Source organism: Macaca mulatta, chromosome 3 (genome assembly GCF_049350105.2).
Source record: "Macaca mulatta isolate MMU2019108-1 chromosome 3, T2T-MMU8v2.0, whole genome shotgun sequence".
NCBI lineage: Eukaryota > Metazoa > Chordata > Mammalia > Primates > Cercopithecidae > Macaca > Macaca mulatta.
This window is the reverse complement of record NC_133408.1, coordinates 87,397,836-88,551,268: the sequence shown is the minus strand read 5'-3', so window position 1 is coordinate 88,551,268 and position 1,153,433 is coordinate 87,397,836. Positions and strand designations below refer to the sequence as shown.

The following is a 1,153,433-nucleotide window of genomic DNA, read 5'->3' as shown; positions in this document are numbered from 1 at the left end:
CTCTCTGGTCTCCCCCAGGAAATTATGTCATGTCAAGGGCTTAAAATTGTCCTGTGCTGTTGGCAGGTTGGGCGCTCAGCATTGGTGGTAGCCCTAATGAGGGAAAGTCCATGTTGTTGAGCCCATGCACAGCTTTCATTCCTGTCTGTACATAGGTCCACAAACTCCATGAGTGACTGGAGAAAGAAACTCATTGACATTCATAGGCCAAGGCATCTTGTCCCTCTGATTAAGAGCCTCTTTGTTAGCAGATACCCTCTGGTGGGCATTTACATGGAACATGAACATTTTCACACTTTGTGCTCATTCCAAGAGCTTTACCCACATGCATCCACCCCAGATCTCCTTCCCACTGGTTTTCCAAAATTAATCCTTCCAAGTTCCTGACCAAATGGATCACTGTCCATGTGTTACTACGGTTCTGTCCCTCAGGCTACCTCTTCTTCCACATGTAGTGGACAACTAGATGCAACATCCAGCACTCTGCCCACAGGGATTTCCCTTCACCACTGTCTCTCTAAGCCACCTTTCAGTGGAGAGATGGTGTAGCAGCTACACATCTCCAGTTGGGGATGTCCTAAAGGCAGATCCATCAACAAAACTGGCCTATGTGTTTCTTCTTCCTCTATTAACTGGCTATATGGAACTCCTCAAAAGGGACTGGTGTGAATTCAGAAAGAGGCAACAAAGCAGTAGGAGCAGTAGCATGGGAGTCTGTGCCGCCTGCTCATGCAGGGTGCTGTGTCTTCCAGACCCGTACCAAGCAGATCATATCATTTCCATTTTATAAGAAACCTGCTGTTGGCCGAGCACAAGTGGGTCATACCTGTAATCTCAGCACTTTGGGAGGCTGAGGCAGGCAATGACTTGAGGCCAGGAGTTCGAGACCAGCCTGGCCAACAGGGTGGAACCCCATCTCTACTAAAAATGCAAAAATTAGCCAGGCATGGTGGTGCACACCTGTAATCCCAGCTACTCAGGAGGCTGAGACATGAGAATCGCTTGAACCCAGGAGGTGGGGGTTGCAGTGAGCCAAGATTGCACCACTGCACTCCAGCCTAAGCAACAGAGTGAATGAGACTCTGTCTCAAAAAAGAAAAGAAAAAAAAAGAAAAAAGAAAAAGAAACTTGCTGTGTGCAATTTTTAGGTTTTAGTGGAGCATATAATACCCAGTTCAGGATGGCCAGTTTAGCCATCCTGGTCACAGGTGTCTGTCAGAGCTCAGTAGTAATCTAGGAGGGTATTTTTTGGTTTTGGTTTTCAAATAGAGAATAGCTAAAATTCTTTCAGGAGCTGAGTCCCTCCAATGAGGGACAAAGCTAGCCCATGGTGACTTCTTAGAGAGGACATTAGAGGAATAAATATCTCAATCTCACTTTCCCCTCTCTCTCTGGTCTCCTTCCGGGTTGCCATGGGCTGAACTCAAACAGGACCCAGAGAGAAAAAGGTTCGCCAATGATGGTAGACCACCTGTCACAGAATAGGGTGGAGAGTGGATCTGGAGGGGAAAATAGATGATATCCTGCACAGCAGATGAATGTAATCAAGGAAGAACAGAGAACTAAGAAAACGTTGAAAGATCATATAAATTAAGCTGGATAAGGGGGGTGGTGAGGATGTAGTAAGAGAGTGATGAGAAAGACACAGCATCCTACAACTCTAGGTTCAAAGGAAGGTATCTAAGTGGGGATACTAGAGTAAATTAGAAAGACAGAAGGTGCCCATCAAGAATGGAATTGATGAAAATAGAAGTTATTTGTTATGGTAAGGTTTTGAGCAGCCCTAGCCAATACAACTTTCTGTGATGATGGAAATATTCTTATTTGTGCTATCAACTACAGTAGTTACTAGCCGCATGGAGCTACTGAGCATTTGAAATGTGGCCAGCGTAAGTGAGAAATGAAATTTTTAATTTTATGTAATTTTAGTTAATTTAAATTTAAAGTCCAGGCACGGTGGCTCACACCTGTAATCCCAGCACTTTGGGAGACTGAGGCAGGGGGATTGGTTGAGGTCAGGAGTTTGAGACCAGCATGGGCAACATGGTAAAACCCTGTCTCTACCAAAAAAAAATATATAAAAATTAGCCAGCTGTGGTGGCACGCAACTGTAGTCCCAATTACTCAGGAGGCTGAGGTGGGAGGATTGCTTGAACCCAGGAGGTGGAGGTTGCAGTGAGTCAAGACCATGCCAGTGCACTCCAGACTGGGCAACACAGCAAGACTCTGTCTCAAAACAAACAAACAAACAATAAATAAATACATTTAAATAGCCACACATGGCTAGTGGCTACTGAATTGGAGAGCACAGGACTAGAATATGAGCATGTCAGCTGCTTTATTGGGAGGTGGAATCCTAGGGAAGCAAAGAGTAATGGAAAAAAGGAAGAAAGAGAAACAAACCCAACACTGCCATGGGCATCAGAGAGGTCAGGACAGAGCTAGGCACTCACCCCAGGGGAGTGTAAGTCAGCTGTGAGTCAGCTGTGGTGTTAGGAGACCAGACGAGCTCCACTGAGCAAGCAGCCAAGGTCCAAGGGTAGGGCTGAGTGGGGCCAAGTGAGTCTGGATGGGGTACAAACTCAGTCAGGTATCTTGTGAGTGATGTTGAGCAAGTCACTTAAGCACTTCAACCTTTAGTTCCCTCTTCTGTAAAATGGGTAACATTAGTACCTACCTCATATGCTGGCTCAGATTATTCATTTATATTATTCAGTATTATTACAAGAACTTTGTAAAAATAAGTGAGGCAGCTATCACTCTTGCCATTTCACAGCTGTGGAAACTGAAGCAAAGAGATTAAATGAATATGACTTATAAATGGCAGAGCCAGAGTTTCTTCTGACTCTTAGCCTCTTACTCCTTCCAGCATACCACACTTCCCCTTGAGCTTTCATCAGTGGACTGAACTTCAAAACTTAAGGGAGACACAGAAAGACAAAAGGGGGTTAAAAATTGTACTTAGGGGCTGGGTGCGGTGGCTCATGCCTATCCCAGCACTTTGGGAGGCCGAGGTGGGTGGATCACCTGAGGTCGGGAATTTGAGACCAGCCTGGCCAACAAGGTGGAACCCCATTGCTACTAAAAGTGCAAAATTAGCCAGGCTTGATGGTACATGCCTGTAATACCAGCTACTTGTGAGGCTGAGGCAGGAGAATCGCTTGAACCTGGGAGGCGGAGGTTGCGGTGAACTGAGATCGCGCCATTGCACTCCAGCCTGGACAACAAGAATGAAACTCCGAATCAAAAAAAAAAAAAATTATACTTGGGGCTGGAGACAGTGGCTTATGCCTGTAATCCCAGCACCCTGGGAAGCTGAGGTGGGTGGATCCCTTGAGGTCAGGAGTTTGAGACCAGCCTGGGCAACATGGGGAAATCTTGTCTCTGTAAAAATACAAAAAATTACCCGGGCATGGTGGCATGTGCCAGTAGTCCCAGCTACTTGGGAGGTTGAAGTGGGAAAATGGCTTGAGCCTGGGGGCGGAGGCTGCAGTGAGCTGAGACTGCACCACTACCCTCCAGCCTGGGTGACAGAGAGACCTTGTCTCAAAAATATATACATATACACTTGGCTGCAGATAGTATTAAGGATAAAATGTGTGTCCATCAATGTGCAATTCTAAAATTTCTTAATTTATTTTATAAAGTAAAATGTACTTTGATGATGGCACCTACCTGTCGTCTCAGCCACTTGGGAGGTTGAAGCAGGATGATCACTTGAGCTCAAGAGTTCAAGGTTATGGTGTGCTATGATTGCACCAGCCTGGGCGACAGAACAAGACTCCATTACTAAAAATAAAAAGAATAGATTAGAGATAAAGCCTCACTCTATTGCCCAGGCCGGGGTGTGATGATGCAATCATACTTCACTGCAGCCTCAAATTCCTGGGCTCAAGCGATCCTCCCACCTCAGCCTTCTGAGTAGCTACAACAACAGTCATGCGCCACCATGCCTGGCTACTTTTTAAAAAAATTCTGCAGAGACAAGGTCTCCTTATGTTGCCCAGGCTGGTCTCAAACTCCTGGGCTCAAGCGATACTTCCACCTCAGCCTCCCAAAGTGCTGGGATTATTAAAAAAGTGACCAGCTTGTGTTTCTAAATTTAAAAAAAAAAAGTACTTTGAAAGCAGTTTACAAGTATATTTTTTGAAGTACCTGAAAACATCTTTGATTTGAATTCATTTATCTCTGTTGAATTGCAGTGACCTGTTAAAACATAAAACAGAAAACTTATTCTTCCAAAAAATGTTTAGGGACCCCAATTTCATTCGTTAGGAAAGCGCAACAGGAGAGCTGCTATCATTGAGATCACACTTGCTCTGACTTGTCAAGAGTTACTTTTTGTGTCTTCGTCCCGCCAAGTAATAGGCTCAGCTATCATAACCTCTAATCCCTTGGATCCAGCTGCCCCTCAGACTGTCAGAGCCTGAGCCATGTAGCTCCCCTGCATAGCAAGCCTCTTTCCGATCTGAGTATTCCAAGGAAATAACAATGGAACAGAGGGATTAAAAGCAAAGACCCTCCACACTACTCCGAGTAGAAGTCAGTAATTACAATGAGCTGTGAACTGTTAAATGTTTGCACTTTATGCAAATACAGAGAGAAATCAAAAGTCTTTTAAAAATAGGGTTATTACTTGCCACCCTTCAACTCTCTGAGTAAGGTGATATGGGAGTGACGTTAATGTGCTAGAGGTAGGCAGGGCTCTTAAAGAAGCCTCTGTTCCCAAAAGCACAGTGTAGAGTTGAGCCAGCTCATGACTGAAGACTTTTCCTGTGAACTTTATGAACTTCATCAGGCTGTGGAAACAAATTGGCACCTGTTAATGGAGTTGTTACCCTGAGAAACCGATGCTGGAAGGGATGAAAAGGTCACTCAAATGTTAGATTGAGTCAGGTGTCCTGGACGTCCGGAGCCTCCTCATCATGCAAGAAGACAAATGGGAGTGCTGTCTATTTTTTCTTTTTTTTAATTGGACCCACTGAATAGGAGGGAGTGCTGCCTTTACAGTATGACTCCCCTCACCTTAACTCAGACTGTGGGGCAGAGCCAAAGGGTACAATGATCATCAATATTGTTTTCTTTCAAGGGAAGCTAACTGGTGGGCTACTACTGATATAAAGAGTTATGTGAATTGTCTCTAAGGACATTTTTCTTTTAATTGTTTCTTTGTCAGCCAAAGACATGTTTTTGTTTTAGAGAAGAAGAATCTAAAATATAATATACCCTGGGATGATGGTATGCTATAGAAACATATTTCAAATAAACTTTGCAGGCTGGGCACAAGGGCTCATGCCTGTAATCCCAGCACTTTGGGAGGCTGAGGCAGGAGGATCACTTGAGCCCAGGATTCAAGACAAACCTGGGCAACATAGGGAGAAGCAGTCTCTACAAAAACCAAAAAAGTAGTAGGGTGTGGTGGTATTTATCTGTGATCCCAGGTACTGGGGAGGTTGAGGTGGAAAGATTGCTTGAGCCTGAGAGGTCAAGTCTGCAGTGAATTGTGACTGCCCCACTGCACTCCAGCCTGGGCAACAGAGCGAGTCCCTGTCTCTAAATACATAAACCTTCCCCACAAAGAGATAAAAAGTGTACTGTCAGAAAGGAAACAAGTCTGCTTTATGTTCTTATGCTTTTGTGCCCAGAGTAGTCCCCTCCATACACACAATAGGACTCAACAAATCTTTTTTTTTTTTTTTTTTTTTGAGATGGAGTGTGTCTCTGTCACCCAGGCTGGAGTGCAGTGGCGCCATCTCTGCTCACTGCAAGCCCTGCCTCCCGGGTTCACGTCATTCTCCTGCTACAGCCTCCCGAGTAGCTGGGACTACAGGTGTCCGCCACCACGCCCGGCTAATTTTTTGTATTTTTAGTAGAGACGGGGTTTCACCATGTTAGCCAGGATGGTCTCGATCTCCTGACCTCGTCGTGATCTGCCCCCCTCGGCCTCCCAAAGTGCTGGGATTACAGGCGTGAGCCACCGCCCCCAGTGGACTCAATAAATCTTTGTCATCAATGTTGATAATGAGAAGTCTTGATATGGCCCAGTGTGGTGGTTCACACCTATAATCCCAGCACTTTGGGAGGCTGGCACTTTGTTGGCCAGGCTGATCTCAAACTCCTGGTTTCAAGCTATCCTCTCGCCTTGGCCTCCCAAAGTGCTGGGATTACAGGCGTGAGCCACTGCACCTTCTTTTGTTTCTAAATAATGACTTTAGTTCTCAGCTCATTTATAAAATAGGCAAATCCCAAGCCTGATGAATAATCAAGTTCTTCCTACCCTTAGATCCCTTTACAATTCAATTGCCCTCTTCCCCACTTTCACAGGGGGTGTCCTAGACCTTAACACCATAATTACACAAAACAAAACCAAAAAGAAGAAAGTTTTACCAAGGAAAGAGGGTTGTTTTCTTAAAGAACACTGTACTCACAATCAACTCTCCTAACTTGCCTTTTGAATAGCTTGAACATAAGTTTCCTGAAAACCTGAATTATATTCCCAATGCCCAGCATGTTGGGTAAAGTAGTGGGCATTCACAGACTATTTCTTCATGCTCACGATTTTTAAAAAGACTTGATTTCCAAGTTCATCTCTGTACATACCAGCAGAAACTTATTGCAAGAGCTTTTTTTGTAAAAATTTTTAATTGAGAATGAGAGGATTTATGAAAGTTTAACAGTATGCTCCATTTTACAAGAAAATTATAAAAGAGATTATAAAAATCTATCAATTGAGACAGATAAAACTGGAAATGCTGTGAAATTTTTTTTCCTGATAAATTTTTGTATTTCTCTGAAAAAAATCTAGATTTATAAAGGTCGTTGATTTAAATGAAATCCTTCACAAATGAAAGAAAATTCAAATGGACCAGAAAAAGGAGACTGACCTAAATCTGAGAAAAATGCTTTGGGTCCCAAGTCACTCACCTTCTTCTAAAATATTTTTCAAAATATGGACTATTTCCTGCTCCTTTCTCTTTTCCTTAAAAAAAAATTATAGTATCACCAGTAAAGCTTAACTGCCATTTTGCATGTTTTTAAAATCCGATAATCCTATGAATGGATACTACACTGCGAATTCAGCTGAAAACATTCACAGGCAATAACTCATTTACTTTTCAAAACAGTCCTGTGAGGTAGGTATCATTATTATCATTCCTATTTCACAGATGTGGAAATAAAATTTAAGGAAATTATTTACTTTTCTCAACATCATACAACTAGCAAGAAATAGAAACTTAAGTAGTGTTTGTAAATGCTTGAGAATGGAGATGAGATGAAATGGGAATAATAGTCTAAAGAACATATATTTGTTTTGAGACCCCATCTTTACAAAAAATACCAAAACTAGCCAGGCATGGTGGTGGCATGCTTGTAGTCCCAGCTACTCAGGAAGCTGAGGTGGAAGGATCCCTTGAGCCCAGGAGACGGAGGTTGCAGTGAGCTGTGATCACACCACTGTACTCCAGCCTGGATGACAGTGAGACCCTGTCTCAAAAAAAGAAAAAGAAAAGAAATAAGGCCGGGCATGGTGGCTCACACCAGTAATCCCAGCACTTTGGGAGGCCGAGGAGGTTGGATCACCAGAGGTCAGGAGTTCAAGACTAGACTGACCAACATGGTGAAACCCCATCTCTACTAAAAATACAAAAATTAGCCGGGCATGGTGTCACTTGTAATCCCAGCTACTCGGGAGCCTGCGGCAGGAGAATCGTTTGAGCCCAGAAGGCAGAGGTTGCAGTGAGCTGAGATTGCGCCATTGCACTCCAAGCTGGGCGACAGAGCAAGACTTCATCTCAAAAAAAAAGAAAGAAAGAAACAGAGAAGAAATTTTCTCAGTAAGAAAATCCAACTTTTATGGTCATAAAGTTATAAATCCTCTAGTGAGATTAGCGTCAGATGATAATAGATGAAGAAGCCAAACTGTGATGAGTTAACCAAGAAGGTGCTGTGGAAATACCCGAGATGATATACAACTCAGCCTTGAAAGGGTGAACAGGGTCCCTTCCTGGAGAGAGCAGATCTAAGTTGAGCTTTCACGGATAAGCAGAAGTTAGCCAAGGGAAAGAGGACTGGAAAAGGAAGGAACAACACACCCAGGAGCTCAGGTTCAAGGACAAGCAAACACCACATTTGTGTTGATTAGGGAGTTGAGAGAAGAGGCCAGAAAGTGATCTGAGATCAGATCCAGAAAAACTTAATGCAGCTGGGCATAGGATTCCATCCCTGGAATCCCAGCCCAGCACTCTGGGAGGCCAAGGCGAGAGGATCACTAGAGCTTAGGAGTCCAAGACCAAGGCTGGGTGCAGTGGCCTTTAATCCCAGCACTTTGGGAGGCTGAGGTGGGAAAATCACTTAAGGTCAGGAGTTTGAGACCGGCATGGTTAAGATGGTGAAACCCTGTCTCCTAAAAATACAAAATATAAAATAAAATAAAATTAGCTGGACGTGGTGGCAGGCGCCTGCAATTGCAGCTACTTGGGAGGCTGAGGCAGGAGAATCACTTGAACCTGGGAGGCAGAGGTTGCAGTGAGCCGAGATCACACCACTGCACTCAAGTCTAGGCAACAAGAGTGAAAAGTTCGTCTCAAAAAAAAAAAAAAAAAAAAGAGCAGCAGTTGTTCCAAATCAGCCTGAGCAACATAGTGAGATTACATCTCTAGGAAAAACAACAACAACAACAACAACGCTGTATTGAAGACAATGGGGATCCAGTAAAGGATTTACGTTAGGGGAAGGCCTTAAGCAGATTTGCCTTTGAGCAAGGTCCCTTAGGACTAGTGTGGAGAACAGATTGAGGAATATAATCTGGCTATTCATCCAGTTTTCATAAGTGTCATAGAGGGAAGAAAGTGACATCTAATAAACTATTTATAAAGTTTAATCTAATTTTAATTTCATAATATTGCTCTCAGAAACATCTTTAGTAGAGATCTTTAGTAACTATATTACTTAACTATATCAATTCAACTTGCAAATGTCATGTAACTATATACTGCTAATGTGGTGGTGGGTTTTTGTAAAAACAAGAATTTCTAGATAATCTGGGTGTTGTTCCAGAGATGATTTTCCCCTCGTGCAATGTCAATGGACTGATTCCTTTGGATTTATCATTTGAAATCATTAGTCATGCCATATGTCATGAACAGTTGTATAATTAAAGAATCTATACTTCCTTTATGAAAAGCACAAATAGCTCCATGAAATATGGGTGGCACTTTCGAGTTTTCTAACAGATGATTTCAAAATGAAATGACCAGAATGGATTCTTAATTTTTCAGTTCCTCCATATTGTAAAACTTAACAGATTACCTTACTCAATTATTTCATCTCCACAATTTAAAGCATACTTGAGATTAAAGACTCCCTGGCTGGGTGCAGTGGCTCACGCCTGTAATCACAGCACTTTAGGAGGCCAAGGCGGGTGGATCACTTGAGGTCGGGAGTTCAAGACCTGCCTGATCAACATGGAGAAACCCCGTCTCTACTAAAAGTACAAAATTAGCCAGGTGTGGTGGCACATGCCTATAATCCCAGCTACTGGGGAGGTTGAGGCAGGAGAATCACTTGAACCCAGGAGGCAGAGGTTGCAGTGAACCGAGATCACGCCACTGCACTCCAGCCTGGGCAACAAGAGTGAAACTCCGTCTCAAAAAAAAAAAAAAAAAAAAAAAAAAGATTAAAGACTCTCATGACCTGCATAAAGATAAATTCTGGGGGACATAAAAATGTGGAAACCCGCATTTTGTCTGTTCTTCCAAATCTGCTAAGACCTATTTTCCTTCAGGGAGAGATAATGTCTTTTGCACTCTTCCAAACTTTTTCCAGCCATTGGCCTCTTCTATTATTGCTGGCAACAAATACAGTTATCCTCACTTTCAGAGTAAGTTCCTGGCATGCCTAATAATACCTACCTGCCTTTCAAAATCAAGGAATAAAAAAGAACTTACAATGGAAAGCAACAGTCATCTGCCCCACCCCTTATGCCATTTTCCAGAGGCAACTACTTTGAATCATTTTATTGCTATTTCTTAATTAATCAGGTTTAGACATTTTCTTTTTACTTCCTGCTATGACAGTTGAAAATTCAGCACACTTATACCACATCTCAGTTTGCTTACCTCCCTTCTCAATTCTGTTAGTCATAGCCTATTCAGTATTTATTAGTAGCTTCTCTACTGCAGAGGTTGCAAACAGATGGTCTGCAGGCTAGACCTGACTGTATGTGTATTTGGTTTGGATTGTAGTAATTTTTTTTAAAGCCAACATTGAAAAACTATTAGATGTATTATTATTTTTTAATCCAAATGTTGACCCAGTGTGGTGGCTCACACTATAATCCCAGCACTTTGGGAGGCTGAGGCAGGAGGATCGCTTGAGCCCAAGAATTCAAGACTGGCCTAGGCAATATAGTGGGAACCCATCTCTACCAAAAAAAAAAAAAAAAAGGAAAAATTAGCTGGAGGTGGTGGTGTGCACCTGTGGTCCCAGCTACTTGGGAGGCTGAAGCGGCAGGATTACTTGAGCCCAGGAGGTCCAGGCTGCAGTGAGATGTGATTGCACCACTGCACTCTAGCCCGGGCAATAGAGCAAGACCTCGTCTCAAAAAAAAAAAAAAAAAAAAAAGAAAGAAAAAGAAAAAGAAAATGCCTAACTTTTCACAAAAAGTCAGTTGTAGCACACATGAGTTTCTTAGCATTGCTATAACAAAGTACCACAGGCTAGATAACTTAAAATAGCAGAAATATATTTTCTCACAGTTTTGGAGGACAGAAGTCCAGAATCAAAATGTTGGCAGAGCTCTGCTCCCTTTGAAAGATGTTTTCTTGCTTCTTCTTAGCTTTTGCAAGCAATCCGTGGCATTCGCTGGCTTGTAGTTGTTATTACTCAAATTTCTGTCTTGTCTTCACGTGGCTTTCCCGTGTGCGTGTGTGTGTGTGTGTGTGTATGTCCCCAGATCTCCCCTTGTCAGGACACTAGCCATTGAAGTTAGGGTACACCCTAATCCAGTATGATTTAAACTAATTACATGTGCAAAGACCTTCTTTCCAAATGAGATAACCTTATGAGGTCCAAGGTGGACATGAAATTTGGGGAGATAACCAGTACATGAAAAATATAGCCCTTATCTCCAAAATTAATCCCATTAAAATTAATGATCAAGTGGCTGTACTCTCCAGATGTGACCAGTGGCAGCTTGTATGCCAAAGTTCTCAACACACCCAAGAGGTAAACATGCACACCCATGCTTGAGCCCTGTTTCTTATTTATATTACTTGCTTTGCTCCTATAAGCATTTCAGTTTGTTTACCATGCTAACTGGTTACCGTCATAACATTAAATAATATATCAAAACTCCTATTTCTTTGTTTCTTTTTTTTTGTTTTGTTTCTTTTTGTTTTTTGAGATGGAGTTTCATTCTTGTCACCTAGGCCGGAGTGCAATGGTATGATCTTGGCTCACTGCAACCTCTGCCTCCTGGGTTCAAGCAATTTTCCTGCCTCAGCCTCCTGAGTAGCTGGGATTACAAGCGTGTGCCACCACACCTGGCTAATTTTTGTATTTTAAGTAGAGACAGGGTTTCACCACATTGGCCAGGCTGGTTTTAAACTCCAGACCTCAGGTGATCCACCCACCTCGGCCTACCAAAGTGCTGGGATTACAGGCATGAGCCACGACGAGCCACAACGCCTGGCCTCCTATTTCATGTTCTATAGACTTTTGTCAATATTTCACGACTCTCTTTCTGTTTTTGTAAGACCAGGACATTAGATTTTCCCATTTTTTCCTCTATCTCTTCTCACAAATTTTCCATTTCCTTTCCATCTCACAAATTTTGTTAGCAACACCTGTAATTATGGTTGTGAGTTGAATTGTGTCCCCTCAGAATTCATATGTTGATGTTCTAACATCCAGTACCTCAAAATATGGCCTTATTTGGAAATAAGGTCCTTGTAGATGTAGTTAAGATGAGGTGAGCACCTAATGCAATATGAGTGATGTTCTTAAAATGGGGGAGATTCGGAGACAATCGTACACAAGGAAAGATAGACATGTAGAGATGAAGGCAAAGACTGAAGTAGCAAGAGCCAAGGAATGCCAAATATTGCATTGAACTTGAGAGAGAGGCATAAACAGATTCTCCCTCACAGTCTTCAGATGGAACTAACCCTGATGGCATCTTCATCTCAGTCTTCTAGCCTCCAGAACCATGAGACAAAAAATTTCTGTTGTTTAAGGCCCTTTTATGTCACTTTGTTTTAGCAGCCCTAGCAAACTGATACATCTACATGTGTTCAATATTATAACACCTATATTGTGTTGTGGAAAAAATATATATAGATATATATTTTTTTCTTTTTTGAGAAGGAGTCTCGTTCTGTCGCTCAGGTTGAAGTGCAGTGGCGCGATCTCAGCTCACTGCAACCTCTGCCTCCCAAGTTCAAGCAATTATTCTGCCTCAGCCTCCTGAGTAGCTGGGACTACAGGTGTGTGCCACCACGCCCGGCTAATTTTTGTACTTTTAGTAGAGACGGGGTTTCACCATATTGGTCAGGCTGGTCTCAAACTCCTGACCTCAGGTGATCCACCCACCTCAGCCTCCCAAAGTGCTAGGATTACAGGTGTAAGCCACTGCACCCGGCCTGTGTTGTGAAAATTTAAGTAACTCTTGTGTTCTCCCATCCTCAAATGTCTGCTGATCCTGGGTTATCTATTCATATTTAACAATGAGTCAGAAGAATTCTGCGTCCACTTATGGAATGGTGTCAGTATGGAGCTTACTGTGCTGCCATAGAACACAGAAAACAAAGTGTGTGAAATCAGTGTTTTAAGCCCTCTTTCTTTCTTTCTTTTTCTTTCTTTCTTTTTCTTTCTTTCTTTCTTTCTTTCTTTCTTTCTTTCTTTCTTTCTTTCTTTCTTTCTTTCTTCCTTTCTTCCTTTCTTCCTTTCTTCCCTTTCTTCCCTTTCTTTCCTTTCTTTCTTTCTCTTTCTTTCTCTTTCTTTCTTTATTTTATTTTATTTTTTTTTTTGAGACAGACTCTTGCTCTGTCACCCAGACTGGAGAGCAGTGGTGAGATCTCAGCTCACTGCAACCTCTGCCTCCCAGGTTCAAGAGATTCTCGTGTCTCAGTCTCCCCAGCAGCTGGGATTACAGGCACACATCACCACACCCGGCTAATTTGTGTGTGTGTGTGTGTGTGTGTGTGTGTGTGTGTGTGTGTGTGTATTTTTAGTATTTTTAGAAGAGATGGAGTTTCACCATGTTGGCCAGGCTGGTCTCAAACTCCTGGCCTCAAGTGATCCACCTGACTCAGCCTACCAAAGTGTTAGGATTACAGGCGTGACCTGCCATGCCTAGGTTTCTTTCTTTCTTTCTTTTTTTAGACAGGTCTCACTCTATCACCCAGGCTGGAGTGCAGTAGGGTGATCATAGCTCACTGCAACCCTGAACTCCTAGGCTCAGGGGATCCTCTGCCTCAGCTTTCTGAGTAGTTGGGACTACAGGCACAGACAACCACATCCAGCTAATTTATTTTTATTTATTTATTGTATTTTATTTTGGTAGAGACAGGATCTCACTTTGTTGCCCAGGCTGGTGTCGAGTTCCTGAACTTAAGCGATCCTCCTGCCTCAGCCTCCCAAAGTGCTGGGATTACAGGCGTGAGCCACCACCGCCAGCCCTAAACCATTTATTTTTAGCCATTGAAAGAAAGGAAATCAATAAGGTGTGTCTTTTGATTGTTGCAGCTTCCTTCCTAAAGGCAATTCCTGGCTATGGCACAGAGAGGGGAAGCACAAACGTCACTGAGAGATCTCACTGAGTTAATGAAGTAGAGATAAAAACTTGGTATATTTTACCTGCGCTAGACATTAAAAAAAAAAAAAAAAAACTTGGGGAAGCTGAAGTGGCTGGAATTTTTGGGGCAGAGTTCCAAAGAGGGAGATAGCAGAGAAAGAGATCCAAAAGTTTGCATAACCTTCATTATTTGGCAGAATCTAATGTGTACTATGTGAGGTGAAATTACACAAGGCTGAGCGAAGAACAAAGTCTGTGAGTTGTAAGCTAAACAAGTCCTAGAGGTCACACAGGGCTAAGAGACGTTTGATCTCCTCCTTACCAGAGTGAAGAGAACTTCAGAAAACCCTGGGCTTTCAGGCTGGGCACGGTGGCACGCCTGTAATCCTAGCCTTTTGGGAGGCCCAGGCAGGCGGATCACCTGAGGTCAGGAGTTCTAAGACCAGCCTGGCCAACACGGCGAAACCCCATCTCTACTAAAAATACAAAAATTAGCTGGGCATGGTGGCGCATGCCTGTAATCCCAGCTACTCGGGAGGCTGAGGCAGAAGAATCGCTTAAACCCAGGAGGTGGAGGTTGCAGTGAGCTGAGATTGTGCCACTGCACTCCAGCCTGGGTGACAGAGTAAGACTCCGTCTCAAAAAAAAAACCAAAAACAAAAACCTGGGCATTCAGCACAGAACCAACAAGTGTTATGTCTTAGTAGTACAGCTAAATATGTCTTAGAATTAAAACTACTTTAGATTTTCCTTAATAAGTTTAAAAGTAGTTCTTGAAATGATCAAGCAACTAAATGATCCAAGTAACTAAATTACCTGCCAACATTTTCAACATTCATTAAAATAAGTCAACAAAACCCAAATACTCAACAATATAATATTCACAATGTTCAACACCTAGTGAAAAATTGCTAACAAGATGAAAATATGACCCCTAATGAGGGGAAAAATTAGCCAATAGAAAAATACTCACAAATGATAAACATAATAGAATTAACAAAGACTTTAAAATAGCTATTATAAATATGTTTAACGTTTTAAAGGAAAACATAAAAATAATAAAGAGACTGGGTGTGGTGGCTCACATCTGTAAACCCAGTGCTTTGGAAGACTGAGGCAGGAAGATTGCTTGAGGCCAGGAATCCAAGAATAGCCTGAGTCAGACCCCGTTCTACAAAAAAATTTAAAAATCAGCCAGGCATGGTGGCACATGTCTGCAGTCTTAGCTACTCACTAGGCTAAGGCAGGAGGATCACTCGAGCCTAAGAGTTTGAACTGCAGTAAGCTATGATCATGCCACTTCACTCTAGCCTGGGTGCCAGAGTGAGGCCCTATCTCTAATAATAATAATAATAATAATAATAAATGATGAAATATATTTTTAAATAATCAGATGGAACCTCTAGAGGCAAATAATACAATATATGAAATGAAAACATCACTGGTCTGCTTTTGTGGGGACATAAATTAATTTTTAAAAAAAGAAAGAGAAAATTTCACTGGATGAACTTAATAACATTTTAGATACTGCAAATGAAGAGATCAGTGAACTTGAAGACACAGCAATAGAAATTGTCCACATTGAAAGAAATAGGATGGACATGGTGGCTTACTCCTGCAATCCCAGAACTTTGGGAGGCTGGGGCAGGTGAATCACCTCAGGTCAAGAGCTCGAGACCAGCCTGGCCATCATGGCAAAATCCCGTTTCTACTAAAAATACAAAAATTAGCTGGGTCTGGTGGCAGGCACCTGTAGTCCCAGCTACCTGGGAGGCTGAGGCAGGAAAATCTCTTGAACCTGGGAGGTGGAGGTTGCAATGAACCCAGATTACACCACTGCACTCCAGCCTGGGCGACAGTGAGACTCGTTTCAAAAAAGAAAAAAAAAAAAAGCCTGCTATATTACCTGTATGTTTATCATTTCTGAAGTTTATTATTTCTTTGTATAAATGTAAGGTTTTCTGCGATCATTTCCTTCAGCCTGAAAAATATTCTTTATATTTCTTGTAGTGCAGGTCTTCTGGAGACAGATTTGCTCAGCTTTTGTTTGTATGAAAAAGTTTTATTTTGTCTTTAGTTTGGAAAGGTATTTTTATCAGGTATAATAAAAATGAAAAGGGTTAAATATGAGAAATGGGATTTTTTTAGGGCACTGAAATTATTCTGTTTGATGCTATAATGGTGATACATGAATGTTCATGGCTTATGTGAACTGACAGCCCCAACCCAGAAAAATCTCAGCTGTCCAATCACAGGTGAATAGATAGGCAAATTGTGGTACTGTATATCCACTGTATACTGTGAGGTACTACTCAGCAATAAAGAGCAATGAACTGATATGATCTATGACACAAGGAATCTGAAAAACATTATGCTGAGCAAAAGAAACTGGAACCACATAGTCTGTGATTCAGTTTATAAGAAACTCTAGAATATGAAAACAGATCTACAGTTAGTTGCCTGGGTAGGGTGGTTGGTGGTGGTGGGCATTGATGGCAGAGAGGCTGGAGCCAACTTTTTATTTTTATTTTTGTAAACGAAATATTCTTTGCTTTGATTGTGTGGTAATTATACGCTATATATATTTGCCAATATATTATATTATGCAGAAGCTATGCATCTATAAAGTTGACATTTTTAAAAAAGAAGACAACATCAAGACTGACTGATTTGTGCACAAAAGATGAGATTCTCTGGCTTTTATGCTGGAAGCTTCCCACATGTCAGAATGGAGAGCTTTTCTCTGTTATTCCAACTCTTCCCTGGTATCCCTAGTTCTCTCTAGGCAGTTCTTTTGAGAGGAATTCTCCTGCTGGTATAGATTAAGTATTTGCGTCCTTCTGAAATTTATATGTTGAAACTTAACCCCCAGTATGGTTGTGTCTGGCTTTCGGGAGGTGATTAGGTCATGAGAGTTGACCCCTCATGAATGGGATTAATGTTCTTATAAAAGAGACCCCAGAGACCTCCTTTGCCTCTTTTGCCATGTGAAAACACAATGAGAAGACAATGTCTATGAATGAGTGCAGGCCCTCACCAAACACTGCATCTGCTGGTGTCTTGATCTTGGACTTCCCAGGTTCCAGAACTGTAAGAAATACATTTCTGTGGTGTATAAGCCACCCAGTCTATGGCATTTTGTCATAGCAGCCTGAATGATTGAGACACCTGCCCTTTTCAACCTTCACCACCATCCACCCTGGCTGCAAACTATTCTGTGCTTCAGGGTGCAGATCAGAATCAGTCTGTTCCCTGTCCACCTTTAAACCATTCTGTTTCGGCCTCACTTCTCCCTCTTTCTTTCTGTAATACTTTCAGTATCCAAGTCCAGAACCTCTCCAAATCCCTGCAAATCCAAAGTTGTTCATTTGTTCTCAGAGTTTTTATTTATTGATGTGCATTCACTGATTTAATCCTAACTAAAAAGCAGTGTATTAGTTATCAGTTATCTACTGCAGTGTAACAAATGCTTCAGACTTTAGGAGCTTAAAAGAACAACAAAAAGGGGACGAGGACCATTGGAGGCCATCTGAGAGGCTGGCAAACACAGTCAGTAAATACTTACTTGTGTGTCTATATTCATCTACTTCATTTTTATTCCACAGCAAGTCTTTCATCTGCCACTTGTGAAGAAAATATCAATCACAGATACTATATATTATAAACATACACAAGAAGTTTATAGTATTTTAAAATTACATTTGTAAGCTGGGCACAGTGGCTCACACCTATAATCCCAGTACTTTGGGAGGCCAAGGCAGGCAGATCACCTGAGGTCAGGAGTTCGAGACCAGCATGGCCAACATGGCAAAACCCCATCTCTGCCCAAAATACAAAAATTAGCTAGGTGTGGTGGCGCATGCCTGTAATCCCAGCTACTCAGGAGGCTGAGGCAGGAGAATTGCTTGAACTTGGGAGGCAGATGTTGCATTGAGCCAAGATCGCACCATTGCACTCCAGCCTGGGTGACAGAGCGAGAGTCTGTCTCAAAAAAATAAAATAAAATAAAATAAATAAAATAAAATTACATTTGTATATACTCTTTATTTTAAATTAACAGACTTTTAATAGCAGTTTTAATTTTAAAGAAAAATAAGTGGGAAGTGTTGCATTCCCATGTACCCTCCCTACCCCACTCCCAGTTTCTCCTATAGCTATCTTGCATGAGTGTGCTACATTCGGTATAATTAATAAGCCAAAACTGATACACAGTTCCTAACTAAAGATCATAGTTTACATTAGGGTTCATTCTTTGTGTCTTACCTTATATGGGTGTTGGCAGTGGTATGGTAACAGGTGTTCGTCTTCACAGTATCATATAGAACAGTTTTGCTTCCTTAAACATATCTCTTTCTCTATCCATCCATCCTTCTTTCCTTCCTCCCTGAACCTCTGCAATCTCTGATCTTTTTACTGCCTCCATGGTTTTGCCTATTCCAGAATGTCATATCGACTTTTCAAATTGGCTTCTTTTACTTAGCAATATGCACATGAGGTTCCTCCATCTTTTTTTTTTTTTTTTTCCTATATTTTTAGTAGAGACAGGGTTTCACCATGTTAGCCAGGCTGATCTTGAACTCCTGACCTCAAGTGATCCTCCTGTCTATCTTCCCAAAGTGCTGAGATTACAGGCGTGAGCCACAGCACCCAGCCCTCCATATCTTTTTGTGGCTTGATAACTAAATTCTTTGTATCACTGAATAATATTTCATTACATGGATGTGCCTCAGTTTGTTTATCACTTTTTTGAAGGACATCTTGGTTGCTTCCAAATGTCAGCACTTATGAATAAAGCTGCTATAAACATTTACGTTCACGTTTTTATGTGGATAAACACTTCTTTTTCATTCCTGGTTCTTCAGGTTTACACTGGGTCTTTTTTTTTTTTTTTTTTTCTTATATGGTTCATTTCTTCCATACCTGGGAAAAACACTTAATCTTGTTTTTGCAAGCCTGAATTCGTAGATTCTCATCAAATATTGATTACAAGAAAGTTTCCTCACAATTCATACAAACATTTAAACATTTGTTGAGTGATTCTCAAAGTCCCTTGAGTTTCTAGGCTCTTGGCCATTTCCACACAAAGATGAAATGGTGTGCTATAATTGAGATTGGAGCGCTAAATAACTTTTCCATAATGCAACTCAAAATATCTTAGCTTCTTTTCAGTTAATAAAGTCTATTTTGTAATTTCTCTATCTTTAACTGAACACTTCATTAAGTTAAATGTAGACACTTATAACTATATCTGAATTACTGAGTATTCCTTTTGATGACAGAATGAAAATTATGCTTCTTTAAGAGTATCTCCAAAAACATTACACTGTGTTTTTTACTACTTTTTGAGCCATTCTAGAAGCCCTGCATATACACATGGCACCAAAACAAGCTGCTTCTGTGTGGGGACACATATTTTGCTTTAGTTCTAGACAGCTGTAACTAACAGCTGTACTTTCTTAGCTGTACTATATCCAACCCTTCCTTCCTATGTGAGAGAATTCCCCACTGTCTTGGTAATGCCCTTCTTCCCACTCTGGAGGCATTAGAGGACATATCCTGAGGCTCCCCTCTCCAGCAGCCTATGCATGGGCATGTGATCTAGGCTTAGCCAATGATCATTTTTCCAGAACATTGATTCTTGACCAGATAACACAAAGACAAAGGGGAGATGATATTTAATTCACAGCAGTAGGGAGATTATCTCCAAGGGCACTAAGGATGAATCCTAAAAGTGCCCTACAATGATGGTGGCTGTGTTCTTCCCAGGCTATTGCTAAAATCTTGTAGCTTCTTGGCTTCTGGAACCACCTAGGTCTCTACCCATTTTTCAAGCCTAGTATTATAGATTCCTGTCAGTTTGTTAGCCCTTGATAACACCCTTCCAATAAATTTGTTTTTCCCTTAAGATTGTTAGAGTAGCCATTTACTTTCCATAAAAGTATTTCATGGAAATACTTTAATAATGAAAATCAGTCAATTCATTCATTAATTTTCCTAATATTCATTAAACACCTACTGTATATTGTAGCAGAGCTTAAGAATATGATGGTGATTAAATAGAATATGATGGTGACTAAGAATATGATGCTGAGTAATAGGCACTGTTTCTACTGTCTTGGAACCCACAGTCTTTTGGAAGATACAGACAAGGAAGGAGATGATTGAAACACAGGCATGATGGAGAAGGATGCTATTCACCAGAAACACAAAGGAGCATTTACTCCAGCCTCAATGATGGTAGTGATGGGGCGGGGGGTGTCAGATAAAGCTTCAAGTGATATCTAAATTAAGATCTGAAAATATATAAAAATGACACCTAGTTGTGAGGTAGGAGGTGGGAGTGAGAATTCCAAATAGAGGGAAAATGCCATGTGATGGCCCAGAGTTGAGAAGAGCAGTACCTTTCAAAAATGAGAAAAAAGCTCTGTTTTTCTGAAGTGCAGAGTAAATTTAAGCAGGTAGAGACTTGAATCTGGAGCAATAAGTGGGACTCAGATTATGCCAAGTATTGTGAGTCACATAAGGGTGTTAGCATTTTTTCCTATAAGCAGTTAGAAGCAATTGAAGGCTTTCAAGCAGAAGCCTCAGTAGGTAGCTATCTGGTACCTGCGGGCCTGGGGAAATTGTGTAAGAAAAGATTGTGAAATTCAGGAGTGGGAGCAAAAATCTCTGATCTGTCATGACTTCAAAGTCATTGATTTATTTTTATTTTACTTCTTTTTTTTAGATGGAGTCTCACTCTATTGCCCGGGCTGGAGTGCAGTGGCACCATCTCAGCTCACTGCAACCTCCGCCTCCTGAGTTCAAGTGATTCTGCTGCCTCAGCCTCCTGAGTAGCTGGGATCACAGGTGCGCGCCACTACGCCTGGCTAATTTTTTTTTTTTTTTGTATTTTTAATAGAGATGGGGTTTCACCATGTTGGCCAGGCTGGTCTCGAACTCTTGACCTCAAGTGATCCACCTGCCTCAGCCTCCCAAAGTGCTGGGATTACAGGCGTGAGCCACCGTGCCTGTCCTATTGATTTTTCTAAAATTTTTATCTTGTTTTTTACAGAGATGGGATCTCTCTCTGTTGTCCAGGTTGGTCTCAAACTCCTGGGTTCAATCAATCCTCCCGCTGCAGCCTCCCAAAGTGCTGGGATTACAGGTATGAGCCACCACACCCAGCCAAAGTAATTGATTTTTGCTTTTTTTTTTTTTTTGGAACAATGATAATGTGCTTTCCTTTATGTGTGAAAATGATAATACTGGGCTGAAAATTAGCAGACAGGTCAGGCGCAGTGGTTCACGCCTGTAATCCCAGCACTTTGGGAGGTTGAGGCTGGCAGATCACCTGAGGTCAGGAGTTCGAGACTAACCTGGTCAACACGGGGAAACCATGTCTCTACTGAAAATACAAAAATTAGCTGGACTTGAAGGCACATGCCTGTAATCCCAGCTACTTGGGAGGCTGAGGCAGGAGAATCGCTTAAATCTGGGAAGCAGAGGTTGCAGTGAGCCGAGATTGCACCACTACACTCCAGCCTGGGCAACAGAACAAGACTCTGTCTCCAAATAAATAAATAAATAAATAAATAGCAAGCCGAGTACAGTGGCTCACATCTGTTATCCCATCACTTTGGGAGGCTGAGGCGGGCAGATCACTTGAGGTCAGGAGTTTGAGACCAGCCTGGCCAACATGGTGAAACCCTGTCTCTACTAAAAATACAAAAATTAGCCAGGCGTGGTGGTGCATGCCTGTAATCCCAGCTACTCAGGAGGCTGAGGCAGGAGAATAGCTTGAACCCTGGAGGCAGAGGTTGCAGTGAGCCAAGATCATGCCACCTGGGCATGTGCCAGCCTGGGCAACAAGAGAGAGACTCTGTCTCAAAAAAAAAAAAATAGTAGACAGGTTTATTGAGAATTTTTTTCTATAATGGTAATGGATTTACTATGATTTACCAATGTTTCACAGAGGATTACCTATGAGAGTGGCCTTCAGATTTTTTGCTTGTATTTCCTAAAATAATCTTGGAAGCCTGTATCTTTGTACATTTTTAAGTTGACATTTAAGATTTTTTATTATAAATTTAAATAGTTACTAACGATACAATTTTCTGTCATTGTATAAGTAAAACTAAATCACTTGCGTTTATGTATGGAAAATATTCAAACTATAGCAATTTGATATCCACTATCATTCTTTCAGAAATAATGCATCATCTTTAGTAAGCAGAATTTTACATTGTTCCTCTTTTTCTTTGACTTGTTATTTCCATTCTACTTCCCTCACATAATTTTATCATAATACAATATGGTAATTACTTTTTGGCTTCCGACTCTTTTTCTGACTACTCTATCATACATCCTGCTATAAAAATGTGTATTAAATTGACACTTATGAGTGAAAAAAATTTTTTTTCTTTTCCCCATTTTCTATGGCTGGAGAAAAAAAATTTTATTCTCGATTAAGCCTTAATTTTAATTATCACTAATATTGATTAAAACAGCAAATACATTTTGTATTTTGATAAATAATTTTTAAACATTAGTCAACGTGCCATGCACCATAAGCTCATATGTCCATGGAAGATTAGTACTTACTGCTACAATGAGACAGATTGCCTTGATTAAAAATTGCTTCCTCATACCAGTGTTTTGAACTGTGGCTTCCTTTGTTTGTCTTTGTTCTTACACCTTTGGGCAATGCACCATTATGATTACAGAATGCGTGAAAGTGGCGTCAGCTGCAGGTGGCTCATGCCTGTAATCCCAGCACTTTGGGAGGCTGAGGTGGGTGGATTCTTGAGCCCAGGAGTTCGAGTACAGGAGGAGTTTGAAATCAGCCTGGGCAACAAAACCCCTGTCTCTACTAAAAAGGCAAAAATTAGCTGAGTAGCATGGCACACACCTGTAGTTTCAGCTTCTTGGGGCTGAGGCAGGAGATCACCTGAGCCTTGGAAGATTGAGGCTACAGTGATTCATGATCACGCCACTGCACTGCAGCCTGGGTGACAGAGCAAGACCCCTGTTTCAAAAGAACAAAAAGAAAGAAAGAAAATATGTCTTCTTTTGGTAAAATGAGGGAAAGAGACCCAGCAAGACACCTTGAGGCCAGGCATGGTGGCTTATACCTATAATCCCAGCACTTTGGGAAGCTGAGGCGGGTGGATCACTTGAGGTCAGGAGTTCGAGAACAGCCTGACCAACATGGTGAAAGCCTGTCTCTACTAAAAATACAAAAATTAGCCAGGTGTGGTGGCAGGCGCCTGTAATCCCAGCTGCTTGGAAGGCTGAGGCACAAGAATTGCTTGAACCTGGGAGGCGGAGGTTGCAATGAGCTGAGATTGTGCCATTGCACTCCAGCTGGGTGACAGTGAGACTCTGTCTCACCAAAAAAAAAAAAAAAAAAAAGACACCTTGACCACGGGCAGATCGATTTTATTTTATGTATTTATTTAAAATTTTAATTTTATTTTAGATATGTGGTATTCCTCTGTGACCCTGTTGGAGTGCAGTGGCGCAGTCATGGCTTACTGCAGCCTTGAACTGCTAAGCTCAAGTAATCCTCCCACCTCAGCCTCCTGGGTAGCTGGGACTACAGGCACGTGCCACCGTGCCATGTTACTTGTTTTATTTTTTGTAGAGATAGGGTCTTGCTGGTCTCAAACTCCTGGTCTCAAGCAATTCTCTCACCTCTGCCTCTCAAAGTGTTGGGATTATAGCTGTGAGTCACTGTGCCTGGCCTAGATCAATTTTAGAAGTATACAAGTTGAGGATCTAAAAACTCACTTCCTTAAAAGTTTCCCAACCTATTTATTCCTTAGAACATCTTTGAGTACCACTAGTAAATCTGAAAATCATGGATCTAGCTGGAAGGCAAAATAAACCAGGTTTCTTTTACAAGTAGCAGTAGGATCTTGGACAAGACATAGATTTGTGTAAATCTCAGTTTACATCATAAAAAGTGAGGGTCAGGGGATTGAGTTAATTTTTAAGATTTTTTTTTTAAAATTTTATTTTGAGACGGGATCTCACTCTGTCACTCAGGCTGGCATGCAGTGGTGCAATCTCAGTCCACTGCAACCTCTGCCTCCTGGGCCTCAGGTGATCTCCCACTTCAGCCTCCTGAGTAGCTGGGAATACAGGTGTGAGCCAACATGCCCAGGTAATTTTTGTATTTTTTTTTTTTTTGGTAGAGATAGGGGTTTGCCATGTTGCCCAGGCTGGTCTCGAACTCCTGGGCTCAAGTGATTCACCCACTTTGGTCTCCCAAAGTGCTGGGATTGACCTCCCAAAGTGCTGATATTACAGGTGTGAGCCACTGTGCCTGACCTAAGATTTTAATTTTTAAATCCCTTGAATTCCACCAGTAATTTTTAGCTATGCCCAGGACAATAAGAAGAAGGCCAGGAACAAAGAGAGGGAAAAGGAAAGATGAAAAGCATCTGTGTGGTTACTGAGGACACCACAAAGGAAAAGAGCTATAGATCAATACTTTGACACTGTATTAGTCCATTTTCATGCTGCTGATAAAGGCATGCCCGAGACTGGGAAGAAAAAGAGGTTTAATTGGACTTACAGTTCCACATGACTTGGGGCAAAAGACACTTCTTACATGGCGGTGGCAAGAGAAAATGAAGAAGAGGCATTTCTTATTATCCCTAATAAACTCATTAGATTTTGTGAAACTTATTCACTATCAAGAGAATAGCATGGGAAAGACTGGCCCCCATGATTCAATTATCACCCCCTGGGTACCTCCCACAACATGTGGGAATTCTGGGAGATAGAATTCAAGTTGAGATTTGAATGGGGACACAGCAAAACTGTATCAGACACTTAAAAAAAATAGTTTTATTTGTGTTTAGAATGTTTTGAGGTTAAAATTTGCTTCACATTATTGTTTATGTGGCTATAGGCTACTCAATCTCTTTGATCTTTACTTTTCTTATCTGTTAAATGATAATAATATCATCTATTTTGTGCTTCAGGTGATGATTATGAGAGAGAAACTAAGGCTTCTTTCACTTAGCTAATGGCTTCAAGGTTCATCCATGTTGTAGCATGTATTAGAAATGCATTCCTTTTTACTGCTGAATAATATTCCATTGTATGGCTATGCCACATTTTGCTTTATCTGTTCATCAGTTGATGAACATTTGGGTTGTTTCCATTTTTTACCTATCATGACATGTTGTGAGAGCATACGTTTTCATATCTTTTGGCTAATATGCCTAGCAGTGAAATTGCTGGGTCATACGGTAATTATATGTTTAGCATTTAGAGGAACTGCCAAATTGTTTTCCAAAGGGGCAACACCCAGCTTGGCGTGGTGGCTCACACCTGTAATCCCAGCACTTTGGGAGGCCGAGGTGGATGGATCACTTGAGGTCAAGAGTTTGAGACCAGCCTGGCCAACATGGTGAAACGCCATCCCTACCAAAAATACAAAAATTAGCTGGGTGTGGTGGAACGCCTGTGATCCTCGCTACTCAGGAGGCTGAGGCGGGAGAATCGCTTGAACCTGGGAAGCAGAGGTTGCAGTGAGTCCAGATTGCCCCACTGCACTCCACTCTGGGTGATAGAGACTGACTCTGTCTCAAAATAAATAAATAAACAAAGCAAAAAGCACAAAAGACATTTTGAGAGAAGATTTTCTCATAATATTTAATCAACAAAAGTTGAATATTAAGCAATAATAAATAAACATTTACATTTTTAAAAAGTGGCTGCCCCATTTTTACACTTCCACCAGCAATGTATGAAAGCTCCAATTTCTCCACATCCTCAACAAAACTTGTCTATTGATTATAGTCATACTGGTGTTTTTAATTTTGTTTTATTTATCTATATTTGAGACAGGGTTTCGCTCTGTCACCCAAGCTGGAGTACAGTGGCACGATCTCGGCTCACTGCAACCTCCGCCTCCCAGGTTCAAGCGATTCTCATGCCTCAGTCTCTCAAGTAGCTGGGACTACAGGTGTGCACCACCACACCCAGCTAATTTTTTTATTTTTCTAGAGCCGAGGTTTCACCATGTTGCCCAGGCTGGTTCTGGTGTTTGAAATGGTATCTCCTGTGGTTTTGATTCGAATTTCCCTAGTGGATAATGACACTGGACATCTTTTCATGTGCTTTTTGGTCACTTGTATAGCTTCTTTGGAAAAATGTCTGTTTAGGTCCTTCAAAATTTTTTTTTTTTTTTGACAGAGTCTCGCTCTGTCACCCAGGCTGGAGTACAGTGGTGCGATCTCTGCTCACTGCAACCTCTGCCTTCCGAGTTCCAGTGATTCTCGTTCCTCAGCCTCCCAAGTAGCTGGGATTACAGGTGTGCGCCACCACATCTGGCTAATTTTTGTATTAGTAGTAGAGACGGGGTTTCACCAGGCTGGTCTTGAACTTCTGACCTCAGGTGATCACCCGTCTCAGCCTCCCAAAGTGCTGGGATTAAAGGCATGAGCCATTGTGCCCAGCTGAACTTTTTTTTCTTTTTCTGATAACACTTAAGATCTATCCTCTTGGCAAATGTGAAATATAGGATCGGTTTTTCTTTGTTGTTGTTGTTGTTTTTGAGAACGTGTCTCACTCTGTCGCCCAGGCTGGAGTACAGAGGTGGGATCTTGGCTCACTGCAACCTCTGCCTCCTCGATTCAAGTGATTCTCCTGCCTCACTCTTCAGAGTAGCTGGGATTACAGGTGTGTGCCACCACACCTGGCTAAATTTTGTATTTTTAGTAGAGATGGGTTTTGGCCATGTTATCCAGTTTGGTCTCCAATTCCTGGGCTCAATCTGCCTGTCTTGAATTGTAATTTGGATGAAATCCAGTTTATCTATTTTTCCTTTTGTCACATGTGCTTTTGGCTCATTTTGATTTTTTTTTTTTTTTAATATGGTATGAGGTTGGCATCCAGCTTTTTTCTTTTGCATGTGGATACCCAGTTGTCCTGGTATTACTTGTTGAAAAGTCTATTCTTCCCCATTGAATTGTCCTGGCACCTTGTTGAAAATCAACAGTCCATAAATGTAAGAGTGAATCAATTCTTAAATGCTGATTTTTATACTTTTTTTGTAATGTTCTGTACACAAAATAAGATTAACATTGCCAGTTAAAAAGTTCTGGTAGAAATGGGTCGGGAGCAGTGGCTCACACCTATAATCCCAGCACTTTAGAGGCTAAGGCGGGTGGATCATCTGAGGTCAGGAGTTCGAGACCAGCCTGGTCAACATGGTGAAACCCTGTCTCTACTAAAAATACCAAAACTAGCTGGGCGTGGTGGCAGGAGCCTGTAATCCCAGCTACTTGGGGGGCTGAGGCAGGAGAATCGCTTGAAGCTGGGAGGCAGAGGTTGCAGTGAGCTGAGATCACACCATCGCACTCCAGCCTGGGAGACAAGAGCGAGACTTTGTCTCCAAAAAAAAAAAAAAACAGTTCTGGTAGAAATGATTTCCTGTAACCTATGTCATCATCAGTATTATATTTTAAGATGTTAATGACTCAAGAGAAATTTTAACAAAACATAGATGAATTGTTCACGCTTGTTTCTCTCAAATTTGTTGATGTAATCAGTAACTTGAAATACTTTTGTTGTCTAGTTGAACTTCCAAATATTCACGAATATTTATCTCCTAAGAGTACCTAAACATTTTTGTAAAATTAAAGAATAAAAAACATTTGGCCGGGTGCGGTGGCTCACACCTACAATCCTAGCACTTTGGGAGGCTGAGGCAGCCAGATCACTTGAGGTCAGGAATTCAAGACCAGCCTGACCAACAGGGTGAAATCCCGTCTCTACTAAAAATACAAAAACGAGCCAGGCGTGATGGCGCACATCTGTAATCCCAGCTACTTGGGAGGCTCAGGCAGGAGAATTGCTTGAACCCGGCAGGTGGAGGTTGCAGTGAGCCAAGATCACGCCACTGCACTGCAGCCTGGGCAACAGAGCAACAATAACAACAACAACAATTTATTCCAGGCCAGGCACGGTGGCTCATGCCTGTAATCCCAGCACTTTGGGAGGCGGAGGAGGGCAGATCAGTTGAGGCCAGGAGTTCAGGAGCAGCCTGGCTAATATGGTGAAGCCCCGTCTCTACTGAAAATACAAAAATTAGCTAGGCATGGTGGCACACACTTTGAGACCCAGGCATGGTGGCGTGCGCTTTTAGTCCCAAGCGATTCTCCTGCCCCAGCCCGGCCCTGATCTTCCATTTTCTAAGAATCATTTCCAGAAGCTTCGTCCAACAACTTCTACTTCCCTTCATCGGCAGGAGCCAATGATCACGTCTCATCTGTAAGGAATACTGGAAGATGTAGTTTTTAGCTAGGCACATTTACCCCCATCAAACCCAGGATACTGTTACTTATGTAATCAAGGGAAAATCCATGTAGGAAGACAGCTAAAAGTTTACTCCACCATTACCGTTTTATAAATACGTATCCTTCAGCTTTACTGAACCAGCAAGAATTCCCACTCCCCAACACATAGAAGCAATATTGCACTTCTGAAAAAAGTGCCAACACTGTGGGCCTCTGAACTGCATAAAAGATGAGTCCGGGGCCGGGCGCAGTGACTCACGTCTGTCATCCCAACACTTTGGGAGGCCGAGGCCGGTGGATCACCTGAGGTCAGGCGATTGAGACCAGCCTGCCCAACATGACGAAACCCCGTTTCTACTAAAAATACAAAAAATTAGCCCGGCATCGTGGCGGGCCACTGTAATCCCAGCTACTCCGGAGGCTGAGGCAGGAGAATCGCTTGAACCTTAGGGTGGAGGTTGCAGTGAGCCACGATTGCACCACTGCACTCCAGCCTAGGCGACAAGAGTGAAACTCTGTCTCAAAAAAAACAAAAACAAAAACAAAACACCAACCCCTCCCCCCCACACACAAGCAGTAATAAACAAAAATATACTCTCAAATGGCAATTTCAAATCTCTTGAATATTCAGGCAAGCAGACAGGCTTATAGACACAGACGACTTCTAATTCAAAGGTCGTTCCCATTTTTTGGAGTTTGAATCCTTTTAGTTATTAGTGTTTCCAACCACGTGGGCGGGTATCTTTGGAGAGCTCAAAATGTTCATTCAACCTCCCCCACCAAAGGTAGAATCTTTGAGGAAACATGTGGGTGGTAGAACCACAGTAAAAATATTTTAGTACATGTTTTTTGTTTGCAGCCTGAATTGGGAACTATCCATTTACTTTTCCTTTTTCTTCTTCTCCATTTAATACACTTACCCATGGGAATTATCCATTTACTATGGATCAACTTTTGTTTGAAAGTATATGATAGAAGATGACATTCTCAAGTGGAACTGTTTGTACATGTGGGGAGCTGCAAGCTAAACCTCTTATTTGCTCTCTTTGTTCTGTTATTCCAGTCTATTTAACGTAGGATGATGGAACAAGTTGATCCTACATGTTTCTGAAAAAGCCACTTGCTAAACAGTCTTTGGTAGGAGGCTGGCTACAGGACCTTCACTCAACAATACTGTCAACGAGAAATTTGTTTTAAAAACTCTGCCCCTATTTTTCTATTCAGTTTCTCAATGCCCGTCCCATGGTGTGACCCACCCAGGCCTGCCCTCCTGGGACATGCTCTAAGATTACCTATTCCTTTGCCTCCTCCTTTACCCTTCAGCAAACCAACATCCTTTGTACTCGGTCAGTGAAGTCTGATCTTAGCTTGAATCAGTCCAGTCTGTGATACTGTGATGTCAAACTGATTAAAATAATTTACACTAAGGTATGAATGATGGATAGATACCAAGTGTTTAAGAACTAAACCAACTGATGATCTGAACAAATAAATTTTCAAAGGGGTGACTACAGGTAGTCATTAAACAGACGGCTTTTTATTAGAGGCAGGGCCTCACCCTGCCGATTGCCCAGTATGGGGTGCTGTGGCACGGTCATAGCTCACTCCAGCCTCGAACTCTTGAGTTCCAGAGATCCTCCTGCCTCAGCCTCTGGAGTAGCTGGGACGACAGGCGTGTGCCACCGCGCCGCCTTAGCTTGAGTTTCCAACCATTCCAAAAGTCAATAAGCCATTTAGATTTTAATCTAACCATCCCAAGTGCTCAGTCTGTAACTGAAGGGCAATTCTAAGGCAAGAAATGGGATGTGAGGTCACTATATGGCTATGTTTGGCAACCCCAGAGGTGTAGATATTAAGGTGAAAGGGGGTGAAGTACTAAGAGGGCACTCCGCATTCGCACAAGATGTTTTGGTTTCAAGGCTCCTGAGAAGTTATGGAATTTTCAGTAGTTCCTTTTAACATTTCACTTATTCCCTGCATTGATTTAAAGCTTAAAAAATTTTTATTTTAAAGTAAATAGTGTTACCGAAGCTTGAGCTGTGATTCCCAAGTCTGTTTTTTAGGATAAGAAGGTGCCTCACGGAGGTTGCGGTGAGCCGAGATTGCATCATTGCACTCCAGCCTGGGCAACGAGAGCGAAACTCAAGTCTCCAAAAAAAAGAAAAAAAAAAAAAAAGAGAGATGGGGCCTCGAACTTTGGTGTCCGTTAGACAAGTTAAACCAAGGCCATCTCCGCCCTGTTTCGCGGGGTGTCTTCTCTCCTTTCGCAGTTGTTCCACTCCCAGGGCCTGAGTGAAGGTAGACTACGGGGTGACTGCCTAGCCCAGAAGGCCTGACCAACAGCATTATTTCCCTCGCAGTCTCCACACACACTTGTTCTCACTGTGACCTTTCGCTCACCAGGCAGGCAGTGCGGCATCTGCAGAGGGCCGGAACCGGCTCTGCGCGCTGGACGCAAGCAACAGGCACGACGGCCGCGCCACCACGGGGAGAGTCTCAAGCAACAGCAGTGGGCGGCGCACAAATCCTCTCCTTTCTTTAACCCTTCTTCACATCGAGTCCCACCCTCGCCGGAAGCCGAGCGGTTTCTACACATGTCACTTCCGGTGCGGCCCGCCGGCCCCTGGCGGGAGCGAGCACGCCAGTGCGCGGCAACTTTGTTCCCGCCTCTCTTGTCCCGGCCACCTCTCATCTTCGGCTTTCTCTGAGCGTGACGTCCGGGCGCGCTCCCGGTCGTACGTCAGGGCTGAGGGGAAAAAGCCGAAAAGACCGTGGCGAGGAGGAGGGGTTGCGGAGGTTAGGGCCCAACCAGCAAGTCCCGTGGCTCTCCCTCCTCCTGACGAGGAGCGGAGAGGGAAGGGGAGGAGCGAGCCGGGGCCGGCCGCGCACATCAGGAGCCTCCTCGTGGAGGGGGGGAGCGGAGGAAAGGGGTAGCTCCGCCACCTCTGCTCGCGGCTGTGGCGGCGAAAGAAGAAGAAAGTCAGGGCCCATAGTCACCGCCACAGACTCAGAAACGCCCCCGCCCCCATCTCCCCGGAAATAGCCCCCCGCCCAGCCCCGCACACCCGCTGCCCCAACCGAGAGCCGCAGCCCGGTCGCCCCCGCCTCGCCCCGCCCCGCTGCCCAACCCCGCGGGCCGCAGAGTGCGCGAGGCTCTAGGCTGGGAGTTGTTGTCAGGCCCAGGCCACTTCCGAGGCGCCTGCGGTGTGTCGCCGCCACCACAGGAGGACGACGTCGACGCCGAAGAGGAGGCGGGGGAGGCGTGTTGTTGTCTCGCCCACTCCCCTCCCCTGAACTCGCACCCAACGTCAGGGCGCGATGGAGTGAAGCGACGACGAAGGTGGTACTTCCGCGTTGCGCTGCCCGAGCCGAGAGCGCGGCCGAGGCCGCTCCCCCACCCCCGGGGGCACTTGGAGGACTCGGGACTCCCCCGCAGGTCAGCGCCCGGCGCATCTGGTGTTTTCGCTGCCGAGGTATAGGACGACGAGCGCGATCGGGAGCTCCGCCGCCCGGATTCTTGCTTCTCTGAGGCCCGGAGGCCGCTGCGTACCCCACTGTGACCTGGAACCCTGGGACCCGAGTCCCGACCCGGATTATCGTGGCGCGTCTCCCGGCCGGTCCTGGTGCTCGGTGTCCCTCCGCCGCCGCTCCCGTTTCCGGCGGGGGAGATGGCCAGGATCTGACCCGGGAGGAGGCCGCACCCGCGCCGCGCTCTGCGGCTGGCTCTAGGCGATGCCGAGCAGCTCGGACACGGCGCTGGGGGGAGGCGGGGGCCTGAGTTGGGCGGAGAAGAAGTTGGAGGAACGCCGCAAGCGGAGGCGATTCCTGTCCCCTCAGCAGCCGCCGCTGCTGTTGCCGCTCCTGCAGCCGCAGCTCCTGCAACCGCCGCCGCCCCCGCCGCCTCTGCTCTTCCTGGCTGCTCCCGGCACGGCCGCCGCCGCAGCCGCCGCCGCCGCGGCCTCCTCCTCTTGCTTCAGCCCGGGCCCCCCTCTGGAGGTCAAGCGGCTGGCGAGAGGCAAGAGGCGCGCAGGAGGGCGGCAGAAGCGGCGCCGCGGGCCCCGCGCCGGGCAGGAGGCGGAGAAGCGTCGGGTCTTCTCGCTGCCCCAGCCGCAGCAGGACGGCGGTGGCGGTGCTAGTAGCGGCGGGGGTGTGACCCCGCTGGTGGAATACGAGGATGTGAGCTCCCAGTCCGAGCAGGGGCTGCTGCTGGGGGGGGCCAGCGCGGCAACGGCGGCGACGGCTGCCGGGGGAACGGGGGGCAGCGGCGGGAGTCCGGCCTCCTCCTCCGGCACCCAGCGGCGCGGGGAGGGGTCGGAGCGCAGGCCCCGCCGGGACCGCCGCAGCAGCAGTGGCCGCAGCAAGGAGCGCCACCGCGAGCACCGGCGGCGAGATGGACAGCGCGGTGGCAGCGAGGCCTCCAAGTCCCGCAGCCGCCACAGCCACAGCGGCGAGGAGCGGGCCGAGGCCGCCAAGAGCGGCAGCAGCAGCAGCAGCGGCGGCCGCCGGAAAAGCGCCTCGGCCACGTCCAGCAGCAGTAGCAGCCGCAAGGACCGGGACTCGAAGGCCCACCGCAGCCGGACTAAAACGTCCAAGGAGCCGCCTTCGGCCTATAAGGAACCGCCCAAGGCCTACCGAGAGGACAAGACCGAGCCCAAGGCCTATAGGCGGCGGCGGTCCCTCAGCCCGCTGGGAGGCCGGGACGACAGCCCGGTGTCCCATAGGGCCTCTCAGAGCCTGAGGAGCCGCAAGTCCCCCAGCCCGGCAGGAGGTGGCAGCAGCCCCTATTCTCGGCGGCTGCCGCGCTCCCCGAGCCCCTACAGCCGCCGCCGCTCCCCCAGCTACAGCCGCCACAGCTCCTACGAGCGGGGCGGCGACGTGTCCCCTAGTCCCTACAGCAGCAGCAGCTGGCGCCGTTCTCGCAGTCCCTACAGCCCTGTGCTCAGGTGAGTCCCGTCGTTCTGCCCGTGTGTACTTTGGCTGCTCTAGCCAGATCCCCAGGAGGAAGGGAAAGTGGTGCCTGGGTCCTCAAAACCATTAAGGTCCACCACCGAGACGAGACAACACTGCCTGAGCCTCCCAGGAAGGGTAGGCGTTTTCGCGCGCGTGACACTTTTTTAGGGGGTCGAAGGGACAAAGCAACTGGGTGAACGGAACTTTTCTCCTAACTGTGGCAGGGAAGATTTCTAAGGAAGAATTCAAAGTTTCAGACTTGTTGCATTAATGTGTTAACAGGTTTCTCTCAATTGCTCTTTGCGTTTCTGGTACAATTTGGGTAAACCCAGAGGTGGTTTAAGTCGTTTAAATTTCGAAAGTTCTGTGAAGAGGTTTCATTGTTGGGGATTTAAGAATGTACTGCAGCTTAGGATCTAGTATTGTACAGGGGAATAAGAATCAGGTGCTGATGTCAGAGTTCGATGTGGATTGCACATGTTTCTTATGATGATTACAGAGATGGGAGAAGCAGCCTTTCTGTAAAGTTTATTATTCTTTTAGTATGTGAAAAAAGCTTAGGTGGAAGCTGATAGTTCTGAATACTGAAGAGATAAGGAAGGTATCTATTTAGTGATATTCTTGTGTGGGGTAGTTTTTACCTGATCTTTCAAAGTCATAATTATAGAAAGCAGAAAAAATGACAAGATTGTGGTTTCTTTGTTGGTTTGTGATGACACCCAGTTGCTAATAACATTATAAATCTGGGTAGTGTAACCTAGTGTAACCAAGTGAATGGCTGAGTACATTTTTATACTATTATAAGCCTGCAACTGCTTAGTTTAAAAGCTAAGTCGACTGTTTTTTTTCTTAGATATGCCGGAAGGATAAAAACACAATGTAACTATACCTTTAGATATCAGATTCTTTGTCCAGAAATCTTCAAAAGGTGTAATTTAATTTAGTGAAATTGGAGTAAAACTTTTAGGTAGCTTTCTTGCCTTTTTTGTTATAAAATATTCTTTTTAAAAAATATGCCTTAAAATATACTTATCCACTAAGCAAAGTGCATTAAAAACAACTTTCGAGTGTTTTATGGGTTCTTATATTCCTTGAGATATTTGGACATTCCAGGCCTTATAGTTTAGAGTATTGCAAAATGACATTTGTATCAGTTTTTCCTATTGGGTTTCAGTAACGGCAAGTGGATATACGGTACCCCTAAGTATGGATTATATGGAATCTCAACATAATACGAATATGCATCTGCAAAATTAGCAGACCATTTTGAAGCATCGGCATAGTAAATGTGAAGGTGTGATGTTTGTAGAGATCTGAGCGTGAGTTTGTCTTTAAGCTAAAAGAGTTGTATAAATTGCTTCACTCTTTTAAAGAGTGTTGAAGCACACTTAAAATGGTAGTTGATGCCTTAGTGAAGAATTGAAAAACTCATTCATCAAAATTAGCCATTATATCTTGTAAGAGTTTGTATTTTGCTTTTAACTAGAATACTTTGCCAGAAGGTTTGCAGTTTTTGCAGTTGAATTTGTTTTGCAAACTGGTTGGTTGAAATTTCAGGACCTGAACAATTTAAAGTGCTTGATGCAATTTTAAGAATGGATTTTATACTTAGGCTTTTTAGTTGCTGGTTACTTCAGCGAGGTCCTTTATTGTATAATAGTGGCATGTATTTTATATATATATGAAATATATAATTGTGGTATGTATGACTAGGACTATTCATATTTAGCAAGTATTTTTTGACCCTGTATTGTATGCCATATACTGTTTTAGGTATTGGGATGTAGCACGGAAGAAAAAGTTACTGCCCTCATGGAGCTTGCATTCTGGAGGACCATTCAACACAGAATCTTTTCATGGTGTTTATATTGACCAGCGGTATTTCTAAAGGGTTGAATTTGGAAGGAACTTTAGGGTATCTTGGCTAACATTCCTGATAGATGGCCATTTGGTGTGTGCCTTAAATACATCTGGAGGTGGGAAGCACATTGCTTTGAGGCAGCCTGTTCCACTAGATTTGGGACTTGATTTTTTAGCAAGATCCTTGAAGACTCAGTTTCCTAAACTGTAACAGGGAAACACTTGTTTTTCTGGATTATTTCAAGGATTAAATGAAAATTTATCTTTTTAAAACATGCAGTCTCACAGAAATATTTAAGGTGGTTGAGTTATTCAATATCTCAAATTGTTAGAATTCATTTTGTAACCAAAATCCACCTTCATGCCACTTCTATCCATTGCTCCAAGTTTAACCTTTTGGAATGGTACAGAGCACACGTGTATGCTAACCCTTTAAAATGTAAAGACAGTTGTGATGATTTCTGAGTCTTCTAGGCTTAAAAAACTCGTATGGTTTTCAGATTTTTCACATTATATCTAGTTTGTCAAATGTCTAGCTGAAAACATGGGGCCCAGAATTAATAGCTAAAATAGTTGATTGGAAAATCTTAAGATTTTAAAGTATAGTAAATGTGTCGTTACTTTTTGGGGACAGTTAATTGAACTCACTTGTACAGATGAATGCAGAAAGTTTTATTTATTTTCAGAATGTATTACTTGTGGTAAGTGGCCCATGTTCTTTAATGAATGGACTGCTGTGAGTTCCATGAAGGCAACTGGCCTGTCTTGTCCACCATTGTGTTTCCAGTGCTCAGCACTGTATCTGGCACAAGTACTCTCTTAATAAATGTTGAATAGGTAAATGAAGGGATGCTGGAGTTTCCTGAACATAAAAAATACTAATGTGGGCCTGTATTACAAACTTCAGTCAAATATTTAATATAGACCATGTGTAATGCTGTAAGAAACAGTGTAATCTTTTCCCAGCCTACGCAGAACTTACATATTAATGAATTGTCAGTGTCGATATTTTTAAGGAAATGCATACACATTCAAAATAGTATTGAAATCATGGTATGAAGATGAAAAACAATTTTAAATAAGCTGAAAATAGAGATAGAGTTTCACCATGTTGCCCAGGCTGGTGTCAAACTCCTGGGCTCAAATGATCCACCTGCAGCAGCCTCCCAAAGTCCTGGGATTACAAGTGTGAGCCTCCGTACCCAGGCTGAAGCTTTTTTTGATGTCAGATAAATAAATCCTTTTCATTTTAGTGACTTCTGCTTCACAACTTGTTCTTTGTCTTCATTTGAATCTTCAGTCCTCAGCTCATGCGTTTCTTTTCGTCAGTTCCCTCTTACCTTTACTTTTTCCCCTGTATGATCTGTTTGTCATATTTTCTTTACTACTTGACTGTTGGGGTGTGGAAGGTCACATAATCTTGCTGATTGGCCCTATAATAAATGTGAGGGTGTATTGAAAAGAAGGGAGGGTACTTTTTGTAGTGTTTTACTGTATGCCAGGCGTTGATAAATATTTAACATACATTGACCACCAAAATCCATGTGATAGTTGGAAACATTTCCATTGATGGATTGGGAAACGGGAGCTCTAAAAAGTTAAGTGATTTGTTCCAAGGTCAGCTTGGATTGAAACCCTGGACTGATTTGAAAGTACATGCTCTTAATATTAAAGAGCATGGATTTTGGTTACAATATGAAGGTGGATTTTGATTACAATATGAAGAATTCTTTTTTTTTTTTGAGACGGAGTCTTGCTCTGTCGCCCAGGCTGGAGTGCAGTGGCCGGATCTCGGCTCACTGCAAGCTTCACCTCCCGGGTTTACGCCATTCTCCTGCCTCAGCCTCCCGAGTAGCTGGGACTACAGGCACCCGCCACCTCGCCCGGCTAGTTTTTTGTATTTTTTAGTAGAGACGGGGTTTCACCGTGTTAGCCAGGATGGTCTCGGTCTCCCGACCTCGTGATCCGCCCGTCTTGGCCTCCCAAAGTGCTGGGATTACAGGCTTGAGCCACCGCGCCTGGCCTAATACGAAAAATTCTAACAGCAGTCTATTCATTAAAGTACATGGGCCACTTACCACTTAAAGCATATGCATCATTGAACTTCAGTTGGCATTCAGGGGCGCTGGCCACCTCACATAATGACCTGTTCTGGTGAAAAATCAGCTTCTGTTTGGGTACTTATGTGTCAATTTCTGTTCCTTGGCCATTTTTTCAGCATTTTGAGGATTTTAAAAGACGAATCTTCTAAAGAGTCTTTCAGCTTATTTGTGTTTATTCATAGTTTTTATGAACAATTGGGTTTAAATCTTGTGGATTTTTTTCTACTTTGTCTTTACAAAGATTGGCTAAAAACATTTCTTGAAGACATTAATTACTTTTAGTTTATTGGTGTTGGTTTTCCCGAATTATTTTGAGCTGAAGTTACTGATGTCAGATTAAAATCTGTGCAAGAAATTACTACGTATGTTCTGTTCTTTCTCTAAACCTATGGAAGTTCCATTCCACCAAGAAGTCCAGAAGCATTCATTATGGAATGATAACAAGAACCTAAGAATCTGAAAAAGATGGGTGGACTCCAAATATAAATAAGTAAAATTATTACTATATGTGGTCCCTCTGTTATGGATTTTTTAGTGTTTTGTCCTGAAAACTATGGTTCAGAAGTATATGAAATGAAGATATTCTATAATGAAAAAAGAAACTCAAAAAATATGCCACTGATTTAATATATACTTAATAGAAATAAGTCATGAAAATCCCTAGGTGAATGGAATTCTTAAAATGCTTTTAAAAAGTGTCAAAAAATAGGATATTAGAACAAATGCAGAAACTCTCAGAAGGGAATGGAAGTTTAGGTCAACTGTCTTAAATTTCCAGAGCTGTAATCATTATTTTCATTTCAAAGTGATGGCCTTGTGTTTTGCTCCTTCTCTGACCAAACTTTACCTGATATTTACATCTACTCAGTCCTTATCATATTTCTTTTCCACTCTCACTAATATTTATTTCTTTGCATTTCTATCACCCTTTCAGGTTAATTAGCTAGACTTCCTGTTACTGTTACCAGTCTTCTCATTTCATCCATTCTTCTCAGTTCATTCTTTATGAGGAGAGTTAATGTCTTTGTTTAGCTCATGTCACTCCCATTATATTAGAATTATTATTCAAATAAACCTAAACTTTTTTGTTTGAAGGGGTAGCGTCTAGCTCAGTTGCCCAGCCTGGAGTGCGATGATGCCATCATGGTTTACAGCAGCTTCGAACTCCTGGGCTCAGAGGATCCTCCTGCTTCAGCCTCCCGAGTAGCTGGGATTACAGGTTCACGCCACCATGCCTGGCTACTTTTTGTATTTTTTTGTAGCGATGAGTTTTACCATGTTGCTCTGATTTGTCTTGAACTCCTGTCCTCAGACAATCCTCCCACCTGGGCCTCCCAAAGTGTTGGGATTACAGGCATGAGCAACTGTGCATGGCCAACTCTAAACGTCCTAATGCATCATCAGTTAATGCCTTTTATGATCTGACTCCATTCTATCAGAATTCTATTTTCAGAGACATTTTTAATTTCTATTTTTATACTTGCTGTTCTCTTAGCTTAAATGATGAGACACTCTAAACTGTCTTTTGCTCTTCATCTCCAGCTTTGCATTTAAAACTCAGATAAAAAATCCCCGTTGTGTGTGTGTGTGTGTTTTCTTGGTAGAGGTGGTGTCTCACTATGTTGCTCAGGCTGGTCTCCTGGGGTCAAACAATCCTCTTGTCCTTGCCTCCCAAAGTGTTGGGATTACAGGCATGAGCCAGTGTGTCCAGCCTTAAATCCCACTATCTTGAGACCTTTTTCCATTCATCTAGATAAAAGTTAATTTTTTTTCCTGTGCCCCACAGCACTTTATCTTTGTTATAGAACTTTAAAAAATTGTGTTTAATATCTGCTTGGTTGACTGGCTACTTTTGTGTTTTCCCTGCTAGATTGTAAGCTCCTAGAGGAAAATTACAGAGCTTATTTATTGGTGGTTTAATTTAAATACATTTTTTCCCTCTATAGATTAGTATAAACCAGTCTGCACAGATGCCAGTTACATCTCTAAACTTGCTTGGTATTTTGGTTTACACATACTCTCATACTCTAGGATAGGGCAGGTAATTGTTTCGATTTATAAGGAGGGAATTTAAGAACTTCCTTCTAGCTTCTACTTTATTAGAATGAGTAGAGGATGCTGGGACTCACTTTAGTGTGAATGGAATAAATTCAGACCTAATGTTTATATTTGCTCTCTGTTGTGCTGATCAAGATAAATTCTTGGTGAGTTTGAATTAATCTTTAAACGGACAATTTTCTCAGCAGACATTATGTCAAACTTTCATTTCCCGACTCTGAAAAATTGTAGCTATTTTTGAAAAACCAGTTGAAAGTGAATGTTGCTTAATATTCACATATAAGGTAATTTTAATTTTTTCCTTTATTTTGGACTTTGTGAATATCATTTTGTTGTTGTTATTTTGGTTTTGGTTGGCTTTGTTTTCTATAAATTTATAAGCTTTAAAGTGGGTGTTGGAAGCAGAAGTACCAAGCCAGAATCAGAAGCATTACTTGTTTGCAGTGATTTTGTTCCTTTAATTCCTGCATATTTAAATTGTGGAAGAACCTAGTGTTTTTCATGTATTTCGAAAATAAAATTGATGTACGTTAGAGGATAAATATAGGTAAAACTGGAATGTAAATAAAACGGAAATGAGAAGGTTAGTGAGAGGAACCGAAAATGGTAAATGATCTACATGCCTCCCCGCTTTTCTGTTTGCATTTTCAGTTGCATAGGGGCACTTTCACTGGGATATTTAGTAGGCATTCCAAACTCAATTTATCTAACATAAAATTATTTCACCTTTTTTAGAGTCTTTTTTTTTCTGATACTGCTCTTTATTATTTTTCATCTGTTTGCAAACATAATAGAGGCTAATGGTAGAAATTTTCAGTTAGTACAGAAAAGTATAAGAGATAAAAAGGCCTCTTAAGCCAGCTACCTGATGAGATGATCATTCATGACATTTTGATAAACATTCTTCTAGACTTTTTTACATAAGTGGGAACATGTATCAATACTGTCTTGGAGCCTGTACTCCGTAGTACAGTATATCATCTTTATTAGTAGCTCGTAGTATTCTGTTGTATGGATATAGCATACATTGTTTGGCTGAATCCACTTTGATAAATTCTTAGTCTTTTTTTTTTTTTTAATTTTTGCTGTGTGTGTGTATCTAAAGCAAATATATTTTTTGTGCATTTGTTTCATTATCTTCTTTAGATTGAATTTCCCAGGGGTAAAATTGTTGAGGCAAAGATGGTATATACATGTGAAACATCGATACACTTTCAAAATGCCTTTCAGAAGGCTTTTACAAATTTACATTTCCCAGCAGTGTGGGAGTACGCATTTCCTGAGTCTCACCAACACTTGGAGTTGTCACATACTCGATTATTGTTTTTTTTTTGTTGTTGTTGTTTTGTATTTTTAGTAGAGATGGGGTTTTGCCATGTTCGCCAGGCTGGTCTTGAACTCCTGATCTCAAGTGATCGGTTCACTTTGGCCTCCCAAAGTGCTGGAATTACAGTTGTGAGCCACTATTGGTGCCTGGAATCATTATTGTTTTATTTGCACTTTGATATTTAATACGGTTTAGTATATTTTCATCTGTTTACTGGATATTTTAATTTCTTTCTTTCTTTTTTTTTTTTTTTTTGAGACCGAGTTTTTTTGCTCTTGTTGCCCAGGCAGGAGTGCAATGGCTCCATCTCGGCTCACTGTAACCTCTGCCTCCCGGGTTCAAGCGGTTCTCCTTCCTTAGCCTCCAGAGTACCTGGGATTACAGGCATGCGCTACCACGCCCAGCTAATTTTGTATTTTTAGTAGAGACGAGGTTTCTCCATGTTGATCAGGCTGGTCTCAAACTCCCAACCTCAGGTGATCCACCTGTCTTGGCCTCCCAAAGTGCTGGGATTACAGGCATGAGCCACCGCGCCTGGCCTCTTTCTTTTTTTTTTTTTAATTGAGACCAGGTCTCACTCTCACCCAGGCTGGAGTACAGTGGCACCATCTCTCCTCACTGCAACCTCCACCTCCCGGCTCAAGTGATATCTCACCTCAGCCTCCCGAGTAGCTGGGATCACAGATGCATGCCACCATGCCCAGCTAATTTTTTTATTTTTGGTAGAGACGGGGTTTCACCATGTTGCCAAGGCTGGTCTCAAACTCCTAAGCTCAGGTAATCTGCCTGCCTTGGCCTTTCAAAGTGCAGAGATTACAGGTGTGAGCCACTGTGCCTGGCCAGATGTTCTAATTTCTTGATTCATTTTTTTTTTTTAAATTGTAAGAGCTACTTGTGTGTTATAGCTACTAATTTTTTTTTTTTTTGGTGGCATTAGCAAGTATTTTTCATGAGCTTGTCTTTTATCTTTTAACCTTATTTATGTAATGTTTTGTTTTAAGACTAGGTTTTTGATTGGTCTCTGTGTGTGTGTGCACATGTGTGTTTTAAGTGGCAGTAGTTTCTCCCAGGTATCTAGTGTCAAACTTTAGTAGTACTTACATCTTCTCCCTCCATAATTGTAATGAACTTCTTGTTCTGTAAAGTTTTTTCTTTTTTTTTTTTCAGTGGTCTTTTGGTCTATACGTTAGTCTTGGAATGCTTTGTTGTTAGTTCTGCTTGCTTTTGGATTTCTCTTTAAGCTCCTCCTGTTCTCTGCATTCAGATTTAAAATACCACTTTCATTTGATTTTTTCTTTCTGTAAGATACTTACAGAATGAAATACTTTTTAAATTATTTCTTTATTTATTTATTTTTGATATGGCGTCTCACTTGTTGCCCAGGCTGTAGTGCAGTGGTGTGATCTTGGCTCACTGCAACCTATGCCTCCTAGGTTCAAGCTGTTCTCCTGCCTCAGCCTCCTGAGTAGCTGGGATTACAGGTGCCCGCCACCATGCCTGGCTAATTTTTGTACTTTTAGTAGAGATGGGGTTTTGCCATGTTGGCCAGGCTGGTCTCGAACTCCTGACCTCAGGTGATCTGTCCACCTTGGCCTCTTAAAGTGTGGGGATTACAGGTGTGAGCCACTGCACCTGGCCAATTTATTTTTTATTGACAAATAATTATATAAATTTATGTGTGTGATATTTTGGTGTTTACCTGTGGAGGGCTTAATCAAGATAATTAAGAAATCCATCACATCACATACATGCTATTTTGGTGGTGAAAACATTTTAAAAATAATTTTCTTTTTTAACACAGCTCCAAGCAGCCATTGAAGAAAACATTTAAAATCTACTCTCTGGTCAGGCACAGTGGCTCACGTCTGTAATCCGAGCACTTTGGAAGGCCAAGGTGGGTGGATTACTTGAGGTCAGGAGTTCAAGACCAGCCTGGCTAACATGGCAAAACCCCGTCTCTACTAAAAACACAAAACATAGCCAGGCACGGTGGCGTGTGCCTGTAGACCCCAACTACTCGGGAGGCTGAGGCAGCAGAATAGCTTGACCCTGGGAGGCAGAGGTTGCAGCAAGCCAAGATCTTGCCATGACACTCCAGCCTGGGCACAAAGCAAGACTCTGTTTCAAAACAAACAAAAAAACTACTCTTTTGTCAATATCAGAATATGCAGTGCGTTATTGTAGTCACCATTCTGCGCAATAGATCACTAAAATTTATTCCTTCTGTCTATCTGAAACTTTGTGTCTTTTGATCAGCATCTCCCTTTCCCTATACACTCCTCTCCCCTAGACCCTGGTAACCACCATTCTACTCCCTGGTTCTATGAGTTTGAATTTTCTAGATTCCATATATAAGTGAGATCATGCAGTATTTATTTTCCTGTCACAAATGACATAATTTACTTCTTTTTTAAAGCTGAGCTGAGTGCGGTGGCGCAGGCCTGTTATCCTAGTACCTTGGGAGCCCAAGGCAGGCAGATCGCTTGAGCTCAGGAGTTTGAGACTGGTCTGGGCAACGTGATGAAATCCCTTCTTTATAAATACAGAAAAATTAGCCCAGCATGGTGGCATGTACCTGTAGTCCCAGATATTTGTGAGGCAGAACTGGGAGAATCGCATGAGCCCTGGAGGTAAAGGCTACAGTGAGCTGAGATTGAGCCGTGCCACTGCACTCCAGCCTGGGCAACAGAGTGAGACCCTTTCTCAGAAACAAAACAAAACAAAAAACAAACCTGAACCACATTAAAAAAATTAATCCGTTCATCTAATGATGGACACCTAGATTGCTTCCATATCTGAACTATTGTGAATAATGTTGCAATGAACATGGGAGTGGAGACATCTCCTACGCATACTGATTGCAGTTTCTTTCGGTATATACCCAGAAGTGGGATCATGTGGTAATCCTGTTTTTACTTTTTTGAGGAACCTCCATACCATTATCCATGATGGCTGTAGTAATTTACATTCATACCAGCAGTGCACAAGGGTCCCCTTTTCTCTATACCCTCGCCAACACTTGTTATCTTTCATTTTTTTGATGCTAGCCATTCTAGCAGGTGGGAGGTGGTATCTCATAGTGGTTTTAGTTTGCATTTCCTTGGTGATTATTGATGATGATGAGCATTTTTTCATGTATCTGTTACCATTTGTATGTCCTTTTTTTTTTTTAAATACTGAGATGGAGTCTTGCTATGTTGCCCAGGCTGGTCTCAAACACCTGTGCTCAAGGAGTCCTCCCACCTCACTCACTTCAGTCTCCCAAGTAGCTGGGATTCAAGCATTAATCACCAAACCCAACTGTGTTCCCTCTTTTGAGGAATGTCTATTTAGGTCCTTTGCCCGTTTTTGAAATTGGGTTATTTATTTTCTTTCTGTTGATTTGAATTCATAAAATATTTTGAATGTTAATCCCTTATCAGATGTGTGGTTTGTAGGTATTTTCTCCTTATCCACAGGTTGTCACTTTACTTCGTTAATTGTTTCCTTTGTTTTGCAGAAGCTTTTAAATTTGATCCATCCCTTTGTTTATTTTTGCTTTTGTTCCCTGTACTTTTGGGTTTATAACCATGAAACCTTTGCCCAAACTAATGTCATGGAGCTTTTCTTCTACTTTCTACTGTATAAGGTGTGAGATGAGAGTCCATTTTCATTATTCTCCATGTGGATATCCAGTTTTCCCACCCCTGTTTATTTTTATTTTTAAGACACAGGGTCTTGCTGTGTTGGCCAAGGCTGGTCTCAGAACTCTTAGGTTCAAGCAATCCTCCCGCCTAGCCTCCCCAGTAGCTAGGACTACAGACATGCACCACTGTGCCTCACTCCCGTCACCATTTATTGAAGAGGCTGTCCTTTTCTTACTGTATGTTCTTGGCTACTTTGTCAAAAATCAGTTGACTGTAAATGGGTTTATTTCTGGGTTCTCTATTCTGTTCCTTCAGTTAATGTCTCTGTTTTTATACCAGTACCATACTCTTTTGATTAACATAGCTTTGTAATACACTTTGAAGTCAGATAGTGTGATACCTCCAGCCTTGTTCTTTTTGCTCGGGATTGCTTTGGCCATTTGGGATCTTTTGAGGGTTTGAGTATTCCACTGAATCAAATTCTTGAATGGGGCATTTAAGACTGCCAACACAGACTGAACCAAACTACTCTTACTTCTTATTGTATATCCTGATCACAATACAAACTGGACTATTTACTATTTTCTTGTATCTCACTTTGTATCCTTCCTTCAATTGGCCAATCTGCCTTGCTCGTTCTTTCAACCTTAGTTCAGGTGTTTTTTTTGTTTGTTTGTTTGTTTTGAGACGAAGCCTCGCTTTGTGGCTGGAGTGCAGTGGTGTGATCTCGGCTCACTGCAACCTCCATCTCCCAGGTTCAAGCAATTCTCCTGTCTCAGCCTCCGGAGTAGTTGGGATTACAGGCACACGCAACCACGCCTGGCTAGTTGTTTTTGTATTTTTAGTAGAGATGGGATTTCACCACGTTGGCCACCTGGTCTCGAACTCCTGACCTCAGGTGATCCACCTGCCTTGGCCTCCCAAAGTGCTGGGATTACAGGTGTGAGCCACCGCGCCTAGTCTCAGGTGTTGTTTTTATCTATGAAGCCTTCATTAATCTTGTTCAGAAGTGATTTTTAAAAATAACCTTTAGAACTGAGATCACTTTGTGAGTAATTATTACATCCAGTTCACCCAGTTGATAGGCATTTGAGTTGTTTCCAGTTTTTGGCTGTTATGAGCAAAGCTACTGAACATTCGAGTACAGATCTTTTGTTTTTGTTTCTCTTAAGTAAATTAGGAGAGGGTTTGCTGTGTTGTATGGGAAGCGAATGCTTGACTTCCTACAATCCCATAGTCTTTTTCAAAATGTCTTTGCCAGTTGCATTCCAGTCAGTACAGTATGGGCATTCCAGATGCCTCACCTCCTCAGTAAGACTTCTTTTTTTTTTGTCAGTCTTTGATTTTAGCCATTCTAGTGGATGGGTATTGGTATCTCATTGTGGTTTTATTTGCAATTCCCTAATGATAAGTAATGTTGAGTATACTTCCATATGTTTATTTGCCCTTCGTATCTTCTGCTAAGTGTCTCAAAATGTTCATTCTTCATGAATTGGGTTGTCTTACTAAGTTGTAAGAATTCTGTATATATGCTAGATACAAATCCATGTTTTGCAAACGTTTTTTCCTCAGTCTGTGACTCACTTTCCCTAACAGTAATTTCCAAGAGCAAAAGTTTTAAATTTTAATGAAAAACCAGTTTAGCATTTTTCTGATTTATGCTTTTTTTTTTTTTTTTTTTTTGAGACAGCGTGTCTCGCTCTGTCGCCCAGGCATGTTCTCAGCTCACTGCAACCTCCGCCTCCTGGGTTCAAGCGATTCTCGTGTCTCAGCCTCCTGAGTAGCTGGGATTATAGGCGTGTGCTATCACGCCCAGCTAAATTTTGTATTTTTAATAGAGACAGGGTTTCACCATGTTGGCCAGGCTGGTCTCAAACTCCTGACCTCAGCCTGCTTCTGTCTCCCAAAGTGCTGGGATTACAGGCGTGAGCCACCCACCGCGTTCAGCCAGATTTATGCTTTTTATGTCCAAAAAAATTTTTGCCTAACCCACAGTAACAGAGATTTTCTCCTTAGGCTTATAATGTGCATGTTTATCAGTCTACTTTTATGTGTAATGTTAACTTCATGATAACATACTTACATTTTCATCTTGTACTGTTGTCACCTCTTTTTTTTTTGAGACGGAGTCTTCTTCGCCTAGGCTGGAGTACAATGGCATGATCTTGGCTCACTACAACCTCTGCCTCCCAGGTTCAAGCAATTCTCCTGCCTCAGCCTCCCCAGTAGCTGGGATTACAGGCATGTACCACCACGCCCAATGAATTTTTGTATTTTTAGTAGAGATGGAATTTCACCCTGTTGGCCAGGCTGGTCTCGAACTCCTGACCTCAGGTGATCCACCCACTTCAGCCTCCCAAAGTGCTGGGATTACAGGCCTGAGCCACCGCACCCGGCTGTTGTCATCTGTTTTATGTCTGTGTTTGCATGGCGTATGTGTGTTATACATAGACATAAAATTTAAAATGAGAAGAGTCACTTCTTGGGGAAATATTTACTCAAATATTTACCTTTTCAAGTGCTTTTCCTTTTTACAGATCCAACTTTCCATGTAGTATCATTTTCCTCTGGCTGGAGGAATGACTTTGAACATTTTTTATAATGTAGGTCTGCTTTTTGTATGTCTGATAAACTCTCCATTTTGAGAGATAGTTTTACTGGGTATGGAATCCTAAACTGAAATTTTTTTCCTTAATATTTTGACTTGTTGCATTTCTGGCTGATAAATTTCTGTAATATTTTGGTTTTGTTTCAGCCATTGGATTTCAAGTCCTATGATTTTTAAAATATTTGTGGTTCTTAAGCACCTAGTACAGCATATGATAGTAGGTACCTAGCAAGTGAGATTAAATTGCCTGTCTTGTTTTAAAACTGTATTTTCTAGGGCTGTGTGTAGTGACTCATGCCTGTAATCCCAGCAGTTTGGGAGGCCAGGGCAGGCAGATCACCTGAGGCCAGGAGTTCGAGACTAGCCTGGCCAACATGGCAAAACCCCATCTCTACTAAAGATACAAAACTGGCTGGGTGTGGTGGTATGCCCTTGTAATTGCAGCTACTTGGAAGGCTGAAGTAGGAGAATCGCTTGAACCCGGGAGGCGGAGGTTGCAGTGAGCCAAGATCTCGCCACTACACTCCAGCCTGGGCAACAGAGTAAGACTCTATCTCTAAAAAACAAAACAAAACAAAAACCTTGTATTTTGTAGCAAACTATTTCTTCAGCCTAAATTGCTTTGGATTAAAAAAAGAGGTTCAGGCTGGGCACGGTGGCTCACACCTGTAATCCTAGCACTTTGGGAGACCGAGGCAGGTGAATCACGAGGTCAGGAGTTCGAGACCAGCCTGGCCAATATGGTGAAACTCTGTCTTTACTAAAAATACAAAAATTAGCCAGACGTGGTGGCAGGCGCCTGTAGTCCCAGCTACTTGGGAGGCTGAGGCAGAAGAATCACTTGAACCTGGGAGGTGGAGCTTGCAGTGAGCCGAGATTGTACCATTGCATTCTAGCCTGGGCGACAGAGCAAGACTCCATCTCAAAACAACAACAACAACAACAACAACAACAACAACAACAACAAAAAACCACAAAGGTCCAGCCTCACAGGGTTAAAAAAAATTCTGTTGATATTAACAAAGTCTAATAATATACTGTGAACAAATTCTTGATGGCTGGAGAGAGACTATCAAAGTATGTGCCTTTGTGCATATTAAGTACTGAGCTCCCTTCTACTCTTCTCACCTGCTTTTCTTTTTCCGTCTTCAAAAATACATCTCAAGGCATGGTTCAGGAAAACATGAAGACAAACACAGAATTTGTGCTCAGTGGACTAGAACATGTTTGCTTGAGCACATTTGCAAAAAGTCAGCCATGTGTCTTTTTGTTGTTGTTGTTGTTACTTTTAATATGGCGTGAGGACCATAAAGGAAGTATACTTTTAGAATAAACACAAAACTTTTCATTTTTATGTTATCTTTTCTGGTTTTAAAAATAACGTGTTTATTGAAATATATTTCACATACCGTACAGTTACTGTTTTAAGCTACAATTTATTAGTCTTTAGTCTCTTCATAGCATTGTGTAACCGTCACCACTAATTTGAGAATATTTCAGTCACTCCAGAGAGAAACTCCATGACTATTAGCAGTCACTCCCCATTCCCACATCCTACAGTCTTGGCAACCAACGGTTGGTGATTTCTTTCTGTCTTTATAGATTTACCTATCCTGGACATTTCATTTCACTGGAATCGTATAAAGTATCATGTTTTGTGGCTGGATTCTTTCACTAAAGCATAATGTTTTCAAGGTTTATTTGTGGTGTTGTATGAATCAATATTCCTTTAAATGGTCAAATATCCCATTGTACAGTTATGCCACACTTTATCATTAGTCATGGACATTTGGGTTAACTTTTTGGCCATTTTTTTTAATGCTGCTATGAACATTTGTGTACACATTTTTGCATGAGCATTTGTTTTTCTCTTGAGCGTATACCTAGGAGTAGAATTGCTGGGTCATATGATAATTTTATGTTTAAGATTTTAAAGAGCTGATAAACTGTTTTTTAAAATAGTTGCATCATTTTTATATTCATATCACCAACATATGAGGGTTCCAGTTTCTTCACATCCTCAACAAAAGTTTCTTTTTGATTGTAGCCATCTTGGTATTTGCAGTGGGATCACATTTTGGTTTGGATTTGCATTTCTCTAATGACAAGTAAAGTTGAGCATCTTCTCATGTGTTTTTGACCATTTGAGAAATGGCCAAAATCTTTTTTTGAGAAATGTCTACATGAATCTCTTGCCCACCCCCACCCACCCACCCCTGTTTTTTGAGACAGGGTCTCATTCTGTTGCGCAGGCTGGAGTGCAATGGCACAATCTTGGCTTACTGCAGCCTCCATCGCTGGGGCTCAAACGATTTCCCTGTCTTAGCCTCCTGAGCAGCTGGGACCACAGGTGCACAGGGACCACCACACCCGGCTAATTTTTTTGTATTTTTGTATAGATGAGGTTTTGCCATGCTGCCCAGTCTGGTCTCAAACTCAAGCTCAAGCAGTCGTCCCACCTTGGCCTCCCAAAGTGCTGGGATTATGGGCGTGAGACACCATGCCCGGCCTTCTTTGCCCATTTTTAAATTGGGCTGTTGTCTTGTTATAGGGTCTTAAGGGTTTTGTATACTGTCTATTCTGGATGTAAGTCCTTTATCAGATACATTATTTACAAGTAATTTCTCTCTCATTCTATCACTTTGTTGATGGTGTCTATTAAAGCACAGAAGTATTTCATTTTGATGAAGTCTAATTTATTATATATTGCTTGTGTTTTTGGTATCAAATCTAAGAAGGCTTTGCCTAATCTATGTTCACAAAGATTTTCTGCATTTTCCTCTAAAAATTTTATAGTTTTAGCTCCTACTTTGATCGATTTTCAGTTAGTTTCTTGTATGGTGAAAGGAAGAGGTCTAGCTTCATTCTTTTGTGTGTGGATATACAGTTGTCCCAGCACCATTTGTTGGAAAGAGTATTCTTTTTCCATTGAATTGTCTTAGCACACTTGTTGAAAATCAACTGATCATGAATATTAGGATTTATTTATGTACTCTGAATTATATTCCATTGATTTATGTATCCGTCTGTATGCCAGTGCCACACAGTCTTGCTTACTCTAATTTTGCAGTAACTTTTGAAATCAGGAAGTATGAATCTTCCAACTTAGGTCTTTTTAAAGATTGTTTTGACTGTTTGGGTTCTTGGCATTTTCAAATGAATTTTAGAATCAGCTTGCCAGTTAGTTCAAAAAAGAAGCTAGGATTTTGATGTGGAGTACATTGATTTAAACAATTTTTTGTTTCATCACTACAAAATTGCAACACATTGACTTTTTAGATTAATTTGGGGAGTATTGTTAATTCTTTTTTTTTTTTTCTTTTTGAGATAGGGTTTCACTATGTTGCTCAGGGTGGTGTTGAACTCTTGGGCTCAAGCACTCCTCCTGCCTTGGCCTCCCTAGGTGTTGGGATTACAGGCATGAACCAGCACGCCTGGCCACGGAATATTACCTTTTAACAGGTTAAGTCATCTAATATGTGAACATGGGATGACTTTCCTTTTATTTAGATTTTCCTTAATATTTTTTAGTGTGTTTTGTAGTTTTCAGGGTATAAGCCTTGCACTTTTTAAATTAAATTTTTAGGTATTTCAGCCTTTTAAAGGCTATTGCAATGGGATTGTTCTCTTTTTTCTTTCTTTTTTGAGATGAAGTCTTGCTCTGTCGCCCAGGCTGGAGTGCAGTGGCGCGGTCTTGGCTCTCTGCAACTCTGCCTCTCATGTAGCTAGGATTACAGGTGAGGACCACCACGCCTGGCTAATTTTTGTATTTTTAGTAGAAACAGGATTTTGCCATGTTGGCCAGGCTGGTCTCGAACTCTTGACCTCAGGTGATCCGCCCACCTTGGCCTCCCGAAGTACTGGGATTACAGGTGTGAGCCACAGTGCCCGGCCTGGATTTGTTTTATTTCTTATCCTTGACCAATTACAATGGCTAGAATCTCAAATACAATGTTGAGCAGAAGGGATGAGAAGGGACTTTCTTGTCTTGTTCCTCATTTAGTCTTTCTTCGCAAAGTGCTTAGTTGCAGATTTGTCATAAATGCCTAGTCTTATTTTTTAATAAAAAATAATGACTTTGATTCCAACTCATTCCAAAGAAAAAAGACTTTGTTTGCCTCAAAGTCTAAGTTTTGGTGTAAAAAAAATTCTGGGTTGGGCATGGTGGCTCACACCTGTTATCCCAGCACTTTGGGAGGCCGAGGCAGGAGGGTCACTTGAACCCAGGAGTTTGAGACTAGCCTGGGCAACATGGCACAGACTTGTCTCTACAGAAAATACAAAAATTAGCCAGGCCTGGTGGTGTGCACCTGTAGTCCTATCTACTTGAGGGGCTGAGGCAGGAGAATCGCTTGAGCCCGGGAGGTTGAGGCTGCAGTCAGTGAACCAAGATTATACCACTGCACTCCAGCTTGGACCACAGAGTGAGACCCTGTCTCAAAGCAAAACAAAACAAACAAACAAAAAAAAAACCTCAAATACCTTGTTTGACCCCTATACGGGAGCATATATTAATATAAATATTCATTACTATTCTAGGGTCCATGAAAAAAGGAAATCTCCTATTTTGTAGTATGTGTGTAATGATTGCCACATTGGTTTCTCATATACCATGTGTACAGAAACATTTGAACAGTGTTTTATAATGAGTAATGTATGCATTAATGTTGAAATTATGAGAAAGAGCCAGCCATGTGATGATCTAAGCATCCCAGGAAAAGAAAATAACGTATGCTTAGGCGTCAAGTCAGGAAGAAGCTTGACCTTCTGCAAAAGCAGAAAGGAGACCAGCGTGGCTGGAGTCTAGTAAATAAAGAAGGGTATAATAAAGATGGAAGGTGGTTTAGACCTTGTGAGTCACAACACAGAGTTTTATTTTTATTTTAAATGCAGTTGGAAGCCATTGCAGAGTTTTAAGCAAGGAGATGGCATAACCCAATTTATGTTTTTAAAAGACAAAGACATAAAATACAAGCCAACCTGTAACAAGTACTGGGTGATTTCAGCAAATGGGGAAGTGATAGAGATGAGACCTCAGCTTGACCCATGAAAGATCGATAAGAGTTAAACAGGCTGGGCATCGTGGCTCACACCTGTAATCCCAGCACTTTGGGAGGCCAAGATGGTCGGATCACCTGAGGTCAGGAGTTTGAGACTAGCCTAACCTGGTGAAACCCTGTCTCTACTAAAAATACAGAAATTAGCTGGGTGTAGTGGCGGGTGCCTGTAATCCCAGCTACTTGGGAGGCTGAGGCAGGAGAATCGCTTGAACCTGGGAGGCGGAGGTTGCAGTGAGCCAAGATCATGCCATTGCACTCCAGCCTGGGCAACAGAGTGAGACTCCGTCACACACACACACACACACACACACACACGAATTAAACAAATGGAGGAGAAAGAGGTAGTGTGTAGCAATAAATAGTGCCTGGCTTTGAAATGGAAGACTGGGGTTTGAGTATTGATTCTGCCTCTTCTTAGTTCCCCCATCTGCTTTCTCTATACCTTGGTTGCACATGAGGAGAAAATCAAATGAAAAATGCTTATAAATGTGAACCTGTGAGGGTTAGTGTGGTATATCGTCATGTCCCCACTTTTCCATGGGGCATATATTCCAGTATTTGCAGTGGTTGCCTGAAACCACCAAAGTAGTACTCCACTCTAAACATACTATGTTTTTTTCTATACATATGTACCTGTGATAAAGTTTAATTTATAAATTAGGCACAGTAAGAGATTAACAACAATAATAAAATAGAACAGTTATAACAATACGCTGAAATAAAAGTTATGGGAATGTGGGGTCTTTCTCAACATATCTTCTTATACCGTACCTTGCATATGGGAAACCATGGAAAGTAAAATTGCGGATGAGGGGACTGTTGTACGGTATTTGTTTTATTCAGTGAAAGACTCTTACCTGTGTGGTATTATGCTAGGGGCTGTGGAGTGATACAACAATGAATTAGACTTCTCAAGGAGGGTACAGTTTAATAGACAATGTGAAGTTGATATCTAAAATATGAAGTTAAGAGTGAGAGATCGTAAGAAGGGTGCAGATACAATGCTATGGGAGTTCAAAGAATGGAGAGCCTGCTTCTTGCTTGGATTTGACTTCTTTCTTCATAAGGCTTTATGAGGAAGGAAGCACTTTTATGCTAGTGCTTGAGAGATGGATAAGCCTTGAATATAAGATGGAGGGCAAGATGATATTCTCCCTAGGCTGGTATGTGGGAGTGTAAAGGCATGGAAGTACTGGGCAAATTTAGTACTTGATAAGCAAAGGTAGGTTGGGACCAGACAAATTATGCAGTACCTTGATACTAGGCTACTGTGCATTCTTTTCAATAGGAATACTATCAGTAGTGTCTTTAATTGTGTAAATATTTATTGAGCATCTACCACTGCCAGGTTTATGATAGAAGTCAAGGCTTGAAGATAGAATATCTCAGTTTAGTTGGGGAAGATAGATTATCTGATTATTTTTATTCCGAGATATAAACAAAGTTGTGATGGGATCATAGGACAAGTACCAGCTCTAACTGACTGGCATAATAAGAGAGGGCTTTATAAAGGTGGTAAACATTGTGCTGAGATACGAAGTATCCTTTTGTTTCCTAGATAAAGGAGGTGAAGAGAGGAATATTAGAGAAACATTCTAGGCCTGACACTTCCTGTATTTTGTGATGGCTGGACAAGGACTTTATATGCAAGTCAAGCAAGGCTGAAGGTTTTGGGGTAACTGAAAGATTATTCAAGTGCAGAGTTAATTGGAGAGGGTGGAGACTAGAGGTGGGAACCTGGTAAGGAGACTTGCACTGGGCCAAGTGTGTGATTATGTAGTACCTAATGTGGAATAGTAGCTATGGGGATAATGAGCATGGAAAGCTGAAGACACGCTTGAGATGTAGAATTGGTGGAGCTTGGAAACCAAATAGATCTGAGAAGAGATAAAAGGGATCATGTGGGTATCTTGTTAAAGATACCCATTAAATTGTGGGCTGGAGTCTGAGACACAGCATCTCTGACAAGCTTGCAATTGGTGCTGATGCTGCCTGTCTATGGACTACACTCTAAGAAGTAAGGCTCTAGAGAGTATGAGATTGATTCATTATAGGGGAGTTAGCCTTAGATAGAAAGAGGAACACCTCCTCTCTTAATTGAGGTGGAATGTACGGTGGATGAAGGCACAGGAAATACAGATTAAATTTGCAGGCAAGAGACATGCCTGGTAGTCTTTGTGGGTTTTTTTGTGAAACAATAAATAAAGCTATGTTATGAGAAGACTGGGATTGTGTGAGCTTGATGAAAGTTGTGAAGGTTTGGAATAGCTACTAAGAGGAGGAAAATGAGTAAATTTGGGACGTGTAATCACTGAACAGTGAGGATTAGTTTGGTTATGGTGTCTGTAGATATAATTGGAGCAGAGAGAGACTAGTAATAAAGATTTTTTTTTTCTTTCTTTCTTTTTCTTTTTTTTTTAAATGGAGTGTTTGCTCTTGTTGCCCAGGCTGGAGTGCAATGGCATGATCTTGGTTCACCGCAACCTCTGCCTCCTGGGTTCAAGCGATTCTCCTGCCTCAGCTTCCCAAGTAGCTGGGATTACAGGCATGTGCCACCACACCCAGCTAATTTTGTATTTTTAGCAGAGACAGGGTTTCTCCATGTTAGTCAGGTTGGTCTTGAACTTCTGACCTCCAGGTAATCCGCCCATCTTGGCCTCCCAAAGTGCTGGGATTGCAGGTGTGAGCCACTGCACCTGGCCAGGAGAAATTGCTTATTTTTTTAAGATGATATGGTAGCCTAGGGAAGTGGTAATGAGGCCTAAAGTTGAACAGTGTCCTTGAGAATGGAAGAGGAGGATGTGGTAGGCCAAATAACACCCAATACCACACCCCCTCCAAGTGCCATGCCCTAATCTTTGCAATCTGTGACTGTTACACCTTACATTTTAAGAGAAACTTTGTAGATATGATTAAATTAAGTATCTTGATATGGAGGGGTTATTCTGGGTTATCTGGATGGGTCCTGTGTAATCACAAGGATTCTTATAAAAGAGAGGCTGTAGGGTCTAGTCAGATGACAGGAATAGGAGAGAGGAAATGCCATGGTGAAAGTAGAGGGCCGAGGAATGTAGACAGCCTGTGGAAGCTGAAAAAGGCAAGGGAACATTTTCCCAAGAGACTCCAGAAGGAACAAAGCTGTGGTGACATGTTGATTTTTAGTTCACTGAGACTGATTTTGGACTTCTGACTTGCAGAACTGCAAGATAATAAATTTGTGTTGTTCTAAACTGCTAACTTTGTGGAGTTTTGTGTTACAACAATGATCAGAAACAGAGGGTATGGATATAAGGGAATAGTATAGAGTTAGAGTCAGTAAAATGAGACAATTAAGGGGTTGTGGTATGGGAACCAGGAAACTAGATTTCTAGCCTGGGTAAATGAGTGGAGAGTAGTGAAATTAAAAATAGAGAATGGTAAGGAGTAGATGTTAGAGGAACGTGTATTTGCTTTGCATGTCATAATTTTAGGAACTGGTGAGAATAGTATTTTGAGTCTAGTAATATAGATTAGATAGAGTAGAAGAAAATTTGAAACAAGGAGATGAATTTAAGAGGCTACCACAGTGCTGTTACATATACTTAGTAGGGCTGTTATAATGACGTTACATGACAAAATACATAGGAACATCACTTTAGTGCTTTTCAGTTTGGGAGTCATATTCATACCTTTTTTGGGGGGGCGTTAATAAATATTTGAAATAGACACAGCTGCTATTAGCATGAGAAATAAGCAGAGTGGAAACATTAGCCTCAAAGATGTTGTGGATCGCAGCTACCGTATTGGACATCCTACGTATAGAACATTTCTGTCATCCAGAAAGTTCCATTAAGTGACGCTGCTCTGTGTTATTTTCAACAGTGGAGGACTGGATATTATCAATATTTTAGTAAAATTTGTAGGACGTGGTATTTGCTAATGAGAAACAATTTTCAGAAGACCTAGACTCCTGGAGAGACTGTGAGGTAATAGTCAAGTGAACACTAAACAATCCTCTCTCTCCAAGGAACACTAAATAGTCTAACAACGAGCACTAGCCAGTTGGGTTTCAGGATACTGGGTTTTTATTCTGGTACTGCTTTGTGTTGTGTGTATTGGGAAAGCCTGTTAGAAACATAGAAAGTTCTCTTCTTAAAGAGGTCCTGTAGCCTCTTAAAAACATCAAAAGCAAGAAACAGGTAATATGTATTCATTAATTTCTATAACAATATAGGAATATTAGGAAAACATTTTTAGAAAAATCTTGGCTGGGTGCAGTGGCTCATGCCTGTAACCCTAGGCCAAAGTGGACAGATCACTTGAGTCCAGGAGATCAGCCTGGACAATATGGTGAAACCCCTATCCCTACAAAACATACAGAAATTAGTCGGGTGTGGTGGTGCGCGCCTGTAGTCCCAGCTACTTGGGGGGCGGAGGTGGGAGGATCACTTGACCCTGAGAGGTCGAGGCTGCAGTGAGCCTTGTTTGCGCCACTACACTCCAGCCTGTGCGAAAAAATGAGAGACCCTGTCTAAAAAAGAAAAAAAAAATTATCTATTAAACAAGAAGGTTGGACCTGCTACCTACTTCCATTTCAATTCTTTTAGTAAAACATTATCATGCCGTAATTCATTATATAGTTTTAATTAAAGATGCACTTCTCTCTTATTCTCATAACTTTTTATGGTTGAAATGTTAATCATTAGTAAAAATGACCTAAACTTAAATTTGTTTAGTTTTAGGTTCCCAAACCATGTTTGTTATAAACAGTAAATATATTATTGGAATTTATTAGCAAATCACAATATCTGAGAGAATGGAAATTTACTAAGGCATGAAATAAATAGTTTAAGGAAGGAACTTTTGTAGATAAATAAGAGTTGGAGAGGAGCAGAAGTTGTATGTAGAAGAATTTAGTTGGTATAGTGATCAAATACTATAAAAAGTTGCCTCCAAAATATCTTTTTTTTTTTTTTTTTTTTTGAGACGGAGTCTCGCACTGTCACCCAGGCTGGAGTGAAGTGGCCCAATCTCGGCACACTGCAAGCTCCGCCTCCCGGGTTCACGCCATTGTCCTGCCTCAGCCTCCGGAGTAGCTGGGACCACAGGCGCCTGCCACTACCACTACGCCTGGTTTATATATATATATTCTTTTCTTTTCTTTTCTTTTCTTTTCTTTTCTTTTCTTTTCTTTTCTTTTCTTTTCTTTTCTTTTCTTTTCTTTTCTTTTCTTTTCTTTTCTTTTCTTTTTTTAGTAGAGACGGGGTTTCACTGCTTTAGCCAGGATGGTCTCGATCTCCTGACCTCGTGATCCGCCTGCCTCGGCCTCCCAAAGTGCTGGGATTACAGGCGTGAGCCACCGTGCCCAGCCCCAAAATATCTTTTTATAGGACAAAAGTTTTCTGAGTCTTTATTGATACCTCTGTTATTCAGATTCTGTCTAAAAGAGATTAATAGTTTAGAAGAATGAATTGTGTTGGGATTTTACCTATTATCTTTGTATCTCTTTTCTTAGATAAGATTCACTGATTATAAATCTCAATTAAATATACTTTATGTGTCTGAATGAAACTGATGACCAGAATCTTGCCAGTGTAGGAAAAGTTGACTTAAGAAAAGAAGGTTTGCTTTCCAAACCTTCTATGCTGTTACCTTTAATGAGATGACAGTCTCTTTGCTTTCTTTTGCTGTTTAGCTTTCTGCTACTCATCAGTATGTGATCAGGGAGTAGAAACATGATGTATATCAGACTTGTTTGGAACTCCAACAAAATCTGAAGGGAGAGGAAATTGAAAATGTGGCTGAGTATTTCATGTTATGACACTTTGGTTCCTATATTAAAGTTAACCACATTATTTCACAACCAACTTACAATCACTTCATATTTAGCCAAACATTTCCTCATTTCTGTGTATAATTATAAGTTTATTGATACTAAAGTATGGTTTTTTTATGAAATGCTTTCTCAATACTGAACCCTAGTTGACCCTCAGCACTTACTTGTTTTTGAAAGAAGGAGGTAGAAGTTGAATTTGTTTTTGAGTTTATCCTAAACCTAATCATCATTTTGTTTTTATCCTAGAATTAGAATGTTTCTAAACACTTCCCTCCACACTGTATTAATGTCAACTAAGAACAGAAATTTTCAGTGGCTAGGCATGGTGGCTCACGCCTATAATCCCAGCACTTTGGGATGCCAAGGCAGAAGGATCCCTTGAGCCCAGGAGTTCGAGACAGCTTGGGCAGCAAAGTGAGACCCTGTCTCTACAAAGTTAGCTGGGCATGGTGGTGCATACCTGTTGTTACTCAGGAAGCTGAGGTGGAGGATTGCTTGAGCCCAAGAAGTCGAGGCTGCAGTGAGCCATGGGTAGTGTGTGTGCACTCCAGCCTGGGTGACAGTGAGACCTTTTTCAAAAACAAAAACAAAAAATCTCTGCTTATTTTTTTTTGAATTACAAAATTTTGCAAAATAAAAATTAAAATTTTGTGGGTACATAGTAGATGTATATATTTATGGGTTACATGAGATATTTTGATACAGGCATGCACGCATATTAGCCACAGGGTAAATGGGGCATCCTTTTATCCTTTGTGTTAGAAGCATTTATCCTTTGTGTTACAAACAATCCAACTATTCTCTTACAGTTTTTTTGTAAATGTACACTTAAATTATTTTTTACTATTGGCTAGGTGTAGTGGTTCATGCCTGTAATTCCAGCACTTTGGAAGGCCGAGGCAGGCAGATCACCTGAGGTAAGGAGTTCAAGACCAGCCTGGCCAACATGATGAAACCTCATCTCTACTGAAAATACAAATACTAGCCAAGCGTGGTGGGGGCATGCGTGTAATATCAGCTATCAGAAGGCTGAGGCAGGGGAATCGCTTGAACGCGGGAGGCAAAGGCTGCAGTGAGCCGAGGTCAGCCTGGCAGCTGAATTGAACAAGAATAAAAAAGCACGAGCGGCAGAGGCAGCAAGAGCCGCAGAAGCACTGCACTCCAGCCAGGGCTGGAGCGAGACTCTGACTAAAAAAAAAAAAATTGAGTATAGTCAGCCTGTTGTGCTAACAAGTAGTGGGGCAGCCTGTTGTGCTAACAAGTAGTGGGTCACCTTCATTCTTTGTATTTTTTGTGCCCATTAACCCTCTCCCGACCCTCCACTATGTCACTCCCCTTCCAGCCACTGGTAACCGTCCTTCTACTCTCTGTCTCCATGAGTTGAATTGTTTTAATTTTTAGCTCCCACAAATCAGTGAGAACGTGCAAAGTTTGCCTTTCTGTGCCTCACTTATTTCATGTAACATGATGACCTCTAGTTCCATCCATGCTGTTGCAAGTGATGGGATCTCATTTTCTTTTTATGGCTGAATAGTGCTACATTGTTTATATGTACCACAGTTTGTTTATCCATTCATCTGTTGATGGACACTTAGGTTACTTCCAAATCTTGGCTATTATGAATAGTGCTGCAATAAACATGGGAGCACAGGTATCTCTTTAGTATTATTGATTTCCTTTCTTTGGGGTATGTACCTAGGAGTGGGATTGCTGGATTGTAAGATAGCTAGTTCTATTTTTAGCTTTTTGAGGAACCTCCAAACTGTTCTTCATAGTGTTTTTACTAATTTACATTCCCATCAGCAGTATACAAGGGTTCCCTTTTCTCCACATTCTTGCCAGCTAGCTCCTTGGCAGTGTGTTAATGTGTTAACCTGCCTACTTTAGAGTTAAAAAAAAATGCTGAGTTTAAGACCTGAGTTCTAGGCAAAAATAGAATCCAACTCAGATGTTATAAGAGACTTTAATGCAGGGACTGCAGAGGTGCCCTGGGTTAAGGGAACCCATAAGGCATGTTTTTACTAGAAACAGGGAAGCCCAAAGGGGCAGGAAAAATATTGTGCTATTGGAGCCTCGTGAGAGCTGTGAAGAGGGTGCTTCACAGCAACCATGGTGGTGGAGGGATGCAGCTTCTGCCAGAAAATGTGGCCATGAGGAGGGAGGGAGGTAGGAAGAAATAATGCAGCCTTTCTCCGCCTTCTTATCTTCTGTCAGTGGCAGGACAGCCCTGGAACCCAGAAGGCATATCTGTTGGGGTCAGCATCATTGGTCACAGAGTAGAGCAGAAAAGTATTGGGAGATAGAGTAGTTGTAGTAAGATAATAAGCAACACAACTACTAATGAGTTCAGGTGTTGACTTCAGGTAATGTAATATTTTACCCAATTTCTTATATGTTATCTATGCATACTTTACTGGGTTGATGTGGGCATTAAATGAGATAACGTGAATGTATTATCATAGTGTCTTTGTCTTGTTGAGTATATTTTAAAAGTCTTAGTAATGCACGGATTTGAAAAGCTCAGCTTCCTTTCACTTGGTACTGTGTTAAATTTGTTTTGTGGGAACTTTGGTTGCCACTATATTTTTAAATATATGTTTTCCAGTAATTTTTGAGAAGCGAATGGCCTCATTATCAAGTTGTTTCCAAGATTTAGTTTCTCATTGTTTTATAGAGCAAGGAGCCTGAAAACCTAAGTCCTAGTTCAGGCTATACTACTATTTGTGGCATAGTTCTTTGTGGGAGTTATTTTTACTTTGCCTCTCTGTTCTTTTCCCTTCTGAGAAATTGGAGTAATAATACTTAACTAGTAAATGTTTAATATTATGGTAAAATAATCGTTGTCAAGTACTTTGAAGACTTAAATGATACGTATATTAACTTTTACTCTCGTTCATTTTGAAAGTATCAGAGCCTCAGATTAAGAGTGATTAGATGGTTTTTAGTTTGTAGCATTTTCTGTGTGAAATTATGTAGCTCATAAGATATTATCTTGTATATGTGTGTTTATGTGAGTAAAGTGATTATGCTTATGTCTATTTTAGTTAATGTGTGTGAATGTAATTTTTTTTTTTTTTTTTTTTTGAGACAGAGTCTTGCTCTGTTGCCCTCCGCCTCCCAGGTTCAAGAAATTCTCCTACCTTAGACTACAGGCGCATGCCACCATGCCCGGCTACTTTTTGCAGAGTTTTTTTTTTGAGGCAGAGTCTTGCTCTGTCGCCCAGGCTGGAGTGCAGTGGCCGGATCTCAGCTTACTGCAAGCTCTGCCTCCCGGGTTTACGCCATTCTCCTGCCTCAGCCTCCTGAGTAGCTGGGACTACAGGCGCCCGCCACCTTGCCCGGCTAGTTTTTTGTATTTTTTAGTAGAGATGGGGTTTCACCATGTTAGCCAGGATGGTCTCGATCTCCTGACCTCGTGATCCACCCATCTTGGCCTCCCAAAGTGCTGGGATTACAGGCTTGAGCCACTGCGCCTGGCCTACTTTTTGCAGTACTAGTAGAGACGGGGTTTGATTCACTATGTTGGCCAGACTTGTCTCGAACTCCTGACCTCGTGATCTGCCCACCTTGGCCTCCCAAAGTGCTGGGATTACAGGCGTGAGCCATCACGCCTGGCTGTACATTTTCTTAAAACTATCTTTCTGAAACGAACTCTAAGAGACTCTATTTATTGCCCAGTAGTAAGTCTTGTCTTTTTCACTCTTGCCATAGACAGAGCACTGTTTATTTCTGAACTTATGGTTGAGTAAGGTACTTTTGAGATGTGGCAACTGTCTCCTGGTAAAAGATTTGTCAGATTTTACCCTGCTGCTACTACTACCATTGATGTAGCCTTATTGCCTACTTCTTTTTTCTGAGACAGCAGTGATGCCTTGTCACATTTTTCCTCCTCATTTTTACATTTGTAGACCAAAGCAAGATCGGGGCAATCCATTTTGAAGAGAACTATGAGCACCAAATAATATTCTACTTTAAAGAACTTTTTATTTTTCAAAACTCCTTCGAAAATGTAACTTTGAAATTAAGTAAATTTCTATTTTATTTCATAAACTCGAGTTAGCACTGTCTTTGTAAATTCCAAACTGAACCTTTCTGAATTACTGACTAAATCTTAATTATTTCTCACCAGACGGTCTGGCAAATCCCGAAGCAGAAGCCCATATTCATCTAGGCATTCAAGATCTCGTAGCAGGCACAGATTGTCTAGATCCAGAAGTCGTCATTCTAGTATTTCTCCTAGCACACTAACTCTGAAGAGTAGCCTGGCAGCTGAATTGAACAAGAATAAAAAAGCACGAGCGGCGGAGGCAGCAAGAGCCGCAGAAGCAGCGAAAGCTGCAGAAGCAACTAAGGCTGCTGAGGCTGCTGCCAAAGCTGCAAAAGCTTCAAACACTTCTACACCTACCAAGGGGAACACAGAAACTAGTGCCAGTGCATCACAAACAAACCATGTGAAGGATGTGAAGAAAATTAAAATTGAACATGCACCTTCTCCCTCAAGTGGTGGAACTTTAAAAAATGACAAAGCAAAAACAAAGCCACCTCTTCAGGTAACGAAGGTGGAAAATAATTTGATTGTAGATAAAGCCGCCAAGAAAGCAGTCATAGTTGGAAAGGAGAGTAAATCTGCTGCTACAAAGGAGGAACCAGTATCTCTTAAAGAGAAAACCAAACCACTTACACCAAGCATAGGAGCCAAGGAGAAGGAGCAACATGTAGCTTTAGTGACCTCTACATTACCACCGTTACCTTTGCCTCCCATGCTGCCTGAAGATAAAGAAGCTGATAGGTAAGTGAAAAAAGTATTTGTCAATAACTGCTCAAAGAAAAAATGTAAGTCTGAACTGAGAAATGATTTGACCTCCCCTAACCCCCTCAAAACAACTTTAGTGAAAAAGACTACAAGTAAGAGAATGAATTTTCTTTATTGTATGCATCTTAAAATTAAGCACATTGCATACAAGATGGCAAAATTAAAGTTTATACTAAGACATTCAGGGAAAAATTGCCATTGCCTTGGGATACAATGAATATTTCAATATGATTTTGGGTATTAGAAATACCAGTATTCTCTTTGGTTTAGTTTTCCTTGATGATGGCAATCAGAAACAGGACATTTTATGAATGAGTTGGCCATGGTTAATATACATCTGATAAGCATTTGTCTCATTTATTTCTAAGTTTCTTCAGTGGCCTCGTAGATTTATCACTGTCAGTGATTTTATTATCATTTTTTAGTTTAGTCTTTTCTTTTTTTTCTTTTTTTTTTTTTTTTTTGAGACGGAGTCTAGCTCTGTTGCCCAGGCTGGAGTGCAGTGGCCGGATCTCAGCTCACTGCAAGCCCCGCCTCCCGGGTTCACGCCATTCTCCTGCCTCAGCCTCCCGAGTAGCTGGGAGTACAGGTGCCCGCCACCTCGCCCGGCTAATTTTTTTTTGTATTTTAGTAGAGACGGGGTTTCACCGTGTTAGCCAGGATGGTCTCGATCTCCTGAACTCGTGATCCGCCCGTCTCGGCCTCCCAAAGTGCTGGGATTACAGGCTTGAGCCACCGCGCCCGGCCTAGTTTAGTCTTTTCTTAACTCTTTTAATTAAAAAAAATTTTTTTAAGCCTGTCTTGCAGTTGGGATTAATCACATTATATTATAGGAAACTCATAATGTGGCCAGGCGTGGTGGCTCAAGCCTGTAATCCCAGCACTTTGGGAGGCCGAGGCGAGTGGATCACCTGAGGTCAGGAGTTCAAGACCAGCCTGGCCAACATGGTGAAATCCCGTGTCTACTAAAAATACAAAATACTTAGCCGGCTGCAGTGGCGGGTGCCTGTAATCCCAGCTACTAGGGAGGCTGAGGCAGGAGAGTCACTTGAAGCTGGGAGGTGGAGGTTGCAGTGAGCCGAAGTCACACCACTGCACTCCAGCCAGCCAGGATGACACAGTAAGACTGTGTCTCAAAAAAAAGAAACAAAAAACAAAAAAAGAAAGAAAGAAAATTGATAATGTGATTATGCTTTCCTTTAACACGTTTAAAAAATTTCTATTATGAACGTTGAGGGTATGACTTATTTTTTTATTGAGAAACATATTCTTAAGAGGAAGTTAAAATACAACTAAGAATGTTTATTTTTTGTGTCCTAGTGTAGAAGAATTAGACTTGTGTGGTTTATCTGCCTGTTATCTGCCTGTTATACCAGCTAGCTGTTTTTATTTTTATGAAGAAATTAGAGCTTCCACCCCCACCCACTCCCCATTAAAAAGCAACTATATGAGTAGTTTTCCTAGCTGACTTTTTAAAATAGATTTTGTGGATAAAAATGCCATGTGGACAAGTGCTTACTTTGGCATTATGGAAATTTTATAATTTAACACAAACAAAAGTGAAATAATAATTCTTGAGTTTCATGCCCTTTGAGGTGCGTTTTGAAAAATAATCAAAATGTTGTTGGGAGACCCCATCCAATTTAATTGGGTGTTATTTAATTATACTACTATAATTGTTGTATTTGCAGGTTTGACTGTTAATTCATTGAATTGAGTTACTTCATTAGAGAGTAACCTGTTACTGAGAATCCATGTTTTATTGAGACTGGTGGTTCTCTACTTTATATTCTTCATATATGCTTTAGGAGTAAATTTTTACTAGGATATTTTCAGGAACTCTGTATGTACACATATGAGTGCTTAATAAGGATACTGTTTATGCATCTGTCTTTAATTAGTTGATGGCACATTTAATTATTGTTCATTACTTTTTTTTTTTTGATCCACCTTTTCTGTCTCCTCTGCTTTTTCCCCTTTTTGTTGTCTCTTCTTTCTTTGAATGTGTTTGTATGTTTAATGGATACAGAAGTTTCTTAAGATTCATGAGCACTACCAGTACATGTCTGTGTGGCCAAAGATTAATTCATCACCAATGGAACTTTCCTTATTTTGATATCTGTAATTTAACTACCGAAATGTATGTACTAACTGCATATGAGGAAGAGACTTGATATTGTTTTACTTTTTATAAAAGTTTTTAGGTGATTAAATAAAAATGTATTGTAAAAAGAAATGGTTAGAAGTGATTACTTTTGGAAATAAATGGACGCTGAAGGGAATGGATGGCACAGGAGACTTATTTTATATTTATTATTTATAATACTGTTAGAAGTACAATAACATTTGTTAGTAGGCTGTAGTAGAAAGCTTAGTTTTTAGTGCCAGTTGTACTTCTTACTACGCTCATTACTTAATCTTTCTGTGCCTCAGTCCAGTTAGTTCTATTCATGGGTGAAAATATTTACAGTTTAACCTCACAGATTAGTTGTAAACATTAAACGAGTTGATGGACTGAATTTTGCAAGCTGTAAAGTGTTATGCATCTCAGTTATTATAATTAGTCCTAGTATAAATCAGCACTGCTGGAAATATTACAGATATTTAAAACTGCTTTAGATTATTGAAAAAAGGTAAAAATTACAAAGTATGATTTACATTGTATAATATATGAACCATTATATATGTAACATGTAGATCTGTTGTGTAACGAATAGACCTAGTGCTTCCTTTGAAAATAATTGGTTTTTGTAAAAGAGGAACTATTGGTTGGTTTTCCATCCTCTTTTATAATGAAGGGGGAGCACCCCCAGGACATATTTTTCATGTATCCGAAAGTAAGCTCATGGTAATTTTATGTTTACAAGTTTCTTTTTAGTAACCATTGTATACTTTTTGGTTTTTGCTGAACAGCTATTAGTTGAAAGTGGTTTATAAACTATTTCTCTTGAGGTAAAGAAACAATCTTTTCTGTTACAACATACTTTAGGAAAGCCAAATATGGGAGGTATCTTTATTTACTTGTTACTCAGTGTAAATTTAAAGATTATTTTAAAGAAGAGTGAGTAATGGTCTGCATAATCTCATTGCTGTATCTTAAGGAAAGCTTTCGATCTTTGCTTTCTTTGAGCATGCCTGTATCTGTATTCCTGGTTGACTCTCACTGTTGTATCCACAAATACATTAGCAAAAGTGTGTGTGTGTGTTTTGAGTGGCCTCTTGATTTTGCAAACCTCTACTCCACTTGTTTTTGCTGTTTTATTATGTCTAAGTAAATTCTCCCCTTCCCTCATACTTCTTTTATTTTGAAAGTATTCAAGCACTTAGAAAAACTGAAAGAATAATACAGTTAGCATCTGTGTTTACTGGATGGAAGTTACATTTTGTTTTAGATGCTCCGTCTCAGCGGGTGTGGTGGCTCACAGTTGTAATCCCAAACTGTAATGAGCACTTTGGAAAGCCAAGATGGGCAGATGGCTGAACCCAGGAGTTTGCGACAATCCTCGGCAACATGGCGAAACCCTATCTCTACAAAAAATACAAAAATTAGCTGGCTGTGGTGGTGCATGCCTGTAGTCCTAGCTACTTGGGAGGCTGAGGTGGGAGGATCACCTGAGCCCGAGAGGTTGAGGATGCAGTGAGCTGTGATTGCGCCACTGCACTCCTGCCTGGGTGACAAAGTGAGACCCTGTCTCAAAAAAAGGAAAAAATTACACACACACACACACACACACGCTCCATCTCTAGTTGTTTAAGAGAACTAATGAGGGTATGTGTGTGTGTGTGTGTATAGTTCTCCCCGAGATGAAGTCTTGCCCTGTTGCCCAGGCTGGAATGCAGTGGTGCCATTTAGGCTCACTGCAACCTCTGCCTCCTGGGTTCAAGCAATTCTCCTGCCTCAGCTTTCGGGGTGGCTGGGATTACAGGCGCACACCATCATGCCTGGCTAAATTTTGTATTTTTAGTTGAGATGGGGTTTCACCATGTTGGCCAGGCTGGTCTCAAACCCCTGACCTTGTGATCTGCCTGCCTTGGCCTCCCAAAGTGTTGGGATTACAGGCGTAAGCCAGCGCTCCCGGCTGTGTATATATTTCTTTTTACTATACCGTAAATATTTAAGTCATCTCCCAAGAATAAGGTCAGTCTCCTGCTTGATCACAGTATCATTATTGTGATAACAAGGAAATCAACAGTAGTTAATCTAATATAAATAAACAATAATATCATGCACTATATATAATCAGTAATCAGTACTCTCCCCCACCCACCCCCTGTCTCCAGCCCCATGACTTTTTGAAGAGTCTGGGCCAGTAATCTTACAGAATGTCTCACCTTTGGATTTATCTGATTATTTCTTCTTGGTATCATTTAACTTGTTCTTCTCTAATCCCTTTATTTCCCATAATCTGGAAATTACTTGTGCTTTGTTTAGATAAAGAATACACAGTTTTTTAGCCAGAATATTTAAGAGGTGATTTTATGTATTTTATGCTGTTGTTACAGGAGGACCAAAATACCAGATTGTCTTACTCTGCTAGTAGTGATGTGATCACTTGGTTAAGTGGATGACCAACTGTAAGGTCTCTTCATGTATGAGGGTACATTTTCCTCTTTGCAATTAGAAGTGAGCTGTAGGGTAATAGTTTTGGCAGTGATTGAATATCCTTTTTCCCAACAACCTATCACCTAATGGTTTAGCAGCCATGAATGATATTTGTCTAATTCAGTTACTATAGTAGGGGCTGCAAATGGTGATTTTTTTTTTCCGTTGCTGCTGCACAAATTGAAAATGGTTATTTTCTAATTCTGCCGTTCCTTTTAACATTAGCTGGCCTTGTTTTGTATGTACATGTTTCCCCGTATCCCATTTAATCATTCTACTCTCGTGGATTTTTATTTATTTTCTGTGTTACTAATAGTAATAGCCACTATTCCTTTTGACCCTCACATTGTCTGAAATTTGGCCAGTGGAAGCTGCTATAAGCTGACTCTTTTATTTTTTTGACATGACCTCATTTGTTTTTTCGTGTTTCCTTGCCAAAGGTATATGTTAGGCTCACTTTGAATTTTGCTTCATTCCCAAAATTGCAGTCTGTTTTCCTACAAAATCATGAGATAGATGGTAATCTGTGTGTTTTCAGAGAATGTGATTGTTTTATTATTATTTTTAAAATTAGGATCATACCATGGATAATGTTCCTTGACTTGCTTTTTCATTTAATGTGTTGGAGATCTTTCCATGTTGGTATAGATGGGCCCGATATTCTTATTACAGGAATGGATGTATCGTGTTCTTCTGTTGATTAATGGATACTTAGGTTTATAATTATTTGCTATTAAACTCTCCTTATATATTAATATTTTATGTATATTTAGGTAATTTTTATAGGACAGTTAACATGTCAAAGTACACACATTAAAAATTTGATAGAAACTGCCAAATTATGTCTTAATAAGGCTGTATACCAATTTATGCACCCAGATGTATGAAATTGCCGTAACAGTTTTGGATAGTGTCAATTTTGACACTCTTTAAAATACGTAATTATTTAATTTTGCATTTTTCTGATAATGAGGTATGGTATTTTCTAGAACGTTTATTGGTTATTTATTATTTTTCTGGTGAATTGCTTGCTTGTATTCTGTGCTGGCTTTTCCTTAAAGTTGTTTCCCTTTTTCAAATTGGTTTTTAGTTGTTATGTTAGAGATGCTGACCTTTGCCTCTCAGAATCTATTGCTTATCTTTGACATTTGTTTTGCTTTTGGTTGTATGAATGTTTTCCATTTTTATCTAGTCAAATCTATTCTCTTTTCTTTAAGACTTCTAGGTTTATAAAATTTAAAAAGGTTAAGTCAGATCTCATAGAAGTTTGCTTTCGGTTATAGTGTAAAGAAGTGTTCTGATTCTTTACTCCCCCAACCCAGTGTTGTTACCAGTACTGTTTATTGTATAATTCATCTCACTAATTTCCATATATAAAAATTCTTACATATATCTGTTTCTCTACTTTCTTTTCTTTAACATATTTTATTTGTCAGTATCTTACCATTGTAATGTCTTTAGATACATGGTATATTGGCTCCCAAACTCAAATTTCTATTTTAGGGGCAAACAGTAATATAAAAATGAAGGGAATGAAGTAAATTTGTGATGAGTAAACAGCTCTGCTGTTGAGCTGCAACATCAATGTTGCTCTACAAGAATTTAAGCTTGTCTTAGAACTTTTGCTTTTTTAAAAGAGGAAGCCTAGAACCTGAATATTACGTAAATCTTTGGATTTAAAATTACTCACAATTCATAGTTCTTTATAAAACATTAGATAGACTGAATAATATATATCCTTTGACTTCAACCAGCCTTTGGCTTGTAGTTCTAGATCTTTGAATAGCTTGACAGGGCAAATCCTACTTAATTTCTCTTTTTCAGAAATTTCTTGGCAGTTCTTTTGCCTTTATTCTTAAATAAATTTTATAATCAGTCAGGTTGTCAAGTTGTATTTAAAAAAAAAACTTTCTTGGATTTTTTTGAAACTCTATTAAATGTAATAGAGTCATAATTTGGAGACAGCTTTATAATATTAGTTTTCCATATTAAAACATGGTTTCTTTTCATTCGTTCAGATCTAATTTTATGTTCTTCAGTCAGATGTTTTATTTTTTTTCTGTTGCATGTGTGTATTTCTTTTTAAGGCATTTTATTTTTGTTGCTGTGGTGTCTGGAAGTGTTTTTAAAAGCACATTTTCTATTTGATTATTGCAAATACTCAAAAATGTTTTAAATTATGTAATCTTGGAAAGTAATATTTGATAGTTAATATAATAACATTTAATATAGATAGTTTTTTAAGTTTTAAATTATAACTGAAATTAAAACTTTATTTTTTTGCTTTCAGAAATGTTGATTGAATCTTCAGATAACTCTTGACTAAAGCCTCATTACAAGTTAGAGACTATGGTTTTCAAATAAGTTATTCTAAATAGGCCTATTTTCAGTTGGCGTTCGGGTGATACCTTTTCTAGAAAGAAGCCTTTACTGTATTTCAGACTTGATTTAGCTACCCTTTAGCTACTACATTACTCTAGGAATCTGTTTGTATAACACTTTATCCTACTTCCTGTCTTCCAGACTGTAAGCTCTTTTTTGAAAGAAACTGTAGCTTAATGTGTTTGTTGTTAAATTTCCAGTGCCTTACAAAATACCTAGCACATGGAAGCTCATAATCAATATTTGCTGAATGGAGGGAGAGGAAAATTGAGAAGTGGGCTGTGTGATACATTATTTTAAAATTAAAACTACAGGCCTGACATGATGGCTCACGCCTATAATCCCAGCTCTCTGGGAGGCCAAGGCAGTTCTTTTGGATCACCTGAGGTCGGGAGTACAAGACCAGCCTGGCCAACATGGTGAAACCCTATCTCTACTAGAAATACAAAAAAATTAGCCGGGCATGGTGATGCGTGCCTGTAGTCCCAGCTACTTAGAAGGCTGAGGCAGGAGAATTGCTTGAACTCGGGAGGCGGAGGTTGCAGTGAGCTGAGATTGTGCCACTGCATTCCAGCCTGGGCAACAGAGCAAGACTCCGTCTTAAAGAAACAAAACAAAACTACAAACCAGTTTCTTTTAAAGCATGTTTTTTCTCTGTTAAAGAACCTTTCAGTGAGTAACACAGGACATACATTTACTATGATTATTAGGTCGTTTTTATCAGATGGTATTATTAAGTTTTTATCAAGTGGTATTAAAGGATTCATTTGTTTTACAGTATTATTATTCAACATGAATAGGAGAATAATTACAATTAAATTATTTACATTGATAATAATATCTTCAGTAATTTCTGATCACAGCAGTGTAGTTGGAATAAATTTTTTCACTATGGGACTCAACTGCTATGACAGTATGTGAAGTCCAAATTTTATTATCATTATGAGATTCTCTTTCAACATGTCACATTATATTAGATGACGTACTTTGTCATATCAGGGAAATTTAAAATAAATTGCCAAGTTAAGATATACTTTAAAACTCAGAGCTCTTTATGCATTCATAAAAAGTACAAAGCTAATGGAGTTTAAATTTCAACTGTAATTCTAGTAGGCTGGAATCTTAAAAAAATTAGAAGAATCATTGTCCAATTTAGAAAAATTAATTAACCCTGAAAAGGGTCAAAGCTGAATTAGCTGTGGATATTTAAATGGGCAAGATAAATACTATCATGTGCTTTCATTTATTTATTACAGTAAAACATCTTTTGTGTCTCTACCAGAATCAAAGTAAGTGCTTTGCAGCTGGGTGTTGTGAGGCCAAGGCGGGCAGATCACTTGAGGTCGGGAGTTCAAGACCAGCCTGGCCAACATGGTGAAACCCCGTCTCTACTAAAAATACAAAAATTAGCCGGGTGTGGTGGCAGGCACCTGTAATCCCAGCTATTTGGGAGGCTGAGACAAGAAAATCGCTTGAACCCAGGAGGTGGAGGTTGCAGTGAGCCAAGATCCTGCCACTGCACTCCAGCCTGGGCGACAGTGAGACTCCATCTCAAAAAAAAAAAAAAAAAAATGCTTTGCAAAACTGAGTTCTTATGCAAAGCATGTTTAGTTGATTTTCAATTTTAATGTACAGTTTTATAGTTAATTCTGTATTGTTTTAAAAAATAAACTTTATTTTTATAACAGTCTTATATTTATAGAAAAATTATGAAGATACTACAGGGACCCTGAATACCCTGTACCCAGTTTCCTTACTGTTAATATCTTACATCATTGTGGTACATTAGTTAACAATGAATCAATATTGATACAAAGTTCCTACCTTATACAGATTTCCTTAGTTTTTACCTAATTCTGTATCATTTTTACCCCAAATTTTGCATTTTACAGTTGAGTATAGTGTATTACTTTAGCTAGAAAGAAACTCAGACAATAGTCTTATAATGTGAAATATTGTTGAATATTCATGACTATTGCTGCTTAAATGTAAGACATAAGCACATTTTTATTACTTAACAAAATTTTTATTTGTCTGACTTCTTTCACTTTTAGCTTACGAGGAAATATTTCAGTAAAAGCAGTTAAAAAAGAAGTAGAAAAGAAACTCCGATGTCTTCTTGCTGATTTACCGCTGCCCCCTGAGCTACCAGGAGGAGATGATCTCTCAAAAAGTCCAGAGGAAAAGAAAACAGCAACACAATTACATAGTAAAAGGAGGCCTAAGTATGTGCTTGCTTTCTACCTGCTCTTAAATTGACCGGCAGTGATTCTGGGTCATCAGAAGTTCATAAAACACTAAATTAAGGTTTAAAATAAAAAATGTACTTATTCTTTCAACTTAAATATATGAATTCTATTACAGTTTTGAAAAAATTCATAATTGCTTGCATTCCTATTCACAGTGACTAATAAAACCAAATTTAATTTTCCTTCATAATTTGTAATGTATTAATTTCCTGGGGTATTGTATTTGTTTAAGATATTTTCTGTTATTAAGAGATTGAACACAGAAACACTTAAATTGGGCAGAGTAGAAGTCAGCATTTAGTGAGCCCAAATAAAATTAGTAATGGGCAAGCTGCTATTACCTTTGCTTTTAGCTCCATTTTCTCCTATAAACAAATACATTCTTTGTTTTGCAAGAGGTGGAGTAGAAGGTGGTTTGAAATTTGTATCCTAAATTAGCTTCAAGTAAGTGCCCAGAGAGACCTTTTTCCCTTAAAACCTGTTAATCAGTTAAAGGCGGGCAACACTGGTGCTTTTTTTTTTTTTTTTTTTTTTTTTTTAAACTTCCTAACCAAGGGACAGTGAGGACTTTAAGTTAGATCTGATTTTAGAATTGCAGTTGAGGTAGTATGTAGTGTGTGTGTTTGAGGTCGTTTTCTAAACTGGCCGGGCACAGTGGCTCATGCCTGTAATCCCAGCACTTTGGGAGGCCGAGATGGGAGAATCACTTGAGTCCAGGAGTTTGATACCAGCTTGAGCAACATAGGGAAACCCCATCTCTACAAAAAAAAAAAAAGAAAGAAAAAAGCCCGGTGTGGTGGTGCATGCCTGTGGTCCCAGCTGCTCAGGAGGCTAACGCAGGAGTATCACCAGAGCCAAAGAGGTCAGGGCTGTAATGAGCTATGATCGTGTGCTACTGTACTCCAGCCTGGGCGACAAAGCAAGACCCTGTTTCCAAAAAAAAAAAAAAAAAAAAAAAAGCCAAAAAATACTCTCTTCTTGAGCACTGTAATTTTATTCTTTTACTTGAATTTCTGTGATTTACTATAATATTAAAATACTACAAAATTATGTATCTTTTTGAAGAATGTAAGATTTTTGTCCTACCTATCCATCTGTATCTGCTTAAATGTGGATTCATGAGAGTTGGTTGTATTAATACCTTTTGTACTCTCTTAGACTGCAAAATCTTTTTTTTTGATGTTTTTCAGATGATTTCATCCAGCCATAAGTCTAAATTTGTCAATAAGTTTTATAGTTAGATTTTTGTTAACATTCTTTATCAAACTCTTGTTTTTTAAAAGTAGATTATGTATATTGTTAATGGATGAAAAATAAAACTCCCTGGAGATTGATTAGAGAATTTTGACTCTTACTAGTGTTGGTTTCATCTACTCATTGAAAAATTACATTTTATTTTTGAAAACCCTTCATACAAGCTCTACTACTTTTTTTCTCAGTTTAAATACTTGTCTACAGAAGAAGAGTCAGTATATAGAAATGATACCTCAATTTTTATGATAACTTACAATACCAAATCAGTGTTACTTGTTTTGGATAGATGATGATAAATACTGCAAGAGTAGGGAAGAATAAAGAATATACAATTGGGTGGCAAGTACATATTGAGTTATTAGACAGTTTATTCAATTTGCTTGATTGTATATAAAAACTTTAGAACTATATTTGATAGAATATGTGGGCCTCGCTATGGTGAAATCAAAGAAAAAGATATTGACTGGGGAAAACGCTGCGTGGATAAATTTGATATCATCGGAATTATTGGAGAAGGTACTTACGGACAAGTTTACAAAGCCAGGGATAAAGACACTGGTAAGAATGCCAAGTTCTGGGGATCTTTTGGGCCTACGGAATGTACTTAGTTTGTGTTTCTTTTCTAATGTTTAGCTTTGGAAATTTTCCAAAAAAATTCAAATTTATTGTGCTTTTGTTTCATCTTGTTTTTAATTTTATTCTGTATATGCATTTTGTAAGTTATGAGTACATGTAAGTGAGTTTGTATATGTATATATTTTAAAAAGTGTTCCTTTAGTATTTGTGATATACTGTATGGTAGGATTTAGTTTTTCTTTCCTCTTTTATGGTGAGTAATTCTTACACTGTTATTAATCAGAGGGAAAGGTATCTTGACCTGAATTAATCTTACTAGTAAATTTTTTTTTGTCATAAGCCTTACACAACACTTTCATTTAGCCTTCAATTTTTCTCCTGCAGTAACTATCCTTGGAGGTCAATTTTAGCAGCTTAATCTTTCATAACATAATCAGGAACTCAGAGAAAGTTTTAAAAGGCTTCACAGGAGAAGCAAAAAGTAGCTGTGTCAGAAGCTATGTATTTTACTTAATAATGCATAGAGCTAGTATTTTATCTTTCTTTACTCATAATTGCTTATTGAAATAAACCAATAGATTGGGCATGGTTGCTCATGCCTATAATCCCAGCACTTTGGGAGGCAGAGGCAGGGAGATGACCTAAGGCCAGGAGTTTGAGACCAGCCTGGCCAACATGAAGAAACCCTGTCTCTACCAAAGACACAAAAATTACCTGGGCATAGTCTCACATGCCTGTAAACCCAGCTACTCGGGAGGCTGAGGCTGGAACCCAGGGGGTGGAGGTTGTAGTGAACTGAGATTGTGCCACTGCTGAATGACAGAGCGAGACTCCACCTCAGAAAATAATAAAATAAAATAAAAACACACAAATTAGCCGGGTGTGGTGGCGGGCACCTATAATCCCAGCTACTTGGGAGGCTGAGGCAGGAGAATTGCTTGAACCCCGGAGGTGGAGGTTGCAGTGAGCCAAGATTGCGCCACTGCACTCCAGTCTGGGCAACAGAACGAGACTCTGTCTCAAGGAAAAAAACCAGTAGATTAAAACAGCACAGCTATTTGAGGCCATATAGTATATGGGAGGTGACTTTATTGTTAGAAACTACTGAGGGCAATTACTTCATAGAGTAATAATTAGTATTTATAATGATGTGTTATCAAAAACATTAAATTACAACTTTTAAAACTGTTAAGTAAAACCAGGACTCATACACAATATAGAAGGCATTCCATTAAAATTAATAGAATAAGTTGTAATGATTAAAAGAATACACCTCCTTCTTTTAGAAAATTTGTAAGAACATTTTTTTCTCCAAAGAAGTGGAATGAACAAACCTTTATTATAGTGAATTTTTTCTTATAATAGACTTTGTGTATGTGTGTGTATTTCATTTTCTATTTGGATCATTTCTGATACAAAGCTGACTCATACTTAAATTACGTGACAATTTAGTGTAGTGGGGAAGAACGTATATTTTTGAGGCAAGTAACTGGATTTTGAATTCCAGTTTTACTACTAGGTAACTGGCCAGGTTTGGGCAAGTAATATGTCTGAGCATATTTTTTTCACTGATAAGAGTTTTTCTCTATTCAGAGAAATTTTATGCATACATAGCATATGGGCTATATTTGTCTTTCCCTTGTTCACTTTAAAAAAAAAAAATGACAGTGTGCTATACCCAGTCTTCAGCATCTTTTTTTTTTGAGGCGGAGTCTTGCACTATCGCCCAGGCTGAAGTGCAGTGGTGTGATCTCGGCTGACTGCAGCCTCCACCTCCCAGGTTCAAGTGATTCTCCTGCCTCAGCAACCCAAGTTGCTGAGGTTACAGGTGCCCAGCTAATTTTTTGTGTTTTTAGTAGAGTTGGGGTTTCACTATGTTGGCCAGGTTGGTCTCAAACTCCTGACCTCGTGATCTGTCCTCCTCAGCCTCCCAAAGTGCTGGGATTACAGGAATGAGCTACCGCATCCGGCCTAGCATCTTTCTGTTTTCTTTTTATTTTTTTCCAAGTGAATGTAAAAGCATCTTACTTTATTCACTGAATATATAAATGGGGAGCATAATATATTTGGACTTAGCTCATTTTTAACAGTTGTATAGTATTCCCTGGTTTATATAAATATTACATAATTTGTTCAATGACGGACTTAATTTTTTTGAACTATAAGTATTATTTGGTATATTGGAAACAAACGTATTTTGTGGGTTGTATTTTTGAGAAGTAAGAACAGAATTAAATTAAAATACATTTAAAGTTAAGAAAAATGTCATCTGCTTTTGTCAGCTGGTAACCTGATTTTATTAAATTCCTTAATAGGAGAAATGGTAGCCTTAAAAAAAGTACGTCTGGATAATGAAAAGGAAGGCTTTCCAATTACAGCAATTCGAGAAATTAAAATTCTCCGGCAGCTTACCCATCAGAGTATTATCAATATGAAGGAAATAGTGACTGATAAAGAAGATGCTTTGGATTTCAAGAAGGACAAAGGTATGTGCGCATATTTAAATAACTAATTCTTTGTATTCATGATTAATATTGCTAACTTGCAAATTTTTTAATAGATTTGACTATTTGAGTAATTAGATACTATTGCTCTAATGTGAAACTATATTTTTAAGTTTGGTAGAGTTGAAGAATTGATTGATTTACTTTAGTGGGTTTTGAGTAAACTTCATAAAGGGTATTTGCCAATGTTACACATAAAGTATTCACTAGTAATACGTGTTTTTTTTTGACATCAGTGTCTAGTTTTTAGAGTTCATTTTTTAGTAGTTGAAAAACCAGTTCGTAGTAGTAGTATTTTTACTCTACATTTTTATGTTACAAATGCCTTAACATACAAGGAAACTTTATGGTAGGCATATGTATTATTTCTGAAAGTGTGGAGGCAAAAATCATACTTGAAATTGCCTTTAATAATCTATAGTGGGGTATGTATATATGTATAGTTATTATTTAGTAGAGAAGCTGACAAAAAAAATTAGCCTGCTTATTAAAGTAGTTATTATAGGGCATATGATGGGTGAAAGCAGTGCTCTACTGCTGGTATGTTTTACATCTTAGATTTTAGATTTAAATCTTTATACAATCTTATATTAAATCTTATATTTAAGATGTAAATATAGGATCTTTATATGAATCTTATATTTAAATCTTCATGAGATTGTAGAACCAAAGTTTACTGACTATATTCTGAGGTTTGCAAACAGCAAAACTTTTTTTCAGACTAAATCTAACATAAAACAGACACAGTGTTGCACATCTATAAGCCAAACGCTTTGTGAGTCCAGGGTGTGAGGCGCACTTGAGCCCAGGAGTTCAAGACCAGCCTGGGCAACATAACGAGAGCCCATCTCTACAAAAAAAAATCAGAAAATTAGCCCTGCATGGTGGTGCATGCCTGTGGTTCCATTTACTCAGGAGGCTGAGGCAGGAGGATCTCGAGTGCAGGAGATGGAGGCTTCAGTGAACTGTGATTGCACCCTGCACTCCAATCTGGGTGACAGATTAAGACCTTGTCTCTCAAAACGAAAAGAAAAAGATTAAAGTAGGAATGTTCTGATTGAACATGGTACTTAGCCTTCTGTCTTCCCCAGCTACACACACACAGTCTCTCTCTCTCTCTCTCTCTCTCTCTCTCTCTCTCTCTCACTCTCACTCTCACTCTCACTCTCACTCTCACTCTCACTCTCACTCTCACTCTTCTGGGGGACACAATTCAAAATGATTGATAAACTACATGGTAGTTATTTTGCATAAAGGAACTTTTTGAAAGTACAATATGGAGTTCAGAATCATCTTTTTAATTGATGTCACTTCTGTTACTTTTTGTCCCTAGTAAAGCTTGCATTTCTCAGCCTGACTTTTACCCTGGTTTGTCTTTTCAACTTTATTTTTCATTACTACTTATTGTGTGGTAGAAGGGGTACTGGTGTGACTTGAATTAGAATATCTGGGTCTTGAGACTGAGTGTATTAGTGGTATGGGCTTATTAGTAAGGCTTTTAGCCCTTTTGAGTCTGTTATCCCTTCATCCATAAAAGGGAAACATTATCTATCATGGTAAGAATTAAGACTTTTCAACGTGAAAGTATTGTGCAAATGCTGTTTGTTTTGCATTAACCTCATGCTCTAGCTAAATTAGTATATTTGCTTTTCCTCCAGCATACCTGGGCCGTCCTGCTTTTTTGATCTGTGAGATCACCTCCCTGCTTGCTTCTCCAATCCCATCTATGCCATTTTGATTGCCCGCCAGGCTTCACAGACACACACATACCCACACACTCATTCACACATGCACACATGCACAATTTGAAAGGCTAATTTTTCACGCCTGAGGTCTCAGCCTGAATGTTGCTTTATTCATTAGTGAGGCCTTACCTTATCAGTCTTCCCACTTTTCACTACGTATAGACACAGACAATTTAATATTTCCTAATAAGTGGGAATAATTATAATGGTTTGTTACTTGTTTCTGTGCAGATAGATGGGAACCATACCTGTTTTCTTCACTGTTGTGCCTCCTACCTAGCTCAGTGGCTGGACCATGGAATGTGCTGAATGACTAATTGCTGAATGAATATATGAGATCTATTTTTTTAAATAATCCTATTTATACTTTAATACTTAAACAGTACTATCTGTGAATGTAGTAATAGTCTTCCAGGTATTACAATTATGGTCATAATTTATTTTCTTTATCAGGTTATAAATTCCCTGAGCCTTTTTTTGCTTTGTTTTTAGTTATATTTCTCCTCAGTGCCTAGCGCTGCACTTCAGAAATCATAGATTTTCATGTTATTTGCACTCTTCATCATCTTTCTTCCTACCATAATCCTGTTTGTAATTCTATGAGTTATGATAAATAGGAATGTGTTTTACTATGTGAGAAGTTACGTGTAGGTACCTGGAATTAGTTAAATGCATTAGTGTATGTGAGAAGTTATAAAATTTAAAACATAATTCTTTCTTAAATGAATCTAATAATTTTGATGGGAACTATGATGAAGCAACATATTTTCTGAAAAGGGAACTAGATTTGAAGTCTAATCCTGACCACGGTAGCTGTATGACATTATGCTAATTGTGATTGCCATACTGTGTGGTATTAAACTAATTTTAATTGTCTAGTTAGAGCATAAAGACAGTTCAGTAACACTGGTTAAATGTTACGGGCTAGTCTAAAATGAGTGTATTGGAATGTATAAACATTAAAAAGTAAAAGTTTAGACTTAACAATGTAAATATGAAAATTAGAAACAATACAAAAATCAAGTAAAAATATTAACTTTTAAAAATATAAACATTGCATTGTTATAACTAACTAAGCTATTAGTTGTGTAAGAGAAACATCATAAATGCCCCGTGCAGTGGCTCATGCCTGTAATCCCAGCACTTGGGGAAAGCCGAGGTGGGTGGATCACTCGACTGACGTCAGGAGTTGTTCGAGACCAGCCTGGCCAACATGGTGAAACCCATCTCAACCAAAAATACAAAAATTAGCCAGGCATGGTGGTGCGTGCCTATAGTCCCAGCTACTCAGGAGGTTGAAGCAGGAGAATTGTTTGAACCCAGGAGGTGGAGGTTGCAGTGAGCCGAGATTGCACCATTGCACTCCAGCTTAAGCAACAGAGCGAGACTCCTGTGTCTAAAAAAAAAAAAAGGAAAACATCATAAATATATTTTCTTAAAACTTGGCTTTACTTAAAAATGAGAAAAAGTTAATCATGAAGGTTATTAATTTCAATTAATTATTGAAAGTAAAAAAAATTTTTTTTGTTTTTTTTTTGTGACCCAAGTCTTGCTCTGTTGCCCAGGCTAGAGTGCAGTGGCATGGTCTCAGCTCATTGCAATCTCTGCCTCTCAGATTCAAGCTATTTTCGTGCCTCAGCCTTCCAAGTAGCCAGGATTACAGGTGTACGTCACTACAGTGAACTAATTTTTAATTTTTATGTTTTTAGTAGAGACGGGGTTTCGCTATGTTGGCCAGGCTGGTCTGGAACTCCTGACCTTAAGTGATCTGCCTGCCTCGGCCTCCCAAAGTGCTTGCATTACAGGCTTGAGCCCCCGTACCCTGCCAAAAGTGAAATTTTATTTCATCTTAAAGAAGGAATTATTCTTAAGAAACAGAAGGTTAAGTGGTATCACCGAGTCATGGGTATATTTTTGTGCAGAAACAGATGCTGAAGAGGCTTTTTCTTGTTTTTTTTTTTTGTTGTTGTTGTTGTTGTTGTTTGTTTTGTTTTGTTTTTTCTTTGAGACAGGGTCTCATTCTGTCACCCAAGCTAGAGTGCAGTGGCATGCAATCAGGACTCACTGCAGACTTGACCCCAGGCGATCCTCCTGCCTCAGCCTCCCAAGCAGCTGGGACCACAGGCGCATGACAGCATGCCTGGCTAATTTTTAAAAAAGTGATTTGTAGAGATGAGGCTTGTCGTGTTCCCCAGGCCGGCCTCAAACTTCTGGGCTCAATTGATCCTCCTGCCTCGGCCTCCCATAGTGCTGGGACTATAGGTGTGAGTTGTTACACCTGGCCTGAAGAAACTTTTTCTAAACTAATTGGGGGAATGGACAGGGGATAAACTGATTCTGAAATTTCCTCCTAACTCTTTCATCTTCATGTAGTTTCATCTCTTTTAATCACTTTGAAGGGAACTTTGAACCTTTTTGTCTGATTTTTTAAATCTTTTATTGTTAACAAGGTGGGGTTTTGGGATCAGAGAGCTTTTCCTGTTCTTCTAGATACTCAGTTTCTTCATGTATGGAAGGAGAGTGGGATGCAGTTACTTACATTAGTTTCAGTATTTATGTTCATATTTCACTGTTCAAAAAGTCTTTGAACTGTTCAGTGTTTATATTATAACAGATTGTGAATGGAGATGCATTTGCTGAAAATAGAATTAATTTGCGATATAAGCTTTTCTTTGTTACTTTCTTCCTTTCACTGAGGATTATAAAGTTATAGAAGAATACTTTCTGAATGAGTAAAATAATATTTAATTAAATATTAAACATTTTAGTGCTGTTTACAATTCTCTGGGTAGGCTGGGCATGGTGGCTCACACCTGTAATCCCAGCACTTTGGGAGGCTGAGGCGGGTGGATCACCTGAGGTCAGGAGTTCCAGACCAGCCTGGCCAAGAGGCCAGCTGGGTGTGGGGACACGTGCGTGTAATCCCAGCTACTACGGAGGCTGAGGCAGGAGAATCACTTGAACCCGGGAGGCAGAGGTTGCAGTGAGCCGAGATCGTGCCACTGCATTCCAGCCTGGGCGACAGAGTGAGACTGTGTCTCAAAAAAAAAAAAAAAAAAAAAAAAAAAAAAATTCTCTTGGTAGAGAAGACTTTTATGCTGTATAAAGTAAAAACTCGAGTCATTGATCTTTATTTCAAGATGTAAATTTTCAGTGTTCAGATTTAAAAAATTCGTCAACTGAAATGTACCTGTTTCTACTGATAAAACCTACACATTAACATTCTTCTTTTTCTTCTTCTGCCCCACCCCCAAAAAGGTACCAACTCTGCTTTGTAACAGTACTACACAGAGGGGTAGAATCCTAAAACTATGAATCTGTGACCTTATACCTTAACTGTAAATTTCACATAAAACCTTCCTACTTAACAAAACAGTGTTTTGGTACTTAACATGGTATTCTGGACACCCAAACATCAGTATTATAATTACTATCCCCTAATTAATTTAGCTGTAATACTTGGAATATTAGTGTTTTTATAATGAGGAATTCGAATTAGAGCACTCTACTGTGGAATTTTCCTAAAAATCAGAAGACAGTATTCTATAGTAAATGCTTGTGGCAACATGTCACTGTGTGGTCCAGGGAAGAAGTCCTCACATGTCACTTCCTCTGTAGTCTCTGATTCACAAACACTGTTAGGTGCTTCTGTATACTTGAATTGCATGTCATACATAATTCTGTAATAGTACTTTCATATAACTTGTATTTTTGCTTTGTTTTGTTTTTGTTTTGAGATGGAATCTCGCTCTGTCACCCAGGCTGGAGTGCAGTGGTACAATCTTGGCTTACTGCAACCTCTGCCTCCCGGGTTCAAGTGATTCTCCTGTCTCAGCCCCCCGAGTAGCTGGGATTACAGACGTCTGCCACCACGCCCAGCTAATTTTTTTCTGTTTTTAGTAGAGACGGGGTTTCACTGTGTTGGCCAGGCTGGTTTTGAACTCTTGACCTCACGTGATCCACCCACCTCGGCCTCCCAAAGTGCTAGGATTACAGGCGTGAACCACCGTGCCCAGCCATAACTTGTATTTTCATATAACTTGTCATGTTTTCATATCTTATTCTTACTGTATTTCTGAGAGCAGGGACTGAATTTTATTCTTTGTATTCATTGTGTGCAGCCCACAGTTGATTATCATTAAATTTTGAGTAAGTGAATGAATGAAATGGAGAGTTCGGAAGGTTCTATGGAATAGGTGGAATGTTAAAGGTGGGTGCAGTTTGGATAGGTATAGTGGAGGGCATTCTAATTATTAGTTGTCATGACTTGTTTTTACAAGACAATGAAAGACTGGCATATCCCCTAAAGAATACCTAGCTTCCAAATTATTTACCTTGTGTTTTTCTAGGCCTGAATTTATATTCCCGCAGTTTAGAACTGCTGATATCTCCTGAGGTTTGAGAAGAAAGCAACATTGATTTGTTCATTCTTTCTTACCACAAATGTTTATTGTGCTAGGTTCTAGATAGAGCTGGGCTGGCCAGTGCAGTAGCCACTAGCCACATGTAGCTATTTAAGTTAATTAGTATTAAATAAAATAAAAAGTTTAGTTTCTTAACTGCACTGTTCATGTTCCAAGTGCTCTGTAGCTACATGTAGCTACCGACTACATTTTGGACAGTGAAGTTACAGAACATTTTCATTATCTTAGCATTGAATAATGCCCATCTGAATACTGGGGATGTTAAACAAACCAAATCTGGTCCCTAACTCAACCTAGTTTCTGGAACCAGAAGAATCTGCAAACACTGCTAGAACTGAATCAAACTTATATATGAATGACAAACCTGTTTCTGCCTAGAGATTTTTCTTTATTGTTAGTTAATGTGTAATTGTTGGAATTTCAGTTGAAGGTGTTAAGTTTCAAAAGAAGTGAACAAACTTAAGCAATAACTCACTGTGGAACATACCCAATAAGTCAGGGAGCTTTGCTAAGGAGTCTGTTCTTAGCAACTGTAAACTGTGTTATCTTTTTTTTCCCCTCCTAAAAAGAGAAATGAACTTGCAGGGTTTTTTTAATTGAAAATAACATGTTTCTGTAACAGTGGGGCTTCCAGCAGCACATTTAAGGCAGGGTTGAAAGTCACTCATAAGTTACTTTTTTTTCTTTCATAGTGGGGGTTACCTATATTGTGTTATCCATTATGTTATGTAAAAGATAAAACTTACAAAATAGTCTCCATTCTACATTTTACTTTTATCTGGAATTTTATGTGAAATTTACAATTAAGATATAGGGTCAGGGATTCATAGTTTTAGGATTCTACCCCTCTGGTGTAGTACTGTTACTTTGTAGAGTTAGTACCTTTTTTGGGGTGGGGCAGAAGAGGAGAAAGAAGAATGTCAATGTGTAGGTTTTGTTTGCTTGATTATAAAATAAATATTTGTCATCTATTTGAAAAACAAAGTATAAAGGAGAAAAGAAGTTGACCCAGATACTGTCACTATCATCATTTGTCTATATTTTCCTCTAGTGTCTCTTTTCTCACATCTATGTGATTATTACCAAATGAAGGTTCTGCTTCTTTTAATGTCTTATTTAATAAAATGCTTTTGTAATGGCATAATGTCACTTGGGTGAAATGTAGCCTGAATTATATTTTATTCCTCCATTTTGTGTATTTAAGTTCCTTTGGACATTTCATTATAGTTCCTTCTATTGAAGCTTTATGCTTGGATATTCTAGGAGGTACCTGCCACTGTTCATATGCCTTTAGCTAAAGCAGAGGCTTCATGTGCTAGGAAAAGTCCTAATCAATTCTTAATTACTGGTTTGGTTAGGAATGAAGTATTGAGGATAAAAGTCTTACATAATGAGCAGCTGTTGCATCAATCCTAGCAGTCAGTGGGTCATAGATACTAGAACCAGATTTCCTTCCATTCTTAATATCCTTATTGGTAAACTTTTTTTTTTTTTAACATTTGATTATTTCCTTAAATAGATCAATACGAATTGAATTGATAGACCGAAGTTTTTAAATTCTGAAACTTCTTGACATATATTACCAAGTTGTTTTCCAGAAAAAAGGTGCCAATTTATACTCCTAAATCCAGGGTACACTTCACAACCTAGAAGTAGAAGGGAACTGCCTCAACCTGATAAAGGACATCTTATGAAAAACAGGGATATCTGCTTCTACCACTTGTATTCAGCATTGTACTGGAGGTTCTTGCCAGGACAGTTAGTCAAGAAACTGGAATAAAAGGTGTCCAAGTGGGAAAAGAAGAAGTAAAACTCTCTTTAGTTTGTGTGTGTGTATATTTGTGCATGAAAATATAGAAAATCCTCTGGACTCCACCAAAACAGTATACCCCAACCTTTTTGACACCAGGGAGTGGTTTCATAGAAGACCATTTTTCCACGGGCTGTGGGGGAAGTGGGGATGGTTTTGGGGTGATTCAAGCACGTTACATTTATTGTGTACTTTTTTATTATCATAATATATAATAATTAACAACTCACCATAATGTAGAATCAGTGGGAGTCCTGAGCTTGTTTTCCTGCAACTAGATGGTCCCATCTCAGGGCGATGGGAGACAGTGACAGATCATCAGGCATCAGATTCTTGTAAGTAGTGTGCAACCTAGATCCCTCACATGCACAGTTCACACTAGGGTTTGTGCTCCTCTGAGAATCTAATGCTGCTGCTGATCTGACAGGAGGCGGAGCTCAGGCAGTAATGTGAGCAGTGGGGACTGACTGTAAATACAGATGGAGGACCAGGTGTGGTGGCTCACACCTGTAATCCCAGCACCTTGGGAGGCCGAGGTGGGCAGATCACTTGAGGTCAGGAGTTCCAGACCAGCCTGAATAACATGGGGAAACCACATCTCTACTAAAAATACAAAAATTAGCTGGGCATGGTGGCTTGCACCTGTAATCCCAGCTACTCGGGATGCTAAGGCAGGAGAATCCCTTGAAACCAGGAGGCAGAGGTTGCAGTGGGCTGAGATCATGCCACTGTACTCCAGCCTGGGTTACAGAGTGAGACTCCATCTCAAAACAAAGCAAAAAACAGTTGGAGCTTCACTCACCCGCTGCTCATCTGCTGTGCGGCCCAGTTGCTAACAGGCCACAGGCCAGTACTAGGGTTGGGACCCCTGCACTAAAAAACTATTAGAACTAATAGGTAAGTTCAGCAAAGTGCCAGCACAAAAGATCAATATGCAGAAATCATTTGTTCTGTATACAAGTAATGAACAAAGTAGAATTAAGTCAACAATTTAAAAAGAGAATAAAATGTCTAGAAATAAATTGATGAAAGAAATGTAAGACATGTATCTTGAATACTAGAAAACATAATTGAAAGAAATTGAAGACTGAATGGAAAGACATTCCATATTCATCGATTAGAAAATTCAGTATTAAGACGGCAATACTCAAAGTGCTCTACATATTCAACACAATTCCTATCACATCTCAGCTGACTTCTTTTCAGAATCTGACAAGCTGATTCTAAAATTCATATGCAAATTCAAAGGAGCTAGAATAACAAAAGGAATCTTGCTGGACGCGGTGGCTCACACCTGTAATCCCAGCACTTTGGGAGGCTGAGGCAGGTGGATCACGAGGTCAGGAGGTCGAGACCAGCCTGGCTAACACATGGTGAAACTCCGTCTCTACTAAAAATACAAAAAATTAGCCGGGTGTGGTGGCAGGTGCCTGTGGTCCCAGCTACTTGGGAGGCTGAGGCAGGAGAATGGCATGAACCTGGGAGGCAGAGCTTGCTATGAGCCGAGATCGCGCCACTGCCCTCTGGCCTGAGGGACAGAGGGAGACTCTATCTCAAAAAAAAAAAAAAAAAAAAAAAATCTTAAAACAGAAGAACAAAGTTGGAACCCTCACACTTCTCAATTTTAAATCTTCCTACAGGCCAGGCATGGTTGTTCATGCCCATAATCCCAACCCCTTGGAGGCCAAGGCGGGAAGATCACTTGAGTCCAGGAGCTTGAGACCATCCTGGGCAACATAGTGAGACCCCATCTCTATTTTTGTAAATTTATATAAATTTTAAAAAATCTTCCTACAAAGCTAGAGTGCTCAAGATTGTGTGGCACTGGCATTATGATAAATGTATAGATAAATAATAGAATTGAGAGTCTAGAAATTAATTCCACACATTTTACAAGCTCAATTGATTTTTGACAAGGTGGCAGGATGATTCAGAGGATGATAGCTTTTCGGCAACTGGTGCTGGGATAACTGGATAGCTACACACAAAAGAATGCAGTTGGACCCCTTCATACCTCATACAATAATTAACTTAAAATGAATCAGTGACTTAAATGTAAGAGCTAAAACCATAAACCTATTAGAAGAAAATATAGGAGTAAGTCTTTATGATCTTGGATTGGGCAGATAGATGCTTATTAGATATGACACCAAAAGCAGGAGCAACAAAAGAAAAATAATAGATACATTGAACTTCATCAAAATTAACTTTTGTCCTTTAGTGGACATTATTATTAACATGAGAAGACAACACTTAGAATGGGAGAAAATATTTGTATACTGTATATCTTATAAGGGACTTGTATCTTAAATGTATAAACTCTTAGAACTAAATAATGAAAAAAGACAACCTGATTAAAAAGTAGGCAAGGGATCTGAACATATATTTCTCCAAAGAAGATATGCAAATGGCCAATAAGCACATGAAAAGATGTTCAACAAATTAGGGAAATGCAAATCAAAGCCACAGTGAGATACCACTTTATATCCATTAAGATGGCTATTATAAAAAACAAAACACCACCACCAACAACAACAAAAAAAACCCTAGGAAATAAGTGTTGGTGAGAATGTGGAGAAATTGGAACCCTTACTCACTGCTCCTGAGAGAGTACGATGGTGCAGTTGCTTTGGAAAACAGTATGGCCTTTCCCCCAAAAAATCAAAAATAGAATTCTAGAAATTTGACTACTGAATCTCCAAAAGAATTGTCATTAAGTGTGGTGGCTCATAGCTATAATCCCAGCACTTTGGGAGGAGGCCAAGGTGGGAGGATAACCTGAGGCCAAGAGTTCAAGACCAGCCTGGGCAACATAGTAAGACCACATCTCTTCAGAAAATTAAAAATTAACCAGGTGAGGTGGCACATGCCCATTTTCCCAGCTACTCAGGAGGCTGAGGTGGGAGGATTGCTTGAGCCCAGGAGTTTGAAGCTGCAATGAACTATGATTACTCCATTGCACTTCAGCCTGGGTGACAGAGAGAGACTTTGTCAAATAAAATATTTAAAAAAAAATAATAAAAAATCGAAGACTGAGCGCGGTGACTCACACCTGTAATCCCAGCACATTGGGAGGCCGAGGTGGGCGGATCACCGGAGGCCAGGAGTTGGAGACCAGCCTGGCCAACATGGTGAAACCCCGTCTCTACTAAAAATACAAAAATTAGCTGGATGCAGTGGCGGGTGCCTGTAATCCCAGCTACTCGGGAGACTGAGACAGGAGAATTGCTTGAACCCGGGAGGCAGAGGTTGCAGTGAGCTGAGATTGCACCACTGCACTCCTGCCTGGGCGACAGAGTGAGACTCTGTGTCCAAAAAAAAAAAAAAAAGAAAACAGCATTTCAAAGAGATTCGTAAGCTCATGTTCATAGCAGCATTATTCACAGTAGCTGCAAGGTGGAAGCAATCCATGTGTCCTTGGATGGAAGAATTGATAAGCAAAATGTGATATGTACCTGCAATTAAGTACTGTTAAGCCTTGAAAATGGAGGAAATTTTTACACATGCTACAACATGGATGTATCTTGAGGACATGCCAAGTGAAATAAGCCAGTCACAAAGATAATATATGTATGATTCTACTTATGTGAGGTACCTACAGTAGTCAAATTCATAGAGACAGAAAGTAGAATGATGGTTACTAGGGGCTTAAGGGAGAGGGGAATGGGGAGTTACTGTTTAATGAGTTTCAGTTTTGCAAGATGAAGAGAGTTCTGGAGAGGGATGGAAATCATGGTTGCACAACAGTGTGAATATGCTAATGCCACTGAACTGTACACTTTAAAATAGTTAAGATTATGTTGTGTGTATTTTGCCACAATTTTAAAAAATTAAGCAAGATGAAGTGATACATGCTACTATTTGGATAAACCAAGAAAACGTGCTAAGTGGAAGAAAGCTAGTCACAACAGACTATGTATTATATGATTCCATTTATATGAAATATCTAGAATAGGCACCAAATATTACCAGAATATAGATTGGTGATTGCCAGAGACATGGGGAGGGGATTGGAAATGGAGAATGACTGCTAATGCCTGTGAGGTTTCTTTCTAGGATCATGAAAGTGTTCTAAAATTCATTGTAGTGATGATGGTTGCAGAACTCCAAGTACACTCAAACCAGTTGAACACTGTAAGTGGTTGAATGTATGATATGTGAATTATATCTCAATAAAGCTGTTATTTAAGGAAGAAAACCATAACTAGCTCCTATGAATTCTGTGTTTAATTAAAATACAGTGCAAATTGAGAGGGATAAATACTGGGGTGAGAGGGGTGTCTCTCTGTTATAAAAGATGAGACTGTAAAGGTGCTAGACCTTGAATACTATGCCAAGGAACCAAAATATCCAAAAACTTCTACTTTTTTCAAAAAATGATAATACAGTGCTTATTGTACATTTCAAACAGCATTTGTAGTGATTTTATTTTATCTTTGGGCATTTAATAGGCAAAAAATGCTGTCTTGTCTTTTTTTTTTTTTTTTGAGACAGAGTTTTGCTCTGTTGCCCAGGCTGGAGTGCAGTGGTGTGGTCTCGGCTCACTGCAACCTCTGCCTCCCGGGTTCAAGTGATTTTTCTGCCTCAGCCTCCCAAGTAGCTGGGACTACAGGCGTGTGCCACCACGCCCAGCTAATTTTTGTATTTTTAGTGGAGACAGGGTTTCACCACATTGGTCAGGCTGGTCTTGAACTCCTGACGTCATGATCTGCCCGCCTCAGCCTCCCAAAATGCTAGGATTACAGTTGTGGGCCACCGCGCCCGGACTGTCTTGTCTTTTTATTTTTAAATTTCTATGGAGCTTGAATAGTTTCTTATATGTAGAGGCCATGTATATTTGTCTCTCTTTTCTTTCTTTCTTTTTTTTTTGAGACAGGGCCTTACCCTGTCACCCAAGCTGGAGTGCAGTGGCGCAATCATCTCAGCTCACTGCAGTCTTGACCTCCTGTGCTCAAGTGATCCACCCACCTCAGCCTCTCGAGGAGCTGGGATGACAGGCACATTCCAGCACTCCTGGCTCATTTTTGTGATTTTTTGTAGAGATGTGATTTCACCATGTTGCCCAGGCTAGTCTCGAACTCCTGGGGTCAAGTGATCACACCCGCCTTGGCCTCCCAAAATGTTGGGATTACAGGTGTGTGCCACTGTATCTGGCCCATTTATATTTCTTTAACCATCTATTTTCATGTTTAGGTCCTTTACTCTTTTTTAACTAGGGTATTAGTGTTTTTCTTAATTGATTTTAATTATATGATTTACATAGTAAAAATGTTCATGTTTTGACTAACATTAAAAGTTATTCAAGCGTCTGGTTTTCTTGCTCTCTATGTTTTTCTGATGTTAGTGATCAATAAATTTTTTTGAGGGGTGAGTTGAATTGAGAAGAAAAATATGTATAAAATAGATTGTCATCTGTTTCAGAATAATCAAATAATTGCTAGAAGATAGAGGAATGTGTTTTAGTTAAGATACACCAAATAATGTCCTAAAGGAAAAAAGCTCAAATCTTAATTTGGAATGACTTTCTTCTCTGGGTTTCAAGGAAATATAGAGTTAGTACCACGTGTTGAAATTTAAAGAACGTAGAGAGATCAGAATGTGTTAGATGCCCATCAGGAGATGATACATGGCAAAGGGACTGTTAGGAGTTTAATGGAAAGGGAAACGGGGCAAGTAGGGAAGGGAGTAGGATAGGAATGGAAAGTAGGGTGGGGAGTGCATTTCCCATGTCACTATTTCCTGAACAGTACATTAGAGCACTAGAAATACGTGCTCTTGGAACAGGCGGTGTAAGGTAATAGTGATGGTAATATGTATAATGGGTTAAGAGCATGAATTAGTATCCTATACTCTGTTTTCCTCATCTGGAAAATGGGATAATAGTGCCTAACTCATAGGTTTGTTGTGATTATTTACTGGTATAGTCCATGGGAAGTACTTCACATAGAATATGGCACATAGTAAGCACACAGCAGTAAAGTTTAGCTTGGTAGTAGATTGATTTTGAGGGCAGAATTAGATCATTAATATAATATTAGGCAGGTGGGATGGAATTTTGGAAGAAATAAAAATTTTAGTTTTAGTCCTCTAGTGAAATTTTATTATGTGGAGATCAAGCCTCAAGAATGGAGTTGATCCAGAAGTTAAAAAAAAAAAAAAAAAACATTTTCTGAAAGCTTAGAAGCCGTCTCTAATTGTGAAGAGTTTCAGTCACATCTGATTAGCTCTGAGTAATTGGTTAACCCACCAGAAAGAAAAAACAAGTCATTGGTTGCGATCAAACCCAAACTGGCAGCGAAAGGAAGACTGACAAGTGAAACTCAGGAGCAGATAATAAGGGAAATACAAAGAGCAGATGCCTTGGTACAGGTTAGAAATGGAGAGTAGAAGAGGAAGTTAAGGAGCAGATGCTCTTGACATTGAGATAACTATAGCCAACAAGAACAGATAGAATTCTGCAGTTAAATTCTGCACTGGGAGAAATGCCAGCAGTGATGGGTGGAAGTGGCAGAGTGCCATTTAGAGCGCATTAAGCTAAAAGTTACCTGTTATGTTGCTGTGCAGTTTTTGGTACCTCTTGGAGGAAGGTAATGATTAACTGCTGTTTTTTCATCGTGAAAAGTAGAGGACAGTGAGGCTGGGGGATTGTTTTACTTTTGCCACATAGTAGTTGTGTGAATGTGGGCAAATTATTTAGTGTCTCTGAGCTTGAGTGTTACAAGAAGATCATTATACTTTTTGGGTTGTTGTGAGACATAAGTGAGACAGTATGTGAAGTATTGTCACCATTCTTTCTTCATGATTACTGTTAGAGTCAACCTATATGTACTAGGATGTCACTCTTACTATGCCATGTGATAGGAGAGACTTTATATAGTAGTTGATCCATCATGCAATTACCGTATAAAACTTGCCGGTTTCTTACTTGTTTCAGTTTGTGTTTAGAATTTTGTTGAAAGTCAGATGCTAAAGTTTGGGAGTATTGTACCAGGTGTTCTATATTTATAGAAATATATCATCTGATGTTGAAGAGAAATATGAACTGTGGCATAACTTTTAAACAAGGAGGCATAATTCTTCTTTATACCTCATTAAAGATTTACTGTAAAAGTACATAAGGCAGGGCAAAAAGAAAAAAATAATTTCCAGTAAATGTAAGAAAAAAGAAAAAATATCCAGCCTCGCCATAATAAAATAAATGTAATTTAAATGATACAAACTTTTTATCTGTCAAAAGTGGTAGTGTTTTAAAAAATTTTTCTCACTAGATTTTTTTAGAATTATAAAATTATCATTTTTGATTTGGTTAAAACAGTGGAAATATAGAAATAAAAAGCATAAATGGATAGAAGGGGAATATGTAGGAGATAAGAATACCATGGCCAATGATGAAGAGATGTGAGTCACGTTTTTTCAGTTTCTTTCCACACAATTTTTTTGTGCAAAACAAGCATGCGCATTATTCTATTCATGAATTTTTTCAAAATTGAGGCATTAATATGCAATATTCTGCAAAATAGTTATCTTTATATGCCATGATATAGCCACCTAAAAAGCAGAGATAGTATTCTGTAATTCTGTAATTTAGATATATTTTGTATTTTATTAAGCTTGCCCATATAGATGAATATTTCGGTTATTGGTTTTTAGTTTCTTCAACAGTGCTTTACCAAACATCATTAAGTGTAAATCTATGTGTATTTGTTTGGGACTTTTGTAGGATACATTCCTAAAATTGGAATTGCTAGTTAAATGATGTAATTCTTTTGTGTGTTAATAGGTATAGCCAAATTAACTTATAAGGAAGTTTATTCAATTTTTTTACATTCTAATAAAAATTTTGTGGGAATATGTAGTTTACTGAAACACAGTGTATTATTGATTTTATGGTTTTGCCCATCTGATAAGAGAAAGTAATACTTTTTCCTTATTGTTTGTGAAATTATACTTTTTTCCCATAATTTTTGCCATTTCTTTTGTGAATTTGCCTGTTCCTTTGATATTTTCTTACTGATTTAGAGAGATATTAAAATACAAATATCAATGTTTTATGTGTTTCATGTGTCAAATAATTTTCCCATTTCTATTGCTTGCCCTTTGTTTTTCTGTGTTGTTATTTTAAATCTTTATGTGATCACATCTGTCTGTCTGGGGGCTTTTTTTAAAAAATTTTGGAAGGGTGGTTTCTCTCATGCTTAGGAAGGCTGAATCCTTGGCAGAGTAATAGGAATTTTTTTGTGTTTTAAAAAAACTTCTATTATAGTTTGAAGAAATACTCAGTGATCTTAATCTTTTATTTTTATCTTACACTGTTCTGCAATCTTAGCCCGTATGAAATTCCCACGTTATTTTTTTTTTTTTTAATTCCCACATGTTCTGAATTTCCTGTTTCATTGATGGTTTTGTATGTCCTGCCACCATATCATATTGCTTTAATTATCACCACCCTATAGTATATTTTAATTTCTGGTGGATAATTATTTCCTTCTCTTTCCCCCTTAAAAAAAAAGATTTTATTTTTATGCATTTTAGATGGATATAAGGTCTGAAAACATACTGATGGAAATTTGACTGGCATTACATTGATGTTAGTATGGGAGAAAGAAGGCTTTTTAAAAAATTGGTCAAGGTGTGGGATCATTGACAAGCATATTAATGTAATGCTGGAGAGTAAAAGTTGTTAGAGAGTAATTAAGGATGTAATATAGAACCTGGCATGTGCTAAATACTAGATAAACATTTCATGTTACTATTATAATCATTATTTCTTAAAATATAATGTATTCCTTAACTCTGCAATTGTATTTTTGGAAACATAAGGAAGTAGTCATACCCAAGAGAAAACAAGTCATTATATCAAAAAGACACCTGCATGCGTATGTTTATTGCAGCACAGTTCACAATTGCAAAGATATGGAACCAATCTAAGTGCCTATCAGCCAATGAGTGGATAAAGAAAATGTGGTTTGTATACACCATGGAATACTACTCAGCCATAAAAAAGAACGAGAGTGTCTTTTGCTGTAGCTTGGATGGAACTGATGGCCATTATTCTAAGTGAAGTAACTCAGGAATGGAAAACCAAATACTGTTATGTTCTCACTTATAAGTGGAAGCTAAGCTATGGGTATGCAAATGCATACAAAGTGGTATAATGGATGCTGGAGACTCAGGGGGAGAGTGGGAGGCAGGGTACAGTGTACACTACTTGGGTAACAGGGGCACTAAAATTTCAGACTTCACCACGATACAATTCATCCATGTAACCAAAAACCACTTGTATCCCTAAAGCTGAAAAAAATTTTTTAAGTAATTAAAATTGAAAAAATTTTTTTTAAGTAATCAGGACTAGATAGAGCTACAAGATTGTTCTTCATTGTATTGTTTATAATAACAAAACGTTAGCATCAACATAAATGTCTCAACAATAGAGAATTGTTGAACAGAACTATGGTATATTATTACTAGAGAATGCTATGTGGATTATATACATTGTGTAAAAGTTAAATTATAGGGGAGGTTATTCACAGTGTTTACAAAGGACTAGGTAAAGTTCAATCCAAAATTTTGTTAAAATTTATTCCAGGAACACAAGAAAACTTTTGAGGGTGATGGATATATTCACTGTCTTAATTATAGCCACAATCTTAATGGGTACATACCTATGTGAAAGCTATTTAAGTCATTCCCTCTAAATACGTGCAGCTTACTATTGTCACTTAATACATCGAAGCTGTAAAAGAAAATTTTCTGTTAAAATGTAACAAACTTAAGCTAAATTATTCAGTTTATTTAAGAAAGAACCGGCTGAGCGCAGTGGCTCAGGCTTGTAATCCCAGCACTTTGGGAGGCTGAGGTGGACGGATCACGAGGTCAGGAGATCGAGACCTTCCTGGCTAACACGGTGAAACCCCGACTCTACTAAAAATACAAAAAAAATAGCCAGGCCTGGTGGTGGGCGCCTGTAGTCCCAGCTACTCGGGAGGCTGAGGCAGGAGAATGGCCTGAACCCGGGGGGGCAGAGCTTGCAGTGAGCCAAGATCTCGCCACTGCACTCCAGCCTGGGCGACAGAGCGAGACTCAGTCTCAAAGAAAAAAGAAAGAAAGAAACAACAGGATGTATATTTACGTATGTAGAGAGAGATTTGTTTTAAGGAATTAGGTCACAGAATTGTAGGGGCTGGCAAGTCTGAAATTTGTAGGGCTGGCCAGCAATCTTGAGTCTGAAGGTAATCTGGAATCAGAATTTTTTCCTTTTTGGTGGACCTCATTCTTTTCTTTCAAGGCTTCAACTGCTTGGATGAAGCCCACCCACATTGTGAGGGTTTATCTTTTCTCCCCAAAGTCTTCTGATTTAAAAGTTGATCCCATGTAAGAAATACCTTCATAGCAACATGTAGGCTGGTTTTTACCAAGCAACTGGGCACTATAGCCTAGCCAAGTTAGCACATGAAATTAACCTTCAAACTGTAACAGGATGATTTTGGCAGAATAACAAAATATCCAACTGAGAGAGTTTTAACCCACATGGGAATCTATTAGCTTACATGAGAAGAGACCCAGAGATAAGGGCAAGGTTTAGCATTGGTTGATTTAGTGGCACAAAGATGTTATCAGAAACTCAGTGTATGCCATAATGCGTGCTTCATTCTCATGCTTGAGAATTTGGGTAACGGGAACTGAATGATTTTTGCACTTTCATGAAGTTTTTTGTTATTTGTCTCTGGCTTTAAATGTGTTTTCTGAAAGTGAATTGGAATTTTACACGTATGTTCTAGATTTAATATAAATGATAAACTTTCAACTTTATTTATTTATTTTATTTTTTTTGAGACCGGGTCTTGCTCTGTCACCTAGGCTGGAGTGCGATGTCACAATCTTGGCTCACTACAACCTTCACCTCCTGGGCTCAAGGGATTCTCCTGCTTCATCAGCCTCCCAAGTAGCTGGGACTACAGGTGCATGTCACCATGCCCAGTTACTTTTTGTATTTTCAGTAGAAATGGGGTTTCTGTGTGTTGCCCAAACTGGTCTCCAACTTCTAGACTCGAGCAATCCTCCCGCCTCCGCCCCCCAAAGTGCTGGGATTACAGGTATGAGCCACCGCACCTGGCCCAGATTATTTTATCACCTCTTGTTATTTCTGTAGCAGCCACTTTACCAACCAGGATTCCTTTATTGCTACTTTCATACTCCTTTACTCTTCAGTTTTGAACCTCTTCCTTTCCCTCCTGCTGTTCCCCCGATGTATTTCGTTGCCTAAGAAAGGCTAAACTGGCATGCTACTCCTAAAATGTTAACAGTGATTGCATTTGTCTTAGAATGTTATTGAGGTTACACATACTTCTTGCTACACTTTCGACTCTTATAGCAGACACTACATTAAATGATGGCAGTTCAATGGAATATTCATAATTAAGCTAAATAAAAGTTGCTTAAACATAACAAATAAGCTTTTAAGATGGTAACATTATAGTTATAGGTGAAATACTTTGTAGGTAAAATTTTTAAAAAGCAAGGTAACTTTTAAGGTTAAGATTGCTTTAAATATATTAAAATGTAGGGCTGGGCGCAGAGGCTCATGACTGTAATCCCAGCACTTTGGGAGGCCAAGGCGGGTGGATCACGAGGTCAAGAGATCAAGACCATCCTGGCCAATGTGATGAAACACCATCTCTACTAAAAATACAAAAATTAGCCAGATGTGGTGGCAGGCACCTGTAGTTCCAGCTACTTGGGAGGCTGAGGCAGGAGAATCACTTGAACCTGGGAGGCGGAGGTTGCAGTGAGCCAAGATTGCACCACTGCACTCCAGCCTGGTGACGGAGTGAGATTCTGTCTCAAAACAAAAACAAAAACAACATGTATATAAAGTTTTAAGTCTGAAATTCCCAAAGATCAGTTCATATGCTTTCTTAGAAAGAATAATTTTGGCTGGGCGCGGTGGCTCATGCCTGTAATCCCAGCACTTTGGGAGGCTGAGGTGGGTGGATCACTTGAGGTCAGAAGTTCAAGACCCGCCTGACCAACATGGTGAAACCCCATCTCTACTAAAAATGCAAAAATTAGCTGGTGTTGTGACACTTGCCTGTAGTTCCAGCTACTTGGGAGGCTGAGGCAGGAGAATCGCTTAAATCCAGGAGATGGAGGTTATGGTGAGCTGAGATTGTGCCACTGCATTCAAGTCTAGGAGACAGACTGTCTCAAAAAAAAAAAAAAAAAAAAAAAGGATATAGTAATTTTGTCTGTTTCGATAATTTGCTTACACATAAACCTCCAAAACGTTTTTGAAAATATCACTAAAAAAGTAGAACCAACATACTTTTCTTTGAAAACTAGTTAGAAACTTATCTAAAAAAGTAGTGTTTTATTTAATTAAAATATATATGTATAATGCTTACTATGGGCCAGAGACTGCTTTAAGCTATTTACAAATATTCAGTTAATCATCGTAACAAATCTATGAACGATAGAGAAGGAAATGAGGTACAGAGGTATAGGAAAAGTTAGAATTTTTGTCACGCACTAAATATGTGAAAAATAGCAACTAAAAATTTTCTTTTCAAGCAGATAGTTATTTCTGTTGGTTTGATTTCAACAGGATGTATAGAATCTCATTATTTATCAAGGTATATTTATGGGAAAATGTGTTTAGAACTCAGATTTTCAGGCACGATGCACACCTATTCTCACTCCCAGTTGTGATGTCATTAAGTGGATTTTTGCTCTTTATACTCCTACCACCTTTCATGTTGAGGGCACATATTTACTTAGGCAGCTCACTATCACTAGTGGCCTTAGGGCCTGAAATTTGGAATGGAAAAGAGCCAGGAGGTCTTAAGTTTTCAGTTTGAAGGTTGGAGGACCGGAGTTTTCTTTGGGCCTCTTTTTGGTGTAAACACCTCTGGGTTTGAGATATATATTTGGTTTCATGTCGGCACAGTGACCAGATCTTTCTCTTTTGCCATTTCAGGAATTGATCTAGTTTTTCTTTTCATTGCTGCTGCCCCCATCAGCCACAAACTTCTTGTAATGTGCGTGTATCAATTTTTAGGTTTCCTACCACTGACATTAATGAGAAATGGAAGAGTATAGGTCCCTTCTCTTCCAGTACTCATACTACACCTTCTACCTTCAGGCATATTTTTTTTCATATCTCTTCTACAGGTTATGGCTTTGGGTTAAATAGAAATGTTGAAATAAGATCCCTGAATACTTTTAAAAGAAATACTGTAACAAATACTTGTTGAGCACCAATTATATACCATTGTTCTAGGCATTTGGAATAGACAAGGTCTCTACCCTATGTTGTGTCATAATGGCTGAGGATTGGGGCTGGAGTGGGGTTAGGGGAATAGAGGAAGTATCTTTTTTTTCTCTCTGTCCCAAATTGAACCAGGGTCAAAGGAGAGTAGAGGAATGTCCTGATCCACCCCCATTGATACTGTATGACTTGGGACTCTAATGTTAGGTTAATTTGCTTACTCCTGTTAGAACTAGAATTGTTTTCTAACAATTACAGATTAAAGGTAGACCCATAGGAAGAAATGGGTTTTTTTTCTTTTTTCTTTTTTCTTTTTTCTTTTTTTTTTTACAGAGTTAGGCAGAAATGGTTTTGAATTTCATATGAATGTCCTGAAAACTTTGCAGATAGTCTGATTCTTTTACTTGTTTTCTCAAGTAAAGATCAGTGCAATTGTTGCAGCCCTTAGTTTTACAGTCAGAGCTGTTAAATCTTGTTTCTGAAATTCTCTTCCTTAGTTTTTTCTGTTGTTGAATTTGAGAAAGCAGAGTTCTAGTACAATTTATACCCAACCTTTTTTTTTTTTTTTTTTTTTTTGGAGACAGGATCTTACTCTGCTGCCCAGGCTTGAGTGCAGTGACGCTATCTTGGCTCACTGCAACCTCTGCCTCCCAGGTTCAAGAGAGTCTCATGTCTCACCCTCCTGAGTAACTGGGACTACAGGTGTGCACCACCATGCCCAGCTAATGTTTGTATTTTTGGTAGAGGAGGTGAACTCCTGGCCTCAAGTGATTTGCCCACCTCGTCCTCCCAAAGTGTTGCGTTTATAGGCGTGAGACACCGTGCCCTGTAAACTTCTGATTATACATTTTCATAAGTATTTGTGGTTGAAATAGATGATTTTCTGAGACTTTGGTCAGAAAGTTTATACCTCTGACATTTTGTCTTTTGGTGTCACACCTGCCCTAGCCTTGGATTGATCTCTTAATACTAAAACTGCTGGAGAAAAATCATTACAGCCATCTAGGTTATTTTCTTCTCAGATTTATGGTCAACAAAGATAGGACTTCAGGGCTACCAAAGTATCCTTTTATTTGTCCTTAGTGAGCTCTGTCTTCCATTATGCAAAGCAAAGATTCTTGTCCAGCTTCTATTTCTTTTCTCTTAAATAGAAGATATTGCTTTATTATCTGCAGGGAAAGTCACACCAGCCAAGAACTCACTCTCAGCTTTTAACTTTCAATGTATTTACCTCACTCTGTACCCGTTTTACTCATTTATCTCAGAGGAGGTAATAATTCTCTTTCCTACTTGAAGCAGATTCCCTCAAGTTCCTAGGTACTTTGACGTGTGTGTTACCTCTTCTGCATTTTTAACTGCTTCCCTCTCCACTCACTCCTTACCTTCAGCACTAACCCTACCCACATATTTCCTGTATTAAAACAAAAAAACCTTTCTCCAATTTGAGTCTGCTTTATGGATTATTACTCTGTCTTACTATTTCTTTTTGCTGCCAGACTTTGTGAAAGAGTAATCAGTAAGTGGATGCCAATTGTACTGCCTCGCTTTGTCATTCACCTATTGGTCTGAATTTTCTTGCTACTTTATAAAGATAAGGACAGTGGTAATTTATTGCTAAAAGTAATAATTTCTCAGGTTTTCTTAGTTGACTTGGCCAGCATTTATTATGTTGACTTGCTCTTAAAACTTCTGTCTTTTCTGAAACAGTTCTATTCAGGTTTGCTTTCTCTCTCTCTGGCTGTTGCTTCATAGTCTTTCTCAGTGGTGTCTACTTGGTGGTGGTCTTTTTCTTCCAAGATATTTGTAGCTCTGTGTTTTTTTTTTTTTTTTAGACAGAGTTTCGCTCTGTTGTCTAGGCTGGAGTGCAGTGGCATGATCTCTGCTCACTGCAGCTTCCGCCTCCCAGGTTCAAGCGATTCCCCTGCCTCTACCTCCTGAGTAGCTGGGATTACAGGTGTGCGCCAGCATGCCTGGCTAATTTTTGTATTTTTAGTAAAGATTGGGTTTCACCATGTTAGCCAGGCTGGTCTCTAACTCCTGACTTCAAGTGATTCACCTGCGTTGGCCTCCCAAAGTGCTGGGATTACAAACGTGAGCCACCGCACCCAGCTATAGCTCTATGGTTTTTTAATCATCATGTCTCTGTGCCATTACCTTATGAAAACATTCCCAGATCTGAGCTTCAGATAGCTACAGCTATTCACTAGGTATCTCCATGTTCATATTTCACAAAGGTATCTCATCATGCCCCTGACCGCTGTCAGCCTGCTTGCTCTTAGTCCTGCTTTAAATCTCAGCTTAAATATCTCTTCCTAATAGCTGAATCAAGTTTTATCTTTTGGGCTACCACTGCATGTTTAAGCCTATCAAAGCATTGTAATACTACAGTTACTTTATTTACGTGTTTGTCTGCAATGGTATTAATAAATTTCCAGCCTCCTGATGTGAACAACTCTTATTTGTCTTTATACTTGTAAACAATAAACTTCTGTTGTTTTGTTGAATAGTCTCACAAAGAAAAAATTCCAAAATAATTGATAGAGTATAGTTTTTATAAAGTTATATTTTAAAAATTACTTAAATTAGTATTTGTAAATGTAAACTTGTAGTTTTTTGATCCACTTTCACCATTGCTGTTCCTTGTATCTACTTCCAACTTTTGCCAACTTACTAGTCTTAACAGGTAGGATATATATTAATTCAGAGAATTTCTAGAATGGATAATTGAAAGTTGATTGGACATTCACAGCCTTTTTCTTGAGATGAGATTTTCTTCCATTAGGAATAATCTAATTGAAGAATTTTAAAACACATTTTTATAAATAGTGCTACCTTGCTTTCCATAATGTTTTGGTCATGTGTGAACTTTTATTTTGGAATTAGTAATAAGTGAAAACTTTAGTTTGATCTAAACCAATGTGCCATTGAATTTATTGTTTATTTTATTGGTGTTCTTTCCCCTTTCTTGCCTTATATGAACACTTAGAGAAGAAAATTAAGAAAATCAAATGCTTTATTCTCTCTTAGTTTTAATGCCAGTTCTGCTAACAGGTATTTTTCTATGTGAAGCAATTTTTTTGGTTGCCAAAATAAGCCAAGGTTTAGATTCTTACTGTCTGAAGTAGTGGATAAGGACACTCAGGGTCAATTCTTGGTTCTATCTGGCTGTCTTTCATTGCACCCCCCACCCCTTTTGCTCTGATTCTTTCTAACCCATGGTTAGCAGTCTCAAAAGCACTAGTGGCATCTCTTTTAAGTACTAAACATAAGTACTAAACATGTGGGGAGAGTATTTCAGTAGAAGTGGTTATGGCCACTATACCTTTTCTAGAGAACAAAAGTACCTCACCATTGAAATTAAGAGAAAGAAATCCTGTGTAAGAATACCATTTAGGCCAGATGTGGTAGCACACGCCTGTAATCCCAGCACTTTTGGGAGGCCAAGGCAGGAGGATCACTTGAGCTCAGGAGTTTGAGACCTATCTGGACAACATAGCTAGACTCCATCTCTAAAGCAGTAAAATACATTAGCTGAGCATGGTGGCACATGCCTGTAGTCCCAGCTACTTGGGGAGCTAAGGTGCGAGGATCCCTTGCTTGAGCCCAGGAAGTCAAGGCTTTAGTAAGCTGCAATTGCACCACTGCACTCCAGCCTGTGCAACAGAATGAGACCCTGCCTCAGAAATAAATAAATAACAATCTACCATTTAAAAATAATTTGAATATGTTTTTCTTACTCTTCCCTTAAATAACCTAATAAATAACCATAAAATTTCTTCACTTTGTCTACAAGGACTCTTTACTTACAGCAGTTTTTGTTCCGGTTTTTCCTTGAAATAGCCAAAACATGCTGTTGGAAAGACAGATGGTAGATTAAGCAGATTTCATAGACCTCTGCTGTGATTGTAATTCATTTCCTTTCCAGCCTTCATTTTAAAATGAAAATACTAGGAGAAAATTGGGAGTGCAGTGGCACGATCTCGGCTCACTGCAACCTCTGCTTCCTGGGTTCAAGCAATTCTTCTGCCCCAGACTCCCAAGTAGCTAGGACTACAGGCGCATGCTACCACACCCAGCTAATTTTTGTATTGTTAGTAGAGACGGGTTTCACCACATTGGCCAGGATGGTCTTAATCTCTTGACCTCGTGATCTGCCCGCCTTGGCCTCCCAAAGTGCTGGGATTACAGGTGCGAGCCACCATGCCAAGCCTGAGTTGACTTTTTACCAGGGTTTTTACAGACCTGTTGGTGGGGCAGATACTTAACAATCTACTCAATGAAAAGGATCAGAAATGCAGATAACACAATTATTTATTCCCCTGGTGGTGGTCTCACTGAGTCTTATTTGCTTTGCCTGTGAGTTTAGAACTTATTGTTTCCAACTTTTATTGAATATAAATCTCTTGTATTTTAGGGACTTTTAAAGTATAAATTCCTTAATATTTTTCTTTTCAAAATAAAGTTCCTCTGTAAGAAGTACAAATGAGTTTACTATGATGATAGTAATGCAAATATCTATATATAAAATATATGTAATAATGCAAATATACATAAAGAAAAAAATTAATTTCCCATTTTCTCTTGCCCCTTTTTGCCAAATCCAGTGTTAACAGCTTAGTATGTATCATTTGTACTACATTAAAAAAAAAGGGAAACAGAAATGGAAAAATATATTAGATATATGGTTGACCCATGAACAAGATGGGTTTGAGCTGCATGGGTTCACTTATATGCAGATTTTAAAAATAAATATATTGGAAAATATTTTTTTGGAGATTTGCAACAATTTGAGAAAACTCAGATGAACCATGTAGCCTAGAATTTTAGAAAATTAAGAAAAAGGCTGGGCGTGGTGGCTCACACCTGTAATCCCAGCACTTTGGGAGGCCGAGGCAAGCGGATTGCTTGAGGCCAGGAGTTCAAGGCCAGCCTGGCCAACATGGCGAAACCCCATCTTTACCAAAAAATACAAAAATCAGCCTGGTGTGGTGGTGGACACCTGTAGTCCCAGCTGCTTGGGAGGCTGAGGCAGGAGAATCACTTGAATTGGGAGGCAGAAGTTGCAGTGAGCCGAGATCATGCCACTGCACACCAGCCTAGGTGACAGCAAGACTCTCCAAAGAAAAAATAAAAATTTAGGCTGGGTGCAGTGGCTAGCCCCCATAATCTCAGCACTTTGGGAGGCTGAGGTGGGTGGATCACAAGGTCAAGAGATCGAGATCATCCTGGCCAACATGTTGAAACCCTGCCTCTACTAAAAATACAAAAATTAGCTGGGCGTGGTGGCATGCACCTGTAGTCTCAGTTACTCAAGAGGCTGAGGCAGGAGAATTGCTTGAACCCGGGAGGCGGAGGTTGCAGTGAGCTGAGATTGCACCACTGCACTCCGGCCTGGCGACAGAGCGAGACTGTCTCAAAAAAAAAAAAAAAAATTAAGAAAATGGTGTCTCGTGAATACATAAAATTACATAAAATATATGTAGATGCTAGTCTGTGTCTTAACTGTCATTGGGAAGGCTTCTCGTCAACAGTAGGCTATTGACTGGGCACGGTGGCTCAAGCCTGTAATCCCAGCACTTTGGGAGGCCGAGACGGGCGGATCACGAGGTCAGGAGATCAAGACCATCCTGGCTAACATGGTGAAACCCCGTCTCTACTAAAAAAAATACAAAAAAATAGCTGGGCGAGGTGGCGGGCGCCTGTAGTCCCAGCTACTCGGGAGGCTGAGGCAGGAGAATGGCATAAACCTGGGAGGTGGAGCTTGCAGTGAGCTGAGATCCGGCCACTGCACTCCAGCCTGGGCGACAGAGCGAGACTCCGTCTCAAAAAAAAAAAGAAAACCAAAAAACACAGTAGGCTATTAATAATTAAGTTTTGAGGGAGTCAAAAGGTGAACATGGGGTTTCAACAGTGTGGGGGACCAATGACCCTAACCTCTAATTTGATCAAGTCTCCCTTTCTCTCTGTCTATCTCTCCCCCCATACATATATATACACGCACACATATATACACACACATATATATGTATAGGGGGAGAGAGAGAGAGAGAGAGAGAAAAGATTTTTTTTTTTTTTTGAGACAGAGTCTCGCTCTGTTGCCCAGGCTGGAGTGCAGTGCCATAATCTTGGCTCACCACAGCCTCTGCCTTCCAGCTTCAAGCAATTCTCCTGCCTCGGCCTCCTGAGTAGCTGGGACTACAGGCTTGCACCACCATGCCCTGCTAATTTTTTGTAGTTTTAGTGGAGATGGAGTTTAACTATGCTGGCCAGGCTGGTCTCGAACTCCTGACGTTGTGATAAACGCCCGCCTTGGCCTCCCAAAGTACTGGGATTACAGGCATGAGTCACCATGTCTGGCCTAAATTAGAGTCTTACTGTCTGAAGTAGTGGATGAGGACACTCAGGGTCACTTCTTGGTTCTATCTGGCTGTCTTTCATTGCACCCCCTACCCCTTTTGCTGTGATTCTTTCTAATCCATGTTTAGCAGTCTCAAAAGCGTTAGTAGCATCTCTTTTAAGTGCTAACTATGTGGGGAGAGTATTTCAGTGGCAGTAGTTGTAGCCTCTATACATTATATCTTTTCTAGAGAACAGAAGTACCTCACCATTGAAATTGAAAGAGAAAAAAGTATGTATATATGGGGGCATGGAGAGAGAAAGAGAAACAGTCATTCAGGCAGTCTGGCATGCAAAGACACAGAGAATCTGAGAGTGACACAAAAATCAGCAGAATACTTTTTCTGCTTTAAAAGTCCTGTGTTCATCCTTCCCCACCCCTGCAACTCTGGCAACCACTGGTGTTTTTTTTTTTTTTTTTTGAGACAGTCTTGCTCTGACACCCAGGCTGGAGTGCAGTGGTGCCATCTCAGCTCACTGCAACCTCACCCTCCTGAGCAGCTGGGATTACAGGTGTGCACCACCATGCCTGGCTAATTTGTATTTTTAGTACAGATGGGGTTTTGCAGTGTTGGCCAGGCTGGTATGCAACTCCTGATCTCAAGTGATCCGCCTGCCTTGGCCTCCCAAAGTGCTAGGATTACAGGTGTGAGTTACTGCACTCTTCCACTGATTTTTTTTTTTTTAACTTTATCCATAGTTTTGCCTTTTCCAGAAAGTCATCTAGTTGGAATCATACAATATGTAGAATATTCAGATTGGCTTCTTTCACTTAACAGTATGCGCTTTAAAGTTCCTCCTTGTCTTTCTGTGGCTTGATAACTCAGTTTTTTTTTTCACTCAAAATATTCCATTGTATGGGTGTACCACAGTTTGTTGAACCATTCACCCACTGAAGGATATTTTGGGTACTTCTAAGTCTTGACAGTTATGAATAAATATTTGTATGCAGGTTTTTGTGTTAAGTTTCAGCTCCTTTGGGTAAACACCAGGGATTGATGGATTATATATGGTAAGAGAATGTTTACCTTTTAAGAAACTGCCAAACTGTCTTCCATACTGTCTGCATAAGCAATAAATGAAAGTTTGTGGTTTCACATTTTTGCCAGCATTTGGTGTTGTCAGTGTTTTGGATTTTTGCAATTCTAATAGATATGTAGTGGTATCTCATTGTTGTTTTAATTTGCCATTCTCTGATGAAGTATGATGTTAAGGCTGGGTGCGGTGGCTCATGCCTGTAATCCCAACACTTTGGGAGGCCAAGGTGGGTGGATCACTTGAGGTCAGGAATTCAAGACCAGCCAGGCCAACATGGTGAAACCCAGTCACTACTAAAAGTACAAAAATTAACTGGACGTGGTGGCATGTGCCTGCAGTCCCTGCTACTTGGGAGACTGAGGCAGGAGATTTGCATCAACCTAGGAGGCAGAGGCTGCAGTGAGCCAAGATCATGCGACTGCACTCCATCCTGGGCAACAGAGTGAGACTCTATCTCAAAAAACAAAAAAAAGGAAAAAAAGAAAAATATGATATTAAGCATTTTTTCATTTGCTTATTTGCCATTGGTATATCTTCTTTGGTGAGATATCTGTTCAAATGTTTTGCCTTCTTTTTTTTTTTTTTTTTTTTTTGAGACGGAGTCTCGCTCTGCTGCCCAGGCTGGAGTGCAGTGGCCAGATCTCAGCTCACTGCAAGCTCTGCCTCCCGGGTTTATGCCATTCTCCTGCCTCAGCCTCCCGAGTAGCATGTGCCACCTCGCCCGGCTAGTTTTTTGTATTTTTTAGTAGAGACGGGGTTTCACCGTGTTAGCCAGGATGGTCTCAATCTCCTGACCTCGTGATCCGCCCACCTCAGCCTCCCAAAGTGCTGGGATTACAGGCTGTAGCCACCGCGCCCGGCCCTTGCCTTCTTTTTAATTGGGCTCTTTATTTTCTTTTTTCTTTTTTTTCTTTTGGAGACGATCTCACTCTGTCATCCACGCTGGAGTGTGGTGGCACAGTCATGGCTCACTGCAGCCTCAAACTCCTAGTCTCAAGTGATCCTCGTGCCTCAGCCTCCTGAGTAGCTAGGACTACAGGCACACACCACCAAGCTCGGCTAATTTATTATTATTATTATTATTATTATTTGGAGAAATGGGGTCTTGTTATGTTGCACAGGCTAGTCTCCAACTTCTGCCTTCAAGTTATCCTCCTGCCTCGGCCTCCCAAAGTGCTAGGATTATAGACGTGAGCCACCATGCCCAGTAGATACCAATCTCGCAGTCTGACTTGTCTTTTCATTTTCTTAGCAGTGTCTTTTGAAGAGCAAAAGTTTTTCTTCGGTTGTTTTGTTTTGTCACCCAGGCCTGGAGTGCAGTGGTATGACTTTGGTTCACTACAATCTCTTCCTCCCAGGCTCAAGTGGTCTTCCCACCTCAGCCTCCAGAGTAGCTGGGACTAAAGGCACATGCCACTGCACCTGGCTAATTTTTGTATGGTTTAAAAAATATTTTTTGGAGAGACAGGGTTTTGCCATGTTACCCAGGCTGGTCTCGATCTCCTGGGTTCAAGCGATCTGTACACCTTGTTCTCCCAAAGTGCTGGGATTATAGACATGAGCCACTGCACCTTGCCAAAGAGCAGAAGTTTTAGATTTTAACACTATCCAACGTATTAGTTTCTTCTTTTCACATATTGTGATTTTGGTGTCTTATATAAAAAGTCATTGCCAAACCCAAGATCACCTGGATTGTTTCCTGTGTTCTAGAAATTTAGTTTTGCAGTTTACACTTAAGTATGTGATCTGTTTTGAGTTAATTTTTGTGAAAGGTATAAGTTTTGTCTCTAAATTCATTTTGTTCACGTGTCAGTGTCCCCTTGTTTCAGCAGCATTTGCTGAAAGGACTATCCTTTCTCCATTGAAGTGCTTTGACTCCTTTGTCAAAGATCAGTTGACTATTTTTTTTTAAAGGATGCATTTCTGAGCTTTTGTATTTTGTTTTGTTAGTCTATTTATCTGTTTGTTTTTTTTCCCCCCCACTGATACCGTACTGTATTAATTACTGTAGGTTTATGGTCAGTCTTAAAGTTGGGTAGTGTCAGCCCTCTACCTTTGCTCTCATTCAATGTTTTCTTGCTACTCTGAGTCTTTTATTATCTATATAAATGTTAGAATCAATTTGTTGATAATCCACACAATAACTTACTGGGATTTTGATTGGGATTGCTTTAAAAGGATATATCAAGTTGGGAAAGAACTGACATCTTGACAATGTAGAGTCTATGTGCATGGAATTTGTCTTCATTCCTTTGATTTCTTTCATTAGAGTTGTGTTATTTTTCTCATATAGAGTACTTGGGATTATACATGTGAGCCACCATGTCCAACTAATTTTTGTATTTTTAGTAGAGGTCTCACCATGTTGGCCAGGCTGGTCTCGAACTCCTGACCTCAGGTGATGCGCCCACCTCAGCTTCCCGAAGTATTGGAGTTACAGGCATGAGCCACCATGCCTGGCCTGAACATTGTCCTTTGATTCTTAAGAGTTTCCATTTCTCTGCCTTTGCATTTTGTTCACCTTTTTTCTATTAGAGCTTTAGGAATATTAATTAGAGCTTCTAAAAAAATTAGTAGTCTGATAATGCCAATATTTCTGCTGTATCTAAGTCTGACTCTGATGCTTACTTTGTTTCTTCAAACTGTGTTTTAGCATACTTTTAAATTTTTCATTGAAAGAAGTAGTACGTGGTTTATAGAAGGAACTGAGGTAAATATGCCTTTAGTGTAAGGTTTTGTGTTTATCTGGCTAGAGGTTAGGCTATGTTCTCTCTTTGCTGTACCTATAAGTATCAGAGGCCAAAATTTCCTCTAGTGTTCTTTTTGTCTCCCCTGTTGTCTTTGGTTTCTCTGGAATTTCTTAAATAAGGTCTGAGGTGTGCAATTTGTTTAGTTGTATTCTCCACTTAGTATACAGGAGCTGTATTTATATAGTGGTAAGGTGTGGAGGGAGGGAAGTGTTCTATAGCCTAAAGATTTGTTCTCAGTCTTTTAGTGAACCTGTGCCCCTAGACTGTAGTCTCCACAAGTACTTCTGATGTTTTGGTTTTTCCCTGAGACAGGAGTGCTAGAGGATGCTGGTATATTGGGTATTTCATTACCCTGAGTCTAAGGCTAGAATGCTCTGGAGTTGAATATTTCCCTTCTAGATTGGCAAGGCTTCGGTGGAACCCTGGTAGGTTAGGCTCTGATAAATAATTTCTCTTGAAGTCAGGCCTTGTTAAGGACAGAATGCTCTGGGCATATTTCATCATAACTACATATTTTTTTCTGATCTTCACTATGATAATCTGGAGGACTTCTGGTTATTAAAAACTGACAAAATGTGGAGGCCTCTCAGACAGGGTCCTGCTGTAGTTTTTAATTAAAACTTGTTCACACTGAGCCTCCAGCTTGGTTTAGGCTTTCCTACCTTGGTAATGGTTCCCAAGGAGATTTCTGCAGTTGTAAGTTGTGGTTCTCTGTATCCTGTACCTGCCTGCCTCTCTCTAATTTTGGGGGCAGTGGTTTGCCCTGTGACTCCAATTTCTGTGATAGCTCTAAGAAGAGTTGTTGCTTTTCACCTTTTCTTTTCTTTTCTTTTGAGTGTGGAATGGCAGTTTTTAACTCCTTAAATTCCAGACCAGAAACAGGTAGTCCCCAGGGCTAATTTTTTTTTCCCATAATTTACTTTTTAAATTAAAGATTATAACATATCTCTAGCTGCATAATATACTACAGTATGGATATACTAGATTTATTCAACCTTTTGTTTATTGGTGGACATTCAAGTTTTCTCAGCTTTTTTCCATTATAAATAGTACTGCTAAAAATATTCTTGTACATATATATTTGCATACTACTGCTGTTATTTCTTTACATTTACTCTTAAAAGTGAGATAGCTAAGTCAAAGGATATTTGTATTTTTAATAATACATATTGTCTGATTACTTTGCCCAAACGTAGCAGTGTGTGAGTATCCTTTCTTTGGCTATTACTGAATGTTGTCAATCTGATAGAAGAGAATGATATCTCATCATTGCTTTGATTAGTACTTTCTTGAAAGCTGGTGAGGTATGGAGCATCTTACATATATTTATTAACATTGTAATTTTCTCTCTGGATTCTTTATTTGTGGACATTGGCATTTACTTTCAGTTGGGTTATTTGCTGTTCCCCTTATTAATCTGAATATTAGGCACAATTGATAATGTTTCTTAAAATTGTACTTCTTTTAGAAAAAGTTAGAAAATTGCAGCATAAGAGAAAGTAAAAATCACTTATCTGTTCACACAGATAAACTCCTCTTAGAGTTTTGATACTAATATTTTTCTAAGGATATGTATATATATATCAAATTTCCTACCATAATGAAATTTTATGTGGCATGTTATAGTTCCACCACTACATTACATATGATTTTATTAATTTTAAATACAATATAGGAAAAATATGAAGCAATATAAAAATGTTTTTAAAAACACAGATCATGACTTATTCAGTTGATTACATGACCCACAGTTTGAAAACCATTGCCTTAAACCAGGGTTTCCCAGCCCCCAGGCCATGGACAGGTACTGGTCTGTGGCTTATTAGGAACTGGGCCACACACAGCAGGAGGTGAGTGGCAGGTGATCGAGTGAAGCTTCATCTGTATTTACAGTGGCTCCCCATAGCTCCCATAACTGCCTGACCTCTTCCTGCTGTCAGATCAGTGACAGCATTTGATTCTCATAGGAGCCCAAACCCTATTGTGAACTGTGTGTGTGAGGGATCTAGGTTGTGTACTTCTTATGAGAATCTAATGCCTGATGATCTGTCACTGTCTCCCATCACCCCCACATGGGACCATCTAGTTGTAGGAAAACAAGCTCAGGGCTCCCACTGATTCTACATTATGGTGAGTTGTATAATTATTTCATTATGTGTTACAATGTAATAACAATAGAAATAAAGTGTACAAGAAATGTTATGCACTTGAATCATCCCAGAACCATCCCTCCACCCACCCAACCCCCATCCCTAGTCCATGGAAAAATTGTCTTCCATGAAACTGGTCCCTGATGACAAAAAGGTTGGGAATCACTGCTTTAAACTATGTAAATATATAAACTTGGCTTACACCTGTAAGCCCAGCACTTTGGGAAGCTAAGGCAGGAGGATGGCTTGAGCTCAGGAGTTTGAGACCAGCCTGGGTGATATAGTAAGACCTCGTCTGTATAAAAAATTACAGAAATTAGCCAAGCATGGTGGCATACACCTTTAGTGCCAGCCACTAGAGTGGCTGAGGCAGGAGGAGGAGCGCTTGAGCCTAGGAAGTAGTGGCAAGATTGTACCACTGCACTCCAGCCTGGGCAACAGAGTGAGACCCTGTCTCTAAATAAATAAATAAATAATATATACAGATACACACACATACATATATATATAAAAAACCTTGATAAGTAAAAACCAATTTTAAAATATAGGAACATAAAATTTATCTCTTAATTTAATAATTTCAAACCTTCTAAAATTTTATTTACGTTTTTAAAAGACTCATTATTACTAAAATATTCAAACATCTAAAAGTAAATGAGGTCAGGAGTTTGAGACCAGCCTGGCCAACATGGTGAAACCCTGTCTCTACCAAAAGTACAAAAATCAGCCACGTGTGGTGGCAGGCACCTGTAATCCCAGCTACTCTGGAGGCTGAGGCAGGAGAATCGCCTGAACCTGGGAGGCGGAGGTTGCAGTGAGCTGAGATTGTACACTGCACTCCAGTCTGGGTGACAGCGTGAGACTCCGTCTCAAAAAAAAAAATTAAATTAAAATAGGGCCGGGCGCGGTGGCTCAAGCCTGTAATCCCAGCACTTTGGGAGGCCGAGGCAGGCGGATCACGAGGTCAGGAGATCGAGACCATCCTGGCTAACACGGTGAAACCCCGTCTTTACTAAAAAATACAAAAAACTAGCCGGGTGAGGTGGCGGGCGCCTGTAGTCCCAGCTACTTGGGAGGCTGAGGCAGGAGAATGGCGTAAACCCGGGAGGCAGAGCTTGCAGTGAGCTGAGATCTGGCCACTGCACTCCAGCCTGGGCGGCAGAGCGAGACTCCGTCTCAAAAAAAAAAAAAAAAAAATTAAATTAAAATAAAATACAAAAATAAAAGTAGAGGAAATAGTATAATGAACCCCAGTGTCCCCATCCTCCACTTTTATAGCGAACACATTTTGCTAAATTTATTTATCCCTGTCTACTTAAAAAAATAAAATAAAATAAAAAACTCCTAGATTATTTTTAAGTGAATCTCAGGCTCATTGTATTATAAAAGTTAGTCTTTGATTATAGAGAGACAATAGATAATGAAATTGTAGTTATATTTAAAAAGAAAAGAGACCTTATAGTTAACAAAATTAGCCATAATTTTATGTCATCTAATGATGTACATTCACGTTTACCCAGTTGTCTCAAAAATGTTTTTTATAGCTGCTTTGTTTGAACCTGCATGCAAACAAGATGTGCATGTTATTCATGATTAATTAGTATTTTAAGTCTCATAATTTATAGTAGCTCTTCTTGCCTTTTAAACATTTTATTCCTTTTTTTTATTGGAGAGTACACTGCATTTTCAATTTGGCCAAATGCTTCCTTTAGGTGTTAGTTAGCTTGTTCTTCCATCCCTCTTATTTCCTTTAAATAGTAATTAAATTTAGAAGTTTCTTTAGATACAAATTCAATTCTTTGGCAGTTGTACTTAAAAGGTTATGGTGGAAGCTGCTATATCTTGAAGTTTCTGTGGGCAGAAATTTGGGAGCATCTTGGCTTGGCAGTTTTGGTTTGGGGTCTCTCATAAGATTGCAATGAGATGTTAGCTAGGGTTGTAGTCATTAGAAGGCTTGACTGGGGTTGGAGAATCCACTTCCAAGGTGGCTCCCTCACATGGCTAGCAAGTTGTTCTCTTGGTGGGAGATCTCACTTATTCTTTACATGGGTCTTCCACAAAGTTGCTTAAATATCCTGACAGCCTTGGCGGCTGGCTTCTCCCAGGTTGAATGATCTAAAAAAGTAAGGTAGATGCTGCATTGTCTTCATGACCTAGTCTTGGAAGTCACATTATTCACTCTCCAATATTCTGTTGGTCACACGGACCATCCTTGAATCACTGTGGCATGGCATGGATACCAGATAGTGAGGATCATTCAGGACCCTTTTGGAGGCTGGCTACTGTCAATGATTTCAATTTCAATTTCAGAGTACATGATTTATACATCTTTGACCTTATCTTTCTTGTAAACTAAAAGCCTTGGTTCCTAAAGTATTAACATAGCTTGTTTTGTTCTACCATATACATGTAATAATTTCAAAGTAACAATGCTAATTTTAATTGCCAACAAGACTACTGAATGCAGTTTAAGATTTCTAAGTGATTCCTTTTGTCCTTAAAAAATATACCCCCCAGCTGTATATAGTCAGTATACTGTTTTGTAGACAGTTTATGTAACCAATTTGATAAACATAAATCCACCTAAATGTGGATATGTTTCTAGTTTTTTAGGGATTGCTTTTTTTCCCCCCTTTTGATTTAATGATGTATTTTAATTATATAAAACGTGTACTTGGTTTCAAACTCTAAACTATAAAACAGGTACATTCAGAATAGTGTCACTTCCATTCCTTTTTTCTTGTTCTCTCTCTTACCCATGGGTAACTATTTTAAATGTTTGTTTCATCCTCCAACATTTCTTTTGTACATATTCACCTTCCCCTTTTTTTTAATAAAAAAAAGGTAGCAATGTTTTAAGTGCTCTACTCTACCTTTTTGTTTTCATTTAACCATACACGCTGAAGTTTACTCCATGTAAGTAGACAAAAATCATTCTCTCATTTTATTGCTTAGAGGCACTGCACTGTGTGGATATACTATAGTTTATTCAGCTACTTTCCTAGTGATAGATGTTTTCATTGTGTAAATAATGCTGCATTGGATAGCCCTTTGCATACTTCATTTTGTATTTTGGCCAGTGAATTTTTGGTACAAGTTCCTAGAATTGGGATTGTTAAGTCGAAGGGAAATGCTGAATGTGATTTAGCTAGATATTGCCAAATTTCTCTCCAGAGGTCTTGTATTTGTGTGTTTCCACTACCAATGTATGAAAGTGTTTCTTACAGCTTTGTCAATAGTCTCTGGAGTTCTACTTTTGGATTTTTGTCAATTTAGTATTTTGGTCAAGTTTTAGTTTGGGAAATTAATTAATTAATTAATTAATTTTGAGGCAGTTTCATTCTTGTGCCCAGGCTGGAGTGCAATGGCATGATCTCGGCTTACCGCAGCCTCTGCCTCCCGGGTTGAAGCAGCTCTCCTGCCTCAGCCTCCCGAGTAGCTGGGATTACAGTCATGCACCACCCCATCTGGCTAATTTTGTATTTTTAGCAGAAACAGGATTTCTTCATGTTGGTTAGTCTGGTCTCGATCTCCTGACCTCAGGTGATCCACCCGGCTTAGCCTCCCAAAGTGCTGGGATTGTAGGCGTGAGCCACTGCGCCTGGCCATAAATTTTTATTACGAGCAAAGTTAAGCTAGTTTGCATTCACTTAGGGGCACTTTGCTCTTTTTTCAGATGAGCTAATTGTCTCTTTTTCTCACTGTTTTGTAAGGTCGTTGATCTTTTTTCCCCCTAATTTAGAGAGTTTTTATTTTATATATATATATATATATATGAAGAGTGAGAGAGACAGAGAGACACAGAGTCTTGCTTTGTTGCCCAGGCTGGAGTGCGGGAGCACAGTGGCACAATTGCGACTCACTGCAACCTCTGCCTCCCGGGTTCAAGCAATTTGCCTGCCTCAGCCTCCCAAGTAGCTAGGATTACAGGCGCCCACAACCATGCCTGGCTAATTTTTTTTTTTTTTTTTTTTTTGCGACAGAGTCTCTTGTCACCCAGGCAGGAGTGCAGTGGCAGGATCTCAGCTCACTACAAACTCCACTTTCTGTGTTCAAGTGATTCTCATGCCTCAGCCTCCTGAATAGCTGGGATTATAGGCATAAGCCACCATGCCTGGCTAATTTTTGTATTTTTAGTAGAGACAGAGTTTAACCATGTTGGCCAGGCTGGTCTCGAACTCCTGACCTCAAGTGATCCACTTGCCTCAGCCTCCCAAAGTACTGGGATTACAGGCATGAGCCACCGTGCCTGGACTGTAGTTGATACTAATAATCACTCTGCAGTATAAATTGCAGCTAATTTTTTTCCAGGTTGCTATATTCTGTTAATTTTGCTTATAGTATTTTTAGCCATGCAGAGGATTTTTATTTTTACATAGTCATATTTATTACTTCTTGGTATGAATTATTTCTTGATTCCTAGTTGGAACTTTTTTTTCTATTCTTAGATTATTAAGGAATTCTGTGTTTTTTTAAAAGTACTTTTATGGTTCTTTAAAAAAAATTTAGATAACTGATTCGTTTGCTTTTTTTTTTTTTTTTTTTTTTTTGTGAGACTGAGTTTCACTCATGTGTCCAGACTGGAGTGCAATGGCATGATCTCAGCTCACTGCAACCTCTATCTCCCAGGTTAAAGTGATTTTCCTGCCTATGCCTCCCCAGTAGCTGGGGTTACAGGCACCCACCAGCATATCTGGCTAATTTTTGTAATTTTGTAGATTAATTTGCTTTTATGCTGGTGTATAGTGTGAGAGACAGACAAGTTTTATCTTTTTCTGGCTATTCAGTTATCCCAATACCACCAATTAAAAAGTCCATCTTTTCCCCACTGAATTGATATACCGTCTTTATCATATAGTAAAGGTCCATGTGTATGTGAATGTATTTCTGAATTTTCTGTTTTATTTCGTGTTTATTTACCAGCATCACACTTTTTAATGATGGAAATGTATACTGGTTTAATATCTGGTAGAGTGTGTACACATACCCCCTTTCTCTTTCAGGTGTTACTTTGCTATTCTTAGTTACTTTTCTATGTGGATATACATTACAGAAAAGCAACCAATAAGTATCTTGAAAAATTTGGCTGTGTCTAATTTATAAGCTAACATAGGGATAATTAACATCTTTATCATGTTTAGCCTTGCTGTCCATTTGCTCATGTGTACTTTTCTGTCTTGTAAGAGTGTTTATAGTTTAAAGGATTTCTCACATTTCTTATGTGAGCTGGGACTACAGATACACACCACTACACCAGGCTAATTTTTGTAGTTTTTGTAGAGAGATAGGATTTCGACATGTTGCCTGGGCTGGTCTCATGTTTCTGACCTCAGATGATCCACCTGCCTCAGCCTCCCAAAGTGCTGGGATTATAGGCATGAGCCACAGTGCCCGGCCATCTTTTGCTTTTTGAATATTGATTTTTCTTTTTTTGAGACAGAGTCTCACTCTGTTGCCCAGGCTGGAGTGCCGTGGTGCGATCTCGGCTCACTGCAAGCTCTGCCTCCCTGGTTCACACCATTCTCCTGCCTCAGCCTCCCAAGTAGCTGGGACTACAGGCGCCCACCACCATGCCTGGCTAATTTTTTGTATTTTTAGTAGAGACTGGGTTTCACTGTGTCAACCAGAATGGTCTCGATCTCCTGACCTCGTGATCCGCCCACCTCACCCTCCCAGAGCCCTGGGATTACAGGCGTGAGCCACTGGGAATTTTTTTTTTAATCTCATACATAATACCTAGCCTTTCCTATTAAATATTACATTGGTTGTTGGTTTCAGAGAGGTACCATAATAAACTTTTAAGAAAGACTCCTGTTGCAAGTTTACCAAGAGTTCTTTGCTCTGTTTTAAAAATTAGGAACTTATCTGAACCAAGTTCAGATGCCTTTTTTTTGTCTTGGTGTTAGTTTTTCTGCTTTTCACAAATGTAATGAATTCTATTTCTCATTCAGTTTGTGTGTGAGTTTCATTTAGGATTTCTGAATCTCTCATAAGTATGTTTGTATAGTTTGTGTGTGTGTGCTATGTGCTGTTTTAGGTTTTTGTAGAAGGACTAAGCTGTTTTTTATAAAATAAAGTTGTAAATTCAAATTATATTGTTTCTCCTCAAATTCTTGCCTTTAGGTACTCTGGAGCTGTATAAACAGAATTAAATTACATGTTTATTGAAGCATTTAGAAGTCACCTAACATCTTTCTTGGCCTGCACTCTTTTTTGTTGTTGTTGTTTTAAAGCAGTTCTTTTACCAGCTTTTAATTTTTTGATAAACTATATTGATTTTATTCAGCTTCTAAGAGACAATTTGATGTCTAAAACATTAATTGCACCTAGAAACTATACAATATGGAGAACAGCAGGGTGATTTTTTTTTTTTTTTTAATCGTAACTGTTTTTTGGAGGGGAGAAGAAAATAGGTTAGATGTTTTCGTTGGGATTTATTTATTGATATTATTAAGTCCAGAGAGAAAGGTGAATGTTATTAAAGTAACAAAGTAACACTTCTTTTCAAGGATTAATTCTTCCTCCACCAGCCTTTTATTGTTAAAAATTGTGAATTTATAGAAAAGTTGTAGGAATAAGTTTTTAATGTATTAATTATTCTCATTCTTAGGTGCATTTTATCTGGTGTTTGAATATATGGACCATGATCTGATGGGACTACTGGAATCAGGCTTGGTTCATTTTAATGAAAATCACATAAAGTCATTTATGAGACAGCTCATGGAGGGTCTGGATTATTGTCATAAGAAGAACTTTTTGCATAGAGATATTAAATGTTCCAATATCCTTCTAAATAATAGGTATGGTTATGAACTTTATATATATTTAAAATGAGTTTTACCATGGACATGTACATGGAGAGAATAGCCTGGAAACTGTAGCAGCGGGGAATGTCGGGGATAGTGAGGGTTGAAAGTTACCTATTGGGTACAGTGTCCAACATTTGGGGTATGGGCACCCTAGAAGCCTAACCCCTACTATTACATTTCTAATACCCGTGTCACAAACAAGCACATGTACCCCCGAATCTAAAATTTTTAAAATAAAGAAAAGATGCAGTGTTACATGACGTTGCACCTTGATTATGTTAAAAAAATATTTAAAATTTAGTTTACTTTATACAAACTATTTAAAAATAATCAGGCCAGCCACAGTAGCTCACGCCTGTAATCCCAGCACCTTGAGAAGTAGAGACAGGCGGATCACTTGAGGCCAGAAGTTCAAGACCAGCCTGGCCAATGTTGATGAAACCCTGTCTCTGCCAAGAAAATACAAAAGTTAGCCTGGCGTGGTGGAGCACACCTGTGATCCCAGCTACTCAGGAGGCTGAGGCATGAGAATTGCTTGAATCCAGGAGGTGGAGGTTGCAGTGAGCTGAGATCATGCCACTGTACTTCAGCCTAGGTGACACAGCGAGACTCTGGCTCAAAAATAAAAATAAAAATAATCACCAATATTATAGCTTGGGATACCTCAAAAGTTGTGTTAAATATCTGTTAGTGGCCGGGCGGGATGTCTCACGCCTGTAATCGCAACACTTTGGGAGGATGAGGCAGGCCAATCACTTGAGGCCGGGAGTTCGAGACCAGCTGTGCCAACATTGTGAAAAGCTGTCTCTACTAAAAATACAAAAATAAACCCGGTGTGGTGGCACACGCCTGTAATCCCAGCTGCTAGGAAGCCTGAGAAACGAGAATCGCTTGAATCCCAGAAGTGGAGTTACAGTGAGCTGAGATAGTACCACTGCACTCCAGCCTGGGTGACAAAGCAAGACTCGGTCTCAAAAAAAAAAATCCAATAATAGTCTGTAATGCATATAAAATAATACTTAGTTTACTTTTCTGTTTGCTATTTTTCCAAGTAATGTGAATGGATCATCTAATAGCAATATAATTTCAGCTTTAGGCTAAGAATAGATTTTAGAAAATTTTAAAAAAACAGTCACAGTTGTAAAGTGAACTTTTTGGAAGTGTGTACACACACATACACATTCACATATTTAAAACTTATGTACATATTTAAAACTTATGTAAATAAGCTTATATTCGTAACAGCTTATATTTGAACCCTGGTAATTCTCTTGTAATTGGTACTGTTTGTTAATTTAAATAAGGCATGCCTGGTTCTGATTTTAATTAATAGACAGTGTTCTATGCACCTAGCCCCTCTAAAACTGGAGAATTAAACAAATTAAAAGTGATGTCACTTAGTTCTTGTGCACTGTTACCTTGAACAAGAAATTTGTCTTACTGCTAAGTAATAAAAATGATCTCGTTTTATTTTGTTTCCATTGAAGTGTGCTTTTCTAAATAGGAACTGAATAGTAATAAAATACTATTCTAATATTATAATACAGTAATTATAATAATCATATTGCTGTAAGTTTGACTATCCAAGGATTTGTTTATTTTTTTGTTTTGTGAATTTATCCACTAGTTGCTTTTACCTGTATTACCTTGATGATATTGAAGTGTGAGCAGAGTTAACGTTTACATAGGTATTTTTTCTTATCAGTTCTAGGCATAGAATATAAATGTGTATTGTCAATTTAGAGTAAATTAATACTTTTTGTTCATCTTGTCTTTTTTCTACCAGAGGGCAGATAAAACTTGCAGATTTTGGACTTGCTCGATTGTATAGCTCAGAAGAAAGGTAAGCATACCTTCAAATGAATATTGTAGATATTAGAGTTTAGTATTTGAAGCTATACTAAGAATACCTTGTTGATAGTTTTATTTTTTAAAAGAGAAATTTACTTTTCATGGTTAGTACATAAAAAACTGAAATTTTATACCATATTGGGTTGATTATTGTAATTACAATATTTCACACATTATCTCAATTTAAAAATTGATCTTTAACACAGGTAAAAATGATTTTTAAAAAATGTACATCTTTAATTGTGACTGAAGTGAACTTATACTTAAATTTCTAATGTGTATTCAGATATTAAATATTCTTAATGAAAACCTTTTAAATTGCGTTTTTAAACTTATAAACTTTGTTTTCATTATTATTTTACACAGGTTTTATTGTTATATTTACAGTTCTTTGTTTTTTTAACTCCCTAGAACCCTTTATTTAAACCAACTGTTGTGAGGATGTTCAGTGTATAAGACACAAAAAGGTAGAAATTTTCTGGCTAAAGTTTGAGTATATACCCAACTTGGCTTTCTTTGTGCCTGATGGTAGTGAAATGACTTGTCTTATTAGAACTAATATGGGATTTCAAAATAAAATATTTTTGTGCAATAGTAGGTTTTATGTAAATAAAATATAGAATTAATTTTGCTTAATAAATCTTTAGTCCATTTACTCCATTCCTTTCTTGTCTTTATTTTTATATATATATCTCTCTGAAATAATATATTTAAAGAATTTTAAAATTATTTTATGACAATTCTGTCATTTCTTTAGTATCACCATAATTTAACATAGTGAAACATCAGTTGATTGTAGTCTTAGGAATAGATGTTTACTTTCATTTAATCTTTGCTTTTTTCTGGTTAAAGGAATAAACAAAAACTCTCGTTTGAATTTTTCAGAGTAAAAAGTCTATGTTTTTAAATCTTGCAGTGCCTGTAACATAATTCTGGAAAGTATTTTCATTATATAGTGCTCTAGAGTAGAGGTTTATAAGTGATATGTTTTGGATCCACTCAAGTTCCATGAAACCCCTCAGAAAGTGTGCTGTGGGCCGGGCGCAGTGGCTCATGCTTTTACAAATCCCAACACTTTGGGAGGCAGAGGCGGGTGGATCACTTGAGGGTCAGCACTTGGAGACCAATGTGGCCAACATGGCGAAACCTCATCTCTACTAAAAATAGCTGAGCTTGGTGGTGCACGCCTGTAATCCCAGCTACTTGGAAGGCTGAGGCACAAGAATCACTTAAACCTGGGAGGTGGAGGTTGCAGTGAGCCGAGATTGCACCACTGTACTCCAGCAAGACTGTCTCCAAAAAAAGAAAGGAAGGAAGGAGGGAGGGAGGGACGAAGGAAGGAAAGAGAGACAGAGAGAGAGAGAGAGAGAGAAAGAAAGGAAAGAAAGTGTTCTGTGGATGGGGTTTTGTGATTGGACCTCCAGTCCTCTGTACTGACTTTCACCAGAGTTACTTGGTTTTTAGTTGTTTTGACTGCTACACTTAAAATTAACATTTTATTTTAGGAAAGGGTTGTATGAGTGTTTTTTTTTTTTAAGTTTAAAATGTTTTAAAGCTCAAAAGCTATACCCCTCATTTTGCATTTGAGAGAATTGAGACCCAGAAAGGGCTGAGTTACTTTCTTTTTAATTTTGAAATATGTATACATTGTGAAATGGCTACATTGAGCTAATTAATATGTATTACCCCACATATTTTGTGTGTGCCAACTCTTAAAAATCTACTCTCAACAGTTTTCAAGAATACATTGTTATTAAGTGTAGTTACCAAGTTGTACAATAAATCTCTTGAATTTACTTTTGTCTAACTGAACTTTTATATCCTTAGGCTAGCATCTTCCCCCCATACTCCCTATGCCCAGCATCTGGTAACTCCCAGCTCTCCTCTCTACCTCTATGAGCTGAGGGTTTTTGGATTTCACATATAAGTGAAATGATGAGTTATTTGTCTTTATGTGCCTGCCTTATTCCACTTAACACATTGCGCTTGTTCATCCATGTTGTGATAAATGACAGCATTTCCTTGTTTTTTTAAGACTTGAATAGTATTTCATTGTGCATATATGCCACATTTTCCTTGTTTTGTTTTGTTTTTTTGAGACGGAATCTCTGTCGCCCAGGCTGGAGTGCTGTGGCGCAGTCTCGGCTCCAGGATTCAAGTGATTCTCCTGTCTCAGCCTCCCGATCGCTGGGATTACAGGCCGCATTTTCTTTATCCGTTCATCTCTTAGTGGACACTTAACGTTGATTCCCTATCCTGGCTATTGTGAAGGGTTGAGTGACTTTAAAGATCAAAAAATGTTGGCAGAGCCAAGGGTGTATAGCTAAGTTTTCAATTCCCAATTTTTTATTCTTTCTATCATATGTAATAGTGCCTCTTGGTAGAAGTTGAAAGAAAAAATTGATCTGAATGTGTACTTAATCCAAAGCTTCACTTGAAGTATATATTTTTTTCTTCTGCTGTTTAAGAAGCATATGTATTTATTTTATTTGAGACAGAGTCTTGCTCTGTCGCCCAGGCTGGAGTGCAGTGGCGTGATCTCAGCTCACTGCAACCTCCGCCTCCCGGGTTCAAGCGATTCTCTGGCTTCAGCCTTCCGAGTAGCTGGGACTACAGACGCGCACCACCATGCCCAGCTAATTTTTATATTTTTTAGTAGAGACAGGATTTCTCCATGTTGGCCAGGCTGGTCTCGAACTAGTGACCACAAGTGATCTGCCTGCCTTGGCCTCCCAAAGTGCTGGGATTACAGGCATGAGCCACCATGCCCAGCTGAGAAGCATATATATAACTAAATTAATGTGGCTATTATTTTGGGCAAGTTCTGGTTAATTAAGAATTCTAACTGCTAAGCTGGTTGAGATTTCACTGTAGTTAGATTTTGCTTAATACAAGTTTGTGTCTGTCGTTAATTATGTAAATCCTTTTCTATGAAATGGAAAACAGCTAATTACCATTTTAATCTAATAGATTCTTGATATGCAGATATTTGTGCACATTTGGAATAGATATGTTTCAGAAAAGCTGATTATAAAGCCAAATTTTATATTATCAGGCTCAATTTTCCTATTCATTTTCATTTTAAAATATAATTTGGGTTCCAATGGAGTGCCAGGGGTGTGGCGTGTTCACTGGGCCATGGTCCCTGTTGCCCTGCGAGATTGATGTAGAAATTTTGAGTTTAGAGAACCAGAGTTTTAAAGTCCAATAACTTTGCATCTTTGGGTAATATATACTGAATTTTTCTGCTCAGTTAAATGTGTAAGAGGAAAATTCAGTCTGTCATTTTGTTTTAAGAGCAAATATCCTATCATTATGGGGTTTATATACTCCTTTAAAGCTTCTCTTTTTTTTTTAAAGAGAATAATTGTGATTTATTTAGAATCTCCTGGAGTAGGCTTAATATAATGGAATACCTTTAAAATACATATATTGCTCTAGTGAACCTTAATAACATACTGATTTTAAAAGAAATCTACCTTTAACAGATTGTGTTGTCTCAAATTTTCTAGATATTTTTTGAGATAAATATATAACAAATGATTTTTCATTCATATTTCTGCTTCATTATAGAGAGCCAGGTAGGGCCTTACTATAATACTCAAGCAAATATAAAGTCACTTTGAAGTGTTTTTATATTCTAAGTAGTTAATATAGATTGAATAACTGAAGTGCTCAAGAATTTTGTGTAAGGTTTTTTGTTTGTAAATAGAGCAGATTTCAGCTTACCACTGTAATAGCATCAACCACAGCTCTCATTAGATTTTGGATGTTCCTTTTTTGAATTTGAGGAAAACTGGGTGGAGTTACAGCTAGCACTTGAGGGGGTCTGTGGCCAATGTGGATCTGCTCTGTCATGTGCCTATTATTGAAGAAAGAAAGAGAACCACTGGATTAAAAGTAGAGGGGAAAATTATTTCTTTCGATTTGAATCATTTTCTCATTTTGAACATTGGTATTTATACTTTGTCCCATTCTGCATTGGGAACTTTAAAACTTGAGAATAGAGGTTTTTACCCCATTTCTTCGTTTAACTGTTCATCTTGTAGTATCTTTTCTTAAGTCTGGTTTTTCTGAGAGCTACAGTGTTTACCTCTTCTTAGTTTTTATTTTACCAAGTCATTGCTCAAGTGGTTTTCAAAAGGATGGAGTATTTTTCTCTCTTCATGTGACTGTCCTGTGTGAAAAAAACGTTTTCCATATTAATTGAAATTAGCTTCATTTTCTAGAGAAGAAACTATAATGTAACACTTTATTTATTTATTTATTTATTTATGAGACAGAGTATCACTGTGTCACTCAAACTGCAGTGCAGTGGCGTGATCTCGGCTCACTGCAACCTCCGCTTCCCCGATTTAAGCGATTCTCCTGCCTCAGCCTCCTGAGTAGCTGGGATTACAGGCACCTGCCACCATGCCCGGCTAATTTTTGTATTTTTAGTAGAGACGGGGTTTCACCATGTTGGGCAGACTGGCCTCGAACTCCTGACCTCAAGTGATCTACCCACCTCTGCCTCCCAAAGTGCTAGGATTACAGGTGTGAGCCACTGTGCCCGGCCCTGAAAAATGTATCTTTAATAATGTTTCTGTGATCAAAATAAAATAGATTTTTAAACAATAACCAGAAAGCATACTACGTTTCTGTATGATGATCCAATAAGGAGAGAGAAGGGAAAAATGAAAAGGGCCTTAAAGTATTATGCTAGCTCACTAATACCACCCTCCCAAAACGCACACACCTTTTTGAAGGCAGTATCGCCATCTAGTGGCTTTTCAGAACATTGTTATTGAAAGCAAAACTAAATTTTCCCAAAGTTGAAGGTATTAATGAGAGAGGAAGGCAGTATTACCGTATTTTATTCTTTTGTGTTTTATGTTCCTTAAAACATTGACTGCATTCATGGCAAGTGCTTGGTTGATTCTGATCTGGGAGAAGGTGATCCTCATCTGGAGGATCCTCCTGATATGGATGAGTGCAGGGAGTTGGGGATTCTGGGTAATAAAACAATCTTCTGAGAATCACTAGACAAAGATTGGAACCATGGTAATAAAAAAAAATTACTAATAACAGGTGAATGACAGTAAATAATAAGATTAAACAAGCTTCAGGAAAGGAGATCTCATTTGGATCACTGACTTTTAACTGTAAGATCAAGATTAAATTGTTCTCTCTTCAGCTCTGATGGAGTAGTCTTCATTTTTGAGCATATAAAGTGGAAAGAATTCCCCCTTCCTTCTGTTGGGGGAGTGTCATCCAAGACATTACTGCCAAATACTTACAAAACTGAATTCCAATCCTTGGTCTTTCTTCTGGTCTCCAGACCTTTTGTTTATTGGAAATCTCTACCCAGGTGATCTGGGTACCCTAAATTAAACCTTTATCTATTTCATTCCCCAGAAAAATGTCCACTCCTTTTCCTTTATTTCCTGTTTTAGTTAAAGGTACCCAGTCACCTTCTCATATAGGCCATTGTAAATAGAATTGTATTGGTTTTTCTGTCGTCTGGTCTTTCTCCCTTATGTTCTTGTCTTCTGCCATTCCAGCCCCCCAGATAATAGCAATGTTGAACTATTTGTAGTTCCATAAACTTGCTGTGCTCTTGAGCGCCTTTGTGAATCTACATAAGCTTTCTTTTTGTATGTAATTATACTTCCCACCTGAGTTTGACAAAATTGTTTTTTTTTCTTTCAGTGTGCAATTCAGGCCCTACCTCCTTTGAAATCTGTCCTGAATCCCACAGGCATCATTGGGCACATCTTTTTTTATGTGTTTACAGTATATTATTCATCCTATGTATTATTTATAGTACATGATTATAATTTATATTACCACCTTTTTTTTTTTTTTTAAAGGCTGGAGTGCAGTGGCGAGATCTTGGCTCACTGCAACCTCTGCCTCCCAGGTCAAGCAATCCTCTCACGTCAGCCTCTTGAGAGGACTACAGTTGTGCACCCCAAGCCCGGCTAATTTTTGTATTTTTAGTAGAGATGGAGTTTTACCATGTTGGCCGGGCTGGTCTCGAACTCCTGACCTCAAGTGATCCACTTGCCTCAACCTTCCAGAGTGCTGGGATTACAGACGTGAGCCACCACACCCAGCCTACCACCATACTTAGTTGCTCTAATAAGTGCAGTTATTAATTGCTCTATAAGTGTGTATTTTTGTTTCGTGTAACCATCTGCTAGTGCTTACTTAGCACAGTGCCTAGCTCAGAGTTTCAATAAATAGTTACTGCTTATAAAGAAAGGAAAAGGAAAGAACAAACTTAACATTTGTGTACATTATTATACATAGTTTCCTTCACAAGAATTATTTTAAAAGAAAGTTGAGATGGATAATGTAGGTATCATTATTCTTATGCACATTTTAAAGATACAGAAACAAGTTTAGAAAACTTAAGTGCATTTTCAAGCACAACCAATACACAACCAATAAGTAGTAGAGCTCAGGATCTTTTGTCAGATTATTTTCATTATATGGGAGTGCTTCCCTGGTAAGACTCTGAATTCAGCCTTTATTTCCTAGAAGTGTCTTCCAGGTAGAGAACTCTAGGGGCCTCTCAAGTCTGCTTTAGAGGTACCATTAGGCTGATGCCAATTTTTAGAGTTCTTTTGTAGTAAAGGGTCTGCTGAATTTTGCTTTTTGTCTTTGCATCCTCCAAATATAATATTTTTGACAAATGAGGTATGCTGTAGTTTTAATCTTCCAGCAGATTAGCAAGTTATGTGATATTTCTACTTCTGAATCTCCCTTAGTCATACTGGATTTAATTATATTTTAAGCAGTTTGAAAGCTCTTGAAATATCTAGTGAGAAATCTATAAACAAAAAATATTTTGATAGAAACAGATATTTAAAATTACTTGTAATTTTTCACATGAAAGTTTTATTAAAGTCTGATGATTTTAATGTTTTTTTTTTTTTTGAGACAGAGTTTCGCTCTTGTGCCCCAGTCTGGAGTGCAGTGGCACAATCTCGGCTCAACACAACTTCTGCCTTCTGAGTTCAAGCGATTCTCCTGCCTCAGTCTCCTAAGTAGCTGGGATTACAGGTGCCTGCCACCACACCCAGCAAATTTTTGTATTTTTAGTAGAGACGGGGTTTCACCATGTTGTCCAGGCTGGTCTTGAACTCCTGAACTCAGGTGATCCGCCCGCCTTGGCCTCCCAAAGTGCTGGGATTACAGGGGTCAGCCATAGCACTTGGCCTGACTTTAAATTTTAATATTTGGTTAATCATTTAAGGTTCAAGGAAAAACAAAAGAAGGTGTTACTTTCCTGGCAGACAGACAAATAGTGTCTGCCTTCTTTTCAAAAACAGTAATGAGATTTACAAATGAAAGTATTTAGCAGAAGGCCTGGCCTTGGTGGCTCTTGCCTCTAATCCTAGCACTTTGGAAGGCCAAGATGTGAGGATCGCTTGAGCCTAAAAGTTTGAGTCCAGCCTGGGCAACATAGTGAGATCTCTATTTAAAAAAAAAAAAGTAAAAATTGAAATGCACAATAGTTAACGTTGAGACCATTATTTTTGGGTCTTTACAAAGTTTAGTTTCTTGTCATCCAATAACAACTTATTGAAGTTACTAAATTTTGTTTTTCCAATTTAATGGCAGAAGGACTGTGTGTGTGTGTGTGTGTGTGTGTGTGTGTGTGTGTTTCTGGGTTATTGAGTTTATTGCTTGGAATTGATCTAATTATGTAAATAAACTGGAGTGGTTCATTTCATTTTTAGATTTTTCTTTTTTGTGTGATAACACCTAAGAACTTGACTATATGTTTTTCAGTCCTGTTTCTTTTTCATTGTGAGTTAATTTGCTTTTTGTGCAAATACTGGGTATAGACACATCACGAGAATGTAATTTGTTTTTTAATCCATGAAAGTAAAAAACATCGTATATGTAGTGTCACATCAGTTTGCTGCTTCTCTGTGTGATCTAAACAAGATCATCTCTATGATGTTGAAAATTGGTAGCCAAATCTAATAGAGCAAGTTTGAAATACTCATTTTTGAAGATTCTGGATGGTTTTTTTTTTCTCCTTTTTTTCTTTCTTTTTTTTTTTTTGAGACAGTCTTGCTCTGTCGACCAGGCTAGGATGCAGTGGTGTCATTTAGGTTCACTGCTACCTCTGCCTCCTGGGTTCAGGTAATTCTCATGCCTCAGCCTTCTGAGCAGCTGGGATTACAGACATGCACCGTGATACCTGGCTAATTTGTTTTCTATTTTTAGTAGAGACGGGGTTTCACCATGTTGGCCAGGCTGGTTCCGAACTCCTGGGCTCAAGCAATCCTTATGCCTCCACCTCCCAAAGTGCTGGGATTACAGGCATGGGCCACCATGCCCAGATGGATTTTCTTTTATTTGTCTCTCTTTGGATAATGTATTTTCATATTACAACGTGGTTTAATTTTTCTGGGCTTTAAATTTCCTGGAGCCAAAACATAGTTTCAGTCTCTTTTACTTTTGTCTTTACATTTGTAAACGGTTAACGAGATTTAGTATTAACATCCTAATCATTACATAGATTTTTGTTTGATTGTCTGCTGTATTACTGAATTGGGCAATACCTGAAATTGCCCTTATTCTCTTCTAACTCCACTTACCTTGGAACTTGCTTTTATGATTAAATACTTCTGTCTGCTCACTTTCTCAATATTTGCTTCTTTTTCATTAGAGAGGTAGAAAGTGAGGCATGGTACCTGTTTTGCAAAATTTTTGAATAAATCATTGGATGTTTTTCCTTGTCCTTAGTAATGGTCATTTTCATTGTCTTTTGTCATTGTTACCTTTTAAAAGCTTTTTTAAAAATAGTTTATTAAAAATATTTAAAATACAATTAAAGCACCACTAACTTCTTTAAAGTTTTCTTGCCAGCTCTGTTCTCTCCCTGGCTTTATCCCCTTTCTCTGGAAAATGAACATTTGCTCACCTCCCTCAGGGAACTGAAGGTTTAGTGTGATTGGAACAAAAACCAAATTATAATGGATTTTATAAGGCCTTGTGTAGATATTCTCTAGATGGAAGCAATGTGTACTATAGGCATAACATACTCATGTTTTATTTCATACTATCACTTTGATTGCACTTTGGAAAGTGGTTTGGCCTTACAAGTCTGGCAGCAAGAACAATCACTTAAAAAAGCTGTTGCAGTAAATCTAAATAGGATGATTATAGCTAGAGCCAAGGAATGGGCACAAGTATTGGAAAGACAGATTAATTATATCGTAAGGATATAGAATTGTTAGAACTTGATGGTTGCATGTGTTGTGAGATACATCCCTGCCTCTACCCCTTACTGTAAGGTTTCTGCTTAAGCACCTGGATGAATGATTTGTTGGTTAGGATAGTCTAAACTTTTGTAACAAAGAGAACCACAAAAGTTAGTGGCTTAAAGAATGGGAAGTTTATATATGTATTTCTCACTTAATAATCTTGAGTGGTGGCTGGGCGTGGGGGCTCACGCCTGTAATCCCAGCACTTTGGGAGGCCAAGGCAGACGGATCACCTGAGGTCAGGAGTTCAAGACCAGCCTGGGCAGCATGGTGAAACCGCATCTCTACTAAAACTATAAAAATTAGCTAGGTGTGGTGGCTGACACTTGTAATCCCAGCTACTTGGGAGGCTGAGGCAGGAGAATTGCTTGAACCTAGGAGGTGAAGGTTGCAGTGAGCTAAGATCACGCCACTGCACTCCAGCCTAGGTGACAAGAGCAAAACTGTCTCAAAAGAAAAAAAAGAAAAAATATTGAGTGGTTGTCGGTTACCTTAGCGCACAATTAAGAATATTTAACCATATCACCAAGTCAAATGGTGACTGCTTCAATATAGCTATTCAGAGAAGCAGATTGGAAGATCTGCCATCTTCTACACATACCTTCCAAGGCTGGTGCCAGAAGTGAGAAAAGAGGAAGGAGGAGAGTAATGAGCCAGGCCTAGAAATGACACTTACCACACATGCTTATGTTCCACTGGAGAGCACTTGGTCATGTGGCCACACCTAACTGCAGTGAGGATGGGAGATGTAGCGGAGCTGGACAACTGCCATAGAAGGGAGGAATAACAGATTTTTAGAGGATAGCTATGAGTATCTGCCACAAATGGTGAGGCTGTTTGCTGAGACAGTAAAGAAGAACAGAGATGTAGTTTGTAGCAAAAGGTAATAATGTAGGTACTTAGAGGACTTCTAAATTTGCTTGTGATAATAAGAATGGGCAAGTAAGACAGTTGATCTTAGTAAGATGACAGCATCAGTTGGGAAAAAAGTGGTTTTGTTTCTCTATAGCACTGTGATGATAGAGGAATTTAAAAAGTTATTTTTCTTGGAAGATATCAAAAGGAGGAAAACAGGAGTTCAAGATTGTGTTTATTGCTATGTAGTTATGGTATATGAAAGTATTAATAAGTTAGGCAATGCATATGTAGGGTGAGGAATTTAAAATAGCTAAGTGCTACAAAGCAAATAAAATAATGACTGTAATGTCAAAGTGTAGGGGTGGTAGTGGCTGATTGGATAATTTTCATTAGGGTAGTTAAGATAGACCTCTTTTAGGAAGTAAATTGGAGCTAAGACCAGAGTGATGAGAAAGGGAAAACTTAATGAAGACCTGGGCCACGAACATTCCAAGTACAAAGGAGAAGGAACTCAGTACTGCCTGGGAACAGACTTGGGAAGTTTAAGGTCAAAAGTTGCCCAGTGTAATAGGAGGTAAGATCTTCGGTGTACAGTCCTATCAACTGAAGTAAAGTTTAAATTTTATTTGATTGCACTGGGAAATCACTGGGCAGTTTTAAGCAAGTAGGTGATACCTGGTTTTATGCTTAATAAAAAAACTGAAAAGAAGTTAAGGGTAGCTGGGCATGGTGGTACACGCCTGTAATCCAAGCTACTCCACAGGCAGGAGAATTGCTTGAATCCAGGAGGCAGAGGTTGCAGTGAGCCAAGATTGCGCCACTGCATTCCATTCGGGGCAACAGAGCGAGACTCTGTCTCAAAATAAAATAAAATAAAAACAAAAACAAAAATGGGTGGCGGGGGGTGTGATGAGAGATGGAGGCCAGGAAACCAGTTAAGATATTGTTGTGGTCATACCAGTGAAAAGAATAATGACTTGGACTAGTTATTTGGATTGGGGATCTATTTTGGATGAAGAATTGGCGGAAGTTGTTTGGAAATCTGAGGAAAAGATGAATCAAGAATGACACCTGGATTTTTGACGTCAAAAGCTAGGTAGGTGTTAGAAAGTGGATCCCATATTTCTTTTGTAGGTTTGGTAAATTTTTCTGCAGTGGATTGTGAATGTCATAAAGATGACATGCCATTTTGTGTATATAATGAATTTAGTTTACTGAAGACTCTCTTTGTCTCAAAACAGTATAAATTATAGTATAAAAGAAGTACATGGGAGGGTTGCCTTCAAGCAGGAGGAAAGAAGTACAGACTTTATCATATGTTGTTGGAAAAATGAAGCATTTTAGAGCTAGTTTAGGTATTTTATATGATTTTTTTTTTTCACTTAGAATGGTCTTTAACAAAGGCAGCAACCCTGCTTTATAAATTTTAACTGGGATTATCCAGAACCCCCAAATACTTCAAGGATCTAGGATTTTGTGCTGTTTTTCTATATATATCTAGACCAATAAGAGGTTGAAACACGTGCCAGCAGAGGGGCACACTCCTTATTGCACTGCTTGGTTTGTTGTGGATACAGTGCAGCTTATCAGGCCTGAAGGCAGGGAAGGCCATAACCGTATGTCATCTTACCTGCCCTAAATCTCTGGAATTCCTGGGATTGTTTTTTGTTTTGTTTTGTTTTTTGAGACAGAATCTCGTTCTGTCACCTGGGCTGGAGTGCTGTGATGCGATCTCGGCTCACTGCAACCTCTGCCTCCAAGGTTTAAGCAGTTCTCTGCCTCAGCCTCCCAATTAGCTGGGATTACAGATGCGTGCCACCATGCCTGGCTAATTTTTGTATTTTCAGTAGAGACAGAGTTTTACCATCTTGGCCAGGCAGGTCTTGAATTCCTGACCTCGTGATCCACCCACCTTGGCCTCCCAAAGTGCTGGGATTACAGGCATGAGCCACTGCGCCCAGCCTTCTTGGGATTGTTTAGAGGCAAAGTATTGGAATCTATCAGTGAACAGATAGTCTTTGATCTGTACTCCGTTGACACTTCCTTGAGTGTAAAAATAATTTTTAGAGTGTGGTACTTTTTGTTTTATAAAAAGTATGTATCAGTCTGAATGCTTGTTTGCTTCATAAATCAAAGAATTTCCATACTTTCGAAATCACATTAAGTGTTTTCAAATTCAACTTCCTAGGTTAAATTTTACAGTTGAATGTTTTCTCTCAATCTTTGCCTGGTTCTTATTTCTTGTCTAACAGAAACTAAGCATTTAGAAAGGCCATTAAGTAGTATACATTAAATATTTTTCTGTACAGTTAGAAATATATTTCATGTGATTTTGTGTTTAATCATATTTGAAAATTTACTATTTTCATGTCTGAATAAAAAATTATAACAATAAATTATATTCTAGTTTTAACTGCTACGGTGACTGCTAAATATTGCATTAGATGATGCTACATATTGCCTAGAATTTGATATACAATATCTACAATAATCTTTTATTTAGATATTCCTTTTTAGACACCTGAATTTGTTTAATTTCTCTACAATTCAACATACTTTTAATTTTTAAGATGTTTTTAAAAATACAAGACACTAAAAATATTTTTTAAAATAAAATAAAAATTAACTATTTGCAGATAGATTTATATAAATTTAAACATTTCCTTGAGCCTAGTTATCCAGTTGCACTTTTATAACACCATTGTATAGGTTTGATATACTCATAGATCCTTAACATGTTTGAGAAATTAGTTGTCATAATTTTTACAAATTTTATTATTCCACCCAGTTAATCATGTGCCATCTAAAGTTAGAGGGCCATATACATTAAGGTGCCTGACCTGTGGCCAGCATTGTTCTGGGCTTTGTGTGTGGGGTTCATAATAAAGAATGTTACAAGGCTTTTTAACTTTCTAGGAAAATAAAAATAGGGAGTTCAAGACAGGTAAGTATGATGTAAATTTAAGAATGTGAAGATAAATATATTTTTAATAGAGATTAGACTTTATGAATTTGCATCTTTTACTGTGTTGTAAAGGAAGTATAGCACTTCAATGAGAAAAATAGGGAAAGGATTTTATTCAAAGGGGGTAAAGCAGCTGGGCTCAGTGGGTCACACCTGTAATCCCAGCACTTTGGGAGGCTGAGGTGGGTAGATCACCTGAGGTCAGGAGACCAGCCTGGCCAACATGGTGAAACCCCATCTCTACTAAAAGGACAAAAATTAGCCAGACCTGGTGGTGGGTGCCTGTAATCCCAGCTACTCAGGAGGCTGAGACAGGAGAATCGCTTGAACTCCAGCCTGGGTGATAAGAGTGAGACTCTGTCTAAAAAAAAAAAAAAAAGGAGGTAAAGCATAAAGAGGTGAGCATAGTTTTAAAGAATTATTAAGTTCAGCTTAACTAGAGTAGCTACAATTTAAAAGACTTGCTCATTATGTGAAGATAAGTGATTCCAATAAACAAGCAAAAATCACTGAGAAAAGTACATTAATAATGTAAGAAAAACCTAATCTTAATTTACTATTAAAAATATTCATCTTATACTATCCTCTTTTTGCAATTTTTACCAAAGTCAAATGTTTTTGCTGGCTTTGGAGCACTGTTAAGTAGAGTCTTATCTGTGTTAATCCTAGAATGCCCAGATTGATAGTTTTATAATACTAGTGCTTAAATTATTTGGAGAAATTTGGCTGGATGGGGGCAGCCTGGAACTGCAAATCTATAGGTGGCAAGAGGGAATTGCTTTCTAAATTGAATGCTCCATTTCCTTAACAAGACTGGTCCAGGACCAAGCCAAGCTTAAATAAATGGGCTTGGAATACAGCCTTTCTGGGGAATTTGCTGTGGCTTTTGAGTCCTTGTGATTTGGAAAACATCTGGATATAAAGAGATGTTTATAATTGATCTGAATACATATGTGATCTTCCTGAAGTAAGTAACTACAGATCAGCCAAAGAACCTCCTCTGACTACTTAGGATTCTCTTGAAGCGTGTCAGTCAGCTAGAATGTGACCATTCTCTGAGTGTTTACATTTCTGAGCATTACATTCTCTGAACACTTTACGTTGCCAGATAATTTGTGCTGTGATAGTCAAACCTGACCCTATTATAACTTGACTAAATAATCTTTTCTGTGGCAAATAAAGAGGTAGCAGTATATTTATGTCCTGTTTTCAGAAGGTAATAAAAGAATTATTTGATAAATTACCGTATGTATTGCTACTTTGCAGAGTAGACCTCAAGCACTATAGTCTGCATTTCTGTGCTTTTTTCTATTCACATACACCAGTGAGTATGTAAATCAGTGAAAAATTGCCAAAAATATGATCATTTGAAAACTCTTGTTAGGTGGTCTCTATTTGAATTATATGTTGTCATCCATTAGTAATTTACAAGATTTGATCAGAACCAGTCAACGCTCTTTAAATCAGTTAATCCCATTAAAGGTTTTTATGGAAAGGAAAAACAGTGCTCAACAATTGAGTTGATACTAAAGCTTTGCTTTGACCAAATTGCAGTTAATACCAGTTAACTACTTTTTTTGGAGAGGGAGTCTCACCCTGTCCTCCAGGCTAGAGTGCAGTGGCATTCTCGGCTCACTGCAAGCTCCGCCTCCTGGGTTCACGTCATTCTTCTGCCTCAGCCTCCCAAATAGCTGGGACTACAGGCACCCGTCACCACACCCCCTAATTTTTTTTTAGTAGAGTCGGGGTTTCACCGTGTTAGCCAGGATGGTCTCCATCTCCTGACCTGGTGATCCGCCCGCCTCGACCTCCCAAAGTGCTGGGATTACAGGCATAAGCCACCGCACCTAGCTTACCAGTCAACTACTTTTTATTTTTATCTTCATATATTAAGGGAATTTTTAGTTAAACAGGTTGCCCTCACATATATTTTATGATTATATATTAGATGCCTTTGGATGTCTGTATTTTTTAGTAGGCAGATGAAAGTGTTTTTAGTAGCCGGGCACGGTGGCTCACGCCTGTAATCCCAGCACTTTGGGAGGCCGAGGCGGACGGATCACGAGGTCAGGAGATCAAGACCATCCTGGCTAACACGGTGAAACCCCGTCTCTACTAAAAATACAAAAAATCAGCCGGGCGTGGTGGCGGGCGCTTGTAGTCCCAGCTACTCGGGAGGCTGAGGCAGGAGAATGGTGTGAACCCAGGAGGCAGAGCTTGCAGTGAGCCGAGATTGTGCCACTGCTCTCCAGCCTGGGCGACAGAGCAAGACTTCGTCTCAAAAAAAAAAAAAAAGTGTTTTTAGTTAGGATTATAGGATTGCTTTAATAAACAAAATAATATTTCCTCAGAAAATCTCTCTTATTCCAACAAATACTAACTCTAAAGACTGTTCTCTGTGTTTTTTAGTCGGCCGTATACTAACAAGGTAATTACTTTATGGTACCGTCCACCTGAACTGCTGCTGGGAGAAGAACGATACACACCAGCCATTGATGTATGGAGCTGTGGGTAAGATAACCTTATTTACTGGTTTATTTTACTTGAAACTTTTGGTAGTGAATTAAAATAGATCATTTGGTAATGACGGGTATTTTTTCCATTAGCTGTATCCTTGGCGAACTCTTCACTAAAAAACCTATATTTCAAGCAAATCAGGAACTTGCACAACTAGAATTAATAAGGTAAGCTGCTGATTATAATATTGGTGGGAGTTGGGAGAGTGTCAAACTCCTCAGGAAATTTAAACTCTGTCAAGCTTGTCTTTTCTCTTGTTAGTTCTCTGGAGGGCTTATGACTGCTAAATGGAGGACAAACTGAAATGTAGGCACTTTGATACTTGTTCCAGTGAAATTAAGGATATCAAAGCCCCTTGGTGGGTGTGTGTGTATGGATACATGTGTGAGTGCATGTGTGCGTTTTTTTTAAATCAAAGGACTTGAGGCCCAAAAGATAAGACTGTAAAGGAAGAGTAAATGTAGGAGAGAATGAATGGTAGATAATGTATTTTTTATTTATGACAGAAATGAAAAATTAATGTTTTGGGGTATTGTTAAAAAATACTCTATTGTAAATACACATATGTTTTTATGTGTATTTACATGTGTCTATATATGTGTGTATATACACTAAAATATATGCATAAACCCTCTAGCATAGGCCTTCATTATTTGGAGCCTATCATAGGACCTAGTTCATAAGCAATTACTCATACATTTTTGTCACTTTTCTTTTTATCTTTTATTTTATTTTATTGTTTTATGTTTTTGAGATGGAGTCTCTGTCACCTAGGCTGGAGTGCAGTGGCACAATCTCCACTCACTGCAACCTCTGCCTTCTGAGTTCAAGCAATTTTCCTGCCTCAGCCTCCCGAGTAGCTCAGATTACGGGTGCCCACCACCACACCCAGCTAATTTTTGTATTTTTAGTAGAGACGGGGTTTCACCATGTTGGCCAGGCTGGTCTTGAACTTCCGACCTCAGGTAATCCCCTCACCTTGTTCTCCCAAAGTGCTGGTATTACAGGCGTGAGCCACCTCATCCAGCCCATCTTATATTTTAACATAATTTTAATTTTAAAAATGGGCTTTGTTCGGGCACAGTGTCTCACGCCTGTAATCCCAGCACTTTGGGAGGCCTAGGTGGGTGTGGATCACCTGAGGTTGGGAGTTCAAGACCAGCCTGACCAACATGGAGAAACCCCGTCTCTACTGAAAATACAAAATTAGCAGGGCGTGGTGGCCCATGCCTGTAATCCCAACTACTTGGGAGGCTGAGGCAGGAGAATCATTTAAACCCAGGAGGCGAAGGTTGCAGTGAGCCGAGATTGTGCCACAGCACTCTAGCCTGGGTAAGAAGAGCAAAATTGTCTTCAGTTTCATATGTAATAATGTAAACGTGCAACTTATAAAATTTCCATGACAGTTTCAAAATACATATGAAGTTTTTTAGAAAAGATATTGGTAGGGGGCACAGATTTACAGAATTTTACTTTCCCGACTGAACAAAATGAACATAAAGCAACAAATAGTAACCAGAGAAGGACCTCAGCATGCCCTGGACCTCAGCATCAGATCATAAACAGACAAATTGAATCAAACTAAAAATCTTACTATTGCCCTTTTTGATGGTTAGGCAAGGTTTTTACTGTAGGGTACAGCAGGGAAAGATTAGTTCCCTGGTTAGAGCCTGCTTCTTCTCTGGGGATAACTTGGCTATAATCAGAAGTACCCAAAACCAGAAACTAGTAGTGCTTCAACTCCAGAGCAGCGAGTTGCCTCACCTTTAAATGGAAGCATAGAACTAATTATGTCCAGACTTCACTGAGGGTATCCATGCACAGAACTTTTAATAAAATTACAAAAAAGGAGAAGGGAAAGGAAGGAGTTCACCTGAAACATAGAAAACTTTTATGTTACTTTTTTTTTTTTTTGGAGACAGGATCTCACTTTGTTGCCTAGGCTGGAGTGCATTGGGGCAGTCATGGCTCACTGCAGCCTTGACCTCCTGCCTCAGCCTTCTAAGTAGCTGGGACCACAGGCATGCACCACCATGCTGGGTGATTTTTTTTTTTTTTTTTTTTTTTTTAAGAGACTGGATTTCTCTATGTTGCCCAGGCTAGTCTCCAACGCTTGGGCTCAAGCGATCATCCTGTCTCAGCCTCCCAAAATGTGTCTTACCTTTTTAATTGTGCGACAGACAAGTAAAAAGGGTTAAGAACAACTGATACTCTTGGAAAAAAGAAATATACCTTTCAATGCTAATCGAGCATTTACAAAAGTTAGTTATATATTAGTAGAGGAAGAAACTCCAAAACGTTGAAATATTATAGGCTAAATTCTCTAAAATAGAATAAAACTAGAAATTAATATAAAAATGAAAACAACAAAGTCTCTTAACTATCTGAAAAATTTACATATGCTAAAAAACCCTGGATTACAGAAAAATCAAACTTTAAGACAGGGGTGTCCAGTCTTTTGGTTTCCCTGGACCACACTGGAAGAAGAATAGTTGTCTTGGACCACTCATAAAATACAGTAACACTGATGATAGCTGATTGATAGACTAAAAACAAAAAAAAAAATGCAAAAAAAAAAAAAATCTCATAATAGTTTAAGAAAGCATGAATTTATGTTGGGCTGCATTGAAAGCCATCCTGGGTTGCATGCAGCCCGTGGGCTACGGGTTGGACAAGCTTGCTTTAGAACATCTAGGTTCACAAAGAGTGATAAGTATAAAAATCCATGGGCTCACCCTGTGCTTAGGAGAAAATCACAACCTTAAATATACTACTAAATAAGAAAAGGAAAGCAAATTAATTAAGCATTCTACAGAAACATTAGACAAAAGCAGCAAAATAAACCAAGGAAATAAAAATGAATTATAATACATAAAATGTAGAATTTATGAAGAAATCTGTGATCTGGTCTTGGGTTTATTCACACATATATACAATATAAATTAATCTAGTTTGACTTCATATGAAAAGAGAGTATAAAGAAATTGAATGACTGAGTGTGGTGGCTCATGCCTGTAATCCCCGCATTTTGGGAGGCCGAGGCAGGATCACTCGAGCCAGGATCACTCGAGCCAGGGTCACTCGAGCCAGGATCACTTGAGCCCAGGAGTTTTAGACCAGCTTGAGCAACACAGTTAGAACTTGTCTTTACAAATTAAAACAAATAAATAACAACAACAACAAATTAGCTAGTCATTGGGGTGTGAGCATGTGGTCTGTACTACTCCTAAGCTGAGGTGAGAGGATTACTTGAGCCCGGGAAGTCGAGACTGCTGTGAGCTGATGGCACCACTGCATTCCAGCCTGGTTGACAGAATGAGACCCTATCTCCAAAACAAAAAACCAGCCCTAGTATTTTCTTTGATAAATTATTGCACATCTTTTAGAAACCAATACTTGTAATGTTCTTTAAACTATTCTGGAACATAAGAATAGTGCAGTAGAAGCTTTCTTACTCAGTCTCCTCTTGAAGAGTCTTATTAGATTAATTGATGCTCTTCATTCCCTCTGTAAAGAAAAACTGACTTGATAAAATGGCAAGCTGAATGCTTATAGCTAGTAGGCTATCATTTTCTAGTAAGACTATGTATTTATCCCACCAGTTGAAGAGTATGCTGAACAGGAGGTGGTTGTTAGTTTTCAATTTTTATGCTAACTTTTTATTATTATAATTACATAGTTTAATTAAGCATAGATACAGTGCTTTACAAAAACTTTAAGACATTGCTGTCTAATTAGGGGTGGACAAGTAATTGTGTAAGTTAGAAAAATCATAAAAATCTAAGATGTGGCATTAGATTGCTTTGAAAGTGTTTTTAATTTCTAGATTTATTTAAAGAAATCAAAACTAAAAATCTGTGATGATGTGTTATGCGTGTGGTTTGTTCAAGAGAGCTAATACAGAATTCCATTCGGGGAATCCTCTGTTCAAAGAGAAAGCCTTGGCCTTTGTCAGAAGATGGGAAAACAAATGTACATTTATAAACTTTCAGTTAAAATAAAATGTTTAAATTATGTATCTGTGTATCTTTTTTTTTTAACGATTCCTTCTAACCTTTTTATAAACGAGTCATTCTAAACCCCCCCCCCTTTTTTAAAAAACTTAACCAGCCAACTCTCTTGGTCCTGATTATATTGGAAACTAGGGCTTGTATTAAAGATAGTTAACATCTATTTAGTTTATATACAATATCAGCATTATTCTAAGAGTTTCACTTGAATTTTCTCAGTTAAGCTTTATAACAACTCTATGTCTCCTCTTTATAGTTGAGAAAACTGAACCTTAGAGAGGTGAAGAATTTGTCCAGGGTCATATAACTAGCAAGTGGCAAAACTGAGATTTAAACACTGCTAGGTGTTACCTTAGGATCTAAACTTTTAACCATTACTCCAAACTACAGGCTGGGTGCGGTGGCTCACGCCTGTAATCACAGAACTTTGGGAGGCTGGGACAGGTGGATCACTTGAGCCCAGGAGTTCAAGACGAGACTGGGCAATATGGCAAAACCCTGTCTATACTAAAAACAAAAATTAGCCGGGTGTCGTAGCACACACCTGTAATCCCAGCTTCTTGGGAGGCTGAGGCACGAGAATTGCTTGAACCTGGGAGGCAGAGGTTGCAGTGAGCCAAGATAGCACCACTCCACTCCAGCCTGGGTGACAGAGTGAGAATTGGTCTCAAAAAATAAATAAATAAACTAAATAGGAAATAAAACTACCTGGAATCTTTTCTTTTATAAAATCAATATGACTCACATATCAGTACTTGACAAAGACAGCATGAAAGTTTTTATAAGATATTAGGCTGGGCACAGTGGCTCACGCCTGTAATCCCAGCACTTTGGGAGGCCGAGGTGGGAGGGTCTCTTGAGGCCAGGAGCCCAAAATCAAGCCTGGCCAACATGGTGAACCCCCCTGCCCCGTATCTACTAAAAATATAAAAATTAGGCTGGGCGTGGTGGCTTATGCCTGTAATCCCAACACTTTGGGAGGCTGAGGTGGGTGGATCAGTTGAGGTCAGGAGTTCGAGACCAGCCTGGCCAGCATGGCAAAACCCTATCTCTACTAAAATTACAAAAACTAACTGGGCGTGGTGGTACGCGCCTGTAGTCCCAGCTCCTCAGGAGGCTGAAGCATGATAATTGCTTGAACCCAGAAGGCAGAGGTTGCAGTGAGCTGAGATTGCTCCACTGAGCTCCAGCCTGGGTGAAGGAGAGACTCTGTCTCAAAAAAAAAAAAAAAAAAGGAAAAATTTTATGAGATATTAATCCAAGAATTCTAAGGGAGGTATTAACAAATAGTATCCAGCTTTTTATCAAAAAGTTAACTTGCAGAAAATGATGGGAGGTAAGATGATATAGAGGGTCAAGAAAGAAGGTATCTCCCATAAAGTGACACTTGAGCAGAGATCCGAATGAAGAAATGGCAAAGTAATAAAGACTCTGAGGCATGAGTGTATTTGGTTTTTTTTTAGGAATATGTTTTCAGTGAACCATATGCGGGGGAAGGCTTGGTTTATCCATTTTATAGCATACTGTACAGTTACTAAAAAGGAAATAGTTGGTCAGGCACGGTAGCTCACGCCTGTAATCCCAACACTGTGGGAGGCCAAGGCAGGTGGATCACTTGAGGTCAAGTTCAGGACCAGCCTTGCCAACATGGTGAATCCCTGTCTCTACTAAAAATACAAAAAATTAGCTGGGCTCAGTGGTGTACGCCTGTAATCCCAGCTACTTGGGAGACTGAGGCAGGAGCCAGAGGTTGCAGTGAGCCGAGATTGTGCCACTGCACTCCAGCCTGGGTGACAGAGTGAGACTATGTCTCAAAAAAGAAAAAAAAAAAAAAGGAAATAGTTGATTTGGAGATAAAGAAATGGAAAAGCAGCATGAATAGTTACAGAAGGCTATATTGAGATTGATGTCATTTAGGTAACACGAAAGACTCAAATTGTTCATCTGAACATGGACTTTCAAGAAGAGTAGGGAGGAGAAATTTTTGTTTTCTAGTTTATATATTTCAGCATATATATATTTCAGTTTTTGTTTTGTTAAGACATTTATAGTTTTATAAATAGATTCTCTGGGCACAGTGGCTCACATCTGTAATCTCAGCACTTTGGAAGGCCAAGGCAGGTGGATCACTAGAGCCCGGGAGTTTGAGACCAGCCTGGGCAACGTGACCAAACCCTGTCTCTACAAAAAATACAAAAATCAGCTGGGTGTGGTAGCACACACCTATAGCCCAAGCTATTGGGAGGCTGCGGTACAAGGATCACTTGAACCCAGGGAGGTCGAGGCTATAGTGAACTGTGATTTCACCACTGCCCTTTAATCTGGGCAACAGAGCAAGAGCTTGTCTCAAAAAACAGAAACAAAACAAAAAATAAAAACATGCTTCAATTTTGATTTCGTAGCATTAATTTCTTTTTAAACACGAGGAAATGAAGTTTCTGATAAACAAATCTGAGTATAATGAGGCAACGGAGTATACTGAAAAGTGTGTGGCCTTTAGAATCTTACAGACTTGGGTTCTAATGCCAGCTCAGCTACTTCCTTCTCTTACGGTTTAGGGTAAATCCCATATGCTTGAAGTTTATTTCTTCAAAAGTAAAAGAGGACTAATAACATGCTTAGGGTTGTAAGAATTAAATGTAAATAAGTTTTCAGTACATATTTCTTCCCTCACCTTATTTGCAGTAATGCTAGGTTGTTTCTCTAATCTGTAGGCTCAGGAATGGTGAGACCTAGTGTCAGTATTGTACAAATACATGTAAAACTGATCAAGAGTGATAACACTAATCAGGATTCGCTTTAAATGGCTTTACACCATGGTGATTGAGTTACTTTATTTATAATTTGCTTTGTTCCAGAAAGTATTTCAGGTAGATTACAAATATTTTATAATAGAAGTAGCATAGATTAAAAAGTGATGGAGGGAGGCCGGGCACAGTGGCTCATACCTGTAATCCCAGCACTTTGGGCGGCCGAGGCGGACAGGTCACGAGGTCAGGAGACCGAGACTATCCTGGCTAACACGGTAAAACCCCATCTTTACCAAAATTAAAAAAAAAAAAAAAAGACCGGGCATGGTGGTGGGTACCTGTAGTCCCAGCTACTCAGGAGGCTGAGGCAGGAGAATGGTGTGAACCCAGGAGGCGGAGCTTGCAGTGAGCCAAGATGGCACCAGTGCACTCCAGCCTGGGCGACAGAGCGAGACTCTGTCTCAAAAATAAGTAAATAAAAAAACAATTAGCTGAGTGTGGTGGCACACACCTGTAATCCCAGGTACTTGGGAGGCTGAGGTGGGAGAACTGCTTGAACTTGGGAGGTGGAGGTTGCAGTGAGTGGAGATTGTGCCACTGCACCCCAGCCTGGGCGACAGAATAAGACTCCATCTCTGCCGAGCCTAGTCTCAGTTTGCAAGTCAAAAAAAAAAAAAAAGTGATGGAGGGCAAGATGACTCACACCAGTAATCCCAGCACTTTGGGAGGCTGTGGCCGGTGGTTTACTTGAAGTCAGGAGTTTGAGACCAGCCTGGCTAACATGGTGAAACCCCATCTCTACAAAAATGCAAAATTAGCGGGGCGTGGTAGCTAGCACCTGTAATCCCAGCTTCTAGGGAGGCTGAGGCAGGAGAATCGCTTGAACCTGGAAGGCAGAGGTTGCATTGAGCCAAGATCGTGCCACTGCACTCCAGCCTGGGCAACAGAGTGAGACTCTGTCTCAAAAAAACAAAACAAAAAGTGATGGAGGAAGAGAATGGAAAACAAACATTGGGACAAAATGGGATGAATGAAGGCAGAAATCTCTGTGTAACCATACATATACACATATATGTGTGTGTGTGTGTGTGTGTGTGTGTATATATTTAATTTTTTTAAACATGAGGATCACATTAAGCCTTATAGCAGTGAGCTAAAGAGCCTTTATATCATACAATGTACATTGCCTATGAGATAAGAACGATTATAATCAGTGAAGAAATTGAAAGTAGATTAGAATTAAATGAATCTTTTCTCTGACTCTCTGCCACCTCATGCAGTACACACAAAGCCTCAGGCCTAGGTGGTTCACACAGGTGAAATTTTTTAAACTTTAAAGGAATAGATTTTGGTTGTACCAGATGATAGGTAAAGAAGGAAACTTCCCATATTGAAAAAAATGAAGCATGTATGCCTTCATAAACCAATACCATAAAATATTCTGTAGAGTTGTGCTTCTCAAACTTCTTGGTCTCAGAACTTCTTTACGCTCAAATTATTAAAGATCCCAAGAGTTTTTGTATCTACTGAGATTTACCATATTAGAAATTAAAGATATTTATGAATTCATTTTAACACAATATTTTAACATGCTTTAAAGTCTATAAAGTCTATAGTTTCTAAAATAAAAGTTGTTGGAATGAGTGGCAGATCTATCTGGTTTAATAGACATGACACTTGAATCCTCATATCTGTGATGTGCTGTTTTCAATAGCCTTTTTGGATAACGGTGCATGTTCTTAGAAACCACAAAAATTAGATGATTGGTAGTTTTTTACAGGTTGTAATGTGTAATCTGAAATCATATGAAGGAATATTTTATACTGTACTATATTGAAATCCATTGTTCTGTCTTGCACTTTGAATGGATCTTTTATCTGTGATGATTTTGTGACATTATGCATTGGTCATTTGAAAAATGCTGCTTCACTGAATTGAACAGATCTTCCACATGTAACATTTTATATTATATAATTTGTACCACCACTGATCTCATCAGAAAAGCTTTTCAGTACTGTGAAGCTGTTAAGCTGACGGTGGAGGATATAAGTTTTCTAATCTAATTTCTCTAGAAAGTTCAAATTGTATAATTGACAATAAATACTGTTGTTTTCCTTCAAGTGACAAGCTGACTTTGTTCCTATTTGAGAAAATGTCTGGAAAATACCCAAGTATGAATGACTGCAGTGTGTTAGTTGTCTTTGTCGGTAAAAATAGAGGTCCATGAAAAAAGCAGCTACCTCAGTTTGTAGGTCAAATCATTGCACAGGCACGTCTTCTCAAGATAACTATCATATTTTATTGTACAGTAGAAGCGCTTATGAGTATTTCTCATTTCATTGCAGAGAATATTAAAAAGATACATACTCAAGTGTCAGAATTAAATGCCATTAACAATTTGTACTGCTTCAACAAGTACATTCTTTTTTTGAGACAGAGTCTCGTTCTATCACCCAGGCTGGAGTGCAGTGGTATAATCTCAGCTCACTGCAACTTCCGCCTCCGGGGTTCAAGCAATTCTTGTGCCTCAGCCTCCTGAGTAGCTGGAACTACAGGTGCACCACCACACCTGGCTAATTTTTGTATTTTTAGTAGAGACAGGGTTTTGCCATGTTGGCTAGGTTGGTGTCGAACTTACGACTTCAGGTAATCTGCCGACCTTGGCCTCCCAAGTGCTGGAATTACAGGCATGAGCCACTGCGCCTTGCCTAACAAGTACGTTCTTATTTGAAACTGGCTTTTCTCCCCACCCTGAAATTTGCATGATAATGAAGAGTACATCCTGTTAATATAGTTTGTTGCCACTGAGTTGAATCATTTTAAGGTGCTGGTGGTTTTACCACTGTTTTTGAACCATTAGTGCATATCAACACATGGAAAAAGTCAAATAATGGCTTAGTAATAACTTCGACCTGCCAGACCTTGAAGTGTCTAGGGGACACTCAGTGGTCCTTGGACCCCACTTGTGAAAACTGTTGCTGTGTGTCAGTCTTACGTACGAATACTGATGTACAACATCTAACTTAATAAATAGAAAATACAGCATTACACTGAAATAATGGTACTTTTATTAGGCTCGGATGGTTTTCTTCCTTTGAATATAATGATGAATATGTATTAGGAAATCTGGTGATATAATTCACATTAGTAGCCCTGGAGGAAATGCAGATGATGGTGGTTATAGAAGTTCTAAAAAATCAAAACTGATAAAACTAAAGCACTCTTAGAATGTAAAAGCCACAAAAATTAAAATCCATAGTAGAGAAGAATAAATGAATACTTCCTTAACAGGAAATATGTGTGAATTTGTATGTATATATGTGAGTATATTTCTGTTATGTGTTTTTCAAACCCAAAGGCATAATTCCTCCCAGGGCTGACCAATGAATGTGCTCCCATTAAAATCAGAAAATGAAGTTACCCATTGTTGTGTACTGGCATTATCATTTTAACATTGTTTAGGAATTGCCACATAATATAACATACCACAGTGATAAAGATACATTTGAAAAAATATAGATGATTCCAACATGGGTTATATGATTTATATACCTGGAATACCTCAAAGAAACACCTGCTAAAACTGGTAGGAACCCTGCAATCTCAGATGGCTTCCTATTATTAAGTTTTTGTTTGCAGCCAGGAATGATGACTCACACCTGTAATCCTAGCACTTTGGGAGGCTGAGATGGGAGGATTGCTGGAGTCCAGGAGGTCAAGGTTGCACTGAGCCTGGTTTGCACCCCTGCACTCCAGCCTGGGTGACAGAGTGAGACTTTGTCTCAGAAAAAATAAAGAAAAAAAAGAATGTAAAATTTCAAACCTTTCCTGTCATAAAGCTTTTCTTTCTTTTCTTTTTCTTTTCCTCTCCTTTCTCCTTTCTCCTTTTCCATCCTTCCTTCCTCCTTCCCTCCCTCCCTCCCTCCCTCCCTTCTTTCCTTCCTTTCAACAGAGCCTTGCTCTGTTGCCAGGCTGGAGTGCAATGGCGCAGTCTCGGCTCACTGCAACCTCCGCCTCCCAGGTTCAAGCGGTTCTCCTGCCTCAGCCTCCTGAGTAACTGGGACTACAGGTGCACGCCACCACACCCAGCTAATTTTTGTATTTTTGGTAGAGACAGGGTTTCACCATGTTGGCCAGGATGGCCTTGATATCTTGACCTTGTAATCTGCCCACCTCAGCCTCCCAAAGTGCTGGGATTACAGGCATGAGCCACTGTGCCCAACCTTTCTTTCTTTTTTTCTTTTTTAAACGAAGTTTTGCTCTCTGTCACCCAGGCTAAAGAAGTGCAGTGGCCTGATCTCAGCTCACTGCAACCTCCACCTTCCAGGTTCAAGTGATTCTCCTGCCTCAGCCTCCCAAGTAGCTGGGATTACAGTTGTGCGCCACCATGCCCAGCTAAGTTTTGTGTTTTTAGTAGAGATGGGGTTTCCCATCTTGCCAAGCCTAGTCTCAAACTCCTGGGCTCAAGCAATCCACCCGCCTCGGCCTTCCAAAGTGCTGTGATTAAAGGCGTGAGCCACCATGCCTGGCCAAGCTTTTCCAATTAATTGCTTAGAAAATATAATGGGCTTGGGCTGGGTGCGGTGGGTGGCTCACGCCTGTAATCCCAGCACTTTGGGAGGCCAAGGTGGGTGGATGACTAGGTCAGGAGATCGAGACCATCCTGACTAACATGGTGAAACCCCGTGTCTACTAAAAATACAAGAAAATTAGCCGGGTGTGGTGGCGGGCACCTGTAGTCCCAGGTACTTGGGAGGCTGAGGCAGGAGAATGGTGTGAACCCAGGAGGCGGAACTCACCGTGAGCCGAGATGGTGCCACTGCACTCCAGCCTGGGCGACAGAGCGAGACTCCCATCTCAAAAAAAAAAAAAAAAGGAAAGAAAGAAAATACAATGGGCCAAAAACATGTTTAAGGCTGGGCTCAGTGGCTTATGCCTGTAATCCCAATACTTTGATAGACTGAGGCAGGAGGATCACTTGAGGCTAGGAGTTTGAGACCAGCCTGGGTCTCACATTAGATGGATATAGTGGCATATGCCTGTAGTCTCAGCTATTTGGTAAGCTGAGGCAGGAGGATCATTCGAGACCAGGAGGTTGAGGCTGCAGGGAGCTATGATTGTGCCACTGAACTCCAGCCTGGGGTAGCAGCGGAACCCTGTGTCTATTTTTTTAAAAAAACTGTTTAAAAAACAAAAAGCCCATAAAGGAAACACAGAAGATCTCACTGGAAATAAATAAATAAATAAATAAATAAATAAATAAATAAATGGAAAGAAATAGAAGCATTGAATTTTTCTAAAATAGAAATATTAAGCATTGTAAAGGCAGTAGTTGGTTCTAAATCTATAAATTCAGAGTGGTGGTTGAATCCTAGCAGGATTCTCTTCTGGAGTGCTACAGTATTGATTATAGTTCATGTGTAATAAAATTTTGAGGATAATAAGTGAAGAAGTGGATAGGAGATTTGTTCTATCAGACTTTCAAGAAATATTAATAGCACAATACGGTATTGACACCAGAGTAGATTGATCAAATCATGATAGATTCCCAAAGTAGACCTCAGATAATTGGAGATTTAGTATATACCTTAGTGTATGATGCATCTCAGTAGTAAATGGTCTTGGAGTAGCTGACTGGCCACCAGGCACAGATTTTGTAAATGAAGTTATCAGTTGCTGTCATGTCTACCTCTCTAGTTTCTAGGAACTTTCCTTGCATCGGTATGTATATTCCATCGTGTTTGCTGCTTTTGATTAGATAACTTTGGTACTGAGATATCTTTCAACATCACGTATGCTAAAATAATTGAAATTATTTAAGGGTAATGAAACTTATTTATTATAAGACTATTAATGGGCCAGATGCTAGCTCATTTAATTTTGTAGCTTCAAAATAAAATTAATCTTAAGTTTCCAAAAGAGGAGCAGATTCCTAAGCAATATAATTTGACCAGTGTCAGACAGGATTTAAATCTAAAGCTTGCTTCTGAAGTCTGTCTTCATTATACTTAGGCAAAGTACCTTCTTAGAACTGTATTGTGGACTGGGCGCAGTGGCCCATGCCTGTAATCCCAACACTTTAGGAGGCTGAGGTGGGAGGATCACTTGAAGTCAGGAGTTCAAGACCAGCCGGGGCAACATAGCAAAAACCTGTCTACAGACAGACAAACCCACCACAGTATTATGTAGACCCCGGTTATGCTTCCAGCTAAGCCTCCCTGAGTCCTGTATTCTACCTACACTGATTTACATAGTGTTCCTCCCAAATGTCTATACTTTGCTATTTCCATGCCTTTGCCTGTGTTCTTCTTCTGGTAAGATAATTTATCTTATTCCGTTTCCCACCTGTCTATGGTTTTTTTTTTTTTTTTTTTGAGACAGAGTCTTGCTCTGTCGCCCAGGCTGGAGTGCAGTGGCGCGATCTCGGCTCTCTGCAAGCTCTGCCTCCCAGGTTCACACCATTCTCCTGCTTCAGCCTCCCAAGTAGCTGGGACTACAGGCGCCCACCACCACGCCTGGCTAATTTTTTGTATTTTTAGTAGAGACGGGGTTTCACCATGTTAGCCAGGATGGTCTCGATCTCCTGACCTCGTGATCCACCCGACTTGGCCTCCTAAAGTGCTGGGATTACAGGTGTGAACCACTGCGCCCGGCTCTATGGTTTATTTATCCTTGGAATTATAACCAAAATTCTTCACTCTTTCCCTAACTTGAGTAAGTTTTCTTATATTTCTGCATGTTGAAAGTATCTTTGCCTTCCTGTATTCCAGTATGCTTTATACCTCTATTATAGTGCACATCAGTCTGCCTGGGGTCGATTGTGTTTACATGGTTACTCAGAAAAGTATACAAAAATAAGAAATGGAAAAGAGACCTGTAAACAACTAAAATAGAAAGCAGGATGAAACAAATGTCAAACCAGTAGCATGCAAGGAGTAATTCTGAGTAGCACTAGGGAATACAGAAGACTTTTGTTAATTAGATTACTTTTGATCTGAATCTTGAGAAGTGGAAAGAATTCAGCTATATAGAATTTAGGGAGAAGGAACATTAGCATAGACATGAAGGAGGGCCTGTGGGGAGAGATGCATTGGGAAATGAGACTAGGAAGGCAGATTGGGACCAGATCTAGAGAGCCCATGCTACAGGAGTTGGGCTTTCTTTCCAAGGGAGTAGGGTTGAGGAGGTTGTAAAAATTGGACTTTCAGACAAAAGAGAGTAGAACTGTACAAAGAATAAGTTCTTAGTATCTTTAAAGCTTGGGTTTATAAAGATGTTAAATATATTGAGACAAAAAAGTACATTTCAGTGACATATGGCTTTAGACATGTGAAAGGTCTCCTATAAATATGTGTTTCTGAGTTATTCTAAAGCTCAGCTAAAAGAATGTCTGGCAACTTGAGCCATTACTTCTTTATATACATTTATACATGCATTTGTATTTACGTATGTTTGGAATATTTTTACTTTCAATCAGTGATACATTAACATTTTCTTTTTACATATGCAGATTAGCTGACAATTTTATATATAATAAACATTTATCCTTGAAATTTGGCATACAAAAAATAAGTAGATTTAATCAAATTTTCATCTACATATTACTAAATCAGTTAGTTTTTAAATGTTTAGTAGCTGGAGTTGCCTATTTGTTTATAGCATTTTTTATACAAATTACCATAACAAGGATTTACTAGTTAATACTAAAATAATGAGGGTTTTCAAGATACAGGTAAATGAGAGTAAAGCAGTTAAAATTTCTTTATGACTTAAGATCAGCAGCACTACTTAAATTGAAGAACTTTAATGTTTCAGGAGTATTATGTTTAGTGTCCTTCCATTGATGGCAGTTAGCAGTAGTCTACACTACAGTTACCTTCTTGAGGTCATATAGGAATCTGTTTCCGCTATTATTGTAGACTGCCTTATATTCATGGGAAGGAGGAGTGACAGGTACCGAAAAACCATAGAGGGACATATATTAAACTCTAGTTCCTTAATTTATTGGCATACATTTTTTATGTTGGTTTTAAGGTATAAGTCACATATTTTGAGTATCATGTTTTAAGATTTCATTTTGCAAATATGAAAGTCCTCTAAGAATTGGAATGCTTGGATTGTTAAAAGTATCTACTGAAAATAAATTAATTTCTTAAATAATTAAATTGGGATGACTAAAATATTTAACGAGGGCCGGGTGTGGTGGCTTATGCCTATAATCCCAGCACTATGGGAGGCCTAGGCAGGTGGATCACTTGAGGCCAGGAGTTCGAGACCAGCCTGGCCAACATGGGGAAATCCCGTCTCTACTAAAAATACAAAAACTAGCTGGGCCGTGCTGGCGCATGCCTATAATCCCAGCTACTCAGGAGGCTGAGGCAGGAGAATCACTTGAACCCAGGAGGTAGAGATTACAGTGAGCTGAGATTGTGCCACTGCACTCCAGCCTGGGTGACAGAGTGAGACTCTGTCTCAAAAAAATAAATAAATAAATAAAATAAAATAACAAAATTTTTTATAGACCAAGGCTTCAATTTTTGTGTATTTAAAAATGAGTTGATGTTTTGTATAACAGTTGTATGTATTCTTTATGTAGTTTATAGTGATATACTTTCTTTTGTGTATTGCTTAGCCGAATATGTGGGAGTCCATGTCCTGCAGTGTGGCCTGATGTAATCAAACTACCATATTTCAACACCATGAAACCAAAGAAGCAATATCGTCGAAAGTTAAGAGAAGAATTTGTTTTGTAAGAAGGGGATGTATAAACATCCTTATTGCATGAATGTTTTACTTTTAATTCTAGTGAATTATAAATGTTAGTCTATTCTCTAGTGATCTGAGGTAAACCTATAATTCTTCTAGGGCATTTAATTTTGAGTTCTGTTTGCCACATGCAGATTACCATTTTACCATTATTATGCAGTCAGTGATTTGAGGTTGTGTGTTTGATATGGTACTTACACAAAATAACTTGACTAAGATCATTTAAATGTTACTGGAACAGCTTTCAAGTTACTTGAGCTCAAGTTTTCATTTTGCTTTAGAAAAAACTATACTGTTCAGTTCTTAATTTGTGTAATAACAGCAAATTGCCCATGGAGTAACAATATATACTATTGTTTAGAAAGTGATTGCAAAAATTATGTAAAAATAATGAAATATTTATTCTAAGGAAAATTCTGGATTTATTAAAGTATTATGCACATATTAAAAAATGTTAGTATTTAAAATTATTTTTACATTATCTTAGTTTTAGTTTTACAATTTAATAAAAAATAATTTAAGCTCCTAAAGAAACATAAGCTTGTATCTAAAGAACACATCTGACTTTTGTAATCCTCTCATGCTAGTATTCCTGCAGCTGCGCTAGACTTATTTGATTACATGCTCGCCTTGGATCCTAGTAAGCGCTGCACTGCTGAACAGGCTCTTCAGTGCGAGTTCCTCCGAGATGTGGAACCCTCAAAAATGCCTCCACCAGAGTAAGTGACTTTTTTTATATCAGCTTCCACATACACAGTTTTAATAACATTTATGTATAATGATAAGATAGTTCATGCCTGGTTATGAGAAAAGAAATATAATAAATCAAAGAAAAGATAAAACAGCAGTAATACACATAATTTGCACATCTAGGATATAGATGCTTAATGTTTAGAACTAGCAAAAACAGCTGCCTTCTAGCTAATTTTAGGCTTGATTGACCTCAAGATTTAATAACATATTTCAACTTTAAGAAAATATTACTGCTGCCGGGTGCAGTGGCTTACGCCTGTAATCCCAGCACTTTGGGAGGCCAAGGCGGGCGGATCACGAGCTCAGGAGTTTGAGACCAGCCTGGCCAACATGGCAAAACCCTGTCTCTGCTAAAAATACAAAAATTAGCCGGGCGTGGTGGCAGTTGCCTGTAATCCCAGCTTACTTGGGAAGATGAGGCAGGAGAATCGCTTGAACCCGGGAGGCGGAGGTTGCAGTGAGCCGAGATCGTGCCATTGCACTCCAGCCTGGGTGACAAGAGCAAGACTCCATCTCAAAAAAAAAAAAAAGAAAATATTACTGCTGTTGCTATTCTAATACTACATCTACTAAATACTTAACACTGCTGCTGGTGCTGCTATAGCTATAATTTTGAGTGCCATGCTAAGCATTTTTCATTTTTTACATTAATCTTTATAACCTTATAAAGTAGGTGTTAGTATTATTATCATCACTACTTTATAGAGGAGGAAACAGGCTCAGAGAGGTTAAGAAACTTGCCCAAGAATACAAATCTAGTAAAGGGTACAGCCAGCTCTCAAATTCACGTAAGTCCAGTAAGTAAGAGAGGTTCTAAAAATACTTTATAGCATACTGTACAATATAAAATTCTTATCATTGAATGAAAGAATATTAGTATCAGAAGCCTGTATGGAAGGAATTACTGTCTGATGGGGGAAATATACAGAGTTTGGGAGTCAAAATAGCTGGCTTCTTTTGAACCTTTACCTTCACATGGCTCCTGTTATTTCTCTAGGATTGATTTGGGGATGGTGGGGGAAGGAAAAACAGTTCATTTGCATTCCTTGACAGGATCTAGAAACCTTGTAGGTATTTTCTTAGTAATTTTTTTTTTCGTCTTGAGACAGTCTTACTCTGTCACCCAGGCTGGGGTGCAGTGGCACGATCTCAGCTCACTGCAATCTCTGCCTCTCAGGTTCAAGTGATTCTCCTGCCTCAGCCTCCCAAGTAGCTGGGATTACAGGCATGCACCACCACATCTGGCTAATTTTTGTATTTTTAGTGGAAACGGCGTTTCACCGTGTTGGCCAGGCTGTTTTCGAACTCCTGACCTCAGGTGATCCTCCCACTTTGGCCTCCTGAAGTGCTAGGATTACAGATGTGAGCCACCACGCCCAGCCTTTCTTAATAATTTTTAAAATGATACGGAGCATCATTAAAAGCAAGTCTGTTATCTATAATAATAAAATGGTTCCATGTAATAAATACAGCATATTTTAAATGAACAGACCTGGGCTCTGGAGTTCAAATCCTGGTTCTTCTACTTATCAGTTAGATAGTGCTTGTTATATTTCTATGAGGCTGTCATATTCAGCTTCATTAAGCTTTTATTGAGCTGTATATGATTGGCCTTTATGGGATGATTTGAGAGCCAAAAAGGATCTATTATTTGACATCATGAGGGACCTGAATTTTTCACTGTTGAATTAATTGTTTCATGTTTGCTTTTTCCTTAGTGTGTATCAGTAATCTTAAAACTTGGGCTCAGTATCCCTTCAAATAACATTTTTTAAACTTCTGATTCGGAAAAATTTCAACTCTACAGAAAAATAGGAAGAATAGTACAATGAGTATTCATGTATATCCTTTATCTAGATTCAACAGTTATTAATAGTTCGACACATTTGCTTTATCACTCTCTGCTTTTTTCCTGAACTAGTTGGATATCATGTTGTGGAGGTGACACTTATAAATATGTAATCATATCTGTAAGAACTAGGACTTTATTCTACATGCATACCATATAAAGCATATGAAATTTAACATGAGAATATTTAATGGTCAATCCATATTCAGATTTCCCCAGTTGACACAATAATTTCCTTTATAAGCTTTCTTTTTTTCCGGATAAATAATTTTTCAAAGTTCGGCATTCTATTTATTTGTTATGTCCTTTTCATCTGTAATCACTCCATAGGGAAGAGATCTTATGACATTTAACATTTTTTAAGATTCCAAGTTAGCTGTTTGGTAAAATATTTCACAATTTGGATTTGATTGCTTTCTTTTTATCAGAATTAGATTAAGAGTTTGGGGGGCAAGAATATCATGTTGATGGTGATCCTGCTCTGTCATAATTATGTTCAACAGAACGTAATATTACTTAGTAACATAGTAAATGCTGACATTTTTAAGTAGAGCAGTTACATCACTCTTGTAAATGTATCAAGTGGAAAGCAACTATCATAGCATTTTGATATCTACCACCCATAGTCATTTAGAAAATGTTGAGCAGTTGTACATCATCCCATTTTCATCTTGAACTTATGTTACTCCCATAGGCTTTTATTCTAACATAAAATATTTATGCTGGAAAGTATTTTATTGATTACTGTATTATATATTTTAAAAAACAAATATATGTATATAAATGGAAATTAAATTTCACATTTCTTGTGACTAAAAGCTCTCTCTCTTCTTGATTAAATTGTTACTGCAAATATCAGTAGTGAATATTTCCTTATTTATTTATTTATTGACGGAGTTTTGCTCTTGTTGGCTCAGCCTCTCAAGTACCTGGGATTAGAGGCATGTGTTACCACGCCCAGCTAATTTTGTATTTTTAGTAGAGACAGGGTTTCTCCATGTTGGTCAGGCTGGTCTTGAACTCCCAACCTCAGGTGATCCGCCTGCCTTGGCCTTGCAAAGTGCTGGGATTACAGGTGTGAGCCACCGTGCCTGGCCCGAATATTTCCTTTTTAAATAAAGAAGAAATTAGTAAATTTTGTTGGAAGTACAACCTAATGAAAGAGATAGGGCTGAGTTTTTTTTCCCAAGTAGTTTGCGTATCTGTTGATTAATATTGCTTATTTTAGAATGAGACATATTTCCATATGAATTCCAATTTTATTTTTTATTTTTATAAGCACGCTTGTAAATTAGCATTTGAGAATGTAAGGAGTTTTGTCATAGTTATATCACTGAGTTCTTGGAACTCCTTCAACATTATGTGTGAAAAGTCTTTCATCAAAAATGATTTTAGACTGGGCACGGTGGCTCACGCCTGTAATCCCAGCACTTTGGGAGGCCGAGGCGGGTGGATCACAAGGTCAGGAGTGCAAGACCAGCCTGGCCAACATAGTGAAACCCTGTCTCTACTAAAAATACAAAAAAATAGCTGGGCGTGGTGACAGGTGCCTGTAATCCCAGCTACTCAGGAGGCTGAGGCAGAGAATTGCTTGAACCTGGGAGGCAGAGGTTGCAGTGAGCTGAGATGGCGCCACTGCACTCCAATCTGAGCGACAGAATGAGACTCCATCTCCAAAAAAAAAGAGAAAGATTTAAAGGACGAGCACAATGGCTCATGCCTATAATCTCAGCACTTCAGGAGGCCTAGGCGGGAGGATCACTTGATGCCAGGAGTTTGAGATCAACCTGGCCAACATGGCGAAGCCCTGGCTCTACTAAAAATACAAAAATTAGCTGGGCATGGTGGCATGTGCCTGTAATCCCAGCTACTCAGAAGGCTGAGGCAGGAGAGTTACTTGAGCCTGGGAGGCGGAGGTTGCAGTGAGTCACGATCTTGCCACTGCACTCCAACCTGGGTGACAGAGGAAGACTCTGTCTCAAAAAACAAAAAAAAAAAAGAAAAGGAAAGAAAATGATTTTAGGCCGGGTGCAGTGGCTCACGCCTGTAATCCCAACACTTTGAGAGGCCAAGGTTGGTGGATCCCTTGAGCCCATGAGTTTGAGACCAGCCTGGACAACATGGTGAAATCCCATCTCTACTAAAAATACAAAAAAATCAGCCAGGCATGGTGGCACACGCCTGTAATCCCAGCTACTCCAGAGGCTGAGGCATGAGAATTGCTTGAGTTTGGGAAGCGAGGCTGCAGTGAGCGGAGATCGTGCCACTGTGCTCTAGCTTGGGCAAAAGAATGAGACTCTGTCTCAAAAAAAAAAAAAGATTCTAATGACCTTCCTGTTGTTAAGATTCTTTCAAACTCAGTTTTTCGGATAGTAAAGAGTTGGAGGCTGGGCATGGTGACTAATGCCTGTAATCCCAGCACTTTGGGAGGCCAAGGCAGGAGGATTGCTTGAAGCCAGGAGTTTGAGACCTACCTGGGCAACATAAGGAGACCCTGTTTTTACAAAAAAAAAAAAAAAAAAGATGAAGGATTAGAGATCACATGATCTAAAGAAGGATTTCTTATCTAGTAATTATTTGCCTTTTCAGTTGTCTTACCAATACTTATGAAATGACATTTTCTAGTACTTGTTACTTTTTCTTTTCATAGCACATTTAATCCAGTATACCTAGAAAAGTTTAGGAAATCAGCATGTATTATCAGTGCTACTTTGCCAATCCATTTTTTAAATTGTTTCTTAATTATGTTTTTTAAGTATTTTGCCAGAACCTTGGAACTATAGGTTTATCCGACTCAATTTATGGGAAATGCCGACTTTATAACCTAATCATAAACTGTGTCCTTATTGTAGAGCAAATTACCCAAATCAGACTTGCCGACTTTATAACCTAATCATAAACTGTGTCCTTATTGTAGAGCAAATTACCCAAATCAGACTTAATTTTATCAGAACACACCTGACTGCATTTTTTCATTAAAAACAAACATGTTAAAACACATTCGAGGAACATTCTGTAAGCTATCTGTAACACATTATGGAATGAATCCTGCTAGATATATTACTAAAGCAGTCAGGTAAAGATTATCAGATTGACCCAATATTTAAATAAAAACATTTTATAAACAATATAATGTCTCTCACTATTTTGCAATATGATGTAATGAGTAGTTAAAATTATAAATTATTTATGAGGTAAGGACTATGAAGAAATACATGGTATTCCTTTAGAAAGTTGGAAGATGTATCAAACTCTTTCGATCAATTTTTTAGGAATAATCAAATGAGAGAGTGGGGTATTTACAAATCGGAAATAGGCTGGACACGGTGGAGGTGGCTCATGCTTGTAATTCCAGCACTTTGGGAGGCCGAGGCAGACAGATCACCTGAGGTCAGGAGTTCAAGACCAGCCTGGCCAACATGGTGAAACCCCGTCTCTAGTAAAAATACAAAAATTAGGCCAGGCACAGTGGCTCACACGTGTAATCCCAGCACTATGGGAGGCCGAGGCGGGCAGATCACAAGGTCGAGAGATCGAGACCATCCTGGCCAACATGGTGAAACCCCATCTCTACTAAAAATACAAAAAAATTAGCTGGGTGTGGTGGCGTGGGCCTGTAGTCCCAGCTGCTCAGGAGGCTGAGGCAGGAGAATTGCTTGAACCCAGGAGGTGGAGGTTGTAGTGAGCTGAGATTGCATCACTGCACTCTAGCCTGGTGACAGACTGAGACTCTGTCTCAAAAAACACATACACACACAAAACACAAAAATTAGCCAGGTGTGGTGGTACATGCCTGTGTTCACAGTTACCTAGACTGAGGCATGAGAATTGTGGGCTGAGGCGGAGGTTGCAGTGAGCCAAGATCGAGTCACTGCACTCCAGCTTGGGCAACAGAATGAGATCATGTGTCAAAAACAAAAGGCCAGGTGTGGTGGCTCACGCCTGTAATCCCAGCACTTTGGGAGGCCAAGGCAGGATGATCACCTGAGGTTAGGAGTTTGAAACTAGCCTGGCCAACATGGTGAAACCCCATCTCTACTAAAAATACAAAATTAGCTGGGTATGGTGGCACATGCCTGTAATCCCAGCTACTTGAGAGGCTGACGTACAAGAATTGCTTGAACCTGGGAGGCGGAGGTTGCAATGAGCTGAGATCATGCCGTTGCACTCCACCCTGGGTGACAAGAGTGAAACTCTGTCTCAAAAACAAACAAAAAGTCAGAAATAAGTCCATTAATTGTATTAGATGCCCTGTCAAACATAAAGTATATATAGCTAGAAAGTGAATTAGACTAGCAGCCAGCCTGTAAGCTTTCTTTAACAGCAAGTAAAAAGCATTAAGCCATTTATAAGACAAAATATCAATTGCCATTAGGATATTTCATGATATGACTTGATGGAAATAGTTGTAAACTACTAATTGAATGATCAGTGATATCAAACATGAATTAATACATTGCCTACCTTGTAAGAGGCACTGCTGAAGAGCTTGCACATGTTAACATACAGTACCTCTACCCTATGAGGTAGATAGTATTGTTAATCCTATTTTTAAAGACAAGGAGAATAGGCACAGAGGTCCAGTCCAGTTATTTGCCTAAGACACATCAAGTAAGTGACTGAGCTGGCATTTGAACCTTCAAGAAAGCAAATAAAAGTTTGGTTATCTGGAAAACATTCCTGATCGATCTGAAAGCACTGGCATCAGTAACCTGTACTATTTTAGCTATTTGTTGGGTAAAGTTTATTTTTCCTAGAGATGAGTGTTGAGATCATCCATAAAGAATCTCTTACTTTTAAGGGGGCCAGATACCGTAGCTCACGCCTGTAATCCCAGCACTTTGGGAGGCCAAGGCTGGCAGATCACCTGAGGTCAGGAGTTCGTGACCAGCCTAGACAACATGGAGAAACCCCATCTTTACTAAAAATGCAAAAATTAGCCAGGCATGGTGGCGTGTGCCTGTAATTCCAGCTACTAGGGAGCCTGAGGCAGCAGAATTGCTTGAACCTCGGAGGCGTAGGTTGCAGTGAGTCGGGATAGCACCACTGCACTCCAGCCTGAGTGACAGAGCAAGAGAGCAAGACTCCATCTAAAAAAAAAGGAAAGAAAAGAATCTCTTACTTTTAAATTGTGGGAGGGAACAAAAGCCCTTTTTGATGGATTACTTTGCTTTGCTCTCATGGGGCTGTCCTTCAAGAGCAATGCATTCCCTGAGCTTCAGGATGGAAAGGTGGAATCACTCCAGTTACCCCACTCTGCAGTACTACAGTATATCTGAATTTAAGATATTCCAACAGAGACTGAGGCCCACATCATATCATACACACACTTAGAAAGGAAATTCTTTGGCGGGTTTATGATGCCTGAAAGCTTCCCAATATCGATATTTCAAATTGTCCCTTTGTTTGTTACTCCAGGAGGTTTTTACACGCTGAGGCAATGCATCATAGTAAGATGGCTGAGAGGTATGCCTTTGTTTTGTTTTTGGACCTCAGGTGCATAGACTTGGTTTAATCATAATCCTTGTGTCACTCATCATTGGTCCATGCATGGCTCTCTTTTATTTATTTTAGTTACTTTAGTTATTTTAAATAATGTTAATAAGCAGCCATGAACCTACCAGACAAAAGCTAGAACCCTGTAAATAACATACTTTACTCATATTATCCCTACCCCCACCAACCTATCCCCTTGCCTTCCTCCACCTGAGGTAACCATCATCCCTGTTTTCTTTTGTATATACTTTTTGTTGCCATCTATATGTACTCATAAAAGGTTATATTTTAAAATTTTAGTTGTTAATTTTATAAAAGCACATCAGGCTGTTTGTAATATTTTGGGAATGACTTTTTAAACTAATATTATATTGCTAAGATTCAGCCATATTATTGCATCTGCCTTTATTTTATAACATGAGTAATTGTGAAAGAGTAGATGTGAAAGAAGAACTTGCTTAAACAGGCAGGCCATCCTCAAAGCTCAATCTTAGGAAAGCAGACATGGATATGGAAATTCCTTTAAAAAAAATTCCAGGTGTACCTCCTTGGAGAGTCTTCATGTACCTCCTAGAGGTAAACAGATCCAGGTTGAGGACTATAGGTATATATCACTAGGTGGGGTTGCTTAAGGGAATTTGTAGATATTCTGGGCAAGTTTATTCACCTTTCTAAGCGTCAAGTTTCTCATCTTTAAAATAGATACAACAGTAACATTCCATTAAATACTTTATTAGGTTAAGAAGAAAGCATTTATAAATCAAATATTTGTATCTTTAATCAAAAGTTATTCTCTTGTGTTATCAGTTGTATGAAGTTATTTTAAGATAGAATTGACTAGGAATTGTGGGCAGTTTTGGTAGTTGTTATTCACAACTCTGTTGATAAATGATGAGCCACTCTATGCCTGGATTACCTGTTTTGAAAACTTGTCTGTAGCATCAGTTTAATTCTAGAGCATTTGGCTAGACAAGCAAGTTAGTAAAAATTAAGATTTTACTGTAAAGTTCTTCACAAATGTTATGTTCTAGCCTTCCTTTTTTTTTTTTTTTTCTTTTTCTTTCTTTTTTTTTGAGATGGGGTCTGGCTCTGTCACCCAGGCCAGAGTGCAGTGGCATGATCTTGGCTCTCTGCAGCCTCTGCCTCCCACACTGAAGCCATCCTCCCACCTCAGCATCCCAGGTAGCTGGGACTACAGACATGTGCCACCATGCCTGGCTAATTTTTTTGTAGAGACAGGGTTTCACCATGTTGCCCAGGCTGGTGAACTCCTGAGCTCAAGTGATCCACCCACCTTGGCCTCCCAAAGTGCCGGGATTACAGGCATGAGCCACTGTGCCTGGCCCTTTACTATTTTTTTATCCCATATCTAGTTTCTGCAAATGGCATATTTTTCTGTTTTGTGTGACAAGGCCTGGCTCTGTCGCCTAGGCTGGAGTGCAGTTACATGATCTCAGCTCACTGCAACCTCCACCACCCGGGCTCAAGCTATCCTCCCACCTCAGCCTCCCAAGTAGCTGGGACTGCAGGTGCACAACACCATGCCCAACTAATTTTTGTATTTTTGGCAAAGACAAGGTTTTGCCATGTTGCCCAGGCTGGTCTTGAACTCCTGGGCTCAAGCAATCCTCCTGTTTTGGCCTCCCTAAGCGCTGGGATTATAGGCGTGAGCCTCTGTGCCTGGCTGGAAGTGGAATATTTTTTCTGCCTTCTTTTTCATGTCTTATTCAGTGTATGATGTACTATCATAAGAACTGACTTTGAAAGGTTGCACCAACAGTGATAGTAGGCTTTTTTTTTTTTTTTTTTGAGACAGAGTTTCAGTCTTGTTGCTCAGGCTGGAGCGCAGTGGCACAATCTCGGCTCACTGCAACCTCCATCTTCTGGGTTCAAGCAATTCACCTGCCTCATACTCCTGAGTAGCTGGGATTTACAGGTGCCTGCCACCATGCCTGGCTAATTTTTGTATTTTTAGTAGAGACAGGGTTTTGCCATGTTGGCCAGGCTGGTCTCAAACTCCTGACCTCAGATGATCCACCTGTGTTGGCCTCCCAAAGTGCTGGGATTACAGGCATGCCTGGCATAGTAGCCTATTTTTATGAATATATATTCTTCATTCATAATTTTGATAAATGATTATTTATTGATTATTCAAAAGCCAAAGAAAAATAGTTTACCTGTAAAAACAAAGCAAGCCCTGAAGTAAGTGGGACAATAAGGATGATTTTTATTGGAGGAGTTTTACAGAGCCATTCTATGAAATCTTCAAGAACTATTTGGGGTGGGGGCATAACTTTGGTGCTACATAGTAACTAGCATTTTTTGTTAAGAAATGCCATTTACAATTTAATTCCTTTTTTTTTTTTCAGTCTTCCTTTATGGCAAGATTGTCATGAGTTATGGAGTAAAAAGCGAAGAAGACAGAAGCAGATGGGCATGACCGATGATGTTTCCACAATTAAAGCCCCTAGGAAGGACTTGTCTCTGGGCTTGGATGACAGCAGAACCAACACACCCCAGGGTGTGCTGCCATCTTCACAGCTGAAATCTCAGGGCAACTCAAATGTGGCACCTGGTCAGTAATGCTTCCATGGGTTGGTTTTCTTCACATTGTTTTGCAGTTAATGCTGATCATACTGCTCTAGTGTTAAAGCATCTTGTGGCTAATGATGAAAATTAACATTTATTCGCTGAACTAGACATTTCTTTGTGCCAGTATAGAAGTTTCCTTGCTATTGGCACCACAATTTTAAGTAATCTTAAGGTAACTTACAAAGAAGCATCAAATTACCTGACTGGCAAGTCCTCGGATTTCTGTATTTCCTTTTTGCTCTTAAAGGTGCAGGAGTCAGTAAGTCTTTTACTGACACTGCTCTCAGTGAGGCTCCGCATTCAGTGTCTACAGATGCTTAAGGAGTAGGAAGAAAGGTATAAGAAGAGAGCTAAAAATCATAATGAGAGCTCTTTCATACCATAGTGACCCCATGTCACTCCTAATGTTATCATTTCTCTGGTTATATTAAAGAATCTTAAAGATTGGGGCCAGGCATGTTGGCTCATGCCTATAATCCTAGCACTTTGGGAGGCCGAGGCGGATGGATCACCTGAGATCAGGAGTTTGAGACCAGCCTGGCCAACATGGCAAAACCCCGTCTCTACTAAAAGTTCAAAAATTAGCCGGGCATGGTAGCACACACCTGTAATCCCAGCTACTCGGATGCTGAGGAAGAAGAATCGCTTGAACCTGGGAGGTAGAGGTTGCAGTGAGCCGAGATTGCGCCACTGTACTCCAGCCTGCACGACAGGAGCGAGACTCCATCTCAATATATTTATATATTTATGTATGTGAATCTGATATTTTGCCCAAAATAAAATATGAGAAGGGAAGGCCAGGCATGGTGGCTCACATCTGTAATCCCAACTCTTTGGGAGGCCATGATGGGCAGACCACTTGAGTCCATGAGTTCGAGACCAGCCCAGACAACTTCCTGAAATTCTGTCTCTACTGAAAATACAAAAAAAAAAAAAAAAAAATTAGCTGGGCATGGTGGCACATGCCTGTAATCCCAGCTACTCAGGAGGCTCAGGCATGAGAATTGCTTGAACCCAGGAGGCAGATGTTGCAGTGAGCCAAGATTGCGCCACTGCACTCCAGCCTGGGTGACAGCGAGACAGTCTCAAAAAAAAAAAAAAAAAAAAAAGGGTATCTTATATCTAGTTATTTTAGGGAAACTTAAATTTCTTCCTCTGTCATAGAGTAAGTTTTTTGATGCAAAGTCTGCCTCTTTAATGTTGTCAAGAGTGTTAAAATCATTTAACAACTTTTTTAAAAGGACCTCCACTCCCTCATTTTGCCTAAAGCATCCAGAAGCACTCATCTTTAGTTTCAGTTGTATGAAAACAGAGACTGATATCAAATAGAGAGGGGTGTGTGTGTGTGTGTGTGTGTGTGTGTGTGTGTAGGTGGTGGCTTATTAAACATGAAAAAATAGACTAGCACTTCTTAAGAGATGAGTATATGTTGATTGATCAGTTAGTTGATTAAAACAGATGTGTGGATCAGACTGAACTTTTGGTGGTTGAAGATAAATATAGATTAACTGAGAAAGCTTTAGAAAGATAACCATTAATGCTTGCCGATGTAGTCTACAAGCTTCTACTTGACCTTGGTTCGACTGCATACTTAAAGTACTCATTCTATGAATACCAAAAGCAATTATTTGTTGTTCAAAAGTATTATTTCTTGAAATAGTGAATTCCCCTTTACATTAAAATATTTGTCCTGCTAACAAAAGGATGTGAAATGGCAATAACAGAAATTTTGGATGGTGATCAGTTTTCCCAGGCAACAGTTGTCATATTTAGCAAGACTCTCAGGTCTTTACTTGTGGTCCTCTTCATGGAACTGATGTCTTAAACTCTACTAAACCTAGTACAACAGAGGGTTGTTAGTTTACTCATTTTAGCTGGTAAAAAATGAATTGCCCCTTCTGGGCTCGTTTTGTTGTTAATTTGCTCTAACTTACTTTACAACCCTGTTTTAATGTTGGAGAGTTTTATTTTTTATTTTCCTTTTTTAGCTTTAATTTTTTTTTTTTTTTTTAGACAGAGTCTCTGTTGCCCAGGCTGGAGTACAGTGACACAATCTCAGCTCCCTGCAATCTCCGCCTCCCAGGTTCAAGTGATTCTCCTTCCTCAGCCTCCAGAGTAGCTGGGATTACAGGCATGTGCCATCACACTCGGCTAATTTTTGTATTTTTAGTAGAGATGAGGTTTTGCCACGTTGGCCAGGCTGGTCTGGAATCCTGACTTCAAGTTATCTATAAATAGCTGGGTGCGGTGGCTCATGCCTGTAATCCCAGCACTTTGGGAGGCTGGGGCGGACTGGTAGCTTATGTTCAGGATTTCGAGACCAGCCTAGGTAATGTGGCAAAACCCCGTCTCTACAAAAAATACAAAAATTAGCCGGGCCTATATTCCCAGTTACTTGGGGGACTGAAGCAGGAAGATTGCTTGAGCCTAGGAGGTCGAGGCTGCAGTGAGCTGAGATTGCACCACTGGCACTCTGGCCTGGATGATAAAGTGAGACCCTGTCTAAAAAAATCAAAAGAGGAAAGAAAAAAATCAGTATTCTGATTAAGAAGTGAGAATTCCAGTCTGGGCATGGTGGCTTATGCCTGCAATCCCAGCACTTTGGGAGGCCGAGGTGGGTGGATCACCTGAGGTCAGGAGTTCAAGACCAGTCTGGCTAACATGGTGAAACCCTGTCTATATTAAAAATAAAACAATTAGCCAGGCATGGTGGCACACGCCTGTAATCCCAGCTACTAGCAGGGGCTGAGGCAGGAGAATTGCTTGAACCTGGGAAGCAGAGGTTACATATCACGCCACTGCACTCCAGCCTGGGCAACAGAGCAAGACTCCGTCTCAAAAAAAAAACCAGTGAGAATTCTGTTTTTTTGAAAAAAAGATGAATCCTCTGAGTCATTTTCTTCTCCGTCATCAGTAAGTGTGCTGAAATAAGAAACGCCCCTTCAGCAAAAGAGGCACCTCAATTAAAGACCACATCCCTGAATTCACATGGAGAGACTACCTGTGCTAATAGGGAAATGAAAATAAGGAAAAATGACTTTTGATATGTAGCATACAAGCATGCTCACGGGTCATAAGAATAACTTGCAGAAGTATCTCAAAATATATAAAGAGAATATAAAAGCATTAAACATCAGTTTTTCATCATCTTAGAGTTGCTCTTCTATCAATCTGTCAGCTGTGATTATGGGAATTTCTTACCATTGCAGTCTTATAGTTACCATATATGGTATTATATGCATTTGAGTCTTGTCATTATGTATGATTAAGATAAGCTTGCTTGAGGGAAGACCTGTGTAAATTATCCCAAGTCTAAACTGAAAGTTGGAAAAACAACTGAATCGCTATTACTGGTGATGAGTTAATACTATCATATGCATATATTAATAATAAACATGTTTCTGTAGGCATTCCTAACTTATCCAAAGTTGCTTACAAAAAAAAAAAGGTAATTTGAATAGAAACACAGGCATTTTATCAGAATCTGCAAAACGTCATAGTTTCAATATAGTGCAAAGATAACCTTAGATTTTGCATAATAAACTTTATTTTAGAGAAAGTATGGTGTAGTTAGGAGCTCAGATTCTGGAATCAGAATATCTGGATTCAGATCTCACCTCTGCCACTTACAGAATATTTGACCTTGGGCAAGTTGCTCGGTCTCTTTCGGTGTCAGTTTCTTCTCAGTAAAAGGAGGTTAATAATAGTCTGCCTTATAAGGTTTTTGTAAGGAATAAAGGATATTAAATGTTTTGAAGGTATGTGACACCCCCTTAGCTGTTATCATTATCATTATTCATTTCCCATTCACAATGTGCTGTTTCCTGGTTAAATCCATAACATGAGTTTTTAGTAGTGGTCTTGATTTTCCTTTTGAAGTATTTACCCCTAAAGATAAGTTATTCAACATTGACTGCAGTTCTTTTTATGTACAGGTACATTTTAAATGTACATGATATTTAACTAGACTTGAGGTTCTCTTTTTACAATATTTCTTAAATACTCTCCCTCAAATATACATTTTCATATGGTAATACAGAGCCATTTTGGTGTGGGGGTGGGAGGAGCTGTGAATTATGGCAGTTCTAATTAATATAATTTTGTCTTTAGTAAAAACAGGCCCTGGACAGCACTTAAACCACAGTGAATTGGCAATTCTTCTAAACCTACTACAATCTAAAACAAGTGTTAATATGGCTGATTTTGTCCAAGTGTTGAACATTAAGGTAAACTCTGAGACTCAACAGCAGCTAAATAAAATAAACCTTCCTGCTGGAATTTTGGCAACAGGTGAAAAACAGACAGATCCATCAACACCACAACAGGAGTCTTCGAAACCGTTGGGAGGAATTCAGCCTTCTCAGACCATCCAGCCTAAAGTGGAGACTGATGCTGCCCAGGCGGCTGTGCAGAGTGCATTTGCAGTTCTGTTGACTCAGTTAATAAAGGCTCAGCAGTCAAAGCAGAAAGATGTGCTACTAGAAGAGAGGGAAAATGGATCGGGACATGAAGCATCATTACAACTCAGGCCACCTCCAGAACCTAGCACTCCGGTGTCGGGTAAGTGTGCAAATACCAGACCACTAACACGGCTGCATTAAATTGTCTACTCAGTGTTGCTGACTATTTATAATGTGTATAGTTCAGTGACATTGCTAAAAGCTGTCCTGAAAAATCTCAGGTTACTGGCAATAGGTTCGTTTTTTAGTCTGTTTACTTCCAGGAATGGATTCTTTAACAAATTATCTATGTGAGATAGAACTCATTATGAATGGTAAAGAAATTTCTAAGGTAAACCTATGGTTAAGAAATAATATTTAACTCCAAATACAAAAGGATACTTGACTAAGGCATAATTTATGTATACAGTAGCTTTTGTTCCTTAAGCAATGAAGTATAAGTGAATTATGCACCCAGCCAATTATAGCTGGGTGCAGTGGCTCACACCTGTAATCCCAGCACTTTGAGAAGCTGAAGTGGGAAGATTGCCTGAACCCAGGAATTCAGTACCTATCTGGGCAACATAGTGAGACCCTGTCTCTAAAAACACTTCTTTAATTAACTGGACATGGTGGCACATGCCTGTGGTTCCAGCTACTTGGAAGGCTGAGGTGAGTGGATCACTTGAGCCCGGGAGGTCAAGGCTGCAGTGAGCTGTGATCACTCCACTGCACTCCAGTCTGGGTGACAGTGAGACCATGTCACACAAAAAAATTTTTTAAAAAGAGAAGTCACATACAGTAAAATTTACCAGTTACCATAGTACTGGTAAACTTTTTGCTTTTTTCATTTAACATTTTGCCAGAGATGGAACTTCTAATCATCTTTAGGACTACCTACAGGAAACACTGAGTATTTTGAATATTTAGTTTTCCATGGTAACTTTTGACCTTGTTTTTGCTCTGTTTCACTTAGGACAAGATGACCTCATCCAGCATCAAGATATGAGGATCTTGGAGCTAACACCGGAACCAGACCGGCCTCGAATTCTGCCTCCTGACCAACGACCTCCTGAGCCTCCTGAACCACCACCAGTCACTGAGGAAGATCTAGATTATCGGACAGAAAACCAGCATGTACCCACCACCAGTTCTTCATTAACTGACCCTCATGCCGGAGTGAAGGCAGCCCTGTTACAGCTGCTTGCTCAGCATCAGCCCCAGGATGACCCCAAAAGAGAAGGTGGGATTGATTATCAAGCAGGAGACACTTACGTGTCCACTTCAGACTACAAGGACAACTTTGGATCGTCTTCTTTCTCTTCTGCTCCTTATGTTAGCAATGATGGTCTAGGAAGCAGTTCTGCTCCACCACTAGAACGACGTAGTTTCATTGGAAATTCAGATATTCAGTCTTTGGATAACTACAGTACTGCTTCATCTCATTCTAGTGGTCCACCTCAGCCTTCTGCCTTTTCTGAGTCGTTTCCCAGTTCAGTAGCTGGTTTTGGAGACATTTACCTCAATACTGGTCCCATGTTGTTTAGTGGAGACAAGGACCATAGATTTGAATATAGCCATGGTCCTATTGCAGTCCTGGCAAACAGCAGTGACCCTTCCACAGGGCCAGAGAGTACTCATCCTTTGCCAGCAAAGATGCACAACTATAACTATGGTGGTAACTTACAGGAAAACCCGAGTGGCCCCAGCCTCATGCATGGACAGACCTGGACTTCTCCTGCCCAAGGACCTGGATATTCACAAGGATACAGGGGACATATTAGCACATCAACTGGCAGAGGCAGAGGCAGAGGGTTACCATACTGAGTATCTGTTTTTCCTCAGGCACATCATTTTTATCTGGAAAGACTTTTCTAGCTGCAATTTAAGGCAGCAATCCAAGAGACTTGAATAATAATAATTCAACAACAGCTTTATTTTTATGTGGAGAAGGGTCTTGCATACAATAGTTTAAAAAGACAAAAAAAAAAAAAACCTTTGCTTAAATTCATGCTGTTCTAAAAACTAGATCTATCAATTGTACATCTTCACAAATTCTAGTTAACAATTTTATTTTGTATTCTTGCAGTTTTAAGTGGATGCTAATTTTAGGGACATAAGCCTTTTATGGCCCTCTTGCAGATCTTCTGAACTATGCACATTTGTGCTTTTTTTGTAAGTTTGGACCAACTTTTATGTAACAAACAGCCCCTCCCCACCTCCAGTTTTACAACAATCAGAAAGGGCACTGATTTATTTGGTATTTTTCTTTTTACAAAGCTACCTTTAGTCAAAGGTCACTGTCAGTCTTTGCACCTGCTTTCAGTGTTATTGTGAAAGGTGTACTTTGTGCTCATTTCAGAAAATAAAACACAACCTTTCTCTTGATGCAACAGTTTTATAAGAAAAAAATGGTCAACGTTATTTTTGTTTTGTTTTGCAGATTATCATAGCCTAGCAAAATGCATTTAAATGAAATAGTGGGTTTTATATAAAAATTATGGGTGGGGTGGGGAGGGAAAGTAAGTGCCTTAACAGGTAAGCTTAAGGTCTGAAAAACTATCGTTAACTTTTACCCCCATTTATCTTTTAAAGGGAATCAATGCATTAAAAAGGCAGGAAGCTCTCAAGTTTTCAGGGGCTGCCTGTTCAGTTCCGGTTAGGTCCATTCCCTCTGCCTGTCACACCTTCTCCTTTTCTGCCTGTCTTTGGGCTGTGTTACCTTTCACTACTACCTTCTCTTGATAGGGGAGTGAGAGCAAAGAAAGGGAGCAGAACTGCAATCCGTACCTTTTGTTTGATAAGTTCTAAAAAGTTTTGTCATTTAAATGGTTGAAAGTAATAGCTCCAGGAGAATTTTAGAGTACCATTTTCTTTCAGGCTGCCATATTATCCCTGTTTCCATTTGCCATGGATAATTGGAGGGTCATAGTATAGAAGCAAGAGTTAATAACAGAACTTGCATAAGTGTGTTAAAGTTCGTGGGGGAGGGGTGGCAAATACCATATTTTAAGTTATGCAATTGCCATTTTAAGAAAGTCAATTCTATTCACTTGTTAACTAGAAACATTGCCTAGATTGAGTTTATTGAAGCAAAAAGAAAAGGCAATGAGAGAGAACTTTTATCTTCCTTCCTGTCACCTTCTATATAGTTGATTATGACTTCTGCCAGACTTAGAGGAACAACTTTAGTTCATTTCAACATTTTTTTTTGTTTTTATGAAGAGCATCAAAGAATGGAGTAGTCCTTATTTAAACTGTAATGGTGTCAAGTCTCACTGTGTGCACACTCTCACACATATACACACAATTATTATTCTAGAAAGGAACCAAAGGTAAATAACCAGTGTTTCCATTATCACTAAATGGAAAAATTGACTGGAAGTTAGAGTTGTGCCAATTAATCATTTTGTTCATTAACTGTTCTGGTAACTTATTTTTTTTAATTGGAATCTTAAATTGGAACAACTGTTACAGAATGTATATTGCTCCAGTTCTAAAGCCAGTTAACCCTGTGCCCTCTAACTTACGAACCTTCATTTCAAAACAGTATGTGGGAAGCCCTGTAGTTTGATAACAGTAAAATTATTTTAAAGAGGATAATTTACCATTTTACTACTATAAAACAGTTGATATCAGTTGACCATTTTATTTTTTGATGGACTCTTTATTGTTGGGAGAAAGAAATGAATGGAAGAAAAAATATTTTGCTTTTATTTGAATATTGATTACTAACAACTTATAAACTACATTGCAGGAAATGAAGAAATATTTTGAAATTAGCAAAATAGCAACAGTATTCAAGTATCTGAAATTTTAATATGGTGAGTCTTAGAGCTTTAGACTTTCCTATAAGTGACAGTATCTAAGTTATTCTTAATAGTCACACTTGATAATTCTGCTGACCATAAGCAGCTAACCTACAATTGAAGATATTTATGTGACATGAATAGCCTGTGTTTTAAAAATTAAATATTTTATATAAAATTGAACTGTGTTTGGATAGTTTTTCTAATCAAACATTTCAGTTATATATTTATGTTGGGAGAGTGGCTGGGAGGACAGGGAAATTGTTGCTTTGAAATTGAAAATTTGAACTAGAACTTCTAATACTATCCTAAGACAGCATTGCTTGTGAGACATACCAGTCTTTTATATATCACTTAGAAGAAAAAATGTTTGCCAATTAAGCCACAAAACAATGCTAAGATGTCATCAATTATAAGCTGCATCCCAGATTCAGACATGTTATTATATAGAATATTTGTCTTATAATTGATGAAATATGATAGTAAAAAATTTTAATGCTTCCCTTCATAGCATTTAATATTTTAATTCAGTGAATTCGGATTAATAGAAAAAAGTTGGGAAATCACTAATTCTGTAGGTTATAGTTAGAATAACAGCAGTCATCGCTGAAAATTTGAGTGAAATCTAAGGAACACAAAATATTGCTTAAATTTTTTGGAAAAAAGCAGGTAAGTCAGATTTCAAGTTAAGAAGACAAAAATATAAAAGATTTGACCTACCAAAAGAAGAAAGTATTTATCTTCTCCCATGTGAAATTCCCTTTTGTGTTTACTGACACAGCAGATTTTTCTGCATGCAACTCAGTATGTTTCCCACGTCTTCATTATTTGTTAGAGAGTTGCAAGTCACTTGTGAAACCTTCAAATGCTAATTTTAAGGAGTTGTCATTTGTGGAATGTGAAATAAGGTAATAATTCTAGCTGTGATTGAGAGCTTTATTAAGTCAGCAAATACATAGTCAGTGCCTACAACATGCCAGGTACTAATCTAGTCCTTGGGGTAACATCAATAATCATCAACAGTGTTAAATCATACTTCCAATGTGCTGACAGTGAACAAGATTTTTTATTTATTTATTTTTTTGAGACGGAGTCTTGCTCTGTTGCCCAGGCTGGAGTGCAGTGGCATGATCTCGGCTCACTGCAAGCTCCACCTCCCGGGTTCACGCCATTCTCCTGCCTCAGCCTCCCGAGTAGCTGGGACTACAGGCGCCCGCCACCTCGCCCGGCTAATTTTTTGTATTTTTAGTAGAGACGGGGTTTCTTCATGTTAGCGAGGATAGTCTTGATTTCCTGACCTCGTGATCCGCCCGCTTTGGCCTCCCAAAGTGCTGGGATTATAGGCGTTAGCCATCGTGCCCGGCCAGTGAGCAAGATTTTTTAAATGTCTGGAGAAGCTAGTGGTATTGCTACCCTCAGCTGTATCTAAATTGTACTTAAGTGAATGTAGGGCATGAAAATTTGAGTATCTTTTTGAAATTTTAAATTGAAATTTGGATAGAGATGGTTATGGAGAGAAATCAAACAACTGGAAATTCAGTGATAAAATTTTAAGTTGAATCTGGTCGGTTTGCAATGGCCTATTTGTAAGAAATATCAAGGCTTCTTGAGAAAAATGAAAAGTGAATACGTAAATGTTTACAATGTAATCTGGTACTTCTGAGTTAAGGTTTTGCTGTTTGCTTTGAGCTTAATCCAATTTGGGATGATTTTTCATCCTAGGGCTTTTTGTTTTCCTTTTTTATTTTTATTTTTTCTTTTTTTAGGGGGAGGGGACTTGCTTTCTTTTCCAAAAAGCTGAATCCTTCCTGTAGGAGACAGCGAAAAAAAAAAAAAAAAAAAGCTGAAATACATGTTTTGACCATAGATCAGCTGGGATATAATATCCTTTCGATTTTTTTTTTTTTGGCCCAGTCTGCCTTTTGATATTTTAAAAGTCTGAATGAGATGTCCCAATAATCTAAAATTATCCAGTCAGTCTTCTTACTTTACAGCTAAGAAAAATAAGGCTTAGAGAAAGGGATTGCCAGAAACTTTGGCGACTGGATTGCCTGTGCTTGTTCCTCTAAGCCATACCCAAATTCTGCAGTAAATACTTAACTTTTTAATAGGGAAATTGCTTCAAAATAACTTGACCAGTGATACAGTAAAATAATTAAATTTAGACTGTTGGACTAATGGCTTAACACAAGTGGCTTTAAAAAGTCTGCTTAAAAAACAATTTTTATTTAGAAAAAAACAGAAAAAGACATTTTCAAAATCTAGGAGCCTGAAGGGGCTGTTTGTTTCATATATGGATAATCTTTGAAAAGGCAAATCTTGTATATATTTTTCATTTGTTCAAAGAAGATTGGTTATCAGTAGTCTTGCAAACATAATTCGCTTTTAAGTTCTTTCAAGGTTTTATGCAATAAAACCTATTGATTTGGAACTTTTTCTTAAAAAATCAACAAAAATACTTTCAGGGTTTTGTAATTTCAAGTGGTGTTTTAAGGGGAGCAATAGTTTGCCATTTACCAAAAGCTTCTCCAGATAATTTCTTAAATGTTTCTACTTAAAAATAAAAGCTATTAATAAGCTGTCATGGGATCCAGTTGAAGACAGCGAAAATGGAAAATTTTTATCGTAATGGGAAGAACTTATTCTTTTAATTTTATGGACTGACAGAGTCTGTGGGTCTTAACTCATTTCAGCCTATCAAATGTCCAATTAAAAATGAATTTTCTAATTGTATTCAAATGAGGCTCTATGGTGAATACAGAATCACTCTTTTAAGTTTTTTCCCAGTTAATTTGTTGTAAAAGTATTGTACCCTTTTGCAAGAACGATTGAAAGTTAAGTCTTGAAACTGTTAACATCTAATGTATTAATATAAACCATTTGTTTTTTACCATTTTTTTTCAGGCTGTATTCAATAGTCTGTAAATAAATTGCCATAACACTCCCAGGCCATTTTTCAGCCTTGTATGCTTTTTGCTTCTATCCAGAACAGACTTTTTGAAGTTTTTATCTGATAAAGATGACCACTTGTAATCCACTGTGCCGTGTTTTTTCGACAAAGGTTAAGATGTGGAATCCTTTTTTCTTTTTATAATTAGTACATATGCGGAAATAGGAACACAGAGAAGAACAACCCCAGATAACCACCTAATATTTTGCCTTTGATGGATGTATTTAAATGCATATCTTGTTTGATTTTTCTTAAAACAATGGGATCATACTGCCCATAGCTTTGTAATTTGATTTTTTTCATTTAATAATATGTTGTGAACATCTCTTGGTATCAATCAATTAAATTCTACCCTCTTGTTTTTTTTATTTTTTAGAGACAAGGCCTCACTCTGTCCCCCCAGTCTGGAATGCAATGTCAAGATCATGGCTCACTGCAGCCTCAAACTCCTAGGCTTGAGTGATCCTCCTGCCTCAGCCTTCCAGGTAGCTGGGACTACAAATGAGCACCACCATGCCTGGCTAATTTTTAAAATTTTTGGTAGAGATGGAGTCTCCCTGTGTTGCCCAGGCTGATCTTGAACTCCTGACCTCAAGCAGTCCTCCTACCTTGGCTTCCCAAAATGCTGGGATTAAAGACCTGAGCCAGTGTGCCCAGCCCACCCTCTTTTTAATGGTTGTAAATTATTGCTTTATAGAGGAACCATACTTTCACAATTTCTCATTGCTGGACACAGTATTTTGGATTTTCTGTTACAAATAATGTGATGAAAATCCACAAAAATACATACATACACACAAACATAAATTAATTTCCTTGGAGTTGCTGGTATAAAGAATGCACTTTAAAAATGTTTGCTAGATCCAAATCTCTCTAGGGAAAAGTTTACCAATTTCACATTCCTGTTCCTTAACCTTTTCATTTAGCCATGTTGGGTACTTAAAAGTTAGAGATCTTTGTTAGACAGGTGGTAACTCCTCTTGTTTTAATTCATATTTCTTGGATTACTAGTGAAGTCCAACACTTCACATGTTAGCCAGGTCTTTTATTAACTATTCAGATGTTTGAAAAAAACCTTTAACAGCAGATCCTAATAATATTATGTATATACATATACATACTTTTGTATGCATAATATATACTATATATGTATGCATAATATACGTGTATATGTATATATTGTATATATTGTAAATGTGTATTATGTATGTCTGTTGTATATGCTATATATTATATATACAATATATACAATATACATACATATATGCATATATACAATATATTGTATGTATATATTAAAATTGTCCCATAACAAATATATTTGTAGTTAATATAAAAATATTTTATGTAGTTAAGGCTGTTAATCTTTTCCTTATTTCTCTTTAAAGAAATTTTCCTACTCCAAGGTTATTTAAATATTTACACATATTTTAGTATACATTTAATTCTAAACCATTCTATAATTTATTTTATAGATGTTTGTTTTCAGATATGGATCCAACTTTTTTACACTTTTTTTTTAAATCTTTCTCTTCTGTTTACAAGGCCTACACTTGTATCATTATAAACTAGGCATCTGACAGTGTGTGTTTCAAAAATCACTTTATTTTCAATTCCTCGAACAATGTGTACCACATAAAATTTGTCAGGCAGAATTTTAATTGTCCCCTTTTCAGAGTTTTCTATTCCTGTCTATTTTTCCATGTGACTTTCAGAATCATTCAGATTATTTTCTCAAGTATTCTGTTAGGATTTTAATTAGAAACATATTAAATGTTTTTTACTTAGGGGATCTTTCCATTGAGAACTTAGTAGAATTGTTGTTTTACATGTTCCCCATTAAGAGTTTTGTTTTGTTTTTTTTTGGGACAGAGTTTCACTCTGTCGCCCAGGCTGGAATGTGGTGGCGTAATCTCAGCTCATTGCAGCCTCTGCCTCCCAGGTTCAAGTTTCTCCTTCCTCAGCCTCCCAAGTAGCTGGGATTACAGGCCCCTGCCACCACACTTGGCTAATTTTTGTATTTTTAGTAGAGACGGTATTTCATCATGTTGGCCAGGCTGGTAAGGGTTCCAAACTTTTCTTTATGTTCTTTTTTTAAGTTTCCAAAAATATTTTTGTGGCTTTTAGATACGAACTCCTCGTAAGTATTATAATATTTTTAACTAGTCACCACTTATACTGTAAAGCTGATTATTGTTGCTGTTAAACTAGCCACATAATTTTTATCATCATTTTTAATAGTTTTCAGTGAGTAAGTATAATAATGGGCATTCTTGTTTCTGATTTTACTGATATCTGATTTTTAGTGTTTCACTCGTGTAATTTATAGGTTAAAAATAGAATATTATGTTTAAGAAGAATCTTTTTTCATGAAGCCTGCTTATTAGGATCAGCTGTTAAAGTTTTTTTTTTCAAATGACATTATATGCATTTGCTCTTTTGATGACAGACACCAATTTTATTAATAGAATGTAATAACCATTAATTTACAATGCTGTTATGTTCTAATTCCTAACCATGTATTTGGGACTTTGTATCTATGTTTTGTATCTATATTAATTTTATTAACAGGTTATGACAGGTTGGCAGAATAAACTGGAAAACTAATGTTTTATTTAGAATATAGATCCTCTTGGGTGCCGTGGCTCACATCTGTAATCCCAACATTTGGGAGACTGCGGCGGGTGGATTGCTTGAGCTCAGGAGTTCAAGACCAGCCTGGGCAACATGGTGAAACCCTGTTACCACCAAAAATACAAAGAACTTAGCCAGGCATGGTGGCGCATGCCTATAATCCCGGCTACTCGGGAGACTCAAGCAGGAGAATTACTTGAACCTGGGAGGCAGAGGTTGCAGTGAGCTGAGATTGAGCCAGTGTCCAGTCTGGGTGACAAAGTGAGACCCTGTCTCAAAAAAAACAAACAACAAAAAAAAGTATGTGTGTGTGTGTGTGTGTGTGTGTGTATATATATATATATATCTCCTGAGAATTACCTGTTTTTTGAAGTTGGAGCTATTTTATTTATAAGCAGATATACTTGGCTCTTGAAAGTAATTCTTTCATGTTTCTATTTCCTTATGTGTTGGTCTGTTGACAGGTCTGTTTACCAGGTAAATCTTGGTAATTTCCCTTTTTCTGGAAATTCATCATTTACCTTTTATTTAAAATGTCTTAAGCCTATAATTGCACATAATCTAAATATTTTAAATACATTTTATAATTACATACACTTTTTGTGTCTTTTCTCTCTTTCTTGATTAAACTAGCTAAGGTTTGCCCAGGCTACCTCCATTCTCTCTCTCACCACCTGGGAATAAGAAACTATCATTTATTTTCTAATTTATTTAGGTATTTTTACTTTGATTCCTTCTTCTACTTCCCTTATTTATTCCTATTTATTGAGTTGAATAATTGGTCCATTTATTTTTTTTTCAGTTCTCAAAGGAACCATTTTAATGTTATGAATCTCCTCTGGTTATTTATTTGGTTCCATCCTGTAGGTTAAAAACGTTTTCATTCACACATGGTGGTTCACGCCTGTAATCCCAGCCCTTTGGGAGGCCAAAACATGAGGATTGCTTGATCCTAGGAGTCTGAGACAAGCCTGGTCAACATGGGGAAACCCCATCTCGACTAAAAATACAAAAATCAGCCAGGCATAGTGGTGTGCACCTGTAATCCCAGCTATTTGAACCTGGGAGGTGGAGGTTGCAGTGAGCTGAGATTATGCCACTGCATTCCAACCTGGGCGACACAGCGAGGCTCTGTTTCCAAAAATAAAGTGTTTTCATTACTGTTTTCTAAGTATTTAGTGGCTAAAATGTGACTACTTGATCTGAGTTGTTTAGGATAGTATATTTCTATTTCCATGTGGTTGGGTATATTTTATTTTTTAGTTTTTGTTAACAGTTTGTAGTTCTAATACACAGAGTTAGTGTATGTAGTCTGCTTCTGGAAATTTATTCAGGATTTCTTTTTAACCTGCTAAGCAGACATTTTGTAACTATTTCCCCGGTGCTAGGAAGGATGTGTTCTTCAGTGCAATTTGTTATCTATCCATTTAATCAATATTAATAATTAAACACTGGTGGATTCTCTATATGCTTATTTCTCTCAAGTAGTGAGAAATGGAAAATAAAGCCGATACTGCTGTTACGTATTTTTTTCCTTTTTATTCAGTGTTTTGTATATTTGAATCCCTTTTGCTTTTTGTATTCAGTGCTATACTCAGCACATAAAGGCTCACAACTACTTAATTTTTGTCCCATTTATTTACATTTTTTAACATTTTGAATTCTACATTCAGTTTTAGCATTACCACAATTAGATGGTCTTCTTTTAATTTTCTGCTCTGCTTGTCTGCTTTTTTTTTTCTTCTTAGTGTTAATTGTTTTGTTTTTAATCTTTTCTGAAAAGAATTTTTTTGGTTTTATTTTGAGACAGGGACTCACTCATCACCTGGGTGGAGTGCAGTGGCGTGATCTTGGGTGATCCTCTCACCTCAGCCTCCCAAGTAGCTGGAACTACAGGTGCATGCCACCTTGCCCGTCTAATTTTTTTTTTTTTTTTATGTATGTATTTTTAGTCGAGATGGGGTTTTACCATGTTGCCCAGGCTGGTCTCAAATTCCTGGGCTCAAGCAATCCACCCACCTTGGCCTCCAAAAATGTTAGGATTACAGGCATGAGCCAATGCCCCCGAGCCAAGAATTTTAAAATTTGAATTTGGGGGCCTTCTCTTAATTTGTAAGGTGTACATACTATTTTCTATTCAGCTTTAAATATGTCAGAGACATACTTAAAACAATTTCTTGAATGAGTAACTTCAGGAATAAAAGTTGCCATCGACTGCCTCCTATATAAAATGAAATTTGCACATTTTCACTTTATTCTAAGCCTCTACTTCTTCCTCTTTTGTTTTGTAGTAAGAGTCATGATTTTAGACTCATTTAAAAAATGATGTTTTAGGCCAGACATAGTGGCTCACCCTATAATCCTAGCACTTTGGGAGGCCGAGGCTGGTGGATCACTTGAGGTCAGGAGTTCGAGACCAGCCTCGCCAACGGGTTGAAACCCCGTCTCTACAAAACGTACAAAAATTTAGCTGGGCATGGTGGTGGTGTCTGTAGTCCCAGTTAGTGTGGAGACTGAGGCAGAAGAATCGCTTGAATCTAGGAGGCGGAGGTTGCAGTGAGCTGAGATCACGCCACTGCACTCCAGCCTGGGTGACAGAACGAGACTCTGTCTCAAAAAAAAAAAAAAAAAAAAAAAAAGTGATGTTTTAGTTCTCTTATTTAACTATTGTAATTATTTCTTTCTTTCTTTCTTTTTTCTTTTGAGACGGAGTCTCGCTCTGTCGCCCAGGCTGGAGTGCAGTGGCGCGATTTCGGCTCACTGCAAGCTCCGCCTCCCGGGTTCCCGCCATTCTCCTGGCGCAGCCTCCTGAGTAGCTGGGACTACAGGCGCCCACAACCGCGCCCGGCTAATTTTTTGTATTTTTAGTAGAGACGGGGTTTCACCGTGGTCTCCATCTCCTGACCTTGTGATCCGCCCGCCTCGGCCTCCCAAAGTGCTGGGATTACAGGCGTGAGCCACCGCGCCCGGCCTATTGTAATTATTTCTAAAATGTAATCCAGCAAACATACTTGGGGTAGAATGTTAGACACATTTATTTTAAGATGAGGAATAGACAAGGATGTCCATTATTAGTTACTGTTCAGGTAGTCTGCAGTTTTGAGGGATGGAGGAAGGTAGAGAAGGGTTTGAAAAGGCATAATTTTATCTGTCTGTCTGTCTGTCTGTCTGTCTGTCTGTCTATCTATCTATCTATCTATCTATCTATGAATGACAGGGTCTTGCTCTGTCACCCAGGCTGGAGTGCAGTGGTGCGATCATAGCTCACTGCAGCCTTGAAATCCTGGGCTCAAGTCATCCTACCGCCTCAGTCTCCCAAACAGCCGGGACTTACAGGCACATGTCACTATGCCCGGCTAATTTTTAATTTTATTTTTAGAGACAGAGTCTCACTATATTGCCCAGGCGGGTCTCAAACTCCTGGCTTCGAGTGATCCTCCTACTTTGGGAGGCCAAAATGGGAGGATTACAGGTGTGAGCAACTGTACCTGGCCAGAAAAAGTTATTAATGTTAGACTTAAGTGATTGTCTATGTAAAGCACACAAGATAAACTATTATTAGCATTGATAGATTTGCATGAATCACTAGTAACATTTACAGTAGTCTCACCTTATCTGTGGGTACGTGATCCAAGACTCACCACTCAGTGCCTGAAACTGCAAATAGTACCAAACCCTGCATAATACTATGTTTTTTAAATCTGATAACCGAGACAGCTACATGTGACTAATGGGCAGGTAGTATCTACAGCAGGCAGAGCCAGGATGGTGTGAGATTTTATCATGCTACTCAGAACTGCTCACAAGTTAAAACTCATGAATTGTTTCTGGAATTTTCCATTTAATATTTTCAGACTGCAGTTGACTTCTGATAACTGAGGTAAGCAAAACTATGGATAAAGGGGAACTACTGTGTGTAGAAGACGCCATGAATAGCTAAGGTAATTTTGAAGAACAAGATTTTGGATTTGTTCTACCAGATATAAAGATTCCTGGGACAAATGATTATCTACAAGAAGAAATAGGAAGAGGCAAATTTTGAAAAAAAAAAAACACATTTTCATAGATCTGAATGGGAAAACTTTAAAATACTGAGAAAGAACAAATACACTTTGACTAGCAACTCCACTTCTGGACATATATATATTTAGCTTATTTCTGTCTGTATAATTTTATATATAATTATAAAGTGAAAAAAGGTAAATATGTTAAATATTCATTTGTAGGAGAACAGTTATATGGATAAAAGTATAGAATGACTCCATTGTATTAAATAAGTATGTCTACATAGTGCATAGAAGGACTATTTGAAAACTGAAACCAATTGTGGGTTATAATATTGCAGATTGTTTTAAAAAGAGACTTGGGAGCCAAGACCAAATCCTGGTTTTACTATTTATTAATCTGTATAGCCATAGACAAGCTATTAAAACTCCCTTATTTCTTAGTTTTTTCATTCATGAAGTAGGTACAGTACCTAAAGGTTTGTGTTGAGGATTAAGTAACTGAATTGTGCCTTGTACATACTTCAGGGCTCCCCGAATGTTTGCTGTTGTGACTGACAGAGGAACTGGGTGGGAGTGGGGAAGGGGGAATTTTGCTGCTGCTTTGATGCTTATTTTTTATCTTAATTAAGAAAAACGTACTTGTAATAAAATAATTTTTTTTTTAAGTAGGAATTTATGGGTTCCAGTGAACAAAGCAACAATATTCACTCTTGAGGCTTTCCTTCAGGTTTTGAACTATTTTCTATCTAGTTCCACCTTAAATATCTGACAGAAAAAGATGAATGAAGAACTGTCTAAAGTGTATGTAATCCATGGCTCATGCCTGTAATCCCAGCACTTTGGGAGGCTGAGGTGGGTGGATCACTTAAGGCCAGGAGTTCAACACCAGCCTGTCCAACATGGCAAAACCCTATCTCTACTAAAAATACAAAAATTAGCTGGGCATGGTGGTGCACATCTATAGTCCTAGCTACTCAGGAGACTGAGGCACGAGAATCACTTGAACCCAGGAGGCAGAGGTTGCAGTGAGCTGAGGTCAGCCGAGATCACACCACTGCACTCCAGCCTGGGTGACAGAGTGAGACTCCATTTCAACAACAAAAAACAGTATATGTAGTCCGTTTGTTCCTTGTCATGTAAACACTGGAACTTACTCTCTTCAATTTCACATGATTTATTTCTCTGCTGTCTATTGGAAGAGATAAGAATAAGCAAATTCTATGATTGCTAGGAGGAAATGATATAAGATATCCTAGCATAGGAACCATTCACTTTGAAAATTTAGATCTCCAGTAAGCATTCAAATCAGCTCTCAGGCCACACTTGAACTCAAAATTTTCAGTCTTGAGTAAGCATCAAAATCTTAAGTTTATTTTCCATGTAATTTTAAAATTGTAATATGTTTACATTAAAGTTAAATTAAGTACATTTAATGGATTTTTATATTAACACCTAATAATGACCCAGGTCAAGATGGAGAAAATCTGTGTTACTCCAGGTCATGTTCTTCTCAATCAGTACCCCTAGAAGAAATCACTATTCTAACACTCAATTAATTTTGCCTGTTCTTAAGCTTAATTTGTTCCAGTAAATCTGATAAGTTAGATGATACAGGAAAATACAGCTTAAAACTGACAGAAGAAATCCCAAAATCTTGTATCTATTAATGAGAATGAATCTGTAATTGAAAATCTTTCCACACAAAAAAAATAATATAATTGCAGCCTCAGAATGCTTTGCTGATGAATTCTTCTGAAAAAAATAATTTTTTATGCACCCTGAGATTAGAGATAGAAGGAACATGTTCCAACTGGTTTTCTGAGTTTAGCGCAACTCTTAACACCAAAACCTGACATGGGACTTTACAAAAATGTTACAAGTCAATATTTCTCTTGAACATCCTTAAAAAAAAGTTGGAAAATCCAGAGGTTTTTTGTTGTTGTTGTTGTTTTGAGACGGAGTCTCACTCTTGTCACCCAGGTTGTAGTGCAGTGGCGCGATCTAGGCTCACTGCAACCTCCACCTCCCGGGGTTCAAGAGATTCTCCTGCCTCAGCCTCCCGAGTAGTTGGGATTACAGGTGTGCACCACCATGCCCAGCTAATTTTTGTACTTTTAGTAGAGATGGGGTTTCCCCATGTTGGCCAGGCTGGTCTCAAGTTCCTGACCTCAAGTGATCCACCTGCCTCAGCCTCCCAAAGTGCTGGGATTACAGGTGTGAGCCACCGTGCCTGGCCAAGAGATTTTGTTTGTTTGTTTGAGACACAGTCTCGCTCTGATGTGCAGTGGTGCCATCTCGGTTCACTGCAACCTCCACCTCCCTGGTTCAAGTGATTCTTCTGCCTCAGCCTCCCTAGTAGCTGGGATTACAGGCACATGCCACAATGCCCAGCTAATGTTTTTTGTATTTTTAGTAGAGACGAGGTTTCACCATGTTGGCCAGGCTAGTTTCTAACTCCTGACCTCAGGTGATCCACCTGCCTTGGCCTCCCAAAGTGCTAGGATTACAGGCCTGAGCCACCACGCCCAGCGAATTTTTTTTTTTTTTTTTTTAAAGGATGATATATCAGGACCACATAGGATTTATTCAGGAATGCAAGGTTGGGTAAACATTCCGAAATCAATGTAATTTACCACTTTCACTGAATAAGGGAGAAAAATCATGTGATAATCTCAAATTCAGAAACTATAAAAGTAAACACTCACTTATGATAAAAACTCTCAGCAGACTAGAAATACAAGGAACATAGATGATCTGATAGAAGATGTCTATAAAAATCCTATAGTTAACATACCTGAAGAGGAAATACTGAGCACTCTCTCCCTTAGGTCCACAACAAGATAAGGATATTTACTATCACTGTTTCTTGTCAATATTTTACTAAAGGTTTGAGCCATAGGTAAGGAGAAAAAAATATATAAAGATTGTAGGCTGAGCACAGTGGCTTACACCTGTAATCTCAGCACTTTGGGAGGCCGAGGTGTGACGATTGCTTGAGCCCAGGAATTTGATCGAGGCCGCAGTGAACTATCATTGCATCACTGCAGCCTGGGTGACCCGGCGAGACCCTGTCTCTCAAAAAAGAATTGGAAAGGAAGAAATAAAGCTGTGTTTATGTGTAGATTACATGATTGTATTCATAGAAAATCCAAAAGAATCTACAAACAATAAACTTATTTAGAAAGAAACTAAATAAAAGATCAACATACAAAAATTAATTGTATTTATATGGATTAGCACAAAGAATTGGAAAATGAAACTCAGTAAACACTGCCTACATTACTGTCAAAAACAAATACTAAGAAATACACCTTAGAAAGATGTACTTCACTAAAAACTACAAAATATTGCTGAGAAGGTAAAGAAGACCTAAAATATATATATATGTGTGTGTGTGTGTGTGTATATGTGTGTGTGTATATATATATAGCAATGTGTATTCTATATATTTTATATATATGTGTGTACAGTGTTTATATATAGTGGCTTTAGTTTATAGTATAGAGTATATATAGAGACTGTACATATATACACACACATATATACAGACTATATATACATATATATATAGAGAGAGAGACACACACACACACAGAGAGTGCTTACATATATAAATACACACTGTCCCCTGGTACCTGTGGGAGATTGGTTCCAGGACCCTCTAGGATTCCAAAATCCACAGATGTCCAAGGCCCTTATATAAAATGATGTAGTATTTCCATATAACCTATGCTCATCCTCCTGTATTCTTTAAATCATGTCTAGATACTTACAGTACCTGATACAAACTGATATGTAAATCTTTGTTATACCATATTGTTTAGAGAATGACAAGGAAAAAAAGGCTGTACATATTCAGTACGGATGAAACCATCCATTTTTTTTTCCTGAATGTTTTTGAGCTGCAGTTGGTTGAATCCATGGACGTGATGGCTGACAGTGTGTATACAGTCATGCGCCACATGATGACATTTCCACATTTCAGTCAATGATGGACCACATATATGACACTGTCTCATAAGATTATAATGGAGCTGTGGGATAAAGTAAGTACTTGATGGCTCTGAGGAATCTGTGTGACTTGGGCATTGTAGATCCATACCCACCATCATGTGACATTAAAGGATCATATACAGCACAATTGAACATACCATAGTGTTGGGTCCAACATATAAAGAAGTTGTCAGCAGAGGAAAGTACTATTCGACTTAGTCACAAGCCACCTCAACATCTTTATTTTCTAAGCTTTGTTGGAGTACGTTATATGAGAATTAATTTGCAACATGTTGTCTATTTTAACAGTAATACTTCTTTTTTTTTCTTTTTGAGATGGAGTCTCCCTCTGTCGCCCAGGGTGGAGTACGGTGGCGTGATCTCGGCTCACTGCAACCTCCATCTCCCAGGTTCAAGCAATTCTTACACTTCAGCCTCCTGAGTAGCTTGCAAGTGCAGGCCACCACACCCAGCTAATTTTTGTATTTTTAGTAGAGACAGGGTTTCACCATCTTGGTCAGGCTAGTCTCAAACTCTTGGCCTCAAGTGATCCAGCCACGTTGGCCTCCCAAAGTGTTGGGATAACAGATGTGAGCCACCATGCTTGGCCCGTAATACTTTTATCCATGTTTAAAAAAGAAGGAATTTGGCCAGGCGCGGTGGCTTGCACCTGTAATCCCAGCACTTTGGGAGGCCGAGGTGGGAGGATCACGAGATCAGGAGTTCCAGACCAGCCTGGCCAACATGGTGAAACCCTGTCTCTACTAAAAATACAAAAATTAGCTGGGCATGATGGCAGGCGCCTGTAATCCCAGCTACTCGGGAGGCTGAGGCAGGAGAATCACTTGAGCCAGGGGGGCAGAGGTTGCAGTGAGCCGAGATCGAGTCACTGCACTCCAGCCTGGGCAACATAGCAAGAATACATCTCAAAAGAAAAAAAAAAAAGAAGGAATTCGATCAAAGACAAGCCATCTAATGTAATTAACCAAGGGGAAAGCTTTCAGGACTTTCAAATGTTAACTGTTTTTCCCCTTCCTGTCTGGGAAAATGCTATAAAGCTCCACTGAGTTAGGAATGACTTACACATTTTGTTTTGAACACCAAAGGGATGCTTTTCTGATATTTATAGTGCCATAATTTTACTTGAATGCTTTGAATGATTACATCTAATTCTGCACCTATACCTGCTGGTATTGCTTTTTAATCTTCCTGGAATCCATTTTCTAAAAAAGAAAGACATTTTGAGATCTGAGAGCTACATCTCAGGGTCTGTCGTTATAATTCTGGACAGAAAGTAGCTAAACTTAATGTAGGGAAATGCAGAGACATTTATCGGAATTGTAGACCTCTACACTGAGACTTTCTTCTGTCATAGTGGCTAAAACAGGATCTACACATGCATAAAGTGGGACAATCATCTTTTCTTCATAAATAAATACACAGCTTTAGGAATATGTCACCATTTTTTATAGGACATATTAGTCCTTGTTTTCTTTTCCCTGGCATCAGAAAGATGTACTAATTGAAACATAACTTAGGAACATTGTGCCATCTTGAAACCTGGATTTAGTAAAAATCTGAATTGTGTAGATCATTTGTTCAATGGCATTACTGATCAGGAAATGTATTCAGCTTGCTTAGAAAACCAAAAGGGTATTAGAGCCACAAAAGCAAAGAAAAACAAGAAAACGTCCCATATTTGGATCATGTTCTAATTAGAAAAACTAAATTATAATTGTAGGCTTTTTCATTCATGAGCCAAATGCTGTAATACTTTGCCCTTTGACTGGTTTGGATTCTTAACATTACTAGTGGTGTTTCCCGAAGTAAGACGACAGTTACTCTCCTTATAGCAACTGAGTGTACTAAGTTGAATGTAAGGATGCATAATATTAACTTGTTTGAACTGAGCCCCACTGATGATTCTTTAATAAATTGCTTGAATTTTTTTTTTTTTTTTTTTTTTTTTGAGATGGAGTTTCACTTTTTTCATTCCCCCCAGGCTGGGGTGCAATGGTGTGATCTCAGCTCACTGCCACCTCTGCCTCCCAGGTTCAAGCGATTCTCCTCCTCAGCCTCCCGAGTAGCTGGGATTACAGGCATGTGCCACCAGGCCCGGCTAATTTTTTTATTAGTAGAGACGAGGTTTCAACATTTTGTCCAGGCTGGTCTCGAACTCCTGACCTCAGGTGATCTACTTGCCTCAGCCTCCCAAAGTGCTGGGATTACAGGTGTGAGCCACCACACCTGGCCTTGAATTCTTTTTTTTTTTTTTTTTTTGAGACGGAGTCTCGTGCTGTCACCCAGGCTGGAGTGCAGTGGCGCCATCTCGGCTCACTGTAAGCTCCGCCTCCCGGGTTCACGCCATTCTCCTGCCTCAGCCTCCTGAGTAGCTGGGACTACAGGCACCCGCCACCGTGCCTGGCTAATTTTTTGTATTTTTAGTAGAGACGGGGTTTCACCGTGGTCTCGATCTCCTGACCTTGTGATCCGCCCGCCTCAGCCTCCCAAAGTGCTGGGATTACAGGCGTGAGCCACCGCGCCCGGCCTTGAATTCTTATATGTAAACAATTTGATGGGAATGTTCCATCATAAATTGTAAATTGTTTATATGCCAAGGTAGCCTTAATTTGTAAACATTTCAGTACAATGAGATTCTATTGCCTCTGGGATGCTGTTTGATTTATATTTTGTTGAACGTTTTTCTCACAGGAAGAGAAACCTATGACTTCTGTATCTAGATCATTTGTTACATTAAAAAGCTGCTCTTTCAGCATTAGAGCTATAAATGAATGTTATCTTGTGAGGAAAACAATCTAGTCTTTAGCTGTATGAACTGAGGCAGGTAGATCACCTGAGGTCAGGAGTTCGAGACCAGCCTAGACAAAATGGTGAAACCTTGTCTCTACTAATAATAAAAAAAATTAGCCGGGTGTGGTGGCACATGCCTGTAATCCCAGCTACTTGGGAGGCTGAGGAGGAGAATCGCTTGAACCTGGGAGACGGAGGTTGCAGTGAGTTGAGATTGCACCATTGCACTGCAGCCTAATTGCTAGTTGCCTAGTGACATTGTTGCCTTCATAACATCATAAGGCAAAGCATTACTTTTTCTATGTTTAGATGCACAAATACTTAACATTGTATTACAACTGCCTACAATATTCAGCATAGTAACATGTATAGGTTTATAGCCTAGCAGCAATAGGCTTTACCATTTAGCCTAGGTATATAGTAGGCTCTACCATCTTAGTTTGTGTAAGTACATTTTATGATGTTCACACAACAACAAAATTGCCTAACAATGCATTTGTCAGACTGTATCCCCATCATTACGAAACACATATAGTCTATATAACCAGAAAGCTACATAAGTAGGTAGGTAGATAAAGTTCATGGATTGGAAGGCTTGATATTATTATTATTATTGTTACTTTTGAGACAGGGTTTCATTACCATCTCCCAGGCTGCAGTGCAATGGTGCAATCTCGGCTCACTGCAACTACCCCTTCCTGGGCTCAAGCAATCCTCGTGCCTCAGCCTCCCAAGTAGCTGGGATGACAGGTGCATGCCACCACGCCTGGCTAATTTTTATATTTTTTGTAGAGACAGGGTTTTGCCATGTTGCCCAGGCTGGTCTCAAACTCCTGGACTCAAGCTTTCTGCCCGCCTCAGCCTCCCAAAGTGCTGGGATTACAGGTGTGAGCCACTGCGCCTGGCCAAGGCTTGATATTATTAAGTCAATGCTACTCATATTGGTCTAATTTATAGATTCAATGCAATTCCAATCAGAATCCTAGCAGGTCTGTGTGTGTGTGTAAATTGACATGTTGAGACTAAAATGTATGTGAAAATGCAGAGGAATTAGTGTAGCCAAGCCAACCTTGAAGAACAAAGTTGAAGAACTTACTTTACCAGATTTCAATGCTTAATATAAAGCAACTACTATTAAGATAGTGTGATATTAGCATAAAGACAGACATAGACCAGGGCCAGGTGCCGTGGCTCATGCCTATAATCCCTGCACTTTGGGAGGTCGAGGCCGATGGATTACTTGAGGTTAGGAGTTTGAGACTAGCCTGGCCAACATGGCAAAACCCTGTCTCTACTGAAAATACAAAAATTAGCTGGGTGTGGGGGCATGAGCCTGTAGTCCCAGCTCCTCGGGAGGCTGAGGCAGGAGAATTGCTTGAACCTAGGAGGCAGAGGTTGCAGTGAGCCTAGATATCATCACTGTAATCCATCCAGCCTGGGTGACTGAGTGAGACTCCATATAAAGAAAACAAAGAGGGTCGGGCACGGTGGCTCACGCTTGTAATCCCAGCACTTTGGCAGGCTGAGATGGGTGGATCACCTGAGGTCAGGAGTTCAAGACCAGCCTGGCCAACATGGCGAAACCCCGTCTCTATTAAAAATACAAAAATTAGCCAGGTGTTGTGGGCACCTGTAATCCCAGCTACTCGGGAGGCTGAGGTAGGAGAATTGATTGAACCCAGGAGGCAGAGGTTGCAGTGAGCCAAGGTAGCACCACTGTACTCCAGCCTGGTCGACAGAGCGAGACTCTGTCTCAAAAAAGGAAAAAGAAAAAGAAAATAGACATAGACCAATGGAACAGAATACAAATCCAGAAATAGACCTCACAATCATTTTCAGCTTCATGTGATTCCATGGAGATGAAATAATCTTTTCAATTCATTTTGGTGGAGCAACTGGGTTCCATGTGGGGAAAGAAAGGAAGCTTGGCTCATATATCACATCATATTCAAACATTAATTTGAGATAGATTCTAGACATACATACAAAAGGTAAATGTCAAAGCATGTAGAAAAAAATAGGAGATTGTTATGATCTGGAACAAAACACAAAACCACTAATAATACTTCATTAAACTTAGGAACAAGTCCATGTATTCTTATAGTTATTCTAAGTGGTATCTTTAAATCAAGCTAGTCTTCATAATACTGCCACCATTATCTTGAAGTTTGTAGAATTACCTAAACTAACATTTTATTATTACGCTCTCAGCTTTTTATCAAAGGGCACTATAGGAAACATTCACATGAAATTATTACTGGGCTGAGCATGGTGTCTCATGCCTGTAATCCCAGCAGTTGGGGAGGCTGAGGTGGGAGAATCACTTAAACCCAGGAGTTTAAGACCAGCCCAGGCAGCACAGTCAGACCCCGTCTCATAAAAGATTAAAAAATTAGCTGATGTCGTGGTGCATGATTGTAATCCCAGCTACTCAGGAGGGAAGATTGCTTGAGCCCAGGAGGTCGAGGCTGTAGTGAGCTGTGATTGCACCACCATACTCCAGCCTTGGTGACAGTGAGACCCTGTCTCTAGAAAAATTAAAAAATAATTATCATTGCATTTGCTGTAGATGATTAACACTTTAGTGTTTACTGTGCACTAGGCACTATTCTAAGCTCTTATAAATATTACATCATTTGGTCCTCATGACTCCTATGAAGTAGATAGTATTCCTACCTACATTTTACAGATGAGGACACTGGTGAAAAGACATTAAATTACCCAAGGTTAGTAGCCAGGGACTGCCACATAGCAGGGATGGAATTTGAGCATACTCAGTCAGCTAGGGCTGCCATAACGAATGTCCACAGGCTACGTGGCTGAAACAACAGAAACTGACTTCTCACAGTTACGGAGGTAGAAGTCCCAGATAAAGGTCTGGCATGACTTGATTTCTGGTGCGTGCTCTCTTCCTGGTTTGCAGACAGCTGCCTTTTCATTTTGTCCTCACATGGCCTTTTCCTCAGAGTCCATGAGGAGAGAGAAGAGTGAGCTCTCTGGTGTCTCTTCCTATAAGGGCACTGATCCCAATGGATCAGGGCTTCACCTTCATGGCCTCATTTAACCTTAGTTTTTTTTTTTAACCCCAAATACAGTCACACTGGGCTTCAACATGAATTTTGAGAGAATACATATAGTAAATCCATAACCATTCCATCACCCAAAAATTAACATCCTTCTTGCATGCTGATACAAATGACCAGATCTCATGAGAACTCACTACCATGAGAACAGTACCAAGGGAAATGGTGCTAGAGCATTCATGAGAAATCCACCACCATGATCCAGTCACCTCCCACCAGACCCCACCTCCAACACTGGGGATTACATTTCAATGTGAGACTTTGGGGCTGGGGACACATATCCACACTGTAACAAATGGAGAAATGAGAGTAGAGAAAATAACCAAAAACATTGGTGGGAACTACCACATGGTGAAAAACTCCAGGAAAATTCCAAGCTCAGGGCCAATAAATTCAGGAAGTTCTTTTTCATGCCGGTATAACAGATGCAGCAAAAGACAACTTACAGAGACTCCAATTAAAATGGTGGTGGTAGGGAGAATTCTATAGTGGAGAAAAAAGTTTGGTTGGTACCTGATTTTTAATAACGATTGTGAAAGCTATGAAGATAAATCTGTTGAATTTGTAGTTAAAATTTTTGTTATAATTGTAACTGTGTTAATTGTTAAAAGGACACAAATTGAATCACTCCTCTGCCTTTCTTCTATAACATTTCTGACCAGACTGGATGTGGTAACTCAGGCCTATAACCCCAGCACTTTGGGAGGCTGAAGTGAAAGGATCTCTTGAGGCCAAGGGTTGCAGGCTGCAGTGAGCTGTGGCTGCATCATTACACTCCAGCCTGGGCAAGAAAGCAAGACACTGTCTCGAAAAAGAAAACAAAAATCTAAGGCCTGGCATGGTGGCTCAGGCCTGTAATCCCAACACTTCTTCTTTTTCTTCGTTTTTTTTTTTTTTTGAGACAGAGTCTTGCTCTGTCGTCCAGGCTGGAGGGCAGTCACGCGATCTCGGCTCACTACAAGCTCCGCCTCCCAGGTTCACGCCATTCTGCCTCAGCCTCTCAAGTAGCTGGGACTACAGGCGCCCGCCACCACGCCTGGCTAAAGTTTTGTATTTCGGTAGAGATGGAGTTTCACCACCAACACTTTTTCTTTTCTTTTTTTTTTGGGCACCTGGGCTGGAGTGCAGTGGCACAAACATGGCTCACTGTGGCCTCAACTTCCTGCACTCAGGTGATCCTTCTGCTTCAGCCTCCCTTGTAGATGGGACCCTAGGTGTGTGGCGCCATGCCTGGCTAATTTTTTTTTTACAGGGTCTCACTTTGTTGCCCAGGCTGATCAAACTCCTGAGCTCATATGATCCTACCCCCTTGGCCTCCCAAAGCACTGGGATGACAGGCCTGAGCCCCCACGCCTGGGCAGTCCCAGCACTTTGGGAAGCCAAGGTGGGAGAATCACTTGAGCCAAGGAGTTTGAGACCAGCCCTGGCAAAACAGCAAGACCCCATCTCTACAAAAATAACATTTAAAAATTAGCCAGTCATGGTGAAGCATGCCTGTAGTCCCAGATACTCATGAGGCTGAGGTGGGAGGATTGCTTGAGCCCAGGAAGTTGAGGCTGCAGAGAACCATAGTCGTGCTATTGCACTTCAGCCTGGGCAACAGAGTGAGACTCTGCCCCCTGCCTCAAATTTTTTTCTGATGAAGTAGTGTGATGGACAATAAGAGATTTTCCATTCCATGCTTCATTTTTGTAACTTATTCATCGATCTGACCTTCTATTTAATGGTATAAGGCCTTGAAGCAATTTGAAACAACAGCCTTGTGTAGGAAGCAATGATTCATAATTCTATAGTTCTGAGAGAAGCCTGATAACGTTTATCTCTTTTTATCCATCTTATCTCCTATTCTGTCTCCCACTTTATTGGGGGGAATAATCCCGCTTTTTAAAACACCAAATCAGGCTGGCTGTGGTGGCTCTCACCTGTAATCCCAGCACTTTGGGAGGCCAAGGTGGGCAGATCACCAGAGGTCAGGAGTTTGAGACCAGCCTGGCCAACATGGTGAAACACTGTTTCTACTAAAAATATAAAAAATTAGCCAGACCTGGCAGTGCGCGCCTGTAGTCCGAGCTACTTGGGAGGTTGAAGCAGGAGAATCACTTGAATCTAGAAGGCAGAGATTGCAGTCAGCCAAGATTGCCCCACTGCATTCCAGCCTGGGCAATAGAGTGAGACTATATCTCAAAAAAGAGCAAATTAACCTAAATATCAAGTTGAGAGATGCTAGGGATGATCCTCCTTAAAATTAACCACTAAAAATTTTTAAAAAGTATAAAGGCAAATTGAGAAATGAATAGATCCAGATATCGCATTATCCATCCTATAGCAGTTCCAAAAGGAGAAAACACAGATAATTTGGAGGAAGAAATACACAAAGAAATACTAAAAGAAAAATTTCCAGAGTTAAAGGAGACATGAGTCTTCTAATTTAAGAGGCCTATGGAATACCAAGCAAGATACGTGACAAAGGTTTCAAACTTGGAATAGATCAAAGTAAAATTTCAGAATTTTAGATTTTATTGGAACTTTAGATTTATTTATATTGAGAAAATAACAAAACAAGATTGTCTACAAAAGAACTCCTCACCAATTAACATTACATGCAAAAAAGATTCTGCAATGTCTAAGAGAAACTAATTTTGGCTGGGCACAGTGGCTCAAACCTGTAATCCCAGCACTTTGGGAGGCAGAGGTGGGTGGATCACTTGAAGTCAGGAGTTCAAGTTCAGCCTGGCCAACATGATGAAACCCTGTCTCTACTAAAAATACAAAAATTAGCCAGGTGTGGTGTGGGCACCTGTAATCCCTGCTACTCGGGAGGCTGAGGCAGGAGAATCACTTGAACCTGAGAGATGGTGGCTGCAGTGAGCTGAAATGGCACCACTGCACTCCAGCCTGAGTGACAGAGTGAGACTCTGTCTCTAGTAATAATAATTTTGACTTTAGATTACCATACTAAGTGTGTTAAGGTATGGTTTCATTTGGAGAAATTATATAGATAGCTTTTCTCTAAGTGTTCCCTTGGCCTTCTTGCTTTGACTGAAGCCTGGCTCTTCCCTGAGGACACTGATCGCCCTGTAGCTTTCTCCAGTGATGACTGTTTTCTCTCCCTTGTACCACTGGGTTTGGAGTCTAGCTGGAGGTTCTTATTTCACAGATAGATAAATAAATAGAAGAGAGAAGTCAGTTGGCATGTGAGAGGTTTTCTCGCTCTAGGTAGATTCTTTGAGCGATCACTATGTCGACAGACACAGATGTTTCCTTTTCTTTGTATGATGAAGATCAGGGATCCAAACTTACTCAAAAGCTAAAGAGGCACCATTCACCCCCATTGGAATGGCAGGTTTTATAGCAATTGTTGCATACGGATTACACAAATTGAAGAGGAGGGGAAATACTAAAATGTTCCATCATCTGATCCACATGCGTGTGGGAGCCCAAGGCTTTGTTGTAGGAGCAATGGCTGGGTTGGTATGGGCTATCGGGAATTCTAGGCAAAAACTAAGCCTTAGAAGAAGAGATGCTGTCTTGATCTTGTTGGAGGAGCTTGCTTTAGTTAGACATCTCATTATTGAAGTTACATATTAATGTTGAAAATAAACTATTTGAGTGGGTTAAGATGGTAACAGCATTTTGAATATTGGCTTCCTTTCTTGCAGGCTTGATTTGCCTGGTGATTGAATTACTAGTGACTAAGTTTACTAGTAGGTCATTAAAGGAAGTAGAGTTAACATAAAAGATACATGTCACCTAAATACACTTCAGAGTGTTGAAATGTCCACCTTGTTAAACTGTTAAGATGAAATTAGTTCTAAAGAAGATAGTAAGCCAACCCTGAAGTACTGCCAGTTTGCTGCAGAATCTCACGTTTTGAATATTATGTAAGAGTGCTATTTGCCCAGTTAATTTAACTTTTTCCTGACTGTCTTGTGGACTGGCTGGCTCTTTTAGAACTCTGTGCAAAAAGTGCATGGAATATAACTTGTAAAGCCCCCCACAACTGACAGTATCTGTGTGTGTGTGTTTAAACCCAACCTCAAAAGCTTACAATAGAGCTGTATAGTAGTTGTATTAAAGAATCACAGTTGTAAACACGAGAATAACTGATGGATTCTAGTTTAATTCTTTTGTAATTGCATAATTATATTTTTGCTGCTGTTACATTAGAATAATTTTTAAATGTTATCTTGAAATAGAAATATGTATTTTGGTTGGGCACTGTGGCTCATACCTGAAATCCTAGCACTTTGGGAGGCCAAGGCGGGCGGATTACCTGAGCTCAGGAGTTTGAGACTGCCCTGGGCAACATGGTGAAACCCTGTCTCTACCAAAAATACAAAAAATTAGTCCCAGCTACTCAGGAGGCTGAGGCATGAGAATTGCTTGAACCCGAAAAGTGGAGGTTGCAGTGAGCCTACATCGTGCCACTGCATTCCAGCCTGGGTGACAGAATGAGACTCTGTCTCAAAAAAAAAAAAAAAAAAAAAAAAAAAGGAAAGGAAGAGATGTGTATTTTAAGAGCTCATGCAAAAATAAATGAACACTATTAAAATGTGTATGTTGCTTATTTTCTCCATAAAAACTGTAAACACTAAACAAATTACCTATAATGGAATTAATGACTTATAAGCAAACTGGTTTGGCCAGAAAGTATACAGAATTTTTTTTGTTTGTTTTTTAGTTTCACTCTGTCTCCCAGGTTGGAGTGCAGTGGCACAATCTCGGCTCAATGCAACCTCCAACTCCCAGGTTCAAGTGATTCTCCTACCTCAGCCTCCACAGTAGCTGGGATCAGAGATGCCCGGCACCATGCCCAGCTATTTTTTGTATTTTTTAGTAGAGATGGGGTTTCACCATTTTGGCCAGGCTGGTCTCAAATTCCTGACCTCAGGTGATCTGCCTGCCTTGGCCTCCCAAAGTGCTGGGATTATAGGCGTGAGTCACCGTGCCCTGCACACAAACTTTTATATACTATGGAATGCTATTATACTTGTGAAATTCTCTTGTCTAACCTGAATTTACATTCCATGGTGATAACATGGTATATGTACTATTATGAAAGTGACCATGTCCATAAATAGAAAGAAATCCCATAACTCCTGCTACATCACTTCTACCTTTTGCAACCATTTCCATTACACTAACTTCTGTCCTGCTGCTATGGAAAAGCTATCTGGACTCCTAAAAAATCCCTGCTTGCCAAACAAAGAACACACCAGCTCACCGCTCTCTCCTGCCTCATTTTTTCCCTCATATAAGGTTCATGAGGGCCATAGTTTTGTTTGTTTTGATTTTCTCTGCTTCTAGCATCAAGTACTGTGCCTGGCACACTATACAAGCTTAGTCTTTAATGAAAAAATACAAATTAAATCTGTATATGGGCTGAGTGTGGTGGTTCATGCCTGTAATTCCAGCACTTTGGGAGGCCAAGGCGGGCTTATCACTTGAGTTTGAGACCAGCCTGGCCAACGTGGTGAAATCCCAATGTGGTGAAATCCCATCTCAAAAACAGAAAAAAAACAGTCCGGGCACAGTGGCTCATGTTTGTAATCCCAGCACTTTGGGAGGCCAAGGTGAGAGGATCACCTGAGGTCAGGAGTTCAAGACCAGCCTGGCCAACATGGCGAAACACTGTCTCTACTAAAAATACAAAAAAAAAAAAAAAAAAATAGCCAGCATGGCGGTGGGTGCCTGTAATCCCAGCTACTCGGGAGGCTGAGGCATGAAAATCACTTGAACCTGGGAGGTGGAGGTTGCAATGAGCTGAGTTCGCACCACTGCATTCCAGTCTGGGTGATACAGCAAGACTCTGTCCCCTCCCCAAAAAAGAAAAATAGTTCACTTTGCTGCCAAGATCGCGAGTTTTTGCTATTTCTTTCAATTAGGGGATGTTATACGTGTATGATGTCAACCAGTGACCACTGTATGTTTTCATTTCTCTCCTTTCCTAAGGGAAGTTTCTTTCTTTGTCTTTTCTTTTTTTCCAATTGTGGTTACCATGGTTTTGTTTTTTGTTTTTTCAGTTTGAGATGGAGTCTCGTTCTGTTGCCCAGGCTGGAGTGCAGTGGCGCGATCTCAGCTCACTGAAACCTCTGCCTCCTGAGTTCAAGCAATTCTCCTGCCTTGGCCTTCCGAGTAGCTGGGACTACAGGAGCACACCACCACACCTGGCTAATTTTTGTATCTTTAGTAAAGACGGGGTTTCACCATGTTGGCCAAGCTGGTCTTGAACTCCTGACCTCGTGATCCTCCCGCCTCAGCCTCCCAAAGTTCTGGGATTACAGGCGTGAGCCACTGTGCCCGGCCACTATGTTTTATTTTTACCATTGCATGTTGACTGAGCTGGAGTCAGTTAAGTGTAATTTGGCAATCATTTGCCATGAGAAGTTGTATTATATCTAGACCTGAAAAGAAATACAAATCATCCATGCATTTTTGACCCTCAATGGGAATGAATAATGAGACTTTCAGCTATCTCCCTGAGGAGGTGTGTTTTATCATGTAGGTTAGACAGTTACATTAGCTCGGGTGTGACTATTTTTAAGAAAGTATACAGATGCTAAATACAGTGTGGAATCCTGGATTGGATCTTGGAACAGAAAAGGATAATTATTGGAAAAAGCAATGAAAGCCAGATGAAGTCTGTAATTTGTTTAGTATTCTTAGTTTTAACACATGTTCTATGATTATGTAAGATGTTAGCACCAGGGAAACTTGTGTGAAGGCTATATGAGAACTCTGTACTATCTTTGCAACTTTTCTATAAATTTAACAGTCAACATATAATATAAAAACAAAACAAAACTACAAGGCTGGGCCTGGTGGCTCATGCCTGTAATCCCAGCACACTGGGAGGCCAAGGCAGGAGGATGGCTTGAAACCAGGAGTTCGAGACCAGTCTGAGCAACATAGTGAGACAGTGTCTCTACAAAAAATAATACAGCAAAAAAATTAGTCAGGCATGGTGGTGCACGCCTATAGACCCAGCTACTCAGGAGGCTGAGATGGAAGGATCACTTGAGCCCAGGAGGTCAAGGCTGCAGTGAGCCATGATGGTGCCACTGCACTCCAGGCTGGGTGAGAGCAAGACCCTGTTTTCAAAATAAGAAGAAAAAAAGAAAACCATACAAACGAAAACCAAATAGTGTATGTATAGCAAAAGGTTTGTGTATGGAAACTGGGCTGTCAGGACACACAGAATGTCTTTTCTGGCCAGGTGTGGTGGCTCATGCCTGTAATCACAGCACTGTGGGAGGCCGAGGCGGGCGGATCATGAGGTCAAGAGATTGAGACCGTCCTGGCCAACATGGTGAAACCCAATCTCTACTAAAAATGCAAAAATTAGCTGGGCAAGGCGGCGTGCACCTGTAGTCCCAGCTACAAGGGGGGCTGAGGCAGGAGAATTGCTTTAACCCAGGAGGCAGAGGTTGCAGTGAGCCGAGATCGTGCCATTGCACTCCAGCCTGGCGACAGAGCAAGACTCTGTCTCAACAAAAAAAAAAAAAAAAAAAAAAAAGAAAGAATGTCTTGTCTTACTCAAAATTGACTTTTTTTTTCTCAACAACATTCTATTTTCTACTGGGAAACTGTGCATTCCCTTATTCTCAGTCTTTGTGATTTAGAGGGACACTAATTCCACCTCTGCTTCTATGGATAGCAACTGACCTAGACTTGACCTGCTGAGCAACATCACATCTTCCTGGTCACAGTTACAGATTCAGGGATGGACACGTGATTTAATCAGAGCAAATAAGGTGCAATTACAAGACTCTTGTGAAATTGTTAAGAAGCCTGCCAGGTTGAGGCTGCAGTGAGCTATGATTGCGCTACTGTACCCCAGCCTGAGCCACACAGTAAGACCCTGCTTGAAAAAAAAAAAGCCAGAATCTCTCCCTTCCACTGGGGGGTTGATAAGAAGAGTTGTATTAATCTTATTGCCATCACAAGGTGAGAGGCTGCTGCAAAACGGGACCAAGACAGGAAAGAGTAGAACAAAAGAGCACAGCCAAGGACTGACAGCATTACTTACACTCCTTTACCCAGCCAGGCCCTGGACTTTTAAAATAAAGTATGTTTGTTCTATGAGGCCATTTAAGTCTGAATCTTACAACTTGACGGAATCCAGACTAAGACATAAATCGCTAACTATAGTGAGGGAATGCAAAACCGTGAATTAGTATGAAACCATCAAAAAAAAGTATTTGTTAGTGCATATAAAAATCTTTGGAGGCAGGGTGCAGTGGCTCACACCTGTAATCCTAGTACTTTGGGAGGCTGAGGCAGGCGAATTACTTCATGTCGGGAGTTTGAGACCAGCCTGGGCAACATGGGGAAACCCCCGTCTCTACTAAAAATACAAAAATTAGCTGGGTATGGTCGTGCACACTTGTAATCCCAACTATAAGGCGGGAGGATCGTTTGATCTGAGAGGCAGAGATTGCAGTGAGCCAAGATCCCACCACTGCACTCCAGCCTGGGCGACAGAGCAAGACTCCATCTCAAAAAAACAAACAACAACAACAACAACAACAACAACAAACTTTGGAAAGACTAATCAGTTAACTGGATTGGGATTACAAGAGATTTTCACATTCTGCTCTACACATTTCTGAATTATTTGAATTTTTTAATAGGAGCATATATTACTCCTGTTACCAGAAATAGCAAACATCAAGCTGAACTGCAGTTAAGGAAGTGTCTGTGATAAAGTGTCTGATTCTTAAACAAAAAAAATTGAAGCCCAAGTTCTTTTAATTAGCCTTGTTCAATTAGTTACTTAACTTTATGAACTCAAGTCATACACTGAGACCCTAAAGTTGTTTTTGTTTAGAATAAATGCCATATAGCTGAAAGTCACAAACACTTTGCTCATGGCAGTATACAGAAATTATCAGGGAAGATTAAAAGGCATGAAAACAGCCGGGTGTGGTGGCTCACGCCTGTAATCCCAACACTTTGGCAGACCAATGCGGGCGGATCACGTGAGGTCAGGAGTTCGAGACCAGAAGACCAACATAGCGAAACCCCATCTCTACTAAAACTACAAAAATAAGGCAGGTGTAGTGGCGGGTGCCTGTAATCCCAGCTACTCGGGAGGCTAAGATAATCGCTTGAACCTTGGAGGCGGAGGCTGCAGTGAGCCTAGATCGCGCCACTGCACTCCAGCCTGGGTGACAAGAGTGAGACTCTTTCTCAAAAATAAAAAATAAAAAAAAAGACATGAAAACATGACTCTTGATAGACAATTCCAGCAATATACAAACTGTTTTTACTTTGTTTCCCGAGAATCTTGAATTTGTTGTCCACCTCATTTTCTGGTTATGAATTTTAAATTACAACATAGAACCAATGTCTGAGATGTAATCTGTTATTGGTTTAAATTCAGGATTCTTAATATAATATTATGACTCCACAGGAGTCTGCTCACATATTCCATGGGCTCATGTAGTGATCTTAATTATGTTTCAGAAAAAAAGCATCATGGTCACCCATTCCCAATAAACACAGTTGAATTACGAAACTAGTTTTAATATGTAGAATGCCAGTCAACAATTAGAATTCCTTTATATCTATACATTATGAGAATATTTAGGTAAGTTACTTAATAAATCCTGATCCCAACTTAAAAAGCAACTTTTGCTGAGGTAGATGGATCAATTGAGCTCAGGAGTTTGACACCAGCCTGGACAACATAGGGAAACCGTCTCTATGAAAAAAAAAAAAAAAAAAAAAGCAAAAACCTAAAAACCACCACCAACTAAAACCTAGTCAGGCATGATGGTGCACGACTGTGGTCCCAGCTACTCTGGAAAGTGAGGTACGAGGATTTCTTGGACTGGGGAGGTCAAGGCTATAGTGAACTATGTGATTGTGCCACTGCACTCCAGCCTGGGTGACAGAGCAAGATCATCTCAAAAATATATATAGAATAACAACTTTGCCACTCTAGAAAGATCCCGGTTCAACAAGTTTATTAAAAAATAAAATGGCTGGGCACGGTGGCTCATGCCTGTAATCTCAGCACTTTGGGAGGCCAAGGCGGGTGGATCAGGAGATTGAGACCACCCTGGCCAACATGGTGAAACCTTGTCTCTACTAAAAATACAAAAAAAAAAAAAAAAAAAAATTAGCTGAGCGTGGTGGCTCGTGCCTGTAATCCCAGGTACTCGGGGGGCTGAGGCAGGGGAGTCGCTTGAACCAGGGAGTCGGAGGTTGCAGTGAGCTGAGATCGTGTCACTGCACTCCAGCCTGGTGACAGAGTGAGACTCCATCTCAAAAAGGGAAAAAACCAAACAAAAAGCATTGGGCTGAGCACAGTGGCTTACACCTGTAATCCCAGCACTCTGGGGGCTGAGATGGGAGACTTGCTTGAGGCCAGGAGTTTGAGACCAATAACAAGATCCTGTCTCTATAAACACAATTTTTAAAAAATCAGCCAGGTATGGTGACATGCACCTGTAGTTCCAGCTACTGTGGAGTCTGAGGAAGGAGGACTGCTTGAGCCCAGGAGTTTGAGGCTGCAGTGAGCTATGATGACACACACCACTCAACCGCTGCCTGGGTGACAGAATGAGATTGTCTCTAAAAAAAATAAAATAGGCTGGGTGCCATGGCTCACGCCTGTAATCCCAGCACTTTGGGAGGTCGAGGCTGGTTGGGCGGAACACCTGAGGTTGGGAGTTTGACACCAGCCTGACCAACATGGAGAAACCCCATCTCTACTAAAAATACAAAAAAATGAGCTGTGTGTGGTGGCGCATGCCTGTAATCCCAGCTACTCGAGAGGCTGAGGCAGGAGAACCGCTTGAACCCCAGGAAGCAGAGTTGCAGTGAGCGGATATCATGCCATTGCACTCCAGACTGCACAATAGGAGTGAAACTCCGTCTCAAGGAAAAAAAAAAAAAAAAAGATAAAAACCAATGTGTGCACAATTCTGTTAATCATTTACAACAAATGTCATAAACTGGTGATCTGGGGTTGGGATTCAGCTGATATGTGGTTTTGACGTACATTGTTTAAACAGTAACAAAAAATTAGTTTAAAATTGGGAGATTTTGAGTAAAAAAGCCCAAATTTTGGGGTGTTTTGAAAAACTGAAAAATCTGGTGACATTACACTTCCACATTGGGTTTTAATTTTATTTTTGTGAGACAGAGTCTCACTCTGTCACCCAGGCGAGAGTACAGGGGCTTGATCATGGCTCACTGCAGCTTCGACCTACCAGGCTCAAACAATCTTCCTGCCTCAGCCTTCCGAGTAGCTGGGACCAACGCGTGCACCACTACACCTGGCTAATTTTTGTATTTTTTGTAGAGATGAAGTCTCACTTTGTTACCCAGGTTGGTCTTGGGCTCCTGGGCTCAAGCGATCTGCCTGCCTCGACTTCCCAAAGTGCTGGAATTAACAGGTGTGAGCCACCATGCTTTGTCTACAAGCTCTGACTTGTTAAGTGGAAGCTAAATAATGGGTGCATGTGGACATAAAGTGTGGAATAATAGACACTGGAGAGTAGGAAGGGTGGGAGGGTGCTGAGGAATAAGAAATTACTTAGTGGATATGATGTATGTTATTCAGGTGCTAAAAGCCTAGACTTCACCACTACGTAATATCCATGTAATAAAATTGCTCTTGTGGCCCTTAAATTTATACAAAAACAAAATTAAAAAAGTCATAGGCAAACCCAAGTTCACAAAGGTTTTTTCCTGCTGTCTTCTTTTATAGCTCTGTGTTTTACATTTAGGTCTATGATCCATTTGATGGTTTCTGTGAAAGGTGTACGATCTGTGTCTTGATTCACTTTTTGCATATGGATGTCCAGTAGTTCCAGCACTATTTGTTGAAAAGACAATCCTTTCTCCGTTGAATTGCCTTTGCTCCTTGATCAAAAATCAATTGATCTTTGACTAAGATCAATTTGTAATTGTGGGAGTCACACAATTGTATTTGTGTGGGTCTATTTCTGGTCTCTTTATTCTGTTCCATTGATCTAGTTGTCTTTTCTTTTGCCAATACCACATTGTCCTGGTTACTGTAGCTTTATAATAAATATTGAAGTCTGGTAGTGTCAGTCCCTCAACTCTGTACTCAATCAATACTGTGTTGCCTATTCTAAGTCCTTTACCTTTACAATTAAACTTTAGATCAATTTGTCTATACCCACAAAATAACTTGCTGGGATTTTGACTGGGAGTGAGCTGAGTCTACAAACCCAGTTGAGAAGAACTGACATCTTGACAATATTGAATCTTCCTACCCATGTTCATGGAATACATTAAATTTCTTAGATTTTCTTTCTTTCACCAGTTCTGTAGTTTTCCTTATATAAGTCTTACACATATTTTCTTAGATTTATACTTAAGCATTTCTTATTTTTTGGTGCTGAGGTAAATGGTATTAGGTTAATTTCAAATTCCAGTTGTTTATGATTGGTATGTAGGAAAGCAATTTACTTTTGTGTATTAGTCTTGTATCCTGCAACCTTGCTGTGATCACTAATTAGTTCCAGAAGTTTTTTCCGTTTCCGATTATCTGTGATTTTCTGCATAGACAATCCTGTTATTATTGGGGAATAGTTTTATTTCTTCCTTCCCAATTTCTATACTCTTTATTTCCTTGTCTTATTGCATTAGCGAGCATCTCAGTACAATATTGATAGGAGTGGTGAGAGGACATCTGACCTTTTTCCTGATCTTAGTGGGAAGAATCTAATTTCTTACCAGTAAGAATGATGTTAGTTGTAGAATTTTGTAAATTAAAAAAAAAATCAAGTTGAAAAAGTTCCCTCCTGTTCCTAGCTTGCTGAGAGTTTTTGTCATGAATGGGTACTGAATTTTGTCAAGTGCTTTCTTGTGGCTGGGCACCGTGGCTCACACTTGTAACATCATCGCTTTGGGAAGTTGAGGTGGGCGGATCACTTGAGTCCAGGAGTTTGAGACAAGCCTGGGTGACATGGCCAAGTCCTATCTCTATAAAAAATACTAAAATTACTCAGGCGTGGTGATGTGCAACTATAGTCTCAGTTGATCTGGAGGCTGAGGTGGGAGGATTGCCATGAGCCAAAACCATGTCACTGCACTCCAGCCTGGGCAACAGAGTGAGACTCTGTCTCAAATTTTTTTTTAAAAAAAGCTTTTTCGTCATCTATTCATACGATAATGAGATTTCTCTTTTTTAGTCTATTGATGTGATGGATTACTTTGATTTCTGGATGTTGACTAAGCCTTAAATATCTACAGTAAATACCACTTGGTCATGGTATATATTTTTATCTGACAGGGCCTTGCTCTGTCCCCAGGGTGGAGTGCAGTTGCGTGAAAACTGCTTACTGCAGCCTTGACCTCCTGGGCTCAAGCTATCCTGCCTCAGCCTCGCATGTGGTCCTATCCAGCTGGGACCACAGGCGTGGACCACCATGCCTTGTTAATTTTTTGATTTTTTTTGGTAGAGACAAGGTCTCACTTTGTTGCCCAGGCTGGTCTCCATCTCCTGGGCTCAAGTGATTCTCCTACCTTAGCTTCCGAAAGTGCTGGGATTATAGCTGTGAGCCACCGTACCTGGCCAATACAATTCTTTCTATTTATTGTTAGATTCTATTTGGTAACACTTTATTGAGAACTTTTGCATCTATGGTCATGAGATATTGGTACGTATTTTTCCTTTCTTGTAATGTTTTCGTCTGACTTTGGTATTTGGGTGATGCTGGCATCACAGTATGAATTAGGAGGTCACAATAAATTTTTTATTGTAAAATATTTCAAAGAAGAGAAAATAAATACATGTGTATTCCATGGCAAGGTTTAATACATTTTAACATTTTCCCAATTTGGTTGACTTGAAATACATACCTACTCACACATCCAAGTCCATCTGAAGCTTGTATCTCCCCAAACCCACCCCAAAATAATTACTACCCCAAAATAATTACTGTATCTAAAGTATTTGTTACTTCATTTGTATTTATAGTATAACCTTATATTTACCATCTATAGAGAGTACAGCATATTGTTTTGCAGACTTTTAAATTTTATGTAAAGAATGTAAGTTTTGCTTTGGCTTTTGTTTGTACACGATTTTAGATTTATTCATGTTGTATCAAATGGCTCTAATTTAATCAACTATCTTGTTATACTGTGCAAATATGCAACTTATTTATCCTTTCTCCTATTGATGGTCATTTAGATTGTTGCCAATCTTTTAATTGTAAAACTTTTTTTCTTTTTTGAGACAGGATCTCCCTGTGTTGCCCAGGTTGGAGTGCAGTGGTGAGATCTTGGCTCACTGCAACCTTCACTTCCTGGGCTCAAGCAGTTCTCCTGCCTCAGCCTCCCAAGTAGCTGGGATACAGGCATGTGCCACCATGCCTGTCTAATTTTTGTATTTTTAGTAGAGACGGGGTTTTACCACATTGGGCAGGCTGGTCTCAAACTCCTGACCTCATGATCTGCCCGCCTCAGCCTCCCAAAATGCTGGGATTACAGGTGTGAGCCACTGCGCCCAGCCTCAATTATCGTTTTTAATGAATTTGAACAAATATAAATAGCTCAGAAGAGTTAACCCTAATTAAATAAAGCTGATTTTCAAATGTATTGTCCTACACTACTTTTTGGAGACATTTACTTCTCTATACCTATCTATATCTAAGTATATATTCTGCTTTTAAGAGTACTGTAGGCCAGGAACGGTGGCTCATGCCTGTAAACTCAGCACTTTGGGAGGTCAAGGTGGGCAGATCACAAGGTCAGGAGTTCGAGACCAGCCTTGCCAATATGGTGAAACCCCGTCTCTACCAAATACAAAAAATTATCCGGGCGCAGTGGTGCGCGCCTGTTGTCCCAGTTACCTGGGAGGCTGAGGCAGGAGAATCGTTTGAACCCGGGAAGTGGAGGTTGCAGTGAGGTGAGATCGTACCACTGCACTGCAGCCTGGGTGACAGGGCAAGACTCTGTCTCAAAAAAACAAACAAATAAAAAACAGTATTGTATATGAGCTGGGTATAGTGTCACACACATGTAATCCCAGCTACTTGGGAGGCTGAGGCAGGAGTTGGGAGACCAGCCTGGGCAACATAGCAGGACCGGTCTCAAAAAAACAGTATTGTACGGTATTTTATCAAATTAAGACATATATTTAACATCTCTGAAATTAAGATGTATCTTATAATCAATGACATGTCACTGCTTAACTGTCAGTATTTTTACTAAGTGGCATATAAAATAATAGTGAATTTTAAGGCATCTTAAATTAGATGATAAATTATGGAAATTATGAGCAAAATAAAAGAGATAATTCAGGCTGAGTGTACTGGCTAACCCGTGTAAGCCCAGCACTTTGGGAGGCTGAGGCAGGCGGATCACCTGAGGTCAGGCGTTCAAAACCAGCCTGGCCAACATGGCGGAACTCCATCTCTACTAAAAATATAAAAATTAGCTAGGCGTGGTGGCTTGCACCTGTAATCCCATCTACTCGGGAGGCTAAGGCAGGAGAACTGCTTGAACCCAGGAGGTGGAGGTTGCAGTGAGCTGAGATCACACCACTGCACTCCAGCCTGGGCAACATAGCAAGACTCTGTCTCAAAAAAAAAAAAAAAAAAAAAAAAAAAGGTCATTACGAAGTTCAGGGTTTATATAAGGTGTGCTGATGACTACTATGTTTTTTTTTTTTTTTCAGACTAGTCAAGCGCAGCAGTGAGAAGTGGGGGGAATAGAACAAGGAGTTTGATCTGTGACTGTGAACAATCAATTGAGATAACCCACTACCTTCCGACCAGCCTATTATGTGTTTTATTTACAGTAAAAACTACAACATATTTCTGTTAACTTAAACCTAAGTATATGGTAGGAATGAATGAAACAGAGAAATGGTTGAGTGACAATAGCAGGAGACTTTGGCCTACGTAAAACAACTAATATGGATTTATAGAACCTAAGAAGAAATGTACTGGCAAGGGTTAATGTTTCTCTTAAGATTCTGAAAATGTTTCAGAAAATATACATTCATGAACTTACTTCTAAAATATGTTTTTAACTTGAAGATGTAATGTTAGTATGTCAGAAGTAAACATGAAACTTTTAACTTCCTCCTCCTTGAAATCATGCAAACTACGCTACTGAGACAGGAATTGAGATATCTTCATCAGGCTGTTTATCATTATCAAGAATGGTGGAGGGCCGGGTGCAGTGGCTCACGCCTGTAATCCCAGCACTTTGGGAGGCCGAGGCTGGGCAGATCATGAGGTCAGGAGGTCAAGACCATCCTGGCTAACACAGTGAAACCCTGTATCTACTAAAAATACAAAAAATTAGCCGGGTGTGGTGGCACACACCTGTAGTCCCAGCTACTTGGGAGGCTGAGGCAGGAGAATCGCTTGAACTTGGGAGTCAGAGGTTGCAGTGAGCTGAGATCGTGCCACTGTACGCCAGCCTGGGCGGCAGAACAAGACTCCATCTCAAAAAACAAACAAACAAACAAACAAAGAATGGTGGAAATACAGAGCTTGCTTCTCAGGTGATTCACCAAAACTAACCATGTTTTTACACTAATCTTGAATATTTTAATTCTTAGATAGATGAGGCAAAGCGCCTTACCATTTGCCTTTTGTCTAAAAATAAGGTCTTTTCCTTCATGTTAAACTCATGCTCTTTGCTTTCCTTTCATACAATGCACCCACAGAAGAAATGATTTTTTTAATAGTCCAGAAACAAAAAGGCAAGGTAACTGAACACTTTCATCATTATTTCCCAACTTGATAATACATCTGAATTCTGAACATCTCCACCTAGGCCAATATGACTTATTTTTTTTTTTTTTTGAGATGGAGTCTCACTGTCACCCAGGCTGGAGTGCAGTGGCACTATCTCGGCTCACTGCAACCTCCACCTCATGAGTTCAAGTGATTTTCCTGCCTCAGCCTCCCTAGTAGCTGGGATTACAGGTGCGCGCCACCATGCCCAGCTTATTTTTGTATTTTTAGTACAGACGAGGCTTTACCATATTGGCCAAGCTGGTCTCGAACTCCTAACCTCAAGTGATCTGCCCACCTGGGCTCCCAAAGTGCTGGGATTGCAGGTGTGAGCCATGGTGCCTGGTCTGTAACTCATTTTTAACACCACACTTCACCCACAATGAAAATACATTAACTTCCAACATATTCTCTTAATTATGGCAGTCAGAAATCGGCTAAGGGGCTGGGCGTGGTGGCTCACACCTCTAATTCCAACACTTTGGGAGGCCGAAGCTGGAGGACCCCTTAAGCCTAAGAGTTAGAGACCTGCCTGGGTAATACAGGGAGGCCCCTATAGGGAGACCCCCTAACTCCTCCTAAGTCTGTTAATGTTCAAAGGGAAGGGACATAACTCCACATCTTGATAAGGGTAGTGCCAACGTTCTAGCAGGGTATGAGACTTTAAATATTGTTGGGGTAGTTTTTGGAGAACACAACTTGCCACAGGCTTCTTTTGTAAAATGGGAGAACAGTGATTACCAAAAGGCAGAAGGGAAAAAGAACGGGCATGATCTCTTGATCATGGATATGTTTTTATGTAGGTCAATTTTAATAAAGAATTTACATGGGCACTGGGATCTGAACTTACATTCCCTTACAGCTATTTATGCCTGCATATCCCTTAGAAAGTTTAATATTCCCAAGAGTATGTGGACCCTTGTTTGAAGACTCTACTATAGACTACACTCCCATCCTTTAAGCATCTGAATGTTTAAAGATGTATACTTACTTGTAAGTTTTTCTAAAAAGTTATTCAGCATTTTTATGGAGGTAAAATGTGTATCCTAGAACAATAAAAAACAATCCCTTTCATTTTAAAGAATGATCAATTCCTTTTACTCAGCTACATAAAAATAGCGTAACAGTAACAAACCAAATGACCAATGCCACAAGAATTTTGATAACTGAATACACTACTTATAGTATATGCACCTTTCGTGAGGACAAAATTTTTTCTCTTAGAAAACTCAGGCCAGGTCTCTGGAAGTAGATGTTGGTAAGCCTTAGCAAGAAATTTTACCTTTGTTTTATGTTACACTTACAGTGAAAGAAAATGTACCTAGACCATTAGAAGAGTTACAGTTTGAAGGTCTTCCAAATATGATATAAATACGCTGGCACAAAATTCTTCCTAACTTCTGTTTTCGTCTTTACTAATAACCCAGTGATCTAAGAGATGCTTCAGTACATTATTTCCAAATGTCATTTCCTAAAGACAACATTTCTTACCTATAAAGTTCAATAAAGTATTTTAATTTCCATTATACATCATGACCTCGACATATCTGGAAAGACATAATATTGGGAATAAGGACTTTTTCTTTAAAATACTGGGGAAAAATTACTAAGTTATCCCTTTATATATAGAGTGTAGGTAGAACAATATAGTAGTTACAATCAGAATTTCTATATCCATTCATTACTAAAGTACCTACTATCTTGCAGACACTATTCTAAAAACTGAGGAAATGGGGGTAAATGAGAAAGAAAGTAACAGCTACCATTTATTGAGTGCTTACTATGTGCCAGGCTCTGGCTTAAGAGTTTCATACATAAATTCACTTAATCTTCCAACACAACACCTCTATGACACAGGCACTATTAATTTCCTCATCTTACATATGAGAAAAACGAGGCATAGAGAAGTGAACTCATCCAGCTAGTAACTTGTAGAAACAGAATTTCCAAAATCTTGGATTTCATGGAGCTTTTATTAATCTAAAAGCCTTCCATTCTTATTTTCTTGTCTCTGTGAAATATCTAATGAACAAATAGAAGTGGGTATGGGTCAAATAGGTGTGACTATTTTGTTTTTACATGTTTCTTTCTGGAATGTTGAAACAAAAGTTTTAATAGCTCTATCTTCCTATTTTGTAACTTCAAAATGTCTAGAGTCTGTATTACACGTTAGAACACTTGATTTTGGCCGGGCACGGTGGCTCACGCCTGTAAACCTAGCACTTTGGGAGGCTGAGATGGGTGGATCACTTGAGGTCAGGAGTTCGAGACCAGCCTGGTCAACATGGTGAAACTAAAAACACTAAAAATACATGTTCTCGGCCGGGCGCGGGAGCTCATGCCTCAAATCCCAGCACTTTGGGAAGCCAAGGTGGGGGATCACTTGAGACCAGGAGTTTGATCGAGACCAGTCTGGCCAACATGGTGTAACTCCACCTCTACTAAAAACACAAAAATTAGCCGGGCACGCGCCTGTACTCCCATCTACTCAGGAAGTTGGGGCGGGAGAATTGCTTGAACCTGGGAGGCGGAGGCTGCAGTGAGACAATATCGCGCCACTGCACTCCAGCCTGGGTGACAGAGTGAGACCCTGTCTCAAAACAAAACAAACAAAATAAAACAAAACATGGTCTCTACTAAATATACAAAACTTAGCCAGGCATGGTGATGTGCGCCTGTAGTTCCAGCTACTCAAGAGCCAGAGGTTGCAGTGAGCCAAGATTGCACCACTGCACTCCAGCCTGGGCGACAGAGACACTGTCTCAAAAAACAAAAACTACTTGATTTTAAAAAAATAGTTGGGGTAACAATTCTTCCATATTTTTCTCTCCAGAACTATAGTTATATATACATAGTATCCCTTAATTTGGAATACCACTTCTCTACTCCAGGTAGGCCCAGTGGTGCTCAAGGTCACAGAACCCTGTGTCATTATGGTGATGTGTCCATGATTCAAGCTAATCACATCTCACTGTGGCCTTGGCCACAGTTAATTGGTTCAATAATACAGAAACATGATCTAAGTATGGCAAATTTGTCTTCTCTTGGATTGATGGAGATGAGAGATGTTCTTTTTGCAATGGAAGTGAATTGAGACTGCTGGTAGCTATCTTCTTTGGCCTCAAGAGAAAATAACTCCATAAAGCTAAGAGGTATAGAGAAGTTCAGATAGAACACTTTGATTTAGCTATGCATGGTCTATTCTTGCCTTTTCCAGTTAAATGAGTATAAAGTTATGCTTAAGTGGGTTTCTGGGGCTTCAAGTTTTAATGCATTTTAACAGAAGCATTAGATAAAGTGAGTATGAACAGAACTCTGTTATTCTCATCCTCGTTATTTATGAACAAATACAGAGCTGTCTACAGCTCAAAGGATGGTTTATCTATTTCATTTTCAAAAATAATTTGCAAAATGTTTACCTACAAACGCTAAGTGATTACAAAGCATTACTGTAATAAGTCTACTTCTTTATCATACCACAAAACCACAATAGCTAGAAGACAAAATGTTTTATTTTAAAACATTGAAAAAACATTAAAAGACAAATGTCCATTATATAACCAGGAATGTTAAATATATGGAAACTGTAAATCTCTAAAATGTGGTAGGTACTTGCAGAGCTAAATGTTGCAAATTATCCTACTTTTTTTCTGTAATATCAACAATACCTGATACGATGAAAAATAACAAAAAGACCTTACTAATCATCCAATCAAAGTCATCATCTTTGGGTAAATTTATATCAACACAAGTTAAAGTTTTGTCCAAGATGTTCCTGACACATGAAGCTTCCAGTTGAATTTCAGAAATGTTAACAAAAGTATCTTCCTTTTTTGCCTGTGAATGTTTGAGTATTGCTGTATTGTTGGCTTATATCCACTACAGATACTGGTTCTAGGCCAGCCCAAGGATCTTCAAGCATTGAAGGCTTGAAATAATTTTCCAACTCATTAGACATTCTTTTTTCTCTAACACGCCCTGATCCAAATGGTGTAGATGTCCTTGGAGAACCCTTTAGAAAAAAAATCAGTTAAAAAAACACTTAGTAAAGATAATTGGTACTTCTTCCTTTAGCTCAAGGTTAGTGGGAATCACATTGCTGCTTAAAAGTTGTGACTTGAACCTAAACATGTTCGATTACAAAGTCCATGTTTCCTTTAATCAAGTGTTCCTCTTTTTTTTTTTAAAAAAAAAGTACTTAAAGCAACTTGTTATTCTCACTTATTTATAATTCCATGACCACTGTCACCTCAAATACTTTTGTGTCTAATGTAGTAGCTCTGCAGTAATACAAACAGTGATGAAATAATTATATTCAATTTTCCCTCGAAATTTTCATTTTTTTCAGGATAAAACAATACTATAGTTTTAAAGTTTCTACAACCTTTCTAGCTCATGAACATTTTCTTTACTCCTTAGCTCCAGACTCAAAGGGGTAGGGAGGGGGTTGGTGTAGAATACACCAAGTTGGAAAACCACGTAGTTGCAAGTTGTAAACCACAGAAATCCTAGACATGCTAGAGATACTTCTCTGTCTTTTGTATTTACTCTCACTACAGGAATGGAAAACTTCCCCTACCACCGATTTTCTCTCCAGGGAAGCTGGAGCAGAAGCCAGTGTAGCTGGAAACAAAGATTAAAAAAAAAGAAAAAGAACGATTTCCTGAAACAAACTGGCAAGGCCCTTGGCAAACAAGAGGAAATGGAGAATTAGGGAAATCTGTGTATGGGTGGCAGTGTACTGGTTAAAAGCACGAGGGCTCGAAAACAGAACGTACGGCTCTGCCACTCTTTAGGGTAATCTTCCGAAAGTTACTCAACTTCTCTAAGCCTCAGTTCGCTCATCTGCAAAATAGGGGTAACAATAGTACCTCAGAGAGGATTAGACAAAATAATCCACGTAAAGGGAATATTAGTACCATGCCTGCCATACAGTAAGAGCTCGGCAAACGCTGGCTATTATTACCTGGGGGTGGGTCTGCTGCTGCCCTGGGGAGTAGCCGAATTGCTGCTGGGACCCCGCGGGGGACCTGGAGTAGGAGCCAGGGTAGCCGCCAGGGGACGGAGACCCGAACCGGCCCCCCGGGAAGCTGCCGCCGTGTCGCGGAGAATGACTGCTCCCGTAAGGCCTAGACCGGGGCCCGTACGGCGGCGTGTGGTGCGGACTCCCGTAACCGTCTCGAGGGGAGGGCGGCCGTGGTCCGCCCCCGCCCGGGGTACCCCGGAAGCTGCTTCCGCTACCCCAACCTCCTCCACCCGAACCAGGGTAAGGAGGAGTCGGGGGCCGAAAATTTTGTCGCTGCATATCAGGAGCCAAAGCCGAAAACCTCGCAGCGGCGTTCTCCCACCGGAACTGTATCGACCGGCCCTCCACAGAGAACTGCTAGTCCTTTACCAAAACAGTCCTCCGACCGCAGCCACCTTACGGCACATCCGTTCCCGCGTCACAAAGGTTCCGCCAGGGGCGGCGGGATGACCTAAATTACTGACTCGGCGAGAGACTCAGTGGATTTAAGTGAAAGGAGGAAGAAAAGGACACAGGAAAGGATGGACACCCGAACCCAGCAAGAACCTTTCCAGTCTGGGTGACCTTGGTCTGACAGACGAGACGCTATCCCGGCGGGCGACTGGTACTGGGAGTGCTCCACCCCACCCGGCGGGGGCGGGGTCTGCGGCGTCCGTGGGCGCCCCCCAGTGGCAGCGGGTGGCGCCGCACGGAGTTCGCTGCTTGGACCGGGACCGATGCCATCTGAGACGCACGCGATGCTGGCGACGCTGGCGAGGGTGGCAGCTCTGCGCAGAACCTGCCTCTTCTCCGGCCGGGGCGGCGGGAGGGGGCTGTGGACTGGCCGCCCGCAGTCAGGTACCCTCCGAGATTCGGTCTGGGCGGCTAAAGGGACCCCTGCCCCAGTTTGCCCCCTGGGGCGCCCTGAGGAGAGCGATCGGGGTCTGAAGTCTCTGCTGACCCCGCAGCCCATCCGGTGGCTTTGCTCGCCTCCCTGCAACCCAGCTCTGTGGGCCTGCGGCCGGCCTGCCCGGCTCTGGCCGCCCAGGGTCGCCTCTGCCCCGCGCGTTGCTGTGACCGAGGGCTCGGTGTGCGGCGGGGTCCGGCTCCTGCGCGTCACGCGGCTCGCGTTTGAGGCCTCTTTACTCCTATCCTTTCGTCCGCCAAGTTTAAGTAACTTCGAAAATGCACACCCAGCCACATTTCAGAAAAGACTTTAGCCCGCTGTTTTGCATAACTTGACACTTCATGTACAATAAAAGACGCCTTTGTACAGTTACCTGTCGCAGAATTTTATTTAGAGGATGAAATTTAGCTTTACTACAGTGTTATAGAACTTTCTTTACTCCTTCTGAATTTGGGAATGGTAATCCACTATGAAGCTTTTTTTTTTTTTCCTTTTCTTTTTTGAGACGGAGTCTCGCTCTGTCGCCCAGGCTGGAGGTTGCAGCTGCCACCTTTTTTGAGACGGAGTCTCTTAAAAAAAAAAAAAAAAAAAAGGAGTCTCGCTCCGTCGCCCAGGCTGGAGTGCAGTGGCGCCATCTTGACTGACCACAGCCTCTCCTCCCGAGTTCAAGCGATTCTCCTGCCTCAGCTTCCCAGAGTAGCTGAGATTACAGGCATGCGCCGCATGCCCGGCTAATTTTTTTGTATTTTTAGTATAGACGGGTTTCACCTTTTTGGCCAGTCTGGTCTCGAATTCCTGGGCTCAAGTGATCCGCCCACCTCGGCCTCCCGAAGTGCTGGGCCTCCCGAAGTGCTGGGATTTCATGCGTGAGCCACCGCGCCCGGCCTAGGATACACAATCTTAAAGAGCTTTAGGACTCATTTAAATCATAGCCTAATGGGTAGCCTGGACCTGTGATTTCCATTCACCCTCTTGTAGCTGCTACTCCTCGCTGTCTCTGACATGTTCTGTGACATCCCGAGCTGACGAGTGTGGTATCTTCTCAGTTTCTATCCTCCTTGATGAATGGAGACACACACACAGAGTTTGTTTGTTTGTTCTGTGGAAATTCAATTCACTGCATTTCGTTTCTTCTGTAGATACAAGTCGCAGAGTTAATCAAGGTAGCATATTGCTATTAAGGCTTAGTGATAAAATTAAGGCCTGAGGACGCCAGCCTATCCACTTTATTATATACAGTAGTTCTGTCCTGGCCAAAAATTCACCTTTCTGGACATTATCTTTAGTTTTTAACTTAATGCTTGGAAATTGCTCATTTGAATATTTATTGAATAAAATCACCTAGGCGGGACGATTGCTTGAGCCCAGGAGTTGAAGACCAGTCTGGGCAACATGGTGAAGTCCTGTTTCTACCAAAAATACAAAAAACTTAGCCGGGCTTGGTGGCGTGCGTCTGTAGTCCCAGCTGCTTGGGAGGCTGAGGTGGGAGGATGGCTTGAGTCCCAGGAGGCTGAGGCTGCAGTGATCCGCTACTGTGCCACTGCACTCCAGCCTGGGTAACGAAGTGAGACCCTATCATACCCCCCCACCCCACTGAGAAAAAAAAAGGTTCACATACATCACATAGGTAATTTTCACCTTTTAGATCGTCAGTCTACTCAGGGGAGGGGACAGAAAAGTGAGGGTGGTGGGGACCAAAATTAACTTTATTATATATATATATATATATATATATATATATTTTTTTTTTTTTTTTTTTTTTTTTGAGACAGAGTCTTGCTTTGTCGCCCAGGCTGGAGTGCAGTGGCGTGATCTTGGCTCACTGCAAGCTCCACCTCCCGGGCTCACGCCATTCTCCTGCCTCAGCCTCCGGAGTAGCTGGGACTATAGGCGCCCGCCACCACGCCTGGTTAATTTTTTGTAATTTTTAGTAGAGACGGGGTTTCACCGTGTTAACCAGGATGGTCTCGATCTCCTGACCTCGTGATCCACCCACCTCAGCCTCCCAAAGTGCTGGGATTACAGGGGTGAGCCACCGCGCCCGGCACTTTATTATTACTATTATGGAGATGGAGGGTCTCACTCTGTCACCGAGGCTGGAGTGCGGTGGTGAGATCACAGATCACTGCATCTTCGACCTCCTGGGCTCAAGTGATTTTCCCACGTCAGTCTCCCAAGTAGCTAGGACTACAGGCTCATGCTACCATGCCTGGCTAATTTTTATTTATTTATTTATTTTTTGTAGAGACAGGGTCTTGCTATGTTTCCCAGAACTCCCGACCTCAAGCATTCCCCTCTCCTGCCTTGGCCTCCCAAAACTCTGCGATTAAATGGTGTGGTAAGCCACCATGCCCAACCAACAAATTAATTTAATAGTAAACAGTTTAACTGATGGCCGCATAATGAGTATATAGATCTTTATTCCACCAATGCATTTATCTGTATAACTTCAATCTAACTAAATTTCACTAAAATTTATTAAAATTCAAAAGCCATGCTCTTTTTAAGCTTTCAGTAGTACATTTTGTAGCAAGATGATTAAACTGACAATAAAAAAGTTTGAGTTGTGTCTTTCTGTCTTATAGCAGTGTACTCTCTCTATATATATATTTTGTATTTATTTAAGTATTGAGACATGTCTTGCTCTTTCATACAGGCTAGAGTGCAGTGGCACAATCCCAGTTCACTGCAACCTCCGCCTCCCTGGGCTCAAGCGATCCTTCCACCTCAGCCTCCCAAGCAGCTGAAACCAGAGGTGTGTGCCACCATGCCTGGCTAATTTTTGTATTTTTTGTAGATATGAGGTTTTGCCATGTTGCCCACGCTAGTCTTGAACTCCTGGGCTCACACAATCCAGCCACCTGGGCCTCTCAAAGTGCTGGGATTACAGGCATGAGCCCCCTGTGCCCCAGCCAGTTATGATTGTTTTTTGGCATCTATTCATGGGGGTACAAGTGCAGTTTTGCTACACTGATACATTGTATTGGGGTGAAGTCAGGGCCTTCAGGGCATCCATCACTGGCACAACACACATTGTACCCAGCAAGCAACCTCCTGTAGTCCATCCCCTTCCCTCTACATTCCCAACCCTCCAAGTCTCCATTGCCCATCACTCCACACTCTGCTTCCATATGTACACATTATTTAGCACCAACTTATAAGGGAGAACAGGCAATATTTGTTTTTCTGTGCTGAGTGGTTTCACTTAAGATAATGGCCTCCAGTTCCATCCATGTTGCTGCAAAAAGCAGTTTCATTCTTTTTTATGACTGAATAGTATTCCATTTTGTATATATGCCACATTTTGTTTATTTAGTGCTTCATTGATGGGCACTTAGGTTGATTTCATATCTTTGCCTTTATGAATAGTGCTGTGATAAACATGAGTGCAGGTGTCTTTTTGATATAATGATTTATTTCCCTTTGGGTAGATGCAAGGTAGTGGGATTGCTGGATCTTATGGCAGTTCTATTTTTAGTTCTGTGAGAAATCTCCATACTGTTTTCCATAGAAGTTGCACTGATTTACATTCCCACCAACAGTGTATAAGAGTTCCCTTTTCTCAGCTTCCTCACCAACATCCTGTGAGTTTTTTGTCTTTTTAATAGCCATTCTGATGCGTGTAAGATGATATCTCATTGTGGTTTTAATTTGTATTTCTCTGATGATTGGTGATGTTGAACATTTTTAAAAAATTTTACTCATGGCAGTACACAGAAATTTTCAGGGAAGATTAAAAGCATGAAAACATGACTCTTAATAGACAATTCTAGGAATATACAAACTCTTTTTACTTTGTTTCCCTAGAGTCTTGAATTTTGTGTTCAACTAATGTTCTGGTTATGAATTTAAAATGATTACAGCATACTGCCAATGTTTGAGTAGAAATCTGTTATTGGATTAAGTTTGGGAATCAGGCTGGGCATGGTGGCTCATGTCTGTAATCCTACCACTTTAGGAGGCTGAGGTGGGTGGATCACCTGAGGTCAGGAGTGAGCCGAGATCACGCCATTGCACTCCAGCCTTGGCAGCAACAGCAAAACTCTGGCTCAAAAAATAAAATAAAATAAATAAAATAAAAAAGATTAAATAAATTCAGGATTCATAATACTGTTCATTAATTAATTTTTGAGACAGTCTTGTTCTGTCACCCAGGCTGGAGTTTGGTGACAAGATCTCAGCCCACTGCAACCTCCACCTCCCGGGTTCAAGGATTGTTCTGCATCAGCCTTCAGAGTAGTTGGGACTACAGGCGTGCGCCACCACACCTGGCTAATTTTTGTATTTTTAGTAGACACGGGTTTCACCACGTTGGCCAGGCTTGTCTTGAACTCCTGACCTCAGCTGATCCGCTCACCTCAGCCTCGGAAAGTGCTGGGATTACAGGCGTGAGCCACCGTGCCCGGCTGATGGTGAACGTTTTTGATATGCTTGTTTGTCTTTTGAAAAATGCCTACTCGTGTCCTTAGCCCGTTTGTTAATGGGATTATTTGTTTTTTGTGGTTGAGTTGTTTGAGTTGCTTGCAAATTCTGGATAGTAGTCCCCTGTTGGATGTGTAGTTTGCAGATATTTTCTTCCATTTCTCAGGTTATCTGTTCACTCTGTTGATTATTTCTTTTGCTATGCAGAAACTTTTTAGTTTAATTAAATTCCACTTGCCTTCTTTTGTTTTTGTTGCCTGTGCTTTTGAGGTCTCAGTCATGAATCTCTTCTAGATCAATGTCTAGAAGAGTTTCCCCTAGGTTTTCTTCAGTATTTTTATAGTTTCATCCTTACATTCAAGTCTTTAATCCATCTTGAGTTGATTTTTTTCTTTCTTTTTTTTTCCTGAGATGGAGTTTTGCTCTTGTTGCCCAGGCTGGAGTGCAATGGTGCGATCTCGGCTCACCGCAGCCTCTGCCTCCCGGGTTCAAGCAATTCTCCTACCTCATCCTCCCAGGTAGCTGGGATTACAGGTATGCGCCACCATACCCGGGGAATTTTTTGTTTGTTTAGTAGAGACGGAGTTTCTCCATGTTGGTCAGGCTGGTCTCAAACTCTCGACCTCAGGTGATCCGCCCGCCTAGGCCTCCCAAAGTGCTGGGATTATAGGTGTGAGCCACCGTGCCTGGCCAAATTGACTTTTTTATATGGTGAGATACAGGGATCCAGTTTCATTTTTCTGCATATGGCAATCCAATTTTCCCAGCACCTTTTACTGAAAAAGGGTATCCTTTCCCCAGTATATGTTGTCGACTTTGTCAAAAATCAGTTGGCTGTAAGTATGTGAGTTTATTTCTGGGTTCTCTATGCTGTTCTATGGATCTATGTGTCTATTTATTTTTTTATTGAGGTGGAGCCTTGCTCTTTTGCCCAGGCTGGAGTGCAGTGGCACGATCTTGGCTCACTGCAACTTCCACCCTCACAGTTTCAAGTGATTCTCCTGCCTCAGCCTCCTGAGTAGCTGGGATTACAGGCACACGCCACCACACTCGGCTAATTTTTGTATTTTTAGTAGAGATGGGGTTTCACCATGTTGCTCAAGCTGGTCTTGAACTCCTGACCTCATGATCTGCCTGCCTTGGCCTCTCAAAGTGCTGGGATTGCAGGCATGAACCACTGCACGTGGCCCTATGTGTCTGTTTTTATAGACACTATGAGTATAATGCTATTTGGGCTACTATAGCCGTAGTATATTTTGAGGTCAGAAAATGTGATATCACCAGCTTTGTTCTTTTTGCTTGGGATATTTTTGGTATTCGTGCTCATTTTTAGTATGAACTTTATAATTGTTTTTCTAATTCTGTGAAAAAATAATGTTGATAGAAATTGCATTGAACCTTCAGATTGCTTTGGGCATTATGGTCATTTTAACCATATTAATTCTTTCAACCTACATGCATGTGGTGTTTTTCCATTTATTTGTTTCATCTATAGTTTCTTTCATCAGTGTTTTGTAGTTTTCCTTGTAGATTTCTTTCACCTTCTTGGTTATATATATTCCTAGGTGTTTTATTTTTTTGTAGCTATCGTAAATGGGACTGCCTTCTTGGTTTCGTCTTCGGGTAGAACCTTATTGGTGAACAGAAATCCTAGGGATTTCTTTTCCTTTTTTTTTTTTCTTTTTGAGACAGTCTTCCTCTACTACCATGGTGCAATATAGGCTCATTGCAAAGGCCTCCCAAAGTGCTGGGATTACAGGCATGAGCCACTGTGCCCATATGATTTATAAATTTTTGACAGATTATGCATGAAAGTGTGCTTCTCAGGCCAGGTGCGGTGGCTCATGCCTGCAATCCCAGCACTTTGGGAGGCCAAGGCAGGTGGATCACGAGGTTAGGAGTTTGAGACCAGCCTGGCCAACATAGTGAAACCCCATCTGTACTAAAAATACAAAAAAATAGCCGGGCATGGTGGTGGGCGCCTGTAATACCAGCTACTTGGGAGGCTGAGGCAGGAGAATCGCTTGAACCCGGGAGTGGGAGGCTGCAGTGAGCTGAGATCATGCCATTGCACTCCAGCCCAGGCGACAGACAGTGCAAGACTCCGTCTCCAAAAAAAAGAAAGTGTGCTTCTCATCACACTTACAGGTAATATATGAAGATTGAGGCAGAGGGAATTCTTTTTTTTTTTATTATTATACTTTAAGTTCTAGGGTACATGTGCACAACGTGCAGGTTTGTTACATATGTATACATGCGCCATGTTGGTGTGCTGCACCCATTAACTTGTCATTTACATTAGGTGTATCTCCTAATGCTATCCCTCCCCCCTTCCCCACCCCACGACAGGCCTCGGTGTGTGATGTTCCCCTTCCTGTGTCCAGGTGTTCTCACTGTTCAGCGGAATTTTTTTTTTTTTTTTTGAGACAGGGTTTGACTCCAGTAGCCCATGTTATAAGTAAAGTTTTGGTGCAACAAAAGAAATAGCACTCGAATATAAAATTTTCTTTTTAATTCTCAGCAAGGCAATGTACTTCTATAGAAGAGTGTACCCTTACAGATGGAGCAATGGTGAGCGCACACTTGGACAAGGGAGGGGAAGGGGTTCTTATCCTTGATGCATGTGGCCCCTGCTGCTGTGTCGTTCCCCTATATATATACGGCGGGGTAGGTTTAGACCGCACAGGCTAAACTAATTCTGATTGGCTAATTTAAAGAGAGTGACGGGCCGGGCGCGGTGGCTCAAGCCTGTAATCCCAGCACTTTGGGAGGCCGAGACGGGTGGATCACAAGGTCAGGAGATCGAGACCATACTGGCTAACATGGTGAAACCCCATCTCTACTAAAAAATACAAAAAACTAGCCGGGCGAGGTGACGGGCGCCTGTAGTCCCAGCTACTCGGGAGGCTGAGGCAGGAGAATGGCGTGAACCCGGGAGGTGGAGCTTGCAGTGAGCTGAGATCCGGCCACTGCACTCCAGCCTGGGCGACAGAGCAAGACTCCGTCTCAAAAAAAAAAAAAAAAAAAAAAAAAAGAGAGTGACGGGGTGAGTGGTTTGGCAGGAGAAATGGTTATGGCACAGCAGGAAATTGGAATGAGTCAGGGTGGAGAATGAGCAGGTAATCGGAATGAGTTAGAGTGGAATAGGTAACTGGGATGAGTCATGGTGGAGCATAATCGGAATGAGTCAGGGTGAAGCAGGTAATCAGAATGAGTAAGGGTGGAGCAGGTGGTTGGAATGAGTCAGTGTGGAGCAGGTCATTGAAAAAGGTTGCTTTATGAGGAAGTTAAGTTTAAAAGTAGAAAGCAAAGAATTGAACATACTGACATACCGATTCTTTGAAGAGGAATTTAGAACTCATATCTAACATTCCCTCCTCTTGCATTTCCTTACAGCTCTTTCTCTTCAAACTTCTTTAATATGTCTTGGCTTACTTGTTTTGCTTGATTTTTCCAAAAGAAAAAGCTTCTCTGGATAAGGCAGAGGAATAGTTAAGGGAGGTTTTAGTAAGTGCTGTTTTTATGAACCTCTGCACCAACCCATGGATGCATGGTGTGACACAGCACCCGACAAGAATAAGTACACCCATTAGGGCTCGAGGGAAGTAAGAATTGAGGCTATTCTTCTTTTCCGTTTACTGAACCACTTTTCTAGCCATCGTGTAAAGGGCTCATTTACCCCTGAGTTGTTGGCTAACTCATTGGACACAGCAGTCAGACTTTGCAATGCTTTTGTTATATTTCCATCAGGGACAGTGTTGTTTTGGATGAAGGTACAACACTGAGTTTTAATCATGACGCAAACTCCTCCTCTTTCTGCTAATATCATGTCTAAGGCTATCCTATTTTCCCAAGCCATCTGGCTAGTAGCCCCAATTGCTCAGCTGTTCCTTTAACAGTATCTCTAGTGTAGTTAATAAATTGCTGTTGGTTGTAATAGATGCAGTTTATCTAATCTACATTTTTATTAATTGTCACCCACCAAAATATTGACTCAAATCCTGCAGCTATTTGATTTCAGGGTTTAAATTGATCTGGTATTCCCTGTGGGACTCCAGTTGCATTTAAATAGACATGAGAGTCGAAAGACCCATAAGAGGCTTCTCTTGCTTTATGATGTGTGGTTTTTCCTTCCTCTGGTAGATGAAAGGCCAGAGTAAAAGGGATAGTCAATTGGACTAGAGCATAAGTACTGCTCTAATTATTTGGCAGAGTGTCCAGTACAGGTCCTCCACAATCCCACCATACATCCGCTCAGGGATGAATAAGGGCAGACTGATGGGTCAGCTCTTGGAAGTGCAAGACTTCACTGAATCCTGTTAAGTCTCCAAGGAATGCCTAATATTTCCCCTTGTCGTTGGAGACACAAGGTAAAATTGGTTTTGGAAGATGGAGGCTGGATGGCCCTCGGGGGCTGACCTGCAGCATGACGGACTTTGGGATATAGCAGAGAGAGAGCGTGGCACAACTTGTTACTCCAGGCTGTAGAATCCTGGAAAAGAGCTACCAGGGAGCCCATGCCCGGTTGACTGGACGACCACCCTAATGGAAAGGGGACGGTCTGGGGCTCTGGCTTGCCATGCGCACAAGCATAACAATTGCTTTTGTTTAACGTGCAGATGGAATACTTGATCCATTCTAACCAGGCGTTTGCATCTTGGTATCCTTTCTTAATTGCCAAAGTTTGTTTTAAATCTTTACTTTCTACGATAGCTATCTTGGTCTTATCGTTAGATGGAGGAGGGGCAATTGTTCAGTTGTGAGAGGTTTTGGAAGAAGGCTTAGAGGAAGGTATAGGCGGTGGGGGATCAAAGAAACGTATTTCAAAGAATCCCATAGGGTCTGTCCTGAAACCTCAGCCCCCATACCTTAAAACTGGCTTAAAGAAGGGAACCAGCTTAGAAAAGGGGAAGAACTTTGAGGGTTTGAGATAATAACCTGTATTGGATTGCAGTGGTTTAGCTGATCCCCAGTTGGGGGTTGGCTGTCCCTATAGTAAAATGAATGTATGGTTTTAGGAAATTACAAAAACCTGTTGGAGCAGTCCATCCTTGCTCTTTAGTGGTCCATAGAATGTTGGAGAAACTACAGTGCAAAAGCTCTATGTCGCGGGGCAAGACTCCTGGTTGACACTGGGGTCTTTATCGAAATATCCCCGGATTGAATGGTCCCAATTCACTAATGTCTAGTCTCAGGAGAGTCAGGAGGGACAGAGGTACTTTTCTGAAGTAGAGAGCTGTCTTTGACTTGGCAAGTCCCCACAGGGTATAACAAGGCGTGCATCAAATGCAGTAGTTTGAAGAGAAATTGACTTGGTTATATTAATAACTAGGTAGTCAGCAATAGAGTGAGGAAAGATGAAAGAGTAATAGAATAGATGAAAGAGAGTTAAATTTTTCTTTGCTTTAGTTTGGTAGAGTTTTCCCCCGGGACTATGACCCATGACTCTGGAGGGGGCGGTGCTTTTGGTGTGATGACTCCATCCCCTTTCCATTGTACAAATAGCAGTCTCAGTGGTTAGCAGTAGAAGGTAGGGTCCTTCCCAGACTGGCTGGAGTTTTCCTTTGATGAGAAGGTGATCCTTAGGCTGGTGCTAGTTTAACGGAAATTCTAGGCATGGTACCTGTGCTAGAAGACTTTTAGTTTTGAGGGAAAGGAAATTGGAAGGTAAACCAAGTATATAATTTCTAAGAAATTGATCTTTTGTTTTTTAATGTGGGGACATCAGCAGTGGACTTTATAGTCCTTGGTGTCTTCTTACTGAGAAATTTCCTTTAGCACCTATTTTTATTAGTTTTTAGACCAAAGAAAGCCAGACACTGTTTTTTATTTGACAATGCTTCCTGTATGATTTTTATACCAGATAAGCTAAATTTCACCTTTAAATTAGTGTGCTATTAATGATAAACTTAATTTTAATAAAACCTTGTAGTCACATTTATCCAATTTTTAATGTCTGACCATAAAGTAAGATTTTTATACTCTTTTTAACCTTGTATAATTTTTGTTAAAGAGCAGATTCGTGCTTTAAGAAAAACCTGTTGTGCTTTAATTTTAATGTCCAGTTCACAGAAAAACTGGATGATACCCCTTTAACTTTAGCCAATATGTTTACACACAGAATTTCCTTTAAAATTAATGTTTCGAAACTTGCTTAAACCTTTTAAACAAAAAAAAATTTTTAACCTTTTAATGTAGGTAAAAATCCACATTGTTATGCCTCATTATAATCCTTTTATCAAAAGTATATTTACTTTCCTTACACACCTTGCACATAAACTGTTTCTTCAATAGTTTTACATTCAGGAGGCCTAATTACTTTTAAATTATACAACATTTCTTGCATAAATTTCCTTTTATAACTTTTTTTCACAACTTTCATAGACAATTCTTAGATATGCCTCAGTTGCAAACTTTTAGCAAACTTTACTTTTGTTGAAAACCTTGTAAGTTTGGGCTTTCAATTATTCTTCCTTTAAACAACCAGTTAATTTATTTTAGGACAAGCATTTACCATATAGCATTCCTTTTTACATAAATTCTTCCCCCTACTTTTTTCTTTTTTTTTCTCAAAGATGATAACCATTCTTTTCCAAAGCAACTTCCTTCATGTCTGTGGACTAGACTGCCTAAGGCCAGAAGATTAGAAGTTAGGATAATACATGTGACACTGTTAACTTTCAGCAAACTTTAGTTTTGTTGAAAACCTTGTAAGTTTGGGATTTCAATTATTCTTTGCTATTAATAAGACCCAGTTCAGTCCATATTAACTTACAATTGGTATAGATGGTTCCTTCCTGATTCTATAAGTACTTTAAGGCTTGGCTGAGTGCAAACAGCTCGCATGTTTGAGCAGACCAATTATTAGACAATTTTCCTAACTCTGCTTCTACTAGAGTTTCCTTATCACTTACTGAATACCCATTGTGTCTTTTTCCCTCAATCACTGTGGGGAGGAACCATCTATCCTCCTGTCCTGAAGGGAGTTCCTCCTAGGTCTGGTCGGACCTTTGTATTCTAATTAAGTTTTAGATTCCCTGTTAGGAAACCTGCTGGGTTAAGGGAATTTTCGGTGGTTGATGTTAAATCATCTTTTTCTAACAGAACAGCCTCATACTTTAAGGTTCTTGAGTCAGTAAGCTACCTTTTTTGCTTTTTTTTTTTTTTGGACTTAGTATATTTCTGACCTGATGAGGTGTGCTCACAATGAGGTTTCCTCTGAAAGTTATTTTTCTATTTTCTTCTGCTAGCAAAGCAGTTGCCGCTACAGATTGAATGCATTTGGGCCATCCGCATGTTACTGGGTTAAGGATTTTTGATTAGGAAGGCTAATCAGTGGCCTCAGGTTGTCAGTGGCCTTAGTGCTTTCAGGCTACGCCCTTATTTACACTGACAACTGCTGAGACCAGCTGGGTCTTGGAGACCCTAACCCAGTGGCACTAGAGGAAGTAAAGACACACACATAGAAATATAGAGTGTGGAGTGGGAAATCAAGGGTGTCACAGCCTTCAGCGCTGAGAGCCTTGAACAGAGATTTATCCACATATTTATTGACAGCAAGTCACTTATAAGATTTCCAAAAAGTATTCCTTATGGGAAACAAAGGGTGGCCAGGTGTCCCTTGCACTCATTGCGGTAAACCAACAACCTTCCAGCGTGGGCGTCAAGGCCATCACGAGCATGTCAGTGTTGCAGAGATTTTATTTATGGCTAGTTTTGCGGCCAGTTCATGGCCAGATTTTGGGGCCTGTTCCCAACAGACAACAAGGTGGTATTGGAGTGTTACAGGGTCACAGAGAAGACCTTCAATTATAGGTTTTAAATTTACCTTGGCTTTTAAAGGAATAAGGTACACTATTTTTACTACTTCTATCTCTCTCTTTCTTTCTTCCTCTCTTTGACTTTCTCTTTCTCTCTCTGTCTCTTCCTTTCTCTCTCTGTGACTATTTTTCTGTCTCTTCCTCTCTCTCTCTGCTTCTCTCTCTCTTTCCTCTTTCTCGGTCTCTCTCTCTCTCCCTGTTTCCTCTGCCAGCCATGCTGATGTTCTCCCCCTCCTTCCCCTTCCACTAGGGGAGGGACCAGCAGGAGTGGAGCCACTCTTTCTTCCCCAGAGAAGAAAGGAGAGGAGGGTTCTGAATATTTTTGTTACTACTGGAGGTTTGCACCTCTTTTTGAGGTTCAACCCCCCCATCGTGGGGATTTCTCACTTCCTTCTGAGGTTGAGCCACCACCTCAATGAGGATTTCTCACCTCTTTTTAACCTCCAAGACATCTCTACTAAGGAATACTAAACCACATCCCACGGCTTTCTTTCCCTAGTCCCAACTAAGGAATGCTTTACTGTCCCTGTGATTTCTCTCTCCTTGGTATGTCCTAACCAAGGAATGCTTTACCACCCTGCAGCTTTTTCCTTAGTTCCAACCACCAAGGAAATACTTTACCAGCTCCTGCGGCTTCTTCTTCCTTGGTCTTTACACAGAGACATCGCCACAGTATGTGAGGATCCTCTCAGCTAGGTTACTGGCCAGTTTCTGTCAGCCTTGCTGAGAAATTCGTCGCACAGGGTGGGTCCTGATTTCTCACCCTTGAGGCCACCACAAGGGGGCAGGGTGGACCTCCTCATGAGGGAGAACCAGAGACCGCCCCTGGAGGGGAATGTAATCAAGGGAGAGCCCCCAAATTGTTATAAATAAAGTTTCGGTGCCGCAAAAGAAATAGCACTCAAATATAAAATTTTCTTTTTAATTCTCAGCAAGGCAATGTACTTCTATAGAATGGTGTGCCCTTTCAGATGGAGCAATGGTGAGCACACACTTGGACAAGGGAGGGGAAGGGGTTCTTATTCCTGATGCACATGGCCCCTGCTGCTGTGTCATTCCCCTATTGGCTAGGGTTAGACCACACAGGCTAAACTAACTCTGATTGGCTAATTTAAAGAGAGTGACAGCGTGAGTGGTTTGGTGGGAAAAATGATTATGAGAGAGCAGGAAATTGGAGTCAGGGTAGAGTAGGTAATCAGGTAATCGGAATGAGTCAGGGTGGAGAAGATAATCGAAAAATGTTGCTTTATGAAGAAGTTAAGTTTAAAAGTAGAAGGCAAAGAATTGAACATACTTGTAAAGGTAAACTGAGGCTGGAGCCGAACCAGGAACGAAGACACAAGGCAAATGGCAGTGAGAATAGCTTTTATTGGGGCTTGCGGGTGAGGTTCCTCGGTCCAAAGGTGTGGGCTGAGGAAGTCGCGCTGAGGGAGGAGGGTAGGGGCTTCTTATAGCCTGAGAGGTAGGGAAGCTGGTTGTGCAAACAGGGCCTGGGGGGTCTTGAAACTACTAGGGTAGGAGTTGAGTAAGGGTCATGAGGACGGGGTCTTTGGAAACTCAACCGAAACTGCTGTTTAGGAACTTGTGGAATGCAGGTGAGCTGCAGGTCATGGGGGAGTGTGACTGCCTATCCAGAACTCTGACGCATATAAGTCTGCGGGTGTGTACAAGGGTGAAGGGAGTCTTTAACAAAAGGCCTGCTACTCCGGGTAAGCTGCCATGTTGGGTCTAGATTCCTGCCTAACATTCCGACCTCTTTCCAATAAGAAAATGGGGCGACATGTTCATCTGGCTGCTTCCTGCTGGTATGGGTCATCGTGGGGTTCTTTGGAGGTCGGAACTCAGGTATAGGGGTGGAGCAGCATCTGATTGAAAGTGACCTGGGAGACTTCTTTCATGCGGTCCTGTATGAAGCAGAGGACACAGGGAGCTATGAGTAGCAAGAAGCCAGTGATTAGTAAGGGCCTTAGAAAGGGTAGGACTTAACCGGCCACAGACGACTGCCACCACCTAAGTGAGGGCCTTGATCTGAGGTTTTTCTGGTGGAGTCTTTCCTGAATCTTTTCTAGAGTGAGGAGATTGGTTTCTACTAGTCCTGACTTATTGATGTAGTGTTCGGCCAGGAAGGGGAAAGGAGGCGGTTAGGTTAGAGGAGTTAAAAGGTCTGGGTAAAGGTACCGCAACCAGTGGGGGCTTATTCAAGGCTACACACAAGAAACAACAAGAGATGTTGTGTACCTCGGCCGTGTGTACCACTTGAGCCCCTTCCCTGACTAAGGTTAGCCAGGAGAAAGGTTGCTGCTGTCCTGGGGCTTGCTGCCTGGGTTAGAGCTGAGATGGCTTCCTCCTGTTGTCTGATGTCAGAGGCCAGGCTGAGAGGCTGCTTATGACCTTGATGTAGGCCTTAAAGATCCTGAATCGGGCCACGGGATAAGGCTCACTGTGCCCACCAGTCCTAGGAAGGACAAGATCTCTTCCGCATCCTGAGGAGGCTGGAGAGTTTCAATGAGGCTTATTCTATCTGCTGTGAGGCTTTTTGTAGTGAGTGTGAGGAGTATGCCTAGGTAGGTGACAGAAGGGGTGCAAAGTTGAGCCTTACCCGGGGTAACCTGGTAACCTTGGTCACCTAGAAAATTTAGAAGTGTAGCAGTGTCTGTAAGGGAGCACTCCCAGGAAGGACGACATAGTAATAGATCATCTACATATTGTAGAAGGGTGCTATGGGTTAGGGGGCAGAGGAGGATGTCCTGTGCCAGTGCCTGTCCGAAAAAATGGGGGCTATCTCAAAACCCTTGAGGCAAGACAGTCCAGGTCAACTGGGAAGAAACATGAGTGTCTGGGTCTTCCCATGTGAAGGCAAACAGAAAGTGGCAGTCTGGGTGTAGAGGGATGGTAAAGAAGGCATCCTTCAGGTCAAGGACAGTGAAATGGGTGGTGTCAGGGGGAACGCGCAAGAGGAGCGTATATGGATTAGGAACAACTGGAAAGGTAGGGACTACTGCCTCATTGATGAGGCGTAGGTCCTGCAAAAGACGATAGGCCCCAGAGCTTTTCCGTACAGGCAGGATAGGAGTTTTGCATGGTGAGTTGGCTGGAACTAGCATGTGCTGTTGGAGCAGGCGTGTAATGATAGGTTTTAATCCCTGTCGATGTTCAAGGGAGATAGGGAACTGGGATCTAGAATGGAACTTGGAAGGGTCTTTTAGCTGGATGCGGACCGGAGTGTGGTGCTGGGCAATGATCGGGGTGGAGGTGTCCCACACCTTAGGGTTAATGGGGACTGGAAACGGGAGTGGGAGGTCAGCCTGGCGGGGTTTGTCAGGTGAGAGAAGGGGGAAGAGGAATGCGAGGTGTGGGGAGGGGTTGGGTCGGAAGTGAACTGAGGCCCCTAGCTTGGAGAGGAGATCTCGTCCTAATAAGGGGACTGGGCACGAAAGAATGATAAGAAATGAGTGCGAGAAGAGGGAGACATCCAGGCGGCAAGACAGAGGAGGAGTCTGGCGGTAGGTGGAGGGAGTGCCGTCAATTCCCATGACTGTGACAGCGGAGGGGTGGCTGGGGCCACTGAAAGAAGGCAAAACAGAGTAGGTAGCCTCCGTGTCCATAAGGAAGGATATGGACTTACCCGCTACCTGGAGCATAACCCTGGGCTCGTGAGAGTGAGAGGGGTCCCTGAGTCTGGGCCTCTTCAATCTTCGTCAGTGTCGAGGAGCTGGAAGGCGCCTCCAATACCTGGAGGAGGGTCGTCACTTGGAGGCGCAGCGACCGTCCTTAGGTCGGGGCAGTCTGACTTCCAGTGGCCCATCCGCCGACAGTTCGGACAGGGGTGGGTTGGCTCCTTTGGGTTGGGGCACTGCTTGGCCCAGTGGCCGTCGTTGCCGCACTTGAAGCAGGCACCAGGTGGTGCTTGGGTAGTACCTCTTTTCTGGGAGCTCCTGGAGCCGGCCGGTCTCAGGGCTGCTACCAAGGCCTGGGTTTGGAGTTGTACCTTCTGTTTTAGCCTGGCCTGTTGTTGGGCCTCAGCTGCTTCCTCCCTGGAGTTGTAGACCTTGAAGGCCAGTTTGACTAGTCCTGGATGGGAGTTTGAGGGCCGTCCTCTGCCTTTTTAAACTTTTTTTGGATATTGGGGGCCGACTGAGAAATAAAGTATGAAGCTAAGATGGCTCCTCCTGCAGAGGAGGCAGGGTCAAGGCGGGTATACTGAATAAGTGCCTCTGTCAGTCGGTTAAGAAAACAGCCGGATTTTCATCTGCGCCTTGGACTACCTCCTTTAGTTTGTTAAAGTTGACTGATTTGTTAGAGGCTGCCTGCATGGCGGCAAGAAGGCACTGAACCATCATGTCTCAGCGACGGCGGCATGCCTGCACTACCTGGTAGTCCCAGTCGGGCTCAGCCGAGGGCACTGCCTCGGTGCCGACTGGCATGGCAGGGTCAGTTAAATGAACCTGGTTAGCATGCTGCCTGGCTGCTGCTAGGATGTGTTCCTGCTCCTCAGGAGACAGGGTTGAGGTCATAACGACATGAAGGTCGTGCCAAGTGAGATCATATGCCTGGCATAGATACCTAAACTCTTTGATATAACGAGTAGGATTGGCCGAAAAGGAGCCTGCACGCTCCTCAACCTTAGACAAGTCTGCCAATGAAAACGGCACATGGACCCGGACTACTCCTTTGGCGCCTGCTACCTCTTGTAAGGGACACAGGAGGTCGGTCCTGGACCGAGTATGGGCTGAGACAGGCGAGGAAGGGGAGGAGGTGGAGGTAGGGGAGACAGAATCTGTCGGGTTTGGTAAGGGCACAGGAGGGGGGGAAGGGTGGGGAGGCATTGACGAGGACGGGGATAACCGTGGGTCAGGGTAAGGAGGAGGTTGGGCAGGAGACCAGAGGGGTGGCCGGGATAGGGTGTCAGGAGGCTCAGAAAAAGAGGAGGAATCATCTCTCTCCTTGCTCAAGGGAAGAGACTTTGCGAGCAGAACTTGAGCTAATGAGCATTGGGCACAGAGATCTGGGTGAGAACGCAAGTCCCAAAAGGCCTGAACATAGGGTATCTCAGACCATTTGCCTAGTCTCTTGCAGAAGTTGGTCAGATCTGTGAGAATGTTAAAGTCTAGAGTGCCTTCTGCAGGCCAGAGACTGATTATCCAAATTATATTGCGGCCATGCTATTGTGCAGAAGAAATGAGCCGCTTTCGTTTTATGTCTTGGCTGAGACTTAAAGTCTGGAGATTCACCAAGAGGCACCCCAGAGGAGATTTTTGGTTTGGTTTGGACTGGGTAGTTCCCATGGTCTCAAGGCGGGCAGTCCGGAGGCAATGGGAGCGTCCTCCCACTGCCACGCGGAGTGCGGGGTATGGTGGCTTCCGGGGAGGTTGGACGTCTCCTAGTCCCCGGTGCCGAGGTCACAGCTGACCAGAGAGAGCCCCTGACGCGGCCCCGCATTTTGAACAGGGACTCCCGGAGGGAGCCTTCAGGACGGGGGGAAACTTACCCAGCAGTGATCGAATTGAGTCAAATTTGGTGAGAGGGCTCCAGGCTTGAGGAGGGGATCCCGGCTCAGGGAGAGGAGAGCCTGCCCAACCCGGCAGGTGTCTGGGGAGGGGATCTCCTCCCAGGTTTTGGCACCAAATGTAAAGGTAAACTGAGGCTGCAGCCGAACTGGGAACAAAGACACAAGGCAAATGGCAGTGAGAATAGCTTTTATTAGGGCTTGCGGGCAAGGTTCCTCGGTCTAAAGGTGTGGGCTGAGGAAGTTGCGCTGAGGGAGGAGGGTAGGGGCTTCTTATAGCCCGAGAGGTAGGGAAGCTGGTTGTGCAAACAGGGCCTAGGGGGTCTTGAAACTACTAGGGCAGGAGTTGAGTAAGGGTCATGAGGACGGGGTCTTTGGAAACTGTCAACCGAAACTGCTGTTTAGGAACTTGTGGAATGCAGGTGAGCTGCAGGTCATGGGGGAGTGTGCCCAGCCAGAACTCTGACACATGTAAGTCTGCGGGTGTGTACGAGGGTGAAGGGAGTCTTTAACAAAAGGCCTGCTACTCCGGGTAAGCCGCCATGTTGGGTCTAGATTCCTGCCTAACAATACTGACATAGTAATTCTTTGAAAAGAAATTTAGAACTCCTATCTAACACAGGCAACTATGTTTCCCAAGAAATGTGAATTGACTATCAGCTGTGGAAAGGTAAGACCTGGCTGGGCACGGTGGCTCATGTTTGTAATCCCAGCACCTGGGGAGGCTGAGGTGGGTGGATGGCCAGAGGTCGGGAGTTCAAGACCAGCCTGACCAACCCCATCTCTAGAGAAGCCCCATCTCTACTAAAAATACAAAATTAGCCGGGTGTGCTGGCACATGCCTGTAATCGCAGCTACTCAGGAGGCTGAGGCAGGAAAATCACTTGAACCCGGGAGGCGGAGATTGCTGTGAGCTGAGATGGCGCCATTGCACTACAGCCTAGGCAACAAGAGCAAAACTTCGCCTAAAAAAAAAAAGAATGAAGACCCATCCCCATGATGAGGTTTAAGAGCTCCTACACCACACCATCTTGAGGTTACAGAAAGAATAGGGGATTGGATTCTGATGAAAGAGGTTATGGGAACGGTGAGAGAAGAGGAACTCTGTTGGGGGAAATAAAGGATTGCTAGGGAGAATGAATGGATGAGGAGAGCGATTAACTCGTTCTCTTTAGAATTAACTAGTTCTCTTTAGAATTTGAATGAGTCTGAGAGACAGGCTTTATCTTCTGAAAGGGGCTGTACAGGTCTGATTACATTCTTGGTCTTCCAGGGAGGGGAAGAAAAACCAGTTGTTCTTTGGTGGGTGACCCTGGAGTTTAGGCAGATAAAAATCTTAAACTTCTTTAGAAGCAATGGTAGGGGTGGGGAACCTTGGAGAGTCCTTGAGGTTTCTCCTTCAGTTCAGCATGTCAATATGCCGAATTTTGGGGTCTCAGTTTTTGAATCCCAACACAGTCCGTTCTTTGAAAAGTGCAACAGATTAATAAGCATGTAGCTTATTTTAGATTTAAAGATTTGGAGATATAACCTTAAATACTGGATTTTTATAAATGTAGCTAGGGTCTTCCTGAAACTGCCTTTGCAAAATTGTGACTGAGACAGTGAAAGAGATCTAACCTTACTGACTCCATCTTGCTTCTTGCCTCCAAGCTGTCCTTGTTCATTCCTGGGCGTAGGCTGAACTAACTTTAGGAGAAACTTAGTTTATAGCTTATAGTTTAAACAAAGACTGTAACAGCCCTTTCCCAAAGCAGACCTCCTTCTTGTCTGGGGACTAGATTGCCTTTGTAGGACTAGCATTAGCCACAAGATTAGAAATTATGGCTTAGGGCCGGGCGCAGTGGCTCATGCGCATAATCCCAGCACTTTGGGAGGCGAGTGGATCACTTGAGACCAGGATTTCAAGACCAGCCTGGCCAACATAATGAAACCCTGTCTCTACTAAAAATATAAAAATTGGCCAGACGTGGTAGCTCACGCCTGTAATCTTAGCATTTTGGGAGGCCGAGGCAGGTGGATCACCTGAGGTCAGGAGTTTGTGACCAACCCGGCCATCATGGTGAAACCCTATCTCTACTAAAAATACAAAAAATTAGCCAGGCATGGTGGCAGGCACCTGTAATCCTAGGTGCTCAGGAGGCTGAGGCAGGAGAATTGCTTGAACTCAGGAGTTGGAGGTTGCAGTGAGCTGAGATCGCGCCAGTGCACTCCAGCCTGGGCAACAAGAGAGAAACTCCATCTCAAAACAAACAAACAAACAAATACAAAAATTAGCAGGGTGTGCTGGTTCATGCCTGTACTCCCAGCTACTCGGGAGGTTGAGGTGGGAGAACGGCTTGAACCCAAGAGGTGGAGGTTGCAGTGAGCCAAGATCGTGCTGCTGCACTCCAACCTGGGCGACAGATTGAGACCCTGCCTCATAAAAATAATTATGGTTTAGGAGTCATGCGGCTGGAGGCTGCAAGATTCTGACACTCCCAGAACTGCTCCTAAGATCAGTGCTTAAGATATTTTGCAGACCCTACACTTGATGGATCAGGTGGCCTCACCCAGATTAATAAACTGGTTCATCTGATCTTATGGCCCCCATCCAGGAACTGACTGATCAAGAAGACAGCTCTGACTCCCTAGGACTTCATTCTGACCAATCAGCACTCCTGGCTCACTGGCTCCCCCGATCCTCATCAAGTTATCCTTGAAACCTCTGCTTGCTGGGCCAGGCAAGGTGGCTCCTGCCTGTAATCCCAGCACTTTGGGAGACTGAGGCAGGTGGATCACTTGAGGCCGGGAGTTTAAGACCAGCCTGGCCACCATAGTGAAACCACATCTCTACTAAAAATACAAAAACATTAGCTGGGCGAGGTGGTGGGCGCCTGTTATCCCAGCTACTCGGGAGGCCAAGGCAGGAGAATCGCTTGAACCCAGGTTGTGAACGTTGCATTGAGTCGCGATCAGCCATTGCACTCCAGCCTAGGGAACAAAAGCGAAACTACTCACACACACACACACACACAAAAACAAACAACAACAACGACAAAACTCTGCTCTCTGAATGCTGGGGAGACTGATTTGAGTAATAATAAAACTCTGGTCTTCGCTAAGCCAGCTCTGCGTGAATTACTCTTTCTGGATTGCAATTCCCCTGTCTTGATGATTGGCTCTATCTAGGCAGTGGGCAAGGTGAACCCCTTGGGCAGTTACATTCCTAGGCCTTAGCCAGGGAATTACCATTTATATGATGATGAGTTCAGGGAAAAAGAGATGAAGAGACAGGGAGAAAGTTTTATCTTGGGCCGGGCACAGTGGTTTACGCCTGTAATTCCAGCACTTTGGGAGGCTGAGGTAGGCAGATTGCAAGGTCAGGAGATCGAGACCATCCTGGCCAACATGGTGAAACCCTGTCTCTACCAAATTACACACACACAAAAATAGCTGGGCGTTGTGGCGCACACCTGTAGTCCCAGCTACTCGGGAGGCTGAGGCAGAAGAATCACTTGAACCCGGGAGGCAGAGGTTGCAGTGAGCTGTTATCGCACCCCTGCACTCCAGCCAGGCGATAGAGTGAGACTCCGTCTCAAAAACCAAAGCAAAACAAAACAAAACAAAAAAAAGTTTTATCTTGGATTACCTAGAGGTAGAAAAGTTAAGAACTGGAGGTGGCTTCCAGTCATGTGACCTGAGCACATGAGGCCAGTGGAATGCTGGCGCTGAAAGCATCTATGTGGCAGCTGGACATGTCCTTTTCACTGGCTTCAGCTGCCTTTTTTAGATGAAGATTGTATTCACAGTGACTGTGAGCTCCTTAGGTGCAGAAACTGAATTAGTGTTAAACACTGTTGTGTATGCCTGGCATGGCATGAGGACAGTATAGATATTTCCAAGATCTCTCTTCAAGGCCATCCTTGGATCCCAGAGCCTGAGACAGTGTTAGGGATCTTGGAAGCACTGCCAACATGTCTGACATTCAAGAAGCCACTAACAGCTCCTAATTGTAAACCTGCATGAGAACCAGAGTTCTGCACAAGTGACAGAAAGTGACCTCAGAGGTGAGTCTCAGCTTCCTCAAGTCACTATGTAACTGCCCAGTTATTCATTGTGCTCAGTGACCCAGATACCGTTTAATTCATGCATAGCCAGCTGTATAAGGGACTGGGGATTTATTACTCCAATCAGTCTCCCTGAAAATTTGGACACTGAAGTTTCTAAGGATAACTTGGCAGGTTGGGGGCCAGAGGATAGGCAGTGCTGATTGGATGGGTCAGAGATGAAGTCACAGGGGTCAAAGTGGGTTTTTCTAGCTGTCTTTTGTTTCTGGGTGGGATCACAGAACAGATTGAGCCAGATTATTGGCCTGGGTGGCACCAGCTGGTGCATCAGAACACAGGGTCTAGGAAATATCTTCAGCACCAATGTTAGGTTTTACAATAGTGATGTTATCCCTAGGAGCAACTGGGAAGGTTCGGAATCTTGCAGCCTGTGGGTGCGTGACTCCTAAACCATAATTTCTAATCTTGTGGTTAATTTGTTAGTTTTACAATGGCAGTCTTGTCCCCAGGCAAGTAAGGGATTTGATTTGGGAAAGGACTTTTACTGGCTTTGTTTCAAAGTTCCACTTTAAACTACGTTCTACCCAAAGATAGTTCATCCTATGCCCAGGAATAAACAAGGGCAGCCTGGAGGTTAGAACCAAGATGGAGTCAGTTAGGGCATATCCCTTTCACTGTTGTAACTTTCTCACTGTTTTAGTTTTTGTAAAGGTGATTTCAACTATTGGAGCCAGCTTTGACCAAGCAGCTGTGGATGGAAGTGAGAGACAAATTGGGGTCACCATACAATCAGCAGAGACCAATGCAAGATATATTTTGTCATTTCAGTGAAAATTTGGCTCAGGTTTATTGTCCGAGATCAGTTGATAACTTGTGGTTGTTCAGGAGTTTCTAGTTTAGAAAAACAAAGAAATTCTAAAGGATTTTGAAGACTTGGCTGGAAAACTCCCATGGTCAAACACTTTAATTATAAGGAAAATTAATGCTGATTTTTTTTTTTTTTGAGATGGAGTCTTGCTCTGTTGGCCAGGTTGGAGTGCAGTGGTGTGATCTTGGCTCGCTTTGCAACCTCCACCTCCCTGGTTCAAGTGATTCGCCTGCCTCAGCCTCCTGAGTAGCTGGGACTACAAGCACCCACCACCACACCCGGCTAATTTTTGTATTTGTATTTTTAGTAGAGATGGGGTTTCACCATATTGTCCAGGCTGGTCTGGAACTCCTGACTTTGTGATCTGCCCGTTTCAGTCTCCCAAACTGCTGGGATTACAGGTGTGAGCCATTGCGCCCAGCCAATTAATGTTGATTTTAAGGGAAAAAAGAAAAAAAAAAAAAGCTCAAAAAGATAATTCAGAATTCAAGTAAAAGTAAGGTTGATGATGGATAAGAAGTCCAAACAGATGAAAGAGATGTTAAAAAAAGAGTTCATTCACTACAATGTTTTAGATTCACACATCTTAGATTATTGTGAAAATCCAGCCATCAAAGGAGATAGCAACATTAGTAGGTGATGATTTGGCATCTTGCAAAGATGAGACTGATGAAAGCAAAAAAGAAGAAACAGCATCAAGTGTCAAGTTTAGAGTCATGTGCAACAGAGTAGGAGAGAAACCTTGCTTTCCCTCAAATGAGGCTGGAAGAGATTCTGGGGGTGATGTTTAAGGCTATTTTAAGTGGAAGGCCGACATGACCAACTTTGATGTTGCGATTCTTTTGACTATCCATGATATCATTGTGGGCATGGCATCGACTAAAGCGAGTCTCCATTGAAGACATATCACACATTTTGGACCTATGACTCTTTTGTACCTATCAGTATTTTGGACCTATGGGCACATTTTGGACCTATCAACTCTTGCCCCTGGGATATCCAGCCTCTGTGGTCTGCTACCTTATGTTATAATAGTCGATCCAATGTGTGGAACAGGGGCAATACCAATAGAAGGGACTACTGAATGTTTTCACATTATATTCTGGTGATAATAATCCCCTGGTTGTGTTTTTTTTTTTTTTTTTTTTTTTTTTTTGAGACGGAGTCTGGCTCTGTCGTCCAGGCTGGAGTGCAGTGGCCAGATCTCAGCTCACTGCAAGCTCCGCCTCCCGGGTTTACGCCATTCTCCTGCCTCAGCCTCCCGAGTAGCTGTGACTACAGGCGCCCGCCACCTCGCCTGGCTAGTTTTTTGTATTTTTTAGTAGAGACGGGGTTTCACCATGTTAGCCAGGATGGTCTCGATCTCCTGACCTCGTGATCCGCCCATCTCAGCCTCCCAAAGTGCTGGGATTACAGGCTTGAGCCACTGCGCCCGGCCTTCCCCTGGTTGTGAATAGAGCAGCAAGCAATGTCACATCTTTATTGATCAAGAGCCAAATTAAAGAAGGCTAACCATCCAGAAGCTTGCCCATAGATGCTGTTCAATGGGATATCTGCAATCTGCCATTGAGAACTGGCTCTGTGGATATTGTTGTAGCAGATTTGCCATTTGGAAAAAGGATGGTATCCAAGAAGAGAAACTGGAACCTTCATCCAGCTTGCCTACGGGAGATGAGTTGTGTCTGTGTACACCTACAACAGGCCAAGCTGTACGATGTACTCAGGATGCGAAATGCTTTACCAAAGCATTATCTGGCATGTGACGTGTATGGTGAAAAGTGGATACAGTTCGGGTGAACACTGGGGGTCCTTGTGCTGCAGTTTATATTTTGAAGTGTACACCTCAAGCTTTTGTTCATCCTTCAGAACAAGATGGAGAAACAGGAACTCTGGTAATGCAAAGATTGAAGATGACTAATAATACTCGTATTTCCCAACACTGGAAATGTCAGCATGAAGAACTTGCTTTAAGAGCAAAACAGTATTAACAAAAGTGCAGTCTGCACTCTTTAAACCTGTTCAAAGCTCTTCACCCTAGTTGGCAAAAGATGTGAATGTAATGTAATGAGATTGAAAGAGTCTTATGAGAAAGCAGAGCTTTTTCTTGGCACTGTTTTGTATTTTGGGCAATTAGTATTTTGCTTACAATGCTTTTAAAGATGCCTAGTGAAACGCCTAGTAAAACGCTGTGAGATTTGGGTGTAGAACATTTTATTTTCAGGCTTAAAACTTTTTTTTAAAAAAAGTATAGTTTTTTGTAGAGATAGGGGTCTCACCATGTTGCCCAGGCTGGTCTTAAACTCCTGGACTCAAGCAATCCTCCCAAAGTTTTGGGATTACAGGTGTGAACCATGGCACCTGACCTATTTTCAGGCTTTACAAGCTGTTTTCTGTTGTGCCAAGTGCAAAGCTACTCTGGCCTAAAGGAAAGGTAGAGAACATAATTACATCTTAGGCCACATTTCATTGCCTATGTATCTGTGCTATTCAGTTGTTCAAATTCTTTAACTCTAGAAGTGAAGTATTGCATTTTGTGAACAATGTTTGCCCCATAAGATGAAATCTCACAAGTCCTATAGAAAAGTTTACCATCTGCCTTAAAAATTAAAATGCATATCTGTTATTCAGGTTAATATGCATCTGTTATTCAGAACTAAAATAGAGGATTAGGATTTATCAAAGGGATTGCAAAAATACTGTTGTTAGTAGTAGCATAGAGCATTACTATTTGTAAATAGCACAGGCAGGGCGCGGTGGCTCATGCCTGTAATCCCATCAGTTTGGGAGGCCGAGGCGGGTGGATCACCTGAGGTCAGGAATTGGAGACCAGCCTGGTCAACATGGTGAAACCCTGTCTCTACTAAAAATAAAAAAATTAGCTGGGTGTAGTGGTGCACGCCTGTAATTCCGGCTACTTGGGAGGCTGAGACAGGGGAATTGCTTGAACCCAGGAGGTGGAGGTTGCAGTGAGCCAAGATTGCACCACTGCACTCCAGCCTGGGCAACAGGGCGAGACCCCGTCTCAAAAAAAAAAAAAATAAAAAAAATAACAAAAAATAACAGACACGTTGGTATTTGAGGCCAACAAAGCAAATTAAAAGAAATTTTTTCTTCCAGTTTAAAAAAAAAAAAAAAAGGACAAATGAAGAACTGGGATGATGCATGTGAGCTTATAGTGGCTGTCCTGTGAGCTAAGGGGAAAGGACCCTGCTCGTTTTTGTGAGCAACGTAGGTATGGTTCCCACAAAAAGACCCTTGCAGCACTGTTGAGGGAAGCCCAACATTAGAAGACAAGATCCTGGATAAGGCAGTGCTTTTATGAAATATGCTTCCAGTGGCTAGGGGCTATCTTCAAGTGACATTGTATGCAGAAGACATCACCAGACAAAAAAAAAACATCAAGGAACATTTGAGCACCCAAGCCTCTTGGGGAGCCCCATAAATACTTGGTTATTATTGTTAATAACTGGTTATTAATAATGTGGTGGTGTGTGTTTGGAAGTTCTGCTTTAATGCAAGTAAGGGTAACAAGTCAAGGAAATTTAAGTCTAAATGTAAATGGGACCTTGTCTAGTTCTATAAGGCTGAGGAGTTTTACTTAGGATACCTAAGATTTTTTTCTTTCTTCTTTCTTTTTTTTTTTTGTTTTGGCGATAGAGTCTCTCTCTGTGGCCCAGGCTGGAGTGCAGCATGTAATCCTGGCTCACAGCAACCTCTATCTCCTGGGTTCAAGCGATTCTCCTGCCTCAGCCTCTGAGCATCTGGGATTACAGGCGTGCGCCATCATGCCTGGCTAATTTTTGTGTTTTTTGTAGGGATGGGGTTTCACCATTTGGCCAGGCTGGTCTCGAACTCCTAACCTGAAGTGATCCACCTGCCTCAGCCTCCGAAAGTGTTGGGATTACAGGCGTGAACCACCGTGCCTGGCCTAGGATACCTAAGAGTTTTAGTGCCGACTGGGCGCGGTGGCTCATGCCTGTAATCCCAGCACTTTGGGAGGCCGCGGTGGGCAGATCACGAGGTCAGATCGAGACCATCCTGGCTAACACAGTGAAACCCCCTCTCTACTAAAAATACAAAAAATTATCCTGGTGTGGTGGCGGGCGCCTGTAGTCCCAGCTACTGGGGGGGCTGAGGCAGGAGAATGGCATGAACCCTGAAGGCAGAGCTTGCAGTGAGCCGAGATCGTGCCACTGCACTCCAGCCTGGGCAACAGTGAGACTCCGCCTCAAAATAAAAGAAGAATATTTTTAGTGCCTTGTCTTAAAAAAAAAAAAAAAAAACTACACTTGGGAGCCCAATATGTAAGAGCAAATGGGCTATATTCAAAGGAGGAATTGGAGTCCCAGAGACCTGCTCACTCTGTACTCCTATTTTAACTACCCCCCTACCCCCTCACCACCTCTGAGGTGGTGGCTTCTGGTGGCACCTCTGAGGAATTCCCAAGGCTCTGCAGAAAGGGTTTGAAAGCCACTATTTTTTCTTTGGTTACTTTTACTATGTATTATTAAGAAGTAAATATTGGACAGGCGTGGTTGTTCACTTGAGGACAGGAGTTCGATACCAGCTTGGACAACGTGGTGAAACTTCCATTTCTACTAAAAATACAAAAATTAGCCGTGCGTGTTGGCACACATCTGTAATCCCAGCTACTTGGAGGCTGAGGTACAAGAATCACTTCAACTCGGGAGGCAGAGGTTGCAGTGAGCCAAGATGGCACCACTGCACTTCAGCCTGGGTGACAGAGCAAGACTGTCTCAAAAAAAAAGGGTAAATATTTTCATGTTTCTGCATGGTCAGGGCTTTCTGAGCGTAGAAAAGTAGAACCTGGGTTAAAAGACAAGCCTTGGGAGTTAAAAGATGACTTAAGGGATATAAAACCCAGAGCGCTGGAGGCATTCCCAAGATTATAAACCCAGTAACATTTATCTTACCTTCTCCTGGAGACATTTATTTATGTTCCAAAGGGTAAGAGCCCGGGGAATCTTCCCCTTTTCTTCCCAAGGAGAATTTGCTTACTGTAGGTAGATTAGCTTTCTTTCACTTTCTTAGGCGAAGGCGGCAGCTGGGCAGTTATGCTGTACAAACTTACAGATTCAAAATTTTGGGATTCTTCTCCTGTAGTTCAACCCTTACCTATAAATGGGTTTTCATTGCATTGTCTATGGGGTATTAGGTATGGGAAAATTATGTATTTCTTGACTTAAGTAATAATAACTCTGATCTCTGCTCCAGAAACTTTGTGTTTACTTTCAGGTTACAAGAATGAATAAATATAGAGATTAAAAACTTAAATATTTTTATGTAAAACACTTCTTAGGAGAATATACTTAATAATGTATCTGTACAGAAATGATTGTATGTATACTTCAGGTTTAAGCTTTACCTTAGTATCCCTGAAACTTTTCAGATTATCTCAGTTTTCCTTATAGAGGTGCTTATTATTAGCTGTTTCATGTTAAAGACTACTAATAGTGGAAAAGTAAATGCTTCTATAGGATGTGATTAGCTCACTCATTGATAGGGTTAGACCTGCACTGAGCACAGTAGATTACTTAACTGTCACTTAAATAATGATCTCATTGATAAAGGGAGAATTAGAAGTGGCTTGTTTTCAAGGGTTTCTGAGAGCCGGATTCTACTGCTTCATTAAAATGTGATATTTTGGGGCCAGGCATAGTTGCTCACGCCTGTAATCCCAGCACTTTGGGAGGCCGAGGCAGGCAGATCATGAGGTCAAGAGTTCAAGACCAGCCTGGCCAACATGGTGGAACCCCGTCTCTACTAAAAATGCAAAAATTAGCCAGGTGTGGTTGTGCATGTCTGTAATCCCTGCTACTCGGGAGGTTGAGGCAGGAAAATCGCTTGAACCTGGGAGGTGGAGGTTGCAGTGAGCCGAGAGGGCACCACTGCACTCCAGCCTGGGTGACAGAGCAAGACTCCATATCAAAAAAAAAAAAAAAAAAAAGTGGTATTTTCATTTCCAATTATGCAAGGTAGTCAAGCACAAGAGAAATGTTTTATACATATTTACTTCTTTGTAGACTAATATTCCTTACCCAAGTGTAACACAGGTATTAATGCATTAACTTATGCTTATAAACATTTTCATTGAAAATAATAACATTACTGACAGATTATTTCTATATGAAGAAAAACAGAGTATGAATATTGTTTTCCAGATACAAAGACTAAAAGTTTATTTAAAAATGAGTAAATATGGCTGAGTGTGGTGGCTCACGCCTGCAACCCCAGCACTTTGGGAGGCCAAGGCAGGCAGATCATCTGAGGTCAGAAGTTCGAGACCAGCCTGACCAATATGGTGAAAACCATCTCTACTAAAAATACAAAAATTAGCTGGGCGTGTTTGGCGTGCGCCTGTAGGCCATACTACTAGGGAGGCTAAGACGGGAGAATTGCTCGACTGGAGGCTCAGAGGTTGCAGTGAGCTGAGATGGTGCCACTGCACTCCAGCCTGGGTGACAGAGTAAGATTCTGTTTCAAATAAATAAATAAATAAATAAATAAGTAAAATAAATAAATAAAATGCGTAAATAAATTTTTTATGTCCCTAGCATTTACATATTTGTATTTTTTTCAATTGTTAAAATGATGGATACATTTTGCAGAAAATGTGAAATATTTAGGAAAATAGAAAGCAAGGAAAAATACAGATCTCTTTTTAAATTTGTATTTCTTGAGACAGGGTCTGGCTCTATTGCCTATGATGAAGTGTAGTGGCATGATCACAGCTCATTGTAGCTTTGACCTCACTGGCCCAAGTGATCCTCCTACCTCAGCCTGCTTTTGTATTTTTTTTTTTTTTTTTGCGATGGAGTCTCGCTCTGTCGCCCAGGCTGGAGTGCAGTGGCACGATCTGGGCTCACTGCAAGCTCCGCCTCCCGGGTTCAGGCCATTCTCCTGCCTCAGCCTCCCGAGTAGCTGGGACTACAGGCGCCCGCTACCACACCCGGCTAATTTTTTGTATTTTTAGTAGAGACGGGGTTTCACCATGTTAGCCAGGATGGTCTCGATCTCCTGACCTCATGAGCCGCCCGCCTCGGCCTCCCAAAGTGCTGGGATTACAGGCGTGAGCCACCGAGCCCGGCCTGTATTTTTTTAATAGAGACAGGATTTACTCATATTGCTCAGACTGGTTTCCAGTTCCTGGGCTCAAGTGATTTGCCTGACTTGGCCTCCCAAAGTGCTGAGATTATAGGTGTGAGCCACCACGTCTGGTCAGATAATTTCTTTGTGGCCGGTTTTTACACAGATATGGCAGAGAGACAATTGGAGTAGTATTTTTAAGTTTTGTGGCTGGCATTGGGGAAAAGAGGTCTGGTTTTTGTGACCCTTGTTGGGGAAGAAGTTGTTTTTTGTTGTTGTTGTTTTTTGTTGTTTTTTCGTTGTTGTTTGTTTGTTTGTTTCTGAGACTGAGTCTCGCTCTGTTGCCAGGCTGGAGTGCAGTGGCGTGATCTCGGCTCACTGCACTCTGCCTCCTGGGTTCGAGCGATTGCCCTGCCTCAGCCTCCCGAGTACAGGTGCACACCACCACGCATAGCTAATTTGTTTGTATTTTAGTAGAGAGGAGGATTCACCATGTTGGCCAGGGTGGTCTCATTTCCTGACCTTGTTATCTGCCCACCTTGGCCTCCCAAAGTGCTGGAATTACAGGTGTGAGCCACCGCTCCTGGCTGAATTCTAGTTTTTATAGCTATCCTCAGAGGAGAATGGGACTGAGAGATAGGAAGGCAGGAGGTCAGAGAAAAGCTTTGGCTTCTGAGGCTGCTGTGATGCCTGCATTTTAGGGTATGGTTTCTGTGCTTCAACAATGGTAAACACCTACCTTTCTTCTGGGAGGGAGTCTGGAATTGTGGTACATGGTATGCAGACAGTGCCTATGTAAATAGTGTTCATTGAAAACCGAGGTTCTGAGTCTCTAATAGATTTCCCTGGGCACAAACTTTGCATGTTTCTATATCTATTTTTTGTTGTTGCCGGAGAAAGAAGCATACCTGATGTGGCCTTCCATGAGAGCAAAAGAACATAAGCAGCCTTTGCATGGCATGAATTTTTTTCATCTCTACCTGTGTCTTTTCCTCTCGTTGGTCCTGTCATATGTCATTTTGCTGTAGTAAACCTTAGCTCTGTATACAACCAGATGATTAGGTCCTGTGGATCCTCCTAGCAAATCACTGAAAATATGGGTGGTCTTGGGAATCCCTGAAACAATACCAAAGGCAGAAACCATAAAATAATTTTCTTTTTTTTAAAGATGGAGACCCGCTCTGTCGCCCAGGATGGAGTGCAGTGGCGCAATCTCGGCTCACTGCAACCTCTTGCTCCCAGGTTCAAGCGATTCTTCTGCTTCAGCCTCCCAGATAGCTGGGATTACAGGCGTGTGCCCCCACACCTGGCTAGTTTTTGTATTTTTAGTAGAGATGGGGTTTCACCCTGTTGGCCAGGCTGGTCTCGAACTCCTGACCTCAGGTAATCCACCCTCCTTGGCTTCCCAGAGTGCTGGGATTACAGGTGTGAGCCACCATGCCCAGCTAATTTTTGTATTTTAGTAGAGACGGGGTTTCACTATGTTGGCCAGGATGGTCTTGAACTCCTGGCCTCAGGTGATCTGTCCACCTCGGGCCCCACAAAGTCCTGGGATTACAGGTGTGAGCCACCATGCCTGACCCTTGAATTTTTTTTTTCTTCTTTTTTTTTTTGAGACGGAGACTGCTCTGTCATGCAGACTGGAGTGCAGTGGCGCAATCTTGGCTTGCTCACTGCAACCTTCTCCTCCTGGGTTCAAGTGATTCTCCTGCCTCAGCCTCCCGAGTAGCAGGGACTACAGGCACCTGCCACCACGCCTGGCTAATTTTTTTGTATTTTTAGTAGAGAAAAGGTTTCATCATATTGGCCAAACTGGTCTCGAACTACTGACCTTGTGATCCGCCTGCCTCGGCCTCCCAAAGTGCTGGGATTACAGACGTGAGCCACCGTGCCTGGTCTGAATTGTTTATGTAAAGAGAAAATATGGAAATTAATTGCAAAAGTTGAGGATTTGGCCAGGCACGGTGGCTCACTCCTGTAATCCCAGCACTTTGTGAGGCCAAGGCGGGCGGATCACGAGGTCAGGAAATCAAGACCACGGTGAAACCCCGTTTCTACTAAAAATACAAAAAATTAGCCGGGCGAGGTGGCGGGTGCCTGTAGTCCCAGCTAGTTGGGAGGTTGAGGCAGAAGAATGGCATGGACCCGGGAGGCAGAGCTTGCAGTGAGCCGAGATCGCGCCACTGCACTCCAACCTGGGGGACAGAGCGAGGCTCCATCTCAAAAAAAAAAAAAAAAAAAAAAAAAAAAAAGTTGAGAATTTTTTTTTTCTGTTTTTATTGTGTCTCTTTTATTTACTTTATTAATGTAACAGAGGCTGCAGAAAATTAATATTAATTAGTTGTATTGGAAGGTGAATTCCTATTTTATTTTTTATTATGCATAAACATTTGATGCTGAAAATTCATGTCCCCTCTGCCTCCAGAGATTTCAGAAAAAGAAATCTAATTAAAAATTATCATCTCGATGTGATTCTTTTGTGAGTGATTGTGTTAAAGAGGAATAAAGTGGATGATGATGAGACAATAATTAATCTGTAATTATGTCAATACATACTCATGAATTTCCATGATGAACAGAACTGAAGCCTCCTTGAGTCCGTGAAGATCTTTTACTCTCCTTTTCCACGAACCTCGTTTCTTATTTCCCATGAACCTAGAAATTGAAAACAATTATTGCCTGGTGACTCCCAAATTATAATTTCCCTGGAATGTCTTCCAGTGGATACTAATTTTCCAGGTACCATCAACTCCTAAAATTTCCTGTCAATCTAGGTTGTTAGGAACAGAGCTTCTTCCATGACTTTGGACACATGCTGGAAAGGAAACATCATGCTGTTACAGATAAAGCTTCAGCAGATTAAGAGAGAATGCTTTGAAGCGAGGCCCATTTTCTGCCTCTTCGTGCATAAGGTCTGGTGGTTAAGTTCTCTGTGAATCATCAAATTAAAAAATTATTTTGGTGTATATCAAAGGTTTCTGTTTCATATTGCTGTTTGAGCAGTTTGTTTTGTGACTTGGCCTTTAAAAAAGTTTTTTAATCTCAGTAGTTGGCTAGTATGGGTGGGAAGAGATGCCATGATTCCTGTCACACAGATGAGCCACTTGTGTGGGCATCTGTCAATTATCCCTGCTCTGGTGTTGCTCAAGTTTATTTGTGTCGTCTAAACCCCAGGGCCAAGTACCAGGGGAGTCCTACCAAGCAGCTTTGGCAAGCATAGAATTGATGGCAGCTTCATTATAATTATACTTCTTTGCATGGTTGACCAGCTGTATCATCATAATAGCTTTCCATACTAGAGGCCAAAAAGACAGAGAGATATACAAGCTGCTCAATATATTTCAACAAATTACATTACAATTTATGCCTTTTCCAACTGTTTTATGCCTTGTAATCATCCCCTACTCCCACCCAGCCCATCAGTTCTTTCACAAATAGGCAAAATTTGACTGTAGATATCCTTTTTAAGTATAGTGCATTAAGAAATGATTTTTTTCTTGTTCCTTAGAATAATCATACTAAGATTATTGTTTTCAAACAAGAAGTTATTTGCTGTAATAGATCATGTGACTGTATAATACATATATAGTAATGATGATAGTAATAACAATTGCAGGCCAGGTGTGGTGGTTCATGCCTATAACCCCAGAGCTTTGGGAGGCTGAGGCTGGCGGATCACTTAAGATCAGGAATTCAAGACCAGCCTGGCCAACATGGGGAAACCCCGTCTCTACAAAAAATATTTTAAAATTTGCTGGATGTAGTAGCACGCACTTGTAATCCCAGCTACTCGGGAGGCTGAGGCAGGGGAATCACTTGAACCCAGGAGGTGGAGGTTGCAAGGAGCCGAGATTGTGCCTCTGCACTCCAGCCTGGGTGACAGAGCTAGACTCCGTCTTTAAAAAAATAAAAATAACAATTGCAACTTTTAGTAGCATTTACTTTATGCCAGGGAGTGTACTAAACACTTTATATACAACATTTCATTTAAAACTTGCAAACTCAATGAGACAGGTGCTTCAGATGAGGAAAGGGAAGCTTTGATAAGTGGAGTTACCTCATGCAATGTCACTGAGCTTGTATATAGTAGAGCAGGGAGTTGAATCCAGGCAGTCTGCTCTTAATGATTTAAAACTCACTCATTGATTTTGACTTAAATATGCTCTAGAAGTCCTTTCTGAGTGTCTTATCAGATAATAAAAGTAAAATTCCATTGCCTGATATTAAATGAATTCAGTTTAAAAGTTTTTGCTTCATTAAATGGCCAACTATTACATGAAACGATATTCAACATCATTAGTCATCAGTGAGATGCAAATTAAAACCACAACAAGAAACCTTTATATGCCCATTCGAACAGCTAACATTAAAAAATGAACAATTCCATGGCTGGGCGTGGTGGCTCACATCTGTAATCCCAGCATTTTGGGAGGCTGAGGCAGGTGGATCACCTGAGGTCAGGAGTTTGAGACCAGCCTGGCCAACATGATGAAACCCTGTCTCTACTAAAACTACAAAAATTAGTCAGGCATGGTGGTGGGTGCCTGTAATTCCAGCTACTTGGGAGGCTGAGGCAGGAGAATTGCTTGAACCCAGGAGGTGGAGGTTGCAGTGAGCCAAGTTTACGCCACTGCACTCCAGCCTGGGTGACAGAGTGAGACTCTACCTCAAAAAAAAAAAAAAAAAAGAACAATTCCTATATTTCAAAGATGTGGAACATATGTAACTCTTACACAATGTGGTACAAGCATTTTAGAAATCTGTTTAGGCTGTTACTTAAAAAGCTGTACATGCACTTACCATATAACTCAGCCATTCCACTAAGTATTTACACAAGAGAAATGAAGACATGTTCTCACAAAGATTTGTACACAAATGTTCATAGCATCTTGATTCACTGTAGCCTAAAAACCAATTCAGTGTCCATCAACAGCTGAATGTATAAACAAATGTAGTATATCCGTACAGTAGAGTATACTCATAAAAATGCAACAACGTGATGAAACTCAGAATCATTATGCTTAAGGAGAGAAGCCAGACACAAAAGTACATACGTTTTTCATTTATATAAAATTCTAGATCATGAAAATTAAATTATAGTGACAGAAAGCAGACCAGTGGATGTCTGAAGCTGGAAATTGAGGAAGAGGTAGTTTGCAAAGGGCAAGTGGAAAGTTTTAGGTGCTGGAAAGTTCTCTTTCTTGATTGTGGAGGTGATTTTGTTACAGGCGGGTCTTTATTCTTAGAGCTCCCAAGATGGTGGCGGCCGTTCCCAAGATGGCAGCAAGCCTTTTGTTCTCTGACCTGGGGTTCATGGCCTCACGGATTCCAAGGAATGGAACCTTGGGCCATGCGGTGAGTGTTACAGCTCTATTAAAAGGCGTGGGTCACAGAAGAGAACCATGGAACCCAGTGACTAGTGTTCAGCTCGATTAGGACAAACCCGGGCACTTAGCAATGCAGGAATAATGGTGAACCTTTAGCCTGATCAAGAGTGGCAGTGGGCACCTCACTGGATCAGAAACACAGTGGACACCCTGCGGGATCTGGAGGGGTGAAAGTCAGTGGTGGGTCTGTGAAGGCAGCAAACAGCGGTGATGGACAGTGAGTGAAAGCTCAGCTCGAGCTGTAAAAAACACAGACCAGAAAAAGAATGTGCAATTGCAAGACTTAATAGAGTGAAAACAGAGCTTCCATACAATGGGAGGGGACCCAAAGGTGGTTGCCCACTCCCGGCTCAAATGCCTAGGGTTTATATCCCAATCATTGTCCCTTCCCCTGTGCTCTCAGGTGATATATGATTTGACTACTTCTTTACCTCCTGCTTTTAGCCTAATTTGTATTTTAGTGAGCCCTCTTTACTACCTGATTGGTTGGATGTGAGCTGAGTTAGAAGCCCCATGTTTAAAGGTGGGTGCGGTCACCTTCCAAGCTAGGCTTAGGAATTCTTAGTTGGCCTAGGAAATCAAGCTAGTCCTGTCTCTCAGTCCCACCTCTCAACAGGAAAACCCAGGTGCTATTGGGGAAGTTGGCTGACGACTGCTCTAACTGCTTCCTGCTGAATTGGGGCATAGTAGGGGTCATGCAGTTGAGATTTCTTCGGGAGGGGTGCCTTGGATGTCATTAACATCAGAGCATGGGCTAGCAGGTGGTCCAGGGGTCCGTGGTAGATCTTAGTCATGGACTGCATCTGGGGCTCCATTTGAAGAACGATTTGTAGTTTAATAGCTTCAATTCTGGAAGACAACTTAACGAGGAGGTTAAAGATACAGGGATTGAAATGTATGGCCTGAAGTGCAGGGGATTCTTTCTTTGGCACACTTCACAGGCCCTGACTATCTGATTGATAGTTTTTAAAAGGCCTGGTCCAGTAAATGATTTGGCCATCTGATGCGTGCTATCAACGCCTAAGTGAAAGGTTTGGTGAAGGGTTTTAAGTAATTTCCATTGGTTAGCTGCAGGCAAAAGTATTTTTCCTTCTTCCATGGCTAGCCATCCTGAGGGGAGGAAACTATGTTCTTGTGAGGTTCCCCATTCCATTTCTTCTGCTGAGTACTGGGACTTGGTTTCCCAGAGGGGATTACCTCATACTAGGGGACCTTCTATAAGCATTTTTAATGGAGGGTCTCGCCTTGCAGCTCTTTTGGCTTCAATATCTGCTTGGCGGTTCCCTTCTATTTCCCTTTCCTTTCCTTTCTGATGACCCCAGCAGTGTAAGACTGATACCTCTTTATGTTTCTGTACAGCCAATAATAATCTCCTAATGGCTTCCTGATGTTTGATAGGTGTTCCCTCAGAAGTTAGGAATTCCCTTTCTCTCCATACTGCTGCGTGGGCGTGGAGGACTAGGTAAGCATACTTAGAGTCTGTATATATATTTACCCTTTTTCCTTCTCCTAATTATAGTGTACAATGGCCCCTGCTTTTGCTAGGATGTCTGTCCCTGACAAAGGAGTGGGGCTTTCAGGCATAATTAGAAAGGCACGTGAAAAGAGTAAAGTTCCCCAGTCACAACTTACTGGCTGGGAGAAGTATCTAGTGACTGCCTGCCTTAGGACCCCTAGGATAGTGACAGATCTGGAGGACAGTTGTCTGGCACAGGAGACTAAGACTGAGAAGGCCGCACCAGTGTCCAGGAGACAGTTAACTTCCTGGCCCTCAATGGTCAAGCATACCTGGGGCTCTGTGAGGGTGATGGCATAAGCTGGCACTTGCCCCGGGCACCCTCAGTCCTGCTGCTGGATCATCTGGTTAGTGGTTTCTGGGGCAGTGGGCCTTCCAGTGATTCTCTTGACATAAGGGGCATGGATGAGGAGGAAGCTTATTTCTATTCAGACAATCTTTTTTAAAGTGTCCTTGTAGACCACACTGGAAGCAAGCCCTATTAGGCATTAGATTTGCCTAGCCTTTCCCTTTTCCAGAGCCTCCAAAGTCCGCTTGCCTGAGGGCCACAACTAAAGTGGTGGCCTTTTTTTTTAAAATCCCATTTGCCCTGTTCTGCCTGCTCCTCCCGTTCTCTATTATAAAAAACCGAGGCTGCCAAGTTCAATAGGGTTTCTAAGTTTTGCTCTGGGCCTAAGGTAGACTTTTGAAATTTTTTTCTAATGTCTGCAACTGACTGAGTAATAAACTTACCCTTTAAGATTAGTTGTCCTTCAATAGAGTCAGGTGACAGAGAGCTATGCTTCCTCAATGCCTCTCTTAGTTTCTCCAGAAAGGCAGTCTCTCTTCCTTTCCCTGTGTTGTGATGGACATCATTGAATAATTTATAGACTTCTTCCTAGTTTTCCTTAGTCCTTCTAGCATGCAAGTTAGCAAATGTCGTGGCAACAATCTCCATGTTCTGATTCTGTGTCCCAGTGAGGGTCTACACTGGGAACTGCCTGCTAACCTGTGGGGAATTGTTCTCTTTCCTCTGTTGTCATCCTATCATTGACCTGACTGAGATACCAGAGATCGCTAAACTCTCGGGCTGCAGTTATGGCAGCACTTCTCTCATTTGGGATTAGTGTCTGATCTAGCAATAACATTATATCTCTCCATGTCAGATCAAAGGATTGTCCTAACCCTTGTAAAACATCAATATAGCCATCAGGGTTATCTGAGAATTTACCTAGGTCTATTTTAATTTGCTTCAAGTCTGACAGGGAAAAAAGGTACATACACTGACTGGGCCGAATTCTCCAGAATACATCTTAGGGGCGTTTTTGCCTTAGGGGAACTTTTCCCATCCGAAAAAAGAACACAGTGATGCCAGCACCTCTAGTCATTTTCTGATGAGCATTAGTCCTAAGGTGTCCTCTGTGGTCCTAATGCTTATTCCTTTCCAGGGTGTGTAACCACCCATGAACCTCTGCTTATCGGATTAGTTAGGCTCACTGATGTAGCAAACCTGCACCTGTTTTCCCGCCTTTCTTGACCACAAAAAAAGGGGTCTGGGTTGCTGGATTCTAGTGATCCTTTACCAGTGTGCTCAACATTGCCTTTGTGCTCAGAGGTGAGTTCGTTTCCAGGGTGCGTAACCACCCATGGACCTCTGCTTATCGGATTAGTTATGCTCACTGATGTAGCAGTCTTGCACCTCTTTTCCTGCCTCTCTTGACCACAAAGAAAGGGGTTCGGGCTGCTGGATTCTAGTGATCCTTTACCAGCGTGCCCGACACTGCCTTTGCGCTCAGGGGTGAGTTCTAGAGCTGGGCTGGGTTCCTGAGTATTTCATAACTGTCTTAATTTAATACTTAATTTAATACTTAATTTAGGAGAGCTAAATAATTAAACATGAGGCCAAAGTACATAAGAAAGCGGCAGTCTTTTATTGCAAATATGCACACACTCTCGGGCGAGGTTTTCCAGTCCTCAGGTATGGGGCCAGGGAAGTCACACCAGCGCTCTCGGGTGAGGTTCTCCGGTCCACAAATAGGAGGGGCCGAAGAAGTCACGCCGGCACCTGCCAGCAGCGGACTTTTATGCATTGGTACTGGAAGGGGGAGGGCAGTGGGCGGGATAAGGGCGTGATAGGGGCGTCTCCATAGGTGTGGCCGGGTAAGTTTCGATCTCTTCGGATTGATGTCACCTGGCGCATGCTCGGTTGATCTGCATCTTCCTGGGCGCGGGCTGCATTTTCCCGTGCATGGGAAAGTTGGTGAGGAAGAACCCGGAAGCAACATGGATTGTGCCTTCTTGTTCACCTTCCTCCATCTTGTCCTTTCTCCCTCACCCAAACAATAACATCCCAGCCGCCCCATCAAGATGCATTCCCATAAACAACAGTTCTTATGCAACTTCGTTTCAGAGAGGGTGTAGGTAACCTTTTGAGTCAGGATTGAGATAGAGTTTTTGCCCACTAGGGCCTTTGTCCTTCTTTCCTTTGTAGGAATATGCTTTAATTATCAACCTTAAACTTTTTGTTGCCCCAGATTAAGTCCTTTTGGGTACAAGATATGAGAGATGAATCCTGTTTATCCTCTGTGCCTTTTTCCTACGAGGAGGGCAAGGAGAAAAAGATGGGTTTGCTTTTTTGCGAGTACTTTAAGGCTTGGCTGAGTGCAAACAGCTCTGCATGTTTGAGCAGACCAATTATTCGGCAGTTTTCCTAACTCTGCTTTTACAAGTGTTTCCCTATCAATTACTGAATATCCATTGTGTTTTTTCCCTCAGTCACCTTGGAGGAACCATCTATCGTCTTGTCCTAAAGGGAGTTCCTCCTAGGTCTGGTTAGACCTTTGTATGGTAATTAAGATTTAAATCCCCTGTTAGGAAATCTGCTGGGTTAAGGGAATTTTCAGTGGTTAGTGTTAAATCACCTTTTTCTAACAGAATAGCCCTATACTTTTAGATTTTTTTAGTTAGTAAGCTGCATTTTGCTTTTCTTGACTTAGGATAATTCTGAACTGGTGAGGTGTGCTCACAATGAGGTTTCCTCTAAACGTTTTACTTTTCTACTTTCTTCTGCTAGCAAAGCAGTTGCCCCTACCGATTGAATGCATTTGGGCCATCCGTGGGTTACTGGGTTAAGGATTTTTGATAGGAAGGCTATGGGTTGTCAGTGGTCTCAGTGTTTTCAGGCTACGCCCTTGTTTACACTGACAACAAGGTAGTATTGGAGTATTATAAGGTCAGGAGAAGACCTTCAATTATCAGTTACAGGTTTTAAATTTACCCTGGCTTTTAAAGGAACAGGGTACACTATTTTTTCTTTAACTACTTGTATATCTTTCTCTTTATCTCTTTTCCTCTCTCTTTCCCCTCTCTCTCTCTTCCCTTTTCTCTTTCTCTTTCCCCTCTGTCTCTCGCGGTAGATGGATTTTGGGAACACAGTAGAAGGACGTTTGCTTGTTGCCCCCATTTGTCACTATAGGAATATGTGCCTCCCTTTAATTTACTCAATTCGCTTTCATCCTCATCTATTATGTTGTTGTAGACCCAGTTCCAGTTGTTAAAGTACTGGGTCATCAGTTATAAGGCCCTGACCAAGGAGCCGAGGCTTGGAGATTGTATTGCAGTGGGGGAAGCTGGGTAGAAATTGGGGGAGGAGAGCACCTCACACAATGGGAGAGGAATCCTAGCCATTTACAAACTTGGGATCCTGGCAAGGGTGGTGGGAAACAGGTCTCACATAACTGCCCAAGTCAAGAGCTGTATATTGGGAGGGGCATCAGGGACAAGACTCCCTGGGTTCATAGCCTAGATGCCTAAGGACACAGTGTAGAGCTTCCTTAGATCCCTTTGGAGATGCAACCTGCTCTAATACTTGGGAGAGGAAGTGAAAGTCTGAAGCATTAGTACATAGGAGGCAGGGGTGGGAGGAACTAGATTCAGAGGTAAGGAGAATTTTGAGGCTACACTTTAAAAAAGTCGTGGTTGGGACCCAGGAGGTATAGGTCAGAAGGAGAGGTAGGGGCACACGCATGGGCAACTGTTGAGTAGAGACTTCTGGCTGCACCATGATTTTGACCGGCCAATGCCAGGAGTTTGGGATGACAGCTTTCTGTCTCTAGTTGGCCCTCGGCTTCCCCAGGAAAACTGTGAAAGTGGAAGCTGGTTCCAGGCAGACCACTGCTCCCAACCCGGAAGGGTTGGGGGTTTTAGAAAGCCTTTTCCCTTCTTAAGTCCGGCGGTCATGGTAATTTTTTTTAACTGGCCGACAGGTGCCTGGTATTTCCTCCTATTCTAAGGAAGGATAGGACAGAATAGCAAGTGAAAGTGGTCCAATATTACTCTCTGCTTTGGAGAATCCCCAGACGAGGCCACCAAATGTTACTGGTGGGTCTTCGTTTTTAGAGCTCCCATGATGGTGGTGGGCCACTTACAAGATGGGGTGGGCCACTCCCAAGATGGCGGCAAGCCTTTTGTTCTCTGACCTGGGGTTCTTGGCCTCACGGATTCCAAGGAATGGAACCTTGGGCCATGCAGTGAGTGTTATAGCTCTATTAGAAGTCGTGGGTCACGGAAGAGAACCATGGAACCCAGGATTAATGTTCAGCTCGATTAGGACAAACCCAGGCACTTAGCCATGCAGGAACAATGGCGAGCCTTTAGCGTGATCGAGAGCAGCAATGGGCATGTCGCAGGATCAGGAACACCGCGGACACACTGCCGGATCCAGAGGGGTGGAAGTCAGCGGCAGGTCTGCGATGGTGGCAAACAGCAGTGGCGTACAGTGAGCAAAAGCTCAGCTTGAGGCATAACAAACATGGACCAGAAGAGTGTGCAGTTGCAAGATTTAATAGAGTGAAAACAGAGCTCCCATACGATGGGAGGGGACCCAAAGGGGGTTGCCCATTCCCAGCTGAAATGCCTAGGGTTTATATCCCATTGTCCCTTCCCCTGTGCTCTCAGGTGATATATGATTTGACTATTTCTTTGCCTCCTGCTTTTAGCCTAATTTGTATTTTAGTGAGCCCTCTTTACTGCCTGATTTGTTGGATGTGAGCTGAGTTAGAAGCCCCATGTTTAAAGGTGGGTGTGGTCACCTTCCCAGCTAGGTTTAGGAATTCTTAGTCGGCCTGGGAAATCCAGCTAGTCCTGTCTCTCAATTTCACAGGTGTATACATCTGTCAAAATTTATTTAATTGTACAGTTTAATGTATTTATAGAAATAATATATAGCGTATCATAAATCATATATAATGTATTATATATAGTTATTTGCATAAGCTAATTTATTTATATAATGTATATACTGTGTGTGTGTGCATTTTTCTTAGAAACAGGGTCTTGCTCTGTTGCTTAAGCTAGAATGCAGTGGCGTGATCATGGCTCACTGTATTGTTTTTGTTTTTGTTTTGTTTTTTGAGATGGAGTCTCACTTTGTCCCCCAGGCTGGAGTGCAGTGGCGCGATCTTGGCTCACTGCAACCTCTGCCTCCTGAGTTGGAGCAATTCTCCTGCCTCAGCCTCCCGAGTAGCTGGGATTACAGGTGTGCGCCACCATGCCTGGCTAATTTTTGTATTTTTAATAGAAACGGGGTTTTGCCATGTTGGCCAGGCTGGGCTTGAACTCCCGACCTCAGGTGATCCACTCACCTCAGCCTCTCAGAGTGCTGGGACTACAGGGGTGAGCCACCACGCCTGGCCCATCATGGCTGTCTGTAACCTTGAACTCCTGGGCTCAAGTTATTTCCCCATCTCAGCTTCTCAAGTAGGTAGGGCCACAGGCATGCTACCACACCTGGCTAAGAATATTATAATTTATTATATATATAATTATTATATGTAAGTCATTCTTCAATAAAGTTAATTAGGTGCTGGATGCAGTGGTTCATGCCTATAGCCTCAGCTACTTAGCAGGCTCAGGTGAGAGGATTGCTTGAGCCCAGAAGGTCGAGTTTACAGTGAACTATGTATGTTTCTGCCACTGCACTCTAGCCTGGGCAACAAAACCCAGACCTTGTCTCTAAAAAAATCAATAAATGAATAAAGTTGATTATAAAACATCTAAAGTACAGCAGAAAATCAAAACAAATTTTCTGCCATGAATATTTTTATACCTATGTCTCAGCATATTTGTAGAAGATTTCTGTGAATTAAATTCTGCCAACAGGAAAACCTAATTAAAGCCTATTAAGATTTTAAAATACAGAAAGTGTCAATTGCTCTCCTAAAAGATTGTTTCTGATTGACATTACACAATGTATGAAAGTGTCTATTTCACCCCACCTTTGCGAGTATTGAATAGTTATCTTTTAAATGTTTTCCAATCTGATGAGAAAAAAATTTTTTTGTGATAATATTCATCTTTTTGATTGTAAGTGGAATGGCTATGAATATCTTTTGCTATGATACTGGAGATTTTTATTTATTTGTGAGTTGATTGTTCTTTTCCCACTTTTCCATCAGACTGTGTTTCTTTCTTACTGATATGTGAGAGTTCTTTATACCTAGAAACCTCTCTTCTTTATTTTTTAGCCTTTCAGCCTGTCATTTATCTTCTAATTGTAGTCATGCTATCTTTCACTCTACTGTGTTTAATTTTTTTTTTTTTTTTCTGAGACAGAGTCTCACTCTGTCTCCGAGGCTGGAGTGTAGTGGTACAATCTCGGCTCACTGCACCCTCTGCCTCCCGGGTTCAAGCAATTCTCCTGCCTCAGCCTCCCTAGTAGCTGGGATTACAGGTATGCACCAACATGCCCGGCAACTTTTTGTATTTTCAGTAGAGACAGGGTTTTGCCATGCTGGCCAGGCTGGTCTCTAACTCCTGACCTTAAGTGATCCGCCTGCCTCCTCCTCCCAAAGTGCTGGGATTACAGGTGTGAATCACTGCACTTGACCTGTATTTCTTTTTAAAGACAACTTATTGATTCCATTAACACCCTGTTGATTCATTAACATTGAACTCTTGATCTACAGCACTATAACTCATGCCTGAATGAAGTTTACCTAACAACGTATTTTCTCTATAAGGCATATCATGGCCTTCTTATGCTATGCTTCTGGGCCATAAACTGCGAGATCACCAACATAAAGCACAGAAATGTTAAAAACGCAACATTAAATATACTGGAAGAGGACACTTGTTTATAGTATGAGAGGTGAAACAAGTATCACGTTGTTCAACCTCAGCTGGGAACATGCACAATGACCTACTCAAATTTTTCTGCATTCTGTGCATGTCTGGGAATGACCGTGAAAGCTCCACATGTACTGATTCTGGGGTTACAAATAAATTTTAGTGAGTAGGCTGGGCGTGGTGGCTGGCTCATGCCTGTATTGCCAGCACTGTGGGAGGCTGAGGCAGATGGATCACCTGAGGTGAGGCGTTTGAGATCAGCCTGGCCAACATGGTAAAACCTCGTCTCTACTAAAAATACAAAAAATACCGGGACATGGTGGCACATGCCTGTAATCCCAGCTACTTGGGAGGCTGAGGCAGGAGAATCACTTGAACCTGGGAGGTGGAGGTTGCAGTGAGCTGAGATCATACTATTGCACTCCAGCCTGGGTGACAGAGCAAGACTCCATCTCAAAAAAAAAAAAAAAAAAAAAAAAAATTAGTGAGTAGTCAAATTCCCAAATACAGAATCTGAGTATTAACTGTAATCCCTCTGTGATGATGCTGCTATGTGTACAATGAGTCAGTAAAAGCTTCAGAGTAGAAATATTTATCAGGCTGGGCGTGGTGGCTCAAGCCTGTAATCCCAGCACTTTGGGAGGCCAAGGCGGGTGGATCACGAGGTCAGGAGGTCGAGCCCATCCTGGCTAACATGGTGAAACCCCATCTCTACTAAAAATACAAAAAACTAGCCTGGCGTGGTGGCGGGCGCCTGTAGTCCCAGCTACTCGGGAGGCTGAGGCGGGAGAATGGCGTGAACCCGGGAGGCAGAGCTTGCAGTGAGCTGAGATTGCGCCACTGCACTCCAGCCTGGGCAACACAGCGAGCTCCGTCTCAAAAAAAAAAAAAAAAAAAAAAGAAAGAAATGTTTATCAAAGCATTGCAGGGGGCTGTATAGCAGAAGATACACAGAATGATGCGTCACCCTGTTGTTCACGAATGTAATATAATTTATAATTTATTTTTTAATTTTTAAAATCAAAGTTTTAGGTATACTTGGTTTTAAAACTTCAGAAGTTCTACGGTGTTAATTGTGTAAAAGAGTAACCCCTTATGCCTTTCTGCCCCTTCCCTTTGCCCAGAGACAACAAATTTCAATTCTTTTTGCCTTTTTTTCTCCTGCCAAATTGCTAAATAACTTGATTATAATGTTATTGATTCTTTTGTTTTGTTTTTAGGCACTATCGATAGTGATAAAGACTAGCTTTCAGGCCAGGCACGGTGCCTCACACCTGTAATCCCAGCACTTTGGGAGGTCAAGGCAGGTGGATCACCTGAGGTCAGAAGTTCGAGACCAGCCTGACCAACATGGTGAAACCCTGTCTCTACTAAAAATACAAAAATTACCTGGGCCTGGTGGCAGGTGCCTGTAATCCCAGCTACTTGGGAGGCTGAGGCAGGAGAATCACTTGAACCTGGGAAGCGGAGATTGCAGTGAGCCAAGATCGCAAACCTGGGAGACAGAATGAGACTCTGTCTCCAAAAAAAAAAAACAGAGGCTAGCTTTCTTTCACTACCATTTGAACAAATATTCATGCACTTTCCATCCTTTCAAATTATAAATTTTGTTAGATCACTATTCAGTATTTAGATTGTTATTATACTGTTTCATCAAACTAAAATCTGGCCTAAGAAAGCCTCCATACTCACATACTTGAGTTTTTACCTACAACCCACAACCTAATTTAGTAGGTAAGCAAACTGAAAACCTAACTTAGGGGTATGCTTCAATAACAGTTGCTGACTCTCAGCCAGTCCCAGGAGCTGGACCTCAAAGACTTATAGCCACCAGCTGTTCAGATTGTGTTCTAAGGCACTAGCTGTTTCTATACCTTGCTTCTGCTCCCTGCACATCACTTTCCTTTTTGTATGCATAAATTCTCTCCCACTATGCCCACTATACAGCAGCGCTGGAGACCCTCTAAATCTGCTGTGACTTGGGGGAGGGTGGGAAGGGGTTGTCCGATTTCACAAATCATTTTTTCCTTGCTAAATTAAACTGCTAAATTATGTTTGTTTAAAAAATTGTTTTAAACAGTACAATTATTATTCATACTCTGATTATACTGCTGCTCATGTATACCTTTTTATTTCTCTTTGTTAATATTTGTCCGGTTTCTTTATTTGCCTTCTCAATATCTAGCCTCCATTTATCCCATACTGCGATGCAAGTGCAAACCTCTCAGCTATTGTGTTGGTATCTTCCTTGTTGTCATCCTGAGCTTTCACTTCACCCCTCAGCTTTATTTTTATTCTTTTTGTATTTTATTTTATTTTTAATTTAATTTAATTTAATTTAATTTAATTTTTGAGATGGAGTCTCCCTGTGTTGCCCAGGCTGGAGTGCAGTGCTGTAATCTCGGCTCACTGCAACCTCTGCCTCCTGGGTTCAAGAGATTATCCTGTCTCAACCTCCTGAGTAGCTGGGACTACTGGCGCTCGTCGCCACACCTAGCTAAATTTTTGTATTTTTGTAGAGGTGGGGTTTCACCAAGTTGACCAGGCTGGTCTCGAATTCCTGACCTTAAGTGATCCGCCCGCCTTGGCCTCCCAAAGTGCTGGGATTACAGGCATGAGCCACCTTGCCTACCGTTATCTGATTTTTAATAGTTTGTTTGAATCAGGCTCTAAGTAAGGCGCATATGCTGTGGTTGGTTGACAATTAAGTCTCATTTAATTGGGGTATCCTTCTACATCTTGCATTTTTCTTGCCTTTTTATTTGTTAAAGAAATAAATATTTCCATTTCCTGCAGTGTTTTGGGCATTCTGGATTTTTCTGCCTGCTTCTGTATTGTGTCCTTGACATGGTCCTCTGTCTCCTATAGCTCCTGTCACTTGTAAGTTGGATCTAGAGTCTTCCTTATATTCAGGTGGGGAGGAATGATTTTCTTATAAAGTAATTTTCTAAATTTCTAGATTACTTTTGAAAGTAATTTTTCCAAGAAAGGATGCATGACAAGTAGTTTTTGAAAACCTGCGTGACTAAAAATATTTTTTTTCTATCCTCACACTTGACTTGTGTTTTAATTGGGTTTAGAATTTTAGGGAGAAAGAATTTCTCCCCTCAGAATTTTAAGGGTTTTTTTTTTTTTTTTGCTCCAGTTTTTTGTTTTGTCTTGCAGCATTGTTGAGAAATTCAATGTCCTCCTGATAACCAATCCTTTATATCTGACCTGCTTTTTTCTCCCTAGAAATGTTTAAGATCTTTTGTCAGAGAAGTCAGTACTCCAGATTTTCACAGTGATGTCTTGGTGTGCTTGCTGTGTGTCTTTTTAAAATCCATTATGCTGGGCCAGTAGAGGGACCTTCCAATCTGGAAATTTATGCCTTTCAGTTCTAGGCAATTTTTTCTGAATTATTTCTTTGGTAATACTCTCTTTTCTGTTTTTGCTGTTCACTCTTTAAGAAGCTCATATTATTGGGTTTCCTGGACTGATGTTTTATTTTTGTTACCTTTTCTCCATTTTCCACTTTTATTTTTTTGTTCTGCTCTGTAGGTGATTTTCTTATCTCGATCTTTCTGCCTTTCTATAATATTTTTCCTTCTATCATATTTTTAAGTGTCAAGGGCCAGAACAAGCAGGATTTTGTGAGCTGTGGAAAGAAGTTGGATTTCATTCTAAGTTTAGTAGGAAACCATAGAGGATTTTGAGCAGGGAAGGATGTTTTACGTATACAAGGATCATTCTCACTACTATAACAGGTTATCTCTGCTGTAAGCCATTGTATTAATCTATTGCCATATAACAAACCACTCCAAAACTTAGTGCCTTAAAACAAGGCTTTATTTTTCTCTCAGAGTTCTGTGGGTTGATTGGGCAATTCTTTATTTCTTTCTTTTTTAAAGACAGAATTTGCTTTTGTTGCCCAGGCTTGAGTGGTGCCATCTCAGATTACTGCAACCTCTACCTCCTGGGTTCAAGCGATTCTCCAGCCTCAGACTCCAGAGTAGCTGGGATTATAGGCGTGCGCCACCATACCCGGCTAATTTTGCATTTTTAGTAGAGACGGGGTTGGCCAGGCTGGTCTGGAACTCCTGACCTCAGGTGATCTGCCTGCCTCAGCCTCCCAAAGTGCTGGGATTACAAGCGTGAGCCACCGTGCCCAGCCAGTTGGGCAGTTCTTTTGCTGGATTCACCTGGGTTTATTCATGTGTCTGCAAATAGCTAGTGGCTTGGCTCGGCCTGGGTGTTCCAAGATGGCTTCATCCAGATGTCTGGGCCTCAGCAGGGACTGCTGCAATGACAGTCTCAGCTGAACTTCTCTCCATGTGTTCTTTCATCTTGTGCTTCTTCGCATGAAGATTGAAGTGGTCCGAAAAATCAAGCCCCAATGTATAAGCACTTATCCTGCCTCTGCTGGCATCAACTTTCCTAATATCCTATTGGTGAAAACAAGGCAGATGTCCAAGCCCAGTGCCAACGTGGGAGGAGAATGTATAAGGTTGGAGGTGTGATTTTTGGGGAAATAGCTGTAACAATTTACCACATTAAACATGGTTTTAGCTACTTTCCTTTTTCTGATGCTTTGCCTATCAGTTTACCTTCTGATTATAATTTGGTTTTCCATATAAGTATGCTGTCAAGAAAATAATGCACCAATCCATGCACTTCAAATATTTGCTATTGCTGTGATTGTGATAGTAATTTTTTTTCTTTTTCTTTTTCTTTTTTTTTTGAAGTGGTGTCTTGCTCTGTTGCTCAGGCTGGAGTGCAGTGGCTCCATCTTGGCCCACTACAGCCTCTGCCTCCTGGGTTCAAAGGATCCTCCTGCCTCAGCGAGTAGCTAGAATTACATGCACACGCCACGGTGCCTGGCTATTTTTTGTATTTTTAGTACAGATGGGATTTCACCATGTTGGCCAGGCTGGTCTCGAATTCCTGATCTCAGGTGATCTGCCTGCCTCGGCCTCCAAAAGTGCTGGGATACAAGCATGAGTCCCCGTGCCTGGCTCAGCTTCCCATATTCTTTACTAGAGTCTTGTGGTCTGTGGACTCCCTTGCTAAGAATCACTGTAGTCCTTGTGATCTATCTCAAGTTTATAATGGTGTATGTGAAAATGTAAGAAAATTAATAATCAATTATCTTGAAATGTTTTCTCTGTTTTGCCAGATATGAACAATATAAAGCCATTGGAAGGGGTAAAAATTCTGGATCTAACAAGGTTTGTATTGGTTTATCTACATTTGGGTTTTTTTTTTGGGATTTGGTTTTTCCCTTTCCTCAAAAACATTTAATTTTTTGAATTAAAAGAAGATTCGTATATGCTTATGTTGAGATTTTAGAGAAGAAAATAAGAAAAGAAAAATTCCTGTAATATCATCATTCTATGAGACAATTAGTGTAGTATTTATGCCTTTTCCCAATGTGTATTTATATATAATCTTAAAAAACTAAAATTGGAACCATATTGAAATTACAGTTTTACCCACATTTTAAACACAATGTTATATTTTAGATATTTTCCTATGTTATTCAAAATTCAACAAAAAGTAAGAGAGTAATTAATATATCAGTGTCACATAATTACTTAATCATCCTCTAATCTTTCACAATTATAAATTAGGCTTCCTTGTACACAAATATTTCCCTCAGTTTTGATTTCTTCCTCAGGATAAAATTCTAGATAAAGAATTATAGGGGCCGGGCGCAGTGGCTGACGCCTGTAATCCCAGCACTTTGGGAGGCCGTGGCGGGCGGATCACCAGATCAAGAGATCGAGACCATCCTGGCTAACACAGTGAAACCCCGTCTCTACTAAAAATACAAAAAAATTAGCCGGGCATGGTGGCAGGCACCTGTAGTCCCAGCTACTCAGGAGGCTGAGGCAGGAGAATGGCGTGAACCCGAGAGGTGGAGCTTGCAGTGAGCTGAGATGGTGCCACTGTACTCCAGTCTGGGTGACAGAGCGAGACTCTGTCTCAAAAAAATAGAAAAAGAAAAAGAAAGGGGGTATATATTTTTAAAGCTCTTATTACATATGGCCAAATTACAGTTTTAACTGTTTTGATTCTTACTAGCATTATATGAGCTTGTCTGTGTTGATGGGTCTTTAAGAAAATAATTAATATAAAAATTTTCCAGATGGTAATTAATTTATTTATCATTTTTAACATTGTAGAATCCTGGCGGGACCTTTTGCTACTATGAATTTAGGAGACCTTGGAGCAGAAGTTATAAAAGTGGAGAGACCAGGTAAAGCTATTAATCTCTTTAAAATATAGAAACAAGCTAATAAATATATTTAAATAATTCTCTAAATACCCATGTTTAGTGTACCTGTAAGTGGGATAAGGAGAGAATTAAAATGAAATGATTGTCTTTTTCTTCTCCATTTCTTGTTTTCCTGTGAACTAACACTAATGGTATCTTTTTACTCCTTATGTGTGCTCAGTGCTCAGGCTCAAGCCAGTTTCTTCTTTGCACCTGAAGGCTTTTGTTAGAAGCTGAGGCTGGCCACAGTGGTTGACGCCTGTAATCCCAGCACTTTGGGAAGCCGAGGAGGGCAGATCACTTGAGGTCAGGACTTCAAGACCAGCCTGGCCAACATGGTGAAACTTCGTTTCTACTAAAAATACAAAAAAAAAAGTAGCCAGGCATGGACCTGTAATCCCAGCTACTTGGGAGGCTGAGGCAGGAGAATCACTTGAACCCGGGAGATGGAGGTTGCTGTGAGCCTAGGTCATGCCACTGCACTCCAGCCTGGGCAACAGAGCAAGACTCTGCTTCAAAAAAAACAAAGAAGCTGAGATGCAGTGTATAACAATGATGATAAGGACACCTACAGTGCCGGGCAAAGTTCTCAATGCTTTGCCTGTGCTTATTTAATCTTTACAACAACCCTATGGGCTGATGTTATTATTCATAGTTTATAAAGGAGAAAATGGAGACACAGAGATGTTAAGCAACTTACTTAGGGGCACACAGGTAATAAGGAATATCCAGACCTTCAGCCATGATTCTGGCCTTCCTTAGCCCCAGACTAGCTTTAGCGTTGAGACTGAGATTACAGTGGGCCTGGCCACCCTCCCTCACTGTGGAATAAAGGGAAGGCCAGGAGAAAGGAAGATAAAAGTGAAGAAATAGGGTAAAGAAGAAGGAGAGAAGGAAAAGGAATCAAAGTCCCTCAAAAAACAACCCAAGGCTGGGCATGGTGACTCATGCCTGCAATCCCAGTACTTTGGGAGGCTGAGGCAGGTGGATCACCTGAGGTTGGCAGTTCGAGACCAGCCTGGCCAACATGGTGAAATCCCGTCTCCACTAAAAATACAAAAATGAGCCATGCATGGTGGCAGACACCTGTGGTTCCAGCTACGTGGGAGGCTGAGGCGAAAGAATCTCTTGAACTTGGGAGGTGGAGGTTTCAGTGAGCCAAGATCGTGCCACTGCATTCCAGCCTGGGTGACAGAGTGAGACCCTGTCTCAAAAACAAACAGACAAACAAACAAACAGAAAACCTCAAATACTCCAACCTAAGTCATTCTTTTCTATTTCCTTTTTCTTTTTATTTTTTAGAGACGGCATTTCCCTCTGTCATCCAGGCTGGAGTGCAGTGGTGTGATCATAGCTCACTATAGCCTCCAACTGCTGGGCTTGAGCAATTCCCCTGCCTCAGCCTTCTGAATGGGTGGGACTACAGGCATGTGCCACCATGCCCAGCTATAATAATACAATTTTTTTTGTGTGTGTATGTAGAGACAGAGTCTTGTTATATTGCTTGTTCTGGTCTTGAACTCCTGTCTCAGCCTTTCAGAATGTTGGGATTACAGGTGTGACCTACTACTCCTGGCCATTTTTTTCTATTCCCAATAAAAGAAACATTTCCCCATTTTATAATTTTAAAGGTTTTGAAGGAGGAAACACCTAAGCTTAGATCAGTTTTTTGCTTTTATGTTTTCATCTGACATCTTTCCTGTTCTTTCTTCCTCCTTTGTTCACCAAATAAATACATTCTGTGTACACATTTCTCACTTTTATTTGGTATCATCTTAGCAGTTTGGTGTTTAGTTCAAGCTGTTATTGATAAAGTTTCTTAGAAAAGCATCATTATTGGCCAGGCGTAGTGGTTCACACCTGTAATCACATTTTGGGAGACTGAGGTGGGCGGGTCACCTGAGGTCAGGCATTCAAGACCAACCTGGCCAACGTGGTGAAACCCCCTTCTCTACTAAAAGAACAAAAATTAGTGGTGCATGATGGCGGATGCCTGTAATCTCTACTTGGGAGACTGAGGCACGAGAATTGCTTGAACCTGGGAGATGGAGGTTGTAGTGAGCTGAGACCATGCCATTGCACCCCAGCCTAGGCAACAAAAGCCACACTCCATCTCAAAAAGGAACGTGTCATTGTTTTGTGCCCTTTCTCTCCAATAAGCACTTAAAGGGCACAGTCCATGTTTTTTAATGTCTGCTATATCATCATATAAACAGCTTGTTTTATTTTATTTTTGAGACAGATCTCACTCTGTCATCCAGGCTTGACTGCCATCGTGTAATCATGGCTTACTGTTGCCTTGACCTCCTGGGCTCAAGCAATCCTCCTACCTTAGCTGGAACCATAGTTGTGCGCGACCGTGCCTGGCTACTTTTTTTTTTTTGAGATGCAATCTCGCTCTATGAGCCACCGCACCCGGCCTTATTTAAAATATATAAATAATATATATATAGTTTTTGGTAAAAACAGGGTCTTCCTATATTGCCAAGACTGGTTTTGAACTCTGGGCTCAAACGATCCTTCGACCTCAGCCTCCCAAAGTGCGGACATTACAGGTGTGCGTGAGCCACCACACCTGGCCTATGCAGCTTGTTTTAGAAGTTTTCAAAAATTAGCATTATTATTTATGTTTCAAGATCTGATCCTATGGGTCTTAAACAGAATCCCCAAATCAGTGAGACTGGTCTAGTGGTGAATAATGTGTATGTATCTCTAAGACTCACAGGAGAATGATTTATAATTACGTCAACTTAGTAATTGACCATAAGTGATAACCATATAAAGTAGAATATCTTTTTGTTTGTTTCCTTCTTTTTAAAAATTTTTTAAATTTTATTTTGTCTTTACAGACAGTAGAATACTTGATCTGGAAGATTCAATTTCTTGTTAAGTAGATATTCTTAAGAGGCCAAGGCAGTTAGCAGAAGATTCTCTGATAAGCATGAGGAATATCATGTATTAGTATATTTTATTACTCTTTATTATCCCTGCCAGTCTCAGGCGGTAGAAGTGCTCGGCAAGTCCTGCTCCCAGAGATGATGCTTCGTTTATTCATTCAATGATGTTCATCGCTTTTAGTCAGTGTTGGATACATGCGGAAGAATGTTTATTTTCTAGCTCAACATTTGTTTTTTTTCTTTAAAGCTTCTAATTTCCATATTGTTATCTGATTTCAACACCACAGCACTTACAACCATTGGTTTTCTTGCATTTTCCATTCCTATAACACATAGAACATTCAATGTGTTAATAATTTCTCTTGCTATTTCAGTTGGCCACCAGGGTAACATTTGTATTTCTATTAATTTTATAAATTGTTGTTCCCTATATAGTGAGGCCTATTTCTCCTTTGTACTTTTTAGTTTCCACCATGGAAACTAAACCACAACAGATCTTTCTTTGTCTAGGCCTTTATTATGTCTCATCGCCATACACTTGGTATCGGGCTTTGTTCCTAGCAGGTGTTTATTGTCCTTTTTTTTTTTTTTTTTTTTTTTGTGACAGAGTTTTCACTCTTGTTGCCCAGGCTAGAGTGCAATGGCATGATTTCAGCTCACTGCAACCTCTACCTCCCAGGTTCAAATAATTCTCCTGCCTCAGCCTCCTGAGTAGCGGGGATTACAGGCATGTGCCATCACGCCCAGCTAATTTTTTTATTTTTAGTAGAGACAGGGTTTCACCATGTTGACCAGGCTGGTGTCAAACTCCTGACCTCAGGTGATCCACACACCTCGGCCTCCCAAAGTGCTGGGGTTACAGGGGTGAGCCACTGCATCTGGCCTATTGTCCTTTTTTTGACCGGTTACTATGACTACTTCTCTTCACCCTCCCAATTAATACATTTTAATATTCATATTATATATTTAATTGTTTTGGGTTTTTGAGATAGTTATTCAACACAGATATGAGAAAAAGTGATTTTCATTAAAAGCAGCTTTGTGGTATTTTCACATTTCAGTAGAAAACTAGTTTCATTTTATATCCACTCTACAGTTCCTCAATTAAATAAAATTTGGTTGTAGTTTTCTGTTCCCTTCCCTTCCCTTCCCTTCTTTCCCTTCCTTTCCCTTCCCTTCCCTTCCCTTCCCTTCCCTTCCCTTCCCTTCCCTTCCCTTCCCTCCCCTCCCCTCCCCTCCCCTCCCCTCCCTCCCTCCCTCCCTCCCCTCTCTCCCCTCCCTTCCCTTCCCTTTCTTTCTCTCTCTCTCTTTCTTTCTTTCGCCCTGCCCTGCCCTCCTTCTCTATTTCTTTTCTTTTCTCTTTTCTTTTTTTCCCTCCCTTCCCTTCTCCTCCCCTTTCCTCCTCTTCTCTTCTCTTCTTTTTCTTTTCTTTTCACAGGATCTTGCTCTGTCCCCCAGGCTGGAATGCAGTGGCACATTCCTGGCTCAGTGCAGCATTGACCTCCTGAGCTCAAGCGATTGCCCCATCTCAGTGTCCTAAGTAGCTGGGAATACAGGCATGTGCTACCACACCTGGCTAATTTTTTCACTGTTTGTAGAGACATGGTTTCACCATGTTGCCTAGGCTGTTCTCAAACTCCTGGCCTCAAGTGATCCACCCGCCTTGGCCTCCCAAAGTGTTGGGATTACCAGCATGAGCCACCACGTCTGGCCTGGTTGTAGTTTTCTGATTTAGTATTAGATTAGATTATTTTTATTTGTGTAACCAAAGAGCATATTACATTTATGTATACTCCTCTTTTTGTAGAGTTAGCCAGTCAGTGGATGTATCTGTGTGCCTGCAGGGCCAGGCAGGGAACCTAAGTGAGGAAAGTGAGCAGGGAAGTGAGCAAGGATGCAGCTGAAATTTCAGCATCGTCTCCACTAGGGCACACGAGGCCAGGGCTGTTGGTCTTTTGTTCACTGCTGTGTCTGCTCTGCACAGAGCAATGTCTGTGACATAGTTGGTGCTCAATAAATATTTGTTGAATGAATGAATGTGTCAAAAGGTCATCTAAGAAAGGCAGTGTGAAGTTTTAAAGATTTCCAGATTTTGAAATCATGGCAGCTAGTTAAAAACTTTAAGAATTGTGTGGGTCAAATAAAACTTGTCTCCCAAGCTGCAGGTTTTTCCAGATATGTCCTTTAACCCATTCATTTCCTGTCATGTGCCATGGACACAGAGCTTTCTGAAACCCCAGTTAAATGAGGAAAGCCTTGTAGGCCTCCAGTTTAGACTCCTGACATTATCTCCACCTGAGAAATGAGTGCAAATGTCTAAAATAAACTACTGGCCTGGTGCAGTGGGATCACTTTGGGAGGCCTAGGCGGCTGGGTCACTTGAGGTTAGGAGTTCAAGACTAGCCTGGCCAATATTGTGAAACTCTGTCTCTACTAAAAATAAAAAATTAGCCAGGCATGGTGGTGCACACCTGTGTAATCCCAGTTACTATGGAGGGTGATGCAGGAGATGTCATTGGTTTAGCTCCAGTTAGAACTAATGCTTCTTGGCTGGGTGTGGTGACTCACACCTGTAATCCCAGCACTTTGGGAGGCTGAGGCGGGCGGATCATCTGAAGTCAGGAGTTCGAGATGGGCTTGCCAATGTGGTGAAACCCCGTCTCTAGTAAAAATACAAAAATTAGCAGGGCATGCTGGCGGGTGCCTGTAGTCCTAGCTGGTTTTAGCAATTGATAGTACAATTAAATTATAGTTCTAGAAATTGATAGTACTATTTTTATTTTTTTTTCACAGTCACTTAGAAACTACTTTAAATGACTGGGTATAGTGGCTCACGCCTGTAATCCCAGCACTTTGGGAAGCCGAAGTGGGTGGATCACCTGAGGCCAGGAGTTTGAGACCAGCCTGGCCAACATGGTGAAACCCTGTCTCTACTAAAAACACAAAAATTAGCCAGGTATGGTGGTGCACATCTGTAATCCCAGCTACTTGGGTAGCTGAGGCAGGAGAATTACCTGAACCCAGGAGGTGGAAGTTGCAGTGAGCAGAGATTGTTCCTCTGTACTCCAGTCTGGGCAACAGAGTGAGACTCCATGACTCCATCTCCAAAAAAAAAAAAACAAAAAAAACGAAACCCAAAGATTAATAGCTCATGTTATTATTTTCAGGAGTTGGAGATGATACACGGACTTGGGGGCCACCTTTTGTTGGGACAGAAAGTACATATTATCTCAGTGTTAACCGAAATAAAAAAGTAAGAATATCATCCCTTTTTGGCTTTTTGTGTGTAATTCTCTTGTAATAGCAAAAATGTTGATATCATTGTGGCTTTTTTTTTTTTGTTCCTTAAAGAAATTAAGATGTAATTAATATTTCAAATAAATTAAACTTCTGTTCATTTACCATTCACTAAGTAGAAACAATGGAGCTTTTTACTACTCTTTCTTACCTACTAAGTAACTTAGAACATTTCATAAGAATTTATAATGGAAATAATTTTATGAAATAGAAAAATCATTTGATTCCTTACATTTGTTATTATTAGGGAGTAATTGCCTAACACTTGGTATTATACTTTAAAAACATCTCCTATCATCCTTGTTAGCATATTAATATATCCTCATGGTAAATAGAATCAGTAAAGATGATTTAAATATTTCTTCATGCATAAAATAAATTTAAGAGGATGATCTATGATATGAATGGCTTTCTTGTTCAGCAATAAGAAGAACTTTCATAACTGGGCACAGTGGCTCACGCCTGTAATCCCAGCACTTTGGGAGGCCGAGGTGGGCGGATCATGAGGTCAGGAGATTGAGACCATCCTGGCCAATAAGGCAAAACCCCATCTCTACTAAAAATACAAAAATTAGCTGGGCATGGTGGCGTGTGCCTGTAGTCCCAGCTACTTGGGAGGCTGAGGCATGTGAATCGCTTGAACCCGGGACACAGAGGTTGCAGTGAGCCGAGATCGCACCACTGCACTCCAGACTGGGTGACAGAGCAAGACTGGTCTCAAAAAGTGAAAAAAGAAAAAAAGAAAAACTTTTATGATAGTATTTTAATATACATGCTTTTTTTTTTTTTTTTTACTTTTTATTTTGGATTCAGGGGATACATCATTGCATGTTTGTTATGTGGGTATATTGCATAATGGTAGGGATTGGGGCTTGTATTTTGGTCATCGAAATAATATATATATATTTTTTTAATTTTTAGAGTATTGCTGTTAATATCAAGGATCCAAAAGGGGTGAAAATCATCAAAGAGGTACAGTATGCTGTATAGAAGGCATCCTACCACCTAGGTTATAATTAGGGATTGAAATATCAGAGCAAAAGTGTTTTAAAACTCAATTTTATGGGTGATCTGTACATTTGCAACAAATACCTTTTAAGTATTTACCTTAATTTGTATACTTCTTTGTAAGTGTAATGTGCTTTAAATTTTTTGTATATTGTGTATCATTATGGTGCTAGCTACTATTGACTGACCACCAACTCTGTAGCAAATCCTGGGCTTGGGCACTTTGCTCACGTTATCTTCTCTAATCCTCAGATTTTACCTTGTAAATGAAGTATTGAAATCTCATTTACATAAAAGGGAATTGAATTTCCTGGTGCCTAAGTGATGCTCCAAGATTACCTAGCTAGTATGGGGAAAGCTGACATTTGGATCTGAGTCACATCACTGGAGAGTCCAAGCTTTCTCTAACCCTTACTCAGATGATCAGTATATCCAGACCTGATCTCAGCATCTTTCTTAGAGGAGCTGGAAGGCACAGTGGTTAAGTTAAGGATGGATACCTTTGCATGGGATTTGAATCCTGCCTTCTGTGCTTACTGGCTATATGACTTCAGACAGGTCATATAACTTCTTTGTGCCTCAGTTTCTTCATTAGTAAACTGGGTAATAATAGTACCTACTTTCTTTCTTTTTTTTGAAACAGAGTGTTGCTTTTTTGCCTAGGCTGGAGGGCAGTGGCATGATCTCGGCTCACTGCAACTTCCACCTCTTGCGTTCAAGCAATTCTCTTGCCACAGCCTCCAGAGTAGCTGGGATTACAGGTGTGCACCAGCACACCTGGCTAAATTTTGTAATTTTAGTAATGATAGGGTTTCACCATATTGGCCAGGCTGGTCTTGAACTCCTGACCTCAAGTGATCTGCCTACTTTGGCCTCCCAAAGAGCTGGGATTTACATGTGTGAACCACTGTGCCCAGCCCAATAGTACCTACTCTCTAGGGTTGTTGTTAGAATTGAGTTAGTCTGTGTAAAATGTGTAGATGAGTGCTTGCCACATAGTCAGCACTCATGAGTTATTAGCTGTTATTATTTCCTATGTTCCTGATGTTGGATTCATCATGTGGGATAAACCTTGTTTGCCATCTTTGCTAAGGTTTATAGGTGAATCTAATGGATGTACAGTATTCTTCTGTATTTGGGGGACTGATTCTACTAGAACCTCAACATATACCAAAATCTGTGAATACTTAAGTCCTGCAGTACAGGACTTGTGGAACCTGCTTATATAAAAAATTGGCTCTCAGTGTACATGGGTTTTGCATCCAGTGCATACTGTATTTTCCATCCACGTTTGGTTGAAAAGAATCCACCTAGGGGTGGACTTGCACAGTTCAAACCCCTGTTGTTCAAGGGCCAACTGTACTTAGGGCTATTTGGTTAGAGAACCAAGTCTTAAACTTATTTATTTATTTAGAGACAGAGTCTTGCTGTGTCACCCAGGCTGGAGTGCAGTGGCGCGATCTCGGCTCACTGCAACCTCCGCCTCCTGGTTTCAAGCAATTCTCTTGTCTCAGCCTGTGGAGTAGCTGGGTCCACAGGCACGTGCCTCCATGCCCTGCTAATTTTTATATTTTTAGTAGAGATGGGGTTTCACCATATTGGTCAGGCTAGTCTCAAACTCCTGACCTCAGGAGATCCACCTGCCTCGGCCTCTCAAAGTGCTGGGATTACAGGCATGAACCACTGCGCCTGGCCTCAAACTTTATTTTTTACCCAAACATGAACTTAGCTTCAATTGCTCTTCTGCTGCTTTATGTTCTCTATCTCGATCATTGAAAGATAATCTTTAATTATTAAGATCAGAATCAGGGACCATCCTTTTTGGTTCTGCTGGATCAATGCAGCCAATTTAGAATTTTCATTAACTAGATGTATTTTGAACCCAAAGCTTGAAAATCATCCTGATCTTACCACCCTGCCTTCCCATATCTTTCCTGTAGCATAACTTAGGTTTGTTTGTTTTTGTTTTTCTTTTGAAACTTGTTTTGATTTTTCGAAATTGTTCTCCTGGCCTCAAGCAATCCGCATACCTCAGCCACCCAAAATGCTGGGATTACAGGTGTGAACCACCATGGCCAGTCAATTGCTTTTAAGTAGTTACACAATTCATAAGTTATGTATCTTACTTTCTAAAGGAAAAATTATTTTTTCTCTAGTCTTTCTTATTTCTGGTATAGATTTCTCTTCTGGCCTTAAGAGTAGCAAAAAAGGCCAGGCATGGTGGCTCACACCTGTAATCCCAGCACTTTGGGAGGCCAAGGCGGGGCAGATCGTGAGGTCAGGAGTTCGAGACCAGCCTGGCCAACATGGTGAAACCCTGTCTGTACTATAAATGCAAAAATTAGCCAGGCGTGGTGATGTGTGCCTGTAGTTCCAGCTGCTTGGGAGGCTGAGTCAGGAGAATCACTTGAACCCGGGAGGTGGAGGTTGCAGTGAGCCAAGATCGCACCACTGCACTCCAGCCTGGGTGACAGAGTGAGACTCCATCTCAAAAAAAAAAAAAAAAAAAAAAAAAAAAAAAAGGGATTGCTAATATAATGGGTCTAGTTTATAGAAACAGTTCCAAAGTATTATACAAGTCAATCAGCTGGATACATGAGAGCTTCAAAAAGTATGACTCCTTTGTCAACTAGGCTAACCAAAAACAGGTTGTGTAAAAACTGAAACTCTGCTTAGAAAACCTATATGGAACTTAGTATTATTGTGGCGATATGATTTGATAACTTTTGATCATGTGTTATCCAATATTTCAGACAATTTTCTATGTTAATTAGTTGACAGTCACAATATCATTATTACGGGTGTGTGTTATGGTCAGCATAGCAATGCATGAGTTTTATTTTCCTATGACATTTTGTTATGAAAAATTAAAACATTCAGAAAAGTTGAAAGAATAGTGAACTCTCATTTATCCTATGCCTAGATGAAACAATATTAGAATTTTGCTATATAGCATGCAGTTTATTTTCTTTTTCTTCCTTTTTTGTTTTTTGAGGTGGAGTTTCGCTCTTGTCTCCCAGGCTGGAGTGCAATGGTGTGATCTCGGCTCATTCCACCCTCTGCCTTCCGTGTTCAAGCAATTCTCCTGTCTCAGCTTTCCAAGTAGCTGGGACTACAGGTGCCCACCACCACGCCTGGCTAATTTTTGTATTTTTTAGTAGAGACAGGGTTTCACCATGTTGGCCAGGCTGGTCCTGAACTCCTGACCTCATGTAATCTACCTGCCTCGGCCTCCCAAAGTGCTGGGATTGCAGGTGTGAGCTACTGCACCTGGCTAGCCTGCAGTCTATTTTCTTTAGTGCTTGTAGGAGTGCATGTTTTGTTTTTTTTTTTGAGACAGCCCCACTCTGTTGCCCAGGCTGGAGTTCAGTAGCAAGAACTTGCTCACTGCAGCCTCCACCTTCTGGGCTCAAGCAGTCCTCCTGCTTCATCCTTTTGTGTAGCTGGGACTACAGGCATGTGACACCATGCCTGGCTAATGTTTAAATTTTCTGTAGAGATGAGGCCTTGCTATGTTGCCCAGGCTTGTCTCAAACTCCTGACCTCAAGTGATCCACCCCCTCAGCCTCAAAAAGTGTTGGGATTACAGGCGTGAGCTATTGGGCCCAGCCAATTACTGTGATTTTTTTTTTTTTTTTGAGATGGAATCTTGCTTTGTTGCCCCAGCCTGGAGTGCAGTGGCACTATCTTGGCTCACTGCAACCTCCACCTCCTGGGTTCAAGTGATTCTCCTGCCTCAGCCTCCCGAGTAGCTGAGACTACAGGCGTGTACCACCATGCCCAGTTAATTTTTGTAGTTTTAGTAGAGACAGGGTTTCGCCATATTGGCCAGGCTGGTCTCGAACGCCTAACCTCAAGTGATCTGCCTACCTTGGCCCCCCAAAGTGCTGGGATTTACAGGTGTGAGTCACTGTGCCGAGCCAATAAAAAAATATATATATAAAATATTTTATATATATATATATATATATTTTTTTTTTTTTTGAAACAGGGTCTCACTCTGTCACCCAGGCTGGAGTGCAGTGGTGCGATCTCAGCTCACTGTGACCTCTGTCTCCTGGGTTCAAGTGATTTCTTGTGCCTCAGCCTCCCGAGTAGCTGGGATTGCAGGCATGTGCCACCACACCTGGCTCATTTTTTTGTAATTTTAGTAGGCAGGGTTTCACCATGTTGACCAGGCTGGTCTTGAACTTCTGACCTCAAATGGTCTGCCTTACTTGGCCTCCCAAAGTGCTGGGACTACAGGTGTGAGCCACTGCACCTGGCCCTTTACAAACATTTTTAAAAGTAGTCACAATTGAAATTTTGGGAAAAAAATTAAAATTAAGGTTTACAGTGCTGCATTGTCCTCTAATTCCTGTAACAGTGGTCTGGGCATCACAATCTGGAATTTGTTCCTGACAGTTCCTGGTTTACTGGGCTATAGTTTAGTGGCCTGAAGAAAAAAAACTTCGGTGGTTCATTAAATACATTTAAAACTCTTTGGGAAGAATGCATCTGAAAGGTGTGAAAACATTTCAGAATCCTGTTTACATGCGTTAAGTGCATGTTATAATGAGGAATATTACGTAACAATAGGGATGCTGAGTAGTAAAGACTTTGTATTTAGGTCTGTTTTTGGAGACAAGGTCTAATAGTCCCCCAGGCTGGAGTGCAGTGGCACCATTGCAGCTCACTGCAACCTCAACTTGCTGGCTCAAGAGATCCTCCCACCTGAGCCTCCTGAGTAGCTGAGACCATAGGTGTGCACCACCTTGTCTGGCTAATTTTTGTAGAGATGGGATTTTGCCATGTTGCCCAGGCTGGTCTTGAACTCCTGATCTTGAACTCCTGGGCTCAAGCAATCCACCTGCCTTGGCCTCCCAAAGTGCTGAGATTAGAGAAGTGAGCAACCAGACATGACCTATTTAGTTTTCTTGTAAATGTTTTAAAAGGTGTTTTTCATAGATTTAATGTACTTACATTCTAATTTTTCTACCTAATCTTTTGAGAATCTATTTGGACAGACCATGTAGTCTAGATATTTATTACATTTAAAGGATGCAGAATCCATTCAATACCATGTACTTACAAAAACTTTAAAAGCCATTATTTTACTGACAGTAATGCTTTAAGTAGTTGACCAGAACTTCTATGTTTATCTAATTTGCTTCATCGGTCCTGTGATTTTTCTGAGCTATTAGAAAGGGAGAATCAATTGTGTAGAATTTAAAATTCTATCATGTGAGGATTTGTTGAGGGGAAGTCTGACTCATGTTCACCTCTTCCATCAGCTCGCAGCTGTTTGTGATGTGTTTGTGGAAAACTATGTCCCTGGCAAACTGTCTGCAATGGGCCTGGGATATGAAGATATAGACAAGATTGCTCCTCACATCATCTATTGTTCCATCACAGGTATTTCAACCCCACATCCTTGTCAGTTAAAAGGTTTTCCAGTTTCTGTGTTTTCTTATTGCTGTAAGAAACTTCTTGCTGGCTTTTTTTTTTTTGGAAGTTATTCTGCTTTCTTTTTTCCCAGGCCATTTAGGTTGCTGAACATTAATTTTTTCTTTTTTGTTTTTTCTTTTTTTTGAGACAAAGTCTCGCTCTGTTGCCAGGCTGGAGTGTAGTGGCGCGATCTCGGCTCACTGCAACCTCCGACTCCCTGGTTCAAGCGATTCTCCTGCCTTAGCCTCCTGAGTAGCTGGAATTACCAGGCACGTGCCACCATGCCTAGCTAATTTTTGTATTTTTAGTAGAGATGGGGTTTCACCATGTTGGCCAGGATGATCTCGATCGCCTGACCTCGTGATCCACTCTCCTCAGCCTCCCAAAGTGCTGGGATTACAGGTGTGAGCCACCGCATCCGGCCTTGGATGCTGAACATTATTAAGGAACATTAATCTAAATGAAAATTTTCATAAATTTATTGGCTATTCATATTTTTTCTTTGAATTATCTGCCTATAGTTTTGCTAATTTTTATGTTGATGTTTTACAAATGTTTACAAAGTACTGTTATTAACTCTTACAATTTTTTTTTTTTCTTTTTTGAGACAGAGTCTCACTCCGTCGCCCAGGCTGGAGTTCAGTGACGTGATCTCGGCTCACTGCAACCTCTGCCTCCTAAGTTCAAAGGTTTCTCCTGCCTCAGCCTCCTGAGTAGCTGGGATTACAGGTGCATACCACCACGCCTGGCTGATTTTTGTATTTTTAGTAGAGATGGTTTCACCATATTGGTGAGGCTGGTCTCTAAATCCTAACCTCAAGTGATCCACTAACCTTGGCCTTCCAAAGTGCTAGCATTATAGGCATGAGCCATCACTCCCGGCCCAGAGTTGAAATGTTAATTGACTTTAAGGTAATAACATAGGAGCCCAAGGTATCCCTTCAATATATTCAGAAGCACTAAGCCAAGAGAAGGAAAAGGGTGGCATAAAGTCTTCCGATTATTCAGCCCTTGCCAGTGAACTGCTTATATATGCATGTATTTGTATGTTTAGGCTAAAGGGAAAAAGTCACAGTGTTACTTAGTTTTCTATATAAGTACTTAACTCTTAATTAGGGATGCAATAAAGTGACTCATAACATAAAATGTTATATTAATAGTTTGCATCAGAAAAATTCCTAGTATTATAAGTTTTTACTCAGTCATCCACCAAATATTTACTGCAAACCTATGATCTTCCAGGCAGTAGACTCCGATTCTGGAATATAGGAGTGATAAAAATCCATCTGCGCTCTCTAGAGCATTTGTATTCTAGGTTAGGGTGATAGATAGTAAATAAATAAGCACTTTTATTTTTGTTTTTGATAATTGAGTCTGGTAGTTGGCAAGGGGGTGGGGTGAGGATAAGTTATTTCATACTGGTAGGTGAGAGAATGCTCTACCCATATGGTGACATTTGAGTAGAGACCTGCATCAGGTAAAGGAGTAATTTTTTTTGTGTTTTTCATAGAGATGGGGTTTTGCCATGTTGGCCTGGCTGTTCTTGAACTCCTGGCCTTATGTGATTGGCCTACCTCAGCTTCCGAAAGTATTGAGATTATAGGCGTGAGCTACCATGCCTGGCCAGAAGTGTTTATTTTCATAGACAATTTATACTTAAAAACATAGATCGTTTAAGCAGAAAGGCATATAGCATATGTAGGTTGGAATTACTTGCATTTCTTTTTTTTTTTTGTTTTGATACTGAGTCTCACTTTGTCCCCCAGACTGGAGTGCAGTGGCACCATCTTGGCTCACTGCAATCTCTGCCTCCCCAGTTCAAGCGATTCTCCTGCCACAGCCTCCTGAGTAGCTGTGATTACAGGTGTGCACCACCACGCCTGGCTAATTTTTGTATTTTTAGTAGAAATGCGGTTTCACCATGTTGGTCAGGCTGGTCTCGAACTCCTGACCTCATGATCCACCTGCCTTGGCCTCCCAAAGTGCTGGGATTATAGGCATGAGCCACCGTGCCTGGCCTTTATTTTATTTTTTTGAGGCAGAGTCTTGCTCTGTCACCCAGGCTGGAGTGCACTGGGGCAATCTCAGCTCAGTGCAACCTCTGCCTCCCAGGTTCAAGCAATTCTTATGCCTCAGCCTCCAGAGTAGCTGGGGTTACAGGTGTGCACCACCTTGCCCGGCTAATTTTTGTATTTTGGGTAGAGAGGGGATTTCACCATATTGGCCAGCTGGTCTCTAACTCTTGACCTCAAGTGATTCACCTGGCTCGGCCTCCCAAAGTGCTGGGATTACTGGCATGAGCCACCGCACTTGACCTCTATCTCGTTTTTTACTTCCTCTTTACTTGCCAGTTTCCCTCACGCCATTGAAGGTTGTTATTCTATTCCCAGTTCCACATGTAATGCAGAGCACATGATAAGGGTTCTACAGCCAACAGCAATTTTTTTTTTTTGAGACAGAGTCTCACCCTTTTACTCAGGCTGGAGTGCAGTGGGGTGATCTCCACTCACTGCAACCTCTGCCTCCCGCGTTCAAGCGATTCTCCAGCCTCAGCCTCTTGAGTAGCTGGATTACAGGTGCCCGCCACCACGCCTGGCTAATTTTTTGTATTTTTAGTAGAGACGGGGTTTCACTATGTTGGCCAGGCTGGTCTTGAACTCCTGACCTCATGATCCATCCGCCTTGGCCTCCCAAAGTGCTGGGATTACAGACGTGAGCCACCACACCTGGCTAATTTTTTTTGTTTTTTTTTGAGATGGAGTGTCACTCTGTTGCCCAGCTGGAGTGCAGTGGTGCAGTCTTGGCTCACTGCAACCTCCACCCCCTAGGTTCAAGCGATTCTTCTGCCTCAGCCTCCTGAGTAGCTGGGATTCTAGGCACCCACCACTATGCCCAGCTAATTTTTGCATTTTTAGTAGAGACAGGGTTTCTCCATGTTGGCCAGGCTGGTCAACAGCAGTTTTTGAACTAGTGAATGAGTAATCAGAACTTGACTAAAGAGTTTAATAGTTGCAATTTTTCCTGCATTCTACTTTTCAGAGATAGGGATAAGTACTAAATAGTGTGCTTATATTTTCCAAAGAAACTTTCAAAGAATAGCCGGGGGTTAGTACATACTTAGCTTTATCTGTGATTTCTTCTATAGCTTATCCATGGCACTACATAATGATCATTGCTTTAAGATACCAAAAGAGCCTATACCATGAAGCAAATATTCTATTATTGTCATAGATCACTATGCCTTAGGTCTTTTCCTAAGCTAGGAAAAGGAACTGGTGCACTTAGAGATTTTAAAAAGGAACTAAGCAAAAGCTTTACTCCTTATTATTCAGTAAGTTTATCTTAAAATAGATATCTGAAAATATTTTTTTACTGTAGAAAGCTTCAAAATATTTTGTTTTTTTTCTTTGAGATGAGGTCTTATTCTGTCACCCAGGCTGGAGTGCAGTGTCATGATCATAGCTCACTGCAGCTTCTAACTTGTGGACTCAAGCAGTTATTCTGCTTCTGCCTTCCAAGTAGCTGGGACTACAGGTGTGCACCCCCACGCCTGGCTAAATTTTTAATTAGAAAAGTTTTTTTTTGTAGAGATGGGGTTTTGCAATGTTGCTCAGTCTGGTCTAGAACTCCTGGGCTCAAGTGATCCTCCTGCCTCAGCCTCCCAAAGTGCTGGCATTATAGGTGTGAGCCACCATGCCCGACCTATTATCTGTTGTTTTAAAAAATATTCATAAAAAATAAAATACTGTAATTTCTATGGATTCAGGTTAGTGGAGTTATTATAATAATTTGCTTTTCACAGTGTAATTATCAATATGGTGATATTGTAATTGCCCAATGGATTCACCTTGCCTGCTGCCTCAACAGAGCTGATTTATCAAGACAGGGCACTTGCAATAGAGGAAGAGTTAATTCACGCAGAGCGAGCTGTGTGGGAGACTGGAATTTTATTATTACTCAGGTCAGTCTCCCGAGCATTCAGGGATCAGAGTTTTTAAGGATAATTTGGTGGGTAGGGGAAGGCCGGTGAGTCGAGAGTGCTGATTGGTTGGGTCAGAGATGAGATCATAGGGAGTTGACGCTGTCCTCTTGTAAGGAGTCAGATCTGGGTGGGGGCCATAGATCACATGAGCCAGTTTATCAATCTGGGTGGTGCCAGCTGATTCATCAAGTGCAGGGTCTGCAAAATATCTCAAGCACTGATCTTAGGAGCAGTTTAAGGAGGGTCAGAATCTTGTAGCCTCCAGCCGCATAACTCTTAAACCATAATTTCTAATTGTGTAGCTAATTTGTTAGTCCTATAAAGGCAGCCTAGTCCCCAGGCAAGAAGGAGGTTTGTTTTGGGAAAGGGCTATTACCGTCTTTGTTTTATTTTATTTTATTTTATTTTTGAGACGGAGTTTTGCTCTTGTTGCCAAGGCTAGAGTGCAACGGCGCAATCTCGGCTCATTGCAATCTCTGCCTCCCGGGTTCACGTGATTCTCTTGCCTCAGCTTCCTGAGTAGTTGGGATTACAGGCATGCACCCCCATGCCTGGCTAATTTTTTTGTATTTTTAGTAGCGACGGGGTTTCTCCATGTTGGTCAGGCTGGTCTGGAACTCCTGAACTCAGGTGGTCCACCCGCCTCCGCCTCCCAAATTGTTGGGATTACAAGTGTGAGCCACCGTGCCCAGCCTTTGTTTTAAACTATAAACCATAAACTAAATTCCTCCCAAAGTTAGTTCAGTTTATGCCCAGGAATGTACAAGGGCAGCTTGGAGGTGTGTTAAGAAGCAAGATAGAGCTGGTTGGGTCAGATCTCTTTCACCATCTCAGTTACAGTTTTTTAATGGCGGTTTCAGTATCTTCATATAAAGTAAGCTGCAGGCTGGGCGCAGTGGCTCACGCCTGTAATCCCAACACTTTGGGAGGCCGAGGTGGGTGGATTACCTATGGTCAGGAGTTCGAGATCAGCCTGACCAATATGGTGAAACCCTGTCTCTACTAAAAATACAAAAATTAGCCTGGTTTGGTGGCATGTGCCTGTAGTGCCAGCTACTCAGGAGGCTGAGACGGGAGAATTGCTTCAGCCTGGGAGGCAGAGGTTGCAGTGAGCCAAGATGGCATCACTGCACTCCAGCCTGGGCGACAGAGTGAGACTCCGTCTCAAAAAAAAAAAAAAAAAAAAAAAAATTAAAGAAGTAAAGTAAGCTGCAATGTTAGGCTGGTTGTCATTTTAGATGGGAAAAAGAGCTGTAGTGATTGATTGATTGATTGATTGATTGATTTGGAGGCAGGGTCTCCCTGTGTTCCTCAGGTTGGAATGCTTTGGTACAATCTCCGCTCACTGCAATCTCCACCTCCTAGGTTCAGGTGAGTCTCCTGCCTCAGCCACCCGAGTAGATGGGATTACAGGCATGCACCACCATGCCTGGCTAATTTTTGTATTTTTAGTAGAGACGGGGTTTCACCATGTTGGCCAGTCCGGTCTGGAACTCCTGACCTCAAGTGATCCATCCACCTCGGCCTCCTAAAGTGTTGGGATTACACGTGTGAGCCACTGTGCCCAGCCCTGATGATTAACGTCTGTACTGAATGACAGATTCTATACATGGTAGATGATTCTTGGCCACTAGATCTCACTTTTTAAAATGTGCTGTTTAATAGATCCATAGTCATATTTTTATTTTTCTATCTAAACAATAATATTTATATGTGTGACAGAGTGAGGGAGATATTTTTTTCCATTAGAATCCTGTAATCTAATGGAAATGTTGAGGTTTAAAATGTTAATATAGGTAAATTATTTTCTGAATGATCATATTACCATAAAAGTGCTGCATAACCAACAAATGCAAAATGCTATATGACAATAAGCATTTATTTTTGTTTCCCATATCTGTGGTTGGCTGGGATTCAGTTGATACAGACTGGTTAGGTTTGGCTCCAAGTGTGGGTTGGGGGACTGGTATGCTCTGCATGTCTGTTATCCTCCTTGGACCAGTGGCCACCAAATGCATCTCCCCTTATAGGGAAAGGTGGAGTGCAAGAGAACAAGCCCATTTTCATCAGTGTGTTTAAAGCTTCTGCTCCCAGTGCATCTGCTAACAAATGGAATATTTGTCAAAGCAAGTCACATGGCCAAGTCCAATACCAATGGGTGGTGAAATACATTCTGTTTCAGAGGGAGGAACTACAAAGTCGCATGGCATAGGGCGTGGGTTTCGAGCAGGATGATAGTTGAGAATAATAATGCATTTTATCACATCATCGAGTCAAATAAAATTCTAGTCTACTTGGGAAGCCCACACTTCCTAATGATTCACATTCATAACCAACTGGTTAGGGTCAAAAGTTCTTCTGGGCCTTGACTTAATGATTGGATAGTGTCTAAGTTTTCTTACAGTTCTCAAATTCTGTATTAACGTTTAGTATGGCGAATGGCATTGGAGATAGATTATATAATTCAGTAGTTCTCAGATAAGGAAGAATGGTTCTATCATGTGCTTTTTAGTGATATAATGGAGGAATGAGAGGGGGATAGGCAGATATGTATAGTCCGAAAACATACCTCTCATTATTCTATAATCTCCTCATTCTCACCTCCTGACAATTATTGGAATAACATCTATATACTCAGTTCTTCTTTATTTCCTGATAATGAAACAGATCCAGAACTAAGGTCACACAGCTATTTAATAGCAGATGGGTTTAAAACAGGTTTCTTGACTTAGTAGTAAGTGCCTTTATGCTTTTCAAGACATATCAATAAGTAATGACATAGATTTTGTAATTAGGCGACACTGAACAGCGCTACTTGAGAATAATATATTTTTGCCATTTTCCTTTTCTTTGTTTTTTGAGATGGAGTCTCGCTCTGTCGCCCAGGCTGGAGTGCAGTGGCGCGATCTTAGCTCACTGCAAGCTCTGCCTCTCGGGTTCACGCCATTCTCTTGCCTCAGCCTCCCGAGTAGCTGGACTACAGGCGCCTGCCACCACGCCTGGCTAATGTTTTGCATTTTTACTAGAGACGGGGTTTCACCGTGTTAGCCAGGATGGTCTTGATCTCCTGACCTTGTGATCCACCCGCCTGGGCCTCCCAAAGTGCTGGTATTACAGGCGTGAGCCACTGCGCCTGGCCTATTTTTACCATTTTCTTTCACTTGTTGCTAATTTTATTGGCAATGATGGAAGTCATGAACAAATTTATTATTCAGGGAGTCTAAATTTCAACAGATTCTTCCAGAAGCCAAAGCCATTCGTGAGTCGTGAGTTTGTGTGCATAAACAGCAAGGTTCATCTCTTTTTTTAAAATTTGATTTTCTTGGCCGGGTGTGGTGACTCACGCCTGTAATCCCAGCACTTTGGGAGGCCAAGGCGGGCAGATCACAGAGGTAAGGAGTTAGAAACCAGCCTGACCAACATGATGAAACCCTGTCTCTACTAAAAATACAAAAATTAGCTGGGTATGGTGGTGGGTGACTATAATCCCAGCTACTTGGGAGGCTGAGGCAGGAGAATTGCATGAACCTGGAGGCGGAGGTTACAGTGAGCCGAAATCATGCCATTGCATTCCAGCCTGGGTGACAGAGAGACTTCATCTCAAAAAAAAAAAAAAAGGTTTGATTTTCTTGGTAATCAGTGTGTCTGTGTGTGTGTGTGTGTGTGTGTGTGTGTGTGTGTGTGTTTTATAAGACTGATTACATCAGTCTAAAGTTGCACATGTTATGATTGAGATCCTAGACTTTCCTGATGTTTCCCCGTGGTATTGCTGTCTTGTTAGTGCTGTCCAAGCCCAAATAGTTTGTTCTCACTCAGATGTTGGCCTTACTGCTGATGACAGTAATCTTAGAATGGCTGGGAGATTGACTTTAATGCACTCTGACAGTTGTGTGGTTGAAATTGCCTCAGTCTGTGAAATCTGGTCTGCAGGACAAAAATGCTAGAGTGATCACAAGGGAGGAAGGACCTGATTATTTTTATTAGCACGGTCCTCTTATCATTTCAGAGGGAGCTGAGTATGCACATTAGGGGGCAGTGTTTAAACAGCTATTATTCACTAGGAGTTATTTTTGTAAAAAGGGCGGTGTTTCCTGTGTACCTCTGGGTAGGAAGACTCTCTGAAGGACATATTTATATTTGTGAAGTGACCACTCTATACTTCTCTATACTTTTAGAAGTACAATGGTATTTCCCCTAACAATTTAAGTTGTACCTTCTTTCCTTTGTATCTTCTGAACATGTTATTAATTATGAAAATTTAGCAGTAGGAATCCTCTCCACTACATTTTAAAATGTTATTTCTTCTCTTCTTGTTAACTTCATTACTCTTTCTTTCTGGAAGGATAAACATTTCATTATATTATTGACTAGACTGGGTTTGTAGTGGGAACACTGTATATGTCATTTAATGAAGTTTCCTTTTTTTTTTTTTTTTTTTAAAGGAAGAGGGTTTGAAAAGTGCCTTTTTGATTTTTGTGAATTCCTCAGGGACATTTCCTTAATCTCCATTTATATAGCATTACATAGAGGTAAAATCATACAAAATATGTGTGTTTAAAATATGAAGACATACAAGGTAATGAATAGTACAAAATTCAAGAGAATGATTAACTCTGGGGAATGGGGAGGGAGGATGTGGGACAGGGAAGAGAGACACAGAATTTCACTTATATTCGCAAAATAAGCTGACTGGCTGGTACATGAGTATTTGTCGTTCTGTATTTTATGATTAAGTAAGAATAAAAGATTCAGAAATGCCCACATAGCTCCCCTCCTTTTTTTCTTTCCTTTCTTCCCTTCCCTACCCCAAAACAGCTATTTCTTGAGCTTCTATATACTCCTGGCTGTGTTGAGTGTTCGGGGCAAACAATGTAGACATTGTCCTTGCATTTTTAAGGAGCTGACAGCCTAGGTCAGAGACATTCTATAAACAAGTTAAAACATATAATAAATACGACATGTATTAGCAAACTATACTATTATGAAAGAATGAAATAGTACTGTGGTGGAGATTAATAGAGGAGGGGTGGCATGCTGTAAATGGGCTTGTCAGGGAAGGCTTTTTTGGGGATGTAACATTTAAGAGACCCAAAGGATGACAAGGAGCCAGCCATGTAATGAGCAAGGGGAGAAGTGATTCAGGCAGAGAGAATACCATGTGCAAAGTCTCCGTGGCAGGAAAGATCTAGATGCCTTTAAGGGTCTAAGAGAAAGCCAATGTGTTTGGAACACTATAAACTGGAGCAGTATGCTTGAGAAGATACTGCAGAGGTGTGCAGGGGCTGTGGCATGCTAGGAGGGATCTGAGCAGTGGAGGGGTAGGATCATAATCTTTAAAAGAGGTAGGATTTTTCAGTAGAATGCAGATTAAAAAAAAAGAGGTAGAATTCAATTCCTGGTTGACTGACTTCATTATAGGCACTGGAGATGGACATGGGGCTCATGTTTCACAGAGTAGCTATAAAGATAATTTTTTAAGGATTATTAAAGGCCCTCATAGTGTTTCAGAGGCAATAGCAGAGAATGGTGAGCCCAAATGGATGAGGCAAATTATTTAGCAACTGCATTCTACATTCATATCACAGCAACGAGAATACAAAACAAAACACTGCTGCAGTTGGATTCTTACGGCATGAGTTAGTCTGTGTGTGTGTGTTCTTATTTTCGGCATATTCACCACATAACCATAGCTTTAAAAAAAGATAGAATAATTAGAATAGGATCTGCAAATCCATACTGCAAATTCATAGCTGTTTTGAAGGTGAGAAAAGACATTAAGACTAGAGAGAGGGAAAAGAAGGAAGGAAGGAAGAGGGAATGAAGGAAAAAGGAATGAGGGAATGAAGAAAGGAAGAAGAGAAGGAAGAATAAAATAAGAGAGGCAGAGTGGAGTAAAATGGGATAACAATCAGCAAGATTTTTAAAAAATTTCTAAAGACAGTAGTCTAGATTAGTTCATCTGGTGATATTCACATGGCATGAAGCATCATTTGTAGTCTGAATAAATAATCAATATGGAGATGATAGTTCTTGACATTAAAGGAACTCTCATAGTCAAAACAATTGAAAACTACTGGTCTAAATTATGAGTGTCTCTGTTGCACTCTCTTACATCAGGAAATATTTTTTCAACAGAATTTCAGGATTTCGTGGCCATATGTCCAACTTTATAGCCAGTGATCTTTAGTGAAAGTGTGGTTTGACATATTTACCATTTCATATTAAGCTCATTATTTAAAGAAATAATGACACCATCTCTGCAGGGGAAGAGAAACTTAGCATATAAATGTAGGGTTTCTTTCTTTTTTTTTTTTTTTTGGAGACAGAGTCTCCCTCTGTCGCCCAGGCTGGAGTGCAGTGGCCAGATCTCAGTTCACTGCAAGCTCCGCCTCCTGGATTTACGCCATTCTCCTGCCTCAGCCTCCTGAGTAGCTGGGACTATAGGCGCCCGCCACCACGCCCGGCTAGTTTTTTGTATTTTTTTAGTAGAGACGGGGTTTCACTGTGTTAGCCAGGATGGTCTCGATCTCCTGACCTCGTGATCCACCCGTCTCGGTCTCCCAAAATGCTGGGATTATAGGCTTGAGCCACTGCGCCCAACCAATGTAGGGTTTCAAAACACAGCCCTTGGAGCTAAGAACTCAGGTTATATTTTGTCTGTAGACATGGACTGATTCCAAAAAATGACTTTATGCCTTCATTTTATTCCCCAACGGCATAACCTTTTATCTTTAAATACTTCTTTTTACCCATACACGTATAGCAGATATGTTACACGATTGGACTTACTGGAGTACAAGCAGACACTTTCTTCTCTCCCAGCCCACCTCTGCAAACCTGCGCTATCCACTTATTCTCTTTGCTCATAGATGAAATCCCAAGCAAGTCCTATAGATTTTTTCTCCCCAGTTATTTCTTTCTTTTTTTTTTCTTTTTTCTTTTTTTTTTTTTTTGAGACGGTCTGGCTGTGTTGCCCAGTCTGTAGTGCAGTGGTGCAATCTTGGCTCACTGCAACCTCTGCCTCCTGGGCTCAAATCATCCTCGTCCTCAGCCTCCTGAGAAGCTGGGACTACAGGCACATGCCACCACGCCCGGATAGTTTTTGTATTTTTGGTAGACATGGGGTTTCGGCATATTGCCCAGGCTGGTTTTGAACTCCTGGGCTCAAGTGATCTTCCTGCATGGGAATCCCAAAGTGTTGGGATTATAGACGTGAATCACCATGCCTGGCAGTTATTTCGTTTAAAGTATTAAAATGTTCAGTCCAATCTAATATCAAAACCTTAGGCTCTTGTCCAGTTTATGACGTCTCCTTTTCCCCCACTTCAGGCTACTTTCTTGGGAATGTGAAGAGTATGTGTGTGTGTTTGTATTACAGGTGCACATATGTTGCATGTGTGTGTGTTTGTATTATGTATGCACGTGCATGCATGTGTGTGCATGTCTATGTGTTTTGGAAGAGCCTAGTCAGTTTCTTCATTATCCATCTTTTCCTATTGCTAGCTGCTATTTGTGGTTTCTTCAGAATCAGGCCCTCCCAGGGAAGGGAAGCGAGTTAAAGGGTGCAAAAAGGCTATTACTTGACTGCTGTAGTTGTAACCTGTAGTGGAGCCTTCTGTGTGCCTGAAGCTCTGTAGGTGGCTCTCTTTTATGGGGAGCTTTGTAGTCTCCTCAGAGACCTCAGACTGTAGTTCTCCCGCTTCAGTCCCTGTTTTTTTGTTGTTATCTATACACAGAGTCTATCTGTTATGATCACCTTGTCCTATAGGCAGCCCTCATGGGTAGAATTCCTTTTCACATAAACTCCTTCTGCTTTCCTCATGGTGAACTTGGCCCATGGGGAAAAACCCTCCTTCCTTCTTGTCACCATTGGCAGGTGTACAGTTTATTCCCAACTCTTAGCTCTGTTGCCTTTAACTGATGTAACCATAATTCCTTGCCTTTGGTATTCTTTTAGACACATGCCACAGGTGCTTAGGTAATTCAAAATTCCCAGAATTCCCAAATTCCCTTGGCATGTGCCAAGGTCTCTGATGCTGTTTTGGAAGTCTCTCTTGTGTGGCTTAAGTTAAGGTGAAAACAGCTTGCTCCTCTCTTATGACAGAATTAGATGCCTAGCATATAATAACAACTCTTTCCAAGGAAATTCGACTGAAGGTTTTATTTAATTTTCCACCTTTTCTCACATATCCTCAAATGGATGATAAGCTAATGGCAGCAAAACTAGTTTCATAATCTTTTAGTGTTATCTGTGCTAGTATTCTGGCACTTAGGACATTTCTTGGGGGTTTGAAGCCTCAGATGAAATAGAGAAGGAGTATCTTTGGCACATTCTTTAAAGCACATTTTGCTGAAGAAATATGTTTTTCAGGTAGTAAGGAATAACGTTAAGTCGAGTGAACATGAGATAGCTGTCTTCAAAAGTTTTTAAGTATGGAAATAGAATATTTATTTAAGCCGGGTGCAGTGACTCATGCCTGTAATTCCAGCACTTTGGGAGGCTGAAGCGGGCAGATTGCTTGAGGTCAGGAGTTCGAGACCAGCCTGGCTAACAGGGTGAAACCCCGTCTCTACTAAAAATACAAAAATTAGCCGCTTGTGGTGGTGCACGCCTGTATTCCCAGCTATTCGGGAGGCCGAGGCATGAGAATCGCTTGAACCTGGGAGGCGGAAGTTGCAGTGAGGTGAGATCACACCATTGCACTCCAGCCTGGGCATCAGAGTGAGACTCCATCTCAAAAAAAAAAAATAAATAAATAAAAGAAGAAGAAAGAAAAAAAAATATCTATTTAATAAGATAAAAATATTTAGGCTAATGTTGTAGATATTTTCAACTATTTAAACTCAAGTGAAAAGGTTAACTTTTTCTGTATATATAATTTTAAAATATATTTTCTTGCTATGAAAAATCAATTTAAAGTTGATACTGAGTTGTTACTGGGTATAAGAAACATTATGACAGTTTTCCTCGGGAATTTTTTTTTTTTTTTTTTGAGACAAAGTCTCATTTTGTTACCCAGGCTGGAGTGCAGTGGCGTGATCATAGCTCACTACAGCTTTGACTTCCCAGGCTCACGTGATCCTCCCACTTCAGTCTCCCGTGTAGCTGGGATCACAGTCATGCACCACCACACCTGGCTAATTTTTTGATTTTTTTGGCAGAGATGTGGTCTCACTATGTTGCCCAGGCTAGTCTCAAACTCCTGGCCTCAAGTGATCCTCCTGCCTTGGTCCCCTGAAGTACTGAGATTACAGGCGTGAGTCAGCCACTGTGCCCAGCCTACTTGGGAATTATTTATGAAACTGTGGGATTAAGAAAATCTTGGAGCCGGGTACGTTCACTCATGTGTGTAATCCTGGCACTTTGGGAGGCCAAGATGAGAGCATTGCATGAGGGTCAGGAGTTTGAGGCCAGCTGGGGTGACATAGTGAGACTTTGTCTCTACAAAAAATAAACAAAAAAAAAAAATTAGCCAGGCATGATGCTGCAAGTCTGTAGTTCCAGCTACTCAGGAGGTAGAGGTGGGAGGATCACTTAAGCCCAGGAGTTGGAGGCTGCAGTGAGCTCTGCACCACTGCACTCCAACTTGGGTGACAGAGTGAGAACTGATCTCTTAAAAATAAAAAGAGAAGGGCCCAGTGCAATGGCTCATGCCTGTATTCCCAGCACTTTGGGAGACTGAAGCAGGTGGATCACCTGAGGTCAGGTGTTCGAGACCAGCCTGGTCAACATAGTGAAACCTTGTCTCTACTAAAAATACACAAATTAGCCAGGCGTGGTGGCACATGCCTGTACTCCCAACTACTTGGGGAGGCTGAGGCAGGAGAATCGCTTGAACCCAGGAGGTGGAGGTTGCAGTGAGCCAAGATTGCGCCACTGCGCTCCAACCTGGGCGACAGAGCAAGACTCCATCTCAAAAAAACAACAAAACAAAAATAAAAAGAAAAAAGGAAAAAGAAAAATGTATTGGATTGGAACATGGATAAAGTGATTTCCCATTCTATTAAAAGTGACAAAATTGGCCGGGCACGGTGACTCACTCCTGTAAATCCAAGCACTTTGGAAGGCCGAGGCAGGCAGATCATCTGAGGTCAGGAGTTTGAGACCAGCCTGGCCAACATGGTGAAACCCCATCTCTACTAAAAATACAAAACTAGCTGGGCGTAGTGGTGCATGCCTGTAATGCCAGCTACTCGGGAGGCTGAGGCAGGAGAATCACTTGAAACCCGGAGGCGGAGATTGCAGCGAGCCGAGATCGCGCCATTGTACTCCAGCCTGGGCGACAGAGCAAAACTCCATTTCAAAAAAAAAAAAAAAAAAGTGACAAAATTGTTCATCTTAGAAGAGCTCTGCTGGGTGTAATTATGGATATGCAAGTACCTTCTCATGACACAACTTTGTACATAAATGTATGTGGTCTTCTTCAATTCCCAGATATTTCTATTTTTCTGATACTATTGATTTAAAAAAAAGAAAGCCAAAACTTTAACAGGAGACTGAGCTGTTTTTCTACATACTTTAAAATTCCAGAAGCAAAGAGATCGCCTGGGCCTAGAAATATGGTATCAATTTAGTATAGATCATTACCCACCAGAATCAATTGGTTTCATCTTTGGTCTCTAACTTCTGATATATGGTTAAAATAGTGTCCAATTTAAAGAATCTCTTGGAGACTAGGGACCAGCAAAAGGAAAAAGATGACAATACTAGTTAATGTCACAGCAGTAGTTATTTCAAAACTTTCACAAATTGAATGTTTTATGGATCGTGCCAGATAAACATGCCAGGACTTAGCCACCATCCAAAAACCCTGTCATCAAAACTGAATTGTTTCCCCTTATGGTAATAGGCCTGGGAAATAAATCCATAAATTTAAAGAAGCAATGTTAGATAAGAAAAAATTTTATACTTAAAAGGATAAAAACATACATGTTAGATAGTGTTTAGATAGCATTTATCTCACTAATTATTTTTTTCATTCTTTGGATGTTTCTTCAAGCCAGCATTAGTGCAATACCACAACTTTCAGCCTTTTATTTGAACCTCAGTGTATTTAATGACAACGGTTAAATATATGTGGAATAGGTAATAGTCATGAACCTGGAAAGATCAGGGATTTTGATGGAATGCCATATTGTGGAATCAGTGAAATCCAATTTGTAAAGAATATATTATGCACAAAGGTTTTTCAAGCGAAAAATATCAAAGTTTAAGAAATTTGGCAAATGTACAGTTAAGTTTATGTGAGGGATTAGTTCCAGGACCATCTGTGGATGTTCAGGTCTCTGTTATGATTGGCATAGTGTTTGCATATAACTTATGCACATCCTCCTGTATCCTGTAAATCATTTTTAGATTACTTGTAATATATAAAGTAAATGCTGTGTAAATAGTTGTTATACCTATTGTTTAGGAAATAATGACAAGAAAAGAAAATGTACATCTTCAGCACAGATGCAAGTTTTTTCCTAATATTTTCCATTTGTGGATTGGTTGAATCCATGGATGTGAAACCCATGGATACACAGGGCAGATTGTATTTGATTATAAGAAAGACTAGTCTGGTCAAGTGGGTGGCTCATGGCTGTAATCCCAGCACTTTTGGAGGCTGAGGCAGGAGGACTGCTTGAGCCTAGGGGATAGAGACCAGCCTGGGCAACATAGTGAGACTCTGACTCTACAAAAAATAAAAAAATTAGCCAAGTGTGGTGGTGTGCACCTGTGGTCCCATCTCCTTGGAAGGCTGAAATAGGAGGATTGCTTGAACCTGGAAGGTTGAGACTGCAGTGAGCTATGTTGCACCACCGCACTCCAGCTTGGGTGACAGAGCAAAGATCAGTCTCAAAAAAGAAAAAAGAAAGACTAATCTAACAAGCCACCAATTAGGAAATGGGCAAAAGACTTGAATATATACTGCTTCAAATAAGATATACAGATGGCCAATAAGCATATGAAAAATACTCAACATCATTAGCCATTAGGGAGATGCACACCAAAACCACAATGAGATACCTACCATCTCACCCCCATTAAGATAGATACTATCGAAAAACTGGGAAACAACAAGTGTGGCTGAGGATGTGGAGAAATTGGTACCACTGTGCACTGTTGGTGGGAATGTAAAATGGTTCAGCCACTCTGGAAAACAGTATGGACATTCCTCAACAAAATTAAACACAGAAACTGGGTGTAGTGGCTCACACCTGTAATCCCAGAACTTTGGGAGGCTGAGGCGGGTGGATCACTAGAGGCCAGAAGTTCAAGACCAGCGTGGACAACATGGTGAAACCCTGTCTCTACCAAAAATACAAAAATTAGCCGAGCGTGTTAGCAGGCACCTGCAATCCCAGCTACCCCAGAGGCTGAGGCAGGAGAATCGCTTGAAACCCGGAGGCGGAGACTGCAGTGAGCTGAGATTGTGCCAGAGTGAGACTCTGTCTCAAAAAAAAAAAAAAAAATTTAAACAGAATTAGCATATGATTCAGCAATTTTATTTCTAGGTATATAGCGAAAGAATTGAAAGCAGGACCTTGAAGAAGTATTTGTACACTCATTTTCATAGCAGCATTATTCACAGTAGCTAAAACATCAAAGCAACCCAAGTATCCATTGACAGGTGAATAAATAAGGAGTAATGATGGAATATTATTTAGCCTTAAAAAGATGGGGAATTCTTACACATGCTACAAGGATGAACCTTGAAGACATTTTGTCAAGTGAAATAAACTAGTCAGAAAAGGTCAAATACTGTTTGATTCTACTTATATGAGGTTCCTAGAGCAGTCAAATTCATAGAGACAGGAAGTAAAATGGTAGTTGCTAGAGGTTGGGAGGAAGGAAAGACTGGGGAGTTAGTGTTTAATGGGTATAGGGTTTCTGCTTTCCAAGATGAAGAAGTTCTGGAGATGCATGGTGGTGATAGTTATACAACTATGTGGATATATTTAATGCCACTGCACTGTACACTTAAAAATGGTTAAAACAGTAAATTTTTTGTTATGTATATTTTGCCACAATTTTAAAAAGTAGAAAAAAAAAGAGGAAAGAACAGTCTAAACTGTAAGGTATTCTATGGAAGAAATTCAGATTACTATGTCACAACTAGTAGAAAATGTTTTAATATGTCTTGGATCATGGTCTACAAATACAAGTAAATATTTGACAATTAGGTATTGAATATGTAAAATATTCTCTTGTTCAAGAATAAATTGATTCTTTTTTTTTTTTTTCTTGCTCTGTCGCCCAGGCTGGAATTCAGTGGCACGATCTTGGCTCACTGCAACCTCTGCCTCCCAAGTTCAGGTTCAAGCAATTCTCCTGCCTCAGCCTCCCGAGTACCTGGGACTACAGGCACACACCACCATTCCCAGCCAATTTTTTTGTATTTTAGTAGAGACGGGGTTTCACCGTGTTGTCCAGGCTGGCCTCGAACTCCTGAGCTCAGGCAATTCACCTGCCTCCGATTCCCAAAGTGCTAGGATTACAGGTGTGAGCCACCGTGTCTGGCCTACTTTTCTTTCTTTACCATACGTCGGTTTTTGCCTCCTACACACCCTCAGTTGTGTTTCAAACCCACATATTGATACGATGATTCCATTAAGCTGTTTGTACATATATATATATATATATATATATTTTTTTTTTTGTTATATATAAAGTTTCGGTGCTGGAAAAGAAATAGCACTCGAATATAAAATTTTCTTTTTAATTCTCAGCACGGCAAGTTACTTCTATATAGAAGGGTGCACCCTTACAGATGGAACAATGGTGAGCGCACACCTGGACAAGGAAGGGGAAGGGTTTCTTATCCCTGACGCATGTGGCCCCTGCTGCTGTGTCGTTCCCCTATTGACTAGGGTTAGACCGCACAGGCTAAACTAATTCTGACTGGCTAATTTAAAGATAATGGTGGGGTGAGTGCTTTGGTGCGAGTCAGGGCAGAGCAGGTAGCAGATAATTGTAATGAGTTAGGGTGGAGCAGGTGATCAGAATGAGTCAGGGTGGTGTAGGTAATCCAAAAAGGTTGCTTTACGAGGAAGTTTAAAAGTAGAAGGTAAAGAATTGAACATACTGACATATTAATTCCTTGAAAAGAAATTTAGAACTCATATCTAACAGTCTGTCACCCAGGCTGGAGGGCAGTGGCATGATTTCGGCACACTGCAACCTCTATCTCCCGGATTCAAGAGATTCTTGTGCCTGTCTTCCGAGTAGCTGGCATTACAGGCACCTACCACCAGCCCAGCTAATTTTTGTATTTTTAGTAGAGATGGGGTTTTGCCATATTGCCCAGGCTGATCTCAAACTCCTTTACTGATTGATTGATTGATTGATTGAGAGTGAGTCTTGCTCTGTCGCCCAGGCTGGAGTGCAATGGCATGATCTTGACTCACTGCGACCTCCACCTCCTGGGTTCAAATGATTCTCCTGCGTTGGCCTCCTGAGTAGCTGGGATTACAGGTGCCCACCATCATGTCTGGTTAATTTTTGTATTTTTTAGTAGAGATGGCGTTTCCCCACGTTGGCTAGGCTAATCTCGAACTCTTGGCCTCAAGTGATCTCCCTGCCTCAGCCTCCAAAGTAGCGGGATTACAGGCATGAGCCACCTTGCCGGCCTTAGACTTGAATTATTTATAACATACACGAGGCATGGAGCTTATTGGATATAGGCTTTTGATCCATCATTATTACCACCTTGAGACCTGTAGTATCTAAGACAAAAGCTAATGTGGAAGGCATAGAACACTGGATGTGCGGCCCAGACACGTCTCAGGTGAAGATGGTGGAGAGAAAGAGGGACAACGCCCAGGTGGAATCTGGGCTTGTGAGTGACATGAGTGGAGCTTAATATGTTTTATTCTCATGCCCCACCTCTCACACCACCACATTCCCAGCATTTCTTTGGATTCTTTGCGGTTCCCAAATTTACTTATCTAGAGCAGGGACCTGGAAGAATTATTTCCATTCTTGGGAATGTGGGCACAAGACTCACATTCTTGGCCTTTACATCATAGTGCATTTTCTATCCTAAGTATCCTCAGGGCCTAGATTTTTGAAGCTCAAAAGGGAACAAATAATGTACCTTTTTTCTCTACATCCTGTGGTGTTATCCCTACCTTTAAGCCATGAATACCAAATACTCTAGATCTGGGGCCTGCAGAGTTTTTCAGTAAAGTGCTAGAGAGTAATTCTGTTTTTTTTTTTTTTTTTTAAGACAGGGTCTCACTCTATTGCCCGGGCTGGAGTGCAGTGTCATGATCACAGCTCACTGCAGCCATGACCCTCTGGGCTCCAGTGATCCTTCCACCACGATCTCCCAAGTTTGTCAATTCTAAAGAACCTGGGCAACTAGTGAGACCCCGTCTCCAGGAAAAAAAAAAAAAAGAAAAAAAAAAAAGAAATTAGCTGGGAATAGTGGCACATGCCTTTAGTCTTAGTTATTTGGGAAGCTGAGGCAAGAGGATTGCTTGTGCAAGGAGTTTGAGGCTGCAGTGAGCTATGATCAAGCCACTGCACTCCAGCCTAGGTGACAGAGCAAGACCCTGTCTCAAAAACCAAAAATAAGATATATGCCCCAAATAGTATGGCCACATTATATATAAAACAAAAAATGATAAAACTATAAGGAGGAATATGTAAATTGATGATTATAGTTCAATATACATATATTTTTTGTTTGTTTGAGACAGAGTCTTACTCTGTTGGCCAGGCTGGAGTACAGTGGTGTGATCTCGGCTCACTGCAATCTCTGCCTTCCGGGTTAAAGCGATTCTTCTGCCTCAGCTTCCCAAGTAGCTGGGACTACAGGCGTGCAACACCACGTCCAGCTAATTTTTGTATTTTTACTGGAGACAGGGTTTCACCATGTTGGCTAGGATGGTCTAATCTCTTGACCTCGTGATTCACCCACCTTGGCCTTCCAAAGTGCTGGGATTACAGGCGTGAGCCACCATGCCCAGCCTACAGTTGAAGATTTTAATGCGTCTTTCTCAGTGATTGATAAGAGAACAAAAATAGTAACTGTGAGGTGATGGTACATTAATTAACTTGATGATGGTAATTATTTCACAATGTATATAAGAACATATCATATATCATAAATGTATACAATTTTTGTCAATTATACTTCAACAAAGCCAGAAAAAATTTAAAACTAAATAAAAATTTTGAAGGTTTTCTTTCTATAGGTCAAGATTATTAATTATACTATACAAGTCTTTCATATCTTTAATTTTTTTGTGTGTTGTCTTACCAATTATCAATTATCTTATCAATTACTGAGAAAGATGCATTAAAATATTTACTATTCAAATTTGACCAACTTTTCCACTTAATATCCTTTTCTGTCCCAGGATCCAATCCAGCATGTGGTACTGCATTTAATGATTATACCTCCTTCGATTTCTCCAATATGTAACAGTTTCTTAGTCTTTCCTTGTTTTTTTGATCTTGACAGTTGTCAGAGACTTGTCAGATATTTTGTAGATGTCCTTCAAGTTGGGTTTGTCTGATGGTTTCTTGGGAACTGAGCTGATGGCTTTTGGGAAGACTATTACAGAGGTGAAGTGCCCTTCTCTTTGCATCATGTCAGGGACTATCTGATGTCACCATGACATCACTGATGACGTTAACTTCGATCTCTTCGTTAGGATGGTATCTGCCAGGTTTCTCCAGTATAAATTTACTACCCTTCCTTTTCCATATGATAGTCTTGGAACTCAAGTTCAGCCTCCTCTCTGCTGAAGGAGAATGAAGCTTCACCTCCTGAGAAAGGGGAGTATCTCTATTATTTGTAACTATTCTGAAAGCAACACTTGTTCTTTCCCAGTTGTTTGTTTATTCAGTGATTTGTTTATGTCAGTATTGACTTATGTATATTGGTTTTATTCTTCAAGTTGTAGTCCAATACTATTGTTTTTTTGTTTTGTTACTAAAATTTCTCAGCTTTGGCCAAGGGTTGCTGTTTCAGGTTGGCTTTTGTGTCTTTCTGACATGCCACTATCCTTTCAAGATTTTTTTTTCTTCTCTCTCCTCCTTCTCTCCTTCCTCCTCCTTGCATCAGCCCTACAACTCAGTGCTTGTTTTGACAAATTATCTCATGAAATCCTCAAGATAGCCTTGCAAGGTAGATAGATATTATTATCTCCACTTTTAGATTTTGAAACTGAAGTCACATAGTGCTTGGCATAGTCAGACCATGAACTTAGCGGTTTGAACCACACTATTATCAACTGCTAAGCTATGTACTCTCTCCTTTTTCTGACAAGTTCATATTCAAAGAGAGAGGTTAGTTGAGGAGGTTCTTACTGATAGAGTTTAAAATTTTCGTATAACCGTTGCCCTGCCTTCTAGACTCTTCTGTCACTAAGAATTCAAAATGAACAAAACAAAAAAATTCCTGTCCTTAAGAAGTCCATGTTGTAGTTGGATAATGGTAACAATGACTGAATACTTATTAAATGTTAGTCACTGTTCATCACTTTACATGTATTACTTGACATAATATTTATAATATATTACATAATATTTACAGTAGCCCCATGGGGTAGCTTCAATTATCATTTTAAAGTGAGAGAACTGAGGCACAAAGAGGTTATGTCACTTGTCTAGGATTACTCTGCCACTAAACTAAGATAGGGTTGTGATTTGCACCTCTGTGTGTGTCAGAACTTAGGGACTGGGAGCAGAGAGTTGTAGTTGTGGTGATGTTCTTTATGAGCAGTATTGTGGGTCTAAACTGAAATTCAGTCAAAGTAGAAAGTATGGGCTGGGCACGGTGGCTCATGCCTGTAATCCCAGCACTTTGGGAGACCGAGGGCGGGGGGAGGCGGATCATGAGGTCAGGAGTTCGAGACCAGCCTGGACAATATGGTGAAACCCTGTCTCTACTAAAAATATGAAAATTATCTGGGTGTGGTGGCACATGCCTGTAGTCCCAGCTACTCAGGAGGCGGAGGCAGGAGAATCATTTGAACCCGGGAGGCAGAGGTTGCAGTGAGCCAAGATTATACCACTACACTCCAGCCTGGGCAACACAGCGAGATTCTGTCAAGAAAGAAAGAAAGAAGAAAGAAAGAATGAAAGAGAGAGAGAGAGAGGGAGGGAGGAAGGAAGGAAGGAAGGAGAAAGAGTATGTGTATATGAATAGAGGAGAGAATATGTATGTCTACGTGAGATCAGTCACATAGGCATTCCCTCCATGGGGAATGAGAGAAATAACTAAGAAAGATCCCCAGAGTTTCTAGCATGGTAGATACATTAGGCTCTATCAAAATTAAAGGTGTCTCTGTTTTTCTGGGCCACATTATACTTTGAATAGTTTTTTTTTTTTTTTTTGAGGCAAAGTCTCATTCTGTTGCCCAGGATGGAGTGCAGTGGAGCGATTACGACTCACTGCAACCTTGAGCTCCTGGGTTCAAATGCTCCTTCCACCTCGGCCTCCCAAGTAGCTGGGACTACAGGCATGTGCCACCATGCCCAGAGAATATTTGTGTGTGTGTGTGTGTGTGTGTGTGTATATATATATATATATATATATTTTTTTTTTTTTTGTAGAGACAGGATTTTGCCATGTTGCCTAGGCTCAAGCGGCCCGCCCGCCTTGGCCTCCCAAAGTACTGGGATTAATAGGTGTGAACCACCCACTCTCCTCTTAAACATTTTCATTATGGTAGTGCAGAACTTTGAGGATACTAGCAAACAATGGCTAGTCAGTGAGTTTCATGTATCATTTACTTCTTATCAAATACAATTAATGTTCAGAGAGAGATTAATATTAAGAGATTAGGCCGGGCGAGGTGGCTCACGCCTGTAATCCCAGAACTTTGGGAGGCCGAGGTGGGCGGATCATGAGGTCAGGAGATCAAGACCATCCTGGCTAACACGGTGAAACCCTGTCTCTACCAAAAATAAAAAAAATTAGCTGGGCGAGGTGGCGGGCACCTGTAGTCCCAGCCACTCGGGAGGCTGAGGCAGGAGAATGGCATGAACTTGGGAGGCGGAGCTTGCAGTGAGCCGAGATCATGCCACTGCACTCCACCCTGGGCTACGGAGCGAGACTCCTTCTCAAAAAAAAAAAAGAAAAATTAAGAGATTAGGCTATTAAGCTCATTAGTATTAAGAGATTAAGGTTTGGAACTTCTATAGCATGAATGGTTTGGAATTTTGGAATTGATGTTTCTCTGTTGGTAAGTAGAGGTAGATGACTATATCCTGCAGCCCAGATGTTTTAGTAAATATCTGAGCTATTATTACCTTGTATAGAACAGAAATTATTGATATGAAATGCAATTTACTTACAGCTCTCATCCAAAGAGAAAGGCTGTTTTTTTATATTTTATTATTATTATTATTATTACTTATTTTGGGAAATAAAAGGCGCTTTAAAAAAAGAATTTTCTTCATTTTGTCTTTTGGCAGTTTCACAAATAGCTTACAAGAAAGCAAGATGGGACTGGGTGTGGTGGCTCACACCTGTAATCCCAGCACTTTGGGAGGCTGAGGTGGGCCAATCACCTGAGGTCAGGAGTTCAAGACCAGCCTAGCCAACATGGTGAAAACCCATCTCTACAAAAATACAAAAATTAGCTGGCATAATGGTGGGTGCCTAGTAATCCTAGCTACTTGGGAGGCCGAGGTGGGAGAATCCCTTGAACCCAGGAGGAGGAGATTGTAGTGAGCCAAGATCGTGCCACTACATTCCGGCCTGGGCCAAGAGCAAGACTCCATCTCAAAAAACAAAAACAAAAACAAAAACAAAAAACCAGAAAGCATAATAGGACATGGTTGCCTAAGTTTGCTTAAGAAGGGTGTTGGCCGGACGCGGTAGCTCACACATGTAATCTCAGCACTTTTGGAAGCCAAGGTGGGTGGATCACCTGAGGTCAGGAGTTCCAGATCAGCCTGGCCAACATGGTGAAACCCTACGTCTATTAAAAATACAAAAATTAACCAGGTGTGGTGGTGCACGCCTGTAATGCCAGCTACTCATTTTGGGGGCTGAGGCAGGAGAATCGCTTGAACCTGGGAGGGAGAGGTTGCAGTGAGCTGAGATTGCGCCATTGTACTCCAGCCTAGGTGACAGTAAGAAACTCCATCTAAAAAAAAAAAAAAAAAAAAAGAAAAGTGTTGTAATTTATTAATAACCTCTCCATGTAAGAAAGAATAAAAATCATTACAGGCAGTCAGGACGTTCAGAGCATGTCTAAGGATTTTCTCTGTGGTATTCTTTTTACTCTATTCATTTGGATGCTGGCATTTGCCCCCTCTCAGTCTTAGATTGAATGGCAAATTGTTTACGGAGTCTGTATCTGAATTTAGCAAGAGTTTACTGCACTGAGGTTTATAGTCTCTTGTCTTAACTGCCTGATAACTGTGATTAAACTAGGGCCACAGATACCATTTGATGTTTACCCTTCTCCCTTGCCCACCAACCTGTCTTGAATTGATTCCAGAATTATTATTTTTCTTTTTTTTAAGACAGGGTCTCACTCTGTCACCTGGGCTGGAGTGTCATGGCACCATCTCAGGCTGGCTGAGACCTCTGCCTCTGGGACTCAAGTGATCTTCCCACCTCAGCTTCCCAAATGGCTCGGACTACAGGCTCATGCCACTACACCAGGCTAATTTTTGTAATTTTTTTATAGAGAAGGGGTTTTCCCTTGTTGCCCAGGCTGGTCTTGATCTCCTAACCTCAAGCAATCTGCCGGCCCTGGTCTCCCAAAGTGCTGGGATTACAGGCATAAGCCACCGCACCTGGCCAACTTCCAAAATTATTGTTGTCTCCACACCTGCTTACAGTGCTTTTCCTCAGGTATCAAAGCATCCCAGCATGTTGTGCCCTTCTCCCCATCCTCCTATACTTTCTCCTCTGTTGTGTACTGGTAACTTGGAATCTCTGAATGGTTGTAGAAACAGAAAAGTGGATGGGACTGATGGAAGACCCAAATTTGGGTTTCAGAAAGCTATCTGTTGTTTCACATGCAGTTTAGAATTAATGACTATACCAGGATACCCTTGGAACATCTTGCATTTGTGGGCTGAAACATTTGGCTACTTGCCACGGGGTTATCCTGAAAAAAGATGGGCTTGAAAAACTGTCACTGGTGTCACTTGAATTGGTCATCCATGGTTGGGGAGTTCCATTCCAAGAAGATAATTTACACAACTTAAAAGGGGCCGGGGGTGGTGGCTCACTCCTGTAATCCTAGCACTTTGGGAGGCCGAGGAGGTGGATCCCCTGAGGTCAGGAGTTTGACATCAGCCTGATCAACATGGTGAAACCCTGTCTCTACTAAAAATACAAAAATGATCTGGGCATGGTAGCATGCACCAGTAATCCCAGTTTTTGGGAGGCTAAGGCAGGAGAATCATTTGAACCTGGGAGGCGGAGGCTGCAGTGAGCTGACATTGTGTCACAGTGCTGCAGCCTGGGCGACAGAGCTAGACTCTGTCTTAAAAAAATAAAAAGTAAGTAGAATAAAGGGAGTGAAAAAGCAAGAGGTGCTCTTTAAAATTATTATTCGCTCTTTGGAGAAATACACACATGTACTACTTTGTAGTAGTAACATTTTTATTAAACAATAGAAGCCTGGCTCCCACTTCTCCAAATGAAGGGGTGGGGGCGAAAGCGTTGTAATTGGATGTCATGATCAGTCATCTCAGTTATAAAAGTTAGGTGACATTGTCTCTTTGGGACGTTGTGCCCAGGCCATGTGAATGGAGATTGTTGAAGGATAGGTCTCTCTCCACCAGGTATGTCAATCATGGTGGTAGGGGTGGTGACTTCTGTTTGGATGTTTAAAATGTACATTAAACAGACACAATAAAATACAAACTTAAAAAAACTAAAAAACTTATTACCAAAGGGCAGAAAAAACTTGTGCAGATAATACCTTAAATTAAAATTAAGAAATTAAAAGACAACTTGTTAATTAAAAATCTTTTTGATCCAACTTTCTTCCTTAGAATTCTAAATCTTTTGTTCACTCCCTTATAACAAGTGTCAATTAATTAATTAGAACCTGGTAAAAATAAGGAAGTTTACCCTAATTGCTGGCTGGTTTTTTTTTTAGTATAGGAGCATGTGAAGAAATAAAACTTTTTTCCCAACTCATTTGAAGGCAGTGTGTACTGTTTTGATTCAGAATAGGAGACACATGATTTATCATTTAAGAATGTGCTTCTTAATCCTTTGCACCAATGATGCTTTTTGTGGAAATTCTCTACTAAACATGGTAGGTGATGTTATCTTCCCTTTAAAGTGTTTTTTCCCAACTTTGGACAGTTTTGATGTTTATCATATCTCTCTATAAGTATTTTGATGAGATGTTGAGAGGCGTACTGGTATGGCTGTCTGCTGCCATGCTGACCCAGAAATAGGAACTACTTCTGATGCATTCCCTGATATTCCATCTGGCTGTAATGATATTCCCAGAGTGTTCTAGATATTTATATGCATCTGGTACAAAGTTATTATTAATTAAAAACATAAACCTGGCTTTGCAACTTGACTATATCAAGTGGAAAGTTGTTATTGTTCATGACTTTTTGATAAGTCTGTTACCAAGTATTTTTAAGCCATTAGGCCATCAAGCCAAGTGATAGTCCCTGAGTGACAATGGAGGAAGCACCACTTAATCTAAGTTGCATGTGGACATGACAAAATCTGAGAGCCTTTAATGATTTCATCCACCCCATTTAACTTAGGGCTACAAGGGAAAGTACTCTTTATGCAATAGTTTCTCATTTAATGTGTGAAATTTTCTCTTCTTGGCACAATTCCACAAATACATAGATATATTCATTTTCGAGAAAATAATGCCAGCCTCACCTTAAGTTTCTTATTTTAGCATTGCAAATTCTAAATTATTTTTGGAGTAGCCACAGAAAAATTTTGAACCTGAGCTGACTCACCCAACACAGAATGTTTTGACATTATCTTCCTTGTTTGGATTGTTGAAAGAGAATGTAAATTTATCTTACATTAGCTTAGCTCAAACAATGAGGAAGTTAAGTTAATTGATATGAAGTCACCTTTTCTGTATTGAAGATGCATTCACAGGACAATTTTTGTTTTAGCTTTTTAGAGTCAGTGTCTTTATCACTGGAGATACAAAATATATGAATATGGTTAGATCCCCTCTTGATATTTGTCATGCACTTACCAAAAATAACCCAAAAAACAAAAGGCAGTTTTCATTTATATTCATTTTGAAAATACACTTTTAAATTATTATTATCAGAAATCTAATTATAGCCTGTAATCCCAGCACTTTGGGAGGCCGGGGCAGGCAGATCACCTGAGGTTAGGAGTTTAAGACCAGCCTGGCTAACACACTGAAACCCCATCTCTACTAAAAATACAAAAATTAGCCGGGCATGGTGGTGCATGCCTGTAATCCTAGCTACTTGGGAGGGTGAGGTACAAGACTTGCTTGAACCTGGGAGGAGGAGGCTGCAGTGGGCCGAGGTCATGCCACTGCACTCCAGCTTGGGTGACACAGCAAGACCCTGTCTCAAAAAAAAAAAAAGCTAATTATAGAATAAATCATGTTTTCATTATCTATTTTTTAATTTAGAAAGCTATTGCTCTTTTTTTTTTTTTTTTTTTTTTTTTTTGGCAGTGTTTCGCTCTGTTGCCCAGGCTGGAGTGCAGTGGCGCAAACTTGGCTCACTGCAACCTCCGCCTCCCGGGTTCAAGTGATACTTGTGCCTCAACCTCCCGAGTAGCTGGGATTACAGGTGTGCACCACCATGCCTGGCTAATTTTTGTATGTTGGCCAGGCTGGTCTTGAACTCCTGACCTCAGGTAGTCTGCCCGCCTTGGCCTCCCAAAATGCTGGGATTACAGGCCTGAGACACTGCATTTGACCCCATAATCATTTTTAATTAATAAATGTTAATTGAATGTTCATAGTTTCAGAAGGAACAGTTCTATAAAATTTATAATCTGATGGCAAAAGAAAGGGGCTTCACTGGGACCTCTGGAAGATTTTTGTTTCCTGAGCTTGGTGGATGAGTGGATTTATACATGATTCATGCCTGAGATATTTAGAGACTAAGAGGATGTCTGGAGGGCTGCGGTTTGGGATGCCACTGCACTTCTGCAAATATTTCCTGTGGAATGGGGTAAGAGAGAACATTGTGTGCTGGTTTTAGAGCCTGTGCAAGTGGGCAGAAGGAAGCTGGTGGTGTGCTGATGGTGCCTGGGGCTGAGGAGGGACTTAGAAGTGACCAGGTGGAAAACAGATAGATTCATCAATGTAAAAAATTCTGGCAGTGAGAGATCCCCAGTGATGGAGTGGAAGAGATCTTGGAAGAACCTATTACAATGCCCCATGTTACAATAAGTAGGCTTTAAATTCCTGTCAATCCCAGGGAGCGGCAATGCTGGGTCACCAGAGTGGTACAATTAAATAAGACCTTCACTACTGCCTGTACCTCTTCTCCATGTTCTCCAGTCCTTCAACCTTATGTCCAGCCGTGGAGGCATTAGAGGCTAGGTTTTGCAAAATGAGGTGCTACATGGATTTGCGTCTGTCACTGTTGAACACTGATGGTTTTTCTTAAGTGCTTCTGATTTTTTTGGAAGTACTGTCTGCACATGGTAGCTACTCAGATATTTGTCAAATCAAAATTAGTAGAATAGACTGGGTGCAGTAGCTCACGCCTGTAATCCCAGCACTTTGGGAAGCTGAGATGGGCAGATAACCTGAGGTCAGGAGTTCGAGACCAGCCTGGCTAACATGACGAAACTCTATCTTTACTAAAAATACAAAAATTAGCTGGCTGTGGTGTGCGTGCCTGTAGTCCCTGCTACTTGAGAGGCTGAGGCAGGAGAATTGCTTGAACTCAGGAGGTGGAGGCTCCTCCATGCCCAGCTACTTTTTATATTTTTAGTAGAGATGGGGTTTCACCATGTTAGGCCAGGATGATCTCAACCTCTTGACCTCGTGATCCACCTGCCTTGGCCTCCCTAAGTGCTGGGATTACAGACGTGAGCCACCATGCCCGGCCAGCACTTTCTTAATTAAGTCCTTCCTTCCTTCCTTCCTTCCTTCCTTCCTTCCTTCCTTCCTTCCTTCCTTCCTTCCTTCCTTCCTTCCCTCCCTCCCTCCCTCCCTCCCTCCCTCCCTCCCTCCCTCCCTCCCTCCTTCCTTCCTTCCTTCCTTCCTTCCTTCCTTCCTTCCTTCCTTCCTCCTCTTTCTTTCTTTTTGAGGTAGTCTTTCTCTGTTGTGCAGGCTAGAGTGCAGTGGCATGATCTCGGCTCACTGCAACCACCACCTCCCAGGTTCAAGCGATTCTCCTGGCTTAGCCTCCCAAGTAGCAGGGGCTACAGGTATCCACCACTACACCTGGCTAATTTTTGTATTTTTAATAGAGACGGGGTTTCACCATATTGGTCAAATGGGTCTCGAATTCGTGACCTCAGGTGATCCACCCGCCTTGGCCTCCCAAAGTGCTGGGATTACAGGTGTAAGCCACCGCACCCAGCCTATTTTTATTTCTTGCCCCAGTTGTGGAATCAACCGTTTATCCAAGAAGCCCTGGTTCCATTGAGTGACAAAGGGTATTTAAAAACCAAGATCTGAGAACTAGATGTGCTTATAACTGCAAACTTTTTAAACTACCCATTAGTTATTCTATAAATGATCATTTTCACCAGGGCCATCACATGTTATACATGCCATTACATGCTCTTTCTCCTGATTTCACATTCTTTTCTGCCTGGGATTTGCAGTCACTGTGTATGTTTGCCTATTTAGGAAGCATTGCTTGCCCTGAAGTCTGCACTTTTGAAAAGACTTTAATTGCTCTCACTTTGGGCAGTTCAAAGGTTACTGGATTTTATTTACTATCTTACTTACTTTAGTTACTTTTATTCTGTTCTTTCATTTATCTCTATTAAATAAAGATGTAGACTGTACTTAATTGTGTTTTCCTCTTGGCGATGGAACAAGGCTGAAGGTGATTCTTGTTAATTTATTACTCATTTGGGTTATCCATTTATCTGGATTTGATTTGAGATGTTGTTTAGTCTTGGTTTGTAAAGAGATCTGTACTGAACATTTCTGTGTTCTTTGCCTAAAATGTCCTTTCACAGGCTGACGTAGTGCTGCTATTTGGAGTGTGGGAATCCAGCTATAGGGAATTGGTTTTATGTGAGAGTCTGGCTGAGTCTTTATTTTCTTTTCTACTAAAAGATTATGTTTTATATTCCTGTCATTTGAAATTTGATTTTGCTCCTGACAATGAAAAATACCTAACAATGGTAATTCTCTTCATTCTTTAATGATTCCATGATCCATCTGCCAGAATGTGAGCTGCATTCATTTTGTAAAAAATGTTTGATCTTTGGGACATAGATCTAATTGCTGATGTAGTTTCTTTAGATTCCATGAAAATATATTTAAATTCTTAATTTGAAGACAAATTTTGCAATTTATTTTCATTTAGTCTGTGTGGTTTATAATAGTTTTTTTCCCCTCCTTATCTGAATAAGTGTTCTAGGATTTAGGATGATCTGTGCGTGTGTGTGTGTGCACATGCATGTGTATAAGTGTGTGTATGTGATTGTGAATTTAGTTAAGGTCACTTTTAGCAAGATACATTGACATGGTCATCAGAGCCTTTGAAATTGTAGACTCCATTTGAATAATAGTTTTGAAGACTTTTTTTTTTCCTTTAAAAACAGTGTATATTTTAGGCAAGATAGTATCTTGATACTTAGCTCCTGTCAATCTTCTGAAAACATTTATTTTGATAGTTTACGTGAAAAACATCACAGGCATGCATGGGATACTGTAAAAGGTGAAAATATGCACCAGTTAGGTGAAAAGTGTTTATTAAATTCCTGCTATACTACTGTTTCCTGTGTCCCAGTGTTCCTGCTATTCAGATCAGACCGGACCACTTTTCATCTGTATGGATGTTGATATTTCAAGTAGGGAGGAATTGTGACTCTGCCTTTTGTGTTGGCCTGAATTTGGGGAATGCTCCTCCTGTGGGTTGCAATCATTCTCAATTGTTCTAGGAAGGCTGTCTATAGGTGCATCCACACTACATTCCTGTGGGAGAAGCCCCGCTGTGTCTACAGTGGGGTACTATGGGGGAACAAGACCTTTTGGTATCACAGAGGCTGCCTGCCTGTTGGGGTAGAAGGTGCTATCTAGTTGAGGAAAATGAAACATATGCGTGTGAAACAATTGCCAGACAAAACATACCTTTATATATTAGCATTCTCAAGTTGGATATAGTAAAACAAAGTGGGAATTCGGTAATAAAGACAAGTATCAGTGTAAACTTTTTTCTTTTTTTGTTCAGTATGCTTTTGCTGCATCACAGGATACTGCTTAACTTACCAATTTATTTACCTTTGGTGACTAGGGACATATGCTGCTTGTTATTACATTTCAGAAGTTTTAGGTGCTGTGTAATTATCCAGTTTTGCTGCCTTTCTGTGGTAGAGATTGAGGGGTCCAATTTCAAAGGTGATTGAGGTAGTAAACCATATTAATCAGATTTTTGGTCTTTGAATAATGTATGAATTTTTTTTTTTTTTTTTTTTTTTTGAGATGGGGAGTCCCATTCTGTCGCCCAGGCTGTAGTAAGTGGCTTGATCTTGGCTCACTGCAACCTCTGCCTGCCGGGTATAAGCAATTCTTCTGCCTCACCCTCCAAGTAGCTGGGATTACAGGCACGTGCCACCATGCCCAGCTAGTTTTTGTATTTTTAGTAGACATAGGGTTTCACTGTGTTGGCCAGGCTGGTCTTGAACTCCTGACCTCAATTAATCTGCCTGCCTCAGCCTCCCAAAGTGCTGGGATTACAGGTGTGAGCCACTGTGCCTGGCTAAGGTCGATGAATTGTTGATACTCATGGAAATATTTTGTAAAATATTACTCATAGTAATGAATGTTTACAGTTCAATAATTATAGAATCAGAGAGAGTAGCTTTGTATCTTTGGGTAAGGCACTCAGTCTTTCAGAACCTCATATTTTCTCAATAATAATTAAACTAGGGCAATAAAATTTACTTTGTATAGTTCTTGTGAGACTTAAATGAGATGACATATGAAGCACCAACACAGTCTATAGAATACAGAAGTGCTCTGTACATGTTGACTATTATTATTATAACCCTAAATTACTGCTATTAGTTGACTTTATGGAGTCTTTGGGTTATATGTTAATTTAGATTGGCTAGCAGGTATATTGGGAGGTCTCTTGCTGTATTGAAATTTACACAAATCTTATTGGTATCCTGCTGAGGTTGGTTTTGGAATCTTGCATGTAGAAAAGTGACTATCTGTAGGTTGGAGATGCTGTATCTGTACCCTGAGGGCAAAAGAGAAAAGGAAATAAAGCAAAATGAGGTACAACTGTGTGAATCTACATTATCATACACATGACAGAAGGATAAACTACTAAATTGACAGTATGGTTGTGGCAAAACTTCTTTCAAAGTGATGGGAAGGTTTTTCACCAGGTCAATAGAAAAAATGAAGTGAAATCCTGTAAGACTGTAAAACTTTGGACCATTTGCTGACCACGTCTCATTTAGTTCTCACAAGGGAACTGTCTGCAAAACAAAAACACACAAAGACCAAAAACACTAGAGAACTGACTCTAGGTTTTGGTTCTGAATTAACTCCATAAAAGTAAAAAGTGGCTAAGGAGAATCTTCTGAATAGAAAACTAACTCTTTTTTTTTCAGGTGTAGGGTATCCAGTGTGGAAAACTGAAATGAGCATTAGTTCTAGTTTTGTTATTGCTTGGCTTCATGACTTTGGCCAAGTCACTTAACCTACCTGGTCTTCAAGTTTTTTTCATCTGTAAAATAAGAATTTTTGCCCCATACCCATTTAGCTCTAAAATTCCTTGGTCTACTTTTAGACATACAAAATGAAATTTGCATATCACTTAAAAATTTATTGGCCAGGAGCAGTGGCTTATGCTTGCAGTGAGCTGAGGTCCTGCCATTGCACTCCAGCCTGGGCAACAAAAGCAAAACTCTTGTCTCAAACAAACAAAAAATCTATTAAATAAAAAAGTTAATTATTAATAATTAAATAAAAAATAAATAATTTTTAAAACATCTTATTGTGGAAAAATTTAAAGTTACCTAAAGTAGAATAGTATAATAGGTCTTTTTTTTTTTTTTGGTGACAGAGTCTCACTTGATCTCCCAGGCTGGAGTGCAATGGTGCTATATCGGCTCACTGCAACCTCCGCCTTCTGGGTTCAAGTGATTCTCCTGTCTCAGCCTCCCAAGTAGCTGGGACTACAGGCACCCACCACCACGCCTAGCTAATTTTTTTGTATTTTTAGTAGGGGTGGGATTTCACGATGTTGGCCAGGCTGGTCTGGAACTCCTGACCTCAAGTGATCCACCCCCCCCCCCGCACCCCCCGCCAGCCTCCCAAAGTGCTGGGATTACAGATGTGAGTCACTAAGCTTGGCCAGTATAATAGATCTTAAGAGCTTAAGATCCCAGCCCAGTAATGATAATTCATGGCCAGTCTTACTTTGGTGATGGGATCACAACTCACTGCAGCCTCCTTGACCTCCTGGGTTCAAGGGATCCCCTTACCTCAGCCTCCCCAGTAGCTAGGACTACATGTATGTGCTACCATATCTGGCTAATTTTAAAATTTTTGGTAGAGATGGGGTCCTGGGCTCGAGAGATCCTCTTGCCTTGGCTTCCCAATGCCAACATTATTTTATAAAAAAAATTTTAAATTGATATATAATAGTTGAATAATCCTTGATTATTTTAAAGCAAACCTCAGACTTCATCATTTCATTTTTAAATATTTCAGGATGTATCTAGTAGGAAAGGACTCTTCTTTTAACACATAAACATCCAGGCCAGGTGCTGTGGCTGACGTCTGTAATCCCAGCACTTTTGGAGGCCAATGCCATTATCACACATAAGTAAAAATAATCATAATTCCTTTATTTATTTTTTGAGATGGAGTTTCACTCTTGTTGCCCAGGCTGGAGTGCAATGGCACGATCTCGGCTCACTGCAATCTCTGCCTCCCGGGTTCAAGCAATTGTCCTGCCTCAGCCTCCCAAATAGCTGGGATTACAGGCATGTGCTACCATGCCTGGCTGATTTTGTATCTTTAGTAGAGATGGGGTTTCGCCATGTTGGTCAGGCTGTTTTGGAAGTCCTGACCTCAAGTGATCCATCCGGCCTCCACCTCCCAAGGTGCTGGGATTACAGTTGTGAGCCACTGTACCTGGCCTTTTCTTTTCTTTTCTTTTTTTTTTTTTTTTTTTTTTTTTGAGACGGAGTCTCGCTGTGTCTCCCAGGCTGGAGTGCAGTGGCGTGATCTCGGCTCACTGCAAGCTCCGCCTCCCGGGTTCACGCCATTCTCCCGCCTCAGCCTCCCAAGTAGCTGAGACTACAGGCGCCCGCCACCACGCCCGGCTAGTTTTTTGTATTTTTAGTAGAGACGGGGTTTCACCATGTTAGCCAGGATAGTCTCAATCTCCTGACCTCGTGATCCACCCGCCTCGGCCTCCCAAAGTGCTGGGATTACAGGCTTGAGCCACCGCGCCCGGCCTCTTTTCTTTTCTTTTCTTTTCTTTTCTTTTCTTTTCTTTCTTTTTCCTTCCTTCCTTCCTTCCTTCCTTCCTTCCTTCCTTCCTTCCTTCCTTCCTTCCTTCCTTCCTTCCTTCCTTCCTTCCTTCCTTCCTTCCTTCCTTCCTTTCTTTTTCTTTCTTTCTTGTCATTATTCCTTAATGTCATTAAATATACAGTTGTCTTTCAGATTTTTCCCAATTCTCTCTCTCTCTTTTTTAGTTGGTAATTTGAATTGGGATCCAAATAAGGTAATTATGGCAGTTGAGTTATGTATTTCTTAAGACTTTACATTTATAGTTCCTTCTCAGTCTTTTTTCTTGAAATTTATTTGTTTAAAAAACCAGTTAATTTGTCCTGTTGTATTTTTTGATTTTGCTACATTCCTATGATGTTAATTTTTTTTTGTTCTTTATAAATTGCTTATAACTTGCTCAGATTTGTGGGGTTTTTTTTTTTTTTTTGGCCAAAAATACTTCACAGAAGGTGGTGTGCAGTTCTACTAAGAGGCATATAAATGGCTGGACATTACTTACTCTGTGATGTTGGCAGGCATTGATGATGATTTCCTAGATCTGTGAATTTATTAGGAATTACAAAATGTGCTATTCTAGTTCTATCATTCCTTCCTCATATATTAGTTGGGAAACTTCAGTAAGGGGACTCTTTCTCTCATCAGCTTTTTGATTACCCTGAGGTATAGGCAGGAGGGATACACATTCCCTTTATTTACCAATTGTCATAATAATGAATTTTCCCCTAGGCTTTACCAGTAGTGGCTATTTTTTTTTTTTTTTTTGTAATATCATTATGAACCCACGGTATTGAGCATATTTGATGTGCTTCAAGTTTTTGCAATTATTATCCTTCTTGATGCTCACATTCTCAGGCCAGTAAAGGCCTTTCCGGGTTGGCTTCTGCATCTTTATGACATGACCAATAATTTTTGATAGCTTCCTTGATTTCTGTTACAACAAGATATTCCAGGAACATTTTGTACATTTCCTGCCCCATCCTGGAATCAGCCATTTCTTCAAGGACTGTTAGTTCCTCTTAGTAGGAAGTTGTATTTACATACCACTGTCTGATAGTAGGAATCTCAGTGATACTGGGTTAGTCTTTGATTCTAGGCCTTTTTAGTGGATGGATAAGAAAATAAATATTAAAAAAAAAATATGCGCTGGGTGTGTTGGCTCACGCCTGTAATCCCAGCAGTTTGAGAGGCCAAGGCGGGTGGACCACCTGAGGTCAGGAATCCAAGACCAGTCTGGCCAACATGGTGAAACCCTGTCTGTACTAAAAATACAAAAATTAACCAGGCATGGTGGCATGCAGCTGTAGTCCCAGCTACTCGGGAGGCTGAGGCAGGAGGATGGCTTCAAGCTGGGAAGTGGAGGTTGCAGTGAGCCAAGATTGCCTCACTGCACTGCAGCCTGGGCAGTAGAGTGAGACTCCATCTCAAAAAAAAAAAAAAAAAAAAAAAAAAGTCCGGGTGCGGTGGCTCACGCCTGTAATCCCAGCACTTTGGGAGGCCGAGGTGGGTGGATCATGAGGTCAGGAGATATCAAGACCATCCTGGCCAACATAGTGAAACCTCGTCTCTACTAAAAATACAAAAATTAACTGGGCTTGGTGGTGCGTGCCTGTAGTCCCAGCTACTTGGGAGGCTGAGGCAGGAAAATCACTTGAACCTGGGAGGTGGAGGCTGCAGTGAGCTGAGATGATGCCACTGCACTCCAGCCTAGTGACGTGACAGAGCAAGATTCTGTCTCAAAAAAAAAAAAAAAAAAAGCATCAGGAGTTTATACCTCATCATTTTAATTCAGAAACATCCTACACTAGAAAATGAGTAGAGAAACAGAATCCAGATATATATATATACATTTTGAGGAATTACATTGCTTACTATGAAACATTTTATTGCATTTTGTTTTCCTTTCAGGTAAACAGTCTGTTGTTGGAGTTTCTGTAGTTGCTAGAATATTAATCTTAACCTTCTAGCTAATAATAATGGTATTACTTTTAAATATATACCTGTTTTTGAACTCATTACCAGGATAGGTCTTAGTCCTCTTTGAAACCTGCTTCTCTCTTGTCCCTAGTAACCTATCATTGACCAGGTCTATATCTTAAAGAGTGCTAGGTTTGAGCTGTCCTTGAACTGACAAATAATGGAGATGAGGATCACAAGTGAAATGTCATGTATAGAGGCTCAGAGGAGTTAAAGAGTTTGCATATCTGAAGAATGGCTATTCTAAGTATGCATGTCAAGGGGTGGCCAGAGATAAGATATAGGGAGTGAGTGGGGGCTAGGTCACAAACAATGCAGTATGTCTTGCTAAGGAACCGTTATTTTTATCCTACAGGTGATTTCCTAAGAATTTCAATAAGGAAATGTCTTGATTAGAATTACAAATTCGAGGCCGGGCACGGTGGCTCAAGCCTGTAATCCCAGCACTTTGGGAGGCCGAGACGGGCGGATCACGAGGTCAGGAGATCGAGACCATCCTGGTTAACATGGTGAAACCCCGTCTCTACTAAAAAATACAAAAAACTAGCCAGGCGAGGTGGCGGACGCCTGTAATCCCAGCTACTCGGGAGGCTGAGGCAGGAGAATGGCTTGAACCCGGGAGGCGGAGCTTGCAGTGAGCTGAGATCCGGCCACTGCACTCCAGCCTGGGTGACAGCGCGAGACTCCGTCTCAAAAAAAAAAAAAAAAAAAAAAAAAAATTACAAATTCGAAAGGCTTTTGTAGTCACATAAAGAATAAACTGAGACGGGGAAGCAGTAAGCAGGCTATCGCAGGACATGAGAGGCTGGGTGGATTTGGGAATTATTTGGCAGGTCAAAAAATTAGGAATTAGTGATCCATTGGATATAGGCAGTAAGTAAAAGAATAGAGTCCAGGATGGCCCTTAGGTTTCCTTCAGTTTGAATTAGTGAATGTAGAAGGAGCAGTCTGGGTTGGTGGCATATGAGTGTGACTTAAGTGGGATAACTTCTGCTTAGGGGTTGTCAGCTTGCATTACCTTGGACTTTCTGGTGGAGACGTCCATACATGCATAAATATATATAAACATCTTTTTATTTAAGGACCCAGATTTGGGTTCAAATCCAAGCTCTGTTACTTCCTATTTGCGTGACCTTGAGTAGATTAGTTAACCTTTCCATGTCTCAGTTGTAAAAAGGGGATAATTCATAGAGTTGTTTTGTGAATTAAACAATCTAATTGACAGAAGTCTAACAGAGTGTCTAATATACAATAACTTGATAAATGTTGTCATTGTTATTGTAGATATGGGGATTGCCAGTATCTTGTTTAGAGCCACAGAAGGGATGAGATTTATTAGAGAGATGAGAATGAGAAGAGAGGGGACCAAATATGGACTGCTGGGGAATCTCAACAGTTGAACTTCAGAACTCAGTTGCCGGGAGTCCTCTACCCTCAGTAGGTTATTTCAGACATCACTGGAGGAAGTAGAGGTTTATCTCTGTCCTATAGCCAGTTGTAACAAGTGTTGTTTTTATTCCCAGACTTATATATTCACAGTCACTCATTTATTCAACATGCTTTTGTATCCACTGGTGATAAGTACTTTAGAGAGAATGAAAATATCATAAAATGCTAGAGCATTCCTAGGAGTCTATGTTAGATTGTGTGGCAGAGAAAGCTTCTCTGAGGAGGATGTAGTAGCAAGCCATGTGAAGACTGGAGAGAAGTACATCCTAGGTAGTGCAAAGGCCCCACCATGGGAATAAACTGTGGAGAACACAAAAAAGAACATCAGGACCCAAGATAAGGCATTGGGAAAACAGATAAGCTGAGGCCAAAGAATAGGTAACCAAGCCACATGGGGCCCTCTAAGCCAGGATAAAGAGTGGAAGTTTATTTTAAGTGACTTGGAAAGCCCTTAAAAAGCTTTAGGCAGGAAAGTAGTGCACTGATTTACCTTTTCAAAAGGTCACTGTATGGTTGAGCATGGTGGCTCATGCCTGTAATCCTCGTACTTTGGGAAGCTGAGATGGGAAGATTGCTTGAGCCCAGGAGTTCAAGACTAGCCTGGGCAACAAAGCAACACCACATCTCTACAAACAATTTTAAAAATTAGCCGGATGTGGTGGTGCATGCCTGTGCTCACAGTTACTTGGGAGGCTGAGGTGGGTGGATTGCTTCAGCCCAGGAGATTGAGGCTTCAGTGAGCTAAGATCACACCACTGCACTCCAGCCTGGGTAATAGATCAAGACCCTGTCACAATCAATCAATTAGTCAATCACTGTGATCACAAGAGTCCAGAATGAGGTAGGGAGAGCAGAAACAGGTGACTAATGAAATAGTATAGATGAGAGATACTTTATTTTGTTCTCTCTTTTCCTTTTATTAGAAAGTGAAAGCCTCATCCTGAGTCTCTTGGTTGCTTGGAAGTCTCAAAGCTGTCCTTGAACAGATCCCTGGTGGGAGAATTGTTTTGATAATTGAAGTGCTCCGGGCCTGGAGCAGTGATGACCTACTGAAGGTCCTTAGCCTGACTCTTAACCCAGGGCAACAGGGGTTAATGAATGGGGTTCTAAGAGTATGAGCATGTGTTCAATTACTTTCTTCTGAGGTGAGTTCATAGCTTCTTACCAGTTTGTCAAAGGTACCTGTGACTTCCAAAAGGGTAACGGTTGACAGACAGTGTGTTGAGCACTGATGGGAGGTGTCACAGGAATTACAGAAAACAAGAGCACCAATGGTAGCTCCTGCTTTCTAAGGCAGAAGTTAAGGAGAGAGGGAAAATATAAAGTTAGACATAATTAAGAGGAAAAATGGGGTAGGCAGGCCAGATCATATGGCACTCAGGGAAAACATTAAGAGATAGTAAATCTTTTCCCCTTAGCATCCTCCCTGTACATTTTTACCTAGTGTAGAAATTCACATTTTGCTTTCAGTGTCCATAAATGCCACAAGATGGCGAGGTTGCTCCTTAAAATGAATGTGAATTACTAAGTGGAAGAGAGGGAGGGAGAAAGAGAAAGAAAATGTGTGTTGGGTGTTCCTCTCTGATTTTCCATAACTTCCCTGATTTTTCTTAGCTCTTTACTTGAATATAAAATAGAATTGACATGCCTACATTTTTGCTCTTTAATTTATATTTTAATTATAGTTGTTTTTGGAATTGTAAAGCTAAAAATAAAATTTAAAAGAACTATCTGGATCCCAGGCTTAACATTTTTTTCTACCTCTTCATTAAATTATTAATGAATAATTTCATTCTGCACAACACCAACAGAGTAATCTTAGTAAAATACCATTCTGATGTTCATTCTCTGCTTTAAAATTTTGTTTATTTATTCTCATAAATATTTGTTGATATACTGGTAGTCAGTATTTAAATAGTTATAAGTATAAGGTGAAAAAGTGGAATAATTTTTGACTCCTATTATGGAATATATATGTTTATTGTTATTATTATTATTATTGAGACGGAGTCTCGCCCTGTTGCCTAGGCTGGAGTGCAATGGCACAGTCTCAGCTCACTGCAACCTCTGCCTCCCAGTTTCAAGTGATTCTCCTGCCTCAGTGTCCCAAGTAGCTGGGATTACAGGCATGAGCCACCACGCCTGGCTAATTTTTTGTATCTTTAGTAGAGACAGGGTTATACCATGTTGGCCAGGCTTATCTCGAACTCCTGACCTAGTGATCTACCCGCCTCGGCCTCCCAAACTGCTGGGATTACAGGCGTGAGCCACTGCACCCAGCCATGTTTATTATTATTGTCAGCTTCTTTGCTATTATGAACAAGTGCAAGGTTCCAAGTACAAAATATCTTAATTTTCATGGTTTATTAAATAACATAATGTCAATGCTTAGATGTCTCTTGTCATCATTTGACATACCTCAGGGTAGTTTTCTTTTTGTTATTCCCAACATTTTGTAGAAAAGGTAAGCTAATATATTAATATATTGATTAATGCATCTTTAGTAACTGTGTATATTTAGCTCTCAATGTAAAATTCATTTTGTTTGTGTTATCTAATTGAATTAAATCCTCATAAGAAATCTGTGAGATAAATGTGAATATTGCCGTTTTACAGATGAAGACATTGAGGCTTAGGAAGATTGAATGAATTGTCAAAGATTTAATAGTTGGCAGAGCTATAATTTGAATCCAGATTTTTTTTTAATCCAAAAACTCCCCTTTTCCCCTATACCTTACTGCTTCCAATGAGAGCAACTATTCCTTTTCTCTTTAATAGAAATACTTACAAGTTGTAATTTAAAGTAATTGGGGTATTTGTGTCTCTCCCTTGTTCTAAGCTGAACAAAAAGAGAATTTTTCCTGCAGGCCTTTATTTAGAAGAGTCCGTTTAGAGTTGCACTGATGGTGAGGGACCTGGGTTTGTCCCATTTGAAGGATTTGGGCTCCTGGCCAGAAGCACCTGATTTTCCGAACCTAGAGTTAACTGAAACTTAATTCCTTTTGTTGACTTCCTGCTGAGATAACAGGTGGTTCACGTGCACAGGCCTTCCTGCTGATGGTGGTAGCTTCTCTCTGTTTCTGGAGACTTGTTTTATGCTGAGGACTACCTGTGGTTTGAAAACCATTGCTTTGAAAACCATTGCTTTGAAGGCTGGAATCCCGGGCCAGGGTGCCGTTTACAGCAGCACATGGCCTACCCTGGAACTCGTTCTGTAAAACTTGGCGTTAATTTATTTCTGCACAGAGAATGTTGACTTATAGTTTATTTCTCTTTATTTGCTTCATATCCCATTTTTGTTTTTCTAAAGCCTGAGAAAGTAATAGTTAGGAATTTATAAGTTTTGTTATTGATATTGGGAGACAAAACTGTAATTTACCTGAATCAAGATGTTTGGGTTTTTTTCAGTATGGTTTTGTGTGGCAAGGCGTCGTAGTTCATGCCTGTAATCCCAGCGCTTTGGGAGACTGAGGCAGGTGGATTGCTTGAGCTCAGGAGTTCAAAACCAGCCTGGGCAACATAGTGAAATCCCATCCCTACCCAAAATGCAAAAATCAGCTGGGCGTAGTGGTGTGTGCCTGTAGTTCCAGCTACTCGGGAGGCCGAGGTGGGAGAATTGCTGGAACACAGTCAGTCGAGGTTGCAGTGTGCCCCGACGGTGCCACTACACTATGGTCTGGGTGACAGAGTAAGACCCAGTGTCCAAAAAAAAAAGAAAAGGAGAATGGTTTTGTTTTTTTCTTCATGTCATAGTTCTGATTGAAAAATAGGCATAGTGGAAATAAGATTGACCATGAATAATTATTGAAGTTGACTGATGAGTTTATTATATATTCTATCTATTTTTATTTGATAATTTCCAGGATAAAGCATAAGCAGAGACATGTTTTAACACTGTTTTTAAATCATCAATAATTATAAGTATAATCTTGAATTATTTTAATTCCTTAATATTAAGTGATAATTTTGTCTGTGGAGTTTGTTTTACATACGCTTATTTGTGAGAAAGATCATTTCTGGTGGTGAATACATCTGGGTAGATTAATTGGTGATTATCACTTTTGTAGTTTTCTTTATTTACTTTTTATAGACTATTTGTTTTTGAAAAAAATTATTAATGTTATTATTATTATTTTTATTCTTTGAGACAGACTCTCACTCTGTTGCCCAGGCTGGAGTGCAGTGGCACAAACTTGGCTAACTGCCACCTCCACCTCCTGGGTTCAAGCGATTCTCCTGTCTTAGCCTCCCAAGTAGCTGGGACTACGGGCGTGCACCACCACACTTGGGTAATTTTTGTAATTTTAGTAGAGATGGGGTTTCACCTTGTTGGCCAGGCTGTTCTCAAACTCCTGACCTCAAGTGATCTGCCTGCCGTGATCTCTCAAAGTGCTGGGACTATAGGCGTGAGCCACCACATCCGGCCAAAAAATTATTTTTATATAAAATATTTTTGCACTCATTCATTCCTTCAATAAATGTTATTGAACACTATTCTAGAGGCTGGGGATACGCAGTGAATGAAACAGAAAAACATTCTGGAGTATACACTTTAGTAGGGAGGAGACAAAATAAATCTAACAAATAATGGTATTGTGTTTATTGTGATAAGCGCTGTGGCAACATATATAACAAGGGTGCTCTTTTACACAAGGTTGAGGGAGAGTCTTTCAGGTGGCTGGAGAAACAAGGCTTGCAGGCAACCCTGTCATGGCCTTCCTAAAGCAGCATATGCAGGGAATATCAGCAAGTAACTGATGTGTATGGAAAGCTCTTTATTGGGCCACTCTGCTTGATAGGTAGGATTTGGAGACAGATTTATGTAGCTTCTGATACAGCCTGTATTTATTTTTATTTTTATTATTATTTTTTGAGACAGAGTTTTGCTCTGTTGCCCAGGGTATAGTGTGGTGGTACAATCTCGGCTAACTGCAACCTCTGCCTCCTGGGTTTAAGCAATTCTCTTGCCTCAGCCTCCCCAGTAGCTGGGATTACAGGCACTCACCACCACATACAGCTAATTTCTGTGTTTTTAGTACAGACTGGGTTTCATTGTGTTGGCCAGGCTGGTCTCGAACTCTTGACCTTAGGTGATCCTTCTGCCTCAGCCTCCCTGAGTCCTGGGATTACAGGCGTGAGCCACCGTGCCTGGCCTGATAAAACCGTCATGATGTAGCAATGAGCACTAGGACTGAGGGGAGTAGGAGAAAATCTTTCCTGTGTTCTGTTAATTCTTGCTGGTGGCAAAAAAAAAAAAAAAAAAAAAGAAAAAAATGTGACACCTTTTCTACCTTCTCTTTGTAATCTTAAAAATTGATGTAAAAGTTGATGTAATTGTTTTATTTTATTTATGTCCAAATTTTAAAATTATTTAGGTTTTCTTTGCTTGCTTGAGAAAATACATAAATAGAACTCAGGGAGATACTGTTTTGCTTAACTTTGTATATTACTGTGTACAAAACAAGGGTAGCAAATACCTGTTGGAGTCAGGGAAGTAACTGAAACCTGGCTGAGGTGTATGGGAGTAGAGTGGTGGACCCTGTGACAAATCAGAGGTTTATGCCCTATGTAGAGGGGAGAGGCAGTACTGAACTCTAATTGATTATTGCATGTGAGAATGTGAGTCTGGTTTTGAATTATTTCCTTTTTTTTTCTTTCTTTCTTTTTTTTTTTTTTTAAAGGGAGTCTCCCTCTGTTGCCCAGGCTGGAGTGCAGTGGTGCAGTCTCAGCTCAATGCAACCTCCACCTCCTGGTTCAGGCGATTCTTGTGCCTCAGCCTCCCCAGTAGCTGGGATTACAGGCGCATACCACCACACCCGGCTAATTTTTGTATTTTTAGTAGAGACGAGGTTTCACCATGTTGACCAGGCTGGTCTGGAACTCCTGACCTCAAGTGATCCGCCCACCTCAGCCTCCCAAAGTGCTAGGATTACAGGCTTGAGCCACCGCATCCAGCCTCTGATTTTTTTTAAGAATAGCCAGGCACGGTGGCTCACGCCTGTAATCCTAGCATTTTGGGAGGCTGAGGCAGGTGTATCACTTCACGTCAGGAGTTTGAGACTAGCCTTGCCAACATGGTGAAACCTTGTCTTTACTAAAAATACAAAAATTAGCTGGATGTGGTGGCGCACACCTGTTATCCTAGCTACTTGGGAGGCTGAAGAAAGAGAATCACTTGAACCCGGGAGGTGGAGGTTGCAGTGAGCCGAGATCGAACCACTACACTCCACCCTGCTTGAAGGGAGTGAGACCCTGTCTCAAAACAAAACAAAACAAAACAAAAAAACAAAAAACAAAAAATAGAATAGCCAGGGCGAGCACTATAATGAATTCTTACTGCCTTCTTCAAGGAATAGTATAGATCTAATAGTCTCGAAATGCTGCAGGATTTCTGGATACAAATGTTTTTAACACACTATATTGTACAGTGGTTTTAGCACACCCTGTGTGGTGCTGAATATGTTTATTTTTGTTGTTTTAGGGTATGGTCAGACAGGTCCAATTTCTCAGCGAGCTGGTTATGATGCTGTTGCCTCAGCTGTTTCTGGTCTGATGCACATCACAGGGCCTGAGGTAGGTATCATTCCTTAGAATATTCATAATTTCATCCCTTACATATTCCAAAAGGATTTTACTCTGCACTAACCCATAGGATTAAACGAGTCATTAGGTTGGGGAAAAGGTAGTTGCTGTTTTTGCCATTGAAAGTAATAATTTTAGAAAGAAACCAGGGAAAGCGAATGCTTATGAAAGTAAAATGGGAAGCGTTCATTGCAAATGTATTCAGGCTAAACATCAATTTGGCCACATGGAAAAGAGCAGTGTTTTTAGCAAGAAGCCATAGATCAGATGGTGAACACACTTTCCACATTTATTATGTTATTCAAGCTTAATATAGGCACCTTTATGTGATTTAGGAATATTTCTTCTTTGAAATAAAACAGTTGACTAGACTAGACCACAGATGTCCATTTCACTAGAGTGCCTTCATCTGCCATGTATACATAGCAGAGGGTCTCTTTTTCCTTCTGGAACATTATAGGTAGTTATGTATTTGAAAATTTGTTGCTTAAAGCCTCCCTCAGGTTTAAATGTATCTGATTTGTCATGTGCATGAGATTCTGACAGTGAAATAATTATTTATAATAATTCCTCTCCATTGATATTTGGTTGGGAAGTTCAAGCATTTAGATGGCCAAAATGTGGTTGGTTAGATTAAAAAAAGACTCTTGGGGAAAACAATATGAATGACATTAAACAAAGTGAAAAAAAAGTGCTAAAACACACCCCATTTCAAAACAAATTAGATTGATGGCCTTAAAAAACTTGTTTCAGTGGGTGTTCATTCCCCAAATCACTTCTTCTAGTTAATTCTTCAGGAAATTTTGCTTGCTGTAGTGTTGGAATAAACTGAGGCAGAGTGACCTCAAGTCTTTTGCAGTCTTCTTTTTATTTAGTTTTACTTATTAATTAATCATTTCTCTTTGCCTCTATTTCCTCATGATGAGATTTACTTTTTATTAATTTCAAAGCAACTGTTGGGGTTTTAATTTCTTGAAATATAAAGTTATTGTCACAACTTTCATTTTAGTTTCATTTTCACAAGTCTTAGGAAAAAAATGTGTGGCCTTTGCTTTTTTTTTTTTTTCTCTCTTTAAAGACAGTCTTGCTCTGTCGCCCAGGCTAGAGTGTGCAATGGCACGATCTCAGCTCACTGCAGCCTCCACCTCCTAAGTTCAAAGGATTCTCCTGCCTCAGCCTCCCAAGTAGCTGGGATTACAGGTGCCAGCTACCGTGACCAATTAATTTTTGTATTTTTAGTAGAGACGGGGTTTCACCATCTTGACCAGGCTGGTCTCGAACTCCTTACCTTGTGATCCAGTCCCAGTGCTGGGATTATAGGCATGAACCTCCACACCCAGCCTGTTTTGTTTTCTTTGAGACAGGGTCTCACTCCAGGCTGGAGTGCAGCCTCCATGGCACACTGCAGCCTCCTGGGCTCAATAGATTCTCCAACCTCAGCCTCCCACATAGCTTGGACTACAGGTGTGTGGCACCAAACCTGACTAATTTTTAAATTTTTTGCAGAGATGGTGTCCCATTATGTTGCCCAGGCTGGTCTTGAACTCCTGGACTCAAGCCATCTTGGCCTCCCAAAGTGATGGGATTACAGGTGTGAGCCACTGTACCCTGCTGGCCTTTCCTTAAAATATTCAAGAGCACCAGTTTTCTTTCCATCCATTGAGAGAATAGAGCATGGACATTTCTCTCATTGCTGAATTTCATAGACTCTCATATGGCCAAGACATTCTTTATTGTGAATGCCTTTATTTAAGGGTGTTGAACTCAATTAGGAATATGTGAAAAGATCTGGGATTTAAACATTTGTATATTCAAATGGTAAAATGAATTAAATGAAAAACTTGAGATGGGGTATTACTGTAGTTCCTTTAGTACATTGCACTGTAGTCTAACAGGGATAACTACACAGTATATGCTTAACCTTAATTTCTCAGTCAGTAACAGCTTTTATCTCTTGTGTTACCCTACTCAGATGATTTTTGTTCTAGGTGAGCAAATAACATTTATTAAGTGCTTGGTATGTGCCAAACATTGCTTTATATACTTTCCATGTATTACATTAAGTAAACTTAACTCTCATACTGTATTTCTTTCACATGGACACATCTTTCATTCCTTAATTAAATTACACATTAACCTAGTAAGTAGTTACTGCATCTGTTTCCTACCGTACTGTGGGAATGGTGGTAGGCGCTGGAGATTAAGCAGGCTACAGGACAATCACAGTCCTTATCTTCCTATAGCTGTTAAGTGGGGAAAACAAACAGCAGAAAATATTTATTACATGCAAATAAAAAGAACTCCGAAGAAGAGTACAGGGTACTGTGAACATATATAAATAACAGTGTGCCTTGGGCCATTATTATGCTTCTAAAGATCTCTATAAAGTGTAGTTTGACAGCTAAAGATAAAAGCTGATTGAAATCAGAATCAGGCCAGCCGGGCACAGTGGCTCATGCCTGTAATCCCAGCGCTTTGGGAGGCTGAGGCGGGCGGATCACCCCAGGTTGGTAGTTCGAGACCAGCCTGACCAACATGCAGAAACCCCTTCTGTACTAAAAATACAAAATTAGCCGGATGTGTTGTTGCATTCCTGTAATCCCAGCTACTCAGGAGACTGAGGCAGGAGAATCGCTTGAACCCGGGAGGTGGAGGTTGCAGTAAGCTGAGATCGCGCCATTGCACTCCAGCCTGGGTGACAAGAGTGAAACTCCGTCTCCACAAAAAAAAAAAAAAAAAAAAAAAAAAAAAGAAAAGAATCAGAAGAATCAGGCCATGCTGGGAGTCCCCCTTAAGAGAGTTATTTTCTCTTATGTTATCAGCAATATATTAACAATTCCCTAAGCCTCTCAGCAGAGATTGTACAGGAAAGCACTTCTGAAAGCCTTGGCTAATATTTTTAACCAGCGGATGCACACACACTATTGGCAATTATATCCATTGTGTATGAACTTTTCTCTAACTGCATAGCCATGTATCTGTGCTGTAGCGTAACTCCATGTTGTCAGATGAGTGATTGGAACCCAGGCTTCTCTGACATCAGGAAGCTTCTCCACATCACCCTACACGGTGGAGCCCAAGTTTATCAGGGCTTTCGGTCAGGGAAGGCATCTCTGAGGGCCACATATTTAGGGTAGGATCCTGTTAAACATTAGCTGATTAGCATTAGAGAGTAGTGCATGGTATTGCATGTCTTGATGCTGGAGAGTCTGGTAGTTTTGAAGAGCCCAAAGAAGGGCAGTGTCACTGGATTATTGTGAACTAATAAAGAAGTCGGGCCAAATGTGGTTGGGGAGGTAAGGAACAGTGGCTGAACTTATTGCATGTGGATTTATTACATTACTTAATAGTTTAATGAGAAAATACACTATTATATACAAATATATTTTTAGTGATAGTCTCATATATTTCTATCTGGAAATCGAGTGATATTCCAAAGATATAGACTATAGTATTATAATGAAAAAACTAAAAATGTATGTTTTTTTCCTCTAATGTTATAATAATGTCATTTTTATCCAAAAGGGGGCATATCTAAATGTATAGTATATGGACTGGGCATGGTGGCTCATGCCTGTAATCCCGGCACTTTGGGAGGCTGAGGCGGGTGGATCACTTGAGGTCAGGAATTCAAGACCAGCTTGGCCAACATGGTGAAACCCTGTCTGTACTAAAAATACAAAAATTAGCTGGGCATCATGGCACATGCATGTAATCCCAGCCACCCGGGAGGCTGAGGCAAGAGAATTGGTTGAACCCGGGAGGCGGAGGTTACAGTGGCCCAAGATTGCACCACTGCACTCCAGCCTGGGTGTCAAAGAGAGACTCTGTCTCAAAAAAAAAAAAAGTATACTGTAGGGAAAATTTTATGAAAGAAGTCTTTATGGCTGGGCACAGTGGCTTACGCCTGTAATCCCAGCACTTTGGGAGGCCGAGGCAGGCAGATCACGAGGTCAAGAGATTGAGACCATCCTGGCCAACATGCTGAAACCCCGTCTCTACTAAAAATACAAAAATTAGCTGGGCGTGGTGGCATGCATCATCTGTAGTCCCAGCTACTCGGGAGGCTGAGGCAGGAAAATCACTTGAACCTAGGATGTGGAGGTTGCGGTGACCTGAGATCACGCCACTGCACTCCAGCCTGGTGACAGAGTAAGACTCTGTATCAAAAAAAAAAAAAAAAAAGCAGTCTTTATCATGTGATTTTGGGTAAACTAGTTACTGTTGACCTTTACTAAATCTAAAATCCAGCCTTCTACATATGCTGTGGTGTTGTCAGATTAGATTATATTTGATTATGGACAAAGAGAGAATCTATTTTGAATTCTTACACTATGCCAGACAGATGATAGACGTTTTACATATGTCTTTTGATTCTCACATTGATACTTCCAGGTATGTATTGATAAACTCTTTTTTTTCTTTTCTTTTCTTTCTTTTCTTTTTTTTTTGAGATTGAGTCTCACTTTTGTCGCCCAGGCTGGAGTGCGGTGGCATGATCTCGGCTCACTGCAGCCTCCGCCTCCCAGGTTCAAGTTATTCTCCTGCCTTAGCCTCCCCAGTAGCTGGGATTATAGGCAGGTGCCACCACGCCTAGCTAATTCTTTTTTTGTATTTTTAGTAGAGTCGGGGTTTTGCCATGTTGAGTGGTCTCTAACTTCTGACCTCAAGCGATTCGCCACTTCGGCCTACCAAAGTGCTGGGATTACAGGCGTGAGCCACTGTGCCCGGCCTCATATTGGTAAATTTTATAACTGAAGCTTAGAGGCTTACATAACTTGATATGTAAAGGGCTAAAGCCAAACTTTGAACCCAGGTTTGCTTTATTTCTGTAGCCTGTATTTTTTCCACTCCCCATGATACCTGCAGAATGATCCTGATGTCTGTTGTATTTGCATCTTGCTTCTGCATGCTGCTTGATATATGTTACGATGTGGTAAATAGACCATTTGAAAGAGTGGGAAAGCACTCAAATAAAGAGTTTGGGGTTCTGGCTCTAATTCACTGCTGTCTGTTCACTAACTGCCTAAAATGGGCCTCAGTAAGATGTAAGCCTCATAGGAAAGACCGTGGTCCTTGATTTGGTCACTACTTTATGCATAGAACAGACCCCTAGTAAACAATTATGTTGAGTAAACAAGTAAATGAATATCTGGTACTGTGCTATGTGATTATCTATCTATCTATCTATCTATCTATCTATCTATCTATCTACCTTCCTACCTGCGTATCTATCTATATTTTTTTTAGACAAGATCTTACTCTGTTGCCCAGGCTAGAGTGCAGTAGTGTAATCATGGCTTACAGCAGCCTCAACATCCCTGGACTCAGGTGATCCTCCCCACTCAGCCTCCTGAGTAGCTGGGACCAAAGGCACATGCAACCATGCATATCTCTATCTATCTATCTATCTGTCTATCTATCTATCTATCTATCTATCTATCTATCTATCTATCTATCAATCAATCATCTATTTATCTCTCTATCATCTTTTTTAAATGCATAAAGAATTGAGAGATTGGGAATGAAATCAATAAGTGTGAGAGATTCTGGAAAGTAAATGACTCAGACATATGTGATATGTGTTCTGACTAATAATTCATCCATAAATCTTGGCACACTTAAACATCAAGAAGAATTATACTGAGCACTCAAATGAACAAAGACATATTGACCATACGTGTAGTGTTGTATTAGGTACCATAATAGGTTACTCTATAAGGAATGATTTCCTTCCCTAGATTAGATGTATATGTATGGAAAAATTAGAAAATAAAAATAACAGAAAACTGAATAAAATTAAGTGGTATGTTTTGTTGCAGATAATACATCAGATTGGAAGATAAAGTATCCTTAATTTTTTCTTGAGATTAACAACATTGGAACACTCATGATTTGGATGATCCTAGAGGCTTGGGACTTGGGAATGTGTGTTTGTCTGTGTGTGTTTGTGTGTGTATATGTCTATATATGTGATGCTGACAATGAAGGCAGTTCTTTGCAAGCAGCTGAGAGTGGCAGATATATGAGGGCAAGGTGATATGATGGCAGTTATTAGATGTTTCTTTGAGAACTTCCATGGTAGGGATAGCCTCTTATTCAACTCTGTGTCCTAGTTTCCAGTACAATAAATGCTCTTCACAATTTTAAAAAACTTAATAACATCTTCAGAATCTATTTATGGCTTACACTGAATCTGTTGGAGAGAAATTTTTATTGCAACTTGATGATGTAATGTATAGGCCGAGTGCAGTGGCTCATGCCTGTAATTCCAGCAGAATCTTTGGGAGGCTGAGGCAGATGGATCACTTTAGGTTAGGATTTCGAGACCATCCTAGCCAACATGGTGAAGCCCTGTCTCTACCAAAAATACAAAAATTAGCCAGGTGCGGTGGCAGGTTCCTGTAATCCCAGCTATTTGGGAGGCTGAGGCAAGAGAATCACTTGAACCTGGGAGGCGGAGGTTGCTGTGAGCCCAGATCGCGCCACTACACTCCAGCCTGGGCGACTGAGTGAGACTCTGTCTCAAAACAAAACAAAACAAAACAAAATTAAAATATGTAAAGTATAAATGTGGTTCAGGGTAGGACTTCAAGGAAGCAGTAGGACTTGAGTGGCATGGTGTCTGGAAAGGTAGATAGAATGTGGATGGATTAAGACATTACTAGACATTCCCAGGGGAGATCACACAGTGGGAAACAAATACAAAGAAGCAGGAAGGAATCAGGCAGACTTAGGGAAAACAATCAGCCAGTCACAGAGGCGCTGAGAGTTAAGGTTTCAGAACATAAGGGGAAGGTTGTTTTAGGCCTTACTTTGGCAAGTCTTCAAGGTTAAGTAAGGAAGTTGGGAGGTTGTTTGCTCAAAGTGAAGTTCAGAAAATGTTTCAGAAGGGGAGTGATATGATGAAAGCTGTGCTTCGTAAGATTAGTTTGGCCCAAGTGTGCAGGATGGATTAAATCAAGTTTACAAGCATTGCTCCTTAGATATTTATCTCCTCCTTTAAATACTAAGAAAAAACAAAATTACACAAAGAGAAATTGCTCTTACATTGCTGTCAAAAGGCATCGTATTATGCTTACTTTATATTTTATTTATTTTTTGAAGAGGTAATACATTCACATAATACTAAATCCACAAGATATATAAGTAGGTGGGCCGTATAATTCATCATATAAACCAGGACACTTTTGAGAGAGAGAGAGCAGGAACGTCCTCTGTATGATTACATTGGGACATAAACTGGGTCTTTTTCCTTGAGTGTCTAACAGTCCACAATACAAATCTCCTTTCCTCTATGCCCATCCCACCTTATTCTCTTCCTCTGAAGAAATCCACATTACCAGTTCTTTTTTGTACCTTTCCAGAGATACTCTATTCAAAACCAAGCAAAATAGTCTTCCTCTTTAAACTTTTTTGTTGTTGTTATTGAGACAGAGTCTCACTCTTGTTGCCTAGGCTGGAGTGCAATCGTATGATCTTGTCTCACTACAACCGTCACCTCCCAGATTCAAGCAATTCTCCTGCCTCAGCCTCCCAAGTAGCTGGCATTACAGGCACCTGCCACCACGCCCGGCTAATTTTTTTTTGGTATTTTTAGTAGAGATGGGGTTTCACCATGTTGGCCAGGCTGGTTTCAAACTCCTGACCTCAAGTGATCTGCCTGCCTTGGCCTCCCAAAGTGCTAGGATTATAGGTGTGAGCCACCGCGCCTGGCCATGAACTTTTTTTTTTAATTTTAAATTTTTGTAGGTACATAGTAACACACACACACACACACACACACACACACACACACACACATATATATATACATATTTTTTTTTTCGAAACGGAGTCTCGCTCTGTCGCCTAGGCTGAAGTGCAGTGGCGCGATCTCGGCTCACTGCAAGCCCCGCCTCTCGGGTTCACACCATTCTCCTGTCTCAGTCTCCCGCATAGCTGGAACTACAGGCGTCCGCCCTCAGGCCCGGCTAATTTTTTGTATTTTTGGTAGAGATGGGGTTTCATTGTATTAGCCAGGATGGTCTCGATCTCCTGACCTCATGATCCGCCCGCCTGGGCCTCCCAGCGTCTGGCATAGTAGATATATATTTATGGGGTATGTAAGATCTTTTGATAGAGGCATACAGTATATAATATTCATATCAGGATAAATGGGGTATCCATCACCTTAAGCATTTATCATTTCTTTGCATTACAAACATTACAAGTCTTGCTCTGTCGCCCAGGCTGAAGTGCAGTGGTGCGATCACGGCTCACTGCAGTCAGGGCTCAATCGATCCTCCCATGTCAGCCTCCTGAATAGCTGGAACTACAAGCACATGCCATCATGCTCAACTAATTTTTGTAGTTTTTGTAGAGGTGGGGTCTCTCCATGATGCCCAGACTTGGTTCGATGATTTTTTTTTTTAAAAAGATATACACCTGGATAGATGCTACTCAGTTTAAGATATAGTATATTTCCATCACTCTGGAAAGTTTCTTTTTTTATTCCCAAACAATACTACCTCCTCCAGAGATAACCACTATTTTTGACTGCTAATACTCTATGCTAGCTTAACTTCTCTAAGTAGGTTCTTTTTTTTTTCTCTTTGAGATGGAGTCTTGCTTTGTCATCCAGGCTGGAGTGTAGTAGCGCAACCTTGGCTCACTGCAACCTCCAGCTCCAGGGTTCAAGTGATTCTTGTGCCTCAACCTCCTGAGTAGCTGGGATTACAGGTGCTTGCCATGACACCTGGCTGATTTTTGTATTTTTGGTAGAGATCAGGTTTCACCATGTTGACTGGGGTGATCTTGAACTCCTGGGCTCAAGTGATCTGCCTGCCTTGGCCTCCCAAAGTGCTGGGATTACAGAAGTGAGCCACCTCACCTGGCCTAGTATGTTCTGATTTATGCCTGATTTCTTTTGCTTAATTGAAGACTTTTTTTTTTTTTTTTTTTTTTTTTTTTTGAGATGGAGTCTTGCTCTGTTGCCCAGACTGGAGTGCAGTGGTGCGATCTCAGCTCACTGCAACCTCTGCCTCCAATGTTCAAGTGATTCTCATGCCTGAGATTCCCAAGTAGCGGGGATGATTACAGGCACTCATCACCATGCCTGTCTATTTTTTTTGTATTTTTGGTAGAGACGGGGTTTTGCCATGTTGGCCAGGCTTGTCTTGAACTCCTGGTCTCTAGCAGTCCGTCCACCTCAGCCTCCCAAATTGCTGGGATTACAGGTGTGAGCCACTGTGCTTGTACTAATTGAAGGCTTGTAATGTTCATTCAATTTTGTGTGTATCAGTGGTGTGTTTTTACTGTGTGTATTGTATTACATTTTATGAATATACCACAGAGTATTCACATTGCTATTGATCAACACTTGAGTTGTTTTTAGTTTTTGCCTTTTGTGAATAAAACTGAACTTTCTTTTGAATGCCTTTTGTTTGACATGCATATTGATTTCTTTTGGTATATACCTACAAGTGAAAAACTAATGGGTCACAGGGTAGATGTATATTTAGCTTTAGTAAGCTGCTGGTTTTTTAGAATGGTACCAGTTTATACTCTAGTAGCAATGTTTGAGAGTTTTAATTATCTGCACCAACTCTTGATAATGCAAACTTTTTTTTTTTTTTGAGAGAGTCTTGCTCTGTTGCCCAGGCTGGAGTGCAGTGGCATGATCTGAGCTCACTGCAACCTCTGCCTCTTGGGTTCAAGCAATTCTCCTGCCTAAGCTTCCTGAGTAGCTGGGATCACAGGCACCCAACCACCGTGATGACCAGCTAATTTTTTTGTATTTTATTAGGGATCATGTTTCACCATGTTGGCCAGGCTGGTCTTGAACTCCGAACCTCAAGTGATCCACCTGCCTGGACCTCCCAAAGTCCTGGGGTTACAGGTAGGAGTCACTGTGCCTGGCCAGTCTTTTAAATTTTAGCCATTTTGGTGAGTATGTAGTAGAATCTCATTGTGATTTGAATTTGCAATTCCCTGATGAGTTAAGATGTGTTTTTTAATGCTTAGTGGTCGTTTAGGTATCTATGTGAACTATAGGTTCCGGCCTTTCCATTGTTTTTATTGGAGTGTTAGTCTTCTCCTCAGTGATTTAAAGGATTTCTTTGTATATTCTAGATACAAATATTTGTGAGATGTATACATTGCTGATATTTTCTCCCAGTTCGTGACTTGCCATTTTATTATCATAATGCTATCTTTTGATAAGTGTTTTTAAGTTTTATTTAAGTCAAATTAGTCAATTTATTTTCTTTATGGTTAGTGTCTTTTATGTCCTCTTTATGAAATCTTTGCGTACCCTTAGTTTTGAAGATTTTCTTCTAGAAGATTTATAGTTTTGATTCTTGTGGTTTTTTTTTTTACTTTTTTTGAGACTGAGTGTCACTCTTCTTGCCCAGGCTGGAATGCAGTAGCATGATCTCGGCTCACCGTAACCTCTGCCTCCTGGGTTCAAGTGATTCTCCTGCCTCAGCCTCCCAAGTAGCTGGGATTACAGGCATGCGCCACCATGCCTGGCTAATTTTGTATTTTTAGCAGAGACAGGGTGTCTCCATGTTGGTCAGGCTGGTCTCCCGACCTCAGGTGATCTGCCCATCTAAGCCTCCCAAAATGATGGGATTACAGGCATGAGACACCACGCCCGGCCTATAGTTTTGATTCTTACTTTTAGGGTTACCTAAACTGAATGTTCTGCATTGTATTTTATTTTAAATCATATTTCATAGAGATTATCTTATTGTCAATGCACTTGCTTTTATTGTGTCTATACCTGTGGATGTACCATAGTTTATTTAACCTCCTCTTGCTGGGCAGTTAGTTTCTTTCCATTATTTTACTAATACTGTAACACTACAGGGAACATCCTTGCACGTATAATTTTCTACATGTGCAGTTATTATTATTATATTTTTTTGACATGGAGTCTCGCTCTGTTGCCCAGGCTAGAGTGCAGTGGTGAGATCTTGGCTTCAGGCATGAGCCATCGCATCTGGCCCCACATGTACAATTATATCTTTAGGAAAAATCCCTAGAAGGAGGCTGTGGTGTCAACAGTTTAGTTCATTTGTATTTTTGATAGGTATTTGTATTTTGTAAGATTGAACCAATTTATACTCCTATCAGCAAAGTTTGAGAATAAAAATGTGTTTTAAGTTAGAAATATCTATGCAAATAAACAAGTAGAGATGTGGCCCCTTCCAACACACACACACACACACACACATACTCTCTCTCTCTCTCTCTCTCTCTCTCACTCTCTCTGTCTCTCTCTGAAAAATTCAACTGTATTTGCTATGGGTTAAAATATATGTTCCCTGGACTGGACATGGTGGCTTATGCCTGTAATCCTAGCACTTTGGGTGGCCAAGGTGGGAGGATTGCTTGAGCCTAGGAGTTTGAGACCAGTCTGGACAACATAGGAAGACCCTGTCTCTAGTAAAAATTTTAAAAATTTGCCAGGTGTTGTGGCGTGAACCTGCAGTCCCAGCTACTCAGGCAGCTGAGGTGGGAGGATTACTTGAGCCCAGGAGATAGAGGCTGCAGTGAGCCGTGATCTTGCCACTGCACTCCAGCCTGGACAACTGAGTGAGACCTTGTCTAAAAAAAAAACCACCAAAAAACTATATATATACACAATATATTATATACAAATATTACATATAATATAATAAAGTATATAATATATAAAAAATTATATAATATATTCTGCAAGAAAGGTGTCATGTATTTCTACATCTTCAGTGCCTAGGAAAGAACTTCACGCTTAATAAATATTATAGGAATAATGGGTTCTTACGCATATAAAATATATTTCTTATTTTATGACTTAGGATATTTCCTTGATTTTAATCTTAACCATTATAAGTATTAGTTCACTAACAAAAGAGGTTAGTCTAGGTTAAGTAATGAAGTTTTTCTTAATTCATGCACCTTTCTAACATGGCACTTCTTAAACATATCTGACCATTGATTACAGTCAGAATTAGGGTCAGAGTTAATGGTGGAATAACTTAACTGCTCAGTTTTATTTATACTTTATTTTAATTGACTTTCTGTGTGTGTGTGACAGAATCTCACTTTGTCACCCAGTCTGGAGTGCAGTGGTGCAATCTTGGCTCACAGCAACCTCTGCCTCCTGGGTTCATGAGATTCTCCTGCCTCAACCTCTTGAGTAGCTGGGACTACAGGCGTGCACTACCATGCCCAGATAATTTTTGTATTTTTAGTTGAGATGGGATTTCACTATGTTCGCTAGGTTGATCTCGAACTCCTGACCTCAGGTGATCAGCCTGCCTTGGCCTCCCGAAGTGCTGGGATTATAGGTGTGAGCCACTGCACCCGGCTTAATTGACTTTTAAAAGTAATTATTCTTGGGCCAGACACGGTGACTCATGCCTGTAATCCTGGCACTTTGGAAGGTTGATGCACGAGGATTGCTTGAGTTCAGGAGTTCAAGACCAGCCTGGGCAACGTGGCAAAACCCCATGACTACAAAAATTACAAAAAAATTAGCAGGACGTGGAGGTGCCTGCCTGTAGTCCCAACTACTCTGGAGGCTAAGGTGGGAGGATTTCTTGAGCCCAGGAGATAGAGGTTGCAGTGAACCAAGATAGTGCTACTGCCCTCCAGCCTGGGGAACAGAGCAAGATCTTGTCTTTTTTTCTTTTTTTAAGTAATTATTCTTATATATAATACGTATTTATTATAAAACTGAGACAATGTCAAAAATAATGGAGAAGAAAGTCACAAATTATCCTCATCAGTCAGAAGTTCCCAGTGTTAATAGTTGGTAAGCATCAATCTCAACATATGTTTATGCTTATACGTTGGCATATTCATAGCATATGATGAACATAAATTATAAGGATGAGATCATAACATTCTTGCTAATTTAAAGTAAATAAGTATACAATTTAATTGAATTTAACAGAGGAACAATTAATTGAAGTGAAATAGAGGGTATTGCTCCAATTTGGCAAGTTTCTTCTTTACAAAAGTAATCATTACTAAAAGATCCTGTGGAGGTTGAGAGATTATGAAAACCCTTAAGACGATGGGCTCATTTCATGCTTCTTCTTCTTTTTTTCTTTTTGTTTTTTTTGAGGCGGGGTCTCATTCTGTTGCCCAGGCTGGAGTGCAGTGGTGCGATCTTGGCTCATTGCAACCTCTGTCCCCCAGGTTCAAGTGATACTCCTGTCTCAGCCTCCCGAGGCCCCTGCCACTGTGCCTAGCTAATTTTGGTTTTAGTGGAGACGGGGGTTTCACCATCTTGACCAGGCTGGTCTCGAACTCCTGACCTTGTGATCCATCTGCCCTGGCCTCCCAAAGTGCTGGGATTACAGGTGTGAGCCACCGTGTCTGGCCTCATTTCATTCTTCTTTAACTATTGCCTGCATGTTCCATCATGTATTGATTTCATGCTCTGAGAAATGATTAGCATTCGAACATTCGTTCCTTCCATCTTCCCTCTCTTCACTTCCCAATTACTGCTGATTAACTACTTGTACTTAGTCAAAGTTTACTTCACCTTTATACTTAAATACTTTTACTTAGTAAGTGCTGTCAAGTACTTTTACTTACTTTGCATACCCTAACTCTAGTCAAGTTCCCTAACATTTAGATTCTATACTGCAACAATAAATCCACTAATTGGCAGTTGACTGAGGTAAGGCATAGAAGTGGGATGAGGTTGAAGAGAATGTACCATAGAAGGCCAAGCCTTGCGGGGCTGAGTGCTGTCCTTACAGGGTTCAGGGGTCAGCCCTCTTCCCAAGACCCCAGCCAATTCCCTATGCTAGGCATCCTCCACCCTGGCAAGGGTGTGTCCCACTCCCACATGAAGGTACGTGGCAAATCCTAGCAACACCTTTGGTCTTGGTTCTGGGCCTGAGACTTTCTCCTTTGAGGGTATTTTTGTTGACTTTTCCCAGTGTTAATTTATTATTTCATTGTATTTTCCCCCTCTTAGAGATTTTTAGTAGGATAATTTAGATTCAGTCTACTGGCCTTTCTTCCCTTCAGTATTGGCTTGGTAAGGAAGGAGCAATGAGGTGCTCTCCACACAGGCAGCACTTCAGTCTTTTGCTTGGCTTTATCCTTTCAAGTCCATAACATGAGTTTTTTCTCCTTTCTTTGATTGTTAATAGGACCAATTTGTATGACCTAGGAAACATAAAAAAAACAAAGAAAGAAATAAGTAGAGATGTTTTTGAGAAAAAATGTGTTGGTAGAATTCTGCCTTAATGTGTTTGTTCACCACCAGAAAACTGAAGAGATTTTCAGTATTACTTCTATATGAATGAAATGATGTACTTAACATATTATTTGTTAAAATTATACTTCTATAGATCATATAAAGATTTCAAGATAAAAAAATCTTAAGATAAACTATGAGTTGATAAACTATAGTTTTTTTTTTTTTTTTGAGACAGGATCTCATTCTGTTGCCCAGGTTGGAGTACAGTGGCACAGTCACTGCAGCGTCGACCTCCTGGGTTGAAGTGATCCTCCCACCTCAGCCTCCCAGGTAGCTGGGGTATAGGCACGCCCCATCATGCCTGGCTAATTTTTTGTTAGCTAGGAGTTTTTTGTTACCTAGGCTGCTCTCTAACTCCTGGGCTCAAGCGATCTGCCTGCCTCAGCCTTCCAAAGTGCTGGGATTACAGGCATGAGCCACTGTGCCTGGCCCAAAAAACTCTGGTTTTTATTGTGATAAATGTTTTGGTGTACCTTTCAAACAATGTAAGATATTTTGTGAAACAGAACAAATTTTACTAAGAATTTTCACATACAACTATTTCAGAAATGATAGTCATCCTGAAAGTACTACATTTCAAGAATTAATATTAATAACTTACAATTCTTTTTATTTTCTATCAACTCTCAGGAATATGGTATATAATAGGGATTTGGTTTATAAAAACTTGTTTTATTTTTTGAAACAGGGTCTTGCTGTGTCACCCAGGCTGGAGTGCAATAGTGCAGTCATGGCTCACTGTGGCCTCGAACTCCGGGGCTCAAAGGATCCTCCCACCTCAGCCTCCTAACTAGCTGGGACTATACACACTTGCCACCAGGCCTGGCTAATTTTTTTCAGTTTTTATAGAGATGGAGATCTACTATGTTGCCCAGAGTGGTCTTGAACCCCTGGGCTCAAATGTTCCTCCACCTCAGCCTCCCAAAGTGCTGGGATTACAGGTGCGAGCCACCATGAAAGGCTAAAATTTATTAAAGCTAATGAATAATATAACTGTGGAAATATAACTTTGGAAATAGTGAGGTCATTTTGATTTTTATCAGCGATTGTGTGATACAGTGCAAAGAACATGGGGTTTGGAGTTACATAGCATTTGAATGCAGGCTCTGCCATTTATTATCTGTGCAAATTTAGACAAGCTATTTAGACAAATTACTGTGAACCTCCCTTTTTTCATCTGTGAAATGGGGATAACATACCTATTTCTCATGGTTGTTGTGAAGATGATACCTATTAACATCTCTGAATAACAGTATGTGGTCAATAAATGGAATACTTGATTTAGTGTACTACTAATTGAGGTTCAGTCCTGAAAGGGTGACATCCCTTTTAGGTTGTCCGCCCATCCTCACAATGTTTCCAGTTATTCTCCAGCTCCTTATCTTCCTTTAGTTTTCTTCATAGCCGTCATCTTCATGTGTGAAATTATATTTCATTCTTATTAGTTACTTTCTTTATCTACCTTTAAGATGTAAGCTTTATGAAGGCAGGGACTGGCTGTACCGTGCCCCCCAAATCTAGAACAATGCCTGGAACATAATTGGCACTCACATATTGTTTGATCGAATGTGTAAATATATTTACTTTTTTTTTTTTTTTTTTTTTTTGAGGTGGAGTCTTGCTCCATCACCCAGGCTGGAGTGCATTGGCTCCATCTGGGCTCACTGCAACCTCCGCGTCCTGGTGGCTGTACAGAGCCACCACACACGGCTGATTTTTCTATTTTTGGTAGAGAGGGGGTTTCGCCGTTTTGGACAGGCTGGTCTGGAACTCCTGACCTCAGGTGATCTGCCCACCTCGGCCTCCAAAAGTGCTGGGATTACAGGCATGAGCCACCACACCCGGCCTACATGTTTTAAAATAACTAGATTCTTAGTTAGTTCAGGGAACCTGCAAATAAAGATAGAGAAAATAAACAAGCATGTTTTTCTACCTTTATGTAACTTATTTGTTGGTTGACTGAATTGACTGCTCAATTTAGTTTAGTTTAGTTCGTTCAGCTAGAATTGGATTTGTAGACTCAATCCCAGTGACTGACATTAACACTGTGGATATTTGTTATTGAAGCTCATATGATATTTCAGTTGTTATTTCATAAAAGTTATATCACTAGGTAGTTCTACTTTGTTTTTCTTATATTTGGCCCCTAAATGGAAGGAAAGCCAAGACAAGAGTTATCTGTGAAATTTACATTGGAAAGCAAAATCTTGAAATTCCTCTAAAACCTCTTTTCTAAAACAGATTGCTAGTGAAAGATTTCACACACACACACACATACACCCATACAATTAATCCTGTTTTTTCAAGAAATAATTTTTATATCTTTTGGGGAAAAGGGACTCCCTTATTTGAGGTAAGTTTCTTTTTTTCATAGAAAGTATTTCATTTTAGAAGGATTATGTCTTATTCTGAAATATCTAATGCTTGTTAAAAGTTTATTTATTTATTTATTTACTTATTTATTTTTTTGTGGCAGAGTCTCATTCTGTCATCTAGGCTGGAGTTCAGTAGTGCGATCTCGGCTCACAGCAACCTCTGCCACCTGAGTTCAAGTGATTCTTGTGCCTCATCCTCCTGAGTAGCTGGGATTACAGGTGCTCACCACCACGCCCAGCTAAGTTTTATATTTTTTAGTAGAGACGGGGTTTCACCATGTTGGCCAGGCTGGTCTCGAACTCCTGACCTCAGGTGATCCGCCTGCCTCAGCCTCCCAAAGTGCTGGAATTACAGGTATAAACCACCGCGCCTGGCCAAAAATTTATTTATTTTGTAAAAGGTCATGCAATCTTCTGTAAATGTCAGGTTTTACTTCTGTTGTATTTCTCTTTCTATAATCCAAATGCCTTTTAAGTAAAATGTACTTGTTCTTTTTTTATAGAAAAAAGTTATTTTTCAATAATTTAGCACATTTATGGTAATGATCCTTTAGTTTTTAAATGACCCAAACAAAATATTTGCTTTAAAGTTTGAAAAAGAATAGTAATGAAAGGATATGTCTTCACTTTGAACTTGTCTACAAATTGCAAGAGAAGAGAATACTGTTAGAAGGATTAGGTAAGAGATGGTTTATTTTTGCCTGGCTCAACAAAAGCTTTGAAAATAACACGCTGAGCCTGGGCACAGTGGCTCATGCATGTCATCCTAGCACCTAGGGAGGCCGGGGCCAGCAGATCACCTGAGTTCAGGAGTTCAGGACCTGCCTGGCCAACATGGATAAACCCCGTCTCTACAAAAATACAAAAATTAGCCGGGCATGATGGTGGGTGCCTGTAATCCCAGTTATTCGGGAGGCTGAGGCGGGAGAATCACTTGAATCCGGGAGGTGGAGGTTGTAGTGAGCTGAGATCACGTCACTGTACTCCAGCCTGCGTGACAGGGCAAGACTATGTCTCAAAAAAAAAAAAAAGGAAATTTAAGTATACATAAACAATATAGAAATCTATAGTATAGATTGGGATAATGGTTTTAAGTTATTCTCAATTGGAAGATGCTCGTTCCTGGCTACTCCACTTTCTGCAAACACTGAACCAGGGATGGTGTCCCAGGCTTCTTGCTGTCTACCTTGACATCTAGTCATGGTTCCACAACCTATGCCAACATCCACTCTACTTCTAAAATCTAGGCACATACTCTCTTTCCCACCGTCATAGATAACAAACATCCTGGCCTTTTCTCTCCTCTGCCATGTTATCTGAGAACCTTGACTCTTACAGTTTTCTTCTTAAGTTCATGTCCTTTCATTAACTTTGAGCAGTTTTAGCATTTTCATTGAAGACCTATTTAACATCTTTATTGAACAGTCATAGGAATCAGAAAACCTGGGTTTGAATTTTCATTCCATCATTTGGTGTAACATTAGACAAATTCTCTAACTTCAGTTTTTCCATCTGTAAAATAGGGAAAATATGTTTTTGATTTTTTTTTTTTTTTTGAGATGGAGTCTCACTCTGTCGCCCAGGGTGCAATGGCACGATCTTGGCTCATTGCAACCTCCACCTCCTGGGTTCAAGCAATTATCCTGCCTCAGCCTCCTGAGTAGCTGGGGTTACAGGAGCGTGCAACCACGCCCGGCTAATTTTTGTGTTTTTAGTACAGATGGAGTTTCACCTTGTTGGTCAGGCTGGTCTCGAACTCCTGACCTTGTGATCCACTCACCTCTGCCTCCCAAAGTGCTGGTATTACAGGCGTTGAGCAACCACGCCTGGTCGGGAAAATATGTTTTTTAACTGGTAATTGTAAAGTTGTAAAGTGATGGCTGTTAGTGGCTGTGTAAATTAATGTGGCCATTATGGAAAGCAGTATGGAGGTTCTTCAAAAAATTAAAAGTAGAACAACTATATGATCCAGCAGCCCCACCACTGGGCATGTACACAAGCGAAATGAAATCAGTAATGTGGAAGAAATATATGCACTCCTATGTTCATTACAACGTCAACTTAAGTGTCCACAAATGAATGAATAAATGGATAAAGAAACATGGTATATGTATGCAATGGAATACTATTCAACCTTAGAAAAAACAAGGAATTCTTGTCACATGTTACAACATAAGTGAACCTGAAGGACATTATTCTAAGTGAAATAAGCCAGGCACAGAAGATAAACACCACATGACCTCACTTATATATGGCATCTGAAAATGTCTAACTTATAGATGTAAAGAGTAGAATGGTGGTTACCAGAGTCCTGGGGAGGAGGGCAGGTTAAGGAAATGTTGGTCAAAGGATATAAAAATTTAACTAGGAGGAATAAGTTCAAGAGATCTATTGTACAATATAGTTACTATATTTAATGTACAGTTGACCCTTGAATAACATAAATTTGAACCGTGCGGGCCCACTTGCATGTGGAGTTTTTTCAGTCAAATGCAGATTGAGGGATACATATATACTGAGGGTCAATTTTGTATTTATTTGTGTTCTGCAGGGCCAACTGTGGATATGCAGATTTCTGCATATACCACGGGATGGCTGTATTATAATCCTGAAAATCTCTAAGAAAGCAGATTTTTAAGTGTTATCATAATAAAATAAAAGTATATGAAGTAATGCATTTGTTAATTAGCTTGATGGAGCCATTTTACAATGTGCATATGTTTCAAACTATGTTGTACACAGTACATATATATAATAAAAGAACAAATACATGGTTGTAAAGTGATGGTGCAGCATCACATGAGGTATATGTGAAACCATGCTGTAATTTGTAGTCTTTTTTTTTTTTTTACTTTTTCACCCCAAATTTTTAAAGGATATTTATTTTTTTATTTTTTATTTATTTATTTATTATTATTTTTTATTATACTTTAAGTTCTAGGGTACATGTGCATAACGTGCAGGTTTGTTACATATGTATACTTGTGCCATGTTGGTGTGCTGCACCCATCAACTCGTCAGCACCCAACAACTCGTCATTTACATCAGGTATAACTCCCAATGCAATCCCTCCCCCCTCCCCCCGCCCCGTGATAGGCCCCGGTGTGTGATATTCCCCTTCCCGAGTCCAAGTGATCTCATTGTTCAGTTCCCACCTATAAGTGAGAACATGCGGTGTTTGGTTTTCTGTTCTTGCGATAGTTTGCTGAGAATGATGGTTTCCAGCTGCATCCATGTCCCTACAAAGGACACAAACTCATCCTTTTTTTTATGGCTGCATAGTATTCCATGGTGTATATGTGCCACATTTTCTTAATCCAGTCTGTCACTGATGGACATTTGGGTTGATTCCAAGTCTTTGCTATTGTGAATAGTGCCACAATAAACATACGTGTGCATGTGTCTTTATAGCAGCATGATTTATAATCCTTTGGGTATATACCTAGTAATGGGATGGCTAGGTCATATGGTACTTCTAGTTCTAGATCCTTGAGGAATCGCCATACTGTTTTCCATAATGGTTGAACTAGTTTACAATCCCACCAACAGTGTAAAAGTGTTCCTATTTCTCCACATCCTCTCCAGCACCTGTTGTTTCCTGACTTTTTAATGATTGCCATTCTAACTGGTGTGAGATGGTATCTCATTGTGGTTTTGATTTGCATTTCTCTGATGGCGAGTGATGATGAGCATTTTTTCATGTGTCTGTTGGCTGTATGAATGTCCTCTTTTGAGAAATGTCTGTTCATATCCTTTGCCCACTTTTTGATGGGGTTGTTTGTTTTCTTCTTGTAAATTTGTTTGAGTTCTTTGTAGGTTCTGGATATTAGCCCTTTGTCTGATGAGTAGGTTGCAAAAATTTTCTCCCATTCTGTGGGTTGCCTGTTCACTCTGATGGTAGTTTCTTTTGCTGTGCGGAAGTTCTTTAGTTTAATGAGATCCCATTTGTCAATTTTGGCTTTTGTTGCCGTTGCTTTTGGTGTTTTAGACATGAAGTCCTTGCCCATGCCTATGTCCTGAATGGTATTACCTAGGTTTTCTTCTAGGGTTTTTATGGTATTAGGTCTAACGTTTAAGTCTCTAATCCATCTTGAATTAATTTTCGTATAAGGAGTAAGGAAAGGATCCAGTTTCAGCTTTCTACTTATGGCTAGCCAATTTTCCCAGCACCATGTATTAAATAGGGAATCCTTTCCCCATTTCTTGTTTTTGTCAGGTTTGTCAAAGATCAGATGGCTGTAGATGTGTGGTATTATTTCTGAGGGCTCTGTTCTGTTCCATTGGTCTACATCTCTGTTTTGGTACCAGTACCATGCTGTTGGTTACTGTAGCCCTGTAGTATAGTTTGAAGTCAGGTAGCGTGATGCCTCCAGCTTTGTTCTTTTGACTTAGGATTGTCTTGGAGATGCGGGCTCTTTTTTGGTTCCATATGAACTTTAAGGCAGTTTTTTCCAATTCTGTGAAGAAACTCATTGGTAGCTTGATAGGGATGGCATTGAATCTATAAATTACCTTGGGCAATATGGCCATTTTCACGATATTGATTCTTCCTATCCATGAGCATGGTATGTTCTTCCATTTGTTTATGTCCTCTTTTATTTTACTGAACAGTGGTTTGTAGTTCTCCTTGAAGAGGTCCTTTACATCCCTTGTAAGTTGGATTCCTAGGTATTTTATTCTCTTTGAAGCAATTGTGAATGGAAGTTCTTTCATGATTTGGCTCTCTGTTTGTCTGTTACTGGTGTATAAGAATGCTTGTGATTTTTGCACATTGATTTTGTATCCTGAGACTTTGCTGAGGTTGCTTATCAGCTTAAGGAGATTTTGGGCTGAGACAATGGGGTTTTCTAAATATACAATCATGTCATCTGCAAACAGGGACAATTTGACTTCTTCTTTTCCTAACTGAATACCCTTGATTTCTTTCTCTTGCCTGATTGCCCTAGCCAGAACTTCCAACACTATGTTGAATAGGAGTGGTGAGAGAGGGCATCCCTGTCTTGTGCCAGTTTTCAAAGGGAATTTTTCCAGTTTTTGCCCATTCAGTATGATATTGGCTGTGGGTTTGTCATAAATAGCTCTTATGATTTTGAGATACATTCCATCAATACCAAATTTATTGAGAGTTTTTAGCATGAAGGGCTGTTGAATTTTGTCAAAGGCCTTTTCTGCATCTATTGAGATAATCATGTGGTTTTTGTCTTTGGTTCTGTTTATATGCTGGATTACGTTTATTGATTTGCGTAGGTTGAACCAGCCTTGCATCCCAGGGATGAAGCCCACTTGATCATGGTGGATAAGCTTTTTGATGTGCTGCTGGATCCGGTTTGCCAGTATTTTATTGAGGATTTTTGCATCGATGTTCATCAGGGATATTGGTCTAAAATTCTCTTATTTTGTTGTGTCTCTGCCAGGCTTTGGTATCAGGATGATGTTGGCCTCATAAAATGAGTTAGGGAGGATTCCCTCTTTTTCTATTGATTGGAATAGTTTCAGAAGGAATGGTACCAGCTCCTCCTTGTACCTCTGGTAGAATTCAACTGTGAATGCATCTGGTCCTGGACTTCTTTTGGTTGGTAGGCTATCAATTATTGCGTCAATTTCAGAGCCTGCTATTGGTCTATTCAGGGATTCAGCTTCTTCCTGGTTTAGTCTTGGGAGAGTGTAAGTGTCCAGGAAATTATCCATTTCTTCTAGATTTTCTAGTTTATTTGCGTAGAGGTGTTTATAGTATTCTCTGATGGTAGTTTGTATTTCTGTGGGGTCGGTGGTGATATCCCCTTTGTCATTTTTTATTGCGTCTATTTGATTCTTCTCTCTTTTCTTCTTTATTAGTCTTGCTAGTGGTCTATCAATTTTGTTGATCTTTTCAAAAAACCAGCTCCTGGATTCACTGATTTTTTTTGGAGGGTTTTTTGTCTCTATCTCCTTCAGCTCTGCTCTGATCTTAGTTATTTCTTGCCTTCTGCTAGCTTTTGAATGTGTTTGCTCTTGCTTCTCTAGTTCTTTTAATTGTGATGTTAGAGTGTCAATTTTAGATCTTTCCTGCTTTCTCTTGTGGGCATTTAGTGCTATAAATTTCCCTCTACACACTGCTTTAAATGTGTGCCAGAGATTCTGGTATGTTGTATCTTTGTTCTCATTGGTTTCAAAGAACATCTTTATTTCTGCCTTCATTTCGTTGTGTACCCAGTAGTCATTCAGGAGCAGGTTATTCAGTTTCCATGTAGTTGAGTGGTTTTGATTGAGTTTCTTAGTACTGAGTTCTTGTTTGATTGCACTGTGGTCTGAGAGACAGTTTGTTATAATTTCTGTTCTTGTACATTTGCTGAGGAGTGGTTTACTTCCAATTATGTGGTCTATTTTGGAATAAGTGTGATGTGGTGCTGAGAAGAATGTATATTCTGTTGATTTGGTGTGGAGAGTTCTGTAGATGTCTGTTAGGTCTGCTTGCTGCAGAGATGAGTTCAATTCCTGGATATCCTTGTTAACTTTCTGTCTCGTTGATCTGTCTAATGTTGACCGTGGGGTGTTGAAGTCTCCCATTATTATTGTATGGGAGTCTAAGTCTCTTTGTAAGTCTCTAAGGACTTGCTTTATGAATCTGGGTGCTCCTGTATTGGGTGCATATATATTTAAGACAGTTAGCTCTTCCTGTTGAATTGATCCCTTTACCGTTATGTAATGGCCTTCTTTGTCTCTTTTGATCTTTGATGGTTTAAAGTCTGTTTTATCAGAGACTAGTCTTGCAACCCCTGCTTTTTTTTGTTCTCCATTTGCTTGATAGATCTTCCTTCATCCCTTTATTTTGAGCCTATATATGTCTCTGCATGTGAGATGGGTCTCCTGAATACAGCAGACTGATGGGTCTTGACTCTTTATCCAGTTTGCCAGTCTGTGTCTTTTAATTGGAGCATTTAGTCCATTTACATTTAAGGTTAATATTGTTATGTATGAACTTGATCCTGACATTATGATATTAACTGGTTATTTTGCTCGTTAGTTGATGCAGTTTCTTCCTTGCCTCGATGGTCTTTACATTTTGGCATGTTTTTGCAATGGCTGGTCCTGGTTGTTCCTTTCCATGTTTAGTGCTTCCTTCAGGGTCTCTTATAAGGCAGGCCTGGTGGTGACAAAATCTCTTAGCATTTGCTTATCTGTAAAGGATTTTATTTCTCCTTCACTTATGATGAAACTTAGTTTGGCTGGATATGAAATTCTGGGTTAAAAATTATTTTCTTTAAGAATGTTGAGTATTGGCCCCCACTCTCTTCTGGCTTGTAGAGTTTCTGCCGAGAGGTCTGCTGTTAGTCTGATGGGCTTCCCTTTGTGGGTAACCCGACCTTTCTCTCTGGCTGCCCTTAAGATTTTTTCCTTTATTTCAACTTTGGTGAATCTGGCAATTATGCGTCTTGGAGTTGCTCTTCTCGAGGAGTATCTTTGTGGCGTTCTCTGTATTTCCTGAATTTGAATGTTGGCCTGCCCTACTAGGTTGGGGAAGTTCTCCTGGATGATATCCTGAAGAGTGTTTTCCAACTTGGTTCCATTTTCCCCCTCACTTTCAGGCACCCCAATCAGACGTAGATTTGGTCTTTTTACATAATCCCATACTTCTTGCAGGCTTTGTTCATTTCTTTTTCTTCTTTTTTCTTTTGGTTTCTCTTCTCGCTTCATTTCATTCATTTGATCCTCAATCGCAGATACTCTTTCTTCCAGTTGATCGAGTCGGTTACTGAAGCTTGTGCATTTGTCACGTATTTCTCGTGTCATGGTTTTCATCTCTGTCCGTTCGTTCATGGCCTTCTCTGCATTAATTATTCTGGTTATCAATTCTTCTACTCTTTTTTCATGATTTTTAGTTTCTTTGCGCTAGGTATGTAATTCCTCCTTTAGCTCTGAGAAGTTTGATGGACTGAAGCCTTCTTCTCTCATCTCATCAAAGTCATTCTCCGTCCAGCTTTGATCCGTTGCTGGCGATAAGCTGCGTTCCTTTGGAGGTAGAGATGCGCTCTTATTTTTTGAATTTCCAGCTTTTCTGCCCTGCTTTTTCCCCATCTTTGTGGTTTTATCTGCCTCTGGTCTTTGATGATGGGGTTTTGGTGTGGGTGTCCTTTCTGTTTGTTAGTTTTCCTTCTAACAGTCAGGACCCTCAGCTGTAGGTCTGTTGGAGATTGCTTGAGGTCCACTCCAGATCCTGTTTGCCTGGGTTTCAGCAGCAGAGGCTGCAGAAGATATAATACTGCTGAACAGCAAGTGTACCTGTCTGATTCTTGCTTTGGAAGCTTCCTCTCAGGGATGTACTCCACTGCGTGAGGTGTGGGGTGTTGGTCTGCCCCTAGTGGAGGATGTCTCCCAGTTAGGCTACTCAGGGGTCAGGAACCCACTTGAGCAGGCAGTCTGTCTGTTCTCAGATCTCAACCTCCGTGTTGGGAGCTCCACCGCTCTCTTCAAAGCTGTCAGACAGAGTCGCTTGCGTCTGCAGAGGTTTCTGCTGCTTTTTGTTGTTGTTGTTGTTGAGCTGTGCCGTGTCCCCAGAGGTAGAGTCTACAGAGACTGGCAGGCCTCCTTGAGCTGCTGTGAGCTCCACCCAGTTCGATCTTCCCAGGGCTTTGTTTACCTACTTAAGCCTCAGCAATGGTGGGTGCCCCTCCCCCAGCCTGGCTGCTGCCTTGCGGTTAGATGGCAGACTGCTGTGCTAACAATGAGGAAGGCTCCGTGGGCGTGGGACCCTCCCGGCCAGGTGTGGGATATAATCTCCTGGTGTGCCCGTTTGCTTAAAGCGCAGTATTGGGGTGGGTGTTACCCGATTTTCCAGGTGTTTCGTGTCTCAGTTCCCCTGGCTAGGAAAAGGGATTCCCTTCCCCCTTGCGCTTCCCAGGTGAGGGGATGCCTCGCCCTGCTTCAGCTCTGGCTGATCGGCTGCAACAGCTGACCAGCACCGATTGTCTGGCACTCCCCAGTGAGATGAACCCAGTACCTCAGTTGATAATGCAGAAATCACCTGTCTTCTGTGTCGCCCGCGCTAGGAGCTGGAGACTGGAGCTGTTCCTATTCAGCCATCTTGCTCCGCCTCTCTGTAGTCTTATTTAGATGCCAGTTGTATGGTTATCTTTACTTACCAACATTCATTTGCTCAACCCACTCATATATCCACATTTTGTATTTTGCGTTATTTGTGAAGATTCTATTTTTGGTTTTATTCTCTAATTGCATCTTTTATATCACAAATTTCTTGACCTTATTAGGTCTTTTGACATTTTAAACACTTTCACTCATTTATTTAGTCATTGAACTCCTAGCTTCACTTTCCCTGCTACTGTTCATAATTAAGAAGCAATAGGATAGTGGGTCTGGTCACTATGTCAGTTCTGAGCTTGAAGTATCCTAGGCTCTAGCAATGGTTTTCATTTGGAGATAGTAAAACTCTAGGGAAATTTAAAATGATATGTGGGATATTTCATTTGTTATTGACACTAGTGCTTGGGTATGAATTAAACATCCTTAATGTATGGAACAGGCCCATGAATCTAAATTTTTCTTGCAAAATGCCAATAGTGCTTCTACTGAGAGCACTACTAGGTGTGCAGGATTTCTCTCCATCCTTTATGACATGGTTCTTAACTCTGTTAGATTTGTTTTACCCTTTTTTTCCTCTGTGCTTCTGTATGTTTGTACTTATGCTGCTAATATATATCTGTTTGTCTTCCTCTTTAGAATATTAGTGGCTGAATTGAGAGAAAGTCTTTGGGACATTCCTTTTGTACATCTAGAATATAACACAGACCCACCATGGAGTTGGTGCTTATTGATTATTTGCCATATATGAATTTGGAATCTTTAATTGTTCTAGGAAACATTCTGCTTCAGTTTGATTATAAGAAGCTGCTACATGGTAGCCATAGCTATGGCACTTGATTCCGTCTAGAGTTCTTTAAGCTACATGCTTAAAAGGAGAGCCTTTCTTTTTAGGTAAAACCTTGTACTCAGATAATGTGAACCGAGAATTTCTGGGTTGTGAATATTTGGAAAAAATATGGTACAGATGTTGGGAAAAAATATTCAGCTTTGAGGTAGGGATTAAAAAACTTTTTTGTTTTGTTTCATTTTGTTTTGTTTTGAGATGGTGTCTCACTCTGTTGCCCAGGCTGGAGTGCAATGGAGTGATCTCGGCTTACTGCAACCTCTGTCTTCTGGGTTCAATAAATTCTCGTGCCTCAGCCTCCCAAGTAGCTGGGACTACAGGTGCGTGCCACCACGCGTGGCTAATTTTTGTATTTTCAGTTCGCCAGGCTGGTCTTGAATTCCTGACCTCAGGTGATCCACCCGCCTTGGCCTCCCAAAGTGCTGGGATTACAGGTGTGAGCCACCATGTCTGACCTGTTTTTACTTTCTGAATTTTATTAAAGAAAGGAACCCCACCCCAACATTTTTTTTTTGTCCTTCTATCTCTGTTACTTTTCAGAGTGTTGTGTTCATTTGAGTCATAATGCTTTGAAAAAGTTGTTATAATTGGAGAAGAAAAAAGTCCAAAAGTATTTCAGGGATATAAAGTAGATTTTCTCCAGTGAAAGTCTATAGGGACTGGAGTTGTTTGCCTTGGATAAGGCAAATAGATGATTTGATGTCTGTTTTAATCTATTTTTATGGGGAAGATGTGGAGCAGTTATTGTTGTTATTCATAGAACGTTGAATAAGAGAATATTAGCTCATATCAGAGAAGAGGTTTTAGTTACCTAATGAAGAACTGTGACCACTAGGGTAATGAATCTTGCAATAGATAAATAAATAGGTTCAGGTCACGCATTTTCTATTAGCATGATGGAGTAGCAAGATCTTGGGCCTTCAGACAGTCCTGGCTTGGAATCTTAGTCCCAGTTAACATCTCTCAGCCTCGTTATTTTTTTCACTTGTGAAAATGAGAATACTAACAAGTATTCTGAAACATGTACTAAGATTCAATGAGATAATGTGTAGACAAACACGGAGGAAACAATGTTAGCTCCTTTCACCCTTGTAGTGCTTGCCTGGCATGTAAGAGACACTCAGTAACCATTCTCGGTTTTCTGGAGATATTTAAAGAGAGAGATGAGCATCTCTCCTAGATGACTTAGAAATTTACCTACCTAAAGTCAGGGAGTTAGACCAAATATCTCTTTAAAAGTTTTTTACAGACTGAGTTCAGAGGATGCCTATTCAATGCAGGATTTTTTATACGCAGATCTTAGTGGATATAAATGTTGTTTTGTTTCAGAAGTTGGAGCCATTGACTTTTACATTTGTTCTTTCTACCCTCTGATCCATCAGTGCAGAAAGCTGTAGCACAGGAACTATAACTAAGAAACTTTTTCTTGAAGAGCAGCATGGAAAGATGTAAAATAATTTTTGAAATTATTTCTTAGTCTATTCCTTAAAATATCATAATTTTCCAACCTTACATTTCATTTTCTCCCAGTCTTACTCTATTTAAACTCATGAGGACAGCCAGACTAGATGATATTTTGGGCATCTCACTGTGGGAGCTTGGTAAAAATGATTGAGATGGTTTTCAGTCACTAGACAAGAATATAGTGTGATTGGAGTATTAAGGCATTTTCGGAAATTTGTGGGTTTGTGTATTTTTCAATGTAGGCTGCCAGTGAATTGACTCTTTCAATTATTTTTTGAAAAAAGTTTTGGTTTACATTATTCAGATGGTAAAAGCATCTATGGCCATACCTCCCTGAACGTGCCCATCCTGCCTGATCTCTGAGTGATAAAAGTATGTTTCTCTGTAGGTGCATTAGATTGTTTGCAGTTCACTTGAGTTGCAAAGAACAAGCCATACCACATTAGGGCCAATCATTTCTTGACTGCAGTTGTAGAAATGACAAATTAACTCACACATTTACAATTTTTGCTCTTTAGTGATTGTCTGAAAAGGAAAGATGAGGAATATTGATGTATAATAAAACAATATATGGAGAAAAGATGGTAGCAAAAAGAACAGAAGCTTTTGGATCAGAATTCCTGAGTTCTGCTTGTATCATTTACTCTCTGTGACTTTGGCAAGTTAATTTATTGTCTAAATATTTCTTTGTTTTGAGACAGAGTCTTGCTCTGTCATCCAGCCTGAAGTGCAGTGGTGCCATCTCAGCTCACTGCAAACTCCGCCTCCTGGTTTCAGGCAATTCTGCTGCCTCAGCCTCCCCAGTAGCTGAAATCACAGGTGCGTGCCACCATATCTGTCTAATTTTTGTATTTTTAGAAGAGATGGGGTTTCACCATGTTGGCTAGGCTTGTCCTGAACTCCTGACTTTAAGTGATGTGCCCACCTTGGCCTCCCAAAATGTTGGGATTCCAGGCATGAGCCACGGTGCCCAGCCTAAATATTTTTTTCATGAATTGTAAAATGGTGATAATACTGGTAGTTATAAAATTATCTTTTAGTGTTAAATGTGACATCATGTGTTAAAGCACTTTGAAAAACATGATGTTGGAAGCATATACGTTACAGATGTGAAAGAGATCCGAATACAGCTTCTTACTAGTTTACTAAATACAAAATATTTAATCCAAACCGATCATGAAGGCTTGAGGAAGGCATTTGAATCCAGCAATGTGGTATAGACAGCAGTTTTTGGATCAGTTGATCTGGGGTCTCATCTTGACTTTGCTACTTAACATCTCACAGTATTTACTTAAATTGACTCTTCCTTAGCTCCTCATCTGTAACAAGGATTGCTTGCTTGTAAGCCTTGTGTAGAGTAAATTAGATGCTGCTTTTAAAACTTGACTATATGATGTTATGATCTATAAGTTCAGTACCTCCAAGTTATACTTTTCATGTTTGGAATGGCAGAAAATTTTAGTATAGTATCACAAAGACATTAATAATATTAGATAATCAGGCACTTACAAGGGATCCAGAGAATGACACAAATCACTTTGTTACATTTTCCCTTGAGTTGCCTGGCTAATATGGTGAGTCCACCTGCGATGAAGATCAGAGAGAATTTTTGCTTTCTTCTTTCCCTTTCCTCTCAGTCTTTCTTTTTTCTTCCTTTCTTCTGGGGTCTCAATTTGTCATTTTTTTTTCTTTCTGGCTTGTGGTTTGTTGAGATTTAGCTGGAGGTGTATGGGTGAGGAGTGAGCTGGGAGCTTCGAGTCTTTCAGGGTGTAATGAAGAAAAATGATCTGCCTATTCTAGTCTGCAATGTAAAGACCTTTCTCTTGTTGGGATTATTCACCACTTATAGCCTAAATTTAGTGCCTTGTAGTGTTAAGACTCTTTTCTCTGTCTTATTAGGGCTCTGTTAGTCAGTAATTAGTAGATGCTGATCTCTAAACAACTCGTGTAGTTTCCTGTTTGTTTACCTTTACTGATAAGAGGATTGAACTACAGGATCCTTTCAAGTTCTAAAATAGTGTGATTTAGACTGGAGGACTCCATAGTGTTACTGAGGTACATAAGTAACAGACTTTGTTATGCCTATTTATAGATGAGGCAGTGAAAGGAGTGGAGTTCAGTGTTTTGAGTTAGTAAATGGAATTTCCTTCAAGTAGGGGAATGTTAGTTTGTGGAAATTTGTATGTGAATGTCTGTAAGCGTATTTTTAGTATCAATTAGTGGTTCAAGTAGAGTGTGTGTTTAGAACAGAAGGTTCAGATGCTGTGTAGTTGCAGAGTCTGTGCCCATGAAGTGTGAATGCAGTGACTGTGAGGACTCGTGTTCTATGTGCACGGAAACCTTCATTTGATCTGAATATTCCGTTCTTTGTTCTCTATGCTTGCAATTCCACTAAAGACCGTTTTCCACTCGTTAGGGCTACAAGTCTTGAGAATGGTGGTTTTAACAATGAAAATACTACCTTCATATTAAGAAACTTAATTTCCTGTTGATTGTTTCCCCAAATTTATTTTATTTTTTACTCTTCCCAACTGATCAATAATCAAAGTCTCTGAATTCAAGTTTCTAAGTATCTCTTGAATCCATGACCTCCACTTGTCCTTGATTGAGATTCTCATCTCATCTCTCTGCCCTGCACTATTGCGAAGTCATTCTGACGGGTGTCCCGTCATCACACCAAGTATCTTATAAAAAGTCTCATTTGTGCAGCCTTTTACCTTCATAAAGTGCTTTTATACACCTTTTCTTACTTAATTCTCATACCAAATGCTGAAGTAGGTTTTGTCATTACTCATATTTGACAACTGAGAAAAAAACTAAGAAAGGCCAAGAACTTCTCCAAAGGTTATGTGGTTAGTAAATGGTAGAAAAATTTATATTTTGGAAAGTAGTTTATTAAAAAGTTTGTGTGCCCCAGGACATAAACAAAATTTCTGTAGATTACATTAGTATAATGAATGACTCAGTATGAAATAAAGATATGACATAGGGACACAGATACATTTAAGAATGATTTTTTATTTTAGAAATGAAGCCAACTACTTAAAAAAATTTTAACACTTTTGTTGTTTTATGAAGTAATTAGGTTCAGTAATGTAACAAGAGAAAAATGCTTGGCGACTTTTCAAATTCATGCTTCTTTATTGAACATATGCCCAAATTGATTTACAGCTTCGATGTACTTTTTAACAAAACAAGATTTTAGAAACTTAGAAAAACACATGATTTTTTTTCATGCTGTCCCTCCCTCCCCCTCCTTCTTTTCTTCCTTCTCTCATTTCTTTCCTTTTTCTTTCCCTATTTCATTTGACAAGCTCTGAATGTAGTGAGAAGAGCATAGAGAAATGAGTAAAAATGTTAAAAAATTCTTAAATTGTGTGTGAAAGTAATTTTTAAAAATACTTAATTTTGTGATTTAAGAGATCGGGATGTAAAGGAAACAACAACAAAAAAACCTTTGGCTGGGAGCAGTGACTCAGGCCTGTAATGCCACCACTTTGGGAAGTTGAGACGGGCCAAGCATGGTGGCTCACATCTGTTATCCCAATACTTTGGGAGGGCAAGGTGGCTGGATCACTTGAAGCCATGAGTTCGAGACCAGGCCAACAGGATGAAACTCTGTCTCTACTAAAAATATAAAAATTAGCAGGGCATGGTGGCATGTACCTGTAATCCCAGATACTTGCGAGACTGAGGCCAGAGAGTCCCTTGAACCTAGGAGGTGGAGGCTGCAATGAGCTGAGATCATGCCCCTGCACTGCAGCTTGAGCAACAGAGCAAGACTCTGACCCCCCGCCAAAAAAAACAAAAAACAACACAAAACACAAAAAACAAAAACCTTCACAGGTAGTGGTGTGGTTTTCCCCCTTAAATCTCTAGATTGCATAATCAAAATAAATAAATAAATAAATAAATAAATAAATAAATAAAAACCACTAAACCATTTCTGCCATTTCAAAATTATCATTTTTTAAAGAAAGAATTTCAGGTTTTACTTTTTGACTTTTTAATTTTGAAATAGTTTCTTTTTTTCTTTCTTTCTTTTTTTAAGGTGGAGTTTTGCTCTTGTTTCTCAGGCTGGAGTGCAATGGCACGACCTTGGCTCACTGCAACCTCCACCTCCCGGATTCAAGTGATTCTCCTGCTTCAGCCTCCTGAGTAGCTGGGATTACAGGCGCTCGCTACCATGCCCAGCTAATTTTGTACTTTTATTAGAGACGGAGTTTCTCTATGTTGGTCAAGCTGGTCTCGAGCTCCCAACCTCAGGTGATCCGCCCACCTCAGCCTCCCAAAGTGCTGGGATTACAGGCGTGAGCACTGCACCTGGCCTGAAATAGTTTTATACCTATCAAAAAAATTGCACAAATAATAGAGTGCCTATATTCTTCACCCCATTTCCTTTAATGTTAATGTTTTCAAAACTGTAGAGCTATGATCAAAACTAAGAAATTATCACTGATACAATTCTTTTATCTAAACTGTGCCTTATTCGCATTTGACTGGTTTTTCCACTATTGGTCAACTTCTACTTTTAGTGAGTTTTTGAATATATGAATGAATGGGGGATGACAAAGTATAAGAAAATAACCCATTGGGGGCTGGGCATGATGACTCACGCCTGTAATCCCAGCACTTTGGGAGGCCAAGGCGGTCAGATCACGAGGTCAGGAGTTTGAGACCAGCCTGGCTGATATGGTGAAAGCCCATCTCTACTAAAAATACAAAAATTAGCCAAGCATGGTGGCATGCATCTGTAGTCCCAGCTACTCAGGAGGCTGATACAGACGAATTGCTTGAACCCAGGAGGTGGAGGTTGCAGGGAGCCGAGATCGTGTTACTGCACTCCAGTCTGGGAGACAGCAAGACTCCATCTAAAAAAAAAAAAGAAGAAGAAGAAAAGAAAATAACATTGGGAATAGTGAAAACAGAGAAATACATGAACACATATGGAAAGTGAATAATCAGAAGACTTTTAATATTTTTATTTAATACTTTGTCCTCCCACTATAATTGCATGTCTGAAGTGTTAACTAGATACTCTTCCCTTTCTTGTCTTTATTGATAACAGGCATATCTGTTACTTTTACAGGAAAATTATCATAAATCTCTCTGACAAAAGGGTTACATTAATTCATTAAAAAAGCTAAATACATGTAAAGCTGTTTCTAAGAGACCATGAACAAAATAAAAATTGTACTATCAATTTCTAAAGCTATAATTTAACAAAATAAAATATTACTTGATGTTTAAAAGTCTATATATGAGTTTAAGTCCACTTCTAATAAATTATGGTGAGATTCTCAGGCATATTGCTTAACAAAGTTTGTTAATTACCCATTTTTTTCAATATATTTTTAATAAAGATGTTGAGTAACGAATCCCTTTACCCATGATAGAGAAAATACCACCCCATTCATCCCAGAGTTAAGGAGAAGGGAGACGTTGTTTTGTACTGTCGTAGTAGCAGGGCTCTGTGGAGTTCCAGATGTGGAATGGGGTTGTACCTTGTAGATTACACAGCTTCTTCTCTGATTTTGTCTTATTGCACCTGGGAATACTTAGGCACTTCACAGCCACAGTGTTGTTCTCTGTGGGGATTTCTACTCACTAAATGGTAATTTATTTTTACTTCCTTATTTCTCTGGCATTTTGACAACTTTTCAATGACAGGAATATATTTATAAGATATTTTCACAGTATAAGCATAGCCACCTCAGAATTGTACTAAGGAGTGAATGGTACCCCTTCTTTAGTTATTGTTACCCTTGAATGAAATAAAACTTCATTGAAATAAATAAGTGAAATAAAACAATAGCCTTGAATGAAAGAAAACTTATAGAATTTTTACTAAATACATGATTTTAAGCAGGACTTTAAAGAGTTTTTTTTAAACTTTATTTTTTCTGCTTCATTTAATTATCAGAATTATGGAGTTTAAAAATATAACAGCTTTATGGAGATATAATTCATATACTATACAACTCACCCATTTAAAGCATACAATTCAGTGGCTTTTTGTATACTTCAACAGGTTTTGCAACCTTACTACGGTCAATTTTAGAACATTTTCATCACCCCATAAAGAAACCTTTTATGTATTTGTGGTCATTCCCTATTCCTGCCTCCTCCCAGCCCCTGGCTAATCTACTTTCTATCTCTATGGATTTGTCTGTTCTAGATAGTTCGCATAAATGGAATTATATAATATGCAGCCTTTCTCTCATTTAGCATAATATTTGTTAAAGTGCTTTTGTGTATTAGTATAATAGTTTATTTCTTTTTTGTTGCCTAAAATATCTCACCGTATGGCTAGTCCACACTTTATTTATCTGTTATAATTTGATGGACATTTGGGTTATTTCTATTCTTAGGCTATTGTGAATAATGCTGCTGTAAAAATTTGTGTCTTAGCTTTTTGTGAGGACACATGCTTTAATTTAAAAAAAAATTTTTTTTTCTTCCCCAAGTTGGAGTCTTGCTCTGTCCCCTAGGTTGGAGTGCAGTGGTGCAGTCTTGGCCCACTGCAACCTCCGTCTCCCAGGTTCGAGCTTCAGCCTCCTGAGTAGTTAGGATTACAGGTATGCGCCACCACACCCGGCTAATTTTTGTAATTTTAGGGGGGATGGAGTTTCACCATGTTGGTCAGACTGGTCTCCAACTCCTGACCTCGTGATCCACCTGCCTCAGCCTCCCAAAGTGCTGGGATTACAGGCATGAGCCAATGCTTCCAGCCCATGCTTTCATTTTCTTGGGTACATACCTACTAGTGAAATTGCTGGGTCATATGCTAACTCTATATTTAACTTTTTGAGGAACTGCCAGACTGTTTATCACAGTGACTACCACATTTCACGGTCCCACCAACAGTACATGATGGCTCTAGTTCTTCACATCCTTGTTGACACTTGTTATTATCTCTCTTTTTTTATGGTAGTCATATAGTCATCCTTGAGAGTGTGAAGTAGTGTTTCATTGTGGTTTTAATTTACATTTCTCTGACAACTAATGATGTTGAATATCTTTTCATGTGCCCATTCATCATTTTGTATCTATGTTCTTTGGAGAAATGTGTCCTTAAAACCTCTGCCCATTTAACTTCAATTTTTAATTTTTTTTTTTTTTTTTTTTTTTTTTAACAGAGTCTTGCTCTGTTACCTAGGCTGGAGTGCAGTAGTGAAATCTCAGCTCACTGCAACATCCACCTCCCGGGTTCAAGCAATCCTTTTGCCTCAGTGTCCCTAGTAGCTGGGACCACAGGTGTGCACCACTATGTCTGGCTAATTTTTGTATTTATTGTAGAGACGCAGACTTGCTTTTTTTTTTGCCTAGGCTGGTTTCAAACTCCTGAGCTCTAGGAATCTTCCAGCTTTGGCCTCCCAAAGTGCTGGGATTGCAGGTGTGCACCATTGCACCTAACCTACCCATTTAAAAAAAATGGATTATTTGTCTTTTTATTGTTGAGTTGTAAACTCATTGTGTTTTCATTTGCATTTCTCTGGTGTCTAATGATGTTAAGCATCTTTACATGTGTTTAGTGACCATTTGTATATTTTCTTTGGAGAAATGTCTATTGAGATCTTTTGCCCATATTTAAAGTAGGTCACTTTTCTTGTTATTTTTGCATTGTAAGTGTTCTTTAAAAATTCCAGGCTGGGTGTGATCGCTCATGCCTTTAATCCCAGCACTTTAGGAGGCCCAGGCCAGTGGATCACTTGAGTCCAGGAGTTAAAGACCAGCTTGGGCAATGTGGCGAGACCTTGTCTCTACAAAAATTAACTGGTTGTGGTGGTGTGTGCCTGTGGTCCCGTTACATGGGAGGCTGAGATAGGAGAATTGCATGAGTGCAGGAGGTGGAAGTTGCAGTGAGCCGAGATTACACCATTGGATTTCGGCCTGGGTGAGGGAGCAAGACTCTCAAAAAAAAAAAAAAAAAAAAAGGAAATTTTGTACAAATTTCTTATCAAGTACATAATTTGTTAAAGTTTCTCTTATTCTGTGGGTTGTCTTTTCACTTTCTTGATAGTGTCCTTTGAAACACATGGTTTTAATTTCAATTATGTCCCATTTATCTATTTTTTCTTTTGTTGCTACTGTTTTTGATGTCATATCAAAGAAATTATTGCCAAATCCAAGATCGTAAAGATTTACGTGTATATTTTCTTCTGTTACATAGTTGTAGCTCTTATTGTTACAATTTTTGATCCATTTAGAGTCAATTTTTGTATGTACTACAAGGAGGGGATCCAACTTTATTATTTTCACCATTTTTTGTAAAGACTCTTACAACTGAATTGTGTTGGCATACTTGTCAAAAAGTAATTGGATGTAAATGTGAGAATTTTTATTGTTTATATGTCTGCCTTCCAACAGTACCATGCTGCCTTTACTACAGTAGCTTTGTAATAAGTTTTGAAATTAGAAGTTATGAGTCTTCTAACTTTGTCTTTTTCTATATTGGCTATTCTTTGTTTATGGTATTTCCATATGATTTTTAGGATCAGATTTTATTTCTGCAAAAAAGGCATCTAGGATTTTGGTAGGTAGAATTTCCTTGAACATGCAGAGGAGTTTGGGAAGCATTGCCATATTAACAATATTAAATCTTCTGCTCCATGACTTTTGGTTTATTTTTGTCTTAATTTCTTTCAACAATATTTTATTATTTTAAAAGTATAAATTTGTACTTCTTTTGTTAAATTTATTTCTAAGTGTTTTATTCTTTTTGATTCTATTATAAATTGAATTGTTTTATTTCATTTTTTGTTTGTTTATTGCTACTGTATAGAATACAGCTGATGTTTGTTTATTGGCTTTTATCTTGCAATCTTGCTTAACTCGATTACTAGTTCTAAGAGTGTTTTAGTGGATTCCTTAGGACTTTTGATACGTAAGACTGGGTCATCTGCAAATTGAGATAGTTTTACTTCTTTCTTTGCAATCTAAATTCATTTTATTTCTTTTTGTACCCTAACTGCACTGGCCAAAACCTCCAGTGTAATGTTGAATTGAAGCAGTTAGAGTGGACATCCTTGTCTTATTCCATTAAAAAAGTGATTAGTTAAAAAATTTTTTTCTTTTGTAAAATATATAGGTGGGGGTCTCACTATGTTGTGCAGTCTGGGCTTTAACTCCTGAGCTTAAGTGATCTTCCCTTCAGTCTCCCAAAGTGTGGGATTACAGGAATGAGCCATCGTGCCTGGCCTCTTATCTTGTTCTTGATTTTAGGGGAAAGCATTCCGTTCTTTACCTTCAAGTGTGATCTGGGTTATGATTTTTTAATAGATGCCCTTTATCAGGTTGAGAAGCTTCATTTTTTTTTTTTTAGCTTTTTAAAAAATCGATACATAGTAGGTGTACATGTTTTCAGGGTTCATGTGATCATTCCATACATTAATATAATCAGATCAGGGCTGTTGATATACCCATCATCACCTTAAATATTTACCATTTCTCTATTCTAGGAACATTCAAATTATTCCCTGTGAACTATTTTGAAATGTACAGCCTTTTGATGTTAGCTATAGTCACCCTACTGATCTACTGAATAACAATTCTTATTTCTTCCATCTAAGTGTATGTTTGTTCCACTAATCAACCTCTCTTCATCTCTCCTCCCCCTACCCTTCCCAGTCTCTAGTAACCACTAGTCTGCTGTCTATCTTCATGAGATCTACTTTGTTAGTTTCCACATCCGAGTCAGAATATGTGATATTTGTCTTTCTGTGCTTGGCTTCTTTCACTTAACATAATGTCCTCCAGTTACATCCATATTGTTGCAAATGACAGGAATTTATTCTTTGCCCAGCTAATTTTTTATGGCTGAATAATATTTCTTTCTTTCTTTCTATCTATCTATCTATCTATCTATCTATCTATCTATCTATCTATCTATCTCATTGCAGTTGTTTTTGAAACAGGGTCTCAGTCTTTTGCCCAGACTGGAGTGCAGTGGCATGATCATAGCTCATTCCAGCCTGGAACTCCTGCACTCAAGTGATCTTTGCACCTCAGACTCCCAAGTAGCTGGTACGAGAAGTGTGTGTCACCATGCCCAACTAATTTTTGTGTTTTTTGGTAGAGACAGCATCTTACTCTGTCACCCAGGCTGATCTTGAACTCGTAGCCTCAAGTGATCCTCCTGCTTGGCCTCCAAAGTATTGGGATTTATAGGCATGAGCCACTGTACATGAACACATTTTCTTTATCCATTCATCCACTGATGGACATTTGGGTTGATTCCATATTTCCGCTGTTGTCAGTAGTGCTGCAATAAACATGGGAATGCACTTACCTGTTCGTTATTGATTTTCTTCTTTCTTGGATATCTACCCAGTTGTGGAATTGCTGGGTCATATGGTAGTATTATTATTATTATTTTTTGAGATGGAGTCTCGCTCTGTTACCTATGCTGGAGTGCAGTGGTGCGATCTCAGCTCACTGCAGCCTCCGCCTCCTGGGTTCAAGAAATTCTCCTGCCTCAGCCTCGTGAGTAGCTGGGATTACATGTATGTGCCACCACACCTGGCTAATTTTTGTATTTTCAGTAGAAATGGGGTTTCACCGTATTGGACAGGCTGTTCTCGAACTCCTGACCTCAGGCGATCCACCCGCCATGGCCTCCCAAAGTGATGAGATTACAGGTGTGAGCCACCGTGCCCAGCCTTTAGTGTAGCTTTTATTGAAAAAAAAAAAAATCCATATATGAGTGGATCCAGGCAGTTCAGAACTTTGTTGTTCAAGGGTCTACGTAACTTTGAACTTGTCTCTCGCTTTTAAGACATTAAATAATTTTAAATTCTAATGACAAATTTAATTTTAAATATATTGATTTAAGGCATTACATTACAACTTTTGACAATAATGGTAATAGTAAACTGCCAGACATTTCCAAGTTTCATGGCAATATCGTCCTTGAAATTGTATTGAAAAGCAGGGAAAAAATAAGTTTAGCTACTCTACAGTCTCAGTTACTTGCTTTAAACATAATTTTGGAAAACAATACTTTTCAAAACAATTAACATGGTTTATGATGGGATACAGAAAAAGGACAAATTAACTTCTGAAAATGACTCAACGGAAGCTAGAATTAATTAATAAGGAGGTAATTGAATGACTGCATCAACCAGATGAAATGTGAAATGTGAGTTTTTTTAGGTATTCTGTGCCATTTAAGGCTTATCAGAATTAAAGGTAGTGACAAGTAGAAACTGTCTGATATATCAATGATTAATAATAATGTTGATGATAATTTTGGTAGGTGATTTTTATTTTATGTCAAGTACTGTTCTAACATGTTTACATATGGGCCAAGAATTGGATTATCAAATCAGACTGACGTGAAGTGGAGATGTTAATCAATGTTAAGCTTTCCTTATAATTTCAAGAATACAAGCAATCAAAAGGTTCAGGAAAAGCAGAGACAGGTCCAGGACATTGAGAGAGGCCCCCAGATCCTTTCTTACTGCAATAGACAAAACTCTGCGGCCCAGAGCAGTAGATGAAGTCCTTAATGAAATATATGAGTTATTAGCAGGCAGTGTTACAGGCTGTGAAACATCTCCATTTTGTACCCAGATAGTTGCAAAGCTCATGTCCTGTGCCCCGTGCTCCATGTCCCATAAATCTGTAGATTCTCAGTTTATCATAGTAATCCTAATCCAGGGGCAGTCTGCTGAAAGCTTTTTATGGGTAAGTAGTCTTTTTTAAAATTATTATGCAAACACCGTTAGTATTTTTGCCAGCTATTGGCATGCTTATAAGGAGGTTTGATCAGATTTTTTACTTTCTTTCTTTTTTTTTTTTTGTGAGAGAGCCTCTCACCCAATAGGAGAAAAACACTGCTTTAACTCTTTCTCCCCAATAAATTAACCCATTTAAATTCAATTAATTTTTTTTAGTATAAACAAGATAAAATATATCAAGAAAGAATTTAAAACATTTGAAACATCAGATCGGTTTCTAAAAAATCTTTTATTTTTAGTTTGGGTTAGTTAGGTTAGTAGGCATGGCGGAGAGAAATACACTGAGAATTATATAGCAAATATAAATATTTTCCTATTACCAACAGATACTCACAATAGCAATTTATTTTATTAACTTTTTTGTGTGTGTCTGCACATTTCATAGACAATTCTTTTTTCTATTTCACATTAGAAGATTTGAGAAATCATATAGTTCTTTTAATGTTTAATTATTTCTTCTTTCTCAACCCAACCTTCAAATCAGGATGGAGATCCAGTTCGCCCAGGAGTAGCCATGACTGATCTTGCCACTGGCCTGTATGCATATGGAGCTATTATGGCTGGATTGATACGAAAATACAAAACCGGAAAAGGACTGTTCATTGATTGTAACCTACTGTCATCCCAGGTAACAATCCAAATAATATTTCAGATAATGTTATAAAAACTGTGTCTGGGTTATACCTTTTCAGATCAAATTCTGTGGTCACATGTACAAAAACAATACAAAAACTAACACAACAACAACAAAAACTGTTTTGTTTTGATATACTTTCTCTCTCTCTCTCTCTCTCTGTGTCTTTCTTTCTTTCTTTTTGACGGAATTTCACTCTTGTTGCCCAGGCTAGAGTGCAATGGCGCGATCTCGGCTCACTGCAACCTCCACCTCCTGGGTTCAAGCAATTCTCCTGCCTCAGCCTCCTGAGTACCTGGGGTTAAGGCATGTGCCACCACGCTCAGCTAATTTCATATTTTTAGTGGAGATGGGGTTTCTCCATGTTGGTCAGGCTGGTCTCGAATTCCTGACCTCATGTGATTCGCCCACCTTGGCCTCCCAAAGTGCTGGGATTACAGGCATGAGCCACTGCGCCCGGCTCATGTACTTGTTTTCATATTAAAATACACGGACCATGAAGATTTTGTTGTAATGTAGACATCATTGTTGAACTCAAATTTTCCAGGCTGTTTTTACTAGAATGTGTCTGTTGCTTCTTGTAAGACAAGAGATATAGTTGCTTCATATGTACCCTATAACTTCTTTTGACTTGTTTCTTCACCTTTTATGTGCCATGAACCCCTTTGGTAGTCTGGTGAAGTCTGGACTTTTCCTTGCAATTGTGTTTTTGAACACATAAAATGAGGTACTTAGGATTACAAAAGAAGCCAGTTATGTTGAAATATATTCAATGGAAAAATCAATTTTCTATTATTAAAAATATAATTTTTTCTAACACATTAAGCCACAATATCTAATAGTGGGTATAACACTATTACAATTTTGAAGTCGTGTTGAAGATAAATGGTATTTCATGGTATCTGTAGTAATTGTAATATGATACAATTGTAATATGATAATATTTATTCGTGATCAAGTCATAGGTACTCTTGTGGTTTGTCACCTACATTTATAATAGAAGAAAATGCTAAATTTTAGTTAGAGGTTGATGAAAATAAAGATATACTTTTTTTTTCACTCGAGTTGATGAACTCCCAGAAATCTGTTTATAGACCCCAGATAAAGAATTCCTGGTTTCCATACTTATCAGTTATGTTGTGCTAAATACTAAACTAGGGGAATAAAAGGGTTAACTCACTGTCAAAATGACATTTTGCCTTCTTTTCACTGGATCAGACCCAGATGCTGTACCATATGTGGAAGTTGATTCTGAATAGATAATTTTTCCGTGATAGAAAAAGAAAATATCTGATTTGTGCATGGAGACATTTTACTGTGGGAAAAACTACTTTCTAGACATAGAGACCCCAGTTGGGAATTTCAGATTTAAAAGGCATACATGGGAAAATAGTAAACTTGGAACACTGCTTTGGATATTTTTTCCTCTTAGGCAAAATTAAGGAGGTATATAGAAATAAAAAACATCAATATAGTTGAAAATGAAATACTACGTATGGGTTTTTACATAACAGTAGCTTCAAGTCACAGTCAGAATTTTAATGTTTCTATAAAAAGGTGAAAGAACTCTGTTCAAATGAATGGTTTCACTCCTTAATAAAGAACTACAGATGTTAGTTATGGGAGGGTGCAGAAAGTCTTTTCTTCCCCTAATTCTAAGCTGTAAGGAACCTGAGGTAGGGTAAGCAATGAATAAAAGTTGCACATCCAATAAGTTTGGAAGCCATGAAGGTTTCATGGGTGTGTAACCTGTGCAGTCATGGGTAGCCCTGGGCTTAGTTCAATGTTCTGCTGTCACTGTCTTGAATTTGTTAATAACTTCCACAGGAGGCCCTACAGTTTTTTTTTACATCAGGACTCACAGATCATGTAGCAGGTCATGGAGTTGGGACTCTACTTAAGTCTCCTAATTTTTACCTAGACTACTTTACTCTAATGTGTAAAGAGTATTGTATTGTTTAGATGAGTATCGTAGAGTTTAATTCGCTTCTAGCATGTAACTAGTGGTTCACCATGTGAAGGTGTGTATTTCCCTGGGAGTAAGGGTGGGGAAGGTGGAATCACCGCAGGGCCCCTTCAAAGTGAGGGCACAGTGAGGGCAAACTCATGCATATACATACAGGTATATAGTCAGTCATTTTTGGGGTGTGTGTATGTGTGTGCGTGTCTGTGTCTATTTTTATTGTCCATGTTTCTCCCTGAGACGGTAAATTCTATGATGGCTGGGACAATGTTTTTGCTTACAATGGTATCCTCAATGCCCAGCCCAGCCTTTGTCAAAAATTGGTTTTTCCAATTCTTTGAGATCAATGTGAGAACTACTGTTACCAATGGGAATGTCTCGTAACCCTTAGGTTTGCCAGAGAAGATGAGAAAAGATGGTAAACCATTAGAATTACGATAAGTACTCAATAAACAGCTAATGATGAGATTATTTGCTTTTGGCAAACACAGTAGCAGTGATTTGGCCTATTGTACTACAGTTAACTCAGATTGCTAAAATTAGTGTATTTCAGTCACATTAACTATCTTTTTTTCTTTTTCTGTAAGCTAAGCTGGAGTGCAGTGACGTGATCTCAGCTCACTGCAACCTACGACTCCCAGGTTCAAGCGCTTCTTGTGCCTTAGCCTCCTGAGTAACGGGGACTACAGGCGTGTGTCAAAACTCCTGGCTAATTTTTTTTTTTTTTTTTTTTTTTTGTATTTTTTGGTAGAGACGGGGTTTCACCATGTTGGCCAGGCTGGTCTTGAACTCCTGACCTCATCACCTGCCTTGGCTTTCCAAAATGCTGGGATTATAGGTGTGAGCCACTGCACCCGGCCAGGGCCACTGTGCTGAGCAAGAGTTCTGTTTCTTTATGCATAAATTCTAATAGGTGATGGTCTTTTAAGGCAAAGAATATGTCTCTTCATAGACTTGCTACAGCTGCGCCATTCAGAATAGCTTCTGGACTGTGAGTAGTGGTTAGAGACCTTCAAAAGGCAGTTGTAACAGATAATTTATTCTACAGCTTACCTGAAGTGCAAGGCAATGCGTGGTAAGAACTTTTTCACTCTCTGGATTCACTGCATCCTGAGCTCTGTTTTTCTCTGTTTGCCTCTGCTTTATTCCTTGTCTCTGTCCTCCCTTTCTTCTCATGTGCCCTTCTCTAGCTTGGGCATCTCTTTTCTCTTCTTTGTCTCTCTCGTCTATCTTTACTTTCCTGTTTTCCTTTCTCCTCTATGCTGTCGACCTTCTTCCCTCTCCCTCCTTTTTATCCCTCCTTCCTTATGTGGAACTAAGGTTGTAGCCGTTTTGGTTTCAGATCTTGCATTTTTTTTTTTTTTAAGGAGATACGGTCTCGTGCTTTTGTCTAGGTTGGTATGCAGTGGTGCGATGATAGCTCACTGCAACCTCGAACTCCTGGACTCAAACAATCCTCCTTCCTCAGCCTCCGTAGTAGTTGGGACTACAGGTGTATGGCATTATGCCTGGCTAATTTATATATATATATATATTTTTAGAGATCAGGGGGTCTGACTGTGTTGTCCAGGCTAGTCTCGAACTCTTAGCCTTAAGGGATCTTCCTGCCTTGGCCTCCCAACATGCTGGTATTACAGGTGTGAGTCACTGCATCCAGCCAGATCTTACATTCTTACACCATATTATTCCGAAAAGTTTCAGAATCTTACAGTAGTTCCTATGAGAGAAAAAGGAAGTTCCCTTTTCCTAGAAGTTCCAGAAAGCAAGAACATAATTTCACTGGTTTAAGTGACCATTCCTAAACTGATAAATGGGGCCTGAAAGATAGAACACACTGAGCGGCTTAAGCGATTCCTGGTACTAGAGATGGGGTTAACTCCACCCAAACCGTATGGCTGAGACTGGGGGACAGGTGATTCCTCCAAAGAATGGTATGGTTATTTTTTGGCCAGAAGAGAGGGAAATGGATGCTGGGGAAGCAATCCACAAATATTTACTCTCCTAAAGTAGAGGGTTGTTTTTAGGATCTAATGCAATAAAGGATGTGAAAAATACTTTGTAAATCAGAAAATATGATGATGACAAGCATTAATTTTATTCGGTTATTGAAAAAATAATTCACTGTTAGTAATGTGTTGAGATTAAAAAGTTGACTAACAACATAATTATTTTATCATAATTATTATAACTTTTCATAATAGATAAACCTTGACTGACTTCAATTTGTCTTTCAATTTAAGATAACACTTATAAATTCTAGATCCAAAAACCAACCACAACATGGTTAAAATCTACTTTATGTAAATAAGGAGTGCTATTTCTAGGTACTTTTTAAAAAGCATAACAGGAAACTTCACCTTTTTTTAAATTAAAAAAAAAAATTCTTTTTTTGGATATAAATGTTCACCTGCATTAAGCAGATAACATTTGAACTTAATTTCAGCTGCCTGGAAAATGAATACAATTTCATGCAGTAGTAAAAAACATACTTTTCTACTCATTTTGATTATATTATATGGAATGACGAATGATTATAACATTGAACATTAGTTGCTAAAAATTAAATTGTTATAATCCTCTTAAAAGTGATCTAGTGTAAAAAAGACAATTTACACCCGATTGGAATAGTAGCTGATTATTAACTCAGAAACGATTGCCTCAGCCACAACAAAACCATTTCAAGTAGTTCATTATAGAGACATGACAATTGCCAGGATGTGGTTTGTAGTGGGCACTACATTTTTTATAGTTTTAAGGCTATAACTTTTAACCCTTTTCAAAAATTCTTTTGATTTTTTTTTTAGTCTGAATATGATTTAAATTTGTCCAGTCAAGACAACTAACATCAGCATCTAAACAGTGTTCTTTAGATGACATTGGTAAATAACAAGGAAGTGGGTTTGGATGTGGTTCTACTTATTCTGTTGCTCTATTCTTCTGTTGTGGCTTACAGAAATATCTTTTGGAAGTTTTAATATCCTTCCTGTACTTAATTGCAACCAGGCTCCCTTAATTACTACTACAATGAGTTAGTTTTTTTAGCACCATAATTATTTTCACATACAGAATGTTTTGTCACTTTTGATGTCACTATCCTTTACTCACATATGTACATTGATCATATTATATGAACATATTCAAGTAGATACAATTTTAATTCTTATCATTTTGACTGATAAACTTTTGAATCTCAAACAAGTATAGTAATCTAAAATTCATTGTTTTGTGTCCTTAGATATACCTGTGTTTCTAGCTTTTTAAAACAACTCTATATCTTTTTTTAAATAATTTTATTGAGGTATATATTACATATCATAAATATTATAACTTAATGATTTTAGTAAGTTTAGTGAGTTACGTAACCATCACTATTAATCAAGTTTTGATAAGTACCCGTATTGTTACTTCTGGTGCAGGTCTTGCCTATGAGGCTAGAATGGACAAGTTTTGACTGGGGAGAGATCTGGGACTAGGCTGACTTAGAAGAAGGGGCCCATTATGACTTCTTTGGGCCCTGGGAACTTTTGCCTTTGTGGGTCCTTTCCTTCATAAAAATATTAAAAATTATATTCTATAACTGCATTGGTATAACGATGAAGATAATTCATTATTCTACATTTATTATTATTACACTTTTTTTTTCTGATTTTAAATGAAATGAAAATTGCAACATTTTGTGTATCCTTAAAGTATTTTGGGTCTTAAGCATTGTGCCTACTGTGCCTAATTGATAGATCAGCTCTAGAAGAATTTCCTTGAGAAAAGCCCGTGAATGTACAAATCTGTGAGGAAAGCAGTTGTGTATTCAGGAAGGAAGTAGAGCTAAAAGCTGAGATTGTGTTGAAGCATGAGTATAGGAGGAAAAAGTAGAGAGGCAGCACAGTCTATGACTAAGGAAATTAAGAGAACTCTTCAAAGGGAGTTTTGTTTTTTCTTCCTTTGAGGGAGAAGGAAAAATAGAAGGTTATAGCAGAAAGTTGGGTATGATACTAACTGTGGGCTTGTAATATGTAGTTTTTATTTTGTTGAGGTACATTCCTTCTATACCTAATTTATTGTAAGTTTTTATCATGAGAAGATGTTGAATATTGCTAAATGCTTTTTCTGTATTCCCTGAGACAATCATATAATTTTTATCCTTCATTCTGTTAATGAATCCAAAGCAGTCTCAAGTAAAAAACACAAAGCTGGAGGTGTCATACTTCTTGATTTCAAAATATAATACAAAGCTATTGTAATCAAAACGGCATGCTGTTGGCATAAAGACAGACGTGTAGACCAAAGGAACAGCACAGAAAGCTCAGAAATAAATACACACAGTTACAGTCAATTGATTTTTTGTTTGTTTGTTTTTGTTGTTTTTTGCAGACAGGGTCTCAATCTGTCACCTAGGCTGTCCAGTTTAGCAGCACAATCTCACTGCAACCTCTGCCTCCCAGGTTCAAATGACTCTGCTGCCTCAGCCTCCCAAGTAGCTGGGATTATAGGCACGAACCGCCATGCCCAGCTACTTTTCGTATTTTTAGTAGAGACAGGGTTTCACCATGCTGGCTAGGCTGTTCTTGAACTCCTGACCTCAAGACTGCTGGGATTACAGGCACGAGCCACCCCACCCAGCCTGAATATCCAGTTTTACCAATACAATTTATTGGCGAGGCTGTACTTTCCCTATTGTATATTGTGGCACCTTTGTCAAAGATCAATTGACTGGCCAGGCGCACTGGCTCATGCATGTAATCCCAGCACTTTGGGAGGCTAAGGTGGGGGAATCATTTGAGGTCAGAAGTTTGAGAGCAGCCTGGCCAACCTAGTGAAACTCCATCTCTACTAAAAATAAAAAAATTAGCTGGGCGTGGTGGCATGTGCCTATAGTCCCAGCTACTTGGGAGACTGAGGCAGAAGAATCTCTTGAACCCAGGATGTGGAGGTTGCAGTGAGCCGAGGTTGTGCCAGTGCACTCCAGCCTGGGTGACAGAGCTAGACTCTCTCAAAAATACCAAAACAAACAAACAAAAAACCAAACAAACAAAAAAACAAACTGGATATTCAGATGCAGAAGAATGAGGTTGGACCGTTATCTTACACTATATGCAAAAATCAACTTAAAATGGATTAAAAGGGCCAGTGCAGTGGCCTGTAATCCCAGTATGCAGGAGTATCACTTGAGGCCAGGAGTTTGGGACCAGCCTGGCCAATAATAATGAGACCCTGTCTGTACAAAAAAAATATAAAAATTACCCGGGCATGGTTGTGAGCACCTGCAATCCCACCTACTTGGGAGGCTGAGGTAGGAGAATTGCTTGAGCCCAGGAATTAGAGGTTACATAGAATTATGAGCGTGCCACTGAACTCCAGCCTGGGTGACAGAGCGAGACCCTGTCTCTAAATGTAAATACATAGATAATATGGATTAGAGACTGAAACATAAGACCTAAACTGTTAGACTACGAGAATAAAACATAGGGAAATAGCTTCTTGACATTTTTTTTTGGTGAAGGTATTTGGATATGAGCCCAAAAAGCACAGGCAATGAAAGCAAAACTAGACAAATGAGATTGCATCAAACTAAACAGTTTCTGCACAGCAAAGAAAACAATCAACAGAGTGAAGAGACAACTTAAAGAATGGGAGAAAATTTTTGCAAAGCATATATCTGATAAGGGGTTATTATCCAAAATATATAAGGAACCCAAACAGTTCAATAACAAGGAAAACAAATAACCCCATTAAAAATTGGGCAAACGACCTGAATAGACATTTCTTTCTTTCTTTTTTTTTTTGAGATGGAGTCTTGCTCTGTCACCCAGGCCGGTGTGCAGGGGTGCCATCTCAGCTCACTGCAACCTCCGCCTCCCGGGTTCAAGAAATTCTTCTGCCTCAGCCTCCAAAGTAGCTGGGATTAGAGCTGCGGGCCACCATGCCCAGTTAATTTTTGTATTTTTGGTAGAGATGGGGTTTCACCATGTTGACCAGGCTGGTTTTAAACTCCTGAGCTCAGGTGATCCACCCGCCTTGGCCTCCCAAAATGCTGGGATTGTAGGTGTGAGCCACCGCCCCTGGCCAGACATTTCTTGAAACAGGACATACAAGTGGCCAACAAGTATTTGAAAAAATGTCCAACACCATGAAACATCAGGGAAAATGCAAATTAAAACCACAACCTCAAACTTGTTAGAATTGCTATTATCAGCAAGACAGATAATAAGTGTTGGCGAGAGTGTGGAGAAAAAGGAACACTTACACACTATTAGTGGGAATGTAAATGAGTATAGCCATTATGGAAAGCAGTATGGGGGTTCCTTAAAAGAATTAAAAGTAGAACTACCATATGATCTAACAATCCCACTTCTGAGAATATATCAAAGGTGAGAAAATCAGTGTGTTGAATAAATATATGCATTCCCATGTTCACTGCAGCATTGGAATCAATCTAAACGTAAATCATCAGATGAATGGATAAAGAAATGTGTTATATATACACAATGTAATATGGTTTAGTCTTAAAAATGAAGAAAATCCTATCATTTGCAACAAGGCATATGAACCTGCAGCACTAAGTGATATAAGTCAGGCACAGAAAGAAAAATATCACATGGTCTTGTATATATGTGGAATCTGAAAAAGTTGAAGTCATAGAGGCAGAGACTAGAATGGTGGTTGCCAGGGGCTGGGGGTTGGAGGTGGGGGCAGGGGGAGATGATGGTCAAAGAGGGCAAAGTTTCAGTTAGATGAGATAAATAAGTTCTGGAGATCTATTTTACAGCAAGGTGACTAGAGTTAATAATAATGTATGCTTTAAATTTCCTAAGAGATTAGATCTTAAATGTTCTTATCATAAAAACACAAATATATGAGGTGATGAAGGACAGACATGGTGGCTTATGCCTGTAATCCTAATGCTTTGGGAGGCTGAGGAGGATGGATCACTTGAGGTCAGGAGTTCGAGACCAGCCTGGCCAACATGGTGAAACCCCATCTCTACTAAAAATACAAAAATTAGCCAGTTGTGGTGGCGGGCACCTGTAATCCCACCTACTCTGGAGGCTGAGGCAGGAGAATTGCTTGAACCCAGGAGACAGCAGTTGCATTAGCCGAGATTGCACCACTGTACTCCAGCCTAGATAATAGAGCAAGACTCCATCTCCAAAAAAAAAAAAAAAAAAAAAAAGAGGAGATGTGTATGTTAACTAGCTTGATTTAATCATCTCGCAGTGTATTCATAGATCAAAACATTATATGTACTATCAATATTTATAATTTTATTTTCAATTAAATCAAAAATCATCAATTTAAAATATTGAAAAAAAAGGATCTGTTATGAAGATGAGTAATTAGGAAGTTAAACCAAAAAAGGAAAAATCAGATTATTTACAAAGAAAGCTCTAAAGAATTTTTGATACTCTATCATTTTATGTTGCTGTAATGCTATTGGTTAGGTTAAATGCAAATTGACTTCAATACAAAATATGGTTTGTTGTCTTCTTGAGGAAAACTGAGTGAAATGTAAGTGAATTGGGAACATGCTCTGGTTTTGTATACTGAAGTCATTAGTTATATTCATGGGCATTGCATATTTTTATATGATATGAACTAAAAAGGAAAGTCAGGTCTTCAACTTGTAATAATTGATAATTACTAGTGGGAGGGTACCCTAAAGGAAAAAATAATACAATGGGGAGACATATTTTATGGTGATGTAGCTTAATTTTCTTATTAGATACTTAAAAACACTTTGGAGCTTTCAAATGTTGTAAAACAATAGAAAAATAGTTGAGTTCAAGATATAAAAGAAATAGGAATAGAAAGATCTATTGATGTTAATATGTATTTCCTGAATTTAGATTTTGTCCTTGCAGAACCTAGTAGAATCATGAATTTAATGGACTATTCCTAAAGCTGTGTTTAATGATATCAGAATCATCTTTGTTGTCTACTTTTAGAGTTAGAACAATTTGTTTTTGTTACTAAGTTAATTAATTTCACCTTTATCTTTGCATTTTCTCAGGTCAGGGAATTTTTTATTTTATTTACTTATTTATTTATTTTCTTGTTTTTTTTTTTCTTTTTTTTGTAGGGGGCAGGAATTTTATTTAGAATGAAATGTTGCCATCATGTCCTTGTTTGTTGGCTAATCAATGGTGACTATTTACCCATCTTAATTTATGGACCATGTCTGTAAACTAGATCATGTCTCTTTGGTCCCAACTATTATGGTATCATTGTAGCTAAATGATAAATAAACCACCTGCATCAAGCGTCATGGTTTCATTAGGCCCACGTGGATAATCCAGGATAATCTCCCATCTCAAGATATTTAATTTAATCACATCTATGATGTTCCCCTTACCATATAAGGTGGCATATTCATAGGTTCTGGGGATAAGGACGTTGACATCTTTTGGAGACTATTTTCAGCCAACCACGGGTGGTAATATGGAAGGAGGAAAGAGTAGACATAGTAGTGGTTAAACATTGTAGAACATGTCAAGCTTTCTCCTGCTTCAGGCCGTTGCATTTATTGTTTGGTGTGACTGACTGAAAGCCTTCTCCTAGCAGTTGTGATTGGTACTAAATCTGGCCATTTCTTCATACTCTTGTGAAGAATAAACATCGGGTGTGACATTTCAAATAATAACCCTATGTCCTATATAGTTAGTAGGTCCATTCAAAGTAAAGAGTCAGTAACAGGCTGTTTTTTGTTTGCTTGTTTGTTTGGCTGGGAAAGAAGGACTTTCTTGGCAGGACATTGGGCCAAGCCTGTAGAGCAGGAGTTGACTACTAGTGCTGTTTTGGTGGAATGGTAGTAGAAGCAACACAAGACTGCAGACAGCTTTAATCTTTCTGTCACTTGGACCTGGACTGGAGGGTGGTATTGAGAAGGTTGACATGACTTCTGGAAAAGAGTGCTGTGATTATTATCCTTGTCTGCCAAGGTACAACACTCACTGGGAGGGTGCTATAAGTTTGCTGATCTTGGCATAGGTGCTGCATTACATAGGCTGTTTATATTCTCTAAAGTTGAATTATTGTGATCAGCATTGAGCAATAGAACTTAATGTGATGATCATATATTTAATTTTTTTTAATCTTACAACCTTGCTGGGCTCATTATTTAGTTCTAAGAGTATTTTAGTGGATTCCGTAGGATTTTTCCAGTGTGAGATTACATCATCTGCAAAATAAGATAGTTTTGCTTTTTTCCTTTCCAATCTGAGTGCACTGTATTTCTTTTTCTTGCCTAACTGCCCTGGACAGAATTCCAGTACAATGTTGAATGGAAGTGGCAAGAGCAGGCATCCTTTTCTTGTTCTTGATCTCAAGGCAAAACATTTCAGTCTTTCACCATTATGTATGATGTTAGCTGTGTTTTTTTCTGTGATACTCTTTTTTTTTTTTTTTTTTTTAAGTCAAGGTCTCTCTCTGGCACCCAGGCTGGAATGCAGTGGCATGATCATGGCTCACTGCAGTCTTGAACTCCCAGGCTCAAGCATTCCCCCACCTCAGCCCGCTGAGTATCTGGGACTACAGGCATATGCCATCATGCTTAGCTAAATTTTTTTGAATTTTAGTAGAGATGAGCTCTCACTATGTTGCCCATGCTGGTCTCAAACTCCTGAGCTCAAGTGATCCTCCTATCTTGGCCTTCCAACGTGCTGGGATTACAGGCATGAGCCATAGTGCCTGGCCTTCCTTGTTATGCTTTAACAGGTGAAGGAAGTACCCTCTGTTCCTAGTTTACTGACTGTTTTTATCATGAAAGAGTGTTGAATTTTGGCAAATGCTATTTCTGTGACTACTGACATGATGATTTGTTTTGTGTCACTTATCCCATTTATATGTTATTTGATTATTGATTGATTAACAGTTGACATTGATTTTTGTATATTGAACCAATCTTTCAACCCTTGGAAAATTTTCAGTTGGTCAAGTTGTATGATCCTTTGTATGTATTGCTGTACTCAGTATGCTAGTATGTTGCTGAGGATTCTTAGGTTTATATTCATAAGGGATATTGGTTTTTATGGTCTGTAGTTTTCTGATGATGTTTTTGTTAGTTTTTGGTGCCTGAGTAACATTTGCTTCATAGAAAGAGTTGAAAAGTATTCCTTCCTCTCCTGGCTTTTGGAAGAGTTTGTGAAGAATTAGTACTAATTTTTCTTTTATTGTTTGGTAGAATTCATCAGTGAAGCTGGAAAAAAAAAAAAAAAAAAAGAAAAGAAAGCCTGGGTTTTCCCCCACTAAACTTTAAACTCATTCTGCTGTCTTTTGTGGTTGCCAGGCTGCTAGTATTTAGTTTCTGATGAGGCTGTTGGTTCTCAAGCCTGGTAGAAGTGGATGATAATATGGCAAGTTAAGATGTCACAAAGCTTGCTGGTCTTATTAAAATTCAGGTGTTTTTTTTTTTTTTCCTTGGATAAAAACTCATCAGTTATTGCAAGGCTTTAGTTAATTTCCAGAGTTTTCAAAAATTTGATTTTGAGAATTTTTGCCAGTGTTCTTGTTGCTTTTATGGCAAAAGACTTTATTTCATCTTTTTTGAGTGTGCTTATTCCCCACATCTGTAATTTAAAATTCCCTATTAGCCCTGTTAAAAAAATAAAGAGTAACAGATGAGATTAATTTTGATTATATATTTTATTCAACCAAATATGTCCAAAATATTTTCCTTTCAAAATGTAAAATTTGTTTAAAATTAATCATTAGACATTTTACTTTTTTCTTATATGATGTCTTTCAAGTTTTATATGTAGTTGTACATTTACAGCACATCTTAATTTGGAATATTGCCATCAAAGTCTCAATAGCCACATGTGGGCAGTAGCTATTGTAATGGTTAGAATAGTCTTAGAACACAGAAGAATGGGCTGATGCTTTGAAATTTGGGTCTTTTCTTTCTTCCTTCCCCACTCATGTTGAAAGTGAAAAATAATGTTTAACCGCTACTATGTCTCCTCTTTCCTCCTTCCGTATTACCACCTGTGGTGAATTGAAAGTAGTCTCCGAAGATGTCCACGTCCTTATCCCCAGAACCTATGAATATGTCACCTTACATGGTAAAGGGAACATCATAGATGTGATTAAATTAAAGATCTTGAGGTGGGAGATTATCCTGAATTATCCATGTGGGCCTAATGAAACTAAAAAAAAAAGGGGTTCTTGTAAGAGAGAGGCGAGAGTATCAGAGTCATTACAATAGTCTCTCCTTACCTGTGGGGGATACATTTTAAGATCCCCAGTGGATGCGTGAAACCATGGTTAGTACCAAGCCCTATAAATACTGTGTTTTTTTCCTATACATGCATAACTATGAATAAATTAGGCACCATAAGAGATGAACAATATGGTAAAATAGAGCAATCGTAATAATATACTGTAATAAAAGTTATGTGAATGTGGTCTGTCCCAATATATCATTACAATATGTACTGTACTCAACTATTTCTAGATTGCAGTTGAAAGTGGAAAGTGAAACCACAAAGTAGAGGGGACTACTATAGTTTGAGGTGTGATAATGGTAGCAAGAAGTTGAAGTGATTTGGTGAATGAGATCACACATCTAACAAATGCACTCAGACTCTAGAAGCTTAAAGAGGCAAGGAAACAGATTCTCACTTGAGAGCCTCCAGAAGGAACCAGCTTTGTCGACACCTTCACATTAGCCCATGTGGAGTGGTTTCAGACTTCTGACCTCCAGGATTATAAAATATTAAATTTGTCTTATTAGAAGCCACTAAGTTTAGGGGCAATTTGTTACAGCAACAATGGGAAACCAGTTCACCACCTTAGCAGGTGGAGGTGGCTACAGACAGTTTTGGTTTTATATACCATTGTGTTGTTACTATTAAAGAACATACATTCTGTACAAATGAAGGTCTGTATCAGTTCTGATTCAAGCTTTCATTGCTGATGGAGTGGTATTCATTTTTAATGTCAGCGATTTTATATTTTAGGTGGATTTTCATAGGGACAGGGGATTAACACATTGTTGAGACAATTGTAAGAAATTTCAGCCTAGCTCTATAGTCTGTATTTTTTAAATTTCCAGGAACACTGTCTTCTTGGTGGGATAGTTATTTTCAGTTCAATCAGTTCTTCCTGAAACTGAACCACACTTATAGGATAGACGATAATTCAGATGCATTTTGAGGTTTTCTTTAAAGTAAGCTGTAGACACTTAAAGCATGATTTGAAATCATGTAAGTCATTGAGTCCTTTATGAAATGATGATTTCCTTTCCACCAGACAGCTCTGCAATTCTTTTATATCTTTGATTCTGTTGAATTCAAGCCAGGTCACAATAGTAAAATGAGTACATTCTCCTTTTGCCTTCTGCTAAGTCTATAGGCCCAGTTTGATTTTGAAATTTGTACTTCATTAAGTAAAGACATGCTTTTAAAATTCTGTGACTGTAGTTTCTGGTGCAGTATAGTCAGATATATTTTGTCAGGTTTAGTAATGCACTATCTTATCTTGTAAGCCCCTGAGGGAAAATCAGGGTGCATCCATCTTTCAGTCTTTTAACTACAGAAGCTCTTGACTTGAGATATCAGCTCAATGAATCTGAAATTTAGTTTATTCTGATACACATTCTACTTCTGTATTTTCTAACTGTCCTCAAGCTGTTGCAGATTGATATGTAACAGCATGAAAAAAAAGCATATTGGTCACTTCATCATATTATTTAATGAAACCGATTTAGAAGATAGGTTCAGAGCTGTATTTAGAGCATAAGTTTTCTTTCAATGGAGGCTGGAATTAATGAGTCACATTTTTGTTTGTTTAAAAGTGTTGAAAACTTTTTTTTAAATTGTATGTAGTCATATTTGGTAATGAGAATTTTTCTGTGTTTAAACCATACTTAAGATTTTTATGGCAGCTTGTTAGGTCTTGTTGTCACTGTGAAAAAGTGAGTATTAACCATTTTGTCGTTGTTGTTACTGCTAAAAGTCTCAAGTTGAGTGTGCTTTGACACTCAGGAGGACTCAATTTGGTATCTAAGCTGTACCTTGGTCCTTTACAACACCAGTGCTTAAAGTTGGCTGCCCACTGAAATCACCTGTGGAGTTTTCAGAACTTCTGCTGCCTCTTTCCCATCCCCAGAGATTCTAATTTAACTGGTATAGGGCATGGCCTGTGTACTGAGGTTTTAAAAATCTCTCCAGATGATTCTGATGTGCAGCAAAATTTGAAAACTGCTGTCCCACAGAATACTTAATGAACTTACGATATATAAAAGTACCAGTGAGCTTTTTGAAAAAACGATTCCTGGGCCTCACACGCAAGCATTGAAATCCACTCAGTCTGGGGCAGGATTCAGGAATCTGCATTTTGGAGCAGCACCCCAGATAACTCTGATGCAGTAGACCTGGGGGTTACAATTTAAAAAGAAAGTGTGTTTTAGGGTAAACCTGCAAGGTGTGTCTCTTATATAGAGAGACTTCTTGGATGGTCCCACTAATATTATCATTTGATACTCCTAAAATTAAATGGCATCTTAGTTCCCCAAATAATTTTTAATCAAAACTGAAGTTGTAGCAACTTTCTTGACTGGTCTGGGGGATAGTTCTATACTTAATGTCTTTGCTCTACAGGCTACCTCAGGACAGGGGACTAAAAGAACATACAGTGATTTAGAAAGAACTTTTTTTGTTTTTTTGAGATGGAGTCTCACTCGGTCACTCAGACGGAAGTGCAATGGCGCAATCTTGGTTCACTGCAACCTCCGCCTCCCGGGTGCAAGCAATTCTCCTGCCTCAGCCTTAGTACCTGGGATTACAGGCACGTACTATGGCACCTGGCTATTTTTTGTATTTTTAGTAAAGATGGGGTTTCACCGTGCGGGCCAGGCTGGTCTTGCCTACTCCTGACCTCAGGTGATCCGCCTGCATCAGCCTCCCAAAGGGCTGGGATTACAGGCGTGAGCCACTGCGTCCGCCCTGGACAGAACTTTAAGACTTGATGACTGTGTGGACACAATGACCACAACTGAGGCAACAAGGATATGGACTAAGTGCATAACAGCAGCTTTGCACTTTTGTAACTGGTAGTTACAAAATACCTTTGTAACTGGTAGTCTTTAGGAGTGTTTAGGAGCTCTTCATGTGAAGCACTTGTCCAGAAGGGAAGCAACAGCAGAGAGGGACATTCCAGTGGCCATAGACATGAACCTCAAGTTCTACTCCACTGGTCACAGTTTACATACCAGTCTTTTAAATCATATTCACTTCCCATAAATGCATAATTATGATGATGATGATGATGATTTGAGATGGAGTTTCGCTCTGTCACCCAGGCTGGAGTGCAGTGGTGTGATCTTGGCTCACCACAACCTCTGCTTCCCAGGTTCAAGCGATTCTCCTGCCTCTGCCTCCCAAGTAGCTGGGATCACAGGCACCCACCACCACGCCCGGCCAGTTTTTGTATTTTGGGTTTCACCATGTTGGTCAGGCTGGTCTCAGACTCCTGACCTCAGGTGATCCACACACCTCAGCCTCCCGAAGTACTGGGATTACAGGCGTGAGCCACCATGCCTGGCCCTGTTGATGCATTGTTAATCACGGCACTTTAAAAAATGAAAATTTAAAAGTTAACTTAGCTGTCAGTTGGAAAATATGCTGTGCAAAATGCTTAGATTCTGAAGTAGTTCTGTGGTGAAGGACATTTGTTAAATTAACCAGAAGCTGTGTTTTATTAGTGTATGTGCAAATCATTTACACAAATGATTGAAATGTGTAAGAGATATGTAGAAAATAGAGACAAAGTCTTATCTTTCAGTGTTTCTTCGTTATGACTGTAAAAGTATGGTGCATAGTACTTTTTTCACATCTTTAACAAAGAAATTCATATTAGAAAAAAATGCCAAAATGATACAAATGTATGATTTAATAAGTAAATTGTTTTTTGCAATTCCACTCCTTAGTGATAACTACTATTAAAAGTTTAGGGGGCGTGCACCCAAGATGGCCGAATAGGAATAACTCCAGCCTCCAGCTCCCAGAGTGAACGACACAGAAGATGGGTGATTTCTGCATTTTCAACTGAGGTACTGGGTTCATCTCACTGGGGCATGTCGGACAGTTGGCGCTGGTCCATGGGTGCAGCCCGACCAGCGAGAGCTGAAGCAGGCTGGGGCATCGCCTCACCTGGGAAGTGGAAGGGGGAAGGGAATTCCTTTTCGTAGCCAAAGGAAATTGAGACACACAACACCTGGAAAATCGGGTAACTCCCACCCTAATACTGCGTTTTACCAAGGGTCTTAGCAAACAGCACACCAGGAGATTATATCCCACACTTGGCCCAGAGGGTCCCACACCCACGGAGCCTCCCTCATTGCTAGCACAGCAGTCTGAGATCTAACTGCAAGGCAGCAGCGAGGCTAGGGGAGGGGCACCCACCATTGCTGAGGCTTAAGTAGGTAAACAAAGCTGCCCGGAAGCTCAAATTGGGTGGAGCTCACCACAGCTCAAGGAGGCTGGTCTGCTTCTGTAGACTCCTCCTCTGGGGACAGGGCATAGCTAAACAAAAAGCAGCAGAAACCTCGGCAGAGGTAAATGCCCCTGTCTGACAGCTTGGAAGAGAGCAGTGGATCTGCCAGCATGGAGGTTGAGATGGGAGAATGGACAGATTGCCTGCTCAAGTGGGTCCCTGACTCCTGAGTAGCCTAACTGGGAGACATCCCCCCACTAGGTGCAGACTGACACCTCACATCTCACAGGGTGGGGTACACCCCTGAGACAAAGCTTCCAGAGCAAGAATCAGACAGCAACACTAGCTGTTCAGCAATATTCTATCTTCTGCAGCCTCCGTTGCTGATACCCAGGCAAACAGGGTCTGGACTGAACCTCAAGCAAACTCCAACAGACCTACAGCTGAGGGTCCTGACTGTTAGAAGGAAAACTAACAAACAGAAAGGACACCCACACCAAAACCCCATCAGTACATCACCATCATCAAAGACCAGAGGCAGATAAAACCACAAAGATGGGGAAAAAGCAGTTCAGAAAAGCTGGAAATTCAAAAAATAAGAGCGCATCTCCCCCTCCAAAGGAACACAGCTCATCGCCAGCAATGGAACAAAGCTGGACGGAGAATGACTTTGACGAGTTGAGAGAAGAAGGCTTCAGTTGATCAAACTTCTCAGAGCTAAAGGAGGAACTATGTAATCAGTACAAAGAAACTAAAAACCTTAAAAAAAGAATGGATGAATGGATAACTAGAATAATCAATGCAGAGAAGACCTTAAAAGAACTGATAGAGATGAAAACCATAACACGAGAACTATGTGACAAATGCACAAGCTTCAGTAACCGACTCGATCATCTGGAAGAAAGAGTATCAGCGATTGAAGATCAAATGAATGAAATGAAGCGAGAAGAGAAGTGTAGAGAAAAAAGAGTAAAAAGAAACGAACAAAGCCTCCAAGAAATATGGGATTATGTGAAAAGACCAAATCTACGTCTGATTGGTGTGCCTGAAAGTGACGGAGAGAATGGAACCTAGTTGGAAAACACTCTGCAGGATATCATCCAGGAGAACTTCCCCAACCTAGTAAGGCAGGCCAACATTCAAATTCAGGAAATACAGAGAATGCCACAAAGATACTCCTCGAGAAGAGCAACTCCAAGACACGTAATTGTCAGATTCACCAAAGTTGAAATGAAGGAAAAAATGTTAAGGGCAGCCAGAGAGAAAGGTCGAGTTACACACAAAGGGAAGCCCATCAGACTAACAGCAGATCTCTTGACAGAAACTCTCCAAGCCAGAAGAGAGTGGGGGCCAATATTCAACATTCTTAAAGAAAAGAATTTTCAACCCAGAATTTCATATCCAGCCAAACTAAGTTTCATAAGTGAAGGAGAAATAAAATCCTTTACAAATGCTTAGAGATTTTGTCACCACCAGGCCTGCCCTACAAGAGATCCTGAAGGAAGCACTAAACATGGAAAGGAACAACAGGTACCAGCCATTGCAAAAACATGTCAAAATGTAAAGTCCATCGATGATAGTAAGAAACTGCATCAACTAGCGAGCAAAATAACCAGCTTATATCATAATGACAGGATCAAGTTCACACATAACAATATTAACCTTAAATGTAAATGGACTAAATGGTCCAATTAAATGACACAGACTGGAAAATTGGATAAAGAGTCAAGACCCATCAGTTTGCTGTATTTAGGAGACGCATCTCACATGCAGAGACGCACATAGGCTCAAAATAAAGGGATGGAGGAAGATCTACCAAGCAAATGGAAAACAAAAAAGCAGGGGTTGCAATCCTAGTCTCTGATAAAACAGACTTTAAACCGTCAAAGATCAAAAGAGACACAGAAGGCCATTACATAATGGTAAAGGGATCAGTTCATCAGGAGGAGCTAATTATCCCAAATATACATGCACTCAATACAGGAGCACCCAGATTCATAAAGCAAGTCCTTAGAGACTTACAAAAAAACTTAGACAATAATAATGGGAGACTTTAACACCCCACTGTCAACATTAGACAGATCAAGGAGACAGGAGGTTAACAAGGATATCCAGGAATTGAACTCAACTCTGCACCAAGCGAACCTAATAGACATCTACAGAACTCTCCACCCCAAATCAAAAGAATATACATTCTTCTCAGCACCACATCACACTAATTCCAAAATTGACCACATAGTTGGAAGTAAAGCACTCTTCAGCAAATGTAAAAGAACAGAAATTATAAGAAACTGTCTCTCAGACCACAGTACAATCAAACTAGAACTCAGTACTAAGAAACTAAATCAACTATATGGAAACTGAACAACATACTCCTGAATGACTACTGAGTACATAATGAAATGAAGGCAGAAATAAAGATGTTCTTTGAAATCAATGAGAACAAAGATACAACATACCAGAATCTCTGGGACACATTTAAAGCAGTGTGTAGAGGGAAATTTATAGCACTAAATGCCCACAAGAGAAAGCAGGAAAGATCTAAAATTGACACTCTAACATCACAATTAAAAGAACTAGAGAAGCAAGAGCAAACACATTCAAAAGCTAGCAGAAGGCAAGAAATAACTAAGATCAGAGCAGAACTGAAGGAGATAGAGACACAAAAAGCCCTCCAAAAAATCAGTAAATCCAGGAGCTGGTTTTTTGAAAAGATCAACAAAATTGATGAACTGCTAGCAAGTCTAATAAAGAAGAAAAGAGAGAAGAATCAAATAGATGCAATAAAAAATGATAAAGGGGATATCACCACCGACCCCACAGAAATACAAACTACCATCAGAGAATACTATAAACACCTCTATGCAAATAAACTAGAAAACCTAGAAGAAATGGATAATTTCCTGGACACTTACACTCTCCCAGGACTAAACCAGGAAGAAGCTGAATCCCTGAATAGACCAATAGCAGGCTCTGAAATTGAGGCAATAATTGATAGCCTACCAACGAAAAAAAGTCCAGGACCAGATGCATTCACAGCTGAATTCTACCAGAGGTACAAGGAGGAGCTGGTACCATTCCTTCTGAAACTATTCCAATCGATAGAAAAAGAGGGAATCCTCCCTAACTCATTTTATGAGGCCAGCATCATCCTGATACCAAAGCCTGGCAGAGACACAACAAAAAAAGAGAATTTTAGACCAATATCCCTGATGAACATCAATGCAAAAATCCTCAATAAAATACTGGCAAACCGGATCCAGCAGCACATCAAAAAGCTTATGCACCATGATCAAGTGGGCTTCATCCCTGGGATGCAAGGCTGGTTCAACATACGCAAATCAATAAACGTAATCCAGCATATAAACAGAACCAAAGACAAAAACCACATGATTATCTCAATAGATGCAGAAAAGGCCTTTGACAAAATTCAACAGCCCTTCATGCTAAAAACTCTCAGTAAATTTGGTATTGATGGATCGTATCTCAAAATCATAAGAGCTATTTATGACAAACCCACAGCCAATATCATACTGAATGGGCAAAAACTGGAAAAATTCCCTTTGAAAACTGGCACAAGACAGGGATGCCCTCTCTCACCACTTCTATTCAACATAGTGTTGGAAGTTCTGGCTAGGGCAATCAGGCAAGAGAAAGAAAGGGTATTCAGTTAGGAAAAGAAGAAGTCAAATTGTCCCTGTTTGCAGATGACATGACTGTATATTTAGAAAACCCCATCGTCTCAGCCCAAAATCTCCTTAAGCTGATAAGCAACTTCAGCAAAATCTCAGGATACAAAATCAATGTGCAAAAATCACAAGCATTCTTATACACCAGTAACAGACAAACAGAGAGCCAAATCATGAATGAACTCCCATTCACAATAGCTTCAAAGAGAATAAAATACCTAGGAATCTAACTTATAAGGGATGTAAAGGACCTCTTCAAGGAGAACTACAAACCACTGCTCAGTGAAATAAAAGAGGGCACAAACAAATGGAAGAACATACCATGTGCATGGATAGGAAGAATAAATATTGTGAAAATGGCCATACTGCCCAAGGTAATTTATAGATTCAATGCCATCCCCATTAAGGTACCAATGACTTTCTTCACAGAATTGGAAAAAACTGCTTTAAAGTTTATATGGAACCAAAAAAGACCCCACATTGCCAAGACAATCCTAAGCCAAAAGAACAAAGCTGGAGGCATCATGCTACCTGACTTCAAACTATACTACAAAGCTATAGTAACCAAAACAGCATGGTACTGGTACCAAAACAGAGATATAGACCAATGGAACAGAACAGAGCCCTCAGAAATAATACCACACATCTACAGCCATCTGATCTTTGACAAACCTGACTAAAACTAGAAATGGGGAAAGGATTCCCTATTTAATATATGGTGCTGGGAAAATTGGCTAGCCATAAGTAGAAAGCTGAAACTGGATCCTTTCCTTACTCCTTATACAAAAATTAATTCAAGATGGATTAGAGACTTAAATGTTAGACCTAACACCATAAAAACCCTAGAAGAAAACCTAGGTAATACCTTTCAGGACATAGGCATGGGCAAGCACTTCATGTCTAAAACACCAAAAGCACCAGCAACAAAAGCCAAAATTAACAAATGGGATCTAATTAAACTAAAGGGCTTCTGCACAGCAAAAGAAACTACCATCAGAGTGAACAGGCAACCTACAGAATGGGAGAAAATTTTTGCAATCTACTCGTCTGACAAAGGGCTAATATCCAGAACCTATAAATAACTCAATCAAATTTACAAGAAGAAAACAAACAACCCCATCAACAAGTGGGCAAAGGATATGAACAGACATTTCTCAAAAGAAGACATTCATACAGCCGACAGACACATGAAAAAATGCTCATCATCACTCGCCATCAGAGAAATGCAAATCAAAACCACAATGAGATACCATCTCACACCAGTTAGAATGGCAATCATTAAAAAGTAAGGAAACAACAGGTGCTGGAGAGGATGTGGAGAAATAGGAACACTTTTACAATGTTGGTGGGATTGTAAACTAGTTCAACCATTGTGGAAAATAGTGTGGCGATTCCTCAAGGATCTAGAACTAGAAATACCATTTGACCCAGCCATTCCATTACTGGGGATATACCCAAAGGATTATAAGTCACGCTGCTGTAAAGACACATGCACACGTATGTTTATTGCGGCACTATTCACAATAGCAAAGACTTGGAATCAACCCAAATGTCCATCAGTGACAGACTGGATTAAGAAAATGTGGCACATATACACCATGTAATACTATGCAGCCATAAAAAAGGATGAGTTTGTGTCCTTTTTAGGGACATGGATGCAGCTGGAAACCATCATTCTCAGCAAACTGTTGCAAGAACAGAAAACCAAATACCGCATGTTCTCACTCATAGGTAGGAATTGAACAATGAGATCACTTGGACACAGGAAGGGGAACATCACACACCGGGTCCTATTGTTGGGGGTGGGGAGGGATAGCATTAGGAAATATACCTAATGTGAATGACGGGTTGATGGGTGCAGTACACCAACATGGCACAAGTATACATATGTAACAAACCTGCACATTGTGCACATGTACCCTAGAACTTAAAGTACCATAATAATAAAAAAAATGTTTGGTAAGTGTTTTAGAAAAGAAATTATATTTAAGGAACTCATGGGCTGGGTGTGGTGGCTCATGCCTGTAATCCCAAGACTTTGGGAGGTCAGGGCGGGTAGATCACCTGAGGTCAGGAGTTCGAGACCAGCCTGGCCAGCATGGTGAAACCCTATCTCTACTAAAAATACAAAAATTAGCTGAGCATGGTGGCACACGCCTGTAATCCCAGCTACTGGGGAAGCTGAGGCAGGCAAATCACTTGAACCGGGGAGATGGAGTTTGCAGTGAACTGAGATTGTGCCACTGCACTCCAGCCTGGGTGATAAAGCAAGACTCTGTCTCCAAAAATAAACAAATAAGTAAATTAAAGAAAAAAATGCACTAATGAATGTTTCTTAAATTTCTTCCAGGGACATAAATAAATATTTTCTCTTAGTGGTAAAATCAGCCATAACGTTGTGGCTTCGGATGAAAACTAAACTTTAGAATTTAGTTACATCATTATGTAAACCTTGTCTGTATGAGAGTTTTGTAAAAATAATTGCCTATTTAGGTGCATAGATAAATTTTACATTGTTTGATGCTTGCCCAGTTCCTCTCCGTATCTCTCCTTGTCTCTCCTTTACCATATGCTTAATTGCTGCATCCGTTTCTTTTTGGAGGTTCTGTAGTGTGGGTGCTGCTGAAGGCAGAACTAGCCATAATTTACTTTGCCATGTATAGGGCAGGTGCTTTCAGCCTTAATCACTGACTGCTTTTGAACTCTGCAAAATACACTAACTGAAAAGTCATGTTAGGTAGGATCGAAGTACCCTATATGATGATAATATATCCTTGTTGGGTGACTGAGATGCTGTTAATAGTTTGAATGATTTCTTGAGGAAAATGAAGTACTCTATTAAATTATCCGCGACTCCTCTTAACTCTCAAGTTAATAGTTTGGGTTGGTCTTGTCTGAATTTATACACTTAATTAAGAAATAGTGGAGAATTTAAATGTAAGGTAATTTGGCACAAGTCATAGAAAAATAAAAGATACGTTATTACTTATGCTAGTTTCCATTTTTTATGTGAAAATTCTGAATTGCTTATTGAAAAGACTAAGGTTTAATATTCGATTCCCTTGCAGAAGAGGATACATGCGTGCTTCACCTACTTTATCACTGGATGGCACTGTGTGTTCTTGGGCTGCCCTACGAATGGGATCTCTTTCGTGGTTAAAGTGTTATGTACTCATGTTTCTGGAGAAGGCTTTTTGTATTCTTTTCTAATGTTTGTAATAGCACGTGTTACTTGTTGCCAAGTACATATTACATTTTATGTTGTACTTATTAGTAGGAGAATATGTTAATTTCAATGCAATGCAAATTTTTTTTTTCCCCTTATAAGGGAAAATCTCAGAGAGATGGGGAAGGGAGAGAGACAGAGTGACTCGTGTGTGTGTGTGTGTGTGTGTGTGTGTGTAATTAATTTTAAGCTTATTGTTGAATTAAATTCTCTCTCCATTTGGTAACCTTCCTGTATAGGCCTCTAGGGTAGTGGTTAGGAAACCCTCAGTCTCTCTCTCGTGTGTGTGTGTTTGTGTGTGTGTAGTTGATTTCAAGCTTATTGTTGAACCCACTTTCCATTTGGTAACCATCCTATATAGGCCTCTAGTGTAGTGGTTAGGAGCATGGACTCTGGAGCCAAACTACATTGATTTAAATCCTCAATATACTACTAAATAGCTGTGACCCTCAAGCCGGTCATGAAATGCTCTATGCTTTAGTTTCCTCATTCACTAAATGGGAATTAAAATAGTGTTTGCCTCCAAGGATTGCTGAGAATTAAAATGAATTAATTTTTGTTAAGTGCTTATGGCAGTGCCCATTACATAGTAAGCACTAAATAAGTGTTAGCTTTATGACTATATTATTATTACCAATACCTTAGTTTCTCCTTTTTGTTCTCTTTCCTTCAATCCCTCTTCTGTCCATTTTCACCTTATTACTACTTTCCTTAGCTATGCACGTCCTGCCCTAGGAGCCCATTGGTTGCAGCAAAGACTGATTTTTACCTAAAGCGTTTACTTTTTGATAGTCTTGCAATTATGATGTCTTCCATTATGAAGTAAGAGTCTTACTTTGCTACTGCTTTTTTTTTTTTTTTAATTTCAATTAGGGTAATGTGCATGTTAAAATACTTCAACCAAAATTAAATGAAACATGCTGATGGCATATTTCTTATTGTAAACATCCACGTGAAGCTTCTGGATTCTGGCTGGTTCTTAGACTAGGCAGAGAAGTGAGATAACTTGAACGTTCAGGAATGACCTCTCTGGTAGTCAGCTGTGATGCAAATCTGATCATTTTGAGGAAAAGTACTCCAGTGCACATAGACCTCTTTCACTAAAAGAGATCTTGAGGTAACTGAGGTCTAGACCTTTAGCATTAAATTGGTGAAAATCAGTACAGTGAAACAAAGCTCAATATGAATTAGTATAGCCAGCACATATTACTCACTACAGGTAAAACTGTTATTCTCTTTTTTGTGTCTTGTTTTGTTTTTGGTTCTATCAACAAACTCCTCTTGACTCTAAACTGCATCATTTCCTGAACTTTCCAATGTACTCTCAAGCATGTCCTACATACATGAAGGATGTCAAAACTCAGAGACAAAATTTTTTTCAAGGTGATTCATAACAATGGCATTTGACTTTTGTCCCTGCACAAAATTTATATTAACAACAATGTAAGAAGACACATGACATTGTTTTCCTCCTTCTGTTTTTTAAACATATCCCTTTTTTTTTTTTTTTGCCTCATGTAACCTCAAAACATGTTCATGTTCTTCCTTTCCTTTCCCTTCCTTCCCTTACCATCCTCCCTCTCTTCCTTGCCTCCTTTGTGTTTCCTTAACTTTCTTTTTTTCTTGAAGTTAGCTATAAGCCATGCATGGCTAAGTAATGTTGACCTTATAATTTGGGGACTAGGATAGAATTCCAGATACTTGTTATTTTTGAGTATCTTGATAAAAAAAAAAAGATCAGTCACCTTGCTAAAGTAGGCCTGAGGCTGGAAGTGAGGTTAGTGAGGGGAAAGGAAGGAAGATAGATTTTTTAAAGGAGTGCATTGGGATAGAGACTTCTCATAGTTGCTCATATTGCATAGTTGTAATGGCGGAAGTGATTACTGTTAGGAGAGTGTCAAGAAATACAAAACCCATTGATGGGAACTGTTTTAGGAACTTCCATTGGTCTTTGTTCTTTCCTCAATTTTGTCCTCTGTATTTTTTCTTAGGACCTTGGAAGTGGTTTTTGAACAATGATTTTCTTTTAGTGGGTAGGACTGTGAAGTTCATGCCCCAGGGGAAGAGACTGATACATGCAATCATTACTGTCGTGGGAAACACAGATCTATGTATTAGAACAGGATACACTGCAGTCATTTGTGTAGGAATCCACTTAATGTGACTTGAAAGGGAACTTTCCTGACCACTATCATGTCTGGCTTCATGTTCAGACATTCTTACTGAAATACTCATTTAATCAGAGGTTTCTCTTGTGAAGGAATTTTTTTTTGTCCAGGTTTTCAAGAGTTCCGTCAAATATCTGTGTAAGGTTTTTAAACAAATGAAGGAAGCCTGCTTTTGAGAAGCAATGATGGCTTTTTCACTAGAAATAAAAAATTCCAGGTTTTATAGTTTGTTTCTTAAAAATATATGGTTAAATAATTATCTTCTCTTTAAAAACTTTTTTTTTTTTTTGCTGACTTCTTACTTTGTGACTTGAAATGTATGTTACAGTCTTCTTTGGTGCTTAAATAACAATGGTTTGAAAAGGAACAAAAAGGAATCTAAAGATGATATTTCAATTTGTCCAACAGTGTTCAATTTAAGCCTTTTATTTTTTAAAATTTCAAATAAGCACAGTGACTTGATTTTTTTTCCCCTATGTTATCGTCTAAGAGTGTGTTTTGAATGTGTGTTTTGACCGTAAACCAGGAGTTGCAAAGTCAAATGCTTAACTATGCTAGACGGGTAATTAAAGTAAGTGAACTGAGTCAGACGAAAAACAATAGGAAATGGTGATGGATATGGACTAAAGAGCCCACATCCTGTCTGAGGAAGGAGTCACTACTCTCGCCAGCCTGTGCTACCATGTGACATTGTGATCCCAGTGCAGAGGTGTGCTGGTAAATGTTTAACAACTGGTTCATTAAAACAAGAACAACAACAACAAACTGTCACATGTTGCATTTGCCAATTCTCATGGTGTAAACACTCCCAGATAGCTAATTTCAAGCCTCTACTATGATTGTCACTGAACATGTTTAGAAGGAATACTAATAATTGGCTCAATGAGCAAGTACAAGCTAGCTCCAGCACACTGCTAGCCCCAGTGTAGCCAGGTTTGCAATTTTTGAAGAAAACTAATTTTCTTATATAAAATCTCTTGGGTTTTAAAATACTATGTAGGCCAAAAAAAAAAAAAAAAAATTAATGAACTAAATCATGCTTATCAGTTGCCAATTTATAATCTCTGACAGTAAATGGATAATACTTTTGGAAATCTTATTAGAAATCAATTTTGCTATTTTATAGTCAAACTGCAGATGTCTAATCAATGGTTCCACTGGTATTTTTTTGAATCAACAATTTTTTTATTTTTATTTTTTTACACATGAAAATGTACAGCTATCAACGGTGTTCTAATGTATGTTTAATATTGGTATAAGGTAAAAATTAGCAATTCAGAAATTATTCTTTGATTAATTAGAACAGCCAGTATACTTGGAATTTCTAAAACTGACTAAACCTGGCTTGCCATCTGGGGGAGTTGTTTTTCCTAGATTCATTATTTGTATTAGTAAAAGATGGAAAATATCAGTCTAATTTATTGAAATTACAAAATTGTCATATAGCAAAACCCTAAGTAAGCTGTTTGTGTGTATTCCCTTGGGTGATATTTTTTCAAATTATGTTTTGCAATTCTTCTTACTTTTGAGTATTTTTGAAGCACTTTTTACAATGTTACCCTGAAGTCATACAGACAAGCCTGTGAGGAGGTTAGTGCTATTTTGTAAACTTGACTCAGGGTACAGGACTTTGCTGTCCAAGAGAGTATAATGAGGGCTGAGCTGAGACTGGGTCTCAGGCCTGTTGAATCAGGGTCCAAATTCCTTTTCACTAGACTGCTGAGGATGTAAAAAAGATTAAAAAATTCTGCCCTCTTCAGAACTGTCTAGCCCTTCAATTGTGGTTAAAGGGTGAATGGAGGATATAGCTAAGATAACGATCGTTGTTGGATGAATATAAGAATTGACACAACAAAGCAGTGGCTCCTTAAAGGTTTTATCATATTACAGTCTTCTCACATATAAAACATAGTTGTGGGTATGTTAGAATGCAGATCATATGCAAATCTGCTGAATTAGGGACATATGAGTATATGGATATATGATATACTATGTCATCAAAGGCTGATTGTGTTAGTGTACCTTTGAGGTCTCTTAGGGGTGATGTTGAAAAGTCCAAACATGTCTACAGCTTGCAGCTTAGATCTTAAAAGCCATCCAGTTTGTGCCATGTGGTCTGTTGATGAGGAGTTCTGACTGTGATGTAAGTTAGTGAATTTCTGAAATCAGTTTCCTTGATTTTATTCTCTGGTGAGATGCATTAGTAAGAACAGAGGAACGATTATCCAGGTGTTAGTTGTGTGTCGTGGGATATTCTCAGTGTTCCTGTTCCTGTGAAATGATGGCCATAAAATGGCAGTTATATTTAACAAAAGCATTTTATATGAGTTTGGGGAGGGGGCAAGGAGGTGTGAAAATAACACAATTGTCATGCAAACTCATGTTTGAAGTAAGTCTTCTAGGCCTGTTTTCAATCAGACTGTGTCTCTCAACTCCTCATGTCACTGGGTATTATTATTATAATCTTAGCACATCATCCCTCTAAGTCACTGGGTTTTATAGTGTTTAGTGTGTGTCTTTTACACCAGACTGTTTTTCCACGAGGACAGAAAATTCATTTCTTTTCACCATTCTATCTCAGCACCTAGCATGGTGCCTGAATGAAGTAACAAATATTTGCTGAATGAAACCAATGAAATGTGCATACGAGATTTTTAAAACTTTCAAATAAAACAGCATTAATATATGAGAATATAAAATGTGTTTTCTCTCACTTGCTATTCTTCAGGTTGTTTTTTAAATCACTGGGTTTGTTTAATTAATATAGCAATCCTTGGCATTATGTACCTGTATTCTTTGCATGAATTTTTGCTTGAAGTGTAAACACATAACATGTACTTTACCTGCTGGATCATTTGGTCACTGAGATCCTGCATTTCTTGTCCTATTCCGTGCTTGGCTTTGCACCTTTCCCTGGAACTCCCATGAGATAGATCACTTTAAGAAGAATCATCACTAAAGAACTTTGTCATGTGCTGTGTAGTCTAGTGAGTCTCCCCTGTTATTTTGGGAACCATTCCACAGAAGCTCAAGAGAGCAGTGCAGTACGACATGGCCAGAGAAGGACTGTGCCAGCTGTGCAGTGGATCATACAAGTAATTATCAGATTCACCATTACATTCTTGGATTTTGGTTAATCAGAATGATCAGATGTAGGGAGAGTGTCTAAGTCAATTTATTTTGTTTTCATGCTGGGGCTTGGTTCATGAGCTTGTCATATGTGGGGTAGCTCTGTTACTTAATAGTTCTAAGAAAATGCCTGAAATTCCACCAAGAGAGCTTCATTCCTTTAGCTGTAGGGAAAGCTTTTGAACCTTTATTAATTTTTTATTAAAGTCTGGGTAGCCTTGGAAAGGGTAACATCATGAATAACCTTTACTTGATTCCATTTTTGGTGATGTGGCTGTACATTCCCACTGTTGTTCTATTTCTTTCCTCTTTCAGTGCCAAACTTCATATGTTATTAGTATTTGAGGTTTCTGCTTCCTACCCACTAATTATTTTCTTAATGCTTTGCATTAGATTGTACTCCCATCCTGCTACTGATAATACCTTTGATATACATTCAACACTCTTCCTTCTAACACTCTCCTCCTTTGGCCTTTAGACACCACACCACCTGTTATTCTTCTCACCTGTTTTTTTGTCCCCTCCTTGGTTGACTCCAGTGGTCTGCCCTTGTCCTGTGCTTTCCCTCCAATTATCCAGGCTAGTCATCCACTTCAGTGGCTTCACCCTTGTGTTAGTTTTCTATTGCTGCATAACAGATTATCAGAAATGCAATATGAAAAGTGCCTTCTAACAACACAAAGTATGATTTTATAGTTTCTATGTGTCTGTTGTCTGATAATGGCTTAGATGGAGTCTCTGCTCAGGTCTTAAAAGGCTGCCATCCAGGTATCTGCTGGACTGAATTCCTCAGCAGGACCTCAGAGGTCTTTTCCAAGCTCATTTAGATTGTTGGCAGAATACAGTTCCTGTGGCTCTAGAGCTCATGGAGGTTGTGGTTTTCGAGGCCAGCAGGAGCATGACTCTCTGAGCTTCACCTTCTTTTAAAGGTTAGACCAGGCCCACTCAAGATAATCTCTTTTTTGATGAATTCATTATTAACTGATTACAGACCTAATTATGGGAGTGACATTGCATTGTACAGGATGTATATGCCAGAGGATGGGACTCTTAGTGGCCATCTTAGAATCCTGCCTCCCCTAAACCTCAGTGTAGATGGCCACTAAGTATTCATGACTATCTCTCATCATTATTCAGGGCTCCAGTGGCTGGATGGCAACTACTCATGGGCCTCTTCAGCTGGACATTCCATTGACACCTTTAAATAAATACCCCTTCCCTAAACAAACAATCCCACTCTAACCTAGCATATTTCTTCACCAAGAAAGCCATTTTTTTTCTTTTTCTTTTTTTTGAGATGGAATCTTGCCCTGTCACCCAGGCTGGAGTACAGTGGTGCAATCTCAGCTCACTGCAACCTCCGCCTCCTTGCAACCTCCACCGTATTCTCCTGCCTCAGCCTCCCGAGTAGCTGGGATTACAGGCGCCTGCCACCTTGCCCAACTAATTTTTGTGTTTTTAGTAGAGATGGGGTTTCACCATGTTGACCAGGCTGGTCTTGGACTCCTGACCTCAGGTGATCTGCCCGCCTCAGCCTCCCAAAGTGCTAGGATTGCAGGCGTGAGCCACCTTGCCCGCCCAAAAAAGCCATTTCTATAAAGTAAATTCACATTTCTTATAAGTTCTGGGCTAAAAACATTGGAACCCTCTTTGTGACTTCTTATTTATTCCCTATAGTCTGTTCCCAGGACTTGTGATTCCATCCTTTAAATGTCTCTCAGATTTGCCATTTCTTCTTCTTCTTTTTTTTTTTTTTGAGACGGTGTCTTGCTCTGTTGCCCAGGCTGGAGTGCAGTGGCGCCATCTAAACTCACTGCAGCCTTCGCCTCCCAGGTTCAAGGGATCCTCCTGCCTCAGCCTCCTGAGTAGCTGGGATTACAGGTGTGAGCCACTGTGCCTGGCCCATTTCTTCTCTTTCATACTATCCGTACCTTACAAAGACCTGTGCAAGGTAGCTTACTACCTGTGAGAAGGGGCAACAGTCTAAGGAATGCCTACATGCACTATATTCCATACTTCCATAGTTTTGTGCCACCTTTCTCCCCGTTTTGAAGGGGAAAATACATTATTGAATGATATTACAGGCGGCTCATGCCTGTAATCTTAGCACTTTGGGAGGCTGACGCTGGTGGATCACTTGAGGTCAGGAGTTTGAACATGGGAGGTGGAGGTTGCAGTAAATTGAGATTGTGCCATTGCACTCCAGCCTTGGCAATGGAGTAGTACTGAAAAAAAAAAGAATGATGTTGAAGAAACAGTAACAAAAGAGCACCAGGACATAAAGGCAATGGTAGTCAGAACTGGAGGAAAATGTGACAAATAGAGAATTGGAGAAGGTACTAGAATAACTAAACAAAGCATGTGAAGCTCTTCCCAGAATGAATCACTCCTGTGGAAGAAACAGCCACTTGGGCTGCATGAAACAATGAAATAAATCTACTGAAGTTAGAGGGAAGTAGCCTTTATTCAACTTGTTTGCTTTTGACGTGCTTAGTGCTATCTCATGGAACCCATTGGTCACCCCAGTTACAACAGACTCACCCCACTCCCTATTCCTAGGCCAATTCTTTTTTTAAATTTAAATTTTAAATTTTTCATATTTAAATTTTTTATTTTTTTATTTCAATAGGTTTTGGGGGAACAGATGTGTTTGGTTATATGAATAAGTTCTTCAGTAGTGATTTCTGAGATTTTGGTGCACCCATCACCTGAGCACTGTACACTGTACCAACATGTAATATTTTATCCCTCACTACCCCCCATCCTTTCCTGCAAGTCCCCAAAGTCCGAAGTATCATTCTTATGTCTTTGCATCCTCATAGCTTAACTCCCACATATGAGTCAGAACATAGGATATTTGGTTTTCCATTCCTGAGTTACTTCACTTAGAATAATAATAATAATAACAATCATCATCATCATCATCATCATCATCATCATCATCATCATCCAGGTTGCTATTAATACCATTATTTCATTCTTTTTTATGGCTGAGTAGTACACCACATAAACAGAATTAAAAACAAAAATCACATGATTGCCTCAATAGGCACAGAAAAAGCATTTGACAAAATCCAGCATCCCTTTATAATTATGATTAAAACCCCAAGCCAATTCTGACGTCAGGGAAGGTTTGCTATTTCTTTTCTCTACCCATCCATGGGTCTTTAGCATCACCATGCACTCAATTTTAGCCCCACAGGGTCTTGCTCCTTGAAGATTCCCTCATTGTTCCCTAAGCCACCTTTCCTCCTTTCTTCACCCTGAATATGGGGCCTCAGTGCCTGACATTGTTTCCTAACCCAGCCTCTATGTTTATCCATCTGGTATGTGGGGAAGGAACAAGTGGACTTGGGCTTTGTCACTTCAGTGGGCAGAGCCACTAAACGAGGCAAATTTCAGCCTGACCTTCTCATTCTGTGGAGATGCTTTTCTACTATTGTAGCTTTCTGTGGGAATTGTACCTAACTTTCCTCCTTTTCTCTTAAAGCATTTCTTCTTTAAATTCTTCAAATGAGAGGAAAGGGATGTTATTCATTCATTTATTTTTGAGTTTAACTAATAGTTACTGATTGCCTACAGTGTGTTTTGGGAGTGTTCCTGTTGTGGAGAGAGAGCAGGAAACAAATCCTTTGCTTCCTGAAGCTTGCATTCTAGCAGACAGAGAGATTCAGAAGACAAAATGACCCATCTGAGTGAATGAGGGAAGAGTTGACTGAGAGATGACATTTCAAACCATAAACCCTCCTCTTCTACTTTTTTTCTCATTGTCTCCATCGTGCTTAGAACTCCACATCTTCAATTATTCTTTTCTCTTGTATATATAGATGAACTCCAGTTATTTTTTTATTTTTATTTTTTTGAGACAGAGTCTTGCTGTGTGTCCTAGGCTGGAGTGCAGTGGCATGATCATAGTTCTTTGCAGCCTCAATATTCTGGCCTCAAACAGTCCTCCCTTCTCAATCTCCTAAGTAGCTGCTTCTCCAGGTGCACACCACCACGTCCAGTTAAATTTTTTCTTTTTTTCCTTAGCCGAGAAGAGGTCTTACTATATTGCCCTGACTGATCTTGAACTCCTGAGCTCAAACGGTCCTCCTGCCTTGGCCTCCCAAAATGATGGGATTATAGGCATGAGCCACTGTGCCTGGTCAGTTATTTTATTTTATTTTTTTACATCCTCAAAAATAAAACCTTTATTTTTTCTGCTCACCAACGTAAGCTATGGTCCAGTATCTCTCCTCTCCTTTTTACATGAGCCTCTGAGATACCCCTGTGGCTCTCATATTGTTTTCATTCATTCCTTTGCCCCTGTTAATCTGGATTTTGTCCTTGCTGCTTTGTTGACACTGCATTTTAAGAATCATCTGTGATCTCCTGGTCATTAAATTTAATGGCTTGTCTCAGTTTTTATTCTCAATACTTTTCCAAACATGTGACTGTGACCACGATATTTTCTTACTGGGAAGGCCCTTTCCCTTGTTTTTGCCTGACTAAATTCTCTTTATCAAAAAATGTTAGCTTGAATGCCACTTTTTATCCCTTCTTAATTTTTTAAAAACGTCTCTTGTAGCATTGATCATTTCTATTCTGAATTATAAATAACAAATTAACCTTTCTGAGAGATGAAATTGTTTTATTGATTTTGGGATCTCCCACTACACTTAACAGATTGCCTTGCATATAATAATTATTTATTAAATAACTGTTAAATGCATGAAGAAAGTAATAAACACAAGTAAGTTTCATGTCATTTTTAGAACTTTCAAAACTAGAGTTGTAGAATAATGTAATATTTTATATTTATATAATATATTTATATATTATATTTTATATCTGTTATCTAAAATGTAAAAGAGTATTTGAAGAAGACACTTGAAACTGAAGACTTGCTATCACAGGAATAAATAAGCACACCCTGTCATTAAATGTTGTTTTTCTACATTTCCACTTACTCATCACATTTTGTTTAGTTGTTCATAACTGCTCTTTGAGTCATGTGATTGACTGGGTCAGTGGTTCATGGTAAGAAATATGTTTGATGTATTATTCTCAACACGCTTTTGAAATTCTGTCTCTCTTTGCTGTCTGGTCTTACCTCTGGCATTTGATACCCAGTTTCCTCATATGTCTGATTTTGATTCATATGGATTGGGAAAATTATTCTCAGTATAATATGATCTGTTTTTCTTTTGAGTTCATAAGTAATATACATATCAATATGATTTGACTGTTGTTAATGACAATTCAGAGGAATGGGTAATAGTTATGTTCCTTTCATTAAGTTAAGAAATGACTATGAAGAGAGTAATTCCATTATGTGTTTTTTCTCTGGTAAGTAAATAAAAGTAGAGATTTTAAAATTATGTAACAACTCTACTGGTTTTCAATGTTTACAGGTAAAATATTTATGGTTTGAAGTTTATTTCTAATTACATTGCAGTAGAAGCCAAACCATATTTGCAGCAAAGCAGAAAACTTTGAATAAGTACTGCATCATGTATTACGTAATAATTAAGGTCAAATTTATCTGTAGAGGTTCACCTAATTGGAAAGGATGCTCAATCACTATTTTTTCTTTACCAAGTAGTAAATTCCAACTAAACTTTTCCAGGATCAGGGCCACTCAGAAATTTTGAGAAGTCTGATTCTGTATCTAATTTAGTATAGAATGCCAGAAACCAGGCTAGGTGAGTTCAGATCCTGGCTTGTCCACTTACTAGGCATATAACCTTGAGCAGATTATCAGACTCCTCAGTGCTTCAGTTTTCTCATCTCTAAAATGGGGTTATCATAGTACCTCTCCCATAAAGTTATGAGGATTAAATGAGATAATTCATGTAAAATGCTTAGAACAGTATACAGTAAGTGTTAGCTCTGATCAGTCATCAATACTAGAAACAATGATAAATGTGGCACCGATGGGTAGAATACTGATTCTCTTTTTAACATGGCATGGCCAATATACCTTGTGTACTCTGGGGTCTTTTTTCCTTCTCGACCCTAGTTATTCTGAACAAATTTGTTCACCTTAAGGTGTGAGGGACTAAGTGAAGCAAGTTAAATTGCAAAGGGAGTTTGACATGTAAAGTAACAGTATTAGGTTAAAAAGGGAGATGCCAGAAACTCGAAATCTCTTCCTCAGGCGAGGTCCAATTTTTCTTCTTGAAAGTTATGTTTTCTACGAATGCTAGCCCCTTCATTTCTCTTTTAGCAATTTTTTCCCTGTAAGACATTTTATAGTTAGTAGATGAGTGAGGTTGAGCAGAAGGATGTGAGAATTTATTGGTTTAGTTAACAGTGTGTTTTCTAAGTACAGGGGACAGTAGAGGACTTCCAGTCCATTCCATTGATATAGGGGGACTTGCCTGGAATATAAAATGTGAAGCCAAGGATACAACCAAAGATATAAAGGTAAAGCTACTCACTACCTGGGTGAAAGGGGCAGGGAGAAGAAAGGCTGAACAGAGAGGAGGTAGTGGCTTAGGGATGGTGTACAGAGTACAGTGACCTGGGTTTGGGTCAGGATTTTTCCGTTGTCAACTGTGAGACCTAGACAGCATATTTAATCTCCTTGGTCTTTAGTTTTTTCTTACAAAATGGGAGTTGTAATGTGACTTAATTTGCTTTCATTCATTGCCTGTACATACGCCATAGTGACCAGGTGATTTAATTATAGAAATCAATGCCTTCCTATTACACTTGGAATAATATCTGAGATCCTTACCCAGGCCTGCAAGGACCCATATGATATGGCCCTTGTATACTTTCCTGACCCCTTCTTGTACTACTGTCTCTTTTACTTAGTGAGTTCCAACTACAATGGCCCTCTTTCTGTTCTTCACTGTATGTATGCTTTTTAGCATATTAAAGTCTTCTACCTAGTTGATCTCACTGCCTAGAAAGATTTTTTCTAGGCCAGGCACAGTGGCTCATGCATGTAATGCCAGCATTTGGGAGGCCCAAGCAGGCAGATCATTTGAGGTCAGGAGTTCGAGACCAGCCTGGCCAACCTGGTGAAACCGTGTCTCTAATAAAAATGCAAAAATTAGCTGGGCATGGTGTTGTGCACCTGTAATCCCAGCTACTTGGGAGGTTGAGTCAGAAGAATTGCTTGAACTTCGTAGGTGGAGGTCAATGAGCTGAGATTGTGCCACTGTACTCCAGCCTGGCCAACAGAGTGAGACTCTGTCTCAAACCAAAGGAAAAATTTCTCCCAGGTTTTAGCATGCCTTCTCCAGGCCTTAAATTAAATATAACATCTTCAAAGAGGCCTCTACTAAACCCATTAGTTTAAAAGAGCACTCTCTGTGATTCTGTTGCATTTTTTTCATAGCATGAATCATTTCTTGGTATTTTTCTGTATGTTTATGTCTGAATGTAGCTTACCCTAGAATGTAAGCTTCATGAGAGTAGGACTATGTCTTTCTCCTTCTCTGCTGTATCCCAGTATCTAGAGCAATTCCTGGCACATAGTAGGTGTGATATCAGTGTTTTTTTTTTTTGAGACGGAGTCTCACTCTGTTGCTCAGAGTGTAGTGCAATGGCTCTATCTCGGCTCACTGCAACCTCCGCCTCAAGTGATTCTCCTACCTCAGCCTCCCATGTAGCTGGGATTATAGGCACCCACCGCCACACCCAGCTAATTTTTGTATTTTTAGTAGAGATGGGGTTTCATCATGTTGGCCAGGCTATTCTTGAACTCCTGACCTCAAGTGATCCACCTGCCTTGGCCTCCCAAAGTGCTGGGATTACAGGCATGAGCCACTGCACCTGGCTTATGTCAGCGTTATTTCAATAAAGTATGGAATGAATAAGGTGCTGATTGACACTGAAATAAATATTTGCTCTTTACCCTAAAACTCCTATTCTCTTTATGCTTTCCTATATGACTGGGAAAGGAAATAGGAAGGTGAGCCCAGAGCATCTTATATTGTCACAAAGTAAGGGAGTACTAAAAACAAAGTGCTAAAACGACGTGTGGTATGTGAAAGGGACACAGGTACCCATGGATAGAGGTCCCAGTGGCCAAAACTGGAATAATTTGATCAAAAACAAAAAAGTGGTATTGAATTATAACCAAAAAAGTATTTTTTTAAAAAAAACCGCATGACCATGCTGATTTAAATAAATGATTGAATAAATAAATAAAGGGAGACAAATGTGTGCCAAATTCTAAATAATTATGTAGATACTCCACCCTCCAGAAGCAGGACCATCACTTTCTATCCCTTAAGTATAGGCTGCATGTAGTGACATTCTTCCAAAGAGTACAGTATGGAAAGGGAGAGGAAAAAAGAATAATCTTACAGCAGAGAAAACTAATAAACACTACCTCAGCCAGGTGATCAAGATTGATTGTTGACACTGTATATCTTTGATATGATATGTTGAAAATGGTGCTTTTCTTTTATGGTCTTTCTTTTAAAACCTCATAACTCCAGTATAATTATGAGTAAAACATCACAAAAATCCCAGTCGAGAAAAATTCTACAAAATACCTGATCAGTTTCATCAAAACTTTCAGTGCATAAAAAATAAGGAATGTATGAGGAACTGTCAGAGCGAAGAGAAGCCAGGATGACTAAATACGGACATAGAATGACTAAATACAATATGGTATCCTGGGTAGGATCTTGGAATAGGAAAAGTATATGAAGTGAAAAGTCAGGAAATCCGAGTGTATGGGTTTTAGTTAATAATAAGTGTCAATATTGGCTCTGTAATTGTTAAGAAGGCACTCCACTAATGTAGGATGGTAATAACAGGGATACTGGATATGGAATAGATGGGAATTCTCTGTACTATCTTGGTTTTTCTATAAATTGAACACTGTTCTGAACTAAAAAGTTTGTTTCAGATAAAATTCAAACAAAATGTTATGAATATTTTTTCACATGATGCTATATTGTTTTGTTGTGTCATTTAAGTGCCTATTCATCTTCTATTGTTATATACAGATGTCATAGCTTATTTAAAACACCCATTCTTGGGCATTTAAATTGGTTCTAGTAGTTTGTACCTACATCTTTGATCATCCCTTTGGTGATAGAGGAAGGACTGTTTTTGCATGGAAACTTTATCTTCTCTTGTTTGGGATTATTTCCGATTTCTTCTCTTATTTTATCTCTGTTTCCCCCTGGGTTAGAACTTTAAATACTTTCTATATGCTAATGAGTCCTGCCTAATTGATTATATCACAGGCATCTCAAATTCAACACATTCAGAGATGGGCTTTTATTTTCTTTCCCCTTCAATTACTTCTCTCTCTGATTTCCCTTTTTCTGTTAATGCTGTCATAGTTTACCCAGATATTCAGCAGGACTGTGGGAGTTAAGTTTGGTTTCTCCTCTCTGTCACCATTCTATCTGCATCCTCTGCCCATACAGTCTTTCACATGCTCTGCCTGTTCTGCTCTTAAAATGTATCTTAAACCCAGGATTTCCCATGTCCACTGCTACCAACCTTCTCTGAGCTATCTATCATCAAATTATGCCTGGACCTTTATAATATCCTTAACAATCCCCTTTCTGTCTTGCCTCTTTTTAGTTCACTCTTTGAATATAATTACAAATGTCGGGGGATCCCTATGGGTTTTAAATAGAAGAATGACGATACAATTTGTGATTGTTCTGAAATGATCATTCTGCAAGATGTGCAAAGAATGGTTCCTTGCCATTACTACAATGACTGACCTCTGTCTGCCTTTCTCTTTCATTTCATTTCAGTCTCTTTCTCACCATGGTTTAGTTATATTGGTCTTCTTTCAGTTTTGTTCTTTCAACCCGTTTCCTGCCTTTGAGCTTTCACACATGTTACTCTTTGTTTTCCAGTTTTGTCTTCCATCCTCTTTCCCCATGGCAGGTCCTATAATTCTTTGTTTAGTTATTTTCCCCACTATTTCAAAGAAGGCAAAACCATATCTTTTTCATTTCCTTATGTATACTCAGTACCTAGCATAAAGCCTTACACATAGCAACACTCAGGAGTTGCTGAATAATTAAACAAGTAGTAATTACCATTTTCATTCATTTGTTAAAAATAGTGTTCAGGATCTGTGTTAAGTGCTATGGAAACATACAAAGGGTTTAAAATAAATAAGTCTTACCTTGAAAGAGCTCCTAATTTAAAAGGAGGGATAGGAGAATATATAAATAATATTGTAGCATGGAGGAAGGCAGTGTTGTTGGAGTAAAGTTCTGTTACTAACCAGCTGTATGTCCTCACATAAGTTTGTTTTTTTTTTTTTTTTTTTTGAGACAGAGTTTTGGTCTTGTTGCCCAGGCTGGAGTGCAATAGCATGATCCATCTCGGCTCACTGCAACCTCCGCCTCCTGGGTTCAAGTGATTCTCCTGCCTCAGCCTCCCGAGTAGCTGGGATTACAGGCATGCCCCACCACGCCCGGCTAATTTTTTATATTTTTAGTAGAGACGGAGTTTCTCCATGTTGGGTAGGTTGGTCTCAAACTCCCGACCTCAGGTGATCCACCTGCCTCGGCCTCCCAAAGTGTTGGGATTACAGGCATGAGCCACTGTACCTGACCAAGTTATTTTTCTTCTATGTTCCTTTATGTGTCCGTTTGGATATTAAGGAGTTTGACTAGACTCTTGTAAGGCTTTGCTTCTCAACTCTGGTGTGCCATTAATACTACACTGGTGAAATTATTTTTTTTCAGGTTTCCATCCCTGAAAAACCTGATTCATTTGTTATGGGGTGGGTTCTAGGAATCCCATAGGTGATTGGGATGCGTGGGTAGGTTAAGGAAGTAGTGACCTAACTCCTTCCAGTTTTGACATCTTATATTCTAGTTGTAGTACAAGGAAGACTGTGAAAGTGCAGCAGAAATCAGATAAATTAAGTGTTGTATTCATTCAGGGACAGGGAATATAATCTCTTGCTTGCTGGCTGGGATTGGGGCTTAATGGAAAAGATGATGTTGAAATGGACTTTGAGGAATAGGTGGAAATGTGGGCAGGTGGATGATTGCATGGTTGGTGTTGAGTTCAACTTAGCTGTAGGCCAGAAGACACACAAGGGAAGCGGGGGGAAATGACCTGTTTTGATGCAATGGACCATGGTTCTAGTCTTGTTTTTCTCATTTTACCTGTCACACTTGGTTGTCCTTTTGAATTTGAAAGATTGTATTATTGCAGCTTGATCCTCATTCGGTGGAAGTGGAGCATGTGGTGACAGACAGCATGGGACTGCTTTGGGAAATATTTGGGCATATTCTTCCTCAAGCCTTTTGGGGCTGTGCTCTTTGAGATCCATTTTGACCCCCCGATTGGTTTTCTGGTTAGAAACAAAGAATATCAGGACCCACTCTGTTATCTAAAATAATAGTTTGCTGTCAGAATGATTATTATTAAACCAAAGTTGGCTTTTTTGTTTAGATGAAACCATAAAAAGGCAACATTCTGAGTAAATTACATAGCGTCCACTTGATGAAATAATAAGCCTAAGTTTAGGGAATGAAAGTAATGATCTAATGCAGTATTTAGAATGGGCATACAGTATATAGTTATTAACCAAAAAGTCACATCCTGCATTCTTTTAATTTGTGCAAAATTTGTCATTAATTGCCCAGGAAACCTCTGATTTTTTTCATACATAATCACATCATAGCTATTGACTTTCTCTCCCTTCTCCTGCCTTAAAATACATCCCTGTAAATAGTAGATTACTTTCAGATTGGTAATACCGCCTTTAAACATTGAGTTGCTAAGTTTAGCCATGTTGCTCTCTTTCTTAAAATATAGAATTCTTTTTTCCCCAACTTTGCCTTTGAGTTGTTGCTGACAAATCACATTTTGTTTTTTTTTGTTTGTTTTTTGGTTTTGTTTTTTTTTTGAGACTCTGTTGCTGAGGCTGGAGTGCAGTGGTGTGATCACCGCTTACTGCAGCCTTGACCTCCCCAGGCTCAGGTGATCCTCCCACCTTTTTTTTGTTTGTTTGTTTTGTATTTTTAGTAGAGACAGGATTTTGCTATGTTGCCCAGGCAGGTCTCAAACTCCTGGGCTCAAGTGATCCACCTGCCTCAGCCTCCCAAAGTGCTAGGATTACAGGCATGAGCCACCACGCCTGGCCCACAGTTTGTTTTTTCATGGCAATTGGCTTAAAATTTTATTTAATCCTTCTGCCCAACGTGAGCTGCTAATTCTGAAATGCTTTTTGTTTTCATTAACTACCACTGTATGGAGGAGGCAATGTATATAGTATTCTACTTGCAAACAGTTTGAGAGATGGGTTTTGATTCTTCATTCAAACTCATTCTAAATGGGGCAGGGTCAGAAACACAGAAGTCAAAAATTGAAAAGAAAGAATAAGATAGTGGGTAAGGAATGGGGCAGCCAAGCTGATATCCAGCTAGGAATCCGGTCCTTCCCTATCCCTGGCAACTATCTTAGATCAATTTAGGATTTATAAGTTGGCCTGTGATCATCCAGCCACCTCACCACCTCGTGCAGCCCTTGATGATGTTGATCTATTGACTTTGAAATTAGAGAAGTAGAAATAACAAGCCTTTTGTGATTGACTACTTGCACAGAATAACCTTTACTAATTTAAATTCTTGGCCTTTGGTAGCAACAGAGCCCCTTAGAGAGTGACATTCACCATGATTTATTTGAATGAAAAAATAAATAAAAAGAATAATAACATAGCTAGATCTGAAAAGAGACCTCAAAATTCAGAAAATGTCTCCAATTTCAGGAAGGGGTGTCATGGGAAAATAACTGCTATTGCATCCCTTGTGTCTTTTTTTTTTTTAAGACAGAGTTTTGCTCTTGTTGCCCAGGCTGGAGTGCAATGGTGTGATCTCAGCTCACTGCAACCTCTGCCTCCTGGGTTCAAGCAATTCTCCTGTCTCAGCCTCCTAAGTAGCTGGGATTACAGACATGTGCCACCATGCCTGGCTAATTTTGTATTTTTAGTAGAGATGGAGTTTCTCCATGTTGGTCAGGCTGGTCTCGAACTCCCAATCTCAGGTGATCCACCTGCCTCGGCCTCCCAAAGTGCTGGGATTACAGGTGTGAGCCACTGCTCCCGGCCCCTCGTGTCTTTTTATCTGCCAGATTGTTAAGAGGAATAATAGAGCCCGAAGTGTACACCAAATTTGCCTTGTAAGCACATTGAAGATTACTTACTATTTTGCAAATTGTGTTTTGTGTTCATGCTGCTTGGGTGGTGGTGCAGGACTGCTTCTGCTTCATCCAGAGCACTTGAAATATTATCTGCTTACATATTTATATATTAGGATTTCATGTATTATTTAGTTGAATACAAGAGTTCTGCTTTTAAAAAAAATTTGAAAACCTTTGGTTTAGCTGAAATGCCCAAGACTTTATAGAGAATGTATCAGAAGATCAAAGAAGTAAATTATATACCCACAGTCATGGAACTATTTAGAGGTCGACAGAGAGAAACCATCCAGGTTTCAACTGTCCATGTCTGGACTTCCTATCCAGGGCATTTTTGCTACAAAATGTTGATTTGATTTTCCATTTTGAAAGACACAGAAGTGATCTGTGAAATGGTGATTAGCACTAGGCGGCCCCAGGCAGCCCTGGAATGCTCCATGGTTCAAATGCCCAAGACCAGATGGAAGTCCAGAAGTGGATGACTCAAAGTTTATTAGTTTTGCCACCTGGGCTGTACAGCCAAACCAGCTGCCACAAGGCAGTTCTAATTTTGACAGAGCAGTAAATGAACATAAAAGTGAGTTTAAGTCCCAAGAATAAAGTAAAGGAGAATGGCTGCAGCAGTAAGGAGATTCATCCAGGCTGAGTCGTATTGATATTTCTTGTAGGAAGCACAGCTGCTGTGCTAGGTAGGGGGCAAGAAAAGGCCTGAAAAATCATGCCTTGAGTTGTTCCAGGAGCCAATCTCATTTTGGGGTATGTTTTAATGACTGGCTTGCTAGGTTTTCCAGTTGCATCTGACGATCTAGAAAGGGAAAAGCAAGCTGATGCATCATGATGATGTTGTGTGGCCAGAACCACTTTTTATTCTTTTCTGGAATCCATGGAAAATCGTTTGATCGCCTCCTTTCCATAGTTCTGTGGTGGTGGAGCCATACGTATTCATTGGAACATAAGATCCTTGTGGCAGATCACCAGGAATCAATTCATTATCCTCATATTATCGTCATATTGAGTTGAGCTATTGTAGATTTGTCAAGATCTGTCCATGAAATACCACAGTAGTCAGAAATTGACTGTAAGATTTTTGATGACCCCTTTAATCTGCAGTTCTCAAAAACTGAATTGAGTATGACAATGAGCACGCGGGACTAGGAACAGATTGGGAGAGGTATAGTCATGTTTCTTTAAATGAGGATGATCCACTAATTAATTTTTAAAAGTCAAATAATCTTGATCTTTTGTGTCAGAATGCTTTGGGCAGAAAGTAACAGAAAACCTGGCTAAACTGACTTAAATATAATGGAGGTTTATTATTACTGCTTTTTTAGATCATCAGAAATGTAGAGAATGTGGCTCCTGGCTTTGGTTCATCTACTCAGTGATGACACAGGTTCTTTTTGTGTTATCTTGGTGCAAAATAAAAGGAGACACATGCAGAGGGGAAAAAAAATGTACGAGTTGCTGATGTATATTGCTGTGGGTTTGGTGATAAAGGCTGGACCACAGTTTCATCTGCTTGGTCAACCTCTGCTTTTAGATAATCTTTTTAGGGGTTGAACGTTTATGTATTTGTATTTCTCAGTTGACTGTTATTTAGTCTCACGCAATAATGTAATACCGTTCTTCATTTGTGGGATAAAAGTACAAATGCCTGTATATTTTCTAACTTGATGGACAGTTTTTTTTTTCTTCTACAATGAGATGAAGTGAAATTACTTTCATAATACAACATTCTCTTTATGAGTATAGATAAACTAGCTGTTCTATTTTATTTATTTACTTTTTTTCCTGGTAGGTGGCGTGTTTGTCCCACATAGCTGCAAATTATCTTATTGTTCGAAAGGAAGCAAAACGTTGGGGTACAGCTCATGGCAGTATTGTTCCTTACCAGGTAAGACTACAGCAGTCTAGGGTTGGGCTATTGCAATTTGCAGTTTCATATGATGTGTTTTTGGAAAATGATTTCTTTCTATACACAAATCCTTAAGGTTTTTTTTTTTTTTTTTTTTTTTTTTTTTTTTTTTTTTGTAATGTATCTGTGTCTGGCTATAACAAGGTTCTGTCGTTCACATTAAGTTCTGTTGTGCATATTTCTTCATCAAAAAGAGATTAGTAACAGGACCCCTAAACAGATCAAAGGAACTCATTGAAAATAAGTGACTTTTGGGCTCAGATGATGGTTTTCTTTTTTTTTTTTCCCCACCTAAAAGAGGCACTGACTATAGCCATTTTATAAAGCATGATTTGTTAACCATGTCAGTTATAAAACAAATGTTACCTACCCCATCTGACAATAATATTCTCTCAGGATTGAAGTAAAATGAAAATTTGCGTGTGATGGTTCTTCATTTTTGGAACAAAGCAGATGGCTCAGGAGCTGCTGTTCTTTATTAAGTGTCTAAACTTGTCCTTAGGAATTCTTGACTTTGGCTAGTGTAAATGAATATGTGAAGTAACTGTGGTCTTTCAAAAATAAAATTTAAAACAAAACCTAGCTCTTCTTCCAATCCCTAACCTTTGCTTGGTCCAGTTGCACCGTATGTTGTTCTATTTATTAATGTATCTGCATATCTTCTGTACTCTATTGCAAGCTCTTAAGAGTAGAGGTGACTTTTTCTTCATTGTATGTCTTCTCACAATCAATGGAAGCACATGTTAGGTACTGTATACATATCTGTGGAGTGAATGAGTGAATTTTACTGGAGTCATTTCAATGCTAGTGCTCTTGGGAGAAAACAAAAACGTCAGCATTTTTCATTTGCCAGGAAATTAATCAACCCTGCTAATCATCCTTTTAGCTTTAAGACATTATTTCCTTAGGCAAAACTAGTTTCCTTTCAATTTTTTAAAATCAGAATTTGAGGAAAGCAGTGACCCAATATGAACCTAGGATTATTTCCTCTCTGTTTATATTCATGGCCCCTTACTTGAGGCGTTACTATGATTTCACTGTAGAATTGCTTTTCAACACATTGAGTTGATGTTTAGGTGTAATTACAATTGTGGAGGTGTTTTCTCCACTTCTTCCCCTTTGTCTCCACCATTGGTTTTATGACCACCATTAATGACATTTTGCTTCCCCACTTCCTAGCCCTTTGTGACTGACCCTATACTTCTAACCAGACTTGCTTCATTTCACAGAAGTTATTACATTTTTGAATTGGTTAGAGATCACCAGATTTAGTCTTCGTGTTTTTCAGATAAGAAATATGATACCTAGATTGGGCAGATGGACTCCAACTGTGGTCCCCTGCCTCCTTGTTGAATATTCTTTCAGATACTGCTACCTTTGACAAGAAAAGGTGATTTCAATTTCCTTCATCAACTCTACCCCTATCAAGGGTCTCCATCAAACTTGCTTCTAGGTCAAGGGTCTGATCAGCTAAATTTATACTCATCATTGATAATGGAGGTCTTTCTCAAGGGTATTTTAACAGAGAACAATGTTGGAATCTATGTGAAATCATCTCAAATAATGGAAATCTGGCCTTCAGTCATTTATTTATTTAGAGATGGAATCTTTCTCTGTTGCCTAGGTGGGAGTGCAGTGGCACGATCTCAGCTCACTGCAACCTCCACCTCCCAGGTTCAAGTGATTCTTCTCTCTCAGCCTCCTGAGTAACTGAGACTACCAGCGTGTGCCACCACGCCTGGCTAATTTTTGTATTTTTAGTAGAGACAGGATTTCACCATGTTGGCTAGGCTGGCCTCGAACTCCTGACCTCAAGTGATCCACCTGCCTTGTCCTCCCAAAGTTCTGGGATTACAGGCATGAGCCACCATGCCTGGCCTGGCCTTCAGCCTGTGATGTATGTGAAGAAAGCATTCCTGAGTTGAAAGGTTCTCTAGTGTAATTCCAAATCCTATCACATAGGTAGGTGTTCACTACATTCAAGCATAAAGTTTATAGTTTATTTTTTGCTCATTTAAAAGATGGAGTGTCATTTTAAAAAGCTTTATATAGACCTCAGCTGTCCCTTCTGGGCATGTGCACCTAGAGTTCTGGCACCCTGGGTATGCCCTCAATTATTTCACTATGTGGTGAAAAGAAATTCAGAATCTTGGCTTTTATTTTGGAAAGTAAAAGACACAGGATTTTTTTTTTCTCTCTCTCTCTGTGTGTCTGTGTCTGTGTTTGTCTGTTCTTCAATGATAGAAATGTACTTTTCCTGTTGAATTGTGCCATTCACATAAAATGGATAGTATGCTTATTTGATTTTAGTTGATTGCAGCTTTATTATCTGTAAGAAATAAGAAATCTACCAAGGTATTTCCTCAAGAGCCCAGAATTAATTTGTTTCCTCTTCCCAAAAACTAGTTCAGCACTGTGATTAAGGAATAAATGCAAATTTAGCTGAAATGAAACTAGCATACCAAGATGGGTCCTAGATATGCTTAGAGACTCCGGTCTGTTTTCAATTTTAAAAATAGATTGGGGGAATATTTTTGTGGGTGAATGCCAGGATAATTATAATTCAGTTTTCTGTAATAATTACAGCTTTGCATCTAAGTTGAGTTGTCTGACTTTTGGGTTGCCTCTCTATAATGGAAAACTCTGATGGTCACAGGAGTTACTTAAAGTGCCTAGCTCACTCTCTTCCATTCTTATTGAACCCTATCTGAAAGATTATATACCTCCAATGCATGGAATGTAAATTTCAGAAAAGTAGTGATCCTTGTTTGTGTGTTATTTTATAAGCATGCAGTTCTTAACTTCTCAGATTGATTATCCACTCACGCCCTTTTCTTCCCTATTCTTTGGCTGCCAGCTTTTTTAAGATTAAGTAAGTTATACAAACATAGACAGAGCTGAGATAATCATTTTGCTACTTGTTGAACATATTGGTGGATGCTTTTCTGATAATTCAGTTATTTGTTTATTTAAGAAACTGATTCTCACTTTGTCGTCCAGGCTGGAGTGCAGTGGTGTGATCATAGCTTACTGCAGCTTTAACCCGCTGGGCTCAGGTGTTCCTAGTAGCTGGGATCCTGAGTAGCGGAGACTACAGACACGAACCTCAGTGTCTGGCAGGTTTCAGATTTTTAAAAAGAAGTTTTAGATTTCACTGCTTCTTTTGTTCCCATTTCTAGTGGACCCTGCCACAGAGAAGCACTTAGCTTAAGGGATTAATAGTTACATAATGTTTGTTAATTATTTATTTATTTTTTTGAGGTAGAGTCTTGTTCTGTCACCCAGGCTGGAGTGCAGTGGCGCGATCTTGGCTTACTGCAACCTCCGCCTCCTAGGTTCAAGCCATTCTCCTGCCTCAGTCTCCTGAGTAGCTGGGATTATAGGCATAAGCCAACAGGCACGGCTAGTTTTTGTATTTTTAGTAGAGATGGGGTTTCTCCATGTTGGCCAGGATAGTCTCCAATGCCTGACCTCAAGTGATACGGCTGCCTCGGCCTCCCAAAGTGCTGGGATTACAGGTATGAACCTGTAATATTTTTAATGCATAGGTATGTTTCCCAGTCCTTAAACAATTATACTTAAAGACAGTAGGCTTCTAGAGATGGGAGAGGAGGGTGCAGAGAAAGCAGATAGCTGGTCTTCAAAAAGAATATATTTTATTATGTAACATAGTTGTCAGTTGGGCCACTGTCCTTTAGATACATGCCTAACACAGTAATTCTCTTAATTTCATCACCTGCATCTATCTAAAACTCTTGCCCAAATTTCTTCAACCTTCTAGGAAACTTCATTTGCATGTCCTCCTTTGCTTGTGACCCACACTGACCTCTACCTGTCTCCAATGTCATAGAAGATCCATTCATGAATACACTCACAAGGACGGGCAATACTGAATATAGTGGAAAAAAAAATGGAGTTTTTATTTACTTCTTTTAAAATTAGATTTTAGAGCATACAAGTGCAAGTTTGTTACATGGAAATATTATGTAGTGGTGAAGCCTGGGCTTTTAGTGCAGTCATCACCTAAATAGTGTATGTCATATCTAATAAGTACTTTCTCCTCTCTTACTCCCCTCCCACCTCCCACGTTTTCGAGTCTCCAGTGTCTATTATTCCACTCTCTATGTCCATGGGTACATGTTATTTAGCTGCCACTTATAAGTGAGAACATGTGATATTTCACTTGCTGTTTCTTTTTTCTTTCTTTTTTTTTTTTTTTGAGGTGGAGTCTCACTCTGTCGCCCAGGCTGGAGTGCAGTGGTGCGATCTCGGCTCACTGCAACCTCTGCCTCCCTGGTTCAAGTGATTCCACACCTCGGCCTCCTGAGTAGCTGGAATTACAGGCAAACACCACCATGCCTGGCTAATTTTTTTGTATTTTTAGTAGAGACAGGGTTTCGCCATGTTGACCAGGCTGGTCTCGGACTCCTAACCTCAAGTGATCCACCCACTTTGGCCTCCCAAAGTGCTGGGATTATGGGCATGAGCCATCGTGCCCAGCCATTTTTTTTTTGACAGAGTCTTGCTCTATTGCCCAGGCTGGAGTGCAGTGGTGCTATCTCAGCTCACTGCAACCTCTGCCTACTGAGTTCAAGTGATTGTCCTGCCTCAGCCTCCTGAGTAGCTGGGACTATAGACCTGTGCCACCATGCCTGGATAATTTTTGTATTTTTAGTAGAGATGGGGTTTTGCCATGTTAGCCAGGCTGGTGTCGAACGCCTGACCTCAGGTGATCCATCCACCTCAGCCTCCCAAAGTGCTGGGATTCCAGGTGAGAGCCACCACGCCCAGCCTGACTTGTTGTTTCTGAGTTATTTCACGTAAGATCGTGGCCTCCAATTCCATCCATGTTGCTGCAGACAATATGATTTTACTCTTGTTTTATGTCTGAGTAGTATTCCATGGTATAGATATACCACATTTTCTTTATCCAGTCCATTGTTGACAGGCACTTAGGTTTATTCCATCATTTTGTTATTGTGAGTAGTGCTGTGGTAAACATATGAATGCAAGTATCTTTTTGATATCATAATTTTTTTTCCCTTTGGGCAGGTATCCAGTAGTGGGATTGCTGGATTGAATGGTTGTTCTATTTTTTAGTTCTTTGAGAAATCTCTATACTGTTTTCCATAGAAGTCGTACTAATTTACATTCACACCAGCAGGGTATAAGCACTCTCTTTTCTCCATGTCCTCACCATCTGTTCTTATATTTTAAGAGCAGTATTTTTTTATAGATGAAATGTACCCAGTCTTACAACAGGAGACCTCACCTTTCTAACCACATCCTTTGATTGTTACCAGGGAGTTTCACTGTCCTGAATAGCATAAGAATCTCCCCATCTTCTCTCTCTCTCTCTCTCTCTCTCTCTCTCTCTCTCCCTTCTCCTTTCTGCCTTCAGAGGTCCCTTGTCTCTCTCTTCTTCTTTTCAAGAGCAATGAATTTCTCTAGTCTTCTATGAGTTTTTGTGCTCTCTAGTGCAGGCACAGTCTTTGTGCCCACAGAGCTTTGGGTAGCTACCACTATACTAAGTGCTTAATTATTTAGTTTTGATATACAGTGAATCCCTTCCCAAGGGGCAAGCTGATGTGAAGATCTAATAGAAGCCCACCAGACTGTGTTTCTGACGAGAAACACAGTCCGCCAGCTCATTCCTTCTGCAGCAGGAATTGAAGGAGCTCACAGTTTATTCTGCTCCTGGTAAAACCACAGCTCCTTCAGCTATAGTGTTGCCCTCATGACAGGGTGAATTGCCTGAGAGGCCAGTCTTGAGAATAAGACTATAACCTTTCCTTAAAAAGACTACCAGAGCCATTCGTGGTGGCTCACACCTGTAATCCCAGCACTACTTATGCATGAGGATTGTTTGAACTCAGGAGTTTGAGACCAGTCTGGGCAACATAGTGAGACCCTGTCTTTCAAATTAAAAAGAAGAAGAAACCAGGTGTGATGGCACAAGTCTGTGGTTCCAGCTACTCTGGAGGCTGAGGTGGGAGGATTGCTTGAGCCTCCCACCTGACTTGGGAGGTTGAGGCTACAGTGAGCTGTGATGGCACCACTGTACTCTAGTCTGAATGACAGAGTGAGACCCTGTCTCAAATAAAATAAAATAAAATAAAATAAAATAAAATAAATAAAATAGAGTACTACCAGAATGAGTCCCATCACTCCTTATACCCATTTGCCTCAATTATGACCAGGACTCCAAGCCTTTTGGCCATCTGTTATCAATTTTCCCATATGGCTTTGTTAATCTCTCTTCTTTTGACCCAGTCATTTCTCCTGTCATCAGTCTTGGTGTCTGTAAAATCCATATAGAGGACCTTGCAACAGTCCACCCTCTCCTTTCTTTAACCTCTCCTCTCTTGTAATGATCCTTTTCTGTTCTCACTTGGCTCCCACTCCCATTCAGTTGGTATTTCTCAAAGTTTAAAGTGCATGTGAATCATTTGGATGTCTTGTTAAGATACAGATTCTGTTTCATGGTGATGTTGATGCTGTTAGTAGGGGCACTCAGTTTCCAGATCTAGAATGTATTATTATCATTATTTTTTTAGAGACAGAGTTTCTCTCTGTTGTCCAGGCTGGAGTGGTGGTGTGATCATAGCTCACTGCAGCCTCAAACTCAAGTGAACCTCCCATCTCAGCCTCCCAAGTAATAGCTGGGACCACAGGCACACACCACCATGCCTAGCTATTTTTAAATTTTTTTTAGAGACAGGGTCTCATAATCTTGCCCAGGCTGGTCTTGAACTCCTGGACTCAAGTGATTCTCCCACCTTGACCTCCCAAAGTGCTGAGATTACAGCTGTGAGCCATTGCTTCCGGTCTTAGACTATTATTATCAATGACTACACCTTTACCTTTATGCTTAACTGGCAAAATCCCAGTGCAGATAGACTTAATAGTTTATCTATTCCTGGCCTGCAGTCAAGTGGTGGATATGGCCAGAAGAAAATATGCTACTATGCTGATGATCTCCCTCCCAATGGCCATCTCTCTCAAGTGGCCTCTCAGGCTTACCCAGAAATCCTGCCACCTTCACCTAGGTAATTTATTTTCTCCCCCTCTGAGATAACTACCTCATGTCTTGTCTTCTCTAAGATCTTTCCATCTCTCCTCATCCTTAAAGACTTTGTTTCTTATTCCACTTAAAAGTAATGCAACCAGAAGAGAACTACCTTATCTTTTCTCTACTGTACCTCCCAAACTCTTGCATTTGAACCTATGTATAGATCACTACATTCCTTCCTGTCACAAGAGAGAAAGTGTCCCTTTCCATATTTTGCCTAAGGGCATTGCATCTGCATTTTATGTCCTCTATCACCTGTATTATACTTCATAGGATAAGCAGACGATTATATATATATATGTGTAAGACATATACATATTTTGTTTTTGAGACAGAGTCTTGCTCTGTTGCCCATGCTGGAGTGCAGTGGCGCGATCTTGGCTCACTTCAACCTCCATCTCCCAGGTTCAAGCAATTCTTGTGCCTCAGCCTCCCAAGTAGCTGGGATTACAGATGTACGCCACCACGTTCGGCTAATTTTTGTATTTTTAATAGAGATGGTGTTTCACCATGTTGGCCGGGCTGGTCTTGAACTCCTGACCTCAGGTGATCCACCTGCCTCAGCCTCCCAAAGTGCTGGGATTACAGGCATGAGCCACCGCACATAGCCAGATCATAGTTTTTACCTTAAAAAGCCCACCAACCTTTCTTTGATTCCCAAGCAATGTCTTTTTCAAATACTATCCTATTTCTGTATGTGCTACTATACAGGACTCTTCCAAAAAAATTTGGGTGATGTTTGCTGGATGGAAGCCCTCTGCTGTCTATTCTATGATGTGGTCTGTGCTTTGCAGACCAATGGGAGACCCCAGGAGTTCAGGTGGTATGCAATAGCTCGGGGTAGTTGACTTTCTGAGTAGTTCATTAATGAGAATTCTTTTTTTATGCTCTTTCATGAGCCTTTCAATGGGAATTTTCCTTTAAATGGGCTGATAATTCACATGATAATTTCTTCTAAACTTTTCTTCTGAAGTAGCTTCTAACTCAAGAGGTTGAAGGAAACAATTATTTATATGATTAAATAAAATAACATCTTCCTTGTTCCAGTTTGGGCTTATTCAACCAAGGAGTAGAGCAGGAAGCTGTGCTATGTTATTTCTGGTAGGGACATTATACTGTATATTTAATTTGGCAGAAGCAGAGACTCAGACAGGCAGTAAATTCCAAGTTTGAAGATATGCAGTACTTTGCTATCATTCCTTAGAAAAATGTCAAAGTGCTGTTAAATCATGGCATATTAGGTAACATTGGGAATCTTTTTCTTTTTTTTCCCTTAAACCCATGTCAAGGATTTTTTTTAAAAAGTCAAAATGTAAATGATATATATCTGTCTCTTCCTGTGTGACTTTGTATTTATTTATTTTACCATAGTCACACTAAAGCACTAAAATGTGAAGGTATAAACAGGCATATGATTCTATCACATGCTTAATATAATTGTTGTATTAGTAATAACAGTAATAATAATCATGCTGGACACGTACTATGTAACTGGGAGATATATGTATACATACATGTATATATGTATTTATAAAATTTTTGCTTATTCTTCTTTTAGTTTGATGAAAAGGAAGCCTAGAGACATTAAGCAGTTATGTTCTAGAATAAATAGGAACCATGGATTTAAGGTTTTAAAACTTGTTTCTGTTTGTGACCAGCCTGGCCAACCTGGTGAAACCCCATCTCTACTAAAAAATACAAAAATTAACTGGGCGTGGTGGTGCGTGCCTGTATTCCCAGCTACTGGGGGGGCTGAGGCAGGAGAATCGCTTGAAACTGGGAGGTGGTGGTTGGAGTGAGCCAGGATTGCACATTGCACTCCAGCCTGGGCAACAAGAGCAAAACTCTGTCTCAAAACAAAACAAAACAAACAACAACAAAAAACTGAAACAAACATTTCTTTTCTGACTGTATCCAAACTAAGCTGGATACGTCGTGGATGTGTGTCTTTTTTTTTTTTTTTTTTTTTTTTTGGGCAGATTCTAGAATTCTTCTAATCTGTTTCCATTATCTCTTTAACAAATGTCAAGTTTGCTATTATTCTGGTGGGTACCAAACCTAATAGCTGGCCTTGCTTCAGAAGTATTTTTGAATTATGAGCTGTAGGGCAAGTGTAGGTTTCCCCCTACCATGGTTTCAGTCCATTGCTTTCAAATGACTCTTGACAAACCAATTAAAAAATAATTAATTGAGTCCCCTGTGGGGTAGGCAGTGTTTTAGTCCTGAAAGCCTCCAGATGAGGAAGAACTGGCCCTTGATTTCAAGGGACTCAAAGGCAATATAGCAGGCAAATTTGGGAGAACTTGAGCTTTGGGGTCAGACAGACCTGGAGAATTAAAAGAGATCATTGTACTAAGTGTTTCGTGCAGTATCTGACTCTAGTAAGCCCTCAATAAAAGGTGGCTCCTGTTATTATTGGTGTGTTGAACTAATAGTTATAGCTTTTGTGAATAATAGTTTCTATGAAAATATGAAATAGTCTCTATGAAAACTACCCATAGAAGCTTAGGGGCAGAGTAAATAAATAAACAGAGCTGAATTTCTTTCTTAAACTTTATGGGATTTTTAGCTTAATTTCTTTCCATTTTTTAGAGAGGAAAAGAGGGCAACATGCTGTGGTAATTTTGTTTTAAAAAAACTCTTCTTAGAACTTTTTCGGAAATTGTAGCCTTCAGCTCATTATCTAAATATAGCATTATTAAAATTAATAGAGTTTGAGGAGAATCTTGTATGGCAACATCACTCAGTTGTTAAAGGGAGTATAAGGCTTCTAGTTTATTGAATGGTTTAATTAATTTAGATTGGGTATAGATTCATATTTAACAAAAGGAACAATGACAAAAATGATTTTCAGGAGTAATCTCTGAGAAGCCCACAAAATGGGGCCTACCTTTATAAAAATATGTATACTCACCCTTGTAAGAGCAAAAAATTGTGGAGATTTCTCTTTTGGTTTTAAAAAGTAAAGGAAATAGAATATTTTAAATGCTTGTTTTTATAACCTTAAAATTGCAAAGAATGTTGATAATGCTTACCCATTAAAAAATGCTTGGAGATTTATTGGGAACGAAAGAGTAGGTGATAGCAAATACATTAGATTACATTTCAGAGGCTTCTCCAAACTTTTGATTAATTAGCACTGACAAGCTAGAATATTGAAAAGTTGGTTTTCTGGTAAATTAAGGCATGGATTGTATGAACCCCCAGCCCCTTTAGTTCTAAAGTTTTTGGCTAGGTAGCTTTTGAATATTTGCCTTAATGCTTGTGTATGCCTTGATCCTTACGGATTTGGGGTTCTTGTTAAAGCAAAACAAAATTTTTGTTTGAAGATCCTGGTTACTTTGGAACCAGTTGGCCAGGAGGTTGCCACAGTCTGAAGAATATAGGTCACTGGGCAGTCCAAGAGCAGATAAAATTAAGGCAGATGTGCCAGCTACTGGCGTAATAGCTGCCATCCTCTGGGCCACTTCTTAGAAAAGATTTGGCAGTCTTTGATTTAAAACAAAATTTCTAAAGTTAACATAAATAAGGTAACATAATGTCCAAGGGTAACTATTGCACAAAGAATAAAAGCACTTAGAACTGTTCAAAGACTATTAATGATTTTTTAAACTCAGAATTCCCTCTAATTGACATATAGTGTTTTAAATGTATTTCGCTAAGAGGTAAAATAGAAGGTGGTACAAAGAAAGTAAAAGTAATAAATCTCTAATTCCTTTAGGATCTTTTCAGCTTTTCTTGTATTCTTAATATATGTGCAGAACTAATGTGTTTTTATATTTTCTATGCCTATCATATTTGGCTAAAATTGTCTAAAAGAATCAAAGGCCATTTTGAATATTCAGTCATTAGTCCTAGTAATACTATCTTAATCATTATAATAATTATCAGATGTAACATTTATGAATGATTACTATGTTTTTAAATACCTTACATATATTAAATATTTACAACAGCCCTTACAATAGTTATTGCTATTATCTCCACTTTCAGGTGTGGAAACTGAGGCATAGAGGTTTAGAGAACTGTGCAAGGTCACAAGTCTGTGGTGTAAGTGGGATTCTAACTGAGGCAGGGGGACTCGAGCCCGTTGTACTGTATAGGCAGATGATACAATGCTGCATGTTTAGTTTCATTTTCTATCTTCATCCTACTTTTGAGAAATAATTATGTGACCTTTTCTTCTACATAATTTCCCCTTTAGGACTTCCAAGAGCAACTGAAGAGGTATAAACAATTCTGTTGTTTACTTATCATAGGGATCCTTAATTATGCTTAAAAGCAAATTTCCTTCAGGAAATCAGGTTGTACATCTTTCGAATAAATCCTTTGGTCGCATATGCTAAAATTGCATTAGGATCATAAGTAAGTGATGGTATAGTGAAGCAACTCTACTTATTAATAGTTCCATCTATTTAATGAGAACAGTACTGTCCTTGAGCAATATAGGAGTTGGGGATCGTTTTAGCTGTTGTGAGACTCATCGTTTCTGGTTTTAAAACTGTATTTCTGTGAGGTTGGTAGGGTGGGGACAGAGCTAGGGTGGGAAGGAATATTTGGGACATGAGGAGGAGTATTCCAGGGCCTAGGTGGGGGATAGCCTGGGTAGAAACCAGTTATACAGTTTTCTAAGTATTCCCACCCCATTTCAGCCAGAACAATTCCACCTTCTGGTAGTTTTTTGAAACAGAGGTTCCACTGCTTAAAACTTGTTACTTGTCCTAGATCGATCATCTTGTATTGAAGGACTTTATTGAACTAGAAAGTGGGTTTTGTATGTGTGTGTGTGTGCGTATGTGTGTGTATGTGTATGTGTTTTGGAGAAAAGAGACTGATTTCCTTCAGTGCTGGAAATCATTGTTGTAGTTCCTAGAACCGTGGACATAAAACCAAAGAACGGGTTCAAATTGACCCAAGATGGAGGCCTTGGTTGGAGGAGTTTGGGTGAGGCCTGGCATAGCTCCTCTTTGAAGGGGCACAGACATTACCTCACAGCTAAGAGTCTAGCCTGGTGGCTCTGTGTGGAGGTCAGGGCTCTTCAGCTCAAATAAATCACACAGGACTAGATTCTGGAAACAGTTGGATTCGGATGTAGTTACATGTCCTGGTTTGTTCCTAGTGGGGTCCAGTGCAAATCTTGTTGAAATTCTGAGTAGCTGTGCTTAGCACCAATACAGTACCCTGATAGATCTCAGTTCAGGTGCAGACTGCCTCGGGGGAAAGTAACTGAGTTCTGATATGGTACCAGTTACTATTATAATATAATTTAGTATTAGGCAAATAATATAACAATGGGAGAAAGCTTGTAAGATGTTAAGTACTGAAGTGAATCTGTACTGGAGACTTGAACAAATCATATTCATGTATAAGTATGGCTGTGAAGTAGGCTGTTTCCTTCTTAAGTTTGCTTCTGGCATTTAGGAAAAAGACTACTGCTTCAGGGACCCTGCCCAGACAGGAGATAGTACATGTGCATGCTGAGTGGGGCTAGTGAAATAGGAACATTATACAAAATTATATTAATAATCCATTTGGCCTATTTTTCAACTAGAAATTATTCTCAAGTGCCCCTTCCTCCTTCTCTCCTGAGGGTTAAAGCAGGTGCAAAATGCTCTAGGTCCTAGTGACTCTGAGTGGTCTATGGAGTGGCAGCATTGGCATCACCTGGACGTTGGAAGTAATGAATTCATTCTAATGAACCAGAATCTGCATTTTAACAAGATACGTGTGCAGGTGATTTGTTTTCGTTAGACCCTTGTTGTCATTCTAATATGAGTCCACTAGATGTCACTCTTGGAACCTGGTAATGGGACAGGATTTTTCAATGGGGATTTGCAAGAATCCCTGAATGTGATCATATTATTATTAAATGATTTCCTCCCCATCCTTAGAGTTACTGATATACACATTGATTATTTAAGGTAAAACTATCTTTCTCTGTGGTTCAAAGTCCTGGAGAGAGATTCCTGGGAATAATTTCCATTTTGTTGGATTGGCACTCCTGCCTACTGTCTTCCCTGTTGCATGGATTAGTCTGTCATTATATAACCTCAGCAGAGAATATGCTGCAGATGCTGTGACAGGCTCACTGAGAGAACAGCATCCTGGGCTTCTGAGCACAGCAACACAGAATAAACATACAGATTTGATCTCTGTAGAAATTACTGAGAACAGAAAGGAAGCAAGGCTGTATCCTGAAATTAGCATCAGCCTCTAAGATGTGATTGTTGGAGGAAGTGCTGATCTTTCTGAGTGTTTAAGGTGTCTCAAGGGTAGTTTTATAAAGAAGATTGAGTCTGCCTACAAAATAATGTCCCAAATGTAATCTTGTGGGGAGTTAGTTTCAGCCATGAAGATGAATATGGGGACATTTACAGGTAAAGTAATATCCTGAGGGAGAAGATATACATTTAGAGATGTATGAGGTTACTAGGAAAGGTCCTGTTAACAACTGGTTAGGTCTGCATTTTAGGAAAGAAGGGTGAAGAGGGTAAGGACTATGCTTGAGAAGATTCGATTTTTATTTTTATTTATTTGCCGGATGCTTAGCTTGAGAAAAGTTAGTTCTTGAAAGAAATTACCTACTTGCAAAACGCTCCTCCCACTAAGTCCGATGTGGTTTTTCTGCTGTTTCAGTTAACAAGGGTAGCAAACAAGTCATAAAGTAGCAGGTGTTTGTGTGTGCTTGAGTGTATTTTGGGAGTGTGTGTATTTCCTCTTCTGGATGGGGGGGGGCATTTACTTTATGTCACTAAATGTATGGCATATACTTGGTTTGGGTAATTTCAGCCAAGGAAATGCTTTTATTGATGTAAAAACAATACACTTTTAGCTTATATATAATTTTCTTTTGTTCAAATAATTAAGGTCACCATAGTAATTACTTCTAAGCTTTAGGGTCCTTTTTCTAATGTCATTTATTCTGATGTGTTTCCTTATGACCAGAAACAGAATTAATTTTGAAGCGTTTTAGTGAAAATCAATTTTATTTTTCTAAAGAATTATCTAAAATTTAGATAATTTTTTGACTTCCCTGCACCACATTGAATGAAGAAGAATTGTCTTGGGCCACACATAAAATACAGCAACACCAATGATAGCTGATGAGCTAAACAAGAAAATCAGAAAAAAATCTCATAATATTGTAAGAAAATTCATGAATTTATATTGGGCATTCAAAGTGTCCTGGGCCGCATGCGGCTTGGGGGCTGCGGGTTGGACAAGCTTGATCTAAATCATGGGAAACAAGCCTAAAATGCCCATTCTTATTCTTTTTTTTTTTTTTTTTTTTGAGACGGAGTCTCGCTCTGTCGCCCAGACTGGAGTGCAGTGTGCAGTGGCTGGATCTCAGCTCACTGCAAGCTCCGCCTCCCGGGTTTACGCTATTCTCCTGCCTCAGCCTCCCGAGTAGCTGGGACTACAGGCGCCAGCCACCTCGCCCGGCTAGTTTTTTGTATTTTTTAGTAGAGACGGGGTTTCACTGTGTTAGCCAGGATGGTCTCGATCTCCTGACCTCGTGATCCGCCCGTCTCGGCCTCCCAAAGTGCTGGTATTACAGGCTTGAGCCACCGCGCCCGGCCGCCCATTCCTATTCTTAGGCACAGTCTAAACATCTACTTCTTCAGTGATAGTATTTTACACACGCATCTCCTTTATGATGAATTTTTTTTCCCTTTTTCTTTTCATTTATTGCTGCCCTGCCGAGACTCAACTTGCTAGAGATTGCAGCACATTTAGGTGTAGTGTTTAAAAGCATGTCTGAGCTTTAGAGTCAGACAGACCTTGGCACATTGCTTCATTTCACTGATCTTTAATTTCTTCATGTATAAAATAGGTATAATGCTACCTGGTGACAAGTCACAAGACAGTGCATTTAAAATATGTGGCATAGAGTCTGGCACATAACTTATGTTCAGTAGCCGGTAGCTGTGACTGCCAGTGGTACACGAGCTCAGAGACCGCAGACCTGCTGCTGTTCTCTTTATTTCCCAGCTGATAACCCAGTTCATCAACTGCCAGGAGTCCTTGTTTCTACAGGTTTTGTCCACCAGAGGAGAGCTCCAGGTCATGGAGAAGTCTTCCTTCTCCTCTGCCTCGCCAATGTATTCATGACAAGGGCGTGGGTGAGTGACTGGTAGTCTGATAGAGGGGCAGGGAAACATGTGGATCCTAGAACAGGAACTGGGAGAGAAGTTCCACACTGAGATTCTCAATGAAAATTTCCCTCAGTGTTATAAATGGTGATCAAACTCAACAGAATTGTTAGCACCATTAGTATTGTTAGTATAGCCATCTTACAGGCTGGGCCATTTAAACTGTAAATGGCATAGTCACTGATTTAAGCTTTATTTCTAAAGAGAAACAAACTGAGAAGCAAACTGCCAAATTCTAATTGAATGTTTGCCACATAAATTCCAGATTGTCTGCTATTTATTATCTTTATTGCCTTGGAATGACCATTTTTGGTTCAGAGAGGACCTCTAGGCTTTGAATAGCTATGACTCATACCTTGGGGTCATCAGAACATTACTTGGTTAGCAACAGCCTTAGAAAATTACTTCAAGGAAGTCTGAAGAGATCTCTCATCCTGAAAACATGCTAGTAAGAATCTTTGCACTTCCATCGTAAACAGCCCCATGGTTTCATTTGATAATATCCCATTGATGAAGAATGATCTAGATTCTGATGTGACATCACCTGTATTAGTGTGCTGTCTCAAATAGAAGAATACAATATTAAAGAATTAAGAGCATTATGTGTCTTAAAAATAAACTCATCTTTCTTGTTAGACTTTTGGAATCCAGCATTGGATTATTTTTTGTTTTGTTTTTTTACATAGTTAAATTTAAGATCTATTTTTGGTCATTGTTTAAAATGCATCTCAAAAACTTTAGAAGGGGTGTGGATTGTTCTTTTTTCCCTACCATGTCATTCCTGTTTCCATTGTAGGAATCAAATCAGTAAGTTCAGTCCTAGTTCAAAGAAGCTGGGGGGTGGGGAATAAAACTTATAATGGTGTTACTGTGTAGACTGCAAAAGAATCTGAGATTTGTTCAGCAAACATAATGGTGCATTGAGGTGTTGCGTTAATGTGGGGGGCCAGAAAATGAGCTCTGTGTGTAGTGAATCTGTTAAGTGGCAGTTTAGGGTTTAACCTAAAAACTGGGAGAAAGTTGATAAGTACAGAGGAAGCATGAGACCCAATTTGACACAGACCTTGGTAGGGTTATGGTGGCAGGCAGTGGAGGGAGTAGTGACAGGAGAAGAGGATTTAATGGTGTACTGGATGAAGATGGTGTGTTGGGCATGGCCAAATCATCCATCCCTCTAGAATGAAATTAACAGTTTTGCAGAAAAGTGTTATAAATATAAATATTTATATGCATATTAGATATATAAATGCTAAAAGCATAAAAACAGAATGGATAGAATGATTGGTGGCAAGTAAGTATCCTGATTCCATTTTCCTTTCATAGTCTTGGTAGAAGGAGTAAATTAGTAGAAACTAATGGAAACTGCTACTGTTGGATTAGGAAATCTTTAGGAGCATCAGGGATGGATGAAATGGTGGGATTATAACATTTTATATACAGAATGATGAAAACAGATTAAGTATAATGAAAACAGTAAACAAAATGTATAAATTGATACTGGACAAGTATATTCTCTGTGAATGAGGTAACACATGGTCAGTATGTAATAATACATTTAGTGGCCGGGTGTGGTGGCTCACACCTGTCATTCCAGCACTTTGGGAGGCCGAGGCAGGTGGATCACTTGAGGTCAGGAGTTCGAGACCAGCCTGGCCAACATGACGAAGCCACATCTCTACTAAAATTAAGAAAATTAGCCCAGTGTGGTGGCATGGATCTGTAACCCCAGTTACTTGGGAGGGTGAGGCAGGAGAATCGCTTGATCCTGGGAGGTGGAGGTTGCAGTGAGCCAAGATCACGCCACTGCACTCCAGCCTTGGTGACAGGGTGAGACTCACCACACAAAAAAAAGAAAAGACATATATATGTATATTTTCATAGTCTTTTCATAGTCTTCATCAGTTCCTCAAAAGAAGTACAGGCAACAAGAAAGTTTAAGAGCCACTGATCGATGCTGTCACTAAATTGTGACACACACACGGGTGTGTGTGTGTGTGTATATATACAATTTAGTGACAGCATCGATCAGTGGCTCTTAAACTTTCTTGTTGCCTGTAATTCTTTTGAGGAACTGATGAAGACTATGAAAGCCTTTCTTAGAGAAGTACACATACTTAGAGATATACATGCATGTACATCTTTTACAGATATACATGCATGATTTTGCCTATACATGCATGATTTTTCCTGTGATATCAGGAGCTTCTCAGACTTCCTAGAACTCATTCCTGGACCCTAGGTTAAGATTATCTTCCAGAGACCAACTGAATAGGGTAAGGATAGTGAAATTACATTAAGAACACTGGAAAATTAGACTAAATAGTAGTAAGTAGTATGAGAGAAATCACACTATGCGACTGAAAGAAGATCGCACACAAGTATCTGCCACATAGGGCAAGAAGTGTTAGAATTACATAAGGAATGGAATTATACTGGACTTGGGCTTAGGACTGTACAGGGATTGGTACAGGAAATAATCTGTGACTATCGTAATAATGCTTACAACTCAATTACATTTAACCTTCTAAAGGGAAATAAAGGCCAAAACAAAACAAAAACCCCATCACATTATTACTCAATTTTAGAGAATGGAACTATGATCAAATCAACGTGTACATTAAGTTAAAAAATGAAAGTAATATTTTTAAAAGTGTGTAACTTGTAAGAAATCTGGAAATGCTTTAAATACATTAATAGAAGGGCAGGGAAATATGTCATATCAAAGATTAGGAGCTCATATAAAGACTTTTGCATCCATTTCATAAAGTAAGAGAAGCAAAAGTAAGGGGGAAAAGTAGGCAAAAGATTGTTCAAGTGAGAACAGGGAAGACCTCAAAGTGTGACAGGTCAGGTGTAAATAAGGAGCCAGTCAGGCTATAAAGGAATTCAAGACACAGCACAAAAAGGACTGCAATTCAGAAATAAAAGTGTTTTTATACATGAAAGGCAGAAGGTCGACTGGAGAATCAATGAGACTGCTTGATGATCAGGGCGCTCACGGGAAAGAAAGGAGATCTGGAAACTCAATGAATTCTTTGCTTTGGTCTTTGTTGAAATGTAGAACTTTCCACTGTCATCATGTCTTTTGAAGCAAGGAGGTGAGATATGTAGTATTAGATCAAATAGTGATAAGGGAACAGGATGTTCTGCCTGATTGGCCTGATGGATATAAGTAAATTGCTGAAACTTTATGACATCCATTATGAGGGTCTGAAGAAACTCAAGGGAATAAATGGATCTAAATGTGAAATAAGTTATTGCACTCACTCTTCAGTATTAGTGAATTCTTGTTTACATTCTAATGAAACCTACTGAGGAGACCCTACAATCTGTTGACTGTTGAATCTCATTCGTATTAGTAAACTCCAGAAATTGTAGGATCATTGACCACTTTGTATAATGAATGGAGAAAAGCACCCTGGTTTTTATAATATGCTTGAGCTATTTGAAAGGGTAAACAAACACCAGGAAAAAGGCAAGAAACAATTTATTTACACTTTCAAGGAGTCAGAAAGTTTCACAGTGCTATTCCAAATTGTGTTACCATGGTATTAGGGGGAAACTTTCACCACAGGTAGGTATTAATAGAGAAAAAAAATGTAGCATGTATGAGCCTGCTGTTGATGGAGATGTGTAAACAATGAGGTCCCTCTAGGGATTTCTGCTGGGCCTGTTTATTAAACATGTTTATAGATAATCTGAAAGGGCAGGCACACAATGAAATTTCTAAAGGTATGGGACTTAAGCTCTTTTGGCCAGTAAAATTATAAATCAACTGGAATAAGCTTTTGAAAGATGGCATAAGTGGACAAGAAAGTGGCAGGGAGAATCCAGTATTGTGAGAAGTGCTACCTATTTAGAGAAAAAGAAACCAGACTAAACTTGTAAAGTTGTGGGCTGTGAATTAGTTAGAAACCTGGTTTCATTTAGGAACTAGGAAAGGAGTTCAGGGGCATTGTAGATGCATCCTTCTGAGTAGGCCAGCAGAATACTGGAAGGTTCTGAAAACAAAAGTACAGTTGAAGCAAAACCATTGTGCCTGTGCATTCTTTTGATTTTGATGGGCAACTATTAAAAAAAAGAATGGGGTATGAGAAGGACCTGGTTTCAGATCCTGACTCAGTCCTCAAAGTGATATTCTGAGGACCAAATTAAATGCACATGAATGTGCCTGCACATGTGGTGCAGTGGTACACAGCAAGTCTTGAATGCAGCATCTCAGAATGGCCATGATGAAGTTATCCTCCTCGTTGGAGGAAATTAATCAATCTCTTACCTGGCACTGGAAGCCCCCGAGAAAGTCTATGGCAGATGCTGATCCATCTTCTCTCCAACTCAGCTACAAGGAGTTCACCTCTAAAAAAGGGAGACAACTTGATTTTTGAACCTCTCTAATTGTCATTAGTGACTTAGTAGAAAGCTAACTTTTTGTAATTCATAGAACAACAGAATACAGGGACGAAAGGGGACTTGAGAGATTACTCAGAAACCTTGTTCTTATGGATGAGTATGAGCAATATATAGGTAAAATCGAAGCTCAGAAAAGCAAATGAGAGACAAATTACTGATTTGTGAACTCTGATCTTTCAACAAAGTAATCAACCATAATGTTTCCTCTAGACAAAGCTACACACCCCTGTTTAGTTCATATTATTAAATATTGGTTAATTCAGAGTAGGGGACTCTGTGGAAAGTACATAGAATACTTGGTATTTCATTTTTGAGTCTTTAAGGAAATACCTGTTATCAATATTGACATTTTCCATTTCCAGCATATTAGAAGTTAATTGAATCTCCAATATCCTAAAATTACTGTGTCAAATTTCTAAATGTGTACTTTTTTTTTGAGACAGAGTCATGCTCTGTTGCCTAGGCTGGAATGCAGCAATTGCATAATCTTGGCTTACTGCAACCTCTGTCTCCCAGGTTCAAGAGACTGTCCTGTCTCAGCCTCCCAAGTAGCTGGGATTACAGGCACCTGCCACCACACCTGGCTAATTTTTGTATTTTCAGTAGAGGCGGAGTTTCGCCATGTTGGCCAGGCATGTCTTGAACTCATGACCTCAAGTGATCTGCTTGCCTTGGTCTCCCAAAGTGCTGGGATTACAGGCATGGGCTGCTGCGTCTGGCTTGTCTCCAATATCTTAGAAGTTGGTCTTCCTCAGCCTGAAATAAATCTGGTCTGGAATATTTTTCTGTTTTTAGGCACATGGCATATGAGAAGGTTTCTATGTGAAGTAATGACTGTTGGCAAACTTTGCGTGATGTTTAAAAAAAAAAAATTAATCTGAACGCTATGCTATGGAGGAAGTTCCATAGTCATACTCTAATACACACGTCTCTATCAGCCTTCCACCCTCAGCTTTATCTTAAAATGTCATCCTAATTTATCTGTTTATTCCTGGGGTTATTATTGTTAGAGTTATTAGAAATTATTAACTCATTAACTCAAAACTATTATAATTACTTATATGATGTAAATCAAATGCCATCCTAATAGTTTCTGATATTTATTTGTAAATAATTACCAGCATACCACCTCATAGCATGTACTGGCCAAGTTTATAGAGCAAATTAATCAGACTTGGAACTTGCACCCAGGTCTTTTTAAGGCTCAGGAGATAGAAATCCCATTGAAACTGTATCTGGTGTTTCAGTTATGGACTGTTTTAGTAAAAAATAAGAAAAAGGAACTCTAGATATCTCGATAGATGTTATTTCCTCAAAACTCCACCAAGAACAGAATCCCTTTGGCCGATCTCCAAACTTGAAAACAATTATTTTTTCATTCTCACCCCTGTACCCCTTCTCTTCCTTTGAACATTTTTATTAGTTGAAACTCTTTTTTTAAATTTTTATTTCATTTTATTTTTGAGATGGAGTCTTGCTCTGTTGCCCAGGCTGGAGTGCTGTGGCGTGATCTCGGCTCACTGCAAGCTCTGCCTCCCCGGCTTCACGCCATTCTCCTGCCTCAGCCTCCTGAGTAGCTGGGACTACAGGCACCCGCCACCACGCCCGGCTAATTTTTTGAAATTTTAGTAGAGGCAGAGTTTCACCTTGTTAGCCAGAATGGTCTCGATCTCCTGACCTCGTGATCTGCCTATCTTGGCCTCCCAAAGTGCTGGGATTACAGACGTGAGCCACTGTATTAGTTGAAACTCTTACCTCCTTTTCCTCACTGCCTTCCATGCAAACCTTAGGCCTGTTTCCAAGAGGTAGAGTATTGGACATTCAACATACTTTAGTATCCCCTAGGTAACTGTGTTGGCTCCAGATGGTGAGGTACATTCTGGGTTCCGTGGTGCCATTTTATTCTATTTCTTCCTCCCTCAAACTTGTGAAATTATGGATTTAAACTGTTAGCTCAGGATGTGTTTCCAACCACATGAGTTCATAGAATGATGCCTTATTAATATTTTTGTTTGCATTATTTATTAGTATGTTTATTTTATCTTGGTATTTTTAAGTCTCTTAACATCCAGACCCATCTTGACCTTGCATTGTGTAGCATTCATTTGAGCTTTTAGTACCAATCCTGTCCTTGGGCTTATTTATTTCATTTTCGATATTGCAGAGGAGGGCAAACTAGAGCCCATGGATCTGTGATGATTTTATGTGACCCATGAGCTAAGAATAGTTTTCCCACTTTTAAATGGCTGAAAAAAATGAAATGAAGAATAAAAGTTTTTGACATGTGAAATTCAAATTTAAAAGTCCATAAATAAAGTTTTATTTAACCACAGCCATGCTCATTTGATTATATATTGTCTAGCTGCTTTTGTGCTAAAATAACGGAGTTGAGCAGTTGCAACAGAGATTGTATGACCTGCAAAGCTGAACGTATTTATCATGAACTGTTTACAGAAAACGTTTGCTGACCCATGCTTTAGAGTATCTTCAAAGACCCAAAAAACATCACTCTATATCCCTTCTTGGGCTTTTTCCTCCTCAGAGGTTTTGCTTGAATTCTACTTCTTTTATGATTTTGAGAAATTTCCCTTTCCTCTTTATCTAACACATACTAGCATTCGATTGATTGTATAGTTCTCTAATAGTTTTATGTATATTAAATTTTGTGATTAAAAAATGTAATATTTTTGAAAGCAGGAACCATATAAAGTGTTTAGCAACCCAGCACTCAGCCAAGGATTAGGCACATAGTATTTGATTCTCACTAGGTACTTGCTGAATTTAATGGAATTCCTTTATGTGGGGTTTCCCAGAGTTCATTTAAGGAGCCACAATCAAGAACAGAATATTACCATATACAAATAATTAGCTGCCTTAATTGTGGTTTGTACAGAGAACTCTGGGAGCCCAGATGAGCATAGGAAGTGAAATTTGATCTAAATCTTGAAGGGAGAATAAAAGTTTGAGAGGAAAAAGGGGAGAAGGGAAAGAGGGTTTGAGCATTCCAGTCAAAGCGGGTTTGAGTGTACAAGGTATGGAGGGAATAATGTATCTGGGTGACCTCTTAGTCACTTTCCTCCCCTGCGGAGGGATAAACACTGTCCTAAATCTGGTGTTGTCAATATCACAAATACTTTTATTCTTATATTACATATGTGTGTATCTTTAAACAATACATGATATCATTTTATATGTTTTTAAACTTGACTTACATAGTACCATACTGAAACATCAGTCTGAAAAATGCCTTTATTTCTTTCAATCTCATTTTTATGAGTTTTATGTATGTTTATATATATAGTTCTAATACATTCTTTGTTATGTCTCACATTATTCCATTCATTCAGTATTGCACCATTTGTTTGCCATTCACCTGTTGAACAATTTTTAGGTTGTTTCCCAATTTTTATTTCTGTAAGGTTGCTATGCACATTTTTGTATGTGTTTTTTTAATTCATTTGTCTTAAATGATCAGAAATCTATATCTGAGAGTAGAATTGCTGCATCATAGGTATGTATATATTCAATTTTGCCTGATATTGATAGAAAGTAAATTATATCACTAGATTTTCTAATATTACATTGTTCTTCCATTCCAAGGATTATGTATTGTTCCAAGTTATAATGTATTGTTTTTACATGTTTGTAGATTCATTTTTTCCTATTATTTTATGTAGGACTTTTACATCTACTTTCAAAAAGAAACTGGCTCAGATCTTTCTTTTCCTATATTGTTCCTGTGTTTTTTTTTTAATTAATTAATTTTTTGTACATGTAAAGTTCTTTAGTGTTGATTTCTGAGAGTTTGGTGCACCCGAAGACTTAAACTCTGCTTTTCATGTTAGTTTAGTTTTATAAAATGAGATGGAGAATAACCATCCCTTTTCTATTCTCTAGAAGATTGAAATTATCTGTATATCAAAAGCTTGATAATCTGTTAAACCATATAGGCATGGTGGGTTTTGAATGGATAGATTTTAAATTATAGGTCTATTTATTTTCAAGTTTAAAAATTATACAGGCTTTCCATTTCTAAGTCAATTTTATTGACTGTTGTTCTAGAAATTTGCCCACTTAATCTATGAACGTATTTATGTATTTAAATTTATCATAAAGTATTTTTTTTCTTTTTCATAAAGTTAAGTATCCTTCCATAACTAAAAAAAACCCTGTTATATTCATTATTGTTTTCGTTTCATTCCTAACAGAGAGAAAATTACAGCAGGATAGGGAATATAGGTACAGACTCTGTAGCCACGTTATCTGGGTTTGAATCTAGCCTTCACAGTTTTCTGGTTGTGTGATCTTGAGAAAGTTACATAACTTTTCTGTGCCTTAGGTCCTCAATTGTTAAAATGACAATAAAATAACATCTACCTTATTGGCTGAACTTAGAATTTTATAAACATAAATATATGTATAAAGACATACACACACACTATTGTTACGGACTATATGTGTCCCCCAAAATTCACATACTGTAGCCTGTATTTGGAGATGGGTTTCTAAGGAAGTAATTATGGTTAAATGATGCCATAAGGGTGGAGCCCTAATCTGATAGGATTAGTGTTCTTCCAAGAAGAGACACTCAGAGAGTTCTTTCTTTCTCCTTGTACATTTACTGAGGAAAGACCACGTGGGGACAGTGAGATGGCAGCCATCTGCAAACCTGGAAAAGTGCCCTCACCATTTGCCAATCAACTGGAACCTGATTCTTGGACTTCTAACCTTCAGAACTATGAGAAATAAATTTCTGTTTTGAAAAGCACCCAGCCTATGGTATTTTGTTACAGCAGCCCAAGTACACTAACACAGATTATGATACTGAGAAGCAGAGTGTTGCTGTAACAAATACCTAAGCATCTAGAAGTGGCTTTGGAACTGGTTGATGGGTAGAGGCTGGAAGAGTTTGAGGTGCATGAAAGAAAAAGCCAAGATTGCCATGAAACAATTGTTGGTAGAAGTATGGATATTAAAGACACTTCTGCTGAAGGCTCAGAAAGAATGAGGAGAGCTGGAGATTATGCCTTCATTTTCTTAGAGAATACATACATAATCCTGAACTGAATGTTGGTGGAATGTAAAATCCATTGTGATGAGGCCTCACAAGTAAATGAGGAACAGGTTGTTGGCAATTGGAGAAAAGGCAACCCTTCTTGTAAAGTGGCAGAGAACTTGGCTGGGTTGTCTTCTAGTGTTTTTGTTTGTTTGTTTGTTTTTAAGACAGAACTTGCAAGACATGAAACTGGTTATTTAGCTGGAGAGATGTCAAAACAAAATGTTCAAAGTGTGGCCCATGTCCTCCTGAATGCTTATAGTAAAATGGGAGACAAGAGAGATGAATTGAAGAAAAATTGTTAAGCACAAAGATAACTAGAGTTAGAGATTTGAAAAATTCTCAGTCTGTCCCTATTCCAACAAATGAGAAAGCACGTTCAGAAGAGGCTAGCGTTATTGTGACTTATTTCCAACCTCTAGTTTATCTGCCATCTTTCCGTTAATCAACATAGTTGAGTTATAGCTGTTGATCCCACTGTGAATCCATTTGCTAACTTTATTAATCAACTTACACACCCTATATATTGCACTGCAGGATATTGCAATAGACATATACAAACACCTCTTGAAAATCTGTTCAGATCATTTATGATACTTCCTTGTTCTAGTTACTCATGTTGTTACTTGCATTCCATAAATTAGTATGTAATTTACTAGAGTGAATGTAAAAATTATGTCTGCCTAGCATTCTTTTCTAGGGAGGTACTTTTCCCTCCTCCATTTTATAACCATATCACTTGGTACATGTGTTTCAAGGGATGGGAATGACCCTACCCATTGTAAGGTTTTGAGGGGAAGGGAAGGGTAAAAGAAAGAGAGAGTTGGTGGCTCAACAGCAACACAGGTTTATTGAACAAAGACCTGCAGTGGCGTAGCGGGGAGATACCAGCTAGCGCTGGAGCCCAACCCCACTTACAGACTGGGGTAATTATAGGTCCAGGCGGGAGAGGTCTGGGCTTTTTGGGAACTGGGTTGCGTGGTGTGGTTAGCTGCTGATAAAGGAGGAATTTCTTGCAGTCAGGTGGTTAGGCCTGGCACTTGTCTGGCAGGATATTTCTCATGGCCGGAGCTCTAGTGGAATTTTCTGCTCTGACCAGGGTCTGTGAAATGGTAAGGTTTACAAAATGGCACAGGTTGGGCTAACACCGCTGACTTTCTATGCCAAGCAGGTCTTGTGAATGAGTCTCATTAGAATCCAGTCCTTCCTAGGGTCAGATGATTGGTGTGGGCATAGGCATATGATCTCAGCTGATTGTCTGGATCCATCCGTGACAGGAGCTGGAATACCTTTGAACTCATCAAGTCTGTGAGCCAGTGCACTTGACTCACAAGTGTATTGTAAGCCTCTCCACTTCCCCACCTTTTTTATTTGGGTTAGTTTGATTAGGCATCTTTATTTTAGGTCTCTGTCTGTCCTTTCATCCTTTCATATTTATTATGCCTCATCAATTTTATTTTTGCTCCTTCTCTTCTTCTTCATTCTGGAAGAAGTTTTCAGATTTGTCCTGTATATAACTTACCCCATTTTCTTTAATGCTGAATTTTTCTCTTTTACCCTTGAAATCCATAGTATTCTTATCTATCTCTATTGTAATTTCTTTTGACTTCTCAGTTAGTGCTGTTGTTTCATAATCTCATGTTTGATTTCATATTTAAGGAAGACTATATTTCCCTGAGTTGTTTTGAGTGGATAAGCAGACACTTTTTAAAATTGGCTTCTTTCCCTACATAGATGGTTTTGAAATTCTTGTTTTTTTGCTGCACCTGGAGAACTCTGTTCTCTTTCTTTTATATTGTGAGATATTTCTATAGGTCTTTTCCATCCCACTTCTGTATATCCTCACTGAATGAATTCTCACGTATATTGGCTGGTGTTTGCTGGCAAACAACGGTAGGTAATAATAGCTTTGCTTCTCTTTAATACTCATCACTATTTGGTTGCTGTTCAAAGTGCTTCTCTTAAATCTTAATGTGAAATACTCATTGACACAAATTTAGATTCAGAAAGGTTTACAGGAGTGTGCAGGCTCATCAGAGGAACTATGTCTCTTGATGTTTCCTTCCCTTTTGATACATTTGATTTGGCCATTGCTTCAGTGACTAACTTACTTTCTTTTTTTTTTTTTTTCTCTTTTTTTGTGACAGAGTCTTGACTCTGTTGCCCAGGCTGGCGTGCAGTGGCACAATCTCAGCTCAACTTCAGTGACTAAATTTCTATACTTGACACTATAATAGTCCTTATTTCCTAGTACAAACTTGTCTTCTGTCTGAAATAGTTGAGTCTCGTCTTTGTCATTCTGTTTCCTACTTGGTGTTGTCAGTGCACAAATTCTGGGGTTCTCTCTAAGATCCCTGTGTTCAACTACTCATTCTCAGTTACAAAATAGAGGCTTTGCTGCTTGCTCCTCACCTGGTGTACCATCACTCATTCCTCTAAGAAGTTCTTCTTATATGGTTTTTTTTGGAGGCAGAGATTCACTCTGTTGCCCAGGCTGTAGTGCAGTGGCACGATCTTGGCTCACAGCAATCTCTATCTCTCGGGCTTAAGCGATCCTTTTACTTCCGCCTCCTGAGTAGCCAGGACTAAAGGCATGCCACCACACCCAGGTGATTTGTTTTTATTTATATTTTTAGTAGAGATGAGGGTGCTCTATTAATGCTACATGTTCAGTCTGGTCTTGAACTTCTGAGTTCAAACAATCCTCCTGCCTTGGCTTCCCAAAGTGCTGGGATTTACAGGCGTGAGCCACTGCACCTGGCCTTTCCTATGTTTTTGTCAACATAGATTTTTTACTTGTGTGAGTTATCAGTGGACCTCTGGTGATTTCATTTATTTTGGTTCAGTTAGAATATATCTAGCAGAAAATCTTCAGCATTTCTAATATCCTTTATTCTAATATTGTTCTTTTTGAAGTAATTTCATATATATAATTTATATGTCAATTTTAATGGAGATCTATGAAGAATAACAGATAATACTTTTTATGTCATCTGTGTACTTATTACAAATTGATTTTTAAAACTTTTCCTGTTTTGTAAGTGAATCATACTCATTACTATGTCTTATTTATTTATTTATTTATTTATTTATTTATTTATTTATAAGAGAGTCTGTGTTGCCCAGGCAGCAGTGCGGTGGCATGATCTCAGTTCATTGCAGCCTCTGCCTCCTGGGTTCAAGCGATTTTTCTGCCTCAGCCTCCCAAGTAGCTGGAACTACAGGTGCCTACTGCCATACCTGGCTATTTTTTTTTTTTTTTTTTTTAGTAGAGTCAGGGTTTCACCATGTTGACCAGGCTGGTCTCAAACTCTTGACTTTAGGTGATCCACCCACCTTGGCCCCACAAAATGCTGGGATTACAGGCATGAGCCACTGTGCCTGGCCTATTATATTTAGATTTTTTTAAAATTATACTTTAAGTTCTGAGGTACATGTGCAGAATGTGCAGGTTTGTTACATAGGTATACAGGTACCATGGCGGTTTGCTGCACGCATCAACCCATCATCTACATTATTTCTCCTAATGTTATCGCTCCTCCACAACCCCCCTGACAGGCCCTGGTATGTGATGTTCCCCTCCCTGTGTTCATGTGTTCTCATTGTTCAACTCTAATGTATGAGTGAGAATGTGTGGTGTTTGTTTTTCTGTTCTTGTGATAGTTTGCTGAGAATGATGGGTTCCAGCTTCATCCATGTCCCAGCAAAGGACATGAACTCATCCTTTTTTATGGCTGCATAGTATTCCATGGTGTATATGTGCCATATTTTCTTTATCCAGTCTATCTTTGATGGGCATTTGGGTTGGTTCTTAATGGTTTTGAATGTTTGTTCTAATTTCTTAAATATTTGTATATAGTGAGTTGTATATATGTTCTTTATGGCTGTGTGAGCCATCTTAAGAGTTCTTTGTAGATTGATAACATTATGCCCAACTTATATTTGTTTTGACTAGTCTTTCTCTGTGTTTTAATTTTGTTTTTACTGTGTCAAATATTATGTTTAAGTATCAAAATTAATAATTTTTCTTTCATGACCTCTTTTGTTGTGTTTCTGCTTTAAAAGTATTTGCCATCCTAAAATCTAAAAATGGATCTCTTTTGGATGAATTTTTATGATTTCACATTAAATTATTTTATATTTTTATTTCTCCTCTTTTTAATAAAACAAATTATGTTCCTAATTCCTTGAGTGGATTATTTATTTAGGAATTTAGCAAAATATACTTATAAGAGTGTGATTGTATTGTTTTCACTACTCTTTTAAGATTTTCAAAGCCTTTATAAGCATTATCCCATTAATTCACATAATACCTTTTTGGGTTAGGTAATAATTGTGATCAGGGTTCCACATAATGTTTTTAGAAAATCTCTAGAATGAATAAAGCTTAATTTTGTCAATAAAACATTTATAAGCACTCTTTAATGACTAGCTGACATCACATTTAGAGTTTGGTTAAAAACAGTTGTATTTAATGGCAACTTTGCCAACTTATCTATGGTTTTGTCTTCATTTTTTAATCTGTGGAAAATTTGCTACTTTTCTATGGCTTTCTCAATGATATGGGTGGATTATTATTGGAGAAACAGAGAAGAGTTTAAATTTTAGATTAGTGGTTCTCAACCCTAGCTGCACATTAGAATTACCTGAGAAGCTTTTAATGCAAAGTTAATGTTCAAGTTTCACCTCCAGAAATTAATATTTAACTGTTCTTTGGTGTTGCTGGGCATTAAGAGTTTTGAAAAAGCTTCATTATGCACCTGTGGTAGAAAGCTATTATTTTGCATCAATGGTTTTCAAAGTGTGATCCCCAGATTTGCTGCATCACATGAGAACTTGAGATGTAATGAAATGTAAATTATCAGACAACGTCTCAATCTGTCTGCTTTTTTTCATAAGAATTTTTTGTTCAGAGATAATTGTGGATTCACATGCAATTGGAAGAAATAATACAGAGATCCATTTTCACCAGTTTTGCATGCACTTGTGTGTTTGTGTGTGTATATTTACTTATATACAGTCTTTTTCTTTTTTTTAGTATATGTGCTGCCAAAGTGAGCACTACAATCTTTTTTTTTTTTTTAATGTTTTATTTTAGATTCAGCAGTACATGTGCAGGTTTGTTATATAGGTAAGTTGTGTGTCACTGGGGTTTGGAGTACAGAGTATTTCGCCACCCAGGTACCCAATAGGTATTTTTTCAGTCCTCTCCCTCCTCCTTCCCTCTACTCTCAAGTGTGCCCTGGTGTCTTTTGTTCCCTTTCTTGTATCCATATGTACTCAATGTTTAGCTCCCACATATAAGTGAGAACATGGCGGTGTTTGGTTTTCTGTTTCTGTGTTAGTTTGCTTCGGATGATGGTCTGTAGTTCCATAAGTACATGATTCATTCTTTTTTATGGCTGTGAAATATTCCATGCTTTATCCAGTCTATCATTGATGGGCATTTAGGTTGATTCCATGTCTTTGTTATTGTGAGTAATGCGATGAACATATACGTGCATGTGTCTTTATGGTAGAATGACATATGTATTCCTTTGGGTGTATACCTAATAGTGTGATCGGTGGGTTGAATGGTATTTCTGTTTTGTGTTCTTTGAGAAATTGCCAAACTGCTTTCCACACTGGCTGAACTAACTTGCATTCTCATAAACAGTGTATAAGTGTTCCCTTTTCTCTACAACTTTGTCAGCATCTGTTAGTTTTTGACTTTTTAATAATAGCCATTCTGACTGGTGTGAGATGGTAACTCATTGTGGTTTTGATTTGCATTTCTCTAATGATTAGTGTTGTTTAGCACTTTTTCATATGCTTATTGGCCACACATATGTCTTCTTTTGAAAAGTGTCTGTGTCCTTTGCCCACTTTTTAATGGAGTTGTTTTCAGATGTCTACTATCACTAAAGTCAAGATACGGGATACAACAACAATCTGTGTTTCACCAAGTTTTCAGGTGACTGGTATGGCTAAGGTTTGAGAACTATTTAAAAAATAAGACTAGAAGAGCAGGAACAGACTTTTTTCCCCCAAAAGGGTTAGTCTAAATACGCAAAGGGTACTCATAGACTAGCAGCATAGATCTCATCCAGGAGCTTCATATTACCATAGAAACTTAGGTCCCATCTTGGACCTAATGAATGAGAATTCACATTTTAACAGTATCCTCAGATAATGTGTGTGCATATTGAAGTTGAAGGGTACCTGACTAAGGGTTAAAAAAAAAGCAAGCAAACAAAAACAACTAAATCAGTTTTCCAAAATTGGGTTCAAATATTTATTCTCACAGTAAATACCTTTCATAGTGAAGATAATTTGTCTTTTAATAAAGATAATTTTAGTGTTTAAGCAAAACTAATATCATTTTCTGTGGTTTACATCTCATTTTAGGGTCATTATGCTGTGATTTTTTGCTGATGGAGTTGGATTCTTAAAGAAACCATATAGATATGCAAGTTGATATTTTCTATCAATTAGTATTAATATTACACCATCTTAAGTACCGAAAATATGACAAGTATCATCAGTTTCATCAACATCAAACTTAAATGTGTCTGAATTTTTTCCTCAACTTTTTTTTCCACTTGTCACTTACTTCTGATGAAATTGGATATACTGGGTTTCAGGTTGCTGTTGTAGTTCATTTGGTAACTATCATTATTTTCTGCTTTCATTTTTACGGCATTTGGTTTGAGAGTCTGAGAAAGAATTTTAAAGAAAAAGTGCAACATTGAGAAAAACAGACAAGAGACAAGGAAGTAGCCTTTTTAATAGATAGATGTATTAGTTTCGGCTATTTTCCAATTCTGTTTTGCCTCCCCCACGCCAACGAGTAATAAATGAACACATTTATAATTCTTTATCTTCTTCCCTCCCTTCTTTTCACACTGAGTAAGGTCAATGGAGTTTCTGGTTTACCCAGGGGAAGAGTATTGTTAAATAAGGCTTCAAAGAGGTGCAGAAGGCTAAATAAGAATTTGTGAGGTGGATTTATTGGTTGCAGGGCAGTAGAATACAGAATTCAGTGCCGATAGTTCAAATTGAGGTTATTACGTACAACAGTGTGGGCAGAGGGCAAAGAAGGGATGGATGGAAAGGTGGGAAAAGCAGGGATCTATCACGTTGCCATAGAGCCAAAGGGACAAGAAGGAAATGTACTTCCTGGAGCCCAGTAAGGGAACTGTGGAGGAGAGGCCACCTGGTTAAAGCTATAGTCATGGAGGAACCTACCTGACTGCTTCTTGAGATACAGTGCCTACATGAGAGGGAGCCACAAATAAATTCTTCTATCTCTTTTTCTTCCCAGAGGTGAAATCTAATGAAAAGTTGGCTGGGTGTTGCAGTTTGTGCGGTCACTGTCAAGAGCACTGAACAGACTAGAGAAGGCTGAAGATGGATGGAGTTTGGGGGTATAAAATGAAATAACCAGGAGATCAGAGTGGAATGCAATTCTGAAGAGAATGAATATTATGTGTATGCACAGAAATGCCAAAGAGTGGTAGCTGTGGGAATAATGAGGAATATAGGAAGGGGAAATGTGAAAGCAAAGTAGTAGCAGGAGATGAGGCTGGATACATGATAATAATAATAGTTAATGCTTTGGTGCCAAGCACTTGGCTAAATAGTTTACATAATTTCAGTCTACACATTATTATGAGGTTGGCCCTATCATGTAGCAATTATGACTTTTGTCCACAAATGCATATGCAATTTTTTTTTCTTACATTGACTCTCATGTCATTCTGAGCCTTTACCTCATATTGGGAAATTGTACCTCAGTCATTGGTTTGGCTCCTGCCTTCTCCATAGAGTTCTGTAAAACTCCAGATTTGCAGGGTGACCAGATAAACAGGGAAGGACTCTAATCCCTAGGCCACCAGATTCTGCCTACCTCTTCTTCGTTACTGATTGGTCACTTGAAATTCCTGGATTCTTGAGCCATGGGAAGGACATTGGAGTATTTTCGAAGGCTGTGAGCCCCAGTGGGTTAGGTGTCCACTCCCTTTGTACGTTTTGGTTTATCATTCCTAATGTCATAAACTTGTCAGAATCTTTTCATAATTTACTTAGGAGGTTTATAATATCTCATTAATCTTTCAGACATTTATGTCAATCACAACCTATTACAATTTCTTACTATTATGTTTTGTAACCTATTCTACTTTTGGGCAATATTAACCATGTGTGCTCCTTAGAGATTGTGAGATGTTCCCTTTTACAATCAACCCTTTTGAGCAGGAGTTGGCAAACTTTTTTGGTAAGCAGCCATATAGTCAAGAATTTAGGCTTTGCAGGCCAAGAGGCAAAACTGAAGATATTATGCAAATATTTAAGCAATAAGGGAGGAAAACATCTCACAAAATTTTAAGTGATTAAATTAAAAAATATAAAAATAATAAAACAGATTTACTAATGAGAAGAATGGAATTCTTTTTTGGGGAGGATTATATTTCACTTCATTCAGGTGTAAAATTAGTGTTCCCTGTAATTAGAATTGATTTCAAATGTTTATCTCTTAATGCTGATCTGTAATAAGAATTTACATATTTCATCTTTGAAAATGTCTTTTCACACAGAAAGGTGCTGCCAAGTAGTGATATCAATCCACAGCATATGATTTAAATTAAGCATATTCATTGCCTGGAAGGCATTTCTAGAATTTATTAGACTTTTCTCTTGATATTTTCCTTTTACATGTCATTACATTGCAGATTAATCACTTCCAATTGAAAATTAGGTGGAAATTCCTCAATTGCTCCATTAAATGGATTTTGAAATATGGAAATTTCCTTTGCGCTTGCATCAAGGTCTGAAGAACACTGTTGTAGCTTGAGCTCAGAAAATATATCCGCTCCAGATTCATGTGGGAATGGAAATCTCACTTTTTGTTTTATCTTCTGACAGCACAGGAAGTATATAAAACAGCTTGGCATAACTTGTGATTGAAACAACATTAGTTGTCATCAAAATGACTTTACCGTCATAAAAGTTTTGCATGTAAATGCTGTTTTGCCTTGAAATTTTAGATTGAATTCATTAAACATATTGTCAAATCCACAGGAAAATCTAATTTCCAAAGCTATTTAGTGCTCAGTGATAGTGGTTGAGGATGGATTTTTTTACTCAGAAAAATTTCATTCTTGATCCTGAGCTCAAACACCACACCTAAGTTTATCCCTATTACAGGCATGAAAGTGCTGTGTGGTGGGGTGAGTCAGAATATTAAACTTCTATTTCTGAGAAAACTTCTGGGACTAACTAGCTAAGCCTATCAGAGCAAAAAATATTTTCTGAAAAGTACCTGCTGATGAATAATACGATGAATAACGATAAGCTTTGAACACCTTCCTCTGTAAATTTGTCCAAGTCACTCTCTGCTCCACACATAACTTTTTGCCACTCTAAATTGTAACACATTTTAGTAGATTCCACTTAAGTTGTTTTGAATTAGTGTTTCCTTAGTTTCTTTGAAAATACTTGTTTGTAGTTGTTCTGTGCAGTCTATTCATAGAAACTAATTCTTCAGCCTCTTCAAAGTCGGTACCGACTCCTTGAAAGAACAACTGAGCAGTACCCATCACATCTGTTAGCTTATCAAAAGCCGAGGAAAACCACACAAAATCATTTGCCTTAGTTTCAAATTGACTATTGATATTGCTCCCAATGTCTTCAACTCTTTGAACAACTGTTTTTACCGAAAGATTAATACTTCTAAACAAATTTATTTTCTCTGGACACATTTCTTTAGCTGCTGTCATCAGACACAATTTAAAATAACTCATCACTGGTAAATGGTTTTGTTTGCTTGGCTCAGAAATGAGGCACTCAGAAACTCACTTTCATTGCAGTCTCGTTTTTATTTTTTAATTTTTGTGATTAAATTCTGCTGTTTTAAGATACTCTATTTTAAATTTTATAATTTTTCTGACTATTGCTTTCCTATGAGTTGGGAATATTTTTATCAGTACCCAATTTGGCAGTTACTGTCTCCCTTTAGCACAGCTATAATGTCATTACATAATAACCAAAATGGTTTGTCATCTAATTTAATCTAAAAAAATTCATTTTCCAACATATGCCAAAATCTGGCATGATGGAGTCCATTTGTCTTCCCTTTTCTTCTTTTGACATGATTGGTATATATTGGGAAGATTAAAAAAAAGTGACCCGACAACATGGGTGACACTGTCGATTTTGTTGAGTTATGATTGTGTCACTGTGATTTGTGGTGCACCAAAAAGATGCGCAAAGCAATGAGCATGAGAATGCGACATGTGGTCTCGGTCACAACTACTCACTTCTGCTGATGTGTAGGGCAAAAGTAGCCATAGATGTAAACAGATGAATGTGGCTGTGTTTCAATAAAACTTTATTTACGGACACTGACATTTCAATTGCATGTAATTTTCGTGTATCATGAGATATTTTTCTTTTGATTTTTAAAAATTTTTCTTTTTCCATTTTTCCTTTTTCTTCTTTGTCTTTTTAAAATCTTTTTTAAAAATCTTCTTTTGATTTTTTTAATCATTTAAACATGTAAAGAACATTCTTAGCTTATGGGTCATCCAAAAATGGGCAGCAGGCTGAATTTGGCCAACAGGGCATTGTTTGCTGACCCCTACTGTTGAGAATCATTGATCTATGATCAGCAGAATGTCAAAGACACCCAAAAATAGGTCCTGCTTTAAGACTTGGCACATAAGAATAGGAGACTTGGCTATCTTGTTTCCCATTAAATCCTTAGCACATAGATGCCCAATAAGTAGTTTTGAATAAGGCCAGTTATAGAAAACTTCTGGCACATAATAAAACTAAAAGATCTGTTCTGTGAATGAAATGAATGAATGATTTGCTGTCTGTCCTACACAATACATGAGAGCTTAAAGATGATGGGTTAAAAATAAATTGTTTAATCTGAGAGAGTTCAAAAATAGGGAGAGGTTATCCCTGGAAAGCATGAAGTGTTTAGTAGCTGGGAATCATTATGGCCAGGTTATTAAATAATAATAGCTGGAGAGCACATTATTTTGGGTAATTAAGATGTGAGAGGAGTATAGAGACAAACACAACCCTCTGTAGGCTATTTCTATGAGGCTCTTTGTAACTAAATTACTTTGAAAAGTTATTCAGAGGGCCGGGTGCAGTGGCTCACACCTGTAATGCCAACACTTTGGGAGGCCGAGGTGGGTGGATCACCTGAGGTCAGGAGTTCAAGACTAGCCTGGCCAACATGGTGAAACGCCGTCTCTACTAAAAATACAAAAAATTAGTCGGGTGTGGTGGCACACGCCTGTAATCCCAGCTACTTGGGAGGTTGAGGCAGGAGAATTGCTTGAACCTGAGAGGCGGAGGTTGCAGTGAGCCAAGATTGTGCCACTGCACTCCAACCTGGGCAACAATAGTAAAATTCCATCTCCAAACAAACAAATAAGAAAAACACACACCAAAAACAAACAAACAAAAAACAAAAAAAACCCAAAAAACCAAAACCCAACAAGGCTATTCATAGAAAATGACAGGGTTTTCAACAAAGAAATAACTTAAAGCCAAAGAAGCTAGTAGCCAATTGCATTTTCCAGGAGGGTGAACTCCATGTTAGGGTATTTTAACTATTTAACAGGCTAGACTGTTTATACAACATCCCCCAAGTTATGTATACTTCCAGGCATGTGTTATATCTCTCAGGTATAGGTAACTGTGGGAAATATGATTGTTAGCCAAAGATACATTTTACACTATGTTTATAAACTCACTTAGATTGCATACAAATAAAGAATTTGGCAAGCTTTTAGTCATCACTTTTGGCATGGGGCTGTTCCCTGGATATGCACTGTTTTATCAACTCAGAGGCATTTCTTATTCCAGCAGCCTTAATTTCATGTTCTGTCATTTATGTATGTATGTATGTATGTGTGTATGTTTTTGAGACAGAGTTTTATTCTTGTTGCCCAGGCTGGAGTGCAATGGTGCTATCTCACCTCACTACAACCTCTGCCTCCTGGGTTCAAGCCATTCTCCTGTCTAAGCCCCCGAGTAGCTGGGTTTACAGACAGGTGCTGCCACGCCTGGCTAATTTTTATATTTTTAGTACAGATGGGGTTTCATCATGTTGGTCAGGCTGGTCTCAAACTCCTGACCTCAGGTGATCTGTCCACCTCGGCCTCCCAAAGTGCTGGGATTACAGGCGTAAGCCACCGCGCCCAGCCTGTTCTGTCATTTAGTAGAGTAAGGTTGGACCTGACATGGCAATATCAGTACAAGTCTCATGATAACTCTTGTTTTCCCCCAGGATGTAAGAGTAGAGGTACACCCACCCAAAGGAAGGGTATAAAGAGAATGATTGTCAAACTGCCTTTCTCATGTCCTAACTGTGTTGTTGTAGTCTGAACCTTCATTTCTTCCCCTGAAAAGTTGTAATATGATTTACTTTAGAGCTAGATTGTGGAGATTAAATGAGACAACATGTGTCAACTGCTTAGTACAGTGTTGGAGAATGGAAATGGTAGCTATTATTTACATTAAAATGACATATTTTATACTTTAATATTTAAAAATTTAAAATGATGAGATGACTGTTGTCTCTGCATAATACAATTTCATTATGGGCAGTTTTATTGGTAACTACTTACAAATGTTAGAGAGATGACCTGCAGCCTTTTATGACCCACTGTATAGCCCATGAGTCTGCTGTGCATGTGTGTGCAAGATTTTTTTTTTTTTTTGAGACAGTCTCTGTCATCCAGGCTGGAGTGCGGTGGCACGATCTCAGCTCACTGCAACCTCTGCCTGCCAGGTTCAAGTGATTCTCCTGCCTCAGTCTGCCAAGTAGCTGGGATTACAGGCACCCACCACCATACCTGGCTAATTTTTGTATTTTCAGTAGAGACAGGGTTTCGCCATGTTGCCCAGGCTGGTCTAGAACTCCTGATTTCATGTGAACCGCCCTCCTTGGCCTCCTAGAGTGTTGGGATAACAGGCATGAGCCACTGCACCAGGCCTAAGTTTTTTTTGAAAGTACCATTTTTCTTCTATTCTGCCTTTGTTTGAAGAGGGTTAATGCAAATTTCGTTGAGATTTGTGAGAAGGAATACAATTCATTCATTGATTTATTGATTCATGATTTCAACAAATGCTGAGCACCAACAGTGTGCCAAGCGGTGGGTCCACAGTGAAGAACAAGAAATTGCCTCTGCCCTAAGCAGCTCATGTGCACCTAGGGAGAAAGTGAAGGTGGTGATGGATGCAGTAACAGAGTAAGTGCACTGTGATATGGCCATGCATGGAAGGCACTCCTAACCCCGTTTTGGGAGACTTGAGATTTCTTAGAAGTAAAATCTCCATTGAAAGCAGGTGAGGCAGAGATGAAGGGATTGGACTAGCATGAGAGGGAGCAGTGAATGTAACTGGAGAGGTTTCTAAGGGCTTTGTAAACCATGTTATGAAATGCAAACACTATCCTAAGGGCAGGAGAGAGCCTCTGAAATGTTTTAGGTACTCAAAGACATTTGTGTTTAGAAATATTAATAAAAATTTGACAATAGTGTGGAACAAGCAAAGATTGTGGGCCAGGAGACCAGTTAAGGGGCTGTTACAGTACTCCAGGTGCAAGGAAATGGTGGTTATGGGGATGAAGAGACAGCAAACAGGTTCAAGATCTGTTAAGGAGTTAGAATTGATATTGCTTGGTCAATAATTATTAGTGTGAATGTTGAAGGAGTAGACGATGATTCTCAGGTGTTTTACCTCAGCTGCTGGGGGAGATGTTATTAGGAAAGACTAGAGGAGGAGTAGGTTGTGTCTGGAGAAATGAGGGAATGATGACTTGACTTGTAGACTTTGATTTTTCTAGTGCTATGGGCGCTTCAAATGGAGATCCTCTTAAATGTCTGCAGTTTAGGAAAGGTGTTCTTGTATGAGTTCAGTTTCCCAGTCAGCAGTCTGCCCTTTAGGATACCAACAAAGCACAGGCAGCTCAGTCCTCAAAAAGAGAGAAAATTCGGCCGGGTGCGGTGGCTCACCCCGGTAATCTCAGCGCTTTGGGAGGCCAAGGTGGGTAGTAGATCATGAGATCAGGAGATTGAGACCATCCTGGCTAACACTGTGAAACCCCGTCTCTACTAAAAATACAAAAAATTAGCTGGGCGTGGTGGCGGGCACCTGTAGTCCCAGCTACTCGGGAGGCTGAGGCAGGAGAATGGAGTGAACCCAGGAGGCGGAACTTGCAGTGAGCAGAGAAAAAAAAAAAAAAGAAAAAGAAAAATCAAACACTCTAGGAAGAAGTGATTCAAATTTCAACAAAATTTTCGTGTTGTTTTAATTTAAAAAGTAACATTTTGTGGTTTACTGTATTGTTTTGGTATTTGGATTTTTGAATGATAAAGGCAGTGGTAACTGGAGATACAGACTTGGGAGTCACTGGCATAAAGATAACAATTGAAGTGATTGAGTGAGATCTCAGGCAGGGATCAAAGAGCAGTCATGTTTTTTTCTTTTTCTTTTTCTTTTTTTTTTTTTTCCTCACGGCACACTGGAATCACATGGGGATCTTATGAAATATCCTGATACCTGAGCCCCGTCCCCAGAGATTCTGATTTAATTGCTTTAGGGTAGCCTGGGGCAAAGTTTGAGAAGCACTGGCTTAGAGCGAGAAGAAATTACAGGAAAGAATGTGGGGGGATCACAATATTTAAGTGTCAATCCAGAGAGGAATGTAATACAGGTAGGCTGCCAAGGAGTTCGAGGAAAGAAAACTCTTTAGAACATCAGGTGTAGCTGCATGTTCTTGATTCAGATAATTAAGAAGTTCAACCATGCCTGGCGCAGTGGCTATTGTCTGTAATCCCAGCACTTTGAGAGGCCGAGGTGGGCGGATGACCTGAGGTCAGGAGTTTGAGACCAGTCTGACCAACGTGACAAAACCGTTTCTACTAAAAATACAAAAATTAGCTAGGTGTGGTGGCACATGCCTGTAGTCTTAGCTACTCAGGAGGCTGAGATAGGAGAATCACTTGAACCCAGGAGGCAGAAGTTGCAGTGAGCCGAGATGGTGCCCCTGCACTCCAACCTGGGTGACAGAGCGAGATTCCATCCCCGCTCAAAAAAAAAAAAAAAAAAAAAAAAAGGTAGTTCAACCAGCCAACCAGCCAATCAATATAATCTTTCAGTGTCTCCAGCACCATCAGCTTGCTGTGATTAAAGGTTCTGGTGTAAGTCTGCATGCTAGAGAAGGAGGTTTGGGTAAAGATATAGGTATACATAGTTATTTTTCTCTTTGACAGTACTATATAGCTGTAAATATTAATAATGATTATATCCAACATAGAAGGAAAGTTGAAATTGGAAGTGTAAGTTTGGAAACAATAATATAATTTTAAAAATTGAAATAAAATGATACAATTTATATATTATAAAAATTAGTCCTTTGAAATGTACAACTCAGTGGTTTTTTGTAAATTCACAAGTTTGTACCGCTATCTCTACTATCTAATTTTGGAAAAAAATGTAGTCTTGATCTATATGGTATTATTAGAATGTGGCTTTTAGCCATTTTATTTGTAAAGTGCAATTTTGTCTCATAGTATATGACATGATCTAATTTTAAAAATCAGAAGGAAAAATGCTAACAGAAAATCCCTCAATACCAAAACCCCAAATAACAACCCATTTTTAAAATGGCTGGCACTGAGATATTCACTAAAAGTATATGAACTTACTAAACAACACCCTGTCCCCCTCAAAAAACACTTATGTTTTTTTCTAAAAAAAGAAATGTTATTTTACTTCTTAAAATAATTTTACTACTTAAAGGAAAACCAGCACCACTTGCCATAAATAGTAGGTAAGAGCAAAAAGAAATATAATAGAAATTAATGCGATATTTAACTAAGGCAAACACATCTGTCCTCATCTCTCTTTTTCTTTTCTTTTTTTTTTTTTGAGACGGAGTCTCCCTCTGTAACCCAGGCTGGAGTGCGGTGGCTGTATCTCTGCTCACTGCAAGCTCCGCCTCCCGGGTTTACGCCATTCTCCTGCCTCAGCCTCCCGAGTAGCTGGGGCTACAGGCGCTCGCCACCTCGCCCAGCTGGTTTTTTGTATTTTTTTAGTAGAGACGGGGTTTCACCGTGTTAGCCAGGATGGTCTCGATCTCCTGACCTCATGATCCGCCCGTCTCGGCCTCCCAAAGTGCTGGGATTACAGGCTTGAGCCACCGCGCCCGGCCTCATCTCTCAAATCTCTCTTTTTATTTCCTCTTTTTTCCATCTCTGCTGCCCGACCACGTTCTGTTATCTAGAGAATACTGCAGACTCTCATTCTTTCTCTCTGCTTCCACTCTTGCCTCTCAAGCGTCATGTCACCCAAATGATTCAAGAATGAAGACCCAGTCCTTAACCTGGCCTTCCTGGCCCTTGCCATCTGTCCTCACAGCCTCTCCATCCCTGCCTCCCACAATTCTCCTCCTCCTTCATGGCACTCCAGGCAAACCACCTGCTTTCATTTCCTAAATGAGTCACTCCTCTTCTAGCCCCTAAGCCTTTGCTCCTGCCACATTTCCATCTCCCTAGAGCACTTCCAGCACCCCTTCACCTAGGCAACACCTACTTATCCTCCAGATTTTGTCTCTATTGTCACCTCTGAAAATCTTCCTTGACCTCATACTTCCTGCTTTTCCCTCCTAAGTCAGATCTCACATTATAACCTTTTAGTCTATACTTATTTTTTTTGTGTTTGATTGTTTATTGTTCTTTTTCTTTCTTTTCTTTTTTTTTTTTTTTTGAGATAGAATCTCGCACTATTGCCTGGGCTGGAGCACAGTAGCCAGTCTTGGCTCACTGCAACCTCTGCCTCCCAGGTTCACATGATTCTCCTTCTTCAGCCTCCCTAGTAGCTAGGATTACAGGTGCATACAACCACACCCGGCTAATTTTTTGTATTTTTTGTAGATACATGGTTTCACTATGTTGGCCAGACTGGTCTCGAACTTTTGACCTTGTGATTCCTCCGCCTTGCCCTCCCAAAGTGCTAGGATTATAGGCATGAGCCACTGCACCCCGACTATTGTTCATTATTAATATCTGAAAGTTCTTCTCTTACACAGAGGCTGATATGATCACTGCATAGACTTGGAATCTTTTGTCTGCAGTTGCCTCAAGCTCAGATTTCAAGTACAAAGCATCTTCATTGAACGTATACCTAGGTTTGAAACTAGTTTTGACTCTAAGTCACCACTACTCTGAACTAGGAGTGAAACCTCATGAAATGAAGTCCATGTTCCTAGGATGTACTGATTTTCAAATTTGGCTGATTTTCAGAATCATCTGGAGGCCCTTTCAACATGCAAATTCCTAGGCTTTAGGCTTATTCAATTACAACTTTTGGCCAGGGGTGGTGGATGACACCTGTAATTCCAGCACTTTGGGAGGCCGAGCAGGGTGAATCACCTGAGGTCAGGAGTTCGAGAGCAGCCTGGCCAACATGGCAAAACCGCATCTCTACTAAAAATAAAAAAAATAGCTGGGCATGGTGGCGGGTGCCTGTAATCCCAGCTACTCGGGAGGCTGACGCAGAAGAATCGCTTGAACACAGGAGACGGAGGTTGCAGTGAGCTGAGATCACACCATTGCACTCCAGCCTGGGTAACAGAGTGAGACTCTTATCTTCCTCCCCCCTCAAAAAATTATAACTTTTGAGTGGGGATCGAGTGTATTTTTAATTAGTTTTCCAGGTGGTTCACATGTAGTGAGATTAGTACTAAATAGATGGCAGAGAGGCATTTGGGAACGAATACTTCAACAAATTTGGCAAAATTCTTGTAACTGTCTTCCCTCTGCTTTGGAAGTGGAGTGGAAGTTGGCAATGAAGTAGACTATTATTATAGATTTTTCTGGCTTTTCTGGGAAGAAGATGGCTTCTAAATTGAGTTTTTCTTGAAGAAACGGACTCCTAGTTATGTCTACCATTGTTTTTCTATCATTTTTTCCTTTTCACACATCAAATATTCTATTCTACTTCTGACTTCCCACACCCATGACTGCAGGAGCTTGATGTATAACAGCTTAAAACATATACATTTATGTCTGGCCCCTTATGGAATATTATAATGGGCTGTTGCAAGAAGGAAGGAAGTTGAGTACAACAGTGATTCTGCCCCAGCTCTGGTTCCTAAGAAGGGGGAGGGTGCAGGCATCAGTCCCAATTATACCACTTAAGAGGCATATAAAGGTTAAATCCAATTGGGATTAGGATTAATATCAGAGATTCCAGTTGACATGGGCAGGAAATGGCAGTAGAATTATTGGATGGAAGCCACAGAGAATAAAGTGGGCCTGTGGATTAGGAGTCCAAGCAAAGTTTATTCAGTTGCAATAGATCCTAGGCCCCTACTGAATGTGTGAGTGAGTATTTTGATAGGTCATGGAAAGGAGAAAAGAAACTGGTAGCATCTAGCAGCATTTCAGGGCTCTGGCAAGATTAGTGAGGTTTATGGTCAGGCTGTAGTGCTGGTGGGGAATGGGAGTATGATGCTGGAGAGAAGACTTCCAGTTCGAGGTCTCATGGTTCATGCCATAGATGGTATTGCAGTTACTTTGTATTAGAGAAAAATGAGACACTCTGGGTATGTTGGATCCTTGGTTTAGGGCAGTATGTAAATATCCAAGTTTACCCACTAGTGGGAATGTGCATTTTGATCTACTGCCAGGGTCAGTTCTCACTGTCAATCCATGACCGAAGCATAACTTTCTACTAAAGTTGTCTCATCATATCTGTGTTCCTTTTCTCTCAGTTTAATTAGTAAAGAACTCCTAGAAAAGGGAGGCAAAAAAGAAGGAAGAAAATAAAAATAAGTTTTGCTAAAGCCAGGGAAGGATCAGTTTTGAGGGAGAATGAGTCTTCACGGGAGATCTGTGGGGCCCTGCGCTGTAGCTGCTCCTCTCTACACTTGTATTTTCTTAACTGCCGAACCTGGAGGATCAGGAGTGATTTCCCCCAAAAGGTGTAATTGCTGATCCCCTCATATGAAGTTGGTTGCTTTGTGTGTAACTGAGGCTATAGAAGGAAAAACATACCTAGAGATCCTCACTTGCAGAGGTTCTTTTCACAATGTTTAGGATGGGTTTGGAGGGCAAAGGAGAGAGAGAGAGTGGGGAAGAGAGAGAATGGGGAACAGAGAGAGAGAGATGGAGGCAGAGAGACATTTAAATGTTAAATCTGGTATCTCTTGGTTTTAAGATTTGGAAGGATTTCCTCTTTTTTTTTTTTTGCTTTACAGGGTTTTCTAAATATTTCTATATTTTTTATGTATTACTTCTTAGTAAGAGAAAAGTATTTTTATAAAGCACTTTAACTGCTATTTGCATTTGTGGAAAAATATGAGTGCTATGTGCTTTAAACTAATAACAATAGGTTTAGTGTTCATTTATTGAGTACCTATGGTGTCTCAAGCCCTTCATCTTAGTTAACTCTCAGTACTGTTGTGCAGGATATATAGCTGGAGGAACTAATGCTCAGGGATATTACATGACCTGGCTAGACTCATGTAACTAATGGCCCAGAGCTAGATAGTCCCAATTCCAAAGACCATAAGTGTTTCTTTCATGCTAAATGTTTTTACTCATATGAACATTCAGAAAAAAATGCCAGAAAGGAAGAGTCCATTTTGACCAGTTCTCATCTGTTTCTAAACCAATTTTCTTTCACTTTCTCTCTTTTTTCTTAGTTATTGAAAAGAGTTTTTTTTGGCCGTATAAATGCTCAGATTGGTTGCTTTCCGTGACTACAAAAGTTACATAGAGTACAGGATGAGCCAGAAACAATAATAATAATAATAATAAAAGCTTTGTGTTTGTGTTTTGTTTGTTTGATTTCTCATTTTTATTACTCCTATAGCTGGTGAACACATGGTAATTGGTGGTGTCAGGTGAGGGAAGAGTTGGAAAGATTGACTGTGCAATAGAAAATTGGTTACTAACCATCAGGAAATGCAGCTGTGAAGTCCGGTTAAGGCAACACATTCTTTTTTGTACACGTCAAGTTCCTAAAAATATTTTTAAATAACAGAGAAAACAAATTCATTACATTGTGGTTTTTATACTGCTACTAACTGAACAGATTTGGGAGCTTTCAAAAATATATATTGTGTAAAAATATTACAAAGAAATCTTAGCTTTGCACCAGAGATTCATTAAATTTAGCATTTTTAGAAGATATTTTCAGTCATTAAAGACTTTTGGTATTATTTCGTTATTGTCTTAATTGTCACTGTTCAATTACAGTTAACATCAATATTGTTCTGATCTTCAAAAAGATTACAGAGAAACTTTCACTTCATTTCCTGATATAGGAAGGAGAGAATCTTCTGATTTTCTCCTGTCTAATTTAAAAATTATGTTCACAGGAAATTCTTCCTAATCCTTTTAAGTAAACAAAAGGTATAATTATTGCTTTGGATGTATGTATATACATCTCGAGTACACACACACGTGTAAAAATAGTCTAGGCTGGGGAGGACAGTGTGTTTTTTAAAAAATCAGGATTACGAAACACATACTCCAAATGAGAGCCAGGGTTGTCTGTGTGTTTTTGACATGTTTTGTCATTGTTTGAGACTTGTTTGAAGTTTATTTATTTTTTATTTTATTATTATTTTTTTGAGATGGAGTCTCGCTCTGTCCCCCAGACTGGAGTGCAGTGGCGCCATCTCGGCTCACTGCAAGCTCCACCTCCCAGGTTCATGCCATTCTCCTGCTTCAGCCTCCCAAGTAGCTGGGGCTACAGGCGCCCGCCACCTCGCCTGGCTAGTTTTTTGTATTTTCCCTAGAGACGGGGTTTCACCGTGTTAGCCAGGATGGTCTCCATCTTCTGACCTCGTGATCTGCCCGCCTCGGCCTCCGAAAGTGCTGGGATTACAGGCGTGAGCCACCGCTCCCGGCCAAGGTTTATTTTTTTTAAGGTTTGTTTTTGTATTATATATTTTTTGACGCTCTTCCTCTTTTCTTCCAAGTCCAGTAATGGAATAAGAGTTGAAAAGCTGAAAATTTCATATGGAGATGACCTCTGTGACTTCATATGTCAGGTGTCTGTGTCTTTATTAGTCATCTAGAATTCTGAAGACTGATTGAGGCCATTACAAAATGTACTGCAGCTCTTAGACCCTACAGCTTTAATTAACTACTGTTAGCAAAGCACTTTGCAATCGATGAATGAAACTAGTTGTAAAAATGTACTGAATGGTTTGCTCTCTTTTATTTTTCTATTTTCACACCAAATACCTTAATTTGATTTTTAAAAATTGTGCTGTGGATACCCCTAAGCACTTTTTTCTTTTGAGCTGTTTGTTATTTACATATAGTTGACAGAGAAATATCTTCTGTAGTTTTGCCTCTGATTTTACTGGGAAATATATACTCCTGTAGGCTATAAATTAATTTCTCAACTGAAAAACACCATCCCAACGTTGTGTTAGTTATTAATAGGATTAATCTTTTATGTCAGTGGAAAAATGTCTAAAATTTTGCAGGCAAATAAATCATACATTGATAGAAACTTTGAAAAGAGGAACGTAAAGATCACAGAGAATGTTCTCTAAGAGAATGGACTATTCTAAGATAATGCTTTCTAACAAGCAAAGGTAAATTTTATCTAAAACAAATATGACTGAGGAGTAGGTGCATTCTTGCTCAAATAATGGAAAAAATTCAATGCAAATAACCACACATTTTGTCCTCTAATAATTTACAATTCAAATCCATATTGATTTGTCATAAAAAAGAAATTGTAAGACAAATATATACAGACAGAAGATTATTAGGTTTCAAGAGCCAACTCTAAGTATTAAGATTTGTGCTATATGTAAAAATTATATAATATGGCTTGTGTATCATAGTAGTAATTATTACTAAACAATTTTTGGGAATTCATAGGTGAATATTGTTGCTAGTGAAGTCACAGGAAGTAACACTATCATACTAAAATTCCTAGAATATGTGATTTAAAGTTCAAGTTAGAAAGTTAAATTTCTCTTCTTTTACTATGAAGAAGTTAAGTGGTTCTAGAAATAATGCCTATTTAATTCTCTGGGTTTTCCACTTAGTTATAATAATATATAGAATTTAGAATCTATAGATTCTAGAATATTTAGAATCTATAATTAATGTATAGAATTTAGATCAGTGAAAAGTATCCTAAAACTTTATAAATTTTATTTTTGAACAGCATTATAAGATTTAGAAAAGTGAATTCCAAAGTAATAGTGCCCTCATAATTTGAGGGTACTCATTTTGACATGTGAGTATGTTCAATCTGAGACTATATACTCCTGAAGAAGAAATACAGTTCAAAGAAGTCCTCAAATTCATATTAGGACAATGCTAAGTGTCTGTGGACTTCATTCTGTTCCCAAGTGCATATTTTTGATTGTCCTTGATATTACTGGAAGTCACATGCAAGTTTATTTTGGTAAGAAACAACAAGATGAACAGGTGACTTATGTATGATTGACTCATTATGTTTGTGCCAAATTTATTTTGCACCGTACTTTCAGGAGTTTTGACAAGATAACTGTTTTAATATAAATGAATCAATAACAGGAGTGATAGAAATCTGTAAGAATGTTTCAAATGCTTTATAATAAAAAAATGCAAGTTGAATTTATTATCATAAAGAGTTACATAATGCCTATATTAATTTTCTTTTGTCCCCAGTTTACTTTGGCGTCAGTTACTAGAACCCCTATCATATCTGGTTAAGTGGAAAAATACTCTGGTTAATTTTTGTTGTTGTTGTTGTTTTGTTTGGCTGTGAAACAAGACTTGAAGTTTTCAGTGAATCTACTGAGTTACATGGCACCTTAAAGTTGCACAATACTAACTATATGAACCCATAAGGCAAAATATTAACATGTTTCAGCAACTTTGCTGGGCACATGCATATATAGGGTTGAGGAAGGAGGAATATTAATATAACCTTGAGCAATAGCTATTTCTGGAATGAAGATTTAAAAAATCCACAATTGCAGTTTGAATTAATATTTGTATGTTGGTTTTTGCACATACTTTCTGTTTTGATTTTCAAAATGACCCTATGAGATAGTGGCATCATCCTCATTTTACAGATGAGGAAGCTGAGGTTCAGAAATATTAATTCCCTTAAGTCATAAGTAAATAAGTGGATTTAACCTGAGCGTTCAAGCTCCACTTCCATGTTTTCCCTTTCCATCAAGTGGAGACACAGGCAAGATATTAATCCAAATTAAGGGTATCAGCACAAATTTTCTGGGAGGAATCTTTCTTGCAAGACAGAGGAAAGGTAAAATCTAGACATATATGGAACTAGGGCTGTCTCAAACTGAACGGTTCATGGACTGAATTCATCCTGCCTATGAGTTAGGTATAACTAGCTCTGCGTTTCCAAAGGGTATGAATTTGAGTGCCTTAGGTCTAAAAAGATTTTCCTTTTTTTCTCAGTGTTCACCACTCTGCTGTTCTCAGCTGACTCATTTATATCATCTTCTTGTGTTCTGATGTTGTATGAACATGTAATCCTGGGCTGACTGAATCACTCAAACAAGAACGTGGTGAGACATATGTGGGTGTTAGTGCAGAGAGCAATTTTTTTTTCACATAATTTTTTTTTATTATACTTTATGTTCTACGGTACACGTGGACAACGTGCAGGTTTGTTACATATGTATACATGTGCCATGTTGGTGTGCTGCATCCATTAACTCATCATTTGCATTAGGTATATCTCCTAATGCTATCCCTCCCCCCTCCCCCCACCCCACTACAAGCCCCGGTGTGTGATGTTCCCCTTCCTGTGTCCAAGTGTTCTCATTTTCAGTTCCCACTGGTGAGTGAGAACATGCAATGTTTGGTTTTCTTTTCTTGCGATATTTTGCTGAGAATGATGGTTTCCAGCTGCATCCATGTCCCTACCAAGGACATGAACTCATCCTTTTTTATGGCTGCATAGCATTCCATGGTGTATATGTGCCACATTTTCTTAATCCAGTCTGTCATTGATGGACATTTGGGTTGGTTCCAAGTCTTTGCTATTGTGAATAGTGCCACAATAAACATATGTGTGCATGTGTCTTTATAGCAGCATGATTTATAATCCTTTGGGTATATACCCAGTAATGGGATGGCTGGGTCAAATGGTATTTTTAGTTCTGATCCTTGAGGAATCGTCACACTGTCTTCCACAATGGTTGAACTAGTTTACAGTTCCACCAACAATATAAAAGTGTTCCTATTTCTGCACATCCTCTCCAGCATCTGCTGTTTCCTGACTTTGTAATGATCGCCATTCTAACTGGTGTGAGATGGTATCTCATTGTGGTTTTGATTTTCATTTCTCTGATGGTGAGTGATGATGAGCATTTTTTCATGTATCTGTTGGCTGCATAAATGTTTTCTTTTGAGAAGTGTCTGTTCATATCCTTTGCCCACTTTTTGATGGGGTTGTTTGTTTTTTTCTTGTAAATTTGTTTGAGTTCTTTGTAGGTTCTGGATATTAGCTCTTTGTCAGATGAGTAGATTGTAAAAATTTCCTCTCATTCTGTAGGTTGCCTCTTCACTCTGATGGTAGTTTCTTTTGCTGTGCAGAAGCTCTTTAGTTTAATTAGATCCCATTTGTCAATTTTGGCTTTTGTTGCCGTTGCCTTAGGTGTTTTAGACATGAAGTCCTTGCTCATGCCTATGTCCTGAATAGTATTGCCTAGGTTTTCTTTTAGGGTTTTTATGGTTTTAGGTCTAACATTTAAGTCAGAGAGCATTTTTATCTGGCCTGAGCCGAGGTTTTCATGAAGGGGACTCTGGTGGAAAGTTGTTAGAGATCAGATTATGGATGCTATCTGGCCCTCTTTGTTCCCCAACTCCACTACTTCTTTCATGAACTCCGTATTAGTTGAATTTGCCAACGTACAAGTGAATAGGAATAAAGGTTGTCATGTGTGGGCTAGTCTTCAGAAAGGAGGTCCTGAAACTTTGACCATAAATGATATATGTCCAATTCTGTGGGAAACCATTAGTACAGACAGTGTCACAAAGCTACATGTTCTGAGCTGGGAGAAGGAATCATCGTGCAGTTGCGGTTAAGTGAGGAAACGTACTGAGTATTGCTGTGAATACTGGCTAATACTAGTACTACACTTTTGAGGGTCAGTGGAAGAATGATGTTTTATCAATAACAAAATTTTAAGGGTCAGGCAAGTTTAGAAAGATACAATCAAGTTTCTTTGTGTATGTAGAAGATTCTTTTGTGAGACATCTAATTAAGGCAAGTCCCTTTGTTTGGAAACTTTGAGTGGGAGGACTTGTCTAAGTCCAGTGGACCTTTGAGTCTTTGGATGATTTGGAGGAGAAATAAGGTTATAAAAAATTATCATATCAAGATTTGAAATTATGGGTTTCTCTCCTACTCCCCATCTCATGGCCTTGGCACATGCTTTATTTCCTTCATGGAATGTTCTTCCCCAACTGTCAGTGGAGCTGATTCTTTCTTACCTTTTAGACTCTTTACCTATTAGCACAACTATCCCTCCTTTGAGAGATTGTCCCAGACAACCCTATCTAAAAAGAAGTTCCTTCTACCTGTATTCTGTTCTTTAGTCCTGTATTAATTTTTACCACAATATTTATCAATATATAATTATTTTGTCTTAAATAGATAAATTATGGACATATAAATAGATATATAAATTATGTTTTTTCTTCTTTTTTTATTATTATTATACTTTAAGTTCTAGGGTACATGTGCATAATGTGCAGGTTTGTTACATATGTATACTTGTGCCATGTTGCTGTGCTGCACCCATCAACTCATCAGCACCCATCAACTCATCATTTACATCAGATATAACTCCCAATGCCATCCCTCCCCCCTCCCCCTCCCTGTGATAGGCCCTGGTGTGTGATATTCCCCTTCCCGAGTCCAAGTGATCTCATTGTTCAGTTCCCACCTATGAGTGAGAACATGCGGTGTTTGGTTTTCTGTTCTTGTGATAGTTTGCTAAGAATGATGGTTTCCAGCTGCATCCATGTCCCTACAAAGGACACAAACTCATCCTTTTTTATGGCTGCATAGCATTCCATGGTGTAAATGTGCCACATTTTCTTAATCCAGTCTGTCACTGATGGACATTTGGGTTGATTCCAAGTCTTTGCTATTGTGAATAGTGCCACAATAAACATACATGTGCATGTGGCTTTATAGCAGCATGATTTATAATCCCTTGGGTATATACCCAGTAATGGGATGGCTGGGTCATATGGTACATCTAGTTCTAGATCCTTGAGGAATCGCCATACTGTTTTCCATAATGGTTGAATTAGTTTACAGTCCCACCAACAGTGTAAAAGTGTTCCTATTTCTCCACATCCTCTCCAGCACCTGTTGTTTCCTGACTTTTTAATGATCACCATTCTAACTGGTGTGAGATGGTATCTCATTGTGGTTTTGATTTGCATTTCTCTGATGGCCAGTGATGATGAGCATTTTTTCATGTGTCTGTTGGCTGTATGAATGTCTTCTTTTGAGAAATGTCTGTTCATATCCTTTGCCCACTTTTTGATGGGGTTGTTTGTTTTTTTCTTGTAAATTTGTTTGAGTTCTTTGTAGGTTCTGGATATTAGCCCTTTGTCAGATGAGTAGATTGCAAAAATTTTCTCCCATTCTGTAGGTTGCCTGTTCACTCTGATGGTAGTTTCTTTTGCTGTGCAGAAGCTCTTTAGTTTAATGAGATCCCATTTGTCAATTTTGGCTTTTGCTGCCGTTGCTTTTGGTGTTTTAGACATGAAGTCTTTGCCCATGCCTATGTCCTGAATGGTACTACCTAGGTTTTCCTCTAGGATTTTTATGGTATTAGGTCTAACATTTAAGTCTCTAATCCATCTTGAATTAATTTTCATATAAGGAGTAAGGAAAGGATCCAGTTTCAGCTTTCTACTTATGGCTAGCCAATTTTCCCAGCACCATTTATTAAATAGGGAATCCTTTCCCCATTTCTTGTTTCTCTCAGGTTTGTCAAAGATCAGATGGCTGCAGATGTGTGGTATTATTTCTGAGGACTCCGTTCTGTTCCATTGGTCTATATCTCTGTTTTGCTACCAGCACCATGCTGTTTTGGTTACTGTAGCCTTGTAGTATAGTTTGAAGTCAGGTAGCATGATGCCTCCAGCTTTGTTCTTTTGACTTAGGATTGTCTTGGCAATGCGGGCTCTTTTTTGGTTCCATATGAACTTTAAAGCAGTTTTTTCCAATTCTGTGAAGAAACTCATTGGTAGCTTGATGGGGATGGCATTGAATCTATAAAAAACCTTGGGCAGTATGGCCATTTTCACGATATTGATTCTTCGTATCTATGAGCATGGTATGTTCTTCCATTTGTTTGTGTCCTCTTTTATTTCACTGAGCAGTGGTTTGTAGTTCTCCTTGAAGAGGTCCTTTACATCTCTTGTAAGTTGGATTCCTAGGTATTTTATTCTCTTTGAAGCAATTGTGAATGGAAGTTCATTCATGATTTGGCTCTCTGTTTGTCTGTTACTGGTGTATACGAATGCTTGTGATTTTTGCACATTAATTTTGTATCCTGAGACTTTGCTGAAGTTGCTTATCAGCTTAAGCAGATTTTGGGCTGAGACAATGGGATTTTCTAAATATACAATCATGTCATCTGCAAACAGGGACAATTTGACTTCTTCGTTTCCTAACTGAATACCCTTGATTTCTTTCTCTTGCCTGATTGCCCTAGCCAGAACTTCCAACACTATGTTGAATAGGAGTGGTGAGAGAGGGCATCCCTGTCTTGTGCCAGTTTTCAAAGGGAATTTTTCCAGTTTTTGCCCATTCAGTATGATATTGGCTGTGGGTTTGTCATAAATAGCTCTTATGATTTTGAGGTACGTTCCATCAATACCGAATTTATTGAGCGTTTTTAGCATGAAGGGCTGTTGAATTTTGTCAAAAGCCTTTTCTGCATCTATTGAGATAATCATGTGGTTCTTGTCTTTGGTTCTGTTTATATGCTGGATTATGTTTATTGATTTGCGAATGTTGAACCAGCCTTGCATCCCAGGGATGAAGCCCACTTGATCATGGTGGATAAGCTTTTTGATGTGCTGCTGAATCCGGTTTGCCAGTATTTTATTGAGGATTTTTGCATCGATGTTCATCAGGGATATTGGTCTAAAATTCTCTTTTTTTGTTGTGTCTCTGCCAGGCTTTGGTATCAGGATGATGTTGGCCTCATAAAATGAGTTAGGGAGGATTCCCTCTTTTTCTATTGATTGGAATAGTTTCAGAAGGAATGGTACCAGCTCCTCCTTGTACCTCTGGTAGAATTCAGCTGTGAATCCATCTGGCCCTGGACTTTTTTCGTTGGTAGGCTATTAATTATTGCCTCAATTTCAGAGCCTGCTATTGGTCTATTCAGGGATTCAACTTCTTCCTGGTTTAGTCTTGGAAGAGTGTAAGTGTCCAGGAAATTATCCATTTCTTCTAGATTTTCTAGTTTATTTGCGTAGAGGTGTTTATAGTATTCTCTGATGGTAGTTTGTATTTCTGTGGGGTCGGTGGTGATATCCCCTTTATCATTTTTTATTGCATCTATTTGATTCTTCTCTCTTTTCTTCTTTATTAGTATTGCTAGCGGTCTGTCAATTTTGTTGATCTTTTCAAAAAACCAACTCCTGGATTCATTGATTTTTTGGAGGGTTTTTTGTGTCTCTATCTCCTTCAGTTCTGCTCTGATCTTAGTTATTTCTTTCCTTCTGCTAGCTTTTGAATGTGTTTGCTCTTGCTTCTCTAGTTCTTTTAATTGTGATGTTAGAGTGTCAATTTTAGATCTTTCCTGCTTTCTCTTGTGGGCATTTAGTGCTATAAATTTCCCTCTACACACTGCTTTAAATGTGTCCCAGAGATTCTGGTATGTTGTATCTTTGTTCTCATTGGTTTCAAAGAACATCTTTATTTCTGCCTTCCTTTCGTTATGTATCCAGTAGTCATTCAGGAGCAGGTTGTTCAGTTACCATGTAGTTGAGCGGTTTTGATTGAGTTTCTTAGTACTGAGTTCTAGTTTGATTGCACTGTGGTCTGAGAGACAGTTTGTTATAATTTCTGTTCTTGTACATTTTTTGAGGAGTGCTTTACTTCCAATTAAGTGGTCAATTTTGGAATAAGTGCTATGTGGTCCTGAGAAGAATGTATATTCTGTTGATTTGGGGTGGAGAGTTCTATAGATGTCTATTAGGTCTGCTTGCTGCAGAGATGAGTTCAATTCCTGGATATCCTTGTTAACTTTCTGTCTTGTTGATCTGTCTAATGTTGACAGTGGAGTGTTGAAGTCTCCCATTATTATTGTATGGGAGTCTAAGTCTCTTTGTAAGTCTCTAAGGACTTGCTTTATGAATCTGGGTGCTCCTGTATTGGGTGCATATATATTTAGGATAGTTAGCTCTTCCTGTTGAATTGATCCTTTTACCATTATGTAATGGCCTTCTTTGTCTCTTTTGATCTTTGATGGTTTAAAGTCTGTTTTATCAGAGACTAGTCTTGCAACCCCTGCTTTCTTTTGTTCTCCATTTGCTTGGTAAATCTTCCTCCATCCCTTTATTTTGAGCCTATGTATGTCTCTGTGTGTGAGATGGGTCTCCTGAATACAGCAGACTGATGGGTCTTGACTCTTTATCCAGTTTGCCAGTCTGTGTCTTTTAATTGGAGCATTTAGTCCATTTACATTTAAGGTTAAGATTGTTATGTGTGAACTTGATCCTGCCATTATGATATTATCTGGTTATTTTGCTCGTTAGTTGATGCAGTTTCTTCCTAGCCTAAATGGTCTTTACATTTGGCATGTTTTTGCAATGGCTGGTACCGGTTGTTCCTTTCCATGTTGAGTGCTTCCTTCAGGGTCTCTTGTAAGGCAGGCCTAGTGGTGACAAAATCTCTAAGCATTTGCTTATCTGTAAAGGATTTTATTTCTCCTTCACTGATGAAACTTAGTTTGGCTGGATATGAAATTCTGGGTTGAAAATTCTTTTCTTTAAGAATGTTGAATATTGGCCCCCACTCTCTTCTGGCTTGTAGAGTTTCTGCCGAGAGATCTGCTGTTAGTGTGATGGGCTTCCCTTTGTGGGTAACCCGACCTTTCTCTCTGGCTGCCTTAAGATTTTTTTCTTCATTTCAACTTTGGTGAATCTGGCAATTATGCGTCTTGGAGTTGCTCTTCTCGAGGAGTATCTTTGTGGCGTTCTCTGTATTTCCTGGATTTGAGTGTTGGCCTGCCCTACTAGGTTGGGGAGGTTCTCCTGGATGATATCCTGAAGAGTGTTTTCCAAGTTGGTTCCATTTTCCCCCTCACTTTCAGGCACCCCAATCAGACGTAGATTTGGTCTTTTTACATAATCCCATACTTCTTGCAGGCTTTGTTCATTTCTTTTTCTTCTTTTTTCTTTTGGTTTCTCTTCTCGCTTCATTTCGTTCATTTGATCCTCAATCGCTGATACTCTTTCTTCCAGTTGATCGAGTCGGTTACTGAAGCTTGTGCATTTGTCACGTATTTCTCGTGTCATGGTTTTCATCTCTTTCATTTCATTTATGACCTTCTCTGCATTAATTACTCTAGCCATCAATTCTTCCACTTTTTTTTCAAGATTTTTAGTTTCTTTGCGCTGGGTACGTAATTCCTCCTTGAGCTCTGAGAAGTTTGATGGACTGAAGCCTTCTTCTCTCATCTCGTCAAAGTCATTCTCCGTCCAGCTTTGATCCGTTGCTGGCGATGAGCTGCGCTCCTTTGCCGGGGGAGATGCGCTCTTATTTTTTGAATTTCCAGCTTTTCTGCCCTGCTTTTTCCCCATCTTTGTGGTTTTATCTGCCTCTGGTCTTTGATGATGATGGTGATGTACTGATGGGGTTTTGGTGTAGGTGTCCTTCCTGTTTGATAGTTTTCCTTCTAACAGTAAGGACCCTCAGCTGTAGGTCTGTTAGAGATTGCGTGAGGTCCACTCCAGACCCTGTTTGCCTGGGTGTCAGCAGCAGAGGCTGCAGAAGATAGAATATTGCTGAACAGCGAGTGTACCTGTCTGATTCTTGCTTTGGAAGCTTCCTCTCAGGGGTATACTCCACCCTGTGAGGTGTGGGTTGTCAGACTGCCCCTAGTGGGGGATGTCTCCCAGTTATGCTACTCAGGGGTCAGGGACCCACTTGAGCAGGCAGTCTGTCCTTTCTCACATCTCAACCTCCGTGTTGGGAGATCCACTGCACTCTTCAAAGCTGTCAGACAGAGTCGTTTGCGTCTGAAGAGGTTTCTGCTGCTTTTGTTGTTTACTGCGCCTTGTCCCCAGAGGTGGTGTCTACAGAGACAGGCAGGTTTCCTTGAGCTGCTGTGAGCTCCACCCAGTTCGAGCTTCCCAGCAGCTTTGTTTACCTACTTAAGCCTCAGCAATGGCGGGCGCCCCTCCCCCAGCCTGGCTGCTGCCTTGCTGCGAGATCGCAGACTGCTGTGCTAGCAATGAGGGAGGCTCCGTGGGCGTGGGACCCTCCCGGCCAGGTGTGGGATATAATCTCCTGGTGTGCCCGTTTGCTTAAAGCACAGTATTGGGGTGGGAGTTACCCGATTTTCCAGGTGTTGTTTGTCTCAGTTCCCCTGGTTAGGAAAAGGGATTCCCTTCCCCCTTGCGCTTCCCAGGTAAGGTGATGCCTCGCCCTGCTTCAGCTCTGCCTGGTCTGGCTGCAGCAGCTGACCAGCACCGATTGTCTGGCACTCCCTAGTGAGATGACCCCAGTACCTCAGTTGAAAATCCAGAAATCACGGGTCTTCTGTGTCGCTCGCGCTGGGATTTGGAGACTGGAGCTCTTCCTATTCGGCCATCTTGCTCCGCCCCCCTAAATTATGTTTACAGTAACATACCCTCCTAATAATGTGCCCCATAGTACTCTCAGGGAATGTACATTTCATAGGGCAGGGAGTTTGAATTCAGAGTCTTGTTTCATGCCAGAATGGATGCTCTGTGTTTGTGAATGAATGGAGGAATGGTTAGAATATAGCTGAGAAGAAAAATACCGTGGGTATTCATGAGAAAGTGTACCATAGATACTTGTTTCAGATGGAGGATGTAGCATATGCTTTTCTAATGTGTGTTATAACAGAAATTCAGTATGTAATAGCAACAGGGGACCTTATATGTATAGGTATGAAAATTTCATAATGCTAAATTAGAACATTGATTCATTCTTTTAAAAAGTTATAGGATTGGTATATTCTGGATGTAAAAGTTTAAATGACAGAAAAAGCTATGAAGGGAAGGTAAAATTTGGCCTTTTTTCAATTCCTTTCACTAATCACTATTAATACAGTCTTACATGTCTTTTTGCAAATTTTATGTATATATGTATATAGCATTAATTTATTTATCTTTCTGTAATTAAATAGTTATCTACTTATTATTTAAACCATTGTGATCACAAAATTAATATAGTTTCGCTATTTGCAACTTTCATCTAATGTATCTTTTTTTTTTGAGATAGACTCTTGCTCTGTCACCCAGGCTGGAGTGCAGTGGCATATGATCTCCACTCACTGCAACCTCTGCCTTCCGGTTTTAAGCGATTCTCCTGCCTCAGCCTCCTGAGTAGCTGGGACTACAGTTGCGTGCCACCACGCCCGGTTAATTTTTCTATATGCAGTAGAGACAGGGTTTCACCATGTTGGCCAGGCTGGTCTGAAACTCCTGACCTCAGGTGATCCACCTTCCTGGGCCTCCCAAAGTGCTGGGATTACAGATATGAGCTACTGTGCCTGGCCTATCTAATATATCTTGAATGTCTTCTGTCAACACATAAAGATATAATCACTGTTTTTTTTATTTTGTTTATTTTTGTTTGTTTGTTTTAACAGTTGCATACTACCCTGTTGAAGTTTCCTTCTGTTATCATTTTCCTTCTGTATGAAAACTTCCATTCTTTTAGAACAGGTCTGCTGCTACAAATTCCTTAGTTTTCATTCATCTGAAAATGTCATTATTTTATTTGCATTTCTGAAGGGTATTTTCACTGCATATAGAACTCCAGTTTATAGTTTTTTTTCCCCCCAGCATGTTAACTTGGGAAGGAAATTTTCAGCCATTCTTTCTTTTTCTTTTCTTTTTTTTTTTTTTTTTTGAGATCTAGTCTCACTCTGTTGCCCAGGCTGGAGTGCAGTAGTGGCGTGATCTCGGCTCACTGCAACCTCCACCTCCTGGGTTCAAGTGATTCTTGTGCCTCAGCCTCCCGAGTAGCTGGGATTACAGGCATGAGCCACCACACTCAGCTAATTTTTGTATTTTTAATAGAGATGGGGTTTCACCATGCTGGTCAGGCTGGTCTCAATCTCCTCACCTCAGGTGATCCACCTGCCTTGGCCTCCCAAAGTGCTGGAATTACAGATGTGAGCTACCATGCCCGGCCTTCAGCCTTTCTTTGAAAAGTTTATTCATCAGTGATCCTTTTCCTTTTAATTCTGAAACTCTTGACAATACAAATGTTAGACCTTTTGTTACTGTCCAACATGTTCCTGTTAATTTTTTCTTCAATGTTTTTCTCTCTTTTGTTCAGATGGATAATTTCTATTGATCTATATTCAAATTCACTGACTCCTTCCTCTGTCATCTACATTCTGCTATGGAGTCCATCAGTGAATTATTTTGGTTATTACATTTTTCAGCCCTAAAATTTCTATTTTATTCTTTTTTATATGTTTTAAAAAAAATATTTTTCTTCTTTCTATTTCAATATTGTTTCGAGAGTGTTTATTATTATTTAAGTATTTTTATAATAGCTGCTTTATAGACTGTCAGATAATTCTGACTTGTTTTATTTCATACTTGGTGTATGTTGACCATCTTCCTAATGTTTTCATAGCTCTTCAGGTACTGAGTAATTTTGGATTATATCCTTGATGTCTTGAATATAATGTTATGAGACTTTGTATCTTATTTATATCAAACGGAGAATGTTGATGTTTTCACTTTAGCAGACACTTCAGCCGGTTAGGGTCAGCCTTTAAGTTCACACTGCCTTCTGTTGGCTTTTGTTCTAATGTCACTTCAATTTCAAAGTCTTGGCCATGCTACTCAAATCTATCCTGGGCTGAGGTCCCTGTTAGGTCAGTTTTCAAAATCTTTGATATACTAAAAATGTCAGATCCTCACAGGTGTAGGTAGACGGTGAGCCCAGGAGTTCATAAACAATTTTATGGAGGCACTTTGCAGACTTCTTTCCTCTTACTTACCTCCCCAGTTCTTTCTGGTTCCTGGGCTCCTCTTTATGGTCTTCAGGCCATAAACTTCTCACTTCTCTAGTTGCACTGCCTCTGGGGCCAAGTGGTGGGAAGCCAAGCAAACCAAATAGAGAGAAAGGGTCCCCTTCTGTATAGTTTTGGCTTCTACTTTCATGTTGCTGTTTGCCTTCACTCCAACCCTCTCCTCTGCTCCTTCGTAGATTGTCTCATGACTAGGGTATGAACAACTCCACCCACCCAATCCCCCCAAATAAGAAGAGAAAGGATACCTAGGGGAATTTTTCTTACTTTCTGAGCTTTTAGGATTTCTCTTTTCTGCTCCTTGAGTCAGAAGTAGAGGTTTACTCCTGGATCTCTATTTGTCCGCACCACAGCATTTACTTTTAGGTTTTAGGCTGTATTGGGTTCAGACCAGATGGTATTAGAGGAAAACACAATTGCAAACTCATAGTCAGTTTTGTGTACCTTACATTCTAGTTTTCTTTGAGGAACCACCTGGTTCTATTTACTTTTCAGTCAAATAGCTTCACCATGGATAGCATTCACAGGGAGAGAAAATTGGCTTGTGTTTATTTCATCTTAACTGGAGCTGTAACTCCATCCTGTTCTTCATTGATAGTATCTATTAACTATGTACTTTTTACTCTCAATTTATTGCTTAGTCCTTCTTTTCTCCCTTATCATTTTGTTTAGCTTTCTTATTCTATCTCTGATCTTGTTTTAAAGGTTTTACTTCTCTTTACTTTGTTCAAGAAAGTATAGGAAAATTTCTTATGGTACATCTTCTTCCAGAATGGATTCTTCGTCTTTCTTTACCTACCATGTTCTTTTCTAACTTGCTTTTTTTTAAGCACCATTTTTATATCAGTGCCATATAATTTTTAAAATTTTATATAATTTTAACATGAGATATTAGTTATCAGCTATTTTCTCAAATATAGTGTGAATAAATTCCCATCAACTTCTTTTTTTCACTTTACATGGGCCCTGATAGTGTCTTTTTGTCATTGTTAATGTTTAAGGATGAAATATTAATTACTTATCTTCTATTTGTTCTTCTGTTTCCTGTGGGCTGAGTAGAGAGGGGAGAAAGTGATATAACAGAAAGGGTAATAACTAGGCCGGGTGCGGTGGCTCATGCCTGTAATCCCAGCACTTTGGGAGGCCGAGGCAGGCAGATCACCTGAGGTCCAGAGTTTGAGACCAGCCTGACCAACATGGTGAAACCCTGTCTCTACTAAACACACAAAACTTCGCTGGGCATATTGCCAGGCACCTGTAATCTCAGCTACTCAAGAGGCTGAGGCAGGAGAATCGTTTGAACCTGGGAGGCGGAGGTTGCAGCGAGCCAAGATCGTGCCATTGCACTCCAGCCTGGGCGACAGAGTAAGACTCTGTCTCAAAAAAAAAAAAAAAAAAAAAAGAGTAATGACTTTGGAGGTGTGAATTGGCACAGCTGATGAATTTAGTGTCTGCTGTTTTGTTTTTTTCTTTTTGCTAAATTCCCTGGATGTCTATGGAGCCTATGGAATTCCTAAGGTATTTAATAGGATAATTTATTGAGGGCACCTTCAAGATTTTTTATTCCCTTGCCCCTTTATTTTGTATAGAGAAAATCAGCTGTACATTTTTATTTCCTAAAATTCCCTACTTTACCTAACAGCTGTTTCTAGACCTTTCCATCTCAGGGGAGAAAAGATGTTTCCTAAACATATAACTTTTGTTAAGTATATATTTTCTTGTGTATCAGTTTAATCCCTTATTTGTTTCATGGTGGTTGCTCTGGGGATTATAATTAATATTTTAATGTTCAACAATCTAATTCAAGTTAATATCAACTTAATTTCAATGTTATACAAAAACTTTGTTTCTGCAACTTCATTTCACTCCCTTTGTGCTGTGGTTATCATACAAATCATATTTGTATATGTGAATGTCCATTCATGCAGTCTTAAAATCATTGCTTTATGCAGTTATTTTTAAAATGAGATTGGAGGACAAAAGAGTTACAAACCAAAATACATTTTGGTTGTCTTTTATATTTACCTATGCAGTTATCCTACAAGTATTCTTTATTTATTTATGTGGATTTGAGTTACTATATAGTGCCCTTTCATTTCAGTCTTAGGGATTCTCTTTAATGTCACTTGTAGTGCGGGTTTGCTTGCAATTAATTATTTTATAATTTTAATTTGTCCTTTATTTATGAAGAATAGTTTTGTCAATGTAGAATTCTTGGCATATGTTTTTGTTTGTGTTTTCTGTTTCAGCACTTTAGATATAATATGCCATTCCACTGTCTTCTGGCCTCCATGGTTTCTAATCAGAAATCAGTGGTTAATCTTATTGATGGTCTGTTGTATGTAATGAATTGCTTTTCTCCTGCTGCTTTCAGGATTCTCTCTTTGTCTTTTGATTGTTTGGTTTAGGTGTTTGTGTAGGTTTTGATTGTTTGTCTCAGTATGGATCCACCTTGGAGTTAATTGAGCTGCTTTGATGTGTAGGATTTTTTTTTTTCCAACAAAGATGAGACATTTGTCTGTTACCTTAAATATTCTTTCTGCCCCCACTTCTCAATCACCTGTCCTCCTCTTCTCCTCTTTCTCTCTTCTCCTCTTTTTTTTGGGACTCCTGTTGTGCACATGTTAGTGCTTTTGATTATGTTCCACAACTCTCTGAGGATCTGTCAGTTTTTCTTTATCCTTTTTTCTTTCTACTATTCAGACTGGATAATCCCAGTTGACCTACCTTCAAAGTTACTGATTCTTCTGCCACTGCAAATCTGCTGTTGAGCCTTTCTCGTGATTTTAACATTTCTGTTATTGTACTTTTCAACTCCAGATATTCTTTTTACTGAGGCATCTTTCTCATACCTTTTTTTTTCTTTTAAGATGGAGTCTTGCTTTGTCACCTAGGCAGGAGTGCTGTGGCACTGTCTCAGCTCACTACAACTCCTACCTCCCAGGTTCAAGCAATCCTCCCACCTCAGCCTCCAGAGTAGCTGGGACTACAGGCATGTGCCACCATGCCCAGCTAATTTTTCTATTTTTAGTAGAGATGGGGTTTTGCCACATTGGCCAGGCTGTTCTGGAACTCCTGACCTCAGGTGATCTGCCTGCCTCAGCCTCCCAAAATGCTAGGATTACAGGTATGAACCACCATGCCTGACCTTTCTCATACTTTTCTTTAGTTCTTTAGGACATGCTTTTCTTTAATTATCTGAACATATTTTACATAGCTGATTGAAACTGTGTATTGGGCTGAAGGTTGGCCCCTAAGATATGTCCATGTCCTTATCATTGGAGCCTGGCTTATATGAGAAAAGCGTAACTATTATCACATATGTAAAGATGTGATTAAGTTAAGGATATTGAGAGGTGGAGGTTATCCTGGATTATCTTGGTGGGCCCTGAATGTAATTACATACGTTCTTACCAGAGAGAGGCAGAGGATGTCTTGAGACATACAGAAAAGGAGAAGGCATTGTGCAGAAAGATTAGAGTAATGAAGCCTTGAGGCAAGGAATGCTGGAAGCTACCAGAAGGTAGAAAGAGCAAGGAACTGAATCTGTCCTATAGCTTTTAGAGGGATGCATGCTGCTGCGCACACCTTGTGTTTAAACTTCTGATCTCCAAAACTGTGAGAGGATAAATTCCTGTTATTGTAAGCCACCTAGTTAGTCTGTGATTATTTGTTATGGCAACCTTACAAAACGAATGCAGTCTAGTCTAGTCTTTGTCTAGTAAGTCTAACATCTGGCCCGCCTCAGGGACAATTTCTATTGACTGCTTACTTTTTCGAGTCCTATAAGTTTTTAATATTTTTGCATGCCTTGTATTTTTGTTGTTGCTGAATATTAAACATTTTAAATAAAATTAGTGACAATTCTGGAAATCATATGCTGGCTCTTTTTCAGGATTTGTTGTTTTCCTAGTCAGTTTTCTGAACTAAACGTAAAATTTATATTCTTTGTTGTGTGTGACTACTGAGTGTCTACTCAGTTAGCTTAGTAGTCAGCTAATGATTTGGCAGAGATTTCCTGTCTTCAAATATTTGCCGAAGGGCTCTGTCTTTGCTGAGGCTTGCCCTTCGTGCTCAGCCAGGCCATTGACAATTCGGCCTCAGTCTTTACCTCTTTATTGCACAGAGCCTCAAGGTTAGTAAGAAGTGAAAATGTAGGCCCTTTTCAGGTTATTCCTGAGCTGTGCACAGCCCTGGGCATGCAAACGTTTCATGTGTTCATGGGTCTTGTAGGTTACCAGGAATATGGTGGGAGCTTCTCAAAGCTCCTTATGAATATTCTTTCCTCAGATGTTCCTTGATACATTTTTTGCTTAGTCTATTGTTTACCCCAACTATTATCCACTGTCTCAGGCAGCTGAGATGTTAGACAATTGGCAAATGCCCATAAGGAGATGGTTGTTAACAGTGGGTGAGCCCTGAGTTAGGTCAAATGAAGGGAAGCCTTGAAAATGAGGTATTTTTCCATAGGTCAAATAATGACAATTCTGTGTTAATGGTGATTCCAAGGAGTTCCAACCCAGTTCAGTGTCTTCTAGTGGCTGTTAGCTGCTGGTTTTCACTGTGATTGCAACTTACTATTTTTCAAGGCTAGTGTGTGGCTGGGGATAGGGAGATGGAAATAGGACAAGCTAAAATGCCATAAATTCAACTGTTTTTACCATGATTCAGCTGTTTTTTAAACACATGCTCCCTGGATTGCTACAAGCCATTACTTAATTCTCATAGTTCTGAAAAAGTTTTTATTAACTATTTTTGCTCATCTTTTCATTGTTTTGTGGAGGAGAGGATTTTCGGAGGTCTTTTTTTTTTTTTTTTTTTTTTTTTTTTTTTTTTTTTTGAGACGGAGTCTCCCTCTCTCCCCCAGGCTGGAGTGCAGTGGCGCGATCTCAGCTCACTGCAAGCTCCGCCTCCCGGATTCCCACCATTCTCCTGGCTCAGCCTCCCGAGTAGCTGGGACTACAGGCGCCCACAACCGCGCCCGGCTAATTTTTTGTATTTTTGGTAGAGACGGGGTTTCACTGTGGTCTCGATCTCCTGACCTTGTGATCCGCCCGCCTCGGCCTCCCAAAGTGCTGGGATTACAGGCGTGAGCCACCGCGCCCGGCGGAGGTCTGTATCTTGACATTCATGCTGATGTCACTCCAGCATATGGCTTTTGAACTCTGTGCAGCTTGCGTCCTCTGAGTTGCTGTTTACTGTATTTATGGCTTATTCTGCTTTGAAGCAGCATTCTTTGCTTTTCTTTTGGGTTACATCGCATCCCCTAGATTCTACTTCCATCCGAATTGGGGGATTTCACCAAGAATTATCAGAATTTTCTGGATTCAGTTTCTTTCATCTCTGTAATACGTATTGATAGTCATGAGAGGAACTGAAAGTTGATGTTGGAAATTCTTACTCTCTTGTCTCTGAATGGCATTTGTCAAAATTTGTGGTATAGTTTGCTAACTTTCTTAATTTGATTGCTGCCTGTGTATTTTCCTTTCTGTATTTATTTTGTTAGGTTTTGGGGGTTAGAGCCTGCATAATTATGTATTTTCTGTTTGTTGTCTTTTTTTGAAATCATATAGGATTATTCACTGTGAAATCAAATGAAAACTTTGATTTGAAAAATGAAATGTGTAGCTTTTTCTTTGTGGCTATAATTAGTAAGGCTAGTTTCTGTCTGTGACCATATCTAGTTTGTAATACTGAAATAATACCATCATTTGTCGTATTATTAATATCTATTTTCAATAGGTGGAGAGCAGTAAAAAGTGTTGAGAAGAATGAGAGAATCCATTTTGTTTTCTCTCTTTAAATTCCTCAGTAGTGATTTGATTCTTTAAGACTCAACTTGATTCTCATAGTAGTGTTATGGTACAGATAAGTATTACCCTGAATATGGCTGACGACATAATATATAAGTAATAGAAAAATTAGTAGTAGTAGTAATAGCAGGAGTGATAAGAGCAGTAACAATAATAAATTTTTAATAATAAGAAAATTATATTTTTAGCTCACTTTTACAGGACTATTACAAGACACTGGTATTTTTTAAATTTTCTTTACCCACATCTCACAGTACTTTGTTCTTTTGTTTGAAGAACAAAAGTATTTCAAAGAAAAAAAGTATTTTGTAAATAGTAAAAAGTATTATGAAACTATTTTGTAAATAGTAAAAAGTATTATGAAACTACTATAATTTTATGTTCTTTAAAACTCCAATCTTAAAACTGTCTTCAGAGCATTACTGTTTTTGTTTCGTAACAACAGCAAAAAACCCTAAATCTGTTGACTTGTGGTTCCAGAAAAAACTGTAAAATTCAGTAACCTCCTAATCATAGTGAAAAGACTTTTTCCTTGTCTCAGGAGACAACCTAGATTCAATCATGTTGTAGTAGTGTGGATGTAATGAAACTCACTACATTACTAAGGAATATGTTGGCAGTTCATATCATATCATTTCCCAACTCCTCCTTATCTCTCTCATTGTACCAGAAACCTAGGCATTAAAAAAATCACAAACACACACCTACAAACCTGTGAAACCAATTAACTATGTACCATTTGGCAAAGTGTTAGTTTGGGATACATGAGCAAATGATTAGTATTTTTTTATGTTAATCATTTTCTGTTTATTTCATATATGTTTTTTCTACTGGACAATTACTTCAAATGGAGTTGATACATTTCACTTCATTCAGTGCACCATGCCAGTGCTGATGACACAGATCTGGAGTAAATGTGATTCCTACAATCAAAGGACGTGTGTGTGTGTGTAACTCTAGGAATTTCTTGAGTGTGGTATATGGACTTTTACTAAACAGAGCTGTTTTTGTTTTTCAAAAAACACCTATATTTAAAAATATAGTCATTGCTCTTTAGTACATTCATTTTCATGTGTCCCTGTGTAGCCTCTTTTAAGAGTTTTATGGACATGTGGCTTTTCTGATAGACTAATAGGTTTTTCAAAATCTTGCATAATCTAGTGACTGTCACAATTATGTTGTCAGGAATACAATTTTATTGCTTGTAGGTTTACTTTTCACACATTTATACATGTGACTAAAAAAGGGGAAAGCTATTTTAAATTGGAAGTGAGCTTAGCTCATCTTATGTAGTCCCTTGAGAGCACATGAGTCTCAGGATTTGGCACTTCCACTCCACTTTATTGGATAGGAAGAGGTCATGGGTCACTAGTCTTATTTAGTATCTCCTTTTTATGAAAGGAAATACTCCCCAAGGGTACAGAAAGGAGGACGTGAAAGAAGATTGAAGTCTTTCGCTTTGTGATGTAAGCTCTTACCTTTAACTCATAATTACAGTGCTAACTGTAATGTCTTACGTTTAGGAAGGAGTTGGTGATGAATAAAATGGAACAGCTTATTAAAGCAAATATATTTGTGTTAAATAGCAAGGAACTGACCTAAAACAAAAAAGAAAACTTAATTTGTATTGCACACTTATAAATAAGTCTATTTGAGATAATATTCATTGAATATATACATTTTGGTGAAATGACAATTTAGATGCTTTGAAAACTTCATAAACTCTATGAAGTTGTGAGATGATGTACTCATATCCATTATCTTTAGAAAGTATTTAGTGTGGAAACGTGATAATATTACATAGAGAACTAATAAAAATGTGTCTGCTTTGCAAGGTTTCATATTTAAGACAGATTACATTCATTAATTCATTTTTATTGAATGTATGATAAGAAGCTTCTATAGACATAAATTAAATTGTCAGAAATAAATAGAAATTATAAGTATGACACACCCTGCAAAGTGGAGATTTATGGCGCTATAAGAGCATTACATGAAGGGATTTGATGTAGTCACGGCCCTCTGGGAAAGTTCTCTGTGGAAGTGATGAAGAGTTGAGTTCTGAAGATAGACTAAGAGTTACTGAGCAAGGGGTATGGGGACTTGTGTTTCCTCTGTTTGAAATTATATACATATATTATGATATACACTACATCTATGTATTAGTAATGGCCTGAGAGATTTGCTCTAATTCATGTTCCTTTTCAGATGAAGAAACTAGAATCCATTAATTTTAAGTAACTTGCCTGTTTCATAGCTAGCCTGTGATAAAAATTGAAGTAGCACTGTGTTTTATGATTCATCCCATTTCTATTAGGATGGGTTCAAGATGTAGGAACATCTGAACAGAAAGGGACTTAACTCTTTATTCAGTCATTTATTTATTAGTCTTAAATTTCAAAGTACTTACTATATAGAAAGGACTATGCTACTTGATGTGAAAGATGAGGAAGTAAATGATATGCGGCGTTTGCTTTCAGAGAACTTCCCGTCTATTGGGAAATATAAAGCATAATCTGAATTTAGAGAGTAACATGATAGATGTCAATAGAAAAATATTAGATAAAATGTGGGAATTCTGATAAGGAAGATATTATGTCCATTGGGACTAAGTTTGGGGTGGCTTCCTGGAGGAAATGATAATTGAGCTGGGTTTAAGCATGAAAATGAAAGGCATTTGGTACAGAGTGGACTGTATGATCAAAGCAAGAAGTTTGTCAGGGCATCAGCAGGTAGCTCTTTTAGATGGCACTAAAATGTGTGAAGGCAGAGATAGTGGGAAATAGATTTGAAATGTATATTTACACATGATTGTGGGTAAATACTTTAGATAAGGGGTAGCCCTTAATTTTCTTTTAAAAAGGAGAACAAAGTACTGCAGTTGTTGTTCAATGGTAAGAGCATTGGGTGGCGGATAAAGAAAGGTTGAATGTGAAGTTGCTCTATGGGGTGTTGGGGATACGAAGTTGAATATGTGTAAGTATGATGCTCAAAACATGATGAAAATCTGGTGTGAGACAAATCATGCCCAGCGTGTAAGAAAGTGAAGCAATTAGTTCTCCTGTGAAGAGTTTTGAGTGCCTTCATGGATACGTGGGCCTTTAGTTACTTTTAATGTCTTCATGTTTTGTCTTCTTAGATCACAGGTTCCCTATGGTTTGTTATCATCCAGTAGTTGACAAGGAGGTCTTGCTGCTAGGTGCCAACACATACCCTGACTCCCTTAGTCAATATATATATATATATTTTTTGAGACAGTCTTGCTCTGTTTCCCATGCTGGAGTGCAGTGGCGTGATCTTGGCTCACTGCAACCTCTGCCTTCAAGTGATTCTCCTGCCTTAGCCTCCCAAGTAGCTGGGATTACAGGTGATTGCTACTACACCTGGCGAATTTTTTTGTATTTTTGGTAGAGACGAGGTTTCAGCATGTTGGCCAGGCTGGTTTTGAATGCTTGACCTTAAGTGATCCACCCACCTTGGCCTCCCAAAGTGCTAAGATTACAGGTGTGAGCCACCGTGCCTGGCTCCCTCAGTCATTCATTCAATAAAGGTGTATTGAGAGCCTACTATGTGTCAGTCACTGTGCTAGGTTCTGAGTCTTGTGGTAAACAAATATAGGCTCTTTTCTTGTCCTCAAGGGCCTTGTAGTCTGGGAGGCAAGGCACATTAAGTAATTAAAATAAAATGTTATTAGTATTAATGATAGAGTAGTATGGAAGATAAAGGCAGAACGATTGTCAATGATCATAACATTCTAGGAAATTGAAAATAGTCTTATTTGTTCATATTTTAATTTGGCACTGTCAGAATCGATGATGGCCACTAGGAAAGATTCATATTCTAAAATTAATGAAATCATACCATGTGAGGGGTGAAGAGAAAAGGAGGATTCATGGGTTAGGATCACGGGCTTTGGAGTTCATGGTTGGAGTCAGGGACAGTTCTAGCTGAAATTCTGTCAGTACGTGTTGGCTAGGTGATCTTGTATAAGCAAGTTAATGTCACTGCTCTCGGCTTCTTCCACTGTAAAATGGGGAAAATTATATTTACCTATCAGGGTTATAATAAGATTTAAGTGAGATGAGTGCTTTAAGTATAGTGCCTGGTATATAGTAAGTATCCAGTGAGTACTATTTTCTAAAAAAGGTATAATTGTTCGTAAGAGAATGGATTTAGTGTCCTAGTCTTTATGTAGGATTTTGACGTGATCTTCACTGATCCCTGTCCTCAGGCAAGAAATCTGAATTCCTTGTGTTGCTTCCCCCATATGCAAAAGGACAATGTTTCTCCTTTTTTCTTTTTAGAAAAGAAGTATAAAGATTAATTACATCACAGAATGGTCTTTTCATTTTTAGGGAAAGGTGGTACATAGATGTGTTTCATTCCTTTCCTCAAATCTATTTTTGTACTAAAGTTGAAAATGCTTCAAGTCTCTTTCTATTTTTTAAATGCATATTGCTGTTTAGTTAGCTTTTAAGGTGATGTGTGGACATTTCTTATAAAACCAATAATTTGTGTCACTTTATATAGCATTGCAAAAGTCCTTTCTTGCCAATTTTGTTGTGACATGTAACAATTGTTAGGGGGAATGGATGCATATCCAGATGCTTAAGCAGATTTTATTGATTATAAATAAAATAGCTTAAAAATAAAGCTTTAAAAATATAATTACTGCTGCCATTTTTACACACAAAGAAGTAAGAGTAAAGAAATACGTGGTGTTGTCTTGGGGACAGAAGGATGGCCTGGTTTTGTCTTCATTGTACTAGGACACAGATGCAATCCGGAAAGCCATCTCAGAACTGTTACTGTAGAAAAGGCTGGTGCATCCCCAGGAGTGCACAGAAGATAGAACAAGAGCTTTGCATATTTTCAGAAAGCCCCGACACTCAGCTGTTAATCTGAAATATCTAGAAAGCACATCTTCTCAATAAGCCTTGTTGTGCAAGAAATGTCTCTACATGTATTTCTTTTAAATCAACTAAATCCAACACTGAACCCTCATTCCACCATCTTGATGGGAATCTCAGTTATAATGGGGCTCCCTCACTCACAAAGTTATGGGGCTGAGGTCCTGTGATGGTGCATAGAACAAAGTATTCAGGTGAGACCCTTGAGTTTTTAGTTCAAATTAGTTTGTTAATTTCCTAATTGGTTAGCTAATTAGTTTCTCTCAACAGAGGCGTACTGGAGTTTTGGGATAGTTCTTGTGGTGTGGGCATTGCAGGATGTTTTTAGCATCCATGGCTTTGATTCATTGTGACAACTGAGAAAAAGCCTTTTCTACCTTTCCAAAGCTCCTTACTTGAGTACCATAATATACCTACTTTTATCCCCCAGCCGATCCCTTGGACTGTGATGGGGTTGGGACTGTTGTGTCACTCAGCGGGTGAGAAAGTAGTGGGGCCAGGTGCTCTGAATGGAGCCTTGTGTGGCCACTTTACTTTTTTTCCCATGGGGATCCAACCTCTTTCCTGGAGCTCTGCAGGAGGAAGCTTTTGGATGCATTTACTTGTAGGTGCCACAGACCAGCCCTTCCTCAAGCTTGGGGTAATCTTTTTCTTTCTCTTGCTGCTTGTGCCAGACCTGTCCCCCGCATCATCCCTCACTCTCACACCAATGCAGTGGCTTCTTTTTGTGTCCATAGTACTGAGCTTTTGGAAAACAACAGCCAGTAAAGTAAATTGTCTTAGGCCACTTCTGTGGTAGCTGGGCTACCCTGTGGTGAGGAAGCGTACAAGACCTGGCTCTTTTCTCAGGAGATAGGGTGAGGTATCAAAAGGCAAAATAGGGAATGCAGATTACTAAATGTGATTTCAATCTTTTGGGTTATTCCATGGCAACAAAACTACGAAGCTCATTAATATCTTAGTAACTTACCTTGCACCCAAACGTAGGTATTATTCATCTTCCCTTCAAAAATGAGTGATCTTGCCCTATCTCTACGGTCTGATTTCTTTACCATGGGGAACTAGAGCTCTGTAACTTGGGCAGATCCGGTATGTGGCCCACATGTAAGGCTGACGCAAAGGCAGGTAATCTATGGACAGGGTTCAGTGCTGTACTTACTTTCTATTTGGGTTTTTGAACTGAACAACAGAACACAGGAAACTATCTGAGTCACTATTTTTCTCATTTCTCTTGTGGATGCTACCTTCTAGTTTAATAGGAAAGAAGTTAGATTGTTACATGGAATGGTTATCTCAGGGCATTCGAGTTTATTTTTCTTGCTGAACCCTTTGGAGTGATTAGTGCTAATCCTTGTTTTTCTGGTCCTGTTATCCTGTGAAATAATCAGAAGTGTGGTGTACAAACGAGTTCTCCTCTGTTAAAGGAGGATGATAATAGTACCTACCATGTAGGTACTATCAAAGGGATTACTATTGTCTGTAGAGTGCTTAGTACGCTGCCTGGCCCTCAGTGAGTGCTATGTAAGGGAATAATGTTAATGGGTCCAGCCACTATGCTTAAGTACTTTACATCTTGGTGTTTTCTCATTTCATGCTCCTCTAACTGTTCCTGAGATAAATACTATTATTCCCATTTCACAGCTGAGGAATAGGAGGCTTAGAGAGTTTGTTACTTGCCTGAGGAAACACAGCCTGTAAGCAGATGAGTTAGAATCGGATGCAAGTTTGGAAGGAAGTATCCTCTCCCCAATGTGGGGCAGAGAGATGCTTGGGCTCACCTAATTGTTAAAGCCTCAGTCAGTGTTATGCTGAATTTGTCCCTTACATGTCTGCACACTACTTTTAATTGAAAGTAGAAAAATGAAATAAAGATCTAATAAACATTACCACAATGTTAAGACTGAAAATGAATCTTTGTCTAAATGTGTTGAGTACAGAGCCTACACCTGGAACATATTTCTTTGATCCCCTTCATAAACTGCTAAAAAAATATGCTGTAATTACAGGCATTTAATGAAGCAAGCTACTGGGCACTTTTGTAATAGGTTGCATTTTCTTTTCCTTAAGATAATGAACAGACTTATAACATAATGAGGAAATTTCGACTTCCTCACCTTAACTTAGTTTTAATACAAGTCATTGAAAGCAACTGATATCAGAGCATTTTATTTATTTATTTATTTTTAGAGACAGAGTCTCGCTTTGTAACCCAGGCTGGAGTGCAGTGGTACGATCTTGGCTCACTGCAACCTCCACCACCCAAATTCAAGCGATTCTACTGCCTCAGCCTCCCAAGTAGCTGGGATTACAGGCGTGTGCCAACATGCCTGATTCATTTTTGCATTTTTAGTAGAGATGGGTTTCACCATGTTGCTCAGGCTGGTCTTGAACTCCTGACTTAAAGTGATCTGCCTGCCGTGGCTTCCCAAAGTGCCAAGATTACAGGCATGAGCCACTACGCCCGGGCAGAACATTTAACATTTAAAATATTAGCAGATGTTCTTGTGAACTTAATGTTTTATATTTTCACATGATCATGCTCTGAAGTAAAATAAAAGCACAATCTCCTATTATTTTGGATTTGGGTAATTCATAATAATTTAGATAAAAGGGATCTTGTTTTTTTCTCAGAAAGAGTCATCCATGGTTCATAGTATTCATGTTTTACCACTTAAGAACTTAAAAAAAAGTTTGAGATATTCATTTATTGTGAGAAAACTTTCTGCTCTTCTTTCCATTGGCAAGTCATTGTCAAAATTTGCTTGTTATTGTTTTAATATGTATCAAGATTATTTCTGTTTGTAAGAAAGAGGTATTTGTTTGTAAGCACTAAAAAGACTAACTCAGATAAACTATAAGAATGTTTTACAAAGATTTCTTTGCCAAAGTAAGACATTTAAAGAAGAATTACTGAGGCCAGATGGGGTGGCTGATGCCTGTAATTCTAGCATTTTGGGAGGCCAAGGCAGGTGGATTGCTTAAGCTTAGGAGTTTGAGACCAGCCTGGGCAATCTGGAGAAACCCCATCTTTACAAGAATACAAAAATGAGCTGGGCATGGTGGCACACACCTGTAGTCCCAGCTACTCGGAAGACTGAGGTGGGAGAATCAATTGAGCCCAGGAGGCAGAGGTTGCAATGAGCTGTGACTGCACCACTATACTCCAGCCTGGGTGCCCCTGTCTCAAAAAAAAAAAAAGAAGAAGAAAGAAGAAAGAAGAAAGAAAGAAGGAGAAGGAAAAGAAGGAGAAGGAAAAGAAGGAAGAAGGAAGAAGGAAGAAGGAAGAAGGAAGAAGGAGAAGGAGAAGAAGAAGAAGGAGAAGAAGGAGAAGAAGGAGAAGAAGGAGAAGAAGGAGAAGAAGGAGAAGAAGGAGAAGAAGGAGAAGAAAAGAAGAAGAAGAAGAAGAAGAAGAAGAAGAAGAAGAAGAAGAAGAAGAAGGAGAAGGAGAAGAAGGAGAAGAAGGAGAAGAAAAGAAGAAGAAGGAGAAGGAGAAGGAGAAGGAGAAGGAGAAGGAGAAGGAGAAGGAGAAGGAGAAGAAGAAGAAGAAGAAGAAGAAGAAGAAGAAGAAGAAGAAGAAGAAGAAGAAGAAGAAAAGAAGAAGAAGAAGAGTTACCAAACATATACATTACTGTTTTGTGTTCTGACTTCAAAGTCAGCAACAAACATAAATAACAACTACAATTCTAACTTATTGGGTTCTTACCCAGTGTCAGTTTATATCCTAAGCACTTTATCTCATTGTCAATGACAAAGCAATAAGGTGAATATTATTTCTATTTCGCATATAAAGGAACTAAGGAATTAGAGAAGTTACGATTTTCCCAATTAAGAGAGTTGATAAATAGTGGCAAAGGAATTTCAATCCAGTTCTCTGTGATTATGCACTGCTCCTAACTACTGCACTCTGATATGGATAATATGGAAATGCACAGGCTATTATGGACATAGAGAGGTGGACAGGTAGCCAAGCCTGGGAGTCATGAGTCTTAAAGTATATGGATTAGCCAAAGATATAGAGGCAGGTAGAGGGAATGGATGGGGAGAAGAAATGAATTCCAGGTAGAGGGTTCGGAAAGTAGCACATCTTATTATTGTTACTTGTTACTATGAATATCAAGTGAGGTTTGCATGATGCAGCAAAGGTGAGGTCCAAATTTTTGAGTATCTGTGTTAAAAAGCTTGGGCATAATCTTGTATGATACAGAGATACTGATAGGTTTCATGCATATCAATGACATTGTAATATTTGTGTTTTAGATAAATTAGTCTTGAATGGATGAGGAGATGGTTTTAGGAGAGACAAAACTGGAGGCAGGGAAGCCAGATTTAATCTTCCATGTGAAAGATGAGTAAGACTTTGGATTAAGTCAGTGGTAACAAGGGATCTATTTGAGATGTAGTTTGAAAAATAAATTTGCAGGACCTAATGATGCTTAGCTTTGAGTGGTGAAGCAGAGAGGGGTTAAAAAAAAAGTGCCAGGCTTAAGCCTGTAAAACTGGGTGGATTGTAGAGTCACCAATTAAGACAGTGAAATGCAGGAAGAGGGTCAGACAGAAGATATAGTGAGTTTGGTTTGGGGCACATTGTGTTTGGTATAGTCAAATGGTGATAGTCAACAGAAATTGACCATATGAGTCTGACCTTGTGGGCAGAGATTTGGGGTGGAAACAGTTGAGGAATTGTTATTATCTGTGGTAGGTGCCATTATTATAGTAACTGAGTCATGGTGCATGTGGGAATAGTGGGTTGTAGATGGATTACTGGGGTACCTAGGTTCATTGAAGAATGGAAAACCTGCAGAAGACACAGAACAGGAATAATCAGATGTATGATGAGAACCAGCGGTATGTGGTATCAGAGAAACAGACACAATTTCAGGAAAATGTTCAACAGTGTGCAGTGCTATGTAGAGGTCTTATGAGATAAGGGTTGAAAAATGTCCACTAAATTAGGCAATGGAGACAACTGGTGACTTTTGCAAGAAGAGATTTGATAGAATGATCTTGACAGAAGTCATGACATATTGGGTTTAGAAGTAAATGTTGGATTGGGACTTGAGGCAGCAAGTAGGGAATCCTCTTTCACATATTGTGGATGATAAAGGGAGAAGATTAAGAGGTAGATACAGGTGGAGTTTTTTTGGGGGGTTGAGATGGTAGAATTTAGCAGGTTTCTAGGTTGTGGGAAAGAAGGCTATTGAGAGGGAGGTGCAGAAGATAGAAGAGGGAGTATGACCAATGCATAGGTCCCCAGTGAGTCCAAAGTCTGGAATAAAGAGCTAAGTAGAGGGTGGGCTTTGCACGGGTCTACAGAACCATTTCTTTCCTGAAGGAAAGGAATGAAGATGGTTGTACTTTTAGAGCATGTGTGGATCATATGTTTAGACAGTCCAGTGATTACACAGCTGGTTTCAGCCATCTGGAGGAAGAAGGAAGCAGTGACAACTCTTGAAAATGAATGTGGTGAGACACAAAAGAGAGTAGTGAAAAATTATACTGGTTTGAGTTGCTAGAATTAAAAACAACAACAACAAAAGCAACCAAAGAATTGTTCTAGGGATTGTGTCTTAGCCTGTAGTGACAAAAATGTAGAGGTTGTGCAGAAATAATCTATGAATAGTTGAAGACCTGAACTTTATTCTTTGACTTTGGTGACTTTGTCTATAGTTGCTGAGACATGGGTAGGATGAGAATATTTCCTTTAGACCAGTGGTTTTGAAACTTGACTTCTCACAGGTGTTATTTGTTGAACTTTTAAAAAAAATGATGCCAAAGTCACTCTCAGAAATTCTGCATCATCAATATTTTTAAAATCTCCCCAGGTGATTTGACTGTGTAACCATGATTAAGTACCACTGCTGTAGACCAGTGGTTAGCAAATGGTTTTTATTTTTTTGTAGAAGACCAGATAGTAAATATTTTAGGCTTTGTGGTCTATACAGTCCCTGTTGCAACTACTTAACTCACACTGCAAAAGGAACAGAGATAATAAATAAATATGCCCGTCTTCCAGTAAAATTTTCTTTGACATTTTATTATGACTTATTTAATTGACAAATATAAATTATATAGATTTATGCTATGCAACATGTTATGAAATATGTTTACATTGTAGAATGGCCAAGTCAGTTAACCTATGCATTACCTCACATGCAATGTTAACTGTAGTCACCATGTTCTACAATAGATCTCTTGATCTTATTCCTTCTAACTAAAATTTTGTATCTTTTGACCAACATTTCCCCAGTGCTTCCTCTGCTTCCTCCACCAGCTCCTGGTAACCACCATTCTATCTTCTGCTTCTATGAGTTTGACTTTTTCACATTTATATATAAGTGAGGTGATGCAGTTATTTCTATTTTATTTTTTATGCCTGGCTTCTTTTACTTAACACACCGTCCTCCAGATTCATCCCTGCTGTTGCACATAACAGGATTTCCTTCTTTTTAAGGCTGAATAATATTCCGTTGTTTATACATATAACACATTTTCTTTATGGACACTTAAGTTGATTCTATATCTTGGCTATTTCAAATAATGCAAGAAAGCTTTTATTTATGGACATAAATTTGAATTCCTTATAATTTTTAAATGTTGTGAAATATTATTATTCTTTTAATTTTACTCCCAACCATTAGAAAATGCAAAAACCATTTTTATCTCATAGGCCAAGTAGACATAGGGTGCAGTTTGCTCTGAATCCTTGGCTGCTACTCAGCGTGGTCCTGAACTCACAGGATAGGCATGACCTGGGAGCTAATTAAAAATTCAATTTTGAGGTCAGGTGAGGTGACTCATACCTGTAATCCCAGCACTTTGGGAGGCCGAGGCAGGTGGATCGCCTGAGGTCAGGAGTTTGAGACTAGCCTGGCCAACATGGTGAAACACCGTCTCTACTAAAAATACAAAAATTAGCTGGGTATGGTGTCTGGTGCCTGTAATCCCAGCTACTTGGGAGGCTGAGGCACGAGAATTGCTTGAACCCAGGAGGCGGAGGTTGCAATGAGCCGAGATCTTGCCATTGCACTCCAGCTTGGGGTACAAAAGTGAAACTCTGTCTCAAAAAAAAAAAAAAATTCAATGTTGAGCCTCACCCCTGCTGTACTGAGTCAGAATCTACATTTTAACAAGATTAACGTGATTTATATGCAGATTCAAGTGTGAGAATTACTTATCTGCTCTAAGGCATATTCCCCCATTCCCACTCAGCTCAGAAAATATAGGAGCCTCATCATTTCTTCTGTTGTCTCACGGACCTTTTAATGGAGGCATGAGAGCTTTGAAGGAAAACTGTGGCAACAGGCTGTCATCCAGGTGTTCTGAGTTGCTTAACCATTTGGATAGTCTTGCTTTTGGTTCTAGAAATCCAAGTGGAAAGTTATCGTTCTCCTAAAAAAATGAAGAGTTTAATTTATATTCTGGCAACTATAGACTGTTCCTTTTACAGAATGGGCATACTAAGATTCTTAGAGGGAGAACCAAACTTTCCTTTAAGAGACACCTTGAATTTATTCAAAAGCCTCTATAAGGACTTTTTTTGAGACTCCTGAGAACTAAAGCCAAGAGAATGTAAGAGATAGTTTTAGCTTTGCTCTCTGATAGGATACCATAGAAGAATATTAAATATATAATAACTAGCATGGATACTCAGAGTGAGACTTAGTGAAATAAGTGTCCCCATTTTTTGCATTTTTGAGATTCAAAAAGTGAATTATTTAGGAAATAAGATAACTTATTTTAGATAAATTGGAAGAAAGTGGTATTTAAAATGCCTTAATACAACTCTGACATGGGGAAGTCAAACTTTTTTTGAACCTTAGTTTTATCATCTGTAAAATGCAGATAATGTTTTTGGACTAATTTTTTTGAGAATTATGAATATTAAATATATGATAATTTGCTCTGAAAAGTACTCATGTATGTTCAGAAGTAGAATAAGCCATGCTTCTGTGTGTTTAAAAGAGTTTGACTAAGACTGTGCATTTGTGGGCTGACAAAACAACCTTTAGGATTGTCTAAAACAGTCCTCAGGTTGAACTGAAGTACTCGTCCTGTAAGAAAGAAACAATTTCCTTCTAGCTTCAGTTATTACATTTTTGCCGATTTACTTCCCATTTGACTCTGGTAAGAGTAAGATTAATAATGGGACTGCAGCAAGAGTAAAATGTTAATCCCCCAGGATGTGTAGAGAAACCACATGCATACAAATGTGTTTAACATTGATTTCCCACGTTATTTATTTTGGCTAATTTCCTTTAAATTCGCATATATATGTGGATTCAGGCACCTGTTGAAGAGTGTATTAAGCATTGACTTATTTTGTTTATTCATCTTTTTTTAATTACCTCATTCTCCCTCTTTTGTAAAATACAAACCATCACTTCTTTCTTTAAGCAGTCACTGGACAAAGCAAGACAAAAGATCATGGGCTCTTAAACTTTTACTCTATCTTTATATGACCAAGAGGGAATGACCCCCTTCTGAATTCCTACATTCCATTTTAACAAGTTTGATCTTGTAGAAAATTTAAAATATGAATACTATACTGGTCTTTAGAAATAATATATATTGGATAGACCTTACCACCAGAGGCATTAATGTCATGCCACTTTTAAGAGTTGAAAACTCTGATGATAGATTACTGAAATGGTTAAAAATGCAGGCAGAGTGGTCCTTTCCAGCGATACCTCCCAGGATACTTCTGTGATGTGTACATTATGCTCCAGCCAAAGCAGACTGTATCTCAAAGGAGCATGCATTTTTCTGTGGTTGGAACTTTGCTTATAATATTCTCTATATTTAGAAAGCCCTCTAGCCACCTTTTACTGACAAAATTCCATCCATCCTTCAAAGCTCAGCTCTCAAGCCTCTTCATTCACATATCCTTCCTGATCCTGCCAACTGGATGTGATATTTATCTCCTTTGAGCCCTCAAAGCACTTTGTATTTACCTCTCTTATGGCACTTAGCTTATTTTGCCTTATGTTTTAGTTATTTGTGACTTCGACTTCTGGACAGCAGGGACTTTATTCTTGAAACTCTTGAAAGTTAATGCTCCTATTTCCTCACGAAGATCACTGTGGAGGAGAGTAAAGACAGACTGGTTAGAGAAGGGACATTGTATCCAGTCTAAGTTGCTTTTGTCTTTTGGATAGTATTCATCAAAGGAGAATCTATTATATTTAATAAGGGGATTGTACCTATGTTCAAGTATGTAATACAATATGTTAAGTAGGTGAATGAAAATGTATATAGAGACTGCAGAGAAATCCATGAGGTAATGTGGAGGAGAAAGAGCTTGCTGGTATTCTTGTGTTCATGAAGATGAGGTGACTTGCAAGCTGTTTTGGGCAGTGTAACTGATGCTGTTGATGGTCCATTCCATATCCTTTCCGTCCCCTCTGAGTTTTCCTTCTTTCCTTCTGAGATAGCCCTGTACTCACTGATGACTGCCCACTTCAAATATCTGTCTCTCCTCAATCTCTGACTGAGGTCTTGCTTTCATATCACAGGTTCTAGCTTACCTAACACAGGGAAGTTCTGAAATGCCAGAGTTTTTATGTCTCCATGGGCAACCATCAACCAGTGAGGTGTGGGGGTCAGAGGGTTGAATATTCCACGTTATCTCTTTCTTTCTTTCTTTCTTTCTTTCTTTCTTTCTTTCTTTCTTTCTTTCTTTCTTTCTTTCTTTTTCTTTTCTTTCTTTCTTCTTTTTTTTTTTGAGACAGGGTCTGGCTCTGTCATCAAGCTGGAGTGCAGTGGCATGATCTCGGCTCACTGCAACCTCCACCTCCTGGATTCAAGCAATTCTTCTGCCTCAGCCTCCTGAGTAGCTGGGATTACAGGCACATGCCACCATGACCAGCTAATTTTTGTATTTTTAGTAGAGATGGGGTTTTGCCATGTTGGCCAGGCTGGTCTTGAACTCCTGACCTCAAGTGATCCACCTGCCTGGACCTTCCAAAGTGCTGGGATTACAGGTGTGAACCACCATGCCTGGCCCCACATTCTCTATTTCTTAATAAGACAATTCCGAGCTATATCATACATAATTCATCAGAAAGCCCCGGTAGGATTGCATCTCAGTTGGCCAGATCAGTAACCTCATCAGTAACACTTTATTGGCTTTTCTTTTTTTCTAATTTTCTTGTTATATTTCTCTAAATTATGCTTGCGAGGATCATGTATCAAATAGGGTCTTGTTTTGGATCAGCTCATTCTAGTACATTCTAATCAAGTGTAGCTGAAGACTTGGCAAAAAATAAATTAGTCCTGTTATAAGGCCCATTCTTTTGTTAGTGATGTCATAATCACAACAGCTAGAGGTAAAAGAACCACAGAGTAATGAGAGTGAGAAAAATATAATTTATTTAGCATGATTTTGGAGAAGAATTTTTGGAGGGGTCTGGAAGGGATTTGTGCGGTGAACAAAGGATGGAATTATACGAAGGATGACCTTGGGAAGTAGATAAAAGTGATTGCATTGAGCTGCCATGCTTGAAAATCAAATGTGTACTACATACTTCTCATATCTGCTGTTGACTTTGTCCATTATCAGTATAAATAAAATCAACATGTTTTATAACTTCACTCCACACATCTGACATGTCTGATTGCTGTTTCACTGCCACTGCAATGTGGAAAGTGAATCTAGAAGTAGTATAATAGATGAATATACATTATCACCCTCCTGCACTAGTGAAGAGATTTACAAAAGACTGATTTTGATTCATCAATCAGGAAATTTTTTTTAAAAAACAAAATTTAATGTGTGGCAGGATGGTATTTACACTAATTTCTTATTAGAAAGCAAAGGAAAAAAATGTCAGAAGGAAAGAAATTTAAAAGTCTAACCCCTGAGAGGATTAAGATATTAAAAATATGAGGAAGAAATTAAGACTCTTAGGTGATAAGGGACAAAAAATCTAACCCAAATTGGCTTCAGCCAAAAAGAGAATTTATTATTTTATGTAACTAGAAGGTCCAGGCATAGAACTACTCTCAGACCAGCTTGATTCATGGTTCAGTGTCACTAGGATCATTTTTAGAACCAGCTTCTAATAGAGCAGGGTGGTCACCAGGAGATTGAGAGTTTCCTCACCACAATAAAAGATACAACAGGAAAGAGAGTTTGTACCAAAATTTAGGAATTGTTTCTCCTTGGGTCTTATTAGCCTGATTTGGCTCATGTGTCTGTCTCCAAACAAAGGGCTGGATAATGAAATGAGCATATTAGCTTATTTTACTTTCCAATCTGTATGTCATTAATTTCTTTTTCTGGCTTCATTGCACTGGCTAGTACCCCTAGTACAATGCTGAACAGAAAGGGTAAGAGCACATCACTATATTACTCTTGATATTATAGAAAAATGGTTTAGTGTTTCACCATTATAGTGGTAGTTGTAGGGTTTTTTTTTTTTTTTTTTTTTTTTTTTAAAGATTTTTCTACAAAAATTAGCTGGGTGTGGTGGTGTGGGGCTGTAATCCCAGCTACTTGGGAGGCTGAGGCATGAGAATTGCTTGAACCCAGGGGGCAGAGGTTGCAGTGAGCCAAGATTGTGCCACTGCACTCCAGCCTGGCGACACAGCAAAACTCCATCTCAAAAAATAATCATAATAAAAATAAAAATAAATAGATTTTATCTATCAGACTGAGAAAGTCTTCTATTTCCAGTTCGCTAAGTTTTTTTTCTTAATTCATAAATTGGGTTGAATTTTATTAAATGCTTTTTCTCATCAATTGAGATGATAATATGGATTTTCTTCTTTATTCCTGTTAGTATGGTGAATTTATTAGTCTGTTTGCATTGCTATAAAGGAATAAGTGAGGCTAGGTATTATATAAAGAAAATAGGTTTGTTTGGATTATGATTCTCCAAGCTGTACAAGAAGCATGACAACAGCATCTGCTTCTAGTGAGGGAAGCTTACAATCCTGACTGAAGGCAAAGGAGGAGCAGGCAGGTCACATGGTGAGAACATGCAAGTGCATGTATCTTTTTAATATAATGATTTCTTTCCCTTGGGGTAGATACTCATTAATGGCTTTGCTGGATTGAGTGATAGTTCTATTTTTAGTTAAGAGGATATATACTCTTCATGAAGAGTATATCTTCATGAGAGCCAACTTCTGTCTCCATCTCAGCATCATTTATTAATGTGTCTCCTGTGACGAGAACTTCTGTGACAGGAGCAGTGCATAAACTGCTCTTCTAACTGGCATTTGGTGAGGATCTAACCACCTACCAGAGTATTTCTATTGACTTTTTGCTGATGTGTTGGATTTCTGTGCTTATGCATTTTGCTTACTTTGTATCTTACTTAAGTAATGAGACCCCACTTTCAGGGTCCTTCAATAGTCATAGCTCATCTCAGGCCAGTCGCCAGAGATAAAGAATATGAGCCTGTACCCTAAAGGAGTGATGGAGATGTGGGTAGAGAAAAGCTTTTGCACCCTTACTTGAATGTTTTTGAACAGGGCCAGATGGAACTTTCCAATACATGTAATCATCAAGAAGGCATCCCAATACAACCCTTGGAAGTTGCTAAAATGCTTTTGTTTTATATCCTTCTTTCATCTTCATGTTATTCTTTAGTTGTAATTTACTCCTTTTTTGTCAATCATGAATTGTTCTTAACTTCTGAGATTAAGGAAGGATAACTGGTTTGATTCTTTTTTTTCTTGTGGAATAGCCTGTATCTCATAAAGCCTCAGATATATTTATAAAAATTACAGTGTCTGGTCTTAAGAAGGAACATTTTCTGTCATTACAAGCTGACCAAAAATTTCCTTGGACTCTTATTACACCAAACCTGAGAAATAATTGTGTTTTTTCACGTTACAGTAGTACCTTGTACAATTACCTTAGACTTTAAGAGGTCTGCTATGCACCAGGTCCAATAGGGCTAGACCTTGAAATGATTCAGAGAAGGGTTCTGCCCTCTGTGTGCTCTACAACTCTGTTAAGTAGAAGTGTCAGGCTCTGTGGACTAGACAAGGAAACATGGAAGTGGAATAGCAGGTTAAGAAGCTACTAATTTATTTACATAGGCAAGACACTGGAGGGCCCAAGCAGAGAATACTCCATTAAATGTGAGCATTCAGGAAAGGTAGGTTAAGGACTCTGTATTCTCTGAGGTTTGCACTTCCAACTTTGCAGTCTGGGAACTGACCATTCATTTAATCTGAAGAGTGATTAAGCCCTAGGGAAAATGCACTCACAATGACCAAATTCTGGTTTTAGTTAGAAACTAGTTTAATAATCTAAAATAGGAAATACGTCTTCCTACAAGGGAAGTTTACATAAGACCAGAAATAACAAGAGCTATAAATCAAGACAAGAAAGCAACTTGGTGAATATTTAGTATTTGAACAAAGAAGGATCCCCAAGGAAAAGCCTTTTCCAATTTTTGGATAGTCTTATTTAGATAGGGGTCCTCTCCTCTTAACCATGATTCTGTTTCTTGCTTTCTGATAGCCTTTCAAAATGCTCCAGATTTCTTCTTTAATATTTTGGGTTTCAACAACTTTTTTTTTTTTTTTTTTTTTTGCACCAAACATTCCAGATTGTTTCATTAAAACACATTTATTAAACACTCATAACAATAATAGCCAATATTTCTTGAGCATTTATGTGCCAGGTACTATTCTAAATGCCTTTACCTCTTACATGCACTCTGTAAAATAGGTATTTTTATCCTCTTTTTTCCAAATGAATGAGACACATGGAAACTAGATATCTTACCCAAGGTTACACAATTAGGAAAGATCATTCTAGAACATGTGCTATCAAGCATTCTGTAATTCTGTCCCCGTCTTTCTTTTGAGTTGCTGGAGACATTAAAGGTGATTTGATATAATCTATTTTCATTGTCAAGATGAGCGAACGGGGAAAGTTATCCAAACTTAGTTTATGGCTGACATAAAAATCAAGCTGTCTTCTGTTACTGTGCTATCTGACATCCTATGGCCTGGAAAACAACTGCCTCAATTAAGAAAGTCAACTTATGTTATAAGAGGAAAAGATTTTCTTTTTCTTTTCATAAACTTCTATGGGGGAAAATTTATGATTAGTAAGAAAAATAAATCTCCTTAACAATATGCAATACAAAGTCAGTGAAATTTCCAGATACTGTTTATTTGTACCTGTTTTTTTTTTTTTTTTTTCTGTTCTTTCTTAAAAATCTACTTTTAAAAATACATCTAGGTTTTCTCTTTTTGGCTTAAATGTGTTGGAATGGGAATCCATATATGCATTTTAATAAGAGCTATATTAAATGGTTCTGGAAATAAAATGTCTTTCTCTCAGCTTTTAAAGTCCACTCTCATTGCTTCATCCTGATCGGGCAGGATTCATCCTTTTTAGGGTGAAAGGAAGTTCAGTCTCCAAAAAGCTTAAGTTTCTGGACTCTCCAGAGCAAGCTCTGCCAACTTTCTGATTTATGTGTGGTTTTAGTGATGAGGACTACTGTCTTCCATGGATTTAGGTGAGAACACAAGAGACTTTTTACGGAAACCTCACGTTGAACTTCACTTAATTTCCAATAGGTTAGAGGCAGCCCACGGCATGATTATGTGCACGGGGGCATTGTCTGGTCTCAATATCTGTGTTACTTATTATATTTTAGACTGTACCCTTATTCCTCATGTCCTATCTTTATTCTTATTCTTATTTATTTTTCCATTTTCCTTGTTTTGCCTTTGGGGAGTAGATGACTGTAAACTGTATGTTAAACACAGTTTTGCTGTCATTTTCCATGATTTTATTAGGTTTTGTACAAAATTGCAAGTGCTTTTGTTGCTTACCTGGCACAAAAATAAGGAAGTAGGTAAGCTTAGCAACATTACAATCTGTCAGTAAATAGAGAGTTCCAGGCAAGCTTTATTCACAGATACATAACATAAGACTTGTCATGAGGAATGAAAGCTGAGTAGTATTTTATCCAAAACACATTTGACTAGGGTACAATTTCTTTATCTCACTGTATTAAAAACAGTGGTAACACTTGCAGGGACACTGAATTTGCTAGAGAGAGTGTAAGCCTAAAGGGGCAGGGGAGCAACATTTGTAAAGCGGGAATAACGAGAATAAGAACTATCTTTTTAACTGTCAGTATGTTGGGTAAAAAGAGAAAAGTTACAACAGACATAAAATAGGACGGGCTATTTGAAAATTCAGGAGAATGTTCACATAACCCAAACCTGTCAAATGGCAAGCACGTTTTCGTGTTTTCTTTGTCTATATGGCAAACAGGTTGAGTTTACAGTGCAAACGTGCCCTTTTAATCTCTTTGAGGATTAGTTTTGGAAGCAGCATCTGCTCCTGGGATTCTTTTTGACTGGCTTGGTGGCTGATGCAAGGTAATCAATCTAGATGCAATTGTGCATTACATTCTTGGGCACTTGTATTCTTTGTTTGATTTCCTTTTCCACGTTGTAGTCACATAGGAAAAGGATATAAGGAAGGGATCAGGAAAAGGAACACACTGGCTACACCAAGGCACTGAATGCAAAATGACTGATACAGGTCACTTAGGAATGGAAGGAGCTGGACGAGCACTGCGATGTGCAGGAAAAGGGCCTCTGCCAGGATCTCAGGAAACTCCACTTCTGGGTGACCTTGAGCAAGTTGCCCAGTTTTCCTGGGCTTGAGTTTACTCATCAGAGAGAAAAAAAATTAGAGCCGATGAAGTTTCTTACAGTTACCATTGCACAATTCTAAGCAAAAGATGGAAGATTATATTGGTTTTACTCATTAGGCAAGGCTCCTGCTATCTTGTAGGTGTTGGTACCAAGACAATGACATCTCTAGTCTTTCTTTATTTGTCTTCCTTGGTCTGAGAAAAACATACTTTCAGAGAAGGATCCACTTGATTTTTTTTTTTTTTTTTTTTTTTTTTTGAGGTGGAGTCTCACTCTCTCTCCCAGGCTGGAGTGCAGTGGCGCAATCTCGGTTCACTGCAATCTCTGCCTCCTGGGCTCAAGTGATTCTCCTGCCTCAGCCTCCCTAGTAGCTGGGATTACAGGCACGTGCCACCACGCCCAGCTGATTTTTGTATTTTTAGTAGAGACGGGGTTTTACCATGTTGACCAGGCTGATCTTGAACCCCTGACCTCAAGTGATCCGCCCACCTTGGCCTCCCAAAGTGCTGGGTTTACAGGCATGAGCCATCATGCCCAGACTCCACTTGAATTTGTTGCTATCTCTTTGCCCCTAGAGGAGATTTTCATCCACGTTTTGATAGCATAACTTCTTGTAGAGAAAAATGCTTCTCAGGTCAACAAAGGCTGTTCAGTATGATTCCACCCTCTGACAGGTTCTTAATGTTTACAGAGAGATGTGCCCTAGCAGTGCTGGAAATAGTGGTTTCTATTCCTAATTCTGGTATCTTTATAGAATTAGCTGGGCTTTATGTTGAAACACAATACCAAAGCTCTCTGGTATGCTGAGCCAGGGAATGTTTTCCAATTTCTAGGCCTCTTTATTACCTGAAACCCAAACCTAAACCTTATCACTGTTCTGTAAGCTGCATGGCAAATCAAAGAGATGAGAGCCTCACCTGGCAGATCCCCCTCAACAGCAGAAGTGTTTAAATAGCCAGGCCTTCTCCTGAGCTGTTTTGGCAAGGCTAAGGTGTCAGTTTAGTGATGGCTGGAAGAAGTAAGAGAGACCCAATCACATGTATACAGTGACCTTAGCCCTAGGAAATTCAGTGTTTTATGCTCTTTCAAAGTGATGTAAGGTATGTATTATAGGATATGTTATATAAATATCTACCACAGTTTCTCCATTTGTATAATGGGGATAATGTCTTTTCTATTTTTCTTTTTCTTTACTGCTAAGATAATATTTCCTTCTTTAAAATTAGCATTTGAACATGTTTTAATTATTGCAAAGAACATTTACTTTGCTTCTTATAATATCAGCTACTTACTATAGAAAATATTTTACAAAATTAATGTTTTTAACAGTGAGGAGCTGGGCGTGGTGGCTTATGCCTGTTATCCCAGCACTTTGGGAGGCCAAGGCAGGTGGATCACTTGAGGCCAGGAGTTCAAGACCAGCCTGGCCAACGTGGCAAAACCCTGTCTCTACTAAAAATGCAAAAATTGGGGGGCGGAGCAAGATGGCCGAATAGAAACAGCTCCAGTCTCCAACTCCCAGCGCGAGCGACACAGAAGACCGGTGATTTGTGCATTTTCAACTGAGGTACTGGGTTCATCTCACTGGGGAGTGCTGGACGATCGGTGCTGGTCAGCTGCTGCAGCCCGACCAGCCAGAGCTGAAGCAGGGCGAGGCATTGCCTCACCTGGGAAGCGCAAGGGGGAAGGGAATCCCTTTTCCTAGCCAGGGGAACTGAGACACACAACACCTGGAAAATCGGGTAACTCCCACCCCAATACTGCGCTTTAAGCAAACAGGCACACCAGGAGATCATATCCCACACCTGGCCGGGAGGGTCCCACACCCACGGAGCCTCCCTCATTGCTAGCACAGCAGTCTGTGATCTACCAGCAAGGCAGCAGCGAGGCTGGGGGAGGGGCGCCCGCCATTGCTGAGGCTTAAGTAGGTAAACAAAGCTGCTGGGAAGCTCGAACTGGGTGGAGCTCACAGCAGCTCAAGGAAACCTGCCTGTCTCTGTAGACTCCACCTCTGGGGACAGGGCAATAACAAACGCAGCCGAAACCTCTGCAGACGCAAACGACTCTGTCTGACAGCTTTGAAGAGAGCAGTGGATCTCCCAACACGGAGGTTGAGATCTGAGAAGGGACAGACTCCCTGCTCAAGTGGGTCCCTGACCCCTGAGTAGCCTAACTGGGAGACATCCCCCACTAGGGGCAGTCTGACACCCCACACCTCACAGGGTGGAGTACACCCCTGAGAGGAAGCTTCCAAAGCAAGAATCAGACAGGTACACTCGCTGTTCAGAAATATTCTATCTTTTGCAGCCTCTGCTGCTGATACCCAGGCAAACAGGGTCTGGAGTGGACCTCAAGCAATCTCCAACAGACCTACAGCTGAGGGTCCTGACTGTTAGAAGGAAAACTATCAAACAGGAAGGACACCTACACCAAAACCCCATCAGTACATCACCATCATCAAAGACCAGAGGCAGATAAAACCACAAAGATGGGGAAAAAGCAGGGCAGAAAAGCTGGAAATTCAAAAAATAAGAGCGCATCTCCCCCGGCAAAGGAGCGCAGCTCATCGCCAGCAACGGATCAAAGCTGGACGGAGAATGACTTTGACGAGATGAGAGAAGAAGGCTTCAGTCCATCAAACTTCTCAGAGCTCAAGGAGGAATTACGTACCCAGCTCAAAGAAACTAAAAATCTTGAAAAAAAAGTGGAAGAATTGATGGCTAGAGTAATTAATGCAGAGAAGGTCATAAACGAAATGAAAGAGATGAAAACCATGACACGAGAAATACGTGACAAATGCACAAGCTTCAGTAACCGACTCGATCAACTGGAAGAAAGAGTATCTGCGATTGAGGATCAAATGAATGAAATGAAGCAAGAAGAGAAACCAAAAGAAAAAAGAAGAAAAAGAAATGAACAAAGCCTGCAAGAAGTATGGGATTATGTAAAAAGACCAAATCTACGTCTGATTGGGGTGCCTGAAAGTGAGGGGGAAAATGGAACCAAGTTGGAAAACACTCTTCAGGATATCATCCAGGAGAACTTCCCCAACCTAGTAGGGCAGGCCAACATTCAAATCCAGGAAATACAGAGAACGCCACAAAGATACTCCTCGAGAAGGGCAACTCCAAGACACATAATTGCCAGATTCACCAAAGTTGAAATGAAGGAAAAAATCTTAAGGGCAGCCAGAGAGAAAGGTCGGGTTACCCACAAAGGGAAGCCCATCACACTAACAGCAGATCTCTCGGCAGAAACTCTCCAAGCCAGAAGAGAGTGGGGGCCAATATTCAACATTCTTAAAGAAAAGAATTTTCAACCCAGAATTTCATATCCAGCCAAACTAAGTTTCATAAGTGAAGGAGAAATAAAATCCTTTACAGATAAGCAAATGCTTAGAGATTTTGTCACCACTAGGCCTGCCTTACAAGAGACCCTGAAGGAAGCACTCAACATGGAAAGGAACAACCGGTACCAGCCACTGAAAAAACATGCCAAAATGTAAAGACCATCGAGGCTAGGAAGAAACTGCATCAACTAACGAGAAAAATAACCAGATAATATCATAATGGCAGGATCAAGTTCACACATAACAATCTTAACCTTAAATGTAAATGGACTAAATGCTCCAATTAAAAGACACAGACTGGCAAACTGGATAAAGAGTCAAGACCCATCAGTCTGCTGTATTCAGGAGACCCATCTCACACACAGAGACATACATAGGCTCAAAATAAAGGGATGGAGGAAGATTTACCAAGCAAATGGAGAACAAAAAAAAGCGGGGGTTGCAATACTAGTCTCTGATAAAACAGACTTTAAACCATCAAAGATCAAAAGAGACAAAGAAGGCCATTACATAATGGTAAAAGGATCAATTCAACAGGAAGAGCTAACTATCCTAAATATATATGCACCCAATACAGGAGCACCCAGATTCATAAAGCAAGTCCTTAGAGACTTACAAAGAGACTTAGACTCCCATACAATAATAATGGGAGAGTTCAACACTCCACTGTCAACATTAGACAGATCAACAAGACAGAAAGTTAACAAGGATATCCAGGAATTGAACTCATCTCTGCAGCAAGCAGACCTAATAGACATCTATAGAACTCTCCACCCCAAATCAACAGAATATACATTCTTCTCAGCACCACATCGTACTTACTCCAAAATCGACCACGTAATTGGAAGTAAAGCACTCCTCAGCAAATGGACAAGAACAGAAATTATAACAAACTGTCTCTCAGACCACAGTGCAATCAAACTAGAACTCAGTACTAAGAAACTCAATCAAAACCGCTCAACTACATGGAAACTGAACAACCTGCTCCTGAATGACTACTGGGTACACAACGAAATGAAGGCAGAAATAAAGATGTTCTTTGAAACCAATGAGAACAAAGATACAACATACCAGAATCTCTGGGACACATTTAAAGCAGTGTGTAGAGGGAAATTTATAGCACTAAATGCCCACAAGAGAAAGCAGGAAAGATCTAAAACTGACACTCTAACATCGCAATTAATAGAACTAGAGAAGCAAGAGCAAACACATTCGAAAGCTAGCAGAAGGCAAGAAATAACTAAGATCAGAGCAGAACTGAAGGAGATAGAGACACAAAAAACTCTCCAAAAAATCAATGAATCCAGGAGTTGGTTATTTGAAAAGATCAACAAAATTGACAGACCACTAGCAAGACTAATAAAGAAGAAAAGAGAGAGGAATCAAATCGACGCAATAAAAAATGATAAAGGGGATATCACCACCGACCCCACAGAAATACAAACTACCATCAGAGAATACTATAAACACCTCTATGCAAATAAACTGGAAAATCTAGAAGAAATGGATAATTTCCTGGACACTTACACTCTTCCAAGACTAAACCAGGAAGAAGTTGAATCCCTGAATAGACCAATAGCAGGCTCTGAAATCGAGGCAATAATTAATAGCCTACCAACGAAAAAAAGTCCAGGACCAGATGGAATCACAGCTGAATTCTACCAGAGGTACAAGGAGGAGCTGGTACCATTCCTTCTGAAACTATTCCAATCAATAGAAAAAGAGGGAATCCTCCCTAACTCATTTTATGAGGCCAACATCATCCTGATACCAAAGCCTGGCAGAGACACAACAAAAAAAGAGAATTTTAGACCAATATCCCTGATGAACATCGATGCAAAAATCCTCAATAAAATACTGGCAAACCGGATTCGGCAACACATCAAAAAGCTTATCCACCATGATCAAGTGGGCTTCATCCCTGGGATGCAAGGCTGGTTCAACATTCGCAAATCAATAAACATAATCCAGCATATAAACAGAACCAAAGACAAGAACCACATGATTATCTCAATAGATGCAGAAAAGGCTTTTGACAAAATTCAACAGCCCTTCATGCTAAAAACGCTCAATAAATTCGGTATTGATGGAACGTACCTCAAAATCATAAGAGCTATTTATGACAAACCCACAGCCAATATCATACTGAATGGGCAAAAACTGGAAAAATTCCCTTTGAAAACTGGCACAAGACAGGGATGCCCTCTCTCACCACTCTTATTCAACATAGTGTTGGAAGTTCTGGCTAGGGCAATTAGGCAAGAGAAAGAAATCAAGGGTATTCAGTTAGGAAAAGAAGAAGTCAAATTGTCCCTGTTTGCAGATGACATGATTGTGTATTTAGAAAACCCCATTGTCTCAGGCCAAATTCTCCTTAAGCTGATAAGCAACTTCAGCAAAGTCTCAGGATACAAAATTAATGTGCAAAAATCACAAGCATTCTTATACACCAGTAACAGACAAACAGAGAGCCAAATCAGGAATGAACTTCCATTCACAATTGCTTCAAAGAGAATAAAATACCTAGGAATCCAACTTACAAGGGATGTAAAGGACCTCTTCAAGGAGAACTACAAACCACTGCTCAGTGAAATAAAAGAGGACACAAACAAATGGAAGAATATACCATGCTCATGGATAGGAAGAATCAATATCATGAAAATGGCCATACTGCCTAAGGTAATTTATAGATTCAATGCCATCCCCATCAAGCTACCAATGAGTTTCTTCACAGAATTGGAAAAAACTGCTTTAAAGTTCATATGGAACCAAAAAAGAGCCCGCATCTCCAAGACAATCCTAAGTCAAAAGAACAAAGCTGGAGGCATCACGCTACCTGACTTCAAACTCTACTACAAGGCTACAGTAACCAAAACAGCATGGTACTGGTACCAAAACAGAGATATAGACCAATGGAACAGAACAGAGTCTTCAGAAATAATACCACACATCTGCAGCCATCTGATCTTTGACAAACCTGAGAGAAACAAGAAATGGGGAAAGGATTCCCTATTTAATAAATGGTGCTGGGAAAATTGGCTAGCCATAAGTAGAAAGCTGAAACTGGATCCTTTCCTTACTCCTTATACGAAAATTAATTCAAGATGGATTAGAGATTTAAATGTTAGACCTAATACCATAAAAATCCTAGAGGAAAACCTAGGTAGTACCATTCAGGACATAGGCATGGGCAAAGACTTCATGTCTAAAACACCAAAAGCAACGGCAGCAAAAGCCAAAATTGACAAATGGGATCTCATTAAACTAAAGAGCTTCTGTACAGCAAAAGAAACTACCATCAGAGTGAACAGGCAACCTACAGAATGGGAGAAAATTTTTGCAATCTACTCATCTGACAAAGGGCTAATATCCAGAACCTACAAAGAACTCAAACAAATTTACAAGAAAAAAACAAACAACCCCATCAAAAAGTGGGCAAAGGATATGAACAGACATTTCTCAAAAGAAGACATTCATACAGCCAACAGACACATGAAAAAATGCTCATCATCACTGGCCATCAGAGAAATGCAAATCAAAACCACAATGAGATACCATCTCACACCAGTTAGAATGGCGATCATTAAAAAGTCAGGAAACAACAGGTGCTGGAGAGGATGTGGAGAAATAGGAACACTTTTACACTGTTGGTGGGATTGTAAACTAGTTCAACGATTATGGAAAACAGTATGGCGATTCCTCAAGGATCTAGAACTAGATGTACCATATGACCCAGCCATCCCATTACTGGGTATATACCCAAAGGATTATAAATTATGCTGCTATAAAGACACATGCACACGTATGTTTATTGCAGCACTATTCACAATAGCAAAGACTTGGAATCAACCCAAATGTCCATCAGTGACAGATTGGATTAAGAAAATGTGGCACATATACACCATGGAATACAACGCAGCCATCAAAAAGGATGAGTTTGTGTCCTTTGTAGGGACATGGATGCAGCTGGAAACCATCATTCTTAGCAAACTATCACAAGAACAGAAAACCAAACACCGCATGTTCTCACTCATAGGTGGGAACTCAACAATGAGATCACTTGGACTCAGGAAGGGGAACATCACACACCGGGGCCTATCATGGGGAGTGGCGAGGGGGGAGGGATTGCATTGGGAGTTATACCTGATGTAAATGACGAGTTGATGGGTGCAGCACAGCAACATGGCACAAGTATACATATGTAACAAACCTGCACGTTATGCACATGTACTCTACAACTTAAAGTATAATAATAATAAATAAATTAAAAAATAAAAAATATAAAAATATAAAAATGCAAAAATTAGCCAGGCATGATGACAGGTGCCTGTAGTCCCAGCTACCGAGGCAGGAGAATCACTTGAACCTGGGAGGGAGAGGTTGCAGTGAGTGGAGATCGTGCCACTGTACTCCAACTTGGGTGACAGAGCGAGACTCTGTCTAAGAAAAAAAGAAAAGAAAGAAAAACCAATGAGGAAATGTTATTTTCAATTTATGAAATCCTATAATGCAGATTTTCTTTTTCTTTTTTTTTTTTTTTTTTTTTTTTTTTTTTTTTTTTTTTTTGAGACGGAGTCTCGCTCTGTCGCCCAGGCTGGAGTGCAGTGGCGCGATCTCGGCTCACTGCAAGCTCCACCTCCCAGGTTCACGCCATTCTCCTGCCTCAGCATCCCGAGTAGCTGGGACTACAGGCGCCCACAACCGTGCCCGGCTAATTTTTTGTATTTTTAGTAGAGACGGGGTTTCACCGTGGTCTCGATCTCCTGACCTTGTGATCCGCCCGCCTCGGCCTCCGAAAGTGCTGGGATTACAGGCGTGAGCCACCGCGCCCGGCTATAATGCAGATTTTCATGGTGATGCCATTGGTGTGACCACACAGTGCATTCTTCTTGTTTGCTGCCCAGATAGTGCCAATTTATCAACGTGGGAATTTCAATAGAGTTTAATATTCATAGAGCTGGCTAAATGGAAGACAGGATTTTTATCATTCCTTAAACCAGCCTCCCTGAAAATTTGGAGCATAGGGTTTTTCAAAAGTAGTTTGATAGGCAGGAGGCTAGGGAATGGGGGATGCTGATTGGTGGGGTGGAGGATAAAATCATAGGGAGCTGAAGCTGTCTTCCTGCTGAGTCAGTTCTTACAACCAGATGATCCAGTGTACTGGTCTGGATGGCACCAGCTGGTTCATCAGAATGCAGGGTCTGAGAAATACCTCCAATACCAATCTTAGGTTTGACAATGGCAATATATATAGGAGCAATTGTGGAGATTAGGAATCTTGTGGCCTTTGGCTGTGTGACTTGTGAGCCATAATTTCTAATCTTGTGGCTGATTTGTTAGTCTCACAAAGACAGTCTGGTCCCCAAGCAAGGATGGGTTCATTTTGGGGAGTGACAGTTATCATCTTTGTTTCAAAGTTAAACTAAGTAAATTCCTCTCAAGTTTGGCCTACATAAAGGAATGAATGAGGGCAACTTGGAGGTTAGAAGTGAGATGAAGACAGGTCAGATTTCTTTCACTTTCAGAGTTTTCTCACTGTCATAATTTTTTCAAAGGTCTTTTCATTAGGCAAGGAAATTGATTTATTTAGGTTAACTAGAGAGTTAACCTGATTAGGGTTTGTTCAATTGTGAGTTAATGTACACTATTCTCTTTATTCAAAAAGTTGTAATTTAATCATAAGAATGTATCTCAGGGATAAGTATTCCAAAAATCTGTCCTAGACTTTTGAGAAATTTTTAAAAGAGTAAATAATATTGCAAAGTATACTGGTTTTTTAGGTGCTCATTCATATTCAATGACAGCTAAGAGAATTCTGAATTTTTACAATGATCATTTGGTGTGGGACTAGAAACAAAGGATCCCTCAGCTGTTTTTGCTGAGCTTTAAATTATACATATGGACAGAAAACTGGGAAATATGATGATAGTCTAAGTTGTTGGTTGAAAACAAGTTTTGAAATAAAGTCTACCTTACAAAAATAAAAACTTAAATACATTTTTTTTTTGTTGTAAAAGATAAAAAAAAGAACAAAGAGCTTGAAGACCTTTGAAGACTGCAACAAAGAAAACAAAATATGAATGAATATAAGAATTCAAATGCACAAACTTACACAAAAATGCTTGCAATTCACCTTATTGTTATCAGATAAATTTTGCCGTTGACATATCTTTGTTGAGTCAAGACAAATTTTACGCTGATTTACTTGGCTCTATGAGTAGAAATATAATAAATGTAGCCGTGTGATATTCCAAAAGCTGGATGAAATGGCTTTTAGTATTTAAGCATAATTCCATATATTTTGTCTTAATAAAACAATGAAAGTTAGCATTTGTCAGGATATTATGTGAAATTAATGTAAATATTCAATTATTTATATATCTTTAAAGTTGATGAAAATATAAAATATTATGTATATTAAAACTGGCAAAAATTAAAAAAAGAAGTATGTCATCATTTATGGTCCTCTTTAAGTCTTAAGAAGATAGAAATAGTTAGCTTCAGTACTAAGAAGAAGATCATGCCAAAAAAAAGAATATTGTTCTGTTCAGTGTGTAAGTATTGAAAAACAAACAGCATTGACAATAACTTTGCTTTTGATCTTCCCTCATTCTATTTTGGCAGTCCTCTGCAAAAGGATTTGGCAGATCTGAGCTTTTAGAAAGCTTTTCTTAGGAATGAATTAAGAATACCCCCCTCCCCCAATTTACGAATTGGCAACATAGACTAGAAGAAAATCTTCAATGATATTTCCTCTAAACAAGACTGCCTTAGCGTAAAACAGGGCACATTCTCTGAAATAAGAGCCATCCAGTTCATTCCCTAGTGATGCTGGAATAGTTTTCGATTACCATAAACTATCTTACCCCTGAGTTCAGATGTTTTATTTAGTTCTGTTTTACCTATTTTCCTTGAAAGGATATTAATGGTTTATTGATTTTGATGCCACCAAGCTTCTCCAAGTCATTCAGATTAAATGTACTTTTCTGTAGTCTTTTGGTAGTCAGTATGTAAAAAAATTTAGAAGGCAAATTGAAGATGATACCTTTTTTATTTAAAAGAGTATTGCTATAGCATTTCTTAAACTTGAAAGCAACATTAATTACAGTTACCTCCTTTTTTTTAAATGACAGATGCTCTTGGTTAATGTATAATGTATATACTTGCATATTCTATTTATCATATATATTGGAGCTACTATTGAGAAAATATTCTTTAGTTACTTTTCTAGAGATACTCATCTATATTACTAGTAATTTAGGAAACCTAGTCCTTATCATTTGAACACTTTTATTTCTGAAACCATGTTAAAAACTGACTTCTGTAAACTGAAGGATTTACTCGATTATTTTTATCTCACCCTAGAATGCCTCCTGCTTCCTACTTACTTAGACAGTGACCTCGTGGAACTCCTCATGAAGTCTTAATTTTCCAAGTCAATATCCAACTAAGAATATTTTTCAGGCATTTTCTTTTTCATAGTTTACCTGGGTTATAGTTTATTACCAAATCAATTTTTCCCACAGTTGCATCATTGTGAAGGAAATCTCAGATTTATAGAATTTTTAAAAACATTTTTTCTTTTCTAATTACAACTTGAATTGAACCCATACTATTAAAATAACATTTATGAGCTTTTTCTCATTATGAAATGGAAGCATTCTCATTGTTGGAAATTCGGAGAGCTCAGGAAAATACCAAAATGACAGGGAAACACAAAACAAACAGAAGGAAAATGAAGTCATTTGCCTAAAGATAAGTAGTTTATATTTTTGTGTAGCCCCTTCAAATAGTTATTCCATTAACCTTTAACCATTTATATTAATAATACCTCAGTGATTTGTACTTATTTTATGACCAGATACACAAAGGCCCACATGGTTCTAGCCTTTATATTCTGTTCTCTCTCTCTCTCTGCTTTTTGTTTCTTTTGTTTGTTTTTTTGAGACAGCATCTTGCTCTGTCACCTAGGCTAGAAGCTGTGGTGCAGTCATGGCTCACTTTCAGACTCTACCTCTGAGGCTCAAGTGATCCTCCCACCCCAGCCTCCTGAGTAGCTGAGACTATAGGCACAAGCCACTGCACCTGGCCAAGTTTTGTATTTTTTGTTTATCTGGGGTTTTACCATGATGCCCAGACTGGTCTTAAGTTTATGAACTCAAGCCATCTGACCACCTTGGCCTCTCCAAAGTGCTGGGATTACAGGTATGAGCCACCATGCTGAGCTGTCTCTCTTTTTTATTTTTTAGACAGGGTCTTGCTCTGTTGCCCAGGCTGTATTGCAGTGGTGCAATCATGGCTCACAGCAGCCTCGACTTCCTGGGCCCAAGTGATCCTCCTACCTCAGCCTCCAAGTGGGGACTACAGGTATGCGCCACCACACTTGGCTAAATTTTTTATTTTTTGTAGAGTTGGGGTCTCACTCTGCTGTCCAGTCTGGTCCTGAGTTCCTGAGCTCAAGCAACCCTCCTGCCTTGGCCTTCCAAAGTGCTGGAATTACAGGTGTGAGCCACCATATCTGGCCCCTGTTGTCTCTTACTATCTCAGTTCAATTCTATTGTCATTGTTTTGGCTTTGTAGCAAGTTTAGACATCTATTTTCATAAATCCTATAGTATTCTTCATTTGCAGTATTTTTTTGCTCATTGTTTTCTGCGTATTATTTTGGAGAATTTTTCTTTTCTTTTGAGACAGAGTTTTGCTCTTGTTGCCCAGGGTGGAGTTCAGGGGCGGGATCTCAGCTCACTGCAACCTTTGGAGAAAATTTTGAGAGAAAATGTCAAGTTAACAACAGTTTATCAGATTTTGATTGGCATTGATTTAAATATAAAAATTAAATTGATTAGAGCTGATCTGTTCATCACAATTGAGTCTTCCCTTCCAAGAGCATAGCACTAGTCAACTCTCATAATAGCAAGTTTTGTAGATTTCTTCTCAAACATTTTATACCTGTCTTGGTAAGCATGGTAGTTGCTTGTATTAGATATGCAATTACCATGCTTATATTGTATTGCCATGCTTATATTACCATGCTTATATTATATATGTCTCGTAACTGGCCACATCACCAAAATCATTTATTACTTCTGGGTAGTTTGAATTCACATGTCTTGAGCTGCTGTGTTATATAATCTTCTTTAATTTTATTTAGCGTTTTCAATTATTACTTTAAATCCAGTTAATATTTTTTGTCTTGAATACTACAATATTTGTTTATTTGATATTACTTTAGTTCTTTGTACAAGTTTGACCATAAATGAAGGCAACAGGGAGACACTATTTGTTCCCTTCTACTTTTTTCTTCCTTCAGCTTCCAGATTTGTTTATATATTTGATTTTTTTTATCTCAGTTACTACCTCAGCCATTATTATTTTTAACTCATATATCTTTTCTTTCAATAATTATTATACCATTTTATTTTATTTTATATATTATGGCTATTTTGGATATAATTCTGAGATTGAGTAGTAGCAATATTTATTCCCATTTCTTTCATGGCACTTGCATATTTATGAGTTTTTTATCTTACCTAACTTTTTTATGGTAGGAATATGCCTCCAACCTTTTATTATTTCTTCAGCAGGCATAGGTGGCATATTTTGTAAGTCCTTACATATCTGAAGATATCATTCTGTTGTGTTTACAAGTGAATGAAAATTTGTCTGGATATAAAATTCTTGGTAAGCATCTTTCCCCATAGAAAAGCTATAATTTTATTCCATACACAATATTGTGAAGTGATCTAGGCCAATCTGACTTTTAAGTCTTTTTTAAGGACTATGTCTTTATCTTCAAAAAATATTCATCAGGATTGTCTAGGTTTAATGAATTGCACCTTATGTAAGGTGAATCTTTTTGGTCAGCACAATAAAGGTTAGATTTGGTTAGATTTTTATTCAGCTCGGCTATTTTGTTACAGAAAAAGTCTAATTAAGCCAAAAAGTATAGAGTGGGAAAAATGACTTTTCTCACTTTTCTCTGACACACTGTTATAAGCCAATGAATTGGCTGGGTGCGGTGGCTCATGCCTGTAATCCCAGAACTTTAGGAGGCTGAGGCGGGTGGATCACTTGAGGTCAGGAATTCTAGACCAACCTGGCCAACATGGTGAAACCCCATCCCTACTAAAAATCCAAAAATTAGCTGGGCATGGTGGCACACACCTGTAATCCCAGCTACTCAGGAGGCTGAGACAAGCGCATCACTTGAGCCTGGGCAGCGGAGTTTGCAGTGAGCTGAGATCGTGCCACTATACTCCAGCCTGGGCAATAGAGCAAGACTCTGTCTCAAAACAAACAAACAAAAGGCGAATGAATTATGCATTTGAGGAAAGAACAAATTAAAAAGTCCTGTTATTTGCTGCAGCATAGGTGGAACTGGAGGTCATTATGTTAAATGAAATAAGCCAAATAGAGAAAGACAAGTAGTGGATGTCCTCATTGACATGCGACAGTTAAAAAATTGCATCTTAGGAAGAAAAAAGTAGATTGGTGGTTGCCAGAGGCCAGAAAGGGTGGTGGGGATAGGGGGGAATAAACAAAGATTTATTAATGGGTACAAATATACAGTTAGAGAGAAGTTAAGGCCTGATTTCCAACAGATCTGTTGGGTGATTATAGTTAACAATAATCTATTGTACATTTCAAAATAGCTAGACAGGATTAATTAGAATGATCCTACCATACAATAGGCACATATTTAAGGTGATGGATATCCCAGTTACCCTGATTTGATCTTTATACGTTGCATGAATGTATCAGATTTACACATGCAGCCCCAAATACATACATCTATTATGACTCAATAGAAAAAAGTAAATTTTTCAAAAAGGAAAAGAACATAATTTTTTGATGGTGGCAGACAAAATCGAGGCAGGGCATTTTTTCCTGCCTCCTTTAGACCCACCCCATCCACTTTTCCCACCCGCCTTTAAGCGCTCAAACGTTCTTTCTCCGGCTGGGCATTCTTGATGGCAAATATGATGTAAATGACTTCTTGTTCAAAGGTGGAAGTCAGAGGTTGCCAGGGTGGTTTTCTATTCAATCACGCCTTGTGTAGTGTTCCCAGTCCACAAAATCTTGTCCATTAGACCAGAGACTGCGCTGCTTGTCCACGTCCTCACACTGGTCACTTCAGATGCCTCTCACTGTTCATGCACTTCTTTTCTCATAACTCTCACTCACAAATAGACTGCTTGTTTCTTACTGGTGCATCTCCTTAACTTGTTAGGAAAACAAACTTTAACTAGGAACTAACATTTTTTGGTGGCCAAAATGTGCTGTCCAATACAAATTCCTCTTATTGCTTGGAGGAATTACGGTTTGCAAAATTAGCTGATGCTTTTTCTCCTTTCTTTATCTTTTCAAGATAAGATAAACAACTACTTGTAAACAAGGTACAGCTTTAAGGAAAGTTTCTTATGCAATATTTTATGTTTTGTCGAATTTGTTTAGATGTCTTCTTTATTAAAATACATTATTTATATGTTGAATCTCCATTTTATGTCTCCCATAATTCTTATCAGTTTTGGGGGCCATTTTAATATATTCATCCCATTTTTCATCAATCTTGCCTGTATTGATTTTCTGCAATGTTGATTCTGATCTTTACAAGTTTTATTGCAATTTTAGACTGTGTTAAGGCATTCTTCTCTCCTTACTTTAATGATTCTGCTAAGTTTCTTTTTGTTTAAGTGTTTTTTCTTAGCTCATCTTTACTTTCTTTGTTTGGAGGGTCCAGAGAGTTTTCTTTAATATATGAGAGGATAAATAAATGCTTTCTAAAATTTACCTGTTTTCTGCCGTATTTATGTTAAAAGTATGCTCTTTACGTCTTAAATTTTATAGTTATTTCCTTTTGTAGGGCATAATATCTTCATGGATATTATTGTATCTTCTTGTCTTTTTCATTCTTAAATGAAAAAGATTTATTCTGATCTTGTATTTGCCCAAAAATAGCATGGATTTTTTTTTCTGTATCTCTTCAATATTCTCTTGTACAGTAGTATTCTCCCTTCACATCTAACATTGAATGGCTGATTAGTGTAAATTTACATTAGTGACCAAGCAATCTGGAGAAGGTGGACACACAGGACATCTAAGCAGGGAGATTTCCTCTCTGGTTGGTTTACTGTCTGTACATGGGGAAACTGCTGTTTCATGGGCCAGCTTTCCATAGCTAGTTTCTTTTCCTCCTGGCATCTCCTCAAGAATACTGCTTGGCTGTGTCTGGCCTCCTTCCTGGAGCTCCTGCCTGCTGTTTCAGGCAAGAACCCTACTTCAATGGGGAAAGTCAGATTCCTAAGTCACTTCATCCACCAAAATAAACTCCAGATGGATTAAAGATTTAAATGTTAAAAAAATAAAACTTTGCATGTACTTTAAGAAAACAGGGGAAAACATTTATATACTCTTTGGGCAGGAATGTACATTTTAAATCCAATACAAGGGAAGATTAAATTACTGATAGGTTTAACTATTTCTCACAACATCTGTATGTGAGAAAGCTCACTCCACATACAGTATTATACAGTAAATAGAAATATTTATAATGTAATTTGTTGGTCAAAGATTGAGTCTTTATGTACAATGGATTTTTACAAATTAATGAGGGAAACATGAAAATCCTAATTGTAAAACAAGCAACATTGACATAATCCATAAAGAGAATGCACAAATGGCTAATAAAAACATAAAAAAATTTTCAATCTCATTAGTAATCAAATAAATGTAAATAAAAGTAATGAATTACAGTTTTCTTTATTACATTGATAAATGGGAAGAAAAGATAATAATGCTAATTCAGGACTTGGGAAAGTGTCTTTCCAAGACTGCATTCTTTTTTTTATAGCTGCATACTATTTCATGGGTTGGATGTAACTTGGTTAATTTCCCTATTGGTGGACAATATATTGTTTCTCTGTTATTTACTATTACTATAAATACTGCACTAAACATTATTTTATATGTGAATAACATATGGCTTTTAAATCTACAAAATAGATTATCAGGAATGAGATTGCTATCACTAAGGAAATAAAGAACTACAGTAGTCCCCACTTATCTGCAGTTTTGCTTTCCATGTTTTTACATACGCATCATCAACTGTGGTCTGAATATACTAAATGGAAAATTCATTAGATTTAAATTGCATGTTTTTGTGAGTAGCAAATCTTGTGATATTCTCCTTCTTCCCACCTAGGATGTGAATTATTCCTTTCTCCAACATATCCACACTGTATATGCTACCCAATTGCAATAGCCGTCTAGGTTTTCAGGTCAAATAAACATAGTATATATAGGGCTCAGTGCTATTTGCGGTTTCAGGCATTCACTGGGGGTCTTGGAACATGTCCTAAGCAAATGAAGGGGACTACTCTGATTACTAGATTTATTTCCAAAAAGATAGCAGTCATTCACATTTTTAACAACAATGTATGAAAGTGCCCCTGCCCTACCTCTAATTTTTTATAATAATGGATATTGTCACATTAAAAAAAAAATTGGCCATGTTGACTGGGCATGGTGGTTCATGCCTGTAATCTCAGCACTTTGGGAGGCCAGGGCGGGTGGATCGCTTGAGATCAGGAGTTCGAGACCAGCCTGGTCAACATGGTGAAACCTTGTCTCTACCAAAAAGTATAAAAATGGGCTGGGCGTGGTGGCTCATGCCTGTAATTCGAGCACTTTGGGAAGCTGAGGCGGGTGGATCACCTGAGGTCAAGAGTTGGAGACCAGCCTGGCCAACATGGTGAAACCCCGTCTCTACTACAAATACAAAAAAAATAGCCAGTAGTGGTGGCAGTCGCCTGTAATCCCGGCTACTCAGGAGGCTGAGGTAGGAGAATTGCTAGAACCCTGGGGGCAGAGTTTGCACTGAGCCGAGGTCACGCCACTGCACTCCAACCTGGGCGACAGCGCTACACTCTGTCTCAAAAAAAAAAAAAAAGTGTATATATTTATATATATATATATGTATATGTATATAAAATTAGCCGGGCATGGTGGCAGCCCCTGTAATCCCAGCTACTCGGGAGGCTGAGGCAGGAGAATCGCTTGAGCTCTGGAGGCAGAGGTTGCAGTGAGCCACAATGGTGCTACTGCACTCCAGCCTGGGTGACAGAATGACGCTCCATCTCAAAAAAAAAAAAAAATGAAATAAAAGTTTGGCCACATAATGTGTAAAAAAACATGCGTAGCAATGCTATTTTAGTATTGTCTCCTCTGATTCAGATTGAGTTTGACTCTCTTTATGTTTATTGGACATTTGCATTTCCTATTCTTTTTTGGTTGCTTATACTTTTTTTTTTTTTTTACTAATATGTGGAAACTTTTATGTTAATATTTTCCCCAATCCTTTATTCATCTTTGACTCTCTTTTTTTAAAATTTTTTATCTAATCAAATACTTCTAATTTTTCTTCTAGAATTTTTGGGTTTTCTACCTTCGGTTATAAAAACCTTGAGTAAAAAGTCTCCCCCAAAATTTATTCTCCTAAATTTTATTCTATTTTTACTTATTTTCACATTTGTGTCTTTACTCATATGAAATATGATGTGAAATAATGACTTAATTACTTACAGATAGATAGCTAGTTTTGACAGCGTTTTGAATAAATACTTTTTTTCTTACTAAAATAGAATTCTACATGGAATATATTAATTGTATATATTGGGACCTACTACTGGATGCTATTCCAATCACTCAATTATTTGCTTATTTCTTATTTGTTTAAGATGCTGTTATAGTAAGTTTTAATAGATGGGAGTCTTTGACTTACTATTGTTTTTATGTTTTTTAGTCTTCTTAGCTATTTATACTTCCATATGAACATTCACATTTTAACTGATTTCAAAATGGTTGTGATTCTAACTAGATTGCTTAAAAGTATACTTAGAAGCATATACTTTTTGGAGGATTTTTGTTTATAATATTTTGGCATGAAGTCTTCTTTTCCAAGGACATTGGTTGCCTATCTACTTGTTCAAATCTTATTTTGTATTTAACAATAAAATTTTACAACAACATGAAGGGTTTTTTTGTTTGTTTGTTTAACCATTGTGAATAGCAGTTGTTTTCTGTTTTAATTTCTTGTTTTTGTTAGATATAAAATATTGGTTTTGCATATAGTGTACGTAGTCACCTTATGCAGTTCCCTTATGAATTTTAGTAACTTTATTACTATTAAGCCAATTATTTTATTTTCTTATCCTTGTTTACTAGAACCTCAGAGCCCAATTTTGAATAATAATGGTAATAAAGGGTCATTCTGATTTTAATGATGTTTTTCTTTATATATAAATACTATATTTATTTTATTCCATTCTGACTTGGAATTCTTATTAGAAAATATGGCTGCATTTTATCAAATTACTTTTAGTACCATTTATGAAATCATAGATATATAGAGCTATATAAGATGTTTCTTTAAGGTTTCAATGTAATGAATTTGTCATTATGTTTATTGGTCATCTTTGGCTTTCTGAAATAAACCATACCTGATGACAATGCATTACTCTTTGGAAATCTTGCAAATATTTATTTAATTTGATAGTATTTTATTGACATCATCTGCACATATATTTACCAGTGAAACTGGACTGTAATTTTCTGTTTTTGAACGTTATTACATCTGGCTAGTTTAAAATTTAAAAATCAAATTAGGAGGCTTTCTATTTTTAAATATAATCCGGAATAATTTAAATTTCATTGAAATTATGCATTTTTCAAAAGTTGGATAATTCATCTGTAAGTCTATCTGGAACTAGTGCCTTTAAAAAACAAGGCTTTAATTGCCTTGATAATCTACATTATTAGTGGTTTGTATATTCATTTTCTCTATTTTTATCAGTTTTGGTAATTTGTATTTTTCTAGAGAATTATCCACTAATGCTAGGCTTTCAAATATGTCATCATAGAGTTGCAGATAATATTTTCATAAAATTTTCTAACTCTCTATCTGGTATATCTGTTTTTATTTTCTGCTTGCCTTTCTTATTCTTTCTCTTTTCTCCTTATCAGACTTGTGATAATTTTTGCTTTTTATTCATCCTCGCAGAGTGAATTTTTGAATTCGTAGATCATACATTTCAGCTTTTTTCTTTGTTAATTTCTACATTCTGTTTTCTTTTGGTTTATTTTGTAGCTTATCTTTAAAATTTTAAAAATGTTTACTTGGTTCCATTCAGTTTTTCTTTTTTAATAATGATTTTTCAGGGTATACACTTTTCTATAAGCAAGACTTTATCCTAATTGTTGGGGTATGAAGTAGTCTCTTTTTTATTGTCTTGTAGATCCTTAGTAATAGCAGTTTTCTTTTATTTTCAGACCTAAGGATTATTTAGGAAAATATTTAGCAATTCCCAAATAGTTAGCTTTATGTTTGTGAACATTTTATTGTGCTTCTAAAATTTATTGGTTTATCAGAAGATGTGATCCATATGATTTTCCATGTGTTGAATTTAAGCATATTTTTTGTTCAAGTGCATGATTTAATTAAAAAAATGTTCTATGGACCTGAATAAAATATTTGCTCTCATTTCATAATAGGTGTAATTATATTTATGTATCTATATAAAATCTTGTTTCTGACTGTATTATTCATGTTTTCTATTAATTATATTATTAAATTTTTTCATGTGCTTACATATTTTTAATGTACTAGCTATATGGTATTTTTTGAAACATGGGTATGAATCTCTTTGTCAATGATTGTTTTGTTAATTTCTTATTACATTTTTATTAGTTTTTGCTGTATTTATTACTTACATTTAATTTCTGTTATTTTGCTTTAACATTATTTAACTTTTATATTATATGTTATGCAGCATAGAAAAACAATACATGTGATAAATATTATATCTTTCACATGAGTGGAAGCTTCATGTGATGTCAACTGTCTTCAGACAGATGTGTATGATTTTTTGAATACAGCCCTAACTTTTTACACATCTTTTGATATTCAAACAGGATAAGTTCTTTTTTTGTTAGGTTTTTGAATTTTACATCTCTGTGAAATAGTTTCTTTTTATTAGCTTTAAAAGAGCTGCGCTAATTGTTCAATAGACACTACGTCAGCAGTTATTGTGTTTCTGATTGTTTGATTGCAAGGAGCAAGGGTCCCTCAGTAAAAGGAGGTTTACTGTAAGGATTCAGATGGGAAATCTCAGGAACCATGTCTTTTCTAGGAAAGGGTCTCCCTGCCCTCTGCTTCTCCTTGGTTGGGCGATGTAATCTGCGTTTAGCAGCTACTCAGTGAAGTTTTTGTCCCTTCATTATTTTGGGTTGCATGGATTGTTGGCTTGCCATGTTCCTGATTCACCCTCACTGCACATTTTTATTACCAGCTTTACATTAAATGGCTGAGTCTTTCCTTTTCCCAACACCAACTATTTGGGAGAATAATGAATTTGTACCAGCTCAAATATTAGTCAGGCACAGGCTAACTGGCTGGCCTGCAGATGAGCAGACATTGATCAGGTCCCTCTGTCTTAGCTCCTACCAACTGCAACAAGAGGGAGTCATGTGATAGAGGAGTAAGGCACTTGGGCTGCAGGGGTTCTCAGCAGGCCCATTACAAGTGGGGTGTGGCCTGGACAGCCAGTGACAGCTTCTCCCCTGTAATCCACTGGTTACCAAGAAGGTCTTTAAATGAAGAGAATCACCTTTTCAGGTTTTCTCATTTGCAAAACAGAGGAAATGACATTTTTCCTCTGCCCTGTCAGTGTTGGGCAGCTTAATTCTAGGATAGAGAAAATAAGTAAAAATGCCATATTAAACACCATAATTCATAAACCATAACGTGTTTGTAACCAGCATTTCAGTATTCATCAAGGTTTTGAAATGATGCGTTCTTCTTTTCTTTACTCTCTGCCTACAGTAGAGTGCTGTACATGTATTTGGAAATTGTGATGGCATTAAATATAGCTTTAAAGAAGAAATTTGCTATAAAGTATGTTACATGAGTTTTTTGTTGTAATGAGATGCAGCAGAATCATAAAAATATGTGCTCATTTATGAGGCAGTGAATTCCTGTTGCATGGAACAAAAGGCAAAGTTCACGTTTACATATTGTAAATGGATCTTGTAAATGGATAGTTCTTCATGGGTTTCATTGATTGAATTTCTTCGGCTGATGACAGAGTTACCAAAAACTAGTGCAATGAGAGATCTGATACTAGGAATTCAATTTTTTTCTTGTTCTTAATTAACCACATCCACTTCTATATATTACTGGCCAACTCTAAGCCTAGACAAAATCCCCAGTATACTCATGAATCACTTGATTCATTACTGAAAAGGGGAAAAATAATTTTGGTTTGAATTAGAAGGAAATGAAGGAGAGTTCTAATTATTACTCAGTAAAAGGCTACTTTCCTCATGTATTTATTTCTTTATTTTTTTCTGGCTACAAAGCTATACAAAGTTCAGTCTGCAGTTTGGGTAGCTCCCTCTCCATATTTTCTTCTTCTTTGGTATCTGTGGGAGGAAAGAATGAATTCATTCAAGAGTGTGCTCATCTCTGTGAAGCTGTAGCTCAGGTCCACTGTTGAGGTCCACTGCTAAGAGGCATTGTTTGGAGGGAAGAGGGAATAAGATCCTGGAGATGGTGGGGGAAAGCCTGGTTCTATTCATTGACTTGGAGTGTATCTCTGACACATAGCCTAACTGCTTCTTTGTTTTGTCTGCAACATCACAATAATGGTTAATCAAAAGAAAAAACTTTATTGTTCAGTGCTTCTGTCATGTGAAGCACTGTGCTAAGCAGCTTGCATGTATTGTCTCCTATGCATTTTGCAGAAGTGCTGTGAGGTACCATGGATGATATGCAGCTGGCAAGTTACAGAAACAGGAACCTGGGCTCCAAACCATGTGCTTTTTCTCCCTGTGACTGGTTATAGTTTCAGGAGGGAAAACAGAAAATCTGAATCAGCACTTACTGTATGGTAAGTGTTGGAGCTGAGATACTGCAGGCTGCTGTGTGAGTACACGGGTGAGAGAGAAGAGGAGAACATTAGGAATACCAGCAGCTGGGTGATTTTTGAAGTGTGAGAATGAGTTGATAAAGGAAAAAAGTGTCAAAGGCACGTTGGAGTATGTTGCTGTTACTAGTTGCAGTGAAAGTGTCTTGAGAGTGGCAATGGGAAAGGAAGGTATGCGAAATAGATCATATTATGCAAGTTGCTTTTAAGGAAGAGTATGTAGTTGTCTTTTTTGTTTTTTTGAGACAGAATCTTACTCTGTTTCCCAGGCTAGATAGAGTGCATTGGTGTGATTTGGGCTCACTGCAACCTCTGTCTCCTGGGTTCAAGCGATCCTCCTGCTTCATCCTTCCGAGTAGCTGGGATTACAGGTGCCCACCACCATGCCCGCCTAAGTTTTGTATTTTTAGTAGAGACGAGATTTCACCATGTTGGCCAGTCAGGCCTCAAACTCCTGACCTCAAGTGATTCACCTGCCTCGGCCTCCCAAAATGCTGGGATTACAGGCGTGAGCCACCGTGCCTGGCCAGGAAGAGTGTGTGTTTTAAGGAAGACTAAGTGCTGTGGGAGATTGTCTTGCTGGCTCTTTGTGCTGCTGTGGTTTATATCTCCATTTCCATGGACACATGATCCTACCTTATTTTCACTTGTCTGGACTACTATACAAGCTGCACCCCAGGATACCACACACACACACACACACACACACACACACACAAACATACACACACACATATACAGTCTTGAAGCTGGAAGTAGGGCATTGATAAGGTCTCTTCTCTGCTCACCAAGTTTGTAGAGCCTTTCTATCGTTTATTGATTAAAGCCCACCTTCTTTATCATGGATGCTATTAAGGTTCCACCCCACTTTTCCAGCTGTGTTTCCAATATTTCCCTTGACCTACCCTGTATTTTTATCCAATCCACTTGTTCCTGTTCCCACCCTGTGCCTTTATTTATGTAGTTCTCTCATGGAATTCCCGGGGTTCTTTACCTTGCCACATATTTGTATCTGCAAAATCTGCCTTGTCAGGCCTGGTGAGAACTGTGACGGCTGCTTCTTAACCTACTACTGAGACCACTGGCCCCCTTCAGAGGTCTTGAACTACTGCTTTTTCAGTTCTGGGGACTTTCCTAGCCTCTACCTTCTACTTCCACTTTTACTCATCTGGTTTTCCAAGTCTCCATGTTGTTGTCAAGTTCCTGGAAATCTGTTACTGGGGTTTGCATTGTTTTCTCCTCAATACCCCACCTCTTGCCTCATTAGCATTTGCACTGAGAGGCCTCAGGACCAGTGGCTCCTGACTTCTGCGTCCTGGACAGCCTCCTGGATACTTTATTATAATCCAAGCTCAGCACCCCTTTTGACTTCCAATTTGCAAGGATGATTGGTCTGAATTCCATGAGCTTCTTGATTTATTTTGCCATTTATCCCTTCAACAAATGTTTATTAATTACCTACTTTGTGTCAGACTCTGGAGGCACAGTGGTGAGTCATACAGTGGGCCTGGCCCCTGCTGTTTGTTAAACATGCTGTCTACGGAAAGAGACCAATTTGCAACCAATCTAAGTAAGTGTAAGACTGGTAGAGAGTGTGAGGCCATGACTGCTTACCAGTGGGAGATGGAACCTAACTAAGGTGGTAAAAAAATGCTTCCTTGAGAAGTCTCCAGTGCTGATACTTGTAATCACTCTTAGGACTGTGCAATCACTGATACTTATCACCTGGTAAGACTGTGCATTAGCTCTGAGCTGTGGTTCATCCACAGCAGGTCCTTCTGAACAGTTCTCAGCGATCTGTGACCTTCTAGCTTTGGGCCATTTACCTTGCCCCAACTCTTTCCCTTAGGTGTTAAGACATTAGTGATGTTTTGGTGATTCGGTGTCTAACATTTTCCCTCTAATATCTACTCCTTAATGTCATTTGTCCCCAGATCAAGTCCAGGCCTACGTGTTTCAAGGGACTGTTTGTACCTTTTTTTTTTTTTTAATCTCCAAAATCTTGTGGACCACAATTAAGATGGATTTAAAGGCTTCTAAATCAGTCTTAAATTTATAATGTAAGCTAAGTGCAATGTGGTGGGGGTGGGGTGGGGTTGAATTCTGTTGTGTGGTCCTATGTTTATATGTTGGCAGTATTTTGTCAGTATTTAGAATAGGGTGTAATTAAATTTTTAACAAAGCAATTATTTATTGACTAGCATTTTTGAGTTGTTGGTAGTGAGGCAATCACTACTAAAAGTTACCATTCATATTATTTCATTTAATCCTATGGAAAATCTCAATGTATCTTCCATGGAATCTTGTATAAAAATTTTCTTGGTCGTTTTACAATTTGGCCAATGCCTTCTCATCCAGCCTCATTTCCCACTATCTTTCAATCCTTTTGTCTGGCATTGTATATGCCACATTTGCAAATGTTTTTTTCCTTTACTTAGAATGCATTCTTTTATCTTCACATCAGAATCCTAAACTTGTAGTTTTTACCCTTTCCAGGACATTTCAGGCAGTCTGTATACAATGTAACCTTTGTATAAATAAAGTAGGCCCTCAATGAATATTTGTTGAATTAAACATCAGGTGTGTTGGGTAGATTTGCTAATTTATCACATTTAAACTAAGCAGATGTTTTGTAATAGCCACATAATTACTGTGATTTGATTTGCTACTCTTTATCCTTGCCATTTTAGAGAATTAACCAGTTGTCCAAAAACAAAAAACAAAAACATATAGTCACTAAGAATCTCTACTACTTCATTTTGAGAAATGTTTCATGATTTAATAATACTTATCTTTAAATAAAGCAAGTTTCAGAAAAACTAATTTAAGTGCTACTTGCTCATAGATGCTGAGTGTTATGAATGAATGGATCCTATGAGATAGGTTCTATATAATTTTATTATCAGTTTCAAAATGAGATGCCTGAGGAACAGAGAAGTTAAATAGCTTGCCTGGGTGACGGAAGCTATCAGTTGGCAGAACTGACACCTTGACCTATGTGGCTTCAACTTCTGGCCTATATTCCCATCTCTGCTAACAGTTATCAGAGGTATAATTTTAAATGGAGTCTCATTTCATATTTAATTTCATTATTAATTTTAGGACCCCATCCTTTTAGGAATAGCTGGACTCCCAAATACTGTGTTTAGTGTCTGTTACTGCTGATGCGTGTCGTATTCACTAAGAAAGTACGTGTCAAACTGTCTGAAATCATAGACTATTTTATAGGAAGAGATGTGACTAAATTTATTTGGCAACAAATCCCGAAACATATTTATCAATTTAAGTAACCAAAAGCTATTATATAACTTTGCTTTACAGTACCTGTTCCTCAAAATAATTTTTAAAAATCTTCTTCCAAATGGTCAGCCATTGCTTTCCGTTTCTTTTCACTTAAAAAAAAAATGTTACTAAGAACACATTTGCCAGATTTCACTTAATTGCATTTTTATGGTCCAGTCATTAACCTACTGAAAAAAAAAAAAAGCAGCTTAAATGGAAACATTGACATAAACCTCATTACACTGGCTCCAATGTGTTGCTATCATAAACTATCCATCTTCTATATGTGTATGTTTTCATAGGATACTATTGAAAAGGTAATGGAAAATTAATGTTGCAATGGAGAATTTGATTCTGTGTATAAATTTTTTAACACACCAACACAGTGTATGTTTACAGCATCAAGGGGTTTATTTGGAATTAAGGTTTATCGTAAACTTTATGATATTTAAAACACGTTACAACTGGCCATATATTATTTCTGGTCCCCATTTTCAAGTTTTTCTCATTTTTTGACAAACTATTTGTTATGTGTCTCTCTTTGGACTGATAACAGACAACTGATAATCATTTTCAATAAGAAAAAAAGAGTTTTAGGATCTCAAAGTGGTCAATCTATCATACTTTCCCCTGTAAATTATTTTTTTGGCATTTACATTTTAAGGCATGCTCTGCCATGGTTGGATAGTTCCTCAAATGTTAGAAACAGTTGAGTCCAAGATAATCATTTAAAATCATTTAAATAAGCCCTATTCTTATTATTAGATTCACTGTTTTCAGCACAGATACTTACTTATGTAGTTTTCATAAAGCAAGGGTATAGGGAAGTGAAGAATTGAGATGGTGACAGAAGTATTGGAATATGTCAGTGCCTAGAAGTCCATTTCTTTTTGCACACACTTGATATGTGTGTAGGTGTGTGGAAAGCAGAAGAATTTCATGATTTATTTGAAATTCTATAAGCACTGCCTGAATAATCTAAGAATCCTAGATATCTATTTGTGAAACATGAGAATAAGTGATTACTTTTCTTCTGGATCTTGAGCTTCTACCTGATTTTAGGTGATTTGGAGGTAGGGGTTTGTGAGCATTGATCTTTTTAAGCTGTGTAACTCTAGGCAAGTCACTTAACTTCTATGTGTTTCAGTTTCCATACCTATAAAATAATTCCTAGCCGATGAAGTTGCCACGAGGCTCGAATGGGTTATCAGGTAATAATGATTTAATAAATTTCACTATTATTATTATTTAAATAGTGAGTAGATTTACTTTAAGTTGTTTTGGAGGCAAAATGGCAGAGCAGAGTTTGACAGACTTAGGTTCTCATCCTGGTTTCTTATTTAACAGTTGTTTAGGTAAGCTACCATTCTCTCTGAAGATTGGTTTTTTTATGAGGAAAGTGTGATAATTATACATATTTTGCAGACTTGTTGAAGAATAAGATTATGTATGTAAATTGCCAAGCATAGAGTCAGATCCAATGATAGGTACTCAATGAATGGGAGCTATTGTAATTATTTACAAAAAAACACAGTAATAGAGTGGGTACCTAAGGACCCCATGTCTTTATAAAATAGCATTACTTTACCCAATAACGTAAAGAAAAAAGTCAGTGTTTTCAGAAACTCATGTAGTTGAACATTTCTCTCAGCCAAAAGAAATATATTACAGTGTAAGTGGTTGTAAATGCTGTGTTCTATTTATACATGATGAAGGTGTTGTGAACTGTGGAGCCACATTTTAAATATCATGTGTGTGTGAGGGCCTTCTTGTTTCTTACCTTATAAAATGTCCTCATTTTAAATGTCTCTAAGAGCATGTAAACATGGCCCCAAACACTCATAATAAAATAAGCAAGATCTTCTATTCCAGACCATTTTCTTTCTTTTTTTACTGTTTTATTACAATCCTCCTATCAGGATCTCATGTTTGATCTTGAAATCACAGAATTTTATAGCTGGAAGGGACTTGTCTAACACCTTAAATTTATGGATTAAAAAAACTGCCACCTAACCAATTTAAGTGATTTGTTCAAGGCCGTATAGTAAGTTAGTGTCGGAATCCTGATTTCTTGTCTTCAAGTCCGTAACATTTTGGGAAGAGAAATGAAAACCTGTTTCAGACACAATTAAGCTTTTTTGTTTTTTTTTTAAAACTAATTGGAGGTGGTGCTGGGGTCCTACAAAGTGACTCTCAGCATTCTGCTGAAAGGAAAGATTGGTGGGGAACCTTAGTTGTGGGGATCCTTACCTGGTAACAGAGACTGCCCTTGTGGAATTACCTAGATGGAGCCATACACCATTGATAATGCATATTGTGATCTCAGGTATGTTCAGATAACAATTATCCAAGGATATCAGGTTAAACCAGAAAGACAGCATCTGGTGGGGTTCCAAGTAGTGGGAAAGCAGATTCAAAGTCAGATAAGCAATAGCACCTTCGTTCCAGGGAAGCCTTGTTAATGAATGCTTGGGGAAGTTGCTTATCTTTCAGCGCTTCTGTTTCCTCAACAGTACATTTATAATAATACATATATTTTATGGTTGTGCTGATGATCATGCAAAGTAATTGATAAAATGAATTTGTTATGGTGTCTGGCACATATTTTAGTCACTTAATAACTTAAAGCTACCGCTATAATTCCAGGTGATCAGTCTCTTCACAGTAAGAGACTTGTTACGGGAGATAAGCTCTATTCCTTGAGAAAGGACTGAGAGAAGTTACTCGGTATTCAGAGTCCGAGCTCAGTCATCCACAATTTAGGATAACATTTTAGTCCAAACAACTCTTGGGGGTACTTACTGGTGAAACTGAGGCAGAAACCTCTCCCATGTAGGAGCCAACAAGGTGGATAATTGGTTTGATTGTAGCACAGAGACTATTATGATTTATGGTGTGTGCATGTCGGCTGGATATATCTCAGACTTACCAGGCTCCAAGACAAATTTCAGTGACCCTATCCTGATTAGATTCAACATTCACCAGTGGCCTTTCATTCTGGAATCTTTTAGAGAGATGACTTATTCTCTATGTTCTCAAGTAATTAAAAACTACTTCCAGGAAGAGAAGCTAGACAGAGGCTGATTTTAATTTAAAATAAAGCACCTCTTCAGATGAGCAGAAATATCTGTTTAAGAACTTGGTTACTTTGGATGATATTGACTTTTACATTACTGAAGGTGTTTCCATAGATGGAGGACAGCCATACTGTGGGGATTCTGGAATTGGATCTCAGGCCCTTAAGGTTTTATAACACTATAGAATCTCTGGGTTTATGATAAGTGAAAGTTAATGGAAATAGTTGGGGACAAAGTATGAGTAGAAGGTATAGAAGTAGAAAAGAATATATATATTTTAGGAATGGCACATTTAATTTATTATCTTTTAATTTTAATTTTTATTTTTAAGAGACACGGTCTTGCTCTGTCACCCAAGCCATAGTGCAGTGTTGCAATCATAAGTTACTGTAACCTCAAAGTGCTGGACTCTAGCAATCATCCTGCCTCATCCTTCTGACTTGTTAACTTGTTAGAATTACAAGCATGCAGCTAATTTTTAAACATTTTTTTTAAGAGACAAAGTCTCTACCCTATTGTCCAGGCTGGTCTTGAACTACTGACCTCAATTGATCCTCCTTCCTCAGCCTCCTAAAGCATTGAGATTACAGACATGAGCCATACAACCCAGCCAAGAATAGCACATTTTTAATTTTGATTGAGACATATATGTCTAGGCATTTTAAGCAGTGAGATTGGACAGGCTAATCAGGATTAAACTGTGGGGAGTTCCAAATGTCTGGTTAAGGGATTTGGGTTTATTTTATGAAAACAAGTGATAATAATTATGATCCTCTATGGATAATTATCACAAAGTTCTATAAGATGGTCACTATTTATATATTATAGAAGACATAACTAAAGTTCCGTGACTCGTCTAGGGTCACACTGCTAAGTAAGTGGCAATACTGTGATTCAGACTCAGCTCTGTCCGATTTCAAAGTCAATGTCATTTCTCCCTTAACATAGTGTGGACATTGTATATTCTGTTTATTTTTCAGTGATTGCTTTAAAAAACTTTGTTAAATAGTTAAGTCTTTATGTTCCTTTCAAACATTATGAGCAATGTGAACACTCATTCCTCGGTTTGCATATTGTTGTTTTTCAGTATTTAATTCCACCTTGGTTTTTATTTTAACCTCATAACTAGTCATTGTAGTGGTTTGGGTTCTCCGAGAAGCAGAAGACGCCAAGGCTGAATTACCCGTGCCGGGGGCTCACTGGGAGGAATTTCTGTGGAGCAGGAATAGGCAGAGAGGCCTTCCAATTGTAATGCAGGATATGACATCTGGGAAGGGAGAGACAAAGAAGGAAGATGGAGAGTGATATGGTTTGGATATTTTGTTTCGTGACCTAACATAATCTGGAGAATATTCCAGTGGTGCTTGAGAAGAATGCGTATTCTGATGCAGGGTAGGAGGCTCTCTCTATATATGCCTGTGAGGTACATTTATTCCATAGTATTCTTCAAGTCTTGTTTCCTCTTATCTGTCTGAATGTTCTATTCGAGATTGAAAACAGGTTATTGAAATCTGGTATTATTGTGGTGTCCTCTTTATCTTCCTTTTACTCCATCAGTGCTTGTTTCATATATTTTCATAATTGCTATATCTTCCTGATAAATTGACCCTTTGTCTCTTGTGACAGTTTCTGACTTAACATCTATTTTGCTGATGTAAGTATGGCTACCTCTGCCCTCTTTTAGTTGACATTTGCGTGAAATTCCTTTTTTCATCCATTCACTTCCAGCCTATGTGTGTCCTTAAATTTAAAATGAGTCTGTTGTAGATGGCATATAGCTGGATTTTTGAAAACTGGAATTCAGGCACTTTTATGTCTTTTGATTGAGGAGTTTAATTCATCGACGTTTAAAGTCATTACTGATAGGGAAGGACTTACTATTATCACTTTTAAATTGTTTTCTGCCTGGCTTGTAGCTTATCCCCATGTTTTCCGGTCTTGTTATATTCCTTTGTGTTTAATTGATTTCTGTAGTGACATGTTCAGTTTCTCTCTCTTTCTCTCTCTCTCTCTTTCTCTCTGCTGTGTGTGTGTGTGTGTGTGTGTGTGTGTGTGTGTGTGTGTGTGTGTGTATCTTCTATGGGCCTTATGTAAAACATAATACATTTTAAGCTGATAACAACTTTAACTGCATACTGAAACTATATTGTCTCCACCCATTTATGTGATTGATGTCACACGTTACACCTATTTTATATTGTGTATCCATTAACCTATTTTTATAGTCATAGTTGTTTTTTATGCTTATAGCTTTTTACTTCTTTACCAGCATTAAAAGGTTTACATACCAATGTTATAGTATTACAGTATTCTTTGTCTGTATGTTTGTCAGTGAGCTTTATACTTTCACACTGTTTCATATTGCTATCTAATGTCCTTTCCTTTTACCTTGGTGGACTCCATTTAAGGCAGATTTTAAAGTGGTACCTCTTGTAAGGCAGGTCTAGTAGTAAAGAATTCCCTCAGCTTTTATCTGGGACAGTTCTTATTTCTCCTCCTTTTTTTCTTTTTAAAATAAAAATTTTAATTGTGTATATTTAAGGTATGCAGCATGATGTTATGGGATACATATAGAGAATAAAATGGTTACTATAGTGAAGCAAGTTAACATATCCATCATCTCACATAATTACCGATTTTTTTGTTATTGTGGCAAGAGCTGCTAAAATCTACACATTTAGCATGAATCTCATATACAGTACAATTTTATTATCTATAGTATTTATGTTATACATTAGATCTCTAAACTTGTTAATCCTATATATCTGCTACTTTATATCCTCTGAATTGCATCTCTGTATTGCTTTCCCTTCTTCCCATGCTTGGTGTATTAGTCAGGGTTCTCTAGAGGGACAGAACTAATAGGATAGATGTATATATAAAGGGGAGTTCATTAATGAGTATTGACTCACATGATCACAAGGTGAAGTCCCACTATAGGCTGTCTGTAAGCTGAGGAGCCAGGAAGCCAGTTCAAGTCCCAAAACCTCAAAAGTAGGGAAGCTGACAGTGCAGCCTTCAGTCTGTGATCAAAAAGTTCAAGAGTACAAAAGCTGAAGAACTTGGAGTCCAGTGTTCGAAGACAGGCAGCATCCATCACGGGAGAAAGATGGAGGCCAGGAGACTCAGCCAGTCTAGTCCTTCCATATTCCTCTGCCTGCTTTTATCCTAGCCGCACTGGCAGCTGATTAGATGGTGCACACCATTGAGGGTGGGTCTGCCTCTCCTAGCCCACTGACTCAAATATTAATCTCCTTTGGCAATACCCGCGCAGACACACCCAGGAACAATATTTTGCATCATTCAATCTAATCAAGTTGACACTCAATATTTACCTTCACACATAGTACCCTCTCTTTTGTTCTGTATCTCTGTATATAATTGGATTTTTAAAAATTTAGATCCCATGTATTGAGATGATGCATTATTTTTCTTTCTGTGTCTGACTTATTTCACTTAGCATGATAATCCTCCAGGCTCATCTAAGTTGTGGCATTTGGCAAGTTCTTGTTCTTTTTTAAAAGCTGAACAATATAATATTTTGTGTAGGTACTACCATTTCTTTATCTATTTGCTTATCAATGAACATTAGATTGTTTCCATATTTGGCTATTGTGACTAATGCTGCAATGAACATGGGAGTGTAGATATCATTACAAGATGGTGATTTCATTTCCTTTGGGTATATGCTCAGAAGAGGGATTACTGGGTCATATGCTAGTTCTATTTTTAATTTTTGAAGAAATGTCCATACTGCTTTTCATAACAGCTGTACCAATCTATATTTTCACCAGTGGTATACAAGAGTTCTCCTTCGTCCATACTCTTACCAACATTTGTTTTCTTTTGACATTTTGATAGTAGCTATCTCAGTGGGTGTAAGGCAGTATCTCATAGTGGTTTCAATTTGCATTTTCCTGATGATTAATGATTTTGAGCACCTTTTAATGTACATGTTGGCTATTTTTATGTCTTTGGAGAAATATCTGTTCAAGCCTTTTGTCTTCTAAAAATCAGGTTGTTTTCCATTATTCAGTTGTGTGAGCTCTTTATAAATTTTAGGTCTTAACTCCTTATCAGATATATGGTTTGCATAGATTGTTTTCTCAATCTGTAAGTTGCTGGTCTGTTTTGTTTACTGTTTCCTTTGCTATGCAGAATCTTTTAAGTTTGATGTAGTCTAATTTATTTATTTTTGCTTTTGGGGCCTTAGTTTTTGGTGTGATATCAAACAAATTACTGCCTATGTTCTCTTCTAGGAGTTTTAGAGTTTCTGGTCTTATATTTAGGTCTTATACCGATTTTCAGTTTATTTTTTTGAGGGATAAGATAATGGCCTGTGGGCCGGGCACTGTGGCTAATGCCTGTAATCCCAGCACTTTGGAAGGCTGAGGTGGGTGGATCACTGGAGGTCAGAAGTTTGAGACCAGCCTGTCCAACATGGTGAAACCCTATAAAATAAATACAAAAATTAGCCGGGTGTGGTGGCACATGCCCATAAATCCCAGCTACTTAGGAGACTGAGGCATGAGAATCTCTTGAACCCAGGAGACGTAGGTTACAGTGAGCCAAGATCACGGCACTACATTCCAGCCTGAGCAACAGGGTGAGACTTTGTCTCAAAAAAGATAATGGCCCGTGGATACTGAATTACCTGACACTATTTATTGAAGAGACTATCCTTTCCCCATTTTGTCTTCTCTGTGCCCTTGGGAAAAATTAGTTGAAAGCATATGTTTGGTATTATTCAGTGTTTCTGAGCTGTCTATATTTTCCACTGGTCTGTGTGTCTGTTTTTAAGGAAGTATCCTAGTGTTTTGATTACTATAGATTAGTAATATAATTTTAAATCAGGAAGCGTGATGCTTCCAACTTTGTTTTCCTTCTCAGAATTGTTTTGGCTATTTGGGGTCTTTTATGGTTCCATATGAATTTTAGTATTTTTTTTTTTCTATTTCTGTGAAGAATGTCATTGGGATTTTGATAGGAATTTAATTGAATCTATAGATTGCTTTGGGCAGCATGTACATTTTAACAATATTCATTATTCTATCCATGAGCATAGGCTATATTTTCTTTTATTCTGTTTTCAATTTCTTTAAGCAGCATTTTACAATTTTCAGTGTAGCGTTCTTTCACTGCCTTTGTTAAATTGATTCCTAAATATTTTGTTGTTTTTCGTGCTATTGTAAATTTGTAAATTATTGTAAATTGTAAACTCTTTAAAGGTCAGTTTGTATTTTATTGGCATTCTCAGCATTGGTGCTATTTAGATATTTTATTTTTTATGCTGTCATAAATGGGATTTTTTAAAATTTCTTTTTAATTTGTTATTTGTGTATAAAATGCTGATAGTTTTTGTTTGTTGATTTTATATCCTACAGTTTTACTGAATTTGTGTATTAGTTGTAATAGTTTCTTTTTTTAATTTTTATTTTATTTTATTTTATTTTTCTTATTATTATACTTTAAGTTCCAGGGTACATGTGCATAACGTGCAGGTTTGTTACATATGTATACTTGTGCCATGTTGCTGTGCTGCACCCATCAACTCGTCAGCACCCAACAACTCGTCATTTACATCAGGTATAACTCCCAATGCAATCCCTCCCCCCTCCCCCCTCCCAATGATAGGCCCCGGTGTTTGATGTCCCCCTTCCCGAGTCCAAGTGATCTCATTGTTCAGTTCCCACCTATGAGTGAGAACATGCGGTGTTTGGTTTTCTGTTCTTGTGATAGTTTGCTAAGAATGATGGTTTCCAGCTGCATCCATGTCCCTACAAAGGACACAAACTCATCCTTTTTGATGGCTGCGTAGTATTCCATGGTGTATATGTGCCACATTTTCTTAATCCAGTCTGTCACTGATGGACATTTGGGTTGATTCCAAGTCTTTGCTATTGTGAATAGTGCCGCAATGAACATACGTGTGCATGTGGCTTTATAGCAGCATGATTTATAATCCTTTGGGTATATCCCCAGTAATGGGATGGCTGGGTCAAATGGTACATCTAGTTCTAGATCCTTGAGGAATCGCCATACTGTTTTCCATAATGGTCGAACTAGTTTACAATCCCACCAACAGTGTAAAAGTGTTCCTATTTCTCCACATCCTCTCCAGCACCTGTTGTTTCCTGACTTTTTAATGATCGCCATTCTAACTGGTGTGAGATGGTATCTCATTGTGGTTTTGATTTGCATTTCTCTGATGGCAAGTGATGATGAGCATTTTTTCATGTGTCTGTTGGCTGTATGAATGTCTTCTTTTGAGAAATGTCTGTTCATATCCTTTGCCCACTTTTTGATGGGGCTGTTTGTTTTTTTCTTGTAAATTTGTTTGAGTTCTTTGTAGGTTCTGGATATTAGCCCTTTGTCAGATGAGTAGATTGCAAAAATTTTCTCCCATTCTGTAGGTTGCCTGTTCACTCTGATGGTAGTTTCTTTTGCTGTGCAGAAGCTCTTTAGTTTAATGAGATCCCATTTGTCAATTTTGGCTTCTGTTGCCATTGCTTTTGGTGTTTTAGACATGAAGTCTTTGCCCATGCCTATGTCCTGAATGGTATTACCTAGGTTTTCCTCTAGGGTTTTTATGATATTAGGTCTAACATTTAAGTCTCTAATCCATCTTGAATTAATTTTCGTATAAGGAGTAAGGAAAGGATCCAGTTTTAGCTTTCTACTTATGGCTAGCCAATTTTCCCAGCACCATTTATTAAATAGGGAATCCTTTCCCCATTTCTTGTTTTTGTCAGGTTTGTCAAAGTTCAGATGGCTGTAGATGTGTGGTATTATTTCTGAGGACTCTGTTCTGTTCCATTGGTCTATATCTCTGTTTTGGTACCAGTACCATGCTGTTTTGGTTACTGTAGCCTTGTAGTAGAGTTTGAAGTCAGGTAGCGTGATGCCTCCAGCTTTGTTCTTTTGACTTAGGATTGTCTTGGAGATGCGGGCTCTTTTTTGGTTCCAAATGAACTTTAAAGCAGTTTTTTCCAATTCTGTGAAGAAACTCATTGGTAGCTTGATGGGGATGGCATTGAATCTATAAATAACCTTGGGCAGTATGGCCATTTTCACGATATTGATTCTTCCTATCCATAAGCATGGTATGTTCTTACATTTGTTTGTGTCCTCTTTTATTTCACTGAGCAGTGGTTTGTAGTTCTCCTTGAAGAGGTCCTTTACATCCCTTGTAAGTTGGATTCCTAGGTATTTTATTCTCTTTGAAGCAATTGTGAATGGAAGTTCATTCCTGATTTGGCTCTCTGTTTGTCTGTTACTGGTGTATAAGAATGCTTGTGATTTTTGCACATTAATTTTGTATCCTGAGACTTTGCTGAAGTTGCTTATCAGCTTAAGGAGAATTTGGGCTGAGACAATGGGGTTTTCTAAATATACAATCATGTCATCTGCAAACAGGGACAATTTGACTTCTTCTTTTCCTAACTGAATACCCTTGATTTCTTTCTCTTGCCTGATTGCCCTAGCCAGAACTTCCAACACTATGTTGAATAGGAGTGCTGAGAGAGGGCATCCCTGTCTTGTGCCAGTTTTCAAAGGGAATTTTTCCAGTTTTTGCCCATTCAGTATGATATTGGCTGTGGGTTTGTCATAAATAGCTCTTATGATTTTGAGGTACGTTCCATCAATACCGAATTTATTGAGCGTTTTTAGCATGAAGGGCTGTTGAATTTTGTCAAAAGCCTTTTCTGCATCTATTGAGATAATCATGTGGTTTTTGTCTTTGGTTCTGTTTATATGCTGGATTATGTTTATTGATTTGCGAATGTTGAACCAGCCTTGCATCCCAGGGATGAAGCCCACTTGATCATGGTGGATAAGCTTTTTGATGTGCTGCTGAATCTGGTTTGCCAGTATTTTATTGAGGATTTTTGCATCGATGTTCATCAGGGATATTGGTCTAAAATTCTCTTATTTTGTTGTGTCTCTGCCAGGCTTTGGTATCAGGATGATGTTGGCCTCATAAAATGAGTTAGGGAGGATTCCCTCTTTTTCTATTGATTGGAATAGTTTCAGAAGGAATGGTACCAGCTCCTCCTTGTACCTCTGGTAGAATTCAGCTGTGAATCCATCTGGTCCTGGACTTTTTTTCGTTGGTAGGCTATTAATTATTGCGTCAATTTCAGAGCCTGCTATTGGTCTATTCAGGGATTCAACTTCTTCCTGGTTTAGTCTTGGAAGAGTGTAAGTGTCCAGGAAATTATCCATTTCTTCTAGATTTTCTAGTTTATTTGCATAGAGGTGTTTATAGTATTCTCTGTTGGTAGTTTGTATTTCTGTGGGGTCGGTGGTGATATCCCCTTTATCATTTTTTATTGCATCTATTTGATTCTTCTCTCTTTTCTTCTTTATTAGTATTGCTAGCGGTCTGTCAATTTTGTTGATCTTTTCAAAAAACCAACTCCTGGATTCATTGATTTTTTGGAGGGTTTTTTGTGTCTCTATCTCCTTCAGTTCTGCTCTGATCTTAGTTATTTCTTGCCTTCTGCTAGCTTTTGAATGTGTTTGCTCTTGCTTCTCTAGTTCTTTTAATTGTGATGTTAGAGTGTCAATTTTAGATCTTTCCTGCTTTCTCTTGTGGGCATTTAGTGCTATAAATTTCCCTCTACACACTGCTTTAAATGTGTCCCAGAGATTCTGGTATGTTGTATCTTTGTTCTCATTGGTTTCAAAGAACATCTTTATTTCTGCCTTCCTTTCGTTATGTATCCAGTAGTCATTCAGGAGCAGGTTGTTCAGTTACCATGTAGTTGAGCGGTTTTGATTGAGTTTCTTAGTACTGAGTTCTAGTTTGATTGCACTGTGGTCTGAGAGACAGTTTGTTATAATTTCTGTTCTTGTACATTTTCTGAGGAGTGCTTTACTTCCAATTAAGTGGTCAATTTTGGAATAAGTGCTATGTGGTCCTGAGAAGAATGTATATTCTGTTGATTTGGGGTGGAGAGTTCTATAGATGTCTATTAGGTCTGCTTGCTGCAGAGATGAGTTCAATTCCTGGATATCCTTGTTAACTTTCTGTCTTGTTGATCTGTCTAATGTTGACAGTGGAGTGTTGAAGTCTCCCATTATTATTGTATGGGAGTCTAAGTCTCTTTGTAAGTCTCTAAGGACTTGCTTTATGAATCTGGGTGCTCCTGTATTGGGTGCATATATATTTAGGATAGTTAGCTCTTCCTGTTGAATTGATCCTTTTACCATTATGTAATGGCCTTCTTTGTCTCTTTTGATCTTTGATGGTTTAAAGTCTGTTTTATCAGAGACTAGTCTTGCAACCCCTGCTTTCTTTTGTTCTCCATTTGCTTGGTAAATCTTCCTCCATCCCTTTATTTTGAGCCTATGTATGTCTCTGCGTGTGAGATGGGTCTCCTGAATACAGCAGACTGATGGGTCTTGACTCTTTATCCAGTTTGCCAGTCTGTGTCTTTTAATTGGAGCATTTAGTCCATTTACATTTAAGGTTAATATTGTTATGTGTGAACTTGATCCTGCCATTATGATATTAACTGGTTATTTTTCTCGTTAGTTGATGCAGTTTCTTCCTAGCCTCGATGGTCTTTACATTTTGGCATGTTTTTGCAGTGGCTGGTACCGGTTGTTCCTTTCCATGTTGAGTGCTTCCTTCAGGGTCTCTTGTAAGGCAGGCCTAGTGGTGACAAAATCTCTAAGCATTTGCTTATCTGTAAAGGATTTTATTTCTCCTTCACTGATGAAACTTAGTTTGGCTGGATATGAAATTCTGGGTTGAAAATTCTTTTCTTTAAGAATGTTGAATATTGACCCCCACTCTCTTCTGGCTTGGAGAGTTTCTGCCGAGAGATCTGCTGTTAGTGTGATGGGCTTCCCTTTGTGGGTAACCCGACCTTTCTCTCTGGCTGCCCTTAAGATTTTTTCCTTCATTTCAACTTTGGTGAATCTGGCAATTATGTGTCTTGGAGTTGCCCTTCTCGAGGAGTATCTTTGTGGCGTTCTCTGTATTTCCTGGATTTGAATGTTGGCCTGCCCTAGTAGGTTGGGGAAGTTCTCCTGGATGATATCCTGAAGAGTGTTTTCCGACTTGGTTCCATTTTCCCCCTCAGTTTCAGGCACCCCAATCAGACGTAGGTTTGGTCTTTTTACATAATCCCATACTTCTTGCAGGCTTTGTTCATTTCTTTTCTTCTTTTTTCTTTTGGTTTCTCTTCTCGCTTCATTTCGTTCATTCGATCCTCAATCGCTGAAACTCTTTCTTCCAGTTGTTCGAGTCCGTTACTGAAGCTTGTGCATTTGTCACGTATTTCTCGTGTCATGGTTTTCATCTCTTTCATTCCATTTATGACCTTCTCTGCGTTAATTACTCTAGCCATCAAATCTTCCACTTTTTTTTCAAGATTTTTAGTTTCTTTGCGCTGGGTACGTAATTCCTCCTTTAGCTCTGAGAAGTTTGATGGACTGAAGCCTTCTTCTCTCATCTCGTCAAAGTCATTCTCCGTCCAGCTTTGATCCGTTGCTGGCGATGAGCTGCGCTCCTTTGCCGGGGGAGGTGCGCTCTTATTTTTTGAATTTCCAGCTTTTCTGCCCTGCTTTTTCCCCATCTTTGTGGTTTTATCTGCCTCTGGTCTTTGATGATGGTGACGTACTGATGGGGTTTTGGTGTAGGTGTCCTTCCTGTTTGATAGTTTTCCTTCTAACAGTCAGGACCCTCAGCTATAGGTCTGTTGGAGATTGCTTGAGGTCCACTCCAGACCCTGTTTGCCTGGGTGTCAGCAGCAGAGGCTGCAGAAGATAGAATATTGCTGAACAGCGAGTGTCCCTGTCTGATTCTTGCTTTGGAGGCTTCCTCTCAGGGGTGTACTCCACCCTGTGAGGTGTGGGGTGTCAGACTGCCCCTAGTGGGGGATGTTTCCCAGTTAGGCTACTCAGGGTCAGGGACCCACTTGAGCAGGCAGTCTGTCCCTTCTCAGATCTCAACCTCCGTGTTGGGAGATCCACTGCTCTCTTCAAAGCTGTCTGACAGAGTCGCTTGCTTCTGCAGAGGTTTCTGCTGGTTTTGTTGTTATCTGTGCCCTGTCCCCAGAGGTGGAGTCCACAGAGACAGGCAGGTTTCCTTGAGCTGCTGTGAGCTCCACCCAGTTCGAGCTTCCCAGCAGCTTTGTTTACCTACTTAAGCCTCAGCAATGGCGGGCGCCCCTCCCCCAGCCTCGCTGCTGCCTTGCGGTTAGATCGCAGACTGCTGTGCTAGCAATGAGGGAGGCTCCGCCAGGTGTGGGATATAATCTCCTGGTGTGCCTGTTTGCTTAATGCGCAGTATTGGGGTGGGAGTTACCCGATTTTCCAGGTGTTGTGTGTCTCAGTTCCCCTGGCTAGGAAAAGGGATTCCCTTCCCCTTGCGCTTCCCAGGTGAGGCGGTGCCTTGCCCTGCTTCAGCTCTCGCTGGTCGGGCTGCAGCAGCTGACCAGCACCGATTGTCCTGCACTCCCTAGTGTGATGAACCCAGTATCTCAGTTGAAAATGCAGAAATCACCAGTCTTCTGTGTTGCTCGCGCTGGGAGTTGGAGACTGGAGCTGTTCCTATTCGGCCATCTTGCTCCGCCCCTCAGTTGTAATAGTTTCTTTTAAGTGGAATCATTGTTGTTTTTTCTTCTCCCATATAGGATTATGTTATCTGCAGATAGAGCTATTTTTACTTCCTCTGTTGTGATGTGGATGTCTTTTATTTCTTTTTCTTGTCTGTTTTTTCTAGTGCTTTCAGTACTATGTTGAATAGAAGTGATGAGATTGGGCATCCTTGTCTTGTTTTGGATCTTAGTGGAAAACATCCAGTTTTTCCCAATTGATTATAATTTTACCTATGAGTTTTTCAAAAGGGAAGTGACTTTTATTATGTTGAGGAACTTTCCTTCTGTAGATTTCCTCATTTTTGAAGGACATTTTTGCTGACATAGTATTCTTGGTTAGAATTTTTCTTTCAGCACTTTCAATACATTATCCTATTCCCTTCTGATCTGTGAGGTTCCTGCTGAACAAACCCACTGATAGGCTTATAGAGACTCTCTTGTACATAATGAGTCAATTTTATCCTGCTGCTTTCAAAATTCTCCTTGGCCGGGTGCAGTGGCTTTCACCTGTAATCCCAGGACTTTGGGAGGCTGAGGTGGGCAGATCACGAGGTCAGGAGTTCAAGACCAGGATGACCAACATGGTGAAACCTTGTCTCTACTAAAAACACAAAAATTAGCTGGGTGTGGTGGTGGGCACCTGTAATCCCAGCTACTCGGGAGACCAAGGCAGGAGAATTGCTTGAACCCGGGAGATGGATGTTGCAGTGAGCCGAGATCGTGCCACTGCACTCCAGCCTGGGTGACAGAGTGAGACTCCCTCTCAGAAAAATCAAAATTCTCCTTTTGTCTTGTCCTTTCTCCTCTTGTCTTATCTTGTCTCCTTTTGTACAATTTGATTTCAATGTATTCCAGTGTAGATTGCTTTGTGTTTATTTTAGTTCATGAGTTTTGGGCTTCTTGAATCTGGATGTCTATTTCCTTCCCTGAATTTGGGAAGTTTTTAACCATTATTTCTTCAAATAAGTACTTTATCCTTTCTCTCTCTCTCTCTCCTTCTTTGTGAACTTCTATGATGTGCATATGGATCCACTTGATGGTATTCTATAAGTCCCTAGGCTTTATTCCCTTTTTCCATTCTTTTTTCTTTTTGCTCCCTCGATGGAATAATTTACAATGACCCATCTTTGAGTTTGCTGAATCTTTCTTATGCTTGATCAAGTCTGCTATTGACTCTCTGTAGTCAATTTTCCAATTCAGGGATTGTTTTCTTCAGGTCCAAAATGTCTGGTTCTTCATTATGTGTTCTGTTTCCTTGTGGAGCTTCTCACTTTGTTTATGTATCATTTTCCTGAGGCCATTGAACATCCTTATGATGATTATTTTGAATTATTTGTCAGGTAATTGATATGCCTCTGTTTCTTTAGGTTGGTTTGTTGAAATTTATTCTGGTCCTTTGATTGGGTCATGTTTTCTTGTTTTTTTTTTTTTTTTTTTTGTCTTACAACTTCTTGTTGATATCCACATTTCGAAAAGTATGTGACATACAATTGAGATTCACAAGAGGTAAGATGCCATTAGGAATGAGGCAGTTGCTTAGTCCATATCTCTATTTCTATTTTGTAGTCTGGTCTGAGTTTTAGTCTTTGTTGGTCTTTTAGACTTTACTTATTAAGTTGAATATGGCCATCTCATCTCCACCTTCCTGTTTCCTTTTAAATCTTCAAGCTGATGCAGTTGATTTGTGCCAAGTAAACCTACTGGCTGGCATGGAAATGATGCTCACACTATTCTATTCAACCAGGGAAGAGGAATGCTCAGTTGCATGATGTATAGAGCTGCTTCTTTAAGATGTTTGGGGTGGAATAGAAATTAAACATATCTAATGTAATTGGGATGCAGAATTATAGTATTTGGGGAGGCATGCAAAGATAAATTATTTTCAGCACATTCTGTTATTGTGCATAAAAATATTTACATATTTTCCACCTTTATTTATAGAATAGGAATCCCAGAGAAACTGAAATATAACAATTACTCACACAGACAAATGAACTCTAAAATAAAACAGAATTTCTTGGCCACCTTGATCTTTTAACTGTTATAACCTGTTATAATAACTTTGGGGTGGGCATATGCATACCACATATGTAATCATAAGTGATTTTAGAGATCTGGAAACAATTATTGCTTTCTTCACCTTGTGACCTACTAGGATGACTTACTAAATTTTTTTTCGTGTTGTTTTGGAGGAATGTTCCCATTTGTTCTGCTGTTAACTTACTTTGGAAGGGATAACTTCCTAATTGGTCTAAATTTTGTTGCAAACCTTACATAACACTCTCATGACCTTAGTCATGGTAGATGTGCCCATGTGAGTCCAATTCTTTTGAGTAACTAATGATTGAAAGGTATGTACAGAATACTATTCAGATAGTATCTTGTTTTTTCTTGTATTTCATAGAGTTCAGTGGTTGAGGTACATTTGGAGACCTTAATCTTCTCACAATTTATCATGGTTCCTTCTGTTGAATAAGCCTGTCCCTATTTTTTTCTCCTCTTACAGTCACACACAGAATGGTCTAATGTTTTTTTCACTGGCAGATTTAGGCTGAACTTCATATCCAGATTCATGGGGAGTTGAGAAGGAAGAACTTAAACCATGCTTGTGTCTGTGATCTTTTACCTTCTAATTATTAGTTTCTCAAGAAGAGAATTAGTCATATAGTCTTTAAGTATTGTGGCTTATAATATAGTTCTTTCTAATCACATAGTAGTAATTTATCCTTGTGGTATCTATCTTAATCTCATATGCATTTTAGATGCCTTGAGTTAGGCTTCCAGGTCTGATCATCCAGTACAAGAAGTGAGTCCTATAAAGAACAAGTCCAGACCCTGGAATATGGCAGTCTCATCAAGGTCCTGCCTGGTGCTTGTTGCCTGCTACCTTTTCCGTTACATTTTTCAGTTATAAATGTCTGTACATTTATCAGATAGAGCCTTCCCCTGTGCTTTTTCTGACCCTGGAGTTGACTTGTTTTAATACTTGGTTACTCCATGAGAATTTCACCTGCTGCTCTGGGTCAGCAGGACCCTCCCATAAGGACTCATTTTCTGCTGAATGAGCTGAGTAGCCATTCACACTTCCCATAGTTTGCCAAGCCAAAAGATGTTTTGAGAGTCTGTATACTTTAGATTCCAACCCTCTCTACAGGAACCCAAATTTGGATGGCAGATAGATTTTATTATCAGTGTATATCCCATTACTTGGTAGTAGCTATGTGAAAAGGGTACAAAGGCTGACCCTGTATACTTCAAGGCCAACTTTTGGGCGTGGTAAGAAGAATGAGAAGTACCTAATAAGAAGGACTGAGGTCCTTGTTGTTCCTGCTATAGGACATACCTATAAATCCTGATAGAAGTATATTCAGCATCTCACTTTAACTAATATTCACCCTTAAACTTGGGTGATCGTCTGTGAGGAAGAGGAAGGAAGTTTGTTTGGGGAATCTATTCTTAGCATGCTTGCCTTTTTCAGTTGGTCCTTATCTTTGATTCCCTGAAACTCTCCTCTATTTTATGCTTACAGTTTTGCCACCAAGCCTTATAATGTCTCGTATTTCCTGAATTGCCTAGATTGCTGTGACACATTGACATTGATTTAAAAAATTTATTGGGTTCTAATATCCCAGACACTGTCTTAAGACGCTTAACTAACTAGCACCTTGAACTAGCATTTAAGTTGCTCTTATCTGACATTCAGCCACCTGCCCTCCCCAGAGATCACTCTCCATGCTTGCCCTGCCTTTGTTCAATGGCTTGGGCTTCTGCTTTTGCCTATATTCTCTGAGTTTGTCATTGCATTAACTGTCTGGTTCCTGTCCCTCCACCCTTTGCCTTGCTATCACAATTCCTTATATGAGAATTTGGTGCTGAGTTTCTGAGCCTCATCCTCATAGCTGGGATCCTGCAGCCTGTGACTCTCTATATGTCTTTTGGGCCATTTAACTACTGTGAGTTTCAAGATTTTGCTATCAAAATTTTTCATCTCCCATACGCCATACTTTGTCTTGCTGACTGCATTCCTTCCTTCCTTCCTTCCTTCCTTCCTTCCTTCCTTCCTTCCTTCCTTCCTTCCTTTCTTTCTTTTTTTGTTTTTTTTTGTTTTTTTTTGAAATGGAGTCTTGCTCTGTTACCCAGTCTGGAGTGCAGTGGTACAATCTCAGCTCACTGGAAACTTTGCCTCCTGGGTTCAAGCAATTCTCCTGCCTCAGCCTCCCGAGTAGCTGGACTACAGGTTCATGCCACCACACCCAGCTAATTTTTGTATTTTTAGTAGAGACAGGGTTTTGTCATGCTGGCCAGGCTGGTCTCAAACTCCTGAGCTCAGGTGTTCCTCCCACCTCTACCTCCCAAAGTGCTGGGATTACAGGCTTGAGACACCATACTCAGCCATGACTGCTTCCTAGTACCACACTTGTTCAAATTTTACATACTCTGGGATGAAACTCTGCTGTCACCTGGGCCTGTACTCTAATGCCACCTCAGGTCTAGTGGGAAGGCCTACTTTCAGGGCCTTCCCCAATCTCTGTCTCACTATGTATGCCCTGTGTTTTGTCATTGATAAATCCAGAGATATGATGAACAGATATGCTTGGGAAACATTATTGGCAATACACTATATAAGCTGATTTAGAATATTTTTATTGTAACTATAGTTACTATTTTTTTCTAGCTTGATTCTTTGCTTGTAGGTAGTGAAATGTGGTGACAGCTTGACTAAAGCTCTGTTCTATAAATGCCTTTAGTCTGAGGTAAATGTAGGCTTTGTCAGAAATGATATTTTCATATATGGTACATAGATGGTACAGAACTGTGATTGTTGTAACATGTTTGAGATACAACAAAGAGTACTTAAAAATATTTCATATGCTCAAGGAATTTTTACCTTGGGTTGTTCCTGAAAAATCAATATGGTCCCTTGTCTAGCATTTTTTTGTGTAGTTTCTGTAAAGCAGTAGCTGCTTTTGGTAAGCTATTCAAAATAATCTGGCTTAGCATTTTTTGGAATTTTTACCTTTGGGTGTTCCTGAAAAATCAATATGGTCTCTTGTCTAGCATTTTTTGCATAGTTTCTATGCAGCAGTAGCTGCTTTTGGTAGGCTATTCAAAATAATCTGGTTTAGCATTCTTTTTAATACAGTTAGTTCAGTTTTCTTAAAATCAGTTTTTGGCCTATATTCCTCCGGAAGAAAAACTCTATGTGTCATTTTACCTTGTGCCCAAGATACATGATAACTGCCTTCTTGAATAACAGCAGGCTTTCTTCATAAAAAGTTTTCTTTATAAGAAAAATAATATCCATTGACAACATGTAAACAATAGAAAGTATTTGAGGCAGTTGCCCATTTCCCTCCTTGTCATTACCTCCACACCTAGTATCAGAAATGGAGTGATTGAAAATCCTAGATATGTTGGATTGGAAGTAAAATTTAATTTGTTTGAGGAACCTCAAGGATATATGTGAGCATTCCAACTTCCTATTATGGAATTAGCAAAACCTAGCCTGGATCTGGGGCAGGAAATCATCAGTATTTAATGTTGCTTTCAAGGCTACTCTAGAATTACGTAATTCAAAGCAAGGGCTTATATTTAGCAATAAGCTCTCAACATGGTTTGTTCCATGTAAAAATTGTCCTGCCAATGCCAAATTGGTAGTAGGTGAAGTTGGAGACTCCAGAGCTCATCTACCATTTGTGGCATTGTTCCATCCATAGATGACACTGTTCTTGATTTGTAAGCAGTCTGTGCCTCGTTGCCATCTGGCTCAGCCCAGTTCCAGTGCCATAAGGTGAACTGAACTGTCAGCGGTAGGAAATACTGCTCTATGTTTGTCATGATGTACTAGCACAGACCCAGAAGTCAATAACTGCTTGGCATTCCAGAAAACATTCTCATGGCAGTGAGTTAAACTTCATGGAATGTCTTTTTCCAGTGGATGATGAAGTCATTTAGCAATGGTTACCTTTTGTGGAAGAAAATCTTGTTAAAAAGTAAGTAGCCTTAGGAAGGCTTGAAGTTTATGCTCTTGTTTTGAAGTAGACATACTACTAATTTTTTGTATTTTATTTAGGACAGGGAAAATACTAGATGCACTGATAAAATAACTTAAGAAGATAACACAGGAACTTCTAGTTGTACATTTTTTCTTTTCCCACTTGATTATATGATATATTGTGTTGACATGGGCTTCTGAAACCCCTATGTTTTCATCTTTAGTCAGCTTTATAATTAGGATGTCATCAAATGAGGCTAACATGCCTGAAAGCCTGGAAAGCAAAGTCCCTGGGAAGGAGTAGAAACTTCCAGGAGCAGCAGCAGAAATTCTCAGCTGACCTTCTCAATTCCCCGCCTTCACATCTGCTCCACAGTCTGCACTTCTGTATCTTATGTCTCAGGGGTGGTCACATCTTCTGTGTGGAGCTGCTCTAAATAGAGAAACTACACACCGAACCTCTATTTGCTTCTCCTTTTGTATCTCCTAGTTTGATCATGAAGTTCTTTAGTTTTGTTGTGTCATCAAATTCCTTGACCCATCATTATTTTCTCAGTCTTGAAAAAGATCTCCCTCTCCAGGACAGGAGGTTTACCATGATGAGCATATGATGAAATTGTGCATTTGTGTTTGGTTTCCCTATCAGTGAATCTTGTTGTGCCTGAATGTACACAGCTCCTAGTGAGAAGGATGTCTTTCTTCAGGAGTAATACAATCTGGTCTCCTGTGAGGCAAGGCTTGGTTTTGGCCTTGTCCTTTAAAAATTCTAGACACTTGCCCTTGCTGCTGTCTCCCCACATCATTTCGTTCAGAAGCAATTGTTTCTTTCCTTCTGAGGCTTGAATTTCTTACAGGAGACACACTTCAGTCCTGACTGTTCACAGCCCAATTCGCTGCTTATGGTTTGAGCTCTCCCTGTGATAAAAAATCTGCTAGTGGTGTGTGTGCACCACATGTTATCACTTGGTTTTCTTTCTTTTAGGCAACCAACAGAATGAAGAGAAGGAGGAGTGATTTGCAGGGTCAGTGAGGGCCTGGGAGTCAGGACCTAAGGGCTTAGAATTCACTGAAGAGTTCCTTTCTTGTGGGACCAAGTATAGTAGTAACTATATCATAATTATAATATACTACTGTATATACATAGAAAGTATATATATAGAAATTGTGTATACACACACACACACACACACACACACATATATATAGCGAGAGAGAGAGAGAGAGTGTTGCTGCTGTCTCATAGTAGCAACTATTTTATGTACTTCACACTGGATCTCTAGGCATAACCTGCACCCGCCTCACTTCTGTAATCACTGATTGAAGCATTTTACATTCTAACCATCCATCGTCTCTTGTTCTTTCACCTTGCTTATTCAATTACTCCCGTCATGACTACTCCTAGACCTCATCAGGACTTCTGACTCACTGACACACCTCCCCATGCCTAGTCATAATCTCCTCCTATCTTTACCACTTTCTCCCTTATACAGCTAGTCCGTGGCTCATTGCTCAGTAATATTCTGGCTAACTTTCCTACACATATATCTTTTTGTCATATCCATCTGGCAACACCCTAAAGCTAGTGAATGTAAATATACTTTAGTCTATGTCTGGATAACTGAGAGATGATGGAGAAAGTCACTCGGTTGGGCTCTCAGAATGTCAGTATCCCAGTTGTGTTCACTGGTCCCGGTGCTCTGCCACTGTCTTCAGTGATACGTCAGAACTTCTCTACTCTTTTTTAGTCTTTCATTCTCCTATCTCCCCAATCTTCTCTCAGTTAAAAAGAAGGTAGAAGCATCCAGTGGGAACTTCCTGAGTCCTCCTCGACATGGGACCTCCATCTGCAGCCATGCTCACGCTGTGCTTTCAGTCCGTGCTTATCCCTGTGCTTCACAGCCAGACTGCTCAGACAGATGTCTGCATGTGCTCGCTCCCTTTCCTTAACAGTTATGGAGTCCGTGATTCACTCCAAACTGCATTCTGTTCTCATGATGACACCAGACACCTCTTGCTGATGTAATGGAAGTCTACTTTGTAGGCATTCTTCAGTCCTCATCTTACTCTCTGAGTACTTCTCTTCGGCCTGGATTTCAAATGGGAGAGGCCTTCAGACTCCTCACTTAACTCCCTTTTTTTCCTACTCAGCAGTGTGAACTTTCTTCCTAAATGATTTGGTCCATGTGATGACTTCAATTATAGATAATAAGCAAATGAGTCAAGTTTTTTGTTTGTTTGTTTTTTGTTTTTTTAAGACAGATTCTTGCTCTGTTGCCCAGGCTGGAGTATAGTGACCTGATCTCAGTTTACTGCAACCTCTGCCTCCTGGGTTGAAGCAATTCTTCTGCCTCAGCCTCCCGAGTAGCTGGGACTACAGGCATGCACCACTACGCCCGGCTAATTTTTGGATTTTTAGTAGAGATGGGGTTTCGCTAATGTTGGCCAGGCTGGTCTCAAACTCCTGGACTTAAGTGATCCACCTGCCTTGGCCTCCCAAAGTGCCAGGATTACAGGAATGAGCAATTGCACCCAGCCAAGTTTTTATCCACAGTTCAGACTTTCACCTGGTACCCAAGTCTTACTCATGTGAACTTGTCACTGGACTATCCCAAAAGTTCCTTAGAAACTTAAGCATCATCCGTGACACCTTTTTCTCCCTTAGATTTCAACACTCAACCATGATATTCAAGCCATTACCAAGTCAGTAAATTTTACCATCTCAATCTTTTTCTAGGGACTTTTCTAGGATCACTTTTCTAGGGACTCTTTCCTGGCTTCACAGCTCCCAACCAAGACAACATTAGGTCCACCTACCCTAAGATCTCATTGTTTGGGGGCCTGAGATTGGAGGATTGCTTGAAGCCAGGATTTTGAGATCAGCCTGTGCAACACAATGAGATTCCATTTGAGTAGTCCTAGCTACTCAGGAGGCTGTGTGAGGAGGATCTGTTAAGCCCAGCAGTTTGAGTCTGCAGTGAGCTAGGATTATACCAGTTAGTGACAGAGAGAGACCCTGTCTCTTAAAAAAACAAAGAAACAAACAAAAATACCTCATTGGGTTTTGTACTTTTCTTTTCCAGTGCCTGTCACTGTTTATAATTACTTATGTGAACGTTTGAGTAGTGTCTGGTACTTTATTAGAATGTATGTCTCATTTGTCTTGTCATTTTCTACCCATTCTACCCAGAGCCTAGCACATATTAAGTTATAACAACAAATATTTGCCAAATACATGAATCAATGTACTTTATGAACTTAGTCAAAATAATTTTAAAGGTAATTACTGATCATTCCTATTTTAGAGATGTCAAAACTGAGACTCTTAAATTATGTAAGTTGTCTAATATCACACAGGTTAATTATTAATAAATGTCTTGGGTGGGATTCATTTTTCTATTTTATCTTCCAGGCCTTACTGGGGTAAGGTTGGCTTTTTAAGGATCTTAGTTGGACCAGACATTTTCTTCAGAGTTTCAATATGAAATAGGGCTTGATTTGAATACAAAACAAACTAAAAAAAAAAAAACAAAAAAAAAACAAAACCCTCCAGTGTAAATGAACTTAGAATGTTGAAGCAAATTTTGAAAATGATATTTTGTGTCATTAAAAACAATGCTATTTAAAAATGCTTGTGATAGGATATTAAATGAAAAAAAATGCAGTCTAGAAATTAATGTATAGTAACATATTCATGTAATTGCCTGACCAGTTCTTCTTGCCCGTTGCAGAGATGGAGCCAATTTGCTGAAACAAGTGTTACAGTAGAGACAGAGTTCAATAATCACAGGGCCAGAAAGTATGGGAAGTATGGGAGTATGGGAGTTTGGAAGTATGGGAGACATTTCTCAAGTCGGCCTCCCAAACAGCTTGGAGTTTAGCGATTTAAAGAGTAATTTGGCAGGCTAAGGGAGAGGGATTGGGTGCTACTGATTGGTTGGGGATGAAATCTTAGCAGTGTCCAAATTTTCTTAGTACTCTGAGTGAGTTTCTGGGTGGGGGTCTCAGGACTGGTTGTATTAGATCCTTCCTATGACTCACGGGTCTGGGTAGAGTTAAGTCATTCACCAGAATGCCAAAGTCTGAAAAATATCTCAATTACCAATCTTAGGAGGTTTTGACGATAGTGATGTTATCTGTAGGAGCAATTAGGAAGTCACACACCTTTTGACTTCTGAAATAGTAAATCCTTATAGAAAGGTAAGCAAGGGAACAATGCTGGTTATCATTTAACTAAGCCATGTCTTAGCAGAATTCAAGTCCCTCCTATAATGCTAATGTTGTATCCTTTCATTAGTCTTAAAAGGCAGTTTTGATCCCTGAGCAAGGAGGGCTTCTGGAAGAGACTGTAAAGTTAAAGAAGTCAGTTAGCTTGTGAAATTAGAAACAAGATGGACTCAGTTAGGTTAGATTTCACTCACTGATAATTTTTCTGTCATATTTCTCTCAAAGGTAGTTTCCTTAATAATGTAAAAGCACATACAAAGAAACTAGAAAGAAGAATACTACTTAATAGTTGCTTCTTCTGGGTGATGATATCATGCAGTTTTTTTCCCATCTTATATTTTTCTGTACTTCCCCAATTTTCTATAGTGATAACATATTATTTTTTATTTTTTTTGTCTTTATATAGGACCATTTAGTGCCTTCTTTACTAGAAAAGTTGTTGATGGTAATGTAGCTCATAGACTTTACCTGGGAGTTGAGACTTGCAAAATGGCTTAATTTGGTAGTTTCCAAACCTTGTTAAAAAGCTTAAAAAGTCCCAAATTCTTATAAGAAGCTCATTTTTTAAAAAATTATACTTTAAATTCTAGGGCACATGTTCACAATGTGCAGGTTTGTTACATATGTATACATGTGCCATGTTGGTGTACTGCACCCATTAACTGTCATTTACATTAGGTATATCTCCTAATGCTATCCCTCCCCCTTCCCCCCATCCCATGACAGGCCTTGGTGTATGATGTTCCCCACCCTGTGTCCAAGTGTTCTCATTGTTCCATTTCCACCTATGAGTGAGAACATGCGGTGTTTGGTTTTCTGTCCTTGCAATACTTTGCTCAGAATGATGGTTTCCAGCTTCACCCATGTCCCTACAAAGGACATGAACTCATCCTTTTTTTATGGCTGCATAGTATTCTATGGTGTATATGTGCGGCATTTTCTTAATCCAGTCTATCATTGATGGACATTTGGGTTGGTTCCAAGTCTTTGCTATTGTGAATAGTGCCACAATAAACATATGTGTGCATGTGTCTTTATAGCAGCATGGTTTATAATCCTTTGGGTATATACCTGGTAATGGAATGGCTGGGTCAAATTGTTTTTCTAGTTCTAGATCCTTGAGGAATCACCACACTGTCTTCCACAATGATTGAACTAGCTTACAGTCCCACCAACAGTGTAAAAGTGTTCCTATTTCTCCACATCCTCTCCAGCACCTGTTGTTTCCTGACTTTGTAATGATTGCCATTCTAACCTGTGTGAGATGGTATCTCATTGTAGTTTTGATTTGCATTTCTCTGATGGCCAGTGATGATAAGCATTTTTTCATGTGTCTGTTGGCTGCATAAATGTCTTCTTTTGAGAAGTGTCTGTTCATATCCTTCTTCCACTTTTTGATGGGGTCGTTTGATTTTTTCTTGTAAATTTGTTTAAGTTCTTTGTAGATTCTGGATATTCGCCCTTTGTCAGATGAGTAGATTGTAAAAATTTTCTCCCATTCTGTAGGTTGCCTGTTCACTCTGATGGTAGTTTCTTTTGCTGTACAGAAGCTCTTTAGTTTAATTAGATCCCATTTGTCAATTTTGGCTTCTGTTGCCATTGCTTTTGGTGTTTTAGACATGAAGTCCTTGCCCATGCCTATGTCCTGAATGGTATTGCTTAGGTTTTCTTCCAGGGTTTTTATGATTTCAGGTCTAACATTGAAGTCTTTAATCCATCTTGAATTAATTTTTGTATAAGATGTAAGGAAGGGATCCTGTTTCAGCTTTCTACATTTGGCTAGGCAGTTTTCTCAGCACCATTTATTAAATAGGGAATCCTTTCCCCATTTCTTGTTTTTATCAGGTTTGTCAAAGATCAGATGGTTGTAGATGTGTGGTATTATTTCTGAGCGTTCTGTTCTGTTCCATTGGTCTATATCTCTGTTTTGGTTCCAGTACCTTGCTGTTTTGGTTACTATAGCCTTGTAATATAGTTTGAAGTCAGGTAGCATGATGCCTCCAGCTTTGTTCTTTTGGGTTAGGATTGTCTTGTCAATGCAGGTTCTTTTGTGGTTCCATATGAACTTTAAAGTAGTTTTTCCAATTCTGTGAAGAAAGTCATTGGTAGCTTGATGGGGATGGCATTGAATCTATAAATTACCTTGGGTAGTATGGCCATTTTCATGATATTGATTCTTCCTCTCCATGAGCACAGATTGTTCTTCCATTTGTTTGTGTCCTCTTTTATTTTGTTGAGCAGTGGTTTGTAGTTCTCCCTGAAGAGGTCCTTCACATCCCTTGTAAGTTGGATTCCTAGTTATTTGATTCTCTTTGAAGCAATTGTGAATGGGAGTTCACTCATGATTTGACCCTCTTTTTGTCTGTTATTGGTGTATAGGAATACTTGTGATTTTTGCACATTGATTTTGTATCCTGAGACTTTGCTGAAGTTGCTTATCAGCTTAAGGAGATTTTGGGCTGAGACGATGGGGTTTTCTAAATATACAGTCATGTCATCTGGAAACAGGTACGATTTGACTTTGTTTTCCTGATTGAATACCCTTTATCTCTTTCTCTTGCTTGATTGCCCTAGCCAGAACTTCCAACACTATGTTGAATAGGAGTAGTGAGAGAGGGCACCCCTGTCTTGTGCCAGTTTTCAAAGGGAATGCTTCCAGTTTTTGTCCTTTCAGTATGATATTGGCTGTGGGTTTGTCATAAATAGCTCTTATTATTTTGAGATACGTCCCGTCAATACCGAATTTATTGAGAGTTTTTAGCATGAAGGGCTGTTGAATTTTGTCGAAGGCCTTTTCTGCATCTATTGAGATAATCATGTGGTTTTTGTCTTTGGTTCTGTTTATATGATGGATTACGTTTATTGATTTGTGTCTGTTGAACCAGCCTTGCATCCCAGGGATGAAGCCCTCTTGATCATGGTGGATAAGCTTTCTGATATGCTGCTAGATTTGGTGCAGAAGGCAAGAAATAACTAAGATCAGAGCAGAACTGAAGGAGATAGAGACACAAAAACCCTTCAAAAAATCAATGAATTCAGGAGCTGGTTTTTTGAAAAGATCAACAAAATTGACCGCTAGCAAGACTAATAAAGAAGAAAAGAGAGAAGAATCAAATAGGTGCAATAAAAAATGATAAAGGGGATATCATCACCAATCCCACAGAAATACAAACTACCAACAGAGAATACTATAAACACTCTATGCAAATAAACTAGAAAGTCTAGAAGAAATGGATAAATTCCTGGACACTTACACCCTCCCAAGACTAAACGAGGAAGAAGTTGAATCCCTGAATAGACCAATAACAGGCTCTGAAATTGAGGCAATAATTAATAGCCCACCAACCAAAAAAGTCCAGGACCAGATGGATTCACAGCCGAATTCTACCAGAGGTACAAAGAGGAGCTGGTACCATTCCTTCTGATGCTATTCCAATCAATTGAAAAAGAGGGAATCCTCCCTAACTCATTTTATGAGGTCAGCATCATCCTGATACCAAAGCCTGGCAGAGACACAACAAAAAAAGAGAATTTTTTGACCAATATCCCTGATGAACATTGATGCAAAAGTCCTCAATAACATATTATTTTTTAAAGTTCTTATTTAAAATATGTTTATTAAATAAATACTGTAGCAGTAACAAGGAATAGATAATTATTAAAAAGAACTCCTAATCTTACCTGAATCTTTATAAAATCTATTTGATGATCTTTAGGCTGGCTGATTGTATTCTGAGACTCAGCTGCCATGAGTTCTTCACTTTTCAATGATCATTGACTAGTTACCTTTGCTTAAAACTATTGTGCTTGCTGGTTTATTATAAAGGATATTAACAAGTGTCCACATGAAGAGATGTGTAGGGTAAGATATAGGGAGGGGTATGCACCTTCCATTCCCTCCCAGGGCATGCCATCCTTTAGGAACCTCTGCATGTTCAGCTATCTAGAAGCTTCTTAAACATTTTAAACTTTTATATTGATAAAATATATATTTAAATATATTTTGGAGGCTGCAGGGAAACATTTGCATTTCTTTACTTATGAAAAGGAAATGAACACCCCAGAAAATATAAACTTACTGGACATGTCACTGATCCAAAATTTGTAAAGCCTTTCTTCACGTTATACGTTCCAACACAGATTGTTACTTCACATTTACTTATTCACCCCCCACCTCACCCTTCTCCACAAAAAAGGAAGCAAACAACCTGTATAACTTCACAGTTGTCAATGGTTCCTTGCAATACTTCAGCTCTAAATCCTTTGTACCTCACCCACAGCTTTGTTGCAGATTTTCTTTCTGTAGTCTGAGAAACACTAATGCATTGTCTATGACACTAACTTTACTTTTGCCCTCATGGACAAGAGAGAATGTTTAAAAGAGTTTATGTGATATCTCCTTAATAGCATTCCTTACCAAACCAAGCAACAATGTAAATAGAATAAAACCTTGTTATAATGTATTACTTGACATCTATTTTAGCTACCATTGTGCTATCTGGAAGCAATCATTTGGTTGATTCATTAGCATTTACCTACTATTTATTAATTGCCTGACATTCTTCAGATATCATGTTAGGATGATGAAGACTGAAATGAAGACATGACCAATACAATCTCCCAGTTCCACTCAATCAGCACTGTATAAAAGAACTTTGTGATGATGGAAATACTCTCTGTCTGTGCTGGCTAATACAATAGCCACTATCCACATGTGGCTATTGAATGCCTGACATTTAGCTAGTGTGACTAGGGATCTGAATTGTTAATTGTTAATAACAGCTTTATTGGAATGTACTTCACATACCGTATAATTCACCCATTTATAGTGCACAATCCAGTGATTTTTAGTGTATTCAGAGTTGTGCAAGCATCAGTCAATTTTAGAACATTTTCATTGCCCTGAAAAGAAACCCAGTATTCATTAACAATCACTCCCCATCTTCCCCCAGCTTCCACTGCTTTATGCAGCCACTAGTGTTTTTTTCTGTCTTGATGGGTTTGCCTATTTTAGTCATTTCATATAAATAGAATCACAATATTTGACCTTTAGTGACTGGCTAATTTAATTTCAATTTATTTAAATTTAATGATCACATGTGGCTAGTGGCTACTATAATAAGCAAGTGAAGTGAAAGATCAAAGACAGATGCTTAAGAAATGCTGAAGGCTCAGGAGAAGAAAATCCTGCAGAATACTACAAGATATAGTATTTTATTTTGTACATTATAATGAATTTTCTTTATTTTTTTGAATCACTCTTTTTTATTTTTTTTGACAAATGTTGTAACAGCGGAAGAGCTAGGAAATGCTTAGAACGATCTAAATGAAACCAACTATCCATATATAAAAGAAAAAGGGCCAGGCACTGTGGCTAATGCCTGTAATCCCAGCACTTTGGGAAGCCGACGTGGGCAGATCTTGAGCCCAGGAGTTTAAGACCAGCCTGGGCAACATATTGAGACCCCATCTCTACAAAAAGGACAAAATTAGCTGGGCATGGTGCCATGCACCTGTAGTCCCAGATACCCAGGAGGCTGAAGCAGGAGGATTGCTTAAACCTGGGAGGTGGAACAGTAAGCTGAGATCATGCCATTGTACTCCATCCTGGGAGCCTGGGTGACAGAGCCAGACCCTTTCATCAAATATATATATATATACACACACACATACACACACACACAGACACACACACACATATACATACATACGTGTGTACATATATGTGTGTGTTTGTATATAGATACATATATATTGAGAGAGAGTGAGATCTATTCTGTGATGATGGAAATATTCTGTCTGTGCTGGCTAATACAATAGCCACTAGTCACATGTGGCTATTGAATGTTTGACATTTAGCCAGTGTGTATATATGTAGTATATCTTTTGCAGAAGATATACTATATATATACATATATGAAAAAGATACAAATTAATTGTTATTGAATTAATAACATTGCTTTAGAACAAGCTTTCTATATAGATATTTTAGAAATTAAAGTAAACTTTTGTGGTCTTGTCAACATATAAATAATATTTCCCATGTATTTATTTCTTTTAGGCTTTTAAAACCAAGGATGGCTATATCGTAGTTGGAGCAGGAAATAACCAGCAGTTTGCCACTGTGTGCAAGGTAATCTATAATTATTGGGATTGGTCTATGATCTTGTACAAAGCCAGGGAAAATTTAGTTTTGCCCAGGTCATAACCAACTTAGGCCCCCTGTGTTAGCACCTAAAAGTATAGGATTTTTATGCTTATAAAGGATAAGGCAGAGTCCAAATTAGCATTCTGTGTTTTTTTGTGGTATCTGACTGCATTTTAAAATGAAGAATCGTAGTAGCTTAAATTGTCCTAAAACTTGACCTGCCTACCATTCCAAACAAAATGGGTGAAAAAAAATCATTTTTAAAGGGACTTTTAACACTGGTATTTTTTTCTTTTTTCCCCTCCCTCCTTCCCTTCCTGCCTTCCTTTCTTCCTTTCGTTCTCTACCTTCTTCTTTTACTATATCAGGTTAATTGGACCCATATATAGTTAAGCTACTCCCATATTTATTTTATTTACTACTGGAAATTTTGAAACTGTTTTTCAACTTAACTTTTATTTAATGAGTACCTTTCTGAAGAATTTATGTTTCAAGGTTTTAGGAATTAAGATTATATTAAAATTGTTCCTTCTCAACAAGGCCTTAAAATAAAGGCCTTGGAATCATTTTAAATAATTTATTCTTAGGGATATTCTAAACTTGTAGCATTTATTAGACTTAGCGATCTCGGAACACTGCAACCTCCACCTCCTTGCTTCAAGCGATTCTCCTGCCTCAGCCTCCAGAGGAGCTGGGATTACAGGTGCACGTCACCATGCCTGGCTATTTTTGTGTTTTTAGTAGAGATGAGGTTTCACCATGCTGGCCAGGCTGGTCTCAAACTCCTGACCTCAATCGATCTGCCCACCTCAGCCTCCCAAAGTTCTAGGATTACAGGTGGAACCACTGCACCTGGCCTACTAGACTTTTTTTTTTTTTTTTACTTGATGTTTATATGAGTTACCAAGACTTTGGTGTTTTGTTTTAATTTTAGAACTTAGGTATCTGTTCATTTTTTCTAGTTTTAATCCAGGGAATGTTTATTTTTATTTTTCTTAAATATATCCAAAGGCCTTGCCTGTTAAGGATTTTTTTCTTTCTTTTCTTTTTATTTTTTGAGAAACAATCAGTTTTTATACTAAATTTTACCATGAGCTTTTGGTGTTATTAAAGATGACTATGAGGGCCGGGTGCGGTGGCTCACGCCTGCAATCCCAGCACTTTGACAGACCGAGAGGTGGGCAGATTGCCTGAGCTCAGGAGTTCGTGACCAGCCTGAGCAACATGGTGAAACCCAGTCTCTACTAAAATACAAACAGCCGGGCATGGTGGCCATGCGCCTGTAGTCCCAGCTACTCAGGAAGCTGAGGTAGGAGAATTGCTTGAATCCAGGAGTCAGAGGTTGCAGTGAGCTGAGATTGCACCATGGCACTGGAACCTAGGGACAGAGGGAGACTCTGTCTCAAAAAAAAAAAAAAAAAAAAAAGATGCCTATGAAATCCTGAATCTCATTTACTGTAGTTAACTTATTATGTACAAAAATTATTTATTACTGTGCCTCTTTTGTATGAGAAGTTAGGGAGCAGAGCTAAAAACCACAGCAAAGGGGTGGGAAGGACCATGGAGAAGGTGACAAATGGAGACAGTTCTGATTGCAGGAAGGGCTGAAACATCTGAGGTGGGAAAGAGGGGAGCCTTTTAAATGGTGACTCTGAGTAAATGTAGGGAAAATCGATTCAAACATTTGATCTGGGATCAAAGAATCTTTATTATGAACGGTCAATGTTAAAAATATGAAACATACGGAAGCTGTTGCCTGTGAAGTCATTTGCGTACTCTAACTGCAGAGATGTAAAAGCCAGTTCATTCCTATAAACGAGTACAGATTTTCTTCCTGGGCCATATGTTTTGGAGTTTTCTTTCTCCAGAAAGTGGTGGGGTTGGGGGTGGGAGGACCTGGCAGCGAAAATTACTGCTTGACATACTCTTTAGTTTTGAAAATAACTGTACTGAATTCTTTGTATTTTTGATTCATTACTGCTGATCAAGTTAACACTTTTGAACTTCCTCATAAATATCCATAAGAACAGTTTTCAACAAAGGTTCTTATTTCAAAGCAGACTATTTGTCGGAAGTTTTAGTATTGGAATATGACTTATTGTTATGGTGTGTTATAAAACATTGCTTATAAAGGAGACTATTGGAGGGCCTTAGGAATGGCACACTTGACCTTGATTTTCCCATATGAGAGTTAGGAATGATAATCCCTGATATGAGCCATTAATCCAATGTCTATAAAACTCTTTGAGATTCTCAGAAGATTTATGTGTACAGGATTCTTGAGTTATTTACATTATTAGCTAGGCATCCTGTGTGAATGTTGCAATCTGATTGACTTTTTCAAATCTTTGTAATTGCACCCTTACATGTAAACTTGTCCTAAACACCTTCTTACCTAAGAAAAATCATCTGTTCCTTCATTCTGATGCAAGGTTTTCTTCCTTCCCAGTTATGTGTAGTGTGTGGATTTCTTCTAAGCTGTTTTTTTTACTCATATTTATTTATTACTGAGGGCCTTGTTATTCAAACCGGGCTTATAGAAGATGGGGTTCCCAGTTCTTCACAGTGAGCCCCTCAAAACTGTTGTTTTGTCAAGTACACTCCATCAGGAAAGATGGGACAGCTTTACTTCCTGGGGAGAAATGTGGCAGTACTGTCTGTGACAAATGAATGGAATTGACTTATGCTTAGTCTCTTTCCAAAATAGAATTCATATAGTGATTGATTGATAATTCTTGGGGAGGAGCTGTATTAGCGAGCTTTCATTGTAAGGAGTTGGATGAGAGTAAGAATGTTGGGTTCCAGTGTGAGGTTCCAGAAAATCTTCTTGTGTATAAAGTGAATCTTGTTCATAACAAGTCCTACTTAATGTTCCTTACCATGATATGGCAAAGTAAGAAAGTGAGCATATGTAAGCTATTTTAAGCCGATGGATGCCACCCCTAATGGGTATTCCTATATGAAATATTGAATATTGATATCCTTTTGAAAGTAATGTAGATCGAAGGCTTCTTTTGTTGGAGAGACTATACATTGGTTCTCAATGTAGTATGCATAGGAACGTTATTTAACACTATTCCCAAAGATTTTACTTTAGTATGTCTGGGGTGAGATAGAGGAAACTTCAGTTTTAAGAAGGACTGTAGGTGATTTTGGAGCAGGTTTTTAAACCGCCTGCTCCAAAATATAATATATCCAAGGTATAATGTTTAAGGCCTACTATAAGTCTTGTTAGTAGGTAGGTGAACGCTGTCAAGGTCCTTCATCTTTTCTAAGCATCTGTTCTCCTATGTATAAAATGAAGATTATAATATGTAATTATACTTATATACAACTTAGGGGTTTGGAAAATGTTAGAGAAGTGAAGCACTTAGAATAGGCCTTGCTCATATGTACTTAATAAATGACATCTATGAAAATTAGATGTGAAGATTCTGGTTCTGAGGAGGATAGAGTAAATACACTTTTCCCACTTACCCTGAGCACGGTGATCATACTTGGACAGAATTACATGAGTCCATGAAGCATGTATTAAAAGACTTTGAAAAGTAAATAGTAAGAGATTTAGGGGAGAACACCCAAATTTGAAGTACCTCTAACCGGCAGTCAACTTAACCAGCTTTTCCCTCCAGTTATTCCTTCACTCGAGTATAGTTGAACCTGAAACCTGGAAGTGAGCACCAGGCAACGCAGCAGATATCCAGGAAATGCTCTTTATTCCTGGGGCAAAGAACATGAAAAAGTGAGCTGTAATGTCAGAGAGAGTATGGATATAGTTTGTTTTCCCTTCCTTTCCATTTTCTTATGCCCCAGACCCCAAGTAATCCTGTATTGGAAACAGCAGATGAGCAGGAGCCAACTTTGCGAAAGAAGAACTTTCTTCATTGATCCCAAAGAAAGGAGTGATTCCTTGTTGCTTTTTTCCCCTTCATCCTCCCATTGCATGGCCTCTGCCCTGAAACCATGCTGGGGAGTGGGATAACTAAAGCAGGAGCCCCAGGCAACTGGAAAATGCTAGAGAAATTGCCAAGAGAAGATCTTGATGCTATCCTTTATGTTGTTTATGAACTCTTGGGATCACCCCTTACTTGCATATGCACTAATTTGATCCTAATCAGCATACCAAAGATGATAGGAACTGTATTAATAAATAGACAACTGCCCAGGTTGTCGTATGACCATTAGGTTTGGCACATACTAGTCAGATTCAAATAACACTGCAAAGGCTTTGAAAACTTAATCAACATGAGAATCAGAGCACACAGAAGTTGGGTTAGAACTGGCAGCTTGGATGTAACCAGGTCAATTGTCTGCTAAATCAGCAAGAGTGAAAATTCTCCTTATAATTTAAACAAGACTCAGTGGCTCATAATATAATGTTCAAAATGTCCAGGATACAATCTATTATTACTCAGCATATGAAGAACCAGAACTTGCATGAGAAAAGGCCATCAATGCCAATGCAAAGATGATGCAGATGTTGGAATTAACTTACAAAGATGTTCACATAGTTATTATAACAATGTTCTAAAAAGCATCACAAATACCATTTAAATAAATGGGATATAGAAATATTCAGCAAAGAAATACAAGATATGAAGAAGAACCGAAGGGAAAATTAAAAACTTAAAAGTATAATAACCAAGAAAAAAATTACACCTCACCGGTTGAGCTCAATAGTGCAATGAAGATGACAAGGAACTTAAAGATAGATCAATAGAAATTATTCAATGTGAACAATAGAGAGAACAAAAGATAGCTCCTTCCTACTCAAAACAAGAAATAACAGATCCTCAGGAACCTGTGCAACAATAACAAAAAGCCCAATATTTATGTCATTGTAGTCCCAGAATGAGGGGAGAAAGTGTACATGCTGGAAAATATTTGAAGAAATAACAATTGTATATATACCAAATTTGGTAACAGTTAAATGCCCATAGATTTAATAATTTTGGCAAACCATAAATGGGATAAACTGAAACAAATCTATGCATGAAAACATAATGTGTCCCTTAACAACAGGTATATGTCCTGAGAAATGTGTCAGTTGGTGGTGGCGTGTGAATATCAGAGTGTACTTACACAAACCTAGATGGTATAGCCTGCTACACACTTAGGCTATATGGGATAGCCTGTTCCTCCTAGGCTATAAATCTGTACAGCATGTACATGTTACTGTACTCAATACTATAGGCAGTTGTAACACAATGGATACACAAAAATCATCCAGAAAAACACTCAGAGGACAAAAAGAATGTATTATCTATGAGGGATCAGTGACTCAATTAACTGCATATTTTTTTTGTCAGAAATTAATGCTAGGGAAGAAGTGGTACAACATGTTTAAAAGGCTGAATGGAAAGAAATGCCAACCTAGATTTCAATATCCAGTAGAAATATCCTTAAGAAATGAAGGTTAAATAAAGACATTCTGTATAAAGGAAAACCAAGCTGACTTGCTCTAAAATAATTTTTCAAGGAATTTTTTCATTTACAGAAGATAAATGTTGTCAGAAGGGAACTGGAAACATGAGAAATGAAGGAAAAGCAACATAAATAGTAAATATCTGGGTGAATACAATGGTCTGTTCTTTTCCTAGTGAATTCTTTGAAATATTTGATGGGTGAAAGCAAACATTAAGATACTGTCTGATGGGATTTTCGGTGTATGTAGATCTAACGTACAGATAAATACAACATAAAATGGGGACAGTAAAGGGACTATATTGCAGTAAGTTTGCTATATTCCACTTGAAGTGGTAAAATTTTGATTCTAACTACACTGTGAAAAGTATATGCATTATGATCCCCTAAGCAATAAACATCTATCATTAAACATCTATGCAGAAATATAGCCAAAATCGAAATAGGTAAATGTAATAGTAACAACTCTAAAGAATACCAGAAAGCAAAACACGAATAAACGGAAAAAAGAATAAACTGATAGATCTAATTCATTCAAAAATATGAATAACATTAAATGTGAATGATCTTAATATTATGAATTAAAACAAGTTGTCAGAAAAAAATGACCCAACTCTATGCTGTCCAATGCATATTTGAAATTCACATCAAATATAATGATACTGTCAAGTTAAAGTAAGAGGATGGAAAAATATACAAACACAAACAAAAGGTGCAAACGCTAATGAAAAGAAAGCTGGAGTGGGGCTATATTAATTATGGACCAATTTTTGTCATCTCAGAAAACTTGTTTGCAACAAATTCTTGTGCAAATACTTATTTAACATTTATACCGGCAGAGGGAAGATCCGATGGTCTGAATTTGTTGAGAAATTGTGAAACCTCACATTTCACGAGAGAGATGTTGCCTTTTCCTTTATCTAAAAACTAGATTCCAGTAGTTCTTATGCTGCAAGTGATTCTCTGTTTCTGCACCTTCCTGCATATGCAAAGATCTTTTATTTCAGTACTGAGTTATATTTTCTATTATACTGGATGCCATTTTAAATGGCAATTAAACTTAACATGTGTTGTATCAGTAATGCACATAAAGTGATGGCGGTGTATATGAACATTATGACTTACAGTCAATGACAACTCTTCATAATTTTCTCCTGACAAACAACTCTTTCAAGAGACCATATAGCTTTTAAGAAGCACCTATATATTTTATTTATTTATTTTTATTTATGAGATGGAGTCTCACACTGTTGCCCAGGCTGGAGTGCAGTGGTGTGATCTTGGCTCACAGCAACCTCCGCCTCCTGGGTTCAAATGATTCTTGTGCCTCAGCCCCCTGAGTAGCTGGAATTACAGGCACCCACTGTCATGCCCGGCTAATTGTTGTATTTGTAGTAGAGATGCAGTTTCACCATGTTGGCCAGGTTGATCTCCAACTCCTGACCTCAGGTGATCCACCCGCTTCGGCCTCCCAAAAGTGCTGGGATTATAGGCATGAGCCACCGTGCCTGGCTGCAGCTAAAAAGTGATTTTAGACACAATGGAATAAGGTATATGCAAAAAATAATGTCTGAAATATCATACACCTGGAAGTGTTCACATTGTTTATCTGTGAGCTTGTCAGTTGAAGAATGTGTTGTCAGCATTTGGGCTATACCAGTGAACAAAACATTTAAAATATTTTGACTTTGTGAAGCTTACATTTTAGCAGGGCAGACAGATATGGAGTAATAAACATGATAAATATGTTAGGTGATAAATATTATGGGAAAAAATGGGCAAGGGAAGAGGGAATCAGGGGAGTCAGTGTTGAGTGGGGTGGGGTGGCCTGTGGTGGGGGTAGGGTAATCAGGTGGGGGTAGTTGCATTAAGAAGTTGAATTTGAGTCGACTCAACAAAGGAAAGGAGGAGCTAGTCGACTAGATGTCTGGTGGAAGATGTTCCAAGCAAAGGAATAGCTATTTTAAAACTCCTGAGGCTGAAGTGGAATAGACATGTTCCTAGTCCAGCAAGAAGATGAAATGGCTGCAGCAATGAGCAAGGGAGGAGAGCATGGTAAGAGGTGATGTTAGAGAGGTAATAGCACCATATCGTGTAGAACTTTTCAGACTATCTTAAGGATTTTGGTTTTTGCTATAAGGGGGGCTTTAGATGACAGGCATGTTAAAACACTTGCAGTTTTTATTATCATGGGTCTTCATTATTTTTTCTCTCTTTTCCCCTTTTTAGAAAATGTTTGTCACTCAGTTTATGGTGTTTTGTTATTTTCTTTCTTTTTGTTTTTGCCAATGTCTCTTCATTTTTTTTTTGCGGAACCCTCCCTCCTTTCTTGTTTGAACCAATATATGCTTTTTAAAAATTTCTGGCCAGACTCTGTGGTTCATGCCTGTAATCCCAGCATTTTGGGATGCTGAAGTGGGTGGGTTGTTTGATGTCAGGAGTTCAAGACAAGCCTGACCAACATGGTGAAAACCTGTCTCTACTAAAAATCCAAAAAATTAGTCGGGCATGATGGCATGCATGCCTGTAATCCCAGCTACTCAGGAGGCTGAGGCAGGAGAATCCATTGAATCTGGGAGGCGGAGGTTGCAGTGAGCTGAGATCGTGCCACTGCACTCCAGCCTGGGCAACAGTGTGAGACTCTGTCTCAAAAAAAAAAAAAATTCTTTTGGGGAAAACAGTACCTAGTTGGAATACTTCACATTTATTTACTGCTTAATATGTCAAGCATTTTCATGTGCATTGTTTTGTTTTATTCCAGGCAGCACTCTTTTTAAATTTAAGCTCCAAAATAATAGTTATGATCACAGTCCTTGAAGCTGTCTCTCTAGAAACATTTTGAATGTTAGCTGGCATAGTTGAAGATGGAAGGATTATTACTTTGGCCAACAATTTCACACCATCTTTGAAACAGAAAAGAGTCCCATTAAGTCAAATACAGTGGACACATGGGCATTCCAGTTACCCTTAAGTGTGGTCACTGTGTAATTTTTTGTTGCTGATGGTGCTTTTTGGGTAAGGCCAAGTTTGTAAATTTAACCTGTGACTTAGTGAAGACACTTGCTTTTTTTTTTGGAATGACTTATTCACTCTTAGGGAGGGAGGGTGTCTAACTGCTAGACAAGGCTTGAGGCCAATTCTTGGATCAGGTGTTGTGACAGGGAGATTTCTAGAAAGGGTGCTGTATGTGGTGTTGGTTTTTAAAATCTGGGAGATTAATGCTGTCTTTATTATTCCTAAAGGAAATAACTGAAACATGTGAAAGAAATTACACCACTGAGATGGTCTCTTTACTCAGGGGAATCTTCTTCACTTCTCTCTCCTTTGCAAATACATTAATAAAGACAATGAAGCTTTCTGTAGGCCGCATGGCCTGCCCCCAGGCTGTAAATGCTCCTTGTAACTTTCCAACACAACTGCCAAGCACTGCCTCTACACAGTCTTTGTAAAACTTTTCCATTCCAAATCCACTTGGTACTTTCATTATAGTCTTGTTAACATTGAACGTTGTCCAAAGGGACTTGCAAGATAGATTTTCCCCTTATTGAGGAGGAGCAAAAGAGGAAATCTATAAAAGCATTTCTAGTTGGTATTACTTCAGGGAGATATATTAATAAAAAATAGTGATACTTCTATAAGAAGAAGATCTTTTAATTTGCTATTGTTTAAATGGTGAGAATTTGGGCAAACGTATTTGCTTTTACTTTATTTTAGCAGCTTTTAGAACATTTTGCATAGGACAACCTGGGAAGATCACAGTATTTTATTTACATGTGGAATAAATAAGTGAATATATCTACAAGGTGCATGTTGACTGTATACAAGATACATGTAGGTATGCACTTATGATATTGGTTTTTAAAATTTGGTCTGTTTTACCCAGTTTAGCATCTCTCTCCCTATTTCCTCTAAACAAGATTTTTTTTCTATGGTAATCTGATAACATGTTTCCTATATTCTCATATTTGGCATAAGACTTATGGGGATCTTTTGCTGTTCTCCTATATGGAAGAATATTTGCTTAAATGTAGTAAAAGCCTCTTATGAATGACAAACCCTTTCACCAGCATGATCCATCCTAACTGTGTTCTTGTTCCCTCCATATGTCCTTGTTGAGGGGCATAAAGACCAGCAAGGAATGTTCTTGAGAAGGGAGAGACAAGACCTGAACACTGGCACCCAGAGGCAGGTACAAGAACAATCTACTTCTTATACTTGAAAATTATTTTTCCCTTTTAGATCTTGGATTTGCCTGAGTTGATTGATGACTCCAAGTATAAAACTAACCACCTTCGGGTACAGAATAGAAAAGAACTTATTAAAATATTATCTGAACGGTAAGTTTGGATCTTGTATTCATCCATTTAAGAATTAATATATGATAAGCATTTATCTGGTGTTTTGTGGGTTTTTTTCTTGGCTTATTTGAGATCAATTTGTAATTCTCTTCCATTTTACAAAACTGGCTAGTGGAGAGATTTTAAAGCTGCGGGTTTTTTTTGTTTGTTTGTTTAGAAGCACTTGAACACATTTTATATGCTTTGTTAAGTACTGAGTCATAACAATGATATAAATAAGAAAGTCACCATGACTTGAATTAGGTTGTTTCTCTGTGTCCTGTAGCTGTTTGGGTTTAGTTTTTCATAAATACAACAACAACAATAATAATTTAACATTATTTCATACTTTCATTGTGTTAAATGCTTTAGATACATTATCTCATTTAATTCTCATAATCATCCTGTGAGGTAAGTTCTGTTATTTCCATTTTACATGTAAGGAAAACAAGGCAAAGAGAGGTGAAACCAAGAGTTGGTTTGCATTTCTGAGCCACTCCTGTGAATCATGATGTTATTTCTGGATCTTTGCAAATGCCAAATTTTTCCATTAATGTCAGGTTATTTATTTGTAATACCTGTACCAATTTTTCAAGTTTGTCTGAAAAAAAGTAATTATTCTTACTGTTCCATGTCAGTTTCACTTTTTGTTTGCCTTTACATGTCTTCTGAATCTGTACAAATAGGCTTTGTGGCTTTTGTGGATCGAAATGCCCACATAAATTTTTCTTCTATTGAAAATTTGCTCTCATCATGCCAATAGATTAGGTAATTTTGTTTAAATACCATATCCAGTCTTTTGAAAAGGCTCATGTGTTTCTATGTAGTATACATCAAAGTTATAAGAACTAAAATTCTGCTGTTGTTTTTATTTTTGTTGTCTTTGTATTTGGGGATGTCTGTAGGAATATCTGAATCAACATTCATCTATCTATTTTCTATTTCCTGGATTTGAAATACTTTTGTAACTTTAAACACTTTTGTGATTTTAAACACTGCGTGTATCTTTTCCATGTGCCAAATGCTGTTCACATCAATAGAGGGACTGTGTGTTGTGGGACTGATAGACACAGAATGGGGGAAGGAGAACTGGGTGTCCCTGGTTAAATATAACTCTGATTCTACCGCGAAGCCCCAGAGCCCTCAATGACTAACTTTTCTCCACATGAGAATTGCCCATTTATTTCTTCTTTTTGCCTCTATGCCTCTCAATCATTTGTAATTAATATAGTTAATTGATAAAACTTTTTCCTTTCACACTATGGTTACCAAGTTTCAATAATAACCACTTGTGAGAACCTTATCAGAAGCTCTTTGATAATCTGAATAAATCATGACCATGCTGCAAGAAGAGTAGATCCCAAGGAAAATATGATACCTAGATTGGTTTCCTATGTTTTAAAACTTTTATTCCTTGTTAAATTCTGTAATGGAGTTCAACTGTGGAATGACTTTTAGTAGCATCTGTAACATACTCATTTCCATTTTCCCTCTTTGGTGTGAGTTAAATAATCTGCAACCTTCTTCTTTCTGTTCTTTTATATACAGAAGTAGAAGTTTCAGCATTTTGGTATTCGTAAGATTGTTATATTTTTGTTCAGACTTAACAATAAGTAAGGAATCAATGTGCAAGGAAGAGACTGGATTGGGGGAGGGGGTAGTCCTAGGAGAGGAAATTTCATAAGGAGGTCACATCATCATTTGTACTGCTGTTAAAACACAGACCACAGATAGAGCCCTTGGCTGCTTGGAGGCTAGCTTTTGTGCTCTCTTCTGCTAGTGCGCTGACATTTTTTGGTATTTTCTTATGGGTTGCAGTTCTCCAAGTCTTTTCTAGCATGTCTCTTCTCCTCCAAGGTAGTTCAAATAGTGATGATCTGGGAAGATTAGAATTAGAATATTGATTCATTCCAGTTTATAAGCTTATCATTTATTTTCCCAAACAAATAGCACTGGGATCATTAGTATTGTTTAGTGCTTGGCTTTGAGAAGTCTCTACAGGTTCTTTAAAATTTGTCATTTTCATTATATGATTCTGTTTTTCCAGTATTCAAAAATATTAGTGGTGCTTCGTAAATTACATGATTAGACATAGCCTCCAGCCTGGCATGCAGGGTCTTCCATAATCTGACATCACCTTTCCTGTCCACTCTTCTTCTAACATGTTTCCAAAGGACATCCCTGCTATAGTCACCCTCCCTATTGGTTTAGTTTCCTCTCTGAAATGCTTCTCAGGATTACCACTATTCTGAAACTTAGTCATGTTTCAAGGCCAGTTCTAGAAGCCTCTGTTCCCAGTCAGATGATGGCACCTTTAGAAAAGAAGGTTGTCCTTTTTGTGCTTTGTCCCTTGTCAAACGGAAGTACAATCAATGTTGGTTGTCATTATGAATGATACTGCTCCAGGGCCTTCTCAACATTCTTGTCTTGCTCAGCACACACATTGCACAGTCACCTCAGAACTTGCAGGCATTTTATTTCCTAACAAAAGTGTTACATTAGCTCACAGCCACAAAAAAGGAGCCAGGGAGAAAGGAAGGGGTGGAACCAGCCTTTGGTGGCTGCCAAGTACATGCCAAATAAGTGTTACTATTCCCACTTGATATGAAAATTCTGACATTTAGGGAGGTGGTCTCCAGGTCAGGCACATAGTGAATAGTTAGAAATGGGATTCAAAATGTAACACCTTTTTCATCTCTCATATTGCCTCCCTGAAGTGGCACATAAAATATGACTGTGTCCTTGTTTGTTTATGCACTCAAGAAATATTTATTGAGCACTAACTGTGTAGTAGGCACTGTTGCAAGCGTTGGGGATAGAGAAGTGAATGAAACAGACCAAGTGTATCCATGAAAAATAATGCAGGCCAGGACAAGGAAGAATGCCAGAAGTTAAGTGTGAAGCTGGGTTTTTCATTTAGCCTGGTCACAGAGGGCTTTTCTGTGAAAGTGACATTTGAGCAGAATCCTGCAAGAAATGAGAGAAAATGTCTGAAGGAGGCTGGCAGGCATCTGGGAGATGCATTCCAGGCAGAGTTTATGGAGTAACTCAGAGGACAGTGTGCTTGGATCTGGGGGAGCAAGAGAAGAGGGGTGTTAGGTTGGTTCAGAGAGAGTGGGAGCCCATGGCAGGCAGATCATGTCATGAAATAATGAAAGCCTTTATGACAAAGTAGTTTATTAAACTTGTGAAATAAAGCATTTTTTTTGTGGGGGGGTGCATAAAATGGATTTGCTTATTAGCAACTTTTTTCTCTTTAACTTGAAGAGAGAGCATCAAGGGAGGGAGTGCTCTACCTAGTAGAGGAGAGGTCAAAGCATTTCAGCAACATGGAGTCAGGAAGACCCTGTTTCTTACCTGGAGAGACCAGAGGGCTAGGTTGAAATGGTCTATGCTTCTCCTCCATTTATTCAGTCTCTCACGTATTCAACAAGCATTTATCGAACACCTACTGTGTGCCATGAATTGTTCTGAGCACTAGTAATATAGCAGTAAAATACAGTAAAGAATCCTTGCCCTCCTGAATTTTTATTTGGTAACCATTGCAGACTTTCTAGAAGACATTGTAGTGGTTATTTTTGAACTATTCCTTAACACATTTGTTTCAGTGAGCCTAAGAAGTTAGTTTTCCATATTTTTCATAATAACCACTTTTTAAAAATTTCTATTTTGCAAAAGTATTGCAGTTACAGACTGTGCCTGTTACTCATTTATTGTATTTTTTCAACATGTTGATATACATGCTCCAATTTTTTAAATGCGGTTTGCCAGTCATTTCCATAGTAAAAACATAGTTTTAGTAACTGTAGCCACTCACAGATAATCAACTTTACCATGTGAGTCTATCGTGTTTTTGCCTGTTGTCTTCTATTAAACCTTACATCACAAGCACTTTCCTTTAATACTTATAGATACTTTCCTTGCCTGATATTTTTATTTTAGAAAATCTTTAAAACATGTAAAAATATGGAGGGATTCATGAGAGTGAATTTGCACAGCAGATAAGTTTAAAAACAAACTCTAGGAATGATGAACTCACTGTATTTGTTTTAAAAAGGTTTCTCCTCCTTTGTACCCAATTTGAAGACAGTGAAAACAGAAGCATTCATGGATTTTTACGAAGTTGGCGCTTGTAAATATACACGTGAATTTCCTATTGTGTTTCAAAATCTTCCTTCCAAAGTATTTTCCCTGAGCAATTTTTGAGTACTCCCCTCCCTGTCCCTTGTAAGCCTTCATTTATGTTTTTTAGAATCAGGTGATTCTCCTATGAAAAGTGCAGGCTTTTTTGGAAGTACCTACCAGAGTTGTCAGTCACTTACCTCACTTGTCTGTTATTCTTGCTAAGTACAGTTTGAAGCTACTCTCTGAGGGCGGTCAGCCTCGCTCAGGACGGCAGCTGCCTGTTTTGGTCATCAGCTGCGTTTTCCACAGCCAGCACACACAATTCCCCTCAAATGTTCTCAGGTGTTACTATTCCCCAGCCAGGGCTGTGAGCAAGTCTTTTTTATTAATCTAAAGGTAGAAGACTTTCCCCTGGAGTTTGCCATTTTATCCAGGGTGTTGCAGAAAGTATGTTTACCCAGCTGCTAACATTGAAAACTAGGTAAAACTCAATCATGTTAAAAATCCCTAGCTAAAACAGAAGAGGAGATATAATGGAGACTAATCCAGCGCCAGATAAAACAATCCTCTTCTTTGCAATGCTAAGGAGCAACAAACTGTGAAACCTGTGCTACTCACACACCAGATCAGCATTTTTGCAATAGTTAGGACCCCAAGAGAGATATTGCAAGTTGTGAATTGAAACTAGGAAGAGAAGGATAAAGATGATGTATTAGTGTTTGGAGAGAAGTAATAGGAAGACATGACATGAGGATGAAGGAGAAGAGAATTGATGGAGAAAATAGACATAAAATTTATTTTATTCCCTCTCTCTTCCTCTCTTCACCAACATTTATTGGCCACTGACTGTGTACTCTTGTCCTGCAGATGCAGAGCTGAAAGATGAAGCCTGGGCTTTTAAGGAGTTCATAGTCTAATTAGGAAAATAAACTATTTCCAGAAAGCATTGATTTAAGTAGAGTGTGGAAATTACCCAGGTAATCATATGCACAGTGGATTGGGGAGCCCAGAAACGGAGCAACTCCTTTAATCTGGGAAATCAGGGAAGGCTTCCTGAAGATGGTGCCATCTAAGATAAATCTTGAAGGATAAACAGAGTTAGGCAGGTGAAGGAAAATTTGAAAGAAGGAAATATTGATGTGAGTGTACTTTTGTAGCATGAAAATAAAATCATGGGAGAAGAAAAGAAGTACAGATGGTCCCCAGCTTACAATTCTATTTGACTTACAATTTTTTTAATTTGCCATGTGGTGAAGTGATACACATTCATTAGAAACTGTACTGTGAGCCTGGACAACACAGCAAGACCCTATGTCGCTACAAAAATTAAAATAAAAAATTTAACTGGCCCTGGTGGCATGTGCCTATAGTCCCAGCTACTTTGGGAAAGAAACCATGCTGTGAATTTGGATATTTTTCCAGGGTAGCCATATATGCAGCAAAATACTCTGTTGTGATGCTGTGTGGCAGCAGTGAGCTGCAGCTCTCAGTTTGGTAGGTTAGGTGTATTAAATGCATTTTCGACTTATGATATTTACAATTTAATGATAGTTTTATTGGGACATAACACCTTCATAAGTTAAGGACTATCTGTAGTTTGGAGAGATGCAGATGACAATTTTTAAACTGCTTTTGGAAAAATGTTACACATGTAAAGCAAGTATATGTCAATTTAGTCCTAGTGAAGACATTTGTAAAAAGTTGTTTACATTATGTCATCATAAATAAAACTAACAGCATTAAATAAGTTCACCTTTTAAAATACCATGGCAATTCCTTTAGTAAAATAAATATTTTTGGTTTTGAATGATTCAGTTTTTTTCTTAAATTAAGTTTTTGATTGTTAATTGTCTGTTTACTTATTTTCAGTTTACTGCATTGTGGAGTTAAATGCCCTATATCAGCCAAACAAGTATTTGTTGAATTGAATCAAGCGTTTAGGCTGGGTGCAGTGGCTGGTTGGGCACAGTGGTTCACACCTGTAATCCTAGCACTCTGGGAGGCTGAGGCAGGCAGATCACTTGAGGTCAGGAGTTCGAGACCAGGCTGGCCAACATGGTGAAACCCTATCTTTACTAAAAATACAAAAATTAGCTGGGTGTGGTGGCAGGTGCCTGTAGCTACTTAAGAGGCTGAGGAAGGAGAATCGCTTCAACCCAGGAGGTGGAGGTTGCAGTGAGCCAAGATCACGCCACCACACTCCAGCCTGGGTGACAGAGCAAGACTCTGTCTCACAAAAAAAAAAAAAAAAAGTTTTTTAGTTACTTTTCTCTAATTTGATCATTTTCAAAATTTGGTATCAAATTATTTTGAATAGATTTATACAAAATATTGGAGAATTGGACCTGGAACATTTCTTGGCTCTTGATGGAGCAATTGTAACTTCAAAGGTCCCTATACTGAATGTCAATGTAAAAAAACTGACATCTTGGCACTCTTAAGCCAATATGACCATTTCACTGCCCTGGCTAGGTCCTTCTGGGGCTCTCTACACCTTTCAAAAATATTACTTTTTTTTGAGACAAGGTCTCACTCTGTCACCCAGACTAGAGTGCAGTAGTGTGATCGTAGTTCACTTTAGCCTTTTCCTAGGCTCAAGTAATCCTCCTGCTTCAGTCTCCCACGTAGCTAAGATTACAGGTGCAAGCCACCATGCCTGCCTAATTTAAAATACAAATTTTTTAGAAAGATGGTTGGTGGGGTGGGGGAGTGGGGTTTCCCTATGTTGCTTTGGCTGTTCTTGAACTCCTGGCTTCAGATAATCCTCCAGCTCCGGCCTCCCGAAGTGCTGGGATTACAGGGCTGAGTCACCATGCCTTGTTTCTATAGCTTGAAGGATAAAGTTCAAACCATTTTACCTGAACACATGCACCTCCCACCGTGTCAGCCTTGCCTGGGTCACACAGAGCCCAGTGCTACTACTTTTAATGTGGTCTGGTCTTTCAGTCCTCCATGTTTCCCCACATGCTCATTATTTGGCACTCAAATGATGGAACTTCTTTGTCTCACTACCCGCTATCAGTCCTTTAAAATAAGCACAAGTTTTAGGAGCTTTTCCGGTCTCACTAGTCTATTTCGAGCAGCCCCTCCTGTGTCGCTGCATCACAGCATTTACCCCACCTGGCTGTCATCAGTCATTTACTTCTCTTCCTCCTTGACAAGACAGTGAATTTCTTATGGCAGAGAATATATCTTTTGGATTTTTATTTCTAGCACCTATTGGCACTCAATAAGTGTTCTCTCAGTTAGTGAACATGTGAAGCAATGATGGGCAAGTGAACATGTGAAACAATGATGGGCAAGTTATCCAAGTATGGCAGAACTGGCCAAAGGGAGAAAACAAGAATCCATGATGACAGGTTCTACAAAACAGAAAAGAGCAGTGGTAGCTGAGGACTTTGAATGAACTAGAGAACCTGTCTCATGGTCAGAGAATATCAGAAGATCTGAATTTGAGATCCTAGTCTTTCAGTGATCAGCCTTGAGCTTCAGGTTCTCATATATCATACACGTAAAAATACCTACATCACAAAGAGGATTAAAAAACAGAACAGACGGGCCGGGCACGGTGGCTCATGCCTGTAATCCCAGCACTTTGGGAGGCCGAGGCAGGTGGATCACAAGGTCAGGAGATCAATACCATCCTGCCTAACACGGTGAAACCCCATCTCTACTAAAATACAAAAAAATAGTGCACACCTGTAGTCCCAGCAACTTGGGAGGCCGAGGTAGGGGAGTCGCCTGAACCTGGGAGGCGGAGGTTGCAGTGAGCCAAGATCGTGCCACTGCACTCCAGCCTGGAGACAGAGTGAGACGCTAAGAAAAACAAACAAACAAACAAACAAACAACAACAACAAACACAGAACAGGCATGAAAACAGCCAGCACAGTTTGACCGTGCAGCAGTACTCAGCCTATTTGAGGAAAATCTTTTTTTAAAAAAGTTTTAATTTTAGGAGTACATAGTGTACATCTATAAATTTATGGGTAGCATGAGATATTTTGATACAGGCATGCAATGTGTAATAAATCATGGTAGATAGGGGTATCCATCAGCCCACACATTTATCCTTTGTGTCTCAACAATCTAGTTATATTCTTTTAGTTATTTAGAAGTGTACAATGAAATTATATTTTACTGTAGCTACTCTGTTGTGCTAGCAAATACTAGGTCTTATTCATTCTTTCCATTTTTGGGATCCATCTAAGGAAGATCTTAATCCTGGAAAATCATAAACTTTAGTTCCCCAATTGTTTGCTTTAGCAAGTTATGTATTAGTTTTAAATTCATGAACCTTATTTCTAAGATTTTTTTTCTGCCAAACTGTAATTATTATAAGACTCAACTTTCACAATTTGTGTTTAGGAAAGTTATTTTTAACTGCCAATCAGACATCCTAATAAGGATGATATGACTAGTATTATAGTAGCAATTTACTTCTACCAAAAGCAAAGCATGACATTTTCATTAGCCTGCGTGGCCTTGTTGTAGGTGGATAAATAATTTATTCAACTTTTTGAAAAAATAGAAATAGCTCATAGGACTTAGGGATACATTTTATTTTGTACTAATTTCCTAATTAAGACTATTAATAGTGCTCATTTTCTTTCTTTTTTTTTTTTTAACTGAAAGAGTACCTTAATAGCCCCTATTCTATTCCCTTTCAAGAGATACTTTTTTGCATTGCGGGTAATGAATTTAGAATTTGTGAACACTCCACTTGAGTTATTCCTTGCATTTGTGTCTATACTTTCATAACTAATGAAACACTTTTTGTGTGTTCCTTAATTGCTATCCTGTCTTAATAGCCTCCATGAAAAGCTTCAGCCTGTATCTTTAAGCACTTTAGTAAAATACACCCATGACTTCCCTGTGCCATTTTTATGTGTACGTTTTTCACTGTTTTATTTGGTATCTCTAGCCTTCCTGAAAACTGTTGACTTTTAAGTTAAGTACTATCTGTAATTTCCTCATTTTTTATTTTCTCGTGTTTAATTTCTAACATCTGTGTCATCTTCCTTGGCCTTTCCCCCTTTCCTAAATCCTCAATTTTATTCCTCCCTCCTTCCTTTTCTGGCCTACCCCATCTTTCTGCCTCTACTCTGCTTTTCACACTTTGAACTGTTTTAAAATTAAACAATAAATGGGTATGATGTATTACAGTCCTAGTTCGATTTCACTTACTTGCATGAAGGCTTTATTGAGCACAAGGTTTCTTAGAGAACAGGGAGGATTTTTATCAGTGGTTACCTATATAATACAATTTAGAAGGCATGGAAGGAACTTTATTCCATGGAATTTAATTCTTCCTTACACATAGTTTGCTGATTTCAAAGGTTTTACAGTTAAAGATTTTGTGGGGGAGTGGGGGTGGGTTAAAAGTCTTTATACTCTTAAGTTTCAAACAGCACAGGGAGGGTTAAAGCTTGAACTCTGATTCCTTCGTGTAAATATATTTTCCCAGATCTTTGCCTCAGTTTAGATTTTAATGTGGAGAAAACAGAGAAATCATCCAAATACTGGCTGCTTAAGGTGAGTGAAGAGGGACGAAATGAGAAGCTGAGAGCAGTCAGGAGTCCCAGAGATGAAGATCCCCTTCCTGACACATTTGCCCAGGGCTGGGAGGTTATGGAAGTGTCTTTTAAATCCGATGAATTCCACGTTTCTCTCCACCTGGCAACCCTCCACTCTCCCATATCTACACGTTTTTAATATACATAGAGAAACTTATTGTTTTCGCCCTCTGAAACTTTTTGTGTTGGTCTAATATTCTTTTTTCCATATGATCACATTTTAAAATCTCTTCTGCCAACTTTTTTTTTCTGACTTCTATTAACATCTTATGAGGCTGCATTTCATAAGCTTTATATGTATCCTCAACTTACATATTTAGTTTATTGTAACCTCCTCCCAACCCCTCATAATTCTTTGAATCATATCATGGCATTCACTGCAGAGGGGCTAATTTGGATAAATGGATCTGACGTTTGGTGAGGGTCACATTTGTTTTCTTATGCATTCCTTGGCAGTGCTGCCATTATCAGCTAATAGATGGTCCCTTGTAAAATGTCTATATTTTATGTGGTACATTTTCTGAATGTTGGTTGTTTGGAGATAGATTTAAGTGGCTGTGTTTTGTTACTATAAAATCAGCCTGGAGGGTAAAAGAAAGAAAGAAACACAACTCTGGAAAGCATCCCTTTGGCTTAGAGAATGCAAAGGGAACCACTGCAACTCCAGGCAATCTCCTCGTGACCAAGGCTTTTTCCACCCTGTTAGGAGAATTCTTTGTGACTGAGAATCAAATGATGTCTTTAAGTGAGTCAGGATGGAATGGAATGTCATCTCAGTTTTTTTTTTTTTGTTTTTTGGTTTTTTTTTCCAAGAGGGCTATAAACCATTCCACACTACCTTTTAGGAGGAAGAATTAGGTCGTGGTTGTGGGATATTTATATGTTTGTATATGTAGGGGATGATGGTGGTGGGAGGGAGTCCAGTAAACTCTGTTTCCCTGGATAAAACATTTAATACCCTCGTTTCTCCATTGGAACTTAATGTGTATTTTTAGATTTATAGAATGTTAGAGTCCTAAACACTTGGGGAGCTGGATAGAAGTTTGGATATCATCATATTTAACCCCTTCCTAAGTGTAAGAACTTAGAATTAATAGAATCATAGGCCAAAGATCCCTTGAAAAGTGGTGGAAGACTCCACAAGTCAATGCTAAAGGCCTTCTTTTTTGGGAGGGGGAAGGTACAGTTCTCCAGACTTTTCTGGCTGACCTTGTTTCGCTCTTGACTTTGGAATTGGATGGAGAATCTGGAGTTTGACTCAGTCAAATCTGGTTTGCTCCTCGGACTCCCTGACTCATTCCTGTCCTGCCCAATTTCCTGCTTGCCTTTGGGTCAGACTGAGTTCTGCTCTGTACTTTGCCCACTTGGGTTCTATTCTTATCTCCTCTTAGCTTTGGCTCTCCAGCATGGACCTTCCTTGAGTCTTTGATTTTGCATCAACTGATGTTTCTAGTAAGGGCTGACTCCACCTCTCTCCCAGTGCTGACAGCTGACATCCCTGCTGAGTCCTGATTTCCACCAGCTGTTTAGCATTCTGGATCATTCCTTGTTGACCAGCTGCTTCTGGCCATCTTCACCTGGACAATCCGCAGTAGTTTTGGCATGTTGCTCACTGCTTCCATCGCCTGACGGTACCTACCTTAGTTCTAGTTTAACATGTTTTCCCCAGTTCACATAGCTCATTGATGAGGCTCAGATTGGAATCTTCTGATTATCAATGTCTTTTCCATAGCTCTCACAGAATAATTGCTTATTCTCCTTTTCTCTAACTTCACATTTTATGTTTACAATATTCCTGGCTAGGAAAAGAAACTAAGTGAACAGGCTCTGTCTCTGTCTCTGTCTCTGTCTCTCTCTTTCTCTCTCTCTTTCTGTCTTTCTCTGTCACACACAGAATCATATGTACACAACTTAAATCTCTAAATTTATAAATTTACATTTTCCTTTTTAAATGATTTTTCTTTCCTCTATTGTGAATTGTTTTTCTTTTCTCATTTGCTAACTTTGGAAAGAGAAAAAATCCAGACATTGGAATGTCTGAGTTTATTTAAGTCTCAGTACTCTGTTCAATTTAATGAACGGAAACAAAAAAGGAAAATCAAAATGCTGGCCTGGATCTTCGTGGCTCCAGGATTGGCCCTTTTTGGTGGCCGTTGATAGATAATGTATTTGAAAAATAGGAGTAATTGTTGGTTTCAACTTACTTTTTAAACACATCAAAGTATACAAACATGCTCTAAAACACAGAAATTTGGAATTATGAGAAAGTGAGAGAGAAATTGTGAAAAACATAATTGTATATAATTTAACATTCTGTTATCTAAAATAGAGGATAAAATGGGTCTCTGAATGCACACTAACAAGTACACGTTGTTTACTTAAATGGTTATATTTCTTAGACTAAAAAAAGTACTAAAATATTAAATATAATATTAAAATAATAATATTTAAAATAAAATTTTAAACTCTATACAAGTTATAGAGTTAAGCATCTGACCAAATATGAAATCAGTGTACTTGCCTATATAATTGAAAATGTAATGGAGAAGAGATTCTATGCATAGTTAACAGCAGCATGAAATATAATGTGTCTAGGGATAACAGTAACAAGATGTGTATGGGGCTTACATACACAAAACCTATACAACTTTCTTGGCTAGGAAGACTCAATATCATAGTGAAGATGTACAATTTTCTCATATTAACTTTCACAGAATTCAGAACACCATTTCAACAGGATTATCTTCAGAATTTAACAAATTCTAAAGTTTATCTTCAAGTATACATGAAATTGTTTTTTAAGTACTGGAGATAACAATCCCTGCTATATAGTAGAACAACTCTAATGTTAAAGCAACATAAATAAATTGAAAATATAAGGTGGGGAATATATTTCCAAGAATAACTACTGGTAATAGTAGTTATTTTACAAAGAGACTATTAAAATAGGTCAGTAAAAAATTATAACAACTTCAATGTATTAACTTGAAATACTTCACAAAAGCTGAAAACATAAGGTCAAATTCATGTATGAAAAATATTGTCTTACTAGAAATTAAATATAACCAAATAAAATGGCTGAAACATGTTTTTCTCTTTTTAATCACTCAAATACTTATAAAAATGAATAATAATTAGTGTTGCCTAAGGCATAGTAAGACATACAGGTTCATTCCCTGCTGTGCAAAAAGCAATTGCTCAATAGGCATATAGAGCCTTAAAGTGTCATTCTTAGTGACTCGATAATTCTATTTTGAAATATTCATTCTTGGAGTCCTGGGTAAATGTCTTTAGAGGAATCAAGATAAAGACAATGATAAGTACACAATTGCAGAGTTGTTCACAATCATGAAATAGCACAAAGCACATACACATCTGGCATTAGAGAAACAAGTAAAAACTTATTTTGGAATATTCTGTATTCACTAAAAATTAAATTTGCCACATATTTTTCGTTGTGTGGGGAATGCTTATTATATCATACTAATTTAAAGGCACAGTTATAAACTATTCTAGCAATCACATAAAGGAATAGCACCAAAGAAGGAAGTAAAGCTAATATTAACCATGGTTGTCTCTCCATAGAATTATAGGTAATTGTTTCACACCTTTATGTTTCTAACTGTTTTCCACGTTTTTAATGTGAACATCTCAGTAATCAATAAATTGATGAAGCTAACAAATATCTTTGGAATATACATCCATTTTTAAGAGAGCAAACCACATATTGCCTATAATAATAATAATAATAATAAACTCAGGGATCTGACATAGCTGATGAGCACTATCAGCAATTTTAATAATAATAATAAACTCAGGGATCTGACATAGCTGATGAGCACTATCAGCAATTTTATTTGTAGCCTTTAGTCATTGAGAGCCCATAATGGCACAGAATATAGAGGTCAAAATATAAGTAAGAAATAAATACTATTTATGGAAATGACTTCTGTTACTAATTCATGTTCTTGACTTTCACTTGTGTGAATATCAGTGTCACATGTGTCTTTGAGTATTTTCTAGCTTTTATGTTACTCAGGAGAAATGGCTAAATTCTTATAATAATGTGTTATACAATTGACTTATTTTCAGTTGTAGTTTTCTTCCTTACAAATGCATTGAAAAATTTGTATGTTTTTCTTTCTTTGATTTTTCTATGGGAAGGAAAGTATAAACTCAGTAAGAGGGAAAAGAACCATGTTTCTTGTTTGTATATTACAAAATGTTTCATTTTTCAGTGGGAGAGTGAATGTTCTGATGAGACACAGTCCACCAATGACTTCTGCCATAAGTAGCCGAATCCACTAACAATTTATGCATGCTTTTTGTGGTTGTTTACTGTTTTGTTCAATAAATCTTACATACTTATTTTAACAGTAACCATATGAAGCATCTTAAAGCAACATGCACATGCAAAAGCTGTACATTTGAGAAATGTCAATCATTTTATGATAGCTGGTTACATTATTTTTACTAAATATATCACTTTATCCCAATAGCAATAGTAGTTGAATGTAATATTTGATTGAAATATTATTTTTCAGTGCCTTAAAGTTAAAAGTTAAGATTGCATTTAGTATACTCTCTTAAGTAGCGTTTATTTTTCCCACTCCATGTTTCTAAGCCTAAGGTGTGTCTGAGTCTGAAATGTTCCTTCTATAGGTAAGTAGCACCCCTGCATGACTGAGTTACTGATAGTAGTTTTGACCCCCTCCCAAAAGTCATCTTAAAGTTAGAAGAGTGTGACTGTGATCCACAAATGCAGTAAGAGGATTTTGAAAAAAATGGTGGCATGATTTAACCAAGGATGAGTAATTGTTTTCTAATTTGCCAGCTCAGTTTGAGTTACATGTTTGAATGCAAGTAACCCCCTTGGGGCATATCCAAAAAGAAATTAATTTAGGAACTCACTCAGAATTTATTGCAAATGGTCTAGTTTTATAATTTGGTGCCTGGAGTCCAAGGGTGGCTGATCGGGTGGGTAAGAGTCCTTGGGTGGCTGACAGGGTAGGTAAAAACCTAACTTTTACTTGAGTAAAAGTTTACTCCTGTGTTTCAGAGTTTTTTCATCTGTAAATTGGGGATAATGGGCATATAATAGTAATTCCTATCTTTAAAATTGTCGAGAGAATTAAATGTGTGAATACAGTAGAGTGCCTGGCACATAGCAAGCACTTGATAAGTACTACATGTTGTAGGGGTCTGCCAGGGCAGCAGCACAGTGTGATGTTAGTTAACTTGTCTTGAGTAACAGTTCCCTTAATGAAGTTTTAAGTTTTCACTCTTTTTGGAAGCTATGTGCCACGTTGATTTGCATTAGGTGCCCACCACTAAATCACCTTTTAAAGAAAACCCTGACAGTTCCTGAACCTCATTTCTCCTGTGCCTTCATTATAAAGTAAATTTTTTATTCACTCTGTTTAAAATAAAATCATCTTTGTTTAAACCAACATGATTGTGGTCTCCGCTAGCTTCTTGTTTTTCACAAATCTGACCAACATGACATCATCCAAGTCCTTGTTTGGGTTCAGCAATAGACACCATTCTCACTACCTGAGATTGAAACTGAAATCTCTGGTTGTATTATTTGACTGCCTTCAAATTCACACATTTGTGTCATTATGCAAACTACATTTCTCCATCTTATTCACAAAGATATTTTGAATAACCTTGTTAGTACCTTTGGTGAAATCCAGGAATACTTTGTCCATAGTGTATCCCTCATATACCTGTTTAAAACCAAGCAAAAAAGAAAATGAGATTGGCTTGGCATTATTTGCTTTAAGGAAACCATATTGGTGACTAATTCTTACAATTTCCTTTTCTAAATTTCAAAAGAGTACTTTACAATCTTTCTTTCAACGAGTATATATTGAGCTTGAACTCTGCGAGGCATCATTTCAAATCCCAGGATTTTTCCAGGAATTAACATCAAATTTACAAAATCCAGTTTCCACATCTTCAAAACGAGGCAATATGAGGCATATTACAGGATTGTTACTATGATTCAATAAGAAATATGTGAAAGCACCTAGCAGAGTGTCAGAGCAGAGAGGTGCTCACTACTAAGTCAGTTTCCTTTCTCAGTTTCAGAGAGAGTGAACCCAAATAATTGATCTATAAATCAGTCTATCAAAATATCTATCAATCCATCAATTGGTTGTTTCATTCATCCATCCATCCATCCTAAAATTCATCCACCCTTTATTGCTCACCTCCTCTTTTATTGAGGTGGTATAGCAGGGTGGGTTGGGGTGGTAAGAGCATGGATTCTGGGGCTCATACTGTCTCAGTTTTAATCCTGGCTCTTGCTGACTCTGTCATGTTGGTAAATCATTTAAACGCCTCTGTGCTTCAGGCCCCTTGTATATAAAATGGGGATGATAATAGTACTTATGTTATAGGGATTAAATGTCTATGTGTATGTCTGTGTCTATGTCTGTCTATGTCTTTGTCTATGTCTATGTCTGTCTATGTCTATGACTATGTCTATGTAAAGTACTTAAAACAGTGCCTGACACATAGTATATGCCATAAAAATATCAGCTGTCAAATGTCAGGCTCTGTTCTGGTGCAAGGCTATGTGGAACAGGGAACAACTGAGGCTGTTTCCTGCCCCACAGTGCTTACAGTTAGTGGAATGCCGCATACTCTCTATCAAGCCATGAGACTGCTTTAATCATCTGCCATTTTTTTAAAGGATTTGGAAACTGTTGAGGAAAAAAATATATGATGATGAGGTAAAAAATTTCTTTACAAATTGTTTTTGGAGTATGTATATGCATAGTTAGATATAATCATATGCACATACAATTGTGAGTTCTGTTTTTGCATTTGCTTAACATTCTTTGTGTATATGGTATCAAGTATTTTGTGTACATTGGCTATATTTTTTACTTTAATTGGCTCATATACTATCCGGTTGTATAAATATTTCATAGTATACTAAGGGATTTTGGTTTTTCTTTTTTGGCATTTAGGGCATTAAAAATTTTTATTATTAGAATGTTATTGTCATGAGAATATTATTATATTGAATATTACTGTGCAAATGGAATGATTCAATCAAACTGAATTAAAAGATTTATAGTTCTAATTCTTTTTTTTTTTTTTTTTGAGAGAGTCTCGCTCTGTTGGCAGGGCTGGAGTGCAGTGGCACAATCTTGCCTCACTCCAACCTCCACCTCCCAGGTTCAAGAGATTCTCCTGCCTCGGCCTCCTGAGTAGTCCCTGTACTTGGAGTCCTCCTGGGACTACAAGCACATGATACCACGCCCAGATAATTTTTGTATTTTTAGTAGAGATGGGGTTCCTCCATGTTGGCCAGGCTGGTCTCAAACTCCTGGCCTCAAGTGATCTGCCCTCCTCGCCCTCCCAAAGTGCTGGGATTATAGGTGTGAGCCACCGCGTCCAGCCAAATGTCGATTTTTAATATCACAAACAACATTCAAACTAATTTTTGCAAATGAGAGCAATCATCTTAGCCTTAATGTGTTTATTCTTCAATTAATATAGGGAAACAGTATTTGAGATAAATTACTTCCACATTTCTCATAATAATGCTATATGTATAGGAAAGATAACATCCTCAAGTCCAATTTTATTGGATTTTATTATCATATTGTATTATAGATTAATATTTATAACATATTTGAATTATTTGAGTGATAGTTCTGTAAATAGAGATATCATCTTTAGGAGTTATTTAAAGAAAATGAGTAATTTAACTGAAACAACACTAGTCTGGGTGGGGTTAGGGAGGATGGACAGAGAGCAGCAAGCCTGGGGAGCTGGAGTCTTATTTAGAGATTTCCAAAAGTGACTTCCTTCCGAACATAGTAGTATTTCCTGGAAGAGCACTTCCTGTGCTGTATACATGCAGAAGAGGGTTGCATTACCTCTCTTCTGGGTTCCTCGGGTGGAATGACATTGTCGGTAAAATTTATTCTACCTTTGGAATCTTTTGGAATAAAAAATAAGGTTTACTATCTTATGCCTCTCTTCTGTATTATGTACAGTTAGAAAATAATGTTTCCATTCGTAAGACTAATTTATGCATGGAAGGCAGCAAATGAGAAAATGGGTAAATGTAAAGCAGTAAATTTTTATGCTTCATTTGAAAATTTCTTTATTTTAATAAGTTTAAATTAAATTCAGTGGGGACATATTAAAAATAGGGTTTCAAAACAGAAAAATCAAAGAGAAGTTGTAGGCTTGTATATTCTGGCATGTTGCTTTCCATCACCATATACTTGAATTTAGATTATGTTTGATAATATTGCTTAGAGTCTGAATGTGCAGTTGAAGTGACTTTAGCTTCATTATTAATCTTTCCAGTATGTCAATAGAGAACAAATAGATTTTAGGGCAAGAAATCTGACAATGGCATCCCCAACAAATTATTTTTGGGCTTTTTTTTCCCCCTTTAGGAGAGAGGTTCCTGCTGTGTTGCCCAGGTTGGTGGGCAGAGGTTGCAATCATAGCTCAATACAGCTTCAAACTCTTGGGCTCAAGGGATCTTCCTGCCCAAGCCTACTGAGTAATTGGGACTACAGGCATTACAGGCATATGCCACCATGCCTGGCTGATTTTTTACAATTTTTTTTCTGAAGACAGGGTCTTGCTTTGTTGCCTAGCCTTGTCTCGAACTCCTGGCCTCAAGTGATCCTCCCTCCTCAGCCCCCCAAAGCACTGGAATTATGGGCATGAGCCACCATGTCTGGCCTCCTAATTTCTATCTAGTACTTACTACCATGTGCCAGGCACAAAAATAAGACTTTAATTTACATCACATCTATTTTACTTAACCTTCATGAAACTTGTGCGAGATAGGAATCATCATTATGTGCTTTTTATTGATGATGAAACTAAGGCTTAAAGACTTAAAATACTGTGTGATCATGATGGAGACAAATGCTGGCTCACCTATTTAAAGATGCATTGCTGGTTTTTTTTAAAGATGTATTTAACAAATATTGTATATACTTAAGGTGTGCAGTGTGATGATTTGATGTACATATGCATTTTGAAGTAATCACCACAATCAAGCTAATTTACACATTTTTCACTGCAGCTGGTTAACACTGTTTTTGTGTGTGTAGTAACTGAAGATCTAAGCTTTTGGCAAATTTCAAGTACAGAATAAAGTATCGTTAACTGCAGTCACATTGTTTACTACATCTCCAGAACGTATTTGTCCTCATAACGGAAACTTTGTACCCCTTGACCAACATATCCCCCTCCCATAATCAAATCTAATATTAATCTAATCCATGTTAATATACTATATAATGTCAAATAAAATCTATTCGATATATATGGAGTTCCACATATATATGAGGTCATATAGTATTTGTCTTTCTGTGTCTAGCTTATTTAACTTTATATATTGTCCTCTGGGTTCATCTGTGTTTCAGCAAATGTCAGAATTTCTTTATTTTTTATGACTGAATGATAGTCCACTGTGTGTGTGTATGTGTACATATATACTCACACACACATGTATGAATGTCCACCTTATTTTCTGTATCTGTTTATCCACTGATGGACAGTTGCTTAGGTTGTTTTCATATCTTGGATTTTGTTAAGCATGCTGAAATGAACATGGGAGTGAAGATATCTCTCTGAGGTACTGGTTCATATATTTTGGGTATATAGTCATGTACCACATAACAACGTTTCAATCGATGACAGTCTGAATGTAGCATAGCGGTCCCATAAGAGTATAAGAATGAATTTTTATGGTTTCTTTTCTTTGTTTAGATATGTTTAGACATACAGTATTCATACAATAACATGCTGTACCGGTTTGTAGCCTAGCAGCAATAGACTATAGCTTATAACCTAGGTGTGTGGTAGGCTGTTCCATCTAGGTTTGCGTAAGTACACTCTATGTACTTGTTCTTATATGATGAATTACTTAGCAGTGCATTTCTGTGTTAAGTGATGTATGACTGTATACCTAGAATTGAGGTGGCTGAATGACAAAGTAGTTCTATTTCTAATTTTTGAGCAGCTTCCCTGTTTGTCAAAATGGCTGTGCCAATTTACATTTCCACCAACAGTGAGAAGCATTCCCTTTTCTCTATGTCCCTACCACACTTGTTATTTTTTTCTGATAGCAGTCATTATAAGAGATTTGAGGTGATAGCTCCCTGTGAGTATGATTAATATTTCCCTGGTAATAGCGAAGTTGAACACCTTTTTATATATCTGTTGGTCATTTGTATGTCTTCTTTTATGAAATGCTAATTCAAGTCATTTGCTTATTTTCACATTGGGTTATTTATTTATATTTGCTATGGAGATGTATTAGTTCCTTATATATTTTGGAAGACTATCCCTTAAATATATGGTTTGTAAATATTTTCTCTCATTCTGTACATCATCTCTTCACTCAATTTATCATTTTCTTTGTTGTACAGAGACTTTTTAGTTTGATATAATCTCATTTGTCTATTTTTGCTTTTGTTGTCAGGCTTTTATGGCCATAATCTAAAAAATTGTTTCCCAGGCCAATATTAAGAAATTTCCCCCCATTTTTTTCTATTAGTTATATGGTTTTATGTGTTATGTTTTAATCTTTAATCCATTGTGAGTTGATTTTTGTATACAGTGTCAGATACAGGTCAAATTTCTTTCTTCTGCTTGTGGATATATAGTTTTCTCACCACCATTTATTGAAGAGATTGTCTCTTCCCTATTCTATGTTCATGGCATCCCTGTGATGATCATTTCACTGTAGATGCATGGATTTATTTCTGGACTCTCTATTCTGTTCCATTGATTTGTTTTGATTATTGTAGTTTTGTGATCTATTTTGAAATTGGGAAGTGAGATGCCTCCAGTTTTGCTTTTCCTGCTGAAGTTTGCTTTGGCTATAGTCTTTCATAGTTCCATATAAGCACAGTAAAGAATGCTGTTGACATTTTGATAGGGTTTATATCGCAGATTACTTTGGATAAAATACACATTTTAGTGATATTAGTTCTTCTAATCCATGAACATAGGGTGTATTTCTGTGTCTTCTTTAATATTCTACATTAATGTTTTCTAATTTTTAGTGTACAAGTCTTTTAATTTCCTGGTTGATTTTTTTCCCCAATTGTTTAATTTTATTTTTTGTTACTACTGTTCATATAACCAAGTAATCTATTGGAGAATAAGCTTCAGACCACAAAAGTGCCTGAAGAGATAGCGATCTGTAGATTGGTGGTGTGTTTACTTGATACGCACATACATACACCCAGAGACACACACTCAAGAATGGCTAAATAAGAGTCAAAGAGTAAGAACAGAATATGCAGTGACACATAGATATAATATGACCATTAAATATGAGGGCAACATAATCAACATTTTTTAAAAAATCAAGTCTGGTGCTGTGGCCCATGCCTGTAATCCCAGCACTTTGGAAGGTTGAGGTGGGAGGATTGCTTGAAGCCAGGAAGGAGTTTGAGACTAGCCTAGGCAACATGACAAAACCCTGTCTTTACAAAAAATAGAAAAATTAACTAGGCATGATGGCGTGCACCTGTAGTCCCACCTGTTTGAGAGGCTGAGCTCTGAGGGTCACTTGACCCCAGGTGTTTCAGGCTGCAGTGAGCTATGATTGCACAATTGCACTGCAGCCTAGGTGACAGAGTGAGACCCTGCCTCAAGAAAAAAAAATATAATGTTTTCTATATGTGGTAGGATAAAGATATTTATTATGTAATTATTATGTATATGATGTAGAATAAAGCAAATGAGAAATTGTGAGATACTCTAATTTTATCGTTACCTGTGTCCTTGAGAGCCAGAAGTATTCTAGAAGTTCTGCACATTAAAAACCACCATCAATAAAAACTTAAGGTAAATACAAAGTTGTTCTAACATACTTAATATAAAAATCATCTACACATTTGTAAGAAAAAATAATAACCCAATAGAAAATTGTCAAAAAGATATAACCAGGCATTTTGTAAAATAAGATGTGTAAATAACCGTAAGCATTAGTAATCAGTGAGATGCCCCCTTTTTCCCTATCACACTGGAAAGAAAATCAGATCAATGATAAAAATGAAAATACCAAATTTTGTTGAGAGAAACTGCATATATAATGTATTTGACACTTACTCTTCTCATTGAGACCTTCTTAAGTTACCCTGTTAAAAAGTGCAACTCTTCCCAAAGGGCTTTATTTTTCTCCTTGATTTTCTCCATTGCAATGCTACAAATAATACAGATTTTATTCATTTATCTCTCCTTTTGGCCATCTTGGAGATGAGGATTTTTGTCTATTTTGTTCACTGCTGTAACCCTACACGATGCCTTGCATTTAGTAGGAACTCAATCAAACTTATTCAATGAATAAATAAAATGTTTTAAAATTATACACATTTAAAAGATTTCCCTTTCCGAGAATGGATCGTAGTGAAATAAGATCATGTATAGAGCTTTATCTGCAGTGATGTTTATTGAAGAAGTACTCAGAAATTTTAGGAAAATAAAACATAAATATCACAGGTTAGCTCAAGTAACTTACGATAAACCCTTATAATTAATATTCTTCAGCCATAGTAGGTAACTATTTCTAGACCAGAACATATGACTGCTAAGTTTAAAATGGTTACAAAACATAATGATCACTTCTTAATTTTATAAATATACATTTGTTACAGAATCATGGTATGGAGAAAAGAATAAAAAGTAAACATTCACATTTATAGAAAAAAGCTAAAATTATGCATAAACCAAAATTATTTCTATGTGGTAAGGTTATAGTTGATTTTATTTCTTCTTTTGTCTCTGTTGATATTTACATTTTTTTTCTTTAATCATTTGGTATTACTTTACCAGTAGTTCTTCACAAAGAGATCCTAATTGAAAAGACCTATTTTTTAGTATAAGCAGTCTCTGGTGTGAGGTGTGACCAGACCTCGGTAATATGGGTAACTTTCCTATATCACGTTTCCATTGACATAGCTTAGGTTGTGTGGACGGTCACAGTAATTCTCGTCAGGCCAAACCATTGTAAAATATGATCCACATTTTATTCAAAATCTGTACAAAAAACAGTTTACGTCTGAACTGTGAATGATAATTAGTATTGACAAGAATTGTTAATGTGTTCGTAATAACTGTGAATCTTAATACATTAACCTATATAACTGTTGTCTTTACGAGCAAGTTGTATGTAATGTACTGAGCCATCTTGAGATTGAAAGCAGTGCTTAGATTCCTTGTTGGACTCTTACTCCATCTTTTGTGTGGCCTGCAAATTGACATGCAGACAATGGAGAGCTCATAAATGCTAGGGGGAGAAAAGATAACTTTAACCATAATTTATCAGTAATATGTAGAGATAATTCCTAAGAGGAAATAAGATCTGAGGAAATTACAGGAAATATTAAATCTGTGATTCTGTTTACGGTAGAAATGCCGACCAACAAATTCCAGCTGTTTCTCTGTGGGTTACAGAAGTGTCACAGGCCTGTTTATAGTTACTGAACTGTAGACTTGAGACTGGATCTTATGGAGCCTTGTTGGTTTGATTTGGATTTACTCAGATTTGTCCAAAGGGACATTTCCTATAGGTAATGCATGTATGGAATGCACCCTGTACCAAGATTTTGTTTCTAAAAACTTCTCTAGTGTCTTCCCCTTTCCTGCCAACAGTGTGCCTCCCCACAAATGTTAGTGTAGTTTTGTTTATTTAACACTTATATAGCACTTACTCGTACCGTGCACTGTTCTGAGCACTTTCAAAGTGTTAATTCATGTAACTTATCGTAATAAGTTTATGAGGCAGGTACTATTTTTTAAACCAACACAAAAGTAAAAACCTTGAAGGACAAGAATAATAATTTGTGGAATTAAAATAGCTTCTATATGAAAAAGGTAATTAAAAGAGAATCTATAGTCGAGGAGAAGAAATTTGAAATTTGTGTAACTGATAAAGGATTTGTTTCTAGACTAGTACAAAATTTCCTGTTTCACCGAAAAAAAAAAAAAAAAAGCAAGACAACCCTCAACATCTGATGACCTTTAGTCCCATGAAAAGATACTTAATATCTCCAATTGTGGGAACTATAAATAACCATGAGCTATACTATTCTCCCTCTATCAGACAATAACAAAAGTTGGTGAGAATATGGAGCACGGTATAAGTAGTGAATGGCATCAATTATTTTAAAGTGCAATTGGGCAAAATCTAATATAGCTGAAAATGTGTCTTGTTTCTGACTGAGAGGCTCCGCTTCTTTGTCTACTCTTAGGAAATCACTGATAAGTAAATGATATTTACTGTTACTATGCACTGTGCTAAGCAATTTACAACCATTATAATTTCCTTAGAACAAATGAGAAAATTGGAGCTCAGAGAAGTTAAGCAACTTGCCCCATGGTCACAACACTAGATTATGGTTAAATGTCAGGCTTATGTTCTCAATGAATTTTATTTATTGATTTACTGATTATCTTCCATACAAAGCAGCAGTGTGTAGTGAGATGGGCTATGGGCCTGGAATGTAAAGACCTGAATGTGAGTATCTTAGTCCTTCAATTTTTCATATTCCAAATAGGAAGCATTTGTCTTTTCTCATAGCATTCTTGAAAGAATCAGTTCATAAAATCGTTGCCAATATTATGAGGCATTTTGGAACTATTGGGTGGATCAGTGGTTAGTCGGGAAGAAGTCAGGAATGGGTAGAGCCTAGGCAATACTTCCAGTGCTCCCAAGTGGCCTTGGGGCAGACAGTAGCTCAATTGCCAGTGGCCTAAGGGTGTTCCTATATGTTAGAGTTTGTTTGCATTTTTGTTAATATCTAGTGAGTCTACCCTACTGAATAAACCTAGAGAAATACCAGTTCAAGATCTCATCCTCAGCTAAGAGATTTGAGCCTTCAGGTCCAGACATTGCCCTATCTACCTCTCTAAGCCTCAGTTTCATCAATCATGAAGATCATAAAACTCATGTCATAGGAGGACTAGAAATAGTATTTCTTGTGGTGCCTAGTACATAAAAGGCTTCAGTTAATGTAGCACTAAGATGCTGTATTTTATATACCTACTCCCTTTTTAAGCCCTCTATGGGACTGGTCTTTAGCAGCACATCACTCACAGAGCTTTGTGTGGTCTACTCTCATGAACTTCACCACCAGAAGTCAAGCAGTAGAAAGTGGTGATTAACACATGAGCATTGGACCCAAGATAGAATTTCTGCTTGGTGCATAATGTTTACATGAATTTAAAAGGTTACTTATACTTTCTAAACCTTGATTTGCTTATCTTTAAAGTGAATGTAATGATGGTATTCATACTTACCCCATAGGATGTTGGAAGAATTAAATGAAATAATGTGTACTAGTAAAATGTGCTTAGCACAGAACCTTGCACCTACTAAATGCTTAATAAATGGTTCATTTGAAAAAATGTTAATCTTAATTAGTGAAGATTTTTATGAAGATCCTATTGATAATCGAGCTTGTTACTTTAACCCAAATCTATTCAAAGCTCATGTGTATTGTAGCACACTTCCTATGTTTGTTTGAAGACTTCCGGTAACCTGACTGCCTGTGAGTTTCCTATTACTAGTAATATTTTAAATATGCATTAGACAATTACTTTGAAGGAATGTAGAAAACAATGGAATTTTATATTTTTATTTTTTTCAAATATATGTCTCTGTCTATATATCTTTTATTTATTTATTTATTTATTTTGAGACAGAGTCTCGCTTAGTCGCCCAGGCTGGAGTGCAATGGCCGATCTCGGCTCACTGCAAGCTCCGCCTCCCGGGTTCACGCCATTCTCCTGCCTCAGCCTCCCGAGTAGCTGGGACTACAGGCGCCCGCCGCCTCGCCCGGCTAATTTTTTGCATTTTTAGTAGAGACGGGGTTTCACCGTGTTAGCCAGGATGGTCTCGATCTCCTGACCTCGTGATCCGCCCGCCTCGGCCTCCCAAAGTGCTGGGATTACAGGCGTGAGCCACCGCGCCCGGCCAGTCTCTGTCTATATATCTAGATATATAGGTATATATATCTATATACATTTTTATTTTTATTAATTTTTTTTTTTCTGAAACACGGTCTTGTTCTTTCACCCAGGCTGGAATGCAGTGGCATGATCATGGCTCATTGCAGCCTCAACCTCCGAGGCTCAAGTGATGCTCTCACTTCAGCCTCCCATGTAGCTGGACCAGCAGGCATTCACCACCATGCCTACCTAATTTTTTTGCCGGGCTAGCCTCAAACTCCTAAGCTCAAGGGATCCTCCTGCCTTGGCCTCCCAAAGTGCCAGAATTACAGGCATGAGCCACTGTGCCTGGTCTCATGTATACCTAATTTGTGGAGGGTTTTTTAAATCATGAAGGGATTTTGAGTTTTGTCAAATTTTGTCAAATGCTTTTTCTGCATCAAGTGAAATGATTATTCTGTTAGTGTGATATATCAGGTTTATTGACATACATAGGTTGAACCATCTTTGTATCCCTGGGATGATCGTTTTAGTATACTGTTGAACTCCATTTGCTAGTATTTTGTTGAGGACTTTTGCATCTATGGTCATCAGGGATATTGGCCTGTAATTTTCTTTTACTGTTGTGTTTTTGTCTGGTTTTGGTATCAGAGTAATGCTGACCTTGTAAAATGAGTTTGAAAATATTCTTTCCTCTTCAGTTTTTGGAAGAGTTTGAGAATAATTAGTGTTTGCTCTTTAACTGTTTCATAGAATTCAGCTGTAAAACCATCAGGTCCTGGGCTCTTCTTTGATGGGAAACTTTTTTTACTGATATTGTTTCATTATAATTCAATTGTGGTTGGTTGAGTATATTTAGGAATGTATCTGTTTCTTCTAGGTTATCCAATATGCTGGCACATGATTGTTCACAATAATCTCTCACGATCATTTGTATTTTGTGATATCAGTTGTAATGTCTTTTTAAATGTTTTTGGATTATATTTATTTGAGTCTTCTTCTTTAAAAAACTTCTACCCCTCAATGATTTGTTGAGTTTGTTTATCTTTTCAAAAATCAATTCTTTGTTTTGTTCCTTTTAAAATTTTTTTTTGTAGTTCCTATTCATTTATTTCTGCTCTGCTCTGATTTTTAATATTTCCATTGATTTATAATTTTGGGGTAGTCTGTTTTTGCTTTCTTAGTTCCATGAGGTGTATTATTAGATTGTTTATTGTTAATCTTTTTACTTTTTGATGTAGACACTTACTGCTATAAAGTTCCCTCTTAATACTGCTTTTGCTGTGTTTCATAGGTTTTGGTATGTTGTGTATCCATTTATATTCATGTCAAGAATTTTTTTTTTTTTTTTTTTTTTTTGAGACGGAGTCTCGCTCTGTCGCCCAGGCTGGAGTGCAGTGGCCGGATCTCAGCTCACTGCAAGCTCCGCCTCCTGGGTTCACGCCATTCTCCCGCCTCAGCCTCCCGAGTAGCTGGGACCACAGGCGCCCGCCACCTCGCCCGGCTAATTTTTTGTATTTTTTTTTTAGTAGAGACGGGGTTTCACCGTGTTAGCCAGCATGGTCTCGATCTCCTGACCTCGTGATCCGCCCATCTCGGCCTCCCAAAGTGCTGGGATTACAGGCTTGAGCCACCGCGCCCGGCCTTTTTATAATTTTTCTTTTATTTTCTTCCTTCCTTTTTTTTTTTTTTGTTTCAGTAGAGATGAGGTCTTGCACTGTTGCCCAGGCTAGAATGCAGTGGTATAATCATAGCTTACTATAACCTCAAACTCCTGGGCTAAAGCTATCCTCTTGCCCCAGCCTCCTTGTACTATAAGCAAATTCTACAAATTCTACCACACCTGTCTAACTTTTTTTTTTTTCCCTGTAGAAATAGGGTCTCACTATGTTTCCCAGACTGGTCTTAACTCTTGACCTCAAGTGGTTCTTCTACCTTGGCCTCCCAAAGTGCTGCTTTTAAAGAGTGAGCCACTATACCCAGCCCTAAAATTTTTCTTTTACTTTCTTCATTACCTGATTTATTGTTCAGGAGCATGTTATTTTATTTCCATTTGTGAATTTTCTGAAGTTCCTGCTATTACTGATATCTATTTTTATACTATTTTGATCAGAAAAGATAGTTCATATGATTTCAATATATATATATGTTTTGACACAGAGTTTCACTGCTGTTGCCCAGGCTGTAGTGCAATGTCATGATCTCAGCTCTCTGCAATCTCCACCACCTGGGTTCAAGTGATTCTTCTACCTCAGCCTTCCAGGTAGCTGGGATTACAGGCATATGCCACCATACCCAGCTATTTTTTTAAATTTATTTTCTTTTTTAGTAGAGAAGGGGTTTCACCATGTTGGCCAGGCTGGTCTTGAACTCCTGACCGCATGTGATCCACCTGCCTCAGCCTCCCAAAGTGCTGGGATTACAGGTGTGAGCCACCATGCCTGGCTCAATCTTAAATTTTTTGAGACTTGTTTTGTAGGCTAATGTAGGATCCGTCCTAGAGAATATTTTACTTGTAGTAGAGAAGAATGTGTTGGATGTAATGTTCTACATATATATATATATATTTCCATTTGGCCTAGATCATTATTAAGTCTAATGTTTCCTTTTTGATTTTCTGTCTAGATGATATGTTTATTTTTTTTAATGGCATATTAAAGTCTTTTACTACTATCGTATTGCCGTTAATCTCTCCTTTTTGAACTATTCATATTTACTTTATATATTTAGGTGTTCTGATTTGGGTACATATGTATTTATGATTGTCATGTCCTCTTGCTGAAGTGACTCCATTATTATTATATAATGTCTTTCTCTAGTGTCTTTACAATTTTTGCATTAAAGCCTTTTTTTTCCTGAGCCTAGAAGCTCTTGCTTTCTTTTGGTTTTCAGTTGAGTGCAATATATTTTTCCATTCCTTCACTTTCAGTCTATGGGTATCCTTAAAGATGAAGGGAGTCTCTTGTAGTCAGCATACTACAAGAGAAAGAAAAGCAAAGCAACTGATTTTTCTTTTTTAAAATTTTTATTTATTTATTTATTTTTCATTCATTCAACTACTCTGCTCTTTTTTATTTTGGAAGAATTTAATCCAACAAATTCAGTGTACTTATATATAGGTAGGGAGTTAATACTGCCATTTCATTCATTGTTTTGTAGTTGTTTTGGAAATACTTTTTCTTTTCTTTCTCTCTTGCTGTCTGTCTTTGTGGTTAATTGATTTTCTTTTCTAGTAGGATGTTTTAATTTCTTGTTTTCTACTTTATGTGTATTTTTTGTTTGTGAGTACCATGAAGTTTGCAAGAACTTATGATTTTTGTAATAGTTATAGCACATAACAATAGTTATAGCACATTATTTTAATTAATAACAATTTTTGATTGCAACAACAAAAAACTCTACATTTTCACTTCACTCCCTCTTCTCCACATGTTAAATTTTTGATGTCACAACATTCATCACATTACATTGCATATTTTTAAACAAATTATTATAGTTGTTATTGTTTTTAATAGTTTTATCTTTTAACCTTCATTCTAAAGATATAAGTAATTTACACACCATCATTACCATATGAGTATATTCTGAATTTGATTGTGTACTTACTTTTATCAGTGAGTTTTATACTTTCAGATTTTTTGTATTGCTCACTCATGTCCTTTTTGTTCAGCTCAAAGAACGGTCTTTAGCATTTCTGGTAAGGCAGGATGGATTTCCTTAGCTTTTACGTGTCTAGAAAAGTCTTTATTTCTCCTTTATTTCTGAAGGATAACATGCTGAGTACAGTATTCCTGGTTGACAGTTATTTTCCTTCAATGTGTTAAATATATCATCTCACTCTCTTCTGACCTATAAATGTTTCGTTGAGAAATCTTCTGCCAGATGTATTGAAACTTGCTTATATGTTAATTGCTTCTTTTCTCTTGTTGCTTTCAGTATCCTCTTTATGGTTTTGATATTTGGCAGTTTGATTATAATATATATCTGGTTAGCCTGATTTTGATGAAATTTGTTTGGAGGTCTTTGATTTTTCTATACACAAATATTTATATCTTTCTCCAGGCTTGGGAGGTTTCTTGCTGTTATTTCTTTAAATGTGGTTGTACCCCTTTACGTTTCTCCACTCTCTTGAATGCCAATAACTGCTCTTTTAATGTGGTCTCATACATCCATTAAGCATTCTTCATTTTTTTTTTCTTTTTTATCCACTGCCCATATATTTTCAAATAATTTGACTTTGAATTCACAGATGTTTCTTCTACTTGATTAATTCTGCTTTTAATGTTCTCTATTGCAGTTTTTTTTGGGGGGAGTGTTCACATCATTTTCAGCTCCAGGATTTGGGGTTTTTTAAAAATATTTTAATTTCTCTGTTATGTTTCTCTGATATTTGTTTCTGTGTATTTTCTTTAAGTTCACTGAGCTTCCTTAAAACTGCTATTTTGGGCCAGACGTGGTGACTCATGCCTGTAATCCCAGCACTTTGGGAGGCTGAGGCAGGAGGATCACCTGAGGTCAAGAAATAGAGACCATCCTGGCCAATATGGTGAAATCCCGTCTATACTAAAAATACAAAAATTACCTGCGTGTGGTGATGCACTCCTGTAGTCCCAGCTACTCAGGAGGCTGAGGCAAGAAAATCACTTGAAACCAGGAGGTCGAGGCTGCAGTGAGCCAAGATCACAGCACTACACTCCAGCCTGGTGAGAGAGTGAGACTCCGTCTCAAAAAAAACCAAACAAAAAAACCAAACAAAAAACAAACAAACAAAACACACACACACACACACACACACACACACACACACGCAAACTGCTATTTTGAATACTTTGTCATTTCTATCTCTTCTAGATCAGTCCCCAACACATTATTTTGTCCATTTGGTAATGCCATGTTTCCTTGATTGTTTTTGATCCTTGTGGTTGTGTTGTGATGCCTGTGAATTGAAGGAGATATTTGTTACAGTCCTCACCATCTGGTTATGTCTAGTAATGTTACTCAACAGTAAGCCTGTCCAGAAATCCTGAGCAGACCCTCTGTAGTGGTCCCAAAGCCTATAATCACTATAGCTATTGCAGCACTAGAAGGAGCTCTAAGCCCAGGACAACCATGGCCAGTGCTAACCAGGCTTGAGTTCCTTGACTTATACCGTTGGTACAGAAGCTGTCTGGAATCAATATGGGGAAGACTCAATGAGAGCAACAGCTTTGTTTGGAAGCTGGTCATGGATTCAAGCCTGGGAGACCTGTGGTCTGTGTTTCCTGCAGCATAATGTTGTTGGCTAGTTTCTCTTGTGTGGTACCTTCATTGGCCAGAATGTAGAGCAACCACCAAGGTTTGTATATTTGTTGCTATAAGCCCCAACCCTGTGCTTTGTTTCTCACTGAGCCTAGGTGGTCTAGCCCTACTGGTACTCCCAAAATTTTTCATGAGTTCTTGGAATGGTGGGGAACCTGAATGTCTGCTTTGAGCTCCACTTTTCCCACTGCAGAAATTGTGAATGTAGGGCAGTTTGCTCTCTGTGGTACTGTTTGGCTGGGGAGAGAAGTGACATGGTCAGAGAATTGTTCTTCTTACCATTTTATTATAGTTTTTCTCAGTTTTGTGGTGCAATGGGGTGTCTCAGCCTCCCAAGTCCTTGAATATTCAGACTGGTCCTTTTGCCTGATGATAGTTACTGGTTGGATTTCTTTGTGGAGGAGTTAAGCTATAGAATGCCTCTTCCTTCATCTTGCTGCTGTCAGTCTAAAAGAATGGGTTTTTAAGGTCATTTGAATTCCCGAGATCTTATGACTCTGGAAAGTATAGGAAGTCCCTAAATTGAAACATGATGTTTGAAGCATTTATATGTTAGTCAGTTTTGAAATGTGATTTTTTTTTCCCTAAGACATACTGCAAGATTTTCTGCAAGACATACAGAATTTAGGGACTAGTCTTAAAGAAAATTTAAGAGGAGATGCTGTGCTATTCCATTTTAATCTAAGGGTCTCGAATTGTCTTCCTTCTCTCAATGTCTGGGTCTGATTAAACATAGTCTTTACAAGGTTTTAGGAGACAATTATGTACCACATTAATTCAAACTAATGTGACTGAGAGTCTCTTATTCTTTCCAAATCATCATATATTCAGTCATTCAGCAAATATTGAGTACCAATTATCTTCTACTTACTGTGTAAATAGCAGTCAAGAAACAGTCTGTTTTCGTGTGAGAGAAGATAGTGGTACTGGGGAAGGAGACAGTCAAACAGACTTGAGATACACCTAACATCGGTGACTTTTTGGAAGGAGGAATATTGGAGGCAGTATGTTTTTAACCAGGTATTGCTATAGTCTGGGTGTGCGGAATCAAGGGCCAGGACTGTGATAGTTACAGTGTGAATGGAGGAGTAGTTGATTCTATAAGGCAATTGTATCTAAGTTATAAGAAATGAATGAAAAGGAAGGCGTTCCAGGTTTAGCCAAGGGTGTGAGTTCTGGCAAGTGAGGAATCCTAAGTTTATGAAGGAAATGGAAATCATAAAATCTTCCATGGTCACGATATCATGGGGATGCTAATGCATCTGAGTGGAATTATCCTATGGTATATAGAAAAAGGGAACTAGGGAAAGAAAGGTCTGGGCTGGTAATATGGATTTAGGTGTCTTCTGCATAGAGATGACAAGATGGCTTAGGTGAGTAAAAGGGAACGAAGAATATTGCACAAATGTCCAATAGAATAAAGCACAAATGTCCAAAGAATAAAAGCACAAATGTCCAAAGATGTTTTAGAGAACCAAGGGAGGGCTGGGTGTGGTAGCTCATGCCTGTAATCCCAGCACTTTCGGAGGCCGAGGCAGGAGGATCACTTGAGGTCAGGAGTTTGAGACCAGCCTGGCAAACATGGTGAAACCCCATCTCTACTAAAAATACAAAAATTAGCCAGGTGTGGTGGCAGGCACCTGTAATCCCAGCTATTTGGGAGCCTGAGGCTGGAGAATCGCTTGAACCTGGGAGGCCGAGGTTGCAGTGATTTGAGATTGCATCACTGAACTCCAGCCTGGGTGATAGAGCAAAACTCTGTCTCAAAAAAAAAAAAAAAAAAAATCTAGGAAACCAAGGGAGAATGGTGTCACAAGACCTCCAGGTAGAATAGTTAACATCATCAAATACTGCATAGGGATGTAGTATGACAACCATGAAAAGAATATTGGATTTTACAAATGATAGCTGGAGACCTTTAGAGACTGGGTAAGAAAAGGCATTCATGACCAAACCAGATTTCAGAGGCTCGGGATTGATGGTGAATTGAAAACAGATAAATAAGAGTAATTAAAAGGATTGGAAATTTCTAGAAAACAATCTTTTTTTTCAGATGGGAACTTGTTTGTTATTGATAATAATATGGAAGATACTACTGATCGGCAGATTTGGGATGCATCAGAGGCAAAGCGTATGTTGCCTCCTGTCAAGTTTCTCATCTACATCAGCCGTACATCTCTAGTCTCATCTACATCAGTCCATTGTCTGCATTAGTGCTGAGTAGGTCAGTCCTCTGCCTAAAGACCTCTCTGAGTTCCTTGTTGCAAGAAGAAATCCAATATTCTTAGCATAGCAGACAAGTTGCTTTGCATTTTGGTTCTAAACTCTCTGTCACATTTCATCTTCTGCCACTTGGGGCACAGGAGATTTCAGATTGTTTCCAAGTTAGATCTTTGTACATATTGCTCTCTCTACCTGGAAGAGCCTTTCTCCCATCTTTCACATGTCTAATTCTAACTTGTCTTTCAATACTCAGCTCAAATATCGCCTTGTTTTTGAACCCTTTCCTGCATCCATGGTTCCAGTGCAAGTCTCCCTCTTTGTTGAAGAAACAACCATAAGTTGTTTCTTCGTATCTTCGTTTCAGCATCCTGCATTGTAATTCCTCTCTTTTCATAGCTGTGTTCTCCATTAGACTATATGAACTCTTAACACAGGGACTCTCTTTTTTATTGCAATCTCCATGGCAGAGGCAAAACAAACTCTTGCTAAAAGCATTGGGAATGAATGTGTATTAATGTAATAATATATACTGAGGTATATAAGATAGAAGTGAAGAAGCATATTATTAGTACAAAAAATGAACAGTTTCACCTCTGCTCCTTCAGTTTTTAGCTGTGACCATATATAATGAATAAAATATGTGAAGCTATGCATTCCGAATGTATTCTGCTACAGTCATTATGTGTTAGAACGTGGTTTTGGAGTTAAGCAATCTCAGCTTTAAACATGACATCTGACTCTAAGACTCTAAAACCTGTATGAATTAGAGCAAGTCAATTTCTCTGAACCTGAGTTTCCTATTGGTCAAATGAGAATAATACCGTATAGCGTGGCTGTGAAGATAAAATTGACAAAATATAGATTAAACTATTTAATAACCAGCATTTAGATGTCACTAATGTCACAATTATTTCCAACTCTCACCTTCATGGCTGAGATCTCTTATTAGTTTCTTTCTGGTCTTGTATTTGTCTCATTTACAACTTTAATTCATTTTATAAAGAGAAGAATGTTTCATTTCTTAAGTGGAATTTTGATGTTAGGAAATTTAACATCAGCTGTGCTTCACCTATCTAAATGATGCCATTTGATTCATAATACTCATTCCCAACATTAAGTGAATTTACAAAAATCTAGAATGAAATATATGTGTTGATTTAGTAAGTTGCCAATTACATTTGAATTGTTCATGAGTCTCCAAATAATTTTCCAGTGAAGGCCCTAACTTCACTTGCTAAGCTGGATCTGAGGACACCCTTTTTGTCTTATCTTCTGGAATCTATTGCCCTCAGTGATTTATATCAGCTTTTAAAATTTTTTTAGCAGAATTTTTGTGGTTAATAAAAACATGTGCTTACAGCTTTTTGCATAAAGGATTCCACATCCGATTTAGATCAAGAGAGAGATTTTTAGAAAAAAATGATGGATATGTCCTCTGAGAGCAGTGGAATGCAACGATGTTCTGTCTCTCTCTGATTGAGTTCATGGCATTTCAGAACCCTTCCACACCCACACCCACGCAAAGACACAAACAGTGGTCACAACTGCAGCTCCCGCAGTCTCATTTCCAGAGTGCATCCGTTGTTTTCCATAGCATGAAATAAATCCCTCTTTTTTGCCCAGTGGTGAAAAGCTTATATAAATACTAAAACTTCAACTATTCCCCTGAGTTTTCTGTTGGCTAACCTGCAGCCATGGGTTGTTTGGATATTGACATGCATTTGCTGTGTAGATCTTTCAGGCCACTTTGGTGAGTCCAGTGGTGATAAATTCTGTTGTCTTGAAAATTTATCAGGCTAACTGTTTTAATGCTCCATCTATGAAAACTTAAGTAATTGACGCCCTCATCGAAAAGGCTCCAGGTTCAAAGTATCTCTTGTTCTTTCAGCATATATCATTCTGATGATATACATCTATATATATTTCAGGAAGCCTTGGCCAGGAGTTGACTATAACAGTCATTGGAAAGAAAGTAAGAATGTGATGAATTGATGAACCAAACATTTAACCTTGCATTGTTATTCCTATGAAAGATTTTTTAAAACTATATTCAGAAGTGAAGTATTTTATTGTGTACTAAATAGGGGTAGTTAACATTACTGGGCTGAAATTAAAATGTATAATAAAAAATCCTTATCCATAGAATTGGAGAGAAAATGGAAGGCATATATTTAAAAACAAAATCAATACTTGGTGTATAGTGGGTAATCAGTAAATGAATGTGTGGATAGGATTGATTAGCTTCCTAGTGAAATGTAATACTACCTTTATAAAAAATATTTATTATATCCTTAAATAAAAACTTACATGATTGAACATCATTGTTTATATAGTAGCCTTATTTTGGAACATATATTTATTCCATTTTTTCTTTTTATTTCTTGTTTTTCGTTTCTTCTCTTACGTAGCAATCAATTAAGTGTCCTTCAGTATTGAAACTATTCTTTTTTTTTTTTTTTTTTTTTTTTGAGATGGAGTTTCGCTCTTGTTGCCCAGTCCTGGAGTGCGATTGGTGCGACCTCGCTCACTGCAATGTCTGCCTCCCGGGTTCAAGGGATTCTCCTGTTTCAGCGTCCCAAGTAGCTGGGATTACAGGCACCGGCCACCATGCCTGGCTAAATTTTTGTATTTTTAGTAGAGACAGGGTTTTACCATTTTGGTCAGGCTAGTCTGGATCTCCTGACCTCAGGTGGTCCACCCGCCTTTGCCTCCCAAAGTGCTGAGATTACAGGCGTGAGCCACCGCGCCTGGCTGAAGCTATTCCTATATATATGTATTTTTTTTTTAATGGTGAAAGAAGTAAATTTATCTAATACAGTTTCCTCCGGAGTCTGCAGATTTGAAGTTAATTTTAGCTATGTACAGGAGAACCGAAGGGAAGTCCATGAATATTCTACTATTGTTTCACTAGCCCTTCCATATTAGTAAAACATTTTAGTCTACGTTGGCTAATATTTTAAAAATGTCTCTTTGGTTGCCTAGATTATTAATTAGAACAGGTTTGACATTTTAATAATCAATAATTCTGAAAGTCTTCATTCATTAGAAACTAATTGTGTTGGGGTGTCCCTATAGATCCAAGATTTTATTTCTGTGTTCACTGTTTTTACAGAGAAGAAATATCAAACAATAAATCTCATAAATGTGTTAGCTTCCCTTCCTTAAGACCTATTAGGGAAAATAAAGAAAATCCATATGCTTTTCTGTCTGTGAAGTCCAATTTTAAGTTATAGTAGAAATAAAACAGACAAAGGATTTGGATAAATTTGAGTTTTGTTGGCTGAACTGAAATATCACTCTTTGCATGTCTTCAGTTGTGCTGGTTAGTAAATCACAGTGTAAAGGTTGTTTGTAGGCCAATGGTTGTGACCATTAATTTTTGCATACTTTTCCCAAAGCTTTCTTAAAACAGTTATGTTAGTTTTTTTTTTTGTTTTGAAGAATAATATATCAGTGCCTATCCTAACCTGATTTCCACTACCTGAGACCTAAAAGACATATTGCCCAATGACTTCACGCTCAAAGTACAATGATATTATTATTATTAAATTCACAAATTGCTCAGAGAATTCATAGCAATAGAAATAGGAAGAATTACATCTGTAAATGATGGATTTTTAAACACTAGCACCTGGGTGGCTGCTCTTATCCGTACAGGGCCACTCAAGTCATTTCATACAGACAGCCTTCTCTCAAATGAGGTGTAAAGAAAGACTAGGAAACATATTTTTGTCACTATTGCTTGCTTTGAAGGAGGGCCACATGATAGAAGAGGCTGTGTTATGTTCCTTCCTATGTAAAAAAATGTATCCTTGTTTGTCTTAGGTTTGAAGAAGAACTGACCAGCAAGTGGTTACATCTTTTTGAAGGCAGTGGAGTCCCATATGGCCCAATCAACAACATGAAGAATGTATTTGCAGAACCTCAGGTTTGTTTTTGAAGTTTAACAACACAAGCATTTGCCTCTCTTTTCTGTCCAGATTGACTTATATCAAGGTACCTTTGCCATTGATTTCAAGCTTAAGTCACACAATGTGATTTTTCACCATTATATTAAAATTGTTTGTGGGTCTGAGATGAAAAGAACCAGAACTTAGAAGTGGCTGTCCATAAGCATACTTATGTCTGTGTTAGATTTAATATACTGTATTTCTTCATTAGCCACTACATAAAGTTTCTGTGGCCAGGGTATTTAATTTTCCTGAAAAACAGAAATATACACAATTGAGATATCGGGGTCGGGTACTCAGAGACTATTCTTTGTAGGAAGAAATATGAGAACTTTCATAGTTACAGTCTACCTCTGATCATATGATTATCTTAAAATGTACAGAGCAAGTCATATTTAATTCTGCAAATGAGAGGACTTTGTTTGCTTTGATGAATATGTGTTATTTGTGAGGCATAAATTTTACACAGATAGATATTTATGCTCTACATTGCTTATCAGGCTCCTTTTTGGGGTCCAGGAACAGGGTCACCTGAAAATATATTTACTTTATAACGTTGTTTAAGTGATTATTTTTAGATGATGTGAAAATAATGTTTTGATTTTATTACTTCAATCAGTATAACTACACGCAGTTTACCGTTTCTCAGATTCATCCGTTAATCCCCAAAAGTAGAGGAACTCCATTTTAAAGCTTTCATTGTGATTATTCAACTGTCTTGTCAGTTTCCAACATTCAAAACTATGGGGTATATTTTCCTGGGTTCTTTATATTTACATAGTGGCAGGTTTTTCTTAGAAATAAATTACTGAACATAGAATACACCTTTTGAGGGAGACCTTTGTTGGAAAACCTTTGATGCCTTTTATCTTACATGAATATCTGCTTAAAAGAAAATTGAAATATTTTAAATTTAATGGTTACTACATTTACTGGAGAAAAAAAGTGAACAAATTCAGGGATTCTGCTTGTGCTATTTTTCTGCCAAGATTGTGAGTATGGCAACGCTTTGTTCATGTTAAAACATTGGTCAATAATGGTCAATAAGTATCTGAGATAAAGGGGCCCATTTGGTGTGTACTATGTGAATTCATCTGAAGGGGACCCCACACCATCAGTGGGTGAATGCCTGGTGATTCTTTACAAGGAGGTAGCATTGTGCACACTCTGAATGTAGTAGACCAGGGGACTGATTTTCTCACTTCGTAACTTTGAGTGAGGCCAAGCCATCATTTGAAGCTGTCATGTATTGAGGTGTGTGTAGAACTTCATGTTTACCTCAGTTTGAGGGTACATTCCTCTGGAGATATTTCCTAAGAGTTTCTCCATCATCATTTCTATTGCTCCATCTGTGTTTTATCAGAGATGAAGACACCAAAGCAAAGAATTATTTTAAATAATTACATTATTTAAAAATATATTAAGTATATTCTAACACTACCTATTTTTTAGGCTTTGATAAACAAAGATTTATAATCCCACCCACTATCTTAAAATAATTCACTTTATTGGCTAGTTCAAAGTGAATATAGGATAATTAGAATTTTTATACCTAATTTTCTCTTGTGGTTCAATGTAAGTACTTTAATCTTTGCATGTCAATTCTTTTGGAACTACAAAAATTTGTTATTGGTCTATGGCATATTTTCAGTCATTAGCCTACTTTCCAAAATGGAGAACATTTATATTACCTAAGTCAACATACTAGCTTTTCGTACTATTACAAATGTCTCTACATTTGTGTAAAACAGATTATTTTTGAAAACCCTCAAAATGACATCTAACTGTGATGACTTAGTTCATTCATTTATTCAACACACTTATGATATATCCAGTGCTTGTGACTTAGCAGAAATTCAGTACACAATGTGTACCTGCTATTTAAGTCCATTTTGAATGTATTTATCAGAAAGGTACTAGTTAATGAGTTGGTTAACTCTGGAATGTGCAAGTTTTCCAAATAATCAAGTTGCTCCTCTGCAGTCCCCCCTCCCCTTTTTAAAATCCTCCCCACCATAACTATCATCTTGTGTACTCCTGAGTGAGGCTGACAAGCTGTATCTTCAGGGCTGGTTGGAAAACCCTTGGTGATCTGAGGGAACTCAGTGTAACGTAATGGTTAAGACCATGGAGTCAAAATTGGTGGGCAGTTTATTATAAACTTCTAGACTTTAGTTTTCTTAAGTGTAAAATGGTGAAATGGCATCTGAGATACTGTTTATGAAGGGAACAGCACAGGGATTGTGAGATGGTAAACAGCCAATGCCTAGTAGTAGCTGTGGTTATGATGGTGCCCTTTAAGGTTATATTCTTGTTTAACTTCTTTTACTTGTCTTTGTATAGTGGATAGAGGAAAATCCAGTGTAGCCTTGGGGATGGGGATCATTAAGTTAAGCTTGCACTCTGCTATCCTTTTATAAAAATATATCTGCAAACCCTATGCCAAGAAGAGAACTTCCCTTCCTCATTTCTGATGATTGAAAATCCTTTTATTTTTCATTTTCCGTAAAAGTTTTTTCTAAGTATGATTTCCGTTTAAGGTATCCTCCCTTGTTTTGCCTCTGATGAGCTGTAGAGTTTCTTGGCCCTGGGTGCATGGAAACGGCCACTTCTGTTCAGATGTGGGAACACACCGCTGGCGCATGTGGCCCACTCTCCGTGTGCGCTGTGCCAGCACAGCTGCTAGTTCAACTGAAAATTGCTTTGGGTGAAGTACAAGGTCTGGAACATGGCGTAGGAATGGAGACTTTGATAAAGTGAAAAGGGGTATGTCTAACAACCACAACAAAAGCCAGGATTGGGAGACTCAAGTAACGGCAGAAAAATTTGAGTGCCTACTTCTTAAGTAGACCATTAACAGCATTTCATCTGTGGTTTGAACTTGGAGACAACAAAAATGTACTTGATGGTAGAAACTATTTCTAGCCTAACAATTTCATCATAGTCTCATGGATTGAGGTAACTTGATTTTTCGATTCAACCAAAACAGCAGATGATTTTTTTTTCTGGGATAAATGAGAGATTGTCTACCTTTTATCCTCCGATTATATGTGACAGACCTTTGCACAGTTAAAGTGATCCTACAGGCATCCACTGTTAAGTCAATCAAGAATACTGCAGGCTGGGTGTAGGGGGATTGGTCTGCATTTACTGAAAGTTCTGAGGAGTTTTTATTCAGAACCCTTAGAGTGGGAGTTTTATTGTCTTTCTCTCTCAATGACAAATTATCTGTGGAAAGTTCTGTGCATTATAGATGTATAATATAGATTATCTGCATATAGATTTTAATAGGCAGTCATTTTTCCAAGTGCTTTCTTAAAATATCTTCTTTTAATCAAGCCAAGATTGTGCAGTACATTAAAGGAATTCTTAAAAAGTTTCAAAAACTTACTAGATGACCTCAGTATGGTCCTATTTAACATACCCTCGGGAACATGTGCATGAAATACATTGTGGTTTGAGGGTTTCCAACCCAAACAAACTTAAAAGAAAATGCAGCTTTTAATAGAAACTATTCAAATTCCTGCAAACATAGGTATATATCTTACCACTGAGAGGGATTAAAAGCATCACTGTCTACACTGAGAATCAAAAGGGAATGTGCCATTCTGCTTTTAGGCTTTGCTCAAGACTATATTTGGTGATTCTAGCATATCACCATCTTTGATTAAACTGCTCAATTAAAAACTATGAGTGATTGAAGCCTCTGATTAGTGTTTTTCTTTGTCATTGATGCCATGACCTGAGGGTAGGGAAGAGAGGGCAAAGAGTGTCACAAAACTGGTGTTATTTAATAGAGTCTTCACATTTGTACCACACAAGTTGAATGTATCAGGTGTAAGACATCACCCTGAAGCATCACTTCTGAGAACTATTGGGAGGAAAATATCAGAACTATTGAAATATCACAGCTGGCCCTGATTTTAACTAGTGCCAAACACCTGCAGGCTCTAAAAGGATACCAAAACAAAACCCCACCCCGTGGCAGCAAGCCATTCCTTAACAACCCTTTCTTAACTTTGCATCACCATCAAAATTAATTTAACATTTTTCTCCAGAAACCTTATTCTTCCTGTCCCAGAAGGCCATTACAACCCCTTTAGCAAATCTTTCGTATGGGATGAATATGTCATAGAAACAGAGTGAAGTCTTGAAATATTTGATGGCTGAAAATTATCTGTTTTCATTTCATTATTTGTATAAGCTTTTGCAATTGGAGGGTTTATTAATCTCTAGACTAGCTCATATTATCTGAGTGACTTTGTTTTAGCACATTTTGGCAAAATATCTGAGCATCTTATTTTTTAAAAAAGGCCAATAGTCATATAGTAAACATCAGAAGCACCCCCAAAATACAGAGTTAGTTTTCAAGACCTTTCTACCACACAGACGTGCATGTGCGCGCACGCACACACACACACATCCACACTCACTTCTGATGCATTTTAAAGATCACCTTTCAAATGACATTAGTTAATATTTCTTTAAATGCAGTTTCATAGCCCTCAGAGGGTTGTACAAGTCAAGCAAAATTATATTCTTGTTTCTAATACTGATGGGAAATACATATATACAGTGGTCTTTGCAACTGGAAAACTGTTGATAAAGATCTGATGTAAAATAGTAGGTCTGGAAATAATTCCTAGCAGGCAAGGAGATAAAAACATAAATTTTATGTGTGTCTGCGAATATACATAACACATTTAACTGATGTACAAATTTAGATACACCATACTTGTGTGTTTGTTTTATCATCCCTGTAATATTTTAAATATTTGAAGAAATAATATATTTCTGATGTAGGTGATTAAATGAAATAAAAATGGAGAGTTTAAGCTCCCAGTTTTATATTAATATATAAAGTATAAGGCAATTGTGTACAGTTTTATCTTGTTGATTTGAGAAAATTATCCTATTGCAAAAAACTTCCAGTGTTATTATTTAAGAGGAAATGTTAAAATGTCGAGTAAGAATCAAAGACTTAGTACAACATTACTGGCATTTTATGTTCTTTTTCTTCTACATACCTATGAAATTTGGACACTTTTTAATGGACATAATGTCTTTAAGCTATAACACACAGAGGCAAAAGAGATCATAATCATTTTTTCATTCACTCATCCCTTCCTTCATTCAGTAAATCATCGTTGACATCTGCTATGTGTATGGTCTTGTGTTTGGTATTTGGCAAGGAGTGGTATGATGGTAGAAAGTGAATCAAGAGGACAAAGCTGTCAAAATTTCAAGGACTTTGCAGTTTAGGTTAAAGTAGAAAGTGTTCAGTGTCACAGAAGAGTTACACATAAATGCTCTGAGCATTTCTAATAGCAAGAAATAACAGGCATAAAACTTGGGGTTTTCTTGTTTAATGATGTAACAAAGGTTTAAAATCTGACAAAAATTTTTAAAACGTCTTAAGCATATTTGCCCCAGAACTCTTTATCCTTTCAAATGCCTTTTGTAATTAGTTTATTCTATTATTAATAACTTTCTCCTCAATGACTAAGAAGAAGATAATGGAGGGTTTCAGCTTTTGCTATTGAGTAATTTTGAAATTATTTGTGACCTTGATACATAAAATATATTTTGATGTCTTATAACGTTATTCTTTCTCTGCTCGCTCTCTTTCTCTCGCATGTCCTATAGTTTATTCATCAAGCTCCACATATGTACTTCATATTTTCTGAACACTTTTATAATATTTCAGAGTGGAAAAATATAGTACAATAATTGACTTTTACTAAACTTTGAACTTGCAAGCCAAAGACATAATTGTTTTAATGTGTAAAAAATTAAAATCAAGAAAACTGAATTAACACTATTTGGGGGCATTTTGCAACCCAGAATAAAGAGTAATTAGTACCAGCTAATTTTTGAAAACAGTTTAGCACAGTGCTGTACAATAAAAATATAATGCAAACCATATTTATAATTTAAATTGTGTAGTGGGCAAATTTTTAAAATAAAATAGCAAAATTAATTTAATATTAATAGCAAAATGTATAATTTTAATTATATATTTTATTTAACTTAAAATATTCAAAATATTAATGCAATTAAAATTAAAGGACAACATTAATGAAACATTTTAAATATTGTGCTAAGTCTTTGAAATCTGTTGTGCATTTTATGCTTATAGCACTTATTGCAGACTAGCCTAATTTCAAGTACTCAGTAGCCACATGTGGCTAGTGGCTGCAGTGTTGGCAGGATCAAACTAGCCAATTATAAAAATATGTGGGAGTTTGTTCTTCACTTTATTCTCCAGCTTTGCTCACTTTTTAGTTATTTTAATTTTCATTTGTTAGCCTCCAACTAAACTTAACATATAATTTTAGACTTAATATCATCATAGTATTTGCTTTGAAGGCATAATAATTTCATCTTTTAAAAGTCCTATATGGAGTACGTAATTAGCATGCATTCTACTACCCGTTTCTTTTTGGCAACCTCCTGCATTTGTGTTGGAAGGAAAAGCTTTTACTCAAACAAATGATTCCTATAGTAACAAAATGAAAACATGTAATAAGTTAGCAACTATCTTTTCTCATACATATAATGTCAGATTTTAAGGCTTTCAGGCTTGGTTTTTTTGAGGGAGTTGAAAAGAAAAATCCAAGGCCTAGATACAGAAAACTGTTAATATTAACCTTGATTGAGAGACATAAAAGGTTTGAATATATGTGGAGACATAGTCATTCATGGCTGCAAACACCAAATATTATTAAGGTATCAGTTATTCCCAGATTACTTATTGCTTTAATATAATTGCAAGCAAAGTCCTGTTAGAATATTTTTCTGAATTTTTTTAGCGAGTGGTTTTTCAAGTCTACCTGAAAAAAACATGTGGACAAGAATAGCAAATATTTTGTATGTTTAAACATAAGTAATGAGAAGGAAGCAAGCATTATCATACATAATTAAATATATTCCAAAACCACAATAATGGGGCTAGCAGAAAATAAAGAAATAGATCAATGAAACGTAAAGAAAAACTTTAAAACATGCATAGAGATTTGGTATATGATAAAAATAGCATGACAAATAAGAGGAGATAGGGAGACATTTTCTGTTTGAAGTAAAGGAAATTAACTGTTACTTTTCTCTTAAAATTATATCTATGCTTTCTGCCCAGATAACAGAGGTTTCAGAGTTTACTGTAGACTAATTTTAATTGAAAGAAAGTATTCATGAAAATCAGTTAGATTTTAAGAAAAGGAAAGGTTTTCTAAGCATCAATGCAGTAGAAGATGTCAGAAAGAAAAGAAATTGATAAATTTGGTTAGTAAAAGTGAAAACCTGTAAAGCACATATCGTTATGATAAAAATACAGAGTTTAGTTACAGAGCAATATAAAGTTATTGTAATGAATATGACCAAATGCTGTTATAACCTAAATATCTTAAGAGCTCTTAGAAACAATAGAAAACACTAAAATTTCCAAGAGAATAATGGGCAAAAGACATAAGATACCACTTTGTACAAACTCAGAAAATCCAAAGAGTCAATAAACATATAAAATGAAGGTCAACTTTGCTAACCATAAATAGAAAGATACGTTGGTCAAAGAGTACAAACTTTCAAAGATAAAACCTTTCATTTATAAAGGTACTTATAACATGAGTAAGTTCTGGAGACTTAAAGTACAGTATAGTGACTGTAGTTAAAGGAAAATGTATTTTCTACTTCAAATTTGTTGGGAGAATAGATCTTCTTTTTTTCAAACAACAACAACAACAACAACAACAACAACAAGGTTTTGCTGTGTCTCCCAGGCTGTAGTGCATGGATAATTTTGTTTATTTTTTATTTTTTGTAGAAATGAGATCTCACTATGGTGCCCAGGCTAGTTGCAGCCTCTGGCCTCTGCCTGTACTCCTGCCTCAGCCTTCCAAAGTGCTGGGCTTATGTACCTGGCCAAGAATAGATTTTTTTTTTCTTTGAACAGTGCCCTGGTTTGTTGTCCTGGCTGGAGTGCATTGACACAGTCTCGGCTCACTGCAACCTCTGCCTCCCATGCTCAGGCAACTCTCATGCCTCAGCCTCCCCAGTAGCTGGGATTAGAAGGGCACACCACCACACCCGCTAATTTTTGTATTTTTAGCAGAGATGGGTTTTCACCATGTTGGCCAGGCTGGTCTCGAACTCCTGGCCTCAAGTGATCCACGCACCTTAGCCTCCCAGAGTGCTGGGGTAACAGGCATGAGCCACCGTGCCCGGCCTAGATCCAGTTGTCTCAGTACCATTGTTGAAAATACTTTTTTTCTAGTGAATTTTCATGTCAATTAACCTTGCTCAAAAGTAATTCACCATTAATATAAACAGATTATTTTTTCTTGATTATTTAGGAATGTCTTGTTTAGTATCCACTCTTTTGTATTTCCGAAACTTTTTAATGCTAATTTCTAATATCACTTGTTGTGTTTGAAAACATACTTTGTGTGATTTCAGCTCTTTTATATTCATTGAGTCCTGTTATGTCCTAGCATATAATCCATTTTGTAGAATATTTCATGCATTTTTGGAAGAATGTGTATTCTGTTGGAATATTTTATAGATGTCTATTAGGTCCCTTTGTCTGTCTTATCAGTATGAAGGTCTCTCTAATTCTAGTAACATTTTTGTTTTAATATCTATTTTCTGATATTAGTGTAGCCACTCTATTCTCTTTCATGGTGATTGATTATATTATACATCCTTTTATTTTCAGCCTGTTTGTGGCTTTGATTCTAAAGTATGTCTCATGCAGATGGTAGATAGATGGATCCTGTTTTTTTCTTTAATTCAATGTGAAAATATCTACCTTTTGATTAGGTTATTAAAGTATTCATAATGTTTTGATTGATAGGATGGATTTACATCTGCCATTTTGCTTTCTGTTTTCTATGTGTCTTATGTCTTTTTTACCCCTCTGCTCCCACTTTATTGCCTTCTTTTGTACTAAGCAGGTATTTTCTAGCGTACCATTTTAATCCCCTTAAGAATTTTTAAAGTATATTTTTGAGTTATTTTCTTATTGCTTTATCTAAGCCTTGTAATATGCATCTCAGTTTATCAAAATTGACTTCAGTTTTGTACTGATTTAATTATAACATGCTATATACTAAACAAGTGCTACACACTTCCTTTTTGTACGTGTGTGCGTATATACATATAAAACACATCTATGTATAATAAAAACTCAACAATGTACTCATAGTATTAGATGTATTTAATATTATATCTTATGTAATGCTATATCTTTTTTGGAAGCTGGTGAAAGAAATAAGAGCAAGTCTATATTGATATTTGTTATAGTAATCTTTTTGTTAACCCTATCTTATTCTTACTTTCTTGCTATTGATTTGAGTTATTAAATGGTATCTTTCTCTTAATTGCTCCCCAGAAAGACCTGTATTTCTTTTAACAATATATTTCAGTATAGCTTTTTGCTCTTACTCACAGTGATTGTGTAATTGTTGTCAAATATATTACATTTATATATGTTAAAAGCCTAACAGTACACTTATGTACATATTGTTTATTGAAATTGCTTTTGAAATCAATCAAGAGAAGAAATATTCAACTGTATTGTTTTGTGAAATTGCATACATGATTACTTTTACTGGTGCTCTCTCTTTTTTTATGTGTGTGTGGATTCAATGTGTTGATGATATTAGTTACTTTCACCCTAAAAGATTTTTTTTTGGTGTTCACTTTAACGTAAGTCTACTAACAGCAAGAATTTTTTTTTCACGTTTTTGTTGATCTGAGATTGTCTTTAGTTTGCCATCTTTTTTGAAAAATATTTTGCTGGATATGATTCTTATTTGACAGTTTCTTCCTTTGAGCACTTCGAATATGTCATTCCACTGCCTTCTGACTTCCATTGTGTTTGATAATAAGTAATGTGTTAATCTGACTAGATTCGCTTGAGTGTAATGTATCGTTTTTATTTTGCTCCTTTGTTCAAGGACAAAAGTTTTCCTCTGTCTTCGGACATTTTTAGTATGATATGTCTGGATGTTTGTGGTTCTATTAACAGTTAATATACTTTTAGTTCATTCAGCTTCTTGGATGTATTGATTATACAATTGATGTATTTGAGTTCGTTGAGGTTCTTGGATGTTTTTCATAAAATCTGAATAGTTTTCAGCCATTTTTTTCTTTGATTTTTAAAAATTCTTTTTTCTTCTAGTACTTCCATTATACATATGTTCTTCTATTTTTTTATATTTCATATTTCTCTAAGGCTCTGTTTATTTTTCTCCAATCTTTTTTGTCTGTGTTCTGCAGATTGCTTATCTCTATTAATCTATCTTTAAGTTTGCTGATTCTTCCTCCTGCCAGTTCAAATTTATGGTTGAACTCCTGAAGCACATTTTTCATTTCAGTTATTGTACTTTTGGACTCCAGAATTTCTATTTGGTTCCTTTTAAAAACTTGAATAATTTCTACCTCTTTATTGATATTATCTCCTTTAGGAGACAGTGTCAACATACTTTCCTTTACTTCTTTAAGCATGCTTTTCTTTTGTTCTTTAAGCATATTTATAACAGCTGATTTGAAGTTTTTTTTTTCTCCTAAGTCTACCATCAGGATCTCTTCAAAGGAAGTTTCTGTTGCCAGCTTTCTTCTTTCTGTATATTGGTCACACTTTACTGTGCTTTGCATGTCTCATAATGTTTTGTTGATAACTGAACACTTTAGATCTCCCCTCCCCCACCTCTAAGGTTATTTTGTTTATTGCTTGCTAGGTCAAATGACATTAACTTTGCTCAATCAATTCTGTGAAATGTTCTTCCCCACCCACATTTTCTGCAGTGCATAGCTTTTGATGTCCCAGCTCTGACTCTTTCTGATTGTTTTAATCTTCCACCTTGGGGTAGGCGATTTTAATCTTGACCCAGGGGTCACTCTTCATATGTTATAAGCTACTAATTGATCAAAGGTTGTTCTTAGCCAGTTATATTTTTTATCCTTGGATGTGTGTGCTTGACTTAGAGACTGCTATCACAGTTAAGGTAGTTTACTCACACCCTTACCCCTGCTACCCATCCACATGCAGCCAGGGACTGGTAATGTGAAGATTCCTTCTGCAATTGCTTCTGAGAGGACCCAGCCTTTGAATATGCACATAGTTGCCCAGACTTCAATGGATGAGTGTGATTTTGAAGCCTAGCTTTCTAGGCATTGCCCCTGGGTTAGAACAGCTTACTGTTCACTCAGTGTTCGGTTAGAGTTTAAGTACCTCATGCCAGTGAGGCTACTGCCTTTTGGATGGGTCAGGAAGCAACTTGATGAATACTTTCAGGTCTGGCCCCAAATCCTGCTTTGATTACCCCTTCTTGGTACAGCTGAACACATGTGTACATCCTTTCTTGCATACAGAGTTGCCTGTGATCTCAGAAGGGTTCATTTTGACTGTCTCTTTTCTTGATTCTATTAAACTGGCTTGTCTGCTGTTTTGCTAGTATCGTGAAGCTGACATCTTTCTCTTAATTGCTCCCCAGAAAGACCTGTATTTCTTTTAACAATGCCCTTAGACTTAGAATTCTCCACTCTCTCTTCCACATAAGGATAGCCTCCTCAGGCAGAGCTGGAGAACTCTTCATCCTTATGACCTACCTTTCTGCCAGACCAAAACCTTGTTGCCACTGTACCAGACTTCTGGGGTAAGTTCCACTTTTCCTGAGTAACATTCCTGCTCTAAGAGTGAGAACTAGAAGTGGTGGTGGTGAGTGCCCTTGGTCTTTTTGACTTGGTCCTTCTGCAGTGGATCATTTTACCTACAATTAAGCTGTAACAGGGGCAACAAGAACCCCCTTTCCTTGGCCTTCCATGCCTAAGGTAGAGCTTCCACCCTATGTGTGGGGATGGGATGGGGGAAGGCAGACCATGTCATTTTTGCTATGTCTGCCTAGAATGTATCTTCTGCAGCACGGGCTATGAGAAGTGAAAAACACAGCCACCTGCTCCTCATGGGTTAAAGCCATAGTCCTAGAGCAGAAGGTGGGTAGAGAGGAAGCCCTCCTTATCTTGGCTGCACCTGCCTGGAGTAGAGTGCCTTGGTTAAAGCTTTTGTAATGCAGAGGTGTAGAGCTTGATGGTGATGGTGTAGGTTAATGGAATAAGCCATGGCTCAAATGCCATGGACCCTCACCATTCTTACTAAGATTGAGTTGATTTTCTTGAATGAATGTTTTTTTCATTTGCTGTATGACCTTACAATAATTTCCAGAGAATTTCAATTTTTTTAAAAAAATAATTTTCACCAGGAATATTGCTGTTTTGCTAAGAAGACTGTTCATTTCAAAAGTGCTGTCCTGCACGCTTTACCCTGCCTCTTTCCAAGATAACCCAAATGTATCTTTACCCTATCAGAATAAATGTGCTAAATTTATTTTACTTTGGGGTTGGTGCTTATTCTCTTTCTAGTTCTTTCCTACACCCTCAAGAATGTCTGACTGTGCCCTGCCGTGGTGTTCAGCCTCCTTGTCCTGACCTTGCTAGCTGTGATCTCCCATCTCACTTTTTTTTTTTCTTTAAAGACAAATGTGAACGTTTTACATTAGTGTGTTTGGAGTAATCTCCCAAAGAACACCTGGGCCAGAATCATCTTGGAGCTTTGTTAAAATTTATATTTCTGGACCTAACAAAGTCCAGTGATTTCTAGTATCTTTCATAGGGTTTAGGAATTGGCATAAGTAGGTTGCCAGGAATTATTCTGGTATAAACTATGTGATTCTTAAGCAACTTTATATAGTCATATTCTCAAGTTTTTCTCTCATGATCTCCCTAGTTATTTCCAGTTTTTTTGGGGCACCTTTTTTGATCCTTTGGCCAAAATACTATGACTTTTGTTACCCTAATCTACTGTGCACTTGCACAACCACACTGTCTTTGGGGCTAGGTGGCAGGAGATCACAAAGGGAAAAAGACCAATGATATTTGGCTATACCTTTTGGAAACTGTCATTTCTTTAAACCTAGAGGAATGTTTCCTTTCTTAGGGTTTTGTCTTCTGTTCACTCCCTTTCCCTCTTTTGTCACTGCTGCTGTTACCACCATCAGCAGAGGATTGCCTGAAGTCCAGTGGGTAGGCAAATGAACAAAATAATTTTTTTTTTTTAAATGAGGGTTTTTTTACATTCTCTCTGAGTGTTTTGCATTCCTTTTCCCATAAGCCAGAACTGAAAGGCTTCTCCTGGGCTTTTTCTTTCCATCTGCTTTTCAGGGCTCACCTCTTTGTTTGTTGTGTGTTGAGTTCAGATCAGACCAGGGGATACAGGTTGTAAAAAAGTTAGTCATGTTACCACTTGTCTGCTGGTATTTGAATTCTGTTCTTCTTCCTCAGTCCATCTGCTGCTATTTACTTTTGAATCCTCAAATAGCTGCTCCTTGTAGTCTGTCCAGGATTTAGAGCTGTGTTCAGTGGGAGAGATGGTGTAGAGTTATTGCTCTATTGTACCCGCAACCTGAATGTTCCAACTTTAAAGCAACATTTTCTTACTGTTTTTGAAAAAAGTGTTTTGATCATTTGCTTGAAAAGAATCCTGACGTAGTTGTTAAGTTGAAGTACTCTAAAAGTTTAGATATTTTGTAAGTACTTATTCATGGGAATTAGAATTTTCATAATATATATAACTCAAGGCTATAGAAATATATTATATGAAATAATAACTGGAATTATTATAAAACATTATTATATTCATTATAAGGTAAGCAAATGTTATAATTTTGGACATGTATGTAGATATATTTATAATAATACTGTATTGCTTTTTAATTACTTATATGTATTAGAATTCTGTTTTTTTATTAAAATAAAATGATTTTGTTGAAAAGACAGAGAGAAAATCTGATATAGAGGAATGAATGGTTAGCTTGTTCTTAAACTCCTTTCCTTAAATATCATTTTTCTATGTAAGGCATTTGATAGTTACCTAGCACTTATTCAGTGTTCTCTGGTAAACACAGTATTTTGGAGTGTGAGGGAAACCAGATTTTTCAGAAAGAGAGATAAAGTATCAGAGTCTGCAGTAGTTGGGGTGAGTGAGGAAAAAGAAATCTTGTTTTTTGGTATCTGAGTAGTACTAAATAATCTGTCCCATACTTTACCTCAAATATAATATAATGCTGGAACATCTTGTGGTTCTATTAAGTAAGGAAGTTTTCACAAAATGATAGGAACATGGCAGAAATACAAAGAGGCAACGTTAAGAGTTTTCAACAACCACTTTGGGACAATTTTTGTTACAAAATTATATGAATGGATTATACTTTTCAGAATAAAATAAGTATTCATGAGGTCATACAAAAATAAGTCATTGGTTGAATAAATAAATAAATAAATGTGAAATGTAGAATTTCGATTAATAAACTTAGAAGACAGAAGAGAAATAGAAAATTACCCTTAGGTAAACACCCCAGTAATAATTGTTGTGGGAAAAAGGACCATTGGTGGATGCCTCAGAGTCACCTGGGAAACTTTTCCAATATACAGATCCCAGAGCTCCAGGAAGAGCAAACACAGGTTTAGGATGGAGTTAGGGATATCTGAATTTTTAAAAGATTCTGCAAGGATTTCATTCTAGAACTACAGAATATTTTAGATAGAGTGCTGTTGCTGCATACATAGTTTTCACAGTTAGACATAGTATATTTCCATCATCATCATTAAAAAGGAAAAAGTAATAACCTTACCGTGGAGGAATCTTATAGACATCAGCTTAACCAAGTCATCACACATCCCAAGAGCAAACTTCCACATCATGTACCCCTTGGTATCATGTATAACCTTAATTTCTTGCCCGAAATGCATGACTTCAATATAATTGTGGGAAAACGTCTGGCCAACTCAAACATAGGGACCATTGTCCCTAAGCTAACCAGTATTCTTCAGAAGCATCAAGGTTATGGAAGACAAAGCCTGAGGAACAGTTTCAGGTTGGAGAAGGCTAAATGACATGACACTTGAATGCCGTGTGGAATCCTAGATTGCCTCCTAATCCAGAGAAACGAACATTATTAGGCCACTTGCCAAAATTCAAACAAAGTCTGTAGATTAGTTAAGAGCCCTGTATCCATTTTAATTCTTTGATTTTGATAATTTTACCATGATTAGGTAAGATGTTAATAGTAGAAGTTGAGATGGGAGTGTGTGAAAACTTCATTTTGCAACTTTTTTGCGAGTCTAAATTTATTTTAAATAAAAAGCAAAAATAACACAAAACAAATTTCATTTCAAATATCTCGCATTACATAAATGCAAAGACAAAGAGCCTTGAATTTTTTGAAAATGTTAAAACGTATAGTGGCAAAGGGGGAGCCCTATATATGCCATGGTTTTCATTTTTGTCTCATTTCACACTTATTGATTACAATAATCCTCCTTTTGTTGTTCCAAAAACATGAAAGAGTGAGTAGTATAAAGCCTGAAATATTATTAATATTTCTTCATCATACTTGAGATTTTATTTTTGATGCCTGAGGACCACTAAGACAGCTACACACTCAATCAAATGTTCAAATCAAATCTATTCTCCACACAATTGTAGTTGATCCCTTGTCAAGAATTTAAATGAAAGATAATTTAAATTCATTTTTCTTTACAAAACAGATTTTTGCTAATTTACAAAATGTAATTAAATGTTACCAGAATGCAGTTACTCCTGGAAGTACTTCTCTACAGATTCTCAGTTTTGCAAAATAGACATGTCTCATTTAACTTTTTTGAAAAATGGTATATCACCAAAATTGGTTTCAGATGCTATCCAATTCCTAGTGGTACACTGAAGTGTCAATAGTTGTTCTAAGACCTTCTATATCATGAGGTGGTGGTTCTCAAATACATTGTGCCTCAGAGTCACCTGGGGAACTTTCCCAATACACAGATCACAGAGCTCCAGCAAGAGGAAACACAAGTTTAAGATGGAGTTACGGATATCTGAATTTTTAAAAGATTCTGCAAGGATTCCATTCTAGAACCATAGAATATTTTACATAGAGTGCTGTGGCTGTGTACATGTTTTTCACAGTTAGACAGACCTGGCTTTTTCTTTGGGCTCTGTCACTTACTCAGTGGGTGACTTTGGGCATTACTCAACTTCTATATGCCTCAGTTTTCTGTAAATATTTATTTAGTTCAATGATTTATGCTTCATTTATTTAATATACCAGTTAGATAGTACAGGCATAAAGAACTTTAAAATGAAGGAATTTTTTTTTTTTTAAGATGGTAAGATGTTTGCTGGAAAATGTGGTGAAGGGGTAGGTACTTCAGGCAGAAGTAATAACTGGCATATAAATGGTAAGTGTGAAACTGCTGCGGAAATATGAGAAACTCAGGTAGTGTGCATGGCCAGAGCATAGAGTGCACATGAGAGATGGTGAGATGAAAATGGGGAATATAAGAGTCAGTTTGGGAATGCCTGTATGCCATGTTGGGGAGTTTGATCTATATTCAAATTGTAGCACCATATACTATGATGCCAGCTACTGGAAGTGGAGCAGATGGACTTATACCAGCAGGAGAGGATTCTGCTGATCCTGAGTACCAATATCCTTCTGGGCAATGGAGCCCAACATGATCCAGGATGTAGATACGCCTGTGTACATCTACAGTTGACAAATGTAGGGGAGATCAGTCCCATGGTAGAGCTTTAGTTTAGAAGAAGTCTTCGGGTCCAAGCCACATTTAACACAACCTACCAAAAATCATACATCGTGTGATTTTTTGGGATCTTGCCCACCATAACTGATCAACCTTTGTTTTATACCCTGTTAGTCAGAACTCTGGGCCTCAGCTTCAGATAAACTCAAATTCTGATAATAATCAAGGTATGGATGACCAATGAATGAGCACTGTAAAAGCTATACTGTGCTTCAGGTTGCCAGAAATCAGCTACTTCAGTATATGGATGTGTGTGGGCATTTTGGGGAACTATATTGAACTACAACTGGGCTAAGGTAACCTGCTCTAAGCTCTGTTTTTGGCCATTTGGGATCATAAAATTTGTTTTAAAGAGCTTTTCTGGGATAAGATTCAGTTCCTATTTCCCGAGAGCTCCATTTCACTTATTCTCAAATTGTCATTAAAGTAGGGAGAAGCCAGGACCTAACCTCAGGGATACTCTTGTACAGGAGCAAACACAGTAAGATAAGATGCTTTTTTATACTCTACCATCCCCTTACACAGGCACTCAGTGATGTCATGGCTTTGAAAAAGTGACCTTCCTCCTGAAAATATTTATGAGTTATAATTAGGACTTATTTAAATTAGGGGATTCTCCTAGAGATAGTGCTGACTGTGTGATCTTTAAGCTCAGGGAAGTTTTTTTTTTTGAGACAGAGCTCGCTCTGTTGCCCAGGCTGAAGTGCAGTGGCGCAATCTCGGCTCACTGCAAGCTCTGTCTCCCGGGTTTACACCATTCTTCTGCCTCAGCCTCCCGAGTAGCTGGGGCTACAGGAACCTGCCGCCACGTCCAGGTAATATTTTTGTATTTTTAGTAGAGGCGGGGTTTCACCGTGTTAGCCAGGATGGTTTCCATCTCCTGACCTCGTGATCCGCCTGCCTTGGCCTCCCAAAGTGCTAGGATTATAGGTGTGAGCCACCGCACCCGGCATCAGGGAAGTATTTTTATACAAACTTTAGTACAAGTACAATTAAATATGGACTTTTTTTTTTTCAGCGACTCAGAAACTTATGCATAGAAAAGAAGATGCCTTAAATTGACATTGATGTTTCCTTTAGGCTGAGCTTCACAGGCCTGATGTAGAGCCACCACAGCTCAGTTTGTTTTCTGAGACCTGAAGATTCAGACTTCATTTATTATCAAATATTTCGTGAGTGCCAGCTATGCAAGGCAATATGCTAAGCACCAGGGATAAAGAATCACAATTTAACTTATTCTTTTACAGAAAAATGCAAGATTTGTTAACAAAAATGCCAAGTTAAGGCCAGGCACAGGAGCTCATGCCTATAATCCCAGCACTTTGTGAGGCCAAGGAGGGTGGATCACCTGAGGTCAGGAGTTCGAGACCAACCTGACCAACATGGTGAAATCCCATCTCTATTAAAAATACAAAAAATTAGGCATGTGTGGTGGCACATGCCTATAGTCTTGGCTACTTTGGAGGCTGAGGCAGGAGAATGGCTTGAACCCGCGAGGTGGAGGTTGCAGTGAGCCAAGATTGCGCCATTGTACTGCGGCCTGGGCAACGAGAGTGAAACTCTGTCTCAAAAAAAAAAAAAAAAAAAAAAAGGGCAAGGTATGTTTTTGCAATGAGAGATTTGCTTCAAAGCCAGCGACACATGATATCTATTTGCCAGGGCATACTTTTCAGGTATTAAGGAACTCATGGGGAGCCAAATTAATAATCAGGATATTGATGATAAAGATGAGATTTAAAGACCATGGAAGTTATTTTTAAAAACATGTTTTTATTTTTAAATATGAAATAATTTGATTCACAGAATATCCTGAAGGTGGTTAGAGAGGTCTCGTGGACTCCTCACTTGGTTTCCCTCAGTAATTACATGTTATATAATTATAGTATAACAGCAAAACAGGAATCTGACATAGTTGCAATGTGTGTATATATAGAGTTGTATGTCATTTTAATACATGTGTAGATTTTTGTAACCATGACCACCATCAAAACACGGAGCTGTTCCATCAGCTCAAAGATCTCCTTCATGCTACCCCTTGAGAGTCACACCCACACCCGCCCTCATTCCTGATCCATGGCCATCATTAATTTGTCTTCCAGCTTTATAATTTTATCAATTCAAGGATGTTGTATGAATGGAATCATACACTATGTGACCTTTTTACAAAAACAGCTTTATTGGGATATTCACATACTGTAAAATCACCTTTTTATTAAAGTATATAATCCACGGATTTTAGCACATTCACAAAATTGTGTAACCATCACCACCATCTAATTTCAGGACATTTTCATAACTGTTAAAAGAACACCATTGACAGTCACACCCTTCTTCCCTCCCCTTATCCCTAGTAACCTAATCGACTTTTTGTTTTTATGAATCTGCCTCTTCTGAACATTTTATATAAACAGTTATTGAAAACGTGTACTTTTATGAGTGTCTTCTTTGACTTAGAACAATGTTTTCAGTGTTCTTCCATGTTGTAGTATGTATCAGTACTTCATTCCTTTATATGGCTGAATAATATTCTGTTGTGTGGTTATACCACATTTTACTCAGCCATTTATCTGTTATAGGCATTTGTATTGTATCCAAATTTGGGCTACTATGAATAGTATGTCTATGTAAATTCATGTAGTCTTTTATATGGGCATATGGTTTTCCAGTCTTCTGAGTAAGTACCTAAGAGTGGAATTGCAGGGTCATATGATAACTCTATGTTGAACATTTTAAACAATGGCTGAAATATTTTCCAATGTGGCGGCGCCATTTTCCAAATCCACCAGCAATGTGTGAGGCTATGAATTTCTCCGTATCTTTACCAACACTTCTTTATTTTTTTCATCCCTCTCTCCCTTCCTTCCTTCCTTCCTTCCTTCCTTCCTTCCTTCCTTCCTTCCTTCCTTCCTTCCTTCCTTCCTTCCTTCCTATACTGGTGTACATGAAGTTGTATCTCATTGTAGTTTTTATTTGCATTACACTAATGACAATAATGTTGAAAATCTTTTAAGGTATTATTGGCTCTTTGTCTGCTTTGAAAAAAAGTATATTCAAATCTTTTGTCCTTTTAAAAATTTGGTTATTTGTCTATTATTATTGAGTTATAAAAGTTCTTGAGAACATCTGGAAAAGTTCCTAATCAAATATATGTCTTGAAAATATTCTCTTCCATTCTGTAGGTTTTCTTTTCATTTTCTTGATTGTATTCTTTGACATACAAAAGTTTTTAGTTTTGATGAAGCACTAATTACCCATTTTTAAAAACATTATTACTTGTGCTTTTGGTATCATATCCCAGAAACTATTACCTAATTTGAAGACATGAAGATTTAGGAATATGTTTTATTCTAATAATTTAATGGTTTTACCATTTACATTCAAGTTTCTAGTCCATTTTGAGTCATTTTTTGTATAGGGTATGAGGTAAGAGTCTAATTTCATTCTTTTGCATGTGAGTAACCGCTTGGCACAGCACCAGTTATTACAAAGACTGCTCTTTCCCCATTGAATTGTTCTGGACCCTTGTTGAAAATCAGTTCATTATAAATGTGAGGGTGTATTTTGTTTCATTAATTTATATATCTATCCTTTTGCCCATACCACTCTGTCTTGATTACTGTAGCTCTGTTGTTAAATTTTGAAATGAAGAAGTATCATTTCAAATTTTTGTTCTTCTTTTTCAAGATTGTTTTGTTTTTTCTAGGCCCCTTCCATTTCCACATGAATTTTAGGAATACCTTGGAAATTTCTTGTAAGAATCCAGTTGGGATTTTGTTAGGAATTGTATTGAATCTGCAATTTTAGTTCATACTGATGTCTTGTCAATATTAATTAAGTCTTCTGATTGATGAAGGTGATATAATTTTACATTTATTTATGTCTTCTTTAATTGCTTCCAAAAATGTTTTGCAATTTTTAGTGAGTAAGTCTTTCACTTCTTTAGTTAAATTTATACCTGAGTAATTTTTTTTCTTTTTGATACTATTGTAAATGAAATTTATTTCTTAATTTCACTTTTGAATTTTTTATTTTAATTGCTGTTACATATAAATTAAATTAATTTTGTATGTTAATCTTGTATCTTTCTATCATGCTAAACTCACTTATTAGTTCCTGTAGCATTTTTTTTTTTTTGATGTGAATTCCTTCGGATTTTTAAAACGCAAGATCACGTTATCTTCCTATCCAATCTGGATGCCTTTCTTTTCTTGTCTTTTTTTCTTTTCTTTTCTTTCCCTTTTCTTTCATTGTATTTTTCTTTCTCGATCTCCCTGGATAGGACCTCTAGTAGAATGTTAAATAGCAGTGGTGAAAGCAAATATCCTTGTCTTGTTTCTGATTTAAGAAACAAAGCATTCAATCTTTCACCATTAAGAATAAAGTTTACTGTGTTCTTTTCATGGGTACCTTTTATCAGGATTAGAAGGTTCCTCTGTATTTTGAGTTGTTGAGTGTTTTTATCATAAAAGGATATTGGTTTCCTTTAGTTGTCTGAACATATTTATAATGACTATTTTGAAGATTTTATCTGTTAAGTTTGACATTTGGGCCTAGTATCGATGTTCTTATTGAAATTTAGCAGATTTTACTTCTCTAAGTATTTCTTTCATTGCTGTATGCTCTGAGGATGATCTTTATAGAAGTGTTACATGTTGTTTTTAATAATGATTTTCACCACCTATGGTTGATTTGCTGTAGAGTAGTTGGTCCATGAAAGTCCTCATGCTGTTGTCTGGAAGTTGCCACCCCTTCTACCTATCCTGGTAGATCTTAAATCTATATTGCTGTATGAAAGAAGCCAGCCACAAACAGATGCATATTATATAATTCCATTAGTACACCATTATCTGAAAGGAAAAACTATAGAGTCAGAAAACAGAATAGTGGTTGCTGATGCTTGAGAATGGAGGTAGGCGGTGATTACAGAAGGGTAGCACAAGAGAATTTGGCAGGAGATTGAACTCTTCTATATGGTACTGTGGTGGTGCACGCAGAACTTTATGCATTTATCAAAATTCATTCAAGCCTACAGTATAAATAGTATATGTATATGAAGAAAAAATCAACCGGGATATCAAGAGAACCCAAGATGGAATCCAGAATGTGACAAATGAATGACCCCACTGAAATGGGTAGGGAAGAAAAGAGCTGATTGAAGTAGCCTTGAAACCAGTTATTTTGAGGAGAGCCTTTAAGGCCAAGCACAATGATGACTACATCTAAACAATGTCTTCCAACTGGTAAATTTGTTTTTCAAATGGGCATGGGCTAACAATTATGAAACTATTTTATCTGTATACTAGGTTTGAACACATAAGCAAATATATTTTAGATAATGAAAGCCAGATTACTTATGTTGTAGAAAGATGTCGTTAATAAACCAAGTGGGAGTAATAGAATGAACCAATGTCAACTCAGGTGTTGTTTTTAAAATGCAAACAGATACTTAGATGCAGAAATGAATATAGTTATGTATGCATGCATTAATTAGTATTCATATATATGATGTTCTAGAAGCAGTTGTATTCCAGATGTCAGGAACTTATTTAGCTCCCAGATCTTGCTTTCCAAACATCTTTTCCTATTTAAAAGTATCAGAGCTTCTTGGAGTAGTGGTTGATTCCAGGGCGGGTACAGGAAACCATCTAAAATATGTCTGAAAGTCTAGTGGTGCCAGAAAAGTAAAAAAGATATAGGATCTAACCAAAAAGAACTCCCAATGGCCAAAGTTAGAACAAACTTCACAAAAGATAATCCAAATAACAATAAATAGACCAGAATTCTTTGAGTGACAACTCAAAGAATAAAATAAATATTCATGACACAATAAATGCTTACATAAATAAATTAGGGAATAAGGGAATATAATATGTTTTCTTTATAAAAGTTTTCCAGTTAACAAATGCACCTTAACTCTTTGTGCTTGGTAACTTAGACACCAATATCATGTATTCCTGGATATAATTTGCAGAAGAAGGGCACACCACTTTTGCAATAGTATCTCCAAAAGTCCATAACCTCAATCTAATAGTGAGAGAACATCGGACAAACACAAATTGAAGTGCATTCCATGAAATATCTGGTCACAAATGCCATCTCCATGAATGACAAGGAAAGACTGAGTAACTGTCCTAGAATGAAGAAGACAAGGCAACTAAATTCTAAGTGTGACCCTGAGTTAGATCCTGGTACAGGATAAGGACATTAGTGAAACAAGGTTCTGAACAAAGTCTTTAGTTTAGTTAATAGAATTTTGCCAATATGAGATTCTTGGTTTCGGCAGTTGTACCATGGTTATGTGAGATGCTTGCGTTAGGGGAAGCTAGCTAGAGTACATAGGAACCCTTTGTAGTATTTTTTCAACTCTTCTGTATGTCTGCAATTATTTCTAAATAAGTAATTTTAATAAATAAAATATTCAGTGAAACAACACTGCATAAGAGATGGCACAAAATGCTGTATGTTCGGTAGACACAGAAAATTCTTAGAGCCAAGAAGAGAAAGGATTGAGAAAATTTTGACATTATATGTCTGAATTAAATCTCTGAAATAAATTGCCAGGAGAATAGAAAGTATAATAAATATTTTTAATGGGCCAATTTATAAAAGATACGACAAGCTGTTGATACATTAGCTCATAGTTACAAACAAAGAAATCTTATATTAAGTTAGAAATTAATAAAAATTACTTTTCCTTCCAGTAGGAGAAACCTATATTGCAAAGACAGATTCAGTGTGAAACTCTGATGGAGAATTAGGATAATTCAGATAGGTAATAAATAGATAATTTAGAAAGGTGTCCAACAGACTCCAAATTTGTTGAAGCACTCATTTCAACTGCTCATTTATTCCAGATACTGAGTAAATGATAGAGTTACCAATAGTGTGTGGTTCTGTTATACCATATTATGCTTTGGAATTTGGACTATTTTAAAAAGAAGGTGGATAGCATCTAAATTCAAAGTTTGAAAGACTATGGAAATAGACAATGGGGAACTGGCTTTACTTATTACAGACAGAAAGAAAACTCTGACTTAAGAGTTGACAGTCAATTCATATTTAGGATATACTAATACCAAGTTTCTTAAGACATATGGAATAAAAACAAAACACTAAAAGGACACATGGTATCCTTACAATACTAGAATTTTGATAGTTTTTCAACAAGTAGCATTGAATATAATTAGAAAAGCTAAAGATGGGACAGGTTAAATAAATTCTAGTGTCTATTAAACTTTGGAGGGGTTTTTTTGGTTTCTAAGAGTTTCGGTCAGAAAATCTGGCTTTTAGTACTGTAATCTAGAGAAAGTCTGCCCCTGTGAAGCTCAGCTTCATGGTTTATGAAGTGGTGCAAACATCTGTCTCCCAAGGCTATCTTAACATCTAGTGAAATAATGGATATAAAAGAACTTTGTTAATGTATTAGTTATTATATTTTAAGGGAAACTTCTACCTTCAGAGGAGCCCACAGAATGCTACAGCGGTGCTGTTCTCATGATAGTAAGTGAGTTCTCAGAAGATATGTTTTTTGTTTTATTTTTTTTTGTTTGTTTTATTTTTTAAGCGTGTAGTACAGTACTTTCCCTGCCTATCTTTCTTGCTCCTTCTCCAGCCATGTGAAGTGCTGGCTCTGCCTTCACCTTCCGACATGATTGTAATTTTCCTTTCCTAATGGAAAATTGGGCTACACAAGGGAGGTAGGGCATTCTCTTGGAAGTCTCTTGGTACTTCCATTTAGATAGTAGTAAGAATTCAGACATTTCAAGAAAGAAGGCATAGGTTACTGACCAGTGAAGTCTTGGCTGATGTTAGGAGAAACAGGGAATAGTGAAAGAAGGAAGTTATAAACAGTAGTGACAGCCTCATGAACAGTTGCATAAATAAAGACTGTAGCAGCTGTGCATATTTTATTCTTTTATATCTCTTCTTTTTTTTCTTATTTTAGTTTTTTTAGAGATTAATTTTTCATGTAGTGCTAGGTAAGAAAATTCAAATGAGACTGTGTCTGAAATTGGGGAATAATGTAGTATAGGAATGAATACTATGATTGTTGGGATTTCGTGTCTACTCGCTTTGAAGAGAGAGTGTCTGCATTTGCACTAATAATAGTTGCATCTTTGTTAAGTGGAAACAGAGATTGGTGGTGTTGTTATTGTATGAAAGAATATATTTAGATGTAAGTTCACCAAAGCTATGTCAACTACTAAGTTGTTTCTCAGCAGGATATTTACCCTTCTATATTCTGTTTTGTGATGTTGGACCTGGAATTCTATAAACCACATTTCTGCTTTGCAACCTGACTTCCTGTTTGAATTTTACACAGAATAGACATTAGAGGGAATTGACAAGGTAGGAAGAGGATGAAAAGACTTTCCCTTTTCTGTTTTTCTGCTTTCTGCTCATGGACTTCATTTTGTCTATGGTTCTAATAGTCATCACCCTAGTAACACTTGTTTACTTTGGCAGCAGCAGTTCTTTCATGTACCAGCAGCTAATTCAAACTTGTAGTTTCTCTAACACTTGCAAATTAATTTCAAAATGTACTGTCTCAGAGAAACCAACTCTAACTGGGCAGCCTGTCCTCCTTAGAGAGGTCTGAGTTTTAACTTCAAAAGCCCTTTCTCTAAGTTTCTAAGTTATTAATTTTAATGTTTTCCATTGTTTAATAACCTGCCACAGGGGTGATAACTACTTAAACTAGTTGCTACCATTGTTATATCTTAGAGTTCTCTTTTTATCCTTACAGTTACCTAGTTAACAACTTAATGTTTTTACTAAATTAATCTTTCTATCACACTATCCCTGAAAGGAGAAATGGTGTGATTTCTGTCTCCTCCCTCAACCCATCCTGATACTGAATGTGCAAGAAAAAAATGTTAATTTGGAGAAAAACTTCTGTAGGAAATATGTAATGTACAACAAAGGAAAACATCTCATAAATATTTTAGATTTTCCATCCAGGCAGTAACTAGACTGAGTTCTTCTTTTTCCTCTTAGTTTTAACAGTTGAGTAGACCTGTTTGCAGTTGCTATACGAATAAACCAAAAATTGCAGATGTAATACAAAATGTTTGTCCCATGTGCATATTAACAAGTCATTGTTGACCTCTCTTGTTGAAGTTTTCACACTGCTATTATAGGTGAAGCTCTTAAGAAATTTCAACTGACAAACATTTTGCTAACTTTCTAAAAATTTTAGAATTCAGTCTGTTACAAAAATACATTTTATGCATAAAAGCTTAATAATATGTAATTAATGTTTGCCAGATTATTGAATGAAGCTGACAAAATATAGTAAGTGATTATCCCTTTTGATTCCTATTTTATTAGCAAATAATTTTACAATAGTGTCAATGGAATTAAGAAAGCCATGAAGAAAGTCCTTATAGCAAAGACTGAGATATTTAGGGAAAGAGGTAAGTCCCTTTCAACCAATAATATTGGTGGATATTATTCTTTCTTATATGATATTATTGGATATTAGTGGGTATTATTATTTCTTATATCAAAATCCCCCAAATAAATTTTATCTAACATGCAGGCATTTATGATATCTAAAGATTTATGAAGTCAGACTATCAGCAGATATAATGAAATTATGTATAATTCAAATAATTAGAAAGTCTTATGGCTTGACATTTAATACCTATCTTAAGAATTTTGATATACAAATGTACCTGTTTTCTCCATGGAGGAGACTGTGATGTCAAAAGCAGAGGATATCTTAGTATTTTTATAACCTGATGAGTGTGTGATTGTATTAGTTTTCTATGATTGCTAGAAAAAACTTCCACATAGTGCCTTAAACTAACACAAATTTATTCTAGTTCTGGATATCTAAAGTCTAAAATAGGTCTCACTGGGCTAAAATCATGGTGTTGACAATGTTAAGGTCCCATTGAAGGTTCTAGGGGAGGATCTACTTCTTTGCCTTTTCCAGCTTCTAAAAACTGCCCACATTCCTTGGCTTATGGCCTAGTTGAAAAGGAGCTCTGAGAATCCTAGTAAAGGAGAAAATCATTATCAAGATAAATCCCATGTATGCATGGATTGTTTGCTGGACTTTTTAATCTGTTTACTGCCTAGTCTATATATTCCTGGATTAATTTCCTGCTAGTTTTTTTTTTTTTTTTTTTTTTAATTTTTTTTTTTGAGACGGAGTCTTGCTCTGTCACCCAGGCTGGAGTGCAGTGGCCGGATCTCAGCTCACTGCAGGCTCCGCCTCCTGGGTTTACGCCATTCTCCTGCCTCAGCCTCCCGAGTAGCTGGGAGTACAGGCGCCCACCACCGCGCCCGGCTAATTTTTTGTATTTTTTTAGTAGAGACGGGGTTTCACCGTGTTAGCCAGGATGGTCTCGATCTCCTGACCTCGTGATCCGCCCGTCTCGGCCTCCCAAAGTGCTGGAATTACAGGCTTGAGCCACTGCGCCCGGCCTTCTTGCTAGTTTTTAACTACTGTGGCTACATAGTACAGTAGTAGGCCAAATTTTCTCTCAATTTTTTTTCTTTTAAAACAAATGTTCTTGCTGATTTCATGGATCTATTGTATGTAGATTTTAGAATTAAATGAGAGGATTTCATCTAATTCATAGACTAATTTGGGGGCAAATTTATAGTTTCATAATATTGAATCTTTCGATAGTAGCATGGTATTTCTCTAGGATTTAAGTCTTCTTATGTCCATGGTTAGGTTGGCAGTTAAAAAATATGTTTTGCACATTTACTTTACCCTTGTTCTTAGTTTATGAGTATTATTTGTTTTCCAAATGAGATCTTTAAGAGTTTCATTTTCTAATTTGTGATTGCTAGCTACTGATTTTATATGTTGACATTGTTTCCAACTGGCTTAGTAAACTCATATTTATTTTAATAATTTTCCAGATTTTTTGCTGGACATCAGATTGTTGGCAAAGAATGCCTGTTTTTTAAATATGCTATATTTCTGATGTCTTTTTGCTAGGACATGTTGTGTTTGCTAGGACCTACTTTAGTCCTAAGTGATTTCTTATGATCTTCCAAATCATTAATTGAATCTTTATTCATATCCATCTTGCTAATTTGCTCATGTATTTATTTTTAAAAACATTTGACCACAATGCTTTTAATTTCCAGAAATGCTAATTATTTCTCTCCCTCCAGTTCTTTCTGTTCTTCCTCCTCTTATTCTTCTTTGCTTTTTTCTGAACATTGTTTTTAAGGGAATGCTGTATTTCTTCAGTTTTATTGATTATAATAATAATAATTCTCTTAAAATTTCTTTGTTTCTTTCAGAAATTCTATGGGATTAGTTCTATTTGTAGGATATTGTCACATTATTGGCTTCTGTAGTTTTTTAATAGTTATATTTGAAGGATTCAATTGGGAAGCTTTGGTAGTTGGAGGGTTGTTTCATAAATACAAAGAGGAATTCCTATTCTTTCAGCAATGATTTGTGGCTGTGTCCCAGGAAGGGTGACCAAGGTGATGATGTGGTAGAGAGTGGAGGGGCATGTCTACTTCACCCCTACAATGTGAGCCTCTGGGGCAGAAGCCTTTTTCCTTCATAAATATGTTTATGTTTGGCTTCTGGAATAGCACTAGCTCAGTATTTAATTCAAATGCTTCTATATAGGTTAAGCAAAGACCTTTGTTAAACTGTTAAACTTTCATTATTTTGTCCTAACAGTTGTAAATTCAATATAACAGAATAATGAAATTAGAGGCACTGATCTATAATTAAATCCTGGAGAGTAAGCAAGCTTTAATTTATTCTCTGCTTTAATGCCTATTCTCACGTTGGCATTTTGCATCAATCACTGTTTGTCCAAAGATTTGGAGAAGGATGAAGAAGAGTTACTGGAACGAACATTCGTGACATGTTTTTAAGATAGTGAATATAGAACTGTGATTGGAGTGTAGGGTTCACATAAGGAAAGAGCCAGAGATAAAGTTGTAGCCAAGCTGTGAAGATGTTTATATTTATGTCTTAGGAGTTTGGACCCTGTCAGTAATGAAGTATTGATGGGTTTTGTGCAAGAAAGCATTGTGGGGAAAGTGTCTGTATTTGACAGTGGTGTCATGAGAAGTATAAAGGAAAAGGATTAAGAGATTGTTCAGTGATCTAGGATGAGATGGTGAGGGCCTGAGATGGTGTGAAGGAAGTTGGAATGGAAAGAAAGTGACATTTAGAAGAATCTGAACATAATAACTTTAGGATCTGGTAATTTCTTGGATGAGAGAGAGAGAAAATACGAATACTTAACAAGCATAAAGGTTTTAAGCCAGGATTACTGAAAAAAAGGTGATAGAGTTATAGAACTAAATAAAGGGATCAAAAAGAAGTGCTTGATACTGATTTTCTGGTTTAGCTGTCATTTAAATACTTAGACACAATCATGTTTTATATCTTGAACTCCTTTATGCTTTCTGTGCACTGACATCAAGAATATCCGTTAATTACATAAGGGAGCAGAGGCGCAGAAGATGGTGTTTGCGTTATGTGCTGGTCAGACTTGGGGACAATCTGGCTGCACTATCTGCCATCCGTCTTGTCTCCAAGGCTATTAAGTGCCTCTGCCTCACTGGACTCAGTCCAGCTCCCAAGAATGGAACTAATTCAGAAGTTGACTCATGAATATACTAGACTGTTACCTGTCAGTCTTTCAGGAGAAGTTTTATGAAGATTTTTACTGTTAAAAGTTGCTTTGAAGGTATGCAAAAATCCTCTTTTGAGGCCTCCTGGGGTTTTTGCCTCTGTTGCTGTTGATAGATGTGCATTCAGGAAACTCACTCTTTTCATAATAACATTGTTTTTTCTTTGTTATTTCTTTTCATTGTGCCCTGTCAAACTAATAAGTTGCATTGACTTAGTACATGCCATAAGGATTAAGTAGGAGAATATAAGTAATATGCCATGAAGAATGCTTTGCTTAGTTAGCCCTCAATAGCTGTTAACTGTTTTCACCATCAGGATTCACAGTTTCTCTACTTGTTATTGATCGTGTTGTGACATTTAAGGCAACGTACTTCATACTTTAGTATGCATTAAAATAATCTTTAGGGTTTATTAAAACAGATTATTGGGCCTCACTCTCAGAGTTTCTTACCCAGTTGGTCTTGGTTGGGGCCTGAGAATGTGTATCTCTAAAAGTTCCCCAATGACATTGATGCAGCTGTTTAGGGATCAAACGTTGAGAACCAGTGGTTTGGGAGAGATTGGATGGGGGAAAATTTTTGTTTATAATGGAGTCAATCACTTTACAGTTAAGAATCTGCTCTTCTGTCTGTACATTCTGAACCTAGTCTGCTGTGCTCTTTGTTTTTGGAAGCAGCAGAAACCAGTCAGCAGGTGACAAATTTCATTACTCTACTTTCTTTGAATTTTCCCAGAGTACTAAGTATACCACTGTTAGTGCTGGCATTTTTCTGTTATTTTAAGGATTTGTTGGTTTTCCAAGGTGGTTTTCCCTTGATGCCAGAAGATGTGAATAAAAACATTATGATGATGTTCAGGTCTATCTTGCTATTTGATATACGGTAGAATTTTTCACTTAATATTAATTTTTTAAGCGTAGTTTTCTTTCTTACTTTTTTTTCAGTTCTCATTTAATTAGAGTTACAAATGGCATTGCTTATAAACATACTTATTGTAAGCACAGCAATGTGGCTTTCAGTATCTTTGTAATGAAAGTTTAAACTACTTGGAACTCTAGCTTACATTCCTTTAAGTCTTTATGATCTAAATATTCTTTTCCATGATGCCAAAAGGGTTCTGTGTGATCATCTAAAGTTTGAAATTCTTTTTCAAATCAAAGGCACTGCCAAACCCAGAAGCAACTGTGTGAAGAAAATGTGTGGAAACACCACTCATTACAGGTTGGTTTATAAAAAGAGTTGCAGATTGATAGGTCTTTGAAAAATGTTTGGTGACACAAAACTCTTTCAATCAGTTCCAAATCTGGCAACCCTCTTGTTGCATTAGATTTTTTTCCCCTCACTTTTCTTCTCTTTCTAATAGAGACGACACATCCCTTTTCCTGTGTCCCATTTTAGATGACTGATGGAAAAGTAAACACCAAATATGAGCATGTGGGGATGGTTTATTTCTTTTTACATTGACTAGAAGGCAGTGTTGAAAGGGAGACACTGCTGTCATTTCACAATGTAGGAAATTTAGAAAAGGTGTTAGAGCTGTTTTAAATAATTTCTATTTTTGGATTATGCCATTCATGAGGGTATGTAGTCTTTCCTTTATAGAAGAAATTTGTTTAAAGTATATCTGAGATCTCTTGGTGACAAATAAACAGTGTGTTCAAAAGAAACCCTGTAATTTTTTCATTAGATGATTCATGCTTAAAAATGTCAAATGATCAGAAATGAAAGACCCAATGATCCGGTCATTAGAAACATATGGTTCTGGGAATTATTACGCATGCCAACTCTAAATATGGAATCTCAGTCCATTCTTTTGTCCTTACAAAGATAGCAGGGGCTTTTGTGCCTAGTTTTTTTCTTTTCACATTTTAAACTCAGTGCCCTTGGATTTCCTTTACCTATGAGCTAGTACAGCATAGTGGATAGATATAAGTACAACAGGATGAGTTTGCCTGGGTTCAAATTCTGAATGTACTAATGCGTGGAGTGATGTTGAGAAAGCAGCTTAGCCTTTCTGTGCCTTCATTTTCTATACTTACCTTGAAAGACTGCAGTGAAGATTGAATGAAATCATACCTCCAATGCCCTTAGAAGAATTCTTGGTACATAATAGGTGCTCAATCAGTGGTGGCTTTTATTATTTACTTTGACTAGAGACTTCTTAGTTTGACTTGTTATTCCCCCTAGAGAGGAAAGATTACAACAACCTCAATGTAAATTGCTGTTTAGGATGCCTTTGGGAATAGATCTGACTTGAAATGGCTTAAATATTATACTTTTAGACCATCGTCTTTTTGAACATTGAATATGTGATATTTTGGTCATGGGTTTAAAGAGATACACTTCTACTATTAGAAACCATTCTTTATTATAGTAATTTCTCCACACATTAAGAATGGAAAATTCTGTTTTAGATCAGTAGATTTAGGGAGAAAGACTCTATGATCTTTATTTCTGTCTTATTTTCTCAACAGCAATGGAAAGGTTGTGCCAAAAAAGGATAATTTGTTAATGATATTGAAACTCTTAAGAATGACCTAAGTAAAATATACTTTTATGAAAATCTTTTCTTCTGAACTATATGTTTGGATTTGATATGGATATTTCAAGTATACATTTTAGAAATACTAAAATAATGTGTCTAGATTCCTGGTAATGCCAAGTTCCTACTTGTTCCTTGATTCCCCCAACTCATTAAATCAATAGCATTCATTGCTTCTTGCACAGGATCAACCCAGATGAGAATAAACAATAGAGTCATCATTTGGCTTTGATCTTTCAAACATGTATAGCAAGATGGTAGTCTCCAAGCAAGCACCTTTTGTTTGCAAAAACCATGCTTTTTTGAGGTAGAAAAAAGGAGGAGATGTATATTATGGTATTCTTACAAGTTAGAACTCGATGTGGGGATCTTGGAGTAGAATAAAATAGAGAGGAACAAAGGACAGAACACATGGGAAATTCCCACAACATAGGAATGAGCAAATCTCCCCTGTACTGGGGAAGATCACTGAAGGGGAAGAATATCAAGAAATTTGGCAGAACACTTTTCCTTCTCCATCCTGTCACCATTAGGTGAGATCTTGAAACTAGGAGTGTACAAGTAAAAGTTTAATTGATTGTTCCAAATTCCAGAACCTGGGGCAGGTTGTAGACCCTCTTTATAGTGAAATGTCCAATATGACATTGGGGTGGCTAATGGGAGAGGCTAAGGTTACCTTGAACGAGTCTTGCACACCACAGAGTCAACAGTGGAGGGCTTCCTCTCCACCTCCTCTCCAGTGTTCAGATTCTGTGAGGACCAGTGGACCAAGGAGCTGAGTAGTGGAGGATGCAGAATGCAGAGAACTCACCACCAGGTACAATGGCAATTCCATGATCATCAGGTGTGGGTACCGTTAATAAACCAGGGCAGACAAATCACTGTTACCAGGAGAGGATTGCCAGCAGACTGGGCAAATCACAGGACATTTTAGCAAAAGTCCCGAGAACTCAGAGGACAGAGGAACTAGATGTTCCTTTTCATTCAGGAACACCCTCTTGGGAAGAAGGAGGAGAATGAAGAAAATGTTCCTTTTAATTGTAAAGTTAAAGGATATTTTTTTTCCGTCTGTAAGAAGACCTGTATGGAAAACCATATCAGTGATAAAAAGTAAAGTTATAAGTTTGGTGCAAAAGTAATTGCGGTTTTTGCCTTAGGAAGTAATGATTAAAAACTGCAATTACCATGCACCAACCTAATAAATGAATTGTAGAATATAAACTTTACACCCACCAGCTAAGCTATTCATTCTGTGCTCGAAAGTACAAGGAAAGTTGACTTTTTTGAGGGCCGGAAATGTAGCAGTATAAACAGCTTATTTAGCCCAGTGTGGACCATAGCTCTAGAGTGTGAGTACCTGAAGATTTTTTACGTAATTGCCCACCTCTTTCCAATTTTTTTGCCTTTAAATTCTATCCTGCATTTTGCTGCTCATGTAGTCATCTGCTTGAAGTCTGCCTCTCTGTGTCACGCAATTCCCTAACTCAAGTACCTCAGTAATGCATTTCTTTATACCAGGAAGAGCTGGAATTCACTCTTAGGATTTGTTTCTTGTTTTATTGCTATTTTCTGTTCCTTTTGAACAATTTTAATTATAACTTATAGCAAGTTGAGTATAGTTTGTTCTATAATTTTTAGCTACAGAAAATGACTATTTAGAATCATTTTTTCCATGCCTTCACTGTTATTCTAAACATAATATATAGCTTAGACTATGACAATATAATTGTTTTAATAAAAATTCATACTGACCAACAGCAGGAAGTATATATAAGCCTTCAAATACTACTGCTAACCAATTGAGTTCAGTGACCACATTGAAACTTGAGAAAAGCATGCTTACAATTTAGCTTTGTGGTATATTGGAGTCTTGTGTGTCAGTATGCATGTTTCGTGGGATTTGTAAGCTGAAAGACCTTGAAGCTAACCTAATACAAACAAGACAAAATATTCTTAACAGAGTGTGCTGACCATATGTGAGAATCATTTGATGATGTTTTTCATTTTCTTTATAAAACACATCTCAGGACCACTAGCCGTTATTGTTCTGAAACTTAAATGACACAAATGAAGTCATATCATTGTGATCAGTGAAACCATCTCTAATGGTTTAAATTTTAGATTCAGCTAATCTAAACTAATCCCCTCTGTATCACAGACAATAAGCCCACTGCTTTGTGTATGTCATGCATTCATTTAAGCATTGATTTTTTTTTTGTTTTTTCGATCATGGGTTAGGCATGTGCTAAGTGCACATGAGACGGAAGAGATGGAAGGCATAGTTTAGGGTCTCAAAGAACATATAGTGTCAAGGAGTTGGAATAATAAACAAGTAAATATAAGAGTAAAATTTGTATAAGTTTATCTTGGAGCCTAGAGAATAGACTGATATTCTCATGTGGTCATGGAAGATTTCCTTAAGTCTTGATGAATTAGTCCCTATTACCCAAGTAAATAGAGGAAGAACGTGTTGAAAGCCAAGAGGATGAATGAAGCTGATACCATTTGAGAACGTCGAGGCGTTTGATTTGAACAGAACATAAGATGCACATGGAGAAAGTGCCTAGATATAAAGGCTGAAAAGTACAATTTAGGGGAGATCATGCATTATCTAAACCTCACAAGAACTCTGCAAAGTAGCTAGTGTTATGTTTATTTTACACATGAGGAAACAGCCTTGGGGCACTTAAACAACTAGCTGATAGAGGAGTTATTGGATTTTTTTGTCTCTTCATGGTGCTTTTTATTTCTACCTGTAGTATCAGTCATTAATGGGAAGAAAATTTTGAGTTGGAATTGCCTTATGGTAGAGAACAATGCTACTCCAAAATTCATTAATAATAATAAATCATAGCTCTTACTCTTAAGATTATAAGAAGTAAGAAGTTCCTATCTACCTTCACAGCCGTGTGTTTAAAGTTTGTATTGAATATGAGACAAATATATTTTAAAATATATTTTTTTATTCATTTAAAAAATATGTTTCTGCCACATGTATGAAACAGGCCTTTGATTTTGTCCTTTGAGTAACCATTTGTTCAGAAGCCTGGGAAGGAAACTAGCCTAAGGGATGAGGCCGACTGCAAGGTTGGTCTTATACCGATGTTCATCTGGGGTTGGCTAAAATTGTTTTGAGATTTCTTCTTCAGAAATAAGGATCCAATGCTAATGAATGGTTTGATGTCTTCGAGTGACTCAAAGCATCAGAAACATTTTAAGTATTTAGTTTGGAACCATTAAAATGAAAGAAATGAAAATTTAGACATGCCTTATGCTCCTTGAGGGACCATCAGGAAGAAAATAATCATTCTTCTCCTCCTCAGCCTCCCAAGTAGCTGGAATTACAGGCACGTGCTGCCGTGCCCAGTAGCTGGGTTTATAGGCATGTGCTGCTGTGCCCAGCTGATTTTTGTATTTTTAGTTGAGACGGGGTTTCAGCACGTTGGCCAGGCTGGTCTTGAACTCCTGACCTTAGGTGATCCACCCACCTTGGCCTCCCAAAGTGCTGGGATTACAGGTGTGAGCCACTACGCCTGGCCTAAAATTTCTTTATCTTTCATTCTGGTTTCCAGTAATTTCCAAATAACCTTTAGTAAAATTTGAAAAATTACTTATGCCATTATAATGGTAAACATGCTTTCAAGAAATAAAATGTTTTCAACTATAAGTTTTGCCTACTCTATTTGTCTTAACATATATTTATAGCTTATTAGTGACAGGTGATCACAAAGAGATTTTCCCCAAAACTGAAATGATTTCAAATATATTTATTTATATGATTTTTTAATGTTTTTAATGTTTGGTGAGTGACTCTTCTCTATAGATTAACATTTTCATGGCAGAACAAATTTGCATTTAATTAAATATAATCTCTTTATTATCATTTATCTAAATATAAAGATGCAATAAAACATAGTCCATCTCAAAATTTTTATAATTTGGAGATAAATTTTTATATATAATATCACTTTAAAAAAATTTTTCTTCCTCCAACTTTTAGATTCCGTGGGTATATGTGCTGGTTTGTTACCCAGGCATACTGTGTGATACTGAGGTTTGGGTTACAAATGATTCCATCAGTCAGGTGCTGAGCATGGTACTCAATAGTTAGTTTGTCAACCCTTTTTCCTCTTTCTCTACCTGCTGGTAGACCCCAGTTTCTATTGCTGCTGTCTTTATGTCCATGTATAGATATTATTACCTCCCACTTATAAGGAGAACATGCAGTATTTGGTTTTCTGTTCCTTCATTAATTGACATAGAATATGGGAAAGTAAATTGGTTCAGCCACTGTGAAAAGGAGTTGAGAGATTTCTGAAAGAACATAGAACTGCCATTCAGCCCAGCAATCCTATTAGTGAGTATATATCCAAGAAGACACATGCAACTACATGTTCATTGCAGCCCTTTTCCCAATAGCAAAGACACTGAATCAATCTATGTGCCAATCAGGGTTGGACTAAAAGTGTGGTACATATATACTATGGAATACTATGCAGCCATAAGAAAGAATGAAATCATGTTCTTTGAAGCAACATGAATACAATAGGAGTCCATATCCTGGTCAGGCTGGCCTCAAACTCCTGACCTCAGGTGATCCACCCGCCTTGACCTCCCAAAGTTCTGGGATTACAGATATCAGCCACTGTGTCTGGCCTTTTGACTTTTTATTAATAGCAGTTGACTAGTGTGAGATGGTATCTCATTGTGGTTTTGATTTGGCATTTCTCTGATGATTAATGATGTGGAGAATATTTTGCATATGTTTGTTGGCCACTTATATTTTCTTTGGGGAAGTGTCTCTTCATAACTTTTGCGCATTTTTTGATGAGGTTGTTTTTTGCTTGTTATTAAAATTTCATATAGATTCTGGATATTAGACCTTTGTCGAATGCATGGTTTGCAAATATTTTCTTCCATTATATAGGTTCTGGTTACTCTGTTGTTAGTTTTAGTTTGGTGGACAGAGGCTTTTTGGTTTAATTAGACCCCACACATCAATTTCTGGTTTTGTCGGAATTGCTTTTGAGGGAGGAAGACATTTCATTTTTTTAGAGAAAGAAGGAAGATAACAAATGGAATAAGATCTTGAACTTGGTGTAAATGGGAAAGTATACATTCTGAGCGTTGGAGAGAGGGATACCTTATGCTCTGAGACTGGCAGGGAGAAGGGGTCGGGGATTGCTGGTGTCTGTAGATACAGGGACAGGAAATAGAATGAATTCATGCCTTGTTTATTTTGTCAATTAAGTAGGAGGCAAAATCATTTGTGAATCATAAAAAAGGAAGGCAAGGTAGTTTGTCTCAAGGGGTTTGAGAATGGGAAGTTTTGGAAGGGCTGTTTACAATTGGATGTGAGATAGCCAAGTAGGGCCAGGCAAGTAGTTAGCTGTGTGGTGTTGAGTCCCAATAATTTAACAAGCATTTCCTGAATTCTTGCTACACGTCAAGTACTTGGCTAGGCTCTGGAAATACAGAGATGAAAGATTTGGTCCTGGTCCTTGGGAGTTTACAGACATGTCAATCACTAGTTACCCTGTGGGTGCTGCTATGGCAGCTGAGAAGGGGAAAGTCTTTCTCAGCTTAGGTAGGGGACAGAAATGGATACATTTTCCTTGAAGGAGAGCTTCTTAAACTCTCTTATGTGCTACAAGATCATTTTATTTTCAAGCAAGTTAACAACAAAATATTCTTAAGGTCTAAGTTATGCACTGAATGGCATCTGACAGTACAGTAGGAAATTAAACAACACCACCTAAAAATAATGAACACCGAAATATTAGGCAGTCTTTCAGTTGTTAGTGACGAAGATCCAAAGTAAATTAAAGAGGGAAAAAAATTTGAAATTGTTGATTCACACCATTGCAACAATCTGGATATCGCTTTTGGTTTCAGAAATGGCTATATTTAGGGGTTTAAATAATATCAGTGTGTCTTGATCTTTCTATAACTTTGAGAAAGGAGCCTCCTCTATACTCAGCAGTTTCATATTGTACACCTATGAGCCTGTTCATTCCCCTTTGAGAAGGAAAACTTTCCCTTTTGCTATAGCTGTGTGGCAGAACTGTGAGTTCCAGGTTCAGGAAAGCTGTGTTCGCTGTCCAATCTGCCCACCGAATCTGATGAGAACATTTTGCCTTACCATTATAGTTTTTAAAAATGCTATTTTTTATATATTTAAAAATTGTAGGGTAAAATTATCAAGTCTACGATTGAAACTTCATCTTTATTAACAAAATAGCCACTAATTACTTGAACATAATTCTGAATACGTACCATGCTCAATTCTAGTGTTGATAGTTAATAATTTAAACAGAAGAATAAAAAAAAGTGCATTAGAATCTTAAATGCAGATGTAGGCAAAGTCACATGTGCTTGTTTGAGAACATTTTTCTGTTGTATAACTTGGAATAGATAAAGCATTATAAAACCTTCAGTGCAGGGTCCTCCTTGACATTCAGATGTGCTGGCCTGTTAACAGAGATCGTAAAGATTTTTAATGAAATGTAATCCAAATAACTATTAAACACGTTTTCTAGTTTTGTTTAATATTTTCAGGAAACTATCTGATCATGAAAATGTAATGTTCCTGAAGCAATTTTTTTAATAAGTCCAAACATAGTCACATGAGGCTAATCTTAGACGATTTAACTACATTATGAGCAAGAGAATTGATGTTTCAGGAAGTTGAGAAAATAAATGTATATATGTTTTATATAATCACTAAGAATCATTTCAGTGTACCCTATTGCATATATCTAATTTCTGTATTCCTTTTTTTTTTTGTTAGAATAATGAACACGATAGCTATAAAACACTGTTTCCTTTACCTGGTTTATTTAGACTCTGTTATGTCCTCATTTGCATTTATCTGTAGGTGAGCAATTAACATTATTATTTGTGTTGCTCTTAAGTCATAAATATTATACCATAAACTGTGCTTTAGGTAGTCCAGTTTTATTACTATGATTAATAACTGCGATAATTATTATTATTTTTACATCATTTAACATTTTGTCATAGGAAATCATCGCTACAATAAAGGTAATGAACATATTCATCCACTAAGCATTAATAATGTTTAATGCTTGGATTTTGAAATTATGTTAGAGAGCAGTTTGAAGGATGAAAACATCAAGATTGTCACATGAATAGGAAATAAATGTCCTGGTATGGAAGAAATGAAATAATATAAAAAGTTTAAAGTAGCTGCACAACCCAGAGTTAAAAATGAAGGCTTATGACTCAGTCTTTGCAGTCAAAATACCTCCTTTCCTCCTTCCTAAAGTGGTCTCAATTACATAAGGTTACCATTGTGGTCACCACATTTTTTGTAAGAGCGGGGCATTCTGCCCTCTAAGTTTCTGGTCAGAGGTTGAAGCAATGTAAAACAAAATAAGCACCATTGTTACGTAAGTACTGCATGTAGATAAGGTATATTCAGCTTTGTAGGTAGTTCGGAATACTAAAGATTAGAATATGAAGGCTAAGAGTCTGGGGAAATTTTTTTCAAGAAATGTTTCTGAACAAAAACCACAGCAAAGATTAAGGATTGGTGCTTACAATACAAAGAATGATAAGCAACATGCATTAAAATTTTACTGAAGACATTTTCTTCATAATGACTGTACATGGAAGACCCCAAGGCTCTCTAAAGTGGTATGCAGATGAAGAAAGACTGTCTAGGATGCCTTGGTTGTTCAGGGCAGAAGGAAGACATGGAGACAAAAGATTGCTGACCTATGAATGACTCTAAATGGAAGTCCAAAACTTACTTTTCCCTGACTTGTCATTGAGATTGTGCTTTTTATTCATAGTTTAACCTTCTTTACTCAAGATGATAAAAGAGCAATAGGAAAATCTGGGGAAAGGAAAAAATGGGTAGGAAAAAAAAATGTATCTATGAATGAGATGAGGACATAGAATTCATGCTGTGTCATCCAGCACATTCAGAAGTGACCTCAAATTTGGTTCTGAGATTTCTAGCAGCAAGCAAAAAGAAAGAAGGCAAATCAGTTACAAGTGTCATGCATTTCATAAGATCAAAAATAAACAGTCATTCTAGAGAAGCAAAACTCTTCACTGGCACTAAAGGGAGACATTTCTTCTCTCAGTTGTTTTGTAGTTAAGGAAATGGTGGCTCCTCTTCCTTGGACTCCACTGTTAGGGAGAATCTTCTGATTCCTAGAATATTGAATAAAAGGTAAAAATCTCTTAATGATATTGTAAAAGGTAAAAAATTTTGACAACATCATTTTAATATATCTAGAAAAATGCTTTTGACATTTGGAATTATGTTAAGAATATGTTATTTTTTCCAATACTAACTAAATACCAGTAGTAACCAAGGTGCTATCAAACTATGGATATCAGTTATATTTAACACGTTTCATGCTATTTTGCAGGTCTTGAAGTGCATTCACATTTATAATCACATCGAATTTTTATAGTATCTCTGGGCAATAGATAACATTATCCCTATATACAGTGGTTTTCCTACTGGTTTGAGGTCAAGAGACTTGCTTACACTCACACAGAAATAAGTGGTATAGTTGGGACTAAAACATAGAACCAAATTTTTAAAATTTTTAAAATTGAACTACAGTTCAATTTTGCAAGGAAAATCTTTCACTTACTCATTTATCATAGGTATAGGCATGTCTTTTCAATACTGATTTTATATATTAGCAGCATCCTTTTATTTATTGCTGTAATCTTGATAATATGGAATAGATTGGAGAATAACGGGCATAATAAAATAACTACCTTTTATCAAGTACTATATCTTTTCATTTAGTTATTACAATAGCTCTGTAAGGTAAGTACCATTGTACACATTTTGCAGATGAGGAAACTGATGTGAAGAGAAACAAAATAGTAACATAGCTGGTATGTTGCAGAGCCAAAATTCTAAACAGGTCTGCCCAAGTCCAAAACCCTTATTTCTAATTAGCATGCTGTGTGACTTGACAGCTTTTATCATATATGTCAAGGAAGTTTCCAAGATGGTAGAGTTAATTAGGTGTAAGACCATTGTTGCTTTGTCCTTACCAGGAAAGTTACAGAAAATATAGCTTCCTGTACTGGCTGCTGGGTAAATGCCTGCTTACTCTCTGGGGTATATTAATGTTGGCAAACAGGGCAGTTTTCTTACACCACACTGTGTATCTGTATTGAAGAGCAGAGCTTTGGAAGTTGGCAATGCAAAACTGCCAGCCTGACTTCCATTTGGTCCATAAACATGAATAGTAAAGTGAGTGTCCCTGCATATGGGACCAAGGAGACTGATTGTGTATGTCGCAGTAGAACTTTAGAATTCTGTGCATTAACACCTTCTTCCTTTCCTTCTTTATGGCATTTGAGATATTAAATGGATGCTGCTATTTTCAGTTCAGCTGGCTAAGGGAAGTCATGGGTTAGCAAGAAAAGAGGAGTAAGAGCAACATGTAACTATTCTCATCCACTTATACTTCCATTCCTTCCATTTATTTTTGTGTTCATGTTTTATTTGTTGTTTCAGGTGCCATGGTAGGTGTTACAGTGAGTGCAAAAATGAGGGGAAAAATACCCTGTACCTTAAAGGAATTTATAATTTGGCAGTGGGTGAAGAGGAAAGATAAGCATTTTAATTTAAAAATGCCCTCCAGGCTCTATAAGCTGAATGACCAAGAAAAATAGACCTATTAGTAAGGAGAGAGATACAAATGAAAGCAATAATAAGATGTCACTAAAGTGACAATAAATAAAGTGGCAAGAGTTAGAAAAGCAGAGAGAGCCAAGTAATGGCAGAAATGTAGAGATGTGGGGGCAAACACGGACTGCTATTTATATTGCATAATTTCACAGACATTCTAAAGAACGGTTTGTCATTACTTAGGCAATAAGGTCACCTATTCCTATGACCCTTCAATTCTTCTCTTTGACATATAGATTAAGAAAATTCTCAAACAGGTCAGTAGTGGTCAGATATGAACATATTCATTTCTGGTGAGCAGTAGTTGATTGTCAAAAGTGTGGGCAGTAAGCATTATGCAATAATTAGAAGTTCTTGTGGAATCTTGGAAGGGTTGTAAAAACCAGCATGGTACAAGCAAGAAAGGAGCATGAGCTCTATCACAGAATCCAGTTACATAAATGAGAATGAATGTATAAAACAGTACATATTCTGCAAAAGTTACGTGAAATATTTTAGAATAGTTTCCTATGGGAAGAAGAGTCTAGAGATTAGATTGGGATTACAAAAGACTGTAAATATAATGGAGGGACTATTCATAAACCAATAATTATAATGTTCCATTAAATAAGAAGTATGCTAAATTCAAACCTCTAAACTAGAAAAAACAAAAACCTGGAGATTCAATGGGATAAGAGGTCACAACTTGAAGAATTCAGGATATATTTCATGGAGGAAGTGGCATTTGAGGTGTATCTTGAAGAATGAGTAAAATTTTAAACAGATATTGGGGAGGACAGGGAGCTGTCACAGGTAGGAGATAGTGGAATAATGAAGAAAGCCTTCCACCAGGGAGGAGGGTCAGGGCCAGCGAGTGCTTGGCAGTACAGTGGCAAGGGGCAAGGATTCATTTAAAAGAGAGGAGTTCACTTTGGTTGGAGCAGAGGGTATATATGAAGCAAAGTAAAGATAGTGATCATTTATGTGTCAGGCATTGACCTCAATACTTTATGCATCATATCTAATTAATCCTCACAAAGGCCATATGACATAGAAAATATAATTGTAACCATTGTCATCATCATCATCATCATCATCATCATCATCATCCACCTCACAGATGAGTAAACCATGTCTCAAAGAGGTAGATAACTTTTTGGCCACACGTCCTGCAAATCCTAGAGTCATGAGGAACAGCCAGGTATAGCTCTTCCTCTACTATGACTCCCTTTCTCCAGGGATACCTCACACTTTTGAAAAACAGGGCCATTCTCTGTATCTCTGTCAATGTAGATGCAGAGGGGCTTGGCAGTGAAGTGGTTAAAGTAGTGAAAACTCAGCCTTACACTAGGTATGGGTTTAATTATCCCATAGTACTGATTAGTTTGATAGCAAAAAAGAGGATATTTGAGAAGGAAGCTGCCCATGTTATAAAGGCCTGCCTATATAGTATAGGCCTTTTTGCTCATATGTGTCTCATTGAAATGATGGAGGGGCTCTGCCAACATCAAGCTAAATAAGGAGAAAACATTTATAAGCACCCTTTTAACTCTGTTAGAGCTATGTATTCTGAGATCCCTTCAAGTAACAAATGGGTAAGAACAAAAGGGGCAGAATTGGCCTTTCAAGTACAAAGACTGAGGCTCAAGCTTTAGGGAACCCTGTTTATGATACTAATTCGATATAGTTAAACTCCAAGTTTCTATGCAGTTAAACATGGGGGAAATGGCCATATCTATAAGGTAGGATTATGAGTCTCAAGCATTCTGAAAAGGAATGTCAGACTTGTCATTCTGGTCAATGAAGGAATAGAATTTGCTTCATCAGCTAGGTGAACATTTAGGCCAATTGCTATGGCTGTGTCTTAGAAAGTGACATTTGTGACACGAGAAACAGCTAAGTATAGAAGCCCACCAGTGAACAGCAAAAGCCAAAATGTCCATGTGAACTAATGTTTCAACACGTCTGTTTTTAATTTATGCCTTCCTCTTTCTGGCATCTCTACCCATTTCTCAAATTCTTCCCTTGCTATTTACACTTCAAAACATCTGGGATTGGGTTTCCAGCACCTGCTATAGGAAGCAGAGATCATCCTGTTGAAAATATGATTTTACATGTTAAAATTTAAATTAACATTCCTTATTTAGTTCAAAAACAATATGTTTTAAAATCTAGTTCTTGTAAAATATATGCAGTTCAAAAAATGATAACCACCACAAAATTTCACAAATGAAATGTGCAAACCTGAAGATCTTGATAAAATAATTAAAGAAATGAAGGCTACAACACATAGACTGAAAACAGGCTCTTCATAGTTTAGGGTTGGAAGACTCTGCCGTACATCTGTTTAACATCTTGCAGTTTGAAGAACCCTGCCTTGCAAAACCTTCTGTACCAATGACACACAAGATGAAAGGTTATATTATGACTTTCAGATGGAAACCTGCAAAAGTTTATCTGGTGGACTGGACCATTAACTCATGCTACTTTTGATTCTAACTGTTAAAAGGATTTTTCATGTGCAAATTATAATGAACTTTTAGGTTTATGTCAGAAAACACCAGAAAGAATTCTTACTTGGAGAGAGTGAACATGCTGTGGAATGAATAGAATGTTTTAGTTGTGATGTTCAAATGGAACTAAAATTCCCCCAGTAGGGAATTTGTAGAGTGTATTTTAATAATGAGTATATATGCCTATGTATTTAGTTGGGAACAAAAGCACCACATTTGAAATATGAAAATATTCCAAACTTCCATCACTGCCAACATTTATTGAGAGTTTAGCTGAGAGAACAGAAGCCTGTTTTCAGGTATGGCTTCACAAAAATGCCCATATATTGATGTGGCAAAAATCATACTTGGTAAGGAGGCACGCTAGTTTGGAATAATGTAATATAAAAATTAGAAATCCCTTTTGAGGTCAGTTGGCTACCAGAATTGCATTGTCTTTGCTTACAACTTACTTGGCTTGGGTGAAGGTGGGAGGTTTTTTTTTTTTTTTAAGGGCTGTTTCTAAACACACCCGGTCTCCTGTGTTAAGCTGTCATGTGGATGTGGATTTTCTTTATTTGTAAAAAGGAGATACTTCCTTTTTCCTCCACAACTCAGGGGGCTTCACTGCCAGCCTCTGGCCCCTGTGTCTCCAGCGTCCAGGCCACAGATCCCATATATGCGTGGAAAGCTCACTGTGCCGCAAGTGGGTGTGTGAGCAAAGGAGAGGTAGCATTTCCTTTAGAGACATCCACACCCTCTGACCCAGACGAAGGAAGAATCTGCTCTGCAGCGGGCTTACTGCAAGGGACTTTCCATGTGCATTTTATCATGCCGAAGCTGATGGTGGTGACAAGTTCCACATTAAATAGCTATCTGTCTTTTCTGAAATTTCACATTCTCTTCTTTTTGTAGGGAAAGTGTTGTAATACTCTTTCGTTTGTGTAAACAGTATCATTTAATTAGAGGGTGTCAATTTTCCCTTGTGTACCATGAAAGCTGCCTGGCCCCCACTCTGGGGTTGTTGTAGACTCTGGTTATGCAGTGATTTCCTAAGCTTTGGGGGGCAGTGGGGTGTACATACTGACATTGGTAGTAGCCAGCAGTTTTCACTAGGGAAATCAATTTAGTATACTGTTATTAATTTGGTTTAGAAAATAACTGCAGAGTGCACAGATGAATAAGACATAGCAGAACACATGGTGTTCGTTATTCAATAACTATTCTTCTGCAAAGGAAGCATGGTCTATTTCCCATTTGAGAAGGAGCTTACAAAAACTAGTAAATATGGAAAGAGGGCATGTACTATAATTTTATAGAATAGTTCTCCTCATGCACTTATACAGCCCTCTCGTCTCCCCCACACCCTCCAATCACATTCCCACAACATGTCCACATAGAATGTATTCGCAGCTGGTATTAGCATAATCATTACCACATTATAAACAAGCTGGTGGAAAAATAGCCTGAAAGACTTAGATCGTTTGTTTTATAAATGAAGGTGGGGGTGGAAAACCAGATATTTTTGGAACAAATTCCTCTCTCTTTAGAAATGATAGCTCAACTCTCATAAACCTCAATTGAAAGCATGGACTGAAGAGGTGGAGTTGAAGAAAGTCATGATATATTGGGTATTCTTCGGTGAAGGTCAATGAAAGGTCTTCTATGGAGCCTCCCTGCTGGAAGAAGTCCTCATGATAGAAATGTTGAGCCTTCCTTTCTTCTTTCTTACTGGAGCATACATGGAATACCTTTTTTTTTTTTTCTGGTTTAATATAGTTCCTGTTGGTCAAGGTCTCTGGCTGTTTCTCCTTTCTCTATGGTATTTTTCCTGGAATTGACGAGATGAGAAATCCTGACTTAATGGCTAATTCCAAGTTTACTGCCAAGAACAGAAATCAAATATGATGTAAAATATGACCTTACCTGAAAGCTTCCGGACATTAAATGCTGTTAGATCCAGTTTTCATTGTAAAAAAGAACCCAAGACAAAGGAAGGAAAAGAATGTTATGAAATAAGAGTTGGTTTGTGTGTCCAGGTTCTAAGAGATAGACAACAGACTGAAAAGAGATTTAGTATGCCATCTTTTTTTCTTCCTTTCTTTTTCTGTTTGATTTTTGCAGTTATACAGAGAATAACTAAGTGTGCTTGCCACAGAAGAATCATGGGTATGTTCTTTTAAACATCTGACTTTGGAAATACCCAGAGAACTGTGTGATGGGGATGAAGATGGCATTAATGAATGTGATTCAGACAATGCACTCTCTGTGGGCTTATTGCATCTGTGACCTGCTGATTTGTTTGTAAGATTACCTTAATTTGATCAGATAGGCTCAGTCATGTGTATCTATAAAATCAGAATCGTATATCATGTGGATCACATGAAGTTCAATATCCAGGAAGTTAATCTTCAAGCCCAGTACTCAAATGTCTTTCACCTTTGACATGGGATTTCTATTTGGAATAAATTTAACAAGACTCTTTCCTCCTGCCCTAGCTCAGACTTAGACCTAGGGCATCATTACATGTAGCAGATCAGTGGGAGTAGAATTCACACATATCACACTGGCATGGCTGTTTGGAATACTGGAACCTCACTTTAACCCCTGGACACTGTCCTCAAATTACATCAAGTGCTGTGGTTATTTAATGTTTCATTATCAATAAATCATTTGATATGAAATAATTATACTCATAAATTGGCTTTTTTCCTTAAGAAAGGTAATTAGATTAAGACAGACCTATTTCAAAGTAATGTGCCCATTTTTTCATTATATGTTTGCAAAGTTAATAAAGTAATTGATATTGTAAAGCATTTGCCAAAAGTCAGGGCAGTTCCAGGCCTTAAAATTAAAGCCTGATGTCCAAAAGAGCTTGCTTAATGTATTATTTATTGAGCAGTGATGGAATATTCAGTGTAAGACAACAAAATTAAGCCAGTGTATTCACAGTTTGAATAAAAGCCTCTAAATATTTTTTCCTGTTGACAGCAGAATCTTAGACTCATAGAATGGAAAAGGACCCTGGAAGATTTATGATCTATCAAATTCACATTATAGATGAAGAATCAAAGGCTTAGGCGAGGGCAGTGACTTACCCCAGGGCATAGTAACCCAGCTGAAGTTAGAACTCAGTCCTATTGATTTCCTGAGACTGACAATCTGCCCTTTTTCACGGATTCCACCCCAGGCCATCCACTCATCCTTTTTGCTCACTTTCTGCAGTCTCTTTCTGGCTCGATATTTAGCCTCTGGCCTTCCCCAGCTCCACTCTGCATGCCATTATAAGATTAACCTTCTTCAAGCATAATTTTAATCATTAATCTTTTATGTATTAGAGTTCTCCAGGGACACAGAAGCAATAGGAGATTTAATGTAATAAGAGATATATCTCCTATTGCTTTTGTTTCTCTGGAGAACGCTGACAACTACAGAAGAGACTAGTCATATGTATATGACTTATGAGTAATTGAATCATGTGATCAGTCCCAAGATCTACAGTTGACAAGCAGGAGAGCCAGGAAAGCTGGTGATGTGGTTCCACTTTGAGGACCGGAGAAGACCAGTGTCCCAATTCAAACAGCCAGGCAGGCAAAGTTCCCTCGTAGCCTTTATGTCCACATTAATGTCTTCGGTTGATTGGTTGAGAGCTACTGTACTTAGTTTGCTGATTCACAAGTTAATCTAGTCCAACAACAGACTCACAGGCATACTTGGAATAATGTTTGACCAAATGTCTGGGCACCCTGTGGCCCTGTCAAGTTTATGCATAAAATTAACCATCATACCTTCCTTAAAAACTTATAATGGCTATGTCTTTTTTGTTATTATTACTTTAAGTGGAACGTTTTATTTATTTCAAAACTTTTTTATGGACTTAGTCTTATACCAAATTTTGGATTCAGAGAGAAAAGGAGGGAATGCCAACATTGAGTTCCAGATTGTTCTCAGATACTAAGATTATCTTTCAGCTCTTATTTTAATTGTGAAAAATAAATACATACTATAAAAATGCAGATAATAGAGATAAAAGAAGGAAATAAATGTTTTCTTTAATTCAAGGATTAGAGGTTACTTCTCTTTATAGCTTTTTAAAATTTTGTGTATGTGTAGTTTTATAAAATACTAGAAATAATATTCTGATATATTATCTTTTTTATTCACATACATATACCTATGAAAGGATTATTTTTAATCATTTTGGTGTATTTGCTTTATGGATATTTTATAATTTATTTAACTAATCCAGTGTGGAATATCAAGATTGTTTGTAATTTATGCTGAGATATAGCTTCGTACATAGAGCTTTGCACATGTCTAATTACTCTTTTAAAACAAATTCTGACAAGTGGAATTTTTATTTTCCTTATCATGTCAACTCTTAACTACTTTTTCTCCTTTTAGCCTTATAATCTTAGATATATTTTCTACAACATTTTAACACAAGTCTTTCATTTAGTGACCTGAGTTTTATACTGTTTTTCAAGCTATACACTTTTTTTTTTTTAAGTGATTAGGTCTCGTTTTATTGCCCAAGCTGGAGTGTCGGAGTGTAGTGGTGCAATCATAGCTCAATGCAGCTTCAAACTCATGGGCTCAAATGGTCCTCCCGCCTAAACTCCCTGAATAGCTGGAACTACAGGCACACCCCATGGTGCCCTGCTCATTTTAAAAAAATTTTAACATTTTTGTAAGACAGGTCTTGCCTGGTTGCTTAGGTGGGTCTTGACTTCCTGGCTTCAAGCAATCCTCCTGCCTCAGCCTTTTTAATTGCTGGGATTTCATGCATGAACTATGGCACCCAACTTTTTCTTTTTTTAGTAGACTATTTTTTAGAGAAGTTTTAGGTTCACAGAAAAATTGAGTAGCAGGTACAGAATTTCTCATATATACCCTGTACCCATGTATCCATAGTGTCCCCATCATCAACATTCCCCCACCCCCAGAGTAGTGCATTTGCAATAATCAGTGAACCTACATTGACCCGTTCTTATCATCCCAAACTCCATTGTTTACATTAGAACTCACTCTTTGTGTTGAACATGCTATGGAATTAAAACACTATATAATGACATGTTTCATATCCATCAGTGTATTATCATATAAAATAGTTTGATTCCCCTAAAAACCCGCTGGCTCTTCCTATTCATCCTTTCCTATCTTCGGACACCCAATCCATGTCTTTTTATCTGTTTATTGAAGGGAAGTATCATATTTTATATTTTTGTGTTGAATTTTTAAGTAAACATGCAATAATTGACTTGAGTGTACTGCCTAATAACCACCTTGTTACTCAGAGGCCCTCACTGAGCTCTTTTCTTGGGCCCTCTATATTCAGGTGAGCATACTCTTTGCCCACAGTTTCTCCTCGGATCTTCTCCTGATGGCCCTCTTGGAACACTTGTGATTGTATGGATTACAACCTTCTTGTTCTCCTATTTCCCACCCTGTTCTTTGGTTAAATCCTTAGTGAGGGTTTTAGCCTTTGCATTGAAAAGCTGATTTCTGGTATAAGAGGCTTAACTATGTTTCTGCTGAATATAAAATTCTGTCTCTTTCAAGGGAGACTTTTATGTGTCATTAGGTCTGATAATACACTTTTTGTAGACTTAGCTAATGAATTATGAATAGAAAATATTAAAAATAAAACTGTTTTGTAATGACTAGGAATAAACAATTAGTCCTGGAATAATGACTAAATTTAGTTGAATGTCAAATTAGAGGTAGTCTTAAAGAAATGCAAGCATTTGGCTGAAACTGTCTAGGAGGAAAACAGAGATGGAAAAGACAGTGTACCTCTGCCTTAGGAGTTTATTATCTAGTGTGAAATTTGGAGAAACACAACTCTCTAATATGTCAATTTTCAATGGTGATGCACTCGGGCATTAGCATAATGTGGTTGGAACGTAAGGGCAAGAACAGTTATTGTGACTAATTGGTCCAAGGAAAGATTCATTGAGAAAAAGACAGTTGAGCAGGGCTTTGAATGATAAATATGATTTAGGTGTGTGAGTTGTGGAAAGTAGGTTATAAATGTGGAAATATTATGAGGAGGTAGTATAGACATTTGAATATACATAATTGTTTCTGAGTTGTTGAAGAGTCTTGTGTAGCAGAAGAAAAAGATGAGTGCAGTGGAACGTGGAAGATAAAACTGGCAGGGTAGCTCGGGGTCAGATTCTGAGGAATATTCAGTGCTGTCCTAGAACAATTGAGAATTCATTTCATAGGCAGTGGAATGCAACTAGGAGAGGATTGTAAGGAGGAGATAGCATGTTTGGGTTTATCTCAAGATAATTACTCTGATCTTGTCACAAAAGATAGATTGCAAGGGCTAGACACTGGAAGCTGAGAGAAGGGTTGGGAGACTTTACAATCAGTGGTTCAGGATATCAACAATCATCAGTTGCTATCTATGCTGGTGGCTCTACCACCTGATTCAGAAATTTCATCAAATTTAAATCCTCTTGGGTCTTATCTGTGACTTTGGTCCTTTTCCTTTTATGGGATATGAATGCCTTCTCTTCTGCTATTGGTTGTATCTCTTCGCATGGGGAAGGATTATTTGTATTGTGTTCAGTGTTGCTAGTGGTACTAAGTATTCCTGCTAGCTAACAATGCAGAATTGTTCTTCCCTGGAAAAGTCTTTCATGAAGTTGCGTTTGCTTTCTGACACCAATTCTGCTCTATCTTACCTTTTCTCTTCTTGTACTAGAAAGCAGGAGTAGAGGCAGATTCCATCAAGAACTGTTTATGCCTGCTTGGGTAGAGGAGAGCAACCACACATTGAAGCATTTGTTATACATACAATATCCTTTCAGGGCTCTTATCTTGAGACTTATAACCAAAAGCATTTATTTCAGAACCATGTAATCATATGCAATGACCAAAGCATTAACTGAATGTACTAAATAATTATTTAAACATTTAAAACAAATATGGATATACTTCCCTTTGTCCGCCAGTTTCAATTCACTTAGCAAGTTCTTCTGAGCCAGAATAGCCATTGTTCTGTTCCTTTTCCATTTTACTATCATTGTCCCTTTTGAGGTGTTGCAAGGGGCTCTAGATGTTTTTCAGAGTTCATATACATTTCACCTTTGTTCTTCAGGATCCATTTACTGTAGTACTAGAGTTCTCCTCTTCTGGCTACAAAATCTTACTGCAGCACTTTCCTTTATTCTTGCCTTCTGTTTTACTCATTTTACCTGTTTCCTTTTCTTTTCTTTTGTCTTGTCAGGCGCCTGTGGCAGCCTTCTCCCTGCCTGCCCTCAGGCAGCAGTGTGGCATATGTCTGCAATGCCTTGTTGCTTGGAGGCCCTCATTGAGCTCTTTTCTCAGGCCCTCTGTGTTCAAGTGGGCATGCTCTTTGCCCAGCAAGTTCTCGTAGGACGTCTCCTCTTGGAACACTTGTGATTTTATGAATTACAAACTTCTTGTTCTCCTATGTCCCACTGCACCCTTTGGTGAAATCCTTAGTGACGGTTTTGGCCTTTGCTTTGAAAAGTTGATTTCTGGTATAAGAGGTTTAACTACATTTCTGCTGAATATAATGTTCTATTTATTTTCCTTAGGGATATTCTGTGTCTTCTGAGGGAGAGAATTGACTTCCAGGCTGAATGCTACCAGGAATACAATCCTCTGTAAACATACTCAACCTATACTCACATATAACTTTAAAACATCTTTAAGCTGTCTTTGAAAGTTTGTAAACAGAGAAATGGCTTAGTTAAATCACAGGGAAGTATACAATGTAAAATAGACAGAAAGAGAAATAAATATATATGTTGTGCTCAGTCATAATAAACATTGACAGTTCAGGCTGAAGTATATCCATCATTCACTCCACATACACCCATGGGCACCATAAGTGATCACTTCTATGCATGGAAGGCAGTAGAAGGCATACATCTTGTCCACAAGAAGGGACCGTTCAGTTGGAGAGACAAACATAAACATGATGACTGATTACAATGTGGTAGGATAAGTGTCACAATACAGCCATGTAAAAATAAATTTGAAGACATAGATAAGAAAGTGAATTATTCTGACTAGCACAGGAAGCTGGTCTGAGGCAGGGGTGCTGAGTCAGCCAGCCTGAGGAAGACAGTCAGAGTGAAATAAAGGAGCCTTCACAGGTCAGCACTGTACTTGACTTGCAAACTGTGAGAGGCTCCCTTCAGCTCAATTACAGAGCCTATCAGACTCATCAAACTTGAGCTATACCATATTGGAATGCTTTATCAAACTTTAAGGATCCCGATTTTCTAGAGAACAAAAGCATCTATGAGGTGCTAGAGAATTGTCTTGAGAGTTCATAGGTCACATTCCTCACATCACAGGACACTTTCCCTCAACAGTGTGAGGAAGGCAGCAATATCTGTTTCCACTGTGATACAATGAAAGGGACAGACGGGGGTTTAGTGCAGCCTGCGACTTGTGAGGAATTTCATATGGAGAGAATTCTACTCTGCGGTTCTGAAATGAGGAAAAAGAGGAAGTTGCTTTTATTACTGTGGCATGAGAGTTCCCTCTGCCCTCCATACCTCTTTTTCTAATTTGTAACCATTTCCTGACTGCCGTTCCTGTTGCATGCTTTTTTTCATAAGTTACTCCATGGCTTACATCAGTTAATGGCTGGGGCTGCACTCTCTGAGCCTGGAGCGGAGTCCCTGCACCTGGGCTCACCCTACTAATAGATCACCTAGGGCCTGGTGATGGCCTGTGAGGACAGCTGGAATGGCTCAACTCCCACACTCATCTGTCATGATTACCACGCGTTGGGGGTTTGCCTGGCTTTTTCCACTCATTTCCTTTGTCAGCATGACTGAGATCAAAGTGCAAGCAGGATACATAAATGATAACCTAGAACTTTGCCCAACACATAGGCTGCGATCTGGATGACATCTTCCATCACACTTTCCCCACAGGCACGGAAGGAAAAGGGCAAATTATGTTTAAGTATAGCCTTTTTGCCCAGCCACTTCCAGCCCCCCATCCCCACCCCCACTGCCCTGACTGTTTCCTGAACCCATGGTAGTTGTATTAATCAATTGGTTCAGGGATTTGAGATTTCCTGACATAATCACAGGATTGGGGAAATCCTGATTTCTGTTTATATGAAACTGTGGCTGTGATTGCAGACCTTGTACCTAGCTGAGCTTGCATCTTTCATTCCCCATTCAGAGTTTGAGATGGTTCTGGCCATTTTCCTAAAGAATGGGAGTGAATGATCTTTGCATGTCTGTCGAGCAGAAGATAATTTACTTGCAGAATGTATTTTGTTTAAAATAATACTGACAAAAAGTGTTCAAAATGGTAACAATAGTTTATGTAAATATTTGGGCAGGTAATAATTACTTTTGGATTTGTGTTGCCGATTCAAAACCAAAATACCTTGCAGTGTTTGTTTCTGAGTTTACTTTTGTCATGCTGTATACGTTCTCTCTTCAAAATGAATACTGATGCGTTAAAGAAAGAATGAGATGAATTTGAGGTATGGGTGCAAGTTAGGGAACTACTAGGAATTAACTAAGGGTTATTCTTTCAGAAAATAACATTCAGATAACGCAAAGGGTTTTTAATTAGGAAAATGTACATGATCTCTGGATTGATGTTGTCTTTGAGAGTTGCATCATACGGAACAGACATGGAAAGTTGACCTTGAATGATGTAGCCCTTGGTCAATTCCATTGCACTTGCATGTTTTCTCCATTGAGATAATTTTTTTTTATTTTTTATAATAATATATGAGAATTTCTCCATGGATTTACAGAAATTACAGCTAATCCATGAGATTTCTTTCTAAATATAAACATCCATGTATTTATCTATATCTATATATGTCCACCCTCTACACACAGACTGGTAATCATTAATTGATAGTAAAAAGCTAAAAATGTAGACATTTTCCACACCATCTACCTCCTTTACTAAGCTGCCACATTATGTGTGTATGTGTGTGTGTGTGTGTGCATGTGCACGAGCTGGGCTATGTTTCAAATGTTCTGTTTCCTTTCTCAGAAACCATTGGTGTGTTTTGGAAATATTAAGGATGCCCCCAGTGTGAGTATCCCCCATATCAGATAGTGGGCAACCCTGCCCTGAGAACTTAGACGACTCAGATCAGATCTTCCCAGTGGGCTAACCTGGCACCTAACTTCTTCATGTTTCATGTTCCTCACCTTAAAATGCTGATAAAAATGACTATCTCAAACAATGACTGTTAGAAGGATTAAATTAAAAGAGCTAATGTGTGAAGAAAAGTTGCTTAGTGCATTGAACTCTGGCTCTGGGGTCTGCAGACCTGGATTTGAATCCTGGCTTTTCTATTTAAAAGCTGTGTAACCTTGGTGATGTATTTAATTCTTTGTGCTCAGCAATAAATGTTGTAAGGCATGTAAGTGGCATAGTGCCTGACACATTATGAGCACTCAATAAATACTTGATATTAATGTTAAATTGTAAATCTGTGCAGAAGATAACTTTTTTTGATGAGCTGATAATAAGACAATGCCTAACTCTGATGGTGGATGGTTTCCCTAAATGTAACAACAGATCTGGAGAGTTTAGTGGCATGTAGATTATCATTCTGTTCATTCATAATCTGCCAACTTGTTAGGGAATGAGTGTTTTTGTAGGTTTAAGCTAAAAGTGTGATTGCATGCATTTGTCTTAAAGACACCTGGAATCATTTAGCTCGTCCATGTTTTAGAAAACTTCTATGGTAAATGTGAGAGTTAAACAGCATTGTATAGTTGTAGCTTCTCTGTACTATGTTTTATTGTGTGGATAATTTTAATGACCAATGTCTTGAGGGTAAGAATGACTTTGGTGGTTCAGCTAAAAAGCTGACTTTTACAGAAGAGGTGTATTGTATTTATTGATGTCTACAGTCTGCATAAAAATGTTCCCTTGACTTCCCGTAGACATATGTTTGTCATATACATAATTTATGTCATATATGTCAGAGTTTCTCATATATTTTCCTCCTATCAACAGTTGTACTTCTGAGCCTAACAGATTTTTCCTCTTCCAGCGTCTCTCCTTTCTAATCCATTTTACAAAACTTGACAATCATTTACCTAAAACATGACTTCTGTTTATTTCACTCCTCTGCCTAATGGTTCCTCATCCTGACCTTAATGCCTGTCTCCACTATCATATGTTCATTTTACCATTCTGTGTATCCTGGCCCATGAAACTGCTATTTCTTCATAAACTATACTATATGACTCAGCAGTTTTTTCTGTAGGAAATATCTGGTGTTCTATATAGTATTTGACATATGATCTCAAAGTAGTGCAGCCTGCCCTCATCCTCTTTTGACCAGTCATTTTCTGAGGCAATGTGGGTATTTATGAGCCCCCAGAACTGGACCAGTTCTCAAAGAAAATGGAAGATCAAGAACTCCGAGAACTTCCAGGAAATGGATGGGAGGATGGCCAGCTTGCAATGGTCCAGGATGCACTCTCTGATCGATGAAACCCTTCCTCTTTGTCATTTTTTTTTTCTCACTGATTAGTCCTCATGGAATTCTGAGCCTCAAGCTTGTTGTTCACAAAAGGCTGCTCTTTGGATGACTGTCCCTTCATCTAGCCTGAACTCACTTTTCAGTCCTGGGTGTTATTCATTCCAGACCAGGAGTGTGTGAGTGTGATGCTGGGCAGGCAGCATGGTCCCAGGTGGCCTGGTGTCTAGCACTTGGTTGAGCTTTCACGGGCCCATGATCTTGGGTGTGATAGAACAGTATCTCTCCAACTTAAGCAGGCATCAGAGTCTCCTGCAGGGACTCTGCTGGACATAGTCTGCTGGACCCCACTTCTGAGTGTCTGATTCAGTAGGTCTGGTGTGGGGCCTGACAGTGTTTATTTCTAGTACTTTTTGGAGAACTCATGACAAATTCCAATATTCCAGCAGTATTGTAAGGAAGTGCAATATTGCTGGGTGGTATGATTATGAAAGTGCTCGATACCTTCATATCTCGGTGTGGCTGCTCATGTTTGAATGGTCTTGTAGGCTTTCCCCAAGTCTTTCCATATACAACACCTAGATCAAATGCTACATCTTTAATGATGTTTTTTGTGACTCCTTTAACCAGGGGATAAAACATTTGCTGTTACTCTTCTAACTTCTTAGCAATGTGTTTGCCCCTCTTATAATATTTATCACCATGTACCCTACATAAAGTATGCCTGTCTTTCTACCAACACATAATCTCTTTGAAGGTGAGTGTGTTGGTCTCATTCATCTTGCTGCTTCTAATGCTTGGTACAAGTGCCTTAGATGCAATACATATTATTGGCCCTGTGCCCAGATACCTTTGAGTCCACTTTTTTACCTCTGTTAAGTCTATCTTCCACCTTTAGCACACTTTGTTCCTAACAACTTGAACTTGTAACATTTTCTGGAGGACTGATCTTGAATTACTGGAGGCATTTCACTCAGACATATGGTAAGCTGGGATTGTCTAGAAGTTTATCTCCACAGCAGTGTTATGCTGCAGAGTGGTGCAGCAGTATGAAGGCTCTGTTTCTTGCCTTGAGGTGGACACACTACAGCTCTCTGCAGGATCAGGCTGAGGCAGCCCCTTCAAACCCTTGTTTGGATTCTTCCCCTTCTCTGTCCTGCTTTCCTTATTCCTTTGACTGATTTCTCCTGGGAGCACTTCCCTAATGAATCATTTGCACACAAACTCTTGTCTCATGGCCTGCTTCAGGAGAACTAGCAGGTGTTGTGTGAATATTTTAGAATGAATGAATGCTTGAAAACGAGTGTAGTATAATAGGAGCATGGACTCTGTAGCCAGACTGCCCGGGTTTGAATCCCAGTTCTACCACTTAGCAGCCATGTGACTGAACAAAAAACCTTTTTGTGTTTCAGCTTTTTTATTCATATACTGAAGCTAAAACAGTACTTTATATGGGGTTGTTATGAGAATTAAGTAAATTAATACTTTTAAAGCACGTGGAACAGTTTCTGGCACATAATAAGTGGTAGTTAAGTGTTTATAAGAATAAATTTTAAAAATTGCATTGAATAACATTAAAATACACACAAGTAAATGGAAAGACACCTTGTGATTATGAACTGAAAGACTATATTATTCAGATAATTATACTACTCAAAGTGATCTCCAGATTTAATTCACCTTCTATCAAAATCCCACTAGCGTTTTTTACAGAAATAGAAAACCTGTCTTAAAGTGACCTCAAATAACCAAAACAATCTTGTAAAAGAACAAAAGTGGAAGACTCACACTTCCAAATTGAAAAATTTATTTCAAAGCTATAGGAATCAAGACAGTATGATCTGCATATGGACAGGTATATATAGACTAATGTAATAGAATTGAGAGCCTGGAAATAAACCCACCACACATGTGGGGTAAGGTGAATTTTAAGCTAGGTGCCAAGACTATTCAATGAGGAAAGGAAACTCTTTTCAACAAAAGTACCAGGAAAACTGGATCTCCACATGCAAAAGCATGAAATGGTATCCTTACCTTAAGATATAAAGCTATAAAACTCTTAGAAGAAAATATAGGGGAAAATCTTCATGACATTGGATTTGGCAATGATTTCCTGGATATGACACCAAAAGCACAGGCAACAAAAGAAAAAATAGATGGCCGGGTGCGGTGGCTCAAGCCTGTAATCCCAGCACTTTGGGAGGCTGAGACGGGCAGATCATGAGGTCAGGAGATCGAGACCATCCTGGCTAACACGGTGAAACCCTGTCTCTACTGAAAAATACAAAAAACTAGCCGGGTGAGGTGGTGGGCGCCTGTAGTCCCAGCTACTCGGGAGGCTGAGGCAGGAGAATGGCGTGAACCCGGGAGGCGGAGCTTGCAGTGAGCTGAGACCCGGCCACTGCACTCCAGCCTGGGCGACAGAGCGAGACTCTGTCTCAAAAAAAAAAAAAAAAAAAAAAAAAAAAAAAAGACAAAATGTGCTTCATCAAAATTAAAAAGTTTTGTACATCAAAAGACACTATCAAGGCTAGGTGTGGTGGCTCACGCCTATAATCCCAGCATTTTGGGATGCCACGGTGGGCGGATCACCTGAAGTCAGGAGTTCGAGACCACCCTGGCCAACATAGTGAAACCTCATTTCTACTAAAAATACAAAAATTAGCTGGGCGTGGTGGCGCATGCCTGTAGTCCCAGCTACTCAGGAGTCTGAGGCAAGAGAATCACTTGAACCCAGGAAGCAGAGGTTGCAGTGAGCCGAGATCACGCCACTGCACTCCAGTCTCGGTGACAAAGTGAGACTCCATCTCAAAAAAAAGAAAAAAAGACAGTATCTTGCAAAAGGACAACCCACAGAATGGGAGAAAATATTTGTAAGTTATACATCTGATAAGGGATTAAGAACCAGAATATTTAAAGAACCTCTATCGGTCAAACAACAAACAACCCAGTTAAAAAATGGTGAAAGGTCCTGGAGAGACATTTTTACAAAGAAGATAAACAGATGAAAACAGATCAATAAGCAGATGAAAAGATGCTCAACATCATTAGTCATTAGAGAAATGCAAGTCAAAACACAATGAAATATTACTTCACACTCATTGGGATGGCTATTGAAAACAAAAAAGCAAACCAGAAAATAAATTTTGATGCAGGTATAGAGAAATTGGAACCCTTGTGCAGTGTAGGAATGTAAAATGGTGCAACCTCTGTGAAAAACAGCTTAGTAGTTTCTCCAGAAGTTAAACATAAAGTTATTGTGAGATCTATTAATTCCACTCCTGGGAATTACTTCCAGAAGAATTGAAAGCTAAGAATTGAAAGCTGGGACTGAGATACTTGCATACCAGTGAGCATAGCAATGTTAGTCACAATAGCCCAAAGGTGAAAACAACTTAAGTGTCTGTCAATGGATGATCGGATAAACAAAATGTAGTATACAATAGAATATTAGTTATAAAAAAGGAATGGAATTCTGATATATTTTACAGTGTATGGATGAACTTTGAAACATTATACTAAGTAAAATAAGTAGGGACAAAGGACGGATATCATTAGGATTCCACATATGTGAGGTTCATAGAATCGGCAAATTCATAGAGATTGGAAATAAACTAGATGTTACCAGGCTTCGGATGGTGGGGTGGGGAGCAGAGCAAGGAGTTATTGTTTAATAGTAAAGAGTTTCTGATAGGGATGAGTAAAAGTTCAGGAAATAGTGGTGATAATTGCACAACATTGAGAATGTACTTAGTGCAATTGAATTGCATACTTTACATGTTAAAATGGCAGGTTTTATGTTATGTATACTTTATCACAGTTTTATAAAAACATTAATTCTAGTCTTGCATTTTGTTATTCTTGCTCTGCCTCTGGGTTGTGGATATATGCATCACTAATGCTGCTTTTCTCTCTCATGAGGGAAATTCCTGTGAATTGTCTGTGAGCATTTAAATAGTGTGCTTAGATAGCTGTGAATTTTTAAACATCTAATTAAGAACAGAGAAAAAAAATCACTATATGTAAACATGAATAAATAAAGGAATAATTAGATTATTTGAAAATTCTTTAGGTTTACTCAGAATTTGCCATAATCTTGTGAATGCAGTGAGTCCAGTTTAATTATTTATACCATAAAGCAGTCTGAACCTAGAGTTTTCTTCAGCTTTATTGCTTATGCTTTTGTAAAAGCTCTCCACATGGGTCCACTTGGTTTGGGCTTATAGGCAAATTGGTCTCCGGCCAGATGCTCCATCTCCTTACGTGTCACACCTCTCCACAGGGCTGAAATGTTTCCCTGAAGAGAAACTTTTTAAAAGCCCACAAACTCCAATTTAGCTTGGGCAATCACTGCACTGTGGTGTTTAAGTGTTTTAGACTTAGCAATAAATAATGTTTTAAAACTTCCAATGTCTTATTTGTCGTGCTGTTTATATCTATAGGTGACAGCCCTGGATACACAGTATATGAAATGTGATAAAGTCATTCAGTGGTTACAATTGTCCTACCTGCCCCATAGCCTCACATTTTTCTCATTTTTATCATAAATGGTGAAATGAAATGAAGAAAAAAGGGGGTGAGAATGTGTATTTGTTTATGAGATTGTGTCCCTCAAGGAATTAGTTGATAAGTTTGACTAATATCTATAACATTTACTCTGACACACTTTTGCATCTTTGTTTTTTATACTTATACATTACTATGTTAAAAACTTTTTGGTTTTCATCTGGGGAGCCCAGTACTGTGGATACATGGGATGGAGAACTGACCTTTTTAAGTATATGTCATTTATATGAAATTTCATCAAAGAGAATGCAATAGCAACAAAAGGCCAAATTCGTTTAACAAGAACTTTTGAAACTTTCGCCACTGTCACACTTATTTCAAACAAAACCACTCTGAATCTGTTCTGGAATAAGACAGTGCCTAAAGAGATAATACAGTATGTTAAACTAATGCAAAAGTTTTGGTATCTGGATATGTAATGATATGTTTTAACCTTTTCTATTTTGGATTCAGATCAGGTCTTCTGTTGTGGATCAATGGTTCTTAGGCAAAAGGGTAGTTTGCTATGAATTATCCTATTAAAAATATCTTGTTACTAGTCTTTCTGTTCTTGAAGAGTGTAAATACATCTCCCCACCTCCTGTGCTTGGAGTTAACTGTGACAAGAAATGAGTGGCCCTAAGCATATAACTAGCTTTATCACATGAGTATTTAGTCAATGCCCACTGGTTGAAAATCTGATCATTTGGAAAGTGACACACACACATGTGCATGCATGCATGCACATATATATACATGCACACATCATCTACACATGCATACATGTTTTCCCTTTACTTTTTGGGTGGAGGGCCTTGCAGAAAATAAAATGTCCAATAGACAGAGAGACAGAAGAAAGAATGCCCGTGGAACAAAAGGCAGCACAGAGATATAAAACTAGTTTCTCACTGTTACTTGCTTTTTCCACGCAAGACAGAATCATTCTTGCCTAAACACAGAACTCCTGGAACATCTTTTAGGAATGATGTATTTTAAGGTGAAATCCGATACTCCAAGGGTCTTAGAGTCCTGAGTAGAGATTATACTGATAGAGACAAATTGGTTATTTCCACCCAACCCTCCAAACTTCACTGTTTGGCTTTGTATTGAAAATTGAAAGTATGTCTTTATTTATTTACTTTCAGTGTAAAACTTGCATGGTAAAAGTTTGTTGATATGCAGTGTATCCCTAGTTGGAAATTACTAGAACTAAGAAGACTAGGAATATTTGTTTTCAAATAGATTTTTAAATTGACCTTGATAGTTTTCAATGTTTCTTAATTAGTGTTTGCAAATCTGCTGATTTTACGAAAAATCTGTTTCTTGCAGTATTAGAGTATAGCATCACAACAAAATTAGCATTCCATATGTTGTTTTGTTAAACATCCTTAGTGACTTTCTTTAAAATCCTTTGGGAAATGTTTTGAAATTTGTTGAAACAAATATGCAACACTTGAAAATAAATGGCGATTATCACCACATTGTTCTTTCTTAAAAGTATTGCCTGTGTTTGGACTTGGTAGAAATGCTATCACTGAACACATATCCTTCAGAAATTCCTAACGAGTGGGTAAGGCCTAATACAAGCCTTTTTACACAGACTAGGAAAAGCAACTTGCTACAGAATTCTAGCAATGCCATGATGCTATGTGAGGTAGATAGATTTTACCAAAGGCTGGAGTGGGGAGACCCATGTATAAAACCCTTTACTGGATTTTTTCCCTCTCTAATTGGAATGAGCAAATTCAACTTCCTTTTCCTAAAATCTCGTTCAGTTCTCATAAGTAGGAACAGAGGAATATATTTCATCCGAAATTGGAGAACTGGGTTGCATCTCATGGTAGTACCACTCATTTTTAACCACTTACTGAAACTGAGAGTCCTATCTGTGTCTTCATTTTAGATTTAAGATTTAGTCAACAGATATACTGAACATCTATTATGTGCCAGGCATTGTGCTTGAGGCTAAAGTTACCAACAGGAATAAGACAAACACAGTGGATTCAATAACCCTACATTGAGGGCATCATAACTCAACAGGGGAGATAACTTGAAGCACAACAGAGCTGTGGGGAGGGGTTCACGGATGATTCACCAGAGGTGGAGATGCTTAAGCTGAGTCTTTTTTTTTATTATTATTATTTTTGGGACAGAGTCTCACTCTGTCGCCCAGGATGGAGTATAGTGGCGTGATCCAGGCTCACTGCAACCTCTGCCTCCTGGGTTCAAGCGATTCTCCTGCCTCAGCCGCTCGAGTAGCTGGGATTACAGGTGCATGCCACCACGCCTGGTTAATTTTTGTATTTTTAGTACAGACGGGGTTTCACCATGTTAATCAGGCTGGTCTTGAACTCCTGACCTCGTGATCGGCCGACCTCGGCCTCCCAAAGTGCTGGGATTACAGGCATGAGCCACCGCACCCAGCCTAAACTGAGTCTTAAAAGCTGAATGCCAGGCCGGGAGCAGTGACTCACGCCTGTAATCCCAGCACTCTGGGAGGCCGAGATGTGTGGATCACGAGGTCAGGAGATCGAGACCATCCTGGCTAACACAGTGAAACCCTGTCTCTACTAAAAATACAAAAAATTACCCGGGCATGATGGCGGGTGCCTGTAGTCCCAGCTACTCGGGAGGCTGAGGCAGGAGAATGGCGGGAACCTGGGAGGCGGAGCTTGCAGTGAGTTGAGATCCTGCGACTGCATTCCAGCCTGGGCAGCCGAGCGAGACTCTGTCTCAGAAAAAAAAAAAGGTGAATGCCAGTTTATCTGGTAGAAAATGCAGGATGGGTCATTCCATGCTGAGTGACTGAGGTGTAGAGACTGAGGCGCTAAGGTGTAAAATGGTGTAGGATGCTGGTGTGATGGCAATTTCTTCAGTGGGGTTCAGGATGGGCCATAATGTGTAGATCTAATGTATTTGTAAAGGTATACGAGGTGTTTTCTGCTGCGTGAGGAGATTGAACTTCAATTTGTAGGACTGAGAGACTGAAGAATTTTGATAAGGGACAGAAATTGATCAATGTGGGAAAGGTGGAGAGACTGAAGACAAAGGTATTAATTAGGAAACTGTTATACTAGCTTGAGAGATGATGGTAAGGGCCTGACCTAAATCATAACAGTGGGATTTAAAAGGTTCTCCTGTTTAGGTCTGAGAGATACGAAGAAGGACCAATTTCATGCTAAGGAAAGAAGGGTCAGACAGAAGGAATGATGATGAACTCCAAGGTTTGTGCTATGCAAACTGGGTGCATGGCCACAGCATCCATTGTTAAGAGCAACAGTAGAGATTTTAAGAGGAAGAAAATGAGTTCTGTTTTGGACATTTTTAATTTGAGGTTACAGTGAAACAGATGGGAAGTATGGATCTTGTTCTTGGCTCTGATAGTTGAAACATTTTATTTCTCTCTCTCAGTGGCTTAAGACTTCTACTTCATATGAGGGAGGGGTCCAAGGGGTCCAAGGAAGGGAGCGGGGTTGAACTCCTGCCCCTCTTCCTGTGTAACAGTGGATCATCACGCACATGCACATGCCCCTGAAGTGCTCTCTCCATGTCCCGTCCTTCTCCCGTGCTTTCTCATTAACAGGGAGTGGTTGCCCAAAGAGAGGAGCTTGTTGGAGACTCCCCTTTTATCTGTGACTCCAGTTATTCTGTCATGTTGTTCCATCCTCATACTTTAAAATTTGTAAAAATTTTAGCTATTTTCTTCTTGCCTGCTTTTATGGTAGCTGCCTCTTCTTCCCATGTTCTACCAAAGGTGAAATAGTTCATTCACATACTGTCTGTTCTTAGAAGGGTTTGACAGTTCTTCGGTATTTGGTTTACATAGTTGCCTTCTAGGAAATGCTAAGGAAAAGTCATTATTTGGGCTGGGTGTGGTGGCTCATGCCTGTAATCCCAGCACTTTGGGAGGTTGAGGCAGGAGGATTGCTTGAGCCCATGAGTTTGAGACCAGCCTGGACAACATAGTGAGACCTTGTCTTTACAAAAATAAAAAGAAAAAAGAAAAAAAATAACCAGGCACGGTGGTGTGCCCCTATATTCCCAACTACTTGGAAGGCTGAGGTGGGAGGATCACTTGAGCCTGGGAGATCAAGGCTGCAATGAACCATGATTGTGCCACTACATTCCAGTCTGAGTGACAGAGCAATACTGTCTCAAATAATAATGATAATGATAATAATAATAATAATGATGATGAAAAGGGGGCGAGAGCCTCTTATGGCTTTCTGCAATCCAAGTGAAAGCAATACTCTGTGAATGAATTTTTATAATTAAACACTAGCAATTATTTTAGAATATGATCTAAAAGGCCTACTTGTGTATAGCTGCTGACAAGTAGAGCATACAAAAAGTAATCCCCCAGAGATGCCAAGGAGACAAACACAGATATCGGTCCTTAAAAGTCCACAGCACAATGAGTGGGATATGTATATAGAGAAAAAAAAATCTAGAAGTAAACGTACCAAAATGTTTCTTATCTTTGGGTTGTTGAATTGTAGGTGACTTATTTGATAAAAATATGCAACATCTTGGCCAGGCGTGGTGGCTCATGCCTGTAATCCCAGCACTTTGGGAGGCTGAAGCAGGCAGATCATGAGGTCAGGAGATCGAACCGTCCTGGCTAACACAGTGAAACCCCGCCTCTACTAAAAGAAAAATACAAAAAAAATTAGCCGGGCGTGGTAGCAGACATCTGTAGTCTCAGCTACTTGGGAGGCTGAGGCAGGAGAATGGCGTGAACCCGGGAGGCGCAGTTTGCTGTGAGCCAAGATCGCGCCACTGCACTCCAGCCTGGGCAACAGAGCAAGTCTCCATCTCAAAAAAAAAAAAAAAAAAAAATGCAACGTCTCAAACAATAAACCTATCAACTTTTATAATCCAACCACAGTCATTTCATAATAAAATAATAATTATATGTGTAGGGTAGAGGAAAGGAATGTACTTGAAATTGCTCTTTGTAAGAGTTAATTTCAATTTATTCTGCTTACTTGCCCTGTCATAAGTCAGAATCTCTATTTCTTTTCCTACTGGAGATATGTGTGTCCTTTAGATCACCATTTGATACCTTGACAATGAAGAAAATTGTATAACCTAGAAAGGGCTGAATATTACGGAGCCATGGGACCCAGGTCAATGATAGTCGTAATGTGACTGTCTTTTAGGAGGGGCTTGGCCTAACTTCTTGTACCCGCTGATAGAAGGAATCAGACCTCCCTAATCGCAACTTTCCCTTTCTGCTAGTGAACTGGGTACTCTAAGAGATGTATTTATTACTTCAGAGCAGGCTTTTGTATACTGAGAACGAAGACAATTTTTTTCTGTCTACAAAATGCCCAATATTATCCTGGTCTAGGTAAAAAGCACTTGCTAAACATGTTCTCATGTTAGTAGCTCCAGATCCAATTTCCTGTACCCCAGGAAGAATGGTAATCCAGGACTGATAACCACATCCTTCAACTAGAGAAACTGGATTCCGAAGAAGTACTGTAGATACTAAAAATATGTTGTGGATGTGGGCAGTTGTTATTACCAGGATTGGATTTAAGGGACAGTTGAAAAATAGGCAGAATTCAGCATTATTTTCTTCTCATTTTAGTAGCATTCTCTCAATTTTTTACCATTACCCATGCCTTCTTGAGAATCAGATGGAAAACTTACCCCCTAGGTCTCTTTTTGTCCAGACACTTAAGAAACCCCCTTTCTGCTGATAGTTAAATTGGCCAGATCTGTTAGTCAACTAATTTATGGAACACAGTGATGACTTGAAGTGGCTAAATTATTATACTGGTCGGGTATGTTCTGCAAAGTAAAGGGAATATGGCTTTGATTAATGGAATAAAGGTCTAATGGTAGATAAGTTTCTGCTGGGGCATAGGCTATCACCATCATTTCTTATATTAATTCATCTTTTCTTTCATTCAACAAATCTTTATTGCACATCATTTATGTACAGGTACTGTTTTCAGCATTGTGCCTTACTTTAGATGGAAACTCTATTCATTGGACTACCCTAGTCATTGAACACCATGATCACCATGACCCTATTCTGCTCAAATCCTCTGATGTCTTTCCATCACGATCAGCATGAATTCTAGGGCTGGAATGATCTGGTCCCATTTACCTCTATTGTCTTATTTCCTATCTCTATCCAACCTTCTTTTTCTGCTTCAGCCCCACTGACCCCTTTGATGTTCTCTAGCACACTAAGCAAGCTCACACTTTGGCATTCTAGTATTTCCTGTTATATCTGTATGGAATATTCTTTTTACAGACATCCTTGGGGCTTACTGCCTCATTTTATGTAGGACTCTGCTCAAATGTCACCTCAACAGAGAGGTTTCTCTTGATCACTCTCTTTCCTTGCTTAATTTTCTTCTTAGTGATCAACACCTGGCATATCACACACACATACACACACACACACACACGAATATAAACTTCATAAAGTCAGGTGTTCCTGGCCATAATATACACTCAGTGAATGTGTGTGTTTGTTGAATGACTCTGCTTCTCATGGAGCATCTACAATGTTGTCTTCTTAATCTTGAGTTCTTATGTTCTCCCCAGCATATAACCAAGTAAATAGAGACAAAATATCATTACCACACCAAAAATAATAATTAAGGAGATTCAATCATATGTTCCAAGTGCTTAACACAGATACAATTAATATTATATCTACACATTCCTTCCCTAGGATGGGCCCTGTTTTCAGGACATTTGGCCGTCATGACTCTGGTATGGCTCTGCTGTTATTTTTACATGGTGTTAATGTGTTCCTGACATATTTCAGAGACCAGGCCTGTCATTTACTTTGAGGGGTCCCATGAATTTCTCTCTTACACTTTTCAAATGAAATTTCAGAATTGAGTCAAATTTATTGTTTCAATCAAAATGGATTTGAATTACAGATGTCTGATCCCTTAAAAACAGAGCTAAAAAAAGAAAGCTTCCATCAACTTCAGTTCTTCTTTGCTTGTCTGCTACAAACCAGAACCAAGGACTTTCTATGAGACTTTAAAAATCTTTATTATGTTAAAAACATCATGCATATTAAGCTAAATGCATTATATTTGCTTATATTTTAAGGTTTGCTTCATCGAGGAAGTGGCATAACCCATGAGCAGATTGTGGATGCTTTCTCAAAATGTGATTATTGCTCATAAAAGCTGTTTTAATTGAAAATTTTATTCCATGGAAAGCCTATAGCAATCTTAGATGCACATACCTATATTTATATCTATAATTTATTTTTAAAGATTCCCTATACAACACTATTTTGAAATTACTAAAGGGGTTTTCCTTCCTTTTTGTTATTCATCTGGGTAACTTAAAAAAATATTGCTGTTATGTTCAACTGTTGGCACTGTTGCAGGCAACTAAAAGCTTAAGAAAATTATTCCCTCACTTGTCCCCCACAAAGCCACATCTAAAAAGGTCACGAAAGGAAACACACAATTCAAATAATCTCCATGCTGTATCTGAGATTAACTTGGACACAGATGTTTTAACTTACAGTTTGATCTGGCGTAATATATACATTTAACAAAATCCTGTTTTGTATTGCTTCTATAAACACTGACGTTTGATAAAAGTGTATTGATTTTTCTGCTATTTAAGAGCTTTTGAACCAGTGCTTAAAGCAGGTTTTCTCCAAGGCCTAAATTAACTCTTTCAGCCTTTGACTATGGTTTCCATGTAGGGATTTGTGTGTGCATTAAAAGTATGTGTTTGTTTATACTGGAAATGCATTCGAATGGCAAACCATTTTGTGGTCTGCAGTATTTTACTCAGTAGGGATAATCATTAGACTTTGTTCTTGATTTTTTTCTTAGGAGTTTAAATGATTCAACACTATTCATTACCACTCATTTTGGGCACACTGTAATCATTATAGGCCTAGATATTATCTGAAAAGTTACTGAATAGGGGATTTCTCCTAGTACTCTGGGCATTTCAATGTGGACATCATCCTTCCTCCTCTCTGTCCTCTGGTCTTTTCTCCAACTTTAATGTGAGGGCTCTTGAGAAAGTGGGAACATCCATCCAGTTTAAGTCTGTCTTGCTTTCAGAGTTGTTCTCACACTCTCTTCTTTGTTGGCCAACATTCTAACATGTCACAAGTTTCTTTTCTTACTTTGTGTGGGAGCACAGAGCCACACAATTGCAAGTAGACTTCTCTAAGTAAACCGTGTCTTCAGACTAGGTAACTCCTGGGGAAAAATGTCCAAATTTAAAATAGCAAAAGAAATTTCAAATTCAGCAACACCACAACCTTTGAAGCTACAGAAGGTTGCTGTTATGTAGAATCTCTTATGATGGCATACAAAGAAAGACTGTAAGTTATGTAAGACACTAGCTTATATGAGGGCTTATTAGACTTCGTCATTTTCAAAAGTCTTCAAATGAATGATTCCATTTGAGTCTCAGTATAACTTGGGTATTTTATTAGGTATTTCCATTTTGCAAATGATGACCTCATATGTGAGAAAGGATAAGTGGTAGAGGCAAGAACCTAAATTCTGCATTTCTTTTCTTTTACCAGCCAGAAAGATCATGTCTCTCTGGATATAATGGAGAAGTAAAAAATTTGATTCAGTGGAAAGTTAGTCAAACGGCTATTTTGTGATGCGGTACCACATTTCTTAATTTTTAAATTCATCATTCAGGTACATAGTAAGCATAACCTATAACATTGATAAGAATATTTCTTTATCAGTGATAAACACACACACCCCCCTCAAGAACAGGGGACAAAAACAAATGGAAAACTCCAAACTAGAAACCTATAAGGTTTTATACAAAGGACTGTTACCTTAAGATCTTTCTCAAACAAAACTTTAGAAAATGAAAACTGTTTGAGTGATTGCAATAAAAAACAACTTTCAGAGGAGTTTGCTCCTCAGCTCCCAGATTTTTCCTCTTTCCTGAGACAGAGCTTCCAAATATAAATGGGCACCATTGTCGTCGTTGGTGGTGACATGGCCTGTGCAGAGCATGGACATGAAGCATGGCTTGTCCAGACATCTTGCTGGAAAATGACATTGTAATGATGCTATGGCTCTTGGGAAACCCAGGACATAGCTCAAGTAAAGTTAATATTTATTATTAGAAAGAATGATGGAGATGCTTTACGTATTTTTGTAGAGATTTTATTTAATTTACATTTTATAAAAGAAAAATATCTTCCTTTCGCCGAAAGCAGTTAATAAGTTCCTTCGTGAGAATTAGGAGCAACCATGAAGCTAAGAGAGCAGCCTCCCTCTAAAGGATTTGGATTTGAATCCTGGCTCTGCTATTTCCTAGCTGTGTGACCTTGGGGAAGTTCATTGTCCTTTTTGAGCTTCGGTTTTCTCATCTGCAAATCATAAATAATAACACCTACCTTTAAGGATTGTTTCAAAGGTTGTAGATAATACATGCATTGGCCCAAGGTAACTTTTTAAAAATCAGGTACTCAGTTCATGTGAGGAATGGGACTTTGGATCATTAAGAGCCTCATTGCACATATATTCTGCCAAGGACTTGTAAGTCCATTGCTTGAAATACGAATTAAGGGGGATGAGATAGAGGGGGCAGGGATTTTAGATCTTAAGAAGATGAATCTAAATGTAGGATGTAGGTGATCCCAGGGACACACTTAAGTCTCTCCTTTCCCTCCAGTGGTTACCGAACCCTTGGCCAAGGCACTGCTTCCCTGATCGGTAATGTGTGAAATGTCATCCTTTCACTCAATATCTCTTCCCGTGTGTCTTTGAGTTATATCTACTCATTTTACCCACCAAACTTGCTTTTACTATCTTCATCTTTGTAGAGCCAGCACATCTCTGCAGGAACTAGCTGAATCTGATTCTGCTTCTCACATCCCTGACAAAACTGTCAGCTTCATTTCCATCACAAAATCTTGGTAGCTCTTAAGGGTGTCAGAACTCAATGTTTCCCATTCCAGGTTGAATTGGCACAGCTGGGGCAAAGAGGCACTTCCTTAAGACTTGAGAAGTGAGCAACTTGGACTGACAGATCATTGAGAAATACAAATGTGGGTTTAAATTTCTACTGTAAAATAGGAATTGTCTCAATGTGGAAGGATTATAAAAAAAATAAACTTTAACTTAACTCATTGATTGTTGAGAGTCACAGTATAAAAAGCAATTAGACTGACTGTTCCCTTTGACCTGTGGTCTATTCTGATGATAATCATTGCATTAAAAACCTTTTAATTTTGTTAAGCCTTCGATTCTGACCTAAATGATAAAGTTGATTTTTTTAACTTAACTGATTGGAAAAATTGTTAGGCAAAAATTTATGTGATTATTCTTTCACCAATCATGAAGTGTGGCATCCAAAGTTGATGATATGTAGCTTGCTACCATAAAAATGAAGGCTGCATTGGCCACATTGTTATAAAATCTTGCCGTCAAATAAAAGAAAATGAGAGTTTCAAGAGAAATTACTATGTTAGGGAAGTAGCTCAGTGGTGATTGCATTATATTTTCAAAAATAAGAACTTTTTTAGTTACCTGAAGTTGCTACTCTTATTTTTTCTTAAGACAGACTTATTTTAAACATTTTTGGTGGACATATTATAAGCCTTTTTCTCTTTGCTTGTTAGTGAGAACATACTAAAGATTACTTTTCCTGAAGGACACAGGGTTAACGTATTTTTTCATTTATTTATTCAACTAATATTTGCTGAGTGCCCATACCCTAATAGTTACAGTATAAAGGGAGTCTTAAAGAAAGAAGGCCCAGCCATGTCAAGAATGGGGAGAATGGAGTTCCCAGCAGGGAGAACAGCATGAGCTGTCCCTGTGGTGGGAAAGCACTTGGCAAGTTTTGTGGAACTGAAGAACAGTGTGGTTAGAGCTTAGTGTGAGAGAAGGAGAATGGAACAAGAAGAGACTGGAATGCAGTTAAACGTGGAGGGACTGTTAACATGCATGGAGCGATTGCCCTTAAGTTTAACATCACCAGGCTGCTGCACATTTTCTGATACACGTGATGTATTTATTTTGTGATGCTTCTGATGTCTTTTCCTTCATTGTTGTTAATTCTTTGACTTTGCAGCAATTGTAAAATCTGAGTTTAGTGGTGTTTCCTTTTTTTCTTTCTAAAAGTCTTCTGTTGGGCTGGAGAATCGGATAACTAGCCTAATTAGGATTATGTCTAAACTAAGAGTAAAACAGCAATGAGTTTGCAACAGATACACTCTCCTCTGGGCAAAAGCTTAAGGCTTTTTTTTTTTTTTTTTTTTTTTTTTGAGATGGAGCTTCGCTCTATCGCCCAGGCTGCAGTGCAGTGGCGCGATCTTGGCTTACTGCAACCTCTGCCTCCCTGATTCAAGCGATTCTCCTGCCTCAGCCTCCCGAGTAGCTGGGATTACAGGCGCCTGCCACAATGCCAGGCTAAAAAGCTGTAGGCTTTTATAAATGTACCACTTTCTTTCTGGGCCTCAGTTTCCTTATCTGTAAAAGCAGGCTACTGATCAAAATACCACATAAAGGCCCTTTCAATTTGTAATTTGACTTACAATAAAAGATCTTTAAAATATATTGCATTTTATTATGCTTTGCATAGCTAAGCTTGCCCTTGCCACATTTTAATTATCTGCAAGGATTAACTGCTTTTTGAAATAACAGCATCCCCAAGGAATTAATACTGACCAAAATAAAGTAAAAAATTAAAGTGTTGAGAATTACTGTATAAATGAAATTAATAGTTAATTATAGATCACTTATTCTGTTACAGTTTTTCTTTATTTGACTGTGAAATTTATTGTGAGAAAATGTGAACTCAAGTGCAAATTAGTTTTAAGTTCCATGTCTAATCATTTCTAAATTTGGTAAATGCATGTCATTATTTTCCTATTTCAAAATTTCAAATTCTATACTTTCTGTACACAGGAGTGTTACAATTGTTCATGCACACACAAATATCTCTTAAGGGAGAAGCTGTTGCTTCTGTTTTCATGTCAACTACAGCATTTGACATAGTATTTTGAGCAAAATAAATGCTCAATAAAATGTTTTTTGAATGAACACATCAATGAAAAAAATTCATTGGCTTGAATCTGTCTTAAATATTTGCTAAATGGATCAAGCACCACCACCAAGCTACTTTTCTGTCTTCAGAAAAGCTTTTATCAGGCACCAGTTACTTAAAAATAAAGTGTGAATCTGTGGTATTCTTAAATTCTTTAGGATTATGTAGGAATGTGTAAAATGATGTTCAAGTGTCTCCGGAGAAAAGGGTTAGTAGGCAACACTTACACAGAAATTAAATTGTTTCAGACAGTGGTCAACCTCAGCAAAGTATTTGCAAAATAGCAATCAAGTGACTGCTGTCATTTGCTTTGGGGGTCAGAAGCTGTCCACTTACCTCCAAACCTCATTCCTCACTAATTGTAGGGATGAACGAGTGGAAGGCAGGGCGTTGAATGAGTGCTGACAGCTGTCCCCAATGTGGCATCTTGTTTCCTGCGGGCCCAGGTCTGCTTAGCATTACACAGTGCTTAGCTTCGTTCAGGATGTGGTCAGTGTTTGCTGGGAGGTGTATGAGACACTGACTTTCCAGGAGGAAAGCTCCTGGAAATTTACACCAGCCATGCAAATTTCAGTGTAGAAAATTGACTGTAAAAATTCAGGGGGGAGAAAGAAAATTTCTTGGTGTGGCAGCAAGGAAAATATTTCTTTTGCCTCCCCAAGAAAAAGAAATTCCGCAGGGCTTAGAGTTTGTATTTGAAAAGAGATAAATTCATTCCTAGAAATATTTTGGTATCACTGGCTCTCAGGTGGCTCAAGTTCCATTCATTGGTGGTCAGAGCTTTCTGGGATCTAAGGAAGGAGAGGTGAGGAGTTGGAGGGGAGGACCTTACATGTAAGGAGAGCACGTGCGGTGTGATATAACAATCCCTGAGCCCCCCAGCAAGTAGTGGAAATTATGTATTAGATTAATCTGTGTCTAACTTTAATGAGGATTGTTTTCAGTTTAAAAAGCAAAGGTGGAAAAAAGCATCTGGGGAAAATCCTTCATGCCTCTGGAATAAATTTATAATGTTAATCTCATATTATCCTAATGTTTAAAGTATTACACTTTTTCTTAGGCATAAGCAGCTAAATTGATGGTGCCTCGGGTCGCTGCTGGCTTTCAATTTCAGGGATGCTGTGATGAACGAAGACTGAAGGGTGTGTCTGAGAAACACTTGGGCTTATCTGCTTATTTCCAAATCAAACGGTGTCATTGGTAGCATCCACTGTGGCATCAAACTTCTGCGAAAGAAGACAATATATATGCGCGGAGGCACGTGATTCATCTTGACGTCGTCTGTCCTTTGCGTTATTTGGAGAGTGGACTGAGAAACCCTGGGACTGAAGACGTAGGGTAGAGTAACAAAAATGCACCCTATCACAATGTCTAAACACAAATGTTCACTTTTTGTTTCAGCTTGAGCTGTGACCCCTCAAAACTGCTTGCTCAGCCTTTCTTAATACCAGAGCAACTTAAAAACAAATCCCATCTCCTACCAAAACTGCTTTAGGAAGCAGCTCCTCTGGGCCCCTGGCTTTGACAGGATTCATTCTGAAATGGTCCTGTATCATCCAACCAATACAGCAAATCTGTTACTTTTATAACAGGAGAATCTGACAGGATTTTCCAGAGGCCAGCTGTGGATCTTTAGATTGTCGTCATGTTACTCAGAACAGAACAACTGTTTGAATCAAAGCCAAAGATGTCCTTGAATCATTTGGTATCAGGGCACTAATGAGCTCTGCAGACATTTCAAATTCCTTTTCCTTCCCATCCCTCCCTCCCCGTCCACCTTACCCAGGTGTGACTTAATCCAGTCTATTTTTTCCCCTAGTAATAAGCTGTAACACACATACACTCATGCACACACACACACATCCATACGTACAAATAGACATAAAATTTATAGGTGTATAATCTGTTTTGTGTGGTGAAGTAAGGTTTCAAAACAGTGATTTTTCAAAAGAAGCAGCAGATTCTTTACTGATCTCTTTTAATTAATAGATATGTAGAAGTAGAGCTTTGATTTTCATTGTGTCCTATGGTTTTTAGAAATAGCAGATGCTTTAATGATCTGCTAAACCAACTCTGAGTTTTTGGAGATGAGAAAACTGAGGCTCAGAGTTTGAGGAGATTTGTCCAAGATCCCCCAGGTAGCATCTGGTAGAGCTGGACTTGAGCAGGTTGTTGACCTCCTGGCTCTCTTTCCTCTGTAGCACACAATTTGAGAGCTTTATTCATGTTTCTTATTTTCTTCTGATTAAAACTGCCTGTTATAAATGGGCAAGTTTTATTCACCTATGATGTTTCTTTTACTTGTTTTTCATGGCAAATTGATGAAATTGTGTTATTCTGAAGTCATATGTTATATAAGCACATATAATTTCAGTCTGGTATGCTCACTGTTCCCTGCCCCCTACCCCACTACATCTGTGTGACGAATTCCACTTATAACCAGGGCTCAAGTCCTCTGTGAGTCTCTGTGCAAAGCAAAACCTCCCCTGGATACTCACCTCCCCTCACCCTTGGCAGCTGCTCCTCTCTCTACTCCAGCAAGCCTTTGTATATGGAAACATGAGCACTCCTACATTCTATTGTATTTATTTATTCATTCATTTATCTTTTTTTATCCCCAGTTCTCCAATATAGCAAATGAAATTCTTTATAGAACAAACCCCTACATAACTTAAGACTGTTTTAACCTTTATTTCCAATTTCATTTGTGAAGATATATTATGTCATCCTGAATGTGGGCCTGTTAGTTTTGTTGTTGTTGTTGTTGTTTGTTTTGTTGTTGTTGTTGTTGTTTTGAGCCAGAGTCTTGCTCTTTTGCCCAGGCTGGAGTGCAGTGGTGTGATCTCGGCTCACTGCAAACTGCGCCTCCCCAGGTCAAGAGATTTCTTGCCTCAGCCTCCCGAGTAGCTGGGATTACAGGTGCATGCCACCACACCCTGCTAATTTTTGTATTTTTAGTAGAGACAGGGTTTCATCATATTAGCCAGGCTGGTCTCGAACTCCTGACCTCAGGCAATCTGCCTGCCTTGACCTCCCAAAGTGTTGGGATTACAGACGTGAGCCACCATGCCTGGTTGTGCCTGTTAATTTAATCTTCCAAAAGATTATGAATCAGCTTCCTACTTTTTAACCAATATTTACTGAGCATCAAGTACTGTGTTACAAATAACCATAGGACTTGCTTCTGTGGACCTTATGCCATGAAATCTTCACAACAATCCTGGAGAGTTAAGTTGGCCTCACTGATACATAGATACAGAAACAGAGCAGAAAGAGGGCACATCTTTTCTAAAGTCTACTGAGCGGCTAAATCTGAGATTCAAACTTGACCATTTGAACCAGTGTTTAAGATCTCCACCCCTCCATCCTGCTGCCTCTGCATCCCTCCTTAACTCATTAATCAGATTTTTTCAATATGCCTATACTTCAGCAAGAGAGAAGCAGGATGGTGGGCGGGGAGGCAGGAGGGGTGGGGTTGGGAGAAGTTTTGGAGTACATTCTTTGGATTGTCTGCCTCAAACATACCCCTCCAAAAGTCATCACTACCAATATGGAAGTTTAAACTGTTATACTTTTTAAAGAAGAGGACTTAGGCCCCCTCAGCTCTCTGTTATTGTTGCCTTATTTTCTGTTTATCACTTATCTGATTTAATTTCTTACCGTTACTTAAAAAAAAAAAAAAAAAAAAAAAAAACTAACCACTGAAAGGTAGTTCCTAATTATCCCAGGATAGTGAAGAAGAGGGGGATGGCATATTCACATTACTAGTTGATGCAAAATGTGGAAGAAGTTGATGCCTAGTAGCTTCCTCCTACCAAATTGTCAGAACTTCTATATAATAGCAAACATACATTGCATCTGCTTCCCCCCACCCCACATCTTTTAATCTCAGAAGTCCAATTGATTCATTAAGTGGCAATATTTAAATGGTAAAAAAAAAAAAAAAAAAAAAAAAAAAAAAGCTAAAAATGTCTTAGGTTTCCATCACTTGTACCTGAAGAGTTAAGAGTTTTATGAGGCTGGGTGTGGTGGCTCATGCCTGTAATCCCAGCACTTTGGGAGGCTGAGGCAGGTGAATCACCTGATGTCAGGAGTTTGAGACCAGCCTGGCCAACATAGTGAAACCCTGTCTCTACTAAAAATACAAAAATTAGCCAGGCATGGTGGTGCCCTCAGCAGGCTGAGGCAGGAGAATTGCTTGAACCAGGAGGGGGAGGTTGCAGTGAGCCGAGATTGTGCCACTACACTCTAGCCTGGGTGACAGAGTGAGACTCTCTCTCAAAAAAAAAAAAAAAAAAAAAAAAAAGAAAGAGTTATATGTAACTGTGTAATGCTTCTCCCATGTTGTGAAAACTAGACAGTGTCACTGAGTTGTGACAATCAGTCCTTTATAATTCACTGTTGCTCATGTTTTGCCTCTATCAGTACTGAAAAGTAAAAGGCAGGCCCTTTCATTTACATAAAATAAAAAAGACCCAGGAAACTTTTTAGCTTTTTGAATAACTCAGCTCTAGAGGCAGAGCAGGAATGTGTTTAAAAGAATTAAAAGTGATGAGAAGTGTTTATCTGTTGATAGAACAGCAGCAGCCTGAAGGTTGATCCTGCCTGCAGCTTTGAACTGTTTGATGACTATTTGTCTTCTCCCTTGCAGTTGTCAAACAAGGGAAGCAGGTTTTGAAGGGGCAACAGTGAAAGAAGAAAGGGAAAAAGGTCTGCCCTCACCAGAGGAAAATGTTCATAATGTAGCTACTGATCCGTGTAGTCCAGCTGGAAACCCTACCAGAGGCAAGGATTGTCTTTGATTTGTATAGGCCACAGCTTGGCTGAGTTTTGTTAGAGCCATTGTTTTCAAATATTTTTCTTACTATCTGAACTCTTTTATCAAATAAAATATCAATATATGAAACAGATAGTAGCAGAGTTGCTCTGGTTGCAGTAGGGGAGAAGGCCTGGTCCCTGCTTCCTAGGCTTCACCTTCCCTCTAATAGCAGATGCTCAAATGTCAGATTTCCCCCAGGAAATAATTCAGAAAACAAACAAGGAAAAGTGATTGGTGAGATCCCTTATCATCCTATTGTCCTGGGGCCAAGGGGAGTGATGCTTATACCAGTGGTTCTCAAAGGGTAGCCCAGACTGGAAGCATCAGGATTACCTGGGAACTTGTTAGACATACAAATTCAGAATCCAGATCTCTCACCTGGAGCCCAGCAACTGTGTTTTAATAAGACCTGTGTGTCAAGACCACCAAAGTTTGAGAACCATTACTAGAGCAGTAGTTCATATTTTAAGCTTTCCCATATCAGTTGTGTAACTGGATCCTCAGAGAGGCAGGTACCACTTGCAAGAATGTTAATAGAGGAAACACCTGTGAGAGAAAGTGAGGCCAAGAGCTGGAAAAGACTGAGAGAGCTGCTGAAACTCACACATGTCTACTCTGAGTGGAGGAGAGAGGGAAGGAAGATTGGGTGGAAGCATCCCAAGACGTTAGTACTAATATCTGGGTATCTTGTAATTGGTCTCCATTATTTGTCATTTCTCTTGCAAATCTCATATTTTCCTGGATATTTTGTGTGTGGGGGGGGGGGGGTGGGGGCATGTTGGGAGCAGTTGAGTAAATTTAGTAAATGTTTTCTAGTCATGAATGATCTCTTGTGGAGACTCTGTATTTTGATATACTCCCCTGAAGAGTGCTGTTTTAAAAAAATAGTCACTTGATTTTGCTGGACCCAAACTGTAAACTCTTTCTCTCACCTCAAATCTTGGGTTAGTTCTTGTTAGCTTTAGCTGTCAGTGCTATATGCACATCACAGGGGTCAGCCACAGTTGGAACAAAGTTTATAGACTCTGCATTTTGGACTCTCTCCTTTCTGGAATTTTCCCTTTGCTTTCCAGTACACTTGTTTTTTTTTTAAACTGTAAGTGGTTTTCTTTTAGCATCATATTATCAAGGTACTCTATTCTAAGGAGTTTCACAGCAGTTTGAGCCTTATGCTGATTTTCTTTTGCTTTTGATTGTTTAAAAACTCTAAACATTTGTTTTATTGCTTGAGCAAAATATGCCTTTCTACTGGCTTATACATTCATAAAATCAAAGACTTTAATATTCATCCCACTGTTTAGACATTATCAACATATATTTCCTGATGAGTGAATTGATTTATTCATTAATTCTTCAAACCATTGCCCCCTTCTCTGTCTACACTGTAGACATAGATTTCTCCATTACTCTACCATATTGGTTCTCAAACCTTAGTCTACATCAAAATCATGTAGAGGGGCTGTTATGACACAGATTGTGGGGCCTCACCCCAGCGTTTCTGATGCCATAGGACCATTCTTTGAGAATGACTTGTCTAACCTTGGTGACAAATTATCCTTGTTTGCCAGAGACAGCTCCAGTGTTTGCACTGAAATTTTCATGTTCCTGAAAATTCCTTAGTCCTGGGAAAACCAGGACTAGATCTGGTCACTTGATAGTACATTGAAAACTCCTGAGTACTTTTCGAAACTACTGCTGCTTCCCACTCCTCACTCCTCTTGGCCCCACCTCCACCCCTTGCCTTCTATTTAACAGGTTTGGGGTGTGGTGTGGGCATTTGGATGTTTAAAAGCTGTCTAGATGATTACAATTAGAGGTTTGTCAACCACAGCTCTAATCGCAAGCCTCACCCCTCATTGGAAGAGTTTTGGAAGAGTTTGGTACTAGCTATTCCTTCGCCTGGAACATTTTTCCTCTTCAGTGGTTCTCAGTCCTGATTATTAGCATCAGCTGGGGAACATTTAGAAAATACCAATATGCAGGCCCCCACCTCCCAAACCCAGTGAAAAGAATCTCTGAGAATGTAGCCAAGGCCTTGATAGTCCTCAACTCCTCAGGCGATCCTCTTAGGCACTCAAGAATGGGAAGTCTTGTGATCTTCTCATAGCTAGCTCCAGTCATGCAATGAAAAAGGCCTGTCCTTCCTATCCATGCCATTTAAATTCACCGCCACCTGCTTTCCCTGATACTTGTCAGTTTCTGATATTTTCTTTTTCATTTAATTCTATTTATTTTTTCCTTTCCCAAATAGAATGTGAGCTCCATGAAAGCAAGAGCTTTGTCTTATTTATCACAGTATTACCAGTTCTCAGAAGTGTCTAGAACATGTAAGCACCCAATAAATGTTAATTCATGCCTGCAATGTGTTGAGTACCGTGCTTGGCTCCAGGAACAGTACAATAATGAACAACAACAATAATGACAACAACAGACAAAATAGTAGTCCTTTCTGACCTCATAGAGCTCACCATCTAGTGGACTACTTCTTTTTTTTAAAATAACTTTTTGTGATCTGCCATTAGAACCTCAGAAAAGTAAATGGTGAAATCAGTCGAGGGGACACATTTCACCACTTGAAGACCGTCACTGGCATCTCACCTTTTCTTGGCAGTTACCAGCATCACATTTCCATGGTTAAATGAACTTAGTGATCTGTAGAAACTGAAGTAACATTTCACCCCTGCCTTATGACAACCTGAGCCCTGGTTTCTGGGCTTTGTGAATTTCTTCTGTTTTCACTGGCAACTTGGGGGCCGTTGAGAAGCTGGGAGACAATGCAGCTTTCACCCCCACACATCAGGCCCACACTGGGATCCCCCTGGTGGTCCAAGGATAGAGCCGAGTCTTCCTGTTGTGGTTGGGTTGCAGGAAATACTCTGCAGTCCTTCACTTTAGCCAGACAGACACATGAAAGGACACAGAGAAAACATGTAAACAAGTGGACATCTATTTTTATGGAAACAGACATAAATGGTGTGGGGGTGCTGTAGCACGTGGGTGTTTAGATTCCAGAGGGTTTTAGTCAGGAGACAGTGTAATGCTCAACAGCAGATATTTAAACGAAGCGGGAACTTTGTTGGAGAGGTCAGGACTAGAGCATTGCAGTCCACGTGAATGACACTGCAGAGTCTTGAGGAACTTAGCTGACACACCCAATGTGAGGTCAAAGCACAGTCCCTGTACTGTTCTTAAGGAGCCCTACCTGGAGCAGAGTAGGATGGTTTAGGGATTAGGCAGAGTCAGCATTTCTTCCTCCTGCCTTTCCTTCTGAAATAGTTCACCTATCAGGTCAGGTTTATTCTAAGATTAAAGAGATAATTGTAAAGTAACTTATCCAATGATATGAAACAATCTGCATAGCCAAATAGACACTGTGAGGAAAGAAACCTCAACTTTTGCCTAGATTATCTAGTTTTATTATGTCTCTAATGATTAAGTCACTGGAAATGTTTCATCTAGAGCTTTGTTTTTGCAATGCACAATTATAAAGAGAAATCCATTAGTTGAGCGAAACATGAGCGTGAACAAGGTATATTTTTCAATATGCAATACATAGAATATGTACATAGTATGTAATATTGTGTATATATAGTACATAAATATCATACATATATACATTTATCTATCTCTTGATCAATTAGTCTGTCTCTTTCATATGAAATGATAGTTTGCTGAAAGGTAGAGACCATTCTATAATACTTAGAAAATATATTTAAAATATGTCCTATTAGCATTTAAACTATTTGTGTTATTAGTGAAGGAAGTTTAAGAACAGTGCTAGAAGACTTGTAGCTTGCTTAGCTGTATCTACCTAGCTGTATTGTCTTTTGAATTGCTTTCATTTTATCACACATATTTAACATCGCATCTCCCAAAACCCAGGCCATGCTGTGAAAGGTCAAACCAGAACTTCAGAATATCCCAGGTGGTATATTTGGCCTTACCTTGCATTTTGTTTGGAGCCTCAGTAAGAAATTTGACCATCATGACTTCACAAAGCAGAGACATTGTGGTGGATTAAGAGAAAGGCACAGGACATTTCTTGATTAGGGCAGTCATGTGCCATGTATGATGTTTTGGTCAATGACAGACCACATGGACAGTGGTTCCATGAGATTACAACTAAATTTTTACTGTACTTTTTTATGTTTAGATACACAAATACCATTTTGTTACAATCGCCTACAGTATTCAGCACAGTGATATGTATAGGTTTGTAGCCTAAGAACAGGCTGTACCATATAGCCTAGGTGTATAGTAGGCTATGTCATCTATTAATAGATTTGTGTAAGTACAGTCTATAATGTTTGCAAAATGATGAAATGCCTAATAACACATTTTTCAGAAAGAATTCCTGTTGTTAAGCAACACATGACTGTAATTTTAGATTAGTGTGAAGATGTACTAGCGAGACATTATGACACTGTATTTTACTTCATTAAGCAGTAAAAATCCCTGTTGTCTGCTTCACTATTTATTTAATCATTAATTCAATACATATTTATTGAGTGTGTATTATGTACCAGGTACTGTGATAGGCACTGGGTATAATGGTTAAAATAAAATTTAAGAAAAACAGTTTACAATTAACTTGTGGAGGTAGGAAATTAAAAATTCTATAATTGCAGGTATGGTCATACAAGAATGAAAATGGTGCTATGAGAGACTGATGTGAGGAACATAATTTAGATGAGGAAATGTAGCACCTAAGTGAAATTTAAGCCAGGAGGTAGTTAGCCAGCTAAGGAGTACGTTTCATTTCATGATTTCCAGAAAATCTGCAAACTTGACATACCTTGATTTACTTTTAAAACTAAAGGCAGAAGAGGTAAAGTAACTTGTTTTTCTAGTTTTTATTGTTTTCCTGGGGAAAGATATGGAAATTAATTTTTCCCTAAAATATATTCATCATGAAGGAAGCCACATGGATTAATTGTGGAGGGTTACTTTATTTTTCTTTCAAGATCATGATTTTATCATGCATATTTAACACTCTATCTTCCAAATGATGTGTGTGTGTGTATATTTTTCCCCTGATATCTATCAAAGACCATTTGCAGAGGAAGTAAGAAATAGGAACACCCATAGGCTAGAATATTTAAATAATTTCTGCAAGATGTAGTACAAATAGTGCTTAATTTATGGAGGTTCTGCTCATTTTGCCATTTACAGCCGGGAAAGAAAAGTCCACCTGGAAAGTGACCAGAGAGAATCTCAAGGAGTCCAAGTCACTTCTTTATTTGTAATAACTGGCCTAAGAAATTAAATAGAAGAGACCATTGGGCACAGAAATAAATGTCCCTGCTCCTGCATGACTAATTTGAGGAAATAAAACAGAGAAAGGAAACATAAAATAAAACAAGGAAGGAAATGCAATCTTTCTTCTTTCCACTTTGGTACTGAAAGTATTGAACAGGGACATGCACAGTCTCACCCAGAACTTACTGTAAATTACAGTTCTGGACAAACAGACATCGCTCTCTATAACAAAAATAAAGAAAAGTCACCAAGAGAGATTGCTTTCAGAAACAATAAACAAACACAAAACCATTCCATTTTCTGTAAGGTCATCACAGATTACAAGCTAAAATAGAGTCTGAATGTGGAGTCCATCCCCTTCAAAATGGTGTTACTTGCAGTATTGTGAAGTACATACTTTGTTGGTATAATCTGTACGTGATTTCCTGAGGCCATATTAATAAATTGCGTACTGGTTTTAGTGTCTCTCAACAATGAGATATTTGAATTCCATTATTATTTCACAGGCAGAACTGAAATTAGTCAATATTTTGCCACTAAACTATTATAATTGAGGCACAGGGTCTTGAGTTGAATGTTTTTCATAAATAAAAGTGCCATAAACGTAATTCATAATTTGGGTATTTGATAATCCTCTATTTATAGACACTATTTTTACCTGTCCTGAAGGCAAGCCTGTGGCCTAAACTTGAAAATGGAGTTCCTTTCTTCATATGCTAGAGCAGAAGTCCTGCTCATCCTCTGTTAATTGCAGCTGCAAACACCCTAATCGTTAGGTTGCTGGTGCAGAGTAAGTGCTCTGGAGTAGATAACTTCAGCTTTCTCTAATGACTTTGCTTCAACTTCCTCATCTATACGTTGAGGAAACTCATTGTAGCTTCCTTAATGGGTGGACCCTTAACTCCATGGCTGTCACAGGGCACATACTCAGGATACATTAGTTCTGTATCCAAAAAGTTTAGAAAAGTGGTTTAATAATGTCAATACAGGGCATTTTCTGTAATAGTAATGCTGATATTATTAGTATATCCTAAATATTGTCATTTATTTTCATAAGGAATTTTGGATCAGCTGTATTTTATATATAAGTAAACATTTCTTAAAAACTAAATCAACGTAATAACAAAAAAACTGACTGAAAATACAGAACACAAAAACTAGCAGCTCAATAATTTGCCTTGCAGCATAGTACCCTTAAATAACAACTAGCTGGTATTGGAAGCTTTTGAAATCAACAAATGAATTGAATGGGGTGGTACATCCAGAAAGGAAAATATACTTTAAAGTCTTTAAACTCAAGTAAAGAGCAAAGGTGAGAAAACAGCCTTTGAAATCCTGTCATAAGGCCACAGTGAAACCCCGTCTCTACTAAAAATACAAAAAAAATTAGCCGGGCGCGGTGGCGGGCGCCTGTAGTCCCAGCTACTCAGGAGGCTGAGGCAGGAGAATGGCGGGAACCCGGGAGGCGGAGCTTGCAGTGAGCCGAGATCGCGCCACTGCACTCCAGCCTGGGCGACAGCGTGAGACTCCGTCTCAAAAAAAAAAAAAAAAAAAAAAAAAGAATCTTCATTGTTAATTTCAAGTAATTGAAGTTTTTTCTTGAGTATACAGGGAGATAAATTTCTCAATTTTTTTTTTTTTTTCAATTTTAGAAACTCTTCTTTCCTATATGGGTTGATCTTTCCTTGGCTTTTCTAATGAATACTTTTTAGTATTATACCTTTATCATAAAGTGATCATTGAAAATCACATACCCTTGCCCTTGGTAGTTTAAATATGTCTTCCCTGGAATTGTCTGATGATATTTAGTGTCATCAAGTCAATTATTTTACCTTCACTTCCAGATAGTTACATTTAAAATGAATTCTTAAACATTCAGAAGTGAAAAGAATGCCTCCACATTAAACCAATGGCTCTTTTGGTATCTACTACATGCGTTAATTTTTACCACATATGCATAAATTGGCAAAGTATCTTGTGGATTATAATAATCCTGATGGCTTGGAATTAATGTATTGCCTTCATAGAGCAAGTCCTGAGCCCATCTACTCTGAATCTTTGGATAAAGACAAAACTCCATCCTGCCATGCACCTGGTCAGTTGTGCAATGCTGACCAATACACAGCTGCTAACAATAAGGTTATTGTGCTTATGTAACGCAGTTCAGGATCTGATGGTGAGTCTCTCGATACATGCTGAAACATGAGGGAATTTTTACTTGCCAGGATGCCTGCTTCATGGAAAATATTGTGTCTGTGTTGAAGCATACACTTACATTTCTCTATATAAGTTGGTGGGCTTGAATTCTACCAGATTACCTTAGCTTTAAGGCAGTTTTGATGGGGTTAAGGCTCTCTCAGTCAAGAAGAGGTCATACAGTGTGGCATCGAATGTAATTTTAGGAATTGTTTTTTGAGCACTTGTTTTACCAAGTTAACAAAAGTCTGTGTTATGTTTCTTCTCATTGATGTGGGTGTGTCCTTGTGTGTGTATTATTCGAGAGAGGCTTCCATTTGTTGAGTGATCTTCATGCAAACATCTTGGAGTGCTTTACAAAAGAATTTAAAAAATCAAACCAAACAGGATATTAAACTGTGCTGCCAAACAAGTAAGTCTTTAGGCATGATTTAAATTTAGTTAATGACATAAAGAGCTAAATCTGTGAAAGGAAGCAAGTTCCTTGGATCAGAAAAAAAGCAGAAAACAGATACTCATATTTTGTCTAAGTCTTCATTTGAGTAGCTCCAAAAATGTTCTTTTAGAAGTGAAGTTGGAAAATCCCAGGCTAAGTGAACTCCAAGGAGCAGTGTTTTAGGCGAAAAGACCAGATAATAGTTCCCATGTGCATAGTGATCTACAGATTGCAAAGTGTTTTCCCAGCCATTATTTCATTTGACCATCACAATATTCCATCAAAGTAATTAAGGACAGTGTTACCCCAGTTTACAGATGAATAAACTGATGACAGGAGAAATTAAGGAATTAAATGAGGGTCACCCAGCTAGACGGTGATAGAACTGGGATTGGCATATGGATATTGCCCTAAATCCCATGTTGTGTATATAGTAACGTAAGGCTCCACTGTGGCAAACTATTTACACTGGATACTTTTCTCCTGCCATTATAGCTGCCTTGGGAGTGATAGTAATGACTCTGACTTCCCAGGGTATCTTAACATTCTGCTTCCTCTCAGGAGGATCTCGTGACATTCTTGTGTAAATGGAAAAGTAGAAAACCAGGATCTTCTAAGGCAAGTGCATTGTAAATGATAATTTCATGCCTTAATCTTTTCAAAACATTTAAACTGGCTTTGATGATTCACCTTTAAACTTACCCTTCAGTGGTTCTCAGAATCCTCCTTGAGAAGATGAAACTGGAATAATCCCATCAGCTCTGGCAGTTGTAGGTGGCTTCTCATGGTAAGGGACTGTGGTGGGGAAAATGGGGAATTCTTAATGAGCTCTCTTTCCATTGCTAAATTGAACCAAATGTAGTTACCCTTGAACCTTTGAGGATTCTATAAGCATTGTGGTTTCAGACAGTGAGTCATGACCTTGTGCCAGAGGGGTGGGTGATATAGTGTATGGATTGATTCATGAGACATATAGTGACTTTTTAAGGTATATTCTGAAATGAGTCTTCCAGCAGTCAAATTTAACTGTTGTTGTCTTTGCTTTGCCTTCTTCTCTGAAAACACAATGATTTTCTCATTCAAGGTTTGGACTTTAAAAGCTTACCTTTTCCTTGAGACACCTTTAGCTTGAGACAAATCTAGGCAGAACATTGTGTTGTGATTCCGTAGATCTTTTGACAAAGTGGATCCTCCTGCTTTACCCTCCCTGCCAATTACTTTTTCGTAGAGGCAAGATCTTGGTATGTTTCCCAGGCTGGTGATGAACTCCTAGGCTCAACCCATCTTACCCCAATTGGCCTCCCAAAGTGTTGGGATTTTAGGTGTGAGCCACCACACATGCCTCTAAACTTTTTTGTTTTGTTTCTTGAGACAGGATCTCACTGTGGCACCCAGGCTGGAGTGTTTTGGTGCAATTGTGTCTCACTGTGGCCTCGACCTCCCAGGTTCTGGTGATCCTCTCACCTCAACCTTTCAAGTACCCGGGGTTACAGGTATGCACCACCACACCTGGCTAATTTTTGTATTTTTTATAGAGATGAGGGTTTTGTCATGTTGCCTAGGCTGGTCTTGAACTCCTGGGTTCAAGCAATCCATCCGTCTTGGCCTCCAATGTACTAGGGTTACAGGTAAGAGCCACTGTGCTTGGCCAACTTCTAAATTTTAATGACTTTTTTTTTTCTTTCACCTGCCAGACCTTGGTAATCATTTCTTCTTTTAAATTTATTTTATATAATTGTCCAGGTGGTTCAAGTTCCCCTGAAAGATGCTGTATCATTGCTTAAGGTAAAATGTCTTGCACAGAATAGGAGCTCAGTCAACGTCTGCTGATTATTAGTTTTTTCCGTTCTATATAGAATTATATAGTTTTAAGTGTTAGGCAGTGTTTTTAACTTAGAACTTAAAATGGGAATCGCTGTGATGATTAAAATATTCAACATCCTCATTGCCCAATATGGCAGCCACTAGCCATTTTGCTGTTGAGCACTTGAAATGTGGCTCTTGTGACTGAGGAACTGGATTTAAATTTTATTTAACTAAATAAAATTTAAGTGTTTAAAGCCACATGTGAGTAGTGGCTACCAGACTGGATGATGCCTGCTATAAGAATGTGCAGAATGGCAATCTCAATGTGAACTGTGAGTTAGAGAAGTCCTCCTGGAGCAAGAGGAACTTGGGTCTTGCAGGAGGCAAGCAGAGAGAAGGGGTGGGCTGTTTTAAGTGACGAATATAGCAAAAGCTCTAAGGTGATAGATAGTGTTAAATTTGGGATTAGTTTCAAGACTGGAAGTAGAGCAGAGTTTGAGCACTAGGGACAGTAGTAATAATAACAGCAGACACTTATCAATTTACAGGCCACATACTAGTTTAATATTCACAACAATACTGTAACTCCAAGAATATAAGTAATTTGCTCAAAGGTACAAGTTGACATTGGACCTGAGATTGGAACTCATATCTGTCTAGCTCAAAAACCTAAGCTTTTAACCACAATACTATGCTGCCTTATGATCTGCCATGTTAAGAAAGACTTACAAGTAGGAAATAACCTCAGTGCCTTTCAACTGCTAAATGAGTAAACAAATAATGGAATACATCCAATCAATGGAATGCCACTTAGCAATATGAAAAGTAACAGAACTACAGATATATGTAACAACATGGATGAATCACAGATGCATTATGCTAAGTGAAAGAAGCCGAGGTGAAGGGCTATATACTGTATATTCCATTTGTATGACATTCTAGAAAAGGCAAAATTTATAGAGACAGAAAACAGGCTCAGGAGTTGCCAGGAGCTGGCAGTGAAAGGCAGGGATTAACTATAAAGAGACACAACAGATTTTTTTGCGGGGGATGATGAAAATAGTGTATATCTTGATGGTAATAGTGGTTACATGACTATTCATTTGTCAAAACTCACAAATCTGTGAACAAAAAGGGGTGAATTTTACTGTATATAAATTGCACATCAATAAAGTTGAATGATAAACAAAGACAGACTTACAAGTAGATCCAAGTTTATTTTCTCAATATATTTAGTTATTGTAACCAGGCTATTTTGAAAAATAAATAATTCTAAAATTTGTGTGTCTAAACATGTCTTCATATTTATGATAGATATATATATACACAATACATATAATAGAAAAATGATGTAGAAATTAAAAATTCATGAAAGTGATACGTGTGTGTATGTGTACCTAAAGCAGTTAAATTTGTATTTAACATGAGTTGACACATTAAATGTTTATTCAATTTAGTGTTTATTTGTCATTGCCATAGCAAAGCAGTTGGAGGTGAAAGAGGAAGAGATGTTTTAATTAAACATGATTGGTAAGATGTCATATGACTTATCCCATTTTCCTTTTATTGTGTTTAAACGAAAATAGCTACCATATGAAATCATCAATCCTTTTAAAGCTTGCTTTAAAATTTTTCAATACATAATGAAATTTTCCTTTTCACTCATATTTCACTTATATAAACCACTTGTATGAGACAACAGTATAATGGATATCTTTTAAACATAGATATATTTATATCCTTCCTTCCCTCCCTCCCTCTCTCTCTCTTTTCTTTCTTTCCCTTCCTTCCTTCCTTCCTTCCTTCCTTCCTTCCTTCCTTCCTTCCTTCCTTCCTTCCTTCCTTCCTTCCTTCCTTCCTTCCTTCTCTCTCTCTCTCTCTTTCTTTCTCTTTCTTTCTTTCTTTCTTTCTTTCTTTCTTTCTTTCTTTCTTTCTTTCTTTCTTTCTTTCTTTCTTTCTCTTTCTCTCTTTCTCTCTTTCTTTCCTCTCTCTCTCTCTTTCTCCCCTCCCCTCCCCTCCCACCCCCTCCCCTCCCCTCCCACCCCCTCCCCTCCCCTCTCCTGTCCTCTTTTCTTTCTTCACAGTCTCGCTCTGCCACCCAGACTGGAGTGCAATGGTGCAATCTCGGCTCACGGCAACCTCCTGCCTCCTGCCTCAGGCTTCCGAGTTGCTGGGATTACAGGCGTGTGCCACCACACCTGGCTAATTTTTGTATTTTTAGTAGAGACAGAGTTTCACCATACTGGCCAGGCTGGTCTCGAACTCCTGACCACAAATGATCTGTCCGCCTTGGCCTCCCAAAGTGCTGAGATTACAGGCATGAGCCACCACGCCTGGCCCTCCTTTTATATTTCTAAAAGAATTCTCATGCGAAATAAACTTCCTGAAGGTCTTACATCACTTTGTGGTCACTAGTTTTGTAATGTATTCATAAAACTATAGATTAATATAATTTTTAGGCAGAGAGGACCTCAAAGTGTTAACTCTCCTTGTCCATTATCTACAGCAGGTAAGGGGTTATCCCGGTTTTTAATTGAAGAGGTGACATACAGAATTCCAACTTTCCCATGGTCATATTTCTAATGATTAGAGTTTTAGGTTTAAAGAGTGATTAATCTTAATAAAGAACTATAAACAATATTAATTAATGGTTATTATTTAAGCATTTCATTTGATTCTTTGCTTTAAGCATTTCTCTAGGTTCAAGGTTTAATACCATCATATGTAATAATACTGCAATCATCCTGGTTAATCTTAAAATAGTTTCATGAGGGAATGTGTAATTTATAGGCTATATTATTCTTTGAATGAATTTCATCTACTCTTGTGGAATTTGAGGTAATGAATCTGAAAACAGTTTGAAGGCTATAAAGCACTTAACAAATGTTATATTTTTCTTCTTTGTTTTCATCTTTCTGTCATTTCCTTGCCATTTTCCTTAGAATCTGGAGTAATATTCATGCATACATTTGCAGAGAAAACTCATATCTGATATTTTTGCTTGCTAGGAAATAGTTCTGTTTTGTACAAATAAATATATAATTAAACATGCATCAACATGTAGCATATTTTCAAAGTATGATCTAATTAAAATAATCTAAATACAAATTTTTTTTCTGAACTGATACAAAACCAGTGATTCGTATCATAGCAACTTGTCACTGTTTAGTAATCTTGTAGCATTGTTTAAATATGTACATATATGTGTGTGTATATGTGTGCTTGTGTGTGTATCCTTAAGACTGTGAGCCAAGACAATATTTTCTTATGTACCTCCTTTTTCTTCTTATAATTTCACTTTAAAATATTATCTTAATCCATTTTCCGATACTATAACAATACATGAGGCTGGGTAATTTTTAAAGAACAGAAATTTATTCTCTCGCAGTCTGGAGGCTGAGAAGTCAAAGATTAAGGCACCAACATCTGAGGGCCAGTTTCTCTGCTTCCAAGATGCTGCCTTGATCAGCCTTCCAAGATGCTCCCTGCCATTCTAGAGGGTAGGAATGCCATGTCCTCACATGATAAAGGACCAGAAGAGAGCAAATGCATTCCAAAAGCCCTTTTTATAGTGACATTAACCCATTAATTAGGGCAGAGCCCTCAATATGTAAATACATCCCATTAGGCCCCACCTCCCAATGCTGTTGCATTGGTGATTAAATTAAATCTCCATCACATTAATTTTGGGGAACACATTCAGGCCATAACAGATATATAGGGAGAGCAAAAGTAGACATAAGTAAGGCCAGATAATTTACTAACTCTTAATTGTGTTATGGTAATGTTAATATCTCCATAAATATATTTAAGTTAGTGAAAACTTAAACCAAATAACAAAATGGTAAATTTGTTAATGTTACGTGCATTTTAGATCCTCTAATGTATTTCAGGCATTTTGGATATATTATTTTGACCTTTGCTTATTTCTAACTATAAGGCGTGTCTCATTTCATTGTACTTCACTTAATTACAGTGTGCAGATACTGCTTTTTTAACACATTGAAGTTTTGTGGCAGCCCTGTGTTGAGCAAATCTACTGCTGCCAATTTTTGAACATATGCTCACTTTGTGTCTCTGTGTCACATTTTGGTAATTATCCCGATATTTCAAACTTTTTCATCATTAGTATATCTGTTATGGTGATTCATGTTTAGTGATGTTTGATGTTACTGTAGTAATTGTTCTGAGGTGCCATGAACTGCACTCCTAGAAGATGCTGAACTTAATAAATCTGTGTTCTGACAGCTCTAGTGATCAGCTGTTCCCCATCACTCTCCCTCTCATTGGGCCTTCCTCTTTCCTGAAAGACAATAATATTAATATTTGGTTAATTAATAACCCTACATTGACCTTGAAGTATTCATGTGAAAGGAAGAGCCATACATTTTTCACTTTAAATCAAAAGCGAGAAATGATTGAGCTTGGGGAACAAAGCATGTAGAAAGCCAGTATGGGCTCAAACCGAGGCCTCTTATGCCAAACAGCCAAACTGTGAATGTAAAGGAAGGAAGTAAAGGAAAGAAGCCATCTTCATAACATAAAAGTGCAAAATGAAGTAGCAAGTGCTGATGTAGAAGCTGCAGCAAGTTATCCAGAAGATCTAGCTAAGATAATTTATGAAGGTAGCTACACTAAACAACAGATTGTTAATGTATTCAAAGTAGCCTTCTATTGGAAGAAGATACCATCTGGATTGTCAAAGCTGGAGAGAAGTCAGTTCCAGGCTTCAAAGCTCAAAGGACAGGCTGACTCCCTTGTAAGGGGCTAATGTAGCTGGTTACTGTAAGGTGGAGCCAATGCTCCTTGACCATTCTGAAAATCTTAGGGCCCTTAGGAATTATGTCAAATCTACTCTGCCTGTACTCCATACAGGGAAAAACAAAGCCTGGATGACACTGCATCTGTTTATAGCATGGTTTACTGAATATTTTAAGACCACTGTTGAGACCTAGTGCTCAGAAAAAAAAAATTCTTTAAAAATATGATTTCTCATTGACAATGCACCCCATTACCCAAGAGCACTGATGGAGATGTGTAGGGAAATTAATATTGCTTTCATCCCGGCTGACACAGCATCCATTGTGCAGCCCATGGATCAAGGAGCAATTTTTATACATTTCTTTTTTGTTGTTGTTACACTTTAAGTTCTAGGGTACATGTGCACAACGTGCAGGTTTGTTACATATGTATATATGTGCCATGTTGGTGTGCTGCACCCATTAACTCGACATTTACATTAGGTATATCTCCTAATGCTATCCCTCCCCCCGCCCCTCCCCACAATAGGAACTGGTGTGTGATGATCCCCTTCCTGTGTCCAAGTGATCTCATTGTTCAGTTCCCTCCTATGAGTGAGAACATGCGGTATTTGGTTTTTTGTTCTTGCAATAGTTTGCTGAGAATGATGTTTTCCAGCTGCATCCATGTCCCTACAAAGGACACGAACTCATCATTTTTATGGCTGCGTAGTATTCCATGGTGTATATGTGCCACATTTTCTTAATCCAGTCTGTCACTGATGGACATTTGGGTTGATTCCAAGTCTTTGCTATTGTGAATAGTGCCGCAGTAAACATACGTGTGCATGTGTCTTTATAGCAGCATGACTTATAATCCTTTGGGTATATCCCCAGTAATGGGATGGCTGGGTCAAATGGTACATCTAGTTCTAGATCCTTGAGGAATCGCCATACTGTTTTCCACAATGGTTGAACTAGTTTACAATCCCACCAACATTGTAAAAGTGTTCCTATTTCTCCACATCCTCTCCAGCACCTGTTGTTTCCTGATTTTTTAATGATTGCCATTCTAACTGATGTGAGATGGTATCTCATTGTGGTTTTGATTTGCATTTCTCTGATGGCGAGTGATGATGAGCATTTTTTCATGTGTCTGTTGGTTGTATGAATGTCTTCTTTTTTTTTTTTTTTGAGACGGAGTCTCACTCTGCTGCCCAGGCTAGAGTGCAGTGGCCGGATCTCAGCTCACTGCAAGCTCCGCCTCCCGGGTTTATGCCATTCTCCTGCCTCAGCCTCCCGAGTAGCTGGGACTACAGGTGCCTGCCATGTCGCCCAGCTAGTTTTTTGTATTTTTTTAGTAGAGACGGGGTTTCACCGTGTTAGCCAGGATGGTCTCGATCTCCCGACCTCGTGATCTGCCCGTCTCGGCCTCCCAAAGTGCTGGGATTACAGGCTTGAGCCACCGCGCCAGGCCCGAATGTCTTCTTTTGAGAAGTGTCTGTTCATATCCTTTGCCCACTTTTTGATGGGGTTGTTTGTTTTTTTCTTGTAAATTTGATTGAGTTCTTTATAGGTTCTGGATATTAGCCCTTTGTCAGATGAATAGATTGCAAAAATTTTCTCCCATTCTGTGGGTTGCCTTTTCACTCTGATGGTAGTTTCTTTTGCTGTGCAGAAGCTCTTTAGTTTAATTAGATCCCATTTGTCAATTTTGGCTTTTGTTGCCATTGCTTTTGGTGTTTTAGACATGAAGTCCTTGCCCATGCCTATGTCCTGAATGGTATTACCTAGGCTTTCTTCTAGGGTTTTTATGGTTTTAGGTCTAACTTTAAGTCTCTAATCCATCTTGAATTAATTTTCGTATAAGGAGTAAGGAAAGGATCCAGTTTCAGCTTTCTACTTACAGCTGGCCAATTTTCCCAGCACCATTTATTAAATAGGGAATCCTTTCCCCATTTCTTGTTTTTGTCAGGTTTGTCAAAGATCGGATGGCTGTAGATGTGTGGTATTATTTCTGATGGCTCTGTTCTGTTCCATTGGTCTATATGTCTGTTTTGGTACCAGTAACATGCTGTTTTGGTTACTGTCGCCTTGTAGTATAGTTTGAAGTCAGGTAGCACGATGCCTCCAGCTTTATTCTTTTATTCTTTTATTCTTAGGATTGTCTTGGCAAGGCGGGGTCTTTTTTGGTTCCACATGAACTTTAAAGCAGTTTTTTCCAATTCTGTGAAGAAAGTCATTGGTAGCTTAATGGGGATGGCATTGAATCTGTAAATTACTTTGGGCAATATGGCCATTTTCACAATATTGATTCTTCCCATCCATGAGCATGGTATGTTCTTCCATTTGTTTGTGTCCTCTTTTATTTCACTGAGCAGTGATTTGTGGTTCTCCTTGAAGAGGTCCTTTACATCCCTTGTAAGTTGGATTCCTAGGTATTTTATTCTCTTTGAAGCTATTGTGAATGGGAGTTCATTCCTGATTTGGCTATCTGTTTGTCTGTTACTGGTGTATAAGAATGCTTGTGATTTATGCACACTGATTTTGTATCCTGAGATTTTGCTGAAGTTTCTTATCAGCTTAAGGAGATTTTGGGCTGAGACAATGGGGTGTTCTAAATATGCAATCACGTCATCTGCAAACAAGGACAATTTGACTTCTTCTTTTCCTAACTGAATACCCTTGATTTCTTTCTCTTGCCTGATTGCCCTTGCCAGAACTTCCAACACTATGTTGAATAGGAGTGGTGAGAGAGGGCATCCCTGTCTTGTGCCAGTTTTCAAAGGGAATGCTTCCAGTTTTTGCCCATTCACTATGATATTGGCTGTGGGTTTGTTATAAATAGCTCTTATGATTTTGAGATACGTTCCATCAATACCGAATTTATTGAGAGTTTTTAGCATGAAGAGCTGTTGAATTTTGTCAAAGGCCTTTTCTGCATCTATTGAGATAATCATGTGGTTCTTGTCTTTGGTTCTGTTTGTATGATGGATTATGTTTATTGATTTGCGAATGTTGAACCAGCCTTGCATCCCAGGGATGAAGCCCACTTGATCATGGTGGATAAGCTTTTTGATGTGCTGCTGGATTCGGTTTACCAGTATTTTACTGAGGATTTTTGCATTGATGTTCATCAGGGATATTGGTCTAAAATTCTCTTTTTTTGTTGTATCTCTGTCAGGCTTTGGTATCAGGATGATGTTGGCTTCGTAAAATGAGTTAGGGAGGATTCCCTCTTTTTCTATTGATTGGAATAGTTTCAGAAGGAATGGTACCAGCTCCTCCTTGTACCTCTGGTAGAATTTGGCTGTGAATCCGTCTGGTCCTGGACTTTTTTTGGTTGGTAGGCTATTAATTATTGCCTCAATTTCAGAGCCTGCTATTGGTCTATTCAGGGATTCAGCTTCTTCCTGGTTTAGTCTTGGGAGAGTGTAAGTGTCCAGGAAATTATCCATTTCTTCTAGGTTTTCTAGTTTATTTGCATAGAGGTGTTTATAGTATTCTCTGATAGTAGTTTGTATTTCTGTGGGATCGGTGGTGATATCCCCTTTATCATTTTTTACTGCGTCTATTTGATTCTTCTCTCTTTTCTTCTTTATTAGTCTTGCTAGGAGTCTATCAATTTTGTTGATCTTTTCAAAAAACCAACTCCTGGATTCATTTATTTTTTGGAGGGTGTTTTGTGTCTCTCTCTCCTTTAGTTCTGCTCTGATTTTAGTTATTTCTTGCCTTCTGCTAGCTTTTGAATGTGTTTGCTCTTGCTTCTCTAGTTCTTTTAATTGTGATGTTAGGGTGTCATTTTTAGATCTTTCCTGCTTTCTCTTGTGGGTATTTAGTGCTATAAATTTCTCTCTACACACCGCTTTAAATGTGTCCCAGAGATTCTGGTATGTTGTATCTTTGTTCTCATTGGTTTCAAAGAACATCTTTATTTCTGACTTCATTTTGTTATGTACCCAGTCATCATTCAGGAGCATGTTGTTCAGTTTCCATGTAGTTGAGCGGTTTCGATTGAGTTTCTTAGTCCTGATTTCTAGTTTGATTGCACTGTGGTCTGAGAGACAGTTTGTTATAATTTCTGTTCTTTTACATTTGCTGAGGAGTGCTTTACTTCCAACTATGTGGTCAATTTTGGAATAAGTGTGATGTGGTGCTGAGAAGAATGTATATTCTTTTGATTTGGGGTGGAGAGTTCTGTAGATGTCTATTAGGTCCGCTTGGTGCAGAGTTGAGTTCAATTCCTGGATATCCTTGTTAACTTTCTGTCTCGCTGATCTGTCTAATGTTGACAGTGGGATGTTAAAGTCTCCCATTATTATTGTATGGGAGTCTAAGTCTCTTTGTATGTCTCTAAGGACTTGCTTTATGAATCTGGGTGCTCCTGTATTGGGTGCACATATATTTGGGATAGTTAGTTCTTCCTGATGAATTGATCCCTTTACCATTATGTAATGGCCTTCTTTGTCTCTTTTGATCTTTGATGGTTTAAAGTCTGCTTTATCAGAGACCAGGATTGCAACCCCTGCTTTTTTTTGTTTTCCATTTGCGTGGTAGATCTTCCTCCATCCCTTTATTTTGAGCCTATGTGTGTCTCTGCATGTGAGATTGGTCTCCTGAATACAGCACACTGATGGGTCTTGACTCTTTATCCAATTTGCCAGTCTGTGTCATTTAACTGGACCATTTAGTCTATTTACATTTAAGGTTAATATTGTTATTTGTGAAATTGATCCTGTCATTATGATATTAGCTGGTTATTTTGCTCACTAGTTGATGCAGTTTCTTCCTAGCATCGATGGACTTTACATTTTGACATGTTTTTGCAATGGCTGGTACCTGTTGTTCCTTTTCATGTTTAGTGCTTCCTTCAAGATCTCTTGTAGGGCAGGCCTGGTGGTGACAAAATCTCTAAGCATTTGCTTGTCTGTAAAGGATTTTATTTCTCCTTCACTTATGAAACTTAGTTTGGCTGGATATGAAATTCTGGGTTGAAAATTCTTTTCTTTAAGAATGTTGAATATTGGACCCCACTCTCTTCTGGCTTGGAGAATTTCTGCCGATAGATCTGCTATTAGTCTCATGGGCTTCCCTTTGTGTGTAACCCGACCCTTCTCTCTGGCTGCCCTTAATATTTTTTCCTTCATTTCAACTTTGTTGAATCTGACAATTATGTGTCTTGGATTTGCTCTGCTCAAGGAGTATCTTTGTGGCGTTCTCTGTATTTCCTGAATTTGAATGTTGGCCTGCCTTACTAGGTTGGGGAAGTTCTCCTGGATGATATCCTCCAGAGTGTTTTCCAACTTGGTTCTATTTTCCCCGTCACTTTCAGGCACACCAATCAGACGTAGATTTGGTCTTTTCACATAATCCCATATTTCTTGGAGGCTTTCTTTATTTCTTTTTACTCTTTTTTCTCTACAGTTCTCTTCTTACTTTATTTCATTCATTTGATCTTCAATTGCTGATACTCTTTCTTCCAGTTGATCGAGTCGGTTACTGAAGCTTTTGCAATTTTCTCGTAGTTCTGGTGTTATGGTTTTCATCTCTATCCATTCTTTTAAGGTCTTCTCTGCATTGATTATTCTAGTTATCCATTCATCCATTCCTTTTTCAAGGTTTTTAGTTTCTTTTCGCTGGTTTTGTAGTTCCTCCTTTAGCTCTGAGAAGTTTGATCAACTGAAGCCATCTTCTCTCAACTCGTCAAAGTCATTCTCCATCCAGCTTTGCTCCGTTGCTGGCGATGAGCTGTGCTCCTTTGGAGGGGGAGATGTGCTCTGATTTTTTGAATTTCTAGCTTTTCTGCACTGCTTTTTCCCCATCTTTGTGGTTTTATCTGCCTTTGGTCTTTGATGATGGTGATGTACTGATTGGGTTTTGGTATGTGTGTCCTTTCTGTTTGTTAGTTTTCCTTCTAACAGTCAGGACCCTCAGCTGTAGGTCTGTTGGAGTTTGCTTGAGGTCCACTCCAGAGCCTGTTTGCCTGGGTATCAGCAGCGGAGGCTGCAGAAGATAGAATATTGCTCAACAGCAAGTGTTGCTTTCTGATTCTTGCTCTGGAAGCTTCATCTCAGGAGTGTACCCTGCCGTGTGAGGTGTGAGGTGTCGGTCTGCAACTAGTGGGGGGATATCTCCCAGTTAGTCTACTCAGGGGTCAGGGACCCACTTGAGCAGGCAGTCTGTCAGTTCTCAGATCTCAACCTCCATGCTGAGAGATCCACTGCTCTCTTCAAAGCTGTGAGACAGGGGTAATTATCTCTGCCAAGGTTCCTGCTGCTTTTTGTTTAGCTATGCCCTGTCCCCAGAGGAGGAGTCTACAGAGGCAGGCTGTCCTCCTTGAGCTGTGGTGGGCTCCACCCAATTCGAGCTTCCCAGCATCTTTGTTTACCTACTTAAGCCTCAGTAATGGTGGGCGCCTCTCCCCCATCCTCGCTGCCGCCTTGCATTTAGATCTCAGACTGCTGTGCTAGCTATGAGGGAGGCTCCGTAGGCATGGGACCCTCCGGGCCAGGTGTGGGATATAATCTCCTGGTGTGCCTATTGCTAAGACCCTTGATAAAGCGTAGTATTAGGGTGGGAGTTACCCGATTTTCCAGGTGTTGTGTGTTTCAATTTCCTTTGGCTAGGAAAAGGAATTCCCTTCCCCCTTGTGCTTCCCAGGTGTGGCGATGCCTCACCCTGCTTCAGTTCTCGCTGGCAGGGCTGCACCTGCAGACCAGCGCCAACTGTCCAACATGCCCCAGTGAGATGAACCCGGTACCTCAGTTGAAAATGCAGAAATCACCCGTCTTCTGTGTCACTCACGCTGGGAGTTGGAGGTTGGAGCTGTTCCTATTCAGCCATCTTGGGTGCGCCCCCCGACAATTCTTTTTATACATTTCATAAGGATGTACCTCCCATAGATAGTGATTCTTCTGATGGATCTAGGAAAAAGTAATTAAATACTCTCTGGAGAGGATTCACCATTCTACATGCCATTAAGGACATTCGTGATTCACAGGAGGAGGCTGAAATACCAACATTAATCAGGGTTTGGAATAATTTGATTCCAGCATTCACAGATGACTTTGAGGGGGCTCAAGACCTCAGCAGAGGAAGTAACTGCAGATGTGGTGGAAATAACAGAGGATTAAAATCAGAAGTGGAGCCTAAAGATGTCACTGAATTTCTGCAATCTTATGATCAAACGTGAATGGATGAGAAGTTGCTTCTTATAGATGAACCAAAAAAGTAATTTATTGAGATGGAATCTACTCCTGGTGAAGATCTTGTGAACATTGTTGAATTGACAACAAAGGATTTAAAATATTTCATATATTTAGTTAATAGAGAAGTGTCAAAATTTGAGGGAATTCACTCCAGTTTTGAAAATTCTACTGTGGGTAAAAAGCTATCAAAGAGCATTGCATGCTACAGAGAAATCTTTTGTGAAAGGAAGAGTTAATCAATGCAGGAAAGTTCATTGTTCTCTTATTTGATGAAATTGCCACAGCCACTCCAATTTTCAGCAGCCACCACTTTGATCAATCAGCAGCCATCAACATCAAGGCAAGACCCTCCACCAGTAAAAAGGTTATGATGTACTGAAGGAACAGATGATTGTTAGCCTTTTTTAGCAATAAAATATTTTTAAATTACGATGTATTTTTTAGACGTAATGCTGTTGCACACTTAATAACTTTCAGTATAGTATAAACATAACTTATATGCGCTGGAAACCACAAAATTCATATGACTTGTTTTATTTTGATATTCACTTTATTACAATACTTGTTTATTGTGATATTTGCTTTTTTGCAGTGGTCTGAGCCAAGTTTGTAATATCTCTAAGGTATGCCTGTATTTCTTTGCACAAAATATAGCGAAACTTTGCAAAAAGACAGAAGTTTTTACTGTAGAAAGTATCAAATTTACATTAGAAGACAAATCTTTGGTAATATTAAACAACAGGTTTAAATATTAGTTGAAATGTTGGTTTAGATTTTCTTTAAGATCACTTTCACCCTTGTGAATTGCTAATCACCATAATTATGGGCTGTCCAATTTAGCTATTGCTAACTGAGGGCCCATAGGATAGGGATCAGGTCCCGTTGTCTTTGTGGCAGAGATTCAAATAAAATAATGGTGACTGCTGCTCCTGGATTTGCAGACCACAAGATGAGGCATCCTAAGAGCACTGGTTGGTTGTCTGGAAGAGATGTACATCCTCTCTGGTTGACTGTCTGGATCTGCACGCCTTGAGCAGAGGGATTGTGGGTAGAGAGCATGCAGGGAAGAGCTAGAGGAATGATGAAGGTGAATAAAGGAGGTTGGAAACTTCATATCCTATAAATTGCAAGATTGCTAATCTAGGGACATGCATATGGAATGGAGGACTGTGTGATATTTGGAGAATGTGTAGTAAACTTAGAAGTAAAGTAGTGCCAGGGGCTTTCTGATTTGTTTTTAGATTCCGTATTTGGGTTTTGCTGAGGAGGTGCTTACCCTGAGCCAGGCAATATTTTGAATATGGTTTTGACTGAGATATTTTGTTGTGTATCAAAACAAAAAAAGGGGTAGTAGCAATTCTATGTTTTGTTTTGTTTCCCTGTGATCAAGGACGTAAAGAGAGATCTTCATCCCATTGCTGTTTCTCATCTCTAGGTCTTGGGTATGGTCCCTGGAGGTCAGGGATATCAGTTGTATGCAGTTATCAGTGATAAATAGTGATTTTTACATTTTGACACTTTTCATCAAAAGGCTCTCTAAAGAACTAAGTGAAATACCCTGCTTAGAATTAAGGGCACAAGTAAGTGCCAGGTGATCCAACCAGACTAGGGCCTAGGAGAAAAGCATAGCTTTGGGTCAGATTCTGAGCAGCTGGTAGGACACAAAGGGGAAGAAGTCAACGATTATGAAGGATATGGCCAGGTAAGAAGGTGGAGGCCAGTAGAACTTAAGAGTTCAGAGTCACAGAAGCTGACTTGGCCTTGGAATCCAGAGCAGGGGAGGAGCTGAACACCCAGCTCTGTCCTTGGCCTAGAGTCCATGGGATTCTAGTGGGAACCCCTCTCCCTTTTCTACTGGATTAATAATTTCTCTCCATTGCCTCCCCAAACCCACACCTTCCCACATGCCCACAACCAATGCCAGAGAGGTAGGCATGGTCAGACTGTATTATCCTTGGTTGGTGGTTTTAGGGGAAGTAAATGGATATTGTTGGCAATTAGAAAATGGGCATTGGCAAAGGACAATGCACAATTGTTGCCTTCAAGAGTGGCCTGAGTGTTTCATATATAAGAAAGTTTGAGAACACTCTAATAAAACAGTAATAAACAGTGTCAAAAAAAGATTTTTGAGTTGAAATATCTCAGTATGGGCCAGGCATGGTGGCTCACGCCTGTAACCCAAAACTTTGGGAGGCTGAGGAGGGTGGATCACTTGAGGTCAGGAATTTGAGAATAGCCTGGTCAACATGGCGAAATCCGTCTCTACTAAAAATACAAAAATTAGCCGGTGCGGTGGTACACTCCTGTAATCCCAGCTACTTGGGAGGCTGAGGCAGGAGAATTGCTTGAGCCTGGGAGGTGGAGGTTGCAGTGAGCTGAGATTGTGTCACTGCACTCCAGCCTAGGTGACAGACTAAGTGAGACTTTGTCCCACAAACAACAACAACAACCTCTCACTATGATTTTCCAGATAAAATATGATGTACCATCCCAATATATTATCCGTTGTACCCAAGTCACCTCTACCATAATTATGAAATGTGATCACCCTTCCTTTTTGTACCCAATTATTATGACAGGAACCTCCACTTACCAAGTTGCTAGGAATTTGCCCATGTCAACATGCTCTCAAATGATTTAATTAGCTCACTTAGGCAAGTTAATTAACCTCCCCATGCCTCAGTTTTCTCCTCTATAAAATGGAGAGTCTGACTCAAACTATGGCCCCAGATTTACCTGGGAATCTCTTGTTGTGAACTTCTTCCAGGATTATTCACAGTTAGAACAACTGGGGATACCCCTCCTCTCTTCACAGGATTTTAGTCAGGTCCTGTGTGGCACCAACAAGACAGTAAAAAAGCAGGACATCATTGGTGAATTCCCCAAATCCCACATTTATGCATGGTCAATGTAAAACAGAACACAGTGCGGCTGCTTTGGTTAAAGTAGGGAGAGAAACTCAAAGCCCCATCCGCTCGGCTTCCCTGCTCACCTTAACAGCCCTTCAAGCCACTCTGCTAAGCTTAGAATGAAGATGGGATCCTCAAAGCATCATTTCTTTAATAGTTTAGGAGTAGTTTATTGGCAAGGTCTCATTTTTTCTGTCATCAATGAATCATTTTACTTTAGGGTAGCCATTGGCCCTGAATATGAAAAAAGAGGTTGCCTAAGACATCAGAAAAAAAATAATTCTCTGTATATTTAATATTCTAAGTAAGAAACCAAAAAATTTAAAGCTTACCATGTGCTGGGTGCTTCAAAATATATTATCTTTATACTATCTGCCACAACTCTGTGACAAACTATTGTCCTCCATGTTGTAGTTGATGAAAATGCCCCCAACTCCGTCGGCAAAAGTGAAGTAATTTGACCGAGGTCATAATGCTCTTAAGTGATGGATTTGTATGACACTGAAGGCCACATTCTTTCCATCCCCTCCTTCTCATTTGTGGAGCCTTCAGGAAATGTATTGTGCTTCTTTAATTTTTGTTGTAATTTATCATGATTCAGTATTGTCATGAGCAGAGAAGAGAGTCGAGTTGAGTCAGTGAACATTGAAAAGCATTGCGTACAAAGTTGGGAGCATTTAATTGACATGTTGTCACTGATAAAACTGGCATCACCTTAGAGGCAGAGGACAAATCCTCACATTGTTTCTGGGACAAGGGCGTGGAAGAAGAGAAGCTTTCACTAACTCCCTTTATGTTGTGTATCTCAATGGCTACTAAATACACCTCTCTCCTTTCTTTTTTCTTTTCTTTTTCATGCCTCCCCAAAAAAAGAGTATGGTAAATTTTTAGGAACTAGTTACAGTTATAACTAGTTACACCACTCCCATCTTCAAAATCATTTAGCTGTCCCAACTCATTAAAGGTCAAATGTGGTAACCAGAATATGGAGATGATCTTTGCTAATAAGGTTCAAACCTAACATGGACTCTTTACACTGTGAGCTGGGGTGGATTTAGATTTCGTATCAGTGGTTGATAGCCTATGATCTTAAGTTTAGTAGCTTAAGCAATTTATATTCACCAAAGTTACTTGTACCTTTTCCCTCTGCAGCTGATGGAAAACATGTCCTATTTAATTGGAAGGAAAAGCATCTTAAAATAACACTGAATCTTGGACATGTTGAAGAACAAATAGTTTCATTTCCATGTAGTGCGAAATCCTCATTTTATTTGGGACATGGCTGACATGTTTATAAGCTAAGTTTCTTTTCAAACTAGAGAATCCCACAGATGTCTCATCTGGGAGGACTTATGAGCTGTGTGACTTACTTTATTGTTATTGTTAATAATAAAACAAACTGTTCAATTTAGAAATCATTTCTTATCCTTTTCATTGCTTTTTGCACATTTCCTTTGTAGTTATAAAAGGATTCTTTGTGTTTTAATGGTTTATTCACTCATTCCAATGAAAATAGCTAAAAAATAAATTACAATAGGCACTGGGAGTACATCATGTCCTTGGAAATCATATTGCTACTACTGATATTAAAAGGACCAGACAGTCACAGATAAAATTCTACCACTGCTTTTCTAAATGTATAGAGATCACTTTGGTAACATTGAATATTGCTGCTGCAATGTAAATTTTCATTTAGGAAATGGGATTCTTTAAACGTGCACAAATTGTTTCAAGTTGAATACCTAGGAAGTCAAAGGAGAGCTTAAGGCCCTATCAGCTATCCAAGAAAATATGACTTCCCCTCCATGAATGGGCCACACACTATTTGACAGGTTTGGCTTTATATATCTTTGGAAACTTGGACATGTGTTTCATTGAACACTGGGGTTCTGGTAGATGCAGATGGATGGAGATCTTCTTTCAGATCTTCTTTCAGCTAATATATGAGGTGTTAAAGTTTACATTTGCCTCTTGTATTCATTGCCTTCCTGTCACTTGTCTTCCCTATTACCTCCTTTTAAGGACTCATACTGGTGCATTGAACAGATTAGTGACAGTCTTGGTAATTTTTATACTATGGACATTTATTCCTGTATTAACACATTCTATTATTTAGAATCAAATGGTTTTTATAACTAGTAGCAAGCAGATTAGAAGATCCGTGAGATCAAGTATCGTGCATCTTCCCCCTTAATCGCTGTATTACCAATGCAACCTAGTGGCTGCATCCAGTGGATGCAGAATGACTGTTTGATAATTGAATGAAATAATGTTGTCTATTTCTGGATAGAAATATTGAAGCACAGGGATTCAAAGTTATACAGTGAGTAGGTAAGAAGATAGGAACTAGATCTTATATATTTTTGTTATTCTAATGAATCTCTGTTTTCCATCAGATGCTGTTTCTCCAAAAGAAAATCCTTGACCTATAAAAATCAGATTGTTAATAAGTAGGTTAATTTTTCCCAAATTATTTATCAAACAAGGAATTGTTCTGGCCTAGCTTCCTTAGCAAAACATCTTGGAGATAGAACTGTGCAATTGTTGTACAACTTCAGGTTCAGATAAGTTGTTTTTTTCCTAGAATCTTTCAGACTGGTCATGAAAACATCTATGAGCAATATGCATCTGATTCATTTAAACTAAGTTAACAGGAAAACCTGTTTCAGTAAAATATAATTCAATTTATTGTAACAAGTGTGATCTACTTTACGAGCTTGAGGTACAAATAAGGTCATGTGGTAGTCATCAGTGCTGTTTACCAAATATTTCCAGCTTTCTGACTTTTGGCAATGTGTCAGGATTCACTTTCTGGCTTTCTTATAGTAGGGTGGAATGAAGACTAGGTCTGGCCATGGTGCCACAAACAGAGGGTTGTATGTCATTTCCAGGCCAGAGCATTCCGTATCCTGCCTGAGACCCGGAAGAGCTCTCAATCTCCTTGGCATGGTGGACTGGTAAATGCTTGATACAGTGACTTCTTTGTCAGCTTGGGTTTCTCAGTGATTAAAAGGAACAGAGTCCACTATTGACCCACAGTTGAAATATAGCATGGAAGAGAAATGAACCTTTGTTGTTTTAAGCCACTGAGATTTGGGGTTGCTGTTCCTGTAACATAATTCAGCCTATTCTGACAAATATAGGTACTATTTTTTATTTTTCCAGCTAATCTTTGAGCCCTTCCGATATCATCTGCCTCCTCTATTAGTTTCTCCAAAAAAAAAAAAAAAAATCCAATGTATTATTTTACCCAAAAAGGTCTGGAAAAGACTGAAAAGTCTTATTAGCATGCTACTGCCTTTTCTTCATCTCCGTCAAATAGTGTACCCATGGTTTCTCACAGACAAGTGGATTCTCATCTGCTGGAGTGATAATATCCTTGCAAGTTCAGATTTCTGCATAGGTAGTGCCACATGCCAAGATATCAGCTGTTTAAATTCACACCCTTAGCTGTTGCTTAAAGCGCAACAGTGCAAAAGGGTAACTGGACCACAGCACTCAATATACTGGAACCATGCCTTTCTCTTGAGTTCTGGACCATGGTAGGCCCCTCTTTGCCAGTAGACTATAGTTAGAGTGATGATTCAGCCAAGAGATTCTAATTATCTTCACTACCAAAAGGACGAAATCAACGTCTTGAACCTTGTTCAGGGAGCTGGACACATAAACAATTAATTCATGTATGTCAGCATGCCAGGTCATTACTATAGAGGCAGATGCTCTTTAGAAAGGTGAGTGGAGGGAGGATTCATAGAGGTGATAATTGTTTTGGGCATTCATGTATATGAATTTCTTTTTCCTAGCAGAGAACTAGAGAAAGTCACTGCAAGAAGAGGTACTGTTCACGTAGACATGAAATCCAGAGTGGGAACGAGCATGCAGGGGTCAAACATCTGTTTGATGGGACATCAACATCTGTTAATGGGACAAACATCCGTTTGGATGCATGGGATGTGAACCATACCTGTAGGATATTATTTCAGAAAACCAGGTGGTCAAGAAGGTGACAGAAGATGCTACCTTTGACCAGGGGATGACAGCTACCATCCCAAACACAGGATCTGTGTAGATAGTGTGCAAATTTTCAAACCACACATGTGTGATACATGACTCTCAGAATGGAGAGGGTTGACATTTGAGAGAGAGAGAATATTAGACCTTCAAAATACTGACAAGGGGATAATGATTCTTAATAAGAGCATTTCTCTCATCTCCAAGACCATCTTCTTTTCTGTCCACGATTCTAAACTTAATGGTGACTGGAGAGTTGGAATTGTAAGGGGAACCTAAACGGGGCCTACCTTCCTCTCCACTTCCTTCTAAATGAAATACTGTCTCTTATTGCTACTGCCAACTTCCGATGCCACAGGAAGCAGGTCTGTTTTGTGGTCAGATGAGAGAGGGAGGTTGAAACCGACACTTTTTTAAGGGAAGCCTCAGAAGCTGGTGCTCGAGATTTGCTTGCTAACCAATATTACCCTTGCCACAGGATACCATAGGGTTGGGAGAGGGTTTCTCAGAAGTTTGTGGGTAGCGCATGTATTCTCATTAATTAGGAAATTAGATTGTTGGCTGTAAATTGAAGGGTAAGGAATGTTTTTATTTAAAATTGAGGAAATGAAGTGTGGGAGGGTAGATGATAGCCATGCTTTTTACACCAAATTGCAGTGGTTTACTTGCTTTTGCTTTGAGGGTCATATTAACTTCAGCACCAAAGCTGGTCCCTTGGAATGCCTTTCAGTCCTCTGAAGAATGGATTCATTTTATAAGATTTCCTGTATGAGCATGATTCTGGGTAATATAAGTCACCTTAGTGATTATAAGTTTTCATTCTCTTCCACCAAATTGCCCATCTGAATTTCTTTAATATTCTCTCTTACTCCTTCTAGAAACAAACTTAAAACCCAATTGCTTTTGATTTCCAAGCTAAGTTTCCCCAGGCTTACCAGCTTGTGGATAATACATAATAAACCGTAATATCGCTTTCTGTTCACTGGTGTAACTCCAGGCCTCTAGCTATACTTTCAAGCAGTCCTTTCTTATTTTCTCACTCTAGCTCCCATTACTGGAGTCCAAATCCCAGGAAGTCAGGTAGGGGTAGTGCCTGAGTGGGAGTGCTATATGGATACTGGTGTCAGCGTCCAAAGACCCGACACCGTGCACTCTGGAAGCTCTTCCAAAGTGCCCATAGGGTGCCGGGATCCCTGCGTTTCTCACTGTGAGGAGGCTGCACCAGGTCACATGTGAGGAGATTGCTTCTCTTCCTCTTTGCAGTTATATTTTGTCTGTTGGGCTCTGAAGCAACATTTCTTGTGCCTGTCAGCAGTTCTTTCTATGAGACTGGAACACAGAAAGAACATACAACCCATTCCTGAAGTTGAAAGCAGTCTGTTCTGCCAGTCACAGCCTCTTCCTGGATGTGTCTGCAAAACCATTTCATTATTCTTTTTTCAGGAACCTTCCACCAAACAAACAAATAATAGCAAAAATTTCCAACAACATAAGAATAAAAGCCAGAGTTCCTGTTCACTCATTTCTTATGTGTGTGTGAATCCCAGTGTAGACTCAAGCTGGATTTCTGTGCATCTAAGAAAGTTACTTCATGCAAGTCTCCCATTAGCCCAACCAACAAAGTTGTGCTGAAAACACTTTCACCCAAATCCTAGGCATCATTGTGGCTAGATGAATGGGTTACCAGGGCTGACTGATAACACATGGTTTGCAGAATGTCATCTAAGGTATTCATTTTGTTAATGTTGCAAGGTTTATTAGAGAACCTCTGTGCATCTGGGTAATCTCCAGGGCTTTCAAATCAGTTTGGGGGATACAATTGTAACAAGTTCTGTTCATTTTTCTTTGATGAGAGACATGGAGACTTGGTACTTAACTTCCTAATTGATTTGAAAATTCAAGCCTCAAATACCTTTTGGGAAGTAGAAATCATGAAAACCAGAGTAAACCACTTTTCTTTTTTTCTTGGTCAAGGGGACATACAAATTCAGAATTTCTGAAGAATCAAGGTAGAAGGTTTTTTCTTTTTCTTTTCTTTTCTTTTTTTAAAATAAGCCTTGTGGATTGGATTCAAATGAATAAGCATTCATTTCATATAAAGGGAGTAGATATGTCTGTGGCATGAGGATGATGCTCAGAATTGTCTAGTTAGAGACAGTTTTGTTTTGTTTTTAAGCTCTCTTTACTTTGATATGGGGGGGCAGTTAAGTACTTTTTAAGATACTCATACTCAACACTATGTTCCAATATTTTGTAGTCAAAACATGAAATGTACCACTGTCATTCTAATATAGCAACATAAATGGAATACTATAAATCTGAAGCCAGTTCTAGAAAGAAAGAGGAGAAGGGAATATTTTTTAAGTCCTGTATTTATATGAAATTCAAAACTGCTTATGGTAGTAGACAAATAGAATTTCTTCAGTTTATCTATGTACCCTTTGAATGGCCAGATGTATTAGTAGCAAATAGTTTAGTATTTGCTATTTGGATGTCTTAGGAAATAGCTTCCAAGGTGGGAATTGCATAAGGTGGGAATCTGTAGAGTTTGACATCAGGGTGTACAATCTAAAAACTTCTTGTTATTCTAGTTTACCTTTTGTTTTGTGTTAACCTGAAGCTCTTAGCTCATTTGATTGGCGAAGGGAGAGATCTGGGATCTGCAGACACCAGGTTTCCCTGTGGACTGTAACCATCAAGAACATATGTCCTAGCCACAAATCTTTGAGGTACTCATGTAATGGATTTCTGAGTGATAAAATAATACTGCTTAGAAACATTTTCTGAAGGTTTTCAGTCTGATGTGGAAATACTTATATGAACCACAAAGTACCCTGGCTTTATGCTGTGGTTCATTACCATGAAATTCCATGATGTGGAGTATCACAGGAACCTTATGCTTCATCTTCTAGTATTTGACAACAGCAGTTCTGCAGGAGAAAGCCTAAGCCTCTAAGACAAGCTTGTCCAACCTGTGGCCTGCAGACTGTATGCAGCCTAGATGGCTCTGAATGTGGCCCAACACAAATTTGTAAACTTTCTTAAAAAGTGAGGGTTTTTTTGTTTATTTGTTTGTTTGTTTTTGCTCATCAGCTATCGTTAGTGTTAGTATATTTTATGTCTGGCCCAAGATACTTCTTCAAATGTGGCCCAGGGAAGCCAAAAGATTGGACACCATTTTTCTAAGATCTAACCCTTCAAATAAGATCTAACCCTTCAAATGGCCAAATTCAAAGTATATCTAACAATCCAGGATTGCCCTTTGCCTGAAAGTTCTCATTTCAAAGCACTCAACATTTTCATTTAGAAATAGTTTCTTTGGCCTTTTATAGACATACTCTTTCAATTTTTACCATGGAGACCTCTTCATATAACAATACTTAGAATTTTAAACATGGTTTCACTTTAAGTAACTTCAGCCCAACTCTGCTGAGTGAAATAGATTTCTTTCCTCTCTCAATTGTGTCTGCTGTAATGTAGGATCAGATTATAGGTCAGCCCTCAAACCATGGTTATATACTTAAGCCATGGGAAAAACCAACCAACCAACCAACCCCCAAATCTGTGTTACTGAGGCAGTTGGATGCTGCACTTTGCCACAGTTACCATGGGACTGAACGATGGGGTAGGAAAGCAGAAATGAAAACTTAAAACAAAAGAAACTGTTTCAAAGAACGGATCTGGGGGGAAGAAGAGGGTTCCCTGCTTCTAGTGAGCAAAGGCAGCAACCCTGAGCCTCTACAGCCCTTCCTATTTATTGGGTAGAAAGAGCAGGGAGGAGGAGTTAACGACTGGTCAGCTGCTTGATTGATCACAGGTTCACATTATTGCTAACAGGCTTCAGATGTGTCTAATCACAAGAAACACTTGTGCCTGGGTTGTGACTGCCCTCAGCATTCCTTCTGGATGGTAGACTCAGTTTGTCAGTTTGCCAACATCCTGCTTTCATGAGAACAGTTTGCTGTTTACTCATATAGCCTCCAGTGGTATATGGAGTTGATCACGACTCTCACTCTTTTGGCCTGCAACAGTAGGAAGTCATAGTGTCCTCATGAAAACCTACTAGAACTGTTTCCTTCCCTTTTGGGATCTTCTGTTCTTTTTGTCATCCATTGTAATCATTTCTAGGTATACTATCTCTCCCTTCCATGGGATTAGCAATCCCATCCTAGACATTATTCATGGTAGTGGCAGCATTCTCCAACAGGATGACACTCTTAGGATATTCCCACTTGCTTCTAGAAATGGTAGAAATTTCCCAAACAGTCTCGGGTGGCTGCTTTTCAGAACTGCAATACTGATGGGATGTTGGAGCAATGAACTGGCGTGGTAATTTTGAGCATAAATAGGACTGAAGGGAGCAGAACTCTCATGTGAACTTCTAGGGAACTTAAATTCTAGGATGAATTAAATATATTCTTCATCCTATTATTTTTTATGGTTATTCTCTAGTTGGTGCTGATGTGTTTTTAAGAATATCTAACCTCTATTTTTGAAGGAAATGCAACCTAAGAGTATAGAAAATACGTTGATTTAAATTTGATTTTCCTAAGTTCAGACTCTATATTTATGCTTGCATAACTGGACATTAGAGACTAAAAAGGTTTAGATACATAGGAATATTTATTACAAATGCATAATGATAACGAAAGTGCTTTCATTGGTATTCTTGTGTGCCCAAGGTTACCTATAAACCAAATAAAAAACAAGTGATTTCCTCTACTTGATTTGAAGTAGTCTCTGAATTTCTAAAGACAAAGATTACATTTTATTGATCTCAGAGTTCCCAAAAGAGTCTAGTACAATGGATTAAATATAGTAGCTGTTCCATAAGTTTTTTTGTGTAATTAAGTTCCTGTATAATGAATAATACTTTTATGATTGGAAAGTAAGATAGTAGTGATAAAATCTCAAATCACTTGAGATTTTATTCTGGATTTAGATGGTTCTTGGCCTTGTGGTCTGCATGAATAGTAGCCCTTAGCATTGTTCAAGGCATGAGGCCCTGGGTTTAGGGTATAAGTCAAGTGGACTAGAAATGAGAAAAATTCCCCTTCTTATTTGGTATGTCCTGCTTTTCAAAAATAAGTTAATGATCTTGCCATGCCCTATCATAATTAGTAAGCATGAAATTTAATTTGACATTTCATGTTTGATATGCATAAGCTTGCCCCACTATTTTCTATTTCTAGAATGATCTACCCAACATGCAAATCTGCTCATGTCATTCCCCTGTTTAAAATTCCTCAGTGGCTTCTCGTGAGTTTGATATAGATCATACCCTTAGCGCTATTTACAGTGAGTTACACCAACCTTCATCTTTCATTAACCCCAGTCCCCATTTTGTCCTTTAGCCCATCCTGAGGTGGCCACTATTTTTCAGTAACCATGTTCCCTCCTGCTTCTAGACCTTTGCATAGGAGTGGGGGAGGTTCCTTAATGTGGGGGTAAAATTCCGGGCAGGCTTCTCATTTCTGTGCTTGAGGCATATTTTGAAGGAAGAAAAAAGTATTTTGTGACATCTTTCTGAGTGTTCGCCCGAGGCCCTTGCTATCTCCTCCCTTTTAACAGGTTTAATGATTAACAGAGCAGACAAGCAATCTCCCTGCAAGGCCTATGATGGTCCCTTGTTTTTCTCAGAAAAAGCGTGGGAACTTAAAGGTTTCCTTGAATGTTACATGACTCTGCTTCGTTTATTTTATATGTTTAATTTTTTCTTTCTAGATCACTGGCCCTTCTTACATTGATCAACAGAAGCATCTGTTTTTAGAATGTGAGAGGATGTCATGTTTTCTCTCCTCTTCTACAAGCTCATTAAGTATTAGTAATGTACTTAGGTGAAGGACTTTATGCCATTGAGCCTTTTAATAGAGTAGTGATCTTAGCATTACACTTCCGATGCCTAAAATATCTAAACCAAATTAGTAAGAGTAGAAAGTCATTTTCATTCAGTTTGGGGACAGGGGCCTATTGAAAACCCCTACCTTGATCGTCCTATATTCACTTACAGAAGGAAAGAATTAGAATGTAGGCTACAGCCAGTTTAGGGTGCTTTCTGTCGCTGTAAGGCCAAGTAGGAGTGAGTTAAAGCTTCCTTTTCCAAGAAATCATCACACTCCTGAGTGAAGAGCCTCACCTTTGCCCTCTCCCTATTTGCTCCCAAATTGATTTGCCTGAGAGCTGGAGGTTCACTAACACCTCATTGTGAGTGGGAAGAACAGAACAGAATGCCAAGGAGCAGGCAAGGACAGGAGGTCAGCACGCTGACCCGGATTCAAAGGCTTGGGTTTGTTGAACAACCTCACCCAGTCCCGCCAGCCCGCTTTGTTGGCCGGCGTTGCACGGTATTGGGGGCTGTGCGCCCTCTGCTGGGCAGAGCAGCACACGTGTCCGCCTCTCAGCGCCTGGCCTAATGAATTTCAAGCTTTTGCTAACACGGGGGCAGATTTTCCTCTCAGGGGTGGTGCTCTACCAGCATAAGACAATGGCCATGGAAATACAGCCTTGAGTTATTTTGGGAAATTTTAAGCCAAAGGAACAAATGATAACTTACTTTACGTTCTACTCCAGTCAACTTCAGAACCACCAATTTCCTTTCATTGTGGAATGGGGCTTTAAATTTGCTCTGATGACATTCAATTCAGTGGCACAATACACCAAAGTGAACATCTTTATGTTCACAGACACAAATGGACCCACACAAAGAATTACCTAATAACTCACTCTTTCCACTCAAGATATTCCGTGTTTTTTTTTGGAGAATACAAGATTTGACATATTTTTGTGGCTTTCCTTATGTTTAACATAGCAGTTTCTAAAATCAAAGCCTTAAAATCTATTTGGATTTCATTCATTCATTTATTTTTCAGTCACTGAACAGACATGAATGGGCACCCACTATGTATCTGCCATTGTGTAGGGCTGTATAGAGCAGAAATGGAGGAGAAAAGAGAATATCTACAATCTTGAGAAACTCCGTCCTGAGGAGAACTTAAAGAGCATACTAATAAAGGAAGATATTAATTGTGAGGGAAACACAGAGATGGTAATAACAACACTATGAAGGGGCAGGAATTAGGATCTGCTTTGCAGGCTGGCGAGAGGTAAGTATTAAAAGATATTTGTATGCTTGAAAGATATTTGTATGTTTGCCAGTAAGACAAGGTCGGGCGTGGCAGATACTAGATGGTAGAAGAAATGGTGTGTGTGTGTCTCACAGGGCCTTTTGAGAGGCTGGAGTCCAAGGAGTGGAGCCTGGTGAGAGGTGAGCTAGAGTGGTAGGTTACAACTACTTTGTGCAGTGCCTTGTCTAGCATGCTGAACAGATTGCATCGTATTCAGTCGGAGAAGGCAAGTCGTTGAAGGACTGTCACTAGGAGAGTGTGAGGACTGCTTTTCATTTTAGAAACATCTCTCAGTAAGGTAGTGGATGGATAGAGGGTAGAGGAATGTCAAAAACAGCAACAGGAAGCTGTCTACCTTCTGTTGGATCAGAAAAGACAAAAGAAGAAAGGCAAAGAGAGTGGGGCTCCTGGAGAAAGGATTAACTGGAAAACTTTCTGAGAGGCAGAAAGTTGATTGAAGGTGGAGGATGAGGGTGAAGGAAGCATTGAGGAAGACTGAAAGTGTGGATGATGCTGATACCAGGATGGGCCGAAAAAGGTTTTGTGCTGCAGTTGTGAGTTTCACTTTGGGCATATGGAAACTGAAGCGACCATGTGTGAGGATACCCACTACACAGATGGAAACAGGGTCTTCAGCTCAGAGAGAGAAAATGCCAAAGGGTGAGAGCATCCAGGAAGCATCTTTGTGTGGAAGATACGGGGATAGAGGCAAATGGAGGCTTTCCTTGTTTCCTGCTTCCCTTTTACTTAGGAGATTAAAGTGACAGTTTCATTAACTGCTTTTACCACATTAAACATTGTTGAGGATTTGGATTTGGGTAACATTTTGTCTTAATAAGAAACCTACTGAAAAGTAAGTTTTTCAAAAAATGTTTTACTCTTACATGATCAAGTCTTTATCATGGAACCTGTCAGCGTTAACATCTAGGATTTAATGTCAACCAACGTAAGCTTTTAAAAAGGCATATTAAATCAGAAGTGACTTAAAAATAAACTCTAGATGAACTTGATCTATTTAAGTTAAAGGATTAAGTTATATACACGATGGAGCATCAGAGATTGAGTTCTTTTTGGGTGGGCCTTGGAAAGGGAAAATGCAGAAAGATCTAATTGGTTTTGCTTTCGAAGAAGAATCATCATTTTTATGTATATATGTATTCATAAGCATAATTTGATCGGAAAAATGCTTGATATTCTAACCTTTTAATTAGGAGGGAGGAATTTAGGGATCATGTTGTAAAATTGTTTTCCAGGTGAGGAATCTGTGCAATAAATTTGGGAAACACTGAAGTCTTTATTGTATGCTTTTTCTGGAGATTTTTTTTTTTTTTTTTTTTTTTTTTTTTTTTTTGAGCCAGAATGTCACTTTGTCAGCCAGACTGGAGTGCAGTGATGCAATTATAGCTCACTACAGCCTCATCCTCTGGGCTCAAGTTATCCTCCCACCTCAGCTCTCCAAGTAGGTGGAACTACAGGAATGCACCACCACACTCAGCTAATTTTTAAATTTTTTGTAGAGACAGAGTCTCAACTGTATTGCCCAGGCTGGTCTCAAACTCCTGGGCTTAAGTGCTTCTGTCACCTAGGCCTCCCAAGTGCTGGGATCATCACAACTGGCTGAGATTTATAATTCACATTGTGACATTGAAGACTCTGAGAAGTTCTGCAGGAACCTCGCATTTCCCAGTCTTATTTGATGGCCAACCCAGCATTTCCCAGAGTTTGGATGATGTTACTTTAAAAGTTTCCTTTATAATTAAGTAGAGCAATGTAAGTGTTCAAGCTTTTAGCCACAGAGCTCAGTTCAATTAGTAAACATGCATTGAGCTCTTTTATGATAGTTACCAGGTTAAGTCCCCAAATCACAAAGATTATTCATAAAACAATAATAATGACAATAATAATAGTAGCTAAGACTTGTTGAGTGCATACTAGGTGCCAGGAAATTTACTAAATATTTTGCATACACCATCTCATTTAATCCTCACAACTTTGGGAGAAAAGTATCCATTTTTCTCCAATTTCCTCTTAATGAGGAAATTAAGACCCAGAGAGGGGAAGTGCTTTTCCTAAGGCCATAGACCTAGTGAATTACAGAACTGGGTTTTAGATGTGTTTCTACCTGATACTGCTGTTCACATTCTTAACTACCATAGCCCTGTCTATGGAGAATTTATGGCCTCAATAATATCCATGAATATTTCCAAGATGGGCTTCAGGTATTTTGACTTGAGGATCTTCAACCTGTGAGTTCTATTATTAGTTTCTGATATTCTGCATTACACTGAAACGTCTTCCTAATTTAGAACCAAGGCACTCCCTTTCTCTCTGAATCTGAAGCTCTTTGTATCAAACAGCCTTTTGCTGGGATGTAGTATCTCGTTTCTTCCACATTACGTAATGCAACATACATGAAGTAGATCAGGATGTAGCTAATTTACAACTTTCCTGCATGGTTCCTGAATGTTCCTTTTTCATTTTTTTAAGTGGGAAAAATGAACACTATATTTTAAATCTTCCTTATACACTCTAGGCAATACTTAAACATTTAACTCTTAGCGATTTGTGTTTTTAGTGGAATAGGGTTTTCCTTTTGGGTCATTTTCATAGAGTAACTTTGGTTGTCCAAACATACTCTGAAATACGTTGGGGATTATGGCTTCAACACATGTAAGCCTAAGGCCAAAGTATGAGTAACACATGATATTTTGTTACATTTCATGAACAAACCACTGTTTTGTGGTATAATACAAAACATAGCTAAGTAGTTTAGATTACTATCAGGCATTACAAGGTTAGGTTTTCAATTTATGGGATTACTCAAAGCTCATTAGAAGTATATTCTGTAGCTCTAGGGAATGCAGCCTAGAAAATAGTGGTTTCCCTTGTGAAAGTGGTATGTTTTTAGTCCATTTATTTTATTTTTTAGTTTATCTCAATTATGTCCTTTGGTACTTTAGTACAATAGTTGATTTCACAAATAAGCTTACAAAGTCTGTTTTACCAATGAGCCAAAAATGGTAAAAAGAGGGAAAACACATTGTTGTTATTTATTAACTTAAACTCTGTCTTCAGAATGTCACAGACACTCTGTCAATGACACTTTTCAGAGCAAACCAGCTGTGATTGGTAGAAAAGCTCTGAGTTGTAGTTTTGTCTCTAGCATACACTGCAATGGCAGTTTGTCTTTCTGATATTTTTTTGGTTTCCTCATTTAGAAAAATGGGCCTAGTATCCTGTATTCTGCTATGTGAATGTTCTTTCGAGGTATGCTAGGAATAATACGAGCTTTGCAATTACATATAAATGGGCTCCTATTCTCTTGCTGTATGTATCTGTGATCTCGAGCACATTATTTAACCTCTTTGAGCCCTAGTATCCTTATCTGTAAAACAATGATAATGGTAGAGTGTACATGATCGTATTATTGTGAAGATTAACTTAGGTACATGTAAGTACCAGAGACCAGGATGGATGCAGGGTAGCTTCTCACTGCATGGGAAGTTCTTTTCATTCTTCCTTACAATAGAAATATGATTATCCCAGCCCTTTGGGAGGCCGAGGCAGGCGGATCACGAGGTCAGGAGATCGAGACCATCCTGGCTAACATGGTGAAACCCCATCTCTACTAAAAATACAAAAAATTAGCAGGCGTGGTGGCGGGCGCCTATAGTCCCAGCTATTTGGGAGGCTGAGGCAGGAGAATGGCCTGAACCTGGGAGGCGGAGCTTGCAGTAAGCAGATCGCGCCACTGCACTCCAGCCTGGGCGACAGAGCAAGACTCCATCTCAAAAAAAAAAAAGACAAAATAAAGAAAAAAATATGATTATCATTTTATTCTTTCACACACTGTTTCTTAACTTTTGTTTATATCTCGGTACTTCAAAATTGCACTGAAAACTCTTAAAAAAATAACAGCAAAACAACAAATGGATTGTGGCTATATATCTGATACCTGAAGAATTGGCCGAATCTGATCCAGCATATGTTTACTGACCTTTTGCTTTGCATAATGCATTAGAGTGACAAAGGAGAGCTGATCTCTTTCTGAGTTCTTGGTAAGTCCACATTTCAAAATGCTGTTTTTGTTTTTTGATTTTTTTTAAGCCAAATCAGAATGCATTATAGGCCATTACTTTAAAAGTTTCCTTTGTAATTAAGTAGAGCAATGTAAGTGTTCAAACTATTAGCCACAAAGCTCAATTTAATTAGTTAACATTTATTGAGCTCTTGGTATTAGAGGTACCATGTTAGTTTCCCAAATTACAAAGTTTATTCATAAAATAATAATAATAACAATTATTTCTTTTGGTATAAAAGGGAAACATGACCCTATTTTAAAAACGGAAGTATTGTCTCGTCTGCAGGACACCCCTTCCTTCTGGAGTGGCTTGGGGCCTAAGGGAAAGGGCAGCAGCCATTGCTCTGGAAGGGATGTGTGAAGGAAAACCTTCATGCAGCATCCACATGTGAGTCTTAAGTAGACCCACATTAACTGAAATATTTATACATGTAATTTTTGAATAATCATTTACATCTGGGTCTCTATCTGCAATCATTTTAACTTAATTCTTGCAAACCTTTTCTCTTCTTGCTTTGACTACCAGGAAGCTTAAAACAGAATCTGTGACCCAATTATATTAACTTTGTGATAATTTTTTAGTTTGGGTCATGTTTTTCTTGGTCCTGATTTTTGTGATGTGTCTTTTATTTTGTTGTCTATTAGTGAGTGATAAAATTTGTCGAGTAGGGAAGAGCATTAATATAATACCTAAATCAGGAAAAAATTCTAGGAAAACATTTTGCTAGAAGAAAGCTAGTTCTCAAATGATTCAGAGATTCTACTTGTAATGGGTAATGATTCAACTTACACCTCATCTGCTTCCCCTTGGAAACTGCATTTGTTTTGGCAAAGCCAAAATTAAGTGTTTAGAAATGGAGTGTTCTGAGAAGAAACCAGCAAATCCTAGTGATTCTGGACTGCCCTTGGGATCCCAGTGCTGGTTTGAACAATAATCCTGATTTTTAACAGCTTATTATGTGTGGCTCCACTTTGGGCCAAGGGGATTTAGTTGTGTTTAAGACTTTGAATTCCATCATGAACTTTGGGCTTGCCTCATATCAGTTTAAGATTAATTATGGTAATTCTCAAAGCAACTGAGTATGTGTCAGAATTTCTATCTGGATCAGCACTCCTCCTCTGATCCAGAACCCACGTCTGGGGAGGCTGGGTAAGTAAGTGGAATTAGGAGAAAGGCATGCATTTTAGACATCTCCCCTGAGTGTGCTTGGTTCTGACACCAGGACTTGCCTGCCTGCTGTTGACGGTACCTTCTTGTACATTCGCTGTACATTTCCTGGCTCACTCATACAGTTTTTTAGTCTGGGTGCATCAAATTTAGTAATATGTCTCCAGAATAACCATATACTTTGAGGTATATTTCATTTTCCAATACTGAAAATGAAAGAGCCATTAGGCTATGAATCGGTAAACAATCAGTCATTCCCTGTGTAAAGTAAAATGAATTAGCATAATTTATTAGCAAATTCAATTTTCTTTAAAGTGTTCTTTGTATTTCTAGGCTGTATCATAATGGTTAGTAATGCCTCATTTAAAACAATAACCTAGGAAGTCTTCCATTTTGGATTCTTAATGGTGGGACTGATTGAAAGAGGAAGAAAACATACTGAATGTCCTTTCACAAACTTCAGGAAATAGGGTTACTGGATCTTCATGTGGAGTGTTGCTTTTTTTTAAAATCAGATGTGATCTCTACACCATGTGCCCATTTCTTCTCTTGGGGCAATAATTCTCTAACAAAATAGACTGAGTCAGGTAGTAAAATTGCATAGTAGTAGTAGTAGTAGTAACAATAGTACTCCTAATAATAGCTAACTCTTTTTGGGTATCTGCCAAGCTTTCTTCAAAGTACATTACATATATTAGCTCACTTAAAACTCTTTATCCTGTAAGTCAAATGTTCTTATTATCTCCATTTTGTAATCCTTTTAAGGCAGGCATTTTTATTATCCTTATTTTATAGGTAAAGAAACTGAGATACAGACAGGTTAAAGAAGTTACCCAGGGTCACACAGCCATGGAGTAATATAGCTGGTATGATCTGTGTAGCCTGTGTGCAGAGCTGCTGCTGTAACCACAATCACAGAACTGCCTTCTAGTCATTTTTTATTGTTAATATTTTATAAACTTATGTCTCATTAAAGCACTGTTAAAAACTTTGATTTCCCCCCCTTTTTTTTTACAACACATCACTGATTAGTAACAACATTCTTAGATTACAATAATGATCCTCATAATGTGTTGTGCAGTTTATGTGTATGTTCATGTCTCTTGTGGCTAGCATTTATGGATAGGCCAGTGTTCAAAATTCCTTATATGTATTAAAACCTTTAATCTTACTATTATTTAGGTAATATTAGATAACAGTGTCTTCTTCATAGGTGTTTTTGAGAATTAAATATGTTATCTGTGCAAAGTGCTGTGGAATGTGTGGCTCATAATAAGTGCCCTGGAATGCTGATCATTATGATCCAAATGTTACAGCTGGTGAGGCTGAGACTTTAGTGAGGTTGAATACCTGCTCGCAGGCCCTTACCCGCTTAGAGAAAGAGCAAAGCTTTGAACTCGGGCACTTGCCCTTTAGAGCCCACACTCAGCCACCACACAAACAAGAAATATCAGGACCTTGTCTTTGTTTATTTTGGTAAACCAAAGCTTTTGTTTAGCTTACAAGAAGCAGCATGGTATCAAGATTAAGAGAACAGGGTCTGGAGTCAGCCTTCCTAGATTGGAATAACATCACCCTCCTCCCTTGATAGCTGGGAAATTTACCTCAACTCTCTGTGCCTTGTTTTTCTCATCTGTATAATGGGAATAATTACAGCTTGTATCTCACAGGGTAGCTATGATGATTAAATGAGAAAAACCTGCAAAACTTAGTACAGTGTCTGGCATATGATAGCATTCAAATAAGATTAGCTAACATGATTACTAGAATTGTATTTGCATTTCTTAAATGTATTTTGAATTTTAAAGTCACCGCTTAAATCCTTGGAGCCACCAAATGTGGTGGCTCATGCCTGTAATCCCAGCACTTTGGGAGGCCAAGGCTGGTGGATCACTTGAGGTTAGGAGTTCGAGAACAGCCTGGACAACACAGTGAAACCCCGTCTCTACTAAAAATACAAAAATTAACTGGGCATGGTGGGGGATGCCTGTAATCCCAGTTACTAGGGAGGCTGAGGCAGGAGAATCACTTGAACCCGGGAGGTGGAGGTTGCAGTGAGCCGACATCGTGCTACTGCACTCCAGCCTGGGCAATGAGCAAGACTCTATCTAAAAAAAAGAAAAAATCCTTGGAGCCAAATTCAACGATACTCTTGTATGCCAGACTCCCCCTGAGAGTCTGTATGTGTGAAGCCTCTTACTTGGAAAGACTGCGGGGGCTGTCATAGTAGGGTTTTGGCGGGGGCAGTCACCATGAGGCTGCTTTCACAGCTGGAGTCACTGAAAGGGGCACTAAATGAAGATACCCTAATGATCTGCATGGCCACATTTGTTTTGGGCACTCAGAAACTGTGTTTAGACTGTTTATTCTCTGATTATGTGTGGAGTTAGACTTCACTTAGCTCCATCATGACTTTATTTTCCCCAGCTGGGATAGATGGAGGAGAGAGAGAAAGAGCATAGGCAGTGGCTTCTTGATATTATGTTTTCCTCATTAGGATTCTTTTATTCTGGAAAGATGAGCTCAATGGTGTAGTCTTCTTGCAACAACTGACACACACATTTGCTTTTCCTTCCCAGTCTTATCCTACACCCAATTTTTTTTTTTTTTTTTTTTTTTGAGCTGGAGTCTTGCTCTGTCACCCAGGCTAGAGTGCAATGGCGCGATCTCAGTTCACCGAAACCTCCGCCTCCTGGGTTCAAGCAATTCTCCTGCCCCAGCTTCCCAAGTAGCTGGGATTACAGGCGCCTGCCGCCATGCCTGGCTAATTTTGTATTTTTAGTAGACACGGGGTTTCTCCATGTTGGTCAGGCTGGTCTCCATGTTGGTCTGGTTGATCCGCCTGCCTTGGCCTCCCAAAGTGCTGTGATTACAGGCGTGAGCCACCGAGCCCGGCCTGCACCCAATATTTCTAACTATATAGTGGTGCATGCTATGGGTTACAGTTTGGATTTTATTTTCAAGTTATTTCTGTCATGTTTTGAATGTTATATCTGTGCTAATTCATATGTCTATGGTTTTTAGTCTCCACTCTCTGAAAGCCTACCATTTAATTCAGGGAATTACCCTGAGGTCGGGGTAAAAGATAAGCCAAAAATCATAAACAACCCCAAGGCTGTTTTTTGTTTTTTGTTTTTTTTTTAACTACTTCATTTTCTAATTTACTTTGAAGAATGTTTCTTCATTTTTCTTGCTTTCCCTAAATTTTGTTGAGTTCTGCATTTGAGAAGAGGACACATTCCTGTGTGTCTATAGCCAACTTCCCCAGTCTGTTCTATATAAGGCAAGTCAAAAGATGTTAATATGCTCTGCTAAATACATGTACTGCTTTATGTTAGTTTGGGAACCACTAGCACATACAATATAAGCAGGCTTCTTTTCTGCTGTACTTTGAGAATCCTTTACTAATCCAGTGTAGGTGTCTGTCTCCAAGAGGAGACAATCATATGCTGACATCTTTATTTCTTGCAGCATCTCACAAAGTCAGTGTCAGAGGACCATGCTTTGGGAAATGTTAGTTTATGCGGCAGTCATTGCTATAGATGGAAATAGGGAAAGGTGCGCCAGCTTAATGGTAGTTGTGCTGTTATTTTTTTTAAAGATTAAATGAGGCCATACCACAGTTTATTAAAAACAAACACAAAATTATTGAAATCAGAATTTAGTAAAGTGTTTTTTTCGTATATTGAAAATAAAGAGGAAAATGATAAAGGCCAGGCACCATGGCTCAAGCCTGTAATCTCAGCACTTTGGGAGGCCAGTGTGAGCAAATCACCTGAGGTCAGGAGTTTGAGACCAGCCTGGCTAACATGGTGAAACCCCATCTCTACTAAAAATACAAAAAATAACCAGGCGTGGTAGCGGGTGCCTTTAATCCCAGCTACTTGGGGGGCTGAGGTGAGAGAATCGCTTGAACTTGGGAGGCAGAGGTTGCAGTAAGCCAGGATCACGCCATTGCACTCCAGCCTGAGCAACAAAACCAAAACTCTATCTCAAAAGAAAAATAAAAAAGAAAGAAAAAAAGAAAATGATAAAAATTTAAAAATAATATTTACAAACACACTGCTAATTCTATATGGAATGCTGAATCTACCACAAATTTAATCTAATAACACACAGATTCCATCTATAGTCGGATTGATGAAAGAAAACTACAAGCTCCTCAGTATTCAAAGATTTTTTTTTTCTTTAAACAAATGTCACAATACAATAAATATAGATTAACAGGCAACTTTTTTTTTTTTTTTAAACACAGATTTAAAAAATGTTTTCTGGACATTCCCACCTACTCAGAAAACCATTTTTCCAGAATCTCTTGGTCCCAGTAAATAAAATTATTTATTGTGGTGGTATGTTAACTCATGCCCTTTAATTCTCAAGTGAGAAAAAAATTTATTTTTTGCTATCAAGATAGGAACCTAGAAGGATCCTGAGCAGAAAGTCAGAAGGCCTTGGTGACCTTGTTAAATACAGATCCCAGTGGGCACCATGCCTCTTACAGAATGGGTACCCAACACATTGCTGTAGAATGGACTTTTTCTGCCTGAGCTCATCTGCTGTTCAGTGGAGAAGTTGGGCAGAATACATGACCTCCTAGGTTCTTTCAGGCATGGAAAGGTGGATTCCATGGTATATTGTGGTTATTCAATTGGTTAGCGAACATGCAAGGATCATTCAGGAGCAAATAAAATTTTCATCTTTCTATGTAAGTCCAGGGATAAGCTTTAATTTTAAGAAATGGGGCTTCCCACCTTCTTCAGCTTCATACTCCTTGTTGTGTGTGCCATGCGTTCTTATGTGCCCCCTTCACTGCATGGAAAGTAAAGCAAGTGATCAAGAAGAGTTTGCTCTCCATTTTGAATGACACCCATACCATTTAATATGTTTAATAATATTAGGGTTTAATTAATGCACTTACCTCTTGGAAGCATCACCTGTTTCTTTTCCCTCAGTGGTCTCTATATTTTTTATTTCAGGATCACACCTAATGTGAAAAACAGTATAAATATATGACTGGAAAATGTGGTTAATAATTATTGAATGACTATTATGTGCCAGATGCTGCACAATATATTTACATGTGTTTTCTTCCATATTCTTTTAAGAAACCAGGGAACTAGGTATGTTAAAGTAGTGGGGGTTTTTTCTTTTTTCTTTTTTTGTCTTTTTGAGATGGGGTCTTACTCTGCGGCCCAGGCCAGAGTTTAGTGGCACGATCTTGGCTCACTGTAACCTCTATCTCCTGGGCTCCAGCCATTCTCGTGCCTGAGCCTCCCAAGTAGCTGGGATTACGGTTGTGAACCACCACGCCCAACTAATTTTTGTGTTTTTAGTAGAGAAGGGGTTTTGCCATGTTGGCCAGGCTGACCTCAAGCGATCCACCCACCTCAGCCTCCCAAAGTGCTGGGATTACAGGCATGAGCCACGACACCAGACATTAAATTAGTTTTATACATGAGAAAATCAAAGTGAAATAAAGCTAAAGTGATTTGCCCAGGATCCATATGCTAGTAAATGATACAATAGGAATGCAAACCTAGTTATCCTCAGAGACAAAGAAAACTATTTTGGGGAGTAAGTAGTCCACTTGAAGTGTATGGTGGATTGTGGACCGTAGAATGAGTGAAACAGGGAAAGACTCTGAAGGTGGCCATAAGGACTGTTGTCCCTCGCTCAGGGAGAAGTCCTGCTGGGGAACAGTCTTCAATAGAACTGGGTTTCAGTTCCCTTCCCACCTTGCCCTCCAAGGGGAGCGGAAGCCTCGAGTAGCATTTCAGTCTGAATGGTGGGGTCCTAGAGACAACATATTTAACAGCATCTTTCTATTTGATTAACATTGGTTGTCCTGAAAAAGTCTGTATTTTCCCATTTGCATGTAAAAGAAACCAGATATCCAAAAAAAATGTTCCATTTCAAATTTGAAAAAGCTGTTTTTAGTGGATTAAAGGTCAGGCATAATTACGACTTTTTTCATACTATGCCACAAGGCAATAAACCTACACTTTATTTATTAATCTTTTTCTTCTTGTTTAATATTTGGAAAAAAAATCCAAAGACTTTTGCCGCTATTTCCCACTATTTTGGAGAAATGAATCCTAAAGACTGGAATTATGTCTTTGAAAAATGGACGAACACTATTTTAATGTCTAGCTGAAAACCTTTGTCATAAGGGGGCTTAATGAATACTTTTAGATGATCAAGGTTAGATGAAAGCTTTGAGAGGTCATCCAGTCCTAGGCTTTGAATAATATCTCCTCCAAAGTTTCTGTCAAGCTTGAAGCTTTATACTTTCATGCTATCTGAAGTGTACCCATGAAATGTCTCCTTTTGACATATTTTTGAAGAAGAACTTTGACTCACAGTACAAGAGCTCAGATGTCCAGTAAAATTCTGATTCAACTGGTTAGATTTATGTGTGTGTGTGTGTGTGTGTGTGTTTTCTTACTCGTTGACCTGCTCTTCTAGGAGAAAAGAAATTTAGCTACTTGAAAAAAAAGGCACTTGACTTTTATGAATGCCATTATAGAAATAACTTACTGAATTAAAAAGGGAAATTCTAAAATCTGAGAAGACTTAGAATGTCTTCGAAATTCTATAACTTTTAGATTTTGTCTATAAATTGATTCTAAATACTGAAAACCAATAACTACATACTTTTTTTTTTCCAATGGAGAACTGTGAGTATAATTTTTTCTCAAAGCTTTCAGTGACATAACTCTTGTGCTACTCATAAAAAGCTGAAGACATTGTTTTTTCTTACATTGTACTGATTGTTCAACATCATGTCTTCCTTCAGTTTTTTCATATTAATGTCATCAACTCTGAAGTACTATTTTTCTTCTTGTTTTAATTGCCTTCTACATAATTGAGAGAAAAAAGTATTTTTACTTCACTATAATCCTGTTGCTTAGTCATTCTGTATATCCATTTCATTCTTTCTCTAGAAGACATTCTTGGAGCCTTTTTGAATTTTGAGTGATTGTTTTCTAGGCCTGTTACATGGCTAATGTTCTGAGAATTATTTTCAAAGAATTCTTAAGTTGGTTTTGACATTCTTTATTACTGCTATCTTTCTTTTTTGATCCTGAGTATTACTTGATATCTCTACATGGATGTCCCATAAACATCTCAAATTTTTCTGCTAGTCTTGCTGTACCCACTGTCTTCTTCATCTTTATTTATGGCAATTCCATCTTTCCCATTGCTCAGGACACAAATCTTGAAACTACAGTCGACTCTCTCACAGTCCGCATCTCACTCAACAGGAACTGCTATAGCTTTACTGCCAAAATAAATCCGAACCTAACCAGACTTCTACTGAAGCCATGAGCAGCATCAAAGTGGTACTCATACTACTGTCCTAGAGTTGCACATGACCAAGTAACTTTGTTATCATGACAAAACTGGGACTCTAGAGGAGATATTCATGCTAGTAGCATGTCTTCATATATTCTGTGTTGAATATGAAATTTTCCCTCTTCAAAGATCCTTGATGACATTTGGTAGCTATTTTCAAATAATTTAGGGACTGTCAGAAGTAATTTTTGGACTTGACATGATTTGTTATTTATTTGTATAGAAACTTAGTTCATAAAGCACTATACATGATTGTCTCATTTGACTTTTATAATGTTTGTAGGTATCTATTTTATCACTGTTTTGCAGGTGAAGAAACTGAGGCTCAGATACTACATAATTTGAGCTGATCTTGTTAATGGTGATGTCTTCAGAATTTAAATCTGATTTTTCTGTTTCTAAATTTTATTTTCTTTCTGTCATTTCTGCCCTCTAGGAGACATAATTAGGAAACAATTATACGTCTGAACTTATAGAGGATCCTGTTGAACAAAGATGGACGTTCCTTTATTAGAGTGATCCGATGTTAAGACATGGTGAAAACCCACCATCTTTGAGGCACATTCTAACATTCAACACCCCCTACCTGTACCTCCTATTACACTCTGGCCAGGAATACTATGGGAGTTCCCCTTTGGCTAGCTGATATAATCCATATTTTCTTTCAGAGATGAGATTCTGTTATTTACAAAGGCCCATGGGCATGTCTGCTTCTGTAAGAACCCATTACATCAGAAATATAACCAGGCTTCTTGCAATCCCATTTTAATAGAACTATTTTTAATTACATAATTGGAACATCTACATTACTAGTCATGAGTACTTCTGCCATGTTTGTTAATTCTTTAATATTTGTATTATTGTCTTCCATCCTATAGTAGGCCAGGATATTTAAAATGAAAGCTAAAGAAATTTTCTGATAAATAATTGGAAAATATGTTGTTTATTTTACATTGCCAAATGGTATACATCTATTGATTTTGTTTGTTTTTTTCCTTCATCTAGAATACTCACAATTTTTATATTAAAATCTAAATGAAGCAAATAATTTCTGCCCATTTTATGATTGACTGTTTTTGTTTGACAGTTTTTATATATTAATAATGCATGACCTTTCCATCAGCTTTACAATTTTTGTTTGGGATTTTTTAATATGTGGGAGAATGTATTTTCATTATATAGCTTTTAAAATCTGATACAGGAATAAAATTCACTTTAGTTTTATGAATATACATAAAATAATTCCTATCTTTTATCTCAAAGTTTTTTCAACCCAGCAAAGCCATTTAAAACTTTTTTCCCCTCAGATTCATTTGTGATGTCATTTGTTATATCAGCCCCATGTTAAAAGAGGGCTGACCGTTTCCATTAGTAGGCTTATCATACTTTGTATAATGTTTCCTTGCCATATTACTTTCAATTCAGTTTTCAAAGTTATCTACAAAGAGTTTTCATTTTGACTCTGACTTCGCATAGCAACAGGATAACTTAGTGGCTTTCCTCTATATTTTACCTTTACAATGAGTGAAAATAGCTGATAGTTAGAAATTGTTTGATACTGCCAGGAAGAAAACATATCCAGTATCCAATTTCCTTACTCACACTTACATTCTCAAGAATGTGGCAGTGAAGAAATATTCTCCTTTTAGAATTAAGCTGGTCTGTATTCAAGCCATGATGTGCATGATGTCAGGGATGTACCTTACCTGACAATTGTGATCATGCCCACATGCACTCCATGCTCAGTGACATCACCTTGGTATGTAGAAATACCCCCTTGTTGTGGGTATTTACACCATGGAGCCAACAAATACTAAGGACCAGGACTCTCCTATCACCTCAAAGAGCCATTTGTTAAACATTTACCAGCACAACACTTGTTCAAGCACATTGAATTTATGTGACTTTGCTCAAGATATTTAACCTCAAGATGTTTAGCCTTATTTTATATCTCTATAAAATAGAGAGAAGCTAGTACTCTACCTACATCACTCATTTTTCAATTTGGATAACTTGCTTTTTTTTTTTGAGAAAAAGTCTCACTCTGTTGCCTAGGCTGGAATACAACAGTGATCTCTGCTCACTGCAATCTCAGCCTCCTGGGTTCAAGCAATTCTCCTTGCCTCAGCCTCCTGAGTAGCTGGAATTACAGGCGCCCGCCACCGTCCCCAGCTAATGTTCATATTTTTAGTAGAGACAGGGTTTCACTATGTTAGCCAGGCTGGTCTCGAGCTCCTGACCTCAGGTGATCCGTCCACCTCGTCCTCCCAAAGTGCTGGGATTACAAGGGTGAGCCACCGTGTCTGGCCGATAACTCTTAATATAGTATGGTATTTAGGATTTGGTGAATGACTATAATAATAATGAGACTGATAAAAATTATCATTTCAAACACAAATAGATTGTTAATGTTTTTTAATTTATAGGACTGCTTTTCCTCACTGTTAGCTAAATAGCAAGAGGAACAAGTTTGCAAAACACTAGGGGAAACTTCATCTATCTTTAGGTGGAAATAGTCTTGGTGAGTTTTAACTTATTTTGGTTTAATTCAGCATCCATTTTTCATATTTATCATAAGGCAAACCACCATGATAAATGGAGGAGTATGTTTTGCATGTAGCCTGTCTTGTTTTGTTTCTTCTCAAACAGTAAAACAGTTCTAGAAGTAAGCATCAATGATTTTTTAGCCTGTATTTTTATTCCTTCTATCATCAAAGGCTTATTTACTTGTATACAGAATATAAATATTTATATATACATATATGTATTATAAGTATTGTATTTATTATTGTGGCAGGTTGAGGAATAAATGGGAAGTGAGAAATTGAAGATACACAAGGAAGTCAGCAATTCTAGCCCAACGAACACGGCAGCAAGAACACTGTTTCCCTGAACACTGGGGAGCTTTTTTATGTGTGTTATTTTGATTTCTCCTGTCTTTCTCCTTGTAATGATCAGTGATGGAAATGAGCCAGTGTGGATATTCTTAGAGCTGAGATGCTGAGCTGCTTTTCATTCCCTGGCTTGAGGCTTGAACGCACAAAGTCTCCGGGGAAGAGTGGGTGGGAGTAGCTACCTAAGGAGAAGGAATAGGTTAAATCTCTGGGGCCTTTGGCTATAAAGCAAAGGAGAACAGAGTAGACTGGTGTCAGTCGGCATATCAGCCCTGGTGCTGATCAGAAGGGGCTCTGGTGAGGTTTTCTGACATATGGAGCAGTTGGAGAAATCCGGTGATAAAGGAAGAAGGGTGTTTCAATAACTTGAGGAGAAGGTAACAGGCAAGAGAAAATCAAGGATGCAGGATGTGAAATCAAATGATGGAACTTTCTGGCTTAATGTAGACCATCTGGCTATCTTATCTTTAAACCAGTGATTTCTCAGACATTTTTCATCTTATATCTACAATGACCATATGTCCCGGAGTTTTTAGGATAGGCCAGATTTCAAATATTTCTGCCATTGTTAGGCTCTTGGTCCCAAATTGAGATTGGAAAATATGATCATTAGTCTTACATCCCCTCCCCCAACTTCTGTTACCTTTATCACAGGCATTTGAGGAAACCCTGTGGAAGCCTCCAACTAGTTAACAGCATCATTAGGCAGCTGTCCACAGCAGTAGGTCGCAAACCTGACCATGTATCAGAATCATCTGGTGACATTAGTTAAAATACTGCTTTCTGTAGCACCTGCCTCATCCCTGTAGCCCCAGAAATTTGGATTCATTTGGATGTGAGAAATCTTCAGATTATTTGTATTTTTAGCAGGTGTCCCATGTGCTCATGAGACATCTGTCCTTTGTGGTAGGTTTTTGGAAGTCAATGTGCCAATCAATGCCTTTCACATCTTTATCTGAGCATTCAAAGCTTCTTACAACGGGGCTTCTCATACTTGGGCTTTGACTTACGGTGATCTTTGAACTTCTGAAACTTGATGATAAATTTGTGAGTATGGGTTCATAAGCAGTTCCTGGGAGAGGACCTCAGTTTTCATCAAGCTCTCACTGGTGGTAATGCCCCAAACAGTTACAAACCCGAGGCTGCACGGTCAGCAATACGAAGATCATCCAAAATGTGGAAGGTACTTTTTTCATTGAGCTCAGACTTAACTGTCCTCATGTTTGTTGTTGTGGTTGTTTTGTTTTTTATTCATCTTCTGAGAACAATTTCTGGCTAAAATTCACACACACATATGTACACCGCTATACCCACCCACTAGTGACTTATTCTGAAAATGATGACTTCTTTCAGACCAGTATTTTCAATTTTATCAGCCAGTAACATTTAATAGGATGTGTGTGTGTTTGTGTGTGTGTGTGTGCATGTGTGTGTGTCTTTGAAGGGTTGCTGACTGTCAGGGTGGGAAGATCTAATTAGGCCTCCCTATTTTCTCAACCATCCTCTCTTCCCTCTCTCCCTGGCTTTCCCCATGCATCCCCCAAAACAGGTTCTGGGTCTGTGATCCCATGAAACCTCATCTGGTTTAAACCTTAGGGTAATATTCTGCAGCTGTGTTGCCTCAGCTGTAGGGAGACTTTTTCCTTGACAAGCATTGTGGTTTAGGGAGCCAAACAATTGATTGGAAACTTCAGGGCTATGAGTTCTAACTCTTGGTCTGCTCTGACACAGTGTGTGACCTTGGGCGATTCATTTGATCTCTGTCCAAACTCTCTGATGCTTGATAACAGGATTTTCTAGAAATCTCCCTGCCAATAAAGACACATGGAAACACTCCTTGGTTCCACAAGGGAAGGCTACACTTCATTATCTCTCAGGCTTTTAACTCTCTTTCTCCATTTGCCCATCTCTCCGTGCCAGGGACTCCATAGTTTTTCTAAGTCTTAGAAACACGTTCCTACTTTTCCTTCCCAAAATACATCAGCAATGCTACTCTATTTCAGTCGTCCCCAGGATTTTAGACTTTGTCCGTAAATATTTATCCCACAATACTAAATTACCCAGACTGCTTTGGAACAGTGAATTGTGCAGAACCGGACTCTGCCCTAAATTTCACATGGCTACTGTAAATAGGAGAGCTAAATTTCTCTCTCATTTTTCTGCATTCTGCAAGTACAATTTATTGTTTTATGAGCTTCCACAAATCATTTTATACTCCCTCTTCTTTTTAACATCTCCTTTTATAGAAAATTATTAAGTTAATAAATTTTAGTAAAAGCAATACAATTCCAAGAATTTTTTTGTAGAAAATATGTACTATTTTTGCTTTTGGACTTTGTTAGAAGATTATTTACTCAGATAATAATGTTAAACTTGCCTTTTAAGTTTTAGGAATGATCACACACGTGCACGCACATGTGCTCATACGCACACACACATCTCAGTGTGTAATCAAGAATTTTTTGGGATGGCATAGGAGAAAATTATATTTTATAAGGGGCTTTTATCATGACTGGTTCCTCATTTTAGAACAAGGCTGAAGAAATAGAGTTGTAAATATTTCTTTCTTACTAATATTTTCTTCTGCTTTCTGTCTCAAGGTTCTGTGTCTCTCTGGGATACTGGATTTTGATATTTTAATCACTTTATTTCTGTTAATGTTAATTAAGCGTTCTTGGGCCAAAATACCAAGAAGGGTCAGTATGTGTTTCATAATAAATCAATCAAATGGACATGCATTAAACAGGTCATGGACTAATTTCTGTTACATGTCATATGTCAGTCAGTCTCTGGCTTGGAGTGATTTACTGGTTACTCTTTCTGGAAGGAGAACGTTCCTTCCCTGGCACTTCCCTCCATCTCCTCCCATTCCACATGGGGCTGGCACAGAGCACCCACCTCAGGCCTCTTCCCCCAGTATCTTCCTCTTGCTCTAAGTTATCCTCTCCTCTCTCGCCACCAGGACCTTTTTTAGGTAATTGCCAAACTGGAAATGGTTTGATAAACTTATATCTGTATGTTATTATTTCTGTGCAAAGGAAGAGGAATATTAAAGTAACAGTAATAGTTAACACTTATTTTTAACTCTGTGCTAGTCCTTTTTACAGTGCTTAGCATGTAATTTTACATTTAATCATCACAATAACCATGTGAAGATGTGCATGCTTATATACCTACTATATGTTAATAGATGAATAATAAAAAAGCATTAAGGCAGTTTTCCTAGAATCACAGGATGAGTGAAGGCAATCTGATTTGAGACCTTGTGTGCTTAATTAACTAATGTGCTGATAAGCTGCCTTTTTGAGAAATAGCCAAATGCACCTCTATATGTGGTGGTTTTAAACTGCGATGGTTAGACTCCTATCACAAGTAGAACTGCTCTTTGGGTAAGAGGAAAGTTGGGAGTGAGGAAATCAAGTAGATAGGGCCCTGACTTCCCTCCTCTGTCTCTGTAAAACGTTTCTGTGCAAACACACACAGACACACACACACACACACACAAACACCACAAACACGCTAAGCTGAGCAGACGTTCTTTTATCTGTTTTCACACTGGACTTCCAAGTAATGTTTCATTTGAAGAGTTTCTCCATAAAAAACAAACACACTTTGAAAATGACTGCCTGCCACAACCCCACTTATCATAGTGCATTCTTATCTTTCCCCCCATTGGAAATGCTAATGTAACTCAGATGTTAGCTGAGGTCATCCTTGTCTCTGAGGTCACCCTGGCCTTTGAGATTGAAATAAAATTGCCTCAATCCCCCATTTCATATCTCCTAAAAGGTTCCAATGCCATCCCCCAGATTTCTACACATTCTTGGACCTATTCTCATGGGTAGTTCTTCCTGGCGAACTCTTGACCTGACTGCATATTACCTTCTCTGGCTGCACTTTTCTCTGTGCTCCATACTGACCTAGATGTGGAACTCAATCCTTTTTCCCTAACATACAACCCCCTTCATCCCCACTTCACTCCCACAGAGAACTGTTCATGAAGATTTGCAGGGCAATAGGTGAGGGTTTATATCCCAGCAAAGCATTTAAATAGGATATCAGGATCCATGTTCTTAAAAATTCTGAAGCCACTCTGTCACTGGAAGGCTCTTCTTGACTGCATTCTTGTGCCTCACCAGGTTGGGCCCCCCTTACTCCCTCACCTGCTCTTCCTCCTGTTCTTTCTCCTCTCCTTTCTCTTTCTCCTTGTCATCCATCAGTTCAAAATTCCTCTTCATTTCTTCAGTGAGGTGTTGATTGCTGCTTCCTTCTTACCAATGCCTCCTTGAGCCTCACCTCTTTTACCTCAGGCAACTCATTAGGGTATTTTTCTAAACGAAGACAGTTTTCTCTCCAGGAGAACTCTGGTGCAAACTATTAAAATAAATTTATTAAGATGAATTCCCCTCAGCCCCTGCAACATTAACACAGTATAGCGGATTGGCAGGGTTTAAGCAGGCTGATTAGCAAGCCCCATCAGAAGCTAACTTAAACCCTCACTGTAGAATGGTCAGGGTCCATGTGCAGGACAAGTGAATGATTGCTTTTTCCATGAACAATTTATTAAGAGTGATTTAAAAAAATTACTAAGCAATTGCTCAGCGTCAAGCATGGTCCAAGGCACTTCGCATTCTTTAATTGAAATTCACACCCTGTGAAGTACATATTTGTATTTTCTTTTAACTAATGATAAAAATTAAGCAATTTACCCAAAAGTCACAGCATTAGAAAGTAGTACAGCCTTTGATGGGCCCTGCACTGACCCTCCTTGTTCTTAACTACCATACCATGCTATTCAACCACCTTGTGGCCAAAAGGACCACATTTTCTAAATGTTCCATTCTGCCTTCCAGCACTCCTTGGTCTCCTGAGGAAGCTTCCCCAAGACACTGTGTTATCTTCCTGTCTTTAAAGAGACTTTCTTTTTTTTTTTTTTTGAAATGGAGTCTCACTCTGTCGCCCAGGCTGGAGTGCAGTTGCATGATCTCAGCTCACTGCAACCTCCGCCTCCCGGGTTCAAGCGATTCTCCTGCCTCAGCCTCCCAAGCAGCTGGGACTAAAGACCCGTGCCACCACGCCCAGCTAATTTTTTTCTGTATTTTTAGTAGAGTCGGGGTTTCACTGTGTTAGCCAGGATGGTCTCAATCTCTTGACCTCATGATCCACCCACCTCGGCCTCTCAAGGTGCTGGGATTATAGGTGTGAACCACCACGCCCGGCCCATAGAATTTTAGGAGTATAGCTATTTTCAACTTTCTTCTGGGAATGTGTGCTTTCTGCAGGATTCAGGAAAGAATGAAATGTGCTAAGTAAACATTTTTATAAACAATAATGAGAAAACTTATGGGGAATGGGTTCTTGGAGTTAGACAAACATGGGTCCAAATCCTAGTTCTGTGTCTTACTCTGTGTCCTATGCTAAGTTGCTTATCTTTCCTGAGCTTCCATTTCTGTATAACATGCACAATCATACCTGCTTCTCTAGCTCAGTTCTTGGCACATGGAAAATGCTCAATAAATACTAGTGTCTTTCTCTGTTCATGTCTAGTTGAAGTTTTTCGTATCAGCATATTTACTGAGTATTTTTTCAAAACATCAAGTGGTTTCAACACTGGAAGTTGAAGGAAGGCAATATGATGAAAATGTTCTATTTTTCCAGTTTTCCTTATATTTTTATGTGCATTGCAAAAGTATTGCAAAGTGCCAACAAGGGGAGGCCTGTTATCCCACTCCTACTTTTGGTGAAGGTTGAAAGGCATGTAGACAAAGAAGAGGATGTGGAGTCAAGACCCATTGTTACTGCTGGAAGGTGTCCAGATTCTTGTTGTTTTGAACAAAGAATTAGACAAAACGTACAAACAAAGCAAGGAAAGAATGAAGCAACAAAGCAGAGATGTATTGAAAATGAAAGTTTGCTCCACAGTGTGGGAGTGGTCCTGAGCAGTCATTCAAGGGCCACGGATACAGAATCTTCTTGGGTCCAAATACCTGCTAGAGGTTTCCCATTGGCCATTTGGTGTTCATCCCATGTAAAGTGGTGGCCCACAATCAGTCTGATTGGTTGTGGAAAGCAATCAATCAGAGGCTGAAGTGAAGTTACAAAGGTCACACTCCTATGCAAACGTCTGATTGGTTGTGGAAAGCAACCAATCAGAGGCTAAAATGAAGTTACAAAGTTGCACTTCTATGCAAACAAAGACTTGACCCGTGATCAGTCTGAATGGTTGAAGACAGCAGGCTGAAGTGAAGTTTCAAAGTTACATTCCTCTGCAAATATCTGATTGGTTGCAAAAAGCAACCAATCAGAAGTACTTTCAATATCCCATCTGCCTTTCAGAAAAGGTAGGGGTTTGCAAAGGGAGTAGCCTCTGGTCCTTTTGTTACTTAGGCATGGAAAATTAGGGTTTTTCTTTCAGTTTAGTTCTGGGAAGTCAGTATGAAATGGCCTTAGGTTCCCTGCCTCCAGACACTATTCCCCACCTCACCCGTGACATGAAACTCCTCTCTAGGGCTAGATGGCAGGAGGGCTCTCTAAATGTGTCTGACAGGAATTGAGTATGGCATTGACATCCTCAAATTGAAACATATGACCTGTATTTATTTATTTGAATATAACAGTATATTGCCTTTTGGACTTTGGGTTTCATGTTATCAATGCTTACTATATTGAGTGATTTTATATCCAAATTTATTGTGCAGTAGGGTCCCCCCTTTTCTGTGGTTTTGCTTTCTGTAATTTTGGTTGCTGAAGTCAAGTCTAACTGGAAAATATTACATACAATAAGATATTTTGAGAGAGAGAGAGACCATATCCACATAACTTTCATTATAGTGTATTGTTATAATTGTTCTATTTTTATAAATTAAACTTTCCACTGGAGTTTTGGGACATATCCCCCTGGATAAAGGGGACTACTGTAAATGTGTTGTTGTTTAAATAGGCTTATTGAAATGCAAGGTGCTCACCACAGGTATGCTAGGTGGTTGGATCATTTAGCACCAATCTAGTGATTTGTCACATCTTTCCCTCAATAACCATACTCACAAAACATCTACACTATTCTTGTTTAGGACCACTGGTTTTGTAGCTGTGATTCAGTAATCAGAGTATGCTGTTTAAATTGGGGGTTCCTGTCAGGTGGGACATCTAGATCAGGCCCTCTGGCCAGGTGAGAGCACACTCAGGAATGCCTGCCATCTTGAATGGAAAGATCTCACCTGACATTGAATCCTGCTCTTTTCTTCTTAACACCAACAACTGCAAGTTTAAATGAAGTGTGTGTACAAGATAAAATAATCTTCCTCCTTTCAGATTTTTAATTATCTCTGAAAGTGGATAGCATTCAACACTTTAGAATTTACTCAGTTTTGGGGTGTGTGTGTTTTGGTTTTTTTTGTGTGTGTTTCTTTGTTTGTTTGTTTGTTTTTTGAGATGGAGTCTCACTCTGTCACCCAGGCTGGGGTGCAGTGGCACAATCTCGGCTCACTGCAACCTCTGCCTCCTGGGTTCAAGCGATTCTGCTGCCTAGGTCTCCCTAGTAGCTGGGATTATAGGCATGCACCACCACACCCAGCTAATTTGTTGTATTTTTAGTAGAGATGGGGTTTCACTATGTTGGCCAGCCTGGTCTCAAACTCCTGACCTCAGGTGATAGGATTTACTCTGTTTCAACATCCTCATTGTACAGCATTGTTTCCCAAACCTTGCTGTCCATCATGCCTGCCAGACTCTTAGGTCTCTCCTCATAGGTTCTGACTGAGTTAACTTGGGATGGAATGCAGGAACCCTGGCCTTTCTAAAGCTCCTTCTTGAGTATTTCAGCACAGTTCATGCATATCTTTCAAACAGCTACACACAGCCTGACACTTACTAAGCATAATTTATGTGGTTAGAAACAATGAATGATGTATTTATCCAGAAAGAGAAAAACCCATGTACCACTCTTCAGGGCATGTCAGATCTAAATAATTTAGCCAGTCATTTGACATGAAAGAATCTGTCACACAGAGTAAGTAATAAACCAAAAGTGAGGGTAGATGCTCTCCCTGAGGGTTGTCAGAGGGTCAGGGAGAGACTCTCAGATGAAGAGCTTTGAGGAAAGCCTTGAGAGTAGACTCTGAGTTTGCCACACAGACAAGAGGCAGAGGACTTTTAGGATATAGCAATGAAAATAATGTGTGTGGATCTCAAATAATCCTATGTGGCAGGAATAGGGAGTTGGATAACGGCAGGAGGAGGTGGTCAATTTTGAAGGCCATTGTACAGGAAGAATATGTTACTCAAGGTCATATCATCTGTCAGTAACTGAGATGGGAATAAAGTTAATTTATTTGAGAAGGGGCCAGGGAAAGTTATTGTTCAGAATTAGCGATGAGAGTTAATGACTGCCTCCTCTGTCAGATTTATGTATTAAGAAATACTAGTTTTTAAATCTATATGTTCGATCCATATGTAAATTACATGTAAGTTTTTGCATATGGATAAATTTTTTGTTACATGTAAAATTACCCTGGAAGGATAATGTTCATGACCTTTGACAAGATCCGTTGATCCACAAGAGGAGCTCATTTTGTGACCTGCAGAGCTGGAGTGAGAAGCTACAGGGTTTGAGAAGAGACATTCTAAATTTTTGAGGCCAATTTCATTGGAGAAATAAAAACATAGCACTTCAGGAGAGAACGGTTTTGGGGATAACCTGCCTGTATTGCCCGTGACTCCTGACTTCTTGCTTCATGATTTTAAATCTATACTAAGGCGTGGAACACACCTCACTTCCTCCTCAACCAGCCAGAGCGGTCCCACGCTTTGCGCCTGCCATCACTTCCTCCGCCCTGTTCCTTTATGCTACAGGGAAACCTGTCTCCTGTGAGCTGCTTTCTCATTTCATCTACTATTTCTCCTTCAGTGCTGTTCCTTAGCACAAATCCAAAGTCCTCTAATACCAGCTACATATGAAGTCACAACACAGAGGGAAGCCCCTGCCCTGCTCCCTGTTGACCCTCTGGAAGTGGGGAACTGGGTCCTTTTCTTCTTCATCCATGGCTTGTTTAGTTGACATTATAAAATACCTGCTATCTGTTCACAGCTGCCTGACCCAATGGAGAACGGAGATGCTATTTTAAAAGAAAGAGTGACCAACAAAAAGGATAAGTGGAAACTAAAAAATAGTAGGACCTCTTTTTGTAATATTGTTTTTGGTTAAAAAAAAAAAAGATTTTGCTTGTGCACGATAGAATATTGGAACATGGGTGCTATCCTATCTCAGTAAATGGAGAAGAGGACTCTTAGAATGCGAGTATAGTGAATGTTAAAAAAACAAAAACACAAAGTAACTTTTTCTGACTAACTGTATGCCAATAACTTTCTGAATCCTCATGACAGAGGGACAATATGATACATCTTCTGTCCCCCAAAGGGCTCTCAGTCTAATAGAGAAGGTAAATTTATAGAAAATACTTTAAAAGTTGTATAATAAAGTACACACAAGATTCTGAGCTAGCAGAGTGGGGATTTATAAACTGGTCTTTGTGTCTCCGTGTCTTTGTGTTTGTGTGTGTAGATGTGTATGAGACCCACATGCAGGGTCGGGGCGGGGGCGGGGGTGGGAGACTCATTAATTTCATACAAAAATCTTATGATATGGGTATCAGTATCTCTGTTTATAGATTAGAAAATTGAGGCTCAGAGTGGCTGTGTGATTTGACCACATCATCTAGGATGTGGTTACTTGACATTCTTACCCAAATCTTTCTGACTGTAAAGTCCAAAGTTCTTTTATTTTGCCCCACTGCTTCCTGTCTCCCTAACCCTGTGTTCTAGAATGATAGGAAAGAACAAACATATGAAAACAGGAGAGAGTATTTGTTTTCATGAGCACTCTATTGTGGCATAAATATATTGCACAGCTTTACTTTCAGTGATTCTGTGTTGTTGTTGTTTTTTTGTTTTTGTTTTTTTTCAGTATTATTTCCATGTAACAAGAAATCATTTAGCTTTCAACATAGACTCCTGATTTGATTTATGCTTAATAACACCCTTTCTTCCTCAGCTTGGCTGTGTATAGATGGTTATGGGTTTTGGATGTAAAATGCATCCTGAACAGGAGTAAAGATTACCACGTGACATTTGTTTTTCCTGCCACGAGCAGTTTAGATTTGGTTTTACAATTCAACAAATTCAACATTTGATGGTTTTTACTCATCAAAGAACTAAATCAGCAGTTTCCCTACAAATTGGCAAAACCTAGTCCTTTCATGATCTGAAATCCTGTGCCTGGATTGGATCTGGATAAACATAGAGGGGAAGAAGTGATCCATGTTTAGACCTTGCTTTTTGAAATCAATAAGGTAATGCCACAGGTTTCTTAGATCAGATTCTGCCTGCAGATGTCCATCTCTCCTAAGACATAAGAGCAGTTCCATCTCAAAAGCCTGGGTAGGGTTTGACAGAGGTAGCTAGAAGACCACTGAGTTAAGATTCCCTTGATCATATACAGGCTCCTGTCTTCTCCTAGGACATAGCTAGAAGGCTAGAAGACCACTGAGTTGATATTTCTCTGATCATGGACAGGCTCCTATCTTTTCTTCTAGGAAAATACAGATTTACCTCATTGTTACATGGATTTGAACTTTTACTTTTGAGAATCCGGGGTCATCCCCAACTTGAGTTTTGAAGTTACTGAGGTCTTTCTTTGGACTCTGACCTTAATCCCTGCAGATGTTCCCAAGCCAGAGCCCACTGTAACTCTTCTCCTGGAATGCTAGCTCCCCAGGAGCAGGACCTCATTTTCCGCAGGATCTCCAGGACCTGGAAATGGTGCTTTGTACATGCTATGTCCACCATAAATATGTGTGGGATGCATTGGCACAGGTGGACACTCAGGATGAACCATTCTTGTTTGACATTGTCTCCCTCATGGGATGGAAGTCCTTATTCATTCCTGCCCTGTGTCAGCATCATTCTGAAGCCTTGATAAGCTCCTGTGCTGGCCTTTTGCTGGAAAGTAAGAATTACGGTTTTAGACAGTGGGCCTGGCATGTAGTGTATAACTAGTAAATGCCAAACCTGCTTCTCTGAATCTTATGCCTCTGAGTCTCCTTAGATGGTCTGTGACTGCCATGGGTGGTGGTGTTCAGGCATCTGTTCCTCTGTACTTTATTTATTTGTTTTATTTTTCTTTTTTTAGTCCATTTTCATCATCTATACTTTATTTTCCATTTCCTAGTCACTCAGCATGAAGACATACTAGATAGACACGAAAAAGGAATATGGAGTTACCCCACCAGTTTCTTTCTTCTGACTGTCTTTCTTGCTGTTCTATGACTGAGCAAGAAGAAAAACAATGTTATGTATCTGTTTCCATACAGATAGTGTAAAACCATATTCATTCATTCATTCAAAAAAGATTTGAATGTCAAGTATATGTCAGTCACACAAGTAGTTGAAAATATGATTTATTTTTCACTGCATCTTCAAAATAGAGATTTAAAGTCTTCCATTTAGAACTTTTAAGCAAAAGAGACTAGTATGCAAGTTCACTTGAAATTGAAGTGCATGAGTATTCTTAAATGTCACTAAGGTTGCCTAAATGTAGTGATCTGTACATTTCGTGAGTCTGGATACAGACCGTATTATAAAGAGGTTTTTCTTTAGCTAATTAAAAATAAAAGTCAAGCCATGTTGGTTCATCTTGAGTTTCTAGTGGTGCCACATTCATTATACACATATTTATGGGAACACAATATGTACAAGGCACTATCCCTAGGAGGATAGCTTCAAAAACTATGACAGAGAGAGAGAAGAGAATCGACTGATTTATAAGAGATTCATCTCATAGCATAAGATAACTATATTATAAAATTGGCTAGAGGAGAAATTGTGTATATCTTACTCATCCTTTTTATCACCTGGTGAAGACGCTCAGGAATTTTGCCTCTGAGTTCCTGTGCAGACACTTTTAAATAATATCGAAACTGAAAGTGTCTCTGTCATTTTCTCTTTTAAATCTATTGAATACTTAGTATTGAGGATCAAAAGAACATTTCTCGTTCTTTTTTTAAGTAAAATAAACATTCAATGATATATCCCATATGCCAAAACAAATTTCTTTGCAGAAAGATGGGCCTACACTGAAATTGGCTGACTTGGCTCAGGATTTTGGACATATTAAAGTTTGTTCACGATAACTGACATGTAAACAAGTATTTATATGAAGTCTCTTGTCAGTCAGTGCATATGTCAAATCACCTGCACTTTTAGCCAGGAAAGTGATACTTTTAGCAGGTGCTTGGTACAAAATCAAACAATCAGGACTTGTCTTTGAAAATTATAACCAAAGAGCCAGTCCTCACCTGGCCAGAAAGTTGTTTATGCTATGAATCTCAAGCAAAACCCACCAATTCCAAAGATTTAAAGGCCCCTAAAGGTATAGTTTAGGGAGATCTGTGAAAGGTTCATGTCCTATGTGAGGAATACAATGTGTGTGATTTTCTACATATCTTCTGGTTTTGCATAAATATACATGCATATATATTTAAAAGTAAGGACTGAATCAAATATTTATCAGACCTTTGCATTACCTATAATACTTGCATCATAATATTATTTTTAGTTCTTTATTAGAGCAAATATATCATTTTATGCAATGATAGACTTGTTTTACTTTCTTCTGTCCGTCATGATAAATATGAAATTTTATCTGTGAAAATATAGGGATCTTCATGCTAACTCGAGGAAACAAAAAGAGTTACTTTTATTCTGATTCTTGCCTCTATGGTCAAAATGGCAGAGTGACTACACATGGGGTACAAGGCAGGGAGTGCCTCTCCATCTACTTGGAACACAGAGAGTTGGGCCCCCCCCCCAAAAAAACCAAAAAAACAAAAAACAAAAAACCGAAAAAAAATAGAGTTTCACTTATAAAGCAGAATTTAACATGAAAATTTCTGCCAAACAAAAACACAGTGAAAAAAAGAAATGGTGAGCTGGCGCTGAAGTGCCCGGAGCACTGACTGAGACTAGAAAGAGGGAGCTAATCTAACCCCTGTCGTCCAAACCCCATGAAACACTAAATGCAACCTACCGCAGTGCGTCTCAAGGGCTGCTGCTCTGTATGATGTCAAGGGCTGTGGTAGAAACGACGTGGCCCAGAGAGGAATCCGTTTCTTGCTCATTCCAGTGGATTTTCCAATGGTGCCTCCATGTGATCCCACAGGAACTGGAACTATGATTTCCTACTGGCAAGATCCCAGACTTCTAGTATGAGACCTGGTTCTGTGCTGTAGACTGTGGTGTCAGGGCTGAGGCAATTATGAAATTACCCACTACGAGTTTAGAAAGAGATAAAAACAATGAAGCAAAACAAAATTTACTAGGCAAGAAGAGCTTACAAGCCCAAATTTTAAAACACAAGGGAATTTAAGGCAGATAGCCAGTGCACCCAACAAATGGGAAGCGTTAACACCTAAGGAACTAGACATTATCATGCATTGCTCAAGTTATTTAAAAATTATTTTATACATCTTTGAAAAGATAAAAAAGGAACTGGTATCCAAATTAAATAGTAAAAAGAGATTGTCAAGAAAAATCAAATTTTTTGAAACATATGAATGAACACAGCCAATAACTCATTACAAATCTTGTAAATAAAATTTTCATACAATTTAAATGTTCAAAAAAGACTCTAATTAGGAGAATAAATAATAGGTCAAACACAGTTGAAGTGACAGTTAATGAAAATGGGACTGAGGCTGAGTGCGGTGACTCACCCCAGCAATCCCAGCACTTTGGGAGGCCAAGGTGGGTGGATCACTTAAGGCCAGGAGTTCAAGATCAGCCTGGCCAACATGGTAAAACCCTGTCCCTACTAAAAATTCAAAAATTAGCTGGGCATGGTGGCCAGTGCCTGTAGTCCCAGCTACTTGGGAGGCTAAGTCATGAGACTCACTTCAACCCAGGAGGCAGAGGTTGCAGTGAGCCAAAATTGCACTACTACACTCCAGCCTGGGTGACAGAGCAAGACTCTGTCTCCAAAAAAAAAAAAAAAAAAAAAACACACACACACACGTAGGGATTGAGTCAACTATATAAAATATTGCAGAAAGAAAGACTTGGATATACTATGAAGGAGAAGAGCATCAGGGGATGAACTGAGACATGAAATACAGGAATTTCAGAAGAGTGAAGAAAAGACAATATACAACAGATGACAACAGCTAAGAATTTTCTAGAACTAAAGAAAGCCATTAGTTATCAGCCAGAAAAAACATTGAGTGCTCATCAAATTAAATTAACATAAAATAGCAGGAGAATCTCTATATAAACATATTGTATAGAAGCTCCAAATAAGGAAATATTTTGAAACATTTATTTCTTTCAGTCCTGTTGTTGCCAGAACAGAATCTGTCTGTATTATTGTCTCTTTTTCTGCCACTGAAATCTCCTATTAATCTGTTTTTATTGCCAGTATTTACTAAATGAAGGGGCAAGTTATCAAAATAGCTAAAAGCTTAATTTTGTTTTCTCCCAATGCATGAATGTTAATCACTATTGTGCAGATACTCAGGTATCACTAGATGATTCAAGGCTGTTGATTCCTTCCTACCTTAACTTTGGATTTAAGTTACTGTGGACTTAATTGACTTAAATATTCCACAGCCATATTGTCTCCAGGATTCCCTGGAGTTGGCTTGTGAATTTTTGGCTTGGTGTATTCTATGGGATACGTGGAGCACAGATATTCAGCTGATACATACGTATTGATGTACTGGCCAGCATTCACCATGACTGGTTGGTATTCCATATCTCACCTGCTGCATAACAAACTACCCCCACATTTTGTGACACAAATTATAACATTTATTTTGCTTATGAATCTGACATTTGGGTAGGGCTGGATGAGGTCAGCTTGTCTCTGTTTCACATGGCATTGGCTGAGGTGGCTCTAAACCTGGGGACTAGAATTAACTAAAGGCTCCCTCACATGACTAGTGGTTGATGCTGGCTGTTGACTGGGTCTTCAGCTGAGGCTGTGGCCAGAACCCCCTTGACCTCTACATGTGGTTGCTTGGATTTCTTGGAGTATGGAGGCTGGCTTCCACTGAGAGGTGGGGAGCAAGTCAAGTGGAAGCTGTATTGCCTCTGTCTGAGCCTCCAATTTACCCAGTGCCGCTTCTACCTCATTCTGTTCATTAGGGGTGTATCACTAAGGTAGGCCCACGGTCAAGCGAAGGGAAATTCTTTGATGTACAGGAGTGACGAAGAGTCTTCAGACATTAAAAATACTGTAGTCGTTATACAAGGGGCCTAGGCAAATTCTTAAAGACACAGTAAACTAGAGGCTGCCAGGGACTAGGGCAGGGTGAACAGGGAGCTCGTGTTTTATGGGTACAGAGTTTCTATTTGGGATGATGAAAAAATTCTGGCAATGAAGAGTGGTGATGGTTATACAACATTGTGAATGTATTTTGTACGCTTAAAATGCTTAAAAGGATACATTTTATGTTATATATAGTTTACCACAATTTAAAAAGCCACTTTATCTGCATCCATTCTAATTAATCATGCCTGACTATTTTGGTCTTAAAATTTTTCAGATGGTCCTTGTGGATACATGTATGTCCCCAAAATATTCAGAAAGGTATCCCCAACCCCTCCTTTCCTGGCAAGAATTTCACAAAGGCAGAAGGAAATATTACTAGTGAAAGGAGTGGTGACTTTTGCTGTGTGCTCCTGGGGCTAAAAGATCTAGAAAAGTTTGGCAATAAGCTATTACCAATTTTATTTCGTGAGCAACCCAAAAGGGGAGCTACTTTTAATATGAGGGGATGACTGATGAAGCTCATGTTTCCCATTTATGTTTGATGAACTCATAATTTTGTTTCCCTCCAGGGAAAACCCACTAAAATATCTAAAAGGGAAATCATAATGGAGATTTTCAACGTCTCAGTTCAGCTTCATCTTTCTGTTTGCTGGGAATGGGAAAAGCCAGATATCCTCATGGCTCACAGAGTTACACTGGGACTTGGTGAGAATGTGCTAAAACTGACCACCTAGTGAATAGAAGGTCCTTTGGTGTCTTGCCACACAAGGCAGCCTCCCCTGAAACACTGAAATCTAATATGTTGCATCAAGGAGAGTGTGGCTGAGGCAAAGGAACCAGGATCTCTGAAGGAAGAAAGAAGTGTTTGATAGGAAACAAGGAGGATCTCTTGACCCCAGGATCATTTTGTATAGCGCCAGACGCCAGGGTAGTTCATTGAGTTAAAACATCTTTTTGTTATTTGTTAATTCTTTAACATCAGACCCTAGTCAGCAAACTACCAGAACACATGGCTCTCTAGACTGAGAAAACTGGCTGTCCCCACTTCAGTGTGATGGTCCTCCAGTAGGAACACCAGAGCTTAGTCTCTCCATGTTTTGCTTCTAACTGAGAACCTGGACAGATGCTGTCATGTAGTTACCTCTCTTGTTTCTTAGTTTTATAAAAGTGATCATACTCACACATTAACTAATTGATTTTTGTAGTAACAGCATGAAATGTACTTCTTTGAGACTGTAATATGGTGGTTGGAAGATTTTTTAAAACGAAAGGTTTAGAAGGCATAACATTTCTATACAATTAGCCAATGTGGAAGGAAAGCTTTGGCCTCAGTAACACAGTGTTTCTTCTAATGACTTGTACAGAGTATTTGTAAGTACTTGATTGCATTATTATCTGTCCTGATACTGCTTGAAATTTTTAGAAGAGGCTATAGGGTACATATTTGAGCATATGTGGTGCATTTTATCAGAACTGCTTATGACCTCAGCTAATTTGCCACAAAAGAGCTCCTGTCAGTCCCTATTTCTGTAGCTTACCTCTGTTGAACAGTAAGTTGCCTTTAGAGTGCAGGGTTACTAGCCACTGCCTTCAAATATCCGGCACTTGTTTTGGTGGCAGGTTTGTAATCACAGTGCCTTGGCTGTGAGGTGTGTTGTAAAACATAGGCAATTAATTACTACTAGTTAAGTGAATTTGAGTGGTTTATTTTTTTTAAAAATAAAACAGATTCAGATTTTTGCTTTAATAATATTACTCTCATTTGCATTATGAAATAATTCCTTGATGAAAGACAGTAGGTGAAGCTCTGGCTGGATCACTTTCATGAGAGTGTATTCTGCAGGCAGAGGTCATCTACCCTATGCATATTAAAGAATTCTGGTTAATCTCAGCATTTTGTGTTCATCTTGGCACGTGACTTGTATCTGCTTTTGAAAAATCTGAAGACAGAAATGACCAAACACATGTTCCAAGGTGATAAAGCTTGATTAGAATGCTGCCAGAAACATTCTGACTTTTCTGCTTAGTATGAGGAGAAGACCGAGTACCCAAGAATAATATGAATTGGTCCTTTCTGCCATTGGGGAGTTGCTCAGTCCTTGTGTGCAAAGTGCTATAGGGGCCAGTAAGGGAGGAAGGGAGCAGGGTGTACATTAGGAAAATGATGTAGTAGGGATGTGATGCCTGTGGTGTCAGATTGCCTTCAGGAGGTGTGATGGGGATAAACAGGTCATGACTGGTTGAAGGAGAGGGAGTAATAGGCAACTTCCGACATGATGTAGGTGGGACATGTGCTGCAAGACAAGGGCACTAGAAAGGCTTGAAATCCAAGGAAAGCAATTTAAGAAGAACCCATCCAGGACCTCTCATCTAATTATTCTACCTGGCCCTGCTGAAATCACAGAAACCAAAGAAAACTGACTGGATAACATTTTATTTAAATAGAAATATCACACTATTGAGATTGAATTGAGTGAACAGTGGGATGACTTGAAGTTTAGGGGATGAAGTTGATTTCTCAGCAAGTAGTTTTCTGTGGCATCTTTTGCAGAATGCAGAATTTATACCATTTGGCCAGGTTCCCCTCTTGTCCCCTTGTATGCTATACTGTTTGTTTATAACCCAAATTTTACCTATTGCTACTCCTTGTAGGTTTGTCTCCCGGGCTAGATTGTAAACTGTGATGGCAGGACCACATCTGCCTAATTTACCGCTACATCACCAGTATAACGCCCAGCAAAAAAATCAGTGCTAACTAAATACTGGCAAAAGAGGAAGTGTAAGACAGAAGAAAGACCACAATATCTCAAAGCAGATGAACTTGGGTTTAAATTCCAGTTTTATTACCAGATAAGAATTGACTATATCTAACTTGAGACAGCCACATCAATTACTGTGATTTTCAATTTCTTTGCTTGTAAAAGGAAGGTAATAATATATGCTTTTTCATAATTTTTTTTTTTTTTTTTTTTTTTGAGAAGAAGTCACACTCTTTTCACCCAGGCTGGAATACAGTGGCACGATCTTGGCTCACTGCAACCTCCACCTCATGGGTTCAAGCAATTCTCCTGCCTCACCCTCCTGAGTAGCTGGGATTACAGGATTACCATGCCTGGCTAATTTTTAAATTTTCTTTCTGTAGAGACGGGGTTTTGCCACATTGGCCAGTCTGGTCTCGAACTCCTGACCTCAGATGATCCGCCCACCTTGGCCTCCCAAAGTGCTGGGATTACAGGCATCAGCCACTGCGCTCGGCCTGCTATTTCATGATGTTGTAAGAATTAAACTCACTGTCTGTAAAGGATGTCATTCAGTTTCCGGTTCTTAGCCGATACTCAATACATGATTTTTATTATTGACAGTAATAATTTTTAAGTCATCTTTCTCTGTCTCTTGATTGATTGGTTAGAGAAGACTAATGCAATTAGAAAGTTGTGAAGATTCAGCATCACGGTGTTTGAATAGTAGGCAAGAAAGTGTAAACTATCCTTAAGGCACTTGCTAGAACTCATTTCAGAAAGATATAAAACAATGATTGTACCTTCTTAATGAATCCTTCCCTCAAACTTCTGGTGGCTGCCTTTTTCTATTAAACCCAGCAAGTCAGAAAAATCAAACAATGAAACCAAAAAAGTTAAATCTAACCATGGGAAGTGAAATAAATATTTACACATGGCTTCCATAAGCATGATATATGTTTATACCTTTAGTATGTTTTGATTTGTGTATCTTACCACCTCAAGATGTAAGCATCTAGCAGCTGGGAACCTTATCCTGGATATATTTTGTATTGTACTTTATTGTATCTAATGACTGTCAGAGTCTACCAATAAATATACTAGACTTAGTGTAGATACATGCATGGCTAATTCAGCAAGCATTCTTATCTAACATTTAGTGTTTTTACTTGGCTGCTGTATTGGTAGACTTGAAGACTCAGCCGCAGCTGTCCTGAGAGGCTATCTATAAAAGTGCAGGTGTTCAGCATTAGCAAATATTTCTTATTATATGGATTGACTTTTGGCAGCTAGTAACGATGTTTCCTGAGATTGAAAAATGATTTTCTACCTTAAACAGTGGTTTCACATTACTGGAATGCTGAATTAAAAAACACATACACACACACACCCCCCACAAGATTCTTCTCATCAAGTAGTACCGAAACTGTTTTTGTTAGTTGTATACATTTCATGATTTGTGTATTTTATAGTAGAATGCAAGCCTTTCTTTTTAACTGTTGTGGTTAGGTTTAGGCCCTTTGCCAAATGAAGCAGACTATGAAGAATTAGGAAGCGTAATGCATCCTGGGGTTTTGTTCCTGGTAAAGGGGACCTGGACCTAGCTAGAAGCCAAGGAAGGACCTGGGGCTGGAGATATTTTCAAGACTTTAAAACTATCAGGACATTTTGTTGTTCTGCTATTGGTGACTTGTTTGCATCGTCAGATATTAACAAATAGCCTTTTATCCCTGTTTACAAGAAGTTCAAATACCCTTTGTGATATCTCTCTTCCCCTTCTTAACCTTAAAGTCACAAGTGGGCAGAGTCTGAGGACCTTGTTTTAAATGATTTATGGGAAGTTGAGAAATCCATCCTTCTGCAGTCCCTCCATTTCCTATACACACACCAAATAATAAAACCAAAGGATAAGATATTTGGCTTGGTATCTGTTAATTTCTACATTAAATCTAGAAATTATAGTTTTTCTATATTCTATAAAGCAAAAGACTAAAAATTGAAAGTAGAGGGCAGAGACATTTTCCTTTTGGAATGTTATCGAAAAAAATATGAAGATCATTTGCAGTGGGTTAATGAAGCTTGCATTGAATACCCGAGCTCTTCACTGCTTGCCTGAGAGTTTGCCAAACCAACAGAGAAATAGTTTAGCTAAATAAATAAATGACGAGAGGGCGCTCTTGGGTGCGGTGGGGTTGGATAATTGAATCCAACTTAAGTACAGCTGGTTCTGTTACACTAATAATTTTCCTGACTTTGGCAACACATTGCTGATGTTTTGGAATCTTTACAAGGCAGGTAAGCCTTGATATCGAGGAAAACCAAACAAACCAATGTCAATTATTTGAGCTAAGCTCTACTTTCACACACTTGAGTTATGGCCCATGGCAGGAAAATTCAAAAATGTTCCATGCGTAAAGGTTTCCCCTTTATCATCTTACCTTCTCTGTCCTTCAGGTCTTCGCAGGAGAGTGCATTTCAGGTTTTTGTTCAACTTATGAAAGGCTCAATTTCAAAGGCTTGGGTTTTCACATCCATGTCAATATCACAGATTGAAATGTGACACGGGTACCTGGCTGCATACTTTCTTTAAACCTGAGCCAGTTATACCACAAAACACTAGGGGAGGCACTCTTTCATCTCACACTTTAAAGTGAGGTTTGTTGATGTAACCCAATTTCCAGTCTGTGGAGGTCACTCTGTAATGTAGTGCGATGATGATAAACCCATCAATCCTGTTTGATGTTTGAATTTCCCTTCCCGTGGTTTTTACCTCCACTTTGTTTTGTAAAGTAAGTTTGGTAATAGTGATATTCTGGCTTGCCAATGTGTGGTGATATGAATTCCCCTGACACTCACTGGCTTTTTAAAGCATGCACATGCTTTTGCAGAGATTATGCCGTGGATATAATTATGAAGGGGATAATAGAAATAAATATTTTTATATACTTTTGATGATGTTCTTAGGAAGAATGAGTGATCAAATGCAGAGATATTAACCCTGATTCCTGGCCCTCCTGTGACATCTGAAAGTAGTGAAAGTTCTTCTATATTCTGTAAAGTGTTTGGCAGGTGGTTTGAAATTAGTTGGTGGTCTCAGCAGTCTCTGTATGATTGTGGGTGTGTGGGCATGAACTGAGGGTAAGGAGAAGGAAGGAAATGGATAAAAACCAGTATTACCAGGAGGAAGGGCATGACATAACTCCTGTGACATGCTCAGGAGTCCTTTGTTGAACACAGAGAACCTTAAGTAGAAGACTGCACTATATTTTTTGGTGCCTGTCCCTAGTTAAGAGGTAGAATCAGGGATGAACAAGGAACTAAAGCCTGTTATTTGGAATATTGGAAGGTCAAAGTCCGTTGAGAACCAGGCCAGTGAAATACAGGTTGAAACATACAAAAGTGCCAGTATTTGGCCATTTATGATTTATAAAACATGTGATTCAGTGTTTTCATTTCATTTGATTTCATGTGATTCAGCCTAATTCTGCATGCAATAGCCAAATTGTTTTTTTTCTGTTTGTTTAGAAACACCACCCTCATCACCTCCTTGCTCATGGAAAACCAGGGTTATAGTGAGGGCAATATGGTCGAATTCACAGCTGCCCATTGTGACAAACGTTAGTTGTTTTTGTTGACTGGTCCCTTCTGGCAAGGGGCAGCAAAAAAACAAAAACAAAACCAGAAAAAGACACCTTGTCCAAATTATTGTGTTGGAGGTGATGGGAAGCTCCATTAGCTCATCACTTTTCCTCCTGTTAAACTATCTGGATTATAATTACTTGCCACTTTGCAAAGATCGGTATTACTGGCAATGGCACAACTCTTTCTAGTGATATTTTTCAGTGTGAACTTCCTGGCTAGGTACAGCCTCCTCTAAGACCTATGGGCATTAGCAGATGAGGTATATTGCAAGATAAGAAGAAATTAGACTAGTATTAATAATGTAAATCCCTTTAAAATGAGTTGGAGCTCTCTGTGTTGATTTTAAGACCTTGTCAAGATGAGCCAAACCATGATGGATCCTAATAGCATACCTCCGCCATTGATTCAGCTGTGCAATTTGGGCAGTCACGTAAATTCTCTGCTTAACATTTTTCCAGTGCAGTAGAACCATTTCAGAGGTCTGGAAACTATAGTGTGAAGTGCCGGGTTCCTCTGAGTTGCTTTTGGGTGGTGCTGGGGAAGGGAGGGGAGTCCTCTTGGTTAAGCCTGGGCTTCCACATCTCTTAACGTTTTTGTCCCATTCAACAAGAACAGCTCTGTCTTTATATTTGAAGAGAGAGTTCAATGCTAAAAGGAAAACATTTGAAAACAAGTGGATCAAAAAAAAAAAAATCTCTAGGCCTTCTACTAGCTCATTTGAATTTTTCTTCTCTAAATATCAGAATGTACAATCTGACGATATATGCCAGTACAATGGAAGGAGGCTAATTTTCTTCCTTTCCAGGCATCCCTACTGAGGCCCGTAAAATGGAAACATCTGTCCTTCTGGAAATACTAGGAAGGGAGGAAGCTTTCACCCTTCCTGCCAGCCCCCTCCTAAAGGAAAGGGGGGACTTATCTGATTGCCTAACTGGGGAAAGTAGCTGACTTTCTGTGGCTCAGCCCCCTGGGGCTTTCTTTCTGTCAGCCCAGTTTGCCTGTGGGCAGGACATATTCTTCTTTCCTCCTTGTGCTAATCTTACTGGGCAAGCTGTGCGTCTGCCTTGGGAAAACCTGTCGTTTGGGATGGGTGTGGGAAGGTAGGAAGTCTGATTGTGACCTGAGATACTAGCCACATTCTCTGGTCCAGCTTTACTAGTAATAAAGATGATAGATTGATCCCTAACTAACTCCTACATCAGCTTCTCTCTAAGTTCTGAAACTATAGGAGTGAGGAAAGATGGCGGAAGTTTCTTGAGAGAAACTCCGACAAATAAATCCTTATTCCTTGGCAGTTCATTATTGATTTCCCCCATAGAGTGAACAGCCTGTCTCCTGATCTTGATCTGTCTTAAAGTGCCTTCCATGTCCAGATTAAGATCCTATCCCCTTGAATGTTCTTTCTCCTTACTGCCTCTCTGGTTCTGGTCTGTGCCCACAGCTACCCCTCAATCACTGCTTTCTGGATTATGGAGCCACTCCCTACTGATTATGCTTTTGCTTTTCCTCATATTGGCTCTGCATTTCAGCTTTGATTCACAACCCTGTGGGCCACCATAGGTGGATCTATGTTTCACAAGAAAGGTGTCAATTTTTTAAACTTCCTACAGCTGTGTTTGTTGATCCCAGGACACCATGCAGGGTGTTCAGCCCAGGTTAATGAGCAGTCGGCTCACCCACAAGCACTCTCTGCTCAGGGATGCTAAGCCCTTTCATCTCTGGATTTCATCACTCTTAGAACTGTCAGGCAGTTGCCAGCTATTAGGGAGCCATGCTATTAAGGAGTTTGGCAGCTCCTGGAATTCCATGTGCAGGAGGAAGCTCCTTTCATTCCTTGTCTCCTCATTTCCTTTGTGGGCAGACTCTGTGTGACGCTTGCCGTCACCAAAACTTGCCCTCCACAGACTGGCTCATGGGGTCTACCCAAGTTGCTTTGTGAGCCCATCCTTCTCTCCACACCTGGGTCCACGGGCAAGGCGGATCTTGCACCTTCCCTCAACCGCACTGTGGCTATGTTTCTGCATCAGCTGTTCTCCAGGGCTTAGAGCGTGATACATGTCAACATGCTTCCCCTGCTGGTCCCTTCTTTCTGCCCACTGCAGGCCTTTTAATCCTGTGAGTCAACCTCACTCTGCAGAGCAGGTGCTGCTGTTCTGTACCCCTATCTGCTATGTCCTGCTCCTTTTCCTCTGTTAGTCAGCACCTACCTTGTGGGGAGAGACACTGCACTGCTGGTGGCTGTTACATGGGCTGCATCTCAACTCCACGCCTTCCATCCTTTTGGCTACTCTGCCTAAAATGTCCTCATCACTCTTAGGGAGTTGGACAAGGAGATCAGAGCCCCATTGTTCTAGAGAGCAAGTGAGAGGACAGTCCTAGAAGAACACCAGAGCCTGGTGCTGTGGGCTGTGGCTCTCTTCTGCCTCCCGGGCTGGAGTGTGGTGTGGGAGGACCCACCATGTACAAAGGGCCGGGGACTAAGTGGACATGAAATAAATGTATAAGGGCTTGCCTCTCTTGTATACTCAGTTCACACCACATGAGCAATATCTATTCAATTGCCTGCAAAGAATGCCATCTATCCCAAGATTTTTCCTAACCCACTTCCCTGAGGCACTGTGGATTCATCTCCTCAGAAAGACACTGCCTTTCTGCTAATATTTAAATACGTGCTCACAGTAGAGCACAGTCACCTGGTCCAGTATAGACTGGATTCAGATTGGAGGAGGCAGACCTTTGGTATAGAAGCCTGGCAGGGAATCTCTAGGTCATATCAGTCTTGTTATCAAACACCTGGGGTCCAGTGGGATCCGAGGGTAGATCTGGGTCTACTACACAGTGAAGAGGAACAGGTGGGAGGTCAGCCTCTCTGCCAATCAAGCTGGGGTTCAGGCCCAGGCTCTATTCACAGTGGGAACTGTCACAAGGTCTCACAAGGCAGTCCCAATTACAACTTCCACATTTTCATCGTGAGCTTAGACCGCATGTCTCAGTTCCAGACATGGATATCTAACTGCCTCTTTTCATCTCCACTAGGATACTGGATGCGCAGGTATTTCAGTTACCACATTTTCAAGAATGAACTGTAGTCCCCCTTTTCATCTTCACCACTACCAGACACCCCCAATAAGATTTTCTCAAGTCTATCCTTATCTCAATGAATGACCCCACCAGAATGGTGCTTGAGCACCATTCTTGCTCAAGCGAGAATCCTAGCAATGGCCCTTAGTTCCTTCTTCTTCCCCACACATAATATAACTCTATTATGGCTTTCCCAACATGAAGCTCAAATGCCTCCAATTCTCTGTGACCACACTAGTTCAAGGCCCCGTTATGCTTCACTTGGAACTCCTTATAGCCTCCTTATTAGTCTTTCTATTTCTACCCTTTTCTATTTTCTATTTTTCAGAAAGCAGCCACTTTCATAAAAATGCAATTTAAATAGCTGTTTTTTTTTTCTCTTTGCTTAAAACCCATTGATGCCCTCTCAGTGAAATTAAAACAGAATCAAAATGCACTTCTTCCTGTGTCCTACAAGACCAAGTGCTGCAAGGTCTGGTCTGTGTTTAGCTAACTCATATCTTTCCTCCCTTCTCTGCACCACTCACTGGCTTCATTTCTATCATTTTTACTGGTCTAGTGCTTTCCTGTTCAGGACCTTCATACCTGTAGAATGTATTTCCTCTCCAGGGCCACTCTTCCCCACTCTTTGCATGGCAGGTTACTTTCATCCTTGAAGTTTTTAATTTATTGTCACCTCCACAAACAGGCCTTCCCTGACTACCCAATCTAACCAGGTCACCTCTTCCTCTTGTTCTCTTTGTACCATATCGTTTTTCTTCTTGGTGTTTATCACAATGTATCATTCTGTATTTGTTTAGTACTTTAATTCACTAAACTCGAGGAGGCAGGTGCAATTTTGTTCAGCATCTAGTAAGTACAGGGCCTCCCACTCAATGAATAGCTGTCGCATGAATGAATCAGGGTGAGCAGGATGCTGCTGCTGATTCAGAAAGCGGGCACACCTGCCAGCGGAATTAGTGTGGTGGGCAAATCCCAGACCACTCTGCTCTGAACACACTGGCTAGAGTTCAACGAAGCTGGGCTGGGTACGCCTGAGTGTCACAGTCCTTCAGTACATGCAGCTTGACAGGGCAAAGCAGGAACAGATAATATCAGGGCCCTCAGCACCTGTGGCCATTTTTTACTGGGAGCTGGACAAGTAACTGAAAGTCTCTAACTTTAAATCATTATTAGATCAAGGCACTTGAAGGATATCAAAGAATATCAGGAAATATATGAAACTTACCTGTGTATTTGGTAGGGGAGAGACGAACACAAATATCTAAGGGTCACTTTCAGACTACTATGCCTTGTTTGTCATTGAAGTCATCATACCGCATTTCAGGAGAATGTACTCAATCAGAATGTATTAGGTTGGTGCAAAAGTACTACTGATACTATCAGATACTCCATATGAAATTACTGGTCAAATTATAGGTGAAAAGCAGTTGACTTATTATTCTTATTAAATATATGAGCAAAACCTTGTCTAAAATGATGTTCTGAGAAAAGCCCTATCATATATTCAGCTTACATGTTAGGACACTGAGACACATAGAAGTTAGGCCCCTCAGCCAGGTACAGTGGCTCACGCCTGTACTCCCAGCACTTTGGGAGGCCAAGGTGGGCGGATCAACCAAGGTCAGGAGTTTGAGACTAGCCTGGCTGAGACCAGATGGTGAAACCCCATCTCTACTAAAACTACAAAAATCAGCCAAGCATTGGGGCGGGCACCTGTAATCCCAGCTACTTGGGAGGCTGAGGCAGGAGAATCGCTGGAGCCCAGGACGCGGAGGTTGCAGTGAGCAGAGATCGAGCCACTGCACTCCAGCCTATACAAAAAAGTAAAAAAAGTTAGGCCGCTTGCCCAAGTTCACATAGCCACCAAGTAGGAGATCCTGACTGCAAATCCAGGTCATTGGAGTGTAATCTTCATTATTACATTATGAATAAACCCACAGCTATCCTACATCACATACATTCCTTGAACATTGATTCAATCCCTTCAAAAAGCACAGATGCATATTCACAACTATCAGAAGATGGGTGTAAAAAATATACTTTTACTGCTGTAATGCAAAGACTACGAAAGTCTAGAAAAGCATTTTAACTGTAATAAAATAGTTAAAGTATATAACATTATGAAGATGAAACTAAAAATCACCTCTTGTCCTACCAACAATGTCAATGATGATTAATATTTCAGTGTACTTTCCCTAAGATTTTTCTGTATATATACGTACATAATTAGCAGTAATTGTATCTTTTTGCATATTTAAGCATCTTTATATTTTAATATTTTTGGTTTACACCATATCACTGATATTTTTATGTATTGGTCTTCCACAAAGTTTTAGTAGATTTTAAATATTCGATTATATAGATGCAATGCTAATTTGTCTGTTTCCTAGTTGTCACATATTTAAATTGCTTCCATTTGTTTTCAGTTGTATACCTTTTGAACACAGTATGTCGTTGTGGGTTGAACTGTGTGTTCCCCAAAAGATACATTGAAGTCCTAACCCCTGGGACCTGTATCTGGTACCTGTGATTGTGAGCTCACTTGGAAATAGAGTGTTTGCAGATGTAATTGAGTTTACATGAGGTCATACTTGATTAGGGTTGGTCCCAAATCCAATGACTGGTGTCCTCACAAGAAGAGCATTTTTGTCCTTACAAGGAAACATAGCCACACACTGTGTGGAAGATGGCCCTATGAAGGTGAAGGCAGGAATCAAAGTGTTATTGCTACTTTCTTTCATTTCAGCTACAAGTATGCCAAGGATGGCCACAACTACCAGGGGCTAGAAAGAGACCAGGCAGGATTTTTCTTCAGAGCCTTCAGAGGGAGCACAGGTCTCCCAGCACCTTGATTTTGTACTTCTAGAACTGTGGGAGAATACATTTTTGTTGTTTTAAGTCCACTAGTTTGTGGCAATTTGTTACAGCAGCTCTAGGAAACTAATATAATGATAATATTTTGTTCTTTGAACAAATTTATGAAACTTTTTTCTTAAAAACTTAAGAGAGCTATTCTTATTTGTTATTATTGCTAATATAATTGATCTAAAACTTCTTTCACTAATTTGTTGTTTTTTATATGGTTACTTATGTTTCCTTTTTTGAGCTTTTTATTTGCTTATATTTTCTCTGGTGTTTTGAAATCTGTGTATTTTATTATCTTTCCATTTTTCAAAATAATTTTTTTACCTATGTTTTTCAGAATTAAGATTCAAACAGCAGTATTTGAGATGCCTGTGCTTGAGATCAGAAGTCAAGCAAATTTAATTTTTTCCTCCTTTGTCAGTTTTTACCTCTTACAGTGTAATAATGGTATGTCACATTTACTGAGCAGGTACCATGCCCCCATGATAGTCTTCACATGTGACACCTCTGCTTTACAGATGCAGGGGGAGGCATTGAGAGATGATGTAATTTGCCCAAAGTTACTAGATAGCCTTTGCATAGCCACTGCTACTGTGATCTCTAGCACTATGCTGTCAGGACTTCCCAGTAAATTCTGGGGTGGTAGACCTAATTATTTAGGACATTTTCTACATTAATTATAGCCTCTATTTTCAGATTTCTTTTGGACGTTTTATTTTGGTATTAAAGATAGATTGATGTTGGTTTAATTGGTTGAATAGCTGATTTCTAAATCTGTGTAGTATATAGAGACATAATGGTATTAGTACGTATATGAGACTCTTGCTCAAACTGAAGGTGTCTTCCTTCCCAAGACCAAGAGTAATTATCCGTTATTCAAAAATTGTCCATATGGTAGAAATTTCAGAATGCTAAGAGACGGAGAGATCAAAGAGTCACTTGCTATTTTCTTACTCTTAACTTTATTCATTATTAACCTGTAATATATTGATTGTTTATTGCTGCATAACAAATTATCCCAAAATGTAATGGCTTAAAACAAACATTTATTATCTCCTAGTTTTTGTGTCAGGAACCTGAGCATGGCTTAGTTGGATGCCTCTGCCTAAGGCCTTTCAGAAGACTGCAGTTGACATGCTGGCCTAGGCTGCTTTCCCATGTGAAGGTTCAACTGGGGGGAATTTGCAATCAGGGTTCATTTCCTCATAAGATGTTGAACTGAGGGCCTCAGTTCTGCACAGGCTGTTGGATGGAGGTCTCTCTCAGTTCCTTGCCATATGGGTATCTCAGTTTTGCAGGTGACAGCATGACAGCAGGAGTCCCCTGCAAGGAAGAGAAAGAGAGGGCTGAGAGAGAAGCCAATCTTCATCTTGGAAGTGACATTCTGCTACCTCTACCACATTCTATTCATTAGAAGTGGATAACTAAATTCAATCCGTACTCAAGGAGAGGGATTACACAGTAGTGTGTACCAGGACATGTGGACTATTGGAGGCCGTCTTAGAGGCCGCCTATCACGTGTTGGTTTCAGCTCTCTGCTCATGAGATAACGTTTTAAAATGTAGCTTCTAAGCAGGTTTGAATACTCTGAGATGGTTTAGAGGAATCCAACACTAAAGGTTAGGTCCGCTCCCTATGTATATGTTTTGTAGGGTGCATTTTACCTCCTCTTATAATCTCTTAGGCAGAAATAATTGGCAGTGATCACATGAACATGTTTTAGCCAACTTTCAGCAATAAATCGATACTCCTCCATTTTCCTTTGGTATTTAATGTTGCAAAGGATATTGCCAAGAATAATCAAAATTTATTGCTTCATATTGCAGAATTTGATGACATTTTCACTCAACTTTGTACTTTTTAATTTTTATTTTTATTTTAAGTTCTAGGGTACATGTGCAGGATGTGCAAGTTTGTTACATAGGTAAATGTGTGCCATGGTGATTTGCTGCATCTATCAACCCATCACCTAGGTATTAAGTCAGCATGCATTAGCTATTTTTCCTAATGCTCTCCCTCCCCCTCCCCTAACCCTCAATAGGCGTCAGTGTGTGTTGTTCCCCTCCCTGTGTCCATGTGTTCTCATTGCTCAGCTTCCCTGTGTCCATGTGTTCTCATTGCTCAGCTTCCACTTATAAGCAAGAACATATGGTTTTTGGTTTTCTCTTCCTGCATTAGTTTGCTGAGGATGATGGCTTCCAGCTCCACCCATGTCCCTGCAAAGGACATGATCTCATTCCTTTTTATGGCTGCATAGTATTCCGTGGTGTATATGTACATTTTCTTTATCCAGTCTGTCATTGATGGGCATTTGGGTTGGTTTCATGTCTTTGCTATTGTGTGTGCATGTATGTTTGTTCTCATTCCTACCAACAGTGTAAAAGCATTCCTATCTCTCTACACCTCACCAGCATCTGTTGTTTCTTGACTTTTAATAATTGCCATTCCAACTGGTGTAAAATTGTATCTCATTGTGGTTTTGATTTGCATTTCTCTAATGATCAGTGATGTTGAGTTTTTTTTCCTGTTTGTTGGGCACATGAATGTCTTCTTTTGAGATGTGTCTGTTCATGTCCTTTGCCCACTTTTTAATGGTTTTTTCTTGTGAATTTGTTTAAATTCCTTGTAGATTTTGGATATTAAACCTTTGTCAGATGGATAGATTGCAAAACCTTTGTACTCTTTAAATGTTATAATCATGTGCCAAGGCATGCATTTTTTTCACTGGTTTTCCTGTGAACCACTAAGCTGTGAACCATTGAAACTGCTTACACATGACTTTCTTCATCTCATAGACCTTTTTTTAATCTTTTATCTTTGATTGTTGCTACTTTCTTTAATTTCATTCTTCAGGAGCATCATTCAACCTCAACTTGGCTTTATGGGATTTATTGTCTGTAGCTCTCATTTCCTTCTTCCTGCTTAGTTTTTTCCTTTGCGTTCTAAGGAAACTTCTACGCTTACCACCACATTTTCATTTGAGTTTATGCATCAGTGATTCTGCCCTTCCTTCAATGCATATTTTAATTCTAATAATGTGGTTTTAATGCCATTGCAATTATTTTTTCATTTTGTCATCACCCATTTTATTTCATCCTTGTATCTTTTTAACTCCACCTGTTCTTTCCTTAAGATTATTTGATCCCATTCTAGATCCTTGACTTTTTGTCCTCATTGAAGAAACCAGATGTTTTCATGAAATTTCTACTCAGTCCTGAAATAAATGAATGTTATGAAGTGTTTTATTCTTCTCTATTTTCTGGATGCATTTCATGTTCCTTTTTATGCAAATCATTTTCTCCATGTTGGCTTTCTTTTTACTTGTCTTCAAACAAGTGTCCAGTTTCAGTATTTTTCAGTAAATAAGGAAGCTAAACTGTTCTTTATACCCTGAAGTTGAATCACTTTCTTAGTTGTGCATGTGGAGGGCAGATTCATTTATTCACCCATTTTCTAACAGGCATAAATTTTAGTACACCTCTATTCCATCAACAGAACAACTTGCTCCTGCCCTGCCTCCTTATTTCTCTGGTTTGATGAACTGATTGAATACATGAAAAAACACATTTGTGATATCAAGGTTATGTCTATCTCCATCTTCAAAGCTGTACTATTCTACCTCTAGGATCTCCCCCCACCTTCATTTTTGCTACTCAGTAGAAAGTAGGCTTTCTGGTTTTTGGTCTGTGTCTGCAAATAGAATGGTACAGAGACAGATGCATCTCAGCCTAGCTCCAATTATCTAATAGCTATTGCACATTTTCCTAAATTCAGACATAGTCTGTTGATATTAGTTTTAGGTTTATTTTAGTATTTTTGTGTCTTCATGGATATTTGAACAAGAAGTTGGGGGAATTGCACTGGTGGCTTCCACCCAACATTATTTTGAAAGAAAAATCTGTATTGCTATAATAATACTTTCCCTCTCTGATCTGTTAGCTACAGTGCTGCCTAAAGATCTTTGAAAAGGACATAGATTGTGTCCCCTCCATCTTAAAGCACCTTAATGTCCTTCTTATCCAAACTCCCTTCTTGTGGAATATTTGATCTTCAGAACCTCATGTCTGTTTCATTCTGGAGATCTGCCTCTTTCCTCACACTCTGTTCTAACTCTCAGGCTTTGACCACTGGCTTTTTCCTTACCTATGATATCCTTTCCTCCCAGTTTGTCTTGAAAATGCCTGCTCACTTTTTAGGACTCAGCTTCAGCTTCATCTCTACCATGAAGAGGAGACTTAATGATTTCATCTTTGTGTCTCTGTTGGGCACCATGGGTAAGTAGTCTCAGCACCTCTATCTCCTTATTACTTTTACTTGACCATGGCTGGACAAAGGAAGTTTCTAGTTTACCTCTGATTCCCCAGATCCTGGTCTAGCGCCTGGCACATATTAAGTGCATTTTAAAATGATGGACTATTCAAAGAACACTTGGTTGTGTAACTACATTTCTTCTTTCTTCTAGTAAAATGAAAAAGGGTTGAATGTGGGATTAGTTCTTCTCTTTAGTTCTTCTTGTCTCTTAAGGATTTAATACCCAATTCTTGAGCTTTTTTTTTTTTTTTTCCAAAATAAAAACTTCTTTCCGTTGAAAATTTATAACATGCATTATGACTTTATTGTCCATTACCTCTAGTCTGTGACAGTTGTATACATCAACCCACCTATCAGGAAAAATGGCTTAGTAAGCTAGCTGACTCTTGAATGGACATTCCCAGGTGTATTTAAAAAGCTGAATTCATTGTCCGCATCTCCTTTTCCCTCCCTTTCAGTTTCTTCTCTCCTCTCTTCTGGAATTGTTCTGATTGCCTGGGAGCTGCCTGGTCAGCTGCAGGAGGTCCTAATCCTCACCCAGATAGGCTGCGAATCTCTGAGGGAACCACTTGCACCTTTGGGTGTCTTACTTTTAACCCCTGAAAAACATATTGACTTTATTCATTGTATTTTTTCACATGAAATCCATCTATTAAGCAGCAGAAAAGTAGTATTGTTTTTCTCTTCTTGAAAGCTAAATTTAGTTTCTGTGGAAATGATTTTGTTGCCGCTAACAGTATTGCGGACTCCTGTGTGACACAGTAGCAAGTACATATCAGCTGTTAAGAAACAAAGATCTTGCTTTCCTACTGGAGACATATGGTTAAAACCACAACAACAACAATTTAAAAAAAAGGATACCAAAAGGATATTTTGCATACATAGAAAGAAGTCAAGAGAATTAGTTTTAAGTAATACAGCACTTACTTTCCCATAAGGTATCAATATCTCACAAACACTGAATAGCATTGATCCAATTTTTAAAATTTTGATGTTAAATTAAGATGCTAGTTACTTTAGCAACAGGGAGATGGATAGAGTACATTAGAGAGTGAGAACTAGTCTTTTGCTGTTGACACTTATGAGAATGAAAAGGATAAGAAGAGCTCAGGCAAAAAAAAAAAAAAAAAAATTCATTTCTAATTGCAGTGCAACCCACAAGCTTGCACATCCTATAACGAGAAAGCTCCTTGTTAGCTGCCAAAATCTGCCATCCAATCTGTCTAGTAGTTGATTTCGTTATTACATTTTGATGTGCCCTTGACAAGCTTTAGCACACAAAAACTCAACACCTCCTCCTAAGCAACTCCGGTACCAGAAAGATCATGAAGGGATGACAAAGGCCTGTGCTTGGCTTTTTATTATTCACATAGCTAGAATGTTTATAAACAGAACAGAGTGTAACGAGAGCAAATGCTCAACCACATCAAGTGGTTCCTGTGTCTTGCATGTCATTTAAATATCGATTTAATCTCGTCCTGCACTATGTGCTTCACACACACAAAGACCCAAACCAAGTGCCTGAAAACTGTCCTTAGGGGCTTTCAAAATGTGGACAAACAACTCTCTTCTCTTTGGATAATTGCGATGCCTTGTTCCACCACTTTGGTTCTACAGCATCTGGTGTTTCTGAAATCATCTTTAGATGTCACTGTGATCTCTTTGGTCAGCACTGGTCCACTATCTGTCCCCTAACTCATCCTTACAGATGTACTTCTGCACACAGATTCAAGTGGGGGAAAATAGACAATAAAATTAGAGGGAATTCAATTAAATTATTAATTTCTTGAAATATATTATAAGCCTTAGAACAACTTAGGCAAAAGGCAATTAAAACAACCAATGCCTTGATGCCTTAACAAATGTAATTATAGGCTAGGTGGCTATAATTATAGGCAACATCACTTTTGGAGGCTGAGACAGGAGCATCATTTGAGCTCTGAAGTTCAAGACCAGCCTGGACAGCATAGCAAGACCTCGTTTCTACAAAAAAATCAAAAAATTAGCTGAGTGTGGTGGCATGTGCCTTTAGTCCCAGCTCCTCAGGAGGCTGAGGCGGGAGAATCACTTGAACCCATGAGGTCATACCTGCAGCGAGCCATAATTGTGCCAATGTACTCTAGTTTGGATTATAGAGGGAGACCCTGTCTCAAAAAAAAATTAAAAATTAAAAAAATTTGTATAATTATATCCTCTTGCCCCCTCTCTCCTTTCCATTCACTAGTGTTAATGTGCTATAAATGTTCTGGCTGGGTTTCACGGAAAAGGTTATAACCTGCTCCTTGGGAGTAAAATATTGCTTTCAGCATTATTCTTAGCTACACTAAACTTCATAGGAAAGCAGAATTCTCTCCCCTGATAGAATACTTTTAAATCCATGTATATGCTTAATTTCTTGTATTCTGTGCCATACTACTGATGTTTTAGGTTGTAGGCTATATCAAGCTTCCTGTCTCATTATATTTGCCAAAAATATATTGCCTTTGGAAAAATAAGTTGTTAAATAATAGAGGGAAGGAGCCGGGAGGGGCAAGAGAATTAACAATTATTGACTACCTTCTGTAGCCAGATAGTCCCATAATTGTTTGTTGTTTTACATATGCTATACAATTTAATATCATAATCATAATATAGATCTCTTTAAGATAAGAATGATCCATATTTCTAAGATAAGGAAAAGATAAAGCAAGATTAAGTAACATTCCCAGAGTCACACAGCTAGTATTTTAAAATCTTGGTCAGTCTTAAGCCAAAATCATGCTTATTCTCATAGCATCTTTTTTTTTTTTAATAGTCAAGATGTCTGAACACCTAGATTTGACCCCAACACACTAATACTCCCAGGAAAAATGTGTACCTCAAAGGGACATTCCAAAGTTTGCCCTACTTAAGCAACAACTGATTGAAACTATTTGTGGATATAGTACTAATAATTCTGGTAGAAATATTATGAGAAGCAAATAGATCTACTAGCTAGAGGTAGCCAGTTTGCATTTGAGATTAGCTGGCATTCGTAGGTTGTTCTTTCTTGTTTAAAAAAGTGTAATTAAACCAACTGTCCTAAGAAAACTCTTCCTCTGTTCCACATGTAACCAATTCCAGATGTGAAACTGATTCCCTACAATAATTGGTTAGTGTTTTACTTTCTTAAAACCTACTCCTTGACCTTTCTTAAAACCTACTCCTCTCTCAAACTCATTTAGATGCTAGTTTCCAGACTGAAATCAAATTTGGGCCCTAAGATGAGGAATGTCTGCAAACTGAGAATTCCAATTTAATTTGCACTATTCTCGAAACATTAGAAGTTGAAGGGAAGGAAAGAATGATGATCTCCCAAGGGCCAGAGATCCAACCCCACTCTTTGGTGTGTTCCTGTGGCTTAGCCCCTCTTCCAGGCAAGACCCTCAGCTTTCTTGGCTTGGAGTCATTTTGCTGCAGTTAACATTTAGTTCACACATCATTAGGTGAAGCCCTGGTTACAGAGATACACTGCTCTTGTCATAGCAGAAGTATGCTGCATGCACCTGCAGTTTGAAGTTTTTGTTGAGGGAATAGACTGAAATGAATGAAAAGATTGAAACCGTTTACTCTTTTGTGACTCCACCTGCTGTGGTATATTTTTGTTGGACAGAATAACTGGAGGTGTGTTTATAGCTTCAGGGAAAGGATACATTAGGGGTTACATGATTTTAAGGTGATTTTTTTTCTTTAAAGCTATAAATCAAATTTCCATGAAAACAGTTATATATATATAACTGCTATAGAATTTGTGGATAGATATATATATCTATTATGCTTTTTTCCCCCCTTGGTGAGTAAGAAAGGATAATTTCCTTTGTTGTTGTCATCCCAGAAATAATTTTTCCATGGTAGTGGTATGTCAGTACCATATCTGTGCTGTATTTGAGATTGACAACAATGTCAATCAATGCTAGCCTATCATATCTACAAACTTATAATTATTAGCTTCTGTTTTACGTGTCTTTCAGAACCCACATTCTGTATCAAATGCTCAGTCAGGACCCGTAACATTTAATTAGTAATCTCATGAGATAGATGATTTTTTTCTTTTTTTTTGAGACCGAGTCCTACTCTATCACCCGGGCTGGGGTGCAATGGCACAATCTCGGCTCACTGCAGCCTCCGCCTCTCTGGTTCAAGTGATTCTTCTGTCTCAGCCTCCCAAGTAGCTGGGAATACAGGCACCCGCCACTAGGCCCAGCTAATTTTTTTGTATTTTTAGTAGAGACGGGGTTTCACCATGTTGGCCAGGCTGTTCTTGATCTCCTGACCTCGTGATGCGCCCGCCTCAGCCTCCCAAAGTGCTGGAATTACAGGCCTAAGCCACCGCACCCGGCTGTGAGGTAGATTTTATAATCCCCATTTTCTAGATGAAAGACCACGTCAAAGAAGATAAATGTCTGGGTGAAGCTTTTGCAGCTCTTCAGTGATGGAGTTGGGATGAGAACCTCAGTGAGACACCAAATCCGGTGATCCATGGCACAACAGTACCAAGGAAAACTCTAAAGCCTCTAATGACAGTGAAACACATTGTTTCTTTATTAGAATGTATCATGTCTTCAATTAAGCCGTTTTTGTCCATGAATTCTAGGCCTCCCATCTATTGGCATTTGTATTGTTAATCTCTGAATATTTACAAGTCAGCATGAATATATGATGTATAACCTCTTTATTGAGGAGTCTCAGCTCTTTGAGATAGAGGCATGAAATGGTCTTGGATTTTTCCAATTACTGTTTCAATTCTGTTATGTTGAACCCCTCCCCGCTTTCCCTTCTCTTAATTTCCTATTGAGATGACTCCATAAGTTTCCAGTTATTTTAATATGAGACCTAATATTATTATAATCCCAAACTCAACTTAAAGTCCTCTCTTTTTCCCATTTAAGGGGCAGATCTGTCCTGGCTCTGATTTCCCTTCTCCCCATCCTCACCAAGACTTATATCCTTATCTGCGGGTCAGGGAACTAGCAAAGGCAGATATTCTCTTGTGTTACTCTGGTTACAGGTAGTAGGAGAAGTGTCCCTGGCTGTACTCTGATTTGGTCTAGTTCTGTCTGATGCTATGGACCCTTCATTTAAGGTGAATGTGTTTCGAGTGATGAATTGTCTTGGGATAGGCTTACAATTATTTGAATCCCCTTTGTTGTGAGTGCTTTCTCACAGAGAGGCTGTTTAGTTTTCCTTTGGCATTTCCAGCCATAAAATCCCACACCCCTCACTGGGTGGGGTAGCCTCATGCTTGGCCTGGTGGCTTCTTGTGTAACCCCATGGCTTTTGCCTGGCTCTTCTTCTCCATGCGTCATTACATAAGCCAAGAAAGCTACAGAAAATTTCTTCTGTTCTTTGAGGGCCCTGGGAAACTGGAGTGGTGTGAAGTTTGACTCATCTCATTCCTAGGAACACTACTCCATTTGTCCCTACAAGACCTATTGGCATGGCTGCTCCAGTGAGGCTCTCATATCTGGAAGTTTCTAGTCTGGGAGCAGTCACTAGTCTCTGCTTATGAATGCACTCACACTTCTGGGAATGGATTAGGAAGCTTTCTCTTATTATACAGCGATCTAATATGCAGGACAGATCAACTCCCAAAATTATGCTTAACCCAACAATGATACTTTATTATCCCATAGTTTCTCTGGGTCAGAAATTCTAAAGAAACTTGACTGGGCAGTTCTATCTCAGGGTGTCTCGTGAGGTCACAGTTAGATGTCATGTGGAGTTGCAGTCATCTGAAGGCTTTATTGGTGCCGGAGGATCTACTTCCAAGGTAGCTCACTTCCGTGGCTGGCATCCTGGGGCTCACTATGGGCAGAAAGTCTCAGCTCCTCTCCATGCGTGCCTATTGAGTGTCCTCATGACATGATGCTGGCTTCCTCTCAGAATATGTGAGCCAAGAGACCAAGGCAAAAGCTGCATGATTTTGTGACCTCAGCTCATAAGTCATATACTGTCACTTCTGTACTGTTCTAGTATTCACATAGTGTAGTCCTAATTCAGTGTGAAAATGGACTACACAGACATATGAATACCAACAGGATTCTTATGGGTCATATTGCAGGCTGGTTACCACAGTGGACCTTCAGATTTCTGAAACTTAACTAAATGAAAAACAAAACAGCAGGAAAGAGAAGCCAATCCACCCTCCTTGCATGCAATCCCAATTTCTAACCAGTGACTCACTGAGAGCCCTCCAATTTACTTGGCTTGGGGTGGCAGACACCATCACTTTCTCCTCCTTAGATATACTCTACTACTCTACTATACCATAGTATACAGTATACTACAGTACACTGTGAGTGACAGCCAATAACTCATTTCTCTTCTCTTCTTCTTCCTCTCCTTATTAAACTAGAGAGGAAATGTGGGGTTATGGTTGGTGTGTGAGGCCTCTACATCTAAGTAATTTTTGTGAAGAGGTCTTCAGCTTCCATTATAAGACACGTGATGGATGTAATATTGATTACAGTGATAGCTGCTGTAACAAATTAACACCAAAATTTGAATGGCATATTCACCTTCAGTTTATATGTTTCTCATGTAAAGTTTTCTAACTGGGAGGAATGCTCTATATAGTCATTGAGGCTGAGAGAGGCTCTCCCATATTCAATATGAGATCTGCAATGTTTCCTTGACCTTGACATACAGCCAGTTAAATGGGGTAAGGCAGAGAGTATGGGAAGTTTGTTGTTGTTTGAGATGGAGTCTTGCTCTGTCACCCAGACTGGAGTGCAATGGCACGATCTTGGCTCACTGCAACCTCTGCCTCCCAGATTGAAACGATTCTCCTGCCTCAGCCTCCCAAGTAACTGGGATTACAGGCACCCGCCACTACACCTCGCTAATTTTTGTATTTTTAGTAGGGATGGGGTTTCACCATGTTGGTCAGGCTGGTCTTGAACTCTTGATCTCGTGATCTCCCCGCCTTGGCCTCCCAAATTGCTGGGATTACAGGCATGAGCCACCGTGCCCAGCCAGGAAGTTTTTATAATAAGCTTGGCCTGAACTTGCACTCATCAGTTCTCAGACCTCTTTGACTTTGATGATCTATCTTCCTCTCTGCTACTACCTGTTGGAAACTCATTCAGGTGGGCATACCTTAGATGTTGTAATCACTGACAACATCACAAGAGAGTTGTGCCATCTCAGAAAACCTTGATTAAAAACAACCCAGTCTCTGACTTCCTCTGTTGACCTCCCTTACTCTGGTTCTGCCTTTCCAAGAACTCTCCCACTAATCTACAAGTGTACGTGTTTTCAGTTCCTCCTCATTCTCCTTGTGCCCTCACCTCTCTGTCTACTGGCCTGGATTCCTGTCCCAGCATTATAACTTTCCGGCCACCCCGGTCCTTTCATTGTACATGACTGGGAACCTCCTGAGGCTGGTTAAAACCAACTGTCTACTTGCGCCACACCTTTATTTGTGCTCTCGAACATTGTCAGTGAAAAAACATGCAACTTTACTCACTGGACTCACTCCACATTTACAACCACAACTATGAAATGGGTGCTCCACACTGCCTATATGGACTAGAGGACTCACTTTCTTATTGTCTAAGATGTTCATTTCACACCTTCTCCATTCTCTTCTCCTTCAAATATTTTTAGCTAATGACCTCAATCTATAATTTGTAGAGATAATTGATGAAATCAGTAAATAACTAACTACTTTAACTTCCCATTGCTCATCATGTTACAGTGGAAAGTGATTCCTGCCCCTAAAACCAACCCCTTCAGTGTTTTTCTTAGATCCTGTCTTTTGTACCTTCTGAAAGATTTAGTTACCATTTTCCCCTTTCTGTCTTACTTTGTCAACTTTTTCCTCTCTGCCAGATCATCCCCACTGGCTAACAAACATACTGTAATATCATTCGTCTTAAAATGAAAACCAAATCCCTTTAATTTGGTCCTTCTTTCAAGTGCCACCCCATTTCTTGGCTATTTTTCACAGAAAAACTCCTTGAAAACATTCTTCAAATTCACTGTCCCTAAGTTTTCCCCTCATTGCTTTTTCAGTCTACTGAAATTGGAATTTGACTCCTACAACTCTACTAAAATCGCTTTCAACAAGATCCCCAGTGATGTATGTCTTGTCAGTGCCAATAGTCAAGCCCCTCCTATACTCAGCCTCTCAGCAGCCACCCTGGTTACATGTTTCTTCTTAAACACGATCTTTTCTGGCTTTCTTGGACTTCCTTCTTCTTGGTCTTCTTTGCTGGCTTCTTTTTCTCTACCATGTTTTACATGTTAGTGCTTCAGCCATACCCTCTCGCTTGATGACCTCCTCCAGTTTGAGGTTTTTAAATCACTGATACACAGATATCTCTAAATTGTTCTCTCCAGCTCAGTCTGCAGCTAAGGTCCAGACTTTTAAATCTAACTGCCAAATTGGTATCTCTACTAGAACTCGTAACTCTAAACTGACATGCAAAACAGAGCTGTTTCTTTTTGTCAAACATATCTCCCTCTTGCCCCAAAGCAAGCTTTTCTCTTTTCAGCAAATGGTGCCATCAAAGGCCTGGTTTCTTAAGCTAATATCCTAGGAATGTCCTTGAGGTTTGTGAGTTTTTAATTTTTTTGTCCATTGACAAGTCCCTGTTGGTTTAACCTCCAAAATATAGTCCTAATTCAACTCTTTCCCACCAGCTCTGTTGCTGAAACCGAGCCTGCACTGCGTCACGAGTTTGGTCTACTTCAAGAACCACCTCACTCGTCTCCTCACATCCTCTGTTCTCCTCATATAGCCCATCCTCCCCACATAGAATTCAGACTGCTATTTTAAAGGGAAGATCTTGTGATTTCTCTGCTTAGAATCATCCAATCGCTTTTATTATCATAGGCTTCAAGGCCTACCTGACCAAACCCTGCCTAGTCCTCTAACTCCAGGCCCCTCCTCTCTCCCTCCTTGTTCACTGTGCTTCTGCCACATTGGCCTTCCTTTCGGGACCTTGGACCTGCCAAGCTCATCCCCATCACAGAAACATTGCACATACTATTTTTTTGATCTGGAATGTTCTTTCTCCAGGGACTTGTGTGGCATTCTCCTGCTCTTTCAGGTCTCATTTCATATACTGCCTCCTCAAGAAATCTTCCATGACCATAGAAGCTAAAGAACTTCCACGTTGCATCACAGCACTCTATTTAATTTTCTTTCTAGCCGTACTGGGACCTGAAATTATCTCACCATATTTTATATTTTCATGTTACCTTTTTAAAAAATTAATACTTGTAATCATACTCTAATACTTAAGCTCCTTGAAGACAAATCCTTTTTCATTTGCTTCTTGTGATATATCTAGTGCCAAGAATGGAGCTTCCCTCAGAGTCGCTGCTAATAAATATTTGCTGAATGAATGACTAACTCTCATAATTTCAGACATTTCAATTATAACTCAGAATTCAATGTGATAGTCATTATTATAGCAGCAATCTTGTCTTCTATATGTAGAAAACAGGCAGGTTTAGTACTTTAAATGACATTATTGAAAACATTAGCACACTGTCCAGCTAATGGCAACACATTAGTAAACTATTTTATCTTCATACTGCAATGAAGAATTATTGCGCTTTTTCATGAAGATATATAAGGAACTGATCAGTCATGGATTTTGTTTAATTTTTAATTAAGGGTAATTCTTTTTAAATAACTATTTTAACTTTTTCTTGCTTATTAATGTAATACATGTATATTTCAAAAAAATTTGGGAAGTCTGGGAAAAATAGTTATGTGAATATATTATACACTCTTTTTTTTTTTTTCTGAGATGGAGTCTCGCTCTGTCACCCAGGCTGGCATGCAGTGGCGCAATCTCGGCTCACTGCAAGCTCCGCCTCCTGGGTTCACGCCATTCTCCTGCCTCAGCCTCCTGAGTAGCTGGGACTGCAGGTGCCCACCACCACACCCGGCTAATTTTTGTATTTTTAGTAGAGATGGAGTTTCACCATGTTAGCCAGGATGGTCTCGATCTCCTGACCTTGCAGTATTTTGTTATAGCAGTCCTGGCAAACCAATGTAACACTGCAAAGCTATGAATTGAAATCTGTAGTTTAAGAAAATCTCCAGGTGATTTTTATGCATGTTAAGGTTTGGAAACATGGAGCTAGAATGCTTTACAGAGCAAGTCAGGGAAACCTAACTCAAATAGTCATTAACAATAAACAGAATTTATTGTACTGGCTCAATCTCGATGCATGCTAGGGTCACCTGGGGAGCTTTTAAAAATCATAATGCCAGGAGCATAACCCAGATCACTTAAGAAAGAACCTCTGGAAATGGGTCCTAGGTATCAGTGAGCTTCCCTGAAGAACTGAGCAAACAGAGATGAGAACTACTGATTTATTGATGTATGTAACTGAAAAAAAGTCCTCCACTGAAGAACTGGAAACAAGCATCTTCTCTTATTTAACAGTAGATTATGCTAAATGTGCAATGATGCTTATAATCTTTTAAATTTAATTAAAATATTTTTCTGGGGCCGGCACAGTGGCTCACGCCTGTAATCCCAGCACTTTGGGAGGCCCAGGTGGGCGGATCACGAGGTCAGGAGATCGAGACCATCCTGGCTAACACGGTGAAACCCTGTCTCTACTAAAAATACAAAAAATTAGCTGGGCATGATGGCGGGCACCTGTAGTCCCAATGCTCCAGAGGCTGAGGCAGGAGAATGACATGAACCCGGGAGGCAGAGCTTGCAGTGAGCCGAGATTGCGCCACTGCACTGCAGCCTGGGTGACAGTGAGAGACTCTATCTCAAAAAAGAAAAAAAAAAAAACAACTTTTTGTGTCATTTTTATGGCGATCTAATTTTTTCTTTTATGTCCACTGTAATTATTTTACTGATACTGTATTATTGAACACCCTGGGGAATATAGATACATAAGGCTGGGCCAAGAAAGTGAACTTTACAAAGCAAATTTAAAAGTACTGGCCAGGCTGGGCACCCGGTGGCTCAGGCCTGTAATCCCAGCATTCTGGGAGGCTGAGGCAGGCGGATCACCTGAGGTCAGTAGTTTGAGACCACCCTGGCTAACATGGCGAAACCCCGTCGCTACTAAAAATACAGAAAGAATTAGCCAGGCATTGTGGCGTGTGCCTGCAATCCCAGCTACTCGGGAGACTGAGGCAGGAGAATTGCTTGAACCCAGGAGGTGGAGGTTGCAGTGAGACAAGATTCTAGCCTGGGTGACAAGAGTGAAACTCTGTCTCAATGAATGAATGAATGAATGAGTGAATGAATGAATGAATGAATAAATTAATAAATAAAGTACTGGTCCAAGAGAGAAGAGAAAAACCAGGAAAATCCAGCATGAGTGAAGCCAAGTGAAAACACTGTTTTAAGAAGGCGGCAGTTTTCAAGGGTGGTGAGAGCTAAAGAGAGGTGAAGTAAGGGAAGGGAATAAAAGTTTCCACTAGTTTGAGCATTCCAAAAGTCACTGTAGGGAAAGAATTACTCTCTATAGAGTGGGGACCAAAACCATTTTGCAGCAGGTTGAGGAGTGGGGGTTGGGGAACGGGGAGGCAGCGAGTGAAGACAAGTCTTTTAAGAGTCTAGGTAGGATAGAGAGAAGATAAGGTAGGAGCACAGGATGTGACAGCAAGGTTCTTATTGATTTTGAAATTTAAGTATTTTATTTTTTAATAGGTATGCCAGTAAGTATAAATGCTGAGATTGATAATTCAGATAATGAGAAGAAATAACTGGTGGATATAAGCCTCTGTATAGGGTAAAGAGAATAGGATTTGATCCACAATTTGAGGAAAAGAGCCTTGAATGGGAGAAATGCCTCTTGTGGCTGGAAGGAAAGAAGAAAGAAGGGAGGGCCACGTGCGGTGGCTCACGCCTGTAATCCCAGCACTTTGGGAGGCTGAGGTGGGTGAATCAAGGGCCAGGAGATCGAGACCATCCAGGCCAACATGGTGAAACCCTGTCTCTACTAAAAATACAAAAATTAGCTGGGTGTGGTGGCACATTCCTGTGGCACAGCTACTCGGGAGGCTGAGGCAAGAGTATCGCCTTTACCTGGGAGACAGAGGTTGCAGTGAGCCAAGATCATGCCTTGTACTCCAGCCTGGTGACAGAGCAAGACTCTGTCTCAAAAAGACAAAAAAAAAAAAAAAAAAAAAAAAAAAGAAAGAAAAAAAAGAATGGGTAGGGATATAGGTTAGGTTTTTTTGGTGGGTGGACAGGATATTTAGGGATTTTCTGCTTCATGTTTTCCATTTTTCCCAAGGACTGGTAAACAAGAATGTTTTCCAAGAATGAAGAAGGAAGTAGTGGGCGAATAGTGGGAAGACCAATGATTTGAAGAAGCTACTGTGTGGAATGGAAAAAAAGAAAGCCAGCCAGGGAAACCAAGAGTGTGTTCTGCTAAGTGCTGAAGATCTAGTGACTTCAGATATAATACATTTATGTTCTGTGTGTTTGTATGATTTCCCCCAACACTGCATAGGAAAAGACAAGTCTGATAATTAGATTAGTTCAAAGTCATAGGTTTACTTGACGGGTACAACATAAGTAAAGAAGTGTATACAGCAGATTAATGTCAAGAAAGATGTTAAAGTGATGGATCATGGACTTGCAACTCGAAAGATAAAAAAGTGCTGATGGGGACGCTTTGGTAGGCTGAGCATGAGGATTGCTTGAGCCCAGGAGTTTGAGACCAGCCTTGGCAACATAGTGAGACCTCATCTCTACTAAAATTAGACGTGGTGGTGCACGCCTGTGACTACTTGGGAGGCTGAGGTACGGGGATCATTTAAGCCTGGGAGGTCAAGGCTGTATGGTTGTGCCACAGCACTCCAGTCTAGATGACACAGCTAGATCCTATCTCAAAAAAAGAAAAAAAAAATGCTCATTGGGACACCAAAATGGATGAAGGGACTGATGATTTTTAATGAGATAGAAAACATTTTGTGTGTCTATTTAGTTGATTGTATGGTTTTTGTTTTCAATTCTGTTAATGTAATTAATTAAATTTATTGATTTGCATATGTTAAGCCAATCTTGCATCCTAGGAATAAAGCCTACCTGATCATGGTGTATTAACTTTTTGATGTACCGGATTTGGTTTGCCAATATTTTGCTGAGGATCTTTGTGCCTGTGTTCATCAGGGGTGTTGGCCTGTAGTTTTCTTTGTCTGTTGTGTTTTTGCCAGTGTTTGGTATCAAGATGATACTGGCTTCATAGAAAGAGTTAGGGAGGAGTCTCTCAGTTTTTTTGAATAGTTTCAGTAGAATTAGTGCTAGCTCTTCTTTGTATGCCTGGTAGAATTTGATTATGAATCTACATCTGGCCCAGGGCTTTCTTTTTCTTTCTTTTTTTTTTTTTTGGTAGGTTTTTAATTACAAATTTAATTTCAGAACTTATATTGGTCTGTTTAGGGTTTCAATTTCTTCCTGGTTCAATCTGGGGAGATTGCGTATTTCCAGGAATTTATTCATTTCCTCTAGATTTTTTAGTTTGAATTCATAGAGATGTTCATAATAGCCACTGAGGATCTTTTGTATTTCTGCAGGATCAGTTGTAATGTCACCTTTGTTGTTTCTGATTGTGTCTATTTGGATGTTTTCTTTGTAATCTAGCCAGTGGTCTACTGATCTTGTTTATCCTTTCAAAGAACCATTATTTTTTGTTTAGTCAACCCTTTGTACAGATTTGTGGGTCTCAATTTTTTTCAGAAAGCAGCTGAGAAAAAATTATAAGGATATTATGTTTGATACCAAGAAACCTGATATTCATAAAATTAGAACATTATATAATCATAATTAAAGCAATTATTTAATCACGGTTCCAGTGCTCATTGTTAATCTTCTTAAAACTGAGATTTCATACTTGAGTTAATTTGCATTTGTCAGAATATAAATGATACACCTTTAAATTATTTTACAGCATGATATATTGGTGAATGGTATTGGCTGAGTCCTTTCACATCTTAGAATGTTTTTGTGCTGTCTTCACATATGAAGTGTTGTTTGTCTGAGTTCAGAATTTTAAAATTATTTCTATTTTCAAACAACTCCGAGGTATTTAATGGTTTTCTGCCATTCATTGCTTCATTCATCTTTATTTTTATTTTATTCCTTTGTAGATAATCTTCTAATTTATATATGAATAGTTGTAGATTCATTATATGTAACTGAAGTATTTACCAAAATATTTTTATCTTGGGGATCTTTTCATTGATTCATTCTCTAAAACAGAAAATTTTCTTTAAAAAAAAAAAGTCAACTTTAGAGACTTCTGCTTCCAGAAAAGCAGAATAAATGTTTGTACTTTTCTCTATTCCTTCTGCTAAGTAAAACTGAAAACCCTAGATATTATATATTAAACAAACATAAGAAGACTCTAAAAAGTAAAGAGAAAAAGGCAGACTGGTTAGGCATCTCAAGACCCAAGAAACAATATGATGGTCAGTTCTTTTGTACTTATACATTCCAGAGTTAGAGCTAAAGAAAGTGGCAACCTAGAAACATGAATAGGCCATGGACAGTGAAAGCTCCAAGAACAGCCAAAAGACAAGGAAGGGGGCAGCCCCACAAGACAAAAATCTTTTAGACAATAACTGCTTTACTCTAGCCAAACACCACTGAAAAATTGTGACCTCACCCCCAATCACTCTAAAGCCAAGGTGGGAGCCTAGACTTCTACCCTTGTCAGAGTGTAATGAGACACTCCAACCCCCCTGACAGGGTGTTCAGAGAAGGCCAAATAAAGAACCAGGACTTTCATCTCTGCCAGGCTGAGACCACACAGGGAGGCTGAAATTTCACCTCTACTCAGTAGTAGCAAGGCCCCCTTCTGTGATGTCGGTGCCACATGAGGAATAGGACAAAGATTTTTTGCCCCTTCCATTCAGGGCAGTTTTAAGTGGAGACCTACTGGGGAGCCAGAACTCCCGCTCCTACCTAGTAATGAGTGGTTTCTTCCTCTCCAGAAGGTCTAACATAGGCCAAATGGGGAACCTAGACTTCTACTCTAACTTGGCAGTACAGAGGTGACTGTATTGAAGCAGAATTAGATGAAGCCAGCTAAAACAGAAGGTTTAAATAAGGTCCAGAGTCACATAACATAATACCCAAATTGTGTAAGTTTCAAAAAAAAAAAAAAAATCACTCATCCAACCAAGAACTAGGAATATCTCAAATTCAATGAAAACAGACACTCAATAGATGCCAACAGAGATGCTAGAATTATATGACAAATATTTTAAAGCAGCCATAATTAAAATACTTCAAGCAATTATAAATATGCCTGAAAGAAATGAAAATATAGAAAATCTCGGCAAAGAAATAGAAAGTCTCAGCAAAGAAATAGAAGATCTAAAAAAGAATCAAATGGACATTTTAGAACTGAAAAATACAATAACCAAAAAAAAACACTCCAAAACAAAAAAACCCACAACTCAGTGGTGGATTTAACAGCAGAATGAAAGGAACCAAGAAAAGAATCAGTGAACTTGAAGATAAAACAAAAGAAATCACCCTTAATGGACAACAGATAGAAACTAGACTAGAAAAAAAGAAATAAGCCGAGCTTCGGGGACCTGTGGGATCTAACAGCCCTGTTACCGGAGGCCAGGAAGGATAGAAGAAAAAGAGTAGCGTGGAAAAAGTACTAGAAAAAATTTGACGAAAAGCTCACCAAATTTGTTGAGAGACATAGTTGTAGAGATTCAAGAAGCGGAGCACACCCTAAACAACAACCTAAAGAAATTCATCCCAAAATGCATCATCATAATGAAAACTAAAAACTAAAGACATAGAAAAAAATATTGAAGACAACTAAAGAAAAATAACACCTTCCCTACAGAGGAAATACAATTTGAGTGCCTGTAGCTTTCTCATCAGACATCATGGAAGCTACGAGGAAACTGCACTCCAGCCTGGGCGACACAGTAAACTCCATCTCAAAAAAAAAAAAAAAAAAAAAAGAGAAGAAGAAAAGTCTTATATCAATAATCTAAGCTCTTTCTTACCTCAAGAACCTAGAAAAGCACAGCAACATAAAACAGAAAGAGAAGGAAGGTATTAATAAAGGTAAAAGCAGAAATCAATGAAATTCAAAGCAGAAAGCCAAGAAAGAAAATCAATGAAATGAAGGGCTGGTTTTATGAAAAGACTGATAAAATTGACAAACCTTTTCAAAGACTGCCAAAGTTAAAAAGGAGGAAGACAGAATGTACTAATATAGGAAATTAAACAGGATATTACTACAAACCTTGCAGATATCAAAAGGATAATAAAGATATACTATGAACAACGGTACACACATAAATCTGATGACTTATTTTTACATTAAAAAAATTTTTTTTAGAGATATTGTCCTGCCATGTTGGTCAAGCTGTTCTCAAACTCCTGAGCTTGACCAGTCCTTCTGCCTCAGCCTCTTTAGTAGCTGTGCCTGGCTTAAATTTGACAACTTATATGGAATTGGCCTTCTTTCAAAAATACAAAATACTATAATTCACTCAATATTAAACACATAATATAAATAGCCTTTCAATTATTAATAAAATTGAGGTCAAAATTTTAAAACTCCCCCAAAAGAAACCTTCAAGCCCAGATGATGGCAAGGGAAAATTCTACCAATGTTAAAAAGAAAAAATTAACACCAATTTTACACAAACTTCTAGGAATTAAAAGAGGACAGAGCACTTCCAGTTCATTTTATGAACAGACAAGGAAGTACTCAAAAGAAAGCCACAGACCATTATCCATCATGAATATAGAAGCAAAACTACTTAAAATATTAGCAGATGGAATTTGGCCATATATAAAAATAATGATATACCATGACTAAATGGGGTTTATTCCAGGGTACAAGTTACAATGCTTGAAAACAAAATGTTGTCTGTGTCTTGCTCAGATTTTGATAGGAATTGTGTGAAACCTGTAAATCAATTTGGAGAGAATTAACATTTTTCCTCTGTTGAGTCTTCCAATCTTTGGGACACCATGGATCCATCATATTAATAGGCTAAAGATGAACAACCACATAATCATGTCAGTCAATGAAGAAAAAGCATTTGACAAAAATGAAACACTCATTCATTATAAGACTCTCAGAAAAGTATAAACAAAGGAAAACTTTATCAGCGTGATAAAGAGCATCTACAAAGTTCTGGAAGTTCTAGCCACCACAACAAGGCAGGGAAAGGAAATAAAAGATACATGAATTGGAAAGGTAGAAAATAAATGGTCTTTATTTACAAATGACATAATTTACTATGCTGAATACTTCTAGAACTAATAATTGAGTTCAGCAAGTTAGGGGGTGCATATTAAACACATCAAAATCAATTGTATGTCTATATACTAGCAGTGTACATGTGGACACCAAAATTAAATATACAGTACCATTTACATTCTCTCAAGGATAAAAATGAAATAGATGTAAACCTAACAAAACATATATAGCACTTGTATGTTACAAACTACAAATGAATGAAATCAAATATACTTTTCAAGTGGAGATATACTTGAAGACAACATAGGAAAGATGTCATGTCTCCAAGTTGATATATAAGTTTCATGGAATTCCTATAAAAATCCAAGCAAAACATAAACAAGCTTATTCTAAATTTTTTATTTAGAGGCAAAGGATCTAGTCTAGCTTAAACAATTTTGAAAATGAAGATTAGGAAAGTAAGAATTAGTCTACTTGGTTTCAAGACTTATTTTATAGCTACAGTAAACAAGATGGTGTACAGAGAACAGATAGACACGTAGATCAGTGAACAGAAGAGAGAACCCAGAAATAGATCCCCACAAATATACCCAATTGATTTTTGACAAAGGTGCAAAAGCAATTCAGTAGGGAGAGAGAGCCTTTTTAACAAATGATGTTGGAGAAACTGGACATCCATTGGCAATACAAAACACAAAACAAAAAACCTAACCTAAGTTTCACATCCTATACAAAAATTTACTCAAAATGCATCACATATTTTAAGGAGAAATATCTTTAGGATCTGGGTTAGGCAGAGAGATCTTAGAGCTGACATCAGAACACCGTCCATAAAAGGAAAAAATGGTGAATTGAATTTCATCAAAATTAAGAGCTTTCCTCTGTGAGATACTTTATTAAGAGATGAAAAGACAAGTTACAGAATGTAATAAGAAGAAACAAACTATTGATACGTGCAGTGACTTGTATGGATCACCAGGGAATCATGCCCAGAGATAAAGACAATCCCAGTAAGTTACATATGGTAAGATTCCTTTTATATGTACATTCTTGAAATAACAAAATTATAGAAATGGAAACTAGATGAGTGGTTGCTAGGATTTAAGGAGAAGGTGGGGCCAGAAAGGAAGTGGATGTGGGTGTCAAAGGGCAACGTAAAGGATCCCTGTGGTTATGAGACTGTGGTGATGGAATATATCTTTACTCTATCAATGTCAACATCCTCACTGTGAGATTGAACAATAGTTTTACAAGATGTTACTGTTGAAGGAAACTGCGTAAAGGTTATGTGGGAGCTCTGTATTATTTCTTACAACTGCATATGAATCTATAATCATCTCAAAATAAAAATTTCAATAATATTAATTTCATGTAGGTGTAGTTTACATACAATAAAATGTCTCCTTTCTGTGTGTACAATTTGATAAGTTTTGATAAATGTATAAATGATAAATGTGGTGGTGTATATCCACCACCACAATCCCCCAAACAGGCTCCCTCATATCCTTTTGTAGGTGATCTTCCCCCATCCCAGACCTTGGCAACCTGTAATATGCCACTATAAATTAGTTTGTGTTTTCCAGAATTTCATTATTTACTTTTAAACCACAATATTTAGATCTCTATCAATATCAGTAACATTTTCTTCAATAAATTGTAACTAGTTTTGTTCCATTTGTTTCTTATTTGGAAAATTCTATTTTGTTTAGATTAAAACTTGGAATCTCCATCCTCCACGTCTGTTACCTTCTTTCTCATGTTGTTTTCATTTCTTTGTTTCTTTCTTCCTGTATCAGGAGAACATCTCGTCTTTGCCCCTTAATCACTGATTGGATTTTCTGTAGAGTGATGTGTCTGTTACTTTCACCAACATGGATTCTAATGCTGCTCTGTGCTAAGTATTTCTTATAAACCACCTGTGGGCTCTGCTCCTCTCTTTGCTGCTCTGACTCTAACTTCCCATGGCCTTTCATCATTTAGTTTCTTCTTCTGTGGATGCTATTTCATCTCTTTGCCAAAACTCCCTCTGAACCACTGAGTCACTTCCTCTATTTAAATCTTGCCTTAAAGCCTTCTTTTCCTTTTTTATTTATTTATGAATGAAACTCTCTGTGAGGAGTTTTGTGGTTCTATTTAAGGGAGCTATGTAAAGCTGAAGAGTATTATATAACCATCCATAAAATGTCTCTGACTGAAGTACAACATACAAATGGAGGCTGTACAATTCATAAACTTCTTTTATAGTCACCTATCACTTAATAAATATGAGGGGACTAACTGCATTACATTTTTTTCATGAACAAAAACCAATCTTTGAAACAAAATTGCCTATGCTTTGGAGCCGATTCTATCTTTCATGGTCTAAAATTTATGCATTGTGACATTATACTGTTGGAGATAATAATTCTTCCCTCAATTATACAAAGGGTTTTGCCACTTTAAAAGATATTCCAGATATCTAGAAACCTTTTGTACGACCCAAACTCATTTCCTGTCAAAGCCATTTAAAACAATAACAAAGAGCCACTACAACAATAACAACAATGAAAACTAGCCACAGATTTTACACTTTTAAATGTTCTATTAAAATGAGGGTTGATCCGATTAAAGATTAAGCATATTATGAAAGAAAAAAAATGTAAAAGGCTTCAACTAGGAGACCATTCTTTGTTTTTTTGAAAGAACAGGTTTGTTATTGTTAAAGTACCAAATACTATTTCTTCCTGGAAAGAATAAATTTTATAAAAGGAGTGGCTACATAAAATGGAGACTTTTACTATAGGATATATAGTCTGTGGAAAGTTTCATTACCTTGTAGTGCAAACTCCCTGTTGCAGTTTATTGCCAAATCTGATGCTTCACTTCAGAGAAATAGAGCTGGTTAGTGCCACTTATGGTGGAAGAATAAGTCCTTTAAGGATGGGCAGGGATTTCAATTCAAAATGGCATCATATTCACATTTTATGAAATGTCCTTCCCTGGCTCTCTACTGAAATACTAATGAAGACATTTAAAAAGGCAGAACAGTTACAAAAACCAAAGACAGTTGTGAACCGTTTGACAGCTACAGAGGAATTCTCACCAACCACAGCAGGAAAGAACCTGGGTGGGGACCAAAAATTGTGGCCCCAGCATGCATGCCTCCACTTCCAAAGAATAGCCTCATCCAAGAAAAATAAAACAGTAAAATAAATAAAAATAAATTGGGAAATGTATAAAAATGGCTCTAGTTAACAAATAGAAATGAAGAAATCCAGACAGACTGGTTTTGTTGTTGTTGTTGTTGTTGTTTTAGGGGAAAGGTTGATATAGAAATAGTTTTCTGTTGAAGTACATAGCAATATTAGAATGTATATCAAAAATGATAGTAAAGAACTATAGAAAATCAAGTCAGTGATTTAGGAGACAAAGATGATAAGTTCTGCTGTCCATAAAGCAGAAGGTGGAGGTGGGTGCTGTATATTAGGAAAGTAGTTTTTGATTGAACCTAGTGTACTTAGAAGGTGGAGTAAACTCCAGCCTGGGCAACAGCATGAGACTCCGTCTCAAAAAAAAAAAAAAAAAAAAAAAGAATATAAATTAGAGTATGACTCTAGAGTTGAAAAGAGAATCTCTCCTCCTGTTAGATAATTATATGTAATATTATGTATGTATTTCTAAAATCTTTTTTTTTTTGAGACAGAGTTTCACTCTGCTGCCCGGAGTGGAGTGTTGTGGTGTGATCCCGGCTCACTGCAACCTCTGCCTCTTGGGTTCAAGCAATTCTTCTGCCTCAGCTCCCCGAGTAGCTGGGATTACAGGCACGTGCCACCATGCCCAGCTTATTTTTGTATTTTTAGTAGAGACGGGGTTTCCGTGTTGGCCAATCTGGTCTCAAACTCCTGACCTCAGGTGATCTGCCCGCCTCGGCCTCCCGAAGTGCAGGGGTTACAGGCGTGAGCCACCGCACCTGGCCAATTTCTCAAATCTTCTAATGTGTAATCACATACGTATAAAATATACATTGCCTATATGCATATATATTTGTATGTGTAGAAAATGTGGTGTGTTTTAGAAGGAGAATGAGTAGTTAACTGTGCAAGTTTAGTTACGCCAGGCTCAGAGAGAGAAAAAGGCACAACAGTGAGGCCTGGATTAATAGAAGCACATGGTGCTAAAAGAAACATCTAGTGAGGCCACTTAACCTACAGTTGGGGGTCAGAAGTGATGTCTAAGATGAAGGAGGTTTGGGAGTTGGGCAAAAAGAGTCAGGGAAATTGCTCCATGCAGAGGCGCTTTCGGCTGCAGACGCCTGGAGCTGGAAAAGTATAAGGAACTGGGAGACATCCAATATGGTCCAAACACAGAATAAGCAGTAAGAGTTCGGAGACAGAGGTGTCAGAATGGAGAGGACTGCTGGGAGATGAGGCTGGAAAGCAAGGAAGGGGTAAGTGATACAATTCAGAAGCGTCCTGTCAAGGAGTTTTGACCTAATTCTTTGAACAACGGTGGAGAAATATGAACAAGTATAGACAAGAAAGATGTCTGTGGCTGCAGTCAGATTGGAGAGGACTCAGGGAGACCAGTGAGGTGGCTGAGGCTAGTCACATCTGGAAAGCCGACAAAAGCGAGTAATATCAAATATATAATTAACAGTAGCTGGTAATTGATTTAGATTTGGATGGGGTTGGGGAGATGTGGGAGCCGGAAACAGGAGGCATTGAGACATAATGATATGAGCAAAAGCTCTGAACTCAACAGTGCTGGGCTTACTTTGTAAGCATCATCAGTCTTCTCATCTGGCAAAAGGACTGATAAAAAAAACTTACTTCATGGAGTTATTGTTAAATATAGATAAAATAGCATATAGAGTATGCTTAGAAACAGTATAGAATTGAAATATGGCTACTATTACTTTTCTAACAATTATTACTTTATCATCAGGGCAACAAGTGAAATATGTTTTATGAGATCTTGTGTCTAGATCTTTTGCCAATGTAGATTTTCAATTCATGGGCTAAATAGGAGAAGTATATACCAGATCCTGCGTAATGCTTACTTGGGTGTTACTCATCAAAGCAGAGAAACACCAAGGAGAAAAATCCCTTGTGGTTTTTTTTTTGTGTGTGTGATGGAGCCTCACTCTGCCCCCCGGGCTGGAGTGCAGTGGCTCAATCTTGGCTCACTGCAACCTTTACCTCCCAGGTTCAAGCGATTCTCCTGCCTCAGCCTCCTGAGTAACTGGGATTACAGCGTGCACTACCATGCAGGGCTAATTTTTGTATTTTTAGTAGAGATGCAGTTTCACCATGTTGGCCAGACTGGTCTCGAACTCCTGACCTCAGGGGATCCTCCCACCTCAGCCTCCCAAAGTGCTGGGGTTTCAGGCATCAGCCACCATGCCCGGCTTATTCCCTTGTGTTTTGAAGTTGCCTATTTTGTTTCTTCACACAAAAATTGTTATAAAAACCAAACATACAAACCCAAAGCTTTCAGAATGACTGTGTGTGTGTGTGTGTGTGTGTGTATGTGGTGTATAAAGGGTCATACTCTTTAACATGCCATGCTGTGAAGTGCTCACAGAAGTCATTCACCTCCCATGTGAGTTTTCCAAATGTTCCAAAATGTATGATGTATGTATGGAAAAATAAGCTTGCCCAACCAGTGTTTTTACATTTACCTCTAACGCTAGAGCTTTTATCATTGTGCAGCCTGCATGCAACAGGCAACAGTTACAACAAATGTGTCACCACTGCATAGTAAAGGTGATCCTGTTTCCAAACAGAAAGGGTTGGAACCTAACAGCCAGATGTCCTATCTCTTTCATTCGGCCAACTCTGCATTTGAGGACCTGTTCTCTAAAGCACCCCTTCTTGGTTCAAAAAAGGAGGAGTTCTGTCAGCCGCAAGTGATAGAATACTTAGCTAATAGTGGTATAAAAACAGGGTTTATTTTAATCACTCACCAAGGTGGTAGGAAGTTGCCAACATTCATTTATTTACCCAACAGTGTTATAAGGGACCTGAGCTGTGTACTTGTTTTCACTCCACAATCCTCTGCTGTCAGCTTTTTACCCTCATGCATGTTACATCCCTGCTATAAGATAGCTACGTCAGCCCCAGACATCATGTGCGTAGCAGAAACTGGGAGGAAGGTGCTGTGTGATGAACTCTCCTTCTACCTGCTCCTTTTATAAGACAGCTTCTTCAGTCAACTCCTGTTTATGTCTTATTGGTCAGAATGAGTTCCATGCCCACTTCTGGCTACAAGGGAGGCTAATAAGAACGTTCATATCTTGCTTTTAAAAAATCTCCATAGCAGGAGTCAGTCAAAAGAGAATAGGGTTGGAAATCATGTTGGGTTAGTAGCTGTATCTATTGCTACATAATATGCCCCCAAATGTAGTGGCTTTAACCAAAATAAGTGTTTCTTATTTTTCAGTTACTGTGGGTCTGAAATTCAGAAGCAATCTTGGTTGATCTTGACTGTCACATGTTGGCCTGGGCTGCACTCATCTGAAGGTTTGACTGGGGTTGCAGGTGCTGCTTCCAAAGTGGCCCACTGACATGGCTGGCCAGCTCGACCTGGCTATTAGTGGTCAGCTTCAGTTTCTCCCCAGTAAACCTCTCCACAGGGCACAGTCTTTGGCTTCCTCCCGAGCAAATGATTCAAGATATCAAAGCAGAAGCTGCAATACCTTTTATGACCTGTTCTCAGAGGTCAGACATCCTTACTTCTGCAGTATTTGATTGAACACAGAGGTCATCCCTGTTCAGTATGGGGGACACCAAACAAAGGCGTGGCTAGTAGGAAGCAAGGATCATTGGTTGCCGTCATGGAGACTGGCTACCATAGCAGCAAAATCTAAGGTGCTGCCCCTATTTTATCTCTTCTCTCACTCGGCATTGGTTTTTTGCACTCATAGTAACATTTTTACAGCTTTTCATGCTTCCTGTCCATAAGCAGCAATGAGTGAATATGTGATGAAGGAAAAAGAGACTTGATCTAAAACTATTTCTAGTTGTCAAAAAACAATTTCCCATACTTCCCTATTTCACCAGAAGAATCCTCTGAACTACCAGCCACCAAAAGAAAGAAAACAGTACACAATGGGGTGTGAATGGCAATTCCTACTTTCCCTTCCTGGGCAAATTTGCTGGAACCAAAAAAATAAAAAAGAAAAAAAAGCCCGCCATCACTGAGTGATTTTTAACAAAATTCCACTATAATAACATCGAATGAATGGTGTGAATTGTTTTTCCAGTAGTGAACTGTTCATATAGTATATCTAGATGAGACATAAGGACAAGGAACTGTAACATTTTGAATACAGTATTGTGCTTTAGGGCAGATATTTTTTCCTACATGAGGAAAACATAGGTAATTCGATTCAGTGAATCTCACACTGTAACCAATTTGGTTTGTTTGTCCTGGGTTTTTAGAACAGTCCTTTCACTACTATTGCAAAGTGTTATTAAAAGCAAACAACAAATAAACCCGTGACAAATAAATAAATAAATAAATAAATAAATAAATAAATAAAAAACGTAACCACTTCAGCTCATAATTTTGAAGTTCCTTCTGGTTGACTTTGGTAGCCACCTAGATAGTGATGACCAAGAATTATTCAAATCAGAGACTAGACATAAGAGGACTTCGGAGAGCCCAGGCCACCCTTCTAAAGGGTTCAGGCCGTTGGGCTTCCCATATTCTTATGCTTCATTCTCATTTATGTGAAGGTATAAACGTCTCTGTAGTATGTCTACCCAGTTCATATATCTTGATATTACATTCACTGAGAAAGGAGCATTTCTAATATCCATTATGCTAAAGAACAAAGCCCCTGGTGTTTATCAATCTTGAAGATAGTTGAAACCTATCTTGTGAAAACTGTATCTGGCGTTCGCCTTTTGTTTAAGATTTTTTCCATGCTAGCCCACCATTCCTGGAGTGTGTATGCCTGATAAGAACAGATGACCAGCTCAAAGGTGTACCTTAAAATGAACACTTGCAGATACATTACTGATCTATGCTAGAGTATGTTAAAGAAGGCTAACAGCTTCTCTCTGACTAGACAAGCTTGCATTCTACCACAAACAGCTGCCTTCATTTATGCCAGTCTCTTGAATGAAGTCAAGAGCCTCTATTTACAATGAATAGTACTCTAGACAACCTTTCCCAGTTTGCTGCTGTTCTGCTGGCTGGATGCAGAGAACACCTTTTCTGGCATGGACAATAGAAGAGAGCTAGTTGACAAAATAGTGATAATCCATTAACTTTGGAAAATTTATGATTAAAAAAGCCCACATGTAGAAGGCAGAATCCTGAGTCCAAGGCCAAATCGCTCAGGAACTAAAATTTAGTTTGTCTTCGTTAAAATCCTCCTCCCTTTTCCCAATCTCATTTGTTGTCCTGTGATTGATCCTCTTATTCACATCAGTATTCTGTCATGATGAGAATTTCACATCCAGTCTACACAATACTTAACTGAAAGCTACTTACCATACTGCAGCATTTTGTGTTATGATATAGAAAGATATGCTATTTGATTTTTTTAAGGCATTGTTGCTAATGCGTGGCCCTCCATCCTAAATTAAATGGTTAGATGAAAGAAAATGTAATGTCATATTTTGGACCCTTCAGCTTTTTAACGAACAAGTCCACATTAGGTCATATCTTAATCTTCACAGAAAGTTTATTTTGCAGAGAAATGCAATCCATTTTCTCAGGCAAAATAGAGAGGAAGGATTTACTATCAGAATCACCTAAATAAATAGAGCTTGTTTTTAAGTTTTTGGTTTGGTAATAGATGGATTTGTTTCTTTTAAAAAATCAAAGTCAATTGTTTAACATCTGCAAAGGATTCAGGATATATTATGTTCAATAAGTGTTAACTTTTTAAAAGGGGCAAAAATTCAGCAAACAGAAACAAAAAAAATCTCAATAAAATAAATGTTAGCATCTGAGAATCTCTCTTTGACTTATTCATGAGTGTTACTTAGAAGTCTGTCTGAGGCTCATTAGGCCATTTAAAATCACAGGTCTATCCATATGTAGACCAAATGTTTAAGAAAGGATTACACACGCACAAAAGAAGTAAAAGAAAAATAAAAGGCCTGAAGACTGTGCCTTGAAAGTCCCAGGGTGTGTTCTCTTCTCAAGAGGTAATTATACTCTACTCCCCTCCCCACCCAAGGATGTAACTACTTGTTCCATTAAGTTTTACAGGAGGAAAAAAATCTCATATTTTACATTGGTACAATCTCAGTCTGGAGGGAATTTTGAAATTTCTAACTTGGAATCACATATCCCCTATTCTGCATTTTCTGTGCTCCCTTCGATTTTGGTGACCATCGTTACCATATACAAATCAGGCATGTGTGGCCAGTGTAGTCATGATCATTCAACGTGGGGTTGGCAATCTTCTAAAGTAGTAGTACAGTAGGTGAGGCGCTAGGGGCAGTCATAAGTAATGAGATGAAGCACCATGTCCACATTTAAAATTAGGAAAATTCATGCACTTTGAACTTGAGCAAAATTGTAAGTGCGAGCATGTTTTCACTAGCAATGGACAACTGAAGACTTGCTCTGGGATATTAACTTCAAAACATCCGGATCCTCATTTATAATACACATCAGATACTGGGAACCATGGGGTTTGTGATATCGTGAAATATATAGGACATTTAGTCTTTCTCTAAAGAAAGCACCTGAAAGCCTTGGAATCTCCAGAGTGATTAGTGTGTCTTTTGTATGCTAATGAGACAGCGTGACTCATTAGATAGTAGTGATTGGCAGCCCCTATACAATTTAGAATGAGTTTGGTTACCAGAAAAACCAAAGCCTAATTAGAGGGTTGGAATTTTCAGCCCCACCTCCCCAAGCTCTAGGGAGGGTAGAGGCGCTGAAGGTTGAGCTAATCACCAGTGCCCAATGATTTAATCAATTATGTTCATGTAATGAAGCCTCCATAAAAACCCAAAACAAGGTTCAGATGAGTTTTCAGATAGCTTAATGGGTAGAGGTTCCAGGAGAGTAGCACACTTTGTAATAGAACTCAACTGGGGCTCACTTTCTCAGTACAGTAAGACCAGATAACACACCGAGGTTTTGCAGGAGTAGAAAGGAAGGCATTTATTGGCACAGTGCTAAGCAAGGCAAATCAGGCAGCCGATGCTTCTTTCTCACTTGAACTCCTCAATGGCTTGCAGGTAAGGGTTTTTTAAGGCACGCATAAATTTCAGGAAAGCACAAGTTACCGCCAAAGTCATAAATCAAAACATGGACCATACACATTGGTTTGACCTCAAAAGGCAGGACCTCTTGAAGTAGGGAACCCACAGGTCAGAGGTGGATTCAAAGCTTTTCTCATTTGTGGCTGGTTCAGGACATGAAGCTTTGTTTAAAATTAGGGATCAGCAAAAAAGAATATTAGCTCTAGCTCACGGACATGACTTCCTCCAGGCCCTCAGGAAGAAATTTGGAATAGAGAACAGTGGTCAGAGTTCAGCCCTCAGTTTTTCGTGCAGGCAGATCTGTTTGGTGGGGGTCTGGGTTTCTGAAAAACAAGTCAGGGGTGCATGTGAAGATATCTTGAGTTTCTATAGAGAACCAAACATTCTTGTGACTAACTTCCTTAGCAATTGTTTTAGGCTACTATTACCTTGTTGCTTATCAAATTGCTTATTTACTTCTCAAAGTTAGCTAGGTGCCTGGAATTTCCCTTGAAGGAACTCAGGATTTTCCTTTATTTCCATGCTTCAGGGTCCCCCGCAGGCCCCTAAAAGAGGGATCCCTGCTCCATCTCAGCCTGGAAAGGGCATGGAAGCTCTGTGTCCCTTCTCCCATTCCCCACCCTGTGCATCTCTTTCATCTGGCTGCTCATTTGTATCCTTTGTAGCATCCTTTGTAATAAAAAGTAAATGCAAGCAGCATTTACCAGACTTCTCTGAGCTGCTCAAGCAAATTAATCAAACCCAAGAAGGGGGACCAGAAACCTTTTATAGCCCGTCAGTTAGAAGCACAGGTCATAACCTAGGGCTTGTGACTGGCATCTGAAGTGGGAGGCAGTTTTGTGGGACTGAGCTTTAATCTGTGTGATCTCTTGTTGTCTCCAGGTAGATAATATCAGCACTGAGTAGAATTACAGAGCACTCAGTTGATGTCCACTGGAGAACTCATTGCTTGGTGTATGGGAAGAAATCCCCACACATCTGGAGTCAGAAGTATTGTATTTACTGATGTGTGAGAATAAGAAAAACGCTTTATTTTTTTCTATGTCTATTAAGGTTTCATAGAAAACTGACTCCCTCCCATGCCCTCCCCACTCCCCCCCAAAAATTCACCTACTTCCTGTGGGAAGAAGGAGAAGAGTTAATTTTTTGTTTGATTTACATAGCTTGAACAGAATCATTATTCTTTTTCTGTTTTGTGAATGTGGACCTAAGTTATATTTATCTCATTTCTTCTACATTTTTGGTGTCTCCCAAAGGAAAAGATCTGTTTGAAATGAAATGTCAGTGTGTATTGTTAAAATGGAAAAGGTTACTTCCATTTTTGTTATTGTTCTTCTTTCAACAGTTTTTGGAACTTGTGCCCTGTCAGTAGTGAAATAGGATTCCTTTGCATTTTTTAAATTTGTCAATTTACTTTACTCACTTTATATCAGTAAATTATCCTTTTAAAATTTACTTTAGATGACTTTTCTGCTTAAAAAAAAAGTAACCCTTGACTTTTTCTGAAAATAGAAATTTTAATAAAGACAATTTCTCAGTCATTCTTTATTAATTCCAAGAGGCTTTTATGTTCTAGTTAAGAAAGTGATCAGGGCGATTTTCCTGATTTGCTGGTTGTCAGGTTGAAGTGAAGGACAACATCTTTTGTTAAAGCCTATATAGCCCTGAAACTTCTACAAATGTCGCTTCTCAGAGGGCTGTGAGAAAAGGTTAGTTTTTCCACCTGTGCTCAAGACCACCCCCTTCCTTTCTTCAGGGCAGACTTCTGAAGTCTGAGCTTGTGCTTTTTTATCTTGGGTGCTTATAAATGTTTAATTTCCATCATAAACACATCCCACTGGCTTGGATGCATTTGAGAAATGGCTCTAGTGGAAGAATGCGGAAGAAATTTGGTTGTTAGAAGTTCCCTTTCCCACTGTGGGAACCTTCAGACATCTTGGCTGTGCTAAAAACTACTGATCAGCCTGTGGTGGGGAGATGGATACTCCATTGCTTGACTCTCAGTTGACCCTTGTCAATTACGTTGAGAAGATGAGACAATCTCTGTAGTGAATTTTAAGTTCATGTGTTTATTGAGCATATTAAGTGTCAACATTCACTCTCAGACATTGTCACTTAAGTAGGTAACTGCGTGAAATGGCTTGGGATTTGGCAGTCTGTATTAGTTTTCTGTTATTGCCATCACAAAGTTCCAGAAGTGTCGTGGCTTTAAACAAAACAAATGTATTATCTAAAGTTTTGTAGGTCAGAAGTCTCACATAGGTCTCACCAGGCTAAAATCAAGATGCTGGCAGATGTATTCCTTTTTGGAGGCTTTGGGGGGGAAAAGCCATTTCCTTGATCATGTGTGTTATTGGCAGATTTCAAATCCTTGTGGTTGTATGACCAAGGTCCCTGTTTTCTTTGCTGATTGTCAATAGAAGGTTGTCTCTGGCTTCTAAAGCCTGTTGCATTCCTTGGCTCATGGCGCCTTCCTTCATCTTCAAGGAGCAGCAAGGGTGAGTTGAGCCCTTCTCTTATTGCATCTCACTTCCTGCAGCCAGGAAAGGATAATCCAGGATAATTTCTCCATATCAAGGTTTGAGACCTTAATTACATCCATCCTTGTTCATTTACATCCCAGGTTTCAGGTATTAGGACATAGCATCTTTAGGGAGCCATTATTCTCTCTGCCATAGTCATGGTGTTGTTTAATGGACAGAGATGCAAAGAGGCATTCCATTTTACTTAGATTCCATTTCGGAGACTCTACCCCACTCTTTAAAAAGCCTTTCTTGTAATTTTTAAAAACATTTTTATCAAAGTAATTCATACATATGGTTTGAAGAAACAAGTAGTATGGATAGATTTATAATGAAAAACAGCATAACCTTGTGCCACCTCTCCTCTTCAGATTCTTGTCTCTGGAAAACTCTGGAAGTTATTTATTCTGCTAATTATATCTATATTTCTAAATAATAAAATTAATACTATTTCCTAATATTTTTTGAATTTTAGACATTTATTCTGTTCCATGGACAGTGAGGATTTAGCTCTTTTGTTCCATTTTCTACACAACTCACAACCTGCTTCTCTCTCTCCCTTCCCAGTATAATCTTAAATCACTATTTTGGTTAAATAAGTAGCTAACTAATATTTACATTACTATGAGTATATAAATGTTTCTCATAGTTGAGACACGTAGTGTTTTATGAGTTTTCATGGTTGTTGTTGTTGTTGAGACAGAATCCTGCTCTGTTGCCCAGGCTGGAGTGTAGTGGTGTGATCTTGGCTCACTGCAACCTCCGCCTCCTGAGTTCAAGCAGTTCTCCCCAGTCAGCCTCCCAAGTAGCTGGGACTACAGGCATGTGCCATTGTGCCTGGCTAATTTTTGTGTGTGTAATTTTTTTTTTTTTTTTTAGTAGAGATGGGGTTTTACCATGTTGGCCAGGCTGGTCTCAAACTCCTGACCTTAAGTGGTCCACCTGCCTCTGCCTTCCAAAGTGCTGGGATTACAGGTGCGAGCCAACATACCCAGCCTTTATGAGTATTTTCCTGAATTTAACAATTTGACCTCATTCATATACTGCTTAATTTTCTGTGTTTGTTCTAGTAATTCAGACCTAAATTCTCTACTAGAGATGTAAAAGTGCGTGATACAATTTTTAAAAATCAAGAAATTTACAAATTATAATTTACCTAAAGACATCTCTCTTGAAGCCCTCTATCCTGTCACTCTGATGTGGATTAATTCTCTATAGACATTGCTGTTCGACTGTCTTCCTGAATTGTCCTCTCACCATCAACTTAGGACCATTTTCTAGAACCCTGTTTTCCTACTGGAAAAAGATACATATGATATAATTTTGTGGAGATTTGCATGCATCTTTATCCCATCTTTACCTTTGATTGGTAATCGGCCAGATGCCAGTCCTCTTCTACCTTCAGAGTTGCTGTTGCATGCCTCATCCCATTCTAATTCTTCATCTTTTGATTGTGGATTTTTTTCCCTTCTAGAAACTTTAAAAATAATCTTTTAATATCTGGTGACTATTTCTCAGTAATATATTTTAGTGTAGATCTTTTGTCAAACCTTGTGCTAGTTGGGTATTCTTTGACTCATTTACTCATAAGTTTTAGGCCTCACGCATGGCTCATGCCTGTAATCTCAGCACTTTGTGCGACCAAGGTTGGAGGATCCCTTGAGGTCAGAAGTTTGAGACCAGCCTGGCCAATGTAGCAAGACCTCATCTCTACTGAAAAAAATTCAAGCAATTTGGAAGTTTTCTTATATTAATTCTTTGAGAATTTCACACCACAGCTCAATCTGTTGTTACTTTCTAGATAGATCATTCTAGTTTTCTATCTCTTTTAGTTCTGTAATTCTATTTTATAGCTCATCTATCCAATTGTCTGCATTCATACTCTTGTTCTCTGAATGAAAGAGCATCCTGTTTTTATTTTTTTATGATTATAATGTTTTACCTGAGTAACTGTGGTATAGTTGGTTATACTTTTCTTCTGGTTCCTGGTTTCCTGTTCCATTGTTTCCCTTTTTTGCTTCACTTTGTCTCTGTTGTCATGTTTGAGGCAGTAAGATGTACAGGTTAGAAGCATGAGCTCTAGATAAAAACTGAAAGACTGTGAAACTAGCCATACTACTTAGTAGCTTGTGACCTTGAGCAAGTTACTTTTATGTACTTTACTTTCCTGACTGAAAAATGAGAATAGTAATGGTACTTACTTCTAAAACTGGTATAAAGTAGTAATTAAGTTTATATGTATATATGAAAAACATTAATATATATACATAAAGAAATTAATTTGCATAAAAATTAAAACGTGCTTAGAATGGTGCTTCATACACAGAAAGACAACATTGACTATTGATATTTCAGAGTGTGGCACTGATAAGCTGACTGGGAGCTTTGTATGTGTGAGCAGGATTTGACGACTAGCAGCTTCTTGAGTGGAAGCAGATAAGATGGAAAGCTGGCTTTTTCATTGAAGGACCCCAAATAAGAGGATCTACACATCCATTCTCTTGGTCTGTTCAGTTCTCTAGAGGGAAATTCTACACATCTCTGCCTGTGGGATTTAAACCTAATTGTCTTTGTTCTAGGAGCCCAGTCGGGGAAGGAGGATAGGGAATGTCATATTTGGCATGTGAATTTTCAGTTAGTTGTCTTGGTTTTCTGCATGGAAAATCATTTTTGTTAACAGCTGTGGATGGTGTTACAAAACCTATAGCTTCTATGTTCAAAACCGCTAGAAAGCAGGGGGGAGGGGCAATCACCTATTTACAAACTTTGAGCCAATGCTCCTGTTTTCAGTGTTACCCTGCACACCCACCTTCCTCAGGTTACTCCGGTCCTAGGATTCACATGTTTGAACTGGCTTCTTTCTCACTGCCCCCACCCCCACCTTCTTGACAAAAAAAATCTCTACTGTCATTTTGGTGGAGAATTATGACGGAAGAATAATAAACACTGTGTTCAATCTACCACGTCTAATTGTCGCTCTTCAAGCAAGGGCTAGCTCCATTGGCAGAAGGGGACATGGAGAAAGCAGACATTTAAGCAGAAATTCTTGTTTTGAGTTTTGTCTCCTTTTCTCTGACACTGGTGGACTCTCTTGATGTAGTAGTTGTAATTTCTTGAGAAGATTTTCAGTTTTACTCCAGCTCCCTCCCAGGGAGTGGCAGATTAATTATTTTTTAGCTGCATCAATAGTTGATGGTCTAGTCCCTTCTACCTTTTCTGGTGGCTATTTGGTGGCCCCACAGCACCCATATCCCCTCTAACCTCTGTGTTCCTTTATAAGGAGCTGAGGAACCACTGAGTTCTTTCCACCCTCAAAGTTTCGTAGAGAACTGGAATGGGTATACCCACAATTTTGCTTCCCACAAACACCATACTGTTATAGCCCCTTTGTGTCCTATTGGCATGAGCTGATCCAACAGATCTCAGTTCCTCAGTCATCTCTAGATGAGAAGCAAGCACTAGCCTCTATTTTTAATTTGTGCCACCTACACCCATACATACTTCAGAAGACTTATGGCAAGCTTCTTAGGAACTCCTTCCCCAGGCTTCTCTAAAGGCTTTCAGGTTCTATGAGTGAGCAAGCTTGAAGCAGAGAGGCGGTGGCTATACTTGGAAATGGTGGAGATAATTTATTTTTGTTCATTTCTTTTGTGTGTATTTGGAATTACAGGGCCCCCCAATTTTTTTAGCCACCAGTTTATTTGCCATCAAATTACCAAGCAGTTTGGTAATTTGGAACTATTCATTCTTCTGCAGTTTTTATTGAACATTCAAGATGTTAAGACTTAATTTGGATACTCTTATAAAAATCTATAATCTCAATAGTATTCTTAATGCAATGGTCAGTAATTATTAGTCCTTTGATAAGCAAAGACCTTGGGACTCCCGTGGCACAAGCAGTCTTGGCCCAACAGGTTCAACTTTCTTCCACGTGTCAGCGTTGCAATCGATGCCGTTAGAGACCCAGTCTTTCTCTGTTACACAGATTCCTGGATCAGTAGTGTCAGAAAAGGGTCTCTCTGTTACCAGAGATTTATAGTGATATGTTTCATGATAGGAATTTTGCTTCTGAGTTCACATTTGCCCCAAGAAATTACAATCCAAATCTTGTACCCAGTCACTGGAATAGTTGCCCTGGGACTTCCATTTGTCTTGAAATTATATTTGTCCCTAAGATATCATGTAATAGTAAAAATTTAAAAACAATTCCCAAAGCCTCTAAGCAGTTGTATCTGAATTACAGATTGTCATCAGACTGCTAAAAAATATATATATAATATTTAAAAGAAAATAAGTTACAAAATTTCTAGCACATGTTGGTCACTATATTAAAGACAATATGAAAAATAAAAAATTTCAAAGGAAATACACTCAAGTCTTAACACTAATGGTGTTTGGGAATGAGATTGTGATATAAAAGTTAGGGCTAACTTTTCCCTTTTAAAAAACGTATCTCTGCATGTTACAAATTTCCTATGTTGAAATTGTATCTTTTTGAGTTAGAAAAAATAATTTACACAAGCACATGATAGAAATTACCAAATTAAATTAAAAGTAGCATATGTGTAGGGAAAATTAGTATTTAAATTCTCTGTTTATATTTTAAAAAAATTTTTGGAGAGAGTAAAGATTCTAAATCTTTACCCCATCACGCTACTGAATTCTGAAAAGAAATGGATTTATGTAAAGGCTAACTTAAAGGACTATGGAGTGTAGCAAATGTGGTAGTTTTTACATTGACTATTGCTGGTTCAGTTTATCAAGGAAGGAAGGAAAGGGAGAGACTTATTTTTCTGAGGCAAAGATCCAACTTAAAGTTTCTTTAAAAACTTCTTGTAGGTTAAGACATGTTCAGAAAGCTGCAAACCAATACAGGTTCCAATTCACATTGCCCTTCATTTTTGCCTGTGTGTTTACTAATTTTTAACCTGTCAAGTAATAGAAAAGGTAGCCTTGGGTGGAGCAGATATCTCGTTGTTCTAGAGAAGGCTTACATGTCCAGTAGATAGCAAACAATGAGCCCCCAAGTTCTGGGGAAAATAAAAATATCACGAAGGCAATCTTTTTTACCTCTTCTATGTCTAAATTTTTTAAGAAAATCATAGATTTCTAAGCAAAGCAGAAAGACCATAGTTTGTTTAGAATGTCACTTTCAGAAGAAAGAGGATTATCATGAGTAATTTTCCAATGACAATATTTAGCAACTTTAATGGAACATAATCCTCTCAGAATCAGACAGAGGCTTTCTACTCCTGCTGATCTTCCGTAAGGACAAAATTCTTTCCTGACTTCTACTTCCTTCACACTGTATGAAGGGCATCACATAGCCAACGCAGAGAATCTTCTAGTGGAATCCTGGTGCAAATGAGATGAAACCATGGCAAAAGGCCCACTTCTTCTAAACAGACTACATCTGCTCCAACTCATATTCTTGTAGCAGCCAAACTGGCTGGGCAGTTTCACTTAATTGAGTGGGAGGGGTGGGGTGGCTGGATTGAAGGATGGGGGGATTGGGGGGAAGGATATTGAGTGAGTCATAAGGATTAGCTGTGCATATTATTTTACTCAGGGTACTCTCTTCCTTAATTCCTATGACTTACCCCTATGGATTTTCCACATTTAAGCAATAAGTAGCCACTGTAAATTACCACTTAATAGGATCAGTTCCCCATGTCAGAAACCTAAAGTACTTCCACAGAGTGGGAAATGAGTATTTGTCTTTTGCTTTCTGAGAATCCGTGCATATGGTCACCATACTACAAAGAATTTCAAATTCATATTTAGATAAATGGATTTGTTCTCTTTGCATTTGTAATAGTAACATAAAGGAGGCTTCATAGTTGAGCCCTTATTGTTGAGTCCAAAAAGGATGCTGAAAACATGTGGAGCTTGGGATATGGGCCAAGATGGTAAACATAATGGTTACAATTTGGTTGTCTGGGACTGTTGCCTTAAAGTTGTTGTATTCACAATATCATTATATGTATGAACAAGAATATTTTTGTGACATGAGTAGACTTCTGCTAAAAAAACAGTTTATAAAACGTTTTAGAACCTTAAGTAGACTTTCTAGCTACCTTTAGATGTACTCTATAAATCGAATATTACCTTTTTTAAGCACTTAACTTCTTCCCCATACCTAATTATGTTAATTATTGCCCAATACATTAATTATATTAATAGGTATATTATGCTTACTATGTTAATTATTTAAAAACTACTTTCTCGTTATTCTTGCTGTAAGTCATATTAATTGAATAGCAACATATAGAGAGATCAATTCATCCCTATAATTTTTTATTTTGAGACAAGGTGAAACTCTGTTGCTCAGGCTGGAGTGCAGTGGCTTGATCTCAGCGCACTGCAACCTCTGACCTCCTCGGCTTAGGTGATCTTCCCACCTCAGCCTCCTGAGTAGCTGGGACTACAGGCACGTGCCAAGATGCCTAACTGCCTGACTAATTTTTGTATTTTTTTATAGAAATGGGGTTTCACCGTGTTGTCCAGGCTGATCTTGAATTCCTGGGCTCAAGCAATCCACCCTCCTCAGCCTCCCAAAGTGCTGAGATTATAGGCAGCAGCCAGCACACCTGGCCATCCGTATAAACATTTGAGCTGAAATCTTAGGAAGACCTAAAAATTGTAACTAGAAGTCACTGACAGGCACCCTCAAGGTCTGGTTCTTCTCCAGAGGAAAAGGCAAGAGCCCATCTGGACCAAATATACTTGGGTTTTTTGCACTTGGCTGTCTGATTTTCCTCTGGAATAGAAAAGGAAGACTCAGGAAAAACTGATATTGGGGCTTCCTACTGTTGGAGAACTAAGAATCTCAAAGAATGAAGACGGATTCTATAGAAACAGGAAACAAATGGAGCTACATGAAATCCTGGAATGACCTGGCACTCTACTTGAAGATGCAAGAATGGTTTTTGGGCTCAAGGTCAATCAATATTTTCTCTTATGAACCTACAGTGTGTATAAGACTGTGGTAGACTCCTGAAAACTACTTGATTAATTTATGTGAGAAACTTTTTTTTTTTCTTGCCTTTAGTACTGATATAAGACAGAACTTTTTCTCCTCACCACTGGATCACACCCAGAAACCATGTTTCTTACTGATCACGAGCTATCATAGCCATTGGGGTTTAGAAAGAATTGAAATCAGCATGATCAATAATTCTTCCCAGAAGTCAGACCCAGTTTTCTGGTGAGTGTGGAATCAGATATAAACTTTTGATATATGTTAGATATACACTAGATATATCAAAAGTTTAATGGAGCCCCAAACCAAGACAGCCTACTATATCCACTCAGTGATGGCAGCCAGAAATTATTAAAGTCTTGGCTTAAGAATCCTATCTTTATCTTCACACTAGAACCTTTCTTGACATTAGATTTATAGTATTCAAGTTGAGTGGATAGCTTTCTTTCTTAGAGTCTGTTTGGATGAACTCTCCTAAAATTTGTCATTAGAATTCTCTTTTATCTAAACTTTTAACAACCACCTTCCTCTTTTCTAGGGAGAGGAAATGGCATGGAGTTTGGGGAAGGAGGAATATAAAGAGAAGAAAATGTGGGCAGATTTCAAGAGACACAAAAATTTGTTAAGTGCTCACCATGTAGCAAAAATATTTACAACCCTTTCTCATTGAATTCTTTTAATGAAATGATCTATTTCATAGATAAACAGAGGTTTGTAGAGGTCTTGCCATATGAGGTGATAAAGCCAGAATTTGAACCTAGTTGTCTCTAATACCAAATATTAGGCTCTTTAATCGCTGTATCACCTCTGCCTCACCTATCCTAGTCACTCGTTAATAATGTCTCAGTAAACCCTATTCAGTGTCTGTTATGTCTCAAGACTATGCTAGCTGCTGAGCAGAGAAAGGGCTTGATACATTGCCTTAAGTGGCATGGTAGTGGTACTTAGAGGGGATCACGAACAACTGAGGGGTGCAGACAAGGTAACAATTCTGTTTTGCAGGGAACACAGATATTCAGTTCTATGAAAACTACAGTGAAGGTGGGACATTTAAGTCTTCCCCTGAGAGTAAGGGTATGACTTTAAGCATTGGGGGATAGAATAGGGAAATGAAGAAGCTGCTTCAGGTTCAGGAAGTAAGAACAACAGAAGCAACATTTGAAAGCTTGCCAGTCCTGATTTTTTGGACTTCCATGGTACAGCCAGTGAAGATGCAAAGGGTCTCGTACTGTGTATTAAGAGAATGGGAGCCTTTCTGGAGGTGAAACTGGATGAGAAAATTAGAGCTGTAGAATTTAATGATGGAGTAGAATATACTACTGCAGCACACACTTTGGCTAACCTAAGAACAGTTCATAGAGCCTGGCTTCCTGGAACACAGGGATGGTTGTACTGGAGAGAGGATTCCAGAAGCAAAATAGTTACAGAAAGGGCTCAGGCACCAACTCTAAACTTCATTTAAAAACTCAGAAGAACCTGCTAGGCCTCCTTTCCTTCACCTAGAAGCCAGCTGAAATGGGCTCATGGCCTCATTCTAGCAGTGAGACACACAGTTGTGATGAGAGAGACACATTCTTGAGAATTGGTTGAGTAAGGGGAAGAAGAATTGCTTGAGATATTCCTGCTTTGTGCTAAGTGTCAGGAAAGTGACCTGTTTAAGGGAAGTTTAGTTGGACTGAGCTAGTAGGGGTCATCTTTGAAATCATATTACTTCATCTCTACTATATGGGCTTTGGAGAGAGGAAAGAAGTTGTGAATGTCTCCTGGAGGGTCATCAGAAGCTACTTCTTAAACGAAGAATGTTCCTTATTTCCGCCCTAGTAGCCATTGTTTCCTGCAGTACAATAGACCAACTCTTCACAGTCATTTCTCCAAATACATTATTTTGTGAGTGATTATGAGCTTGGGCTTTAACTCATGATAGAAGTTTTTCAAGTACTGGTTCCACCACTTATGAGCTGTGTGAACTTGGACAAGTTAATTGACCTAGCAAAGCCTCCCTTTCCTTATTCGTGAGATGAGAATGATGGATGGTACTTAACTCACAGGGCCTTTGTGTAGATGAGATGAGACCTAGAATTGAGAGCACACTTTCAGGCGCTTTTCCAAATGCTTTACATGCATTCATGCATTGAATTTTTGAAACTGTAACCATATAAGGTAGTGCCATCATTATCCCCACTTAACAGATGAAGAAACTGAGGGCCAGAGAGGTTAAGTAAGTTTCCTAAAGTCACATGACTAGTTTCAGAGCTGAGATTTGAACCCAGGCTTTTGGGCTTCAGAGATAACAGTATTTGGCTACTGTGCTATACTGCCTCTGAAGAAGCATGAATCACCTGGACACATTTGCTATCAGATATAATCATGAAATAAATATCAGCCGGTCAAGAAAGCCTGACTTTTTATTTCAACCTGATGTTCAGTGTATTCCTTAGTATTAGAATTTTGGAAGCTCACCTTTACCTCATTGGTGCATTAGCTGGTATTTATTTCTTCCCTAATCCAGTTACATGAACACCATTAAAATGTTTGCTATTTTCATGACCTGGGAAAGTTCTAAGGAAAGACACTTCTTTCAATCACTAATTTAAAACAATTTCATTTCAACCTCACAAAACAGTGTCCTGCGCTCACAAAAAAACATTGTCCTGTTGTGTTCTCACCATTCTTTTTGAAAACATTCCCACAGCTCAAACAAATTAAAGATGTCAGGATCCACTGCATAGCCAATGTGTATCTAGATATTTCTTGTAGTGCATTTTCACTTAAGTTCAAATTTATTTCTGGTTGTATCAGCTATTGTCCTTAAAAGGGATCTCCAGATGTTGTAAAACTTGAGATCTTGATTTTGACTGGCTTCTATTTTCGTTTTCCATTTTGAAAGTTTCTGTCAAAGGCCTCAAGTGTGAATGAGGAAGATTGCCTTTAATCCTAAACCTACCAACTTGTTTCCATCCTGCGAAAAGCTGATGTGGAGAAAGTTCAGCAAGGATGTCAGGTCTGCCCTAACATATCTGTGATGGTTTGCAACGCATGTGAGCAGGCTCCTGGCAAAACCCTGAGGAGAGGAACTTCTCCAGCTGTAGCTCTGGGCTGCCATCCCTTTCTTGAACTTGGCACTTAATGAATTGGCCCTTTGCTTGTTTGCATCTCAGAATCAGCTTGGAATAAGCTTCATTCTCAATGTCAGGCTTTTCAATTTTGTCTCTAGTATTTCCTTTGCAGTAGAAATTTTTATTAACTTTCATAAATAACGTTTTCCACATACTGTCATCTATCTCTCTTCCACCTAACTTATCCCAGATTTTCTGGGGATTGTCTGAAAGTGATTCACGTTGTTAGTGAACAATTTCTACATTGTTCTTGCTGGTTGCTAAATAGAGCCTTGCCCTTGGTGAAGTCAATGAGAAAGATACAGATTTGTCCTCTTTCCAACAGTTTGTTTCCTGTTAAGCAAACTGAAGAAGATATAAAACAATTCTTGCCATCAGTAGTCAGATCCCTCTTTTAAAAAGACATCATGGCTAGGAAATGGCTCTGAACTTTCTGAGATGAAATGGCTACCTTTGTTCTAGAAGTACTGAAAGAATTTGCACCAAGTGGCTAGAGATGTTTTGGGGGATTGGATAGACCAGTATCACTTGGTCACGGGCTCAGTTGTAGTCACTTTGGCTTGAAGAGCAGACACATTTGTGCTGACTATATCCCCTTTGTTTTATGATGTAAATCTTGTTTTCAGGATGAATGCTTATGGGGCATTGTTGAGGGGTATTACAATTGCCATCTGCACCAAAATAGCCCAGATACTGGGCTTAAGATACTAGCCCAGATACTGAATTGCCTTAAGATGCCTTAGATCATTTTAATCATTAATCATTTAATCATTTAATCATGCCTTTCGCCATTTTAATCATTTATTTCATTTATGTTATCTACCTAAACCCTTATTTTTATTTTTATTTATTTTTTTGAGATAGGGTCTCACTCTGTCACTCATGCTGGAGTGCTGTGGTGCGATCATAGCTCACTGCAGCTTTAACTCCCTGGGCTCAAGCGATCCTCGCACCTCAGCCTCCTGCATAGCTGGGACCACAGGCACATGCCACCTGCCTGGCTAATTTTTTTATTTTTTGTAGAGATGAGGTTTTGCCATGTTGCTCAGGCTGGTCTTGAACTTATGGGCTCAAGTGATCTGCCTGCCTCGGCCCCCTAAAGTGTTGGGATTACAGACATGAGTCTGTGCCCAGCCCAAACCCTTATTAAAATACAAACATGTTTCTTGGAGAATTTAATATTCAATCCTTAGAAGTACATTGTAATTTTAATGTGAGTTCTTTTTCAGGATGTGATAATGTAATGGCAATGATCATAACTAAAATAGCAAATATTATTGAGAGCTACAAAGGCTTTTTTTTCAGACAGGTACAATTATTAGTATTCCATTAAGACATAATTTTTTAGCCTTTGATATTTTGGGTTAAGAATAGTTGTTATGGGGGCTGTCTTGTGCACTATAGCATGTTTATCAGTATCCCTGTCCTCTACCCACTAGATGCCAGTAGGAACCCCTTCACTCCAGTTTGTGACAATCAGAATGTCTCCAGACTTATCAAATGTCCCTGGAGGAGGGAACCGCATGCAGTTAAGGACTATTGTGTTAAGGAGATGATGAAACTGAGGTCTGGAGAGGTTGAGTAGGTCCTAAGGTCCTAAATGGCAGAGTTTGTTCTACAAGGCTTTTCTGACTAGAAAATGCTTGTCTACTTACTACTGTATGCCACCAACCCATCCAACAATTCTTTTCCTGTTTCTGTCTAATAGCATATGTCTAGTGGGTATTTGCCATGTATACTGTGTGTACATACCTGTATGCACTCATGTCCAGCACTATCTGTTAATATTTCAAAGCACTCTTAAACTGATTTTACATTAATCCTCAGTCACCCATTTTCACGAATTGTAGAAGAGGAAACTGATACCTGTGCCATTATCCTAGCCATTTCTGAGCCAAGAGATGCATTTGAATGGAGATCTGAGGTCAGAGACTTGGCATAAAAAAACCCCACTGCAAGCAAACTTTCATTTCCTAATGGAGCTGTGCAGCCTGCAACTCCAGTCATCACTACCCTGGCCCTATCTTATGTTTGGGGTGAGTAGATTATGCCAGTCTCCAAGGGGTAAATAAATAATATGAAAAAGCTCCAAAATGCTTCTCACCCCTGTGCTGTCAAGAAATGGAAATGACACCCAAAGCCAAAACTAGCCAAGTTTCTATCTTTGTTTTCCTGCCCATCCTGTAGTCATTATCAAAACCTCCAAACTCCAAGTTTCAGCCTCTTCCATCCAAAGCAGTTGAGCCACTAGGAATGTGCGAGAATGTGAGTAGATTTTAACTCTGTGTCTTTCTCTCCTGACTGTTAACATTAACCCTTTCATGCTCAGCGACATTTTCTTCATTACTTCATAAATACACAAGTATTTATTACCATGGGGGAAAGCACACTACAGTTTACAATGACTGCAGCTGGAAAAAGTAATAATTAACACGAGAGATTTCCAGGACTCAGGAGAGTAAGCAGCCTAGGGAAGGCAAACTAGGGTCTGTGGAATATGAAAACAACCGTCACCCAGAAACAACCAAAATGGTAAAGACCTGGCAAAGGACATTGTGTTGGCAGAAAATAACCAAGATAAGTTTTAGATTATACTGTGTAATTAGTGTGTAATTAGCATTTGCATAAATATTAGCACTGTGGTACTTTGTATGGCAGTAGCAGATACTACCACTACACACACACTCATATGCACACACACACATAACACACACACAGCCAAAAGGCTCAAAAAAGTGTGTATTCATATACTTATTCAAAATCTTACTTGAAACTCAACTTCCTATTTAAATCTTCCCCATCTTGCCTACAAAAATTACTTGGCATTTTATTCCGACCTCTATGACTCTTTTCTATTTATAAGTCTGTTATTTCTTTAGATGCTAGACTCTTGGCTTACCTGGTTTATTGCTTTCACAGTACCCAGTGAAATGCAGGTATGTAATAAATGCTCAGTAATTGATGGCTGGGTCAGATGCAGTGGCTCACCCTATAATCCCGGCACTTTGGGAGGCTGAAGCGGGTGGATCACTTGAAGTCAGGAGTTCGAGACCAGCCTGGCCAACATGGTGAAACCCTGTCTCTACTAAAAAATATTACAAAAATTAGCTGAGTGTCGTGGCAGGAGCCTGTAATTCCAGCTACTCAAGAGGCTGAGGCAGGAGACTCACCTGAACCCGGGAGGCAGAGGTTGCAGTGAGCCGAGATCACGCCACTGCACTCCAGCCTGGGTGACAGAAGGAGACTGCATCTCAAAAAAATCGATGGCTGAATGAATAAAGATGGTCAAGATGAGAATTGTATGGTTCAGTTTCATTTAACTACCTGGTAACATGCCCCAAGCAGGCAGTGTGTTAGCTACTGGAGAACAGGGACATCTCAAGGATTTGTGGCCTTTCCTTCACCGTGGTCTGAGATGATGGCTCATACTGCATCTTATTGCTCGATCATTCAGCTAGTCAGACAGCCAACAAGCCTTTTCCCTCAGTGCTCACAATGTGCCAGCCATGTGCAGGGCCTCTGAGAATACCCAGCAGAGAAGTTAACAGACATTCCAATTTGATGTCATACATGCTGTGCTTGATATGTGCTCAAGAGTTTTTGAAAACAGACAGGAAGATATTCTGACTGGTAGAGACAGTCAAGACTTTCCAGGTTAATGAGCTGAATCTTGAAGGATGAGTGGGATGCTCAGATGGGCACTGAAGGTGAAGTACAGCATGAGCAAGTCCTGAAGATGGAGGAGAGATGGTAAGATGGCAGCCTGCGAGTGGCTGGCATGGCCGGATGACAACAATGTGAAGGCCTTTGGAGAGGTAAAGGTAGTATCTATGTAATCTGCAAAATTCAGGTGAATGTCTCAGGTGGCCTCAGTCCAGGCTCTTAGAGGGGTTAGGGAGGGTGAGGCCAGAAGAGGTAGGCAGGGCCAGACTTAGTGGCCCAAAGTGTAATTCAAAAAGATGGGGGCTGGTAGGGACAGGGGGCTCACCCTGACTTGCAGGACTCTTCAAAGGTGGAATGCAGAGTCCTCACCCTGTGTAACTGGAATGCAAGCTCAGGGCAGAGAGCAAGTTCAGGATGCTGTCTCCATTAGGGTTGGACCTCCTCTTGTGGTCAGCATCCAAGAGGAAGAAGCGACCACACCCTGTCATTTGCTGTGGAGACTACACAGATGCTTCAAGTTGCACATATCAGGCTATCAACACAGTCTGTTGAAATAGCTTACTTTTTTTCTTTTGGTCATTTACTTTGATTTCAAAGTCAACCTTGTCTAATTGGTTGCTAAGATTGGGCTTTGTATCCAGTTAGGGTTGAAGCATTACATTTTACTATCCACATAATTCGTGAGTTAAAAATGCTTCCAACAGTTTATGACTCATACTTTTCAACTCATAGATGAGAAGTGAGGTGGGTGACTGTGGATGCCTGTGATTTTGGTATAGGCTCAAGGGCCAATGGGTTCTAAATGTGATTTCTGGTCTGCTGAAAAGGCCCTGACATTCCCAAATCATTCCAAGACTTTCAGGCTATGCCAGAAATTAGAGCCACATCCATTTAGTTTATTACCTACTGTGATGAGTAACATTTTAAGTTTCTATCAATCACACAGCCTTTTATGTGTTTGAAAGATCTGGGAGTAGGTTTTGATAGGTGGGAGTCAGGGTTGAGAACAAGAGGTTACAGGGTGGGGGAGGCACAGAATTCACCTGGTTTGCAATTTCATATGAGATTAATGCAGTTTGGTTCAATGTGCCAAATTTTTATGGAGCACATACTGCATTCAAGACAGGGCAACATGTCCTCAGGCTATCAAAGATGGGGCTCCTGTGCTCCTTGCCCTCAGTGAGGTTTCTAGCCTTTGGGGACACTGAGAAATATATCAATAACTGGGATGCAGCTCACAGTATGATGAAACAAGCTGCTAAGGGGCACAGAGGTGGAGAGTGAGGAAGTTTGTGTGTGCAGATGGGAAGAGGTCGGGACATGAGAAGAAAAGGAGCTCAGGCTGCATGGCAGTGGATACTGAGTGAGAAGGCTGCCAGGTTATACAGACCCACCCTAGAGTTGGCTTGCTCATCTGTAAATATGGGGTGACAAGTCTCCCCGTGTCCTGCAGAGGTATGTTGTAAAGGTCAAATGAATTGCATAATGTGAATGAATTGCATAATGTTAATGAATTTGAACTATATAAAGGGCGTTTAAATGCTGTTAAGGCCCCTCACAGTGGTTTACGCCTGTAATCCCAGCACTTTGGGAGGCTGAGGTGTGCAGATTGCTTGAGGTCAAGAGTTCAAGACCAGCCTGGTCAACATGGTGAAACCTCATGTCTACTAAAAACACAAAAATGGGCCACGCCTGGTGGTGCACATCTGTAATCCCAGCTACTTGGGAGGCTGAGGCATGAGGATTGCTCAAATCCGGGAGGTGGAGGCTGCAGTGAGCCAAGATCATGCCACTGCACTCCAGCCTGGGTGACAGAGCGAGACTCCATCTCAAAATAATAATAATAATAATAATAAGTTTAAAAAAATGCCATTAATTATTTCATTGTTGGCAGCATCAGAATCAGAACCCAGGCTATTTGGTTTAACTTAATCTCTGTGAGCCTTTCTGAAACTTTTTTCCCCTTTTAAGTGGAATTTGCTTTATTGGAGAAATCTTTTGGTTGCTGTAGGCAGCTGCATGTGTCTCTTGATTTATAGAGGAGGGTGGAACAAGGACAAGGAGGAAGATGACATTGATAAGTGTGGGTGGAGAATTCTAAATTTCATGAGTCAAATACAATTTCTGGGACTCTTAAGATGCTTGGAACCTCTTTGAAAAACTGCCTTACACCCTGTGTTTTAAATTGTGCAGGGGAGCATACATTAGCTGAGTGGGTCTGCCCTTACATCTCCAGTCCCATCTTAGGACTGGAGATTCCTCAAGCATTCAAGAGAACTTAGCTTCTCCCTAAGACATGGGTCTGTCCAGGCCTTGCTTGCATGAAATCTTACATTGTAAGATTTAATTGATCATGAAATGAGAAATCTAAGCATTGAATTTACTCATGGACTCTGTAGTGGGAAACCTCCCCAATACACTCTTGTTTGAGTAACTTGGAAAGCAGAAAGAAATAAAGCGACAATGCTGTCTGAGTATTTTGAACAACATTTCATTTGCTCTGCTTTCAAATCAATTATTTGTATTTTTGTTGTGACTGAAAATTGACAAATGTCAGAGGAGATGCTCCATGACTTTCCCCTGTCCTGGAAAATGAAGAAACATATTTATTGACCATGTAGGTGGTTTTATATCTAAGTATCAGCTGCTGTTCAAATCTGTTCTTTTCCTAATTTCTAACAGCACGAGTTCAGATGGCAAGGGATACTTTCTGAGCAGGTAGTGTATTTTGTTAGAGGCCACTAGGCGGTGTGTGGTGCAAAAAGCAGCCACTGATTCTTGTTTGACTTCTTAAATGTATCTATTGTGGGAGTATGAGGAGACTAGATACAAATGACTAGATACGACCCACAGTCACTCACTGAGGAGAAAAGAGCCACTGCAGAAACAAAACCAAACCTCACCTCTCTTGTAAGTAGCTTCCCGTAGCCAATCCATTCTGAAAATTACAAGCAGGGGTTGGGGTTGAGAGGGGATCTTCTTCCTTCTACTCTTTATTTAGGTTGGTAGTGGTCCTGCTGAAATCCTGACTCCTTTTATCATTCTTTCCTTTTATAGTTTCTTCAGGAAAGCCCCAGGCCTCTGATGCTGGCTTCCTCCCCCTCCAGTGATTTTAAATGTGAAGACAGGAAACGTTTGTTGGGCTTCGTCATTTTATGACACCGATGCCCACTCCCCCTCCCACACACTCTCATTCGATGCCTCCTAAAAAGTTCTGCCAACATTAAGCAACCATCTTTTAATGTGGCTTTGGCTGAACTTGTCCTCTAGGAAGTGTGTGTGGCAGGGCACTCCTATCTCAGCCACGGCAGCCACTTCAGAGAGCTGAGCTCATCCGCCATTCCAGTGTTCAGAGGCCCTGTGGGCGTCAGCCTTGCTCATACAGCACTGGGAGGCCTGAGGACCAAAGCTACCTCTGCAGGGCCATCTGGCTGCTTCCAGCACCAGCCCTGTCCTTTCAGAGGTAGCTGCTAGGTGTCCCAACAAATGATGATACGCTGGGTATATGCATAGTATTTTCCAGGCAATCCCTTGGGAAATGGCAGAGTTTGTGTGGGAACTAGAGAAATACATAGTAGTTAAAGGAATTGTTCATCCACAGCCATTTGGGCACTGATAGAAGGTGAATTTCCAATTCTCCTTTCTACCAAATTTTGTTTAATTAGCTAGTGTATTTTCACTGTTGAATCTCTAGAGCAGTTCTAAAATTGTAACATGCTCTGCCATCCCCATTTGCTAAACTTCACTGGAAAGCTCTGTGAAGTAGGTATGTGGGGGCTTCCTCCTACTTTCAGCTAAGGAAACTGAGTTGGGGAAGAAGTTCTTATGTGGCCTGGAGCCAGACAGTGAGTGAAGGAGAGATATGCTCTAAAAACTTAGCCTCAGGTTAGGAGACCCTGGTTTGTCCCAAGGCCATGGTTCTGTCCCTTTGCTGTCACGCATATGCCAAAGGAAAGCTGTAGAAAGGCATAAGAAATTCACAGATTACTGCGCAATCCACCTGGGTTACATCAACACAGGATTCAACTCTCACTTTGTCGTTAGCCTTTTCTGTAAGCCCCGCCAAAGATTAGCTTCCTAAAATAACCCTCAAAGCCACCAAAAACCTGAGCTCTGCCTGAGGCAGGGTGTTTGAAGGCAGCCAGACCTTCCTCAGATTATCTAAGTGATAATAGAGAGATAGTTACCAATGATCAGACTTCTTCTACATCTCACAATTTGTACTGGATAGGCAGGCCAGCTGCTAGAACAAGTTTTGAAGAAATTTAAAATCTAGTTTCTAACCTCTCACTGTGTCAAGGTATTTCTCCTAATGTGAAAGAAACTTGGCACTATTCCAGATGAGGGAAATAATAGAGTGAAAAATACGCATTTTCATGTGACTTTTTCTGTAAAAATTATCAAAGTCAAGAAAACCAAGTTAAATCATTATTCATTACCTCTAAGAGCCACAAATTACCTTCTCAGCTTCTTGGACTATGGGCATCTGTCTGCCTTTTCCTCCCTTGTGTGCTCAGCAATGATGTTTTGAGCATATGGTATTGGTACATTAGATTTATGTGTATTTTAAAGGCATTGAGTCCACTTCACTTTAAGCTTCTCTGCTTTAGAGGTCAGCCTACTGTAAAGCTACTTTCAGTTTCATAGTGATCCATCAGTATGAGTCTGCTCCATGTTTTTGGGGGTTGAGAGAACTATGTAACAAGGTGTTCTTTTAATGTCCTGCAAGCATCAGTATGGGATTTCCAGCTCAATGAAAGATCACTGAAATGCATTTCCTGGGCTAGTTTCTTATCCCATGGGCCCCTCACCTATAACCAGAACTACAGCCTAAAACTATGGAACTCTCAGATCAGCCCACAAAGTGTGCGAGAATATTTTGGTTCTGTTTTTATGTGTGACAGAGCTGTTATACCAGTCCTACCTCACCTCTGTTGTTCCAAGGAAAAGCATCTAAATGCTATCTACATGGACTGTTATAACAGGAGAAATTTGCATTCTGTGTCTATATGTGTTTCAGCCTATCCTCTTGTTTTGAGATGGAGTTTTGCTCTTGTTGCCCAGGCTGGAGTGCCATGGCACGATCTCGGAACACCACAACTTCCGGCTCCCATGTTTAAGTGATTCTCCTGCCTCAGCCTCCCAAGTAGCTGGGATCACAGGCATGCACCACCATGCCCAGCTGATTTTGTATTTTTAGTAGAGATGGGGTTTCTCCATGTTGGTCAGTCTGGTCTCGACAGCCTGTCCTCTTTATAGGTGGTGGTCAGTGGTCCTTGCCAGGGTCCAGTTGACCATGGTTCTTTTGAACAGAGTTTTCCTGGAGATCTCAGCACAGGTGAAGCTCTGCATTAACCCACAGCGTCCCCACAGAATGTGATTCTTGAGTCCTTTGAGAAGGTCACTTCCTCTGACCTCTCTCTATATATACATACTCAAAGTTCTTTGGAAACTGGAAGGATTGGAGGTACTATCTTTTAGAGTAGTTTTGTTGAAAAGTGATAAACTCCTTTCACAGTATGGGAAAAGAGATCCAGTAAAGCTTAATCACTTGCCCAAGTTCACAGTGAATAGTGATTTTTAAGGGCTAACAACAAGAGCTAGCAATAAATCAAATACATTTCCTGATATTGATACTCAAGTTTCTATACTTATAATTCCAGATGGTCAAAGATGGGCATATATACAAGACCTTTTCAAACAGAAATATGGGCAGTCTCTGCCTTCTTCATGCAGTGTTTCAAGTTTGGGAGCCAAGGATTCACTGTTACAGACCACTATGTTAATTGTTATGAGTGAATACCAAATAATAGCAACTTGTGGTCCCCGTGTTCTATGAGCCTCCAGTCTATTTGAGGAGAAAGAACTCTAAAGCCACTAAAGGTCTGACAAAAGCAATGTGTTCTCATGCCTAGCGTGGTCTAACTATAGGAGCAGCTGACCTGCCCAGGGGGGACTTGTACGGTGGGTCCTCCTTTCTGGGACGCTGACGAGAATCAAGAGTAGAAAAGTAAAACCTGTCCCGACAACAAGGTGTCCAAAAGCTCCCTCTGGAGCCCTAGATATTCTTTTTGGGAGTCTCTTAGTTTAGATGATGCCCATAATGTGGGAGTTTCTCATCACTCTGGAAACTTCCAGCCTTGGCTTTTAATTCAGAAAAACTGGCTTTGAGAATAGGAACTACTTCTTGCTGGCTGTGTGATCTTGGGAAAGTCACTGACTTTACTGAGTTCGCTTCTCTTCATCTGTAAGTGGAGATACCTACCCACAAGGATTTTGTGAGGATTATCAGCAGTGATCTGTGGGAGTATGCAGATACAATACCAGATGCTGTCACAAGGGGGCTCTTACAAGCATGCCATTACCTAACCAAGTGGACAATAAGACCCATATTAGAAGGGAGGTGGGGGTGAGTAGTCAGGGAGGTAGGGGTATTGGAAAGAGCAAGGAGTTCCAGCTAACAGGTGACCACAAGGGTAGAGGTCACATAACATAACATGGATAATCAGCTGTCAGGGTAAATGGCCAGGCCTGACCCAGCATGAGGGTGTCATTATGTTACAGCTTGGTGAAGGGTAATCTGTCCAAGGGTGAGTTTTCCCCAGCCAGTTTCTGCGTACCTGAGCCTGATGTTAGGGAAGGTTTGTCGTTTTTGTATTGAATTGTAATAAGAATAACAACGATGACAACAACTAACCCAACTAACACTGTTTTCCAGATACTTTTCTAAGGACTTGACATTACATCATATTAACTTATTTACCCACAGAACAATTTATTGAAGAAGGTACTGCTGTCCTCGTTTCACAGATGGTAAAGCTGAAACTAGGTGAGGAAACTTTCTCAAAGGCATGTAGCTATCAAGTAGTGGAGTCATGATTTTTGGTCAAGCTGTCTGTTCACACTTTCAACAGCTATGTAAATGACATATTAAGACTTCTGACTCCTCATTTGTCAGATATGCTGAAAAATCTTAATATTTGCCTTTTAATTTTATATTTTTGTACATTCAGAAATTTTCAATTTTTATAGTTAAGTTTATCAATTCTTTTTTTAAAAAAGGATTCTTCCTCCCCCACACCACGTTCAGCTAGTTTTTACTTCATTCTGTTTCTTTTATGCTTTTATTTAAAATTTATTTTGAGTTTTTATTTTTGAGATAGTTATAGGCTTGCAGGAAGTTGCAAAAATCATATGGAGAGGTCCTGTGTACCCTTCCTCCCCTTCCCCCAATGGTAATGTCTTACATAATTATAGTGCAATATCAAAATCCAGAAACTGACATTGATATAATGTATATGTATTGTTTCATGCCATTTCATCCCAGGTAGATTTAGATAATGAACACCACAATCGAGAGGTAAAACTGTTCCATTACCACAAAGATCTTTATGCTTTCATTTTTATTCACAATGTTTTGGTTCATCTGAAATTTATTTTGGTGTTATTGAGAAGTAGTGAATCTGTTTTCTAATTTCCAATTTTCTCAGCACCATTTGTTTTACAAATCTCCATTTTGACACTGACTAGAAATTTCACTCTTTTATCCCAGCATAACACTATTACAAATCCTGTATCTTTCAGACCCCAGAGCCATTGCTCCTTCTGATCCACTACATTTCATCCTAAAATTTGGGTCATACCAGAAGTAATATTTAATTTTTATGCCATCAGAAGCAATAGAGCTTGAAGCAAGGCCTCAGACCACTTAACTGCTGCTGGTGCCAAATTGTTGCCTTTTTCCTTGACATTTATCCCTGGATTTTACTGGGACAACAGGGCAAATAGCACCATCTTTTGCACCCTGGTGGCTCCTTTCCATGATGGCATATCTCAGAAACTCAGAGGGGACTGGTGTGCTACAAAGGGCACGAGTTCAGAGCTATAAAACCAGGTTTCCTCACTTTTCTTAATTTCCTTAATTTTTCTTTGGCCTTAGTGTCCATCATCTATAAAATGAGAAAAATTGTATCTACTTCAGAGGCATGTGATTTTTATGAAGATAACATGATATCATACCTTTAAATGTATGGCCTAGGAAGGGCTCAATATTGTCTAGTATTTATATGATCATTAATATTTCTAATAATACAGCATTTCCTTTATTCTATGGTAAATATATTTTACTTTAGATTTGAAGACACATTTATATCAGTATGTGTCTTCAATCATGATGGGGATTCTTATCCTTCTGGAAAAGTCATTATGGAGTGGCTGGGCGCTGTGGCTCATGCCTGTAATCCCAGCACTTTGGGAGGCTGAGGCAGGCAGATCACTTGAGGCCAGGAGTTTGAGACCAGCCTGGCCAACATGGCGAAACCCTGTCTCTACTAAAAATACAAAAATTAGCCGAGAGTTGTGGTGCACACCTGTAGTCTCATCTACTTGGGAGGCTAGGCAGGAGAATCGCTTGAACCTGGGAGGCAGAGGTTGCAGTGAGCCAAGATTGTGCCACTGCACTCCAGCCTGGGTGACAGAGCGAGACTCTGTCTCAAAAAAAAAGAAGAGAAAAGTCAGCATGATAAGAGTCTTTGAATTTAGGAAATGTGGTCATTGTGAGGTTAGAGCACGGACTTGATTATAATAAGTGGAAACATTCTCCTTCCTCTCTGAGTGATATTTCTCATGGCAGTGGCCTCTTTGGTTGGCAGTAACATCCATTCAGCAACTTTCTAGAGGCTGCTCTGGCATGGGGACAGCCAGCCTTGTTCCCAGCACCACTTCCAGCGAGTAGCTATCTCTAGAGACCTTGCTGAGTCTGGATCCAGAAGAAACCACAGCATTGCCAAAAAATTTTGAGATAGCTTTGTGTGCTGGCTTTGCATTTAGGAGGCTAGGTTATATAGCATAGCTGCCTCTTTTTTTCTTTTCTTCTGAGCACAGTCCCCAGACTCTCACTTTGCTCAAGATGAGCAGTCCTGCTCCTTGAAAGAGTCTTCACAAAGATTGCAGTCATGACGCAGTTCACCTAAGTAGAGAACTACCCACCCTCATCGTCCACCCTCACTCTTGGAACAAGAGCATCTCTGTGTTAGCATGTCCCAGCAGCTGCCTCAGATACCTGGATATCCTATAATTTTCAAGGTAGAACTGTTTGGACTGAACTTGAATAGTGACTCAGATTACATGAATTTCCTAACACTAAAAGAAGAACCTGCCTTTAAATGAGGGGTATAGATATGAATTTTCAGTATAAGCTAAGAAAATGCTGCAAAATCTACCTTTAAAAAAAAAAAAAAAGGCAGAACTGTTTGGGCAAAGAGAACGTTTTCTTCATCTCCTTTCTTTGCTTCATTCTCATTTGTTTCGGAAGGTGTTTTGAATGAATGTATATGCATGTTTTTCTTCTAAGTTGTCGTCATATAACACAAGAATGATGCTGTGATTATCATTTCCTAAAGAGGCACTCCTACAGGAAATTGGGCTGCAAGAGAGGAAAAGTGTGTGTTTCCCTGAAGGAAGTGCTTGTAGAAAGCTAAATCTGGGAAACAAATCATGGAGAATGTATAAATAGACTTCTGGCCCTTTGCATTTGAATGGTGAGGTAGTACCTTTGGTCCCATGGAACGCAAATGTTTTTTGGATATAATCCTTAAGGCATGTGAAAGATTCAGGTTTAATTTTAAAACCAGCACCTACAATCTTCCAATAGCCCACTTTCCCTAAACCACTTGACCACAGGCGTATATACCACAACCGTCAACATCAGGAAACTTACAAATGGGAAAATTGAATTTCATTTAGGAAAGGAATCTCCATGGATTTAAGCCTTAAATATTGTTTCTAAGTAGGTCTGGTGGATTTTTATTTCTTACCAAAGAATTGACTTCTTTTGTTAAAACTTGCTTGTAATATAAATCATAATTGAAGTATTTTTTCTGTCCATTTAGAAAATACATAAAATTTTAGCAATGAATAGGAGCTTTTATTGGGAGAAAAAATGAATTACAGATTTTTAGCTGTTAGCATAAATGATATAAAATATTTCTTTGTGGTATTATTTGATAATATTTATATACTTTGAATAAAATGAAATAGAGATAAGTTATTCCCTACTTTTCAGCTTCAGAGAATAGAATGTGATCTCAAGGATACTTCCCAACTCTCCACAGCACCATTTAAAGTGACAGGAAGCAGAGAGATATATTAGTACTATTGAATTATTGCAGTACTAATGTCAACATTGGGTACAAGGACTGAAACACTTCCTGGGTATTCTGTGCTTCAATAGTGTCCTATACGTACCTCAGTCTGGATGTCTGAGACTTGATGCCCTCATAAACCCCTCTTTCCCATTCCAGGTTGTGATAAAGCAAAAAGGAAAGGAGAATTGCATTGAGTATGTAGAGTGTGTGCATCCTGCAGGGCCTGTCAGAGCTCTTAGTGAATGAAGGAAGTATAGGAATAGGTCAATAAACTTTTCTGGAAGCCGTTAGTGTTTGTTTCATTCTCACCTAGCCTGCTGCTCTATCCTTTTATCTGTGGTCCCTGATTCTCTTGCCCTATCTACATTAGCTCAATCATGCCACCACCTGCTCAGAGCCCTTGGAGGCCTTCCGATCACACCATGTTCTTCCTGTGAATATGGGACCTACAAGCCCCTGTGTGATCAGGGGCCTGGCTACGTCCTGAACTCATCTCCTGCCACTGACTCCCTTGCTAAGCAAGCAAGCCCCTGCCTCAGGTCTTATACTTGCTGTTGCTTCCACCTGAGCACTCTAGATATCCTCATAGCTTTTCTTACTGCAGTCACTGCTTGCTCAAATATCACCCCTTCAATGCACTCTCCAACCCCCACCCCCAGTTATCACACTGTATCGCCTTCTGCTTCTTTCTTTTGGTCCATAGGATTTCTCACCTCTCTATATCAGATTACATGTATTCATCTGTTTATTGCCAGTCTCTCTGATCAAGATGGAAGCTCCTTGAGGGTAGAGGCTTTGCCTGTAGAGTTTACCATAGAGGTCCCAGTGCCTAGAACATAGAGGAGCAGTAAACATTTGTTCAATGAATTATTTTGTTAGTAAATATGAGTACTTGCCCTTCTTGGAACTTCCTGTCACAAAATTGTACCATAAGTATCTCTTATTCACTGTCAGGAATTATGATGACATAAATTTTAGAAAAGTCAATAGAGATCATGTGATCCACCAGTTTTCAACCTTTATTTTTGCAGTGCCAGAGTACACAATGTTGTATGATGCATTTTTGATGACTCCTATGGGTATTCCCTCATTTGTTAACTCTTCCCCACCAAACAATAACTAGTCCCATCCATTATCACCCTAAGAAAAGTTTCGTAAGTAATTACACAACAATTAGTCATATCTTAGTCTATTTCCCTAGAAGCAGACTTGAGAAGTGGATTCATGTGCACAGGATTTAATGAGGAAGCAGTCTTCAGGGAAATCCTGTAAGAGAGTGAGGAGAGCAAGATAGAGAAGGAGGAGGATCTACAAGGATATGGTCTTAGGCAAAGTCTAGCCTTGGCCTGGTTCCCAGGCTCACAGGGCTGTATTGCCCTGCAGAGAGTTCAGGCTTAAGTACCTTATGTCATTGCCAACCCAGGGTTGTGGGTAGTTGGCTTCCCAGGCATCTCTCCTTGTTCTGCCAACCATGGAGAAGTAACAGGAGAAGGACACAGGTGTAAACCCTCAGCTGTATTCCTCCAAGCAGCCAGAGTACAAGTGCATTGGCTGGTCAGGAAGATCTGAATCGGTGGTACCAATAGCCTCTACTACAGATGGTTTCTCTGTAATGGTTACTCACTATAGGTGATAGCTGCAGTTCTCAAACTTCAGTGTGCATGAAAATCACTTGGAGGGTGACTTAAACTACATATATATTGTGGGGCTTCACTGCCAGAATTTCTAACAGATCTGGGGTGAAGCTCAAAGATTAATTTCAACAAATTCCCAGGTGCTGCTGCTGCTAGTCAGGGGTTAGGAACCAACTTCGAGAACCACTGGTTATAGCATTCTGAAGATTGCCTTGAAGAGATTCTCAGACAAAAGAAACACAAATTTTACCCTAAACAGCATTGGAAGCAACATAGGTCTTTATTGAAATTTTCTTGAGGAAAGGACAGGGCTGTACATAAACTAGGGACAGCACCCAGCTAACTTCCTAAAGAAGAATTCCTAGATATTACTCCTCGCTTCAAAGTTCCCACTCTTCACTGTACTGACCGCATCTCTCTCTGGGTTATGAAACATTCTCTGCATGTTAACTATATGGCGGACCACCTCTTTCTTTCTCATTCCAGAAAATGCTGTAGAATGGAAGACAGAGGAGATACATTTTTACAGACATAACCTTGAAGTTGCTTTTACTTACTGAGAAACAAGCCATTTGTAAATTTTTATTCTACAGGTATTAGGAACAAATTATTTGTGATCCATTTCAGTTTATGGAAATAATATAGATATAACCCCAGCCTCTGTTTTATAGATGGTGAGTCAGGGGCACTGAGGGACGTAAAGCTGTTAATATTTTACCCCAGAGAACTTATCTTTGGAATTCTTCATCCACTTCCTCCTCCTTCATTCTCACTCCTCTAGATCTTCATAAAAAGGGTAGTTTTATTTTCATTATTTTGTTGTTGTTGTTGAGATGGAGTCTTGCTCTGTTGCCCAGGCTGGAGTGCAGTGGCGTGATCTCAGCTCACTGCAAGTCCCGCCGCCCGGGTTCACGCCATTCTCCTGCCTCAGCCTCCCGAGTAGGCCACCACGCCTGGCTAATTTTGTTTAGTATTTTTAGTCGAGACGGGGTTTCACCATGTTAGCCAGGATGGTCTCGATCTCTTGACCTCGTGATCCGCCCGCCTCCACCTCCCAAAGTGCTGGGATTACAGATGTGAGCCAAGGCACCGGCTAAAAAGGGTAGTTTTAAAGATGTGTGTGTCTGTATGTGTGCAATCAAGTGTGAGAGAGATTTCTAAAATCATACCTAAAGAAAAACAAATGAGAAAAACTTTATAATCACATTATTAACTAGTCTAGGAAAAAAAAGAGATGCTGCAACTAGATAATTTTATTTGAGTGGAGAGCCCAGCAAATAATTATCCACTTATTGAAAGATCAACCCCAGGGCTCATCAGAGGTTTTATTATTGGTTAATTTATTTTTTCCCATGAGATCTTAATTTAAGAAAATTACCTTGGGGGGTTTTTATTTGAAAAGATGCCATCTAAAATAAACTCAAGGTTTGCCTGTAGTTTCTCTGCGTTTAGAGTGTGAAATGCAGGCGTTAAGGTGTTACAGGATAAGTTGCTGCCAGTGGACTGGGGTAAAGGAAGGAATCAGGAGTACAGTGTGGTTGCCTGAGTAGGTTGATGTTCACTTAAGTCTGGAGCACTGTTTACCAAGGTTAGTGAAACTTCTAAATCAGAGACGAGCAATCCCACATGCCTACCAGGGCTGGGCAGGGAAGAGCAGAAAGTGAAGGCCAACAGGTGTGAGAAACTCAAGAGAAGCGACCACTGCGCTGCCCTAGAGAGGACAACTTTTCTTCAGACAGCAACTCTGACCCAGCCCCTGGGGTTAAAGGAAAAGCTGAAGGCCAGACGCGGTGGCTCACACCTGTAATCCCCAGCACTTTGGGAGGCCAAGGCGGGTGGATCACAAGGTCAAGAGTTTGAGATCAGCCTGGCCAATGTGGTGAAACCCCCATCTCTACTAAAAATACAAAAATTAGCTGGGCATGGTGGCGCGCACCTGTAGTCCCAGCTGCTTGGGGGGCTGAGGCAGGAGAATCGTTTGAACCCGGGAGGCGGAGGTTGCAGTGAGCCGAGATGGCACCACTGTGCTCCAGCCTGGAAACAGAGCAACACTCCATCTCTAAAAAAAGAAGAAAAGAAAGAAAAGAAAAGCTGGAAATCAGGATTTTGTTGTGAAATTTGATAATGGAGCTGTTAGTTTGCAACCTCTGTATTAAAAACTGCCATACCCGTTTCTCTTTCCTATCCAATCCTCCCCATAGACCTCTATTCCTCCATCCTTTTGAAACTTCAGCACTGCTGCCCACGGAGTTCGCTGCCCTCTGTGGAACCTTATCACTAACTATTGGAATCACTCATTGAATTTATACTGTTTTGTGAATTCTGTTTATATTTGAACCTTGAAATCATTGTTAAAATGTTTCTGTGTATCCTCAACTAGATTTTAGGTTTGTAAACTCTGAGCACAGTATCCAGTCTCATGGGTCTTTGGGTTCCCTGGATGGCTCATGCCTTGACATGTACAGAACAGGATGGCTGGCCCGCACTTAGGTAGTACTTACAGCGTGGCAGAGGCATTCACATCCTCACTCTCACTCAGTTCTTCCCATGGCTCTGGAAGTGAGGTCCATATCAAAGATGAGGAAACTGCGCCTCTGGAAGCCTAGTTGACTTAGAAGGCGGCCCAACCATAATAGCTGGCACTTGAAACTGACTTTGACTTTGTTGCTCTCTGTGGTATGTAGACTACAGCTTCTTTGCTTAGTAAATAGGGGTTTTGAATGATGGATCCATGTTTGAATATTCAAATTGTTTGTATGGATTACTAAACATTCATCTTGTAAATTTTAGGAATGGTATTTGTTAAAGGAGCAATGCTAACAGTGAAGTCGATAGGTGAGATCTGATAGAAAAATATAACCTACCTCCTCTTAACCACAAGTAATTTTATAGGAACAGATTCAGCTGTATTTTCTAGCCAAATAAAGCATATTGTGTTGCATCAGGCAGAGCTGGAAAGCAGCATATATCTCACATTATATGTTTCACATGAAAGTTGATTTTTCACCATAATTTGTTATAGGATGTTGTGCAAACCTCCTGGAGCATAATGCAATATGGAAGGAAAACTACCAATTGCCTCTGTAGAGAAAAAGAGTTTAGGATTATATAAAATCTGTCTTGAGTATGCAGCTTTTACTTGAAATGCTGGCCAAAAAAAAAAAAAAAAGGAAATGTATTTGTTTCTTTTGAAGTATTTATTAGAACTACCAGTTAATTGCTGTCTTTCCAGAAAGGGATGTCGAATCCAACATTTCAACATTCAGCCTCTGAATATACCTCAGAGGAGGATGGAGTCTCTTACTTGAGGCCACAGGGGGCCCTTGCCATATGCAGGCCTCACATCTCCATAGAGTTAAACTTAAGGAGCAGAATTCAGAGTGCGCTGCCATTATTTTATTCTTTTGAAACCTTTAGATTTTCCTGCCTCTCGATGTTGGGCCCATCCCAGAACTTTTTTAGTGACTTGATAGTAAAACGTCTTCCACATCCCTTTCGGTCACAAGACTTGTCTAAAATGTAATTCTTACATTAATATGGTGGAATAGCAAAATCTCTGAACTACTTTAGAATGAAAGCTTCTATTTTTTTCCATCAGTGGCCCACTTCAATTCAGAAGTCTGTAGTGGAGGGAGGAGGAGGGGATGCGGTTGGCTTCTGTTCCATTTCCTCACTTGTCACTTGTCCTGCACCCCTGGTCCCAATTACCTGTCAGGAGAGGGACACAGCAGAGTAGATGCAAGGACAGGAGAAGCCTCCCCTGACTGGAGCTATGTAGTCTGGTGCAGGCCTTCTCTGGGGTGGAGACTGCTGCAGGCCGACCCTCTCCTAGATAGGGCAGTTTTGTTCTTCTTCCCCTCAGAAAGTCCTCCTGCAGGGCTCTGGGCTCAGACAGTGCCTCTCCTGTGCCTGGCCTCCTAGCATTTCCTCAGCCCCCTCTAAGTCCTGTAGATACGATAACCCTCCCATCTTTTCTTGATTATCTTCTGCAGGCCTCTTTGATTAAACTTGAGGGCAGGAAGAAGCAGTTCCTTTGTACATCCCTGGTCAGGGGTGTTATCACAAGAAACGCCGCTGTATTCCAATCACCTTTTACCCATGAGGTAGGTGTTGGGTTAAGGGTTACAAAACCAGTTTTCCCCACTGCCTTGCAAGTCCTACCAAGGCATTCTAGAATCACAGACACCTGTTAATTTGTGTTTAACCTTTGGACCTTAACCACAACAGAGGTGGATGTAATGTCATCTTAATATTCTGTAGCATGTGCTAATCCTGCTCGGCACTTAGACATCTAGCTGTGGTCAATTTGAGTGTTTGTCTGGGAATTACCAGTTGTGTAGAAAATTGTTTGGATTATTCCTTCTGTTTCTCTCCAGTCCCTACCCTCTCCTGTCCCTCCCACAATGCTCCCCACCAGATCATGCATTAAACTTTGCTTCATATTCTCTTACCCCTTTTGGAAAAGAGGCATTTTAACCACATTAGGGGATATCATTTGGTATCTAACTTCCATTTGCCATGTAGAAAACAATCTGAAGTTATTAAATTAAGAAACATTTTAAACTTTATGTCAGTTTCCATGAGAACATTAGCTAATATTAATCATTGAAAACAAGGCTGGGTGCAGTAGCTCATGCCTGTAATCCCAGCACTTTGGGAGGCCAAGGCAGGAGGATCACTTGAGGTCAGGAGCTTGAGACCAGCCTTCCCAACATGGTGAAACCCCCTCTCTACTAAAAATACAAAAATTAACCAGGTATGTTGGTGAGCACCTGTAATCTCAGCTACTTGGGAGGCTGAGGCAGGAGAATTGCTTGAACCCAGGAGGTGGGTTGCATTGAGCAGAGATTGTGCCTCTGCATTCCAGCCTGGGGAACGGAACAGAGCCAGACTTTGTCTCAAAAAACAAACAAAAAAAGAAAACAAAACAAAAAAATAGAAACAAAAGGAACATAACTACTCACCCCCTACCCAAATTAAAAAGATTCTCTGAGATTTGTCATATACTTATTTAAGTGTCCCTAAAAACAGAGAGCTATGGTTCTGCTCGTTTCTGTTTAAATCTCCTAGTTTTGCCTTAAGCCATGAAGTTAACCTCAGAGCAGAGCGTCTCTCCAGCCCCTGCTCCCCAAATGAAAACCAGGTGCTTGTGTGGGTTTTCTTTGTTTTTCTTTTTAAAGATCTTCTCCATTATTTAAGGAAATTATTACATAATACATAGGTCTTCAATAATAAAGTTCACACTGGCTTTTATCAATTAAGTCACAAATAGTTGTTCTCAGAAGCAAATTTAACTCTAGACATTTTTAAAGCTGATTGTAACACCCTGGAAAAACTAGAAACTTTTTGCGTGTTAGCCAAGTCAAACTGTACAAGACAATACGTGGAAATATGTGGATGAAACACTTAATAATACTTGCACAGTTCTTAGCCATACTTTTCTCCTTCCATGAAGGCAATTAATCAGTCTGAACTCCCACGCTGGGTAGTGCCACTTCTGACCCTGGTTTAAATGTAGAAATATGTAATTCATACTGAAGTTCTATCATGTTCCTAAAACTCAGCTGCAAATCACAGGTCAGTACACAGAGTGAATGTGGTTTCTCTGCCCTCCACTTGCCAGGAGTTAAGGTTGTATACGGGAAAAAAAAAAATTGTAAGGGTGTGACTTGGATTATAAAAATCACACTTTTAATTCTACTGAAACATTATTTAAAAAAAATAAACTCTCTCCTTTGCTCTTAAAATAGACCAAATTTGTACAGATAGGGCATTATTGAACGATCTATTCATTTCAGTTACACAACAGGGAATGAGCAGTTATGGTCAGTGCAGCAAACACAGCAAAGGTATTGATGCGGGGTGGGATGGGAAGTTTTGCTTCTGTGACCTCATCTGTACAATTGCAGAAGAACATCTAGCCTGCCTCTGCTACCTTCTTTTTCTTTTTTTCTTTTTTTTTTTTTTTTGAGACGGAGTCTCGCTGTGTCTCCCAGGCTGGAGTGCAGTGGCGTGATCTCGGCTCACTGCAAGCTCCGCCTCCCGGGTTCACGCCATTCTCCCGCCTCAGCCTCCCAAGTAGCTGAGACTACAGGCGCCCGCCACCACGCCCGGCTAGTTTTTTGTATTTTTAGTAGAGACGGGGTTTCACCATGTTAGCCAGGATAGTCTCGATCTCCTGACCTCGTGATCCACCCGCCTCGGCCTCCCAAAGTGCTGGGATTACAGGCTTGAGCCACCGCGCCCGGCCTCTGCTACCTTCTTAAAGTCCCCTCTCCTGTTCCCTGGCATCCCATCTCCCTTCCTTGAGGAACCCAGTGTCTTCCACTACAGGACGGAAGGAATGTCACCCAAAGTATGCTCCATCCATCAGTTGCCCTCGTTTTCCATAAAACAAACGTACAAACAAAAGAGCTCAATGTGTCTAAAACTGAGTTTACCTTTGCCCCTCCTCCTGTGGTTTCTATCTCAGTAGATGGGCACAAGCATCTACCAAGCATAAAAGCTACAAAAAGAAGAATCATCCCAGACTTCTCCCTGTCTTTACCTGCATATTCAGTCAGTTGCTGAGTCCTAATTCCACCTCCTCTTCCTATCTTCTGACTCCTTTTCTGTTTTCCCAGACTTGTCTTTTGACATCCTCCCTCACATCTCCTGCCATATGCTTGTTAAGCTGTTCCCAGTCCCTGTACCCCTAACTCTGTATCAGCCAAGTGATTGTTCACGTACCACTTTCCTGTGGTTTTTCGCCCTCCCCTGTTTCCTCTTGGACCTTAGTTTTCTTTGTTCTCCTATTGCACCCTCCCCTCCATCAGGAAAGTAAGGATTGGATTTTGTAGCACTTGTTATTGACTTATCTTTCTTCCTCACTAGCTGGCGTCCTGAAGTCAGAGACATCTTCCTATTTCTCTGCCTGTCTTTAGTGCTGAGCACAGACAAGCTGCTTATTAAGTGGTAGGTGAGTGCATTGCTGGACCTGGGCATTATAAAAGAGGAACTTGTGAAGTCAGTTGATGAGCTGGGTGGGGAACGTGTTCCTGACTTTAACATATTGCTTGACCCTGGTGGGCTGCCAGTAAATTCCTGTGGAATTCTGTTGAATACTGAAGCAGGAAGGCTTTCCCGCCCTGCACAGTCCTCCTTCCTCCCTGATTCCATCAGGTCAGAAGAGTGGTCATCATTAGTGAAGATATACTAGGTTTCAGTTTGTTGGGTCCTGTTACGTATAACGTGACTGAGCAGTAATAAGTCAGGGAGCCCAAATGGCTGGTTGACGTTTAACCTGTTCAACTGTCATCTCTGCAGAAGGTCCAAACAGTTACTTCAAAACTTTAACTCATTCCAAAGTCTACTTCTGTTTAACAAATTCAGTTACTGAATCTATGGTTATCTATTAAATGCTTGTTGTGTTTAAAGGGATTAGTAATATTTAAACAGAATAAGCTTTAAATATGTGACATAAAATAACTATTCAATAAATATCACTAGGGTAATTGGCTAATCATTTGTGAAAAGAGTAATTTTTGAGTATTTCAATGTAATATATAACAAGGAGAAAACTAAGGTAAGTGTTTATCACAGAAAATCAGAGAAATCATGGACATGAAGCCAATGAAGAAAGCAGCTCACTAGGTAAATACTAAAACTTCTCTGTATCTACTAAACACAACCACTGTATATAAATGCAGATAATATATTTTGTAGATTTCAGATATTGATTCAATGATACAACATTATAAGTATCAATGATAAAGAAAAAAATGCCACTAGTCTAACTATGGTATACCATAAATTGTAATATATAACTAGATTTTAAAGATGTTAAAATGTGAAAGAAAAATGTGCCTCTTGGAATCAACAAAGTATAGTAGCAATCTAGAAGAAAAAATATGATAGAAAAATTTCATCTGCTCACCTGTACTGGGAATGTACTTTTGTACAGTATTTTAGCAGTTATATACCAAAAAGTTTAAAATATGCACCCTTTTGACACAAAATTTTATTTCTTGAATTTATGCTGAGGAAATAATCAAGAATGCATAGAAGATTAAGCTACATATTTGTTCACTGCCATAATATTGTTGCTGAACTTTCTCCTTAGTTCAGCTAAAAGCAGGCTCTTGTTACACACGACCAGGAAAGATTAGGCTCGCGGACAGATAGAAGGGTGAGGAAAATGGAATTTATTGGGCGAAGAGGAAAAAGGAAAATGAACTCTTAGCAAAGCAAGAAAGGGTCCTGCTAGCAGGTTTTCTGCCTCACAGATTGAATCCCAGGTCACCATACAGCTGAAGAGAGCAAGCTCCTCCCCTGCATAAGGTATGAACTCCCCATGGCCCCACCCATTTCCCCCAGGGCACATGTCGGGCTCCAGTACACTGTGGGCATGCCCAGACAAGCCCTGGGCAGGTTCCCTCGTTTGCACGAAAGCTTCTGATGTAAACTCTTGTGGGGGCAGGTTGCAGATTCTCTGGGGACCCCTTTTTATCTGTATAGGCATTTAACTGTCTCAATATTTATAAAACTGAAATATTGGGAACAAAATATTAACAGAAATCAGTGATTAGTTGAATAAATTATAGCATATCTATGTCAGGGCACTATCCTTGATATTTAAAAATAATGCTGTAGATGAAGAGTAATTGGCATGGGAAGATCTTCACTGCATGTTTTGGTTCCAGGATTTTTTCTAAGAAAATATCCATAGACATAGTTATATAGATATGAATACATAGAAAAAATATTGGAACTAAATTTATATTAGAGGTAGTTACTGAGAATGGTACATAATGAGAAGTATATTCTCTTCTTTTTCTTTATTCACATATTTTAGTTTTTAAAAATTATCGCCTATAATAGCACAATAATGAAAAATTATTTTCTATTTAAATGAAAGATGTGTCTTTAATAAACTGATAAGATTGACACAGTAAAGGGAGAATACAAATGAAAATGTTTTTGGAATAACAATAGAAACTGTTCTCTTGATTTTGGTCATTTGTATAAAATCATATTTCATGCAAAGCAGTATCTCCCATTTTATTGCTGTGTTGATTAGTAACAAATCAATTTTCTATTTGTGTCTCATATGTGTATTAAGACTCTAACCTCTGCAAGCAAATCCAACAAAATCTTGTGAAAAATTTCAGAAACAATGTTTGAGAAGAAACCCGGGACTTAAAAATGAACAAGTATGCAGTGTAAGCTGACCTTGAGTGTCACATTTTAACATCTGTTTTTCATGTTGTGATACTTATTTGAGATTTGGTATTATTAAGTAACGAGGAAAATATCTTACTGTTTCCATAGGTAACAGGGCAGTAACTTGAGGCTGATGGATTGGCATGCTTTGTCTGTATAATGTAATTCAAATAAAGTCATAACATTTTGGCTATGGCTCATGTGTCAAGCATTTATACATTTTTTTTTTTTTTTTTTTTTTGTCTGATAAATGAACTGCTAGGCTTTCTGACTGGTTAATAATAGTCCAATTAAAAGGGAGAAAAATAGCTTTTGACCTTCCATTTAATATTACTACCAGCAGTTTGGAGATTTAGGAGTATATGTAAACATTTAAAAATGATTTTGCATTGACTTTTTTTTCAGAAAAAGAACTTTTAATATTTTAAATAATACTTATTGAAATGGATTCCACATACTTGTGTCTGAGCCAGTGTCCACACTATTGCCACAAACTCTGGGAACAAATTCTTATATATCAGATACTATACAAATATTTATTTATAATCTTTTCCCACAGACTATATGATATAAAAATTTAAAAGCCAATATTAAAGTAGACCACTTAAAAAAGGTAACTGAATATAGTCCCCTAAGGAATTAAGGCCAATTTGGAAATTTCATATGTGACATTCCTAAAATACAAATTTCATCATGTTATTCTACGTCTAAACTTTTTAGTATCTCTTCATTGTCCTTAAGATAAAGCCCGATGCCCTGACATAGCTTATGAAGCCATATGTGATCTAGCACCTGCCATTCTCCCTGGGCTCATCTTTTCTATGAAACCCCTTTGATCCTTCAGGGCATTGACTGTGTCCTGCTTTCTGGTATATAGAACTTTGCACATGCTGTTCTTTCTGAAACTGTCTGGCCATTCTTTTCCTTTCCCTGTTCCTCAGTCCGCTATATTCCAATCTTTTTCACATTCTGTTCCAGTCTCTAATCATCTCTAATTTATTGCGATTATTCTTTAAGTTTCCTGCTTTCCTAGCTGCTGGTGTGTGCATCACATCAGCTTTCCACCCCTGACCATCGTCTCCCTCAGGGACTTTCAGTTGAGCTTGTTGTTCCCACATTGGATTCTTTGGCATTATACCCAGCTGGAGCCAGCCCCGGAGAGCCACATGCCAGGGGGCCTTAAAACCTGTGGGACTTCTACAAGCCACCAACTCAAGAAGAGCAAAACTGAAAACCAGGAAAAAGATTTTCAAAACTGAAAACCAGGCAAAAGCCCACAACAGAAAAATTGAAAGCAGAATGAGGTTGAGAAGTGGGTCCACACAGAGAGAGAACTGGGATGAAGATGAGAATCTGATGGGCAAGATGAGGTGAGAGGCAACGAAGCTGCTGAAATAAAGGTGCATAAGGGAAAAGACAGGATTACGGAGAGCTCAGGTGAGACGTCACTTAGTAGTAGGCAGAACACATGCAGTTCTGTTTTGTTTTGTTTTTGAGACAGAGTCTCACTTTGTCACCAGGCTGGTGTGCAGTGGCACGATCTCAGTTCACTGCAACCTCCGCCTCCTGGGTTTAAGCGATTCTCCTGTCTCAGCCTCCTGAGTCGCTGGGATTACAGGTGTCTGCCACTATGCCCAACTAGTTTTTGTATTTTTAGTAGAGATCATGTTGGCCAGGCTGGTCTCGATCTCCTCACCTCAAGTGATCCACCTGCCTCGGCCTCCCAAAGTGCTGGGATTACAGGAGTGAGCCAGCGCACCAGGCTGGGAGCACATGCAATTCGGTACAACAGTCAGAAACCTAGATTCTAGTCCCCCCACTGCCAGACCTTGGGTAAGTCACTTAATCTCATGTGATTTTAGAGTCACATGACCTTGGTTAAGTCACAAACTCCTTGGTTCTGAGTAATCTTATCTATTAACCGAGGAATTTGTGTTAGATCTGTATTTGTCAGAAGGCACATAAATGTTAAGAGGTACAAGGGGAAATGGAGGGGTTCACAAAGTTATGGCATAAAAATGCCGCATCTTGCATTACTTTTATATAATGGAACAATTTTAAACACTTTAATCCACAGAATAATGGAGATGCTATGTATCAAATGCAAAATTTGAACAGTTTTAGGAAGAAGCATGAGAATACAAAGAAATTTTATTCATGGTGAGGCCTTTGTAGACTTTTCTGCAAAATGTGTATAGAATCTTCGTTTGCTCCTTTCTACTATTTGGGGCCCTTCAGTGGACATGTATGAGAAAGAATGTCTACAGTATTAGACTCTTTCCAGCTTAAACAAGAAATTTTAAAAAATAAGTTTAGCATAATATGTTAAATATGAAGTTTACTAATAACAGTGTTCTGTCTCTTTGAAATAAGTAAAATGATAACCTTTAGATGGCCAGATGCCACTCTGTGTCATGTTTTGCTCCTTGAGTGTATGTATTTTGTAATAAAATGCATCGCTTACTTATCATCTTTGAATGAGACTAAAAGATGCATGGTGTTTTGACAACATGAAGAAAGCTTTACAGCATGTTACGTAGAAGATTTTAAAACACTGAGCTGTGTTTTCTCTATGTATTTCTAGGTTCTACCTGGATTTGTAAGATTCAGGTTATTTTTCCTGGTCTTTAAGAAACTTATCTTCCAAAAGCACATAAGGTTAATTTTTTGAAATACTCAAACATTGAGGAAACAAGAGTCTGGTCATGGCAATTGGAACTTTTGATGTGCCCACTCCAGTGACCTGTTCATGCAAGAGCCTTAAGTAAGCAGGTTCTGGAGCCAGTCTGTAGCAGCTCTTTTCACTTTGAGAATGTGTTGATGGATTAAAGCAGAACCTGAAGAGTCCACTATCTGCCTGTTGCTGTGTAAATGAGAACCTCCTTGATTTTTTTTTCTTTTTTTTGAAGGAAGGGAGGATGTAAATCTCAATGCTGGGAGGTAACCAGATTAGCATGAAACAGAGCTCCCATTTTATACTATGCCTCATTCAAGCGACAGTCATTTGAGTTGCATTGTTTTTTTTCATCTCCTGAGAGTTATTATGAACTTTCTTTACTGAGTGTTATATTTAAGCCCTTTGAATAGTTTGCTGTCTGCAACAGTGGCGGCAGATAAGCAATGCTCTCAGAGGATCTCACTGTGAGACATAATGGTGAAATGCTGCAATGCATGGAATTTTATTTGAGACTACAATTTAATAAATGATGGACTATCTCTAGGTCAAATCTCGTCCAGATCAGTCACTACCATCTGTCACCAAGCTACAGCCAACTGGCAGCTGGTTGGTGGCCATTATGAAATCCACTAGAAATTTCAGTTCATTTCTTAATTAATGGACATACTTATGCACAGAACATTCCATAATTGACCATTTTCTTAAGTGGCTTCATTCTGTTCCTGTTTTAGGATGAACATTCTTTGCCTCTGAGGAATATGTCTTCTAGTTTGCAGTTGCTACAGTGGAGATGAAGTTTCTTCTATCTCTGTTTATGCATATGTGTACAATCTGTGAAGGGACAGTAGCTTTGCAACTTCATTTTTCATAGCTTGAAGTTGAAAATATGATTCCCAATGAGACTTTTAGAGTTGGACACATTTCAAGAATGTCCTTTCATGGGAGATTTTAGTATTGCATCCATATCTTCTGGTCCCAGATGAAAGAAGGTCTTATAGAAACCTTCAACCAAAGGAAGAAAACCTATCCATTTAAATATGAGGAAAGCTGGCCTGTGTTTGGACCATTCTCCCAGTAAGTTGTTTTTTTTTTTTTTTTTAACAGTTTTGAATGATTTCATCCACCACAAATTGACAGGGTAGAGGACTTCCTCTTTTGGAGTTGCCAACAAGCACATTTTGCTACCAGTCAATTCTCCTAAATAATAAGTATGATGAATAACAACCAATTGGGGAAAAATTTTCAGCATGAAAAAAGGCTGACAGCTGTGAAAACAAAGCAAGCATGCAGCTCTGCAATTTAAAGAAATCCTTGCTCACGCTTATACTATAACGTAGGGGAGTCTCTTGGCAGAGTCATATTTTGCTCTATTTTTACATAATAAATACACATATAATCAAGTGAAAATAGACCTTGGTGCAGTGCTCAGCCATTCTCATGCTGTGGCGATATAGTTCATTTAACCGCTCCTTGGGAATGTTGGCTCATTCAATGAGAAAACAGTCAGTTTTAGACCAAATATAGTCAACTCCAAAAAGCAGTTAAGCCAGTTGCATGAAAATGGACTTTTTTGCTTTTCCACTGGCTGTTTTCAAATCACATTAGCTCAGACAAAAAATGGAGTGAGCCTTCTAAAACTTCATGGTTTGTCCACTATAGCTTTATTTTATTTTATTATTTTTTACTGATATATAATAGTTATACATATTTTGGGAAATACATTTTAATATAATGTTCAATACTTATCTGTTTCTTCTCTAAGCTGAATTACCATATTGCTACTTCTGTTGTCTTATCATATCCTTTCAAACTGCCCCTTTGAGGTGAAGTATTTTTTTTTTCTTGGTCAATAAAATGTCTGTGTGACACATTGAAGCGATATACTTCAATCTGATAACATTATTTATAAACCCTATAAATCATAAACAACATCTGTACTCTCAAGTTATGTTTGCCATCTGAAATGAATCTACCAATAGTGCTGTGTAAGTGATTTGCTTCCGAGATCAGCTAGCTTGGAGTCCAAATACAGAAAGCAAACTGGCAGAGTTTTCATGAACTTTTCTTACAGGACTATTGAAACTTCTACTTAACTAAAATGACAAAGTGCTTCCAAAGCTTTGTGCTTTGTAAAACTGGAGGTCATACTGCTTCATAAGCACACCAGATGCCTTTATATGAGGCTGGACCTTAGGCACTCAGCTGGCTCTGTATACACAATCTCTAATTTTAGCGGGAGATAAATGTGAACTAGAATCTTGGTCCCACCGTTTCTTTGTGACCTTTGAAAGTGACTTGACTTCTCCGATCTGAGTTTCCTCAGCAGTTGACACAAGTTTGAAAGGAGAGGATGGCTGTGGGAGTGGCTGCTTCTGTACCCACTCTAGTGGTGTTTAGCAGTGTTCTTCTCTTTCTCCATATCTTTCCCCTTTCCAGCGGGTGTAGCGGCTGTGGCTTTTTCTTTCCTTTTTGCATCTATTTGCAGAAATATACAAAATGCACGAATTCCTCCACAAATAATGGAGCAGATGACTGCTTAGCCTCTGGAATATTCTGTCTCTTTGAAGTCCCAGTTCTCTAAAGAAGAATGAGGTTGACTTTGACTTAACTGGAACAGCTTCTGCTACTAATTTCTTCTAATGGACTTCTACTTGTGATTCTGACTTTGAATTAAATCACGAAACCACAGGAAATTTCTAATTTGTTTTTAAGACTAACTTTTTGGTGAAAAAAACAAAAGTATGACTTTCCAGAAAACACTAGAGTTACTTATTTTTCATACTACATCCCATTAATTCAGACACATATTGAAGATATTCAGCCCTTAACCACTGTACACCACAATTGTCTGCTTACTGTCTGCATCTTCATAATATGGGATCTTGTTCACCTCTATCACCACTTCCTACCACCTAACAGGCCCTTGGAAACTGCTGGTTGAATCAACAAATGGATCAATATTTATGTATTTCCTGTCTATTTCTCAAAAGGATTCAAGGCAGTTTATAAGAAACACATGTGAAACAGAACAATACAATTAAGATCAGAAAAAATGAGACTAGACACCATGTGAAGAAAATGAAAAGATATTTATGCTAAGGACCAAGGTCTGGTATGAGATCATTTGAGAACTGGACTTAACTCTAAATTAAGGCAAAAAAAAAAAAATGAACACATGATTGCCTATACTGTTCCCTTAATCGGAGAAAATAAGACATACAAGGGAAATTTCTTCACATGGGGGAGCTATCAAGTAGGAGGACATTGCAAATGACCATTGCCACATCTGACCCTATTTGTGTCTATGTGGCATTTCCATCTCTTATCAAGAAGGTCTGGGGGTCTGGGGTGAAATGTAATGTCCTAGAACCTGAGATCTAAGCACAGTTAGTGGTTTACTATTCTCTCTTCTGAATTTAGTACAGTGCAATTTGGATATGTATTATATGTAAGTGTTTATATATAATATATATTTTAAATATATATATACACACATATAAGTTACATATGTATATTTATGTCATGTATGAAAACTAAATTTCTATGGGAACCAACTCTATATCCTTTATTTTTTAAAAAGTCAAATTAGAAACAGATAAAACTTTGACAAACATTGCTATTTAAGGTTTGAGGAAACAAAAAGGAAATTCCTTTTAAACATCTATTCTGCCACTGTAGAAGGGGCCTTTGATGCATTTGCCAGTAGCCCATTTTTATGGCCATGTAAAAACTCTAGGAGTACTCAAAACAGTTGAGAGTTAGAAATGCTGGACAAGAGGAGTGCTTGCTGAGACAGGAGCTGTCGTGGAGCTCCTTTCAGATCCTGTTCCCCACTCCTCATTGAGGCCTGGCCTTGCTTTCTCTTCCCAGGACTTACACATATGGTAGTGTTCTCAAGTGGTTATAGAATGTAGAATTTTGCTACTTAAAATGAGTTCTGGAAGCATCAGCATCACCTGTAGTCTGAGGAATGCAGAACTCCTAAGCCAATTCTCTAGAGGATTTTTATACATTGCTAGTGTGCCGAGCAGTAATATAGAGGACTCTTCATTTTGAATGAATAAATGAAAAATGCTTGACCTTCTTTCTTTAGAGTATACTTTTATGGTATGCATTATCTGAAACTATCTTCTTTGAATCCTAATATCCAAATGACACAATGCATTTTCCATGAACCTTTGCCCACTTTTAATCTTTTGAGTTTCTGTGTGTTCATATTTCCTTTTAAGTTTCTCCTTCTAGATGAAATTCTACCTATTACATAGGTGGCCAACATAACACATTGAGAGTCATAATAGACATTGAGCAGTAGTGACCTCTATTTTCCTTTTTTTTTTTTCTTTTTACTCTCTTTTCACTATTCAAACTCACCAGTACGTTTGTCTCCTGTGAGGAAGCTCATATGCTTCCTCCTAATGGTAATCTCTTGAAACCCTGTAATTAATTGTTTGTACCTACCTTAAAATCCCATTTCTCAGCAGAGTTAATACAAATCTGTAGTTCCCAGAATCACTGTGTTCTTGATGAAAATCCTAGACTCTTTTCATGGAGAAATCGGATTTTGCCTATTTATCTTGCCTCAAACCCTTTTATAGCCTTGATTTTTAAGGATATCTATTTTTTAGACAGACACACCAGAAAGAGTAAGAGAGTAAAGAACTTTGTAGAGAGTGACAGGAAGGAGCTCCTAGGGAAGTATTAGAGAATCTTGCAATCAGGAAGGCAGTCATTAGAAGATAATATAAAATGAGCATCAAGAGTTTTGGCCCTGGCACCAGGCAGCCCCAGGTCAGGAAATGATCCATATAAAATCTTGGCACATAATAAATACTCACTTAATATTAGCAATTACAGTTAACTCTTGAACAATGTGGGGATTAGGTTCCTATGTGGGAATGGTGTCAGGACACCCACATTGTATTACTTGAACTCCCCAAATATTACTAGCCTACTGTTGACTGGAAGCCTTACCAATAAGAAACAATCACTAACATATATTTTATGTATTATATGTATTATATACTGTATTCTTATTATTAATATAAAGTAAGCTAGAGGAAAAAATGTTATTAAGAAAATCCCAAGGAAGATAAAATATATTTACTATTCCTTAAGTGGAAGTGGATTATCATAAAGGTCTTCATTTTCAGCATCTTCACATTGAATAGGCTGAGGGAGAGGAGAAAGAAGGGGTTGGTCTTGCTGTCTCGGAGTGGCAGAGGCGGGAGAAAACCCATGCATAAGTGGACCCGTGCAGCTCAAACCTGTGTTGTCCAAGGGTCAACTCTATTACCTAATATGCACTAACCTGCATACTTTAGACACTTACCAGTTTCTTAGGTGTTCATAAAGGCCAATATCTTATATTTCAGTATAATCACACATGAAGAGATACTACATTCGGAGTGGGGTGAAAGAAAAGCTGAGGCGCCACAACCGAATTGCCAGGTCTGTTTTGGGAGGGCATCGACAATGGGTTGGCTTACCGCCACCGTAAGGACACACGCTGTACCTGACTGCAGAGGTGCTGCTTGGAATAAGAATTTTCATGGGAGGAACAGTGGGATCATCAGGGAAGGGGTTAGGACCCACAGCCAAAGGACTATGCACTAAGACTGCAAAGAATGATATATGAACAAGGCATAACACTTGCATGGCAGGAGAAAGATGAATGAGGTACTTAAGCAAAGCTCTCGAGACAGAGTAGTGTGTGACTGAAAAGGCTAAAATGACTACGTATATTGTGTTTGGAGAAACAGGTGAGGCCCTATGGGCTGTCAAATAATGAATAATATATTAGTAGTCACGGTATCGTGTTATTATTAGTGACTCCTTTGCTCACTGTTAGCTAAGGCAGTTACTTTTTCTCTATACAAGGATTTCTTGACCTGTGATATTTCCTTTTTTTTGCCTTTCACAGTACACTTTTCAATGCTATATACAAAGGTGTCATGATTTGTTTGGCAGGAAATCTATTATTATAGTCCCCTGGAAGTTATTTTTCAGCTTATCCAAGGTATACAAATTAACTTTTGCATTTCTAAGTCACAGTTGTTGATTCCCTAGTCTCGGTTGATATAAAGCTGTAGCATTTTGGAAACTGTTTGCCAAGCATCTTTCTTCATTTTCACCTGTGGAATCTAGCCCATTGGACCATTCTCCTCTCTTGTAAGCAATTTTTATTTAGTCAAGTTCCAAGGCCCTTATAGTTTTTTTATGATACACCTTTATTGACAAATGAAGACTATTCCACCTAAAACTTAGTTGTGTACTTCATGTCTGATATCTGTGCTGAGGCTCAGCAAGAAATAACTATCTCACTATATAGCCATCCAGTTCAGATTAGAACCGAGTTTTTCAAACTTTGATCATTGATAAACAATGTACCTGTCGATTTAATGTAACCTTTGTCTAATTCTGAATGCATACGTCATAAAGTTGAAATGTTTAGTTACTATGTGCAGAAAGAGAATTTTGCAAACCTAGGAAAATGCTGTAGTTCTAGTGCCTATTAAGAAAGAAGTGTTAATTTCCTTTCAGTTTTTCCCTCTTAACATTGGGGATTAGTTTATTAACACAAAATTACATTATGCATTTTTACTTAGTAACTTTCTCATGTTGTTAAACAATTTTGTGAACATAATTTTACTATTTCCTCAATGTTCTAGCATATATCTGTGTTATTATTTATTATTCTAGTTTTAGACAGGTTCTTACCAATTAGATAACACTACAAGTATTCTGAGATGAGCATTTTTACACATAAGGTTTTTTTCTTTGTTAAAATTATCTCCTTAAAAAAGATGAAGAATATTAGGATTGTTTAGTCAAAGAGTATTTATAAATTTTTTTGTATATATATTGACTAAACCCATTATATAAATCTACACCTTTACCTTCAAGGTAAAAATTATATGTCTTCTTTCACCATTGAAAGTTATGTCCTTATTAAAGATATACGTATTTAGGCCAGATACAGTGGCTCATGCCTGTAATTCTATCACTTTGGGAGCCTGAGGCGGGTGGATCAACTGAGGTCAGGAGTTCGAGACTAGCCTGGCCAACATGGTGAAACACCGTCTCTACTAAAAATACAAAAATTAGCCGGGCGTGGTGGTGGGTGCCTATAATTCCAGCTACTTGGGAGGCTGAGGCAGGAGAATCACTTGAACTGGGAAAGCAGAGGTTGCAGTGAGCCGAGATCGCACCTTTCACTCCAGCCTGGGCAACAGAGAGAGACTCTGTCTCAAGAAAAGAAATGAAAAAAAAAAAGAATATACATATTTATATGTTATAGATAGATGGTATTTTATTGTGGTTTTAGAATAGCTTTTCTTCAATTACATATATTTATATAGGACTAAATTGGAACTGAACAAAAGGAGGAGTTTCTTCAAATACCTATCTATGAGAAATGAAGGCTTTATGACTTGTCTGAATATATATAAATATTTTACCATATGTAAGTGATATAGAAGACCTCTGAATATAGCTTTCTCACTACAGTGCTGTTCTATAGGTCCAGTCTGTGGAGTGGCTACATAAGGGAGACTTCTTGATGAAGAAGGCTTTATATAACAAAACAATAACCATAATGATAATTGCAATAACAATAATATCAGCTAAATTTGTTTAATGCTGTGTGCCAAATGCTCCTCAGTATTTTGTAAGTCATATAATCATCTCAATATCCTTGGAAGCAGGTTAAAATTCCTATTTACAGATAATTAAAGCATTTTGACAAGTAGCTGGGCTAGAATTGTAATCAGTACAGTCTGACTCTAGAGCCTACAGTCAGACGCTACACTATGATGCTATTACTTTCTCTTTTGATTGGATCCAAAATGAAATCCATTAATATTTAATTCTAGTCTGTGATACCTAATATTATTTACTCCAAGTCAAACCAAATTTATTAGTACTTGCTGCGTGCTAAGTAGTGGATAAGTACTCCATTTTTGTTTGTTTTAGCCATCAGTTATTAACACCTGTATATATCAGGTACTGTGCTAGAGGCTAGGGATATAAAGGTCAGTGAGCATGGCCCCTTTTCTCAGGGACTATGTGTCCACAGGTTATTGGAAACCAACATCATAAATTCTGTAATGTGTGTAGCATTAGAAGAGGAAGCACAGAAGTTGTTCTGAGCTGACCAAATAAAGCTTTGCTAAAGTAGTGCCATTTAAGTAGAGTCTTGCAAGACACATGTTTGCAAAGAAGATAACATTGGAGGTGTGGTAGAGGTGGTGGCAAGTGGAAGCATATTAAAACTCAATGAGATTTTTTGAAAGAGTATGTTGTTCAGGAATCTACAGGTGTTTGATGTTGCATTTGGATGAGATGAGAAAAGTAGTCCAGGGTAGGAATCTGAGGGCCTTTGGTCCATGCTAAATTTTGGACTTTATCTCGTAGACCAAAAGTTACAGTTCAGATACCATCAGATGCTAGGCAAATGAAATCAGTGAGTGAATCATACGGGGTAACCAGCAGTGAGAGTGGTGGGTACTGTGGAAAGCAGGAAAACACATGCCACTGCTAAAGAGAAGAGCTGCCTCTCAGCTCATGTAGGTTATATCTAAGGGTCTGGTTGCATCCAGACCCTTTTATTTTTCATGGAAATTCATAAATCCGGGTTTGTATGTGAAATCGCCAAATTTTCAATCTTGGCAATTAAGATAGAAAATGATTATGAAACATTGTGCAAGCCAAGGAAAATATAAATGGTGCCCTTGGGCTGCTTGGCTGGGTCCTGCTAATACAGAGGGTCCAGGGAAGAACATGAAGCAGGGGAATGACATAGTTGGATTTGAACGCTGGAGAGTTCATTCAGATGGTATTGTTTTCTTGTTTTGTTTTATTTTTGTTTTTGAGACAGAGTCTTGCTCTGTTGCCCAGGCTGGAGTGCAGTCGCATGATCTTGGCTCATTGCAAGCTCCACCTCTCAGGTTCAAGTGATCCTCCTGCCTCAGCCTCCTGAGTAGCTGAGATTACAGGTGTGCACCACAGGCCCAGCTAATTTTTGTACTTTTAGTAGAGACAGGGTTTCATCATGTTGACCAGACTGGTCTCAAACTCCTGACCTCAAGTGATCCACCTGCCTCAGCTTCCCAAAGTGCTGGGATTATAGGTGTGAGCCACCACGCCCAGTCTATTTTTATTTTTTAATGACAAATAATAATTATATATGTTTCTCACATATGCTCTGATATTTTAAAATATGCATAAATTGTGTAATGACTCAGTTGAGCTAATTAATATCTACATTACCTCACATACTTATTTTTTGGGGGGTGAGAACACTTAAAATCTACTCTCCAGTGTGTTTCAAAATGCAATACATTGTTATTAACTATAATCACCATGTTGTACGATAGATCTCTTGAATTTATTCCTCCTAACTGAAATTTTGTGTCCTTTCACCAATATCTCTCCACCACCCTCTCCCTCTGCTCCTGGCAACCACCATTCCACTCTATATTTCTGTGAGTTCGACTTTTTTAGATCTCACACATGAGTGTAATCATGTGATACTTGTCTTTCTATGCCTGGCTTATTTTACTTAGCATAATGTCCTCCAGATTCATCCATGTTGTTGCAAATGACAGAATCACCTTCTCTTTTAAGACTGAATATTATTCGATTGTATACACACCTATCAATTTTTTTAAAAGCCATGCATCCACCAATGGACACCTAATATTTATTTCATATCTTGGTATTGTGAATAATGCTTCAATGAATGGACAAGTAATAGACTTGGTAAGGAATTTAACTTGACTGAAGGACAAAAGTGGCAAGTTGTTAGAAAGGACAAAGTCAAGGAGATTTCCCAGGTGTGAGACATGGGAAACTGAGTGAATGGGAGTGCTAGTGGTCAGTAGGGAATTTGGTAGGAGCAGGTGTGAGGAAGGGTGACAATGAGTTTTGGGTGGCCCTATTGACCTTGACAGTTTCTCAAGGGTGTTTAGGTGAAAGTATTTCAATTCATCTAATTATCTTAACAAGGCTACATGGTCAATCATAATAGTGCAGTTTTTAAAAATGCAGAGACAGAAGTCCAGAGAAGTTACAAGAATTTTACTCAACCCCTCTCATCTGATTAGTGCCAGAACCAAAATTGGTAGGTGTTCCCTCTACTAGTCCACAATTATTTTAGATAAGATCAGGATTCTTTGAAATACCTGTTCCTAATCTCCTTATTTTGGTTTTGGAATATTCTTATTTATAGGAAAAAATAACATTATCAATTATCCTTTATACTTGAAAGAAAAACTTGAGAAAGTCAATTTCAGGAATCCTCAGAAAATAATTATGTCTTAGAAATGAATCAAAAGAGTGAGGATAGCATGAATCTGCATTTACATGGTGCACACCACCCCCACCCCTACTCGCCCCACCCTAGGAATCACCAACCTGTGCCTGAGTTCAGGTCATTTGCATAAACACATCGCTAAAGTGGAAGAAATGTAAATTTGGTGTGAAAACAGTATTTGGTTTTAAGTTTTTCCAAGTTATTGAGAGTGACAAAGTTAGTACCAAAAGGGTGAAACATAGGATAAAAACAATAATATTTCTTTATGAAAATAGTTGCAATAGAATACCATCTAGTTGACTTCATCGTGATTATGTGCTGCTCGAAATATTCCTTTCTGCATTATGTAGCAAGTCAGTCTCTTTTGGACTGATTCGGGTCTTTGTTTGTTTTTTAAATGGAGGGGTTATTTGTTTAGATAGGGGTACATGAATTAAACAGAATTCTAGCTCCTGATAATCTATGTGGGTATATCTCGGGAGCTAGGATACAGTTTGTTTTAGGGCTGCTGTAACAAGTTACTACAAACCAGACGGCTTAAAGGGACAGATATTTATTCTCTCACAGTTCTGGAGGCCAAAAATTCAAAATGAAGGTGTTGGCAGCATTGCACTCTCTGAAGGCTTTAGGGGAGAATCTTTACTTTCTCTTCCAGCTTCTGAGGCTATAGGCGTTCCTTGGCTTGTGGCAGCATCACTCCATTCCCTATCTGGCTGGTCATGTTGCTGCTTCCCCTTCTGTGTAGCTGCGACATCTCCCCTTGCCTCTCTTATGAGAACACTTGGTGATGGCATTTGGGGCTCACTCCCATAATCCAGGGTAATTGCACCATTTTAAAATCCTTCATTTAATCCCATCTGAAAAGACTCTTTTTCTAAATGAGGTAACATAATCTAGGAGTGGGACTTGAGATCTTTGGATGACCATTATTCAACCTGTTATGGGCAGTGTAAGGTTGGATTCAAGGACTAGGCAAAGTGAGGTGGGCATTGGACATAGGTTCAACCTCAAGGAAAGTCTTTATTGTGAGCAAAAGCAAAATGTCCAAACCAGAGTGGCAGTGTCAAGTGTCAGGCCCAAAAGATAAAGCCTAGATCTGAATAAGAAGACACACCACACAGCTGGAACTCTGAAGGCAGCACTCTCCCTGATACTCAAGCAGGGCAGAGGCAGGAACCACTTTTCTGGTTGGGTGTTGAGATGTGATAGTGTGATATCCATGCTGAAACAGTGTGTCTGTAAGGCAGGTTGATGACACTTGATTGAAATTGTGAGCCAGCACGCCTGTAACCCCAGCACTTTGGGAGGCCAAGGTGGGTGGATCACTTGAGGTCAGGAGTTTGAGACCAGCCTGGCCAGCATGGTGCAACCCCCACTCTACTAAAAATACAAAATTATCCAGGGATAGTGGCGCGTGTCTGTAATCCCAGCTATTTGGGAGGCTGAGGCAGGAGAATCACTTGAGCCCAGGAGGCAGAGGTGAGCTGAAATTGCGCTGCTGCACTCCAGCCTGGGCAACAGAGCGAGACTTCATCTCATAAAAACAAACAAAAAAGAAATTGTGAGCCAAGTCAGCTGGGAACACAAATGTGTCTGAGAGACGTTCAGGCTTGACTCCTGACTGGACTCATGTCCCTTCGTTTTAGTTTCTATGTATTTCCATCTCTACCCCTCTGCCCCACACTCCAACTAGTGTAAGCCAGAATTACATATACATGACTCAACCCTTTCTCCCTGATAACATCTCTTGGCACATCCAAAGGGTCACTTGCCCACAAAGTTATCAGTGACTGAGCTCTGACTTATCAATATTATCTCCCCCAGGCCTGGTCACATAGGCTCCTTCCTAAAATAGTTCTCCTTATCGCCTGGCCTAGAGCAAACATGCATCTATCTGCCTGCAACAAGCAAAGTATTTCCCCATCCACACAAATTCCCAGGAAAAGCAAACCAAAATGTAAAATGAAAACACTGAGTTTATTGAATTTTAGGACCATCACCTTAGTGTTTTTAAGTCTTAGAAACGTGTTAATTATCATAATGGTTCTGGCCTTTTTGAGCCTGAGCAAATTTTTGGCATAATGAATCAGGCACCAGGAGGATGCCATGTGCAGTGTCCGTGTCTTTCTGTAGCCACAGGACTGTCACTTGATTGCCCCCTGTGGTGTTATGGTTCTCTAGAATGGCTGACATAAAGCAAACAAATGATATTGCTTCCTCATGGCAGAGGACTGAGTAATCTGCACATTTATCAACCGCTGCTCGGCCTTGTGGCTGTTCAGATATTGTATGTGCCACGACATTGTTTCCTTTGTGGCTTCCTGATGCTGAAAACCTTTCCTGGTTAAACTTCTATCATACTGTATCAAGAGTGATAATGAGTCGTAAACATATTTGGCATGTATGAGTTTATTAAGAAAATTTGTTAAGGAAGCAGATGTTAGTGTTTTGTTACATCCTTCATATTCCTGTGAACTTACTAAGGGAAAGCTTTGCTACATCAAATAAGGAGATGCCTTGTTTCAATTCGATCCCAAAGGAGATTTAATTTCAGTAGAGTTTACAATACACTACCCTCAAGGAGACAGAGAGGAAGGTCTCCATAAAAGATTACTTACATCTTACTATACCTGATTTTCTCAGGCAGCACTTGGACCAGCAGAAGAAATGACAAATTGCTAATGGCAATCATTTGGAATATTCTGTGTCTCCAGTGACTCTTTCTTCTTATGTCCGTGTTGCACCCAGATCAGCAATACTAGAATCTTATTATAGTGGAAAGTTGTACTGGACACTTTTGAGACAGACACAAGTGTGGTAGAAAGATCATAGGCTCTGCTGTCAGATGGACACATTTTACTTTAACTTACATTATTACATTTTACCTCCTCAAATGTATGTCTTCATATATAAAATAGAGCTAATAATGAAAAATCTATTTCACTGTGTCTTGGTGCATGCAAATTGCCACCTCGGTATTAGGCAAGCGTCAAGTATGGTCCTCTCACACTCACTCTGTCCTTGCTTTACATTCGTGCTGGTTGGACTGTCCAACCCTGACAAGTCACACAGAAAACTCTGCCCATTCAGAGAATCCATGTGCATTTTTTGTTTTGTTTTGTTATGCCATATTTTTGTCCAACTGACTTTTTTTCCTCCTTACTCTCTTTTGTTACTTTGGTCCCTGCAAAAAAAACAGAATGGTTGGCAGACATTTAAGTGATGAGTTTTTGATCAACCAATGTAAAATAATAAGAAAAATGTTTGCCTTAATGACTTCTGAAGAGGATGAAGCATCATTTCATTAATAAAATAGATAGCTTCTGCCTCTTAGACTGGACTCCCAAATTCTTGCCTAGAATCTTCAGTCTCTGGGGAAGAGAGAACTGAATCCAGTCAGAAATATAATATGTATACAACCTCCTGACCTGTTCTTAGGACTAATCAAAACTCACAGGTTTTCCACTGGGCAACTAGAAAATTCCTAAGAATGAAGGAGTTATTTGGTTCTTGCTAAGTGAAGACAGCGCACACAAAATTACCCTGCTGACCACCACTTGGAATGGTTCCCTTCACAGGGCTTTGCAGACTCCTGTGCTGGAGGGGAAAGAATGCTTTCTTAACTTGTAATTTGGTTCTGGGATAACTTAATTAAAGACCCCACTGCCAAGAAGGATAGAATTAAAGATGTAAGTCTGGACTTCGAATATCTTGACTTTACAGTTCATAAATCACCTTTGTATTTCACTGGATTCTATTGTATTTCCTCTTTTATTTAATAGTTGTTATTTTTCTTATTTTCTGGGCTACTTAGCCTTGGGAAAGGTTGGAACACCAAATTAAGACTTCAAATGTAGCTTAAAGAGGATGCAGTGACATCTGGAGGACCTCTGTTTCTGACAATATGGGGGACTATATGACCAGAGAAATCCTGGCAGTAGAAAAATGATTAGAAAACATGCATGCAGAGAAGCAGGCACTAGAACCTTCATTTGCTAATACTCTTTGACTTAGACCTGAACTTTATGGGCCATAAGAAATGAGGATATAACAAGAATCCTGAAGTCCACACTAGATGGGAGATAGAATAGAAACTTCAAAATAAAGATTGGACATCTAAAAGTCAGCAATGTCAGTGGATGAACTAGGTAAAAAACAAAACAAAAAAGAAAGCAAAAAAATTTTAAGACCTGCCACTGAAGACTGAAGAAGGAAATAGTAGATATTCTAACCTGTTTGACTATGGCTCTTGAAGGAAATACATAAAAAGAAAATCTCTCATTTTTCTGGGGCGAGGAGGTGAGCTAGCTACAAATCTATTGTTCTGTATATAGGAGAGTAATTAATTCTACTTGGTGGGCCAAAACCACCAAACAGAAAGTTAAGTTTAATTTGGTTCTATTTCAGAGGTGCCCTTAAGCACTTAGAAAAATAAAATGCAAATCATCTCTGGATTAAGAACAACTGCACAGCAATGGTAGATTTGATAGAAGATTGAATTCATGATGGGATACGTAGATCTGAATAAATTAATTACAACTCAACCCAGAGAGACACACACACACAGAGGAAAAACAAGAGAGGCAGAGACTAATATAGAGTGATCACATCTAATATATAGCTAAAATTTTCATTAATTTTATATATGTAATTTATTATAATATATATTCTAATGTTTATATAATATATCTTATATATATACATTTATAATGCAGTTCCAGGGGAAGCTAGAGAGAGTAGGCAGAGGCAATACTTTACCATGCTTAAGAATTTTCCAAAACTTTCGAAGACATAATTTTTCAGACTTAGAAAGTCCTAAAGACTACATGGATTAAGTAAAAATTAAATAGATTAAATAAAAAGGTATTCAGGTTTAGACTGATGGTGGTTAAACTGTAGAAAACAGAAGACATAGAGAAGATCTTTAAATCACCCAGAGAAAAAAATACAGATTACCTACAAAGCAATGACAATTAGAATCATGGCCGACTTCTTGAAAACAATAGTGAAACTCGGAAGACAATGGAATAATATCATCAGTATGCCAACAGAAGATAACTGTCAGCTTAGAAATGTACAACCAATACAACTCTTTTAGATTGAAAGCAAAGTAACTTCTGGGAAAATAAAACCAACTTACTATGGAACTTACTCTGAACAGATGAGTAAGGAGACTCTAAAGAACATTCTACAGGAAGAGAGAATATGGCCGCTAAAGGAAAGTCTAAAATAAAAAATTAAAAAAAAATGAGGATCAAATATTAGGATAAACATATAGTAAGCTAAAATCATTGATTTTGAAAAACAGTATTGATAATAATGATTTCCAGATTTAAAAAACAGAAAATCAAAATGCTGAACCCAATTGCAGGTGACTGTGGTTCTCAAACTATGTACTGAGGCACTCATGACATCCTAGTGAATGCGCAGGGGCACTGCAGGATGTTTATAAGTTCTAGAGAAACAGGGCAATGTATGTTGGACACAGCACGGAGTGTGTTCAAGTTCACAGCTTCGATATTGAATCACTCTACATTCCTTTGCTAAACATATTTGATCAAACTCGGTTTTTGGATGGATGTAGCTATGAAAAAAATGCAAGTACCAAGAGAAAATCAATATAAAACAAGAAATATGGATGGAGATATCTGATTCAATTCCAAGATTGAAGTTTTGCTGTGCCTAACAGGTGTACATATACTATTAGAAAGTAATAGTGGCTAAGAATCAAATAAAGATTTTTTTTCTTTTATTATAATTTATGTCTATTATTTTTTCAAATGACTACTCAGTTATTAGGATATGAATACATACTGTTTTTAATTACTTAATAAACAAAACAATACTACTTAATACACAAAACAGTATTCCTTTTTGCCTAAGGACATTATGAAAAATGTACAGAGACAAAAAATATGGGGAACCAAGACAATTTGAAAACATCTGGCATATAAATTGGTAGGGAGATAATTGGATCCTGGCATATAATTGGTATGGGGATAACTGGTATTGATTAAATTTTTATTTTGTTAAGTTAAATATCCATGTTAAGACTTCTGAAGGAAAAAAAGTTCCATCTTGATACAAAAATTAGCCAGGGGTGGTGGCGGGCACCTGTAATCCCAGCTACTTGGGAGGCTGAGTCAGGAGAATCACTATAACCCGGGAGGTGGAGGTTGCAGTGAGCCAAGATCGTGCCACTGCACTCCAGCCTGGGCAACAAGAGCAAAACTCCATCTCCAAAAAAAAAAAAAAAAAGGGCCGGGCGCAGTTGCTCATGCCTATAATCACACAGATCACGAGGTCAGGAGATCAAGACCATCCTGGCCAACATGGTGAAACCCTATCTCTACTAAAAATACAAAAATTAGCCGGGTGTGGTGGCACGCACCTGTAATCCCAGCTACTCAGGAGGCTGAGGCAGGAGAATTGCTTGAACTCTGGAAGCAGAGGTTGCAGTGAGCTGAGATGGCAGCACGGCACTCCAGCCTGGGCAACAGAGCAAGACTCCATCTTAAAAAAAAAAAAAAAAAGAATATCCTTTTGATAAAGTATATATCTTCAAACTAGTAAATGTGAGGAAACAATCTCAATCAATCTCAAACAAGGCAAAATGGGAATTTTTCTTATAGGAGACCAAAAATAGGCACTAAGTAAGGTTCTAAAATGAATTCCCGTCTCAAAAAAAATAAAATGAATTCAAAAATATCAAAAATGTCAATTCAAGTAAATGCAGTAAACTTTTCAGTTAAAAAGCAAAGATAGAATAAATCCTGCTGTTTTTTTTTTTTTTTTTTGAGACGGAGTCTTGCTCAGTCTCCCAGGCTGGAGTGCAGTGGCGGGATCTCAGCTCACTGCAAGCTCCGCCTCCCAGATTTACGCCATTCTCCTGCCTCAGCCTCCCGAGCAACTGGGACTACAGGCACCTGCCACCTCGTCCGGCTAGTTTTTTTTTTTTTTTGTATTTTTTAGTAGAGCCAGGGTTTCATCGTGTTAGCCAGGATGGTCTCGATCTCCCGACCTCGTGATCCTCCCGTCTCAGCCTAATCCTGCTATATTCTATTTTCAAGAGATACACCTAAAACTAAAAACTTAGAAAGGTTGCATATTATAGGTTAAAAAATGATGTATGAAGAACATACAAACCAAAATGAAGCCACTGTAGCTTTAGTAATGTTAGATGCTACTGACTTTAAAACAAAATGCATTACTGTTCAAGTCACCTCATGTCAATAAAAATTTGAATTCACCTGAAAGAGGTAATTATTCTAAAATTGTACAAGTTTAAGACAATAAATTTGATCACTTACTGCAGTTGTAAGTGATCAGATTAATGGAGAAAAATTATATGATCCTCCCAGTAGATGGATTAAAAGCCATTTGCTCTAAGTAAACATCTATAATAAAATTTCTCATCAAACTAGGAATAGATTCTATAACTTGATAAAGTATGCCCATTATTCCTTGTCACAAACATACTCAGTGATGAGGCATTAAGTACATTTCCTTTAAAATTAGGAACAAGATAAAAATGTTTTCTACTAAAACTCTATTCATCAATATATTTCTAGCTGAGAAAATAAAATTGAGTCCCCTCTTACATTATCCCCCAGGAGACCATAATTTTAAAAAAGCTTTTTATTTTGAGATAATTATAGATTGACATGCACTTACAAGAAATAATACAGAGAGATCCCATGTAGCCCTGTTCCCCAATGGTAACTTCTTGCAAAACTATACTACAGTATCACATTGAGGGCATTGACATTGATATAGTCAAGATAGAGAAGAGTTCCATCACCATGAACATCTCTCCTGCTGCCCTTTTATAGCCACATGCACCTCCCTTCCCTCCACTCCCATCTCTCTTCTAGCTTCTGGAGACCACCAATCTGTTCTCTATTTCTAGAATGTTGTCATTTCAAGAATGCTATGTTCAATGAAATCATATACTATGTAATCTTTTGGATTTGCGTTTTTCACTCAGCACAATTCCTTTAGGATTGATGCAGGTTGTTGTGTGAATCAATAGTTTGTTCCTTTTCATTGCTAAGGAGTATTTCATAATATGGATGTACCATGGTTTTTCCTATTTTATTATTTAAATATTTATATAAATATTTTCCTGTTTATTTTCCTAAATTTTATAGTTATCCATTTTCCATTTAAGTCTATGATTCATCTTGAATTAATTTTTTACAGTGTGAGCTTTATGTTGAGATTCTTTTTCCCCCCAGTTCCAATACACATGTTTCAGTGCTATTTGTCGAAAAGGCTGTATTACTTCCTCTATTGCATTTGTACCTTTGTCAAAAATTATTTGGACATATTTGTGTGGATCTATTTTTGAGTTCTCTGTTGTTCTATTGATTTATGTGTCTGTCTCTCTGCCAATGTGATATTCTCCTAGTACCTACTTAGTGTTTAGCAGTTATATAGTATATCTTAATATCAGATAGAGTAATTATCTCTTACTTTATTATTTTTATGATTGTCTAAGCCATTCTGAGGCTGTTATCTTTCCATATACATTTTAAAATAAACTTTTTAAAAAGTTTACAAAAAAACTTTCCTAGGACTTTGGTAATAATTGCTCCTTGCCCACCACTCACCTCCTGCTGTTCGGGTCGCTTCCTAACAGGCCATGGAGCGATACTGGGTTGTGCACCCCTGATACCATGGACCATGGTACCGGTTTGCAGACCCCTGATCTAAGTAAAGTTAGGGATTTTCATGTCAATTTGTTTTCATGAATTTATGTTGTTTTTACATTTTTTGAGGGCACAGTTTTCAGAAGTAGTTGAATTAGCTTTTTAATATATTCATGGTAAGTTTTGCCTTCAGTTGTATAACCTTTCAACTATTATTCCAAGGTTGTTTTCCTATTATGCTAAAGGAATGACTAAATTGCTAAAATGGGAAATAAAGAATATTACTCCAGTGTTTTTTGCTTAGTAAAATATTGTGTGTTTTAGAAATGGTTTTCTGAGTATTCCTAGTGAAGAATTCTGTAATTGTTTTCTTCAAGTTGAGCAGATTAATTTCATTCACATGTATAAATGTGCATGCCCATGTTTCTTGGCTTTCCTTTACTGATAATGACCATTGTCCATGCAGAGCTTCTCAGCATGGCCTCTGGAGTGTCTTAAAATATACAGTGTATATGGCAGATTCAAGATCAGCTGGAAGCTGCTTTAGAAAACTGCAGAAATTTCAAGGCAACACTGGAACTTGATATCTAAGTTCCTAAAAATGACTGTATTTTGGAAATTCAGTAAAACAGTTTTGTGTCTAGAGAACTCTAGGCATTCATTAAAAGCTTAAAACAAGAGCACTCCTCCTTACTTCTGTAAAATAAAGAAACCAAAAGGAACTACCTGCAACTTACTCAGTTAATTCAATTTAATTTTAAAAAATTCAGTAAATGTTTATTGAGCATCTACCAGATAGTGCCAGATAACATTCATGGCACTGGGCATATAGCAGGGGACGAAACAGATAATATTATGTAACAATAACAGACCAGTGGTTTCTGCTTAATTAGAAAGTTTCCCTTAAAAGGCAGTAAGCTTCTTGAGGGCATGACCTTGAGTTTTCTGTGACCCAGTTTTTCCTCAGCACTTAACAATGCCTAGCACATTAATATGTATTTAATGCTTATTGTTAATTATCATTCATTACTGTTAGTACATTTAATATGTGTTCAATGAATGTACCCAAAGCCACACATCTTGAACTTGATGGAGCCAGAGTTTGAACCCCTCTATTGGTAACAGGAAAAACAGTTGCCACTTCTTGTGAGCACACTCTGCACCAGGGCCTATGCTCAGGGCTTTATACTCATCATCTCACTTCTTCCCTTAGAAAGAGATATTATTATCCCCTTTTTACTGATATTCTTTTTTTTCTTTAATTTTCTATTTTTTTAATTTTTTAAATTTTTTTTTTGAAATGGAGTCTTTCTCTGTCACCCAGGCTGGAGTGTAGTAGCACAATCTTGACTCACTGCAACCTCGGTCTCCTGGGTTCAAGCAATTCTCCTGTCTCAGCCTCCTGAGTACCTGAGATTACAGGTGCACACCACCATGCACACACTACTGTGCCTGGCTAATTTTTTTTTTTTTTTTTTTTTTTTTAGTAGACGTGGGGTTTTGCCATATTGGCCAGGCTGGTCTTGAACTCCTGAACTCAGGCAATCCACCCGCCTCAGCTCCCAGAGTGCTGGGATTAAAGGTGTGAGCCACCACGCCTGGCCACCGATGAGGGTTTTGAGCCTTAAAGTACCTAAGTGCCTTGCCCAATATCACCCTCTGGGTCCATTCCCTTCAAATCCTTCCAATTTTCACAGCCAGAGTATCCTTGGCTACTTGCAATGGTGCAGGTCAGTTTATTAACTAATAGGACCACATGGTGACATGTAATCTGTTCGACTGATTTTCTTTTCCCACTGAAGTGACTAATTTGTTTTACAGAATTGACCACATCAACTAGTTATTTTAATGGTAAATCAAATAATGCTTTTCAATTTTTTTTTCCCTCCAACTGCCAGGAACCTGGCTAAATTAGACACACCTAAATTATAATCCAAGATCAGCCACTTAATAATCACGAAATCTTGGACAAATAGCTCCTCTAAGTTTCTAACACCTCATCAGTAGAGATGAAGATAATACTTCCTACCTAGTCTGGTTAATGAGAGGATTAAACAAACAAAGCTTTAGCTCCTAACACAATGCCTGACCCTTAAGGAGTTTTGTAGAGCAGCATCTGCTGTTATTACGTTTATCATTGTTGTTTTTAACCTTAACATCTAATTTCAATATTATCTTTGTTCTCTGGTATTTACTAACCTCCCTGACCTAAGTCATATTATCTTAATCTAACAAATCATCAACTTCTTTCAAGATAAGCAGAGTTACTTACTTGCTCCTCATTGGATTTGTTCCTTTGTTATGGAGCTTAAACTGTGTTATAACAATTTATATGACTGTGCTATAAAAAAGCTCTCTTATTCTGTACCCTCTCTTCTAATTACATACATTTTTAATGCAGGTTCATTCATCTTTTTACTGCCAGCTTCTTCATTTTGCCTAGCATATGAGTGCTATGGTGTTTGTTGAATTGAATGAATAGGTCATATCATTATTCACTGTGAATAGATAGGTCAGTTCTCTTTTGTGCATTATTGCTAATACCATTGATGGTATTACTTTGATTTTGATATGTGTAAGGACAGTGTAGTGTTTACACATATCATTTGTGTATGTAATTTCATGTCTTTTCATTTGAATATTCCTCTCTCATTTTCCATAAATAGTTTCACTGTCTATAGAAAGGGTATCGATGTTTATTTTTTGCATTTTTTGTCTTGCTAGTGCTATATTACAAATTTTTTTCTTCTGCCATTTCTGCCATAGGACTTTATAAAAAGACTTTCTTACTTTCACTTAAACTTTTATTTCCCACGTTACTTTAAGGTATACATTTTACTCTTTCCCCCCATCATTAATACATTACCATTTGACTCTGTCATTAGGCTGTCAATCTGTAAAATGCTTGAGAAAGAAAGAGAGACCTTATTTAAATAGGCCTGATACTTTGCTAAAGAGGTTGGCGCACTGTCTACAATTCTATTCTTGTCAAGAATAGGCTTTTGAAATTTCAAGGAGAAGAAATGGAATTTAGAAGAGCTACTAAACCATGAAAGACCTAGGAAGGATAAAATAAGTAAAATGAAGGAGAAAACAGTAAAATCCAAAGACATTGCCAAATGGACAAAATTCACTACAAAATTCTAGAGAAATTCCCTGCCTTATAGTGAAACAACTCAATGTGCAACAAAGAATGCCCCGAATGGCCAGACCTAGCACCAAGGCATGAAACTCTCTTCAAGCCTTGAACATCTTAAGGGAAATTGTAGCAGTTAATTGTTACTGGTCAGAAAACGAAGCGTTTTTAAATTGAATTTCTAGGTTAAGGTGGTAGAGGTCCGGGTGTTGGGGCCAGATGAGAAAAGAACAAGGAAACGTTTAGTAACCATTCTCCAAAAAATGTTACGCAAATAGTGGTAACAGGTAGTTCCTTCATTTCCAGTAAAGTTTAGAGGAGACAAATTTAATCATGTAGCAAAGTTAAGTGTCAAACATGAAAGGGAGTTGAAGGGTAAAACGTGAAAGGGTAATGAAGCAGGAGAGATTTATGTTAGAATTCAGACAGACTTCCTGGGTTCTGAAATCCTCTAGTATGTTACTAAGCAGAGCAGGATTCGCCCCACAAACAAGGCTGGAGAGTTTTCCAAGATTCCAAGTCATTAGGCAGGGTTTCCAGGGACAGCACTGCCACAGACCGCATTGTTCTGTGGGATATTCTGACCTGATTCGCGAAGAAAGCCTATGGAATTGTATGGACTTCACACTTTATATAAAAAGGTGGGTGGCAACCAAGCAGGGGAATACATCCGTTCCTTCTGAACATGGGGCTCACACCAGCCTGTTTGCCTCATAATTGCATGCATGCTACAGCAAATAAGAAACTGCAGTTAGCTTCCTCTGCCGAACGTAAGAAGAATTTAAATTTTTGCTTAAAACGGAATGGTTTTCAATGCAAAGGCATTGATAAGGTTAAAGTTTCATACTGAAAATATCCTATATAGACAGCAATCGGCGTAGGGGTGGAGAAAGTACACTCTTTAAACTGCTTCCGTGGAAAATTTCAATCAACTGCTAGCTTTTGCTTCACAAAACTTTGACATATGTCCCTTGACCTTTACCAACTACCCTTTCACGTTTGACACTTAACGTTTGCTACATGATTAAAATTCAGCGTTAATTAATTTCAACACTATCAGTTAAGTTATATTTAGCTAAGAACACTCACTTTTGTCTTTCGTGAGTAGCACTGCAGTGTTATTACAAAGAGGTAGTCAGGAGGGCAACAGAGATACGAGGAGAGAAGAATGATTCAGTGTGCAGATAATTGTTTTGAGTGAAATTTAGCTCGGTATTTTTGTTCCTGTCCTCAGTAGAACTGAGATTTAGCACCTCCCGTTGGCATTTAGCCCCCACCCCCACATAGGAGGAAGCTGTGCTGGGCGGGTGCTGAGAACGAGCCACACCAGAATTAAATTATAGCACAATTCTAACACTGGCGAGAATTTTATCTGGCCAGCTCTTGAGTACAAACCTGGTGATCCCAAAAGAAAGAATCTCTGTGTGATGTGTTATCATCCTCAATGAGGGAGGTTGACATCGTTGTCTAAAGAGCATCACCCAAAAAGTGGTAACCATTTCCAAAGGAACCAGGCGCAGCCAGAATATTTAGCCATAGCAAAACTGTATTTCTACACTTAAAAAGTCACCCATGAAGTTGTCTTATTGATGATTTATTTTATGATGTGACCAAAAACTCACTAGAAATGAATAAAACCCAAGAAATTTAAGCTCTTTCTCTGAGCTTAGCAAAGTGAGAAAACATTTTATTAGTTTCTTTATTCCATGCTCTTTTACTCTGCGAACAGATTATGGTAAGAAGGTAGATAGGCAAATCTTACTTTTACCTGAAGCTCAAAATGCTGTAGAACCATTATAACAGCCACTCTTTGGGATGCTGGCATGAAATTGTGGTCTGTAAGATTACTGTGCCACTGAAATACTTCTGTCCTTTAGATGCACGTACAGGACAGGAAGAGAGAGGTTCTCTGCTTGGTAGATAGTGCAGGTGAAACACAATTTATAGGTAAGATATCCATAAATGTCTTACTGAGGTTCCAGTAATAGATGTTGGATTCTTTGAGACGGTATAACCAGGTAGCCTCCAATTGTTTTTTGTTGTTGTTGTTGTTTTAAAAAAAGAAAAAAAAAGTAGCATTTCTATTTGTGTATCACGGAACATTTTGCCTCTAATAATTCAACACTTATGTTCCAGAATTTGGTTCCATGCCCTCAGCTCATCCACCACTTATAGTTGGAGGGCACTGCAGATTTTGTCTTTTTGCCTACCCCCGGGAAACATTCCAGCCTTCATTTGCCAGGGATTTAAGTTGCTTCATTTCAGCAGTCAAGTGATTCAGCATCAAGTATATTTCTCTTGTCAGGCACTGGCAGAATGTCCCTGCACTAGTAACTGGCCTTAGATCTTAATCCCAAGCCAAGGCTACCTTATGTTCTTGATGGGACACTAGATACCTATCTCGGTCCCATTGTTGTGCGATTAGGAGGATTAGAGAGAGATTCTGGGGTATATAAAGGAGGGTATTTTTTATTATTGAATGTGTTTAGATTTAGTAGATTTAGTGTTTAAAGATTGGGTTTAGAATAAAGATAGCATTTGATTTTTACATATATTTTATAAAAGGGGGTGGGTTAGTTTGAAGTAAGTTTATAGTGTGTGAAAGTAGGGATATAGAGGCAGGATAAAGATAGTTAATTAAATTAAAATAGGTTTATAATTTAGGATTGTATATGATTGTTGTTAAGTAATTTAGATGTTTATTATTTAGGTTTTGTTTTAAAGAGTTTTGTATTGGTTTATTTTCTAATTTTTATTATGGTGTTTAGATAGTTGTAGTTTTAGGTTTGTTTAGGTTTTTTATGATTTTATTGTATTTTTTAGGTAAAATAGAATATTTGAAGTTATTATAGAGAATAAAAATTTATAAAAATATACTTATTGTTGTCTTTGAAATAAATTAATTTAATATGGAAAAATTTATTTTATTTTATTATTATTTTTTAAATTTCCTGCCTCACCATTGCATGAGAATCTAATCAGCCCTCTGGGATGAAGTCTCTGGCTTTTTTACTCCAGTATCCTGGAATCCTGTTTCTGAACTCTAGTCTTTTGCTTAAGGTCTTGACCACCATTGAAAACGTTCCTGGTTCAGCTTCCCTGTGCACGCCTCTGACCTGGGTCTCCTCTGGATTTGCTGTCTGCTGCTCATTTGCTTGTCACAGCAGCCCTGAATCTTTCCACCTCCAGCAGTCACCGAGCCTTCTGGATACTCTGATTTATTCTTCAAATGGACTGACTCCCCATACCTTCTGCTGCACAGTTTTCCAGGAGCATGTGTACCACCCCAGTGTGCTGCTCTGTTCGAGGTCCTATTTCTTGTCCTTGGCCGAGTCCTGCCATAAGGTTATGCAGGAAAGGGCTGAGCTTTAATATTAGGGGAGCATCCATAGATGAAAGAGAGGAAATCATCTGCTATATTTAGGGGCAAATAAAAATTTTAAGAGTGGGAAGGTCTTATTGAAATGTTTTCTAGTCCATGAATCCTCTAGTCTTTTTTGGCTTCATTTGGTGTATTATAAGATGAAACATTATTTTTATGTCAAGTATTTACTTTCAAATTAAAATTTTAAACATCTCTGTGTTTTGCCATATCTTTCTTTGATGTTGACTGAATAGATGACTGTCCATGCCTTGTAATTGAAGATGGTTTTATTTTGTAAGTTATTTTTCTCTCTGTTTTTGCCTTTTCAGGTATTACACAACAGCCTTATTATGGAGATGGAGCATCCAACTGTGGGGAAGATTTCCGTCCCAGGTCTGAAAAGTTTTGGTATTTTCTCTAACACCTTTCTTTATTAATTGTCCCATATGCTGTTTACTACAGGTAGCTTATGAGCTCCCAAACAACTTTCCAAGACATTATACAAATTTATAACTTTGGGTAAAAGGGGAATCCTAGGACTGCACTCACAGAAATGTATGATGAGACTACGGCATTGTGTCTTAGTTCTAAGGAGTGTCAGATTGCCACAATGACAAAAAAATGCTTGCATTTCTTAATTTCATTTTGTGTAATCACATGCTCACGAAAGTACATCATGTAATTATCAACAGGTTGATAGTAATAGGTATGGCCAATAACAAGAAATAGAGTGTGGTTCATATGAGAATTGGAAAGAAAGCCAGGCAAGATATAATTGGAGTCCAAGGAAGGCTACTGACTGCCCAGGCTCGGCCTTTTTCTTTCATAACTGTGGTTTAAGGTATGGATCTTGGCTTTACAGATCAAGAAACTAAATGTTTTCAGTACACCCAGAATAGATTGAATTTTTGTAAGTTGACTCATACTAAACCAACTCATCAGAGACCGCTGCCTAAGCCGAAATGCCAGCTTCTTCACTTGCAGAGGGAGCTCTCATTTCAGCAGTCAGTAGCCTCATGCCGACTCTCAAAGCATCCTCTTAGGTGGTGCATTTAAACAATAGTGAGAGCTTGTGACCAATACATTTCCCTCCCACAGCCTTCATTTCTCTGATAATCGTAATATTACCTTTATCAGATATTGTGTTTCTCTATTCCAGGCATTGCTAGAAAAATCCACATTCCAACAATGGAGTTCCACATTATTTGTTCATTGTGTCCATATTTTCTAGGCTATCTACAAACCAAGCACTTATTTTTTTTTTTCTTTTCTTCTGACGGAGGTCAATTAAATTAGCTAGGATATACTTTTTGTTATTGTTTTTTCCTAAAATCATTTCCTGGTCATCTTACTTGAAATTTAGGTATTTGCCAAACTCCTCCGTCACCTCAGTCAGGTGCATAGAGTATTTACTTCTATAGGTATCTGGTCTTATTTATTGAAGGACTATTCTTGTTAATTTTATCCTAAATAGAATCTAATTCTAAGATTTGGGATCAGCTTTATAATAATCTCCCACAACCTACCAGATAGTGACCACTCGCACATGAAAAGAGTAAGAAGAGGGAAGTATGATGAATAAGAAAGTTGAAGAGAAAATTCTAATGTTCAAGAACATAAGGAACATTATGCATGGTTTAAGGAAGGTAACTAAGAGAGCAGGTATAAGCAAATGAAAGACTGAGATCACGTTCTAGGGAAATGTTATATGATATAGAAAAGTGGTAGAAAAAAATGTTGACAAAAGCTAAGAAGTTCATTAGTTCATGCACTCATCTATATTATTGCATATATACTATGTGCCAGGTACTGCTTTGGGTCCTAAAAATACAAAAATAAACCAGACAACTTCAGCCCAGTCCACCTGGAGCTGATACTTAATAGGAAGTTGAATAATATAACAACCAACAAATGTTTCCATAACTGTAAGTCATAAGTGCAAAGAAAGAAAGAAGAATGTGCTGTCATAGAGAATGATAGGGGTCAGGTGGGGCCTTCTGTAGTTTAGGTGATTGAAGAAAGTCTCTGAGAGGCCGACTTGTAACATGACACTGAAGGCAAAAAGAATAGAGAACAAGCATTTCCAGCAGAGGGAACAGCATGGGAGAAAACCCCAAGGTGATGAAGAGTGGGGCGTGTTCTAAGCCAGGATGAAAGGTGGGGAAGTGGGGCAGTAAATGAGACTGGAGCAATAGGGAGAGCCTGGGGGCCCCGTTAAAGTTGGGTTTTCTGTCATTTTAAGTAGGGGAATAAAATGACATAATTTACAGCTTAAAGCAGAGTGTCAGGTTAGGAAGTGATACAGGAGTTTAGGTGATAGTGTCTTAAATTAGGGTCATGGGAATAGAAATAAAGAGAAGGGAGTGGTCAAAATAAAAACGTAATCATAGGGCTTTGAGTATTAGAAGACTTTAGAAAACATCTGGTCTAGTAGTTTTTGATATTTAAATAGTAAAACTGATTTTCCACATGAAGAATTCATAGCTAACACAGATGGAAGCAGAGTTATGCTGATTGATAGGTTAGTACTCCTATTGTTTAGCTTTCCTCCTCTGCCCACCATGCTGTGGTCTTCCATACATCTCTCCTTGGAAGTCTGGGACCTGAAGAACCAGTGATCACTTAACCCCACAAGTTTACAGATGAGGTCATACAGGGGTTGGTGTCCCCAACACATTAGAGAAAGGGTAAGCATTTGAAAGTCAATATGATTGTCAGCATGATAATGACGAAAAAAGTAAGTCAGTGGCCAACCTAGAATGAACTCATTGGAGGTAACACTCTTTCAATCAGGCATGAATTTGCTGACTTTCATTGTAAATAAATGAAAGCTAAATCTCAGGAGGAAGGAAATATTCTTTACAGATTACTAGAAGGGAAGAATATTTCTTTTGCCCACTTTAATTTATAAATGTATCAGGTAGCCATTGTAACAAGAATGCTGTGTAAGAAATAACCTCAAGCTCTTAATGGGTTTCAAACATAAGCATTTGTTTATCCCATGCATGTGGATTAACTTGGAAGTTTCATATAGCTTGGACTCAGCTGGGTAGCTTTGCTTCTAGTTCCAGGTCTGGCCAGGTTTAGCTTCTGCCGGTGCTTGGAGTCATTTCCAATCTATGTGTCTCTCCTGCTCTTCTGATTGTCACGGCTGCAGAACACTGGGGCAAGCAGAAACTACAGTGCTACATAAGATGTTGGTATGCAGCTGGCAAACGCTTCTGCCTGCATCTCATTAGTCCAAGCAAGTTTTATTTTTTAAATTAATTTGTTTTGAGACAGTCTCACTCTGTCACCCAGGCTGGAGTGAAGTGGCACAATATCAGCTCACTGCAACCTCCACCTACCAGGTTCTAGCGATTCCGCTGCCTCAGCCTCCGGAGTAGCTGGGATTACAGGGATGTACCACCACGCCAAGCTAATTTCTGTATTTTTAGTAGAGACAGGATTTCACCATGTTGGTCAGGCTGGTCTCAAACTCCTGACCTCAGGTGATCCACCTGCCTCAGCCTCCCAAAGTGCTGGGATTACAGATGTCAGGCACAGTGCCCGGCCAAAAGCAAGTTTTAGGCTGTATCCAAAAGGGTGGGGAAATACATGTGACTCTTTCTGAGAGAAATTTCAGTGTTATATGGTGAGGAGCATGGGCACAGGGAGAAGTAAATAATTGGAGTAAAAAATTCACTTGACTACAATAGAGTTCTCAGATCCACAGCAATTTCTTTCTCCTTTTTTTGTTTTAACCTCCCTTTGGAAAATTCTATTTTTGTTTAATGTTTATAGGGCTTAGTCATCTTTTTGGTATGTCTATCCTGTTATCTTGTATTCTTTCTATAGAATTATCAATACAGGAATTCCCAGATTTGAGATGAAATGCATGAGTCTAGTTTATGTTTGGAATTAGAATCTGAGTGTCTTTTGAGTGCAGCACATATGAATTCCTCATGAGAGGGGAATGACAATTCTGCTTATAGATGTCAGATAAAAAGAGGCTATTGTATCTCGTAATTCATTGTATCCCAATAAGAGGCCACACAGACAGGACAAGAGTTATTAAATGCAAAGGGAATTTATCAGTAATTAAATTTACAGTTTGTCTGTGGATTCCACCTGTCCTTGATTTTATTTACCTATGATAGTTCTGCCTTTCTTTGTTGGGGATGTCCCCATTGGAGAACTCATAAATGCTATAGACATAACTCAGATTTCCTCAGAATGTCTCCATGTGATATGTCTGCCAAAACAAGAAACACAGGCTACAGTTAGAGGTGACTTTTGCTACACTGTTTTCTGGTTAACTAGTGGAGACACATTTTGAATTTGTTAAACATAGTTCTATAGATTTACACATACATATCCACATCTTCACGTTTACAGTAACAATCCTTATTAGGATTGTTATTAGCATTATTAGCATTACCATCTTATTACCATTCTAAATTATTCTAGTTATTTATATTTCCTGCCTTATTAATGAACTTCTTGCAACCAGTACTGAATTTTCTGTATGTCGCACTAATTTACCTGAAGCACTTTCTATCTTAGTCATTACCAGAAACTTGTCGCTTAAAAACAGCAGTAAATCATGTGATATTTATAGAGCCACCTTTAGAGTTGTATAAATCCACGTAACATTCCTTCAGATGAGAGTTTATTGATTAATATGTTAAAGGCACTGGTCAGCCCAGGTTTAATATACTTTGGACAAGGATGGGAAATTATTTACCTCTTAAAAATCCCTCTTGGCTACTTAAAGAAAATAATTATTTCAGCCATTTAGTACATTGTTTCAATCTTTGTAATCATTCCCATTATTAAAATACAATAAGTAGTATCATCTAAACGATTTCCTTTATTATATCTATTGCAAACACTCGCTTTCGTATAATTCTCTATCATCTTCAAACTCAAAGAATTAGGAAAGAAATGTAATTTGTGTTTTCAGATGATCTAGTTAAAGCATGCAAACTAGTTAAGCCCATGAATTATCTCTAAGTGTGAGTTTTAGTTATGCTAATGCTATTGTTCTTTATTTAGTATATTATTCATTAAAGTACGCTCTCATCTAAGCTTTAAAGCCTATTATACAGTTAAAGGTGAAGAGAGACAAAGAAAAATGAACTATCAATGGGCGTATAAGTGAGAACAGGTATCATGTGTCTCTTTGCCAGCCTCCAACATTCTGGTGTTCTAAGAGCCCTCAGTGAGGGAAGTGGTTGTTAGTTTGAGGTCACCATTAGCTTAGTGATAGAAGTGTCAGCATGGTAGGCACAATGTACTAATTTGCTCCTAATTAATATAACCTATATTGGGTGATAAAACCTCAAACGTTACCTCCCCTTTCCCCCACAACTAACCTAACTAAACTTACTGTGTCCGGTACACTACGTAAGCTCTGGGGAGAAAGCTGGATAGGAGCAGTCCCTCATGGAGCTTATGCTTTGCCAGGGGAAACAGGCGTGAACAATGAACATGGAAAAGTAGGTTGAATGTTTCCTTGGAGAATCAAGGGCAACAGCTCAAGGCTCTGGGTGCCCATACCAGGGAGACCTCACCTAGTGTGTGGGCTGAGGAAAGGTTTCTCTGAAAAGTGAAATGTATGCTTCACCTTCAGTGTGTAACCAAGTACAAAAACAGTATCAATGTTGAATCTGTGAGTGGTTTTCCATTTACTGTGATGTGCTACTGTAAATATACCTCTTTAATTACTTCAGGTCTCTTTGATGACCGATTTACATTTGTATACATTATTGTACATAGAATAAAATGTTTTCATGTTCTTATGAGAAAATTTGAACAAATAGCTTTTTAATAGACGTAATGATCCTATGATGCATCAACGATGCCAAGGATTCTTCAATTAAATTATATAATGTAAAAAAAATGCAAACAGATACATAAACAATGTGAGTGCATGGCACCCTGGAGGAGCAGAGAAAGCACTCCGGTGGAGAAATAGGGAGGGGGCAGGCTCACAGGGACCCTGAAGAGGGAGCCAGAGGCCAGATGAATAAGTTCTAAAATAGAGCTAATAATCACATTCAATACGCATCCAAAAAATTCAAAGGTATCTATGCCGGGGTCCCTGAGATTCCTACTGTCTGAGGAATGAAGGTAGGATTTGGAAGTGGAGCTTGGATAGAAACCACTGGTTTAGCAGATGTTCTCATGGATTGATTTTAGGGGTAATTTCTATCTCTGTTGAAGACTTTTGTAAAACTTACAGTGTCCTAAATTTTACACTGTGAAATTGATAGAAATTTCTATTTGTTAATTACAGAAATTAAAAAAGCACATTCAAGTTTACACCACAGCATTTCTACAACAGGAGATGGGCCATTACATAAATTTCACCTTATTTGTGACTTTAGTGGGAAGATCTTGCATAAGTTATCACATTCCAAAGGTTGGCCAATTTCCTGTAAGCCATTCACCATTCGCATCTTCTTGCAATCACACCAGCCTTTGGCCTTTGAGCCAGAGTGGAGCATGCTGTCCTTGCATGTACTGTGGAGGTGCCAAGTTAGCATTGGTGCTGAGCACCAAACTTCAAAGGATGTCATTGGAATAGAGTTTGATGTGTAGCTCTGCAGTTTCTCACCATAACCTTTTTCAGATACTTCCTGTGAATGTGCATTGCAGTCATTTGATTCTAGTTGCACTTCTGGGAAGTGTGTCAGTGGTGAGTGTGTCTGAGCTGTGAAGGGGAAGCAGTCTTCTATACATGCAAAAGGATTCAAAATTGAGTTACTTCTGCCTGCTGATCCCCTGATCTGTGTTTTTCAGAAAGCAGCTCCAAGTTCTTCAATATATTTTCTCCATAGGATTTTAATACTCACATTTGGAACTTGCAGCAATTTTTAACTAGTGGGTGTTGGATTCAGAGACAGTAGTCACCACCATGCATGAGTGTAGTTTCAATCAAATTGTTAGAATATTGATATTTGGATTTTAAGGTGAATTTTTATAAAGTTGAATGTACTCCTCTGTTGTATGATCGGACACATTGTATTTCTGAGTGTTTTGCAAGATGTTTTGTAAATAATTATCTAAAACACTTCTCTGGGTTTGAGACAGTATACCTTCATAAGCTCCTGGAGGGCAAAAATGTCATGATTTGAAGTCTAACCAGCACCCTCTATGCCAACTAGGAACTTAAGAACATTTTCTGGATGATGATTACAATGAAAAACTACTAATCCAAAACATGGTTTATGATCCATTTATTCAGTAGGCATTTTTTATTAATGGACTGGCTACCCGCAGAAGCTCTCTGATAACAGTTTATTTTACTTATTTAGTTAGTTTTCAGTTTGAAGCCCATACATTAAATGGAGTAACTGCCTTGTATTTTCCATGCATTACAACTCTGCCTTTTCTATGCTACACAAGACTTTGCCTTCCCCTGTTACTTTTAGCTTTTTTTCTTCCCTTTAGGTAGAAAATTAGATCATGTTTCTGAAATCACATGTCCTCAAAGTGCAGTTAAATTTCTATAATGGATAACAGCAATGGGGAAAGCTGTCACAAATCTCACTGGGGAAAGAGAAAAATTAAGAGGAACCAAAGTTTCATCATATATCTCTCCATAAAGTTTAAGTATGTTGGTGCTCACAAGGAATTCTGTGTAAAACCAATGTGAGAATGAAAGGTGAGATAAGTTATTTCTTCCAGGTAGAAAGGCCCTTCAGATGACAACAGGAAAAGTGTGTAAAGTTTTCATGTTGTGCGTAGTGCATAATCTATCTTCTAGAAAGAGCATACTCCTTTAGGGACCAGGTTAAGCTGCAAAAAGAGGAAAGAGATGAAAGGAAGTTTCTATAGTCTGTCAACAAAATGAGAGAAAGCTGGCAGGAAAGTGAATTTTCAAATAGACTAGCTAGGGTACTTCCCAAAGTCCTCAATTATTTTTTACCATTATTAAATCCTTAACCCATGGCAGGATACTGAGAGTGAAATCAATCAGTGTATTCTCAGGTGACTTGCCATTGAGTGCCTGGAGTCTTCTCTGGAAGTCCCTATAACAATAAGGTGGGATAGTAGACATTGTTACTGTTCTGTGAGAAATGAATGGCACAGTAATTTTCCTTCCTAGGAGAGCAGGGAGGAAACAAAGGAGGCGTGAATTACATCCCCAGGTATGTCTTTCCATCAGGCACCAGAGAAGCTCTGAGAGCCAAGTTACTGTCGCTGATACAACTCAGGGATCTCCATCAACTATGCTTATCTGTGGCATGAGGAAGAAGTATTTTGTGAGACCTGGGCTTTCATGCTCTGGGAATTCTTGTTTCTGTTAGTTGGGACTTGGAAAGCTGCCAAGAACTCAGTTGTTCCTTTGCAACATATCCTCATCAACCTAGACCCTAGTGGGTTGGTTTCCTGATAAGTGAATGTGTCTAACAGACAAGAAACTCTTATTGCAAATCAACCCTAAGTTATCAATGAATTCTTGGGGTGTAGAGTAAGTTTTCACTACTAGGAAGTGATAGTTATGCTCAAGAATTTTCCTGGGGGAATATTTAATTGGACTTATACATTCTTTGGTATTTTTTCCAGTATTTCTATGCAGAATGAGCCTTGAGATTAGAGGTATGTTTTAAATAATCCAAGTGGACCATTGAATGTTAACCTGAATATAGAAATCAAAAGAAAAATAAAAAGCCACAGGAAGAGTAAAAGGCTAAATGATGGTATACCATTTTTGTTATTGTGTCAGAAGATGTATCAGAAATTTTCATCGGTTCTTGATTGCGTTCCTGGTGTATTAGCTGCAGCAAACCTTCACTGAGTACACAAAGAAGTCTTTCTGGATCAACTTTAAGTACTGACTTTATGATAAGCCTTTAGGGAATAAATTAAATTAATCAAATTTAATTAGACATGTAATCTGATTAGAGAAGTAAAACCAAATACCTTACGATCGCTAAATACAAAAGTTTTAAAATGATCTTCCAGTTTGGACTTCAGTGTCATGGCGTTAACTTGAAGAATCAAGAAGTGCCATTATCTTTGTCTCCAAGTGTCTTCAGCTAGGAGTGAGTTGCTTGGCTTTATTGCTCAGTTTATTCCTGGTTGGACAGGGAGTCATTTTAATCCTTTCTCAAAGAGGAGTGGCTTTGTTTTCCTTTAGCATTACCAAGAAGGGACTCCTTGGTGCATGAAGAGCTAAATGGGGCTGAATTTCATGGATTTTTTTTTTTTTTTTAAATATCAGTCTTTAAGATGTCAAGAAGTATTCTGATTAAGAAGACTTAGATAAAATATTTATCTGACTAAGCCAGATGGAGCAAGCCATCTTTTTATGTAAAAGGATCGTAGTTTAATTTTGACTAAGCACACAATGTTATGTTAATATTAATAAGATGTTGGTGGAGATAAAGAAATTGTAGTAAAGGGGTTAAAGAAGAACCTCCAGATACCTTACTATAATCAATAGGAAATGTATCATATCTCATTTTTCATATCATCCCCAAACCTTCAGGATTTGGGGTACTGAGCTAGGTCTGTGGACCTTATTGCTTCTCTCTTCAGCTAGACCGAATCTTATTTGTCCTGTATGTATCAGCTTTTATGAAACCATATCTTCTTGGCATATCTTTATCTGGGTATGGCATTAACAGTCAGCGTGTCTCTGAGTTCTTCCTTTGAGTAAGATGTTCTAACACCACATAGGAAGGGGGACCTGAGGGACCTTGAAATGCTTCCCTAATTTGCCCTTTATCTGAACATTGTATAAGTCAGAATGGGTTGTGTGCCTATTGGAGTGGGTTGCCAAATAGTCTAACCTACTTACAACCCTTATGTCTGTTTGAAATGTTCCTAAGAGCTCTAAATCCCAGGTTATTTCAAGAAGCCATAAGCTTTTCAAGCAGTTAAGCAAAAACCAAATTTTAACCAAATTAAAAATGAAAAAAGTTAATAACAGGACATTTTGGGCATTTGAGGCGGGGATATGGTCAAATAAAAGTACCAAGAAGATGCTGCAGCCACAAAAAGCCAGAGAAGCACTAACTACCCTCCGCAGGATTAAAGAATATCTGCAACAAAGACTAATTCTGCTTTCTCTTTGTTGCTGGGCCTTCAAGTTCATGTGTGACCTTAAATAACTGACTTCAGCTTCTAGTGCCCTGTTTTCTTGTTCTAATGGGATTAGTCTTTTCATCCTTTTAATTTACCAGAAAAATGCAATTCACTATGCTGCACATAACTATATTTTGTGAATAGGTTTTAATGGCATAATTGCTGTGGAGCATTCAAATTTGAGAGGAGGGAATGTAAGTAAATAAACATCTGCTTAATACTTATCTATATATGGTATATATACGAATACTTTTTATATACCATTTGTTTCTTCGCCAGGACAATTCAGTAAGCCATATTACTATGTCCACTTTACAGATAAGAAAATAGAGATTTGCTGAATGTTGCTACACCAACCAATGTTAGTGTTGCAATTCAAACCCAGCTCTGGGTGTATCTTTAATCTATCCTCTTTTCTCTATTTAGTATTATCTCCTAAAATTGAGCCAAAAAAGGAAGTTGAACCAACTATTGCAGTTTTTTTTTAACCTATCTTACATCAGTCTCTAATTTAAAGGCTGCTGGATATATTTTAAATTTGAAGTTCAGTTGACATTTATTTAAATAATATTTACATTTTAAGAATTAAAAGTTAGATTCAGCCTATCTATTTTAGGATTACCTATCTCTTTGGGGATTACCTATTTTGGGATTACATGGATTTTTGTGGTGGTTGTTTTTGTTTTTTACAAAGCCTGTAATTGTGTTTCTATTAAAAAAAAAAAAAAAAGCAGCAGCAGCCATCGGAAAATGTATTGTTAGGCTATTTTGATATTCTCAAGAGCATATAAGTGTAAATGCACCAAAACATGTGGACTACATTTCCCCCTAGTTGTACTGTTTTCACACATTAACAGAGATGCTGTTTGGAAGGGGAATAAAGGAGACATGTTTGGGATACATATGCAGATTTCAATAATCAAAAGAGCCAAGATATTAAGCTGCCTCCTGGAATCACCCAGAATTTTTGTCTTTCCAGTGATCTCTGTGGCCATGGTGCTGTGTGGGCAAATTTCCTCTTGCTGACCTGGGGCTGGTATTATTTCAAAGTTAGAGCCCGATTCCTTAGAGCAGCATTAATGAAACTGCAAACAATGTTGTGTTGGTATAATAGAGTTAAGATGATTTTTCTTCCCCAAGCATGTGGTTGATACTATAGCCAGAAAAGTTTAAAAATAAATTAGTGACAAATACTGTGTGATTCCATATAAGGTTCCTAGAGTAGTCAAGGTCATAGACACAGAAAATAGAATAGTGGTTGTCAGGGGCTAGAGGGAGAGGGGTATGGCAAGTTGGTGTTTACAGAATACAGAGTTTCACTTTGGGAAGATGACAAAGTTCTGGAGATGGATGGCATAACAGTTGCACAACAATGTGAATGTACTTAGAGCCGCTAAATTGTACACTTAAAAATGGTCAAAATGGTAAATTTCATGCTATATACATTTTCAGCTACAATAAAAATATGATTCATAAAAATATTAATTAACTTCTTTGATGTTTTCATGTGTACATGTAGGATGTATGTGTGGTGTGCATACAAAATAGGCTAGGATGGAGAGCATGTAGGCTTAGTCACCGAGACCTGAGCTCAAAGCCTGGTTTTGCAATTTATGCTTGGAGATCATTGACAGCCTGTCTCACGTATTTCAGTGGAAGCTTTCTTATCTGTGACAGGAAGACCAAATACTCACTGCAACTTATAATAATTAAATAATAATAAATGTCCAGTGCTCATCACATAGAAGGATTAAGTGGAAACACAGCATAGATAATTAGTAAACTCGTACCTTCATCTACAGTAACAAGTAGTCTTGGGGAAAAACAAAACTAGCTACATGATTAATTTTTCAACCATTAAACCTTGAAACAATCACTCATGTTTCTCTAAGAAATACACTAAAACAAATCATTCTTTTGTTTAACAAATGTTTATCTAGTGTTTACTCTGTGCCAAGTCCTGGCTGTCAAGAAGCACTGTGTAATGGGACATATGACAGTGACCAATCAAATAAGACACAGTGAGGACTAGGAGATCCTGGGACTGTAACTGCCAGATGTGTGCAAGGCCAAACTGGCCCTTTTGTCTGTTTTCCAAGCAGGAGCTCTTGGATAAATATTTTGTGTATAAAGTCAGTGGAGACCATGCAGTGTGAAAGCCTCCTCCAAAACCATCATTCTCAGACAGTTCATGCAGGTAAAAATAATGCAGCGGTCATAGCTAACACTGTAACAGCTTGTTTAGGAGAAATTAGAGAGGGACCCATGATAGAGCACAGCATTTCCTAAATGTTCCCTGCCTGAAGGACCCTAGTTTTCTGAAATAGTCATAGTTGTGCTACCACAAAATGACCCCTTTGTCAAATAACTTTGGGAAACCTGCATTAAGCAAAGGTCAGTGAATTTTCTTTACTTTGACATTTCTCGGAAGCATTGATAGTCTAAAATGTGTTTGCCTCTCTAAGAGGGAGATATTGAAGACCATCTTTCCCAAAGTTCTTTGGTAGCAGAGCCCTTTTTCCCCCAGAGCGCTTATTAAGATCCTGTGGAAAAGTGATTTTTGGGTCACCCCACTAGGAACATGTGTCCCTTGGAGCCACATGAGACAAGTTGTAATGGTCATTTAATGGAGAAATTGGCTGGATTATGCTAACAAAGGGAGAGGAAACCAAATAAGAAAACCGACCATCCTCCGAGGGTCAGGATTTTCTTTTGTTTTTTAGCTCAAGGGTCCAATGTTCCTAAGGAGCGTCAAAGTGGGTTCTTTCTGCTATGAGAGCTGAATATCCATGAACACTGCCCAGGAGAGGGTTGGCTGGGAGCACGCCCCGGGGAGCCTGTGTGGTAAGAGACCTCCAGAGGGGGGCAGTGATTTCACTCCTAGTGGGCTCAGCCCCCACCAGAGAGCTTCATTTGACAAGGAAAGGCATTAATAATGGAAATGGATTGAAGGTAACACTGGCGTGCAGATCAGGAATAGCTCACACGGTGATGCTCTTGCACTAGAAGCAGAAACTATCCTGGGATCTAAAGAAATCACTTAAGAAGAAAACATTTGCTCTTCATTGAGCCTCAGTAAAGCTGCATGAGGAGAATTCTGCACAATTGTTCGTACTCTAGCTTAGAAAATGGAGTTGATTAAGTGGAAGGAAACTTTAAAAATGTGACAAAGATGATGAGGTGATTAAGGGGTAGGTTTTAAGTAGCAAGATGTGGGGAATTGAAGATGTATGACTAGTAGCGGTGACAGTGAGGTTTATGATAGCTGCCTATAAATACCCAATTAATTGCCTAATGTGGCAAATGAGAAGAAACAGGCTTTTACCACCAAAAGGGAAACTTGAAGTGTATTAGGGAAACAGTATTTAACAGTAGGGGTGATTTGGCTGCCATGATATGGAGAAATCAGTTGTGTTATTTAGATAAAGACTCAGAAAGGTACTTTTCTTCCTGATAAAATCCTGATGTCAACAGATTGTTTTTCTTTAAAAAGGATGCATATGTTTTCATATTTCTTAGGAGCAGAGATTGAAAAATAGAGAAAACTATTTAATTTGCTATAATTCAGGTTGCCTCAAGCCTCCAAACATGTATTCCCTCAAGCTGAATTATAGTAATACCTTTGATGGTAAGAAGCATAAAACAACTCTTTTTTTTTTTTTTTTTTTTTTTTGAGACGGAGTCTCACTCTGTTGCCCAGGCTAGAGTGCATTGCAGTGGCGTGATCTCAACTCACTGCAACTTCTCCCTCACAGGTTCAAGTGATTCTTCTACCTCAGCCTCCTGAGTAGCTGAGATTACAGGTGCCCACCATCATGCCCAGCTAATTTTTGTATTTTTTTTTTTTTTTGGTAGAGATGGGGTTTCACCATGTTGGCCAGGCTGGTCTTGAACTCCTGAACTCAGGTGATCCTCCCACCTCTGCCTCCTAAAGTGCTGGGATTACAGGCATGAGCCACCCCTCCCGGCCAGCATAAAACAATTTTATGCATTGTATTATACTGTATGTGGAGCTACACCTGATAGTGTAAGCCACAATAAGGCTAGTTGTAGGGCACACCTGATAACACTCACTAACACTTAGTGAGCCTGAATATGAATTATGTGCTTTATACAGGAGTATGTAATCAGCACATAGACTCTCTGGGTGTGGCATTAGAATCCCCATTTCACAGGTGAGCAAACTGAGCTTCAGATAAATAGCCTGAGGAAGGTCACATAAGTAGAAAGTCACAGAGCTAGAATTTGCATTCACTTCTGAGTTACTCAGAAATCCATGCCCTTTTATTGCGATGCTCTACTGCCTCCTGAAGGCATTTTTTGCTTATCACTTTTATAAACTTTAGGCTTAGTTTATATGAAGCACTCCTGAGAGTGAAATGGTTTGCTCCTGTTTGAGAGTGGGTGGTCACCAAGGGTGTTACTCACGCTTGACACAGATAATCCTGTGGCATGACTTCAGCAAACAGCTTGCCCAAGGTTGCACAGAGAATGAGATAGGCCAGGCTAGAAGGAAGGGCAGTTGGCTGCAGCTCACCGGGCATTCATATGGTATATGGAGGAGCACTGGCAGATCTCAGAAACAGCATCCAGATTTGATTATAAGTTCTCTTTGTGGTCTTTGAAGCTTTGTGTTACTTCTTCCCTTCACTCGTAGAGTTCGGATCTATTTTCACATAAACAGAAATGATTCCTCCTTTCTGAGCACTTCATTGTTGGTGGCATTGTGGAATGTCCCAGGAAGGGGGGAATGGGGCCAATTAGAAAGGAGAAATTCTTCTTCGACTCGCATGTTTATATGAAAATGCCAAAGCCACCAGCTGTTGCAACAGCAGGCCTAGGGTAAAGTCCTTCTCCAACTGTCCTGCAGCATATATACTGCAGAGGGAGGTCTTTTCAATAGGCTCAGTTAGAAAGTGGAAAAGAAAAGCACCCTCCACCAAAAAAAAAGTGTGGTCCTGTGTTCATGAGTTGTACAGCAAACTTTGTAAATAAGCACTTAAGTATACTTTTTATTTCTGCAAGAAGTTCCCAAATATGAGCATAGAAATGACAACTCAAATTCCAACCATTCCCTGTTAAATGCCTTACCTCAGCTCACCACTGAGGAGTTTGTTCCTTGAGTAGAGAGAATGTAGATTGAAAAAAATTAATTTCACATTTCTATTTATGGGACATTTGAGACAAACAGCCCATCAGTGTTACTGTTACCTCATTCGCCTTTTTTAGCCATCAGGACTGACTGCTTATGTCTTTTACATTCATGGGACACATTTCAAATATGAGGAATTCAGTTCCATAGCAGGACTTTAGCAGAGATGATATATATCATCTTATTTGGCTATCTTTATAAGGCTTTCTTCTTTTCTTCAAAAAAAAAAATAATAAAATAAATGGTATATTAGTACTGATGGAAAAAACAGACCTGACAGGAAGGTTTAAAAAAAGTGACTTAAACAATTAAACTGGAATCAATTCAAGAGAGTAGGGTGGAGTAGAGTCTGAAACCAAACAATATAATCCCAAAGATTATATTTGTTAAATGAAGCTTAATTGGGGCTGTTTTACTGCATTGAACTAGCTAAGGTGTTTTCCCTGTCACCCTTCCTGATAGAGGTAGTTCCAATCCTATTTCATCCCTCTGCTCCCTTGTGTACAAAGTGAGCTGTCAATTTGTTGGAGAGGAGTAAGATCACAGCTGGGACTTACACACAGTTCTTCAAAGCATGCCACAGGTTGGGGCTGCAGTGTTCTTTCTGTGGTGTGGAGGCTCCTCTTTCTCTAGTGTTCCAATCCTAGAGGTTCTTTGTGCTTATGGTATCTCAAGTTATAATCAGAATGATATAGTGGGGTTTCATAATCTCCTTTGCCAGCTTATAGCAATAGAGTCCCTACATTCTCAGAATGTGTAAGTGACAGCTTATTTCGTATTTAGCATTTTAGATTCAGTGAGATTTAACAACAGTTTTTATTAGTTAATTTCTCTTCATTTTTAATGAATTACAGATAATTTTCTTTCTGATCCTTTTTTTCTAAATCTTTAGTTGTGAAATTTTCCCGTAAGACAAATACAAACAGCTGTCATGTAAATATATTTGGTCTTAAATCACATTGGAACTGTGGACTCTCCAAACCAGAGGTTCTCATTCCAGTTGAAATACCAAGATATTTTCTATGGAAATGGATTCTCTTCATTTCAAAAAACTAAACTATATAAACCAAAAAAATGGCTTGAAAATGCTTATTCATACTCCTTCCTGGAATCTAAAGAGCCTGATACAAATGCTTTCAGGGACATGCCATTAAATAAAAAACAAAAACAAAACAAACAAACAAAATCCCAAAACCATGTTTTTCTCCTGAAATAAAAAATAACCAACTATTATAAAGTCATCTATTTGACTTTAACGATTTGGGTATTCATGGAGCTGAAAGAAAAATTAGCTGCTTAGAGTAAGAGGTTTCTAAACCAATAGAAATTGCCAATTATGTTCTTCTTTATCTTTTAAGTTTCCTTTGCCCTTATGTAAAGGGTTTAGGAGGTAATAATAAAGAAGACTGAGAGAAGGCCCATACAAGAAACTGGAATTCATGAGTTAAAAAACAGTAGAGGAGATACTCATATTTGAGCAGTTTCTGAAGTAGTCTAAATCTTTCACCCAGTCAACCAGGGCGCCTTCTCTCGGATGCAGGGAAACCCTCTGACCACATGGCTGCTTCCTGTTCTTTTCTTGAATATCAAGCATCACCCTCTAAGTTTTCAGCCATGTATTTTCTTTGGACTACTCTTTTTTACCTTTATGAAATGCTTCACATATATGAAAGGAAATGTCAACATTCCACCTTTTGTGTGAGGTGGGAAAAGGCAAAAGTTTATTTCGGTGCTCTCCTATTTAAACACAGCGGAACTCTGTTGTAATATAATTTTTTATTCTTGAATTCCAATATAATGTAGCTGAAACCATGAAACCCTCACAAGTGTAGAAAAAGTGATATATATAATCTACATATAAATCCTGTTGTCAGTCCTGGTATAACTAAATTCAACCTTTAATCTTTATTTATTTATTTATTTATTTAGAGACAGGGTCTCATACTGTTGTCCAAGCTGGAGTGCAGTGGCGTGATCTCTGCTCACTGGAACCTCTGCCTCCCGGGTTCAAGCAATTATCCTGCCTCAGCCTCCCGAGTAGCTGGGATTACAGGCACATGCCACCACACCCAGCTAATTTTGTATTTTTAGTAGAGACGAGGTACACCATGTTGACCATGCTGGTCGCGAACTCCTGACCTCAGGTGATCCACCTGCTTCAGCCTCCCAAAGTGCTGGGAAAATCTTTATTTAATAGATGGATATTCCTGTTGTTTTTTTCTTTGTTCCTGCAAATCTAAATTCCTGAAAATCCTGTCAATTTAGTTTTTTTCCTAATAGAAATTGTAAACTTCAATATGTTACTAAGAATTAAGCTTTGAAGCAAATATTCTTTTCCTGCCATACTCTTTTAGGGTATGTATAGAGAACTGCTGGAGTATTTGAAAATTAACCAGTTGCCAGTTTTAGATTTTAGCAAATAACACATATTTTTTGTATAAGCAATCCAATCCTATCCTCCTGGCCTGTATATGCAATTTGAGGTGGATATGTGTTCATGTGACATATTTTGAAATTCCAAGTCAAATAATTTAAGTGTTATACAAATGTAAGTTACTGGCATTATTATTGTGTTTCTGACATTTAATTTGCACCATGGGGAATTTAACAATATTGGATGAAGGTGATAGCTTGGATATAGTAGTATAGGCATGAAAACTGGCGCCCACACTTAAGGAGGCCTTACATTGATGATGATGACTACGTAACAGCAATATCTCTACATTTAACATAAGAAATGTTTAGATTTGTACTGTCTGGATTATTTATTTATTACATGCTTTTGAAAATGTTCCAGTAACTTAAAGACTTTTAAATCTATCTTTTGCAAAGAAAGAGAAAAGTCTACTTAAACCACAACACTAAAAACAAGTTGCCTTATAGGAATTGACCCCCTGCATTGAAGAAAAACAAAAACAAAAACAAAAAAAAATAGGTGATGTCTTCACAGAATTTTTCTCAAAAGGGTGTAATATTAATTCCTATAACTTAAAAAAGCCATCCATATAGAGTTTTGTACCCAAAATATATGCCCATGGAATATAAATCATGTGATATAAAAGAAAACTATATGGTATTCCTAAGCCTTAACTTTCCCAAACCTGTCTGAATGGGGCATTTTTCAAAATGCTATTGGTCCAAAGGGTCTCTCATGGGACCCAGATCTGATATGAAACCATGGAGGAGAGTGACAGTGTTAGTTGCCCAGGTAGGATGGAGCAGCTCATGGATGTGAGAACTTGGAATTGGGCAGGCCGAGTGGTGTGGGTCAGAGTGGCGGCAGAGGATGGCCTACCTGCGGGCAATGGAAAGAATGCTGACCCATCAGGTGGGGCATGGTAACTGGTAAATATGGTGTCAGAAGATTTAGCAAGAGATGAAAAGGTGCCCTGAGAGGCAGTGGACAAAACACACAGAGATCGTAGGTTCAAGAAACATCACAGAATCCTAGCAAATAGGTAAGACAGAGACTTCAGGTAAATCCTTCTGGATAGCAAGGCCTGAGCCACAGGGCCAGTATTCAAAAGCAGAATTCAATTCCTGACATTTAAGAAAGAAAAAGCCAAGAACAAGATGGAATCATTGATTTTCCCATATGCTGGAAGGACGCAGTTACCAGAATGGTTTTAAGGGTGGAACTAAGACCAAGGGAAGAAGGGAGACTTTTCAAAACTTGAACAAAAGGTAGGAATTCATTTCAGGACACATTTGAGCACCACGACTGCATCTGAAGGCATAGTGAGGACTGGCCATGGGTCATCTGAGCTTGGACCAAGAGCGTCCCATACTCCCTCAGGGTCCCAGGCTCTGTAGAAATTGGGGAGGAGAATTAAAGGGCAGAAAACCAAGCGGAATATTATCCAGATAAGATTTTCAGCTCAGTCTTGGACTCCTTCTTCTCCATTCAGCAGGTAAGATTCCACAGTCAGGGGCCTCACACTGCTTCACTACCTATTTCTTAGAACTCTGCACAGCTTTAGTGGAAGAGGCAGTGGCTGCTCAAGGAGAGTTCACAGCAGCAATCTGCAGGAAGCTTCGGCTGCTTCCTGTGTCCCTGGAAAAGTTCTCAGGAGTTTCCCAGAGTCCTCAGTGGCACCATGGACTCTTGTTTTCCGAAGGATATTAAGAATGATGTTTCATCTCGCCTAGGCCAGTTTGTGGGAGGCACCTTTTGACCAGGAGGCAAGGTCACCCAGGAATCTGTTCAGTATGTTTAATGCCAACAAGCCCTAAATGTTTTAAATAGCACTGAGACCCACTCTATCTTTCTATGACCATTTCTACGTAGAAGTATGTTCAACATGAACAGTACCAAACGTTGCTTCATAAAAGAATACTTGCTATGGAGAACAGGCTGGATGCTTAAAAACTGGGTCCTATAGGCAGTTCATTTTCTTTCAAATAATGTCATGTTTGCCATATTGCAACCCAAATATCTTCGTATTATGGTTGATACTGTTGGTGTCACATTTATGAAACACTTAATTTGTTTATGCCATTACTTTTTCTTGCAAATACCTAATCAGACCTCCAAACATCAGCACCTTGTATTGGAAGGTAGGTGCCCACTGAAGTTTGATGGGGAGGCACATGTGAGTGCCGCATTGTTCTTTAGGGAGAGTGCAGCTTGCAGGGCGAGGCAGCTTGAAATTGTGTCCTGTGATGAGTGTGCCTGTTAGGAGAAGTCTTGACTACAGTGGTTAATGCAGAGTGATATTCCTTGAGAGGGCAGAACTAGGACTAATAATTAGATGTTAGAGGGAAAGGATTTGAGCTCAAGGCATAGACAAGTTTTCTTACGTGGGGAGCAGTAAAGAAAAACAAGGGGGAGAGTACTGACCTTCCTGGCAAGGTAGCAAACATAGCAGTAATAGTAGAGTTAAAAGAAGAGAGTGAATGAGCACTTAGCAGGAATTTTATATTTACGTGTAGAGTAAAGAATTGACTTAAGTGGCTTTTAAGGTCAGTGACTGAGTTAGAAGCAAAAGTCGAATTTCTCATTTCCTTATCTGGGATTTTTACCCAATTCCTTGAGTTGGTGGCTGAACAATGCCCTCTAAATATGTCATGTCTTAATCCCTGGAACTTGTGAATGCTATCATATATGACAAAAGGGACTTTGCATATGTGATTAATTCAAGGATGTTGACTTAATTATCCAGGAAGGCCTCATGTAATCACCATCCTTTTATAAGCGGGACCCAGAAGTAGTCAGAATCAGAGGAGAATACAATGCAATGATGGAAGCAGAGAGAGGAGTGATAAGCTTTGAAGATGGAGGAAGGGGCCACAAGCCAATAAATGCAGGCCATCACTAGAAACTGAAAAAGGCAAGGAAATGGATTGTCCCCTAGAGCTTCCAAAAGGACTGTAGTTCTGCCAGTGCTTTAGCTTTAGCCCAATGAAAAGCATTTCAAACTTCTGACCTTCAGAGCTCCACAGAAACAAATGCATGTTGTTTTAAGCCACCAACTTTGTGATGATTTGTTACAATGGCAACAGGAAATGAATACACCTGCCTTTCTCTCAACTCTATCTTAAATTTTATTTGAGCCCTAAACAAGGTGGCCAAGGCCCCAAATATACACACCAACGCAGGAAGCATAGCTGTCTGACTTCCTCCCTTCAACACTTAGTTGTTGATTCTTGGATTGAGCCTGTATATTAAGTCACTCATTTCTTATAACATTATTTCTCCTTTATTTAAATATGCATTTTGACTTTTATGTGTTTCTAATTAAATCTTATTTTATTTGCATGACCTGCAGCTTGCTACTTTTCCATCTACTTCCTCCCTGAACCCCTGTCATACTGAACTTGTTAAGTTTCTTGAAAACACCATGCAGTTTTGTCTCTGTTATTTTGCATACATTGTTTCCTCTGTGGTGACTGGCTTTTATATTATGTTTTGCCTAGATAACTTCTATTCTGCTGCATCAGGATTATGTTTAGCTTTAACAGAGACTCCCAAATAGCACAGATTAAAGATAGGTTAATCCTCTCTCCCATGATAGTCTGGAGGTGGGCAGTTCAGCACTGGTATGACATCTCTGCCCTGGGATGTCCTCAGGAAATCAGGCTCCTTTTAGCTCATTGCTCCACCTTCCCTGGAGTGTGGTCCTTGTCTTTATAGTACAAGACGGCATTTCAAGCTCGGGTCATCACATCTATGTTCCAGACAAGGGTTAGAGGAAAGCACTAAGAGGAAAAGGAACAAAGAGTATACCCCAGCTATTTTGGGAGAAGGTTCTTGGAAGCTGTCAAATTATACCTCTACTCACGTATATTAACAAGTACCTAGTCACCTGCACAGAGGCTGGGAAGTGTAGTTTTTATCCTGGGGATGAAGAGTGGCATTTGCCCTACTGGAAAACAGATGCCCTATTTCTATGGAAGAAGAGAAGGGATATTAATGGACAACAAACCATATCTGTCACATCTTCATGTAACTCAGCTTATATAATTCCTGCTCTGGGAAGTCTTTTTCCTAATCCCCAATGCATTGGTGTCCCTCCTGTGTGCTCCCCACATCCTGTGAATACCTTCACTTACTGTGTCAAATGCCTTGATAACCTTAGAGACAAATTGCTCACTGGATTATGAGCAATTTGAGGCAAGAGCTCTGTGATCACGTTATCGCCCAGCACAGTAGCTATTAAAATGTATTTATAGTGAATGAATAAACTAATTAACCCTGAAAAGTTTCCAGATGCCAATGTCTCTAAAATATTGAAATATGAGCAGATATTTTAATTTCACGTATACTATATTTTGTGCTCTTAAAAGTTTTTTAGAAATTCCCAGGAAGTTAAGATTGTATATCCAAAAGCATAACAAATGTGTGTGTATGTTTTATGTTTCAAAAGTTATAATTCTACACATAGAAAAACATACTTAGGTTTCCCCCCCTCAACACTCACCCATATCTTTCTCTGTAAATATAGTTTAGAAAGGTGTAATCAAGGGAAGGTTATGTTAGTTTAATCTATTAAAATACAGCAGATTGTGTGTGGATCACACTCTGTATCAATGTAACAAAATTATATCAGTAACTGTAACACTATAGTTTTCAAGTAGACTGATAGTCAAATTGAATCATAAAATCTATCAAGTAACACGATACACAATTTATTTTCTAGCAATTTTTTTTCTAATGTGCCCCTTTCCTGTAATGTATCTTAACAGCGCCATGAGGTTGTCAATGCTGGAAAGGTAAATACTGTGGTTCAGAGCAATCCAGGATCTTATAGCACTCTCTAAGTTCAAGTGACTAATTTTATTCTCATAAGATTAATTCAAGATTTGATGGGGGAATAAAAGTGTAATTATTATTCATATTATTTTCAATTTGTAGGTCTTCCATTTTTCTTACAGGTACTATTTTGATTGTTAACAGATATTTATCATCTACTGAAGAAGTGAAATAAATGAGACTTGAAAGGAAATGTAATTTTAAAAGACATTCTGGCTCTTGAAAATGTGTAATCTAATAGGAAAGAGAGATTGTATTGGAAATTGTAATGTATTACAGTAGCTATTCACTGAGACTAACTGAATGAATGATTGAGCACATAAATTGGGGAAGCTATTTCTTCAGGGTATTCTATGGAATCTTTTTGTGAATTACTCCTTTATATTTTCCCACTGTCCTCTACCTCAAGAATTGTTAGAGGATAGTTAATTATCATAGTATTTTTCATCTTGCTCCTTAAAACTAGGGTGACCATATGTTCCATTTGCCTAGAACCGTCTTGGTGTATGCCTGTTGTCCAAGCGTAATTATTAATAGTGCCCCCTCAGACTCCCTGAAGGAGTAAGCCGGCTTGCAGCCTGCTCCTCCATCCTCAGCAGGATGAACTTTCCCTTCCCCTTCCCTCTTCTTGACTTTTCACACCAAAAGTCTGTAGGAGTAGGGGAGAGAGTAACAATCTCATTGAAAGCTCAGTTTCTGGCTTTGGTTCCCATATTCCTGTTACCACCTGCTGAATATCAGCCCATACATAAGTCTTGCAATTGTTTCAAGTTCCTGTGGTTACAGACAAAAGCCTTTATTCTTTGGAGGAGAACATGCTTCTGGTTAAAAAAAAATAAAAATACATAGTTCCATATTTGAGCTCACAAGCAATTATTTAAATAACTATGGGATTATCCAGCATTCATCATGATAGATGCTAGATCTCCAGAGCGTATCCTTATGTGCCAATCCTTTTGAAATATCTGTCATCTGTCTCTGTCTGTCTATCTATCTATCTATCTATCTATCTATCTATCTATCTATCTATCATTTACTTTTGAGACAGGGTCTCACTCTATTGCCCAGGCTGGAGTGCAGCAGTGCAATCATGGCTAACTGCAGCCTCGACCTCCCTGGGCTCAAGTGATCCTCCCACCTCAGCCCCCTTAGTAGCTGGGACTACAGGTGTACACCACCACACCCAGCTGATTTTTTTGGTAGAGGCAGAGTTTCCCCATGTAGCCCAGGCGGGTCTCAAACTCCCGGGCTCAAGCAATCTGCCTGCCTCGGCCTCCCACAGTGCTAAGATTACAGGTGTAAGCCACTGCATCAGCCTGAAATATTTTGTATTCCATTTAATTCTTTATAAAATTACTTTATAAAACAACTTCCTCACTTTCTTAACTAATGTGAATTGAATAAAATGAAAACTTTTGTTTTTATAATCATTATTAATATTAATTTTTATAGTAAGTGATTCCTTATGGACTACAGAGGCACTTGGAGTCATTTGACCTTTTTATTAATAGTTTTTGAATTAGTATCTTTCTTTTTTTGAGATGGAGTTTTGCTCTTTTCGCCCGGGCTGCGTGATCTCGGCTCACTGCAACCTCTACCTCCTGGGTTCAAGCGATTTTCCTGCCTCAGCCTCCCAAGTAGCTGGGATTACAGGCACCTGCCACCACGCCCATCTAATTTTTGTATACTTAGTAGAAATGGGGTTTCACCATGTTGGCCAGGCTGGTCTCAAACTCTTGACCTTAGGTGACCAGCCCACCTTGGCCTCCCAAAATGCTGTGATTACAGGCTTGAGCCACTGTGCCCAGCTGTATCTTTTTATATCATATTATTTTGAGTGTATTGCCTCTATTAGTCTCTCTTTCTCACATACGATTTGTTTCCTCTTATCTGCTCTAGGCTCAAAAACATCATCTTAGTGATGGGAATTGTGAATAAAATCAATGTACATTTGCTTCAAATAATGAGCAGCTCTCCGATGGGGAAAATCTATGCGATTTGATGACATCACTTTGCCTGCAGAGATACTTTTTTTGCTTGCTTTTTGTCTGAGTTCCAAGTAGCTGAGTTTGTAGAATAGTTGACCTCAAGATAAGTAAAGTGTTTTTGTCATTCCATTTGAAAATTAGTGTGGAAAATTAAGGTGTGCACCCCCATGGAGATAGTTGAGGTCAAGCAATTCATTCCCGAAGCTGTGCAGTCATAAAGATTCACATGCCGAGCTCAGAACTAGTATTAACCAATCAAATTGCTCCCAGAGGGGTGCTCACTTCCTAGGTCAACTCTTAAAACACTCCACATAGCCATTTTAGGCTTCTAAATACTTGTTGGTGAATGGACAGAGAAACAGGAAATCAGAGTGAAAATGGATGCTATAAATCTATTTTCTACAGAAATGTGTTATGAGGGCAAATATACTACATCAAATTTTAGAATCTCACAATACTTCCAAATTCAACCCAAATCTTTCCTTTGTTACATTTCGTTCTTTCCCTAATTTAAGATTCACCAAGATTGTGTAAAGCTTATGATTATTTCCAAGTTTTGGAAATCAGCCTTCTTTCCCTTTTAAAAGATACCGAATAGCCTTCCCTCTGAAAGTCACAGGGAAGATAGGAAATCTATGAAGTAGATTTAAGGTATCTCATGAAAGCCCAGAAGTTATTCTTGCCAAAAGAATGTCTTCAGAAGTAGCAGGCAAAATGAAAACTAAAATATTTGCTGTAATTTACATAAGTGCTCTCTTTTATGTAATTACAGCAAATAAGTATAATGAAATATATGTGTCTGTTGCTTTCTCTTTAGAATAGATGGTATTAATTAATCTTGAAAAGTTCCCAATGTCCCATGAAATTGATCTGTAATGTTCTCATTACTCATTGTGGAGATGGGGAGATTGCTGATTGTGTTAATTTTTGCTACATTTTGATTTTTAGATGGTCAAGTAGAATCTGTAGGCCAAAGACACTGTGTCTTGGCGGAATGCAGTTACAATTTCATATAACAGAGTTTTATATATATATATATATGTCATATATATTTATATATATTCATGTAACAGAGTTATATAATTTCAAATAACAGAGTTATTTCTGTTGTTGATACTTGTCTGCAGATTATAAAGCCTTACAAAGACTTACAGATTTTGATTATATGTTGGCTTTTTCCATAAGTTTCATATTTTCAATTTATCCCAAATACTGTAACTGTGAAATATAATGACTAAGGCATTTTGGCAAATAAAAAAAAAAAACCCACAAATTTGGTCTGAACATCAAGAAATAATGGGTCTTGAGTTTTCATGGCCATGTGTACTGTCCCATTAGTAACATTTAGTTGGTAATAAAAAGAGAAAAAAGTTAAGTAAAATGATTCACATCTTTTTAATTGTGAAACAGCAATGACCAAAAAAACCTCTAAATGAGACTGCAATTCTTGTTATTGGAAAATGTATATATTTCACAGTAGCAATTTATACTTATTTTTGGAACTGCTTACCATACCATGGAATTTCAACTGTGGTGTTATTGGGTTTCTGCACAGAAGAGATGCCAAATAACAAATGCAAATACTTTTATTTGAGAGCCATTCAGAGTTACTTGAACATCTCTGAAGGTTTTGAAAGATAAATCTGCTTTGCCATCTGTAAACATATAATGTGGCTTGCACCAGAAGGAGGTGGCCTGAAGGGCCCATGCACACTAATGAGCTGTGCTCAAAATGAGTGCGATATCCTTTTTCCAATTACGTACCCTGACTTACAAGCAAATGTATTTTACTTCTGCTCTCAACCACTGGCTTATACATACATGAGGTCTTTGGCAGGACATAGAGTCCCAGTTTCTCTACTGGAAAGGCAAATAGCTACAAGCATTCTCAGTTAACAATGCTAAGAGGTGTATCTGCAAACTAATAGTTAATATGCATTGAGTGCTAACTCTGTCAGATAAGATGCCTAACATACACTGTTTTAGAAACATTCTTTCATCTTGGCAGGTAGATACTATTTTCTCTGGTTTACAGATTAGAAAATTAAGGTACAGGTCAATTAAAGACATGGTTATGGCCACACAGCTGGTGAGAGTCATGGCCACACTGGGCCACTCTTTAGCTTTACTTCTCCATGGGAGAAAATTTGGCCTGGTTTTAGATGGATATACCTTATGCCTTTTAGAGCACAAACTCAAGATACTAAACTGTCTCTGGATTTAAGTGTAAGGTGAGTGGATTATTTCTGCACCTTATCTCCTTCCGTGGAAGTATAAGTAAGTCAATGTAGGTGCAATCTTCGAAATTCCTATTAAGCAGCAGCCACATGGGTGTGAGATGGAGGAGCTCCATGTAGGTTTTGAACACATTTTGAACAGGCTTTCAGAATGGTTCTGCCTCTGGAATTGTTACTTTAGTTCTTTTCCTTTTTCCAAAGTTTGTGTTCTAAAGAAGCTAGTCTGTTAAGGTATGTTGTCCTTCAATGTCAGATGACCTCCTGGCCACTCACCTGAGCCCTTCTCCATCGTGCCTGCCACTTTTATACACCTTGGCCAAGTTCCTGCTGAGCCATATTGCAGTTTGCAGTGAGGTGCCCAGCGGTTGTCCCCATCCTGCCACTGTGAAAGTCAGCCAGGGAATCCACATGTCTGAGAACTAAAACAAGTCAACTCCAAATCAACTCTTATTTCTAAACCCAGAATCTGCTGTTGATTCACACTGGGGCCTTTGAATTAGTTTTCTCTTTCCCAAGCTGCCTCAGTTTCTCAATTATCAAAATAGGAAAAGGAACACAAGAGCACATGTGTTCAGAAGGGAGATTCCAGCCTTATTTAGATTGAAAGCTTTTTTAAGTTTTGTGGGGTTTTGTTGGTGTCTTTTTTTGTTTGTATTTTAGGACATAAGCCCAAACTGATTACATCACTATTTGTATTCATTTTAATGGTTGTTTCTGTTTGATTGACATCATATGGTCCTTTTGCATCATGAGAAAAACCCTACTTCTTGGATTTGAGTTTTCATATTCTTCTGGAAGTTCCATAGTTATTAATTAGTTGCTCTTACTTTTTCTGAACCTAGAGGCTATAAGTTTCATCAATGTTACTTTCTGTATATGATTTCAGTTTTAAATGTCAACACCTCTGTCTCAAAGAGGTATCTGAAGCTGAATCTCTTTGTGCTCTAGGCTCCCAAATGCAGTCCTCTAAATCAAACACTCGCTTGCACATTAAAGGTGTAAACTAAAGCTGGCTGGTACCTAGCATTCTGGCTCTTTTCCCTCCCACACCTGTGACCAACATTGCTCATCAATCCCAGGCTCTTTTCCACCAAGCCTAGAGTGCAGTTGGCTTTGGAGAACCCTTCCTGGGACAGGGCTCTAACCGCATTTGGAGTTAGCAAGTAGGATGAAATCCATTTGCCATCTATAGAACAATGCCCCATGCAGTAAATACCAAGCCAAAGGTTGATTTTTCTCCTCAGGGAGCTGTTTGAAACGTTAAATGCAGTAGAGTGGTGAAGCATGAGAAGGTGTTGACAATCTTAGAAGCCCTATTATGGTGTAACGGGGATCTCATCTATGAAGTTTTGAACTCAAAATCCTACTACCAGGGGTAGAGATTAGAGAGAATTTTCTTCTCTTCTCTAAATAGCCTCTTATCTATCTTCATACATAGTGGTTGTTCAGATTCATGTTGACCAAACACTAATGAAATGCATATTCTTCTTCCTAGACCCAGATATTAGTCTCTAGGTTTTGATCGTACTTGGTTTTTTTCTGCTTAACTTGAACAGAAAGCCACTTGATGGAGGTATGCATCAGACTGGGCCCTCTTACCTTTTCCATGGGCATCAGGATCAACTAATGGAGAAGTCATGGGTTTCTATTGTAGTAGGGTAAAAAGACATCAGAGCCACATTCTGATGTGAATGGCCACGTCCCTATTTATGTTCCCATGCTGGCGTTTTTTTTTTTTTTAAATCAGTTCACTTTTTTGGGTCATCTTTTAATCTGAATGTTATTAGGATTAAATTTCAGTGATACTTCATATTGATTTTGGAGGAAGAATGACCAAATTGCTTGAAGTACTCTCATGAACCGGGAGCTACACTAGGAGCCACCCTCTTCTGGGAGTCCTGGCATTGCTGTGGGTCTGGGGAAAGCTGAGTCTTCCTGGTACTGGGGAGCGCCATGGTTGGACTACCCCAGAAGATCTTTAATCGTTTCCTTTGGGGGCCTTCTTTTCTTCTCAAGGCATTCTTGGTTACCAGAAACAGACATGTACTTAAGTTGCCTCCTGTGAAGGAGGATTGATTGAAAGTTTGTGCCTGGGAGAAGCCAAACGACCAGCTGCAGCAAGGGCAGGGGCTGCACTGTGCCACCCTCACATCCTTGTTTGAATCACAGTTCCTCTGCCTGACTCTTCCCTTTTTTTCCCAGCTGGCTTCCTCTGTGTATTCATAGTCACTCCCCTCCTCAGCATATGCTTAGCCTAGCCCACAGTGGCCACCCCAGCAACGCCTCCCACCACCTTTCCACTCCAGTGGCCCCTGCTGTCTAGCTCAGCGACTTAGCTTGCCAGTTCTCAATTCCACAGAGAGGACTGGGACACAGCGTCTCTGATAATAGTGTCACATAGACTGAAATCCAGTGGTTAACCACTTTTGAGTCAAGACCCTATTGCTTTACTCAGCTGTGGCCAGAGGTTGTAGAATCGTACTTTACAAATCACAGCTGCCTTCTACAGACTCTTTAGTATACTTTTAGCACCCTTGGGGTGTGAGAATGTAATGATGATGCCTAGATTAGAATCGTGACAATCTACTTGATTTACCTGGGGAATATCGTAATAGTACAGTAGCCATTTCCAAAGCTAGCTCCAGAGAGCTCACAATAGGATTAAAGTTATGTTTAGAAATTAAATATGATATTTAGCTCATTTAAAATTTACATTTGTCTACCCATTTATTTTTTTCTGGCAGAAGTAAAATTATTTCAGAAGCACTCATTTTTTTCTGTAATTATTGCCATTGGATTATTTCATAATTTAATGATCTAAGAACCCTCCACGTCACCCAGTGGTGAGGTGAGGCTACAAAGAAAGGACCCTTGGCATCCTGCCCTGCACCCATAAGTGATCAGAAAATAATCAAAGTGGATCACAGGCCTGGAGGCCAAGGAAGCTAGTTTGATATGAGTGACCTGCTTGGAGTAAAACTTATACCTTTCTTACCCCGACCTTCCCACTTAATGAAATGTGATCTTACTAGTAACTTGGGATTCGACTTGAGAGCCTTTTGTAGAAACATATTTCTGTGGTAGGTGAGATGAAGCTGAGAGTCTTTTGGATAAGGAGATTTTCCACTCCATTATTTTCTGTATGGCTTTTACCAAGTACAAATAAACCAATATTAGAGTCCATTTCTCCAGCCCTTTCGGCTCCCTTTCAGCCACCTCAGGAACGTTAGCATGGACATTGACCAAAACACCCTAGCCTTTTGCAGAGGATGCAGGTAGTGTTCTGAGCAGAGACCCTGGGGAAACAGATCAGGCAGAATGGCTCAGGAGTCTGGGGTCTGAGATTCTGCACTGGGTGGTGCTGGTTCTGTCTCCGTTGATGTCTTTGCCCTAGAGAAATTCACCCAGCTTCTTTTCAGGTCTCAGTTTCCTCATCTGCAAAATGGGAATCAATTCCCCTCAATGACCTCTAAGGACCATTAAGGAGTTTGCTTATTAATGATGCTAAGAATGCTTGGGACTTTCCTAAGCAGAGCTGATATCTTTCCTCTTGCTATAAGATTGGAGGAGGTATGCAGCATCTCTTCTGTTCATCTGTAATGTAGTCAGCTTGTGTACATACTGCATTGCATTAAACGCTGAACTCTGATCCTAGTGTTTAAACATATTAAATACAAAATATGAGTAGTATAAATTGTATGAAACACTTTTGTCTCCTACTTGGAGGCTTAACAAGATTTTGATGCAAGGTCAGCACAAACATTATACAGACACTGCTAAGAGTAAGTGGAAGTCTTGTAGACAGTGGTTGGAAAATAGTCTTACAGCAAAAGTAGTAGAAGCCCATCACTGGGGGATTTATAAGTAGGCCAAGGGAAATTGAGGGTGGGCGAGGATTTGAGGTATTTGTTTATTTTATTTGACCATTAACTTTTGTAATACTGTTTCTCTAAAGAGCACAAGAAAGCTTCACAGATAACAGACTTCAAGTTTTAAACTCTTCATTCCCACAACAGCTTTGCTGGGGTTTGCTGCCATAATTAATCAAAAGGAACATCACCTATGTCTCCCTTTAGAAAAATTAAGCTTCAGGACAAGGCAGTTTTCTATTAGTGGCTTGGGGATAGAGGACACCACCACATGTCTTTTATTTCTGAGATCTGGCTTCTGGGTGTTCATTAATAAACATACAAAGGGTTTTACCTGATGGCTCTGTAAGGTACAGTGTTGCCAACAAACTGCGTGGAAGCCATTGATGATTATCATACTCTCCTGTTGTTTCATTGAAACTCTAATGGTTTTATTTACCTAAGGATTCTTTAAATTATGGAGTTTTCTTTCTTCCTCTTTCTAGAAGTGGTCATCTGTTACCCTCCTTTGCTTTTGTCTTTGGCTGGTGATTTGTAGCCTCTACATCCGTACAAGTGTAGTTCTCTAAAGCCACCCTGGATGGGAATCCGGTGCTGGGTAAAGGTTTATGTCCTAAAAGAAATGTGGAGCTCTTTAACTATTTCCTTTTCATAATCATGCTGTTTTCTGTTTTTGCCCTGACTTGCGTTTTTAAATTTTACTATAATACCCTGAGGTCTTTAATATTTTCCTCTGGGACAAAGTCTGAGAAGAAAAGAAACTCTCTAAAGAGTGATAGAAACTATTGACAAGAAAAGTTTGCAAATAACCATGTTTTATTTCAGTTTTGAAAAACTATAAGCAGACACACAAAATCCCAGCAGTTAACCATATCTGCTGATCCCTCTGTCCTCTAAGAAGAAGGAAGAGATTTATGGAATCCACAGGGGCTAGGGCCACATAACCCAGTTTGAGCTTAGAAGGCACTAGCTCCTTAATGCCAAGTAAATTTTGGAAATGATTCTCCTTTGCTGACAGTACCCTCATTACTGATTGTGTAGAGTAATTTATCAGGCATTTCTTAAAATAAACCGTTCATTTATACTAATAGGACTTGGCAGGAAGAAAAAATTGGCAGGACTTGGAGTTCCTAGTGTGGGTTTTTTTTTTCTTTTTCTTTCTTCTTCTTCTTCTTCTTTTTTTTTTTTAATTTTGTTGCCTTTAAAATTTAAAAACACCAGCATTGAAAAGTTTTAAATATTTTGAGGAAACAGTTTTCAGAGGCCAGCATGAAGTTCATTAAGGCATAAAGAATGGCATTATAAATCTGCAAAATGGAAGAAAGGAAATATTTCCAATGACAAAGTTTACCAAAAGAAAAATTAAGTACAATGTATCCGATTTTATCTTTCTGCATTCTTCAGGCATTGGGTTCCTCATGTGGATAACTTTGTTACCTCTTTTTGGTGTCACATGGGCTTTTGAAGAATGCTCATTTCCCTTTTTCTTCTCCATGTACAGTTACAATCTCCTTCTCCTTGGAGTCTGTATCAGCTAGCTGCTTCTCCTTAGTTATGCACGTAATGTATCAGTGTTGTTTATATATACCCAAGATAGTTATTCTGAAGGCTTTCTTATTATCTCTGTATTCTTAGCCTTGGGCCTCTGACAATAAATTTCCATCTTACATTCCCTTGGAATTAAAAGGACATCACCAGGATTGATAACCTTTTCTCCTGAATAAAATGATAGCGATGGAAATCTTAATAAAAGATATGTAACAATTGAATCTGCAGTCTCAGGAAAACTGCTTTAGCCCTCTGCCAGCACTGGGAATGAGGCTGGCCTCAGAGCCAAACTCAGATAAAATGCTGCAGTACAGGGAAGATACACACACACACACACACACACACACACACAGACACACACACACACTTGTAACCACACACCGCTTTATATTAGATATATTTTTTAAATAATGAAGCTATATAAGTTACAGCCTGTGTTGAGATTCAGATTTGCTAGTAGGTTGTGTGAATTCAGACCAAAACAGAAAGAATAAATGTTTTCTGAGAATGAATAGAGTTTTTAAAAAGTTCAGGGGTCTACGGATGGTTGAGTCACACTAAAAAGGGATAACATGGGCTAAGTGAAACTTACAGGAAAAAATTGGCAAGTGTTTTCATATCACTGAATTAGCAGACTCTACCAGTTTCTTAGGCAACTTCTTTAACTGATTTTTTAACATCAAATGGTTAGCCCTGTTTTCATCTTCTTTCCTATCTGCACCTTAGAGCTTGTTATTTGTCTAAAATTCAACTCTTAGATTGTTTTGTAATATTCAAGCTTTTGCATAATTGATAGTATGAGGTGTATGCCTCCCCCACCAAAAAAATGCCTAGAAGGAAACTTATCAAAATGTTAAAGACAATGTTATGATATTAATAATAATTCTTCCTGGGTGATAACATTTTGGGTAATTTTTATCTTCTTTATCTTTCTTCAGTATTTTTAAATAATATACTCTAATATTTAGAAAAATATTAACAGAAAAATGGGAAAAAGCATAAACCTTATTTTTTAGAAGTATAGTGTTATTAATAGAATATTGTTTTTTCTAGAAAGTTAGTATTGTGTCCATTATTTCTTTCTCCATGTGCATTGAGAATTAAGGCTCTACACAGTCATATTCTGTTTATCCTTATTTTTATTACATATCTATGATTTTTAAATCTGCCTGACCAATTCATCAGTAACTTTTAGTTCTCTAGTTTTCTTATACTTTTCTTGCCAATATAAGTAGTTTTCCTTTGTTTTCTTTCTTTTCATTTTTCAGGCTGTCTATTAATACAAGCATATGCCAGTTCATTTCTATTAATATCTGTGGTCTACGATATAAGGAAGTTAGGTAGTAAACACTTGGGCTTTGTAAGTTTCTTCTGCTCCTAACCAAAGATTTCTAGCAAAATCATTAGCAGAAGTGTTCTTGCAGCCACCACATTTAGGTCATTGCTTTTAATTTCAAACCAAAAGATTGTCTAGAAAAGTTTGAGGGCAGTGTGTATTTAGATTGGCATATGCGTCCTTTGAGCCTAAATATAATAAGAGAATCCAGAGAAATATTATCATTCCTGTCAAGGAAAAAAGTGGTATAAAGAGGCCTCATTCCTTACTCCTTTTCAGATTGAATTCATCTCATGAAATTGTTATGTTCTTGGTTAGCAAAAACAACAGGAGCATAGAGGAACATGGTTATTTCATAATAAAGATCCTTTTTATCACAGTATCTTGGGATGTCCAGTAGATTCTAGTCTTTTCACTATGGTCCTTTCACCCTTCTAACCACTGGTTGTCTTTTCCTGTGTTACTATGAGTAACACAGGAAAAGAGTGCAAAGGGGACTCAGTTAACAGGAATGAGTGAGAGAAAAACTTTCATGTGACTCTGTGTCTGTGGGCACTTTGGTTATGATGTGGTGGGAAGATATTGGAGTCCAGTTGATTCTGTGCTGAGGAAGGCTGACTTTGAGCATAAGCTTCTTCCTGGCATCAATGACTAGTGAGACACCCAGCCAGAAATGGCAATGAAATCTGTCTTTTGTGACAAACTCTGGTGGTCACAACATCCAAAAGCTTGCCCTGTGGAGACCAACTGATGCTAGCCAGAGGACACTGGGCTACCTTTTCCTCTTGCTAGGAATTATTTTAATCCTGGAACTGAGAGGGTGGCCACCTCTTTTTCAGGGAATCCCATATAGAATGAGATAGAACTTTCAGGCCCTACAGGCAAATTAGCTTTGATAGGTTCAGAAAGCTTTTCTTAATTAGTTTGCCTATGTGTGTAGCATTCTTATTTCCCCTTTGTTCTCCTTTAATATTTAGTAAAAGAAACTTTTCTGAACATTTCAACCAATTTCAGTGAAAACTAATAAGTAAAACTAATTTTGTTCCTGTTTATTTTAGAGCACTAACGGAGGGGTGGTAAGAGACCCATAGGAGAAGGCATAAGAATCAGAGAGGAGAAGGTGAACAGGTAGGCGAAGCCCAGGTGGAGAGCCTGGGGGTTGGTTCAGACACCCCTTTCCAGCCATTGATTTGCTGTCCAATGCTAAATTCTGAAGTTCCCTATGTTTTATTAAAGGAAATAGTGCCATTGATGAATTACTGAGAAAATGTACCAATGTTGATGTGCTTACAACTTCATGCAGGTTTATTTAGGCTGGGATCCTAGATTTGCTCTCACCTCTAAACTTTAGAAATTTCTCAGTTATTTGACCTGAATTGCTATGATTTACTCTTCCATTAGGTTGCAGGCCCTGATGAAATTGGTTTTTCCCCTTTAAACTCACTCATGAAACTAATTTGCACCAAAAAGCCAGTTGAATTCTGAGCTCCTAAAGGGCAATGGTGTCTATCGTTTTAGATTCTTCAGTGCTAAACATGAGTGTATGACTCACTCAATCACTTGCTGAATGAGTACGTATTAAATTTTTTGTGGGAAAAGCCTTTTACAGTTTCTGGATCTTTCTATTTCTGAGTATGATACCTTCTTCTTCTCAATAAGAACCTAATGTGGCACATTGATATTCACAAGATGGTTTGAGCATGGCTTCCGGGCAAAAAGAAGCAGGTAGTTTGGAGCCATTTTGTGTGTGTTGGAGGTGAGGGGGGTGGTGAGTTTCACAGCTTTATCAAAAATTGGTTCTGCTCCACTCACCAACATGCCTTTATCATCATCTGAAACTTAAGCTCCTGTGATGGTGTCTCCCTTGGACAGGGCTAAGAGCATTCTTTTCATTCTCATTTTCAGTGTTTCAAGTGGGCCACTCAGAACTGCTTAGGTCATCCTCTTCTCATAGAGATTTCTAACACTTTTATGTCATTAAAATTCTACATTACTGGGGATTACATTCAGAGGATGAGATTCGCTTGCTTCTGGGAGGAACTCTTGTAGACTAATCCCTTATTCATACACGTGAATTCTTGACCTCTTGGGCCAGAGAATGTCCCCTTTGATCTCTTTCCAGTTCATCTTTTCTGTAGCAGGGACTGGGGAAGAAATAACTTTAAAACAGTTATAAGTACAATGCTAAAATTACTCTAACATGCCTTGAGGATGTTAAACAATGTTATCTGATGTGATTATAGTAGATGCAGGTACTACCTGGACTGTGGAGAACTGGAAAGAGTAAATACTGAACAAAGAGTTAGAATCTGGCTTTCGTCCTTATATGTTTTGTTACCTGTAGCAAGTCACTTAATCATGCTGAGTCTCTGTGTCTTCACTTTAAAATAAATAACTTTACCTACTGTCTGAAATTAATAATATTAACATATACATCTATAGGAGCCCATAAATGCAAGGTAATATTGCATGTGATAGATGGATAGCAAAAATATTTTTGAAGAAACCCATTAACAGGGGCCATTTACCTTCTAAGCAGGCTCAATAATTAGTTTTAGCTGGTCAAAACCATCACAGCCTCTGCCACCATCATTTCCCCCTACACCCCTCCAACATTTATACATTTCACATTTTTTACATAAATTTTATCAATGGAAAACAGCCTCTCAAAGTGAACTAGAATATATACAAAATTGATATCAACCATTTCTTCTATTAGGGAGAATAAGCTGCTGGATTGTCCACTCCTGGAGAAGATGGCTATTCTCAGATTAACTTGGTTTGCCTACCTGTATTTTTACTCATTCTTTAGGGATAAGAACCATGACTAAATTAGCTCAGTGAAGTGAATTTGACAGTTTGGCAGTCTTCAGTCTTCAGTAACCCAATCCTTACAGTATCTTCAAAGATAAGTATGTCTCATAAATCCTAGTAAAGAAAGCTTAGTCCCGGTTAGAGAATGTACATTTGATATTGAGATTTCTTTGGACCAAATTAGTAACCAGGAACTTAAGGTAAATCCAGGAAAAGCCTCCAAGGCTTGGTCACAATCACTGGGAAATATGAATACATCTATAAGCACTGTTTCTTTTTCTTTTTCTGGGGGCAGCAAGAGACGGTGGCTCACAGCTGGCATTCTTGCCCCTCCCTTTTTCTTTTATTTGCAGCACACGGTTCCATTTTCAATGTAGCATATAAAGAAAAAAAGTTAAGGTATTAAAAATGCATGTAATGTCTTCTAAATTGGTGGATTTCAGAGTGAAGAATTGTAGTTGTATTACAGTTAGGCAAAATCATTAATTAGGCTTCTGTTTGTAATTTGGTTTAAAGAAAAATAATTTTAGGGCCAGGCATGGTGGCTCATGACAGTAATCCAAGCATTTTGGAAGGCCAAAGTGAGAGGATCACTTGAGCCCAGGAGTTCAAGACCAGCCTGGGCAACATAGTGAGACCCTGTCACCAAAAAAAATAAAAAATTAAAAAATTAAAAAATTTAATTAGCTAATGGTGGTAGTGCATGTCTGTAGTCCTAGCTACTCAGGAAATTGAGGCAAGAGGATTGCTTGAACCCAGGGATATGAGGCTGCAGTGAGCTATGATTGCCCTACTGCACTTTAGCCTGGGCAACCGAAGGAGACACTGTCTCCAAAGAAGAAGAAAAAAGAAAGAAAAAACCTTAGCTTGCATAATGCCTTGAATTTTCCTATGGAAGATCAGTAAGTGAAATATTGATTAAGGCTTGTGAAATTTGAGCATATGATTTCAGACATGTGTATTGACAATAATACACTGATACCACAGTTCAAGAAGAAAATGATTCAGGGGGTAAAGGAAGAATAAAGATGGCCACTATTAACTAATTTGCTAATGATTATTTTCCATAAGATATGTGCTATAGGATGTTCTTAGTTTCACATATTCAATGTAACACTTTTGATTAGCAAGAATTACTTATTATCTCAGCTGTGAGGTTGGTCTTACCATAAGTTATTTGGCTTAAACTGGCAATTATGTCTGATTTCAATTACATTAATGAAAAGTAAAGACATTCGTAGACTAGAAATTAAGAGTATACTAGCAGAAACAATTCCAAATATTTTTGCTAATTATATTGTTGCATATTATTCAAATAAATAAAGAGTCATATTAAGCAATTATCTGTGGAAATAACCAAAGAAAAATATAATTAATTTCTATAATAAATGAAAAATAAACAAGCTGAGATAAGTATACAGGAGTGGTGTTCAAAATACCTTAACAATAGTTAATCATACCCCCTCACTAAAAATAATAGTGTGTTGGCCAGGGCATTGGAATGGTGTCACTGAGGTTGCATCCTGAGCTGGGTGTTTGCCTTAATGTTTTGGATCATTAAGAATTCCACTGAGATCCCAGGTTGGGCACAGGTGATGCATGACAGGAGTTACTTACTAATTAATATGAAATAGATCGGTATTCTAGTAACCAGTATGAATGTACCAGTGCACACAAACTTAATATCAGCCCTGGTGAAAACCTAATAATTCGTTAGTAACCATTTGATTCATTTTTTATTAAACTTTACAAATGCAGTCTGTCTTGACTCTCAGGCCTCCGCTGTCAGAATTGAATTATAAGTCCTGAGCAGATACGAAGGAAGAGAATACTCGTTGTGATATTGTATACAAATCCTAAGGAGGTATCTGAGAGTTTCATTTCTGATAAAGAAGACCAGTTTGTAGCACAACAGTAAGAACAGTAACCCTTCCAGCAAGAGCAGTAAGAAAAACTGGATAAGTTTTCAAAAATCTATTCAAAATCACCGGGGAACTACCAAGAGAGTTAGGGCTTCAGGGCCGATATCCCAAAGAGAAAGGAAACACGCCGGAGTAAGCCCTATGTACTCTTTCCCTTTCCCCACTTAGAGCATTACCATTTCTTCATGCATGGCAGAAAGACGTACTAGAAATGGTGGCTTAAAGCTTGCACCAGTTTTGCTGGGTATGGGTTTAGGGACACTAAAGTAGTCAACACGTGTGGGGCCAAGATCTCAGAGAAAAGTAGATATTGGAGATAAATGTAAGACTGAAAAGCAGAGAGAAGAGGCAAACCAGCTAGCAATCTTGGGATCTAAGGATCAACATGACAATAAGATTCTGGGATTTCTTTTTGCTTCATATATCTCAGACTGGGTGTTGGAGAAACTGGTAACCAAAGAAATTTTGACCAAAAAAAAAAAAAAAACAAAACTCAAGAAATGCCTGCTCTCTCTAGCCGAAGAACCAGGAAAGGGGCAGGCTAGCATGACAGAAAACATTTAGACAGTAACCTCCCTACTTCAGCCAAACACCACAGGAAAAAATGGCAGCCCCACTTCCACCTCTGTCAGCAAAGGCAGAGGCAGAGTGAGAAGCCTAGACTTTCATTCCTACCTGGCAGTAATGATGCCCATGCCCGCATCAAAAGTGGAGACCCATGGGGAGAAAGCACTTCCTCCCCCACCTAGTAGTAACAGTCATGCCTGCCCATCTCTGCTGGTGAGGTGTTAGAGACCAAGGGGAAAAGCCTGGACTGTTATCTTCCAGCAGTACAAGCCACCCACTCCACCACCTGCTGTATCCATGAAGCCACATGGGTAGGAGCAAGAAGGTCTCTGATATCACCAGAGACCCAGGGGGACCCTGAAGCTCCACCCCTGCCCAGTAGTATTGAGGAGTCATTCCCCCCGCAGCAGGGTGTCAGTGGAGACCAAATGGGGGCCTGGGCTTCTACCTGCAGCTTGCTATAATGAGGCAGGACCCCTTCCCCAGCCAGCATGCAGTCAGAGGAGGCTTCCTAAGACAGAAGACTGAAATGAGATCCAGTCTCCTAATACCCAAAATGTCCAGGAATACAATTGAAAATCAGTCTTCGTATCAAGAAAATCCACCCAAATCTCATTTTGAATTAATTGTAGTTCCCATAATCCCCATGTGTCTTGGGAGGGACCCAGTGGGAGGTAATCGAATCATGGGGGCGGTTACCCCCATGCTGCTGTTCTCATGCTAATGAGTGAGTTCTCATGAGATATGAATTTTTTATAAGGGGATTTTCCCCATTTTGCTTGGCACTTCTCCTTGCTGCTCCATGTGAAGAAGGACATGTTTGCCTCCCCTTCCGCCATGATTATAAGTTTCCTGAGGCCTCCCGAGCCCTGTGGAACTGTGAGTCACTTAAACCTTTTTCCTTATTAAGTTACCCAGTCTCGGGTATTTCTTCATAGCAGTGTGAGAATGGACTGATACAGCTTTTAGTGTATTCTAAATACTTAGTGAGCCATGATACAGAGGAGAGTTTTCTTAAAATGTCTTTTCTCTGAAGGCCTAACTCAGATCAAAGAAATAATTTCAACAGGTAATAGAATAAATAATAATATGGACTACAGAAATTATTTGCAGACAAATAACATTAATTTAAATACAATCTTCAAATAATTCAAATATGTTAAGGCATCACGTTTACTTACATGCACATGATAATTTAAATTCTGATAACTTTATCTTGAGAAAATAAACATTTGAGATATTACCAATGATTTTTTAGAAACTCTTTAACTTATAAAGTGATGAATAAGTATTTGAGTGTTATCTGTTTTAGTATTGTACTCTGTCTTTAGACACTGACTGGTGTGCATTGTTGTCATCTGTAAGCAATGAACTAAATTACTTTTTTGATGCAGTCCTTTTATTTTCTAGTCAAAGAATATTGCAAATGATTGAAAAGATTTATAAAATGAGGTGGCTGAGATTTGTTCTTATTTGCTTGCAGCTGAAAGCATAATACACTTAATACTTCCAGGATATGGAGGAGCTAACAGATGTCAAAAGAGCAGAGAGAGCTATTTTGCAAAGATTGTTCAAAAAGCAAACAAAAATCCTCTATTGTACAAAATTCATAAACTTTCTCTATCAGACATTAATTATCTTTGACAGAAAATGCATTTGCTGTTTATATAGAATGTATCTTTTCCCTTTTCAATTAAAAAAATTAAAGTTGTTATGATAAAGGTAAGACCACTGGATTAAAATTAGTACAACATAAATTTGTCTTCATCAAAAGAACCATTACCATAAGCTCTATCTTTGTAACACTTTACTGTCAATGCAATATAGACAAATAATTTTGCTCAAAAATAGCAACAAAATAATTTAAAATCAAAGAATGTTTTCAGTTGCCATTTTGCCTAAACAGCTTTCTAACTGATTTGCATTTCCGGGAACTGCCATTTAATACTAGAGATTTTATTCAGCAAATTCGGAGGCTATGGATGTATTCTAGTGATCAGAGGTCTGTAGGGCTACCTAGGTAGGTCAGCTTGATATGATTGAAATAATAATAATAATGTTGCACATTAGAATTTTAGGAGAAAAATGATAGTTTGAGGAATAAATTGCTTAATGCTGTTTCCATAGGTCCCATGTAAACAAATAGTAGAATGCTGGCAAGTTTTCACAATCAAGGCCAATGTTTAATAAAGACAGGAAGGAATAAAAAATGGAAATATTTCTGGATTTACTTATTTTAAGTAAATAAGTAAATAAGATAAAAATAATTTTATCTTATTTCAGTCCAAATTTCTAATGCTAAAACAATCCAAAAATATACTGAAGCTCTCACCTGGCCTGCAACCGTGCTCTTATAAACATGTTACTTAAATGAATTGGTTTGTTTGTGACACAAGCTCCCTTTGGAATTAATCAGGAATACTACAAATATAGTAACTATTTGGCCTTACACATCTTATTTCCCTCTTTTGTTGGTCTAGCCCCTCTTTCTTCTGGTGTAACTTCTCCCACACACATGGAGATCATGAGCAAAGATTTTAATCCTGTCCTCTGGCCACACGTGATTTGTCAAGGGTTGGCCTAAGATGAGTAAACATGAAGCATTGCCGGAGAAAATTTGCAGTTATAATGGAAGAAACGATTTTTTACGCTCTGATGGGCAAAACTGCATTGATTTAATAAAAACAAAGTCACATTAAATCTATATATTTGTCTTAAGATATATCTGGACTTTAGAAATATGAACACGCACCTGTGTCATAGAACAGGAAGGAAGAGTGTATATTTTTAAAGTATTACTCTAAAGCAGGGTACAGCAGTTAATTAAGGAGTTTTATGAGAGCAGTGCACATTCCAATCTTGTTCACATACTCAGAGTTCCATTATCAGGAGGATACTAAGGTAGATTACATTGTTCACAGGGTTATTGTCAAAAGCCCTACATATTCTGGTCTTGTGTTAAAAACAATTCCTTTGATGAGAAGGATATTTCAAGGGATCTTCAATTTGTCTCATTCCCTTGTTCTGATTCCGTATTGACCAGCAACCTATTAATTGCCACGAAGAAAATATGCTGATGCAATATGCTGGACTTGTAGCTGTCTGGTCCATGTGACAATGGTTTCTGATGCAAACAAAGTCTCTTCTTGAAATAATGCTTCCATGTAGTTGACTGTAGGTAGAGAATGGGCCAATCATGGGAACATGAATAGCAGTGCTTCATATGACAGCTATATACATTAAGGAGTGGCAATTTGGTGCCCATATGAGTTTTAAAGACAGTTTGATTTTGAGTATGTCAGCTTTCATGGGACTGAGAACTAATAAGAATCAGGTACTGGGCCTTTGGAGCACAAGGCTAGATCTAGCTGGAATTCCCTTAGACAAGTGGTTCCCAAATTTTTCCATGTATCAGAATTGCTTAGGGAGGCTTTTAAAAGTACAGATTCTTGTGCTGGAGATTCTATTCAGTAGATCAGGCACAGTCCAGCTATTTGTATTATTTAAGAACACTCCTTAGATAGTTCTAATGCATATTTAGGACGCACTGTCTTAGACTATCTTCATACAATCTTCGTATGTGCCTTCTTTTAGCTGATTTTTAAAGCCATAATTAGATTTCATGAGTTACTGGATTTGCCTGCATTATACTTATAAATTTGACTCTAGATGGAATTTCTGGTTGATTATCTAAGGTACACATCTCTGGGTTTGCAGAAGAGGTGGAATGGAGGGTTGGCAACAAAAATTGGAATTTGCATCTTTGATGTGGTAAACAGGCAGCCTAGCTCACTACTCCTGTCCCTAGAGACTGCACTTCAGAAATGATTAGTGATTACCCTTAATTTTAATGACATTCTTTCTCTAGTTGATCATTTCATTGGTCAGCTTCTGATACTTTTTACTTTGTTTTCATAATTATAGGATATTATACAAAACTATTTGCTTTGAGTAGTAACGTCTGTGCTTCTGGCTTCATTCCTGCTGTTGAGAAGTCAGCTTTCTATCTAAGTGTTGTTACTTCATAGGTGATCTTTTCTCTTTCTCCTTCGACTTTTAACTTTAAATTTTTGTCTTGGACTTTATTTTTTGTTGTTGTTGTTTGCTTGTTAGTTTTGTTTTTGCAGTTTTACTAAAAATGTAAGATGTATCTATGTATGAATTTATATTTGTATTATCTTGTTTATAATTTGTTTGACTTTTTGAATCTGAGAAGTCTTGTCTGTCAACAGTTCTGAAAGATTCTTCAATGTTGATAGTCTCTTTTCTCCTTCTAGAACTCCAATTAGCTGCGTGTTAACCCTGATTACTTTACCTTTCATGTCTTTTAACTTTCGTGTTTTTTAAGTCTGATTATTATCTTCAGTTCTGTTTCACAGTTCACTAAATGTCTCTTCAGCTGTATCTAATCTGCTGTTTGCAATTTGCTAAATGTCTCTTCTTCTATATCTATACTGATGTTTAACCTTTCCATTGAGTTTTTAATGATTTACTTTTTACTTCTAAAAGTTATGTTTTCACGTATTATTCTTATAGACTGATTTTTTTCTTATAACTTTGATTCTTCCATTGTAAAACGTTTATATGTTGGATCTGATAATCTAATAGCTGAACTCTTTAAGGATCTGTTTCTTTCATTTATTTGTTTTGCTTTCTGCAGTTTTTGGTAATTTATTTCCAGGTATGTTTAATATGTTATGTTACTTGGAACTTTACCTGTCAGAATTCTTTGAGGTCCAGATCGAGAGCATATTCCTTTGTGTTTGTTTCTGATAGACACCCATGATACTTCAAATTAACAACTTTTTAAGCTACATTTCACCTTATAGTGTTTGTTACTCTCAGAGTGGTGTGAATTCAGGCTGTAAACCTGTATGAGGTCTGACTTATGGTTAAATTCTCAAGGAAATTATTTTATCACCCTCCATGCAGCGTCAGCATTCTTGACATTGTTCCATGAGATGTATTTATTTATAGTTCACCATTTCACTGAGGTTATAACATTTTGGGAAGCCCAGCTTTATGGAGGGATCACAAATATGACTCCTCATCTTGTACAACCCTTAAGCTATGTTTTCTGTTCTTCCTGTGGTCATTTATACCACAGCTATAAGTCAGAAAGTATTGACAGATGCTCCTGGGGAAGCTGCTAGCTTCAGAACTCACTTAATATTTTGCCAAATGCTGTGTGTACTGGATCCTCCCTACCCTCCTCCTGCCTTCTGGAAAGATTTTTTTGTTTTTTATTTTATCAATGTAGCCATACGTTTAAAATATTTTAAATCTGTATCCTAACATTTTTTTAATGTCCTGGGTCGAGAAGATTTTTTCAGGATAGTTAATCCACCATATTTCCATAAATAGAAGTTTCACGTTCTTTTTAAAACTTAAGAAAAATAACTTAATTCTTCAATTTTTATTTCATTCCACAGACATTTTGAGCAGTCAAATAATGCAAGAATTTATGGGAATTTTAATAAACATCTCTTCCAATATGCTAATATATTTGTGGTGAGTAAACATACACCTAGAATAGCACTTCCCAAAGTAAATGTTCCATAGAACACTAATTGTAGTTACATGGTAAAATAAGCTTGAGAAACACTGGGTTAAGCAAACTTACAGATTTCCTTCTGGAAGAAATTGCGTGATGTATAATACACCAGTAGGCTCAAGCATCTTTGAGAGTAGAATAACTTATACCCCTGTCTTCCCAGAGGTGCACTGGAAGAAAGCTGGCTTAGACATAAAAATGACTTCCCCAAAGCCATAGAGGTAGTTAGCAGAGAGCCAAGACTAGAACCCAGTTCTCCTCATACTCCCTTTCTCTTTATTACCACAGTGAAACATTTTGTAAATAGCTACTTGCAAAACTATTTCCAGTAGGACCCCATCCTCAAATTGAAATGTGTTTAAAGCCCATCTTCTTTCACTAAATAAATTAAAGTTGGCTTCTCTCCTAAGAGCAGTTAAATAGGAATGTTCCAGAAGTTCTTCAAGAGAAATAAAATCTTAAGTAGAAAAGCAGGGGTTCCACATCTTGAACTGAAGTCAAAAATTGATGCTTTCATGGGGCTTCAACCCACATCGACACAGAGTTATAATAATCCTGTCTGATTGTTAAGAGGGTCTGTATTCTCTTGAAAATCATAGTTTTTAGTTGGCAAGGAGCAAACTCCCAAGAACAAGTTGTGACAGAAAACTTTAAAAAAAAACTACATTTGGATTTCAACCAGCAGAATGTGCATAGTTTCTGACTGTTAGTGTATTCTTCCCCCTATTACGGAAAATGGACTATGGGAAGTTGGGAAGGTGAAGTGCAATGTTATTTACATTTTTGTGCCAAAACATTATGAAGTGAAATGGTCAAACATGCTGAGTGAATGCAGCGTATGAAAATTAATAGGAACATTTTGAATATGTGATCTTGTACTTGAAATAATATAAATGAAAAGGGTTCTGTGGAGGTACTTTCTTGACCTCTTTTAAATGTTTCTTTTTCTTTCTTTCTTTTTAAACACTCTCAGTTGTTTATAATAACCCATTTGGATCCTAGACTTCAAAGTTCTTTCCTTTCAGAATTTCCTTTTCTCTGTTTGTCTGTGTACAACAAATACCTTTCAGGAAAACAAAACAAAGCAAAACAAAAAAAAGCAATGTGTTGCGCCCACTAAATAGTCAGTAAAAGATGTCTAATAGCATCTAGAAGTAGGAAAGGAGATGAGTATTGGATTTTGGATCTGAGTGTTGTTGTCCCGTTTAGTCATCAATCTGTGAAAACAAGTGATTATATGCAAAAGTATTCAAAAGGGATGAGAACACTGATATGGTAAGGAGAGAACTTCCGACTGTAAGCTAGAGAGTGACCTGGACATTTCTGAGAAGGTGCTTTGAAGGATGGCAACTTGGTAGACTTCGTACTAACAAGAAGCATATTAGAGAATTAACAATGATGAGGAAAAGGAGAAGGAAGAGAAGTAGGAGAAATATTGAGCTTTTATTCTCTGTTACATACCAGGTTAAGCACTGACCATATCCGATTGTATTATCACATCGGTACCTTGAAAGCTAGGAGGCAGCTTCCATCGTCATTCCTGTTTTATAAGTGAGACTTAGAGAGCTAAAGTAACTTGTTTGAGATTTTATATCATACATAGCAGACCAGAGATTTGAACCTAATTTTTTCTGATACCACACCCTGGTCTTCATCAGTAAGCTGTATTGCCTTCTATATTAAGTGTGGCTACAGGTTGCATCTTTTTTTTGTCTTAGATATTGTGGAGAAAAGATTTGACTTTATGCTATGAATCTAGACCAATGAAATTTCGGAGCCAACTGATAGCACCAGAAGTTTGGCCCTGAGGCAGTGCCCAAAAGAGAGGATGACAATGAGTGAAGGTCAGCCTGAGATAAGACAAGGCAGCTCCCTGAGGAGAAGCCAGGCACAACCTGAAAGATGAATGTCCAAAGAGCAAGGCAGGGTAAGGCCAGGGTTGACTGGGATACGAACAAAGTATGAAGTGGGTCAGGGCAATTCTGACAAAGGATTTTCTAGTGGTCATGACCAAGTTTCCTCAGTCTACAGCATGCATTGCATACTGAGGGGCTCAGTAAGTCTTGGGATAAATTTGTATTTGTTCAATAGGATAGAGAAAAGATGAGATAATGCAAAGTTTCATTCCATGAATATTAAACTGACCTTCAATATCAGTATTTAACTTAAAGTACACAGCATTTCATAGTTATAGCAATAGCTCCAAGTTGAAATACCTGCCTTATTTTCTCACAAAAACTGCATATTGGGATGTCCTTATAAAACAGTTTTTTTAATTTGGAAAACATGATCACTCTCTTTATAAGTCATTTCAATTTCTTAACTTATGACTTCTGAAACTACACTGTTTTTCTATTCTCTGAAGTCCGTTCCTCCTGTTGTATTCACCGTCTGGATTATTGGTCCCATTAGTCACGGTAGTTGGAAACGACAATCATCCTAGGCTGCTTCTGCTCTTATTCCCCACATCCATCTAGTCAACAGAACTCTCAGTTCCATGTCATGTATCTCTCTTAGATTTATCCCTTCCTCTACATTTTCCATCCCGTGTACCTTACAGGCCAATGGGCTTTCTCATGTCCAACCTTTGGGCCAGCCACTGATTCTCAGCCCACTTTATTGTTATCAAACTTACAGGGTCACATGATGAAAAACATGGACCCCCAAATAAATGGTGGGCTACCTTGCTTAGAAGAGGTGATGCAAGTTGTAGGTACTTTTAGGATTTAGGGCTTCACAGTATTAGGTACATACTCTGCATGCCCTTTGCTTATAGGTCAGAATTCATATTCTATAGCCTGGAATACAAGGACTTCTTTACCAGGACCCCATACACCTTCCCCGCCTGTCTTGCCCTATGGCCAAACTCATGCTGTATTGATTAGTCACTCAGATATATTGGCAGCTTTATACAGTTGCATGACCTATGTTATTTCCTGTGCTTGAAACATGCATCTCCTTATATAATGCCCACCAGGAGATCTCCAATCCCTCCTTTAGAATTTCAGCAACTCTGATTGAATCCTCAACCACACACAGATTCCCCAACCTGCCTTTGTGCATTTCTCCAATGCATATGTGCATTTCCTAGCATTTATCAAACTGTATTGTAGTAATAATTTGATATTATGTCTTTTCCCTCCCCAGTGATCTTCTTGACTATAGACTCATATTTATCTTTTATCCTCAGCCCTTTGCAAAAACTTGGTTCAATAAATGCACTTGTTGAATAAGTGATTGTGCTAAGATTGATTGATTATGACAAAAGAATAACTCCAGCTCCTTTGATACAAATTCTGTTGGTTCTATGGTGCACTCTTTTCGTGAGATTCTTTGAGAACTGTACAGATGAATAATTTTTAAGAGGGAAAATACGTGTTTTGAATTGCTGAGGTAGAACATCAATATATTGAGAAATTTTTGTAGGAATTTTTTTTGTTGACAGTAGTGAAAGAAAAAGTCAGAAGCTTTAGTCAAAATAAGTGAATTTTAACTCATTTTAGCAAATAATACATCCTGGTGCTAGTGAGTAATATTTCAAAGCACATCGGTGTCTTGGGTTTAAATAAATCTTGTTTTCTTTATTGCCATAAGATTCAAATACCACCACTTATTTTGTCTGTTTCCTTTTTGCTTTGTGCATGCTACTTAACTTTCTGAGCATTATAATCCCTACTGTAAGTGCAGAAAATGATATCTACCTCTCAGAACTGTCATAAGAATCCAAGGAGGCAAAATACCTAAGTTACTGAAATAGTAGCTGACTTAGCACTTAATAGTACATTTTTTTCTTTCTTTTTTATATTTTTAAAAATCATTTTTGTTAGATGGACTGTACCCCAAAGTGTTAGGTTCACAAATGCATTATAACTTGTCATTTCTCATTACAAGCTAAACTACCCCAGCGCCACTGCAAATCCCTGCAGATTTTTGCTTTAGGAAGATTGCTGTAGACTTAATGGGTGAATCACTGTTCTGCTGGATGGTAGCCCACAGCCACCTTGAACAAAGGAACTCTTAGGAGACAGGATGGACTCTGGGCCCGAACACATTTCCAATCAGATCAAGAATGCCCTGAAAGGCCACCAGAGCTACCTCTTCCATGAAGAGAGCCTGGAGCTGATGCCTCCTTTTTGTGCACCAGGAGGCTCTTCAGTTCCCTAGAATTGGTGCTTTTATTTATCCAAACACTCAAACCAGACTTTCTTTTTCTTTTTCTTTTTTAACTAATATCAAGGTTATTGGAAAATTTTGATAGCTTTTATGTAGTATATTTTGCTTGGGAATAGCATACTCCTTTTGAAACCTTCTAAAGAGAGCATATAAAAATATCCTGTGCATTTTGTGTGAAAGACTGACAAAAGTATGTTTTCCTAAAGAAAGTTACCCAAACAACCAGAAGAAAAGCGAGGCAGAGTAAAAGGATAGACAAGGGTTGGTTGATGGTTGACATGTGAAATGCTTTACCATTCATAAAATATTTAGGTTATTTGAGCTAAGGAGGAAATTGCTAAGGATTAGGTTTATAGCACTTGACCATGTCTCAGAAGTGCTACTCTGTAGAACTTGTCAAAGAGGAAAAAAGAAAAAGAAAAGAAAGCAATCCCATTAGGCAACCTGGACTTTGCATCCTGTCATTTATTAAATTTGTCAGTTGAGGCAGTTAGGATTATGGCAGTAGATTTATTAATTTTTCAGAAAACCTGGCATAGAAAAGCCTTATCCTTGGCACTAGCCTGGAAAACGCAGAGAAGAAAGTTTGTGAAACAAGCAGAATGCTGAATACCTGCAGTGAAAAAGTCATTACTATAGCAAACCTGTCCCAGATGAAGCCAGGTAACAGATTTTGGAAGGGCTAGATTCCTGAAAAACAGCGAGATTTTATTCAGAATCTTTTTATATCAAGGAAAATCCTTTCTTAGCACAAGTGCTATGGTGGCTCCACTCACTGTGGGCCTGGAAAATGACATTGTGCTCCAAGCAGACATTTGTTTTCATTTCTGACATTCAAAAGTCATTGTCATCAGTGTCTAAAGATTTATTCTTGCGTATCCAGCCAAAAAGCAGGACTTACTCCTTTCCCTTTACATAACATTGGGGGCTGCAGCACTCTGAGGTCATCTTGCCTTGGATGATGGGTGTGGCCTTGTTTGAGAGTGGCTGTAGTCTGAGGCAGGAGTGGGGGGCAGGGTGGGGATGTTGTATTCATGACTTTTTTTTTTTTGAGACAAAGTTTCACTCTTGTCACCCAGGCTAGAGTGCAATGGCGCAATCTCAACTCACTGCAACCTCTGCCTCCTTGGTTCAAGTGATTCTCCTGCCTCAGCCTCTCGAGTAGCTGGGATTACAGGCACTCATCATCGCACCTGGCTAATTTTTTTTGTATTTTTTGGTAGAGACAGGGTTTCACCATGTTAACCAGGCTGGTCTCAAACTCCTGACCTCAGGTCATCCACCTGCCTCGGCCTCCCAAAGTGCTGGGATTACAGGCGTGAGCCACTGCGCCCGGCCCTCATGGCCTTTTAAGGTCTTTGTTATTCATTCTGGATACCACGGAAAGAAAGTTCCCATTATTTTCTGCTACTGCTTACTGTAGACTCAAGTTGCTTTGTTTGTTTGTTTTCTACCCAGGAAGGTGTACAGGGCATACAGAAGGTTCTATATTGTATACAGAAGTTGAAGCTATAGTCTTCTTGATTTAATAATAATAATCATAAAGTGTTTACTATGCTTCAGGCATTATTTTAAACACTTTTTACACATATTAATTAACTTAATCACACAATTTGTATCCTAGCCCTATGTGGTAGTTGCTATTATTACTGCCATTTCAGAGATATATAAATTGAGACAGACACAGTTAAGTGTCTTGGCTGAGGTCACAGAGCCAGGAAGTGCCACTGCCAGGGTTTGTGTTCCCAGGCACATCCTGACACTGATCTCAAGCAATCATGCCATGGTGGCAGACAATGTGCTTAATGTGAACCAGATCAACTTATTCACACAGAGCAATAGTTCCATTGTGAGTACTAATAGGTAGAAAGATGAAGATTCCTGCCAACAAGTGGGTCGATAGTGAAAGTGTGTGAACACTCTCCAGGATAGAGTGAAAGGGATGAAGACCTTCGTTACTTCTACTTCAGCATACACATGAGTCATCCGGGGCATTTAACTTTTCCCCCACCTGCAGAAACCTCTGATTCAGCAAGTCTTAGTGGGATTTGGAAGCTACATTTACGTAAGCAATCTCAAACAATTTAGAACATCTTGTGGGGGTGGTCTGAGATGTATTTTGTTAGAGATGTGTGCCTTATTCTCACAGGCTTGTGTTATTTCAAAGAGGATAGAGAGAAAATTTTATCCTAACATCTTCCCAACCAGGATCTTGTGGGTGTGTCTTGGTAAGAAACTTTGCAGTACTCAAAGTACTTCATCTTCAGGGGTAGATTTCACCTGGACAATGAATAAGAGGTTTGGAGAAACTGGCAATAGTAAGCCAGTCTACAATCTTAACCATAAAAATGAAGACTGAGTTTTTTCACAGGAGGATGCCCTTTCTTCTGGGAGATACAGCAGATGGCAGTGTGTATTTTCTAGAAATAAGTTCAGGATTGAAATCTTGTGGGACATTTCAAATTGATTTGAACTCATGTTTATATACCTTGGACATAGGAATGGGGGAAAAATAACAACCCTAAAGATGTTATGTAATATATGGTTTATCACATTTGCTCAGGCCCTCTGGGTCGGGATGTATACATCTAAAAATGCCCTTATAAGTGCATTGGATGAGGATCTGACCCCATAGACCAGCTTATATATCTGTTGTGAACAAGCAAAAATCTGCATTTAGTCTTACATCTCTTCTAGCAAATGTTAAGCGTGGCCACCGAGAAACCCAATCATTAACAATGAAAGAAAACAAAAACTATTTCCTATGACGTGAATTTAAAGAACAGACTCTTTTTTTTTCTTGAATGGAAACAGTGACTTGAAATGGAGTAAAATTAAGCTAAATAAGAGGAAACAGTGAAATTTTGTAGACTATGGAATAGTCTCACTGGGAATATTATGGAAGCCTCATCACTTAGTCATTACAAACTAGACCAGACAAATGACTTGAAGATATGCTGCAAGAAACAGGGTCATAGGGAATGGATGAATGATTTTTTTTCTATCCCCCATGGACATTTCCCCAGTGGTGTCAGTACTCAGAGATACACATACACACACGCACACACACACACCACACGCACACCACACACACACACACAGAGTCACCTTCAAGTTGTCTTCTTTCTGACTTTGCAATGTGATCATCACCAAAATAGCATTTAAAAACCCCCAAAGCCTCTTTCTATTGCTGGGTCTATATTTACTGTGTATTCAGGTCCCCTGTCTCGTTCATTATGGATAAGGTTTTCTGTTAAGATTATAAAAGCCTGACTTCCACTTCGTCATCTTTAAAGCCTTGTAAACACCTTCCCCAGCAAAGCCTAGTGATTGCAAGTAGTGAGTGGTAGAACTGAAACCCGATGGAGATTGAAGAGGACAATCCAATTCTGTTCAAATGGTGGTTTACAGAAGCTGTTCACTTCAGCAAGCTCATTTAACATACACAACCTAAAGACCACCGAGCCTTCCTTCCATCCCTTGAGTCACACTTGCTTTCTATAGATAGCTGGTAGAAATCACAATATTGAAAAGCCAGTTACTTGCATATTTGGAGCTAAACGTGGGGATCTGAAGTGTGACCATCCCCAGTGTTTCTTATTCTATAGAGTGTAGCCTGCACCAGAAAATATATAAATGACCAGATTTTATTCACTATTTGTTCCATTTTCTATAACTAGCTACAATAAGAAATTTGAATGAAATTTAAAGATTGCCATGGCTATCCATTTAAACACACTATTTCTGATTCCCAGATTATAGGAAATTAGCAATTGGTTGCATGTTTCTTTAAAAAAAACTCTTTACCTATTCCAGGTAGTTGATGATAATGGAAAATAATAACACCAATTTTTATCAACTATAATTTTATTTGGAAGACAAGTCTTTTCTATCATACTTCATTCCTTTTCTTCTTCTTGCTCATGGGCAAGATAAAACTGAATTTTCTGCTCATCATCACTGGCCATCAGAGAAATGCAAATCAAAACCACAATGAGATACCATCTCACACCATTTAGAATGGCGATTATTAAAAGTCAGGAAACAACAGGTGCTGGAGAGGATGTGGAGAAATAGGAACACTTTTACACTGTTGGTGGGATTGTAAACTAGTTCAACCATTATGGAAAACAGTATGGCGATTCCTCAAGGATCTAGAACTAGAAGTACCATATGACCCAGCTATCCCATTACTGGGTATATACCCAAAGGATTATAAATCATGCTGCTATAAAGACACATGCACACGTATGTTTATTGCGGCACTATTCACAATAGCAAAGACTTGGAATCAACCCAGATGTCCATCAGTGACAGACTGGATTAAGAAAATGTGGCACATATACACCATGGAATACTATGCAGCCATAAAAAAGGATGAGTTTGTGTCCTTTGTAGGGACATGGATGCAGCTGGAAATCATCATTCTCAGCAAACTATTGCAAGAGCAGAAAACCAAACACTGCATGTTCTCACTCATAGGTGGGAACTGAACAATGAGATCACTTGGACTCGGGAAGGGGAACATCATACACCGGGGCCTATCATGGGGAGGGGGGAGGGGGCAGGGATTGCATTGGGAGTTATACCTGATGTAAATGACGAGTTGATGGGTGCTGACAAGTTCATGGGTGCAGCACGCCAACATGGCACAAGTATACATATGTAACAAACCTGCACATTATGCACATGTACCCTAGAACTTAAAGTATAATAATAAAAAAAAAAACTAAACTAAATTTTCCCTCTTGTCTTATGCAATGTAATAATAAAATAAAATACTAATAATAGTGATAATGAAAAGTAGCAACCTTTTATAGAGTCCTCACAGGTATGTCAGGCCTTGCACCAAGTTCTTCATGAATATTGTTCCATTTTATGTTCACAACAGCTAAGTAAAATATTCTTATCTTACTGATGGGCAGCTTGATCTTTGAGGGGTTCAACTGTGCCTAAAATCATGTGAGTATGTGGCAGAGCCAGATTCAAGCCTATTTTTTCTGACTCCAAAGCCTGTGCCTTTAATTACCATGAGCCTCAAATTCCTTAAGTCTTAAGAAAATTATTGTATTTCCTATGCCCTCCCTTCCCTCTTATTACATCTTCTTATTCCATCCTCATGAAAGAAACAAGAGTTCACCACCCAAAATATTATTTTTGAGCCATTAAAAATAATAGACACAACTACTAATAATTTTGCCAGTGATTAAAATGATCACAAAAGTAATATGATCATGCAACTAGACACAAATTCTTTGAGCAACCTAAAGAAATCAAAATTTAAATTTAAATTTCTTTAGGGTTCCTAAAGAAAATCAGATAATTCAAAACCATTTCCAGCACATTTGTGCTGTTGCATTTGTTTTTTCAAATGCTAGTTTTATTGAAGACTGTTAAACATATTGTTACAATCTACAGTGGGAAGGACAGTGTGTTGATTACATTACTTTTGGAAGAAGAGGAAAAGATTTATATTACTTTTCTACCTGGTCATCTGGAAAGATCAGCTTCAAAACCCGAGAAAATTCACTTTCCACACGAAAAGCAGTCCATGGTAGTATGTTGACTAAATGGAGCATGGGGTTTTGAGATGATAGTATTTTATTATTTTTTGTTGCAAAGGGGCTAATCATAATCATCTAGGAATTGATTATCGCCCTACAAAGAAAAGTGTGTGTAAACTTCTTCCTGCCTTCTGAAAGCCTACAGGTTTTGGCAACATTGTACATACTGTGCATAAATATAACATTGAGCATAAAACTAAGAGAAGAAATGCTTACAAAAGATTTAAATCAATGCTTACTTGAGCAATACAGCATTGGTCTAGTTCTTTATTTTTCCCTCTTGAAGTATAATAGAATGCAAGTTTTATGAGGGCAGATACTTGGAACTTGTTAACTAATTGCAGTCTCTCTAACACTTAGAAAAGTACCTGACACATAAAAGATGCTTAATAAACATCTCTTAGATAATATGAGCTTTAAGAGGAGGAATCATGGGATGCCACACCTCATCCTGCATCTATTTATTTCTATAAGTTGAAGTAGTGAGGTCCTCTACCTTCGTCTTTGTAAGAATATCACTGTCCAGGCCATTACCCTTCTCAGAAAAAAAAAAAAAAATTTCAGTGCAATCGGCATTTGTGGATGATTCGAAGATGGAATATCTTAAGTGAAAGCATCTGCTGGAAAACATGGTAAGGTACTCAGAGACAAAGTCGTTGTCATTTATATGTTCTGAATAATGCCTAGCTTCCCATGGGTAAACACTGAGACCTAAATTGCCATAATAAAAGATCAGTGCCATTGCCATTAAAATGCACTGTATTTCTACTATCTTGAGTGCAGAAAAAGAAAAAATGTTGGCACAATAGGACTGATTCTGCACCCATGTGGAATAATTTAATTCTGTTAATAATGCTAGAAATGTTAAGAAAACATTTGGGGGAGGGAAAGGCAGAATATGGGGACGTGCAAAACCATCCTTGTTTCATCTGAACTCCAGGATCCATTTGTTTTCCATTGTTTACTGTACTTATTCTGGATCTGTTTTCACTTTTATTTGTGGTCAGCTTCGAAATGTCTACACGAAAGCACACTTCAGAAGTAAGATGACTCCGTCTTTTTACAGTATGACTTTAGACAGTTGGACAGTTTTAGGATGCACTGGTTCCTGGATCAGTTTTCGGGCTGCTTAAGGCATGCTAGTTAATATACTGCAAAGAGAAAAGGCATTGTCTCTAAAGGCACATGAATCCAACCTCTGAGCTGGGTTCTGGGTGTATGCCATGCCCTTTGAGCCTCATGCATAGCACCCCAGCCAAATTCTGCCCACCCTCAGAAGCTGAGCTTTATGCATACCACCCCAGCCAAATTCTGCCCCCCAGAAGTTCTCATGCAATTTTCATTGACTATAGTAGGACTCATCTGGGTGTGTCCAAGGGCAGAATCTGGCTGTCTACATGTAACATACTGTTTGGGTTGAGGCATGAAGCCAAAAAAGCATTGTTTACTATTTATATGGGTCTTCACCAATTTCTGGACTCTAAAAGAGATGAACTCACTGCTTCTGAATAATTCATTCATCAAAGCAGACATGAAAAATTTTTTCCTTGAGTTTAGTTAGAAAGCAAAGCATTTGCTGTTTCACTGTCTGGAAGCCAAAATATGTTTGGGGCTCTCTACTTCAACCCAAGCTGACATTCCCAAGCTGACAGCATCTTAAAGCAAGATGACTTGCTTTCTTGCAAAGAGGCATATATGCAAGCAATAGTGGCCATGACGGTATGACAAAGACATTGAGATTGCCTTGAACCTCCCTCAAGGTTTCCTACAAATTTCACGTTCCTGTAAAACACTTGGGGAAGAATCACTTTGGTATCATTTAGACATAAATCCAGTCTAGGGAACTGTTAATGTTTCTACTCTCAGGAATCAATATTTCTTCTGCATAGTTGACTTAATAGCAGTTGTCATTTGTTTTATGTTTTTGTGAAAGGAGCACATATTCCTTTGGGGGTCCTTTTTAATATAAAGATTTTAGTGCTTTGCTTTTGAACATATTAAATGGTTTCATGTGTATTAACAAACTATCATGGTAGCATAGAATAGGGTGTTGCTCTGACTTGGACTAAAATCATTTGTTTGTGTGTATGTGGAGTGCCATCTATGGCGCCTTAGAGATGAATACCAGAAATATGAAACAGTGAGGAGGAAAGGTTCCTGGAAATAGTGCATGCATCTTGGAAATCCACCTGGGGAATCTGCTGAGAAGGGATGGCTAGATATACTTCCAAATCCTCAAATATCAAGCATCCAAGTAAAAACCATTAAGTTTAATGAGTTACTCTGTTTGCAAAAGAAAACTAAAAGCTTATAGAAATTTCAAATTTACAAGTACCTAGGGCTAGATATTCTGTAATAAGTTCCTGCTTTTAAAAAGGGGCAATGTCCAAACTCTGTAGTGTTGGTAGAGTTTTGTTCTCAAAGGTTCCCAGGTGGTCCTGAATGGCCCATTTCAGGGTTTTATCAAACCCTGACATGGGCAAGACTTACAGATGTTCAGTCCTAAACCCACCCTGCTTTAAATTTCTTTTATCTTGTCCATATTTCTATGAATGTTGAGAGTAAAATCCTCATTAGGAATTTTTTGAACATTGAGATTCAAGACAGCCTTAGCCTTCCCTTCTCAACCATTATCATTGTAACCTTCCCTGTCAACCTGATTTTCCTCTCTTTGCTTATCTTTCTCACTTTTTTCCCGACATTTTATAACATTAGAGGAATTATGGTGGTTCTGAATGATCTTGTTGTCTTATAGCCATCCTTGGTTTTCCTTTCTTCCCCCTTTTATTTGTTTTGTTAGGAAAAACATCATCATGAATATTGATTCTGAAATCAGGTTCTAATTTCCACATATTTGTATTCAGAGTGACTCTACCACTCAACCAAGTTTCTTTAACTGGTCCTTTGCAATATATTCAAGGTGATAGAATATATTAAAATTAATAATGTTGGCACAAATGCTGGGATTGGAAGCCGGGAATGAACAAATGGGACCAGTTGAGGTAGAGGCTGGGGGTTTCACCCAGGCTCTACCCAGCTGCCCTGAAGATGAGGGAATCTGTATCGCAGAGGATGCAGCATGGTCTCCATGCAGCTCCATGTGCACAGCACTTGGCAGTCTCTGGCTTCAACTCCTTATATATCAGTTTCCATAGCTATAAAATTAAAATAAGGAGGATATTCACTACCCATCTTCTAAAGTTGTAAGATTGAGTTAGTTCATACCTGTAAAGCACTTTAGCACAATGTCCATCACTCAAAAGATGGTAATTGGTAATGATAGTAGTAGCAGTAGCAGTTGCAGTAGCTTTATTTCTTTACAGTCTCACAAGTTAGAATAATTGACAAGTTATAGTCCAATGTTATTTACATTTTCAGAGAACATTTATGTTATTTTTTTAAAATTTTATTTTGAGTTCCGGGGTGCACGTGCAGGATGTGCAGGTTTATTACATAGGTAAACAGGTGCCATGGTGGTTTGTTACACCTATCAAACTATCATGCTTAATGTTCTAGAACAAGAAATTTTGACGTGAGGTCTCACAGGATGAAACTGCAATAAACTAAGACAAGTGAGAAGGGGAATGGGTAGAGAAGAGGTTTCCACAGCAGGTAGAGTCTGGAGGCAATTACTGAGTTTCTCAGCAGAAACAGGTGAAGTGTCCAAGGGGGCTACACAAATAAAACAGTCCAAAAGCTGAGATTTAGGAAAGGATGATGGCCCTTGACAAAGCATCTACAAGAAGAAGCTGGACAACCAGATAGAGGCTCAGAACCATAATGAGGCTAACTTGGGGGTTTGAATTATGATGGAAGAGCTATCTGACTACACTAGACATGTCCCATGGTGTATTAGTTAGGGTTCTCTAGAGGCACAGAACTAAGAGGATAGATGTATATATAAAGGGGAGTTTATTAAGGAGTATTGACTCACACGGTCACAAGGTGAGGTCCCACAATAGGCCATCTGCAAACTGAGGGGCAAGGAAGCCAGTCCAATAAACCTGGAGTCCAATGTTTGAGAGCAAGAAGCACAGAAGAAAGATGTAGGCCAGAAGACTAAACCAGTCTAGCCTTTTTATGTTCTTCTGCCTGCTTTTATTCTGACCTCACTTCTGTGTCTACCCAGATTGAGGGTGGGTGGGTCTGCCTTTCCCAATCTGCTGACTCAAATATTAATCTCCTTTGGCAACACCCACATTGACACACCCAGGAACAATACTTTGCATCATTCAATCCAATCAAGTTGACAATATTAACTATCACACATGGCTACTCCACCCTTACCCTGTTCGTCAATAAGGAAAGCACAAGAGCAGGTGAGGGCAGCCAAGAGACTTGGCAGTAGATTCCAGGCCTGAGAAAGCTGCTTAATTTCAAGGTTAACCTGAAGGACTCTGCCTTTGAGACTGGCCCCTGGCCTCACCTGAAGACAGAGGCCATCAGACATCCCAGCAGCAGAAGCCTGTGCAGTCTGAATAAATGGGAATAGTCTTCTGGAAAATGAAGAAGGCTTGGATTTGCAAGAACTGTATTCAGCCAAGGCTGGATTATCTGCAAAGAGGTATCCATATGCTTGGGCACTGTCTCCTCCCTCACTGCCCAACTGGTCTACTTCCAGCCATGCTCCCTGGGGACATTGCCTCCATTCCCCAAGACTTACTCTTCTGCAGTTTCACAAAGCCCAGTTGGTTTAAATTCTTTGTCCTTCCATTGTCCAAACCTAATAAGGAAGTCAGTCAGCTGTGGGTTGGGATAAGGAGCTGGTTGGTGGTAAGGAAGAACATTCCTCCAAGGGCCTTTTGATCTTTAAGAGGCAATAAGTTGCCCCATTCCCGCTTTTATACAAAAATATCTCTTGTGTGTGTCATTCAAACAGATTGTTTTCCTTCCCATGAATGTAATTGTTGTCTCTTGGAGATTTTATGAGAAACAGAATTCAGACCATTCCAAAGTTAGGCAGAAGAGGAAAGCATATGACTTTATCTTGCTCACTTCCCAGACTTGTCTCTTTTACTTGTTGATATTTGTCTCCAGGAGTCATATATTTCAATGACAAGGCAAAATGCCCCCAGACAATTCATGCCTGTTCCTGATTCTGTACCTAACCAACTGTGGACCTTGTTCAAGACATTTTATACCGTTGGGCCTCGGTTTTCTCATCTGGAAACCTGGGAAGTTGGACTGGACAAGATAAATTTGGAAGGCAGTGTGTTATTGCTATCAAAAACATGGATTTTGCAAATTAACCTACCTGATTTTCAAACCTAGTTCTGTTGTTTGCAAAGATGACTCAAGTGCAGCAGAGCCTCAGTTTTCTCTTATAAACAAGGTTGTTATGAGGATTACATAAAATAATTCTTGTGAAGTGCTTAATACTACCAGAATATTGTAAGTGCTAAGTCAACTTTAGCTCGTATTTAGTGTTTCCATCTATGATTTTTCCTTCTGAAGTGAACTTTACAGTACCTGTTATTCTTTACCATATATGCCAATAATATTTTCTATTAGTGTGGGCAAATCAAAATGGGCAATGGTAACACTATATTTTATTCTATATATACAAGTGTGTGTGTGTGTTCTCTCTCTTTCACACACACGCATACACACACCCAAAAGAGTAACTTATTTTTCTACCATCAGCAGAATCTAGAATTAACTTAAAGAGGTTATGTTAACCTAGTATGGTTAAAGAAGTACCATACTAGGTTTTGGTTCCTCAAACGCTTTCACAAATCCTTCCTTTTGAGTCAATGGCTTGTGAAGATAGGAGGTCAATGTTTTTTTCAACTTGTATTTTAGATTCAGGGGGTATTGTGCAGGTTTGTTATCTGGGTATATTGTGTGATGCTGCGGTTTGGGATATGAATGATCCCATCACCCAGGTACTGAGCATAGTACTCAACAGTTAGTTTTTCAGCCCTTGTCAACCTCCCTACCCTCTCTAGTACCCCCAGTTTCTATTGTTGCTATATGTTCCCGAGTACCCAATGTTGGGCTTCCACTTATTTATATATGAGAACATGCAGTATTTGGTTTTTGTCCTGACATTAATTTGCCTAGCATAATAGCCTCCAGCTGCATCCATGTTGCTGCAAAGTACATGATTTCATTCTTTTTTATGTCTATGTAGATTTCATGGTGTATATATACCACATTTTCTTGATCTAGTCCATCTTTGATGGGTGCCTAGGTTGATTCCATGACTTTGCTATTCTGAATAGTTCTGTGATGAACATATGAGCGCATCTGTCTTTTCAGTAGAATGACTTCTTTTCTTTTTTTCTTTGAGACAGGGTCTGGTTTGGTTACCCAGGCTGCAGTGCAATGGCACAGTCATGGCTCACTGTAACCTCAACCTCCCAGGCCAAAGCAATCCTCCCACCTCAGCCTCCCAAGTAGATTTATTTTCTTTTAGATATATACCTAGTAATGGGATTGCTAGGTCAAATGGAAGCTCTGGTTTTAGGTCTTTGAGAAATCTCCAAACTACTTTCCACAGTGGCTGAACTCTAATTTACATTCCCACCAACAATGTATGAATGTTCCTTCTTCTCTGCAGCCTCACCAGCATCTGTTGTTTTTTGACTCTAATAATAGCCATTCTGACTGGTGTGAGATGGTATCTTATTGTGGTTTTGATTTGCCTTTCACTGATGATTAGTGATGTGGAGCATTTTTTCATATGTTTGCTGGCCACTTGTATGTCTTCAACAGATGTGTCTGTTGCTGTCTTTTGCCCATTTTTTAATGGGGTCATTTGTTTTTTACTTGGTCAAATGTTTATGTTCCTTATGGATTCTAGGTATTAGACCTTTGCTGGATGTGTAGTATGTGAATATATTCTCCCATTCCATAGGTCATCTGTTTATTCTGTTGATATTTCTTTTGCTGTGCAGAAGCTCTTATTTTAATTAGGTCCCACTTTTCAATTTTTGTTTGTGTTGCAATTGCATTTGAACTACTTAATTATAAATTATTTCCCAAATGCAATGTCTAGAATGGCATTTCCTGTTTTCTTCTAGGATTCTTATAGTATGAGGTCTTACACTTAAATCTTTAATCCATCTTGAGTTAATTTTTGTATATCGTGAAAGGTAGGGTTCCAGTTTCATTCTTCTGCATATGGTGAGTCAACTGTCCCAGTTCCAGGTATTGAATAGGGAATCCTTTCCCCATTGCTTATTTTAGTTAACTTTGAGGAAGATCAGATGGCTATAGGTATGCAACTTTATTTCTGGGTTGTGTATTCTGTTCCATTGTTCTATATTTCTGTTTTTATACCAATACCATGCTGTTTTTGTTAGTTACTATAGCCTTATAATATAGTTTGAAGTCAGGTAATGTGATGCCTCCAGCTTTGTTCTTTTTGCTTGGCTTGCTTTGGCTCTTTGGGCTCTTTTTTGGTTCCATATGAACTTTATAATAGTTTTATCTTCTCTTCTGTGAAAAATGATGTTGATAGTTTGATAGGAATGGCACTGAATATGTAGATTGCTTTGGGATCTATGGGCATTTAAACGATACTGATTCTTACAATCCATGACAATGGAATATTTTTTCATTTGTTTGTTTAATGTATGATTTCTTTTAACACGGTTTTATAGTTCTCCTTGTAGAGCTCTTTTTTGTCCTTGGTTAGATATAGTCTTAGGTATTTTGTTTGTGTGTGGTGGTTTTTGTAAAAGGGATTATGTTCTTGATTTGGCTCTCATCTTGAACATTATTGGTGTATAGAAATGCTGCTGATTTTTGTACATGGATTTTGTGTCCTGAAACTTTAGTGAACTTGTTTGTCAGTTTCAGGAGCCTGTGATGGAGTTTTTTGGGTTTTCTAGGTGTAGAATCATATTGTCCTTAAAGAGAGATTGTTTGACTTCTTTTCTTATTTGGATGTATTTTATTTCTTTGTTTAGCCTGATTGCTCTGGCTAGCATTTCTAGTACTGTATTGAATAGGAATGGTGAGAGTGGACATCCCTGTCTTGTTCCAGTTCTCAAGGGGAATGCTTTCAGTGTTTGCTTGTTCAGTATGATGTTGGCTGTAGGTTTGTCATAGACGGCTATGACTATTTTGAGGTATGTTCATTCAATGCCAAGTTTCTTGAGGGTTTTTGTCATGAAGCGCTGTTGGATTTTATTGAAAGCTTTTTACATGTCTATGGAGATGATATGGTTTTTGGTTTTGATTTTATGTTTATGTGGTGAAGCACATTTATTGATTTGTGTATGTTGAGTCAATCTTGCATCCTAGCAATGATCTTGGATCTTTCTCCAAGTCTTTACTTGGAGCCTATGGGTGTGTAAGATAGCCTTATGTGTAAGATAGGTCTCTTGATGACAACAGATGAATGGGTATTATTTATCCAACTTGCCACCCTTTGCCTTTTAAGTGAAGCATTTAGACCATTTACGTTCTAGGTTAATATTGATAGATGAGGTTTTGATCCTATCAAGAAGTTGTTAGTTGGTTGTTTTGTAGTTTCTATTGTGAGGCTGCTTGATAGGGTCTGTGGGCTTTGTACTTAAGTGTGTTTTGTGGTAGCAGTTATCATTCTTTCATTTCTGTGTTTAGAATTCTCTTAAGGATCTGTTGTAAGGCTCATCTAGTGGTAATGAATTCCTTTAGCATTTGCTTGCCTGGAAAAGATTTTCCCTTCATTTATGAAGCTTAGTTTGGTGGGATATGAAATTCTTGGTTGGAACTTTTTTTCCTTAGGAATGCTGAAAATAGGCCCCCAATCTCTCCTGGCTTATAAGGTTTATGCTGAGAGTCCACTGTTAGCCTGATGGTGCTACCTTTGTATGTGAGCTGCTTTTAAGATTTTTTTTCTTTAGTGTTCACCTTGGACAGTCTAGTGACTGTATGCCTTGATGATAGTCATTTTGTGTAGTATCTGGCAGGTGTTCTCTGGATTTCTTGTATCTGGATGTGTACCTCTCTAGCAAGATAAGGGAAATTTTCTTGAATGATTTCCTCAAAATTTTTTTCCAGGTAACTTACTCTTTCTCCTTCTCTCTCAGGAATGCCAATCATTTATAGGTTTGGTCACTTTACATAATATAATATTTCTTGACAACTTCATTCATTTTTTAAAATTCTTTTTTCTTTATTTTTGTCTAACTTGGTTAGTTTAAAAGACCAGTCTTCAGGCTCCAAAATTCTCTCTTCTGCTTGGTCCAGTCTGTTGATAAATCTGTCAATTAAATTTTGAAATTCCTTAAGTGAGGTTTTCAATTCCAGAAGCCCTGTTTGATTTCTTTTCTTTCTTTTTTTTTTTTTTTTTTAAGATGTTTACCTCTTCCTTCATTTCCTTGATTGCTTTAGAAATTTCTTTGTGTTGGTGCTCAAACTTGTCTTGGAGGTTGAGCTTCCTTGCAATCCATGCTTTCAAATCTGTCATTTTTGAGTTTCCATTTTTGTTAGGAGCCATTGCTGGAGAGCTAGTGTGATCCTTTGATGGTGTCACCACATTCAAATCCCTCATGGTGCGAGCATTCTTGCAGTGATTCCTTCTCATCTAGAGATGCTGGCACTTCTAATTTTTATGATTATTTCAGTGTGAGTAGGATTTTTCTTTTTCTTTCTTGCCTATAATATTATTTTTTCTTTACTTTTCCCTCCCTTCCTAGGTGATATGACCGTAGAGAATGCTGGGTAGGGTCTTTTGGCTTTGTTTCTATAGCCCCATGCACTCTGATGGCAGGTTTTATATTGGGCTCTGCAGTTTGACCTGCAAACTTGTACATGGCACTTATAGGTAAGAGCCAGCTGCAGTCAACATGGTTGGGTATATACTTGATCCTTGCTTACTAGGAAAAGCTCTCTATTTCCTCAGGCAATGGGCTAAGCTGTGGAGTGCACAGTGGTCTGAGCTCCCTCCTCAGCCCTGTGGGGTTGGGGGCCAAGATGGGCAGGGCTAGACCAGGCAGGTCCTCCTCCAGGGGCCCCGATGGCAGGTGTGAGCACCAGTGCTGAGGGTGGGTACAGTGAGCAGCCACTGAGCACCCAGAGGTGTGCTTAGGCATGGTGCTGGGAAACCTCCTTGGCCTAAGTTCTCTGTGTGGGAGTGAGGGGTGGCTTAAACTCCTAGGAGAGTAGGTACTCCAGATGCCTGGAGGTCTGCCTGGGTATGGGGTAGAGAGGGCCCCCTGCACCCAGGATCTCTGCACAGGAAGACTGGGGCAGTTTAGGCCACTGTTCCAGATGAGTGGGTGCTATGAATGCCTGGAGATTTGCCTGAGTGTGGAGCAGAGAAGGTCTCCCTGTACTAAGTTTTCTGCTCAGGAGGGGCAGGATGACTAAGGCTAATGAACTAGGCAAGTGTCCTGGAGATTTGCCTGGGCATGGAGCAGAAAGGGCCTCTCTGCATCTGAATCTCTGCATAGGAAGGGTGGGGTAGGTCAGGCTGCTGAACTAAATGAGTGGGTACTCTAAATGCCTGGAGATTTGCCTGCATGTGAAGCAGAGAGGGCCTCCCTGTACCAGGATCTCTGCACAGGAATGATGGGGCATGTCAAGATGCTGATACAGGTGAGTGTGTGCTCTGAATGCCTGGATGTCTTCCTGTAAATGGAGCAGCAAGAGCTCTGCTGTACCACAATCTATGCCCAGGAAGGGTGAGGTGACTCAGGCTGCCAAACTATACAAGTGGGTGCTCCAAATGCCTGGATTTCTGCCTGAGGGTGAAATGGAGAGTGCCCTGCTGTATCACAATCTCAGAGGAGCAAACTGGGACACCCAGCAATGGTACATGCAGACCAGTTCCACGTTGCCAAGCTGGCAAGTCTCACTGCCCAAGAGAAACTACAGCTGTAGCAGCTCTCCTCCTGCCCCAGGCTTGCAGTGTGGGGAGCACAATTCTAGCACCTACTGCTGAGGTGCCTTCTACAGTTCTGGCTGTGGAAGCTCCTACCCCACTCCAGAGCAAGTCTTGCTCCAGCCTCTGATCCAAGACTAAAATACCAACACAGTCATGCTGCCGTGTCACCAAAGAATTCCTGACTTTATATGGTCCTTGGTTAAAAATGGCACCCTGCCCTTGGTCCTAGGCTAGGCTAGGCTGGGAAAATGTATTGAGGTTTTCATGGTGTCTTTCTCTTACAACATCTTCAATCCTTTCCCCAAGTTAGCACTAGGGCTTGGAAGAAACAAAGTGCTCTCCCTTGGCCTGGGTTGCTTGGATCTCCATTGGAAAGGTGAGCTTCAGAGGGAGGCTCTCTGCCTCTCTCATGTACTGGGGTTTTACTCATTTTTATCAGCCAGACACCATCACAGGGGCTGTTTGTGGCATTTTTCTCCCTGGATTCTCGTTTGTTCTTCAAGATTCCAGTAGATTCCTATTTTCCTTCTTGAGTTAAAGTTCACAGAGTTGATCTTTATGCATTGTCTTGCTATCTCCAAGTGGCTGAGGCAAACTAAAAGCCTCTCATCTGCCATCTGGGATGGAGTGGGGGAGTTGGTCAATTTTAAGGTGAAACAGGTTACTAAGGCTATTCTTTAGCAAGCCCATTGTATGCAAAGTAAAGGCCTCTGTACATATGGACTGAACAGAATCTTAATAGGCGAAGTTATCACAACTTTGCAATATTAGCTATAGCCATTAACTCCAGAACCGGGGCTTGGTTTTGTAGGAGTATACAAGTAAGAAGTCAAATAAGAGTTGCATTAAGGTATTGTAAAGAAAGAGTATAAGAAGGGGATGAGAATAGAGTAAGTTAAAACTGTTTGTCTGTAGTGTCATTGGGGAGGAGAAGTTTGGAGATTACAAACCAATACTTCTATTGTCCAATATCACATTTCCCATTCTTAGTTGAGTTGGTGTTGATGTAATTTGAAGGCTGGAGCTTCTTCATTTTTGTGTATGACACAGGCAATTCTGACTTTTTACTTATTTATCCACTTATTTATTATCCACTAAAAAACAGTAGTAAGTACCTATAGTTGGCCAGCATTATGTTAGATTTTAAAACTGGTCCTCTATCCATGGGCAACTTACATTTTTGCGGGAGACAGATGAGAAAGTCAACATTCAGTACAATAGGTGGTTCTTTGAAAGAGGTCTTCTAGGAGGAACACCCGAGTCACCGGGGAGTCAGGGGAAAATCCCTGAATAAGCAGTGATAGAGGGCAGGAGTGGTGAAGACATACTGGAGAGAAGTTAAATCATGGAGTAAGTGAGAATAGTGACTGGACTTAGAATCAGGTTACTCACTGGGGGGATTTAGGATAATAATTATATCAACTATTGATGGAAGGAGTACAAGACAAAGAGCTATTTTGTACCAAATAATGATAATTTAGGTCTTAACCATGTGGAATTTTGAGGATCTTGTGGTACATCCAAAAGAAGATAAGGTATCCAGCAAACAACTGTCATTAGGATTCAAATGGAGGTTGAAGCCGTGAATATATATATATATAGTTCTTCAGACAGAGTATATAGACTGAACAAAAGTAGGCAATGGGATGCCTGAGGAAGGGTTGAAATCCATTTTTAAGGGTTGAAATGAGTAAATAGAGATGGCAGGAGGAAGAGAAGAAATAGCCTCATTAGTAGGACGAATATCTGGAAGAGTTGTATCACATAAGCCGAGAGAGAGAACTTCTAGAAGGAGGTAGTGATCTGCAGAATCAAATATTACACATGTAATATAATGGTTGCTAGGTGGGGTTTTTGCTAGCCAAGAAATGTTCATTCAGGTTTTCTTGATAAAGAAATCAAGAAATCAATTTGCTTAATTATAACTATACACTCAGAAAGTGAAGTAGACAGAAACTCTACTCATGCAACCAGGTTTTGAGAGAATAGGAACCAAGAAATGCCAGATCTCATAGAGAATGGACTGCAGTTCAGAAACTATGAGTTCAGGATATAGCATAACTCTTGCAATCAGGATATTTTGTTACCTCCTCAGTAGGAGGTGCACCCTGGTCTGTCTACAGGTAGTCTGCCATCAACCTAATTCTTTGTTACTCTATGGAGGTCTGCACGCCTTGGATGCACTTCCATATTACCATCTTTAGACCAGCTCTTTCAAGAGAGAATCTGATTGGTCTAGTTTATCCCCATGTTTCTAATTAGGGAGGGACCTCATAGTCCATAGATGGTAGTTATTGAATCACTTGTGTTGCCTCACGCCCCTGGGGCCCAGTCAGCTGTAGCCAGGGAAACAAAATAATATGGTACCCAGAACATGACTACTTCTTCATAAAGAACTGGTAAGGACCTCTTTCTTCAAAAAGGAGCAGTGGCTCTGGAAGATGCTTCCTGTTTTAAAGCCTGTATCATTGACATTAATAATGTGGAAGTGTATGTATACCTGTGAGAGTATCTTCAACACTGGAGATAAACACTGCATTTAAGATCTTAATGGATTGAAGAGTAAATGGGAAGTGAGCCAGTGGAGGCAGGGAATATAGATGAATCTTTGCAGGAAGGAAGGTAAGAGATACAGCACCATAGCAAATAGGAAATATGTTTCCAAGGTAACGTTGTCTGTGTGTGTGTGTGTGTGTGTGTGTGTGTGTGTATGTGTGTATTTTTTTAAGTTCTAGGGTACATGTGCACAACGTGGAGGTTTGTTACATGTTTATACATGTGCCATGTTGGTGTGCTGCACCTATTAACTCCTCATTTACATTAGGGATATCTCCTAATGTTATCCTTCTCCCCCCCGCCCCACCCCACGACAGGCCCTGGTGTGTGATGTTCCCTATCCTGTGTCCAAGTGTTCTTATTGTTCAGTTCCCACCTATGAGTGAGAACATGCAGTGTTTGGTTTTCTGTCCTTGCGATAGTTTACTGAGAATGATGGTTTCCAGCTTCATCCATGTCCCTACAAAGGACACGAACTTATCCTTTTTATGGCTTCATAGTATTCCATGGTGTATATGTGCCACATTTTCTTAATCCAGTCTATCATTGATGGACATTTGGGTCTTTGCTATTGTGAATAGTGCTGCAGTAAACATATGTGTGCATGTGTCTTTATAGCAGCATGATACATACCTTTGGATATATACCCAGTAATGGGATGGCTGGGTCAAATGGTATTTCTAGTTCTAGATCCTTGAGGAATCACCACACTGTCTTCCACAATGGTTGAACTAGCTTGCAGTCCTACCAATAGTGTAAAAGTATGCCTATTTCTTCACATCCTCTCCAGCACCTGTTGTTTCCTGACTTTTTAATGATCACCATTCTAACTGGTGTGAGATGGTATCTCATTGTGGTTTTGATTTGCATTTCTCTGATAGCCAGTGATGATGAGCATTTTTTTTCATGTGTCTGTTGTCTGCATAAATGTCTTCTTTTGAGAAGTGTCTGTTCATATCCTTTGCCCACTTTTTGATGGGGTTGTTTGATTTTTTCTTGTAAATTTGTTTAAGTTATTTGTAGAATCTGAATATTAGCCCTTTGTCAGATGGGTAGATTGTAAAAATTTTCTCCCATTCTGTAGGTTGCCTGTTCACTCTGATGGTAGTTTCTTTTGCTGTGCAGAAGCTCTTTAGTTTAATTAGATCCCATTTGTCAATTTTGGCTTTTGTTACCATTGCTTTTGGTATTTTAGTCATGAAGTCCTTGCCCATACCTATGTCCTGAATAGTATAGCTTAGGTTTTCTCCTAGGGTTTTTATGTTTTGGATCTAACATTTAAGTCTTTAATCCATCTTGAATTAATTTTTGTTTAAGGTGTAAGGAAGGGATCCAGTTTCAGCTTTCTACATATGGCTAGCCGGTTTTCCCAGCACCATTTATTAAATAGGGAATCCTTTCCCCATTTCTTGTTTTTGTCAGGTTTGTAAAGATCAGATGGTTGTAGATGTGTGGTATTATTTCTGAGGCCTCTATTCTGTTCCATTGGCCTATATCTTTGTTTTGGTTACTGTAGCCTTGTAGTATAGTTTGAAGTCAGGTAGCGTGATGCCTCCAGCTTTGTTCTTTTGGCTTACGATTGTCTTGGCAATGCGGGCTCTTTTTTGGTTCCACATGAACTGTAAAGTAGTTTTTTCCAATTCTGTGAAGAAAGTCATTGGTAGCTTCATGGGGATGGCATTGAATATATAAATTACGTTGGGCAGTATGGCCATTTTCACAATATTGATTCTTCCTATCCATGAGCATGGAATGTTCTTCCTTTTGTTAGTGTGCTCTTTTACTTCATTGAGCAGTGGTTTGTAGTTCTCCTTGAAGAGGTCCTTCACATCCCTTGTAAGTTGGATTCCTAGGTATTTTATTCTCTTTGAAGCTATTGTGAATGGGAGTTCACTCATGATTTGGCTCTCTGTTTGTCTGTTATTGGTGTATAGGAATGCTTGTGATTTTTACACATTGATTTTGTATCCTGAGACTTTGCTGAAGTTGCTTATCAGCTTAAGGAGTTTTCGGGCTGAGATGATGGGGTTTTCTAAATATACAATCATGTCATCTGCAAACAGGGACAATCTGACTTCCTGTTTTCCTTATCGAATACCCTTTCTTTCTTTCTCCTGCCTGATTGCCCTGGCCAGAACTTCCAACACTATGTTGAATAGGAGTGTTGAGAGAGGGCATCCCTGTCTTGTACCAGTTTTCAAAGGGAATGCTTCCAGTTTTTGCCCATTCAGTATGATATTGACTGTGGGTTTGTCATAAATAGCTCTTACTATTTTGAGATACGTCCCATCAATACCTAGTTTATTGAGAGTTTTTAGCATGAAGTGCTGTTGAATTTTGTCGAAGCCTTTTTCTGCATCTATTGAGATAATCATGTGGTTTTTTTGTTTGGTTCTATTTATATGATGGATTGCATTTATTGATTTGCTTATGTAGAACCAGCCTTGCATCCCAGAGATGAAGCCAACTTGATGATGGTTGATAAGCTTTTTGATGTGCTGCTGGATTCGGTTTGCTAGTATTTTATTGAGGATTTTTGCATCGATGTTCATCAGAGATATTGGTCTAAAATTCTCTTTTTTTTGTTGTGTCTCTGCCAGGCTTTGGTACCAGGATGATGCTGCCCTCATATAATGAGTTAGGGAGGATTCCTTCTTTTTCTATTGATTGGAATAGTTTCAGAAGGGATGGTACCAGCTCCTCTTTGTACCTCTAGTAGAATTCGGCTGTGAATCCGTCTGGTCCTGAACTTTTTTTGGTTGGTAGGTTATTAATTATTGCCTCAATTTCAGAGCCGGTTATTGGTCTATTCAGGGATTCAACTTCTTCCTGGTTTAGTCTTGGGAGGGTGTAAGTGTCCAGAAATTTATCCATTTCTTATAGATTTTCTAGTTTATTTGCATAGAGGTGTTTATAGTATTCTCTGATGGTAGTTTGTATTTCTGTGGGATCGGTGTGGTGATATCCCCTTTATCATTTTTTATTGCATCTATTTGATTCTTCTCTCTTCTTTTCTTCTTTATTAGTCTTGCTAGCGGTCTATCAATTTTATTGATCTTTTTAAAAAACCAGCTCCTGGATTCACTGATTTATTTTGAAGGGTTTTTTGTGTCTCTATCTCCTTCAGTTCTGCTCTGATCTTAGTTATTTCTTGCCTTCTGCTAGCTTTTGAATGTGTTTGCTCTTGCTTCTCTAATTCTTTTAATTGTGATGTTAGGGTGTCAATTTTAGATCTTTCCTGCTTTCTCTTGTGTGCATTTAGTACTATAAATTTCCCTATACGCACAGCTTTAAATGTGTCCCAGAGATTCTGGTATGTTGTGTGTTTGTTCTCATTGGTTTCAAATAACATCTTTATTTCTGCCTTTATTTCGTTATGTACCCAGTAGTCATTTAGGTGCATGTTGTTCAGTTTCCATGTAGTTGTGTGGTTTTGAGTGAGTTTCTTAATCCTGAGTTCTAGTTTGATTGCACTGTGGTCTGAGAGACAGTTTGTTATAATTTCTGTTCTTTTACATTTGCTGAGGACTGCTTTACTTCCAACTATGTGGTCAATTTTGGAGTAAGTGCGATGTGGTGCTGAGAAGAATGTATATTCTGTTGATTTCGGGTGGAGAGTTCTGTAGATGTCTATTAGGTCCACTTGGTGCAGAGCTGAATTCAATTCCTGGATATCCTTGTTAACTTTCTGTCTCATTGATCTGTCTAATGTTGACAGTGGGGTGTTAAAGTCTCCCATTATTATTGCGTGGGAGTCTAAGTCTCTTTATAGGTCTCTAAGGACTTGCTTTATGAATCTGGGTGCTCCTGTGTTGAGTGCATATACATTTAGGATTGTTAGCTCTTCTTGTTGAATTGATCCCTTTACCATTATATAGTGGCCTTCTTTGTTTCTTTTGATTTTTGTTGGTTTAAAGTCTGGGTAACATTGTCTTTTAAGATAGAAGATACTTCACCCTAGTTGCATTGTAATAGGAAAGAGAAAGAGTGCAAAGAGTGCATATGTAGGGGAGAAAATGTTTGATAGACTGAGGTCCCTGAGGAACTGCAAGGGACCCTTGTAGAGCACTGTTTTTTACCTTATTCATACGCGCAATCATCAGTGGACTCTTCTATCTGAGATAATGTCATATTGTTGAATGTGGGAAAATCCTGAAAGAGATATGGGGAAGGAATAAATTGAAAATGAGAGTGTTAAAGAAATGGGGAAATACTATGGGAGTGGGCAGCTAGAAACACAAATTAGGAAAGGAAAGAGTGGGGAATTCAGAGAAAGTGAAGAACCACTAAGCAAGAGTTTGACCAAATATTCCAAAGGGACAGGTTATAAGTCCTCCTGGATGTTCGGATCACTCCAAGTGCTGCTTATTTCTTTTGTTGCAAGGAAAAAGCCAAAAGCAAGCCTTGGTTGTGATGTCTCTCATAACTCACTACCACAGCAGGCAAACGCTCAGGTATTCTATATGAACTTTTTGTTTTGCATCAGTAAATATTTGCTGCCATTGTTTCATCTTAGTAATGATTTACCATACATCCTATTTGAATTTCATGGAGCAACCCCATTAAATAATTTTTAATACCAGAGATAATCCCAGTGGCTAAGTCAATTAGATCTTAAAAATAGAACCTTTGTTAAAAGGTCACTCCAATTTCTCTTCTGGTGTTGGGTTCTGACACTGATAAATTGTCCCCAGCCTCCTCTCTTAACATCTTAGGTTAAGACTGTCTCTAGTACATACATACACCAGAAGCACTGAGATTTTTTTTTTCATTTAAAAATAGATCCAAAGGCAAACATATTTAAAGTGGATTTCCTACTATGGCGATTTCAAAACCTAACACTGGAGAATGAAGGTGGTAACTGTCGTTTCACATGTGTACTCAGCAAATGCAATTTCTACTCCCATAGTTTTCCTTTTCCTCCACCTAACTCTACTACACTGCTTTACTATAAATATTAGTTGAAAGGGGTAGATTTTATAAGCATTTGGGACCTTGATTTTCATCCTTGAGAAGAAAATGGACCTCTTAAAATTTTCCTTTACTTTTCTTTCCTTCCTTCTTCCTTCTCCTTAGCCTCCTCTTGCTCCTTCTCCTCCTTCTTTTTTTGAGAAGGAAAAAAGAAAAAAATTATTTGAAGAGAAATTGAGAGGTGGTATGTATACTTAAATTTTTATTTCCCTTAAGTTTCAGATCTGGGATTCAAACAGCTATGGACTAAGAGAAGGGCCTGGCATCTCTCCTAGTCCCATGAAATTGTCCTAATGCCTCTTAACAGAGTTAAGGCCATTTGTCTCCTGGTTTTGATCTTATTGCTAAATAATAGCTAACTTTTAATGATTACCTAGTAGTTTCCAAATATCAGGGATAAAAAACGAATAAGCACTGGTCCTTTTCCTGAAAGAGCTCACACTATAGTGGTGATGATTGGGGAGTGGCTAGATTAATGCAACAATTTAGGGAAAGTGGAAGTCAGAAGGAGAGAAAATGACAGTGAGCAGTGGATGAAAAGTTTCTCCCTTTCTCTCATTCAGGTTCATGACAAGTAGCTAGCTAAATCCTCAAATTAATTCACTCTATGACTGGAGAGGGCAAACCATATTCCTTGCTCAAAAAAAAAAAAAAATCATTAAGGAAAGAAATCTGTCTATAGCAATAAAGCTGATGGATGTTCTTAAAGTCCAAAGAATCTTTCCTGTTAGGCCCGCTTGCCATTTCAAAGCTGAAAAAGGAGTATATAAAGGTAAAGGGGGATGTGTGTGTGTTGGGGAGGCAAGAACAGAGGGAGGAGGGGAAAAACATCAGGCAGAAAGAGCACTTTGTGCAGATAAAGTTGTTTTCTTAACTGTTGTCTTAAAATGATGGCTATGGTTGAGGTAGGAAATAAGCAACACAGAGAACGTACATGATATAATATAGTATGCATTAGTTGGGGTACATGACGCAAGCTACTACAATAACTGCTAAATCTCAAATAATGATTTATTGCTTCTTCCTGTGTCTTAGTCTGTTTTGTGCTGCTATAACAGAACACCAAAGAATGGGTAATATATAATAAAAACAGAGTTTTATTGGCTTGTTGCTTAGTGGCTGGGAAGTCCAAGATCAAGGTGCCAGTATCTTATGAGGGACGTCTTGTTCTATCATCCCATAGTGGAAAGCAGAAGGGCTAACAAGAGTGAGAGCAAGAAAAAGAGAGTGGAAGTGAGTGAGCCTACTCCTGATAACTGGTATTAGTCCACTTATGAGGGCAGAGCTCTCTTAAGGCCCCACCTTCCAATACCATCACAATGGCAATTAAATATCAACATGAGTTTTAGAGGGGACAAACCTTCAAACCATTGCAGCCTGTCGCAGACCAAGATAGTCATGGAAAAGAGGGGACTGCTTCTTGCAGTCTTGCAGGAACCCAAGCTCTTCCTGTCTTGCAATGCCACCATCTTCACTATGTGGTCCCGGGGTTACTGTAAAGGGGGAAGAGAGATGTTAAAGGTTGTGCAGGAGGTGGGAGGATTCTGGAAGACCTGGAAGTAGTATACACAACTTTCACTTGCATTTCTTTGGATAGAATTCAGACTCATAGCCCAAAATTAATTACAAAAGAAACTGGGAAATGTAGTCTTTCTGTATGCCCAGAGGGAAAATAAATTGGTTTTTTTTGTTTTTGTTTTTGTTTTTGGTGAACATATGGCATTGTCTCTGACACGTGATAGTACTTTCATCAAGCTAGAACTGACAGTGATAAGAGTCCTAAATAATAAACAAGTGAGGTCTTGCCCTTGTCGGAACACTCGCTGCCTTGTTTTTAGCATTACTTAGGAGAGTTTGAATATTTGTGTCTCTCTATGGCTTAAATGAAGAACCTTTTTAGGGTTTCAGATTTTCTGTGGAAGCTTCGTTTGAAGTACATGGCATAGGTTCAATATTTCTTTCTGTTTTTTAACATATTCCATGAAATAAAGAAAAAGACAAACCTGGCTTCTTTAAAGTCCTAACCCCTCCACATGAGTCAGGGAAAAATGGAGGGGGTACCTGATGTGTGCTCACTCTGAAGAAGGTGCTTTCTCCCAGCTCTGACTGTTAGAGTGGACTCAGCTCATTAAGTAGTCTAGGCAGGTGACCCATTCTCCCCAGCTGTTTGACGGTCCAAACGGGCAATCTCCCCAGTTAGAGGAGCCCTCTTTTTGGATTAAGGTTACATAGATGCTTACATTCCCAGTTAGAACTTCTAAAAAGCCTCCATGGCATAGAAACTTGTCTTTCAATGTAAGTATTGCTGTAGAAATAACTACATGCCCGTATTTATAAAGGAAAACTAAATCACCAAAAAGTTCCAACATTTTATGTATAATATGCATGTTATATATATAGTAAAGCTATTTTATTTTTCCTTAAAAATCCATTTTATTAAGTGCCTACAGACAATATATTAAGAAGGAGACTTGAGCTCAAAATATAAAACCCACGATAAACAATCCAAGTACTGAATTTTTAAATCCTCATATTGCACAGCTAGTTGTCTCTAAGTTTTAAATGGTAGTTACTAAAGCATAACATCAAGGATGACTTTTAGCAAAAATAACAGCTGGCTTTGAAATTAATTTGAAAATGAATATAATCTGTAACAGGTACATATACATGAGGTGAAGTAATTCCTGGCATCCTTCAACTGATACACTGTCTTCAAGTTCAGGGCAAAGTATTTAGTACTCAGGAAAATTACACGTAAGATTATATTTTATGATTTTTTTTTCCCTGGGAGCGTATGAACAAGCATTGCAAACATGCTATACACCTGTAAGACCAAGCATTATGGTAGGTAACTAGGGAATATCCACAACACTAGAAAGAAATCTGCACAATGAATCAGGCAGAGAACAGCTGGTGAAGAAATCAGATGGAGAATGGGAGTAATCTGTGGAAGGTATTTGAGTTTGCTATAAACATTTTGCAAGCATTGGGTGAAGAAGCTAAGCCTCTGGGCCTCACAGCCAAAGCCCAGGCTTGCCTCAGGCTAGAGAAACAGTTTTCAGAAAGTACCCAGCTCTGGACAAAAAGTGACCATTTAAACACTATGTGGAGAATGTTGTTAATTCTGACTCTAGGGTTGTTTTTCAATCACCCACAAGGCATCAGTCTTTGTAAGTATTGGCCCCAGGTTTCTAGAGAGTTTGACCTCTTGGGTGCCCTGTATTTCCACTGTTACAAACAAGTGCATTGCTAGAGAAAGAAAGGGTATTTCTTTTAAGTATTAAGTAAGTGCTGAGCAGGAAAGAGCTTTTTGCCTATCCCTTGAGGCACAAAATAAGAGTACTGTGGTGAGTAACTGAGAACTGGGCCAAGAATATAAATCTGTTTAAGGTTTCGAAAACTGGGTGCAAGTTTGCTTTCTTTCACCTCCAAATCCACTAGATTTTTCTATCGTCATTTTTTTTTTTGGTGCTTTGTGCTTCAATTTTTTTGTGGTATGCATAGTTAAGATCCTGACGAATGAAAAGGAATCCTCTGTCATACAAACAAAGGAAGAAGCTCAGTGTACTTAGGCCACAGCATAAAGGAGGGGCGGGGAGGGAAAGAGAAGCATAGGAAAGAAAAACATGAAAACACAAATACTGGAGCAAACTCAGACCACTGGGTCAAATGAAAACCCACAGTGCAAATGGCAAAGGATCAAAGGTGACAGGGTGTGTTGCTGGGGAAGGTGCTGCCCCTGCTGTAATGCATTCCGCAGTGGAGAGAGTCCACTGGAATCGGGCACCTGCTGCTTTAAGAGCAGAGCCTCAGAGAAGAGGAGAGAAGCCTTCTGTGGAGTAGGGAGGAGAGAGGGAGCAAAGAGGCTGCTGGGGTCAAAAGCAAGGGACAAACAGAGCTGCTGCATTTAGAGGCTGAAGTGTCGTTTCCCTGCTCACCAGCTCCAATCTGCTTCTGATTTGGGACTCCCTGTCTGTTCTCAAGTCAACTGAAATGTGAAAAGCTCTTAATTCCAGCGAAAGATTAGACAAAGGAAGCTTGGCTCTGTTACTAACCACGAGGATCATTTCTCCTCCGGGGCGTGTCCAGGCCTGGAGCTTCAGGCCTGATCCTCTCCTTGTCTTCGTGGCCAGGATACTTGATCTGCAACTCGTTTGCCCATTCTCGAGGGAGTCTTTACCATCCAGCTCTCCTTTGGTCTTAAGCAAGGCTGGCAAAGGGGAAAAGCCACAAGAACTTAAACTTCACAAGAGCAACAACAACAAAACTCCCCCACACCATGGAAACCATCCAGCCACAGAGAGGCCGGCATGTCTCTTGGTGGGGTTGCTTTGATACTGCCAGCACAGAAGTTGCCCGTCTGTCACAGATGGGTATCAGAGTATTGAAAACCAATCCTGTCCTCTAGCCTAAGCTCTACAATGACAGTGGTCAAGCTGCTACTTCAAAATCCATGCCTGGATTCTTGTGTGGAATGTGCCCTCTGTCTACCCGCATTTCTTTAGAGCTTAAATCCAAACATTGCCTGTTCAGTGAAGGCTCTGAAATAAAAATAAAACAGGTAATTGGAACATGAGAGGACAGAACAGTAACAGTAACCAGCAAGTATAGCTCCTATGTTCAGTTTTACTTTGCTTGCAGAAGTGAATATGCTCATCAGTTCATGAGTCAAGTGAGGCTGCCCCGGGGTCAGAACCTCTGTCTGCAACCCATGGGAGGGCTCCTGTTGGAGAAGGGAAGCAAGCATGTTCCAGTTAAGGGCTATAGGGCCACATGGTCTTTCTTGTCCTGAGGGGCTGTGAAGCTAGCATTTAATATTGTCACAAAATTGAATGATCCTCTCCTTTCTCTCCAATAGCTTTGCAGTTAAGGAATGAAAAAGAGGGAGGGATGGAGAAAAGGCGTCTGGAGAGCTGTCATATTGGAACCAAAGCACCTTCACATTGCACTCTCTGCAAAGATTTTGTTTCCTCCTCCTATTACTCTTATATTCTAAACTGTGTCTGACTTGCTACCAAAAAAAAAAAAAAAAAAAAAATCTGAAGAACACAGTGTTGAATTAAAAAAAGATACAAAAGAATACAAAAATTTACCCTTTATATTAATTTAAAAAACATACAGAATTGTACTGTGCATTGTTATGGAGCTGACTTTATGCAGTAAGAGCTAGAAAATGCATGGGAAAGACCTCAATATCATCATAATGGTAAAGACCACCTCCAGCAGCGCCACAGTTCTTGACCTTCACCGAGAACTTCCCACACACCAGGCACTGTTATCATTGCTCACTAAAGCCTCCTGGAAGAAGAAGAAGCGGTTTGGACAGAGGGGGCATGACTTCAGTTGTCTTTGAAATGAATATAGTGAGATGGGAGACCAGCAGGGCTTATATTCCGAGCACCGATCATGACCCTACTAATCAAAGCAGGATGCAGCAAAGACACCAGCTGAAACCAGCGGATAGCAACAAAAGTGACCCTACTTGCCCTCACTGCTAATAAGCATAAAGACAGCCTCACCAGTGCCATGACAGTTTACAAACGCCATGGCAACAATCCAAAAGTTTCCTTATATGGTTCCAGGAACTCCCCCACCCCTTTTCTAGAAAATTCTGAATAACCTGCTCCTTAAATAGCATATAATGAAGAGTGTGTATAAATATAGCTAGCCAGCAGTCCATAAGGAGTGCTACTGCTGCTGCTGCTGCCCTGGGCAGCTCTGCCTATGAGAGAGCCCTGCTCTAGGGAGCAGCCACTTTGCCATACACTGTTGCTCTAATAAACTTGCCTTCTTTCATTGCCAGCTCCTTCTTCAGTTCTTCCCTGAGCAAAGTCAAGAACCCTTCCGGGCTGAGCCCGTTTTGGGATTCGCCTGCCATCAATTGCAAAGTGGCAAAATGTTCACAAGTTAGAAATTTGGGTGGAGTGTCAGTTATTTTATTTTCAGTATTCAGCATGTTTTGAAATATCTCATAATTGTTTTAATAAGAAAAAGAAAAACAAAAGCAATAACCAAAAAAAGGAACACAAAGAATTTTTGTAAGAAAGGGCCTCTTTTGTCTTGTCACTTTTCATGCATGGAGTGGCATCTCCTTCCTCAGACCTCTAAAATGCTGTGCAGTGTCCTGATGGGTTCTCCTCCCTCTCCTCCATTCCTGCTCCACAGATGACCATGTCCGGCCCTGTGCTTTTTCACTGTATCACTCTGTGGAGACCTCCGCAGTGTCTCTCTCTAGGCCTGCACCCTTCCCTAGCTCCAGGGCTTTACTATACCACACACACACATTGAGTCAGAACACATCTGTGTCCCCAGCTGCCACCACCCCAGGCCCAGGGCCTCATCTCATGTCTGCTCTGCTGACTACAGTCACCTCCCAGTGCTTGTCTGCCTTCACCCTTGGGCCACAAGTTTCTTCTGCATGTGGCTTTTCACAACGTAAACTCCTTCACTCAAGACTACCTTCCAAGGGCTTGAGTACCTAGAAGTTAGGAGAAAGTCCTTCCAGCAGTGTACAGAGCACATATCAATAGACCGTTGGTCCTGCCCTCCCCTGTCCCTGCCCTGTGCCCATACTTTTTGCTCTCTGCACTAGTCACGAAGACCCCTGAGGACCTCCTTGCAATGTCTCAATCAGGCCCTAGCAGGCCCTGACAGCCTGGCCTTTACTCTGATTATTCCCTCTTCTTGGATGCCTCTTTCTGGATATTTCTATGGCTCACTCCCACTCCTCATTCAGGCCTCTGCTCAAATCTCATCTATTCAGGGAAACTTCCCTGACCACTCCATCTAACAGAACAGGCCTGCCTTGATTATTTCCCCTTGGCTGGATTCACGTTTCTAAGATAGTGCCAGGTCTATAGTAGGCACTCAACACACATTTGTCAAAACAGTGAATGATAATTATTGACCAGCTAGTTGCAGCCATTGACACACATGTTAATTCCTTGCCACCAACAAAAGCCCTCAGAGGACAGCACGGAAGACAGTAACTCGGAGAGTGTGCTCAGCCCCTCCATGGGGTTGATTCTGAGAGTGGAATTCCAATCCACTTATTTTTACTCTAATCTTTCCCCTGTACCACCTTGCATCTCTCAAAGGAGGAAAGTAAGATAAAGCAACATTCAACTGTCTGGTAAATGCTGCTGAAGTTTGTAATAATCACATTTACACAATTACTTTGATCTTCACAAACACCCTGAGAAGTAATGTCATCTCAATTTTAGAGATGAGAAAGCTGAACCTTCTAAGAGGTTAAGTATTTAGCTTAAGATCATTTTTAATAAGAAACAGAATGTACCCCAGGCCTGCCTCATGCCACGGCCTGTGCTTTCTTAATGACATTCATCCATCCTGCTTAAAAGTTGCATTTTAGATTCCCATAAAAAGCCTGTGTCCTATCAACAGCGTAGGCTCACCCAATGTTTGCTGTCTGGTGATGATTCCAACTCTGTCTTCTTCCCTCTCCTGCCCCCCTCCCTCTACTGCTGGGACTGTTCCCCAGCACTTTCACCTTCTCCCCATTGCTTACGCCTGCTGTGGCCTCAGAGGAGCAATAGCCTTCATGGGCCACCCAGAAGTTGGACATAAGAAAACAGGTTAGGTTGGAGAGAGTGAGAGGGAGAACAGCCAGTGCTGGAAGACAGACAGTGCCCAACTTTCAAATAGGTTTTTTTGCTAGAATTTCTTTGGAGGGCTGTCATACAAAACTTCAAACACATTTCCCCATAGAAACAATATTATCAATGATGGATAGGGTCTTGCGGTCATCCGTGAAGCCCTACATAATGCAGATGTTTAACCAAGATACTACTAAATACTCCCAGAATTATTGAATCTCATTAGCAAGTCAGCATCAGTCACATGGATTCTGTGGGAAAATATAACCTTGAGTTCCAACTGTGGACACTAAGAACACTTCTGTTTACATGTTACACCTCTAGATCCTATCTCTGTGTGATACTCTTCTTACTATTCACCCCCACCCCAGCCTGAATTCATCAGGGCTGGCTGTAGGCCTGTAGGGTGATGAAGGCTACTAGGCACGTTAAGGAGGAAGCGAGTACAGGCTTTCACACTAGCAGGAGAGCCTGGAGGGGCCTCCAAGGACTCCCAGAGGAGTCGTCTTCTGGCAGGACAATAGGACAATAGCCTGCGTTTAGAACACTTATATAGTAGTAACTCCAGTTTCAGGGCAACAGCACATGTTGGGGGGTCTTGGGTGTTATGGTACAGTAACCTAAGCGTGCAGGGGAATGAAAGAAAGTGAGCAGTAGGGAGCCCGTCTCCATTCATAAGGGTCCATGAATGCAGATATGTGGCTGTCCCTGTGTGCATCCGGGTATCTCTGGAGAGCACTCAAGAGATAGGTGGTGACACAGAGTCCTGAAAAGTAATCCAGAGTGGGAGTCCAACAGCTCTGGTTCTTGCTCTGCTTCCTTATTTGGGGGATTCTAGGCAACGTTAAATCTCTCAGGGCCTTATTTTCCTTTAATGTTAAGTAGGAACAAATAATTATCCTCCACCCCACAGGGTCACTGTGAGTATCATCTAATGTGATATGGTTGTGAAAACACTGTGTCCCATTTACTGTTGTGGTAGTATTAATATTATACCAAGAATTACATAATAGGACACGTGTTCTCCAAAACTTTATATTTTTTAGTATTCTGCACCAAACGGTTAAGAGAAGGATAGCTATAACGGTCCATACATCCACTCTGGGTTTTTTGTTTGTTTGTTTGTTTGTTTTGGAGGTGAGCACTCCTAGCCACAGAGAATTAGCTAAAGAGGAAGATTTCAGGCCAAACATACCTATTGCTTCAGGCCTTCTTTGTTTCTTCCACTCCTACTTCTTTTTTGTTGTTGTTCTTGTTGTTTTTGAGACAGAGTCTCACTCTGTTGCCCAGGCTGGAGTGCAGTGGCCGGATCTTGGTTCACTGCAAGCTCTGCCTCCCGAGTTCATACCATTCTCCTGCCTCAGCCTCCCGAATAGCTGGGACTACAGGCACCCGCCACACGCCTGGCTAATTTTTTGTATTTTTAGTAGAGATGGGGTGTCACCGTGTTAACCAGGATGGTCTCGATCTCTTGACCTTGTGACCTGCCCGCCTCGGCCTTCCAAAGTGCTGAGATTACAGGTGTGAGCCACCGCACCCGGCCTCTTCCACTCCTACTTCTATTCTGCATGCTGCCATCCCCTCAGTCCATAGCCCTCTGCTAGGGCCATCATCCCTTGACAGGCCTGCATATTTTACCTCTAGATATTTTTTTTCGGCAGTCCATTTTTTCTTGGTTGTCCCACTGTAAAGAAATCTAATCAGTACTGTTTTTAAACATTACAATAATAATCAAATAGATCCCATTGTAGTTGAGGATTACTGGAAGAAAAAAAAAATCATCCAAACTCCACATGTAGGAATGTTGATCTGAGATGGGTTGTTTTCCAAGACCCATCTTAACATAACAAGAAACATTAACATCCCAAGGAAGTTTCCCTGTTTGGAAAGCTTTTTTTTATACCTGCTGAATTATTTCTCCCATTTGTGATGTAAAGTTCCCTACATGGAGAGTAAACATTGACTTAACTGACTCCTGTTAAATGACTCTTTTCTGTAGGAGAAGCCAGCCTATTTAGTGCCTTGCCATTTCAACATGTGTTCATACACTTATTAGTTAATTTGCCAGATTCCCTGTTTTAAAGTCCCAGGCTGCATTGTATCTTTTGAAAATTGAAGTCATGTACACAAACCATTTTCAAGTTAGGAGAGACGTTAAAAATAATTAGATCCTGCAGTATTTCTCTAGAACCGTTCCTTTCAGGATCTTGGCACATGCTACATCATTAATGCATAGCCACCTGCTTTGGGATCAGGTGCCGCAAATTTTCCTCTATTTGTTTCTAGATTGAATGAGTCAGTGAGAGACTTAGTTCTAAAACATCCCAGCTGGACAGTGGTGAAAGCAGCATTTAGAACAGAGAGTTCTCCTCTCCCACAGCCAGTTCAAAGAGTTTTGTACAAGAAATGCATTTGGTGACAGACTGTGGTAAATACCGAACTCATTAGGATTCAATTAAGTAGGACCCTACCCTTTATTATTGTTTGAAAATCAATAGAACCATTAGAAATTGTTTTCAGCATTGTTTTAACATGAAATGCTAGAGTTGCCCACTGTGGGGTGCCAATACTTCAAGTGCATCGTCCCTTCTCCAGGGTTGGTGAGTTCTCTTCTGTGCTGTAAAAGCCTCCGTAGTCATCTTAAACAAAAAATCTCAGTGTCTGCTTTTTTTGACTTTCTGGGAAAGGTGAAGCATATTGCAGGAGATACAATAAAAGCTGGGTTACTAGGTATGTCTTTGTGGGTAAAATGGAGAAGCATGGACTGGACAGTTAAATAGTTGAACTGACTTGTGAATGGTTAGATCCAAACTGTGATGATTCTTAGGCTGGGAGGTGGGTGGAGGTTAGAGTTTCCCAAAGACATATGCTGGGTCCCCATTATTAACATTTTTAACAGTTACATGGAGAAAGATGTTGGAGGCCACACTTTTGCAACTGATATAAAATCAACAGGGTTAATGATTTTTCCACCAGAAGTATTCAAAAGTAGACTGGTTATAAATAGGACACACAACGTTTCAATTAGATGGAGCAATGGGCCACATTAACCAGATTGCAGGGTTTTACTTAACTAAAAACTAATTGCAAAGAAATTTAGTGGTGGGTTACTAAAAGTCACCTTGTGATTTTAGTCTGTAAAAGTGGATGCATAATATCTAGAATAAGGAAAAACATAAACCTCCTATACTCTGTGCACCTGGAACATGGCACTTAATTTTGGCACAAGTTATTTGACTGGAGATATAGATAAATTGGAACCCAGATTGGAAATCAGCAGTAAGGAGCCAGAATGATGAAAGACTTAAAGCTATAGAACAGTTTCAAAGGAGAGAAACGTTTCTTTTAACCTGCAAAAGAATGAAGGAAATAAAAATTATTTGCCATGGCTGTTCAGACATTGATAACCAGAAAGATTCAAGCCTGTGACAAGTGTTTTGACAGGATTGCATTCAGGGTCTTCTCCACCCTGCTCTTCTAGGAGGCCATGGATATGAATCCGTCAATGTGTCATTTGCAAAATGGTGTCCTTTTTAAATTTAAAAAAAAAAAAGTTTTGTGACGTTTCAGTGTTTTCATTAGTTATATAGATTGGAGCTGTCCAATGCTTTATTGAGATTATAGAAATGTCTTTCTTTACTGTCCAATATGATAGCCACTAGCAACATGTGGCTGCCAAGCCTTGGACATGTGCTAGTCCAACTGAGAAACTGAATTTTAGTTTGATTTAAGTTTAATTCAAACACCCACATGGGGCTGCTGGCTCTGGACCGGCACAGTGCAGTTCAAGATACTGCCTTCCTCTTCCATTTCACCTTGCAGACAGCTTGGAATTTGGTCTTTTGTCTCTTCCAGATTCACCCGAAAACTTAAAAGCATAAGAACGGCAGAATTAAAATCTAATTTCCAAATAACTAGATGTGGACTGTTTTTTGTTTGTTTTAGATGCCTTCTAGGTATATCCTAAATTGTATGCCCAAGTTCTTCAAATTTCTTCTTATCAAATGATGGCTGCTACAAGCACTTTCCCCTATTTCTTACATGATGAAATATTGACTACAGAAATTAAGTTCTGCTAGTGCTCTCCTTCTGGCAATACCAACATTCCATTCTATTACCAAATCTCCAGAAACAGTGTTTTCTGTAAAGGATCTACATAAAACCTGATTTGTATGACACAGTAGGCAATCTCCCAAGGCTTACAAACAATTTGGAAGAACATATTTGATGGCTTTATTGTATATTCTTACTTGGTTTCATAACTTTTAAAAGCATAAACATATTTCTGGATTGGAAGTAAAGTTTAGTCTTGGTTTAATGTTAAGCTTCATGAACCTATTATTAAGTCCTCTGGTTCAGGTAAATCACTTAACTTTTCTATCCCCCAATTGCCAGATCCATCCAATTGGTCAGGAAAATATTTAGTACTTTCCATTTGGAGGAAATCATTAGTATCTTCCATTTTCTTTTTCTTTTTTCTTATTTATTTATTTATTTATTTTTTTGGTGAGACAGGGTCTCACTCTGTCACCCAGACTGGAGTGCAGTGGAGTGATCCTGGCTCACTGCAGCCCTGATTTCCCAAGCTCAAGCAATCCTCCCATCTCAGCCTCCTGAGTAGCTGGGACTACAGGCCTATGTCACCATGCCTACTAATTTTTTATTTTTTATTTTTTTTTTTTTTAGTAGAGATGAGGTCTCACTGTGTTATCCAGTCTGGTCTCAAACTCCTGAGCTCAAACAATCCTCTCACCTCAGCTTCCCAAAACTCTGGGATTACAGATGTGAGCCCTGTGCTCAGGCATATTTTTCATTTTCTTGAAATGGGATGTTAGATACAAAATGATTTTTAATACAAAATGAAAAGCATTAATCAGATGTAAGGTTTTGCTTTTGTTGTTGTTGTCTTTTCATAGCTTTTAAAACCTTTTTATTTTGAGATAATTGTAGATTTACATGGAGTTGTAAGAAATTATCTGTTCACTTGATTTGCTTCAGTGGTAACACCTTGCATAACTATAATACAATATCAGCCAGGAAATTGACACTGATACAGTTGACTGACCATATGCAGATTTTACCAGTTTTATGTGACTCATTGTGTGGTGAGCGTGTGTGTTTAGTACTGTGGAATTTTATCACACATGTAGATACTTGTGAGTATACCCATGATCAATGTATAGAACAATTCCATCACAAGGATCCCTCATTCTGCCCTTTTAGAGGGACCACCACTTCCCTCTCTCCCTCCTTCTATAATTCCTGTCAACCACTAATTGTTCTTCATCTCTATAATTTTCTTATTTCAAGGATGTTATATAAATGGATTCATACTGTATGTAACTTTTTTATTTTGGCTTTTTTTCACTTAGCAGAATTTCCTGAGATACATCCAAGTTGTTGCTTGTGTCAATAGTTCATTCCTTTCATTGCTGAATAGTATTCTATGGTATAGAATACAGTACCTTTGTTTAACTGTTCACCTACTGAAAGATATTTGTTTCCAGAGTTTGTTGTTACATATAAATCTGCTATGAACATTCATGAGCAGATTTCTGAGTAAATACAAGTTTTTATTTATTGGGGATAAATGTTTAGGCGTACAATTGCTGTATCATATAGTCAATGCATGTATAGTTTTGAAAGGAACTGTCATACTGTTTTCCAGAGCGATGAGAAAAATTTTATATCCCCAACAGCAATGTATGAGTGATCCAATTTCTCTGCATCATCATCAGCATATGGTGCTATCCCTATTCCTTATTTTAGTCATTCTGTAGATGCGTTTCAATAGCTAATTGTGACTTTTATTATAATTCCTGAATGGCTAATGTTGAACGTCTTTACATACGCATTTACCTACCACCATTTTATCTCAGTGAAATGTCTGTTCATGTCTTTTGCTCATTTTCAAACTGGATTTTTAAAATTTTTACTTGAGTTTTGTTAGTTTTTTTAAATATATAAATTCTAGGTACTAGTTCTTTGTTAGCTATGTGGTCTGCAAATATTTTCTTCAAATTTATGACTTGTCTCTTCATTTGCTTAACATGATCTTTCACAGAACAAATATTTTACATTTTGATGAGGTTCAGTTTATCAATTTTCATTTTAGATTTTGCTTTTGGTATCAAGTCTAAGAATTCTTCACTTAGATAACGATTTTTCTCCTATGTTTTTATTCTAAGCATTTTACACATTTAATTCTGTGATCCATTTTAAGTTATTTTATTATTATTATCATTATTATTATTATTATTTGAGACAGAGTTTTTGCCCTTTCACCCAGGCTAGAGTGCAATGGCGCAATCTCGGCTCACTGCAACCTCTGCCTCCTGAGTTCAAGTGATTTTCATGCTTCAGCCTCCTGAGAAGCTGAAATTACAGTCACCCACCACCATGCCCAACTAATTTTTGTATCTTTAGTAGAGATAGGGTTTCACCATGTTGCCCAGGCTGGTCCCAAACTCCTGACCTCAGGAGATCCACCCGCCTTGGCCTCCCAAAGTGCTGGGATTACAAGCGTGAGCCACCACGCCAGCCTATTTTGACTTAATTTTTTATGGGGTATAAAAGTTAGGTTGAGGTCAGGTTGCCTATGGATGGTCAGTTGCTCTCACACCATTTGCTGAAAAAGCTATCTTTTCTCTATTTAATTGCTTTTGCACCTCTGCTAAACATCAACTGGGTATGTTTTGTGAGTCTATTTCCGGACTCTCTATTTCTGTTCCATTGACTGAGATTTCTGTCCCTCCACTGGTACCACATGGTCTTGATTATTGTAACTGTATAATAATAGCTAAAATACAATAGAGTGAATCTTCCTACTTTATCCTTTTTTTCAAAATTATTTTAGCTATTACAGATCCTGTGTCTTTTCAGATAAAATTTAAAATAGGCTTATCTGTGTTTACAGGAGAAAACAACAATTCTTTCAGGGATTTTGATAGAAATTACGTCCAACATGTGTATCAATTTGAGGAAAATTGACATCTTTAATATGTTGCATTTTCCAATTTATGAACACAGTATGTCTCTCCATTTACTTAGGTCTTCTATGATTTCTTTCATCAGCATTTTGTAACATTCAGCATGCTTATTCAGTAAAAACTTTGTTAATGTTATACCTGTTTCATTTTATTTGGAGTAATTGGAAATAGTATCGTGTTTTTGATTTCAGTTTCCACGTTTTCCTTATTACTACATAGAAATGTGATTGCTTTTTGTGTCTTTATCTTGTATCCTAAGGCCTTCATTACATCTAGGGTTTTGTTTGTTTGTTTGTTTGTTTTATAGATTACTCAAGATTTCCTACATAGACAACCATGTCGTCTGCAAAGAGGGACAATTTTATTTCTTCCTTTCCAACCTATATGTTCTTTATTTCTTTTTGTTGCCTTATTACTGGGCTAGAACTTACAGTACTTTGTTGAATAAGAGCAGTGAAAGGGGACATCCTTGCCTTGTTTCTAATCTTAAAGGAAAGTATATAGTCTTTTATCATTAAGTATGAAGGTAGCTACTGGATTTTGTAAATGCTTTTTAGTTTTTTATGAAGTTGAAGAAGTGCCCTCTATTCTTCCTTTGGTGAGAGTTTTGTTTTTGTTTTTGTGTTTGTTTTTTTTTTAACAAGTAGGTGTTTATTACGTCTAATACATTTTCCGCATCTTGATATGATCATATGATTTTTCTCCTTTAGCCTGTTCCTATGGTGAATTGCATTGATTGATTTTTCAAATATTAAACCAACTTGGCATTACTGGAATAAATTCTACTTGTTCTTGGTGCATACCTCTTTTTTATACATTACTGGATTTTATTTGCCATATTGAGATTTTTAGACATAAGTTTATGAGATACGCTGACCCCTAGTTTTCTTTTACTGTCTGTCTAGTTTTGAGACCATATTTTTATGTTTTAGAGACAGGATCTTGCTCTGTTGCTCAGGCTGGAGTGCGTTGGCACAATCATAGCTCACTGCAGCTTCAAACTCGTGGGTTCAAGCAGTCTTCCCACCTCAACCTCCCAGGTAGCCGACACTGTAAGCATGTACCACCATGCCCAGCTAATTTTTATTGGTTTTGAGATCATAAAATGAATTGGGAAGTATTCCTCCCTCTTCTATATTCTGGAAGTGATTGTGTAAATTCTTTTTTAAATGTTTGGTATAATTCTACAGTGAAACCATAGGAACCTAGAAATTTCTTTTTTAGACAATTTTAAAATATGAATTCAATATCATTAATGATTATAGAACTGTTCAACTTACCTATTTTAATATTTTTTGACTTTTGCCAGTCAGTGGTTACTGAGTAATATGTCCATTTTCTGAGTTAAAATTTTAAGAGTAAACTTTTAATGACTACAAGATCTGGAGTGATGTCCCTTGTTTCATTCTTGATATTTGTAATTTGTGTTTTCTCTATTTTTATTTTGTCAGACTTAGCAGGAGTTTATCAATATTATTAACTTTTTTTTAAGAACCAACTTTTGCTTCATTGATTCTATTCTCCTCTTTTCAATTTATTGATGTTTGATCATACATTTATCAATACCTTCCTTTTACTTGCTTGGATTTATTTATTTATTTATTTATTTATTTATTTATTTATTTATTTTTCCCTAGTTTCTTGAGGTAGAAACTTAGATGATTGATTTGAGACGTTTTGTCTCCTCTGATATAAGCATTTAGTGCTATAAATTTTCCTCACAGCACTACTTTAACTGTGTCCTACAAATTTTGACATGTTATCTTTTCATTTTCATTTAGTTAATTGTTTTTCTTTTCTTTTCTTTTTTTTTTTTTTTTTTTTTGAGTCTTTCTCGACCTATGCATCGTTTAGAAGTATGTTGTTTAATTTCCAAGTGTTTGGAGGTTATCCTGTTGTCTTGCTGTTATTTATTTCTTGTCTGAGAACATATTCTATTATTTTGTGGTGGTCACCCTGCAGGACTGACCTTCACCCAAAACTTCATTTGGATGTTGAGACTTAGGATTATAAACACATACCAAGAGGGTATGAAAGGATTATTATTCACATAATGAGACTTTCTGAGGAGTGCAGGATGACTCCCACAGAGTTCACAAAGTGGCTCAAATTTAGATAATGAGCCCTACTCACCAAGATTCTGATTTAGTATGTGTAAGGCCAGGCTCAGCAATATGCATTTTTGACTTGGCAAGCTAGAAAACTGAGGTGGAAAGCCCATTATTCACACTTTGACAAATACCTAAGGCATTGAGTCATCTGTTTTTTTCTTTGATAAGCTGGCTCTCACCCATAAAGGAAGCAGAAAATGAGCAAATCTGTTTTTTTTCTTTTTGAAAACAGAGATTTGGGGTGCTCTCCTCTTCTAAGTTTTGCCCAAGAGGCTTCCAGCATTTTCTGTAGCACACTCGGTGGGCATTATTGCACATTCACTGGCACACCACTGTGATGGGCAGTCAAACTTACTGTAGAATAGTCCCTTGAATGTTTATTGAATGTTCTGTTTCATAGGAAACAAAATTGTGGTTATCTTTAAAACATAGACATGTATTTGGGTGTTTTTTTAATGTTACAACAACTATTTTTAGAGACTGCCAACTACCTAATCCTTTTATAGTATATGAAAATAGTCACTTTCCTCACATAAACTATTTTATAATTTCAAAGTACAAAAACTTTTAAACCAGTGTAATCCAAGGAGGACTCTTAAATTTAGAACTCATCATTGTTATAATACTTAGACTTTTTTTTTTTCTTTTATGGAATTCAGAATATCATGTGGGAACCTTCTCATTAGAGTACTTCCTTTTTACTTATTTATTTTTCCTAATAAACAAAATAAAATTTTGCTGACACAGACAATAAAATGTATTAACACAGATGACAAATTATTCTTTTATTCATTAATCAATAACTTTTTACAGACAATAATCTACAAATCATTATCTGAGACTGAGTCTTCCTGTTTTACAGACCTTTAGACTTAGAGACCTAAGAGTATTTATATTTCAAATTTGGTTCTCATTAATTTTGGATATATGATCATGTATTATAGATGATGACAACTAAATTGATGTTTATCTTTGTGCTATCTTGTTAAAGAAATTCCTAAACAAATTGTTGGTTTAATTATGATTACACAGGAAATGTTTCAGATACTCCTAAAAATAAGCATGCTCAAACACAGAACAAGTACCCGTTGTAGACAAAGAATTGATTTACTAGTTATAATTCACTTGTGTATTTTACTAGAGTAAGTTTTCTTATGGGTTTGTAAGACATCTCTGACATAATTTCATTTATTTATAAGAAATAATATGTTTCATATTTTTCATTACCTATGCTGGATTGTGAATTGGGCAAAATTAATGAAGCTTCGATGTGGAAAGAAATGTCTTCCCATTCAGCATGGGCTGAGGATATCCTAAACATTTCATAGACAATGGCCATCTCTACCCTTAGTGTGAGTAGAGAACCAATTTTATTTCTTGGAAACTGTGCAGATGGCCCTTTGGGGAGAGAGAATATTACTTGTGTATTTAATTAGTACATAAAAAATAAATGACCATACTCAGATTCACAATGAAACTGTGAAAATAAAAACATTTCAGATTTTCAGTACTAATTAGCCCTTTTCACTTTGTGTGTTAAATACTTTTAAATAATTCAAAAGATACTGGGAAAGAATAACCACAGAATTAATATTAGGAGCATTGGTAGGGCATTTTGTAAGCATCAATCTAAATAGTTAATAAGGAGAATATGGAGAAGGGGAAGAAACAGTAAATAGGAAAATGTTTGTGTACCACAACAGACACATATCATTATTGTTCTTATTATATGAAATTTGCAACATCCACTACCAAAGAAACATGGGAAACAAAATAAGGTTATTGTACAATTGTAAAAATTGCAGTCTCATAGAAATAAGAAACAAGACTTATGTTTTCCAAGTAGAAAAACAGATAGTCATTCAAAAAAATTGAAAAAAAAAACTTATGTTCTTCCAGGAAGAAATAATAAGCATTTTTAAAAGTTTGACGGTGTTTTCCTGACCCATTTTACATGGTTCATGGAGTCTTACCTATTATTGTCATAATAAAAGCTTAACATCTAAACAAATTAAATTAAGGTAAATGTGGTATCACACCAACACCCAGATGATAAAACCTTTAAGTGAGAAGTAAAATTACCTTTTGCATTCTTGTTCATTTCTGAAAATGTAGAGACTCTTTCCCTTCATTCATTTGTTCATTTAACAAATATTTATTGAGCATGTTAATTTACTAGACTCTGGGCATACAATGCAAAGAAAACAGATAAGATTCCTGCCCTCACAGAACTTAAAATTGTTCTTGAACACCTGTTTTTATCCAACTTATAAAGTGGATCTTTATACTCAAAGATTTCGCACAGCTGTTGGAATGTTTCATTTTTGGAATATTGCAAGGCCTCTTTCTTGTGGGTAACATACATGCAAGTTGCACAATTCTGTAAGTCAGGTGCAGTGAGAATAGACACATTGCGTTTAACATTTTCTTGTCTACATGAGACTGTTTTGGTTCATGTTCAGTGAAAATACCTCACCTTGCTTTTAGATCTGTTTGACAGAGTTTGTTTTTTGAGGTTGTGAGCACTTTGAGTTTCCTTGTTTTAGAAACCCGAAGACTGAATTCAAAGCTTGGGTGAACTCAATCAGTCCCTCGTTCACTCTCTCTTGAGGAAATACAAATATCTCTACCATTATAAAATGTACATTCTAGCAGTGAAAGACAGATAAAGAATGGTAGGTGTACATGAAAAGTACTCCGGAAGAAAGGAGGTAAACTGGGCTAAGGGGTGATGGGAAGTAGCAGTCAGGGTGGCAGGATGAAAAAAAGTGAAAGTGAAGCTGGGCGTAGTGGCTCACACCTGTAATCTCAGCTCTTTGGGAGGCCAAGGCGGGCAGATCACGAGGTCGGGAGATGGAGACCATCCTGGCCAACATGGTGAAACCCCGTCTCTACTAAAAATACAAAAATTAGCTGGGCATGGTGGCGCATGTGTAATCCCAGCTACTCGGAAGGCTGAAGCAGGAGAATCGCTTGAACTAGGGATTCAGAGGTTGCAATGAGCTGAGATCATGCAACTGCACTCCAGCCTGGTGACAGAGAGAGACTCTCTCAAAAAAAAAAAAAAAAAAAAAAGTTGACGTGAGTCAGTGTAGACCTCACTGAGCAGAAATGTGAAGGACTTGAGAGAATGATGTGAGTAGATTTTAGGAGGAAGAATGTTCCCAGCAGAGAAGAATGGCTGGAGGAAAGGTCCCAAGGAGGAACATGCCTGGTGAACAACAAGGAGGCCAGTGTGGCTAGGGCAGACTGAGCCAAAGGGAGCACCACAAGAGAGGAAGGCACAGGATGGCTTGGTGGGAAGGGGAGTGGATTATGTAGAACCCCATAGCCTATTGTGAAGAGCAAGGGAAAGCTTCACAGTGTTTTGAGCAGAGGAATGACATGACTGGACTTGTTTTTAAAGGGTGACTCCAGCTGCTTTGTTGAGAATACACCGAAGGAAAGCCTGCAGGCAGGCAGAGCTGGTAGTGATATTTCCCTTGACCTCTTTGCAACACTTGTGAAGGGGTGGCTCAGCCCGCAGCTCTAAACCCATCACCCGAAGGGGAGTACTCAAGTGAGTGGGTACAGAAGCCAGGGCAAATGAACACTGGAACAAGCCAGTTGCTCCTCTCTGGTGGGAACAGACTTTGTACAGGACCCGCGGCAGCATCCAAGCATGTTACAATGCTCTTTTAACTCTGCTGTCTGGGAAGGGGTGTCTGCAACTCCCAGAGCCCCAGAAGGCATGTAATACAATCAGTGCTCTTTTAGCATTTTCCATCTGCAGATGGCTAAGTGTAAACCAGCTCAGTGGAGGGTCAGGGTGACAACCTTTTACACCCTGCCCTCTTGGTATCCAAGTTTTTGTCCAGTGTCCAGGAAGAATCAGGTTACCCACATGAATTGAAGGCTGGTGTATGCAGAGGATTTTATTGAGAGGTGGAAGTGGCCCTCAGTGGGACGGGGAGCTGGAAGGGGATAGAGTGGGAAGATGATTTTCTCCTGAATGACCAAACTCTTCTTGGAAGTCCCACCATCAAGCCACCCCTCTGAAGTCAGCCTACTTTTCCCTGACATGTGGCTTCTGCTTCTCTTCTCCTCATCTCTGCCTCTCCACTCTGCTCTCCTGACAGTGGAGCTTGGGGTTTTTATGGATACAGGGTGGGGGGCAGGGTGGGCCAGGATGGTTTTGGAAAAGGCAACATTCGGGTGGAAAAACAGGGATGTTAAAGTTCTCATTTTTGGCTGCAGGTCCAGGCTTGAGGGTGGGGTCCTCACCAGGGACCACCCTCTTCTACCCAGTATTTCCCTGCCTCCTGTCAGTATCAGTAGGAGGCTCTCACAGAAATCCAGCAAGAGATGATGGTAACTACCATTAGGCTGGTTGCCAAAAGTGGTTGGATTTTGTATGTGTTTAGAAGATAGAATCAATAGAATTTGCTGATGGATTGGATATGGCATGTAAGAGAAAGAGAAGAGAGTCAAGATGACTTCGCTTAGAAATGTAGTGCAAAATAATACTGATCTGTATGCCTTGACCTCCCTTTAGTTCTATATTTCACATATTTCTAGTGGTCTTGTTTTCTAATCTAGGAATCTAGTGGGTTTTGGTTTTTGGTGTTTTTTTTTTTTTTTTGTCTAACATTTTCAGCAGTTACTGATGGAATACTCATATGGTAGATGCTGTGGAGGATACACAATGAACAAAACATTAATTTTGTTGTCAGCAAAGATCGCAAGAGATAATGCAATTAGAAAGTGAGGTACAACATTGAGGAGAAGCAGATCAAATGTTATAGGGAGTCAAAGAAGAGAGATGTTTCTTTGGACTATGGGAAAAGGGGAAGGTTCAACATTAAGTTAGCCTAAATTGAGCTTTGAGAATATTGTAGACTTGAGGATTGCCAAACTGAGATGCATTCCATTTTGGCACATAGACCCACACAGCCTCAGGTCCAGAGGAGAGTAAGTGCAGTTTGGCTGGAGGAAACAGCAGTGAAAAAAGACTGAACAAGTTGTCCTCATATTGCACAGTACTTTGAACCAAGAGGATAACAGAAAAGATCAGAAGTGTGGGTGTATGTGAAAGACATTTTCAGAGATAGGACTGTGGGGCTAGCAAGGTGTAAGTAAGGCCAGGGATTAGAGTGCTGTTATTAAGAGGATGGTCATGCCAAAACTCAAATAGGGGCATAGAGAGAGAAAGGACTTTCTCCTAAAACATTTCCATCTGGACTGCACAGGCAAGGTGAAAGGGGAAAACTAAGATCAATTCTTTGACAAATAATTAACACATTCCCTTTTTGTTAGCAGCAGTTTTGGGGTCCTAATTTTCTTGATTCTCTCTTTGCTTGAAATATAACCGTGATTTGTGTGATCTTAAGGACTCTGGGGAAAGAATAGAAGATGGTTGATATAAGACTAATTCTTTTACTATAGTGACTAAGACATTCAGAAAAAAATTATTTAATTACAAAAGACTAGTATCATCAGGTTTACAGAAAAACTTTTCAAAGCTCATTTGGGGTAAGAGCCATAAATAACCACCTACTCTAGCTCTATTTAGTTCCTCCTTTTAAAATTGAATCAAAATGTGATCTGGCTTCTCTGACTGGAAACTTCCGGTATTTTCCTTAATGGAGCACAGAGGCAGAGGAGGTGAGGAGAAGGTCACTACTTTGAAGGACTATGAAGCTTAAAATGTTCTGGCTATAGACTTCAGCTGAACCAATTTTGTTTTCCATGGTGAAATCTAACCAAAGTCTTGGGAATGCGCCCAAAGAGCTTGTATTGAATATTTGAATTCTAGAAGGCAAAGAAGTGGAACAATTGATTATTTTGGCAAAGAGCACATTGTCGGCAAGGTGTTTCTTCACCCTTTTGAGTGTTCACGAGTGTCTAAAATAATAAGAAGCAAACAGTAGTGTTGGGGAAAAAAAAAAAAAAAACATTCAGGCGAGAGCTTCTTCCAGTCCCACATTTTTCAGAGACCTCAGAGGAAGGTTTGGGTAGCACACTTTGAGGGGAGACAGCATGTTTACTAATGAATATGAATAGTATTTCCTTATGGGCCATATATTTTTCCAGTAGGAAATGGATAATCTACTATGACATTTCAGTGGGTTGGAACAAGATAGATAAATCAAATACAGGTTGCCCTGTTACTTTTTCAAATGAAAGATAAATGCCTTAATGGATTAGCAATCATGAAATATATAAGTATTTATAACACAGTACTGCTTTATAACACCATCTGCTAAAGAATTGTATTTATCCAGCCACTGATATGAGAGCAGATTTTCTTCCATATTATGCAGGGAGGAAGTACATCCCAGTGTTAACGAGCACGCACTTTGTATTTAACCAGCCTAAGTTCTAATGAAATTCTTCAGTTGACAAGCTGTGTAATTTTGATACAGTTACTTAACCCCACTTTCTTCATTGAGAAAATGATCCTAGGTATCATAATGATCCTACCTTTTAAATTCATTTAGTGTATCAAAGAAGGTAATATATAGAAAGCATACCACCAAGTGCTTAACACATGTAAGTACTCAATAAATAATAGTATCATCATTCCACTGGCCAAAATTGGCTACACGCATAATGAGCCATTTCAAAGTATTTGGAACGTCTGGAGTGAATGCTTTTTAAAGGAGTGCTGAGGAACTAGATTAATGAGTTTCTCCTCTAGTCCAGGCAAGTGGGTCTCTACACTGAAACTGAGGCATGTGATCAATCTTAATAGGCTAATTTGTGGTAAGGTAACAAACAATTCCCAAATAACAGTGTCTTAAAACAACACAAATGTATTTCTTGCTCACATTACCTGTCCATCATGGGCTGACAGGTACCCAGGCTGGTGAAGCAGTCACCATTCTCACACACTGCCAGAGACAGGGAGAATGACAGTGTCTTAAATCAGCAATTGAGGGTTCTGTCCTGGAGATGACATATACATTTCTTTTCTTTGTTTGTTTTTGTTTGTTTGTTTGCTTTGTGTTGTTTTTTTAAGAAGGAGTCTCACTTTGTCACCCATGTTGGAGTGCAGTGGTGTGATCTCAGCTCACTCCAACCTCCACCTTCCGGGTTCAAGCGATTCTCCTGCCTCAGCCTCCTGAGTAGCTAGCATTATAGGCGTGCATCACCATGCCTGGCTAATTTTTGGTTTTTTGGTAGAGAAGGGTTTAACTACATTGGCCAGGCTTGTCTCAAACTCCCGAACTCATGATCTGCCCACCTCAGCCTCCCAAAGTGCTAGGATGACAGACATGAGCCACCGCATCTGGCCCACTTTTTTTTTTTTTTTAATTTTAAGTTGTAGGGTACATGTGCACAACGTGCAGGTTTGTTACATATGCATACATGTGCCATGTTGGTGTGCTGCACCCATTAACTCGTCATTTACATTAGGCATATCTCCTAATGCTATCCCTCCCCCCTCCCCCCTCCCCACCCACAACAGGCCTGGGTGTGTGATGTTCCCCTTCCTGTGTCCAGGTGTTCTCATTGTTCATTTCCCACCTATGAGTGAGAACATGCAGTGTTTGGTTTTCTGTTCTTGCGATACTTTGCTGAGAATGATGGTTTTCAGCTTCATCCATGTCCCGACAAAGGACATGAACTCATCCTTTTCTATGGCTGCATGGTATTCCATGGTGTATATGTGCCACATTTTCTTAATCCAGTCTGTCATTGATGCACATTTGGGTTGGTTCCAAGTCTTTGCTATTGTGAATAGTGCTGCAATAGACATAAATGTGCATGTGTCTTTATAGCAGCATGATTTATAATCCTTTGAATATATACCCAGTAATGGGATGACTGGGTCAAATGGTATTTCTAGTTCTAGATCCTTGAGGAATCACCACTGTCTTCCACAATAGTTGAACTAGTTTACAGTCCCACCAACAGTGTGAAAGTGTTCCTATTTCTCCACAACCTCTCCAGCACCTGTTGTTTCCTGACTTTTTAATGATCGCCATTCTAACTGGTGTGAGATGGTATCTCATTGTGGTTTTAATCTGTATTTCTCTGATGATGAGCATTTTTTCATATATCTGTTGGCTACATAAATGTCTTCTTTTGAGAAATGTCTGTTCATATCCTTCGCCCACTTTTTGATGGGGTTGTTTTTTTCTTGTAAATTTGTTTGAGTTCTTTGTAGATTCTGGATATGAGCCCTTTGTCAGATGAGTCGATTGCAAAAATTTTCTCCCATTCTGTAGGTTACCTGTTCACTCTGATGGTAGTTTCTTTTGCTGTGAAGAAGCTCTTTAGTTTAATTAGATCTCATTTGTCCATTTTGACTTTCGTTGCCATTGCTTTTGGTATTTTAGACATGAAGTCCTTGCCCATGCCTATGTCCTGAATGGTATTTCCTAGGTTTTCTTCTAGGGTTATTATGTTTTAGGTCTAACATTTAAGTCTTTAATCCATCTTAAATTAATTTTTGTATAAGGTGTAAGGAAGGGATCCAGTTTCAGCTTTCTACATATGGCTAGCCAATTTTTCCAGCACCGTTTATTAAATAGGGAATCCTTTCCCCATTTCTTGTTTTTGTCAGGTTTGTCAAAGATCAGATGGCTGTAGATGTATGGTATTATTTCTGAGGGCTCTGTTCTGTTCCATTGGTCTATATCTCTGTTTTGGTACCAGTATCATGCTGTTTTGGTTACTGTAGCCTTATAGTATAGTTTGAAGTCTGGTAGCATGATGCCTCCAGCTTTGTTCTTTTGGTTTAAGATTGTCTTGGCAATACAGTCTCTTTTTTGGTTCCATATGAACTTTGAAGTAGTTTTTTCCAATTCTGTGAAGAAAGTCATTGGTAGCTTCATGGGGATGGCATTGAATCTATAAGTTTCCTTGGGCAGTATGGCCATTTCATGATATTGATTCTTCCTATCCATGAGCATGGTATGTTCTTCCATTTGTTTGTGTCCTCTTTTATTTTGCTGAGCAATGGTTTGTAGTTCTCCTTGAAGAGGTCCTTCACATCCCTTGTAAGTTGGATTCCTAGGTATTTTATTCTCTTTGAAGCAGTTATGAATGGGAATTCATTCATGATTTGGCTCTCTGTTTGTCTTTTATTGGTGTATAAGAATGCTTGTGATTTTTGCACATTGATTTTGTATCCTGAGACTTTGCTGAAGTTGCTTATCAGCTTAAGTAAACAAAGCCTCCAAGAAATATGGGACAATGTGAAAAGACCAAATCTACATCTGATTGGTGTACCTGAAAGTGACTGGGAGAATGGAACCGAGTTGTAAAACACTCTGCAGGATATTATCCAGGAGAACTTCCCCAACCTAGCAAGGCAGGCCAACATTCAAATTCAGGAAATACAGAGAACTCCACAAAGATACTCCTCAAGAAGAGCAACTCCAAGACCCATAACTGTCAGATTCACCAAAGTTGAAATGATGGAAAAAATGTTAAGGGCAGCCAGAGAGAAATGTCAGGGTACCCACAAAGGGAAGCCCATCAGACTAACAGCAGATCTCTCAGCAGAAACTCTATAAGCCAGAAGAGAGTAGGGGCCAATATTAAACATTCTTAAAGAAAAGTATTTTCAACCCAGAATTTCATATCCAGCCAAACTAAGTTTCATAAGTAAAGGAGAAATAAAATCCTTTACAGACAAGCAAATGCTGAGAGATTTTGTCACCACTAGGCCTGCCCTACAAGAGCTCCTGAAGGAAGCACGAAGCATGGAAAGGAACAACCGGTACCAGCAACTGCAAAAACATGCCAAATTGTAAAGTTCACTGATGCTAGGAAGAAACTGCATCAACTAATGAGCAAAATAACCAGCTAACATCATAATGACAGGATCAAATTCACACATAACAATATTAACCTTAAATGTAAATGGGCTAAATGCCCCAATTAAAAGACACAGACTGGCAAATTGAATAACGAGTCGAGACCCATCAGTGTGCTGTATTCAGGAGACCCATTTCACGTGCAGAGACACACATAGGCTCAAAATAAAGGGATGGAGGAAGATCTACCAGGCAAATGGAAAACAAAAAAAGGCAAGAGTTGCCATCCTAGTCTCTGATAAAACAGACTTTAAACCAACAAAGATCAAAAGAGACAAAGAAGGCCATTACATTATGGTAAAGGGATCAATTCAACAAGAAGAGCTAACTATCCTGAATATATATGCACCCAATACAGGAGCACCCAGTTTCATAAAGCAAGTCCTTGGAGATCTACAAAGAGACTTAGACTCCCATACAATAATAATGGGAGACTTTAACACCCCACTATCAACATTAGACAGATCAACGAGACAGAACTTTGACAAGGATATCCAGGAATTGAACTCAGCTCTGTACCAAGCAGACCTAATAGACATCTACAGAACTCTCCACCCCAAATCAACAGAACATACATTCTTCTCAGCACCACATCGCACTTATTCCAAAATTGACCACATAGTTGGAAGTAAAGCACTCCTCAGCAAATATAAAAGAACAGAAATTATAACAAATTGTCTCTCAGACCACAGTGCAATCAAACTCAGGATTAAGAAACTCACTCAAAACCGCTCAACCTTACGGAAACTGAACAACCTGCCCCTGAATGACTACTGCGTTCATAACGAAATGAAGGCAGAAATAAAGATGTTCTTTGAAACCAATGAGGGCAAAGACACAACATACCAGAATCTCTGGGACACATTTAAAGCAATGTGTAGAGGGAAATTTATGGCACTAAATGTCCACAAGAGAAAGCAGGAAAGATCTAAAATTGACACCCTAACATCACAATTAAAAGAATTAGAGAAGCAAGAGCAAACACATTCAAAGCTAGCAGAAGGCAACTAAGATCAGAGCAGAACTGAAGGAGATAGAGACACAAAAAACCCTTCAAAAAAATCAATGAATCCAGGAGTTGGTTTTTTGAAAAAAATCAACAAAATTGATAGACCACTAGCAAGACTAATAAAGAAGAAAAGAGAGAAGAATCAAATAGACACAATAAAAAATGATAAAGGAGATATCACCACCAATCCCACAGAAATGCAAACTACCATCAGAGAATACTATAAACACCTCTACGCAAATAAACTAGAAAACCTACAAGAAATGGATAAATTCCTGGACACATACACCCTCCTAAGACTAAACCAGGAAGAAGTTGAATCCCTGAATAGACCAATAACCAGCTCTGAAATTGAGGCAGTAATTAATAGCCTACCAACCAAAAAAAGTCCAGGACCAGACGGATTCACAGCCGAATTCTACCAGAGTTTCAAGGAGGAGCTGGTACCATTCCTTCTGAAACTATTCCATTCAATAGAAAAAGAGGGAATCCTCCCGACCTTATTTTATGAGGCCAGCATCATCCTGATACCAAAGCCTGGCAGAGACACAACAGAAAAAGAGAATTTCAGACCAATATCCCTGATGAACATTGATGCAAATATCCTCAATAAAATACAGGCCTTCATGCTAAAAACTCTCAATAAATTAGATATTGATGAGACGTATCTGAAAATAATAAGAGCTATTTATGACAAACCCACAGCCAATATCATACTGAATGGGCAAAAACTGGAAGCATTCCCTTTGAAAACTGGCACAAGACAGGGATGCCCTCTCTCACCACTCCTATTCAACATAGTGTTGGAAGTTCTGGCCAGGGCAATCAGGCAGGATAAAGAAATAAAGGGTATTCAATTAGGAAAAGAGGAAGTCAAATTATCCGTTTGCAGATGACATGATTGTATATTTAGAAAACCCCATCGTCTCACCCCAAAATCTCCTTAAGCTGATAACCACAATTCTTTCATTCACAATTCACTGGGCTCACACAGTTTTACCCAACCCCAAAGGGACCAGGGTGTGTAATACTGTCATATTCCTGGAAACTAGTGTAAAGGAAAGTAAAAAAATCTCAGGACCCCCAAACTTCTTTGCAAAAGGGAAAGTTAAGACTGGAGGCTGAGTCATGCAATGCCCTTTTCCAAATGAAGCTGTTACTGGCATTATACATCAGCCAGATTCCTACAAGGTGAAAGGCCTTGAGCATCTATGAAGGACTGCTCCCACAGATCAATCATGGGTAAATCTTTTGCTGGCCTCCCAGAAGCAAGGGTGTGCCAATTATAACTTTAGGTCTGCAATCTAAGTCTAGCTCCTAAATTTAAAGTCTGTTGGATTCCACAGTGATGGTGTAGATTGGAAGCTTATCTTTCCAGGTGCAGAACAAAGATAAGAGGAGACCAATTATTTCCACCTACCCAGAGACACTTGCATAATTTATACTTCCGTTACTTCTTTTTCTCTTCAAACATTCACCTTATTACATGTAAAATGTAGATTTACCTGGCACTAACTAAGGTCTCACAGGAATGTAACCATCCACTTTACCTTGTACCTGGCCCTCTTCCTACATGTTTTCTCTCCCCTTTAAGGACATGTATATATACTGGACAGTCTGAAAGCTCTTGGGAAAACAGCTACAGATGTGTCTATGGCTCGTGGTTTTCCTGGATGTACCCTAAAGCTGGCTTAATAAACCTCCATGATTGAGACTTTTTCCTCAGTGCCTGATTTCAGTTGTCAGCAGAAACTGGAAATTTGGTGGATAACACTGATGACTATCAAAGGGTCATTGATGTGGTTAAAAATAGACAACCTATAGATACTGGCACTTGAGGCCCTCCTTATTGAGTTAAAAAACAATGAGCCAACAATTGATTCAAGCAGTAGTGATCTATGGCGTTTTTGAACTCTGAGTGAGTCTAGAGACCTATCTACGTTGGTGGTACATACCACAAGATGCCTTGAGTTTCTGGGATGCCTGGTCCCGTAAGCAGTGCCACGGATTGAGTTCTTCTGTTAAAAATATCCAAAGTCATATTTATTCTCTATGGCCTTATCCCACCATTCCATGCTAGTTAAATAGCTTTTTCGGTTTTTATCTCACATCTAATGGGTTTAATGTGTTCTAAGTGTATGACTCCATTTGGTGCATTGGATGCTATGGCTGAGAGGTGCCATATAAAAATATTGTTATTGTTATGATGATGAGTTCAAGCACTGGAGGGGAAATTGTGCAATAACTTAGTACTGGAGCTATCATTATTTTCAACAAAATGAAGTTTGGCTTCTTACTACACTACTAAGCCTTGAAGATTAAATGGTATCTACAGCATGTATCTTAGCAATGAGCCAAAGAAGTCCAAAGAAAAAACGTTTGTTATAACAAACATTTCATATATTATAAAACAGATGTTCACTTTTAAGTATTCTTGATACTTTAAGAAGTTGATGATACCCACGTCAGAAATTAAGAAAAAAAAAATCAAATTAAAAAAATCCACACATTTAGGGTATTTTTCCATTTATTAAATTTTATTCATTCTTATTTCCAGTGTGATCAGATTGGCCAGCTATGTTAATTAATTTAACCCTTAGTGCTGATCAGTTGCCAGTTAGCTGTGAGGTTGAGCAATAGTTTGTTTCATTGCTGTAGAAATGCATCATTAGGATGGAAGGTGCATGGAGTTCTGGAAAAAGGGACTGTTTAGGTCTCTTCCCTCATGATGATGTGATATTATGTTCCCATTACTTGAATATTCATTATGGTTTCCCACATGTTTTTGGCTACCTCTGTTTCCTGCAACTGTTTACATTATTAAGTTGGTTTGGCTTATAGAAATGTAGCTTGAACCTGTGTATCGTTAGAGTAGCTTGGGGTGTTTGCATAGATTGGGTAGATTTCCCTTTCACCCTAAAATAATCATGGGTGGTTTCTAAAAGGAGGTGAGACAAAACAACTGGGGCCGTGTTACGGAGGGGCCTCAAACCACAGATGGAAAACACCACAGAGCTAGCCTGAGGGGTTCTCAGGGGGCACCAGGCACTAGGCCCTCCTTGTGCTTTGACTCAGGTAACTTTCCACAGAGGGCACAGTGAAGGCTTCATTCCTTTCAGGACGGGTGGAGAGGGAGGCATTGCAGAGCATCCCCTGATTCAGAGGCATGGGAAATTGGCATGTATCGACAGTGCTGTGAGTCCAGGACTTCCTGCAAGGGGATAGGTGGCATATGACAAATTCATTTGAAAACATGAAGTAATAACAAGTATTTATTGCACAAAGAATCTGGTGGACTCTGATCTAGAAAGATGGAGAGGACATACTGGTCAGAAGATGAGGCCTCAAGTGGCTCTTGGCATGTTCTACTTCCAGACCCCTGAGTTCAGTTTCAAGCTGAGATCATTCTCTCCTTCCTTTGCTCTCTTTCTTTCACCAGAAAGCAGTGTGGTCCAGTGGCAAAGAGCTGGGATTCTGGCACAGGAATATCTGAGTGTAAATCATAGCCCTGCTCCTCACCAGCTCTGTGACGCTGAGCAAGTGACTTCCCTTCTGTCTCTCAGTCTCCCCCATTTGTAAAGTGGGGATGATAATAGTGCCTTCTGGGGTTATCATAAGGACTGAGCAAAATAAATGAGTGAAGCACATATAATAGTGTCTGTAGTAAGTGCTTGTTAAATGAGTGAAAGAAGTCCCATGTTTTCATAGTTCCTTACACTTAACTAGTTAAAAGGTAAAAGGGTGTAAAATGAATTTCTGGTATACGTCCTCATGCTGTTAGAGACACTAAGTATGTACTTACAAAAGTGTGGCTTGGGTAATCATCCAACCTCCTGTGCCTCTTTTTTATTCTCTGTAGGAAGGGGAAGCATACCTGTTCCAAAGGGTTGTAATGAGGAATAAGCAAAATAAATCTTTGAAAAGTGCTTTTTATGTAACACGTGCTTGAGAAATGGTTGATTCCTTCCTCCCTTTTCCCTTCACTTTAAAAAACCTTGTCCCTGACTGTTAAAGATTTCTACAAGTTAAAACTTTTATTTTTAGTCTTCTCTCACAAATCTAAAATGCAGCTAACTTGCTAATGTTCTGGGAAGTCTAGGTCTGAAATTAGCAGGTGATCAAAGCTCTATGAGAGTAAGTGATCAAAGCTCTAATTTGCTAAGGTCATCACTGTAGCAGAGAAGAAAGGATAACATATATTGAGTATTTACTGTGCCTGGTTCTGTTCTCAGGGATTCATAAGAATCAAAGTTTTTCATTCTCACAGCTTGATATGAAACTTTATATCAGTGTCATGCCCATTTTATGTGTAAAGATACTGAGGTACAGGTTCAGTAAGTAAATTTCCCAAGGAGATGGAGTCAGTACATGGCAGAGCCAGGATGTGAACCTAGACACTCCAGCTCTAGAACCCACAGTCTTAACCACCTTGCTGAATCACTTCTCAAAAACAACAGCTATGAAGTCAACAGATCTGTATTTGCATCTGTCGTGTGCTCTTGTACATATTTCTTAACCCCTCTGAGCTCCATGTTCCTCCTTTGTGATTTAGGCATAAAATGCATTTGTAAATGAAAAAAAATGTTTAATGTTGTAAGGATCAAATTAGATAACAAACACATAGCACCTCACGTCAGGTGAGGTATGCAGTAAGCATTCATTAAATAGTAGTTTTAGATGTTATCACATATAATTTAGAAACTGTGACAGGATCCTTCCACACCTACCTCTGCATTTTGTCTACTGCCAGCTCGGTAATTCTGGCTTCTATGAAGTTGATCAGTTCAGCCTCACAGGTATGGGCATATGAAGCAGTTGAAGCAAAAAGCCTTTGTCATTGTCTTAGATCCCTCTAGAACCATCCCTTAGAGGACCACAGGCAGTTCACACACAACGCTTGCTTAGAGGTAGGCATAACCTGTAAGCATGGTTAAAGTAAAAGTAAAAGTACCTTAATTTATACCCTGAAGTCCGTAGAGATTTGTCTGTTGAAGGACAAGAATATGGACTTTCTTTTAAAGAAATGCACTTATCTCCAAAATTATGAGCTTTAGAGGTTAATCACTTATTTATTTTATTTGCCTCCTGTGGACATAAAATATTTTTGATGCAACAGGTTTTAGCAAAGACCTTAAACAGTAGAGAAAAGGGTGCATAAACAACTTGTTTTTAAAACCTCAGCATCAGAGATGTTGGAATAAATACAATTGCTGTGGAAATATGTCATTTTGGAATGAGGACATTTAGATGCTAAATAACTTCTAATTTTATATATGCTGGCCAAAACTCTTCCTTTAATTTCAGACTTGCATAGCTAAAGACCCAATGACATCTCTCCTTGGATATCTCATAGGCATCTCAAACTTGGCATGTCCAAAAAAATAATCCTTGGCTTGTGCCAAACTTGTCCATGCAATCCATTCAATCTTCCCTATCTGGTAAGTGAACCCAGAAACTCAGGATTCTTCTTTGATCCTTTTCTTTTTCTCCTGAACTACATTGGCCCATGTATTAATCAGTGTGTCCTTTCATTCTATCACCAGGATACCTCTCAAACACATCCACTTTTCTCAAACTCTAATGTACCTTTCCAGTTGAGGCTGCCATCATCTACCTACAACAGCCTCCAAACTCATGACATTCTCTGCCTAGCACAAAAGTATTCCTTATTGTAAGTCCTGCCACTGCTTTGCTTAAAGCTCCAGCAGCTTCCCACTGAACCTAGAATAAGATCCACTGTCACTGCTGTAGTCTCTACCCTGTGCATACCATCCCCTGCCACTCCCTGCAAGTTCATCTAGTACCTCTCTTCTGTTAAATTACATGCTAGCCACAGTGGATCATTTTTTTTTTTCAGTCCCTTGAACATCAGACTTTTTTATGCTTTCTGGAATCTTCTTTCCTCCACTGTTCGTATTAATAGCTCAGCTTCCGACTCAGCCTAAGGATCACCTAATCAGCTTGGCCGCCTCTGCACATCCCATTTAGAAATACTCTTTCTCCCACTTCAGCCCCTCCCCACTGTGGTTGCAATATTGTTCCATTTTCAACTTGGTTTTTAATAATTTTATAATTTTTAGCAGATTTTAGCAATGTATTTGCTTTTGTTTGTTCATAGTCTGCCTCCCCCATCAGAAAGTAAATTCCAGAAGAGTAGGGTCCAGGTGTGTTTTGTTTGCTAATATATATCTAGATAATACAGCCCAGATCTTGGCACCAGAATAGATACTCCAAAATTATATGTAGAATAAATTAGTAGATGCATACATTAATTAATATGATATGTATTACTATGTGTAGTAATATCACAGTGTTTATTAAACTTTCTTTTATTGTTAGCAATTATTTGTTCAAAAAATCTGTATTGATTGACAGAGCATGAGCCATGATGTCTAACAGATAGAAGTTATTTTTGTTTTTGAGACAGAGTCTCGCTCTGTCACCCAGACTGGAGTGCAGTGGTGCAATCTTGGCTCACTGCAACCTCCGCCTCCCAGGCTCAAGAAATTCTCCTGCCTCAGCCTCCCGAGTAGCTGGAACTACCAGTGCACTCTGCCACACCCGGCTAATTTTTTGTATTTTAGTAGAGACGGGGTTTCACCGTGTTGCCCAGGCTGGTCTCGAACTCCTGAGCTCAGGCAATCCGCCTTCCTTGGCCTCCCAAAGTGCTGGGATTTCAGGCGTGAGCCACCACCAGCCCGATATAAGCTCTTATACTGGTTCTATCACTTAGCTGGATAACCTTAGACAAATTAATTAACCCTTCAAAGAGCCTCAGTTTTCTGATCTGTAAAATGAGAGATATAATAGTCTCTACCTAATATAAATCGAAAAGTGCAATGAAATAACGAAACAAAAAGGCATAGTCCACAGTCATAGTGAATATCTAAGAAGGAATGCTTGCCATTGATATTTTCCATTTTTTAGGGACCATCAAAAGCATTGAAGGCCCATTAGCAAACACAATTGACATTGTTCCTGCCCCCATAGGGGATACAGGCATCTAAATGGACAATTTAATGCTAAGAGCTGCTGAAGAGAATGCACAAGGTTATATGTGCTACTTAAATGAATGTTCTTGGCATTAAGCTCAAATGAATTTTCTTTGCATATATTCCATCAGTTACTTAAAATCTTGCCATATTTTGGATTTGCTTCATATTTGGATCTTGATTTTTCCATGCACATTTTTTTGTAGAGTATCTATTATTTTTTCTTGCATGATGTAACTTTTTCTCATTATTATATTTTTCCAACTTTTCAGTTTTAGCAGTTATACAATTAAGGCTCTTTTTTGCCTTCTTAGATATCCCTTTTGAAGGCCTCTGTCCTCCTTCTCCATCTCTGCTTTTATTGGCTCTTCTGGTCTGAGCTGTCATCCTGGGACATTCTTTCCTTATGCTCCTTGGTAGGTCCTCATTGAGTATCAAAATTTTCTTTCTTTCTTTCTTTCCTTCTTTCTTTCTTTCTTTCTTTCTTTCTTTCTTTCTTTCTTTCTTTCTTTCTTCTTTCTTTCTTTCTTTCTTTCTTTCTTTCTTTCTTTTCCATTGGCTTCTATATTTTACTGGAATCATACTCAAGAAATTTATTTCAGTGCACTTACTTACTCTTTGAGAGTTTGCAAATATCTTCATATTTGATTAATCATTTGACTGGCCATACCATTCTAACCATTCTAGGTTTAATAATATTTCCCTTAAGAAAGTTGAAAGGTGGACATGGATGTTCCTGTATCTTAGCTACTTGGGAGGCTGAGGGAGGAGGATGAGGCCAGGAGTTTGAGACCAGCCTGAGCAGCATAGCCAGTCCCTATCTCTGAATTTTTTTTTAATTAGCCTGCTGTGGTGGTACCCTCCTGAAGTCCTACCTACATCTGAAGCTAAAGTGGGAAGATCCCGTGAGCCCAGGAGCTCGAGGCCGCAGTGAGCTATGATAGTGCCGTTGCGCTCCAGCCTGGCAGACAGCACGAGACTCTGTGTCTTCAAAAAAAACAAAAAGTTGAAAACAAGCTCTACTTGTAGTTTTTAGTAGACACTAGCGAGGAGTTTGGTGCAGTCTAATTTTATTCTTAAAAAAAAAAAAAAACTAGTTTCCACCCTCCCGTCCCACTGTTTAGATCTTGAATTGTTCCCCCCTCCTCCACTTCCAGAAAGTTTCTCAGATATTTTTAACGCTGATATTCTGAAATTTTACATGATGTAAAGAGGTAAATCTTTTCTTCATCTATACTGTCGTATTCTCAGTTGACTCTTTTAATCTGCAAAAATGCTCTCTTCTCTATTCCTCATATTCTTTATTGAAAAATTTCTCCTCGGAAAAAAAAGAAAAATTTATCCTCTTCTACTCTTTTTGCCTCTTTTTTCCTGGGGTTCTTGTCTGTTTTATGAGAACTCTTAGCTTCTTTCTCACATTTTTTAGACAAGCTGTATTTTTGTCCCTATATCCTTGGGAGCATCTTTCACTTTATTTTCTAAATTCCTAATTTTGACAATAATATTGGAAAATCTAAGTGCTAAGTATTGTTTCAATTGTGTGTATTTTTTTTTCTTTGCATAGCATTCTGTTCTTGCTCTGTTCTGAGTTATCTTCATTGTTTCCACTTTTAAAATCTTTTATTTGGTTCTAATATTTCTAGTGATCTCTGGTTGATCAATCTTTTATAGAAAAAAGATCTGGATGTCTGGCATTGATTTTTCTCTGTTGTTGAGGATGTTTTCCACTTTTACTGGATCTACTCCAAATGAGAATGCTTGGAAGTGTGGGTCAAGGTCATTTCACTGACAGTCTTTACGACATGGATTCAGAGCCATAGACAGGCTATGGGCCCCTCAAATGTACAAGTATGGAGGGCTTTGCATGGGGGCACAAAAATCCATATTAAAAATTTTTAACTTTCCCTTTATAGGTTTCTTGAGCTTCTTTTTAAAAGAAGAGGTTGATGCTGGCTAAATGCTAGCTGCTTGTACTCTACTTTTACAAAGCTTGTTTAAATGTTATTGCAGATCCAAACTGGACTACTTGTTCTCTATTGAGACATTCAATCCTTCTTCTTAGTCCTATTTCTAGTCCCTGTTCTGTGTCTCTCATAATCACTGACTTTAAGATCAAAGGCTCTTGGGAGGCAAAACAGATCAACTGGTATCCACTTGCTCTTATTCTCCTTCTAGAATATTTTAGGCTTCAGCTTCCTCTATCTCTTTTATCCATCAACATGATCTCATCCATGTGGCCTGTAAATTCATTGGAAATATCCCATTCATTAGTGATGCTCCCTTCCATTCTTTTCATTCAGATGAAGTTTTTTTGTTTAATTTTTATACTTTTATTTCAGTGGGGTTTCAAGAGAGTGTGAAGGCAATATATGTACTCAAAGACAAAAGTTAAATTATAACTTGAAATTACTGTACAATTTCCCTATAATTTATTTAACCAGTGCCCAACTTTTGGATAAATCTTTCTAATATTTTTCCACATTATAACTATTTAACATTTTTATCTGGAAAAGAGAGGTTGAAGATAGGTCTGCAGGGCAGTACATGAAATAATGAGAAGCTGAACACCTAGTCCTAACAGAGGTAACCTTTGGAAGCAATGAGCAGACAGAAAATTCAAGTTAAACCAAAGTTAGGGATCCCATGCAAAGAATTTTTATGGGCTGTAGGTTACAATGCCATGTAGGAAGTCGAGAGCTCTTAAGAGTAGCAGATTAAAAAATCTATATGGATCTTTGCCTATGAAAATTGTGAACATTCCTAATTATGTCAATAGGAAAAAATTTTTTAAATGGGATTTCTCCATCCAAGTATGCAGACACTTAAAAGTCTTGATATTTAGTTGACAAATTTTTCCTCCAGAAGGATTGCACCAATTTACACTCCTATCAGCCACCAACCTCTTAAAATCAAACAAAAATTCCCACATTATTTGCTAATTTTATAAGCAAAAATTTACCTTGTTATTTTTACATACATTTCTTAGACTATTACTGATATTGAATGATATCTATATAATATTACTCAGTGCCCAAACCAACCTTCAGTAGGTATTGCTGACTTTGTTTTGGAAATGTGTAGACTGAGGCTCTGAGACCTTAAGAGTTCTGAAGTTCACACAGCTTGTACGTATTTAAAAACAGATGAAAACATAGATATTAGTTTGCCAAAAAATTTAAGAGCATGTGACTTACCTTGCTCATAACTTTTTAGATGAAAGATCAGATCAGTCATTTTCTTTGAACCTTAGATATAAATAATTATGTCAAATATTTTCTACTTTTTGAAACAAATGTGTTTTGTGAGCCCTTTGTTTTCTTCATGCAAACCTTATTCAGAGAGGGATGTCTCTGCTATTATTATTATTGCACAGGGTTGCAAGAACAGATTTCAAATGACTCATGGGAATTTAGCTTTCTCTGAGATCTTGACATCACTTTGTCCTGTTGTAGTCTATGTGTTTATCCTAGCAAGTGTGAAAAAGTTGCCAAGTAATACCATTTTACCAACCTAAATTCTTGAAGATGTTTGATGTAAAAGGTTAAATACTCTTCGTTCTAAACTGGTAGCATACTCTTCACTGTAGATCTGGAAGCTACCAGAAAACTATGGCATACAGTGGGAGTAACACAAGTTGAACTGCCCTTTAGTTTGGCTGGACCTGAAGAATTCCCTCATTTGATCACTGTGTGGAGGTTAAAAGTCTAGGTTTTTAGTACTGATATGCATAATATGGATGAATCTCAAAAATATTATGCTAAGTGAAAGAAGCCAGACACAAAAAGTCACAAATTATATATGATCCTACTTATAAGGAGTGAGCCAGAATAGATAAATCCATAGGGACAGAAAGTAGATTAATGGTTGCCTGGATTTGGGAGGAATGAGGAGAAGCTGCTTGTTCACTTTAAAATGGTTAATTTTATGTTATGTAAGTTTTACCTCAATAAATTATTATTATTTTTTAATCCAAGTTATTGAACCCAACAGACATGAAATTGGAATCTAACTCTATCATTTTCTAGCTGTGTGAATTTGGGCAAGTTATTTTAATTTCCTAACCTTAATTCTAACTTTAACATTTAAACCTCCATTCCCTTTAATGTCCTGATCTGGAAATAAAGATGACTGACAGTCTACCTACCAGACAGGACTGTTGTGAGAACTGTATGCAATAATGTATTAATACATAAAGCCTTTGGTGCAATGGTTGACACATCACAAGTTCTTAAGAAATGGTAGCTGGGCCAGCCTGATCAACATGGAGAAACCTCCAACTCTACTAAAAATACAAAATTAGCTGGGTGGGTGGCACATGCCTGTAATCCCAGCTACTGGGTAGGCTGAGGCAGGAGAATTGCCTGAACCTGGAAGGTGGAGGTTGCGGTGAGCCAAGATCATGCCATTGCACTCCAGCCTGGGCAACGAGAGCGAAACTCCATCTCAAAAAAAAAAAAAAGAAAAAGAAAAAGAAAAGAAAAGAAATGGTAGCTGGACTATGATCACTGTTACTGCTACTGACTGACTTGCTACTACTACTGCAGCAGTAGCTGCAGGAGCTGTATTCCAACCCAGATTCTTGGTATATTCAAATGACTATTTTCCATTCTGGAGTCTTGCTTCAGGAAATTCAAGTGGGGTAAAGTCACATGACATTGACTTCAGGAGGCATATATTGCCTCAGTGGAGTTCTTCTTTTGATAGACGGGTTTTAGATTAAAACTGTTTTTAATTACTATCAAAGTGGAACAGAGTTGGAGAGAGCAATGAGTAAGGGTCAGATCCCTAAACCATCACATTATTGGCATTCTTGGGAGAGCTGTGGACCCTGCCTCCAAGTGTGTGCTATAGTTGATTTCTCTCTTACTGAAAAGGGACAAACCCTTGAAAAGGTAGTCATGCACTGAGGCATTGAAAAGAAAATGTGAGAAGAAAACAACGAATGTCACTAAGCTTCAGAGAAGGAAAAACTTTAGGCATCAGTTGAAAGTTGTCCCTCTGTAGTGGATCGGATGTGTTACACAAAGGCACAGCTTGACGGTGTTAGGAAACCCAAGTCCTCCATCTCTATCAACAGTGGCATGTGCAAAGGTACTTTTATTAATGGAATTCTCCAAAGAGCTCAAAGCTCATTTGCTGCCTTACTGATGGACATTCTTTTACTCACTCATGCTTTGGTTTTATTTGTTCTTTCTATGGGCTCCTCAAATCAAGAGAAAGCCAGAAAAAAAAAATTGAGATAGGAATATCCTGTTTTATCAAGTCTTCTTGTGACTACCATCTCATTTGTTCTCCTGAAGCCTAATCAAATGAGACATAAAGGACAGCCAACATAAATACCACTTACTGAATGTGATAACAAAGGTAAAATTAGTTTCAACAACATGTTCCCCAGTGTCCAGTTTCTCCATGGAAGAGTGAGAAGTCAGAAGTGGCCGCTGATGTTATGGAAAGTTCATGGCCTTTAATGTAAGACAGTTTCAGTGGACACAGATTTTCATCCAGGCCCTACGATTAGCTATGTGGCCTTGAGCAAAACTTTAGGTTTTAGGGACTTTTGTGTCCTCATGGGAAGAATGGAGATAGTAAAATCTATTTCCAACAGTTCTTAAAAGCATTGCTCAACTCTTTTTAGAGGAACTTAGTGCCCAGCACCCCTTTTCTCCTCACACTATAAGCTTCAAGAGAGATGTTGTAGCAGCTTTTGTAATCATAGTAACCAACAAGTTTTGTGCATTAGCATGGGTGAGGGAATGCTTACGTAGTGCTTTCTGTCTATTATCTCAATTAAATCCTGACCTCAAGTCTGTATGGTAAACAGTTTACCGTGTGAATTTCAGTCATTCATCCAAGATGGCTCTGCTAGAGAGCATAAGAGCTGAGAGCAAAGCCTAAGTCTCTCTGACAGTGAAGCCTGCACATACAACCTCTTCTACCACCAAAAGCCTTGAACCAGGGTCTAGCTGAGGTTTCAGTGATCTGCAGTCAGTTGAACTAAACCATGGACCCATACAGTAGACATTGAGTAGTCAACTTCTGGGATGCTTTCACCTGGGATCAAATTTCCAGCTTCAGAGAGACACTATGTTTCTGTGGTCACTGTTCTTTCCTACCCAGAGTTCACTCAGTTGAGTGCCTTACCTCTGAGTCTTCATGACGGGAACACCAGCTTCCAAAAGAGGCCCGGCACATGTTAGCTTCATCCATGCAGCCCCACTGCATGGCGATGAGCGAGTCAGATGAACACTGCACATTTGGATGAACCTGAGTCAAGAAAAGCCACAAGTGAAAACACGTTTATTTCCAAAACGATGGTGCGTCTGCAAGGGTGTAACTGGTACTCATTGATATTTTTGGCATTCATGGAAAACACCCCAGGCTGCTTAGGTAATTAATTTCCTCGGGTTAGTCATTAACAGGCTTCCTGCTTTCCTTCTCCTTTGGCAGGCCCAGCTGTGAGATACAGTAAGTTCAAGATGTCAGAGGCCAGGCCGCCTCCCCTGCTCGGGCAGCACACGATGCACATCCTGAAGGAGGTCCTGAGATACGATGACGGGGCAATCGGGGAGCTGCTCAGCACTGGAGTGGTGGCCCAACATGAAACCCACTGACAAAGGAAAAGGGTTCTTCCTCATAACCTCAATCCGAATACCCTGGCAAAGGCAACACTTTGCTTGGACCCTTCTCCCCTGTTCTGATACCACTAAAAAGAAGATTTAGAGCAACTCCCGATTTCCGGCATGGCGTCTCCAGAATGGCTCTGGTATTAATGAATCTAGTGCCTTTTAAATGTACCCCACGTTTTGTTCCCTACTATTTTTTTTCAGATGATGATTTAATTATGGATTTGTGGGATTTGTAAAAATAAAGATTTAAATTTTTTCCTGGAAAAATGCACTCCTCATTCTAATTACATTAATGTCCTAAACATTTGCTCCTTACCCGCCATGCCCTCACCCCCGCCCAGTCCATACAGGCCTGAAAAAGAACAGATCTTTTGATACTTTCTACTTGTACATAAAATCTGCATTTAACTTTGCGTTAGGGAGTCAAAGCAATAAGCAGAATGACAGTCTCTGTGATTGATTTTAAACAGAATAACTTAATTCTGAGCTCTTGAACCCTTTGTTAGTCTGTAATTTAAACCATGGACTTTGCTGATGTCCATTATAAAACTGAGCTCCGTTCTCCCCTGCGGGGGTAAATATTTACTTTATGTTGTATTTCTCTGGTGATTTGATGCTATGTGGCAGAAACTCGATTTTCCCCAATGCATTTAGAGATGTAGGTATCTGTCTGCACAGGTAGGTGAGAAGTGGTTCTGCACTTGGTACCTTATTTTGAGCCAAGTGAAAATGCAACAGGGTTTTTAAATGAATTAAACAGATTCTTAAATGACTATCCAGGTATTAAATAATTTATACATAATGACAAATAAAAGAATGACAGGAAGACATTGCTTTGTAATCTGAGCATCCGCTGTTGAAGACTAGATCATGCCTTAGCATTGAGTATTTCAATGATTATAAAGTATAAAAAACACCTGTGTCCAGTAGGTGAGAAATGACTAGGATGTATGTTGCAGGATAAATTGTCGCTCAAGACTGCTAGGCCCAGGTGTAGTCTGGGGAATCAGATGAGCCCACGATCACTATTCTGAGATGACCTCAACTCCTGGCTGTTAGGCACATCTATTTTAAAGTAATGTTATTATATACCAAATGGTAATTGAAAGCTAAATTACAGATGTTCATCCTTCAAACTGTGACTTAAAACTCATTTTCTTTTCCTCTTCTTCTTTATTAAAATGATTTGAGTCATTAATCTATGCTGTAAGGCCTAAGATGTTTCTAGAATGAAGGATTCCAAACAAATAGGAAGCTTGTCTTCTCACAAGGTCTCATGACACTTTTCCAAAGAATGTTTACTAATTTTTGAAACAGTTATTGTCTTCTCTGCTTTGCTTTTTGTGGACATCTTATTCTGAAGAACTCCTGCTGTTATTCTACTGGTTAGAATCACATCATACAAGGGTAATTGGATGCCTTATGCAGTACTTTTCCCCACTTGGCTGATTCACAAATGCATAGTCAGAGACATTTACTTCAGGCCAGGTATTGAAACATTTCTTTATGCTTGTACATTTAATATGAAAAATGGTAAAAGATTAGATGGCAGAGAATTGGCAAAACCACATATCTTGAAATACAGGCCCAACCATTTCTTCTGCTGATCTGGGTAGATATCTTGAAATGTTAATTTACTCAGTTACTGAGCAGATCCTAAATATCTGGGCAAACATATGTAGGATGATATTGATCATGTATAGGGGACAGAAAATTCCTCTAAAATTTTCAAAATTCCCCTAAAATTTTCAAATCCATGTAGAGTGCAGTCTTCAGACATGACACAGTCACAATTAAAACAAAAAGACCATTGCTAGTGAAATCATGTATGTAAGTATCTAGGACTCCACCTACACAAGTCAAAATGAGCCAGAACTTTGAACCTACTGGTCAACCAACAGAAAGCATTCACTGTGCTCTACTGATTTAGTGAAATAAATAATATGGAACGTATTTCAAGTTCAGATGAATAATTAGTCCTGAAAGAAACATCATGCTTGCTAAAATTTCTAACAATATGCCCCAGATCAAGTTATGCTTATAAACAAATGTGCTGTTTTAATTATCGGGGCCTATTATCTTACACATTCCTGAAACAGAGCACACTACTAATATACCATATGCTCAAGTTCAGTTTGTGTCAAGGCCTGCCTTCTGGCAGGTTTGGGTCTAAGGTTGGCTTAGAAAATTTTCTGAAACTCCATGGGCTACTCGTTACAGAATTGGAAGTGTGTCCATAAGCAAATGAGCTGCTTTTTCTTGTGTGTGTGTGTGTGTGTTTTTTTTTTTCCTGAAACTTTTTACTGCCATGATTTTCTGATTAATCAAGCATGATATTTTCCAGGCAGCAGTCTGATATGCTGAATGCTTCTCTAGCAGAAGAGAAATGAACATTGATCAACTTTGTGTGACTACCTAATTACTTGGTGTGAGCATGTGTTTGATCCATCTCCTAGGGGTTAGAAGTACAGTCATGATTTAAGGAAACAAAGAGGGGGCCGGGCACAGTGGCTCATGCGTGTAATCCCAGCACTTTGGGAGGCTGAGGCACCTGGATCACTTGAAGTCAGCAATTTGAGACCAGCCTGGCCAACATGGTGAAACCCCGTCTCTACTAAAAATACAAAAATTAGCCGGGCGTGGTGGCGGGCGCCTGTAATCCCAACTAGTTGGGTATCTGAGGCAGAAGAATCACTTGAACCTGGGAGGCGGAGGTTGCAGTGAGCCGAGATAGCGCCACTGCACTCTAGCCTGGGTGACAGAGCGAGACTCCATCTCAAAACAAAGATGGTTTTATACAGGCTAGTTCATACCAGGACATTAGGCTGGATAGCACCACAAGGCAGGGCTTTGGTATGAAGACTTCACAACTCCTGCCCTTGGGAAGGCTGCACCTTCTCATATTTCACCTGAGTTTGCTATTTCACCACTGACTCTTTTGTGCTATGGGATTGGCATGTTGTATTTTAAAGGCTTTATAGATATGAAACTTGTAGGTCCCACAAATGCTGCATTCGTGCATATGATTCATACTCCAGATAATGGAACTAAAGAATCTGAGAATGAAGGCCAGATCCAGGCTGGACAGACTGTGCAGATCTTCAGCCTCTTCTCATAACTGCTCACCATTGGCTCTCAATTGGCAAAGGAGATGAGTGGGAAAAATGCACATTCTTGCCCTCCATACCCTAACCCTGGGCTATTCATTTTCAAACTCGTTCCCCAAGATTATGATAGTCTCCTTGCATTTGCCTCTGTTCATGGGAGACTCCCTGATGTAGTGAGCCTTCTAATTGATGGAATTCTTGAGGTATAAATGGGCCTGAAAGAAGCAGTTGCTTGACTTGATTATAGTATGAGTGATCTTTAGGAGGTTAGGATGTCAATCTCACTCCTCTCCCTTCTTCATCTAGTGGTACCAGTACTGGTGCATGTGTTTGATAAGGAAGATGAAGAGATGCCTCAAAGGTGTATATTTCCATTTCAAACAGCAGCTAGGGAAAATAAAAAACCCATCACAGAGGTTTTTTATATTGCCGTCTAAAAGTTTTCTTAGGCATAAGGGTATAATTGAATTTCTTCTTACTATCCCAGTATAGCAATACTAGGGTTAAATGTTTCATGAATTACTGCTTTCATAAGATGCTTAAATAGTTTCTCCATACAGACACACCATGCCATTTTCTGAGCATGAATGGCCCTGAATGTTTTTGTAACATCTCAGTTGCCTGGGTTCTGTTTTCCAGACTGGAGTGCAGTGGTGCAATATCAGCTTACTGCAACCTCTGCCTCCCAGGTTCAAGCAATTCTTATTTCTCAACCTCCCAAGTAGCTGGGACAACAGGCATGCACCACCACTGCCTGGCTATTTTTGTGTTTTTAGTAGACACGGAGTTTTGCCATGTTGGCCAGGCTGGTCTCAAACTCCTGACCTCAATTGATCTGCCTACCTCGGCCTCCCGAAGTGCTGGGATTACAGACATGAGCCACTGTGCCCAAAATGGCCTTGAACTTTTAAACAAGATTGGCAATATGTAGGACAGGCTTCCGTGGTGGGATTAGTGGAGCAGAAGCAACTCCACCTGATATGTTTCCCCCAACACCCAGTTAAAAATACGTCTTCCGGTGTCACTTTAGGAGATTAAAGTATTATAGGCAAATGAATGCAAATACTTTGCACTAATACATTTATTCCACACACTCAGGAAAACAAGCACAAAAAGAGAGATTTGGAGGAATGGGAACTGGAATAGGCAAATTTGATTGGGGGAAAGGGAAAGAGAGAGCACACCCAGGAGCAGCAGATCCAAGGACACATTTCCTTGGAAGACTCTGGAAGCCACAGGCAGGAGGAACTCACCCTGACACGTAGGTGCTGAGAGGGAGGGGCAGGCACTAGAAAGAGCTCGAACACTACCCAGATAACAGAATTTACTCACCTTGAGTTTTCATGAGAAGCAGCTCTTTTTTCTCATTCATTAAGACCTTAGGGTTAAAAGTACAGGAAAAGAAAGTCCTTTGCAACATAAACAATTGCTGCCTCCCCGCTCTTCCATTTTCGCCTCTTTCTCTCTTTGTCCTGATTACTCCCATTCTTACTTGTCTTTTTTTTCATCCTTTGAACCTCTTCCCCTCTCTCTCCTTCTCTGGAGTAAAAATCGTTTTCCTCCCATCCTTTTATCTTCCAATCCCTCCTCTTCCTCTTTCTTCTCTCCTTTCTTCATCTCCTCATCCTTTCTCTCTCTCTTTCTCTCTCTCTCTCTCTCTTTCTCTCTCCACACACTGACACACGCACAGAGTTATAGATCCATGTTATACAACCGTGGATACCAAAACCTGTGTCCGACCTTCCTAATGACCTTTCTCAGCCATTAGGAAGATAACTAGTGGTAATTCTCACCATGACTTCACCCCCACAAGCAGTCTTGAATTAATCTCTGGGTGGGGTGGCTCTTTAATAACTAGCTGCCACTTCTTGTCCCTTGAAATGCAGGGAAAGAAATGAAAGGGTGCTCCAAATGCTACTCTGGGCTGTGGCAGAGTTTTCAGGCTCTCTGGCTCTATGTCGCATGCACCCAGTTCTAAGGGAGAAAACCTAAAGTAAATAAAATAGAATGCAGAGCAGAGTCTAGACTCTTCCTTCCAGGCCCAGGCACTGTGTTCCGACCCCAGATGCTGGAGCCGAACAGTGTGGGTCTTGCTGTCGTGGTTGCAGAGGAAGTTCCATTAGGGCAGGAGCAGGGAGAGCATGATGGCGTGATGGGGGACTGTTCCGCTCCAGCGTCAGGCTGGGTCTTGGACTTTGCCTCTTACTCTTAGCGAAGGAAAATTTACTCAGCCTCAGGTGGTGATGAATAGTTTGTCCCTGGCCATTTTAGTCCAATGGCCTCCAGAAGGACGGTGCCCTCACCTCTACCTTGTTAAATAGGGTGATTCCATTCTCATGTTCCCTTTGCTTTCTTCTCCCAACAGGCTGAAAACACTTCACTACATCCCTCCCTGTGCCTCCTCCCTTTCTCTTTCTTTGCAGACTAACCATGTGACAGTCCATTCAACTCCAGTTAGTTTCTTTGGCTCCTGACCACATAGATTGGGGGAACAGTGTTTTCCTGCTTCGCATCCCATCACCCACACCCCTTCCTCTCGCCTAGAACTTTGCATGAGTGCTCACCATAAAACAGGAGACTCAGCTTCAGAAGACGCAACTGGGATATTGAAAGAAAAGAAATTAATGTCAAAGTACCACAGGAAAATACCTTTCTTTCCACCCCTCTTACCTCTTTGTGAACCCACAAGAATTTGGATCTCCATAGCATCTCTTGGTATGGGATGTGGCAACATGCGTAACACACATTCACCCTGACGGTCCTGGATTTATGTTTTTAGATTTTACAAAAAACTTCCAGCTGTTCCTGATAGAAGCTTTGAAATGTACTCCTGATGAACACTGTTGTGTTCTTTCCTTGGAAAGGGTCAGGAAAATTATAGCTTCCATTTTGGGAGGCCAGTTAAAGAAACACTATCTCTAGAGGTAGAAAAATGAACTCTCTTTTCCTATCTAGGACTGCCTCTTCATACAGCTGAACATGCTTGCAATGGCTTTGACACCGGCCGCAGGGAAGGACAGAAATGCAGTAACTCCACAAGTGCGACGGGAGAGGTCTGAGGCTACAGAAGACTGAAGCCCCCGTTCTCAGAAACACGACAGAGCCGAAGTAGCCAGTGACTTGGGCTCCCACCTCCAAGCCCACGTTTCCCATATGCTGAGTCCCAAATGTTTTGTATCATTCTCTAGCTTTACTTTCTGGAGTCTGGGAAAACTCCAGGGCAAGGATGTAAGCCCAGCATGCAGGCCAGAGGTGGTGCTGAAGACTTGCTAAGTGAATCATTAGCTGAACTCACTGACAAACCACGGAGAGGTGACAACGATCCAAACTCAATGTTTTATGCAACTCCTCTCATACAACCTGGGTGACATGAGGTGAAATGAGTAGCTTGGTGGGTCTCTGTGTGGGTGCATTTCTGGGGGAAGGTTTATTAGCTCGGCCAAAAAAAGCTCTCAGATCTAGAATAGGCCCAGATGGGGGGAGACAGAGGACTCTGACAGTTGTCAGAGTTATTACCTTTAATTTCCTGAACAAAGTGGAAGTACATTTACAAGACGCATCCATGTAAAATAAGAACTCTTTATATATATAAAATAAGATTAATATATATAAAATAAGATTAATATATATAAAATAAGAACTCTCCCCATATATATATTTATGTCTCTATATCACATGCTCCCATATATATGTCTCTATATCTCTCTGCATATATAATACATGATATATATATATCATAAGCTTACAAGAACATTTCTTATAAGCTTATAAAACATTTTCAAATATTGGAGCATATATATATATATACACACATATATATGCTCTCCCTATATATAAGGAGAAAGCAAGAGAGAGAAAGAGAGAGAGAGCATCTCTTATAAGCTTATAAATGATGGCTTACCAAAAATTCTGAAAACTGTTAGAACATGAGTGAAACCTATTTCCAATTAAATTTCAGATTCTTGGACAAATAAAATCTAGAATTGTATATGTAACTCCAGTAGGAGTTTTAAAAATTGTATTAGTAGGAAAACATGCATTTATATAAAAACCTACTCTATGAGCAAATTAAACAAAAAAATATAGTCCCACAAAATGAGAAGACACAGCAGTGAATTGAACAGATAACTTCTTTTAGTTTTGGTTTGTTGGAACATTTTCAAATATTGGAGCAGAAGCAAGAAAGAAGTACATCTTCATGTTTGTTTATTAAGCTATGAATGAAGCTCTTTCTAATTGGCACAATTAGAAGTGCTCGCTGCATGTTTTTTGCTGTCTTAGTCCCCTATGCTTATCTGACCAAAATAGCTGTCACACACTGAGCTATCATTATCTGGTTACTGGTGGTTCTCTTCTATTAAACTATAATATAATTGTGGGTATCATGGTCACTATTGCATCTCCAGTTGTTATCATGGCGCCTACTCTATAGAAGATACATCACAAATATCTGCTGAATAGACATCCTCTCACCCACCAGATTATAAGTTCTATGAGACAGAAACTGGTCATATTTTTATTTTATTACGCATAGTGTCTGTAATAGCCTTCAAGGATAGTCACCATCTGTTCCTCCCTATATGTGCATGTGCCTCTTTCTTGCAAGAAATGCACTTTATTTCTCCTCCCTTTGACACTGAGCTAGTCTTTTTTCTTTATTTCTTCTAAAAAAATAAAACAAACAAAACAAAAGGGATACATGTGCAGAACGTGCAGGTTTGTTACATAGGTATACACGTGCCATGTTGGTTTGCTGCACCTAGCAACCTGTCCTCTAAGTTACCTCCCCTCACCCCTCACCCCCTAATAGGCCCTGGTGTGTGATGTTCCCCTCCCTGTGTCCATGTGTTCTTATTGTTCAGCTCTCACTTATGAGTGAGTTCTTATTGTTCAGCTCTCACAAACATGTGGTGTTTGGTTTTCTGTTCCTGTGTTAGTTTGCTGAGGATGATGGCTTCCAGCTTCATCCATGTCCCTGCAAAGGACATGATCTCATTCCTTTTTATGGCTGCATAGTATTCCATGACACCGAGATAGCCTTGTGACTTGCTTTGTTTTTGTTTAAGAGGTGAGCCCTTGGTCCGTCGTCCAGGCTGGAGTGCAGTGGCACAATAATAGTGCATTGTAGTCTCAAACTCCTGGGCTCAAGCGAACTCCCACCTCAGCTTGCTGAGTAGTTGAGACTACAGGCATGCACCACCATGCACAGCTAATTTTTAATTTTTTTGTAGAGTTGGGGGTCTCACTATGTTGGCCAGGCCAGTCTCAAACTCCTGTCCTCAAGTGATTCTTTCACCTCAGCCACTCAAAGTGCTGGGATTACAGGTGTGAGCCACTGAGCCTGGCCATGACTTGCTTTTTAAAAAACTTCTTACTTTAAGTAATTTTAGATTTACAAAAAATGCCAAAAATAGTACATAGAATTCCCATGTACATTCATCCAGTTTCTGCTAATGTTAACGTTTTATATAACCAATGTATCATTATGTAAGTTGGAAAATTAACATTGATATAATCCTATTAGCTAATTTATAAACATTATTCAAATTTTACCAGTTGTCTCACTTGGGTAGGCAGAATTCTAAGATGGTCCCCAAGATTCCCAGCCACACACACTGTCTCTCAGTTATCCAATCAAACACTAAGTAAGTGCTGCTAGGGAAGGAATCTGTAGATATAATGAAGGTCCAAAATCAGTTGATCTTAATATAGAGAGACTCTCCAGGTGGGACTGAGCTAATCACGTGAGTCTTTTAAACCTGGGTCTAGAGGTCAAACTCATTAGGCCTCAGATTTGAAGCACAAAGAGGATTTGACATGTGGAAAACCCCCATGGCTGGAAGTAGTTACATGGCAAGGAATGCAGGTGGCCTCTAGGAAGTGAGAGAAGACCCAACGGACAGCCAGCAAGAAAACAGAGACCTCAGTCCTACAACCACAAGGAGCTGAATTCTGCCAACAACCTGAATGAGTTTGGAAGTGGATCCATTTCCAGAGCTTCAGACAAGAACTCAGTCATGCCATCTTGATTTCAGTCTTGTGATACCCTGAGTAGTGATACACCATGCTGGAATTCTGACCTACGGAACTGAAAGCTTATAAACGACTGTTGTTTTAAGCCTCTAAGCTAGGAGTAATTTGCTATGCAGTGATAGTAAATGAATATACCCACGAATGTCATTTTTTTTCTCATCCAGGATCAATTACAGGATTCCACATCACTTTTAGTTGTCATTTTTTCTTAGTCTTCTCCAATCTGGGTCAGTCTGCAATCTTTCTTTGTTTAATTACCTTCAGCGTATTGTGCAGTTATTTTGTAGAATGTCCATTAATTTGGTTTTGTGTGAAATGCTTCATTATTAGATCATGATTATGCATTTTTGGCAAGAAATTTCAGAGGTGATTTTGGATCTTTGCAGTATATCGTAACAGGAGGTACATGGTGTTAAGATATTGTATTACTGGTCTTTTTAACTTTGGTCCTTTAGTTAAGGCGGCATCTTACAAGTTCCCTTTAAAAGTCCTGGGTTTGTTTTTGTTTGTTTGTTTGTTTGGTTGTTTGTTCTGTAATTAGTAAGCATATTACGGGTAAATATTTTGAGACTCTATTAGTTCACTTTGGCCACTGTAACAAATTACCACACTCGTGGTCATGTAAAACAATAGAACTTAATTCTCTTAAAATTCTGGAGGCCAGAAGTCTTTGGATTTCATTCTGATCACTATCATTGAACTGAAAGAAGAGTGTTACAGGGCTGTGCTCTCTGTGGAGGCTCTAGAAATGAATTCCCTTCCTCACATAGTCTAGCATCTCAAGCTGCATTCCTTTCATTCCTTGGCCCATGGCCATTTCTTCATCTTCACAGGCAGTGGTGTAACATCGTCTCTCTTTCACTCTGCTTTCTTCCTCCTCCTTTACATGATCTTCTGTGTGCCATCAAATCTCCTTCTGCCTGTCTCTTGTAAGGAAATTTGTGGCTGTATTCAGGGCCCACCCACACAATCCAGAATAACCCCTCCATCTCAAGATCTTTCACTTAATCACATCCATAAAGTCTTTCCCATGTAATATAACATTTATAGATTTCAGGGATTAGATAGAATGCGTTATCTTTTGAGGAGGCTTTTTCTAGGATACCATAGAAAATATGCAAATATTCTGTTTTTCATTATAGTTTCGCCCACTAATTTTAGCATCTGTCCGTGATTCTTGCCTTAAACAATTATTTGGTATTCTACTTCTATTTTTCCTGTTTTTAGATTTATTAACTGTAATTCTATTGTAAGAGTTGCCCATTCTCCATTTGTTTATTTATTCAATTATTTATTTATATCAATATGGACCAGTTGACATTTATTTTATTTTGTGGGTTATCGTTTACTGTACTCATTATTTTATTGCTTAAATTGTCACAGATCTGGCCACTGGGAGCTTCTTCAGCATGAATTGAATGTCCTTTCAACACACTCCTACCTTTTTATGAACACTTTCTTACTTTCTGTCAATACAAGATGTTCAGGATCATGTTGTATTTTTCCTACAGTAGCCCTGGAATTAATCAGTTCTCCAAAAAATGCTTGTTCCTTTTACTAGAAAATGGTATTTGGAAAGCAAGGTCTGAATACTAGACATGCTAATTGTTACTGGAATATCATTATGACTAAGTCCTCTTTACAAATGAGGGAGGAAATACATGCATACACACACACCCAGCCACACATTGATATTTGTTTCTATATGTATCTTTCACATATTTTTAAAACCACATGCCATTTCTAAGCTAAGTCTTTAAGAGGTATGGCATCTTCCTTTTTTGATCTTGGAAATCAACCAGCATGCTAGATGTGCGAAAATCATCCTCTGAAGAGGCCCAAGCTGACTATGTGGAGAGAGAGGGGGGCCATTTGGAGGAGCACCAGTATACCAGACATGTGACTGAAGCTCTCTTGGATATCCAGCTTATCTCAGCAACCAAGGGAATACACCTGAATGAATGACCCCAGCCAGTGCCACATGGAGCAGAAGAACCTGCCCATCTGAACCTTGACCAGATTTCTGACCCACATACATTGACATTGTTTTAATCCATTACATTTTAGATAGTTTGTTATATAGCAATACATAATTAATTGTAAATTCAGAGAGGAGTTTAACTTCCTGAGTGCTTTCTGCAGTCAGGTCATCTTTATAGTCCCCCAAAACCCCACCTCCGCCAGTGAGCCTTACCCTCTGGTTTTCACATCTTTCAGTGATCTCCACTCTTTGTCAACCCTTGTCTGGAGGAGGCATTTTGAAAGGGCAGTGTTGTTTGCTGTATGTTAACCTCTTTGGGGGAGCTCAGGATAGAAATTACAGCAGTAAAGGTAGAGTAGGTAGTAAAGGGTATGGAACACAAATATTAATGAGAAACTTCTGCAAGGACCTCCCAAAATAACCTCCACGTTCTAGACCAGTGGTTCTCTGGGAGGAGGGTGGCAATTTTTTCCCTCATGGGAAATTTGGTAATGTCTGGAGACATTTTTGGTTCTCATAACTGGGGGCAGCATGGAGGAGGGTGTGGGGGAAGAAGGATTGCTACTGGCATCCAGGGTGTAGAAGCTGGGGATAGTGGGTACTGATAAACATTCAGCAATGCACAGCACAGCCCCACAGCAAAAACTCAACCTAAAATGTCAGTAATGCTGCTGCGGAGAAACACTATTCTAGAGGAAGCTAATCCTTGAGGTGGGAGAGCAGGTGCCTGACCGTCCTATTTATCTTTTTTTTTTTTTTAACATTATATAAGTTTAAGGGAGGATAGAGGTGGGCTGATTGCAGTATAATTGATCCACAGATAAAACTTACCATAGTGGTTTTTTGATGAAAAATTCTTGTTCTGACTTCTCGTGAAATTCTTATTTTGGCTTCTTGCAATGAGTATGTTTCTAACGTGGAGGAAGCACAACATTCTATCTAAAGAAGGGTCCTCATTAATTGTTCTTTAAATTTGCAGTTACATTAGGGACATAAGTCAAATTACAGGGAAGATCTTAGTTCTTAATATAATTAAAGAACTATAAGTTGTCTAAGTGACACTGACCAGGCCACATCCCCCTCTGGGCTACGGTTTATTCTGATGAGTCAGGGGCTCTGAGGACATAATTTCTAAGATCCGTATTTTGAGTTCTGCCATTCTTATTTCTTTCATACTGTGGATACACAGAGAATGGAATAAGTATAGAGAAAATAGATGGACAGTTTTGAACAGTGAAGTTTAAAGGAGAAAGAAACTTTAAATGAGGAATTGACTGTACCTCTTTTGGGTATCTGGTAACCCAGATCTGTAGGGAAGTAGAGTGTTTACAAAGTTAAGAAATATCAAGTGAGAGAATTCATACCTTCCTTGGCACACCTTCCTAACTCTTTGATGTACACACTCTTCAGATGTCTGCTCTGGAGAAGAACTGAGGTGGATTAAAGCTAAAGTGTTGAGCATGAGAGGGGTCTGAGGTCAGGGCTTGCTGACTGGGTCACAGCTGTGCAGCCTCAGCCAAACCTGGCTGATCCCTTGATCAGAACATAACAGTAACGTACCCTACCCCACTGAAAACCTGCAGATCTAGAAGTCATAGGATCTTCTCTACAATATGGAGCTTCCGAGAGGGACTTGAGGACATGAAAAAGAGGATAAATACATGTGCAAAATGTTAATCAACATTTGCAATTCTGTCCAATTGTTCTAACAAGGTTAAAATGAGGACCAAAAAACTTACCAACAAGCTTCCCATTGGAAAAAAACTACTTTGCCAAAGGAAATGGTATTTTAAAGAAATGAATTGAAAAAAATATTTAAAGGTCATAAGATAGAATTTGAGCCTACAGGATGACTTTTTCTTGGCCCTAATTGTTGACTCTGTAGACCTCAGCAAGTTACACCTAGAAGATATGCAATGGGAAGGGCATCTGGCAACCAGACTTCTGCATTGGTTTGTTGATTTTATTGCATTATCAGAATGTGGCCAGGCTGCCGGGCCCACCCATTCCATGTCCACATTCTTTTCCATGTCCACAGCCACCATTTTAACCTACGCCCTTCTTGCTTCCTCCTTCTCACACTTCAGTCATTCCTGCCCTTTCTTCCAAATCCAATTTTAAAAGTCAGTGGTCTAGTAAACCTTTGAAAAATTAATTCCAGTTTATTCTGGTTATAACTGATTACTCCTTTACTCAGCTCAGTACTTATGCCTAACTTTATATTGCCATCAAAAGCATTGATGAAGATTTTGTGTTTGTTAAGTTTTGGCTATACCGAGAGGATTAGGACAGGTACTCAACATCAAGGAACTTAAAACCAAGGTTGGGAGGCAAGACATATAAAATTGATGCATAATAACTCATCCTATTACCTAAGAAATGCCAGTGTTGTTGAAGTTCAGAGATGGGAATGACTCTGTAAACTGCTGTGCTTAGGAAAATAATTTTGTAGGAAATGAGCCTTTATCTTCAAAGAAAAACAAGACTCATATAAGTAGAGGCATGAAGAGTGTTACATGCAGAGGTGAGCAGGCCGTGGAGGCAGGAACACCATTGGCATATTTGGAAATAGAAATCTTAAGTAAACAAATTTAGTTAAAGGAGCCTTGTGGGTAGTGAAAGAGGGCAATTACATGGCAATAGATTGGAAGACTGGGAAGAAGCAGATTTCAGATGATAGTTGGAGACCTTGAAAGTCAAGAGGGTAATTTTTCTCTAGGCACTGTGATGGCGTTGTAGGTTTTCCACCAAGGAAATGACTCATCCAAAGCTATACATTGTGAAGATGGCCCTGACAGTTGTGTATAGAGTGGACCAAAATTGAGCCAAAAGAACCAACTGTCATAATCTGCCTTTGAGACAGTAGAGACCTAGATGAGACATAGTAGTCTTGTATGTTCGTTTATACATTTTGTTCTATATATCTCTGTTATATTAAGTTAACCAGATTATAAATATCTTGTAAGCCAGAGACATTTTCTTTTCAGTTTTATATCATGATTCTTCTCGCCTATACAGTGCTCTGGATTAAGTGACTGTTAGTGAGTAACTGTTGCTGTTATTATCACCCCGTAAATTTTTATCAGGCTTACCTGCTCCAAATTAGTTATAGACATGTAGCACTGATATGAGCATGTAAGAATTTGTGATATACAATATATTCTCTGTATAACATATTCTCTAGGGCCAAGAGTGCAGAGCCACTTTGATAGATCAATGCTGTTCAACTGGGAATCCTAAGAGTTGTATTGCAAGAAGGTGCAGGAGCCTAAGAAGCCACTACCATACTTAGAGATCTATAAACGTACCTCCTCATCAGGCTTCAAGATCTATCCTTTACTGGAAGAATATATATTTATACAAGGTCACAGTAGTGGGTATGATTAATACGTGGGAGAAACTGAAGCTAAGTCTGAAAATCTCAGGCCATCTGTCTGCCTGCTCCATGGAAAGTATCAGTCCCTGTTACAGATTTAGGCAGAGCCCATATGCCACTCTGCCAAACGGCACTGCACTTAATTATGGGATTCTCCCTGGTCAAGTTAGTCATGGCCAATTAAAATGGCGGTAGCAATTTCCTTGCACTCTGAGTTCTAGATGGTCTTTTCTACTATTAACCTTTACTGCTCACATGTTTTCTTCTGAGATAGATTGGAAATTTCTTAAGGGTAGAGTTTGTCTTACATGTCTTTTGTATTCTGCTTAGCACTTGGCACAACATAGGAAATAAGTTAGTGTTCAGGAAATAGTTGTTGAATTGGACCGTTGAGAAAACTCACTGTCTCAGAAATCTTTCTCTCAGAAATTTATTTTTCCATGGGGAGGATGTGCTTCTGGTTTTAGTCAAAAAAGCTTGAGGACATGTTAGTGTAGTTCCATATTGTCTAAAGTTTAAAAGGTGGCAGAACAAAAGAGTGTAAAATGAAACAGCACCCAGTTGTTCAGTCCTACCCATGGCATTGATGAGGCCATGTCTTCCATTCCAGGCTAATTCCTACAACTAATCATTTTTCCTTCTCCTACTCAACACAGTTGGAACCCCTGAATCCTTCTTAAGTATCGCTTTAGACAGCCACTAGAAATCAACCTGAAGCGACAAAACAAATAAAATGTGTTTGTCATTTCAAGACCTTTGAGGCAATAACCAGTTGCATATTTAGAAAAACTTCCTGTAAGTCTATAAGCGTGTAGACCAGAATGCTAATAAAAGCTAACCTTTACAGAATCTATACGTAATCTTCCCCTTCATCCATCTCTCCTGCAAAGATGAGTCTGTGCCAAGCTTGGTGGTCCTAGTCTCCCTGCAGTGATTATTTTAGAATGAGCATGGGACCTAATTCTGGTCCAAGGGATGAGGGAAACCTCCTGGAAAGATTCTGGGAAAGTTTGTCTCACCTTTTCTAACTGAACATGAACAAGAAATAATGCCACAGGTCGTCTTAATGTTGTCCATGGGCTGCCATTATGTGACCAAGACAGAGAGCAGCTTTGGGATGAAATCAATGCCAAGAATACCATAGAAGAGGGGAAAAGAACCTGGGTTTTGGACAACCCATTGAATTGTCAGTTATTTTGTGCTGAAGTTTGCTTTTCTAGATTCCAACTTATATGAAACATACATTTACTTATTGTTTTGGCCATTCTGAGTTGCTGGTTTTTTTGTTTTTTTGGGTTTTTTTTCCCTTTTTTAATTGCAACCATAATACCTCTGGACAGGTCAGTATTCCAACTTTGTCGAGATTATCTCAATCCTCATAATAACTCTGTAAGATTGACACTGTCGTCATCTCTATTTCTCAGGTGGGCAAATTGAAAATTAGATTGCTTGAGTAACTTTCGTAAGGTCATAAAACCATGCATGCCAGAGCTTTCATGTGCACATAGGAAGTCAGACTCCAGAACACACACTCTTAAAACGTTACTCTTAAACCCGCACTCTTACAGCTGTCTGTCAGTTTATTCCATGGAAAGTACAGTAGGACCGTACTAGAAAATATACATGCTTAGCATATTGAAGTTTCTAGAAAGTTATTTAAATGCTTTAAAGGAAAGGGGATCCTGTGTGTATACCAAGTTGAAGATATAACTTAGGTGCAAATGCCACCCATGGCTTAGAAGTCTGTGTATGAGTAGCGTTTCATTCGGCTTCTTTCCTTCTAGCAGGCTGGAAAGGAAGGAAAGCTTCACCACCATAAATCAGAGGCTCTCCAAATTCCTCCTAGGTTGTTTCAGGCCCATGGAAGGTGGAGTCGGTGTGTGGGGCTGGTGAAGGCCTTTGGGGCAGTTTGGCGAATAACCATGCTGAATATATTTGTATTTGTGCATCCATCCCAGGGCTGCTGCCTAGAGCCACGGGTTCCCGCTGTGAACATACACTGGTTGTGCAGCCGCTACTCGTGGAGGGGGCTGTGCAGCCTGGAGCCATTCCAGGACTCCACAGCATCCGCGGTCTAATTTCCCGATATCAGTCTTTTTTTTTTTTTTTTTTTTTTTTTTTTTTACAGTACCCTTTCTTAGAATTCATAAAAGCCTTTCTCTTCTTTAATATACAAATGGATTTTTTTCACTTAGAGCCTAGACAAAGTTCAAAATCATTTAAAGTTAATATCTACTCAACTTTGTTTGCAAGGAATCTCTTCCTTTAACCTCTTGAAGCTTCCTTCAGCCAAAGCATGTGCCCAAACGAACAATTTCTTTTGAAACATGGCTTGTAATCGACACGTTAGTCTTTAGATAAAATGTAATAAACAATTTAGCAACATGAATAACACCCAAATGTGTGTCTGTGTGTGTTTACCAGAAATGACATGTGATTTCAAGGTTCATTATTGGATATTTCCCCCAAAATCATTAGCCATGGGTTCTATAAATTTTTTAGATTTAACCAGTGTAAAAGTAATTTTGACATATTCTTTAGTTTTTTGATAATGTGCTGCAGTGAATTAATATGTACTCAATGAGTGGGGAGTATGTGTGTGAATGGAGTTTTTCTCAACACACAAACATTTTCTTTTTATAAAAATTTCAAGCATAGCTCTCATCTGAAAACCACTTAGTTCCAGCTTTCAAAATCAAAATGATGGGAACTTCTCTAGCTGATTTACATCCCTGTGAGAGATTCTTAGATTTGTTTTTAATCTTAACCTGTATACACCAAGAGCTGACCATGAATGTAGGGACTGTACTTTGAAATTCTCAGTTCTAGAAATAAAAGCCTGGCTGAGTTATTACATACTTGAGGATTTACTCCATATACTGCTGAATCTTCTTTGGTTTTACATTTCTAGATTATGCTCATCACATTAAATTGCTTCTGCACATGTGCATGTCACATATTCTGAAACGACATGGTGACAAAACCAGACATGATGAAAACACCAAAGCTCTAGAATTCCACTGTTCTGTCAGATAAATGGCAGATTTCTAGTACTCTTCTCTTCTATTCTACTGTTCTCTTATCTGCTTCAGTTACTTCCCACTTCTAGGTGCCCCAAAAGTTTCCTTCACTTTCCCTGTGATGGAAAGTATCAGATTTCTCTTTCCTTTTTGAGGGTGTTCCATTATATCTTCTTTTGTTGTTTCTTCTTCTTTTTTTAAAACCAGGGCAGGGTAGGAGTTAGGATTGAATTTTAATTTCCAGCAGTCCTTTCTACTACCTCTTGTTTTTCCATTTTCATGGAATTCTGCTCTTGTTTTATGAGCATTGCCTTGTTTCAGTATCTCTGAGAATGCTAATTTAAAGATTTTCGTTTTTAAAAAATATTATCCTGTTTCCTAGTTATTTCTGTTTTCTCTGGTGTCACTTTTCCTGTGTTTATCTCTGCTGAACTGCAGACCTTCCCCAATTGTATAGCGATTCTTCATAGTCCATTCACATCTAAGAATAAGGCAATATTGGCCTGTTTGGCATTCCTCTGTGGACAGGGCTGATTGGCTGGTAGGCTTCACTTTAGGGTGAAAACAGGAGGAGCTGGCTGTTGGGCTGAAAAGGCCTAGATGCTACATTTTGGAGTGCTTTGCTCTTGGGCACCAGTACCCACATTAGCTGCTCTAGTTTTCCTTAGACAGGTTTTGCCTTGTTTAAAGGAAAAGGAAGTCTGTTATTTTTCACTTGAAAGGAAAATACTTTACCAGATATCATTCTGTATGCAGATGTCTGGATGGGTGAATGTGGTAAAGTTGTCGGCTTTATACTGAGCTCTCCAGGGCAGATCAATACCCTCCGCCAGGAAAACCCCTGCTACCCTCCACCACACATGCACATACTTGAGAATGAAGCTTTCTCAAGCTTACTTTCTTTTTTTTTTTTTGAGATGGAGCCTCGCTCTGTCGCCAGGCTGGAGTGTAGTGGCACAATCTTGGCTCACTGCAACGTCTGCCTCCCAGGTTCAAATGATTCCCCTGCCTCAGCCTCCCGAGTAGCTGGGACTACAGGCACACGCCACCACGCCCAGCTAATTTTTGAGTTTTTAATAGAAACGGGGTTTCACCATGTTGGCCAGGATGGTCTCGAGCTCTTGACCTTGCGATCCGCCTGCTTTGACCTCCCAAAGTGCTGGGATTACAGGCATGAATCACCGCGCCCGGCCCCTCAACCTTACTTTCTAAGTTCCCACTCATCTAAACACTTTACGTATTTAAGGAATTTCATAATTTTGTCTACTGATGACTTCCTTCATGTCCTGTCTGTCATTTTTTGAAATACCTTTTAATTTATTCACTATGATTTAAAACCTATTTACTAGGCAAAATTTTAAAACATGTATAAAGTTAGAGATAATAGTGTAATTAACCTCCTTGTATTCATTATCCAGCTTCAACAATTATCAATGTTTTGTGAACAGCTTATTCATTTCTTACTTTGTTTTCTAGAAGTATTCATAGCAAATCCAGACATCATGTCATTTGTGTCTTGAATATCTCAGTATATATCTCTAATTCAGAAATACATGCATACATGAACTTCTCATACCTAACACAATCAACAATCCCTTAACATTCTGTCATACACAAAGATTGTTAATATTGCTTCTGTTTTCCCCAAAGTGAGATTTTATAGTTTGAAATGAGGCCTAATCATGGTTCAAGAAATATCTTCAATGGTTACATTTCTCCAGCTTCTTTTATTCTATAATAATTCATTTTGCATATTTTTTTCCATATTACATTTACCTGTTTTGTTGTGGTAACAAATGACCCCCAAATCTCAACAGCTATGACATAAAAGATTAAATTTTTTAATTTCTGGACCACAGTGCACACTGTCTGCAGTTGGGCAGTCCTTTGGCCTCTCTCCATGTGTCTTGTTTTTCTGGGACCCAGGCTATTTGTGTCAGGACGTTCTTGTGGCAGAAATAAAGGGGCAAGAAAGCTGGTGATGGCATAGCTGACATGGCTTTGCTTGGACATGGCATAATCTCTGCTGCTTACTTGCCATTGGTCAAAGCAAGTCATGGGGCCCAGTCAACACCAATAGGACAGGAACATACTCTGTTCCTTGAGAGAATGGTCAGCCAAAGAGCAATAGGCCTGAAAGTATAATCTTCTCACAGGAAAAGGGAGTGAATAATTGGGCAATAATCCAGCTCACTGTACATTCTTTTGATCATTTGGAGAAACTAGGATATTAGTTCTGTAGACTGTCCTACATTCTGAATTTGGCTGCTTGCTTCCTCATGGTATTGTTTGATTTATGCTTTTATGACCCATAGCTCCTGGAAACTGATGTGATTAGATTTCCTGGAAACTAGAGGAAAGATTTTTGAGTTTATTTCGTTATTTATTTATTCGGGCAAGAGTACTTCATAAGTCATGCTCTATACTCCCTGCTGCAACTGCTCTGAAGGCACAACATAGCTGATTAACCCACTTTTACTAATAATAGGTGTGATCACTGGGCTCTGTGGATGTCAGCCTGATCTTGTACTGTGAAGCTCCCCATCAATCTTTCATCTTATGATTTCAGCACCCATTCATGGTTCCTGCCTAAATCCATGGCTTCATTAGGGACTGCAAAACGATGATTTTTTTTTTTTTTCTAATTCTACTATCTATATTTATTTACTGGGTACAAGTAATAAAAAGTTATGATCAAAATGCCATGTTGAATCATAGCTACTATGTTTATTTTATATTTTGAGATTTGAGTAAAATTTCATTGGAAAAAATCTTGTTATGAAAAACAGTTTAAAAAATCACTGGGCCAGAGAATCTCTTGGCTACCTTCCAACTCTAATGGTTTATGATTCAGTGACCTGTGCTCAACCGAAGTTTCATGACAGGAAAAAGGAGTAGAGCTGATAAAGAGAAGTTCTGTTGTAAGTGTGCAAAGGTAGCCAGGTAGATTTTCCATCTGGCCTAGAAGAGATTGGATATTGATGGAACCATGAAGGATCCTCTGGTCAACAGCTTATTGTGAGGTGGAGAGAGAATAACCCTCAAGCCTTTGGTCCTTGAAAGCTATGCAGAATGATTATAAGGCCAAGTTGTACAAGCATATGTGTCTCACACCAATGTAGACTATAAAACTGGGATTAGAAAACATAACAGAACATAACTTCTACCTTATCCCTTCACCATCTCATCCTCCACTATGAGATTTTCAGTTTCTTGTAAATAGCTTGCCTCTGTCCTCATGTTTTCGTGGGTAACATGTTCTCCCATGTTCTCAGAAACCTAGAGGCACCCATCATTAACTTCTTCTCATGAATCATCAGCCAAAGCCTTGGCTACTTTGAAACCATAACCTGTCACTGCTATATAGAACACGACTCTTCTATGTTTTCTACATTCCCCGGTATGCTAAAGCTGCTCCCATTCCCTTTAAAGTGGGAAGAATTATTCTTTTTCATATTTGTGTTCCATTCATTACATGAATAGAAAAGGAATTCTTCTGGGGACTCAATGATGTACAGAGATTTTACTGAAACCTCTCTTGTCAAGTTGAGCCTCCTGCCTTCTCCCTTAAGACTCAGGTACATGTTTACGGAACTTGGGAGGATGGGTCATCTGAGCAACAGCCACTTTATTGCATATCAAATGCTCCTTTTATTGTTTTGGCTGGGAGATGGGGGTGGCCCATATCCTGATATAAAAGAGGACATTGTTAAGCCCTTTCTTAACATAATAGTTGCATGCCAAGTAAAGCAGCAGGCTGGGAAATAACCCCCATCTCTTTTGCAGATCTCAGGCACAGTGGCATCCTTCACCATGTGGAAGTTGACACTGGCTTCTACCACATAGTGTGGTTCTGGAGAGAGTCAAGATGAAGTCCTGTTGATAGAAGAACTGTGTTTACTCTGAAGCCCTTGCTCCCATCCCAGGGAAAGCCTAAGGAGGAGCTCAACAAGCTAAAGGGTAAGCCCTGGAAAAAGGCATAATCTAAAGTAACATTAAGGACTAGGGTAGTAAAAATTCACATGTGAAAACCATCACAAAAAGGATCATTTGGTTTGCTAAGGAAATCAACATTGGCTCTAATATTTGTCTGAATCCCTGAGAAAGGTCCCTTTTCTCACACCTTTGTTTCCTTCCTAGTTTCCTTTTAGACAAAGTATTGGAAGTTATGAAATGTCCTTGTTGTAGATGAGAGCCACTGACTAGATCTGCCACACACAGGAATGTCTCCCATTGCCCTCCAGGCATCAGAAGATGATCCATTGGGCTCCAATTATGGAGGGATAACCCATTAATTTATGAGGGTTTTGAAATATCCAACACTAAAGTTGAAGTTCTTGAAGTCTGGCCAGTATAAACAATTTTACATAAAGCTCTGTTTACTTCTATTCAGAAGCAGTCAAAATGACCCAGTTGTTCTGTGGAGCATGGAGCTCTGGTGTCTATCATCCACTGGTTCGATTTATTTATGGTCAGGTTATAAAGAGGATCATCTTAGCTACTTCCTGCTATAAAATTTTATCCTCTCTTCTCCTATGGAAGGCAATACTCAATGGTCCCTGTAGAACGTATCTTATTGGTAGCACACATCAAGGCTGTGTGTGTCTGTGCGTGTGCTCTCAAGTTCCCCCCTGTCATTAACAGAAGAGGACTATAGATATGCTTCCTGTTAGAACACACAATAAAGCTCTTTGATTAAAGCTCACACTAATTGCATGTGAAGTCTGCTACCCATTGAATTCAGGTTAAAGTTAAAAATAATAAAGATGTTACAGGTGAACATTGGCCTTCCTGAAATTGTGTAAATGTAATTGATGAGAAAAACAATGAAACAAATTAATGAATATGTTATTAATTTTCCGGTTTAAGTTTGAAGTCAAAAAGAGATAAAAGTGGTCATCAGAATTGGTGTTTTATCAGGTAAAACTGGATTCGTATTTTTTTTTTTTTTAAATTCTAGGAGCAACAATTCATCCTTGGTTATTTCTTAGAATGATTCCATGTTGTTTGGAAGCTCAAAAACTTGAGCCCATCTCCATCTGTTCCTTCGTTTAGCTTTGAAAACCTTTCTATGCTTCTAGTATATGTGGATCAGCCTGCTTTCTCCTCCTTCTTCCTAGGACTCTTTTGCTGTCTTAGTCCTTGGCTCCGACAACCTTTTGGTTTAGTTGTCCTGCCTAACTGAAAGCATGAGATTAAACCAAGGCAATGAGAACTTGGTGTTCCCGACTTAAGTTTGTGTGGTCAGTTCATCAGAACTCACCATGCTTTCTTCTTAACAGTACAGGCTTCTTAATTAGATATCTGTCCAGCTCATGAACTGCAAGAGGTGAAGACCTTTCCCTTGTATATTTGAGGGAAAAAAAACAGCTTGCCTCTGGTGGTTTGGGACTTTGGCCCCAGTAACTCAGCTGTTCTTTATTCCTATAGTCTACCTTCATGTACGACTTTGAGAATCTCAAGAGTTAGAGAATGGGGAACAACAATTAAATTGGGACTCTTCGAGTTTCTTTTATTTGATCCTTAGTTTGCATTATATAGAAGTTAATAGCATAGGCATTGGAGTTTAACACCCTAAGGTCGGATGTTTATGCTGACCCATATTCTGTATGAACTTAGAAAAGTTTCTGATCCTCTGTGTGTCAGTTTTACCTATAGGCATAATATAGCTATTTATCTCATAGAATTGTCAAGATGATTGAGTGACACGATACATGCAAAATGCTTGCTACAGAACAAGGCCTTGTTAAGTGTTGGCTGCTATAATTGTTGTAAATAGTGTTAAATTGGCCTTCTAGAAGTTAAGGGTGGGACTTTCCAGGATGTACTTTATACCTGTTTTAATGTATGAATTTTGTAATGTGAAACATGCTTTACTTCCCATGTATTTTACTATAAGTATAAGCAGTGGATTGATTTCTCCCTATCTCAGTCCCAAAACATCAGTCAATGCTTGTCTACCAACTTCAGGGCATATCCCACTGAACTGGCTCCCAACTGTGGGAGCAGGATATGCAACTACAGACAGAGTCTCCAGTAAATTCAGTTTCCATAAGCTTAAATCACAGAAACACTCTGCAATGCCAAGTTTCTTCCAGAAAGAGAAATACTATGATCATAGCTCACAAAATCAGGCTGAACTTTCACATTCTCTCTTGTATCACTAGTGAAAAAATAATAATAATCTTACTGTCAGGGAATCTCCACCCTAGGCAAGATTTATGTTCCACTTTCCTGATATTTGTTGCTTTTCCTGGGATCAGACTCATTCCAATATATTTATGCTTGAAGAGTCCACTGGAAAACTTTCTAAGCCAGCAATAGGAAACTGCTACCTGGGTGATTCTCTCCTCAGCTGCTGGCATAACAGAGAAAAGACTTCAGGAACCTTCAGCAGACTGTCTCCCTGTCCAGATTTGTATTAACATTAATGCTTTGCTCATGATTGAAAAGCATGTTCAGGCTTCCAGACTCAAATATGTTTCTTTTGCTCATAACCTTCTGGTGAGGGAATAACTGGTTTTGGATCCCTGGAGAGATGGGATGTCCCTTTATGACTGAGTTCCCCTGAACTCAGTGGGGTGCTGTGGGCTCTCTGGATGCCATTATGATGAGACTGGAGATGCTCCTTGCCTGGCCAAATCCTCACATGTTAATATTTGGCCTACCTGTTCTGCAGTGATTGATATTGAGGGATGAGAGTTTTTTCCTGAATTTTTTTCCTGCATTTTTCAAGCAGAGGTCACAATGACCTGCTGAGAAGGCAAGAATGGCTATAGCAATTTAGAAGAAACATGAAAATCACATCTTGCATGGTAGAAATAGGCAAGGGAGTGATAGCCCCAAAGGAGAAGGAGAGAGACTGGTTATTCTAAAGAGTGCAATGGAGTCACAAAGTATGAGTGAGCAGGAGAGGAGTAGTTGGGGATGAGAGATGTGGAGTAGGCTTTATCCTTACTTTATGGTTTGTGGTTTGTTAATCTGAACTCTTCTTCTCTGCCCCAAAGAGAATCTTTCATCTGTCATAGTGGTTAAGAGCAGAGCCTTGGTGTCAGATGCACTTGGGTAAGAGCTCTGCCATTTAGAAGTATGCCTTGGTCAGCTTGTCTGGCCTCTCTAAACCTTGGTTTCCTCTAATAATTCCTGTTATATACATTAATGAAAAGTAAACATTTGGTCACCTATAATGGTACCTGCCAAATAATTCAATGACACTAAAGAGTGGCTAGTGATAGTAGCGGTAGTTGGAAGAGTGGCCAAGGTTATGGTATTGATGTTGAGGATGGTGGTAATGGCAGTAGAAGCAGAAAGGGCAGTAATACTTGCAGGCTCCAGCATTTTCACCGTATGATTCAACAGTACTCCAAGGGCACCACAGCAGATGTACTGGCTTGGAGAGAAACCAGAGTTTGTTGGCCTCACCACTCTACTGCCTCCTCAAAAGTACACTTTTTCCACCACTTCTTCCTTCTTTTAATGGAACCAGATTTACAAATGGAAAAAACAAAACGGGCCCGTATTTCTGACACCTGCCTCACCTGTGCTCCTCAGAGACTTGGCAGCGAAGATTTCCCAAGGGCCATGGCAGAAACTAGTCCATACATCTTCCTCTTTGGGGACCCTTGTTCCCTTTCCTGGATCCCCAGCCAGACAGACCAGGTGGTTTTTCATGCCATCAGACTGAGGTTAAATTCAACTTCAGTTCTTAAAGGAAAAGGTACCATTTCCTTTCACCAGTCCCTGGAGCCCACCTCCATCCTGTGATTGGCCTTCTCCCAGAATGACTCATCAACACAGAGTTTGTCCTTGTGCTGACCCCTGACGTCTTCCTGAGATGGGGTGAGACCTGCTGGGAGGAAAGGCAATCATTATATCATCCCAAGCTGAGGCCACATAAACACTTCCCTTCTCTAATGAATGGGCTCCAAAGGGCAGTCTGACTTGTCTTGGTGTGACCCTCCTAGGCCAAGGGTGGAGAAGAGAATCTAAGCTAATGTTGGTGTTGGAAACATTTAGATATCAATTTCCCAACTTTTTCTCATTATAACAAATAGTTGATACTGTTGTGGATGGACCTTTCTTTACCTTCCCGCCACTTTTAAGAGACTTTACAGAAGCAGAATAGGAAACCACTCTATTAACAGTGTGTGACCTGGAAAGTGTCAGTGTTTCATATGCTGTGGAGGCCTAGTATATATGAAGATGAGCCTCAAGGAATGTGGAGAGTCATGCTTTGAAATGAGGCAAAATAGTGCAATGGCTAAAATAATGCATGATAGAGTAGAACAGATTGGGTTTGAATTATGAATGTGGACATGCCACTTCATTTTCTAGGCTTAATTTTCCTCATGGGTAGTATACTGGGGCTCTTGATGGTACCTATCTCATAGGTACTATGTTAGATAAGGCTTATGAAATGCATAGCATGGTGCCTGGTCTACCATGGTAGGATGTGGCAGGGGCCACTAGTGGGAGATAAGCACCATCACTTGGAGCTCCAAGAAGATAACACTAAGCTACTGTTGGGATGAACACTTAGATTCAGAGTATTCATGAGTTGACATTCAGACTAGGACTTGAAGGAGAGTGTGGCTTCCACAGTGGCTAAATAAGTATCACAGGTAGAGAATGAAAACAGAACTGTGAAAGGTAAATTCATCAGGCAATGAATTGTGTGTGGGTAGCAAGATGCATGTGTGTGGGTAGAATAGTAAATGAAGAAATAAGCTGGGCCAAAATGTTGGATGGCCTGACTAATACACTAAGAAATTCTTCCAGAATGTGATGCCTCCATAGTGGTCATTCTCCTAGGCTTGCTAATTAGCCAACTCCAAGAACTGTTAACCCCAACAGGCAAGATAATTTGGAGATACCCATGTTGGTATGCAGTGAGCATCCCAGCATATGCTTTAGGATTGTTTCTACCCCTGTAATTCAGACCTACTGACAGGTCTGAACTATTGGAAGGACATGGTCAGAAAAGTCTGTTTATATGAGAAATCAGGGTACTGCCAGGGAAAATAACCACTTTGGAACTTGACCCTTGGTCAAAGATGTAGCTTGAGAGAGTAGGAGCAATTATAAATCCATGGGATCTCTTACTTCTGTCTCCCTTGGACCTGTACCTGAGTCCTGTATTAGATAAAGGTCCTGTAAACCAGAAATGGCAGGGAGTCCTAAGCCCGTGGAACAGAACCTTTGAGGACCTCAAGGTGGAAAAGAGGACCAGTATAACCAGTGGCTGGGAGAGTGGCATGTAGTGAAGTTGAAGATTGAGGCAGAGGCCAGATGATAAAGAATATTCTAAGTCCCGAAGGATAGTCTGAATTTACTAATATTTCTAAATAAAATGGGAAGTTACCCAGGAGAATTTAAGCAGCTGAGTGATACGACATACTTATGGTTAGAAAGACCACACATATTTGGAGACTGTGTTGGGTAGGAAAAGGTCTGGAACCTGGAAACCAGTTAGGAAACTACTGTAGTAGTAAGAGCAAGAGGTTGTGATGACCTTCATTGCTACAAGGGTAGTGGAAGGAGTTACAGAGACAAGTATAGATTCAAAATGTCTTTTTAACATAGAACCACAGAGTTCAATAATGGATTAGAAGAATAGCGAAGACAGAGAGGTTGGAGTCAAGAAAGTCTCCTGTTTCTGGATTCAGCAGCCAGGCCAACAGTGGTGCTATTGACTGAGACAGAATACACAGGGTTGAGGAGGTGCTTTGGCTGGAAGACACAAGAATTCTGATTTTCAGAAGTTCAAATAGGTCCTCAAGTAGGCATATGTTTATCCAAGACCTTTCGGTGCCCTGGGAGTGGTCTGGACTAGAGAGACAAAGGTGGGAGGGCTGAGATTCCTGGAAGAGAGGAAAAAGACAGGACTCTGGAAATAACCTCCAAGCAACTCCAAAATTTTGTGTTTGGAAGGAGAAGGCAGAGCCAGTAAGGATACTGAAAAGTGACCAATAAAGTTGGATGAAAAGCAGAGGAATGTGGTACTGGAAAGTGGGGACTGGAGAGTGCTTTCAAACAAGAGAGGGCTCAGCAGGGTCAGGTGCCACTAAAGGGCTCACTATGGCAAGTGTGACACTAAGCGTTCTATATGCAGCATCTTATTTTATCTCTGAAGTGGCAGAGTTGGGGTCGAAAACAAGATATGTCTGACTCCAAAGCCAATGCCTTTTCTACTACCCTATGCTCCATAGGCATCCACGCCCTCATTTTGCAGATAAAATATTGAGTGTCAGAGAATAAAGTGGCTACACAGACAAATAGGAACTCATGTTGGAATGAAACCTGGGGCATCTCACTCCTAAATCTATGTCACTTCTTCTACAGCAGGCTTCCTCTCTTACTCTGCCTCCAACATAGACTTGGAAAACTCTGGGAATATATGCAAATGGTTCTCTATGAAGTAGAAAGAAAGGTACTTTTTCTACCTCTACCACTTTTTCTACTCTCTACCACAAAAGGTAGAGATAGGGAGGCTGAGGCAGGAGAATCACTTGAACCCGGGAGGTGGAGGTTGCAGTGAGCTGAGATCATGCCACTGCACTCCAGCCTGGCAACAGAGCAACGCTCCATCCAAAAAAAAAAAAAAGAAAAGAAAGGAAGGTAGAGATATACCCAAGATCAGGTTTTTCAGCAGTGTTTTTGAAAAGTTAAAATAAGCTTGATTTGCATAAGAGGCAAAAATTGATGACATTCTAAGCCTTGTGATTTAAGGCACATTCATAGGTTTAAAAAAAAAAAAAACCATGTCACATAATAAGGCAAGGTGCACTTTGGGTGTGGTAGACTGGAACACCCAAGCAGAGATTACGGGCATGGGTTGGGTGCACCTGCACTTGGGAGGATTTATGGCAGACCACAGACAAGTACTGCTCACTGCATCAGTCAAGGCCATGGGATTACAGGTGGAAGGGAGGTGTCAAGGAGGAAGTCTGAGAAGAGCCCAGGTCACCTACTCCCAAGTATGCATTGGAAGGGGACTCAGATGCACCTGGGTATGGCGGTGTCCACTTCTGTTTCTGGAACCAGAGCCATGGCTGCTGTTCAGCCAGGCTGGATTTGCTGCTCTCCTCCCTTAGCTGTCAGAGTCAGTTAGACTGAGACAAAAAGCCTGTGGCCTGATACTGCTGCATGGATTGTGTTTTATTTGACTGATTTTCTTTTGGCACAAAAATGGCAAGAAAATGCAAATGCACTGGAGCTTGACTGTGATGAATGGGGCGGGAGGGTGGTGGGAAGAGGGCTGGTCCAGAAGTTAAGCTGTGCCTTGAAGTACATCAATGGGCTGGTCAGGCAGTGGTGGATCACAGCTGGTAAGAGCATGGACCCTGGTGGATAGGCCAGCCAGCTGGCTGCCATGGCTCTCAAGGGACATCTGGAAAATATGGGGGATCAGTCTGTGACTTTTAGCTGGACTTGATGGTCTTGAAACACATGGTCTGAAGTGTTCCCTGGGAGGACTGCTAGTTGCAATCCTTGAGGTTTATATGTTCTGTGGATCCACCTTACTGGGAGGAGAGGGTGTCTCAGAGTACTGTTAACTTTGGCATGGGCTTTAAGACAGGATCTTGGAAAGGTTATGCATTATCCCAAGCACCCAAATGCCACCAAGAGTAGTTCCCAGGGGCCTTTTTAAGGACTTGATCATGAGCCCTAGCTGTCTCCAGAATCAGAAACAGAGCACATACTCAGGCCCTCATAATTCACTACCCTGAGGGCTTGAGAGTAGATTCTTATCCCCCAGATGGAGATCTCTTTCTGTGGAATCCCACGTGGACACATAACAAATTGTCTCATCACCAATATCTTGCCTAACAAACTTCCTTTGACTTATTAATATAGGTCAAGTAGGTTATCATCTACTGACCACAGTTCTCACGGTTCTATTCTTCTGGACCTTTTCCAAGCAAAATTCAAGGAAAAGACTATCCCTGTTATCACTTCCCTGAGTTCAAAGTCTAAGTTCAAAGTCTAAGTTCAAAGACTAAGTCTCATGCACTATACAAAATAGCCCCGCAACTCAGGTTCTACCCTTTAACCCCCTTGTTTTCTGCATAATACCTAACAACCATGTTATTTGGGTATTTGTGTTTATTTCCCCCTTTGTCCTGTAGAATGCAAGCTCCATGAGGTCAGTCATACTGCATCTTTCACTTAGCAGTGACAGAATATCTGACATATAATAGTTGTTCAATGAGCACTGATTCAATCATTGAATGAATACAAGATCTGTGTGGTTGCTGTATGGGGCATGATGAGGAGACAAGTGAGCAACAGGAGACGTAAGCCTAAGAGTATGTAAGCTGCTGAGTGTTGTGTTAATATATTTGGGCTTTCACCCTTGTGGACCTAGGCTCTAGGTATGCTGTGCCATGTCCAGGCCACTTCCCTGTCCCATGCTCTTGGCTCACCCCCATGAACCCAGGCTCATCTGAGGACTCAGTCGTCACGCTCATCCCAGTGGACCCTAACACCAGGCCAGCACCTTTGGGCTCAAGCTCCAGGCCTGCCCACCTGCTGACTCAGGTATCAGGTCATCCTGCCTGAAGAGTCCAGTAGCAAGCCTGCCCACAAGCCCCACCAGTTAGCCTACCCAGAATCTCTGCATGGGCTGACTGGTAAAAGGCTTTCCCTGGTGAAGATGGTCTGTAAAGACTGGAGGAGGTACTTACTTCTTCAGATGCCACAAGAAACATGAATAATCCGAAAAACCCAACACCAAGAAAGGAACAAAATGAAGTAATCTAAAGAAATGGAGATCTATGAACCCCTTGACAAAGGATTCAAACTAATTGTCTTAAAGAAGTTCAATGAGATACCAGTGAATACTGATAGAAAGCTAAACAAAACTAGGAAAACAATACCGAACATAATTAGAAATTTGACAAAGAGAGACAACCCATAAAAAAGAACTAAAATTTTCTAGAATTTAAGAGCATAATGTTTAAACTGAAAATTTTCATAAAGAACTCAACAACAGACTCAATCAAGCAAAAGGGAGAATTAGCAAGCTCAAATAGGTCATTTGGAATTTCCCAAGTAGAGGAATAAAAGAAAAAAGAGTCAAGAAAGTCTATGGAACTTAAGAGACACAATCAAGGGAACTCAATGTAAGCATTATGAGAGTTCTAATGGAGCAGAGAAAGAGAAAGGAACAGAAAGCATATTTTAAAACATAATGACAGAAAACTTATCACACCTGGAATGGGAAATAAATATCCAGATCTACTAAGTCCAAAGAACTCCAAATAGGTTGAACATAAGGAGATCTTCACTGAGACACATTATAATTAAATTCCCAAAAGTCAAAGTCAAAGAGAAAATTATCAAAGCAGCACAAGAGAAGCAACTTATGACATAAAATGGAATCCTCTTCAGACTATCTACATATTTCTCAGCAGAAAGCTTGCAATCCAGGAGAAAGTGAGATAATATATAGAGTACTGAAAGAAAAAAAGAATGAAAACTGCCAACCAGGAATATTATACCCAGCAAAACCATTCTTGAAAAATTAAGGGGAGACAAAGACTTTCCCAGACAAACAAAAGCTGAGGGAGTTCATTACCACTAGACCTACTTTACAAGAAATACTAAAGAGAGTTCAAGTTGAAAAAAATGATGCTAACTAACAACCTGAAAACATATGAAAATATAAAATTCATCCAGGTGCAGTGGCTCGTACCTGTAATCCCAGCACTTTGGGAGGTCAAGGCGGGTGGATCACGAGGTCAGGAGATTGAGACCATCCTGCCTAACATGGTGAAACCCTGTCTCTACTAAAAATAAAAAAAATCAGCTGAGTGTGGTGGCACGCACCTGTAATCCCAGCTACTTTGGAGGCTGAGGCAGGAGAATTGCTTGAACCCAGGAAGTGGAGATTGCAGTGAGCTGAGATCATGCCACTGCACTCCAGCCTGGTGACAGATCAAGACTCCGTCTCAAAAAAAAGGAAACAGATTATATAAAATTCACTCTAAGGATAAAAATATGATCAGACTCAGAATAATACTGTAAAAGTGGTGGAAAAATACTGTAAAAGTGGTGGAATAATACTGTAAAAGTGGTGAATAAGTCACTTTTAACTCCAGTATAAAGTTAAAAGATAAATGTATTAATAATAACTATAGCTACAATAATTTGTTAATGGATACATAATATATAAAAGGTGCAAATTTTGACATCAATAGTAAAATGTGGAGGGAGGAGAAGTTAAAGTGTAGAGTTTTTATATGTGGTCATAATTAAGTTATTATCAGCCCAGAATTGACTTTTATAACTATAAGATGTTTAATGTAAGCCTCATGATAACCACAAAATAAAACAAATACCTGTAGTACATACACAAAAGATAAAGAGAGAGAAATCAAATCATACTACTATAAAAATTTATCAAATCACAAAAGAAGACAGCAAGAGGGAAAAAATGAATAAAGGAATATAATACTATCAGAAAACAATAAACGAAATGTCAACATTAAGTTCTTACCTCTCAGAAATTACTTCTTTTTTAATTAAAATTAAAGATTTTTTAGAGAGAGGGTCTCGCTTTGTCACCCAGGTTGTAGTGCAATGCTGTGATCATAACTCACTGCAGCCTCAAACTCCTGGGTTCAAGCAATCCTCTCTCCTCAGCCTCTCAAGTAGCTAAGATTGCAGGTGTGCACCACCACACTTGGCTAATTAAAAAATTTTTCTTTTGTGAAACTAGGGTCTTGCCGTGTTGCCCAGGCTGCTCTCAAACTCCCGGCCTCATGATCCTCTCATTGTGACCTCCCAGAGTGCTGGGATTACAGCCATGAACCACTGTGCCCAGACCTGGTAATTACTTTTAAATGTAAATTGACAGAGTGACTGAATAGATTTTAAAAAACAAGATCTAATTATATGATGCCTAAAAGAGACTTGTTTTTGCTTTAAGGAGGCACACAGGTGGAAAAAGAAGGAGTAGAAAAAGATATTTTGTGCAAACAGTAACCAAAAGGGAGCAGGAGTGGCTATGTTAATATACATTTATATTTGGCAAAATAGACTTCAAGTCAAAACTATATATAAACATATATATATTTATATATTTATATAAATATATAACAAAGAAGAGACAAAGAAGGTCATTATTTAATGATAAAAAGGTCAATTCATCAAGAAGACATAACAATTATAAGTATATATGCACCCAACATCAGGGTCCCTAAATATATAACACTGATAGTAACAGAAAAAGAAATAAATAGACATGTATACAATAACAGTAAGGGACTTCAATACCCCACTCTCAACAATGAATAGATTATTTGGAGAGAAAACTAGTAAGGAAACAGTGGATTTGAACCATACTGTTCAAATGTTATAGATCAAATAAATCAAACAGATATAAAAAGAATATTCCATCCATCAGGAGCAGAATACACATTCTTTTCAGTGCACATGGAACATTCTTCTGGATAAATCAAAGGTTAGGTAGGCCATGAAACAAGTCTTAACAAATTCAAGGAGACTAAAACAGCATACTAGTAAACAACCAATGGGTCAAAGAATAAATCAATAAAGAAATTTTTTTTTTTAATTCACAGAATTAGAAAAAAAACTGTTCTAAAATTCATATGGAACCAAGAAAGAGCCTGAATAGCCTAGGCAATCCTAAGCAAAAAGAACAAAGCTGGCCACATTAATTTACTTGACTTTGAACTATACTACAAGGGGCTGGGCATGGTGGCTCACACCTGTAATCCCAGCACTTTGGGAGGCCAAGATGGGCAGATCACCTGAGGTCAGGAGATCGAAACTGACCTGACAAACATGGCAAAACCCTGTCTCTATTAAAAATACAAAAATTAGCCTGGCATTGTGGCAGGCACCTGTAATTGCAGCCACTCAGGAAGCTGAGGCAGGAGAATCACTTAAACCTGGGAGGCAGAGTGAGCCGAGATCATGCCACTGCACTCCAACCTGGGCGACAGAGTGAGACTCTGTCTCAAGAAAAAAACAAAACAAAACAAAACAAAAAACACATATACTACAAGGTTAAGATTACAGTAACCAAAATAACATGGTACTGATACGGAAACAGGCACATGGACCAGTGGAACATAATAGAGTCCAGAAATAATCCTGCATACCTACAGCCATCCAATCTTCAGCAGAGCTGACAAAAATAAGCATTGGAGAAAAGGATCCCTATTCAAAAAAAAATGGTGCTGTCATAACAGGCTAGCCATATTCAGAAGATTGAAACTGGATCCCTTCCTTACACCATATACAAAATTCAACTCAAGATGAACTAAAGATGTAAATGCAAAACTTAAAACTATAAAAATCCTGAAAGAAAACCTAGGAAATACCATTCTGGACATACGACCTGGCAAACATTTCATGATGAAGATGCCAAAAGCAATTGCAACAAAAACAAAAATTGACAAATGGGACCTAATTAAACTGAAGATCTTCTGCACAGAAAAAGAAATTATCAACAGAGTAAACAGACAGCTTAGAGAATGGGAGAAAATATGTGCAAACTATGCATCTAACAAAGGTCTAATATCCAGAATCTATATAAAGGATCTTAAATCAACAAGCAAAAAACAACCTCATTAAAAAGTAGACAAAGGACACAAACAGACACTTTTCAAAAGAAGATATACATGTGACCAACAAGCATCTGACAAAAATACTTAACATCACTATTCATTAGAGAAATGAAAATCAAAACTACATTGAGACACCATCTCGCACCAGTCAGAATGGCTATTATTAAAAAATCAGAAAATAACAGATGCTGGTGACGTTTCAGAGAAGAGGGAACACTTATACACTGCTGATGGGAATATAAATTAGTTCAGCCATGTGGAAAGCAGTGTGGCAACTCCTCAAAGAACTTAAAACAGAACTACTATTTGACCCAGCCATCCCATTATTGAGTATATAACCAAAAGAATATAAATCATTTTACCATAAATACACATGAATGTGATGTTCATTGCAGCACTCTTCACAATAGCAAAGACATGAAATCAATCTAGATGCCCACCAGCAGTAGAGTGGATAAAGAAAATGTACATATTCATCATGGAATATTACGTAGCCATAAAAAAGAATGAAATCATGCATGACCTTTGCAGCAACATAGATGGAGCTGGAGGCCATTATCCTAAGAAAAGGACAAAACTGGAGGCATCACATAATCTGATTTCAAGATACAGTAAAAAGCTATCAAAGCTATTGTAATCAACACAGTATGGTGCTGTGGGCCTCAAAATAATAAAAACCACATATGATAATCTAACAGCTAATATCATTTTCAATGGCGAAAAACTGAAAACCTTTCCCCTAGGATCAGAATTAAGATATGGCTGTCTATTCTTGTCTCTTGTATTCAACCTAGTACTAGAAGCCCTAGCCAGAGGAATTAAATTTTTAAAAAATTACAGGGATCCAAATTTGGAAGAAAGAAGTAAAATTGTCCCTGTTTGCAAAGGACATGATTTATATATAGAAAAATTCTAAAGATTCCACAAAAATATCTGATTTAAACAACTAAACAAATTTAGTAAAGTTTCAGGTTACAGATTCAATATGCAAAAATCAGTTGTACTTCTATACACTAACAATTACCTATTTGAAAAAAAAAAAATAAGAAAACAATCCCATTTACGAAAGCATTAAAAATTTTTCAAAACTTAAGAATAAATTTAACCAAGGAAGTGAAAGGTCTATACACTGAAAGTACAAAACATTGATGAAAGAAATTGATGCAAAGATATCCAATGTTTATGGATTGAAAGAATTAATATTGGTAAAATATTCATACTACCTGATATGGTTTGGCTGTGTCCCCACCCAAATCTCATCTTGAATTGCAGTTCCCATAATCCCCATGTGTTGTGGGAGGGAACAAGTGGGAGATAATTGACTCATGTGGGCAGTTACCCCCATGCTGCTGTTCTCATGATAGTGAGTGAGTTCTTATGAGATCTGATGGTTTTATAAAGGGCTTTTCCCCTTTTGCTCAGCACTTCTCCTTGTTGCCACTACGTGAAGAAGGATATATCTGCTTCCCCTTCCACCACGATTGTAAGTTTCCTGAGGCCTCCCCAGCCATGTGGAACTGTGAGTTAATTAAACCTCTTTCCTTTATAAATTACCCAGTCTCAGGTATGTCTTTATTAGCAGTGTGAAAATGGACTAAAACATTACCTAAAGCAATCTATAGATTTAATGCAATCCCAATGAAAATTCCAATGTCATTTTCTGCAGAAATAGAAAAAGCAATCCTACAATCTATTGAAACCACAAAAGTCCTCAAATAGTCAAAGCAATCTTGAACAAAAAGAACAAAGATGGAGGTATCACATAACCTGATTTCAAAATACACTACAAAGCTACTGTAGTCAAAACAGTATAATACTGTGTAAAAACAGACATATAAACCAGTGGAACAAACTAGACAGACCAGAATAAATCCACACCTTTATGGTCATTTGATTTTTGGCAAAGGTGCCAAGAACACACAATAGGGAAAAGATAGTCTCTTCAATAAATGGTTTTGGAAAACCTGGATATCCACATGTAGAATAATGAAACTGAACCCTTATCCCACACCACATACAAAAAACAACTCAAAATGAATTAAAGATTTAAATGTAAGTCTTGGAACTGTAAAACTACTAGAATAAAATATAGGGGAAAAGCTTCTTGACATTGTTTTGGCAAAGACTTGTTTGGATATGACCCCAAAAGCATAGGAAACAAAAATAGAAATAAACTGAGATTTCATTAAAAAATCATGTTGTACACTTTAAGTATATAGAATTTTTGTCAGTTATACCTCAATAAAGCTGGACACACACACACACACACACACACACACAACACACACACGCACATATATTTGGTATATTTGGGGTTTTCTTCCAGCACATGAGGAAGCCACAGAAGGGCTTTAACCGTTCAGGGATAGGATCCAAGTTGTGTTGTAGAGTGACACTCTGGTGGCTGGGAAGAGTGAATTGTGTTACACCCAGAAGCAGAGAGATCCCATTGTACGGCCATTGCAGTGGGCCCCCAAGAGCCTTCAGTGGGGCTGGTGACTCCACCTGAGCTTGAAGGATTTCCAAGGGCAGAAAGGGGGTGGGGGTGGCAGAGAATAGTACTCAGTGAGGCTTTAGGGGGCCATTATATGGTTCATGTGATCAGTGTGAACAGTTCCTAGATCAGGGACAGTCAAAACTTCCTAGGTAAATGAAGAAGCTGTTCCTCAAACAAAATCTCACTTGGAACTGCCACATTTAAGTAGAGGAAAGGGCAGTGGCTCTCCTTGGGGCTGGGGAAGGGGTCTACAGCCACATCTAGCTCTTAGGCATTGTTATTCCTTCTGCTCTTCCCCAACTGTGGCCTCCAAACCACTCTTGTAGAACCCCCAGGGCTCTGAGGGTCCCAGTGGGAGAACCTCTGATGGGAGGGAAGGAGTGTGAGAGTGCCCTGCTGTGCCCTTCCTCTCGCCTTGCTCCCTTAACTTGTGCTGTGCACAGCTCTTGACCTTTCTGAGAACAGACTGGCGTCTCTGGCTGCCCTCCCTCCCTCCCTCCCCACCAACCCTGACCAGCAGAGGTTCTCTGCATAGCTGACTCAGTGAGCCACCTTCCTTAAGGCAAGGTCCTTTATTTACCCCTCTGCCTCCCATTTTGGCACCTCGGTGGCTATAAATACGCCCTGTGAATGCAATTACGTGATGGAACACAGACTATGCCAAAGCCTCCTTGCTCCAGGCTATGGTATCAGCCATCTACCTCTGTGAAGCATATAAAAAGACACGCGACTCAGGAGGCAACCGCACGAGACAGAAAGCAAGAGCACAACGAAAAATATAACAACAAACAAACTCATAAGACGGCATTATGAGTATTCCCAGGAGAATAAAAAGGCTCCAAAAAGGTAACTCCCGTCTCTTGAGCATACAATATGGTTTTTATAAAATTCCAGGACTCTTTCCTCCTTTTTTTTTGTTGTTTTTACCATTTCACCCCCACAACACAGTTTTTTCTTAAGGAAATTAAACACAAAACACCTACTGTATATTTAATTTAAAGAGGAAAAAAAAAAAACAAACTCCTCAAACCTTTCAATGTTGAAATATCATTAAGGAGGGTGACGCAAAGCTGGAGAGGCCAGGAAATTGAGTCTTGAACCTGCCACTCCTTCCCGAGCGTATGGCCGTGTATGTCATTACACAGCACTCCGCTCCGGAGTATAAATTAAGCTTCATTATAAAGATAAAGAAGGCAGCCCAGGCCTGGAGCTTCGGCTCGATCTGGCTCTGGCTGCGGTGGGCTGAGGGGGAGTGGGTGGGTCTTGGCCCCTCTCTCTTCTAAAGGTCACAGTAGTAGCACAAGGACCCCCACCTCCTTCATCTTGGGGGGGCTGCTGCGAGGCCTTCTCAGTGAAGCATTGGCCAGACTCTGGGAAGAGCCTGCGATGGACAGGCTGTGCTTTCCAGATTTGGAAACTTGGCTCATACTTTTCCTTAAGCAGCCTCCCCCTTCTCTGCCTGTCTCAAATCTTCCTGTCATTCAATGCCCAGAGCAAACGCCATGGTCTTGCTGAAGCCACATCTCTAACCGCCCAGCTATTTCTTTCCCTCTGGCTCGTCCTGCATAACCAAGATTTTGAATTGTGAAGTTGATTGCCTGAGTTCCCGGCCAACGTTCCTTCATGTTGGACAGGTGACTAAGCCTCTTTATGCCTTTGTTTCCTTGTCTACAGGATGAACTAGTTGCGCAGATTAAGTGAGATTGTGCCCATAAAACACTTAGTCATTCAACAACTCTTACTTAAACTATCTTGGGAGCATAGCAGATGTGAAAGAAAACTATCTTTAGTCCCCTTTGAAAGTTCATTCCACAGATCTGGCTGGCCCAAACAACAGTACTTGTTTGTCAAAGGCATGGTCTGTGCCCCCAAGCCTGGGCTGGGGAGTGTCAATAGCTAATGAGAGAAGGGCCGAGGAACTCTGAAGGTCCTTGCCAATGAAGAGCACGTCATACTTCAAGGATGCTGTCTGTGCTCTGCAGAAACCACGAGGCAGCCTAGAAGCTGCATTTCCACAAGGAAGCTGAAGGAACGCAGGACAGAGTAAGGACTGCTGGGCTGCGGTGAAAGGGAAAACCTTGCAAGAAAAATGGCACGTCATTTATTTTTCATTTACAAAGCGATTAACCTATGCATTATTTTCCCCCAAAGGATTTTAGGTGGTTTTCAAAAGCACGTGCAATTCAAAATATAAGATAAATGAGGGAAAATATATATAATTGTCAGTCCAGGGATTATATTTGACACTTGGAGCTTAAAAGAAAGAAATGTTTGGATGGATGTGTATGTGTGTGCATGTTGTAGGGGGTGGGGAGTGAGGGAGGGTTTCCCAAACGTAAGCTGATTGTTTTAGGTTTTCATCTTGTGATTCATACTATATTTGGCTTTGAGAAGCTTAAGTCCACTATAGAGAAGATACTTCAGGTGACTTACAGCTCTTACATGGACTCTCAGCAGAACTTGGTTACAAAGGATTGGGAAAGTGTCCCAGGGATCTTGGTGACCAATATCTGGGGACATAACTAATGAGGAAGTGACCCAGGCTTGCAGCGAAGAAAACAATGACTCTCTTGGCTGGTCCTAAATCTCCTGTTTACTCATGAAGATCCTTTGATCACCTCCTTGGCCAGGCAAACCTGTCCTTACTGTTTGTTTCAACTTACGGGGAATTTCCCGGGAGCCTGGCCCTATCTCTCCATCTCACAAGAATAACCTTTAATCTTACGAATCTTCACAACACACGCTGTATAGCAACCATCACCTTAGGATACTAGACAGTGGAGTTGGTGTGCATCCAATAAGGAGGTCATCCCCAAGGCGTTCTGGAAGCTCAGGCCTCACGGAATGATGTTCCCAAACTGCCTTGATTTCTGGCGATTTCAAACAGAGGATCACAGAGCACTCTTCAGGTTCATGTTAGTGGCTTCCTTGGCACGTAGATCCCAAAGCAAAGGATGCCAGGCAATAAATCAGAAATAGAATTGAGAAATAAGCACAAAGAGGATGAAGGGAAGTGCAGAATACATTTGGTTTCTCGTGGGGGATAAGTTGGATTACGGTCTTAAAAAGGTTTAAAATAGTGCAGAAATGCTAAACATGAAAAGAGGTGTTGGATATTTTTTAAAATTCCAGAAAATCAGAACCAGAGTCATGACATAAGAGGGATTCACTGGTCATTTTGTTCAGTAGTGTCAGAAATAAGGAGCCTGGCGGTGCACATCCAGCCAAATCCAGGCAAGTGGGAATGGAGAGGCAAAGAGGGCTTGAGTTAAAACACAGTATCGTTTTCATGCCCCACCAGAACTTGCTGACATCCTCACATGGGCTCAGAATTTAAGCACATGAGCTCACCTTCAACTTTAACAGCCTACATTCACCTTCCCCGAGTGGTTCTGCAAAGAAATAAGAACCTGTGTTTTCCTTCCAAGTAACAGAGACCGTGAGATGAGTGTTTAGGCTGGTTTTCCTGCAAATTCAGGCATCACAGAAAAATTTGTGACTACACACACACATGCAAAAACATACATTCTGTGGCCAGAATATGTTTATGTTTAATATACTTTTCAATTAAAAAAATAAAAACTGGCTGGGCATGGTGTCTCATGCCTGTAATCCCAGCACTTTTGGAGGCCAAGGTGGGCCAGTCACAAGGTCAGATCAAGATCATCCTGGCTAATAAGGTGAAACCCCATCTCTACTAAAAATACAAAAAATTAGCCAGGCTTGGTGGCATGCGCCTGTAGTCCCAGCTACTCAGGAGACTGAGGCAGGAGAATTGCTTGAACCTGGGAGGCAGAGGTTGCAGTGAGCTGAGATCACGCTACTGCACTCCAGCCTGGGCGACAGACCGAGACTCCATCTCAGAAAAAAAAAAAAAAAGAAAAAAGGAAAAGAAAAAATATCAAAACCACAAAGAATTAATGAGAGCAGGCTATCTATAAAGCCATCTCCTTGTATTTCTTTTAGAATCATTTAATAATGTTAAAATCTTAATGTAAATGAAATCATATTTTCAACATGATTTTCAGGATTTGTATGCCTCTCTCTCTCTGTAAGTCTAAGTCAGGACCTTGACTGAAGAAAAGTATCCCTGCATCCAGTTCTGCTCTGGCCTCATCTTTCTGAAAGCGTAGAGAAACAGAGGCTCCAAGCGATATCCTGTAGCTGAAAAAATCAAAATTGTTAAAACTAGAAAACATCATAGGCAATGGATTTAATTCTTTCCTGTTACAGAGGAGGGTTCAAGCTTTGAAAGAAATTATTTCCCCAAGTTCAGATCTCCTGACTCCAAATCAAATTACTTTTTTTTTTTTTTTTTTCAGACAGAGTCTTGCTCTGTCGCCAGGCTGAAGTGCAGTGGCACGATCTCGGCTCACTGCAACCTTCTCCTCCCGGGTTCAAGTGATTCTCCTGCCTCAGCCTCCCGAGTAGCTGGGACTATAGGCACGAGCCACTGCACCCAGCTAATCAAATTACTTTCTATTGTCCTGGGGCCTGGACTGCTGGTGAAGTCAAGGGGGGCAGCCACTTATCTAGCCAAGTCATCCACCTCTGAAGGGCTGTGCAGCTGGACGGCGGGGAGAGGGAGCTCTAAATGGGCTCCAGGCAGAACAGGTGTCACTTGAGGGACAGCTCTCAGTGCAGGGAGTCCTGCTTCCACATCAATGCCCGGACAGAGAATTATGGAAAGTAAATGGGGACAGAGTTCAGAAAGGGGGAGAAGAGGGCCAGGGGAGAAGAAGAGAAGAGCAGTGGCTCAGTAAGACCATAACCTTTGCTAGGACACCAGTCTGTTGAGCCAGAAGTCCAATATGAGAACTTCTTTGGCTGTCGTTGGAAGCCCCCATACAGGTCTACTGGTGCCAAGTCACTTCTGGCTCTGAAAGGCCTGCCTTTTGGTTATATTCTCCCAGTACCTCAGAATGAACAACAACAACAAAAGCGTCTTTTTACTTAGATAAACCCTCCTCTAGCAAACCCTGCAGAAAGAAGAGTTCTTTCATCACACACAAGGTAAGGGGTGGCACCCTGGACTTTCAATGGGACCTGTTTGCAGCAGGAAACAGTCATTCTCTCCAGCCTTCGTTTCCAAATGTTACCTTACATCCTCCTACCAAAAAGAAAGATTGCTATTGTTCAAAGGACCTGAGGGGCTCGAAGGCTGCCTCTGTATCCCCAGTAGGGCTGAGACTGACAACTGACCTGTGTCTTCTGCTTGGTAGCCATTTACCCAACAGCAGTTGATATACTTGGGAATTGAGGACCACAAGAAAGATGAACCTCTCGGAAGGCAGTACCGGATGGCCACTGCCCAAGCCTGGCGCAGCTTACATCACGCATACCATCCTTCCTAGCCGGCCAACCACCCTCAGCCTCTCTGGCAGGGTTCTCGCCAGCAATCATTACGACTTTATTATAGCCCCTTTCAGCAACTCATGAGTTTTTACAGCCAAATTACAAGTCTGTTTACAGTTAAGTAGCAGCAAGTACTTTTAAAACAAGTACTGTAGATATTTTTACGACTGAGTTTGCACCATCAGAAACATACCGAGTATATGGCAGGGACCAGAACGCCAGGGAGGCTGTTTAGGGTTCATCTAAATAGGGCAAATAAAGGGGCTTTGTGTTTGCCTCATGGAGGCAGGTCCCCACCAGGCCAAGGCTTGGATTTTACACCATGAGGTCTTTGTATGTATACCAATGTGGGGTTCATCTGATAGTTTAAGGGACATAATTTGCTTCATTAGCTGTATTAAATCTTAGAATAATTAGGTTATAATTTTAAAAATTATTATGATCACGTAATAGAATAGTCAAATTCATAGCAACAGAAAGTAGAATGGCTGTTGCCAGGGGTTGCGGGGTGGAAGGAATGGGGAGTTGGTGTTTAACGGGGACAGAGTTTCATTGTGAGAATATGAAAATCTTCTGGAGATGGATGGTGATGATTTTGCACAGCAATGTGAATGAACTTGATGCCAATGAACTGTCCACTTGAAATGGTTAAGATGATACATTTTACGCATATTTTATAGCACTAAAAATTATTTAGAAGCTGAAGACATATATTATTGCCTTCAGGTAGAGGATGGAGATTTAGGATTAGGGAAGTAAGTATACACATATATATGTATATGTGTGTGTGTGTGTGTGTGTGTAAAACAATCCCTTTTCAAAACACATAGTTAACTTATTCTTTCACTTTCTCCTTTGATAACACCAATATCCAGATTTAGTACAAGATGCCTAAAACATTTCAATTTTATCATATGAGCCAAGTTTGTCTGAAAACAAGTGGTGGATGGTATTTTTAGTGTGGTAAATAGTTTTATTATTTTCAAGTAAAATCTCTGTAACATGGTTAACTCATGGAGTGAGATGTTCAATTCTGAAGAAACCTCTAATAGGATAACAACTTTCAAGTATTTTCTGTGATGGAATCACTCACAGTTGTTTGAGAACTTTGATACGTTTGTCCAACAAATACATAAACTATTCGTATTGAGTAAATCTTTTTACTTGAATCGTTTGGGTCATAAAGATGACTTACCCACCATTTCCAAGCAGCAAGAAACCCTTGGTTGTGAGAAGACAATTCTGAACAATATGTGTATCTGAAGAGTAATTTTCTCATTGACTTAAAACATTCTCTTTTGATTATAACCTGAAGAATTCATGTTTTCTCACAAAAAAGCAGAACAAGTAAATATTAATGAAAAGAGATGATAAAAGGAAATAGAGCAAGCGTAACTAATATTGATTATGATATTTATAGTTTTTTTTTTGTTTTAAAACAACAGAAATGTATTTCCTCCCAGTTCAAGTTCTTTATCACTACACTGCACTGTCTCATTCATATAACGCCATTTATTTTTTGCATTTCCCTCTGAATGGTAAATTTCACAATGGCCAAATAATCTGTCTCTCTCATTCACTACTGTGTACTCAGGGTCTAGAACAATTCCTGGCATCTAATAGGTGCCTTGAAAAAAAATTATTGTGGTAGAATATACATGACAAAACATTTACCATTTTAACTTTTTTTTTTTTTTTTTTTTTTTCAGAGACAGGATCTCACTTTGTTACTCAGGCTGGAGGAGTGCCGTGGTGCGATCATAGTTCAGTGTTCAGTGCAGCCTCAAATTCCTGGGCTCAAGTGATCTTCCTTTCTCAGCCTCCCAAGTAGTTGGGACTCCAGGCACACGCCACCACACTGGTTAATTTTTAAATTTTTTGTAGAGATGGGGTCTCACTATGTTGCCCACGCTGGTCTCAAACTCTTGGCCTCAAGTGATCTTTCCACCTTGGCCTCCCAAAGTGCTGGGATTACAGGCATTAGCCACTACGCCCTGCCATCATTTTAACCGTTTTTAAGTGTACAATTCAGCAGCATTGACTGCATTCATACTGTTGTGCAACCATCATCACCATCCATTTCCAGAGCTGTTTTTTTTTTTTTTTTTTTTTTTTTTGGCAACAAACTTCTCAACAGTAAAGCAAAGACCATAGTGGAGAACATTTTTGATAAACTCAAGGATTTGATCCAAGGAGTTTATGAACCAAGGCTATCCCTCAACAGATTTGAGCATGCAAAACTCAGGCGATCCTATGCTCTGAAACTTTCTTTCCACAGGACTATTCAAGGAGAAATGCTTCATCCAAATCAGAGAGAACTGGGGAAACATTGGCCAAATGACTAATAGTGGGTCTTCAATATATTTAATTATAGATCCCAAACTAAAAGAAATGTAGGAACAATTAATTTTTTATTGTCCTGACGAATATGTCGGCCCTCCATATCTGTGGGTTCCACATCTTCAGATTAAAACAACTACAGATAGAAAATATTTTTTAAATGCAATAGTAAAAAATACAAATAAAAACAATAGAGTGTAATGACTGTTTACACAGCATTTACACTGTATTAGGTACTATAAGTAATCTAGAGTTGATTTAAAGTATACAAGAGGATGTGCATAGGTTATATGCAAATACTAAGCCATTTTATATAAGGGACTCGAACATCCATGGAATTTGATAGGGGAGGTGTTGTCCTGGAACTGATATCCCATGGATACGGACTATATAATAATACAACTTTAAAAACTGGGAGAAAGGAGAGAGGAGAAGTAGAATAAGCACATTGATTGCTGCATAAGAAATAGATGGGAATTATAATTTTTAAGAATGCTCTATAACTTAAGAGTTGACAAACCAAATAACGAATCTTCCCAGAGAGGGAGCATTCCTCCAAGCATTACTGGCCTCCCAGAGACTCAAGGTAGTTCTTTGCTCACCATGGAGGTGCTGTTGTCAAGAGCCATGAGCTTAGCTGGTGCTTCTTTGTCTCCATAATAGGATGGGTCTTCAGTTCAGGGTAGGAAGATGGAAGTAGGATATACTTGTTAGGATAAATATTTGTTCTAATTGTGTGTGTGTGTGTGTGAGAGAGAGAGAGAGAGAGACAGAGAGAGAGAGAGAGAGAGAGAGAGAATTAAGTGGGGACTTGGGTTTCTGCTTCAGAATCATGAACTTCACTGGCTTCTAAACTCTTTCTTAGCTCAGAAACGCAGTATCAATGTCCTGACTGGGCTCACCCACTACTGTGTTATGTGTCATATTCCCAGACAGAAATCAACATCCCTGAAACATAATTCTATAAGGGTGGTGCTTAATCTAGTTTTTACCTTCCTGGGCTTTGAATTCCTGATTCTAATTGCAAGACAAGGCCCATAAATAACAGGTATAATAATACTCATTTAATGTAGCCAACACTTATTGAGTTATCATTCTGTCAGGCACTAGGCTTGTAAAGCAGTGCCTAAATGTAGTTAACATGTAACTGTTACTGGTTTTATGTGCATTGCCTCATCTAACGCTCACAAAAGACCCTATGAAGTAGGTGTTATTACTCTTCCCATTTCACAGCTGAAAAAACTGAAACTGAGATTAAGTATATTGCCTAATATCACATGGTTAGCAGGTTACAGAAAGGACTTGAATCAGATTTGTTTGACATCACAGCCCCTTAGCTTAACCACTCTGTTAATTCTGGAGGGATCTTTAACTCAGAATTGCATAAAGATGCAGCGAGGCTGTTAGCAATGCCCAAGACACACTGCATTTTGCAGCTGTAATCTAAGATAAGTTTGACATCATCCTCACCAAAATTGAGATATTGTAAAAAGAAAAGTTTGTTAATTTATTTATCTTATGAGGGGAGTCAATACTCAGCTTTTAATTCTAAACACTAGTAAATAAGGATCCAGTTTCATCACTTACAATGTTTAAAAGTAATTATCTAGTTTTTTTTTTTGTAAGATGTACATGCAAATTGGTAAGAAAAAGACTCACATCCAACCTCAATTTAACAGAAAAATTGGAAAGGCATCACCAGGACAGCCATTTAAAAATATGGACCGGCCACGCGTGGTGGCTTATGCCTGTAATCTCAGCACTTTGGGAGGCTGAGGCAGGCAGATCACAAGGTCAGGAGATCGAGACCATCCTGGCTAACATGGTGAAACCACGTCTCTACTAAAAAAAAGTACAAAATATTAGTCGGGCGTGGTGGCGGGTGCCTGTAGTCCCAGCTACTCGGGAAGCTGAGGCAGGAGAATGGTGTGAACCCGGGAGGCAGAGCTTGCAGTGAGCAGAGATCGCCACTGCATTCCAGCCTGGGGGACAGAGGGAGACTCTGTCTCAAAAAAAAAAAAAATGGACCACAAGTAAATGAAGTTTACTAGAAATCAAAGAAATACAAATTAAAACTTAATAATATACCACTTTATTCTATCAAATGGAAATATTTTAAAATTAATAACACACAGTGTTTAAAAAGGTATGAGGAAAGGAAGGAATCATTAGAAATAATTCAAAGAGCAATTTGGCCAAATATATCATAAGCTTTAAAATCTGCATACCTTTTTGATACAGCAGTTCTTTTCCTTCACCTAGGACTTTGTAATACCATATAATGCAAAAAATATAAAAACAGTGAACAGCAGCATATATAGCTACCAGATTTTTCATAGTAATATCGAATCAGGGAATCGGTTAAATAAACTGGAAGATTCTTGCAATTTAATACCATGTGGCTATTAAACCCAGTGGAATATCTGTAGCTGTAGAAAAGCACAATGACTTAGTAAAGAAAATAGAACTGACAAAGTAATATGGATTTTATTGCGTTCTGCATGTGTACGTGCACTTTTCTCTATGTAAGTTATATTTAAAGTTTTTAAATGACCATGGATGGTATGGCTTCATTTTTGTAAAGTATGCATAGATACATCATATGCAGAAGAAAATCTTCAGAGTGGAATACCCTAAAATACCCACAAGACTATCTCTGGGTGGTCGTTTATGGTTTTTTCCCACTTTATTGTGATGTGCTTTTTCTACAATGCATGTGTACTGCAAGCACAATCATAAAATTTTATTAAGTAAAAGAGAGTGGAGACCCAATCTGTTGTGGCAGAAATACAGTCTCAGCCATTTCCAAAATCAACAGTTCCTTCTCGGGTCACCTGGACCGAAACTCTGCCAAGGACAGGCTGAGGTCTGGAAAACAGTAGACCACTTGGTGATCCTGGAGGAACCTGGGAGCCACGCCGCTGGACACTCCATGTTTGGTTTCTGAGTGCGACTGGTCCAAACAGTGCGTGCCTCCACCTGTCTCTCTGACTTATTGCTCTGAAGCACGGCTACGTGTCACCCCGGAGTTCGCTAGGCTCCTGCTCATGGGCTGTGGGCCAATGTTTAGTTACTGAAGGTGTTGTATTTTCTGACAGTCAGAATTGGTTGCTAGATGCAGTGAAACATGACGACAACTGAGGTGTGGGCTGCAGACCTTCCTTTGATGTCACAGGGAGGAGAGAACTACAGGGGAGGCTATTCTTAAACATTGGAGCTCTCTTTCACTAACGACGGCCTTTGCTTGGCTTTTCATTCTGTGTAACTTCATCTGGAATTCTGTTTTCTCATTATTACCTGTTTCCAGATATTTCATGAAAGATTTCAACTAGTCCACTTGTCTGATTATTCTGGCCCCTTCCAGACAGACCGGCTCCAAGGTTATGAGGTAGTTTGGACTCATCTCGTGGCTTTATCAGGAAGGTTTGCAGAAGAGTGAATTCGTCTGTACGAAATTCCTTACCAAGTGGCGGCTTTTAGAGCCAACGTGTCTGAGTCTAAAAACAGCAACTTGGTTAGACAGGGCCTCACCCAAGGGCATCTTCCAGGAAAGTGCTCACATTACCTGCTGACTTCTTGAGTTGGGGTTCAACAGGCTAATTCACTTTTAATTTTCCTTGTTGGAAGCTGGTGGCAACAGGGAGAACATTAGGAGGTGGAAAAGTGCAATCCAATCCAGCTGCTCTTGCCTTGACCTAGATGTAGGATTTGGTTTCTTTCCTTTTTTTTCCCTCCTTGGTTTTCAACATGGAAAGTGCTTTCCTATGGCCTACCAGCACACAAAGAAGGATTCTCTGAAGGATCCATGGAATAGAGGAAGAGTTGGAGACAGGAAGCAATCGCAGGCTTAACCAGAAATGCACATCGAGCTGGAGACGGAAGACTCAGACCAGGGAAGACAGATGTTAGGTCAAAATAGAAGAAAGATGGCAAAATGCCCAGTCTGGGAAGATTAACTTTTAATGGAGGCTAGCAAGAATTATAAACTTAGGTTGGTACTTGCTATCTACAGGAAATAGTTAACTTATCATGTGCTGGGTTTAAGAGATATTGCAAGGCCTGCCTTCAAAAATATGGAACATTTTTATAATGACATAAGCTTGAAAGTTGATCCATGCTTGCAAAGTATACTGCAATGCAAACGGAGAGGGGATATAATGGCAGTTAGAAGGGAAGTGATGAGAAGTAAGAATGCCTGCCTGTGTGTCTAGTACTGATCAAGGATTCTAGTGACCTCTCTGACACTGTTATTTTGGTGACTTTGGAAGATCCAGTCAGCCTTTGCTCTATTTGGTTCCTCTGTATTTGCATCCATTGATCAGTGCTAATAATAATGGTCGCCCCATGTTCCCCTTTATGCAAAGCAGGAAGCATACTTCCTGTACCTCTCTATGACCAGTACCCAGCATAGCCCATGGCACACAACAAATCCAAAATGTATACACTAATTTGGCATTTATTTAATGATTGCCTTTTACATATAGAAATGATGGTAGGCCCCAGGAAAAGTCAAAATGGCTTTACAAAGAAATTTTTGATTGGTTTGTTTGTTAATAGTAAAGACCATCCTGGCACTGGATTGTGTTTTCAGGAAAGAAATATAACTCAGAGAAGGAGGAGGTTCTGATAATAGGTGCTAAAAATAAATCTGGGATTTATTAATTTAAACCTTTGTGCCCCCTCCTATCTTCATTTCCCTTCCCTTCACCATGGCTGACAGGCATAACTTTCCATTCTTTCTGAATACTTACCCCAAAGCAGCCATGGGTGACTTTCCTGATATTACTTTGGGGGTGGGATAAGTTCAGAAGAACTAAGAAGATAAACAACAAACAAAGCAAAACATTACAAAATAAGCAAATAAACAGTACAACCCACCAAAAATTGTGTCAGAATTCTAGATTATTAAGACATTGTACTTGCTGTTTTGAAAATACTCTTCTGAAGTTTGAGTACAGTTCAAAGTCAATGACATTATTTTAAAATCTTCTATGTGAGAGCTGCTACAAGAACAATTGTACAGTGATTAAAATTAAAAAAAATATTTAGTTGGTTGTGGTGGCACACACCTGTAGTCCCAGTTATTGGGGAGGCTGAAGTAGGAGGATCAACTGAGCCCGGGAGGTCAAGGCTACAGTGAGCCGTGATTGCGCCACTGCACTCCAACCTGGGTGACAGAGTAAGACCCTGTTTAAAAAAAAAAAAAAAAAAGTCTCTCAACTTTGGTACTTTGGCGCCAGATAATTCTTTGTTGTGGGAGCTGTCCTGTGCATTGCAGGATGTTTAGCAGCTTCACTGGCCTATATACACTAGATGCCAGTAGCATCCCCCCAATTAGTGACAGCCAAAAATGTCTCCAAACATTGCCAAATGTCATGCAAATCATGCTTAGTTAAGAACCATTGGTACAAAGGAACCATGAAAAGCAGTTTTCTTGGTCTTGTTTCATACATCCTATGTTCACATACTGAAGGAATTGTAGTAACTACGAACTCATGCAGGAGGGAGGGCGTGGTGTGTGTGTAGATGGACGAGTGTGTGTTTACAGGTGTCAGCTAATTATATATGAAGATTGGTGGAAATGGTGAAAATTTAAATTTAAGATCTGTTGGTATTTTGTCCTAAACACTCTTCCCCAAGGTCTGGCATTTCAAGAAACTATTGGCTTTTATATGACAAATTTACTGCACTGAAATTTATTGAGGAATAAAGGATGCTTCACTTCAACTTACTGTGACAGCTGGCTTTTTTTTTCTTGAAGAACTAGGCCTTACACATTATCCTACAAAAGTTTTAATTCAATGTTTACAATACCTATCTTTCTATTAATTTAGATTGGCCAGATTTATGATACATTAGGCCTGTATTTTATGTGTTATTTTTAAATTCTTGCCCATTTTATGGTACTGGGGTCAAAATTTTACTAATTCAGATGATTTTAGAGGTTTATGGTTGTTGTATCTTGCTTGTGTGACATTTTGTTAGTTATATCTATGATTTATCTGTTGCTGAGTCCTTGGTCAGGAACACAACTCCCAATTATCCAACCAATTATAACATTGTTCCATGGGAAAACTTTAGCAGCTGAAACTGTTGACTCAGTGTAATAAAAAAGAGCAGCTTAATATCAGATAAACTAAAATAAAATTTTGTTTTGGTTGACAATTGCCAACATTCACAAGGCAAGTCCTGAGAAACTCCATCTATCATTAACTTATACTGTGCAATTTCCTGTCCTAGATGGGCCTGTGCTGATACCATTTTTGTAGTCAAGATGTGTCTATCTTTGTAAGAATTGTTCTTAGTTTCCAAATTAAAAACAGTTGCTTCATTACTACATGACACAGTAGTCTGTGTTCTGAAGGACTACATGTTCAGGCAACTAAACATTTCCAAAAAAAAAAAAAAAAAAAAAGCTGACTTCACCATAATGCAACGTGGAGTTCACTATTTAGTTTTCACAATAGAATGCTACTTTGCTGTCAGTCAACTTGTACTCCATCAATATTTAATGATGCTCTTTAGATACTTGATGCATTTGATTGAGAATACACCCCTGATCTGACTGCTCCAGTCCTGCCATCTCCTGCTATCCTTCACCATCCTTCCTGACTACTGAATTGCTGGATCCAACTTTCTTTTTTCTGAGACGTAATCTTGCTCTGTCGCTCAGGCTGGAGTGCAGTGGTGCCATCTCGGCTCACTGCAACCTCTGCCTCCCGGGTTCAAGTGTTCTCCTGCCTCAGCCTCCCAAGTGACTGGGACTACAGGGGTGTGCCACCACGCCCAGCTAGTTTTTTGTATTTTTAGTAGAGATGGGGTTTCACCATGTTAGCTGGGATGGATCCGACCTTTGATGGACACACCATAAGCAGTGGGGCTCAGGACATGGAGAAATGCCATCATATGTCACTACGCCACATACACATTGATTTTATAACACATCCTGGTTTTAAAAATGTTAAAATGGAAAAAAATTGTACATCTTAAAACTAAGAACATCACATTATCCCCCAAATTTCCATTAGTCCACCCAAAGTAAATATACAATTTAAATAAAAACTGTACCCTTGCTATGAAAATTCAATTTCAAGATAATTTTCATTGTCCCATATTCCCAGTTGCATTTTTGCTTTTAGAAAGAAATTCCAGAGCATGTACTACAAGAACGTGTTAATGGGATTTTGCCAAAATAATGCTGCCTACCAAATAATCTCAAAGCTTGGTAGCTGACAACACAAGCATTTGCTCTCCCATTCACTATTTTGCATGCTGACTTGCAGTTCAGCTGGTCTAGAATGGACTCATCTTGTTGTCTTTGCTTCAGGCTGTGGGCTGGCTGGATTCAGATCTGCTATATGTGTTTTTATTCTGGGGCCCAGGTTAAAGGGGCAGCTCTATCTGCAGTATGCTCCTCTCATAGCGAATACCAAAGCACAAGAGGCAAACTGAAATGCACAAGCTCATGGAAGACCTCTTCATGTCATGGCCACTATCATTCCATTCACTATAGAAAATCATATGGCCAGGTCTGGCATCAATGAAGTCAGGAAAACAAATTTCACCCACACAAGAAAGGGAAATAAATAATTATTTGCTGCACAATAATCCTATCACAAAATTATGGCATCTGACAATGAGACTAAAAATGCTGTTAAGTCAAGATTTTTTTTTTTTTGGTTTTTTTTTTAAAGCTTACTCTTGAGTTAACTCAGACAACACCACTTCTTCTTTTTATTTTTATTTTTTTTTTATTTTTTTGAGACGGAGTCTCGCTCTGTCGCCCAGGCTGGAGTGCAGTGGCCGGATCTCAGCTCACTGCAAGCTCCGCCTCCCGGGTTCACGCCATTCTCCTGCCTCAGCCTCCCGAGTAGCTGGGACTACAGGCGCCCGCCACCGCGCCCGGCTAGTTTTTTGTATTTTTTAGTAGAGACGGGGTTTCATCGTGTTAGCCAGGATGTACTTTTGTCTAGGGATTTTCCCCTTCCTCTCTTTCAGTCCCTAATGTCTGGATAGGGTTCCATGCTTGTCCTAAGAGTGGCACACTCACTCAAAGTCAGATTACATTTCTTTTGTCACAGTGCTCAATGCATCTTAGGACAAGCCTTATAGGACTTTCTTTTCAGCCCTCTACAAAGCCAGATCTCCTGGGCTTTTCAGTTTTGTCACCCAATTAATGGCTATGCTTGATATCTCATATTTAGAAACTTTACCATGGATAAGATCTTTACACAGAAATAGAGTATAGTAGAGTATAGTAAGTATTAGATCTTAAAATATGAAAATGCTAGGCTGAGGAAGTAGAGTGGAAGGCACTGAGAACCTCTATTCACAGCTTAGAAGTTGGTGATCCATGTTGTTTGGTAGTGTAGCCATATCTTACACTGCTCTATCTCAGACCTCAAACCATAGGCCTATAGAGGCTGCTGCATTATGGAATTTGGAGGAGAAATTCAGGATATAGAAACACATGCCTGCCTTTTGTGGCCTTTTAAAAGGCACCATAAAGGTTCCACCAGAATTAGACAAGCCTATGTTGAACCTTCTATATCTGAAATTCAGAGGAAGGAAAGCACAATTTGGCTAAGAGATGCCTTTCTGCATGAGCCCTGTAAAATAAGGAAGATGAGAATTGGGTGATCTGGAATTTTGCAGGGCTGGAAAAGTTTATTCTTACCGTAATCATAAATTAGTGCAAACCCAATCAGGAAGGTAGGGATCGTATCGGAAAATACCTTTAGAATGTGGGGCTAACTTCTTTTCCGATCACTGCTGAGCACATCTTGTTCCCTACGTGACAAAGAGGATAATGACCCACATTCTTAAGGTGCGGCTGGTTGGTGCTTGAGTGCCAGATGAATTTTCTTACCTCAACTATTGTTTCAAATTGCTCTGGGCAGTAAGTCAAAGGTCACTAAGGGAAAGACTTCAGGGATGGACAGAGCACTGCTCTTATCACTGAGAAACAGAAATTCTCAGGCTGGAATCCAATTTTAAGGATCATGACTCAACAAGATATCTGGAGACTGACTTATGGAGTTCAGTATTTGAAACTGGGTAAGCCCTCAAATGTTCCTAAAGGAGGAGCCAGACAATTTGTAGGAGGAATTGTCTATGAATGTTTAGTCTCTAAGAAAACCCTGAGGTCTAAGAAATGTTGTCAGTGACAACAGCAATAACAACAACAAAAACAGGCTAATAATGGGGACAGTTTTGGCAATGCCATGTTAAGATATGGTCACAGAAAACAAAAAATCAAGAAGAGGATTCTACCAAAAGCAGAAAAGGTGGCCAGAAAGGCAGAGGACAGGAGCCATTCTCTTAGAGGGAAGAGCAGGAAGAACTTGGCAAACTGGGCAAAGGAACTATTCTGCTGGGACAGGCAGCCCTTCCCATTCCTGTCCAGCTGTGTGTGCATTCATTAATTCAGCAAATACTATTGTACCTACTGTGTTGCAGACAATGTAGAAATACATAAGTAAATAAAATAGAATTTGATACATGCAGTGAAACAATGATTACTAATGTTTCCCATCACACCCTGTTTTTTTTTGTTCTCTCTCCACCGTTGTATATTGGGCATGTTGTGTACCTTGTGAGGACTGCACATCACTCATTAATCTTAAACTTGAAGTGGGGTTTAACCATCAAATGATATTTTTCTTTTTCTTTCTGGAGACTGAGTGAGTATATTATATATGTCATATATGGATGTGGGACATGCGCTCTCTCTCTCTCTCTACACACACACACACACACACACACACACACACAAGCACTAGAATTGTATGTGAATGGTAGGCAGCCAAGAGGTTAACTGCAGTGGGTGGTTGCTATTTGTTTCTCCATCATCTGTTTCTTCTTCTTGCAGTACCAGACCTAATATTTTGTTTGGGATCTACTTCTTCTCAGTCCACTTACAGCTCTAGATATGGGTCCACTTACAGCTCTAGAAATGAAGTGCATGATGTAGGCCTAAGTCTTTCTGATTGCAGTGGTTGATTGAAGGATGGGTATGAATGGAACAAGTCCAGTTAAAGTGAATCCAAGGAGTTGAACCATGTTAGGAAAGTCTCTCACTAGTTACTACTGGATTTTAACCTGGCGTTAGGTAGCTCATGAGCTTCTGACATCTTGTGAGGATGAAGGAGGAGTCTTTTTGAGAATGAAGCCAATACAGATGAAAATAGATAAACTGAATCCTGATAACATCATGTGGATCATGGCATCCTACCATAACTGAATCTAGGTCTACCCTCGAATAGTTCTGTTTCTGAATCAGTAAGCTGCCATTTTAATTACATTCTATTATTTGGTGTTTGATTTTTCAATTACTTAAAAAAACAACTTTATGTGTGTGCATGTGTTTGTGTGTATGTGTACAGAAAAGACAAAGACATGCTACTGGCACTTTTTGAGTGTCAGACTATGTAGGCTTTAACATTTATTATTCATTTGTTTCTTTATATACACAGATATTATACTTTAAAAATGTCCATACATGAAGCTATCGACAAAGCCATATGGAGTCTGGAGTAGTTACAGAATTACAAACATGTGATTGTAGACCGTAACTAAGAGTGCAGAATGTCAGAGTCTATTGATTCAAGTAAATAAGGAGTCATAAAAAACGCTGTAGATAAAAGAGGGCCCCAGGGACTGAATTTGTTAAGTAATCTTCTTGTCTGACAAAGTAGCCTAGGAATATTCAACACAAAAATAAGCTATTATTCAGCAGACCCAGTGAGGGACATCAAAAGTTCCTCAGTCATACAGTGTAGACTTCTTTTCCTCGGGATTGAGAAGCATCAGCTCCTCATGGGGGAAGACTTTGGACAAAAATTCATGGCTGTCAACTCTAGTAAACTTTTTTTGTATCTTTGACTCTGCTAATCATTATAAAATGACCTTACAATGTTTTCTATAATTTAAAAATACTATGTAATTCCCTTTAGAAGAAGGAGCAGTTCTTGGTTTTATTACCCATCTTACCCACAGTTTCTACCATACATAAGTTAGGGTAGTAGGTTACTCTTATAAAAATATTTCCCCAAATTTAGAGGCTCAAAGAACAAGAAGTTAATTTTTCTCTAGAAGTTCAAGATGAGAGGTCAAGGTCGCTGGGATGTACGCAGCCACGCAGATTCCTTTCCTTTTGTGACCACATCATCCTTTAGGGCCTCGCCATCATCTGCTTAGTAGAGGCTCAGTTACAGCCATGCCCAGGCTCTAGCCTCCAGGAGGATAGAAGAAGCCGGTTGTCTCAGTTTAAGCTGCTATAACAACAACGACAACAACAACAACAACAAACTTGGTTCTTATAAACAACAAACCTGTGTTTCTGACAGTATTGGAGACTGAGACATCCAAGAACAAGGCAATGGCAGATTTGGCCTTTGGCGAGGGCCCTCTTCATGGTTTGCAGATGGCCACCTTCGTGCTTTGGGTCCTCAGATGGTAGAGAGAAGAAACTCTGGCATCCCTTTCTCCTCTCATAAGGGCACTAGTCTTATAATGAGGGCTCTGCTTTCATGACCTCATCTAATCCTAATTATCTCTCAGAGGCTCCATCTCTTAATACCATCACACTGGGGGTTAGGACTTCTCTATATATATTTGGGCTGGATACAATCATTCAGTTCATAATACCCATCCACATCTGAAGGCCTAGATATAGGAGGGGCAGGCACTTTCCATTGGAAAAAACCCAGTTAGAGGATCACTACATAGGGAGGTGGGAAATGTGTCCTAGCCATGAGCCTAGAGGCAGGAGAATAAAATTGGGTGGAAAATAAGTCTCTTCATCTCCTCATACCCTGCTGAATAGGGTCTTTGGTAAAAAGGGGAAAATAGGCCAGCCACGGTGGCTCACGCCTGTAATCCTAGCACTTTGGGAGGCCAAGGCAGGTGGATTGCGAGGTCAGGAGTTTGAGACCAGCCTGACCAATATGGTGAAACCTCATCTCTACTAAAAATACAAACATTAGCTGGGCATGGTGAGATGTGCCTGTAATCCTAGCTACTCAGGAGGCTGAGGTAGGAGAATCGCTTGAACCTGGGAGGCAGAGGTTGCAGTGAGCAGAGATCGTGCCACTGCACTCGGGTCTGGGTGACACAGCAAGACTCTGTCTCAAAAAAAAAAAAAAAAGGATGGGGAGATATAGAAACTATGTTAGTCTATTACAGCCCCAAAGCTATGATGATAAGAGGAAAGTCAAGTTAGCATGGGAATAATCTACTTGTTTTAGAGACATTACCTTCTGTCAGATGTTGTAACCATTCTCCAGGTTGAAATGCAATGGAACCCGCTGAGTGAGCCCAGAATTCTGGAAGACGATCGAAATAAAAGGATGGAACAAGGAGGGAGGGGAGAGAGAATGTATTCCTTGGTGCCCATCCTGGCTTCAGAAATCTTTGTTTATGCCTGAAATTCCATTCTTAGTGGTTCATTTCTTTGGTATTCAAATAACCAAACAACTAGAGTCCCTTAGAGTTTAAATTCCACAAGACAGGGTAATACTTTTAATCTCTTATATCATTGTTTTATACAAATATGCTTATGTCATTGTCCGAAGGATCTGGTATCTGTGGGACTCTGAATAGATGAAAAAGTTCCCTCACAAGTGGTGGTGAGAGAAAAGTTACCTGACACACTCTGGTTTATTTCACAAGCATGGAGAGCCATCCACTTAGCTGTTGGGGTTTTCCTGAGTTTTATCTTTCCTCTCTCCTCATTCTAAGTGTTCTTTCTGGATGAGCTCACTGAATCACATGCCTTTAACCACCTGCTAGCTACAGATAACTCACACATTTATTTCTGTACCCCTGACCTCTCCTCAGGCTTCTACTCAGTTGCTCAGTGCCTACCAGATATCTCTACCTGCATGTCCCATGGGCACTTCAAACTCACCCTGTCTAACACTCTACTCATCTTTCCCTAAAAGTAAGCTTCCTCCTGGATTGTCTGTTATTTGTTGGTGCCAGCACCCACCCAATTATTTCAATCAGGCACTGGGAAGTTACCCTTGAATCAACCATCTCCACCATTTTCCATTTAATCATTCAGAAAGTCCTATTCATTTTACCTCCTAAATAACCCCAAACTGGGGGATTCTTAATTTATCATTTATAATCCTGTATACAGAAGTGTTATAACGACTGATTGACAGGTCTCCTTGTCCTAGCTTTGCTCCCTCCTCATTGCCACCACTCCAATACATTTCGGATTGTTGCTAATAAGATATGCAGAACCCCAACCCAAGGTTTCTTAATTTATCTTTTATGATACCATACACAGAAATGTTACAATAACTGATTGACAGGTCTCCTTGTTCTAGTTTGCTCCTTCCCCACTGCCCCCACCCCAATACATTTTCAGATTGTTGCTAGAAGGACCTGCCTGACCATCTTACTTGTGTAATACCTTTCCACAACTCCCAATTACCTGACAAAGTCCTACACGTTCAGAACGCATCCAGGCCTTTCACAGCCTAGCTCCTCCTGATTCTTCACACCCATCTCCCAGAGCTCCTTTAACATCCCTTCTGCACCTTCCCTTCTAGCATCAGCTCCAATTGCCTGAACACATCTTGCTGATCCAGTGTGTGGCTCATGCTTCTTTCTTCCTCCATAGTTTTTATCATGGTGTTGCCTCCTTTTCCTTTATAACTCAGCCTGAGAGCGCCTTTTTGGAGCTTTCTTTCTTGACTATCTTCTTCCACCTCCTCTACTTGGTTAAAGGCCCCTCTGTGTGCTTCCACAGTCCCCTATACATTCCAGAATTCCTCCACTATGACCTTGTGTCGAAGTCATTTATATTTCTAGCTCACCGGCTAGATTGTCATTTTCTCAGTGAAGGAACCTTGTCTTGGTCTCTTTGGTTTCCTAAGTGCCTAGATATGGCATATATGATGCCCATGATAAATATTTCTCCCTTTGAATTGGCTTCTTCTGTGAGGAAAGTATGCCCTGTGCAGGACAACTGACAATTGCATGTGAGATTAACAAGAATATCACCAGAAGCCCTGGAAAGTTCGATATCTGCTATCGCCCGACCTGTACCTGCTGATATTGCCAAAAAGAAAGGGCTGAAGGAAAGGGTGGGACTTCTCCAGGAATGACTGAAAAATGCACCCCCAACTCAGCCCATTTGGAAGTGAGGTGGTTCAGCTACTTCCTGTTGGCATGTGGTCATGTCAGAGCCTCAGACATGAATTGGGCTTCAGTTTTATTGTTGTTTGCTGGTTGGTTGGTTTTATTTCTTCTTTCTCTTCCATCATTCTTGGTCTAAGCAGGAAAATCATCCTCCCAAATTGTTGATTGGCGGATCTTCTATTTGCCAATGTGTCTCTAGATCTCCAAATGAAAGAGAAAGGATGGACTACCTTTAGATATTATCAGAGAGCGAAGGAGAAACAGCATGAGAGAATGTAGCCAAGAGAGAAATAAAAATAAAATGAAAGATAAGCAAGTTTAAGGTTTCAATACTTAATACCTTGTTTTCTAAAAGCCTCAGAAGGAAAAGAAAAGAACAAAATGCCGAGCATGTTCATTTGGATGGTAATGACATTGCAGTCCCATTGCTGTGATTAGTATCCCTGTGCTGTGCTCACTTGAAGGAAGTGGACAGGTTTGTGTTGGCCCTGAGGGTAATGTTAGCTCCACCCTCTGTGCCCATATCTCCCATCGCGGGTTGGATGTTATTGGCACCTTCCTGCATTTGCCAGTGCTCTAGGGATATAGATGGAAATGTGTTAATATAAATTGAAAATATTCATGTTGTAACAATCACTTTAGTAGGTGCTCGCAAGGTGAAAATTCTGTTTTTAAATTAATTTTTTTATTATTTTCTTTTTTACAAAAGAATATATTATTTGGAAGAACAGTGAATAAATTTGTATGTGGACTATAGGGGCCTTCTAAAAGCAAAGAAGCACAGGTCCCTGAACCTTTTGTTTTCAAAATGCACAGTTGCTGCACTCTGCCAGGGTGGAAAGGTCCTAGTGAGAGGGAATAGCAAGGTTTCTGAAATAAAACCTCCATGGGGGTAGAGAGAGGCTGGGGCCCAGGTGCATCCTCGTACTGAGACAGGTCATCAAGGTGCTCAGATCTCACCTAGGTGACAGCAGGCGGCACTGGGAGACCAGGCTTGGTGTAGGCTGGAATACTCTTCACCTTGAAGAACTGCTGAAGCTAGGTCAGGACTCTAAACTTTCTCCAGTGGCAAAGAAGAGCCCAGTAAGCAAGAACAGCACAATCAGACGCCTCGGCTTTTCTCAGCTGTCATCTGCTGCAGAGGCCTTTGTCTGCTTCTAAAGCTACCAACCCCTGGGGGTGGTGACTGTAACCTCCTGCTTTCCGTGGGCCTCAGCTCGAAAGTGAGGCTGCCCACTGCACTTTGAGAGGTTTGTGTGGGTGTGTGCGTGTATGAGCATGCAAGGAAAGACTCTAGACTGGAGATGAGGACAATCTCACAATAGGGAGGTGGCAGTTCCAGCCATGTATTTAGAACATTAAAATTAATTGCCATCTTTTTCACTCTACCCTGGAGAAGTTGCATATATCCATAACATGAATATAAATCGTAGTGAGGTCAGTTAAGTTGCAGATTCAAAAGAGACATCAGTGTTCCTATATTAACTCAAATGTGTTAGAAAGGAAAAAAATGTGTCTTCCCGTATTTGTCACCCCCTGAATTGTTTCCATGGTTATCCAATGCTATGAGGGGAGACACTTGGTTTTTACTCCAGGGTTTAGAGGGATGAGGAGTTCCTTAATGATTAAGCTTAGCATTCTTCCAAATCGGACTATGTCTTCTAGCGACCCCTTTTGGGCTTAGTAAAGTATCTGTCACCTATCCCAGAGTTTCTATAAAATTGATCAGGAAAGAGGTGACGCTGTTTCACCCGGCCTCCCTGGTGGTAGGATCACCAGCACTCCAAGTCCTAATTTCAGGAAACTCTGGCTCTTTGCCTGTGCTTTTTAAGACCTGGGTGCTTCTGAAGGAAACACCTTCTTCATTAGGTGGCTCTTGCAGTCTGCCTCAGATTCACGCCTCAGGAGTCAGAGAGCCTGACTCATGGGGCAGGGTTCTTAGTCCTTGCCAAGGAGACAGAGACAGCAGCCTCAGGCAAAACTGACATCACATGCATACTTTAAAAGGAAGCAAAAAACACAAGGTTTCTTTACTGAGAGTGTAGAAATCGACAATGACTGTAGCTTCTCTTGAAATAATCCACTGGTATATTTCACTTCATCCAAAATAGAGCGAGATTCAAGGGGAGGCCTCATGCGCTTTGGGTTAATAAATTGAAAGCTGCCCTTGACAGTGCCTTGAGTTGGAGTTAGCAACTTTCTCATAATGATGAGTGGAGTTTACCTTGTAGTAAGTGCCACACATAGCTGACTTGCCTTCAGACATATTTCTTTTCGGGCCTCTCTCTTTCCTCTCTATGCCCCAGTGGTATTTCCTGCCCTTTGGCTGTTTTATACAGGCATGGGCAATACCAAGTAATTACTAATAGGAGATTTGCCCTCTGAGCTGTCTTGAAAGTGCCCAGCTCTTAGTTACTGGACAGACCCTTTGGTACAAGGCCATTTTGTGTGTATTTCTGGGAAGATTAGAAAGCTGAGATGGGTGGAGAGGTAGACATGAAGGCCAACGCTTTCAAGATTCAGTTGGAGCCTCGTTAAAATAGAAATTGAGGGAGACTCCTTAGCCTGTAAATGTGAAGAAAGAAGAGAAAGAGATAAGCAGTGTTTTGTCCTGGGTGTGCACCCTGTGGATCTTTTGTATAGGAACTTAGGCTCCTTTGTTCCCTGCCTGGTTTTAAAATCATTGCAGTTGCTTGGCAAGTTACCATCAGAGAACATCATAGAATTGTCTGCTATTTATGTTGAAGCTACTACATGCAGGAGACATTTATTCTGAAAAAATGCCTTTTGAGAATCAGAAAAAACAAGAGCATTTAGCAGTTTTGATGTGAATTCTAACTCACATAGTGGTTTTTGGCTTTGTCATTGGTAATCATTAACCATGGTTTTGCATCATTTACCCATTCAGAGCACAAAGCTCTTAGGTAGAGAGTTATCAGTCAACAATCAATGCTGAAAATGAAACATGTTGTCCACATGCATATTGTCTTCTCAGAGATAAGTATTGGTAGAAACCTTGGCATTCTTTCAACTTTTTGTGATATTAGCTCTATTTAATTTTAAGTGATATTATTCCCTATTCTGCAGAGCCTCTCAGGTAGAGCTCAATAGGTGTTCTCTTCATCACAGAACAACTCTTTTGGGCTAGGTGGTTTACATGAGTCTGGAGAAACCCCAGTTGAGGGCAAGGAGGAGAGAGTAGCTGAACCGAACACCAAGATAAGAAAACTGGACCAGCTTCCAATCCCATCCAAAATGGTGTATTCACAATGCAACTCCATGCTTGATGCACAGAATTTATGGAAACTCATTAGAGTCACAAATCATACTCAAGCCAAAAGCATTGGTTAAGGTGTCATTTGAAATTTCTTGCCAGTCATGGCGGCTCATGCCTGTAATCCCAACACTTTGGGAGGCTGAGGTGGGAGGGTTGCTTGAGTCCAGGAATTTGAGACCAGCCTGGGCAACATGGTGAAACTCCATCTCTAAAAAAAATCCAAGAATTATCTGGGCATGGTGGCACGTGCCTGTAATCCTAGCTACTTGGGAGGCCAACGTGGGAGGATTGCTTGAGCCAGGAGTTTGAGGCTGTAGTGAACCATGATCCCATGATCACACCACTGCACTCCAGCCTAGGAGCAAGTTCCTGTTTCAAAAAAAAAAAAAAAAAAAAAATGCCCACTCCACTGCTCATTCTGCTAATTGAGAACTAACTACTGATGCTAAATAAATATTAATACAGCTTGATTCTTCCCAACAGGACCATCCATGTTACTTAATATTTCAGTAGTAGTAATCAGGCCTTATTCTTCTTAACTTATAATAGAAATCATAGAAACTAACTCTTGAGAACTGGGTAAGATTGTCTTTGTATTTGACTCTTTGTTTGGTGTTATTCAGCCAAATATCCACAAAATTTCTTCCTTAATGGAGAAATGCTACTAGATTCATAGATACTAGATCAGAGGATTTCCTAAAATTGCTGCTGGAAAACAGAAGATTGTTAAAGAGCAAAGGTAAAAACTTAGAATAAAGTAATGAGAGTTTCTAGATTAAAGTAGTTTGCTTTGTGTAATGGACCAAATGTTTCTATCACCCCAAAATTTGTATGTTGAAGCCCTAATCTCCAATGTAATGGTATTTGGAGATGGGGTCATGAAGGTCAGTCACTCATGATGAGATTAGTGTCTTTATAATAAGAGACACCAGAAAACTTTCAAGTTTTGTCTCTACCATGTGAAGAAACAGAAGACAGCCAGCCTCAGCCAGGAAGGGAACCCTGACCAGGAACTGAATCAGCTGGCACCTTGATCTTGGATTTCCCAGCCTCCAGAACTGTGAGAAATAAATTTCCATTCTTTAAGTCACCCAGTCTGTGGTAATTTGTTATGGCAGCCCAACCAGACAAATACACTTTGGTTTGTTTTTCAGTCTTTCCATCAAGGTCAAATATTAGTTTGAGGTAAATTCCAAGTTGTGAAGACTGATTCATTTAATAGAGCTGCCAGGGCTCTTGTAAACCTGAATGCTCCTGCCATCTCTGACAGTATAACTGTTTAGACATTGCCCATGAGGAGATCATGTTCAAAATCTCAATGTGGGAAACATATTTTGTGACTGGAAAATAGTGTCTCAAAGACTATAAAAAGTATTATTTAAAAACTTGTATATGTAGCATGGCAAATTAACCAATCGTACACGTCTAAATGGGCAAAGGAAAATGTAACTACTTAGCATTCCCTAAGGTATCTAATCTCATTTGTGAGTGCTACCCACTCAACCATGGGAAAATAAAGATAAAATACATTGATTTAAATTATTATTTTGAGATGTGTTAATCTTTTGGTGAAAGCATAGTCATATAGATTTCCTTTCTCTTGTCTTGCCTTGCTTCTGTGTTGTATATGAATATAGGTAGCACTGAATGCTGGGAAAAGGGGAGTTAGAACTACACAGTATCCTCTGCATGCTTGCTGAGGTCTCTCCTGTAGAGGACCTGATTCTTGTATTGATGGCTGCTTTGGTAACCAACCAGCCAGAAACAGGCTTATCTTAGCATTAAAAACTTTGCATACCAGGAAATACCTCAGACCTGGGAAAACTTAGTTGGTCACCTAAATTGACTGTTGAGGGACATGTAGTTTTATCTAACCTTTTGGGACAACATGAAAGACCACTGAATTAAGTCCTGGCTACTTGCTTCTAATCATGATGTCCCTGCATACGTGAGCCTCTTGGTCCTGAGCTCAGGCGTCTTTCAGTCCAGTGACCCTTTTGGACACTCCAGGTAACACCACTCAAATGGGATGTGGAAATGTCTGTGTTTCCTGCATATCATTCAAAATTTGTGAGAAGTTAGAATCATTCCCTGAACTCATATGTTTGTAGTAAATTTATTTAGTCTTTATATGTCTTTATATACCTTTATTTGTCCTTACTCATACATGAGCATTTAGGTATAAAATTCTAGGTTGATGATTATTTTTCCTTAACACTTAAAAAGATATAATTTCATTTTTTTCTGGAATCTATTGTTGCTAATGAATCTTTGGTGGTAGTCAAATTGTTCCCTGGAAAGTAATCTCTCTTTTCTTTGTATTATTTATTTTTTCCTGAAATTTCCCAAAGATATGCCTGGTTGTTGGTTTAATTAAATTAATTATTTTTATTTTTTTCCCCACCCTTTTCCCCCTAATTTTATTTAATTTGCTCAGTACTCAGAGTACATTTTCCCTACAGAAAACTATGGATTTCTTCAATCATGAAAAATATTCAAATACTTCTTTTTCAACATCCACTCCATTTCTTTTACAAGAACTTCTGTTAGACATATGTTGGAACCTCTCAATCTATTTAGTTATCTCTTCACTACTTTCAGTTTTTTAAAACATCTTTTCCTTTTTTTGCTTTACTTTTTGGCAAATTCCTGAATATTATCTTTCACTTAATTAATTTTCATTTTTATACCATCATATCTGGAGGTGGTTTTTCTATTAAGTTTCTTTTTATTTCAATAAATGTATTTTTCCATTTATAATATTTTTAAATTCTTCTATATTTGTAATTGTTTTGTCCTTTCGGTTTTTGTTTCATATCTTTAATGTAAGGTATCCCAGCATTTGTTTCTTTGAGGATAGTAAAACTGTACTTTTTTTTTTTTTTTTTTTTTTTCAGATGGAGTCTTTCTCCGTGGCCCAGGCTGGAGTGCAGTGGTGTGATTTTGGCTCACTGCAACCTCTGCCACCCAGGTTCAAGCAATTCTCCTGCCTCAGCCACCTGAGTAGCTGGGACTACAGGCACACGCCACCACAACCAGCTAATTTTTGTATTTTCAATAGAGACTGGGGTTTCACCACATTGGCCAGGATGGTCTTGATCTCTTGACCTTGTGCTCCACCCACCTTGGCCTCCCAAAGTGCTGGGATTACAGGCGTGAGCCACCGCGCCCGGCAAAACTCTATTTTTTTCCTTTGTCTTTTTCTTTCTTTCTTTTTTATTATACTTTAAGTTCTAGGGTACATGTGCACAATGTGCAGGTTTGTTACATAGGTATACATGTGCCATGTTGGTTTGCTGCACCCATCAACTTGTCATTTACATTAGGTATTTCTCCTAATGCTATCCCTCCCACAGACCCCCACCCCCTAACAGGCCCCAGTATGTGATGTTCCCCACCCTGTTCTCATTGTTCAGTTCCCACCTATGAGTGAGAATATGCGGTGTTTGGTTTTCTGTCCTTGGGATAGTTTGCTCAGAATGATGGTTTCCAGCTTTATCCATGTCCCTTCAAAGGACATGAACTCGTTCTTTTTTATGGCTCCATAGTATTCCATGGTGTATATGTGCCACATTTTCTTAATCCAGTCTATCACTGATGGACATTTGGGTTGGTTCCAATTCTTTCCTATTGTGAATAGTGCCACAATAAACATACGTGTGCATGTGTCTTTATAGTAGCATGATTTTTAATCCTGTGGGTATATACCCAGTAATGAGATTGCTGGGTCAAATGGTATTTCTAGTTCTAGATCCTTGCGGAATCGCCACACTGTCTTCCACAATGGTGGAACTAATTTACACTCCCACCAACAGTGTAAAAGGTTCCCTGTTTCTCCACACCCTCTCCAGCATCTATTGTTTCCTGACTTTTTAATGATTGCCATTCTAACTGGTGTGAGATAGTATCTCATTGTGTTCTGATTTGCATTTCTCTCATGACCAGTGATGATGAACATTTTTTCATGTATCTATTGGCTGCATAAATGTCTTCTTCTGAGAAGTGTCTGTTCATATTCTTTGCCCATTTTTTGATGAGGTTGTTTGTTTTTTTTCTTGTAAATTTGTTTAAGTTCTTTGCAGATTCTGGATATTAGCCCTTTTTCAGATGGGTAGATTGCAAAAATTTTCTCCCATTCTGTAGGTTGCCTGTTCACTCTGATGGTAGTTTCTTTTGCCATGCAGAAGCTCTTTAGTTTAATTAGATCCCATTTGTCAATTTTGGCTTTTGTTGGCATTGCTTTTGGTATTTTAGTCATGAAGTCCTTGCCCATGCTTATGTCCTGAATGGTATTGCCTAGGTTTTCTTCTAGGATTTTTATGGTTTTAGGTCTAACATTTAAGTCTTTAATCCATCTTAAATTAATTTTTGTATAAGGTGTAAGGAAGGGATCCAGTTTCAGCTTTCTACATAGGGCTAGCCAGTTTTCCCAGCACCATTTATTAAATAGGAAATCCTTTCCCCATTTCTTATTGTTGTAAGGTTTGTCAAAGAACAGATGGTTGTAGATAAGTGGTGTTATTTCTAAGGCCTCTGTTCTGTTCCATTGGTCTATATATCTGTTTTGATACCAGTACCATGATGTTTTGGTTACTGTAGCCTTAGAGTATAGTTTGAAGTCAGGTAGCATGATGCCTCCAGCTTTGTTCTTTTGGCTTAGGATTATCTTGGCTATGTGAGCTCTTTTTGGTTCCATATGAACTTTAAAGTAGTTTTTTCCAATTCTGTGAAGTCATTGGTCACTTGATGGGGATGGCATTGAATCTATAAATTACTTTGGGCAGTATGTCGATTTTCATGATATTGATTTTTCCTATCCATGAGCATGGAATGTTCTTCCATTTATTTGTGTCCTCTTTTATTTCATTGAGAAGTTGTTTGTAGTTCTCCTTGAAGAGGTTCTTCACATCCCTTGTAAGTTGGATTCCTAGGTATTTTATTCTCTTTGAAGCAATTGTGAATGGGAGTTCACTCATGATTTGGCTCTCTGTTTGTCTGTTTTTGGTGTATAGGAATGCTTGTGATTTCTGCACATTGATTTTGTATCCTGAGACTTTACTGCAGTTGCTTATCAGCTTAAGGAGATTTCGGGCTGAAATGATGGGGTTTTCTAAATATACAATCATGTCATCTGCAAACAGGGGCAATTTGACTTCCTCTTTTCCTAATTGAATACCCTTTATTTCTTTCTCCTGCCTGATTGCCCTAGCCAGAACTTCCAACACTGTGTTGAATAGGAGTGTTGAAAGAGGGCATCCCTGTCTTGTGCCAGGTTTCAAAGGGAATTCTTCCACATTTTGCCCATTCAGTATGATGTTGGTTGTGGGTCTGTCATAAATAGCTCTTATTATTTTGAGATACATCCCATGAATACCTAGTTTATTGAGAGTTTTTAGCATGAAGGGCAGTTGAATTTTGTTGAAGGCCTTTCTGCATCTATTGAGATAATCATGTGGTTTCTATCATTGGTTCTGTTTATGTGATGAATTACGTTTATTGATTTGCATATGTTGAACCATCCTTGCATCCCAGGGATAAAACCAATTTGATTGTGGTGGATAAGCTTTTTGATGTGCTGCTCGATTCAGTTTCCCTGTATTTTATTGAGGATTTTCACATCAATGTTCATCAGCGGTATTGGTCTAAAATTCTCTTTTTTTGTTGTGTCTCTGCCTGGCTTTGGTATCAGGATGATGCTGGCCTCATAAAATGAGTTCGGGAGGTTTCCCTCTTTTTCTACTGATTGGAGTAGTTTCAGAAGGAATGGTACCATCTCCTCTTTGTACCTTTGGTAGAATTTTGCTGTGAATCTGTCTGGTCCCGGACTTTTTTTGGTTGGTAGGTTATTAATTATTGTCTTAATTTCAGAGCCTGTTATTGGTCTATTCAGAGATTCAACTTCTTCCTGGTTTAGTCTTGGGAGGGTGTAAGTGTCCAGAAATTTATCCATTTCTTGTAGATTTTCTAGTTTATTTGCATAGAGGTGTTTATAGTATTCTCTGATGGTAGTTTGTATTTCTGTGGGATCGGTAGTGATACCTGCTTTATCATTTTTTGTTGCATCTATTTGGTTCTTCTCTTTTTTTCCTTATTAGTCTTGCTAGCAGTTTACCAATTTTGTTGATCTTTTTAAAAAACCAGCTCCTCGATTCATTGATTTTTTTGAAGGGTTTTTTGTGTCTCTATCTCCTTCAGTTCTGCTCTGATCTTAGTTATTTCTAGCCTTCTGCTTGCTTTTGAATTTGTTTGCTCTTCCTTCTCTAGTTCTTTTAATTGTGATGTTAGGGTGTCGAGTTTAGATCTTTCCTGCTTTCTCTTGTGGGTATTTAGTGCTATAAATTTCCCTCTACACACTGCTTTAAATGTGTCTCAGAGATTCTGGTACATTGTGTCTTTGTTCTCATTGGTTTCAAAGAACATCTTTATTTCTGCCTTCATTTCATTATGAATCCAGTAGTCATTTAGGAGCATGTTGTTCAGTTTCCATGTAGTTGTGTGGTTTTGAGTGAGTTTCTTAATCCTGAGCTCTAATTTCATTGCACTGTGGTCTGAGAGACAGTTTGTGGTGATTTCTGTTTTTTTACATTTGCTGAGGAGTGCTTTACTTCCAGTTATGTGGTCAATTTTAGAATAAGTGTGATGTGGTGCTGAGAAGAATGTATATTCTGTTGATTTTGGGTGGAGAGTTCTATAGTTGTCTATTAGGTCTGCTTGGTGCAGAGGTGAGTTCAAGTCCTGGATATCTTTGTTAAGCTTCTGTCTCATTGATCTGTCTTTTATTGACAGTGGGGTGTTAAAGTCTCCCATTATTATTGTGTGGGAGTCTCTGAGGACTTGCTTTATGAATCTGGGTGTTCCTGTATTGGGTGCATATGTATTTAGGATAGGTAGCTCTTCTTGTTGCATTGATCCCTTTACCATAATGTAATAGCCTTCTTTGTCTCTTTTGATCTTTGTTGGTTACAAGTCTGCTTTATCAGAGACTAGGATTGCAACGTCTGCTTTTTTTTTTTTTTTCTTTCCATTTGCTTGGCAGATCTTCCTCCATCCCTTTATTTTTTTATTTTTATTTTTATTTTTTTTTTTGAGACGGAGTCTCGCTCTGCCGCCCAGGCTGGAGTGCAGTGGCCGGATCTCAGCTCACTGCAGGCTCCGCCTCCCGGGTTCACGCAATTCTCCTGCCTCAGCCTCCCCAGTAGCTGGGACTACAAGCGCCCGCCACCTCGCCCGGCTAGTTTTTTTTGTGTTTTTTAGTAGAGACGGGGTTTCACCGTGTCAGCCAGGATGGTCTCGATCTCCTGACCTCGTGATCCGCCCGCCTCGGCCTCCCAAAGTGCTGGGATTACAGGCTTGAGCCACCGCGCCCGGCCCATCCCTTTATTTTGAGCCTATGTGTGTCTCTACACATGAGATGGGTCTCCTGAATACAGCACATTGATGGATCTTGATTCCTGATCCAATTTTCCAGGCTGTGTCTTTTAATTGGGGCATTTGGCTCATTTACATTTAAGGTTAATATTGTTATGTGTGAATTTGATCCTGTCACTATGATGTTCGCTGGTTATTTTGCCTGTTAATGGATGCAGTTTCTTCCTGGCATCTATGGTCTTTACAATTTGGCATGTTTTTGCAGTGGCTGGTACTGGTTGTTCCTTTCCATGTTTAGTGCTTCCTTCAGCAGCTCTTGTAAGGCAGGCCTGGTGGTGACAAAATTTCTCAGCATTTGCTTGTCTGTAAAGGATTTTATTTCTGCTTCACTTAGGAAGCCTAGTTTGGCTCGATATGAATTTCTGGGTTGAAATTTTTTTTAAGAATGTTGAATATTGGCCCCCATTCTCTTCTGGCTTGTAGGGTTTCTGCTGAGAGATCCGCTGTTAGTCTTATTGGCTTCCCTTTGTGGGTAACTCGACCTTTCTCTCTGGCTGCCCTTAACATTTTTTCCTTCATTTCAACCTTGGTGAATCTGACAATTATGTGTCTTGGGTTGATCTTCTCAAGGAATATCTTTGTGGTATTCTCTGTATTTCCTGAATTTGAATGTTGGCCTGCCTTGCTAGGTTGGGGAAGTTCTCCTGGATAATATCCTGCAGAGTGTTTTCCAACTTGGTCCCATTCTCCTTGTCACTTTCAGGTACACCAATCAAATGTAGATTTGGTCTTTTCACATAGTCTCATATTTCTTGGAGGCTTTGTTCATTTCTTTTTACTCTTGTTTGTCTAAACTTTTCTTGCTTTATTTCATTAATTTGATCTTCAATCATTGATATCCTTTCTTCCACTTGACCAAATCTGCTACTGAAGCTTGTGCATATATCATGAAGTTCTCGTGCCATGGTTTTCAGCTCCATCAGGTCATTTAAGGTCTTCTCTACACTGTTTATTCTAGTTAGCCATTCATCTAACATTTTTTCAAGGTGTTTGGTTTCCTTGTGATGGGTTAGAACATGTTCCTTTAGCTTGGAGCAGTTTGTTATTACCAACCTTCTGAAGCCTACTTCTCTCAACTCATCAAAGTCATTCTCTTTCCAGCTTTGTTTCATTGCTGGTGAGGAGCTGTGATCCTTTGGAGAAGAAGAGGTGCTCTGGTTTTTAGAATTTTCAGGTTTTCTGCTCTGGTTTCTCCCCATCTTTGTGGTTTTATCTACCTTTGGTCTTTGGTGTTGGTGACCTACAGATGAGGTTTTTGTGTGGATGTCCTTTTTGTTGATGTTGATGATATTCCTTTCCATTTGTTAGTTTTTCTTCTAATAGTCAGGTCCCTCAGCTGCAGATCTGTTGAAGCTTGCTGGAGGTCCACTCCAGACCCTATTTCCCTGGGTATCACCAGCGGAGGCTGCAGAACAGCAAATATGATTGCCTGATCCTTCCTCTGGAAGCTTCATCCCAGAGGGGCACCTGCCTGTATGAGGTGTCTTTCGGCCCCTACTGGGAGGTGTCTCCCAGTCAGGCTACACGGGAGTCAGGTACCCACTTAAGGAGGCAGTGTGTCCTTTCTCAGAGCTCAAACGCCATGCTTGGAGAATCACTGCTCTCTTCAGTGCTGTCAGACAGGGATGTTTAATCTGCAGAAGTTTCTGCTGCCTTTTGTTCAGCTATGCCCTGCCCACAGAGGTGCGGTCTATGGAGGCAGTAGGCCTTGATGAACTGTGGTGGGCTCCACCCATTTTGAGCTTCCTGGCCACTTTGTTTACCTACTCAAGCCTCAGCAATGGTGGATGCCCCTCCCTCCTGCCATGCTGCAGTCTCATAGGTTGATCTCAGACTGTTGTGCTAGCAGTAAGCAAGGCTCCGTGGGCGTGGGACCCACTGAGCCAGGCATGGGAGAGAATCTCCTGATCTGCCGGTTGCTAAAGCTGTGGGAAAAGTGCAGTATTTGGGCAGAGGTGTCCTGTTTTTCCAGGTATAGTCTGTCACAGCTTCCCTTGGAAAGGGAAATCCCCGACCCCTTGTGCTTCCCAAAGCTCTGCTTTGGCTCGCCCTCTGTGGGCTGCACCCACTGTCCAACCAGTCCCAGTGAGATGAACCAGGTACCTCAGTTGGAAATGCAGAAATCATCCATCTTCTGCATTGATCATGCTGAGAGCTGCAGAACAGAGCAGTTCCTATTTGGCCATCTTGGAATGGACCCAAAACTCTACTTTTAAAGTCTTTCTCTGACTGATAAGTGAATAGAAGAGAATATAGAAAACATGGCTAATTTCATCTGGAATAGATTTATGCTCAAATTATCTATTTGTTGATTCTTCTCACTAGCTTCAGGTATTTTCATGTGTTTATAATTTTGGCAGTCTGTCTAATTTTTAAAATTGAGGTTTTATTCATATACCATAAAAATCACCCTTTGATAGTATACAATTTGTGGTTTTTAGTATGTTTACAAAGTTGTGCAACCATCACTTCCATTGAATTTGAGAACATTTTCATCATCCACCAAAGATACTCCATATCATTAGTTGTCACTTTGTCACTCCAATTCCTTCCTGACCTCAGCCCTGGCAACCACTAATCTAATTTTTATGTTTATGGTTTTGCCTATTCTGGCTATTTCATATAAATAGAATTATATAATATGTGGCCTTTGTATCTGGCTTCTTTTACTTAGCATAATGCTTTCAAGGTTCAATAATATTGAAGTATGTAAACATACTTTATTTATTTTTATGGCTGAATAATATTCCATTGAATGGATGTGCCACCTTTTGTTGATCACTTGACAAAATGTTGTCAGTTCCAATAATTAACTATTATGAATAATACTGCCATTTGCAGCCATGTAACAAGTTTTTGCATGAACATTGTTTTCAGTAACTTTGGGATATAGCTAAGAGTTGAATTACTAGGCCATATGGTAACTCTATATTTAACTTTGTGAGTAATAATGAAGCTATTTTTCAGACAGGCTGTATCATTTTATAATCTCACCAGCAGTTTATATGGGTTCCAACTTTTCTAGATCTTTACCAACATTTGTTTTTGCCTTCTTTGAGAGAGCCTGTCTAGTAAACTAGTCAAGTAATATTTTCTGTGATTTTGATGTTCATTTCACTGATGATTAAAAAATGTGTTGGACAGTTTTCACGTGCTTATTAATTATTTGATGGAAAAATTTCTATTCAACTCCTTTGCCCATTTTTAAGTTGCATTATTTGCCTTTTATTTTTGAGTTGTAAGATTTATTTATATATTCTGGATTTTTTCCCAAGAATTGTGATGTATTTTGCATTAATTATTTAAATGTTTGTAAAATTCACCACTGAAGCCATTTGGGCTTGGGTTTTTCCTTGTGAGAAGTTTATTATTATTATTATTATTATTATTATTATTATTTTATTACTAATTTAACCTCCTTACTTTTTATAGGTCTTTTCAGATTTTTCATTTCTCCTTCACTCAGTTTTGGTAGTTTGTGTCTTTCTAGAAATTTGTTTATTCAGATAGGTAATCTAAAATGTTGTTATATAATTGTTCACAATAGTCCCTTAAAATTCTTATTTTAATTTTTTGTTGTTAATAATAATGTTCCCTTTTTCACTCATGATTTTAGTAATTTGAGTCTTCTCTCTTTTATTCTTGGTCAGTCTGGCTAAAGGCTTATTAAATTTGTTGATATTTTCAAAGAATCAACACTTGGTTTTGTTGGCTTTCTTGATTATTAATATTTTCTATTCTCTATTTCATTTATTTAGGTTCTAATCTGTATTATTTTCTTAGTCCTTGTTTTGTGTTTAGTTAACTTTTTTTTTTCTAGTTTCTTATAATGGAAAGGTAGGTTATTGATGTGAGATTGTCTTGTTTTTCCGTATAAGCTTTTAGAACCATAAATTTGTCTCTCCGTACTTTTTTAGCTACAGCTTATATATTTTGATATGTTGCACCTTAAAATTTTCATTCATTTCAAGCTGTTTTTAAATTCTTCTTATGATTTCTTTTTTGATTCATTGGTTGTTTAAAGATGTGTTGTTTTATTTCCACATATATAAAATTTTCACAAATTTCCTTCTATTATTGATTTCTAATTTCATTTTGTTATGTGTCATATCAATGCTTTGTGATTTCAATTCTTTTAAATTTTTGAGACTTCTATTACGGCCTACCATGTTCTTTCCTGGAGAATTTCTGTATGCACATGAGAATAATATGTATTCTGCTGTTGTTTGGTGGACCAAATAGATGTCTGTTAGGTGTAGTTTATAGTGCTATTCAGGTCAACTATTTCTGTGTTATTTTTCAGTTTAGGTGTTCTTCCTCCCACCCTTCCACCCCCTCCCAAGAGATGCGGTCTTGTTCTGTAACCCAGGCTAGAGTGCAGTGACTCAATCTCGGCTCACTGCAACCTCCACCTTCCAAGTTCAAGCGATTCTCCTCCCTCAGACTCCTGAGTAGCTGGGATTACAGGTGCCTCCCACCATGCCCAGCGAATTTTTTTGTATTTTTAGTAGAGATGGGGTTTCACCCTGTTGACTAGGCCGGTCTCAAACTCCTGACCCCAGGTGATCCACCTGCCTTGGCCTCCCAAAGTGCTGGGATTACAGGTGTGAGCCACCACACTCCGCCTCAGTTAGTTGTTCTAGTCATTATTGGAAGTGCTGTTTTAAAGTCTCCAGCCATTATTGCTGAACTGTTTATTTTTGCCTTCAATTCTGTCACTTTTTGTTTCATTCTGGGGCTCTGATGTTAGCTGCATATGTGTTTATAATTGTTCTATATTCTTGATAAATTGATCCTTATATCATTATAAAATTTTGCTCTTTGTCTCTAGCAACAAATTTTTTGTCTGAAAGTCTATTTTGTCTGATATTAGTATGTCCATTCTAGCTCTCTTGTGGTTACTGTGTGGATAGTATATATTTTTTCCATCCTGTTACTTTTAGCCTATTTTTGTCTTGAATCTAAATTGTGTTTTATAGACTAACGGTCCCATCCTTTTTGGCACCAGGGACTAATCTTGTGGAAGACAATTTTTCCACAGGCAGGAGCCAGAGGGGATGATTTTGGGATAAAACGGTTCTACCTCAGACATCAGGCATTAGATTCTCATAAGGAGCACACAACCTAGATCCCTCACAAGTGCAGTTCACAATAGGGTTTGTGCTCCTTTGAAAATCTATTGCCACTGTTGATCTGACAGGAGGCGGAGTGTACGTGGTAATGTTCAGTCGTTCACTGCTCACCTCCTGCTGTGCAGCCGGGTTCCTAATAGTCCACAGACGGCTACCAGACTGCAGCCCGGGGATGGGGACTCCTGTTGTAGACAACATATTGTTGGATTTTTTCTTTAACTCTTTGCTGTTTGATTGGCATGATTACTTTATTTACATTTATTGTAGTTGCTAGGATACAATAAATTTATGATTTTGCTTTTTCTTTTTTATGTCATATATCTTTTGGGTTCATCTATTCCTTTGTTACTGCCTTCTTTTGTGTTAAATATTTTCTAGTGTATCATTTTAATTCCCTTGTTTTATTATTTTTTTGAGTCATTGTCTCAGTGGTTGTCCTGAAGATTACAAATAACACAGTAATTTATAACAACCTAATTTGGATTATTACCAACTTAATTAATTAACTATTTTTTAAAATATACATTTTCTATTTCTATAGTTTTTGAGGTACAAGTGGTTTTTGGTTACGTGAATCAGTTGTTTAATGGTGAAGTCTGAGATTTTAGTGCACCCATCACCCAAGTAGTGTACATTGTACCCAATATCTATTACTGTATTAGTATTAGATATTAGAGTAATTAGGTATTAATACTAATACTGTATGAGTCTATTTTCACGCTGCTGATAATACCCCTTCCCACTCTTCCCACCAAGTCTCCAATGTCCATTATACCACTCTGCATGTATATAGTATTGGGTTTTCTATTCCTAAGTTACTTCACTTAGAATAATGACCTCCAATTCCATCCAAGTTGCTGCAAAAGACATTATTTCATTCTTTTTTATGGCTGAGTAGTATCCCATGATATCTATATACCATATTTTCTTCATCCACTCGTAGGATGATGGGCACTTAGCTTGGATCCACATCTTTGCAATTGTGAATTGTGCTGCAATAAACATATTCATGCGGCTGTCTTTTTAACATAATGACTTCTTTTCCTTTGAATACATACTGTATTAGTCCATTTCCATGCTGCTGATAAAGACATACCTGAGACTGGGCAATTTACAAAAGAAAGACGTTTAATTGGAATTCAGTTCCATTTGGGTGGGGAAGCCTCACAATCATAGGGGAAGGCAAGGAGGAGCAAGTCCCATCTTACATGGATGGCAGCAGGCAAAGAAAGAATGAGGAAGATGCAAAAGTGGAAACCCCTAATAAAACCATCAGATCTTGTGAGACTCATTCACTACTACACAAACAGTATGGGGGAATCCACCCCCATGATTCAATGATCTCTTTCCAGGTTTCTCCCACAACACATGGGAATTATGGGTGTACAATTCAAGATGAGATTTGGGTGGAGACACAGCCAAACCATATCACATACCTAGTAGTGGTATTGTGGGATTAAATGGGAGATCCTACTTTTAGTTCTTTGAGAACCCTTTATACTGTTTTCCATAAAGAGTGTTCTGATTTATATTCCCACCAGCAGTGTTCCCTTTTCACCACACCCATGCCAACATTTGTTGTTTTTTAATTTTTTAATAATGGCCATTCTGGCTGAGGTAAGGTGGTATCTCATTGTGGTTTTAATTTGCATGTCCCTGATGATTAGTGATATTGAGCACATTTTCATGTTTGTTGGCTCTTTGTATATCTTCTGTTGAGAAGTGTCTATTCATGTAGATTGCCCACTTTTTGATGGGATTTCATTTTTCTTACTGATTTGAGTTCCTTGCAGATTCTGGATATTAGTCCTTTTTCGGATGCATAGTTTGCAAATATTTTCTCCTATTCTGTTAGTTGTCTGTTTACACTAATGATTATCTCGTTTGCTGTGGAGAAGCTTTTTAGTTTAATTAGGTTTTATGTATTTATTTTTTTTCTTGTTGCATTTGCTTTTGGGTTCTTAGTTATAAATTCATTGACTAATCAATGTCCAGAAGAGTTTTCCCTAGGTTTTCTCCAAGAGTTTTTATGGTTTCAGGTCTAGATTTAAGACTTTAATCCAACTTGAGTTGATTTTTGTATGTGGCAAGAGATAGGGATCCAATTTCATTCTTCTACATGTGGCTACCCAGTTTTCCCAGCACCATTTATTGAATAGGATGTCCTTTCCTCAATTTATGTTTTGTATGCTTTGTTGAAGATTAGTTGGTTGTAAATATTTGGCTTTATTTCTGAGCTCTCTATGCTGTTCCATTAGTCTGTGCATCTACTTTTATAACAGGACCATGCTGTTTTGGTTACCACAGCCTTTTGTAGTATTATTTGAAGTTGAGTAATGTGACACCTCCAGATTTGTTCTTTTTTGCTTAGGGTTGCTTTGACTATTTGGGCTCTTTTTTTTGGTTCCATATGAATTTTAGAATTGCTTTTTCTAATTCTGTGAAAAATGATGTTGCTATTTTGATAGGAATTGTATGGAATCTGTAAATTGCTTTGGTCAGTATGGTTATTTTCATGATATTGATTCTTCCATACCATGAACATGGGATGTATTTCCATTTGTTTTTGTCATCTATGATTTCTCTCAGCAGTGTTTTATAGTTCTCCTCGTAGAGATCTTTTACCTTCTTGGTTAAGTATATTTTGAGATATTTAACATTTTTGCAGCTATTGTAAAAAAGGATTGAGTCCTTGATTTCATTCTCAGATTGGTCATTGTTGGTGTATAGCCATGCTACTGGTTTGTATACATTGATTTTGTAACATGAGACTTTATTGAATTCATTTATCAAATCTAGGGTCTTTTGGAGGAATCTTTAGGGTTTTCTAGGCAATCTTTAGAGTTGTCTAGACAGTTAGATATCCTCTTTCCCTATTTGGATGCCTTTTATTTCTTTCCCTTGCCTGATTGCTCTAACTAGCATTTCCGGTTCTATGTTGAATAGACATGGTGAAAGTGGGTTTTTTTTTTTCTTATTCCAGTTCTTAGGGGAAATGTCTTCAACTTTCCCCTAGTTAGTATGATGTTGGCTGTGGGTTAGTCATACATTGCTTTTAATATTTTTGGGTATGTTCTTTCTATGCTTATTTTGTTGAGGGTTTTTATCTTAAAGGGATGCTGGATCTTACTGAATGCTTTCTCTGCATTTATTGAGATGATCATATGGTTTTTGCTTTTAATTTTATGTGGTGAATTAAATTAAAGGTCACATTTGTGACCTTTCAGACTTTTTGAATTAGGCATTTCATTCTATAAACATTCCTTTTAACACACTTTGCTGTATCCCAGAGGTTTTTATAACTTATGTTGCTATTTTTCATTTTGAAGAATTTTGAATTACCATCTTGATTTCATTGTTAACCCCAAAATCACTCAGGGGCAAATTATTTAATTTCTATGTAGTTGTATAGTTTTGAGGGTCCTTTTTGGAGTTGATTTCTAATTTTATTCCACTGTGGTCTGAGAAGATATAATTTTGATTTTTAAAAAATTTACAGAGACTTGTTTTGTGGGCTGTCATATAATCTATCTTGGAAAATGTTTAATGTTCTGATTAGAAGAATGTATATTCTGCAGTTCTTGGGTAGAATTTCTGCAAATATCTGTTAGGTCTATTTGGGCTAGAGTGCAATTTAGTCCAGTGTTTCTCTTTGTTGACTTTCTGCCTTGAGGATCTGTCTGTGCTGTCAGTGGAGCGTTGAAGTTCTTCATTATAATTGTGCTGCTGCCTATCACTTTGCTTAGGTCTAGTAATAATTGTTTTATAAATCTGAGAGTTCCAGAGTTAGGTGAGTATATATTTAGGATTGTAATATCTTGTTGTTAAATCAATCCTCTTATTGTTATATAATGACCTTTTTCTTATTTTTACGGTTGTTGCCTTAAAATCTGTTTTATCTGATGTTATAATAGCAACTCCTGCTCATTTTTTATTTCCATTTTCATGTAACATATTTTCCACCCTTTGCCTTGAATCTATAAGAGTCTTTATGTGTTAATGAGTCTCTTGAAGACAGAAGACATTTCATCTGTGAGTTTTATCCATTCTGCCAATCTGTATCTTTTAAATGCAGCATTTAGACCACATTTAACATTAATATTGAAATATAAAGTACTATTTCAGTCATCCTGTTGATTGCTACCCAGATACTTTGATTTCTTCACTATGTTATTGTTTCATAGGACTGTGAGTTTTATGTTTTCAAGAGGTTCTATTCTAGTGCATATTTATCTTTTGTTTCAAGATTTAGAATTCCTTTTAGCAGTTCTTTATAGGACTAGTCTGGTAGTGACAAATTCCCCCAGCATTTGCTTGTCTGACAGATACTTTATTTTTGCATCATTTATGAAACCTAGTTTTATTGGATACAAAATTATTGGCTGATAGTTATTCCATTTGAGGAGGCTGAAGATAGGACCCCAGTCTATTCTGGCTTGTATGGTTTTTGCTGATAATTCTGCTGCTAGTTTGATAGGTTTTCCTTTGTAGGTATTACATGATACTTTTGTTTCAATACTCATAATTCTTTCCTTTACAATGAGTTTAGATAATCTGATGACTATATAGCGAGGTGATATTCTTTTTGCAATGAATCTCCTAGGAGTTCTTTGGGCTCTTGTATTTTGATTTCTAAATCTCCAGCAAGGCCCAGGAGGTTTTCCTCAATTATTCCCTCAAGTAAGTTTTCCACACTTTTTGTTTTTTCTTCTCCCTCAGGAACACTAATGATTCTTCGGTTTGGCTGATATACATAATGCCATATTTCTTGGAGACATTGTTTCTTTTCATTCTCTCTCTTTTTAAATTTTTGTCTGATTGGGTTAATTTGAAAGCTTTGTCTTCAAGCTCTGAAATTCTTTCTTCTACTTGATCTAGTCTATTATTAAAACTTCCCAGTGCATTCTGTAATTCCCTAAATGTGTTTTTTATTTCCAGAAGTTCTGATTAGTTTTTTAAAAATATCTATCTCTTTAGAAAATGTTTCATTCATATTCTGAATTTTTTTTACATTTCTTTATGTTGGTTTTCACCTTTCTCTTGTATCTCCTTGAGTAACTTAATAATCAACTTTTTGAATTTTTTTATCTGATATTTTGAAGATGTCATCTTGGTCTGTATGCATTGTTAGAGAGCTAGTGTGATCTTTTAGGGGTGTTACAGAACCCTGTTTTGTCATATGGCCAGAATTATTTTTCTGGTTCTCTCTAATTTGGGTTGATAATTTCTTCTAATTATTTTTAATTTATTTTTTGGCTGTTTATCTTTTAATTTCTTTTCCCCCCTTGAAGATGTGACTTTAATGATTATAGTTTATCGAAACTCAATTCAGCTCTTGGTGCTTTCAAGGGTGAAGACTCTGTAAGAGTTCGTTCATTATAAAGAGTCTTTGTAAAATGGCTTTCTCAGATGCTGGTTGTAGTAGCAATGTGCTCAGTGTGTGAGCAGGTTCACTATCTTCTGTGGGGTTGGAATGGTAGAGGTCTCTTGAGGCTTATGTCATTCTCTAGTGGTGTACACTTATTTCTTTATTGATTTTTCCCCAGTGTTTTATTTACTGGGTTAAATAGTTCAGACTTCAGGCAGTAGAGGAGGTATCTATGGGTAAAAACCAACTGTGGCTAAAACCGGTGGGTAAATGCAATACCCAGTGGTGGGCAGGGGTCCAAGTTTTGACAGAGGCAGTTGGGAGAGTGCCCAGTGAAACACACTGAGGTCTTTTTAGGGGGAAAGGAAGAAGCTACCTCAACTCCACTGCCAGGCCAGCAGGAAAGTGGTCTACCTACCAGTCACATTCCTGATCCGGTATTCTAGCTATTCAGATTAAACAGGCATCTCTTTTTGTCTGCAGGAATGCTGAATGCTGACGTTTCATGTAGAGAAGGATTGTAACTCTACCCCTCATGCAAGCCTGAACCTGGAGGGCACTCCTCCTGTGAGGATGCAGTCACCTTGAAGTGTTCTAGAAAGGCTGTCTACAGATGCGCCCACACCAAGCTCCTGAAGGAGAAGCACTGCTATGTCTGCAGTAGTGGGTGAGGGGAAGAAGAAGTCTTTTCACCAAACCTTTCACAAGCACAAGGGCTGCTTGACTATTGGGGTAGAGTGTAGGCTTTCCACCACTGAGCCCAGCCCTGCACCTATGGCTCTGCTGAATGAAAATTTCCACAAGCAAAAGTTCTGAGACTCAAGGTCTACCATGTGGATTATTTGGTCCCATGGGGTGCTCCCTTGATGTGAGGGACTTCCCTTGCCCCAGGAATAGGAGTCCCTCCCTGAGGGCCAAACTAATGTGAATGCTGCTGCTCCTCTGAGTCTAGCCACCCAGTGGGGCTGCCACTCTGTACTTCAGGCTGGTGCTGAGCAATATCTGCAAGGGTCAGAGTAATGTGACCTGTCATCTAGTCTCCCAGGAACAGGTACCAGCACCAACTCTGATGGGGGTGGCAGAGGAGTGATATAGAATCTGTGAGACACCTTGTTTAGAAATAGCCTTAGAGTGTTGGCTTTTTCAAATGCCAGCTGTAGTAGTAATTCATGAATAGACTCAGAACCTCCTGGTTAGCCACGATGATGCAGGCAATGGTGATATCTGAGGTCACATACAAGTTTTTGGTTTTTTTGTTTGTTTGTTTTGTTTTGTTTTTGTTTTTCATGGCACTCTGTTCTTCTGCCTACAGATGCTGTAAAAGACTGTGTTGGTTGGCCTCTAGCTAGGAGGTAGTGATGGGATTTATGCTTGCTTTATGCTACCCAGGGGAACTACTCTGGTGTCTCAGGCAATGGGTAGGACCACAGACCTCTCAAAAGTTTCGTCTTTTGTATTAAGTGACCATAGTGGGTAGAGGGGCAAAGTCAGGTGGGGGCTGAGACAGGGAAGTCCACACTCTGGCTCTGCAAATGTGGATACAAGCTGTGGTTCCAGTGGGGATTGGAGGGCAGTTCTCTGGCCACTGGGGTAATGTTCCAAGAAGGAGTGCAACTGCCTCTGCTGCAGAGAAGAGTCAGCAAACAGAGTAGGGAGTAGCAAGCAGCAATAGGCTCATTCAGCTCCTATGTGCTTATCTGCTAGTGGTCTTTATTTGTTCATGTGGATTTAAGTTACTCTTTTATTTCATTCTAAAGGTCTTTTTAAAGTATATCTTTTAGGGCAGGTTTGCTAGTGACACATTCTCTTGGTTTTGGTTTATCTGGGAATGTCTTTATTTCTTTTCAAATTTTATTTTGAAGAACAATTTTGCTGGATATAAAATTTTTGGTTGACAATTGTTTTCTTTCAGTACTTTGATTGTGTCATTCTACTGATTTCTGGTATCCATGTTTTTTTAAATGAGAAATCAGCAATTAATACTATTGATTATCTTTTGTATGTGATGATCTTTGTATTTCATGACTTGCTTCTGTCTTGCTACTTTTACATTTCTCTCTTTGGTTTAGCCTTTGACAGCTTGATTGTAATGTCTTGATCTGAATCTCACTGAGTTTATCCTACTTAGAATTTGTTGAACTTTTTGGATGTGTAGATTAATATTTTTCTTCAAGTTTGGAAATTTCTCGTGCATTGTATCTTCTAATATTTTTCTGCCTTTTTCTCTTCTCTACTTCTGAGAAATGTTATACATGTGTTAGTTATACATATGTTGTTATACATATGTTGTTATGCTTGATGGTGTCCCACAGGTCTCTGAGACTCTATTATTTTTCTTTCTGTTTTTCAGACTAGATAATCTCAATTAACTTATCTTCAAGTTCGCTAATTATCCCCTCTGCCAGCTCAAATCTGCTGTTGCACCATTCCAGTAAATTTTCCATTTCAGTTGTACTTTTCAACTCCATAATTTCTACTTGATTCTTTTAAAAAATAATTTCTATTTCTATTGATATTCTCCAATTGATGAGGCATTATTTCCTTTATTTCTTTAGAAATAGTTTTCTTTACTTGTTTGTACATGTTTAAATGATCTGATTTAAAGTCTTTTTATAGTAAGTCTAGTGTCTAGGCTTGCTCATGCACAAGTTCTATTGACTGCTTTTGTTTTGTGTATGGGGCCATACTTTGTCTTTTGTTTGTTTGTTTGTTTTTGCGTGTCTAAGAATTTTTTTGTTGAAAACCAGACATTTAAAATAATACAGTATAGCAACTCTGTATATCTCATTTGACTTCCTCCCCAGAATCTGTGATGGTGCCGTGTTTTATTATTGTTGCTGGTGGTTGTTTGTTTAGTGACTTTCCTGAACTAATTAAATAAAGTCTATATTCTTTGTCATGTTTAAGCACTGAAGTTTGTTCAGTTAGCTTGGCAGTCCACTAATCATCGGAAAGACATTTCCTTAAATGCTTGTTTCCCAGCCATTGCCAAGAGTCTCTTCATATGTGCTAAGTGATATCTTCAATGCTCAAGCCGGCAGTTCGCAACTTTTTCTTAACCTTCACTTATTGTTTGTGCAGAACCCCAAGTTCATTCATCAGTCTTTTAGTGAGATTATAAGAATAGCAGCAAGAATGACTTTTATCCTATCCAGTATGCAGCAGAACAGCCTCTTCTCCCTTAGCCGATGAAACCTCTCTTGCCAATTTGATTATGGAGAAGAAGTAACTAATGCTCTTATACTCTGTGTTTGGCAAAACTCAAGTCTTTTAGATTGTTTGTTTTACAAAGAAATCCGTTGGATATCTTGGAGTTTCTCTTCATGTCCTGTAATATTGCACAAGCAACTAAATGTCAAACAGAATATAGTTTTTACAGTTTAGTTCTTTGTTTGTTAGAGCCATGCCATTCCTTCTCTGCATGAAAATACAAGCATGGCTGTTTGTTTAAAGAAATTGCAACCCGTGATCATGTTCCAATGCAGTTGCAAGATAGATCACTAAAGCAACTTTTAATAAGTAACTTCATCCATCATTCCATGATTCATGCCACTTAGACTGAAATGTAACCCACAAACAGATTTAGTGTCAACTCTGGCAGTAATCTGCTCCCTGAGAAACCTTATTATAATTATTATTATGCTTAAGTTCTGGAATACAAGTGCAGAATGTGCAGATTTGTTATATAGGTATACACATGCCGTGGTGGTTTCCTGCACCCATCAATCCATCATCTACGTTAGGTATTTCTCCTAATGCTATCCCTCCCCTTTCCCCTACCCCCTGACAGGCTCCAGTGCGTGATATTCCCCTCTCTGTGCCCATATGTTCTCATTCTTCAACTCCCACTTATTAGTGAGAACATGCTGTGTTTGGTTTTCAGTTCCTGTGTTAGTTTGCTGAGAATAATGGCTTCCAGCTTCATCCTTGTTGCTGAAAAGGACATGAACTCATTCTTTTTATGGCTGCATAGTATTCCATGGTGTATATGTGGCACATTTTCTTTATCCTGTCCATCCTTGATAGACATTTTGGTTGGTTCCAAGTCTTTGCTATTGTGAATAGTGCTGCAATAAGCATATGTGTGCATGTATCCTTATAGTAGAATTATTTATAATCGTTTGGGTATACACCCAGTAGTAGGATCACCCGGCCAAATGCTATTTCTAGTTCTAGATCCTTAAGGATTCGCCACACTGTCTTCCACAATGACTGAAATAATTTAAACTCCCACCAACAGTGTAAAAGTGTTCCTATTTCTGCACAGCCTCTCCAGCATCTGTTGTTTCCTGACTTTTTAATGATCACCATTCTAACTGGCATGACATGGTATCTCATTGTGGTTTTGATTTGCATTTCTCTTATGACCAGTGATGATGAGGTTTTTTTCATGTTTGTTTGTTGGCCACATAAATGTCTTCTTTTGAAAAGTGTCTGTTCATATCCTTCGTCCACTTTTTGATGGGTTTGTTTGGTTTTTTTTCTTATAAATTTAAGTTTTTTGTAGATTCTGGATATTAGCCCTTTGTCAGATGGGCTGACAAATATAGATTGCAAAATGTTCTCCCATTCTGTAGGTTGTCTGTTCACTCTGATGATAGTTTCTTTTGCTGTGCAAAAGCTCTTTAGTTTAATTAGATCCCATTTGTCTATTTTGGCCTTTGCTGCCATTGATTTTGGTGTTTGAGTCTTGAAATATTTGCCCATGCCTATGTCCTGAATGATATTGCCTAGGTTTTCTTCTAGGGTTTTTATGGTTTTAGGTCTTATGTTTAAATATTTAATCCATCTTGAATTAATTTTTGTATAAGATGTAAGGAAGGGATCTAATTTCAGTTTTCTGCATATGGCTAGCAAGTTTTTCCAACACCATTTATTAATTACGGAATCCTTTCCCCGTTGCTTGTTTTTGTCAGGTTTGTCAAACAACAGATGATTGTAGATGTGTGACATTATTTCTGAGGTCTCTGTTCTGTCCCGTTGGTCCATGTATCTGTTTTGGTACCAGTACCAAGTTGTTTTTGTTACTGTAGCCTTGTAATATGGTTTGAAGTCAGGTGGCATGATGCCTCCAGCTTTGTTCTTTTTGCTTAGGATTGTGTTGAATATACTGGCTCTTTTGTGGTTCTGTACACAACTTAAAGTAGTTTTTTTCTAATTCTGTGAAGAAAATCAATAGTACCTTGATGGGAAAATCATTGCAACTATAAATTACTTTAAGCCATATGACCTTTTTCACAATATTGATTCTTCCTATGCATGAGCATGGAATGTTTTTCCATTTGTTTGTGTCTGATTTCCTTGAGCAGTGGTTTGTAGTTCTCCTTGAAGAGGTCCTTCACATCCCTCGTAAATTTGATTCCTAGGTATTTTATTCTCTTTGTAGTAATTGTGAATGGTAGTTCACTCATGACTTGGCTCTCTGTTTGTCTGTTGTTGGTGTATAGGAATGCTTGCGATTTTTGCACATTGATTTAGTATCATGAGACTTTGCTGAAGTTGCTTATCAACTTAAGGAAATTTTGGGCAGAGACGATGGGGTTTTCTAAATATACAATCATGTCATCTGCAAACAGATAATCTGACTTCCTCTCTTCCTATTTGAATCCCCTTTATTTCTTTCTCTTGCCTGATTTCCCTGGCTGGAATTTCCAGTACTATGTTGAATAGGAATGGCGAGAGAGGGCATCCTTGTCTTATGCTGGTTTTCAAAGGGAATGCTTCCAGTTTTTCCCATTCAGTATGATATTGGCTGTGGGTTTGTCATAAATAGCTCTTATTATTTTGAGATACATTCCATTAATACCTAATTTATTGAGAGTTTTTAGCAAAAGGGGTGTTGAATTTTATCAAAGGCTTTTTCTGCATCTATTGAGATAATTATGTGATTTTTGTCATTGATTCTGTTTATGTGATGGAGTATGTTTATTGATTTGTGTATGTTGACCAGCCTTGCATTACAGGGATGGAGCCAAGTTGATCACAGTGGATAAGCTTTTTAATGTGCTGCTGCATTTGGTTTGCCAATATTTTATTGAGAATTTTTGCATCAATGTTCATCAGGGATATTGGCCTGAAATTTTCTTTTTTTGTTGTGTCTCTGCCAGGTTTTGGTATCAGGATAATGCTGGCCTCATAAAAAGAGTTAGGGAGGAGTTCCTCTTTTTCTATTGTTTGGAATAGTTTTAGAAGAAATGGTACCCGCTCCTCTCTGTACCTCTGGTAGAATTCAGTTGGGAATCTGTCTGGTCCTGATTTTTGTTTTTTGTTTTTTTTTTTGGTTGCTAGGCTGTTATTTACTGCCTTAATTTCAGAAGTTGTTATTGGTTTATTCAGGGATTTGACTTCTTCCTGGTTTAGTCTTGGAAGGGTGTATGTGTCTAGGAATTTATCCATTTCTTCTAGATTTTCTAGTTTATTCAGGTAGAGGGGTTTATAGTATTCTCTGACAGTAGTTTGTGTTTCTGTGGGATCAGTGGTCACATCCCCTTTATCATTTTCATTGTTTCTATTTGATTCTTCTTTTTTGTCCTCTTTATTCATCTGGCTAGCAGTCTATTTTGTTAAGCTTTGCAAAAAAACAGCTCCTGGATTCATTTATTTATATTTTTTCTGAAGGGTTTTTCGTGTCTCTATCTCCTTCAGTTCTGCTCTGATCTTAGTATTTCCTGTCTTCTAGCTTTTGAATTTGTTTGCTCTTGCTTCTCTAGTTCTTTTAATTGTGATGTTAGGGGGTCGATTTTAGATCTTTCCTGCTTTCTACTGTGGGCATTTAGTGCTACAAATTTCCCTCTCAACACTGCTTTAGCTGTGTCCCAGGAATTCTGGTACATTGTGTCTTTGTTCTCATTGATTTCAAAGAACTTATTTATTTCTGCCTTAATTTCGTTATGTACCCAGTAGTCATTCAGGAGCCGGATGTTCAGTTTCCATGTAGTTGTGCGGTTTTGAGTGAGTTTCTTAATCCTGAGTGCTAATTTGATTGCACTGTGGTCTGAGAGACAGTTTGTTATGATTTCCGTTCTTTCGCATTTGTTAAGGAGTGTTTTACTTCCAATTATGTGGTTAATTTTAGAATAAGTTCTATGTGGTGCTGAGAAGAATGTATATTCTGTTGATTTGGGGTGGAGAGTTCTGTAGATGTCTATTAGGTCTACTTGGTCCAGAGCTGAGTTCAAGTCCTGAATATTCTTGTTAATTTTCTGTTTCATTGATTGGTCTAATATTGACAGTGGGGTATAAAAGTCTCTCACTGTTATTGTGTGGGAGCTGAAGTCTTTTTGTAGGTCTCTCAGAACTTGCTTTATGAATATGGGTGCTCCTGTACAGGGTGCATATATATTTAGTATAGTTAGCTCTTCTCGTTGCATTGATCCCTTTACTATTATGTAATGGCCTTCTTTGTCTTTTTTGATCTTTGTTGGTTTAAAGTCTGTTTTAGCAGAGAGTAGGATTGCAACCCCTGTTTTTTTTTGTTTGTTTTGTTTTGTTTTGTTGTTTGTTTGTTTTGTTTTTGCTTTCCATTTGTTTGGTAAACCTTCCTCCATCCCTTTATTTTGAGCCTATGTGTGTCTTTGCATGTACAGCACTCTGATGGGTCTTGACTCTTTATCCAATTTGCCAGTCTGTGTCTTTTAATTGGAGTATTTAGTGATTTACATTTAAGGTTAATATTGTTATGTGTGAATTTGATCCTGTCATTATGATACTAGCTGGTTATTTTGCCTGTTAGTTGATGCAGTTTCTTCATAGTGTTGATGGTCTTTACATTTTTGTATGTTTTTGCAGTGGCTGGTACTTGTTTTTCCTTTCCGTATTTAGTGCTTCCTTCAGGAGCTCTTGTAAGGCAGGCCTGGTGGCGACAAAATCCCTCAGCATTTTTTTATCTGTAAAGGATTTTATTTCTCCTTCACTTATGAAGCTTAGTTTGGCTGGATATGAAGTTCTGGGTTGAAAATTCTTTTCTTTAAGAATGTTGCATTTTGGCCCCTACTCTTCTGGCTTGTAGGGTTTCTGCAGAGAAATCATCTGTTAGTCTAATTGGCTTCCCTTTGTGGGTAGCTCGATCTTTCTGTCTGGCTGCCCTTAACATTTTTTTCTTCATTTCAACCTTGGTGAATCTGATGATTATGTGTCTTGGGGTTGCTCTTCTCAGAGAGTATCTTTGTGGTGTTCTCTGTATTTGCTGAATTTGAATGTTGGCCTGTCTTGCTAGGTTGGGAAAGTTCTCCTGGATGATATCCTGAAGCGTGTTTTCCAGCTTTGTTCCATTCTCCCCGTCACTTTCAGGTACACCAATCAAACGTAGGTTTTGTCTCCTCACATAGTCCTGTATTTTTTGGAGGCTTTGTTCATTCCTTTTCATTCTTTTTTACTCTAATCTTGTCTTCATGCTTTATTTCATAAAGGGGATTTTCAACGTCTGATATCCTTTCTTCTGCTTGATCCGTTCAGCTATTAATACTTGTGTATGCTTCAGGAAATTCTCGTGCTGTGTTTTTCAGCTCCATCAGGTCATTTATGTTCTTCTCTAAAGTGCTTATTCTAGTTAACAGTTCCCGTAACCTTTTATCAAGGTTCTGAGCTTCCTTGCATTGGTTTAAAACATACTCCTTTAGGTTGAAGGAGTTTGCTATTACCCACCTTGTGAAGCCTGTCTGTCAATTCATCAAACTCATTCTCTGTCCAGTTTTGTTCCCTTGCTGGCAAGGAGTTGTGATCCTTTGGAGGAGAGGAAGCGTTCTGGTTTCTGGAATTTTCAGCCTTTTTGCGCTGGTTTTTCCTCATCTTCATGGATTTGTCTACCTTTGGTCTTTGATGTTGGTGACCTTTGGATGGAGTTTTTGAGTGGTCATCCTTTTTGTTGATGTTGATGCTATTGCTTCCTGTTTGTTAGTTTTCCTTCTAACAGTCAGGCCCCTCTGCTGCAGGTCTGTTGGAGTTTGCTGGAGGTCCACTCTAGACCCTGTTTGCCTGGGTATCACCAGAGGAAGCTGCAGAACAGCAAAGATTGCTGCCTGTTCCTTCCTCTGGAAGCTTCATCCCAGAGGGGCACCCACCAGATGCCAGCCAGAGCTCTCCTGCATGAGGTGTCTGTCAACCCCTGCTGTGGGGTGTCTCCTAGTCAGGAGATACAGGGATTAGGGACCCACTTGAGGAGGCAGTCTGTCCCTTATCAGAGCTTGAGTGCTGTGCTGGCAGGTCCGCTGCTCTCTTCAGAGCCAGCAGGCCAGAACATCTAAGTCTGCTGAAGCTGTGCCTACAGGTGTACCTTCCCCCAAGTACTCTGTCCCAGGGAGATGGGGGTTTTATCTAAAAGCCCCTGACTGGGGCTGCTGCCTTTCTTTTGGAGATGCCCTGCCCAGAGGAGAGGAATCTAGAGAGGCAGTTTGGCTACTGCAGCTTTGCCAAGCTGTGGTGGGCTCTGCCCAGTTTGAACTTCCAGCCAGCTTTGTTTACACTGTGAGGGGAGGCAGGGGCGGAGCAAGATGGCCGAATAGGAGCAGCTCCAGTCTCCAACTCCCAGCGCGAGCGACACAGAAGACCGGTGATTTCTGCATTTTCAACTGAGGTACTGGGTTCATCTCACTGGGGAGTGCCGGACGATCGGTGCTGGTCAGCTGCTGCAGCCCGACCAGCGAGAGCTGAAGCAGGGCGAGGCATTGCCTCACCTGGGAAGCGCAAGGGGGAAGGGAGTCCCTTTTCCTAGCCAGGGGAACTGAGACACACAACACCTGGAAAATCGGGTAACTCCCACCCCAATACTGTGCTTTAAGCAAACAGGCACACCAGGAGATCATATCCCACACCTGGCCGGGAGGGTCCCACACCCACGGAGCCTCCCTCATTGCTAGCGCAGCAGTCTGTGATCTACCGGCAAGGCAGCAGCGAGGCTGGGGGAGGGGCGCCCGCCATTGCTGAGGCTTAAGTAGGTAAACAAAGCTGCTGGGAAGCTCGAACTGGGTGGAGCTCACAGCAGCTCAAGGAAACCTGCCTGTCTCTGTAGACTCCACCTCTGGGGACAGGGCACAGTAAACTAAACAAACGCAGCAGACACCTCTGCAGACGCAAACGACTCTGTCTGACAGCTTTGAAGAGAGCAGTGGATCTCCCAACACGGAGGTTGAGATCTGAGAAGGGACAGACTCCCTGCTCAAGTGGGTCCCTGACCCCTGAGTAGCCTAACTGGGAGACATCCCCCACTAGGGGCAGTCTGACACCCCACACCTCACAGGGAGGAGTACACCCCTGAGAGGAAGCTTCTAAAGCAAGAATCAGACAGGTACACTCGCTGTTCAGAAATATTCTATCTTCTGCTGCCTCTGCTGCTGATACCCAGGCAAACAGGGTCTGGAGTGGACCTCAAGCAATCTCCAACAGACCTACAGCTGAGGGTCCTGACTGTTAGAAGGAAAACTATCAAACAGGAAGGACACCTACACCAAAACCCCATCAGTACATCACCATCATCAAAGACCAGAGGCAGATAAAACCACAAAGATGGGGAAAAAGCAGGGCAGAAAAGCTGGAAATTCAAAAAATAAGAGCGCATCTCCCCCGGCAAAGGAGCGCAGCTCATCGCCAGCAACGGATCAAAGCTGGACGGAGAATGACTTTGACGAGATGAGAAAAGAAGGCTTCAGTCCATCAAATTTCTCAGAGCTAAAGGAGGAATTACGTACCCAGCTCAAAGAAACTAAAAATCTTGAAAAAAAAGTGGAAGAATTGATGGCTAGAGTAATTAATGCAGAGAAGGTCCTAAACGAAATGAAAGAGGTGAAAACCATGACACGAGAAATACGTGACAAATGCACAAGCTTCAGTAACCGACTCGATCAACTGGAAGAAAGAGTATCAGCGATTGAGGATCAAATGAATGAAATGAAGCGAGAAGAGAAACCAAAAGAAAAAAGAAGAAAAAGAAATGAACAAAGCCTGCAAGAAGTATGGGATTATGTAAAAAGACCAAATCTACGTCTGATTGGGGTGCCTGAAAGTGAGGGGGAAAATGGAACCAAGTTGGAAAATACTCTTCAGGATATCATCCAGGAGAACTTCCCCAACCTAGTAGGGCAGGCCAACATTCAAATCCAGGAAATACAGAGAACGCCACAAAGATACTCCTGGAGAAGAGCAACTCCAAGACACATAATTGCCAGATTCACCAAAGTTGAAATGAAGGAAAAAATCTTAAGGGCAGCCAGAGAGAAAGGTCGGGTTACCCACAAAGGGAAGCCCATCAGACTAACAGCAGATCTCTCAGCAGAAACTCTACAAGCCAGAAGAGAGTGGGGGCCAATATTCAACGTTCTTAAAGAAAAGAATTTTAAACCCAGAATTTCATATCCAGCCAAACTAAGTTTCATAAGTGAAGGAGAAATAAAATCCTTTACAGATAAGCAAATGCTTAGAGATTTTGTCACCACTAGGCCTGCCTTACAAGATACCCTGAAGGAAGCACTCAACATGGAAAGGAACAACCAGTACCAGCCATTGCAAAAACATGCCAAAATGTAAAGACCATTGAGGCTAGGAAGAAACTGCATCAACTAACGAGCAAAATAACCAGTTAATATCATAATGGCAGGATCAAGTTCACACATAACAATATTAACCTTAAATGTAAATGGACTAAATGCTCCAATTAAAAGACACAGACTGGCAAACTGGATAAAGAGTCAAGACCCATCAGTCTGTTGTATTCAGGAGACCCATCTCACACGCAGAGACATACATAGGCTCAAAATAAAGGGATGGAGGAAGATTTACCAAGCAAATGGAGAACAAAAAAAAGCAGGGGTTGCAATACTAGTCTCTGATAAAACAGACTTTAAACCATCAAAGATCAAAAGAGACAAAGAAGGCCATTACATAATGGTAAAGGGATCAATTCAACAGGAAGAGCTAACTATCTTAAATATATATGCACCCAATACAGGAGCACCCAGATTCATAAAGCAAGTCCTTAGAGACTTACAAAGAGACTTAGACTCCCATACAATAATAATGGGAGACTTCAACACTCCACTGTCAACATTAGACAGATCAACGAGACAGAAAGTTAACAAGGATATCCAGGAATTGAACTCATCTCTGCAGCAAGCAGACCTAATAGACATCTATACAACTCTCCACCCCAAATCAACAGAATATACATTCTTCTCAGCACCACATCATACTTACTCCAAAATTGACCACGTAATTGGAAGTAAAGCACTCCTCAGCAAATGTACAAGAACAGAAATTATAACAAACTGTCTCTCAGACCACAGTGCAATCAAAATACACTGTGAGGGGAAAACCACCTACTCAGTAATGGTGGACGCCCCTTCCACCACCAAACTGGAGCATCCCAAGTCAACTTCAGACTGTTGTGCTGGCAGCAAGAAATTCAAGCCAGTGGATCTTAGCTTGCTGGGCTCCATGGGTGGGATCTGCTGAGCAAGACCACTTGGATCCCTGGCTTCAACCCCCTTTCCAGGGCAGTGAGCTGCTCTGTCTTGCTGGTGTTCCAGGTGCCACTGGGGTATGAAAAAAAACTCTTACAGCTAGCTCAGTGTCTGCCCAAAAGGCTGCCCAGCTTTGTGCTTGAAACCCAGGGCACTGGTGAGGTAGGCACCCGAGGGAATCTCCTGGTCTGTGGGTTGCAAAGACAGTCAGAAAAGCATAGTATCTGGGCTGGAGTGCACCATTTCTCAAAGCACAGACCCTCATGGCTTCCCTTGGCTAGGGGAGGGAGTTCCCCGACCCCTTGTGCTCTCTGGGTGAGGCAACTCTCTACCCTGCTTCTGCCCACCCTCTGTGGGCTGCACCCACTGTCTAACCAGTCCCATTGAGATGTGCCGGGTACCTCAGTTGGAAATACAGAAGTCACCCGCCTTCTGCTTTGGTCTTGCTGGGAGCTGCAGACTGGAGCCATTCCCATTTGGCCATCTTGCCTGGAAACCCTCAGAAACCTTTGATGCCACATTGCCCAATTGCTTATGATGATCAGTAGATTTTGGGCCCTTTGTGAAGTGAGTAAACAACTACCCACAAAAGGTCATAGCACCTCATTTGCACACTCTGCTTCAAAAGCTGTTTCTCATAGTGAAAAAATGAGAGTTGTTTCTCTGCAGTTTCTTTGGAAGTTGTGACTTCCAATATGTAGATCTGTGCTCATGCCAATGTTTTCTTTCCCCACAAGTTTATTCTTAAATCAGTCATGGTACATAAATGACATCAGTATTCGTGAGAAGAGTCCCATTAGTGCTATTAGAAGTATTCTCCATTTTGCTTCCAGGTCCAAACAATATGTTTGAAACCAGACAAAATCCTGGACAATACATAAGCATTTCAGATACCATAAATACTTTCAAATGCCCCATAGATCTAAAAGATGTTGGAGATTCAGAGACCATGCACTTTAGTAGCCCTAGAAAGATATTTTTCAAGAGAAACATTATAAGTATATATTACATCATCTTGTAGACATTTGGGTAACTTTTTCTATTTGTTGTTTTTCCAAAGTTTCTTATGGTTATCTCACAGAAAATGAGAAATAGTTTATATAAATTTCCTCCATTTTCATATGGTCTTCAGCATTATATCTCATTTATGTTTCTTTTAATGTATCTTACCATACCAGCACATTGCTTCTCTCCCAAAAACTTAATGCATTAGTCCACAAACATGTATACGTGTACTAGTGCATGTTTGACAGCAATCACACACTTATATCACTGGTCATGTGATCATTTACTTGAGCAGGAAAGTCTGAAAAGCCTTTACTTACCACAGGATTTTTGAAGTTGAATGTTTATTCTTAAAAGATTGGAAGACTCTCTTATGAAGGGAACAAAATACTGTGCACATACACATGATATTGGAAAACAACACTATCATGGTCTACTGTAACTGATATGATTTCTCCTCCACCCTCAGCCCCCCCACCCCCCACACTCCTGATAAAAGTTACTTTAAATCACATAGTGGATTCAAAATATTTAAAAATACTTCAAACTGGATTAACATTTACCAAATGCAATTTAACTGTCCTTTAAAGGCTGGACTGCTCATCCATATGTAGGCCCTTTCTAAGGGAATGCTCTGGAGACAGATGGGATCACACACAGTGCCACACCTGCCTTCCTAGGAAGGAGAGAGAGTGTGACCAAAGCCTCCCTCATTAAGTCAGCAAGGGAGTGTGAACAAAGACTCCAGATGACAGACCTTTATTCTGTTTCTTATTCTTCTCTTTTGTGATCAGTCACCTCTGTGGCTGAAGTGGGAGAGGAGGACTCAGAAAATCCCAGCTCTTCTTCATTTGCTTCAAAGCAATCAAAGCCTAAGATTGAAGCGTGTCCAGAATTGGTTCCATCTGGTGGGTTCTTGGTCTCGCTGACTTCAAGAATGAAGCCACGGACCCTCGCGTTGAGTGTTACAGTTCTTAAAGATGGTGTGTCCAGAGTTTGTTCCTTCAGATGTTCAGATGTGTCTGGAGTTTCTTCCTTCCCGTGAGTTCGTGGTCTTGCTGACTTCGGGAGTGAAGCTGCAGACCTTCACAGTGAGTGTTACAGCTCTTAAAGGTGGCACATCCAGTGTTGTTTGTTCCTCCCAGTGGGTTCCTGGTCTCGCTGGCTTCAGGAGTGAAGCTGCAGGCCTTCTGTTACAGCTCACAAAGGTAGTGTGAGCTGCTGGCTCAGGTGGCCTGCTTTTATTCCCTTATTTTATTCCCTTACTTGGCCCCACCCGCATCCTGCTGATTGGTCCATTTTACAGAGAGCTGATTGGTCCATTATACAGATAGCTGATTGGTCCATTTTATAGAGTGCTGATTGGTCCATTTTTACAGAGTGCTGATTGATGCATTTACAAACCTTTAACTAAACACAGAGTGCTGATAGGTGCGTTTTTACAGAATGCTGATTGGTGCATTTACAATCCTTTAGCTAGACAGAAAAGCTCTCCAAGTTCCCTACCTGATTAGCTAGACACAGAGCACTGATCAGTGCATTCACAATCCTTTAGCTAGACAGAATAGTTCTCCAAGACCCCACCTGACCCAGAAGCCCAGCTAGCTTCACCTCTCAGAAGGAAGGTAGTGTACAAATACGAAGTCAACCTCTCAGAAGGAAGGTAGTGAAGGAATATGAATTCCTTCAAAGACAAATCACACACACACACACATCAGAAAAATGGAGAGTTTTGCTCAAGACAGCATACTTGCATTACTAGTGAGAAGTTCTGTTCTAGGTTAAAAAATCCATTCGTGTTATGAAAATAGTATGCAATTCAATGGGAAAAGGGTGGGAGAGTTGGCTTTTCCTGGGCTGATCACACAATGGCTCCAGGTTGACGTTTGATAAGGAACACAGCTGAGTTCAATGTTCTTGTTAGATAGAAGTCTAATGGATCAGCTCCTGGAAACTTTTCTACCCTAATCTGCCCAGCTTGTTTATTTTCAAACCTATGTACCACTCTTTTAGGCAGGTTTCCAGGAAGATCATCTGGAGATGAGTTTATTTCCAGCTTCCTCCCCTTATAATAATGTCCAAAAAGAAACTGACCAAACCAAAGAGGTTGTATTTTAAGCATCAACTACACCTTTTTCTGGGAATTGCATATAAACAAAGAAACGTTATTATGTTGCCCCAGCCCTGTGCTTTCACATGTTGTCTCTTCCAAGTTATATCATTTCAAAATTTACCTAGTTCTTATTTGAATTATTCCCACATGTATGTATTATGCTTATTCTTTTCAAGAATGTTGGGTTTTTTGTACCCAGAAGTGAGAGATACTTCTGGTGAATGTAAAGGTATTGTGGGCTGCCCAAGGGGAGACTGTCACTAAGTTCCTTGGCCCACTGAACAAAAACATGTCCTATCCCAATTCAGCTTCCTAATGAGACGGAGATAGATTTCTTCATTGATTTTTACTATTCCCAATTTTTACTCTTTCCAATATAGCAAATGCATTATCTACTTGGGTATTAAACTACAACTGGATACTTTTTAAACATCTGCTCATTCTCTGCTTTTATGAATGAAAATAATTGACTCTGTAACCTGAACAGCATGATATGCTTTTATGCCTTACCTGGAGCCAATTTGTACTGGGAAGAATGTTTTTGTGTTTCTCTTAAGAAAGCTGTGTTAAATTAAATGGAACACTCCTTTCCAAATGAATTTGCATACAAAATTTAATAATGGCAAATGGTATTCTGTGGCATAAATATGGGGAAATATTGCTTACATATATCAATATCCTAGTATGATTTATTCTGCTTGTATACAGTCATCAGTGTGTACTCATTCTCTTCATTGTTTCCGGCAGAAGATGTGCCTCTATATCTAGAAGTAGTTGCAAATCATCAAGATAGAAGTTAAAAATAAGAGAGGTCAAACCGCCATATTTCATGCTGTTCAGTATTTTGATCCTTTGAAGAGATGTCAGATACAGGTTTAGACCCATTTATGTGAGGCTGACTTACTCACCCATCTTAACTAAGACCATCATCAGAAGAGATATCCTGGACTTGTCAAAGCAATTGTTTTTCCTTCACATTAACCCTTGTACTGATGTCTGCCAGCCCAGTGAATGTTAAATTGAACATTGGTATTTAGGAGTATCAGAAAGACTTGCACATTCTACATAGTATTTCTTGATGTCATGAAGATACCAAAATGTCCTATTAATCGTTGCTCAAGAAGGACTTCTCTATTCATTTTGTATCAATGAATCATTTATACATTGAGACAGATTTGTCTTGCTATGCTTGAATAAACTTGGATCTTGCCTATGTGGCTCTTGATTGGGAAGGTCTTTCTGGGTAGAGAGAAAGCCCCACTTAGATCAAAGAGAGAGTATATCAGGGGAAACAGAAAGGAACTTGCTAAAATTTAAACTTAATTTTGAACATCTGATTTGCATCATAAAATCAGAAATACACTCCATCTTTGTGGGGATGTTAGATTGACTGTATTGATCAGCAAGAGACAAGTCTCTGAGACCCAGATTCTGGAAAGCACAGTCCAGGCAAGTGCCTCAAATGTTATAGGCACTTGGATCCGTCTGGGTGGGTCTCAGTAACATCACTTTGCAAAGCTCACATAGTGAAAAGTAGCCAATGGTGTGCACCACTGAGTGAGGATGCTTTGCCACATGTTCCAGTCTTAGTCATGTGACTTCATGGGAATGATCCTAGCTAAATGGGCCCCAAGTAAATATTCTGTTTGCAGAAGGTGAATACTTAATTCTTTATTGATATACTGGGAATACACTTCTATTAGAAGAGTTGTCTGCATTCACACTCAGATCCTAACTCTGTGGGGTGTTGGTAGGAGAGTAAAAACTGCTCACCTGTTAAATTGTTTTTGGCAGATCCATATGCTGTGGTTGAGATATCTGGTTCAGGACAACATATCAGCCTTCAACTACCTCATCACAACACTGGCCTTCCTTATCTCCACTGAAAAGGCAATATTAAGTCTATTGTCCAGCCTTCACAAAAGAGTTGTCTAAAGGTTAAGCACTCTGTTAATGCTTCTACCCAAGTTAAACGGATAGAAGCTTCATACTTGGGTTTACAAATTGCCTAAACTGGATTGCATTTTAAGGTTGTGCCTTGGTTTCTAGGGAGGAGACGCTAGCCTTGCTTGTAGGATTCCAGTTAAGTTTAGTGTGTATGACATCACTCAGCATTTTCCATATGAGGCCCCACCAGCCTGATTTCCTTGAGAAATTAGTACAAGAAAAATACATTCGCTTCCCCTGAGGAAATAGTATGTTTCTTCTCATCTAATAATAAGAACTATGCAACTGACCATATCTCCCCTCTTTTGCTTTGACTGCCCGGGGCGAAGAGCCAAATTTAACTATGTTTGCAACAATGTAAGCCTATATGGGCCTGTGTATTTGCATCCTTGTATCACCTGCTTCTTTTCTTTCTTTCTTTTTTCCTTTCCTCATTAATACATTTGTTTAGTTTTACCTTCATCAATTACTCTGAAAAAAATAGGCAGAGTTATATATTAATAATAACTTAAAAAGTAGAAAATGTTTGGTAATTTTCAAAATAAAGATGGTTTCACTTTAGAATGATTATTGGCCTATTTCTAATGTCAACGTTACGAATTCATATTAATAGGGTTGTATATGATGTTTCTTTTAAAGTACTATATATTCGTACTAACACAGATGAAACAAAATAAAACATACAAACATACTTTTGTCTTTGAGTTGATTTAAGTTTCAGAGATTTGGCAATTCTACCTCTGACAGACAAAAGAGACTATTTGGAAAACAAAACCAAAACTGATGTAGAACATACAATCTATGCATCTACTATCAGAGAATGACCTCTTTGTTTTAAAATGGACAATGAAAAATGAGAGTTATTTACATTAGCTGCACTTTGTTAATATGCTGATACCATGAATGAAAGAAGACTGTTGGTTGAAAATCTAAAAAATGGTAAAAATTCAGTCGTTGTAATGGCCTAGTTTCAAATATCACAAGGCAGGTTTCGGGGCATTTCCCCCACATTGTCACTCTGTTCTTTTTTGCCCCACCACTGTTTTACACAGAAACCTTTTTTAAAAAAAAAATAAGTACCTCTATTTGCATGGTACTGCATAGGCCATCAGAATCATGCAATAAAAAGTAGGCGCTATGCGTAAGACGAGGGTTGAACATGTTTGAGTTTTAAAGAACCTAAAACTACTTTCAAAACAAACAGGACCCTGTGGATTTCGCAGAACCTTTACAGATGGTAAAACTAAATGGAACAATAGATTGAGAGCCAGGATTCTGGGAGAAGGTAAGCAGGACCCAGAGATTGTGAAGGGAGAGCAGAGGAGAGGGCTCCTGAGAAAGATTTTGCATTGATGGAAAAATAGAAAACAAAGCTGTTGGGTAACATCCTCTGGACATGCATGAGTGATCATATAATAGCAATGTTTTCTTTCTGGTAATGGACTGTCCTCTTTTGTATTTAAGAAGTTAAAGACTCTCTTAAGGAGACTCTCTTGTTGTTATGCTGGGAATAAATTCCTATGAGAAAAGTTGTCTGCGTTCATGCTCAGAGCCTAACTCTGAGGTGGTGGGAGGAGAGTAACAGCTGCTCACCTGTTAAATCGGTTTTGGCAGGTCCCTATGCTGTGGTTGAGATATCTGGTTCAGGACAACATATCTGCCTTCAACTACCTCATAACACTACTGGTCTTCCATGTCCCCACTGAAAAGGCAATATTAAGCCATCTAATGTCCAGCCTCCACAAAAGAGTTGTCTAAAGGTTAAGCATTCCGTTAATGCTTCTATTCAAGCTAGACCGATAAAAACTTCATTCTTGTGCTTACAAATTGCCTAAAGTGACTTAAACATAGAGGAAGACCGCCACATTGGAAAATGACTCATGGTTTGGTTGAAAGAGCTGAAAGAAATGGAGAAAAGGAAATATGTGAAACTGTTCTGTAGGTTATTTCAATGAACCTAGAGATGTGTATTTTAGCTTCTTGTGCACTATCCAGAAAGCTGTGCTTGTGGATGCATCAGACCTCATTTTTCTTTTCTTACATCTTTTGAAAAATTTGATGCTTACTATGATGGAACCCTGGGCATTTCCAAGCTCATCCTTCTCTGAGTTCGAGTTTGTAAAGCACAACTTAGGTGTTTCTCAGGTTCTTTGTTTTGTTACCCAAATGGGTGAGAAAGGACTCACCCTGTGCTCTCTCTTCCATCACCACAGTCTCGTGCTATCCAGTAGCCTCCTCTTCTGCACAGGCCAGAGTGCAATCTCACCAGTATGGAAAAGGTGCTGCCAGGCTCCCAGAGGCAGGGATGTTATCCTTGTCATAGCTGGAAAAGAGCAAGTTGAGATTGGAACCATGAAGTGTTATTACAAGTCACCAAGTTCATGTGTAAGTAATGAGAAAATCACAGAATCTCCATTTAATAAGACAAGTACCAAATCCCTCAGAATAGAGTGCATTTCATAGGAAACTGATAACCAGATCCTCCCACACCCAAGCAGTTAAAATAAAATAACCTCCTTCCTGCTTCCCAATCTCACACACCCTTACCCTCAATCAAACTGAAGTTGAAAAAGTACTTGTATAAATTCTGGCTACATAGCAATGAATATCCTCTCTCAAATTATGGGAACTTCTGGAAATAAAACGCAATGAATTCTTGTATAGAAATATATACAATAACCACAAGAACCCACTCCCACTATTCTTCCCTAATATAGGGTCTAAGACTGGAATCAATGGATATAGAAAAACTGAACGTAATGCTTATTTCTAACCTGTGGATCATAATTTTAATAACAGATGCTATTTAATACCTTTCTATGTACCCCTCCCCCATTTTTTTCTTTTCTTCTTTCATGAACCTAAGAAAATTTCCAATGAAAAACACACTCATTGTATGAGCAGTGGACCTGATGAGGTTTGGAACCAGTTCCTCTTCTTGTCCACAGCTTTAAGTCTTATTTGCATATTTCTGTAAAACTAGAAAAGAATAAAATAGGATGAGGCAATCTGGATATATTTGAAATGTTTATAAAACAAATCTTCTTACAACAAATAATTTACAACACCCATGGATCAGGTCACACACCGAACCCCTTCTTCATCTGCCCATAACCTGAAACCGAACAATGGAACCGCATCTGCCGAGTCCGCTGTGAAGAGGGCTGCTTCCAGCACAGCCTCATTTTATTGTCAGGGCTTAACTCTAACTGGCGTGGACACAGCAAACCATGACCAGTTGAGGATGCTGCCTCCCTATATATAATTCAGTGGATGGGTCCAGCCCTGGAGAGCCGAGAAACTAACGCAGTGCAATGACTGTACATTATTAGTGCCCAACCTGTGATCAACCACCTCCAAGGTGAGGTTCAGCTCCTGAAGCCTCTAGAAGAGACATCAAAAAACAAAATGAAATTCTCCACAGCATACAGGAAAATAAGTGCTGCTGATCTCAGGACCAAAAGGATGGCTGGGTAAAGGTAGAGAAAGGATATGGGGCTTAATGTTCACCAAGACAAGAGGAGAAACCCAGGCTGGGGCACAGAAACGATCTCTGAAGCAAACGCTCCAGTAAGTGACAAGGCCCATCCATGGAGGGCTGTGACTGGGCTGCTGCAGTACGTGGGCCAACTCTTCCTCCACGTGGCACCCAGACCCCACAGACCTGAGGTGGAAGTCCCCTCCTCACAAGCCCCTGTGGCGTGAGCGTCCAGAAGGCCTACCTGTAGCCAAGTGGATCATGAGCAGCTCCCAGAGACCCTAGTCCTACCCAGAAGTCCCTGAGGCTCTACTCTTATTCCAGCTCCTGCTCCAGCCGGTCCCATGAGGCCAACTCAGGGCACTGTGGGTGTCAGGAAGAGAAAGAACCTGTAATGGCAAAGATGTTTGTCCTGATCCTGTCTTAAGAGAGAGTTCTTTAAACTCCACTGCTTCCGATCGCTCCAGAGCCTTTCTTGGAAAAAATCATCATGTTACAAATGGCTTATCAGTCCTCATGTTACATGGTCTGTCTTGACCTTTCAAACCCTTTCTGGAAACACTGTGTTATACTCTGCTTACGATAAGGGATCACAGGATCACACTGATGAAATAAAGATTATTTCAGATTTACATGTGGTCTGTATTTTAGAGGCCTATTCCAACTGATGCATTTTATGTATGTGTGTATTTATTTATTTAGAGACGGAGTGTTGCTCTATTGCCCAGCCTGGAGTGCAATGGCACAATCACAGCTCACTGCAGCCTCGACCTCCCAGACTCAAGGGATCCTCTTGCCTTTGCCTCATGAGTAACTAGGACTATACCATACCTGGCTATTTTTTTTTTTTTTAATTTTTGTACAGATGGAGGTCCCACCATGTTGTCCAGCCCGATCTTGAACTCCTGGCCTCAAACCATTCTTCCACCCCAGCTTCCCAAAGTGCTGGAATTACAGGCATGAGCAGGGGCACCCAGCCTTCAACGGTTGTATTTTAAATAGAACTTAGAAACTTGATTTCCAGTTTCAGGCCCACATCCTATTGGGTCAGTTTTTATGTCTGGTCACAGCTTTTGTTTGTTTTCTACATCTGCTTTGGTTCATTCGAGTTGACATTTATTTCTGTCCTTGAATGTTTTTTGAATAAATTACAGAAAAGGTTTAAAGTATCTCTTAGTATGCTTAGTTCCACAGGATAATCTGATAAAGCATATTATCCTGTTATGGTGTTAGTTTTTCCTGTTGGCTTTTGTCCCAGTGATGCTAACATTTCCAGGGTGGCAGGAGGGGGAGACTGCCCTGTGTCCAACAGATACAAAAACGTCTAAAGCAACATTCTTTGCAGGTAAAAATCACATAATTTATTTCTTTCTGGGCAGCAAAATATTGATGGCAATACATTGAGAGTCCATCGCGAGGAGGCTTTTTAATTGGGAACTTCTCAGAATTAAGAAGGTTTGTTGAGTGTGTTTGTACTTGGGCTCTATGGTTTTGTTTTCCTTTTTTTTTTGAGACAGAGTCTCACTCTGTGGCCCAGGCTGGAATGCAGTGACACGATGTCAGCTCACTGCAATCTCTGCCTCCTGGGTTCAAGTGATTCTCCTGCCTCAGCCTTCCGAGTAGGTGGGATTACAGGCACCCGCCACTATGCCCAGCTAATTTTTATATTTTTAGTAGAGACAAGGTTTTGCCATGTTAGCCAGGCTGGTCTTGAACTTCTGACCTCAAGTGATCCATCTGTCTTGGCCTCTCAAAATGCTGGGACTACAGGCGTGAGCCGCTGCACCTGCCAGACTCTGTGGTTTTAACTATATATTTTTTCATTCAGGTATAGATTTTCTTTTGGGTGCCAAGTATAGGACTAGATGTTGATAATGTAAATATAAATAAGATGTGGCTCCTGACCTCATGTGTTCACAATCAAATAGGAAAGTTCTGAGAAATACAAAAGCAAAGGGTGGTAAGTGTTTTTGGTGAACTTGAATATGATACAATTGAGACTCCAAAGAAGGAATTCAACTTGGGGAGACTGTTATGAAACCCTTCCTGGAGGATCTGAATCTTGACAGGAGCATTTGCCTGGCAGGGTAGGAGTGGGGACATTCCATAAAGGAGATGCAAGAAATCAAAAGAAATGAGTCTGGGGAGAAGGACAAGGGGCACAACAAGAAAGTTTAGTGAGGCCAGCAGGTGGACCTTATGTGCTGGGACACCTTGTAGGTATTTGGGAGATACTGAAGCATTTTAAGCAAAGAAGCAACACTCTGACTTGTGTTTTTTAAAAAAATCAGGTGGCAGGGTTAAAGGAGTGTGTGTTGGATTTTTCTTGTGTTGCTATAAAGGAATACCTGAGACTGGGTAATTTATTTTTTTAAAAAAGAGGTTTAATTGGCTCATAGCTCTGCAGGCTGTATAAGCATAGCACCAATATCTGCTTGGCTTCTGGGGATGCCTCAGGGAGCTTTCACTCATGGCAGAAGGTGAAGTGGAAGCGGGCATGTCACATCGCGAGAACAGGAGCAAGAAAGAGCGATGTGCACAACCAGGTTTCATGTGAACCCACTCAGCATGAAGAGGACGGTGCTAAGCCATTCATTTGTCCCCATGATCCAGTCACCTCCCACCAGGCACCTCCTCCAACACTGACATTTCCACATGAGATCTGGAGGGGACTTCCAAACTATATCAGCATGTGAAGTGGAGACAGACCAGCTCAAAGAATATTCTAATATCCAGGAAAATGATGATGAGAACCTAGATTCAAGCCAGAACAAGGAAATACACTGGAAGGAATAAGCACAAGAGATTTAAAAGGGGTTTATGCAGAGGTGAGTCAGTGATTGAGAGCTGAGTCTCAGGCTTCCTGGGTGACTTGTGGCACTGGATAACTCGCAGACACTGAGTGACAGTGTTTATTCATTAAAACACCAGACATAATTTGCACCTCAGATTCTAAAAGTTAGGTTCTGAGACTGATCTTCCGTTGTTCTGAGAGGATCGCGTCTGAGATGGGTATTTCCATTATTTCTTCTCTTTCATGTTCTTTGGGTTGTCGTCGGTGCCACAGGCAGAGCTGTGTCCCATCAGGAACCTCACTTCTGTCTGCAGCTCCCTCTGTATTTGCAGAGCAGTTCTTCACAGTTTGTTTCAAGTACAAGGATTTTGTCATATGCTCTTTTTCTAGCAGTTCTTTGTCAATTAATATAATTAATTTTTACATAAGTAATTCATGTTTACCTCGAGAAATAAGAGACCTTATAGATGAAAAAGTAAACAAAACTCATTTATGAGTCCACCACCTAGAGAAAGCTCTGGTTAACTTTTTTTTTTTTTTTTGGTATAGGACCATACAGAAATTGTATATATATATATAACTGTGAAATGTTTATGTGTTTATATAAAAGTGGCATATCTATATGTTTCTTTTTTAGCTGGGTTTTCACTCAAAAATATGTTGTTATTTTATTTCCATGTCAATAAATATACATCCTGAAGCCATTCTAAATGTCTGTGCCATACCTTGTGTATCTATGTACCACAATTAATTTAACCAATTTCTCCTTAGATGACAGTTAATGTCCTTGTTTTTACAAAACAATCAACATAGCTGTCAGGTCTGGGATTTGATTTTACCATCCTTGCCAGCTAAAAAGTAAACCTGCTACTGTTTCATGGGTGTTGGTAGAAGACACAAGATGCTGAGTCAGAGACAAAGGGCTTTATTACTACAGTACTACAGATAGCATGAATATCAGAATGTACATAGGTTCCCTTTGCTTCCAGACCCCACAGTCGTGATTCAGTGGGCCTAGAGAGACGCTTTGCACACAGTGGGTTTGCATTGCAACTGAGGAATACTGAGCTTAGGGAATATACTTCTGCTTTGTAAATGGTAAGCAAGCTTGCTCTTTGTCTCAGTAGGAGACATTACCTCATCTTCCAAGGTTGCTTGCTATAAGTACCAGCCTGGGAAATGGCCTTGGTAAAGTGGTAAACGATGGTACATTCTTGCCATATCCAGCAAGGTGTGTTGTAACACAAGAGATTTATCTAGGGCTACCTCCCAACAATAAGCATCCTTGCCTACATATCCTTAGGATAATTTCAAAGGAGTGAAATTACTGGACCAAAGGGTTTGCACTGCCATAGACTTTCTGTAAGACTTTCTAATTGTAATGTAATTACCAAATTACCATCTAGAAACTTGCTCCTGCAGGTTTGCTTTCTCACTTGTGTTCTGTAAAATAACTCTAGCTTTTCACTTACTAACCCAGGAATGGCCTCTCTCATCTGAGCGCTCAGATCCATGTTGGCATTCTCTGCTTTTCTGGAGATATGTCTCATTTGTATTAACAGGGAGGGTATTTTAGCAGAGCCATTTCCTGATTGGTGTCAAGCTGAAAATAGATTGCTTGCCCCAGGTTGGTGGAAACAGGAATGCTTAGAAATAACATTGCCTCTCCTCCTCTGCAGCAGGTCAAGTCTCTTCCTACTCATGAGGCCTAAGCCCCTGTTTTCTCATTTGATCTAACACTCTAGACAGGTGGTATGTTCTGCATATGTGCTGATAGGTGAATTTTAATGACATTTTCAAGGCATTCTGAAAAAATAAAATAAAATTATTTGACATAAGTCTCATTGAAAACAGATGTGGAAATATGCAATTCTTACTTTTTTATTATCCTTCCCTGGGGACTTTTGGCTTATGTCAATCTGAATTTTGATGTCGAAAGTTTTAGTGTCTCTCTTTTCCAGCTGTATTGTCTTTAACATATAGGAAAATCTAGGGGAAGGGACTCTGAGCAGTAGCTAACACTGTTGAAAGCACGTCTGAGCTATCAGAGAGCTAATTAAGTAGGAAAGGTTTGTTCTTGGACCAAAGCCTCCCATGGATAGGACTGTGGTGCATGAATCCTGGCAGTGGCTAAAGCCAGTGGGTTTGGGCATGGGAAACTCTGTTTTCATCACAGAACTTTCCTATAATTTTGGCATATTCATTTCTTTTTTATTTCTTCTTCAGTTAAATGAAACTGCAAATATCTGACCTTTACTTCAATCACAAAATCATTTCTAATAGCCCCTGTATTTTATTTATATATGTGACACCAAAGCATATGACCCAAGACAGTATTTTGTTTTCCTTCTAGAGCTCCTCTCTCTTTCATCCCCCAGTAGTGGCTCTCCATGATCTTGCCCATGTGTTTCCTGGCATTGGAGGCAGATAAATTGAAATCAATTCTGTATTGACTAATACTGGTTGTTCATAGTTAGCTGCTAATGGATTACCTATGGTATTTGCTTGAAGTCAGTGAGTCCAGTATTTGCAGAGAAAGAATTCTGGCTACTGCATGCTCAAGATGGTTTATTTTTGTCCCCATACCAGGGATGTTGGAAGGAAAAGTCCATAGTGCCTAAAGAGCCACCTTCAAAGAAAAGTGACTCTAGTTTTCTTTCTGATCTTGTGGTGGTGTTCACATAGAGTGCCCTCTGAGTGACATCTACCCTACTACCAAAGCAGGAAGAATCAGCCATTATTATAGACTGAATGTTTATGTTGCCCCAAATTCAAATGTTGAAGTCATAACCCTCCAACGTGACTGTATTGGAAATTGGACCTATGAGGAGGCGATAAAGGTTAAATAAGGTTAAAAGTGTGAGGGTGTAATCTGATAGGGCTGATGCCCTTATAGAAAGAGAAAAAGATGCCAGAGCTTGCTCTGTCCATCATATGAAGACACAAAAAGAAGGTGACCATCCACAAGTCAAGAAAAGAGCTCTCGGCAGAAACCATCCCTGCCAAATCTTGATCTAGGACTTCCAGTATTAAGAACTGTGATAAAATACATTTCTGTTGTTTAAGCCACACAGTCTGTTGTATTTTGTTATGGCAGCCTGAGATGACCAATACAGTCACATGAACACTCCAGAAACAGCTACCTAGGACTGGGCAGGTGGAAGTCCAATCACCTTTGAGATGACATGTTACATGTAACCAAGAGTAGCATTTCACCCTCACTGATTGGTACCAAATGAATTCTCTGAAATCTCTTCCTGGGAAAGCACAAAAGCTAAGTGAATTAAGGAAAGTAGATTATGTGTGCCAAGTTTTCATTCTTATCTATAATGAATATTTTTTTCATTTCTCTGTAAAATGTAGACATATCCCAACTATCCAGATATTCATCCAACTTTATAGGAAGTACTTATTGAAAGTCTGCTTCAAGATCTATCTCTCTGAGAGTAAATAAATCTTAATTACCAGAATATTCATGCACCTGGCGCAGTAGGTGGTCAATAAACCTTTGTTATAGGCTAAGTGAATGAATAAATGAATGAAAGAATGAATCAGTAACAAATAGAATCTGAGGTGACTCTAGTGTTTGATCAGTTTTATAAATATTCCACATATCTTCTGTCTTTCCAAAAACCTTCATTACCCATGGTTTTCTATACATTTCCCTTCAAGAAACCTAAAGAAGCTTAACCAAGATTTCTTCATCCTGTTCTACACTATAAAGGAGGGAGGATTTGGAAGTGGAAATCTCAAGGATCATCCTCCTCATATGTACAGAGTGCTCCTTCAGATCTCTATATGTGGATGACTTCCTTGGGTCCCATATCACAGCTGAAATGTTCAAATCATTTAAGTCTGTTTCATGATGTTCAAGAGGTGTGCAAGATTCTATTCATTCTGAGTACAAGAAGCCTCCTCTTCTGTTTGCAAATATCAGAATACCCAATTCACAGGAGCTTAAACCAATAGTTGTACTTTCTTTTCTGTATATTATACAAATACTAGAGGTAGGCTGTCCCAGGCTGATCCTTTGATTCCATGATCCTTCAGTCCTGTGGCCTTTAAAAAATGTTTTCCAGATGGTGGCTACTTTTCCAGGCATAACATCTGCTTTCTAGTTAGTTGGAAATGGGAAGAGTATGTCTTTGCTGAATTCTTTTGAAGCCCATCTTCCATCCCACAGAGTTCTACCTATATTTTATTGGCCAGAGTTACAGTGCATTGCCATCCTTAGATGCAAGGGAGAGAGGAAGGCAAGCAAGGAAGAACTGGGTTTAGAATATGTGTTGAATGAACACACATATGCAAGTATCTTCTACACTTTCTTCGCTAAGAAGAGGAAGTTTCTGAGAATGCCAAACAAGACTTGGAAGTAAGAGTAGCTCCTGAGAGTTCAGCGAAAAGCGTTATGACCAATTCTTTCATAGCCCTGCCTTAACTAAGCTCCATGACTGAGTCTGTGTCATCCAGTTCCAATCTAAATGGCCAAACCAGGATCAGATATCCCTCCCATCATTTGTGGATCAGTCATGGCTAGGGGTCCTGCAAGCTGAGGGCCAGGGTTGGATGGTTCAAACATGGGTTTTAGGGGCACTCGATTTACTAATAGCAATTTTCACAGAAGAGGAGTCATTGTGAACAAGGGAGCCTTGAGGTGGGTCTATTTACTCTTGGAGGAGGTGAGCGGGTTGCAGGCAGATTTTTCCGATATCACTTCCTGCTGCCCTCAATTGCTTCTAAATGTGGTTTTAGAGACCTTGGAGAACAGAGCTCTTGTCTGAGCATCCAAAAACATGGGAGGTATCCCAGTTCTAACTATGACTTTGGGCAAACTATTCATTAAATATCCATTGCCTCATCTGTGCAGTAAGAATAAAAACATCCATGGATTAAGTGAGAAATTGAAATAAGCACATTCTGACATGACTGCAGCCTTAGATAAATAGAAGATGTTGCTATGATTTGTATCTTAGAACAGTGCCAAGCTATGGCTACCTTTCCTAAGCATTGATAGGTTTCACATCTCTGAATGTGATCTCATGAACATGGGCCATCAATGTTTACAAGAATAATTATTTTTCCTACAACCCCTCCTTCATTTTTTTCCAGGCTTTTTGTCACCTCTCACCCAGCATGTTGTCTTCCAATGAGTGGCTGAGAGCGGAGGATGGAATATGTCTTCTGGAATCAGGAGCTGTGTCTCATGATCCCATTTGCAGTGCATGTGACTAGAGAAGGCCAAACCTGAAATCCCCTCTTCTCACCAGAAGTCATGCAGAGCCCAAAGGGTTAAAGCAACAGTCAAATGAGCTGCACACTACCTCTCTAACAGGCTGTTCAATGAGATAGTTATTTGACCACACTACTTTCAATGAGGTAATGGTCCCACATGCACCCTCTTTCCTTGGTAGAAGGTGCATAAAATATAAATAAATGATCAAGTTACAGAATGAACTCTGAATGACCAATTCTGGTTCAAGTAAAGGCCTTCCCCTACCCTGCAGTTCCCTGATAATAAATCTTTCAGCAACAGGCTGATCCCTTTCAGAAAACAGGCTGACTAGCAATGTTTTCACCTTCTGCACTTGTCAGGATGGAGTGAGTGTGAGATGGAGACCTGAACACACACACAACCACAGACAAATGGCCTTGAATGGATTTCCTCATTCAGGGCCATTTGGCCGATCCTCTGGCGGCTGCTGGGAGGGAGAGAAAAGGGAACAGGTTGCAATGTCAATAATAATAGCAAATGCAATAGACCATCTGTAAAAGGGAGCTGTTGATCTGACTTTCAGAGCATGCTGGCGACAAGGTTGAAGGGACAGGACAGAGCTCCTACTACTAAAATGAATGGCGATGTCATTTTCCATTTCTTCATTCTCTTAGTTTTCCTTTGGGGGTAGATTATTTAAAGTCTGTCATGAGTCTTTGCGAATTTGCAAAGCAACTTGTATGTGCTATCTCATGTTACCCAGGCCTATGTGTATGCCATAGGAAAAAGAATATGAAGGAATTAGGGCTTCAGTATTTTTCAAGGTATTTTTTGGTGACAAGTTGCACAGGGCTTCTACGGGAGGGGGTACGAACAAGCTTACAAAGTGACTGCTCCGACCAGAAATGGAAACCACTCCCTCTCACAAGGAAGTTATTGTTGATAAACACTTTTCAGAGGTAGTCAGAGGATATAGAAATCAATCGGATAAGGTTATTTTCCTTTGTTTTGTTTCTCTGGTTCCCCTGGTGTTTGCTTTTCCCTCTAAATTAATTAGAGCCAAAAGGCATTAAAGTGACTAGCAAATCCCTACCTGGGCAGATCTTATCTGAATGCCACCACTTCCTGCTCTTGCTCCTGCCAGGAGATTCTCGTCTTGGTTCTGGCTGATGTCTTTCTGTGATCCAAAGCCTGCCTCTGTAGCCTGATGGACCTGCCACTTGACCCTTAAACCTCAGCCATCTTGGGGCTGCGATTCAGTTTTTTCCGGTTCGCCATTGGCTCTCTGGTCTGTAACCCCCTTGAGTTACTGACAGGGTCTTGGATAGCCCCTGCTGTGTCTTTGTGTGAATTTCCAAAAGCTTTCAGCTCTTGGCAGTCTAACCAAAAAAGCATCTCCCCATGGATTGAGGTGGCTGGCACCTGGCCAGCTCTTGGAGTACAGGCTGGTCCTCAGCCCTCGCTTGCAGCCCTCTGCCCAGCATACAGACACATGCTGTGGGCTGGAGAATGGCAACACCTCTGTCATTTCTCTTTGCCTCTGGCCAGAGTGTCAAAGGGAAGTCAGCTCTGACGGCAAGTCAGGCAGGAGTTGCTCTCCAGGCTCCTTTGACTGCTGTGTCAGGCGACCACAAATGTCCTGGCAAGGACGGCTTAATTCTTGCCAAGGGGACTTTCACTTATTCATTCAAACACCGACTGAACACCTTCCAAGTGCCAGGCATGTGTAAGATGCTGGGGATATCGAGGGGCTACCAAGACAGATGTGGTCCCTGTGCTCATGGGCCTCACAGTTGAAATGCGGGACAGGCAAAAACATGTGAGCGGGCATAGTAATTTCATGATGTACAAGGACTGAGGAAGTTAAGACCAGACTGCTGAGAAAGAAAATAATAGAAAGGCAAGGGATGGATTTCGAATGGGGCAATTGTGGTGAGACCATAATGATAAGGATAAGCCAAAGCCAAGAGCATGAGTGGTCCATCTGAAAAACAAAAGCAGCATGGGTCAAGGCCACGAGGCAGAAAAAGACTGACATGTTCCAGTAACCAAGAGGGCACTGGAGTGGATGGGATGAAGCTCGAGAAGGGAGGCCCAAGTAAGGTCTTTGAAATGTGCAGGACACAGGTTATGCAGGACTCACTAAGGCTTTCCAACTGCATTCTTCATGCAATGAAAGTCATTTGAAAGGCTTTAAGCAGGATAATGACATGATTGGGTTTGGATTTACGAAGATCACCTTGGCTGACAGCTCTAGTTGCTGTAATTTGCTTTATCTGCCTTGCTCAGCCTCATAATGTACCTTCCTGATTGGGAGTTGGTGCAAGGTTGATGCACCCCTACATTCACAGTCCCTGGCTCCCCATGCCTTTTCCATTATGCCCTATGCTTGTGCCTCCACAAAGTACTGAGCCCCACATCTGTGAGGAGAACTTCCTTGACTTGGTTTCCCCCTTAGCATTTCCCACTTTCCAAGCTTCAAGACATCCACAAGCAAACATCCCTGGGACACTTTTCCTACTCATATGAAAGAAGCAGGGTTCCTGTTACTCTACTCTTTCCCAAGACTCAAACGTGGGCCCAAACTACCTGTGAACCTGACATAGTGTACGTGTTAATCTAAAGACCAGAAATGCTGTTGCAAAATGTTTTACCTTTATGTAGATACTAAAGACACATTTGCATTTTTCTCCAAGAGCTCTGGTTCTTACCAGACCACAGAAGGCCAGCAGCACGGTGGTCTGATGAGTGGATTGGAGTGTGAGTCATCAACGGGTCTTCCTGGAGACACTGCAGCTCAGCAGCCCCTGCGGAGGCTTGACTGCATCTGGTGAAACTTCATTTTGACACAGGTGTTGGTGACATGGTCAAGTCATGTAGAAATGAGAGAGTCAGTTGCTCTTTTCCTTTGTGGCCTGTCTACACAGCTTCATGAGGGGAAGGGTGGGGAAATTTCTGTCCCACTACTCAGAGACATTTTAAGAAGAAGAATAAATCCAAGCACCTGGAACCTGAAATCAAGTCACTTTTTTTCTTATCCATTGGTATAAGGGAAATTTTGGAGACAAAAATATACCCTAAGAGGGATACCAAGCCTTCTTTTTTGGAAGTCTTTGTGGGGAAAAGGGACTATTAAAACTGTAGTGTAGTTGGTCAAGTGAAAAATCCTCAAGTAAGGCTTCCAAATTCAAATCTCAATCCTACCACTTCCTAGGTGAGTGGGTTCATCTGCTCAGGCTGTCATAATGAAATACCCTGAACTAGGTGACATAAACAACAACAGTTTGTTTTCTCACAGTTCTGGAGGCTAGGAAGTCCAAGATCAAGGTACTGGCCAGTTTTGTTCCCCAGTGAGGGCTCTCTTCTGGCTTGCAGATGGCTTGCCAAATTGCTGTGTCCTTACATGGAAGAGAGAGAGAGAGAAAGAGAAAGCAAGAGAGAGAGAGAGAGACAGAGACAGAGAAGAAGCTCTCTGGTGTTTCATCCTTTAAGGGCACTAATCCCATCATGAAAGCCCCACCCTTATTACCTTATCTACCCCTAATTAACTCTCAAAGACCCTGTCTCCTAACACCTTCAAATTACAGGTCAAGACTTTGGTACATAAATGTTGGGGGGACACAAATATTCAATCTACAGTATTGCATCCCTTTTGCCCCCTCAAATTCATGCCCTTACTGCGTATAAAATATATTAATCCCACCCCAATAGCCACAAGTCTTAACTGATTTGCAATATTATCTCTAAAGTCCAAAGTCTCACCTCAGTATAATGTAAATCAGATATGGATGAGACTCAATATACAGTTCATCCTGAGGAAAAACTTCTCTCCACTTGTGAAACTATGAAACCAAACAAGTTGTTTGTTTCCAAAATACAATGGTGGGACAGGCATAGGATTGACATTCCTATTGTAAAAGAGAAATATTAGAAGGAAGAAAGAGGTGAGTGGTCCTAAGCAAGTGTAAAACCTAGGAAGGCAAATACCATTAAATCTTTTTTTTAGATGGAGTCTCACTGTCATCCAGCCTGGAGTGCAGTGGCGCGATCTCAGCTCACTACAGCTTCTGCCTGTTGAGGTCAGGTAAACTTCTCGACTCAGCCTCCCAAGTAGCTGGGACCACAGGCACACACCACCAAGCCGGGCTAAGTTTTTGTATACTTGGTAGAGACAGAATCTTGCCATGTTGCTCAGGCTAGTCTCAAACTCTTGAGCTCAAGCAATCCACCTGCCTTGGCCTCTCAAAGTGCTGGGATTACAGGTGTGAGTCACTGAGCCTGGCCCTATTAGACTTTAAGGTTCGAGAATAATCCTCTTTGGTTTGTTCCTCCACCCTCCAGGCCCAGTGTGATGGCAGCATCTCCCTGACAGGTCAGCAGGGCAGCCTCATTTCTTTGGCTCTGTGTGGTAGCTCTCCCCACACATGTTTCTGCAGAGTTGTGGTCCAGTCATCTGAAACTTACGTGGAGGCAGCTTTGCATCCCTGGCCTGTGCACTCTGGACCAGTGATAGGATTGGCAGCCCTGATGAAGTCTGAATTGTGGCTCTGGGGTCCTTTTTACCTTTTATTAAAAGACAGCACATGTTTGCAACCAGATAGTTCCATGATTCCATCAGGTAAAAGAAGTCTGACAGACTTGCTGCATTTTGTTGTGTCTTTTTTGTCCCCTTTAGTTCATTAACACTGGCAGTGTCTTTGCTGGTATAATCTCATCTCTATTCCTGGCTCCTGTTAAGATGGCTGATTAAATGGAGAAACTGCATACATGATTTTTTATTAAATGGTTGATCATCCATACTCTTAGTGTTCTTTTCAGAACAAGTTTTCTTTTATTTCTTTCTTTTTGCAATATGGAGAGGCAGAGAAATTTTCAAATATTTAAATTCTGGTTCCATCTTGCTGAACAATTTCTTCTTAAATTTATCTCTTTCTTCACATTTTACTATAAACAGTCAAGAGGAACCAAGTCACTCCTTCAACACTTGGATTGGAAACCTCCTGAGCTAAATATCCAATTTCATGACTCACAAGTTCCACCTTCCACAAAACATTAGAACATGAACAGAAGCCAACAAGGTTCTTTGCCATTTTATGACAAATATTGCCTTTCCTCCAGCTTCCAATAACATGTTCTTCATTTCCTTTAAACATAAATCTATTAAACATAGATTCAAGACCTCACCAGAATCTATGTTTAATGTCTATATTTCTAGCATACATCTCAAAATTCTTTCAGACTGTATTCATTACCCAGCTCCAAAATTACTCCACATGTTTAGATATTTGTTACAGAAGCACCACACTTGTGTTTAACCAAATGTCTGGGCATCTTGTGACCCAGTCAAGTTGACACATAAAATTAATCATTATACCATCATGTCATATCCAAGATTCTTATCTTCTTTATTAGTTCCTTCATCTATAAAGCCCAGATAATAAAATCAACCTCACAGAATTGCTTTGAAGAGTCACCTTTTTGATGCATACAAAGCACTTAGCAGGGCCTGGCCCACAATGAAGACTCAATACATAATGACTATTATTATTGCCCCTAGGTTGTACACATCACCAAAAAACAAGACTACAGTGAACATTAGAATGTTCATAAATGAGTTCAAGTCACCACTGATTATTCATAAGCTGTAATGCCAGGTGTCTTAGTCTTGAACATACTATCCTGGAACAATGTGACCTGGCATTGTATCTGTTGAAACTAAAAACCCTTACTGGACTTTTAGGGTTAGGGTTAGCATTACTCACTACTTTGTGTAAAGTACTATACACAAAGTAAAGTAGTGTACACAAAGTAGTGAGTAATGCTAACTGCATTAGAATCACCTTCTAACTTGTTAAAAATATAGACTCTTAGGTTCCAGATAAAAGTTACTATACCAGTACCTCTTTTTAAATTTTTATTTTTTATTTTTTAGATAGAATCTGTGTCACTCAGACTGGAGTGCAGTGGCATGATCTCAGCTTACTGCAGCCTTCATCTCCCAGACATTGATCCTCCCATTTCAGCCTCCTGAGTAGCTGGGACTACAGGCATGTGCCATTATGCCCAGCTAATTTTTTGTATTTTTAATAGAGACAATATTTTTCCCTGTTGCCCAGGCTGGTCTCAAACTCCAAGGCTCAAGTAACCTGCCCATCTCAGCCTCCCAACGTGCTGGGATTACAGGCATGAGCTGCCATGTCTGGCCTTGTAGCACCAGTTGACCCAGAAGCCCAGGGCTCTGCACTTTTAGCAAGAACCCTAGGACATTCTTAGGTACGTTATATGTCGAGAACCACTGTCTTAGTGGAACTTGGGACAGCTTGCTGATTCATTATTTTCATCCCTTTGCTTTAGTAATGCACAGAGTCAACTGTATTTTAACATTACTGCCCCATTTGAGTTTTTGTTAGTGTTTTATCCCTCTTGTGTTCCTCAAGTTGTAGATCATGTTCCTTCAGGACGGGGTTCAGGGCAGTTTTCTACGACGGTTGGTCTTGTGGTCCGAGGCCTTCTCACCCCATGCTTGTTTACTGCTACTGAACACATCATTCCCTTGCTACCCTCAACCGTAACAGACAGTCCTGCCGACTCCCTCCTGATTTATCCTGTATTGTATTACTTTCTTTCCCTCCCCTTCTTGGTGATTTAAGAAGCTGTTTTTATTGTTCCCAGAGCCAACACATCTGTCATATATTTTCCTCCAACTTAAAAACATTGGAAAATCACTGGCTGCTTAGCACAAAGTCCTGCCGGCACTGGATGATTGTTCCTTTTGTAGTTGGTGCTCACTTAGTGAGACTGCACATTCTAGGCTTCTGTTCGCCCACTCCTTTGCTGCCATTTAGCCCAGGTCCTTCAAACTCAGAGGAGACAGAGAGGCCTCTCAGTCTAGGTTTGTGAATATAATTGCTTCATTTTGTGAATTAAAGTAAACAGTGTGGTTTATCCACAGTTTTCCCGTTTTAAAGATCTATGCTCTGTCTATGAACATAGAAAATTGAGCCATGGTTTTAACTGATAAAGTGATATAGCACGAAGTATGTTAGCAATGGAGAAACAAGGACTAGATTGGAAATGACTGGTCTGCCTTTATTCGAATTATATTTATAGTGAGTGTCTTGCTAGTCAGAAGTCACAGAAATCAATTTTGCCTATCCTAAGCAAAAAAAAAAAAAGAATTTGTTGGAGGATATTGGAGAGCTCCCAGAAACATCAGGCTTGAATCGCATGTAGGAACCAAGGGGGCCTCTGTAGCTGGATCCTCTGGCAGAATGCAGGTAGGTGAGGGATAGGGCCATGTCACTTCCAGGTTCAGAGCCCCAGTGAAAGCTCAGATTGAATGGGTTCCACCAGGTGACCACTCTCTCACTGACAGAACCCTCCCCTTCTGGCCTCCGTAATGAAAAGTGGACCTTCCTCCTCTCCATCAGAGTTCCTCCCAAATACGAAGATTTGGTTGTTTTGTAGCCCCAGAGGACAAAAGTCCACTCCAAACATGATTCACATTCCCTGTATTTCCACTGCAATAATAATAATATCTATCAATTATTGAGGACTCATACTTTTTCAGGCATTGTACTAGATGTTCCTAACTTAGAACCTTTAATCCTAACTGAAACCCTCCAAAAAAGATAGCAATGGATTTTTTTATAGGCAAAAAAAAAAAAAAAAAATGAGCCTCAAAGAGGTTAAGTGACTTTCCTATAGCCATACAGGTGATAAAGCCAGACTGATCTGCCTCCTGGAACTGATGGCTTGTCTACTCTATTATGCTGCCACTTTATGTAGTATCTTTCCCTCAATTTTTTCCTATAGTCTAATAAGTCGAGTAGATGGGACTTGTCTCTTAGCTATTACATCCACATCTCAGTAATGAAAGGTATTAACAGCAATTCCCCTAAGACTCCTTCCATCTGTGATGTTCTAGGTTGCTATAACTATATTCCAACGGCTACCATTTTACAATGGCATTGAGTGTATAATTACAGAGCAGATTTGGACAGTGTCCGTGGAAACATTATCACTATCAAGTGTGATGCTGTTTTGTTGTTGTTGTTGTTGCTGTTTTGTATTGTTCAGCCTTCCTCCTCTGTAAGATTGTACTTCTCCCACCAAGTTAGGTCCCTGAAATCTGTTAGGAAATGAAATGCAGGCCTGTATCCCTCTAGAAGTGGCTGCCAAACATACAGTTTCTGCTGTCTGGTTGGTGACATGCTGATCAACCTTTGTCCTTCTAAATGAATACATCTCAGCAGAGACTCAAGGGAACATTTTCAAAGAACAAAGTGTATATGTTCACCATTTTTATGTGGACAGGGTGTCTATTCAAGTAATAACTCTTGATGTTCTCTTGGGTGTATGTGGTTTTAACTAGAAGCTAAAACCTACTTGGATGCTTTTGCAGAACCGTAACACTGGCTTCAGTCTGGAACTTGATACAATTGCAAATTGAAATTGCAAATTGTATCAGGGCTTTAATAGGCATGAGCTCTGGGCTTGCTCCTTTCTAGTGAGGAGCAGTTGTGATTCATTTATTCAATGGCACTGTAAATGGGCATTTATGGAGCACCTGGTTGGGGCTTGGGATTGTATCAGCATTGAGTTTTCATTACAAAAAAGACAAGTCCTCAGCATGGTGCGGGAGTTAGACATCAAAACGAATGATGGAAATGCTGGTGATGGAAACGACACAGCTTGAGTGCCTGGAGAATACACTAAATGATCAGGAAGAAGGGAACCACTAGGTATTGGGGAGAGAATGTGAGGGGAAAATCTCAGAAGAAATTATATTTGAGTGCAGTGTTGATGACAGCAACTTTACCTGGAAGATAAGGAGAAGTGTGTTTGAAGGCTGAAGGATAAAAGCCTGCAAGTTTTGGGACATATGAAGTTCAGGACAATTGTGAATTACACAGAAGGGCAATTTTAAAAGGGCCCAAAAATAGGCCATAATATGAAGAGTGCTGTACATCATCCAAAAGTATTTGGATTATGTTAACAGGGAACTGTTGAAGGTTTTCACTAGAAAGTGATACAATCAGATCTGTATTTTAGAAAGATCACTCTGTGGACAGAAGGATTAGGGCAAATAGGGAAAAGCAGCCCTTCTGGATAGTAAAATTAGGGTTTTGGTAGAAATTCATACAAGAGTGTGAAGACCTATGGTTTTTCAGTCTCTTTAAACAAAAAATGAAAGCCATGAGGCTTAGATACGAAAATGTGTGGAAATCTCATTACAAAATAATTACAGTGTTTATTTTCTTTTACTAGCTTGAAATGTTTTTCTAAAAAGACAGTAGGCCAGTACTATATACTTTGACTTTTTGTAGCATAAATTTTATACAACATGAGCCGAATTTTGTCCTCTAGCCCATAAAATGATTACCAACAGAATCCTCAGTTATGGTGAGTTAATAAGTTATTAAGAATACTATTTCTTATTTGAAAGTTTTCACACTGTTTCTCTTGCTGCGAAAATGCTTACATAATGTTCAGTGATTTATTTAAGAACCGCCTTTCAAACTTGTATCATGTGTCATTGAGCTAAATCAGAAGATGTGAATGCGGACTTCTTTAAGACATGTCAAAATGAATAAGAGTTTTAGTGAGCTGTTCTATTTCTTGTACAAGCCAGTGAACTAACAATGAGCAAGTCTTCAGTGTTGAGATGGGGAAATACAAAAACCATCCCAGCTTACTCCACTCATCACCATGGTTTCATCATCTATTACACAGTAAAACAAACAGAGCCACTGACTATAACCCTTAATGAGCATATGTGACTCCGATAATATTTATCGGGTTTATTTGTTTGAGGCCAACTGAAATGAAAAGAAAACAGTGCGGCATTGGGTCATTACTCTCTTCTGACGTGTGCTGTAATTCTAAGGAAAACATTAGTAGCCTATTTTTAGCAAGTACCTTCATCCACTGAAGAGATAATGGCCCAAGGAGTAATCTCTGAGATGGAAAGCAGAAATTCCCAGAATTAAACTGTCTTGCTCATCTGTTCTATGGTCATAGGAAATCTATCAGCACTGTCATTTCTCATCAACAACGAGGAATGTTTTACATCAGACCATTATGCAATTCTCCCCAACTGTGCTGCCTTTCACCTTCATCTCTGCTAAGTCAGGATATCCCAGCCAAAAGAAATAAAAAAACCTCACCTCCTCCAGAAAGTCTCCCCACATCAACCCCTTTATCCACAAATGCTATCACTTACACGTTATATTATTTGCACTTTCATAATCTGTATATTCTGTGTTTTTCCTTGATTCAAAAAAAACTATTGAAAAACTCATACAAAAATGATAAGGCAAGACATTGTTCTAGTTCCCATAATGATGGTGTCTGGGGGAGGTGGAGCTAGATGGAGAAAGGTACCATGTCTTCCCTAAAGGAGTACATACATAACCCAGTAGGACGGATAAGGACCACGAACAGGGTCAAAAAGTGGTCCTGAATATTGTTTTGCCTCAGGGTCTGAGGGGGATGCCACCTCCTGCCACCAGTCCCAGGGACTCATCAGAGATGGACAAAGGTATGTGGACATGATGAAGGGACCGCAGTCCAGGCTGGTGGGGTGGAGGAGAGGAGGATGTAGAAAGTGGTTTAAAAATGATGAAGAGACACTGGTAGTTTAAAGCAGGGTTTTTGGAAGAAAGATATGGATTACAGTGTGGTACCTTCCACTATCTGCGTGACTCTTGATAATTTATGTATTTTTTAGAACTTAATAAGATTTATGTTACATATACTCCCACCCTTTCTTCCGGTGGAGAATCATTGTATTAAATTGTAAAATATCTCCCATGAAAAATAGTATATATGCCAGAGGTTCAGAAGAAAAGGAATTCTATGACTTTGGAGGAAGGGATCAGAGACAGCTTTGTGAAAAAGATGCCATTACATCTGGGTTTTAAGGTTAGTTATGATTTGAGGAAGCAATGATGAAGGAGACAGAAACCATCCAACCATGAGCCAAATGATAAATGGAGTAAACAGAGAGTATTTGCATATTCCTTTCTTGGTATTTCAACATGAATTCTAGGCATTTGTTGATATTCCCACCAGAAACTGTAAGCTTCTTAGAGCAGGAACCATTATTTTTCATTCTATTTATTATCTATCTGCACAGAGAGGCCAATGGAAATAAATACCTTGTTGATGATCTGGGCCCATGTGAAATCATTCTTAAAACATAGAGGTTGATCGATACACTGTGAAACTTATTCTCTTTCTCTCTCTCTGTGTGTGTCTCTCTCTCAAAGGGAAAGGGAGGCTTGGAGAATGGAGAGGTGGATCCAGGGAGTGGGATGAAGCCTTCTCATTTCTAGAAGGTTTCACGTGTGTGAGATCCCATCGATTCTCCTCCAAAGCGCATGGAGCCTACGTAATAGGCTCTCCAAAGTCAAGTAGTTAGGGTTTATTCATCTTTTTGTAATTGGTAAAGTCTTTAATTTTAATTTTAATTTAATATTAAACTTTTGCAACATGTTTTCAACTAAGCAAAGAGGCAACTAGATGAAGATGCTTAGTTTAAATGTGTTTAGAAGTATTAAAGGCCAAGAGGACCCACAGGAATTGGTGGGTGGAGATAAGACCTTAGGGTACAGGCAACTCCAGGGAAAGGAAGTTGGGCTCCTTGACTTATCCCTCCTCTCCAGAAGCAGATTCTCCTTCTAATGCTACCAGGTTCTGGGGTCCATTTTTTTTTAAGGTACATGTACTTCTCCTTGAAGGAATCTTTTATAGATTGGCATAAACTACTGAGATCATGCTACAAGGAGGTGTTCAAAAAAACTGACTTTACAGAGTGCTATACAGCTGTGTAGGTCCTAAAATGTAGATACTGATATTGCTATAGAAAAAAAGTGTGTTTTTAAAAACACATAATAATGCTGTAGAAAAAAAGTGTGTGTTTAAAAAAAGTGCTTTAAATATGTGCTCTACATGTAATTTATGATTATTATAGAGAAAAAAAATCAAAAGATTGAGAAAAAGCATTAAGGATAAACTAAAGAGCTCCCATAAACTTATTATTTTAGCACCCTTATATACTCAATATTATAGATTGACAGATTTTTGGGAAAAAAGACGTAAGAAAATGCTGAAATTCCTATTTTGTGACTAGATTTTTTCCAGTTAATATATGACTTTGCCAATAAATATATTTCTAGCACATTCTTAATTTTTGTAGTTTTTGTTTGCTTGTTTGTTTTCTCCTCAGTATATAGGCAGGTTTGATTCCAGAACAACAATAAAGCAAATAGCGCAATAAAGCAAGTCACATGCATTTTTTGTTTTTTCAGTGCAAATAAAAGTGATGTTTACACTATACTGTAGTATATTAATTGTACAATAGCATTATGTATATAAAACAATGTACAGCCCCTAATCGAACATACTTTGTTGCTAAAAGAAATACTCAAGATCATTTGAGCCTTCAGCACATTGTAACCTGTTTGCAGGATCTAAATATGACAACAATGAATTTTGCTGCATCTATTGACTTTTCCTGTCACAAAAGATTTCTCTGTAACATGTGATACTGTTTCACAGCATTTTACTTCTTTCAAAATTGGAGTCAGTCCTCTCAAATTCTACCACTGCTTTATCAACTTAGTTTATGTACTATTCTAAATCATTTTTGTCATTTCAATTTATGATATTCTAAATTTGTCTTTGTAATTTCAACAATGTTCATAGCATCTTGACCAGCAGTAGACTCCATCTCAGAAACCATTTTCTTTGCTCATCCATAAGAAGCAACTCCTTAGCTGGCATGGTGACTCACACCTGTAATTCCAGAACTTTGGGAGGCCAATGTGAGCTGATCACCTGAGGTCAGAAGTTCGAGACCAGCCTGGCCAACATGGTGAAACCCCATCTCTACTAAGACAAAACAAAACAAAAATTAGCTGGGCATGGTGGTATGGGCCTGTAATCCCAGCTACTTTGGAGGCTGAGGCAGGAGAATCACTGGAACCTTGGAGGCAGAGGTTGCAGTGAGCCAGGATTATGCCACTGCACTCCAGCCTGGGTGACAGAGTAAGACTCTGTCTCAAAAACAAAACAAAAAAGGAACAGAACAAAAAACAAAGAAGCAACTCCTCATTTGTTCAAGTTTTATTATGAGATTGCAGAAATTTAGTCACTTCTTCAGGCTATATTTCCAATTCTAGTTATCTTGCTATTTCTACTACTTCCATGGTTACTTTCTCTGCTGAAGTCTTGAACCCCTCAAAGTCATTCATGAAAGTTGGAATCAACTTCTTCCTAACTCCTTTTAATGTTGATATTTTGACTTTATCCCATGAATAACAAATGTTCTTAATGACATCAAGAATGGTGACTACTTTCCAGAAGGTTTTTAATGTACTTTGCCTAAATCCATCAGTGGAACCAAGCCCTTTGGCAGCTACAGTCTTACAAAATCATCTTCTTAAATAATAAGACTCAAAAGTTGAAATGACTTCCTGATCCATGAGCTGTAGAATGCATATTGTGTTAGCAGGCACAAAAACAACATTAATCTCCTCACACATTTCCGTCAGAGCTCTTGGTTGAGCAAGTGCATTGTTATGAGCAGTAATATTTTTTAGTTTGGTGCTAAAGTTATTGCAGTTCTGCAAATACTTTTGCAGCAAACTAATAAAAGGAATCTTTTTCTTTTTTCCTGAATAGTCGATCTCAACAGTGGTCTTAAAATATTCAATAAACTATGCTGTAAACGAATGTGCTGTCATCCAGGCTTTGTTGTTGCATTGAGAGTACAGGCAGAGTATCTTTCGCATAAGTTTTAAGGACTCTAGTATTTTTAGAATGGTAAATGAGCATTGGTTTCAACTTAAAGTCACCAGCTGCATTAGCTAGTAACAAGAGAGTTAACCTGTCATTTGAAGCTTTAAAGCTAGGCATTAACTTCTCTCTAGCTATAAAAGCTATAAAGTCCTAGAGGGCATCTTCTTCCAATAGAAGGATATTTAATCCACATAGTTTAGTGTAGCTACCTTCATCAATTTTCTTAACTAGATCTTCTAGATAACTTGTTGTGGCTACTCCATCAGTTCTTGCTGCTTCGCCTTTCACTTTTATGTTGAGAGAGCTTCTTTTCTCAAACTTCATTATCCAACCTGTGCTAGTTTCAAATTTTTCTTCTACAGCTTCCTCATCTCTCAGCTTTCACAGAAGTAAAGAGAGTTGGGGCCTTGCTCTGGATTAGGCTTAAATTAAGGGAATGTTATGGCTGACTTGATCTTCTATCCAGGCCACTCATACTTTCTCCATATCAGCAATAAGGCTGTTTTGCTTTCTCATTCCTTTCCTTTTGCATTCACAACTTGACTAAACACTTGGTACAAGAGGCCTAGCTTTTGGCCTGTTTCAGCTTTTGACGTGTCTTCCTCACTAAGGTTAATCATTTCCAGCATTTGATTTAAAGAAAGAGATGTGCAACTCTTCCTTTCACTTGAACACTTAGATGCCATTGTAGGGTTATTAATTAGCCTAATTTCAATATTGTGGTGTCTCAAAGGAATAGGGAGGCCTGAGGAGATGGAGAGAGATGGGGAATGCTGGTTGGTGGAGGAGTCAGAGCAATTCCAACATTTATTAATTAGATTTGCCATCTTCACTGTTCCTCGCACCTCAAAATAATTACAATAGTAACATCAAAGATCACTGATCACAGATCACCATAAAAGATATAATAATAATTTGAAAATTGGAAATATTTTGAGAATTTCCAAAATGTGACAAAGAGACATGAAGTGAGTGCAGACTGTTGGAAAAATGGCACCAATAGACTTGTTGGACACAGAGTTGACACAAGTCTTCAATTTGTAAAAAATGCAATATCTGTGAAATGCAATAAAATGAAGCAGACAAAAATGAAGTATACCTCTACATTCTCACTTCATCTATTGTATTCTGATTTGTTTAGGGTGAAGCAGGCAGGAGGGAATTTACTTCCTCCCGTTTGGCCATGTGACTGGTGAGAAGACCCACCTGCAGCTCCAGGAATGCCCCCAAATTGGTTTAAGTGTTTCAGTGTTTTCACCTTCAGCCCCTGTGATTGGGAAAGAGTGGGCACGAAACAATTTGGGCCAATAAATGATAATACATCCAGGACGAGCACATATCAGAAGAGCCTTTCCCTCTTCTGCGTGGTGTTTGAAGATGGAAGCTGAGTTTTCTCAGCTATTCTGTGGCAAGAACAGTGGTGAGGGGAACATCTGAACTGCCAGAGAATGTATTTCCAGAAAACGGTCCCAATTCGGACCCCAAGAGAGGGAATTTTCTTGGTGCAAGAAAGAATTCAGGATCAGTCCACAGAGTAAAGTGAAAGCAAGTTTATTAAGCAAGTAAAGGAATAAAGAATGGCTACTCCATAGGCAGAGCCCCAAGGGCTACTGGTTGGCTATGCTATGGTTGTTTCTTGATTATATGCTAAACAAGGGATGGCTTATTCATGAGTTTTCTGGAAAAAGGGTGGGTAATTTCCAGAACTGAGGCTTCCTCCGCTTTTTAGACCATATAGGGTAACTTCCAGATACTGCCATGGCATTTGTAAACTGTCATGGCACTGGTGGGAGTGTCTTTTAGCAAGTTAATGCATTATAATTAGCATATAATCAGCAGTCAGGACAACCAGAGGTCACTTTCATGGCCATCTTGGTTTTGGTGGGTTTTGACTTCTTTACCACAACCTGTTTTATCAGCAAGGTCTTTATGATCTGTATTTTGTGCTGACCTCTTATCCCATTTTGTGACTAAGAATGCCTTAACCTCTTGGAAACACAGCCCAGTGTAGATCTTGGCCTTATTTTACCCAGTCCCTATTCAAGATGGAGTTGCTGTGGTTCAAACACCTCTGACAAAAGTATCCCTCTTGTGGGTCTATAGGATCTGTGAAAATGGCTTCCCCATATTCTGCAGAGGATTTTTCTGGGAAAAATGGGCCATAGGAGCTTGGTATGGAGTAGTTCTGGTTATAATAGGAAGAGATTTGGCTTTGCAGTGGGCCAAGCCTAGCTTCACATTCCAGGCACAGCCACACCTAGCAGTAATTCTACCCTAGGTGAGTTATTCTCTCTTTGTACCTCAGTTTCAGTACCTGTAACGTGGTGACAACAAAACATATCTATGAGCTGTTGTGAGAATTTAAGTCATATATTCAAGAGCAAGAGTGTTGTGAGGTTTGAGCATTGTGAGAGAGGCAGGTGGACACAGACACAGTTATTGGGGGAGGGGATAGGTAAGAGAATAAAGGAGGAATTAGGGCACAGATCTCCTCGTATGCAGGCTCTAGAGAAATTGGTTCCCTGATATAGGTTTCTCAACCTTGGATATGTGCATAAATCACCTGGGGATCTTACTAAAATGCAGATTCTGATTCAGGAGTTCTTGCATGAGGCCTGAGTTTCTGTTTCTAACTAGCCCCTGCCTCCTGGTCATACGGATCTTCTGGTTTGTGGACCACTTGGGTCAAAATGCTCTAGATCACACATGAGGGCGGACCTCATCACCCTTATTTTTATTCCCGAGAAGTCTTTCTACTACCCACTAAATGGTGAGCTCTTCCAAGGCAATCCTAGATGTGTTTAGTGTTCTGTGCACTGTGTTTGCTTACTCTGTGGAGGAAGAGAGCTCAATTATGGGAGGTAAAGGAGATGCCCGGATGCCATCTGCTTATCCTGCAGAGCTGAATGGGAGAGGCTTACAAATGGAGCTGAGCTCAAAAGTCAGGAAGCATTGGTAGAATCCTGGCCAAGGCCTGGGTGGAGAGCTTGTCAGAGGGAAGATGGAAAATGAAAGGCTGTCTGTGTCACTGGTTCCCTTTATTGTTGAGTGTTCACATCTCACAGCACAGGAAGCAGCTTCATCTGCAGTTTCCTTCATGAGTCTAGGGAGCGCAAATTACTCCTTGATAGCCGGTAGGTAAGACGGTGACTTGTTTCCCATTGGCAAGCATTTTACACATGGCCAGAATCCAATCACAGGGTTGTGCATCTTTGAGATGTAATCGAAGAGCAATAGATTTGAAGTCGGAAGAACTGGATGCTGCTCAGAGCTGGAAAATGATCTGTTCAGTTACTTGCACAAATTATCTAACCTCCCTGAGACTCAACCTTTTAACCTGTAAAATGGTGATTATCAAATAGCACAAGTTTTCTAGTAACCCTATTGTCAGGAACAAGTGAAAAAATGTATGCAAGAACTTTGAAAAACAAGCAAATAAAACACTATTCAACTGTAAAGGATTGTAGGGACAAGAGTTTTAGGGCAGCTTAGTTATCCAATTGCCTGACTGTGAAATTATATCTAAGACACTAGAACCCAAAAGGTGGGCCTTAAGTATATCTGATGAAGGGGCAATGCAGAGAGAAAGGTGACAACGGCTCAGGAAATCTCTCATGCCCTCTGTGTCTCATGATGTCTCACATGGTGTGGCCACCTGTGTCCCCAAGGATGCAATGCAGATCAGGACATGACAGCCAGAGCATGACCCCAAATGGTAGACCCCATGGTCCCTTGAAGGTGTGCAGTGGCCATTCAGTTTGAAGGCAAAGAGATCTCCCTAATCTAATAAAGCACATCTGAGCAAAAGGATGGAGTTCAGTTTCTTCCATATCGTTACAACTAGATTGAGAATACCCACAAAATCTAATGTATGGATGGAAAAGAACAAAGAAGATATTTACATCCCGCTTCTCTCAAAGAGTTACCCCCCATGTGGAAGCCTGTCAGCATCCTAATATTGTTCTTTTCTAACTCCTTGACCTGAATAAAAAAGTCCCATGCCCCAAGTGTAAAGAGATTGGGGCACATGCTATGGATCGGTTTCTTGACATTTTAAAGAAACAGGAAAAGCTCAGAAACCACCTGGCATCCACACCAGGAAATGCAGGGCCTGGCCAGAGAAGGTACAGAAGGATAAATTCTCCTTGTGAGTTAGTCCATGCGGTCTGCTTGAGTTTGGATATTTGTCCCTTCCAAATCTCATGTTCAGAAGTGAGATTCCCAGTGTTGGAGGTGGGGCCTGGTGGGAGGTGACTGGATTACGGGAGTGATCTCTTATGAATGGCTTACCATCATCCCCTTGGTGATGAGTGAGTTCTTCCTCTGAGTTCACGCCAGATCTGGTTGTTTAAAAGAGCACGCACCTCCTGCCCTCTCCCTTTTCTCTTGCTCTTCCATGTAATATACAGGTTTCTTCCACCATGATGGTAAGCTCCTTGAGGCCCTCACCAGAAGCAGATGCTGGCACCATGCTTTTTGTTTAGCCTGCGGAACTGCAAGCCAATTAAACCTCTTGTCTTTATAAATCACCCAGTCTTAGGCATTCCCTTATAGCGACACAAATGTTCTAACATGCAATCCAAAAACCACATGTTTAAAACCCCTAAGCATCACATACTGTACGATTCTGACAGATAAGGCAATGAAGGATGCTGAAAAGGAAGGGAACACCAGTTAATCCCTAGGGACTAGGAATAGAGATGACAGGGAAGTCAAAGAGTCAACCATTTGCCCAGAGAATGACTCTTTCATTTAGCCAGTGGATTCTGTCTAAATGCTATCTTCTTGGTGTCTCTTTCTCCGACACTCATTAAGCAAATTAGTACCCACCCGCTAGACACATACACACATTTTATCCCAATTACCTCCTCCTCTTCTCAGCACTTGGTATCCTATATAGCTGGTATTATTATTATTATTATAGTTTACTCTCTTTCATCACCATAACAAAAGTTCCATGAGATCATTGATTGCTTTGTTTACTATTATATCCTCAGCACTTAGCATGGCCCGAAAATGATAGGTGCTCAATAAATATTTCAGAACGAATAATGCCCTGGATTGTGTTCAATTTAGTCCTTGAATATTTCCCTCACTTAGTAGTTTTAGGTTCTTCAGCTTTTTTTCCTCATTCTTCTTAACTCCTTAAATATTTTTTTCTCAGCCTATTTTCCTATCATCATCGTCATCACTATAATCATCACGTAAAATGGCTAGCATTTCTGTATGTGGAGAATTTAAAACCTTACAGCCCTTCATGGCAATAGCTCCCTGGCAATCCACCTACAGGCACAGAAAGGGCTGGCAGTGGCACCTCAAGCTGAACAGTCTCCAACATCCTTCAGGCAGATTGCTTCATTTGTGAAATTCATTTCTCAGGGTATATTTCTCTCCAGGTCATTTATGAAAAGCGACTAAGTTAGTTGGATAAAAGGAAAGTCATAAAATCACTTTTCTGGTGATATCATACACCAGGGGCAAATGGCATGCTGGTGTTCTAGCCCCCTGAATTGCAAAGTGACGTCTGACTGGCAGGAAACATGCTGATCCAGTGTGAGCAATTTTGTCACAGATGGAGAAATATCTTTGGAAAAAAATATCTGACATATAATCAGTGCTCAATATTTTTGGAATGAATGCATGGACCAAATCTCCCTGGCTGCTCCCTTTCTCCTTCCTATGTTGGTGGCTTGAATTTTGGGGATTTGTGGTAGAGTTAACTACATGTCCATACTTTTTTTCTCTGAAGCCCAGCTGTCACTGTGTAGCCTCTGCCTTCCTGTACATAAAACATTCCCTGTGCATCTGGAGGCTCAGAGAAGGGACCCCGCCAGTCTGCACATGAAATTTGCGCCTCAGCTTCTGCACCTGTGGGCTGAGCGATCTGGAATATATTTTCATTACCCGGTCACAGTTGGAGCAGTGAGATTTGACCTTCAGAAGGCAGTGGTTTGTTGAGAGCCTGTTCTTAGTTCTTTTTAAATCATGTACACACTGCAAGAGCTGAACACCTCTGCCTACCGAGGGCTGAAGGAATGTGCCTTGAAGCCAAGTCTAGACAGGATTCCAAAGCAGGGAATTGGTGGGGACCAGGGACATTGCCACACGGTCCACGCCAGCTTTCTGTCCTACAATTTTACCATTTTTGTGTTTCTGGATGTTAGCCAAAATGAGACGCCTTTTGTGCCAAGAATGACCATAACAAGCAGGTTGAGGTTTCCACTGGAGGTTAATTTAAATGTTCCACCTTCCTTCAGCTCTCAATTTAGAGTGCATTATGTTTCCCGAGGCAACTCCAAGATTTTCCAGGCCTCTGGTTTACTGAGGGGAGAAGCAAGGATAAGCCAAACTATTCTCTATCATTTCTCAATTTATAGCCACCTGTAATCAATCATCAGATGAATGAGGATTTACAAAAACAATTGAATTAGGAAAGTACTAATCCCAACTGTCAATGCGATGAGTCAAACCCCAGATGGAAGCGAAGGAGACAGGCATGATCTTTCTGGCTCACTTTCTGCTGATGTCCCAGCTCTACAACCTGAAGCTGAGCCGACCCCAAGCCACACAGCTGGCACACCATGAAAACCTGGCACCCCAAGTCCTCATGTGGTTTGTGACCTTTTGTTTTAAACTGCCTGCTCCACCCATTTCAAACTCCATGTCCCGAGGAAAACATTCTCTGAGCATCTAATAGTTTCTTATTCAGAATCTACTCTCTGTCTCCCTCATCTCACACATCCATCAGCCACAAAGTCCCACCGATTTTACTTCCTGTCCCATTCATATGCACACCCACTGCCACTGCACTGGTGCAGGTCCTGCCATCCCTCACCTTGCTGGGACCATCTGCCCGCCCTCAACACGTTCTCTACACCAGCCCCTCTCTCAACTCCATTCTCCCCATGGCAGCCAGCACCACAAGTCAGCCATAAGAATCTGACCTTCCTCTTTCCTGCCTAACATTCTAAGCTTTGATCACCAGATAGCTCATGGTCCACCTACCACCACCCTCCACACACACACCTGCTGGATCATGACTTTGCCCTTCCTTTGGCCACTCCCCAGGCATTCCCAGGCTTCACTTGGATAATATTCACTTCTCAAGATGTGGATAAGGTTGCATCTCTTGGAAACCTTCTCAAACGCATCACCCTGGTTCAAACATGTCTTCTCACTCTGCTCATAGTTTCCCGTGCAATTTGGAAATTATTCGATGACATCTTCCTAAGCTCTCAGATCCTAGACAATGGGATTGCCCCTACCTGACCCCCTACATGGAACACAATAAGTATTCAAGAAATCTGTGTTGAATGGAAGTGATAAGCCTCACTTTTCCCTAAAATCCATTTTCTTGGTATTGATCTCTTGACTTGCTTCATTTCCTGTCTTGACAATGGTGTAGACTGTTTCCTCTAAGGGTGCTTGCCTTGGCGTGTTGGTGAGCAACCTGTCCAATGCTCACGAGTGACTCCTAGGAAATCTCTCAGTGGTCCTGGAGTCCATCCCTGGGGTCTCTCGGTGGCCTCTCTGTAGTTTTAAGAAGAATTTTCAATGAGAACTTAATTCCGGAATGATTTTGAAAGTGGGTGTGGGCAGTGGCTCACACCTGTAATCCCAGCACTTTGGGAGGCTAAGGTGGGTGGATCACCTGAGGCCAGGAGGTTGAGGCCAACCAGGTCAACATGGTGAAACCCTCGTTTGTACTAAAAATACAAAAATAAATTAGCCTGGTGTGGTGGCACATGCCTGTGGTCCCAGCTACTCAGGAGGCTGAGGCTGGAGGATCACTTGAACCTGGGAGATGGAGGTTGCAGTGAGCCAAAATTGCACCACTGCACTCCCGTTTGGGCGACAGAGTAAGACTCTGGAAAAAAAAGGGGGGGGGGGAGGGACTAGGTGTGTTGAACCGATTATGTAATCACTACTACATTAAAAAATTGCTCCAGAATAAAGCCAGAGGAACAAGAGTGGCGTGAAAAATGTTGCAGTTCTATGGCACTTTGTAGGTACAAAGGTTGGTTTTATTTGGGAAAATTTAGTAGCTCTTGTGCCCAGCTGTCACTAAATTAGTATGTTTTCTGAGTACTGGCTTATTATTACATCACGTAGGGAAGTTTTAGAAAAGCTGATGCCCAGGTACAATCTCAAAGGTTCTGATTTAATCAGCCTCGGTAGAGCCTAGAGTATTAGTGTCTTCTAGAAGGCCCCTCAGGGATATTTTGAACATCCAGAATTAGGACAGGTTGCTCTACAATGAGCTTCTCCTCCTTGGTGGTGACACCCCCGACTCTGTCTTCCCAGCCAAAGCAAGTTCTTTTTCACTGCGCCCCTAATGACTATGGACATTACCAAAGCTTAGGTGACCTCTCTTGAGCACAGCTTCCAGTGATTCTTCAACTTGGGATTTCACTATGCGGAAAATGTGTTGAAAAGAGAAAAAGAAAACACTGCAAAGGGATCACATTTATGATTCTGTAACAGGTAATTTAAGCAGTGGTACACATACACATGTAAATATGTACCCAATGCAAATATAACATGTTATGCCCCTGCCTCTGTGGAATGCAGTGCGGCACAACAGAGACCGCTGTGCTGTGAGCAGCTGAAGGGACACACTTTGAACTTTATCTCTGACTTGGGAGAGCCTGGAGATCGATCTTCATAAATTTAGGTGACAGGACATCTGTAGATTGAGGGCGCTGCCTGGAGGACAGACTCTTCCATTATGCACAGCTTTCTTTTTTTTTCTCTCTCTCTCTTTTTAAAGTATTCTTCTTGTCTCCCTGAAGCAAGACCAACCATCACTGAGGAGATGAAAACACCTGACAAACATCAGCCTTGGTACTAAAACTTAAAAAAAAAATTAGTCTTTCAATTCTTTCATGCCTGCTACATCGACGGACAAATTCACAATGTCTATGCTTGAATTTCTGTTGATCCTAAAATAACATCCACCTTGAGAAAGACGCCAACAGAGAGTGAGCCAGGGTGTTAGAGACATACTTCTTATTCATTAGGAAACTGCAGATTGTATGACTGTGTTTGCAAAGCAACTAGAATAGTGCCTTGCATGCACTTCTAACACTACACAAGTGTTAAACAAACACAGGATAAATGTAGTAGAATGCTGCTACTTTTGCTTTCTTATATCATTTCTTCTGGATAACAGCCCACTCCCCAATCAATGAGATTCCAGTGGGGCCAGACATTCTAAAGTCCCCTACCCCAGACTTTCCTGCAGAGAGCAGGCCTCCAGTAGCAGGATCACAGTAGGACTTCTACCTTTCCAGAACGTCTGCTTCCTTCATCCTTCCTCCATTAAAACATTTAACAATTACATTTGACAACTGCTTTGGCATAAAGATAAATAAAAATACAAGCTGAATTTCTTATTGTATGTTTGTTACTATATCACTGTTTTCTGTTGATTTTAAAGGAAACTTAAAACATTTTCATCGGTCCCTAAAAGAACTGTGGGCCCCAGGCACAGTTCTTCATGGGTAAGTTGACCCTGTCCAACAGTCCGATTGAAGAGGCCTTGACTTTGCCAGTTCTTTTCCTTTCCAGAACAAGATGGCAGTGTTTTATTTTGTTTTGTTTTGTTTTTGAGATTTGGGAGAAGGCAGATTTCATGAGCAATTGTAAATAAAATTCAAAGCACTCAACAAGTTCTTATTAAGCATCATTATGTTTGTGTGTGTGCATGCATTACTCGTTACACTTACACACATGCACACACATGCACGGACATGCACATGCATGAACACATGAGCAAACAGGCATGCACACGTGCACACACACGTGCACGGACATGCACACACGCACACACACACTCTTAAATTGGTCTTGGATGGTAGGAGTTTGCAATCTGGTTGATATGTCCATAATTTATCCATATCCCAAATGTTTTCCTACGAAGAGCCAGACATTAAATGAATTCTAGTCCGAGGCTATGTAATTACAGTTCTTCAATTGTAAGCAACTAAGTTAGACTCTGCCTAACTTAGTTTTTTTTTTTTTTAAAGGAATTTGGTGGAAAGATACTAGAGAACTCTCAAAATGAAGAAAAAGCATCATTATCATTTTTCTTAAAGATGCTATGTTGTGTTTTGCAAGCCAGAGTGAGAAATTTGGATTTAATTACAATGTGAAAGGAAGCCATTGGATGGATTTAAAGGAGGCTAGTGGTGTGATCTGATTTATATTTGCAAATAATGTTTCCAGCTGCTGTATGGAGAATAGCTTGTAGATGTGTGGGATGAAATCAGGATGATAAGTGAGGAGACATTTCATGGACCCGGCAGAAACGATGGGGCCCTGCTAGTGGGAAAATGTGCATATGGAGAGGAATAGACAGAGGCACAACATATTGTTAAGGTTAAGGAAGTCATCAAAGGATAACTCTTAGGTTTTTAGCTCCTTGGCCTTGCATTTGACCAACTAGGTATATAGTCATGCTACTTACTAAGAAAAAATTTAAAAACTGGAAAAGAAACATGTTTGAGAGTGGCATCAAAATTCTTGCTGTGGCAGTTTGAGGTATCAGCTATATATCCATGTGGAGATGACAGACAAATCAGGAGTGGTCTCTGAGTTTGGAGTTTCAGGGAGGGATCAGGGCTGGGGATATCTACTTTCAATGTTTACATAAAAATGATATTTAACATGATAAGTCTGATAACAGTACTCAGTTAAAGATGCTGATAGAGGAGAAGAGGGTTGGCTGAAGCTCTGAGGTGGCACTTCAACATTTAAGGTCAATTAGTGGAGGGTTGATGAGTGGGGAGTGCGGTGTCACAGAAACTCAGGGAAGAAGGAGTGTCACACAAAAATGCATAACATCCTGCTGAGATATAAAGTGAGGAGAGAGGACACCATGGATTTGGTGGCATAAGTGTTCTTGATGACTAGAGATATGGGGGGAATAGAAGTCTTACCGGAATGAGTTGTGGGAAGAATGAGAAATAGTCTACTAAGAAAAATGGGGACTGAGAATGGGATGTTAACTGGAGGGAATGTCTGAAATCAGGCTGCTAGAATAAGGTACCATAGATGGTGGCTTATAAACAGTAGAAACTGATTTATCATAGTTTTGGAGCCTGAAAGTCCGGCATCAGTGTGCTGGTATGGTCCAGTTCTGGTGAGGGCCCTGCAGACTGTGGACTTCTTTTGTATCTTCACCTGCTGTTACTAGGGTGAGAGAGAACTCTGGGGTCTTTTTTTTTTTTAATATAAGGACACTAATCCGATGCATAAGGGCTCCACCCTCATGACAATTACTTCCTAACAACTCCATCTTCTAATACCATCACATTGGTGGTGAGGCTTTCAATGTATACATTTTGGGAGGACACATTTAGCACCCAACAGAGATGTAGCTTCCAGGCAAGAATCATTTAAAGTTGCATGTTTGTCTGTTGACAGCAGGAATACAGTAGAGAGAAAGAATTTGGTGATTTAGCCAAGGCAGGAACCAAGTCTTTGAAAAGACAAGACTGCATGAGAGCTGGGTGCAAAATTGGAACGGTCACCTTCTCATGAGAACTGTGAATTTTTTTGTTTGTTTATTTTGAGAGTCTTGCTCTGTTGCCCAGGCTGGAGTGCAGTGGTATGATCTCAGCTCACTACAACCTCTGCCTCTTGGGTGCAAGTGATTCTCCTGCCTCAGCCTCCTGAGTAGCTGGGACTACAGGCACACACCATTACGCTTGGCTAGTTTTTGTATTATTAGTACAGATGGGGTTTCGCTATGTTGTTCAGGCTGTTCTCAAACTCCCAACCTCAAGTGATCCACCTGCCTTGGCCTCCCAAAGTGCTGGGATTACAGGCATGAGACACTGTGCCTTGTGGAGAATGGGAACTTTATCCCTTATCAAAAGACAGAGGACAGAGAACAAGCAGGTCAGTAAATATGGTGGAGAAGAGGTGAAAAAGCTCCTAGCTGATTGCTTACTTTCTCAGCAATGAGGCACGGCCATCAGTTGAGGGTGAGGGTTGCAAGGATGTATAAGATAGGACAGAAGGGTGAGAAATCGTTGTTTGGGAAAGCCTAAACATGAAGATGAAAAGGAAACCCAAGGAGGGCTGCCTGGCATGATTGAGTGTCTATTTTAGATTTAACAATATGAAATTTAGAAGACCAGTCAGCATAGTTGGGTTTTTGTCCAGCAATGTTTAGCTGCACTGGGGCAAAAGTCTTGGCTGCTATTTGGCATATATTTAACGCTTATTAGGTGTCAGACACTTTCTGAAGTACGTTAGAAGTCTTATTTGTTTCTCACAACTGCTTTATGACGTATGTGCTATTATTATAGGTGAGGAAAATGAAATAGGGATAGCTTGAAAGGGCTGGGGCCTGTTACAGATCCTGGCAATTAGACTCAAAAGACCACATAATTCACGCCTCATGGGTTGTTACTAGGACAGATGAGTCAATGGTATATAAAGCATCTAGCACAGTGCCCTGCCCATAGGATGCATTCAATGAATGCTAGCTATGAATAGCAGTATTTAGGAAATGATATTATCTACCACATAGAGTTTTATAAAGTTTAAGAAAGATGAAATGTGTGAAATTCTGAGCCTAGCACCTGGAACTTAATAAATGTCGGTGCGTTTCTTTTCTGTACTTCCCCCACCAACCTACATAATATTCTGACATCAAAGTCCTTAGTCATTTGATTGCTGAGAACTGTGTTGCCATGGGAGACCACTAGGTGGCGCCACCAAAGAGCAAGCCTGTTCCATTTACCTTCAGATTTAACTCAGATACAGGTGGGCGAGCAGAAGCTGGACCTTGACAACCAAAAGAAGAATTGTCATAAATAAATAAACAGATGGATAGAGAGAGGGATAGGGTTGCATTTAAAGCATATATTTGGGTAAGCAAATAAAACAAAGAGCATGTATATCCAAAGAGACTCTGTTAATTAGATAGGCAGGCGACAAGGGCCAATGCAAATTTCCTGTGCTTGCAAGCTAAATAAAACAGAAATCTTGCCTACTTTCTCAAAACCAAGCTATACTCCCAAACTGTTAAATCCATGCATCAGACAAAATTTCTAACGGTGGCATGGGCATATGTCTCTCTATTTCCTTTTCCTGCCTCCAGCACAGGTAATGGAGACTTCAGCCCAGCCCAACTTATAATTTGATAGCCATCTCTCTAGCTGCCAACCCCATCCAAGATCAACAAATGAAAACACCTAGTGTTCCAAGCAATGCTGCCTCATACGGAGACAATCCCAGGTATCCTTTGTGCAACACTTACATTCCAGGAGGTTCTCTCTGAATGACAAAGGTCAGAAACAGATTAGCCCAGGCATGCATTTCTTATCTGTCTTTTCCTAGGAGCAGTGATGTAATGTGATTGAAATCTCTTGCCTGTTTAATTGTGTCATCATCCATAGCTGTATGGCTCTACCGTATTCTGGAAAAGGTATAGATACAATTAAAATAAAAATCCATCCCACCACATTATCATGGCCTTGGGGTACATTTTCCAACTTCCACCCTCCCCATCCCTGGGCATCTTTCTATTGCTTCCTGGATCGCCCCACTAAGGACATATGTATCTGCTTGTAGCCAGTGCAACTGAGCTCCCCAAACACAGATTCCCATGAAAACTGAACAAAAGAGGAGGGAGAGGCAGAGCATGTTAAATGTCTCATTAGGCCTTCTGTCTGATTCTCATTAGATTCGCTGACTGCTTCTCATTAGGCCCATTGCCTCAACTTCTTTCAGGCCCTGAATATGTAGGCCAGTGCTTATTGTCATGGTCGGTCGAGAAGATCCATTTCATTTATTCATAAATTGAATGTGGCTTCTGAACAGTCCCAGGCAATTTCTTTTGGCAAAGTGAAGGCAGGCGTATTGTTGTTATTTGCTATTTTTTGAGCAATCCTAAGCAGGGTGGGCAGAAGAAATGATTTAAAAGACCCAGCACAAAAACTTCAAACACTGATGCAGAACTGGAGCACTGGGAGACACACTGTTGCAGCCAAGAGGCCAGCATCATGTGCAGACATCTGCAATGGGACATCATGGGCACAATCACAAATACCACCAGGTTCAGAGAGGAACTGCTATGGCTCTAACAAGATGCCCACTGGGCAGGCTACGGAAGAGAATAGCTATCAGGGACATCAGTCAGTTGCAACTCCTGTCCTGCCTGCCATTTGAAAATATGTACCCAGTGTTTTGAAATAAGAGTCAAATAATCACATAGAAAAGTTATTGTACTGTCAAATATTCTACAAATTATGGGTATAATACATTACCTTTGTGGGAAAAAAATAACTGACGCCTCAATATTCTTCTCATTGAAACAAGCAACTGATCCCTTCCCCTGGGAAGAAAGCTCCCAAGATATGGCAGGACGCTAATAGAACTTAGAGACAATATGTTTATTGTGACATCAGTGGACTTGGCCCTGAAGAATTACACAAAATACATATCTGCAATGGAAAAAGTAAACGTTAATGAGCATTTGCCCCCAAAATGGTAAACAACTGCATACTTCCTATGCTGTCTCTTTGCCATTGTTTGCTGTCTTGGTGCTTGAGTTTCTCTCCTGGGTGCATGTGATGTGCGTCTAACATGACTTTCAGAGTCATCCGGTGCCTAGAATCAGAGAGGTGATTTTCATAAGGAATTATTTTTAAAATTTTCCCGGACAGTGAAGTTTGAGGGAGGAGATTTAGTACCCTTTAGAAAGCCAGTGTTTCCCCCTCAGCTGAAGGTATGCTCTGTGTTTGATATAGACTTATGAAAGCAAGTCAGGCTGCCCAAGAAACACTTTTCTGAAATTGAATGTTAATATCAGATTGGAAACTTTCTCCCTGCCCCATCCCCCCACCGATGAGGGAGAAAAGAGGTGTCTCCATATAAAGTCTTCTCCATCAGGAAGCAATGCGGGTATTCCCCACGGAAGGAGAAGGGCCATGACTCACTGAGGAGGTCCAGGGTGTGGTTTCTTTTAGACAAGCTCCAGCTGTTCCATAAGCTGGAAAGACATGGCAACTTCTCCTTTGTGGGTTTTGTTCAAGTTTGTAATGTCCCATTTTGAGGTAGCATTGGAATCCTCTTTTTACCCTGTGATGTGGGAAGAATTTCCATCTGGGTACGTGACTGTTATCAATGAGGTTACCTGTGTTTAGGTTTGTTGCCTTTGTATCAGGCTATGTGGTCAGCCTTATAAGGACCTACGTGAAGATCAGGGCATAGAACTTGCTGTTAGGAAAGGGCATGGTCATTCCAAAGATGCTTCTATGCTGATTTTCCTCACCCCCAATACTGACATCTAAGTCCGTTTCCCCATCCTTGGTGAGTGGCCCTCAACCTTGCATAAGTACTCCCACTTCGGGGAACTTGACCTCCGAGCATTCCAGGAAATGTGTATCCCAGACTGCAACGTTCATTCACAACATTCCCAAACAAAACTTGTTTTTCTCCCAGTTGGCTTGAGGAATACACTGTTTTGTGAAGCCCTTCTAAGATGGCAGGTTTCCGTGCATTAATAAATATCTGAAAGAGACATGCTTATTGATGCCTGGGAGACATGACTGTGGAGATGACATAAAAATTTTGGCTCCAAAACTTTTCAGTAAAAAGCCCAGTTCAGAGACAGGCTAGAACAATGGGCTGAAAATGATCTTGGCCTTTCAAGTGCTTTATCCTATCCAAAGTTTCAGCGCGAGAACCTGATCTCCCAGAAAGTATTTCTTTTATTGCCAGCCGTAGAGAATCACTGACAAAACTAATTAAAGAATTTGAACCTCATTTCCTCTTTCATTAGCTGACCCTCAACCAGGGGCTGGACTCCAAACAAAGGCGCTCTGAGCCAACAAGATATAGAATGTGAGGCTCTCACCAGGGTAAAGAGGGCTGCATGCTCTCATTCTCCTCTTTGAAAGAGCTACTTGAGTGCAAAATACCTTGCCCTTTTTTTTTTTTATAATGGAAAAAGCTTTGGGTTGCCATCAGAAATAATGAAGTTTGAAGTTCCTGAAAGTTATTCATTTATTGGACTTGACTTTCCACCCTTCCCTTGAATTCCAGGAGCCAGGTCAAGACAGTAAGTTCTCATGGAAAATTAAGCACTTTTGCAAAGGTGCTTAAAGAAATATGCTTGTTTCAGGTTTCAGACTCTCAAGGGGATGGTGTTCATTGATTTCCAGGCTTAAGACAACGATAAAGACTTCCAGATATGAATGAGCTTATATGGAATCCAGCCAGTCTACCTGAAAGGCCTGTTGTAAAATACTTGGTTCTGTCTTGGATATTCACCCTTCTCCTTCTTGACTTTTTTTCTTCCGCATTTTAAGATTCATAATTTGGCAGTCATTGCAATGATTACATAGAATGGCATTTATTGATTGAATACCTTGGCCGATTGAAGAATAACTATTTGAAGATTGTGAAATGATTTCTGTAAGTTACATGATTATCCACTGAAGTGATGGGCTCTATTACAGCATATATCTTTGTTAGTTGGTTATGAAGCTGACATAAATTTAAAGAAGAGGGGCCTCAGGTTTCTGGAAAAAATTTTGATTTTATTAATATGGAAAAATCTTAAGCTTAGAGATTCAGGGTTTTTTTTTAAATTAAGGAGTGGAAACAAATCCTATTTTATTTTTAAAATATATTTTATTTCCATTTTAACTTTGATGATAATAAAACAAAGATTGTGGTATAAGAGTCATCATTCAAAAATAAAGGATGGGTCTCCTTTCTCAAATGGCACCCTGACCTACTTAATATTACACTACTGGTTGGTCTGCATGATCCTGTTTGATCAAGTGAGATGACCCTCACTGAATAGGCTTTTCCAAAAGCATTTTACAACAAGTCGAGGCCTCCTTAATCCAGAGTAAAGCTAGGGATATACAAGAGTGGCAAAATGTAAACAAGGGGAGACCCAAGAATACACTCAGCACGGGAGCTCATGACTTCCTCTCTGATTCTGGCCAAGAGTATTGTTCCTGCTGTGTGCACGCCTTAGAATATCACCCAGGGAACCGGATGCAATGCTTTGGCAATTCATTTAATTCCTCTGCTCTGGAGACCCAGTCACCAATGCCAGATAGATTCCCTTGCAAGTGATCAAACACTTAGCTTTGAACTTTTGGTGAAAGATTTAATGTGGGATAATCAATGAGTGAAACTACATTATGCAATCCCACAAATATGCAAAAAATAAGAAAAAGAAAGGGGAAATTAACATTCTTGGATTATTTGACCATGAGAACATGGAACTTGCTTTAAGTGAAAGCTTCTATGACAATGGAATCTTGAAGGAATTACAATTGAAATCCAAAAAAAAAAAAAAAAAAAGAATTAAATGGTCTTATGTATTTTTTTTTTAAATCGTTGTGTTCAATTGTGCTATGTAGAATCTACAGTTTTCTCTTCCCTTAACAAAATCTTGGGTGTATTCCATAACTTCCTGGTCACATTTGGTAATTAAAACTTAGTGTGGCTTAATTTAAACCCTTAATTGCATATCCAATTTAAAGCTAGAGCTGTGACTCTGGCTGCTTAGAAAGAGGGTGGGGGGCAAAATCTGGCTGTGGAGCAATGCTATCCTCCCCCTCCTCTAGACCCAGCTTTTCTGGGGAGCCTGAAGCAGGGTTGGGGGATGCACAGAAATCGTTTCTTAAATGGCCACTTGCCTGTGGGAGGGAGGCGCCCCTGGGCACTGTTCTGATTTTTCCTGGTTCCATTTCCCTCTAGGAGTTTCCATGCAAGTGCTGTATGTGTTTTTAAGCTTTCCCCTACCCCACCCTCCCAAACACAGCCTTGTCTGCCATCAGCCCTGGGAGGGCATCTCAGGTCTCCACTCGGTGGACCCTGGAGGAACCTCCTGACTCCAGCACCTCCTCTGACATCCGGGTTTCTTCTAGTGGGGACAACGAAAGGTCACAGTCTGATTTCATGTCCTCTGAGCACAGAAGAAAACTAGGTGGGTTGGGGATCACCCTCCCTTTCCCCAGGAATTGCTACCACAGTCCCTCCAAGTCGGCACCCATGCCTTGGGAAATTCCTAGTCTGAAAGCAGGCCACAGCTTGCATGTTCCTCTCTGCCTGTATCGCACCTCAAGGCTCCACATCTTCCATGGAGACATCTTGAGTCTGCCAGCTCTGGAAGCTTGGGAGGTCTCCCAGTGGGGAATGAGATGCCATTTTCCCTGAATTGCAAGTTCCCCCAGTCACTATGAATGACGCTGCTGGAGGGCACATGCGCCCTCCCCTGGGCCTGTCTCATGCACACATCTCCTGCCATCTTCTCTTGACTGGGGAGGACCTGGCAGGATGCAGCGGTGCTTTTTGGCAGTGGGACCTTCCTGCTGCCTCGTGGTCACCCGAAGGGTTGGTGTCTTGTCCCAATGCATGGTGGCTTCTTGATGGATCTTGTGAGAATATGACGGTATCTCTGTTTCCAGTAGTATTGAATATCCTGTCATATGAGCAAAAAAGGGACATGGCTTAAAAGTGACTTATTTGGGGGAAAATATAGTTCTATAAAATGCAATTTAGCTGGTTATGGTGGATCATGCGTTAATCCCAGAGCGTTGGAAAGCTGAGGTGAGAGAATGGCTTCAGCTCAGAAGTTCAAGGTTACAATGAGCTATGAAAGTGCCACTGCACTCCAGCCTGGGTGACAATGTCTCTCTAAAGGAAAAAAAAAGAAAAGCAACTTATATGTTAAATGATGGGCAATGGAATGAAAGATTCGACTTCACAGTCTACGAATCTATGTTGTTAATTCTCAAAATGATTTTTATACTTAGGGCTCAATAAATAAAATGTTTCTTCATAAAAATTAGAGGAAGGAGACTGAACTGAGCTTAGATTTCCAAATCATAGGCCCAGTGCCACAGGACAGGTAAAGCCATGGAGATATACAGTATATCATATGCCCACTTGCTTAGAATCTTCATGTGAATTTGGTTGCTAACTTAGAGCACTGAGTCACTGGGTCCATCTACATATCCATCCACCATCCATCCTTCCTTCCATCTACCATCCATCCTTCCTTCCATCTACCATCCATCCCTCCTTCCATCCACTATCCATCCTTCCTTCCATCCACCCACCCATTCATCCATCTCAGCTTCCTGATTCTTGTCCCTTGAAAGCTATAATACAATGTTTTCATTATGTGGATTGACTTTTAACAAGTACCCTAGATGTGTCTGATTTAAGTTTGAGAAACTCTGGGCTGTACTGAAGACTGCAGAAAAGTACCGTCTCATCAATGAAATCAGTGATCGGTCTCTTCGGTGATATTTTCCCAGGCATGACTGGCCTCACAAAGAACCTTCCCTTGAGATATGTGCTGTATTCACATGCAAACTTTGATGTGCGCATCTCAACCAAGTTAGCCTACATGTGTTTGTGCCCGATGTGGACTATTTTGTAAAATGAATTCAGAGAGATGGAGAGTTCAGATAAAGAGGAAGCTTGCTCCCTGCCCTCTAACCTCACACCACCCAGCAGAACTTGTTCACCATCTGAAATTTTTGTTTGTTCATTTATTGCTCATTATCCACCTTCCCAAACCTGAATATAAACTATGATATTAAGTACATTCATTGCTTGTTCACAGTGGAGCCCCAGCACCTGGCTTAGATACCAACACATAGGAACCACTGCTACTGTTACTGTTAATGACTCAGTGAGCCACGTAGATAGACATGAGTAAAACACAAGCTTTGCCCACATAATTGCAGACATTGAGGTGAAGTAGGGATCATAGTGGAGTAAAAAACTGGATAGGATTAGTTTGGGAAACATTTCTAGGAGTGAAGTCTGAGAAGCCTTCTGAAAGACATAGAGAATGATAGGTAGGAACTTGTTCCTTCTCTGTAGACCAGTTCAGGCAGAGGCCTTGAAGCGGAAATTGAGAAACTGGTTCTGAAAAACAAGAAGCACAGCCTGGCTGGAGCAGAGGGACCTTGGAGAGGAGAAGTCACAAATGAGAGTGGCCATAGGGTGGTGTTGGGTGAAGGAGAGTTTGAGGGAAATGGTCAGAAGTTTATATTTGGTCCAGATGGTAATAGCAAGCCACCGGAGGGCCATGTTTACACATTTTCAAAATCCAATTAGGATACCACATGTTTTTGTGCTCTAATCACCCATTTTGGACCCATTAAATAAATTAGTTGAAAGAGAAAAACAAAGAAAAAAATAAAACGATGTGTCATTTGATAGCATTAGGAAATCATGGGATAAATGTATTAAATTGGAATGTTTGACCTGGAATGAAATTAATCCAAATATGGTCTTGATGACTGAGTGTCAAACTGAGCCAGGCCCACAGCTGATGTTTGAAAATATGAATGGTTAAGAAACAAACAAACAAAAAGAAATGATGGTGGTTTGGGTGAGGAAAATAGGCACGTCTTTCCCTTTGAAGGGTTTGGACATTCATTTACTGAGGGCAGAAGCCTAGACCTGCTGATTTCTCATGCTTGATTCCAAGCTCTAGATTATGACAGTTCTATAAGAACCCTGGTTGACACGCATGAGGAGGAAGCAGCTGTTTCAGTGGAATTCCCTCTGGAGAGGAAGGAAGTCCAGCCATCCAGATGGGATGAGGCAGAGGGAGGCGGATAGAAGAGCAAGCAGGCGCTGGGAAGAGGGGAGCTCTACAAACCTGGGGTTTGGTGTGTACCCACTGTACATCCTTTCCTTAGCCTTAGCCACACATTAGGACATGCAGAAAAGATAGTAGAAGACAAAAGGGAAGTGAGAGGATGGACACAGATGCTGCTTTATTGGGAGAAAGTAATAATCTTCGTCTCTTCTGCTAGTATGATTTATTTCTTAGAGCCCCCCACTATTCAGTGTGATACACCAACTGGGGTATCCCCCAACCTCTAGGGGAGCTTGTTAGAAATGCAGAAACTCAGACCATACCCCATACTTACTAAATAAGAATCTGATTTAACAATATTTCCCAAGTGTTTCATAAGTGACTGAAGTTTGAGAAGCACTGTGTTAGAGTTTGGAGCAAACTACATAAAATAAAACTCAAGGTGAGAAAAAGTTGGAGAATTATAATCCCATAGGACAGAAAACAGTGTAAATCATCCCACTTCCCTCCCAATGGAACTGGATAGGTTATAGAAATTACTACAGACCTACCCACATGTATTCAACCATAGAAACTCTTGATTCACAGGTGTACACTTTCGTATACAGATAGATGCCACTGGGAATGCACTGGTGGGAAAATTCCTGCTGTTCCAACCCCAAATCAGCTTGTTTTTTTCTTTACCCTGTGGCTTTGGAGCTACCGTCTTTTCTATCAATCACACCCAGTTCCCTTCATCGGTGGTGTTTTATGTTCTTTCTCTGTTTCACTTCATATTCCATACTTGCATCTTTCTCGAGTGCAGCCCCAGCTAAACCAATAAGTGGGGAAGCCAAATGGAGACAGTTTGAACTGGAATCATTTGCCATTCAGCTGGAAAAATAATGATTCCCCAGTTTCTCAAGTGTGGAAATTTCCCGGAACCAGCCTTTTCCCAGGGCCTACGGACCCTCCCTCATTAGTTCCGGTGAACTATCCCTCCCTCTGTGTCTTTGCTCATACTCCTCACGAGGCTCCAGGCTTGATTAGCTCACGCTCCCCTGTGCTTCTTTTCCATCACAGCTCAAGCTCACTGCCTTTCTTTGCAGCATTTAACCTCTGTGAAGAGCCGTGAACTATAATGGCTAAACGCAGTGGTTCAGTGTCTGGTGGGTCTGAGTTTCAACCCAGCTCTACTGCTCTGTGATCCTGGTCAAGCTACTCAGTCTCCAGGAACTGAAGTTTCTTAACCTGTAAAATAGGAACAATAATAGCAGCTGCATGGAAATTTGTCATGATCAAAGAGACTCTGTTACCTAAAGCAGTCAGCACCATACTTGCACATAGCAAGTGCCCCAGAAATGATCAATGGTAGCTCTCTGAGGCCTCCATGGTAAATTCATTAGGTAATCTTGGCTTACAAAAAACCTGAGTAGATCCAAGTGCCTCATTTATATTGTGATTACTTCAATTCTCTCTAGACAGCGCTGCCCTAAGATTCATGGACGTTTTAGGTGAAGAGACTGCCACCCACACATTTAATTACACTAATGTTTTATCCAGAGAAACTAAAAAAAAAAAAAAAAAAAAAAATTAAAAAGAAGCAGAAGAATGCAAAAATCAGAAAATTATGGTGATAATGCTATGAGTATATTTTTTGAATCTCAGAATCCATCATGAAAATTCTACATGAAAAGCAAAATATTTTGACCTTGTTTAAATAGTTCCACATTCAGAACTCTTGTAAACGTCTGTGTAAGTGAATTACATGGTTGCCAGCACAACACCATCTGCAAGTCACCTTTAATAATCCAAGTAAGGGAACTCTGATTTAAATATATAGACATATTATATATCATTAATTACATATGCATATATAATTTTTAAAATAAGAAGTCCACTTATGTGTTTGCAGAAAGTTTTGTCCCACACACTCTGCTGTGCTGCTTCAGAACAATGATAAATACAAATGGCATTTCACTTCAAACTGCAGGAATAATCCATGATTTCTGTTCCTTTGGCTGACCAGTCATTTATCACAGGTCATTTACATAGATCTGGATGGCTTGGTAAACTAATCACTGAGCTCTTTCATGTGGTACCGCGTTCTTCTTAGTACATCATGTAAAATTAGTTTGATGATTTCAGTTCCTTCTCTTGGGATCCATAACCCCATTCACAGATGAACAAAAAACAATTTGGCTGAACTCACCAGCCCGGGTCCAAAGAAAGGGACAGTTGTGTCTTGATGTTGGATTCGTTGACAGCCAGTGAGTCAGTTCTGAGAAGGAGCATTGGCCGAGGACATAGACGAACATATAGTAACAAAAAAAGTGGTGTCCACGTGTTCATTTGAATGTGCATAAGTGTGCAGGTGTCTGTGTGTGTGCATCTAAGTGTGTATTATCTATGGCTGTATATGCATTTTGTGGGTGTGTGCATGTGGCTGTAGTGAATGGGTTGATTTAGGAGGGCAAATATTGTGACACATTCCAAGTGGCTACCTCCTAAAGTTTTGATCAGGACACATTTTAGTTGTTGTTGTTGTTGTTGTTGTTGTTGTTTTTGGAAAAGAAACACTGAGTTTTGATTTTTTTTCACCAATTTATTTCTCTTCCTAATCTCTCATGACAATATTTCAGGTCCCACATGCAGATAACTGGAGCATATATTATATGAAATTAGTTTGATTGTGTCAGTTTTCAATTTGGGGAACCATAACCCGATTCCAAGATAAACCAAAACAATTAGACTGAACCCACAAACCTGGGTTCACACACAGGGACAATTTTGACTCAATTCGGTGACAGTGAGAGTCCATTATGGCTTCTGAGAAGGAGGCTTGTGCTGGAGAAACAGATAATAAGATTCTTAAAATAGTGTGTCATACAAAGTACCAATGCTCATTTTCTTGTTTTGATACTGCACTATAGTTACGGAAGATGAAACCACTGAGGTGGAGTGGGGGAGGGTATGTGACCTCTCTGCTCTATCTTTGCAACTTCATGTGAATCTATTTCAAAATGGTTTTACATGAGAATGTTGTATATATGCGTATATGCATGGCTGTGTGTGTCTGTGGTGAATGGACTAGATTCAGTATGACAATTATTCCCATGAAACTTTCAGTGACTACTTCATAAAAGTTTGATCATGACAGGTATTAGTTACTTAAAAAAAGAAACCTCGAAGTTAGATATTTTTATTAATTTATTCACCACCTCCTCCTTCTTCAATTTCACATTGGATTTAAAAAGTGAGAAGGGGCCTATTATAATCAAATAGCACAATTTTCTTACTGGAAAGAACATGATAAATATTGAGCAAGATCTAAGAAGGGTAAAGGACTCGCGGGCCCTCGTGGTGAGTCCCAACTGAGGACTTGGAGATGTGAGGGTCAGCCTGGAGCTGCAGATCACCAATGCTCCTTCTCAGAAGAGGCATCAAATTTACCATTGAGCCAAGTCGTCAGTCTCAATTACTAAGGGGATGGTTTTTAAACACGGAAAAGAAAACTTGGGAGCACAATGAAGCAACATGGGATCCCTAAGAAAAAAATTACTAAATTTCCCAAATTTCTCCCTTTCTGTTTGTTGTTATTAGATTTATTTTACCAATATATTGAGGAATACGGCAAACATAATTCATGAGGGACCTGACAAAGCATTTACAGCATCTAGATGAATAGGCTGGGGAAATTGAGAATGATCAAATAGAAAGCATGCAGCATATGGATGACACATGGATGGCATACCCTGGAAAACCATTCATGTTCCAATACATTACCTGAGAATTATTATCTTTTTAAAACAAAAAGAAAAGTATGATTGCAGGCAGAACTTTTGAATTAGAGATGAGATATAAGCAGGAGATAATGGTGTGAATCACTGACAAAGAGGTAACTTTCCCTCTCCATAGTCCAGTGGTCGTAGGAAGAGTCAGAACTGAAAAGAGGAATGGTGGAACAGAAGCAGAGATCAAAGAAGAGGCTTCGTTTCAGGAAATAGATGGAGTAATTCACAGTAGAGTGAATGGGGACACTTGGTATTTACTTTGCATTGGTTAGTTGACGATGGTGATGATGATGATAATGTATACATGCGTGTTATTTGTACACATGTTAATTTTAAGCAATTAATTGGGTGAAATAAATTAGAATAGGCTGTTTCTTTAAGTGGTCATGAGCAGAGGTTTTCAAACTTGGCAGATCATTACCTACCCTCATATTTTAAAAATATAGATTCCCAGGCCCTACTCCAGACCCTGTACACCAGAATCTTTGAAAGTATGGCCCTAAATTCTAATATTTGAAAGTATAGCCCTACACTCTGTATTTTTAATGGCTTGCAAGATGATTCTTCAAATTACCTTGGCTTGTAGAATGAGGTAGAAATGAATGAATGTTTCAGTTCTCTACCCTTCAAATGATAACCGGCATCAGGCTATTTGTAGTCAACTGCATTGAGGTAATGCAACTTTCTATAGGAGGTTCTGGTAGAGCCTTTCAGACAATGAGCAGACCCAGTGTGGGCTCTTCCCACAGTGTGGGAAAGCACATCTGAGTGATTTTATTTCTAGATTTGTCTGTTTTAACTCAACAGACCATTAACATATATCCCCCAAATATTTTTCTTACTTCCTTCCTTTAATGCCAAGCATTCACCACACAAAATGCCTGAATTGGGTGTTGCACGTATGTGTGTGTGGAAGTAGGAGTGAGGGGTGTTCTAGGAAGGACAAGCTTGGGAAAAACCTATCTGCATGGTTACTGCATTCAGCGAGAACAGTGAACCACAAATGATTATGAAGGGCTGATGTTTCAGGGAGGTCCAGCAGCCTGGAAGGACATGTGTCTTTTCATAGGACAAAATGTTCCTGTGTTCTAACCATCAGAAAGGTGTACCTTGGGAAAGGTGGCTTGCTATCCAAAGACTTTGTTAAGGGGGCATTTTTCATATTAAAGTCACTTACAATTTAATTTTTGCAGCTTTCTTAGCTCTTCATGGGAATACACTTTTGAAATGTATTATTTATTTTTATTTTTACGTTTGGCAAGTGCCTTCAAGGTGGATGTTTACTGGCTAATCTTAGAGACAGATGCATGAATAAAACAATGCATGCATAAATAAAATAAATAAAATAGAAATGCATTATTTTGTATCGAAAAACGGAACGGCCCATAAGATAGCACATTACATCCAGAAGGGACTTGCCAAGTCAGAACCCATGGATTCCTGTTTCCCTGACTCTCTTGATTTTAATTCATACTTTTTTCTCTTATTTTTCTTTAAACTCAAATTTGCTCCCCCACCCCCCACTAATTACAACAACATGGTGGAAAATCTAAGCAACATATATTAGTAAAAAGAAAAAAACATGAAGAAGAAAATAATGATCTTTTGCAATCCCAGCACCCAGCAATAACTGTGGTTAACATCATCCAGATATTTTAATATGTATCCTTATATGTATAAGCCAGATGTCAACTGGGTCTCTCTGCTCCTCATTGTCTAGATAAGATGCCTTGGTCCTTCATTTCATTGTTCTCCTCCAGATTTTGGCAACTTCCCAGGATCTCCCATTCTAATACTCACCTGTGACTCTGGCTTCCTGCGTCTAGTGAATTCCATTCTCCACTCCTCAGCCTACAGCTGTTCCTTAATTTCTCTTTGGCCATAGACCCAAAAGTGGAAATCAGGTTCTTTCCTTGATTCAATAGTAACAACAAATCAACCATACAAGGAGTTTTTGGATTCACAGCTGACTTAACTGAACGTTTCAGGATGTGAAGATCATTACGCTTGAATGTTTGACATCCTTTTCCTTAGAATCCTTTGGTCTTTGAGCCACGTTACTCAGCCATGCCCTTGCTCTGCTCTTACCATTCTCTTTTTGCTTTCTTCCTCTCATAAGCAGAAATCATGTTCTTCAACCTTTTTTGTGTTGTATTTGTATTGCAAAGCAATACAGATGTTGAAAGACCTTGCCTACAAACTTCAGAAATTCCCTTTCTATATACAAAGTCTCCCCTAAAACTTTGACATTCTTATTATCAAATGGGCCTGAGTTCTTGGAAAAGCCCATTCACATCTCCATAAGAGCATGAAGTTTCTACCGAGCCATAAAGATGCGATACATGGCAAAGGCAAAGGGGGTTGAAAACAAGGCCACGTGGGAGGCCCTTCCAGTGAGATATTTAAAAATCAGTTTCACATTTGTCAGTCCCGTTCTTCACATCAAGGATATCAAAGAAACAAGACTGGAGATTAGGAAAGGTTTTAGAAAGATTTCACTAGAGGCCTGGTGCGGTGGCTTACTCCAGTAATCCCAGCACTTCGGGAGGCTGAGGCAGGCAGATCACGACCATCCTGGCTAACACAGTGAAACCCCGTCTCTACTGAAAATACAAAAAATTAGCCGGGTGTGGTGGTAGGCACCTGTAGTCCCAGCTACTGGAGAGGCTGAGGCAGGAGAATGGCATGAACCCGGGGGGCAGAATTTGCAGCGAGCCAAGATATGGCACCACTGTTCTCCAGCCTGGGCAACAGAGTGAGACTCCATCTCAAAAAGAAAAAAAAAAGGAAAGAAAGAAAGATTTCACTGAACAGCCTGTAAGGATCCCCATTCCAACCAGAAAGAGATGGGAGTAGGATGCTTTCCATTTCACATCAACTCAGTAGAGAGAAGCCTGAGGGCCACTCAGAATTGCATTAATTTGATGGAATTGTGTTCTCAGTTGGGGAGTTGCAGGAGACTGATGCATGACTTCTGCTTGGGAAAACTTAAAAGCCACAATGGGCAAGATGGGGCGTGTACTCTGCCTGTCCTCAGGTCAAAGGAGGGCAGCCCTAAGGAACAGCTGTGGCCCCTGGGCAAGGATGGTTGACCAGCTCATCTTCCTTCCAGCTCAAGAGGACTTTCTGGAGGAGCCTGGGGACAGACAGACACAGTCTCTGCCTATGGACCGCTGCAAGGGGAATGGATAATTGGAGAGAATGCATGACCAAGTCACAGCAAATGCAATCAATTGAGTCCCGTGCAGGGGAGGAGGCTCCAGAAAGGCCACCAAAGGTGGCGAGCTTTAATCTCCAGCCAGCCTGAGATCATGGTGCCTCCCACTGCAGACTGGTCAAGTGACTTTTCTGCTTCTCGCTTCTCTCTTTCCTCACTGGAAGCCAGACTTAGCAAAATGGAGGGAAAGGCGAGGAAGCATGGCAGGGAATGAGAAACAGATAGCCACCAGCTCTTTTGAACTTCACCTGCAGAAGATTCAAGTCAGATAAAGAGATTTATCCTAAAACCAAGTCCTTTATTTTGACAATTACATAGCACTGGATATTTTACTGAGTTGGGACTGCGTTTGTCTTACAGAGATTGATAGTATTTAATTGCCTAAGAATGATTTAAAAAAACAAAACAAAACATGGGCCTCCCCAAGTTTCCATCAAGGTATTTACTCTCTCCCTACCTAAAACTGTCTGAAGAAACTATGGAGGATAGAAATGCAGATGCTGACTAATTGATTGCTCTGTACTGCATTAACTATTCTGCAATATTATTTTTCAATTATTGACAATTGCAAATAATTGTTAACAATGATCAATAATTCTTTATCCAATATAATTGCACTTGGCTTACTTTTTATTTTCCCCTCTGAACAACATTTATATGATTACTAATATGTTCTTTTTTTTTTTTTTTTTTTGAGATGGAGTCTCACTCTGTCTCCCAGGCTAGAGTGCAGTGGCGCGATCTTGGCTCACTGCAACCTCTGTCTCCCGGGTTCAAGCGATTCTCCTGCCTCAACCTCCCGAGTAGCTGGGATTACAGGTGCCTGCTACCATGCCCAGCTAATTTTTGTATTTTTAGTAGAGACGAGGTTTCACCATGTTAGCCAGGCTGGTCTTGAACTCCTGACCTCAGGTGATCCACCTGCCTCGGCCTCCCAAAGTGCTGGGATTACAGCCAGCATACCCAGCCACTAATACATTGTTAAGTATTTCTTTAGGACAACTGTGAAGTTGTTGGATCCAGGTGTATATTAATAATTAAAATGTTAGCTATGAATTGCCAGATACACATGGATTTACATGTCATCCACATAAGTACTTGTCATAGATATGTTAAGACTTTCAGTTCTCCTTCATTCGAGTGACTTGGCTCTCCTGACCCTGATCCTTGTGGATTGATTTAAAATGTAACTCTTAAAGAACAACATTATTTTCCAGTTCTTGAGGTAGTGATCACATTCATAAACACACATGCATTTTGGAAATCCAACCTGTTCATATATTAGCAGCTGCCTTCATGTTGTTTTTATGGTCTTTATTATTACAAGATTGGTCTGAAAATTCACCATTATTTGTATACTTTGGATAAATTACCATACTTGGGTTGGGAAAACAAATTTATTGAATCAAATTTTCCAACTCCATGTTCTCCTTCTCAGAAAGATGCCGTTGCTTTCTGACCTCACAACCCCAGCTAAGGCTGTAATTTGGGTTGACTCAGTAAATACATCTTCTGCCTGACGGGGGTGTTATCTGTGAAATCTCTGGTCTTGAAAGGTGGAAGAAACAGAACTTCTAGAATTTTCTTGGGCTTTCGTGATAGGAAAAACACAAATTTTTAAAGAAATATTTCAAAACAGGATTTTAATAAGCAGTAATCCCCTCTGTCTATATTTGGATATGAGGTACCTCCCCATGAAATGTAATTCCTAGCTAGCTGTCACTTGTCATTTTTCCTGTGTTCAATATTCACCAACATAAAGGTCCTATTTTGCCAACTCCCAGCACTTAATTTTCCTTCTCATTCATTTTATCATTTTTCCTAAAGTGAAAATAACACTCGATTGTCAAGGGGATTGAATGCATTGTAAATAACAAATGCTATCTTACTTTCTGGAACTTATCTTATGCTATGTTATGGTTTTACCAGGTCCCACAAAATATCAAATATATGAGCCTTAAAGGGGAAAAGTCTCCATACTAGTATATGAAAAAATTCCTAAATTCCAGAAGGGTGAATGAACAGATGGATACTTTTGGGACATGTGTGTGTGTCATTTTTGTTTTACATTTCCTTGGCTCTGCAAGAGAACGCATTTTCTACAAAGTATGGTAGCTAAAGTGAGGGATCATATTAAACTAAACCTGGAAACAAGAAATGAGAAGTAAATAGTTTAGCAAAAATGCAGTTCCATATGTTAATTTTGAAAAGTTTCATTATTAAAACCACAGATTTAAAATAACAGGGCCATGGTCTAAGACACAAAAGATAAATAGTGATGACTGATGTAATAGAGAATATTTTTCTTACTTGGAGGTATAGATGCCATTCTAACTCATTCATATATGTATTTTCAGATTTTCTTATTTAAGGAAATTCAATGTTTTAATAAACTGCCATAAAAGTAATTATATATTGGTGCTCACCCACACCCTCGGTAGTAATGTCTTCTATAGGAAGTAAAGCACTGAGCAGTGCTAGCAACATGGAGGACTGGACTATAGTAGACCCATCTCTTGTCACAAATATACTAATTCTGGATAAGTCATAAGACCATAATAGTTTATAAGACATATCGCAGGGGAAAAATGAATGAAAGGAATCCCCAGTTGCCAGAAATGGGGGGCCAGAGCAGAGCTAATGTAGCAGCAGCCTGATATGGTTGTGGGATAATTCACATTTAGATAGATGTCCTGCAATTTAGAGGCTGAAGTATGAATGCTCACATATGGACAGGAGATGTGGCCTGTGGCCTCCATGAGGCACAGTGCTTGAACTGAGGCTGGCATTGAATTACCCACTCCGTGAAGAGACCCTCACAGAAAAGCTGCCTTGACCAACATGGCAAAGTACAAGAAGCTTGCACTACCCCAAACATAGGGAAGAGTAGAAAAAGTCACAAATAATCTCTTGAGAAACAGAAACTCTGGCCTGCCACAAGCAGAGGAGTGACAAGCAAAGTTATGGACTAGTTAGCACAGAATCTCAACTCAGAAATCCACATGGAATCTGGTCTCAGATGAAATCCTTGGTACTTTGAAAAAACAAAACCACTAAGGATTCAGAGCTAAAAAGACTCACAGAGAAAACCGACATTTTCCTTATTTATTTTTTCCTCATATATGGTTTTTAAAGTGCCCTGTTGTTATTCTTTATCCAGCTGTTTTGTATGTTTGTAGTAGGAGGTGAATCTGTAATAGTTCAGTTCACATGATGCTAGAATCAGATAACGACTTACTTTCTATGCAAGTAATTATCATTCAGAAAAACTTTCAGTCTGAAAAATGGCAAGATGAGCTAGCAAGAAAAACATGGGAAAAAACAAGTAATTATTCATCATAATAGAGAGTCAACGATGGGAGTGTTAATGCCCCCCAAGAACTAGAGGTAATGGAATAATCTGAAAGAAACTACAAAACAAGAATATCTAAAATTATTAGATATTTTATTTTAAAAGAACAGAGAACGTGATGAAAGGCATGACACTCTGTATAAAGAACAATTTAATTAACCAAAAAGTAGCCACCAAAATAAATAGAGTGTCTTTCCACAGAAAAAGTAATTAAAAACTTAAAGGATAAACTCAATGATGCATTAAACATAATAGGAGAGAGACTCAATAAACACAGATATAAAATTTGGGAAATAACCTAGAATGCAGCATGGAGTGATACAGAAATTGAAATATGAAAGAGAAGTAAAGGAATATGCAGAATAGTCTTAGGCAGCCTAAAATTTATCAAATTAAAATTCCAGAAAGAAAATAATAGAGTGAAAAGAAAGAGCAAATATTCAAAAAGATAATGGCAGAGAATTTTTTGGAATTGGTTAAAGTCATCAGTTCTGAGATGTAGAAAGCGCAATGAATCCTAAGCAGAATGGATTAAAACAAAATACTCACCTAGATCGCTTGTATGTGAACTATGGACTGCTAAAGACAGGCAGAAGGTCTTAAGAGCAGCTAGAACAAAACAGGGTATTCTAAATAGAAAATAAAACAATAATCTTGTCATTACCAAAATAGAGACCTGAAGACAATAGGATATTATCTTCAAAGTGCTTACTAAATTTATATTGAAAACAACTGTCAGTCTAGGATTCTAGGGTAGCTAAACTTCTACTCAGGAGAGAAGGCAAAGGAAAAACATTTTCAGATAAACAACGAATGGGAGTTTCTTCTTTCAAGATGCTTATTGAAGAAACAACTTAAGAGTGTAATTAAATTAGATGAGAATTAACTCTGGAATGAGGAATAGAATGCAAAAATTGATGGTGGGTAGAGGATTGTTAAAATGTTGGATACATTTCAAAAGCATTGACTTAAAAATATTAAAACCAAGTATTTGAGAAGAGACTTAAAATCCAGGTAGAACTAAAATGCTAGAAAATAGCACAATGGAAGATGAGAAATACTCCATAGAACTAATATATTTTGAATTCCTTAAACTGTTTAGGACAAGAGTGTAAATATTGATTTGCTGTGCTAAATATACATTACAATTTTAAGATAAGCATGTAAAAATAGGAATAGAATACTTTTCCCAATAGCTGAAAGAAAGTGTAAAAAAAAAATTAAGAGCAAGATAAAGAGAAAACACAAATTAGTTAATATCTGTATTTGTCGTAAATATAAACTTATCAATTAATATAGCTTCTCAGATTGAATATTATCCAAACATCTGTCATGACAGTTTTTCATGCTGATCAGTAAATTTTCCATATCTTCATCCTGGACTCATTATTTGGATGTCACTTGCCTACCCCAGGAGTGAAGTGTGACTGTATAACTTGTTGTATGGTGTGAGGTGAAGTGGTGTGTGCCAGTTTGGGGTAGAAATGCTAACAGTTCACAGTATGTCAAATTTTCTCTTTCTGCTACAATCACCAGCAATGGTGCAAACAATGGCTTCTTGGGACCCCAGGGTAATGATGAAGTGGAACAGAACCCCCATGGAACTTTGAGGGACCTACAGTCCTTTGTTTTGCTGAATTGTTGATATGTTGGAGCCATTTATTACCACAGCAGAGCATACCCCAACCTTACCGATGTGTACAAGAAAAAGATGCAAACATAAAGAAATATACTTTTAAAATAAGGGATGAGAAAAGAGATACAGGAAAGCATTCATCAAAAGAAAAAACATAACATTAATATTAATGTTAGACAAAATAACCTTCAGGACAATAAAAATTAATAAAAATATAGAAATAAGGAAAAAATAAAAATATATTATTACATAAGAATAAAAGGAACAATTTGTCAGCAAGATAATAATCCTGAATCTTTGTACATCCAACATCTGAGCCCTAAAATAGATGCAGTGAAAATAGAATTATAAGGAGCGATGGACAAATTGACAATAATATAACAGTCCCTACAATCCCATTTCTTTATTCAGGCAGTTGATGAATGGCTGCCCGTGTCACCCACTGCTGGGTGTGTAAGGAGCAATCCCCAGCAGGGATTCTGGGAAAGGATTTTTTTTTTTCTGATCAAAGTAAGATGTCCTTCATGCCTGCACTTCTCTTTTTGTCTTTGAAAATGTTTTCATTAGGAAGTGATGGTTGAAAAAGCATAGCCATTTTCCTTCATTATTCTTGTTATATGGCATTTTACAAAAGCCCATTTTTATGTCAGTGTGAATTGCAGCCCAAAGCATCCTAACAAATACAAAGGTGAACTTCTCATGTTAGGCATCAGTAATTATGATCAAGCTCTGGTAATGAAAATGGCATAATAGTGCACAAATGGATAAATAGACCAATGCAAGACACCATGCATGTATATGAACTTGATAGATGGCTGGAGTGGCATTGCAAGGATGAGGAGACAAAATATACTATTCAATGATTCGGTGGAAACTTCCATTCAGAAAAACACCAAGTTAGAACCCTACCTTACACTATACAGAAAATTACATTCCAGAGGATTAGAGGCATGAATGTCGGAGCAAAACCTAAAAATACTTAGAAGTGTATCTTGGAGAATATCTTTACAAGCTTGGATGGAGAAGGATTCACTAACCAAGACACACAAACCACAGACTGAAAACAAAGAATGATTAACTACATTAAAATTAAAATCCTCTGTATAACAAATGGCAATCCAAACAGCGAAAAAGCAAGCCACAGACTAGGAGAAGAAACCTGTTACACTCTTAACCAACAAAGAATCCATATCTAGAACTTGTAAAGCACTTTCTCATAAAAGTATACCCAGTTTTTAAAAATATGACAAAGGATATAAATAAATGCATAGCAGAAGAGAAAACCCTGATGGCCAATAAACATATGGAAAAACACGTAATCTCATTAGTGATAGGGAAATGAAGATTAAATCAGCAATATCAGCAATGAAATGTCCCTTCACACCCAACAATTTGGCAAAAAAAAAAAAAGAATGCCTCGTTATAATAAGTAAGAGAGAGGAAGTGTACTTGGGAAACTCTCAAATATCGATTGTGGGAGTGCAAATGGGTACAGCCCCCTGAATGGATATTGTCAAACTGCCCCCAACTGAAGCTGTTCAGACCCTACAACCTGGGTACATAATCTTGAGAAATATATGCACAAGAACCACATACTCTAATAGTCACTGCACATTGTTCATTAAAAATAGCAAAAAATCAGAAAGAAGCCTAAGACATGGGCATGTATAAGTTATCCTGTATGCATAGGAGCTTACTAAATAGCAGTTACAATGAATATCCTAAATCTACATATATCAACATATATACTCTGTCAGTGTTGAAGGGATAAAGAGCAAGTTACAAATGCATTATATAATTTTGGTAAATTAAAAAGGAAGACACAATGCTATCTAGTTACTTATGCATCAAAATATAAAACAATTGATAGGAAAGTTATAAAACCTTCAAGATTTTGGTTAATTCTGTGATAAAAAGGAAGGGAGAGTATGGGGACATTTCCAATATATCTGCAATAATTTCTTTCTTAAAACAAATAAACAGATGTCAAAGAAATAGGGTAATACGCCAACATTTATTAAATCTAGGGTTGGATATATCTGGATGTCTGCATATTATTTTCAGTATGTTTGAAGTATAATTATTTTCCATGTTTGAAACAGAATCAATGTATGATTTTCTTTTCTTTTTCTTTTTTTTTTTTTTTTTTTTTGAGACAGAGTTTTGCTGTGTCACCCAGGCTGGAGTGCAGTGGCGTGATCCCAGCTCACTGCAACCACCGCCTCCTGGGTTCAAGTGATTCTCCTGCCTCAGCCTCCCAAGTAGCTGGAACTACAGGCACCCACCACCACACCCGGCTAATTTTTGTATTTTTAGTAGGGACGGAGTTTCACCATATTGGCCAGGCTGGTCTCGAACTCCTGACCTTGTGATCTGCCTGCCTTGGCATCCCAAAGTGCTGGGATTACAGATGTGAGCCACCGTGTCCAGCCAATATATGAATATTTTAAAATAAAACAAGAATGAATTATGTTAAATAAAATAATTGAAAAGTTAAATAAAATGAGTTATGAATACAGGTGAAAAAATGTTAAATTCTGTAGTTGGAAGACATCCATTTCTTTTTAGAATGGAAAGAAGGGAAAAGAAAGTGTATTAGGTCTCTGCCCTGACTTCAGCTATGCACCCATAGCTTTTTGGAAAGCCCCTTGCTCGCCAAGTTATCAAAGACCCGTGCTGCTGATCTCAGGCACTCTGCATGTGTTAACATTTGTAAGTCCCGGAGCAGTCTAAATGGGTGGAGGGGTGGACTCCAGGAGAGGCCTTGGAGGCCAGCGCACTTTTTACAGCATTCACACTGGGATTTCTCTGAGTTGAACGGTCTCAATGGGTGTGCAAACGCAGGTCTATGTGTGCTCTGGAGCTGTACCTGCTGCCACCATGACCTTGATCTGACCTTGCCTCCTGGCCAGGGCTAGCTTCATGGGACTGCAGCCTGAGTAGGTCTTCCTGACAAAGAACCCTGTGTTTTCATTTTGCAGTGGGACTCCCATATTATGTAGCCAGTCCCGCTCCTGACAACTACAGAGTGGTGATGGTTCCCTGCTAAAGGGGGTATGTTTTCTCATCTTTACCTGGTCAACACTGTCCCCAGCACTTGAATTGAACCATCCATTCATACAACTTGCTTGACTCCTGCAGGCATCTAGTTTGTGGCCTGTATTTTACAGTTTGGACCTGGCTGTACTAAGGAGTTCCTGGAGAAAAATGCTCTCCTGCCATCAAGCTCTGTGAAACCTTGGGAGTCCAAGGCAGAAGGCTGCATTCATCTTGACAATGATGCCTTGATACTAATTCTATTTATAGAATTAGTGAAACTATTTATAGAATCAGTGAAACTAATGCAACAGCTTAGTGTAAAATGACAATGAAACTAAAGTTATGGTATCTCAGAAATGATTATTTAGGTAAACACAATGTGATTGTCTTTAGATTGTATTAACATGCCCATCTACATGACAAGACTTGTACAGTCTTTATCCAAATCAAAGGCACCAGCCTAATTCAGACTTTCATAGAAGATGGCTGTCTCATCCTTAACTTTTATACTTAAGCCCTGCACGGTGGCTCATGCCTGTAATCCCAGCACTTTGGGAGGCTAAGTTAGGTGGATCAGGAATTCAAGACCAGCCTAGCCAACATGGTGAAACCCCATCTCTACTAAAAATACAAAAATTAACCAAGACTGGTGGCATGTGCCTGTAATCCCAGCTACTCAGGAGGCTGAGGCAGGAGAATTGCTTGGACCTAGGAGGCAGAGGCTGCAATGAGCCGAGATCATGCCATTGCACTCCAGCCTGGGCGACAGAGCAAGACTCCATCTCAAAAAAACAAACAAACAAACAAACAAAAAAAAAAAACAAAAAAAAAACTTTTATACTTAAGAAAAAGTTTAAACAAAAAAAAATCCTTCTAGATGTTTCTAGATATCAGAGAGAAATGGTTAATTCATACATTCTCTTTTAGAAGCAGAAGCAATCTGGAAAAAGAAGTCCAGTGTTTTAGCCTAGGGCCTTAATGGCTGGTGCTCTAAAACCTCCCAGCCTCACCCTGCATCCATGCCTTCCAAGACGTCTTGGGAAATTTCAGGGCAAGAGTCCCAAGGAAGGGATTGCTCTAGGTACCATTAGTGAAGGGCATCAGTCTTGAAAAAAAGACCTTGGCCAGGGCAGGGCTGAGGATGAGTCAAGGGATGTGGCTATTCCTCTCCTTGGTGACGCTGTGGTGACCATGAGCAGAAAAATGGTAAATCCCTCAATGACACTGACTAGGTTTGAAGCTTACATTGTATTAGCAGGAGGGGGACTTTCCCTTTCAAAAGACTCCTCAATTCCTGGATATGCATAATGTTCTGCGGTGTAAGAAGCATGCCAGGAATGGAAGGGACAAATATGCAGGAAGTTTGTCCATCCACTTTATATGTACTACAATTTGTGGTTATGAGAGCATCGAAGGTATTCAGGGCAATGACATTCTCATTCATGGCATTCCACTTGGCTCCTGGGGAATATAAACCAGTCGTCTTATGTAAAAAAGTCTCACGCTCCCTTTAGGGAAACATTAGGAGAAAATAGACATAACAGGGACATATTTAATTTTTTAACGATCGTCTAAAGACCACAGAGAGTCTGTGATATGAAAGACTTTAAATTCCTCTTTGATCTACGTTAGCTGAGTAATCACCACATTATCGCAACATGCTGGGGCTCCAAGCATCCGAAACAGTACAGATGTCATCTCAACAGATGCCATACCTTTTGCCTCTGTGCAAGTTGATGAACCCATCCAGACTGGCTTTCCTCATCTGTTAAATGGGTGGATACTGGGATTTTCTTCATAGGTTTTGAGGATTACATTGTCATGCAAGAAACAGGCTTAGCACAGGGTCTAGCACTTAGGAAGTCCCTGGTGAGTGCTAAGGATGATTTCTAACTCGGGCAGGCAGGTATTGAGGCAGTGCCTCCGGTGTCTGGTCCCTACATCCTATCCATGAAATCAATGCAGAGGGGACATGCATTACAGCAACAGACCTAGAAGCCAAGAAAAAGAAGGAATGTTTTAGTTCTTCTGAAGCTGAGACCCTGGACATGTTGAGAAAACTAGCATGGAATAAGAGCGGTCAAAGAAAGGCTTTAAGAAATAAAGTCATTAGAATGTATCGTTTCTGTCGAAAACTAAATAATCCCTGAGAGGACTAACAGCATCACTGGCCATCCCAAGTGATCAATTTGGAAAGCAACATACAGTCATGAGTTGCTTTAACAACTGGGGATCCGTTCTGAGAAATGCATAGTTAGGCAAAGTCATCGTTGTGGGAACATCATAGAGTGCACTCACACAAACCTAGGAGGCAGAGCCCACTACACACCTAGGCTTTATGGTATAACCTATCGCTCCCAGGCTACCAACTTGTACAGCACGTTTCTGTGCTGAGTACTGTAGGCAATTGTAACATAATGATAAGCATTTGTGTATATAAACATAGAAGGGGTACAGTAAAAATAAGGTTTTATGATCTTATGGGACCACCTTCCTATGTACAGTCCATTGTTGATTAAAATGTTGTCATGCAGTTCATGATAGAACCTAAATGATTCAGCTCTCCAGTTCTGGGGAAAGACAATGCCAGCATTCTCTGTGCATGCTACTTCACCTCTGTAAGCCTGGGTCTTCACATCTGTAAAACTGGGATATCAATTGTGCCTCCCTCATGGGCTTGTTGAAGTGTTAAGTGTTCAGCTCTCAGTAGTGTTAATTGGTATTCTCTCTAATATACCCCCAGAGAAGAGCTTTAGGGAATAAGATGGCACCAAAATCATATTTTTGGCATGTCTTTCAGACAACAGATAAAAGGATGATCAGTTCTGGATGCTCAAAGCGTGGCTTAGTCAGCCTCTCCTCGTGCCCTCCTCCCCTGATGTCCTCAGTGATGTGGGAGCCCTCGTGAGGACTCCCCAGCAAGCCAGCCTACATGCAGTGCAATGACCTGAAAACTCAGTCATCTGCAGACTCCATGACGTGAGCATGAGTCACTGAACTCTCTAAATGTTACACTCTACAAGGTGAGTGCTGCTTGTTTGTAAAGACAATGGGGCCTTGGCTATATCCGATCATGTCTCCTTGAAAATTCTTAGTCACATATTAGTCAGACCACCCCCAAGTCAGAAGGGAGAGCCTACCCCCAGATTCTGCATGTAACTTCTGGAACCTCCTGAGTCAGCAGTTGTCACACCCCCTCCACCTCTGTGGCTGGGGTCAGGCACAAGACTGGATGATTGGATGTCCATGAAACAGCCTCCTACACCCTGTAAAGCCCCTTGCCTGCTAGGCCCACTGCTAGCAAATGAAACTCCCTTGCCTTCCTTCTAGGAAAAACCCATGCCAGAGACTTTTTTTTTCCCCAGTAGACTTTAATTTTTGGGTAGTTTTAGGTTTTCAGAAAAATTGTTCAGAAGAAAAGGTACAGAGAGTTCCCATACATCTTCCCCCTCCTCTCCCCAGTTTTCCCTGTTGTTAACATGTATTATTTTGGTACATTTGGTATAACTAATGAACCAATATTATTATACTATTCTTAACCAGAGGCAATAGTTTACATTAGGGCTCACTCTTTGTGCTGTATATTCTATGGCTTTTGGCAAATACATAATGTCATGTATCCATCATTGCAGTATCACAAGTAATCGTTTAACTGCCCTAAAAATCTCATGGCTTCACTGGTTCGTCCCTAGTCTCTCCCTTCCCCAACTCCTGCAGAACACTGATCCTTTTATTATCTCTATACCTTTTGTCCTTTCCAGAATGTTATAGAGTTGGACTCATACAGAATGCAGCCTGTGCAGAACAGCATCTTTTACTTCACAGTATGCATTAAGGCTTCTCCCTGTCTTTTCATGGCCCGATAACTCACTTGTTTTATTGTTGATTAACACACCATTGTATAGATGTTCCACAGTTTTGCTGTTTGCCTATTGAAAGACATCTTGGCTACCACTTTTTGTCAGTTATGAATAAAGCTGCCATGTGCAGGTTTTTATGTGGACATAAATTTTCCAGAGGCTGTTTTTTTTTGTTTTTTGTTTTTCGTTTTTTTTAATTATTAAGATCTTCAGTGATTCACTGTCTTCTGCTTTTTTGGCTTTTCTTAGAGAGTAGGCAAAATGGAGTTTCATTTGGAAGCCTTACTCTTCTGAAAAATAGTTGGTGAAATGCAAAGCCAAGCTTTCATCCTTTAGGAGTTCATTTAACCCTTCTGAACTTCGACTCATCCATTAAGGCAGTGATAACATACAGCCTGGAAAATACATATAAAGAGGATGGTTATAAAATAATAAGTGAATACACATTCATTTTACATGTTTTCTTGCACTCTTTACTTCCTCCTCTTGTCCCTCCCTTTACATTTTCCTGCTGAGAAATTTTAAAAATTAGATTTCCAAATTATCTGCTGCTTGAATTTTTCACACATTTTAATTTAGTATCTAAGGATTTCTCACACCACCCCAATTTCCATCCTGGATTAATCATACATTATAAATTCTGAATGTATGCTGACATTTCTGTTTTGTCTTCACAGTTATGATAAAAAGTTAATTCCAAGGTGAGTCTTCATTGGCTGGAAGAGAGCCTGTTGCCTCTGAGTTATGGGAGTAGCCCAGGGTGGTGAGTGAGGAGAAAGGGAGGAAACAGGTCAGCCAACCCCTGGGGGAGGAGGATACAGAGGGGAGTGCTGTAATGATTATTCATAGATGGAGGACATATTAGTGCATCATAGATAATGTAGTAGGAACCAAGTGCCACAGAATTGATTATTTATTTATTTTGAGGTAAGAGTCTCACTCTGCTGCCCAGGTTGGTGTGCAGTGACACGATCTCAGCACATAGCAACTTCCATCTCCCAGACTCAAGTGATCCTCCCACTTCAGCTTCCCGAGTAGCTGGGACCACAAGTGCATGCCACCACGCTGGCCTAATTTTTAAATTTTGTGTAGAGATGGGGCCTCATTATGTTACCCAGGCTGACCCATAGGATTATTTAAATCAAGAATTCTCTGTCTTCTATGATAAGAGCTTATGCCAAGTCTTGACAGGGCGGTTCATTGAAACCTGAAATGATGGCCCGAAATGTCACAGGTTGGTGAGGATGCTAGCAATATGGTCTGGTCTCTCTGATTTATGAATTTTGGAAGCTGTGTCTGCATGGCACTGCTAAAAAGGACTGAGAAAGAAAATTATCTGTTTTCTACCCAGTTGCTTTGCCAAGTAAGAACAAAGTCATTTGGAATGAAATTGTCTAAACTGATTGATCCACAGTGGTAAAAATAGTCTTTTCTAGACAGGTCAAGGTTACAACATGACTGTCTGTGGCCATCTGTGACTTCCACTTCAAGCCCGTCATTGGCTCCCTGTGCTTTCTGGACAAGGGCATCACGATCTGACCGTTGCCTACCTCCTGTTGGCTTTTCCTTGTTTCAAAGGCTATATTTCAGCTATTCTGAACTTTCAAAATTTCCATAAGGCCAACATTCTTCCTCCAAATTCTTTAGATCATACTGACCATTTCTCCTAGAAAGACCCACCCACTCATCTCCATTACCTTCTTCTCTTACTCTTCTCTGAACACCCCCCCTAACCCTAATGAGTTGCATGCCTGGCATATTGTGTGCCCCATTGCATCATTTACTTCCCTTGTCGTGGCACTCTTCTGTCCACCTCATACTTACCTGATCACACATCCCCCTCTCTCTACTAGAATACAAGCTCATGAGTGTAGGAGCCAGCTTCACTCCATCATGCTCATGGAGTGGAGTCCTGTGCCCAATATCTACTAGGGTCTCAACGAATGAATGAATGAATGAATGAACCTAAAATTAGACTGAAGATGCTTGAAGCACATGTTAAAAGCTGGGGGATTATATGAACAAGAAAGGAACTCCATATTATTGCTTTTCACACCACTTTCAAGCCGTAAGGGTTGTGGAACTAAACCAACAAGCAAATAAACACAACAAAAGAATTATCTTCCCCAATTAGGCCAAGTGCACATCCCCAGACTTGGGGTACACACTGTTGATTACCTACCTAGTACCCATGTGCATCTTTTTCCTTGCTAATAGAATCCCAGTTTTGTTCAAGGAGACAATGTCCTATATTTTAAAAATAAAAGCTACATTTCTCATGTTTTTTTTCTTTGCAGTGGAGTTCACCATCTCAGACAATTCTCACCAGTGAGAAACAGAAGATTGTTGGGGATTCAGAGAAAGTTTCGTTTTCCTGATATGAAGGGCACCTTTCCTTCTTGTTGCCTGTCTTTTCCTCTTTTTTGCCTGGAATGTAAAGGAAAGGCAAGAGTAGACTCACCGTAAGTATATGACTACATTCTAAAAAAGCCAGACCAGAAAGACGGAAAGACCCTTGAACCTTAAAAATATGGTGGATCCTACCTTCAGATGTGTTGTCAGAGAAAAATAAACTGGCTAAACCACAGTAGACTAATTTGTGTTCTATGCAGAATGCCACCTCTGAATGACACAGAGCTTTATCTCTAGGCTCCTGAAGTGAGTGCATTTGAGTGGGGAAAAACCAAAAAAACCCTAGTTTTTGTTTGTTTGTTTGTTTTGAGACAGAGTCTCACTCTGTCACCAGGCTAAAGTACAGTGGTGACATCTTGGCTCATTGCAACCTCTACCTCCCGGGTTCAAGCGATTCTCCTGCCTCAGCCTCCCGAGTAACTGGGACTACAGGCATGTGCCATCATGCCCAACTAATTTTGTATTTTTAGTAGAGACAGGGTTTCACCATGTTGACCAGGATGGTCTCAATCTCCTGACCTTGTGATCTGCCCGCCTTGGCCTCCCAAAGTGCTGGGATTACAGGCGTGAGCCACTGCGTGGGGCCAAAATACCCCTGTTTAAACCCCTGTTTTGTATGGCCTAATGTGTAGAGGACAAAGGAAACTAGCCAGGCCCAAACATTTGGTCATTCAACAATCAAACTGCAGGAACAACAATCAAATGGCTCAGGAACCATTAGCCCTCTCAGTGAGGGAACATCTGAATACTACATCTTCAGAAGTTGCAGTAAGTCAGGTCAACAACTGCAAACTTCTTTTCCCTTCATCCCTCCTTTCTCACTTTCCTTTCTGCCCTCACTTCCACTACCTGCTCTCTTAGCACCCGAGTTCTCCTTTTTTTGTCCTTTGTAAGATGCAGTACGGCCATTTAAATTTCTCTACTTCTCTGTTGGCTTTTGCAGAGGTAGCTGTCAAAAACTACACCTGAGAAGCTTGCATATAGTAGGAACTCCGGGACCCAAACATGTTTATACATCCCCAGCTGAGACCAACTCTTAGAGTGGTGTCTTGAAATTTCCAAATCTTTATGGTTTACAAACTTCTGTTATGGTTCTAGGAGGTCAAATAACTTATCTTAGAGGTTTTACAGTCTGCGGAGAGGGGATGGGAGGTATGCGTGCAAATGTGCACATGCAGGAATTTCCAGGAAACTTATTTAAAGTGCTTCTTTCTATTTCCCACTCCTAGAAATTGTGATTCAGTTAATTGAGCTCAGGAACTTGAATTAACAAGCACCCAAGTATTTTGGCTCAGGTGGTTCCTGAGTCAGACTTGAAGAACTATTGACCTATGATGGGTGTGAGGTGGCCCCGTGTGCTGAGCTGGTCCCCATCTGAGAGCAAGGTCTTGAAGAAAGTGAAACTGGAATTGGGTCTTGGGGGCCAAGTGGGTGAGGAGTATGGAAAAGCTAATCGACACAAAGGAAGGGAAATAATGCTAAAAAAGAAGGAAGAGATGGTCAAAATGCAAAGTTTCCATCTCCACAGAGGTTTAAACCTATCAATGTTGTTCGTGTACATTAGAGTGACAGGGGGTTAGTATCAAACTGTTTTGCTTAGGGTAACCATGGCATGAGGAGTATAATAGATCATGAAACCAATACAATGCAATAGGTGTGAGCAACTTAATTATACTTCTCATTGTGTTGAGAGCATTTAAATTATGATATGCTGGCATGGTCCAACCTAGATCATTTGAATTCAGCAGTGTGTGCGTGTGTGTGTGCGCACATGAGTGTGTGCAACGGAGATGGGGGCATAGTACATCTTGATTCATGTAGTATCTGTGTGGTCAAAGAGAATTCTCGTTTTCCATGAAAGTAAAACAGATTGAGAAGGAACAGTTCATTACCTCTGGGCCAGACTGTTTTCTCTTTGGGTCAAACTATCATGTGTTTGGAGCCGAGTCTGAGCCTTGCGAAAACAAGGCTGACCGTGGAGCATTTGGACCCGTGAACACAATCTTGCTGGGGCTGGAGGGGTCAGAGCTGCTCACATCTAGCCCCACAGAAGTGAGCTGATGAGACTAATTGCGCCTTCCTGTGCACCGGGCTGAAGGTAATTGGGTCCCTAGACATGCTGACCTTTTCGTTTATTCACCGTTTAACATGAACTCTTAGCTACTGTGTTTGGAGCTTAAGCTGGTACATTTAAAGCGGCAGCCGCATTCTTCTTCTGCATGTCCATTCATCCTTTTTAGCTTCTTTTCTTTCTTCCCTCCTTCAGTCCGCCCTTCTTTCTGGTCTTTTGAGGAAGACGGAGTGGCCTCTGAGCGGAGGTGTTCTGCCAACAGAAGGCAAACCTTACTTCTTGTCTAGGTCTCTTTCTAGGGGTGATGTGAGCATTGCTTAATGAGGCCCCCAGCCTCAAAAATGGAGTTGAGAATTTGAATAGCATGGCTCCACTCCAGCTGCCCCTTCCAGACCCTCTCAGCATAGGCTGGCTGGATTCCCTATTCTCTGCACCCCAGGTTGGCCAATGGGCTGAGAAGCACTTGGGCACTGGGACACTGACCTGACCTTTGCCCCCAGCGGTGTTCTTTGCCACCAGCTGCCTGCTAATTCAGTCTATTCCTGTAGCCAGTAGAGGGGCAAAGTACCCAGTGCACACAGGCCAAGGCCAGTGGCATTGCCTGGATCTCTTATAGCTACAGTATTCATATTGCTGAGAAGAGAAGGTTCTTGAAATTTTGTCTTGGCTATTGAGTGCAACCAGGTGGTCTCCAGGAATCCAAATAAGATGAACAGCAGGTGGGTGCACATTTGTGCTGTAACACAATCACTTACAAAAGGGCCCTCCTACTCCTAGGGAAGGGTGACTGCACCTCTCATCCAGGAACCCCTGGGCCCTTCCATCCTGAAATAGCATGCAGAATATCACTTGGGAGTGCATTTACACACATGGTGTAAAGAGGGGCTGCATTGTTTCCATCATGCTCTCAAAGGGTTGCTGGGCCTCCCAAATGTAAGACCCATCCCTCTATATTCTCACCTTTACCCTCTGGCCTGAGGTGTTCACATTTTGTTATGCTAGGACAGGTTGTTTATAAGATACACAGTTAAATATCTTTTTTGAAATGTTAATGTCTTAGGAAAAATAAATAGTACATCAAAGGAGCGATTTTGTGGATTTTAAAGTTTGAAGCTAAACTATCTTAAAATAGTTGATTTAAGTAAAAACATCAAATAATTATGCAGGTGGTGTGCTGATATGTCAAATGTCAGGAGGTGGGCAGTGTGTTGACCTTTGGGAGCTCACTTTAGCCATGTGGCTCCCTCGTGGCTCCACACAGCCCGCACTGCCCACACCTCACCTCACAGGACTGCCCAGGCTTGCATTTTCTCCCATCTGCCTCACATGACGCAGCTCATAGGACCAGGATCACGCCTTGTCTTTGAAGCTTCTCTGACTCCTCAAGAGGAGCAGCCCCATGCCCTTGGAACTCCGCATGGTTTTCTCTCGCATCCTGTTCAACAGACACGTGAGCGTCTTTGTTCAGGTGACAGATTCCTCTGAGGCTGCAAGATCCTTCAGGGAGGACTTCAGTTCCCCTCGCTGTGGGAAGCCTTGCTTACTTGACTGGTGCCAGGCTTATTATAGAGGCTCAAAAAAAGTTTGAGGAATGCATGAGTGAATCAATGGGTACACGAATAAGTGGATGAGAGAGTGCATGGGGGAATGAATGAGTGGGTGAATGGACAAACAGCTCCTATGTCTGGCCTCACCAGGAAAGTATTTCAATTAAGGCACCTATCTAGACAATTCTCATAGCTGTCAGACTTTTTGTAACAATTTATGTTAGAAACGTTTCTACATCAGAAAAGCATAATATTTAAGAGCATGATATTACAAGACAAACAGACCTGGGTTCTAAATCTGGTCTGACACCAACCGATTGGTGACTTTAATGACTACTTTCATTCTGTATGAGCTCTTGGCAGCATTTATGGCATGTCTTGACCCTGTTCATTCCTTAAGATTCTCCTGTCTTCTGATTTCTGTGTTTCCTCCACTCCCTTGACTGTCTCAGCCCCTCTCCCTCTTTTCTCTGTTCACCCCTTGATTCCCGCCATAACCCAGGACTCTACTGGGTTGGTGCAAAAGTAATTGCCATTACTTTTAATGGCAAAAACAACAATTAGTTTTGTAACAGCCTAATAGCTGCCACTGCTGCTTTTCTAACCAAATCCCCACCCAGGCCAAACTTCTTCAGGCTCACACATACCTCAGCTGCCACCAATCTGTCCAGTCCTCTCATATCTGTCTCCAAACTCCCTTTTAATCCAAGACCTTTATTCCCAGCTAATCTTCTCCTACATGTACCTTAAGCTTGGCCATTTTAAGAACAGAACTCCTTACCTTCCCTCTTGACCAAAGCCAGTCTGCTCCAATCAGGCACAAACTTTGAGTCTAATTCACAGACTCTAACTCAGATAGTAAGTTAGCAGCTTGAGTCCAAACTGTGGTTTACTTTTTTAGTAACCTTGGACAAGTAACTTCAACTCTCATTATCTCAATCATAATTACCTCACTTATAAAATGGATAGACAAATCACTGAAACTCACCTGTGCATGTGTGGATGAAACATGATTAAGTGTGTGAAATCTGTAGCACAAAGAAAGCCCTTCCTTTGGGGTTGCCTTTTTTACCTTGCCAACCAAGGGCATTTGTCTCCATTATTTTTTAGTTTTTTCTGCCCCTCTGAAGCCAAATCATTTCCCACCAACATAGACACTCTCGCCCTTCAAATATGGATGACATATGTCCGTGGGTCTCACTTGCATGCCTGTCTTTCCCTCTAAATTGTGAACTCCTGTGTCCTTACTGAATCTCAATCCTCACACCAGGCATTTCATACACGTTAGGTGAGTTGTGTTAAGCTGAATGAAACTTTAAAAAACAAGATATATTACATAATTCTCAAGAAGATTCTAGAAAGAAGACAATAAAGTCCATGTGCTCAGCCTTTTGTTGTTGTTGTTGTTTCAGAACACTGAGTTTCAAGCTATTTACTGACAGAACAGTGAAAATTTCTTAACTAACCCGGAAAAGTTCACTAATTGAAAAGGTCATTTCAGTTGCAATTCCGGAGGCCTTCTGGAATCAGCTTTGGTGTCCTTGGCAAATGTCTAGATAGATCCTCCCTCCAACACGAAGACCGTGGAAATGCCTCAGTTATCAGTTCACCGCCATGTGTGCACTTTTTTTTCTTTTTTTTTTTGGAAAGGTAGGTTTGAGTGTCCCTCCAGCTTTTCTTGAGAAAAGCTGAAAATATGGAAACTTCTTGAGTAATTGATTTAGCTTCCCTAAAGCTCTTAGTTCTTGGCAGGTCCGATGTCGGAAACTGCAATAAGATTCCTTTTTCTGTTGTGTTTTCGACATTTGGTTCTTAATCCATATAAAAGTGCAGTTGCTATGAGGGAATGTTGTTGGGTCACTCAGAACACAGGAAAGGAAAAAAATTATCTAATAATACATACACACCCTGCAAGCGGGGGAAGAGTGCTTCTGATCTTTCTTATATTTTTCTTTCCAAGAAAGTCTTGAAATGGAGGGGGACAAAGGAAGGATTGTGAGAAGGCTTGGAGAAGTGGGCAGCCCGGGGCACCTGCCTGCCCGGAGCTGGGACAGGTGGAAAGTGAGGCATCCGTCTGCCCTCCTCTTTGCCCTCCTCTGTTGGGCCTGGTGTAAGTAGAAGGTTGCTACAGGGCTGTGTGGGGCACTTGCTGGAAGCTTCTGACCTAGGCCCTTGCAGCTAATGTCTGCTGTGTATTGACTTTTCTCTGATTCTTCCTTCTGCTGTTCTGCAGGCAGCAAACAGAGGCCTTGAGAAAACTCTTGAAAATGGCACCTTGGCTGAAAGCCCAAGGGAGGCTCTGATCTCTGTCCATTCAGGGAATATTCCACAGGCCTATTTTTACGTGGGATGTGGCTGCTACTCTGAACAGACAAGTAGTCATATTTCACTCACTCTTAATATACCCAGTACCCCCAGTACCCCTCTGCCAACTCTTCTGTGACCGGTGCCAGTTTCAGACAGGAAAGAAAGGTGAGTTGCCTCCTCATCAACAGTGGAGGATCACCCTGCTGTGGGACAGCTTTAGAAACCCAATTTGAACTCCCCATAAGCTGGCTCTGTTCACAGAAGGAGAACACATTAATCAATGAAAGCCAAATCTCTGCCTCCCATACCATGCCTCATAGTTTCCATAAAAGAGAGCACATTGGGCTCCGTCTCTCTTCACTTCAGTTTCATCATCAGCAAGCTGAGGATAGTGATACTGACCTCAAAATGGGGCTGTCAGGATTGATTGACATGGGGCATGCAACGCGGGGAAAGGGGAGCGCGGCAAAGAGAAAGTGCTCCGAAAATAGCAACTGTTTTCTTTCTCTTACATATACTTTATTATTTTATTTAATTTACCTTTGTCATTTCACTAACTTCTCTGTGGGCAGCTTTTTCTCTACCGGAAACCCCTTTTCTTTATTTACTTTTCATTTTTTGAGACAGGGTCTCACTCTGTTCCCAGGCCGGAGAGCCCCGGTACGATCACAGCTCATCACAGCCTCAAACTCCCAGACTCAAGGATCCTCCCACCTCAGCCTCTTGAGTAGCTGGGATCACTGGCACATGCCACCATGCTAATTTTAAAAAGTTTATTTTGTACAGACAGGGTCTCACTATGTTGTCCAGGCTAGTCCAGAGGCCCCCTCCTAATTCAAAGCCCCTATAACTCTGTTCTGTCAATGTGAAGGCATCGAACACTTTAACATATGTTTGCCATTGAAAGTCAATCTCTCAGCATTCCCTGTGTGAGGGACCCCAGACACACCAGGGAGCTGACCCTTGTGAGCCCAGTATTAAGGTGGAAAAAAAGAGTCCAGTGTGGGCTGTCTGTGTGTGTGTGTGTGTGTGTCTGTGTGTGAGAGTGTGTATATGTGTGTGCATGCATATCTAGAATGTGTTTGGGGTTGGAGTGGGATGAATCAGGGGCTTGGATTCTTGGAAGGGCTTAAAGATTTCCTGGAAGGAGAGACCACAGTGGTGATGACCAGGGAGTACTTGAGAAGGCAAGAGCTCCAGGGAGTGGGAAGAGTAATGGAGAGGGGTAATGAAGAGGAAGAGGCCCTTCTCCATCCGCAGGCCCCACTGTTGCCTCAGGCTATTTTAGCAACCCCGCTGAGCCTTGGGACAAGCCTTGGGGTGAGCAATGAGGCCCTGAGAAAATCTCCGCAGCCTCTGGCCACAGCACCACCTGGCTTCCTTCATTCCCAAGGCTTGTCTTCTTGCCTTCTTGCTCATGTTTCCTCAGCTTTGGCATGACGACTGATCCCAGGCTCCCATGGACCTCCTGCCGTCGTCTTCCAATGTGCTAACAGTATTGTTTCTTCTCATATTTCTTGTTGATTGTGTGTCTCTGCAAGAGAGAAGAAAAGGTTTCCACAACCACTCACATATCCAGCCACACACAGTGCCTTGGATTGAAAGAGGTATTTCCCACAGAATTTGGTATTTGTTCTGCCAGGCTTTGACCTTCTGCCACTAAACTGAAAACTGGAAAGGGAGCTCCATCTCCTGAACAGTCACAACCCCTGTGGGACTTCCATAAATCTCATTCTGTTTACTACTGATCTTCTTTGCTCTGCTGCTCTTAGATTGCTGATTCTGAGGGTGTGAATACAACACAACTTTCCATGTAGAGCAACTCATTTAACCAAGAGACTCAGCTGGGACCCTCAGTGGCTAGGAGAGTAGGGGGAAGACTGGGGACAGTGCAGGGTTAATTCTAAAATCGACAGACCTACCTGATGAAGGAGGGAACAACAGTCTCAGATTCTTATAAAGAGTGATCCTCTTAAACTGGAAGCCTGTTCTGGCACCTTTGCTGTGTTCATAGGCAAGTCAAACAGTTTTTGTGTGTTTGAGAACTCTATTTCATTCTTGGACTTGAAAAGCTTCTCCTTTATTTTTTTCCTTTTCAAAATAGATCTTTTGATAGCTAAAGCAACGTTGAAATTAATTAAAGATCCCTCACTTTCCAATGTCTAACTTTATTAAAAGTTGTAATAATCAAAACAGAGTGGCATAAAGATAGACACACAGCTCAATGGAATAGAACAGATAGCCCAAATATAAACCCTTGCATATGTGGTCAAATGATTTATGACAAGGGTACCAGAACTATTCATGGGGAAAGGATGGTCTGGTTCGGACTTGTCTTGTCTTGTCTTCTCTCCTCTCCTCTTCTCTCAATCTCTCTCTCTCTCTTCTTTTTTTTTCAAACAGTGTCTTACTCTGTTGCCCAGGCTAGAGTACAGTGGTATGATCATGGCTCACTGCAGCCTTGACCTCCTAGGCTCACGTGATCCTCCTACCTCAGCCTCCTGAGTAGCTGAGACCATGGGAATATACCACCACGCCGGGCTAATTTCTGCTTTTTCTTTTGAGATGAAGTCTCACTCTGTCGGCCAGGCTGAAGTACAGTGGCACAGTCTCGGCTCACTGCAAGCTCTGCCTCCCAGGTTCAAGAAATTCTCCTGCCTCAGCCTCCCTCAGCTGGCACTATAGGTGTGTGCCACCACACCTGGCTAATTTTTGTATTTTTAGTAGAGATGGGGTTTCACCATGTTGGCCTGGCTGGTCTCAAACTCCTGACCTTGTGATCCACCTGCCTCAGCCTTGAAAAGTGCTGGGATTACAGGCATGAGCCACCACACCCAGCCTGCTAATTTTTAATTTCTTGTAAAGACAGGGTCTTGCTATGTTGCCTAGGCTGGTCTCAAACTCCTGGGCTAAAACAATCCTCCTGCCTTGGCTTCCCAAAATGCTGAGGTTACAGGAGCGAGCCACCATGCCCAGCCAGGTCAGTCTTTTCAACAAGTGGTATTCAGAAAACTGGTTACCCATATGGAAAAAAATAAAGTTGAACCCTTACCTTGCAGAATATACAAAAGTAACTCAAAATAGATCAAAGACCTAAACATAAGAGCTAAAACTATAAAGCTCTTCCAAAAAAAAAAATAGAGAAAAAGCTTCATGACATTGAATATGGCAACGATTTTTTTTGGACATGACATCAAAAGCCCAGAAAACAAAAGAAAAAATAAATTGTACCGCATCAAAATTTTTAAAATTTCTATGCATCAAAGGACACAATCAACAAAGTGAAAAGGCAACCTATGGAATGGGAGAAAATAACTGCAAGTTATATATCTCATAAAGATTAATATTCAAAATATTCAAATAACTACAACTAAACAATAAGAAAACAAATCACCTGATTTTAAAATGGGCAAATGGCTTGAATAGATGTTTCCTTAAAGAAGATATACAAGGGGGCGGAGCAAGATGGCCGAATAGGAACAGCTCCAGTCTCCAACTCCCAGCGCGAGCGACACAGAAGACCGGTGATTTCTGCATTTTCAACTGAGGTACTGGGTTCATCTCACTGGGGAGTGCCGGACGATCGGTACTGGTCAGCTGCTGCAGCCCGACCAGCGAGAGCTGAAGCAGGGCGAGGCATTGCCTCACCTGGGAAGCGCAAGGGGGAAGGGAATCCCTTTTCCTAGCCAGGGGAACGGAGACACACAACACCTGGAAAATCGGGTAACTCCCACCCCAATACTGCGCTTTAAGCAAACAGGCACACCAGGAGATCATATCCCACACCTGGCCGGGAGGGTCCCACACCCACGGAGCCTCCCTCATTGCTAGCACAGCAGTCTGTGATCTACCGGCAAGGCAGCAGCGAGGCTGGGGGAGGGGCGCCCGCCATTGCTGAGGCTTAAGTAGGTAAACAAAGCTGCTGGGAAGCTCGAACTGGGTGGAGCTCACAGCAGCTCAAGGAAACCTGCCTGTCTCTGTAGACTCCACCTCTGGGGACAGGGCAATAACAAACGCAGCCGAAACCTCTGCAGACGCAAACGACTCTGTCTGACAGCTTTGAAGAGAGCAGTGGATCTCCCAACACGGAGGTTGAGATCTGAGAAGGGACAGACTCCCTGCTCAAGTGGGTCCCTGACCCCTGAGTAGCCTAACTGGGAGACATCTCCCACTAGGGGCAGTCTGACACCCCACACCTCACAGGGTGGAGTACACCCCTGAGAGGAAGCTTCCAAAGCAAGAATCAGACAGGTACACTCGCTGTTCAGAAATATTCTATCTTCTGCAGCCTCTGCTGCTGATACCCAGGCAAACAGGGTCTGGAGTGGACCTCAAGCAATCTCTAACAGACCTACAGCTGAGGGTCCTGACTGTTAGAAGGAAAACTATCAAACAGGAAGGACACCTACACCAAAACCCCATCAGTACATCACCATCATCAAAGACCAGAGGCAGATAAAACCACAAAGATGGGGAAAAAGCAGGGCAGAAAAGCTGGAAATTCAAAAAATAAGAGCGCATCTCCCCCGGCAAAGGAGCGCAGCTCATCGCCAGCAACGGATCAAAGCTGGACGGAGAATGACTTTGACGAGATGAGAAAAGAAGGCTTCAGTCCATCAAATTTCTCAGAGCTAAAGGAGGAATTACGTACCCAGCGCAAAGAAACTAAAAATCTTGAAAAAAAAGTGGAAGAATTGATGGCTAGAGTAATTAATGCAGAGAAGGTCATAAACGAAATGAAAGAGATGAAAACCATGACACGAGAAATACGTGACAAATGCACAAGCTTCAGTAACCGACTCGATCAACTGGAAGAAAGAGTATCTGCGATTGAGGATCAAATGAATGAAATGAAGCGAGAAGAGAAACCAAAAGAAAAAAGAAGAAAAAGAAATGAACAAAGCCTGCAAGAAGTATGGGATTATGTAAAAAGACCAAATCTACGTCTGATTGGGGTGCCTGAAAGTGAGGGGGAAAATGGAACCAAGTTGGAAAATACTCTTCAGGATATCATCCAGGAGAACTTCCCCAACCTAGTAGGGCAGGCCAACATTCAAATCCAGGAAATACAGAGAATGCCACAAAGATACTCCTCGAGAAGAGCAACTCCAAGACACATAATTGCCAGATTCACCAAAGTTGAAATGAAGGAAAAAATCTTAAGGGCAGCCAGAGAGAAAGGTCGGGTTACCCACAAAGGGAAGCCCATCAGACTAACAGCAGATCTCTCAGCAGAAACCCTCCAAGCCAGAAGAGAGTGGGGGCCAATATTCAACATTCTTAAAGAAAAGAATTTTAAACCCAGAATTTCATATCCAGCCAAACTAAGTTTCATAAGTGAAGGAGAAATAAAATCCTTTACAGATAAGCAAATCCTTAGAGATTTTGTCACCACTAGGCCTGCCTTACAAGAGACACTGAAGGAAGCACTAAACATGGAAAGGAACAACCGGTACCAGCCATTGCAAAAACATGCCAAAATGTAAAGACAATCGAGGCTAGGAAGAAACTGCATCAACTAACGAGCAAAATAACCAGTTAATATCATAATGGCAGGATCAAGTTCACACATAACAATCTTAACCTTAAATGTAAATGGACTAAATGCTCCAATTAAAAGACACAGACTGGCAAACTGGATAAAGAGTCAAGACCCATCAGTCTGCTGTATTCAGGAGACCCATCTCACACGCAGAGACATACATAGGCTCAAAATAAAGGGATGGAGGAAGATTTACCAAGCAAATGGAGAACAAAAAAAAGCGGGGGTTGCAATACTAGTCTCTGATAAAACAGACTTTAAACCATCAAAGATCAAAAGAGACAAAGAAGGCCATTACATAATGGTAAAGGGATCAATTCAACAAGAAGAGCTAACTATCCTAAATATATATGCACCCAATACAGGAGCACCCAGATTCATAAAGCAAGTCCTTAGAGACTTACAAAGAGACTTAGACTCCCATACAATAATAATGGGAGACTTCAACACTCCACTGTCAACATTAGACAGATCAACGAGACAGAAAGTTAACAAGGATATCCAGGAATTGAACTCATCTCTGCAGCAAGCAGACCTAATAGACATCTATAGAACTCTCCACCCCAAATCAACAGAATATACATTCTTCTCAGCACCACATCATACTTACTCCAAAATCGACCACGTAATTGGAAGTAAAGCGCTCCTCAGCAAATGTACAAGAACAGAAATTATAACAAACTGTCTCTCAGACCACAGTGCAATCAAACTAGAACTCAGTACTAAGAAACTCAATCAAAACCGCTCAACTACATGGAAACTGAACAACCTGCTCCTGAATGACTACTGGGTACATAACGAAATGAAGGCAGAAATAAAGATGTTCTTTGAAACCAATGAGAACAAAGATACAACATACCAGACTCTCTGGGACACATTTAAAGCAGTGTGTAGAGGGAAATTTATAGCACTAAATACCCACAAGAGAAAGCAGGAAAGATCTAAAATTGACACTCTAACATCGCAATTAAAAGAACTAGAGAAGCAAGAGCAAACACATTCGAAAGCTAGCAGAAGGCTAGAAATAACTAAGATCAGAGCAGAACTGAAGGAGATAGAGACACAAAAAACTCTCCAAAAAATCAATGAATCCAGGAGTTGGTTTTTTGAAAAGATCAACAAAATTGACAGACCACTAGCAAGACTAATAAAGAAGAAAAGAGAGAAGAATCAAATTGACGCAATTAAAAATGATAAAGGGGATATCACCACCGACCCCAAAGAAATACAAACTACCATCAGAGAATACTATAAACACCTCTACGCAAATAAACTGGAAAATCTAGAAGAAATGGATAATTTCCTGGACACTTACACTCTTCCAAGACTAAACCAGGAAGAAGTTGAATCCCTGAATAGACCAATAGCAGGCTCTGAAATTGAGGCAATAATTAATAGCCTACCAACGAAAAAAAGTCCAGGACCAGATGGATTCACAGCTGAATTCTACCAGAGGTACAAGGAGGAGTTGGTACCATTCCTTCTGAAACTATTCCAATCAATAGAAAAAGAGGGAATCCTCCCTAACTCATTTTATGAGGCCAACATCATCCTGATACCAAAGCTTGGCAGAGACACAACAAAAAAAGAGAATTTTAGACCAATATCCCTGATGAACATCGATGCAAAAATCCTCAATAAAATACTGGCAAACCGGATTCAGCAGCACATCAAAAAGCTTATCCACCATGATCAAGTGGGCTTCATCCCTGGGATGCAAGGCTGGTTCAACATTCGCAAATCAATAAACATAATCCAGCATATAAACAGAAGCAAAGACAAGAACCACATGATTATCTCAATAGATGCAGAAAAGGCTTTTGACAAAATTCAACAGCCCTTCATGCTAAAAATGCTCAATAAATTCGGTATTGATGGAACGTACCTCAAAATAATAAGAGCTATTTATGACAAACCCACAGCCAATATCATACTGAATGGGCAAAAACTGGAAAAATTCCCTTTGAAAACTGGCACAAGACAGGGATGCCCTCTCTCACCACTCCTATTCAACATAGTGTTGGAAGTTCTGGCTAGGGCAATTAGGCAAGAGAAAGAAATCAAGGGTATTCAGTTAGGAAAAGAAGAAGTCAAACTGTCCCTGTTTGCAGATGACATGATTGTATATTTAGAAAACCCCATTGTCTCAGCCCAAAATCTCCTTAAGCTGATAAGCAACTTCAGCAAAGTCTCAGGATACAAAATTAATGTGCAAAAATCACAATCATTCTTATACACCAGTAACAGACAAACAGAGAGCCAAATCAGGAATGAACTTCCATTCACAATTGCTTAAAAGAGAATAAAATACCTAGGAATCCAACTTACAAGGGATGTAAAGGACCTCTTCAAGGAGAACTACAAACCACTGCTCAGTGAAATAAAAGAGGACACAAACAAATGGAAGAACATACCATGCTCATGGATAGGAAGAATCAATATCGTGAAAATGGCCATACTGCCCAAGGTAATTTATAGATTCAATGCCATCCCCATCAAGCTACCAATGAGTTTCTTCACAGAATTGGAAAAAACTGCTTTAAAGTTCATATGGAACCAAAAAAGAGCCCGCATCTCCAAGACAATCCTAAGTCAAAAGAACAAAGCTGGAGGCATCACGCTACCTGACTTCAAACTATACTACAAGGCTACAGTAACCAAAACAGCATGGTACTGGTACCAAAACAGAGATATAGACCAATGGAACAGAACAGAGTCCTCAGAAATAATACCACACATCTACAGCCATCTGATCTTTGACAAACCTGAGAGAAACAAGAAATGGGGAAAGGATTCCCTATTTAATAAATGGTGCTGGGAAAATTGGCTAGCCATAAGTAGAAAGCTGAAACTGGATCCATTCCTTACTCCTTATACGAAAATTAATTCAAGATGGATTAGAGACTTAAATGTTAGACCTAATACCATAAAAATCCTAGAGGAAAACCTAGGTAGTACCATTCAGGACATAGGCATGGGCAAAGACTTCATGTCTAAAACACCAAAAGCAACGGCAGCAAAAGCCAAAATTGACAAATGGGATCTCATTAAACTAAAGAGCTTCTGCACAGCAAAAGAAACTACCATCAGAGTGAACAGGCAACCTACAGAATGGGAGAAAATTTTTGCAATCTACTCATCTGACAAAGAGCTAATATCCAGAACCTACAAAGAACTCAAACAAATTTACAAGAAAAAAAACAAACAACCCCATCAAAAAGTGGGCAAAGGATATGAACAGACATTTCTCAAAAGAAGACATTCATACAGCCAACAGACACATGAAAAAATGCTCATCATCACTGGCCATCAGAGAAATGCAAATCAAAACCACAATGAGATACCATCTCACACCAGTTAGAATGGTGATCATTAAAAAGTCAGGAAACAACAGGTGCTGGAGAGGATGTGGAGAAATAGGAACACTTTTACACTGTTGGTGGGATTGTAAACTAATCCAACCATTATGGAAAATAGTATGGCGATTCCTCAAGGATCTAGAACTAGATGTACCATATGACCCAGCCATCCCATTACTGGGTATATACCCAAAGGATTATAAATTATGCTGCTATAAAGACACATGCACTCGTATGTTTATTGCAGCACTATTCACAATAGCAAAGACTTGGAATCAACCCAAATGTCCATCAGTGACAGATTGGATTAAGAAAATGTGGCACATATACACCATGGAATACTATGCAGCCATCAAAAAGGATGAGTTTGTGTCCTTTGTAGGGACATGGATGCAGCTGGAAACCATCATTCTTAGCAATCTATCACAAGAACAGAAAACCAAACACCGCATGTTCTCACTCATAGGTGGGAACTGAACAATGAGATCACTTGGACTCAGGAAGGGGAACATCTCACACAGGGGCCTGTCATGGGGAGGGGGAAGGGGGGAGGGATTGCATTGGGAGTTATACCTGATGTAAATGACAAGTTGATGGGTGCAGCACACCAACATGGCACAAGTATACATATGTAACAAACCTGCACGTTATGCACATGTACCCTACAACTTAAAGTATAATAATAATAAATAAATTTAAAAAAATAAAAATAAAAAAAACGTTATAGAGTTTAAAAAAAAAAAAAAAGAAGATATACAAATGGCTAATAAGCATGTGGAAAGATGCCCAACATCACTAATCTTAAGGGAAATGCAAATCAAAACCACACTCCTCACATCCACTAAGATGGCTACTGGAAAAAAAAAAAAAAAAAAAAAAACAGAAAATAACAAATGTCATTAAGGATGTAGAGAAATTGGAATCTTTGCAGGCACTGTTGGTGAGAATGTAAAATGGCGAAACCACTATGGAAGACACTATGATACCTCCTCAAAAAATTAAAAATAAAATGTTCGTGTGATCCAGAAATTCCACTTCTGGGTATACATCCAGAAGAATTGAGAGTAGAGTCTCAGAGAGATATTTACACATTCATGTTCATTGCAGTATTATTCATGATACTTACAATGTGGGAAAAACTCTAGTGTGGGTCCAATAGGTGAATGGATAAAAAAAAAAAAATGTGCCGTATACATACAGTTTAAAAAGGAGCCTTAAAAAGGAGGGAAATTCTGACATATGCTACAGTATGGATGAACCTTAAGGACATTATGCCAAGTGAAATAAACCAGTCAGAAAAAGACAAATTTTCTATAATTCCACTTATATGAGGTATCTAGAGTAGTCAAATTCACAGAAACAGAAAGTAGGATAATGATTGCCAGGGGCAAAGGGAAAATGGAGAGTTATTGTTCAGTAGGTATAGAGTTTGCATTTTTTAAGATGAAAAATCTCTGGAGATTGGTTGCTCAACAATATGAATATACCTAACTACTGAACTATACACTTACAAATGGTTACGATGGTTAATTATTTTATGCGTAGTTTACCGTAATTTTAAAACTAAAAAAAAGCCAAACGGATCTTTTGGTGACAGCAATGGTTGGATGTTGCTTCAAACAGGCCCAGGTTGTAATCCTGGTCGTGTCATTAACATTAAGCAAGTGGCTGCACCTTGGTTAAGCCCACATCTCTTCATCTGTTAATGCAACATGTGCATTTCCTCACAGGGTTGCTGTGAAGATTAAATGAGGTATTATTTGTAAAGTACCTAGCACAAGATCTAGTATATAGAAAAGCACTCAATAAGTGTTGGTTCCTTTATTTACACATTCATGAGCGCACATCGTTGGGGGCCAGTTGGATAGCAAAGGAAGTAAGGTTTATGGGGAAGATCTCTTGCAAAGAAGCAGCCACATGTGCCTTATAGTCTCTCCCTCTTTGTTTAAGGCGACAGTATGAAGTTCACACCAGATTCCACAGGTCAGCAATGTTTTGAAGCTGTTCCTGGTTGCTTACATGGGACCCTCCTAACTAATGTGGCTCCTGACCTGTACTGAGAGGGAGGCATCTATTCTTCCACATAGAGTTTTCTCAGAAGGTAGTTTTATGCTGATTTTCCACTAGAGATGGGGACTAAGGGAGGCAGGATTATTTACATGTATGGCCAGCATACTGCTATTTCTTTCCACATCTGCTACTTTCCAATTAATCTCAGAAGTTTTCCTTGTGCTGTGTCTTTTGTTGGAAAACTGGTGGTTTCCCAGAAGAGCTAAGTTTGTTTTCTAAAGCTCTACTCAGAAACCTCAGGATATTTGAGAGGGAGATGTGGATTAGGGTTTTCTGTCTTTCAACCTTAATATTAAGACATTTGAGAAGAAACCTTGAAGTTTAGAGAATGTATCTGACCTATTCACAGGGCTTCTTCATCTATGCTCAGTTGGGTGTCAATTAAGCAATGCTTTGCCTATTGTAGAAGTGTCAGCCAAAGCTGTCCTTGAGTGCCCAGTGTAGCCCTGTCCATGATAATGGAGTTGGGAGGGTGGAGGAGAGAAGAGGAAGAACAGATGAAAAAGGAACTTGAATTCTATAATATTCGTGGGCCAAATGAAGTCAGTAGCCTTTTTGACATGTAGAAAAATGACTACATTTTATTAGCCAGGAAATTCTCAAAGTTCCATTATCACTGCACTAACAGGAAAGGTATGGTTTCAAAAGCATTCCTAACTCTTTCTTTCTCTAAATCTTTTTTCATTTCAGGACCTAAAGTGCCTGAAATAAATTCTACCATTTTATTTTGTTCTCATTTATGTTAATTAATAGGTAGCAAATTGGGTTATCTAAAACATTTTCCTGGATGAGTTTATCAACTCTATCTCTGAGTCCAGAGTTGTTTAGAGGCCCCTGAGTGGGTATGTTAAGTGATGCAGCAGAGAAAAGCAGTAGAGCCCAAGGCAGGGTCTCCACAGAGTGGCCCATTAACCAGCAGCATCACTTGTGGCTGCAATGTTCACGTCCTCCCACACCTACAGAATCAGAATCTCTGGAGGTGGACCCAGAAATCTGTGTTTTAAGAAGCCCTCTCAGCGATTCTGATGCACCACCAATGTCAGAAACATGCTTTTACTATCCATAATCCACAATTCATGTATACTGAGCACTTACTCTCTATCTGGCTAGACTCATATATTTTGTCTACTAATTACAACAATCCTTTGAGGCTGATATTTCTTGACAATTTGCAACTGAGAAAAATAAAGATCAAAGCAATTAAATAATATTTTTCCAATGCACCCATTATATTTCGTTTCTTGGGAACAAGAAGCCTGGCCATATACCCTTCCTACCAAGAGGTGGAAGGACAGCCTGGCACTGAGCCAGTGGTTTGAGCTTTTCTCCCAGGACCAAATAGACACAATGAATGAGGTCCTATTAGCTATGACTCTCAAGATCTCTGTTTCCTAAAAATGTCACTTATTTTTCTTAAGGTCTCAACATATAAGAATATGAGCACACTGTCTGCTGGACCCTTATGCTGACTGACAGAACATGATTAAGAGAGGATTCAGTTAACTAATGCCCAGGCTGCACTCAGCATAGTGCATACATATTCTGGACACATTAAATTTTTCCATGTAATTCCCTCTCCTCCTAATTTTTATTTGTCTGCATTTTCAGGCTATTTTTTTATTTCTAAAATGTCATACCAATTCCCACATGTATAAGTTATGACCCACTTTTTTTTCAAGTCTAGTTCTACATCCTTTATATCTTTCTTAAATGCTCACTTTGGACAGTTCATCCTTCCCTCTGCAATACCCGTGGCCCTTTATCTTCACAATTCGATAACCCTCACAATACCCTCAGAGAGGGCACATTGCCCATCACAGGCAATCCAAATTGCTTGTTGAACATAGGAACAAATACAACATTGAAAAAAATTATACGCATTCTAGAAATATCAGTTTCTCTTATTACTGTTACCATATGTGATATAACTGCTATGTAGACATTCTATTTCATATTTTTTCCAGGTACATCCAAAGACTCTAATAGAGAAAATATTCTCCTCTCTAATATTTTACAGGTTTTATTTATTTTACTCTTCATGGTCAAGATCCTCATAAGAATAGTCTACAAATGCAAATGGTAAGTAGGTTCCATTTTGTGTGCCAGCTTATACTCCAATAGGGTGGGCTATGAGTCCTTTGCCATTTAACTCAATTGGAAAGCCTTCCGTGGTGCGCAGTGATGTCTGCCATGGATGAGTGAGCCACAAGCAGCCATTCACAATCCTGCGTTCACCGATCCTCCCGCTCAGTTGCCTTCACTTTTTTTTTTTAAATTACTGTATTTATCTTTCTTTTAACTACTCATCATTATTAATGTACTCATACCTCTCTCAGTGGGCTTTTGCTAGGTTCCTGCTGTGTGCCAGAGTTTTCTTCACGCTGGCTTAGGGAAATCGAGGAAGACAAAGCCCCATGAGTAAGGGCAAGAGGTGAAATGGCTCAAAGAGCTTTCATTGCCTGTTGTGCCTTTGCCAGTTCCATGCCTGGAAATACCTGCTCCTCCAGCCTCAAAAGCCTTCCTGCTGCCTGCAGGTGGCACTGACCACCTGCCTGATGCCACTCACATGCTTTCCAAGCCCCAGATCTGGTGCCACAGGATTGCCTTTGTTTACTCCCTGGTCTCTCTCCCACCCCAGGCAGCCATCAGCTCCAGAATGGCATCTGTCCCCTGGGTCTCACTGTGCTGGAGATTGGGCACTTAGGCATTTTTAAAAAGATGGATGGCCTGATGGATAAATGAGTGAGTACATAAATATAATAAACTTCGACCCAATGAAGGACAATGCATCAAGTTATACAATTCTAACTTTATCTACCAGTTCACTTGAAAATAATGGATCTGAAAAATGGTGAGGTGAGGGAAATGAGTGATTCCTATTTACTCCTATTTATTGGGGATTTACTAATCTTCTCATTTCAACAACCAATATTCAGAGATCATTACAGGAAAGTGGGAGGCTGGGAAACCTGTTTCTGTCAACTTTTTATTCCATATAAGGATGGCCCATTATATGGCCCATATAAGGCCCATTACATACACATATCCTCAGGACATGGGCTTCCTCTAAGAGGCGGAGGGCAATGGGTGCTCTTGGTGCAGGACTTGACTTCAAGTAGCAGCTGAACCTCAGTGATGGTCCCTGGCCTTCTGTGCTGGGAGAGGGAGTTTTAACATATTACGAGAGAGCAATGGGCCCGGGGAGTGAGTCATTTCCTCCTTCTAGCTCTCTGTGGGGTTGGCTTGTGAGGCTCTGATTTGGAATGAATTTGGAGTGACCCCGATGTGTTCTCGCCCCCCACCAAGTAGCCTTAAAAAATATATTTGTGCCTAACCGGATGTGAGTTAAACTAAAAAATGACTCTGCTAGCCAATAACGTAGGTCATCAAGCTCAGGGGCGGGTGTGCAGCTGGTGAATGATGTTTGTGTTGCCTCACTTACCAAAAGTGCCTCTTGGGGAGGGGAGAAATGTCAAGGAGGACATCTCAGGAAGAGGGACAAGTGTAGCCCTGGGCCAAAGTTTCTTAGAACAGCTACTGAATGAGGTTGCGTCACTCTAATTACTGCAATAGTGGATCTCATGGGAAACTGGAAACCTTACAGGGGAGCTGAACACTCACACACACTCACACGCATGAACACCCCACGATGGGTGCATTTTGTATCGGGATTCCTTCTGTGTCAGCACCTGACAAGTGCTGAACTTGAAGATTAGCAGGGTCACCATGGCTGCAAAGGTGTGTGTGGGGGTAGATGAAAAAACCACCTGCCCTCAAACACATTTCCATAGTGACAACAGGCTTCGGTGACAATGCGCAGGCTTCATAATCAGCTGAGCATGTCTCTGGGATAGGCACTGGGAGTATACTGGGGAGAAAAAGCCAGAGGAAGAGAGAGAGCCAGCTCCATTTTGCTAAAAGACAGATTAAATTTCAACCCCTGGAGGAAAACAAAATGTGAAATTGAAAAATGAAAAAATGCTAAATACAGGGCTTATTTTCCACGCTTTTTGTTATTGTTTAAAATGCATACCTGTCTTTTGAACAGTTGCAGAATGACAGATGCACGCGCTTTGACCCCATTCCTCCTGGATGCTGCCTGGCGCAGCTGGGCATCTCTCTGACCTTTCTTTCTGGACAGCGTGGTGAAGGGGAGAGGGAAGCTTCACCCTCCACAATCTGTCTGATCCAGCACAGCTGCATTTTCTCATTCTTGAGAACCGGACGAGTTTCCTGAGCCCTGGGTTGATATACTGTACCATCTTTGGTGCAGCTGTAATTTTAACAAGGGGAACCGACTTGAACCTCTCTAATCCTTACTCCAGACACCTCGCACTCCTGAGACTAATGTGTATGCGTGCATGTGTTTTTAAGGATTTTTCAGCTGTGCTTCTGAGAAAGTGGCTCAGTCCAAAGTTTAAAAAAGAAAAGAAAAAAGTGGGGAGGGGTTTAGTGGCACATCTGTCTGATTCTGACCACAAGACATTTCAGTAGCTTTTGTATTTACAATAGCAAAAATAATGTTATTATTCTGTGCTTACCTACTGATGTCTTTCCATTTCTATCATCTCTTCTGGGGTAAAATGATGGACACTATGTCTCCTTCTCTGCTTTGAGCCGTGGAAGAATAATCAAGAATTAAAAGTATGAGAGGCATCAGGGAAAAGGCTTGGAAATCAATTGCAACTAGTCTCAGAATTGCACAGCCAACTTCAGATTTTTCTTTTTTCTCAAAACTTATATTTTGGGAGGGAGCTGTTTTATGAATGAATGTAGGCCTGACACATGAAGCGCGTGGGATTTGTTTGAGGGCCTCATCTGGGTCCACTGTGACATCTGGCTCTGATGAATCTGGCATATTGTGACTCACAAATACACAAATAATAATCCTTGATAGTGACCACTTGTGACTGCCAACAAACAATGTCAAATGTCAGGGAACTGCTGCGGCTGCCGGGCTGAGCTACTCTGGCCCCTGCTGCCCTGATGTTGTAGAAGGCTCTGAGCTGCCGTCAGGGAAGAGTCACGGAGCTCAGAACCTCCTCATCCCACTAGGACCCCAAAAAGCCTGGCCCTGAGGAATTTATACTCATGGGTGCTCCCTGAGTGCTCCTCTTAGGAAAGCCCGGTTAAGAGCATATGGCTGTGATGGCCGCTGGTCTGGGTTTGAACCCTGGCTCAGCCACACCCTCGGCTGAGAATGTGGCAAGTTGTTTAACTTCTCTGTTTCCTCATTGGCTAAAACAATAATAAGATGAAACAGTGATTAAAATAGCTGAAGTTTATTGAAACTTCCTATGGGTCAGGCATTGTTCTAAGCAAGGTGCTAGAATTATTTCAACTAAGATTTTAAAAATATGATGTGCTTGGTATTTTGCCAATGAAGAAACTAACACATAGCCACATTGGTAGTAGGTGTTGGAGCCAAAATTCCTTGAGCCTTTCTGAGACTCTAGGGCAGTAGTTTCCAATCAGGGGCAGTTTTGCACCCCAGGGGACATTTGGTATTTGGTAATGTCTGGAGACACTTTCAGTTACCACTACTAGGGGCAGGAGAAGAGTAATACTGGTATTTATGGGGCTGAGGGCAGGGATGTTGCTTAACACCCTACAGCGTACAGGACGGCCCCTACAGCCAATGATTATCCAACCCCAAATGCCAACATAACATGTGTTAACTGATTTAATTCTCAAAATAGCCAGAGAAGAGAAGTGCTATTTTTATTCCTATTTTAGATATGGGGAAACTGAGGCGCAGAGTTGCTAAGCAACTTGCTGCCAGCAGAAAGATAGCAGGTGGCATAGCTAGGAAGCAAGCCCAGGCAGTGCAGAGCCAGACGCCACACTCTCCACCACCATAACGAGCTGCCTCTACCTAGAAGGGGCTGGAGGTCATTTAGGCAAGGTGAGCAAAGATTTCCAAGTGCAGCAAGTCAAAATCAAGAGACAGCATAAATAACAGAAACACACACTCAAGTCACCTATATTGTTTATAAGCTTTTTTATATTCCTCACTGAAGGCAGAAATTGATAAGTGAGTGGGCACACATAATCATGGATTAGGGAACTCTCCTGTATGTGGTTTCAGACACGAGGGGAACAAGCCAGAGGCCATCACCCTGACCAGGGTATGGAGAGGGCATTTGGGCTTACAGAGGTCTGAAGTGTTGGTCAATATCCATGAATAGCATCTAACGCTAGCCAGGTATTCCCAAATACACACCTTCCATGATGTGTTTTCTTAGTGTCTGCTGCGGGCCCCAAGGAGGGTATCGAGGCAGAGGCAACACAACTGCTAAAGAAAGAACGTACCCACCACATATCCCTTCAATCCGAAGGGGAGTCTGTTCAGAGAGACGTCATCCAAGACAGCATTGTTCTAGAATTCTGCCGTGTGTTAGAACTGTTTCATCTACATTTTTAAGGATTCAAGAATTGGACACACTCTTGGGGCTGAGCTTGGTAGAGAAACTGAGAGTTGAACCAATATCCCTGATAAACCCTTTGCACACAGATGAGGCCTGGAGTTCTGGCCACCTCTGACCATCACTTCCAATTGAATTTCTAATGCCTACTAAATATTAAAGAAGAGCTGTTCAGCCATTCGATGGCATCGTCTGTCACCTGAGGAGGCTGGTGTCAGTCAACTACCAACTTCCTACCCAATGATCAGGGAAGTTGGTGAGGGCAATTTATAAATGCATCAATTTTGTTAGGACCACCATGATGATACATTCATTAATGTGTATTAATCCTTCCTTTGCATGTTGAAATAAATTAATATATTAATGTGTATTAATCCTTCCTTTGCATGGAATCTGAGTCCTTTCATGTTTTGGGGGCACACACATCAGCTCCTGTGCATTGTGTTTGGGAGGAGAATGAAACCAGAGGCTAGAGTGATGCTCTGTACCCTGTGCATTTCCTAGGAATGCATGTGGATTTGCCATGACACCACCTCCAATGCTTTTCTGATCCCCTTTGTAACCTGTGCCATTGCAGAACAAATACTAGGATTACTGTGGTGATCTGTGTGACTGCACCCACTGCCACTCCTGCCTGACAGTCCTCCACCCACACCCAAAGTCTCCGCTACTCTCTTCCTCCCCAACCACATCACTGTGACTTTCTGGGAAAGGCCACCTTTTGCTCAATCCAGTGGACAAGTCCCAATCCTTATCTTCCTTGACACCTAAACTACCTGACGTGGTTTCCCACTCACACCTACAGCCCCGTCTGTCCTTGGCACACATGGCTTTGCCTGCCTTTCTGACAATTCACTGTCCCATTCAGTAGTGACCTCTCCTCTCTACTCCAGACTTTTCTATATCTGCAACTGCTGCCTGGATATAGATCCTTAGAATTCGCAGAATCAAATCACACTTAATTTGTCCCAATCTTAATTCATTATTTTTCTGCCCCATGCCTGCTCCTCTCAGTGAATTCTGTATCTTAGTGGACATTAGTGCCATCTTCCTAGTCACCTGGTTGGATACCAGGGAGTGAACCAAGGCCACAAACTTCCTATTTCCCCAAATCCAGGAAGCCAGCAAATCTTGCAAACTGACTTTTGGATACGTCTTAACTTGACTGTCTTCCCACAATCATTGTCTTGATCAGGCCATTATCATCACACTCTTGCACGATGGCAGTAGTGTCTTTTGGGGCAATTCTTGTCCCCTGTCCTCCTCTCTTTTAAAACCATCCTCACTGTGGTTCTGATGTGTAGTCATATCAGGGCTACATGTGGTCTTTAGGTCAAAAGACGTTTTGGTCAAGATCCTAAAAAATGTTAGATAATTCACGACAAAGCATGGCCACAACATAGAATCCGGATACCGACGTATTTTTGTGAGTGTGGGTGGGTGAGTGTGCATATAGGCACACATTACTGCACATATGCCCCACCTCAACTACACAGGATTTACAGTGTTGGTTTGCAAGTTTTTTAGAAGCATGTGTTATTTTTTTCTGGGAGGAGAGGGTACTCTATAGTAGAAAGGGAGGAAATCAGACAGGCAGTTACATGGAAATTAAATTAAAATTAAATTACATTAAATTAAAACATAAGCTCCTTTAAGACAGCTGGTCATGATCTCTTGTTATGCCTCACAACACTTAGCAAAATACCTTGTTTAATGTGATCGGATTCAGACCCAGGAAAGAGGCGACTTGCATTAATCAAAAGCAGATGAGGACAGTTGAGCCTCTGCAGGTTAAAATATGCCACTCTTTGACAAGAAAATGGAGTGGATTTCAGAAGCAAAATATTTGTGTGTGATGAGTTGGAGTTTGGGAGGTTTTTATTTTTGGGTTTTTATTTTTTTAATGGAAAAAAAGAAGCCTAAAGAAGCCAAAAAGATGCTAATGGATGAAATGCTTTGCACATATGGGATGGAAAATTGTGCTCGGCTAAGTCAAAAAGCAGCTCCTGAAGAACGTAATGTGGCTGCGGCTTCACAGGTGCCTGACCCGCCGCCCCGCGACGGTGCTGCTCTGTGTGTTTGGCCCTGCTCCTCCACTCCAGCCGGCAAAGGGGGAAGAACGGATTCAGTCAGGCAGAAACTTCTAGAACCGCTTGGAATCACTGCTTGTGCCAAAGAAGATCTCCTCCTTCTCACCCTTTTATCCACACACAGGAGCATTAAAGAACTAAACAGCTCTCATCTCAACTTCCTCCCAACCTCACTCTTGGCTCATCCTCCTCTGAGGAGCAGCTGTTTTTCAGCTGATGTTTAAGCTCACACACTCTAAGTTAAATTACTCCATCTCTTAAAAAAAAAAAAAAAAAAAGGAGCTCCTTTTTCCCAGTTTGCTTTAATTCCCCCTAAATATCATTCCTACAGGGGTGCCTCACTTTACACATTTTTAACTCTCCTCCAGAACATATGGTTTATACACAGCAGTATAAATCCAATATTTGCAAATTGAATCAGGATTGAAATTCACCAAGAAAGGATACCATTTAAAGAAACCATGTGGGGAATTTTTTTTTCTTTGACATTTCTTTTCTTTCTTTTTTTCCCTTGAAGCCAAGAATCCTTTGATAATGCAAGTGATTGATTCTTTTCACTTTCTTTGAAACATTGGATGTACACTGGAATTTCTCAACATAAGACAAGCACTGGTTTCCAGGCAAGCAGTTACTCATAGGCAGTGGAACTAGCTTTGTGCATCTCTCCTCATTTCCCAGCTTGTTCTTACTCTTCAAAGAATGGTGACTATGCAGGAATGTAATATTTAATACAAGTAGTAGAGTTCATGTATCCAAAAGAATGCCATCCCCTCCAAGTTAGCATGTTGGGACCACCTAGAAGTCTGGCACTGTGCTTTTGGCATTGTTTTTTGTTCCAGCTTGGGAAGGACCCTAGGAGGACAGTGTAATGAGCCTGTAGACACAGCATGCCAGTTCCAAGGAGAGCTGTGGTCCTATTGTGTGCTCAGAGCCTGGTCATCAGAAAAGTTGGTCTTCAGCATCTCCAGCCTCCTCTTCATTGGCCCTGAACTTCTCCATGGAAATCTGCTTTCTTCAGCCCCTTGTCTCTACCTTTCCTCCTTCCTCGTAGGATCAGTAGCTAACTTTAAACCACACCACGTGTAAGCCAGGCACAGTTCTCACCACTTTACATATATCAACTCATCTCATCTGCACAATTACTGCTTGCAGTAGGTGCATGGTCATCATCTCCATTCAGGCACAGAGAGGGGCAGGCCACATAATGGCAGGGCTTGGATTACAAGGTTTAACCATGCCCTCACAGGGTTTCTGGCCTGGGCTCAGGAAGGAGCCATATCTGACTTCACACCTGATGGTGAGCCACGTCAGCATGCCAGTGGCTTCCGCATTCTTCTGCAATAGCGACAGCTCGTGTTTATTTCACAAGTAGTAGATATGAGGCCTTTTGCTAAGTGCTTTGCTGTCTTACTTTATCCTTATAGTACTCATTACATCCTCTCAATTATCCCCACTTATAAGTTAAGAAGCTGGGTTATATAACTCACGCAAGGCAACAGAACTATCTAGTTGGTGGCAAGGGGGTTCACCTACAAACATTCTCTACCACCATAGGTATAGTTAAGCTGAACATAAAGAGTAAATTGGGGGCCACGCATGGTGGCTCACACCTGTAATCCCAACACTTTGGGAGGGCAAGGCAGGCAGATCACTTGAGGTCAGGAGTTCAAGACCAGCCTGGCCAACGTGGTGAAACTCTGTCTCTACTAAAAATACAAAAATTAGCCGGGTGGGATGGTGCATGCCTGTAATCCTAACTACTCGGAAGGTTGAGACAGGAGAATCACTTCAACTCAGGAGGCAGAGGTTGCAGTGAACCAAGATTGTGCCATTGCACTCCAGCCTGGGTGACAGAGTGAGACACCAGTGAGACTCCATCTAAAAAAAAAAAAAGAAAGAATAAATTGGACCTCCATTAAAGAAATTTCAGAATAGTGGAATGGATAAAAAGTTTTTAGGGACAGGGTTAGAAGTCGCTAATATTTTATCATGCAAATCTGACCCTTCTTACTAGATCCACTCTCACTCCCTACAACTCATACACACATATGAGCACACATGTTTGCCCATCCTTGCACAGGTACACACATGCATGCGCCCATGTACACACTCCCATGCCCATGCACACACACACCTAAGAAGCTGGTTCATAAAACAGAAGTTCTCACCACAAAGAAATGATAAATGCATGAGGTGATAAATAAGCTAAATATACTGATTGGGTCATTATAAACATATGGGTGTATCAAACATCAAATTGTACCCCTTAAATACGTACAATTACCATGAGTCAATGAGAAAAGATGCAGCACTCTTTAGTGAGTTAGAATAAGCTGAATAAAATCCCATGCCTGTTAAAACCTTTTTCCTCCAGGAGGGGGGATGTCCTGCTGACTTCCTTGTCAGGAGGCTACTTCAGTTGAGCCTCCAAACAGCCTGCTCTTAGTATTATTTTTGGTATGGATTTGTTTGGGTTATTTCCTTCCTGAGAAACTTACCAAGGCTTCCCATTCTTTATAAGAACACATCCTAACTTCTTAGTTTATCACTGGGGTCGTTTTCAATCTGTTCCAAACCTAACTTCCCTTCTTGCTCTATCATCCTCCTGCCACCATGCACCCTACACTTCTGTTTCCCTGGATGACTTAATTAACGTCGAATGTGCCAAAAACCTGTATTCCTTCATCACTTGGTCCTGGCTGTTCCTTTGCCTTACATATCTTCTCAGACTATGGGGCTCCTGTTCATTGATCGAGATTTGGCTGACGTGTTTCCTCTGTGAAGCCGCCTAGTGGTTTGTCCAGATATTATTACATGGAAATTCTTCAAGGTAGTGAGGCAGCACACCAGCAACACCTGTATTTCACTTATGTGTTCAGGGCCTGCTGTCAACACTTCATACCGATTAGCTCTTTCAGTCCTCTCCTCAACCCCGTAGCCTCATTTTATCCTTGAGGAAGCTGAAGCACAGACAGGTCATGGAACTTCCTCAAGACCATGCACATGGCAAGTAGCAGAGCCAAGAGCTGAAGCCAGGCAGACTGAGTTTTCCCCACCCTCTTTTTTTTAAGTGCTCACCCCAGCTTGAAGTCTGGGGAGGGCAGGAAATGTTCTGTGTGGAGCTTTGCATCTGCTAGCCCCTCATATCAGGGCTTCAGTGCACGCCTGTGACTGAAGGAAGATGTGCTGATGTTTCCATATAAGCTTGTTCGATAATGGAAGTAAGTTTTTGAGATAAGGCAGATCATTCCAGTTTCTACTGCTTCAGGATGGTAGAGAAAAAACAGAGGGAGACATGCTCTCCACAATGACTTGTGTCTGACATCTACCTTAAATCAACGAACGCTGATGGAAGGAATTAAGAGGACTCTCTATCAAAACCTATCTAAGAGTCAGCCTGACCTTAAATGGAGTGTCTCCAAGCCTCATTGCTCAATTTCAGTGTGGACTTCACTCTCAAAGCCTAGCAGGAATTAAGTTTGTTGTCAGCTTTCCCCGCACACATGAGGCTCACTTTGGCATTTCCAGGTGGCCTGGGTCAAAGCATAGCCTCCAAGCTTCACCTACCTGGGGCTTCTTGGAGGGTTTTAACCTGGGCTGTGCTGTATAGGTGTGCATTGTGTGAGGCTGAGGTGATGGTGGGTGTGGAAGAGAGCTCATCAGTCTTCATTTCATGGCATAGAAATAATCAAGCCTGAATATTAATTTTGTGGTAATTGCTCCCCCCTTCGTGTTTACAGAGAGAGAGAAACAGCTGGGGCGGTTGACATCTGAAACAGGAGCCGCTGATCATTACTTGCGCAGCAGATGGGCTTGAGTTATGAATAAGCAGCAAATGTGAAAAAGAGATTCGCAGGGGTGAGCCAGGCTTGCTTCGTGCAAAACCGGTTAACCCTTGCTTGCTGTTTGCCATGGTTGCTGCGGGTTCAAGGTTTGGATTGCTGGGCTGCTTCTTTTTATGGTTAGACACTTGGTACCACCAGATGTGACAGGGAATAAAGTAAAACTGGACTAAAAAAATGCATGAGAAAAGCCCATGCATGTTTGATAAGTAAGCGTGAGATCAAAACACAACACAGACCCTGCTATGAATGAACGGCAATGCAGCCCCTCTGCGTGGATTTACTCTCCTAGCGGACGCATAAATCAACACCTCCAAAGTGGGTCGGCCTCAGGAGGAATAGGGAGTCCATCTGATGAGGATCCTGGACAGGATGTGATTTGAGAGGTGTCAGAAAGTTCCCATTTTCCACCAATACCTCCTCGACTAACTTCTCACCAATGTCTGCAATTTTATATTTAGGAGAGCGTTCCTTCATGTTACGTAACTGAACAAAGCTCATTAAAATGCAATGTCCTTGAGAGGGGTGACATGGTGAGACTCATGAGTTTGTCAGATCCTTTCCAAACTTCATCTTTCCAAGCTCTCAGAGAGCAGCTCCCTGTGGAGTTGGACAAATGATGGGGGAGAGGTTAAGCTGAAGAGGGGCCCTGAGCATAGTGAATGCCTTGAGCATCTGGTTTAACCTGGCTCTGCCACTTACTAGCCATGTAACCTTGGGCCAAGGGCCAAGCCTTGACCTTGAGGCACATAACCTAAGCTTTGGGATCCTCATTTTTAAAAAGTCAAAATAACAACAGGTACTGTGACTAGGTCATAGGAGATAGTGCATATCAGACATGGTAAAGATTACAGGAACACATTAACAGCTATGAAGCAATATACAAGTATAAAGTAGTAGTGGTGGGATGATGGTGCTTGGAGGGGTGGTGTAGGTCACAGCAGTTCTTGCAATAGGAGGCTTGGTACTTTTCAGAAACTACAAAATATATGGGGTTGAGGGGATGCAGAAGCACTTGGAGCTTCTTTGCAGCTCTAGCAACCAAAGCCTTCATCATCGGAGGCATAATATGGCTAACCAGGAGTCACTCCTGAGTTGAAGTTATCGAGGGGACTCCTACCAGCATTGCATGGAACAGGGCATGGAATTTATATTTCTGCTTAATATTGAGGGATATTCTGACCTAACCCAAGAGGCAGAATTAGGTCTTTCCATAACCACAGCAGGCAGAGAATAGAAATCAGCAATATCAAAGGTAACCTGGAACCCAACAAAAAGAGGAAGAACTCAGGGGGAAATGGGAGAGAATGCCCAGGGAACCAGGCAGAATAGCAATCAGTATCTCCAGATGGGACTGGCGGGAAGCACAGCCTCATTAGCAATTCCTGATAAAGACGGATCTTAAAATTAACTTTGAGCCACTTTATCAGCAGGAGAGATGGGGGAAAGCCCTGCTATAAGAAAATGAGGTCATGGAGTATACCTACTGGTGTTCAGAACACCAGTAGAGCTGGAGGAATATGAGCTTAACTTGACGGATAACACGACACTAGCCCACTCCCAGTCTATGAGTTCCCAACAACCCCTAAACGTGGAAGAACTGCAAATTTATATTAAAGACACTTTTAAAAAAATTGCTGATTTGTGGTATGTATTAATTTGTATTGACTTGTATCTTAAAATATCATTCTCTATCCATTTTTAACAAATTCTCCTTTTACCTTCCTAAGGTCTCCTGTTAAGGAACACTTACAAGGTATGTTTACAGGTAGACATATTCACCTGGTGGGTTGAATGAACTATTATAACCAAGATGTTGATATGTAGTGTGGTCAGAAACTCATATAATAGATTATTGTTTCAGCTGGGCTGGCAACTTGGTTTG

The 1,153,433-nt window shown here is 39.3% G+C and overlaps 3 protein-coding genes, 1 long non-coding RNA gene and 2 pseudogenes across 16 annotated transcripts; 4 read left to right on the top strand and 2 right to left on the bottom strand.

Moving 5' to 3' along the window:
• The first annotated feature begins 30,960 nt into the window (after positions 1-30,960).
• On the top strand, positions 30,961-168,367 carry CDK13 (cyclin dependent kinase 13). Of its 2 annotated transcripts, none has more exons than XM_015133682.3 (14): positions 30,961-33,035; positions 61,628-62,287; positions 71,351-71,521; positions 73,218-73,357; positions 75,691-75,861; positions 116,067-116,256; positions 118,052-118,108; positions 133,618-133,719; positions 133,815-133,892; positions 149,118-149,234; positions 149,839-149,970; positions 159,719-159,924; positions 164,232-164,501; positions 165,357-168,367. In XM_015133682.3, exons 1-14 carry the CDS (start codon positions 31,825-31,827, stop codon positions 166,205-166,207), a joined length of 4,356 nt encoding a protein of 1,451 aa, XP_014989168.1. In that variant the 5' UTR covers positions 30,961-31,824; the 3' UTR covers positions 166,208-168,367. The 2 variants fall into 2 exon arrangements, with proteins under 2 accessions (XP_014989168.1, XP_014989167.1); XM_015133681.3 differs by having other exon boundaries at positions 164,052-164,501.
• Positions 168,368-186,865: 18,498 nt separating this feature from the next.
• LOC144339860 (HIG1 domain family member 1A, mitochondrial pseudogene) lies at positions 186,866-191,635 on the top strand (annotated as a pseudogene). Its single transcript, XR_013415383.1, has one exon. The product of XR_013415383.1 is annotated as an HIG1 domain family member 1A, mitochondrial pseudogene (transcript).
• Positions 191,636-207,900: 16,265 nt separating this feature from the next.
• Positions 207,901-209,766, bottom strand: MPLKIP (M-phase specific PLK1 interacting protein). The gene is made up of 2 exons (XM_015133679.3): positions 209,373-209,766; positions 207,901-208,418 (listed from the first exon to the last, which is right to left on the bottom strand). Exons 1-2 carry the CDS (start codon positions 209,709-209,711, stop codon positions 208,218-208,220), a joined length of 540 nt encoding a protein of 179 aa, XP_014989165.1. The 5' UTR covers positions 209,712-209,766; the 3' UTR covers positions 207,901-208,217.
• A 387-nt stretch (positions 209,767-210,153) lies between these two features.
• SUGCT (succinyl-CoA:glutarate-CoA transferase) lies at positions 210,154-958,198 on the top strand. Of its 10 annotated transcripts, none has more exons than XR_013415381.1 (17): positions 210,154-210,269; positions 259,253-259,304; positions 260,262-260,335; positions 266,418-266,503; positions 267,469-267,519; positions 272,829-272,949; positions 317,499-317,590; positions 327,387-327,479; positions 357,837-357,980; positions 402,523-402,618; positions 544,563-544,634; positions 554,313-554,410; positions 591,413-591,515; positions 811,026-811,136; positions 844,704-844,767; positions 878,895-878,964; positions 957,753-957,888. XR_013415381.1 is itself a non-coding variant. In XM_077996911.1 (17 exons), the coding sequence occupies exons 3-17, from the start codon at positions 259,255-259,257 to the stop codon at positions 957,914-957,916; spliced, it is 1,419 nt and encodes a 472-aa protein (XP_077853037.1). In that variant the 5' UTR covers positions 210,154-210,269; positions 212,975-213,073; positions 259,253-259,254; the 3' UTR covers positions 957,917-958,198. The 10 variants fall into 10 exon arrangements, 8 of the variants coding, with proteins under 8 accessions (XP_077853037.1, XP_077853035.1, XP_077853039.1 ...); XM_077996911.1 differs by lacking the exon at positions 878,895-878,964 and adding an exon at positions 212,975-213,073 and having other exon boundaries at positions 957,753-958,198; XR_013415382.1 differs by lacking the exon at positions 811,026-811,136.
• LOC144340110 (tRNA (guanine(6)-N(2))-methyltransferase THUMP3-like) lies at positions 227,081-234,557 on the top strand (annotated as a pseudogene). The gene is made up of 4 exons (XR_013415834.1): positions 227,081-227,096; positions 227,149-227,349; positions 232,816-232,875; positions 233,426-234,557. The product of XR_013415834.1 is annotated as a tRNA (guanine(6)-N(2))-methyltransferase THUMP3-like (transcript).
• Positions 958,199-1,054,815: 96,617 nt separating the features above from the next.
• On the bottom strand, positions 1,054,816-1,069,815 carry LOC144340079 (uncharacterized). Its single transcript, XR_013415798.1, has 3 exons — positions 1,069,250-1,069,815; positions 1,058,021-1,058,090; positions 1,054,816-1,057,434 (listed from the first exon to the last, which is right to left on the bottom strand). It is a non-coding gene; the product is annotated as an uncharacterized LOC144340079 (long non-coding RNA).
• Positions 1,069,816-1,153,433: the final 83,618 nt, after the last annotated feature.

Coding starts and splice junctions, on each gene's coding strand:
- SUGCT (XM_077996909.1), top strand. CDS start 210,170: ATGCTGGCGACGCTGGCGAGGGTGGCAGCTCTGCGCAGAACCTGCCTC. Junction 210,270..259,252: donor GACTGGCCGCCCGCAGTCAG/GTACCCTCCGAG, acceptor CTGTTTTGCCAG/ATATGAACAATATAAAGCCA. Junction 267,520..272,828: donor GGGTGAAAATCATCAAAGAG/GTACAGTATGCT, acceptor CTCTTCCATCAG/CTCGCAGCTGTTTGTGATGT.
- CDK13 (XM_015133681.3), top strand. CDS start 31,825: ATGCCGAGCAGCTCGGACACGGCGCTGGGGGGAGGCGGGGGCCTGAGT. Junction 75,862..116,066: donor GGATTTCAAGAAGGACAAAG/GTATGTGCGCAT, acceptor TCTCATTCTTAG/GTGCATTTTATCTGGTGTTT. Junction 149,971..159,718: donor TCAAAAATGCCTCCACCAGA/GTAAGTGACTTT, acceptor TTTTTTTTTCAG/TCTTCCTTTATGGCAAGATT.
- MPLKIP (XM_015133679.3), bottom strand. CDS start 209,711: ATGCAGCGACAAAATTTTCGGCCCCCGACTCCTCCTTACCCTGGTTCG. Junction 208,419..209,372: donor AGCAGCAGACCCACCCCCAG/GTAATAATAGCC, acceptor TTTTTTCTAAAG/GGTTCTCCAAGGACATCTAC.